The sequence below is a fragment of the Canis lupus genome, chromosome 27 (assembly GCF_011100685.1).
Source record: "Canis lupus familiaris isolate Mischka breed German Shepherd chromosome 27, alternate assembly UU_Cfam_GSD_1.0, whole genome shotgun sequence".
NCBI classification, from domain to species: Eukaryota; Metazoa; Chordata; class Mammalia; order Carnivora; family Canidae; genus Canis; species Canis lupus.
This window is the reverse complement of record NC_049248.1, coordinates 1,200,664-2,354,096: the sequence shown is the minus strand read 5'-3', so window position 1 is coordinate 2,354,096 and position 1,153,433 is coordinate 1,200,664. Positions and strand designations below refer to the sequence as shown.

The following is a 1,153,433-nucleotide window of genomic DNA, read 5'->3' as shown; positions in this document are numbered from 1 at the left end:
TGCAGTCTGTTTACCTTTGTTTCTGGGGTACAAAGATCTTAGGAAACTTCAAAAAGCTCAAGGAACCTGGACTAGAAGCAAAACAGAAGTAGGCTTCTCCTTGGGGCCTTCAGAAAATGTGGATGGGGAGCCAGACGCTCAAAGGAGTTCTGGAATTTTCTCTGCCTTCCTCCTTGTCTGGCCATCCTGCTCATAGCTCTCTCTCCTCTCTGGCTTCAACCCCACGCCATAGTAATCACACGGCGGCTGAGAATTGGGGAAGTCCTGCTGCCCCCAAAGACAGTCTGTGATGAGGGAAGAAGATTCCCAGGACCTCGGGTTAGAAATTGGAAGGTGGGCGGGCAGCCCCGGTGGCTCGGCGGTTTAGCGCCGCCTTCAGTCCAGGGCCTGATCCTGGGGTCCCAGGATCAGACCCACATCAGGCTCCCTGCATGGAGCCTGCTTCTCCCTCTGCCTGTGTCTCTGCCTCTCTCTCTCTCTCTCTCTCCCTCTCTCCCTCTTTCTCTCGTGAATAAATAAAGTCTTAAAAAAAAAAAGAAACTGGAAGGTATTTTCTGAAGACATGTTTACACAAGGTGGGGTTTCTGACCTTTGCACAGGCCATGATTTCAGGCACACATCACTGAGTTCTTTGGGGCTGTCCTGAATAATAAAGATTACACACAGCCTTCTTTATCTAGCGGAAATGCCTTCCAATTCTAAACAATTGACTTACAAATTCCCTTTCTGAGAACAATGCCCATTCATGAGTTGGGGACATTCTGTGCAAACAATTGCTGGTCTCAGTCAGAGTTCTCCAGAGAGGGAGGTGGGCAGGGTGTCACCCCTACAGAGTAGGGTGTGCTTAGAAACTTCCAGTGTTTGTTAGGGACACAGAAGCACACAGAGGTGACTGGTCCAGACCTGCCCAGACGAACACACCCTGTACATGTGATAGTCACAGGCCCTAACATCGTGTCACCTAACCTTTACTCGGAGTTGAAGAATATTGGATAATTGTGACCTTTGTTGAGGACACAGTAACACAGCTTCAGGTATTAACCAGGGCAACAATGCTAAAGAAAAATTACCTGCCAGGTAGCACACTTCTTATTTTTTCCTGCTAAGTTTTTTTTTTTTAAGATTTTATTTTTTATTTTATTTTATTTTAAAGATTTTATTTATTTATTCATGAGAGAGGCAGAGACACAGGCAGAGGGAGAAGCAGGCTCCCTGTGGGGAGCCCGGTATGGGAACTTGATCCCAGGATCCTGGGATCAGGTCTTGAGCCAAAGGCCACCCAGGTGCCCCCTAAGATTTTATTTTTAAGTCATTTCTATGCCCAGCACGGGCTTGGAACTCACAATCCCAAGATCAGCCTCACTCACCCACTGAGACCACCAGGTGCCCCTTTCTTGCCCATCTTTTCACAATAGAGAAGTCAAGAAATTATTTGGAAATCAGAACTCTGAGGTGGTTTTTGTTTTTTTGGTTGTTGTTTTTGTTGTTTTGCATTGCATACAGAGAGTTTTATTTATTTCTATTTCGGTTTATATATATATATATATATATATATATATATATATATATATATTTGACATAAGTACCTCTACAAGCTTAAGCTGTACAGCATGGTGACCTGGCTTCCATATATTGCAGAAAAACTGCCACAGTAAGTTTAGTTAGCACCCATCATCTCAGGTAAATACTAAAACAAAACAAAACAAACAAACAAATAAACAAAACAAAGAGATAGAAATACTTTTTTTCCTTATGATGAGAACTTTTAGGATCTACCCTCTTAGCAACTTCCAAATGTACCATAGAGCCCTGTTAACAGTCATCAGGCTGTACATTACATTCCCAGTACTTATTTATAGAAACCGGGCTTCCTCCAAACCCATAATTTGCAGAGTTCTAGGCAGAAGTAGATTAAGCTTTTGTGGAGCTTAAAGGCTATGCAAGGGGATCCCTGGGTGGCTCAGCGGTTTAACGCCTGCCTTTGGCCCAGGGCGTGATCCTGGAGACCCCAGATGAGTCCCAGATTGGGCACCCTGCATGGAGCCTGCTTCTCCCTCTGCCTGTGTCTCTGCCTCTGTGTGTGTGTGTCTCTCATGAATAAATAAATAAAATCTTAAACAAACAAAAGGCTATGCAATGGGGGTCGGGGGGAGGGGGCAATGAAAAAATCCTGAATACAAAATTATGACTAGAGCCTTACAAAGCAAGAGAGAGGCCCTGGGGTTTAATCCTCATCCACCTCATGTAAGTCAACTCTGGTTCTAGGGGAAGTATACAGAAGAGTCAATGAAAATCTTACAGAGCCTTGAATTACTCATCGTAAAACATTCTCACTCCTTCTTGCCCTAAGTGGATTCTGGATTTTCCCTGACAGCGTCTTCTAGTTGCAAAACCGAAAAACTCTCTGAGGGTAAAGGCTCTTCCTTCTCCAGTGCCCCCACGCTGTGGTCTGGGGGTGCAGGTGGGGGGGCGGGGTAGGTAGGGGGGTGGTTCCTGCCTGCAGCTCTTCCATCCCAGAGCTTGCCCTGCAAGCCCTGCAGCAGTCCTTCCCCTGCCCACCGCGGGGGCCCGGGCCGCCTCCTCCTCCTCGCCGGTCCCGTCGGGGACAGCAGGTGGCCGCCGCTGTGGACTCGTCCCGCGCAGCCCCACAGCCCGGCTCCCGCGCCCCGGCCTCCCCCAGCCTCGCCCCTGCGCGGTGCTTCCCTGACCTCCCTCCCGCACCCCCTCCTCCGCACCGGGCCTCCCCCGCCAGGCCGGGCCCCCTCGGACCCCAGCGCCCGCGCGCTGCCGGGCGCAGAGCGGGGCTCGCAGCCTGACCTCCGAGGAAACCCCTTACTGCCTCTCCCACCGGCTCAGGGCCTCCTCAGAGCCCGTAGGCGATCTCGTCCCTGCCCCGCAGGGTAACCAGGGCCTCTTGCTGGGCGCCTGGGAGGCTCGGTGGTTGAGCGCCTGCCTTGGGCTCAGGGCGTGATCCCGGGGTCCGAGGATCGAGTCCCGCATCGGGCTCCCTGCGTGGGGCCTGCCTCTCCCTCTGCCTGTGTCTGCCTCCCTCTCTGTGTCTCTCATGAATAAATTAATAAAGTCTTTAGAAAAATAAGGGTCTCTTGCATCTATATACATAAAGCTTTCGAACATTCAAAGCGCCTCCCCCCGTGTGACCGTGGACTGTTCCCTCCCCACCTTGACCTAGCGCTGTCTCGTTTCTCTGTTCCTTCCTCCTCCTGCGGAGTTTGCTGAAGAAAAGCGCAAACCCGGCCCCTGGGCCCCTAGATAGGCCCCAGCGGCTCCAGCTCCCGGCTCCTCAGCGGCGTCCCCTCCCCTGGGGTCTCCCCTGCCCCTCCGGGTCCTCTCCCTCCGCGGACTCTGCTCCGCCCTAGGTTAGAGACTAGGAGTGTCAGGGGTTTCCGCTACTTCTCTTCCCCTCTCCCTCCAAACGTGTCCCTAACTTCACTCTTCTTCCTTGACAACCTTCACTATGGAGAGGAGAGGAGAGGGTTCGGGGAAGTTCCACAGGGTGGTTTTGCTAATACCTCCGGAGCTGCCCCCCTCACCACCAACGCAGGGGTCTGCATTTCTGTTTCCCTTCTTCTTCTTCTGGTTTTTCTTTTAAATTTTTATTTATTTATTTGAGACAGAGAAAGCACTAGAGAGAGAGCAAGTATGAGTAGAGGGAGAGGGAGAAGCAGACTCCCCGCTGGGCAGGGATTTCCCCAGGTGGGACTCAATCCCAGGACCCCAGATCATGACCTGAGCTGAAGGCAGACACTTAACTGACTCAGCTAACCAGGCACCCCACTGTTTTGCCTCTTGAAACACTAGCCCTTTAAGGGTAGGGACTGTCCCTCATATACCTGGTCCACGATGGGTTGCCCCATGGGTCTGTGTGCCTATGAGCCTGTGCCTATGAATATAAAGAACTAGAAGGACCATCTGAAGTTAAGAGCAAAACATAGAACAGGACTGCAGTGCTAAAGGAATGAATAGGATACAGTATCAGAAAAAAAAAAAAAAGGATACAGTATCAGTCAGATCCTTTTTGGAAGCAGGGCCACCATCAGTCTGCTGTCTTGTCTAGAGCACAACAGGAGTCTGGATTCCTGGGGAAGGAGGTGAGACCAGAACGGATGGGCTGGCCTGCCCTCATAGTCTCTTCTCCCACAGCAGCACCGCCTGCTCTGGGCTCTTAGGCCAGCCCCCAATTCTAATCTGGATCAGGTCTTCTCTTTCACCCTGTGAAGATCCAGGGAGCCAAGGGGATCAGAGTACTTCAAAGCTCTCTCTTCCAGCAGGAGAGAGAAAAGCACTTTTTCTTGAGGCTACAGTAGGTATCTGCGAATAGCCCCCGTTTCTGGTGAGGGTTGGCTTCTGGAAGGAAGGGCACTGCTTTATTTAGTGATTCACTACGTTCTGTCCATTAGGTTGTACATCTGTGTCCAAAGGCTACAGCACCAGGGCACTGCTGGTTGCCTGTACCCAGCACATGTAACTGACAGGTGTTAAAAGTTCAGTAAGCATCTGTGGGAGGGAAGAAAGAGCTCAGGGGTAGATGTTTCTAGGGAGGATGCAGTCATGTAAGGGCCTGTAGAAGGTGCAGAAGGTCAGCCCCCTGAGAAGTCCCATGGAAGGCAAAAAGCCTCTCAGGAATGCACCACTCAGGCCAGAACAACTCATGAGTTATTTATTTATTTATTTATTTATTTATTTATTTATTTATTTATCTTAATTTATTATAGTCACACACACACACAGAGAGAGAGAGAGAGAGAGAGAGGCAGAGACACAGGCAGAGGGAGAAGCAGGCTCCATGCACCGGGAGCCCGACGTGGGATTCGATCCTGGGACTCCAGGATCACGCCCTGGGCCAAAGGCAGGCGCCAAACCGCTGCACCACCCAGGGATCCCCTCATGAGCTTTTCAGAATTTTTTTTTTACTTTTATTTATTTATTTACTTTTAAGTTAAAATTAAATTAATTCAATTAATTTTTAAAATATTTTATTTAAATTCAATTTTCCAACACATAGCATAACACCCAGTGCTCATCTCATCACATGCCCTCCTTTTAATGCCCGTCACCCAGTTACCCCATTCCCCCCACTCTGTTTTGGTTTTTCTCTTCAGTCTTATTTTTTAAACCCCTCCTCCCCCCACCGCAGTGCTTAACTAATGATATTTTGTGCAGCTCTTTGTATTCATGATAGAAGAGATGTGAAGAGGGCAAAGGAAATAGCCGGCCACGCTGGCTTTGTGTTCACAGGGAGGGAAGAAAACTTCAGTGAATATGAAAAGCGTGTATGTGTGTGTGTGTGTGTGTGTGTGTGTAACCTTTGAAGAATACACAAAAGCAAACTCACAATTGTGCACACAGCTATACATCTGTATTCTAGGGATTGGAAATCATGAGTTCACACATAACCATCTTCTGATTCCAGTGGACATCAGAAAGTTCATTCTTGTTTTCTCTGACAGTGAGAAACCTGGCTCCAAGGGGGAATATTCGAAGGAATTGAAAAGAATAAAAAAAAAAGCAATAGGTCACTGTGATCTTGGCCTCCCATGTGCCAGCCTCCCTGCAATGCCTCCAAGGGTGGAGGTCAGACTAGGGCAGAAGCAGTGTAAGCAGACCAGCTTGGTTGTAGGGCACCCCTAGATTGTAAGAAGTCCCAGAAATGTCAGTGCTTGAGATTGATTTAGGACACCCTATAAATATACACCAGGGCAGAGTTGAGGCAAAGCCAGCTGGAGCCTCTGTGCTTATGTCAAACCCCCAGGGTTCACTTGGGTGATCTCTGGGTAACTTCTGCTGCTGATCTTTCCTGAGATCCAGGAATCTGAGGTACGATTTTGGTTAGAATGGTATCAGATTAATTTTGGTATTTGGAGAAAACAGGAAGGGAAGAGTGAAAGAGGAGGAAGAGAAAGCTATAGATGTACCATCACTTTAAAATATTCGTAAAGACAGATAAAGTTGACGGCATACAAAATAAAATTTCCATGTGACAAAAATAATAAGGCAAATCAGAACATTAGCAGTAAACTGGGAAAATCTCTGTTGTGTACATCATGAGAAAGAGCTAATTTTCATTTGAAAATGAACATGAGAAAGAGCTAATTTTCATTAGCTGTTGTGTACATCATGAGAAAGAGCTAATTTTCATTTGTACATGCAAAGTAAAGTTGGAAGTCAATAAGACCATTTAACTCAAAAGAAAAGTGGGCAAAGGAGCTTCAAAAAATCATAAAAGAAGAAATATGCATGGCTTTTTTTTTAATGCATGGCTTTCAAACTATAAAAAAGTGATCAATCTCATTTTTCAGCAAAACAAAAAATGTAAATTCAAATTATAAGAGTATGTAAATTCAATTTTTTTTTGCCTAATAGATGAGTAAAAATGAACAATTTTTGGATAAATTACTGTGTGAGAGAGGGTATGGAGAAACAGGTACTAGTTAGTGGGAGTAAAAAGTGGTACCACTTCTTTGGAACAATCTATCAGAATTAAAAATGCACATATCCTTTGCTCCAGGGAACCCACCTCTGCAGAATTATCCTAAACATACCTTCACATGTGTGTACAAAAACATATGCAGAAAACACTTCCTGCATCATTATTTGGGGAGGAAAAGTCTAAAAAAATCTAAATGTCTGTCAATGGAGGGAATGAATATTAAACATGGCTATTATGTAAATTGAAAAATTACACAAAATTGTTCACTAACATATATATGCACACATGTGAAAATATAGAAGTTTACTGAAAGGATATAATAAATTCATGATACTGCTCAACCCTGGGGATGGGGAGGAGAGGGAAACAGGATTGGCTGTGAAGGTCATAGAATTTTCTGCTTTTTTCTGGTTGTAGAATATTTCAGTTTTGTCTATAACATTTCATTTCATTTATCTAAGGAAAAAAAGAAACAGTTATGACTAAACATTCTCATCAATTCATAACACAATGAAACTGTGTTTTTTCCTCTTACTTTTCTGTGTTTTTCCAGAAGGCATGATACAGATTAGTGGGTATAAGGTGGTATCTTTTGCGTGTAAAAGGTACCTGTGTGCTTGTTTACGTGGAATTGTCTCTGGAGGGGTAGACAAGGTGACAGTGTTGACCGCTGGCAAGGGGAACAAGGGCGCCTGTTAGGGGTGGGAGGGAGATTTTTTTCACTGCACATTCCAACTGTGTATATATTTAACCATGTGAATGTACTACTTAATAATTATAAAGAGCAAACAAACAAAAAGCACGTGTTAAGAGCCAGCTGTACTTAGAGAGGAAGATAGGCATGGCCTGCCCTCTAGGCATGGAGTCGCGTCCAATTACCCTTGGAAGGAAAGGCTTCTTTGGTGCTCCGAAGTCTTTGCTGGAGGAGAGAGGAGAGGCCGGGGTGCACACCCTCCAATCCCCCCTGCGGGAGCCATGCTAAAAGCTAGAAGCAGCCACTAACACAGAGATTATGTAATGAACAAGGCAGGAAAAAAACACTGAAAAATGTTGTGTGGCAAAGATAAGTATGTTTTAGGGTGGGGGGAAGGAAACTCCATGGCCAGGCAAACTTTCAGATGGTTATCCTGTTTTCAAGTCTGAGTCCTCAGCAAGAAAACAAAACAAACAATTCAACCAATGGAAAACAAGCCATACAGATCTCAGGACAAACGTGGATGAACCTTGAAGACATCATGCTGAGTGGAATAGACCAGTCACGAAAGGACGGACCCTGTATGGTTCCATTTCTATGAGGGAAAAAAAGTTGCCTACCCAGGTGGCTGACAATCCTGACAAGCCTAAAATCTTTCACTAGTCGTTTGAAGGTGCAATGCTTAACCAGTCGTATTATTGCCTCATGATCCTTAACCAAACCCTCCTTTACTTTTTTCCCTATAAATTTTCATTCTTTCTTTCTTTCTTTTCTTTCTTTCTTTCTTTCTTTCTTTCTTTCTTTCATTCTTTCTTTCTTTCTTTCTTCTTTCTTTCTTTCTTTCTTTCGAGATTTTATTTGTTTGAGAAAGAGAGCATGAGCGAAGAGGACAGGGAGAAGGCTCCCCGTGAGCAAAGAGCCCAATATGGGGCTCTATCCCAGGACCCTGGGATCCTGAGCTGAGCTGAAGGCAGATGCTCAACCAACTGAGCCACCCGGGTGCCTCTCCCTGTAAGTGTTCTGAGGAGAGTGTGAGTGAGATTCGACTTTGACATTCATAGGTAAACGTGGTGTGCATGCACTGCTAACATAACAATGCATATGTAACCAACAACAACAAGGAAACCAAACTAAACAGACAGCTCTTAAGTGATAAAGGCAGTGAGTCTTAGATTTCCTTCGCAATAGATGGAAACATCCAAAAAATCCATTTCTGTTTTCTGTGATGGCCAACAGAGGAGAAAATTTGCAGCTGCGAGAGCACTCTCTGCCCCACTCCTTTCACACAAAGCCACCGCTTGCTAACAATGTTCAAGTGGATGAGATTTCACTGCTTTTTGACCTTTTCACCAGTGTCCTAACTGAATTTCTTTCCAAAGACAGTGTCATAATATATGTGAGCCAGCATATCTCAAGCTCTGCACTTTAGGGAGAGTTCTGGTCTCTGAACTTTGACTAGAACTAGGGCAGAGGGAACCTGGTATCTGGGAGAGATATTGCTGTCTACTTATGCCAGCCAAAGACTGGTTTTGTAACTTTGTGTAGCCATGACCCAATCCCCGCTTGCCCCAACACCCACTTTATTCTGCTTTTGAAACAACAGTCTGAGTGAAAAACAAGGTGTCCTGTGGCATGTCACCCTATAGTGCCTCTACCAATGAGAGGACCCAGCTGGTGTGCCCAGCCCAGACTCGTGCTCTGGACCCCAAACCTCCCACTTGGCACCATGTGATCAGTACATGGCCTAATGGTGGGAAAACATCACTTCCATCAGACTCAGACCAGGGAGAAATTGAAACACCCATTACTGATTGGGAAATCTAGCTAAAATATTCCCATTCAACCTTCACCCTTGTCTAAAAAGAACTTTTATTTCAGTTGGAGTTTATTTGTCCAGCAAATAGGAGTTCTGGCTCAGGGAGCAGGATTGGGGAGAAAGACAAATTGGATGCAGTTTGAATCCTTGACACAGTAGTTTTTGTTTGTACCACCCTCAAACAATCTCTAATTAATTGTCAGAAATATTACAAGCTTTTGCTCTCTGAGACCAAAGAACCCCTCAATACATCTTATTTTTTCTGGTGTTAGAAAAAACAGGGCTCATTCTACACTCTTCCATAACTCCAAACAATCGGGCCACAGGTGATTCTTGGCTTCTTCCACACTCTAACCTGACTCCCTTTCTGGAAAAACATGGAGAGGCAAGTGCTAATGTCACATCCCTTTCTGAGGGCTGAGAATTTGAGAATGGAGGTAATCCATCCCAAAGGAGGGAGAATAAATCAAACCAGGAAGGGCATGCATGGGACTGCTTGGGCCCTTTAAAGCTTTCTTTGAAGAACTTCCTTGGAGGCAACAGCTTCATCTTGGAGCAACCGTGCTGTCACCTCTTCACTTCCTTCCAACTTTAACCTGCCTGCCTTAGCGTTTCCATGGCATGCAATTCTCTACACTGCCCCTCAGGTTGGCACTCTCTCTTTCTTATTCTTTCCTGTTTTTATCCCCATATTTTTCACATTGGTGGCGCAGGTCCTCCACAAAACTGGTTCACGGCAGGAATCCTGATGATTTGTTCATTCATTCACCTTGCTTTTACTGAGCACATAATTTACACTAAAGACTTAGACTTCATTCTGTTAATTTAAGAAGTGATATAATTTACAACTCTGTGAAAAGACTTTACTTGTAAATTTCTCACTTCAACTAAGCTATAATTTCATTTTTCAATATGAAGGTATCAGACAATGTCCAATAGAGTGTTGTGAATCACGAGTCTACACCTGGTATCTGGTAAAAGGTCTGCCACGTTGCCCCCGTGTATTAATACCTGTGAGTGCAGTGCTCATTTTACCCTGTGGTTCTCACTAGCACCAATGTTTTCATCTTGAAGCTGTATAGCTGTTCCCTGAGATTCAGAGGTACTTAGCTTTTCACCTTTGAAAAAACAGCATTTTTTTTATTTTTATTTATTTATGATAGTCACAGAGAGAGAAAGTGACACAGGCAGAGGGAGAAGCAGGCTCCATGCACCAGGAGCCCAATGTGGGACTCAATCCCAGGTCTCCAGGATCACGCCCTAGGCCAAAGGCAGGCGCTAAACCACTGCACCACCCAGGGATCCCTGAAAAAACAGCATTTTAACTTCACCAATACCGCTAAATACATACTGTTTTCTCTCCCACTAGCTCTTTTTTTTTTTTTTAATTTTTATTTATTTATGATAGTCACAGAGAGAGAAAGAGGCAGAGACACAGGCAGAGGGAGAAGCAGGCTCCATGCACCGGGAGCCTGACGTGGGATTCGATCCCGGGTCTCCGGATCGCGCCCTGGGCCAAAGGCAGGCGCCAAACCGCTGCGCCACCCAGGGATCCCCCCACTAGCTCTTAAAGCTGGATGTTCCCAGAGCTTCACATCCCTACCAGGCCCATCCCCAGTGCACAATAGTAATGAGAAGTACACAGAAGCTTCAGCCTAAGTCCCATTGCTTTAATTCTGGTGCCCAGAGGTCTGCTGTTTCCTTCCTAGTTTCTCACATTGATCCCATAGGTAGGTCTGGATTTTTTCTTGGTTTCCTTGTCTAGGCTTCTAGATTCCTTTTTTTTTTTTTTTTTTTTTTTAAGATTTTATTTATTTATTCATGAGAGACACACACAAAGAGAGAGAGGCAGAGACACAGGCAGAGAGAGAAGCAGGATCCGTGCAGGGAGATCGATGCAGGACTTGATCGCAGGACTCTGGGGTCACACCCTGAGCCGAAGGCAGACGCTCAACCACTGAGCCACCCAGGCATCCCAAGGCTTCTGGTTTCCTATTGAGATTAAAGACTGCGGTGTCTATGTCTTCCCAGTATTGGTTCCTTTAGGCACCCTCTAAAGTTTTATGTGATCCTGGTGAAGCTGTGAAGGTTGGCTTCATCTCCCTCCTAATCCCCAGATAATAAAGTATGGGCCTGTGGACTAGGTTGGCCAGTCAGAGGACTCTATCTTCCTTGACTGTGGTGGTTGGTTCAGGAGTAAGTAGAATCCACGCCAGCCCAAACAGAGCCCTTCTTAGACCTTTTTTTTAAACTTAAGATACCTGGAGAGGATCCCTGGGTGGTTAACGGTTTAGCACCTGCCTTTGGCCCAGGGCATGATCCTGGGGTCCCGGGATTGAGTCCCGCATCGGGCTCCCTGCATAGAGTCTCTTCTCCCTTTGCCTGTGTCTCTGCCTCTCTCTCTCTCTGTGTCTCTCATGAATAAATAAATAATACCTTAAAAAAATAACTTAAGATACCTGGAAAGATGTTCTCTATCTATTAGGACTGTCACAGTTGGAGAAAGTGAGACAGGAGTAGCTAACAGCCATCTTGCCTTTGACAACAGAGCCTACATTAAGGGGAAGACAAGCAGGGGCAAGGATTATTGCTTCCAACCTTCATGCTTAATTTGAAATTACATAAATAGATAGATTTACCTATTTATCAATCTATTATCTATCTCTCCCTCTCTCTCCTCTATCCATCTCTATCTATCTATCATCTATCTATCATTTATCTAATCTTTTGCCATTTGACTTTGCAGCACCTCCCACTATAGTAAATGTAATTTACATCCATGCCCATTGACTTTGGTCTTGGCCATATGACTTGCTTTGACCAGTAGACTATGGATGGAAATGACTAGTGTGCCCATTCTAAGTTGAGGCCTTATGACTTTCCACCAACAATTTTGGATCTCCTGTTCTCACTCAGGAAGAGAACAGATAGCTGTTCATCCTTCTGGTGTTGTCCCAGGATGAAGACATGGAGTAGATCTGTAGCCAACCCAAGAGTCCACCTGAGCCCAGCCACACCCAGCCAATACTAGTCTAAACATAGTCAATCTGCAGACCTGTGAGCATGAAATAAATAAATGTTTGTTGTCATAGGCCATTGACATTTTGACATTACTTGTTACATTAGCATTTGAGATTTGAGTGCTACTTGCTATAGAGCATGAGTATAGCAAACCTGACTACATAGATGACCCGTGAAAAAGAGTTCTGAGTGTATCATTTAAACCTTGATCACATTGCATCTGAGGTCAATGCCACTCGATTATGTGAGTTGAGTTTCTATTAATAGGAACTAAACAAGTCTTGACCAATACAAAAACCCTACCCTTCTTAAGATTTTGACTAGTCATTACCAAATCCCTTTACCAGAATATTGATTCTGTATATCTGCTGGAATACTGACATAAGTAGTAGATAACCACAGCAATTGCACTGTTGCCACAGCGTGACCTTTAATCTCACCCAACACCCAACACTTTTAATGGAGCTACTATATCCCAAATGTCAAATAATCATCTGTCCCTTATCCTCGGAGCTGATATCTACCCTAACTATGGCAGAACTTGCCCTGGGATGCTTCCCTTTTTAGATCCAGCCTCTGCCACTGGGTCTGTTTCTTCAGTTCCTTTGGTCTACTTAACATTTGCCTGTACCCTTGTCCACAAACCTACATATCTGAAATAGAATCTATTTTACTATGATTTACTGAGATCATGACCTGAGCAGAAATCAAGAGTCAGACGCTTAACTCCTATCCAACTGAGCCACCCTGGCGCCCCACTACTAATCTACTTTCTGTCTCTATGGATTTACCTGTTTTGGACATTTCATATAAATGGAATTAGATCATTCTCTCACTTATCTTGCATTTTACTATGACAGTGTAAATATGGTAAGTATAAAAAACAGGGCAGCCTGGGTGGCTCAGCGGTTTAGCTCTGCTTTCAGCCTGGGGTGTGATCCTGGAGACCCAGGATTGAGTCCCACATCGGGCATGGAGCCTGCTTCTCCCTCTGCCTGTGTCTCTGCCTCTCTCTCTCTCTGTGTGTCTCATGAATAAATAAAATCTTAAAAAAAAAGTATAAAAAACAAATGCAAGATAAACATTTTTTCTTTAATTCGTGAGTTATCTTTGACTTTACTTCAAATAGAATGTTGTTTTCTAACTTACCCTGAATTCTATTCTGGAGTTAATTTGTGAGGAGAGGAAATCTGAAAATGTAGATCAACTTTGTCAGAATCTAGAAATGGGACGATGGAGAGCAAAAGTGGTGGATATCTTTCCATGGAGCAGGTGCATAGCTCCAAGAAAATTAGAGGGGATTATTTATACAGCATATATTTATATAGTATAGATGACATTAGGCCAAAATTTTAGAGTGCTCTTTGGACTCTGTAATTCTTCTTTTTAAAGGACATTTATAAGATATTTTAAAAATTTTAAGCACAGATAGTATAGAAAACACAAATAACAAACACTTCTATTCTCACAAAGTTTTTTTTTTTTTAAGATTTTATTTATTCATTTATTTATTCATGAGAGACATGGAGAGAAGGCAGGGACACAGGCAGAGGGAGAAGCAGGCTCCCTGCAGGGAGCCCAACGTGGGACTTGATCCCAGAACTCCCGGATCACGCCCTGGGACAAAGGCAGACGCTCAACTGCTGAGCCACCCAGGTGTCCCACAATCTAAGATTTATAACTGTATACTTTTGTCCTATGAGCTTTATCTTTATTTCTCTGAAGAAATAAAATATTATGAGTGTAGCTAAAAGTCCTTTTAACCACCATTCTTAGTTCTTCCCTCTCCCTCTCCATCCCATGAGCAGATAAGTTCTTCTTTTTGATTCAAATCAACGTCATTTACTATTCAAGTTGTTTTAAAACTTGTTTTTAATCCATGTGTTTTTGAGATCTGTGCACACAAAACTGCATGGACCTAGTTTATTCCTTTTAATGACATCACAGTATTACACTACCCATATACCATATTTTATATCCATTCCTGTACTGATGTATATTTAGGTTGTTTCCAGTTCTCTTGCTATTCTGGAGAATGTTCTAAGACCATTCTTGTATGTGTTCTCTAGTGCGCTGCACAGGAGCTGACTCAGGATCTCTCACCTCCTTTTGAAAAATACAAGAAACTTTAATTTCATACAGCACCACCTTATCTTACATGCTATTTTATGAGGTGCTTTAGTTCCACTTTCTTTATGTATTCATCAACAATATAATATACACTTAGACAGTGAATGCATATTTAGATTTATTTAAAGCTTTATCAGTTTCTTTGCTCACCATTTTTTTCAGGGATCATTTATTTTTTCTTTTGTATGCTTATGTATGTGTGTGAGAAATAGAACATGCAAATAAAACTATATGAAAATGTGCAAGTACTACAGCCTTTATGTATGAGTAATGTGAGATCTGAGATACACTTTGAAATAACCTGGGAGGGGAGAAAGTTGGTGATGGCATAGATAAAGTAATATTGGTTGTGTTCTGAAGATTATTGAAGTTGGGTTATGGATACAAGGAGCTTATGCTATTTGCTCTATTTTTGTGTATAACTGAAAATTGTCATACATGTTAAAGAATTTAGAAAAAAGAAAAAGCACTGTACTGGCAGCAAAGGTCCTGGGCTCCCACACTTATTCATCAGCTGACTAGCTGTGTCACTTTTTACAAGCCACTTCCTTCCTCTAGGTCTCAAGTTTCTTCTCTTTAAAATGAGAGTTGAACCAGATGATATTTAAAATCCCTTCCTGCTTAGTTATGGCAGGAAACATCATAAATCCTTTTCATTTTGCTATTGTTTTTTATTTTTATTGAGATATAATTCCCATACCATAGAATTCACCATTTTAAGGTGTACAATTCAGTGGTTAGTATAAGGTTGTATAACCATCACTACCATTTAATCCTAGAACATGTTCATCACTCCAAAATGGAATCCCATACTCATTAGCAGTCACTCAAAATTCTTCTCTTACCCTAGTCCCTAGCAACCACTAATCTACTTTTATTTATTTATTTTTTTGTAGGAATGAGGGAAGGCAAGAGGGAAGGGCATAAAGAATCCTAAGCAGATTCCATGCCCAGCATGGAGCCCAATCTCACAACCCTGAGATCATGCCTGAGCAGAAATCAAGAGTCAGACGCTTAACTCTTATCTAACTGAGCCACCCTGGCGCCCCACTACTAATCTACTTTCTGTCTCTATGGATTTACCTGTTTTGGACATTTCATATAAATGGAATTAGATCATTCTCTCACTTAGCAAAATGTTTTCAAGGATCATCCAATTGTAATGTGTACTAGTACTTCGTTCCTTTTTATGGCCAAAGAATATTCCATTGTATGGATAATACATTTTGTTTACTCACTTATCGATTGATGGATGTTTGGGTTATTTACTGTTTTTGGCTCTCAGGAATAATGCTGCAAGAAACATTCATATCTATGTGTTTGTGTAAACATATCTTATCAATTCTCTTTAGCATGAACCTAGAGATGATGCTGAATCATCTATATTTAATTTTTTGAGAAACTACCAGACTGTTTTCCACAGTGACTGCATCATTTTACATTACCACCAGCAATGCTTAAGGGTCCCACTTTTTTCACATCTGCACGAACACTTGTTATTGTCTGTGGTTTCTTTCTTCTTTTTATTTGTAGCTATCCTAGTCATTATGGTTTTTTATTTTTATGCAAAATGATTTGTATTTCCCTAGTGACTAATGATGTTGAGCATCTTTTCAAGTGCTTTTTGGCCATCTATAGATGTTCTGTGGGGAAATGTTTCTTCAAATCTTTTGTCTTTTTCTTTTTTAAGTAGGCTCCCTGCCCAAAGTGGAGCTGAGATTAAGAGCCTCACGTTCTACCAAATGGGGAAACAGGCACCCCTGTCCATTTTTAAATTGAGCTGTTTTCTTTTTTATTGAGTTATAAGTGTTCTTGATATGTTCTAGATCTAGACTCCTATCAAAATATGTTTTAAATACTTCTCCCATGTTGTGACTTGTCTTTTTTCTTTTTTGTTACATAAAAGACTTTCCTTTTTTAAAAGATTTAATTAATTTATTTATTTGAGAGAGAGAAAGAGAGAGCATGATCAGGGGGAGGGGCAGAGGGAAAAGGAGAGAATCTTTTTTTTAAAGATTTTATTTATTTATTCGTGAGAGACACAGAGAGAAGGCAGAGACATAGGCAGGGAGAAGCAGGCTCCATGCAGATAGCTCAATGTGGGACTTGATCCCAGGACTCCAGGATCACGCCCTGAGCTAAAGGCAGACACTCAACCGCTGAGCCACCCAGGCATCCCAAAAGGAGAGGATCTTAAGCAGACAGCCTGCTGAGCATGGAGCTGGATGCATGGCTAAACCCCACAATCCTGAGATCATGACCTGAGCCAATATCAAGAGTCAGATGCTTAATGGACTGAGCCATCCAGGCACTCCCAAAGTCATTTTATAAAATCTAATTTATCTATCTTTCTTTGGTTGGCTATGTTTTAGTTATCATATCTAAGACATTGTTGCTAATCTGAGATCATGAAGATTAATACCCATGTTTTCTTCTAAGAACTTCATCCTTTTAGTTCTGACATTCAATCTTTGATCCATTTTGAGTTAATTTTTGTATATGGTGTGAGGTAGAGGCCTAAATTTATGATTTTGAATATGGATATCTATTGCCCCAGCACCATTTATTGAAAAGACTATCCTTTCTCCAAATGAGCGATCTTGGCACCCTTGTTGGAAATCAACTGACCATAGATATATGGGCTTATTTCTAGACTATTCATTCTATTCCATTGATATGTTTATTCTTATGCCAATATCATATTGTTTTGACTACTGTAATTAATCAAACTTTGAAGTAAATTTTGAAGCTGAGAAGTTGAAGTTGAAGCTGAGAAGTGTAAGCCCTTTGACTATTCTTTTCAAGATTGTTTTGGCAATTCCATGTTCCTTGCTTTTTCCTTAGTTTTATTTTTTTATTTTTTTATTTTTTATTTTTATTTTTTTTTTTCCTGTTAGTTTTAGAATCAGTTTTCTACTTCTGCAAAAAAGGTTATTGGTATTCATAAATCTAATTCCTATCAAACTACTCAATGAGGACTTGTCTAACTTGTTTATTGTTGTATCTCGAACACCCAGCACAGGGATGGACTGAGAGTAGGTTCTCAATATTTTATAAATGAATGGGGAAAAAAGTAGTTTATTTGTTTTTAAATATTTTATTTACTTATTCATGAAAGACACACAGAGAGAGGCAGAGACAGGGAGAGGGAGGAGCAGGCTCCATACAGGAAGCCGGATGCAGACCAATCCCCTAACCCCAGGATCATGCCCTGAGCCAACAGCAGCTGCTCAACCACTGAGCCACCCAGGCATCCCTTTTTTAATTTAATTTAATTTAATTTAATTTAATTTAATTTAATTTAATTTAATTTTTTAATTTTTTAAAGATTTTATTTATTCATTCATGAAAGACACACACAGAGAGAGAAGCAGGCTCCATACAGGGAGCCTGATGCAGAACTTGATCCAGGCATTCTGAGATCACGCCCTGAGCTGGAGGCAGATGCCCAACTGCTGAGCCACCCAGGCATCCTGGAATAAAAAGTAGTTAAAAAAAATAGCAATAAAATGTACCCAAGCCATGATATGGAACATTATTATACCTCAAAAGCCACTTGTGGGACACCTGGATGGCTCAGCAGTTGAGCATCTGCCCCTGGCTCAGGGCGTGATCCTGGAATCCAGGGATCAAGTCCTGCATCGGGCTTCTTGCATAGAGCCTGCTTCGCTCTGCCTGTGTCTCTGCCTCTCTCTCTATGTGCCTCATGAATAAATAAATAAAATCTTTAAAAAAGGGGGGGGGCACTTGTATGTCACTCTTTGATCAAACTTCCTCATTTCTGTGCTTTTTCTTTTCTTTTTAATTTTTTTTTAAAGATTTTATTTATTCCTAAAACACAGAAAGAGGAGAGAGGGAGAGAGAGAGAGAGAGGCAGAGACACAGGCAGAGGGTGAAGCAGGCTCCATGCGGGGAGCCCGACGTGGGACTCCATCCTGGGTCCTGGGCTGAAGGCGGTGCTAAACCTCTGAGCCACCCGGGCTGCCCCACTTTTTTCTTTTAAAGCTGACTGCATCAAGACAGTGTGGTACTGGCACAAAAACAGACACATAGATCATTGGAACAGAATAGAGAACCCAGAAGTGGACCCTGAACTTTATGGTCAACTAATATTCGATAAAGGAGGAAAGACTATCCCCTGGAAGACAGTCTCTTCAATAAATGGTGCTGGGAAAATTGGACATCCGCATGCAGAAGAATGAAACTAGACCACTCTCTTGCACCATACACAAAGATAAACTCAAAATGGATGAAAGATCTAAATGTGAGACAAGATTCCATCAAAATCCTAGAGGAGAACACAGGCAACACCCTTTTTGAACTCGGCCGCAGTAACTTCTTGCAAGATACATCCACGAAGGCAAAAGAAACAAAAGCAAAAATGAACCATTGGGACTTCATCAAGATAAGAAGCTTTTGCACAGCAAAGGATACAGTCAACAAAACTAAAAGACAACCTACAGAATGGGAGAAGATATTTGCAAATGACGTATCAGATAAAGGGCTAGTTTCCGAGATCTATAAAGAGCTTATTGGGCAGCCCCGGTGGCGCAGCAGTTTGATGCCGCCTGCAGCCTGGGGTGTGATCCTGGGGACTTGGGATCGAGTCCCACGTCGGGCTCCCTGCATGGAGCCTGCTTCTCCCTCTGCCTCTCTCTCTGTCTCAATACATAAATAAAATCTTAAAAAAGAAAAAAAAAAAAGAAAAGAAAAAAGAACTTATTAAACTCAACACCGAAGAAACAAACAATCCAATCATGAAATGGGCAAAAGACATGAACAGAAATCTCACAGAGGAAGACATAGACATGGCCAACATGCACATGAGAAAATGCTCTGCATCACTTGCCATCAGGGAAATACAAATCAAAACCACAATGAGATACCACCTCACACCAGTAAGAATGGGGAAAATTAACAAGGCAGGAAACCACAAATGTTGGAGAGGATGCGGAGAAAAGGGAACCCTCTTACACTGTTGGTGGGAATGTGAACTGGTGCAGCCACTCTGGAAAACTGTGTGGAGGTTCCTCAAAGAGTTAAAAATAGACCTGCCCTATGACCCAGCAATTGCACTGTTGGGGATTTACCCCAAAGATACAGATGCAATGAAACGCCAGGACACCTGCACCCCGATGTTTCTTTTTTTTTTTTTTTTTTTTTTTTTTTTTTAAATTTTATTTATTTATGATAGGCACACAGTGAGAGAGAGAGGCAGAGACACAGGCCGAGGGAGAAGCAGGCTCCATGCACCGGGAGCCCGACGCGGGACTCGATCCCGGGTCTCCAGGATCGCGCCCTGGGCCAAAGTCAGGCGCTAAACCGCTGCGCCACCCAGGGATCCCTGCACCCCGATGTTTCTAGCAGCAATGTCAACAGCCAAACTGTGGAAGGAGCCTCGGTGTCCATCGAAAGATGAATGGATAAAGAGGATGTGGTTTATGTATACAATGGAATATTCCTCAGCCATTAGAAATGACAAATACCCACCATTTGCTTCGACGTGGATGGAACTGGAGGGTATTATGCTGAGTGAAGTAAGTCAGTGGGAGAAAGACAAACATTATATGGTCTCATTCATCGGGGAATATAAATAATAGTGAAAGGGAATATAAGGGAAGGGAGAAGAAATGTGTGGGAAATATCAGAAAGGGAGACAGAACATAAAGACTCCTAACTCTGGGAAACGACCTAGGGGTGGTGGAAGGGGAGGAGGGTGGGGGGTGGGGGTGAATGGGTGACGTGCACTGAGGAGGGCACTTGATGGGATGAGCACTGGGTGTTATTTTGTATGTTGGTAAATTGAACACCAATAAAAATAAATTTATTTAAAAAATATAAAGCTGACTGCGTATTTAACCGAAAACAATAAATTAGATAGTTTTGCCTATATTTTTAAATTTTTGTATAAGTAAAATCATATTGTATGTATTCTACTGTGACTTGTTTATTTCAAAACACGTTATGTTTTGCAATTCATTTATGCTACTGTAGCTTTTTAAAATTGAAGTATAGTTGACATACAACATCATATTAGTTTTCAGGTGTACAACATGATTTGACATTTCATTGCAAAATGATCACTACAATGTCTAGTTTTCATCTGCAAAAAATCCTTTGCAGTAATTGGCTTATTCCAATTTTCTATTTTTTCATGAATCAGTTTTGGAAGACTATGTTTCTATTAATTTATCTATTTTTTTCTAGTTCATTAAATTTGTGGTTATATAATTGTTCATAGTAATTTCTTATGATCCCTTGTATTTCTCTGATATTAGATGCAAAATGTGACATCAAAAACAGAAAGTTAAAAAAAAAAAAAAAAACAGAAAGTTACGGGGAGGTGTAAAAATATAAAGTGTTAGAATGTATTCAAACTTGTTATCAGCTTAAAATAGACTGCATTTTGATGTCGCAATTCACATCTTTTTATTTTGTATATCCCTTATTTTTTTTTTTAAAGATTTTATTTATTTACTCATGAAAAACAGAGAGAGAGAGGCAGGGACGTAGGCAGAGGGAGAAGCAGACTCCTGGCAGGGAGCCCAATGTGGGACTCCATCCCAGGACCCCAGGATCATGCCCTGAGCAGAAGGCAGACACGTAATTGCTGAGCCACCCAGGCATCCCTATTTTGTATATCCCGTAACTAATTATTGTGGTTACAGTTACTTTTGCTACTTTTGCCTTTTAAACTTCATAATAGTTTTATAAGTGATTAACCCACTACCTTTACTATATATTTACCATTGGGATTTTTACTCTTATATGTTTTCTTCTTACTAATTTGTGCCCCCCCCCTTCCCTCTGCACCCCCTAACCCTGCTTAAAGAAATTCCTTTAGCATTTCTTGTAGGGCCAATTTAGTGGTAATGAACTAATCCTTTAGCTTTTGTTTGTCTGGAAAGCTCTTTATCTCTCCTTTAATTCTGAATGATAGCCTTGCCAAATACAGTGCTCCAGATTGGATGTTTTTCCCTTTCAGCACTTGAATACATCATAACACTCCTTCTGGCCTGAAACCTTTCTCCTTTACATAATGATTTATTTTTCTCTTGCTGCTTTAAAGATTTTTCTCCTCTTCTGTAACTCTTGACATTTTAATTATAATGTGTCCTGGTGTGGGTTTCCCTGGGTTTATCTTTTTTGAAATTCTTTGGATTTTCTGAATCTCCATGTCTTTTTCCTTCCCCAGGTTAGGGTAGTTTTCAGCCATTATTTTTCAAATAAATTTTCTGCTCTTTTCTCCTTTCTCTTCTCCTTTTGGGACGCCTCTAATGCAGATGTTATTCTGTGTGGTGTTGTCTCACTTTTTAAAATTCTTTTTTCTTTTTGCTGCTCTGATTGGGTGAGTTCCACTTCCCTCTTTTCTAGCTCACTGATTCTTTCTTCTGCTTCATCAGGTCTGCTGCTGAACCCCTCTAGTGTAGTTTCTCAGTTCAGTTATTGTATTTTTTAGTTCTTTAACTTCTGTTTGGTACTTTCTTATATTTTCTCTCTCTTTGTTAAAGTTCTCACTGTGTTCCTCCATTCTCCAAGTTCAGTGAACATCTTTATGACCATTACCCTGAACTTTTTATCAGGTAAGTTACTTAACTTTATTTCTTTTTTTTTTTTTTTTTTTACTTAACTTTATTTCATTAAAGATTTTCCCCCCTGGGGTTTTATCTTGTTCTTTTGTTTGGAACATACCCCTATCTTCTTATTTTGCTTGACTCTCTGTTTGTTTCTATGCATTAGGTGAGAAACAGCTATATCCTTCAGTCTTGAAGGAATGGCCTTTTGTAGGAAAGAAAGCTTATCATTTGACTTTGTTTAGCCCTTGGTTGTTTCCCCAAACTTTAGGGATTGTCTAAGCAACCTGATTTATTCTTGATATGTCCCAGTTATTGAGAGACTTCTGATTCTAGAGGGAAGGGTATCAGCTCCTAGTTTCAAGCTGATTGGAAAGTAGAATCTTTGGGAGCAGCTTTTAAGGTGTATATATAGTCCTATGGTACTATGCATTTTTTTTTAAAGATTTTATTTGTTCATTCATTTGTTCATTCATCCCTCCATTCCCTGGAGGGAGCCTGATGCAGGACTTGATCCCACGATGCTGGGATCATGCCCTGAGCTAAAAGGCAGATGCTCAACCACTGAACCACCCAGACATCCCAGTCCTGTGGTACTATAATTATTAACCCTGCTGGCCTCCAGACCAGGCAATCTGGAAGTGTCTCTTTGGAGACAGTTGCAAAAACTAGGACTACAGATGAATCCTTTCTGAGAGGTACCAGAAATCTTAACAAGGCCAAAGCAGAATGCAAAGACGGCATCCCTTAGGCTATGTTCATTCCCTGAGAGCATCTCTGTAGTCTCTGGATGTATGGCAAATCTGAAATATGTTCCTCAGATTGAACCTCCATACAAATAAATAGGCCTTTTTCACAGAAAGACTGGAGATGTGTTTTGGTCTGATGTCTGTGCAGTGCCCTTGGGATGGTAGCCTCTAAGAATTCTGTCTTCAATTATTTCAAACCTGTGAGGCCCAGAAAAACAATCCTCCCTGGCCACCAGAGCCAGGCAAGCAAGGGGCTTCTCTTATGTGGGTTACACATACTTGCTCGTTCTGGCAGAGCCAGTGGGCAGTATGTGGATAGGGCACTCAGCAACCCTGCTCCAGCAGGGTGGCACAGGTGGTGCGGGAGTGGGGTGTACCCACCAGTACTAGCAGGTTTGAGGGACAGTGCAAAAATGATGCCTACCAGTGCTTCCATCCCTGGAGAGAGAGTCCTAATAGGCTCCTGCCCTTCAGACGTATGATGATGATCAGATGATTAGCAAATGAATCGACTACACAAAACGGTCATAGAACTTTTCAAATTAGTACTTTTGTGCTGGGATCCAAGGTAAGTGAGGTTACATACAAGCCTCTTAAGAGTAAGAGTAGAAGCTTTGTTCTCTACAGCCCTATGCTTCTCTTGGATATAAGCACCATTGGTTTTCAAAGCCAGATATTTTGGGAGCTCATCACTCTAGTGCAGATCCCAAGGCTTGAGGTTCCTGATGTAGGGCACAAACCCCTTGCTCCTCAGGGAGAAACTGTATTTGTGAGATTCCTCCTGAGTATGGGTCACTGCAGAGACCATATCTCTGCCTCTCCTACCTGTCTCCATGTGACCTTTTTCCCTATTGTGGAGGAGGTGCTCCGCTTGCTTTCAGGCCTTTGTCAGAGGGAGTTATTTCTTATGTAGCAGATTTATTGTGTCCATGGGAAGAAATGATTTCAGTATCTTCCTACTCCACCATCATGAACTGCTTTTCCCTGTAGCTCTTGTTTATTCATTAATTTTCGCTGTTTATTATTATTATTTTAAAAATATTTTATTTATTTATTTGACACAGACAAAGTGTGAGAGAGCACAAGCAAGGGGAGGGGCAGAGGGAGAGGGAGAAGTAGACACCCTGCTGAGCAGGGAGCCTGCTGACACAGGGTTCAATCCCAAAACCCTGGGATCAGGACCTAAGCCGAAGGCAGACGCTTAACCAGACACTTAACCCACTATTTATTCTATTATGGAAATATACAGCACCTTATTTATCCATTTGGATTGTTCCCTGGTTTTTCTATAATGACACATGATAATAGATATTCCTATATGTCTTCTAGTACACACATATAAGAGTTACTATACCTAACAATGGAATTTCTGGGTCATAGGATATATATATATTTTTTAACGATTTTATTTATTCATGAGAGACAGAGAGACAGAGACAGAGACACAGGCAGAGGGAGAAACAGATTCCATGCAGGGAGCCCGACATGGGACTTGATCCCGGGTCTCCAGGATCACACCCCAGGCTGAAGGCAGCACTAAACTGCTGAGCCAACTGGGCGGCCCTTATTTAGGCAGATTTGCCTAATCTGCTAAAAAATCTGGCTGCCCAGATTTTTAAAAATCTTTAAAAAAAAAAAAAAAGCCTGTTTTTTGGTTTGTCTCTCTTTTTTCTCTCTATGATCATTTGTTTTGGTTCTTTTTTTTTTTTTTAAGATTTTATTTATTTATTTATTTGAGAGAGAGCACAAGCTGGGAGAGAGGCAGAGGGAGAGGGAGAAGCTGACTCCCCACTGAAGAGGGAGCTGATGCAGGACTTGATCCCAGGACCTTGAGATCATAATCTGAACCAAAGTCAGATGCTTGGGATCCCTGGGTGGCGCAGCGGTTTGGCGCCTGCCTTTGGCCCAGGGCGCGATTCTGGAGACCCGGGATCGAATCCCATATCGGGCTCCCGGTGCATGGAGCCTGCTTCTCCCTCTGCCTGTGTCTGTGCCTCTCTCTCTCTCTCTCTATCATAAATAAATAAATAAATAAAATTAAAAAAAAAACAAAAAACAAAACAAAGTCAGATGCTTAATGGACTGAGCTACCCAGGCATTCTGTTTTGTTTCTTAAATTCCACATATGAGTGAAATCATATGGTATTTGTCCTTCTCTGACTGACTTATTTCACTTAGCATTATACTCTCTAACTTTATCTTTGTCATTGCAAATGGCAATATTTTATTCTTTTTATGGCTGAATAATATTCCATTGTATAAATATGTAATGTATATATTTATCCATTCATCTATCCATAGATACCTGGGCTGCTTCCATAGTTTGACTATTGTAAATAACACTGCAATAAACATAAGGGTGCATATATCCCTTTGAGTCAGTGTTTTTGTATTTTTTTTTTTAAGATTTTTTATTTATTCATTCATGAGAGACACAGAGAGAGAGAGGCAGAGACACAGGCAGAGGGAGAAGCAGGCTCCATGCAGGGAGCCCGACGTGGGACTCAATCCTGGGTCTCCAGAATCATGCCCTGGGCTGAAGGCGGCGCTAAACCGCTGAGCCACCCGGGCTGCCCTATTTTTTTTTTTTTTTTTTGTAAATTCAGTAGTATGATAGCTGGATCATAAGATTGTTTTATTCTTAGCTTTTTGAGGAAGCTCCCTACTGTTTTCCACAGTGGTTGTACCAGTTTGCATTCTCACCAACAGTGCAAGAGGGATCCCTTTTCTCTATATGCTTGTCAACATTAGCTGTTTCTTATATTGTTGATATTAGCCATTCTGACGGGTGTGAGATGATATCTCATTGTAGTTTTTCTTTAAGATTTTATTTTTAAGTAGTCTCCATACCCAAAGTGGGGCTTAAACTCACCACCCCAATACCAAGAGTCACACACTCCCCTGACTGAGCCAGCCAGGTGCCCTTAATTATAGTTTTGATTTGTATTTCCCTGATGATAAGTGATGATGAGTATCTTTTCATGTATCTGTTGGCCATCTGTACGTATTCTTGGAGAAATATCTATTCATGTCTTCTAACCATTTTTAAAATTGGATTATTTGTTTTTCAAGCATTGAGTTTGACAAATTCTTTATACTTTGGATACTAACCTTTTATTGAATATGTCATTTGCAAGTGTCTTCTCCTATTCCAAAGGTTGCCTTTTTGTTTTGTTGATTGTTTCCTTCCCTGTGCAGAAGTTCTTTATTATGCTACAAGTCCCAATAATTTATTATTGCTTTTGTTTCCCTTGCCTCAGGGGACCTATTTAGAAAAAATTTGCTAAGGCTAGTGTCAGAGAAATTACAATGTGCTCTCTTTGAGGATTTTTATGGTTTTAGGTCTCACATTGAGGTCTTTAATCCATTTTTAATTCATTTTTGTGTATGGTATAAGAAAATGGCTCAATTTCATCAGTTTTGCATCTTACTGTCCAGTTTTCCCAATGCCATTTGTAGAAGAGACATTCTTTTTCCCATTGGATATTCTTTCCTGCTTTGTGAAAGATTAATTGACTAGATTATGGTGGGTTCATTGCTGGGTTTTCTTTTTCTTTTTTTAAAGATTTTACTTATTTATTTGAGAGAGAGAGAATATGCGCACAAGTAGGTGGAGTGGCAGGCAGAGGGAGAGGGAGAAGCAGGCTCCCCACTGAGCAGGGAGCCTGATGTGGAGCTCAATCTCAGGACCCTGGGATCATGACCTAAGCTAAAGGCAGACACTTAACCAACTGAGCCACCCTGGCACCCTTGGGCTTTCTATTCTGTTCCATTGATCTTTGTGTCTATTTGTGCCAGCACCATTTTATGATTAATTCAGCTTCATGATAAAACTTGAAGTCCAGAATTGTGATGCCTTCAGCTTTGTTTTTCTTTTTCAAGATTCTATTCACTGCTTTTTGTGGTTCCACACAAAGTTTAGGATTGTTTTAGTTCTGTGAAAAATGCTGTTGATATTTTGATAGGCATTGCATTAAGTGTGTAGGTTGCTTTGGGTAGTATAGACATTTTAACAATATTTGTTCTTCCAATTCATGAATTTAGAACATCTTTCCATTTCTTTGGGCTATCTTCAATTTCTTTCATCAGTGCTTTATTGTTTTCAGAGGATGGGTCTTTTACATCTGTGGTTAGGTTTATTTCTAGGTATCTTATTTTTGGTGCAATTGTAAATGGGACTTTTTTATATAAAAACATTTTTTAAAAAGATGCTTATTTATTTTTAAAGATTTTATTTATTTATTTGAGAGTGTGAACGAGAGAGTGAGAGAGAGCATGAGCAGTGGGGAGGGGCAGAGGCAGAAGCAGACCCCCACTGAGCAGGGAGCTGGATGGGAGGCTTGATCTAGGATCCCAGGATCATGACTGAGCCGAAGGCGGATGCTTAACTGACTGAGCCACCCAGGTGCCCCAGATATTAATTAATTAGCTAATTAATTAAGAAAGCATGAGCAGGGGGATCCCTGGGTGGCGCAGCGGTTTGGCGCCTGCCTTTGGCCCAGGGCGCGATCCTGGAGACCCGGGATCGAATCCCACGTCGGGCTCCCAGTGCATGGAGCCTGCTTCTCCCTCTGCCTATGTCTCTGCCTCTCTCTCTCTCTCTCTCTGTGTGAATATCATAAATAAATAAATAAAATTAAAAAAAAATTAAAAAAAAAAAGAAAGAAAGCATGAGCAGGGTGAAGGGCACAGGAAGAGGGAGAAAATATCAAGGATATCAATATCCTTGTTAAGCACATGAAGCCTGACAAGGGGCTTGATCTTATGACCTGAGCCAAAATCGGATGTCAACATTTAACTAACTGAGTTACCCAGCTGCCCTTTGGGATTGTTTTCTTAATTTCTCTTTCTACTACTTCATTACTGGTATATAGAAATGCAACAGATTTCTGTAGATTGATTTTGTGCCTTGTGACTTTACTGAATTTATCAGTTGTAGCAGGTTTTGGGTGTAGTCTTTGGAGTTTTTCTATATACAGTATCATGTCATCTGCAAATAGTGAAACTTTTACTTCTTCCTTACCAATTTGGATACCATTTACTTCTTTTTGTTGTCTGATTGCTGTGGCTAGGACTTCTAGTACTATGTTGAGTAACTGTGGTGAGAGTGGACATCTTTGTCTTGTTCCTGACTTTAGGGGAAAGGCTCTCAGTTTTTCTCCACTGAGCATGTTAGCTGCAGTTTTTCCCTATATGGTCTTTATTATGTTGAGGTGTGTTATGTCTAAACCTACTTTTTTGAGCGTTTTTACCATGATGAATTTTGTACTTTGTCAAATGCTTTTTCCTGCATCTATGGAAACAATATAGCATTCTTATCCTTTCTCTTATTGATGTGATGTATCATATTGATTGGTTTGCAAATATTGAACCACTCTTGCAACCCAGGGATAAATGCCGCTTGATTGGAGTGAATGATTTTTTAAATGTATTGTTGGATTTGGTTTGCTAGCATTTTGTTAAGGAATTTTGTTGAACAATTTGCATTTGTTCATCAGAGATATTGGCATATATATATATATATAATTTATTTTATTTATTTATTTATTTATTTATTTATTTATTTATTTATTTATTTATTTTTAATGATGTCTTTCTCTGGCTTTGGTATCAGGGTAATGCTGGCCTCCTAAGATGAATTTGGAAGTTTTCTTATATTTCTGGAATAGTTTGAGAAGGATTAACTCTTCTTTACATGTTTGGTAGAATTCACCTGTGAAGCCATCTGGTGCTGGACTTTTGTTTGTTGGGAATTTTTTGATTACTCATTTTGTTGGGAATTTTTTGATTACTCATTTTTTAGTTTCTTTGCTGGAAATTGGTCTGTTCTAATTTTCTATTTCTTCCTGTTTCAGTTTGGTATCTTACATATTTCTAGGAATTTTTCCATTATCTTACAGATGGTCCAACTTGTCAACATAGGTTTTCATAATATTCTCTTATCTCTGTGGTGTTGGTTGTTCTTTTTTCTCTCTCATTTGTGATTTTATTTACTTGGGTATTTTCAGTTTTTTTTTTTTTAAGAGTTATTTATTTATTTATGATAGACATACCGAGAGAGAGGCAGAGACACAGGAGGAGGGAGAAGCAGGCTCCATGCAGGGAGCCTGAAGCAGGACTGGCTCCTGGAACTCCAGGACAATACTCTGAGCCAAAGGCACACGCCCAACTGCTGAGCCACCCAGGCGTCCCATGTTTTTAGTTTCTATATCATTCTTTTTTTTTTTTTTTAGATTTTATTTATTTATTCATGAGAGACACAGAGGGGGGCGGGGGGCAGAGACACAGGCAGAGGGAGAGCAGGCTCCATGCAGGAAGCTTGATTTGGGACTCCATCCCGGGTTTCCAGGATTACGCCCTGGGCCGAAGGCAGGCACTAAACCGCTGAGCCATCCAGGGATCCCTATATCATTCATTTCTGCTCTAATTTTTATTATTTCCTTCCTTCTGCTGGTTTTGGGTTTTCTTTTTGTTCTAGCTCCTGTAAGTTTAGTTTATTTGAAATTTTTCATGCTTTTTTTTTTTTCCATGCTTCTTGAGGTAGACTTATATTGCTATAAACTTCACTCTTAGAACCGCTTTTGTTGTGTCCCAAAGGTTTTGAACTGTTGTGTTTTCATTTTCATTTTCCATGTATTTTTATTTTATTTTATTTTATTTTATTTTATTTTATTTTATTTTATTTATTTTTAAGATTTATTTATTTACTTATTTATGATAGACATAGAGAAAGAGAGAGAGAGGCAGAGACACAGGAGGAAGGAGAAGCAGGCTCCACGCAGGGAGCCCGACGTGGGACTCGATCCCGGGACTCCAGGATCATGTCCTGGGCCAAAGGCAGGCGCTAAACCCCTGAGCTACATAGGGATTCCCCACCCCCACCCCTTTTTTTTCCATGTATTTTTAAATTTCTTCTTTTATTCCCTGGTTGACTCATTCATTGTTTAGTAGCATGTTATTTAACCTTCATGTGTTTGTAGTCTTTCTGGATATTTTCTTACGGTTGATTTCTAATTTTGTATACAAAGCATCATGGTCTGAAAAGATGCATGGTATGACTTTCATCTTTTTAAAATTTGTTGAGGCTTATTTTGTGACCTAACTGTGATCTATTCTGGAGAATATTCCATGTACACTTGAAAAGAATGTGTATTCTGCTGTTTTAGGATGGAATGTCCTGAATGTATCTGTTAGATATATCTGGGCTACTGTGTCATTGGAAGCCATTGTTTCCTTGTTGATTTTCTGTTTGGGTGATCTTTAAGTGTGGTGTTAATGACCTCTACTACCACTGTACTGTATCAATTGTCCTTTATGTTTGTTATTAGCTGTTTTGTGTAGTTGGGTGCTCCCATGTTGGGTGCATAAATATTTACAATTGTTATATCTTCTTGTTGGATTGTCCCCCTTATTATTATATAATGTCCTTCTTTGTCTCTTGTTATAGTTTTTGTTTTAAAGTATACCTTGTCTGATATAAGTATTGCTATTCTGGCTTTCTTATCCATTTGCATGATAAATTTGCTCTATTTTCTCACTTTCAACCTGCAGATATCTTTAAGAGGCAGCATATAGAAGGGTCTTGTTTTTTATGCAGTCTGTCATCCTAGGTCTTTTTTTTTTTTTTTTTTTTTTTTTCATCCTAGGTCTTTTGATTGGAGCATCTAGTCCATTTACATTCAAAGTAATTATTAATAGATACATATTTATTGCCATTTTATTCCTTGTTTTGTGGTTGTTTCTGAAGATTTTCCCTGATCCTTTCTTGTCTTTTTCTCTTTTGAGGTTTGCTGATTTTCTTTAGCAACATATTTGGAATTTTTTCTCTTTATTTTTTGCATATTTATTAGTTGTTTTTGGTTTGTGGTTACAATTTGGTTTTCATACAGCATCTTCTGGATATAGCAGTCTATATTAAGTTAATGGTCATTTAAGTTTGAATCCATTCTTTCGTCCTCTCTTCCTCATATTTTAGGTATATGTGTCATAGTGTACATTTTTAAAATTTTGTGACTTCCATGATTGATTTTTCACAGAAATATTAATTTTTGCTGTTTTTGTGTTTCCTACCTTCACACTGTCATTTTTTCTTTCCTTTCCACTCAATGAATCCCTTTAGTATTTCTTGCAGGGCTAGTTTAGTGTTCATAAACTCCTTTAGTTTTTTGTTTTTGTTTTTTTTTTCAGGGAAATTCTTTATCTCTCCTTCTATTCTGAATAGAGTAGAAGCCTTAGAATAGAATAGCCTTACTGGATAGAGTATTCTTGGCTTCAGGTTTTCCCTTTCAGCACTTTGAATATATCATGCCAGTCCTTTCTGGCTGGGAAAATTTCTGCTGAAAAATCTGCTGATAGCCTTATGAGGTTTTGTTTGTATGTAACTGTCTTGTCTTGTAGCTTTTAATATATATTTTTTATTTTATTTATTTTTTAATGTTTTAAAGATTTTATTTATTTATTCATGGGAGACACAGAGAGAGAGAGAGAGGCAGAGACACAGGCAGAGGGAGAAGCAGGCTCTATGAAGGAGCCTGACGTGGGACTCGATCCAGGGTTTCCAGGAACACACCCTGGGCTGAAGGCGGCGCTAAACCGCTGAGCCACCCGGGCAGCCCTAATATATATATATTTTTAATCACTCTATTTTGCCATTTTAATTACAACATGTGTTGGTGTGGATCTGATTTGGTTGATTTTGTTGGGGGTTCTCTGTGACCGTCCGTTGGGTCTGGATATCTGTTTCTTTCCCCAGATTAGGAAAGTTTATAGCTATTTTTCTTCAAATAAATTCTCTGCCTGCTTTTCTCTCTCTTCTTCTGGGACTCCTATAATACAAATGTTATTATGTAAGTAAAATCTCATTTTGCGTAATTCCTTTTTTTCTCTTTTGTCCACTTGATTACTTTATGTTACTATGTCTCCTATGTTATTCATTTGTTCCTCTGTTTCTTCCCACCTGATGTTCTTTCTATCAAGCATGTTTCCCTTCATTTGAGTCCTTTATCTCTAGTGTATTAGTCCTTATTTCTGTGTTAAACATCTCACACATGTCCTCCATCTTTTCTCAAGTTCAGTGAGTATCTTTATGATCATTGCTTTAAATTATCCATCAGACAGGGATGCCTGGATGGCTCAGTGGTTGAGCATCTGCCTTCAGCTCAGGTCGTGATCCTGGGTCTGGGGATTGAGTCCTGCATCAGGTTCCCCACAAGGAGCCTGCTTTTCCATCTGTCTATGGTTCTCCCTCTGCCTCTCTCTCTGTGTGTCCCTCATGAATAAATAAATAAAATCTTAAAAAATAATTCTCCATCAGGCATGTTACTTATGTGTGTTTTGCTTAGATTTCTGGCCATGGCCTTGTCCTGTTCTTTCATTTGGAACAAACTCCTCTGTCTTCTCATTTTATCTAAGTCTTTGAGCCTGTCTCTTGTGTTAGGAAAGTCAGCTATGTCTCTGGTTCTTGAGGGTAATGGCTTTATGAAGAAGAGGTCCTGTTGTGCCCTACAGTATAGTGTCCTCTGTTCCCCAGGGCCTGGAGCTTCTAGGAGTGTCTCCAATGTGTGCTGCATGTGCTCTGTTATTTTGTCCTAGCTACTTCAATTTTCAGGCCAATTGTCTGCAGAGGTTCTCTTTGCCTGTTGTGGGCAGTGTTTGGTCCCTGGCCTGAATATTGTGAGTTTTAACTATGTGTGCTCTGGTCTGCTTTAAAAATGAGACTCATCACCACCACCACCAGATCCAAGGCCTTGTAAAGCTCTTGGGTCAGGAGACATGGTGTTGGGATGAGTTTGGGCTGGGTTGGGGGAGGGGCCCACTGTGTTGGGACTGTAAGTGTGACTGAGAAGGGTGGTTATTCTGAAGTGTGTGGGGGTGGGGTTTGATGTGAGTAAGTTAGGTAGTGAGTGTGGGTGCTATGCTGGTTCCACAGGTGGCTCTGTGCTTATGCTGAGTGGTGAGGGAGGGAAATGGTGCCAGCTAACTCCTTTGTTTCCAAAGGGGTCTCTCCATCTATGCTGCCTCTCTGGGACATGCTCCAAGATGAGCAACTAACGCAACTAACCTCACTACTGTGTGCCCCAGGCATTCTTCAGATCACAGTTTCCATGCCATATGTCCATGGATTGTTTGCTTGCCTTCTCTTCAAGAGCAGTCCCAGTGGCCTCTGAGCTCTCCTAAAGCCAAGCATAATGACCTTTAAAACTCCAGGCTTTAAGCCCCACTGGTTTAAGAACTCACAAAATATGGACCTTCTCACTTTACAAGCCAATTGCTATGGGGATTCGTTTTCCCATGTGCTCCCCTGTGTGCTGGTTTGTTTCTCATCCTTTTCTGAGACCTAACCCTCCCCACTGCAGCGACCACAATCTGTTTCTCTCCCAAACCATGCTTCTGCACTTCCTACCTTTTTCAATGTGGCTTCTTTACTTTTATTTTTTATTTTTAAAAATTCTTTATTTAATTTCAATTTATTTAACATATACTGTATTATTAGTTACCAGGATAGAATTCAGTGATTCATCAATTGCATAGAACACTCAGTGCTCATTATACTAAGTGCCGCCTTTAATGCTCATCACCCAGTTACCCTATCTCCTCACCTACTTCCCCTCCAGCAACTCTCAGTTTGTTTCTTAGAGTTCAGCATCTCTTATGGTTGCTTCCTGCTCTATTTTCATCTTATTTTATTTTTCCTTCCCTTCTCTTATGTTCATCTGTTTTTGTTCTTAAATTCCCCATACGAGTGAAATCATATGGTATTTGTCTTTCTTTACTGACTTATTTCACTTAGCATAGTGCCCTCTAATTCTATCCACATTGTTGCAAATGGCAAGATTTCATTCTTTTTGATGAGTAATATTCCATCTATTCACTACCTTTAGTTGTGGAGTTTGTTCTGCCTGTCTTCAGATCAATTTCTAGAGTACTTAGGATGATTTGGTAATTATATGTTGTTCAAAAAAAAATTATATGGTGTTCATGGGACGAGGTGAGCCTAGGGTTCTTCTACACTATCACCATCTTCCCCTTTCCGTTTTCTCTATTATTAGAGTTATAGTGGACATATTACCCTCTTTTCTCTAAATCTCTATTTTCTCTCTCTCATTCTGTGATGTCTTCCAGGTAAATACAATCCATCTCTTGATTTTCTCTTTAGTGATAGCTAATCTACTGTTCAATTTATTCACTAAATTTTTATTTTTAGTTTTTAGAAATTTGTTTTGCATTTCTACTTGCTCTTGTTTCTTTTTTTTAAAAAAATATTTATTTATTCATGAGAGACACACAGAGACACAGAGAGAGGCAGAGACACAGGCAGAGGGAGAAGCAGGCTCTGTGCAGGGGACGTGGGACTTGATCCTGGGTCTCCAGGATCACACCCTGGGCTGAAGGTGGTGCTAAACCACTGAGTCACCCAGACTGCCCTACTTGTTCTTGTTTCATTTGTTCTTGCTCTTTCTTACATTTTTTCCTTTTAGATAGCTTATAATTTTAAGATACTTATTTTTTAGCTTCAATAATATTGTTCTGCATTTAAATCCTAGGCTACGGGATCCCTGGGTGGCGCAGCGGTTTGGCGCCTGCCTTTGGCCCAGGGCGCGATCCTGGAGACCCGGAATCGAATCCCACGTCGGGCTCCCGGTGCATGGAGCCTGCTTCTCCCTCTGCCTGTGTCTCTGCCTCTCTCTCTCTCTCTCTCTCTGTGACTATCATAAATAAATAAAAAATAAAAAAAATATATTTAAAAAAGAATCCTAGGCTACATGGTTATTGCAAGGTTATTAATTCCTCAGGGAAGGCTTTTTTTCTTTCTCCTCCCTATCTTCAGGGGCAAATGAAGTTTTAATTTACATTCCCTACAGTGGTTTTCATTCCCTTTGTGTTTCTGAAACCTGAGAAGTTAACTTTCTTTCTTGAGTATTCAGCTTGGCATTTAAAAGAAAGCTTTTGAATTTATGAATCAGTTCTAGGTGTTTATCACAGGAGAATTTTCAGGTTATCTGGTCTGCCAAGTTGCCAAACTTGATCATTAAATTGTGTGTGGTTTTAATTTAAACAATTTTTAAGTTATGGTAAAGCACATACCATAAAATATATTAATTAGCTTTTAATATGCAGGGTAAAGCTTCACAAAGAATGCCCATTTTTAGTTGCAAAATTAAAAGTACTTATTAATAGGTTAGTAAGAAGTGAAGGTTTTCCAGGGGAATGAGAGACAGAGAGGCAGAGATTGGACGACATATTCTGGGAAAGGAAAATAGTTGGTTTGGCTGTATTGCAATACATGGTACATGGGATGATGTGAGCAAATTCCTGGAATAGTAAATTAATGGACTGTAGAGGGCCTTGGCTTTCCACCTGAGGGAATTTGGACTTTGAAAGTCTGCGAAGGTTTCAAAATTAATTCTTTGTATTTTTAAGGATTTTATTTATTATTTATTTATTTATTTATTTGTTTGTTTTTTTTTACTTTTTTTAAATTTTTATTTATTTATGATAGTCACAGAGAGAGAGAGAGAGAGGCAGAGACATAGGCAGAGGGAGAAGCAGGCTCCATGCACCGGGAGCCTGACGTGGGATTCAATCCCGGGTCTCCAGGATCGCGCCCTGGGCCGAAGGTAGGCGCCAAACCGCTGCGCCACCCAGGGATCCCTATTTATTTATTTATTTGATAGAGAGCTGGGGGTGGGGGAGCAGAGGGAGAGGGAAAAGCAGACTCTGTGCTAAGCACAAAGCTCAACATACGGCTCAATCCCACAACCCTGAGATCATAACCTGAGCTGAAATCAAAAGTTGGATGCTTGGGGATCCCTGGGTGGCTCAGTGGTTTAGCGCCTGCCTTGGGCCCAGGGTGTGATCCTGGAGTCCTGGGATCGAGTCCCACATCGGGTTCCCTGTGTGGAGCCTGCTTCTCTCTCTCTCTCTCTGTCTTTCATAAATGAATAAAATGTTAAAAAAAAAAAAAAAAAAAAAGGTTGGATGCTTAACCAGCTAAGCCACCTAGGCACTCCTTGAACTTCATTCAATTTGAAGATTGGTGTTTGCAGCAGTATATAGAATTATTTAGAGGGTGGTGAGATTGATGGCAGTGAGACTAATTAGGAACTTATTGTAGTAGCCTAAGAAGAAGGTATGAAAACACATAATAGGAGTAAGGTTTGACAAAGGCTCAGAGCTGTTGAAATAACCAATCCATAATTGTAGTTATTAACCAAATTGGGGCTGAGGAAAGATGCTGATATAGACATATGACATCATTCTATAGAGCTAAGTTGCTTCCCAATGGAAGAACTCTTAGACATGCTATTTATAAAATGTCTGCTCATTAGCCTGTGGCACTAGTTAGAACTTTCCTGTGATTGAACCCAGGCTTGAAAAGCATGCATCAGTATAGTTTGAAAAGTGGTTTTAAAACAGAGAAATTAGAGTAAAACAATGATCCATAGCTCTACAGAGTATGAACAACTTTTTTTTTTTTTAAAGATTTTATTTATTCATGAAAGAGGCAGAGACATAGGCAGAGGGAGAAGCAGGATCCCAGTGGGGACCTCAAATGCAGGACTCAATCCCAGGACCCCGGGATCATGACCTGAGCCAAAGGCAGATGCTCAACCACTGAGCCAGCCAGGTGCCCCTGAACAACTGTTCTTAGCATCAGCAGTAAGAGTTTTAAGTGGTCTCCCATTGTTTGCTTCTAGTGTTAACAAGATTTTCTGAAATCATTGATCTGGACTTTGTACCAAATTTCATAACAAGCCAATTTGATCACTTGTTTTTACTAGGTCATATGTCCAGTTGGCATGATGGAAACCCAAACTATCTTGGTTTGTGCTTGTTCTCTTATTTCTCTGGTATGTTCTTTTTTTTTTTTTTTTTTTTTTTTTTAAAGGATTTTATTCATTTATTCATGAGACACACACAGAGAGAGAGAGAGAGGCAGAGACACAGGCAGAGGGAGAAGCAGGCTCCATGCAGGGAGCTCTCTGGTATGTTCTGAGGTTATTTTCTTCCATGTCTTGAGTGGGAGTCTCCCTTTCCCAGATTGTTGTGTGTTGTTTTCTAACTTGTTTCTTAGTTGGCTAAATTTAAATGAATACTAGCTATTGAGAAATGCCACATTTAGTAGCTAATGAATGAGTGAACTGACGAAAGCAATAGAACTATGAAGCTAAGAAATTTATTGGAAAAGAACTCAAATAACTTAATTTTGAGAATGAGTTGTCAAGGTGTGGGTATGGACAGAGGAAAGAAAGAACCTGGAAAGTAAAGGCAGATATTGATGCTCCCTCACCAAATTTGCAACATCTATCTATCTGGAATTTGCTTTAAACCTTTATATGTTCCTTTCTGTGTTTTTCTAATTGCTAGTTTTGTTCATGGTGTGACAACTTATCTCAATTTTTGGTGTGTCTGTTCCATAGTGTTTTTTTTTTTAAATTCATACTTTTGATGGCCTCACTTGGTTTTTATTACCAATAAATATTCAATGAATCTTGTTAAATAAATGATTGAATGGGTGGATGCTATTAAAAAGAAATTGAGGGGCACCTGGGTGGCTCACTTGGTTCAGCATGTGACTCTTGATGTCTGGGTTGTGAGTTTCAGCCCCATACTGGATGTAGAGATTACTTAAAAGGTAAAAAATTTAAAAAAAAAATCGTAAAAAACAGAAGTTGCATGATATTTTGGAAACACATTTACTATACTACCAAAGAATATTAAGATACCTTTATATTCCTTTTCTCCCTTTCCTTCTATTAACATTTATTGAGCACTCAGTATAGGTAAGCATAACATAAAATGCTGGAAATTACAGTGATTTGTTTTTTCATCTTGAAATAATTTGGCAGTTGATGAAAAGCTTTAAAGTTTGTTATTTAAAAATAGCCAGTTCTTCAATCTGATGACATGGCACAAGCATGAGGCTTACAGTTTTATTATTGCTCTGAGTCTATACTTCACAGCCATTAGATTTTAAAAATATTTTTGTCTTTGCTAGTGACAGCTATTTTATAATTTTAAGTAATGAGTGTCTAGAGTAGGCATTTTTAGCCTGAGATTGAGTCATAGAGGTAAATGTGTGGTCTTGGAGGAACATAGGCAGTCCTCTAGTGGTTTGTAAATGTGTGGAGTATAAATTTATTTTTCTGAAGGATATAACTTCTCAAAAGAGTTCATAACCCCAAAAAATGTTAAAAGCTATTCTGCCTTGCTTCATTAAGCTCTCTTTGCTACATTCTCTAGTGGTTAAGTGCTTGGGTAATGTAGTCACAGTCCTTGTGTTTGAATCTTAGCTCTGCTATGTAGCTGTGTGACCATAAGTAAGTCACTTAACCTCTCTGTGCATCAGTTTCCTCATCTGTAAAATGGAGATAATGATAGTACTATGCCATGAGTTAACAACCATGTATAAATAACTCAGAAAATGCTTAGCACATAGTATATATTCTATATATTAGCTATTGTTATTATAATTATTACATAGATATGGCATTGGTAATAATGATGGTGAAATCATGATGACTTATACCTTCCTGAAGCCACTTAAGAGTGAATGAAAATGAGTAACCATAAGAAATGTTGTATAACCTGCTGACCATCCTCAGTAAAGCTAATACAGCTTTTCTCTTCTTGTTCTACTTTAAGGATAGCCAGACTCTTAAGCCAGGGTAATCTGATTCGACTGCTGAGATGAGTATATTCAAGTTACGTTACAGCAGCAAAAGCAGTTTGCCTTTTAAATTTAACTAACATATACACTGATTTTCTTTTTCAGCCTGGGTTGGAACTGACTCACTGCTGTGGTTCTGTTTTTCTACTCCATTGAATATGCATTTTTGATGCTTTACCAATAATAATGCATGGAGAAATGGGAAATATTTTTTTTTAATGGGATCTTTTGATTAGCTGTCCTAAAGCTTTTCGGTTACAGCTCTCCCACAAAATACTGGGACAATCTGACAAACATTTTGGAGGTCTCTCTCTCTCTTTTTTTTTCCTCCCTTTCTTGTACAAAAAAATTTCCAATTCCTGTGACAACTGCCCCAGAAATTTGCTTCCGGGCTACTTGTTGTCTCTGTGGGCTCTCCCTCTGAAAACAAATCCACTTGGGAACCCTGGATCCAGGAATGCCAAGTAGAAATTGTGTAAAGTGATTTTATTCAGATGCTGGTTACCTGTCAGACTTAAAATCCAACAGACTGGGGTCCCTGGGTGGTGCAGCGGCTTAGTGCCTGCCTTTGGTCCAGGGTGTGATCTTGGAGACCCGGGATCGAATCCCACGTGGAGCCTGCTGCTCCATCTGCCTATTTCTCTGCCTCTCTCTCTCTCTCTCTCTGTGGCTATCATAAATAAACTTAAAAAAATTTAAAAAAATCCAATAGACCTAGAGATAATTGCCTGAGTATTTTTGGTAGTGAAAGTTTGACATCTAAGATCTAACCCCTGTTGCTTTCTTTCTTTCTTTCTTTCATTTATTTGATTTATTTTTTTTAATTTTTTATTTATTTATGATAGTCACACACACAGAGAGAGAGAGAGGCAGAGACACAGGCAGAGGGAGAAGCAGGCTCCATGCACCGGGAGCCCGACGTGGGATTCGATCCCGGGTCTCCAGGATCGCGCCCTGGGCCAAAGGCAGGCGCCAAACCGCTGAGCCCCCCAGGGATCCCCTGCATTGTCTTTCAAAGTGTGGTCCGTGGGGACAAGACCTGCTATGTCTCTAAGACTCAGGGTATAATGAACATGGTGGGGCTTGTGGTATCTCTTGTTCAAAGGTAAGAATTTCAAGAGCTGCAGGAGCGGTAACCGTAAGTGAAGGGACGCCCAGGTGGCTCAGCGGTTGAGCGTCTGCCTTTGGCTCAGGGCGTGGTCCCGGGGTCCGGAATCGAGTCCCGCGTCGGGCTCTCTGCATGGGGCCTGCCTCTCCCTCTGCCTGTGTCTCTGCCTGTCTCTCTCTCTCTATCTCGTGAATGAATAAATAAAATAAAACACACAAAAACGTAAGTGAAGAGTCCTTTAGAGCACAGAGCCCTGTGCCTTGGCACTGGCGTACACCCATGAGCCCAACCAAGCCTTTGTGGAGCCGATGGTATCAGAAGCTCTGGAATCTTCCCGGTAAATCCGATATCTGGGGCTTACCGGCGAGTTAGTGAAGTCGAATCTCTGGAGATAGCGTTTGTGAATCATCATTCTCAACAAGCTCTCTGATGTTAATTTTGTACACATAAAAAGTCGATAACCTTTCACTTTCATTGGCTTGGGAAGAAAAAGCAATTCTATCTTTTAAAAGTGCGTGGCTTGCTTGCCTTGATAGCTACCTGAGGCAGCTGCCTTGTGCCACCTTCAGCTTTTCTTTCCACTTTCTTTCTCTCTTTGCTCTCCTTCTTCCCTTTCCTCTTCTACATTTGTTTGCAGCCTGTCACTAGTATGCGAGGCATGGCTAAACTTTGCTGATGACACCCAAGGCATATGAAACCATTAAACAAAGAAAATTTGAGAGGAGAGGGGAGACTTTCAGTGAGCTAGGCAGTTTTTCTGTAGGGATTATGTTGTTTGCCAGAGCCAAGTTTATTTTTACTTCTAAAAAAAACAGAAAAGGAAAAACATCAGAGAAACAATGCTATGAGAATAATCCCGATCCTACAGCCCCACCCTCAGTGACTCTTTGGTCGAATACAATGGAATTTGATCCCAGATCAGTCCATTTCCTCCCCAGTGAATGTCTGTCAGTTCTTGGAACTTATTTCTGCCAATTGTCTCTTCACAAAATTGTAACCCCAAGGACTCAGGGATTCATCCTGGGTAACTTCATGAAAGAATTCTTTCTTTCTTTCTTTCCTTTTTTTTTTTTTTTTTTTTTTTAAGATTTTATTTATTTATTCACGAGAGACAGAAAGAGAAAGAGGCAGAGACACAGGCAGAGGGAGAAGCAGGCTCCATGCAGGGAGCCCGATGTGGAACTTGATCCCGGGACTCTAGGATCACGCCCTGAGTCAAAGGCAGATGCTCAACTGCTGAGCCACCCAGGTGTCCCCATGAAAGAATTCTTATCAAATTACCCTAAACACTTGGTTTTAAGTTCTGAGTCTAGAGACACTGGGGTGGTTCAGCAGTTGAGCACCTGCTTTCGGCTCAGGGCGTGATCCTGGAGTCCCGGGATCAATTTCCACATCCAGGCTCCCTGCATGGAGCAAGCCTGCTTCTCTCTCTCTGCCTGTGTCTCTGCCAATCTTTCTGTGTCTCTCACGAATAATAAAATAAAACCTTTAAAGAAAATAAAATTTCTAAAAAAAAGTTCTGAGTCTAACTAAACATCATCAAGATATTTCAGGGTTAATAAACTTTTTTATGTTATGGATATCAAAGTTTAGCACAACAAATGCTCTTTTTAATTTTTTTTTCTTTTTGGCTCACAGTTTTCTCTGTGTGGGTGATTGCTTAAGTAGTCACTAAGCAGAGCAGATGCTGTCTTGAATTTTTGCTTACTTCAAAGTCGACAAATTTTTACTAACAGGTGCTTCCAAATTCCTTATGAAACTATTTTTCTCTTTATTGATTTTCATCTCTGTTCTCTGTTTTTTCCTCTAGTATTTCTGGAGTTTTATTACTCTTTTTTCTTTAAAGATTTTATTTATTTATTCATGAAAGACAGAGAGAGAGAGAGACAGAGACACATGCAGAGGGAGAAGCAGGCTTCCTCAGGAAGCCCAATTTACTTATTTGTTTTAGAGAGAGAGTGTGCAAGTGCATATGAGTAGGAGGGGCAAAGGGTGAGAATCTCAAGCAGACTCCTCACAGAGTGTGGAGCCTGACTTGGGGCTAAATCTCATGACCCATGAGATCATGACCTGTGCTAAAATCAAGTGTCAGACACTTAACCAATTGAGCCACCCAGGCACCCCTGTAACCCTGAAGTTCTTAAAAAATATTTTCTGTTTGCTTTTTATTTTGGCAAAGGACTTCCATACAAGAATATATAAAGAACTCTTACAACTCAATAAAAAGAAGGGAAACAACTCAAGTTTTAAAAAGGCAAAAAATTGGAATAGACTTATTACAGAAGAAAATATAAGAATGGCCAATAAGCACATGAAAAAATTACAACATCATTTGTCATCAGAGAAAGACAAGTTACTATAAGATAATGCTAACATAGTCTCTAGAACAGCTAAAATAAAAGTATCTGACCAAACCAAGTGTTGGGAAGGATGTGGAGCAATTGGGAATCTCATACATTGCTGGTAAGAGTGTAAAATAATAAAATTACATTGAGAAAGTATTTGGCAATACTTACTACTTTTACTCATAAACATAAGTTTAAACATAAACTTATCATATAATCCAACTATTTCACTCTTAGGTATTTACCTAAAAGAAATGAAAATGTATGTCTTCTCAAAGATTTATTCATGAATGTTCATGGCAGCTTTATTCATAGCAGTCAAGAACTGGAGATTATACATAAATTCATCAATGGGTGAATAGATGAAACTGTGGTATATGCATACTACTTAGCAATAGAAAGGAATGAATTACTGATATGTGTAAATAACATGAATGAATCTCAAAAACATTATGCTGAAAGAGAGAAGCCAGATACAAAGGAGTACATATTGCACAATTCCATTGATTTGGATTCTAGAAGAGGCAAACTAATGTGCCGTGACAGAAAGAAGATCAATGCTTGGCTGCAGCCAGGTTTGGAAGGGGGCTATTGAACTCCAAAGGGGCAAGAGGGAATTGGGGCAGATGCTGGGGACATTCTATACTTTTTAAAATTAAAAAAGATTTAAATATCTTATTTGTTTATTTGAAAGAGAGTGAGAGAGAAAGTGTGAACAGAAGGAAGAGGGAGAAGCAGGCTCCCCGCTGAGCAGGGAGCCCAATGTGGGGCTCAATCCCAGGACCTTGGGGTCATGACCTGAGCTGAAGGCAGATAAAAGCAAGATCCAGTTATATGCTGCCTACAAGAGACTCATTTCAACTAAAAAAAAAAAAATTTTTTTTTTTTTAATTTATTTGTGAGAGAAAGAGAGTGCAAGCATGAGCAGGAGGAAGGGCAGAGGGAGAGGAAGAGAGAGAATCTCAAGCAGATGCCCTGTTGAGCATGGAGCCCAACTTGGAACTCAATTTCAGGACCTTGAGATCATGACCTGAGCAGAAATCAAAAAGTTGGATGCCCAACCAACTGAGCTACTCTGGTGCCCCTCACTTCAGCTTTAAAGACACACATAGCCTGAAAGTGAAGAGATGGAAAAGGTAGTCCATGCAAATGAAAACCAAAAGAAAACAGAGTTAACTATACTTATAACAGAAAACAGACTTTAAGCCAAAGATAGTAACAAGAGACAAAAGCCATTGTATGAAGGGGTCAATTCACCAAGATGATAGAACACTGGTAAATATTTATGTTCCCAACATAGGAGAACTTAAATATATAAAGCAAATGTTAACAGATTGCTAGGGAAAAATAGACAGCAACACAATAATAGTAGGTAGGAGACTTCAATACCACATTTTCAACAATGGATAGAACTTCCAGACAGAAAATCAATATGGAAACATTGGACTTAAACTACATATTTGATCAGATGGATTTAACAGGCATATTACATTAACATTCCATTGAACAGCAGCAGAATACACAGTTTTCTCCAGCACACATGGAACATTCTCCAAGATAGATTTTATTTTAGACCACAAAACAAGTCTTAATAACTTCAAGAAGATTTAAGTCATGTCAACTGTCTTTTCTGACCATTATGGTATAAAACTAGAGAAGAAAACTGAATAATTAACCCAATATGTGGAGATTAAACAATATGCTACTGAACAATCCATGGGTCAAATACATCAAAAGAGAAATAAAAAAATATCTTGAGACAAATTAAAATGGAAATAAACATACTAAAACTTATGGGAGGCAGCAAAAGCAATTCTAAGAAAGAAGTTCATGGTGATAAATGCCTACATTAAGAAAAAAGAAATATTTTAATTAAACAATCTAACTTTACACTTTAGGGCACTAGAAAAGAAGCACAAATGAAGTTCAAAGCTAGTGGAAGGAAGAAAGCAATAAAGATCATAGTAAAAATAGAGACTAAAAGGACAATAGAAAAGATCAATGAAACCGAGACCTGTTTTTTTCTTGAAAAGATAAACAAAATCATAAACTTTTAGCTAGATTTACCAAAAAGCGATAGAGAATGCAAACAAATAAAATTATAAATAAAAGTAGAGAAGTTACAACTGATACCAAACAAATAAGGATCGTAAGAGACTACTATGAACAATTATATGCCCATAGATTAGATAACCTAGAGGAAACGGATAAATTCCTAGAAATATACAACTTAGTAAGTCTAAATCATAAAGAAATAGAAAATCTGAAGAGATCAGTTACTAGTAAGGAGACTGAATCAGTAATCAAATACCTCCCAATAAACAAAAGTCCAGGGTGAGATGTCTTTACTAGTGAATTCTTCCAAACACTTAAAGAAGAATTAATACTAATCCTTCTCAAAGTCTTCCAAAAAATAGAGGAGGAAACACTTCCCTCATTTTATGTAGCCAGAATTACTTTGATACCAAAGCCAGGTAAGCACTGCATGAAAAGAAAATTAGAGGCCAATATCACTAAAGGACATAGATGCAAAAATCCTGAAAAAATACTAGCAAACCAAAATTTGACAGTAAATTAAAAGGATGAAATTCCATGATCAAGTGGGATTTATCTGAGATACAAGAATGGTTCAACATCCATAAGTCAATGTGATACACTACATCAACAAAGTGAAGGATAAAAGTCATGATCATCTCAATAGATGCAGAAAAAACATTTAACAAAACTCTCAACAAACTTGATATAGAAGGTATGTAGTTCATCATAATAAAGGCCATTGTATCAAACCCACAGCTGACATTACACTCAATGGTAAAAGGTAAAAAGTGTTCCCTCTAAGCTCAGGAACAAGATGAGTATGATCACTCTTACTACTTTTATTCAACACTGAATTTGAAGTCTTAGAGCAATTAGGTGAGAAAAAGAAATAAAAGGCATCCAGAGGAAATAAAATTGTCTCTATGTGCAGATGACCCGACCTTAAAAGTGGAAAACCCAAAAGACTGTATCCAAAATCTGCTATAACTGGGGATCCCTGGGTGGCGCAGTGGTTTAGCGCCTGCCTTTGGCCCAGGGCGCGATCCTGAAGACCCTGGATCTAGTCCCACGTCAGGCTCCCCGCGCATGGAGCCTGCTTCTCCCTCTGCCTGTGTCTCTGCCTCTCTCTCTCTCTATCTCTCTCTGTCTATCATGAATTAATAAAAAAATTAACAAAATCTGCTATAACTAATCAATGAACTCAGCAAATTTACAGGATAAAAAATCACTATACAAAAATCAATTATGTTTTTATACATTAATGATAAACTACCTGAGAGAGAAATCAAGAAAACAATCTCATTTACTGTAGCATCAGAAAGAATAGAACACTTAGGAATAAATTTAACCAAGGTGGTAAAAGTTCTATATGCTGAAAACTATACGGTATTGTTGAAAAAAAATTGAAGAAGACACAAATAAATAGAAAGCTATTTCATGTTTATGGATTGGAAGGATTAATAGTTAAAATGTGCATACTATCCAAAGTGATCTGTAGATTAAATGCAATCTCTATCAAAGTTTCTTTTTTTTTTCTAAAGATTTTATTTTATTTATTCATAAGAGACACAGAGAGAGAGAGGCAGAGACACAGGCAGAGAGAGAAGCAGGCTCCATGCAGGGAGCCCGATGTGGGACTCAATCGATCATGGGACCAAACCGCTGAGCCTCCCAGGGATCCCTTCTATCAAAGTTTCAATGGTATTTTTCACAGAAATAGAAAAACAATCCTAAAGTTTGCATGGAATCACAAAAGACACTGAATAGCCAAACAATCTTGAAGAACAAAGCTACTTGATTTCAAATTACATTACAAAGCTATATAGTATTGTATAGTGTTGGCATAAAAATAGACACAATAACCAACAGAACAGAATAGAGAGCACAGAAAAAACCTCAGGCATATATGGTAAATTAATTTTTGACAAAGCCAAGAATATACAATAAGAAAATGATAGTCTCTTTAATAAATAGTGTTGGAAAAAACTGGATATCCATATGCAAAAGAGTGATATTGGACCATCATGTCACAGGATATACAAAAATCAACTCCAAATGCATTAGACTTGACCGTATGACTTGAAATCATAGAACTCCTAGGAGAAAACATAGAGGATAATTTCCTTGACATTGATCTTGGTAATGATTTTTGATTTGACGCTAAAAGCAAAGGCAACAAAAGCAAAAATAAGCAAGTGGGACAACATTAAATTAAAAAGCTTTTGCAATAAAAAAAAAATAAAAAAAAAATAAATAAAAAGCTTTTGCTCAGGGCACCTGGGTGGCACAGTTGGTTAAACGTCTGTCTTCGGCTTAGATCATGATTCCGGGGTCCTGGTGAGCCTTGAGTCCAGCTCAGCGGGGAGTTTGCTTCTCCCTCTGCCCCTCCTCTTGCTCATGCTTTCTCTCTCTGTCTGAAATAAAGAAATCAAATTTAAAAAAAAAAAAAAAAGCTTCTGCTTAGCAAGTGAAACCATCAACAACAAAATGAAAAGGCAACCTATGAAATGGCATAACATTTTGGAAACCACATATCTGATAAGTGGTCAATATCCAAAATATAGAAGGAACTCCTACAACCCAACAGCAGAAACAAAAAGAGAAAAAACAAAAAACAACCAACCCAATTTCAAAATGGCCAAAGGACCTGAATATACATTTTTCCAAAGAAAACATCCAAAGGCCAACAAATTCATGAAAAGATCAACATCACTAATCTTCAGGGAAATTAAATAAAAATGATAAGATATAACCTCACACCTGTTAGAATGGTTATTATCAAAAATACAAAAAAAAAAAAAAAAATACAAGAGCTGGGCAGCCCCAGTGGCACAGCGATTTAGCGCCGCCTGCAGCCCGGGGCATGATCCTGGAGACCCGGGATCAAGTCCCACGTTGGGCTCCTTGCATGGAGCCCGCTTCTCCCTCTACCTGTGTCTCTGCCTCTCTCTCTCTCTCTCTCTCTCTCTCTCTCTCTCTCTCTCTCTCTGTGTGCCTCTATGAATAAATAAATAAAATCTTTAAAAAAAATACAAGAGCTAACAAATCCTGTCAAGAATGTGTAGAAAAGGTGGGCACCTGGTGGCTCAGTTGGTTAAACGTCTGGCTCATCCCAGTTTGGGTCTTGATCTCAGGGTTGTGAATATAAGCCCTGTGTTGGGCTCCACACTGGGCATTGGGCTCCATGCTGGAAAAAAAAATGTGGAGAAAAGGGAACCATTGTATGCTACTGGCTGTATGCTGCTGGTAGCAATATAAATCAGTATATAGGTTCCTCAAAAATGAAAAGTAGTACTACTGGGCCATGTGGTTGGCCTACTTGTTAGAGCATGCAACTCTTGATCTTAGGTTCATGAGTTTGAGCCCCACATGGGATTTAGAGTTTACTTTAGAACTACCAGATGATTCAGCTATCCCACCTCTGGATATATATCCAAAGGAAACAAATCCATTGCCTTGAAGAGATATTTACAGTCCTGTGTTTATTGCAGAATTATTCACAATAGCCAAGGTGTGGAAACAACTCAAGTGTCTATCAACACATGAATGGATATATATATATATATATATATATATGTATGTATATATATACACACATATATATACATATACACAGTGGAATATAATTAGCCATAAAAAGAATAAAATCTTGTCACTTGCTACAACATGGGTAAAGCTGGAGTTCATTATGCTAAATGAAATAAGCTAGATAGAGAAATACAAATACTACTGCATGATATCACATGTGGAATCTAAAACAAAAAGTTGAACTTGTAGAATCATAGAGTAGAAAAGAGGTTGCCAGGGGCTGCAGGGTAGGGGAAATAGGTTGGTAAAAAGGTACAGACTTTCAGTTATAAGGTAAGGAAGGTCTTAGGGGGATCTAAGTTATAATAGGATGACCATGGTTGATAACACTCTATTTTATCATTAACAATAATTGTGCCTCGGATAAACCTCATTGGCTACGATACTGCCACTGTGCAAAGCCTGTATTTTATCATTGAAACTTACTAAGAGAGTAGAACCTCAGTGTTTTCACCAATACACACAATAGTAAATATATGAGGTGATGTATGTGTTGATTAACTCGCTGGTGGGGTGGTGGTGGGATCCTTTTACAATGTACATGTATATCAAATCATGTTGTAAACTTTAAATGTCTTACAATTTTGTTAGTTCATTGTGCTGCAATAAAACTGAGGAAAGCCCATTATTTGAACTGTGCACAAAAAATTGGTACATTTTATTGTATGTAAAGTATACTTTGATAAAGTTGATTTTTACAAACTACAAAAGCGTGTTTAGAGAAGGGGTGCCCAGGTGGCTCAGTTGGTTAAACGTTAGTCTCTTGATTTTGGCTCAGGTCATGATCTCAGGGTTGTGAGATCAAGTCTGCGTCAGGCTCTGGGCTGGGCTTAGAGCCTGCTTAAGATTCTCTCTTTCCTCTGCCCCTTCCCACCCCCACCCCCAATAAAATAATAAAATAAAATAAAATAAAAATATCTTACTCAAAAGTTCGTTAAAAAAATGTTTAGAGAAGACTCTAAAGACTAAGACACATCACCCAGCATTAATAAATGATGTTGAACATCTGTCATTTGCTTTATCTGTTTTCTTATATTAGACATGAACTATTACTAATGAAGGTGAAGTATTTAATTCCCATACTTATTGTTCACCCCTTACCACCAGCAAGCACATTTCATAAAGTTGTGTGTTTCTTTTCTCTGTCCATTTAAAAAAATGTATTAATAGACATCTTCATTTCATTGATGAAAATATCAAAACTTAACAGGAACTGCACGTAGGTCAGAGTTAAACAGTGAGTCAGTTAGCAGCACAGTCACTAGTAATGTTCTCAGTCTCCTGCTCTTTCCTCAGAGCTATGTTACTTAACTGGTGTTTGTGGAGCTGCTGTTATAATTTGTGTAATTATGAGAATGTTTACACTGCTCTTTATCCTCAGTTTTAAACAATACTAAAATGTGAGCTAAATGGAAATTTAGTGTTATGATGTTTCTCTAAGTGTTGGAAATGGACTCCTCGAAAAACTTCAAATCAAAGACTGTGATAATTATCAATATATATTTGATATCACTGTAACTGCAATTAAGCCAGAATACAGATACTTATGCTTTTCACTCTAATTTTGCCATGTAGATTACTAGATTATTATTATTTTTAAAGATTTTATTTATTTATTCATGAGAGAGAGAGAGAGAGAGAGAGAGAGAGAGGCAGAGACATAGGCAGAGGGAGAAGCAGGCTCCATGCAGGGAGCCCGACGCAGGACTCGATCCCGGGACTCAAGGATCATGCCCTGGGCCAAAGGCAGGCACTAAACTGCTGAGCCACCCAGGGATCCCCCTAAATTACTCTATTATTTTTAAAGCAACTAATACCATTGAATCCCAATGCTTCAAAGTCCAATTTGACTGTTTTACATTTGAAGGGGCTCAGAATGTGCCACCCTAAAATATGACACTTTGGGGAGTTGGTTATTTTGAGCTGAGAGCAGTTGAGAAACAACAGATGCACAAAGGGTTCTCTACCCTTACCCTTTCTATCTAAAAACAGGTCATAAAATTTCCCACGAGAAAGGTACCCTTTCTGTATCAGGAAGAGAACATTCTTCTTTTGCTCCCAGTTTTATTGCGATATAATTGACATTTAACATTGTCTGAATTTAAGGTGTACAACATGATAGGATATATGTATATACTTATCACCATAATAAGTTTAATTGACATCCATCCCATGAGAAGAACATTCGTATCATCAGATACTGAGATTCAATGCTAAAATGGACATGTATAAATAAACCTAGAACAGTAACTCTTAGTTTGCCCAGTATAGTTCCTAGTCATTGTCCCACAATTTACTGTTTTTAGAGGAATTGCCTTTGTCTTGTCACATCCCTACAGTTTTTCAATTTTTGTGTAAAAAGCTTTTACGTCTAAAGTTTTCTGCAGGTCTTCATTTTCCTTCTGGAGATTCCCATGTACCTGTAAAGATATATAATACATTGGCGTGCTTTTCTCCTCTTCATCTGTTTTATGTCAGTTTAATTCATAGGCCAGCCGTGGAACATAAGAGGATAGAAGAAAGTCTTTCCTCTCTTACGGCATATATATGAGATAGTTACAGGGACTGCTTTGACATTCCTTGCTCTTTCTTTTTTGGTTTATGTTTTTTATGGTCCAAGTTCTATATTGTCCAGATTTTTCCTTCAGTTCTAATGTTTATATTTCAAAAGCTTATAGATATTGGCAGAGAAAAGCAGAGTTTAGAGGGCTTTAACTATTTTGTAATAATGAAGCTGATTTCTCTTTGTGATCTTTTAGGGGAAAGTCATAAAACAGTTCTCTCAAAGAAGACTGATAATTTTGGTTTTACCTAGCAGATAATTAGACTTTTTCCCTTCTTTTTGAAAATAGCAATTGCTCTGATTAGAAAAATAACGAATGAAATAATTCCTCTTCTATTTATAAAAGTAACAGAAACCAGTTCTGAACCCAAGTTTAAGTTCAATGGAGTTCAGAGTGCCTCTTTTTTTTTACCCTTTAGAATTTGAAAGCTGCACCTTCATTTGCTTGTTGTTTTAGACACATCTTCCACTTGTCTATTGACTTGCATATCACAATGCACTTTAAGTCTGTTCCTAGAGCAAGTCCAATATCACCATTTCAGCAACATACTATAATGTCACTGAAGCCTCCTTCTGGGATGGCCACAATAGATTATGAATGTTACTCACCCAGTGATGCGTTCTCCTTGTCAACAACATCTGATAATTGTGGAGATGACTACATCAGACTAGCTGTGCCACAGGGCACTGTTGTGTCACTGGTGACTAGTATAGGGAGTAGGGGTGGACAGGAATCTTTTCTTAGTGCTGCCAAAGATGAAGAACTCCACTCTCCTATGGGGAAGTGTGACACGATAAGAATGGAGAGAGCAGAGATTCTAAAGATCCACAGCTGACACTGGAGGATACAGAATTTTACTGATTCCTCCTTGGTTTTTGAACATCTAGTCATAAGATAATATATAGGGATTACTAACTGAAGTACAGCCTGGGAGACAGGCCTGAGAAATCTGCTTTGGAACACTGAATGGTGACATTTAGGTAAGGGACATGGGTGAAGCCAGCATGGACATGGGACATGTATGGGATGTATGGTGGCACCATCCTCACTAGCTGAGAAGGTGTGAGCATTCTGAGGAAATGATGTGGTTTATTTTATCATTGAAAGCATCAGGGAGGGCAGCCCCGGTGGCCCAGTGGTTTAGGGCCTTCAGCCCAGGGCATGATCCTGGAGACCCGGGATCGAGTCCCACATCCGGCTCCCTGCACGGAGCCTGCTTCTCCCTCTGCCTGTGTCTCTGCCTCTCTCTCTCTGTGTCTGCCATGAATAAATAAATAAAATATTTTAAAAAATGTATAAAAAAAAGAAAGCATCAGGGATTGGCAATAGTGATCTGGGAATGAGATCAAGGTGACAGAGAATGAGAGGTAAAATGTTGGTGGGAAAATGAGAACACTTTCACGTTTTACCACACATCGGACCATTCCAGAGGAAGTTTCATAGAGTAAAGCACTTTGTCAAAGCAAGTCATTAAGAGAGAGGATGATTTAAGAAAAGATTTGAGATCCTGGACAATCTCTTTTTTAAATTGTCTTTTTTATATAGATCTGTCACCTTCAGCAGATCTTTTATTGAGGCTCTTGTTCTTAACTTTTCGCTATGTGAGGTAATATACTGGGTTAAATTTGCTATTCAAAGCTGCCTGTATTTTGTTTCTGATGTTCTGTGGAAGTGTATGAATGAATGTCTTCCTGGATTTCAATTTCTTTTTTTTTTAAATATATTTTAAAAATTTTTTATTTATGATAGTCACACAGAGAGAGAGAGAGAGAGAGAGGGGCAGAGACATAGGCAGAGGGAGAAGCAGGCTCCATGCACCGGGAGCCCGACGTGGGATTCGATCCCAGATCTCCAGGATCGCGCCCTGGGCCAAAGGCAGGCGCTAAACCGCTGCGCGACCCAGGGATCCCTGGATTTCAATTTCTAAAGCTTTATGTATCTATGTCTGGAAAAATAGAAGTCATTATTGAAGGGAATTTGGTCCTTCAAATTTAATTTCTGTTATTTAATTTGTATTAATTTTATCTCTTGCATGCTTAACTGGGTGGCCTAAAATACCAGTATTAAGACCATCTTATTCATGCTTTTTGTGATTTTAGTAACTTTACTCATTTCTAGAATTTACACTTCCAGGCTTGAAAAGTTCTTTATCTTTTTTTTGGGGGGGGGGTGAGTGGGGAGTCCCTCATACATTAGACTCTAGGCCTTCTAGTATGAGATCTGTGCAGCTTTTTCCAGAATTCTTTGTTTCCTGTTGCTGTGGATCACGGGTAGGACAAGCAAGGCATGGGCATAACCGCTCTTGAAAGCTTTCGGATTTTCTCTAATCGTTAACAAGGGGTTTTACAGTTAAAGCAATTACCTCTTCAGAGTGTGATACGTTCATCTTAGAACTGAACGTGAGGAAAACATTTTTATAAAGCCAACCACTTTCTATCCAGGTTTCTCCGCCTATCCAAAAATGCAAAAATGCAAATTGTTGTTCTTAGGAAGCCTTTCCGAAGCCCAGGCGAAGGCACAGAAACAATTACCAGTTTGGAAAAGTGAAAACCCTTTTTTGTAATTCTGTTGGTTAATGAAAAACCGAGCTTTCGGCTGAGAGAGTAGGGAGCTTGTACTTCCTTTTCTTTTAGAATAAGTAGGTAACCAAACCATTTATTTGATTTCTAAGAAGTTAGAGCTCCGTTGAAAGCTCATATGTAGAAAATCACTCACTTTGGGAAAGGGACACAGTATTGAATGCCGAATTAGTTTCTGATCTGCCATTACATTAAACACATTTTACAAATCATCCTGAATTACATGTATTCTAAGAGTGAGTGAGTTTACATGTTTTTGAGGAGCCTTGTACTAAGGTAATAAAAGGCAAACGCTATTGCTTTGTACAAGACTTGGCTAATGCCCAAGGCTTATTTCGGAAGCTTTCACAGACGACGCCCAGCAGAATATTGGCTATTGGCAGAAACATGATCCAGTCTAAATCCCTCAATTTTGGCTTCCGCCCAAGGTGTGTAGCCCGTATCCATAGAGACCGGAAAAAGCGTCCCCGAGCTGGCCCCTGCCTCTTCTGATCTAAACTGCTTCCGCTTTCGGTGGGAGGGAAAAAACGAAGGGGATTTGTGTGCCCGCCCGAGTAGCACTCTTTCTCTCTGTGTCTCCATGCTCAGTCCTGCTTTCGCTGAATTTCTGGCCGAACCACAACTCCCAGGATGCATCCACACTCTTGAGCGGTCAGAAGAGCAGTTTCCGGTCTGGGCTAGTGCGCCTGCGTACGATCTGCGGCCCTATTGGTTCGAACTGCCTCGTGCGATGCGCGTCACGGCGACGCGCAGTCGTGGGGGCGGGAAGACGCGGCGGCGGCTGTCGCGGCGGCGCGAGCAGGATCTCAGACGCGGTATCGCGGCGGCGGCAGCGGCGCGGCTCCACCGGGTCCCCTCCCTCCTCCGCTTCCCCTTCCTCCCCCTCCCCTCGGCCGTGGTCCCCGAGGAGTCCGAGACACGCGGCGAGGCGGCGACAAGCTCCGGGTGAGGGTCTCTGGAGTGTGAGCGCCGTTTCCCGGGCGGAGGGAGCCCGGGTCGAGGAGGAGGAGGTGAGGGCTGTGAGGGGGGGAGTGTTCCCGGCGCGGGCCGGGCAGCGCGCGCGGGTCCCAGCCTTCAACTCGGCCTCCCTCCCTGCGTCGCCGCGGGGCGCGGCGTGCGGCGCTGTGGCCCCGGGGCCGTCCGGCGGGGCCTGGATCCGCCCTCCGTCCTGCCGCGGTGTGTGCCTGGCGTCCCCCGCCCGCTCGCCCCTCCCGGCGCGGGTCTGGAGCCCCCTCCGCTCCTCTCCCCTCCTCTCCCCGTGCGTGCGGTTGCCCTTCCTCCTGCCCCCGTCCCCCCGTCCCCCCGTCCCCCCGTCCCCGTCCCCATCTCGGTCTCTGACTAGTTCTAGGAATTTCTTTGGTTGCAGGCTTCGAACGGGTTCTGCCCAGTGCTACTTTTATAGTCCTCGGGGTGGAAGATTTTTCTACCTTTCCTTCGGTGGCGCCCCAGGCCGCCGACTGGGGATACTGCCTTGGGCCCTGGTTTGCCAAGCCCCTCTTGGCTTTTCCTCTGTCCCTGTGTGCTGCGCTTAGAACGAGTGAAAACAGGGTTTAAATCAGTTCCAGGGGTCTGAGAGAGAGTTCGGAGTGGGAACTGATAGCAACCTTCTCCCTCTCGCATCTGACATTAGATATAAATACGTTTGTCTCTGGAATTTGGCAACTAGAGGAGACGGCCCAACTGGGACTTTTGGTAGATCCAGATGTCCGGCCGGAATTGTACTGGATATGGTAACTTGAGTGCAGGTTGTTGGCATTCTTTTTAGTAGGATGGCCTTTTGGTACTTTATTTTTAGATTCTGGATTCCCATTAGATCTCTTCCAGAGACAGTCCAAGAAACCGTTTAAAACTCGAAAAAATCTTTTGTAGCATTTAAAATCATTTGATCACAGAGCTACTCAATAAAATGTTAAAAATAATGTCTTCAACCCAAAGCTTTAATTTTGGAGGGAAGATCTTAGACTGTCATTTCTGAAGTTTGAAGTGTTTTCTTATTAAAGGCCACCCGTTGGTCTCCTTTTATCACCCTCTCACTGTCATTCTGTTAGAATTTGATTAAAAAAAAAACAGAATTTGATAATTTGAAAAACTAGGTTTTCATTTTATAGAATGAAGATTTTCATTTGTGATTTTTTATTTCATAGAAATATGAAATTTCCTTTCTTTCTTTTCTTTTCTTTTCTTTTCTTTTCTTTTCTTTTCTTTTCTTTTCTTTTCTTTTCTTTTCTTTTCTTTTCTTTCTTTCAAGATTTTATTTATTTATGAGAGAGAGAGAGAGGCAGAGGCAGAGTGAGAAGCAGGCTCCATGTGAGGAGCCCGACTTGGGACTCGATCCTGGGTCTCTGGGATCAGCCCTGGGCTGAAGGCGGCGGCGCCAAACCGCTGAGCCACCTGGGCTGCCCAGAAATTTCTTTTCTTATGTTGTTCATAGATGTTTTCATGCATTCTCACAAATTTGTTGGAGTGCTGACTGATGACAATGTGTAACAATTTCATTAGTAGTTGGGACTTGCATGCTTGTGGTGGCAGCTACTTGGTGCTGAATTAATATGAACTTTGAAAAAAATTCAGATTGATTAAAATATGAAAGATATTTCTTTTAGCTTTTATTTGTAACTGCATACCCACCAGTATACGTTCATACCTGAACTTTATAGGCTACCTAATAGCAAATTTTCTCTTATCTGAACACTAGCTATGAGAAAAGGATTTCCAGAGCCTAAAAGAGAGTTTTTCTATTCCTAGACTAGTACGAATAAATAAATGGATGGATTTTTTTCCACCAGTAGTGTCATTTTAGCTGCTGCAGTTTCTTGTGTTCCAAATGAAATTAATTTTATTTATATATAATATAATATATTATTTATAATTTATTTCAGGGGCCAACAAACTTGTGGGGCAAGTTTTGTTGTCTTTGTAAATTAAGTTTTTATTGAGATACAGCCATCTTTATTCATTTTGATGTTGTTTGTGGTTGCTTTTGCAGTGCAAGGGTAGAATTAAGTAGTGGGACAGAGACTCATGGCCTGCAAAGCCTAAAATATATACTATCTGGCCGCTAATAGGAAAAGCTTGCTGACTCCTACTTTATTTTGTTAAAAATCATGCATATGTAACGTAGAAAATTAAAATGAAAAGTATAAAGAAGAAAGTAAAAATTGTCCAGAATCACACCACTCAGAGGGGTTTGTTTTTGTGATTATTCTTACAGAATATGTTAGCGATTGTTTTTGTATAAATGGACTCATATTGTTAAGTGGTGGTTTGTAGTCTTTTTTTTTTTAAGATTTTATTTTTTTATTAATTTATTATTTTTTAAGGATTTTATTTATTTATTCATGAGAGACAGAGGAGAGAGAGACAACACAGGCAGAGAGAGAAGCAGGCTCCATGCAGGGAGCCCGACGCGGGACTTGATCCTGGAACTCCAGGATCACTCCCTGGGCCTAAGGCAGGTGCTAAACCGCTAAGACACCCAGGGATCCCCAAGATTTTATTTTTTTAAGTTCATCTCTGCACCCAAGATGGGTCTTTTTTTTTTTTTTTTTTTTAAGATTTTATTTATTTATTCATGATAGTCACACAGAGAGAGACAGAGAGGCAGAGACACAGGCAGAGGGAGAAGCAGGCTCCATGTAGGGAGCCCGACGTGGTATTCGATCCCGGGTCTCCAGGATCGCGCCCCGGGCCAAAGGCAGGCGCCAAACCGCTACGCCACCCAGGGATCCCCCAAGATGGGTCTTGAATTCATGACCCTGAGATCACAAATTGCAAGGACTGAGCCAGCTGGACACACCTGTGTGTAATCTACCTTAAAAAAAAAAAAAAAATATATATATATATATATATATAGGCAAATTGAACACCGATAAAAAACAAATTTATTAAAAAAACACCTCAGATTGTTGTTATTTGGCTATTGAATACATTTATCTTTTCTGCTTTGAAGAGCTTACTAGAAAGGGGTTTGATGAACCAACGTTTTCCTGATTTGTCTTACTAGTTAAGATTAAAAAAAAAATCAGGGATAATAGATGCTCGATGGTGGTGGTGGTGGTGGTGAAACCATTTATTGAGCACTTATTGTGTACTAGGTAGTTTTTCAATACTTTACATGTATTATTTAATACCTGAAGCAGCTCTGTGGATACAGGTACTAGTATCCATAGTTAAAGATGAAGAAACTGAGGCACAGAGAAATTAACTGGTCAAGTTTATCAGCCAATTAATAATGCAGTTGGGATTTGAATCCATGCACTCTGGTGTCTGTACCCAGGCTCCCAATATGCTAGAGTGTCTCATTAGAGCACTGCTCAGGATAAGAAAGTTGAGACAACATAGAGATATATGATATATATACCTCTGGTATAATCAGTATAAAAATTTGTCCTTGTGGGATCCCTGGGTGGCTCAGCGGTTTGGTGCCTGCCTTTGGCCCGGGGCATGATCCTGGAGTCCCGGGATCGAGTCCCACATCGGGCTCCCTGTATGGAGCCTGCTTCTCTCTTTGCCATTGTCTCTGCCTCTCTCTGTGTCTCTCATGAATAAATAAATAAAATCTTTAAAAAAAAAAATGTCCTTGTGCCCTTCTTTCCAGTTTCAGTCTCTGTAGAAATCCACTGCGGTCTGATATAGAGATTTCCGGCTCTTTGTCTGCTTATACAAATGTTTATTCACAAATCTGTCTGCATTAATAGACTTCATTTTTTAGAGCAGTTTTAGTTTACAGAAATTTTTGCAGATAGTATAGAAACTTCCTATATCACCTTTTTTTTTGTTATTAATAACATGCATTAATGTGGGATATTTGTTACAGTTGATGAACCAATATTGTTACATAGTCATTAATTAAAATCTGTCTTTTATAAAAGGGCTCCTTTTTATGTTGCAAAGTTGTTTTTTTAAAAAAAGATCCAGCCAGTCATTGTTCTGCAGTGTGGTTTTTTGGGTGCCTTTAAAGTATCATGCTTCTGGACTTTTCAATGCAAAAAACCCATTAATTCACTAATTTTCAGATTAACAACACAATTTTAATGGTCTTTTTGAATGGAACAGTTGCTTGGAAGCTATAGGATTCTTTTTTTCTTAAAAAGTTTGTTGTGATGCCAGTTGCTTTTCTTGGGAAGAATGCATTCTGGACATTCTGACTCCTTTTTTTTTTTTTTTTTTTTTTACATTCTGACTCCTTGAAGCTGCTCAGCTTCTTCTTTTTTTTTTTTTTTTAAGATTTTATTTATTCATTCATGAGAGTCAGAGAGAGAGAGAGAGAGGCAGAGACACAGGGAGAAGTAGGCTCCCTGCAGGGAGCCCGACGTGGGACTCGATCCCAGGTCTCCAGGATCAGGCCCCAGGCCGAAGGCAGGCGCTAAAGCTAAACCGCTGCCAGCTGTTCAGCTTCTTGGAGATTTTCATGCTCTTCTTCATTGGAAGAGTGATGCATATCAACCTAGTTACCATTAACATCTTCCTTACTGAGAGATATTTCCTCATCCATCTTTTTTGTTCTTAGCATTGTTTTCCTCTTTAGTTTCCAACACTTCTGTTCCTAGAATGTAAACTTCACCTAATTCTCCATATTCTTGTACTCTGGATTTTATCTGGTCTTAACCTTGCAATTTCTTCTGCATCTAGGAGATTCAGTGTTTGGAAGAACTGAGTCAGAATTGAGAGACATTTATCACTTCCTTAACTTTGCGTGTTTTATTGTGGACCAGGCCTTAAGGAAGTTAAGTCATTGAGCTGTTATGTCTTTCATAGAATCTCTTTCATTGATTCCTCTGTCATGGTTCCCCCAGAATTTTTGTCCATAACAAAATAGGTGGCCACAATCATGAGTGACTGCATGATCTTTGGGACTACCAGGTAATGAGATGTTTGTGTGTTTGTGCACCAAACAGAAGGATCTTACTACTTTGGTGCTCCTGTAGAAACCTTTGCACAAAGGGATATAAGTTAGAAAAAGCTCATGAATTCCCACCAATCTGGACAAAAGTTTCTAGAGCATCATAATTCAAACTTCTCTTTAGAGCTCTAGCTCAGCTGCAGTAGTAGTTTTTTTGCAGAATTTGGAGAATCATGAATCAAATGGATACTTGAGAAGTTAAACACCTCTGTGTGTGTGTGTGTGGTTTTTTTTCTCTCCATCTTTTGTTTCTAAGTACTTTCATTACCTTTTCAACCTTTACTCTTGTTTGGAGCCTGTTTTCCCTGTGGCATACTGCACTAACATTCTTGGTTGCTGTCCTTTTTCTCTTGTCCATCTTTTCCTAAAAAGGTCAGGGCAGCAACTAATACTTTGGTGACCTCAGAGGAGCATGAATTGCGATAATATTGACAGTCTTGGCATCATTTCAGATGCTTTTTCTGAAGAGTTCACTTACACTTTCATAGATATCTTGGCTGCAATTGCATTTCTATTTGCTAACCTGTACATGAAATTCTGCAATAGTATATTCATTTCATTCTTGTATTTTGGACTTTGATTCATTTTGTTAGTCACAAAATGAGTGTATTAAGTCATAAAAGCTTGTATAGTATATAGAAGTTTAGAGAAGAGCAGTAGCAAACTTGATGGATTGATGAGATTCTTCTCTCAGAAGCTTTGCAAAATGTTATCGGAAGATCTACATTCAAGACGGTGTAATTTTAGGAGAATAGAACTTTCAGCTCTTGAGGAAAGTCATCTAGATGTTCTGGGAAGCAGTGACCAATCAGTGCCATAAACATCACCAGCTTTGCCAGTTCTTTACTGGGTTTATTTGGTTGCAATTTGAAAATCTCCACTTGGATTTGTAGTGAATATTGTAGAAACTCCTCAGCATAGGACAGAGCATCCACTTTACTAATTCTGTAACTGCTGCAGGGTGCGGGGCAGCTAGTGTTAGTTTCCACTGGACATGATGAGTTCAGATTGGCTGGCGATAAGCAGCTCTCAGAAAACCCACACCTGATACCAGCCAACCCTTCTCAGCTGGCTTGGAATCCTGCTTCTGGATGTGAATAGAAATAGCCTTGGAGCCTGGCAGGTGGCGCCATATTGGCTCATAGTAGTGAGCTTTAAAAATTAATATTCACAATAGCTTCTCAATCAGTCCATCTGTAGTAGTTCTTTAGTAGTTCTTTTTAGTATTTTATTGAATGGGTGAGTCATAATTTAATAGCGTTCCTATTATTGGATATTTAGATTGTTTAAATTTGTTGTATTATGTACATACCCATTATAGTACAATTGTTGATGCTAATGACTCTAGGATAACTTTCTAAGAATCTGGTTACTGAGTTGAAGGAAATACATGGTTTCCTTTTTTTTTTGCATTTTTAATTTAATTTTAGTTAACATACAGAGCAACATGGTTTTCATGTTATCAGAGTACCATCCAGAAAGGTCACAGCAATATAAATGCTCACCACAAATGTGGGTGAGGTCTAGCTTCTCCATGTCATTGCCAACTTTTTTTTAATCTTTGTTTATCTGATTGTCAGTTAAACATTTCTTGCAGTGTATTGTGGTTCTCTCTCACTAGGAGGTGTGTTTTGTTGTGATGGCATTCTTTTGAAGTTGATTTAGAATTATTTTAGGTGGAGTTTATATTCTGTAGTTCTTCCTAGTACTTTTTTTTTTTTAGATCTGCTCACCTATTTAGATCCCTCCCTAGCTCTTGAAAGCAGTATGATTTTGCCACTCCTGTTAAGAGTCTGAGGGATGGCCAGTAGACTATGTATTTCTTAAGGATAAGGAGAGTGTAGCTTTCTTTATATCGAACAGTAATCCTAGCATATAGCAAGTGGGAAGTAAATGGTGTTTTTAAAACTTAAATTAGGTTGTGTTCTTATGCTGAGTGAAGTGCTTTAATTTTGTTAAAAATAACCTTTTCAAAGTCTTTGAAATATAAACTTAAAAAAACTGCAGCATAAAATTGTCATCTTGATATATGTTCTCTGTCTCATTCTTTAATTCTGAAATGAGATAAAAAAGGCAGATGGATATCCAAGGACCTGTTAGGAGTAATTAGCCTAACCTATTCAATTTGTAGCATTTTGTATTCAGTTTTGGAAGTTAAGGAATGGATTAAATGGATTTGTTTCATGTAACCCATGGTTTTGATTTTTCTGTATTGGAGTAAACTATGTGTTAGAGGGGGTGTATGCTGGCTAAATGATTTTGTAGCCTGGCTTAATTAGACATTATAAGTGTCCAGAGAGAAGGAAAAGCAAAGCTGAATTCTGGAAACTGCCAGAGTATCTTCAGACATGGGGAAAATACCTGTGGGAAAGGACACTTGAATTTTTTAAATGTAAGAGTACAGAAAAATAGAATTTTTTTGATAGCTGATTTATAGTATTACATATTCTTTTTTTTTTTTAATTTTTATTTATTTATTTATGATAGTCACACAGTGAGAGAGAGAGAGGCAGAGACATAGGCAGAGGGAGAAGCAGGCTCCATGCACCGGGAGCCCGATGTGGGATTCGATCCCCGGTCTCCAGGATCGCGCCCCAGGGCAAAGGCAGGCGCCAAACCGCTGCGCCACCCAGGGATCCCAGTATTACATATTCTTGTTAGACTTTTGTATTTTCCACAGTATCCATGTGTGAAAACAAAGCGTTGTAAAGCATATGATCTTGAAGAGATAAACTTACCTTGTTAAATTTTTGCCATCTAGGCCTTTTGTATGCTTTTTTGTTTTGTTTTGTTTTGTTTTGTTTGTGTATTAGCTAATTATTTTTCACTGGCAGTATATTCACTTTAATCCTGTATGCCCTGAAATCTTAGTTTAGTGAGCATATATGCATGATTGTATCTATACATCCGTTCCATTGGTCGTGGAAGAAAGTGGTGTGGTGAAAACTCTTTAGCATGGTGGAACAGACAGGTTACTTTTTATTTTCGTGGAATATATTTATATCCTATTTCATCCAGAAGTGTAATAAAGTATAAGGAGGAAAGGAGGAAAAGAAAGAAGCATAATTCCATGACTAAGAATAAAATTTGGATTTGAGTGTTCTTGGCAGCAAAGGTAAAGATGGAAATATGATAAAATACATAGCACTACACAGGGAGGAGGAACAAGACCCAGTTTTCCAGGGGTAAATCTTTTCTTGACAGATTTTAAAGAACTATTTAAGTTGGGAAGTACATAAAAACTGTTGAGTTTGTTTTGTTGTCTTGTTTTTTTTTTCTTGCATGTTTTTGCTGGAGGCCTAGTTAAAGGGGTTACAGGGTGAGGACTAAGAGTTAACATTTCAAGGCAATTAAAGTAATTTTGCATGGGTTTTGGTTTGAATTTAGGCTGCAGGTGTGGTTTTTTTTTGGCTAATGGATTTTTTTCCTTAAAGTATTTCAGACATTCAGGAGAATAGAGACAAATATAATTAACATTCATATATCCACCATGCAGCTGTATCAAATGTTGACATTTTTCTCCTACTTTTTTTTTTTTTAAAGATTTTATTTATTTATTCATGACAGAGATTGAGAGAGAGGCAGAGACACAGGCAGAGGGAGAAGCAGGCTCTCTGTGGGGAGCCGGATGTGGGACTCGATTCCAGGACCCCCGGGGTCACGCCCTGAGCCAAAGGCAGACATCCAACCACTGAGCCAACCAGGTGCCCTCCTACTTTCCATTTTTAAGGTTGCACGTACCCTTGAAGCATATTCTTGGATTGCATTGCACTTTGTTCCCAGAAGTAATGATTATCATGAATTTGGTGTTGGTCATTTCTTTTTATTTATTTTTTAAAGATTTTATTTATTTATGAGAGATACACGGGGTGTGGGGGGCAGAGACACAGGCAAAGGGAGAAGCAGGCTCCATGCAGGGAGCCTCACGTGGAACTCGATCCCGAGTCTCCAGGATCATGCCCTGGGCCGAAGTCAGCACTAAACCCCTGGGCCACCAGGGCTGCCCATCGTGTTGGTCATTTCTAATGCCTGTTACTAGGTAATTACTACATAGAGATACACTCATAAATCAGAATATTGTTTTGCATGTTTTTAAATTTGATGTAAACAATATTCTACCTATTCTGTAACTTGTTTTTCATGAAACATGTATTTTTGATTCATAAGAAATTGCTGATACATTACCATTTTTGACCTAACATAAATGACAGTTTCATGTTGTTCAACCTAATTTTAGTCATAACTTTTATCTGGGATACAGTTACATTATTTTATGAATACAGCCGTTTTTATCATGTTGATAGGTATTTAGACTGTTTGCAATTTTTTCTCTTTTAAAAACAATGCTACATTGAACATTCCTGATTAGGAATATCGTGCACATATTGAAGGTCTTTGTCAACTTTTTCAGCTTGCATGTTGTGTTATAATAGGGGTTTGTGAAATCAGTTTAGGAATTAAAATAGGATAGAAAGTATCAGTTTGTATTGCAGGCAGTATAGATAAAATGTGTGAATTTTTTTTTTTTTTTTGGTGTATGTGTATGTATGTGGTTACTAAGTTTTTTGCTTTTTGTTTTTTTTAAAGATTTTATTTATTTATTCATGAGAGACACAGAGGAAGAGACACAGGCAGAGGGAGACGCAGGCTCCATGCAGGGAGCCCGAACTGGGACTTGAGCCCGGGACTTCAGGATCACACCCTGGGCTGAAGGTGGCGCTAAACTGCTGAGCCACCTGGGCTGCCCACTAAGTTTTTTTTTTTTTTTTTTTTTAAGATTTATTTGTTTATTCATGAAAGGGAGAGAGAGGCAGAGACTCAGGCAGAGCAGAGGGAGAAGCAGGCTCCATGCAGGGAGTCAGGTGGGGGACTCGGTCCCAGGACCTCAGGATCACGACCTGAACCAAAGGCAGATGCTCAGCCACTGAGCCACCCAGATGCCCCTAAGTTTGTTTTTTTAAAAGTTTATCTATTTTTAAATAATCTCTGCACCCAACGTGGGGCTTGAACTCACAACCCCAAGATCCAGAGTCACATGCTGTTCTGACTGAGACAGCCAGGCCCCCGTGTGATTATTAAGTTTGAATGAAGTTTTGTAGTGAATATTACCCAGAAGGGAAGTTATTGGGATATCTCCTTTCCTTTCCTTTCCTTCCCCTTCCCCTTTCCTTTTTCCTTTCCTTTCCTTTTTCCTTTCCTTTCCCTTTTCCTTTCCCTTTCCCTTTTCCCTTTTCCCTACCCTTCCCTTCCCTTCTCCCTTCCCTTCTCCCTTCCCTTCCCTTCCCTTCCCTTCCCTTCCCCTTCCCCTTCCCCTTCCCCTTCCCCTTCCCCTTCCCCCTCCCCTTCCCTTCCCCTTCTCTTCCCCTTCCCTTCCCCTTCCCTTCCCCTTTTCTTTCCTTTTTAAAGATTTTTATTCATTTAATCATGAGAGACAGAGAGAGAGACAGGCAGAGGGAGAAGCAGGCTCCATGCAGGGAACCCGACGTGGGACTTGACCAGGTCTCCAGGATCACTCCCTGGGCTGAAGGCCGTGCTAAACCGCTGAGCCCCCCAGGCTGCCCTTATGTGAACTTTGAACTGTATCACATATTGCCAAATTACTCTCCAAAATTGTCCCACTTTGTTTTAGCATGAGAATATGAGAATTTGCTGTTTCCAAATTCTGTGATCCATGGCATTGTCAGATTTTTTACATGTTTACGAATCAGATGTGATTTTTACAGATAAGATGATATCACATCATTTTAATTTTTTAATTAAGATTTTTCTTGGTTAATTATGAAATTGAGCATTTTTTCAAATGTTGAGTGACTGTTTAAGTTTCTGCTTTTTAAATTGACTCTGCCTCTTCCCTTCCACACCCCCATGCTCATTGCTTTGCCTTTTTTTTTTTTTTTTTTTTAAAGCGAGTGCACATGTATGTTGCCAGCAGAGCAGGGGTGAGGGTGTCGGAGTCTGTGGAGTGGGGCGGACAAAAGGGGGAGAGGGAGAGAGAGAATCCCAAGTAAATTCCACATCCAGCACAGAGCCCCAGATGAGGCCAATCTTAAAATCCTGAGATCATGATCTGAGCCAAAAACAAAAGTCAGATGCCTGCCTAACTGAGCCACCCAGTCACCCTTGCTTTGTGGGTTTTTTTTTTAGCAGCTTTGTTTTTTTTTTTTTTAAATTGAGGAGTTTATGACATATTCTGTTTATGTCTATTAAGTGAATTGCAAATATTTTCTTTTAGTACATCTGTTAACTTTTTATATGATTTTGTTGAATAGAAATGATTATTATATCTATCACTATTTTTCTTATTCATTTATATCTTAAGAAATCTGTTCCATACCCCAGAGTCATTAAGAGTTTTGCATATTTTTTCTAAAAGTTTTCAGTTGCCTTGGCTTAGTTAAGCACCCAACTCTTGGTTTCTCTTGGTTTTGGCTCAGGTCATCATTTTGAAGTGGGATTGAGCCCCATATTTGGCTCTGTGCTCAGTGTGGGATCTGCTTTGGATTCTCTCTTTCTCTCATAAATACAATCTTTTAAAAAATTAATTAATTAATTAATTAATTTGACATTTAAGTCTTGATTCTGCCTGGAAGAAAAGTTTTTGTGTGTGTATGTATGACGTGAGGCAAGGATCTAATTCAATTTTTTATATGCATAGCTGGTTACTACAACACCACTTAACAATGTGTTTTATTTTTTTATTTTATTTATTTTTTTAATTTTTATTTATTTATGATAGTCACACAGAGAGAGAGAGAGGCAGAGACATAGGCAGAGGGAGAAACAGGCTCCATGCACCGGGAGCCCGATGTGGGATTCGATCCCGGGTCTCCAGGATCGCGCCCTGGGCCAAAGGCAGGCGCTAAACCGCTGCGCCACCCAGGGATCCCAACAATGTGTTTTAAAATTTGAATTCTTTCAAGCAGTTTTTGGTTCAGCATAGTAACGGCCTTTTTGTCTTTCATTAGGCTGCTTCAGATGTTCAAGTTTGTGACTTCTGAGGAAGCGTAATGTGATTGGGTGATTACTTGATTCAGAAATATAACCTAGAGGAGAGATAGATACAAAGCATATTTAGTAGATCTCACCCAAATGTCATTTCTTTAACCATTTTTGTAATAAAAACTAGGTTGCCGACAGTTTGAGGCTACACTGGTGAGGACACAGGTTGCTAGCTTTTTACATTGGTGATTCATATTCACGGACTTTGGAAACTAGATAAGCAGGTGTTCGATTGACCTCTTGATACTTGAAACTTCAGAATACAGTTGACCCTTGAACAACTTGGGTTTGAACTGCTCAGCTCTACTTAAACATGTTTTTTTTTTTTTTTTTTTTACAGTACAGTACTTCAAGTGTATTTTCTATTATGATTTTTTTCGGAAGCTTTTCTCTACCGTAACTTTATTATGATAATATAGTATATAACACATGATGTAAGTCTAGTGTCTTACCTCCAACCCTGATTTTTAAAGCCTTAGAACTTGACTTTTATTTTGGGATCTGACAAAATCAGATGATTTTTACTGAGGAGTAAAAACATTTTTTTTTTGTCATGTTTATGGTATTTGTCAGCTATTTTTTAAAATTGATTTTTTATTTTTTGTTAGCTTTTGAAAGTCAAATTTATTAGTAATAGTTTATACTTAGTAAAATTCACTCTTTTTTTAGATGTCCAGTTCTGTGAATTTTTACAAACATTGCTGAAGGATTTTTAAATGGCCGAAATGGACTTGATAACTAGTGGGAAGGCCTAACAGCAGCTCAGCACATAACATTGGCATCTTTTTATCACTTTGGAAATCTTTGCATTAGGCCTAACAAGAGACCAGTTGTGTCGTCAGCTCTACTGGGTTCCCCACCCCCCCCATCTCTGCTTCACGTGATGATACTTGTCTGTTCCTCAGAAAAGTTAGTCAGTAGGATGTGGCAGTTAGAACATGTGATTTCACTTAAAATTTGGCCTACATGCCAGGGGGAAAAAGTAGTGTAAATGATAGAAAATGTTGCCTTTCGTTATATGTCCAAAATAATTTCTTAAAAACAAACTGATTTGACATGTTTTTTTTGTGTGTGTGTTTATAGCAGTTGCGACTTTATGAACATGAAGGCTTGAGAGTGCTTGTCTTAAAATTAAGATGTGGGGATCCCTGGGTGGCTCAGCGGTTTGGCGCCTGCCTTTGGTCCAGGGCGCGATCCTGGAGTTCCGGGATCAAGTCCCGCATCGGGCTCCTGGCATGGAGCCTGCTTCTCTCTCCTCCTGTGTCTCTGCCTCTCTCTCTCTCTCTGTGTGTCTATCATAAAATAAATAAATCTTAAAAAAAAATTAAGATGTTACCTCTTCTCAGTTATCAACTATCATTTTCTTTTTTTTTTTTAACATTTTCTTTTTTTTAAAGATTTTATTTATTTATTCATGATAGTCACACACACAGAGAGAGAGAGAGAGAGAGAGGTAGAGACACAGGCAGAGGGAGAAGCAGGCTCCATGCAGGGAGCCTGACATGGGACTCGATCCCGGGTCTCCAGGATCGCACCCTGGGCCAAAGGCAGGCGCCAAACCGCTGCGCCACCCAGGGATCCCTCAACTATCATTTTCTTAAGGACTGCATCTGTAACATGTTGGGAACTGTACCCATTTTACCACTTTTTTTTTCAGTTACCAGTTTTGTTTTATTGACATTTTTCTACTCAAAAATGTTCCGAGTGTTTGGGAAAGAATTCCAATTTTAATCAGTTGCTTTCAACATGTAGCAAGGCTCTATATTCTCCCCCATTTTTGACTGTTTCATAATATTTTCAACATTGTTGTCCAGTATGATATATTATCAGTGTCGAAACTCCTGCTTTTGGCATTTAAGTAGTATACTTTTATTGAGTACAGCTTATGGTTTTTGGAAACAGTTGTGGATAAGAGCATTGATTTGGATGTTAGGCAGAGTAGGTTGATTAGGTAGATTAGTTTGCCACTTATATAATTAACTCAGGCAAGTTATTTATAACTTTCATGGGTATTTTGTCATTTCCAAAATGTAGAAAATAGTTGTACCTGTCTCCCAGGATTATTGTAAAGATTAAAGAGATAATTCTCGGGAAATGTTCTTTGTGTGTAATATTCAGTGCATGTTAGTTGGTCTCATCCTCTACATCCAGCAAAGGTTTTTTGACCTGCTGCTTTGCGTCCAAACTGTGCTTGGTGTTGTGATAAAAAAATGGATTTTAGAGGCTTCTTGACCCTAAGAAGTTTCACTCTTCAGGAGGGGAAGACAGGTATGTAAACAGATAAATGAAATAAATTGTGACAGGTACTGTAATAAAAACAGTAAGTGAGAAGAATAAAGGACACAGTATCAGGAGCCTGGGGAGATCAGGGAAATTAATTTCTGCCTCTGAACTTCTTAAGAAGTGTGAGTAGAAATTCCCCATTAATTTCTTGGGCACATACTTTATTGAATACAGTTACTGTTTGCCAGTTGCTATTTTAGGTGCTGGGAATATAGGAGTAAAGCAGGCAAGGTCCCTTCTCAGAAACTTTCATTCTAATAGGAAAATACCAGTAGTAAAAAAATCACAGACCGGTACTGTAAAAGAGATTAAAATTAAAAGGTCATGTGACAAAGAGTAAGTGGAGTTAGAGGAGGTGATTTAGATTGTGGACAAGGAAGGATTCTTTGAGTAGGTGACCTTGAAGTTGAGATTAGCCTGTGGAGAGGGAGTCTGTAATGGGTAATTATGAGAGGATGAGCATTCCAGGCTTTGGGAAACCAGGTAACAAAGCCGATTGAACTTTTGGAGTGTTAGAGGAACATATAGGTCAGTGTGGCTGGAGTGTAGTGTGCAAGGGGCAGAGGAGTACAATATGAGGCCAGAGGTAGGGGCTAAGTCATTTAAGGTTTTGTAAACCATAGTAAAGATTTCTTAGTTATAAAAGAAAGTTATTGAAGAGCTCAAAGCAAGGGAGTGCCTCTTGATGAAGATCACTGTGACTGCTGTGTTTGGGGAGTAGATTCTGGATTCTGAGGATAAGGAGTGAGGATAGTTAGGTAACAAAGATGGAACCAAGGAGATCTTTATAGGCTATTGTATTTAGGATGGGTGAGAGAGATTTTAATTTCTGGCTTGAACCAGAACACAATAGAGGAGAGAAATGGGTAGATTTGGGCTGTGTCGAAGACTGAATTAATTAGTAGGACCTGCTGACTGAATTATGACCAGTGAGAGAAATCCTGGGACTTAATGCAATTAGAAGATTGGTAGTGTATTTTAACTGGATATAGGTAATTCTGGAGGGGAGAAGGTAATTCTCCCTAGAAGGTAACTGGAATAGGTAATTCTGGAGGGGAGAAGAGGTTTTGTGGAAAATCATGAGTTCTGTTAAGTTTGAGGTGCCAATTAGACATCCGTGTAGAGTTTTTATACTTGGTGGTAAGTAATAGTTCTAGGTTATGGGGTTCAGTGAGAGATAAATATTTGGCATTGACTCGTATCTGCTAGATTTGGTGAGGATTTCAACTTTGTTAAGTGTAGGCTCAGTGGAAATAGAAGATAGGTTGTAGAAAGGTTTGAGGATGGAGTGCAAGAGTGAGGTTGGGGAATGGAGACAGCAACCATAGACTCCTCTTTGAGACATTTTCCTGTTTAAGGGAAGCAGAAGAATAGTTGTGTCTATATGTAAGGCCTAGCTTGGATGCAGTTATTATTTGAGTGTGTTCTAAAGATTATTTTATGTACCTTACCCAGTTATCTGTATAGTTTGAGATAAATGATACTTTTCCTTTTGTGACATGAGAGATTTTAGTCTAAGAAAGTTAAGTGACAATTCAAGAATTTACAAGGCGATGGAACCTGTAATTGTACTCACTTTGATATCCCATATAGGGTACTTTTTGATATACCAAAATGCCCTTTAAATTTTTATGAATTTGTTCAAGCCCCATCTACGAGTTTTTTAAAAGATTACAAGATGAAAGAAGTGAAAATTCTTTATAAGCTGTAAATTGTCACAGATTCTTTGGGAGAATCTTTTCTTGATATCCTTTTTTGTAAAACAAGAAACTTTGATAGGTAACAGTACGAATCATGTAGCTAATTGTTAGGTTATTTAATATAAAAAGCTGACTATAGTTCTTTTTAAAAACATTTTATTTATTCATGAGAGACATAGAGGCAGAGACATAGGCAGAAGGAGAAACAGGCTTTGCAGGGAGCCTGATGTGGGACTTGATCCTGGGACCCCAGGATCACGCCCTGGGCCGAAGGCGGACACTCAACCGCTGAGCCACCCAGGCATCCCCTAATTATAGTTCTTAATAAAATTATACAACTTTGGGACACCTGGGTGGCTCAGCGGTTGAGTGTCTGCCTTTGGCCCAGGGCGTGATCCCAGGATGCTGGATCGAGTCCCGTATTGGGCTCCTTGTGGGGAGCCTGCTTCTCCATCTGCCTGTCTCTCTGCCTGTCTCTCTGCGTCTCTCTCATCTCTCTCTCATGAATAAATAAATAAAATCTTTTAAAAAAATAAAATTATACAGCTCAGAAATTTAGCAGAAACTTTATTACAGGATAATAATGCTCTTTGACGCTTAAATAATGTTTTACAGGTATATGTTGTATCACCACATGGTAATTCCTGTAATTTATGTAAGCATTTTACTAATATTGTAACTAATTTTCAGTTTCTTTTTTTTTTTAATTTTCAGTTTCTTATGCTAGGTATGATATGAAAAAACTGTGGACTAGTATAGTCCACAGAAAAAACTGTGGACTAGTTCTAGCATAGTCTCCAGGAAATGATGAGAAATCAGAAGATGGATTCTTTATGGAAAGTTTAACGAATAAGAAATAATTTCTTTTTTCTTTTTTTCTTCTTTTCTTCCTCCCTCCCTCCCTCCCTCCCTCCCTCCCTCTCCTCTTTCTTTCTTTCTTTCTTTCTTTCTTTCTTTCTTTCTTTCTTTCTTTCTTTCTTTCTTTCTTTCTTTCTTTCTTTCTTTCTTTCTTTCTTTCTTTCGACAGAAAGAGAGTGGTGCATAAAAGCAGGGGGAATGGCAGAGAGAGAGGCTGAGCAGGGAGCTTGATGCAGGGCTCCATTCCAGGGCCCTGAGATCATGATCTGGACTGAAGGCAGATACTTAACCGACTGAGCTACCCAGGAGCCCCAATAATTATTATTGGGTTTTTAAAGATTTTATTTTTAAGCAATCTCTACACCCAACGTGGGGCTCAAATTTAACAATCCTGAGATTAACCGACTGAGCCAGGCAGGTGACCCTGAATAAGAATTATTTAACCTGGATTAGTCAAATATTGAATGAATAAATATTTGTAGTAAAGTAGTGGATGTTATTGTGGAGAACTAAAATAGATGATGTCTTTTAACATTCACTCTAAATAGAATTAATTTCTATTAGATCTTACGGACTACTGAACATTTAAAGAAACCCTTGTAGATCACCATCCTTAGAGACCTTTAAGAACATATTGAATGTTTTTCACTTGGTAACATAAAGCATTGAATCTGGCACATATTTTAAAATCTTGTATTTGGCTTTATTCTTTATATTGCTTAATGAAAGAAGATTAGGTATTATTGGTTATTTATTGTATTTCCATAATTTTCCAGTTCATCATATGAATGTGAGCTAGGGCTTCAGCCATATATTTTAAAAGTTAAATTTATACTTAGTTAATCCTTTTTTATACTGTGGGTATGTCATCTTCCAAATAAAAAACAGCAAAGAGAATGTAGAAATTGAGGATGAAATGACATTAAGGTGGTTTTTAAATTGCTTGTTATTAGTGTTTGTTGTGATCAGAAGCTTTTGAATCTTCAAGTATGACTACCACTAGCATGTGGTTTTTGTTTTTGTTTTTGTTTTTTTTTTTGGCATGTGGTATTTTGGCTAGGCTTTCTCACCAAAGATCCCAGTCTATCACCAACCTCACAGGGCATGATTTAAATTAATTCTTGGGGCTTTGCCTCTGTTAGCTTATTCAGTTCTCACAACGACATATGAAGTAGAGATTGTTCGTTTTTTTACAGATTAACTTCTTATCTGCCATGGACCTTTGTTGTTAAAAATTAGGATGTTAAGTTTTCACATTCTGAGAGCCAATAGTGTGATGTCTCTTTGTGTTGGGACACAGTGCATAGAATGTAATAGTTGAAATCTAGTGGCATCACTTTCTAGTTCTATAATTAGATTATTCAGTAGTAGAGGATGGGCTGCAAAATATGTTCTAGGGTTTTGTTGACCTCCTCTAAGGTAAAGTAGCTAATTTCAGAGTGACTTAAAGTTGTAGATGGAAACTATTCTAGTGTGGTCTGTCATTGCACACTGAAGTATGCCTATGACGTTGGTGCATGGTTAACAAGATTTCTGTTATCCTGAGATTTGTTATCAAGTTCATGCTTTTCCTTCATTGGAAACCTGAGTGGTACCAAATGTTCTACATGAAGCATTGTTTTTTTCTTTTTTTTTTAAGATTTTATTTATTTATTCATGAGAATGCACAGAGAGGAGAGAGAGGCAGAGACACAGGCGGAGAGAGAAGCAGGCTCCATGCAGGGAGCCTGACGTGGGACTTGATCCTGGGACTCCAGGATCATGCCCTGGGCTGAAGGCGGTGCTAAACCGCTGAGCCACCCAGGCTGCCCAAGTATTGCTATGTTGTATCCCTTATTACTACTTCTTTCAGACTTCAATGTGAAGTAAAATATAGTGGATAAAAATCAACTACTAGTGGAATGGGATTATTATTATTATTATTATTATTATTATTAAAGATTATAGAGAGGCAGAGACACAGGCAGAGGGAGAAGCAGGCTTCATGCAGGAAGCCCGATGTGGGAGGATCAAGCCCTGGGCTGAAGGCAGATTCCCAAATGCTGAGCCACCCAGGCACCCCCATACTTCATAGTTCTTAAACCTTTAATTTGGTACCTTTTATTGTATAAGCTGTGAACTTTATGGGCTCTAAGCTGAACATGTTTTTTTGAAATATATTTTTATTTTCTTTATTCATCTAATTATTAATAGTAATTTTACTTTATTTTATTTTTTTATTTTTATTTTTTATTTTTTATTTTTTAAAAAGATTTTATTTATTTATTCATGAGAGACACAGAGAAAGAGGCAGAGACACAGGCAGAGGGAGAAGCAGGCTCCATGCCGGGAGCTCAATGTGGGACTTGATCCCAGGTCTCCAGGATTACACCCTGGGCTGAAGGCGGTGCCAAACTGCTGAGCCACATGGGCTGCCCGTAATTTTACTTTTAAAAAATTTTACCTTTTGGGCAGCCCCAGTGGCTGTGTATCTCTGTGAATAAATAAATAACATCTTAAAAAAATTTTACCTTTTTTTCATTTATTCCTCAAATAATGATCAGCAAATTTAGCTTTTCTTTGCTGTTATTAATCATTCATTAATAAAATTATAGAAGTAGCATAAGTTAAGAGCACCAGGAGTGAGACTGACTGGATTCAAATTCTAACTCACCAGTTACTAGTTGTATGTTAGTTATACAGATTGTCTTGCTTTATTTCCTCATCTATAAAGTGGGGATTGATAATACCCATATAATAGGGTTTTTACGGAGTTAATTCTTATATATTCTTTAAAAGACACAGTGCCTGGCATATGGTAAAACACAAAATAAGTCATAGCTGCTATTACCATATTTCTTTTGGTGATAAAATATACATATGTAGCTTACCATTTTGACCATTTTTAAGTTTACACTTCAGGAGTATTAAATATTAAATACATTCACAATGTTATGTAGCCAACACCAGTATCCCAAAACTTCTCTATCACCTAAAACAAAAATTAAACATTAGCAATAACTTCCCTTTACTCTCTGTGACTAGCCCTGATAATGTTCTACCTGTGATCATTCTGTAGCATGAATCTGAACTTCATTCTCTTTTGTTATCATTAAAAAAATTTTTTTGGGGGGGCTTTTTTGTTATCATTGGTAGCTTAATCGGTCTTTGTATGTTTATAGTACATTTTGTTTATCTGTTCATCTGTCCATGGATACTAGTAGAGTTACTATGTTTTGGCTTTTGGGAGTGTTGGTATACAAATATCTGAATCCCCTGCTTTCAATTATTTTGGCTGTATATCTCGGAGTAGTATTGCCAAATCACAGTAATTCTGTGTTTAACTTTTTGAGGAACTTGTCACTGTCGTTTTTATTACCATTATCATCATTTGGTAAAATGTATGGATGAGCTTTTATTTTTTAGAAATTATTTTTATTACCCAGGTGCTATTAACATTGTGGTATACATGTTTATTGGAAGCTGTGTGCATAATTTTCCACTCCTTGAATTGAAATTTTTGTTGTGGAGTATTATGTTTAAAGCTGTGGAGCTGGGCTTGCCTTGCTTGCTCTCTCTTTTCTTTTTCTTTTCTTTTCTTTTCTTTTCTTTTCTTTTCTTTTCTTTTCTTTTCTTTTCTTTTCTTTTCTTTTCTTTCTTTCTTCTTTTTTTTTTTTAATTTTTATTTATTTATGATAGTCACAGAGAGAGAGAGAGAGAGAGAGAGGCAGAGACATAGGCAGAGGGAGGAACCCGACGTGGGATTCGATCCTGGGTTTCCAGGATCACGCCCTGGGCCAAAGGCAGGCGCCAAACCGCTGCGCCACCCAGGGATCCCATGTACATCACTTTATATACTGGTAATACCCAGTTCTTTTTTCAAGCTTATTTTCATTAAGGAAACACAAATGAATTGTGTTTCCTAATGTCAACAGAATATTTGTCACCTCAAACTTCCTTTCCAAAAACAAGTTCATTCTTGTTCCATATTATTGTCCCCTTTATCATCCTTTTATCTCAGTGAATGCCATACTCTAAATACACTCCACTTAAGCAGAAAACCTGAGTCATCTGATTTTTTTATATTCTTCATTGACCCTTATTTAATCAATCATTCAGATGTTGATTTTTCTTTACTAGTATATCTTTAATCTGCCCCTTGTTCTTTAATTTCTGAACACACCTTGCAGTCCTTGTTTGCATATGCTATTTTCTTTGTACCTTTACGAATACTTTTCATCTGTTGTGATTGGCAAACCCCTTTTATAAACCTTCGACCTCTCTTTTGGACAGAATTAGTGACTCCTTGAGTCTCTGCTCCTAGAGCATGTAAGGCCAAGTCTCTATTGTAAGTCTGTAGTTTTATAGTTTCATATTTGATCATCTATAGAACATCTATTATTGTCTTCTGGGAACATAGCCTTAGCAAACTTAAAAGTAAGTCTGCCTACAGATAAATTATTTTGTGAGAATGTATTTTCTAAAAAGAAAAGTAGTAGAACTTATGCTTAAATGATCTTATACAGAAAATGAGTCTCTTTTACAACGAACATTGTAGGCATAATAATTCACTCAATGAGAGGATATTTATTTATTTATTTGATAGCACAAGCAGGGGGAGCAGCAGGCAGAGGAGAGGGAGAAGCTGGCTTCCTGCTGAGCAGAGCCTGATGTGAGGCTTGATTCCAGGACCCTGGGATTATGACCTGAATCGAAGGGAGACGCTTAACTGAGCCACCCAGGCGCCCGAGTAAGAGGATATTTAATGTAGACATTGGGAAGGAGGAGCCTTGTAATAGGAGGAGGTATAAGATTTGAAAAATTCAGGACTCCTGGGTGGTTCAGCAGTTGAGCCCAGGATGTGATCCCAGAGTTTCAGGATCGAGTCCCGCATTGGGCTCCTGCATGGAGCCTGTTTCTCCTCCCTCTGCCTCTGTCTCTGCCTCTCTCTGTGTCTCTCATGAATAAATAAATAAAATCTTAAAAAAAAATTTCATTTAGTTAGAGCAAGAGAGTGAGAGTGAGAGAGAAGAGAGTGGGGTGAGGGGCAGAGGGAGAAGCAGACTCCCTGCTGAGCGGGGAGCCTGATGTGGGGCTTAGTCCCCATATGGAGCTCAATCCTGGGACTCCGGGATCATGACCGAGGCCAGAGGCAGATACTTAACCACCTGAGCCATCCAGGTGCTCCCATAGCATCTTGATCAATGAAAATTTTCTGTGTAAGTAGAATAAAGATTAACTCTTCTGACTGACAGATAATGATACTCAGAAGTCTTACTTTCCATCTCCTACATTACTCCCTTTTACTGTCAAGAATCTTAGAGCAAATTAAAACTTAGTTCCAAGTACTTTTCCTATTTTTACTCTTCCTCACTAGACAATCATTTGTTTAAGCACAGTGGGGCAGTTCATAGTTTTAATACTTTTGTTCTAAATTTTTTTTTCTCCTCCACTCATAATTTCTTTTTGGAACTTGCAGTAGATCATCATGATATAGATAAAAATATTACACCTCAGGACTATGTCTTCTCTGTTATCCCAAGAATGTGCTGGAGGTTATTAGCCTGAGGTTGGTTTTTTGATTCCTGGTAGTATACTATAATAAATATTTGAATATTGGCTTTCATGTATTGTTTGTGTATTAGTTTCTGGAGAAAGTTTAAGTTCCTAGATTTTTTGACTTGGAATGTTTTTCCTTTATTAGTAGTTTAGAAATCATAGTTAGACAATCTTTTTTATAGTTTTTTTCTTTAGAATGATAAGCATAGAAAGTGATATATATATTACCATATGCTTTTTTTTTTTTAATTTTTATTTATTTTTGATAGTCACAGAGAGAGAGAGAGAGGCAGAGACACAGGCAGAGGGAGAAGCAGGCTCCATGCACCGGGAGCCTGATGTGGGATTCGATCCCGGGTCTCCAGGATCACGCCCTGGGCCAAAGGCAGGCGCCAAACCGCTGCGCCACCCAGGGATCCCTGCTTTTTTGTTTTTTGAGTAATGTTTGCTTTTAATAGCTTCTAGTTATTTTCTTATCCTATCCTGAATAGTTGACTTCCAAATTTAGTTTCCATTCTCCCCCAAAATGCTGTATTTTGTTTTTTTGCTGTATATTGAATTGCTTCTACTTACTTCTTAGGAGAAAGAAATATCATCTATATAACTATTTCTTGCCTTGTAGTAAGACTGTAGTGAGAAGGCAGGGAAAAGCACAAAATTTGGCATATAGTAAATTTTATTTAAAGAAATGAGTGGGCAGCCCCGGTGGCGCAGTGGTTTAGCGCAGCCTGCAGCCCAGGGCGTGATCCTGGAGACCCTGGATCGAGTCCCACGTCAGGTTCTCTGTATGATGCCTGCTTCTCCCTCTGCCTGTGTCTCTGCCTCTCTCTCTCTCTGTCTCTATGAATAAATAAATAAAATCTTAAAAAAAAAAATAAATGAGTGAGTGAATGGATGAATAGGAAACAAAGCTGAATTCACACGATAGGAATACCACCTTGTTTAGTGGTACTATTCATCCTAGGATCCTTAGCTAAGAACTGAGGCACATTGGAAAAGAACAAATAAAAAAATGTGGAGGAAAGAGTATTATATATCATTTAAGCACCTGCTGTGTACCTGTATATAGTATGTCCCCATTTCTGAAAGCGCATTGTGATTCTTGTTTACATTTTAAGCTAATCTAAAGCTAAACTAAGTTGTTTGGGAAAATTCCAAGGCATCTCTAGAGATAATTGGATATACCTCTAGGACCTCACATAATCATAGTCACTATAGTTATGGGTATTAAAGTTTTCTTACAGAGCTTAGGCAGGAAAAGTTATAATTAGTAGGTCTTTACCTTGAGTAGTGAATTTTACTCAAAATCCTAAGAGACAGATTTTTTGAAAGGACTATTTAATCAGTACTGTTACAGCAGAGACACTTGACGAGCCCTCTATATTGTTTATAGCTAACATTTGATGACCTGGGTTTCAGAGTACTTAAATTCTTAGCTTTTTATTTCTTTAACTACAAAATTTTCTGGTTAATTTGCTGATCATTAGCACCTCTTTAAGGAGACAGAGCACAGAATGGAAGAGTGTAAATCATAACTCTAAAGGATAATTTTTTTTACCTTAATTAATGGTTTGGGGTAGAAGCAAATTAAAACTGTGTATTTACAAATTTCAATGATCTTCAATTAATTACAAATTTCAATAACTTTTTTTGGCTACTGTGACAGGTAAATTATGCTTTACCTAATTAAAAATTAGTTTATATCACATTTTTTAAAGATTTTTTTTTATTCATTTATGAGAGACATAGAGAAAGAGAGAGAGAGAGAGGCAGAGACACAGGCAGAGGGAGAAGCAGGCTCCTTGCAGGGAGCTTGATGTGGGACTTGATCCTGGGACTTCAGGACCACACCCTGGGCTGAAGGCAGCACTAAACCACTGAGCCACCGGGCTGCCCTAGAATTTCATTTCTTTTTATGGCTGAAGAATATTCTATATTACGATTATACCACATTTTGTTTATCCATTCATCTGTTGTTTAAACTTTTTGGCCATTGTGAATAGTACTGCTATATAGATTCCTTCCCTGATCTTTCTAGCTTTACTGAGGCTTTTTTTTTTTTAAGGTTTATTTATTTATTTATTCATGAGAATACACGGAGAGGAGAGAGAGAGGCAGAGACACAGGCAGAGGGAGAAGCAGGCTCCATGCGGAGAGCCGGAGAGCCGGACGTGGGACTTCATCCCTGGTGTCCGGGATCATGCCCTGGGCTGAAGGTGGCGCTAAACCACTGAGCCTCCTGGGCTGCCCTTTACTGAGGCTTAAAGTGACAAATAAAACATTATATATAATTCAGGAGAATAGGATGATTTGATTGATATACATATGTATATATACACATACATATGTATATGCACATATATATATATTTGTGAAGTGGTTACTGCAAACAAATAATTAACGTATCCGTCACCTTACAGTTCTCTCCTCCTCCCTTTTTATTTGGCCCTGAAAGCACTTCAGATTTACCCTCTTAGTAGATAGATAGCAAGTACACAGTAGAGCATTATTAACTGTAGTCACCATGCTGTATATTAGATCTCCAGAACTTACTCATCCCGCGTTACTAAAACTTTGTACTCTTCAGTTTTTCCATGTCCCAACTACCTAGCCCCTGGCAACTGCCAATTTACTTCCTGTTTTTTGAGTTTGACTTTTTTAGATTCCACATATAAGTGAGTTCATGCAGTATTTGTCAATTTCTGTCTGGCTCATTTTACTTAGCATATAGTATCCTTCAGTTTATCTATGTTGATGCAAGTGGCAGGATTTCCATCTTTTAGTGCTATGTGTGTGTGTAATGGGATACTATGTATCCTAATTTCTTTATTCATCTGTCAGTGGACACTGGTTTTTTCCATGCATATATTGTGAATAATGCTTCCAATGAACATGGAAGTGCAGACATCTTTTTGAGATCCTGATATCCTTTCATTTTTGGCTGTATATCCAGAAGTGGGATTGCTGGATCATCCTCATCAGTTCATGTTACTTTTTATCTTTTTGGTAATAGCTGTTCTAACAGGTGTGAGGTGATATCTCCTGGGTTTGATTTGCTTTCCCTGATAACTAGTGATATTGAGCATCTTTTCATATACCTGTTGCCATTTATGCGTTTTCTTTGAATATGTGTCTTCTCAGATCCTTTGCTTATTTTTTAGTTTGAATTATTTGTTTCTTTGCTGTTGAGTTGAGTTACTTGTGTATTTCAGATATTACCCCTAATTAGATGTATGGTTTGCAAATATTTTCTCTCTTTCTGTGGGTTGTCTCTTCACTCTGCTGATTGTTTTCTTTGCTGTGCAGAAGCTTTTTAGTTTAATGTAATCCCACCATCTTTTTGCTTTGATTACTTTTGCTTTTGGGGGCCTATGCAAAAAATCATTCCTGGGCTAATGTCAAGAAACTTTTCCCCGTTTTTTCTTTAGGTTTCTTTAGGTTTTACAAGATCAAGTCTTACATTTAAGTCTAATTTATTTTGAGTTGATTTTTGTGTGAGATAATGGTCCAGTTCTGTACTTTTGCATGTGAATAGCCAGTTTTCCAACACCATTTATTAAAGAGACTATTGTTTCCTCATTATGTGTTTCTGCCACCATTGTTGAAGATCAGTTGACTGTAGATGTATGGGTTTATTTCTGGGCTCTCTGTTTTGTTCCATTAGTCTATGACTCTTTATGCCAATACCATAGCTTTGTAATAGATTTTGAAATCAAGACGTGTAATGCCTTCCGCTTTGTTCTTTTAGCCCAAGGTTACTTTGACTACTTGGAATTCATTTTGGTATCATGGATTTTAGGACCTTTCCCTCCTCTATTTCTTGAAAAATGTCACTGGAATTTTGGTAGGGATTGCCTTGAATTTGTAGATTGCTTTGAGTAGTATGCACATTTAACATTGTTAATTTTTCCAATTCATGAGCGTGGAGTAACTTGCCATTTATTTGTGTTGTCTTCAGTTTCTTTCATCAGTATCATAGACTTTTTAGTGTATAGATCTTTCAGTTCCTTGGTTAAATTTTTTTTTTTTTAAATTTTTATTTATTTATGATAGTCACAGAGAGAGAGAGAGAGAGGCAGAGACACAGGCAGAGGGAGAAGCAGGCTCCATGCACTGGGAGCCCGACGTGGGATTCGATCCCGGGTCTCCAGGATCACGCCCCGGGCCAAAGGCAGGCGCCAAACCGCTGCGCCACCCAGGGATCCCTCCTTGGTTAAATTTATTTCTAAGTATTTCATTCTTTTATTTTTAAAATTTTATTATTTTTAAAAATTTTTATTAGTTTTAAATTTCATTCCTTTTAAAGCTATTGTAAGTGAGATTGTTTTCTTAATTTTTTTTGGATGGTTCAGTGCAATTTTTGTATATTGGTTTTGTGTCTGCATATTTATTGAATTTGTTTATTCTAAAATTTTTTGGTGAAGTCTTTGGTTTCTTTGTCTTGGTTTTGTCTTGTCTTTGTCTTTGGTTTTTTTGGTCTTTTTCTCTTTTAAAAAAATATTTTCTTTATCTGAGCTAGAGAGCACAGGGTGAAGGGTGGGAGGTGCAGAGAGAGAGGGAGAAGCATACTGCCAGCTGAGCGGGGAGCCCAACACGGGGCTCAATCCCAGGACCCTGGGATCGGGACCTGAGCCCAAGGCTTAACTGACTGAACCACCCATGTGTCCCTTTGGGTTCTTTTCTATATAAGATCATGTCATCTGCAAATAGAGATTTTACTTCTTTTCCAATTTGGATGCCTTTTCTTTTTCTTGCCCAAATCCTCTAGTAGGACTTCCAATGCTATATTGAATAGAAAGGGTGAGAATTGGCATCTTTGTCTTGTTCCTGATCTTAGATGTTTAGCTTTTAGCATTTTATCATTGAATATGGTGTAAGCTTGTCATTAGCTATTGAGATGTTAGCTATTGAGATGGTCATATGAACTGTGATCATATTGATCTTGTTAACTGGAATATAATACATTTGTTGATTTGCATATGTTGAACCGTTCCTTGCATCCCAGGTATAAATTTGACTTTATCATGTTATGTGATTGTTTAAATGTGCTGTTGAATTAGGTTTCCTAGTATTTTGTTGAGGATTTTTGCATCTATGTTCTTTAAATTATTGATAGAATTCACCAGTCAAGTCATCTGGTCATAGGCTTTTCTTTGTTCAAGATGTTTGATTACTGTTTCAATCTTCTTTTGTTATGGTTTGTTCAGATTTTTTTTCTTTTTTCTTTTAAAGATTTTATTTATTTATTCATGAGACACAGAGAGAGAGAGAGAGAGAGAGAGAGAGAGAGGCAGAGATACACAGGCAGAGGGAGAAGCAGGCCCCATGCAGGGAGCCCGACATGGGACTTGATCCCGGGTCTCCAGGATCACGCCCTGGGCTGAAGGCGCCACCAAACTGCTGCCCAGAACCACCCGGGCTGCCCAGATTTTTTTTTCTTCATGATTATGTCTTGGTAGGTTGTATGATTGTCGTTTATCCATTTCTTCCAGATTATCCAATTTGTTGGAGTGTAATTGTTTATAGTAGTATTTTATGATTTTTCATTTCTTCAGTATCATTTATAATATGATTTATTTGAATCTTTTTGCATGATTAGCCAATCCAAAGGTTTGTCAGTTTTATCTTAAAAACAAAACAGGGATTCTTGGGTGTCTCACTTGGTTAAACATTTGCCTTTGGCTCACGTCCTGATCCCAGGGTCCTGGGATTGAGCCTCACATTGGGCTCCTTGCTCACGGGGAGTTTACTTCTCTTGTTCCCTCTGCCTCCCCAGCTCTTGCTTGCTCTCTCTCTCTAAAATGAAAAAATAAAATATATTTAAAACAAAACAAAACAAAACCCCAGGCACCTGGGTGGCTCAGTTGGTTAAACACCTTCCTTGCTCAGGTCATAATCCAGGAGTCCTGTGATTGAGTCCGATGCCTGGCTCCCTGCTTGGCAGAGAGTCTGCTTCTCCTTGCCCCTCTGCCCCATATGTGTGTACAAATAAAGTTTTTTGAAAAAGATAAAAATAATCTTATTATTTACTTCTTTCTGCTAACTTTGGTTAGCAGTTTGTTCTTTTTCTAGCTCCTTGAAGTGTAAAGTTAGATTGTTTATTTGGGAGTTTTCTTTTTTCTCAAGGTAGATATTTATTGGTTTAAACTTCCTTCTTAGAACCCTTTTTACTAGAAGTTTTGATTTTTTTTTTCCATCTTTATCTTAGCATATTTTTTTATTTCTCTTTTGATTTTTGTTTTGACCTATTGGTTGTTCAGGGGCCTGGCATATAATTTCTGCATTTTTTTGAATGTTCTCATTTTCCTCCTGCTGTTGATTTCTAGTTTCATACCATTATGGTTGGAAAAGATACGAGGTATACTTTTAGTCCTTTACATTAGTTACGGTTTATTTTGAGGCCTAACATGTGATCCATCCTAGAGAATGTTTTCTATGTGCCTAAGAAGAATGTGTATTTTGCTGCTATTGGATGGAATGTTCTATACATAACTATTAGGTCTACTTGGTCTAAAGTGTTTTCCAAGCCCAGTATTTGCTTACTGTGTTGGGATGATCTATCTATTTTTGAAAGTGGGTATTGCTATTTATGTGTCCTTTTAGCTTGGTTAATATTTACTTTATATATTTAAGTTCTCTGATATTGGTTGCATGTGTATTTACAATTTTTATATCCTTTTGATGAGTTGACCCCTTTATTATTACATAATGACTGTCTTTTTTTAGTAGTTTTGTTTTTAACTTTTATAATAGAGTTGCAAGTGATGTGCACATCATCAGTACAGTATTAGTCTGTATTTGAATATATACTTTGTCAGTGAGTGTTAGAATTTCATATGTTTTCATGTTATTAATTAGTATCCTTTGATTTCAGTTTGAAGAATTCTAGCATTTCTTATAAGGAAGGTGTGTTGAGGAACTCCCTCAGCTTTTGTTTTTTTTTTTAAATTTTTTTTAAATTTTTATTTATTTATGATAGTCACAGAGAGAGAGAGAGAGAGGGAGAGGGGCAGAGACATAGGCAGAGGGAGAAGCAGGCTTCATGCACCGGGAGCCTGATGTGGGATTCGATCCCGGGTCTCCAGGATCGCGCCCTGGGCCAAAGGCAGGAGCCAAACCGCTGCGCCACCCAAGGATCCCTCCCTCAGCTTTTGTTTGAGAAAGTCTTTATCTCTAGTTTTTGAAGGACTGTTTTGCTTGGCATTCTTGGTGTAGGTAGTTTTTGTTGTTGTTGTTACTATTACTGTTTTTTCCCCCCAAAGATTTTATTTATTTATTCAAGAGACACGGAGAAAGGCAGAGACATAGGCAGAGGGAGAAGCAGGCTCCCTGTAGGGAGCCTGATGCAGGACTCCATTCCAGGACCCCAGGATCACAAACTGAGCCAAAGGCAGATAGATGCTCAACCACTGAGACACCCAGACACCCTTGTAGTTTTTTGTTTTTGTCTGCATTTTCTTTTAGCGCTTTTTTTTTTTTTTTTTACCTTTTTTTTCTTTTAGCGCTTTTAATGTAATCTCGTTTTCTTCTGGCCTGCAAAGTTTCTGCTGATAAATCTTACTGCCTTAAAGGAGATTTCCTTGTAGCCATGAGTTACGTTTCTCTTTCTGATTTCACACTTTTCACTTTGTCTTTAACTTTTGAACTTTGGTTATAATGTGTTGTTTTGTAATCAGTTGAGGACTTACCCTGTTTTGGGACCTCCAAGCCTTAAGGATCTGGATGTCTATATCCATCCATAATTTAGGAAGTTTCATTGTTTCTTTAAATAAACTTTCTGCCTTTTCTCTCCCTTTTCTCTTTTTGGGACTCCCACAATGGGTATATTGCTTCATTTGATCATAGCCCATAAATTATTCTTATAGGTGTTTTCACTTTTTAAAGTCATTTTTCTTTTTTCTTCTCATGTGATAATTTGAAATATGTGTTTGAGCTCAGAGATTCTTTGCTGTGCTTGATCAAATATGCTGTTAAAGCCTTCTTTTTTTTTTTTAAGATTTTATTTATTCATTCATGAGAGACACAGAGAGAGAGAGAGAGAGAGAGAGAGAGAGAAGCAGAGACACAGGCAGAGGGAGAAGCAGGTCCCATGCAGAGAGCCGGACTTGGGACCTAATGCCAGGTCTCCAGGATCACACCCTGGGCTGAAGGTGGCGCTAAACTGCTGAGCCACCCGGGCTGCCCGTGTTAAAGCTTTCTATTGCATTTTTTGTTTCATTAATTGTATTCTTCTGCTCCAGAATTAATGTTTGATTATTTCTTGTGATTTCTTTTTGTTGAACTTCTTGTTTTGTGTATCTTCCTGATTTTGTTGAGTTGTTTATCTGTGCTCTCGTGTAGCTCACTGAGCTTCCTTAAAAACAGTTAGTTTGTTTATGCTGAAAGGTGCCCATTTATTTTTTCCCAGGGCAGTGACCTGATGTTTTCAAGATTATATGTACCTTCTTTCAATCCAGGAGTGTTGAGCCAGCCGCCATCTGTGATTGCTTGTCTATGTTTTGCAGTGCCTTGTGTGAGCTGGTTTCATTGAGAAGGAGCATAGTGGAGTGCTAGGGACACTAGTTGGGGTTGTCATCAGGCCCCACTAGATGGGGCCTAGTTGGGGTTGTCATCAGGTAATGTGTCTTCTGAGGATTGTGGGTAGGACTCTTGCTGGAACCTGGGAGTAGTCAGTAAAATCATCCGCCCTTTGTTGAATTCTGTGCCCTGATTGTTGTGCGTCCTTTTCTTTTTCCCTGCTTTCCTGATGCTCTCAATGTTCTGAGTGGAGTGAGAATGAAGGGACCCCTGAGCAGTATCTCATAGAGCTGGGGAGGTGGGTGCACATTCTATTCTCAGTTTCCCCTGTGGGAGAAATCACAGGCGGTTCTTTCTTGGCACTGATGTGTGCTGCTGTAGGGAAAGTGTGAGATGAGTGAACTTGTAACTGTTCTTTATTTAGTGCACCTATTCAGAGTTTTTGCTCCAAAGAGCTGATAGTACTTCTCTGCTGACTCCAGGGTTTTCACAAAGGTACTCTAGTCCATGAGCAGTTGTCAAAATTGTTGTTTGTATGAGAAATGAGTGCTGAAAACTCCCTATTCCTTCATGTTGGTGTCACTCTTTGTAGATTTCTTTTAATGCAACATTTATATTTACGAGATTTTTCATGATGTGTGCATGACTTTAGCTGGTTATGTTAACTCAGATAACAAACAATAATATTGGAAATATTCAGAATGATTATTTATTTATTTATTTATTTATAAAAAAAGATTTTATTTATTTATTCATGAGAATACACAGGAGAGAGAGGAGGCAAAGACACAGGCAGAGGGAGAAGCAGGCTCCATGCAGAGAGCCGGATGTGGGACCTGATCCTGGGTCTCCAGGATCACGCCCTGGGCTGAAGGCGGCGCTAAACTGCTAAGCCACCCGGGCTGCCCTAGAATGATTTTAGATTGGACTTTATATTGAATTTTCAAGAAATTGATGTATGAATTCCTAGCTATAAAAAAGCAGCTTTAAAGTGTGGTTGAGACAAATGTCTAGCTTTTGAAAAATGTGATGGATTCAGTCAGACATTTATTTTCAGTGTTGGTTTTCATCATAACTATATAGTACCTTGTTATCAGTAAAGTTGTTGTGGTCTGATGGATGGTTTTGTGGTAATTATAAGAGATGAGTAAAAAATGTAGAACTCATTTCTTCTAAGGTCTTAAAAATCTGAGGCATATGTCCCCGTTGTTCACAATGGCCTTTAGTTCTTCACTTTCCATTGAAATCATTAGTGATTCCCTAAGTAAGCAGACTGAACTTAGCTGACAATTGTATGAATTCCTCACATCATTCTTCTGCCCCTCAATATGTGGTATAATAATTGAAAGCTGCCACTCAACTGTTTTTTTTTATTATAAAATTAAGGACAATTAAAAACATCCCATATGGGCAATTTATGCCCGGTTTTATGTAGGTAAAACTGGGAATTAATGGATTCTTTTTTTCTTGGGGACTGGGCAGCTATTACAGACATTGCTAGAATCGTATTTCATGGTGATTTATCCCTAGAAAGAACACATGAAAATAACTAATTTTAAAGGGAAAAATCACTGATAATTCACTATTCAGATGGTTTTAGCTTTTTGTATTTTTTTCAATTTGTGTAAGTTTATTCTAAAAAAATTCATACTTTTTTTTCTAAGCAATTTTAAGGTTTTAGAAAAATCAAGCAGAAAGTACAGAGTTCCCATATACCTTCTCATTCCCTCCAGTTTCTTCTAGTACTAATATCTTTCATTAGTATAGTATATTATGGTTGATATGCCAATATTGATGTTATTACTAACTAAATTTCATAGTGTACAATAGGGTTTATTCTTTGTGTGGGTTGTGACAAACATATGATTATATGTATTCACCATTACAGTATCAGACAGAATAGTTTCACTGCCCTAAAAATATTCTGTGCTTCACCTATTCATTTCTCTCATATAAGTTTGGTCTATGTAAGTTTCTTTGCATGGTTTGATAGCTTGTTTCTTTTTATTAATTCTTTGTTATGTCCATATATCACAGTTTATTCACCTATCAGTATCTTAACTTGCTTTCAACTTTTGACAGTTGTGAATAAAGCTACTATAAACATTTACGCAACTTTTTTGTGGACCTAAGTTTTCACCTCATTTAGGCACATTGCCTTTTAACTTTTATATTTAGGCACACACTTTTTTATATAGCTGTAAAACTTATTTCATCTAATTGCAATGAGCATTTTGTCTTGCTCTTTACTTTTAAGATACCATAAACAAATCATTTGTACATTTTCTAAATGTACTTAATATTCTAAAGAAAAAAATGAACATACTTTATCATTCTTATTGCTTCTTTTCTTCCCCCTAAAATAAAATGCTTTTGTACATATAGATTTCCCTCTTTTATATTGCTTTAATATAAATTTCAAGGGAAATTCCAAAGAGTAGGAGTAGGTCAAGGAGTCAAGGCCATATTTTTAAAAATTTTTATTTATTTATGATAGTCACAGAGAGAGAGAGGCGCAGAGACACAGGCAGAGGGAGAAGCAGGCTCCATGCACTGGGAGCCCGACGTGGGATTCGATCCCGGGTCTCCAGGATCGCGCCCTGGGCCAAAGGCAGGCGCTAAACCGCTGCGCCACCCAGGGATCCCAAGGCCATTTTTTTAGATAATTCTTTACTAAGGATTTCGGATCCTGTTCTGTGTACATTGGAGATTTACTACAGTTTATGTTGCTATCCAGACAAGAGTAATAACAGTTATATGTGTGATTCTAAAGTCCAACTTTTTTGTTTTTAAGGTTTTCAGTGTTTTCCTTTAACAAAATGGTGGTATTGTGTTTCTTTGTTGTTCAGAAATTAATGTTTGTCATCTGGATCTTCTGTTCTTGATTACTTGAGAACTTTATGTAGTAGTTTATTGAAAGTTTTAGATATATAGTTTTACTACATGCCTAACTTTCTCTTATTATAGTATAGTCTAAATGTGCATTTAGTATAGTTAAATAAGATTCTTTCTCAAATACTTCTTTTTATAGGTGGGGAAACAGGCTTTCCTTGACACAGCATACTCTTGGATATAGCTTTGAGTAATATTTGAACACTTGAGACTTGCATTAACTTCTTTTTTTGCAAGTTAAATATCAATAGAATTACTAGATCAATTTTTTTCCTCTTTTTATAAGTTATTAAATTGGACTTTTTAAAGGTACATTTCAAATATAGGAATTTGAAGTTGGGAAAATATATTTCCAGTTAAGCCATGTGCCTTATTTTTGGTACAAAAATTTGATCAGAGCTTCTGTGCATATTTTTGGCCTATTTTCACTTCTACTTAGGGCATCATGGCTGAGTGGAGAAAGTCTGAAGGATGTGAGTTTGAATTCTTTTCTTCCACTTGCCATATGTGAGACTTGGGAGTTACCTGCTCAACCTGTTTGAGCCTCAGGTTCCTTAGCTGTAGAAGGGAAGCATTATCCCCACCCATTCCATATTCTTACTTAGAATTTAAGATATGGTCAGTGTCTTTAATTAGATTTGTCAAATGTCAGATTCACTTTTTTTGATAATTTTGTTTTCTATTCAGAAGTGGAAATAAATGTTAGAATATTATCAATACTTGATTATTTATTTATTTGACAGAGAGTGTGAGCCAGCACAAGCAGGTGGAGCTGCAGAAGAAGAGGGAGAAGCAGACTCCTTACTGAGCAGGGAGCCTGACTTTGCCTTGATCCCAGCACCGTGGGATTATGACCTGACTGGAAGGCAGCTGCTTAATTGAGCCACTCTGGTCCCCCTCAATACTTGATTTCAATACTTGATTCCCTTATGGTCACACTTTAATAAGTTTTATTATTTTGTTTTATTTATAAATTGGATTTAATTTTTCATGTTGAACCAGAAAAAGCTCTAATTCTGTCATTTCTTGTTTTAGAGAAAACCAAAACAACTTTTTTTCCCCTCCTCCCCAAGGAGTTTGTATTTTTATTCCCTTAATTTTTCCCTTAAAGAGTGTTTGGTGAAATTCTAGGGCCTAAAAGAATAAAATACTGAATAAGTAATTAAGTGAGTTCTGCAGCCTGCAATAATTATCTTATCTCAAATTGGTAGTTAGGCTGGTCTCTCCTGTCTTCCCAGGTGATGACCTTTTGTGGGTGGATGAACTCTGTCCCTCAAAACTATCTGGTAGCTTCATAAGCATTTTTATTAACGGAGTGGTTACAGTTACGAGACAGATTTTCTTCTCTGTTGAATGGTGAAGCCATTTTCATGGATGATTTTCTCTGTTTTGATCTGAGACTAAATTTTTATATTCATATTCCTTTGAAGAACATAGGAATGTTCCTAAAAATGCAAATTAGGGATCCCTGGGTGGCGCAGCAGCTTAGAGCCTGCCTTTGGCCTAGGGCGCGATCCTGGAGACCCGGGATCGAATCCCATGTCGGGCTCCCGGTGCATGGAGCCTGTTTCTCCCTCTGCCTATGTCTCTGCCTCTCTCTCTCTCTCACTGTGTGCCTATCATAAATAAATAAAATAAAAATTAAAAAAATGCAAATTAATAGTTGTATTAATTAAAACAAAAAGTCCATTTCTGTTAAGTATATTTGGGAGCAGAGCACTTTTTTTTTTTTTAAGATTTTATTTATTCATGAGAGAGAGAGAGAGAGAGAGAGAGGAGCAGAGACACAGGCAGAGGTAGAAGCAGGCTCCATGCAGGGAGCCCGATGCGAGACTTGATCCTGGGTCTCCAGGATCAGGCCCTGGGCTGAAGGCGGCGCTAAACCGCTGAGCCACCCGGGCTGCCCAGATCACTTGTTTTTAAAGAATAAGTTTTTGAGTGACGTACTCTTTAGTGCAAGATTTCTTTTTATTTTTATTTCTTTTTTATTTTTTTAATTTTTTAAAAAATATTTTATTTATTTATTCATGAGAGACACAGGGAGAGGCAGAGACACAGGCAGAGGGAGAAGCAGGCTCCTTGCAGGGAGCCTGACGCGGGACCTGATCCCAGACCCTGGGACCACGACCCAAGCCGAAGGCAGATGCTCAACCACTGAGCCACCCAGGTGTCCCAAGATTTCTTTTTAAATTTTCTACTGCAGGGCAGCCTGGGTGCTCAGCGGTTGAGCGCCACCTTCAGGCCAGGGCCTGATCCTGGAGACTCGGGATTGAGTCCCACGTCGGGCTCCCTGCATGGAGCCTGCTTCTCCCTCTGCCTGTGTCTCTGCCTCTCTCTCTGTGTCTCTCATGAATTAATAAATAAAATCTTAAATGAAAAAAAACTATTCTTAAATATAAATTTTCTACTGCAATAAAAAAATTTTTTTTCTTGAGAACTTAGCAGAGAGGCTTTTTTTTGGAGGGGGCAGTAATAGAACTGAAAGGAAAATCTTTTGTTAGAGAATAATAAAACGTGAATTCCTTTAGAAGGAATTTGAAAATTTACTGTGTGCCAGGAAGTGTACTTAGCTGTGGATTTAAAAGATGATTAAAGTACTACTCTCTGGTCTACTTTTGCTTGTATTCTAGTGGGAACAATAGGTAAGTAAGGAAACAGTGAGTTGGACCATTTACAATTATAAAACACAGAGGTAATCACCCTATTTTGAGATGCTTCCTGGAGGAGATGGGAATACCTAACTGGAGTTCTGAAAAAGGAGAGACTTAAAAATGAGAGTAGAGGTGGTTGTATATCCAGTGCAACATGGAGGACACCTAGAGAGAAGAGGAAGCTGAGTGCATTGGGTACTCTAGAATTTAGTATGCCTGAAGTGGCTTTCTGGTAAGAAGATTGGATGTCTTTTGTGCTGCACTGAAGCGTTTTTATTTATTCTACAAGCTGTGAGCAGTCGTTTAAAGATTTTAAGTGGGGGTGACACATTACCTTATTTTAATTTGAATAAATTAAATGGCTTAAAAATTACAAATATAAAAATGTAGATTTGTCTCGACGTGGTGAAAGATGAAAATTTGAAGAGCCCAAATCACACTCCACTATCTAATTTCATTTTTTATTGGCCATTGGGCTTTTAGCTCAGGGTTTAACAATTTTTTTTGGTCTCAGGGCTCCTTTATACTCTTCAAAAAGAAAGGAATTTTTAGGCATGTTTCAGGTCTGACTCAGTTGGCAAACTTAATTCTTACCTCCAGGTTGAAATTTTTCTTTTGAAGAAATAACTTTATGTTTAACTTTTGAAAAAGACGGTAATTTAAGCCATTCTTTTCTGATATCCCAACAGCCATTTTCTCAGTGGTGAGGATTTTTCTAAATGCATTTTCTGTTTTCCATTTACCTAAGCTTGAAAAGGGGCAAAAATTATTTTTTCTTTAAAGATTTATTTATTTATTCATGAGAGAGAGAGAAAGAGAGACGCAGAGACAGAGACATAGGCAGAGGGAGAAGCAGGCACAGGGAGCCTGATGCGGGACTCGATCCTGGATTTCAGGATCGTTCCCTGAGCCGAAGTCAGATGTTCAACTTCTGAGCCACCCAGGCATCCCCCGAAAAAAAATTTTTTTTTAAGAGTTAAAAAATAAAAGTTGTTGTTGTTGAATGCAAAGAAAGAAGGCACCTGGAAACAGAATTGTGACCTCGAGTGGTTTTATAAATTTTGTTATGTGTCACTTGTTCCATTTTTTTTTTTTTAAAGATTTTATTTATTCATTCTTTAGAGAGACACGGGGGGGTGGGGTGGGGGCAGAGACACAGGCAGAGGGAGAAGCAGGCTCCATGCAGGGAGCCTGATGTGGGACTCGATCCCGGGTCTCCAGGATCAGACCCTGGGCCAAAGGCGGCACTAAACCGCTGAGCCACCCAGGCTGCCCTCACTTGTTCCATTTTTTTTTTTTTTTAATTTTTTTTTATTTATTTATGATAGTCACACACAGAGAGAGAGAGAGGGGCAGAGACACAGGCAGAGGGAGAAGCAGGCTCCATGCACCGGGAGCCCGACGTGGGATTCGATCCCCGATCTCCAGGATCGCGCCCTGGGCCAAAGGCAGGCGCCAAACCGCTGCGCCACCCAGGGATCCCCTCACTTGTTCCATTTTAAAAATCTTTATTAAACCAGAATCTAATGGTCTTGTATTTTTCTGTATCTTATTTCTGGTGCTTACTAATTGCTGTCAAATAGTGGGACATGTCATTTGATCTGTCAATTTATATGATTTTAAAAAATTTCTTCATGGTATGAGAAGAAATATAATTTATGGAAGAATGATATTTTAGGTTTAGTAAAGACAGCTTTTCAGGATAGAATAAACCCAATTTGTGATGCCTTTTTGTTCTGCTATTTGCATAGTTTTGTAGACTTTAGAGATAGATGAATATACTTGCAGTCTAGGTGTTGGGTTGCTATGTTAATCATTGTTCTGGAGATTTTCTAATCTGCAAAATGGGAGTGATAAAGTAAATTTACTGTTTTAGGGTGGAGTTGGTGAAATGTAGCCCTCAGGCTTTCGCCTGTTTTTTTTTTTTTTTAATGGCTCATGAGCTAAGAGTGGTTTTTACATTTTTAAATAGTTTTAAAAAGTTGTTTTACGACATATGAATGTAAATTATATGACCCGTAAATTTCAGTGTCCATAAATAAAACTTCATCGGTATACAGCCACACCCATTCGCTTATGTACTAAGGCCAGTTTTTCACTACAGTAACAGAATTAAGTAGCTGTGGTAGATGCCTTTTATGGTCTACAAAGTCTAAAATGTTTACTGTCTGGACTTTTACAGAAAAAGTTTGTTGATCTTGCCTGAGTGTCTTGAATGCTGACTAGTTATTAGCTAAGTCATATATGCTCTTTAAACGGTTTCCCCAAATTACTTATTAAATGGTTAAAAATTAAATGGTAAAGGAGTATATAAAAGGCCATGATGATGTCTGCGACTAGAGATAAACATTTAGATGTAATTAATTTTCATTTATTTCTGAAGAAAAGTGCTACTTTTGAAAGGCAAATGTATTTGTTTGCTAGGACTTCCATAGAATATCACAGACTGGGTGGTTTAAACAATAGACATTTTCCCCCCATAATTGTGGAGGCTAGAGGCCTAACATCAAGGTGCTGGCAGTTTTGGTTTCTCCTGAGGTCTCTTCTTGGCTTGCGGGCAGTTGCCTTCTTGCTGTGTCCTCAAATGGCCTTTTTTCTATGCATGTACATCTCTGGTGTCCTCTTTTTTTTTTTTTAATTTTTATTTATTTATGATAGTCACAGAGGGGGGAGGGCAGAGACACAGGCAGAGGGAGAAGCAGGCTCCATGCACCGGGAGCCCGACGTGGGATTCGATCCTGGGTCTCCAGGATCGCGCCCTGGGCCAAAGGCAGGCGCTAAACCGCTGCGCCACCCAGGGATCCCTCTGGTGTCCTCTTTTTATAAGAATACCAGTTCTAGTGCATAAGAGCCCACTGTTAAAAATTTAATAGCCCTATCATCATATATAATCACATTCTAAAGTACTTGGGGCTAGGGTTATATGATGAATTTGGGAGGACAGAATTCAGTCCATAACATCAAAGGAGTTCTTTTTTTTTTTTAAAGATTTTATTTATTTATTTGAGAGAGCATACAGCATGATGGGGCAAGGGCAGATGGAGAGAGAGGGAAGCATACTTCTGCTTTAAAGATTCATCATGCAGGGAGCCTGATGTGCGGCTCAATCCCAGGTCCCTGAGATCATGGCCTGAACTGAAGACAGACAGTTAACCAACTGAGCCACTCGGCCACCCCAATACCAAGGAATTTCTAATTGAAAGCTTCATTTAATCATTAGGTAAATTTTGAGGCTGTACTATGTGACAGCCTATGTACTGTGGTAAACAGGACAGACAAAATTTGACATCTTAGGAACTGATGGTTTAGTGAGGGAAGATAGATAATAGAAACAAGTAATATGATTTCACAGAGTGGGAAGTGCTATGAAGGAAATTAAACAGCTATCAGTAACTGGTATGGAGGTTGGGGTAATGCTTTGTTAGGTAAGGATAGTCTTGTGAATGTATTTGGAAAAGGTGACGTTAGGGCCCAGATCTTTTTCCAGGTCTTCAAGATGATCAGGATTTGTATAGATAAGGATCAGAAGAATAACTGAACAGGTTAGGGAACTTTATGAGTTAAGTTGGAAAGATTGTTGGCCCAATCATGAAAGGCCTGTGGAGATTATGGAAAAGATGTTGGTTTTCTTTTGCATGAGGAATAAAATGTACTACTGGAGGAATTTTAGTGGAGTAATTGGTATGATTTTTCTGTTTGAAAGAACACTTTGGCCACTGTACAGACTGCAGGTTTGAGAATAGAGACAGGGAGACCCATTATTAGGGGATTATCAAAAGTATTCTTGGTCAGAGATATTTATAACCTGGCCTAAGAAGTGATAGAGAAAAGGGAAAGAAATGGAAAGAATTTGAGAGGTATATCTCTAATATCTAATAGCATTTGCTAATGGATTGGATATAGGGATTTGGGAGGGGATCCCTGGGTGGTGCAGTGGTTTAGTGCCTGCCTTTGGCCCAGGGTGTGATCCTGGAGTCCTGGGATCGAGTCTCACATCAGGCTCCCTGCATGGAACCTGCTTCTCCCTCTGCCTGTGTCTCTGCCTCTCTCTGTGTGTGTCTCTCATGAATAAATAAATAAAATCTTTGGAAAAAAAAAAAAGGGATATAGGGATTTGGGATAAGGGAGGAATATCTTTAGCAATAATCTTGTATAATACTGTCCACTAAGGCAAATAACTCTGTATTAGTAGCAAATTGATTGCTATGTCAGCAAGTTGGAGAATATAACTTGGAAAGATAAAGCTTTAAATTGTTAAGTAGCAGAACTTAAGGCAAATAAACAGTGGTTTGGTTTAATTCAGTGTCCAACTGACAGGCTTATAACTATTAGAAAACAAGTAGGGAATTCACAGGTTGCTGGAAAGTGTGCCTTTGGGACAAATAACCTGCCTGGAACTAAAAAGCCTTAAAGACTCTTATGATAAATGTCGAGTTTGATGGGATGACTATGAATGCTGTGTCTTCTATGCTATAGTGATTTTCTTTAGAGCTAGAGCTCTTTATTCTAAGGTAAATGTTTTTAAAGTGTAGCAGCCCTTAGGTGAAAGGTATGATATATAACATAATGATAGGTAAAGATGACTTTATTTTTGGGAATTTAAACATTCTCTGCCAAGAATTTGAACTCAGTGGGGGGGTCAGAGTTGTGAGATCTGGATCTGGTTTTTGCTACATATTTCTGTGGCTAGCTCTCCACCTCTGAGGCTCAGGTCCTACATTTAAGACAGACATCTAATAGAAGAAAGTGTTCAGAGACACAGTAGTTCAGGGTTGAATGGAATGTACAAAAACTAAGGTTAATATAATAGCAACCTTCTTTATTTCAAGATCACTAAGTTTTGTTTTCCTTTTGAGGAGTTGGGAATTAAAGAGTTTAATAGTGTTATTACTTTCTTATTTTGGGAGGCTATAGCAATTCTAAAGACATTTGTCAAGTACAGCTCTTTGAGAATTATTTTTTTAAAAATTGCTTGTGGAAAGACGGTCCACAATTTGTCAAGTGGTATTGGCAAGCAGTAGCTCATATTCTATGAGGCATGTAACTCAGATATCTATATACTGTTACTGATATGAGTTATGTTGAATTGTTAAAATTAAAGATCATTTTTGGTGATTTCTATCTGTGTAAAGGTCTGGCTTGAGAGATAAATAGGCTATACTATCTACAATAATTATGTATATATAATAATTTAACTCCTTTACTACGTTAAAAAATGTGACTTTTTGAAGTTGTCATTTAATGATCAGTCTTTTATTTTTTTTCAGATTGTCATTGGGTATGTATGAGAAATGAGACCACTAGTCATGTTTTTAAAATTAATTTTAGGAGGTTATAGGACACTATATTAAAATGTAGAGGCCCTGGGTGGCGCAGAGGTTTAGCGCCTGCCTTTGGCCCAGGGCGCGATCCTGGAGACCCGGGATCGAATCCCACGTCGGGCTCCCGGTGCATGGAGCCTGCTTCTCCCTCTGCCTATGTTTCTGCCTCTCTCTCTCTCTCTCTCTCTCTCTCTCTCTCTGTGTGACTATCATAAATAAATGAAAAAAAAAATAAAATGCAGAAAGGAGGGCAGCCTGGGTAGCTCAGCGGTTTAGTGCCACCTTCAGGGTCCCACGTCAGGGTCCCTGCATGGAGCCCACTTCTCCCTCTGCCTGTGTCTCTGCCTCTCTGTGTCTCTCATGAATAAATAAAACTTTAAAAAAAAATAAAATGCAGAAAGGAATGCCTAATTTCCCGTTATGTTCCAGATTCTTGGAAATTTTTAAAAAGTGCTTATACCTCATGATTTTGGTAATAAAAACACGACATTCACTGTTTGGGATTTTCATTACTTGTTATTCTTCAGAACTATTAAATTTATCTTGGAATAGATACATAAAGTACAAAGTACTGATCTTAGAAGAAAAGTTTTCAGTCTTTCACTATTGAGTATGATGTTTGTGTTTTTTTCATGTATGACTTCCAAGATGATTTCCTTCTTTTTCTATTTACTGTTTTTTTTTTATCATGAGAGGATGTTGAATTTCTGACACTAGTTATGATGCACATGCTTTTTTTCCCCTTAATTTTGTTGATGTAGTATATTACATTGATCAGTTTTCTGTGTTGAACTATTCTTGCATTCCAGGAATAAATTAAATTGTCATGTGTATAATCTTAATATACTGCTGAATTTTTGGTAGTATTTTGTTGTGGATTTTTGTGTCAGTGTTCACAAGGGAGATTGGTCTGTAGTATTTTTGTAATATTTTTCTCTGGCTTTTAGTTCCATCAGTTTTGCTTCATATATTTTGATGGTTTGTTATTAGGCGCCTAAATGTTTACTTGTATCTTTTTTTCTGAAACTTTCATTAGTATATAATGTCCTTTTTTTTTTCTCTTAAAATCTTTTTTTGATGTAAAGTCTGTTCTAATATCAGTACAGCTATTCTGTGCTCTTTGGGTTACTATTTACATGGAATATCTTTTTCCATCCTTTCACTTTCAGCCTGTTTTATTTTCTATATGCCCTATAGCTTTTTTGTCCCTTCCTGCATTCCTGCTTGTATTTCTTGATTAAAAAAACATGCAGTGTTTTGCAGTGCATTAAGTTTCTTAATGTTCTTTTTCGTATATTTTATAGTGTGTATGTGTGTGTGTGTGTGTGTGTGGTTTTCATGCTGTTGCCTTTAACATTCTAAAGTTATAGTACTGTAATTTGAATTTGTAGCAGGTTAACTTCAAGAATGTGTAAAATCTCTTACAGCTCTGTTTCCATTTATTTTTATTGTTGTCACAAAATTACATCTTTATGTGTTGTTTGCCCCCAAACATAAAGCAAATAATTCTTTTAAATGCATCAGTCTCCTAAATTAAGTAGAAAATAAGATTGGTGTTACAAAGTTAGAGTAGTACTAGCTGTTATACTAATAGTTGTTTTTTCCTTTAAATGTATTTAAGGAATACTAATTTCCTTTCAATGTATTAGTCTCTTGGGGCACCTGGGCAGCTTAGTCTGTTGCATGTCTGGCTCCTGATTTTGGCCAGGTTGTTGATCCTAGAGGTCCTGGGATCGAGCCCTGCATTGGGCTCTGTGCTTAATGGGGAGTCTGGGGAATCCCTCCCTCACCTCTGTCCCTCCACGTGTGTGTGTGTGTGTGTGTGTGTGTGTGTGTGTGTGTTTTCTCTCTCAAATCAATCTTAAAAAAATAAATGTGTTAGTCTTTTAAATCACATAGAAAATGAGAGTTATGAAACACTTGTTATAGCAATAATAGCTTTTCAAATTATTTATTTATAATTTATAATTGTTTATTTCTCTGTATGGTTTCAGGGTATTGTCTAGTTCCTTTTTATTTCACCTTGTAGACGTCCCTTGAGTATTTTTTGCAGGGCAGGTCTAGTCACAAACTACTTCAGCTTTTGTCTGTCTGTGAATGTTGATATCTCCCTTGCTTTTGAAGTATAGTTTCACTGGACGTAGGGTTCTTGGTTGACAATTTTTGGGAGGAGGTAATTAAGAGGACATAACCAGTGGTTGACCTGTAAACTGAACCCTGGGCATTTGGAAGTTTCTCATGCTCTCTCCTGTCTTTACATTCTTTGTGGTTTCTGAAATATCTTTTTTGTTTGTTTGTTTCTGAAATATCTTTGAGGGTCTCTTCATTTTACTACTTTTTTTTTCTTCTGGTGTTTTGGTTTGCATAAGATCTTCTCTATACCCAAGTTTGCTAATTTTTTCTTCTTCAGAGCTTTTGAGTCCACATAATGACTGTTAAATTTGTTGTACTTTTTAAATGCCAAAATTTCTGTTGAATTTTTTTCTACTTTATCTCTCTTTATTGATATTTTCTATATGATTTTGTTAAGTTTTTTTTACTCAAGTAATTTCTACACCCAGTGTCAGGCTCAAACTCATGACCCTGAGATCAAGAGTCACATGCTCTTCCAGCTGAGCCAGCCAGCCACGCAGGTAGGTGCCCCTAATGTGACATTGTTATTGTGCTTTCCTTCACTTCTTTAACCTTAGTTTCCTTTAGTTGTGTGAACATGTTTATATGGTTACATTATAAAGTCTTAATTTGATAAGTCTCTCTCACAGGAGACTTTTTCCCCCATAGTGCAAGTTTTTTTTTTTTTTTCCTTGTGATGAGAACTTTGAAGATTTATTCTTTTAGCAACCTTTGAATATACAATACACTTTTATTAACTATAGTCATCATCTACATTACATCCCCGGGACTTATTTTATGAGTGGAAGTCTGTACCTTTTGACCACCTTTATTACCCATTTTTCCCCCCTTTCTTCCTAGTGTATGGATATACTTTCCTGTTTCTTTGCATGCCCCCTAACTTTTTATTAGATACTGGACCTCTTAGATAATGTGGCAAATCTAGGTACTGGCCTCCCTCTTCCAATGTTTGTTATTTGGTTGTTACCTGGAATAGTGACTGATTGTTTTAATTGAGTCTTTTTCCCCATTAGTGTTCAGTTTTTTTTTTTTTTTTAAGATTTTATTCATTTATTTAACAGAGAGAGAGAGCTCTGCCAGAGAGCACAAGCAGGGGGAACAGCAGAAGGAAAGGGAGAAGCAGGCACCCTGCTGAGCATGGAGCCCAGATGGGAATGTGGATGTGGTGCTCCATCCTGGGACCCTGGGCATCCTGATGTGAGCTGAAGGCTGCTGCTTAACTGACTGAGCTACCCAGGTGCCCCTAGTGTTTAGCTTCTGTTACTGTTTCTCAGGGAGGTGTCATTTTGATATGTCCACAGTTACCCAGGGATGATACTAGTTTGGGTTGGGCTCTCTTTTCTGTTTCCCTGACCACACTTGGCTGTTAAACTTCATTAATTGCCAGATGATTGCTCTGGCCACTCCTTATTGCCTGTCACCCAGTTACCCTGATGATTTTAAGAATGCCTTGGACTCTTAATTTTTCTGCGGACTAATCCCATCAAATTCTAGCTCCTCTGAAGGAACGGTTTGGTTTCTGAGTTTAGTGTTTAATTTTTGTTACATACTAGACTCCTCCCAGTTATCTTATTTTCTGGTATTCTTCTGCAAACTAACCTGCCTAGAGTTTAGCCTGTATCTTTTTTATTTTACTTTTTATTTTTGGAAATGGGGAGGGGTAGAGGGGGAGGAGAGAAAGAATCTTAGGCAGGCTCCATGCCCAGTGTGGACCCTGCCAGGGCTCAATCTTCCCATGCTGAGATCATGACCTGAGCAGAAATAAGTAGTCTAATACTTAACCAGTGGAGCCACCTAGATGTCCCTAGTTTAGTCTATATTTTGATTCTGCTCCCAATACTTCCACTGTTCTTCAGAATGCCTTTAGACTTCTTCACCCAGTGTTGCAAATAAAGTTAAGCCTTTTGGGAAGAGATAGGCCTTCCTGCCCACTCCCTTCCAGCTTCTCACCCCCAGGCAAAATATCTGAACCAGGGCTCTAGAGATATGGGGACAATGAAAAGTTCCTAAGTGATAGCCCCACACTCTTAAGGGATGAGTGCTTGGTGGGCCACTGGGCTTTGGTCTTGGGTCCTCTCAGCTTGTTTCTCCTGGTGTAGAACCTCCACCTCCTGAGCTGTGTCAAGAATGATCAGTGCCCTGCTGTTCTCACCATTCAGTGGTCAATGGCAATTGCCTCAATTCCACAAGTAGGGCTTGTAGGAGGAAGAGAGCCCCTACTTGTAAACTGTGTTTATCTGGGATTAGCCTTGGCAGTAGGTACCCCCAGACAGAATAAGAAATACTGATGTCCTCCTGTTCCTCCATGGAGGAAACTTCTCCGTCTGGGTGCTGGAGGCCAAAGGGCCCTGTGTTTTTGGCTGCAAGAGCCTGGAGTAGTTTCTCTGCCCCTCTGAGTTGGGAGGGGGAAGAAGAGAGACATCTTGGTTCAGATACCAAAGATTTTTTACTTTTCTTACTGAATTTTTGTCGGTAATCTTGTTTCTTTCTATATGCTGTTTACCTTTGGGACTGTTTCCAGAGGTTTTTAATTTTTTGTTTTAGCTTGTTTTTATCATTTTCATTGGGGAGCAGGTCAGCAGAGCTCCTCATGCAGTCATGCCAGAAGTTGTTCTGTTCTTTTTTTTTTTTTTTTAATTTTTTATTTATTTATGATAGTCACAGAGAGAGAGAGAGAGAGAGAGGCAGAGACACAGGCAGAGGGAGAAGCAGGCTGCATGCACTGGGAGCCCGATGTGGGATTCGATCCCGGGTCTCCAGGATCGCGCCCTGGGCCAAAGGCAGGCGCCAAACCACTGCGCCACCCAGGGATCCCCCCCCCCCTTTTTTTTAACCATTCTGATTAGGTTTGTAATGATAGTTCATTTAGGTTTTAATTTGCATTTCCCTGATGGTTAATGACGTCGAACACATGATTATTTTGATTACTTGCCATTTGTATATCCTCTTTGGTGAAACGGATGCTCTTGTCATTTGTCCATTTTCTGGTTGGAGTGTTTTTAAATTTTTTTTACATTTTTAAATTTAAATTCAGTTTGCCAACATACAATATAACACCCAATGCTCTTCCCATTAAATGCCCTCCTTATTGCCTGTCACCCAGTTACCCGAAGCCCCCACCCTCCTCCCCTTCCACAACCCTTTGTTTGTTTCCCAATGTTAGGAGTCTCTCATAGTTTGTCTGCCTCTCTAATTTTTCCCACTCAGTTCCCCTCCTATCCCTTACAGTCCCTTTCACTATTTCTTATATTCCATGTATGAGCAAAGCCATATGATGATTGTCCTTCTCCAATTTGATTTATTTCACTCAGCATAATACTCTCCAGTTCCATCCATGTCGAAGCAAATGATGAGTATTCATCTCTTCTGATGGCTAATATTCCATTGTATTTATATACCACATCTTCTTTATCCATTAATCTGTTGAAGGACATCGAGGCTCTTTCTACAGTTTGGCTTTTGTGGACGTTGCTGCTATAAACATTGGGGTGCAGGTGTTCTGGCTTTTCACTACATCTGTGTCTTTGGGGTAAATACCCAGTAGTGCAGTTGCTGGGTTGTAGGGTAGCTCTATTTTTAACTTCTTGAGGAACCTCCACACAGTTTTCCAGAGTGGCTGCACCAGTTTCCCATCAACAGTGCAAGAGGGATCCCTTTTCTCCACATCCTCTCCAACATTTGTTGTTTCCTGTATTGTTAATTTTCGCCCTACTCACTGGTGTGAGGTGGTATGTCATCGTGGTTTTGATTTGTATTTCCTTGATGGCAGTGATGAGCATTTTCTCATGTGCTTGTTGGCCATGTGTATGTCGTCTTTGGTGAAATTTCTGTTTATGTCTTCTGCCCATTTCATGATTGGATTTTTTCTTTCTTGGGTGTTGAGTTTGATAAGTTCTGTATAGATCTTGGATACTTGCCCTTTATTTTATATGTCATTTGCAAATATCTTCTCCCATTCTGTAGGGTGGTCTTTTAGTTTTGTTGACTGTTTCTTTTGCTGTGCAGAAACTTTTTATCTTTTTTTTTTTTTTTAAGATTTTATTTATTTATTCAGGAGAGACACAGACAGGGAGAGGCAGAGACATAGGCAGAAGGAGAAGCAGGCTCCATGCAGAGAGCCCGATGTGGGACTCGATCCCGGGACTCCAGTATCACACCCTGAGCCGAAGGCAGACTCCCAACTGCTGAGCCACCCAGGCATCCCAGATCTTCCAACCATTTTGAATTTATCTTTGTGTATGGTGTAAGAGAATGGTTCATTTCATTTTCTGCATGTGGCTGACAAGTTTTCCCAACATCATTTATTGAAGAGACTGTCCTTTTTCCAGTGGATAGTTTTTCCTGCTTTGTGGAATATTAGTTGACCATAGAGTTGAGGGCCCATATCTGGGTTCTCTATTCTGTTTCATTGATCATGTGTCTGTTTTAATGCCAGTACCATACTGTCTTGATTACAGCTTTGTAATACAGTTTTAAATCCAGCAATGTGATGCCTCCGGCATTGGTTTTCTTTTCCAGTGCTCCTCTGGCTATTCAGGGTCTTCTCTGATTCCTTACAAATCTTAAGATGATTTGTTCCAACTCTGTGAAGAAAGCCCATGGTATTTTGATAGGGATTGCATTGAATGTGTAAATTGCCCTGGGAAGCATAGACATTTTCACAATGTTTATTCTTCCAATACATGAGCACGGAGTGTTTTTCCATCTCATTACGACTTCCTCAATTTCTTTCAGAAGTGTTGTGTAGTTTTTAGGGTATAGATTCTTTGCCTCTTTGGTTAGGTTTATTCCTAGGTATTTTATGGTTTTGGGTGCAATTGTAAATGGGTTGAATTCCTTAATTTCTCTTTCTTTAGTCTCATTGTTAATGTATAGAAATGCCACTGATTTCTGTGCATTGATTTTGTATCCTGCCACATTGCTGAATTGCTGTATGAGTTCTGGCAATCTAGGGGTGGAGTCTTTTGGGTTTTCTATATACAGTATCATGTCATCTGCAAAGAGGGAGAGTTTGACTTTTTCTTTGCCAATTTGAATGCTTTTTATTTCTTTTTGTCATCTGATTGCTGAGGCCAGGACTTCTAGTACTATGTTGAATAACAATAGTGAGAGTGGACATCCCTGTTGAGTTCCTGATCTTAGAGGAAAGGCCCTCAGGTGTTTCCCCCTTGAGAGTGATATTTGCTGCGGGCTTTTCATAAATGGCTTTTAATATATTGCGGAATGTTCCCTCTATCCCTACACTTTGCAGAGTTTTAATCAGGAATGGATGCTGTATTTTTTCAAATGCTTTCTCAGCACCTATTGAGAGGATCATATATATGGTTCTTATATTTCTCCTGTTGATGTGATCTATCATGTTGATTGTTTTATGAGTGTTGAACCACCCTTGCAATCCTGGGGATGCATCCCACTTGGTCATGTACTGTTGGATCTTCTTAATGTACTTAATCTTCTTAATGTACTTTGGATCCTGTTGGCTAGTATCTTGTTGAGAATTTTTGCATCCATGTTCATCAGTGATAATTGGTCTACTGTTCTCCTTTTTGGTGGGGTCTTTGTGTGGTTTTGGGATCAAGGTAATGCTGGCCTCATAAAATGAGTTTGGAAGTATTTCCTCCCTTTCTGTCCTTCAAAACAGCTTTAGTAGAATAGGTATTATTTCTTCTTTAAACGTTTGTAGAATTCCCCTGGGAAGCCATCTGGCCCTGGTCTTAAAGTGTATCTGGGTATCTTGATGCTTCACTGCCCCTCCTGCAATTCTGCCCGATTTCCCTGCTAAGCACTTTTCTGTCAGTGAAAACTCAGGCTTGGATTTTTAAAGTTCCTACTTGTCCAGTGCTGGGCTTTCGTGTGCCCTGAAGCTTTTGCCCAGGTAGTTGTGGTTCCCCTCCCCCACTTTATTTCTTTTTTCTTTTTATTTATTTTATTTTTATTTTTTTCACCTTCCTACCTTGTTAGAAGGGAAAATTTTTCTCTCCTTAGCATTCCAGCTGTTCTCTACCTCTCAGGTTGAATTTTTAGGTGTTCAGGATGCTTTGAAAGATATTTAGGTAAGTTTGTGGGACTGGATCAGTTGAGGACCCCTACTCCTCTGCCATCTTGCCCGTTTCTAGTTGCAGTATTTTTACGTACTGTTGCATTGTGAGTTCTTTATATAGTTTAGATAATAGCTTATTGTTGGATATGTGATTTACAAATATTTTCTGTCAGTCAACAACTTGTCTTTTCAACTTCTTAGAGTGCTTCAGAGAGGAGTTAATTTTGATGAAGTCCAGTTTATCACTTTTTTCCTTTTATGGATCTTACTTTTGGTGTCAGGTCTCAATACTCTGCATAGCTGTAGAATATGAAGATTTTATCCTGAGTTTTTTAGAAAAGTTTTACACTTTTGCATTTTACATTTAAGTCCATGATCCATTTTAAGTTAACTTTTGTATAACCTGTGAGGCTAAAATTGAAGTTCTTCTTTCTTTGGCTGTCACCATTTGTTAAAAAGGCTACTTCACACTAAATGGCTTTAAAAATAAGAGTTGGGTATACATTTTAGATCTCTGTTTTGTTTCATCAATCTGTGTGTCTTTTCTTCTGCCATTACCACACTGTCTTTACTGCTGTAGCTATATAATAGGTCTTCATATTAGTTAGAGGATTTTCCCCACTTTATTATTTTTCAAGATTGTTCTTAGTAGGATCTGTGCCTTCCATATAGATTTTAGAGTAAGCTTGCCATTATCTTGTTTTCATGCTAAGACTTATCTTAGATTCTTAGTATCAATGCTTTTGGTATCAAAGCATTGCATCCAGTAGCAATATTTTTTGTCATTAGATAGAATGCAAATAAACTAAAATGTATAGCACATTATAATTCTTGAGTGTTTTAGAACTGGAGTGTTTTGTTGAATCTTTAGGAACCTCAGAACTGACATAAATCCTTTTTCCTTCAATAATTTTATTGTTCAAAACATTTTGTTAGGCCTTCTTGCATTGCTTATAAAGTAGTGAACAGAATTAAGTTCTTTTAATTGAAGATTTTATTTATTGCCTTATTTTGTTCATTCTTTTATTTTACTTACAAATTTGGTAAACATTATTTGGAATGTATGTTAATCTCAGGCCTTTCCTGGAAATTTATTTTTTATTTTTTTATTTTAAGATGAATCCTTTACAAATTCTTTGGGAAAACTTACTTCATGTTACTTTCTTTTTTTCTGAGTTGTGGATTACAAAAATAATTCTAATAGAACGTCCCATTAACATTCTCACAAATGAGCAACACTCCACATATAGCTCCGGGTTATGAGAAGTTTGATGTGGTCATATTTCAAGGCTGCTTTGCAGAAAGCTTTATTTTACTTGCAACAATTTGAGAAAAAAGATTCTGATTCTGTAGTTTACTTATGATGTAAGCCAAATGACTTTAGGGTTCAAATTTTTATCTTTTTTTCCCCTAGTCTTAATCTTTTGGGTAGTAGATAGAACATGAACATCATGAGGGCCAGAAAGACCTGGGTGTAAATCTCAACTGTTCCTCTTTATTTTTATTAAAATAAATTAATAAATTAAGTTCAGAAGCCACAGTTTTCCACATCTGTAAAATGGATGATAAAATACCATTTTATAACAACACCTCAGGGGCTGGCTATATATTAGGATTATGAGAGATACCATGTGATATGTAAATTCTCTGGTACAGAATTTAACTTTGTTGAATCATTGATCCACAGTAAATACTAGCTTCCTTTCCCTGAGATAAAATGAAATGGTTGTTGTCAGACAGTTTTGTGAGCTGTACATAAATAAAGATGTTATTAGCATTGCTTTTTCTTTTAGATTTGGGCATTAATAGCATAGTTTATAATCTCATTATTAATATGCTTGCTCAGGCCCTTATGTGATAGGCACATGCTAAGGTTTGGTGATCCTTAAAGGTTTGTGCCTGTTCTTGCTCCAGAAACTTTGAAAGCCATTAGAGAAATCCTGCAGTAAACTCACTTGATTATATGAAAGAGTTGGCTATTTTTTAGTCTAATTCAAATTTTAGGGCTAATTCTTAGTCTTAGTGCCTATGTATATGAAAACCAAATACATATTTTCACCTTCTTTTGATGCTATGCAGGCCCTCCCACTTTGCCCTACTCTCCTTTCCCCCAGTAAGAACTCTGAATCTCATGGGATTTTATGAGCATAACGCATACCCTGGCTTCTTCCTGTTTTAGTGTTTCTAATTGGATTGACTGTTATAATAACCTTATTAGTATATGTAACTACATGTCTAAATTAAGCTTTTGTACTGCGAGTTTAGAGGACCAAGGACATGAAATAATTGAACTCCCAAGAAACTTATGTCAGTCTAATTTAGAAAGATAGTGATGGTCTCTGAAAGTGTTTTTACCACTCAAGAATATTTAAATGTCATCTATCAAATTTTCATTAAACGTTTCTGTGCATAGCACTTTCTGGGAACTGAAGGGATATAAAGGAGTATGCTCTGGTCCTGAGTTTCTTGCCCTGCAAGTTAGTTAGGTTTCAAAACATCTCAGATGTTGAAATGTTAGACGTTTGAGGAACTTAAATGCAAAACATTACTAATAATATGTGCTATGAAAGAGACTTTGTCCTATTTATTTCATATAAAGTATGGTGAATTTCGGTTTCCTCGCCTGAAATGTAGATATACAAATATACCTGGTGAGGTCATTGTGATGTTTAAGAGATTGGATATGTAAGACCCAGCTTTAGTGCATAAAATCCACGTATTCTTTCTGCAGTTTGGTCTGTTTTTAATTGAAACAGTGATTGTAAAATGGTCTGTTTGAAAATAGTCCTGGCATATTGTAAAATGACATATTGTAAAAAAAAAAAAAAAAATGCAGGCAGAAAAAAATGAAAAGTTTCCCCAGTTGAGACCTTTGATTCTTCCCTGTGTACTTCTGTACCACGGGCACAGTTTTGAATACTTTCCAGTAATTATTCTGTGTACATATACAATCATACTTTTATAAATTCTGGGGATGTTGTACATGTTATATCTTGCTTTTTTCATTTAAAAATTTATTTTGAAAAAAATTTATTTTGACAGCCTTTTTTTTTTTTTTGACAGCCTTTTTAAAGATTTTATTTATTTATTCACGAGAGACACACAGAGAGGCAGAGACATAGGCAGAGGGAGAAGAAGACTTCCCACGGGGAGCCCGAAGTGAGACTCAATCCCAGGACCCCGAGATCATGTCCTGAGCTAAAGGCAGATGCTCAACTACTGGGCTACCCAGGAGTCCCAGATTTTGACAGTCTTTACTATTAGTACATGTGGATATTTTATACATTGTTTTATTGTTCTTAATGATTGTTGGGTATTCTATTGTTTGAGTGTATAATAACATAACCTTTATCTTCCCCCAGCACTCATTTAATGTGTTTATTTAAAATATGTTAATTCACAGCTTTCCTCTCCCTTAGGGTCAACTCACCCTCCAGAACGTCCATCCTCCCAAGAAGAAGGGACAGAAAGAAAGACCTCTTTGTAAGAAAGTCTTGGGTATCCCATGAACCAGACAGCAGAAAACCGATTGGGGTGCAGCAGGACTCCAGAGCCAGATATAAGGCTCAGAAAAGGGCACCAACTGGATGGTACAAGGAGAAGTGATAATGACAGCCATCAAAGAAATTTGGAGCCTGTTTTAGAGGCATCTGTTCTTTCTTCCCATCATAAAAAAGTAAGTTAAAGGGGAAGTATGGTAAATAAAAAAATATTTATGGGAATGTGATTAGAGGAGGATATTTAGGAATGCTGGAGAGAGGATGGGGTTTTGAAAAGGAATCTTGAGCACATTTGTAAGTTTTTGTTCAGGATAATTTGAAGTCTCTTAAAAATTTAAGTTAGCTAGGTATTATTTGATTTTATAGTTAATCCTTTTCTGCAGATAGTCAAATCATACTTAATCTGCTTTATCTTATTTGAGAAGAGAAATGGGTTTTTGTAGTTCAACCATGTTTTAGTTATGACATTATCTTGTATATTTTTGGAGAAATTCTAACTCTGTGCTGGAACTACTTTTCCAAATATGGTTTATCTCCAGTGCATACCTTGAAAGTCATTAGAATTCTTGGAACAGAAGGCAGATACTAATCTTTCCTTTTACTCCCCAGAGAAAAGAGCAGCTTTTAAATTATTTAAGCAACTATACCTAGAGAGCAAAGGTATAAGTATCTGTGAACAGCATCAGAAAGTCATTGTTTTATGTATTTTGTTATGTGCTTTGTATCCTTGGAATTATGTAGCATGTGTCCACTGTTGTGGCTCTAGTACAGTGTTTCTCAAACTGTAGGTTGTGTCCATTAGTGGTTTGTGAAATTGATTTTGGTACAAGTAGTTTTTAAAAAATTAAACAGCAAGAGAACAAAGAGGGACATGTATGTAGTAATATACAATTAAACCATATTATTTGATGAAATTATTTAGTTTTATATAGGTAATATATAGATATGAATAATGTATGCATTTCTTAATGTGGGTTGTAGTTTAAAACATTTTGAAAGCCTCTACTCCAAACTGCATCTTTACCATCTTAAGAGATAATGTTTATCATGTGGGTAATAGTGGTGTTGGTTTGAACTACAGAGGATTGTCTTGTCCTTTCAGGTCTCTTACAAGAATTTCATCAAAGCATTGTAGCAATATAGGTACGATATAGGAAATTTAAGATATTTTTTCTATTCTTAATGATGCTTATAAGCCATCTTTATCTTCTTGGCTAGATGGTGTTATAGTGAATGATTTACATGTATGCACGTGTGTATGCCCACACGTACACAGGACAGATCAGTAAAAGTAAAAGCACTTATTTGCCTACTAAATATAATTTGGTCTTTAAACCAGCATTATTATGGTTTACAAGAAGTTTCACAGATATCTGGGGCAAGAACTTGCTTTCTTGCTGCCATTTTACAGTAATGTGTACTAGCAGCTAACTATGACTTATCTAAGCTGAGCAAGCTGTTTCCCTCATTTGCTACTAAGGCCTAAGTGGTGACTGGGGTGGTGTTTTGTTTTGTTTTTTTCTTCTTAATTACCGTAAGCACAATGTGAATTATTGATAACTATATACTCATTAGATCTCTAGAACTTTTACAGCTTGCATGACTGAAACTCTATAGCCATTGAATAGCACCTCTCATTTTCTCTGCCCCTGCTAGCCCTTGTCAGCCACCATTGTGCTGCTTTTATGAGCCTGATTGCTTTAGATATCTCATATAAGTGGAATTCTGCAGTATCTCGCCTTCTATTACTGGCTTATTTCACTTAGCATAATATCCTCAAGTTTTGTACATGTAGTATATGACAATACTTCTTTCCTAAGGCTAAGTACTATTCCTTTGTGGGTATATACTGCATTATCTTTATTCATTCATCCACTGATGGACATTTCGGTTGTTTGTACTTCTTGGCCGTTGTGAATAATGCCACCAATGCTGTTTTCAGTTTTTCTTTTTGTGTGTGTATACCCAGAAGTCAGATTACTGGGTCATTTGGCAGTTGTATTTTTAGTTAGTTTTTTTTTTTTTTTTTTGGAACCTCCATACTGTTTTCCATACGAGTTGCATTATTTTATATTCCCGTCAACAGTGCACAAGGGTTCTCATTTCTCCACATCTTTACCAATACTTACTATTTCCTTTTTTGGTAATGGGTGTTCTAACAGATGTGATGTGGTACTGCATTGTAGTTGCTTTGCATTTCTTTGATGATTAATGATATTGAGCATCCTTTCATATATTTGTAGGTCTTTGGAGAACTGTTCACATCTTTTGCCCATTTTAAAATCCATTTATAAACCAATTGAGTTTTTTTCCCTGTTGAGTTTTAGGAGATCCTTTTATATTTTGGATATTAACTCCTTGTCAGATATATGGGTTGCAAATAATTTCTCCTATTCCATAGGTTTTTAATTTTGTTGATGGTTTTCTTTGCTGTGCAGGAGCTTTTTAGGTGACGTAGTTCCACTTGTCTAATTGTGCTTTTGGTGTCATATCCAAGAAGTCATTACCAAAACCAATGTTATAAAACTTAACTTTTGGGGCTCCCTGGGTGGCTTAGTGGTTTAGTGCCTATCTTTGGGCCAGGGTGTGATCCTGGAGTCCTGGGATCGAGTCCCACATCGGGCTCCCTGCATGGAGCCTGCTTCTCCCTCTGCCTGTGTCTCTGCCCCTCTCTCTCTCTGTGCCTCTCATGAATAAATAAAAAAAAAATCTTTAAAAAAAAACCAAAAAAACCTTTTTCTCTGTATTTTCTTCTAGGAGATATATAGTTTTAGGTTCTACATTTAGGTTTTTTTTTTGAGTTAAGTCATTATGAATTGATATTTGTGTATTATATAAGATAAGGGTTCAGTTTTACTCTTTTGCATGCAGGTATCTAGTTTTCCAGTACCATTTATTGAAGAGACTGTATAGTCTGTTTCTTATTATATAGTCCTGCTATTCTTGCTGAAGATCATTTGAGTATATATGCATGAGCTTATGTCTGGATTCTTGATTCTGTTCCATTGGTCTATAGGTCTGTCTTTCTGTCAGTACCATACTGTTTTGATTACTGTACTTTTGTAATATGTTTTGAAGGAAGTAGGATATTTCCAGCTTTATTGTTCTTTCTCAAGACTCTTTTGACTAGGAGTGCCTGGATGGCTCAGTCAGTTAGGTGTCTACCTTTGGCTCAGGTCATGATCTCAGGGTCCTAGAGATCAAGCCCCATGTTGGACCTGCTCAGTGGGGAGTCTGCTTCTCCTTCACCCCCATTCTTCCCCGATTTGCTCTTTGTCAAATAAATAAAATCTTAAAAAAATAAAAAGACTATTTCGACTATTAGAGGCCCTTTGTCATTCCATATGAACTTGAGGATTTTTTTTTTTAAATGATTGGGGTTATCTTAAAATGGTGATGTAATAAACAGAATTGGAAGAGGATTGATCAAGTTATTGAACACAGAGTTAGAAGATCTATCATTTAGCCTTGTAAAATAGACAAGTTACTTACCTCGGATTTATATTTGTCATGTGTAGTGGGACAATAGATGATATTGGCGTTCCTTTCCAGTGATGATAGAGTTCTACATTATTACCAATCAAATTTGTGGTAGTAAGGAATGTTCTTAAGGGCTTCCAGAATGTACACATTGAATTATTCTTTTCTTTTTAGGATTTTGTTTTTAAGTAAAAACAAAATATACCCAATATGGGACTTGAATTTACAACCTCCAAATCAAGAGCTGCATGCTCTATTGACTGAGCCAGCCAGGCAACCCACATTGAACTGTTCTGAAACACACTCATATTAAATAGCTGATAGTGATAATTAGTACCTCTAGCAGTTTCTAGAAGTGATTGTGTAACTGAATGCTTAGTAAAGACTGATTGAAAGTGCAGGAAGAGGAAAGGAGGAAGTGTGTACAGGGCATTTCAAGTAATAGGAGTAGTGTGTGCAAGGTCCTAAATCTGAAAAGAACTTGACATGTTTAAGAAGTGTGGTCAGTGGATAGGTGGAAGAAATGAGGGGAAAAAAGGTAAGTACCTTTGTAGACCATGATATGGGGAAAGTACAGTGAAAGTTATTGGAAAGTTTTAAGGAAGGGAGTGATAAGATTTTATTTACAGTCTAGAAAGATCACTTTGGGCTCTTAATGTGAAGATAGCAGAGTTTGGGGGCTGTTGGTGGGGAAAGAAACTTGGAGATGAGTCAGAAGGATGCTATAGAAATTCATGAAAGTAGCTTATTCTGGGTTGATGGTGGTAGTTGAGTTGGCAAGAAGCAGATACATTTGAGCTGTGCTTTGGAGGTAGAGTTGACAGAATTTGTTGGTATGCTGGATATGTTGGGTTAAGGGAGAAGGGAAGGAAATGACAAGAATGAGTGAGGTATGACATGAATACTTGGATTGCTGGGGTATGATTCTGTTTTCTGAGATGGGAAAAACTAGAGGATAAAGTATGGAGGTGAAATAGGTTTAGGTGGGAGGATCAAGAGCTTGCTTTTGGTTGTGTTAAATATGAAATGAACATGAGACATCTTAGTGGATGCATCTAGAAGATAGTTGGGTAGGAGTGTAGCCTTCCTAAGAGTGGCCAGGGCTGGAAGTAATCTTTTAGGAAGTAGTTGCAATGTAGATGATACTTAAAACTTTTGAAATAGTTAAGGTTACTTAAGAGGGAGAGGGAAAAGAGAAGGGCCTAAGGATCCAGCCATTTAGCCTGAAGAACACCAGCATTCATAGGGCATTTCAATAAGAGGGGAAAGTAGAAGAAGCTAGGAAAGAGACTCTTAAGAGGTAGGAGGAAAACTCAGGAATTGTAATATCACAAAAACCAAGAAAGTCAAGGAAGGGAGGAAGCAGTGATTTGATTTGTTTCTATACTGCTGAAGAGATCATGGACAAAAGGGATAGACTAGTGACCACTGGTTCTGACAACGTGGTGTTCATAGGTGAACTTTAACAAGAGCTTTTTTGGTAGAGGACTGGGAACAGAAGCCAGACCTTGGAGTAGATTAAATTGTGAATAGTGGGTGATAAATATTCATGGCGTGTGTAATAAGCAGTCCTTTCTTGGTCATGTAAAAAGATGTTTCAAACAAGTAAACTTTTCCCCACATGTTTCCTGTATACTAAAATTATTTTACACTTTCTGGTTTCCCACACAGAATAATAGTAAAATTAGAATTACATAAAGCCTTTAATTTTTTGCTTATTTCTTTTATAAATGAGTATATTCTGCAGTCTGTAGATGGCAGATGTGTAGATATTTTATTTTTTTAGGTGTTTTTGGACTATTAAAGAAAACTTACTAAGACTAAATTGTAGGACTCCAAGGCCTACTATATTCTAACTGTAGATTTGTGGAGAATCTTTCCTGAGTCCTCTGGACCTATACTTGGAATCTGTACTTTGCTTATCTTTGTGGTATTTGAATATCAAATGTGAATTGAGAATTTTGACTCAACTATCTTCAGTGCAGATAGGTATATTCTGGTGATTTTTTAATCTCTAAAAATGTTCATAATGTGCATATTGAATGTTAAAGAAAAACCAAAGATAAGATTGTATATGGAGAGAGAGAGAACAACTTATAAAGTCATGCACACTGAAATTTAGAGTTATGTAAATATTTTAATGTTAGTGCACCAAAAAAGTACATCCCCATGTTAGTCAGATTTTGCTGCAGAAACTAAATATTCCAAAAGCTCAATGACTTAGAATGATAGAAACAAACATAAGGGCTATGGTCAAGTGTGACTGCTCTAGGTTGCTCTATTGCAGGTCAGCTCCATGAGTCTTCTTATTCTGGGACTCAAGCTGAAGGAGGCTGTCTGGGACATGTGCTCGTGGCATACTGCAAAAGTCCCAGAGACCAAATCAAATCACACATTTGCATTCAAAGTTTCTGCTCATATATGATGTATGTTACATTTGCTTATGTTCCATTGGCCAAAGCAGTTATGTGGCCAGGTCCAAAGATAATGGGATGGGGATTCTATTTTTTTGTGGGAAAGGAGTGAGTGAATAATTGAGAACTTTAATATGTAATCTGCCAAAAGTTTCTAAAGGAAAAAGCCATTCCCTATCCTTGTATCTTGTACTTCATGTAATTTTCAGTGCTGGGGGTGTCTGGGTGTCTCAGCCGGTTAAGTGTCCATCTCTTGATTTCAGCTCGTGTCATGGGATCAGTTGGGGCTTGTCTCTCTCCCTTTGCTTCTCTCTCTCTCTCTCTCTTCCTTTTTCTCTATCCCAAGTAAATATGTAATTGAAATCTTAACAAAAAACCAACAAATTTTGAGTGCTGCATCAGACGCTGGAGAGAATTTTCTTATACCACAGAACACTGGAATGACATTTTGAAGATGTAGGTTCTTCTCTTTATCTAACTCCTGATTATGACTCTGCAGAATTTTTCATTGCATCAGTTTCTCTGAAAAATACCACCAACAACAGTGTGTGTGTGTGTATCTTCTATATGCATATTATATGAATAATGTGAGAATTTGTGAAAATTCTGTTTTTAGATTTGATGCTTACTTTTCTGTTCCTATTGCCCTGAATTCTAATTTCCTGTTTGTTGTCTTGAATTTTAATAATGAGCAAAAACAAACAAAAAAACAAATTTAGTAGTGTAAATATCCAGAGGTTTCCTAAGATATAAACTGGTGTGTACAGTTGAACTATTTTTATGATATGTTGAACGTGTGTTCTAGATGAGAAAACTGAGACAGTGAAAGCTTAAGTGACCATTCCAGTGGTTTCCTGTTTGGGGCAATTTTGACTCCCAGGAAATACTTTGCAGTGTCTGGACACATTTTTGCTTGTCAAAACTAGGGGAATTGCACTACTAGCATTTTGTGGGTAGAGACCAAGGATGCTGCTAAACATCCTGTAATACACAGCCCCCACAACAAAGTACCTAGCTGAGTATGTAAGTGCCAGGGTTGAGAAAGCTAATACATGTTCTGATTACCTCATTGGCACATTGTCACAATAGCAGATCTGAAAATATTATGCTTTTGATTAATGGAAGTATTGTAGGAATGTATTTTTTCAGATCCCAGGTCTTTCATTTTGTTTTGTTTTTTTTTAATTTTTATTTATTTATTTATTTATGATAGTCACAGAGAGAGAGAGGCAGAGACGACACAGGCAGAGGGAGAAGCAGGCTCAATGCACTGGGAGCCTGATGTGGGATTCGATCCTGGGTCTCCAGGATCAGCGCGCTGGGCCAAAGGCAGGCGCTAAACCGCTGCGCCACCCAGGGATCCCTCAGGTCTTTCATTTTGCAGTTCTCCCAAGAGATTTCATCAAATCCTCATCCATCTTAAATTGTGATTTTTAATGTGCACAGCTTACAGGGTGGAACACAGTGACCCTGTTTGGCTACACTGGGCTAGGTGCTAGGAATATGGTGATGGGTAAGAGCCACAATTTGTTGGCTGCATTACAGAAGTGGAGGAGACACAGACAACAAACCCCCGAAACACATAAATAAGATAATTTCAAAGTGATAATTGTTATGAAGAGAAAAGTATGGTAACATAGTGAGTTGAGAGAATTTTGAAAAAAAAAAAAAATTTCTTACTAAGATTTTAGTTTTAGAGCAGTTTTTAAATTCACAGAAAAATTGAGAGGAGAAATAGAGACTTCTTGCCCTCACATGCATAGCCTCCCCCACTATCAACATCCCCCATCAGAATGCTATCTTTGTTATATTTGATGAGCCTATAATTGACACCCAAAGTTCATAGTTTATATTACAATTTACTCTTGATGTTATGTATACTATGAATTTGGACATATATCCATTATGGTCTTATACAGAGTAGTTTCAGTGCCCAGAAAATCCTCTCTGCTCCGTTTCTTTCCATCCCCATCCCCCCCATCCCCGAGTTCCTTAGCTGTACTTAAGGAAAGTATGTTTGAGTTGAGGCCTGAGTGATAAGGAACACCAGCAAGAAGAGTATTTCCAGGTAGAGGAAACAAGCTACCATAGGGAGCCAGAGGTGGAATAAGCTTTTCCCCCTCTGCTACTGCTGTCTTCTCTTATATTCTGTCCTTCCCTTTTCTTTTCCGTGAGGACTGAAAGAAGGCCAGTGCAATTAGAGCATGAGGAATAAGAAGGAAAAGTGAAATGAGAGGAGGTCAGTAGGCCAGGGAGGGACCTTGATCATATAGGTGTATAGAAGGACTTTAGGTCTTATTTTAATAAAATCTGCTAGAAAGTGTCTTTGGAGTGTCTAAACAGGAGGGAGGGATTGGTGATTTTTTATACCATCACTCTGGATGTGGAGAAGGAACTGTGAGAAGACAGAATGGAAGGACAGGAGCCTGTAGAATATTCTAGGTGAGAGAAATGTTTGCATGAAATAGGGTGGCAGTAGCAGCAAAAGTGGAGGGATTCCCAGTATATTTTGGAGGACAAAAAAAAAAAAATATATATATATATTAGGACCTCCTGATGGATTCAATGTAGAGATTGAGGAAAAGAGGGTAATCAAAGATCATTATTGAATATTTTAACTGTGCAAAAACTGAGATTGGTAAGATGAGGGGGCAGGCTTTAAAAAGGTGGAATCAAGCATTTCATATTTTAGAATATGAGATTTGAGGTTCTCTTTAGTCATCTTAGAAGAGATAATTGAATAGGTAGTAACTGTATCACTTTATGCTTTTTAATGTACCACTTTCCTTAACTATATTCAAAACTGACAAGTGTGCTTATTGAAGCTGAAGACTTCTGTTAAAGCTAGAGAAATTTCAGACTAGCCAATTAGACTGAGATTTAAAATGGCAGCGAAGTTGTGTTTATAATATGAGTTATGAGACTAAAATGTTTTTAGAATTCAGAATTTGTCCATCCTGTCCCTTTTGTGTCAGATACACAGTGGTTATCTGTTTCTTATTCTATGTATTTTTTTTAATGCTATGTATTTTTATTTATAATTTTCACTTGATAGAGTGATATCTTCTAAATATGTTTGTGCTCCTTGTTTCAATAACAAATTATCAAGCGAATGTGATTTTTTTTCATCCTTATGAATGAACTCATTAGATTGACTTAAAAACTTCTATTTGAATTTCCTTTAATCTTAGAGTTAACCCAGAAGCCAACAACCTGAACAAAAGAACCATTTCTTTGTTCCCATCTGTTTTAACAGGTTTTCTGTGAGGAATCCTGGAATGAGAGCATTAGATTGTCAAATGTTAGAGTTGAAAAGACTCTCTGAAGCCATTTTGGTTTTAACTTCCTCAATTTACTAATGAGGAAATTGTGTGTTTCTGTTCCTAATGAAAATTTGTCCTTTCAGTATTGTTTCTCTTTGGAGTGGAAGTTCTTTGCTGCAAATGAGAAGGTGGTTTATGAAGAGACCAGTGCATCCGTATGAGAGGTGGTTTCAACATACTGGGTCATTTAAGCAGTGAAAACTTCTACTGCTCTAGTTTTCCCTTGCCCTTCCTCTTCATTAATTGCAACTTTTGTTCTGTATTTAATCTGTATACAGTACTGCCCCTTGCTGCTAATTTCAGAGATGTTAGTATAGAAGAATACTATACTATAATAATAAAATAGAATAGGAGCTAGAAAAGGAAGATAGAGTTATAAAAAATTATGTAATTTTGATGAAATTAAAGACAAATCATTAATATCTTCAAGGGACTTAATGAATTCCATACACCAATTTTTTGGTTTTTTTTTTTTTAAAGATTTTTTTTTTTTTTAAAGATTTTATTTATTCATGAGAGACAGACAGAGAGAGAGGCAAACATAGGCAGACGGAGAAGCAGTCTTCATGCAGGGAGCCTGATGTGGGACTCGATCCTGGATCTCCAGAATCACACCCTGGGCAGTGCTAAACTGCTGAGCCATCCGGGCTACCCTTGGTTTGTTTTTGGAGGAAGGATTTCTTTCTTGAAATTTCCAGTTTTGAAGTGGAAATATGTTAGCTGTTAGCAAATAGAGTATATCTGTCTGAATAATTCCAATAATGCCTTAAATTTGTATGTAGCCTTCTCACAGACATTATCTCATTTGCTTCTCAAAATTGCACTCAAATAGGAAGACCAGATATTATCTCTTTTTATTTTTTATTTTTTAAAAGTTATTTATTTATTTATTTATTTATTTATTTATTTATTTATTTATTTATTTATTTATGAATGATAGAGAGAGAGAGGCAGAGACGCAGGCAGAGGAAGAAGCAGGCTCCATACAGGGAGCCCGACGTGGGACTCGATCCTGGGACTCCAGGATCACACCCTGGGCCAAAGGCAGGCGCCAAACCACTGAGCCACCCAGGGATCCCCTGATCTCTTTTTAAAAGTGGATGAAAGTAAGATTTAGAAAGTTTAGAGTAATATGCCCAAGGTCACATGGCCAAAAGAGAGCATGTGCCAGGTCTTCTGACTGTACTTTCTGCTGAACAAAACTGCCTTTATGAAAATTGGCAGCAGGCTGACTTCATGTTTCTCAGTTCTAAACTCTGCCTCGGGCAGCCCCGGTGGCGCAGTGGTTTAGCGCCGCCTGCAGCCCAGGGCGTGATCCTGGAGACCCTGGATTGAGTCCCAGGTCGGGCTCTCTGCTTCTCCCTCTGCCTGTGTCTCTGCCTCTCATTCTCTCTCTGTGTCTCTATGAATAAATAAATAAAATCTTAAAAAAAACAAAACAAAACTCTGCCTCTTGAGTATTTATGTTGAGCCCAGAGGTTAGATTCAATCATTGGTACTTGTTTTTTGACAGAAGTGTTAACACACACCTCATTTTTCTTTTAGGCCAGGGTAACTTTGCTTCTCGGATGCATTCTAATCTTTCAGTGAGTTTTTTGTTATTTTGAAAGTAAATAAACCTAACATTATCATCATGGTGTGTTCTTTCACATTTCTAATGATTTTGTATAATTTTCTTTGAGTACTTGTTCCTTCATTTTATTTTTACTTATTTTTAAAATGATTTTTTAAAAAAATTTGTTTGAGAGAGAGGGAGAGAAAGAAGCAAAGTATTTGCTGAGCGGGGAACTGGACGTTTGGCTCTATCCCAGGACTCTGAGATCATGACCTGAGCTGAAGGCAGATGCTTAACCAACTGAGCTACCCAGGCCCCCATTCCCTTGTTATAAAATGTAGAACTTCGGGGCAGCCCGAGTGGCTCAGTGGTTTAGCGCTGCCTTCAGCCCAGGTCCTGATCCTGGAGACTCGGGATCGAGTCTCATGTCAGGCTCCCTGTGTGGAGCCTGCTTGCTTCTCCCTCTGCCTGTGTCTCTGCCTCTCTCTCTCTCTTTCTCTGTCTCTCATGAATAAATAAAATCTTTAAAAAACAACAACAACAAAAAAATGTAGAGCTTAAGTAGATTGCGTAGGCTTTAAAAAAAAATGTGTTAATTACCTTAGATTCTCTAGCTATGTTAAATGTAAGTTGTGCATAAGGATAAAAATGTAATAGGAAAAGCACCAGGGGTGTCTTTTTTTTTTTTTTTTAAATAAAAATCAAGTGAAATTCTGAATTTGTAAAAACAAAGTTCTATAAGCAGTTGTATCCATTACAGAGTGATACATCTTTTTGTGTAGGTGTTTATCAGAAGATTCCTTTAAATCAGTGAATCTATTTTGGAATACTCATCTGATGGATCACCTATGCCCTTTAAGGAAAATAAACACAAATGCCAGGATTTAATCCTAACCTACTAAGTCAGAATCTTTGGGTCTTGGATGAATGTATTTTTAAAAATCTTCACAAGTAACTAAGAAACTCACTACTGTTTAAAAATCAGTGCTTAAAGTTATAGTTTTTTTTTTTTTTTAAGATTTTATTTATTTATTCATGAGAGACACAGAGAGAGAGAGAGGCAAGAGACACAGGCAGAGGGAGAAGCAGGCCCCATGCAGGTAGCCCGATGCAGGACTTGATCCCAGGACTCCATGATCACTCCTTGGGCCAAAGGCCAAAGGCAGGCGCTAAATCGCTGAGCCACCCAGGGATCCCCCCACCTTTTTTTTTTTCTTAAAAGATTTACTTCTTTATTTTTAGAGAGAAAGAGCACGAGAGGGAGAGGCAGTGGAAGAAAAGAGAGAATCTCAAGCAGACTCCCTGCCTAGCATGGAGCTGGATGTGGGGCTTGATATCATGACCCTGAGATCGTGACCTGACCTGAAATCAAGAGTCAGATGCTTAACCAACTGTGCTACCCAGGCACGCCCCTATAGTTCTTTTATTTAAAATAATGTATTAAATTCTTCTCAGGAGCATGGTTCACAGAAAGACCAATCTCTGTATACTCTGAGGAATATTTGGAAATTGAATTAGATTTTTTGCTGTTTGTTAAAGGAAAATGTCACAGTTACTCACAGTTCACCATTTTAAGAAATATTGAGATAATCATATATAAAATTCACCCATTTATAGTGTACAATTCAAGTTTTAGTATATTCACAGAATTATGCAACCATCAGAACAGTTTAATTTAGAATATTTTTATTATCTCTGAGTAAATCTTTTATCCATTAGCTAGCTATCATTCCTATCTCCACACCCTAACTCTAGGCAGCTGATTTCTATTTCATCTTTCCCACTCATATATTTAATCATGTCTTTTATATTTCATCACAGTACACACCGTAACTTGTAATTATGTATTTGTTTGATTAGATGTTTAGTAATTATTTTTGCTTGCAGACTGTGTTCCATGGTGGAACAAATCTTGAGTTTTATCACCCCATCCTCAGATTCAAGCCCAGTCTTTTTGATTCATGGTAGGCATATAACACATAGTTGTTGAATGAATTTATCAGTAGCCAATATAGTGTTCTAGGTCTAAACTGTTTCAAGTAGTTTCCATAAAGAGATGTACAGAAAGAGAGTATTGGAGTATGCTGTTTTGAGTTCAGGGAAAATTAGTTAACATACTTTTTTAATCCATGATAGAATAAGTGTATTTTTATTATTTATCAGAAGAATGATATTTTTTGAGCCTGTACAACGTGTGAGGCAACTTTCTAAGCTCTTTTACACATATCATCTCATTCATTCCTAGAGTAGCCTTATAGAGTAGGTGTTAGTAAAATCTGTTTTGCAGATGAAGAAACAGAGGTTCCATTGAATTTATGTGAGTGATACACTGGGACTCTTATTAGAAGACTTAATATACTACTTCTCTTCATGGGGCTGGATTTTCCTTTCACTGGTTTATTGTCAAAAGTGTGATTTGGCAGTTTGAGTGGTTATTTGTCTTTAATACATTTTAAAGGACACTTATCATAGATAGTCAAAATTGTGGAAAAGGAGGCCCTGTTTGTGGTACTGATCCATTGTAATTGTGGAATTGACTCTTAGGGAGCTTCAAATGAAATATCTGTACAGTTGCATTCATTTCCCTATGTGTGAGAGTCCTTTATTTGAGGCAGTGGAGAGGTTAATTTACTTTATTCCTTAAGAAACTAGGGATCCCTGGGTGGCTCAGCGGTTTGGCCTGCCTTAGGCCCAGGGTATGATCCTGGAGTCCCAGGATCAAGTCCCACATCGGGCTTCCCGTGTGGAGCCTGCTTCTCCCTCTGCCTGTGTCTCTTGCCCCCCCCCCCCCCCTCTCTTTCTTTCTCTCTCTCTCTCTCTCTCTCAGTGTCTCTCATGAAAAAAATAAATAAAATCTTAAAAAAAAAAACTAATTTTTTTTTAAAAAACAGAGGACTAGAAATCAAATACAGTTGACCCTTGAACAATACAGATTTAAACTGCATGAGTCTACTCATGCATGGATTTTTTTGAAATATGCAGTACCACCAATACTATAAATATAGATTCTCTTATTTATGATTTTTAAAAAAATTTTTATTTATTCATGAGAGACACAGAGAGAGAGAGAGGCAGAGACACAGTCAGAGAGAGAAGCAGACTCCATGCAGGGAGCCCGATGTGGGACTCGATCCTGGGACTCCAGGACCACGCCCTGGGCCAAAGGCAAGCACTAAACCGCTGAGCCATCAAGGGATCCCCTATTTATGATTTTTTAGTAGCATTTTCTTTAGCGTACTTTATTGTAAGAATACAGTATATAACATACAAAATATGTGTTAATCAACTGTTTATGTTATTATGTTATTGGTAAGGCTTTTGGTCCATAGTAGACAATTAGGTAAGTTTTTGAAGAATCCAAAGTTTTATGTGGATTTTTGACTACTTGGGGAGGCAGTGCCCCACCCCTTGGTTGTTTAAGGGTTAACCGTACTTTAAAATCTCTGGAATAGGAATCTATTTTTCATAAGCTCCCTCACATGAATCTGGGGGCACACTTAAGTTTTGGGAACTAGTGATTATAGCCTTCTCCTTTTCATAAGATGTGTATGTATAGGTTCTAGACTGATGAAACTTTGGCAGTTAAACCTAGGCCCAGAGTAACTGAGTATGTCCTTATCCGTAAATGGAATACCTGATAGTGTGTACTTTGTCTCATAGTGTGGTAGTGAGAACTGTGTGTGGTACATGGAAAGTACTTACAAATGTTGGATATGGCACATCATTTGTGTCAATAAGAAAAGATTTGCTTAAATTTCATCTTAGAGGGATGCCTGGGTGGCTCAATGCTTGAGCGTCTGCCTTTGGCTCAGGGCATGATCCCAGAGTGCTGGGATCGAGTCCCACATCGGGCTCCCTGCGTGGAGCCTGCTTCTCCCCTCTGCCCGTGTCTCTGCCTGTGTCTCTCAGGAATAAATAAATAAGATCTTAAGAAAAAAAATCATCTTAGGCAGATTCTTTTTCTATGCCTGTTTAAGGACCAGGCATAATCTATTACATATTGTTATTATACTTTGTAGTCATCTTTAAAAAAAAAAAAAGATAGTTACTGTTTTTGCTAATCCGAACATAATTCTTATCCCCAGTACTTAAAATAGTTCATTCATAAACAATGAATGATTGAACCTAAGTTTTGGCCCTGGTCCACTACCAGCGAGTTGTGTGATTTTGGCCAATTTTCGTTATTTCTTTGGGCCTCATTTTCTTAATATTGAAATGAGTTGTTAGAACCAGGTGATATCTAAGTTTTCTCAACCTCCACATTTCTGTGGTTCCCCTACTATAGTTGTAAACTCTTCTTTGTTAGAGGATAAAAGATAAATGAAGGTCATAATTAGTTTTTCATGGATTGGTCTAATTAGGTGTCTTTGCTTATTAAATTACTATGTAATAGCTACTTTTATCACTTAAACCAAGTTTGTTTTTATTTAGTGAAGCTACTGTGCTTCAGTAATCTCTAAGGAAGCAGTTTTTAAAAAGAAAAGGAAAAACAAAAGCAAAGTTTTGGGTTCAGAGAGACCTAGATTTAAATCTCTGATCTTTTCTATATTTTTATTTCCCACCGTTTTTAAGAAAAAAACAACAAAAACATTATTGAAGTGTATAGTGCATACAGAAAAGTGCATATATGGTAACCTGTGTAACCAATACCCCTAGAGGTCCCCTTAATGCCTTCCCTCCTCCATAGTGAAGCCCGTCCTTTTCCCAGAGGTAACCATTGTCCTGATTTCTAATGGTATAGATTAGTTTTGCCTATTTTTATACTTCATGTCATTGGAACCATTAAATACTCTTGTATCTGGCTTCTTTCACTCAGCATCATGTTTGTGAAATTCATCTATACCTTGTGTAGCTGTAGTTTTGTTCATTTTTACTGTCCTTTAGTTTTCTTTGTGTGACTATAATACGTTCTCTTAATGATAGCTAGTGGGTTGTTTCAAGTTCTGGGCTCTTCTAAATAGTATTTCTATAACTATTTTAGTACTTGTCTTCTGGTGAATGTATAGTCGCATTTCTGTTAGCTCTATACCTAGGAAGGGAATTGCTGGATCAGGAATGACCCCTTTCCCCCTTTAAACATTAAAAACATTTAACAGACCCTCATATGATCATATATTTAATATTAGTTTGAAACAAAGTGCGTGAAGGAAATTGACCAGGAATGTACTTCATTTATATAAGATAATGTCATTAGGCTGGGAATCAAGGTACCACTGGGAGCTATGTAACTTCCCTTAGATTGCATTTCTTTATTTACTACGCTTGATCTGGTTTTCCACATCATAAAATGAGAATAGAAATACTCATCTCAGAAGGTTGCTGAGGATTTGATTATTTAGTTTATAAAGGCACTTAGTAAGTGTCCAGCATGTAGTTAGTGCACAATAAATAAGAATTCTGTTACCCTGTCCTTCCTTTGTAATAGTAGTCCGGTAATTACAATAAATCCTAGTAGTCACATCCCGAACTTACTCTTCCATCTCAGCCATCCTTGACTTTAACAGTCTTTTCACAAAGGTGATTTTTAAATCTCTCATCTTAGTACTGACCTCTTTATTGGACCTTAAACTGTTTTATTTATTTTTATTTATTTTTTCCTTAAACTGCTTTAAATTGAACTAATTTAGCCTGCTCCCTCCCCCATCAGCTTTTCCTTTTGATGTCCTGATTTCTATTAAATAGTCTCAGCTTTCTTCCAAGTATCCAAACTTGGTTCCTAGAATGTCAGAGGGGAGGGAATACCAAATTTAGTTTAGTAAAGATGCATGCATTTATTCTTCAGATATTTTTTAGGTTTTTGTTTTGTTTTTTAGAATTTTATTTATTTATTTTTAAAGAAAGAGAGAGAACAAGGGGGAGGGGAAGGGATAAGCAGACTCCACACTCAGTGAGGAGCCCAACGAGGGACTCAGTCTCAGGACCCTAAGATCATGACCTGAGCCAAAACCAAGAGTCGGATGCTTAACCAACTGAGCCACCCAGGCACCCCAGCGTTGTATTTGTGTTTTGTTTTATTTAAGGATGTATTGGCATTCTGGGAATACAAAAATAAAACATAGTCTCTGCTCTTAAACAGCTGACAGTCCAGTTGGAGGGACAGACAAGGAAATCAATACGTTTGTGGTATTGGTTGTGTGATTGTGCAGGGTACTGTGGGAGCAATTCTGTCATCACCTAGGGTCTAGGGAGGCAAAACTTGAGTTTCAGAGTTAACTAAGAGAAAAAACTAAGGATAGTCTAAGCAGAGGGAACAACAGATGTGAAGACACAAAAGTAAAAAATAGCACGATGCTTTTTAGGGAATAGTACCAATAATAGCTAACATGTATTGAGTATACATTGGTATGTACTGGTGTCTAAACCTAGGAAGTGTTCAGCATAGTTAGAATGAAGGATCAAGAGTGCAAAGTAGTGGAAGGTTTGGTAGCAAGTAAGCCTAGACAATTGAGGCCTAAAATCCAGGTCTCTAGACTTCTGGTGCAGTACTTTTTATCATCCAAAATTATTTTTGAAATATATAATGTGGTATATTGGTTAAAATGAATAGGCCATTTCTTCTCTAAAACCGGGATTCCTTTAACTATATATGCTAAAGTATATTTAAGGGCTTTTTTTTTTTTTTTAAGTTTTTATTTATTTATGACAGAGAGAGAGAGAGGCAGAGACACAGGCAGAGGGAGAAGCAGGCTCCATACAAGGAGCCCAACGCGGGACCTGATCCTGGGTCTCCAGGATCACACCCCGGGCTGCAAGCGGCGCTAAACCGCTGCGCCACAGGGGCTGCCCTATTTAAGGGTTTTGAAAGCTAAGACAAAGCCACAAAAGAGGCATCCAGATTGCCCTGATCTTTAGTTTTACAGGTTTTCTTCACATCTCTGAATTTTCAAGGTATTAAGTCGAAGAGAGCAGCAGCCTTTATGATTGCCTTACTTTTCCTTTACTCTAGATTCTTCTTCATAAATGGGGATTAGGAGCCAACTTTTACTCCTTTAACCTAGGAATTACTTATTGAGCAGTTTTGCTTTAACCAAACTTGTAAGAATGCCACTCTATATTACTTTATCCTAAGAAAGTTAAATTGTAAATAGACTATTGTCTGCTGATCCCTGCATTTTCTTTTCTGGAGGAAGTGTATTTAGGACATTCAGTTAAGATTAGAGAGAGTTGCTATGTGACAATAAAAAAATTGGATGATTTTAAAGATCTTTTCTGTTAGGCTTTGATAGAGATAACTAGTCTGTATAGGCTAAGAGTATATATATTTTTAGGCAGTCCAAAATGAATGTCCATATACATTAGATATTGTACTTATTTTACTGGACAGTTCAGGAGATGCATTCATCAGTGCTTTCTCTTTCAGCTTTCATTTTCTTTCTCTTTTCTTTTCTCTTTTCTTTTCTTTTTTCCTTCCTTCCTTCCTTCCTTCCTTCCTTCCTTCCTTCCTTCCTTCCTTCCTTCCTTCCTTCCTTCCTTCCTTCCTTCCTTCCTTCCTTTCTTTCTTTCTTTCTTTCTTTCTTTCTTTCTTTCTTTCTTTCTTAAGATTTTTAATTTATTTATTCATGAGAGACACAGAGAGAGAAAGGCAGAGACATAGGCAGAAGGAGAGGTAGGCTTCCTGCAAGGAGCCTGATATGGGACTCAGTCCTGCACCCTGGGATCATGCCCTGAGCTGAAGACAGGTGCTCAACTGCTGAGCCACCCAGGTGTCCCTCAGCTTTCATTTTCTGTAGACACCTTAATTTCCATTAACCCCTGTGTATTTGTTAGCTATATCAGCTTACTAACACCTTTTCTCATTTTCCTTTTTTTAAAAAAGCTTTAGCTACACATTTCAGATTAAAAAACATTTTTTTAAAGATTTATTTTTTTATTCATGAGAGAGAGAGAGAGAGAGAGAGGCAGAGACACAGGCAGAGGGAGAAGCAGGCTCCATGCAGGGAGCCTGACCTGGGACTCAATCCCCAGTCTCCAGGATCAGGCCCTGGACTGAAGATGGCGCCAAACCACCAAGCCACCCGGGCTGTCCCAGATTTTAAATTTTAAGCTGGATCCAGCCTGTTAACTTTCCAAAAAGACCATTAAGTTACCTGTTGCTCAAACTAAGCCAAGTTTATTACTTGGCTGCAGTAAGTGCATACCACTGTAAAACATCCTAGTAATGTTTTACAAAGGAGAGGTCATGGATGGATATTTATAGGGTTTGAGGGTCTGGGTTCTAGTAGTTTAAGTCAAGTCTTTGAATACAGCATTCATGGGGTGCCTGGGTGGCTTAGTTGGTTGAACATCCAACTCTTGATTTTGACTCAGGTTGTTATCTCAGGGTAATGAGATCAAGCCCTACATTGGGCTCTGCACTCAGCACAGCGTCTGCTTAAGAGTTTCTCTCTTCTCCCTCTGCCCCTCTGCGCACGTGCGCACTCTCTCTCTCTAATCTTTTTTTTTTTTAAAGATTTTATTTATTCATTCATGAGAGACAGAGAAAGAGAGAGAGAGAGGCAGAGACACAGGCAGAAGGAGAAGCAGGCTCCATGCAGGGAGCCAGACGTGGCACTTGATCCTGGGTTTCCAGAATTCTACCCTGGGCGGAAGGTGGCGCTAAACTGCTTAGCCACCTGGGCTGCCCTCTCTCAAATCTTTTTTAAAGAAAAAGAATACAACAATCATATTGGCATTGCAGAGTTTGTGATTTGATAGATAGGATTGGTGGAGCAAGTCTTGATTAACAAATATTTGTTTGATAAGTGAACAGATTCATCCAGTTGAACAATTGATTATACTAAGGGTCTGGTTGAGCAGTCTGTTGTTTAGTTAAATGAGTTTTTGAGAAGTTTCTAAAACTAATAATAAAGTTATTTACTGATTTATATTCTTACCTTTCTTGGCAGGAATTCCCTGGAACAGGTGATAAAATAGGGGCCTTAGATCTTAGTCCTCATAACTAAGCTGTACGTGAATGCAGAAGATATCAGTGCTCAGTGACATCCATAAAGGCAGACAAATTTTAACCAAAGATTTATTGTCCCAAGCCCAGTATTTCAGGGTAATGAGGTATTTTACCATTTCCTTGATCTTTATTTTCTAACTGTGGAAGGTATTACAATTGTGAATCTCTGTGACATTCTGTCTACTTCAACTAATATTTACGTTTATAATTTGTGTCTTGCTGTTTTCCTGAATGCATCCTTAGTTTCGATCGAACTGGATGGATATCTTGTCTTCAAAGGGGTGCTTTTGCTTTTTCCCCCTCTTGACGATTCTCTTTCATCTTTCCAGAATTCTCTTTCTCATGCAACATTTTCTGAGCTCCACATCTCCCTACCCACCTTTAAACTAGTTATACCTTATTTCTATTTTAATCATTTATATGGCTAAGTCAGCCCCTCATTAGGTTGTAAGCTCATGTAAGACAAAGATTATTCTTTACTCATCTATTTAAGAATATTTTAGTAGACATTTGTTAACGGAATTAATGGAATTGAACTGAGTTTGGATAAAACAGATAAATGCCCAAATGAATTCTTTCCATATTAGACTGATCTTAAAAGCATTCATCTTTATCATTAAGGCAAAATATACTTTACAGAATTGTTATTTTAGGTTGTTGCACAGTGGATAGATCATCAAAGTTGGATATCATTGTTTTTTGAAGTATAATAATTTTTTTTAAAGATTTTATTTATTTATTAGAGAACACAAGTGGGGGAGGGGCAGAGAAAGAGGAAGAAGCCAACTCCCCACTGAGCAGGGGAACCAACATGGAGCTTGATTCTAGGACCCTGAGGTCATGACCTGAGCTGAAGGTAGACACTTAACCAACTCAGCCACCCAGGTGCCCCCCTGATGTATAATAATTTTTTTAACTTAGTCTTTTCACAGATGGACTAAATTGAATGTAGGAGAAAAATATTTAAAAGTGGTTTTGTACTTCAGCGCATTGACCTTTCTTTAAGTTTAAATAGAGTAATTCATTCGTAGAAAGCCTTACAGAATTAAATTTTATGCCTTTTTAATGCAGCTTTGGTTTTAATCGCTTAATCTTTCACAGTGTCTTGTTTCTCTTCATAATTTGTTTTGATGAGGATTAGAATATGACAACAGAAACAGAATATATCATGTATTTAACAATGTATGTGATCATCTTTATACAGTTGCTATTTTTGAAAGAGAGATCTTTGGGTACCGTGGTTTAGTGCCTGCTAATGGGAAATTGAAAGTCATTTCTGCTCTTGACAGGGTAGTTTAGAATTAATATTCAAAGTCAAAGACTGTTTTACATACAGTGCCCAGGATAGGCTTTCTAAACCATTCTTGTGTGACATAACTATGAAGTTGCTCCAGTACCCTAGAGAAAGCATTTTTTAATTCTATGTTCTAGCCAGTGTTTGACACTACCACTTTATTGTTTCTTGTTATCCTCTGTGTAATCCAGGAAACTGTGTTTACTTCCACCCACTCTATGTAGCTCTCTTAATTAGTAACTCCATAGTGCTTGAACACAATAAATAGCTAATTATGGGCTAGTATTTTGGATGCTTGTTTTTTGAGGATGTATTTGTGAGTCTTCTGTTTTAGGAGGGTGAGAACTGGAGATAATACTTGATAAATTAACAGACTTAGTACTTTGTACTTCTGAATGAAACATTCTTTTATAAATACTCAAATTTTGCTGACATACTGGGATGGATATTTATCTTTACTGGGTTATGTATTTCTGACCACTGACCACATTCTGCCTCCAAAGCATATACTAGACTACTAGAGAGGAATTGTAGTTGACCCTTGAACAGTGCAGGGTTAGGGTTGCTAACTTTTCAAAAATCTGTGTGTAACTTTTGACTTCCCCCAAAACTTAACTACTGGTAACCCACGGTTGATTGGAAACCTTACCATAACATATCAAGTTGATTAACACATATTTTATAGATCTATTATTATATACAGTATTATATACTGTCTAAGCTAGAGGAAAGAAGTATTATATTAAGAAGACCATAAAGAAGAGAAAATATATTTATGGTATTATACTGTAAAAAATTCCTGTGTAAGTGGTTCTGTGCTATTCAAATCCACGTTCAGGTTAGCTGTATTACTTTTGGTATTTATTAAGAAAAAACTGACTTAGAAAACTGGATGTAGTTCTGTATCTTAGAAATGAAATCCTTGTCTTACATACAGGCTTGCATTATATTGAGTTTAGTTTTTTTAGAAGCACTATTTTGGATAGAAAGGGCAGTTGTAAAAGATGAGAAGAGAAAATGTGGACAAGCAGCTTTAATGCTTTGGCAAGGTTCCAATATGCATGAGTTTCAGTTATCATGGGTTAGTTAGTTAAATGATACCAGGCCCTCAATACTATGGCTCAAATTTCACTTACTGTGGTGTATTTACTGTAATTGCACGAAGTACGAACTTTTGTGCTAGTTCTTCAGTCTTCAGTCTACAGTCTACAATCTACTGTGCAAATAGTAGATATGCATCATGATTAGTGACCAGTCATGTCACTTCTTTGAAAGTCTTCATGACTGACTGGCTATCGTACATCTATCCTCTATTTAATGCATAAGACAACGAAGTCTACGATTGTGTTGTTTCCCATTAATAAAAACATGTGACTTTTTACAAAAATAGATAATTAGAAGGGGAATTGGGTAATAAAGGTAAAAGCAATGAAATGAAACTGATACTGCTGCAATTGTATGTCAGAACAAACATAAATGGCTATAGAAGAAATAACCTGATTGGGATGGGGAATGTTGACCCTGCTACCACGTAAAGATATTCTAGATGTGCAGCCAGAAGGACATAGTGGGGGCACACTTGTCAACATAAAGGAGTAAAGCGTTTGTGACAAAAAGGTTGAAGATGTCCAGAGAAGTGATATAGGCAAAAGAGTTAAATCTAAAGGAAAGCTTCTAGGAATTTCATGACATGAAAGCACAAAGAATGAAATGTTGAAAGCTGATCCAAACTTAGAATATGGACAATTTGCCAAGGCAGAGAAAAGATGCTTACTTTGTATTGTAATTTATGTGATAAGAAGGCAAGCACTGAGGCGCCTAGCTGGCTCAGTCAATAAAGCAGGCAAAGCAGGTGACTCTTAATCTCGGGGTTGTGAGTTCAAACCCTACATGGGGTATAGAGCCTACTTAAAAAAAAAAAAAAAGACCTGCACCGTTCAAATTACTCTTGGTAAGTTTTTTTACAAATAAATACTTAATTCTCAATGTTTCTGTTGTAAAATATAGCATACTGGTTTTACTGTTTTTAAAATTTCCTTGTACATTTATAATTGACAGTTTTTAATATTTTGTTAATTTTTAAAGGTCACAGAATAGCCATTTTCCTTATTGTTTATAAGATTGCTCTACATGATTTTGGCTTGCACAGTCATTTTTACTATCCTGCACTACTAGAAAGCAAGGCCTGCCTGTATATTTGTCGTCTTTCAGTCAAATGTCTGTTACCTACAAAATCAGGCACTTTTATAATTAGAAAACAAGAGAGTGGAAAGACTACAGCGTGAACTTTGGAACTTGTATGGACCTGAGTTGAACTTCTTGACTGGTATTTTCTCCTCCTCCTCCTCCTCCTTCTTCGTCTTCGTCTTCGTCTTCGTGGTGGTGGTGGTGGTGGTCGTCGTCGTCGTCTTCTTCATCTTCTTTGTCGTCGTCTTCTTCTCTTTTTAAAGATTTTTATTTATTTATTCATGAGAGAGACAGAGCACTGGAGCCCGGGTCTCCAGGATCACAACCTGGGCTGAAGGTGGCGCTAACTGCTGAGGTACCCGGGCTTCCCTTGACTGGTATTTTCTAGTGATCTTGGGCAAATCATTTAGCCTCAGGTTCTTTGTCTGTCAGATGGTAGCTGCTCAATGAGTACTTTGTATATTTTTTGAATGAATGGTTGCCATTTAGCTTAGCTAGTGGCACTAGTAACCACTTATTGGTAAGAAGTATGAAGTATCTGATAAAGTATTATTTTTTCTGATATGAACACATAATACCATAGTGGGTGTATAGATCTTCTGTCATCACATAATACTGTAGTGGGTGTATAGATCTTCCGTCATCATTTCTTTAGATCAGTTTCTCATTGGCTGTTAACATTTTAACCAGATAGTTCTTTGTTTTGGAGAACTGTCTTTTGCATTATTGGATGTTTAACAGAATCCTGGCCCCTACCTACTAGTTGCCAGTATCATTTCCTCTCCTTGTGACAAGTAAAGATGATTCTAGATATTGCCAGATGTCCTTTAGGTTGGGGGTCAGGCAAAATTGCCTCTAGTTGAGAACAACTGCTTTAGACTTTGGTAAGTATTGATTTATTTCTCTTCTTTCCTGCCTCCCTTCTTCATTGTTGCCTTCTCTCTGTTGCCAAAGTAAGTTTCTAAAAACAAATATAATTGTGTTCAGGTTGGCCCAACCTCATAATTTAAACGCTCAGCTTTGCCTACACAATAAAACCTAAAACCCTTTATTTATTTTTTTTTTAATTTTTTTTATTTTTTATTTATGATAGGCACACAGTGAGAGAGAGAGAGAGAGGCAGAGACACAGGCAGAGGGAGAAGCAGGCTCCATGCACCGGGAGCCCGACGTGGGATTCGATCCCGGGTCTCCAGGATCACGCCCTGGGCCAAAGGCAGGCGCTAAACCGCTGTGCCACCCAGGGATCCCCTAAAACCCTTTAATATGAAAAGTCTATAGCACCTCTTTTCCTCTCTCCTGTTTTTCTTTTTGAAAACATTTTTATTGGGATCCTTGGGTGGCCCAGTGGTTTAGCACTCACCTTCGGCCCAGGGTGTGATCCTGGAGTCCCGGGATCGAGTCCCACATCGGGCTCCCTGCATGGGGCCTGCTTCTTCCTCTGCCTGTGTCTCTGCCTCTCTCTGTGTCTCTCATGAATAAATAAATAAAATCTTAAAAAAAAAAAGGGCATTTTTATTGAGGGATGATTTATACAAACAGTATTTTATTGAGGAATGTTTTAAACACAGTAAAATTACTCAGATCTTCAATATATAGCACCATGACACTACCTACATATGATCACCACAGAACAAGATTCAGATTATTTTCATCATTTCAGAAACTTCTCTCATGCCTTTTTCAAGTCTGTAACCTCTCTCCATCTTGCTTATTCCCAGAGATAACTGTTATTCTGACTTTTACCACAATAGATTGCTTTGCTTGTTGCTGGACTTAATATAAGTGGAATCATTTAGTATATACTCTTTATGATTAGCATGTTTTTGCTACTTATCCATACTCTTTTGTAGGTTAGTTACAGTTCTTTTTAATTACTGAGTAGTATTCTGTTACATAAATATGTCACATTTGTTTTTCCGTTTTCTTATTGATAGACATTTGGATTGTTTCTGGTTTTTGACTGTTACAAATAATGGTGCTATGGACCCCTGTGTCTTTTTTTTTTTTTTTTAAGAAAATTTTATCGTGGTAAAACATATAGCATAAAATTTGCCATTCTAGACATTTTTCAGCGTACAATACTACATTCACAGTGTTGAATGACCATCACCACTATTTCCACAATTTTTCATCATCCCATACAGAAACTCTGTACCTATTGAAATACAACTTTCGGGATCCCTGGGTGGCGCAGTGGTTTGGCACCTGCCTTTGGCCCAGGGCGCGATCCTGGAGACCCGGGATCGAATCCCACGTCGGGCTCCCAGTGCATGGAGCCTGTTTCTCCCTCTGCCTATGTCTCTGCCTCTCTCTCTCTCTCTCTCTCTCTCTCTGTGACTATCATAAATAAATAAAAATTAAAAAAAAAAAAAAAAGAAATACAACTTTCCATTCCCTCTTTCCAGTTCAGCCTCTGGTACCCTTTCTCTACTTTTAGTCTCTGCAGATTTGCCTATTCTAGATTTTTCATATAAACAGAATTGCACAATATTTGTCTTTGTGTGTGGCACATTTCACTTAGTGTTATGTTTACCCATGTGGTAGTACATATGGGAACTTCATTCCTTTTTATGACTGAGTGTAATATTCTATATATGTATATGCTACATTTTATGTATTTGTTTTTTTTTTTTTCATTTTATGTATTTGTTGATGGGCATTTGGATTGTTTTTATACTTACGTTTTTAGTCTCACATCACATTTACTTGTTGCTCCAGCTGTGCTAAACTATGTATTCTTTGTGTATTCTTTTTCTTTCCTCTGTTTTTGGATACATGCTGTTGCCTTTATCAGTTATGTCTTTCTCTTGTCATGCCTGACTCATGAATCTCTTACACATTTTTCAGGTCTTGGTTCAGATGTTACCTTTTTAGGAAACTTCCCAAGTGTCAAAGTTAAATTAACTGTTTTCTCTTTTCTATTTGCATCAGACCTTTTGCATAGAGTTCACTAGCTCATTGCTATATTTACTTAATGCATATCTTCTCCAACAAGTTGTGATACTAACTTTAATGTTCCTAGTACCTAGCCCATCATCATCATAATAAAGACCATCATTTATTTATTGTCTTCTGAGTCTTGAGACCTATGATAGTTTCTTTTTATTTATCATCTTTTATTCTTAAAACAGATCTGCATTGTAGCAGATTCTTAAAATCATTTCACAGATAAGGAAACTGATGCTTAGGTTAAATGTAATCTTGTCAAAGATAACAGAATTTATCAGTAATCACAGTTTATCTGACTTCAAAATCATTCTTAATCCATTATGGCAAGCCACTTTTTCCTAAAAAAATGTTTGACCAAATGAATAAACAATGTTTATTGGCCACTAGTTGGTTTTTGACTCAGACCATACATCCTACATTATGAATGTACTTTTCTTTCAATAAACACGTATTTATCTCCAACAACAGTGTCATTAACCCTAACCTTATGGTTAGAGGTTGAACCATTCATCTCTCTTTTATGTAGATATTGTGAGTACCTATGGAGAGAGGCATTCTATTCTCATTTTTTCTTATCTAAGTTTCTAAGATTAACTGTGTGAAGTGCCCTTTCTTTTGCCAGGGAATCTGGCTTGCCTTTTTCTAGGAGTAGTCTTCTATAGATCCAAATGTATTATTAGCCTGATATTCTAAACTACTGACACTAAGTAATCCCATTGACATTTCAGACCAGTTCTTCGACTTAATTGGGTTTTACTTATGTTGGTGCAGGAAACATTTAACTAATCCTACTTTATATGCTCATTTATTTGTAGCTTTATTAGAAACTGTTGGCATAATTTATTTGTAAGTTGATGTTTTAATGGTACTTTATCATTTTTATTTTATGTTTAATTAGGCATCTTTTAAATTTTTTTGTTGAAGGAATTTTAAAGCATTAATTACTTGAGCCATAGTGAAGTATGTAACCCATTACACAGAACTGTTCTGGGGGCCAGTGGGAAAGAAGACCACATAGGCACTTAAAATCTCGTTTAGGAAATGATACATTAAAAAAAAGCAAAATTCCGTCAAGCATGAAATTAAAAAGTGTAAGTCAGTAAAAAAAGAGCTGTAACTCAGATATATTCATTGTCAAATAAGGGCTACAGATTTCAATTGCTAGAGAAGTTCAGAAGAGGAGGCAGTTGCTGTGGATTAGGTAGGGCATATATACATTCTGTGGTGAAAATTACTTAATTGATTTAGAGGGGATTGAAAAATTCTAAAATATTACAGTGGTTTGTGTTGTGCCCAAGATTGCGAATTCCAGAAACCACCAAGGAGCCGACACCGATGCAAACATACGAGGGTTTATTTACAAGCTCGAGCTTGGGTCCAAGTATACCCGACACAGCGGAGCAGTGACTTGGACTTGGACCCTGAAGTGGGTTACAGCTGGGTTTTTTATAGGCTGGTCTAGGGGATTTTCTACCATGGGCGTGGGCTCTGTTGTCTTTCTGATATGGGATTCTCTGCCAAGGGCAATTCTGAGCTCTGTTGTCTTTCTGATCTGGGATTACCTGCCAAGGACATTGAGGACATTCTGCAGTTTTTCCCATAAGTTCAGCTCTTATTCACAGGGGCCTAAGATGGCTGTACTTGTGCTAATGCTAAACTTTAGGTGGGATGGCCTTAATTTTTCTCGGCCTCCACAGTTTGTAGCCCTCCAAAGGGCCTAGTATGTACACAGATATATAGTATATTGTGTTAATAAAATTCCCTGAGGATGGAAGAAGCAATCTAAAAATGCTTGGTGGGAGAGGGGAGGGTGGCAGTCATGAAAGAAAGGTTGAGAAAAACTGGGCACTGAAGGACAGACAGGTAAGTTTTAGGGAAGTAATGAATGGAGGATGTTTTATAAGTAAGAATAGTAGAGAAGCAGAATCAAGATAGATTTCTTGGAGAACATAACTTTGTAACAATTGAGATTGGGTAGGCAACATGTCTCACCTGCTGCTTAATATTAAGCCCCTAGTTATCTTGAACAGTGAAGAGTAGGAAAATGAAATCTTAGGATTTCTTTTTAAACATGTTCAAATTCAAGTATTGTGGTAGATTACTTATTGTGCCTACACATTCATCCTTAACAATTTTCTGACTGGAGATAGAAAGTTATTCATTTCTTCATTCAGTCATGTTAACTTGTCCTGTTTATCTAGCTGACTCTTTGATACAGAATTCCAATTAGTGCTGTCGTTTTTCACTGAGTTGTGCTATCATTTTTCAATAAGTTGCAGAATCTCAGAATTTTAGAGAATAGGGAAGACTGTAGAGATTATTTAGTTTTATTTATTTATGATAGTCACACACAGAGAGAGAGAGGCAGAGACACAGGCAGAGGGAGAAGCAGGCTCCATGCACCGGGAGCCCGACGTGGGATTCGATCCCGGGTCTCCAGGATCGCGCCCTGGGCCAAAGGCAGGTGCCAAACCGGTGCGCCACCCAGGGATCCCGATTATTTAGTTTTAAACTCCTTATTTTAGATAGAAATGAGAAAGTTGAGGTTCAGATCGAGAAATCTATATATGGTTCCATCTATATTAGTGGCAAAACCACACTTAACTACTTACGGTCTCCTAACTTCTGGTCCATTGCCCTTCTCAGTATCATTATATCTAAACTAGTATGAAGCTTCATCTGGAAACAGAAATCTTAATTTTATTGATTTATCCCTTAAGGTCTAACCAGATTATTTCTTCTTCTTTTAGTCAGGAATGTGGAAAGACAGTGGGTGTGGGAGTTTTTACTTTTTTCCTTGACTAGTCTTAACCTTGGGCAACTTATTTTAACCTCTTTGCCTAATGTTCTTTGTTAAATGGTGATAAGAATACTTACCTAATAATAATAGACTGTCAGGATTAATTTAGATGGCCTATACAAAGGCCTTTCTTTTATGCTTGGCATATCTTAAGAATTGAGTAAATTTCTTTCCTCCCCTCCCCTCCCCCATTGTATTTACAATTATTGATTTTATATGTACCAAGTGGGGTTCTTGGAGTTTTCCCCCTCAGCAATTTCGAGAGAGAGAGAGAGAGAGAGAGAATATATATACATATATTATATATACATATATATCTGTGAATATAATTATTAAAACAAAAAAACCATTCACGCTACTCCAGGAATTTGCTACTGAAACGGCCATGGGAATGCTCTTGTATTTCATCTGTCTGTCAGAGAAGAATAACAGATGTTCATTTTTAATACTCATGATTCTATAATAAACTGACATTACTTGTTTGAGGCCTTGCTTTGACTTTAAGAGGGAATTATTTCATTATAATTTTTCAAGGTTAGTGTGTTGATAGTTTCATTTGGCTCCTGGTCTCTGTTTCTGACTTTCTGTGATTGCCTTACAGATCTCTGAGGAACATGAGTGCAATGATGAAGCTTCTCAGGAAGATGAGGGGTTTATGGGTATGTCCCCTCTTTTACAAGCCCATCATGCTATGGAAAGAATGGAAGAATTTGTTTGTAAGGTAAGATGACAGTTTGTTATCATTTCTATGCTATATGTTTACCCCTTCCCAAACAGGAATCTTTAAGGAGAGTTGCAGTACCTTAGCTGTTGGTTTACTTTGGAGATAATCTGTGGCAAAATGGGGACAGAAACAGTCTTATAACTTTAGTCCTGTTTAAGACAAAACACATTTGTTTCCCTATAGTACACATGATAAAGTTGTGATAAAACTCAAATATCCATCTGGGAAACAAGTGTTTCCTGATGTAAGTTAACATAGTAGAAGTCTTATTGATAATTCAGATAAGACAGGATCAAAGTTGGGCGTGGTTGATGCCTAGAGATAGTAAAATGCCATTTCCAAGTCCCTTGAATCTCTTCTACGTAACTGTGATGGCCAACGTGCTAATCTTTCTAAGGATTCTGTAAGTAATCAATATAATCTTTAGATAGATATTTCCCAGTTTTCATGCAGATTTAGTATTTCTAGTTCAGCTGGCATGTTTTGTCTCTATCTTATAATGCATTATCGGTTTCTTTAGGGATCTATTGTGGGCATTTTTTCCCCTTCTAAGATGGCAACTGGAATTGGAGGTTGCTTTCTTAGAGAAAAGAGTCAGGGGCTCTGGTAAGTTTAAAGCTACTTGATAACCTGACCGATGGGGACCTGGTGGGACTGATCCAAAGTCATAAGTCAATCTGTTTATGTTAGTATGTATAAATAAATTCATTTGTTAAACATTTCTGGAGAATTCTTGATTAAATATTTAGAAAGAAATTTTTATGACTCTTAGCTTTTTTTTATATAGGTTTCATAGAACCAAGACTTTTTTTGCATGTGGTCTTAGATCCTGAAAACTAAATTAGGTTTTCCTACATTCACAGTGGTGGTAGAAATAATTGGGGCCAGTTGACTCTAGAATACTGTACTTTGGACCTGAGGATGAGAAAACATTATAATCTGATTATAGACATTCCTTCTAAGATAAAGGGGATGCATGGAGAGCGCTGGGGGAGGGGTATACACATTTATGGATCTACTCAGAGCACAGGAAATTTTAATCAGTGTTTGAAAATTAGTGAAGAAAATGCAAAGCAGAATCATAGATTCTTTTAGTGATTGCTGTCTTAGGAGAATTAACACACAGGGATTTTGTAAAGGAGATATTTTGTTTTTCATAAAGCAAGTTTTGTGTTAAATCTCTCAAAGTTGAATATTTAGTGTCTGGGCCATTAGGGATTTTTAGTATTTACAGATCAGTGGGGAACTGTAGCTAACTTGACTGCCCTTTTATTCTCATTTTCTGAACTGAGAGTAAAGAATAAAGTAAATAAAATTTCCAGGGCAGCCCTGATGGCTCAGCGGTTTAGCGCTGCTGCCTTCAGTCTAGGGCGTGATCCTGGAGACCTGGGATCGAGTCCCACGTTGGGCTCCCTGCATGGAGCCTGCAGAGGGCTGCCTGTGGCTCTGCCTCTCTCCTTCTGTGTCTCTCATAAATGAATGAATGAATGAATGAATGAATGAATGAATGAATAAATAATCTTTAAAAAAAAAATCCAGTGTAACAGCTAATGGGAGAATAAACAGGGCATTTGTTAGCTCCGAACTGTGATTTACTGTGGAAAAAAAAAAGTGAATGGAACACAAAATTTACTACCATTCCCTTATTATTCTTTAGCAGTTTGTCTGTGAGAGTGGACTGGAGAGGCTTCCTGTGACATGGCATTCTCCAGGTTTGCTCCGCCTACTGCGGTCATGCAATTGAGTATACTTGATAATTAACTGGGTCTAGTGACACAAATTTTTTTTTCTTGGATAGGAAGCAAGTAAACAATTTTAAATGAAGTGTCCTGTGGTGTTGGTGGTATACACTCCCTTTTGGAAAAGCTTTTCTTACAGGAATAGGGGAAATAAAATCATTTAGTCTTTATAGAGTATCCAAGTTCCATCATGCTTTTTTCCCTCAGCCTTCAATTAAAAAGAAATGTTTGTGTATTAATGGTCTAATATAAATCCAGTGGACCATTGCTCAGATGTTTATGCAGTGCCTTTGTCAAGCTTATAAAGAAATATGTATTTGGCCAAGCTGTGATCCTGTTCTTTTTTCCCTGGGGGGGGTTAAAGAGGATGCCTGCTTTGGTTGGCATTTGGATCGACTCCAAGTTGAGAATTGAGGGTGCAGTGTCTGTTGAATATGACACCAACTTCAGTATAATAATGGAAGAATAGCTCCTTGGCTCAGTTTAAACCACTAGATTGGTTGTTGAGAAACAATGGAGAGAGATGCCTGGGTGGCTCAGCAGTTAAGCAGTTAAGCATCTGCCTTTGGCTCAGGGCATGACGCTCGAGTCCTGGGATGAGGCCCACATTGGGCTCCCTGCATGGAGTCTGCTTCTCTCTTTGTCTGTGTCTCTGCTTCTCTCTGTGTCTCTCATGAATAAGTAAATAAAATCTTTTAAAAAATGGAGAAAAATCACTGACGTTATATGCAAATATAACTAGTAAAAAACTCAACATATTTTTTCTGACTGCTAAAAGGGAGCATCTTGGCTGTGTGGGGTAACACTTTTCATATGGTCACAGCAGAGCTATTTGCATATTGTGAACTGCCTTGAGGATGAAGGGATTAATTTCTCTTTTCTTCTCTCTCTTAAAAATACAGTTCTCCCAAAGTAAAACAGAATAGCATCTTGTAAAGTTAATGTTAACAATCGCATTTTTTTTTTTCCAAGTTCAGATTAGATAAAAGAAATTCAGTATCTTGGAGTATTATCATTCTTTCCAGAAAGTCCTTTGGTAGATCTCAATTACTTTTCCAAGTGGTAATCCTAGGGATGCCTGGGTGGCTTAGTGGTTGGGCGGCTGCCTTCGGCTCAGGTCGTGATCTGGGATTGAGGCCCGTATCAGGCTCCTGCAAAGAGCCTGCTTCTCCCTCTGCCTGTGTCTCTGCCTCTCTCTCTCTCTCTCTCTCATGAATAAATAAATCTTAAAAAAAAAAAAAAAAAAGACCAACAAGTGGTAATACTATTACCAGTAGACATTAAAAATTTAGATTAGTCTTTTGTTGGCACTATTGTATTTTATTGTATGTTACACACAAGCATGGAATGGCCAGATTATCACTAGTAACTATAGGCCTCAGGTTTTGAGTTTAGAAGGTGAGAAAAGAAGTGGGGAGGCTAGAGAGAGAGTTTTAGTAGTGTTAAGAGGGCCACTTCTGCTCTTAAATTGTTAGTTCTCGTTTCCTTTGGAGTTACACAGAGGATCAGTTCTTTTACAAGTCTATTTCAATAAGAAGGATTAAGGAGAGCAGAGAACAGGAAGACATGAAGCAAAAAGAATGGGCTCAGTAGCTGGCAGTCACTTTGCATAGTAGAAAGAGAGCTGAGTTTGTGTTGCCTGCCCATGTTGTTTGTTACAAGAACCTAGGGAGTAGGAGTGGGGTCATTGTCTGAACCTGAAGCCTATAGGTAGATCATGTACCTGGCTTTTTTCCTTATACCTTTCTGATTAGTAGAAACAAGTTAGATTAGAATTAAGTGATCCTTGTGATCTGAGCTCTCTGGGATGAAATACATTAAAAGAAGCAGAGTGCACAGGTTGACAGGTTTTTAAGGACGGGTACCAAATTCCTGATCCCTTTTCTGTTAGGGTCTGTGAGGGAGGGACAATGAAGAAAAAGGAGAAGGGGGTGGGGTGGTGGGGATGGGACTTTTGAAGGCCCTTAACATTGAGTCTCTTTGCCATCTCTCCAGAATGAAAAGGGTGGATTAGTCACTAACTCTTAGATAGATAATAGCCTTTGGAGAGGGTCAGGGTTACCTACCATCTGTGGGGTGGATGCTGGGGCTCGCTAATTCATTTATGAAGTACTCTGGGTCATTTCATTTGATTCTTATGAAGTAATCAAAGTACCATTACCCTCATTTTATAAATGAGGAAACAGACTTGGTGATTTTCTGATGAAAGTCCCTTCAACTGGTTAATGGTAGAGATCCAAGATTGTGACTCCTGTGTACGTTTTTTTTTTTTTTTTTTTTCTTACTTCAGCATGTTTGTTGTGGTGGGAAAAGAAGGGAGAGGGAGAGAATTTAGCAGAAAGCACAAAAGTGATTTCTATGTACAGGTTGGCCCTGAATGACGCAGTGGTTAAAGGTACTGACTACTTTGCAGTTGAAAATCCATGTATAACTTTTGACTCCTCCAAAACTTAACTACTAACCTATCATCTGGGAGCCTTACTGTTAGCATAAAAATTCAACACATATTTTGTACGTTATATGTATTATAAACTATATTTACATTTAAAATAAGCTAGAGGAAAAAAAGTAACATCATAAGGAAGAGAAAATTAATTTATAGGATGATACTGTAAAAAATCTGCATATAAGTCAACACACATAGTTCAAGCATTCAAGGGTCAACTGTAGTTCTTTTTCCACCATCAGAAATATTAAGTATAAAAACAGTCATATTTAATCTCACAGGGACATTTCAGAGTAAAGTCTGTTGTGGGTGATAAAGGAAGGGGAGTTTGTACAGGTGGACCCTACCTTTAGCCAGACTGAAATGAGTCTTGAAACTATGCTTTTAGGGCAGCCAGTGTTGCCACATTGACAAAACCACAAAGATTTTTTGATACTCTTCTTCCAGGTATGGGAAGGTCGATGGCGAGTAATCCCTCATGATGTACTACCAGACTGGCTCAAGGATAATGATTTCCTTTTACATGGACATCGGCCCCCAATGCCTTCTTTCCGGGCCTGTTTTAAGAGCATTTTCAGAATACATACAGAGACAGGCAACATCTGGACACATCTTTTAGGTATGTAATATCAGTGGTGTAATGCATTAGTGATTCACTTTAATTTTTTTTCTATGTATTTGAGGAAAAGGATAAAACAAAAAATGTATTTGGGATCGGCCATTTTGTTTTCTGAATTTCTAATGATGCAGTTTCTTACTGGTTTATTCTGTGGTTATTCTAGTTTGCATTCTGACTTTATTATAGCTAAGTCATAATTTTCTCTCCTAGATTTTCAGATAGTGTCTTTGAACCAGGCCAAGGGAAAGGTGCTATACAAAATGTGGTATAATGTTTTAATGAACACTGTGAGGAGGATGCTTTATTTAATACAAATAAGCTGATTTTTCAAAATCATCACTTGGAATATTCACAATTAAATTTCAGTTTTGCTTGAAGTAGAATGTAATCTAATATTTTTTTCCATCATAATTGCATATTAAAGATTACAGTGGGGGAAGAATAGTCATTTCAGCAAACAGTATTGGGGAAACTGAGTAATTACATGTAAAAGGGTCAAGTTGGACCTTGCCTCATTCCATTATACAATTAACTCAAAATGGATCAAAGACTTAAACATAAGGACTAAAACTATAAAACCACTAGGTGCAAACATAGATGTAAATCTTTGTGACCTTGGATTAGGTGACAATTTCTTACAATTAACACCTAAATTTAGTACAAACAACCAAAGAAAAAATATTTTGGACTTTCTCGAAATTAAAAATTTTATTTGTCAAAGGACATTATCAAGAAAGTGGAAAGGTAACCCACAGAATGGGAGAAAATGCTTGCAAATCATATATCTGATGAGGATCTAGTAAATAACTTCTACAACTAAACAATAAAAGGACAACCCAGTTTAAAAAATGGGTAAAGCATACAACTAGACATTTCTCCAAAGATCTACAAATGGCCAGTATACACATGAAAAGATGCTCAAGTGTCAACTCTATTTCAATTAAAAAAAAAAAAAAAAAAAAAAAGAACAAAAAGTGGGATGCTCAACATCATTAGTCATTTTGGAAAATGCAAACCAAATACTTTGAAAATTGTAATGAGATACCACTTCACACACTAGAATGGCTATAATCAAGAAAATGGAAAGTAACAAGTTTTGGCAAGGATACAGAAAAATTACAACTTTGATACTTTTCTATTAGGAATGAAAATGGTACATACAGCCTTTATGGAAAGTAGTTTGACAGTTCCTCAAAAAGTTAAACAGAGTTATCAGTAGTTCTGCTCCTTAATTATGTACTCAAGAGAATTGAAAACATGTTCATACAAAAACATGTATATAAATGTTTTCTTTTCTTTTTTTTTTATATAAATGTTTTCTGCAACATTATCTATGATAGTTAAAAAGTAGAAACAACTGAAACATCTTTTAGCTGGTGAATGGGTGAATAAAATGTTGTATATCCCTGCAAATGAAATATTATAAAAAAGAGATGAAGTACTAATATGTGCTACAGTGTGGGTGAGCCTTGAAACATGCCAGACACAAAAGGCCACATACTGTATAATCCATATACATGAAATGCCCAGAATGTGAAGATCCATAGAGACAGAAAGTAGATTATTGGTTGTCTAGGGCTGGGAAGTAGTAGGGAGTGGGAGATGAACGTAATAGGTATGGGCTTCTTTTTGGTGTGATGAAGATATTCTGAAATTAAATAATAGAGATGGTCGCACAGCCTTGTGAAAAATTTTTTGTGGCTTACCCCATTTGACTTACATTTCATATCACACATTTGATTTCTGTTATGTCCCCAAATTTCTACCTGCTAGTATAGTGAGAGCAGAATCGAGTGTCAAATCCAGTTCATTGCTAGTGTCTAACTCAAAGGTAAAAGTTTTATTAAATAGAACAGTCACTTACCACATGTTTAACTTCTTAATTTCTGTCCTTGTGTTAAGTGACCCTTTCCCTCAGCAGTAAGAACGTGTATCTTACTGTGAAGAAAGGCAGTTTAAAAACTGGTCATGAAATAGCATGAGCAGGCATTTTATTGTCCTTAACTCTTGAATCTATTGGACCAACTGGTGAGGACCAGAGAAGCATAATGTTCCCTGACAGCTGTTGGTAGAGGAAAGGTGTATTTCTTGACAGAGTTTGGAGGTATTAGAATTCATTGCAAAAGCAAACACAAAATGGATCTGTGAAAACTGGGCTCCAACATATATGCCAAAAACTTTCTAAATGAAATTTTATACTAGATCTAGAGGTAGAAGTAGACTAATTTAGCAGCATTGTCTGGTTTTTGGATTATGTTCTTAGATAAATAAATTATTATTTTCTGTACACTCAGTTTATGAAGCCCAGGAGTATATGGTACCAGCAGTGTTTGAAGTGGACCAAAATTTTGGATAAGCTTTGTTATTTGGAAAATCTTTCTCATGGAGTTTTTGATTCAGGTATCATTCATGATTGTGAAGGACTGAGGATGTCATCAACACACAACACTGTTGTTGACAAGGATCATTTTTTCTCTCCCTGTCCTCCTTTCATAGGTTGTGTATTCTTCCTGTGCCTGGGGATCTTTTATATGTTTCGCCCAAACATCTCCTTTGTGGCCCCTCTGCAGGAGAAGGTGGTCTTTGGATTATTCTTCTTGGGGGCCATTCTCTGCCTTTCTTTTTCATGGCTCTTCCACACAGTCTACTGCCACTCAGAAGGGGTCTCCCGGCTCTTCTCTAAGTAAGTATCAGAAAGTCTACATTGTAATCAAATATTAGAGTTGGGGAAAAACATCCAGCACAGTTGTCAGAATTCCTGATACTATCTGATGGGAACTTAAAAACATTTTTTAAATTAAAGCAGGCATCCCTGTTTGCCTCTTGTCTGTTAGTGCTAGCTCATGTCATAGGGGATCAATTGGAACCTGTAGTGGGCCATACTTTTTAACATCACATGAATTTTTCTTTTCTTATTTTAGATTGGATTACTCTGGTATTGCTCTTCTGATAATGGGAAGTTTTGTTCCATGGCTTTATTATTCTTTCTACTGTAATCCACAACCTTGCTTCATCTACTTAATTGTCATCTGTGTGCTGGGCATTGCAGCCATTATAGTTTCTCAGTGGGACATGTTTGCTACCCCTCAGTATCGAGGAGTAAGAGCAGGTAAGAGATATGAAGGTTTTACATTGGACATTCCATTTATTTACCAGTCACTTATTAAAGGTCTACATGCCAAGTCCTGTGCTATGTACTTGTGATGCAAAGATAAATAAGTCATAGTTCCTGTTCTTCAGGGGCTTTAATGTAGTAGTGTTCATTAGTTGTCTTAAAGTGCTTAGAGTTGAGGGGCATGGTGAGCTTTATTGGCCAATGTAATTCACTAGAGTTTATGCCCATAAGGCAGTGGTTCTGTAACCTTTGTAAAAAAAAAAAAAAAAAGGATTACTCTTTCTCAGCTTGGAGTGTACTTTTTAGTGATTGATTCTTTTGTTGTTGTCATTCTTTGTTTTGTATTTTTATTTGAAAATGTGTACTGCTTAGGTAAATAAGACTTCACAATTGTATTCTATTAAAGTGAGCACCGTATATCTCTTCTAATGTAGGGATAAGGAGGCTTTTTATATTTAGGATCATGCCTGTTTCTCTGGAGATCATATGGAAAGCCAAAAGCCTCAAGTTGAACCTTCCTCTAGGAGTGGGGAGTTCACAGAGATATGTTTTTGTTTCTTTCAGTGGACCGAGGAATCCTTATAGCCAGGGCCATGTCTTTCAGTGTTCTGTCCTCAGTATCAAACTTGGTGCCTATTGAGAATGAACAAGTATTAGTAAAAGGAGTATTTTTCCTTTTGACCTTTTTTAAAAGAAAATCTCATATTAAAATCCAAGCCATGGTTCATCTGCAGCTACCTAGAACGTTAGAAGTAAGAATTTAACTTCTTGTTAATGACTGCAATAGTCTACCCACTTAGGTTTTTAAGTGATTATATAAGTAGAGAAGCAGTGGTCAGGGTTGGCTTCCAGTACTACTTAACTGTGGTGCTAAGCCTGCTTCAGCCCAGGAGATAAGAGTACAGCTGAATGTTCTACTGTGATACACATCAGAAGAACCAAGTTCCTGAGCTTTTGACTTCTAGAATGGTAGACAAGACCACTAGAGCCTTTGTTTAGCATGTGGAGGAAAATAGCAAGTGAAACAGGATCATGAGGATTTTTCTTTAGTGAGGAATAGAGGTAGGAAAAGGTTTTTATTTAGTCCTGTTTGATTCCCTTCTTTTATGAGAGGGGCATTGCCATTTTCCTCTTCTCTTACAGATGCCCATTATTTATTTGTATGTGCATGTATATGTATTGTTGCATACCAACACCTTATTAGGTCATGTCCAAAGCAAGTAACAGGCTCCTTGTCTTGTATTTTGAGAGTTAAGTGTCATTTTTAACTCCCTATGTCAGAATGTAGGAGCAGTTAACTGGCTGTAGCATATGAGGTGTTCCTGTGGTGGTTTGATTGACACAGATTTGTGTATATACTCATAAATTCACAGTCATATTATTCAACTTCTAAAAACTTAACACTCCATTTGCAACAGTGATTTTTTTTTTATTTTATTGTAGTTCACTAAAAAAAAAAAAATGCTAATCTAAATTCACATAGTTGATCTTATAACCTAGGTCATATCCAGAAGTTTGAAAAACACTTCTGTAGATAGTTTTGAAGGCAGTGGGGCTGTGGTGGAATGATTCTGATAGATTTCTGTACCGGATTGGTACTTTTGGGCCTGGGAGCATTCATAACCGCACGCCCCCTCCATTGCCACCCCCACCAGTCCATGCCACTCCAACCCCAGGAATGTCTGTTCCTTTAAAGGAGAGATAAAATGTGTGAAATTGCTTTGTATTGCAATATGTGTCTATAAGGAGGAAGCATTTAGGAAAGTCTAAACTCCTAGAGCTGTGTATTCCTCAAACACTTAGCAACACATATCTAAACCCTTTGAGGACTGCTGACTTGTTAAGCTTCTCTCAGCGGGAGGCTCCTTGGATTTGTAAATCGATCTATCATTTAGAACATATCTGTGCTATCTGGGGTGGCAGTATCCTCAGAGTTTGAAGAACCTTCCTTTCCCTTTCAAACAAGCATCATACTTGAAATACTCAGCTTATAGAATCACTAGTACTGTGCTGTAATATTGACTTCTTCCTCATTTGTCTTGTGCATTTTTACTTTATTTTATCCTTGTGATTGTAGGAGTATTTTTGGGCCTTGGTCTGAGTGGAATCATTCCTACCTTGCACTATGTCATCGCGGAGGGGTTCCTGAAGGCAGCCACCATAGGGCAGATCGGCTGGCTCATGCTAATGGCCAGCCTCTACATCACAGGCGCCGCCCTCTATGCTGCCCGCATCCCTGAGCGCTTCTTTCCTGGCAAATGTGATATCTGGGTAAGTAGGACCGGGGGCAGTTAGTATGCACACGTATATATCTGTTAGTATGTACACGTATATATCTGTTAGTGTGTATTGGCAGACCGGGAAGTAAAATAATGGAAAAAGGTTTAGACTAAAAATTGAGAGACCTGTATTTTAGTTGTAACTCTCCTTCATTAAGTTATGTTTCTCAGGACGATAAGTACAGTGATGATTAACATTTACTGAGCACTGACTTGGTGGCTGGTATGGTACTGTATGAGCACTTTACACAGATTACCTCATTTAATACGTTGGTCCTGTGATACGACAAATATTAATGTCTTCATTTTAAGGATTAGGAAATGAAGCTTAGGGGGATTAGTAACTTGTCCAACATTAGAACAAATTATAACTGGTAGGAGTGGAATTTGAATCAGGCTAGTCTAATATCAGAGTCTATGCTCGTTTATACTACATTGAACTGGCAAGGCATTTAGTTTGTTTTAGTTTCCTCATTTAGAAAATGAGGGTGATGGACTAGATTGTTTACCAAAGTCCTTTTTGATACTAAAATCCAATGATTTGTAATGAGAGATTGAGTGTGTATACATGTGTTGGTTGCAAGAGGAGGGAGAGCTAACTAGATTGTGGTTAAGAGAGAGCGAAAGAGAAGGAGAAAAGAAATGTAAGGGACCAATAGGTGGGATATTTTGTAATTGATGATGTCCTGAAAGATTTTCAGTAGGTACAGAATTGCGGAGTTGTTTGATTATGAATTCTGTTCCTCTACCTGTTGTTGATCATTGTAGACTAAACTGATCACCTAGTCTTTGAAGTTCAATTTAGCCCTCCATAAAATGAAGATAATGCTAATTTAGGCAATCTGTTCAGGTTCAAATTAGTTAATTTGTCTTTTGGAGATTGTCTCATCATCATATTGACATTGATTGTGGAAATATTTCTCCCCCTACTTTTTTGGGAGAATGAATCCCCTTTGATTTCCAGGGAAGCATTTCCTGAGATGTGGCTCCTTCTTGTTGCACCTCTAAAATCAATATTTTTTACTTGATGAACACTGTTTTGCAGCTGTATTTTTTCATTTTGAGATGACAATAAGAGAATAGTAGAATTTTTGAAGTATGTTTGGTTCACTGAGCAATCAATAAACCCCTTTTAAGAAATGAACTAGCATTCAACAGATTGAATCAGAAAAAAATACCATGTGCTTATAGACAAGCTTCTGATTTGAGAAGGGAGGAAAAGGGCTAGCTTTGCTGGCCTTTTGATATAGGATGTCATTTGTGTAATTTCGGAGTCTTAGAGCTAAGGAGACATATGTTTTAATCATCTACCTAATCCTGGAAATCCCTTAATTTTTCTTTTCTTTTCTTTTTTTTTTTTTACATTTCTTCTTCTTTTTTCTTTTTTTTCTTTTTCTTTTTCTTTCTTTCTTTCTTTTTTTTTATGATAGTCACACACACACACACACACAGAGAGAGAGAGAGAGAGAGGGACAGAGACACAGGCAGAGGGAGAAGCAGGCTCCATGCACCAGGAGCCCGACGTGGGATTCGATCCCGGGTCTCCAGGATCACGCCCTCGGCCAAAGGCAGGCGCCAAACCGCTGTGCCACCCAGGGATCCCCCCTTTAGTTTTTCTGAGAGAGAGAGCACATTTAAATTGGCCATAGCTTTGTGTTTTACTTAGGCCATGATAAAAACCTCCTTCAGCAGAGAGGAAAACCTCCCCGTCTGACTAGCCCACAGGTAGGCACAGAGGGATCCTTGGGCCTTTGTAGTCTGTTGGCAAGAGTGTGTTTATGCCATTTGCCCCTGAGTTCACCAGATACTCCTGTGTTATGTGTATACGTCTTCATGGTTAGAATTTAGCGGCAGCACCTTGACTTTCTTGGGGACAGCTGGCCTTCAGAATGTGATATGCCCAGTGGATATTCCAAGATCTGTGGACACCTTGAATTTGAGCTCTTGTCACCTAAATTCCCTGCCTTGCTCAGCACAAATGGCGTGAAGACTCTTTAGCAGACTTTAATAATGAATGGATTTCTCCCCCCTCCCCCTTGCCTCTAGTTTCACTCTCATCAGCTATTTCACATCTTTGTGGTGGCGGGCGCGTTCGTTCACTTCCACGGCGTCTCGAACCTCCAGGAGTTCCGTTTCATGATTGGTGGAGGCTGCAGCGAAGAGGACACACTCTGACACCTTCCGTGAGCCAGGGACCCTGAACAGAGCCTGTAGCATCTGCAGGCCTCCCTTTCCGGCCATTGAGGCCAGTGCCAGAAGAGCCCCGAAACTTTGACAGCCTCATGGGCTTTGTGATGCCCCCGGGGCTCCACCTGGTACACGCCTGAGAAGAGAAAAACAAAAATAAACCATACCTCAAAGGATGAAGTGCGTCAGTTTGGAGACAAGGAGAAATGACCCAAACCCTGACTTGTAATTGGGATTTCCTGATTGAGGGTTTTGCACGACCTGGGCAAACTGGCTTCTGATCCGTGTCACATTATTTTGTAGAAGATTGGAAACACAGTTTAGCTGGTGGTTTGTTCTTCTCCCTTTCTCTCTCCTTAATCAGTAATACAAACCAATTTAGGTGAACATTTATATCCTATTAAAGGGTGGGAATGTGATTTTAGATGCTCTTTTGAAAGAACAAAGAAATTAATGTAAATAAGATTTCTAACTTGCTGTTTAAATAAGAATTTATATAAATGTTTAAAACATAGGGGTAGGGGAGGGAGGGGAATTTTTGTATAGAATGAAACATGCAAGTACCACACACTGTTTCAATTTTGCACAAAGTGACTGTAGGAAGATCAGGTGATGGCCCCAGAATGTATAATGCCTTGGTGCACCAAGGTGCCTTCTAAAGGCTGGCATACCTTGGACCCTGCGGGGCAGAAAGTACAGCCCCGGCCCATTGATTGCTTGACCATTCTCATGTTTGAGAGCCTTTGGGAATCCCGAGGTAGAGGGAAGCTGTATGTGTTTCTCAGTGGAAGCAGCATGTGAATGGCTGACAGGATGTGTTAGATAAAGGCTCTAGTTAAGGTATCATTTGAGAGACTGGTTTTCTGTGCTGAGAGTGACTCCTTCTAAAGAGTAGAGCCATTTACTTGGGAAAGTTAATTATGCCAGCAAAGGGGTAATGGAGACAGTGGGAGGAGCTCTGGAAATGTTAGCATAGAGGCTGATCTAATTACTTACTGGCTTCCTATTCAGTTTTGTGGTGACTTTTATCTGCAGAAATGTGACAGTTTTCCAGATCTTTGCTGTGGAGCTCTGGAACGTCCCCAAAATTTCCTTCTGTTACAGTCACTGCCCTAACTACCCTTTCTCCTCCTGGGAATACAAATGGACCTGACATCATAGTTCCTGGCATGGAGCCAGCCACAAAAGAGATTCCCCTTGTCCAGGTGCCTCCTGAGCTCATTTACATAGGTTGGAAGGATGCTTCCTTTGGATCAGGAAAGGTGAATTGCACCTCTGACACTACTGTCTTAGTAAGCCTAGTTGTGACACACATATCGGCTGTCTTTAAACAAAAAAGCCAGTAGAACTCTTGTAAAGCAAGGTCTAGTCCCACCATGGAGTTATCAGTATTCCCTGAACCCCAGTTTTTGAGGATAGCATGGTGGGAAGTTTTAAAAGAAAGTTGGATCTTTCAGGGAGCCTCATACAGTCCTTAAGCTATATCTTTAAAGAGCTGCTGAAAGTAGGAAAAAGGTTACTCATACCCCAGAGGTACCATAGAATTCTAATCTTGGCTCATAGGCAAACCACCAAAATAGCACTTGAGTCTAAGGTTACTTGCTGTCATCCAAGACTTCAGGTGATTGAGTTACATCTGGGGATTGTGGGTTTTAGAGCTAAACACTGAAGCCCTGTGCCTGGGGGCTGGCATCCTCAAATAGGTGTTTGGTGTATGGATAGGGTCTCCTGTCCAGTAGTGTTTTCTTGGTCATTAATTTCCTTTCTCTTCCCTTCCAATCTCCCAGCTTTTGCTGGGAGAAAGAATCCATTGTAGAACTTGGGAAGAACTTAAAGAGTTTTTTGGTTCTGGATAAAGTCACTGCCTGGAGGCTAGGGGACCCAGCAAAAGACTTTTGTGAACTGATGGAGTGCCTGACAGAATAAAGAACAGTATTACTCTCTTTGGTCAGTGGCCATCTGGAAGGAAAGACAGTCTCATGGAAGCAACAGCACATATCAGAAGCCAGACTTACTCTTCGGTCATGCATTTTGGGATACAGGGTATAAGATGCAGCCCTGTAACAACACCAACAGAAGTAGTAGTTTCTGGGCCCAGTCACCCCACACCCCAAAGGAGGAGCTGAATCTGGTTCAACATAGCACAAACTGTTAGGAAAAATGAAATTAACATCAATGATATGTAGTCCAGTAAAAATCTCCCTCTTTAGGGTGTGTGTGCGTGTGCGTGTGTGTGTGTGTGTGTGTGTGGGTGGGTGTGTGTGTGCGCGCGCCCATTTATATGTGTGTGTCTATGTGCAACTCACTACCAACAGCCTCACTGTGCACTTGGTCTTCACAGTGCTCGCTGAGAACTCTCACCAGGTTGGCGCCTGAATGCCTTACTCTCAGCATCAGAGGCTGGCTTGCTCTGTGCAGATTTTTAATTTTCTTTGTTGGCCCTGGGCTGGTTAGGACCTCTACAGCTTCGTTCTTTCACCATTAAATAGTGGCCTTTTTCAGTATTTCCCCCCTGTCCCTTTATAAAATGCTGAAGCCACAAAGCACATTTTTGGGGATCATAGAAGGTTGGGGTTCCAGAAAGGCCTCTTGTGTGATGGTTCAATTCACCATGGGATTTCCCTTACTCGCTGTATTCTCAACTTCTAATAAAAAGAACCAAATGGAATATGAACTTATGTCGTGTGCTTTTTTATTGCCTCAGCTTAAACACTGAAGCTTAAGAAATTTTCAGACTCCTCCCCCCATTCTAAATGCACAAATCAAAGGATTTATGCCTAACTCACATTTCCCAAACTTTTCTCTCTTTTTTAAAAAAGATTTTATTTATGTATTTATTTCAGAGAGAGCATAAGCAGGGGGAGTGTAGAGGAAGAAGCAGCTACCCCTGAGCAAGGAGCCCCATGTGGGCTCAGTCCCAGCACCCTGGGATCATGACCTGAGCCAAAGGCAGATGCTTAACCACTGAAACCACCCAGGAGCCCCTCAACCTCTCTTAAGCTTTCATTACAGCTGGAACCAGGTTTAGAATGGAGAGGAGAGCTGACTCCAAGGGGCAGTTCTTAATTTATGATTAAAGTTTATAAGTATAATACCTAACATAATGGACACTTTATGTGAAGGTGTCTCAGATACTTGTAACCACCTCCCTGTTAACTGATCAGCATTACTCATTTCCTAAATGAGGAGACTGAAGCTTGGAAAAACCAAGTGTGACTTTTGTGCCAGCAATCTTTACAAAGAAGAGAGTTTGGAATAAATAATCTAATGTGTGTTGATTTAAAGGTTTGGGGTTTGTTAACCCTTTGTGTAATTTAAGGAATCCCAACCCCTTTGCCTTAGGTAAATTGTTTTTGCAGGGGAATTTCCAGTATTTGAATTCTCATTTCTTATTTTTTTTAAAGATTAATTTATTTTAGAAAGAGCACGAGCAGGAGAGGGAGAGTGAGAATCTCAAGCAGTCTCCCGCTAAGCATGGAGCAGGAGGCAGGGCTCAACCTCATGACTCAGATCACAACCTGAGCTAAAACCCAAGAGTTGGATGCTTAACCAACTGCATCACCCAGGCTTCCCGAATTGTCATTTTTAATTGTAGATACAACTTTAGGGTTTCCCCATATATTATCTGGGTATAGAACCTTGGATCGCATTCTGCTCCTTTGAGGCCTTTACAAAGAGCCATTTGATTTTTTTTCCAATTTTTGTTTTCCCCTTAAAAACTGTATGCCTTCCTTTTCTCACATGGTGTCCATGGGTATTGTAAAGGAAATGAAGGACAAGTTTGAACCTTGACTTCATAGAATGCTAGTGCTCTGGGTTTCCTGAAGAAGCCCTTGGGCAGTATTGTTTACAATTATCCTAGAAATATCTTTGTCTCTAGAGAATATTTTGCTCCAGTTACAGTGTGTTTGGTGTTTTCCTTCCCTCATTAGTCATCGACTATTGGCCACCACTCCTTGTGTCCTTACGTACAAGGTTTTTATGCCTTCAGTGATGTGACTTGGTAAAAAACAAAGATGTCAATCTGACTTCATAACTTATACTTGAGATGGCTTGGAGCAGGGATCAGGGAAACTAAGGAAGCAGGGAACCTAGCTGCACAAATGTGAAAGCCTCTCATGATAGCACATCTCATTGCTGCCTTGGCTATGCGGACTTAAAACAAGAAGTAGGGTCAGGGTCAGGTTCTGCCATATGCCAGAGACTAGGCAAGAGGTCGTTTATTTCCCTACTCTCGCTTTTCTCACCAATTTTTCTCCTTTTCTCACCTTTTAAAATGGGCTTATATGGGACACGTGGGTGACTCAATGGTTGAGCCTTTGGCCCAGGTCAGGTCGTGATCCTGGGGTCTCAGGATCAAGTCCCATATTGGGTTCCCCGCAGGGAGCCTGCCTATGTCTCTGCCTCTTTTTGTGTGTCTCTCATGAATAAATAAAATCTTTAAAAAATAAAAGAAAGTGGGCTTATATTCTTTGCATCTTTCCCTGAGATCAACATTTCTCAAAATTTCCATAGTGATTGGCTGCCAAACTCTTGCTCGAATTCCTCCCTGCTGTGACCCTCCCCCCTCCCATATTTACTTTTCTTACTTTAAGATGTGTCCATTCTCTTGCCCCCCTGAATCAGACTTTCACTTAGCATTATGAAGTGGGGAACTGCTTTACCTGAAAGCACTCCCATTAAAGTATACGCAGTTATTAGATGGATCTAGTAGATAATTTGTCCCTGGTACTGAGGAAGGAGGATCTGACAGCTGCTTTGAGTTGTTGGTCATCCAAAGATATGCAGCATTTTTAAGAAAAGAGATTTAAGATTCTGCCTACAGAATCTTGTCATGTATGCCTTTGGTTTTAACTTTGTTCATCTGAAATTGGTGATGGCGCTTTAGCTTGAGCTAGGCTGCCACCTGCTGTCCTGTAGTGGTTAAAAGAAGAAAGGAAGACTAGTTTGGACCTCCGAAGCGGACAACAATATTCCATCTTCCCAGGTGAAGAGCAAGGTTAGTAAGTTCATTTCCTCCATTGGTTCTAAAAGTGATTTCCCAATTTGACAGTCTCCTCCTGGCCATTTAGAGGCATGGGGATGATGAAGCAAAACAAGGCTGGGAGCTGCCCCAGCACTTCCTAATCCTGGTTTTTAGATTACGTGGTCAAGGTAGTTGATGAATTTGTCTGAAAATGCTCTCCCTGGGTGGGCAAGGAAGACAGACCTTTCAAAAGACAGGATTGCTGTCCTAGAGAGGAACACTAGCAGGCTGTGTCTGGGAGCTGGCAGTAGAGGTCAGATGCTGTTGGAGACCGGATATTTTTTTTTTAAGATTTTATTATTTATTCATGAGAGACAAGGAGAGAGGCAGAGACACAGGCAGAGGGAGAAGCAGGCTCCATGTAGGGAGCCCGACGGACTCTATCCCGGGGCCCCAGGATCATGCCCTGGGCTGAAGGCAGTGCTAAACCACTGAGCCACCCAGGCTGCCCTATAAATGGGGCTGTTAATGCCTATCTCACATGCTTGTTTTGAGACTAAATGTTGAAAGTAAAGTCATATGATCAATAATATAGGGCATTTTACAAATACTGCAATGAATTCATTGTTCAGAATTGGCCCACTCTACAGGGAATTGGGGTCATTTGCTGGCGGGAACTGGTACTTTGAGTTGTGGAGAGCTGGGAAGAAGGGTCACCCGAGGCCCTGCACACTGTCCATGCTTACCTTGGGGCTTGGCTAGGACCTCTTCATTGGAGGTTGGTTAAATTTAAAGCTCTGAGGCCACCTCAGAATTTCTACATGGTTCTGCCTTTAATTGCTCTCATAGTGGAGGCTGCTCTCTCTCAGGTAGGGAGGGAGGAGAAAGCCCCAGAGCCTTGAGACCTTGGGGGGAGGGGTGCACCTGGGGAGAGCTCCCCTTCTGGTGCACTTTGCTGTGTATGTTGGCATGTTCCCCGAAAAGCCAGCCTCAGGCACAGAGTCAGGTGGTCTCTTTTGTAGATTAGTGGCTAGAAAAAGAGCACCATGGGCTCTGGACCTCCCGGGGAGACCCCTTACCACACCATTGTGAAAGGCTGGTCTTCCTGGGCCTCTCTGCTTGGCTACCACTATTCCTCCAACTCCCCCATTCTTACGCCACCGTCTAGTGCAGCAGCTGTATATTTTACCCCATTGGCTTTTTCTTAAATGCAAAAGCTTCTATACATTAGCATTTTGTAAAGAGAGTTTTGGAAATTTTTAAAAGCAATAGTTTGCAGACGTGCCACGCCACAGTAATCTAAAAGGATTTAATACCTGTTCCTGTTTTGGGGTTTTCCCATTTCTCTTTACTTCCCTGCCTTCTGTCCGTCTGTCTCAAACACACAGAACTTGTTTGAGCAGCAGCTAGGAAACTGACTACCCTCCACCATGCACTCATTTTGAGAAAGCTCTGTGTCAGGTGGGGGTGTGTTCTTCATCTCATTTTTGTGGTTGGCCTTATCCTGCCCCTCTTAGTACCTTTAAGTTCTCGGATTCTATTGAAGACCAACCAGTTTCATTAGAAACACCTGACCCTTGGCTGGGTCTGGACTTGCAGAGAATAGATGGAATTAAATGCTTTTGTCTTGGGGCAGCCCCGGTGGCTCAGCGGCTTACCACCGCCTTCAGCCCAGGGCCTGATCCTGGAGACCCAGGATCGGGATCGGGTCCCACATCAGGCTCTCTGCATGGGACCTGCTTCTCCCTCTGCCTGTGTCTCTGCATGTCTCTCGCCTCTCTGTCTTTCATGAATAAATAAAACCCTTAAAAACTAAAAAAAAATTCTTTTGTCTTGGTCTAAGTTGAGCTTGTGTTGGACTCCTGAAGCAGAGGTAGTAGGCAGGATGGGAGGATGCCCACTGAGACTCGGGGTGGATGGTACTAGGCACCCTGGAAGATCTTGGAGAAGTAGTTTCTGGTTCCATCCAGCAATCTCAGGAGGCAGTGTCCATTAGCCCAAGACTGAGATGAACAGTGACCTGGCCCAGGTGTAGTGAGGTGGATCCCATGCCAGGTGCTGACTCCTTAGAATGTTTCTGGAAGAATCATTTTGTCAAAACAGGTCAGATTGGGTTGGTGTCACTGCAGCAGCTGGAGTGGTAGCACCCAGGCACACAGAGGCAGCAGGAGCATGGGGAGTGAGGCTGAGGTGTCCGCGGTGCCACCACACTCTTGGGCGTTTTCCTGTGAACCCAGAGCAGAGATGAAACAGTAGCATTCAAGATGAGGCAACTATCCCAGCCAGAAGAGGCAAGGAATGGGGGGGGGGGGGGGGGTGTCTCTGGGAATTAAAGCCAAATACCTGGAGAAAGAGAGAAGTTCTAGAAACCATCCTTTTTAGGTTACCTATCTTTTAGAGGGAAGGTAGAGGCTGTGCAGTCAGCCCAGAACTGGGCTCAAGCCTCTGCTTGTCCCTAGTCTTATAGGGAGGGGGCCATACTCTTAGAATCTGACTCTAGAGAAGCCATCAACTCTGGAAGCTTCTTTGATGTCAATTATGTGTGGCAGTCATATCGAGCAAAGACAATACCATGTATAAGGCACCCAGCTGGAGGCCTTAAGCTAAAAGCACCTTACATAGTGGGTACTAAATGAATGTCGGTCACCATTAGTATTGTGCATATCATGGTTTCCTATAACTTGTTCAGGTCATTGGGAGCTAAGTGCAGTAGTAATGGAGGCAATATGGGGAAGCTGTGTTTTAAATCACTGAGGGTCCGAACCCTGGAAAATTTGGCCCTCCTTGTGAAAGTACCCTGGGATCCTGGTTGACTTCGTGTTTGCCTGCCATGGGCCTAAATGTAAATGCATGTGCAGGAATGTGTTCCCTTGGAGGTGCACATGTACAGCTGTGTTCATGTGGCCACTCAGATCTGCAAACGCACAGGCACAGTCCTAGAGCTGAGGATTTGGGGAAGCCCTCCACCTATGCCCCCGTGCCCTGAGCCCTCACCTCTGGATGGAAGGCATGGCAGGAATCTGGTCTCCGGCGAAGCTTCTGGGAGCGCATCCTGTCACACTTGACAGAGGCGTTATGTGCACAATTCACTGTTAAGGTGGACACCTCATGACAGGAGCTGATTCTGGAGATTAGTCTAGAGAGTAAGTTTGGGAAGAACCTACTCTTAGTGGGACCAGCTGCCTTGCAGGTGGCTTCCAAGGTCAGAAGACAGCGCCCAGGGGCAGGGGTGGCAGGGGAACAAGTCTCAATGCCCCGTGGAGGTGGGTGGAATGCTGGTGGTGAGGGAGGCTGACCCCAACCTCTCAAAATCTGAGCCCCTCAGCAACATCTCCCACACCTCCATCCCTCCCTCAGCCTGCATATTCTGGAGGTTGGAAGGATATATTTGACTTCTGTAGCTTCCTGCAGGACTGGTGGGAAGATGCTGCAGTCACAGGTGGGGTCTGTCACCAAGAGGAGAAGGTTACTACTGGGAATCTGTTGCATCACAAACATCCTGCAGCAAAGACAGAAGTGGATTGTGGGCCTTCTCTATGGCGGGCATGACTTTGAGCTTCCAGGAGGAGAATTTCTGGAGATTTAGAGTGTGGCGTGGTGGTGGCAGGGGAAGGAGCAAGTACCATCAGGCAGGTCAGATTAGGGATAGCTGCAGGGACAGTTGTAGGCAGTGAATTTGTTTTACCCACAAGCCTTTGCACTTGTACTGCTTCCTCGCAGACTGGAGGTGAGGAAGTCCAAACTGGGATACGTTTGAGAGTGAAAGGTGTTATTAATATATGCAGGGATAACAGGCATAAATCAAGACTGCCCCAGCCAAATAGGCATGTGTGGCTCTCCTTGCTTTGGGTGGTTGTGGTGGAGCAGGCTGTGCTGGAAGGCGGCAGTGCTCAGGCTTGGCCACAAGGTGGCACAGCGCGCCTGCACACAGCCCTGGAGTCCTGCCAGAGGGAGGCAGTCCAGGATTCTGAGCCTGTTCTGCAGAGGCCTGGTGACTTACATAACAGTAGCTGCCACTTCCTGAGCTTTTTCCTGTGGGGTGGGTGATCTCGCTCTCTCTCTCTCACACACACTCACACATATTTAACCTTCACCACTCCGAATGCGGTTGGCATTATTCCTGTCTTGTAGATGAGACACAGAGGCTAGGGATGGTGAAGCAGCTTGCCCAAGGTTACAGGCCAGGAAGCAGCAGAGCCAGCTTTTGAATTCGAATTTGTCTGAATTTGAATACTCTGAAGTCTGTGCCTTACACCAGACTGTTTACCCATCATGACACACCAGTATGAGGTGGAAACTTGACTGTCCTGTGCCGCAGACTGAGGCATTACATTCTAAAGTAATCCGCTTGAGGTCTGGGGGTATGAGGGAAGCCCCTGGTGAATGGCAAGGCTAGCTGGGTGGGCACTCTGGAGGAGGCCCAGGACAGAACTTCATGGGTTGGGAGGCCCCCAAGGTGGAGGTCGGGGTGGGAGTCAGCAGGAGAGACGTTTCTGTCAGGGCTCCCTGCGCTCTGGGGCCAGGGCTTGGCGGAGCCAGTCAGATCTAGCTCCACTCTAGCGGCCTGAGTCTAGGCGGGGGGCACACGGGGGCTCTGGGCCTGGGAGTGAGCTGGCAGCGCGGGGAACCCTCCTGTAGCCCAGCCATCCTGAGAACATCCTCTGCACAGGTAGGCTTCTGAGGAGAGCTGACTGGTTTCTTTACTCAGAGCCGTCCTTGCCTGTCCTGGCCTTGCAAGGGCTCGTGGGTGCCACTGAGCTTCAAGGCCCTGAGCTGCTGTGGGCAAGTAGGTGTGTGTGAGACCCACACTGGGCGGGGTGCTGGGAGAGGCTATGGGAGCCTTTCTTCTGGATGGGATGAGACTTGGTGGGTGGGCCTCCATCCAGCCTCGGGAAGCCCTCTCCCCAGAACCCCCAAGATAGTGCCCTGGACCGTCCAGCACCCCTGCCTTGGCCTGTGAAATGAGAAGCAAAGACTGTGTGAGCGAGGTTGGGGGTGGGCAGCACTGCTCGTGGGCCTTACTTCTGGCAGGTTCCGCACTCAATGATCCCGTTGGTCTCCTGGACGGCCGTCTGGTGCACAAACACGGGGTACTCTGTGTCGCATGGCTGCAGCGCGTCCTGTTTCTTGTGCTTGTGGGCTGCAGAGGGACAGAAGCACGGATGGGGAAAGGGCACCACCCAGTTAGGAGGACCATCCTCTGGGGGGTGGGGGGGGGTTCAGCTTTGATCCCGCAGGTGCCATGACACACCCCTTTGTCCATGTGCACACGCCTGGCTTCCTTGTCAGAAAGTTCTCAGGGTTCATCGAGGCCAGGTGGATGGAAGAAAGACAGGGAAAAAGGAGCAGGATAAATGGAGCAGACGGTGTCACAGTGGATGGGGCAGCAGGCAGGGCTCTGGGGGGCCTGGGGTCTAAGGTGTGTGACTGGTGCACTAGGCCCATGACCTTGGGAGAGCCCCCTCCTCTCTCTGGAAGCCTGCTCCTCAGTGTGAGCCAGCTGGTTCAGAGGATGGGTGCAAGTGGACCTCTTGGAGGCTCTGATCAGCACTGATATCTGGGGCCTGAGAGGAGAGCTGAGGCAGTAGGAGGGCCAGGGGTCCTTGGGGAAGATTTTGGTCTCTTAATCCTATCACCCGTCCCATTTATTGCATGTAGATGACATCTCACAAGTCCAGCTATGGTGCTCTGCAAATGCAGCTCCTGGACAAGCCCTGGGACTGTTCCCTAAACCCTGTGGCCAGCTGTGAGCAGAGCACCAAAGGCTGAGTGCCGACTGCCAGGGCCTGGGACAGAGCCAGCAGCGGGGCTTCCAGTGCCTGACGCTGCCTAAACCCAGGAGACTGGGCTTGTTGGGGCTCCTTAGTGTCTGTGGGGTGCACTGAGCCCACTCAGAAAGGGGCAAAGGATGGAGTGAACAGGACTCAACAAGAGGAAGCGCTGAGGCCCTAGCAGCCCCATCCTGGAGGACCCACATTTGCTCCCCGAAGTGAGCAATAGCAGTGTTCTGTTAACACAGCACTTCTTTCTCTTCCAGGCACTCCTCATGCCTCTCCTTTTGCTCCCTTTTGTGGAACAGACAGGTGGGCAGTCTCGCCCCATCTCAGTGTCACCTAGGGGTTCACAGGAGAGCTATAGGTCTGCTAAACTCCCAGACCCAGAAACTTCCCACGAAACCTTGAAGGTGAGCAGGGAGGCCAGTGTGTGGGCAGAGAAGTCCTCATGGGAAGAAGCATGGTATTTAGTCTGGGCTTTTGCACACCAGACCTTCCAGGGCTGCTGCTGGGCAGCTTAGCAGGCTGGGCCCCCTCAGAATTGGAGAGTGAGAACTCTGGCTAAAGCCTCCAAGAGGCCTCCGGCTGGTTTTGTCTTTGCAGGGCCCAGTCACCCTGGCCTTGTCCCCCATCTCCTGTAGGGGCTGGCTCAGGGCTGGGCCTGTCACCTGAGCCATTTAGTGTGGGTGGGTTATCTCCGTGCCAGTGATAGTAACAGTACCAACCACAATAGGGTGGAGCAGGCGTCCACACAGCTGGGAAGGGCATCGGGGCCTCACTTGGTCCATGTCCTTTGACTCTGAGGCCTGCACTCTTTACCGAGGACATGGATGAGGGGCTGGACCAGGCCCCCTAGGCGGGAGGCAGAAGCTCCACCCACAGCTATCATGAGGATGAGAAATTCTGAACAAGCGGACTGGGGGAGGTCATTCTCTGCTTTTGCAAGATGTGGCTGCCAGCACAAAGAGAGAGACAGGGTGGAGAGCTGTGTCCCCTACCCTGTGTTCTCATGCAGAAGGGAGGAGGGACCTGTTTCTAAATGAGTTGTGACACACAGTTCCTGGTTCCTGTCACAGACACCATCCGGAAGCCAAACTCTGGATAAAAATGTGGTGGTGGGATCCCTGGGTGGGGCAGTGGTTTGGCGCCTGCCTTTGGCCCAGGGCGCGATCCTGGAGACCCGGGATCGAATCCCACGTCGGGCTCCCGGTGCATGGAGCCTGCTTCTCCCTCTGCCTATGTCTCTGCCTCTCTCTCTCTCTCTCTCTCTCTCTCTCTCTCTGACTATCATAAATAAATAAAAATTAAAAAAAAATGTGGTGGGGAGGACAGCCTAGGTAGTGGAGATTTTCCAGAATCCCATGGAAAAGGCTCTGTTGACATGGAAGGGTTGAGCAAAATGGGTTAAAGTGAGACAGTCCTGGGTGGTAGGGGAACACCCAGGCTACTAGGAAGCCTGACTTTGTTTTACATTTACAGATCAAGTGGCTTCACTCTCCGCGGGGTACATTCCAGAGTCCTAGCTGGTTGGGAATGAGGACACCTCTTTGGTGTGTGGTCAGGACCATGGAGGGCACTGTCCTTGGACAAAGGTCACAGGAGATATATTATCTCCAGAGGGTCCCAGTGACCAGACCAAGGCCTCCACCTGCCCCCGACCCCCACCCCCACCCCCGAGTGCTTCTGAGGGCTCGGTGGACTTGTGAGCTGGAGGCACTGCTGTTTCCTGCTCCACAAGGAAACCTGGTGGCTTCTCACCTGCATGTGGGCAAACCACTGGGCCACATCACCCTTTTCTTTTTGGAATCATAGGTGATCTCACCCAAGGAGATTGGCTGGAGTGTTCTGTTTTCCCTGGGGTGGGGCTAATACTTGTGTGGGATGAGCTTGGGGAGACCTCCCACCCCTTCAGGAATGGCGCTTTAGCTTGGGAGAGGCCCTCTGAGTGAAGGGTGTCCCTGGATGAAGAGAGTTCAGTCTTCCTTGAATGCATGCCTGGGATGGAGGGCTGAGGACAGGCCCCTCTTGCAGTCCCTCCCAGCACCCCCAGGTTCCCCCCACCCCACCCCAGACTCCTCAGTGAACACTACTTACAGTGATGGAAGACAGCTTTGGCTGTCCAGGACACAAGGCCCAGCACAGGATGGGCATGATGTCACACAAGGGCGGGATGACAAAGGGTGGTGATGTCACATGGGGTGAATGATGTCACATGGAGCAGTGGTGTCCCAAGATGGCATGATGTCACATAGAGAGGTGAGGGAAGCCAGGGATGAGGAGGATGCCATGAGATGTGAGCCATGAAAAAAAAAAAAAAAAAAAAAAAAAAAGATGTGAGCCATGGACTCTCCAGAGTCCCCCTCCCATCTGTCATCCACCCAGAGGTGACAGGTTTCTTGTGAGATGGCTTTGTTAGTAAACACTCCCTTTGCCATCTGTGTACTCACCCTCGGCCCCACTGTCCGCAAGCCAGGAGCCCCAGGCACTCCACTCCAGCAGGAGCCTGTCAGATGCACAGCTGAATCTTGGAGGCCCGTGTGCCTCCCCACCTGGGTCCTGAGAGGGCTGGAGCACCAGAGCTCCCTGCTGGCCCCTGGTCCAGCCCCTCTCCTATAGGACACCCTCTCCCCTGCTTGAGGCTACTAGGTGAGCAGAGAGCCTCTCCACCTGGCAGCAGTGTGTAGAGGCCAGGCGCCATAATGCCTCACCAGTTCCACCCAGGGACCTTGCCTGCCTCCTCTGGGGTTCTGGGGACCTCATGTCACTCCTGCTCAAAGGGCTCCCCTATGAGGCATGCCTGCATGACGTCCCCCCAGTCCCACCCCCTGTCCTAGCCGCAGACCCCACTCACAGCAAGAGCTCATTCACCAGCCACCTGGTAGCAGTCAGGAGGGCAGAGAGTGGCTGGGAAAGAGAGGGGACACGTGGTTAAGCCCTAGGCCAAGGTTCTCCTCTGGGCACCCCATAAAGACCACAGCAGGTGGTAGTGGGAGTAGTGGGAGGGCTTCCCCCTCTTCCCCTCTGGCTGTCACCACCTGCCACCCCTGACCAGCAGAGGGAGCATTTTACAACTGAATTATCTGATAAATTCCTATTGTAGGGCAGACTCTTCAGGGTTAGGACATGCCCATCCAGAAGACCAGGGAAGGAGGGATACAGTGGAGGAAAATTAGAGAGGGAGACAAACCATGAGAGATTCCTAACCCTGGGAAACAAAGGGTTGCAGAAAGGGAGGTGGGCTGGGGGACGGGGTAACTGGGTGATGGGTACTGAAGAGGGCTCGTGATGGGATGAGCACTGGATATTATATTATATGTTGACAAATTGAATTTAAATACAATTTTTAAAATCCCTAGATATAGGAATAAAAAAAGAAAATGTGAGAAACACACACACACACACACACACACACACACACACACACAAGACCAGTCAAGTTCTCTTCCTGATGATCCACTTGGTGGTGTTTCTGGGATCCTTTGTAATAGGTGTGAAAGCACTAGTGAGTGAGGGTAGGGACAAAGCAAGAAAGGGGTGACGGTCTGTTTTCTCTACCAGAGGCCTTGCTTCCAGGACAGATCTCTGATGCCCCAGAGAGAAGGCTTTTGTGCCTGGGGTGGGTGCAGGCTGAGAGGCTGAGTGCAGGGAGCAGGGGTGCCGGAAGAGGATGGACAAGACTTCCTGGTCAAAGTCAAGAGTGGGGTCTTGGGGTTGGTGGGTGGGGGAAAGGTCTGGATGACACTTACGCTGACCAGTGAACGGGCTGCACTGTGGTGGTGCCCCGAGGGTTTGCACATGGCCTGGTAGTCATACATGGTCACTCTGAAAATCAGAAACAGGATCTGGGGAGTCCAGGCCTCCCCACCCTCTCCCACACCCAGGGAAAGCTTGGCACATGGTTCTCTTCCCTGAGATTCCTGAGGGTGCATGAGTGAGGATGGTCAGGTCACACAATTCCATCTCTGCACTTTGCTTTAAAGCAAATCTGGCTTTCCCTCTAATGGCCCATGTGACCTTATACCCTTCTCTACCCTGAGTCAAGTCCCTGGCTTCAGAAAGGGTGCTTTAGGAGCTCTTTGGGGTTTTCACTCTGTGTTTTTGAGGTCAGGATCTTGCTATCTGTCGAGCCCAGTTAGCATCAGCTCCTGCCTTTTCTTTGTGTATTCAGTCTGGGGAGAAGCATGTCCCACTTACTGGCTGAACACCCCCATGCTGAGCAGCTGGGTCATGAGAGCACCATCCAACTCCCCCAGGAATCTTCCCATCTGTGAGGGAGAAAGAGACACAGAGACAGGGACAGGAGAGAGGGATGGATGGGGTAGAGGAGGGATGGGAAGGGGAAAGAGATAGGGAGGGAGAATGGGAGAGACAGGAAGAGAGGGGGCAGGGAAGGGAGGAGGCAGAGAGACGGGAGGGAGGGAGATGAACAGCATAAAGACTTTTAAGTTTCTCCATTAGGCCAGGCTCATTTCAGAGTTTGCAGACCTCAGCTGGGCGTTGGGTTTCCCCTGCACAGCCCTTTCAACCAAATCAGGACTGTATCCGTTTGCTGGCTCCCTCCCCTTCAACAGGCTCCCTGGATATGTCTCTATCTTAGTGTTTTCCAAATTCTAAAATGTAATCCATTAGTTGACCATGAAATCAATCTAGGGGCTACAACCAGATCTCTTTCTCTCTCTCTTTTTTTTAAAGGCACAGAATTCCTTTGAACAATTTGGTGTGAATTGTGTGTCATCAGGTTAAACAAGGTTTTGTGACACTTGATTTGTTGTATATGGTGTGTGTGTAATGTCCTAGATCAGATGTAACATTGTATCTTTTTCTGAGTCAGGGTCAAAAAAAGGTTCAAAAAAGCAGCCCTCCTCTCTACCTCTACAGTTGGCACCCTTATCACCCAGCCCAATATGTTTGAGAATCTGGGGCTACCTTTTCCCCTCCCTCCCCACCACCCTCTCCCCTTCCCAATTAATCAGTGTGCCCTGGGTTGACATTCACCTTCTGACACCTGGAGGTGACACAATCCAGACCTTTGTGCTCCCAGCAGCCCATTCCACCCTCCTAACTGGGCTCCCTCCCGCCCCCAGTCCTGCTGCCAGATCACTCCTCAAACACAGCTGAGATTTAGTCTCTCTCTCTCTCTTTCCTAAAGAACAAAACAGGACCCTCCTTCCCTCTCGTCCCTCCTTCATGACCCAATCAACCAGCTCTGGTGAGCACCGAGCACTGGGTGCCAGGCCAGAGGGCATCCTCCAAGCCCCTAGAGCCCCTCCAAGTTGGCTGACACTTAAGCCTGCTATGCTCTGGCCTCAGACTGCCCTCCAGCCTCACCCCTACACTGACCTCCCCACCTGCCCCAGCCTCTTGCTTCTGCTGGTTTGTCAGCAGGGCGGATGGGAAAGAGCATAGACTCAGGTACTGGATTTTGAATCAGATCCTGGCCCCAGCACTGCCCACCATGTGGCCATGGGTAGGTGAGGGATGATGTGTGCCGAGCACCTGGCACACAGTGAGTACTCCCTATGTGTTGGCCCTATGGTAGGAAGCTGCTCTGGGCCTTGGCACTGCTCTTTGCCTTGGCAAGCCTTCCCATCTTCATTGCAAGGAGCTTTTCTTGTTGTCCTCCTCCAAGAAGTCTTTCTTTCCTCACCTTCCCAGCTAAAGTTAAGGCCTCTCTGCTACGTACCCTGAAAGTGAGAGGCTTGATGATCAAGGCATGAGGGGGTAGCCTAGGGAGAGCCAGATAGGACATGCAGGTTTGTGTGAGTTCTGTGCTCTCTTGGGCCAGAAGGCCCACCTGTTCTAAGGCCTGAGAGGCTTCTTGGAGCAGGGACAGAGCAGAGGACAACAGTGACAAGTTGAGGACAGTTCAGGCAAAGAATAGGAAGTGGAAAGCTGTGAAGCATCCAGTCCTGCTGTTCTCCAAAACGCAGCCCTGAAGTCCTGAAGCCACCTGATGTTTCTTAAGCTCAAGTGATCCCTCTCTCTCTATCAGCTGTGGGTTGCGTTTTGCTGTTCCAGGGACCAATGGGTGTGCGTCCCTGCCTCGCCAGACAGAGAGATCCCACGGGGCAGATGTCTACCTCTCAGCTTCCCATAGACCACACAGGCTCTTGTTCATGGTTACTATTCAGTGCATATTTGCTGAAGGAATGTGTGAGTGAATGGGCAGGGGAATGAATGAGGGGTGTCAGTATCCTCCGTGGGAAATTGCGGCGGTGTGGAAACGGGTGCTGATGAGGCTGGCCCCAATTCCCACAAGGCTGTCCCCTTTTCCTTCCAAACTCCGGGCTCGGCCACCCACAACCCTGTTGTGCAGACACTTGATTCTGAGAAGCCAAGCTCCCGGACACTAGAAAAAAAATGTTCCTCCTCTGTGCGCAAACAACGTGACTTTCTAGGATATGTCCCTCTGACAGAGCACACCGTCTTCCCCTTCCTTAGGGTAGGGCAGTCCTGACTTGGGAGTACGGCGGCAGTGCGCTCCTTCACGGAACTACATTTCCCAGACGGCCGTGCGGCCAGGGCTGGCCAATGAAATGTGAGCCGGATGGCGGGGGCGGCCTCCGGGGCTGCGGCAGGGGCCGACTCGGTGGGAGGAGCACCGCCTTCCGGGCTGTGGCTCGGCCCTTCTCCTCGGCGGGAAGAGCGACCGAAGGCCGGCCGGACCGTGCCAGGCCTGCCCCCCCCCCCCCCCGCTCTTTTACGTGAGGGACTGCGCCTTTAACACGCCTTTAGGAACACTGTGGCGGGGGCCCTGTTCCTGGCAGCGGAACAGGACTCCGGGCTGGCGCTTTCAGAGGAGCCTCGTCCGAGTGAATCAGGGCCCGGCAGCCCCGCCCGCAAGGCCCTCAAAGCCGGCGTCCGGACACTCAGAAGTTGAGTGAGCACTCGCCTCCGGACCGAGTGTGGGGGCGCCCGCAGCCCGGCGGGGCGCGCGGGGGGCTCTTGGGCAGCCGCGGTGCCGGTCCCAGGGCTCCGGGAGCCTCGCGGCCGGTGCCTCGACGGCGGGTGCCGGTGCCGGGGGCGGGGGCGGGGGCGGGGGCGCTGCCGCCTCTCAGTCTGCGCGCGGCGGGCGGGCCCCCCTCTTCCAGGGGACGACCCGCGGATAGGCCGTGGCCCTGGGCTGCCTGAGCCCGGGAGGATCCGACGGGCCGGGGGCTCCCCGGGGGCTCCCCGGTGTCTCCTGTCCCGCGAGGCCGAGTGCACGGAGGTCCTGCGGGGAGCGGGAGGCGGAGATCGCCGAGGCTGCACGGCCGCGGGCCGCGAGGAGCTGCCGTCCCCGGGCGGGGGAGGCGGCGTGCGGGGAGCCCTCGACTCTGGGACTCTGGGACTCTGGGACGGAGCCGGTGCCCAGCAGCCTCTCACCGGGAACTGCCTCAGGCCCTTCTCTGAAAACTTCAGGGGTGTGAGGACTAATGAGTTACCAGAGTGAGGTCGCTGTGCGGGGCCGCGGGGCTCCCCGCGACCAGCTTCCTCTGTTCCCTTCTAGTGCAGAGCCCCGCCGGGCTCCCCCGAGCCCCCGGCCCCGGGACAAGTGCCCGTGGCCCCACGGCGGCCGGGCAGCACGCGGAGGTGGGGTCTACTGCGCTCCCGCAAGAGCCGCCCGCGCCTCTGCCACCGCGGCTGTCGCCGGGGCCCGCGAGCAGCTGAATCTTTCTGTGGAGGCACCTAGTCGGAGCTGCCCGAGCGAGGCGGCCTCGACCCCAGGAAGGCTCTGCTGCCGGAGCCGGGGGGAGCCGGGGGAGCCGGGGGGAGCCCGGAGAAGCGCTGAGGCGGGCAGTGAGGGCGGGGCTGAGGAGCACGGCCCGGGCCGCGGGAGAGGCTGGAGGGGCTGGAAGGCGGCCTGTGGTGGGAGCCCGCGGGGGGGAGCCCGCGGGGGGTAGGTGTGCGGGGAGGCAGGGACGGGAGAGGTGCTGAGGGAAACGGGAGCATCAGAGGCCCGTGGGGGCGGAAGGGGTTGGCCTTTTGGACTGGGGGCAGCTGAGAGAAAGGGTGCCAAGCCCTCTGAGACGCGCCTCCTCAGGGGAAGACACCATGACGGGGCATCTGGTTTTCTCGCTTCGCTGCCCCATGAGGTCCATTTTGAAGCTCTTCTGTGCGGGCGCGACCCACAGGCGAATGATAGGACTTGGGCTTTCCAAGTCCAGGGCGGCTGATCCACTGTAAACACTACAAAGATCCATAGAGCCGATGTCATCCTCTTGGCCCCAGCTGTCTGCTTCTCTTTCTGGGCCCTAGTAGAGGGCTGCAATCCTGTCATCTGCAGTTCTTTGTTATAAGAAAGAGCCCTGAGCTGGAAGAGAGGCCCAGTGGGATCAAATGTCTAATCAGTAGGCCTGGAACACTACCAGGGCCTGGAGAGCTCCAAGCCACCCCTCCCTCGGGCAGATCACAGATGGTGCCCTGGGGCTTCAGCCATCACTGTGCTGGGCCAGAGGGCCTCAGTGAGGAAGGGCTGGGAGGGAAGGACTTTGGGAAGAATCTTTGCATCTGGAGCAGTGGCAGTCGTCTCTCCCTGGGCCTCTGGATGAACCCTGGCAGGGACAAGGGGTAGCCTGGACCTTCTGGCACATTAGCCGGCATTAAGGCCTAGGCAGTGGTTCTCAGATTTCATCACACCTCAGAGTCATCAGAGGGCTCATCACAGCATAGCTGGTGGGCCCCCTCCGAGTTTCTGATTCCCTTAGTCTGGGTAGGGCCCAAGAACTTACATGTCTATTAAGCTCCCAGATGCTACTGATGCTGCCAGTCACCCCACCAGACACTGAGGCTTCCGGATAGGAGGGGCAGGGAGGGATGGATGAGTTGGAACAGGAGCCAGGCCATGTGGTCTTGACAGCACTTGGGTCTGTTTGGGGAGGGGTAGCAGTTCGTGGTAAGGTGATTCTCACAAATGACTCTCGATGGTCCCAGCCTCTTGGTAGGTTAGACCTAGTAACTGGCTTCTAGTGAATAAAATAAAGTATAAGTGATGGGATGTCATGTCTGAAATTAGGTTCCAAAAGGTGACTTCCACCTGCCGCTTTGTGAGCTTCCCTGCGGAGAGGCCCACCTGGTTCCTGGTTCACTTGCCCATGCAAGTGAACTTGGAAGCTGACCCTTCTCTAGCCAAGCCTTGACATGACTGCAGGCCTGGCTGACACATTTCTTTCAGCCTTATGACAGACCCCGAGCCAGAATCAGCCAGCAAAGCCACACCCAGGAACTGTGGGACAGTCAGTCAGGTGGTTTTAAGCCACTACAGGTTGGGGTAAGTTGTCACATAGCACTAGATAACTGTTACAGAATTGCTGAATGAATGAGTTAAAATAAAAAGCAAAACTGGGAGGATAGACAGCTGATCTACAGCATCAGTACTAGGCTCTCCACCACGGGGCTTCCACTCCCCTTCCAGTCCGGCCCTTGCCACTGCCAGGCCTCATATTTAGGCCAGTTGGACTTTCCACACAGTGACTAGGTATCTGCTGAGTATCGGGCATCGTGCCAGGGGCTGCTGTACCGCTGGCCTCTCCAGCCTGGGTATCACTCCCTTTGTGCCGTCTCAGAACCCGACACAGCTCAGGTCGCTAGGTCAGAGCTGCCCAGAGTGAGCAAGGAGGGACTCTCTCAAGATACTGCAGAGCTCTGGCACCAGCCTTGGAGTTTAATCCAGGTGTCAGGATGTCTGGCCTTGGCAGTCAGGGTCCTGAAGGCATCGGTCCTAATTTCTAGCCATGTGCAGCAAAGTGAATGAACTCTACCCTGAGCAGCAACAGAGTGGCCTGGGGTCAGGGTCCAGGCGGGAGGATAACTGCCCAGGAGACTGGGACTTCCAGCCTGCTGCACCCTCCAGAGCAGGCCATTCTCCCTGCACTCACCCATCCTGCCCTACAAATTCTCAAGTTCCATCAAAACCTATGTTTCTCTAGGTTGGTTCCCCTCACCATCAGGTCTTTTCTAGAAACTTTGTCCCCCTCACTGTCATTGCTCTTCACTTGTATTTCTAAACTCAAAGTCTAGCTTTTCTGTAGCTAGGTTACTAACCTCACCCTGCAGCCTCAATTTTAACTCCAGGTTAAAATGAGATGGTAGTGGTGGTGTGTTTATGGGGGGGTGTCCCTCCTGGGGCCTGGAAGTTGGGGGAGGGGAGGGGAAGCAATGTGGTGTCAGAGGCCAGGGTAACCACGCATAGTGCTGGCTTGGGATTCTGGGGGAGCTTCTGGAAGCTCCTAATCCTATTAAGAAGATTAAGTTTCTTTTTGTTTATGCCCTACTTCATTCTACAAAGGACTTGGGATAGCTTTTAAAACAACATACAATGTAATAATAGTTGAGAAAATAGGGGTAAATAAGCTAAACACATATTTTATAAAATATAAGTCTGTAGAATAAGTTTCCAATATTATCCAGAGTTGTACCCAGTGATACTATGATTTGTGAAGACATGTGAGCAAATGTGATTTGGGTAGAATAGGACCAAAGGGGCTCAATGGGTTATGCAAAGAGCCCCTTGGGGGCTGCCTGTCATTAAGATGGCCCTGCCCGCCTCTCCTGTGCCAGGCTGATTTCCCTCCTGGCTTCCCTCCCTGCAAGGCTGTCTGGGCTGCCTCTTGAGCAGGGTCAGCAAATAATGGTCGATGTGCCAAATCTGGCTCACCACCTATTTATGTCAGCCCTTTCTATTTTCAAATGGCTGGAAAAAAATAAAATGAATAATATATTTCATGACACATAAAAATTATATAAAATTCCAATTTCAGTGTCCATAATTAAGTTTTATTGGAACAAAGCTATGCTCATCATTTATATGCTGTCTATAGTTGCTTCTGCACTACACTAGCAGAGCAGGGTAGTTGTGACAGAAGCTGTCTGGCCTGAAACGCCTAAATCCACACTCTGGCCCTTTCCAGGAAATGTTTGCTGACCCTGGCTCCAGAGCACCTGTCTCCAGGCTTGGCTGCCCTCCTCCCCTCCCCTTCCACACTCTCTCCGGCCCTCCCTTGAAAGCCAACAGCACAGGCACCTGCAGGCAGGGCAGGCTCCGCTCCCCAGGGCAGCAGGGGTCAACACAGGAGTGATGGGCAGCATCAGATCCTCTGGCGGCCTTATCCCGACCACTGGTGCCTGCCTCTGTCATTACCCACTTCCCCCCCGAACGATGGACACATGCTAAAAAGCACTGGTGCTCTGTCCAGGGGAGAGGGACATGGCCAAAGGTAGCATGAGAGGGACAAAGAGGAAAATGGTGAGCAGTTCAAAGATGACAGGAAGGCCAGCCCACCCCCAGCTCCCACCAGGAGGACAATGGGTAAAACTGGCTTTCTCTTCACAAGCGCTGCTGAGTAAGGCTCTCAAGGCATCAGACTCCATGACCCACTTGTGCCCCTTCCTCTGTTGCCCTCTTTCCCACATCTCCTTCCTGGTTGCTGCCCTGGTTCCTGCTGTAGCCCCCTGGCCTCTTCAGACCCTAGCCCTGCTCCAGAGAGGCCAGAGCACCAGCTGTGTCCAGCCTGAAGGCAGCCACAGCCATGACCTCATCCTGTGGCTCTGCCAGCACCCTGGGACTGAATCTCAGGGCGAGGAAGAGCTGAGAAATCACATAGTACAGCTCCCCTATTTCAGAAAAGAGGAAACTGAGGCACAGACAAGTGAAGCTGCTTGGACAAACTACATATCCAATTAATTCAAGGCCCACCCTGGAGCCGATACTGTATCCCTTCTCTTAAGGCTCAGGCTGGAAGCCATTTCAGTACATCTGGCTTGTTTCAAGGAAATATTTCAGGTGAATAAATTCAGGTTTGGTTCAGATTTGAATAGCCTTATTTTTTGGCTGGCTAAACAAGCCATTAACTTGGGGGCCCGGTGTGGGGGTCAGCAAATACAGAATTATGATTGTGCTTTCTCCTCTGCCTTTCTGAGCACATGCAGGGGTCAGGGAGACGTCTGTGTGCCCGGGGGAAGGCTCGGTGTGCAGCCAGGCTGTCGGATGAAAGAGAATTGCCTCCATTCCATATCCCCCGTAGCAAACTGAGGGTCGGGCTCAGTGCGTTAGAACAGAATTTTCCTCATGGGAGTTCTAGACAGGAAGGGAGCTCAAAGTGGGAGAGGCTTGGCCCTTCTAGCCCCCATGGAGATAGGAGGGGAGGCTTCTGTGGTCCCCCCAAGTTCACATGTTGGAAGCTCACCCCAACGTGAGGGCAAAAGGTGGGGCCTTTGGGAGGTGATTAGATCACGAAGGTGAGGCCATTCTCAACGAGACCGCCCCCCCCACCCACCCCAGAGATCCCTTGCCCTTTGCACCATAGGAGGACACAGAAGTCTGTGACCCGGAAGAGGGCACTGCCCCAGACACAGGGGCTCTGCTCTCTGCCTTCTGGCTTCCGGAACCGGGAGAAATAAGTTCCTGTTGTGGATGAACCACCGAGGAGCGGCCCAGAGGGACTAAGCAGGGTGGGAACATGATGGAGGGCAGTGGGATGAAGAGTCCCAGGGTGCTTGGACTCTGGCAGGAGGCTCCCTACGGCCACGCCAGTCAGGGGCACAGCCCAGCACAGGACACACGGGACCCTGGCGTAGTAGCTCAGCTGGACAGATTCCCTACCAACCATTGGATGAGGCCAGATTACTTAGAGACAAAATAAAGAAGTAAGATGTTCTCTGACTAAGTGGAAAAGTATCTGAACTTTGCGATCTTGAAATACAGACTTGGTTTCAGGAAGAGATGGCGCTTTCTTCGGACCGTCTCCTCCACCCTGAGCCAAGACTGCTTCTCAGCCCTTTCCTTGCTTGGCCCAGCTGTGGCAGGACTCTTCCCCTCCCTAATTCCGCTTCCCCGATACCTTACCTCCTGGGGCCTCTCTGAGACCAGGATGAACCCATTGTTGTCAATGATGAAGCAGTCCAGCTCCTGGGGAGAGACCCAGAAGGAGGTCATGGTCGGGCCCTGACCACTGCCCCCCCCCCACCCCTGTGCCCGCCCTCCGGAGCCCAGTGCTGCAGGGAAGGAGGGGAGCTGGCCCCGTGACGCCCACTCTCCCCCTTCACCCTGGGGAGGAACTTACACTGTCCTGGCAGCTCTCCAGGCACGGCTCCTCCACAGTGCTACACTGGAGGGAAGAGGAGGAACTGTAAATGGGGTATGAGTGTGTCTACACAGCAGGCAGGCAGTGTGGGAGCTTGTTGGAGTGGCGTGTGTATTACCTCTGTGTGGTATATTTATGTGTGGAGGTGGTGGATGTGTGTTCGTGGCATACTTCTGCGTGTGCCTACATGTAGACTGTACATGTTTGCTGTACATCTGTGTACGAGAAATGTGGTAGGGATGTGGTGTGTATTGTACATGTAGGGTACAAGTGTGCTACGTGTGTGTGATGGTGGATGCATGTGGGTGGGGTCAGGGCTTGGAGAGGCAAGCCCTCGCTGGCCGCCAGCAGCCCAGGCACCCAGCTTCAGCCTTGTCCCAGGGAGTCCCGGCCCGGCAGCCCATGCGCCGGGGTTGGAGGTCAGCCCCATGGCACCGGAAGCCTCATAGGGTGGCTTTGGAGCCTCCTGTTCTTTGTGATCCTGCATGATGAGGAGGGTGACCGCAGGTTATGGGGCCAGGATCCTACCCCATTCCACTCCCTCCATCTTTCTTTTGTGGTTTCCCAAACCTGCTCCAAGTGAGGGTGCAGCACAAGCGTCTGGGACCAGGGAATGGAGGAGCAAATGATGCTGGAGGAGCTTGGGGCAGCTCCTGGGGAGACTCAGGAAGCACAGAAGAGCCCATTGCGAGGGCTCTGGGGAGTTGGGAGTGGAGGCGGGGAAGGAAGGGAGGGGTGGGGTAGGAGGAACGGGGAGGTGCGGTGGGAGGCACTGTGGATGGGTGGTAGTCCAGGCCTGGGGCTTGGCTAGAGGGATGGAGGGGCACGCTCTCCCCGCTCAGCCCAGTGAGGCAGGGCAGGTGGGAATACTGTGTCCTGCCTGCTCCTGGGTCTGAGCAGAGAGAACGCCCCTGGTGAGGAAGGCCAGGAGCAGAGGTGAGGCCATAAGCAGAGGCACGGGGAGCTGAGACAGGCAGAAAAGAAAGGGATCCAGGAGGTGGGATGAGAGGCAGTGTGGCCACCTGAGGGAGCCAGGGAGCCGAGGGAGCCACGGAGCGGGGCCCTCACCGCGGAGCTGTCGGACAGTCCTCTGGCCCTGACCTGGCGCATCACACCCACCTGCCAGGTCGCTGCCCAGAATGTGCGCTGCAGGAACTCCAGCCTCATTTGGACGCCCACCGCTGCAAGGAGGTGGGAAGAGGGAGGGCAAGTCCGTGGATGTGTTTTTGGGGAGGGGGTGGTGGGAGGGAAAAGACAATGAGACAAAAGAAAATAGATTCCAGTTAAAGAGAGGAGGTACATCAGCAGGAGCCCAGGGGAGAGCCTAGGAGCTGAGTCAGATGGTAGCCTGCGAGAGCAAGGCTCTGGTGGGGGGTGGAGGGGCAGGGTGGAGGGGAAGCAGACAGACTGGTGGCTTCTGTCTCACCACAGGTGAGAAACACAAGGGCCCAGGTTCTAGAGAACAATGAGTATGGCACTCATGCTCAGATCTTGAGAAGCTCAAAGCAGGTGTGCTAGGCATGTCATTCTCCCCTTTCCAAGTATGGAAAGATTGAGGTAGAGAGACTGAGCCATCTGTTCAAGGTCACAGGACCAAAAGTGGTGGGCTGAGACTGGAATTCAGGGCCTCTCATGGGGCTTTCTAGATTTCACACCTGACAACAGCCTCTCTTGTACCCAATCCCTGCCCTAGGTCTCCCCCACTTTGTAAGAAGGCTCCCTCCTTGCTGAAAGGTGCAATCAGGTTTACCCAGGTTTGTAGGTAGGTTCCAGAAAAACCAGAGATGTTACCAACTGGCAAAAACTACCCTTTGATGATGCCACTTATGAGGGGCTACCCATGCCTCTTTAGTTCCCAAATAGGCTTGCAGGACACAAGCTGGAGCTCACATGCTAAGAGAAATCTGAGGTCAGAGAACATAAAGAAAAGGCAGGTTATATTGAAAAGAAAAAGAACGGAAAAACTAGGTCGACTTCCTACTGTCTGGTATAATACATCGAAAATTTTGAGTGCCAGGCACCTTCACATCCATAAGCTTATTTCATCCGCACAGCAGACCAGTTCTATTCTTATTGGGGCTTCACAGCAGAGGAAATGGAGGCTTGCAGAGATTACCTGCATGTCACTCAGCCCGGAAAGACAGAACCAGGACGAAGCTGCATCGGTCTCTAAGGCTCTTAACCTCTCTGTTCTCCAGGCCTGACTTGGGTCCCAGCAGTCAGAAAGGAGCTGGTGGGCATGGGCCAGCACTCTCCCACCTCATCTGTACAGTGGGAGTGGAGCTGGGTTCCTGACTGCTCTGCCACATTCATGAGACATTCTAGTCACTTCGATGACCACTCAGTGGAAAGATTTTCTTTTTTTTTTTTTAAATTAGTTAATTTTTTATTTTATTTTTTATTTTTATTTTTTTTTAAAGGAAGTGATGTGTTACTTTTTTTTTAAGGTTTTTTTTTTTTTTTTAGATTTTTTATTTATTTATGATAGTCACACACACAGAGAGAGAGAGAGAGAGAGAGAGAGGCAGAGACATAGGCAGAGGGAGAAGCAGGCTCCATGCACCGGGAGCCCGACGTGGGATTCGATCCCGGGTCTCCAGGATCGCGCCCTGGGCCAAAGGCAGGCGCTAAACCGCTGCGCCACCCAGGGATCCCTTTTTAAGGTTTTATTTATTTATTCATGGGAGACAAAGAGAAAGAGAGACAGGTAGAGACCCAGGCAGAGGGAGAAGCAGGCTCCATGCAAGGAGCCCGATGTGGGACTCGATCCCGGGACTGGGCCAAAGGCAGGTGCTAAACTGCTGAGCCACCCAGGGATCCCCCTTTTTAAATTTTTTAAATTGGAGTTCAATCTGCCAACATATAGCATAACACCCAGTGCTCATCCCGCCAAGTGCCCCCCTCAGTGCCCGTCACCCAGTCACCCCATCCCCCTGCCCACCTCCCCTCCCACACTACCCCTTGTTCATTTCCCAGAGTTAGGTGTCTCGTGTTTTGTCACCCTCACTGATATTTCACTCATTTAGTGGAGAGATTTTCTGTTTTGGTCATTCTGACTTCCCCAAACTCAGCAGCTGGCCCTTCTAATGGAACTGGAGTTCAGGTGCAGAGATACAGAATTGCATCCTTTTGTTTTTTCAGTATAGAATGATCCTAGACAAGTTTGATAAGAAAAAAAAAAAAAATGAGACCAAGGAAGGGCCAATGGGCCAGAGTTCTGACCCTGGCTTGGCCTGAGCTGTGATCTTTGGAGTTGTTTCTTCAGTTCTAAAATCCATCATACTTCTATTTGCCCTAGGAAGGAGTATAAGGTTGTTGAGGCTGAAAAGGATAATTGGAGAGAACATTCTACACTAGAGCTTTGGTTCTTTAACTTTGGCATATGTTAGAATCATCTGGAAGGGAGTGCCTGGGTGGCTTAGCCTGTTAAGTGCCTTCAGCTCAGGTCATGATCCTGAGGTCCTGGGATGGAGCCCCAAGTGGAGTCAGGCTCTCTCCTCAGTGGGGAGTTTCCTTCTCTCTCTGCCTCTGCCCCTCCCCCTGCTTGTGTGCTCTCTCTCTCTCTCTCTCCAATAAATAAATAAAATCTTAAAAAAAAAAAAAAAAGAATCTCTGGAAGGTTTGTCCCTGTCCCAGACAGAGTCTCTTATTATAATGTCTGGGGTGGGGCCTGAGAATTTGTATTTCTAAAGTGCTCCCAGATGGTATTGATGCTCTTGGTCCAGGAACCATAGTTTAGGAACCACTGTTGTACAGCAATGCTGTCTGATTGAACTTTCTGAAGTACTGGGGCTATTCTAGCTCTGCACTGCCTCATACAGTAGCCACGAGTCACATGTGGCTATGGAGTCCTTGAAATGAGGCTGTTATGACTGAGGACCTGAATTTTAGATTTTTTATTTAATTATAATTAATCTAAATTTAAATAGCTACATGTGGCTGGTGGCCACCATATTGGATAATGCAATTCTAGGGGGTCATATGGATTTACAGATGGTGGAACCAGGGCCCTGAGAGGCCCTCACCTCCCTTGGAGTCTCATGGCAGTTCTATGGCTAGAACTATGGCTAGCCTTTTAATTTTTTTTTTTAAGATTTTATTTATTTATTCATGAGAGACGCAGAGAGAGAAGCAGGCTCCATGCAGGGAGCCCAATGTGGGACGTGGGACTCAATCTTGCGACTCTAGGATCCTGCCCTGGGCCTAAGGCAGGTGCCCAACTGCTGAGCCACCCAGGCATCCCTATGGCTAACCTTCTTGAATAGGTCCCATAATATGGGAAGTTGAGTTCTCTCTGCACTTCTTTGTTGCTTCAAGGTCCAATGGCTGAAAGGAGTGGGTGGGAAGGGCACAGGTACATAGACTTCTTGGTCCTGACCAAAACAAAAGACACATGGACATAGCACATGATCAACACATGAGGCTCATGCTGGAGGGCCCAGTGCTGGTTGTCACATTCCTTTCTCTCTCTCATGGTTCCCTCTAACCCTGCAGGGGGCTCCTCAGTCCCTCCCCCTTATTCTTCCTTTTGAGATCATCCTTGATACTCACTTTAGATAACTGCTACAGGTGAACCTGTAGAAAAAGGCTGAGAGAAAGAAGAGGCATCTTCTACAAATTGTGAGAGAGGAGTCACATTAATGCTTAGAATGATCAAATCTTTGGGATTTAGGAAGGCTGATTTACCTGTCCTTGGCTTCCATGGCCAAAGTGCTTTCAGCCTATTCCTAGAGGAAGACTGACTCTCTACCGGTGTTCAGAGCCAAGGTGCCTAGAATCATGACATTCCTGAGCTCAAAAAAGTCTATGATTCTAACAGAGTCTCGAGATGGTGGGGGTTAGTTTTTCCCTAATGAGACAGGGTTTTGAGGCTCTTGCATAGAAATAGGAGTGGGGAGCAAAGCAGATTTTCTTCCCCTAGGTTCTCTCTGCTGGTGCATAAGCTCCTCTGAGGTCCTTCACCATCCAGGTATCCTTTGCAGAACCTAGGACATTCCAGCTGCTAACTGCATCTCCACACTTGAGTCACCAAGAACTTTTCAAGCTTCACATGTTTGAAACTGAACTCTGGGGACACCTGGGTGGCTCAGCAGTTGAGTGTCTCTGCCTTTGGCTCAGGTCGTGATCCCAGGATCCCAGGATCAAGTCCCACATTGGGCTCCTTGCAGGGACCCTGCTTCTCCCTCTGCCTGTGTTTCTGCCTCTCTGTGTCTCTCATGAATAAATAAAATCTTAAAAAAAAAAAAAAACAACACCCAAACTGAACTCTGTATTTCCTCTCCAAAATGTGACCCTTTTTAAGATTTCATCATTTGGGGCATATTCTACTTAATTGTTAATCATTTTTCTTCATCCCACCCAAGTTCTGTAGACCTGATTCCAAAACATCATGCTGGGATGCCTGGGTGGCTCAGCAGTTGAGCATCTGCCTTCAGCTCAGGTCATGATCCCAGGTCCCAGGATCGAGTCCCACATTGCGCTCCCCACAGGGAGGCAGCTTGTCCCTCTGCCTGTGTCTCTGCCTCTTTCTCTCTGTGTCTCTCATGAATAAATAAAATCTTTAAAAACAACAAAAAAACAAAACACCGTGTCTGTCTGCTCCACCCTCCCCTGCTACCACCCTGGGCCAACCCAACATCTCTCATTTGGATTAATGGGCTAGGCCCCTAGGCAGCCTCTCTGGTCTCCAATAACCATGACAGTGATCTTTCTGAAGATCAAATTATGTCACTCCCTTGCTTAAGGCCTTCTAATGCCTTTCCACTGCTCTTGGAACAAAAATCTAAACTCCTCTGTAATATGGCCTCAAAACCCACAGAAGCTGGCCATGCTCTTCTCTCTGATTTCAACCTGAATCATCTTCTCCCTCAAACATGCTAATCTTGCTCCCACCTAGGGCTTCTGCATCAGCTGTCCTTCCTTCCTGGAATGCTCTTTCCTTAGAACTTTACATGGCTGGCTCCTTCTTGTCATCAGATCTCAGCCCAAACATCACCTCCTAGAGAGGCTTTCCCTGACCTCTCCTGATAGAGCAGCCCACCCCTTCACCCTTCATTCTCATTTCATCATTCTTTTTAGTTTCTCAGCAATATGATTTATTTATTTTATTCTCATTTATTGCCTCTCTCAACTTATTGGCCTGCGGGCTAATAGCAGGCAAGGGGGAGTGAATTCTGATCCCTTGTACCTAGCATCGTACCTAACACATTGTGGGGCTCCAAAAATATTTTTTGATTTAAATAAATTAATATTTGTGAATTCCATTGAGTCAGCTACTTGACCGGAAGCAAATTCTCTAAGATCTCTCAGTCTCGTCCCTTACTTTTAGCATTCAGGTCCATGCTGAACTCCTTCCTCCCATAGGGAGCCTTACCTTCTTACAGATCTGGACTTGAGACCCTGAGATGTAGCTGTGCTCCGATTCCCTGAAGGCTTAGGAGGGGACTCACTAAGAAACAGGAATTTCAGGTGAGAGACCAAAATAACTTTCTCGTGGCAGGAAGCACTAGATCCTGACAGCAGGGGTTGGGATGGAATGAGGGAGGTAGTGGGGAGCATGGGAGCGTCTTCAACAATACACTGTCTGTCCTGCCATGCCGAGTGGCTTTCATCATTTCAAATCCTGTTCAACTCCTGCCTTACAACCCAAACTGTACTCTTCCACCCCAGACACTGAGAGAGCCCAGCCATCTCTCCTGGGAGACCTGCCAGGGTGGCCCTAGGGTCCCAGTACTGCTTGCTCAGGTTGTCGGCCCTTGTCAGAACCTCATTGGACCCCCATCTCAGGGGCACTGCCAGGCTGGCCAGCCTCCCTCCCAGGCCCTCCTATCAGGCTGCTGTGTGTAGGAGATAATACCTCATGGTATAATGTTTGCAGACATGCTCAGAACTCATGGTGAAGAGAAATCCAAGCAAAGGGGTGGGGGGAATGTGAGGCCCCTGGCCTTTCTGGGCTGCCTCCTCCAGTGGGTTATTAGGATACCCACCCCCCATGTGTCATTGTTCCTTGTTTCACAGCCTGATCTTGGTCCCCAGGTCCTGCTACAATCTGATAGAGGGGAACAATGATACCCTCTTCCTCCTGCCCCGAGAGTGCCTGTCCCTTTCCCTCCCCTGGGCCTCCTCTTGCCTTTCCTTTCTCCCCTGCCTCTGCACAAAGGTCTTTGCCTCTCCATGATGATCTCGTGCCTTCCTCCAAAGCAGCTTTTCTTTAAGATCTACTTGGCTGTCAGACAACCTAACAAGAGTCTCAATAAGGCCAAAGGCAGCAGATGGCTTATCAAGATGCACCTTTTTGCTCAGAGTGTTGGCTGTCACCTTGGTGCTGCTTTGTCATTACAGACAGCAAAGCAAAACAGCTATGTGCATATGTAAACACATGCCCATGCAGGGAGAAGGGGTCCCTGTCAGGAGCCACGCTCCCAGGGGTCAGCACCTCTGCATTTTACCCCCTTGCTCTCATATCTACTTTGTCCTTCCCCCTTCTCTGCCCTGATAACTCACCCCAGAGACTGTTTAACTGATCAGGAGCTGGGAGGTTAGGAGGAGCCCATCTTTTATGCTACAAGCTGGGGAGCCAGCAGATGCTCGAGGTCACAGAGTGCCAGTAACAGAAGGGAGACCAAAGATCTCAGTCATTCTACTTCTGCATTCTACAGAGCAGGAAACCTAGGCCCAGGGCTGTCAGGTTCATTAACTAACTAATAGCTAGTTGATGAGCAACAGAGTCTAGACTCACCCTGGGTCCCCTGATGCCTAGGGTTGGGCTCTTCCGTTTTATCCTTCATTCAGCTGACAAGAAGGCACTGGGGCATGGGAGAGGCAGAGTCCCTCTTCTGGAACAGCTCATAGTATATGACAGAAGAGAAACCACATCACAGAAAGCTGCTATACATTTTCTGTGGTAAGAATCACAAGGGTGGGCAACCCGGGTGGCTCAGCAGTTCAGTGCCGCCTTCAGCCCAGGGCCTCATCCTGGGGGCCCGGGATCGAGTCCTGCATTGGGCTCCCTGCATGGAGCCTGCTTCTCCCTCTGCCTGTGTCTCTGCCTCTCTGTCTGTCTGTCTCTCATGAATAAATAAATAAAATCTTTAAAAAAATAAAAGGAAACATCACACTATTAAAAAAAAAAAAAAAAGAATCACAAGGGTGGCCCAAAGAAAGGCTATAGGTTGCAGAAGTTCAAGTCTGTGGACTAGTCAGGGAGACTTCATAAAGAAGGTGACTTTGCAGTTGGGTTTTTAAGAAGGGGAGGCTACCCATGGGGAAGGAGAGTGTTCCAGACTCAGGGAAGGAGCTGGAGAAGCAGAGGTCTGTTTAGAGGTAAGTGGGTGCAGTTAGCTTGAAGGGCAGGATGCATGTGACAGCTGCATAGGTGAGAGGTAGGGAAATCCCAGGAGGTAGAAGAGGCTCTCTCTCTCTCTCTCTCTCTCTCTCTCTCTCTCTCTCTCTCTCTCCTCCTGGGACAGCAGTCTGAGCCCTGGCTGCTGTGTTGACAGGTGCAGGACTGTCTGTCAGAAGCATCCTGAGTCAAGGGCGTTTTTTGACCTGCTTCCGCTTCCCCCCTACATCCTGAAGGTGAATCCCCTTGAGGGATCCAGCAGGTGGAGTGGAAGAGGGACACTGCGGTACACTGACATACTGCCAACATGCCATGCCATCTCCTTGTCAGGTAGATTTTAAGAGATTCAGAGAAGGGTCAACTTAGGGGTCTGTGCTCCAGGCTGGGACTCCTCCTCTGGCTTGGTCTCTGGCTTCCTTTGCCTTTGGATCAGACACTTGCCATCTCTTGGAATATCAATTTCCCCAACTTCTTTGTCCTGATTGGTTAGTAACGAGACTTCTGAATTCTTGAATGCCAGTCTTTTCCCCTTCCATGCCTACCCCATTTAGATGAGAGCAAGGAGCCTAGAAAAGCCAGGTGTGGCAGAGCGGGGCTGCATTTACCCCTGGCTCTTCCAGAGCTCAACCCTGGGGCCCTGCAGACAATCTGTCAGCTGGCTCCAGCAGGCCCCTAGCTTGCAGCCTGCCTGCCCTGGCATTTCACGGCTCTGGAAACGCCCTGGTCTGGGGTCACTGAGCCTCAGTGACTGTGTGTGACCATATAACACTAGCTCTGTGTGGCTCAGGACCCCTTTCTGGAGGACTGCCAGGTAGATGGGCTGCCCTGTGCACCCCTGCAATTACCCTCTCTGGAATAAATCATCCCAGGACTGGGGAGAGGGTTCAGTTCTTCCTTCTCCACAAGCAGGATGGAGGACACTGCCCTGCGTATCTCTGACCTAGAGCCGGCTTCCTAGGGGCCTCTGCCTCCTGGATCCTGCCCCTATTTGCCCGAAGGGAAGGGAAGAGAGGGGAGAGACAGGGAGGGGGGCGGCGGTCGCGGCAGGAGGCTTGGGGAGCAGAGGAGGGAAGATGGAGGCACAGCGGAGACCGCTTCCCTCCTCTCCGGCTGCCGGCGATTAAGCCAAAGGGCTCTATTCCTGCGAGACGCTCACACTTCAAGGGGGGGCGCTGCCCTCCGGCCGGGGTGCCCCGGGGCGCGCGCGTGCGCCTGTGCGGGAGCGCCTTCGCCCGTGTGTGCTGCTGTCGCTGTCATCGCAGATGCGCCCCAGCTGTCACTCCGCTGCTCCGGCTCCGCTCGTGCACACGCGCGCTCCTCCTCTCCCCTGCCTTCCCCCTCCGGTCTCCCTCCGTCCCTCCCTCTTCCCTTCTCAGTTTATCGACCCGGCAGCCCCGTCCACCCGGCGGCGGCAGGCGCCCCCCCCCCCCCCCCCCCGCCGGGCTGCGAGCTGCGCGCCGGGTCCCCGCTCCGGGTGGGCTGGGACTCCGTGCCCACTGCGCCCCGCTCGGCAGTGCTGGCTGCATTGCTCCGGGAATCCTGGGAGGGTCTCATTGGACGGTTTGGAGCTACTGGATTCAAGGAGCCTGTGGTCAGGGGAAGGCAGGTGAGTGCTGTGCGCTGGAGGGAAGGCGCGCAGGCCGCTGGGGTGCGGGGCGGCTGGGCCACAGGGAACGGCCCCAGCTTTGCTGGCTCCCCTGGCCCTGCACGGACAGCTGCTGTTACCTCCTGCCTGGGAGCAGTCGCTGGGCCGGGGAAGTGCTGGGGACTGGACATCTGGGGGGCCCAAAGACACAGGACGCAGGGGTACTCTGACCTCAGAGTGCTGGGTAGGTGAGCTGGGATTCTGCTGGGGAGGGGGAAGCTGGGGAAGGAGAGGGGGGAGCAGAGCAGTGCCAGAGCCAAATGACAGGCCCGGTGGCATAGAAACCAGTCCCCACAGCATAGGGAGTGCCAGCCAAGAGCCCTGTGCCGTCTGCCTGCCCGGCTCAGCATTCATAGCCCAAGGAGCTCGGGTGCTAGGGGAAAGGTGATGCTGGTGACAGGTCTGGTACGGAGGATGGCTTGGTGGTGGGGGGTGGGCAGGCTGGGGGACTGTGCTGAGTGTGGAAATAGACCTTGGGGGCTGGCCCCTTTGCAGGATGCCCTCAGCATGGGATCGCTGGCCTTCAGGCAGCTGTCCTTGGACAAGGGTGCAGAGGAGCTTTTCCCCTGAACTGGACAGGGCCCCACGCAGCTGTGGGAGAAGCCTCCCTGGTGGGGGTGTGGCTGGGAATGGACAGGGAGAAAAGCCTTGCAGCGCTTCCTTGGCAAGCCTGAAGCCCTGCTCCCAGCCCTCCAGGGGCCCAGGGACAGGAGGTGGACACAGGCTTGTGAGAACTCGCCCAGGGTGTCCACCAGCTGCATCCTGGGCCCTCTGTCTATAAATGGGTTGGGAAGGCCCAACCCTTATGTGGACTCAGCCTAGGGTGAGTGGATGCTGTACAGCCAGGCCATGCCTACCTGGCTTCCTGACCTAGTGGGGCACCAGCATCCTGAGTTGGAGGAGGAAAGAGGCTCTCGGCAGCCCTGGGGCCATTTTGACAATGTAGAGAGGGTGGCCTGGCCAGGGATCCCAAGAGCCCAGCTCAGTTCCAGGGGGCGGGGTGGTGGTGGTGGTGGTGAGGGTGGCACCTGGCTGTCAGGGTGCATTGGACATTGCCTTGGCATGACTCAGATTGACACCCAGAAGCTTAGATAACTAAATCAGCAGGAGGTGGGGGGAGGAGGCTGAGCACGTGAAGGGGGCGGGGGAAGTCCAGCAGGAGGGAAACCCAAAGCAGCTTCCTGCTCTTCCCACCCCACCTCCCCACTGCCATAGTCTCTGGCACTGCCAAAAGAGGGAGCCCAGGAAAGCCAGCCTGGGGGTGGCAGGAGAAAGGGGAGGTTTCTTAAGCAATCGATCTGGTTTCTTGTTTGGCTGGAATCTGTGTTTGGGGCCTGGATGAGCAAACCTTGTTCCCATTTCATAGGCACCAAAGCCAAGGAGGGGCTGTGTGGAGCTGCTTTGGGCAGAATGGGTAGCATGGGAGCTTCCCTTCTTCTACCCCAGATCAGGTTTCTTCTTTCCCCTGCCCCAGACCACGGCCTGAGCCTAGATCCACAGCCTCAGTGAACGTGAGCACACTTAGTTTGTTCCCAATAGCGAGGGGCTCCAGGGAGGAAAGACTCAGGGGGTTCTCCATTCAGATTCCTAGAAGATCTGTTTGGGATCAGGAGTATTCCACAAGGAAACCAGGAGGCAGGCAGCTTGGGGTGAGAATGGGGTATGCGCTTGAAAATGAATCAGGAAGGTTGGCCAGTTCCAAGTAGAGATAGATTTTTTTTTTTTTTTGAGATAGATTTTTTTGTTTTTTAAAAAACCTGCTTCCGTGCTGCCTGGGCAGTGTGTGTTATGGGGGTGACAGGCAGGAAGAGACTGGGAATGTTTCTTGGAAGGGCCCAGATGGCCAGACTGGAGGCAGTAGGCAGGGAGCCCAGCCCTGCAGGGGCCCACCAAACAGGGCTTAGCTTGGGCCACCCTACAGTCCAGGTCCCTCCCCACCCTCTTGGTGGGTCTCATGGGCCCGTGACCTTCACCTGTCTGCAGGTGAAGTGAGTGTGCAGGTGGCCACGAAGGCCCTTCTAGCTTCTAAGTTCTGTGGGTCTTGGATGCTGAGGGTGTGCAGAAGCCCTGTCCTCATCTAGGGACACTTGATCAAAGGGAGGTACTAGTGGGGGTGAATGGCAGTACCAGCATGATGTCCGAGGAGTCAGGAACCCCCAGGCTGAGAGACACAATGGGCATTGAGTGGGTGTGTGGTTTGGACACTTGACCTGGGGAGACGAGCATGACAGAGCATCAGAGGGAGGATGTGGACACCAGGCTGGAGGTAGGTGTGTTGGCGTTTCTAGCTGCGGTCTGAGCCAGTCCACTTGGAGGATTAACCCCTGTCTGTAGGAGAAATTGAAGGGGCAGGAGCACAGAGAGGCCACCACCCCACACTATCCTAACGGGAGCACTCTGTGGGTTTGGGGGCTCCAGGAGGCTCTCTTCGCCCATGGGACTGAGGCGAGGTGCTCTACCAGGGAAGCAGCTCCCACCTCCTGTCTCCAGGGGATGCTGCTGCACCCACTCAGCTTGGCGGGAGCACGTGGAGTCTTCTGCTCTTACTGCTGCCTCCTGTTCCATCACTACCCTCCACCCCCTGGCTTCCCTTGAGCCTACCCTCCTCACCTCAGCACCCCTCACAACCCACCCAGCTGGAAGGGTTTCTAGAAAGCCCCCTCCACTTCCTTTCCTAAGATCTTGGCCACCTGGGGCTTGCCCGCACCGCATCTATGATGTTACTGGAAGGAGGGGCCTGGGAGGGGGACCGGTCTTGTGTCTCAGTCCTGTACTGCACAGCTGGTTTCTTCACCAGCAGGAGGGGCATCAGAAACGCCTGCCTCCTCAGGGCCAGTGAGCCTGGGGATGAGGAGATGCTGCATAACTGGGAAGGACTGTACAAACCAAAGTTTGCCTCCCCCATTTCTGCCTTTCCTTCTTGTACCTGGAACATCCGTGTGTGAGCAGATCAGGAACAGAAGGGACCCAGGAGCCTATAAAGGCAGCTGAGTTAGTAGCTTTGTCACCAGACTGCTCGCACCCAAAGCTGTATTCATTTTTCCGTGGCCTAACCTGAGCCACGTACTTAATTTCCTTTGCCTCAGTTTCCCCCATCTGCAAAGCCTCAGGTGTTCTGAGGATTAGGAACACTGTATGCAGGTGTTTGTGGCTTGGTTATCACCTCTCCCTTTACAGAGGCTTTTTGAAGGAGGTTAATGTCAGCATCCCTCACCCTATGCCCAGGCCACTGCCAATCCTGAGATGGGTCCTGGCAGACTGACCGGCGCAGGCACCCGGGAGGTAGGAGCCAGGGCCTGCTGGGAGGAACGGGATCTGGGCTTGTGCTGCTCAAACTCGAGTACAGGATCTTGTTAAAATTCAGATTCTAGTTGGGTTGGCCTGGGCTGGAGCCCGGGATTCTGCATCTCATAAATTCGTAGGTAATGCCCATGGGCCACAAAGGATTCTCAAGGGTTCTCATGACTGCTTGTGGCTCCTGGACCCCACCCTCCACCCTGGTTCTCTCGGCAAAGCCCAGCAATGGAAGCCTGGAGGCCCTGCTGGGGCCCAGCCCTTCTCTCCGGTGTCTGTGTCCCTGGGACTGGGACAATGAGCCCTGTGAAGATCAGGAGCAGGTCCAGCATCTAGAGCCACAAGGCTGTGGGACACGGAGAACTATCTGGCAGGACCTGCCTACGCTTTTCTTTCCCCCATTCTCCATCCCGGGTGGGGACCTCCCTCTCAGACAGTGCCCATTTATCCCAACACTGGCCAGCACCTGCTACAGCTGCTGCGCGTCTAATGTAGGTCATCCCCTTCCTAATGAGGCTAGATACTTCTGGGGTGGGAAGGGGTCCTTTGGTTGGAGGTGTGCTTGTGGGCAAAGGGCAAGGAGCCAGGAAGTGCTAGACTCTAGCGCTATACCTCCTTAAAGGTTACTCCATGGCACCCAAGGAGGCAGGGTCAGCTCTCCAGGGGGCACAGGCACCCCTGCACCCTCACACCCTCTACCCCACCCATGGACCTGGGAGACTTTGTTTTCATCATATTTCTCCAGAGATACTGAAGTCAGCAATGTCCCATCACCTTGGAGGACGGACGATGCCCATGGGTCTGCCTTGTGGCAAATTGTCTGACTCACTGTGTACAGGTGATAGCACCCAAGGCTGGGGATGGGGTATCAGAACCTGCTTCAGGCCACTGTCTCCACTGATTGGTGCTCTCTGGTCAACTCCTGGGCTCACTACTGGGGTAATGCTGAGGTCCGGGATGGGTGGGTGGGGTGGAAAAGGAGAGCGAGAGCTGGCTTGAGGCAGAGGAGAGAAGGCTCAGGTGGAAACAGAACCTGGGCTTGGGTGAGGGATTCTCTGCCACCTGTCTCCTTGCAAGAAGCTGGAAAGAGTAGGAGCAGAAGCCTGGACTGGGTCTCCAGCACCCCTCTGGGTGTGAGTATAGAAAACATTCTAGGGTAGAGGTTGCCCAGCAGGGTTTTTGTTAGACCTTACTTCTAGGTTGGAGGTGTCCCGGTGCATCTGTCTGCTGGGGGCTTTTGCTGGCTGAGTGTTGGCATCTGAGGAGGAGTGCTGGAGGGCTGCCAGCAAGGCATGCGTGTGTGTGTGTGTGTGTGTGTGTGTGTGTGTGTGTGTGTGTGTGCCTAACTGCACAGCTCCCTGTGGGTGTGTGTTTGCACCATGTGCTGTTTTGGGAGCTCCAAGCACGTGTCTGGGAGCCTATGTGCACCCTGCTCTGTGCACACATAAGTGTCTCCCCATAAGGGCTATTGCTGGGTGGCAGTCACCAGGGAGTGGATGAGCAGCCAGACTCAGAAGCCCATGACATGTCTCCAAGCTGGCATGTGACCCTGGGTGACTTGGTCGTCATCTCCATGCCTTGGATGCCCACTAACCTGCCTAATGTCATGTGGGTGCTGTGAGCTCTGGATGTGAGGGTTCTTGCTGGAGTGAGAAATCTCTGAGGGTCAGGGCCTGCAGGACACGGAGAGGGTAGTGCTGCTGGCCATGGTAGAGGCCCATGAGGGCTGTGTGTGTGAGCGTGCCTGGGCAGGGACATCCTGTTGATGGGCCATCTGCTCAGAAATGGAGGAGACCCAAGGGTGAGGTTGGTGGGACCAGGAGGGCGACATCACCTAGAATTGCTGTGAGCTGCTGTCCCCTCCCAGCAGAGGAACTGGGGCTTCCTCACACTTTTCTTGGGCTCAAATCCAAGCTGGGCACATTTGCCTGAGTTATTTCTAAGGTAATGTGTACTAAATATAGTAAATGTTAACTTTCTTCCCTTAATTAAATGGATCCACACAGAGATTCGCCCATGAAATATTACTGTCACCACTTGTAGAGATAAGATAACTGAGGCTCAGAGAGTTTACATGGTTAATGGTCTCACAGCTAGGGAGCCGTGGGACCCGGCCATGAACCAGAAGCCCTGCCTGCCCGGGCTGGAGAGAGAGCAGATGGAGAAGACACCTGAGCTGCTCCAAGCATCTCCTTCACGCCTCAGCCCAGGGCCTGGGGAGGAAGCAGTGTGGGGAACTGGACTGCTCCCCACACCCTGTGTCAGGGCCTAGTTGTGACTCGTCGGCCAGCCCCTGGAGGCCTACATGACTGGACACCCCTCTCCCTGCCCCCTCCCCCAGGGAGGGGGGGAAAGAGAAAGCCAAAGACCACCCCCTCCCCACCCCAGGCTGCCCTTGCCCGGAGCACTGCTCAAGGTCCTGTGGGGGTTGCTGTGTTTTTAGTGGGATTTTGTCACTCAAGGCAGCTAGATTCAAGAGTGGGGGCTGGGAAGCCACTGAGAGACACCAGGAGCTGCAGCGGACCGAAATGCCTGAGGGAAACCGGCTTCAGCTTCACTGGATGCAGAGATTTCAGAGCTGAATGAGTTAGCTTCCCAACAGTCCCCTCCACCTCCTCAGCTGCCTGCTTAACTCTGCCCCTGGCTCCTTGCAAGAGGAGGTGGCAGGGGGAGATGGGAGGTTGCACCCCAGCGATCAGGGTCATGGAGGGATGAACAGGTGACCAGAGGAGCCAGCAGGGAGCAGTGGGCTGATGGGCTGCTGCCCTTTGGGAGTGGGAGGGCTGGGCTGCCGGCAGTCTTCTCTTCCCCTCCTGTCCCCTTCCCCACCTGTCCCCGCCTGTGGCCTGCTACAGGGGCAGCCACCGCAGCCTCCTTTCCCATCCCTCAGATGGGGCTGGGAGAGTGGAGGCTCTGTCCCCTGTCTGAGGGAACTTTGCCATACCAGGAAGCAAATGGGGGCCAGAAGAGGGCCCTCGTCCCTCTCATTAGTCACACAGTTGGGGCAGCGCAGGTCCTGAGACCCTAGACAGGATGACTACCTCCCTTTTGTCATCTGCAAGAGAAACCTGCTTTCTTGCCTCTGCGGACCTGCTCCCAGCCCTCCTTCTGCTCCGAAATCTCATCCTCTGCTTCCTGTCCCTATCTCCTGCAGGAACAGCTGCTGCGGCATGAACTCCCTGAGCTGATGAGTCTTATTATAGACCAGCGGGTGGAAGACAGAGCACCGCACCTCACCTCTCTGGCGAAGGTGGAGGGGAAGCAGGAGCCCATTAGGTGGCAAGAGCCAGGCCTGGGCCTCACACCCGACGCAGAAGCACACTCTGCCTCCTCGGGGGCCATGGTAAGAGCAGCGCTGGGACTGGCAACAGCGTCACTGTGGCCTCGCTCCGCTTGCCTAGTTGATATGTCTCTCCACATCTCCACCTGTGACGTGGGGAGGCCATATCACTCCCGAAACATTTTAGAGATCAACAACACACCAGAGAGGCACCAAGAGAGGTGGGGTGTGTGTGTCGGGGGGGTGGCAACGGAGAGGCCACTTTCAGAGTCCCGAGGGCAGAGCTCAGCACCCTGCCCTCCTTGCCACTGGGTCATCCAAGGAAGGGGAAGGTTTCCTGGCTTCTCTGCCCCTCATTCTCCTTCCCCCACCCAGGGAATCATAGCTAAGAAGAACAGGGGAGGGGATGACAAGCAGTGTAAAGAGACACCAAGTCCTCTCCCTAACCCCTGGGCTGGACCAGGGCCTGGAGTGCCTGCTCAGCTCTCTCTCTCTCTCCCTCTCTCTCTCTCTCAGGACTGACAGGTAGCACACACCGAGGGGCTCGTCTATCCCCAGAGGTGCAGGGCCGTAAGAGCTGCGGCATTCACCATGCTGGCCCGGGGCAGTGGCCCCGAGCAGAGGACCAGGCTTGCTCTGCAGTGGAGGCAGATCTCCTGTGAGTATGTAGGGCAGGGGCAGGTGGCAGGGGCTAGCTTGGTGCACAGGGATGCATGCCAGGCTATAGGAAGCTCTGATCTTCCTGGGATGCCCAAGGCCTGGGAAGCCAGTTTTGCCCATGGTACTGGCATCTGTGGCAGCCAAAGAAAGAGTTGCCACTGACAACTTTTGTGGTTAAATTGGGAGCTGGAGGCTGTGACGGGTGGTTCTGTGTCTCCAGGTGGGTCTGCTCTTGTGCCCAGGAAGTCCACCTCCATGCCACTCCCAGCGGTCTGGCTTGTGAGAGCCCTGCTGCCCTGATGGCAAGTCTCCCTCTTGTCTTCCACTGGCTGGGTGAATCTGGAGACTTCTGTCTCAGTCTTCCTGACTCTGAAATGGAGGGAACTAGAGAGCTCTTGGATTGTGGTGTTGGGAGGACCCTAGGGGTTAGATCCCAGCCCTCCTTCTGCATATGGGGAAATTGAAACCTCCATTTCCCATGAGAAAGCCTTGTAAGTTGTAAGGCTGAAAGAAGCCCTGAGAATTTTCTTCATATGAGGGAAAGGGCCCAGGTCAGTGAGGACTGGTTTGCCCAAGGCTCCATGGTAAGAGGTAAGAAATGGTCCTGAAGGACATTATTCTACCTGACTTCTCCCCTCATATGCTTGGCCCCACGACATAAGCAGCCTGAATTATTCACCACGTGAGAGTGGCTGATCCCCAAGCCACTCAGATCCCATTTCAACCTCATTCTAGAATCACTCAACACCTCGCAATACAGGATTATGTTTTCGTGTCAGCAGAGCTTTTATGTCACCCTGAATTTCTCAGGGGTCAGGGGGATAGTGGCTTCTAGTTATGTTGATCCTTGTGTGAGGGAAGCTGGATAGAATGAATTTTTGTCTGGAGAAAGTGAAGTCTGAGGAATGTTTATTTTCAGATGGCATGGTTGGGGGTAGAGTGGGGCAGGCTGACCTGGTAGCAGAAGGGTTTGGAGGGGTAAGAGCCATGGCCATGACTGTGCTTGTTCCTCTTGAGATGAGGAGGCTCAGGTGTCAGCCTTGCAGACTGCCTCTTGGCTGTCACTGACCCTGCAAGTGGGAGGAGGCAGTCCCATACTGTCCCTTCAAGTTCTGTTCTTAGGGACACCAGACAACCAGACATTACCAGACAAAGACTCAAGACCATCCTATTCAGGCACTCAAGCTGGGGTGGCTGCTGCCTCTCTGAGTGGGGTCACCTGGCCCATGAACTGGGTCCGAACTTCTCCATCACTTCCCTGGCTAGTCTTTCCTCTGGGCCTCTCTTTCCAAAAGAAAATGGCCACACTGCTGCTTCCTTCTCCTCTGCACCCCTGCCCCCAACTTGGAGCTATACTAGGCTGAGACATGCCACATGCAGAAGAGAGAGAGCACAAAAGGGCACTCCCACCCTTGCCCCTACAACCTCCCATGTGCTGACAGCTCTGCACTGATCCCACATCCAAGAGGGAGCCAGTAATTTGCCAGACGGGGTGCTGACTTGGTGAAGCTGAACTATTTTGAGTGCATCCCTTTTTTCTTTCACAGTGAGCAAACTTCCATGGTACTCAGGAAGACACCTGAGAGGAGTTCTGCAGTACTCTAAGAAAGGGCTGCTGGGCACTGAAATGAGCTGCCCTGTTATAATTTTTTTTTAATTTTTATTTATTTATGATAGTCACAGAGAGAGAGAGAGAGGCGCAGAGACACAGGCAGAGGGAGAAGCAGGCTCCATGCACCGGGAGCCCGATGTGGGATTCGATCCCGGGTCTCCAGGATCGCGCCCTGGGCCAAAGGCAGGCGCCAAACCGCTGCGCCACCCAGGGATCCCTGCCCTGTTATAATTATTCTCTGTGGGTCCCCAGCCCTTCCCAGGCCAGACTTTGAGGTTGCTTGTTCAGAGGGGTTCTGGGAAAAACATGGGACTACAAAAGGAACCCTATTAATGGGTCCAGCCTGCAGAAATGCTATCCTGCAGCCCTTAGAAACAGGAGCCAAACTTAAGTGCATGGCTGGTTTTAGGATGGAATAAATATGAACCTTCTCCTGGAACCTGTGATCTGCAGTGGCTTGTGCCCAAGTGTGCTTCAGCATGGAAGTGGATTTGTGCATCATATCCTCATATTTCCTCAGTGGTCTTTGGAGCAGGACTCTAGAGGGGCCCAGGCTCCTGGTCTCCATGCTAAGTTACCACCTGCACCCCCCTCCCCCTTGGATGTGGGATTTGTGCAGATCTGACTGCACATGGGAGGTGGGACAGGGCGGGGGCAAGAGTGCCCCTTGGTGTTTTCTCTCTTCCACATGTGGTGTGTCTTAGCCTAGGGCAGCTCCAAGTTGGAGGTGGAGGTGCAGAGGGGAGGGGAGCAGCAATATAGTCATTTTCTTTTGGAAAGAGAACCTTTCTCTGTGACACTGGGAGAGGAACAAGGGAGCAAGTTTCTTTGACACCCTTACATCCTTTGTTTTGTCAACATCTATGGTACCAGTGGGGCCCAAGCTCCCAAGGAGATCAACCATGGGAGGCCCCATGAGCCGGGGCACCTTTGTGGAACAGTATGTTCGTCCTCTGGACTCCAGCCTGCCATTCTGCAGGATTGTACTCCACTAAAGTGATTTCTTTGCCAGAAAGCTTTGCTGTGAGGCAAGAAGCCCTGCTGACACCGTGTGATGTCCAATAATATAGATGTGCTTTGGGTTTGTTAATTATCTTTTTATGTGGTCGGTAAAGGTTTCTGCTATTGATTGTGGCTTGGGCTAAAGCAGATAAAGTCAAGAAGCCATTATGATACAAATTAGAAAGGAGGGAATGGAATGGAAGCAGGAGGTGGTACACCCCCCCCCCCCCCGCCCCCGTTGCTTTCTTCCCACCCATCTGTCCCCCTCCCTTCCAGGGATTGCCTGCTGGATCACCCTGTATGCTGTGGAGGCCCTCCCTGCCTGCCCCTTCTCCTGTAAGTGTGACAGCCGCAGCCTGGAGGTGGATTGCAGTGGCCTAGGCCTCACCATGGTGCCCCCAGACTTGCCTGCTGCCACCCGAACCCTCTTACTCTTGAACAATAAGCTGAGTGCCCTGCCAAGCTGGGCCTTTGCCAATCTGTCCAGCCTCCAGCGGCTGGACCTATCTAACAACTTCCTGGACCAGCTGCCCCGGTCCATTTTCGGCGACCTGACGAATCTTACGGAGCTGCAGCTGCGCAATAACAGCATCAGGACCCTGGACAGGGACCTGCTGCAGCACTCGCCCCAGCTCCGCCACCTGGACCTGTCCATCAACGGCCTGGCCCAGCTGCCCCCTGGCCTTTTCGATGGACTCCCAGCTCTGCGCTCTCTGTCACTTCGCTCCAACCGTCTGCAGAACCTGGACCGGCTGACGTTTGAACCCCTAGCAAGCCTGCAGCTGCTGCAGGTTGGGGACAACCCATGGGAGTGTGACTGTAACCTGCGTGACTTCAAGCACTGGATGGAATGGTTCTCCTACCGAGGTGAGCACAGCTAGTCCTACCTGGGTGTGAGGAATGGGAGAATCACCCCTGGCCCAACACGTTTCCTGGAGGCTGGGCGCTGACTCAGGGCCAAGGTCCAGGGTGAAGGGGGTGGCCCTGCCTCTCCACCAGCTCTGGGCTAGAGGGGTCTCAGCCTGGGCTCCAAACCACCAGCAGGGGAGAGAGGCTGGTGCCACTTTCAGTCCTCCTCCATGGCTCCAAGCTCCTCTCTGTGTGCTCTTCCCAGCTCCCAGCCTCTCTTCTTCTTTTTCTTTCAGACTGACTCACTGTAACTTGATCTCACTTCTGTAGGTATCATGGGGCAACTTTAACTTTTTCTTTGCATCCCACTAGGTAAGCCTCTGGGCTTCCCTGGCATGGTAGGAGGAAGAAAAACCTACTTTGCTCTTCAGAATAATACAACAATTTCTTAAATATCCACAGTTTTTGGAGGGTGGAATATAATTTAAGTCCACAGATAAAAACCAAATTTTCATTTTGATGATGATCTCAACTCTCATTCTCAATAAATTTTATATTCAAAGCTTTTAATAATAAGCCAAGTGGCTTTAATTTTACTCTTTCCCTTCCCAGATTTGTCAATCTGGGAATGTTCTAGAATAATCCATAAAATGATTAAATGGAATGAAAAGGAGGGCAAGAAAGTGAGGATAGTGATTAAAAGTACCAGAATGGGTTTGAGTTGTAGCTCTTTCACTTACCAGCTGTGTGATCCTGAGAAACCTCTCTGTGGCAGTGTCCTTATTTGCAAAATGGGCAAATAACAGCTATCTGCTAGAGTCATTGTAAGGATTAAATAGTAATGCATGTGGGCACTTCGGGGGCTCTGTCAGTTAAGGGTCTGCCTTTGGCTCAGGTCATGATCCCAGGGTCCTGAGATAGAGAGCCTGCATCATCACATTGAGCTTCCTGTTCAGTGAGGAGCCTGCTTTTCTCTCTGCCCTCTCCCCCCACTTGTGCTCTCTCTCTCTCTCTCTCTCAAATAAATAAAATAAAATAAATAGTAATGCATATAAAGTCCTGAAAAGTACTTAGCATAAAGCAAGTCCTCCATAAAATGTACTCGTTTATTTGTCCATTTGCTAATGGTAGTCATAATATTAAATAGACTTAAGAAGACATAATTTGGTGCCCAGCACAAAGGAGATGCTCCATGAGCATTTGCTGAATGAATGAACCAATGTGAAAAGAATGCCAATCCTCTTCAGCTTACTCCTTTCGTTTCATATCCAGTCACAATCTCAATTATTGGCATGATATTCTCATGTATAAAGTGCCATAGATGTTTATCATTATGATAATTTCTCCCATTTTTGTGAGTTGGGAAATAACGAGTAATACTTATATAGTTTCTAGATTATAAATATCTTTTCATGTACATTATCAATTTTAATCCCTATGAAACAGGTAATTGAGTTAGCCATTCTTATGTTATGGTCAAGAAAACCAAGACTCACATGCAATTAAATAAGTTAAATAATTCACATAAGATGACGTGGCTAGGATTCAACCTTAGGTCTTTGAGCAGGAAGATGAGGTTGCCCCTATCTCAACACCCCGCCCCTACCTGTACAAAGGTGGCCCTTGGAAACACTGTGGTGGATGTAAGACTTGCCTTTGGGACACCCAGGCAGTCAGTGGCACAAGGGAGCTAGAGGCCAAGTGTCTTCAGCCCATGTGTTATCCCTAGGCAACATCCTTGTCCTTTCATATAGTTATCAGGAACTAAGTTCTCAGCACAAAAGGGCATAGAATGGGAATGCATATTTTTGGAACTTTTTTTTTTAGGATTTTATGTATTTATTCGTGAGAAACAGAGAGAGAGGCAAAGACACAGGCAGAGGGAGAAGCAGGCCCCCTGTGGGGAGCCTGATGTGGGACTCGATCCCAGGACCTTGGGACCACAATCCAAGCCGAAGGCAGACGCTCACTCAGCCACCCAGGTGCCCCTGGAACTTTTCAATAGTACAGTTGTTTTCAACCTTGCACTTCTTAAAAAAAAATCCTGGGATGTTTTCATCAACATCTCAAGAAAAGAATATCTGTTGTATGAGGAGACTTGCAACAGCTGCTCTGGGAGAAGGAACAGGCAATGAAGGAATGGCAGGAGCCTGTTCAGCAGGAGCCATTTGGGAAGGGATCTCTTGCCTGCATCTAGATTTCACTGGAAGCTGATAGAGGGACAAAATCTGACTTCGACTTCCTACAGAATTTTCCATAGCAACCTTCTCTCTGGCCCTACCTGTGTTCTACATCTGCATCCTCTCATGACTTCACTATAGTTTGACTTCACCGTGGTCCAGCCTCACCATTGTCATGATGAGCCTGTGCACCTACTGCTGCCCATATCCCCTCATTAGCATAGGCACCCTCTCCTTTGCCCTCATGGGTCTCAGGATACCCTCCCAGGGTGCCACTGTACTCAGAGATGCTGTGGTCAGGGGTGCTGATGGGCTATTGGATTGCTCTTGGGGAGGAAAGGGAAAACATTCTCACCCGACCTTTTTACTCCCCACTCTTGGGCAACTAAAAGGTTCCATGTGGAAGAGTGGTGGCTGTGGCAGTGGCTTTTGACTTGTCCTTTTCTTGAGAGGGAGGAACTCTGTAAGGATAAGATACAGTGGAGAACAGTGTTCTGGGCTTACACGTGGCCGTGAGCAGGAGTGGAGAGAGGAGCAGAACCACAGCCTGAGCGGGGCTCCTGGCTCTCTGTGCATGGCCAAGTCTCCCTTGGGTACCTCCTCAGGTTAGCACTGCTGTACTCTTGTGGGTCAGTTTGACTCTGGGGAGAGCAGGCTTGACAGAGATGGTTGTGTTTTTCTCTAAAATGGAAATAATGGCAATATCCATCTTCTATGGCTTCTGTGCAGATTAATGACATGATATATGTACCTCACCTATCATGGTCCTTGGCTTAATAAATGCTAGCTGTTTTTCTCCTTTCCTGTCCTATTGATGGGATTCCAGGACTGATTTCATTCCCCATAGAAACTAGACCTTCGGGGACTCTGTTTTGGGGACTTGGGGATGGGGAGAGGGAGTCCAGGTCAGCCTGGTCAGCTCCTCCTTTTTTTCTCCCCTGGATGCAGGGGGGCGCCTGGACCAGCTTGCCTGCACCCTACCCAAGGAGCTGAGGGGGAAGGACATGCGTGTGGTCCCCATGGAGATGTTCAACTACTGCTCCCAGTTGGAGGACGAGAATAGCTCAGCTGGGCTGGATATTCCTGGGCCACCCTGCACCAAAGCCAGCCCTGAACCCGCTAAGCCCAAGCCAGGGGCTGAGCCCGAGCCCGAGCCCAGCACAGCCTGCCCCCAGAAGCAGAGGTATCGGCCGGTGAGCGTGCGGCGGGCCATTGGCACAGTGATCATCGCGGGGGTTGTGTGTGGCATTGTCTGCATCATGATGGTGGTGGCTGCTGCCTACGGCTGCATCTATGCCTCCCTCATGGCCAAGTACCACCGGGAGCTCAAGAAGCGGCAGCCCCTAATGGGGGACCCGGAGGGTGAGCATGAAGACCAGAAGCAGATCTCTTCTGTGGCATGAGAGCCCAGCCCCACTTGGCCTAGGTAGGACGGGCAGGGAGAACTCGCTGGGGATCGCTTCAGTAAGGGCTGGCCCTTCCCTCCACCACAGTCCCCTCTTCCACCTTCCTCCCCAGCCCTCCAGCAAACAAGCCACAGTGCAGCCATCGCCAAGAACTTCCAAGTCTCTGTGGGAGATGCCCTTGTGCTAAAGGCTCCTGCTCATGCCTCTCTCTGGGCCACCAAGTCTCTGGAACACCTGAGGGATCTCCCTAAGCTTCTGGCCATAGGGAAGAAAGGATATGTATGCAAGTAGAGGCTTCTGGATTCAGTGTTCCCCTGTTGTCCTTCCTGCCCTAGGTGTAGTCACAGCTGGGTAACTCTCCCTACCTCCTGCTCATAGCGCCTCATCGGTACATAGGTGTGGGGAGGAAGAAATCTGGGGGCCAGGGCTCAATTTCCGTGACCTTCTTCTAAGCCAGGAAGATGCTCTCAGCTGCCCTTCAGTGTCAGATTCGGGTCCAGCCTTCAACTGCTAGTACTAACGTACAATCACACCAACCCTGGCATCTGGATCCAGCACTTAGGAACACAATTATAATACACTCCTTCTGTAGGAGCCAGCCAGGCCCTCTACCTGCCACAGGCCACACCAACCACACTGCGCCTGGCTTCACTCATTCACTCTCACACAGACTCAGCATCACCAGCGCAATTACATCGATTGGAAATCTCTATCTGTCTGTCTGTCTGTCTCTCTCACACACACAATCACATGGAGACAGAGGTCATGAGAACTTGGGGAGTGGAGACGTGTTTCCCCCTTGGGTCTCTGACCCTCAGGCCACAGAACCTTTTGCTTGCTTACTACAATCTTCTCAAGTCAACAGGGGGGTGAAGCCCACACCGACAACACAAGGATTCCTTTGTGATCCTCTGAAGTGGGCCAAAGTGGTGCTGCTGGATGAGACTGCCTGTCACCATGGTAACCCTCTCACACCTCTCCTGCTGGGTTTTCCAGGGACACCAGCCCAGAGGCCTTGAAGCAGCATGTGTGGATGGCAGCCTCCAGAGAGCCCAGGCACATACCACTGGGCGTTTCTTCAGCACTAAGGACATCACCACTGCCAGGCCCCATGGGGACACCCACCAATTCCACTCCTATAGCCTGCAGCCCAAGAACCATTGCTCTGTACCCTTCCCCCTCCCATCTCCCCATCTTCAGCAGCTCTAGGCCTGGGACACCGGGGTGGGTCCTGGATCATGATGGTGGGATCTCAAGGAAGCTTACTGCCTGCCAACAGACCGCAAGCAGACCCCAGGAGCAGGGCAAGGGCTGCATGTTCTGCCCAGAGGCTTCAGGGGGTGGGGTTTTGTGCACTTAGGGGGCTTCCTGGAGTTTTTAATTGCACCTGGACTGGGCTCCAAACCAGAGTATGGGCCAGGGTCCTGTTTGTTACCAGCCTACACCATAGGGGTGGCAGGTGAGAAGTTGGCTGTGTGGAGATTTGGGGGTCACTAGTCCCCTTTTATAGGTCGGCCCCCTACAGAGGGAGTTCTGGGTTTCCCTCTGTTGGATACCAGTTTTCCCATGGCTTATCAAGAGTCAGGAGGCATCAGGCTGGTTTCTGGTCTTGCTGGTGGCCCAGGAAGAGACCTCCAGAACATAAAGGCCAAAGGTCTGAGGAAGGACAGGGCAGGACAGGGCGGCCCACCTTGCCGTGCACCCCCCAATTCTTCCACCTCATGGAGGATCATGGTAGGTGAAGGGGGGAGGCTTGGGGGGGCAGGTAATGCCTCTGAAAAAGGCCAGCCGAGGCCTCAGTGCAGCTGCTGAACATGCCTCCCCGAGTCTGGGGGCATAGTCTTCCTTCTTTTGGCTTTCTAGTTGATACCTGATCTAGGAGTTTTCTAAAGGAAAAGGAGGGGAGGGGTGGGTGTGGTCAACGGTGGTATCTTCAGCCTGAGACAGAAGATTTTTAAAGGCAAAATTATATTTCTGGTTTGTTGTTTCAGAAGAACAATAAAGACTGTATTTTCCTATGTACCTTCTGGTTTCCTTGGGTGGGGAGGGCCTGTGGGTGCTGGCACAGTGGCTTCCTGCCCTCTTCCCTCCCTAGGCAGCTGCATGGAGTGCTACAGGATGTCACTACAATGTCCAGAGTCCCCCAGACAGATAGAAAACTCTTGCCTGAGGCCTCGCCTTGGGGCGGTCCCGGGAGAGATGTGGAGGGCTAGATTAGAACGGGGTCTGTAGCTGAGTGCAGCAGTTACCCATCGGCTGGGCTGGCCCCACAGTATGAATTCTTGACCTCGGGCTGGTTTCACTGTGCAGTACCCAGATATGAAGGCGAACTGGAGACCTGTTCCTGCCCTATGCCCTCTGTGTGCTCATCTGCCCTGGCAGTCAAGGACAGATGAGCCAATGTGGTAGGAAGGCGTGCATTTGCCCAAAGGACCCCGTTGTGTAGGAGAAGGTGGGGGGAGGGCTCCCTAGGAGCTGCTGATTACATTTTATCAGCCTTGGTGAAATTCAGGGTGTTGTTGACATGAAGGAAGAACCCTATTTAACTTATTATCTTCTTGCACCTTCAGGCCTGACGTTAGGGCTAGGATGATGACACTGTCCACTTTCAAGTATGATCCATCCAGGGCTCTGCAGGTGGGGAATCAGAATTATGACCTCGAGGGCCGGAACTGGGGAGACCAGGAGAGGCCTCTGGGGTTGCTGGTCTACCCCAAGCTGGAGTGACTCATCTCCGGGGCTAGGCTAGCCTCTGGCTGACTGAACCTGGGCTATATGGTTCATTAGTCTTCAGAGACCAAGACAGAATTTTCTCCTTCCTAGCAGCTCTTCTTCAGATGATAGCCCAGTGAGCCAGGAGCAAGCCCTATGGAGAAGTGAGCCACCAAGGTCCCTTTCCTGGAGTTCAGCTGGTCTCCCAGCAGAACTGAGCTGCTTGCCTTTCAGAGGTCGGGTGCTGTTCTCCCAAAGTCCTAACAGGCATAGTGGACCTGAGAGACAGTCTCCCCCAAGGTCTGCTGCAGAAGCAGAGGCCAAGGTCCCTCCCAGCACAGTTCAGGCCTGGGTAGGTATGTTACACATGTCACTGTTCTGAGTGTGTGCACACAGGTCTGATGGCTAGGTCCATTTGTCTGCAGGCAGAGCCCCAAGGGGAGGATCCCTTGCACAACTCCAGACAGCAGGCTCACCGCTAAAGGCCTCTGGACAGGGGCACATATGTATTGCAGGATACATGCTAGAAAAATACGCTAGCAGATTATGGTGCCACCATCATTGTGCTGGGCCATATTCCCTAACTAGGTCTGGAGGTCATGGGGAATTGAAAATGGATCCTCATCAAAAAGTTAGATTCCTAGAAATTCTGCATAAACTGTTGATAAATCATCTGCTTAGAGATTAAAACGATCCCTTCTCATTCATGTGCCCTTCTGTAGGAACTGTGGCATGATACACACATCTGGCACTGGCCCCTGTAGCTGGTCGGAGTGCCTTTGCTCGGTGCAAAACATCACACATGCAGCTTGCCCTCTGCCACCATGCTCACCCAGTCCTGGAGCTCCTATGCACACAGTGTCACCGGTTTCCAAGTGTTGAAATCATCAGGACAGCAAACAAGCTGCCTCCCCTGCTTTGAGCTATAGGCCCCCTCTGGCCCCAGTATCCAGGGAGAGGAAATTACAAAGGAGACTCCCTCCAAAAGTTGAAGTATAAGGTCTGTAGTGCTTCACTCTTTTCCTAACATATCCATACAGCCCGGAGATTCAGAGCCGTTATCTGCAGCGAGTTAAACCAGAGACACCAGGACATGGTTTCTATGGCAACACCTGGAGGCTCTAATTCAGCTCTGAGTTAAAAATGATATCAAATAATTGGAGAGTGCTGGAGAGAGCAGCCTGACCCTGTGTCCCTCTGGTTCCTAGACTCAGGTGTGCAGGGGCTAAGAAGGTCCACGCCACGGGGGAGCAGGACAGGCACAGACTCATCGGGGACCACCGAACAGGCTTCAGGAAAACAAGTTTAGGTCCAGTTTTGGGTCTGGAGTTAGCACACTGTGGCTTAAGTGTAACAAGTCATCTGAGATGGCACGAGTCCCTTCCGGATGTTGGAGCAGTACATCCTGAAGGCCACCCACCTGTGCAGCAAGTGTTTCCTCAGGTGGGAAGTCAGGGATGGATGATCTCTGCCAGACCCCAGCCTGCTCCTCCCACCTCCTTTACCCTGAGCCCAGCCTGGGGGGGAAAAGGCTCACCCACACCTGCCTGCCACCCTCCCCCCCAGGCTGCGGAGTCCTTTCACATGGCTCGGGGCCGCTGGGGAAATAGGACAGGACCTGCAACGGCTGATGCTTGAGCAACCACTGAATTGCACAGCTTTGCAGAACACTGCTGGGTCTGAGACACGGACACTGAAGCCAAGGTAAGGAAGGCTTCAGTACATAGGCCTGATGGTGTTCACGTGAGGAGGTGCAGGTGCAAAGGACTCTTTTAGGTACCAAGAAACCACCAACTCGGGGCAGCCTGGGAGGGTCACTGGGTGCTCTCATCACATTTGAGGCAAATGGCAACACGGGGTAGAAGGTTGGGTCTTGAAGAGAGGCAGCCTGAGTTCAAATTCTAGCTTCGTTAATTATTAGCTATGTGACTATAGAGAATTTTTGTGTTTCAGTTTCCTTATCTGTAAAATGGAGCCAAAAGTATCAGCTTCACTGGATCACCCTGAGCGCTGAATGAGATGTGCACGGGAAGCAGCTCCTGAGTTGCCCAGCACATACAGAACCTGTGCCCCAGGCGGGGACTTGAGGGTCTCAGTCATGGGGCTGGCTTTCTGCATAGTGGCAGACTAGACCCAAGGCACACAGAGGGGTGGTGAGGAGGTCTGTGTTGTGGTCTCTGTTCTGGGTGACCTGGAGCAGATCTCCTAACCTGCCTGAGCTTCATTTTACTTCATCAATCCTTTTAGATCTCAGGTTTTATGGTTTTCTAAATCAAATAGCTCAGGAGGACTCCTTCCTCCCTTGGTCCCACAGTGCCCCTTGGAAAACGTACAGCCTGAGGACTGTGGCCCTTGCCAACCGCAGGCAGGGTCCTCCTGCTATTACTGGGCCTTATCCTTGACATTGACTCACAACTCCCCAACCACAGTGGCACAAAGTGCAGCTCCTACCTGCAGCAATGGCTGTCTTCTTGTCCACTGTTACGGCCACAGCTGTGCTTGCTGTTACTACCATTGGCTGGCTTGGACCTTCTGGGGAAACAAAAATTGCCAAGTGACTATCTCAGTGACTGGGGAAGAGCCAGTGGTTGGGTGGTGGGTGCGTAGGCTGAGAATGCAACAGAAGTCCCAGGTGAGGGCATTCCTTGAATAAGTGAGGCAGGGAGTATTTGGAGAAGCCATTGCTGTGGTGACTGTGTCACCATCAACTACTAGTCTTTGCAGAGTGCCTCCTGAGTGTCAGGGACTGCCACCTTTCCATGCAGATCTGGACCTGCCAGCTAAGTATGTCATGGCCCCTGGCTGCCTGGACAATGCAGTGTTGTCCACATCATTAGGACATGGTGAGTGCTCTGTCTCAGGGCAGCAACTCTCTGCTGGTGGTTGCCTCACTTGAGCTCGGGGACCCGGCTGTGACCCGTTCTCTCAGCACATGTTCCACCCAGAAGACTTGCATTGCATCAAACGACTCTTTCCAGCAGGACAGGCTCTATTCCAGGACTCGTGGTGGCTGATCCTGGGTTGTCCTTCATCAGTCACTTGAGTCAGGGTGACATTGACAGCCCCTCTGGAGGCCAGATGCCAGGGCTGCACCAGGCACAGGCGGCGGGCAGGTGCCTGATGCATCTGAGGCTCTCCATAAATCCTGGTCATTGGTGGCCGGCTTGCCACCACCACCCCATCATCAAGCCGTGGATTTCACTTGCTTTACAGGCGGTTACTGCACTTCTGGGACACTCTGCCAGGCTCTTGAAGGGCAAGGAGCTTGCTGTGAGCTGCTTTCCTCACCTCTTTTAGGAGAGTCAGGCCCCCATAGGTGCAGAATTTAGGTGGCAGTGTCAGCTTCACATGAAAACAGAGCCTTCTGGCTCTGCAGTGGTGTGGGTTAGTGTATGACCTTGGGCTTTTTAATCTTCATCAGTTCAGGGTCATGGCTTAGTTTTTCAATGCATTCCAGTCTACAGGCCAAGTTCCACTACAATTCCCAAAAAAGGGGCAAAATTTCATCAAGTGCTGTCTTGTGAGAATGTCTTTATATCAAATGTTGCTTGAGACAAATAGATCATGAGATGCTTATGTGGGGTTCATCTACTGCAGTGGAATTTGAATCGTGTTTTCTCCTATCCATTTCACTAAGACCATCCATCACACCTTGCTAGAATCAAATATCTCACAGAAATCCAAAGTTACTCTGATTCTAGAGGCTTAACGATATGTAGCATTGTTGATTCTAGGTCTTTGCCATGATAAAATCACAATAAACACAGGAGTCAGCTTCCTCACCTTGCTTCCAGAAATGTCTAGAAGCAGGAGGGACAGGCCTGAGGCCCCCAGGCCTTGGTGAGACTCAGCTGTGTGCGGGCGGATTTCCCAGGCACTGGTTGCAGGAGACAGTTCCACGTGGGCTGAACTCAGCCCACCAAGCTCCAGGCAAAGAGCGACAGAGGCAGCCTGGAGAGGCAGAGGGGAGCCTCCATTCGCTCTGGAGGCGACTCCTCTGCCTCTTCAGGGTACCTGCCCCCCATTAAATGAAGCTGTGGTTGTTTTCTTCCTTGGGGGAGAATGGGAGTGTGCAGAGGTGCCCACATGTCTCTAGGCACAGGCAAGAGCTAAAGCAGCAAGTGAGGGTGTGAAAAGAGAGCAAGCTTCTGCCTCACTACTCAGCCGTCCCCCCTTTCGGGGTTACCAACTTCCCTCTCTTCCCCTGGCCGCTTAGTTTCCCACCCACCACCCTCCTACCTCGGCCACGAAAAGCAGCCCCGGCAGCCTTCAGGGCCCAGTGACAACATGGGTAGGAGGAGCCATCACCATGGGCTGGGGGCAGGGGCCAGGGCTTTAGCACCGAGAACCTCCCTAGGATTCTGTGGGTGGGAGCCCCTCCTTGGGGAGCCCTGAGGCTGCAATACAAGGTGACAGGAAGAAGGAGCTGCATCTTTCTGGCTCTGGGGGTCACGTGAGGAGGGAACCATCACCTTGGCTGTGGGAGCCTCCCTGTGGGCCTTCACTGGGAATAACAGCACTCGCTCCCTCTTCGCTTTCCTGCTTACACTCAGGACAGGAAGAGATCCTAGGCTTTGGTGGGCAGAACTTGGATTTAGCCCAGCTCTGTGGCTCCCTAGCTGTGTGGTCCTGGGCAAGTCATAGAACCTCTCTGAGCTCAGATTTTTCATGTATCAGAAGAGGAGTAATAACAACACAGACAATTGTGCAGACTAAATGAATAACAGGCTCTAAAATGTCTTGTAAAGCATATCAGTGATGCATTCAGTTGGGGTGGAATAGACATCGGATGGAGAGATGGGCTTAGGCTCAAGGTGGAGAAGCCATCAAAGAGGGCAGAGAGGGGGACCTCCTCCTTGAATCCTGCAGCCCCAGGAGAAGCCCCTGGAAGCCTGGATCTCCCTAGCTGTCAGCTCAGGGCACTTCTCCATCGGGAGGCTGGAGGATGGTTTTGGTGGAAGTGGCTGTTGGAGGGTTTTGGTGGAAGGGCACCTCGAAGGGAAAGCACAACTGGAATGCAACAGTATTCCAGGTATACTTACTCCTCTTCCCCTCTTTCTCCTCCTTTTTCCCTCTCCCCCCACTCCTCCTCTTTCTCTCCTTCCCCATCCTTCTTCTCTTCCGCCATCCTCCTCCTCCTCCTCTCCCTCTTCTCGACCCCCTCCCCCATCTCTGCTCACTCGGACCTGGACACAGATACTCCCAGATCCTCTCACTCCACTGTGCTGGGGTCAGTTTCCCCTAAGAGTGACCTTGCTCTGCTGCAAACCCCTGGATGAGTCCCTTAATCTCTCTGGGCTGTAGTCTCTTCAAGTGTAAATAAAGAGGGTGAAGCTCTGCATCCTCCACAGTCCCTTTCTGTTCTAAACATTTTGCAATTTTCTTGATGCTCTGTTAAAGTCGCTTAATTTTTATTTTTGGGGGGCTGTTTTTCAGAGTGTGAGCTAGGAATTGGGAGTTGGATGCCTGCAGCTCTGAAATACTTTCTGGGCCTTGGACTACTAGGGATTTGGTGGCTTGGTCCATAGGATCAATCTTGGCTGCCTGCTTCCTACCCCTCGAGCCCCCAGTCGCCTGCCAGCCAGGAGGTGCCCCATTATTACTGGAAGGTCCTGAAGAGCAGACGGGGAGCTGAGTGTCACAGCTCCTGGGAAACCCTAAGGGAGTGGAGACCAGGCTGCTTTCTCTGGGAAGAAATGCAATGGGACAGTGAACCTGGTAAGTACAGCAGTTGCCTGATGGAATAAAGTCTGTTACTTTCATCTGAATAGTTTAAGGAACTTTCAAAGACACTCAGATGTTTAGAAATAGAAGAGTCTTGCCTTTCGGCCGGAACCGCCATCTTCCAGTAATTCGCCAAAATGACCAACACAAAGGGAAAGAGGAGAGGTACCCACTATATGTTCTCTAGGCCTTATAGAAAACATGGAGTTGTTCCTTTGGCCACATACATGCGAATCTATAAGAAAGGTGATATTGTGGACATCAAGGGAATGGGCACTGTTCAAAAAGGAATGCCCCACAAATGTTACCATGGCAAAACTGGAAGGGTCTACAATGTTACTCAGCATGCTGTTGGCATTGTTGTAAACAAACAAGTTAAGGGCAAGATTCTTGCCAAGAGAATTAATGTCCACATTGAGCATATTAAACACTCAAAGAGCCGAGATAGCTTCCTGAAGCATGTGAAGGAAAATGATCAGAAAAAGAAGGAAGCCAAAGAGAAAGGTACTTGGGTCCAACTGAAGCACCAGCCTGCCCCACCCAGAGAAGCACACTTTGTGAGAACCAATGGAAAGGAGCCTGAACTGCTGGAACCCATTCCCTATGAATTCATAGCATGATAACTGTAAAGAAAATAAAAGACCTCAGGATTGTTAAAAAAAAAAAAAAAGAAAAAAAAAAAGAAAAGAAAAGAAAAGAAAAGAAATAGAAGAGTCTTAACGATCAACCTTTCCTATTTGTCTCTACTTGGAATATGGGCTAGAATCCAGCTCTTCTTGACTTCTAGGTCAAATCTATTTCCTTTGTGCCATGCTGGACTTTTAACTTTGGCTGTTGGCTAGAGGATAAAATGATCTGTCCTATATTCAGAGTAGAGGCCAGTTGCATGGTAAGGCATGGGCGAGCTTTCTCAAGTTGCTAACATGTGTCACGAGGGAAGGTTGGAAGGCAACCCAGAAGTGTGGACACTCTGTTCCATATCTACTCTTGTTTCCCACCAAGAGCAGCAGGAGGGGGCATGCCCCGGTCCCAGCTCAGCCCCAGGAGCACGGGGGTACAGATTACCTGGTCCCTCTGCCGATCGGAGATTGAAGACAAAGCTGCCAGCAGGCTGCTCAGCAGCCTGGCGGTACCACAGAGGGAAGTGGTCCATGGTGAACACACTGTCCTCATCCTCAGGAGTCAGGAACTTTCTGCAAAGAGACAGATTTGGTACCTCCCCCACCCAAATCAGGGAACATTCTCTTTTGTCACACAAGGTCATCTTGGCTGGGAGAGATTCATCTCTGCTTTGGTAGAGTTGCCGGCAGAAAATATAAGCCCCTAACTGTTTTACCCCAGACAATATTCCTCAGCAATTCCTGCTTTTTCCAGAATCAAATGCAGTTGCACCCGATGGCACATTAGTAGCTAGAAGAGGTATAGAGCCTGTACTGTGAAAGGAGACTTTTTTTTTTTTTTTTGTAATGAAAACTCCTTTGCCTGCTGGGTTTATTTCTTTTGGATATAGCCTAATTTCTTTTTGTTTGACTAATTGGCATGTTTGAATGGGGCAATTTTATAGTGAACTCTATCACAACACTAATAGAAGGGCATAAATTCCCCCAAAATGTTTACTTCAAAAGTCATTGCCTCTAGGGTTTAGGATGCATTACGAGTTATCTTTTTCTTGAGCAGCTTTACCTTGCTAATTATGGTTTTGCATTCCCTGAACACACAGCAGCCAGCAGAAGGAGTGTTGGTTCAGAAGCAGAGTGGGAGGCGGGGAGAAGCTGGTTTGTGGATCAAAAAAGACACTGGATAACCCACAAGGTGGATAATTGAAATTTGATTTTAAGAGTGGTTGGCTGGGCAGCCCAGGTGGCTCGGGGGTTTAGCGCTGCCTTCAGCCCAGGGCGTGATCCTGGAGTCCCGGGATCGAGTCCCGCGTCGGGCTCCCTGCATGGAGCCTGCTTCTCCTTCTGCCTGTGTCTCTGCCTCTCTCTCTGTCTCTCATGAATAAATAAATAAAATCTTAAAAAAAAAAAAAAAAAGAGTGGTTGGCTTATGTATTCCAGAAGCTACCTGCCTTGTTGCACAATTGCTGGCTGCCAGTCACAGCATGGGCTAGGTGAAGGGAGCCCTCTGGAGTTGCATGGTGTCTGTGCGGCCATTCGTGGTGGCTGCATTAGTAAGCCAGGAGGGTCTCTCTGTACTGAGATTTCCATCTTCCATACTTAGAAGCCTTTCAGAGAGGGTGCAGGGGAATGCTGAGGATGCCTTCACCCCCTTCCTGCCAGGTGTGGTTCACCCTGTCCAACTTTGGCCAATGAAATGGGTATGTGATTTTCTTAGTGGGGGTAGAAGTTTAAGGGGATGAGGAAGTACAAGTGGGTGGCCCACTGGAGGGGTCGTGAGTGTGGGGAGGTCAGCTCCCCACACTGTTTAAGGCCTTCGGGTGAATCTACAATTCACCCACCAGATTCAGTCCATTAAATCATTTGCTGTGTCTCTAACAGGGCCAAGGAAAGGGTTAGCGAGGCAGAGTGTTCTCCTCTGTTCACCTCTTCTGGCAGTGAGGGGACGTGGGGAGAGGAAAAGCAACTAGATTTGTTTTCCTAGAAAGCCTCCGCTTTCTAGCAAGTGTGGGTCTGTCAGAGTCCTGGAAGAAGCTCAAAGATGGCTCTGTGGCCGTGTGCTTGCATTCAGGGAGAGGAGCAGTGAGCAGGTGCGAGGCCAGGACCGTGCAGTGCCTCCTCAGCCCTTCCCCTCCGAGTGCCTGGTGGCCTCTGCCTATTTGAGTCTCCTGGTTTGCAGAGTGCAGGGGCTCTGCTCTCCCGACCCCACCCCCCAGCCCCCTTCTCTGGCTCCCTTTGCTGAGGACACTCCACAAGCTGACCTCCCAGAATCCAGGCTTGGCTGGGAGCAGGGTCTCTCAGCTTCAGCACTATTGACATTTTGGGCCAGACAATGGTTGTGAGGATGTTTAACACCATCCCTGGCCTCTGCCCCACTAGATGCCGGTAGCAAGTGCCCGTCCCCCAGCTGTGACAACTAAAAATGTTTGCACACATTGAGAAAAGTCCCTGGAGTGAGGGTGGGGGAAATCAGCCCCAGTTGAGAACTGCTGGCCTAGGGGATGTGTAAGTTGTCAATAAAGGAGGGGATGCAGCCAAATGATTTAGCTTGTTGCATACAGATTGGTCCCAGGGGTAACAGCTTCTGGGTTTCCCTTTGTGGAAGTGATTAACCCTTACAACCTTAGTGTCCTTGCCTGTTTGGGCCACTGTCCTTTCTCTCCTGGGGATGCCTCCAGGATGCATCTAAGCGTGGTAGAAGTCGTACTTTTCTGATGCTCCCAATCTGCAAACCACAACCCTTCCACTCTCTGTGCACGCACCCTCCCACCCCCCCACCCCACCCCTGATGCTGAATCTGCCTGCCCACAGGCTGTAGGATCACCCTGCAAGGATCACCCTCCCGGGGTACTCAGCAGGACTCACTTGTCGGAGACCTTCTCAGAGCCCACAAACAAGCTGCTTCTGAGGAGGCCGGCCCGGGTGCCCAGGAAGGCCATGTCCACTGCTTGCTTGGACTCACTGTAAGGTAGACAGAGCAGGTATCATTACCACACAGTGCAGCGACAGGTGTAGGAAGGGGGCACCAGGAGCCGGGGGAAGGCCTGCAGGCCTCTACTAGTGCCTGGCCTGATCTACCTGGTGGTGAGGGGCAGGGTGCAGGCAGGCAGACTGGTTGTTCAGGGGGTTGCACACACATGCACTGTCCATCCATGGTGAGCATGTTTGTTGCATCTGGTCAACCTGGTGCCCCTGGGAAGCACCTTCCTTTGTTAGTGGGGTCCCCTGGGGCTCTGCCTTTATGCCCTTTTTTTTTTTTCCTTTTTGCTCCTAACATGTCCATCCAGGTTTTGGGGAGAGTTGGCTCTGGAAGACAGAGGAATTCAGGAAAAGAGATGTTGTCTTGGGACCTCCGGAATGGGAACTTCTCATGACCAACACTTATAGGACACTTCACGGTTTTAAAAACTTTTTCACATGTTTACCTTCTTATTGAAATGTGAAAGGAAGAAGAGCAGACGCTATCTGCACTCACCTACATGAACCCAGTGGACTTAATAACCTTGCCAACAAGATTTGAGAAAGAAGGGATCCCTGGGTAGTGCAGCGGTTTGGCGCCTGCCTTTGGCCCAGGGCGCGATCTTGGAGACCCAGGATCGAGTCCCATGTCGGACTCCCAGTGCATAGAGCCTGCTTCTCCCTCTGCCTGCGTCTGTGCCTCTCTCTCTCTGTGTGACTATCATAAATAAATAAAAATAAAAAAAAAAGATTTGAGAAAGAAAATCCATTAGCTAGCTGGAGTGTAACTCTACTTCCACGATGATAGCACCAGCATGAGAGTCATCAAGACAATGGTTTAATTTATTTCCTTTGGATAAATAATCAGAGGTGAGATTGCTGGACCATATGGTAGTTCTATTTTTAGTTTTTTGAGGTACCTCCAAACTATTGTTCACAGTGGCTATACTGTTTCACATTCCCACCACTCTACTACCACTCAGGCACTCCTGATGCAATTCTTTATTCAAATGTAGTAGAGAATAATCGAATGAGACTCCTGCACCCATAAATCAGCCTCAACAATTACCAGCCCATGCCAATCTTATTTCATCTATAGCCTCCCCTGGCCCCTCAACTAGATTATTCTGAAGCAAATCTCAGATATCATTTCATTGGTAAATATTTTAATTTCTATCATTAAAATATAAGGCATGAAAACATCTTTAATGCCATTATCACACCTAAAAAACTCCATAATTCCTTAATAGCATCAGATAATACAATAATCCACAATCCTTTTTTTAGCTTATTTGAATGAGATTCTGACTAGGGTCCTCAAATTCATGTCTCATTTCTTTCCTCTCTTTCTCTTCTCTATCTAGATCTAGAGCCAGACATTTATATTTATTGAACTATAATCCACTTGCCATATGCTTCATCCATTTGAAGTGTGCAGTTATGATTTTTGTATATCCACGGAGTTGTGCAGCCATCACCAACCAGCCTATTTTAGGACATTTCATCATCCCCAGAAGGAACCCCATACCTATTAGCAGTCACCTTTAGTCACTTTGAACCTTTCTCTCTCCTCTCTCCCTCTCTTCTCTTTTCCTTGCAACTTATTTGCTGGAGTAGGTCATTTGTTCTGTAGAGCTTCTGCTTTCTGGGTTTAGCTGATCATGATGCTGTGGTGTTATGCTCTCTTGTTCCCTGTATTTCTTATAAACCAGCAGTTAGACCTACTGGCTGGATCAGATATAGTTTTGAATTACTATAAGTGGTGTGTTCTTTGTCAAGAGGCACCCACTATCTGATTGACTAGAGGTTGCAAAATAGGGACATTGCTTGATTCCTTTCTTATTTTATTTGTACCTGAAATACTTGTATAAAGATAAACTTCTCAAAAAAAAAAAAAAAAAAAGATAAACTTCTCCTCATCAATATTTGGTTATCCTGAGATGCAATTTGTACAGGAGAGGCAGGATAAATAATTGAGTGCCTGCTTATTCACCAGTTTTTAGAATGAGTTGACTTCCTAACATCTTCTGAAGATGACCAAAAGGTTTTTTTCCTCCTCGGTATCGTTATGAACACAGGATATAAACACATTTAATATGTTTTAATCTGTTGTAGTTGTCATTACTTTTACTGCTCCCATTGTCCTATCTTTAACCAGTAAGAGCCACTTCATTTTGGTTCTGGGGTCCCCCTGGCACAATGTCATTAAGTCTTCAGTAACTTCTTCCTTCTGATTATGACAAGATGCTCCTGGATTATTTTGTACACTTCCTGCCCCTGTCCTGAATCAGACATTTCTCCAAGGATTGCTGACTCATTTTAATGAGGACTTCTTAATTTGCACATTGAAAGTCCACAATCCAGCTCTGGGGTACTCATTGAGGTTGGTCTTTTTGGTGGTCAGGGCCAGGATATCCCTTTTGTTTCTTTCAGAGAAAACACATCACAAGTTCATTGATAGTTCCAATTCATATTCAGCAGTACATCTTCTTTGATTTAAAAACTTTGCACCTCTTTCTTCATTTGCTGAAAACCTTGCTTCCTAATGACATTAACATAATACTATTTGCTCTATCCAACTATATAGTTTGAGAAAACAGTGTCAATATTGTTTCTAGCAATGTGGTTATTGAACACAGTTTAAGATTTTATTTATTTATTGTTTATGGTTCAGTTTTCAAGTCCCTTGAAAGAATTCACCTATTGTTATGTCATGAACTTGATATATAACTAGGTTTATTTCATTTGCTTTAGAATTTTTAGAGCTTATTTTTTGAAATCTGATTTTGTTTTATGATGATATAAAGCATTTACATGGTTCCAAAGTCAAATATGCAAAATAGAGCATATTCATAAGCCTGTCTTCATCCCCATTATTTCACTCTGCCTAAAGTAATCTTTTTTATTTGCTTGTTTATTGTTCCATTACAAAAATATATGTGCACATATGTATATACATACTTGCATCTATGTTTATATATATGTGAGTAACTATGAAAATATATTTGCATCTCCTCCTTTTAAATAAATAGTGATGGTATTATATATACTTTTCTCCATTGGTGAGACCATTCCGTTGCAGCATATAGATTTCCCATTTTTTACAGTTACATAGTATTCCATTTTGGGGATCTACTATGGTTTATTTAATGAGGCTCCTACTGACTGATTTAGGTTACTTATTTATTTTTAAAAGATCTTGTTTATTTATTCATGAGAGACACAGAGAGAGGCAGAGACATAGGCAGAAGGAGAAGCAGGGTCCCCATGGGGAGCCCGACGCAGAATTGGATCTCAGGAATCCGGGATCACACCCTTAGCTGAAGGCAGATGCTCAACCACTGAGCCACCCAGGAGTCCCTGGATTTAGGTTATTTTCTGTCTTTCACTGTTATAAATGGAGCTGTAACAAAAAGCTTATGTATATATCTTTTCTTATTTTTACTAGTATATCTTTGGGATGCATTCCTAGAAGTGATATTGCTGAGTCAGAGTGTAAATGCATATGTAGTTTGTTAGATATTATCAAATTGTCCTCTACAGCCTTTGAGACATTTTGTATATCCACTGGCAATATATAGGAGCCTGATCCCCCCACAGCCTTGCCAACCATGAACCACAACAAACTTAGATGGTTATCAATCTGATGAATGACAAATATAATCTTGGTATACTTTAAATTTGCATTCTTTTTATTATGAGCTAGATCGATCTTTTTTTTTTTTTCTTCATATATTTAAGGACTATTTTTTTTTTAATTTATTTATGATAGTCACACAGAGAGAGAGAGAGAAGCAGAGACACAGGCAGAGGGAGAAGCAGGCTCCATGCACCGGGAGCCCGACGTGGGATTCGATCCCGAGTCTCCAGGATCGCGCTCTGGGCCAAAGGCAGGCGCTAAACCTCTGCGCCACCCAGGGATCCCCTTAAGGACTATTTGTATGTGTTCTCTGAACTACCCATATCTCTTGGTCCTTTTTCCTATAAAGTGGTTGGTTTTTTTACTTCACTATTTTTGAAGCTCTTCATTTATTGTGAATATATGATGTAGGGATAGTAAGCTTTTGTTTGTTATATAAGTCGCAAACATTTTTTTGGTTTGTCATTTCTGTTTTCACCTTGCTCACGTTTTTATTTTTGCCAAATAAACATTTTTATGCTGTTTAATTTGTCAGTCATTCTTTTATTGCTTCTGAATTTTGAGTCATCATTGGGAAAGGTTTCCTAATTCCTAGATTTTAGAGCAATTGACTCATTTTTTAATAGTACTTATATGGTTTCATTTTTTTTTTTACATTTAAATCTGAGTCATTTGGATTTTATCCAGGTGTACAATGTGAAGAAATAATACAATTTTATCATTCTCCATATGGCTCTCAAACCAATTATTAAAGAGTCCATTTTTCTCTCATGATGGTCTGACATGATGTCTTTCCACATGCATTTAGATGAATTTCTGTATTTTTAAAAAGATTTTATTTATTTATTCATGGGAGACAGAGAGAGGCAGAGACATAGGCAGAGGGAGAACTAGGCTCCCTGTGGGGAGCCTGATGCAGGACTCGATACCAGGACCCCAGGATCATAACCTGAGCCAAAGGCAGATGCTCAATTGCTGAGCCACCCAGGTGCCCTAATTTCTGGATTTTCTATTCCATCCCATTGGTCTGCCTTTCTAGTCATGTGTCAATACTACACTTTATAGAGATTTTGTCATACTGTTTTAATACGTTGGTAGGACCAAACTTCCTTTGTTGCTTTGCTGTTTCTGGAATTTCTTGACTCTTATTCCAGATAAACTTTATAATCCATTTACCTGGATCCAGAAAAATAGTGATGACATTTTTATTGGGATTGTTATATTTATAAATTAACTTAGAGAGTATTAATGTCTTCATGATGTTGATGCTTTCTACCCAAAAAACACTGAATATATCTCCCCATGTGTTCAAGTCAACTTTTGTGTCTTCCAGGAATATTTTGTAATTCTTCTTATGTAAGATTTAGGGCATATTTTATATGTTATACCCAGGTGTTTCATTACATTCTGTTTTTTGCCCTCTTGAATATGTTTTTATCTAGTTTTTGTTTGCATAGATTAAGGATATTAATTTTTGAATGTTCATATTGTAACCTGCTACTTTACTAAATTCTCTTATTGTTTATAGTAGTTTTCCTATAAATTCTTTTGGGGCTTCCAGATACATAATCTTATCACCCTCTTAAGCAGAGATAATTTACTTCACCCTTTCCAAATCTCATTGCTTCTATGTGCATTCTCTTGTCTGGCTACATTGACTGATACTTTCTGACCTTGTTAAATAGTAGTAAGGATATGGGAATGCCTGTCTTAGTCCTGTCTTTAGTTGAGAGAGCCTCTAGCTCCACTCAGATGTTGACTTTCAGGCTTAGGTTATTATTATTTTTTTTTTGAAGATTTTTATTTTTATTTTATTTATTTATTATTTATCTTTAAAAATATTTTTATTTTTATTTTTTTAAAGGTTTTATTTATTTAATCGAGAGAGGAGAGAGAGAGAGACAGAGGCAGAGACACAGGCAGAGGGAGAACCAGGCTCCATGCAGGGAGCCTGACGTGGGACTCGATCCCGAGTCTCCAGGATCACGCCCTGGGCTACAAGCAGCGCTAAACCGCTGAGCCACCCGGGCTGCCCAAGATTTTTATTTTTAATAAAATAATCTCTACACCCAATATAGTGCTTGAATTTATAACCCTGAGATCAAGAATTGCATGCTCTGTAACCTAAGCCAGCCAGGCACCCCTGGTCAATTTTAATTTTATTGATTAGTTTTAAAAAACATGCATGGAGGGCAGCCCGGGTGGCTCTGCGGCTTAGCGCCGCCTTCAGCCCAGGGTGTGGTTCTGGAGACCTGAGATCGAGTCCCACATCAGGCTCCTCGCTTGGAGCCTGCTTCTCCCTCTGCCTGTGTCTGTGCCTCTCTCTCTGTATCTCCCATGAATAAAATCTTTTTTTTTTTTTCATGAATAAAATCTCTAGGGGATCCCTGGGTGGCGCAGCGGTTTGGCGCCTGCCTTTGGCCCAGGGCGCGATCCTGGAGACCCAGGATCGAATCCCACGTCGGGCTCCCAGTGCATGGAGCCTGCTTCTCCCTCTGCCTGTGTCTCTGCCTCTCTCTCTCTCTCTCTCTCTCTGTGTGTGACTATCATAAATAATAAATAAAAAAAATTTAAAAAAATCTCTAAAAAAATGCATGGATATTAATATTTGTTCAAATATCTTTTCTGCATCTATAAGGGTAATTATACGATTTTTCCCCTTAGCTTTATTAATATGCCATTTTATATTAATTCTCCAGGTCTTCTTTTTCTAATATACATCTTGGTTAAGAATATTTGTTCTTCAGTGTCTCTCAACATTAAAAATGTCTCTGGCTAATTTCTGAACTTAGAAAGATGAAGATCATGTCCTTCCTCTCCAAACCAATGATCCAATCTCCTATGCCTCAGAACCAGGCTGCCTGGTTTTGACTCTGGCTTCACCACTTGTGAGGCATATGACCTTGGGCAAGTTGCTTATCTCACTCTACCTTGGTTTCCTCATTTGTAAAATGGGAATAATGATAGTACCTATATTGTAAGGTGGTTATGAGGCTCATTAGTTAACATACACCAAGTACTTAGTACTTGGCCTGCTATATTCTCTTTGTGTTCTCTAGTTTTATTTTGTATAGGTAATACATTTACATGGTTCAAAATTGTACCAAAAAATTATACAGTGAGAAATGTCCCTTACATCCCTGTTTTAGTTACCCATTTTCCTAATGAGAAGCAACCAATGAGAACTCTTTCCCATTTGGCCTTTCATAGATGTTTTATATACATACATGTACAGATATCTGTGTTTTGCTTCCATTTTATAGAAATGGTATACTGTACACAGTGTTCTGCATCATGCTTTCTAAAATAGGTGATTGTTTCATATAAAATTCTGTTGTTTTCATTAAGATAGCATTAATTGAGTGTCCAGGAGAGGTTAGACATCTTAATGATGCTAATGTTGAATCTTCCTATTCAGGAACAAGGTATAGTCCGCTGTATTCTTGACCTCATCAATTTCTTGCACCCTTCCAACATGCATGTGCACACACTTGTATACACACACACTCACACAAGCCATTCATTTCTGCTTTCTACCTTGTCCACTAAATATGATGCCACTAGGTAAAGGGAGTGAGGAAATCTAAGGCTCTGGGAAATACCAAGGAAAGACCAAGGCCAAGTTTGTATTTCATAGTGTCTTGACTTTACTTCCTGGAAACCAGGTCTTGATCTGCTTGAACCACTCTTTCCAGGGTACTTGGCAAATGGACTCAGACAGCTACAGCCCAACCTAGAGAGAGGTTTTCTTGGAATGGAACTACTCCAGTGTGGGTAGGGGATCTGGACCTACACCCAGAGGGACCTGCACTTGGTGCTTTTCCACGGGGGTGTGGGGGAGCAGCAGCATGTGTGGGGTGTGGAAGCTGTGCCAAGTCCCTGCTTTACTGGGTCCATGTGAAGGTAGCTCTCACTCCCCCAATGTCTTCCCACTGTCATCACATTCATCTTGGACCCAGTTGTCTCCTGAGCTGTCAGCCAGGTAGTGAGAGGGACCCTGACAGCCAAGGGAATCCTGGGGGTTGGAGCTGCTTCTCTTTTCAGAACCCTCAGCCCTACCCCGAACATACTCAGAGGCGTTGAGAGCCAGCGCTGTCCAGTAGGCTTCCATGGGGGCTGTAACCACCGCATCAAGCAGTACCTCCCGTACCAGCTCCTCATCACCTGGGGGCAGAATAAAAGATCAAACCACTTATGTCCTCCATGATGATGAAAACAGCTCATCTGCCCTTGTGAGGAACCCCGAACTTTAGGAATTGGGATGTGCCTCATAAACAAGTATCTGGGGCTTGTAAAACTATCTATGTAAGCTTGAGGAAATCGTGTTGCCTCTCTTAGCCTTCACATCTTCAATCACAAGCAATATGTGAGTAGAACTGGTTTCTAAGGCCCTTCTCAGTTCTGGTATTCTGAGATTAGAACCCCTCAATGACATCAGACCTTGACCTGAATCCAGGCCACCTCTCTCTCTGCTGCCATCAGTCTGCAACTTGATCATCACCCTCCCAACACACTGGCCTTTTGCCAGTTCTATGAATTTGAATTTGCCTCAGAGTCTCTGTGCATGCTGTTCCTTGGTCTGGATGCTTTCCTCCTACTCTTTGCATGGGTGGCTCTTTTCCTCCTCTCTTTTTAAAAAAAATTATTTACTTTTATTGAGGTAAAGTCTACATTAACTAAATCAACTAATTTAAAGTATACAAATCTGTGGAATTTCATACATTCACAGTGATTTGCACCATCACTTCTGTCCAGATCCATATTTTCATCATCCCCAAGACAGATCCTGTACCCTTGAAGGCACTTGGGTGGTTCTTTTTCATCCTCAGCATAAATAACACTGTCTGACAGAGTTAGGGGTGATAAAGGATCCCATACAGCATCCTATTCATGGCACTTGCCACAGTTTGGAATAACCTACATCTACATACACATGCTTGCTTCTTTATTGTGTGGCTTCTCCACTGGATTACAAGCTCACTGAGAGTAAGGGCCTCGTCTATTTGGGTCCTCTCTGCAGCTTTAGTGCCCACCCCAGGCCTGGCACAGAGTACATACTTAGTACAGATTTACTGATGGAATGAATGAATGAGCTAATGAGTGCCTTGTTGGGCCAGCATGGGAGGCAAAGTATTCCTTTGGGGTGATACTTATGTGTCAGGATGACCAGTTTCTCTTCCAAAGATGAAGAAGTGGGACCCCACTGAGGCTGTGGCCCTGTGATTTCACCAGTTGCATCTGTGTTGGGAAATTTAAGATTAGCCTGAGAACCAAGCACTGGAAAACACTCACAGACTACAAGACACCATCTGTCCAAATGTTCCTTTGCTGAGATGAGGACTTCAGGGTAAAGAGCATTAGCTACTGGTTTGGCGGCCTACTGCTAGGTGGTGATAGGGGCAGATCTATGGACAGGCTGATGCCCTTATACTATGTGTCTCTTTGGAGCCCTAACAGTGCCCAGGTGAAAGAGGCTTACAGTGATCCCAGTCCCTGACATGTGAGTATACTCATGCTGCACAGTGGCAGGAACACTTAGACAAAGCTGGTTCTGATTTTTTCTTTGAAAATCTCTCTGTTTTCCCTAAGCCATGGGTGAGTTCAAAGGATAAGGCTAATTGGCAGTAAGTAAATTCCTCAGTGGCTCAGCCATGAAAAAGAGTGAAATCTTGCCATTTGGAACAACATGGATGGATCTAGAGAATATTATGCTAAATGAAATAAGTTAGTCAAGGAAAGACAAACACCATATGATTTCACTCATATGTGGAATTGAAGAAGCAAAACAAACAGAAAAAAGAAAAGAACAAAACATAGACTCTTAACTACAGAGAACAAACAGATAGTTACTATAGGAGAGGTGGGTGGGGGGACGGGTGAAACAGGTGATGGGGATTAAGGAGGGCACTTATGATGAGCACTGGGTAATGAATAGAATTGTTGAATCACTATACTGTACACCTGAAACTAATAGAACACTATATTAATTATGCTTGAATAAAAAGGTCAATAATAGTAATGAATGTAATAAAATGTCAGTAATTCAACACTTAAAAAACACATCAAGAGCTTACTTATCAAGGTTAGTGTTTTTTTATGATTTTACTTTAAATTTGTTTATATTGATAAGTGACACATTAAAACTCACATGTAGTCAAATTTTGAAAAAAAGGAAAGGAAAGGAGAGACAAGAAAAGAAAAGGGTAGAAAAGAAGAGAGAGAGAGGAGAGAAGAGAAGAGAAGAAGAAAAGAAGAGAAGAGAAGAGAAGAGAAGAGAAGAGAAGAGAAGAGAAGAGAAGAGAAGAGGAAGAGAAGAGAAGAGAGAAAGTCCTCTTTGGGTGGGGTCAGCACTCACACTCCAGATCTGGGTCCTGTCCTGTCAGAAAGCGGACCATGGCCTCCAGCTGGCCGAGCTTCCGGTGGTCAGGGTCGATATCTGTGATGCAATAGATCCTGGGGCCCAGGAGAGTCATGTTAGCTCAAGAAAATTTCATCTTTCTCCCTTTCATTCTCTTGTCCTCACATACAGTGACCTTCTCACTTACCAATCACTGGCCAAGGTCAGATCTGGGTGAAGCAAGTCATGCAAGCCTGGAAGCAAAGCTCACACTCAGTAAGAAGCTCAGCCACTGTTGTGAGGTTATACACCTGACTGTTTACAAACAACTGCCAGGCAGCTTCTCCAGAGAAGGACTGGGTTTTATTCTTCCTTGTTCTCAGCTCAGAGTAGGAACTCAACCAATAGGATGGTGTTGGATTTGTACAGATCATGCCTTTGTCCATGTTGCTCCTGCTTTTTCTGAAATGCCTTTTCTTCCCATTGCCTCATGTCCAAATCCTACCTATTAGGGTCTCTCTCAAAGGAGCTAAGACTTTGAAATCAGTGATTTTGGCTTCATGGGCTTCATTGTACCCAACTAAGCTAAGTGGCCAGCCAAAAGAAGAGCCCAGAGATGGCCCATGTATGTTTGGTATAATCTCTGTAGCTTCATGCTATACTGACACTAACCGTGTACCCAGTACATGTTTGTGGATTGAATTAGTAAGGAAAAAATGCCCTTCTGAGCACCTACTCAGTCCTAAAAAATAAATAGGTGCTCAATTGGGGTTTGTTAAATTGCAGGAAAGGATGATGGAAATGCCAAGGGGGTATTTGTGGAGTCATTAAAAGGGGTACTGGATTGACATAGACTAAGGCAAATAGCTAAAGGGTGATGCTCCTTCCCCCACAGTAAGCCTGGCCAAGTCTATAGTTCTAAGCTTCTGGGTCACTGCTTGGTCTCACCCACAGAGGTGGGTGAGGGATAGCACCCTCTGCTCCCTGAAGTAATGTAATCTGAGAATATCTGGGTACAGGAAGAAAAGTATAGGAAGGGAGAAGGCACCATAGAGGCTCAGGGAGTTTGATCATTTTGGGGACAGTGGAAGACAGAGAAGGAGAGAGATCCAAGAACATGAACATGTGTTGTGAAAGGGTGAATGCAGGGGGCAAAGAGGGTCTGCCAGGGACAGCTCCAAGAAAAGTCACATCTATGCTGGGACGTGAAGAGTGGGTCCAAATTAGCTGAGATAAGAGGGTGGGCACTGGAAAGGAGAGCATTTCATGGGTGAGCACAGCACATGGGAAGACCTTGAAGCATAGTGCAGGAAGAAACGACACACACCCACACAAAAAAATCCAGAAGGCCACTGAAGGTCCTTTAGCAATGACACAATTTGATCTGGCATTTCTAGATAGGACCCTCTAGCAGAGATTTACAAAAAGGAAGAGGCAGGGAGACCAGTTGGAAGCTGCTGTGGTTGTTCAGGAGAGAGGTGACAATGACTAGGGTGGTGGCAGAGAGACGGAGAGATGAGATGCACTCAAGAGATGATAAAGAAGAATGGACAGAATGTGATCATTAGATAAAACACTTCCTGAGACATCTTGAGCCCTGGATATTGGTTTTATGCTCTCAAGGTGCTCAGGCAGCTAGGAGTCAAGAAAAGGCTGGTTTGAGGGGGTGGGGCCCTTCTCTCCCATCCTTCCCCACCATTTCTCACTGCCTCTCTCAGTTCATGTCTCATAAGATCCCTGCTATGGGTTGAGTTGTGTCCTCCAAAAAGATATGTTGAAGTATGAACCCCAGTCCTTGTGACTGTGACCTTATTTGGAAATAGGGTCTTGGCAGATGTAGTCAAGTGAAGGTGAAGCCATCAGGTTGTGCCCCAAATCCAGTATGCCTGTGGTTAGAGACCCACAGAGGGAGGAACCCTGTGATGAGGACAGAGGCTGAAGTCAAGGAATGCCTGGGTCTACCAGGAGCCAATGAGGATCCCACCCTGGAGGTGTTGAAGGGGACACTGCCTCCAGAACTACAAGAGAATGCATTTCTGTTGTTTAAACCAGCCAGTGTGTGGTACTTTGCTGTGGCAGTCCTAGCTAACAGCTACAGATTTTTTCCTTTGTTCTTCTCGGCCTCCTCTGTCTGAAGTTCAGCTTTGTTCAGAGAAACACATCCCTTCGAGGCCCACCTCCTCTGGTCCAGCCAACTATCCACAATGGCAAGTCCTAGGCTTTGCCGGCTTTGACAACTGACTGGCAGGTCCTGCAGATCCACACAGACCCCCACCTTGCCAGGCAGCCCTGCTCTGAGAGTCTGCCCTCAAGTCCGGGACCCGGGAGGCTCTGGCTCTGCCACAGGGTGGCCTTGCTCAGGGTCCCACGAGAATCCGTGTCCCTCTACACTGCCCATCAGTACTTGGCACAGACCCACCGTCTTCCGCAGATGTGTTCCCCAGGAGGATGTATTCTCCATGGCCCCGGGACAGCACCACTCCCAGACTGTGGGGAAAACAGAGAATATACATACTCAGCAACAGCAAGAGCCAAGCAACGTCCAGCCCACCTCCTTGGCCTCAGTGACTTGAAGTTTATGAGCTTTCCACACCAACAAGGGGCATGCATGTCAAACCCCTTGCCGGTTGTCCCCTCTAGAACCGTTCTCTTTTCATCATCGGCCTTTCTTCCTGAGAGAGACCCTGTAAATTCTATAGTCCAAGAGCACCCTCAGCTCCCATTTTAGTCAAGATTCATCCCAAACATCTCAGGGACCTTCTGAATCGTGGAGAGGTTTCTATGTTCACAAAGTCCTGCAAATAGGGAGCCCTTTCCTGCCTGTTGAGCCCCACCGTCCTTCCTCTCTCTCCTGGTAGAATATTGCTTTCCATGTTTGCTGAAGATCTGAATTCCTTAGAGAGCTTTAAATGGTACTAGTGCTGAACCCCATCCCTGAAAATCTGAGTCCATTGGTTTGGGTGGGGCTGGGGCATCAGCAGTTTTGCCAAATTCCTCAAGTATTCTAATGAGTAGCCCAGGCTGAGCACTATACTTTATTGAGAAATGAGGTAATTCAGAGATAAAGGCTATATGTTTCCTAATCTGTAAAATGCCTCAATTGAATACAGTTGGAAGGAACCCAAGACGTTTTCAAATTTGATCTTTCATCTTACAATCGCTTACATTGCATGGCTTTAAGATCTTTAAGTAGATTATGTGTTTTACCCTCACAAAGCACAAAGAAATACCTCCATTCTTGGCCTTGTTTTCAAATCAAGAATCAAGGGCAAAGGGCAGTTAAGTAACTTGACTAAGGTCACACTGCCTATTAGAGGTGGGGTTGAGACCCAACTCAGGCAGTCTGGCTCCTGACCCTGCACATTAGGATCATAGGCAAAGCAGGTCTAGACCTCAAGTTTCCTGAGGGCCAACCTGGGTTTTTTTCTATTACTGCAAAATTGCCAACTAAATGTGCATGGGTTCATCCCCAGACCTGAAGGTTCTGCCCTGAGTTGTTGGTATTTGTGTCCCAACCAGCCCTTCCCCTTCTGTATAACACACGGGCCCCTTACCTGAAGGGTGTGTCACTGATGTCTGTGAAGAAGTAATCATTGGTCAGGAAAAGAACTCTCTTCTAAAAGAGGAAAGAAAAAGTGCTTGATGAAGAGAGGAGCACCTGACCAGGCCCCCTACCTCCTCACATGATGCCTTGGGGTTTCATTACCTCTGTACCACTTCCCTCACCTCTGACCCCTGGCTGGGACCGCATGCACCTGCCTCACCTCGTTGACGCCATCAGCAGGCCCACCATCGGGCCTGGCAAGCTGCAGCCATGGGGCTGTCTGATCAAAGGGACCAAAGTCTCCACCTGCACCAATCCCCTAAAAGTGGCTGCTAGCCACGTAGGGCTCTTCCTTGAAACGTGCGACTGAGGAACGGAAGTTTTAAGTTTTAGTTGAGTTACTGCAAATTGGAATTTAGATAGCCAACGTGGCCAGCATAGGACAGGGTGGCTGGCGATGTCAGGGCTCATAGGGGACCGGAGAGAGGCCACCAGCTGGTGCTAAAAGCTTCTGGAGCTCCTTTGTGTAATGACTCACCTACAAACTCCCCCTTTCTGGAATACAGCTGAGGGGGAGGAGGCACCGGTCCCCCCCTCCACTAAACCCCTCCTGGGGCCACATCACCCTTTTACAACTCCTTTTTCCTTGCAAAGCTGCCACCTTTTGGGTTGAATTTGTGTAAGCGAGGGCATCATGGAGCATACACAGGGCCGGGCATCAGGCAGACCCGGACTTAAGGCCAGCTAGCTGTTCACAAGCTGTGTGCTGTAGGGTCAGCAGCATCACTGCTCTAAGCATTAGAGTGCTCGTTTGTAAGTCAGAACTAAGGACAGCAGCCTGCCTAAGGTCACTGAGGTTGTGTGTTGCTAGTGGTGGGGGTGGGGCGGTGGGGGGCGGGGAGCAGGATTTGCTCTGGGCTCTGAAGCTCTGTGCACCTTTCTGTCTGCAGACCCTAGTTTAGGACCCTCGAAAAAGCCACAGGTTGGAACAGACCCCAGAGCTGTTCTTACTCCCTTCACTTCTCTCTGCTTTTCTTTCATTTCGGAGATTCAAGTGTCAGAAGGGGATGTTGTGGGAGTGGGATGGCAACAAAAGGGTTTGTTTCTATAGGAAACTAGTTTTAGACCAAAGCCTAGTGAAGCGCTCTCCAGGGCTGGCCTCATCCCTCGGCTGCCCTCTGCTGTCTCTGCCTCAGTCGGATCCTCTCTGCAGTATCCCTCCAGCACAGCGGTCCTGCGGCTGTGATGGTCTTGGGAGCCTCATATTCCAAGGTGGGGCTGGCTTGACTGTTGGAACTGAAGATCATCTTTTTAATTTTTTCTTTTTTTATTTATTAAAGAAAAAGGCAAAACGCACAGATCTTAAGTGTATTCCTCTAGTATTTTTTTTCCTCTAGTATTTTTGATAAATGTACACAGCCATGGAGTCACGTCCCCAGTCAAGATAAAGAGTGTTTGCATCCTCTAAAATCTCTTTGCCTCCCTCCAGTCCATCCCCGCCTCACCCTTCCAAGGGTGAATTGTTCTGAATTTGATCACCTTTGATTAGGTCTAGCTCCTTTGGATCTGGCTTCTTTTGCACAACATCATGTCCTTAAGGTCCACCTGTGTTATTACGTGTGTTGGCAGTGCGTTTCCTTTTGCTGCCGAGTAGTACTCCGATGTGTGCGATATTAGCTTGCCTTTACACTCACCTGTTGATGGGCATCTGGGGTGGGTTTCCAGGTGGGGCTATCATGAATAAACCTGCTACAAACATTCTCGACCAAGTCTTCCTGTGGACATGTTTTAATTTTGCTTGATAAATAACAGGAATGGAATTTCTGGGTCACATGCTCAAAGTATGTTAGCCTTCATAAAAAGCTGCCAATCTTCCAAAGTTGTCTTTATTATACTTCCACTAGCAGTGTACGAGTTCCAATTCCTCTACATCTTTGTCAGAATGTGATGTTATCAGTCCTTTACGTTTTAGCAGAGGGTATGGACTGGAATCTGATTGCAGTTGAGTTTGCATTTCCTCGATGACTAATGATACTTGGTTTCATATGCTTACCAGTCATGTGCATGCCTTCATTTGTGAAGGGTCTGCTCAAGTATTTTGCCCATTTCTTTTATTGGGTTGTTAGTCTTTTTGTTAACAATCTGTAGGAGTTCCTTATGTATTCTGCACACAGTCTGGGCCTTACTTTTTCATTTTCTTAGTGGTGCCTTTGATGAGCAGAACTTACTGTTTTTGATGAAGTCTGGCTTATCAAGTTTTACTTTACGCTTAGTTCTCTAGGTGTTTTGTCTAAGAAATCTTTGTATAACTTCAGGTTGTAAAGATTTTCTCCTATGCTTCCTTGTCGAAGACTTACAGTTCTAGCTTTTCCCTTGAAGGCTATGATCCATCTCAAATTAGTTTTTCTCTGTGGTGTAAGATACGGCTCACTGTTTATTTTCTTCATACATTTATTCAGTAGTTCCAGCACCATTTGTTAAAAAGATTTTCTTTCTCCATTGATTTGACAAGCTGTCTTTGTTGAAAATCAGTTGACAATATGTGAATTTATTTCCAGATTCTCTTTTTGTCTATTCTTGTGTCAATACCACTCTGCTTGGCTACTGTAGCTTTATAGTCAGTTTTGAAATCATGTAGTATGAATCATTCAAATTTGTTCTTATTTTTCAAGGTCATTTTGGGCATTTTAGTCCTTTGCATTTTCATATAAATTTTGGAATCACTTTCTCCAGTTTACTTCTTATTCTAGATCTAGAAGAAGTCTGTTCAAATTTTGATTGGGAGTGAGTTGTATTTACAGATCAGTTTGGGGAAAATGGATGGCTTGGCAACATTGACTGACAACTTGTAAACATGGCTATATCTTTGTATTTATTTAATTTTTTAATATTCTTTCCACAACGTTATCTAGTTTTCAGTGAGGTCATTTATGACTGTTAAATTTATTCCTAAGTATTTTATATTGTTTGATGCTATTGAAATTGGAACTTAAAAATAATTTAGTTCTAATTGTTTGCTGATATACACACACACATATGTATATATAAAATACAATTGATTTTTATAGTATTGACTTTGTGTTCTGTCAACTTGCTAAATTTACCTGTTAGTTCTACTAGTCGTTTTGCACATTCTTGGAATTTTCTATGTAAACAATCATCTCATCTGTGAATCCAGATAGTTATACCTCTTCCTTTCTAATTTTTGTGCGTTTTATTTTGTTTCCTTGCCTTATTGCAGGGATAGATCCTGGCAGAGTCCAGTGCAATGTTGAACAGAGCTGGTGAAAGCAGACATCCTTCCCTTGTTCACACTTTTAGGGAAATTGTTTAATAGGAAATTGTTTAATATTCCATCACTTAAAGTTAGCCTTTCATAAATGCCTTTTATCAGATTAAAGAAACTTCTTTTCATTTCCATCTAAATTTTGTCAAGTGCTTTTTCACCATCTATTGAGATGACCATATGGCATTTCTCCCTTATTCTGTTAATGTAATGAATTACACTGATTGATTTTTTTTGAATGTCAAATTACCCTTACATTCTTGGGATAACTCCACCATGTGCTATTGTTGCCATTTATCTTACACTTGTGTAAATGATCAGCCCTACAATACAATGTCAAAATTTTTGTCTAATAGATGTTTTTTTGAACTAAAACGAGTAAAAAAAAGTCATATTAATACACACATTTACCATTTCCAGAGCTGTTTGTTTCCTCATGTTTCCCTATGTAGATCTGAATTTCCATCTGTGTCATTTTTCTTCATCGTAAAAAACTTCCTTAAGCATTTCTGAAAGCATTTCCTATAGTTCAGGTCTGACAGTGATAAACTCTGTTCTATTTTTTATAAGAAAATGTCTAAATACACATCTTTTTGGAAGGATATTTTCTCCATACTAAGACTTTTGGGTTGACAGTTATTTTTCCTTTTGACATTAAAACGTTTTATTTTATTGTTGTTGATGACAAGTCAGCCATCATTCTATTATTGCTTTCTTCTAGCTTCTTTTAAGATTTTCCCATATTTTTTATTTTCAGCAGGTGTATTATTGTGGGTTTAGGTGTGGTTTCTTTTTCTTTTTATCTTGCTTGGGGTTTGCTGAAATTTTTATATCTTTTGGGTGATGTTTTCCACCATATTCAGGATATTTGGGGCATTCTTTTTTTCAAATATTTTCTGTTCCATTCCTTCTCCCTCCTTCTGGGACTTCAAGGACACATTTCAGACCGTAAGTAATGGAGGGATAATTTTTTTTCAAAATTTTTTTTTTTTGTTCGGGACACCTGGGTGGCTTAGTGGTTGAGTGTCTGCCTTCAGCTCAGGGTGTTATCCCAGGATCTGGGATCGAGTCCTGGATCAGGCTCCCTGCATGGAGCCTGCTTCTCCCTCTGCCTGTGTCTCTGCTTCTCTCTCTCTGTGTCTCTCATGAATAAATAAGTAAATCTTAAAAAAATTTTTTTGTTGTTCTTCACAATGGTAATTTCTATTTTTCTGTCTTCAAATTCACTGTCCTTTTTTCCCTCCAATCTGCTGACAAGCCCATCCAGTAAAAATTTAATTTCAGATATCGTACTGGTCGGTTTTAGAATTTCCACTTGGTTCTTGTGGTGGTTTTATACTGTATCAAGTTAACTAAGCTGGAACTACACTTCCAGACTCACTTCCCTGTGTGGTTCCAAGTTAGGGCTGGCCAAAAGAGAAGTTTGCATGAGATTTGTAAGGCAGAAGTGAAGCAGCAGCCATTTTACATGCTAAAGGTAAATATAGCATATCAAGCACTGGCAGCTTGCTCTGATCTGTTGGCTTACCTTCTTGGCATGAGGCAGCAGCCAGAATCAAAACTTCCCCAGCTGCCACTGGATCTCCTCATTCAGTTTCCCTGAGATCTGAGCCTGGTGATTGTATAGCTCCACGTGAAGGGCACTAGCTCTTTCTTGCAGATCACCTATACCATTGTGGTTAGAGGTAGTAAGAGAGATGTAGGTTTCAGTTGTTCTCATGGTTCTTATTTTTCCTCACGGGGTTCACTTTGTTCTTGTTTTCCCTTGCATTTCATTCAGCTTTCCTTTGAAACTGCTGGCCCTAGTGACCTATGATGACTTCAAGCTCACCACTAGATGCAGAGACACCAGCCTTATAGACTTCTTTACCAGAAATTACAATCTCATAACATTTAACTCCTGGAATAAGACCCTGTACTCATATCACTTCTAGTGGACCTTCTTTCATGATCAAACCCCAACCATTTCTCTGCTGAGATTTTTCCATCTAGTCACTCATTCTGACCATCTTTTTTTAAAAATTTCTTGTGCATATTTATAATACCTGCTTTCAAGTCCTTCTAATTCCACCAGCTGGTCATCTCTGGCTGAATTCCTAAGACTTCTTTTTCTCTTAACTATGTGTCACATTTTCCAGTTCTTCATGTGTCTGATATTTTTTATTGTACACTGGCTATTGTAAAGAATAGGCTATAGATACTTTGTAGATACTCTTCCTCTGAAGAGTGCTGACTTTTGTTTTAATCAGCAGATAGATAATTGGCTGATCACCTTCAGCATGTGGAGGCTTGGATTTACATTTTTGTTAGGGTTGGTCTGTTTCAACTTTGTATTTAGGTCTAGAGTGAATCTCCTGAACTCAGGACATAGTCTTTACTCCTAAAGTACAGCTCTTCTGTGCTTTCAAAGACAATCCTGAGGTGTTTACCAAGCCTCTTCACCTGCGTGTGACTGAGACTCCAAACTACCCTCACTACCATAGGAACAGTTGAAATCTTGTTCTGATTTTCAGCTCTTCCACTGTTGCTTTCCACTGGGTACTTAGACTCTCCCCTTGAAACTATACGTAGTTTAAGGTCAGTCAAGAATGTGAGAGGAGTTTGTATATATATGTTAGAGCCAGCCCGCCTATGGATCCCTCATATCTAGGATATCTTTCTTCATATTCAGACACTCTGAAAGCCCAAATTCTGTTCTCTGATACTTCAAGATGGTAACTATAGCTGAAAGCTGTTTAAATTATAGCTGTTTCATTTAAACAGACTAGAGTATGTCCTTCAGGAAAAAAACAAAAAACAAAAAACAAAACATGACATAATGTGTATTTCACCTAGCATAGTTCTCTTGATTCAAGGGTTGAAGCCCCTTCAACCCTTATTTCTGCCTGCTTTTGGTCACTTTCCCATGCTTTTAAATGTTTGTTTTTTATATTTTGTCCAAATTTATAATTGTTATGTGCTGGAGGATTAGTCTATTGCAAGCCACTTTCTCATAACTGGAATCAAAACTCTGAGAAAAACTGTTAAGGGTGAGGCAAAAGGAAGAGAGAAGGAGTGGGGGTTTCCCTGAATCTTGTTACCAGAAAGAGGAATGGAGAGATTTGGAAGATTAAAGAGGTGTCAGAACAGTCTCTTCCTTTAATAAATTGCCTCCTTTTGCTGAAAAAAAGTGTGTAAGTGAGTGAAAGTGTGATAGAGAGAGAATGAGCAAGTGCCACAGGGCACTGTAATCCTGCCCCCCTGAATCCTGTGCATAGGGATTAGAAGGAACTGGGGAACATGGGGCAAAGCTGCCCTAACTGCCTATGCCAGTTGCTGGTGTGTGTGTGTGTGTGTGTGTGTGTACACACCATATGCCCAACAGCAAGGCTAACTTGGAAGAACCTGAAGGCTAGTAAAGAACACTGTCTGTCTCTCTCTCTCCCTCTCACTGCTAATTATTTGTCCTAAATTATCAAATTATCAAATGATAAAAAGAGCCCTCGTTAAGATACTCTAGGATGCTTTGATTGTTTTTTCTTTTAAGCACTTCCCAGGACATCTGACCAGGATGCCACTGATGGGTTAGAAATTATGACACTTGTTACTGGTCCACATATTGGGAAAACTGCCTGCTATCAAAATGGCAAATAGGAGGCCTGCTGGAGAAAGCTGGATTCCTTACAAGTCTGAGATCCTGGGTATTGGCCCAGATTGTGTTTTTAATATTTTTGGAATTAAATGCATAACATTAAAAATATGGATTCTTAGCTGTCTCCTGTAGATGGTACATGTAACAGTTCAGTTCCCAGTACCCCCAATACCAAGGCTTGTCAGTTTCTCTTACTCACATTTCTGAACATGGCCTATCTGGCTTTGTGAGTCCTGCTCTAAATCTTGATGGGTTGCCACTACTGTCTGGAGGATGCCAACATAGTTGTCTGTCTGGTGTTTAGGGGAGATGGAAAAGGTCTGGACTGATCCATGAGAAGTAAGAATACATGTTAAATCTCCTAAGAAAACAAGTCACCATCTTCCAGAAGGATGGCTTGAACAATAACAGATATTCCTGCAATGCTTTAAGAAAGCTTCCCTTGGGGCACCCTGGGTGGCTCAGTGATTGAGCATCTGCCTTTGGCTGGGGTAATGGTCCTGGGGTCCTGGGATCAGGTCTCAGATTGGGCTTTCCAACGGGAGCCTGCTTCTCACTCTGCCTGTGTCTCTGCCTCTCTCTCTGTGTTTCTCATGAATAAATAATAAAATCTTAAAAAAAAAATAGAAAGCTTCCCTTGGCTTAGATCTGAAGAGTGTTTCTACTGAGGCACAAGCTTGTGAGGTGAGATATACCACTGAGCTGAGAGGGCTGGGATAGACTGGCAGGCAAGAAAACAACAGGACTGTGTGCAACTCTTAAAAAGAGAAGACGTGTAGGGCAGACAGAGCAATTGGTAATGAAAAAAAATGTAGCAACCCCAAGGAAAATGGCATCATAATAGATCAGAGCAATGAGAGGCTGGATACCACTGCAGTGGCCTTAGAGCACAATGTCCTACACACACAATGCAGGTGCAGCAGCTTCTGAGCACAGAAGTAAAGAGATGGAAGATTAGAGAGGTGAGTTATATAATGAAGTAGAGGGACAGGAGAAAACAATGAATTTTAAAGATGGAAACAGAATTTTAAATAGATTCTTGGGAAATCTTTAAGTTGGAGAGTAGAGAATTCAGAGCCATTCCTACAGAAAAGCCTTGTACATTAGTAAGAGTATGTGGCTTAGAATCAGACACACGTGGGCTTTGCAATTAATCATCTAGGTGACTGTACAAGTCTTTAGCCTCTCTGAATTTCCTCATCTATAAAATGGGGATAAGATAGTACATACTTAATAGGGTTGTGAATGTTAAGTGAATACTTATAAGGCCCTGAATCTAATTTCTAACAAATGTTAGCTACTATGTTTTTTTTTTGTTTTGTCTTTTTTTTTTTTTTTTATGATAGTCACACACACACACACACACACACACACACACACACAGAGGCAGAGACACAGGCAGAGGGAGAAGCAGGCTCCATGCAGGGAGCCTGACATGGGACTTGATCCCGGGTCTCCAGGATCACGCCCTGGGCCAAAGGCAGGCGCTAAACCACTGCGCCACCCAGGGATCCCATTAGCTACTATTAATAGTAGTAGTAGTTAGTAACAGTATAGTAGTACTGTGAACACCTGTGTGCTATGAACTGTACATTTCTGTCATGATCATGATCAGCATCATCCCAGTTCTTTATGTTTAAGAACATGCAGGAAGCTTTTGTTAATTTGCAGTTTAACCTGGGTGGTTTATTGGCAGCAATGACCACATTTCAAAGGAATGGGCAGAAATTTGAAGAGAAGTTCAGACTACCTGAATCTCGTAAAGACTCTCCCTTGGTGGCTCTGAGAAGCATGGAGGCAGCATAAGAACACTGGGCAATGGAGGAAAGGGTGGAAGACACGCTATACTTATTTCATAAGTTGGTCTCAATTAGATATAGTATAGCCATACTCTCATCTGTTTGAAAGTTGCTGTCTGCCATATGCAAGTTAAAATTTTCATTATAGCTACCTTAAATGCTTTGCCAGGGCTGGGCTAGGGAAGAGCTCCCTTGTGTGTGTAAGCAGGAATCTGTTGGAAAAAAGTGGAAGTGCATGGAAGAAACCTCTACTTTTTTGGATCAAGAGAAGGAGCTGCTCTAACTGGTGGTTTGACATCACTGATATTTCCCAATCTGCCTAAAGGAGGCCCTTCTCAGCCTGGAGCTTCTAAAAAGCAGGCAGATGTCACACAAATCAGATATTGGTCCCAGTGAAATACAGCCCATGTATCTAACAGGAATGCAACAAATTGCTTTTCCTCTCCAATGCTTTCTTGTTTGGCTTCCATGGAGGTTTGTGTTTGTGGAAGAACTTGGGTCTAATTGTTGCAGACAGATGCCTGTGTTCTTTTAGCTGAGGCAGATGGGCAACAAGAGGAGGAGGTGGAGGTGGTTGTGAGGGAGGAGGTGACATTTGTAAATATGTCAAGGGACAATGCAAATTCAGCACAAATGCAGTAGAATCTTTTAAATGAGAAGATGAAATGATCTTTTGTAAATGATGCATGGCTCTGGGAAGACAGCAATTGTATCAGTGAGGGTATTGATTCTCGACCATTTGCACATACACTGGATGAAAATCAGTTATATGGAGTAGCAATTATTTTTAACTTCTTCCCATATAATGATTAATGAGAGTTGCTAACAATTTGCAAAATTAACTATCACTTTCCGTCTTTCCATTATAAAAAAAAAAAAAAAAAAAAAAGGAGGGGGGGCAAATAGCAGGCAGCATTGGGAAGAAAGAAGAGTTGTAAATGCCTTGAGTTGACCTACTGCTTTGCTTGGGAGTCTCCAAAGAACTGATCATTTCTTGGCCAGATGTTTCTTTTGGTTGATGTACACTTTGATATACTCTCCACAACAAGTACTCAAGTCTTAAGCTCTAATTCAGCTAAGTCCAAGTCCCTTATCACCACCCCAAACCTCAATCAACTGGGATACTGCCTTCCTGGGACCAGACCCTCGTTCTTTCCTTTGAGTTCCTTACCCCTTTGTCCAGTGGAACCTTCACATCCATAGAGAGAGAACCTGTTTCCCCATTGATCATGGCTGTTCTGAGCTTCAAGAGGAAAGATAATGGTATTAGTCCCCTGGCTTACACTGGAGGGTGGAAGGCAGTGGGCTTTACTGACCAGACTGCAGGTGATCCCTAGGAATACTTTCAGCTCTTCCCTTTTTCCTTTAAGCAGAATATAAGGAGGGAATATAGATTTGATTTTAGGTTCCATTTAGTTTATAATTCTAGACCTTCACAAAAATAATTCTCCCAAGTACACTGATGTACTTGATCGAACATAGTGCTATATTACTGAGACAATTTCCTTTAGAATGAGCTACTAACCCCCCAAATCAGACTGGAAATCAATCCCTGTGAATTATAGACATGGCTCATTCAGCCTCAATATTCCCTGAGATTCAAGAAGATACTATTATGTTGTTATAGTTGTTGGAAGCATTGCCCATTACAGAAATTGCTTCTGGTTTGGGCTTGGAGAGCTTCCATTGAGAGGAACAGAGTGGCCTCAGAGCTTACAACCCCACAGCTGGTCTGTGTGCTGGTTGTAGAGCTACACTAATTCCTCTTTCTCCTGATTTCCCTACTCACAGTTTCAGCTTGGTCTTCCCACTCCACTTCAGAAAGATCCACGCTGTTGTAGTTAGGTTTGGGTTTCAGTTTCTTCCCCTCTCTGTACTGGAGTGGGCAGGTCAGGAAGAAAGAAATGAGGTTAAACATGAGGCTTGCTCAAGTTTCATCTCTTTTTGGAAGCCTTAAAGATATATTCATAAAATCAAAGAATCTCAATGATTCCTTAAGGGAATCAACTTTCCACCTGATGAACATTTCCCTTCCCAATATTTGTGACAGATACTCTTATGGCCTCTCAGTGAATATTTCCCATGATGAGGAGCTCCCTATTTCATGAGCAGCTTGTCATAGTTTGGACAGCTCTAATTGTTAGAAAGCTCTTCCTCATACAGAGCTGAAATCTGGCTCCCTGTTACTTTCACCCATTGGTCTTATTCTTTCCCTGGAGCTACACAGAATGTTTTCCACCTGACAACTCCTGAGATTTTCCAAGGTGCTTGTTACTTCTGACTACACCTCTCCAAGCTAAATGTTCCCGGATTGCAGATGCCTCAACTCCCTCTGAATATGCTCACTTCGTCAATGTCACTCTCAGAATGGAGTGCCCAGGACGAGCGTCAATATTTCAGATGGGATTCTGACCAGTGTGGTGTGTGTGTGTGACCCGTATTATATGGTTTTGCCTGCTGCCTATTATTCTGCTGGATTTCCGGGGCAGCTACACTGCCCTAATAGCTTAAATCAAGTTTTTAGTCAGTTACGTGCCTTTGGCCTTCCTCACGTGGCACGCTGTTAAATTACATGTTTCCAATATTATGCTTGAGCATTGAATATTTTGCAGAACTTTCCATGCACCCTAATATATTGATCTTGTTAGTTTCAGTTTGTTTAGAAGAATACTTCTTGAATATGAATTTTCTCCCTTAATATGTTACCCATACCTTCCAGACTTTGTGTCATCTGGTTTCTGTTTTCATCTTGCTGATAGAATTCTTGAATGGGACAAAGCCAAGGACAGACAGATTCTGCAGTGCCTAATAAAGACCTCCCTGCAGCTCGACATAGAGCCATTAATCAAGTCTTTGAATGTTATTATTTTCTGGCCCTGTCTTCCCTCCCTCCCTCCCTCCTCCCTCCCTCTCCCTCTGATACAAAGACAGATTATTGTCAAGTTATCTGCTACTAGGTTGGCAGCGCTTCCCAGCTTTAGTTTAATAATAGATCAAAAAAGGCAAGGGATGGTTTATTATTGGAGTAAATTACAAATTAATCAGAGGGTCTACTTTTAGCAAATGAGGCCCCTGAAGATGCTTGAAAGGTTGAAGTCCCCTATCACTGTCTATTGTGCTGCTGTCAGTTTTTTATTTTTTCAAGAAATTGTCACCCTTATTTCTTGCCTATCTGGGAGGTCTGCACTATAACTGCCACAGCAGTATCTCCCTGCATTCTTCTCTTTCTCCTCACCCATGCTTGGATGATGTTTTCATTCCTGGCCTTGCTGATGCCTGTGCTCATAACAAACAGCACTACTCTGCCATCTTTTACACTGAATCTTTTTCTTTTGAGTAAAGTACAATATTCCTCATCATTGCTATTGTCTAATTCCTGGTGATATCTGAAAGATCATCTTTAGCTCCTATTATTAAAACCATAATTCCACCTTTTTAAAAAAGATTTATTTATTTATTTATGATAGACAGAGAGAGAGAGAGAGAGAGAGAGAGAGAGAGAGGCAGAGACACAGGAGGAGGGAGAAGCGGGCTCCATGCCGGAAGCCCGACGGGGGACTCGATCCCGAGACTCCAGGATCGCGCCCTGGGCCAAAGGCAGGCGCCAAACCACTGAGCCACCCAGGGATCCCCCATAATTCCACTTTGTATAATTACTCATACTTTGAGCACTGACAGACAGATTTCAGGCCAACAGTATGGCTCCTGACCCTCTATCAGTTTGTTACTAGGCATATCCTCTATTACTTTTCTAAACTTCTCTATTGTTCTCCTTAACCCCTATCACAAATTGATAGTGCTTTCTTTAGGAATCACATTATGTTGGCTTTACACAGTAATGTTTGTTATGTAATAATGATCTACATGGCATTTTTCTCTCATCGTTTCATTTGTGTAAGTCTATTTGTGTATAATTCATTTTCTTATTTAGACTCTAATCTCCTGTTTGTAGCATTCTCAGAGTGTTATAAGGTCAGGCACCCAGCAGGTCCACATTATTAATTGATTGCTTGAAGTCTTATATTCATCTATCTAGATTATATAAATGGTGACAGATGAGTTTCTGATCAGTGTCCTTTAATTTTATAAGTCAGCTCCATGACTGACATGTATTTTTTTTTCCTAGTGAGTCGTTTTGTTGCCACTAGGGCTGCCCCCCACAGAACTCACTGTTACAGGTCAGTGACCTATTATGGGTTCAGGTGCTTGCCCAGCAGAGTCTGAACTGGGAAGACAACATGGCTTCCAGTGTGCCCTGATGTCTGTATTATGAAGTTCTACAGTTTGCCTTAAATAGCTCAATCATTTGCTTTATGAATACTCAGGATCTGAACCAAACTGGAATAGAATGTGCCTTGGATCATTCCTTCAAATGGCACCTAGGGCAGATGAGCGTCTTGGTGAGTTCTCACAAAGGTGCTCTGCTAGTTATTGTCTTCTGCTACCATCTCAGTTCGGTATGAGACCAGAAGGAGAAAGCGCTAAGGTTCCTGTAGGACTTAGCTCCCCTCCCCCTGCTGGCCCTAACACTCACACTGAGAGGTGTGGCCATTGTTTTCATCAATAGTGGCCAGGTGCCACGACCAGAGGAAGCTGGGAGCCCCTAGCCCTGGAGGTAGAATTTTCAGATAAAATGATGCAACTTTCTCTCTTGGCTATTAGTTATTCAGTTGAATGCATGCAAAAGTGCCCCCAGCCCCTGTATCAGGATGGAGGGAGCTAGGAAGGAGACAGGAACACTCAGGAACACATCACAAGACAAACTCAGGGGTGCCACAGTTCTGCTCCCCCCACATCTCATGAGACTCTTTCCCTGCCATTTTTGTTGTTAACTTAGTGTTCACAACCCCTTGGGTGGGCCCTGGAAGTCTGATGACACCCCTATAGGCTCCAAGAGGAGTGTAGAGTGACTGAGGCAGTGACAGGAACCTTAATAAGTGGCTTGTCCTTCAGGAAAAACTACATATTTCATTACATGTTCTCTGGTCTATTCATCAATCAGTTCATGTATTTTTGCTTTGTCTTTCCTGCTAGATTACAAACAATTTGAAGACAGGGACCATGACTTAAATTTTTTTTCTTATATTACCCATTGGGTTCTTAAATAGAGCCCAATGTGTTTTCATTGTTTTAACTGTTTCTGTGAACTATCTCCAAATCGCATACAGTTAAGATCCCAATGCAAATAACATCTGTACTTACCAGGGGTCGGAGGTCAGGATGTGAGAGAATGTAGCCATTGTTAGTGTTCAAGAAGGCATATCCGTGTACTCCTAGCTGCCAAAAACAACAGGGATTGAGAGGCATCAGAGTTTTCTTTGCGTTGGAAAATTGGAGCTAGAAAAGGGTTGGACTGCAAGATGGCAGCTGACAGCAGCAAGTTTTTCAAATAGGAATATTGCTGAGCCAGTGCCATGTTTCTAGCCATTAATTCTGAATTCCTTTCTAAATTTTATGGTTTATAGCAGCCACAATAATGCACATCATTATTTGGCCTCTTTCCTACCACATATACTAGTTGCTTTGATGATGTACTCTCATTTGTTCCCCAAACAGGACTGCATGGCATGGAGGAGCAGATTGAAAAACTGAGGTGCTAGGAAAGAAAGAACTTGCTGAAGGCCACAGAACAAATGAGAACTAGTGGTGACAAATGGTCCCAAGAAGTCCAAACCATTGCTCCCATGCTCAGTACCTGCACTTCCCTGGGGGTGGGATGGCAGGGCCCAATTCCAGCTCTGGGCTTGGTTGCACTGCCTGCAGGGAGGCTCCTGAGCCTGGTAGAGCAACTCCAGGGGAGCCTGTGATCTCCTCCAGCACGTGATCCAGGCTCACCTTGTACCGGGGTGCCAGCTTCATCAGCTCTCTCAGGGCCACATCAGAGCCCACCACACCCAGAAGAATGCCATGGGAACGCTGGAAAGAGAAACACCAGGGTCAGGGGGGGTACCTACTTTCCCTGTGCACAGGGCCGACTGCACACTCCTCAGCAAGCCTCTTAGGCCTAATATGACCCTTCCTCTATAGTTGGATTTTAGGCTGAGCTCTTTGGAATAAAAATCTAAAACCTATCAGAAGAAACCCCAGGAGTAATCTCAGCTGCTGGAAAGATTAATTTCCAATATTAATATTTAAATTGTAATATTTAAAAGAAATACAAAGTTGAATGAAATATTAATTTTCATAGTAGAGACTGACGTATCAAAATCCAAGGGATAACCTATGGATGCTCTGAAACACACAAGGCCTATAAGGAGGAATTTATGACTGGATGGAGGATGGAAGGCTCTAGAAATTCCCTCACCAGAGGCCTTTACAAACAAATTTTAGAGGCTGCCCAAACTGATAAGTGTCATTTTGCTAGGGGACCTTTCTAGCCTTATATCCCCAGGACACTGGCCCCAAGTTCGGAGCACTAGGACAGCCCCAAACTGGCTGAGGAGAATCACTGGGTGAGCTTTGGGAAGCATGGCCCTACCTCACCTCCCGTCCTCACCCCTTCTCAACCAAGAGGTTCTGATATAGCTGGTTGGGTGTAGGGAAATTTGAATGAAATTTGAATATAAAATCCTACCAAGGTGGCTCTGATGCCCAGCCAAGTCAAGAACCATTAATTAGTTAAAAAGGTCAGCCTGTGGCCTCAAGTTCTAATCCCTGTTGCAGCTTCTCAGAGAGTGGTCACTCACTGTTTCATTCTTTTTGCTGAAGACCGGCATGGCCACGGTAGTGAGAAGCATCAAGTTCTGTGCCTGTGAAGTGAGCAGCTGTCAAGGAAGAAAGAGCAAAGGACAGAGAGCTCAGAGTCTGTAGAGTGGGGGATCTACAGTCACTAATGTCACTACCACTGAAGTGTCACCTTCCAACAGGAGGAAGAAGCCACACATGAGGTTCCCCTTCTCTGCAAAAGGAGAGCTGGCAGAAATGCTGGAGGACAGTGGTGGGCTGGAGAGGGGACCAAGAAATGTCACTTAGCGATGACATTCCTAAGCCAGGGCAAGTGTCAGAACCCCAGAGCCCACAGTGAGGGCTCCCAAACATGCTCACGAAGTCCTCTGTCTTGCCCATGTCAAGGATGAGCACGAGCCCATGGAACAGGCCCATCCTGCGCACATCCAGAAATCTCTGCCACGGGCCGAAGGTTGGCATAGACAACAGCCCAGGACATTTAAGGAGAAGGACATTGACACTGAGCCACCCTTAAACACAAGTGCATGCACGAGGAAGCACAGTTTAAGGGCAGGCCATGGTGTAGTTGTAGCTGAACTTGGGGTCACTCCTAACACACATGGGACAGACCCACAACCTCTTCCTCACTGAGAATGCCAGGGCCGTATCATCCCCTACCTCCAAGACAGCCCTCCTCCCCAGCTGCCTCATCTCGCAGTGTGGACTCCTTCAGCTTCCTTGGAAGGGACTCCACAGAGCAACCCCACTTTATCATGAACACAGGCCTTTACAGGTGGTGTGCATATTTATGTTTGATATGTTTGATCTTCATCAGGATCAGCCAAAGGAGGCTGCTGAGCCCATGGAGGTGTGTAATATTCTTTCTCGGAGAATGAAGAACTTTAAAAAAATTGAATATATTTGACGCATAACATTGTGTAAACTTGAAGTGCTACTTAAGTGTTCCTTTGATACATTTATGTATTGTCATATGATTGCCATTGTAGTGATGTCTTTTACATTACGTAAGTCTTTATTCGTTATACTGTGTATAGATCACTAACCAGCAAGTCTCTTCCTCTTCCTCATCTGATTTTTCAATTCAGGGTTTTAGAAGTAAGGTTTTCGGAAAGTGAGTGGTTTCAGTAGACTAGTTTTACTAGCTACTGGATCCAGGAAGACCCCAGGGTTGGACAAGGGGACAGCAAGAAGCAGTCGGGGCCCCTGGTAACCAGGAAGCTCCTCACCAGCTCCAGGTTGGCCACCTCCAAAGTTCTCTTACATGAGGAAGAATTACACTTTTATCTAAGCCACTATATTCAGGTTTCTCTTCATCCCAGTGCGATACATCATCACTGAAGCAGGTGGCTGCATATGGGATACAATTTGAGAAGTGCTAGGAAGGTCCCTTGTGCCCCCAAACATCTTATCTGACATTCTGTGTTGGCTATTTATTCCTTTGTATGAGTCACTGCAACCTGCAGACAGTCTCTGAAAGTACAGGGCCCAGGAAGGGGAGCGCCTGATGAAGCCATAGTATCTTGAGTTACTGGTCAGACTCCTCTGAGGGAAGTGAGGACAATGGGAAGAAGGAAGAAACAAGCTTGGAGCAGAGGGGCTCTGTCCATGGAGGGCAGACTTGGACAGGTCTGCTCACCAGGATTCTAGGTTTCTGGGGACAGCATATAGGCAAGAGTCTTCCAGTGGACTTAGGGTGTTCACCCCTTCACACCTTCTCCTGAGGAGGTGTTCTGCTCACCTCTCTCCTGACCCACCCAGGAAGTTACCTCTTACTCCCTGGTGCCCCTAACTCTGGAGCAGGGTCAGGCCCCCACCTTGCTGTCCATGTAGGCTTCTGTCCAGGTGATGTCATGGTCATGGTTGATGACCATGGGGCGGCTGAGCACGTGCAGGTACTCCATTACATTCTCCTGTGCATCTGCCAGTGTGGAGATCTGCGTGTAGTAGCCTGGAAGAGGGAAGGTTGCGTGGTTGTGGAAAGCTGGGAGCTCTGCTTAGAATTGCTCTCCCCCAGTTGCTCTTGGCTTACGGTGGGCTCCTTACTGGGGGCTGTCCTAGGCCACAGGGAACCACTTCCCCCCAAGGTTATGCCCTTTCCTGTGGACAGCTGGAGGCCAGTGGTGTGCTGCCTGAACCTGAGAACTCTGGGGGACCCTCCCAGTCCAGAGACGCCATGGGAGCAGCAGGGCCTCAGCAGCGAGGGCCATGGGGGTTGGCTTCTCTCTCATCATGATGCTCTCCTTACTTCCTTATGGGGTTATCTTCTAGGAGCACCCTCTCCTACATGTGGCTCTTTCTTAGGGTCCATTTTCAGTACAGTCTAAGACAGAGGCTCAGTACCCCCTACCCTCCTTCTCTGACCACTATCCTTCCTCAGTTACAGGGAGGAGTGCTACAGCTTCTTCCCTGTCACCAAGGTGATATTTAAAAGAGCAAATGACTTTACAAGGCTATGAATGACTTAGTACATGTTAACCTCTCTGGCCTCATTGCTTACCACCTCCCACAAAACATTCATTCCACCCTCCAGAAAGTGAAACTGCTTTCCATTCCCAGATGACTCTTGTCTCAGACCCTTTGAACATGTTGTTCCCTCTGTCTAGAACATCCTTCCATATTCTCTATGTTCAGCTGACTCCTACCATTTTTAAAAAAGATTTTAGTTATTTATTCATGACAGACACACACACACACACACACACACACACAGAGACAGAGAGAGAGAGAGAGAGAGAGAGAGATTGAGGGGCAGAGACACAGGCAGAGGGAGAAGCAGGCTCCATGCAGGGAGTCTGATGTGGGACTCGATCTTGGGTCTCCAGGATCACTCCCCAGGCTGAAGGCGGCACTAAACTGCTGGGCCACAGGGGCTGCCCACTCCTAACATTTTTTATGCCTTAACATAGGTACCTCTTCCTTTAAGAAGTCCTCTTTGCTCTCTCCAAATGGAGGAAGTGTCTGTCCCATCAGTCTCCCAACCCCTGTATAGTCTGTGCCTCTCTGTCCTCACAGCACATTTCAGATTATATCACCACTGATGATTCTCTTATCTGTCTCTTCTGCTGAACAGGAGCAAGGACAAAACTAAGTCCATACTGACCGCAATTTGGAAACTTTACCAGGTACCTCAATACATGCTCCATAAAATTTGATTGAATCCAGAGCACCTAAGTTGGCATCATGAAGCCCAGGTGTTGGGTTCTGGCCAGAGACAAATGAGGACTGCACCCAAAACATTATTCTAAAGAAAATAATAACCCTCTACTTTTTGTCTGGAGGCAGAACTACAGCAAATGGGCTTAATTTGCAATGAGAGGAATGGAGGTTAGACGTAAGAGAGAACTTACATTTAAACTGTGAGTCTCACTTCTGCCTCACCCTGTCTGTATTGTGGTTCATATAGGCTTTATTTGAAGAGAGAGTTTTCTCTTCTGCAAACACTGGATAGACGACCTCCCAGTTTCATTTCAGGAAATGAAATGACCTAGAGTCCCTGCGGGGGTAATTATGCTTTTCCTCAAGGTTTCATGGGGCACTCTACATTTTGTCTAGCTTTTTCCAAATAAGAAGGAGAGGCAGATACTGTCATCTTGACACAGCACCATTCCTCTGCAAAGGTCCCATGTGGGAACTATGGCTCAGCATCCCTGATGACTGGGTGCAGACTGCAAGGAGCTCAGCTCACACACCACCTACCTTTGTTGTTACATGCAATCCACTTCATGCGGTCAGCGAAAGTCACTTCTCTTCCGATAAGATAAGTGAAAACTCGAATCTAATCCACAAGACACAGATGTACTCAGCAGCCATAATTTCTGGCCATAAGTAGTGTTAATATTATTTATGTGAGTCTTAGATATCAGGTCAAACACTTTACTGACTTTGGATTCTCCACTCTCATCCTTTTGACTAGAAAGAACCCTGAGGCCCAGGTTGTGGTGGGACTTGCCAAGGCCATGGTGATGTGGGCCCAGTACAGGGGGGGAGGGTCACAGCCTGGCAGTCTTCCTCTCAACACCACATCTGATCTCTCACTCTGAATTTTTTCTTGCATGAGTTCTTTGTGCCTAGAGTCAACATAATTTTGGAACATCAACCTGGGACATACTATCTGAATATACTAACAAGTTTAATAGAGCAGAACATTCTAACTCAGGGCAGGCCCAGTTCTTCTGGGCAGCACTAGTTCTCCCATGTAGACAGTAGAATACTTCCCTTGGCCCCTTCTCCTGCCCCTAGTCCTCCACCAGAAGAGTAACCTTGCGATCAGGCCAGTTGTACTTCTCAAACACTGGCTTGTAGTCCTCCACAGCCCCATCAGTGATCAACATGATGGCCTGGTTGCAGAGGCTTCCTTGACGGGCCTCTTGGAACTGTGTGGGGAAAGAAAAGTCACTGTGACTATAGGCCATCAGCTGCCCTCCCCATATCTCTACCTTGTCTCCTAACCCTTCACTCTCCAGCTTCATCAGGTGTGGATACCTGCTTGAGGATCTGGAAGGCTTCAGTCAAGGCTGGGTTCACGATGCCCACACCCTTGACCATCAGCTCATCTACCAGCTGTTTGAAATGCTGTCATGGGTAAGAAATTAGAGGAGGGTCAGTGAATTGACTGCAAGGGAACCTTCATCTCTGGTGTTAATTTCAGAGGCTGTTTAGAGCTATTTTACCAGGACATGATTGTGGGATCACTCTTTTCATGATCCAGCTAATTTTATCATGGGCCTCTATAGTACATGTTTCTCAGGTGTGCCCAAGATAAATTAAGACGGTGTAAGTGAAAAAAAAAAAAAAAAAAGACGGTGTAAGTGGAAAAAAAAAAAAAAAAAAAAAAGACCGTATAAGTGGCTGGGTGCAAACACGTCCCCACTACTGGAATGCCAAGTGTGAGCCCATCCAGAGCAGGGAGACAGTCCAGGCAGGCCTTCAAAGAGTCACTGTCTAGGTTGCCAGGTTCCCAGCACCTTTAGCACCCAGCCCAATGTAACCAAACTGAACATTTCACAGGGGAAACTGTGGAGGTCATCAAGGGCTCCAGGATCCAATCTGAGGCCAGCATTCAAGAAGCAGCCAAACTCAAATTCCCCAGCCAAAGGAAGAAGTATCTATCACATGAAAACTTTTCCCTTTAAAAAAATTGTCTCTCTTCCTTGGCCTTTGAGAAGGACTCAATCCAATGGGTCTGAACTTCTCTTCCTTTTGGGGGAAACTCCTTATGACTGATATAGTGGAAATGTTCACAGAAGAGGCAAAGAGGGAAAGAGAGTCTTGGATAATCTACAGAGTGAAAATGCAGTCTTGAATAAGTGAAATTTCCCTTGGGTGCAAGGTCTCTCTTTGCTCACTATTTGCTTTGATAGGCAGGCAGCATATTTATGAAGCAAATTCTTGGATGTGTTTACATGGGTACCTGCTTTGCCCTTCTTCCAAATGCCATGGGAATAAGCAAAAGGGGCCATCAGGCAGTCTGAGTTGGTGACTGCCCACCATCCTAATCAGAACAGGGGCTTGGAAGCATCAGGCACTCACCTATTGACAGACACTCACCTCACGATTGTCTCGATCTGCCTGTACCAGGGTCCCTTTAAAACAAGGCTCTACGTAATGGATGTAGTCACTGTACTGCAGTTGCAGAGGGCAGAGGAGACAGGAGAACAGGTAGGGTCAGTTTGGAAGGTCAGAGCCCAGTGAAAAAGCTCAGGCAACTCACAGGTTACCTAGGCACCTATGTAATATTATCTTGGGGGTACTCTATGCTTCTGGCAGTTCTTTTGAGTAATAAGAACAGTGGGGCTTTAACTCCAAAAATTCTCCCTCAAATCCTGGTCTTCAGCCATTTTCTCAGGTGGCTGGCTGAGTGATGTCCATCTCCCAGAACACAAAGAGAAACCTGAAGGTACTGACAGAATCCCTTTGGTCTTCACTCCTGGGCCTAGACAACAAAGTGCCTTCCATGAGAATCCTAGAGCCTTCCAAGTGTAGACCCCTCCCCAGGGCCTGGGTTTGGGGATTAGGAATATGTTTTTCACCCTTTGCCTTGCACTTACTTTTTTTTAAATAAAAATTTTATTTATTTATTCATGAGAGATACAGAAAGAAAGGCAGAGACACAGGCAGAGGGAGAAGCAGGCTCCATGCAAGGAGCCCGATGTGGGACTCGATCCCGGGAATCCGGGATCATGTCCTGAACCAAAAGCAGATGCTCAACTACTAAGCCACCCAGGCATCCCTGCCTTGTACTTACAATGAAGATCTTCTAGCTATCCACAGGGATGGGAAAGGAAAAAGATGAATTATTATTGCCCTCTTTTTCTTAATCACTCCACTTCCTTACAGTTAAAACTCAAATCTTCAAAATGTCTTTAATCTACTTCTGTTTAAATAAGAGAGGGAGGTGTGCCTGAGTGGTTCAGTCAGTTGAGCTCTTAATTTTGGCTCAGGTCATGGTCTCAGGGTCATGGTATCAAGCCCACATCAGGCTCTGCACTCAGCAGTGAGTCTGTTTGTCAATCTCTCTCTCTCTCTCAAATAAATAAATAAAATCTTAAAAAAAAATAAGTAAGAGAGGGAGAGAAAGATAGGAGTGCACGCAGGTTCTAGGGCAAATGCTGGGGGAGTTCTGGAGAAACATCAGGAGCAAATGCTTCCTCTACCTCTCTTCCCCAAACAGCAAGAGAAGGGCTGGGAGAGAAGCAGAACACACTGCAGAAGGAGCGAGAGATACTCCCACTTTCCTGAAGGGGTCAGACCTGACCTTGTAGCTGTCCTGTCACTACTATAGGTCATGATCAGGGATGGAAAAGTGGTGAAGATGGGGAGGGTGGGATCCAGGAGTGGTGCAGGTGGGTAAATGATGTAGGCCTCAGGGAAGCAGTTCAGGGATGAGGAGGGCCCTTCTGACACCCTAGGATGAACATTTTGAAGTTAGATCATGTTGCCTTGATATTTCTATACTAGATATGTAAATCCCACTGAAGACAAGCATTTTCAGGAATGTAACAAGCTGGTGGGAGAAAGTTTTGGATCAGGTGACCTTCAAAATGATGCCCCCAAGGTGGCAATCAACTTTGCCTCCTTGGAGGGCTGAACTGGCCTGCTCTTTTGTTGCATTTCTGACTTATATCTTCCCATTTCTTTCTGCCTCTTCCCTCTCCTTCATTACTTTTCTATGGCAGGCAGAGCTATCTGCAGGAAGAGTCGCAGTAAAAGCAGCACCAGGGTTTGCTGGTTCCTTTCTAGGTCTTCACTACCTACATCCCCCTTCTCTTGACGTATTTAAATTTGGGTGGGATGCAAGAAGTAGGAGATCTGGGAATGTTGTAAAAAGCAAGAGCCAGGGCATAATGGAGAGGCTGTTCCAGCAATGGGTACCAGTCAAGAGCACATGGATGGGGGTAAGTCAGATATTTGCTCAGGGCCTGTGTCTTTTAATTTTTATTATCAGACTCATCTCAGAAATTGATGAAACCTATGGAATCAGAAAAAATGGATGCACACATTTAACGCATAATTTCAGAAACTCTGTGGAACTCTTGAAACCCATCCTTGGTCTGACCTTAGGTTAGAAGCCTGAGCTTCAGAGGAGAGAATCATTATGCAGTATGTACATCAAGTGATTCTAGTACAGGCAGAAAAAAAGTTTTTTTTTCCTAGGGAGAGCTATTCTAGAACAGGAAGGCACATTTACCGCAATGATGTTAACAAAGTCATTCTCCCCCAGTGTGTCCAAGATGGTGGAGATGGTGTGCTTGGCAATAGTCATCCGCAGCCCCTTCATGCTGCCACTAGTATCTACCACAATCACTATGTCCTTGGGAGAAGTAGCAGCTTGTATGTACCTTTAGCAGAAAGAAAGCACAGGCCAACAATCGGAAAACTAAAGCCAGAACAGCCACCCAACTGAGTCTCTAGTTATTTCTATTCAGATTCTGGCTCAAGTGTACCCAAAGTTCAGGTCAATGGTTCATCAATGCCAGGTTTTATCATGTACCATATACACCCAAGCATAGTTCTAAAGCCATTTTGGGGTCAATAGCTCGAATGTGCACATCTAATGGGCCTGTCAAGTGGGAGAAAGGTTAAGTCCTGGTGGTAACCCTCATCCTGTTTTAGACCAGCCGGTGTCCTAGAGGAGCAGGCAGCAGGAAAGGAGACACCTGGATTCCACCCTCGGATTCTGTTACAAATCTGCCAGAGGAGGGATGTGCTGGGAGAGGAGAGTCTGGAAAAGGGTTAGTTTAGAGACAATTCAATGTCCTGGAAGGAGGTTTGAGATGGGAAAGACACATGTGATGAGTCCTGGAGCAAGGGCAGCTGCAGAGACAGGGAGGAGTGCAGCCAGCAAGTCTCCTGCTCTTATGTTAGGTTAAGGTTGTACACACTTGAGGTCCTTGGCTGCTGGTGGGGGCAGGGCAGGGACCAGAGGAGGAAGCAGAACCCAGAGATTACAGGAGAGATGCCAGCCCCAGAGACTTTTCCCCTGGAGCTCTTACCAGCCACGATTTCTGCAGTCGAAGGCAATGACTCCATTCTCATCAGGGGTCCATTTGATACCTAGGGGAATAAAGTCTGGTTCTTCCACCAGCCCAATAAAGGTGCTTCAGAGCACTGGTTGGGTGGTGAGGTCCAGTTTGGCCATTCCCAGGACAGGGTCAGTAGTGGACCTGGACATGAGGGTGTGGGACCAATAGAACACACCCTGCAATTGAAGAAGTCGGCAAGGGGGAAGGCCAGCTTATGGAGGACACATACCACTCACATTGCCCAGACCAAGATTTGGGTTACTTTCACAAGTAGGACCCCCAAATATAATGCCTGAGACTCATTTGTAACTGAACTTCACATCAAGTTGTAGCAAGGGAAGCTTGAAGGAGGTGTGACTTTTAACATCCACTGCCATCAGCAAAGCATGGACAGAGTGGTAAACAGCCAGGTGCTCAGATCTCTAGACTACCTGCTTCTACCCAGCTTAATTAAGCTTACTGGGAGAAGTGATTATAAGTGGTTATAAGACAGTAAGCTCCTTGAAGTCAGGGATTCCCAGTACCAGCAGTATCTGACACAGCACCTAGCAGAGTTGATGCTCAATAAGTGTTTGTTACAAGAATGAAAAATGAATGAGTGAGTACGAAAGATCTTGCCTTGAGTACTAGCAAAGTGCTGGGGTAGATTTTGTCTTATTTATCTGATCAGAAACTTGGATAAATGCATATAAACCACAGATAACACTGATATGATCCACAATAGGATCTCTGTTTGAAAGATTTTAATGATTGGAAATAGTGGGTTCAAAATAAAGGGATTAAAAATAACTGGTGAAATTGTAATGGGTTATGTTTGGGCTAGAAAAAAAAATAGTGGCAGTATCATGCATGTCTAGGATTGTCCTGTTCCACAGCAGTTAAACTTCAGATGAGATGCACCCTTTGAGGCGTTACTGGTCTCTCAAAGGTAGGTTTTTTCAGGGATCATGTCCTCAAAACCAGACAAATGAAAGCAGAGTTCTAAGAGTGAGGGGTGGGGGTCAGGGCAGCCAGGGTCCCTGGAAGGAAGAAATGGGACCAGAGGGTAATGGAAGCTTGAGTAACTGACTTCTGATGTAGACCTGAAAGCAGCTGTGAGAAGTAGGGTGTTCCAAAGGCCACATTCCTGTGACAGCATAATTGTGGGGAATCTGACCCTTAGAACAGTAATGAGGAGGGGGAATTGAGTCTGAGCTTCTTGGCTCTGAACCAAAACCTTAGAAGAGGGTTTTAGTGGGCTTGGTAAGGGTACCTTCAACTCCAGGAAGGACAGAAGTGGTCCTCTTAAGGGGAAGCTTGCCTCTTGAAGTGGCATAGCCTCCCAGGCAAAGATTACCAAGTACAGGAGAAACAGGCAGTGTGAGTAAGAGGCAATAGAGGCAAGAACCACCAGATGTAGCCTCCCAAGGACCACAGGTGTTGGAATCACTAAACACAAGGTATAAGATAGCTACGCTGGAGAAATGACTAGAAGGAATATATAACAAGAAGCCACTGGAAACAAAGAAACAGTCTTAAGAATGTGGAACCTTTGGAAATGGAAAAAATACTTAAGTTGAAAAAATGCATGACAGATTATTCGCAGGTAAAGGGAAAATTCATGCATTTGAAGGATCCATCCAGAGGCTAGAGTGAGAAGGCCTAAGGTGTGTCTGGCAGGAGGTGTAGTAAGAGAAAAAGGAGAGCACAAGGATGAACAATGGTCCCAAGGCTGGTGTCCACACACTCTAGGGCTGAGGAACAGTCCAAGCAGGATAAATAAGATATCCACACGTGGACACACAGTAGTGAAACCACACAATTCCAAAGATAGATAGCTAGATAAATAAATACTTTGAAAACAGCCATAAAAGCTAGAATACTTAAAAAGGAGCAGCAGGTAAACTGATAGCAGATCTTCCCAACATCAGAGGAAGCCGGAAGACAGGGGAAACACGGTTTTAAGGTAAAGAGAAAATAACCGGTAATTTAGAAATGCATTCCCAGCAGAAACAATCATTAAAGAATAAGACAGTGTTGATAGAGAACAACAGTGTTGTTTTCTGAAATCTGTTTGGTGGGGGTGGGTGGGTTCTAATTCCTCTGTGCCTCTATTTATTCAAACCATTTCTCAGGGGTATGTCATTAAATGCAGGCTTAGTCACTCATCTCCAAAACAAAAGGCTTTGCCTTTCTGTTCTGACAAGAGGATATGATTTGTGTAACTTGTAAAAATAAAAAAAGAGGAATTTAAAAACAAAACAAAACAAAAAATGAGGATAAAATAAAACTTTTGTAGATAAAAAAGCTGGAGCAGTTTACCACCCAGAGACCTACTGGTAAGGAACTTTTGGAGGATTTATTTCAAGAAAGAAAAGGATTTTGGAAAGACAGCTTGAGATGCATGAAGGAATGGTGGGCAAATAAAATAGTAAACAAAGAGTTAATTCCAAATAGGCAATGTTTGTGTCAAGTAACAGCAATAATATCTAACTTGTGGGAATAAAAAAAGGGAATTATTAGATAACAGTGGAATGGAAGTCAAGGTAGGAGAAACGCAAGAGTCCTAAAGCCCTTTGTGACTGGACGGAGAATAAAGATAATATTTATTTTTAACATCTTGTGTTAGTATGCCTGATAAAGTTGCAGGAATAATTGCTAAAAAGACCCTAGAAGGATAAATTCCAAATTGACAGAAAAATAGATAAGTAATGAAGGGGGTATTTATCAAAAATGTCAATCACTGAAAAAGACAAGGAGAAAAAGGAACCATGAAAATAGAGGAACAAGTAAAAATTTTAAAAATCATATAATAGCATGTTCAAGTCTATCAATACAATAAATGTAAATGTATTTAATTTGCCAACTAGTAAAAGAGATTGTCAGTTTGGATAAAAATTGAAAAGATGGGTTGCCTGGGTGGCTCAGCGGTTGAGCATCTGCCTCCGGCTCAGGGCGTGGTCCCAGAGACCCAGGATCGAGTCCCACATCGGGCTCCCTGCATGGAGCCCGCTTCTTCCTCTGCCTGTGCCTCTCTGCCTCTTTCTGTGTCTCATGAATATATAAATAAAATCTTTTTTTAAAAAATTGAAAAGCTATGAGCTATCTTCAAGAGATATGACTGAAACAAAATGCCATAGAATGTTGGAAGTAAAAGGAGGCAAAAAATATATCATTACTCAAATACTAACCAAGAGCAAACTTGTATTGCCCTATGGATATCGGACTTAAAATAAAAGGTGTCATAGGGCCTAAGATGGTCAGGCTGCAAAGATATAGAAATCAGCAAAAATATAGAAAATCTAAACAATATAATTAAAGCTTGATCTAACAACATATGCAGAAGCTTTTATCCAAAAATTAGGGCACACATATCCTTCGCAAGCACACATGGAATACTTCTAAAACTTGATGACATACTTGATGACATCTCAACTAATTTCACATAATCAGTACCACACCTGTCAGGTTCTCTGACTGTAAATAAACTGAATTAGAAATTTATAATAAAAAGATAAATGTAATTGTATATATTTGGATATTTTTGTTGGGCTGGCGAGACTGGGGGCCTCAAAACGGTCGACCCCAGGTCAGCAACCTCCCAGTAAGGCCGCCTTGCGGCCCTACCCTAATTAAGCGCACAAAGACCCATAACCCTTGCCCTAATCAGAATGCCGCCCTGACCCATCTTTCCGCCTGTGGTTTGCCTGGGCGCGACTTCCCCAGCCCGTGACTTCCCCGCTCTGTCCCTCCCCTGCGGGCCGCGGAAGCTGCCTGAGAGCGTGTCCCAATAAAAGCCTGTTTCCACCAACTTTTGCCTGGCCTTCACATTGGATTAAACCTGACAATTTTAAAACACACTTTTGAATAACTAAAAGATCAAAGAAGAAATCACAGGGAAATTTAAAAATATTTAGAGGCAAATGATAATTTATATATCACTAACCACTGATGAAATTTTGGAATATAGGTGAGGTCTGGAGCCAACAACCAAGAAAGAATTCTTGAGACATCTTTGGTGCAAAATGTTGGTTTTATTAAGGTAGAGGGGACTGGACCCGTGGGCGGGAAGAGCTGCCTGAGCCTGTGAGGTGAGGCTGATTATATACCTGCAGAGTTCGGGAAGTAAGGGAAAGGGAGGTTTCAAAAGGATTTTTATATGCTAAGGAGGACCTACAAGATACTGGAGGCCTTGCCATTGTCAAGTTAAAGATTGCTTTTCCCTCTAACAAGGCATTAACATTAAGACAATTGGAAGCTTCCTGAGGAATGTCACACATACCTGGGGTGGGGTTGGGGTCATTTGTGGGATCTCAGCTGTGCTTTGTCCTCAGCTAGCCCTGTTCCCTTATCACCGTGATACCAAAACACAGGCAATAACTTCTGTGTATCAGAGGATACAATCAACAGAGGGTAAAGAGAACCATAGAATGGGAGAAAACATTTGTAAATTATTTATCTGATAAGAGGTTAATATCCACCAAATATAAAGAACCACAACTCAAAAAGAACAAAAACAAACAATCCAATTCAAAAATAGGCAAAGGACTTGAATAGACATTTCTCCAAAGAAGATATATAAATGGCCAATAAACACAAGAGAAGATGCTCAACCTCTCTAATCATTAGGAAAATGCCAATCATAACCATGATGAGCTACCACTCATATCCATTAAGATGTGAGTAAAGTTGTATATATATATATATATATAAAGGATGGGGAGGAATTGGAATCCTTGTGCACTTGGTGGAAATATAGAATGGTATAGTTACTATGGAAAGCAGTATGGCAGGTCCTCCAAAAATTAAAAATAGAATTGCCATATGACCCAGGAATTCCACTTCTCAGGACATATCCAAAATAAGTGAAAGTAGGGTCCCAAGAAGATATTTGTACGTCCCTGTTCATAGTAGCATTATTTGCAGTAGCTAAAATGTAGAAGCAACTCAGGTGTCCATCCACAGATGAATGAATAAACAAAATTTGATCCATTATACAATGAAATATTATTCAGCCTTATAAAGGATGGAAATTCAGACTGTGGAGGCCAAGAAAATTAAGGCCATTCCAACTTAAGTTCAGCGTTAGCACAAGTGCAGCCATCTCAGGCCCCTGTGAATAAGAGCTGAAATTTACCTTACTTCAGTTACAAGAAAAAAACAGCTTACAACTTAACGCCCTAGAAAGCCCCATATTAGAATGAGAACAAAGCACAAGCCAGTGGCAGGAAGCCCCATATTAGAATGAGAACAGAGCTTAATGCCCTTGAAAGCCCCAAATCAGAATGTAAACAGAACTTGAGAAATTCCTCCCCCCTTCCTGGAGGTCCCCTAGACCAGCCCATAAAACTAAGCTGGAACCCACCTCCGGGTCCAAGTCCCTGATCCCTGTGTTGGGTACACTTGGACCCAAGCTCGTGCTTGTAAATAAACCCTCGTGTGTTTGCATTGGTGTCAGCTCCTTGGTTTCTCGGATACTAATCTTGGGCACAAGACACAGGCTACAATATGGATGAGTCTGGAGGACATTACACTAAGTTAAATAAGCCTGTCAAAAAAGACAAATATTGTAGGATTCCACTTATACAAGATCCCTAGAGTTAGTCAAATTCATAGAGATAGAAAATAGAATGGTGGTTCCCAGAGGCTGGAAGGAAAAAGGGTATGGTGAGTTATTTTTTAAATTGGTACAGAGTTCCAATTTTGCAAGATGAAGAGTTCTGGAGATGCATGGTGGTGATAGTTGCCCAACAACATTAATGTACTTAATGCCACTGAATCATACACTTAAAGGTGGTTAGGATAGACTAGAATAAGTAATACTAAAATTGGTATGGAATCTCAAAAGACCCCCAAATAGCCAAAGTAATCTTGAGAAAGAACAAAGCTGGAGGAATCACACTGTGATTTCAAATTATACTACAAAGCTGTAATAATCAAATGAGTATGGCACTGGCACAAAACAGACATACAGATCAATGGAGCAAGACAGAAAGCCTAGAAGTAAATCCATAATTATATATGGTCAATTAATCTACAACAAAGGAAGCAAGAACATAATGGTGGGAAAGACAGTGTCTTTAATAAATGGTGCTGAGAAAACTGGACAGATACATGCAAAAGAATGAAACTAGACCACTTTCTCAGACCATGTAAAAAAATTAACTCAAAATAAATTAAATACCTAAATATAAGAACTGAAACCATAAAATTCCTAGGCAATAAGCTCTTTGACATCGGTCTTAATACGTTTTTGCACTGAGGAGGGCACTTGATGGGATGAGCACTGGGTGTTATACTTATGTTGGCAAATCAAACTTCAATAAAAACAAATGGGGATCCCTGGGTGGCGCAGCGGTGTGGCGCCTGCCTTTGGCCCAGGGCGCGATCCTGGAGACCCGGGATCGAATCCCACGTCGGGCTCCCAGTGCATGGAACCTGCTTCTTCCTCTCCTTCTGCCTATGTCTCTGCCTCTCTCTGTCTGTGTGTGACTATCATAAATAAATAAAAATTAAAAAAAATAAATAAAAACAAATAAAAAAAAACAATGTTTTTGATAGGTCTTCTCTGGCAAGGCAACAAAAGCAAAAATAAAACAGGACTACATCAAAATAAAGGAATCCATCAACAAATAAAAGGCAACCTTTTATTAGTAACCAATCCTTATTTAGGCAGTGAAGGAATCCATCAACAAATAAAAGGCAACCTACTAAATGGGAGAAGATATTTACAAATGATATGTACAATAAGGAGTTGATATCCAAAATATGTAAAAAAAAAAACTCATACAACTCAACATCAAAAAAGCAAACAACCTGATTGCTTGAAGAATAGGCAGAGGACCTGAAAAGACATTTTTCTTTTCTTTTTAAGACATTTTTCTAAAGGAGATGTACAGATGGCCAACAGATACATGAAAAAATGCTCAGCATCACTCATCAGAGAAATGCAAACCAAAGCCACAACAAGATACTACCTCACACCTGTCAGGAAAGGCTATTATCAAAAAGACAAGAAATAACAAGTGCCAGCAAGAATGAGGAGAAAAGGGAAACCTAGTGCACTGTTGATAGAAATATAAATTGGCACAGTCCCTATGGAAACATTATGGAGATTCCTCAAAAAATTAAAAATAGAACTGCCATATAATCTAGCAATTCTACTTCTGGATATTTATTTGAAGAAAATAAAATCACTAACTTGAAAAGATATATGCAGCCTTATGTTTCCTGCAGCACTAACACAATAGTCAAGATATGGAAGCAACCTAAGTATCCACTGATAGATGAATGGATAAAGAAGATGTGACCTATATACATACACACACAATGTATACACACACACACACACACACACACACACAATGGAATACTGCTCAGCCATAAAAAGAATGAAATCTTGCCATTTCCAATGACATGGATAGAACTAGAGAGTATTATGCTAAGTGAAATAAGTCAGACAAAAACAAATACCGTATTTGTTTGATTCCATGTGTGGAATTTAAAAAATAAATGAACAGGGATGCCTGGATGGCTCAGCGGTTGAGCATCTGCCTTCGGCTTGTGGTATGATCCCAGAGTCCTGGGATTGAGTTCCACATGGGGCTCTGCATGGAGCCTGCTTCTGCTCCCTCTTCCTATGTCTCTGCCTCTCTCTCCCTGTGTCTTTCATAAATAAATAAATAAAATCTTTTTAAAAAAATAAAATCAAAAATAAAAATAAAAAGCAAATGAACAAACAAATCAAAACAAACAGACTCATAGATACAGAGAACAAACTAGTGGTTGCCAGAAGTAACGGGATTAGGTAATGGGCAAAGGAGGTGAAGGGGATTAAAAGATATAAACTTCTAGTTATAAAATAAGTAAGTCGCGGATGTTATGTACAACATAGGGAATATAGTCAATAATATTGCAATAACTTTGTATAGTCACAGAGGATAATGAGCTTTCAAGGTGATCGTTTTGAAATGTTTAAAAATATTGAATCATTATGTTGCACACCAAAACTAATATAATAGGTATATCAATTATAATTCCATTTTAAAAGTTAGGGTGATAAACTTCATGTTATATGTATTTTACCATAATTAAAAAAAATTTAAAAACCGCTACTAATTACACCTTGTGAGATGCAGCAAAAGTGCAGCTGCTAGAGCCAAGGTCTCTCCATAAACGCTTATTTTTGAAACAAAGGCTAAAAATTAAAGCTAAGTTAGAAAGAAGAACAACAGACGAAGGAGGCAAGACGGCGGAAGAGTAGGGTCCCCAGGTCACCTGTCCCCACCACATTACCTAGATAACCTTCAACTCATCCTGAAAATCTACGAATTCGGCCTGAGATTTAAATAGAGACCAGCTGAAACGCTACAGTGAGAAGAGTTCGCGCTTCTGTCAAGGTAGGAAGACGGGGTGGGGGAGAAAGAAATAAAGAAACAAAAGGCCTCCAAGGGGGAGGGGCCCCGCGAGGAGCCGGGCTGAGGCCGGGGCGAGTGTCCCCAGGACAGGAGAGCCCCGACCCGGAGGAGCAGGAGCTGCACCGACCTTCCCGGCGGAAAGGGGCTCGCGGGGAGGTGGAGCAGGACCCAGGAGGGCGGGGATGCCCTCGGGCTCCCGGGGACACTAACAGACACCTGCGCCCCGGAGAGCGCGCCGAGCTCCCTAAGGGCTGCAGCGCGCTCGGCGGGACCCGGAGCAGCTCGGGGGGCTCGGGGGCGGCTCCGCGGAGGGGGCTGCGGGGCGGGAGCAGCTCGGGGGGCTGCGGGGCGGGAGTGCGAATCCAACAGCGCAGGCCGGGAGCACAGGGCGCCGGGACACAGCCCAGGATCCGGCCTCCCCCGGGACAGGCAGAGGCCGGGAGGGCCCAGGACAGCGAGGACGCTCCTGCCGGAGCTGAGCAGATCAGCGGCCCCGCCCGGAGCCTCCAGGCCCTGCGGAAGGAGAGCTCAGTAGTTACTGCGGGGGCTGACTCCAGGGCTCCAGAGCTGGTCCCGCCACTGGGGTTGTTCCTCCTGGGGCCTCACGGGGTGAACAACCCCCACCGAGCCCTGCACCAGGCAGGGGGCAGAGCAGCTCCCCCAAGTGCTCACACCTGAAAATCAGCACAGCAGGCCCCTCCCCCAGAAGACCAGCTGGACAGACAAGTTCCAGGGGAAGTCAAGGGACTTAAAGTATACAGAATCAGAAGATACTCCCCCGTGGTTTTTTTTTTTTTTTTTTCTTGTTTTTTTTATTTCTGTTTGCTTCCCCCATCCTTTTTTTCTTTCTTTCTTCTTTTTTTTCTTCTTTTCTTCCTTTTTTCTTTTTCTCTTTTCTTTCCTTCTTTCTCTCCTCTCTTTTTCTCCTTTTCCCAATACAACTTGTTCTTGGCCACTCTGCACTGAGCAAAATGACTAGAAGGAAAAGCTCACCTCAAAAGAAAGAATCAGAAACAGTCCTCTCTCCCACAGAGTTACAAAATCTGGATTACAATTCGATGTCAGAAAGCCAATTCAGAAGCACTATTATACAGCTACTGGTGGCTCTAGAAAAAAGCATAAAGGACTCAAGAGACTTCATGACTGCAGAATTTAGATCTAATCAGGCAGAAATTAAAAATCAATTGAATGAGATGCAATCCAAACTAGAAGTCCTAAGGACGAGGGTTAACGAGGTGGAAGAAGGAGTGAGTGACATAGAAGACAAGTTGATGGCAAAGAGGGAAACTGAGGAAAAAAGAGACAAACAATGAAAAGACCATGAGGATAGATTAAGGGAAATAAACGACAGCCTGAGGAAGAAAAACCTACGTTTAATTGGGGTTCCCGAGGGCGTCAAAAGGGCCAGAGGGCCAGAATATGTATTTGAACAAATCATAGCTGAAAACTTTCCTAATCTGGGAAGGGAAACAGGCATTCAGATCCAGGAAATAGAGAGATCCCCCTCTAAAATCAATAAAAACCGTCAACACCTCAACATTTAATAATGAAGCTTGCAAATTCCAAAGATAAAGAGAAGATCCTTAAAGCAGCAAGAGACAAGAAATCCCTGACTTTTATGGGGAGGAGTATTAGGGTAACAGCAGACCTCTCCACAGAGACCTGGCAGGCCAGAAAGGGCTGGCAGGATATATTCAGGGTCCTCAATGAGAAGAACATGCAACCAAGAATACTTTATCCAGCAAGGCTCTCATTCAAAATGGAAGGAGAGATAAAGAGCTTCCAAGACAGGCAGGAACTGAAAGAATATGTGACCTCCAAACCAGCTCTGCAAGAAATTTTAAGGGGGACTCTTAAAATTCCCCTTTAAGAGGAAGTCCAGTGGAACAATCCACAAAAACAAGGACTGAATAGATATCATGATGACACTAAACTCATATCTTTCAATAGTAACTCTGAACGTGAACGGGCTTAATGATCCCATCAAAAGGCGCAGGGTGTCAGACTGGAAAAAAAGCAGGACCCATCTATTTGCTGTCTACAAGAGACTCATTTAGGGCTTAGTGGTTTAGCGCTGCCTTCAGCCCGGGGTGTGATCCTGGAGACCCAGGATCGAGTCCCACGTCAGGCTCCCTGCATGGAGCCTGCTTCTCTCTCTGCCTGTGTCTCTGCCTCTCTCTCTCTGTGTGTGTCTCTCATGAATAAATAAATAAAATCTTTTTTTTAAAAAAAGAGACTCATTTTAGACAGAAGGACACCTACAGCCTGAAAATAAAAGGTTGGAGAATCATTTACCATTCAAATGGTCCTCAAAAGAAAGCAGGGGTAGCCATCCTTATATCAGATAAACTAAAATTTACCCCGAAGACTGTAGTGAGAGATGAAGAAGGACACTATATCATACTTAAAGGATCTATCCAAGAAGAGGACTTAACAATCCTCAATATATATGCCCCGAATGTGAGAGCTGCCAAATATATCAATCAATTAATAACCAAAGTTAAGACATACTTAGATAATAATACACTTATACTTGGTGACTTCAATCTAGCACTTTCTATACTCGATAGGTCTTATAAACACAACATCTCCAAAGAAACGAGAGCTTTAAATGATACACTGGACCAGATGGATTTCACAGATATCTACAGAACTTTACATCCAAACTCAACTGAATACACATTCTTCTCAAGTGCACATGGAACTTTCTCCAGAATAGACCACATACTGGGTCACAAATCGAGTCTGAACGATACCAAAAGATTGGGATCATCCCCTGCATATTCTCAGACCATAATGCCTTGAAATTAGAATTAAATCACAAGAAGAAGTTTGGAAGGACCTCAAACACGTGGAGGTTAAGGACCACCCTGCTAAAAGATGAAAGGGTCAACCAGGAAATTAAGGAAGAATTAAAAAGATGCATGGAAACTAATGAGAATGAAGATACAACCGTTCAAAATCTTTGGGATACAGCAAAAGCAGTCCTGAGGGGAAATACATCGCAATACAAGCATCCATTCAAAAACTGGAAAGAACTCAATTACAAAAGCTAACCTTCCACCTAAAGGAGCTAGAGAAAAAACAGCAAATAGATCCTACACCCAGCAGAAGAAGAGAGTTGATAAAGATTCGAGCAGAACTCAATGAAATCGAGACCAGAAGAACGGTGGAACAGATCAACAAAACCAGGAGTTGGTTCTTTGAAAGAATTAATAAGATAGATAAACCATTAGCCAGCCTTATTAAAAATATGAGAGAGAAGACTCAAATTAATAAAATCATGAATAGAAAGGAGAGATCACTACCAACACCAAGGAAATACAAACAATTTTAAAAACATATTCTGAACAGCTATATGCCAATAAATTAGGCAATCTAGAAGAAATGGACGCATTTCTGGAAAGCCACAAACTACCAAAACTGGAACAGGAAGAAATAGAAAACCTGAACAGGCCAATAACCAGGGAGGAAATTGAAGCAGTCATCAAAAACCTCCCAAGACACAAAAGTCCAGGGCCAGATGGCTTCCCTGGGGAATTCTATCAAACCTTTAAAGAAGAAACCATACCTATTCTACTAAAGCTGTTTGGAAAGATAGAAAGAGATGGAGTACTTCCAAATTCGTTCTATGAGGCCAGCATCACCTTAATTCCAAAACCAGACAAAGACCCCACCAAAAAGGAGAATTATAGACCAGTATCCCCGATGAACATGGATGCAAAAATTCTCAACAAGATACTAACCAATAGGATCCAACAGCACATTAAGAAAATTATTCACCATGACCAAGTAGGATTTATCCCCGGGACACAAGGCTGGTTCAACATTCGTAAAACAATCAATGTGATTCATCATATCAGCAAGAGAAAAACCAAGAACCATATGATCCTCTCATTAGATGCAGAGAAAGCATTTGACAAAATACAGCATCCATTCCTGATCAAAACTCTTCAGAGTGTAGGGATAGAGGGAACATTCCTCGACATCTTAAAAGCCATCTATGAAAAGCCCACAGCAAATATCATTCTCAATGGGGAAGCACTGGGAGCCTTTCCCCTAAGATCAGGAACAAGACAGGGATGTCCACTCTCACCACTGCTATTCAACATGGTACTGGAAGTCCTGCCTCACCAATCAGACAACAAAAAGACATTAAAGGCATTCACATTGGCAAAGAAGAAGTCAAACTCTCCCTCTTAGCCAATGACATGATACTCTACATAGAAAACCCAAAATCCTCCACCCCAAGATTGCTAGAACTCATATAGCAATTTGGCAGCGTGGCAGGATACAAAATCAATGCCCAGAAATCAGTGGCATTTCTATACACTAACAATGAGACTGAAGAAAGAGAAATTAAGGAGTCAATCCCATTTACAATTGCACCCAAAAGCATAAGATACCTAGGAATAAACCTTACCAAAGAGGTAAGGGATCTATACCCTAAAAACTATAGAACACTTCTGAAAGAAATTGAGGAAGACACAAAGAGATGGAAAAATATTCCATGCTCATGGATTGGCAGAATTAATATTGTGAAAATGTCAATGTTACCCAGGGCAATTTACACGTTTAATGCAATCCCTATCAAATACTATGGACTTTCTTCAGAGAGTTAGAACAAATTATTTCAAGATTTGTGTGGAATCAGAAAAGACCCCGAATAGCCAGGGGAATTTTAAAAAAGAAAACCATATCTGGGGGCATCACAATGCCAGATTTCAGGTTGTACTACAAAGCTGTGGTCATCAAGACCGTGTGGTCCTGGCACAAAAACAGACACATAGATCAATGGAACAGAATAGAGAACCCAGAAGTGGACCCTCAACTTTATGGTCAACTAATATTCGACAAAGGAGGAAAGACTATCCACTGGAAGAAAGACAGTCTCTTCAATAAATGGTGCTGGGAAAATTGGACATCCACATGCAGAAGAATGAAACTAGACCACTCCCTTGCACCATACACAAAGATAAACTCAAATTGGATGAAAGATCTAAATGTGAGACAAGATTCCATCAAAATCCTAGAGGAGAACACAGGCAACACCCTTTTTGAACTCGGCCACAGTAACTTCTTGCAAGATACATCCACGAAGGCAAAAGAAACAAAAGCAAAAATGAACTATTGGGACTTCATCAAGATAAGAAGCTTTTGCACAGCAAAGGATACAGTCAACAAAACTAAAAGACAACCTACGGAATGGGAGAAGATATTTGCAAATGGCGTATCAGATAAAGGGCTAGTTTCCCAGATCTATAAAGAACTTATTAAACTCAACACCAAAGAAACAAACAATCCAATCATGAAATGGGCAAAAGAAAGAAATCTCACAGAGGAAGACATAGACATGGCCAACATGCACATGAGAAAATGCTCTGCATCACTTGCCATCAGGGAAATACAAATCAAAACCACAATGAGATCCCACCTCACACCAGTGAGAATGGGGAAAATTAACAAGGCAGGAAACCACAAATGTTGGAGAGGATGTGGAGAAAAGGGAACCCTCTTGCACTGTTGGTGGGAATGTGAACTGGTTCAGCCACTAGAAAACTGTGTGGAGGTTCCTCAAAGAGTCAAAAATACATCTGCCCTATGACCTGGCAATTGCACTGTTAGGGATTTATCCCAAAGATACAGATGTGATGAAACACCGGGACACCTGCACCCCGATGTTTCTAGCAGCAATGTCCACAATAGCCAAACTGTGGAAGGAGCCTCGGTGTCCATCGAAAGATGATGGATAAAGAAGATGTGGTTTATGTATACAATGTATACAATGGAATATTCCCCAGCCATTAGAAATGACAAATACCCACCATTTGCTTCGATGTGGATGGAACTGGAAGGTATTGTGCTGAGTGAAATAAGTCAATCGGAGAAGGACAAACATTATATGGTCTCATTCATTTGGGGAATATAAATAATAGTGAAAGGGAATAGAAGGGAAGGGAGGAGAAATGTGTGGGAAATATCAGAAAGGGAGACAGAACATAAAGACTCCTAACTCTGGGAAACGAACTAGGGGTGGTGGAAGGGGAGGAGGGTGGGGGTGGGGTGGGGTGAATGGGTGACGGCCACTGAGGGAGACACTTGACGGGATGAGCACTGGTGTTATTCTGTATGTTGGCAAATTGAACACCAATAAAAATAAATTTATTATTAAAAAAAAAGAAAGAAGAACAACAGATCCAAGGAAATGGTGAAGAGGAGATAAAGTCAGAACTGAAACAGGTGACACAGAGAACTAAGAAGAGAGCAGTTTATGAAGACAAAAGATGATTCCTGAGAAAGACTAACAAAATAGAGAAACGAGTGGTGGAATGATGAAGAAAAAAATAATACTATAAATAAAAAGGGGAAATAATTATAGATACAGAAGAGATTAAAAAGATAATAGAATAAAAGCTTTCTGGAAATAGTTTTGAAAATTAAGACAAAATGGATGGAATCTTAGAAAAAGTATTTTAGCAAAATAAGAAGTAATAGAGAATCTTATTAGTCTTGCAAGTATTAAACATAATGAAATGGTAATTTAAAATTTAAAATCTTCCCATAAAGAAAACATCAGGTCTATATGTTGTTGTTGTTGTTGTTGTTGTTTTAATTTTAAGTTTTTATTTGGGGGAATCTCTGGGTGGCTCGGCGGTTTGGCGCCTGCCTTTGGTCTAGGCATGATCCTGGAGTCCCAGGATCGAGTCCCACATTGGGTTCCCCGCGTGGAGCCTGCTTCTCCCTCTGCCTGTGTCTCTGCCTCTCTCTCTCTCTCTCTGTGCCTCACTCTGCGTCTCTCCTGAATAAGTAAATAAAATCTTTTTTTTAAGATTTAAGGCAGAGAGAGAGAGAGGCAGAGACGGGAGGAGTAGGCTCCTTGCAAGGAGCCCGATATGGAACTCGATCCTGGGACTCCAGGATCATGCGCTGAGTGGAAGGCAGATGCTCAACCACTGAGCCACCCAGGCATCCCAGGTCTATATGGTTTTATAGATGAATCCCTACAAGCTTTCAAGGCAAGAAATCACTCTAACTTATTTAAATGTTTTTAAAAATTGGAAAAAGAGGGAATACTTGCCAGCTTATTCTATGAAGCTAGTATAATTTTGAAAAACAGACAAAGACAGTACCTGAAAAAGAAATTATAAGACCATTTCACTGACCAATGCAAAAAATCCTAAACAAGATACTAGCAAACTAAATCCAGCAATGCATAAAAGACTAATTTGTTATGATTGAGTTAGGTTTTCATAAAAATGTGAAGCTGGGTTAACATTAGAAAAGGCAATAAACAATTATAAGACATAATAGACATTTCACAGAAGAAGAAATACATGCAGCAAATGACATATGAAGAGACATTCAACTTCACAAGTGGAAGAGGAAATGCAATGCCAGACCACAGTGAAGCACCATTTTATACTAAAGTGTTATTATAAAAAATGGTTAACATTTCACAATACCCATGGCTTGAGAAAATGTGGATCAACAGAATCTCTTATTCATGGCTGGTGGGAATATCATTGGTGCCAGCATTTTGGAAAACAATTTTGCACTTTCTTGCCATAGCTGAACAGTTATGAATCTAGCAGTTCCATACCTAGGTATACACCCAAGAGAAGCTCTTACAATATGTCTCAGGACTCATGATAAGAACATTCATAGCAACACTGTTCTTAAAAGTAAAACAAAACAAAACAAAACAAAACAAAAACAGAGAAGAAAAACAAAAATTGCAAACAACCCAGATAGGATGAGGAGGATGAATAAACTGATATATTGGCCCCTAAGAATATGATACAGGAACAAAGATGACAAAGTACAGATATATGTGATGACCCAGATGAATGTCGCTAGTATCATACTGAATGAAAAAGCAAGCTCTGAGAGTCTAAACATAAAACCAGTTTAGTAAATTTCAAAAATGAGTGAAACAAATTAATATATTAAGTGGATGTGTATGTGCATTTGTCAATACGAGATAAGACTAAATAACTAAGCAGACAGCCAAAAAATTCAAAGGGAGGGATAAGTTGAGAGTGCAGGATAGCTATTACCTGGTTAGCTGGGGAGGGTGGGATTTGGGGCAGGTTGGGGTCAAGGGCAGATCAGAGGAGGAGCCTATTAAGTAGATAGAGGTTTGTTAACATTCTAGTTTTTGTATTGGTGATGTATATACAAGTATTCATTATATTATTAAAAAGTTAAAAGTAGAATGAAATAAATAGAGATAGGCCTGCATGGACCCATGGGAACAGCATACCATGATCAAGGATTACGGTCAACCCAACCCTGTCCACTTGAGGGCTGACACATATCTGTAAATGTGGGTATGGGTGTGAGAAATTGCCCCCTTCTTTGCATTGTTTGCCTACAAATTGATATCTCTGGAAGCCCTGATGTGACAAAAATATTTGCAGGAATTCTACCCCGGAGAAGACCCAGGAGGCATGTGAGTTGTCTTCAAGCATTTGAAGGGCTATTACACAGAAGAGGGATGAGCTTGCTCATTGAGGCTCTGGAGAGCAGAAAAAGAACCAGTGACTGGTTGTGGATTGGGACAGAGAAACAAGGGTAGGTTAACAATGGGAACCCTATGGGCTTCTGTGGAGGTTCTGGCTTTTCCAGACTGGGGACACAAAGGATCCCTTTAGGATTTCTCTGATTTCCTGACTTAGAAAAACAGGGCAACCTCAAGACTTTACCGACAGAGTGCTAAAATACAAAAATGGGTTGGAGCAGAATGCAAACCTTGTGGTAGATGTTTCTGTTTCCTATTTTTATTGATGGGCAAGGGAGCTTTCCCATGTCACCTATTAAGGTGGCCACTAATCACATACTAATCTGTGACACTTTCTGCATTGCTGTTGAGCACTTCAAGTGAGTATACTCTATTTCTCTAATTAGGATATAAACTTCTTAAGATCAAGACTTGTTTTATCTTACTTTGCATTTTCCATAGTGCTTTTCATGGGACAAGAGTTTAATGTGGGCATTTTGGGGCTGGTTACCATGGTATTTGATAGTTTTATTTATTTATTTATTTATTTTTTGTTTGATAGTTTTATTCATTCATTCATTCATTCATTCATTTATCAGCTATTTATTGTAAATGTGCTTAACATGTTGTGAAGTGTCAAAATGTGGGTTGGAGATGCTTTCAGTTAGATGCTTTCCATTCACTGGGGGTCTGAGTGCCAGAGTCCATCTTCAATGCCTCAATTGCCTTATTCCCAGAAAAGCCCAGAAGACCATGGAGATGCCTCCCAAAGTCCCTACCTGGATAGATTCTGAAGAATCCAGTGGAGCTGCCAAAATATTGCCAGGTCAGTGTTGGGTCTCTCTGGAAGTTCTCCACAAAAACAGGGTTCAAGGCTTCAGACATGTAGACTCCATTTAAAATGTCTGGGTCTAAAGGGAGAGATTATAGAAGGAACTACTGGGGAAACTAAGTCAGAAGCAACAATGACCAGTTCTTCACCCACTGAACACACACACATAGCCCAACCTGCAGTGATTTTGTTTATAATTGCCTATTATGCTGCACTTGGAACCACACTCACACACTCCATTCCAGTAACACTGATTTTTCTCCCAGCCCTGACTTGTGTAGAATCCTTTTACTTGTTCTCCTCAGTCAAGGAGGTTGGAGAATCCATTTACACTCTGCAGGGCTTCTCAGGAAAATGGAAGCAAAGCATTAAAATGCACAGTACCACCTAGCAAGCACAAACTGTTCAGAAAGAGTGCCAAGTCACAGGGTGAGTCGGGGAGCTACCTTTGTTGTACACATTAGTGGGCAGCTGCACGCTGCTGATGGAGGTGTTCACCATCAGGTTGCTGAAGTGAGCATTGGACTCGAGGACAAACTCAGCCCCCAGCTCCACATAGTCACCATTCTCATCCTTCTCGTTGATCAGGACAGAATTGTAGTAGTTAAACTAGGGGCAGACAGGAACAAGTAGGGTAGCCGGTGTGGACACAAGAGACCCACAGGGTGAGAGAGAGAAAGAGAAATGGTGCAGGTCAGAGGAGTCTGACATGAGAGACAGGGTCAGACACACTGACAGCATCCAGACCAGCAACATTTATGAACAATTCAGGCAGTAATCTGCACCACACATACAGACAGTACATATCCAGATATTGGAGTTCTTGGTTGATTCAAATGTTTTTTATATATAAATTGTCTAGATGATTGCTTCAGTTCCCCACTCTGTTGAGCATGTGTGTGTATGACTCGATGAGAGCCAGAGACAGGCAGCCAGAAATCCAAGGTGAGGTAGAGACAGTGACAGCCTCATGGGTACCATCGATTTTTTTCCAGTGTGGGGAGGTTCCTAGGGACCTGGAATGGCCCTGAAAGGTGAGACTTCTCTCTTTAAGAAAAATCCTGCAAGGATGCCTGGATGGCTCAGCCACTGAGTGTCTGCCTGCAGCTCAGGGCATGATTCTGGAGTTCCAGGATTGAGTCCCACATTGGGCTCCCGGCAAGGAGCCTGCCTCTTCCTCTGCCACATCTCTGCCTCTCTCTCTCTCTCTCTCTCTGTGTCTCTCATGAATAAATAAATAAAATCTTTAAAAAAAAGAAAAAAGAAAAAGAAGCAGCATGCAGCCTGGGCCTGAGGCAGCACCAGTGGGTGCCCCCCTCCCGTACCCTCTGAGGAGCTACCAGCGTGTTCTCTGGTACTAACATGCAGTGTTGGAGGGTCCACTTGGATTACCACACTTAGGGCCATAATCAGACCCTCTTCCACCCTCCCTCCACACCTGGTTCAAATCTTGAACAGCCCCCTTAGGGCACCCCTATGTTCCACCCCAGGCCACAACTCTGCCGACAGCAAGAGCTTTCTACATACAGCACATATCCAGCTGTGTCCCTCCCCTGCTCAAATCCTTCAATATGTGCCATTCCAGGCTGAGTTGAGGCCAGATTTCTATCTGTCTATAGTCACTTTCTACCTCACGATCCCCTGGACATACAGAGCTGACCATTAGCAATCTCATCAATCTATTGTTTTCCTATTTCAGTGTCTTTTCTTTTCTGTCAGCTTCTCCATGCCTTTCCTGCTCAGATTCCCCTCAGCCCAAGGCTGGCCCTAATGCCATCCTGTCTGCAGGGGTTTCTGAGCCTCTGCCCCTTCTCTTCTGTGTTCTTGTAAACAGAGTTATATCAACTCTCATGGACCTGTTACATGCCTTATGCTAGAGGTATTTAGTCTATGAGCTTCTTGACTTTTCATCTTTGCAGAAGCTAGCGCACTGTGGTTGGGCAATAAATGTTTGTAGAATGGGTGGCTTGCCACTCTGTCCCCTGCCCCACCCCCCTCCAAGTCTTGATAGTTGTCTCTCCTACCTGGTCCATAAATCTCTTCTCAAAAGACTGAATGGATTTCAGAATCAAACTATAATAGGTTCATACAAATCCTGTGCACAATAAAAGACAATTCTGGCCTTCCCCTCTACTCCACCCCTCCATATCTTGTGTTCAGGTGACCCTGGCCCTTGGTGGGGGTTGGGCCGTTGGTCATTATACCCTCCCAGCAGCAGCTCTGGAAGCAGGAGGACTCACCACCAGCGACTCATTGAATTCATGGTTCAGGTCAGCCTCCTCAGCAGCCTCTACCAGATTCTGCAGGAAGGGAACATGAAAGGGAGAATGAATAGGCAAAACAAGACCAGCAGGTCTTCAAAAATTTCTACTGCTCAGAATATACCCAAGAGAGACACCTGGGTGGCTTGGCAGTTGAGCGTCTGCCTTCCACCCAGGTCATGATCCTGGAGTCTGGGGATCGAGTCCCACATCAGGTTCCCTGCATGGAGCCTGCTTCTCCCTCTGCCTGTGTCTCTGCCTCTCTCTCTCTCTCTCTCTCTCTGTTTCTTATGAATAAATGAATAAAATCTTAAAAAAAAAAAAAAGAATATACCCAAGAGAGCTGAAAAGAGGTACTCAAACACTAATTTGTGTACAATTGTTTACAGCAACACTACTCAACAATGGCCAAAAGGTAGATGTATATTACTCAGTGAAAGAAGCCAGTCTGAAAAGGCTACATCCTGCATCCCATGACATTCTGGAAAAGGCAAAGCTATGGAAACAGTAAAAAGATCAGTGGTAGCCAGAGTTTTGTGGGGAGAGAGGGATGAATAGCCAGGAAACAGTATTTTTTAGGGCAGTGAACTTATGTATGATCTATAATGGTAGATGCATGTGTCAAAACCTATAGACTGTACCACACTAAGAGTGAACCCTAATGTGTTGCGGGACCTGGGGCGGAAGCCCCTCCCCTGACAAATCACAGAACCTAGAGTACCTTGACAGCCTCTACTTTCCTGCGCAGCATGGCTTCCATGTCCTCTGAGAACTTCTTCACCAGCTCTAAGCCATCCACCTCCATGATATTCAGACTGGGCTCCACATCCTTGTATTTCTGTGCAAGGAAAGTGGGAGAGATGGGCACCTGTTGTCTTATACATGATTGCATGTGGCCTCCATCCCCTCAACTACTTCATTCACATCTGTGAAGTCCTGTTGACTCAACTAGAGGCAAGGACAGATCCTCCTCTTCTTGTATAATCTCCCCCACTAACATTAATAGCTGCCTCTTATCAAAGTTCTCTCTGTTCCAGGAACTCTGGACACACAGAGGTTAATATCCTTAAAAGGGATAGACTGAGGCTCAGAGAGGTCAACAAACTTGACCAAGGTCACACAGCCAGTGAACAGAAGACCTGGGATGGCCCAGGTCTCCCCGATTTCCAACTTCTTTATGGTGCCTCTCTGGGGCTGCTCACAGGGTCTATGAGCTATCAGTTCATCTTTCTGTGATTCCCCATGGTATCAGCCCTGCTGATGCGTGCCCCTGCCCACACCCATGTGAATTGTAACGCTCACTGCCTGGGCAAAGCTTAGCAGCAGCTGCAAGTATTCACAGGAGATATAAACTCTCAGCTACTGTGTGTCACTAATGTCTAATGACCTCATGTGGCAACCTAGTGGCTCTGTGACCTCAGGCGAGTTACTTGGTAAACTCAACTATGAGATGTGGCATTTGCATGGCTTAAGAGCACACTCTAGAATGCTTTTACTGAAAATGGCCATGTCATCACAGCGATGTCGTTCTCACCCAGCATTGGAGGGCACAAATGAGAAAATCAAACGACATGGTGCTTTATAGGGTGGAAGCTCCACGTGGGTCGGAAGTGGGTTCAGGCTGTCATTGCTGCAGCCGCCTGCAGGGGCCGTGGGACCGGAAGCCGCTCACGCTGGCCCTGTTACTGCCTCCAGCCCCTGTGGCCCGAGGAAGGGGTGCAGTGTGGTCCCGGGCAGGCATAAAAGCCTGAGCTTTGCTCTTAGCAACATTTAGAAAATGGTGAAGATTGTACTCGCTTCATGAAATAGTGGTGAGAATGAAATTGTGAATGTAAGACTCTTAGCAAATGGTAATAATAGAGAATGGCAGGCCATTATTAAAACCGGTCTGCGAGTTACAAATATCAGAGAAAATGAGGTTGTTTATAATCCAGTGAGAGGACAGGCTCAGTGTCAATCTGCAATAAGGCAATTAATCAATAAAGGCGAGGCGGAGCTGGTGCATCGACCGCCCTGTCCACAAGGCCCTGCTTCCTGCCCAGGAGCCAGGGTCACTAGACCTCGGCTAGGGCTCCCTGTGGGCGTCCTCCAGGGTAGGGCATGGCTGGAGGTCCTGAGATAAGGAAAGTGAGTGGGAGGCTCACTCTACTACCAGCCAAGCAGCTCCCACAGGGTGCTTACCTCCTTCACCTTCCTCCCCATCCCCGTTCACAGATGTTAGGTCTGCAGCCCACTCTGCTCACACCTGCCCCCTCTCCCTTTATCCTTCACAGAACCCTCCAAATAAATCTCTTGCCCATCTAATTCCATCTTGGCATCAGCTTCTGGAAGATCTGAGCTGACACTCTGCTCTTGGCCACTCCACCGTACTGCCCCCACTGACTTGCTCTGTGACTTGGGCAAATCCCTGGGCCTTAAGTTTCCCCATCTGAAAATGAGGAGAATGGATTAGATGATCTCTAAGACCCCTTACAGCATGGACACTTAGGAATTAGAGGACTCTGCTTCACTACCAGGAGGAAGTCCCTGGCTGCCTGCTTCCTCACCACCCTGTGAGTCCCTGGAAGAGGGTTACTGACCTTCTGCAGCAGGAGAGAGCCTGAGTACTTGGTCACAGTGTTATACAGGTCCCTGCCGAATGTGTCTGCCCATAGCTTCACTCTGCCGGGCAACGAAAGTACGTGTTTATACACATGCACACACACATGCACATAGAAAACAACTATGTACACACACAGACACCCATTGAGACACACAGAGTCACACATAATATCTAGAGATGCACATATATACATGGATGCACCATCCCTCCTGATTGGGACAGGAGATCAAGAGGACCCTTCGAGGGCTCAGCGGCTGCCCTAAGGGGGCAGGGCAGATGAGCAGGGAAGCAAAGCTTGACCTCAAGCTCCCAAGGGTTCTGATTTGTGAGGGGGGAATGGAAAGGAGAGAAGGGGAAGAGCCTGTGGACAGGCTCAGGCCTGGGTGGGGAGTACCCAGAGGATGGAAACAGGAACTGCTTGACCCTACTGAAACTTCTCAATGGCTCTTCAGGGTGTCCTGCTCAAGGTCACTACTGGCTACCAAAACCTCAGTTGAAACTTCAGAGGGGACACGAGGCTGGGGCAGAGGAAGAGGCTCTGAGCTGCTTCTGTGGAGGCGAGAGCAGGCCAGGCAGGGAGGACGTGAGGAGGCCACTCCTTACCCTGGGTGCAGGTAGCCTCATGGAGAAGCCCTGACCTCTCTCATCGGTCCCTGGAAATGCATCAAGATCCTGCCACCTGGGCAGGCTGGTGGTGTCCTGGGATGAGTACACAGGACCTCATCTGAGCATCTCCAGATAGAGCAAAATGAGCTTGTCCACATAATCCTGTCAAGGTTGCATTCATGTAGTCACTCAACCAATAATTACTGAGGTCCTACTATGTGCCAATTATTGTATATAGCACTGGAGCCACATCATAGTCCTTGCCTTTGTAAAACCCTCAGTTAGAGGGCTACTCCTCCACAAACAGATAGCATAATACGTGTTTGCAGGTGAAGGGGTGCCAACAAAGTTTGGGGAGGGGTAGTGGTGGTGCCAGGAGACTTCTTGGGACAAGTGGGATCTGAGTTTTGTGTTAGAAGTTTGGGAGAGTTGTGCCTGCCAAAGAGATCTGGAAGAGATTTCCAGGCAGAGAGTATAGAAGAGCTTGGAGGAGTCAGAAATGACTTCAGATTTCCAGGTTGGGTGGTTGAGCTGATGATGGTATTATTGAATAAAACTAAGAATCTCAGGAAGATTGAGAGGAAAAAGTTGGAGGGTGGAAGGTATCTAGTGTCTCTTGGATTATGTAGAATGCGAGGTTCTTGTTGCAGGCCTACTGAGTGCTATAGGGCAGGTTGTGCACTGTGCAACTCCAGAAGGGACCAATTGCATTATATCTTGAAAGACACACACACTTGAATTTAAAACCTCACGTGATGTTCAGGAAGAGCTGTCCATAGGCAAAGCATACGTGAGTCTAGCAAGTAGAAGCAAGGCTGAGGGTCATTAGTACATAGGTGAGAGTTGAAATTCTGAAGGTAGATGAGCTCTCAAGGAGAGTGTGTAGCATGAGGAGAGCTGTGAGTGGAGGATAAACCCTGGGGAACACCAATCTCAGGAGGCAGGCAGAGGGAAAGGATTGCTTGAGGAGAACAGAAGGTTAATTCAGGGACCCAAGGAGACCCAGGAGGGTGCATTGTTATGGAAGCTGAGGCATGGAGATAAAAAAAAAAAAAAGGGAGTCTAGGGAGATGAGGCCAGGGGTGTCTAGTGGATCGGGTGAGGGAGGAAATCTTTGGAGGTCTTGGAGGGAGTGAATTTGGGAGGGCAGTAGAAGCCTGGGCAGCTGGTGGAGGCTGAGAGCTGCATGGGAAGGGAGGGCATGGCTAGGCACAAGGGAGAGGCAGTCATTGGTGTAGACGTGACCGAGAAGGATTGAGCAAGGGCGAGGGGACGGCTGGCTCCAGGGGAGAGGGCGGGCATAGGGGCGGGTAGGTTTGAGGCCATTAATCTCCGCCAGCTGTCGGGGTTTCTCCTTAGATGGTCCAGTCTGGTTCTCCACAACAAAGGCCTGGATCCCAGCCCCCTTGACTCAGCACTCAGCCTATTCCTGGCCTTCTCCTTTTCCTGCTAATCCATGTCTGTTCTGGGGGTGGAAAAGTATTCTCAACATCTCCCTCAGCAACAGTTAGTCTTAGAGTCCAGTGGTGGGGGAAGCCCAGGTCAGGCTGAGCGGAGTTTAAATAGCAGCACTTCCATTTCCGGCCTACGTGAACCTGGGCAGGTCACCTAACGGCTCTGAGCTTGTTTGCTCAACTGCACAGCACGGTGCACAGCAGAGGTTCTACAACCCAACGTAGGCAGTGCTGCTGAAATCCACTGCTCCACAAAGCCACACACAGCATGCATTGCTCAGCCTCCGGGTCCCCACTTCTGTTAAGACGTTAGGTTGACAGGTGGCTCTGGGAGCCTGACTCTCATACTGGACTCGAGCGTCTTGGACTTAGGTATGGCCTGAGCGAGCTGCCCCCTTTATTCTAGGGTGTCTGCCCCCCACATATATCAGGCATTTCTTTAATGGGACTGCCAGAGCAAAAGCCTGAACAACAGACACTCCCAGGGAGGTCACGCACCGATTAAACTTTATACTAAAGTGTAAATGACTGACAGCAGATTTTTTTTTCCTGGAGCTGGTCTGAGTGACAGGGGGCCTGGAAGGAGGCAGAAAGGAAAGACTAATATGACCAAAGTCTGATTTTACTCAAACTTACTGCATGAGCCAGTTTAAAACTACTTTACCCTCTCAGGGTGTCAAATTTCCTCACAAGTCCTTGATGAGCCGTGGTGATCATTTTGAGCCAGCCCAGCTCCCACTGCCAGTGGCCTAATCACAGCGATTATCCTGGAAGGAGCATCCCTCCGGCCTGCAGGTGCTCGAGGTGTGCTGCTTGCCATCCTGAGGAGGCAGAGCCCTCGTGATCGCTGTGCCTGAAACCCTTGGGTGTCTGAGGGGTGGCAGGAGGGGCTCCAGAACGGGAGTCAGGTGGGGAGAAGGGGGGCAGCAGGCAGTGCAAGCCCTGAGGGGAGAGCTCTGAGGGAGGCCGGAGGTCAGGGGTAGGACCTGCGGGTCAAGGATGGAGCTCTCCAGGGGGAAGGAGGGGAAGACAGGGCCAGAGGAGTTTAGGGGGGCGCTGAAATTGATGCTTACGTTTCCAGAGGAATCTTGGTCTGCCCACGTGTGGGGGACAAGGAGGTGCTGCAGAGCAGCAGGCACAGGATGACTGCAGTCTTCTGCAGGGAGACGCAGGCCGCTGGCCCCTGGCAGCAGGGCCTCCCACCATGGGGGGTGCTGGTGTCTAGGTGGAACCCCAGGAGTCCCCGCATGGTGTCTTCACTGGGCTCAGCGTGAAGGGAGGGAGAGAAGAGGGCAGCCTCTGACCATCAGCTCCGTCCACTCGTCCCCCAGGTCCTTGGGATGTCCCCAGGCCTTCTGCCTTCCGAGTCCTGGCCAGCCTGGGGTTCCCCAGCTTTCAGTCTGGTTTTGGCTGTGATGGTTGGCGGGGACCGGGGCTTCTCTGTGCCCTGAAGAGAGCTGTGCATAGAGGAGCCACCCCACCTGACCAGCAGGCTCCAGGAGGGCCTGGTGGCTGGGGTGGGGGATGGGGACGGTCGTGACAAAACCATTAATCCACTGGCCTCTCCTCTAATCCGCTGCCTGACAGCAGGGAGGATGAAGTGCAGAAGTGACCTCAGCAGGATTACCCTGATTCCAGAGGACAGGGCTCCGTTCATTTCATTAGGGGTCAGAGCACAACCTCATACCTTAAAGAGGCAGACTCAATCCTGTAGACTTGTTCCTTCTGGACCCAAGGGGAGGAGTGACACTGATCCGAAAACAACAGGAGACATTTGTCCAGCACTCCTGCTTACCAGGAGATGTAATAAATTGGCGTGTTAAACCCCAGAGTCGTCCTGGGAGGTCAGTGTCACCATCCCTGTTTTCAGGGGGCCCTTGAGGGAGGCTAGGTGACCGAGTTGGGACTCATGTCTCCAAGTCTGCTGCCTTTGATGAATTCCTCGATAATGTCAACACCCTCTGGCCCCCACAGCCCGCACATGCTGGGGCACGTATTTGCTGGGAAGCTGGACGCCAACCCCCGTCCCCCCGAATGTTTCTGTAATACACGCTAAAGTAAGATAATCCAACTACAAGCGACTTCTCTGTCTTGGTGATGTTTGAGTGCCTGTGGGCATTTTGGGGATCCAGCTAAATTGAATTGGGGTAACAGTTAATTTGAGCTTAGCGGGAGATATTTCTGTAGCTCACTGCCACTTCCTTGCCTAGACAAGTTATCTGCAAGCATCTGGGTGTGGGAATGGCTTCCAGGAACACTCGGATTACTGCCAGGGCCAGCCCTACTCATCAGGACAGGGGTAGCCTTCGGTTGTCGCGGGGTGAATGTCCCACAGCACCCCCTGTTGGGAGCATGTGGGAGGGCAAGGAAGAATGCGGTTTGGAGCACACTGAGCCAGAAATTAGTTGGGCAGATTCTTCTGAAGAGGAGACCAGTAATATCACCAGCAGAGGCTGTGGTTCTGATCGAGGCCCGGCCAACACAGTTCTCTCGTGTTAGGAAAGTAGTTCATGTTGAATGTATGTAATTACAAACACGTCTTATGTTTTCTTCTCTTTTGATGGGGATTACACAAAACAGAACCTGGCCACAATCCTTGGGTCTGTGGTCCGGTCTGATAGTGGTGCCACCTGAGCACAGCATGGGAAGTCTTAGGGTGCACGGATGTGGATCAGAGTGCCTCTCAGGGTATCTGATGATGTCCTGATGAAATCTGCTGCTTCCAGCGAAATGGCACACGGATTGCCACCAACGCAGAGAAATGCCTGAAGAAGCAAGTGTTCCTAGTGACAAAACTCCTACACGTAGTCATCAATAAGTCAGTGTGTAGCATCAGAGTAATCTGGTTGCATGATTATTTGGTCAATTTAATGTGGCAGCAACTTTTTATATGCATTTGAATTGTTCCTGTGAATGCCTAATCTCAGATGAGTTTTCCATCTTTTTTGGATTACAAATCATAGCAAATTTAGAAAAAAAGTGCTACACGGGCATATGGGGCCATTAATAAGAAGAATCTGTAATTTTCTAGGTTTTATGATTTTTGTGGTATTCATCACCTTAAAATGTATTATTTTGAGCGATTTTTATCCTAAATATTCATTTTATGTCTACTTTTATATTTATAATTTGTATTCCTTTTCTACTGCAAATAACCACCCCCAAATTATGCAAGCTTCTGACCCCACAGAACTTGGCCCCTCACCCCCTTTCTGGCATCTGCTCATTGAAGGCTCTGACTGCCTCCAGCTGCTTTGAAAGAAAACTCTACCTGTGCTCATATTGCTCATTTCACAGATGCAGTAGTGGCCTGGACCCCACCCAGCCCTTCAGACTTGTTGGGAAAGACCTTGAGTTCTTGTAAAGGAAAACACTTGTGTTCTAATGGTGAGTAATGTGATGTCTTTTGAAAGACCTGCTAAGGTAGTTCACCCTACAAGTGCCTAATCAGCTGTCCTGAGAGAAACACCTTTTAAATGACTCTGAAGGGATGCCTGGGTGGCTCAGAGGTTGAGCTTCTGCCTTCGGCTCAGGACATGATCCTAGTCCGGGGATTGAGTCCTGTATCGGGCTCCCTGTGAGGAGCCTGCTTCTCTCTCTGCCTGAGTCTCTGCCTCTCTCTGTGTGTGTCTCATGAATAAATAAATAAAATCTTTAAAAAATGACTCTGAAATATATTGCTTTGTGTGCATTGTTACTCTGACACCCTTTGGGTCATTAGGACCATGGACCAGAGGTATGCTGTGGCTGTTGTGACATATTAGGGATTGTGGTGGGGGCAGGGAACATGGGGGAGGGCAGAGGACTTCAAGAGCCCAGGAACTTCAGATAAGGGATTTCTTAGCAGGAAGAAAATGAAGTGTGGAAGCAGAGCATAGAGCTGAGGGAATGATCAAGCTTTAAGCTAGGTCTTGCTGGGAAACTCAGAACCTACAGAGACTCATCCTTTAGCTGGACACTGGGATAGAGCTTCCCTAGCTTCCCTCCTGCCAGCTAGGAGGGAACTTATGTTGTGGCTTTATTTTTAAGAGCCATATGGCAAAGAGTATTCTGACTTTCTCTTGGTCCATCTTTCATTTCGAAACCCTCACAATTTAATACAACATAACTCACTTTCCTAGGGCATCTTCATGGAGTCCGTCCCCTCACCAGACCCTTGAGATGTGATGCATGGAGATGGCATGAAGGTTGGTAGGGTGCTTGAAGTAGATGCTTGGAGTCTATGCAGGGAGGCCAATCTCAAACAAACACTCTGCTAAAGCAAGCTGGGTTGTGAGATGCATAAGTGAGGTATTTGGCAAAATAGTAGAGGGAGCATTATTTTTTCCGTGGTGGGGAAAAAAGAAGAGGGAAGTTTTAGGGAAGCCTGCAGAGTGAAAGGGGCATTTGAACTGGGCTTTAAATGATAACCAGGAGTTCACCAATTGGAGACTCCTCAACAGATGGTTAGAAGGCCCCTGCAGCATACAGGAAACAGAAGCAACAAAAGAAGGGAAGCAGGGGCATGTTATACTGCATATACTTGTTGGAAAATAGTGAGAATATCAGTTACCCATAACTGCATACTAAGTTAGACTTAGTGGCTTAAAATAAAAGCAATATTTTCTTTAGTTTATGAATGTGTTTTTGGGGCAGGGCCCAGCAGGGAGGCTCTTCATGCAGTGCCAGCAGAGATAGCTTAATAGGGCTGAAGGACCCATGTCTGGGGCAGTTTACTTGCATATCTGGCTAGCTGGTGCCAGCTGTTAGCTGGGAACTCGGCTGGGCTAGAGCTATGGGACTCAGTCTGTCTCTGCATGACCTGCTCTGACTTTCACTTTGCAGGCTGCTTGGGTGTTCTCATAGCACGGTGGCTGGGCTCCAGGAGTTAGAATCCCAGGGGAATAGAGTGGCTATTGTATTGCCTTTCATGGTCTGCCATGGAAGTCCCAGAGCATCACCTTAATTATATTCTATAGGTTAGCTAGTCTCCAAGTGTGACTCGAGCTCAGTGAGAGGAGACACAGACTCTACCTCTCCGTGACAAGAGGGCCCAAAATTTGCAGACATGTTTTAAAACTGCCACAGTGAGGGTCATAAGGTCAGGGATAAGGGAGGATGGTGAGGGTGGTAGAGCTAGGGGTAAGGGAGGAAAGAAAGGAGAAGTAGGGGATGAGGCTGGGGAAAGTTAGATTATATCTAGATTATGAAGGAATTATATTAGCTCTCTCTAAAATATAACTCAAATCTCCCCTGCTACACTTCTACATCTATTGGAAAGTATTGATTCATGAGTGTGGCAGTACAGGGGAACAGGGGGATGGGAAGGAAAAGAAAGGGGAAGTAAAAGATAGAACAGAGTCTTGTATCTAAGCCAAGCTCCTTTGCCCACAGACTTCAAATGTCCATCTTTGCCCATTGCTCAGTGAGGCTGGTCAGTGAGAATGTCCCCAAGCCCTCCCTTTTAGGGTGAAGCTTGGTGAGATGTGTGTGCATCCTGTCCTCTTCTTCCCTTGCCTCCCTTCCCCTCCTCCCCACCCCTGCTCTCCCCTTCTTCTCCACACAACCCCTTGCTTTACATTACTTGGTGACTAGCCACATGTACTGGGGCTGCTGGCTCCTCAAGGGCTGGGCTTGGGCCAGAGCTCATTCATCTCTGGGCTCTCCCCACCTGAGCCATGGAAGGGCAGACAATGGAATCAATCGGGTCTCCAGGCCTAATTCTACAACACAGTATGACAGATTGGTATTTCTCACCATTCCACGTCAGTTTTTCCTTCATTCATCCTGTGAATATGAATGAGCACAGCTATAGGGAGGTGCTGTTCCAGGCTCAATCTCCCCCTGGTCATCGAACACCCCCAAACCCTACCTGCTTCAGGGGATGGTAAAGGTCAAATGAGGCAAGGTCAGTGCATTTTGTTGACAAAATATAAAATATACTATCAGGGATTTCAGAACATCTGTTAGCAATTGAATCCTTTCTTCAAAAGAAATTTTTGCAGAAGCCGAAGAAAGCTATTTCAATTAATGGCAACCCCATCCTTGTGTTGCTCAGGCCAGAAACCTTGGAGTCATTGTGACCTTTCTCATCTCACTTCTGCTCCATTCAGGCCATCAGCAAATCCTGCTAGCGCTGCTTTACAAAGATATCCAAATTCAGACGTTGCTCAACCCACCACCACCACCGTGGCCCAAGCCACCACTGCCTCTTTCCTAGACTGTGGGACTGTCCTTCCTAGGGCTTGTGCTGGGTACCTTCTGTTTGCCCCTTTAGATCTAGGCTCACATTATGCACCCTGCTATGCATCCTTGGAGACTCAGCTGTGTGAACCACCTCTGTTGAGTCTGAGGCCCTCTCGTTTCTGCTGAGTTCAGCTAACAGGGAGCCCTGGCAGGAGCCTGGAAAGATAGATCTCCTCGTGCTGGCTGTATCCCTCAACTCAACACCGCTGCACCTCTTCAGGTGGCCACCTCTGTACAACCATCATTCTGTATTAACCAGGCTTCCACCGGGAAACCGAACCAATAGGATGTATATATACAAATATTTTATTATAAAGAATTGGCTCACACAATTAAGGAGGCTGGCAAGCGTGATAGTTGGCAAGCTAGAGGCCCAAGAGAGTGGATGGCATAGTTCCAGTCTAAGTCCAAAGGCCTGAAAACCAGGATTGCTGATGATGTCATTTCAATCCAAAGGCCAGCAGGCTTGAGACCCAGGGGGAGCTGTGATCTCAATAGTGAGAATCTGAAGGAAGGCAAAAAAAAAAAAAAAAAAAAAAAAAAAATTTATCCCAGCATGAAGGCTGTCAGGCAGGAATTTTTTCTTACTCACAGAAGGGGTCAGCCTTTGTTCTATTCAGGCCCTCAACTGGTTAAGGCCCACCCACATTAGGGAGGGCAATCTACTTTACTCAAATTTGTCAACTTGTGTTCATCTCTTTTAGAAACACCCTCACAGACACACCCAGAATAATGCAAATATGTCCAGGCACCATGTGGCCCAGTGAAGCTGACATATGAAATCGACTGTAATGCTTACTTTAGACTCCTTCCATGACTTGGAAAGTGTTAACAGCTCAGCTGCTGCTAAACCCTGGGTTACTCTTGTGTTTCCTCTACATCCACACCTTTGTAAAGAAACTTCCCTCCGATTATCCCATTTTGAGTGTCCCACATACTTCCTGCTGGGCCTCTGTCTGCCTGCCCGGCTTCCTCCCTCTGCTTTTGCCCCCTCCAGTCTATTCTTAGTACAGCAGCCAGGCTCCTTTTGTCTGTCAGACCATGTTGCTCCTCTGCTCATAAGCTTCAGTAGCTTCCCATCTTAGGGTAAAAGCCAAAGTTTCTGTCCCAGCTCACAAGGCCCTCCAGGGCTGACCTGGCTTCTTCCCTGGCCTGTCTCTGCTGTCTGCCGTTACTCCACAGTGGCATTTTGTTCCTTGAGCGAGTCTGGCCTGCTACCCACTCAGGGCCTTTGAGCTCACTGTCCCCTGTGTGGCTCCGCCTGCCCTGCTGCCCCTGGGTGGCTGGCTCTCTCATTTCCATCAGGCCTGTCAGCCAGGGTCTCTGGCAGGAAGAGACGGCACAGTTGATTGAGTGGCTTGAGAGGAGTGTAACAAGGAGGCCATTTACAGAGGCATGGACAGGACGGGTGGGGAAACCAGAAGGACAGTGCTGTGTCCTGGGCTGGAAACAGTGGGTACCCAGTCCCTGGGCCCAAAGGGATGAAGGGAAGGGAGTGGCTCCGTAGTGCTGACAACCCCACAGGGACAGTGGCCTCAGGATGCCACCAGTCTGCAGGGACCCCACCCAGAGGGGACTTGGAGGAGCAAGTCCTTTTCCTCCTCTCATCTCCTACAGGCGCTCCCAGCTGTTACAGCCCCCTGGAGGCTCCAAAGAAGGAGCCCGCTGATGCAGCCCACCCAGGCCCACCAACTGGGCCAGCAGAGGCAGAGAGCACCGAGGAGGGAGGAGATGGAAGATATCCAGCGTAAGATATTTCTCCAAAATCACCTTGTATGATGACATTGTTCTGGAATTAGATATAGTGGTGGTGCTGGTATACTCTATGGATATACTGAAAACCACTTTCACATGGTGACTTTTATGGTGGGTGGATTACATTTCTATTGTTTTTAATGCTTTTTCAGTAAGTAAATTCTTCTGTGGCCACAGGATCTAAAATTTTCTTTGCCTTCAACATTTCATATCTCTATTCCCAGCATTGTCTTGCTTTTGACTTACACTGCGTTTTTTTCTTTTTGTTTTGTTTTTGGTTTTTTGTTTTGCTTAGGGGTTGCCATCAAACATACCACTATATAGTATCTCCTTATGGATTGTGTTCATCTGCTGTCCACTCCACTAGAGTGTAACCTCTGTGAAGACAAGGACCATGGTCTGATTTTCTCTCTGCTGCATTCCCACCACCTCCTAAACCAGTACTCAGTGCAAGTAGGTGAATACATGTGGAATGGATAAATGGTTGGAAGTGGAGGTTCTCTGGTAGGAAGTAGTTGGGGGGGCAAAATCAGGCCAGGTCCTGCCTGTTCTTCCCCTCCATCCCTCCCGGAGCCCTGCCTTCAATCTGGAAACCACCACATAACCATGCCAAGATGTTCACTGCCCTTTCCTTTTGCACATGTGTCTTGGGTGTCTCATTTCTTTTTCTTTTTAATATTTAATTTATTTATTCATGAGAGACACACACAGAGAGACATAGGCAGAGGGAGAAGCAGGCTCCTCACAAGGAGCCCGATGTGGGACTCAATCCCAGACCCCAGGATCACACCCTGAGCCGAAGGCAGACACTCAACTGCTGAGCAACCCAGGTGTCCTTTGGGTGTCTCATTTCATCTTCAAATGACACAAAGGACATCAGCAATATTTGTGCATCTGTGTTCCTAGCAACATTACCATAAGCTGGAAGCAACCCCACTGTTCACTGATGGATGAATGGATAAGCAAAATCTGGTGTATCCATACACTAGAACATAGAAGAAGGATATTCTGACACAGGCTACAACCTGGATAAACCTTGAGGACCTCATGCTGAGTAAAATAAGCCAGAGAAGTATGATTCCACTGCTGCGAGGTACCTAGAGTAGTCAGATTCATGCAGAGAGAAAGTAGAGGGGTGGCTGCCAGAAGCTGGGGGAAGAAGGTAGGGAGTTAGTGTTTAATGGGCATAGAGGTTCAGGTTTGCAAGGTGCAAAGAATTCTGGCAGCTGGTCTTGGTCACACAACAATGTGAACATACTTAGCACTACCAAACTGTACACTCAGAAACAGTTAAGGTGGTAAATTGTGTGGGGGTTTTTTCAGCTACAATTTTTTTTAAGGGGGGAAAAAAAGGAGAAGCATCTACAGTAGCCCTGAGCAGAGCCAGGAGTTTGGACACCTTGCTCTGTCTCCCTGAGGCTGCTTCCAGTTTTTAAAATTTCCATTGCTAAAAAAATGCTCTGGTTGGATTCTAGAGCTTCAAAAGGGAGAATAAATGTTCAGATTCTCAGTGCCTTATTATGGCTCGTCCAATTCTTATTCTTAAGGAGAAGAAAGAGAAGAACAAGGCCACTGAACAAAGTGCCACAGTCTAACTCAAACACGCCTCCCCCAGCCTGGCCACACGCACAATCCCCCAACCGACCACAAAGAAACACTGCAAATGCAGGTGACAGCCAGATATCAGCCTAGCTTCAACCTGGATTTGCTGGTGCAGTTGCCTGTAGGATATCAGGCCTCCGACTCGTCACTTCTGCCTAGAGAGGCTGAGGCACATCAAAGCACCAGGGCAGAGAATACCCGGCTAATGAGAGGCTGCCCAGGCAGGCAGCTGGAGAAGGTCGCTGGGGAACCTGCATGGTCTATAAATACCTGGCCAGGTAGCTAGTCAGGGGAAGTGTGTGTGTGTGTGTGTATGTGTGTGTGTGTGTGTTTGGGAGCAGGAAGGAGGGTGAGAGATGGGCAGAAAGTAACCCCAAGAAGAGGACCCTGAGAGAAGGAGCAGGGGAGAGGGGGAGGGCTTGGTGGTAAAGGGTTTGGTGAAAGTCCATAGCTCCCTGCATCTTCCTCCTGCTCACAGCCCCAGGGGGAGTGTGGGGAGGTCTCAAGAGGAAATTCAATCTTGAAGGTACAGGCTTTGAGAGGAAGGACCAGAGGAAGTTTTTGCTGAGAGGCACCAGCCACAAGCAAGTAATTCCCTCATTTTACCAATAAGGGAGAGCTTGCAAATGAACCAGGATTGTGTGCTTCCAATTCTGGTTCTGGAGGACTCAGGACCCCTACGTGTAGATAGTGTGGCAGTGTGACATTGTCCATGCCAGAGACCAACCGGCGTCCATGGGGACAGCAGCCTCATTGTGGAAACACAGACTGGGAAGCAAGGTCTCAAACCTGTCCTCATACCTGGCCCAACCAATGACCAAGTGGGCTGAGAGTTACAGTTGTCAGTCTTGGCTTACTGCTTCGCTATGCCCCCAGAGGTCCATACGCTTTCTTTTTACCCTTCCCATCCTTTGTTTGCTGCATTCATCCTTATGCTTGCTAATTGCTAACCCAAATATCCACTGATGGATGAATAGATAAAGAAAATGTGGTGCATGCTGTTGATCCCTGAACGAAGTGGGAGTTGTGGCTCCCGCCAACCCTACACAGTCAAAAATCCACTCATAACTGTTGACTCCCCAGAAACTTACCTGCTAACAGCCTATTGTTGACCGGAAGCCTTGCCAATAACATGAAAGATCCATTAACACATATTTTGTATGTTAAATGTATTATATACTATATTCTTACAAAAAGTAAGCTAGAGAAAATAAAATGTTATTAAGAAAACCACAAGGGGGATCCTGGGTAGCTCAGCAGTTTAGCGCCTGCCTTCGGGCCTGATCCTGGAGACCCGGCATCGAGCCCCTGCACGGAGCCTGCTTCTCCCTCTGCTGTGTCTCTGCCTCTCTCCCTGTGTGTCTCTCATGAATAAATAAAATCTTTAAAATAAATAAATAAACGAAATAATATTTAAAAAGTCACAGGGAAGAGAAAATACATTTATACCACTGTACATATGTCTATTGTAGAAATTTGCAGGTAGTCAGGCTGGGTCTCAGGATGGTGATGTTCCATAGCCTGGTGGCCTTGGCTTAGCAGTGGCAGCCACCGGGCAGGCCATGGGCAGCAACTGTGGCCTGAAGTTACAGTACAGCTGCCCCATTGGCCCAAGGGTGCACCACCAGCCCTCGGCCGTGGGCAGCTGTGGCCACACATGAATGCGCCAGCCTCAGGGAAGTCACAGGGCTAAGGCACCACTGAGGGCAGGGGTTCTCACTTGGTCTGGGAGTGGCCAGAGGCTGATGGCTTCCCTGAGCAGCCCCAGAGTCTGGCAGGAGGAGGACCCTGGGGATGAAGGTGCTGGGAGTGGCCAGCACGGCAACATCCCTCCACTTCTGCTTGGCCTCTTGCCTGCCAGCCCTGGGCACTTGACCTGACCATCCTGCGGGCACATGTGGCTGGCCTGCGGGCCCGCCCGGTCCTGCCCGGGGGCTGCTGATGGGCCTCGGTGGCCTTCCTGGCCACTCAGAGAGCAGCAAGTACAACCTCTGTGCCCATCACCTCTGGTTTGCTTCTGTGGAGAATGGGCTGGGCAGTCGTAAATGAATGCCTTGTGGCTTTGCTGTCAGTTCTTTAAAAAATCCACGTGTAAGTGGTCTTGCACAGTTCAAACCCATGCTGTTCAAGGATCAACTGAATATTTTATGTATAAGATGGAATATTACTCAGCCATAAAAGAGAAGGAAATCCTGATATTTCTGACAACATGGATGGACCTTGAGGGCATTACGCTAAGTGAAATAAGTCAGACAGAGAATGACAAATACTCTATGATCTCACTTACACATGGAATCTAAAAAACCTGAACTCACAGAGAACAGATAGGCGGCTGCCAGAGGCAGGGGGTCAGGGTAGGGTGAAACGGATGAAGGGATCAAAAGGTATAAATTTTCAGCTAGAAAATAAATAAGTCCTGGAAGGTCATGTACAGCTTGGTGGCTATAGTTAATAATACAGTATTGTATATTTGAAAGTTGCTAGGGAGTAGACTTTAAAAATCGACATGACAGGGGCAGCTGGGTGGCTTGGTGGGTTGAGTAAACTCTGTTGGTTTCAGCTAAGGTCATGATCTCTGAGTCCTGAGATCGAGCCCTGCATTGGGCTCCCAGCTCAGCGAGGAATCTGCTTCTCCCTCTGCTCCTCCACCACCCTCCCAATCTTTAAAAAAAGATTTAAAAAAAATCTTCAAAAAAAAGTTTTCATCACAAAAAAATTGTTCACTGGACTTATTGTGGAGATCATTTCACAGGATAGACAACTATCAAATCATTATGCTGTACACCTGAAACTACTATAATGGTATGTGCCAAATATACGAAAAAATAAGAGAAGTTGGGCCAGGGGATACGCAGTGTAAAAGGGCTTGTACCAAGTCGGGACAATCTGAAGACCAGATTGGAGCTGAGTCAGCTGGCCCGCGGTGTAGGAGCCTTGGCAGTTCTCATCTTGCCAGGCCAACGGGCAGTGTCCAGGAATCTCTCCATGGGGGAAGGTGGAAACCGTGTCTGTTCCCCTTGGAACAGCCCCACTGTCCTCTGGAGGAGACTCTCCTGCTAGGATCGCATCATGTAGAAAGGCCTTCATCACTTCCTTTTGTAGCATTTCCACTCCCAGGACAGGCAGGTGGCTGACCCTGAGCAGGGAGACCAGAGGGGCCCAGGCAGGAGACACCTAAGGAGAGACCTCTGGTGCCTCCTCGTGGTGGGGGAGGCAGGAATCCTGGGAGAGTCCCTTAGAAATCAGCCATCCACTTCACCTTCAGAAGTGGGGGCACTCTGCAGCCTGCCTGGGGAACGTCCACCCCAGGAATGTCAGAATTAGTGCCTGGCCTGGCCTGGCCACCAAGATTGGAGTGGAAATAAGTTCCCCAGGCCACACCACGGCCAGCTTAAATTTAGAATCGTTCAGCCTTATTCTGGCAATGAGAGTCTCAAAACCTGGCCCTGTCCTTAAAAACACCAGGGCCCGTGCCAGCTAGAGCAAGTTGCTGGGAGCAGGTGCTGAAACGTAGCAACGTGCAGCTAGGAGCACCAGTGCTAAGTCTTACAGGCCACAGCAGGCTGGGGGAGTGGGGCAAAGGCAGTGAGAGTGTGGTGAGGTGCTGGCCCTGGCAGGGAGCGAGGTGCTTCCTCAGGGAGCCAGACCAGGTGCTGCGATACCTGGTCCAGGCTGGAAGTTTGCTTAGAAATCACAGCTTGGAGCTTCCCAGGGGCAGCATTCCAGAAGGGCCAGACAGGGCCTGTTCAGTGCCCACTGGCGGCTAACACCCAGGGTGGGCACTTTCCAGGGCAAAACAAAGTGAGGAGACCCTGCAGGATCCAGGTCTGCTGTCCAGGGCTTTCTTGAAGCAATCTGTATGGAAAATATTGCCTCACCAATTGCACCGATGTGTGATTGAAATGAACCCCATTGACCTGAGGAAGTTCTCATGTATTTCATCCTGAGTGGGGAGAACACGTGAGTAAGGCAAAGCTTTGTCAATTTACTCTGGTCAAGAAACTGAATGAGGCACCAACATGTGGTAAATTGCATCTTGCTCTCATTAATGGGCTCTCATTCCATTGACCAACCGTCCTTCAGCGGGATAGGCCTAGGCCTTGCCTTGGTTGAGCTAACGTTCTCATTCACAACACCCTTGGGAATATCTCACAGGATTGGGGAACGGGCTTCTGCCTCCATGTTGGGGAAACAAAGTCACAAAAGGTCAAGCGGCCAATGAGAGTTGGAGCTACTCTCATTTTTGGGTAGGGGGAGACTCTAAACTGCCTCTCCAATAGAATGGAAGGTGGTGGTACCTGCCCTGCAGGTGTTGGGAGGATGTGAGTTGATGCGGGTCGCATTCCTCCAAGCTGCCTGGCACATCGCAAGTGCTCATTGAATCCTGTGGTCATCATGGTTCTCCTTGTCATTGTCACAATCCCCATACCCCTGGCCACAGTCCGTGGATTAGTCCCCCATAATGCAGGTAGGCGGAATCACAGGAAGTCTGCAGCAAATCCCTGGAGGTGGGGGTGGGTGACATCTGTGCAGCTTTTCCTCTGCTTGCGTCAGCAACTATTCTGGAGCAGCCGAATGAGCAGTGGAGGTGAGGAAACAAAAGGCAGGTATTGGTTCTAATGAATCCTCCAAGCATTTTTGGGAACCTTAGCTAGGTGGTATGCTAGGTGGAATGCAGACGGCATTCCAGGCTCATGCCTGGCTGGAGCTACATACAGCTAGAGGTTCATCCCTATAAAGCATAAGCCATGTTCTCATTTCTGAGAGAGAGAATGACAGAGAGAGAGAAAGAGTAGGTGCCGTGGGAGGAAGGGAAGCAGATGGGAGGGAGGGAGCAGGGGGACCACATGGGCTTGCTGATAATTTTGTGCTCAGGCTCACTTGTCCATGACCACTGGCCTCTGGGTCCCTTGGGTCTCCATCCCGTGGTTTGTCTTGCTTTCTCTCTTCATGGTCCCCATGAAGAAGCCACACTACACACACTTTTCTCTGCAAACAGTCCTCTGGGACCCCACTCCTCACTTTCCCCCAATTCTCTAATCCTCTTTGCTCTTCCCTCTTTGCCTCCCCATTCTGTTTCTCCTCTTTTCCTGTTTCTCGGTTGCTATTCATGTCTTGCCAACCTTTGCTGAGCACTTAGCATGTACCTCGTGCTATGCAGGGCCCAGAGGACTCAGAGCCACTAGGATGATGGTAATTTCTTGCTCTGGAGCAAGCTCACAGGCTGCTAAGGAGGCAGACACAAGAAATTCCAACCCAATAGGGAAGTGTGGGGACCCAGAGCTGGAGCAGTTGACTCTCCCTGGATCTTTGCTCTTTGTTCCACCTGCTTTATACTGTTGTGGTGGCAGATGAAGTCTAAAAGCAAGCCCATGTGTATCCCAAGCAGCTGGTGGTCTACGAGGCCCTAAGAGCAGAGAGGAGACTCTGCCTAGCTCCTATCTTCAGGGACCTATTGGAAGGATGTCCTAAATATCCTCAGGGTATGGGAATGGAGTGGATATGGGTTAGTGCTTTTGACTGAAAGTAACAGAAAATTCCTATTCAATTGGCTTAAATGATGACAATTTAATATCTTACATAAAAACTCTAGATGGTTCCAGAGTTGGTTAATGCAGCAGCTCAATGAAGTCACCAAAGATCCAAGTTCTTTCCACCTTTCTTCCCTGTCATCCTCAGTATTTTGGAATGTCATCAATCTAGCTCTCTTCATGGTCACAAGATGGCTGCCATTGTTCTAGGCATTACATTCAGACATGATAATATCTTGGAGGAGACGAAGGACTGGTTTTACCTTGGCATCTCTTACCTGTGAGGAACATTTGCTGCAGAAATCATCTGGCAGACTTTTATTTTTCAACAGCCAGACTACATTCCAGGCTCATGCCTGAAGGAGTAATGGACAAGGGAATGGGGACTGCCATAACTAGCTTAAAGCAATCATGATTCCCTTCCTGGCTGGAGCTGTGACCCACCTCCCCAAAAGAATGTGGCCACACAAAGGATTCCCAAAACATTAAGGTCTAGTAGGACGGAGGAAGCAAGTAGTGGACAGGTATTGCATGATCAACCAGTGATGTGTGGGTGCTGGAATGTAGGCAGTGGCAGGAGGCCTCCTCACAGGTTTCATGGCTATTTGATTTGGCAAAGGGTGCTCCAGGTGTAGCCAAAGGGTGAGAGGCAGAGAAGAGTTAATAAGCAAAGGAGCAGCAGCTGCGTCCTCACCTGTGTTCTTACCTGGATTCTCTTCCCCTAGACCCAGACTCCCCCGTGGCCCACTCCTGAACCTCCTTCAGGTCCTTATTCAGTACTTCTCACTAAGGCCCCCAACCCCCACCTCACAACCGTGTCAAAGGCTATTATCCTCCTTCGGAAACTGCTATTCTTCTCTGCTTAATTTTCCTCCTTGGTGTTTCTCTTTCTCATATATTCTACATATTTTACTTGTCTTGCTTTTTATCCAGCTTCTCTTTGAGGAGAGAATATTCGTTTGCTTTGTTCACTGCTTTGTTCCAATGCCTAGGTCAGTACTTTATTGAGTGTTTATTGAACACTAGTAAGTGCTCAATAAACACTCCTTGAGTAAATCAAACCTGGTTGTATATTGAATCATCTGGGGAGTTTGTGGGAAATGCAGCCTCCTAGCCCCTGTTCCAGACCTAGTGAATCCAAGTCTTTGAGGTGTGAGGACTCGAGTCTCCTTTGGGGGCCCCAGTGCACTGTCTGGAGCTTGGGAGCTGTTCTCTGTGGCTTTTCTGCAATTGATACAATAGAGCTCAGTTTTGGGACAGAAATACTTAAGCACAAAGGAGTGAAGATTAACACATTCTAGCATCAGTGAAGTGTGGGGAGATGGAGATTCTGTATGACAATTTGCATGTTATCAGGTGTGAGGACAAAATTTTCCTGGATTGAGTGCCTTCCCAGTCCCAGCAGTGCAGTCATATGATACAGGAATGCACACACAGAGCAATGGGGGGACTGTGTGAACAAAATGTGGGTGCATGTGACTTATGTGAAAATATATGAAGAATGAAGACATATCAATATGGAAAAACAAATAGGCCAATTAAAAGAAACCTGATAAGACACTTCACCGAAGACCATACATGACTAGCCAATAACTGCATGTATGGCATAGGTGCCTAATACCCTTAATTATTGAGAAATGTAGAAGAAAACCACAATGTAACACCATACACACCCACCAAAGTGGCTAAAAATAAAATGCTGACAATATCTTGAGTTGGCAAGAATGGGTATCCATTAGAACTCACATATGCTGCTGGAGGAAGCCTCATATGGCATGTAGTGTGTCAGAGGGGGGGTGGTGCCTACTATCCTATGCCCCACAGTGCCACTCTTGGGTGTATACCTGAAAGAAATAAACACAGATGTTCACCAAAAGACATGCACAAAAATGGGCATGGCAGCTTTACTCAGAAGAGTATAAAAATTGGAAACACTTGACTATCAATAGGTCCAACAACTCAAAGGTTCAGATGTCTGAATACCATATAGAGATTTTAAAAAATGAACATAATGATGAGTGAAAGAAGCCAGATAAAAATGACTGTGAAGATTATATGTTGCATAACTCCATTTATGTGAAGTTCAAGAAAGGAATCTACGATGGTGGGAGTCAGAACGATGGTCTCTCCAGGGGTTAGTTTTGACTGAGAACTTGCCATGAGAGACCCATGCAGATGTTTTTATATCTTAGTCTGGGTGGTGTATCCAGATACACTCACACAGTTATTTATAAAACTCATTAAGTTCTACTCTTAAGAGTTTGCATTACTTAATGTGTATCTGCTATACTTCAATAAAAAATAAGCTCATGCATTCAAAATGATATGCCTTTTGTAGGAACACATACAAACCCAAAGGTAACAGGATAGTAGGCACCGTCCCCTCTGACACGCTACACACCGTTTGAGGCTTCCTCCAGCAGCATATGCGAGTTCTAATTGATACCCACCCTTGCCAACTCAAGATATTGTCAGCCTATTATTTTTAGCCACTGGTGGGTGTGTGTGGTGTCACATTGTGGCTTCAGTCTGCATTTCCCTGATAATTAAGGGTGTTGAGTCCATATGGACTCAAGAGAACGGTTGTGAGTGTCCGTTAGAAAAAAAGGGACTGCGAGGAAAGAAAGAAATAAAATAAAAAAAGGGTTCTTGTGTAAACCAATAATGAAGGTTTATAGAAACTAAGGAGTATAATTAATTCAATTGTGTGTGTGTGTGTGTGTGTGTGTGCACATAACGTAGAAAGAGGCAGAAATTGACAGAAAAAGTGAAAATAGAAGAGCAACAGCAGAGGTGTAGTGGAGGCAGTTAACTTTAGAAACTTGAACCTAAGTGAACCCTGGGAGTGTCCGCAGTCAGTGGGCAGTGGGACTCTGAGGTCACCATCTCCATCAGGGCTCATTGCCAAGAGCAGGTGGGATCAATGTCAATAGTGGAATCCAAGAGAGTGACAGGTACCAGGTAGGCAGAGTCCCCGACTCTGGTCACTCGGGGTTAAAACTTCCCACGTCCAATTCCGCTCTGGCAATGAAACCAGACTAAACCTGAGCTGTGTGTTTGGCTGTGTGTTTGGCAAGGAGTTACATACACACCAAGGCCAGTTTTGAAGGAATTCATATACAGTAATGTTTGGATTGTCCAGGTAAGGAGCCTCCACTGCTGGGCGATGGGTCATAAGCTCAGGGTCGGAATAGGGACATTTCTCCTGAGTCACTCAGGCCACCATTGACAAGTAGTAACTAGGGGCCTAGGAGGATCCTTGTTTTCTGTGACACAGTTGTTTTGGGTTGAACTGTATGTCCCTCAAATTTGTATATTGAAGTCTCAGCACCTGGTACCACAGAATGGGGCTTTATTTGTAAATAGAGTTGTTGCAGACGTGCTTGGTGAAGACAGAGTCGTACTGGATGAGGGGGGCCCCTAATTCAATGTGACTGGTGTCCTTATGAAAAGTGGACACTTGGAGGTGGACGGGTGCATGTTAACCCCATGTGAAGATGAAGGCAGAACTTGGGGCACCAAAGAATGACAAAGCTCGCCAGCAAACCACCAGAAGACAAGCTGGAGGAGCGCAACAGTTCCTCCCCAGGACCCTGGGGCTGGAAAGAGCCAACCCTGCTGACTCGTGCATCTCAGACCTCTTTCCTCCAGACAGACGGTGAAGAGCACCTCTCTGCTGTGACACCCCCCAGGCTGTGGTACTTTGGAAGCTGATAGAGCAGCCTACCACCCATACTGACCTGCCTTCCTTCTCCATCCTGGCCTTCCCCTTCCAACCCCTCCCACTTTAAGGGGAGGGGGAAAGATTCTTTCTGCACCGCGTGGGAGGGGAGCTGAATGTGCGGAACACTTAGGAGTGGATTTTGGGAAGAGGAGAGGTGAGGGGTGAGGGTCCTTGGGGTGAAGTGACTCTGACCGTGGAGCACCCGCTGGGAAGAGGCTCAGGGAGGTATCAGAGATGCAGTGAGGGATGAAGTGAGCAGAGGTTTGCGGTGGAGGATGCTAGAAAGCTGCTGGGAATGGGCTGGGGTGTGTGTATGTGTGAGGATGCATGTGTGTATGTGTTTATTGAGTGCACACACGTGTGTACGCATGCATGTGCACATGTGTGTGTATGTGTGTGTGTTATGAGGAGAGTGAGAAGTTAAAGACAAATTGGGGAGAGGCACCAGCCTCTCTGGGAGAAACTGGTTCTTTAAAGAATCCTCGCCTCAAACCCTTCCTTCCCTCCCGGGCTTGCTGTGAACCTTCCTTAATTAATGCCTGTAAGATGCTCTCAGATGCTCTCAGCAGCAGCTTTATAAATAAACACAGACTTCTAAAGGTTGACGAGTCCTGAGTCCTTGAGGGGGGAGGACAGAGCTGTGCTGTGTTGGGGGCAGAGGCAAGGGAAGTCACAAGAGGCAGCCACAGCAGGGGAGCGAAGGCTGTGGCCCTACTTCGGCAGGCAGTCGACTGATCGCATAGCCTTGGGATGCATCCCTGGGCCCTGCCTTCAACAGCAGATGGAAGCTTCGGATTAGGATCTCACAAGATCCTTTCTCTGGCTCGCATTTGTAATCAGGGAGTGCCTTTGGCCAAGGTTATGGAGTGCATTCGAGAGAAGCAAGCAGGATCACCCCCAGGGTTCTCGAGGGGATGCTCAGAGAATGTATATCGCTTGCCCGGCGCCTCAGATCAAGTCAATGGCAGAGCCAGAATGGTACTACTGAGCCATCCCTCTACACTTCAGAGCACCCCAACCCGGGGAATGGAGGGGACCAATCTCCAGGTAGTAGTGGAGGAGGGTGAGGGGGGCCATCTTACACTCAGGACCAGTGACTACCAGTGACCTCCCCTGAACTTCCATCTTAACGAGAAAGAAAGGACCCCAAACAAGCAAGGGCTGGATGCTGAGGCTGGGGGAAACCACATTTAGCTCAAACCCTTCCTTTGACAGAGGAAGCTGTGGCTCAGAGCACTGACATGGCTGGATTCAGTTACGAACAGCAAATTAATGACAGAGCCAGGCCCAGAACTCAGCCTCCTGAGTTTAGGGCTGCTGGTAGGCAGTCTGATTTCTTTTAGGTTTAGTCTAAGGCCAGTGTTAATTGTGTCCCTGAACTAGGGGATCGCTGGCGATATACCTGGTGACCATTTGTCCCAATTTGTCCAGGATGGTGCAGGTTTCTGCCCGTGGCTTGATGTAATTATTAGTAGTTCTTGCCCAGAAGTATCCTGGTTTGGATGATGGATGGTGTGGTCCCCTGTCGCTGACCACCAGGCGGCACCAAAGAAGGGAAAAGACGTGAATCTGTGATATCCTGGGTCTGTAGGCCTGTCAGGAGCTTCATTCACCACAAAATCCCTTGGAGAGGTTCTGCGGGCTTCAGCAGGAGTGGTGAGTGGTGCTATTTACCGAGATGTCATTCTTTACGTTTCTCCCACTGGAGCGGAGTGTGATGGAAAAAGTATCCCAGTATCTGAGTAAGAGAAGGTTCCCTGAAGTCCCCCAAATCAGAGGCAGTCCCCACTAGCTTACCAGTTGCCCAAGGTCCTCAGACATGGAACAACCACAGAAATACCTGCTTCACGGGGTCGTTGAGTCTGGAACTGCAAAAAGCTCCTCAAATGGGAGGCATTGTTTTTTTATCAAGTCTAATCATCTGATCTTATGACCAAGAGAAGCTGACATCCAGAGTGGGGTGAAGTCACGTAGCAGGTTAGTAGCAAAGCATGAACCAGAGCTCTGGTCTTCCGGGCATGGCTCCTCCTGCATGCCCTGGCCGGTGGCGTTTACACGGGGCAGCCAGGCATGGGCGGTGGGGGCACGTGGGTGGACAGTCCCCTCACCATCCCATTTCAGCCCATTAAACCCAGCGAACAGCTTCAGGTCCTAGTGCAAAGTGACCGCTGCCTCCTTCATGTTCTCTGGAGGGAGTGACAGCTGGAGTGAGTGGGGAGCCTCCCTGGGCTCCTGAGAGCCCCCCTGGCACACATGGGCAGAGACACATTCTTCTCTGCCCAAGGAGGTGAGGAGGCTGTCAGGGGAGACTTTGCTGAGAGCCACAGACCACAGGGAGGCCGTGGGGCCCTTTGCTGACACCCTGGGTCCCTATAGGGCCACATATCCCAGAATTTGGGGTCAGCCCCTGGGAGGTACCTGGGGACTCAGGTGCCCTCAGTCCTGTGACTGGCCCTGCTCTGCTGCCATCAGCTCCATGAGGGGATCTGTGCCTTCTCCTTTCCCCAAGCCTGGGCTGCCTGCCACGGGACCGTCCTGCCTCCTGCCTCCCACGCCCGTGTTCAGCGGGGCCAGCGGGGAACAATGGTCCTGCCTCCGAATGGATTCAGTAAAATGGTCCAAGTAAGAAGAAATAAACTTCTTTGAATTTCAGTTTCCTCAGCCATAAAATTGGGGATATTTTGGATTTCAATGCGGGACAAATGAAATAATGTACTGAGTGCTGGGACAAGTGCCTGGTACCTATGAAGAACTTAATAGGTGCTCTCTGCTAGTATTACTGTTATTACTACCACTATCATTGCTATTAACCCTAGCCAGCATTTCCTCATTCCGTCTCATTATCATCAACCTGGTCAACCAAGCTGGAAAACTGTTTCTCCCCTCCTCTCCACAGATGAGTTATTAATCATCTTCGTTATTACTAGGTCTTACTAATTTTGCTTTCTAAATATTTCTTGTAACTCTCCCTTCTTTTTGAAAAGATCTCAACTCCCTCTGCCTGGAAGGAGGTCGTCAGCCTTTCTCGCCTGGACCATGCCTCGGCTCCCAGCAGGACCCCCACTGCTCATCCTATCTTCCCTGCACTTCCCCTCTCAGCAACCAGGGATGTGGGACAAGGAGGCCTGACCAAGGCCCTTCCTGCTTGAATCGCCAACTCTCTACTGTCCCCGGAGTCCAGCCTGGGCTTTCTCTGGCCACATCTCCTGCCACTCTCTAGTTCTTCCCTGAAGTTCCAGCAACACCATGTGGCTTGTATTCCACCTCCCTCCTTCCCATCCAGCTACACACCATTACTGCTTCTTGCCTTTATGTCTTACACCAACTTTTTTTTTGCCTCAAACACCTGCCTCCCTGCATATTGTCAACCCTTACCCGTCCTTTGTGAACCAGCTTAGAGGTCCTTTTCCTAGAAGCCTTCTCTACACCCCCATTTGTTTTAGGTGTGCTGGAATATCCCCTGCTGTCAATTACTACCCTGGATACGTCTTGTAATTGGTCTCCCCGCAACGTGGACTGTAAGATCTTTGGGGCAGGACTAGATCTTACTTGCTTTTATGTCTCTCCACAGAGAGCTCAGTTCATGTTTACTGAGTGAATGAATGCAAGCATGCATAAATGAAGTGGCCCCAAAGTTGGCACGTGAGAAAGAGTTGGGGGAAGAGCAGCTTATTTCTAAAGGATGGGATTGTAGACATGCTCTCGGGATATATGAACCTGATGAGGCACATTTCTCTGACATCTCCCAGGGAAGGGAAAGCACTGGGGTGGATGAACATTCTTCAGGACTCCAAAATCAGGATGTCTTTTGAGCTGACATTACTGTATTTGGCCTGGGGACAACAGACACCTGACAGGTTATGGACATTCACATGTAGGCTGGGCAACTCACCACAGAACAGAGCCCCCCTCAGCCTATCAGGGTCTGATATTTATGGATTTTCAGTCAAGCCACAGTTTCTCAGCCTCTGGGCACACTAGGTAGCTACTATGCACACAGCCCGGAATAAAAAGGAACTCATAACCCTGGGGAAGTGCAATGGGAAGGAAATATGAAAGCATCAAAAAGAATTCTGGGCAGATCTACGATGGAGCCATAAATGGCAACAAAGACAAGCTGGGATACACCTAACCTTTGAGGCTGATGGGAGTGAAGAGCAAGCTCCTCTTCTGGCACGTTCCTTGGGGCTGCTGTCCAACAGAAAATGACACTGGAGCATGGATGGCTCTGACTCAAAATGACAACCTCTATGTTCCCATGATAAACACATAGGAAATTAATTTTCTTCCTTGTTACTCTCTTGGTTGAGGAAAGAGACAGGAGATGGTAGGATTAGAATCCAGAACTGTTGGACTCTATGTTCTTTGCACTTTGCCATGCGGGAGAAGATGCCCATGGCAGCCTACATGTTGGGATTGCCCTGTTGGTCTTTTTTTTTTTTTTTTAAAGACTTTATTCACTTATTCATGAGACACACACACACACACACACACACACACACACACAGAGGAGAGAGAGAGAGAGAGAGACACACAGCAGAGGGAGAAGCAGGCTCCATGCTTTATGGATTTGAGACAAACCTTTTGCCTAACTACAGGTACCCCTAAGTTGCTCAGTATTTCTTTCTTTTTTAAGATTTTATTTATTTATTCATGTGAGACACAGAGAGAAAGAGAGAGAGAGAGGCAGAGACACAGGCAGAGGGAGAAGACTCCATGCAGGGAGCCCGATGCGGGACTCAATCCCAGGTCTCCAGATCACGCCCTGAGCGGAAGGCAGGCGCCCAACTGCTGAGCCACCCAGGCATCCCCCTGTTGGTCTTTCCAGGCCTGAAGTCGAGTGTGTAGGCTCTAGCTGTGCTGCAAAAAGACACAGTCGGCATTACCTATCAGCCTGGTGGCAGGAAGTGAGAACAAATCTGTTGGAGGAGCCAGAGCTTCTGTCACTGGGTCTATCTTCCACAGCATCATATGTGGACACAGCTGGATGGGACCTGCAGCTTCCACCATGGGGCCACTGACAATACGCAGTCTTCTAGATCAGTGGCCTGATTGTTGCTTAGCATCGTTAAGCTGGCAACACCTCCCAGCCATCTTGAGCGTCTGTTTCAGCTCCTGCCAACGTTGGCAGGATGTTCTACCTTAACTCTCACCCAGGTAGTTAGTGCCTTCCACCTTGGTCCTTGACTTGTAGGGAAGTCCTCAGATTTTGGCTTGCCACCCTTTCTCTTGCCTATTTAGAACACTCTTCACTTCCTTCCTGATGTACCCTTAGTTGATGCGTCCTCACCCGGCTGCATGGTTTGGGCTGTGCTAGCTGGCTCAGAGCCACAGTGCCTGTCTGCACTGCTCAGCCCTTGGAGAACATTACCAACAGCGCTCTGCTTTCCACCACCCCCACCCCTTGATGTTTTAAGGCCACAGTCTGCACATGCAGTTTTTATTTGTGTACTTGTCTCAAGGCTCTAAGTTGTTGGGAGGCATTACTCATAACTCAATTTGGTGAATATCTATCTAGCTACTCAAGGTTGAGTTAAATATACCAAGTATTTGTAACTGCCTCTCTCACTATCCTAATTATAAGAGGGAGGGGGATGCCAAGCATTTGAAACCTGAAATCAAGTATTCAGCAAAATGCTGGGGAGACCCACCAATCTGTGCAGGCAAGCAACTGTACATGTTGAAGTGTTGCTACAACCTGCTGGCTGCAAATGATAAATTTAGCCTTAAAGATGGCTCAATGTTCCAAAGCCTAGGAAGCAAGCTGATTGCTTTGAAAAGGGAGAAGGAGGCACATGTCTGAATAGAGCAGGAGCTGGATAAAGCAGGAGCTGGATAGAGCAGGAGCTAGGAGGAATGAGCTGCCAGTTTGTCTAGAGTCTGGAGACATCATTCCTTATGCAGCACCCTCCACCTCCACACCACAGCCCAGCCCTGCCCAGTAGAACAAAGAACTGTCTTCACAGCTCAATTCTGAGTTCCTCTCCCTCCCTGCATTTGTACTGACATATGGTTGAACCCAAGTGAAGCCTGGCATTTAGAGGTCGTTGATGTGACACCTCCCCTTTTTGGTATTACACCCCAGGGGCGTAGGCCCTAACATGTGTCAACTGTTGGTTTTCTCTTCAACAACCGAGAGAATTGAAGAGGACTAATGTTATCCAATAGTTAGGGTGTCTTTAAGGAGGACAGGGATCTTCCCTGATTTGCACACTTCTCATTCAAAAGGAAACAAGTAGAGTCCTGTCTGTCAGGACATGAGAAATGTGTCTGAGCTAACAGTGTTTCAGGGAAGGATGAACTTACCAGATGCAAACCGTGTGTGCCTTCATGGGAGAGCCTTTGGCCTGAGAATTTCTTGCTTTGGGTCCACCTTTTGAAAAGGTTGGAAGGAGCCAGTTGTGGGTATCAGCTGGATGGGGTACAGAGACTAGGAAATTCTTAAAGATACTGACAGATGTTTCTCTTGCTCTGCAATTACCTCCATGCCTGGCCTTCTAAATGGGGAGACTGAGCAATGTGTGTCTTTTCAGAAGTTCAAGGACTACAATAGAAGTTCAATTCTATTAACAGCACTGTCTTCTCTGGCTTTACAATTAAAACAGTGCTTTACCCAATTAAAACGGTGCTCTACTCATAAACACAGGGGCAGAAACAATATCATCTTGGATCACACTGACATCTTTGTCTTAGAGACCTCATGACATTTCCTTCAGAAGGAAGGGGCAAAGCGTTACTGCTTTCATTTTATTGATAGAGATAAAGATGAAGGGGAGAAGAGAGTTAGGTGACCACAGATACATAAGCGTCGATGTAAGACTTAATACTGAGGTTACAGCAGTTGACAAATGATGGCAGGTGAGCTTCATTCCAGCAGCTGCAGGCCTCATCCTGATCCAGGTACTGGGACACGGCAAATAACAGAGGGGGCAGGAAGGAACCCGTACTTCTAGAGTGCATGGCACAGAGAACTGCTTTCCATAAACTGCTCCCATCTAAGGGCCCTGTGACATGGGTATTACTTTCATTTTACACACAAAAACATTGCATCTCAGGGAAGCTCACATGTGCAGGAACTGAAGGCAAGTCTGTCTGACAAGGGCTATGTGTTCTGTCCCCCACAGCAGGCAGAACTGACTTCCGTAACTTCTACAAGGTTGAAATCCACTGCATTGGATGACGCTGCCTTTAGGACAATTATCTCAGTTAGCTTAAAACTGCTGTCCGGGAGCCAGTGGCACCCAGGAGTGGCATTCGTGATGGTCTCAGAATTTGGGGTGTAGAGTGGGAAAAAGGAAAGTTAATTTATAGATGAAATCTAACTTAGAGTGCCTTAGATAACTCTTCTTGCCTATTTCTTGGACACTCTAGAGAAAGCTCTTTGTACAAAGAAGCTCTCCTCTGCTTGCCACGTAGAAGAAATAAGCACTCTGTCACCAAGTGTCCTTTGAAAGGGTGACTTAGTCTTTGGTCTAAATGAATTGGGCCTGTCACTTTTAAAGCGATTCATTCCAGTAAAGGATGGAGAATTTATTACTTTTCAAAACAGATCACTGCGGTGTTGACCTAAAAAGGCCCAAATGAAGCCTGCAGTGAGGGCCTGGCCATGCTGGGCTCACACTCTTCTGTCACATAGCATGGTGCATCTTTTCACATGAGGTGCTGCAATGGAGATCTCTATTCTATTTGTTCAATGCTAAGGTTAAAAAAAAAATTCAGAAATTAGCCATTTTCTACCTCTAGGTAGATTAGAAACATTTAAAATGGAATTTGTTTCTCCCTAGAGAAGCAACTCTCAAAATATAATTATGATCAAAGAAATTTTTTTTAAAGAAAAGGTTGGCAAGCAGTCTAAGTGTATTGTATATTTTGTTCTAATTTTAGTATGTGTGTTACAGAAGTGAGCACAATCACTGATTTTGGGATAATAGATCCATGTGTGTCTCTCTCTATAAGAATATGGAGAGGTTGCATGTGCAATGATTAATTTCAAGTATTTTGTTAGAGCGTCACATGGGTTTACAGCTGTGTTAGATGATGTAAGAGATGTAAAAAAAAATAGAAATTAATCGTCCCTTCCTAAACATAAGAAGGTAACAACAGACCCCTTCCTAGTGTGAAGGCACATCGTGAGAGGTTAGTAAGAGTCCATTCCTTTATGCCCACCCTGTCTCCTTAGAAGAAAAGATACACTCCTGCAGGAGGTGTGGGAGGTGGTATCCTGAGGAATACCACTGGCGGTGTGCCTGCCTGCTGGGCCAAAGCTTAAAGCCCAAGTCAGAGCTGTGAGGAAATCTACTTTTCCCATGCCTTCTGTATGACCTATAAAATTAGAATAAAACCTGTCTTCCATGCAGTAATCGAGAGATTCTTTTATGATCTAAGAATAAAAAGAGCTACAGAAATGCAACGCTTTATTTATTACTAATACTCAGCAGGGAGTAATTCCCATATGGACACTTTTGGGCCTTAACAACTTGGCAAGGGCTCTTCTGACTCCCTCCAAGATTAAGCTCCTCATCTCTGTGAACATAAAAATCAATCTGCTATGTAGCTTGAAGAGTCCTTATCCATCATACCCCTAAACAACCTACTACCTCTCTTTAGAGGCTAAGAAAAGCCTTTAAAAATCTTCTGTGACCTTCCCCTCAGTATGTTTTGGTAAAAATGACAAAATGTTCATTTGGAAACACGGGCAGGCATATTCATCCAAAAGAAATAACATGAGCAGGATAAGTGAAGTGTTACTGGAAATCTGGGCCACTTGTGGTCTCCTAGAACAACTATCCTCTAGAAACTAGCTATAAATACCTTTAAGATAATTTCCCTTCAAAGGCCGGGGGGGGGGGGGGGGGGGGGGGGGGGGGGGGGGGACGGACACGTGCCAACCGAATTTTTACAAATGAAAGGTTTACTTTGTCTGGTAGAAGAAAACCTTCAGTTCCAAGGGCTGGGGCAGGGCTTGGAGGTGAGTCTGTGGGGTGACACTGCCACCTGGTGGCCGGCGTGCACTGTGGCAAGGGAGCTGGCAAACGGGGAAACCACCAGAACTATTAATAAAAAAGAAGCCAAGTTTCCAGAACAGCCCTTCCTACTGAGAGGCTAATTCCTGCAGAAGTGGCCCCCTACATGTAAGGAAAAAAATAACTGAAGCTTGGAATTTGCTGTGTTATATGAGCAAAAAACTTTTTCTATCCACTGGATTCTTGGTACCAAGTGTACTGATTGATGTGATCACAAAAAAAATCTCGACTAAAGAAAATTCTGAAACATTTTACTTCATGTTATATATACTTTTTTTTTTTTTTTAAAGGGCAGAAACATTTAGGGTAACACCATGGACACGAAAGAACCTTGAGCCACAGGACTTTGAAAATCAGTCTTAAAATGTTTGGCTTTCACATGGTCTTTTTCATGGCTGCTTGTGTCATGCTGAAGAGATAAGCTTCATAGATGATGTTTAAGAAGTTGTCATCGTTCTGGAAAACAAAACCAAGAGACCTGAGGGAATGTGATTTGGCTGGCGGGAACCAAGACTTCCTCTGTGTTGGAGCTGAGCTGGTGTGCTGACACTAAGATGTGCATCTCTACCTGTCTGCTCCAATGGCGGGCAGTCCTTCACTGCACACATGAAGGTCAAGGCCTGGCCAAGTCAGCCGCTGGCCTCCAACAGTCACCACGACAGGTGCTCGGTACATACAGTCCCCATGGGCAGCCCAGCCACATGGCAGTATGGAATGAAAAGACTCGGGTCCTAACAGAAGGCTGCCCTGCGAGGCAATGATCCAGATTAGGGGTTCTCCAAGTTTGCTTAGGAGGCTGCCAGGGCTTCTCAGGTGTCCTCCAAAATCTCCCACAATGTGTACGCTTTGCTTTCAGCATTAGTTAAGATTTACCTGCAATATGCTTCATTTATATCACCAAAACGAGCCTAATTCTCCCAGTAGTTATAGGAAGTTTTTGTCTGGGCAAGTGGGCAGCAGTGAGACTGACTGGTAGTCTCTCTGGGCTCCTCTGCCTGGCTGGGGGCTGAGGGAGAATCATGGGTCTAAACAGTGGTGCTCTTGGTTTTTAATTCTAGAGACTTCTCCTCCCACTCAAATCCTTTAAAGCTTTAGCAATTCACCCACATTTCACATTCCTCCTTCATTCCCTCTTGGCACCCCACGCACAAAGCTAGCATTATTCTCATGCAATGAAAGACAGCGATGCTACCCCTGTTTTTCCTACAAAGTAGCCACAAAGTCTCTGTGTGAGACTGTGTCCTACCAACAGGTGAGGGCTAAACACAGAGTGCATGAGTGACTTTCAAGCATTCATCAGGAAGGTGGTGTCTTCAACATGGGAACAGTAAAGTGTGCAGAGTGGAGGGAACATAAATGTAAATTTCTACCTAGCAACAGACAGGGCCTGCTCTAGAATTTGAGTCTTGGCTCTTATACAGAGATCTTTGGAATCATGTTTTTTTAAATGGAATGAACCAGAAAAACAATGAGAAACTTTCACTTTAAATTTAAGTTTTTTTTCTTTATTGCTCATAAAAAAAGCTTATAGATGTCCTAAGTCGTCACAAACTTATCTTGAATGGGTTGAAAAGGCGAGAAATGTTTTTACCCTGGTATTTGTTCATGAATTAGTATGGCCCACTCCTTTGTGGTTTAGTTTTAGTGGACTGCTCATCTGCTTTCACTCTCAGATGCTGGGTTCTAGCCCCCGCTCCTTCCCTTCTTGCTACAATACGTGGCCTTTAAAACATGTTTTTAATAATAAGAGACCACTGTCTTTTCAACTAGAATAAGACAACTGCAAAGTGCTAGCCAGTTCTCTGAAAGTCTGCTAAAGCTTGAGCCAAGTGCCACAAAAATTTTCTTAAAGGTGATACAAAAAAGACACGTAGCTATGTTAACTGAGGTGTCTGAAGTCTGTCTGGATAAAAGTGTCCCACTTTCCAAGGCCTCACATCTATTTTTCGGGTGTGCTTTGCTAAGTGGATGTCCAAGTGGTGCCACGGGACCTGCCCCTTCCATTCCTGTTACTGTGGTAGTCCAGCCCAGTGTGGTGGGCAGGAGCATTGTGCCAGACCGGGGCTGAATCCTAGCTCCACTGTGTACTTACTAGCTCTCACCTCAGGCCTGAGGTAGCCTGTTTCCTTGTCTCTCCAACAGAAAAAATAATAGGGTTGTTGTATAATGAGTAAATGCATTAATGTATGTAACACATTTTAAGACAGTGTGTGGCACAAAGCTCTCAACCAGTGTCAGCTGCCACATTGTTATCTCCTCACAGAGCTAAGTGAGACACTCATGGATGACAAAGTCTTGTCCTAATTAGCAGGTTTCAGAGTTATCTGTAAAATATGCCCTTAGTCGTACAGCCACGACTTACCTCCCTACAGTTCCCTTCTTCAGCAGTGCACATGAGCTTCCCCTAAATGCCACCACTTGTCCCAGATGGCTCTCACCTCTACTGCCCAGTGGTGAGCTGTCTGGACGCTGTGCAGCACCCACGATCCTTCCAGGGGCTGCTTAACTACACAGCATGCGCCTCTTTCTTTACTGGTAGGTAACAGCTTGGAGGACTCAGTTAATCCTCTGTATTAGAAAATCTTCGATGTCGTGAGATACCCAATCTCATCTAGTTAACAGCACAGCAGCCGCTGGGGTTAGGTGCAATTGTTACATGGTCTCTTCATTCTTGGGGAGGACTAAGTAGGCATCAGCTCACTGACTCTCTCAGAGTGGCAGTGTGAGGAAAGGAAAGAAGAGGCAATGCGGCTCTCCTACCTGGATGAGGTATAGCAGTGCTTCCTGAAGTTGTAGCCTGGTAAGTGGGCTGCTGGTGATCACGGGGGGCTCCTGGGTTGGCAGAGGCAGGAGGAGGCTGCTGGAAGTGGCAGCTGGTTCTTGGCTTCCCAGGGGCAAGAGGCCAGCATCCCTCTCTTTCAGCGGGGCACAGGTGGGTTGTGTGAACACCATGGGGGACATAAGCAGAGAAGGAGCCAGTGTAGCAGGAACATGCGGGGGCGAAGTGGCCTGCTCATGGCAAATAGAGGGCAGCAGTTAAATAGTGGCTCATTGAAAAGAAAGGCAAAGGGACAGAGAGGCCCCTCACTTGCAAGAGTGGATGTAAATGGGTTTCAGTATGAATTGTTCCCATTGCACTGGGTGGGAAAGCCTGTGGGAGCCCGATTCCTGCTCAGCTTTCCATGGATTCTCTTTTGTCAATCTTCCCAAGCAGCTCAAGTGGTCTCGCCATCGTGACTATGGCTCCCATGGCATATGAAGCTCACCCTGAGTGACTCTCTTTCTGGTTTACTACTATCGCTCGGCAGTGTGCATGTAGGACTGCTGGCCTCTTCCCCAGTTGTCCACTACTCTGACCTCAAGCTCCAGCCACCAACGTGAGTTGTCGCACTGGCTGGGGGCACCCACAACATCTCTGCTCCTGATTTCTCCACGTGGAGGACCGTTCCCAGCCTCTCTTTGCCTGGGAGGGAGGCATGCTTATTGGGTGCACCCCTCCTCAGTCCCTTCCTGAAAGGATCGGCCTGCTTGGAGACAGTACACATGACTGGCTTCTCCAGCTCAAGTTTCAGGGGCAAGGAGGACGGGTCGTGCTTGGGCACTGCCACTGACTTGCTGTCACTCCGAGTACGTCTACCTCACGTGGCTAAAGACCTATAATTAAGTTTTCCAATAGCTTTCCCAGTTATGCAAGTGACATTCTGATCCCGGTCTGACTCCCACGGCTAGCTCTCATTTGTTTCTAATGCAGGAGAGAAAGAAGAATGTTACTTATCGGCCTTCGAATGCCCCAAAATAATTCACGAGAAGGGGGTCATAGAGGCCAGGAGTCTAGAAGCTGCTGTGATTTTATAATCACTCCCTCAGTATCTTTGTGGGCAGAAGGAAGCTTAGAGGAAGGCAGGGTGCTTGTTTCCTTTAACTACCCCTAGCTGCCATTTTGAGCAGAGCTAGAATGGATGCCACCACAGCGGGGGTCCCAGCACTGTGTGCCTGACAGACACGCACTGTTGTGATCGGCTCTCCACACCTGTGGGTGCTGAAGAGAAATGGGACTGTGTCTGCAGCAGCTGATGTCAAACTACTAACTCCAGCTTTTGCAGTGTCCCATCTAGTGTCCTAGTTTCCCTCGTGTCCCATCCCACCAAGAGAAAAAAGGAGGTATAAGAGAGAGGGGACGATACACACTGAAGTGAGCATGAGGGTGGGTAACAACCTTTCTTTGAGACTGTAATAAATAATGAATAAGAACACTTTCACTCAGGCTCTCACATATACAAAGACTTATGCTACATGCTCATCATCTTTGTTTTCAAAAAAGTGAAGGATTGTTGAGGAACTGTTGTAAGCTACTTGCCAAAACATGACAAAAGGACCAATGATGACATCTGTAATAAGCAAAGAGAATGTCCTAATTTTTAAACCCAATGCCTTTTCAATGAATTTGTACCAATCCAAATGGGGGAAAAAATCAGTCAGATCTTCAGATGTTACTCACAGGCAAGGAAGTAGCTGTGGTTTTATTGCTGTTCCAAGTTACTGATACAGAGGGTCACCTGCCTTGAAGGACAGAGTGTTTCTAACTGTCACAGTATTTCCCCGACTGGCCCTCCACATGTGTGGTGGGGCGGGCGTGGGGAGTTCGATGGCATACTTACCCCTCTCTCCATCTTCATTAAGTTACACTGGTGATAGAAATAAAAACAGCTTGTACCTCTGAGGAGCTAATACGTTTTTTTCTGTTGACTTCAAGTACCTCCAGGACTACGGGCCCTGTCAAGGTGGTAGGTATGCAAGCCTCATTGCTCGTGACAGGCCCGCAGGTGTGTACCCACAGGAAGCACAATGCCTGGCATGTAGTAAGTGCTCCAAAATATTTACTGAATAAATAAATAAACAGTCATGATTTTAAAATAAGAAGAGACCAGGTGTCTGGTATCTCAAATGATTTCAAAGTGGACAGTGAACATTTATGGTCAAAGATTCGGGGTTCTTTCGCATGTCTGTGTTGTTTTCTGTGTCCATGAGCTTCTCTCAGACCTTATAACACTGTGAAGACTTAACTCTACAAATAAAGTATCTCAAAAGGAGGGAAGCCCCCAGATGGCTAAACAAAGAAAGGATTCTCTCTCCAGGCAGAAAGTTATGGTGATAATAAGATGCACAGATATGGTTTCTGGCACCCTGTTCTACACAGAAATGTCCCTAGAGCACTGAAGTGGATTCTAAGTTTCACCAAGTACTTACTAAATATTGTAGCAATACCATCCCCCCCAACCCCACAGGTATTTACCTGAAAAAGAGGAGTCTGCTTCTCTGTGCTGGGTGTCTTGTCCATCCAGGACTCCAGGGCTTTCCCTGTTCTAGAGCTCTGAGTTACCACAGGAAACTTTGCGGCCAAGGCTGGTCGGTTAGACGCGTGCAGCTGCTGCTCCTGCTGTACAATCTGAAGCTTTTTCAGTAACTCTTGAGGGGAGATCACTCCAGAACTGCTAGTCTGATTACCGGACAGGGGGAGCGTTGGTCTTGGATGTGTGGGCTGCTCTTTTCCATAAGTCTGATGTCCGAGTGTCTGAGGTGTAAGGGAGCCATTGAAATACCCCACTTGTGCCTGAGCCGCCAGCCCCTTTACTGGAGCGCCAGGTGCAGCAGTGGGGACAGTGGTGCTGAGGCTTGGGGCAGCTGAGCTGGCAGGTGCTGGTGTGCTAGGGTCATACTTATTCGCTGGCCTGGGGGCACTCTGAAGCTTCTCCAACAGGCTCTGAGTTCTGGAAGTACTTTGGACATGTTGAGAAGTCCCAACGCTATGGGGAGACCCTGGCTGGACAGGTCCCAGGAAAACCTCCCCAGCAGAATGGGTACTGCCATTTCTGCAGGGCCGGTTTTCAGGCAGCTCTGACAGTGGGTGGAGGTCTGCACTCCTGACCATGAGTTTCTGAATGGCTGGACAGAGCTGCTTCTCACTGGGGGGTGAGTGTCTTCTGGGTTCCTCATAGGAGAGGGAGCGTACAACCCCCTGCCTCATCGGAAGTGGCTGCTGCTGCTGCTGGTGGATTGTCTGTGGGGAGCCCACAGCTTCCTGACATGGAGATTTGTCCTGTTTTCCAAAGAGAGCCGTCAAGGACAAGTGTTGGCATTCGGAGTCTAAAGTCTGGAAAAAACAAAAACGTCTGAAAAATGAGTCTACATTAATTTGGTTGTATGGCAGGCTATGAAACATAGCTAGCCTAACTGATGATTTCTTCTATTTTCATTGGATCAATTAGAGAGGATGAAAAAACTCTTAATTCTAATCAATTTTACAAACTTAAGACCTCCTTTTCAGGTAAAAAAATTTCACAACATTCTTAGACGCTCCCACACCCAAGACAGTGGTTATGTTTTAGCATCTGCTGATTGACAGAACAGCTCTCAATGGGCCTGGGGTTCACAGACTGGGAGCCACTATGGTACAAAGTTATAGTTACTAAAAGGGAAATAATCTCTTCAACAGGAAGTCCACCTAACCCTGAGAGTATAAGAAGATGCTGAGAACACTCAGGAACACAAGGAGGTCAGTAGCTTTTGGTAGAATTAGAGAAACTTAGGATAAGTCATTTAACCTAACTTGATCCTTTCAACTATACACCAGTTGCTTTAAAAAAATCATCATATGCATACATACAATCTGCCCTGGCCTCGTCAGTCATAAAGCTACCTCGTTCCTGCCCTGTATCCCCTCCTGCTCCTTCTGTTTTCTGTGTTGTTGGACTAAGAAAACATGAGCTTTATTCTAATGTCAACATATTCCAATTTCTTCATTAAAATAAAAAATTTCCACAGATACCAAACAATAAAAGCAAGCTAAAAGATAATTAGAAAAGATTTATTTTTTCAAAAATTCAATACAAGACTTTCATTAGCCAGTCTTTAGCTCTTTTGGCTTTATGCTCATTCAAAATTGATTTAAATGAATTCCTTAAAAAAACCTGAACCTTTAATGAGGTATAACCAGAGGTAGTGGAAATAGCTTCGTTACATTTACAATCAATAATGGGACTTGCAGAGTAGTGATTTTGTGCTGCCCTATTCTGGAAAATACCTACACTTATCCCCCAAATGCTATCAGTTTTATATATTTAGATGTGAATACAGTGACAAATCAGCAGATCTCCAGGGGAATTTCATAGCACTCATAAGAAAAGGAATGCCATTCTACACACACAGTGCCTAGCACTGTACCTGGGGCAGAGGAAGTGCTCTGAGATGTTTAACTGAATGTTGTTGCCTTGGCTGTCCTTTTCTCAGTGGCCTTGGGAAACCAACCACTGACCTCAGAGGAATGCCTGCCTGGCAGGTAATATTCCTGTCAGTTCTGACAACGTTATGAGTTTACTGTTTTTAAAAAATACATTATCCTCTAAGGAGTTCAAATCCCCAAGAGACGAATGCAGAATATGGTAAATGCCAAAATTAAAAAGTTCAACACTCTTCTAGAAAGAATATATTATTAAAATGAAAACAATCTCAAATTTGAAATCTCTCCTTCTTGGATTTATCCTGAAGCATCCTTGAACAGTACCAGGCTCCCCTGTGACTATACTCTGGGTAGAAGTTCTTTAACAGTCCTATAGAGGCATTACAGATGGAAAGCAGAGGATTTCATACCTGGTTGGGCCGAGGTACCCGCTGTTGCTGGTTTTCGCTGGGCTTCACTGGAATTGGTTTGATGAGATTGGGGTTGTCATAGATGGCAGATGAACTGGTTATCTGTTTTGGCTCAGAACAGGTTTTGCACTGAAATCGAAAAAAGAACCTCATTGTTGGTGTTAAAGAAGCTTTAATCATTTTATTTAAAAATTTTTTTATATGTATATATTTTTACTGGAGTTCGATTTGCTAACATATAGTATAACACCCAGTACTCATCCCGTCAAGTGCCCCCTTCAGTGCCCATCACCCAGTCACCCCGTCCCCCTGCCTACCTCCCCTTCCACTCACTCCCTTGTTCGTTTCCCAGAGTTAGGAGTCTCTCATGGTTTGTCACACTCTGATTTTTTCCACTCATTTTCTCTCTTTTCCCTATAATCCCTTCCACTATTTTTTATATTCCCCGGGTTTGACAGGTTGCTTTTAGTGACTGATTGAAAAAAAATTTTTTTAAAGATTTTATGTTTATACAATCTCTACACTCAAGGTAGGGTTCGACCTAGCAACCTTGAGATCAAGAGTCCCACACTCCCAACAGAGCCAGCCAGCAGCCAGGCACCCCTTGATCGATTTTATTTGTTTGTTTGCTTGCTTATGTATATATTCATTCATTCATTTTAATTAATTATTCCTTTGTGCATTTTTCAAAGGTTTTATTTATTCATGAGAGACACATGGAGACAGGCAGTGACAGAGGCAAAGGGAGAAGCAGGCTTCCAGCAGGGAGCCTGATGCGGGAGTCAGGGCCCCAGGACCCCAGGAAGGCAGACGCCCAACACTGAGCCACCAGGCGTCCCTGTTTCTTTCTTTTTAAGGGAAGCAGACAGGCAACGAGTGTTCAGAGGGAGGGAAATAGGGCCCTCCTGCTGAGGGTTTTCCCAGCCATTTGGACCCAGGTCAGTGTGAAAGCCAAGGGAGCAGGGCCCAGAATCGTTCAAGGCTGAGAATTCCCTTCCTCGATCTACATTTCACAGATGCTTGATTGAAAGTGGTATTGCATGGCAAACGTCCTTTTTTTTTTTTTTTTTTTAGTAAGTCAATCGGAGAAGGACAATCATTATATGGTTTCATGCTTTAATCTTTATAAAAGAATGTAACTTCTCAGTCTTTATTTCATCTAATTGGTAGCTATTTTTTGGTAGATTTTCATGCAAAAGGAAAATTACTTAATCTCCTCTGATATGAGCTATATTTGAGTATAAATCAAATTCCAATTTAATTTTTCTTAGTATTGCACAATTGCAGTGCCCTAAAATATTACCAACAGCAGCAGCCTGCAAGACCTAGAGGCTCTGAGATACTTGGATATTTGAAAGGCTAAAGATATGCTTAAGCAGCAATAGTTTAAAAATACCAAGTCTAATACTTGATAAACAGCGATAAAAACAAATTCTTTAAATGCCATGTCTGGATTACATTATGGTTTTATTCATCCATTAGCAGTTGACTTAAAATTGGAGAGTTGTATCATCAAAGCAACTGATCCTTTTTGGTCTACAAACCCAAAAGTAAAACTGACTCAAAGCACTGATTTAAAAATTACTAACATCATCTTTATTTAATAATTGACTTTTAACATAAACAGAGTAATTCAAATCTGAGTGTTCTGAGCCACTCCCTACAAATTAAAACTTCACAGAGAAAGACAAGAGACAAGACTCATCTTTTCATACACTGAATCATTATCACACATTAATCTCACCAACCATACAACTGCTAACACAGTAGGATTCACAACACAAAGAACAGCAGTGATGGCACTATCTACCTTGTAAAAACACCAAATAAAACTGAATATAAAACCACTATCTTCTATTCTATAATCTCTATAGCATTGCTAGTTTCAACTGTCAAGGCCTCACGTAAGAAAATATTTCACACTGTCCCTGAAATGGAATGAGCTATAAACATAATCTCGAACCTCAGGAACCTAAGGCTTCCAATGTTTTACAGTCACTGGGTTGTATTTTCTAATTCAAGGATGTAGGAGTATGGGGTCAATCACCACCATGTTCACTTGGGTTTGTACAGTTAATTGTACAAAGGACTTATAATTTTCTTCCAAGAATTCTATCAGTAATTTGGATATTTGACACTACATTAATTGGGGTGTGAAATCCCTTTATGAGTCATAGAATGCTATTTCTAATCCTTAGGTGCATGCTGGTGGTTAATGGTATGGCTGCATGGACCAACTGGCCTGGTTTTCCAAAGACAATAACCAACAAAAGAATACAGCCTAAGATAGAGTCACTTACAAAATTTTAGCATGAAAGCCTTTAACTTCTGCTTGCTATGTAAAAGAAAGTGGATGTTCAGATTACTTTCACTGAATGCCTCTGTACTTTTCCCCCCTTTTTTAAAAAAAGATTTTATTTATTCATTTATGAGAGAGAGAGTGCAAGTGGGGGGAGGAACAGAGGGAGAGGGACAAGTAGACTCCATGCTGAGTGTGGAGCCCAAAGCAGGGCTCTGTCTCACAACCCTGATATCCTAACCCTGAGATCATGACCGGAACCGATATCAAGAGTTGGATGCCCAATCGACTGAGCTACCCAGGCACCCCTACTTTTTCATTCTCTATGTTCAGGGACCTTGAATTTCAAACAAGGAGAAACAGATTTTTCTCCTACCTTCACTATACACTGAATATCTGGGCCAAGAGGCTGCTCTGTCTCTTGCTATGCATAAGCCCTAGGTAGCCTTTCTAAGTAAAATTTGCTAGAAGCTGTATTCTGTGTCACTATCACTGAAGCCTTGCTTTCATGTAAAAATTGCTACAAATTGCTCAGAATTAAACATCATCTACCTCAATAGTTTGTAGCTCATTTTCCAGCTGTTTAATTTTCTATGCATCTCCTTTTTTTTATTTTTTTCTATGCATCTCCTGACCTAAATAACTTTAAGGCATTTGGAAAAAAAAAAAAAAGACTTGGAAAGTGTATAATGGATTCTCCATAGAGATCCTGAGGCACTTCTTTAAAGCCCTAAAAACTATGTCACATGATCTCATTTTCTATGTCTCTCTCTCTCTCTCTACTCACACACACACACACACACACACACACACACACACACAATGTACTCAGGCCAAGAGAAAAGTCTGGAAGAAAATACACTGAAAGCATTAAAAGTAGACATCCTTGGGTTATAGGATTATGGATATTTTTTATTTCCCTTTTTTACTTTTTTGAATTTTCTCATTGAACATCAGAAGACACTTAGCAATTTCTCTAATTTCATAAATAAGTCACGATATATTAAAAGAGAGCTATTAATCCTTGCCTTAAACCACAAAATACAAAACAGTCTACTTCTACATACTCAGAACTATATGGCAAAAGATCCTTTCTGGCCCTGGTTCTTTTTCTTACTGAGAGTTGGTGGTTTTATTGTTCATTTAGGTCTCAACTAGAAGTCTAATAGGAAGGAGGTAAAAGGAGGTGAAGTTCAAATTAACATCACGCTACTTTATAGCAGGTTCACAAAAAGCTATTTCTTTGGGGGGAAAAGCACAAAATATTGGCCAAAATAAGGTTCTCAAATTATTTTATTAAATTCATGGAAACAGTTGCATCTGATGTCACTAGGCTTACTTTACCAACATCATATACCCCTAGATCAAAAGTTTTCCTCCTCTTACTTTTTGGGATTTTCATAAATTGAAGCATTCTGAAGTTGGGAAGATCTCAGAAGTCACTGAATTTAATCCCTACCCAGAGAAGTGAGACCTTTTTTCCCCTTGTATCCTAGTATATCATCATGCAGTTTCTTTTTTTTTTTTTAATTTTTATTTATGATAGTCACAGAGAGAGAGAGAGAGGCAGAGACATAGGCAGAGGGAGAAGAAGCAGGCTCCATGCACCGGGAGCCTGATGTGGGATTCGATCCCGGGTCTCCAGGATCGCCCCCTGGGCCAAAGGCAGGCGCCAAACCGCTGCGCCACCCAGGGATCCCCCATCATGCAGTTTCTTCCTGAATACTCCCAGTGATGGGACAGGTACTTCCTCACATAAGAATTCTGAGGGAAATCTTGTCTTCTCTTTTACCTCTTTCTGTGTTCCCCCTTTCCTGAAGTATCCCAGAGCCATTTTACTCATGATTCTCACATTTTCTGAAATGTCTGTGTATTGAAGAGGGGACACAAACACAAGCAAATATAAAGCAAGTTTGCATTATGCAATGGAAGGTCACAGGGAAGCATTTTTTATCTGGTTGTGCAGATCAAAATAACAGGATGGACAAAGTTGACAGGTAGAAGACTGGGGACAGCATGGGAAGGAGGCCATGAAGGTGCTTTCAGGAAGCAATGTTGTTACTCTGTTTGGCAGGAGTTTTAAATATTGGTAGGGGGCAGTGCAGGGAGAAGGTAGTGAGGTTAGGAGAATAGACTGGGGCAACATTATGTAATCCTTGAAGAATCTGAAGATTCATATGCTACGCAATGAGGAAAGAAGAATTTAGAGCAGAGAACTAAAAGGATCATGCAGGTGCTCATCATCTGGCTGTTAATGGCAGAAGGGATCACTTCTGTTTACCACATGGTTGGAGCAATTAACATTATGTATATAACATGGACTTGAGTTTATAGAAAATCAACTCTATATACTGATTAAATATTTCTGCTTCAGGTCAACATTATACCACAACCAATCTGGGGGGTATGTAATGATGAACAGAACATTGTTTTGACCTCAACAAGTTCATGGTGGGAGAAGTTACTTAACTGTAATAAATGAGGAAGATCAAAATAAATTCTAAATAGTAACAGGCTGGTGATTTCAGTTGAAAGAGTAATTAATCTGAATGAAGAGATCTAGGAAAACTCCATGTAAAAAGTGGAATTTTAACTGGGCCTTGAAGAATATGTACCTGCTGAAGGACAAAGTGAGGGGGAAACACTGCAAGTCATAGGTACAATAGAAAGTAATGGCCTAAATTGTCTCCAAGACCACAGAGGAGGGTTTCTGTGTGTGTGTGTGTGTGTGTGTGTGTGTGTGTGTCCCGTGTTCTTTTATGAGACAGTCAGGTGCAGCGACAAGAGGAGACTGTGGAGGGCATCCCTGGATGGCTCAGGGGTTTAGCACCTGCCTTTGGCCCAGGGCGTGATCCTGGAGTCTCAGGATCGGGTCCCACATCGGGCTCCCTGCATGGGGCCTGCTTCTCCCTCTGTGTCTCTGCCTCTCTCTCTCTGTCTCTCATGAATAAATAAAATCTTAAAAAAAAAAAAAAAGAGGAAACTGTGGAGAGAGGCTCAGGAAACCAAAATATACTCAGAGGTCCTAGAAGCAGGAGGCACAGTTCACCCTGCAGGGCCACCTGTGGAGGCCTCAGGGTGGGCAGGAAACACCAAGCAGGAGCAAGGGGAAAGCCAAGGCAAGAGCCTCTATGGGGGTTGCTGCACTTTAGGATTGGCTAGTTGGATAATTTTCAGTAGGCTTTAAACACTAGGGTGGTCTCTAGTCCCAGGACCTGAGATGACTAGGGCAGAGGACTAGCCTCCTGGGGTGCGGGGGTCAGATAGAGGAGGGACATCGCAGGGTGGTTAGTTTGCAAGTCAAAGGCAGCCTACTAGCCCAGGGGCAGTCAACTGGGTGACTCAGCTCTTGATCTCAGGGTTGTCATTTCAGGCCTTGTGTTTGGCTCCATGCTGGGATGGAGCCTACTTATAAAAAAAAAACAAAAACAGAAACTTGGCTAGCCCAGGGAGGAGGATTCTGGTCCCAACCAGAAGACTTTTAAGATGCCAAAACACCATAAAATAAAAATAATAAAATATGTGTGTGTGTGTATGTGTGTGTGTGTGCGCTGAGGAGGGAGGGAGAAGAAAGAAAATAATTTGTTCAGTATTTGCATTTATTATTTATTGGCCATTGTTATGCTGCCTCACAGAACCTAAGTTCCTGGAGGGTAAAAATGTCATTATTTTTTAAATTTAAAATTTTTAAATTTTATTTATTTTTTTAAAAAAAGACTTTATTTATTCATGAGAGACACACAGAGAGAGAGAGGCAGAGGGAGAAGCAGGCTCCATGCAGGTAGCCTGACGTGGAACTCAATCCCGGGACTCCAGGATCACGCCCTGAGCCTAAGACAGGCACTCAACTGCTGAGCCACCCAGGCATCCCTACATTTTTAATTTTTAAAAAAAGATTTTATTTATTTGACAGAGATAGTGTGAGACAGCATAAGCAGGGCGAGCAGCAGAGGAAGAGGGAGAAGCAGGTTCCTCAACGATCAAGCCAATGTGAGGCTTGATCTTGATCCTAGCACCCTGGGATCATGACTAGAGCTGAAGGCATATCCTTAACTGACTGAACCACCCAGGTGTCCCCAAAATGTCGCAATTTCAGATTAATCTGACATAGTACAATCAGGTAAAATATAATTAATTGATAGTTGCTAAGTCATTAGAATGTTTTTTAACAGCTGCTGAAGAATTAAGCAAAATGGAAAATACAGAAATCATTGTTACTGACCGCATATGAGATTAAAGTGTCTCTGTCCCAGCCCTCTGATCGAAGGACAATGAAACTATGATTAATTCGTATTCATATACATTGAGTCAATCAACAACCATTTATTCAGCACATATGTGCCAGGAACATAGAAGACAACTAGGCTTATGAAGATGAATACAGGGTGTTCTCTGTGCCCAAGGAGCTCACAGTCTACCAATCAAGGGTAAGTCAACCATCAAACCAAAGGCATCCTGGAGAAACTTGGCCAGTTGTCCTTTAGCATGTCCCACTTCATTCAGGAGTTTTCTGATTGCTTCCTTGGTGCCATTTGTTTTCTGCCTGCCTGTCTCCTCTCTTCCCTTTTATTTTCTGTAAATTCGTAAGTTTAAGAAAACTTACAAAGTGGATGACTAGAGTGTATCATGCTAAGTGAATTAAGTCAGAGAAAGACAAATACCTTATGATTTCCACTCATATGTGAAATTTAAGAGAACAGATGAACACTGGGGAAGGGAAGGAAAATCAGGACACACATACTTTTCCATTTGTTCAAGTCTATTTTTATGCCTATCAGGAGTGTTTAAACGTTTTCTTCATAGAGGTTTTGCTCATTTCTTGTTCATTTTATTCCAAAGAATGTTATATTAATAGTTGCTACTGTAAATGGCGTCTTCTAGGAAAATTTCTGACTGGATACTATTTGCATATAGGAAGGCTGCTGATTTCTTAGGCTACCTTTTCATCCACTTAAAACAAATGGTCTTCTTTAGCCTGCTAAAAGCAAATAGAGATTTAATTTTTCATTCAATTTTATTTGGTGGAAGGAATAAGCCTTTCTCAACAAGCATATTACCACCATAGGATTTAAGTATGTTTCACAAGGGAAGACAAAAACTCACCTTGGTGTATTCATCTTTGGCCTTGGTGAGCATTCGTAAGATATCTACTTCCTTGCCCTCTCCTGAATTGAGGATCATTGGGGAGTTTCCTGCTCCAGTTCCCTGATGGGCTTTCAACTGTTCATATTGAGTTAGGCTAGAAAAATAGAGGTGAAAATCCACACAAGAAAAACGAACTTAAGTGGCTTTTAAAACCATCTAAGTCCCACTCACTTGTTTTATCTTGTTATAGTCATAGTGGAAGTAAGACTGCTTAGGAAGTGAAAGAAGAGTTGAGATCCTGAGTATACTGAGTACATGTATGAACCTAGAGGAGGAGTAGGCAAACTATGTCCTAGAGGCCAAATCGGGCCCACTACCTGTTTTTGTAGAGAAAGTTACAAACAGCCACAATTACTGGTTTATGCGTCACTTACACTTACGGCCAGCTCTCACACAAGGCCTGCAGAGTTGAGTAGTTGTGACTCGCAGAGCTGGAAATACTATGTTTTTTTTTTGTTTTTTTTTGTTTTTTTCCAGAAAAAGTCGGCCAACTCCTCATTTAGAGCATTCTTAAAAGGACTCATTAATTGCTGAGGAAACCCAATTCAGAGTTCTCAAACACTGAGCAAACTGCACGGCAAATCGAGATTCCCCTCCCTTCCTTGTTTCAACGTGCCTTGAAGTCAAAGCAAAATTGATTTCAGCAACTCAAATCCTATAGTCCTCTGATAACTTAAAACAGCGAAGATTCCATTCTAGAAGACAGGGCATTAAAAAAAACTTAGAGCAATGAAGAGGTCTTCTGTTTCCCTGAAAACAATACAGGAGGGAGACCAGGTTGCTCCTATATGGTGCTAGGTGACACTGAGAAAAACACCTTTTCCTTTTGTGTGCTTTGACTTTCAGCTCAAATTTTTATAATTGCCATGTCATTTATGGTAAAAGAGACCTGAGAACTTACGGGGAGATTTAATTCTGAAGGGCTCAGAATCCACACATATCAGCTGCTTATTGCTAGTCAACAATCAATTTTCTGCCCCAGCTGTTAAGTAATTACTGCAGAATGCTAACAATTTGAACATGGTCTCTTGGCTGAGCCACAGAGTATTTTTTCATCTATATGAAATCCTGCTATTATTATCCGTTGTACGGTTTACAATAACATGAATGTGTTAGGAACTAGTTGTTATGGGGGTAAATACTAGTTTGAACACACTTAATCACCATCTGCAACATGAGCTGATTACCTACAAATAGTTATCGCGAGCTAGATTTTCATAAATCTATTTATAAAAAAGTGTTCCCCACACTTCATTTTGGGGGGGGGGGTCACTTTTTAGTCATTTCATTGCCCCAGGATTTAAAATTGGAAAATGGTTCTTCTACAGATGGAGATGTTTTGTCAAATGTGCATGGGCAGCAGCCAATACTGTGCGTTAGGAGGCCAGTCACCGGCTGAGATGCCAGTCACGGGCTGAGATGCGGCATATGTAGGAAACTTAATTCATTCTGAGGCTCTAAACCATCCCCATAAAGCAGGGAGATAACTGCCTCCTAGGGAGCAGCCTCAGGGCTCAAGGACTGATCAAAGAATTGCCCAGTCACAAAGGAGACAGCACGCTTACCTGGGCCTCCCTTTCAGTACAGTCAGGGGAGCCAACAGTAGGACAGGCAGACCCTGATTTAGTTTCCCCAAACGCAGTTGAGACAAACCACAAGGTATCAGGAGATTAAAAAGAGACTAGCAATAAAAAAAGGGACTGCTTACTAATTACTAAACTGATACTAACACAGATATTTCCAATCAGATTAAAAATAGAGTCTATCCTAAGTACTCAGAGCATTTGAGATGGGGGAAACTGAGCTTCCACAACCATGGATTTGCAGTTAAAGGAAATCGTTGAGGGCGGGAAGGAAATGAAAGATCTTAGAGAAGGTGTAGCAGCCTTTAAAATTTCCAAATGTTCTTTTTACTGACAGCCATACTGATAACTTTTCAGAGGAAAAAGAACCCTGCTGATTTACAAATGAGGAAAACATTGAAGAAAACTGCCATCTGGAATAATTCATATTATAGATATTTCACACATGCAGAACAAAAATGAGATGAACCATTCTCCATGATAAATCTTACCTACTGAAAATGTAAAAAGTTGTGACTTATGTTTATTTTTCATTTAAGTAATGGTAAATGTTTTCCTAGCCATGGTGGGAAGGACTGCTGTGAGAGATGTATTCTGCTAAGAGTATAGTGGAGTTACACTGAGAAACACAAACAAAAGCATCATGTCCAGAAAAATACTTAGCCTTTCAGCACCTACTTTTTCATAAGCTCTGCAATTCTTTGGCATTCTTCCTTATCATAAAACCAAATCCCATAAATGGACACTGCAAAAAGCACATCAAACAAATTATGAGCACCTTCAAAACTACAAAATGGAAAGAAATTCCTTGCCAACTTGAAGAAAATACATACTTAGGGATAAATGAAACCAATCACTTAAAGTTTAAGCTTGAAAACCTAGTGTTGGAATTGTCTAAGCTCACAGAGAACTCTGAGTGGTCTTACGCATATGCAGATACACACGGTCCCCAATTAAGTGCACTGTCTCTAACAACATAGCACCTGAACGTAACAGGCATTTGGCAAATGCTTAAAGGAGTGAATACAGATTTCAATCTGTATTAGAAATCAGAATTTCTAAACTCCTGGCTTTGAAATGTCACTGTGTCCAGACTTCATTTGCACATTTTTACACATACTTCATCTTTATTGTGAAGTATCCAGAAACTTGATTCACAAAATTAGGCCTAGAAACCTCTCCCCGCCCTCTTCCTTCCACGAATATGTTCACCAAAAAAACTAGCTTTATTAGCCACAAGTTAGGACAGAGTATAGATAAAATTCAACAAGTCTCTGACTTCAAAATGCCCATATGGAAAATTTACAACTGTTGAAAGATGAGATGTGACCATGACTTAATCACTTAGTAATGAAAGAAAAATGTGGTATAATGTAGCTGCTATGGATTCACTTAACAATTTTCAAATAAACTGTATACCTTAGTATGTGCCTATCTACATCATTTTTATAGCAAAGGCTAAATAGTTCAAAATACTTATAAAGATCCAATTGAGGATCTGGTGGTATTAATCATATAAATAATGCATTAGCTACAGATATATTTTCAAAAGCTTCTTGAAAACAGCAGAAATATTGTGATAGGGCAAAGAAAACCAACAAAATATGTTATTTAAAGGAAAAACGTTTAAAAATTTAAACATTCAAAATATTTAATTATGTGAATATTATTTGGTCATTAAAACAGCTGTGGGGATCCCAGGGTGGCACAGCGGTTTGGCACCTGCCTTTGGCCCAGGGCGCGATCCTGGAGACCCGGGATCGAATCCCACATCGGGCTCCCGGTGCATGGAGCCTGCCTCTCCCTCTGCCTGTGTCTCTGCCTCTCTCTCTCTCTTTCTCTCTGTGACTATCATAAATAAATAAATAAATAAATAAATAAATAAATAAACAAAACAAAACAAAAACAGCTGTGATGCTTTGACAGCCCCCCCCCCCCAACCTGACCAATGGCTCAGTGTGGGATTTCTGCTTCTTGTCAGTAATGACTCAGATAACAAAAGCTTCAAGAAATGTCTTCTTAGTACTATTTTAAGGAGATATTTTTAAAAGGAACCCTACAAATTTGAATTACTGACTTGCCAAAAGGTGGCCATCGGGTTTTAAACTTTTTATGATTAGTGTGCCAGGAATCTTTATCTTACCAATCAACATGTGAAGAGGGGAAAAAAATGTAAAGAACCGTCTAGCATTTTCTTGAACAAGACCATTTTATTCTCTTAGAAATACATACAAATATCCCTCTTTAACACATTGATAATCTTTTGAAAAAAGAACATCTGATTTCTGAAGCCTATGTGCTAAGACAGCCTTAATATCAAAAAGAAGTTCTTTCATCTCAAAATCATTAAATGTGTATCTTAAAACTTTTCATTCAAGGTTGTTTGCAGACCATAGACACTAATGCCTACTTGGGTTGCCTACACATATTGCTACACACTAACCCACCTAGCCTTGTGTCCCTATAAGAAAAGTACATTGGATCACGGACACTCAAAGACAATAAATCTGAATACTTTTGTGTTATGATGGTTTTAATCTTAGTTATAAAACTAGCCGCCTACCCTACTTTTTGATTATAGTGATAACTTCCTTTCCTGGGAGACTGGGTTTTCCAAAAGCATCAAAAAAGAAAGGTGGCAACAGGGGAGAAAGACAGCATGACTAAGAAACCTCAGGTCCCGTGGCAGCAGGGAAGCCAGCCATTTGTGCCTCATCTGTAGGATATTAGAAATGTCCTGAGTGTCATTTTGTTTCTATGTTTGATGTTACATATTTGTGGCATTTGACATAAGGAATTAGGTTTTCCTAAGAGTGGAATGCCAAGGAAACTGTTGATACAAACAGAAAAGCAGTTTGACAACGTCATTATCATGAGATAACTGAAATGCAGATTTAGGCAGGAAAAATGCTATGAAAACATCTTTCCAACGTGAAAACCATGTTTGTAATACTATTTAAAACACTGGAGATTTCTTTAGGACCTAACCATTTATCTCTAAAACAACATGACTTCAAGATTAAAACGGCTCATTCTGAAATAGCACTTTCATCCCATTTAATATTCAGTTTGAACATAAAATGTAACCAGTCAGTGTAGAAAAAAAACAGATTTACCAACAGTCCTGGCACCAAGATAAAATGTCAAACTGGGCCTAAGTTTTTTCTCCTTAAAATAGTTTTGCGACTTGGGTTGCATTCCAGAGGGAAGGGGGCAGCAGGCCCATGAGCGTGCACATTCCAACCGAAGTTTTCTGCCTCTGAGGCCCAAGGCCTCCCAACCCCTGGACAAGCCTATCGCTCTCCTGCACAAGAGGGTATATCAAAGCAGCTCGTGGTGATATATGAAAACCAGAGATCATCACGCCTCAGGGAGGTGATGAGCTGACATGCTGACAGAAGCCATTTACCTCACGTCTCAATTCCAGTTTTCCTGTAGAGCCACTGGGGAAGAGGCCCATCTTTAGGTGGGCAGTGAGTATGGCAGATGAGGAAGGAAAAACTCGTTGAAAAGAACCCAAAAAGAAGGTGTGGTTTTTCAAATTCTAAATCTGAAAAAGTAATCACTGTGACCTAAAGTTGCAGCGAGGTGACATGCGGTTTAAGCCCGTGGAACGCTTAAAACGTTACTGTGGGAAGAATCTCTGGGCTTTAGGAAGTTACAAGGGGAGAAGCTCCCAAGGAAGAGATTTATTTCCTTAAAAAATCTGACCCGTGAGCACACATCTGGAAGTTGACCATGCTTCGAGCCTTTGGCCAGCCCTCTGTGCCTGCATACCAGCCGCTTTCCAGCCACTCTGCTGCTGAAGCAGAGGTGAAGTTTAAGGGCACTTTGGTGCATGAAGCTCAACTCAACTGCTTCTACATCCCTCCTGGAGGTAAGAAACCCAAAGTGGAGGAAAGAATAGGAAGAACATATTGAAATGTACTCCAAAATATTCTAATGATGTCTAGAATGTGTGACATAAGGTCTCATCCTTTTGGCAATCCTCTTCGTATTTAATGCAGGACTTTTCAACAGCACAGTTGTGAAGTTTTCCCGAAAATCACACTGTCCTGGTCTATCTCATGCTTTGGAAACTCTCACTCAGAAACAAAACCATTGTTTGGGGCAACAGGCAAGGTAATATTGCCTTTATGTATCTATTGCAGCATCAACCTTCCCTTTTCCTTTTAATTCTGTGTGGAAGATTGAGGAAAGCAAAATCTTGTATTAGATTTCATGTCTGAATATTGTTAGGTACACATAGGTGACAGAGCAAGCTGATGGTATCTGATAATGGTATTTTCTTCTTTTTTGATTTCTTCAGCAGAAAAATCTAAAGTTGATAAAATGTTAAGAGGCTAATTAAGAGGTCATCAGAGGCAGTCTCAAAATGTCCTTAGATACACATTCATTTAGAACTCTTAGATTCTGGGCAGCCCCGGTGGCGCAGCAGTTTAGCGCCGCCCGTAGCCCAGGGTGTGATCCTGGAGACCCTGGATCGAGTCTCTCTGTGTCTCTATGAATAAATAAATAAAATCTTAAAAAAAAAAAAAAAAAAAAAAGAACTCTTGGATTCTTTTTTTTCTTTTTAAGATTTAAATTTATTAAAAAAAAAAGATTTAAATTTATTTATTAATGAGAGACAGAAGGAGAGTGGCAGAGACACAGGCAGAGGGAGAAGCAGGCTCCATGCAGGGAGCCCGATGTGGGACTTGATCCCAGGACCCCAGGATCATGCCCTGAGCCGAAGGCAGTTGCTAAACTGCTAAGCCACCCAGGCATCCCAAACTCTTGCATTGTTATTAGCATGGAATGTTAGTTCATTCTGGATGTTCTGTGGGGATTTACCTCATCTAGTTTATGTTCCTAACAAATATTTCTATATAATCTGTTCTTTTAAGACATTTATCATTTGTTCCATATTCTACCCCAAATATCTTTCAGCTCCAAATCATGAATGGTAGCTTGCAATTTTTTACCAAGGACTCAGACTAATATTTGTGCAACTTTAAAATATAAAGGCATATTTCCATACAGTTAAGAAATAGATAATACATAACCACATGTAAAATTTAGACAGGCAAGAGAAGGATATCTGATAGGGTAATACTCTCCTCTCTCTCTCTCTCCCTTTAGCAGTAATTTCACTCAAAAGCACAGGGATATATATTTCTTAGTTGGAATGCAGCAAAGAAGGCATTTAAATTCTTTTTTTCACTAGGAAAACTATGGATTTGGGGTAGTGTGAATTACACAAATCTCTTCTGCGTGCTGAAGGATAAACCAAAATTTTAAAATTCTTTCAAACCCCATTCCTTTCATCAAGTCTTTCCCAAATGAGTGGGATAATAAGCCCAATGTAAGAGCCAAGAGCATCTAATCATACATTTGATGTAAGCATTTGTTTTAGAGACTTCACTCAAATATCATTTTTCTTGATTTATGGTACCATTTCTCTGGTTCAAGTTTCTATAATATTGACACTGATGATGACTGGTTGCTGGTATTTGGTAGTAAGCACACACACACAGCTGTTACCCCCTGAAAGATCGCAAGGTAGCAAGGAAATTAGAAAGTTAGAACTGTGAAGTTTTAGAGCTGGAAGGCAGCTGAGAAGTGTGCAGTTCAATAGCCTATTTCACTAGCGAGGAATGTGTGGTCTCACAAGGTGAAATGACTCAGCTAAAGACGTTTTGACTGGTTCCATCTGTTTGCTCTGAAATATGCTCTTCCTCTAGCCTTACAAATGAAATACGTAAGACTGAAACAAGTTTTATGTTTGAGTTGTAGGCTTGATTATAAGAGATGGGAATGAGCCTTCTCTAAAACCAAGGTTCATATGGACTCTCAAGAGGAAAAGAGGCAAAAGGGAAGGGTGGGAGGTGATGAGTATGGAAGGAAGGAAAGAAAGAGGAATCCGAGATTTCTAGTATTGGCCATTCTTTTACGGTGGCGAGTACGAGGACAGCAATCACTCTGCCCATGTACTGGCAGCCACAGATGGAAAACACAAACTATGTTTGGCAGCTCTATGTCGATTCTATACTTCTACCCCATTTGGAAGGCTTTGTACTAAAAATGTTTTTCTTCATCATGTTTAATGCCTTTAAAGTAATGTTCTTTCATTCACCTTCTGCCTTAGCTCTACTGACCAAACACGGACACAATCTTGTAAAACAAAATCTTCACTGGCCACAGAGTCTACATAGCACTGTTATCTTTGGCCCTTGGTCTGGTTCTTTTCATATGACATAGTTTTACTGCACCTCACAAATCAGTGATCCTATGATCTCAAAACATCGGAAGGTTCACGGTAGATGAGAAGCAGTCTCTATTTTATGGGTGGCTAATCCTCATGAACATTTTTGGGAGAAACAGCAGAAAATCTAAATAAATAGTGTGGAGTATAACAACTTTCTTTCTAAATAAGTTAACTTCATTAGAAAGTTAATGCCATAAACAACAACCACAAAAACAATCTCTCAACTAAAGCATTATATAATTTGGACTAAATTAATATGTATCTCCAACTACAAACCAGCACTTATTATTTTGAGAGAAAAGGATGGGGACACCTGGGTGGCTCAGCGGTTGAGTGTCTGAACTTTGGCTCAGGGCATGATCCCGGAGTCCTGGGATCGAGTCCCACACCAGGCTTCCCTGCATGGAGCCTGCTTCTCCCTCTGCCTATGTCTCTGCCTCTCTCTCTCGGTGTCTCTCATGAATAAATAAATAAAATCGTAAAAAAAAAAAAAAAAAAAAAAAAGCAAAGGATGGATTTATCTTTTAAAAAGTTTTTATTTATAGCAAATGCATGTTATGTTGTTAGACCTTCCTAATCTCCACAGAGGTCATTATCCTCCCCAAATGAGACTCTTGAGGTCTGCTACTTGTCTCAAGTTCATGAAAGGCCAGATGGAATCTCTGCCATGATACACTAATTTCCTAATTTTATTTATTTTAAGGGAAAGTTCCTTTAATCTAAGAGATTTAACAGAGTATAAATAGCCTTTTTAAAAAGGAAGCAAAAAGAGTCATCAGTAATAATAAATAGGAACAACTTATTCTGTTTTCTGTCATTTAAATTTATATTTTCTTTTTGTTCATAATCCTGCTGATTAATTTCAAAATCTCCTAGACTAGAAATAACAAACAAGTGTTCCCCAAAGTGTCCTTTCCTCCTCTCTGAGCTAATAGTCCTCCTGAAGACTCAGGTTTTCCCATTCCTCTAGGGATAAATGGTCTCAATTTTTCTGTTCCTCTTTTAGGTTTCTGTATATCCCTGGACAATAAATAAAGAAGTAAATAAATAAATAAAGCAAGCGCATGTCCTAATTAAGTATTTATAAAACTGTTTCCTCCACTAGACTATGAGCTCCAGTATAATGACTAGCACGTGGTAGACGTTCAACAAATATTTGCTGAGTTGAACTGAAATTAGACATCAAGATCTTAGACTATCAATACTCCTTGTAATGTTAATATTAATAGTTATCCCATTCTGGACTAATTACACATCCCAGACTAGATGTCCTAGATCCTCTGTATTCAATGATCACAACCTCTCCCAGGGATTACAGCATGAGGATTCTCCTTACATTGCTCCTTTATTTCTCCTTCTAACTGGAGTTTATTTAGCTCTAAACATTTGATAACCTTAGGTATTAGTAATGTTGATGGGATTTTGTCATTAGGGGGATGAGCTCCCTAAGATTGTGTATTTCTATTGATCCAGCACTATGCAGGCACTAATGTATTCATTTTATGTGTATTTATTATTACAACAATTCTACCATGTATCAGTCTTCCTGATTGAATATCTGTCAGGCCCTGGCAACTAAGAGCTCAAAGAATATATTCAATCTGCAAAATCACATCCATTTATCTTCAGAATATAATAGTACTTCGATCTAGTAGAAAAAAAGAATTCAAGTTCCAGTCATGTCTAATCATACTAATTTGCAATTACATATACAAGTACCTAAATTATCTTAAAAACATAAGATTTATATGCAACGTCAATTATTCCGGCAACAGACTGAAAATGTACTATCTTAAGTAAATCTCAATGTAGTAAAATAAGTCTTATCTCACACAACTGTAGTTTGCAAAAAATATATGTTTAACCTAAACATAAAAGAGTATCTCTACAGATCAACACTTGTTCCAATGAAAAGCAACTTCCTCATATTTGAATCAGATTATTTAGCCAAGTGCTTTTTTTAAAAAAAATCTTATTTATTTATTCATGAGAGACACAGGCAGAGGGAGAAGCAGACTCCATGCAGGGAGCCTGATGTGGAACTCGATCCCAGGACCCTGGGTCATGACCTATGCCAAAGGCAGATGCTCAACCACTCAGCCACCCAGGTGCCCCTTAACCAAGTGTTTAATAATTATAAGAATAGCTTTGCTGAAAATACCCTAATTATAAAGTATACAATCAATGAAAAATTTCTAAGTGCCCTACCAAAAGGAGCTGAATACTTCTGCTCAACTGATGGAAAATGAGCCAAAGCTTCTGTACTTTTTCCAATTTGACCTTAATCTAGAATTATGGATATAGGAGATACTACTTTCCCCAAAGCCTTTTATGTTATAAACAGCTGAATCATGTTTTGGTCCCACTTAAGTTAAATGAGAGCTCCAAGGCCGTATATAGGATAATTCTAACACAAATTCTTAGTTAAAATTGCTTTCTTTCTCCAAAATCCAGAAGAATATGAAAAATTGCAATTTTTCCTTCTGTAGGTTAAGAAGTAAATTAAACCAATAGTTTCAAATTGATCATCTGAAACTATTTTCTAAATGATTTTTGGACAAAAATAAGTAATATAAAAGGTAGACTCTAAAAGGACAGATATGAACACTGAATGTAGCCATAATGAGCACTTACTATCTGTAAAGCATTGTGTTAGCATAGAGAAACTGAAAGATACTTCACACAGTAAGCATTTCAGAAAGTATTTTGGCATCCAGTTTTTCCTCTGCCAAGATTTAGACTTCGATCATGCCAAACTCTTAGAAACAAAATATAAAATACAGTCTATCTCTGAGCCACAAATGTAGTTATATGAATCCAAATAGCATGACTATGCAGGTGTTTCTTTGGTAAAAGCGGAGAATCCTAAAAAAGTGTTTATGGTTTAGGATAAAATAAAAGTAACTTCACTTTAATTTCTCTCTCACATAGTATCTGTGTATCACCTTTGCCACATGGATTCTTCATCTAAGCATGCCAGATTGCTAAGTCAAATAAGTTTAGAAATGCATATACAGCTTCCCATTAAATTTATGTGATGGCTCTGTATCTAGGAGTCCCCTGATAATAAATGATGAAAGTCTGGAGGCTGTGTAAATTGGGTGGTCAGGGTGAAGAGAAGCATTGTTTACCCACCTTGTGTGTTTCAAGGAGCTACCAGTATCACAACTCAACACAGTAAAAAACAAAAACATGAAACCCAGACGTACCTCATGGCTCACAAGTGAAAATTTGCATTACATGAGGCTTTTCAGAGCCTTCTTTAATTGATAGGATGCCAGTTAGATTAACAACCTCCTTTAGAGTTTAGATCTTTTCTTTTCAGCTTGAACTGAGCATTGACAGAACAAAAGAGTAATTCTGGGTTAAGGTCAGAGTGACAAGTTTCATCACTCAAGTCACAGGAGATGTATAACCTTTAATCATACATTAAAACACATTAGCTTTAGGAGCACTGGTGCATAATAAATGGAACAATTTTTCAGTTAGAATGGCAAAGGAGACTTACAGACACTGGGCAAGATTCAGCGACCACATTTCAATTTTTAAATTTTGGTGGTCTTTCTTTCTTACTAAGCACAGACTTCTAGCTGGTAGAAAGAATCCTTGGTTATCTAGTGCAACCAATGATGCTCTCATGTACAATAGAAGAGCAAGGCTGTATACTTTACCTATTCTAACTGCATATGAGATGTCAAATTCCTTGTCCCCCATTCCATACTTCCCAGGATCTGAATGAGTTTGCTTTAAGGATCTTATATTGCTGGACAGATCCTTAACAGAACATTCTCTTCTTACTCCTGCAAATACTAACATTCTGCCTAGCAAGAATGTCAAGTATTTTAGCCATACAGTTATTTTAAAGATGTTTCTTGACTCTAAAGGGCTTCAGGAATTCAATAAAATCCCTAAAGTTGTATTCATGCGAAATGATATGTATATATGCAAACAGACATTTTTGGAGCTAGGGAGTACAAAACAATGCCTGGCACATAGCAGGCAATTAAAAAATACTGTGGGGTCAGGCAGGAAAGAAATTCATCGGATTCTCAAAGGGATCTGTGACCCAAAGAAGGTTAAGAACTATTATTTGAGGATCAATACACCACTAAGTACCTTAGAATGGAAAAATAAACTCTCAATTACCTGTAGGCAGATAAGACTTTCATTTTCTTAGTAATAAGTTTACACAGAGTTCACTTTTAACCTTTCAAATTGCTTTTGTAATAATTGCCTGAACTGATTCCAAGGTTAAGAAGTCTTGAGATCTTAAAATTTGTTAAGTAGTTAGACCTTTTATTCCTCCATGTGACCTGAAGTCTAAGAGAGGGCTTAAAAAGGAGACTTCACATCCTCAGCCACAACAAGGGGGAACCACATAATTCAGCTTCTGTTATTGCTCTGTGTTATTAGCTTGAGAGGTGGGATTTTCTTTCTTTTTTTTTTCTAAGTAGGCTCCATGCCCTGTGTGGCACCCAACCTGGGGCTTGAATGCTTAGGTCAAGATCTAAGCTGAGATCAAGAGCTGGACACTGAACCTAGTGAGCCACCCAGGCACCCTGAGAGGTGGGACTTTCAATCTCTACCATGAAATGGCCAACAGGAAGGAATTTCAAAATGCTGACCTTGGGGCACCTGGGTGGCTCGGTGGTTGAGCATCTGCCTTTGGCTCAGGTCATGATCCTGGGGTCCTAGGATAGAGTTCCACATCTCCCTGTGGGGAGTGTGCTTCTTCCTCGGCCTATGTCTCTGCCTGTCTCTCTGTATCTCTCATGAATAAATAAATAAAATATTTAAAAGCAAGCAAGCAAGCAGAGCTATTTTTCGGCTCTTTCTCAATCACCTCAAGCATAATGTCTTCAAAGCTGGACAAAAATATCAGACATATGTCCATATAGGACAATTCTGGAATTAATACAAATGGTTTGGGAATTACGTTAAGTACACCATATGTGTCTATTTCTTATCTAGCTCTGTTCATTTTCAGTGTTTATTTGGTACCATAGAACCAAATACGAAGATGCAGTCTCTGCCCTCTGCAATTTATTGCTCATGCCATTACTTTCTCAATAGCCTAGATAATCAATAATCAACTAATTAATGGCAGTATAGTGAAAGTGAAAACATTTCACAAAATGCATTCCAAGCATAATGAGCAATATTGTTTCCAAATTATGACCTACCTTTGTTTGCAAATTTGGTTTTCTTATTACAATTATTTATTATGTCTCTGCCCAGCTACATTTCAACTGGAGCTTTGGAAAAAATTAAAGCTTACATCTCATAATATGCTTTCTAATAGCCATCAAGAAAAATCTTATTAATCACTTACCATATATTGATTGTTTACTATACATTTTGTTCTAGAAGAAGGGCTGCAGAAGAAATACCAGGGCTTTTCTCCGTCAGAAAATTGACTTAAAAAAAAATGACCCTTAAAAGGGAAGTTAATTCCTTCCACTCAGGAAAAAAGATGAAGTTGTACAGGTTTTCACATATTTAGCAAAAAGAAACCTTTTTTCTTTGGCCATGTGGAGAAAATAGATGACCCAAAGCCAGAGGAAAGGAGGCATAGCATTCCCAACAATCTGGAAACTAGAAACTCAAGTTAACCTATTTTCATCACTTCAAATTACTTAAAACTTTCAGTTGAGGTCAAATTACATGAAAGGTTTTGGTATAATTTTGTTTAAAATCCTGAAGATGTGTTTTTTTTTTTTTTTTGAAGACGTGTTTTAGGATAAAGACAGTTCTACTACCAGATTGAGGAAGCCAAAGATACAAACTTGAGAAGAGTTACTGTAGCACTCTAATCAACTTAGAAGAAGAGATCTAGATGAGATGAAATGCTGGTTAATAAAATGCCAGGACAGAACAGAAAAACAACCAATGATATTTAAGTACTCGTTTATTTAAGGTCTCCTTTGATAAGGGTAAATTATTTCTACTTTTAAAAACTGAACAATACTTTATATATGATAAAAGGCACAGAGCTTGAAGTGTTTTGTTTGATGAATTTTGGCAATAGTACACTCTCAGGTAATCAACTACCCAAACAAGATCTAAAGCACTGTCATCACTCCTTTTCAGGCAACAACTATAGCACTTCTACCACCAACCCGGCAGACACAATTGTTTTCTGACTTCTACCACCATAGATTGGTTTTGCTTGTTCTTAGACTTCATATAAATGGGATCATACAATATATACTCTTTTATAGAGGGCTTCTTTTGCTCGTGATGTTTTTAAAATTCATTCATGTTGTTGAACCAATTGGTAGCTCATTTGTTTTTATTGCTAAGCAGTAGGGATACATGGATATACCAATTTGTCCATTCACTTATTGATGAATAGACATCTGTGTTATTTCCAAGGTTTTTTGGGAGGCTTTATTGGCTATTATAAATAAAAATGCTATGAACATTTGAGTAAAAGTTTTTATGTGGACATGTGGTTTCATTTCCTTTAAGTAAATATCTATGAGTGCGACCTGTTGAATCCTATGATAATTATGCTTATGTTTATAAGAAATTGCCAAACCATTCTCCACTGGTTGACCATATTACCCTCCCAAAATCAATGTATGACAGTTTCAGTTGTTAAACACTCACATTAACACTTGGATAATGTCAGTTTTTAAAATTTTGGCTACTCTACTAAGTAATGTAGTATCCTTGTGCTAGTTTTAATTTGCATATCTATCCAATGTGCAATAACATATGAAAAGTGCTCAACACAATTAGTTATGGCAAAATGCAGATTAAAGCCACAATGAGATATCGCTTCAGAATTCCTAGAATAGTTCAAGTTGAAAGGAACAATATTAAGTGTTGACAAGGATACGAAGCAATTGGAACTCTTATACATTATTGGAAAGAGAACAAATAGGCACATAACTTTAGAAAAGTGTTCAGCAGTATCTATCAAAGCTAAACAAATCTTTATATGAAGTGGTTGTTAAAAACTCAAAACAAGTAAGTGCATATATCTACCTAAAAACCATGGGCCAGTGCTCACTTTGGCAGCACATATACTAAAACCATGGGCCAGAATGCTCATAGCAACTTTATTCACAATAGTTCACAACTAGAAATAATTCAGATATCCATCAACAGGAGAATAAGTTAAAGGACTGCACTATTCTCATGCTACAGAATACTACACAGCAATAAGGAGGAATAAGCTATTGCTACACACAGTAACTTAGAAGTTCCTGATGATTATTGTTGAGCATCTCTTTCTTGGCTATTTATATACCTTCTTTTTGTAAAGTGTCTGTAAATATTTTGCCATTTTTTAAAAAAAGATTTATTTGAGAGAGAGAGAGAGAGAGAGAGAGAGAGAAACAGAGTCATTGAGCACTGAGCCAATGCAGAGGCCCAGTCTCATGACCCTGAGATCATGACCTGAGCTGAAATCAAGAGTTGGATGCTTAACCACCTGAGCCAGCCAGCACCCCAAATATTTTGCCAATTTTTAAACTGCGTTTTGTCTATTATTAAGTTTTAAGAGTTATTTATATATTCTAGATATAAGTACTTTGTCAGATATATGCAATGTGAATATTTTTTCCCAGTCTGTGGCTTGCCTTTTCATTTTCTAAAAGGTATCTTTAGAATAGAAGTTTTTGATTTGATGAAATTTTTCCTTTTGATGGGGTACAACTTATTTTGTCTTTTATGGTTAATGCTTACAAGATTCAATTTAAATCTAGTGTTTGGTAATACTATTTTTGATAAAGTGTTATAGATTTGGTTGCTTCTACAAACATGGAAAAAAGGATTTATTTAACTCTCAGATAAAATATCTATACATAAACCTTACTGTTTAAGCCATATTATTGTCGTTTGACAGGGCCACTGGAAAATAGGAACATGACCCGTTTTCATGTATCGTAATTAAAATACCAACTTTGGTGTAGTGAATAAACTTAAATATCAAATCAGAATGTCTCAATAAAAGTAAAACAATTTGTTTTTTTTTTAAAGTAAAACAATTTGAAGGAAACATCCTATAAAATGATGTTTTTTAAAACTTAAAAGTTTCATAAAGGACTTTCACATTATATTAACTCTCCCACATTATAGATCTCTTACTAGAGTTATTAAATTTCTCAAGATGAGGATATACTAATTCTCACAACTTGCAATAATTTCTAGGAACTTTTAGGTAAATATGACTACTATCTGTATAAAAGCAACCTTGAGGAACAGAGGAATTCCTATGTAAGCTGCTGAAATTGTTTGGTATTTTGAGATTCTATCCAGGAATCACCCAGAGCTTTAAGTTATTTTTACTGTCTGTTGGATAATGCCCCAAAAGATAAAAGATTGAAGAAATAGTGTGCAATTGTTCGTTAAACTTTATAGGTTGCCTTGAATAAAGAAATCTAATAAAAACAGTTCAGTATTCATTGCAGATATTTAATGGTACACACTTTATGCAAGGAATTGAGTGCTGCAGGGGAGTACGATACCTTGCCTCGTAGGAGCATGCGCACTCTAATAGAGAAACTAAGACAGATATATGGTAAAATATAAGTACTAGTAAGTGCTTGTTGTATATTCCCAGCTCAGCCTTTAGAGTATTTCAAACATTTATATGTCTGTCCTGTGTGCTAAGATAGTAAACTCTAAGAGGGAAGGAATGTGTCTTATTCATTATTGAACTCTTGAAACCTAGCACAGAACCCTATCAACAGACAAGTGCTCAATAAACACTCCCAAAAGTCAACATAAGACAGTACATGTTGCAGCAAGAAATTACAACTAGATAGAGGAATTACAAAAGCATTAGGGAGAAGTCCACTTTCAGCTGGGTTTTGAAATATGAGAATTTATATGGTAGAGATTAGTCAGGGTTAGGGAGAGAATTCAAGGAGGAAAAATAAGAAGCATGTTCAAAAGCATGGAGATAAGAAATTAAAGAGTATTCTGGGAAAGCATATAGTTGTTTGGTTAAAACAGAAGACAAGTGCGTGAAAGTAATGGTGGACTTGGCCAGACAGGTAAACTGGGACCTGACTATAGCAGGCTTTAGACACCTGATGAAAATGTTTACTTGGTAGGCATTTAATAATTTTTTTAAATTTATTTAAGATAGTCACAGAGAGAGGGAGAGAGAGAGAGAGAGGCAGAGACACAGGCAGAGGGAGAAGCAGGCTCCATGCACCGGGAGCCCGACATGGGACTTGATCCCAGGTCTCCAGGATCGCGCCCTGGGCCAAAGGCAGGCACCAAACCTCTGCGCCACCCAGGGATCCCGGCATTTAAGATTTGAGTAGGAAAATCACTTGATCAGAATTATGCTTTAGGAAGATAAATCTAATAGTGGTTTTGGATGGAGGGGATAAGCCAGTTGCAAACTATAAGATTAATGCTATATCGTCCTTTTTATATGTTCCTGGGCTCAGTTTGCTAGTATTGCTGTATGTGTGTGGTAACAAATAACATGAAACTTACTATTTAACCACATTTAAGTGTACAGTTCAGTGCATTAAGTACATCCATGATGTTGTGCAACCATTAGTCCCACCTAGCCCCAGAACTTTTTTATCATCTCAAACTAAACCTCTGAACACATTAAACACTAACTCTCCATTCTCTCCTCTCTCCAGCCCCTAGTAACCACTATTCTGCTTTCTGTCACTATGAATTCAACTATTCTAGGTACTTCATGCAAGTGGAATCATACAGTATTTGTCCTTTTGTGTCTGGTTTATTTCACTTGGCATAAAGTCTTAAAGGTTCACCCATGTTATAGCATGTATCAGGATTTCATTCGTTTTAAAGGTGTAATAATATTCCAGTGTATGTATATACCACATATTGTTTATCCATTCATCCACCACTGGACATTTGGGTTGTTTCCACATTTTGGTTACTGTGAACACTGTTGCTATCAACATTATTTTGCCTATGTTTTTGTTGATGACTTTTATATCTATGTTTATGTGGAATATTGGTCTATAATTTTCTTTTCTGGTAATGTCTTTGTTTTGTTTTGGTATCAGGATAATGGTGCTCACAAAGTAAGTTGGGAAGTACTCCTTCTTCTGTTTTCTGGAAAAGATTGTAAAATTAGTGTAAAATTAGTATTATTTCTTTTTTTGAATGTTTGGTAGTATTTACCAATGAATCCATTTGGACCTGAAGTTTTCTTTGTTAGGTTTTAAACTTCTACAACAAAGTCAACTTATTTAATAGATATGTGATTATTTGGGTTATTTACTTCTTGAGTACATTTTGGTGATTTGTGTTTTTCTAAGAATTAGTCTGTTCCACTAAGTTGTCAAATTGACGGACATGGAGTAGACCACAGTATCTTTAATTCTGTAAAGACTCACTCTTTCACTCTTGATACTGCTCATTTGTGTCTTCTCCTTGCCACCACCCCACCTCCTCCGCCCCTGATCAGTCTGGCTGGGGTTTTATCAGTTTTATTGACTCTTTTCAAAGAATCAGCTTTTCGTTTCATTGATTTTTTCTATTGTTTTTGTTTCATTGATTTCTGTGCTTATTTTTATTTTTTCCTTCTGCTTGCTTTGAGTTTTGCTTCTCTCTTAAAAATTCTTAAAGTGAAAGCATGAATTATTCATTTGAAAGCTTTCTTCTTTTTTAACATAAGTATTTGATGCCATAAATTTCCCACTAAGCCTACCTCAGATGTCTGACATATATTTGCATTTTTATTCAGTTCATATATTTTCTAATTTGTCTCCCTTTTTGACACACGAGTTATTTAGAAAAGTGTTGTTCAATTTCCAATCATTTGGGGATGTTCCACATAACTTTCTGTTACTGATTTCTAAGTTCAAATGCTTTGTGGTCAGAGAGTATCCTTTGTATGATTTCAATTTCTTCAAGAATTTTAAGGTTTGCTTTATGACACATGAAGTTTATCTTGGGGAATGTTCCATGTGCACTTGAGAAGAATGCGTATTCTGCTCATGTCAGATGGAATGTTATACAAATGTCAATTAAATCAAGTAAGTTGATGTTGTTCAGGTTTCTATAGCCTTGCTGTTTTCTGTCCATTCGTTCTACCAATTATAGAAAGTAGAGTACAGAAGTCTCCAAGTATAATTGTGGATTTATTTCTTCTTTTATTCCTATTCCTTTTTGCTTCACACTTTTTGGAAGCTCTGTTATTCAGAGCATAATAACGATTGTTATGTATTTTGGATAAACTGATCCGTTTATCATTACGTCATGTCTCTCTTTATTGCTGGTCTTCGTTCTAATGTTTGTCTTGATATTAATAGTCACTCCAGCTTTCTTTTAATTAGTATTTGCATGGTATATGCATTTCTCCATTCTTTTACCTCTAACTTATCTGTATCATGACATTTAAAGTGGATTTTTAAATAAACAGTATATTGTTGGGTCATGATTTTTTTTTATCCAATCTGACAATCTCTGTCTTTTAAGTGGTATGTTTAGGCCATTTACATTTAATGTACCTAATATGGTTAGATTTAGATCTACTGTTTTGTTTGTCTTTCTTATGTTTGGCTCTGCTGTTAACTCATTTCTTGCCTAATTATGTACTATTTGAAATGTTTTTAGTATTCTATTTTATCTATTGGTATCTATATTTCTCTGTATTTTTTTTTTTTTTTTAGTGGTTGCTTTAGGAATCACAATATAGATACCTAACTTCACACTCATTACAGTTTTCATTTTACTACTTCAAGTAAATGTAAATGCTTTATAATTATATAGGTCCCCCTACTCTCCCTCTTTATATTATAGTTGTCATAGATATCACATCTACATATATTAACCCCCCCCTCCTGACAACACTACAACTTTCATTTTCAATAATCCTGTGCATTAAAGATCTTGAAAGGAGGAAAATTAATACATATATGTACATAAAATAGTATATATATAAAAAATATATATACACACTAAGAGTATATTAGTAACTAGTATAGCATAATTATATTAGTAACTAGTATAGCGTATTATATAGTATATTATAAATATATACTATTAGTGTGTATGTGTGCATATATGTATATATATGTATATATGTACATATATACATTATACTAATTCAAATCATGTAATCAAGTCTGACATCAACAGAGCAGAGATATATAATATTCTGTAGGGAGACAAAGTTAATAAGCAACATAAATATGTTGCTCTTTTTAAGGCACCCTCCAGTTCCAACTTCCCCTTTGGCATAATTTCCCTTCAGTCTGAAGAACTTTTAGCATTTATTTTTAGAGCAGATCAGCTGACAATTCTTTTAAAATTTTCTATTATCTGAGGATGCCTAATTTCACCTTAATTCTCAAGGAATATTTTCATTGGAGATAGAATTCTAAGTTGACAGTTCTTTTAATATCAGCACTTTGAAATATTGCCTCACTGTCAATATGGGCTTTAGGTTTCTGAAGAGAAATCTGTAGTCATTCAAAACATTTTTCCTCCATATGTATCATTTTCCACTGGTTGCTTTCATGATTTTTTTTTTTTAAATCAGTTTTTCAGCAGTTTCATTATGATGTTTAAGAGGCATGGTTTTCTTTGGGTTATCCTGTTTGGGGTTTGTGAGTTTCTTGACTGCATATATTCGTGTCTCACTAAGACTGGAAAAATTTCAGTCATTATTTCTTAAAAAAAAAAAATTCTAAACAAGTCTTTTTCTCCTTTTATTGTACTCCAATGACACAAATTCAGATTTGATATTGTTCTACAGGTTGCTGTATTTGTTTGTTCTGTTTTGATCTGTTTCCTCTATATTCTTCAGGGTGGATAATTTCTACTGATCTCTCGGAGTTTGCTGACTCTTTGTTCCTCTGTCATCTGTATTCTGCCATTAAGGTCATCCAGTGAATACTGGATTATTTAGTTCCAAATTATTCATTTGGTTCTTTTCACGCCTATTTCTCTGCAGAGAATTTCTCTTTACATTCATTTTTTTAAAGATTTATTTATTTATTTATGATAGACAGAGAGAGAGGCAGAGACACAGGAGGAATGAGAAGCAGGCTCCATGCCAGGAGCCCGACGCGGGACTTGATCCCGGGACTCCAAGATCGCACCCTGGGCCAAAGGCAGGCGCCTAACCGCTGAGCCACCCAGGGATCCCCCTTCTCTTTACATTCATTTTAAGAGTATCCAGTTTTACTTCATGGAACATAGTTATAACAACTGTCTTAAAGCCACTGTCTTATAATTCCAAAATCTAGATCATCTCAGGGTAGCCATCTATTAATTGGCTTTCCCCCTGAGAGCTGATCAGATTTTCCTGCTTCTTTATATGATAAAAAATTTTGGATTATACCAAATATCCAACATTTTGGCTGTGTTGTGAGACTCCAAGCACTCTTAAAACCACCCCCAGAGAATGTTTATTTTGTTTGAGAAGGTATCCAACTCATTTAGGTTTAGATAGAAAGTTCTCTCTTGCCTTTTGTGGGAAATGGTTCCCATGTCAGTTCCATTTCAAAATTGTGCTTGCCTTACATATATACCACTTAGGACGGTGGTTTATATTGTAGGTGAGTTATCAAAGCCTTTGCTATATTTGTCTTTGTTACATGTATGTGAATCTCACAGGTAAGACCAGGACTTGTGTCAGTTCATAATCAGAATTAGGAGCTCTTATTCAGCTTTCTCCTCTAGAATCTCCCCAACTCTCCAGCTCTCAGACCCTTTTTCCTAGACCTCTGGCTATAGCCAGGATGTCTCTGAGTTTTAGCTTATTGCAGCCAGGCAGTCTGCATAGTTTGGGCTGCTCACAGAGTGAAGCAAAAGAAAGAGATTAAAATGTATAATAGGAATTACCACCACCATCCCTCCCCTAACCCCCGCTAAGTCTTTAGACCACAGGGGCCCTGGTTTCCAGTTACTGTGGCAGAGATAGGCAGTTTCTTGGGATCTCTAGGTGACTGTGCCACCATCATCACTGCCCCAGTGGCAGTTCAGCTTTGCACTGCAACTGGCTTCAGGGTAGGGCTAGGAGAGAGAAAAGGGGGAAAGAGGGAGATTCTTTTTCATGCTTTGTAGTTCACAGAAGTCTATTTTTCCAGTTCCTGAACTAAAAAGAGGAGTTTCCTCTTAGTTTTTGTTGTTCTTGTCCATAGTTTTGCAACGTGGCCCACTCTTGAGTCGCCATCGGGACAGAAGATTAAAATCCAGAAATTCACCACCATTCTGGTTGTTCTTCAGTTTTTTATTTCCTTTCCCAATATGCCTGTTATTTACTTTCAGAATCTTCACTTAGTTGCTTTTTGTATTTAGAACTTTTAGTTCTAAACAGTGGGAGAGATGTCTGATAGTGAACTTACTATACTTTGGCTGGTGCTGGAAGCTTAATCCCTTTTTGTTATAAGGAGTTAAAAAATACTCCTAACTAACAGGTAATGAAAAGTCTGAACTGGAATGGATGTGGGAAGGGAAAGGAGAGAATAGCAGAACCACTACTGAACTAGGACTTAGCAATTGTCTGAGAAAGCTTCAGCTTACTTTATTATTACCAAACATGCGAAAATATAATTTATATGAATACTTACCCTTACAAATAATTTGTTCATACAAATGAGCACTACAAGACCCTGTAGCTAAGGAAGTTATACTTTTGGGGATATAGGTAAGTTTTACTCGAGTGAATTTTCCTATAGAAATGCTATACATGCTAATGCTATATTTCACATGTGTATCATTATAAGGTTAGCGTGCTACTCTTCAGTATGTGTACAATGGGCTACAAAGACTCTTGTGAGTTGACTCAGAAACCTAATCACCAACTAAAATATTGTTTTTATGTATTGATGTCCAATTAAAAATTTTTAATTATCAAAATAATACATGTACATAATTTAAATAGTCCTATACTATAAGGCTTATAATTTGTTATTACAAATAGCAGACCTCCTCTCTAACCATTACATTCCTGATTACTGCTCTCCATTTATTTCTCATCCAACTTTTCTTCTGGCATTTAAACTTCTTTTTCTATATATTGTATATACACTACTTCCTGATTTTTTTTAAAGGTCATTGAAAAAGATTTAGCTTCTTTAGGACACAAACACACACTCTCCTTCATCCTTCTAATATAAGTATAAAACTCTTTATATTCTGCATTTATAATTTATTTTTTTAAAGATTTTATTTATTTATTCATGAGAGACACACACAGAGAGAGAGGCAGAGTCACAGGCAGAGGGAGAAGCAGGCTCCAAGCAGGGAGCCCGATGTGGGACTCGATCCTGGGACTCCAGGAACATGCCCTGGGCCGAAGGCAGGCACTAAACCACTGAACCATCCAGGGATCCCCTGCATTTATAATTATTATAATCTGCAGAGCCATATAGTGTACTATGATTATATCTCCTTTCTTTTACAATATTTTGTTTTCCCAGGAATTAAGAATTGCCTTTTGTTGGGACTTATCCCTCCCTCTCTTAGTTTTCTGTTTCTATAGCATCATCAAACTTTCTTAACAAGAAACTGGAAATGTGCCAAGACTCAAAGTATTATTTGTAAAGTTTTTATTGGATACCCTTCCCAAGCCCTTTATCCTTATACTTTAATTTAGACTGACTTATCTTTGGTTGCACAGGGGTCATTATGGGATTCCTCTTTACCATTGTTCTCAGAATTCCTTAACCTCCATCCAGTGTTTGGATCCCCCTTTTCCTGGATGGCTTATGTATCAGTCGTAACAGGCCAAATTATGCTTCAGTAACAGATGATCCTCAAAATCCCAATGGCTTTCAATGAGTAAGATTTATTTCTTGTGCACATTACATGTCCATCATGGGTCATTTTTTCCTCTGTGCCATGTTATTTTCAATCTAGGACTGAGGCTGACAGAGCAGCCTCTGCCTAGAACACTGCTGGTCATCACAGAAGAAGGAAAAGAAACATGGTGAATCATGAACTAGTTCTTAAAGTATCTGCTCAGTAGTGACACAAACCACATCTACACACATTTTACTGGCCAAAGCAACTCACATGACCATGCTTGAGGTCAACAGGGACACTATATATCTTCCCTGAAGGGTGGGTCAGTGGGGGGAGGAATCAAATCATGTAGTCAAGTCTGACATCAACAGAGCAGAGATATATAATATTCTGTAGGGAGACAAAGTTAATAAATTAATAAAGCTATCATAGCATATCTTCCTCTTTCTTATTTACTCCATCATTTTCATGAAATGCATCCTCCACCTCTGTGGGTTTATGTCTCTTTTTATTCATTTATCATTTTTTTAAAAAGATTTTACTAATTTATTCATAAGAGACACACAGAGAGAGAGAGAGAGAGAGAGAGAGAGAGAGAGAGAGGCAGAGACACAGGCAGAGGGAGAAGCAGGCTCCATGCAGGGAGCCCAGTGCGGGCTCAATCCCGGGACTCCAGGATCACGCCCTGGGCCAAAGGCAGGCGCTGAACCACTGAGCCACCCAGGCATCCCTATTCGTTTACTGTCATTTCAACAGTTTTAGGAAAACCATAGGAATGTGTTCAATATGCCACGTTTAACCAGAGTCCACCAACAAATTACTTCAAAAGGGAACTGCCAGGTCATGGCCTATTTGAAAGACGAGGACTGTCTGTAATTATTTTCATTTTGTGTACCACATTCCATTATTTAAAGTTTTTCCCAGATCCTACAAATGTTAATAAAGGATTTAAATTGTATTTCTTTCTGAATATAAAACTATCCAATATGGTAAATTCACTTTAAAACTGAGGAGGAGTTTCTGAAACAACTTTGATCTTAAATATCTTGATTTTGCCTTTTATCATTTCCTCTAAGCTCCAGGCTTATGTCTGCAATGAAATCAAGCAGCTTAAAAGAATTTCATTCTAATCAACATGTTGGTCTAATTCTGAAATCTACGTGCCTCGGCTGTCTGTAACTTACAACTAAATGGTCTTTAGTTGCTAAACAAAGGACTATACTAGAAAAGAAATGGTCAAATTAAGCTTTTTGTTACATTGGTTTTTGATATTCTAATAACTGAGATACAAGAGATTCTCAACTTAAAAAAATAAACTTGCTTTTTAAACTTTTGAGTGTGCAATAAAAAGACTAAGTATTTCTTAAAAGATAAATGCATCATTAAGACGCAAAGACAAATGCATCATTCATATGTGTTAGAAATTTCACTGCTTGGGCCTGGGCTTTTATAAAAGTTAGGCTTTCTTAATTCAAATGCTATTTCTACCTCAAAATTGTCATGGACCCTGGCAAATGACTTCAATCTCTTTAATCTCAGCTTCCTCATTTATTAAACAAGAATAACAACATTTCCAAGAAAAAGTTATGAGTTAAATAACCCATATAAAGCCTTGACATAGTGCCTGGCAGACAGTAAATGCTCATTCAGTAAATGTTTGCTGAATAAATGAATTTCTGCCCTTAATTAACAGCTGTCTTACTTTTAAAGCTTATATAGGTCAAACCCTAGTACAGCCAAGTTTAAAAACTATAAATCCTTTAATGTAATAAAACTGTATGTTTTGTGCTTGGTCAAAATTCAAAGTTACTTATTTATAAACGTCATTTTTTTTAATTAAATGAAGAAATTTTAAGATTTTTATTCTTTGATTTTGCTTTTCTAAATTCATCCCCTCTAGGACAGGGATAATTGCCTCTCTAGGTATTCTTTTTTTTTTTTTTTTTTTTTAACTTACTGACTCTAAAACAACCCATGAGAAAACTCACCACAAACCTAAATCAACTCTATCTGTCCAAATATGGCCTATGACATACCTAGGCCAAAGTGAAATGCCAAGACTATACAGAGATTCTTGATTATAAAAGTCTTGAGGAGTAGAGTCTTAAAAACCATTCTTAGGTGAAGCTGGCTTTACTGTTCAAAGGACAATCTGTATGTTATTAGAGAATATGTAAACCATATAGGATTATTACATAAAATATTTGAATTCTTTAGACACATTTGAGAGGTATCTGAGACCCTGAAAGCAACCCGGGGTAAAGTCTTCTGTGAACCTTTGATGGCAGAGACCGAAAAGGCTTTTACAAATACACTAAAACCAAAGACTATGGCTACAAAGGTAATTAGTATCAGATATTAAGGGGAAAATAAAAAGCAAATAAGCCCAGAAAGGTAAATGGATCCAATCCCCTCCGTTCTTTGCTGTTCAACTAATTTCATTTCTTTCTTATAGAAATATTTTGTTATGCATCCAAAAGGCTGCCTTCAATCTGCATTCATGTTCAATAGTATAGAGAACAGTACAGGGGGTGTAGAAGCAAAAAAAAAAAAAAAAAAAAAAAGCAGAATTTATGGGTTTCTCTCAGATCTATCATCTCATTGAGCCTCACTTTTCTCATCTGCAAAATGACAGTGAAATGTCTGCCCTACAAAGTTGTGATTATGAAATACGGTAAAATAAATTAAAATGCCTAGGACAATGCTGTTCAATGGAAATATAATGTGAACCATAATGTGAGCCACACATATAATTTTAAATAAAAAAATTAAAAGCAGGTGAAATTAATTTTAATAATATATTTTATTTAACTCAATAGATTCAAAATATTATCATTTCAACAGATAAATCAATATAAAATTATTAATGAGAGCTTTCCTTAATCTTTATTTGTGTACTATAAGTCTTTGCAAATCAATGTGTATTTTACACTCACAGCACAGCTCAGTTCAGACTGGCTACATGTCCAGGGCTCCATGGCCACTTGCCATCAGAAGCTACCAGCAGAGGCCTAGAGCCAAGGTAAGGTTTGATATGTTTATTACAACCAAACAGTGTATTTCCTACCAGATAAACCCTGTGGGACTTAGGAAAGTTATTTTTTTAAATCAACTACATTAAAGAGAGTCTGTATTTTTATATTTTTGATATAGTATGTGATATATAATACTGTGATAAGAATTTAAAATAAAATATTATCTATACTAACTAGGCCAAGTATTTATCCAAAATAAGAACAACCAAACACGACTCTTATAAATCACTAATATTCATTTATTTTATATTTATTTTTCTGATTATATTATTAGGATTTGAATTATATACTAATTTGACACAGAATCTAATAATCTAAAAGAAATAAACCAGACATAACTATAAGCACACAAATAATTCAAGTAACTATTAGCTACAATTGATTTAACTACACTCCTAGGAAAGAAATAGGAGTAAAGAATAAAATATTTCTTTATATTACTAAATTTTTCATTTCACAGGACTTAACACTGATGTCACGTCACAGTTTTAATGGCTTTTTTTCTCAAAGAACTTAACTGTATTCTTTAAATAACAGATGACCACTTAACATGGCAAACTGATTATATGTGAATATAATTAAATTAAAATGCTACATTTATTTCAAAACAATTCACTGCAGTTGAAACATTAAATAATATTTGCATTATATTCATTATTAAAATTACACTGAATGGTATACAGTTGGCAAATTCTTGTATTTTGATCTCAAGAGCAAAGGTGAAAAATGTATGGAAAACATTTAACTGCCAGGTCTTTCTGAAAGTTATGCACAAAGCACAGAGCATGTGCATACACATACAATTTATATTTAGGTATGCTCTCGTTTTTCTGTGTATGGAGATGCTCCTGCAGTTCATGTATTTTTCAGCAATTTTTCTCTGGGCTGCCCAGTAGTCCAACACAAGTGGTCAGATAATTACAAGAGTAAAATGGAGAGAGAATATTGGATAGGTGATTGCTACTCATTTTGAATCAGACAAGGACCATTTACTTACCTAATATAACTTCAACATTACAAAGTGTTACAAAATCCGTAATGACCAAAACTCTTTGGACTTCGGTTTTTCATTTACTATGTGTTCAAAAGATGGCAATTCTAGAATACTGGCCCTCTCCCTCCAATATTCTATCAGGATGCTTAGTCAGAAGTGATACACAAGGAAAAAATGCCACTAGCTGAATCATTAATTCTGTATTTGTAGCACTGCCTAAGGGTCTACTCCTCTGGAGTCTCCTGACCAAAGATTTGCCTCACTCAGCCCTACTGAGGTTTAAAATCTCTCATGGGTTCACACTACAAACAGGTCTAGCCACAGAAGAAGCTATTTGTAAGGGTTCAAATACTTACATCATCATATTCACATAGTTTTCATTTAAACTTTCACAAGGAAGAAGCTATTCCCTCATTGGACATGCATTTCCCGAGCTAACTGATGACCCTATGAGTCGTCACTGATAACAAACACAAACACAAAGACATCTACCATACAGTTTTAAACACTTAGCCAAACTGCAGAAATAAAACTATTCAATGCATTAAGAAAGACTCACATCTGGCATTTCTGTAGAGAAGGAAAGGGTCTTGGAGCTGGAAATCCAGGTCTTTAGTAATGGGTTCTGTCCTGTTTTCCATGCTCAACCTATTCATAATGGTGAATCCATGCTTTGGAGAAGCAGACCTGTAGGGAGGATATCAAAAGACAAATTATTCAACAGGAGTCCACTTTCAGTAGACTCAGTACTTCAGTAGAAGTACTATTCGAATGTGTTTCTCAACTTTTTGATCTGTATAGACAGCTTTGTTCAAGCAGACTGCACACATATAAAGCACTGACTCTTTACTCCTGGCTAATAGGACTGACGTATGCTAATTCATGTACTACTTGTAGTACACACAGCATGACTGCCACTCCTGTTCCTTGGGCAAAATCAAATCCTACTTATTTAGCTATGTGTGTATAGATATCTTGCTTCCCCACCTAGGTTGTAAACTCCTTTAATGCAGAAATAATAATCACTTAAAAAAATTACTCATGGATACTTTGAAAGAACCTTGATAGTTAATATAGAGTGCACATCATGATCATAGGAAGAAATTTTTCATAGAAAATGTTAGTGTTGGTTTGAAATTGCAGTTGTAAAATTTCTTGGAGAAATGATGCCACTCTGGTCAACGAACCTAGAATAAGATATAATTAAAAGACTGTAGAATTTAATGCAAGAAGCAGTTATTTTGTTTTCTTCAATATAAAGGAAACCACCCGATAAACTACTATAAGAGTTTTTTTCTGTAAAAATGTGTCATTTAGTGACTTTTTATTTTTAATTTCACTGAATGCCTTCAGTGCCTACTCTGACAGGCAGAAAGAGCCCAAATTACACAGAGTGTAACTCTAACAACTACATGTGCATTTGTCTACTCTTGGGTGACAGCCATATAGTAATACAACTGTGCAACTTCTGGTGCCACTAGCTGAATCAAATGACAAATGAAACACCAAATGCTTCTATGCTGAAACTAAACCAAGCAGAATTCATTTATTTACTTTAAACTAGGGCAGCAGGGTAACCAACCCACAGAAATGTTCTGAGCAATAGGGAGAAAAAGTGTTTACATTTTAGTCTTACTTCACCTTAACCATTTGATGCCACTAAAGAAGTAAAATTCATCAACAGTACTACTTACAGAGTTTTCTTTTGAGACTTCCAATTTTAAAACTGATGGAAGGCAATCCTTGCCTAACATTTTATAGAAAGGTAAAGTGGTGGTGTGCAAATAATACATACTAGAATAACTGTGATAATCATTTTAATTTAAATTCCAAGGAAGAATGAAAAAAGAGTTCCCAAGATCTCTGAGAGAGGGTCCTCTGAAAGTGTCAAGTTCAAAAATCACCAGTGGGTGTCTCTATGAACTCTGTATTACAGAAAGCAAGCCATGGGAGGAAATAAAGAAAAGAAATAATTTTTAAAATGGGATTAGGTGTTTTTATTCAGAATCAGAATTTGATTCTTCAAGGATTTCATTATCACAACAGGACCTCGCCTCTCCAATAGTACAGTTACTATACCATCTCCTAATTTATAAAATAGGCTCAGGGGATGAATGTGCCAGTTCCTCTAAAGCAATATCCATAACACAAGTCAAAATATTATCACCAGCAGCTCCATTACCTGTACTAAAAGCTCCCTTCTGACTTTTATGAGCATTTGTTATTCTCTACTGAGGAAAGACCAATGTGCTACAATCTGGCATCCATCTGATGGTGGGGTGATTGGTCCATCCCCCAGGAAGGGGGAGATGGGAAAATCTGACTCTTGAGGAGTCAGATTTGGGGAAGAGATTAAGGAACAGGGAAAGAGTTAAACCTAATGGTTTAACTGACAGCTCCATTTAGAACTCAGAGTATATTAAAAAACACTTGAAAATGCAAACTTGTATTTGGTTTGGGTACAAAGAGAAAATACTTGTATAATTTGTTAATCTTCTGCAGCCAAAAAAAGAAAAAAAGAGAGAGAGGGCCTACTAAAAATCCCTAAAACAAATCATTTGTGTATATTAATACATCTTTCACTTCTCAAAACAGTAGTAGAGCTGTAAGAAGTGAATGAGAAATGCACGGTGTGTGTGTGTGTGTGTGTGTGTGTGTGTGTGTACGCTTGGTATAAGTCAGGGTTCATCCATTTGGTTTTCTTTTCACACTTCAAAATTCTCAAGAGTAGCATATACTCACTTGGTGGTATGTTCTGGTGATTTTGGAATGCTTTAGAACTAATGTAAACTAAAGTAGCCATGGCTCTTGCACTCCCACCACTTTTCTGAAACTGTGAATAAGCCAGCCTCCTCTACCTACTCTGAAGGCCTTGCTCATTTGTTCCTTTCTTTCCACCCCCTGTGGCTTCTGCCTCCAACTCTGCACTCTTCTGCCATTCTTGCACTGTGCCTCTCCACAACGTTCTTGTTTTGCTTCTATCTGTATGGCTAACTCCTCTCTGTATCTCTGGGCCCCTAAAACTCAACCACTAGCCCTCATCACTTTCTTCTCCTTCAGAGAATGCTTGTTCTCTCATGGCTTCAACAACCAGTTTAAGGCAGATGAGTCCAAGCTCTGTATCTCCATCCCTGACCTGTCCTGAGGCTCCCAGCATCTCATTTCAATGCCCTGCCATCACTCTACAATCATGATTTCAAAATAAAATTACCTTCAAACTAGATTCTCCACTTCCTGCCTTTCCATTTTGCTCATGATTCTGTCATTCTTTCAGTCTTCTATTTCAAATTCTTAGATTTTAAAAAATTTCACCATGTTTTTTTTTAAAAGATTTATTTATTCATGAGAGACAGAGAGAGAAAAAGAGAGAGAGAGAGAGGCAGAGAGAGAGAGAGAGGATAGAGAGAGATATGCAGAGACACAGGCAGAGGGAGAAGCAGGCTCCACGCAGGGAGCCTGATGTGGGACTCAACCCCAGGACCCTAGGATCACACCCTGAGCCAAAGGCAGACGCTTAACCGCTGAGCCACCCAGGCATCTCTCGTCATGCCTTCTAAATGTGCAATCTTTCAAGAAATTTTTTCAATCTCAACTTCCACCATTCTAGTCCATACTTCCATCATCTCTTATCTACTCCACTGCAATAATCTTCTCAATGTCTTCTCTAACTCCAACTTGTTCTAGAACCAGTGCATCCTCATAATGCTAAGACACTGACTTTCCCCACATATTTTGCCATACTCTATTCTTCCCTGTTCGTAAACCTTCAGTGACTCCCTACTGCTAAGAAGATAGATTTCAAAATCCTTGGTCTGATTCCAAGCTAGCAAAATCTCTTTCATACTGTCTTCTAACTGATATAAACCAAAATAAACTCTCTGTAGCCAAAAGTCATTTTCCTTAGTCTCTTTACCACACTGGGTTCTATGCCTCAGTTTCTGCCATTCCTCCTGTTGAGACAGGCCTTCCCTCTCCTTTATGCAAGTTAAGTGCTACCTTATTCCTGAGGCCTACTCAAGACTCAACAATTCTATAAAGCCTTCCATAATCATAGCAGCCCATCCATTGCTTATCACCTATCAAATGGTACTGAGGATAGGCTATCTGTATTTTGGGGTTTATCTTTATTTTTATTGTTTTTATTTATTTTGGGGGAGGGTTTAATCTTTAAATGCCAATGTGTAAAACATATATAGGTGTGTGCGTGTGTGCATTTTCTACCTCCCCAATGAAGCTCTTAGCTCTAGAAGGGTTTGTGCTAGGACTTCGTATTTTATCTTCATCCTCCCACTGACAATAATGGACAGTTTATGTGAATGCTTATGTGAATAAAATGTTTAACTATTAAGACAATATACATACTATGTGTCTCTGTGTGTTTATGTGATATTAACAATTTCTGATGCAAATGATCAAAAACATGAATTTATTAAATCTATCCTGAAATATATTCTATTAACTATATAATGAAGGACTCAAAGACATCTTTAATTTTGGAGCATACTTCTTTAAAGAGTCAAAGGCAGAGGCGTGGGGAGGTGACCAATAAAAACCTTTTTCCAAAGAATATATTTAATACTATTTTTAAAAGAACACAAAGATTTAAGTTCATCAATATTAGAGGTTTTTTTTTTTTTTTTTTTTTTTTTTTTTTCAATATTAGAGCTTAAACTCTGGAGGATGTCTGGGTGGCTCAGTGGTTGAGCATCTGCCTTTGGCTCAGGTCATGATCCTGAGGTCCTGGGATAGAGTCCCACGTCGGGCTCCTGGTGCATGAAGCCTGCTTCTCCCTCTGCCTGTGTCTCTGCCTCTCTCTCTCTCTCTCTGTCTGTGTGACTATCATAAATAAATAAAAATTAAAAAAAAAAACAAAAAAACAAAAAAACTTCAAACTAAGATTCAGGTGGGTTTTTTTTTTCCTTCTCTTTGAAATAAAACTACATTTGGAAGAAGAGTGACACCATTGAGTTAAAATATTCTTTCAAAGACTGTAATTTCTTCAGAAAAGTAAAATACTCTTACCTTGTGTAAACAAATAAGGTTCCTTCTACATCAGTCTTTTCCTAAAAACAAAAACAAAACAGCAAAATATGTATATTCTCTTCATTAATCTTAACTTCAGAGGTTAGAGAACATTCAGTTTCAAGTAAGGCCAAATACCTGTAACATGAGGGGTTATTCTTAGGGAAAGGAGAACAGGTTCTCAGCATGGTTATGGTTCTGCTGATTAAGCAAGAGGAAGCAGCCATTCTCCTTCTGTCATTTATGAAATAAACCATCATTATCGCCCTTTACTAAAACAGGGACAGCATCACATCTCTGGCTAAAGAGATACAAAAATACACCCCACGGATTTCCTTTGAAAGAGGAGATGATAAGTGCGCTGCCTTTTCTTCTACCCTGTGACCTGCGTATGTGGCAAGCTGCAGAGTCATTGGTGTCCGCATTTCATTATCCCTATTTTCTGAGTTTATTTTCTCTTGCCATATCCTGTCACCTAGGAGAGCAGATGATCTGCCAATAACCCTACTTTGACTACAACACAGGAGAGAACAATGATGCTGTAGTTTTCAGACAAATTAATCACCAACGTGGTGTGAAATATTTAGAGTCTAATCCAGATCTCTAAAATCAGGTTAGAAACATTGATAAGCCAGGACTCAAGAAATCTACCTGAGAGAAACTGTTTAAATGATAAAGTGAAGGTGATATACTATCATTTCTGTTCATATGGAAAGGCTCTCTTCCATATCTTCCATATCTCTGAAGACAGGAGCCCAGGTCCTGATGAAAATGTTTGTCAGTACCATGCATACGAAAGAAAATGTTTTAATTATTAATCAGATTATTATAATTTAGAATTTAAAAGGTACTTTTGCTACTTATATGGTTTAATTTCAGCATTCTACTTAACCTCCTAATATTTTACTATTAATATCTATTACTAAAATCACTCAAAATTTAAGTACTCTGTAGTTTTGGGGAAAAATACACTCTTTATAAGGCCGTTGCCTAATACTAAATGATACTTTTTTTAAAGGCACATAAAACATTGGAAGCATGATTCTCTCATATGCTCATGTAATTTCAGCAATTTTCTTGGTCACCTCACTTCAGTGGGTGTTAAAGTATGGTCCCCACACCAGCAGTATCAGCATCACCTGGGATCTTGATAAAAATGCAAATTCTTGGGCTTCTCCCAGATCTACTGACTCAAATTCTGGGCCCACCTCATATTCTTTTAGCTGTCAGCTCATTCTGATGTATGCTATGTGAAAACTGCTGCCTTAGTTCAGGAACATATTCTCTGCCCAAAGAACTGTACTAGGAGTAGTGAAATCAAAGTACGCTATGTCCCAAATTATATCAAACATCACCAAACACTTTTTAAAGAGCAAATGGATATTAAGAGTCAATTACTTAGTAATAAGAATTTTAATCCTCATTAAAAAAAAATAGAATATGCAATTAAAAATAGTTTATAGCAGTTAAAACAATTTTAGTCTTTTCTCTAATATATAAACATAGGTACGAAAGTTAGAGATCATCCTTTAACTGGATTTATTATCAAGTTCATATAATAACTTCAGTGTATTGTGAAAAACAGTCTTACTTCTCAAATGTGGCCCTCTTCCAGTGTGCTTTGAAAAATGCAAAGTCAAAATGAAAAAAAAAAAAGATACCAAAACATTATTATCTTTCCTTGTGTAAACAAACATAGTTAATTCTTATCTGTTGAGAAATCTATATCCTGGGTGCACTTTAAGCGCTAAGCGTTACCTAAAATGCCACAATATTAATCACTAAGAAAATGGCCACTACAGAACAATCAATACTACCCAAACAGTCTAAAAATTTGTGGCATTCCTAAAGTCGAATTGGTACAGTTGGCAAGTATTTACAGTCCACAGAGCCTTTAAGAATAAATGTGTAAAAATTAAATATTTATATTATTTGTTACATTGATAAGAAGCTGAAACAGAAATACAGGTTAAGGAACTAGACAAGAGCCTATCTATATGCATTGCAAGGACCACTTGCTGCAAGGCCAAAACACTTTCATGTCTTCCAGTATTTGACCTTAGACTGTTTCATCTTAGTGATCCAAATCAGGATGTTTCTATAGATAAGCACATATAAAGCTAACAGCTTTTGACTTGTTTCCCTTTTTCCTCCATGAAGTAGTAATGGAAATTACCTTTTCTTAAAAAAAAAAAAAAAAAAAAAAAAAAAAGATATTAATGCCCAATTTTAGTTTAGAAAAATCCAGAATCAGAAATGTTAAAAGCATGTTCATGTTTCTCCTGAAATTTCTTTCCAACTTGTAACAGGCAATTTTTTTGATTCCACAAATTAGTGAGATCAAACAATATCAGTATGTCTTTGTCTGACTTACTTCATTTAGCGCGGTGCCTCAAGGTAATGGACCCCACCTCTTGATTGAAAGACTGTTAAAGAATTTGTGGCCCTCTTCAATTGCAACGCGTCCTGAAAAAGTTTGAAATTCCCCCTCACTGACTAGAGGCGACTTCCACAGCCCAATACCAGACCTGGTCTCCCTGTAGAATGAACATATGCAACAGTTTTGGAGAGTTTTCCTTGGGATCCAGACCTGTAACTAGGAAAGTCTGCACCAAACAAAATCCACTTTGTATATTGCCCACCACGAGCACTGTCATCAGCATTGAAGTGTATCAGGATTTCTTAAATCTTCATTATGAATACCTGGAGTAGAGTTCTTGCCAGGTCTTACTGGACTAACTAGTTTATTATTCTCTCAGATTCTTTGCTGAAAAGAGGCGACCAGCCTAGAATACTCAGATCTTTTGATTTAAAAAACGTATTTCAGGGACACCTGGGTGGCTCAGCGGTTGAGCATCTATCTGCCTTTGGCTCAGGGTGTGATCCTGGAGTCCTGGGATCCCTGCAAGGAGCCTGTTTCACCCTTTGCCTGTGTCTCTGCCTCTCTCTCTCTCTGTCTCTCATGAACAAATAAATAAAATCTTTGAAAAGAACCCCCATATATCTAAGAAAAAATTTTTTTTTAAAGATTTTATTTATTTATTCATGAGAGAGAGAGAGAGAGAGAGAGACGGAGAGAGGCAGAGACACAGGCAGAGGAAGAGGCAGGCTCCATGCAGGGAGCCTGACATGGGACTCGATCCCGGGTCTCCAGGATCAGGATCAGGCCCTGGGCAGAAGGCTGCACTAAACCGCTGAGCCACCCAGGCTGCCCCCCAAAAAACATATTTTAAGTACTCTATTATACCTGGACAAAAAAAGGGCTTTGGAAATGTACATTCTGATCTATCAAGGCTGAAATGGCTCAATTTCATGTATTTTCCTAGTCCCTCCAGAGTTATCCAAGGATAAACAGATTTTTTTTTTTTTCTTTCTGGGCCAAGCCCAGGGTTGGGGTTCTGGAGTATAGTTAAAACAAGATTTTATTAGGTTCTTAGGTCCTCTAGGCAAAGACCTCTACATTAAATAATTATAGTTTCTAGTTCTGGGGAATTTTAGCTAAAATTTTAAAAGTACAATTTAATGATTTACTATTACTCTCTATTATAAAATCTAACATGTATTAAAAAATTAAGCATTCAAAATTTAAAATAAGATGGAATACAAAATTGTGCCAGTTGGCCAATTACTGTGACTTGGCACAGTATTTAACACCTTTGAAACCACCCAAAGCAATCTCTACATTACTAATTATCTATGTTAATATAATGAAAAAGTAGGTCTCCATTTATCCCCATAAATTTGTCTCTCTCAATCATGCATGTAGCATCTAAGTCACCTATGAGCCTTTAACATATAGCAAATGCCTACAAAAGGAGATTTTAATCTGGAAGGTTATACTTTTTAAAACTCCAAATGATTTCAATACACACAAAACTTAGAAAACACTAGCTAGAAACATAATAGTCATTCTAAGGCAGTTTCTCAAGCTCAGCACTTTTGATATTTGGGGCCAGATAAATCTTTGTCATGGGGGCTTGTCCTGTGTGTAGGACATTTAGCAGCATCCCTGGCTTATCCTTTGGATGCCAGTAACATGTTCTCTCTTGGTGTGACAACCACAAATTTCGGTCAGATAACTGCCAAATGTTCCTTGGAGACAAAATCAAAACTAGCTACGAGCCACTACTCCAAGGACTGAAAGGTGAAAATATATTCTTCAAACGACAATTGGGTATTTGGGGGGAGCAGTCTTTTCAGATAATGAGAAGTAGTTCTAGCTCTCAAATTCTGATTCCAGTCATGACATTATTTTTCTTCATCTTTCCTTCAAGCACCTCATTTTCTGTCTACCCTTCATTTCTAATACCTCCTGCTCTAAATGCCTGAAGTCATTCTTCATCTATTTCAGTGTAGTAAGAATTTCCTTCCCTTACTTCCCATCTGCTTTCTTGCATATACTTTCACCTCCAATCTCAAGAATGTTCTTTATACTTTCAGTAGGCTTATGTTCAAAGGGCTCCAGTCCAGAGGCCCTGAGTGATGACATATGGAGACAGTGGTGACAAACTGCTTACCCTGAGCAACTGCTCTACCTCTGAACTAGGTCTCTTTCTTCTGGCTACCACAGCCTTGAAGATTAGTACTTTGAAAGAATGACCTTTTACTGAATGAATTATGCCCTGTCTGAAGGCAACAAGCTCAGGAAGCAGGAAAACATAACTCCTGTAAATAATGCGTTGTGACACTTCTGTCTTTTGATGAGGCTTTAGAAGGACTTCACTGGCTATCTAATAAACCTCTGTAAGTATTTTAACAGGGATCTATCACAGATTTCCTGTCAAAGGCCTGTAGGAGACAATTGTTTTCCAAAAGGAATGGTTTCCTCTGCATGTTAACAATTTCTCAAGATTCTCCAGACTCTAATCTCACTGACAAGTAGGCTCACGGAGATCCTTTCTCTCCTACAAAATTGCCTTGACAGAAATAACACGTTAAGTCTTTGGCATTTTCTTATAGAGCAATATAATAGCAATACAATATGTATCATATCTTTGTATTTTTTCTAAACTCCCATTGATGAGATTGTCCAGTACACTGTTCAGTGTCCTCTATACATATAAAGACCCAGGTGACAAATTCCCCCTAAAATTAGGGGGAAATAACCTCTCTCCTGACCAAGTGGTGTACTTTCTATTACAGATGGTGATTAAAGAGGTCTCCCTGCTTTCCTTTTTTGCGGAGGACTAAGAGTACAGACCTGAGTTCCTTACTCCGTTCCAGCAAATCTCCTCACTTAAGAACTTAGGGCAAAACTGTTCTCTTCTCTCTCCTTTTAAATCTTTTTACTTTTGTTTATGATTTTCAGGTGAATTTTTTTATTACAGACTGCTCAAGATGTACGCTAGCAATAAGGAGGCTATGTAAATGTATGCAGATGTTAAAAAAAACATGAATTTGCTCAAAATGCGTGTTTTCCTTGATTGAATTTTGATGTCTTGGAAAATATACTTTAAGAAAAAACCCTGAAATCCATTCATTCGCGCTCAGTTCTCTATACTGTTTTGTAACTTGTTTTAAAATGATGGAGGGTTATATAACGAACGGACTACTATTTGGGACAAAAACCGTATGAGGAAAAGAGAAACTACGTCTGTCTGCATTCAGGTGGGGGGGCCACAGAACCTCACGCAGCAGGACTCAGGCGTTTCAGGCCCCTGCCCCACTGTAACTGCGAGGAAGTCCAATTTCATTCCATGGCTATTCACCGGGTTTCTGCTTGGAGAAGGGCGCCGAGTAACCGGCTGGCCGCGCACTGGGCTCCGGGCGCCCGTCGGTCCGGGCAGGCTGCGCGACCCCCTTCGCCGGGGCGCCAGCCTCGGGGCAGGCGAGGCCCAGCCCCCGCGCCTCTGCCGGGGCCTCCCACTTGGCGTCGCCGAGTCGCCAGCGTCAGCCGCCCCTGCGGCCCACCCGAGCCCCCGCCTCCCCACAGCGCGGCTCCCCGCGCCGCCCGGCTGCGGCTCCGCTTCCCGGAGCCCGTCGGTCCTCCGGCCTCGGGGCGCCCCCCCCCCGCCCCCGCCTCGGCCCCGGGCCCGCCCCCGACCGCTCAGCTCTCCCCACGTGCGGGTCGTCGGGGGCTCCTCCGAGCGGCCGGCCGGGACCCGGCGGCCACGGCTTCGGCCACCGCCCTCCGCCGCCGTCCGTCTCCGTCCACCTGCAGCCCTCCGGGCGCGGGCGGGGCGCGGGCGGTCGCGGCCCGGGGCTGGCGATCTCTCTCCCCACCCTCGCCCTGCCGGCGCGGCCCCGGCGCGTCCGCACGCACCCACTCGTTGGCCCGATGGCCGAAGGTGTACAGAGCCACCTGGCTGGCCACGTCCACGATGCGGTTGATGTAGGGGTCGTGGCGCTGCAGGGCCGCCAGGCTGATGTCGCGCCCCTTCCCCACCAGGCCGCCAGCCGCCACGGCCGCCATCTTCCCTCCCTCCCCGGCATCAGCCAGCGCTGTCGGAAGCCACCCTCAATAGATCGCAGAGCGAGCGAGCCGCCTCGCCCCCGACACCGCGCGGCGGCCGCAGGTCCGGGGCGGCCTCGCTTCTCCAGCCGGCCCCCGCCCCCACCGCCGCGACACGCGCGAGGCAGTACTAGTCGATGGCCGCAAGCCCGCCCGCGACGAGCGCTGCGGGGCTGAAGCCGGTTCCCCTCCGCGAGGGCCGCTTCCTCGCTCTGCGGGCCTTGGAGCAGCGGGCGCGGCAGGTGCCCCTCTCGGACGCGTTGCACGCCTTGGCCTGTCTTGTCTTTGATCAGTGACCAAACCTCCAATAATAAATAAGCCCAAGGAATTAATAAACTGAGGGGAAAGGGCGCTGGGATCTCCCTATGCACAGACACCCTGGTTCTCGAGCCCCCGGGAATCCCCGAGACCCTTTCAGGGCCCTGCCAGGTCGAAACCACTCTGAGGACGCTGCTGAGCTGCGCTGGCCTCTTTCACCGCGTTGACACCGGCACCAATGGTGAGCGAGAGTACAGGTGTCCGAGTGAGTCCGGCCGGGCAGGGCACGACACTAAAAGCCCGGGCCACTGGAGGGTGTTCTCGGTGAAGTAGCAAAAATCCCTGATTTTATTAGAGTCCAACTGTTTGGCTCACTTTTAGAAGATTGATTATTTCTGAGAGAGCGTGCAGGGGAGTGGGGAGGGGCGGGGTGGGGTAGACTGAGCGCCCCCCCCCCCCCCCCCCCCCCCCCCCCCGCAGCGGGCAAAGCAGCGCAGGCCCTGCTCCCACCTCGTCACCCTGAGGTCACTACCCCGGGGAAACCGAGAGCGAGGGGCTCAACCACCCAGGCGCCCACACTTTTTAAGTCCTGTCTGAAGAAACCACAAGTGTGTGCAAAGCACACGTGCTGCACGCGGGAGTACCCTCTATTTGTCTCCAGGAAAATGCTGCTGTGCTTGAGGTGCAAGCTGAACTAGTATTTATTTTTATATTCACGGCACACTCTTCTTACTTGGAAGAAAGATGGACGGACCGTGGTTATTCAGACAGGTATTCCATAGACATTTTTTCAAAAATAAATAACATGCATCTGTCACTTCCAGGAAAACAAGAGCAATTATTGTTGACAATGATAATTTTTGAGCTTTCAAGTGAGAAATGGAAGCCTAGGGAACACATATCCACTACCAGGAGTTGGACAGCTTCTCAGTACTTGAAGTCTTTTCTGGTGAGATCGGTCGGCGTTTAGAAAGTCTGTGATGGGGGATTTGGTCTTTAAACCTTCGAGGATGTTGTCGGTCTGATGCTTGCATAACTGGATGTACATTTTTGTTAAAAGTTTTTAGCAAACGTTTAACATTTCTTTTGTAAAGGAATTTGCCTTTGAGTCTTGGGGTCTATGGATAAAGTCTACCTTTCCCAATATTTCAGGAAACATAGATTCACCCTAGTTGGCTCCCTAATAGTTGATCCAATGTCTTGTGAATCGAGATTTAGTAAATGCTTATTCTATTGAACTAAACCGTGAGTTAGTTGAATTTACTCATTTAATGCCTTTAAAAAAAATCTATTTATTCATGAGACACACACACACAGAGAGAGAGAGAGAGAGAGAGAAAGAAAGGCAGAGGGAGAAGCAGGCTCCATGCAGGGAGCCCGACGTGGGACTCGATCCAGGGTCTCCAGGATCACGCCCTGAGCCAAAGGCAGGCGCCAAACCGCTGAGCCACCGGGGCTGCCCTGTCTTTTCTTTCTCTTTCTTTCTTTCTTTCTTTCTTTCTTTCTTTCTTTCTTTCTTTCTTTCTTTCTTTCTTTCTTTTTCTTTTTCTTTTCTTTTTTTTAGAGCTTATGACTTATAGAATACTGAAATCCAAGTTGGAATAAAACAGCATACAATAACAAGTCCTGATCTTTCAGAATTTACATTCAAAGGAAGAGAGAAAAAAATGGGAAGTTTTTTTTTTTTAAACTTTCTATATTGTAAGGAAAAGAAAGAAAAGGGAAAAAACAAGGATTAGAAGTCACACAGAAAAAAAAAAACAAAACCATAATGTTGCAGTGACTCCAGCATTGCCATATTGTTCATTACTGGACCACGGAGCTTTGTTCTCTTTTTCAAAAATTCCTTTTTCCCCGAAAATCTTAAAGCTCCAATCTTCTAGGATGAAGACAGACTTCTGCCAACTTTCTGCTTAAATAACCTGTGTAAAATCAGGTCGTTGTTACTTATCCAAACATACCAAGCTGCAGGCTCTATGTTAGTAAAAGACCATTCATAATAGGCTAATTCTTTTTTAATCCATGTGACATTAACTTCCATTGGCTTCCACGGTGCTGGCATACTTCCACTGTGTTTCGGGAAGTCTCGTTATGATACCTTGAATAGCTACTCATGATTTTGGGGTTTCATGATTATTTTATAATTGTCATTATGAGATAAAACATGTGCCAACACTTGGTATTTAAAGTTTTATACTAGATTTTTTTTTTTTTATGATAGTCACACACAGAGAGAGAGAGAGAGAGAGAGAGAGGCAGAGACACAGGCAGAGGGAGAAGCAGGCTCCATGCACCGGGAGCCCGACGTGGGATTCGATCCCGGGTCTCCAGGATCGTGCCCTGGGCCAAAAGCAGGCGCCAAACCGCTGCGCCACCCAGGGATCCCTATACTAGAATTTAAAACAAGTTTGTAATGTGATAAAAAATAATGTTCAGGTCTATGATTTTTATACTATTGAAATGACTAAGATAAAATCCACCACCTAATCCATCAAGGTAATTGTTTGAACATACTATATTTCAATTGTTTGAAAATAGAGATATAAACGAAAATGTTTGGTTTTGTAGCTATGTATGAGTGCTTGTATATAAATATAAATTGACTTTTATGGCATAACAATCTGAAACATAAATACACAGTCTGCTTTACTAGTGCTCTTTGTTGTGTAAATGACCTCCAAGTTTTGCATTTGTCCTAGAGTAGAATGTGTCGGAATGGAGGGGAAAGAGGAGCTTCCAGGATGCCCCCTAAGAGTTTGTGATTCTAAAATGACTTAAATGACTGATGGTTTGCTTGTGCTGCCTGTATGAATCGTCCTTTTTGCTAGGAATTTTGTACTAAAAGATGATAGAAGTAAGGAATTAATGAATGCCCTCTTTCTCCTATTGGAGGGAAATGGTTTGAAGCTTGTTACCAGTTGTTCTCAGTGCATGGTTCATTTCTTTTGTAGACAGCAGTATACAGTGGAAGAGGAAAGGGAAACTACTTTAATAACATCTTTTTATCTATGTGACCTACAAGTGACCTTACCTTTAACCTGGGGATCCTTTTTTTTTTTTTTAAGATTTTATTTATTTATTCATGGGAGTCACACAGAGAGAGGCAGAGGGAGAAGCAGGCTCCATGCAGGGAGCCCGATGTGGAACTTGATCCCGGGACTCCAGGATCACGCCCTGGGCCAAAGGCAGGCGCTAAACCACTGAGCCACCTAGGCGTCCCTAACTTGGGGATCCTAACTAATATTTGCCCTACCAATTTTATGAAATAAATGAGATCAAGTTAGCTTACTTGAAAAAGATTTACAATCTAGGAAATGTTCTGCAAATGAGAAAAGCTATTCTAACTACATCATCAAGGGCGCCTAGGTGGCTCATTCGGTTAAGTGTCTGCTTTTGGCTCAGGTCATAATCCTGGAGTCCTGGGATCAAGCCCCATGTCGGGCTCCCCAATCAGCCAAGAGTCTGCTTCTCCCTTTCCCTCTGTCTGTCACTGCTTGTGTTCTCTGTGTCTCTCTTGTTCACTCTCCCTCTTTCAAATAAATAAAAATCTTAAAAAAAAAAACAACCCTACATCATCATTAGCATTAGTTTCATCATTGTTATTATTTCTTTTTTTAAAAAAAGATTTTTAAATTTATTTTAGAGAGCGTGGCAGGGGAAGCAGAGAGAGGGGGAGATAAGCAGACTCCTCTCTGAGCTCAGGGGCTCCAACCCAAGACCCTGAGAGCATGACCTAAGCCGAAACCAAGAGTTCAGCACCCAACCAACTGAGCACCCAGGTGCCCTTGTTATTATTATTTCTAATAGAAGCCCAGAAGGATCCTTCCTGTCCAATTACATTGCCACTGTTCAGTTCGTCTCAACAAAGTTCTGTGTGACAAGGAGCTTGTTTTTATTTTTTAATTTATTTTTAATTTTTTTTTATTTTGTTAAGAACTTGTTTATTCATGAGAGACACGGAAAGAGAAAGGCAGAGACAGAAGCAGGTTCCTCACAGGGAGCCAGATGTGGAACTTGATCCCAGGACTCCTGGATCATGCCCTGAGCCGAAGGCAGACACTCAACCACTGAGCCACCCAGGCGTCCTGACAAGGAGCTTGTTAATTCCCAAGGCAGTTCATTCCCAGGATTTCTATAAAATGGATAATGTGAGCTAAAACATACTTATCAAAAACTTCAAAAACAGAGGAATAAATAATATAGTAAATACATGTCTGTTCCATGAGATTGCAAGCAGCTGAGATGTGAAATAGCTGTCAGAGGGCCTTGGAGCAGAATGAGAAGGGGCAGATGTGGGAAAGAAAGGGACCTGTTGGGTGAGCCTTTGCTCAAGCCTGAAATTTCTCCAGTCTGGGCCCAGCCACTGCCTGGATTAAACCTCTGCTAACCTGGCCTGGAGTGGACTTGGGGTAACTGGAGCTCTTTGGAATGGGGAGACCACACATACACATTCTCTTCTAATCTCATTTTGCCTCTCTCCGCCAGTCCCACTAAACCTATTCACTTTACCTCATTGTCAGGGGTCAGGCTTAGTGGGCACAGAGGACCTCTGCACTAAAGATGTCTTTCTAGTTGCTTCCCAATGCCTAGACCATGTTAAAACATGAGAAGTGCCTTTAATTCCACATGAAGAGATTACAGGCTTAAAACACAAGACCACTGCAGTAACTAACGTCTGTGAGTTTCAGCACCTGAATGCTAAGAGGGAGAGCAGGATGTGGAAAGGGTGTGTTGAGACAGCAGAAGACAAATCTCCATTTTGCAAGTGCACCATGGAAGGGACCGTGGAAGTTGCATAGACCATCTGCCATGTCTCTGCAAACACAGGCAGCTCTGCGTCATGATTCAGAAAGCTGATACTGAATGTGGCCAATTTCACATAAAGTTTTGTCCTGGGGCAGAGTGGGAGTGTGGGAGGTTGTTAGCGGATTTTGCATTAGGACAGCAAACTTGAGTTGCTTCTCATGTTACCTAGGTGTGTGTGGTGCCAGCCAGTTCACTGTGGCACTACCAACACCGTCGAGGGATGACCTTATGATTATTTGATTTGGGTAGAATCCACAGTTCTAGGCAGGCCACTTCAATTCTCTGTGGGATAAAGTGATTGAATTAGGATGCTTCCCCACTCCAGATTGCGTGGCTAGCTATTGAACCACCTCCAGTCATCTCAAATGCTGCAGTCTTTACCAATATGTCGATGAGCCCAGAAACAATAATGAACAATCTGTTTGATGCACATTGAAATTAGGTCAGGAAAGCAGCGTATTGAGGACTTATTAACATTATGTCAAAACTGAGGGCTGAATGTTATAATCAAGAAAGAGAAAGGGTGTCATCCTTCATTTTCTGTGCTCTTTCCTTCTCAGAGGGAAAAACAGTCACTGTTGGGAGGAAGGAATATTTACCCTTGCTACACTTAAGGTGATCAGCTCTCTCTGCAGATTGTTAATCCAGGTGAAATACCTATTTCAAGTTACCTTGACGATTTACATGGCAGTCTATAGGAAGCAGTCGGAAAAAAGTGTCAGGGAGTCCTAGATGGAATACATTTGAAGGATTTTCTGATTACTTATAATCAATACAACCTACCATGTCAGCTCTCCACTCGGTGATTGATTTTTCTCTTTTTAAACTGATGTGTGAAGCCCCAAAGGAAAATGAACAGCAAAATATTGTGCTGAACTAAACTTAAGTCCAAGGTAAGAGGGTTTGGAAGAACACTTGGCTTAGTCAGGAGCCAGTACTCTAAAAATGGGTTAGAGGCCTGAGGAGGCGGTGTAGAATCTGTTGAGAGAATGCTGAGATTTTAAAACATTTCCCAGCCTGGACCCTCAAGCCTGTCTTGTATAGTCTCTATTAGGTTTGACAAACTATAGCCCACAGGCCAAATCTAGCCCTCTGCCTGTTTCATAAATAAAGTTTTATTGGGGCACAGTCACACTCAGTGTATTGATAGACAGCCAGAGGGCTGCTCTCACCCTAGAACAGCACAGTTGAGTGGCTACAACGGAAACCAGATGACCTCCAAAGCCTAAAATATTTACTCTCAGTTCCTTTGCAGAAAAAGGTCGCCAACTCCGGTATTTTTGTTAAATAAGTCAATAAATAACACATCTAGTTGTCACCTGGTTTGTGCACATTATAAGCACATAATGAATTAGAAAGGGCAACAAAGTATGAAGCCTAGTTTTTATTCTCGAGGAACTTAAAATCTAGTTGAGGAAAAAAGCTAAGCATACATGAAAAAATGGTGAACAATAAAACATAATATATAACCAAGGGCTAAATTGTGATATATTGACAGGTGCCAGAATTCGGAGAAAGGGAAGGAGGATCAGTGTGTCCCTTAGTAGTTGAAGCAGGCACTATTTAATATAATCAAGTTCCAGGATACCATAAGAGCTTGGATGCTCCTTTGAGATCCACTGTAATTGGATTTGACCTGTATTTCTACTCTAGTATCATTTTAAGTCACTGATTTTTTGGCCATGTGCTTTGAGGATACCTTAATGATCAGAAGTATTTCTGAGTAACTTTCACTGACTTATTTTTCTGGGATTGGGATTTCTTCAATATCCCTAACCTATGGAGAATGTAATTCAGTCATAGCAGCATAATTCTTTTTTGGGGGGAGAGAGTATGTATAATGATGAAGAACGTGAGTTTTGAAGTCAGAGAGACCCAGATCTAAATCTTGGTCTCATCTCCTCCTAGCTATGTAAACTTGGGTGTTCTATTAAGCTCCAGGCCTCAGTTTCTTCACCCACAAAATAAGAACAATAATAGCATGTACCTCCTCAGGTTGTTGTGGGAGCTAAATCATATAATGTGTGTAAAGTGCTTAGAATATAAAGTGCCTGGTGCAAAGATGGGGCACTCTCAATGTTTTGTCATTGGCCATTGCTTTTGATTATGGCAGGATTTACATTCTGGACAAGAGAGTCACACATGCAGAATGAGAATTAGCACTTTATCATTTATAAAGGCACCTTGTGTATGGTAAACAAATGTACTAATGCAAAGTGCAGAATTATTTCTACCCCTTTTTAGTTTGCTAATGGTTGTGATTCTTAATTTTTAACATTATCGCTATTGCCAGGCCTCTGATTTATTTCTTGGATGTCCTTAGGAACTTGGGGACAGGAAACACTATATATAAAATTGCAAATATAGGTCTACATTCTGGTGTACTGCAGGAGTCTTGAGTGCTCTCAGGGTCTGTACTGTCTTTGGAAGTAAGGCAGGTTGGCAGTGGTACTAGCTTTGTGGATTGGGGATCAGCATCCCTAGGTTTTCACCTATTTCTGTGATTAGAGGAGAAATCATATAGAAACCAGACCAGTTTTTCTTATTTGTAATAGGGGATAATAACATTTATTTTTGTAACAATTGTGAGTATTCTTGAAAGAGCTCTTTGAAAGAAACACTTTAAGGATTTTGATATAATCATGATGTATGAGGCTTTAAAATCAGGATTTGAGGGTCCAAAGAAGGCTCTACTTCCTCTGCGGATAAAGCCTGATTATAACACAGCTTTTTTTTCCCCTCGAGGTATTTTAACGATTAAAGGGCCGGGTGTTTTTTTTCTATATTTCCTGTTGGTAATAAGTGGCCTTCTGCAGGGCTTTGACCTTTGCTGCTGTTATGGAGACTCCTAGGAGCAGTGGCTATGACCCCAGCAAGCCTGTCTCACACTGTTATGGGGTCGCTGCCTCTGAGGGCCCTAAGTATTAATACATTTTCAAAGAACTGCAAACACTGAACCCACTGTTCAGTTTTAGTTGCTTTGTTAAGAATTATATGGGCTTTATAATAAAACAAGAAAATGTCAGGTAAACAAACATGTTTAACCTAAATAAGCCATGATTAGTCTAAACTGGGAGAGCTCTTGTAATAAGTAGGGCAGCTCCTGTCTCACTAGTTTCCTGTGAAGTAGATAGCAAGTATTGCTGTATTCGTTTGTCAGATAGCCTTTACATTTAATCATTTATTCACCCAGTGAACATTTAGTAAGCTCTTATAATAGGACAGGCATAGAGCTGCGAGCTGAGAATACTACAGTGAACAAGACAAGCATGCCATGCCCTTCTGGAGTTTAGAGTCTAACTGGGAAGATGGACACACAAACAGGTAATGACAATCAGGTGGGGTTGGTGCTTTATAAAAAGTTTAGGATGCTATGGGAGCACATGGCAGAGGCACAAAAAGCCTTTGGTTTAAGTGAATTGCCAAGAGTAACAAAATGAAGGTGTTGTACATCTTCTCTTTAGGACCAGACCAGGGTGGAATGGCCCTAAGAGTGAGAGACTGGGCCCTGCTCATTCTTACACTTGGAATTTTCTTGGGTGGTTTGAGCTTTTGGTCTTAGAGAGGCAGTAGAGACTTGTCTGAGTAGTGCTATAGACAGCATATCCTAAAGCCACATTGATCCCCTCTGGCCTTAGAGCAGAGCAGACTAAGTAAGACCCTCCCAAGGGCAGTCCTTTCCTCCTTTGATACTACCAAGTCCTGGCTGGAGTATTCATCTATATGAATAGTACGTACTCGAACTACCAGCAATTTTCATCTGCTTTAGCCCTCCCTCATTCTGCTCCCTAGGAATTTCCCTTCCCGAGACTGTATTCTCTACTTCTTCACACTTGTCACACTGACAGGGCAGAGGAGACCACTGTCAGCTATGAAAGGGCTAGTTTACTAGTCACTAGACTCTCCTATACACTTTCTCTTTCCCCAGTGCTGAGTGATCATCTTCAAGTAGGGCTAGCAAGGTATACTCGATGGGCTACATTTATTCTTTCTTATTCTTTCCAAGGAGCTATATACCGCTCTTATTCCTTCACTGCATTTCATGAAATAAACTATAGCACTAGCTTGTCATAGCTCCAATTTTCCTTCAGTGGGGGCTAAAAAATCCAGGCAAAGGCTGGCTGGAAGTCCACGTATGGAGATCCCAAGAGCCTTCTCTTTGCCTCTTTGCCCATTCCTGAGGTTAGGGATGGATGAGGAGCAGGGATCACTCCTAGGCATTCAAGCTTGAATTATCGCCAAGATAAGTCATTTCAGCCACTTTTTGGAGGGAAGAAAACTAAAAGAGTGGCTTTTGTGAGGTTACATCAACTCAGAGTAGAGAGAGCCTAGAGCAGAAGTTCTCAACCCTGGCTACACATTATAATTGCCGGAGGGCATTTTAAAAGAAGTACCAATGGCCAGGGCTCATACAGACAAGTTAATTGAACTCTCAGGTTGGGCCCTGGTAAATCTCCTTGAAATGAGTCTAACTACTTCCAGGTTGGAGAGCCACTGGGCAGCCTGGTTGGCAGCCTCTGTGCCAAGGACAAACTTCCTGGGTTTGAATGTGGCTCAGCTAGTGTGGGCAATTCCTTATCCCATGTCAACTTCAGTTTCCTTCTCTATGAAATGAGGTTTTTAAAGAATCCTACTTTGTAGGATTGTTGTTGAGAGCTAAACGAGAAAATACAACTAAAGCACCTGAACCATATCAAGTACTTAATAATAACAGTAATGACAGAACAGGACTAGACAGGGCAATGTTCTCTCCACCATGATCATTTATTAAGGACTATGGTGATCAATTCAGTGACAAATGGGCTGCTCCATCCTTTAAAATGATCCACTTTATTAAAAAATGACATGAATGGCTTTGTTTCTTAAATAAGGAAGAGTATTCCTTATTTTAAGCTTCTTTTTTTAAAAAGATTTTATTTATTTATTCATGAGAGACAGAGAGAGAGAAAGAGAGAGGCAGAGACACAGGCAGAGGGAGAAACAGGCTCCACGCAGGAAGCCTGACACAGGCCTCAATCCCGGGTCTCCAGGATCACGCCCTGGGCGGAAGGCGGCGCTAAACTACTGAGCCACCCAGGTTGCCCTATATTAAGCTTCTTAAACCTCATTCTGCTTAATGTCTCCCACTTGATATAATTTATTTATTTGTTCATCCATCTGTTCTTTGATTTGACAAATGTTTGTTGTGCTCCTATTAGGTTGCCAAGTACTATCTAAATATCATTAATATGACAAAAATTAAAAACAGACCCTGCTTTCCAGGAACTTAAAGTTTGATGGAGGAGATACATCAAATACAGACAAATACCATGTTTACTATCACAATAGATTTATAAAATTACATAAGTAAAAGTTGTAAGAACAATTTCTGGTCCTCCAGGGAATCTGAGTGACCAAAATACGATTATAGTTTTGGCACTACTTAAGATGTCGGATGCTGGCTTCAGCCCAAGACATTCTGATTTAATTGGTGTTGTGTCACTGGGGTATCAGGATTTGTAAAAGTTCCCAGATAATATATGTTAAAGTTTGGGAACCATTGATTTAGAAGCTTTCTACTTATCAAGGATACAGCTCTAGATAGACTGGAGCTACATGCTTAGGAGTCTTCTGGACATGGCTTGGACTTTGGTATTGAAAGTCTATCCTCTAGGCAACCGGCTGCAATTGAAGAGAGAAGTGACATCTGATTTGCAGAAAGATAATTCTGGCTACAATGTAGAAAATAGGTGGGCTGAAGACAGGGTAATATTAGGAGAAATAGATGACACTGAGGGCCTAAATTGGACTGGGATGGTGGGACTCTGATGCCAGGTATCAAAACCCTGAGCACATTGGGGAAAGGACAAGGAGTCAGAGCAACAGAAATGTTTTCTTCTGCTGGTTTTCAGCTTTGAAATTGAACTGCCATCTTGGTAAACATCTAAAGAATTCAGGTGATGCTTCGCAGGCTTAAATGAAGACAGCTCCTTCAAGAACTCTCAAGCATTTATGGATTTCAGGATGAAATGAATTCATCAGAGATGAATTTTCACCCTTAAAAAATAAAAGGACACAGATTCTGTAATTTCCCAGTTAATCTTGGCAAAGTAGATCATTAAGCTCCCAGACTTTTTTGAGGAAGGGGAGTGGAATGGTCTGGCTACTTACACTGATCCAATGACCTGGATAATTGCCAACTATCCACTTACCATTGTGATGTGAAGTGGTGTTTTTGTTTTTTTTTGTTTTTTGTTTTTTTTTTGGTCTTATCTAATGCTTCTAGTAATCAAAACGTATTTTTACTGTTGTTGGGTCTGTGGAGCTAATGTGAGTCTGGTGGCAAGATGATTGGGTTCATTTGCTTTGTGCTCCATGAAATTCAGTTGTCAGTCAAATCCTAATGCCAGAGTCCTCACTCTCAGGAAGGCGGTAGAAAAAAGCAAGAAAAGCCCAGTTGGAGGTTCACATCTTGCCTGGAAGACATAGCACAACAAATCAGAAAGACCTTAGGTTGCCTTCTAGACTGACACAACACAATATTAACGTCTCTAAGAAAGTGAGGTTCTGAATATTTTTTCACAAACTCTAAAGTATAAAAACTATTCTTTGCTAAAGAGCCATACAAAATCAAGGCATTGGCCAGAGTTTGCAGACCCCTTGTCCAAACAGTGGACAAAACAACACATCAAAGGCTGATATGCAACATTTGTTGATTTACCTGCTATAGATATCTCACTATGACTTGATTTCACATAGCAACACTAACGCCACTGGATGCAGATTAGGGAAGAGATGCTCAGTAGCCTATGGTTTTCCACCATTCAACAAACACAAATGTAAGTAACTCCAAGAACTCCAAGAATGTAGTTAAAGTGGTCAGGAAGTAATGAGGTTTTTGACTGCTTCTCCCTTTTGTTTTTTATGTAACCTATTTAATTGTAAGCTTAAATAATTTAATACCTGTTATGTTTAACAATTGGTTCAAATTTTGTATTTCTGAAAATTTTACAATCTTCTCTCACCAGCTGGTGTGAGTTGGCTCCTGCACACCACTCATAGTAGAAGGGAAGGTAGAATGTTGAGAAAATAGCTGGGATAAAAGAGAAGAAGTGAGGAAAGATGAAATTCAAGGCTGTGGGCAAACACTTGATCCATTGATTGAGATGCAGCCAAGTTTGGGCATTACACAAGACAGTAGCTGATTTTACAGAGCTAATTTGGTCTCTCTATCTTAATAAGCATGACTCAACTAATTTGAGAAGAAAACTCAGTTCAATTTGACCAATACCTGGCAGAGACAGAGAACTCAATTTAATACACAGCAAATCTGATTTTAAAAACACAGCACTCGAATTTACATGTGAGTAAAGCTATGATGGTAAAACAAAAGATAGAGCTTTTCCCTCGCCATCATATTGGGTTTTCTTTCCTAGTCCAACTCTCTTACAAACATGCAAATAAACTGAAACCAGCTAAAACAGCAGTTCCAAGTCCCTAACTAACTAACCGTCCTTTAAGCATTGCCTAATGAGGGAGTAAAATCTGTCACTCTCCAGTGAGAGAAGGGATTCCTGATTTCTGTGGATACTATTGAAATGAAAAAAGTAGAAGTCAAACTGAGTGGCTCCCTGAGTCATGACTTGGGGGTCTGAGCTGTGTGAGTCTTTAACTGTCCCAGAATGGTACAGAATGAATGGTTTGGTAGGAGGGAAAGAGGAAGGGGAAAAGCAGAGGTTGAGATGCTTGAGGGTGGGAAATAGAATCCAGATGGCCTCTAATGTAACATGTTATTTTTGTGAGGGGGGTACTGTTAACTATAGCACTGTTGGATTTGCTCACAGATCAATTCTGTTTTTTAGTGCCCATAATATGTTAAATATTATTTAAAATGAACTACACATATTTAATATTTACCACCTAATGGTATCCTTAAGATAGCAATGGTAGATGGTTTTATGTTCTATTGATTCCTCATGTTCTTTAACTTTCTGTAGGGAAGAAGCATTTGTTAAGTTTCTTACTATATAGCATCATGGCATGAACATGGTGGACAATCTTTAAAATAGGGTTAAAGACAAACATTAAAAGGTGTATGGTTCTTTCAGAGAGGCTCTCTCTGTCTCTCTGCCTCTGTCTCTGTATCTGTCTGTCTGTCTCTCTCTCTCTCTCACACACACACACACACACACACACACACACACACACACACACTTCTCTTGGAACCTGAAGGAAAGGTAGGAACAGAATCCCATCAGCAAATGCCCTTTGATGGACATCAGTAAAACACTTGCCATTCTTCACTGAGGACTCTCTGGATGCTAGATACCTGAAATTTAAATTTCTGAAATTTAAATTTCAGAATAGCTCTGTGGAGTGGGTACTAATATTATGAAAATTTTTCAGATGAATTAACTAGGATCAGGAATATTAAGTAAGTTGCCCAGAGTCACTCACTGTTGGAGAGAACCTGGGAGAGCTGATTGGGATACCTAGGACTGTTCTCCAAATCTCTGCTCTGTACCTTTACTTCCTGGTACCTTCCTTCCCAACTCATTAATCAGGATAGGTTTCCTGAAGCTGATTTACATGAAGCTAACTTCAGAATGAAGGAATAAAAATAGAAGGCACTGGGGGATGGGAGAAGGTAGATACCTTAAGACAGATACAGTAGAAAAAGAGAAGAAAAATTCTAGATACTTTAAGCTTCCCGAGTCTATAAGTACACTTGGCTGGAATGAAATGGTTGAAGGGGAAAGAAGGGAAGACAGAAGGGCTGATTTGGTGGAAGGCCATGGAAGGAATAAAATTAGACATTGTAGTTACAGAATAGAAACACTGAAACTACACTGAATCTACAGCATCTCAGGAATGGAAGAGAACTTGAATGCCATCTGCCTAATACATAAATTTGCTCTGCGTCTTGACAAGATGGTTGTTAAGCCTTCGTGAATGCCCTTGAAGATGGAGAATTCATTAGATAGTCTCAACATGTGGTGTATTAGAAAGTTTTTCCTGTGTGAACCCCATAGATGTCTACCAATAATTTCTCCTCACTGCCAGGAACTGACTTCCTACGGCCATACACAAGTCTCAGAATAGTCCCTAGGGTAAATACAGAAATATCCACATATTGACTATTTTTTCCCAGTAGTAAAATTATTCCTAGATACTGAGTTCACAGATAATCCCTAATCACTGGTTATCATTCAGAACACTTCTCAATCAACTGGCTTCCTCCTGGCTGATTGGGTATTTCTATGCCTCCTGGCTGATTGGGTATTTCTATGATACTTTATATGTATCATTTTCTATCTTATAGCTAAGGAAGTTGAGGCTCAGAGAGCTTGAATAACTTGCTCAGGGTCACTCAACTTATAGACAGAGGAGTTTTACATACAGGCACCTTGGGTCCAGAGCTAGAATACCCAATAAATAAACAAACCATTCTGCCTGGTATAAAAAGAGAATGTTATAGAAAGTAGGGTTACCCAGGGCTTCATGGGTGTGCAACTTGTACCTTCCCCCTTAGAAGGGCTCTGAGCTTGCTTTAAATGCTCTGCTGTCCTTGTCTTAAAATTCCTAATATATTGAGATGCCTGGGTGGCTTCCTTGGTTGAGCCCCCAAACTCTTGTTTTTCTGTATTTTTTTTTATTGGAGTTCGATTTGCCAACATATAGTATAATACCCAGTGCTCATCCCATCAAGTGCCCCCCCTCAGTGCCTGTCACCCAGTCACTCTATCCGCCCCCCCCCACCTCCCCTTCCACTCCCCTTGTTCATTTTCCAGAGTTAGGAGACTCTCATGTTCTGTCACCCTCTCTGATATTTCCCACTCAGTTCCCCTCCTTTCCCCTATAATACCTTTCACTATTTTTTATATTCCCCAAATGAATGAAACCATGTAATGTTTGTGACTCCTTCTGACTTAGTTCACTCAGCATAATACCCTCCAGTTCTATCCACGTTGAAGCAAATGGTGGTTATTCGTCGTTTCTAATGGCTGAGTAATATTCCATTGTATACATAGACCATTCATCTTTCTTTATCCATTCATCTGTCAAAGGACATTGAGGTTCCTTCCACAGTTTGGCTGTTGTGGACATTGCTGCTAGAAACATCGGGGTGCAGGTGTCCTGGCGTTTCATTGCATCTGTATCTTTGGGGTAAATCCCCAGCAGTGCAATTGCTGGGTCATAGGGCAGGTCTATTTTTAACTCTTTGAGGAACCTCCACACAGTTTTCCAGAGTGGCTGCACCAGTTCACATTCCCACCAACAGTGCAAGAGGGTTCCCCTTTCTCCACATCCTCTCCAGTATTTGTTGTTTCCTGTCTTGTTAATTTTCCCCATTGTCATTGGTGTGAGGTGGTATCTCATTGTGGTTTTGATTTATATTTCCCTGATGGCAAGTGATGCAGACATTTTCTCATGTGCTTGTTGGCCACGTGTATGTCTTCTTCGGTGAAATTTCTGTTCATGTCTTTGGCCCATTTCATGATTGGATTGTTTGTTTCTTGGGTGTGGAGTTTAATAAGTTCTTTATAGATCTTGGGCTAGATCTACTAGCCCTTTACCTGATATGTCATTTGCAAATATCTTCTCCCATTCTGTAGGTTGTCTTTTAGTTTTGTTGACCGTATCCTTTGCTGTGCAAAAGCTTCTTATCTTGATGAAGTCCCAATAGTTCATTTTTGCTTTTGTTTCTTTTGCCTTCGTGGATGTATCTTGCAAGAAGTTACTGTGGCCGAGTTCAAAAAGGGTGTTGCCTGTGTTCTCCTATTGGATTTTGATGGATTCTTGTCTCACATTAAGATCTCTCATCCATTTTGAGTTTATCTTTGTGTCTGGTGTAAGAGAATGGTCTAGTTTCCTTCTTCTGCACGTGGCTGTCCAATTTTCCCAGCACCATTTATTGAAGAGACTGTCCTTTTCCCAGTGGATAGTCTTTCCTGCTTCGTGGAATATTAGTTGACTATAGAGTTGAGGGCCCATATCTGGGTTCTCTATTCTGTTCCATTGATCTATGTGTCTGTTTTTGTGCCAGTACCACACTGTCTTGATGACCACAGCTTTGTAGTACAACTTGAAATCCAGCATTGTGATGCCCCCGGCTCTAGTTTTCTTTTTTGATATTCCCCTGGCTATTCGGGGTCTTTTCTGGTTCCACACAAATCTTAAAATGATTTGTTCCAACTCTCTGAAGAAAGTCCATGGTATTTTGATAGGGATTGCATCGAATATGTAAATTGCCCTGGGGAGCATTGACATTTTCACAATGTTAATTCCTCCTTTCTATGAGCGTGGAATATTTTTCCATCTCTTTGTATCTTCCTCAATTTCTTTCAGAAGTGTTCTGTAGTTTTGAGGGTATAGATCTTTTACCTCTTTGGTTAGGTTTATTCCTAGGTATCTTATGCTTTTGGGTGCAATTGTAAATGGGATTGACTCCTTAATTTCATTTTCTTCAGTCTCATTGTTAGTGTATAGAAATGCCACTGATTTCTGGGCATTGATTTTGTATCCTGCCACATTGCTGAATTGCTGTATGAGTTCTAGCAATCTTGGAGTGGAGTCTTTTGGGTTTTCTATGTACAGTATCATGTCATCTGCAAAGAGGGAGAGTGAGACTTCTCCTTTGCCAATTTCAGTGGCTTTTATTTCTTTTTGTTGTCTGATTGCTGAGGTTAGGACTTCCAGTACTATGTTGAATAGTAGTGGTGAGAGTGGACATCCCTGTCATGTTCCTGATCTTAGGGGAAAGGCTCCCAGTGCTTCCCCATTGAGAATGATATTTGCTGTGGGCTTTTCATAGATGGCTTTTAAGATGCTGAGGAATGTTCCCTCTATCCCTACACTCTGAAGAGTTTTGATCAGGAATGGATGCTGTATTTTGTCAAATGCTTTCTCTGCATCTATTGAGAGAATCATGTGATTCTTGTTTTTCCTCTTGTTGATATAATCTATCACAGTGATTGTTTTACGAGTGTTGAACCAGCCTTGCATCCCGGGGATAAATCCCATTTGGTTATGGTAAATAATCTTTTTAATGTACTGTTGGATCCTCTTGGCTAGTATCTTGTGGAAAATTTTTGTATCTGTGTTCATCAGAGATATTGGTCTACAGTTCTCCTTTTTGGTGGAGTCTTTGTCTGGTTTTGGAATTAAGGTGATGCTGGCCTCATAAAACGAATTTGGAAGTATTCCGTCCCTTTTAATCTGAGCCCCCAAACTCTTGATTCCAATTCACTTCATGATTTTGGGGATGTGGGATCAAGCCCTGCATCAGGCTCAGAGTTAGGCATGGAGATTGAGATTCTCTCTCTCCTTCTCCCTCTACCCCTCCCTCACTTGCACATGTGTGCCTGCACACACTCTGTCTAAAATCAATCAATCTTTAAAAAACAATCCTAACATATTGAAAACAGGGAGCCCTGAAATATCATTTTATGCAGAGCCCTGAAAATTAATGGGTTCTGGGCCCACCATTGAAACGATCAAGCTGACAAATAAGCCAACCTTTTTTTGGCTATGTGGTGCATCTAGTGTTCTGTAGTTCTGTAGGTTAATACCTGTAAAACCCAGTCCCCATTCACTGCCCTGATCTCACTGCCATAGAAAGCCCCAGCAGGCAGCTGCAGTGGTGTGGGTGCAGAGTGTATGGATGGTTTCTTTCCTTGTACCTTCAGTCCTATGTATGGATGATAGCTGAATTCTGGCAAGGATGCTTTTACATTTTTGGGTTTTGTTACTTTCTACTCCTTTGACATCGTATTTTCTGTCAGATGAAATTTATGGGCACATTATAGTGGTTGACAGGAACAATGGGCCTCCAGGATTTCCCTGGGAGAAACCTCCACCTGCTGAGTGAGAGCTTCCTCCTTTTGGCTAATGTGGGAGCTCTCGGATCTCCTCATTACTTCCTCAGCCTGCTGTAAATGCCAGGAAGGCAGACTTCACAAGAGCAGGGCAGAGGTGGGATGTGGAACTGCAGCTGGATCTTTCAAGTAACTGTTTCAGAAAAAGTCAACTGGAAGAGGTCATGTCCATGCTCCTTGGATGGAGCACTTTCAGTTGTCTTACTAAATCCAGTTTAACAAAAATGGGCCTAAGTAAATGCGGCTCAACCCATGACTGCCAATTAAGGAAAAGGACAAACAACATGTAATCACACACATCTGCGCAACACTTTCTTATAACATCAGTTGCTTGACATGATGTTTCACTGCTCATTAGTCTTCATTTAGACTGTGAATTCCTTCAAAGTGGCAGTCAGGTATGGAGAGCCTGCATTGAGAATTACGAAAGTTGGATTTCTGACTAGTTTTACGTCTCTCATTTAAGTGAAGGGGTTGCAGTAAGCAATTACCAAGTCCAGCTCTTCATATCCAGCTCAGGACTTTTATAAGGCTTCATATTTTGAGAATGGACAGACTTAGAGTTTGCATTTCCTTCTCTTGACTCAAAGCGCATAGGCTTTCAATCAATGAAGAGATATTTTCTGAGGTCTTTTTATTCACTGCACTGTGAGTAGAGCATCAGAGTGATGTGTACAGGCAAATGGGCTCATCATGAGAAAGTTACATGGGGGGGTTGCCTTTCAGACTTTTCCTTTAGGGCCATGGAGTCTTAGCTCTGTCAGGCAGGATCCACATAACCCAGGTATTTGTACATGACATCTTTAGATGGACTACAGATTCAGCTGCTGTAAAAGAAACCCTAAATCACAGTGAATTAAGTGGGGGCAGACATTTGATTCTCCTTCAAGCAAGCCGGTGTCTCCCAGTGTCAGACACCCAGGTCCTTTCTATCTTGTTAGGGTAACTGCCACACCTAGAACATTGCCTTTGCCAGCACGGCCCAAGATGGCTCCCTGGCATATTCACAGTCCCAGCGACAGGATGAAAGAAGGGGAGCTGAAAGTTGAACTGCAGTGCTCACACTCCCTCGCAGTCCCACAACTAGAACTTGGTCTGTTGGAAGAGGGGAATGTAATCTTTATTCTGGGCAGCCGTGTGGGACGTGTGCCAGTGGATATTGGCAGATGAGCAGCAGTCTTTTTTATCTTGGGATTTGGTTAAGATGAACAAAAGTTCTGCGTTCTGTTGGGAACATCTTCACTTCTGACCCACCGGGGGATGTCTATGTACTTTAGTATATGCATTCATAGTTAATGAATTATGAAGACTAAAGCAGGCACCAACATTCCATCCCGCTTCTGAGGAGCTGGTGCAAACCTTCAGCCAGTGTGGCCATGGACATGGCTTCTGTACCAGCCCAGGCTAGGTCTCCTCAGCATATCCTGTGGCATTCTTGTTTGGACTGTGCTAGAAAGTCACCTTCTCTCTTTATGATGCATTTTACTAGCTACTGGGCTTCATTTATGTACCTGTCAAAGCATAGTTTCTAAGCACTGGTTTCTGGGGATGCTCCCTTCTAATACCTTCTACAAAATGCTGCAGTTTCTAGTTCTTCCAACCTGAATTATTTGCATCTCTGTGGGATTTGTATTTCTGTGACTGTAGGGAAGGGAAGGGGAAAGAGTTGTTTCCTACTTACAGTTAGAGTGGAAGAATGACCTCTGGCCATATGGAAACATGTTCTGTGGTTCCATGATCCATGCAACACCTGTAAATGCTGACTGCAGGTGATGGTGTCTCAGCAGAGCAGGGCCAATGATGTGTGATCCCCCACCCCCAGGTCAATAGCTGGTGGGCGAGCCACAAGGGGCATGGTGGGGGTACACATGGGCTCTAGAAGTGAATGTGGCAGTATGCTTTTCCTGTCCTTGCCCTGTGTGTTCTGCATAGTGGAGTGGCAGACATTTTCTTGTTGAGGACTAGTTTACTGGAAGCCTCCAAAATGGTTCTTGGATGGCTTTATTTTTAGCCTTCAAACAAGGCTGAGCCTTCCTGCTTTTCTTTTTTCTCTCACATTCCAGCCTCCTGGAATACGGTTTTGTCTTTTGTATTCTGATTCAAATCCTCTTCATCCACTGGAGACTCAAATACCTTCTCTTGGAGAGGCCCTCCTGCAAAATACTGATTTTTTTTTTTGACACTTGTTTTTCTCTCATGTTCCTTCTATCAGTTGAATTGAACTATCACTGTTCTCTATTGCTAAGTATTTAAACTTCACATATTTTTGTCTTCTTTTCTCACTGAGGTTGTAAACACTTGAATTCTTTTACTCCTGTATTTAACAGTCATTTAGTAGTCATTTATTAAGGCCTGCTCTGTACCCGCTACTGTGCAAGGTACTGGTTATGCAAAGACAGTCTCTCTCCTGGCACCTATATAAGATAACTCAGGAAGGAAGACAGTTACTGGAAACAAGAGAACAAATGATTACTGGTAGACATATGTGCAAATGCTTTGAAAGATAAGAAAACCAACTGCCTAGGAATGTTGGAAAGTTTTATTGAAGGAGTTGGCATTTCTGATGGCCTATCAAATGGAAGAGGAGAGACAGTTACAAGTGTAATTGAGTATGTTCCATGGTTTGAGGGAGGTAGGATTTGGAGGTCTATGTGTGTTTGGCTGGGCAAAGGAGAAGATGAGCAGGAGAAAATGCTAAAAAGGTGAGGTGGGCAAGATGGTGAAGTGCTTACAGGCTTTGCTAAAGCATTTGGATGATCCTGTAGGGAACAGGGACCCCTGGACCTCTTAAGGAGGGGAGTGTCATGGCACATATGTATATTAGAATGATGATGTTGGATTCAGGTGAAAAATTGAGTGGAGTGGGGAGTAAGCCCAGGGACAGATGGGTCAGTTTGATTCAAATTCCTGCTGAGTACAGCACGAGAAGGAAGGGGGTGAAGAGAGGCTAGGAATGAATGAGCGGAGCACATCTGAGAGCATGAGGATGACTCACTGGATGTGGAGGAAGCTATGAGCGAGAGTGCCGGTAGCCTTTATGCCTCTGCAGAAGGCCATGTCCTACCTCGTAGCTGATAAACATCAATTCACTTTTCAACACAGCCCGCCAGTGATGTATACCCCTGTGACATTTAATTTTTGATGTTAGCTCCTAAGAGCAAAACAATACTGATATTATTACTTTTTAGGGTTGATTATAAGCATTTTGTGTGAGTTTACAGCATAAGCACAAAATTTTGTGATGTTATGGTCAGCCTGTTGGGCAGTCAGACTATTTTATAATTAAGTTTACTTCGTCTTATTTTGGGGAGGGTGTAGTATCTGTTCTGGGAGTACACAATCAAAATGTGTTCCCTGCTGTGTGTTAAAGAAAAACAAAAACTGCAAAATGTTTCTTTCACTTCAGGTTTTATGGGTTAAAAAAAAAGTAGAGAAATAGCCTTCTAATTCTTTCCTGCCATTCCCCAAAGAAAGGTACTGTGATATTTTATTAAATTCAAATAGTGAAGTTTTGTTTGTTTGTTTCCTACTGTCAGGCCAGCAATCTGAACCATGATGTGGAGCGAGAGGGGATTGGGAAAAGAAAAATATTTCCTGGTATAATCTCCCTTCCAGTACCAAGAAATGCTTGTCCCTGGGATGGTATATGCCACCCAGATGGCAGAGCAAGGGGGTTTAGTAGGAACGTATCTTTTCCTTTTTGTCTGGTGTTGCCCATAACCACATAATTGTTTTTAGCTTAATTGGTTCAGATGCTGCATTGTTTCCAAAGGAGATCAATCTTTCTCTCAGTCCAACTTCTGTGCAAGCTGCAACACCCCCTCCGCTCCCTCCACCCCAAAAGGTCCACTGCTTTAATGCCTAAATGCTTAACAGTTTATCTGCTGATCCCCTTAGCTCCCAGATACTGAAAATAAATTATCTTTATGTTATGGCTGCTATTAATATATTCCTGTTTGTCTTGGCCTCTGAGTTATGGGGTAGCCGTCTGCCTTGAACACTGCACCATAACAATTGTATAACCTCTTCCAAGCACTGCAGCAAACTTGAATTTATAAATGCCTGTGGAGTGAGAGGGGCTGACTTGAGCATGGACGTTTACAGCAGAAGTTCTCTTCCCTGAAGGTCTCTGTCAGCTGATCTTTCCAGAATGATTATGAGAGACTCAGCCTCTCCTGACATTTCTTGACCCATTATTCATTGACCAAGTTTAATTGCAGGAATCCAGCCAGATGTCAGGATCAAGTTTTATGAAGAATGAAGTCGTACTGCATTGATTGATGTAAAACTCTAATAAATGATGCAGCTTCGTAATTAGTATTTAGACAAAACATACAGATTCTGAATTGAAAGCTTGTCTCCCAATAGGGGAGATCCTTGGAAGGCTGAGGTTTTGAACATTTTTATGTTGGTCCGACGTTACATCCCTGGGGGGACCCCACTTGCACTTCTTTTTTTTTTTTTTTAAAAAAAGATTTATTCATTTGAGAGAGAGTGTGTGTGCATCTGAGAGAGAGCAAGCAAACACAAGTCAGTGGAGGGGAAGGGCAGAGGGAGAGGGAGAAGCAGGCCCCCCATCCCTGGCTGAGCAGGAAGTCTGATGTGGGGCTCAATCCCAGGACCTCGCGTTCATAACCTGAGCAGAAGGCAGACGCTTAACTGACTAAACCACTCAGGCACCCCTCACTTACACTTCTTACCTGATCTTCACCAATTCTGTATAAGGACATCAATCCAAACAAGTATCTTTGAGCAAAGTGACTTTCCACCATGTTGAAGAAAGCCTAAAGATGTGGTATTGAAATTAAGATTTTTAGGTTTTATTTTCAGAAGAACTGCATGAGTTTCTATTCAAGTGGGTCTCAAACTGTGTTCCACAGGGTCATGGGGGTTCCAAGAAAGTGTCTCAGGAACTGCGTGGGGCATGGAGAGGGGTTCTGCTTTCTTCCTCTGCCACCTTCATCCAGAAAAGCTCCATACTTTTATCTCCTGTGCATGTTGGCCTTCTAAGTACATTTCATTCTAAGAATGAGTTCTGCTGCTTAAATAATTCGAAAACTTGATCTAGCCTAATTCTCAGTTTTACAGAAGAGGATACCGAGGGCCATGGAGATTGTAAAATCTCCCCATGGTAACCATAGCAATGACCAAGCTGGATCTAAAACATTGATCTCTTTGTTAATTTTCCCCATTCTCACTAGTGTGAGGTGGTATCTCATAGTGGGTTTGATTTGTATTTCCCTGATGGCAAGTGATGCGGAGCATTTCCTCATGTGCTTGTTGGCCATGTCTATGTCTTCCTCTGTGAGATTTCTCTTCATGTCTTTTGCCCATTTCATGATTGGATTGTTTGTTTCTTTGGTGTTGAGTTTAATAAGTTCTTTATAGATCTTGGAAACTAGCCCTTTATCTGATACGTCATTTGCAAATATCTTCTCCCATTCTGTAGGTTGTCTTTTAGTTTTGTTGACTGTATCCTTTGCTGTGCAAAAGCTTCTTATCTTGAAGTCCCAATAGTTCATTTTTTGCTTTTGTTTCTCTTGCCTTCATGGATGAATCTTGTAAGAAGTTACTGTGGCCGAGTTCAAAAAAGGTGTTGCCTGTGTTCTCCTCTAGGATTTTGATGGAATCTTGTCTCACATTTAGATCTTTCATCCATTTTGAGTTTATCTTTGTGTATGGTGCAAGAGAGTGGCCTAGTTTCATTCTTCTGCATGTGGATGTCCAATTTTCCCAGCATCATTTATTGAAGAGACTGTCTTTCTTCCAGTGGATAGTCTTTCCTCCTTTATCGAATATTAGTTGACCATAAAGTTGAGGGTCCACTTCTGGGTTCTCTATTCTGTTCCATTGATCTATGTGTCTGTTTTTGTGCCAGTACCACACTGTCTTGATGACCACAGCTATGATTTTCTTTTTTTTTTTTTTTTTTTTTGATTTTCTTTTTAAAAATTCCCCTGGCTATTCAGGGTCTTTTCTGGTTCTGCACAAATCTTAAAATAATTTGTTCCAACTCTCTGAAGAAAGTCCATGGTATTTTGATAGGGATTGCATTAAACGTGTACATTGCCCTGGGTAACATTGACATTTTCACTATATTAAATTATTCCAATCCATGAGCATGGAATATTTTTCCATCTCTTTGTGTCTTCCTCAATTTGGAGAGGATGTGGAGAAAGGGGAACCCTCCTGCACTCTTGGCAGGAATGTGAACTGGTGCAGCCACTCTGGAAAACTGTGTGGAGGTTTCTCAAAGAGTTAAAAATAGACCTGCCCTACGACCCAGCAATTGCACTGCTGGGGATTTACCCCAAAGATACAGAGGCAATGAAACGCTGGGACACCTGCACCCCGATGTTTCTAGCAGCAATGGCCACAGTAGCCAAACTGTGGAAGGAGCCTCGGTGTCCATCGAAAGATGAATGGTTAAAGAAGATATAGTTTATGTATACAATGGGCTATTCCTCAGCCATTAGAAATGACAAATACCCACCATTTGCTTTGACGTGGCTGGAACTGGAGGGTATTATGCTGAGTGAAGTAAGTCAATCGGAGAAGGACAAACATTATATGGTCTCATTCATTTGGGGAATATAAAAAATAGTGAAAGGGAATAAAGGGGAAAGGAGAAAAAATGAGTGGGAAATATCAGAAAGGGAGACAGAACATGAAAGACTCCTAACTCTGGGAAACGAACTAGGGGTGGTGGAAGGGGAGGTGAGCGGGGGGTGGGGGTGACTGGGTGACGGGCACTGAGGTGGGCACTTGACAGGATGAGCACTGGGTGTTATCTATATGTTGGAAAATTGAACACCAATAAAAAATAAATTTATAATAAAATAAATAAATAGAAAAAAATAAAACATTGATCTCTTGTCTACCAGTCCACTGTTCTTTATTCTTCCTAATGACTCTTGGATTCCTCAGTGTAGCCATGACCAAGATGGGGCTATTAGCACCAACCTTAGAGCTAAACTAGAACCTAAAAGAAAGTGGATTCTGCTTACAGATGCCATAGAGCACAGAGGTTAAACAAGTAGGTACTGGATTTGGACTGTCTGGGCTCACATCTCTTCTCCACCCTTGCTAGCTGTATGACCTCACATAAACTTAAGCTCCTTAACGTTCCTCGAGTTCTGCTTCCCCAGCTGTAAAACAGCTGTTGTGCAGGTGAGATAAATCAGTGCGCATACAAGTACTGCCAGCAGTGCATGGCAAGGAGTAAATATTCAATAAACATTAGTTTTTTTTTTAAAGTTTGAATCATTAGCTCTTTGAATCCTGGGCTCTTCTGTAGCTTTCCCTTGGATGCATTGTTTTTTTGTTTTTGTTTTTACAAATATTTTGTTTATTTTAATGAAGCTGGTACAGACAATGTCCATTTAAAACCCATATCCCAGGCCAAAAAATACAAATAAAATAAAAAAGAGTAGTGTTCTGTTGAATACACTTCTGCATGAATAACTTTATTAACTGCTAATGAAAACTAGAACTTTTCTGGGATCTTCTGACAAGACTTTTATCTTAAAATGCTTTCTCTTCAGTGAAGCCATCTTTGGAGTTAGTCATTTACTCTCATCATCTCTGTCTTCTTGACTCCAGCCTGATATTTCTCTTCTTTTGGTCCAGACCCTCAAATTTTAAAAGAAGCTTCAAGTTAAGGAAAGGTAATTTTTCCACAGTTCAGTTCTCTGAAAAACTTCCATCTCCCACTGAAAGTCATAGTCCAGGAGTGAAGCAATCACATGCTAGAACTTCAGGGCCAATTGGAAAGTCATCATGAACACTTGTATTGGTCGATCTTATTTATCACAAGCCTGAAAATGCACAGTCCTGGAAAAGGTGGCCTCTCTGTGCACACATGTAATTTTTAAAAAGGAAAGGACAATATGAAGGGGGATGAGGTTTGATCACCAAAAATCAGCACAATGAAAACAAGTGATAATGAATAATGGGCACTAGAATTCAAATTACCAGATGTTTTAAAGAGATAGGGTGCCAGTTTTCAATTCCGTTTTGAACACCACATTACAAAAGAACTATTTTTAAGAATAAAAAAGGATTGAGGATAAAGAAAAAAAATAAAAAGAATATCTAAATCATTGAATGACCCCCTGTTTGTTCCTGATAAACTTCAATCACATCTTCTTCCTCCATTCCCAGTTCTTTTGGAGTGTGATTATCAGCAATTCTCTGACCTTCAAAGAGAAACCTGAGTGAATTCATTAGAACTCCCTGTCTTTGACAGTATGATTCTTTGAGTTTCTTGAGATGTGTTGTCATTTTCACTTTGAAGTGAATCTCACTGCTATCTTGTCCAATGACTTTGAGTTTAATGTATTCTCCTTCCTTCTTATCCCCCAAGTCCTCAGTTGAGGTTTTGCCTCCTGGTCAGACATGGTGACGTTGGCTTCACCCAGGGTCTCCGCACTGCAGTGGCCTCGGGTAGGCAGAACCTCACTCCGGGGTTTACAAATCCGTCTCCCCTTGGATGCATTGTAACTTGTTGATCCTATTATATTTGATGCCAAGGATGACCATGTTTGTGGGTGTGTGTTCCCTCATGTCTGTTAAAGCCATTATCATGTGGTGGGAGGAGTGATAAGATCATAGGCTATTGGAACTGGAAGCTTGTGTTATGTTGTAGATAATTGAGTGAGGGCTGAAGTCCCCATCACCAGAAATGACTTGCTTAGTCTTCTGGGATTTTCCAAATTGTGACATCTGACACAATCCTGGAATATCTGCAGTCTATCCAAAACCACTTTGTATTCTTTGCCCCAATATGTTTATGCTGCAGTTAGAAAAAATCATTTTCTATTGAGGTAACATTCACTCAACATAAAATTAACCCGTTTATTGTGTACCGTTCAGTGGTATTACATACATTCACAATGCTGAGCGACCAGCGCTTCTATCTGGACACCATGCATTTTCATCACTCCCAAAGCAAACCCGGTCCCCAAAGAGCAGCCATTCCTCATTCCCCCTCCTCCCAGCCCCTGTCAACCACTAATCCACTTTCTGTCTTTATAGACTTACTTATTCTGGATTTTTCAGATACATGGCATCATACAATATGTGAACTTTTATATCTGGCTAACTTCACTCAGCATAACACTTTATTTTATTTATTTATTTACTTATTTATTTATTTTTAAAAGATTTTATTTATTTATTCATACACACACACAGAGAGAGAGAGAGAGAGAGAGAGAGAGAGAGAGGCAGAGGGAGAAGCCGGCTCCATGCAGGGAGCCTGACGCGGGACTCCCTGGTCTCCAGGATCACACCCTGGACTGAAGGCAGCGCTAAACCGCTGAGCCACCCGGGGTGCCCAGCATGACACTTTAAACGTTCATCCACATTGTTTCATGCATCAGTACTTTATTCCTTTTCTTGATATTTATACTGCATTTTGGTTAAAGGATCCCAGTTTCCCTTTCATCTCCCAGCATCCCCCTGAAGTGAGGCTAACTGACCACAACACAGTTTTCCGTTTCCTATATCTCTCTTCCCTTTCACTCCAGATCTCTGTCATTGATAAGAGACTACATTGTGGTCCCCTTTCTTACTACCAACCTGTCCCTAGTTTCTCAGGACAGGAGCCCAAGGGCAGAGAAAGCTCACCACCTACTATCCTATCTAGAGTCTTATCTCTGAGGCCATTTTAGACACGTGCTTGTGCCCAGGTATTTGTGAACTCGGATGATTGGGCTGGCATCTCTACCATGAAGAAGGAACAGACTTCAGAGGCTGGACAGTTCAGCCTGCGGATGATCCCAAGTGGAACTAGCTGACATGTGGCCCCATTGGTTCTTGGCAACAATGCCATCATGTAGATTAGGAGAGCAATAAGTAAGTGTCATTTCATAATGTTGAGGTGTTCTGTTTGTTAACTTGATGAGTTCCTTGTCTATAAGGATGAACATCTGAACTCTAGAAGAGAGATTAAAAAAATAACATCACCATCCTAATCAGGTCCAATAATTCACATTTTAAGGTTGGATCTAAAGCTGAAGAATTTCTGGCATCCTTCCTTGGAATCAATTACAGTCAATTTCATCACATTTTACATCAGTTAAAGGAACATTGTCAAGATCAAATCTTGCCCAACATAAATGTCTTTTGTTTTAATTTCCTTACCCTCATAAACCAAGAACTTCATAGACTACTGTGCCAAAAACATATTTTTCAAGCCAAATTTTGCGGGTTCAGTCTCTATTTGGGCTGTGGTGAGGAAAGCAGCAGCCTCCCTTTCCTGATCCCACATGGTTACCTGTACTGTTTTGGTCCTTCTTCATGATTCTCAGGTGTGCCCTGGACTCTGCCTTCTGTCTGCATACAGGGGTCTGTGCCCTGTTTTCTCAGGTGCTTAAGAAGTTGTCTTTCTTTATTGATGGGATTATTTGTGCTAATCTTTCCAGAGGACAGGCATGGGCCACAGCAGGGCAGAGAAACAGGCAGGGCAAGCAGCCAGAGATCTGATGAGCAACAGAGCCTGAGCAGGACAAGGCCATGCTCCACAGGTCTGAAGCTGTGTACAAGCCACCCTGTAGGTCCAGGCACCCTGTAGGTCCAGCGTCAACTCAGAGAAGTTGAACTCAGAGTAGCTGAGGCAGAAAGGATCCAACGTGGACTTTAATACAACAGGTGAGTTAGGCAGCCAGCAAGAGGACCAACAGCAGGTTGGGACATGCCCATGAGTTTAGGTTCCAAAGCAGAAGCAAGCTTTGTCTTGACCTCTTTGACCTTCTCATTGTTCCCTGTGATGGGCAAGAACCCACAGGTGTGTACTTGCTGCTGAGGGCAAGACAGGTCTCCACAGGTGTAACTTATTCCTGATTAAGGATGGACAGAGAGGCCTAGACCTTTTCATAGGTCTCCTAACATGCGTTGCTAATGAGATTTTGTTCCTCATTGTGGCCCTGCTATGTAAAATACCCATGGCCATTCCTGGTCTCCACCAGGCAGACCCTCTCCTCCTCCTCAAAATTGGAATATCCAAAGGGTCAGACACCTTTTCATTCTCTTAGGGGCCCAACCTGGATTCTTTCTCATCACTATGATCTCAGTATGGGGAAACTTGAGCTTATCCATATTTTTGCTTCCCTGAGCCTTCTGGTGTCCAGGTGAGCTTGAGTTGGCTAAATGGTGGGCCAGGTTCCTTAGCACACAGGTAGGCAGCATGGTGAATATAGAGTTGAGCTGAGTTCTCCAGGATAGACCATTTGGAAGACAATGCTTTCCTGGCTCCCATCCTTCCTTCCTTGTCCCATGTCTTTGGGCAGAAGAAAGTTGAAGAATAAGTTTCTTTTTATATCCACCCTTATTTTCTATGGACGTAAAGTTTGAAAGTAAGTCCACTTGAGCCTCTGCCTCTTTTCCTCTCTGGCTTCCCCTTATTCCAGAGCAAAGGTTTTGAATGCACAACAGAATACTGGGGAGACTTACAAATCCTAATGCCCAGGCTGAACTCCTAACTGATTAAATCAGCACCTCTGGGGTGGGTCCCAGGCACAGGCCTGCTTATGCTCTTCCAGGGGACAGCCATGGTTGGGAACCCAAACTGTAGTGAAACTTTACGACAGTGGCCTGGCCAGAGCAGTCTTGGCCAACCCAGGCATCCCTCTGCTTCCCCTTTCTGCACAGAATCAGCAGGACGCCAGGCTTTGCTGCGGGTTCAGTTCAGCATCTGAGGCAGCACAACCCTTCAGAGTTTGACTTCTACTCCTCAATTGTCTAGCACGCAATCCCAACCCTGCCACTCTCTGTGCTGTTTCTTCACATACGAGTGGGGCTGGTAGCTGCCCAGGCCGTGTAACCACCTGCCCAGGTGGTTGTAAGGATTCTCTGAGTTATTGTATATAAGAGATTTAAAGGAACATGTCCTATAGAGGTGCTAAATGTTATTATCTTTCATAGAATGATTTGTTTTCATAAAACTTTATTGTTGGACATAAACTTTGCCTCTTGGTGGTTTCTCTTTTGTCCTAGTGTCAATTTCCTATCAAAGACAAAGTGCTTCCCCCTTCATTTTCTCCTATATTCTCTCTCTCTCTCTCTTTTTTTAAGACTTATTTATTTTAGAGAGAGAGAGAGTGCAGGGGGAGGGGCAGAGGGAGAGGATCTCAAGTAGACTCTGCTGAGCGTGGAGCCTGATGTGGGGCTATATCTCACCATCCTGAGATCATGACCTGAATCGAAATCAAGAGTCAGATGCTTAGCTGACTGAGCCATCCAGGCACCTCTTTTCTCTCCTACATTTGGAAGGTTCTAGAGTATGTGGAAGTTAATTCTATCTCAGTGGGAAACAAGCTTTAATATCTCCTTGGATTTCCTCATATAGCCAAAAAAAATTTTTGGTACCATTTGCAATACAGATGGCTCAGTGGTTTTCTTTTCTTTTCTTCTTTTTAAAAAAAATTCCCTTGAAGAGTTCAAGTCCTGTTCAACCCTTCCTGAGAGGCCCTGAGAGTGAACAATGGCAGGCTCAGGGGAGAGAAGGCACTTGTGTTTAGTCTCACCACGAATATGTAACCGTCATGTTTGTTTGCTATTTCTTTATCCTGGAGACAAATGGTCTCTCTCTCTCTCTCTCTCTCTCTCTCTCTCTCTCTCCTCCTCTCTGTATATGTGTGTGTTTTGTGCGGCAAGAAAGTTTAACCCCTAGCTCCCATTCGGACCCCCTCCTTGCTGCAAACTCTGTGCAGGTTGACACAGATGTGAGTGAGGGACATTGTCTGCCTGAGTCCTGGCAGCTGGAGATGGAGGGCATGTTGTGGTGGGGGGTGGGGTGGGGGAATTTCCTGCCATCTCAAACACCCATCCCTCTCTTTCCCAGGCTTAGGTTTCATCTGAGTGTCTATATCATAATGACTCCCATCGGCCTCAGTGTCACAGACTGTCGCTAACATGAGCATCAGCCTGTCACCTTCCCCAACTTGGGCCTCCTCCAGGCAGGAGGCTCAAGCACGTGCTTATCAGTGGCACACATTGAGAAAGAACTCCAATGCTCTTGCAAAGGACTTTTAAAAAATGGACTTAGCATCTTGGTTTTTCTTCCTTTACTAACTAAACCTGCCAAATGCATCTTTAAATGAAGTCAAAGTTAGGACAATTGATGTTTCAGAATAATTGACAAGCATGAAAACCTGCTGGAAACAGCAAGGTTATTAGGCAGATGAGTTTGTGGGTGTTCAGATGTGAATTAAACCAATCCATTTCATTTGTTTGGTGTTCATTGGAGATGCAATATTTTTATGCAGGAGCTGTGAAAGGAGACACAGTTCAGTGGTGTTTATTAGTGACCTTGTCTTGTCCTCTGAATTATGGACAGGCAGCTCAGAACATCAGGAGGTGGTGCTAACAGTTGTGCCATGCTTTCTGTGTATTCTATATCCGTGAGGTGTTGCTGCCATCTCGGGCTTGGATTTTGAAGTAGAGAAAGTGAATGTGGCTTTTCAAATCAGAAGTATTTATAGAACTAGGTTCTGATTTAACAATAGCTGCAGGCCTTATGCTAGAAATAATAACACAAATCAGGAAAGAGAGAGAATCTCTCTCCCTATAAAACACCTCCCCCGTCCCTGTCGACAGTGTTTACTTTTTTTGGGTGTCTTTATGACAAATTAAGGGTTTGCCAATCTGATCAAAAGGGTTTTAAACTGAAGATAGGGGTGATGGAAGTAAATGCCAAACCAACCCTATGGCACTGATAGTAGTATGGGGTTGGCATACTGATGTAGCTGAACTCTCCCTGAGGGTATCCCACTGACTTAGTCTGCGTCTAGAGAGGGGGTACGTGGGCTACACAGCTCCTAATTTATAAGGAATCCTGGGGCATGTGTGGGCAGCACCTCCTGCAAGTGGAGCCTAGTCTCTGTGTCCAGCTGGCTCTTCTTTCTGGCTCCTGACATGGGTGCCCCATTATGCCCACTCACACACAGTGGCCTTTACCCTGCTCACACGAGCAGACACTGTCTGAGCTGCACATCTATCCTGGAATTCTGCATGGGGCTCAGGCCCCTGACACCTCTGGAACCTAGAACATGGGTCCCCTTTCCCCTCCAGATCCAGGCTACTTTTATGCCTTAAAAATGCAGAAGTCTGACTATACCTTCTTTCCTGGAAAATTGAGCTTTATTCCCACCCTTCTATGCTAAATGCCTCCTGGGATCTTACTATCCTTAAGGGGTCAGGGGCATCATCTCCAGGGCCTCAAGGGTTACTCATAATTCCAAGAGTGAACATTTTCTAGCAATCTCATGCTAAAACAGATGAGAAAAACAACAACAAAATTACAGATTCCATCCCTCTGTTGTATCATATTCCTCGCCCCCACAATTCAGCAATTGTCTCACCACAGAGAGGAGAGTAATATGGCCGAAATGCTCAGGAAGTACAGAAGATCCAGTTGCCAAAGAAGCTAATAGAACCGTAGGCCCCCTGAATAGAAGTATTATGTGCAAAATGAAGGTGGCGGTGGTTTGTTCTGCCCCAGTCACCACCCTGGGCGACAGCACAACTTTGGTAGCCTGTTTTGAGAGGAACACTGATCGAGAAAGAGATGAGGATGGAGAGGATGTGAAAGTAGCTTGTGTTTTAGCTTAGAAAACAAAAGATTGATGGAGAAGGGAGGAAGATTTTATATATTACTTAGTATATTATCTATATTGCCTCTCTATATTAATGGTCTGTATTCTAATATTTATTAATAATAGCAGTAGCATTTTTGAATATCTGCTATGTCTCAGACTTTTGGGATGCATTAACTAGTCTTAGTCCTTGCAATAACCCTGTTGGGTACAGGTGATGAAACTGGAGAGGTTAAATGACTTACCCAAACTCCCACACTTAGTAAGTAGCAAAGCTAAGATTCATATCCAAAGGCCAGGTTCCATTTTCCATGTCTCCCTGGTATGTGGAAGACAGTGTGCTTTTTTTTGCATGGTGCCAGAGAACTAAATTAGAGCCACAAGGAAGAAATCAAAGCAACAGAAATTCAAGTCGACATTAGGAAGAACTTTCTCATCGTCACAGGAGTACAGAGATGAAATGAATAAATCAACCACACTTGACTTTCTGGGTGCTCAGTGGTCTTCAGGCACAGGCTGAAGGGCTGATATGGAAGGTACAGTGAGGGTTATTTAATATTATAAGAAGGAAAAAAATATTATAAGAAGGAGTCAGCAGATGACCCCTAATGATCCTTTCTATTTTATTAGTCTGTTTAAAGTAACCTTCCCCCATCACCGCCAGACACACAAGCTAAAAGAGGAGATGTTGGACCAATAGCCAATTACTTAGAAATAATTCTAGGACTAATTGTGCCATCTAGTGTTATTAAAGCTTGTAGTTTCTCTCTCATTCATACATTCATTCATTCACTTACTCAACATATATTTTTCTGAGTGCCTACCATGTTCTAGGACCTAGATGGATACATGCTAGTGAATAACACAGAGTTACTCCCATCAAGGACTTGTCTATAGACTGGATAGGCAGAGAGATGTGTAAACAGGTGATTTTAAGTCTATTATAAACATAATTAGGGAATTACCGGAGGATGCTGAGGGATTCCAAACACACCTAAGTGGAAACAACTCGGGAGCCAGCAAGGTGAAGGGGTGAAAAAGAAAAAAAGAGGTCTAGGCAGAGAAAACAGCACGCGTAAGAGACCTGGAAGCCTGAAGTCCCCGGTCCAGCCCAGTCTTGCACTTCAAGTGCGAGCGCCCCCTGCTGGTGCAGGTGGATCTCAGCGTCCCGGCAGGGCTGGGTCTCCCCGGGTCTCCGCTGGGGTACAGCGGGGTCTCTGCAGAGGATGTTCAGGGCTGCTTCAAGACAATGTCCCCTGCTGCTCCAAAACTTGCACGTTAAAGTCCTGCAAAGAGGCTGTTTGCCCTGACATTTTCACTAGGCCAGAGCCATTTTGAATTTCTCCACAGAAATGGGGGGGAACCATTCTTCTTATGCTTTGTCACTGACATAGTGACAGGGATGCTTGTGTCTGTGTTTCTTGGAGTCCCTTGGTTCTGCTGGCATCAGCTGCAGTTCATTAGACTCATATGGCTGGGAGGGGGCAGGGGGCATTATAGGGGGCCGGAGTGGGGCAGGGGAGAACTTGGAAACTGACATCTCCATTTCTTCCAGCTCCCTTCTTCCCCCCATCCTCCAGAAACCCCGGTACAAATCTCTTCCATGCAGACACCTTCCCACCTCATGCAGACAGGGCCGGCCCTCTACCCTCTCAACAACGTGGACACGTCTGAATCCCAGTGAGGGGCACAGCCCAGATTCAACCTGGGATCCTCATGATGTGTCTCTATATCCAGGTGTGACTATAGAACCCAAAAATTTGACAGGTAAGGAGATCATGTCATCATTTTCTTACCTCCAAGGCAGGACTGTACTTACACCATCTCAGACAGATGGTTAACTGTCCTATTTTAAAAGATCTCTAGGGAGGACGATTTCACAATTCCCCATGGCTGTCTATCCTAGTATTTAATCATCTTCATTACCAGTGAGTTCTTCTTTAGGCTGCATCTATTTTTTTTTTTGTATTGCATTTTTTTTTTATTTATTTTTATTGGTGTTCAATTTACTAACATACAGAATAACACCCAGTGCCCGTCACCCATTCACTCCCACCCCCCGCCCTCCTCCCCTTCTACCACCCCTAGTTCGTTTCCCAGAGTTAGCAGTCTTTACGTTCTGTCTCCCTTTCTGATATTTCCCACACATTTCTTCTCCCTTCCCTTATTTTCCCTTTCACTATTATTTATATTCCCCAAATGAATGAGAACATATAATGTTTGTTTTAGGCTGCATCTAAATCTCTTTGGTTGTGATTTAAGTCTTGTTCCTTGAGGGTATATGCTGTGGATCTTCTGCTTTAGGGGAGGGGAGAATTCTGGTCCTAATTTTGCAGCCTTAGGAATCATCCATTCTATTTTGACACCCTTCTTTGGGGTTTATTATTATTATTTTTAAATTCATAAACCTGAGGGTTGAGTCAGGGATGATTTCCAAGGAGTCTTCTAGCTCTAAAAGCTGTAACAGCTCACACTAAAAGTGCTGCACAGGTATCCTGTGTGATTCAATATTCTCTGGGAAAAATAATTGTTTGTTGTGTGAAAAGGTTGTAGCTGAAATTTGAAATGATGCCATATAGACCTAGTCCAGAAAGCTACCTTTCTGTTAGTGACATAGAGTGGGACGATAGGAAGGAATGAACAATGGAGGGGCTGCTGTCACTCAGCCGGACCTTTTAGAGTCTCTGCAGGGTATGCACATGGCCATCCGTTTTGGAGGGTGTTGCACCAGCCTCTAGCTCCTGACAGCTGAGAAAGTGAATGCCCAGAGGAGGGCAGTTGTACAGTAGGCTAGATTTTCACCCTGCCTATCCTTGCCTATCTTTAAAAAGTCAATGCTCTAGGTAGGATGATACCTTAAGCCATTATCATGTAACCTTTTCCTGGCCCGAGAAAAGAGTTGTTGCAGACTCACTGTGGTTAGTACGGGAGGATTCAGGACCCTTGAAGATGGAGGTTTGCCAGGAACAAAGACAAAGACTCCACACAAAAAGCAAGAGGATGCTGAAGACAAACTTTACTTATTTCCCTTTTATTTTTTTCAAAGCATTCTTGTCTGCTATCTTTGGTATATGTGTCCAGAGGACAGCTTGCTTAAGGCTGGTGGTATTAGTTAGCTCACTTAAGGGAAGAGTTGTCAGGCACAGTTTATCCCATGCAGAGTTTTACCAGCTAAGCTTGCTGAGCTTCTGGCCTCATCCATACAGATTTTCCTCTACTTATAATAGGGCTATGTCCTGATACATCAGTTTTAAAGTGAAAATACCATAAGTCAAAAATGCATTTAATATACCTAACCTCCTGAACATCATAGCTTAGCCTACCTCACCTTAAATGTGCTCAGAACACTTACATTAACCTACAGTCAAGCAAAGTTATCTAATACAAAGTTTATTTTATAATAAAGTGTTGAATATCTCATGTAATGTGTTGAATATGGTACCTAAAGTGAAAACCAGGATGATTTTAAGTGTATCAGCGGTTTACCCTGTGATCATGGGGCCAACTGCTGCTGCCCAGCATCCCAAGACAGAGGACCCTATCGCATATTGCTAGTGTAGGAAAAGATCCAAAATTCAAAATTTAAAATCCAAAATTCAAAATACAGTTTCTACTGAAAGCATATCACCTTAGCACCTTCTTAAAGCCAAGAAATCTTAAGTTGAATCATCTTGAGTTGGGGACTGTTGGTCCATAGGAGTGAATGCAGCTTCAGTCAATGACTGGATCACATTGCGAGATGGATTAACCTGCCATTCACTTGTATACTCTTACCTCCTCAAGCTCTTTAAAAGGATACAGAAATAAAGAATTCATTGTTGGGTAGGCATGAGAGGAATTTTAATCTTCTGGAAATGTAAATGTAGATTTTCTCTTGCTTTTATTACTGGTATCATCAAACAGCACTGGACTCTGTCTGCTGACAGCCATTCTTTTATTACTTCAGACTTAGCTAGAAGTTAAAGTGTATTAAGGACCCAACTCAGTCTTAAAATTGTTTGTTCAAAGTTGTAGGGTACTTAGATGGCTATGTGCTGTATGATTCCAACTATATAATATCTGGAAAAGGTAAAACTATAGACACAGTAAAAAGATCAGTGGTTGGGGTGGGGAAGAGATGTATAGGCAAATGAAGAGGAATTTTAGGGCCGAGGAAATACTCTGTATGATATTATAATGATGGATGTAGTCATTATACATTTGTCCAAACCCACTGAATGTACAACACTGGGAATTACCTCTTTTTTTTGGGGGGGGGGGAATGACCTCTTAGGTAAACTTTGGATTTGGGGTAATTACGCTGTGTCAATATAGGTTCATCCTCAGTAAAAAAAATTATATATATATATATATATATATATATATATACACACACACACATACACATACCACTCTGGTGAAGGATGTTGGTAATGAGTGAGGGGGTGGGTATACGGGAAAAAAGAAATCTCTGTTCTTTCCTCTTAATTTTATGGTAAACCCAAAACTGCTCTAAAAACAAAACAAAGTAAAACAAAAACAAAATAGCAACAAAAAGATCATTGGGCATACAAAAAATTGTCTTGGGTGTCTGAAGGGGAGAAAAAAGGCAGGATGGTCTTACCTGGATGCAAGTCTCCTGGGAATGAGCGTGTGCAGAATTAGGTGGGGGTGTATTGCAGAGCTAGTTCTTAGTGCTGTACAGAAAAGTCAGGAAAGAATTTAAATTAGCTAAAGATTCTAACCATTCTCCACCTGATGAATAGCACAAAGTTTTGAAAATACCTGAGCCTTCTATGCAACCTTTCATTTCTCAAAGCTTGGGGACTGGCAGCTTTAGCCTTCTCTAGGACCTCATAAGAGAAATTCAGGGTCTCAGGCTCCACCCCAGACTATGGAATCAGTCTGTAGTTTAACAAGACCCCCAGCTGATTCCTGTGATATTAAAATTCAAGGAGCACTGAAAAATAGGGTCCTTCCAGGTAGATTCTTAGCACACTGATTCCAGGCAAAATTGTGAAGTAGTTCTTCTTTGAGCCCACCAGCCTACTTTATGATAGTTTTTTCTCTCATTCAAGCTTCTTTCTCCCTCTATTCCCTTCCACTCTCATCCCCTCCTCCCTGGACCACCTTTCCCCCAGAAGCCCAGACAGAGAGACAAATAACAAAGACTATGCACTCAGTATGGCCCAGTACAAAAAAAAAGACATGAGAAGATAATTCATTTTAAATTGTTAATGACTTCAAAACTTGAGCAGTTATTTTTTTTAAAGATTTATTTATTTATTTTAGGGGCAGAGGGGCAAAGGGAGAGAGAGAAAGAGAGAGAGAGAATATAATTAGACTACCCACAGAGCACAGAGCCTGACATGGGGCTCGATTTCATGACCCTGAGATCATGACCTGAGCCAAAATCAAGAGTCCATCACTTAACCAGCTGAACCACCCAGGCACCTGGATGAGTTCTTTTTCACTGGGATGTTGTAATCTAAAATAGGATACTTGGGGCGCCTGGGTGGCTCAGTTGGTTAAATGAGATTCTTGATTTCAGCTCAGTTCACGATCTCAGGGATGTGAGATCCAGACTCACTGTGGGCTCTGTGCTGGGTGCGGAGCCTGCTTAAGATTCTCTCTCCCTCTCCCCTCCACTCTACACATGTTTGTGTGTGCTATCTCTCTCTCTCTCTCTCTCCTCTCTCTCTCTCTCTCAGAAGAAGGATATTTAACAAATCACTAATCTAAAGATTGTTTTTCTATTTGTTGAAATTGAGTCACTGTGGCACTCTGATGGAGACTGTAGGGGATAGGGTGACTTCCTTAATCACTCACTTGACACTTTGTGGGCAACCACTTAACTACATAACAGACTGATCTTTACTGAAAGGATGATCCCTAAGGCTTCTCAGACTGGTAAGTTCTCACTATTACTCAGAGACACTAAGTTCTTAGTGCTGCATCTCAGATACTTCTTTCTCATTTATATTATTTTGATTTACTTGGCCACTTGTGATACAAAGACCAGGTTTAAAAATAAGCATTGGATGTTAGGAGGGTTTTGATTAGCCAAAGAAACATGAGAGAATCCTTGGGGTGCCTGGCTGGCTCAGTCAGTAGAACATGCAACTCTTGATCTTGGGGTTGTGAGCTTGAGCTCCACGCCAGGCCTTTAAAAAATATGAAAAAAAGAAAAAATAAGAGAATTGTTGAGATATGATTCTTGGAACTAGCTGGACCCATGCTTAACAGTGTGCTAGTGGCTTGCTAGGCAGCTCTGACATGTGATGACTGCTAATATGTTTTTGTGTCCATTTTCTTTCCAGTTACTGTAGGAACAGATCTGACTTGCATGATATTTCCCCTTTTTATTGCTTGATCTGATTTTTCTTTCATTTAAATCATGTCCTAGAGATGGAATTCAACATCACAGCAACTCCCTGACTGTCCTGGGCCCAAATTTTTAAGATGTGAAATCCCTAAACGTGAATTTTGTCAATATGTGCTAGTAAAAGACAGATGCTGGGAAAAGGAAATGGATAAGTCCAGGTATTACAGATGAAACATTGGCAAATGCAAGGATTGCAAGTGTTATGTAAGTAAACACAGGTTTTATAGATAGGAAATTGCAAAAGACAGATACTGCAAGTGATGGTCTTTGGGGTCAATAGCCCCTTGTATGTAACAGGGGCCTTGTAGCAGAAAAATAAGAGTAAAAACTTGCACACAGAGTCCCAGATCCCTAGAAGAGGGTCTTTTTAGCTAGGTAGCTCATTAAACAATGATAAGAGGACAAGTGAAACAATTTCCTTTTAATCTAATCTCTGTGGGTAACCTACCAGGGAGCTTTGTCAGGAACATTAGCTACCAGCTCAAGGCCAGCCTTTCATGTAGATACTTTTGTGAAATGATTGTGGGAAGTAGGGCAGGTTTTCTGGTCCTAAAATATCTCCTCTATAAGCCTGCAACATGTCTGAAATTGCACCATTAGCAATATATTCCTTTGGATGAATGCTAACACATCCAGAGATTGATAGAACATTCATTCATTCATTCATCAAATGTTTCTTAAGCACTTAATATAAGCCAAACACTATTCTTGGGAATGGAAATTTAAAGGCAAATAGAAATGGTTCTTGCCCTTGAAATGCTCAAAGTCCAGTCAAAGGGACAGGAGGTAAACAAATAACTCAAATAAACAAATAATAATTAGCAATACAACTGGTGCTTTCATAAAGATTACTACAAGGCTCTATGGGGGACAGAGGAAGAGAAGGCTCATCTGCCTAAACAGGTCTGAAGAGCCTTCGGGACATGACTCTTGAGCTGAGTCTTATAGGTTGCAAAAGATGCCAGGCAGATGACAGACAAGTGTCACACAGATGGTAAGGATGAAAGATGGCAACTTGAACGTGGGAGAGAAGGTATGCAGGATGATTTTGGACCATGAGGCCCTGTAAGCAGGAGGGAGCATCCCTGTGTCTGAGTAGGGGAATATAGACTTGAGTTCCCATGAAACATCATGTGGGTGTTAGATGCCCATATGTGTTCAGGGAGTGCTTCTGGAGATGAGGGAGGGGGAATATGGCAGGATTTATGCCCAGAGATGGAGAATGGCAGAGACCAATCTGTCTACTTGATCATTTTGTTGAAGGCATGATAGCACCAGGTTTCTCTTTCAAGTTAGCCCCTCTTCACTTAACCTTTTGCCACCCATATGCTGCTTTCCTATCCACATGACTTCAGTAATGAGAGGGTTAACCATTAGATTTTTTTTTTTTTGAGGTTGGACACGTAAACTCCATCTTTTAATTTTTTTAATTTATAATTTGGGCATTTAAAAAGCTATTGAATATGGCTTAAATGAGTTCTTTGTGTAATGGGAAATGTTTTAAGCTCCATGCTTACCAAAACTTGTGTAACATTGATCAGTCCCAGGAAATGGAGCTTGCTCTGCCACCTGCAGAACAATCCATCTTGATGGGACCTTAGCTAAATGAATAAACTTGACAGAAAATAATTTAGTAATTTAGTCGATCTAACTTCTCCCTGTACAAGATTGCTTTCAGAGTTTTCAGGGAAATTTTCAAGCAGAAAATGGTTACTGGGATAAAACCAATGAAATTGAATTTGTCTTTCATGAGAAATTTGGCAAATTTGGTTATCAAATTCTATAGGCTGGGTAGTGTGGACATGTTGAATACTCCTGACTTCTGCTTCTGAAGAATTGATTTCAAGTATCTTCTCTTCAAACAGATGATGGACTCTTACATAAGAAGTGGTGGCCAACTGTTTCCTTTTTTCAAAAAAAGGGTTAAAAGACAAAAAGTAAGAACTGGAATTGTGCTTAATGATACTTAGGTTGGACCAGAAGTGATTAATGGGTGCTACCACAGATTGTCAAAGATGATTTAAAATTCCATCTTCCTGCAACACCTGGTTGGCTCAGTCAGTTGAGTGTCTGACTCTTGATCTCAGTTTAGATCTTGATCTCGTGAGTTCGAGCCCTGTGTTGGGCTCCACATTTGGCATGGGGCCTGCTTAAAATAAAATAAATAAATAAAAATTTAAAAGTCCATTTTCCTGGTAGTAAATAACCTGCTATTTTTCTACTTTCACTCACCACATATTTTCATGTTAATACTTTGTATTATACTGAGAGCCCTCTCCTTAGGTGTTTCCCAGTTTATGGTTGGGAGAATGGATATTCAAAGAACATAAGAGACTTGCCAGAGTTACACAGCCAGGTAGGAAGAGATACAAGCTTTGAACCCAGAGTAAATTCTAGTAAGTAACCCTTTTGGCTCCTAGACGGTAAATGAAAATATGAGAGATTCAGATCTGTTCAATAAATCCTGACCAAAGACCAGAACTGAGAGAATTTCTTCTGAGGCTGAGAAAGTCCAATCTCAAGTTGTTCAAAGGGTAGACACAGGCAGTGAAATCCCAGGGTCTGCTCTTTTGGACCTTTATGGATTAAAGACATACTTGAAAATCGAACAATCCTGTCATGGAATAAAACACAAATAATCTAGGGTCAAAAAGACTCCTCGGGAGTGTTTGGACATTCTCTGTACTCTCTGGGATAACAAAAGACAGGACCATATGACACTTAGCATTTCTTTCTCTAAGAATCTCAAGATTAAAAACCTTGAGAAGGGAGGCAAATTGCTCAAGATCATGTTGGGGATAGAACAACAGAGAAATCAGAGATGTTAATTTGTTTCACAAATGTGTACTTACACTCTCAGCACTTATGTTGGTAGCCTGCCTCTCCTGAAGAGCAACGTGCATTAGTGCTCAGGGGCAGGGCCAGCCTATCAACTGCCTCCCGGCTTGGGCCTCCAAAGGCCTCAGCCATTGCTGAATGAGTCCCTACCCGGCTTTGCTTGCACCTCCCCCCAAGAGTTTTGAAAAAGTATGTGCCTCATTATACATTTTCAAGTTCACATCCCAGAATTTTCATGATAAGTTTAAATGGTTGTAAATGATGCAATTTCTGGTGCTTTGTAGATCTTGACAGTTTAAAATAAAATAAAATTGTTGCATCCCTCTTTAAAAAGTTTCCAATGAAATATAAACACCATTGCTATTTGAAACCTTCTATTATCCATTCAAAAATATTATCTAAAAGCTCTTTTTTAAACAAAGATTTTGCATCATTTCTTTTTCACCATAGAAACATATTTCCATTCCATTTCCTTCATAAAAGTTTACCCTGATGCAATATATTTTTTATACCAAAAAGTCTTTATTGATTATGCAATCATAGTATTCTGTGACAAAAACAGGTATATAAATTTAAATTTAAGTTACAAAAACTTTCTTGTGACCATAAGGCTTGGTGCTACAAGTTTCTTCTGGGTTGAATTATTAATATTAATATTATTAGTATATTAATATTATTAGTATACAACTGAGCAAAATAAGTACATTATAAGCTTTTTTAAAAATTCAAGTATAATTAACATACACTATTTCAACAGTATAGCGTTTCAACAATTCTATACATTTCTCAGTGTTCATCAGGATAAGTGTTCCACCTATCCCCCTACCCACCTCCCCTTTGGCAACTACCAGCTGGTTCTCTGTATTTAAGAGTCTGTTTTTTACTTGTCTCTTTTTTCCTTTTGTTCTTTTGTTTCTTAAATTCCACATATGAGTGAAATGATATGGTGTTTTTCTTTCTCTGACTGATTCATTGCACTTAACATTATATCCTCTAGCTCCATCCATGTTGTTGCAAGTGGCAAGATTTCATTCTCTTTAAGGTTTAGTAATATTCCATTATGTATATAAATGTATACTATATATACATATATATATATCACATCTTCTTTATCCATCCATCTGGACACTTGGGTGGCTTCTATATTTTGCCTACTGTAAATACTGCTGCAATAACCATAGGGGGCATATATCTTTTTGAATTAGTATTTTTGGAGTTTTTTGGGTAAATGCCCAGTAGTAGAATTACTGGATCATACAGTAATTCTATTTTTAATTTTTTCAGGAAACTTCAAAAGCTTCCACAGCGGCTGTACCAATTTGCATTCCCATCAACATTGCAAGAGGGTTCCTTTTCACCATATCCTCACCAACACTTATTTGTTGTGTCTTTTTTATTTTGGCCTTTCTGATGTGTGTAAAATGATATCTTATTGTGGTTTTAATTTACATTTCTCTGATGATTAGTGATGGTGAGCATCTTTCCATGTGTCTGTTGGGCATATATATGTCTTCTTTGGAAAAATGTCTATTTGGGTCATCAGATCATCAGTAATTGAATTATTTGGGGTTTTTTTTGGTGTTTAGATGTATAAGCTCTTTATACATTTTGGCTATTAACCCCCAAGTGAAGTAATGATGAATAAAATAATGATTAACATAAAAATTAAATATCCCAAATATATGTCTTACAAAGATGGCTGGCTGGAGGGGATGGTATCTGATCAAAGGAGGCTTTCTGGACACCATATTTCAAATATTTCCTTTGGTGCCCTAGTGGGAAATGGATGTGTGCATGTGTGTTTGTGTGTGTGAAAGTGTGCCTTTCTTCTGTGGTGTAGGAGATGGATGGCTGTGAAAAGTCAGAAAAGAAAGGGAGAGTGTGGGGATCCCTGGGTGGCGCAGCGGTTTGGCGCCTGCCTTTGGCCCAGGGCGCGATCCTGGAGACCCGGGATCGAATCCCACGTCGGGCTCCCGGTGCATGGAGCCTGCTTCTTCCTCTGCCTATGTCTCTGCCTCTCTCTCTCTCTCTCTCTCTCTCTGTGTGACTATCATAAAAAAAAAAAATTTTAAAAAAAGAAAGGGAGAGTGTCAGGCAGCCTCAAGCCTCTGCCCCATGTTGTCCTCCAACCAGTGTTAAGATTGAATATATATGAAAGTTGGGGATCTGGAAACTGATTCAATTAAAACCATCCATATACTATGAGGGTAATCCATACATCAGTTTGGAGATACCATTAACTACTCCGACACTTCCCAAACTCACTTAGGAAATTGCTAGCATGTTCTTGATTCATCTAGACAAGAGTAGTTTGCATAAACTATTCAATATAAATGCAGGCATAAGTATGCTTTTACCTTCAGCATATTTTAAGAGAGAAATAGGTATTGGGGGTATTTCATCTACAGAATCAGTTGAAGTGGATACTGTCATTGATTTATCTAGAACAAATAAGAGCTATTATATGCTACATAAGTTATAAATGCTCTCAATATTACTCCATCATAAGGTCATTATGGTTACAACTTACCCTCTTATAAATTAGAATCGTTGGCTGATTTTATGCTGATTGGAATGGAACTAATCAGAATTCAACTAATCAGAACTTGGCAAAATCCTAACACACATGGGTCACACACACATACACACAGATGTTGTTTTATACTTGTCTGTTAGGACACACAAAGTCACTCATTGGGGATGGCTTCCAAATTTGGGGGGCTTAATACAATAAAGATTTATTTCTTGCTCATACTACATGTCCAGAGGGGGTTTGTGGGAGAGGTTCTGTCACACAAAGTCACTCAGGGATCTAGGCTGATGGATGCTTCTCCATCTTGTAGCTTCAGCATCTGGATTACGTGGCAGAAGAAAGAAACAGGAACTTCACACAAGGCCTTTCATCACCTCAAACTTGAAGTGACACATATCATTTCTACTTAAAATTCATTGCTCAGAACTAGTCCAGTAGTGTGTCCAAATACAGAGTGTTTGAGAAGTAGACTCTTCCATGTGCACAGAAGGGGAGGAAAACAGAATATTATTGAGATTAAATCATTGAAGAAGCTGATGTAGGTGTTACTTTATAACAAGTGTTAGTCATCTTGGGAAAGAATTATTACCAAGGTTTGGTGATAAATAATAGAGCAATACAGTTATATTCATTGCAAAAAAATGATTATAGAAACAGGATTGAGCATGAGAACAGAAAATTTGAATCTGATAATAGAAAAAGGCAAAGCTGGCAAACTGAAAGAATGAAACTTGTCTTCAAATGTAACTTTGACCTGAGATCTCTCTAGTAGATAGAGCTAGATCTTCAGGGTCATATGAAGAGATGGTTGTGAGTGTCCTGTCACACTTGAAAACTCTGCCAGGTTTTTTTTTTTTTTTTTTTTCTGCCAGGTTTTTGATTCTACCTGGCTCTACCTGGTTGTTGAATGGAAGTCATTTGGCACGTTCATGATAGTCACCATTAAGAAGATATCCTTTTTGTGGGCCATGAAAGCCCTTTGACTTTGCTTTGTCTAAGTTGTTACCTAGATGTGTCATGGAGCATTGACCTGTAATGGTGATAATATTAGTTATAACTTCTTCATCTCCTGGGACCGGGAAAACTACTTTCCAGCAATTTAGAAGAAAGAGTGACTAAGCCAGGTCTTGTTATAGGAAATTTGGGTTTACTTCCTAAGAATGTAAATATTTGGAATTATTCTTATCTGTGTAGCTTATACTGGTATTCTTGCAGATTTAGTACAGGGATGGGACTGCCTCAGGTTGACCCAAGTGTGTAGCCATAAAAGATCCCTAGCATCTAGTCATAATAGAGGACCATCTTTAAAAAAGATGTCTTAGGGAACAAACATCCCCTCCCCATTTTTTTTGGTCTAATAAAGTACCTTTCTCCCAAATGCCAGGCGAAGGGTTACCTGGTCTATATCAAGAACCAAAAATTTTCAAGGCTTTGAGAACTCGAGCCTAACATGATTTGTGATCTCGGAGGGAAGCAAGGTGGAAATTAATGCCATGGAATTACAAGAAGGATAGATGAAAGTGACAATTCAGGAAAGAATGATTCAGAGCACAGATATGAACTGAACCATTATCCACAGGTAAGAAGGAGAAAGACCAGGAGTCATGGAGAAATGACATTATGGATTGAATGCCAGCTGAAATATCAAAGGAAAGGTGAAATCATATTTCGGGAGTTATATTAATGAGAGACTGTGGATCGAACAAGAGACTTGATAGCTGCTTTCTGATGGCCAGGGAAAGAACCATGTTTTAAAGATAGTAGCGTACTTAGGATGCATTTAAGGAATGATGGAGAAGAAAACATTTATAAAGTTGGTTAGAGGGGGAAAGTTCTGGAACGTCTATTTAAGAGAACATTTTACAGTTTAGTTTGAAAAGTATTTTTTAAGGGATGCCTGGGTGGCTGAGCGGTTGAGTGTCTGTCTTTGGCTCAGGCTGTGATCCTGGAGACCCGGGATTGAGTCCCATGTCGGGCTCCTTGTATGGAGCCTGCTTCTCCCTCTGCCTGTGTCTCTGCCTCTCTCTCTCTCTCTCTCTCTCGGTCTCATAAATGAGTAAATAAAATCTTAAAAAAAAAAGAAAAACATTTTTTTGGGATGCTTGGGTAGCTCAGCAGTTGAGCATCTGCCTTCGGCTCACTCAGGGCCTGATCCCCACCAGGGATCGAGTCCTGCGTCAGGTTCCCCGCGAGGAGTCTGCTTCTCCCTCTGCCTAGTCTCTGCCTCTCTCTCTCTGTCTCTCATAAACAAATAAAATCTTTTTTTAAAAAAAAAAATAAACATTTTCTTGGACCCAAAATAGTAAAACACCTAGGAATAAACCTAACAAAGAGGTGAAAGACCTATACTCTGAAAACTATAAAACACTGATGAGAGAAATTGAAGATGACACAAAGAAATGGAAAGATATTCTATGCCCATGGATTGGAAGAACAAATATTGTTAAAATGTCTATACTACCCAGAAGCACCTGGCTGGCTCAGTTGGAGGAGCATGCGACTCTTGATCTCAGGGTCATGATTTTGAGCCCTCAATACTTAAATAAATAAAACTTAAAAAAAGTCTATACTATCCAAAGCAATCTACACATTTAATGTAATCCCCATCAAAATACCAACACCATTTTTCATAGAACTAGAAAAGACAATCCTAAAATTTCTATGGAACCATAAGAGATCCCAAATAGCCAGAGCTATCTTGAAAAAGAAAAGCAAAGGTAGAGTCATCACAATTCCAGACTTTAAGTTGTATTACGAAGCTATAGTAATCAAAAGAGTAGGTACTGGCACAAAAATAGACACATAGATCAATAGAACAGAATAGGAAGCCAGAAATGAACCATAACTATATGGTCAATTAATCTTTAACAAAGCGGGAAAGAAGATCCAATGGGAAAAAGAATGTCTCTTCAACAAATGGCATTGGGAAAGCTGGACAGCAACATGCAAAAGAACAAAACTGGACTATTTTCTTACAACATACACAAAAATAAATTCAAAATTGGTGAAAGACCCAAATGTGAGACCTGAAGCCATAAAAATCCAACAAGAGAGCACAAGTAATAACTTCTCTGGCATCAGCCATAGCAACTTTTTTTCTAGGTGGGTCCCCCAAGGCAAGGAAAACAAAAAGAAAAATAAACTATTGGGAGTACATCAAAATAAAAAGCTTCTGCACAGCAAGGAAACAATCAGCAAAACCAAAAGGCAACCTTATGGAATAAAAGAAGATATTTGCAAATGACATATCCAGTAAAAGGGTTAGTACCTAAAATATATAAAGAACTTTTACAATTTAACACTCAAAAACAAATAATCACATTAAAAATGGGCAGAAGACATGAGCAGACATTTCTTCAAAGAAGACATTCAGATGGCCAACAGACACATGAAAAGATGCTCATAATCACTTATCATCAGGGAAATGCAAATCAAAACTACAATGAGCTATCACCTTGCACCTGTCAGAATGGCTAAAATCAACAATACAAGAAACAACAGGTGAGGATATGAAGAAAAAGGAATCCTCATGCTCTGTTGGTGGGAAGGCAAACTGGTGCAGCCACTATGGAAAACGGTATGGTGGTTCCTCGAAAAATTAAAAATAGAACTCCCCTATGATACAGCAATCACATTACTAGGTATTTACCCAAAGAACACAAAAACACTGATTCAAAGGAATATAAGTACTTCTATGTTTGTAGAAGCATTATTTACAATAACCTAGATATGGAAGCAGCCTAAGTGTCGATTGATGAATGGATAAAGAAGATGTGGTATTTATATATAACAGAATATTATTCAGCCATAAAAAAGAATGAAATCTTGCCATTTGCAGAGACATGGATCTAACTGGAGAGTAGTAAGCTAAGCAAAGTAAGTTAGAGAAAGACAAATACCATATGATCTCACTCATATGTGGAATATAAGAAGCAAAACAAATAAGCAAAGGGAAAAAAATAAATAGATGAAACAAGAAATAGACTCAACTACGGAGAACAAACTGATGGTTATCAGTGATGGTTATCACAGGAGAGGCGGGCAGGGGGTGATGGGGATTAAGGAGGGCATTCGTTGTGATGAGTACCAGGTGATGTATGGAAGTCTTGAATCAGTATATTGTACACCTGAAACTAATATTACACTGTATTTTAACTGGAATTAAAATGAAAACTTAAGATTAAATTTCAAAAAATTAAAAAAGAAAAGAAAAACATTTTCTATCTAGCACCAGGGAATACTTTTGGAATTGGCCTGGAACAGTTAAGAAGCTAAAGAGGTAGAGAGGCTGGATAGCAGAATGCGCTTGTGTGGTTTAAAATTAGGTGTGGCCAAAGTACTTAACTTCTTCAAGTATTTAATTTCTTTAATATAAAAACTGGGGATAATGTTTAACCCATAGAGATGTTACAAGTGTGAGGTTGAATATTGAGGGAAAGAAGCACCTTCTATAGTCCAGCAACAGTGCTGGACTTATTTGCCACTCATTTAAGTCTTAGCATCTGCCCATAAGTTTCATTTGATAAATGAACTGAGGGGGCAAGGAGGGAGAGAGAAGGGTTGCCCAAGTTGTAGCAACTAGTAAATGTTGGACTTGAGATGAAATGAGAATGGGTGCAGGAACTTAGTCTAAGTTAAGGTACTACGTGAGTTAAGTGGTGGTCTTCCAAAATATGTGTCCGCATCCTAATTCCCTGAACCTGTGAATGTTACCTTATTTGGAAAAATGGTCTTTGTGGATGTAATTAACTGAAGGATCCTGAAATGGAACATCATCCCGGATTGTCCAGTGAGTCAATGATAAATGTCCTCGTAAGTGTGAGGCAGAGGAGGATTTGCAGCCAGGAGAAGGGGAGGCAATGCGACCACAGAGACAGAGATTGGAGTGATGTGGTCACAAGTCAAGGAATGCCAATAGCCACTGGAAGCTGGAAGAGGCAAAGAATGGATGGTCCCCTGGAAACCCTGAAGGGAGCATGACCCTGCTGGGGTTTTTTTGACTTCTAGCCTTCAAACCCGAGAGAATAAATTTCTGTTGTTTTAATCCACCATTTAATGGTAATTTTTATTTTTTTTATTTTTTTTTTAAATTTTATTTTATTTATTTATGATAGGCACACAGTGAGAGAGAGAGAGAGAGAGAGAGAGAGGCAGAGACATAGGCAGAGGGAGAAGCAGGCTCCATGCACCGGGAGCCCGACGTGGGATTCGATCCCGGGTCTCCAGGATCGCGCCCTGGGCCAAAGGCAGGCGCTAAACCGCTGCGCCACCCAGGGATCCCCATTTAATGGTAATTTTTAAAAAGGATTTTATTTAGAGACACAGTGAGAGAGGCAGGCAGAGACATAGGCAGAAGGAGAAGCAGGCTCCATGCAGGGAGCCTGATGTGGGACTTGATCCTGGGACCGTGGGATCACGCCCCAAGCCGAAGGCAGATGCTCAACCCCTGAGCCACCCAAGCGTCCCTAGTGGTAATTTTTTATGGCATCCCTAGGACTTTAATACCTGTGGGAATGGCTACTACCCTGTGATGGCCCTTGAGCACCTCAGAGGTGGACACAATATTGGACTGGCTCTGAGACTTGACTCAGGGCGTTCCTTCTGAGGAAGGAACATCAGCAGGTCATCCCTATGAAACCAACTTTCTCAGGGCTTTGAAAACTAATTAAGAAAATTGTTTTAATGACTTAGCTTTTCTTTTGGTATCAGTTTCTCTTTGCAAGGAACCGTAAGAGATGAGGCCATTTGGCTCCATATTGCAGATGGGGCAGAGGGGGAATGGGCGGCTGATGTGACTTGCTGAGGTAGAAAGAGAGTGCCATAATTTGAACTCACACAGGGTATTAATTCTCTGCCAAGACGGCCAGTCCCCAGGATCAGGCCATTGACCATCTTGCTGCTTTCTGCCTTTGGGTGTGAAGTGTTGTTGAAAGTAACAAGGGTGGGTGTATTACTACAACGTTTTCCTAATATGTGAGGCTGCTGTAGGATGAGAATTGAATTCCCCCTACACTCCATTCACTCTGGCCTCCTGTTGGGATTGAAACTGTGGCTGAACTTCCAGGAGAGCTCTCCTTAAATGCAATATGTAAAGACAACCCAGTGGGTTAGTAGATATCTGCTTTGTCCTGTGGCTTCTAGATAAGTAGGTGAGGAAGAGTGAGTTCAATGTGATGTTGGGAAGAACTCTGCCAGTAGAGGTTCTTCCATACTGGCATGGGTTGTGAAGGCAGCAAGGTTGTTAGGGGTCTCTCAGAAGGAAGGAAGGGGCCCCTCTACACCCTCTTCAGCTCTGTCTCTGACTTGTGAGTGGGGTGAGTTTTCCTGAAGCTGTCCATCCCACTCCATTTTAGTTCCAGTACCTGACTGGTTTTATGTAGTAGAGTGGATTGTACACAGCCTCTGGATTTGCATGGACTTGGGTTCAAATCCCAATTTTACCATTTACTGACTACCCAATCTTGGGCAAGAAAGTTAATCTCTTAGCTTGTCTTATATTTTTAAATGGGGGTGGTAAGTCTCTTTGGCAGGACTGTGGTAAAGTCACATATCAGACACTTGACAGTCTTTCTTATGGAGATGAAGGATGATAACACAAGCCTTAATGAGTGCAGTACAGAAGCCTTGCCTGAGTTGTTAATTCCCCCAAGCGCCTTTGAGAGGTAGGTTCCATTGTTAGTTCCATTTTGTAGAAAGTAAAGTCAGGTGTCCACATTCCCACAGCCTAGAGCACAGAGAGCCTGATTTTGTGCTTGGCCTGTCTCCAAGGACGAGGCTCTTAACTGTGGTTAAAGTGCCTGTCATAGAACCTGACACTCACTAAGTGTTATTAAGTGATGGTAATCAGTACGAATTCAACAATATATATCAAGGGCACCTATGTGTCAGGCACTACCTATTATTTACTCATGAAAACATCCAGGCACATGACCTGGGAAATGCTGGGATGCATCAATTAGGTTTGATTGAGGAAGATGTACCCCTATGAGTGACACGGTGGAAGGGATTGGTTGTAGGGCTGAGACTGTACCCAGTGATGGGGCTGAAGTGGCTATAGGTCAGCAGGGCCAGAAGTCTGGAAGAAAAGCCAGATGCAGGGTGGGAGAGCATGAGATCAAGACAAAACCCCTAAAGACAATTGCAATTTTTATTTTTATTTTTCTCTCGCCACTTCCAACCTTGACTTTTTTTTTTGTTTTGTTTTTGTTTTTGTTTTTTTAAAGTTTATTTAAGTAATCTCTACACCCAATATGGGGCTTGAACTCACAACCCTGAGATCATGAGCCACATGATATTTCAACTGAGCCAGCCAGGTGTCCCATGAGCTATGTTTTTAAGATAGAAAAAACATGTTTGTAAGTGGAGTCATTAATGATAGCAATTAACATTTACATAGTACTACATGCCCAAGAGGTATCTAAAAGTCATATGTGTATATTTCTATATTCAATCCTCATAACAACCTTATGAGGTAAGCACCACATATATCTTGTTATAATGGATGGGAATACTAAGGCTCAGAGCACTACTTGCCCAAGGTCCAGAGCAGTAACTTAGTAGCAAATGGCAGAACCAGAATTCAGATCCAGGCAGTCAATACCTGAGACCATGACCTTAACCACTAAACTGTAATAAATGTTGCAGAGAAAGAAAAATGTCCCTGAACTTGGGGTAGGGAAGAGGGTACAGGGACTCTCCCTACTTTAATCCCACCTCCACATAGCAGGTCAAGCAAATGGTCATCAGACAAATGGGCAGAACCTTTATTTCCTAACCCACTCCTTGGATCTCTGTCAGAATAAAGAACAGAGGCACAATAGGTAGAATGCCAAGTAAACCCTTCTTAAGCAATCCAGAACCCAGCTGAGACCGCACACCTGTACTCTTCATAGCAGTCCCTTTTCACACACCAGACAGAAGGGGAAGCCCGACAGGGAGGCCCGCTTGTGCAGATTCAGGTCTTGTTGGGGATGTTGAGCAGTTACAAGAGGCTCTTCAGAGAAGGTAAAGCCATTCTTAGATAGTCATGCCTGGAAAATAGCTTGCTCCGCAGATCTTCAGGACCAAGTGTCTCGAACCCTTCTTCGGGGTCGTGGGCCACAGCTGGAGCTCGATGTGGGGCCCAGGCCAGGGGGTGCTCCTGGAGGCTGGTAGCCACATTCATTGGGGTCTAGGGGGTCCCGGCTAAGCAGTACCCACACTGCAGGTACATGGCGGCGCACTGTGAGGGGATCCAGGCCCGTGTCAGGTGAGATTGGCACCCAGCTATCTTCAGTCTGCAGGAAGCGCAGCTTGGTAAGCTGGTGCAGGCCTGGTACACGTCGCTTGACAATCTCAGCACAGCTCACCGCCTTCCCTGCGGCCCGGCCAGAACCTGAGAACACCACATGCCGTGCACTACCACCCTCCAATCGACCCAGTGCCAGGCCCAGAAGGTTGCGGATTTTGCTGCCATCTCGGACCCGCATCTCCAGGGTATCAGGAGGTAGCTGCGGCATTGGAGAAGGTGCTGGGAGTTCCACAGAGCCAGCTTTCCGATAGTGCTCCATCCCACTTGCTGTGGTGTCTGGACTTCACGGCCCACGCCCGGGCTGCGCACGCCTCCAAGTCGATCTGGAGCCAAGATGGCGCGCAGCAACCTTGACTTTTTAAAAAAGATTTTATTTATTTATTTATTTATTTATTTATTTATTTATTTATTTATTTATTTATGAAAGAGTGAGAGCACATGAGCAGGGGAGGTGAGGGACAGGGAGAAGCAGACTCGTCTGCTAAGCAGGGATCCTGATGTGGGGCTCGATCCTGGGACTCTGGGATTGTGATCTGAGCTGAAGGCAGAGGCTTCACTGATTGAGCCACTCAGGTGTCCTCCAACCTTGACTTTGGAACCAAAAGAAACCTTTACCATGGACCTGGACATAAGCTGTGCTCCAGCCTCAGAATAGCTGAAGGGGAAGATCTGGCAGGAGCTGGGGAAGCTGTGGACCACGCCAACAGGGAAAGCCTCCAGATGGGTTGCAAAGTGTTGCAAGTTTGAAGCGGCCGCCGTAGTCGTGCACTGACCTTCATAGCATGAGAGCTGCAGCTTCACTTCTACCCTCCAAATACTCCACAAATATCTGTGATGGGCCATCCGGACCTGGAACCGAGCAGGGACGGTAATGCTGGGAAATACAGTTCCAGCTCGGTCAAGTTGGCCCCAATACAAAGCCCCTGTGTGGACGCCGCTTTGGTTCCAAGGCACTGCTGTTTGCAGCCCTGTTGAGGTAAAGAGGGTAACCTTTGGAAGGCACACTGCAGCAGAGCCTTCTGACTCACCTCTTCCCTGGCAGCCTGGCTTTCAAAGCCTTGGGTCAGACAGAAAAAAAAAGAGTAATTCACCTGTGATCCCACCTGCCAAAGAAAGCTATTGACAACATTTTGGTGTGAACCCTGTATTGTCTTTTTCCTAGTTTAAACATACACCTGTCTTTAGAAGAAAAATGGAATCATAGCATACATGGTATGTTACAACCTGTTTTTCTTTTAGTGTAAATAATCTTTCCCCATGTTATTAACATTCCTTAATATCGTTCCCATCTGTGTTAGGATTTCATGGTGTGAATATACCTCATGTATCTATAAAGTGGTTAATAGCATAGACTCTGAAGACAGAGTGCTGGGGTTCAGATCCTAGGTCTTCTGATCTTTACTACCCATGAAAACGGGCAAATCAGTTAGCCTTCTGTGTTCTCAGTACAGTTCACCTGTAAAGTGGGGATAATAGTACTTCCTTTCTAGGGTTGTTCTGAAGAACAGATTCTTTTTTTATATGTGGGTGACCTCTCAATGATATTTAACCTACCCTTTAAGTGGAATTTTTAGGTTGTTTCCAAGCTTTTTACTTCTTCATATATGCCACAATGAGCAAATTTAGTGTACTCTGAATTCCTTCCAAAGGAAATATTTGTGGTCATATTAGGAAATCTTTTCCAGAGTGAATCACGCGCTCAACATACATTGAAGTGTCCATAGGTATGGAGCATTATGCTATACATAAAGAAAAAGGAACACAGTTCTCTTCCTTAAGACATTCAAAAGGTAGTGGGGGTGGAGACAAGGCACATTCATATACAAACACAATACTATGCAGAAACATACCATCACACAGGCGGAGTGGCACTATGCAGGCAGAAGAACTATGACAGAGAGGAGCCCCTTTCGCTGGAGAATCAGATCACGCAGTCAGAGAGCAAGAAAGACTTCAACTGCCGCCCCCACCACCTCCCAAATCCTCAAATCAGAACTCAGAATGATTTCCGTTGTCATGTTGAGAATTTGTTACCTCAAAAGAGAGCACCAAGGGCTGTGTTCCCAAGTTAGAAGCCGAGATAGGGTATACAACGCAAGACCAAATATTCAGGAAATACCTTTTTCTGGAAAGGAAAGAACACATTTCACAGCTGAAAAGAGAAGTGAAAAATGAAACTAAAGGAGCATGAAGGTAATATTTACTTGCTAGGTTTATACAGTGCCTACCTTTAGAAAAGCCTGGCTATAAATCTAGCATGTAGCACCCTAGCACACATACATTCTGTTCTGTTATCGTGCCCTGAATTCTCAGAAGTACATTTTGTGGTCATTTTACTGTCATGTAAACTCTTCATCCTTCTACCCACTCCAGAGATCGCCTTCAGACATCCCCTCCAAGAGTGGATGTTTGGAGTCAGACACTCCTGGGCTAAACCCAAGCTCCACAGTTTTCCTGCTGGGTGACCCTGGACAAATAACTTAAGTCTCTAAATCTCAGTTTCCACATCTATAAAACGGAGATACTAGCAATAACAGCTTCTTTTAGGGCTGCAATGAGGATCATATGAGTAAGGCCTGTAAAGCACTTACCACAGTGCACATCCCTCAGTGGTGTTAGCTATTATTTTTTCTGTGATACAGTGTGTATAGGGGATGGAAACCAATTTCAATATTAAACAAATAACCAGGTACGTAGGCCTATGAGACACAGGACTATAATGCATCCAAAAGCTAAACAGAAGAGATATCTGGATTTGTGTCATTTCTAATTTTCTCTATTAGGTTGAAAATTCAGTATGAAAACACCAGAATGGGGATGCCTGGGTGGCTCAGCGGTTGAGTGGCTCCCTTTCACTCAGGGTGTCATCCTGGATTCCTGGGATCAAGTTCCACATAGGGCTCCCTGCAGGAAGCCTGCTTCCTCCCTCTGCCTGTGTCTCTGCTTCTTTCTCCATCTCTCATGAATAAATAAGTAAAATCTTATAAAAAAAAAAAAAACACAAAACACCAGAATGGTAAAGAAGTCAGATTTCTCTTGTAACCAACAAAATCTGGACTATTTCTAAATCTAGACTGCTTTTCTAAAGGTAGGCACTTGTATAATCTAGAAGGATGAAGATGACCGATAAATCTTCATGCCTTTCCCAGGGGCATTTACATTTTCAACTGGAGCCAAAACCCTTGGCCAGAGGACTGAAGATGGAGTGGTGAGGTGTCAGGTATCAAGCAGGGGACAGAAGGAGGCATTTTGATGCAGTGAATTATAGCTCTCCTAAACCATCTCAAGTACTCACTCACTCACTCATTCATTCATTGACATCTATTTATGAAGTAATTGCTGTCTGCCAGACATTGTTCTATGCACTGGAGATACAATGGAATAAAATAGACAAAGATCCCTGTCCTGGTGGGTTTCACATTTTAGTGGGGCATCCAGACAATGAATAATACAATTGATGAATGACTAGGCTATGTAGTATGTTAGAGATTAAATACTATATAAAGAGAGCAGCGCCATGGCGGTTGGCAAGAACAAGCACCTTACGAAAGGCAGCAAAAAAAGGAGCCAAGAAGAAAGTGGTTGATCCATTTTCTAAGAAAGATTGATATGATGTGAAAGCACCAGCTATGTTCAATATAAGAAATATTGGAAAAATACTAGTCACAAGAACTCAAGGAACCAAAATTGCATCTGATGGTCTCAAGGGTCGCGTTTTTGAAGTGAGCCTTGCTGATCTGCAGAATAATGAAGTTGCATTTAGAAAATTCAAGCTAATTACTGAGGATGTGCAGGGCAAAAACTGCCTGACTAATTTCCATGGCATGAATCTTACCTGTTACAAAATGTGCTCCATGGTCAAAAAATGGCAGACCATGATTGAAGCTCAAGTTGATGTAAAGGCTACCGATGGTTATTTGCTTTGTCTATTTTGTGTTGGTTTTGCTAAAAAACACAGTAATCAGATTTGGAAGACCTCTTATGCTCAGCACCAACAGGTCTGCCAAATTTGGAAAAAAAAATGATGGAAATCATGACCCGAGAGGTGCAGGCAAATGACTTGAAAGAAGTGGTCAATAAATTGATTCCAGACAGCATTGGAAAAGGTATAGAAAAAGCTTGTCAGTCTATTTATCCACTCCATGATGTCTTCATTAGAAGAGTAAAAATGCTGAAGAAGCCCAAATTAGAATCGGGAAAACTCATGGAGCTTCATGGTGAAAGTAGTAGTTCTGGAAAAGCTACTGGGAATGAGACCTGTGCTAAAGTTGAGCAAGCTGATGGATATGAACCACCAGTCCAAGAGTCTGTTTAAAATTCAGACATTTAATGGAGACAAATAAAAAAAAAATCTTATTTGGGAAAAAAAAACATGTAAAAAGTAGAGAAAAGGGGGAGACTGGCAGTAGGTGGGGTGTGGGCAGGTTGCAGTACTAAATATGGCAGTTAGGATGAGCCTCATTGAGAAAGTGACATTTGTCCAAAGTCTTGAAGGAAGTGAGGGAGTTCACCAAGAGAACATCTAAGGAAAGAGTGTTCCTTGGTGGGGACAGCTTGAACAAAGGGGTCAGTGTGTGTGTGTGTGTGTGTGTGTGTGTGAGAGAGAGAGAGAGAGAGAGACAGAGAGACAGAGAGAGACACACAGAGAGAAGATGGGGTGGGGGAAGGGGGTTAGAGATCATTCCTGTAGTGCTTGGGGAATACCAAGGAGGCTGGTATGGCTGGGAGAGCTGTCGGAGACAAAAGGTGTACACAGCTGTTCATGTGAGTCCTTCTAGGCTATTCTAAGGACCTTGGCTTTTACTAAGTGAAATGAGAACCACTAGAGGGTTTGGGGCGGAGGAGTGCAGTGATGTGACGTTTTAAATGGATCACTGTGACTGCTGTATCGGGAATATACCAAAGGTGGGGAGGGGAAGGTACACCAGCAAGATCAGCTACTGCAGAAACTCAAGGTGAAGGATGATGTCAGCTCAGACCTGGGGAGCAGCCAGCAGGGGAGAAACTGAGAACCCCGCTCCCCGCGCGCGCACCCCGACGCGGCTGCCACATTGTGGATATACCTGAGGGTAGAACTAAAGGGATGTCAAGAATGACTCTAGGTGTTTGGCCCCAACAACCAAGATGGGAAAGGCTGTGCGAGGAGCAGGTTTTGCACAGAACAGAAGGAATTCCGTGCTTGGATATGTAAAATTTGAGGAGTCCATCAGACTCCCAGGTGGAGACTGAGTCTGGCTGTGTGGCTTGGCACTCGGGAAGGGAGGTCTGTGCAGGCGATACGAATTCGGCATAGGCAGTTGCTTAGAGGCATGGGGACCCAAGGAATGAGTGTGGCTGGGAGGGAGGCGGTCTGAGGGCAGGGAGGTAAAGGTTTTCCCAGAGGGAACTGTAGGTCCCCTGCTAGGGCTGAGAAGGCCCATCCTAGAGCAGCCCGGGCCTGCAGGGGGTGCCCTGGAACTTGCTGTGGCCGCAGAGTGATGGAGAGAAATGTTTGCTTCTGCGGGAAGAGGAGGCCCTCCGTAGATTCCTCTGGGAGTGGCAGAAATAATTAAGAGAAGTAGGTAAGGATATCCCGGTAGCACGGGTGCGCGGCTGCCTCCAAGGGATGAGCAAACCTGGGTCTGCCCGTCTGTTCAGACATCGGGGCACCGCCGCCCAGCGAGGCCCCGCCTCTCCAGCCCTTCTGTCTCCCCTCCCCTCTCCATCCTCGCCGCTGCATGTCACTCCTACAACCGCGCTGATTAGAATTGATCAGACAGAATCGCGGAATCACAGCTCGTTTTGCTGTTTTGTTCGGTCACCCGATCCGCCAAGAGACTCCGGGGGTCGGGCAGGCTGTATCCCCCGTCCTGGAATTCCGCTCGGAGGCCTCGGGCCGCCGAGGACCCGCGAGGCTGGGGGCCGGGGGCGCGGGGTGTGTCGGCCTCCCCCGGCGCCCGCGCCCGCGCCCGCGCCCCCCGGGGCGCCCCGCGGCCCCTCGCCCCCGCCCCGCCCCCGCCCCCGCCCCCGCCCCCGCCCGCGGCCGCCTCGCCCCGCTCCCCTTGACGTCATGCGGGCAGCAGGCTGGCTTGCGCGGCGCGGCGCAGGGCCGGAGCGGGAGCTCAACTTCGGGCTCGCGTCGGCGCTGTGCGCCCCGTGCCGTGCGCCCGGCCCCTGGCTCCCCTGCTCCCCGGCTCCGGGCTCCGGGCTCCGGGCTCCGGGCTCCCGGCTCCGGGCTCCCGGCTCCCGGCTCCCGGCTCCCGGCTCCCCGCTCCCCGCTCCCCGCGCGCCGCCGCCGCCGCCACATCTGGAAGCGTTCAGCGCGTCTGCCTCCAGCGCGCCGGGCGGGCGGGCGGGCGGGCGGGCGCGGGCAGGGGAGGGCGCGGGCGCGGGCGCGGCGCGGCGGGGCTGGGCTGGGCTGGGCGGCGGGGAGCGCGGCGCTCTCTCGCGCGCCCGGTGTCTCCCTCTCCCCGCCTCTGCAGAAGCAGCTCCCTGCCAGAACGGCGCTCGGCGCGGCCCGGAGCGGCGGCGGCGCCTCTTCCTGCCGGCTCGCCCTCGGGACCCGCTGGACCTGCCCGGCGGGAGGGAGCTGCCGGGGCCGGGGGAGCGCGCGCCGCGGGCGGGCCGAGACGAGACGAGCCGGCCCCGCTGGCCCGGGCAGACCCCGCTGCCCCACTCCCCCCCTTCCCGCCTCTCCTCGCTCTGCCTCTCTCCATTTATTTTGTCAAATGGTGTAGCCGCCAGAGGTGCGGTGCTAAATTCTTGGAAGGGGCCCGGATGTACCGAGGATGCATTACAATTTCACAAAAGGAGGCACTAGTGGAGAGGAGCAGTTTTCGGTGTTCGATGCGATAATGGGAATCAGGTAATCGCCAAAGGGAAGAAGAAACACTGCAGATCCACGGCTTCCTCGAATTTTGCACGAAAGCCGCCGACCTCGGAGGAGGGATTAATCCAGACCCGCTTGGGGGTGTTTTGCCATTTCTTCCTCTTCGTGGCCGCTTCTCCTTTCAAACCAATTTTTGTTCAATGGTCAATGAGAACACGAGGATGTACATTCCGGAGGAAAACCACCAAGGTAAGGCTGGACCCCGCCGCCCCGCCGGGGCTCCCGCCGGGTCCGCCCGCCCTCGCCCGCCCTCGCCCGCCCTCGCCCGCCCTCGCCCGCGGCCCCCGGGCCGGTCCCTGCGGAGTGGCCCGGGGCTGCGTCCGCGGGGGGCGCGGGGCGGCGGGAGCGCGGGGGACCCGGGCCGGAGCCGCCCGCCAGCCCCAGCGGAAAAATCCCGCCCCTCCCCCGCCGTGCCCGGCTCCTCCAGAGCATGTGTTTCCTATGAATCTCCAGGCGAGGGGGAAAAGTTCCCCAAGTGTCTGCCGTGCCTCGCTTTCTCGCCGTCGCCTGGAAAGCCCGGCCGCCCGGCCGGCGGCGCGGGGCCGCGGGGCGGGGGAGGGCGCGGCGGCGCCGAGTCCCCGGGGCGGGGGTCCCTCGCCTCGCGCGGGGCGCGGCTGGCAGCGCGCGCGCACCCCACCCGCTCGGCCTCGGGCGTCCCGCTGGCTGCCGGCGCCCCTGCCCCTTCCCCCGGCCCCGCGGCGCGCTCCGGGATGCGGAGGGGAGTCTGCGCACCTCTCTCCTCCCCGGGCCCCTCTGTGTCCCTCGGCTCACCCCCACCCGCCTCTCTCCCGCCGCTGACCCCGAGCGCACCCACGCCGCGCGTGTTGGCACCCGCATGTGGGCTAGCACCTGAGGATGTAAGCCCCGAGGATGCGGGCGGCGTGTGGGCTCTGCTTTTTCATGGTCTAAGGAAATAATGAAAGGGTGTGCCGAGCTCACGAGGCTCCACACTATTGCCCAGTGTTTTCCCAGCGTCTCCAGCCTTGGCATCAAGTGTCACCAGCTCCCCCCAGTGAGGGGGAAAGGCTTTCAGGTAACTCCCCACTTCTTGGAAACTTTCTCCCCCCCCCCCCCCCATATTAACAAGTTATTATGTTCGGGCCTCGCTCAGCAGCGCAGGTTATGATGGAGTGTGGAGGGATGGCCTGGCTGGAGCGCGGCAGCCTCCAGCTTCATCTCTGTCTTGTCTCCAAGGCTTTCTCGGTCTTTTTTGGGTGTAGCCTTCTCTTTTTCTCTCCCAGTTTCCCAAATCTGCCTGTTTACACTCTTCCTTTCCACTGCTTCCTCCTGAATACCTGTGGCTATTGGTCCTGTTACTTCCTGGGGTACTTGAAGTGGTTCCCTGAGGACCCCAGCCTGGTGGAAGGCTTGCCTCTGTGTTTCTTCTTCCCAGCCTCCTCCTCGTGCCCCCCTCCTCCAACATTTGGGCACAGAGCCCCTGTCCTTGAGAGCCACCTGCCTGGTCTCTGTCCATCGTGACACTGATCTGGGGGCTAGCCATCCCTCTGCTTTCCAGCTGGAGCGGCAGTGGGGGGGATTCTGACCTCCCGGTGAAAGAATTTTGTCAAGGGCCACGGGTTCTAGGGTGAGCCAGGGCTTTGCCGTAAGGACAGCTTCGGTCCCAGACTTTCTCTATGCCATGACCCATCCCTCACTTGTTCCCCTGACCCCTTCCTAGCAGATGGAGCAGTGGATGCAGTAGGAGTTGAGGATGAGAGACACAAAGGAAAGGGTGATATTTGTGAAGAGTGGGGATGGATGTCTCCCCTCCAGGTTCTCAACTCAGTGTGAGCAGCCTCAGAGAGGAGAGCTCAGTAGTATTTGTTGTCCTTGTTGTCACTAACAATGGCAGTATACGGTGGTAGGAATTATTATTCACATAACGATAATCTTCAGTAGTTTACTAGGTTCCCTCTTCACCTCCTTCCTTTCTTTTGCCCCTTTGTCCCCAGGAACCCCCTCCCCCCACCCCACACCTATCAGGGAGCAGATATTAAAAGTAGGAGCACTGACCCTGGAGAGGTTTGTGAGAAAGATGGAGGGACAGGAGCGGGTGAGCGGTGGCCAGGAGCTCTGCCTTTCCAGCAACATGCCAACAAACACTATGGCAACCTGAATTCCAGTTCTCTCCCTTGAAGCTGCAGTGATTATATAATTCACAGGAGCAATTTTGCCTCCCTTCCTGGATGCAGTTCTCAGGTGAAAGAGCACCAGGATCCCTGTCTCCTCCTCCATTTCCCATCCCCCTTTCCCTGGTCATTGGCATTGCCCGGGGCTTTTTGCAGGGAGGAGAGATGGCGGGTGATGGAGGTAGGGGAGGCAGACCTGGAAAAGCCTGAGTATTTACAAGGAAAGAGTGGCTGTGGTTTAATAACGGAAGGGGTGATGAAACATGATTGGGGGGTAGAGTTTCAGGAGAGAGAGAGAAGAGAAGCCAAGTGATTACCTCAGATCAGTGATGGTGCCCAACTAGAGTGGAGAACCGAAAAAGTTGCCAGTGCGAGGCTTTACATTCTTCTCTTCCTGACAGATTTGAGGCACTGAAGGCATTGGCCCTTCCCCCCACCCCCTGCCCCTCAGCGTGTGTGTGTGTGTGTGTGTGTGTGTGTGTGTGTGTGTGTGTGTGTGTTGAGAGTTGGGGTGTGGGGACCAGTGGGTGCAGTGGAATAGCCTGAAGGTTCACTGAAGGACTGGCCTTTGACCCTGGGTTTCAGGCTGGGAGTGGCTCATGTGGGCCTCGCCTCACCTCTAGTGCCGTATCTGCTCTGGTACCCTGCCAGCCTCCCACTTTTCTCGGCTGATTTTCCATTGCAGGCTCCAGCTAGCAAATGAGTTTCTTAATAGTCAACCAGTTAGCAAATAAAACATCAGAATGTCCCTTATCTGCTGGAGACAAGGCAGAGGGGAGAAACATGTGTTCTGGGAGTGGAAGACACACTGTGCTTTTCTTTTAACTACTTAGCAATACAGCTGAATAGTAATCATCATAATAAAGTAATGATAATAATGATCACAGTTAACTCTCTTTACAAATGGTCATAGAACAATATCACTTGCATCTCAGCTTGTATAGGTTATAGAAAGCGTGACATTAGCTTCTCTTTCTCTGGATACTGGAGGGAGGAAACTGGAGAAAAGGCGATATTGAGGCTCAAATATCATTCCTGATATTGCTCTGATACTTTCCAGTGTATCAAAATACTACATAATAGACTATATTACAAGAACCAATTATCTGCTATATCCACAGAGCACACTAACAGTATTTAAATGTGTGCATGCGTGCGCCACAAACACACATGCACACACACTGAATAAGGAAAATATATTTTAGATTACACAAAAGATTAATGCACTTTGGGGAGAGGAGAGGAATATTGGTGATGCAGTCACCTAAGACCGGACGTTTCCACTTCATATTAAGTGGAGAACTGTTCTCTACTGGTAGATGTTTAGGTATAGTAGTTTGCAGATGAAATGGTGAGCCCTTAGTCCCTTCAGCCACCTCTCAGAGTTGAACTTGAACTCTCTCTGCAATTCTTTCTTTGACTAAACACTGCCCTAAGTGCCTTCTTCTATGTCTATAAGACCTTGGACGTATACTGAAGCATCCTGAATGGGAATTTCGAGGCCCCGCTAATCCTCATATCCTCTCTTCTAGCACTAGTCCTGCTCGTTCCAGGCCCCTGATACGTGACCCTGTGAATGCGTGTCCCGGTGATCGAATGATCCCCATGAACGAATGAATGATCGCACTCAGAAAGACCTGAAGTGGATGTGCTTTCTGCCTCTCCCAGTAGGTGGCGCTCCAGGGCTTAGGAGTCAGGAAAGGGGCAGACATTAAAACCTCCCCTTGGGTTTGGTGAGGAAAGACATTGGGAGGGTTTGGAGAAAATTTCCTGTGTGCTGTGACTCTTTGATCATGCCTTCACCTGTGCCAGAGCCAAGAACCCCCAAGAGCAGTGCACGTTCCCATGCCACCACACACACCAGAGGATCCCCCCATCACTGACCTTGCACAGTCTGGATTTCTCCCACTCTTGCACACTCTCCCTCCTACTTCTGCTTACCTCTAGCACAGACAGCATCCTACTGAGCTTTGAGGGAGCCTTTTGGGCGATTAACCGAACTTGTTATGGCCGTATATTAATTTTCTCCCTGATTTACCCTTGATGGTTTAGTAACCAGAGAGGCTAGTAATTCCCAAGCCCAGTGGAGCATGAGGTGACCAGAAATTTGGGATTTGGAAACCCTGACCTATAGGGTTACAGAGCTGGCCAGCTCAAAGGCAAGAGACATTTTCCTAACTTTATTAGGGAAAAAAAACACACAAAAACAACTGGGTACACTTCACAGCTGATTTCTGTTTATGAGTCTGGTTGGGCTCCTGCTGGGTGATGGCAGAGAAGCTCTGGGGACCCAGGTTAGGCAGTAACTGAGATTTGTTCTAATTTCCAGTGATGTTTTGCAGCTCCTGGTGTTTTCTAGCCTTCCTTCCTTTGGCTTTCTCAGTTGTTGTGGCAGACTCTCTGAGGCCTCAAACCCTCGCCACCGTGTGGAGAAAGGGGAGATGAGTGCCCTGTAATGTCTTCTTCCTTTTCAGCAATGCTTCTTGCCTGGTGGGGCAGCTGTTTGGTATATGGTAGTGACAGGTCAACCCGTGGCGTCCCCACGCCTCCTTGCCGGACTCTGAAATCAGTGCTCAGCGTTCGGAAGCAGGAGACAATTTGATTTTCCCATGCAGACTCTAAAGAAAGTGGATAGATTGGGGGAAACACTGGAAGACCTAACAACAAGACAGATCAGCAAAATAATCACACTGCTTGAGTCTGTTTTCTGATCCGATGCATCCTCACTAATCCCTCAGTTAAAGTTGGGCACCATGGAGGAGAGCTGAAAGACTGATTAAAAAAAAAAAAAAAAAAAAGACGGGCAGCCCGAGTGGCTCAGTGGTTTAGCGCCACTTTAGCCCAGGGCCTGGTCCCAGAGACCCGGGATCTTGTCCCACGTCGGGCTCCCTGCATGGAGCCTGCTTCTCCCTCTGCCTGTGTCTCTGCCTCGCTCTCTCTCTCTCTGTGTCTCTCATGAATAAATAAATAAAATTAAAAAAAAAAAAGACATGGGGAATTGTTTTGCAAAATATCAGGTGCTAAATATTTAGCAACATGAGTGCTAAGCATCCTGATAATGAAACAACACTTCCAGCCATGGCTGTCATTATTAAAATAATTTAGTAAACACCTGTTTACATGTACCTCAAGATTGGATACTGTATAAAACAAGTAAAAGTGACAGGATCCCTTGGGGAAAATGGAATGATTTTCAGTGCTGTTTCAAAGCTAGGCCCTTCGACTTTGACTGAAGCTGTGGCCGAAGGAGCAAAGTGGAGGGAGTCAGGCAATGAATGCGATTGTTTGAACCCGAAGGCTGGTACTCCGGGCGAGGTGGTCTGGCTGCCCTAATCCCCAGATGGGGTGCATGCATGTTCAAGAGCACGCCTGGAACACTGTAGCAGCCCTTGTTTCTTTCTCTGTGCTTTAGGAGCCCTTGGGGGCAGCTGCTCGTGTAAGAAGGGAAGCAGAGTGGAGTCTCGGGTTCCCAGGAGCCTTGGGACCCCCAAGAGTCTTGCTCTAGCCCAGGCAGTCGGCGGCGGCGCTGCCTCTGTGTGGGTGGAAGCCCAGGGGGGCCTTGTAAAGAGGCAGAGTTGTGAAGTGGCTGGGAGCATCAGGGAGCCGGTCTGGCAGGAAGAGGCCCAGATGACTGTGGGGGTGGGGGGGTGTTTGCCCCAGGGTGGGTTGTGTGGAGAATTTGGGGAACACAGTTACTACTTGTGGAACTGCATTAAATTCAGGTGGCGATTTAAGGGCCCTGAGGAGAACAGTTTGGGCCTGGAGCTCAAAAGTCAGAGATTGAAAATAGGCCCTTACTTCCCTAGGGACCAAGGGGATGAGAGGGATAGTAAATCTGGCTTGGAGCAGAGGACGAGGAAAGGGTGGGCTGACTGGCAAGAAGCCAAAACCTTTCAGTTCCTTCCCTCCCAAGCCAAACCATGGCTCTCCATGACATGTTTGCTTCAAAATGTCTTCCTGCTGCACCGTGTGTGAGAGAGAGAGAGACAGAAAGAGGGTGGAGGGTGGGGGTGGTTCTAGATTCCTGAACTTTGAAGCACATGTCAAACAGCCATAGAATAAGTATGTCTCTTTGGGAATTTACTTTCTAGGATGAGAGCATTTTTTTTTAAAGATTTTATTTATTTATTCATGAGAGACACACAGAGAGAGGCAGAGACACAGGCAGAAGGAGAAGCAGGATGAGCCTAATGCAGGACTCGATCCCGGGACCCCAGGATCACACCCTGATCTGAAGGCAGACGCTCAACCGCTGAGCCACCCAGGCGTCCCTAGGATGAGAGCATTTTAAGGAACCTTAGGACAAACTCTTTCAGTTGAGAAAATGGAGTCTCCCAGAGAGTCAGTCACTCAGGGAGGGCTGTGACAGAAAACAAGGTCTCCAGGCTCCTTTTGCTCCTGCCTTCTCTTGACCACACTTGGTATCTGTTAAACCCCGTGGGAGGGCATTGCTTCGTGTTTCTGGAAAACTGCTTTCTAAACCTTTCAACTTCCCCCCTTCTACCTCGCTCCAATCCCGCCTTGGTACTGGCTTAAAATCATTGCCGAGATGTTAGATTTGGAAGTAGAGTGGTGGTGGGGTGGGGTCTCTGTCACTGGAAAGGTTTAAAAATAACTTCTCAGACAGTAGAGTAAAAAGTTCATACAAGTCTGCGAGGAGCTGCAGTGAAATTCAGCTCACTGTGCTGTACACGGATGGAGCTCTGAGCTGTTTTTTTCTGTCCCGCTCGAGGCCACAGGGCAGGGGCAGGGTGGTGAGGGGTGAGGCTGTGCTGTAGCGCTCCCCTTGGCCAACTCTGGGCAGTTCCTGTCGTCGGGCCGGTAGGGGCAGTTGGCCAGGGCCGGGACACCCGTTGTCTGTAGGGTAGAAACCATGGGCACATTCAGGTCCCAGCTGGCCAGAGGACAGGCTGCCATGGACTCCATCTGACTTGGAAGAACAAAGGCTTCTCCAGGCTTCCTTGTCAGGGTCCCTCTTCCCAGGGGACATTTCAATAAGGAGCATGGGTTTAAATCCAGCACAGGGTAAAGAGTTCACCTAGGACCTGCCTCTGACGTTCCTGTCATCCGTGACGTGCTTGTTGGCTGCCTTGTTTGATGGATGCTCTTATATACGGAAAACTGGAAGGCCTTTGAGGCTGACTTGGTTTCTAGCTCTAAGACAGAGGCATGGGCTAGACTCACCCTTAGAGATGTGGCTTTTGAGATCCTGGAGTGTGGTGATAATCTGATGAAATAGTCACACTGCCAATTTGCCACGGTGGGGATTCTTTTAATACACGTGGCAACACTCGGTATTGCCCACTTGAACCTAGCTAAAAAAAAAAAAAAAAAAAAAAAGATAATCTTGTGTCCTGTCTTTAGAGAACCACACCAAAACCCAGACAGTAAATGAATGTTCTTCCCAGATAGCCTGTGGGTAGAAACGTTGTCTTGATTACTCAATTAAGCCGTGTTTACTTTGTGACCATTCTGTCATGTTCAGTCACTTATATTGTTTGTGTCCTTCCAGAATAATCCACGTTGGGCTGAAACCTTTTAAAGATGTTAGTTTGCCAAAGTAAGAAAAATAAATAAAAGTAAATAAGTCTACAGCTAGAAAAATGACTGAGGTCACATTCTTTGACTCGATCTTTTTCTTTGAGAGTTTTGAAGGAATCAAGTCTTACATTTTTTTTTTTTTTTTTTTTTGTCTATAAAATGGAGATAAGAATCCTTAGCTGGTCAGCTTCACAGGGCAGCTGCGAGGCCCCATATGGCAGAATGAGTATAAATCTCTGTGTATCCAGAGATCCAGAGGATGTATCAATCATCCTCATCAGAAGGCAGACCACTAGGGTTTGAAAAAGCTGTGGCGTTAAACAACTTTCAGAGCATTTCAGACAACTTTGTAGGTGCTGTTGGATGGTGACACTATTCAGAATTTCAAGGATAAAAATATAAAACAAAAAGAAACAGAGTCTGAGGTGGTCTGGCTGATACCAGAATAATCAAGGAAGTGAAAAACTGGTCAAGATAGGCCTAGTATTTTGGTATTCTTTATAATTGTTGACCAGTGTGAGGCTAGTAGGATGCTAGGACTGTGGGATCATCCGGACTGCTGTTTCCAACTAGAGGATCAGGACCCAGGGACTCAGGACTTCCTTAGGCCCAGCAGCTGTCATCTTCTCCCACCCATGGCATGAGGCTCCTTGCCTTCAGCCTGAGGTCCAAAGCCAAACTGTTCAGAAGTCCTCTCATGGTCCAAATATCTGGAAATAGGACCACTAAGAACAGAAAGGACACCACCTGGGCAAACAAACTTCTCCTTGCTTTCTGGCATGAATTAGACTGCTGGGAAAGTAAAACTTTGCTTCATTTTTTTTTTTTTTTTTTTAACTTAGCTTCAAATATAAACCTTGGCTTTAGGGGGAAAAAAAAGATCTTTTTTTTTTTTTTTTTTTTTAATATAGTAAAAGTGCTGGAGGTTTGTAGATAAAGAGAGGGGGAACAGTTCCATACAGCATTGAGACACTTACCACAACAGGAAAGGGTTTTAATTTCACATTTTAAGTGCCAGATTAGCTTTTAGTTTCCTAAAGCAAAAATAATCTCATCATTAAAAAGTGTGCTGGAAAATGTACATGTAAGTTTGCACTTTGGCCCCCTCTCCCCACCAGCCTCAGGTCCTGTGATCTGTGGAGCCATCCATGCTTTCATTTTTATTAAAAAAAAAAAAAAGCTATATTGAAGTATAACTTCTTCCTTTTTATATTTTTGGAATGGGGCAGGAGTGAGCACTACTGCTTAATGAATGCCTAGTATCTCTCCAGCAATGTTCTTGGGGCTTCATCCACTTAGTATCATTTGTCCTTGTATCAGTCCATGAGTCAAGTTTGGATACTTTTCAGATGAGGAAACTGAGGACCAAGGATTGTGGCCAAGATCACCCAGACAGTATTGGAGTTGGGAATTACATCCAGTCTATTAGACTTTCAAAGCGTTTGTTCTTTCTTTCTCCACATGGGGAAAAGAAGAAGAACTCACTATCCATCCATTTTGGGGAAAAGCTGGTTACGTGTAGTAGATAAACAGGTGGACACTTGTTCTTTGGTGACTGCTATGTGGTCATTCTGCATGCCACTCCTCATAGTCCCAGTCTCTAGCTATTCGTTTGTGCTCATGGTTTCTAACTGGGCCCTCTCTGGTTCTTCAGATCCCTCTGTAGACCTTAAAGGAAGACCTGGAGATCTTGGCTTTGAGATGACCACTCCTTGGAGTGGCCTCACTTCACCACCCATTCTTAGAATGTTTTCTTAGGAATTCCCTCCTGGAAAATAGACAGTTTATATTCTCAAGATTCTGATGAGTTCAAGGGACCATCCTTGCCAGCTGAGTTGCTTGGACTTCATGATTGATTGATTTTTAAATAACTTCTTTGTGGAGGTATAATCCACATGCCATGAAATTCATCCTTTAAAGTATGCAATTCAGTGGTTTTCAGTATTTTTACAGTTGCACAATCGTTACCACTGTCTAATTCCTGCACATTTCATCACTTCCAAAAAGAAACCCCCACCCATTGACAATCATTCTCCATTTTCCCCTCCCTTCAGCCCCTGGCTATCATGAATTTACTTTCTGTCTGTATGGATTTTTCATGCATTATTGTGAGCAATAATAATTCTATAATTGGAGCTCATCTGTGTAGTCTAGCTGTTGGCAGCACATCTCATGCATTTTGGAGCTAGGTATGTCGTGACAATCTGTATGATAAATGATTCAGTTAAAAGGAAGCACGAGATTAGTTAGGGACTTGGGTGTCATTTGGAGGTGAGAGTAAGCACTTTCAGTTACAGAAAGAATGGTTTTAAGATTTATTTCTTTTAACTTTCTCAGTAAAGCTAAGTCTACAAGTCACATTTATTGACACTTGAAGAAGATGTGAATGATGACCTTTACAAATTGTTCTTTATGGTGGTAAAGTATATGTAACAAAATTTGTACTTTAACCATTCTGAAGTATTACAGTTCCATGGCATTAATTTACAGTGTGGTTCAACCTCAGCCACTACCTATTTCTAAAACTTTTTCATCATTCCAGACAGAAACTCTGTAGTCACTAAGCAATAATTCCCCTCTCCCTCTCTCCCCAGCCTCTGCTAACATCTGATATACTTTCCTCTCTGTGAATTTGCCTGTTGTAGATATTTCGTAGACATGCAATCATGCAATATTTGGCCTCTTGTGCCTGGCTTATTTCACTGTGTGTGTTTTCAAGGTTCATCCATGTGGTAGTGGGTGTCAGAACTTCCTTCCTTTTCACAACTGAATAATATTCCATTGTAAGTATATACCATATTTTGTTTATTGATTCATCAGTTGACGGACACTTGGGTTGTGAATATACTCTGGCTCTCGTGATTACTCCAGTGGACGTTGGCATACATATATCTGCTTGAATCCTCGTCTTCAGTTCTTCTGGACATATACCTAGAAGTAAAATTGCTGGGTACGAATTATGACTTTTTAGCTATGAGAAACTGTTTCCTTGTGCAGCTCCCCAGTTTGAATCTTGTGCAGCGGAGAATATAGTATTAGGAAGTTCCATTATGTCAGTAATGAGAATCTAGTAGTTTCTCTGGGCTCCCAGTGCCTCTATCAGAAATTTGACTCTAATTAGGTGTTTAGCAATCTAGCAGCTGTCTTTTGATGCTGCCTCCATTCCAAAAAAATAATGAAGTTTTCTAGATCCATTTCAGCATTTACCTCCATGCTGACTGGCTTTGTGACTTGACAAGAAATGGGTGTTTGGCAAGACGAAGCTATTTAGTGTTTGTCTCCTTCTCTCCGTCTGCCTGTCTGTCTAGTCCAGGGGCACCCACGCCTGTGGAGCGGGATCCAGTCTGACAACTGTGAGGACCCTGGGAGAGGAGGCTTCCCCCTACTGTGTGGTTGGGCTGCGTCCTCCTCCATGGCTGTTGTGCATCTGTCCTGGTAGAAGGGCAGTGTGGCTTGGCTGATAGGGTCTCTGTCTCCCAGCTTTGGAGTTGCCTGGGGGAAAAAGCATGTTCCAGGGCTGTTGCCTACTCTTCACACCATTTGAAGTCTAGGCAAGGGAGGAAAAAAGTACAATGGAAAAGAAGTAGGGGAGAGAATCAGGAAAGGGGGAGGAGAGTAAGAGAGAAGGGAGTGGATAAACAAGGGGACATTTTTAACAGTTGATGGGTCTGTGCTGGGGATTAATGGACCAATTAATGATCAGGACGCTTCTTTCTAATCTTGGGAGGACTTTTTTTTTTTTTTTTTTTTTGGTAATTGTTTTACCTAAAAGTGATAAAGTTACCTTACATTTTGATTGTTTAAAACACTTTTAAGTCATTTTCATGTCTACTATTTCAGCCATTCTTCAAAAAAAATCCATTGAAGTCATGGGACAAGTGTTATTATCCCAGTTTTTCAGATGAGGAAAAATGGTCTCAGAGAATTTGAACAACTTGGCTGGTTAGGGAAGGAAAAAAAACTCATCAGTTTTAGTTTTTTTAGTATGTTAGGCTTTGAGCCTGTGCATCTTTTTGTCCCATTTCAAGCTCTCTGATTGGTGGGTTCAACCTAGCCATAAATGTGTGTGTGTGTGTGTGTGTGTGTGTTTGTGTGTGTGTTTCTAAGATTAGCAGAGCTCAGTATGCTAAGACAGAAATGCAGGTTGCTTTGAGAACAATACACTTAGTTTAATCCCACTGTGAGCACATTCTTCCCTTGTAGGCTCTGCCTTCACATTGCCTCCTGGACCTGCTTACAGGTGTATTGTGGCCACTCCAGAACTAAAATGTTGCATGGTGCTTCTCCAAGGTCAAAACCTCTGCTGTCATGTCTGGGTGGCCAGGTCATCCTGGGGTTCCAAGCTCCAATCCAAGGGGATCGCAGTGACTCATATCTCATATTTGGTCTGCAGTGGATAGGATCTTCTGACTCTGTTTTTCAATTATTTAATAGTCAAAAATTTTGACCTATGCCCAACTGTCTGAAAGATTAGGAGATAAGAAGCCTTTTCCTAAGATAAGTTGACTGTGAAATGTCCCTGAAATGGGTAGCTCATGCCAATTGTGATGAAAATAATTTTAAGTTGTTTTTTCCCCTTCCAGAATTGGGATGTTGATCATTCACAAAAAGTTTTGAGCATCTGTTATCTGTAAGGGAATTTGCTCATAGGATCTCTAGATTAAAGGAGATCTTCAAGGTTACAGGCTCTCAGCGATCCCTTCCTTTAGGGAATATATAGAGTAAGAGATGTAAGATACACACCCCATTCACAGATACAAGTATAATAAAAGGCAGAATATGTTTGTTGTTACAGGGAGGTGAAGGTGAAACGCTTAAAGAAGGAGGGTGACACAGTTAGATGGAATAAGTGGAGAAAGCATATACAAAGATGAATATTGAATATTGAAGGGTGGACATAAATGGGGTAGAGAGGAGGGGTATACATTCCCAAGAGAAAGAATGGTATAGTCAATAATATGTTGAAAGGCATATGCATTGGATTTTAAAGGAAGAGTGAGTTGAATTGGATTAGAGCTTAGATTATATATGGGGAGCAGTGAGAGAAGGTTGGGATGGCAGGAGAGGGATAACATATAGAAATCCTTTGTGTTAGGCTGAAGAGCTTTGGTAGGCAGTAGAGGGCTATTTATAGTGTTTGAGTGAGGAATAGTGTGGTCATAGTTGCTCTTCCAGAAGCCTAGGCAGGCAGTGGGGTAAAGGATGAGGTAGGGGTGCTAGGACTGCAGGTAGGGGGACAGTTCTGAGACCGTAGTCCAGGCATGAGAGGGAAGGAAGGGCCTTTCTTAACAAAAGCCAGAGGCCAAGGGAACTCTTTGCTGTAGTCTAGGTGGGGAGGGTAGAGGGTAAATGGAAGATACCCAGCATATGTGTGGAATTAGAATTCATTTAGAGGTGATATTTGAAGCTGTGGAAATGGATGGCATTGTTAGGGAGAAGGAACAGAGAGAAGAAAATGATGAAGGGGCTGAAGGTAGAGGCCTTACATTCAAAGGTCAAGAAGGGGATGGAATGGAGCACACAGAGCCAGAATGGTCAGGAAGGTAGAAGGAGAGCCTTACTACATGGGGCCATGGAGGGCAAGAAGGCCATCACTATCACTATTGAGTAGAGAAGTGGGTAGGGAGAATGGGACCTGAGAAAACTCTACTAGATTTGAGGATTGGGATGTCAGCAATGGACTTTGTGAGTGGGCTCAGAGTGATCAGTGTGCAGTCAGTGAGATTGCTCAGTGCTGAGGCATGGCAGGTGTGACGGGAGGCACGTGTGGATCACTCTTTCAAGATTTTTAACTGTGAAGGAGAAAGAAGAGATGAATTTGTTGGCACATGAGAGACTGGACATGGAAGTGGGGGGCTGTTGATGAAGTGGATCTGGAAGAAGGCAGTGGGGTCAAGGGACAGGAACAGGAGGTTTAACCCCAGCCCAGTAGGTACAATTCTGTCTTCAGAAATAGACCAACAGTAAGAAGAGGATGAGAAAATATAGAGTGGTGGTGGTGGGTGCTGAAAAAGGAGATATTATGGGTCTGAGGGATGGCAATGCTGGATCCTGAGACAGATGAGGGCAGTTGTAGTATAGTCGGAGCTTGAAGACACAAAGAGGTAACAGTTAGTAGAATATACTATGAGACATCCCAAAGATATCAGTAAGGGTTTCTAAGTTTCAGAAGGAGCCTGGTTGAGGTCAGAAAACATGAGTTAGGGGCCAGCAGTGATCAGCAGTTCTAGAGAAAGGTTCCCCAGAATTGAGTTTGCCAAAATGAGATGGCACTAAGTAGGTCAAGGGGCAAAGATAAGTGAAGCTAGAGCTGGTGTAGGAGAATGGAGGCAGTTGCCTAAGACAATTGAGGTGGCATGGACATCCTAGGACACATACTTTTAGTAGGATTTGTGAGTCTGAATCCTCTAGCTTGCCTCTGTTCACGTAGACTATTCGTCAGAATAGTTGGTTGGCCATGAGTGCTGAGTGGATGTACAGAGGAGCAGGTGGACTTTCCTTGGGGGAACATAAGAATAGGAAGAAGATGGCAAGCCTGGGTGGTGTGGATGATGGCAGCCTTAAAAGGGTAGGTAGAGGGTGGTGGACTAGGATGTACGTGTGTGTGCGCATGTGTATGCATGCCTGTGTGTGTGAGTGTGTGTATGTGCGTGCATGTGGTGTGTGTGTGTGTGTGTGTAAGGATAGGTGCATGGAAACAAAATTTGCTAAAGCTCTCATAATTTGGCTTCTTGCGAACCTTCTGGGTACTGACACCCAAGTAAAGAGCCCATGTTCCAGAGACCTGAGGTCGTGTTCAAGACAAGGATGGAAGGAAGCAGGTCACATCAGGACTGGTATAGAAGTGCACATCAAACATCCAGTTGTCACAAACCGTCTTGGACATCATGGACAAGGAACTTGCACTACTGGCCTCAGTCATGGCTGAACAGTGGATAGGAGTGTTCTGGATAATCCAGATGAGAAGTGTCAGCCTAAGAGTGGTTACATAGAGAATGACCTGCCTGCATGTTGCTCCCATGCCTGTCTTCTCATGCACCCTATCCACACCAAACAAGCTTCCCAGCCTATGGTATTGGTTTTCTGGAGAACCGGTTAGCCTTTGCAAAGTGTTAAGCTCTATGATTTTATGTCATTATATCAGTATATCAAATTCCTGAGAACAGAACATTTTATGATTTTTTCTTTATCTCCTCCCTCTCATAACCTCACAACAAAAATGTTACAAACCACTGGAAAGTCTCAGGTTGGATCCCATTTGAGGTTTGCAATGCCTAGATTTCCCTGCAATCAAGAAAAATATGATATCCTGAATGTTTAATGAAAGGATGTAAGTTTTTGGTGCCAAGAACAGTAACACCCCTTGAATGCCATGGAAGTATGCTCTGCTGGATAGTGCTTGGTCCAAGAAAGGGTTAATGATCAGGAGGCATCTCCACGCTCTATCCCAGTCCTTGTCATGCGTGCAGGGACCATCTGTGGACTGGAAAGACTTGCCCAGGGGCAGTGGGAGGTGTAGTGGCAGCAAAGCCCTGGTGAGTTGAGTAGGGGAAGCTAGGCCCCTGCACTTCCACCCGAGTTCTCTGCACTGATCACCATGGTGAAATGTATGTACAGTCCAGTGGTTCCAAGGTCTGCCTTTTTCCTCCAGTTCCCTGCACCCATCCCCACCTCTTCTATTAGACTTGACCATAGTGTAGGGGTAGTCCCAGGGATAGGGGTGAAGCCTTTACTGGGAAGCACATTTTTTTCTACCCTTTTTAGCTAAGGAAGGGGCACTTTGTCTGTTGGCCTGCCCAGAAACCTCTGGGAATTGGTATGATGGATCCTGTGGCTACTGTTTTACCCAGTCTGTCCTCATAAGGGAAACCTATTTGCTGAGTTTGGCCTTGTTCTGGAGAACCTCAAAGTAACATTGACTCCACCTTGATCTCTTGCTGGATCTGGGTGGCAAGACTTTGGGGTTTTCCCTTTTTCCACTTCATGGAAACTTGGAAGCCACCCTTTTCCTCTGATGGTACCAGCATGGGCTGAGTCTGGATGGACAGGTTTTCTCAATGCCTGTTACACTTTCTAGACAACTGGTCCTAAGACATTTCCTTAGAGTTTGACTTGGCTAAAAAATAGAATGAAGGAGAAGAGAAGGTCCTGAATCAGAAAATGACTATAAAAATGTTCTTGAGTTGGATGAAGAAATGGAATAGGCCTGGTGTCCCTGAGAGGTAGGCACAGCTCTTTGTTGAGACATCCATAGATAGCACCTTGTAAGGTCACGTTTATGCACACTTGGACCAGGGACAGGCACATGTCAGTGCCTCTGGAGGAGTTACAATTAGGTTGTGGTCTTTTTGGAAGAGAGGATAAAATGGCAATAAAGGTCATCTAACTTGTGTTTTTCAGGCCCAACACTGTTAGGGAAATGTTCCTCTAACATTTGGGGGCTAAATGCCCCAAGGATCTCCCTGTGGTGTGTGTATGTGTGTATGCCCATATGTGTGTGAGGGACAAGAGGCAGAGGGGAGGAGAGAGCAGCGTCTCTTCATTTGAAACCTCTGAAAGACACCATGTTTTCACAAGGTACAGGTGTATCTGGGCACAGAGACCCCTTATTTAGATGGAGTTCAACCTTTTGCTTCAGAACTTGGTTGAATCCTTTAACTTCCCTATGTCTGAGGATCTGCATCTGCTAACACCAAGACCCCCTCTCTCCATTAAGAATCCATTTACTCTTGGGGCACCTGGGTGGCTCAGTCAGTTAGGCGTTTGCCTTTGGCTCAGGTCATGATCTCTGGGTCCTGGGATCAAGTCCTGCATCAGGCTCCCTGCTCAGTGGAGAGTCTGCTTGAAATTGCCTCTCTTTCTCTCTCTTTGTCCCTCCACCCACTTGTGCTTTCTCTCTCTTTCTCAAATAAATAAATAAAATCTTTTTTTTAAAAAGAATCCATTTATAAATGACAATTATTGAATATTTCATAGGGATTAATTGAAGTACAGCAGGAGAAAACTTTTTTCATCTAGTTGTTTACATACTGTCCGGTACACGGGGAAATTGTAGTGTAGGCTCAAATGCTTAAAGAATATTTCTGAGCCAAGTTTTCTCTAAGAATGTATTGGGGTGTTGAAGGAAGAATATAAGACAACCCTGCTCTGTGACCTCAATAATAGTACCAAAGAGAAAAGGCTTTGGGCTTTAAAGGCATGGGGATGTCTTGTATTTCCCTGACCTTGAGAGAGAGATCTTGAATTGGGGATGCTGTATCTAACATGCTGTGGATGTGACAAAGAATCTGCTGCTGAGGAAGTCTTTGTGAGGGAGTTCTGTTTCATCTTTCCTTCTTTTTGGGTTTCTTCCCTTGGTATGGAAGCACATGTTTTGTAGTTCTTTCAGCAGTGGTCTATGGTGGTAGATTTCAAACCTCTTCAGTCTTTGTTTGACATTGTCTTTATTTCTTTTGGTTCACTCATGAATAATGTCAGGTAAAAGTTTTATGTTAGCAGTTCTATTCCTTCAGCAATTTGAAGTTATTCCATTTTCTTCTGGGCTCTATTGTTGCTGATGAAAAGTCTGCTGTAGGCCTGAATCACACTTCTGACTTTTAAAAAGATACTCTGACTTTAGTGTTAATGCAGTTTTACAATGTTAATACAGAATTTTTAAAAAGTCTTGCTAGAGACTTGGTGAGATGCTTCAGTTTACAAACTCATGTTGTTCTCCAGTCTGGAAAATTTTCAGTCATTTTCAGATATTGCCTCTCTCCTGTTCTTTCTATTTATTCTTCTGGAACTCTATTTTAAAATATATATTGATCTTTACCATTGTACATTTTCTCTTAAATGCACTTTCATATCTTATATTTCATTATCCCTCTTTGTTACATTCTGGATATTTTCTTCAGCTCTGTCTTCCAGTTTACCAGTTTTTTCTTCATCTCTTTCTTACCTTTATTTTTTTTTAAAGATTTATTTATTGATTTGAGAGAGAGAGAGAGAGAGAGAGAGGGGAGGGGCAGATGGAGAGAATCCTCAAGCGGACTCCACACTGAGCGTGGATCCCAATGTGGGACTTGATTCCAGGATTCCAAGATCATGACCTGAGCTGAAATCAAGAGTAGGATGTTTAACTGGCTGAGCCACCCAGTTGCCCCTGCTTAACCTTTAAATGCATTTTTATTTTTCATGGTTATTTATTTCTAAAAGTTCTATTTTGTTCTTTCTCAAATGTTTTGGCTTTTTTCATAGTGTATTTTCCCCCTTTGGTTTCTATTCCATAGTTTAGATTGTTAGTAATTTAAAAATATGTGAATACTATAAATATTATATATAGTTTATAAATATGAAATGTTTATAGTCTATTTAAAATTGTTTTATTTATTTCAGCCCTTAGGGAATGGTTATCCCGTTTCTTTTATCCACTGACTTTCACTGGTGGTGGATCATTTCCTTTCATGGCATATACATTTTGAGTGTGAGTCTGTCTTCTTTGTGATTTTTTTTCCTATAAGGTTCTAAGCACTCTGAGTTATGGAGGTGTTGCAATAGTGCCATTTTGCATTTGCCTCCAGTAGGTAATCTTGATGGTTTCAGTGGTCCAGAAACATTTTTGATATTTGCTTCTTGACTTGAAGTGTCCACAGCATACTGTTGCTTTAATTATCGTGAGAAAAAAATGGTCAGACCCAGAATCTCAGTCAGAGATAAGTGGAATATGTATGTGTAATGAACTGACTCATACAAACAGGAAACATTTTAATTTTTCTGCCATTGCTGCATTCAGACTCTCTCAGTTGGGTCTCCCTTCCCTGTTCTTTCACATTCTCTAAGGTCTCTCTTTGCTTTCCACTCACATTCAGTTATTAGAATAGTCTTATTTCAATAATTAAGACTCATGTTGCAACTATTAAAGTCCATAGACTACTTCAGGCCCTACCCATGGCTTTCAGATTTGTATGGAGACGAGTGGCATGACCTAATTTTTTCCTTCTTCTTCTAGTTCTTCCACTTCTCCCCTACTTCTGAGTTGCTAGGATTAGGGCAGAGGAGAGGGACTTAGGGGATGGAGGGCTAGAATCTCTCTTCTTTGTACTGTTTCTTGCCTGACATTGGCTGGCCATTATGTTCTCTGCTATGATAGTCATCTCAACACTGCCTCTTTCTTAGGGCGGCATTTCTGTGGGTTCTTTGATGGTCCCTGTGGGGTTCTTTATATCACACAGTTCCCTGATGTGGGTGGTATGGTATCTCCCAGAGAGTAGCTTGAATCCAGTCATCTTATACTGTCATCAACTCAGCCCAGTAAAGGCTATTGTATTTAATCAAAATTTGGAGTTGCAGGCTGCTTCCCATTGTCGCCCTTTCTCCTTACCCTGTCTACATAACTGCTCCAGTTCTCTTGGAGGATTCTTGAGGCAACAGGAAAAGTGTCAGTCGTCATCTCCTTATCTCTTCCTTGGGAAAGGGGCAGAGATTTTAGACTGGGTCTTTTTTTACTGGGGAACAGTTTTTCCAGGTTCTTGGCTATTGGTCAAGGCCTTGGTTTCCACTCTTGGCTTTGTGGGGTCCCCTAGCTGTGTCTCCTGCCATGTAATGTTAAAGCCCCAGCTCTGGCCCACATCCTCCAGGGCCATCTGAGCTGTAAGTGCCTAGGCTTGTTACTCAGCTTTAAGTTCTTTCTTCCTTCCTGGGACCAAGGAATCCCCTTGCTTAGTGTCAGCCAACATTGCTCACTATATCTCTGCATTGTAGAAACAGCGCATTCAGGTTAAGCTCAGCCTGCCTTATTACCAGAACTGAGAATTTGCATCCATGTTTTATAGACCACTAATAATAATTCTACTTCCGTCACAAAGATGTGAGGGCAAATGAAATCATGGATGTAGACATGCTTGGAAAGTTTTGACCCATTTACGAGGGAGAGATTATTATAAATATACCTCTGCCTGGTTTGTTAAATCATTCTCCCTGAGCTGGTCCTTTAGTAAAACTGTATTTATAAGCGAAACTGTCAGAAACCAATGTGACATGATGAAATTTAATAGTTTGCCTCCTTTAATATTTATGGCACCTAATGATTTCTGGCCTATCCTTTGGGACTTTTTCAGGTAGAGTATTTTAAACTTTCTGGATGTCAGCCCATTATTTCTCCTTTTTAATATCATAAAGTATAAGCGGTATATATTAGGCACACATTAAAATACATATTTGGTACATTAGGTATCTGTTAGGTATATTAGGTACATACCAGATATATCAAGCTAACTCATTCTGCTTTCTTTACTTAGGGAATCAAAGACAGGTCAGACTATCAATCATCAATCATCAATCAGCCAATTAACGTTAAGTGAGAGCTTGCTCTGAGTTTGGCACTGTAATAGCCACTTGGCAGAGGGCATAAACAAGTGTAACCAATTTTGACAGCCATGTATGAAATGTCTAGCAGATACTGGATAGACACAGTGCTCGACATATTGAGAAATAAAACAGATGGGCATCTGCCCTCTTGGAGCTGACAAGGGAGCCACTGGCTGAAATGCATTAGAATTTCTCAGAGGTGGCAACGTGGTCCATTGTTATAACCATCTTTTTTGGTAAGTGAGTAAATCCTCTAGACTCTGGAAGTCTTGCTCAGATTTTTTACAGTGTACGCACTGATACCATAATCCCATTAGGGATAAATTAAAACAAAACAAAGCAAAAGCCTAGTCCAGGAGTTGAGCAACTTCTGGTATAAAGGGGTCAAACATAGTATGAAAGATGATTTTTATGGGGTTTAGTTGCTATCTCTGTGTCATGGAGGTTTATCTCTGGTTGTCATCTCCCCTTTCTGTGCTCTTTCCCTTGCTGCGGAACTTCTTCACATCACTTTAAGGGATCCTGGGCTCTTAGCTTTTGCCTTTTCTTCCCTCTGTCAAAACATGCTCATAGAAAAAAGGGCTCAGATACCTGACAGAGTCGTGCAGCACTGTCCTTGTGCATCCTGGTGGTCGTGGGTGTGTCTTGGGTGAGCTCTGATGTCCCCTGAGGCTAGCCTCATCCAGAGGGTGGGAGGAGGATGGTTTCTTCAGTGATGCACTTAGGAGCTGCTCCAGAAGGAACAGGGCCACGAGGACCTGCTCAGAGGGATGCTGGAATCCACTGTTTATATTTTTCTATAAATTTAAATCAACTTTTTATATCCTTTCTGAAGTATTAGCCTGTCCAGCCTTTTGTCTAATTGTGAAATGAAAGATCTTGTCTCTTTTTAGACATTAGCAAATTAAGTTCAGGAGGAATTAGGAAGATGAAAATCATTCTGTAGATGATTTTACCGAGCCTGGTAAAAGATGTAGCTAAGACGACAAATAGGTTTCAGGTTTTGTGCCCATTCAGGACTGTTTGTGGCTGTCTGAACTTCCTTGTGTTGAAGGGGAGTCTGTTACCCAGGTTGGGGGGAGAGAGTGTAGCAGTCGATAAGTGTTGTCTGCCACAGCCTTAAGAATGCAGGTAAGGCATGTAGCACACCTACTATTTAGACTATTCCTGGTAGAGATGGACAGATGCATAGGTTGTATTTTAATAGCCAGCTGATTCAGTCACTTCTGTCAAACAAATAGCCAGTTCAATGATGACAAAAGAATCAGCTGAAATATGTGTTTGGCATAACAAATAAAAAAAAGAAGAAACTTTCCCATTTTTATAAACTCTGTGTTACATTTTTTAATCAGGTAGGTTGGTAAATCATAGACAAAATTTGAAAGGTGAATTAAATGTGAGAGCTTCTAATTTCTGATTTAACTTTCCTGGAGGAGTCACTAGATAGTACTTTATAGTTTTATTATACTGTCTTTCTAAATATTTTTTTTTTTACACTAAATATTTTTCAAAGCATCTCAGGCATAGTATCTTATTTTATTCTCACTTGATCCCTGTGACAGATTTGTTTTTAGTGCATAGATCAGAGATTATCTGGCTTGCCAAAGGTGGTCACGAGCAGTTGAGCCTTGATCTCTTGCTCCCTCTGTTTGTACCATAAAATTTCTGTGACACCTCCCCTCCCTCCGGGGTCTCCAGAAGATTTCTACCCAGTTGATTATTGTTGATACACTCTTTCAGGGCCAGGAGGCTGTGTGCTAGGGCAGTGGCTCAAAATAGTATCTATTCCCTGCTTGAAGAGGTTGTCCTGTCAGTAGCAGCAGGCTGATGAACTAGATCCCACTGCTTTGGTAAAATACTTTGGGGTTTATAGGATGGAAAATTTTGTTTGGAAGTGAAAATAACCCACAATCATTTGTACTGTGTAGTTGTCAGCTGATGCTGTCTGAGTCACCCCTCACCATCTTCTGGCATCCTCGGGGGGCCTCCCTGTGGTCCACCTAGAGTGGTCTGAGTGTGGCCTTATTTGGCTTTTTAGAGCTTGTTGGCTTTGGAAGTGCCTTTCAACCTGCCAACACCCAAATGGGAACCCGGATCAAGCCATGCATTTAAATGGCCAGGCAGCAGAGAGAGCTCAAGTGGAGACATCCAAAAGATGTGGGGCCATTTACTTAACATAAATCAGCTCTCTGAGCGTGAGTGTCTTAATGCATTCCTTCAGTTATAAACAGTTTAGCGTCATGACAGCCAACATCTTCTCACCCCCACTTTCCCTAGCCCAGGCCTCCGTTTGGATTGTTTCTGCAACCAGGGACTTTGATGATTGCAAGGAGGCCCTTCTGAAGAATAATAAGCTATTGTTTATCAGAACCTTCCTCCTGGAGTGTTTGCACTCAGTGGGTGCAGGCCGACTCCCTCCGCCCTTGCTCATGGCTTCCAGTGGCACTTTGCTGCGTGCATCACAATCTCAGTTAATCCTCACTTCCCATTTATGAGGTAGGAACTCCTGTTATCCCAGTTTCACAGCAAAGAAAACTGAAGTTCAAAGAGCATAAGTAATTTGCCTACGGTTGCACAGCTGGTAAGGGGTGGAGCTAGAATTTGAATCTGGCTCACCTCTTTTCTGAGCCCTGGTTCTTAAAAAGTCCTGCCATGATTATCTTGTTTCTTTTCTCATTTGGAGAGTTTATTGCTGGGCCCTTAAGCTTTTTCTTGGTAGCTTACATAGCAGCCTATATGCTGGCAGAACAAGCCTGTGGGTCTCCTCAGACTTCCCCTAGCAGGAGGAAAATTTGAGTTAAGAATGTGCCTTGTCTCAGAAGTGGTGTCAGCATAATGGCCTTGTCCAAACCTCAGATTTAGGGTAGCAAGAACCAAGGTGCAAGAATCTCGGTTTGTGCCCTGAGTGCCAGGTTTCTCCTAGGAGCGGGTGTGCCAGGGCTCAGGCTGGAGAGTCTGCCTCTGCCTGTGGAGCACTAAGGCAGGGAATCCATTTGGGTATGGAACAGGGGTTGGTATATTTAGAAATAATCTCTAGAGACTGTCGTATTTGTTTATCTGCATGTTTAGAGATGAAAGTCAGGGAGGTGGGTCAGTAAGAAAATGCTTGGGTTGACATCCAGTTGACACAATGGCTCTTTCCCAGGGATGCAGGGCAGCCTGATATAGAGGGCCTATTTTAGGGTCTCTCTTTATCAGTTTGGAATTGTCACTGTCTGCACTGCGGTGAAACAAGCGTAGCCTGGCTCTGCCTTTCCTGACTGGAAAAAATCTCATTGCACAGGCTTGTCTTAGACTCAGTCTTTGCCCAACACGCTCACACATTGTGGAACGCTTTTATTTCTCTTCCCAACCCAGCCGCAGGTGTAACCTTCTGATTCACTATCTCATTTAGGGCAGAAACCTGCAGAGCTATGTCAAGAGGGGCTGTTTTCACTTCTGGATATTACACATGCTTAATGTCTTTGCTTTGAATACATTCCAAGAGGACACAGGCAATAAAGGAATATGCACACATGGTTTGCATGGAGTCTGCTGCTTTTGGGGGTAAACCACACTTATTTTCTCCCTCCTTCTTTCCCTCCCTCCCTCTTCTTTCCCTTCCCTTCCATCCCATCCCCTCACGTCCTTTCTCTTCTCCTCTCCTCTTCTCTCTTTCCAATATATTTTCATTTATTAGAGCAGTTTTCCAAGGGGTAGGAAAGAGCAAGAGTTTACCTCTTTAGCACTATATATTTTGCAGTCATGAAATTATTTGCCCCTGGCTTTTCTTTTCTTTCAAGTTTGATTCCCATTTATTCTGAAGTCAAACATGCTGGTATTGGGACTGTTGTTGATTTCTGTAAGATGACTCAGTTAAAATGAGCTCTTGCTTTATATAATGGGACTTCTTATGTGGGCTGCCTATGAGAAGGGCCCAGGAAACCTCCCGCTCTCAGAACATGCAGCTACCACGTTGGAAGGACCTGGGGTTTTGCTTTATGGTACTTTCCACTGCAAGGGAAATCATGGACCAACCACTCATGGAATCCAACAAAAGGGACAGAAGTACTGACTAAGGCAAGACAGACTATCATGATCTGGAACAGATTCTAAGCTAGGATAAACTATTGTGTTGTGAACTAGCTGGAATTCAATGTTTAGCAACAGGCTGACCAGTGTTTAATACAATATGAACATGTTTCCTGCTTGAGGGATGAATGGACATTTAAGATGTTTATCTTTATGATCAATTTGATTTAGATAAAACTAATAACTGTGTGTGTGTGTGTGTGTGTGTGTGTGTGTGTGTTAGGTTGGTGAGAGTTCCATGCATTTTGTTTGAATCCATACATTAGCAAGTGTTTTATATTGGAGCTATCTCATATACAGAAATGATATTGGGGTTCAGACTTTGTAGCTGATTGTTAACATGTCTTGTATTTCATGTTTTCTTCTCCTGTCTTTTTCATAAGAAAGGGGAGGTATTGTGTGGGCAGTCCAAGGTAGATAATGTTATAGCTTTTAAGTTTTTATGACATTTTTAAGAGGAAGAGGAGTGATTTTGGCTGGACTGGGCTGAATTGGGGTTTGGAAATAAAAGTAGCAATGATTCATTGAATATCTGGTGTATGCCAAGCCTTATATAGGAGCTTCATGTGAATTGTGTGACTTAAGTCCGAAAACAGTCCTGTGTCATAGATACACATATTTTAACTCTACAAAAGAAAGAATAGGTTCAAAATAGCTAAGGCATGGTGACCCACAGAAGTTTGGATCTGGATAAGAGTATAGGCTGTGGGAGTAGAAGATGAGGGTCTGGGTCAGGCATGCAAGGTTTCAGGGGGCTGGAATGGAGCCCTTGGATAGAACCCAGAACCTTCAAGAGCTTTTTAAGAGAGATGAGCAAACTTCTGTTTACTGTCCTGGAGTAAATAGCAAGGAGGCTTACCATCTATCCTGGGGCTTACTGTACCACCTGTGAGAAAGAGGGACTGTCTGCCTATACCACTCATATGTAGGGGGTCTGCATTTATGCTCCTTGCCCATTATAGGAACTTTAGGATAAAAAAAGTTATAAAAAATGATATCTTGGACTTTGGACTTTGTTAGATGAATGGATTAAGAAAATATAGTATATACATACTGCTATGTACTAAATTGTGTCCTCCACCCAAATTCATATATTGAAGCCCTCAAGTAAGTGGAGATGGGCCCTTTGGGAGACAGTTTGGTTTAGATGAGGTCAGGAGAGTGGAGCCCCCATGAGAGAATTAGTGCCCTTATGAGAAAAGACAGTAGAGAGCTTGTTCTCTCTTTCTGCCACATGAGGACACAGTGAGAAGGTGTTCATCTATAAGCCAGGAAGAGGGGAAGTGAGCTTTCACCAGAAGCCAATCAGGCTAACACCTTGATCTTGGACTTCAGCTTCCGGAACTGTGAGTAAATATGTGTCTTAGCCTCCTGGGCTGATGTGATTTGTTATGATGGCCTTAAAAAAGTAGAAAATCCTGCCATATATCACAACATGGATGAACCTTAAGGACATTATGCTAAGTGAAATTAATCAAACTCTCAGAAACAGAAAGAAAGCAGAATGGTGGTGTCCAGGGGCTGAGAGGAATTGTTGTTCATTGGGTATGGAACTTTGGTTCTACAAGATGAGAAAGTTCTAGAGATCTGCTGAACAGCAGTGCATGTCGTTAACCACCATACCATTCACCTAAAAATGCTTACGATGGTAAATGTTATGTGTGTGTCTTTTGCCACAATAAAAAACAAACAAACAAATCCTAGATCTAGGATAATTGATACCCATGAGAGCCCTTCAACAATAAATACAAACAACTTGGAAGCACACTTCTACATCTCAGGACCCCTAACACTTTTGTAAAATAAATAATCCCACCTGAAGAGGAACTCACAATAGGAGACATGAACCTCGTAACAAAAGAAACGTCCATGAGTTAGAGCCAGCCAGACTCAATAAGCAGCAAAGTTAGTGTTCCAAGAATGAAAGTAACAGGATGATTCCAGGAGATGATGAAATACATTTGTTTAAACAAAGAGATCAAAGAAGAAATAGAAAGTCTAAGAAAAGAATAGTGCTCTATGAAAAAAGAGAAGTTTTGAAAACAGGGCTCAGTATACTTAAATAAAGGTCTTTAATGAATGGATGTGACATCAGGTCAGGCCTAGCAGAAAGTAAAATCTGCGATGGGACACTGCCCAGGCTTCAGCACTGAGAAAGTACTGAATCCATGGAAGAGCAATGAAAGAACTGGAGGACAGGATGAAAGGTTCAATATATACTTCGATGGTGTTCTAGGAGACAATGGAAAGAAAGGTGAGAAGACATTGTTTTAGAAGAAAATGCCAAGAAATTCCAAAATTTAAGAGAAATATTGATTTTTACATTGTAGCATGCTGAGTATTGAGTAGGGTAATTAAAAATACATCTACATCTAGACACTCAATAGAGAAAACTGCTGGAAGGTCAAAGAAAATGAGAAAATCTTCAAAGCAAGCAAGGAGAAAAGACAAATTATCTACAAACAGCAGTCCTCATCAAGCTACAACAGAGGCTGAGAGACAATGAAATAATATCTTCAGAGTGCTCAGTGACTCTCAAGCTAGAGTTCTGTGCAAAGCTAGATTTTCAGTCAAGACTTCGGATGGAAAGGCATCGTTCATACAGACAGAGACTGACGACATGCACCTCTAAAGTGATCTCTGCAGAAAGAACTACCAAGCCACATGTTTAGTAAAGAAGCATTGTTTCCTTCTGCTGCTGCTTCTTTTTTTGAAAGAAGACTAAGATTTAGGATGATTCGAAAATAAGGTGGTTTTAAACATTAAACAATAATAAGGTTCTAATAAGTGATAGATGGGGTGGGTGCAAAGATCAGAATTTAATGCATTTAAGGTCTTGCTATTTTTCAGAGAAATAATGAACTGTTATTTAAAATATTTCCCTATTCAGAACAAAAAAGAGAAATATTCAGACACTGACCTTTGGATACTCACAATTAACACCAGAATAACGACTAATGGATAGTAAATTTTTACTGTGTGCCAAAAACTGTTATTTATATTATTTCATCTAGTCTTACACTGACCGTATCGAAAAGATAATGTTGCCATTTGGGGAGGTAAGAAAAGAGGATATATTTACCTTTGTACTCCCATTGCTCAGTATAATGTCCAGCGGTAGTATGTGTTCAATAAGTGTGGGTGAGCCAAACCCAGCTGAGGTCAAAATGCAGTCAACCAACAGTTTGCCTCCACCATGATATTAGAAAGGTGATAAAATCATTGTTTAAACTCCACTCTGTCTAACCTCACAGTCCCTGCTTTTCGATAGGGCTCTGCTCCTCACTGTTTACTCCTCTGGGTAAATGACTATCTGGACCAGTCAGACATTGGCTCTGCACTTCCGGTAAACTGATGCCCCATTTGTCCCCCTCTCATACATTCTTTGATCTCCCGTGTGACATGCCCTACTCAGACCCAATGCCCTGGCTGTGTTTTTACTGTGTGTCACACAGGTGAGCAGTCTCCTGGATGTCTGTTTTCTGATTTCACAAGTTTTTATGTGGTATTCTGACAACATTGCCAGCCCCATGTTGCTAGGGAATGCAGTAATGATCACGGCATTTAGAGCACGTACCTTCTTTCCTCCCTCCCATAAACCCCTGCCTTTATTATCTGTTCAGGATGCCCATTACTGCTGCTTCAGTACCTTGACCCTGCCCTACTGAGATGCTCCACTGCATTCTGGACTGTGGGTCATAGAGCTCGGATTTCTTTACCCAAGGAATTACCAGTGAGAAAACTAGCACCTAGGGTTGCTAAGCTACACTCTACTATGTTCTAGTCACACACTGGAGGAGAGGTGCTGAGATATCCCACATTCAAGGAGTCTTCATTCAGTTTCCTATATTTTGAATAAAAACGCTGTGTGTTCTCAAATCTCTATGAGATCTTTCCCTCTCTTCCCCTGTCTCTCTATCCGCACATATACACACACATACACACATACCAAATTAATTGCTGAAGTCTGTGAACTTTTTTTTTTTCTTTCTTTTGGTGGTGGTTGTTTTTTTGTATCTTCTGTGGTTTTAATTGTGGAGCGTACTGTTGGTTTCCTGCATTGGTGGTTACTTTCAGGCTAAAACAACTCATTGGGGAGTCCCACATGAACTGGCTTGCATACAGCATGGAAGGGGAACTCTGAATTTAGGTTCCCATACTGGCTTCTTACACACTGTCATCATCTTTGAGGTTTGTTTGTTTATGTATGTATGTATGTATGTATGTAAAATGCCAGTGTTAGAAGGCCTGGTGCACAGATGGTGTCTTGAAGGCAAATAAAGGCTCTTGGCTTGCTGCTGATGGAAGCTATGTGCTCCTCAACTCTCTCTCTGCTTTTCCCTAAGGACGCCTGGCTATAGATCCCAGCAGTAGCAGGGCAGCTTATGTTGTTGAAGCCTGTGTTCTGTGGTTTTGTGGCTAAACCAAAGCATTTCAATTTTCCCAAAAGGGCCAGAGGACCAGGTTTATTATACCTTGCTTAGGGAGAAGCTTGAGGCAGGTGGGAACAGCATCCACTTTGCAATTGGAGAGCTATGTTCATATTCTGACTCAACCGTCTTGGATGGCTTTGGGAAAGCCAAACTCAATCAATTTCTCTGGCTGGAAATTCAGGGTACAAATCTCTGTGTTGTAAAAACAATTGAGTGAGATGATAGCCTGAGAAAATGCTTGGTAAATCTTAAAGCACAATACAAATATAAAGCATTGTTACTCTCATTGCTTGGAGAATGGATTGTGGGAAGTTAATGGCCCTCACTGTAGTGTGTTTCAGTGCCAGGAATGACAAGAGCTGTCAATAAATATAGGTTCATGATAGGGTAGAGAAGCTTTTGGACTCTGTGGAACCCAGGGCTTTATATATTAAATGCATGCATTCATTCAGTCATTATTGAGCAAGTATTTATTGAGTGCCTGCTAAATGCCATGTGCTGGGAATATAAATGAATGAGACAGTGGAATTGTGATTGATGTTTTTTTCTGGCCCTTACAAAGTCAGAAAAATTAGGTGTGTTTTTTCAGAAAGTTAAGTTTACTTGCTATAAAGGATTGCCCTTTATGCTGATAAAATCTCTTCCCTGTTCTTTGGTGTTAAATGTCTTCATTTTTGTGAAATGATGGTGATAGTAGATGGTAGTTGATTTTTGAAAAAAATTTCTCACATGGCAAATTATAAAGAGATGTTACTGGTTCTTGAAATTCAAAAGGTTAGGGACCCAGATCCACCCAGATTCCTGCCTGATGCAGAAATCTCTTTAGCATTCCTAATAGGGGGTATACCTTCTGCTTTGATAATTCTAGGGAAGGGGGCCTCACTAGCTTCACAAAGCAGCCATTCTGGTTTTGAAGAGCTTTTATCTTTTGAAATAGGATAAAGTTGAAATCTGCTATCCTATAACTTCTGCCCATTCATCTTACTTCTTCATCTGGAACAAGGCAAATGTGCTTACCTCATATTGTTTAGCCCTCTGGAGTTTTTTTTTATTTTTTTTCATATACACATCTCTATATTTATATATTAGATACAGGCACAGGGGTGGGCAGGGGCACCAGGCTGTCCTCGTGCCCCCAGCTCCACTTCTGTTCACCCACACACAGAGGCAGCAGGGGGTGTTAGATGTGGCAGCTTTGAGGGAGGGGGTTTAGGCCTGGGCCCTGCTCCTCAGGGGGACTAGCCCTGGAGCCTTAGGAATATTCCTTCAGGGAAAACGGGGTGGGGTTTTAATGGGTCAGTGTCCCCCATCCCCCCACCACCCTTCAGTCGGTCCCCGGGCAGCCAGAGCCCCTCCATTCCAGAACTACCAGAGACTGGGATAGCTGGGGTAGATGAAGGCAAGCAGCAGAGGGCGATTTACTTTGGGGCCACCTAAGCCCCTCAGGTCCTGGGAGGGGAGGCGGGGCAGAGGGAGACTTGGCCTGCCTGGAGCAGGAGGCCAGAGCAAAGCCGTGGAAGGTGGCCAGGTGCACCCTCTGCCCCGACCTGGGCCACCAGGGGTCTGGGTGGGGCACAGTGTCCATTTCCTAACAGTCCGGTAGGGGAGGGGCAGGCAGGAGGCAGAGCCAGGCCCCAAGGAACAGAGGTGTCTGTCCAGACTAGGGGGCTTCCAGCACCCCAGGCTGGAAGCGGGCTGTCTCCTGGAAGATGAGCTCCTTCAGACGCTCCTTGGGTAGATCATCCAGCTCCATGTCGAAAGTGAAAGGCTCCTCAGCCACTGGCTCATCTGTTGGGTCGTAGTACTGCTCCAAGTAGGGATGAGCCAGTGCTTCTTCCACTGTAATCCGTTTGTTGGGGTTAAAGGTCAACATCCGGTCTAGCAGGTCAAGGGCTTTGGAGTCTGACTTGGGAAAAAGCTTGGCCCATGCCACCTTGGTCTTGGAGGGCAGAGACTGTAGGTAGTTTCGGGCCTTCATATTGATGATACAGTTCAAGTCCTCCTGGGATGGAGAACCTAGGATACCTAGAATGTGGTTGAGCTGGTCCAGGTAGTGCTTGCCAGGGAAGATGGGCTGGTTGGAGAGCATCTCAGCCAGAATGCAGCCCACAGACCAGATGTCGATGGACTTGGTGTAGCCCTTAGAGTTAAGCATGATTTCTGGAGCCCGGTACCAGCGCGTGGCCACATATTCTGTCAGGAAGCCAGTGTGGTCATGCTCAGGATCGGCAATCCGGGCCAGGCCAAAATCGCAGATCTTAAGGTCGCAGGTGGTGTTGATGAGCAGGTTAGAGGGCTTTAAATCCCGGTGGAGCACATTGGCTGAGTGGATATACTTGAGGCCTCGCAGGATCTGGTAGAGGAAGTAGCAAACATGGTCGTTGCTCAGCTGCTGGCTTTTGAGCAACTTGTATAGGTCTGTCTCCATCAGGTCCTGCACAATGTAGACATCCCTCATGGCGTCCAGGGTGGGCGCCCGCAGAATGTCCCGAATGCCAATGACGTTCTCATGGCGGAAGCGCAGCAAGATCTGGATCTCCCTCAGTGTGCGCTGGCAGTAGGTCTGATGCTCAAAGGGGCTGATTTTCTTGATGGCCACGCGAACCTTGCGCACGTGGTCGTCAGCTGAGCTGACCATGCCGTACGCGCCCTCGCCGATGTAGTGCAGCTCCGTGTAGCGCGGGCCCACGTCGAACGGCTGCCCCTTCACCACCTCCACCTCCCCCGAGACCCCCGGGCCGACCCCATCGGCTCCCCGGGGCTCCCCGCCCCCGCCCCCCTGAGCCGCCGCCGCCATCTCCACTCCAGCCCTCTGGAGTTTTGCAGCAAGCCACCATGCCCCCTCAAAGCTTGTTTTCCAGGTCTCTTGTCCCCACTTTCTTTACCCAGGTCCCTGTGGCTTTGGTCTTCACTCTTCATCCTCTTCTGGTCACCCTCCAGTTTGCTGCTGTCCCTCTTAGAGTCTGTTTCCCAGACTTCAGCTGTGGGTGAATTTGTGCTAAATGCTCAGGCTGCTGCTTCCTTGATTCTGGGCTGCGAATGTAGATTAAGGAAGTAAAGATTTTACTTGCCCTTTTTGGCAGCTCTGCTGTTCCTTTGACTCACATTGAGTTGCAGTCTACTAAAGCCCCTAGGGTCTTTGTTATATAAATTGCTGATAAGCCAGGGTTCCTCCTACCTTATGTTCAGGCAGTGACATTTTTTTCATCTAAGTGCAGTACTTTACATTCATGCCTATTATATTTCATCTTGTCAGTTTGGACCATAGTTGCAGCATATTGAGGTCATTTGAATACTGATTCAACCTTCCAACTTACTAGCTATTCCACCCAGATTTGTGTCAGCAGCACATTTGACAATTTGTCTTCATCCAAGTTCCTAATTCTGTGTTTAAAAAGCTGGAGCCAAAGACAGAGCCCTGGGTCACATCAGTAGAGACCCAAGTTTAAATGCATCTGCGAATCAATGCTCTAAACACCTGTGCATAAAATCAATGCATCTATGAATGCATCAATCATTAATGCACCTATGTATCAGCTAACTACAGATCACCTAAATGGATTATCCACACAGGTGACGTCAATTCTGTTTCTGGCTTTTTCCACTTATCTTTCTTTAGGCAATGTCAATTGTGCCCATTATTGAACCTATCATTGGTGTGGTTATAACTTTCAAATCTACTTTTTCAGCGCACATATCTGTCTTGAGTTCATATTTTAAATTTTCTACTGGACATCTCCAGAATGTTTTGAGTTTTTCAAAGTCCTTTCATCACCTCTATGCCCCCTAAAACCTTTTTGTCTTTCTGTGATCACTATTTCAGTGATGGCACCATCACATTGGGTAAGCGAGATACCAGGGAGCCATTCTCAATGCCTGTTTTCCTTTAACTCCACAGCTAGTTCAGTTAGCTGGTCTTAGAGATTCTTTTCTTTAATATTTCATAATCCACTTCCCAGACTCTGATCTGTCTTGCCTATGTGATTATCAGAGCCTTCTGACTAGATTCTCTATTCCTGGTTTCACTTCTTTTAGTGTATCCTCTGCTCTGTCACCAGAAAGCAAAAGCACAAATCAGATTATGTCATTATATTGCTTTAAGCACTTTGTTGGCTCTCTGTTGACCATGAATGATGGCTGGTCCTTCGTAGTTTAGCCTTTATTTGTCTTACCAGCTGATCTCTTACTGTTCCCCTCTACCAACCCTACACTTTAGACGTACTATCTAGTGATGGTTCCTAAATGCTGTTTACTCCTTTGTACTTTGCACATGTTCTTCCCCTTGGCAGGATTGTCCTTTCACCTTTTCTAGTCAACTGACTTCTATCCTTTAGAGCTGGGGTCAAACATCGGCTCCTTTGGGACTTTTTCCCTGACAGCTCCAGAATGAGTTAGGGATCCTTTTTCTGAGCTGCTGTCACACTCCAGGCATACCCATTAAACACCTCGTCATTGGTAGAGGAACTGCGCTCCTCCCTCTCCCTCCTGCCCGGGGTCCTCTTTGAGCAGTGACTGTGCCCCCTTTACCATTGTAGCCATGGCTTTTAGCACAGGGCATGTTACACAACAGGGATTCTGGGTTTATTGGGTGGCTTGCCAATCATTTCCACTTTGTTCTGGACCATGTGACTATTAATTTCCCTATTCAGCAATATTCTGAATCTGTGTCTGTAGTGTCCCTTTGATTCACTGGCCTTGTAATCCTATTACAAAAGTAAAAGAGGTACTTTGACATCGATTTGTTTTTTCTTTTATAGGTGTTTCAAATCGTTTGATTTCAAATCCTTCTAGGCATGTTAAACTCCTTTTTTTTTTTTTTTTTTAACTACTTTGTTGCATGTTTGTTTCTCTGACCCTGTATTAGTAAGGAAAGGCTGTTTGTAACAACTAGCCCCCAGATCTCACAGGCTCAACACAAAGTTTATTTTTTAGTTTTGTCACAATGCGGGATTCCTCGTCAAGTGGCTTTCCAAAGGGTGATTCAGTGACCCAGGTTCCTTTCTTCTTGAGGCTCTGCCCTCTTTTAGGTCTCCAGAGACCTCTCCATCCAGCTGATGTATGAAGAAAGAGAATAGTTTGCAGATGGGAAAACAAGAGAGCTCATGTGTGGGAGGTTCTCCCAGGCCAGGACTGGACACAGCACCAATCACTTCTGTTCACATTTCATTGACCAGAACTTAGTCACAAGGCCATGTCCAGCTACCAGCGAGGCTGTATACTGTGGGCTATCTGTGGCCCCAGGACAAAAAAGAGAACACAGGTATTAGTGAGCATTACCACTCTCTGCCACTGCATGCGATCCTAGGTTTTCACCTTGGGTGCTCTCTTATATTCCACATCCCTTCTTGGCCAGGGCTTTGCCACCAAGCCTTTGGATCTTCTACCTCTCAGTCTGGGTTTTTGTTGTTTGCTCTTTTTCTTCCCATTTTCTCAAACCTTCCGGTCAGTTGTTGGCTAATTCCTCATTCCTTGCTGATTTGGCTAGACTTGATGCCACATCTCTCTAGTTTCCTAGCAACCCTCCTTGCCTGGCTTCTATGTCTGAGACTGGACCATCTGATCCTTGGTACCTGCCTGCCATCACCATGTGTGTTCCTTGGATGAGAGCCTGCCTTGGTCCAAGGGCAGAGAGTCTTTTAAATAACGTCCAGTGCTTTGAAGTCCTTCCTATGAGTACTGGTTATGGATTGCAACTCTATTTTTAGAGACAATTAGAGAATATAGACAGTTGCAATGAGAGCCATAAAATAAGCAAGACATTGGAAAATACAGCTTTGGAAAGCCAAGAGAATCAGTGCTGTATATCTTGAAGGAGATAAGCCTGAAGGGAAGAGCCAATCTTTACATATTTGTAAAAAGTTGGTTTAAAAATTGTTTTAAAGGTGATGATGCTACAGTAGATGTTCTTTTGTTACTCTGAAAAAGAAAGTATCTCACATTTTAGTGTGAGATATTTAGGTAAGAGACAAAGAAAGAGTTCATTAATTCCAGAATTTTGGAATCTAGGGTATAGGTTCCTGAGAGGGTAAGTCATATGCTTTCCTGGTAAACATTGTGAGTGGGAGAGCCCATCTCAGGTGCCTCATAAGCGAACTGCTGGGTGGCAGGAGGTGGATGAGCAAGCTCAAAATCATTTCTCATTCTGGAAATCTAGAGAAAATAAGCTGAGTGTGATGCTTTTTTGGCTCATACATCTTTCGAGACATGCTCATAGTTAAAGTATTTGTCTCTGGGTAATATTTCCCAATGATTTCCTAAGTGGAAGAGGTATTATTGTCTTGTAAGGTTTCAAGATGCCTGAATTCCATTGCTTTATTTTATCACCCACTCACGCTGTAGGTTACTGACTCAGGCATTCTTTTTTTTTTTTTTAATAAATTTATTTTTTATTGGTGTTCAATTTACCAACATACAGAATAACACCCAGTGCTCATCCTGTCAAGTGCCCCCCCCAGTGCCCGTCACCCATTCACCCCCACCCCCCGCCCTCCTCCCCTTCCACCACCCCTAGTTCGCCTCCCAGAGTTAGGAGTCTTTATGTTCTGTCTCCCTTTCTGATATTTCCCACACATTTCTCCTCCCTTCCCTTATATTCCCTTTCACTATTATTTATATTCCCCAAATGAATGAGAACATACACTGTTTGTCCTTCTCCGATTGACTTACTTCACTCAGCACAATACCTTCCAGTTCCATCCACGTTGAAGCAAATGGTGGGTATTTGTCGTTTCTAATGGCTGAGGAATATTCCATTGTATACATAGACCACATCTTCTTTATCCATTCATCTTTTGACGGACACCGAGGCTCCTTCCACAGTTTGGCTATTGTGGACATTGCTCCTACAAATATCGGGGTGCAGGTGTCCCGGTGTTTCATTGCCTCTGAATCTTTGGGGTAAATCCCCAACAGTGCAATTGCTGGGTCATAGGGCAGGTCTATTTTTAACTCTTTGAGGAACCTCCACACAGTTTCCCAGAGTGGCTGCACCAGTTCACATTCCCACTAACAGTGCAGGAGGGTTCCCCTTTCTCTACATCCTCTCCAACATTTGTGGTTTCCTGCCTTGTTAATGTTCCCCATTCTCACTGGTGTGAGGTGGTATCTCATTGTGGTTTTGATTTGTATTTCCCTGATGGCAAGTGATGCAGAGCATTTTCTCATGTGCGTGTTGGCCATGTCTATGTCTTCCTCTGTGAGATTTCTCTTCATGTCTTTTGCCCATTTCATGATTGGATTGTTTGTTTCTTTGGTGCTGAGTTTAAGAAGTTCTTTATAGATCTTGGAAACTAGCCCTTTATCTGATACGTCATTTGCGAATATCTTCTCCCATTCTGTAGGTTGTCTTTTAGTTTTGTTGACTGTATCCTTTGCTGTGCAAAAGCTTCTTATCTGGATGAAGTCCCAATAGTTCATTTTTGCTTTTGTTTCTTTTGCCTTCGTGGATGTATCTTGCAAGAAGTTACTGTGGCCGAGTTCAAAAAGGGTGTTGCCTGTGTTCTCCTCTAGGATTTTGATGGAATCTTGTCTCACATTTAGATCTTTCATCCATTTTGAGTTTATCTTTGTGTATGGTGCAAGAGAGTGGTCTAGTTTCATTCTTCTGCATGTGGATGTCCAATTTTCCCAGCACCATTTATTGAAGAGACTGTCTTTCCTCCAGTGGATAGTCTTTCCTCCTTTATCGAATATTAGTTGACCATAAAGTTGAGGGTCCACTTCTGGGTTCTCTATTCTGTTCCATTGATCTATGTGTCTGTTTTTGTGTGACTCAGGCATTCTTTGGTTGGTCTATTAAGTGGGAATGGGATGGAATGAATTTTCAGGAATTTGGGGGTGAGAAGTTGTTCATGTTTCTACATGCTTTAGAATATGTAAGTAAAATATCCTATAGAATCATAGTTGTGTTAGGTCCAGTTCTCTGCATCTTTGCTCTTTGGTTCTTGCCTTGGGACATGTGTGGTTATTTGCAAATACTACTTCTTAGAAGTAGCTCCTTAAACTTGCATGCCTCTCCCAGTGAGGCCTGAGGTAGTATCCTCTGCAGGGTTGGGGGCTTGGGAGCAGGGAGAGGACGCTGGAAGTTAACACCTCAGGCCAAAGACCTAACCATGGAGGCTGTGATCACAGTGGTTAAAGTACACCTTCTGCAGCCGGGCTGCGTGGTTTGAACTGGTGGCTTTGTGCAAGTTAGTTAGTTCCTCTGTGCTTCAGTCTTCTCATCTGTAAACTGGACATAGCAATATGCTTACCTATGGATATATTGAGAGGATTAAATAATATATGTATAATTGTAAGAACAGGACCTGGCCCATATAATAAATGCTCTCTAAGTAGTGCTTTTAAGCAAGAATTTCTGGAAGGTACTCCTGTCTTGTTTTCTCCCTTATTACCTCAATAGGTACTCCAATACACTTTAAGGGCCCCAGGCCTGACTTTTAGCTTACAGACAAGAGGAGAGGGACCTTTCCACTATTCTCATGCTGGCTTGAGTTATGTCAGGAGATGACTATCAACATGCACAGTAATGAACGTTTCTGTTTATAGAATTTAGTTGAAGTGGTTATTATATGTAATCACAGCATCGAAGGAGTATCAGAGGATACCACTGTGTGAGGCTTGCACTCTGTTGATATTTTTAAACCAATCAAAGAGATGCTAAATTGGTAAAGGAGGTCTCCCCAGACCTGTATTATGACTTCTGGGATGGTCTGTGGGGCTCTGAGATTTTGTACTTCGTAGTCTAACCAAATTGAAGCTGTTCCCTGTTCCCAGTGAACCATTCTGCTTTTACCTCTGATTTTGTGTTCTTGAGCAATTTACCTGTTTAATGCCACAGGAGGAAGGCTGGGGCAGGGTGCAGAGAAATTCTGTCATACGAGCATTTAGAGAATAACTGTACTTGTTTTACTTATAGTCTGGGCCTCTTCCAGAAGCTCTGATGCATTCTTTCCTGTCTCCTTGGTACTTGGTCTGACATCCCTGACCCTATGGAGGCTGGCAGTAGAATAAGCACCACTTTGGAAGAATAGGATGAATTTGTAGGAGCTAAGGCCATATTCTTGAAAAATTAAACTCAACTCAGGTGTTCCTTGAGCACCTGTTGTGTGTAAAGCACAGTGCTGGTTGCTGTATGAGATACTTGGAGTAATAAGACGAGACTCCAGACCTCAGTGAGCTCATGATCTTCTTGAAAAGACAAACACCAAAGTGTGGAAATAAAGGCACAAGTAGTGGGAATTGTCATACATGCTAAGTTGTAGGAGGCCTTCAGGCCCCAGCTGGGCTCATTTGGTGAGTGTGACACAGATGCTTTTTATTATTTTAAAATTTGCTTTTTGTGGTAAAAAGCACATAACATAAAATTTACCATCTTAATCACTTTTAAGTAAACAATTCAATAGTGTTAAGTGTATCCACATTTTTGTGAAAATAGATCTCCAGAACTTTTTCATCTTGAAAAAGGAAACTCTATACCCATTGAATGATTCCCTCCTTCAGCACCTGGAAACCACCATTCTGCCTTGTTTTATGAATTTGACTATTTTACGTACTGTCTATAACTTAGAATCATATGGCCTTTGTCTTTTTTAACTGGCTTATTTCAAATCCAGCAAAATGTACTCAAGGTTCTTTCCTGTTACAGCCTGTGACAGGATTTCCTTCCTTTTTATGGCTGAATGATATTCCCTTTATATACATCCCTGAATAATATTCCCATATATCCCATTTTGCTTATCCATTCATCTCTCAATGGACATTTGTGTAGCTTCCATGTCTTGGCTCTTGTGACTAACTCTGCAATGACCATGGGTGTACAGATATTTCTTCCAGACCTGCTTTCAATTAATTTGGGCATATATCCAGAAGTGGAATTGCTGGATCATACGGTGATTCTATCTTTAACTTCTTGAGGAAACAGCATACTGTTTTTCACAGTAGTTGCACCGTTTTACATTATCACCAACAGTGCACAAGCATTCTGATTTCTCCACATCCTAACCAGCACTTACTATTTTCTGGGTTTTTGTTTTGCTTTTGACAGTAGCCATACTAATGGATGTGAGGGAATATCTCATTGTGGTTTTGATTTGTCTTTCTTTGATTATTAATTGAACATCTTTTCAAATATTTATTGGCCATTTGTATATGTTCTTTGGAGAAATGTCTATGCAAGTCCTTTACACAATCTTTAATCAACTCCTAGAAATTTTTGTTTCTGTTCTACTTGTACCACTCCCTGCCCCTGCCCCTGCCCCAGACATCTGGCCCCAGCCTGCTTCTGAGGGCTGGGCAGGCTGAGGGCAGCAAGGACTTTGCCCTCGAGAAGTGCCAGATGTATAGCTTACTCGTGGCCATGGGCCAGATAACCGAGAGTGCTTAACTCTACCCTCTCCCTGCTGCTTTCAACTTTGGATGATTTTACACAGATATATTTCTGAGGGTATGAGTTTCCTATTGCTGTTGTAACAAGTTACCACAAACTCTGGCTTAAAAAAACACAGTTCTGGAGGTCAGAGGTCTAAAGTGGGCTTGAAGTGCTGCATTCCTTCTGGGGGCTCTGGAGGAAGAATCTGTTTCCTTGCCTTTTCCATCTGATGGAAGCTCCTTCCTCCATCTTCAGAGCCAGCTGGGTAGTATCTTCTCCTTTCTCCTCGTGCCTCCTTTAATAGGACTCTTGTGATATCAGGCCTACCTGGATAGTCCTGGATAATCTCCCTAGCTCACAAGCAGCTTCATCACACCTGCAATGTTTCTTTTACTATGTAAGGTAACGTATTCAATTTCCAAGGATGAGGATGTGGACATCTTGGGGGAGCATTCTTGCCTGCCACACTGGGCCTCTGCCATGTAAAGAGCGGTGGGTGGAGGAATTGTTATAGGCCACTTTATCATCAGGTACCTGCCAGCTTCAGCCTTGACCTGGGTTAGTCAAAAAGCATGTAGGAACCTGGAGGCTTGGCCTTAAGTTTCAGCTTGACCTTGACCTGGATGTGGAGCCCAGGGCATGCGGCTTGCTTCCTCGGGACCTGAGTGTCTGTACCTCTGAGAGGAGATGCTGGGGCTCCACGAGCCTGCTTCCCTACCTCACCCGGTTCTCTTTTCGTCTCCTCCCAATGGCCCAGGGAAAGCCTGAGGCTGTCCTGAAGGGGCAGGAGAGGACGGCTCTGTGAGGCTTTGTGAAGATGGCTGCGGAGTGCCAATTAAGGGAGGACGGGAAGCGCAGAAATGAAGGGCACAGGGGCTCTACTTCAGGGCTGGCCTCCTTCCTCCAGCCTGCACACCAAGTATCCCCGGAACAAACAAATGAAACCATTACATGCCCTGCAAGCCTGATTGGGTCGTACATAACTTGCACAGTAATTTCATATGAAACCTCAATTATCCTTCTATTCCAATTCAAGCCTGATAAGGTCAAATATTTGTAAGCTGCCAGCCAGATGGAAGCTCTGTCTCCCAAAGGCTTGGAGGTTGTATAACCCCATCTGCATGGTGACGAGTCTGGGCTGTTGTATTCAGGGAAGTGTGAGAGAGTCTTGCCAACTCTGGATGTGGCATTGAGGGCAAGCCATCTCTAGGTGTTGTTTGTTCTGTTTGGGATAGTTCAGTCCAACTGTGCTCTGGGGTGGCCTGGGAGAAGTTGCTGGAGAACTGGCAGCCTCCAGGGGCTGGGGAAGGGGAGTGTCACTCCTTGTGTCTCACAGCACCTATTAGCACTGCCAACTCCAGAGACCGCATTGGCTTGAAATAGTTAACCTCTGGTGAGCACGCACTGATGTTAATACATCCCATTTATCCTTGTGGAGTTACTCCTGTTTTACTGATAAGCAACCCGAGGCTCGAAGAGGTTGGGCTAACTTAGCTAAGATCACTCAGCTAAACAGGGGAGGGTTGAGATTCAAACTGAGATCTCTTTCATTCCAAAACTCATCTTCTTTGTCCCTCAGCAACTTGTATCTCCTGGGCTTGTCCTTCCACCTGAAGCCGTTGCCCTTGTGAGTGGAGTCTGGGAGCCACAGGTGAGGGGGAGGGAGGGGCACCCCAGTTACTGGAGCCGGAGGAGCTGCTGGAGACGGTGACAGCTTGGAACCGTGTGCTCTGGCAGAGGTGAACCAAGTGCTTTGGAAAGCTAAGCTGCCTGGAGCTAACCTTTGGGCCAGTCTCGCCTTGGCTGCTTTCGTTTCAAGTCCAAATTTAGTTATGGACTCTGAAAAAGCAAGGTCCCTGGCTGGGAAGATGCTGCTGGAGAGGCGCGTGTGGGTGCGTGTCTGTGTGGGCAAATGTGCAGCCCGACCTGAGGAGGTCAGGGGAGCGACTCGTATGTCTGAGGCTCCCACGGGGTCTGCCCCAGGCGAGTCCACACACCCGGACATTCTGGACCACTCACCCTGTGCCAGCGCTGTGGGGGCTGTGGAGTGGGAGGAGCTGGGGCTCTGCTCTCAAGGCTACGTTTGAACAGAGGAGAACCCCCACACATACTTGGAGTGGCTATAAGGAAGGCGGTGGCAAGGACCAGGGGCCTACAGAGGAAGGTGGTGGTACTCTGTGCCTGTGAGTCACACACTGGGGACACACGCGTGTTTGTACATACATATTAGTACATGTGTATGAGGGTGAATGTGTGCTCATGTGGGGAAGTTGCTTTCCAGGCAGCAGCTCCTGTCTCTTCCCCGATCACCAATGCCTTTACACAGTTGTGCGATCACTGATGATTTGGGGTCAGTGAGTGGGTGGGGGGAGTATTCCATAACTCCTTGGCTCAAGTGGGAGGTTGGACCAGGCATTTGCCATCCTGAGTGGGAGTCCTAAGCCCATAGTTTTATAAGGAAAACTGCCTTTCTTTATAAAAGGCAAACAATGATGCTTAGCAAACAGTGTCTGTAGTTGCAGGCTGCCAGGGGACCACCCAGTAGCAAGACTATGTTTAGTCCATGCGTGTTTTATATTAAAAGGGACTTCGTAGAGTACTGAGTGCATAGAGCAGACAACAGCAAACGCCCCATTTGCCCCAATAACCTTCTCCACCTGGTACCTCTGGCCTTTAGAAAGATGCTTCCAATCCGTTCACAGACTGGGAACACCAAATCTAGGAAGGCTGCCAAACGAAGTCAGACATTCAGGGAGAGCTAATGAGCAGGTGACTATGGTTCCAGCAGCATCCTGCTCTGAAACTTGGGTGCATCAGAAAGGACCAGGAGAACAGCTTAATTAGTCAGTATGTATTTCAGAAGCCGGGTGCTGTGGAGTGCAAACACTACATATCCTGCTCTCAAGGAGACATGGTCATCCTGGTCTGTGTCTGTTGAGGCTCTGGGGGCTGGCCCTGGTTAAGTGGCTGCCCTATTAGGTACTTTTCAGATTCAATTATTTATTAGTATTAAAGGAGGGAATTGAGGAGTGGGGTGGGGCACTGAGCTCCCCTCGAGGAAGCCTATTTCTTTTGTCAGCGTGTACCAAATGATAAGCTCTTCTGCCATCCACATGTGAATTCTAGAATCAGTGAGGGCCAAAAAAATATATAGGATCTTAGAGACCATTTAGTAAACTCCTTCATTTTACTGATGAGGTAGCTGAAACACAGAGACAGGAATTTGTCCAGAGTCACACGGCTCCTTAGCGGAGGAGGAGAGGGAGACCCACATGCCCAGCTTTGGTCCATGGTCTTCGTGACCCAAGGGGAGCTGATCAGGAAATGAGATGGGCGGGGCAGCATGTGCTTCGGTGGAAATGTGGAGGGTTGTGAATCGCTGACATGCTTGGTGGGGTCTACCTTGGGGTGCCTGCAGAGGCCTTCGTGGTGCTGAGCCTGACAGCTCTTCTCAGGCCAGGGCCTCCCCACACCTCTCCTTCACGGCTGCAGGCCCCCGGGGATTCAGCTCACTTTAATCACAACAGCAACAATGAAAGCAATAGTGATTAATGCCAACTATTCACTGAGAATTTCATATATGGCTGTGCCATGCCAAGTGCTTGTCAATGTTTTAAAATCCTCGAAGTAGGCAGCCCCAGTGGCTCAACAGTTTAGTGTTGCCTTTCAGCCCAGGGTGTGATCCTGGAGTCCTGGGATCGAGTCCCACATTGAGCTCCCTGCATGGAGCCTGCTTCTCCCTCTGCCTGTGTCTCTGCCTCTCTCTCTGTGTCTCTAATGAATAAATAAATAAAATCTTAAAAAAAATAAAATAAAATCCTCGAAACAGCTCAGAGGTACCTGAGTCTCAGAGATGTTAAATAAGTTGCCCAGGCCCACAGGGCTTGTCGGACCCACAGAGTATGAAGTTGGGTCTCATGTGACTCCTGATCTCTGCCACTAGACTTTGTGGCTTTCTTTTCTGGCTCTCACTGTCCACTCAGCTCCCCTGTAGCCTGTCCCTAAAACTCAGTTTTTACAGATCCCATGCTCTTCTTGGCCACTGTTTCCCAGCTGCCTTCATCCGCCAGGACTAGATTCACATTGTTTTAAAGGGCAGAACCATTGTAATTACTGTGGGAATGTGGTTGAAGGAAAGCCACATAGACAGAGCGACCAAGGTACAAAGATTGTAGAGTTTTATGGCACTTCCACAGCCCTGGTTTCTGCTCCATTGGATCATAGCTCCAATCTGAGATGAGGAATGAAGGTGACGTTGACCTCTGCCTTCTACTTTTGGGTTTTTAGAAGTAGACCTTTCCATGTCTCCTCTTCCACTTCCTGCTGGCCCAGGCTTTTGATGGACCTGATGCTCAGGGGAAGAATCTGGGCAGTGCTAGAGTCCCATCTTGAGATCTTGGGTCCCCAGGGACCCCCACTCTAAGTCACAGCCCTTGTTCTGAATCCCTGCCACACCCAAGGAGAGCCTGCATCAGATGTTTTCCTTAGTCCTCCAAGGAGGTAAAGATGGAGGAGAGGAGCAGGAGGGGTCAAGACTGCCGGGCTAAGAAGGAGTCAGAAAAAGCCAAGCAGAAAGAAGAGAAAAGGCACCTTGAGGCTCAGGAAGGAGAGGGAACACATCCACACGTGGGAGGACAGAGCTCAAGAGGTTCCTGATTGTGAGAGGTCTGAGGAAGGAGCATGGAGTCAAGATGCCAGAGAAGTTGGAGAGCTTAGGAGTGGCTGATCTGGGTCTCGTTGGATGAGGGCTTTGTGCTTCTGTCTGTTTGGTTTCATCCTTAGCAGTGGGAATCATGTCACTTGTCCCCTCACCTAAAAACATCGGGATGCGGAGTAGAAATCACATTCCTTCAGCAAACACTTCCTTTTATACCTGATGTGTGTCAAGCACTGGACTGGGAAGCAGAGCTCAGCGATGAACGTTCGTTCACAGCCTGCCCTGGAGACACGCCAGGTGCTCAGAGCAGAGCCTTGGGACCCGACTGAAACTGTGGAAAGCCAGGGATTGATCTAACATTCTGATTACCCATCTCTCCCAGCCAAAGATCTGACGCCTGATATTGAATAGTGTTTGAGTGCACTGTAGATGTAGTTGGATGCAAGTCTGGTTTCATTCAGTTGTGAAGACATGTTTGTGTACGTGCGTGTGTGATTTATTTGATAATTGGAAACAACTTATGACCAAACTTCTTTGCATCCTTTTCTGGGCTTGTGTCACATACTGAGGGCCCGAGCAGAAGGCCCTGCAGGGAAGCACTTGTGTAGGGGTAGAGACTTGTCCTGCCACGCACCTCCCTCTGGCCTGGTCTGCATTCACCCTAGCCAGCCCTTCCTGAGGGACAGCTTGAATAGCGGACACCAGACGCCTTCACCTTCCAGCTCTCTGTTCCTTTGAAGGCAGTCTCCCACTTCTTAGATTTCTTTCCTCTGGGAATATTCCTTTAAGTGCGTCAGGTCCAACACTCATATCTCTGTTTTTTAAATAAAAAATTAATAAAAAATTTAATATTTTTATATTATGTAACACATAACAAAGTTTACCATCTTAATTTTTTAAAAAGATTTTATTTATTTATTTATTTGAGAGAGAGCGAGTGAGTATGAGTGAGGAGAGGGGCAGGCAGGCGGAGAGAGAGAAGCAGTCTCCCTGCTGATCAGGGAGCCTGACTCGGGACTCGATCCTAGGACTCCGAGATCATGACCTGAGCTGAAGGCAGATGCTTAACCGCCTGAGCCACCCAGGTACCCCTTAATTTTAGTGTATAATTTGGTGGCATTAAGTACAGTCACATCATTGCACTATCACCATCATCCTTTTTCACCATCCTTTTTCATGTGTGCATCTTCATGAAATGCACATCTTCATGTGCATTAAACACAAACTTGCTTCTCCCTTCTCCCCAAGGTCCTGGCTGCCCCCTCTACTTTTTCTCTCTATGGGTACGACTCCTCATAGAAGTGGAATCATACCCGATTTATTTTATAATGGGCTGACTTCACTTAGCATTGTGTGTTCGAGGGTCATCCATTCTGCAGCACATGTCAGAATTTCTTTCCTTTATAAAACTGAGTAATAGTCCATTGTATGTAGAGACCACATTTTGTTTATTCATCCATCTGTCGATGGACACTTGGGCTGTTTCCAACTTCTGGCCATTGTGAATAATGCTGCTCTGAACCTTGGAGTACAGTATCTTTTTGAGTCCCTGCTTTCCATTCTTTTGGGTATAGACTCAGAAGTGGCATTGCTGCATCATATGGTAGTTATGTGTTTAATTTTTTTAAAAAGATTTTATTTATTTATTCATGAGAGACATAGAGAGAGAGGCAGAGACACAGGCAGGGAGAGAAGCAGGCTCTCTGTGGAAAGCCCGATGTGGGACTTGATCCCAGGACCTCGGGATCACGACGTGTGCCAAAGGCAGACGCTCAACCACCGAACCACTTAGGTGCCCCTATGTATTTAATTTTTTGAGGAACCTCCATACTACCTTCCGTCACCATTGTACCATTTTATGTTCACACTGGCAGTGCACAAGGGCCATCCTTCCTCTGCGTCTTGGCTGACACTTGTCATTTTCTGATTTTTTTGAGAATACTCTCCTAATGGAGGTGAAGGGCTCTCTCTGACTTTGAGGACTTCTGTGTAAACCATGTGGAACCCGCAGGGGTCATCAGAGAAACCCTGGAATGATAAATTAGAAACACAACAAGGGCTGGAGGGTCCTCTTCTCTCCGTTGCCCTTCCTAGCTGAATGGCCCCTTCAGTTAACCTTGCCCTGTAAGCATATTGGAGGCAGCCTCTTAGGATAGCCCAGCACCCACTCTTCCAGGCCGCCTCTCCAGCCAGGAGCCCAGCTCGTGAGCAGAGGGAACTGGATGTCGGGCCGGCCTTCTCAGCCCTCATCTTTGAGGCCTGTAGGGAGGAGATCCAGGCACTGAGGAACTTGGGAGGAGTTAAACTGGCTGGGGAGGAGGGATGGGGGACAGTGAGATGCCCGGACCCAAGAGCTCCGGACCTGAGGCTCTGAGCTGGGAGACCTCTTATGGTGTTTGGTTGAGCCTCGTCATTTTAAAGAGGAAGCCGAAGGCCAAAGAAGGAAAGTGATATGTCTGACTTGCACAGAACAAATGGGTAATCAAGCGGGGACTGGAATTCAGCTCTCTTGACTTCTGCTCTGGTTCTTCTCTCTCCAAACTCAGAAAAGAGGATGGCTTCAGAGCACTTTGAAGCTTAATGTTTGCCAGGGAACAACAGGCTCAGGGGGACTTGCTTATTTTCTCATTGCCTTCCACCTTCTTGTCTGCCTGCCGTCTGGCAGAGGTTTTGTGGGGATTAATGATAAATGGCTTTGACTTTTCCAAATGTAAGAAGCATTATACTTTATAACAAAGCACTGATATTAAATAGCCTGCAAGTGTAGAGGAATAAGCTAATGTGTTTCTTTTGTCCTACCTTAATGAGAATTAGAAACATCAGGAGTAGGACAAATGGGCCGTGTGTTTGTGTGTATTGTGTTATCACTGTGTAAATATGTGCAGTCACCCCCCCAACACACACACACACACACACACACACACACACACACACACACACAGTGCAATCCCACAGATAATGAAAGAACTTCAGAAACTTTCACTAATAGAAGTTCCTTGGAAAATGGAACACAGTTTTCAAAGATCTCTGGAATCTTCTGTATTCTGAATTCTCTGGATAGATTCACTTTTCCACAAATTGACATTATTGAATTTGTATGTGAGATATAGCAGTTTTTGAGAGGTGGGTTGCTTAACACAGAGGGTGTGCTTCTGGGAAAAACATTTTTTTAAATATATAAAACAGCTTTCATGTTTTATTTTCTTTTGTTGGTAATGAGGTATTCTTTAGTGCCCTGAGGCATTATATGTGGGCATCTGGGGAATGTTTCTTATTAAGCGTCTTTATTTTTGGGTAGTACTTTCATAGGCCTAATCTCATTTAATCTTTGCGATTGTCCTATGAGGAATGTATTATTGTCTGTATTTTACAGATGAGTAAACTGAGAAGCCAGCATCACTAGGTACTTACTTGGCAGTGTGGCTGGCAGTGGGAGCGATAGTCACAGGGTCAGGGACCTGGGCTCTGATGCTGTGAGACTGTGCTCCAGCCAGAGGAGAGCTCGCCAAGCCCCCCAACCCCCAGTCCAGTGTCTACTTCTGCTTCAACTTCTTTGAAGGGTTTGTGTTGATACGGATGGCACCCCTCAGACCTGGGGCCTGAACCCAGGTGTTGTGACCCTGGGCCCCAGTGTTTTTCTCTATGCTACACACCTGTTCATACATCATGGAACCCAACTGATATTTAATGGAATTGCTGTTACAAATCAAGACCACAAGAAAAAAGGAAGCATCTTGCCCATGTATGTATCTTGGCTAATTTTCAAATCAGCCATTTCATTTTAGCCGAAACCTAGATGTTTTTGTTTATAGAGCACTGCAGCTGGAGATTCAGAGGTGCAATTATCCTTTGTCCAGAGCTTAGGTTCGAATCAGCAGAGGGCCACACAGAGGTGCAGGTGGAGTTTTCATGGGACTTCATGTGTCTCTGGGGCTGCAGGCAGATGCTCGTATCTTCTTGTGGTGCTGGGGGTCGGAAGGAGGAGGCTCCAGGCAGCCTAGGAAGGTGGGCAGCTGGTTTGGCTGGTGGAGTATATGTGCACAGCTTCCCCTGATCACTGCCCCCCTCCCCCACCAATTGGTATGTCAGGGGCTGGACAAGAATCTCATACTGATTTGGCTACAGTAATTTTGGAAGTATACTTCATAAAGCAAAACCATAACTTTTTTTCTTTCTGATTACCAAAGAATTATTTACTGAACAGAATTTGGAAAATATAATAATTTCGAAAAGAGCTAGACTTACAAAGTTCTTATTCTCAGCACTATTCTGAGAGTTTTATATTTATTAACTCATTTGATCACCATAGCAATGCTGTGTGATAGGCAGTGTTATTGTTTCTATTTTACAAATAAGGAATCTTGGGTCCAGGGAGGTGAGGTGACCATTCCAGCCACACAGCTAGTGACTAGCAGAGCTGGAATTTGCATTTACTCTGCCTGGATTCTAAGTCCAGGGCCCTGAGTTCTAGGCTGAACTGCCTTTCTGCAAATAAATGTGGCCACCTGAAGATAATCAGTAGTAACCTGCCTGCCTGCTTGCCTGCCTTACTTTTTTCCTTCCTTCCTTTCTTCATACCATTTTTATAAGTTTTTATTCTAGCCATTTAAGGACAAAATCTAGACAGACACATGAGTCTATTTATTAATGGTGAGGTAAGGGACTTTCTAAGATACATGTTTTTAAATTGTTGGACTTTTCTGTTTTTCAACAGTAAGTGTGTTTTTCTTTTAAGTTTAGTAAAAACAGTAGAGATCTTAAATCCTTTTTGTCATGCTCTTGATCTAGAAAGATGACCTTTTAAAAGATTGATGTATAGTTGAACAACTAGAAGTATTTTTATGTGTTTCCTTCTAGTCTTTCTTCTATGGAAAAAAAGTGTCTTTTTAAAAATTGGGATCCTACAGAACATATCTTTTTGGGTCCTGTTTCCATTGCTTAATATCATGTGAAATATTTTTATATATTGTTTTTCAGAACATAATTTTTATGGCTTCTAAAATTCTTTCATGGGGATATGGCATCACAGGCCAGTCCCCCTGTGATGGGCTTATAGGTGATTTTCAATTTGGTGTTGGTATAATTTGCAGTGTGGTGAATACCCGGGTACATTGCTTTGCTGGCGTCTTGGATTAGTCCTTTAGGGTAGCTTTTGAGAAGGGTAGTATAATGATTGAATCCCTTAAAGACTCTCATTAGGGGTGTTACATTGCTTTCCCTACGGGGTTGATCAGCCCCTGCTTCCCGCTGGACAGAGTTCTGGAGTTCAGCCTTCCCTGGCCCCGGGAGGGCTGAAGAGGTACCAGACACAGTCAGACCTTCTCTCCCGCAGAACAGAACCGCTCATAGCCTGGAGGATCTGAGTCTGCGAGCTCTGAGCCTCAGCAGGGCTGTGCCCCTGTTGCAGAGACCACATGCCATTCCACGGCAGCAGTGTGGCTGGGCATTCACAGGCATGGAATAGAGTCAGAGGAATTACTTCTGGTTCCCCAGGATGCCCTGCCCACTTCAGTGGGTGAAATACTTGGGCAAATGAGTCTGTCACCCTATCCTCCCAGGTAGTGAGAAGGAAGGAGGTTGGGACCACTAGGACACTAAAAACTGTCCTCCATACCAAGATGGCGCTGCCTCCCATGTTCTAGTTCTGGTACTAGGGAGAGGCGCAGACACACTGTGTCTCTGTTTTCCCATCAGTAAAATGGGGCCAAAGCAGCAAAACCCTCTGTATCTTGGGGCCAGAAAGTTAAAGTAATTAAAAATGTTATGAGAAAAAATGCAATGGGACAATTATACTTTGAGATATTTACTCATCTATTCAATGCATCTTTGTTGAGCACACACCATGCTCCAGGCTGATATGGACTCTTGGGAATATAGTGGTGAACAAAATAGACAAAGGTGCCTGCTTTTAGAGGCTTCCCTTCTGATGAGGGATAAAAAACAAATATTCACCTAACATATGAAGTGAACAGATGAGGAGCGCCTGGGTGGCTCAGTCAGTTGAGCACCTAACTCTTGATTTCAGCTCAGTTCATGATCCTCAGGGTTGTGGGATGGAGCCCTGAGTCGGGGTCCGCACTCAGCAAACAGTCTTCTCTACCTCTTCCTCTGCCCCTCCATCCACTCCCGACTTGCGTGTATGCTTTCTCTGTCTCTCTAAAAAAGGAAATAAACATACACATGACATACTAATCTAAAACAATTGAATAGCATCATCACTGTAAACTTCCGCATAGAGATCTCTGAAGGCCAAATAAAAATTCTGCAAAAGAACCCCCATGCAGCAAATGTGTTTTGAGTACCTACTAGGTGACAACCAGTCTGCCAGGGTTTCTGAGGCCACAAAGGTGATTCCTGCTCTCAAGAAGCTTAAGTAGGAATCACTGGAAGAATACAAGAAGGGCCCACCTATCAGAAGGGCCCACATAGGCATGCATTAGCAGGAGCCAAGGAGACTGAGCCAGTGTTTGGTCTTTGCAGTGTTGTGCCAGGCTATTGTGGCAATCCTCCTGCCTGTCCTCAGACATCTGCATCTGGAAGGCTTTTCCATTTTTCTAGCTGGTATTTGACCTCAGTCAGGGCTGGACCTATTTTTTCCCCCCACTACAATGGCTACTTTGCAATGGCCTTCAATAAGTGGAAATGGTGACTTTTGATAAACTGCAACTCATCAACTGGGTCCTGTAATTTAGGTTTGCCATCACCAGGTGGTGATAGGTGCCTTAATTCAAATAGCAGGAGGTTGAGATTTCCCTCCTCTCCCTGTTTGGATGTAAGTGGAAGGAATGTTTTGTTACTGTTGCAATTTATTATCTTTGGTTGGAGAGTGTGGTTTAGTATGTGCATCTATCAGTTTGTTTTCTGCTATTTTTCTTCACCTGCTCTCTGATGTCAATATGACCTTGAGTAATGTGAGGGAAATGGCTTTATGGTTAAGAGTCCTCTAGCCAGGGTAATATTGGCAGATCTCCTCTGCAGGGACTTCATGGGAGTCCCTCCTAGGATTTCTTTTCCCTTCTTTCTCTCCTTTTGACTAGCTGCCCTGTGAAAAACAGAGAAAAGATTTAGTTTGCTCGATCACTAGAAGATGTGAATGACAGTAGCTTTACCATTTTTCCTGTTGGCTTGAGCTTCTGAAGTGCCCCAGGTTCTTTGCCTTGGCCCAGTCATTAGAGAGGAGTGGGAGGTAGAATAGGAAGGAGATAGTTTTACTTAAGGCAGCGTCTGAACGATTTAGTCTAGGGGGTGGCCACAGATGTCCTTGGGTCCCTGTTTTTGTTTCAGAGCAGGTTTGACCGCTGTGGTGATGGATTTGTTCTGAGCATCCTCATCTCTCATGAGTGAGGTTTGTAGAAGGGTGAGGGAAGAATGTAAGAGAATGCTGTTGAAAATAGTGTGAAAATGGCTCAGGTGAGAGGTAGAGGCAGCAGATGTGACACACAGAGAAGACCCTTTGAGTGCTCGTCAAAGGAGAGGTTTCCACCCCACCTGAGGTGTCCTGGGGCTCACTTAGGACCAACTCAGGTTGGTGGGAATGGTCAGCTTCCCCATCTGTCCAATGGGAACATTAATTTCTCATTCAGTTGTCAAGAGGATTAGCCCACTGAAAAATGACTCTTGGCTTCTAATGTTGTTTGTTGGGTCTCAGGCTGTCTTATGCTTTGAAAACATGTCTTTTTGCATAGGGTGGTTATTTCCTGATCAGAAAATCCACCCACCTATCAGCATCTGAATCAGTTCTTGATTGCTTTTTTTAAAAAAGTTCCATCATAAATTATGCTTTCCTTTAGGACTTCCTCTTAATGTGGGCCTGTGCTGTCCTGTATGATAGCCGCTAGCCAGCTGTGGCTATTTATATGTAAATTAATTGAAATTAAATAAAATTTAAAAAGTAGTTCTAGAGTTGCTCTTGCTACATTTCAAGTGCTAAACAGTCAGCAATGGCTGGTGGCTACCATATTGAACATCTCAGAATTAATAGAGCATTTTCATCATTGTAGATGTTCTATTAGACAGCAAGGCTGTAGACCACATTTGTAGTCAGGGTTTGGACCTACAGCAGACACTGCTGTAGCCATTTTGAGAGGAAACATAGTTAATATGGGAATTTAAGGGCTTATGAAATAATTGGAAGGGTTGGGAGAGCAGGCTCTAGTTCAGACCTCTAGGAATGACTCCCAGAACAATGCTACAGAGCTGGCCCATCAAGGGGCCCAGGATTCTGCTGTAATTAGGAAGCTGGGGAATCTGGAAGCCACTATGCCAAGAGCTGGCTCCAGGATCACACTACCTTATACACTTTCCAGGGATCAGGGAAGTATTGCCAGAGCCTTACTGGCCTCGAAGTGGTGAAATAGATGCTTTCCCCACCAGACAGAGTTTTAGTTTACTTCTTGAGTTCACCAAACTCCATAGCTACATCAGAAAGTCCAGTTACAAGGGAGGTTGGAAATTAGAGTTTTTAGCTCTTTGGCCTCTGCAGGACAGGAAGACACAACAGAAGGAGTTTGGAAGAGCTGCTCAGTTAGTCCACTGGTCTACCCCATCTGTCGCAGGGGGCTGAGCCAGAACTGATCCTTCACTGCATGAGCACCACTGAGTGTAAGACAGACAGAGCCTTGGGTATCTCAAGACCAGGAGACAGTATCTTCCCTGTTCGAGTTTCCCAGCTATCTCTGTAACACTCTAGATAGAGAAGATTAATGGGCTCCCTGCTTTCTAGCATTTGGCCTTTAATGGGCAGAGAAAGCACGGTTTCTGTTTCAGGTTGGCTGCTACAGTCTTAAAGAGAATGCAAGCCCGTGGTCACATGGTGAGATGACAGACAGCAAGGGCTAAATGGGCTTCTGCGAAGATCCTGGGTGATACCCTGGCCTGAGAGAAAGCATTTCCTTTGCTCTATAGAGATTGCTAAGTGAGAGGATGGTTAGGACTTTAGGAGGATATGCATTTACAGTTCTCTACCTGCCAAGTGTGAACTGCTGCTTCTCACTTTCCATAAATCGATCTGGGTTTAGTTTGGGTACAAAGTCTGGTCATTAGCAGTGACCTCCTTTGTGTGCAGATGAAGGTCCTAAAGCTGAGGGAGGTTGTGCTGTCGAGGCACATCTGCAGCACTGTACTTTTCTCCACACATGTGGCTAATTGGGGGTCTCTTTATAGTGCTGGGAGTTTGGGCATCTCTATTCAAGGGTAGTATGGAGACAGAGAGATGGGGAGCATACTGGCAGCCAATGTTTGAACTCTGCTTATTTACATTAGAGGATCAGTGTTGGGGGTTTTGAGAAGGAATTATTTAAGCCCAAACCTGAAGTGAGAGAGCCAAAAGTAGAGGGAATAACATTCTAAGTATATGCAAAGGCACTGCAGCATATAAGAAGAGAGCATTTCAGAGGAGTGAAATGAGGCTAGTATGTGAGGCTTGCATTGGACCAGGCTGAGACAGGAATGAGATGAGCTCAGAGAGGAGACCAGGGCCAGCCTATGTGGGCTTCATAAGTCATGGCAGAGTCCTTATTTTGAAAAGATTTATCTAGGAGAATGACAAGACTTGATTTATGATTTATATTTCTAAAAGGTCACTCTGGGTGCTGTATGGAGATTGGGTTGGGGATAGGCAAGGAAAGAGAAATGTCAGGGGGCTACTACAGCATTCTGGCAAGAAATGGATGGAGGATTGGACCAGGCAGATGGTGTGGGAACGGAAGTCTTGCTCACTACCTCTTCCTTCAGAAATCCCTCCTACAACCATATCCAAGAAGTAAGTGGAAGAGCCTGAATAAGCCCATGCTTTAGGGGCATAGATGGGCGACTCCGACAGTTTCTTAGGTTTACCTGTTATCCGCCTTCATCTTTAGCATGACATCATCATATTGCAGTTTAGCAAATAGATGTTGAACATCTTCTGTAAGGCCCTGGATCAAAATGAACAAGGGGTGGTAGAAAGGGAAGTGGGTGGGGGAGTGGGGGTGACTGGGTGACGGGCACGGAGCGCGGCACTTGATGGGATGAGCACTGGGTGTTATTCTATATGTTGGCAAATTGAACTCCAAAAAAAAAAAAAAAAAAAAAAAATAAGGCCCTGGATCAGGTGCACGGATGGAGATGGAGTAAAGGGGAAAAAAATCCACTTTTTCATCACTGACTACCTTTCGGATCCCCAGCTCCGTGCTTCACTCACTGGGGCACCAGGGAAGCATGAGCCATCGCCTCCTGACTTGGACTCTTTCCTTGGGCCTTGCAGAGCAGAATCACCTGTGGCTGACCAGTTTGGGTAGGGGTCTTGCCCTTGTCCCGGTCCCTTGGAGAAGCAGCAGTTCCTATGTGTAGGAGGAGGGAGTTGCTGTCTAAACTCAGGGGAGCTGGGCCATTTGACAAATGGGAATAATTTTCTTATGTGTGAGGGCGAGTTTGCTGCTGTGGGCACCCACCTGTTTGTGTGTGGCCCAATCTGCTGAGCTGCTGTTCTGGGGCTCATTCAGGGATGAGAACATCAGTAAAAATAGTTTAGTAAGGCAGGAGCCAGAGCAGGCTTAAACGGTGGCATCTTTTCAGCTGGCAGCCAGGAGACGGAGCTTTGAATCAGCTTTATAATTTGAAAATTGGTCTCTTTGCATTGGGTAGTTATTTTGTGCTAACAAAAGCAGTCAGGGACATAATGCTGCTTGCCCTTCCTCCATGGCACTGCTCTGGGTTCAGAAATATTGAGCCTAAGATGGTGATTTTCCTTTCCTGGGATTCTTGGATAGTTGTGCCCCCTTACTGAGTGGGACCTGCAAATACTAAGAGAGCCTTGGGTCTGGGTGGGGAACCATCCCAGTGAATGGGGGAAAATTGCTTAGAGAAGGGGAGGCTCACCCGGAGGGGCCACCCCTGTCTCACTAGTGTGTGTGGCTCTGTGTTTACTGTGGCAGTGCCTTTAGTCAAGTTACATGGCTATAGAAATGCTCAGAGCTTCCAGGACCAAAATAATGGAGGCTGTGTTTTTGTTTTCTGGTTAGGGAGAGGTTGACATTCAGTTTTTCCCCATGGGCTTATTCGTATGTGCTTTCTCCAGATGGTGTGTTCCAGAGAGGTCCTCGGCTCTGGGAATATAAATAAGGTCACCCATGGTGCAGGGTGGCTTAGAAGTCAGCCTGTCACAAGACGTGACTTTCAGATCCACTTCTTGGCTCTGCAGAGCCATGGTCATCTTGCTCTCAATGTTAATACCTCGGGGTGCATAGGATATATCCCCTGACACAGCCTTTCTGAGGCAATGGATGTGTTCTCATGCTGGTGCTTCCTGCCTTCTTCTGAAACATTGTCTAAAAGCTCCAGGATTGGAGCACCTGGGTGGCTCAGTGTTTGATCATCTGCCTTTGGCTCAGCTCATGATCCCAGGGTCCTGGAATTGAGTCCCACGTCAGGCTCCCTGCATGGAGCCTGCTTCTCCCTCTGCCTGTGTCTCTGCCTCTCTCTCTGTTTCTCATGAATAAATAAATAAAATCTTAAAAAAAAAAAAAAAAGCTCCAGGATTGCTTGGTTTTGGGAACTGACAAGTGGTAGGAGAGAGGTGGATTAAGGTGGGGGTTGGGCATGAGTACAAAGTTGGAATTTGATGACAGTAACCAGAAAGAAGCTGTGAGAAGAGATCTGGGGTCTGGAGAGGCTGAGAGTGGCGGAGACATGGCTGCTTTTATGTATGTGATGAAAGAGAAGTTAGTCTAGGAGCTAAAGTAGAGTCTATGAAGTGTTGTCCATCCTGAGCAGGGAGTATAGGAAGGAAAAATTATGTATCACAGATCAAATGAACGAAATTTGAATTCCAGCCTTCCCAGCAAACCCAGTAAGACATGAGATTAGGCCACTGTTTATTGGTCACTCCAATGGTGTCAGAGGTGCCCTGGGGATTACTGAAGGGGCTGTTCACGCCAAACATGAAGCATATTCTTAGGTCAGACATGCAGCCCCTGCCACCTCAAGGCCCATAAACCCAGTAGGAGACATGTGCTTTGCTTGTGGCCATGTGTGTGAGCACACGTGTGTGCGCAGGTGGGGGCGCTTGTGTGAGTTCTAAGGACGTGGAGTATTGTGTAGTAGTGAACCATGAGTCCTGTGCGTGCTGCAGAAATCTTTTCATTGTCTCACTTTGTGACCTTTTTTAATGAGTCATACACTCCTTTGTTTTCTTATGTGTTAAATGGAGATATGAAAGCTTGCTGGTTATTGAAGCGGTTTTGGTATATCAGGTGCCTTTATTAATGCAAACACTGTCTTCTGATTTCTTCCTCTGGTGTATGACAAGAGAAGTGAAAGCCCCAGTCATATTGGAGTCTTCCTTGCTTTAGGTGTAGGACCTACATGATGAGTGCAGGGAGGGTGATGGCAAGGTGTGTGAGAGAGAGGACTTCTCATAGGAAGTGTTGGGTTCTCCATGATCCTGACATTCCGGGTAAAATAGTTTACCCCTGGGGGTGCAACAGCTGCCTGGAGCAGCTGCAGCAGAGGATAGGAGGGGGTGAATGGGCTGTACGGTGAGACAGGAGCCAGCGTCATGTTGAGAATATAGCCATGAATTGAGTATAGCAAAGAGGCAATTTTCCAGGCCCTGGGGAGTGGGGGTGAGGCTCTAATGCCATAGGGACCAGATGGCAATAGTGCAGGAAGCAGCTGTCAGGGGACAGGAAGCAGTGGACCAGCTGGTGGTAAAGAAGACCTGATGTGCTCATCTTGGTATCATACAGGGGTGGTAAATTCGTGGCATCTGTGATACCATTCCCTACCCTTCATACCTGTGGCAGACATCATTAATCTATCATGACATATTTTCCCCTTATATGCAGAGAAGTCTCAGAATCTTTTAGGTACAGCATTTTGGGCAGTCATGTCAATCAGTTGGCATGAGAGCGGAAACTTAGTTGTTGTCTATCACTGGTGTGATAATGGAAAGGACATAGATTTTGGAATTCAGCAGAAATGACAGCCCAGACAGTTACAAGCTTTGTAGCATTGAACAAGCATGCTCATCAGGTCTTGTTTGGTTGTGAAGGACAGAAACCCAATTCGAGCTAGCCCAAGCTAAGTTCCTTAAGTAATATAACCAGAAAGCTCAGAGTCTGGCTAGATGTGCAGCCCAAGGAGATTGTTGGGGTCTGTCCCTAGTACAGAGTGTCTGGCTAAGCTAGGTCATCGCTCATCCCCTGGGTGGTGGTGGTGGGCAGCACGGGGCTAGTGGTGGACGTGATAGGGTCTAGATAGCAGGTCACACGGGGAGCAGAAGTTTTCTTGAAGGTCGAACACTGAATGATCAATCCAAGATAAGAGCAGGGAGGGGTGGCTGGGAGAGGTGCCAGGTGTTTATCTGAATACTAGTGAGTTGCAGCGAGGAGAGGAACGGGGCCCCACGAGGCCATCTATTCTGGGCTGAGCAGCTTCTGTAGAAGATCCTTGTGTACACTGGGCAGAGAGGAGGGTCCTTATGGGGAGCCTTGGAAGTGACATATGTGCACTGGTCTGGCTGCTCCAGTTGTCTCTGGGCAACTGACATGGCATCCAGATGCCAGGCTCGCTGCCCATGCTGTCACCCTTTTCTCTGCTGCTTCTCTTGATCCCACTGCACCCGACCAGGTGACAAGCCTCAGGGTCATGCCTCTTTTTTGGGACATTCAGGTCTGGGCCCAGGCTGAATCAATCCTGGGTAAACCTTGTAGGATTCTAGGGTGAGACATCCAGGTGACCAGACTGAGGAGTACCCACCAAGTATGTATAATATCTGAGGGGCACACTTGAAGGCTTCAGTTGCCTTTAAACCAGAGAAGTGTGGATGTCTCTACTCCGGATTTCACTGGTCCCTATGGAGGTTTCCTCCTTGACAGCGACCCTCTGTCACTACCCGACCCTGTCAATCCCTGCTGTACACAGCCCCCTTCCCCAGATATCAAAGTGGTGTATAGTAGCAAGCACCCGGCTCTCTCCCACCGTTTCTAGGGATCAGGAATTGCTTGGGCTCTCACAGGAGGTTGCAGTCAAATGGTAAGCAGAGCAGCTGGAAGGCTCCTGGGAGTCCCACCCTGCATGTGGGCTCTCCACATTGGCTAGTTTGGGCTTCCTCACCCCATGGTAGCCTCAGGGTACACTGCATTGTTTTGAAAGTCACATACTGTCATTTCTTATGTATTTAATAGGTCAAAACAGTCACTGGAGACCAACCCCCTTTCAGGAGGAAGGGACATAGATCCTCTTTCTTAATGGGAGGGATGTCAGAGGATTTGTTGACATTATGTAAAACCATCACAGCCCTCTGTCCCCTTCTATCCAACCAACACTCATTGCCCAGATGGGTTTGAGGTATCTGGATGTGACCTTATTTTGGTCCAATTCCTTCCTTTTGTTACTTTATTTTTAGTTTTTGGAACTCTGGTGCAGAGACTTGAGTGAATTACACTCTTCAGTCCATTGTTCATTTGTCATCATTGATTCATGCAATGATTCTCTTTTCATTCATTCATTCATTTTTCGTTTTTATCCCCATATCCTACTTTCCTCCTCACTTTCCTTAAACAACCATTCTCTTATATTTAATGAATATCCTTTATTTATATGTATTCTTATGAATGTCACTGACATATATGACATTGAATATGCGCCGTTTTCTGCATCCTCCTTTTCTCACTTGCTCCAAGTTTCTAGGTCCATACATGTACCATACGTGTATGCTGTAATGCATGGTACATCTCCTGTCTTGTTGCCTAAAGTGAGTCAGTGAGACTGGAGAGGAGGGGTGACGTGTCCAAGGTCACACAGCCAAACTAGAACAAGAATAGTTTTCCTGACTCTTTTTTCTCGGCATCACACAGTAATTTTTTCATGTGCCATATCCCAGGCTCTTGCCATAGTTCGAAGTAAGACTTTTTTAAAAACTGCGAGTCTGGGTTCCTTTTCCAAGCTCTCCTGTCTTCTCCCTAGTAACTGCCGTCCTCTGTCCTCTCCTGCAGGTTCCAACTATGGGAGCCCACGCCCAGCTCATGCCAACATGAACGCCAATGCAGCTGCGGGACTCGCCCCTGAGCACATCCCCACGCCGGGTGCGGCCTTGTCGTGGCAGGCGGCCATCGATGCAGCCCGGCAGGCCAAGCTGATGGGCAGCGCCGGCAACGCGACCATTTCCACGGTCAGCTCCACGCAGCGGAAGCGGCAGCAGTATGGGAAACCCAAGAAGCAGGGCAGCACAACGGCCACGCGCCCACCCCGCGCCCTACTTTGCCTGACTCTGAAGAACCCCATCCGGAGGGCGTGCATCAGCATCGTCGAATGGAAATATCCTTTGTGCTCTGGGCTGGGCAGGGTGCCCCAGGAGCCCCAGTGGGGCCAGCCCCACGTACTCTCCCAGGTGGTGAGCTGTGTTGGCTGAGCTCAGACCAACTACATCCTCATCACTGGGGCACTGTGTAAATACAGAACTTTAGGCCCTACCTTAGACTTGATGAGTCAGAATGTTTGGGGAGAGGGCCCAGGAGTCTGCTGGAATAACAAGCAGGGTCCCCATTTCACATATTTTTTTTCATACAGTGTGCACCCATTTGAGAAAACCTAAGAGGTTGTTATAAAATATCATCTCACCTGGCTGAGCCTGTCTAAGGATCTGCTGGTGTATTGGGTGAATAGTGGTTACATGCTGCTCCTCCAGAGCCTTCTTTGCCTCCCATGTCATGGTACTGGTGTAATTTCATGACCTTCCCTGTCTCTAGGGTGAAGGAGACCAAGAAGTGCAAGAGGATATTGGTTAGTGACCCTGGCTTGTGGTTCAAGGCTTAGGAGCCGTGGTTCTCAAACTTGGCTGCACGTTGGCATTGCCTGGAAAGTTGTAGCAAAATACAGGCACCTGAGCCCCATGCAGGCATATTTTAAAGGTCTCCAGATGACTCTCATGTGTAGCCAAAGTGGAGAACACTGGCCTGGAGTTTTAAACATAGATCCACTTTGTATGTGTAGAACCTAGTGAGTGGGTCCTACAGAGAAAGTGGCTTTGAAGGGCCAGGCTCTCACTGTGGAATTACAAGCCTCACAGGAATTGTGGGCTGGTGGAGATCGAAAGGAACTTCAGGATTAGTAGGTCCACCCCTGACTTTGCCCAGCGATGACATTGAGCCCTATATGGTCATATGGTCAGTGACAGGACTAGAACCCTGGTACTTAGTGTTGGGTATTTTCATAGTGAGAATTCATTTAGGTAGTGCTACCACGTCTCCTGAGGCTCAGGATGAGCTCAGCATTTCCACTGAAAGATTTAAGGCCTTACCAGGTAGTGGTTGAAAGAAGCCAAGAAGATGGCTTGGGAGAGAAAAGCTTTTGTTCAGCAAGAAATCTCAGTTCTCTAAATATTTGAGCCCCTCAACTCAAAAAGTAACTTTGAGAGAACCCGTGTGAGCTGAGTGCGGCCATCTGTCCCGAGTGGCCAAGTGTGCTTCCCGTTCCCAGAGGAGTGGGTGAGAGGCTCAGCTCTGGGAGGCCCCAACATGCTGCTGTCATAACTGCTCAATCAGAACCAGGTAGTGGGAGAGCTGTGGGCCTCGTGGATCAGGCTCCCACAAAGGGGAGGGCACCAAAGCCTGGAGAAGCTGAAGATCTTGCCCAGATCACACAGCCTGCAACCAATAGAGCTGGATTCAAATCTAGATTCCCCAAGCCCTAAATCCATGCACTCCCTATGCATTCCCAGTACAGAGGAGACCTACTACGATAGATGTTCAGGGGATGCCATCCAGCCTACTGGGATATGGTGGGACCTGGATCTCTGGGGCTTGAACCATGCCCCATTATGGCTCTGTCACCTGTGTTCTGAGGGGTTAGGGGTCATTTGAATCACCAGAGCTTTTGTTTTCTCATCTCTAATGGGGAGTAACCAAGGTCAATACCTTCCAAATGGAAGGGCTGCAGAGTCTGTCCATGGAAACTGGTTAAAAAGCCACAGGAGGCCTGAGTCAGGGACTCATGAAAAGATTGTTGACTAAGTCAGCAGCAGTGTTACCAAGGCCATAACCCAGAGCCACCTGTGGTACTCAGTCCCTGCATTGCACCCCCATGTTGGGCAGAGGGGTGCTGCAGCCACTCCACCTGGGGGAATGTGCCCTCTCCCCTGCAGGAAAGGAGGCAGCCAGCCTCCGCAGTGCTAGTCAGATGGCATTCCCCGATTGCCTTGGAAGGGTAGCTGGACAGGTAAGGAGATGGTCTGGTGTATCTGCTAGTCAGCGTTCCTTGAAAGAGTGGAATCTGATGCTGTCATTAAGAAGGAAAGACAGTTTAAAAATGACCTGGCTGTCACAGGGTGACATAGTATGCTTCCAGGTCTTACCTGGCTTCTCCACTTTGCAGCTGATGGCTTTTCTTATCTGCCTGCTTTGTTTCTTTACATGGTATCTTCTCTGGCAGTAAGGCAGGCATTTTTAGCATAAGATGATGGACAGATAGCCCAGGTTGGGGGAAGATGTAGAATTGATAGTGTAAGAAACACCCCAGGCTTAGCCATCACCCACTTTGGTGGAGGGAACAAGTTGACATTTGAAGACTGGATATATGAGGTCTGGCTCAGTTGAACTGATGTGCTCTGGCCCTGGTGGTGGGAGCGCAAGGGACCAGATGATGGGAATGAAACCGACCAGCCCCTGGGCCGAATGTGAAGTGGAGAAAGGGCTAGGAGGGAAGGGGTTTTGTGGTAGGAGGTCTAAAGTAATAACTTTCTAAAAATGCTTTAAGGTAACTTCAGGATAGAGCAGTGTAGAAGAGTCCTTGCAAACTCATACTTTGGAACCAAACTTCCTGGGTTTGAATCCCATCCTACCACAAGCTGTGTGATGCTGGGCAAGTTAACATTTCACCTGTTTCCTTATTTAAAAATGAGGATGATGGTTATGTACTCAGAGTGTTTGTGTGGAGCAGTTAGAGCAGAGCCTGGCACCGAGTACACTGACAGTGTTGGCTCTCTCCTTCCTGTGGCTATCACCGTCCTCATCAACACCACCACTGTCATTACTAGTTCCTTGGCCAACTCAAGGCGCAGCACAGAGTCTTGGAGAAGATGAGTCAGGGGGGCAGGTTCTGGACCTGGCTCTGTAACTTGTCAGCTTGGAGTCTGGGAGGGGTCATTTTCTTTTCTCTGTCAAGTTGGGGGTTAGACCACATATTGTCTTCTTGATATCAAGGCACAGGCAGAAAATGATAAGCTTCATGAGGTGTGCTGGGTAAATGGACCCTTGGCTATGTCTGTGGGGCTGAGACGGATCGATAACCAGCACACCAGCTAAAGCCTTGACTAAGATGCCTTCCAGGCCCAGAATTGCCCTGTTAACACAGGTCAGAGGCTGTTCCCAGCAGGGGAATGGATGCTGGATTCTGTGGTCAGGGAATCTGAGTTCTGGTCCTGATTGGAAAGTACCTGCTGTGGGGTCTTGGGAACATGACTCAGGCTCTCTGGGCCTCAGGGGTTTGGACGAGATGACCTCAGAGTTCTGTCTCCTTGCTTTGGTTCATTAACTTTGAAGACAGGTTTCCCTGGGACACAAAGGCGGTTCCTTCTTTTTTTTTATTTTTTTTATTTTTTTTTATTTTGGCGGTTCCTTCTTCCAGCAATTTCTACCCTCTTCCCTTCCTCATCTTGTTAGGCTCCATGGCTGAGGCTGGAAATTTGGCAGTGTGGGGGAACCCTGGGAGATGGGGCCTGAAGAGCATACACTGGCCTTCCTCTGAAGCCTCCCCTTTCTGGCCTTCATTTGAGGGTGCAGGATGGAAGGATAATTATTATATTAACTCATTTTTCTCTTGAGAATGTGTCCTGCCTGATAGTTTGATAAAGAAATCTGGGCACAAGAGCCTCACTGATACTGCTAGTGAGTGAGCTTGGCTTACCCTCTAGATCCCAGCACACACATATGGGAGTGAGGAGGACTTAGAACATAAGCCCTGGCCAACTGAAGGCAGGGCCTCCACCCACTGCAGAAGGTTTAGGTTTCCCACACAGACCTGGGCCGTGGAGGAAAGACAGTTGCTCGGCTCTGAATGCAAACTACACGTGCTGCCATGCTCTTGAGGGTCCAGAGCTCTTAGCTGTCTTCAGATTCTGTGGAAGATGTCAAAAAATAAAGTGGAAGGAAAAGAAAAAAGGACCACTTTAAACTTCAGATTAAAAGATCAAAAGCGAATGTCCAAATTTCAATGAAAATTCATGAAGTCAAGTCTGTCTTGCCTCTCCCACCCCTAGCTCAAGGCCCCAGGTGGCAGCGTGGAAACCACGAGAGAAGGGGTATCTAGGGGACGGTCCGTCCCCACCGGAGCTGGCCCTGCTCTGTAGAAGCAACCCTGAACATACATGGGGGAAAATGAAGTCCGGTGCAATCTAAATAAATAAAAGAAGAAGAAAAAAAGTTTTTAGAAATCTGTTTACTCTGGCACGCGACTGGCCTCCACTGCTTTTGACATATTAGGAAAAATTTTGGCGGGGACCCATTAGAAGCACTTAAAAAGGCATATGTTTCTTTTCAGAATACAAGGGGCTTGGAATGTATTGTTTAAACAAAATTCTTATGAATCTTTGATTCATTTAAAAAATATATATGTATGTTTGTTTCACTTGTGCTTTCTGTAGCATTGACTTCCTTAACTCCCTTCCTCAGACCATTTGAAATAATTATTTTACTGACTATTTTTGCCAATTGTGTGGCCTTAGCGATCTATATTCCCTTTCCAGAAGACGACTCCAATGCCACCAATTCCAACCTGGTAAGTCCACCGTCCCAAGTCTCTCTCTGCTTTTCTTTCCTGGTGGAGGGTCGAGCTTGGATGACACACGGATTCAAGCTGGAATGTGTGGAGAAGTGAGATGTGTGTTTGACATGCACAAAAGTGCTGCTGAGCTCAGATCTCAAGTGCTGTTGCTCTTTATTTAAATCAGCACCTGTCTTATCACAGCCCATTTTCAGAAAGAATATTCCAATTAGGTGGTAGTGAGCTGTGTGTGAGTGTGTATGTGTTTTGAGGGCTCCAAAATGTGTTGCAAGTGCAGGTGTTTGCAGGAGCAAGCTTTTATTATTGAATGATTTTTGTATTTATTTTAAGTGACTGTGTCCCATTGGTAGGGTTTGCTCAGGTGATCTGTAGTATCACGGCACGAGAAGCAATTTCTAGGAAGCTTTTAGGAAAGTTTCCTTTTGCAGCCAAGATGCATTATTTAGTTGAAAAGGTTTTATTTTCTTGGGAAAGGCAGCTTTCCATTTGGATTGTTGGGAAGCCAGCGCTGGCAATTTGGGTTTAGAATTTGTCCATGGAAAAAGCGCGGACTGTGTTTACTTTTGGCTGAGCGTGAAGTCATTACAGAGGCCTTTACTCTGTCTGGGCATGGGAGGAAAAGAGCTCTGGAATGCAGTTGGCAAAATTGGGGCAGCCACAGGCGGTAGGAAAATCCTGTGTCTCTCTCTCTCCCCGCACAGAGACACCATAACTTTTCATGTGATTCCCCAAAGCGCATCTATCCCTGCCAACAGCACCTAACCCTAATTAGCGAGGTTGCAATGTCTGATGAGATCGGCTTGGAAAGAAGTGGAAGGGTCACAAAATTCTCCTTCCTGTTGTGGCTGGCTGCTGATGGCATCACAGCTGTCATTCTTTTGCTTTTTAACCTTCAATGTTGTCTTTAGCCCCTTCAGCACCTAAATCAGAGGCGCGTTTTAAGCTTCTCCACCATCTCCCCCAGTTCTGACCGTCTGCCCCAGCCCCATATTGGGTAAGGTGTTCTGGTGCGAGCTGGGCTGCTGCATCTTGGGGCTTGGCTGGGCCGCGTGTCGGGGACAGGTTCCAGTGAGCTGGAACAGCGAGCTCCGAGTGATGACATGGCCAGAGTCGGCAGGCTGAGCGTTAGCTGCAGTCCACACGGCTTTCTGAGGCATGACCTTGTCTCTTAACAGGCAAGAAATCTTTACTGTGTTAGAAGAAATACAAGCAAAAGTGTCTCCCAAATGGCCCTTGGAGGAGAGGGAGCCTCTTGCGTTGGCTCTTCTTCTTTGTGCATTCACCTCCCTCTCCTAACACGGGTCCTCCCGAAACCCCTGCAGCTTCACACTTAATCTGCAACTTAAAAAAAAGAATCTGTGTCTTATTCCGCAGACAGTGAGGCTTTGAGTGTACTCTAGGCAAAAGCAATGGGGAAAGTGGGTAGAGAGTTTGCGCTTATTCTCTGCCCCAGCTCCCCCCCCCCCCCCCCCCCCCCCCCCCCCCCCCCCCCCCCCGCCACAGAGCTGGGGGGGGGTGTTGTTTAGCAGCACCAGGGGGGCGCTGCACGAGAGGGGAGCCTGGGCTGCTCGTGTCAACTTACTGCCAACTTATTGCTGAGCCAGAGTGGATGTTGCCGGGTGCAGGGACTGCTGGAGGGACAGTGGATTTTTAAAATCCCACTGCAGAGTGATGGAGGTGTTGTCAAGCCAGATGGTGGTGATGGTTGCACAGCTGTATAACTGTACTAACCATCATTGAGTCGTGTACTTAACAGTGGGTGATTTTTACGGTATGTAAATTATACCTCAATAAGGCTGTATTTTTATAAAAGAATGACACCAGCATGCAAGCCCAGGCCTCTCAAGGCCTCGCAGTATCAGTTGCTTCTTGCTCTTTTATTCCTTGAAAATGAAGGGGGAGGCAAGATAGGTGGAGGGAGAGGTGATGGGGACAGCCAGTGAACTTTGTCCGTGCCATTACACTAGGAATTCGGGGGTGTAGAACAGAGAGTGCAAGGTGCAAAAGGGACTTCTAGTTGCTAGAGCAGTTCTGTCCTCTTTTAAGGCACAGCTTGGCCAGTGACTTACTAAATGAAAGAAGCGTGCTCACATTTCCTTTATCTCCAGTACAAACACACACACACACACACACACACACACACACCCAGACACATGCAAACGCAGACACAGATACATATGCAGACACACACAGATGTATGCATGCACAGACACACATACATACACGGACACACACATGGATAGACACACAGACACATGGACATGGACATGCAGACACACACACTGACACACACACAGACACACACAGATGTATGCATGTATAGGCACACATACACGGACACACACAGATAGACACACAGACACATGGACGTGTACACACAGACACACTGACACACACAGACACACATACATATGCAGACACACACATGGATAGACACACAAACACACGGATATGTACACACAGACACAGATATGCAGATACACACATAGGAACACACCCAGACACACACCCAGACACAGATGCACACACAGACACACACGTGCACACATAGACATACATACATGACGTGCACATGGACACGCACGGACACACAGGCACACTCTTTCTTGCTCCTGCCCTATCCCTGAACTTCCTTTAATATATATAATTTTTTGATTTTGAAATTTTTTTTCAAGAAGAGTCTGCATTTGCCACCTCTGCCAGTTTGTTTTTGCTCCCTCTTCAGCTCCGAGTGCTCTGTGCTCCGTCCCCATCTCTAGAAAGTAAAAGATATGGATCTCAGTTGCAAACTCAGGATGGAAAGAAATGCAACTTGGTTTTGCTTTCCCATGACCAAGCATCCTGTCTAATTTGTGACTCCAGTCGGCTGGTGGCATGAACGTCACGTCTATAAGCGCAGGGCTCTCAGCCTCTTCCCTGGAGCTGCAGCTTACAGTCACTGTCTTATGGAGCTAAGGGGACATGCCACTCCTGCTGTGGTTGATCCACACTGTGCAGGTGGCCTTATCCCTCCTGGAAGGGCCTTGGTCTTTGATCCATGCAGGCCCTGTGGTCTCTCATTCCCAGCATGGGGTCTCTTGATCTGCAGCTCTGGACCTCTCCTGGCCATGCTGGGGCTGGGAACGGGGACACAGTGAAGATTTAATAGGCCCTTTTCCAGGGACACACCCCAGGGTCTCACTCACTTTTGTTTCCTGGCTGATGCTCCCAGGTTCACCATCTTGGGATCTTTTTTTGGGGCAAATGGCCCAGCAGAATCCTCCTGTGGTTTTCCAGACTGCCCTCCATGCCCTGACCTACATTTCTTGAACTCGGAAGCCATGATGTGACTTTTGTCCTCTGCGTTCCACTGTGTCATACCTTCCCTGGGATGATGAAGGCCACTGACTTCGCGGGACGGGGGCACAGTGCCTAAGGGGTATTAGAAAACCCCTGAAACATACAGCCAAGCCAAACCCACACTGGTTTATAGGTGAGGCTATTACTCCACTCTCTGGATGTAATCAATATGAGCATTGTGATTTGGGCCCTCCTCTTCCCGTTTCTCTCTGCAGCATCTTATGTTGTGAGATGCCCCTTTGCAGAACTCTTTTGACCCATGGCTATGGGACAGTTACTATTAAGTCTCATCCTATCTCTTGCCATTTTTTACCTGTTTCTGCTAGTTTCTCATCTTGCTTCTACAGGAACTTTTACCAGGTCTCTGTCCTGGTCCTCTAATTTTCTCTTTTTATGGTCTCCCCTGGGTGAGCTCGGCTCCACAATTTCACGTTCCCTTTCTAGTAGGTTGTTCCTAGATTTCTGTGTCCAGCTCTGAGCTCTTTCTTAAGGCCTGGACTAGTATTTCCTAGTGGACCGGAGCGGGGACTCCTGAACTGGCTTGATTATTATGACCACTTGGATAGCTTCAACAGAAAGATCCCAATGCTTTGGTACATCTGATTCAGATTTAGTAGCTCAGGGACATGGCCTGGGACTATGCATTTGAAAACTTCTTCATGGGCTGGAGTTGGGGGGCTGTTAATTGGTCAGGTTGACTACTGACTTTTTGGATGGAGCTAAATTTGAGTTGGGCTGACAAGTGTTCCTGTCTTGGCCTTACTACATTGTATCTTAATCTGGATCTTAGTGTGGAGTTGTTTAGCCTTTCTGAACCTCCGATCCCTGGTCTGTAATATGGAAGTAACGCTCCCCTGTGAGGTTCTGGGGAAGAGCAAGGCAGACAGCAATCCTGGAGTACCCGGTGTGGTTTTGGCACACAGTGACCTGTGCCAGGATGTGTTGCAGACACCTCAAACAAGCCCACATAGGACTCAACTTCTCTCTCATTACACAACTAGTCTCCAAAAGGAAGACAAAAGAAACCATGCAGGAACATTGCTTCTGACCTTTGCCTTTAGCTGGTCACTGGCTCTGTTCACCTTGCCATCTTGAACACCTTCTTCCTCTCGCCATACTCATCTGAGCAGACATTCGGATATGGACTTTCTGGTGGCAACATATCACATTTAGCTTCCTTTCTATTTCCAGAGTCATTTGTGTAAACTTTCTCTGCCTTCGTTTTTTTGTCTATAAAATGGGAGTATCTACCTTATAAGTTACTGTATTAATGAGATGTCTAAGGCTCTGAGAAGAGCCATAGGGAGGGCTCTATGTTGGGGGTTGGTGGCAATGTTGCCATCATGCCATCAATGGCATCCCAGCCCTTCCCAGCCCATCATGGCCTTTTGCCTGGACTATTGCAGTCGCCCCTTGCCTTGTGTTCTATTCCTGGTATTTCCTTCCATGGGTCCGTCTTGTGCTCCTTTAGCCATTTGACAAGCATCCATGCCAAGAGCTAGGCATAGTGTTTGAGATATTTCAAGAAGCAGACAGAAAAGATAAACATATACAGATAGATGTTTGCAAATAATGAAAGGTCTTACAAGGGGTCAGGGTGTCAGGGAGGAAGCAGGGATTCGTTTTGCTTTTGGGAAAGGAATAAGGGAAGGTTTCACATGGGAGGACATATTTGAGTTGTATCTACTAAAAAGAGGTGATTTCCAGGCCAAATGAGTCATTTCAGGCTGAAGTGTACACATGTACAAAGGCCCTTTATGACTAGAGTTTCAGGTGAATGAGAAGAGCCAGGTGATGGGGGGCTTCCTGGCCCCTGCCAGCAGTTGAGCTTAACTGCAGGTAATGAGAAGATCCTGAAGATCTTAAGAGCAGGAGAGGGCTTGATCTGGGAGTATATTTGAGAAAGTATGTTTTGCAGCATAAGGAACATGGCTACGATGGAGGCCTCAGTGTTTGTGAAGAAGAAAAGAAACTACAGAAATCCAGGTGATCGTGACAACAGGGATGGAGAGGAGGGTGGTGGATTTAGGACTTGTGACCTGGTGGATACCGTTGTTGAAGCAGAGAGCTGAGTCCTGCAATAGTGATGTGCCATTGGCCAGGAGGACTTTGGGAGAAAAGTCACATTTAAGGGGAAACACTGAGGGGTAAATTTGAGCTTTGTTGAGTGAGAAGCCCATGGAATGTGCACATGGAGATGTCCAGTGGGTGGTAGATATGGTTTAGGGGCTCAGGAGGCAGTTCGTGCTGCAGAGGGAGGAGTGAGAGGATGGATGGAAGGAGAAGCCACCGATGGGGGCTTGGAGCACTGTTAGGATAGACCACACGAGGAGCTGGTGTCCTGGGCTGCAGCCACTGGGCAGATGGAGGGAATGGGGCCACAGAGGGCATGACCAAGCTTTGGCCTGAGAAGTTGGAGGGAAACTTGCAGGGAGTAGAGCCCCGGGAGCAAAGGTCAGAGTGTTCTCGAAGGTAAAAGAGAGACCAGTTTCTCTCAGCCTGGTCTTTCTGGCAGCCTGGGAGTCCCAGGAGGATGGCTCTGCCCACAGGGGAGGCTGGGCTCAGGGCCCAGCATGGGAGGAAAGGACAGAGGTCCACATAGTAGTCTTCCTGAGGCCCTGAGATAGTAGGCGCATGACGAAGGCTTGTGGAGCGTCACCGTCATGCCAGATCGCAGGCCCTTGATCATTTAGGTACCCCTAAAATAAAGCTCAAGAATTCTCCCATTACTTTCATGGCATGGTCCCATCTTTTAAATAAGGAAGTGCTATTTCAGAGGCAGGCTCTCAGAAACAGCAGAGGAGGGACGATGGTGACAGCAGTGGTTGTCTGACCTTGGTGAGTAAGAATCATATGGAGAGCTGGTTAGAATGCAGACTCCCGGGGTTGGTCCCCCCAAACCCTCATTCTGTGTTTGAAGGGGGCCCCGGGAGTCTCGCTGTCAGGGGCTCCCCCAGTAACTGATGAGGGGGCTTGTCATCCTAGAGTGGACCCTCCTTCAGCTGGCCCTCCCCAGTCTGCCACTGCCTACCCACAGCTCTCCCTGGGACACGTCAGCTGCCGAGAGGTTTCCCACTCTGTCGAGTTCAGAACAGACTGTTTAACAAAGCACACTCATGCTGTCACAGAATTAGCAGAGAGTCTTCTTTTCATACACACTGGCAAACTCACATCTGCGCCTGCTCCTGCTGTGGTTTCCCTTGCAGATTTGTCAGCTTCCATACATTCTCCGTCACCTTCTCCTTTCTCCTGCCTCCTTAATATAACCCCCGTTTATTTTTCTAGCACTTTGCTTTCTTCTCATTCCGAGAGATGAAAAGTATTCCGGTATAGAGTTTTGTTTTGTTTTGTTTTTTTGTGGATCTTTCTCTCATTATTTAAAGAAAAGTCTGTTTTATGCTCCACCTAACATATACTTTTGCACCCAAATCCATCATCTTTGTTATCTTTTCCTCATGTTAGCAAAACATAATGAAACCGAACTGGCCCGTGACACGACATTTCTCTCTGTATTCACAGTCTTGTTACTGGCAATGCCACCTGCTCTGCAGCACATCATTTATAATATAGCAGCTATAAACCTATTCCACCAATAACCGTTACCCAGTAGGTACATTGTAGGGTGTCTCTTGAACAACCTCTGGGAGCATGACGACCTCATTGTGTGTGGGAAAACTCTCAGTTCTCTCAAATTCTGAAGTCCACAAAAACTTGGCTTGGATTGAATATTAAGAGAATATATTTGGCATTTGACTTTGTGCTAAGAACAGTGCTGTGTACTTTCTGGAGCAAGAGCAAGGCTCTCCGCAGAGGCAGAGAGGCCAGAAAAGGAGTTGTTTCGGGGCTGTGCTTGCTTGCATCTCTGCTAGGGATAGGAGAGGGCTCAGGGGGATGGGTTTGTCAGAGGCTTTTGAGTTAAGTTAGGAAGAAGGTTGGGATGTCAGATTTTCCCATTTCCTGCTGTAAAGGTGGGACAGTGATTAGAGTTGGCATCATAGGCGGCCATGAGGGTTAAATGAGATAACCTATGAGAAATGCTTAGAACAATGCCTGGCACAGCAAATGCGTGTTGTTCTTTAGGACCAGAGGCTGAAAGCCATCCCCTCCAGCTGGTTCCTTGGAGTAAGTCTGGATCAGGGGTGTTCAGGGGTGTTTGCTTCAGGAGGTGAGAGAGGGCACCGAAAGGCCCTGTTTTTAGTAACTCTAATCTGGCAAGGTTGACATGTGTCGGTGTGTCTGTCCCCCTCATCATCTGACTGTATAGGGAGCAAAGTGGAGATACATTTATGGTGAGAGATGCGCCCTGAAGGGACAGCCCTGTGTGGCTGATGGGGGACTCCATCCCCACCTCCACAGGTGTTTTGTGCCTGGAAAAACTCTGTCTGTCACTTCTCAGCCAAGGTGTGGGTGAGCATTGTGAAGCTGAGGGTTCCCATCCCCAGGCAGGCAGGGCTGAAGATGCTCCACAGGGCCCTGCATTTGGGCCACTACAAGTTCTGAGAGGAGTCCAAGGCCTGTGCACCGAGCTTAAGAGCTCCAAGTCAGAGCTATTTGAGAAGGAAATAAAAATGCCAGTTTGAGGGTCCCTAATCTCCCTGCCATGAGCTGTGATTTCTTTTATCATCAGGCTCGTCTAGGAGTGAGAAGTCATTGTGGGCTCTCCTGCATCAACAGAACATGATTGATTATTGCTATCTCCTATGTGTCATCCTAACGCGCCAGACTCATAGCCTCAGCAGAGGTGCTAGGGTTATAAAACACACTAATAGGTAATTGCAGGTAACAAGCCACATCGCTACTGCATCATTTGCCATGTGGTGAGAGGGGGAGGGGGCTGGGGGCAGGTGGTGGCTTCGAGTCTGCAGCTGAAAGAATTAGTGCGCTGTGGTGTTTCCACTGAGTGTGATAACCCCCCTGAGGGTCTGACCAATCTGGTCTGCTTGGGAGCTGGATGTAGATCAGTCTGAATAGCTCTTCTGGAGCTGGGGTTGCAGGCGCTGACCTAGAAAGAGAGACCTGAATGGTGTGGCCTTATGTCAGTCACTTGACCTACCTGTTTGTGTCTCTGCTGGCCGGTGGGAGTAATAAAACCTGCTGAATCATAATAATTGCCTTTATTGAGTGACCATCAGGTACCAGTGCTTTGCAAACACTCTTCCTAATCTCCACAGTAATAAATTACAGTATCTATTTATTTCTTTCCTTGAAGGTGGAGAATTTATCCCTTTCACTTGCTGCTCTATCCCTAGTGTGTTGAGCTGTAAGTGGCACATGTCAGGCTCTTGATAAATATTTGTTGAGTGAATGAATGACCCCTGCCAGGTTTGTATCCCTTTATTTCAGGGGAAGATATAGTATCTCAGAGAAGTAAAGTGACTTGGTGAGTGAGTGGCAGGGTCAGAATTTGAACTCAAGGCTGTGTGGGACCATGGCGTGGGCTCTCTGCTCTGTTCTCTGGAGTATGTAGGATTGCTGTGAGCATGGAAGGAGGTAGAAAATGTTTCAAAGGTTAAACTCTCTGCAGTAGTATTAACAGGTATTTAAAAAACAAACAAACAAAATTGATTGTAAAATAAACTTGGTAAGCCTGAGGAAAAGTTAATTTATGGTAAGCCTCCTTGAAGTCTTTCACACAATAACAATAGTCACTGTTTAGCACTTTGAGTATATTAATGCATTTAAGCATCATAATAAGCCTATGAAATGGATGTTATTACCCCCATTTAACAGATGAGGACACCGAAGCTCAGAGAATTGAAGTAATTTGCACTGGGAAACAGAGCTGTGAGTGAAGGTGTTGTGTAGACAGAGGCGATTACCCCCAGCTGTGTGTTCTCGACCCTCATGCAACAGTGGCCTCCCTGTGGGTTAAGTTGCCCCCGGGGATCCCGGGACCTCCCCAAACCTTCCCACCGCAAGACAGCTTGAGGAATGGTATTCCATGGAACACACCATGGTGAATGCTGTACTCAAGTATTGCAGTGGTTTAAAGCCACACACAGGAGAAAACCCGCATCCCAAGGATTGATGCCACTGGGAGAAAGGACAGAGCTAGGAGCAGGCTAGGGTGTACTGCAGAGGCCAGCACAGCAGAGGAGGTCAGCACAGCTCACCGGGAGGCCGTGTCCCGGGCTTGGCATTTCCCAGGGCATTGGCAGGCTCTGTGATTGTGTTGTGCTTCTTGTAATCATCATAAAACCTCAGGGGCCTGGGGCAATTGCTTGACTCAGTGTTTCCTCACTAAATATTTTAGAGGAGAAGGCATTGTCTGTTCTGCATTTGCCAGTGGATGGGGTGAGAGAAGATGATTCTTTGAAGTCTAAGTATGGTGACACCTCTTGCTCCATTTTTAGCCTTCTGTCTTCATTTTGGGGGGAAAATGTCCCATATGTATTCACACTTTGGGTAATGGAACCCCTTTCATGTACCAAGCTTCAGCATGAGTATATTTGAAGAATGTCTTTCTAGAATGTAAAATCAAAATTCCTGTATCTGTAAAAGAAAAATTCTCAACATACTTAATGCTTTTTCTGGGACTGCACAATCATTGAAAATTTCAATTAATACCTGTAAACTCCTGTAATACCATAAAGCCATCGAGAGCATGAGGGAAAGTCCAGATGGCTCCAGAACACTGTGACCGAGAGGGTCTTTGGGCATCATTGTCATACACCATCCTTCTTAGGGTGTCTCCTGCTTCGGGACCAACCTTTTTAATTTGCTGTTCCCTCTCTCCTGAGAGTGTAGAAACTAGACAACCAAAGCTATTATAGTTATGTGAAAAGTAAAAGTAAATAGATTCTGATTGAGGAGGCTCGTTTGTGAATAAGGTGCATTAGCTTCAATTTGGAGATTTTAGAAAATTTATTTTGGCTGCTCAGAGGCCTTTTTTTCTCTTTATTCCCTTTTTTCTTACTGATTTCTGTATGATTGAAGTTATTGGATTAGTGTCTTTCAACAAGTAGTGACAACAGCAGCACCATCCACACCCGTGTGGCCCACAGTGATATTGCTGCTGCAGCTCTGAGTATGTTACAGTGTTAACTCACTTAGTCCTCTCAAGAATTCAATAATGCTCTTATTATTATTATAATCATCTCATTTTCAAGATCAGGGAAATGAGGCATAGAGAGATGAACTAACTTGCCCCAGGAGTGTGGCTCCTCAGTCCATGCCCTTATCTGCTGTGTTCTGTGGCTTTGCTAAGGTGTAACGAGGGAGGGGTATTTTGTCTAGAATATGGTCCTTTCATTACTGGGGGTTCAACCAGCATGCTTGTATCATATGCAATGATCTGTCTAGGGACGATGGATGTAGGGAATGAGCCCCTCAGGCTGTGCTGTGTCTGTGAAGAACTTGGGGCATGGTGCACAGCCCCTAGTCAGTGCTGTCTGGTAAGTGTGGGAGGTGGGTGAGGAGGAAGCTCATCTGTATCCACTGCTGCCTGGAGCAGAAGACTTGGCTTGGAGACCTGTATTCTTTGAAGGGCCCATGACTCACATTAGCTGAGATCCTTAACCAAATAGGCCTTCAGGCCTCCTAACTAGATGAGACCCTCCCGGTTGGAGTGGGGGACTCAGAATCAGCCTGACTTCCTGAGACAAGCTTAAAAACCTGAATGAGCCTTCTTGGGGACCGAGTCATTGCAAGCACCTCCCAAGAACCATAGAGGCCCCACATCTGAACTAGGGGCTCTCTAGGTGTCCTGGGCAGTGCGGTCCAGCAGCTGGGCCAGCAGAGCCAGGTGTGGGGGGCCTCAGGAGCACCCAGCCCCAGCTGTGAGCCACAAGCCTTCTATGGTACGTGGCTTCGTGGAATTTGCCTGCAGCCTCCAGGCCCCACGGGAGATGCGAAAACATGAGAAAGCCTCAGCCTAAACCAAAGGCGGTGTGATGGCAGTGAGAGAGCCCTGGGCTTGGAGTCACCATCCTGGGCTCTAGCTCCAGTTCGGCCTCCAACTAGTGGCCCGGCCTGGTCCCTTTATTTCCCCAGCCTTTAGATTTCTTGGCTGTGAAATCGTTAATAGCTCATACCTCACAGAGTCACAGCAGGTTCAAATGGGAGGATGCATATAGATGCTCCAGAAGATGTAAAGGGCCATATAGATGTAGCTGCATTATTACAATAACCATTATTAAAACTAGACACATATATTCGGTCTCTGATATATTTACTTCTATTTTCCTGGCATGGTCCTCTGTGAACTTTTTCCTTTAGCCTCCTCTCAAGATAACTTAGAGATGCAAAAGAACTAAAAGCCAAGTTCCAAATTTAGTTCCTGACCTTTCCAAGATGGATGGTGAGTGGTGTGGCCATAACCTGCTTCTGCTGAGAGTGCTGCTGGGCCGCTGGAGCCAGGGAAAGCCGGGCAAGGGGACAGCCGTCCCTTCCTTGCCCAGGCTGAGGCCTGGGACCCAGCATGTGTGTGTGTGGGGAGCCCCTTGCTGGGGAGCTCATTCAGAGCTTGTCTTCACTGCCCCTTGGGGTTCGTATGACTTGGCCAGGGCTGAGTGTAGGGGACGAGTAGTTCCCAGCACTATCTTGCAACTTGTAAAGACTTCTTCAAATACAGAGCAGAAGTGACATGAAAACATGGGAAGTTTGTCTCTCTGTGTTCTAGGACACACAGCAACATTCCCTGAGAAGGGCTTCCTCCCCAGTGCCTTGAGTCCTGAGGAACAAGGTCGGATGTTGAGAATAAGGAAGGATGTCCAGAAGGGAACCTCGTGGGCTGAATCAGGTCTTCTGCAGATTGGACCATGGTGCTGTGCATCTCGTGGCTGGGTTAGGCCTTCACAGTTTCGGAGAGCACAGACCTCAGAGTAGCCCGTGCTTGCAGGTGGATTCTGATGGTGTGGAGGGAGGCAGGCACTGGGGAGTGGAGAGTATGCTTGAGAGCTGGGTTATGTTCACAGTTCAAAATGCAGGTGAATTTGAATTGTGGCAGTTGGACAGGCTCCAAGGAGGAATACAGACAGAAGTAGAAGCCAGAGGGAAAAGTTCAGGGACATGTGTGGTCAGTCTGTAGGATGCCACTGGCCCACCTTGCTAGCCTACTTGGTGGCCGAATTCTGAGATGATTCCTAGTGCCCTGAACACTTGCACCATCCGTCCTTTCCTCATTATCGTGGGGCTCTCCTGTGGATAGGACAGGACAGCATGCCTGGGATGGGACATGCTATCCCCATACAGTGGCTTTGAGAAAGGGGGAAGAACAGAAGGGCGGAGGTCTGATCTAGTCAGGTGACCCCTCAGAAGTGATGGTGTCCTTCCTGGTGAAAAGATTCAAAGTGCAGGGGGATTCCATGTGTGCGATATTGTCTGTTGCTGGTTTTCAAAAAGGAGGGACCCCGTAGCTAAGATCTGAGCATGACCTCTAGGAGGTGAGAGCGATCCGGGCTGACGGCTATCAAAGAATGGAATTCTGCCAACAATGTGATGGAGCTTGAGAGAGGACTCCCCTGTCACTGCCCCGATATCATCCTGAGCAGACAACCTGGTCCCTCTGTGTTCAGCCTACAGCGCTGTGAGCTAGCAAGTGGGCTTTCTTTCAAGCCACTAAGCTTGTGGTCATTTGTCATGCGGCCATAGAAAACCTTCACTCCCTTCCCGCACTTGCACCCCAGTATGGCTGGGCTTGAACAGGTCTCTCTCTGCCCCTTTACTGAGGGGCTTCTGCTCACACTGTTGTTTTGGGAAACACTGCTTCCCCCACTTTGCCTGGCTAAATGCAATTGGTCCTTGGTGTCTTAGCCCAGATATTGCTCCCTGGAAGCCTTCCCTGACCCCTGGAAAGCAACTTTAATTATTTGTTCCTCTGGTTGACTATTCTGTAACCTCAAAGCTCAGATTAGAAGCCACTTCTTATAGCAAGCTTCCTCTTCCCTTTCATGGTTCCATAGCATTTTCCAGATATAGTAGCCCGCTTTACATGTGGTTTCACTTTCTGTGGTTTTGGTTACCTGCAGTCAAGCAGGTCAGAAGCAGATGGTCCTCCTGACGTAGTGTCAGGTCAATAGCAGCCGAGGGCTGTGTCATGGTGCCAGTGTCATTTGCCTACCTTCATGTCATCGTGCAGGCATTTTATCATCTCACGTCACCACAAGAAGGGTGAGTAAGGCATGGTAAGGGATTTTGAGGGAGAGAGACCATAACTCATATTGTTATGATAGTTCATTTTGTTTTTATTATTGTTAATCTCTTTTTTAAAAAAGATTTTATTTATTTATTCATGAGAGACACACGGAGAGAGAGAGAGAGAGGTAGAGACATAGGCAGAGGGAGAAGCAGACTCCATTCAGGGAGTCCCCTGAATGTGGGACTCGATCCCAGGACTCCAGGATCACACCCTGAGCCAAAGGCAGACGCTTAACCACTGAGCCACCCAGGCATCCCTGTTGTTAATCTCTTATGTGCCTAATTTGTAAATTAAACTTCATCGTGAGTATATGTGTATGTATAGGTAAAAACACAGTATGTGTAGGGCTTGGTACCATCCGAGGTTTCAAGCATCACTGGGGGTCTTGGAATGCATCCCTGCAGATGAGGATGATCTAAGCATTATTAATTTGTTTATTTGTATGTGTATCTCACAGTGTTCAGCTTGTAGGGCTGCTCTAACAAATTACCACAAATTTGGTGGCTTGAAACAAATTTTTCTTTCACAGTTCAGGATGCCAGAAGTCTGTAATCAAGGTGTCAGCAGCATGGGTTCCCTCTGGGCACTCCGAGGGAGAATCTGTGGCAATACTCTGTTCAGCTCCTGGTGTTGCTCCTAATGCTCCCTGCTTGTTGACTTCTAGGCATCTCACTCCAGTCTCCGTATCCACGTTCCCATGGCCTCCTCTAGGTATCTGTCTCTCTGTGTCCAGATTTCCCTCCTCGTATAAGGGCACCAGTCATTGGATTAGGGTCCCCCAATCCAGTGTAACCTTGTCTTAACTTGATCCTGTCTGCAAAGACTACTTCCAAATAGAGTCATGTTCTTGGGGACACAATTCAACCCATAACATTCCCTAATGATAGGCTGTGTGTGAGCAGGGATCATGTCTGTATGGTATCCAGCATGGTGCCTGAATACCACAGGGGCTTAATATGGACCTGCTGAGTACCTGGCTAGTCTGTTATAGGCATTGCTTTGTAGGGGAAGGTGTTTCTCGATGGGAGTGTGGGTGCCGGCAGGGTGAGCTCTTGGCGTCCTTGCTATAGCGGCGCTGCTGGTAGATAGCAGCTTGCGTGGCAGAGGAGGTCCCTTCCACCTCAAGGGCCTGAGATCTTAGCTCATTCCTATAGTTCAAGACCTGCTCTTCCCGTCCCTGTCTTACCTCCTTGGCCTACTGGTCTGAGATGTGTGCCCCAGAGGAAGGGGAAATGCAGTCAGAACTGGAGGTCTCTAGGTAGGGTGGTTACTGCAGGCCCGGTCCTGATGTTTCCTTTAGCAAGTCCTGGTTCCAGTGAGTGGGAAGGAGAGGCCTCTTGTGGAGCAACGGGGAGGAGCCCTGGCTTCCCCTGTAGTTCCCCTACACACCATGGCTGAGCAGGGAAGGCCTGGGCCGGTCCTCTTCCTCTTCCCTGGCACGCAGGGCCATGTGAAACAGGTTTGGCAGAGGCCTGAGCAGCAGCTTATCTTTGCCAGGTTCAGTCCAAAGAGGAGAATAAGCTTTCAGTAGACCCGTGGCAACTCAATCAGCGTGTTCCATGCCCCTCGAAGTGGTATCCCTTCCTCTCTGCTTTTGTGGCCACGTGTCATTGTGTTTCTGGCAGAAGACCTGTTCTGTAACTGGAGAATCTCCATCCTGGGACAGGGACAAGGACAGGCCCCAGTTTGCTCTGGGACCAGTCGTGGAAGATGGGTGATTTATGGAATGATTGTGGAATGCCCCAGCAAGAGGATCCATTCACTGCCACCAGAAATTTCTTTAGGATTGTAGCCAAGGGGATCCCAGCACTCTTGATTTGGACTTTACTCCAAGGACCGTTCTGGAAACATAGAATGCACTCAATGAGTATTTGCTGAATAAATAACCAAGTGAATATGTGAATGAGAGAACTTGCTTGGGGGAGGGGTCCTGGCAGGGTGGAGAGTGCCTGTAACAACAGCAGCCTGGTATTCTAGACCTCTCTCTGCTCCTAACTGGCAGGCTGACCTTTGGCAAGTGTCTTTGCCTCTCTGACCTCTGTTCATTTTTCATCATTGTGTTTAGATGGTCCTTCTACATTTGCATGTCTGAGGTCTTTGCCTGGTTGCTAGACCGTTTGACTTGGCATCAGCACCGTCGTTCACACATCTATGCAATGAATGTGTCTTGAGTGTCTACTGTGTACCAGCTAGGTGCTAGAAATACAAACTGAACAGACAGACAAGGTCTCTGCCCTCCAGGAGCTTATGTTCTGTGGCTCCAGTCAGTAAAAAACTGCATGTGAACAAACAAGATAATTTCATAGGATTACCAGTACCATGAAGAAGTAAGTAGGAAAGCTCTGGAGGTGGAGAATGATGGGGGGTGGGCAATAGGGAAAATGTCTGTGAGGAAGGGTACCTGAGCAGCAAGGTGGTGATGGAGGAAGGGCACTGATGGTGCTCGGGAGGAGCCTGCAGATGGCCTGGCTTGGGGCAAAGACTCCCACGGGGGTCTGGTGGCAGTGACTGGAGCACAGTAAGGAAGGTGAGGAGGGATGCCAGATGAGTCGGAGGGATGGGAGGGAGCTGCCTCATCTAGGCCATGCTGAGGGGTTTGGGTTCTGTTCTGAGTGTGAGGTCAGCAGGTCCTGTTAGCTTGCAAAGGCCTCCAAAGGAGCAGGAAGCATCCAGAAGAGTGTTAGGGGCTCAACAGAGAAAGGTGAGGGTTTCTGCATTTACGTTGGCATCCCAAGAGTGAACTGTATGTTGCCAGTGGGCCTGCATAGATCTCAGCGAGAGAAGGGAAAGGCGGGGCTCACAGAAATTTGTCCGCAGCTCCTGTCAGAGTGCATCAGGGGCATGGGGGCCAGGCTTCTCTGGAGGCAGTTTTCCTGACCCTCCTGGACACTATAGTCTCAGTGATCTAGCCTTCTGTAACCTGGCAACTTCTCTACTTCCTCATTCACGAGGGGAAGCCTTCTGGCCATCCCATAGGGAAGTACATAAACTCCTTTGTCCCATGGTGGCTGGCGAGCATTTGGAGCCTCCCTGGAGTATCTGGCCTTTGCAGCCTTTTGCTGTCAGAGGAAGAGGAGCTTGAGTGACACCTGGAGGGTTGTGGACGACTTGGATAGACCAGTGGTAGCAGTGGAGGGGCTCCAGGTAAGAAAAATAAGAGATGTAATTCCATGGGACAGGTATGATTTTGACATATAAACATGGAGTTCTCAGGGTTCAATCTAAACATTTTTGGGGTGATCTGCATTCATTCATCAACAAATACGTACTGAATGCCTACTATATTTAAGACACAGAAGTAGTTGAGATACACAGTTCCTGCCCTCATGGGGTATCATTCTATCTAAGTGAGACAGGTACCTACCCAGCATCTAATTAAATAACTAATTATTCAATTATAATTGGCCCCTAAAGTATTTACATTTATGTTTGGGTGTGACTCTATTTACTTGAAATTAATATTTACTGAAGCTACTGAAAAAACAAAACCTGAACTAATGGTCACTTTATTGCATGGAAGGGAGGGCTGTATTTTAAAGATGACCTTTCTCTTACAATAATGTGATTAAAACAATGTTTTAGGGTGGAATTTTGGAATTGTGGAATTTTCGTTCTGTTAAAGTGGTCTTAGAACTTGAGACTTGCTGACTGGAAAGGATGAAGAGAGAGGGGAAATCTAAATCTATGTGGGGGAATAGATTGTGACTGTTTGAACTAAGGTCCCACCTTAGGTACAAAGTCCTAAGGTGTCCTAAGGGAGAAGATTCCAGAAGGAAAGAAAACACACCCCTAGAGGAAGGGTCGGCCCACATTAGAGGCCGGAGGGCAGCACTATGAAATTATTCAGTAGGAAACTCAATTCTCATGCAAAAGGAGTTTCTGCGTTTGAAGGGTGTTTTAACTGTGGGAAGATGCCAAGCCTCTCAGTGCCACCTGCTGTCATTTCTTACATATCAGGACAATTTGAAATTCTGGATTGCCAAAGTCATTTTTTTCTCCCTGTAGCCAGACGTTTCTAGTAAAGCTTGTGTATTTTTTGTTAAAAAAAAAAAAAAAGTGGGGAACCTGGGTGGCTCATTTGGTTGAGCATCTGTTTTCGACTCAGGTCATGATCCCAGGGTTCTGGGATCGAGTCCCGCATAGGGCTCCCTGTTCAGCGGGTCTTCTCCCTCTGTCTCTCCCCCAGTTCATACTCCTTTTCTCAGATAAAGAAATAGAAATCTTAAAAAGAAAATAAGGAGAGTTTTCTGCCTGAATACTTTTTTTTTCTTTTCCTTTTATCCAATGTAGTATTCTTAGGTTTGGCCTTTTGGAACTAAATAATAAAACTCTTTGTTTACTCTGTGGGCCTTTGCTTACGTTAGAGGTGTTTTATCTCAGACATTTGTAATTCTAGAAATTGGAATCAGCTCTCCTTAAACTTGTGGATTTTTCAGATTTGAAACCTCTTGGTTATATTTACGTGACAATGCACTTCTTGTGGGATTATTCCTTCCTTTTGCTTGTTGATTTATTTCTTCATCCTTCACTCACTTGCTGACTACACATGGGTGGGCTTGGCAAGGGGCATTCAATTATAGAAAACATTGTGGGGGGGAAAACACTAGATTAATCTCTATTGTAAATGTCAAGTGTTGCCAAGTGTGGGGTTTGGTAGAGGCTATGGATTTTCCTGGTGTTGGTCTTTCTTGCCTGAATTCTGAGGGTTGGTTGGAGTCTAGCATTTTAGTGTCTGGAGGGACCCTGCAACACAGAGGAGAACTGCTGACTGACCTGACCTAGAATGCTAGCCTGCCTGTGGGCAAGTCTCTGAACCTTTCTGAGCCTCAGTTTCCATCTGTTGCTTAGCGCTAATTATACCTACTTAACTCACAGGGTTTCTGTGAGGAGCATTACCTCATTAGAGATAATGTTTCTAAAAGCTCTTTGAAAATTGTGCAGCATCATTCAAATGGAAAGTATTGTTATTTTTTATTATTGAGTGCCTACTAATTCCACACCAGTGATGGTGACAAAGCAGAGAGGGCATTGTTGTCACCACTCTGCTCTGTCACTGTGCCAGGTATGGTAGGTGTGTCTTGGACTGTGGGAATTGGGCAGTGCAAGGAAAGGCCAGAGCATGGCTCCTGCCCTGGGGGAGTTTAGGTCAGACTTGAGTGACAAGAACCAATTAGAATATCATGGACTAGTCATTGAGAGAAGGCAGAGAGGGCTTGAGGATCTCTCTGGATCTTGCTCCAAAATTCTCATTGTCCTTAGGAAAGGCTTCGCTGGGGCATTGGCACTTGACTTGGCTGTCATCAACATGAGAGTCAGAATCACCTTCTTACATTGTTAATTAAGCCAATATTTATTGAGTAGCAGTACGTGGCAGGGGACACGCAATTTGGTTGGGAAGTCAGGATGCTCGTATCAAAGAAGAGAACTAAGAGTACCTTCCCTGTGCTGGGGGTCCTGATGAGGGGAAATGCCAGCCAAGTGCTGCAGGAAGCCAGGGAGGAGGGCAGCCCCAGATTTGAGGTCGTTGGGAAAGGCAACTGAACAGCAGTGGCTCCTGACCTGAGAGAAAGGGCAGGATTTAGACAAAAGCAGACCCACCTGGAAGGACATTCCGTGTTCCTGCTTACATCATAGCATTTAATGATCTGTTTTCCCATTGAGCTTGAAGAGACCGCTTTCTACTCTCAATACCTGATTTTGTTCACCTGCCAGACAGAAGGGGAAAGCGTTGTAAAACCCAACTCACATAGCCCTCCACACCATACCCTCTCTTCTCTATTGAAAGGGTTTTGTGTGGTTTGTCTGTGATTTTTCAGGCCCTGAGTCATTCAAGAGGAATGTCCACTTCTTTATGTAGGACTTAGGTGCTCCAGAAGGAGGACGCAGGGAGGGAAGCCAGCAACTGAGAGGGCAAAGGGCAGCTTGAGTCCATCCTATTGTGGGCAGATGAAAGAAAGGACAGACAGGTTCCCCTCCGCCCCACCTCGAGAATGCTTCAGTCCCTCAGATGATCAAAGCAAATTCATTTCACCATAAGGCATGTCTCTGCCCCTTGCTTGGTTCTTATCCCTATCTTTGTATGCATACGATCCAGGGCTTTAAGGATAAGGATGGCATCTAGGGAAATTAAAACAAATCACTCATACAGGGTGGCAATCCCTCAAATATTGAGATTCACTTGTCTAGTGTTTCAGAAGCTTCAAAGGAATTGAAGGTTTAAATTTTAGAATTATTTTAAAGAAATAGGGCCAACCAGAGAGAAAGGAGAGCTAGAATAGCGTACGATGGGGGTTGAAGGTGGAGGGAAATTCTGCTGTTTTAGCAGGGCCAGGCTTCTTTCCGGACAGCTCGATTTCAGGTTACATTAATACGATGAGAGGTTTATTGATAACTTCCTCAGGCAGCCTTGGGGAGTGAAACGCTAAATATGAGCAAAGCACACACTTGGCTTTGCGGGTGTTGGCGTTTCACCGAAATTATCTGCTATTAAATCCTTTCCAGGGACTGTTGCCGCTTTATGACAAGTGTTAAGGTGATTTCCATTAACTTGATTATTGACAGAAAAGGTAGAAAGGGAGCTGATGGGGAGAGAAAAGATGCAATGAGGCTCCAAATTAATTGCATGAATAGGGGAGCTGAAGAGAGAATGGAAAGAGAGAGACTTAGGACAATAACACACCAAAGGAAATAATGAGAATATGGTGGCCAGATGGGAAGGAGAGGAAATGTGAATTATAAAGTGAAAGGAGACTTCATTCTACTTTCTGGAACCTCTTTGGGGATTTCTTTTGGTAACTAAATAGATGGCAGGTTTCCTCCCAGGCAAACCACTTTGAAAAATTCACCCTTTAACACTTGGGTTTTCATGTTCTTGATTCAAAATCCTTGGATTTTGACTACTGTCAGTCATGTGGGATCCACTGGGAAGCAACATGCCACCTGGACACCCGGTAGTATTTAGAAGGCTGCTCAGGATGGGGGTTGATGCAACTTCCAGGGCTTCCGAAAAATGTACGTTCACATGTATATATACATACACATATATACTTATATAAAACCCGTCAGATCTTTCAAAAATTGTTCAAGGAATTAGCATTATAAAGTCATAAAGAAATCTCTGAAGGGACTTCACCATGGAGAAAGAAGAGGGAAAAAGTCCAAATATATCACTGCAGCAACCCAATCATCCACACAACCACAGAAATCTCTGATAAATCTCTTGTGAAATAAACTCCCTTCTGCCTGACAGTTCTCTTTGGAACTATTCTCTCTGCCTTTCATATTAAAATATTGCCTTGAAAAGACCTGCCATGGAGATATTGATTCCACACGTGGGCAAGGAAGCATCTGAGCTTGTCTTCCAACCGATGCCCCAAGATTCCACTTACTAACCTCTGCTGTTCACGCTTGTGTATCTCACCAAACTCTCTCTATGGCCAGGCCAGGGCTCCTGATTTTTGAGAATGCATTATAGTCCAGGGGTTCTGGGTCACATCTTCCATTTAGCTACCATTTATCTTTAATCATACTGATGACGATTACTATGATTACAATTCTAGAGTATGTATCATGTGCCAGGAACTTTAAACTTAATAACAACTCTGCAACTCTATAGTTTTCAGCTCTCATTTGCAAGCAAGGAAGCAGGCTTGGAGGCAAGGTAGGAAATGAGGGAGCTAGGATGTGACCCTAAATGCAACGTACTCAATGTTTGCAACCACGTCTACCCCAGATATGTTGTCACAGGGGCCCGAGGAGGGGGAAGAGGTCTGGTGTCTGAGACCACAGAGGTGAGCAAGTGGAGGCTAGAGAGTGTGGCCTGGGACTTGTGCTTCTTCCTCAGCCCTGCGGACTACTAGAAGCCATCTTACCAGCAGGCTAGTGGATATCTGTGGGAGTCATCGCTTTGCATCCTGTCTGGACCAACCCCAAGATTTGTTTTTTGGCCTTTGTAGTGGAGATTCCACACATAAGACTTGATTTTTCCCAGAGTCGTCAGGGACATGACATCTTGCATTTGGGAAGATGTGGTCTTAGGGGTCACCTGAGCAGCAGAGGAAATCTTGCAAGATGACCTTGGGGCTGATGTAGAATTAATTTGGAAGCTGATGAGTTTGCTGGACCTGAGAATGCAGGTATTCAAAGTACATTTGAATGTCTGAGGAAGAAAGGGCAGCTCTGACCCATTTGGGGATTTTGTGCTTTGTTCTTGGGACGCTTTAGAAATACTTGGATAAATGCATATGTTCAGATTCATGCCAGGCTGGTGTAAAGAATCAAGCTGAGCATGCATCCATTCTAGGCTCAAAGCCAAAAGAAAGAGAGACAGGCCTGGAAAAATATCATGGGAAATGTCATAGTCCCTTCTCTTGGACTCACTTAAAAAGCCCAGGACCCATTTAATATTTTGATTGCAAGAATTATCTTTATTGATGGTGTTTTGCAAAGCAGAAATCTAGGAAGATCCCAGCTGTGGGAATTCTTACAATAGTAGAGCAGGCTACTGTCTTTTCTGGTTTTCAACAGTATCTTAATTTTCCTGATTATTTATTAACTGTCTACCATACCGAAAGTTTCTTGGATCAGGGCTGCCCTTGAGTAAGAGACAGTGGCCTGAAATGCAATGGGAAAAGTTTGTGTCAACTGAGGACAGCAGGTGGGACCCAGACTTAGGGGAACCAATGCCCAAATAAGGAAGCCCAACTCTCAGAGGGCATGTGAAGGGCCAGGCTGGGGCAAATCCCAGGCAGGGCTGCTGGGGAAATGGGGAGTCTGAGCCCGGGGCACAGGCTGAAGGAGAATGTTGGCATAGAGGCCTGGGAATACGGATAGTAGGCAGAGTGAGGAACCAGCCTGGCTTTAGGAGTCAAGACTACACAATAGGCAGAAGGCAAAGATGAGGGTCTAGGTAATGACAGTTAGTGATGGGGTATCAGGCACAGAGACCATATATTAGAAGTCAGAGATCTAGCGAGGAGAGTGGGTAACAGAGAGCCCTGACATGGTGGTAGAATCTGGGCAGCAAGAGTGGCAGCCCTGAGGGGCCTTTCATGAGAAGTTGGCATTCCATCGCAGATTTGGCTGGTCTACTGCTTGCAGATTGAGATAAGTCAGAGTCTGCCTGCAATGTAAGAATGAGTGGCAGGATAGGACAGGCCTTGCTGGCCTTGGTCTCTGGAGGAGCGACTGCATGGAAGGAGGCCTGTGTTCATTAACTGATGGGTCAAAAGAATTTAAGAGGAATAAGAATGTCCCTCTCCCGCAAGCCCCCACCACTTCCTGGGGCACAGAGCAGAGGGAAGACAAAACAGAGGGCATTCCAGGAGAATTTTCACAGACTCAGAATCAAGAATACTCACCAAAGAGGAAGAAGTCTGTTCACATCATGATATCCTGCCCTCTGAATTTCCAAACAAGACTTGCAGGCTACAAAGCAACATTGATGGCAGCAATGCTTTCCCTCTCCTCTAGAAAGTTAGGGGGCTTTGAAATAGGTAAGGCTAATTTTATTCCCTCTCTGAGTTCCGATGGAAAGGGTGTTTGCTGAAAAACGTGGGCTGGCGTGCAGTGAATACTTATTTACGTTGGTGTTTTAAAGACAATGAATGACACAGACTCAAATTTAACCCACAAGTTTGAGTGTTCAGTTTTTTCCTGCTTTTCCCTTTCTCAAGTAGGTAGTTCAAGGGAGAACTATCTTTATCTCTCCTATTTTTAGAAATTTAACAGCAATACTTTCAAAGCACTTTAAGTAAGCCTCCTTGGCAGGTGCCAAGGGCCTGAGGCAGCTCATGACTTTGTGTCCTGCATATTTTCCTTTGCATTGGCTCTTATGTCTGAGTTGACTGTTGGTCTCTTTGGCCATTGAAGGGAGATATAAGTCCCAGAATTCATTTGGTTCCACTGAACTCATGTGCTTTATTCACAATAGATTCTACCAGTGGTGTTGGATTATGTGAACACAATTAAACTCCACTTTGATGTGGATCATCGGAGCCAACAGAAAACCTGAAGCTGACTTTACAGAAGAAGAAAACTGAGGTTAAGTTAGATTTTGCTCAGGTCCAAATAAAACTAAAGTCATCTGTACCATGGCCCGTGTTCTTTGTATGCACCACCAGTGGTAGCTAGAAAATGCGTTTGGGATGGCAGGGCTGGGTGTCTGACTGAGGAGCCATTTTTATAGACTTAAAGCCGTGGTCATCATTCATCATCTATTTGCATAGGTTTGGAGTAGCAGAACCAAAAATAGTCTTTCCCTTTTCAGGAGCAACTCTGCATAAAAGACTCACTTGCTTTGGACTCTCTCCCTCTCCTATCCCTTTCAGTAGCCAGGCCAAGAGATCTGGCCAGGAGGCTGGGTACATCCCAGCCAGAGAATAAGCGCTTGTCATAGAATGAGTCTTGAAGTGGGGCACAGAGCCAGCTTTACAGAAGTGGTTTTATATTGATGAGGAAGGGAGATTTATACCTTGTCTTGACCTCTGTCATTATGAAAGTGCTACAGAAAAGTAGGGTTGACACTAGGCTGCTCTGACAGACACATTAAGCTTTTTTTCCTCCATCCCAAATACATACGCCAGTGGACCCTCAGGAATCCATCACTCATATGTGGGTGGACGAGCCAAAGATTGGGTAGAGGCCTGTTTTGATAGCTTATTGCCTGACACTGTATCTTGAACCTGTGCTGCCCTAGGGAGATAGCATGTTTTGGAGGGATCTGAACTGTACAGTGACGTGGCCACCAATGGATCACTTACAGTCAGCATACTTGGGTGGATTTGAAACCCTCCTGGTTCTGGTGCCTTGATTTTTCTGTGAAGTCGGGAACTTGGTCTCTCATTGTGAATAGTGGTAATGGTCAGTTGGCTTGGGGGTAGTGTCAGATGTGCAGTGAGTTCCCTACTTAGCCACATGATGGTGGACCACTTGATGGTATGCACATCATGGTGGGGGTTGTTCCTACAAGGCAGGTCCTTGGCTCCACTAATGAGAGAAACAATTCCTTGGCTCCCAGTATTTGTTCTCTCGCTCTCTTTCATAGTAATAGTAATAGTAATAGATTTTTTACTAAGGGTCATGACTGCATGGAAAGCGAACTACAGTTGGCTGCCTGTCTATGGCTAGTGAGGTCGTGTGACTAAGTTCCGGCTAACGGGATGTCAGCTGAAGTGATGTGTGCAGCTCCCAGGTTTTGCCCTTAAAGGGAAAGGTGTGCCTGCCCTTCCCCTCTCTCCCTTCCTGCTGCCACAGATTGCAGTCATGGTGAGGAGCTGCTTTGGATAACACTAACGCAGCACTCTAGGGAGGGTGGAGCAGCGAGCAGAGGTGCCTGTGCCTCTGGCAACCAGTAGAGTTCCAAAAAAGCCAGTTTGGGGCATCCAGCTGCCCATCATGGTCACAATGGAACAGACTGGCAGTATGAAGAGCAAGGAGACAGCCTCATTTCTGATCTAAGTTTAATAATAAACATCAGTGTCCACTGAGGCAGAGCAGTGGTTGGTTCCCTTTTACTCCTTTCCTATGTTTGTTGGTCCAAAAACAGCCCATCATGACTTCCCTGAGGAGGTGGCTCTTATTCTTGAGATTGATGGCAGCACTCATTTTACAGAAGCATTTCACTTACATAATTCATTTTTCTTTCTAGGTTGGAGGTTCCTTTCTTTTTTATTATGGTGAAACATACATGACATAAAATTTTCTATTCTAACCATTTGAAAGTGTATCAATGATGGCAGTGGCATTAAGTGCAACACCCAGCACCATCCATCTCCAGAACTTTCTCACCTTTCCAAATTGAGGCTCTGTAAACTCATTATTACAAACTCCCCATTCGTTCCTGCCTCCTAGGCCCTGGCAGCCACCACTCTGCTTTCTATCTCTGACTTTGACTACTCTAGGTCCTCAGAAGTGGAATGGTAGAGTACTGAGAGTACTGGTCCTTCGGTGACAGGAGGCCACTCGTTGTTTTCATTTTATTGTACTTCTCTGATACCGACTGTGTTTTTTACAAATTGCAGCTTTGTGGCCAGTCTGCATCAGGCAAGTCTCTCAGTGCCATTTTTCTAACAGCATTTGCCTATTTCATGTCTTTGTGCCACATTTTGGTAATTCTAACAATATTTCAGACTTTTCAGTATTAGTATATTTGTTATGGTGATCTGTGATCAGTGATCAGTTTTTAAATCTTTTTTTATTAAATTATAATTGAGATACAATGTTACAAGAGTTTCATGTACATACTGATGTGACTGTTCTGTACATCACTCAATGTTCCCCATTTTAAATGTAGTCACCACCTGTCACGATACAATATTATCACATGATTGACTGTATTCCGTATACTGTTCTTGTCATCTCCAGGAGTTATTTTATGACTGGAAGTCTGTACCTCTCTATCACCTCATCTATTTCACTCATTCTTCCCCTCCTCCCCAGCAACCACCAGTTTGCTCTCTGTATTTTTTTTGTTTGTTTTTTCACTTGTTTTGTCTTTTAGATTCCATGTATAAATGAAATCACATGGTATTTGTCTCATTTCACTTAGCATAACACCTGCTAGGTCCATCCATGTTGTCATAAATGGCAAGATTTCATTCTTTTTGATGGCAGAGGTATTTTCCATTGTATATACACACCACACCTTCTTTATCCATCCATCGATCAGTGGACAGTTCGATTGCCTTCCTATCTTGGCTATTATAAATAATGCAGCAATAAACATAGAGGTGCATACATCTTTTCAAATTAGTATTTTCATTTTCTTTGGGTAAATACTCAGTAGTGGAATTACTGGATCACATGGTATTTCTGTTTTTAATTTTTTAAAAATGATTTTATTTATTTATCATGAGAGACACGGAGAGAGAGAGAGAGAGAGAGGCAGAGACACAGGCAGAGGGAGAAGCAGGCTCCATGCAGGGAGCCTGATGTGGGACTCGATCCCGGAACCCCAGGACCATGCCCTAATCCGAACGCAGACGCCCAACCGCTGAGCCACCCAGGCATCCCTGTTTTTAATTTTTTTGAGGAAATTCCATACTATTTTTCAGTGATTACACCAATTTACATTCCCACCAACTGTGCATGAAGGTTCCCTTTTCTCCACATCCTCCCCAATACTTGTTATTTCTTGTCCTTTAATGCCAGCCATTCTGACTGGTGTAAATGATATCTTGTTGTGGTTTTGATTTGCATTTCCCTAATGATCAGTGATGTTGAACATCTTTTCATGTATCTGTTGGACATCTGTATGTATGTCTTCCTTGGAAAAATGTCTATTCAGGTTCTCTGCTCATTTTTAATTGGATTATTTTTTATGTTGAGCTGTACAAATTCTTTATATATTTTGGATACCAACCCCTTAGCAGATATATCATTTGCAAGTATCTTTTCCCGATCAGTAAGTTGCCTTTTTGTTTTGTTGATGGTTTTCTTTATTTTTATTTTGGCATGGTCCCAATAGTTTATTTTTGCTTCCTCCCCCCCTTGCCTGAGGAGGCATATCCATAAATATGTTGCTAAGGCCAATGTCCAAGAGATTATTGTCTAAGTTTTCTTTTAGGAGTTTTAGGAGTTTCTTTTTAGGAGTTACACACTCCTAAATGTGTTTTGGGTTTCACATTTAGGTCTTTAATCCATTTTGAGGTTTTTTTTTTTGTGTGTGTATAGTGTAAGTGGTCCTGTTTCATTCTTTTTCTTTTAAATTTTTATTTAAATTCTAATTAATTAATATACAGTGTAATATTAGTTTCAGGTGTACAGATAGTGATTCAACACATCCATATAACACCTGGTGCTCATCACAACACGTGTCCTCTTTAATGCCCATCACCTACTGAACCCATCCCCTTCCCCTCTTCCCCTCTGGTAACCATCAGTTTGTTTTTTATAGTTAAGAGTTCTTGACTTTCTCTCTCTTTTTTTCCCTTTACTCATTTGTTTTGTTTCTTAAATTCCACGTATGAGTGAAATCATATGGTATTTGTGTTTCTCTGACTTATTTCATAGAGTGTAATATTCTCTAGCTCCAACCACATGGTTGCAAAAGGAAAGATTCCATTCCTTTTTATGGCTGAGTAATATTTCATCATATATATATATATATATGCCACATCTTCTCTATCCATTTGGCTGTTTCCATACTTTGGCTATTGTAGATAATGCTGCTATAAACATCTGGGTGCACGCATCCTTTTGAATTAGTATTTTTGTATTCTTTATGTAAATACCCAGTAGTGTAATTGCTGGATCATAGGAGAGTTCTATTTTTAATTTTTTGAGGAACCTCTGTACTGTTTTCCAGAGTGGCTGCACCAGTTTGCATTCCCACCAGCAGTGCAAGAGGATTCACCTTTCTCCACATCCTTGCCAAAGATTGTTATTTTAAGCCCTTCTGACAGGTGTTAGGTGGTAGTTCATTGTAGTTTTGACTTGTATTTCCCTGATGATGAGCATCTTTTCATATGTCTGTTGACCATCTGACTATCTTCTTTGGAGAAATGTCTGTTCGTGTCTTCTGCCTATTTTTTAATTGGCTTATTTGTTTTTGAGTGTTAAATTTTATAAGTTCTTTATATATTTTGGATATTAACCCTTTATTAGATACGTCATTTGCAAATATCTTACATGCTATAAGGTTGCTTTTTAGTTTTGATGATTGCTTCCTTGGCTGTGCAGAAGCTTTTTATTTTGTTGTAGTCCCAATAGCTTATTTTTTCCTTTTGTTTCCCTTGCCTCAGGAGACATACCTAGAAAAAAGTTGCTATAGTTGATGTAAGACAAGTTATTAACTTGTGCTCTCTTGTAGTATTTTTTTTTGTTTTGTTTTGGTTTCAGGTCTCACATTGAGATCTTTCACCCATTTTGAATTTATTTTTGTGCATGGTATAAGAAAATGGTCCTGTTTCATTCTTTTGCATGTTGCCGTCCAGTTTTCCCAATACTGTTTGTTGAAGAGACTTTTTCCTATTAGATATTCTTTCCTACTTTGTCAACGATTAATTGGCCATATACTTATAGGATCATTTCTGGGTTTCCTATTCTGTTCGGTTGATCTATGTGTCTGTTTTTGTGCCTGCACCATACTGTTTTGATTACTGCTACTCTGTAATATAACTTGAAGTCGGGCATTATGATGCCTCCAGCTTTGTGTTGCTTCTTCAAGGTGGTTTTAGCTATTTGGGGCCTTTTGTGGTTCCATACAAATTTTAGGACTGTTTTAGGTCTGTGAAAAATGCTGTTGGTATCTTGATAGGGATTGCATTAAGTGTATAGATTGCATTGGGTAGTATAGACATTTTAATATTTGTTTTTCTAATCCATGAGCATAGAATGTCTTTCCATTTCTTTGTGTCATCTTCAGTTTCTTTAATAAATATTTTATAGTTTTCAGAGTACAGGTCTTTCACCTCTCTGGTTAGGTTTATTCCTAGGTATCTTACAGTTTTGGGTGCAATTATAAATGATATTGATTTCTTAATTTTTCTTTCTGCTACTTTATTGTTGGTGTGTAGAAATACAACATATTTCTGTACATTGATTTTGTACCCTGCAACTTTAATGAATTCGTTGATCAGTTCTAACAATTTTTTGGTGGAGTCTTTGGGTTTTCTACATAGTATATCATGTAATCTACAAGTAGTGAAAGTTTGAATTCTTCCTTGCAGATTTGGATGCCTTTTCTTTCTTTTTGTCATCTGACTGCTGTGGCTAGGACTTCCAGTACCATGTTAAATAAAAGTGGTGAGAGTGGATATCCCTTTCTTGTTCTTGACTGTAGAGAAAAAGATCTCAGTTTTTTTCCCATTGAGGATGATATTAGCTGTGGTTTTTTGGTTTTTCCTGTATGGGCTTTATCATGTTGAGGTATGTTCCCTCTAAGTCTCCTTTGTTGAGGGTTTTTATCATGATTGGATGTTGTACTTTGTCAAATGCTTTCTAAATTGAAATGATCATATGGTTCTTATACTTTCTTTTATTAATGTGATGTATCATGTTAATTGATTTGCAAATATTGAACCACCCTTGCAACCCAGGAATAGATCTCATTTGATTGTGGTGAATGATTTTTTAAAATGTATTGTTGGATTTGCCTTCTAGTATTTTATTGAGAATTTTTGCATCTGAGTGGTTCACAGGGATATTGGCCATTCTCTCTTTTTTAAAAAAAATTCATTTATTTATTCATGAGAGAGAGAGAGAGAGAGAGAGGCAGAGACACAGGCAGAGGGAGGAGCAGGCTGCATGCAGGGTGCCTGGCGTGGGACTTGATCCCAGGTCTCCAGGACCGCGACCTGGGCTGAAGGCAGCGCTAAACTGCTGAGCCACCCGGGCTGCCCCAGTAGTTCTCTTTTTTAGTAGTATCTTTATCTGGTTTTGGTATCAGGATAGTGCTGGCCTCAAAGAATGAACTTGGAAGTTTTCATTCCTTTTCTATCTTTGGATTGACAAGAATATGTATTAACTCTTCTTTAAATGTTTGGTAGAATTTACCTGTGAAGCCATCTGGTCCTGGACTTTTGTTTGTTGGGAGGGTTTTTTTTTTTTTTTTTAAATTACTGATTCAATTTCTTTGCCTGTTATTGATCTGTTCAAGCTTTCTACTTCTTCCTGTTAAATTTTGGTAGCTTATATATTTCTAGGAATTTATCCCTTTTTTCCAGTTTGTTCAACGTGTTGGCATATAATTTTCCAGAACATTCTCTTATAATTGTTTGTATTTCTGTGGTGTTGGTTATTATTTCTCCTCTCTCATTTTTGATTTTATTTATTTGGGGTTTTTTCTCTTTTCTTTTTGATAAGTCTGGTTCAGTTCCATTCTTTTGCCCAGTTTTCCCTGCAAAACTTATTAAAAGGATTGTCTTTTCCCCATTGTATACTCTTGCCTCCTTCTCACAGGTGAATTGACCATATATGTGTGGATTTATTGCATGGCTCTCTTTCCTGTTCTGTTGCTACATGTATCTATTTTGGTACTGGAGCCATACTGTTTTGATTACTATAGCTTTGCAGTATATCTTGAAACTTGGGATTGTGATACCTCCAGCTCTTTCTCAAGGATTACTTTGGCTATTGAGGGTCCTTTGTGGTTCCATACAAGTTAGGATTATTTATTCTAGTTTTGTGAATCCATTTTCCTCTGTGAAAAGTGCTCTTGGCATTTTGATAGGGATTACATTAAATTTGTAGATTGCTTTGGGTAGTATGGACATTTTAACACTATTAATTCTTCCAATCCATGAGCATGGGATATCTTTCCATTTGTTTGTGTTATTTTTAATTTATTTCATCAATGTTTTATAGTTTTCAGAGTATTACTCTTTCACTATCTGGTTAAATTTATTCCTAGTTAATTAATTCTTTTTGGTGCAGTTGTGAATGAAATTGTGTTCTTAATTTCTCTTTCTGCGACCTTGTTAGTGTATACAGATGCAACAGATTTCTGTATATTAGTTTTTCAACTTGCAACTTTACTGAATTCATTTATCAATTTTAACTTTTTTTTTTTTTTTTGGTGAGTCTTTAGGATTTTCTATATATGGTATCTTAACATCAGCAAATAGTGTCAACTTTATGTCTTCCTCACCAGTTTGGATGCCTTTTATTTCTTGTCTGATTGCTGCAGTGAGGACTTCCAATACTATGTTGAATAAAATTGGTGATATTGGACATCCTTGTCTTGTTCCTGATTTTAGAGGAAAAGCTTTCCATTTTTCACCACTGAGTATGGAGTTAGCTTTGAGATTTTCATATGTGACCTTTATTATATAGAGGTATGTTTCCTCTAAAACCACTTTGTTGAGAGTTTTTATCATGAACGGATATTGCATTTTATCAAATGCTTTTTCTTCCTCTATTAAGATGATCATATGGTTTTTATCCTTTCTCTTGTTAATGTGAGGTATCTCATTGATTGATTTGTGACTATTGTACCACCCTTGCAACCCAGGCATAAATCCCACTTGATTGTGGTGAATGATTTTTTTAGTGTATTGTTGATTTCTGTTTGCTGATATTTTGTTGAGGATTTTTACATCTGTTTCATGAGAGATATTGACCTGTAGTTTTCTTTTTTTATGGTGTCTTATCTGGTTTTGGTATCAGGATTATGCCGGCTTTGTACAATGAATGTAGAAGTTTTCCTTCCTTTTCTATGTTTTGGAATAGTTTGAGAAGAATAAGTATTAACTCTTCTTTAATATTTGGTAGAATTCACCTGTGAAGCCATCTTCATCTGTTTTGGACTTTTGTTTTTTGGGAGTTTTTTGATTACTGATTCAATTTTGTTACTAGTAGTCAGTCTATATAAATTTTCTGTTTAATCCTGATTCAGTTTTGGAAGATTGTATGTTTCTAGGAATTTATCCATTTTTTCTAGGTTGTTCGATTTGTTGACGTATATATTTAAAAAAAATTCTTGGACAATTCTTTGTATTTCTGTGGTACTGGTTGTTATTTCTTCTTCTTCATCTCTGAATTTGTTTATCTGAGTCCTCTCTCTTTTTTTCTTTGTAAGTCTGGTTAAAGGTTTATCAGTATTGTTTATCTTTTCAAAGAATCAGCTCCTGTTTCATTGATCTTTTTCTATTTTTTCTAGTCTATTTCATTGATTTCTTCCTTAATCTTTATTATTTTCTTTCTTCTACTAGCTTTGTTCTTCTTTTCCTAGTTCCTTTCCATGTAAGGTTAGCTTATTTATTTGAGGTTTTTCTTATTTCTTATGGTAAGTCTGTGTCACTATAAACTTGCCTCTTAGAACTGCTTTTGATGTGTCCCAAAGATTTTGGAGCATTGTGTTTTCATTTCCATTTGTCTTTATGTATTTTTTAAATTTCCTTTTTGATTTCTTCATTCACCCATTGGTTGTTTAATAGCATGTTGTTTAGCCTCTATGTGTTTGTATTTTTGCAGGTTATTTTTTTCCTGAGACTGATTTCTAGTTGTATACCATTGTGATCAGAAAATATGTTTGATAGGATTTTAATCTTCTTAAATGATTAAGATTGTTTTGTGGCTTAATATGTGATCTATCATGGAGAAAGTTCCATGTATACTTGAAAATAATGTGTATTCTGCTGTTTTTATACCTGTTATGTCCATCTGGTCTAAAGTGTTTTTCCAAGCCACTGTTCTTTGTTGATATCTGTCTGGACAATCGATCTATTGATGTACATGGGATATTAAAGTCTCCTACCATTATTGTATTACTTCAGTTTCTCTCATTGTATTATTGTCAGTTTCATTAATATTTGCCTTATATATTTAGGTGCTTCTGTGTTGGGTGCATAGATATTTATTGTTGTTATATCTTCTTGTTGGGTTGGTCCCTTTATCATTCTGTAATGTCCTTCTTTGCCTCTTGCTACTGTCTTTGTTTAAAGTCTATTTTGTCTGATATAAGTATTGGTACCTTAGCTGTTTTATGTGTTTTGTTTATATTGGAATCCACTTTCTGCTAAGGTGAGAAAGAAGTGGATGAACTCCTTGCTAGGAAGGAGCCAGGGACTATGTTCATTGGGAATGGGAAGACTCCAAACTGTAATTGTGCTTTTCTGTCCAGTATAGGGTGTGTGGTAACCCTGTGCTAAAATGCCTTCCATTATTGCACCTTTTAATTTTTCTTACTGGAAATGGAAGGGAATGGTGTCTGCCTTCTTCATTTGGAGGTACACAGGCATAGATCATGAATAAGATAGTTGGAATGTAGCTGGCAAAATATTAAATAATAATTATCTCAGCAAAGCTAAATAATCACAGAATCCCTCCAAGCTCCATCACTTCAATTGTGCTTTCAGCTATCCTTGGACATTTCTTTTCCTTTGCTTCCACTCTGCTCTCTGTTTCCCAAAATACTGGGCAGAAGTTCTTTTAAATTAAAGAAAAGAATAAGCGTTCACCTTCCTACCCAGTGACATTTTTGAGGTTTCTTCTCTGAGCAGGGAGGTTTCCTCTATAAAGTTCAGCAACAGGATTTTTTTCCTGTAGGATGTCCATTTAAAAATCTTGGGTTCTTCCTGACAAAAAGAGGCTTAGTCATCCCCCCCGCCCCCCCCCCCACCCGTGACAGGTCCTACTTAAAAAACAACTAAGAAATCCTGCATCCCACTCTAGCCACATGCTGCTGAGACAGGCCAGGGCATGAGAGAGGGACGGTACACTTGGAAAGGCAGTTCTGAGACTTGGATTAGTGAGATAGAGGGTAGGGCATCAGAAAACAAAATCTTCCAGGTTATAGAAAGAGCACAACCTCAAATGTGGAGCTATTTCCTTCCTGTGAACCTTAGAGTCTTCCTGCACCATGTCCCATTCATGGGCATCATGGCTCTCTGTGTCCAGCATCCTAGTGCCTACTTAACAAGTAGAGATCTTGAGATATTAGAGGAAGGGAGTCTTCTCACACATGCCAGTGTGGACCAGTGGAGGACCTAGGATCAGGACTCAGGCTTCCTAGCTAGGAGTCCTGTGTGTGACTTGGGAGTTGAAGATGTTTCTCACTATAGCTCCAACACTTTGGGATTTGCTGTGGGGAGAATCCAAGGTTCTGGGGTAGAAGTCACTGCGGGTTTATCAGGCAATTTTACACTGAGAAGAAACTAAAGCTCGGAAGAACTCCTTCTCTCATGACTCCTACACAGGCTGCCTCCTTCCTTCTCTCAATTCCAAAGGCACAGAATGTCTGATCAGAGAGTTTAGCATACTGCCTTGTACTGTTTTCTCACAGTTTCATGTATCAACCTTGTCTTGCCAAACTCCCTGCAGGATAGATGGTAGGTGGGTGCTTTGTGCTTGCTGTATTGATGTTGACAAAGCTCCCCAAGTGGGATGTTCTAGTGCTTGTTTCCTGAGGTGGCTCTGTATTCTTAAAGAGTGCATCCTGCCTTCCTGGGGGTACAGGTGCAATCTCCCTCTGTTTACTGAGGTATCAGGAGATGAACGATTTTTCTACTTGGTAAATCCTATGGCATTATGGGAAGACTCTTTTAATGCAGACATAATTCTCTTTGCTTGCAATTATACAGGCATGCACACACATATACACACAGAGAATCACACTCCTATGTGTAAAGGGCCTTGTTTCTCATGGAGAACACAGTGTGAACATACATCTTTCATGATAGCTGTTCCTGTATTGTGGGATTGATTTGCCTGACAACAGGAGTTAGAGTGTTTGGACTCTTCAGGCTCTTTGAGATCATGTGGTATACCTGCCTTCCACAGTTGAAGAGAATGTAGCCTTGAGAGCCTAATGGCCCACTGAGCTTTGTAACTTAGACAAATAATGTTATCTCACTTGGGCTTTGATTTTCTTGTCTGGAAAAAATAGGATTACCCTAAAAGAATCTTTAAGGATGTGTTTTCAGAATTCTAAACTAGATGAGTTTTAATTGCCATTTTCTTGCTGTTCTCCAGCCTTCTTAGAACTGACTAGAATAACTAGACTCCTAAGGTATTTCTGACCTCAATCCATTTTCCTCACATAAAGAATAATTGGTTGTAGAGATTCATGTCTCTTGGGGCTATGGCTGACTTAAAAGTGCTATAAGAATATATTGGATTGCTGAGAGAAGATGCTACCTCTTAGAAGACATCACCAACTCAAAATCAGGGCATCTCCTGATGAGGAAATGGGTGCTGAGACTAGTGCATATCCTCCTGAAGGTGGGAGGATGAGCCAGCCATCCCTGGAAAGCCATTTTTAGGGGAGCTTTCCACTTGTTTTGAAAAGTCTAATTATGTTCCACACTTAAAAGAGAAATATTTCTGAATCTGAGGATTTTGTGTCTTAAACTTTGAGCAAATTATTTAACTTCTTTTTTTTACATGCCACTTCCATAGCTTCCTAACACCTCTCACTTTTATTTTTAATGTTGTAAAGTATATTTCATTAAAAGGTAAAGATGCAGAAAAAGACCGATAGCAAAGGCACAACAGTAAGAATGGATCCAACAAACATAATATTGGGTGAAAGAGGCAAGACAAAAGGATATGTTCAGTAGGATTCTATTCATATAAAGCTAAAAATAGGCAAAAACAAAACTTTTTTTAAGGTACACGTTCATAAGTGGTAAAACCCATAAGGAAAATTCAGGAGGTGGTTATAGGCAAAGTCAAGGTAGCAGTGTTGATGGTGAGGAGTTGATTCATGACTGGGAATGGCCATTTGGGAAAGGGCTGGCAGTGTTGTGTTTTTTGATCTGGATGGCGGTTACGTGAGAGTTTGCTTTCTATTTATTCATTAATCTGTAAAAATATGTTTTATGCACTTTTCTGAATGTATGCTATATTTTGTAAAAATAGAATAAAGTGATATGGAAATGAGAAAAATACAGTAGCTTAGAAATCGCAGATAAATATGGCAGATTGAGTGCTTTCTTCCAAAACCACACTAAAATGATGTCAAAGGAATCTTTAAAAATGCATAAGCCACAAAAACAAAATGAATGGAAAAGGAGACGCCAACAACCATACACACACACACATATATATGTGAGGGCTGTGTTTTTATTTGTTCATTTTTGTATTTGAAATATGCTTTGATGACATATTTGGCCTGAGATTCTTTACCATGGTCCTTTTTTTTTTTTTAAGATTTTATTTGTTTATTCATGAGAGACACAGAGAGAGAGAGGCAGAGACACAGGCAGAGGGAGAAGCAGGCTCCATGCAGGGACCTTGATGTGGGACTTGATCTCGGGGTTCCATGATCACGCCCTGAGCCAAAGGCAGATGCTTAACTGCTGAGCCATGCAGACCTCCCATGCCATGGTCCTTAACAACCATATGACTGCAAATAACTGCTTTACTGGGCTTTGTTTCTTGGATAATTTTGCAGAGACCTGTCCTTTCCTCTAGTTTCTCATTATGCCCAGCCTCAGTTAAGTTGATCTGGTGTTTAGTGCACAGTTCCTTTACTGTCTTCAGTTAATTAAAATGAGGGTGTCTTCAGCACTTCCTTTAAAGCAGTGTTAGTGTCCCATTTCACCACTAGAAGCAATATCTTCCTTGGCTATGGTATGGAAGGTTAAGGTTGGAACTGAATCCTGAACTCTCTGGAAACGCCCTGCCTTCCTGCAATCCAGTGGCAGTGGTTGCACAGCAATGATATTCTGAAGTCTGAACAGTGGATGGACAAGTAGCAACTGACTTTGCATATATGAGATAGCCAAATCCTGAGCTACAGTGAGGAAAATCGAGACAACTAGACCCTCAGCTCACAGCTTCCAAAAGGTTTGGGAATTAGTTGTATCAGGTATCTTTGGAAATGGTGTTGTAAATGGGGCAACAAATAGGAGATGGGTTCAAGGTCTGTTGAAGGAGTAATTAGATCTCAGATCCCACTCCTATCCTAACAGTCAGTACTCTTTTCCCCTTCAGCTGAACACTGGATGGTTGTTCTCTATTGAGGGTGAAGGAAAAGCTCTCTGGACTGGGGCATGGCTGGCAGAATTAGGGTGTGTACTAGGGGTGAAAATAGGACTGAGACTTTTTTTTTTTAATTTTTTATTTATTTATGATAGTCACAGAGAGAGAGAGAGAGAGAGAGAGAGAGAGAGAGAGAGGCAGAGACATAGGCAGAGGGAGAAGCAGGCTCCACTCACCGGGAGCCTGATGTGGGATTCGATCCTGGGTCTCCAGGATCGCGCCCTGGGCCAAAGGCAGGTGCCAAACCGCTGCGCCACCCAGGGATCCCCAGGACTGAGACTTCTGAACTGTGTCCCTACTTGGATCTCACAATACCAGCCCCTAGGCCTGAATCTAGGCAGGAGATTTAAATATCCTTCAGGCTAGCAGAGTAGATTAGCCTAAAGATACAGCAGAGTCTACCCAATAGGACAATTCAGCGGTAACCCTCTCCAGCAAAGCCCAGTTGATGAAGCCAGTTTACCCATTGTCAGACTGTCCTGACAGTTTTTTATTGTCTCACTCTTAAATATGCTTAGTCAGTTAAGAGGATCTAAATGTTTGAGGAAGTTCCTTAAAACAAAAGTAGAAACCAAAGCAAACAAGCAAAGGAGCCATATTTAAAACAGAATATGCAAGGAGAAGAAAAGTTAAAACAAACCACCACCATCAATATTCTTTTCTGACTTTAGAGATGAGAAATTATATCGCTGAAACAGAAACTGATTTCTGTGTAAAAGAAACATTCAAGAAAAAAAAAGGGATTCATGGAAATTAAAAATATGGTTAGTTGAGGGATGTGAATGGTTGGAAAGCAAAATTGTTGACTCTCTAGAAAAGTAGGGCAAAAACCCCCCAAATCAGAGATGGAAATTAGGAGAAAAAAAACAATGACAATTAGACAACTGGTCTGAGAAGTCCAACCTGTGAATACTAGGAGTTTCAGAAAGAGATAACTGAAAATACAGTGGGAAGGAAATCATCCAGTGAGACAATTTTAGTTCATTTCTTAGAACTGGAGGGCATTAATGTACAGATTGAAAGGGCTCATGAAGTGCCCATACAAATGGAAGAAGTAGGCCTATGCCAGGGGTGTATCACTGTGAAGTTTCAGAAAAGTGAGGACAATTGAATCATCTTACAAGTTTCTAGAGAGAAAAAATAGGTTACAAAAGACCAGGAATCAACCTGGTTTAGGGTGTTTTAATAGAAGCTGAAAGACAGCAGAGCAGTGCCCTCAAGATTCTGAAGGAACAAAATTTCCACTTGAGAATTTTATAGCCAATCAAGTTACCATTCATACAACAAAGTACAATGTCTTTGTTAGACATTTTCAGATAGGCAAAAATCTGAACAACGGCAACAACAAACAAATCCCAAACCAAAAACATCTTAGCTCCCATGCACTTTTTCTTAGGAAGCTCCTAGAGGAAGTTCTTCACCAGAAGGAGAGACTATAAATCAAGGAAAACATGGGATTCAGGATGGAGGACAGAAGAGAGGCCAATGGAATATGTGAAAGTGATGAAGAATATAGGTGAGGTCCGGAGCTGACAACCAAGAAAGAATTCTTGAGACATCTTTGGTGCAAAATGATGGTTTTATTAAAGCACAGGGGACAGGACCCGTGGGCAGGAAGAGTGGCTGCCCTGGTCCTGTGGCTGATTATAAACCTGGGAGTTGGGAGGGGTTTGAGGATAGCCTCCTCTCTAAGGAATTTTGGAAGCAAAGTTTCCAGGACCTTGGGGGGGCTGGCTTTCATTGGGAAAAGGTCACTTATTACCGTCTAATAAAACCTGAATCATGAGACCCTTCAGATGTGTATTTGTGGGCCATGTGCCAAGGATGATTGCCAACATGTATCTCAGGGGTTTGGAGATAAAGGAAATTTCTAAAGGAATTTTTATGTTAAAGTAGACTCTCAGGGTCATAGGGGTCAGGCTAGGATTGCCTTCTGCCCTTAGCAAAGTATGAACATCGAGGCAGCTGAGTCCATAGAGGAAGGTCCCTTTGCCTCTTTCAAGGACTTGTCAATGTGCTGCCCCAGGCTCGTGCCTTGTCCTCAGCTAGCCCTGTGTTCCCCCTTCAAAAGGAGATCTTTTTTTGAGCATCTGTTATGTTCTGGACATTGAGGCCATTTCTTTTTTCAGTGTTCGTCTTTTTTTTTTTTTTAATTGCTCCTGTTTTGGCCCTTCATACTGGGACCCTAAATTTAGGGAACTAGTAATCTCCTGTCCTGTACCTCTTTCTCGCAGATCTTTACTGAGTGTGATGTGGTTGAAAATCATAAATTTCTAGCAGGCACAGTTTGTGGTCAGTTTGCTGAGCATAATTCCTGACAGGCTCTTGATGGATGGACAAACGGTTGCTTTGACATGTGCTCATTTCCTCTCTCCTGTCTCTCATCCTCAAAGTAGGCCAAATGTTGACCTTCCCACATCCCTAAATCATCCCTTAGTTTAGGCAGAACAGGGCGACTGGGAGGGCCTGCAGCAGACCTTCTGACACCCCCCCACCCCCACAATATTTACACTTTCACTTTCAGGAAGAAATCTAATTATTTGAGATTCAGTAGTTTGAGTTTTGAAGACTTTGGAATTTAAAGAAAGTACAAATGTCCTAAGGGGAAAAAGACAATGGACCATTATCATGGTAATTTCCATCTTGGAGTTTGCGTACTCTGACATCTCATCAAGGGCATAATGGTGGCCAGAGAGCTCTTTTTAATATTTCAAAACACCTACTGGAAACTGCCCATTTATTCAAGATAAGGCTATAAAGAGTAACTAAAATGTCAAGGTCCTTTGCTCTCAGCTGAAAGAGTATCTACTGACTTGGCATTGTAGCTCTGGTCACTCTGTGCTGGTTAGATGGTTAGTAGCCATCTATCTTTGATAAATTTAAGAGTGGAGAGAGAGATAATAATGATCAGCACCATTTATTTGGTTGACAAAATCTTGCCAAAGGCAGTGTGGGGAGTATGAAAGGGATCTTTGGGAGTAGAGTAGGTGAGGCCCTGCACCCTGGCTCACTCATCCTGAGGGGCTTGTCGGCCCCACAGAAGGCAGAGGAGGGGTGTGAAGATCAGCTTCTACTCCCTGCTTCATCCCCTTGCTGGGGGCTGGCCCAAGGGCCTGGAGTTGCTGGTAAAGGCGCCCAAGCCCCACCTGTTAACTCTCCCCGCAATTCACCTTATCACGCAGCTTCATGGAAGCAGAGATAAATGCTCTGACAAGGCAAATGAATCCAGAGAGAATAGGAGCCTCAAACTGTGAAAAATGATGGAAGCTATGGCCTACTTTCTTACCCTGTAAAAGTCACTTGCACTTTCCTGAGGTAAAGCCCAGCTGCTCCGTGTGGGGAGCAGAGCTGTAGATGGACATGTGTGAGCCCTATTGGGTAAACAAAGGGCGCCAGAGGTCTCCAGTGGTTCTAGCTTTTGAGCCCAGACCAAAGAAAGCTAAGCTGGTGACTATATAGAAAATTTGACGTCTTTGGTGACTCAAGGGGTGGAAACGGTTTGGGGGATCATGTTTGGCAGCAGAGGCTCTGGAGAAAGACATCCTGACCTTCTGGGACACTTAGCCCTAACACCACAGACCTTGGTACTGAATTTTCTGTTTGTCTTGGTGTGTTCTACTTTTGTATTTCTAACCAGATGGTAAGGTTGCTGATATCCGTTTATTTACTAGTAAGCCTCAGTTTTCTTATCTTTAAAGTGAAGATAATGATACCTATTTTGCAGGTTCACTGTATTAGGTTCAACACTCAGTTTTGGTTTCACATCCTCCCATCCACCTTTTCATCTCTCTGTGCTCTCTCAGAAAGGATCTTACTTCCAAAGAATGGTACTCTCCAAGTGAGAGAGGTGGCCACTTTCTTTCTTTCTTTTTTAAAATTTTATTTAAATTCAATTTGCCAACATATAGTATAACACTTATCTAAGAAATATTCCCTCCCATTTGAGGACCCCCTGTTTCCTGGCACAGAGTCCAGACCAGCTGGCTCTGAGAAGCAGATCCTGAGCCCCCATTTTTGCAGCCGGGATAAGGATGCTGATTTTACCTCCATAGAGAGACAAGCCCCACCCAGTCTACTTTCTACATGGAGCTGGGAGTGCATGACAAAGTTGGAGGAAATAAACAGGATAGTTTACAGAGGGATGTGGTCTGTTCTTTCTTATCCACAAAACAAAAAAATAAAAGCAAAAGCAAGACATGCATTTGAGGCACATTAACTCTGTCCATTGGATGTCCCTGAATGTAACTAGTTAAAATACTACTCAATCAATAGGGAGACCTAGAAATGGGATGGGAAGAGGGATGGAAGTGCCCTCAATTAATAGTAGAGGAATAAACAAGAGGACAGGGGGGAGAAATTGCCTCTGTAAGAAGGAGAGTTAGAAGTAATGAATACAGAACCCTTAGCACAGAGCCTGGGTCATGAGAGGGGCTTCCTAAAGGGTAACTTATAAGTGTTAGCTTTGCCATTCTGAGTTGATGGACATCCTATAAAGACAGAACTTTGCCGAGAGGAAATTTCCTCCTCAGTCTGCTTTTGTGGATTCCTTTACTGAGAACCAACCCAAAGCAAATTGTCCTCTTGTTCACCCTCATTAAAACTAGAATAATTTCTGTCCCTCGTTTGCCATATGTCTGGAAAACCCATGGATATGCTTTCTGTATTTAAAATATGACCATTGAAATTTGTAGGCTTTAAAATTTATAGTGAATTTCCTCCTATGTTGCTTGCACCTCATAACAGCCTTATCAAGCATAGGCAGTATGAGTGTCCTCACTTTTGAAAGATAAGGAAGCTGGTGCCGAAATGGCTCGAGCACCATTGCCAAGTTCATGCAGTGAGCAAATGGCTGAGGCAGGACAGGAGTCTTTGGACTCTACATTTTGTGCTCCTTTTTATAAACCACAATACTTCTTCTGCCTGCTGTCCATACCTGCTAACAAGACTGGTTACTTTTCTTAATGGGAGGCATGTGTGTAGTCTTTTCTGTTTTCCAAAGAAGGAAAATGGCTTTCAGCTGGTGGTGAAGGTTCTCAGAAAAATGGGATCCAGAAATGTCTTGGAGTCTGGTCCAGGTGCCAGAAGAGTTTGGCAAGTGAGTTTACCAGTGCTGAGTCAGGCTGTGGTCCCATCCCCCAGGATTTGGATCCATGTTGCAAAGACTCTGGCGGCTCTGTGCATTTCCCTTGGCCTCTAAGGCATTCCAGTGATGATGATGGCTTGTCAGGGTCATGGCCCTAGTACAAAGCAAGGCTATTTGTGGCTTATCGAAAACATAACTGGAGCCACCTGCATGCGAAGCTGGCTTCTCAGTCTCTGGGGCCTGCAACTCAGCTGAAGTAGAGTGTATCAATCTGTACATAGAAATCAAAATTCACATATTTTTCTTTAAGTTTGCCTGAGTAATTGGAAAACCAAGTTGTTAGTTACCCTGCCATGTTGGACCAAGCTACTCAGTTTTCTTCCATCCACAGGGCCTGGAATGTCTCTTTTCCTTCTCTTTGTCTCTCCTGCTTGCCTACAAGACATTACTTCTCCTGTAGAGTCTCCATTCCAGAATGCATGTGACACTGTTGCTTGTTGTTCAAGCTGATGCTTTATTAAATATCGCCTTGCATGTTTCGTGATTGCTTTATGTGCAGTTATTCTGGCTGTATTCTTTGGAGTCAGACACTGGATCTGCCTTGTCTTTCCTCTTTCTGAAGGTGTCTGAATGTGCTGGGCACAAGTGAATGCTGACATGGGAATTTGAGATTCCCCAAAATGAAACACAGTGGTTGCTTATAGCAAAAGCAGAGACCTGGGAATCTGGAGACATGGTTTTGTTACCTGGGATGAATCCCTTCACCTCTCTGGATTGCAGTCTTTATCTGTAAAATGAAAGAGTTGAAATGGATGATCTCTATGGTTTATGCCAAATCTGAAGTTCTAGGACTTCTTATAGGTTAATCGAGAGAGATTCTCATTGCTTTTACCTGTCTGTATGCATTCTCCACTGCAACCTGTTAAGCTCTCCTTGGCTTATCACCTGCATCTATGATTTGGCTGCATGTAACTTAAAAAAATTCTCTTCCTATCTCAGAGAGAGGTCAGGAAGGAGAATAAGGGAATACTGAATAGTGTTTTGGAATAGATGGCTTTCAGTCCTGAGTTTAAATCTCTAGTCCTATCACTTATAGTTATGAGATCTTGAGCAAATTACCTCATTAGACATCACTTTTCTTCTCAGAAGTATAAAGTTAATAATATTGGTTTCATAGGATGATTGAGGAATAAGTGAGATAAAGCATATGTAGTACCTACATAACATAGGTGATAAATAGTGGTGGTAATAATAATTGGTATAATTGGGAATCACAAGGGTGTGTCTTCTAATTCTTTGGTGAGCATTTTCTGATTTGTAAACTTTTGGTTGTCTTTTAAGACAATGCTTTTATCATTGTAATAAGCAGTGTAATGATTTGAGGAAAATCATTTTAGTTCTAATAAGAACACTAGCAGTACTAATTATGCACATGATAGCATTTTAACAGAGTTCCATAATTTATGGAATTGGGAGAGACTTACAAAAACATAGGTTGACTCTCTGGAGTCTCAGATTTCTGGTGAGTGATTCGAATGAACGAGTCTTGCTTCCTGCCAGTGCAAATAAATCAAGTGTAAACCTTTACTTTTTAACCAAATTGTGAAAAATGGAACAAGTTTAAAGAAATTGTTTTAATGAGACACTTTATTCTTGAGGTGACTTGCTAAAGAGAGACTGTTTGATTTGTCTTTGAACTACCAAAATCAACAGATCCACCATAGTATTTGCTCCCCTTCCCCCCACCTGCTCTGGGTTTAAGTAAATGAAGTTTCTCAAGTCTGAAAGTTGGAGAGTGGCTCAGTGCTCTAAGCAATGGAGACTAAAAAAGGACTTTGGGTGTAAATCAAAATTTTCTAGCTGCCTTGCTGTGAGATATTTGGAAAAATCACTTAAAGACCTTGAATATCTCAATCTTACTAACTGCAAAAATGGCATGAAGAACATAACCTGGCTTTAGAGAGTGTTAGTGAGGAAATGAGATGTTAGATAATCCTTTTCTGCTTAAATGAAAAAATGTGTGTTGAGTGTTACCTTGCAAGCAGCTTTTGGACAAACTCCAGAGGTGGGTGTGTGTTACCCTAAAGTTCAAGTTTTTGTAAAGGTTTCCAGCATACAACTTCTTTATGAAACAGAGAAAAGACTTTGATCAAAATAATGCTTTTCGTCATGGTGGGTGAGCAATATTTAGGACTTCCAGATCTCCCATGTCTTATCTTGACAATTTATGTTTTAACTGAGTTTCAACATTGGCTCTCAGAATCAGAAAGAATTCCAGAAGATAAAGGAGAACCAGAAAGCCATTTTAAAATACTCAGAGAGTAAAAAGAAATAATCGAAACAGCATACATTGTAAAGGGCATGTGGTGTATGAAGAAATAGCTTTGGATAAAACAGGACAGGACAAAACTTCAAAGTGTCTTCTGCCCATTAATCCCACTAGTGTTCCAGTGATTTCTCAGAGATTGTTTATCTCTGGGGTACTGTGTTACAACAGCCCTCAAACTGTTTTTCCAATCCTATTAGGCCCAGCAAACAGTCTATACTGTTGGGACAGTGGGCTTTTGTGCCATGTTTACCCATGTTCCTTCAACTTGTCCCCTATATTCTCTAGCCCCAGCCAGGAGCAGAGAGATGCCTCCACTCTCAGTATGAATACATGGGATTCCCACTCACATTTCTTTGAGTGGGCAAAAGAAACTCAAACAGAATGAGGAGGCAGCATCTGCCCAGGTTATCTTTAGGTTGGCAGACCAATTCTTTATATGGCTTTGAATGTTTATTTAGATTTTATGGCTAGATACATTGTCCCCATTCAAAATGCCTCTTTATATTAGAAGTGAGATACCTAAGGAGTGTCAGAAATAAGGGAAAAGACAGCTTCTCTCAAAGTCTCTTTTTTTTGCCTAGTTTGGTGGGCAAATGAGTTTGCCAATTGCGAACCTTATAAATAACCTCAGAGTTTCAGTTTTGTCATATGTAAATGGCAGTAATAATAATGCCTCCCTCACAAAGGACTTAGGAGATTTGAATGGGTTAGTTATTTAGTAAATGCTTAGCACTGTGCCTGTCTGATGTTATGGAAGGCACTCAATAAAAATTAGCTAAAATTATGTTAATTGTTCTAAGAGAAAGTGTTAGTAGGTGTGTTGGGAATTGATATTAAGAAGGAATAAGGCCCATATTAGGGGAAAATGGGGATCAAGGAGACTAGTCAGCAGGATATTGAATGTGGGAATATGCAGGATGTGAGCCCATATGATTCCTTGCCACAGGAACCACCTACATCAGACACAGCAAGAGCAAAAGGACTCATACAAAAAGACTGTATGAGCATAGTACAAAGAGGCTACCCATGAGTCAATGATACTCAAGCTTGTAACATCAGCCTCAGTCACTTTATTCATTGCTTCACTCATTGAACCCACATTTATCACCCAGCTTGTGCTGTGCATCAATGTTATAGATAAAAACAATCCATTCCTTACCCTTCAGAAAGCTGAGGGAGGAGGTGGGCAAGTTACCAGACAATTAGACAAGTTCTTGAGTGATCAAGAAGAATGAGGCATACTGGGAAGTCTTCTTGGGGACCTGAGACCTGAGATTAGATGAGTAAGAGTTATCTAGCAGTGAGCGAGGAGTTTTTCAGATAGAGGTTGGTGTATGTGCAGAGGCACAGATGACAAAGCACTGTGTGTGACACATCCTGTCTACTGATTCCAAACTCTGAGTCATCTCAGGGCTCCTCTCCATTGATTGCCTGTTCTCTTAAGTATGGACTGTATTTTCATGTGTATAGCAATTTTGGATTATATTCTGGACATTGTCAATGATACATTGTAGAGCCTGTGGATTCTATTTGTCCCTCTGAAGAATGTTAATTTTTTATTTTAGAGGTATTGAATTTGGCTGGACTCAAAACATCGAACTCTGTTTTCCCTGTAGTGGGCAGAAACTGAAATATCTGATCAGTTCTATTAGTCTTAGCTGGGTTGTTTAGAATCTATCTCATGTGTAGCTTAGAGTCAACAAGAGATTTCTATGGAGTTTATTTTTTTAAAATATTTTATTTGTTTATTCATGAGAGACTGACAGAGAGAGAGAGAGGCAGAGACACAGGCAGAGGGACAAGCAGGATCCATGTAGGGAACCTGACGTGGGACTCGATCCCAGGGCTCCAGGATCAGGCCCTGTGCTGAAGGTGGAGCTAAACTGCTGAGCCACCAGGGCTGCCCTTCTATGGAGTTTATATGCAGAATTTAGAGCTCCCTTCTGAGGATCTCTCCTTTTGGGATTTCTTCTCTCATTTTTCAACTGTCTCAGACTCTATCTTCTGATCCTGCAGGTTTCTATCTGGTTTGTTGCCACTTCACAGGGTACTTATTGGGGCCCTCTCTCAAGCAAGAAGTTGCAAAACCCAGAAAACTTGTCCCATGCTCCCTTTACCCAGTTACTGACTGCTTTTGGTTGCCCTCCAGTGCACACAAATAGTTATTTTTGAGTTTTTATTAGGAAATAGTTATTCAGAGAGGATTGGTCCCATATAAGCTAAGACTTAACATATTGGAAGCAAAACATTCACATGAGTATTTTGAGAACTTCCAGGTTGTTCAGTATGATTGGAGGGGAGTGTGTATATGTGTATTGTGGGGGGTTGGAGGGATATGCAACTTGGAGAAAGGCAGAGGCCAGGGTTATCAAGAGGCTTGTGTGTTACACTAAGGAATTTGAGTTTTATCCTGAAGGATGTGAGGAAGAACTTTAATCAGAAGAGTAGAATGATCAGAGTTGTGTCTCAGAAACATGGCTTGGCATCTGTGTGAAGGATGAGCCAGAAGAGGTAGAGAGATAGGATGCTGATGGATAAAACAGAGTCAGTGTTCTCCTTTGTAAGATGAGGGGTTGAGCTAGCTGATCATTAATGTCTCTTATAGCTTTAATATTATGATTTTCCCACTAATGGGAAAATTACTTGGCCTTACCAGAGCTGAGGGTTCCTGTGAGTCTGTGTTTTGTAGAGCGGTATACACAGACCTTTGAGCCCAGACGTCAGGTGATGCCAACAGAGAAAAATATACTTGGTGTTCTATGGTTTATGAATATATGTTAAGGTAATGGAGGCACAAAGCAACACATGAATGTACCATAGGTAGTTAACAACCTTTAAATTTCTCTGGTTCTCTCTTCAGACCCTCTGTATAACAACAGGTATTTGGTTATTCATATTATCTTAAATTGCCTACTCTTGATCTGACTTTGACTTTTTTTAGTCTTCAAAGAGAAGGAGTTGGGCCTCTTAAGAATCTAGTGATATGGACATATTGCAGTAGGGTTACTCAAAATGGGAGGGGTGGGAAAGTATTCTAGAATAGTTTTCTGTGAGCCTCAGGAGATGCTGATGGCAGTTTGATGGGCATGTTGATTTCATCACTTCCTGGTTCTGAACCAATAGAAGGTGAAGCTACCCCAAACTTCAGAGTGTTCTGCACCTGCAAATGCTTCCTGGAGAGCAAAGAGCTCCTTCGTGTCAGACTGTGGATGACATGCTGAAAAGCAACATCTGCCCTTGCTCAGGAGGGCAGTCCAGTACCCAGTAGTTCACCTTCATCATCGCACATTTTTATGTGCTTTGCCTCAGTAGGAGCTCAGGCCTTTTAGTTCTTAAAACTAGCTGAGTATATCATCCTTGGTAAGTTAATCCTACATTCAGTTCATGAAACATCAGGTTTTAGGAGTTACAGAGGCAGCAACATAATTCTTACATGCTGTTTTCTGCATGCAACTGCAAACAAGGCTTTCCTTTTAGGATTGCAAGGCCTGGTGTGGCAATTGGTGAATTTCCTTCTTGGCTTTTTACTTTAATGAATGTCATTTTACTCAGAGTTGACTAAATGATATAGTCTTCTATGGCTCTAAAATTTTTCTCTGATCTATTCCCAATTTGGAGTGCATGAGTGCATCAGTTCAGATATTTACTAGACACCTGTGGCCTGGTGTATCACAGTGATTAAGATGCAGTCCGTGTCCTCAGAGAGATTCTAGCTAAGTATCCACCATGGCCCCTCTTTGGCTGCTTGGCTTTCTGCTCTGCAGACTGAGCTTTTGAACATGGTGTGTCTTTCCATAGTGATTCTTTTCTATTACATTGTGGCCACTGAATTGGATTTGGTGAAAATATGAGGAAATAGGATAATGTGCTTGTGGCAGACATATTCAAGTTTGGTTACACTTGACATTTTGTCAGCTTCTGTTTTATCAGTTCTGGTGTAATCAGGTGGATTTGAGGGTGCTGTGAAGCCTACACCAAGTTCATCTCTGACTTCCTTGCCTTTGGACCTGCCATTGATGTAACTCATAACATGATCGTGTTATCCCATCAGTTATCATGGGCGAAAGCATAGCCTTTAGAATTCTATTTGTGAAGGTCCATTATATTGGAAGTAGGTGATTGAGGAAGCATGTTGACTTCTTTATGATGTTCCATCTGAGAACTATGGATGGCCAAAGTGGGAGGTGGCGATCAGTTCCAGGGGTTGAGAGAAAGTGATTCAAAAGAGCATGGATTAGGCAGAAATAGGAACTCTCCCCTGTTGCAGTTTTGGCAGTTTTTATGCCTATTTATTATTTAACTTTTATCCCCAGCATATAATAGGTGCTCAGACAATGGTATCTCAGGCCCAGCTTTGGGTGGCCATTAGATCTGTGAATCTCAGCTCTGATTTAAGTCTCTTCAGGACTGAGACATTAAAGGTTCTTTGTATCTTCAGATAGTGGGATTTTTACTCAGTCTCATTCATTTTAATGTGGCTTCAGCGTGACCAGGTCTGTGAGGAAGGGAGCATATCTCCCAATATGAGGATAAGCCCTCTGCTCTGAGGTACCTATTGATTTAGATCAGACATCTGTTTTTAGAAGGAAAAGCCTATTTTAGACAGGAGGGAGAGAGGAGCTCAGGCATGACCTAAGGGAAGGAGAGGGGCCAGGCTGTCCTGCCATTTCATGTGTAGTTGACTCAGCCAAGTTTGACTGCAGGATTGGGTCTTAGCCCAGGATGGAGAGTATCCACTAATGAAGCAAGTGGCTTCAAGAAGATCAAAATAATTAGTCAGTTTTCACTGCTGTAGTGAGTCACCATCTTAAAGACGTTATGTTCCAACTCAAGAGTTAGGAAGCTGAGGTAGAAGACGCCTAGTTCTTACTCCCTGGGGAATGTGAAGTGTGTCTGAGAAGCCAGAGGGCTGGTGGAGATTGGAAGGGGATTCCAGTTCTTTTCTGCTGCCTGTGCTTTTGCTTTCTTCTTGCCTTCAGTGGGAAGCAAATGCGAGGGAAACAGTGCATTAGAGGCTGAGCTGGGTTGGAATAGATCGATTAGGGACAGATGAGTGATCTAGCAGAAAGGAATGTGGCTAATGCTACTACCCATGCCCCTGGAGGCTGGAGAGATCTTGTCAGGCTGGCAGGGGCTCTGGACAGGTATTTTGGTGGGCCTAACTTTTCCAACCCTCATGATTTGAGAGGCTTAAGTTGTTCTACTTGGAGGCAGGGCAGAGGGCTGTTGGTGTCTGCATCTGGAACTCTCCATCTGTATAGCTCATGCAGCCTGTAGAATGCCCTGTGGCAGGGAAAGACAGCTTGCACCTGGTGGTTAATTTACATACATGGCTTTCCAAATACTGGGCTGGATTGCTGAGAAGTCTTTTATCTGGAGTATCCCCAGATAGTGAGGGGGATGTTGGTCTGAGAAGCTGATTGTCACAGTCTCTAAAAGCCAGGCAGGAGCAACATGACCTGTCAGGGTAGTAAGTTCTGTAGCTGTTTGGCCAGAGTTAGAGGTGTGTCTTTAGAACAGAACTTTCCTTGGAGCCGAGGAAGTTGGCTCCCTCAGAGACTGAACCCTTGACTTTTGTGTCAAGAGTCTCCCACTCGAGCCAACTTGCAAATGGCAGGCTGAGATGAGACAGGGTGTGGCATGCCACACAACATCACCATTGTGGGAAGGACAAGTCAAAATGCATGTTCTCTTCCCATCATAGAGTGATGAGCACCCTGCACAGAAAGTCTATAAAAAAATTTAGTAGAAGAACTCAGACAGAGGGAGCTCTGTTCAGGATAAGTGACTTCCTGGAGAAGTGACCTTCAGGACATCACTTAAACTTCCTGGACCTTCTTTCCTGCGCTTCTTCTGTCCCTCTCTTCCTTTGAGGGTCTACTAGGGGATGTAAGTGCCGAAAATGCAATGGAAAATAATATAACAAGGCTAACATTCTAATAGGAGAGCAATAGAAATGAGGTAAACAACTAAATAAGATTATTTCCAACACTTGTAATTGCTTTGAAAAAATAAGATGATGAGATGAACAGTGCTGGGAAGATATAGCTATTTTGGAGGGGTAGCCCAGAAGGCCTCTCTGAGGTAATGCTGTTTGGGCTATGACCGATGGCAAGGGGCCCTTTATTAATAAGTTTGGGAGAAAGACCATTATAAAGAGAAGGAACAGCAAATGATATGGCCATGGGATGAGAAAACCAGTAGATGGCCACAATGGCCACATTGTGGACACAGAGCCTGGCCTCTGAATCCCACTGTGAGGGGGAACTTATCTGGAATTATTATGAACAAGATATAAGCTTCCGCTGTGTTGAGCCACCTATATGTTGGTGCATATTTGTTATAGCAATTAGTGCCACCCTGATGAATATGGTATAAACCATTACATCTAGTGATACAGAGGACCTAAAGCTAAGGTGGAACTTGAGAAAGGAAAGCCAGTTACTACTTCGGCAACAGGAAGGTGCTCACCCCTCTCTCCTTGTGGTCTGAGCCAGAGTCTCTGTCTTGCTCTAATGTCAATTGAGAAGGCAGCATTTCCAGACTCTTGTCACATCACTGGGAGCTCTTGGTCCTCTAATTAAGTGATAATGTTTTTGTCCAATAAGTGCCATATGGTTGCAATGAATCAAGACCAAATTATCATAGCTTTAAAAATTATTATTATTAATGTTGATAAGAAAATCTCACAAATTTATGTTATGTTATGTTTTTCTTCTGAAGAGCTCAAAATGCAAGTATTAAAATATATGTCCAATGAAGACCCACAGAAAAATTGGGAGAATGGCCTCAGATTTTAAAATAAGGTTCAATTCTTTCACCTGTCTTTATCTCTGGCCCCGTAAAGATAGGTAATCTTACCTCGCAATAAACCAGAATAGTGTGGTAGAATTAGAGAAAGGGGATTGTCTTAATGTCACAGTAAGGAGATGAAGCACAAATAAGGGTCTGGAGTTAATTAGGAATTACCAGATGTTAGGACTGAAGAAAACCAGAGTACACTTGCCCTGATGAACCTGGTCTATGGGATGGGGACAGGGAATATGGGAAGGAGAACTTGTCAGCTTTGCCTGGTGCCTCACTGGCCTGGAAGTAGTAGGTGACTACAGAGTTGATGAGGAGCCAAGAGAGAGATTTATCAGGAAGCGCTGAGTTCTGAGTTGCAGGCATACTTGAGGACAGGTGACTGACCTTCATCTAAGAGAGAGCAGGACTTACCATAAATAAGGGAAATGATGGATTGATGACATGCCCAGGGATGTCTCTTACGTAGGAGTGACAAAAGAAAAGTTTAAGAGTTTGTGTGTTTGGCTCTAATCCAGATCCATTTCTTCATTGAACTCAGAGGTGCTGTGGGATAACCCAGGAGAGGTGGGAGAGAGCAGACATTTGCATCTGAGGGGGGTAGTTAGGAAAGAGTTATGAGCCACAGAATTCAAAAGAGTTCATAGGGACACCATGGAGACCATTTCTTGATCAGTTCTTCATTTCCAGGAAGGCCCATCACCATGCACAAAAATTCATTAACCTTTTATTCAGTGGGTATTGATTAATTGACTATATGTGCTTTTCCTACCCCGGAGGAGCTTATAATTAAGATGATCATATAATTTATTACCCAAATGGGGATACATTTCAGAAAGAAAGGGGGCATTGTTAATAATTATATGGGGACAATAGGCACACACACAGAGTGGCCCAGGCAGACTGGGACATATGGAGACCCGACTTATGTCGCTCCATTCACACATGGGCACAATGGGATGCATGCTTCATGTGCAGTTCATGTTTCCACCTGTGTCTCCAGCTTCTGCCTGAGCCCATCCTCCTTACTGTCAAGACTCAGCTGAAGCCCTGCCTCTGACACACGCCACCACCCCTCTAACCACAGACTAGGTTTGTCACCTTGGACAGATTACTTAACCAGTGCTTAAATTCTGTCAGTAAAATGGAGAAGAGTACCTGCCTTGCAGGGTTGTAGTGAAGATGAACAAGTTAATGCAGATTTACACTAGAATGGTCCCTCACATGAAGTAAGCACAACATATATGATGGTTATTATGATTGGCTTTGTGATAGCAGGTAATTTACCCAATGTTTCTGCACTTTAGTCTCCTCATCTGGGAGACAGGGACAGGAACACCTACCTTTTATGGGCTTGGAATTTAATAAAGTGTAGCCCCCCTTCCTCTTTAGAATCAGCAACAGACATCAGAGGGTGAGTTTTAATACTTTCCACACTTGTTCACAGATTTATTACATAACATATTTAGATGTGGTTGAAGAACATTTACTGAATGGACATGGGAGTTTCTCAAGGGGAAGGAAGCAGAGAGGGAGAGGGATGTGTGACCTTACATGGAAAAGGTAAGCAGGAACCCAGATAAACAGATGGCTAATCTTGTTAGTACTCTCAGGCAAGAGAGAAGATTCTAGAAGTCACAAGATGGTCTGGCCTTTGTCTCAGGATAAAAACCAGAGGGGCTATCTTTAAACTAGGGAGGCAAGGCACTTGGGTACATCTAAAATCAGAAAATGACCAACTCTTTTGCTTCTAGTATTTGACCTCCATCTAGAGCTGATGGAATGGACAGAACTATTATTCTAGGTACTTTGAATTATTATTATTTTTTACTTCACGAAGTTTACCTATAAAACAGCAACTTGTATTTTTTAGAAATGGCTTTATGATGGAAAATTTCAAATATAGTCAAAGAGACTTGTATAATCAGTTCCTATATACCCATCTCCCAGCTCCACAATTATCAACACTTGCCAAGTTAGTTTTATCTGTTTCCCTCAAGACATTTTTTCTGAGACATCTGAAAACAAATTTGTCATTATATACAGATGGTCCTTGACTTATGATGGTTTGACTTGTAATTTTTCAACTTTACGGATGGTGCAAAAGTGCTACGGACTCCGTGGAAAGTGTACATCAAATTTTGCATTTGGATCTTTTCCCAGGCTAGCGATATGCAGTTAATACTCTCCCATGATGTGGGGCAGCAGCCATGAGCCATAGCTCCCAATCAGCCCTGTGATCACAGGGTCGACAATGGATACATTCACAATCATGCTGTTTTTCACTTTCAGTACAGTGTTCAATACATTACATGTGTTCAATACATTACATGATATATTCAATATTTTATTATACAATAGGCTTTATGTTAGGTAATTTTGCCCAACTATGGGTTAGCATACATGTCCTAAGCAAGGTGGGCTATACTAAGCCATACATAATATTGGATAGGTTAGGTATAGCAAATACATTTTTGACTTATTCTTTTTTCAACTTACAGTTTTATTAGGGCATAACCCCATCATAATTTGAGAAAGATCTATAATTTCACCTGTAAATACTTCAATGTGTATCTTCTACAAAGACTTAAAAAAAAAATCCCAAATGGCTGTATCATCCCGGACAACAATAACACCAACAAAACTCAGTAAATCCTCGATATCATCTGATACTCAGTTCATATTTAAATTTCCTTTATTGTGATGCATGGGTGGCTCAGTGGTTGAGTGTCTGCCTTCAGCTCAGGTCGTGATCCTGGGGTCCTGGGATTGAGTCCCACATTGGGCTCCCCGTGGGGAGACTGCTTCTCCCTCTGCCTGTGTCTCTGCCTCTTTCTCTGTATCTTTCATGAATAAATATATAAAATCTTTAAAAAATTTCCCTTATTATCTCAAAAATATCTTTTAACAGTTGGTTTGAATCAGGATCCTAATAAGGTCCACACATTACATTGGCTTGTATGTCCTAAATCTCTTTTTATCAAAAATTGTCCTCTCTCCCCTCTTGAATGTCATTTGTTTGTTGAAGAAACTGGGTCAGTTGTCCTGTAGAATGTCCCACATTTTGATTTGGCTGACTACTTCCTCATTTTGTCATTTAATTTGTTTCTTTATCCTCCTTATTTCCTGTAACCTAGAAGCTAGATTCACGCTCCATTTGTTTTGGAGGGAGGGTCAAGGGTATTCTTTTTGGGACTGTACACTTCCTGTTGCAGTACATCAGCAATCACTTTTAGCGATACTGGGACTGGTGAATGGGCTCAGAGATTGTTAGGTGGCTCCTCCCATCACATAGCCCTGTCAACCTTCCACCTTGTGATTTTAGCATCCAGTGATGATTGTTACCCATACCTGTTATCCCATTAGGACTTATGAAATGCCCATTTTTGATTTAGTAGTTGGAAGTCCTTTATATGAAACTACACTTTCTTATCATTTATTTAGTTTTCCTGAAATACAGTTTGATAGAAAAGGCAGGACAAGTGCTTTCCTATCATTTGTCAGTTTTCAGAATAAGTTGGTGTCCTAGCAAAGAAGGATAAATCTTTCATTATTTACTTAAACAACTATTTACTGAGTTCCTATTATATGTTGAATGTTGTTCTAACTCCTGATGGTTCAGCAGTGAACAAAATAGATAAAAATCTCTGCTTTCTTGGATCTTAAGTTCTGGTGGGAGAAGACAAACAAACCAGTGAGTTGATACATTGTGTTAGGTGATGACAAGGGCTGTGGAGAAAAATAAAGCAGGACAGGGGTATGGGAAGTACTGGAGGGTATGGGAATTGGGGTCGCAATTTTAAATAGATCAGGAAGGCCCGCAAGAAGGTGATGTTTAAGCAAAAACTTGACAAAGGTGAAAAAATGAGCCATTTACATGTTGGAGAGGAGTATCCCAGGCAGAGGGTCTTGAGGTGTGAGTGAGCATGCCTACAGTGTTTGAGGAATAACAAAGAGTCCTGTGTGGCTGGTGTGGAGTGAATGAAGGGGAAGTTAGTAAACTGAGAGGAGGTCAGAGAGGTGTGAGTGGGGGCAGATCATATGGGGGCCTTGTAGATCATTTCAAGAATGTTGGCGTTTCCCTTGAATGAGCTGGGCAGCCACTGAAGGATTTTGAACAGAGGTATATGATGTGACTTCTGATAGAATAGACAGGTAAGAGTGGAACTGAGTTTAGACTTAAAAGTAGAAAGCTTTTTCCCTGCCAGCTGGTACTGCGAAGAGAGATACAAGGTGTTTCATCTGTTTGGAGGGGAACTCTGCATCTGGTTGGTGGTTGGACTACAGGAAATGCTGCCTCTTAAACTATCCTTTTAAATTCCTAGGTTTAGCATTTTCCTGGGTACTATTGAGCACTTCATAACTTAAAATCCCAGGGCAGAAACCTTCCTCCCCCTAGACTCCACCCAGAATGACTATCTGTCCATCATCCCAGATAAATCGAATTCCATCCCATTCTAAAATTATGATACATGAGGGGAAATGCCACTACTTGACCCATCTCCTTTTATTCTTGGTTACAAGGCTCTCAGAACATTTTCCCCATCACTAGAGAATTGGTGTTGGATAGCAGTGGGGGTGCCCAGTTATTCTAGAGCTAGGCCCACATTTGTGGTGGCATAGGCCATCCATCTATCCGGGGTCACCCCTCTAAGCCTGGTGAGGGGTGTGTGGTGGCATAGGCCATCCATCTATCCGGGGTCACCCCTCTAAGCCTGGTGAGGGGTGGCTTCACTAAGAGGCACCTGACGACTCTGGCTGCACATCAGCTGGGCACCCTTTCCTATCCAGAGTTTCTAGTCAGCTTCGGGCACACCTTTTCCTCCCTGCTGCCTGCTCAGCATCCAGAGGCCTTTTTGTGGATGAGCATCTGTCTTTGCCTGTAACTCCCACCTGTCATAGGCTGTGAGGAATTTCTGGATGCTTAGCAACTAGGAGAGGATACAATACGAGTGGCCTGAATCCCTGTCAAGTAGCTGTTCCCTCTCATCTTCTCCTCTGGGTTTGTGTGTGCAGTGAAAGCAGCCACAGACACCCCCAAATGTCAATGTAAACCATGATTTTTTAAATTAAAAACATTTTAAACTGAATCTAGTTCAAGCACATTTGGCCTCAAAGAAAGCTTGCAAGCATCTCTTCTTGTCATTCTCTGTCATCCTTGCAGGTGATTTTCTGTAACCTTCTGAGATTTTTGCCCACAGGCCTACTAAGAGGGCGAGACACACCAAGGGAAGTGAGGAACTGGGATGAGGCCAGGCCTCTCTGCACTACAAGGTTCCTCAAGCTGCAGGTTCTACAAAGAAGAAAGACGACATAATCAGGGGAGCTGATTCTCCAACGAAGGGATGTCATAACTTAGAATGGGCTCTCTGCCTCTTACTGAAAGGAAAATTGCTTGCTGGGGAAGTGGCAAAACATTTCAAAAGAATGGCAGTCCTTGGTAGCGGCTGATACCCATTGATGTGACAGGACAGGAAATGGAGCCCTCTACCAGGAGGCTTCCTGAGGATCCAGGAGCTGGTGGGAAGGAAAGTGAGTGCTTCACAGTTTGCCATTTGCAAGGGGTCATGTACTGTTAGCTGTTATTCTTAAAAATACCTGTAGGAGGCATGAACCTTGCTTGTGGCACAGGTGAGTCTAACTCAAGAGTTGGTGCTCATGTGAGATTATGTGCTACAAACAATCCAGGTCCGCACAAGGCTTCATAAAGGATCTAAACAATTGTCTCTCGGTGTCAAGGCATCTGGGGCTGGTGAGCTGGATACTAAGACCGGGAGTTTGGCCTCCCTGCAAGGTTGTCACAAAAGGCTGTGAACATGTCTCAGCTCCTGGAAAATGCCCTCTTTCCTGGCCCCTGGGCAGACTCAGCAACTTTCTTGAAGACGGTAGTTCTTCAGCGTTCAGTGGGTCGCATCCTGGATCCCACCACAGAGCCTTTGGGGCTGTGTGAGTACTAGATTTTTGGACCTATGGGTGTGCTCTTTTTTGTCAGATGAATTGCACAGGCCCTAAGAGGAAAACAAAAAGATAGAAGTGATGGGGGTCTTTTCTGTGGTTAGAACAATCTAGTGTTTGTTTAATGAATTATGTCGTTAAACAGTCATTAAAATAAATGTTTGAAGACTTGAAATTCAAGGTCTTTTATTATAATCTGAGTGTCCTCTTAAGTGTCTCCACGTGTTGGTGGTCTTTACAGGTATGGGGTACAGCACATGAGTAAGTGGGTGATGCATTGCCAAAGACAAAGCATTCCCTGGGCTTAGTGGTGGTAGGTCAGTAAACTAGTGGTTTTGGCCAGATTTTTGACCCACTGAGCTGTCTGTTGAAGAGAGAGAAGAGAAACTTATCAGTGAGTTAGTACCATGGACCCATAAACTCTTTAAGGTTAGAGGGCCTCTGAAGTCATCCAGCCCATTGCCCCATCAAATGCTTGATTAGTAATTGATGCAAGAACTCTGGGCTCTGCATTCCAAAGGTTCACCCAGACTCAGAGTGTTGGTTTAGAATATTATCCTAATTGATCGAATGCTGCTAGGATTTTGGCTCCAGACCTGATTTCACAAATTGGAAGAGATTCAGCAATAAAGACATGCAGAGGAAGCAACAAAAATTAGTAAGGTTGGAAAGTAGACAGCACGAGCAAAAAGTAAATCAGTAGGTTCTGAAGGAACAATCAGAGTTTCATAATAATGATCACAAATAAGTATTCATTAGTTGAATGAAAGTACTCTTGTTTTGCACTTATTTGATGTGAGTCTTCTTTCAGGAAGAGCTCTTGTCTTCCTGCCTTTGGTTTCTTCACTCTCTGAACCATTGGACACACCACTGCTGGACTGATCTCCTGAGAGTCTATTTCCTCTGCATTCCTTGTCTGCAGTGAAGGAAGCTTTCATAATTTCTCTTTGTCTCACTGGAGAAAGTTAGAACTTTTTACACTTGATCTTCAAGGCTCTGCCCCTCTTTCTCCACCCTTTCACATAAGCTTTTGTTTTGGGCAGGTGGGTTGCCCTACTGCCTCCTAAGCAGGCCTCACTCTGAGTCTTTGCTCATGTTTGCTGGAATGGGGAGCACATCTTCTAGTGCCTGTAACTTCCATTATAATCTACCATGAGATTGAGTACATGGTATATGTATGAATGAATGATTGGAACCTTATATTTGAAGGAAACAAACATGCAGGCATAACACACACCCACCCACACACACAGAAACACCCCATACTCCTGAATGTAGTTGGAGGTAACCCCTGGCATCTCTCTTTACTGGCACCTGGCAAAGGGTGAAGGGCCTAGAGAAGATAAACCTCAATCTGAGGGGAGAGCATTAAGATACGGAAGCAATAGTCCTTGCTTCTCTCTGGAGCCAGCATCTGCTAGGCAACCCAGCCGGCCTGGTACTGGCAAGCCTGGCATGGAGCCCTTCTCCTTTCAGAGGAAGCCAAATGTCCTGACAGGATGAGTCAGTGGGAGAATGGAACCAGAGAGTGAGTCACTTTGGGAGGAGAGGCTAAAGGATCTTCTCTGCTCAAAGATATTTTAATCTTGGTAGGTTTTTCCCATTTCTCTTGTTTAGATATAAGTTTGGGACATGTGATTGCAGTGATGTGATGTGGAAAGCTTTCCCCTGAATGTCCAGGGTATTGCATACTGGAACATTCTTGCAATAAAGTGAGGGGTTGGCTTTGGAGCCAGGCAAACTGGGTTCTAATCACAGCACTTCCCAGAAGCACCCGGGGACTTTGAATGGGTGCTGGAGTCTCTTGAAGCCTAGTTTTTGTCATTTTCTAAATGAAGATTTTTGTGAGTGTCAGATGAGATCACATATTCATTTACTCCACAAGAATTTAGGTACCTATTGTGTGTCTGGTATGTTGTTGGGTGTGGGGTACATGGAGGTGAATGCTGCCCTCTGGGGTCCAAGATGCTGGCCACTGTGAGGAGACCCGTTCCTGTAGTATCTGTAGACAGGAAGTGCTCAGCCAAGACAATGATTACAATGACCATTACCATCTCTTTGGTTTCCTATAAACCAGCTCATCCCTTTGCACTGCATTTTCTTCTATAAAATGTGGAGCTGAGTTAATTTCAAAGAGGAAGGCCCCCAGACTCTCATCTTAAGCTGAAGTTTTAGAGTCGGTAAAATGCAAATGGAGGGACCCCTGGAAGGGGCAGCATCAAGGCCTTCGGTGTGGGGATGGAATTAAGATCAAAATGATCATAATAGATTGACATGGTGAGCTGAAGCAAACAGGAAAACGTTGGGGTCTGATATTTTGGCTCCCAAACTCAATTGTTCAAAGACACAATTGGGAAGAGCAGACTTGAGAACAGTCCACATGAAAACGGTCCAGGTATATGTTTTATTCTTATATGATCAGGGCTGCTGAAACTATGGCACCATCCCAAGCTGCATTCATAGATGGGTAGCACTTAGTATGTAGGCTAGGGGAAGAGAAAAAAGATCAGCAAGAGCTAATATTTTGGAGTTGTTGTAGACCAAGAGACCTACATACCTGATATCATTTAAGCAGAGCTTGTTGAATCTCCACAGTAACCCCACAGGGTTGGTTTTGTTGGCATTATCACTTTATAGATGTGAACACTGAAGCCTACATAATGGATTACAAGGGATACTTTGCCCAGGGCTCATAATGAACAGCTGTAGGACCGAGGCAAGAAGATGTATTGTCAGGTGGTCATGTAGAGAGGGATTGTGGGTCACTTGTTGGTGTAGAACTCAGACAGTGGGTGGATGCTATGGGTTCAGCAGAGAGCTGTTTAGAACTAGAACTCATCAAGAGGTCTGGTGTTCGTCATCCCTATAAGCATTCAATCAGAGGCTGGAGGTCTGTCAGCGATGTTGGAGGGGGAGTTTTGGCATTGGAAGGGACTGGCCAGATGACTTGTGAGTCTCCATCTACAGAAAAGTAATGATGATGGAACCCACGTAATCTTTACTAATGCCCTCTGACAAGAACCACTGTAAAACTGTGCGAGCAATGAGGTAATATAGGGGAAGCAAACACAAGGGTAGGTGTGACCTGAGTGAAAGCATGGCATACTGCAGTGACAGGATCCATAACTCCTGGGGGCAGAGGTTCTCATGGGTTTCCTTTGTGACTGCTTGTTCCAGTCCCTCTCTCCTGTGCCTTCCCCAAGTCTTTATCCTTTCTTCTTCCACACCACCTAAAATGGAAACCCAATCATGTGTGTGAAGGTTTCAAAGTCCCTTGCCTGTTGGTGAGCCATGTGTGTGGGGGGGGTCCTTGTTATATTGAGGGCACAAAATTGGGGAAGTGGCTTCTCTGGTGGAATTTTTAGAGGGAGAAGTGGTCAGCTCAATTGTACACTCCCTCCTTTTCTCTGTAGTATGTCCAGGACATACTTGTCTCATGTCTACTATGGACCAGAACTGTGCTGAGGCTGCAGATTCAAAGGTGATGAAGTTGTGCCCCCATGTTCCCTCCATGCAGGGAGACAGGGAAACGAGCAAACTAGTAACATAGTAGGTTGAATGCTGGAATAGAGGCACACCCAGGGCCCTGGGGCAGCACATGGGAGGGGCACTTACCCAGATATCACCTGGCTGGGTTTTGATGGTGTCATCCTTGTAAAAATTCAGGCAGGTACTGGTTTTGGTCCTCAACCTGCCACATGCCATATTGTGGGCAAGTTCCTTAACTTTTTGGAGTCTCTGTCTCTCCACCTATTAGATGGGGGAAAATACTACTTTCTTCTCAGGATTTCTGTGAAAATCAAATTGAATGAATTAATTTAGGGAAACCAGCCTAACATAGTGTCTGGCTTAATACAGGAAAGTTCTCTTGCAAGGGTGAAGGATGGGGACAGAGATGCTGAACTTGACGTTCCTTGAGTCCCTTAGGCAGGGACTAAACCTGCTCACAGATTGGTGCTCACCTGAATATCATAATCCCAGGAATGGTTTCTTCAATACAAACTTTGGGACACCTTCTCTAGAGACTCTGTTTTGGTGAGCACAGGAAGGGGCTGCACCATAATCTGAGAAGTTGCTCAAATGATTCTGAGGCATAGGTAGGTTTGGAGACCTACTGAGAATATATATAAAAATGTGTGTGTGTGTGTGTGTCTGTGTGTGCGCGCGCGCGTGCACATGCATACGCATAGGTGCATTTTTCCCGAGAAAGGCCCCCATGTTTTCATCAGATTCTCAAAGTGCTTCATGATCCTACAAAAATTAAGAATTACTCTTGTGTGCTGTGGGCTCACTGGCACAGAAAGTGGTCTGGGAGATATGGGCTGAGGACATGAACCAGCCTTCAAGGCTACCACTGCTGGGCCCTCCTCCTCTCCTCATTCCCGAGATTCCCAGGAAACAGGAACAGGTGGTCGGTGGCCTGACTCTCTGGCAGGTAGGTAAGCCTCATCAGTTCTGTCTCCAGAGGTTCCTGAGATCCTTAGTTGTAACCGGTCTGAAAAGTTGACATGGAAATTGCTTCTGTCTGGTTCCTGTAAACGTAAAATCTGTTATGAATTACATCCGAGTGAAAGAGAGACAGAGATTGCGGTGTGTGTGCAGGAGAGCGAGCCCCTGCACGGTCTGAAAGCTTTTGCAATTTTTCCTAATTGGCCCAATCTTTTCTGTAACAAGTCTTCTTTTTTCTTTTCTCCATCCCATCCTCCACTGCCTGCAGCTTCTGATTTCCAGGCAAGGCAAACAGGCACCAGGGCTGGGATGTTGTTATTCTGGAGGATTTTCAGGTGTATGATGGTAAAAGCAGGCAGGAAAGGAATGTTGGCTCTGTGTTTGGCAGCTAAGGGGACTTGTTTTTCAATATGCCTTCTGAGGTTAGGAGACTTGGACTTTTTGCCCAGTTTTCTGTATCCTTTGTATGTCTCCAAAGATGCTCCATGAACTGTGTGGTGGGAACTCTGACTTCCCCTGCAATGCCCTCAAGTTTATCACCAAAGGGACAGAACTTCACAGCTGCTTCTGGTCATTGTGGGCGAAACCCTGGTCACTTGAATTAAGTTCATGTTAGTTTGTAGCCTTTGGCGTCAACTTTAGGGCACCCATTCCTTGGTTGTCTCCTGTCAGAGCTGAGCACGTCAGCATGGGAGGTGATTTGCCTCATACAGAACCTCCTAGCATGCAGCTGTATTGAGAATAGGAAATAGTCCACGAGAGCTGTATCTCCCTGTGTAGCTTGTTCATTTGTGTGTTCATTCATGCCTTCATCACTTACCTCTTACTTGTCTTACCATGTGCCAGGCATCCCAGGCACTGGAAGTACAGTGAGGACCTGGGCTCAGTCTGGCTTTCCTGGGGCTTACCCTCTGGTGAGGAGGACAGGTGCAGAGGTGGCATGAAAAAGCAGATAATCTTGTTTTCTAGGCTGCTTTCTTCTTTGGTGGCTTGGTGGCTTCCTCTTCTCCACAAAATACTCATAGCACTAGGATCTTAATGGTGATGAATAATGGAAATCCCTGAAGATGCTTCTCATTCCATGGGTATTTGCTTTTAAGCTGGGGTTAAAGTCTTATGTAAAGGGATGGGGAGCTAAATTTTGGGTGGGGTGGAGGGGTATGTCTGGTGAGGCCCGAGGGCTAGGGGAGGTGAGCCTGCCCTTCTGGAAGCCCTGGGATCTCCCTCTGCAGTGGCTAATGCCACCTGGCTGGCTGTAGCTCATTCACCAGGCCCCTTGCCAAGCAGTGTGAAGGTACAGATGTCTCCACTGACACCCTCCAACAGGTCTCTCTGGTGTTTCTACCTCTCTGGTTTCATTACTCCCACTTTACCGCTGACAAGTCCCTCTCTATTTCTGCGTGTGGCTGGCAGGTGCAGCCGAGGGAAAAAGGGAGGGGGCAGGCAGGTCTTCCTCCCACCTGCAATACCTGCTCTGCATCCAGTTCCCAGCACTCTCTTACCTGTGAATCCACCTGCCGTCGGGGCTTTAGGGCCTCACCTGGATCCCTCGAGTGGCTGTCCGCAGGGCCGCCCCTCGGCCTGTCCGCTGGCTCTCACCTGCTGCCCTGCCTGGGGGCCCTGGGCAGAAGCTGCCATGTGGCTTTGGTCACCTTTCCTCGTGGGCCATGTCTTCCTCCTCCTGCCCCTGAGACCCGCCTAGATTTCACACAACATCATTGCCATCTTTGGAGCCTCGTGGAGAGAGCCCTGCAAACCCTCGCACGGCCTGCGCCTGCTCCTGCTCGTTTCCCAGTTTCCCAGCCGGGCCGGCGGTCGTTTCCGGCCACGGTCTGGCTCCTCTTTCGAGCGCCTTCCCCAGCCCCACCCTGTGAGGAGGCAGTGGCCAGATTCTGCTCCCCCTGCGGCCTGCGGTTTCGGGGAGCCGTGTTGTGGGCCTCTCGCCTCCCGGGAAGCCTGCCCAGCGGGGCCGGATTAGGCTTGGGTGGTGCCAATAAAGGCCTCAGCTCCCTCCAGCGGGCCGGAGCGTGTAGCGGGGGAGGCCCAAGCCGGCCGCCCGCGGGAGCTGCTGTCCTTCCCGCGCCTCCCGTCCCGTCTGCAGCTGCGGAGGGGTCGAATCAGGCTGTCGCTTTGTCACGGCCGCTAACCAGGCCCGCGAGTGCCCGCTCCTCTCCCTCGGGAGTGAGCCTCTGCGGAGAGCCAGACAGGTGTGGCCGCGGCCCCGGAGGGACAGCAGGCCGTGGGAGCGCCGGGCAGCGAGAAAGTGCCGTCCGCCGCCCGCCCAGACGAAGGTGGCCTCATTTATCTGTTGGTTTTTTTTTTAATCTGTTGGTTTTTAAAGGAATAAAGGAAGGAAGAGAAAGATGAAGAACTTTAGAGGTCAGAGTCTGAGACAGCCCGAGACCGACATGGGGACAGGAAGACTGTCAGAGAATGTACGCTGAGACGCAGTGAGCAGCAGACAGGGGGGGTGGGGGGGGGAGTGGAGGGGGGGTGGGGTGTCACGGGTTGAGAAGCACCGAGAGCAGGACACGGGGGGCGGGGGGGCCCACAGGAGCCAGTGGCGACATTGCTTATGGATTCATAGACCGCTGACTTGCTCACAATTTGTGCCTGAGATCTAGCACTTACCAGTCTCTAAAGTACAGTCTTGGGGCGCCTGGGTGGCTCAGCCGGTGAAGCATCTGCCTTCGGCTCAGGTCACGATCTCAGGGTCCTGGGATTGAGCTCTGTGGTCGGGGCTCTCTGCTCAGTGGGGAACCTGCTTCTCCTTCTCCTTCTGCCCCTCATCCCGCTCATGTTGTCTTTCTCTCTCAAATAATAAATAAAAGAAAAAAAGTCTAGTCTTAATGTAGATAACCATTTAATAATAGTAGGGTTTCTGGAGCAATTGTTGTGTGCCAAGTACTGTGCAAAGCCATTTATAAACATGAGGGGCTGTCACTATCCTCATTTTATACAAGAGGAGCAGGTTCTTGGAATAAGGCACATGGGGGCAGCCCGGCGGCTTAGCGGCTTAGCTCCGCCTTCAGCCCAGGGCATGATCCTGCAGACCTGGAATCTAGTCCCACATTAGGCTCCCTGCATGGAGCCTGCTTCTCCCTCTGCCTGTGTCTCTGCGCCTCTCTCTCTCTCTCTCTCTCTCTCTCTCTCTCTCTGTGTGTGTGTCTCATGAATAAATAAATAAAATCTTAAAAAAAAAAAAAGAATAGGTCACATGGGCAGCAAGGAAGAGCGGAGACTCTGACCTCAGGTCTGTGGGACCCCAGTGCCCATCACTGGAAACATATGTGACGCTTCTTTCTTCTCTTCTGGGGACTGCACTTTCCATTTCATCCCACGCAGGCCTCTTTCCCCAGACTGGCTGTGAACACACGCCACCCCTCTTTCACCCTACATCTCTGCTATGACTCCGTGCTTCCTCGTTGCCAGCAGTCAGGTGCACGGACTCTCGGTCAAAGTGTGTCTTACCTTTGTGTACCACTGTGTGTTTTTAGAATCTTAGCCCGTGATTCTGTGAGCAGGTGTTATTTTCTACATCCTACCGAAGGAGAAACTGAGGCTCAGTGAGATTTTGGTGACTGCCTGGGGTCGCATGACACAGTTTTTAGGTGGTGGAGTCAAGGATGCAAATCCATAGAGTCAGAATTCAAATCCAGTGCCCTCCGGCCTAGCCACCTCTCTGAGGAGCTGTGTTCCTAATAGCAGCCACTTCATCGTGAGCCAAAGGAATGACCAGGGAACCAGAAAGTGATTTGCATTTGGAATTGAGATGGGGCCAGTGGTGGGTAGAGAGACGTTGAGGCGGTGAAGGATGAACTTCCCTCTGGACCTGGAGCCTCTTCCCAAGTGCAGCATCTGAGCAGTGGCTTCGTGGTTGGCCGCTGTGGTTTTCAGAAAGTCTGCCCCGTAACAGTGAAGTACTGACATGCCAGGTAAGCGTGAGGAGACTCAGAGTTTGGAGGGCACGTGTCAGGGACAGGCCTGCTGTCAGGCCAACGTGGAGTAAGCCAGATGTGGCCAAAAGGACCAGGAGCAGTATCCACACAGGGTAGGGTACATCCGTTTACCTTCCTTAACGAGAGATAGCTAAGAAAGTAAAGGCAGATTTCATGCCGATGCTACATTTCCTCACGGTTGCAGCAAAGGGCCTGAGGCTCTAAGGCCCTGTCCAGGATCTCGGAGCTGGATCTGCTGACCTCTCAGAGGGACTGAGCCATCCCATCTGCACAGTGACAGGGAGGGTGCCAGCGGAGGCGCCCCAGCCCAGCGGCCTCTCCTCGAAACCTTGGCTGGGTCCTTGGGAAAAGACAGCTATCAGAGAGAAGCCGACAGCCAACCAGAACAAGCAGCCTGTGTGTGAGTCCTTTCACTCAGAATTAAAACAAAACCCAAAAAACCTTATGATCAACCCAGTACATAGGGGCCACGTGGTGTAATGACTTATGTGCTCCCAGGGTTGCGTGAAGCTTCCCGAGGCCTGATAATCACTCTGCCCTTCAGCGTATCAGATGTTGTAAAATGTATCCACACAAACCACATCAAGTAGTATGTTTCTGCTATAATGAAGTTAGAGACAATGGTTGTATTTTTTTATAATGTTGAGTTTTATTAAGAATAAGTTATTCATTTTGGTCTTGCGATAGGAACTCTGTTGTATTGATAGATAACTCTGTGTGTTGAGCCACATTTGACTGGCTGACACAGTGTTAACTTTTATGAATGTTGAGTTAAATATCCATTTTGATTTTCCAGCATCTTCTGTGTTTTGGACCAAACCTACTTTTGTTTTTGTTTTTAATTTTCAGATGTTTCTGTGGAACAATTAAAAGCTTGTAGGGCACAGGCGTCAAGCCTCTTGTGCCCAGCAGATAGTCTCTTTTATCCCTTCCCACCTCCCATCCCCAGAGAGAAAGAGAGAAAGAAAGAGACTACTTCAGTGAATTGGTATTCACTTTCATGGCCTAAATTATACTAGGTTCTCAGTCCTCTGGTCTCCTCTTTGGTGGTGTTTTTATAACTGTAAAACAGAAGAATTGTTCCCTGAGAAATGTGAAAAATTTCTAAGTGTCCCGAACAGATGATATTAAATCAGTTACCTCAGCTCCTTTGGCAGAAGGAAGGATATAAATTCTAAATAGGATTGTATCAACCAGCTCAGATTTTCAGAAGTGAAGAGTAAAGATATGGGGAGGGCTGGCTCTTCTAGAGCCTCTGCCTAGGATCTTTGTGTGGCTCTGGTATAATGTAGACGCTAAATTCCTCCCCTCAAAAACAGACTTGTGCTGGGTGCCGCTGTGACAGAGGCACCTTGCAGGCAGTGTGTGCCAGTGTTGTGCCCCAAAGGAGCAGAGGGAGGAATGCATGTGGGTGACAAGAGCTGAATCTGTACAAGGAGAGGAAGGGTGGAGAAAACCCCTCTAGGCTGAGGGGCCTGGCTCACCCACATAGGCAGGGAGGGTCCAGTCCATAGAAACGGGAAGATGTTCTGCTGTGTGGACACCATGGCTTCCTATTTAGAGGCCAAGGCTGGGCTCTAGCCATGCTGCCTAAGATGAGGGCACCAGGTCTAGCTTCCAAAGGGCCACTTCAAGGAGGGGCTGCTACCCAACTGGAAGACTCTATCCTCAAGTTGAGTGAGAACCTATAGGGAGAGGGAAAGGAAGGAACATTCAGCTATCCTCAACCACAGTGATTTACCTGACACAAGAAAAACTAAAATAAAGCATCATGAAATTGTGACAGGCCCCATTAACATGACATATTCATTAAGAGCTCTAATAGCCAGTCATATTTAAAGAAGGAAAAAAAAACCCTCACAAAATGCCATGAAGAGATTTACTACAGGAAAAGAAAATATGGATCCCTCGAGGTCACTGATAAAAGAGAACAAAGGAGGTACTGAAAGTGGCCGCCTTTGATCATGGTGAGAACCAGATCTTCAAGGTTGGGCAAAGCTCTTCCAAAACCCAGGAGAAGCATCTTTGGGATCATGCCTGGTGTTTCTCTATTAAGTGAGTAGCACATTCAACAGGACTTGCTCTTCATTAATGGAATGGAATCCCCTTTCTATACTAAAAATGAGATTATGTGAAATCTCAGGTTTATTTGAAAGAGGGAGGGCTTTTTTGTGCATAATGCATTACTATAAAATGACAGTGTCTTACTCCTTATTGCCTAATTAGTAATATTGCACTTCTGTGTGAAATGGTGTGTTTAAACATTGCCAATCGATTTAAACAAAAGACTTCAAAATACTGTAGGATGGAGCATGGTGAAACATTCCTGCCAGCCCTCACTCTCCTAGGGTAGGGTTTTTGTCACTTCAAGGTATGCCTGCACGATGGGAACCTAGCAGAAGAGGGGAAGCTTCCCAATCCCTGCCACACCTTCTGGCCGTTCTCTTTCCTTCATCCAGGGCTTAGCTGGTCCGAAGGCTGGTGTTTTTTTTTAATTAAAAATGTTCAGGGTAGTGCAGACCCAGTTGGACATTGGGCTCATCTGGGATCTATCATTCATTTATTTCCTTCTTCAGTACACACTTAGTGAGGACACCTATAAACTATGTGTTCTAGGTGTGGAAAACATAGAATGAATGTAAGATAGTTCCTTTCCTTGAGGAGGTCAGCCCAGTGGGAAAGTAGATATTTTTTGTGGAAGATTGAAATATAACCTGGTCGGCAAGGTGGATGGTAGAGAGATGAACAAGTTTCATGGCAGCCTTGGAAAGGGTGTATTAGTCAGAATGGCCTATCTGCTGTAACGAGTAACCCCCAACTCTCGGTGGCTTCACAGATTAAAGGTTTATTTCTTATAGCACAGTCCAACTTAGATAGGCAGGGTGGTGACAGGGGACATTCACGGGCCCCAGGTTCTGTTTTGAGGCTGTGCCATCCTCTTAGGCCTGGAAATTTTCTTCCAGATTCCCCGAATCTGGCTGGTAGATGAGAGATAAGAGAAGGGAGGGATAGTTGCACCCAAAGTTTTAAGGTTCAGGCCCAGAGGTGGTACTCATCATTTCCTGCATGTTCCATTGGCTTGAATGCAATTCTGGAAAATATGGTCTGCTTCTGCACTCACATGGAGGAGAAACAGGTTTGGTGAACATAGTGGCCTATGCACTGCAAGGAGCGACTTGTCCACCCTGGGGAAGTCAGAGCAGCTCCATGAGAGGTAAGTATTGAGTGCGTGTAGTTTGTATGGTGAGGATGTTGAGTGCTGGGTGCTGGGTCAGGAGGGAGCAGGAGCGTGAGATGAGCATTTCTAGGAAAGGAAGGAAGTTGGATATGTCTTCGGACAGAGCTGGAGTTAAGTATCAGCCCTCAACCAGCAATTATGTGGCCCTGAGCCCGGTCCCTGCATGTCCCAGGTGTCAGCTTCAGCCCTCATCCCGTGCCCTCTCCCAGATTGTGGTCACTCCCTAGGGACTTGTCTCAGTGTCTCCAGGGTCAGCCGCAGTCACTTTCTCTGACTGTGCCCTCCTCTCTGCTTCTGACAGACCCTCACATGGACCTGTTCCCCTTTGATATACAGATACGCACACACACTCCAGTTTCACACAAGGTTTTTATGAGTATATCAGCCTATATTCAGATTTTGGAAAGCTCAAGGGAGTCCACGTCATTGTAATGTGAATATTGAATGTTTGAAATTTCTGTGCTTAAAAAGCCTTCCAGACATTTTTGCCGACACAAGCCTTAGGGTTTTAATATATTTCTTGCCCTTTCTACTTCTCCCTCTCTCTATTTTTATTATGCGGAGCAGTTCAGCTCCATCTAGTGTATCCTAAACTCTGCTCAGAGCCTTCCGCTGCCTATCCACTGCTGTGCCTTCCCACAGGACGGGCCATTTGATGGGGGTCTGACCTATCTCCTTGGACAAGGGAAAAGGGGTGGTAGAGAGATTCATTTACCCATTGCTTTGAAGGCAGAAGCAGGTGGTACAAATTTTTGTTTTAAGTAACTTTTTATTTGTTTTGTATACAGTTTCCCTTAATGGGAATGTTGCCACAAAAATTGCAAGGTTGTTGAGAGAAATAAGATGATATATGAAAATGTGTGGGATCCCTGCGTGGCGCAGTGGTTTAGTGCCTGCCTTTGGCCCAGGGCGTGATCCTGGAGACCTGGGATCGAATCCCATGTCGGGCTCCTGGTGCATGGAGCCTGCTTCTCCCTCTGCCTATGTCTCCGCCTCTCTCTCTCTCTGTGTGTGACTATCATAAATAAATAAAAATTAAAAAAAAATGAAAATGTGTAATAGGGTGCATGGCACATAGTAGATTCTCAATTAAAATGTGGCTGACTCCTTTCCCACCTGCCCTCTGACTCACCGGGTATTAGAAGGCACAGAGCTGTGTGGTCAGTGACACTGAGTCTCAAGGGGAGAGCATGCAATGGGAAGAAGTGAGAGATGCAGCTGCAGACGGGGAGTGGGGCCAAATAGCTTCATGCTGTGCTTTTATCCACGGAGATGGGCCTTTATCCTCTGCACTCAGAAGTCAGAACTTAGCACATTAGATATAAATGGGAGGAGAACCCTTTCAAGTAGCTGTCTGTTTCAGCAGAAATCTTTTTACTGAGATTCACAAAGTGGCTCCAGGTAGGTTTAAATTTGTACAGCGCCTGCAGGAGATGCAGACATTGCTCTAGGACTCCTCACCTGCATTGGGGGTGGCCCGCAGCGGTCTCCTCACAGGCTTGCTGAGGCTTTCCGGCCCTGCCTGCAAGGCCCTGTGCAAACTTGTTACCCTGGGGAGCTGGTTTGCATGAGACTCTGAGGGGAGGTGGCTGAGGAAGTGGAGGGGTCCTTCCCTGCAGCAGGCCGGGCACCTTTGCTTCTCTTTACAGAAGTAGAGGAAGCGAGCCCCAGCAAGCCGAGCAGTTGACAGTGTTGGGCATGGGCCGAGGGGACCAAAGCCTTTTCTCCTGCCGGGTCCCCAGTGTCCCAGAGCTGCAGGGAGCCCAGGCCCACCAGGCAGAGGGCCTTCTCCCACCATGGCCTTGACAAGTCATTGGGCCATCCAGCCTCTGCCCCAACCCCTCTGGGGATGAAATCCATCTGAGGGATATCTGTCATCCTGAGAAAATTTTTCTTAGGGCTGCTTGCCTTTATCGTCTACCTGCTGTGTTTCATTTTGCCGTCTAGAGGGGAAAACCCATTCTCTCTTCCTTAGGACATCTTTGTTGGTATCATAGACAGCAGCCAGGTGCCTCCTGGTCGTCTTCCCCAAGGCTACCCATCGTCTTCACGAGCATCCTCTTCCCCAGTCCTGGCCACCTCACCTGGACTCTGTGTTTGCCTTTAACTCACAATTACCCAGCTCTACCTGGCCCATGAGGAGGAGGCTGTTGCTTCCTGTTAAAGGCAGCTCATTTCCATCAGTATACGCTGAGATTACCTGCTGCCTCCCTTCTCCCTCTCTCCTTCTTGTCCTCCCCTCTCCCTCCTTGTCCTCTACTCTCCCTCCTCCTCCCCCTCTGCTTTCTCCTCCTCCTCCTTCCTCCTTGTCTCTCCCTCCCTCCTCCACTCCCTCCTCCTCCTCCTTGTCCTCCCCTCTCTCCTCCTCCCCCTCCCTCATCCCCTCACCCTTGTCCCCTCATCCTCTTCCTTATCCTTCCCTCCCTTCTCCTTCCACTCTGCCTCCTCCCCCTCCCTCTTCCTCTCCTCCTTGTCCTCCCCTCCTTTCTCCTTCCACATCACATTGTTTACTTGTGTTGAACGTTTAGGCAACTGGAATACCTCAGTCATTTTTCGTATGTGCTAGTAAACTCTGTTTTCCCTTTCTTTTTTTTTTTTTTGTTTTTTTTTTTTGTTTTTTGTTTTTCCCTTTCTGTCCGTGGACAGTTCCTTCTCTTGGAGACCTCCTGATAAATGTTTTTCCTGGACACACTTTGCCCCTTTTTAGGGTTCTTTGCCTGATTCTTTCCCCTCTCCCCTTTCCAGTTCTGTGATGGTCTCATTTTATGTCCCACTATGAATGCTGTGTTTCAGTGATTGGAAGAGTTTGGGGCCTCATCTATTTGATGAACTGTTTTTGCCCATGAACACTTGTGCTCCCTCTGACTGTCACATTTTCCCACGCAGGAACACCCATTTGCTAAGTCCCGACCCTGCTGTTGAACACGGTGGCAGTTGTCAGTGGGTTTCTTGCCCTCAGATTCATCAGGTTCTACCCTGCATCCTACACTGGAATGTCTGAAAATACCATCACTGGAGAAAGTAGGAGTACTTTCCAAACAAAGGTCCTGTGAGGACACTGGGGGACACTTTATTCCTAAGAGCAAACAGTGACTAGGATGTCTTTTTGGCTCTGATGCGATCTGGTAGAAAAATTTCAAGTTACCAAAATAGAGAATATGTCCTAATGTCTGGCAAATGGACCAAATACACTTCCCTTAATGGAAGAAGAGATGTGTGTATTTTTTTGAGTCACTGATAATAATAGTAGGGATGACAGTAATAGTCATTACGTGCCTGGCACTGTGCTCTGTGTTCTCGATACCTTTGTCGTTTAGTCCAGACAGAAACTCATGAGGAGTGGGTGTGTGATCTCAATGCCTTGGGATGTCCTCAGACCCGCCCTGATCACATGGCTGGAGAGCAGAGCCTGGGCGAGACCCTCCTTGTGGAAGCAGGGACTCATAACTAGGAAGTCATGTTCTCCCACAGGACAGTAGGGAGCAGAGTGCTTGGGTTCCTGGCTGTGCCACTGTTGCTGCCACTCTGGGCCTCAGTTTCTGCCATGGTAAAGACGGGATTGGATTAGATGGGCTCAAGAGTGTTACCAGCTACGTATGTCTGTGGTTTGACATCTCTGCTATTTCAGAGCCAGCTTCCTTTGGGAAACATTGTTGTCACAAGAAAAAAAAATTGTCTTCTATCAAAATATTTTCTAGTCTTGGACAAAGTGAATGGTGTTAGTGCCACAGATAGGAAACCATTACTTCAGGAAATGGTAGTAGAGATGAGGGTAAGGGGGAAGGTGGATGGATTAGCATCCTACACTGAATAGGGACATAGTTCTTAGGGAGCCACAAGATCGTACATCTGATTCTGTACCCTGCAATTAAAGTCTGCTAGGGATAGTGTGTCCAACAGGAAAGAGTCTTCCTCTCGGCCCCAAACTCAGAAATGTGTGTGACAGGTCAAGAATGGTCCCCAAGCACCATTTAGCTCACATCTTCATTTTATGTCAGTGGAGTCCCAGCCCATTGGAGACAGAGACCTCTCAGCCATATGGCCCAAGGTCCCAGAGAGTTTAGATCAGGTGAGCTTCCTAGTCCATGCCCCCTGCTCCCCCAGGTGTACTGTCCCTGGTCATTATATCTTCAAGGCTGGGGTAGAGCAGGGCTTTCTTTTGGAATATGGAACTCGTAAGACTCTTTCAGGCATTCTTCCAATAGCTCATCTTTCGGACTGGTTGCATGCAGGGTAGTTGGGACAAGGAGCCCAGAGCCCTCCTGTTGTTTCAGGAAGCCTTTCTTGTCCATCTACCCTGAATACCTGTGACCTGCCAGTTCACTCTACAGTTAACTACCTTCTTAGTAGGAGTGAACGAATCCAGGATTCTTTGCTAATTCTTAGGTGATGAACTGTGATATAATCCAGATTTCCTTGCTTAGATGTAGTGAAAGCCTAAATGAAGTTCCACTGGTAAGATCCATCGAGTTTTTCACTCACAAATAATTTATAGACAGTCACCAATTTTGAACTGCTCTTTTATTCATCGTTAAGTTGGTGTTTTAAATTTAGAAAATTGTAAATGGCATTTCCAGGATGGCCTGCCTAACCCATAACACAGCTGAAACACTCTATATTACCATGAATCATAATGGAAAATAATATTTTTGCAAATGAGGAGTATGGGATTGCCGTTACAGACTCCCTCTGTCTTAAACCACTTTTGGAAGGCTATCAGCAGTTTCAGCGAGAACATAAACACATCTGCACTGAAGTGTAAAACCAGGATGTCCAATTAATCTTTGCTGTGATAAGAGAGAAGTGAGGAAGGAGCCAGAGGTTAGCTAGAGATCTCCAGCCTAGTGCAGGAAGGCAGCAAGGAGAGCGGCGCCATTGAGGGTTCCTGACGCTGCGGTATGTGTAGCCCTGTGTTCTCCTGTCAGCATTTTTTCCTGGATCTTTTTAAATACTGTGTGGACAAGGAGGTCCAGAGCTGATAGGAACAAGGTGGGTAACCAGCAGGGATGACTCTAGGGCTTCTGTAGTTCTAAGCAGGACAGAACCTGTTGGCAGCCTGCCTTCTGGTTCAGAATGGATGCCCTGGGCCTGTAAAACATCTTCTGGTCCTTTCTATGTCACCAGTCCCCGCCCAGCAGTACATCCAGAGCTGGCTCTCTACCAGGCTCAGGCTGGCCCACAGCACCCCTTCCTCCAGGGGTGCCATCCTGTTCTCAGATGGGGGCTAAAGCTGTCACAACAAGGAGACTGTAGTAAGGTCTTTCACTACAGCCCAGACTGGGCACACTATGCCCTTGGGAAATTTAAATGTCACCACTTTCTTGGCTGCTTTTCTCTACCAAGGCATGTTCATTGAGATCCCCAACTTAAGAAATTATTTGTTCTTTCCTGGGTGGCTCCCGTTTCCCTCCCTTCCCTCCCCTGCCCTCTCCTTCCCCCTCCTCATTCGTTCTTCTTCCCTGTCCCTCCTCTCTCCCTCCTTCTTCTCCCCCCCTCTTTCTCTTGCTTCCCTGCATCTCGCATTTACTAAAGCTGCACACTGACCATCGGAAATGCCCGATTAAATCCTGAACACTGTGAAGCTTAAATTCAAATTGTACCCCAGGAATTCTGACACAGACTGTGTTTCCCATTGATTTAAAAAATTAAGACTCAGTGATATAATGTAATTCATTATTATGTAATAAAAACCTATTATGGATTGTGATTTTTCAGTGACTAACTCTATTTTACTTATTAGTGTTCATTTAAATCTTAGTTTATTATATGTTTAATACTACAAGTTCTAGCACCGTTTTTCTTCAATAATCAGCCATTTGGATTTTTTTCATCAGTTTAGACAAGACTTTCCTCTTACCTCTTCCTCGAATTCAGATAAGTGAAGCTTTCCCACATTTAAATCAGTGACTGAATAGGACCCAAACTGGAGGATGATTAATTTTTAAATGAACAGCAACAAACAGAAATTAATTTTTATTAATTTCAAAACCTGACATTTCGAGTCCCCTTTAATAGAACCTGTAAACAACCACCCAGTGAATCGGTTCAGTGCAGAAACGAACCTGTATTTTGAAATGCAACTTTGAGATCATTTCTAAACCTAGCAGCAATTTCATTAGGAATGTTCCCCTAATTTACATGTTCTGGGGTTAGTAAATTCGATTCAAATTTATTTCCTCCTAAATGAATTTTTGCTACCGGAAGGCCCTTGTATAGAAATGATCTTCTATCATTATGTGGTTGGCCTGGCCCAGAGGGTGACAGGGCATTGAAAGTGGAGTGCTGACCACAGCCTGGAGAGGACTGCGAGTTACCTTTCGAGGCTATGTGGGTGTATGGCTGAGACAGCAGTGAAGGGCACCCTCAGGAAGGAAGGTGCTTGCGTTGGTGCCTTCCTCCTTTAGGACAAAACACTCAGATTTGACAGTTCAGCTGAAAGCATCTTTGAAGGCAACAGGGGGGTCAGGACCTGGGGAACTACCTCCCCTCTTCCTACCCACATGGCCCTGGCCCCGCCTCTGCCTCCCCCAAGGAAAGAGGCTTCTCAGGAAGCTGCTGAGGTATGCTACTCTACCCTGAACTAGAGGCCTCCCCTCAGAGGCCTTTGAGACATGTTCCTGAGGCATGAGGATGACTCACATTTAAAGATCCTTACAACAACAGATACTGTAGGCCTGGCCTGTGCCATGTGCACGGTGGGGGGGAAGGGGGATGCTTCAGTGCCAGGTAGCATCACTGACTCTCCATTACCAAATTGTGAAGACTTCAGCTTTAAGAAACAGAAATTGAATCAAATTTGTAGAAAAGGTAAATTCTTAGTGTCTTTGATAGAAACTCTTCATTTTATTTTTTTAAAAAATATTTTATTTATTTATTTAATAGAGAGAGTCAGAGTGTAAAAGCAGGCGGAGGGGCAGAGGAGAAGGAGAAGCAGGTTCTCCACTGAGCAGGGAGCCTGACACGGGGCTCAATCCCAGGACCCCAGGATCGTGACCTGAGCTGAAGACAGACACAACCCACTAAGCCACCCAGGCACCTCGGCTCTTCATTTTCTACTGTGCAGTTCTCAGGCTGCACCAGGTGAGGCAGTCAGAGGTGGGAGGTGGGATGTCATACAAGGCATCCTGGCATTAATGGAGGAGGACAGAGAACCTGCCCACGAAGCATTGTTGTCCAAGGCTGCTGTGGCTGGCATTCACTTTGACAAGGCTATCAAGAGGTGACATGCGGAGCAGCATGTTTATTTTATGTGATTCTTAGTTTTCAAGGTGAGGGATGCATTTTGATGTACTCTTAATTGTTCTTAAGCATAGTCTTTTCTCCAAAAGTCTTTTCTAAACTTTCCTTGAAGCAAATATTTTAGCTCTTGTAAGTTAGGTATTGGCTGCACAGTCATTTCTCCTGACACCTGTGGTGAGTCTGTCCCTTTTGACCTTTGACAGGTGGCTCCAGGTTGTTCTATCACTACATCATGCCCATCATCTCCTGAGGGACTTAGGGGCATGGATCCTCCTGATTGTTGGTGCTCTGCCATTTTCAGTGTGCCTGTTGTCAGAGAGCTCCCCTGAGATCATGATGTGGCCATAGCCATTGCAGACATCCCAGGCAGAAGCAGCAGTGTCTGGGGGACTGGACACATCTCTCCAGTCCCTTAAGTGTCTCTTGAGTGTTTCTTAAGAGTGAGGAAGCTTTTCCCAGATGAATCCAGTAGACTCTGCCATGTCTCACTGGCCAGGAGTTGGTCAGATGTCCCTTTTGCAAGGAGAGTGGGATCATCTTGACCAGTTTGGATGAATTAGGACCTCCCTCCATCACTGGGAGAGAGGGGTCACAACCAAACAGAATCTGGACCTTAAGAGCCAGGGACAAGGAGCGATTGCTTTTGGGTAGCCAGTGATGCCAATTTCCTCATCAGTTTTCCTGACAAGGACTCAGAGAGCACTGACCACCTATTTATTTAAAAGTTCAGCCTTTTTAAAAAAAAAAAAAAAAGATTGATTGATTGATTGATTTTAGAGTGAGAGAGCACGAGCAGGGAGCAGGGTGGAGGGACAAGCAGACTCGCTGCTGAGTGCAGAGCCCTCCATGGGGCTCAATCCCATGACCCTGAACTCATGACCTTAGCAGAAATCAGGAGTTGGCTGCTGAACAGACTGAGCCACCAAGATACCCCAAGAGTTCAACTTTTTATTGACATGTTACAGAAGACGTTTAGTCAAAAAGACCAAAACCCATGTCATCATCAGCCTCTTCAGATTCTTCTTCTTTTGGTTCCGCCTCCTTCTCCTCAGCTGGGGAAGCCATGGTGGAGGGAGCGGGACCTCCTGCGGGTCCAGCATCAGCTGCTGGGGTGGGTCCAGGAGTCCCTATCTTGCACGTGAGGCTCTTGATGTTGACATCGGCCAGGGCCTTTGCAAGCCTGGCTGCAGAGGTTCAACACCTTCACCCTTGGCGTTAATAGGGCCTTGGTTTTATCCTCCATGACCGTCACCTCATCATCATGCAGGATGAGGGCTGAGTCAATGGAGACCAGCTCTGAGAAGGAGGCCATGGTTTGGGCACGCTGCCGGTCTGTGGGTGAACTGAGGGCCTCACCCCAGCACAGCCTTTGCTCCCTCAGAAGGACAGAGCACCTGAGGAAAGGCAATACTATTTACATTTTTTAAAACTTTTGTCGTGTGCAAAACTATTTGTTTTTTTTTTTTTTTCTCTTTAACTTATATTAGAGAAATGATTTATGGCTGACCTTGGGCCTCCACTTCTTGTCTGAGCTGGACAATGTGGAGTCACTGTTTTCAATCACTGGCTTGACTGACAGGGTTTTAGAGTTGGAAGGCCTTTAAGAACATGCAACTCTGTCTTTCTGTTTCACAAACAGGGAAACTGAGGCTCATGCAGTGAGGGCCTTGCCTGGTGTCTCATAGCTGGTTCAGCTGAGCATGCCTGTGATGCCTCACGTCTCCTTTTGTGTCTTTTTCTACTTTCATGATGCTCGGTCCCCATTGCTTCCAGACAATCAATGCTGTTGTATATTTCAAGCTCTTCTCCCTGTTAAAACTTGCACAAGGACTGAAGAACTAGATCGCAGTCATTTATAGCCTGCATGAATATTAGATATTTCATATTTTAAGTCTTCTCTTGAATCATTTAAAGACCTTTCAAGCATTTATTAATAGGCATGAGAATTATTTTGGGGGTAGGAGACCATCAGTTCTCTTCTGGGCACTCAGAATCCAGTGGTGCTTTGTCTGCCCTCTTCCTCCTGGAAGGCACAACCATCTCAACAGCCACAACAGAGAAGACAGAAACGGACCTTGTTTCACATGGGGGAAAGCATCCTGCTGGACACCATCCTTAGACCCTTCGTTTAATCTAAAAATGTTCTGTGAGTAAAGTACAAGCTCTGTTGTCTTCTCTGTAAGCAGAAGGTGAGGTGAGGCTCATGGATAAAGGGCCACGGGCCCTGAGAATGTTCCAAGCCCCACAGATGAAGACATGTGTTGACAAAATGCCCCATGTCTTGCAGTCCAAGGTAGACTTCTCTTCTCCATAAAGAGATGCTTTCTATCTGGAAATCAAAGTGCCTGAGCATAGAAGCCTAGGAAGCCTTTTTCCCCCTACGGAGATAAAATCATCATGGGGATCCCACGAAAGAAGTATTTAGCATCTTTCCTCCAGATACCCTGGAGTATCTACCCTGGAGTTTTAGAAAGTGACTTGATTTCCACACTGAGTGTTGTTTAGAGTGAAACATATGCAGTCTTTCCCTTAAAGGGACACGCCTCTAAACTCTTCAGGCCGTCAGACCGTAAGGTCAGAGGAGCAACACGCCAGTACTGAGAAGGTAGCATAGGCTATTATGTCTACAGTCCTGTCTCTGAGCTGTCCCCCCTGCCCCCACCCCCGCGGCCACTGAGTGCTGTCGTTACTGCCTGGGCTTCTTCCCCTTACATTAGCTATTGTTCAGTGTGAGGGGCGTTTTGGCTGAGACCAGTCTTGTTAGGGGCAGTCTCACCCATTGCAGGGTGTTTAGAACCCTTGATGTTCATCCCCACTTAAGTACCCCCCCAGGCTTGGTGACAACCAAAGTACCCCCCTCACCTCTGACTGCCTCCCTGGGGACACACTGCTCCTGGCTGAGAAGGTCCATTCAACACAGAATCAAGTAGGAAGTTAGAGTTCTGGGACTGGGCTTAGTCACGGAAGCCTGTCCCTTCTGTTTTTAGGGCAGTTTTCTGAATCTAGAAAAGGAGGACACTTCTTTTTGTTCACCTGACTCCTGACACATTATAGCTTCAGTCAGCAAACAAACGAAATAAACATTGATTATCGTTCCCCCAGTTCTCTTCTCCCTACACACCCGTGGGCCTTTCACTAATGTGTTCTGGATACATTTTCACACCAGAGAGATTGCTAAACAGAGCCCAAGGGGGTAGCGCGGGGTGCTGTGGCTGGAAGACCTTCACAGCAGGTCTGCTTCTTACCAAATCTCAGGGCTCAGAGCCCTGGGGTCTGTTCTTCAGAGCCTAGGCCGGCGTGTGACGTCTGCATAACCACCACTTCAAAGGGGGTTGTGGGGGTTAGGGAGGCTTGGCAGTTTCTTGGACATCAAGCAGTGCTTGCAAAACAAATTTGATGAGTTATGAATGAATCAGAACTAGACAAGTTACATTTCTCTCAGAATGCATATTTAAAAATTTTTACACACACACCAGAGAACATTTGTCCCTTCCCAGAAGGATAGGGGGTCTTGGCCACAAGCACGGCAGGGTTTGTGGAGCCAGGGTGGTTTTCCACAACCTGTCTGCATCCTCATCTCTTGCTTTCCTTTGGCTACCACCCTTCCTGGAAGGTCACCCATTTGGGCCCCTATCAAGGGCTGGGTGAAACCAGGTGATGAGCTTCTGCACACCGAACTGGGAAACCTGTGTGTGTGGAAGTTCAGGGTCCCCCTCACCCCACCTCCACCTGGAGAGGCCGGGTTCTCACATCATCAGCTTGGAGATAGGCAGGTGGAGGCGGGGGTTTGGGAGGTGGCAGGTCGTGGTGGTTACAGGGAGGAGGCCGACAACCCAGAGGCACTCACTCTTAATTTGTCTTTCTCTTTCGTATCCTTCTATTCAGGTCTCATTAAATGTCACTTCATCTGACAAGTCTTCCCGAAGCTCCTATTCTAAATCTTCTTTCCTGTTAGAACCTTTTATATTGCCCTATCTTGCCCTTTTCTCTTGCTCTTGTCTCTTATAGAACTTAAAATAATCTGTAATTATGTATTTATTTGTATGATTGTCTGTCACCCCAGTAGCTGGGTGAGGTTGAGGACCTTATCTTCTCTCCATTGTCATACCCCCAATATTTAGCCCAATGCTGGCAGGTCAGAAATAGTTGTCGGATGAATAAATAGTGACGGGCTCCTCCTCTTGGGTTGATGATTTTGAGTAAGGAGGTAGGCAGAGGGTTTGGTGTACATGGTCTGTGTTGAGAATTAACCTTGACTTGGAGGTACTCAGAGAGCAGAAGGGTGAGTGGGACAAACTGGGACCACTTCGTGTAAATCAAGTAGTCCACTTGAGATCTAGTGCTTCCATAGGAGCTCTATGCAATGTAGAATCCAGGCCTTGGGATGAGATCCAGAAGGAAGAAGGCCAGTTGACTACATTCCTACTTATACAATGTAGATGAGTGATTTCAGAAGCACAGGGTAGCATTTTCAAAGATAAAATGAGATGCTGGGGGATTGGGAGAGAGAATGGCAGCGCCTGGGGGTTAACTGTGCTTCTGACCTGAGAGGAGGCACTACGAATGGTGCAAGAGGCTCAGGATTTGCAGTTACGCCCACATACAATTCTAGATTTCACCACCGACTAGCTGTGTGGCTCTTAGTCAAGTTGTCTATCCAGTCTGTGAAATGGGACTGGCGATAGCTTGCTCTCTGGGGTATCATGAATATTAAATGAGCTGACATGTGTGCCTACCTCATACTCAGTGTCCAGTGAGTGTTGGTTCTTAGTTTTCTCTTTTGAATAGCCAGCATGGCCAATGTAGGATTTCTCTTGCTCTCCAACCCAGTCTCATCTCATTTCTGTAGTCAATGATCAGATATACTAACTCCCTGTCCTTCAGTACCTATTGGACATACGCCACGTACCCATCATTATGCTAAAGGTGGTAAAGGTTCAGAAGAAATAGAGGTTTCTCCTGCAGAATGTTTCCCCTGTTAACATGTTCCTGGGAGAATATATCCTCATTTCTAATACCATTGCTTCATATTTTATACACAGCTCTGAATAAAATGTTTTTCAGTTGATATTTATATAGGAAAGATTTATATTTCTATCCCTCAAACTCAAAATAACTTTTGAAAGAAGATTTTATTTATTTATTTGAGACAGAGAGAGGGAGAGAGAGAAAGATCACAAGTTGGGGGAGGGGCAGAGAAAGAGGGAGGAGAAGAATGCTTGCTGAGCAGGGGGCCCCGTGTGAGGCTCTATCCTGGGACTCTGAGATCTTGACTTGAGCTGAAGGCAAACGCTTAACTGACTGAGCCACCCAGGCGCCCCAACAATATAACATTTTAAAGCCTCAAGTTATTGTTCAAATACAGTTTGTAGTACACGGTAAATATTTGTAGGTGTTTTGTAGAGCTCGCTGAGTGTCTACAAAGGAGATGTACTTTGTGGCTGTTTTGGGGGCTAAGAGAGGCATGTGACTACATCAAAGGAACATTCATCCCTTCCCCAGGGGAGGAGTCTTGGCCACATGTGTTGGAGGATTTGCAAAGCCAGTTTAATAGTGAGGTGGACCACATTGCTTTTGCAACCCCCAACACACTCTTCCTTTCCCTTTTCCTGACTGCCAACCTTCTTAGAAGGAGGTCATCTATTTGGGCCCTTTTAAAGCTCTGGGAGAAACCAGGTGAACAGGCTTCTGCACATTCAACTGAGAGGTCAGGAAGTGCTATTTTAAACACTTTACATCCTAATGTGATCGTTTATATGATAGTTATGTGCTGTTCTTTGCTTACATTTTAGGAAATACATTATAACATATTTTGGTTTGGGGTTGATGTAATGCAACACATTGTAATTTTTCCTATTTAAAATAATGGGAAATAAGTTACCATTTTCCACAGAACATCTGACTTTCAGAAATGGATTACCAAAATGTACCTTTTCCCACGTGGTCCTTGTCTTCAAAGAATCTATAATCTAGTTGAGGTGATAAGACAAACAACAAGAATTGAACTTTCTCGTAAGGAACATAACATAAGGTGGTGTACGGTTAAATTAGGTGTTGGAGTGTACAGCATGGTCTTTTGATTCATTAGGGATTAAAGAACACAGAATCACTTAGGGGGAGATTCCGGAGAAGTTTTCATGGAGGGGACTAGACCAGCAGGGCTTGATTAGGATGGGAATAAACTTAAAGGCCATGGCTGTTGGAATGTCAGACCTTAGAAGTCTTTTCCAATGAACAATCCTTAAGTGTCTGCAATGCACCAGGTACTGTGTTAAATATAAAGTGGTAAGCCAAGACACATAAAACATTGTATGATGCCAGCCTCCTATCTCTACGTCTGAGAGGAATGAGAAGACATGCACATTGAAAACACACACACACGACATAATTCAAATAAACAGCTAGATAGAGCACTGTTCACAAGAGGGGAGATGACGCGTGCTGGATAGGTCACCATGGGTTTGGCTAGGAGAGCTATGTCAGCTGAGATAGTCTTAAGGCAAGACCATGACTAGGACTGCACATGTTATTAATAGCTGGTCCGGCAGCACTCATCAGAATGGATACCCCTGGCCAGGAGAGCAGCTGCAGGGTTCTGGAGTCTTCTGCCCTGCCTGGCATAAACCCTCTGTTTAGTGGATTCAAGGGAAGATCCAGGAGGCCTGAGGAAGGGGGCCTGGGTGGTGCAGGGCATTTGGAAACTCAGGGAAATGGCTATTTACCAACTAATATGGAGGTGTCTTAGTATGTTATGATCAGTTTTTACTTATCATACCTAGTAGCAGAAGATCAGCCCAAACTGGAACCCCCGGGATGAGTAAGCCAAAGAAGTCAGCTTATCTTAAACCTCTCCTTACCCCGCCCCAGAAAAAAAAAAATTGTTTCCCACCATAATAAATACCTTGGTTTTGGGTTTCTTTTTGTTGTTGGTTGGTTATTTGGGGGTTCCCTCTCGTTTGACCTGAGGTCTAACTTAGGGCCTGAGTACTCCCCGCTCCCCTCCCCCCACCATAGAAATAATGGAGAAACGTGATTCTTATTCCAACTATTCTGAGCATTTGAGTTACTCTCATCCAAGTGCCGCCACCACCTGGGCCCCTGCCTCGGAGTCCTGGCCTTCCCCTACAGCCAGTAAATAGAAGATGTACACCGAGTAGGGCAAAGGGCTCCAGAGCCCTAGGCCAGCTCTATTGGCTGGTAATATCCATTCTGACAGGTGGGTGATTTTTAAATATTACTCCCTGGTCCTAATGGCTTCCAGGAAGAAGTAACCAATCATACTATACCCCACTGAAGTCTTGGTTAGGGTGAGGTATATTCTTGTTAGAATTGTTTTCATGAAAACAGTAATCAAATACCTTTAAAAATTTTGTAAGTATCCATTCTATATTCCAGTATGTTTCAAAAAAAAAAAAAAAGACCAAATACCAATAATCCTCATGAACAAACAGTTGGAAGTGGTCTGTTAATGGTTGTAATAATAAGAAATTCACTGGGAGGAGTCATCATGTGCCCGAAATTTGATGGCTCTGGGAAGACAAATGGTGTTCCATCTGTGTGCGTACTTGTATGAGAGAGAGAGAGAGAGAAAGAGACAGAGGCAGAAAGAAGGGTGTCTGTGTCACTCTGTATTTTGGGCATTGTTTTATAAGATTCTTAACTGGCTTGTGCCACCATACACACAGTGTTCTATTAGCAGTTGTTTGGCCAAGAATAAAGATTTGCTAATTATATTTTAGAAATACAGTTTAAGGAGCTGACGTTTAAAATAACTGCGTTGAGCTTCAGAAAACTCATCTCTGGAAACCATCCATGAAAGGATATTTGTACTTTCCAAGGGGGTCTGGTGGGGCAAAAAGCAAGTCCGATTTTTCTATATTTCTGTCAGTGGCCTCCTGAAGGGTTACTCCTACATTTCTTTAAAAACACTAATTGCCTTGCTTTCTCAAGAGCCAAGACCCATGCAGTCCTCCAACCACATTCTCACCTCAAATCAGAAGGCTTAAAATCCAGTTATTTTAAGTGATGCATACTCTTAAAAATATGTGTCTGGTTATGTTGTGTATAAGCAGCTCATATCAGAGATGCAGCAAGTCAAGCTATATAAAATTTAGTAACACATGCCAGAGAGGAGACAGAGAGAGAAGAGAGTGGGGAGAGAGAGAGAGAGACTGATACCCTTATCCTTTCCTCCAGGAGAGGCTTGCATTTTACTTCTAACTTGTTTCTAAAAATGGCAAATGCAAAGTAAGAAAACAAGTTTATCTGTTGCAGGAAGGAAGGAAGGGCAGGGAGAGGAATCTGATCTTCAGCTTGGCGTGATTTTATTTTTATCAGACTGTTTTTGCAACAGAACATCTGGGAGGAGTGGCTAGTACAGAGTCGACGTCTACCTATGTTTCAGCAGCTTCATTAGGGTCATCATTAGAGATTCACTTCACCGGGGCCATGGTGGAAAATATGAACTCTTTAGGGCAGGAAGAAGTAGTGACATGTGAAAGAATGTCCCAAGTGAAGTGATGGCAATATTGCTAATAACAGCATTCAGATTTATGCTGTCTTTCTTTGAGGGTGTTCAGGTAGCTTGCCTTGCTTCCCTTCCCTATGAGGAAGCCTAGGATTGGTGGGGGTGCCTTGATTCTGAAGTCTGGGGAAATGATGTAGAGTGAGGTGATTCAGGGTTGGGAATGGATCCAAACCCAGTTCTCACAGGGCTGGTGATGACATTTGGTACTGGGGCATATGATCTCAAAGACAGTAATGGGCAAACACGATCAACCTTAGACTGGTGGGATCTCGGAGAACTGAGCCCAAGGTTCTCCTTTTGGAAGCATCCCAATAATCTGAGTGTCTTAGGGGAAAAGCATTAGGCTAGCTTTTTCATTTGCCGATTCAGTCATTCAACATCTATTTTTCACCTCCATCTGTTGAGTAACCCCTTCCCATTGGAATCTGCAGCTGTAACTGGGTATTTTGTGCCATAGAGAAGGAAGAAGGTATATGGATGGGTAATGAGGACAAGCTGGGATCTTATGTAGCAACATCGTTGCATAGTGATGGGGAGAGCCATCTCTCGTGTACCTTTTAGTAGAAGGGATCATAAAGTTTTCAGAAGAGCTCTACTGTAGAAACCACGCTTGTAGAAAACATGCTCCAGGAGCATTTTCAGATTGGTCTGGGCTGTGCCTGGTTATGAGAACATCAGGCCCTGTGAATACATGGTCCCTCTAGTAGAGGTCTGGGGGTGTCTGAGACTTTGGAAGAGAAGGAACATGTCCGTGAACTTTAACTTCTCTAGAGGCAATGCTGAAAGCAGGCTTGATGGCTACTGTTGCTGTAGGTTTGTAAGAATATGAACCTCTCTGGAGTCCTGTTGAGATACAGCCATCATGTGCATCACTATTACTTATTTGGTAGGACTTCACCTGCTGATTCTCATTCTCTCAAGAGCATAAATTAATTCATACAGGTTTGGCCTTGCTTGGAGGTTGGGATGGGGCGTGGGATGATTGATGGGGCTTGCTCTCAAATCCCCAGTTGTTCTGCTCCTTCCTTTACTTGTCATTCTATCTGCTACTTTTATATTATTTGCACGAGCTTTGGGGGGACCAGAGGCAGGAACTGGCATTTGGATGAATGACTGGATAATCCAGAACAGTTGAAGAACCAAGAAATAATGTTTATGTTCCGTTCTGGGTTATATATTTTTATGGTGTGATGGTGAGAGAAATAATGACTCTAGTTTCTTAAGTGCGTACTTCGTGCACTAATATTAAAATTAGCTACTGTTTGCATTTGTTGAGTGCACATCAGCCATGGTAGAGGGAGATAACTCAAGGGTGAGTCTGGTAGAAGGAGAGAAACCACAAATTTAGTCATTGCTGCTGGCTTCACTCAAAGTAGAGATTCAAATTAGCACACACTACATTAAAGAAATTATACTTTAAAGACATTAGGCAGGTCTACATTTGAGGAAATCTTATTATAATTACTAGTAAAGGAAATCATTGCTAACAAAATTCTGGATTTTAATTTCTCTGATCTGCTTAGAGCACAATATACCTGTATATGTGATGAACCATTTTTTTGAGACTAGAGACCTGGATAGAAAGTAGGATTTAGTTCTTAGAAGGCAGAGCTTAGAATTTTAGAAAGAGAGGTGTTTTATATAGGTCAGGTATTATTACTGTTGATATCTTTGCCATTTACGCAGAATGCTGTCTGCCGTGTTTGAGGCGGTGCTCCTTGTTTGTTGTGTGCTGACTGTGTGTCTGGGATGACAGCAGACACTCAGGTTATGAGGGCAAATAGCCAGATGTGATTTCTGTCTTTGTGGCTCTTGGGGAGAGATGAACAAAGGAAACATGTAACCGTCAGACACGTGCATTTTCTCCTCCGATATCAGAACCAGACCGGAAGACCCTGAAAATAATTCCACTGCCCGGGCGTCCCTGGGAGATGTTTACAAATTGCTCCATGAGTTTTATCAGAACACTCTCTTACCTTTTGGCATTAGTATCACGATGGCCCTTGTTGTGGTATCACAGTTATCAGGGCAACCACGAACCACACTCCGGCTTCCCGGCCCAGGCCCCTGACTTCCACAGACACCTCGGGGGCTGAGGCTGACTCAGGTGTTTTGTTACAAGAGAAAAAATGATCAGTTAGGCCAGGGCACCTGCCACTTCCCACTCTTTCTGAGCCCAGGAGTCTGGCCGGGTGAGTATGTGGCCACTGGGGGTGGGCCCAGCTTCGGTCTGGAGGCCAGGCTGACCTCGCAAGGAGGGGAGCGTGCATCCTGGCTTTTGCGCTTTCTCGGTGCTGCCTGTCAGCTGGGCCTTCTGGTGTGAGCCCTGCCCGGGAGGGGCACCCCTGCCTTGTGGGGCTCGTGGGACTGGCGGGGCCGGGAGCCGCCACGGGGCCGGCTGGGGAGAGGGCAGGGCGGAGGCGGAGGCGAGATTATTGCCTGTTACACATGGACATCTAGACGGGGGAAGAAACATAACGGCTTTATTTTTAGGCTTTGCTAATTCTCACTCTTCTCCTAGTTCTCTGCTACCTGGCAACAGCTCATTGTCATGGCAACGCCAATGTTAATGAGTGAAGCTCCCTGTGTGTCTGTTTTACCCGGTGCGGTGCTCGGTGACAGCCACTCCGCGAGGCGCTATCTTTGTGGCCATCAGAGGCGGCCGCCAAACTCCCCTCCTGCCCGAGGCCTCCGGGACAGGGGGCCCTGTCCGTGAGGGAGGACGGGAGGCAGCTGAAAGGGATTTATGGCGCTGCTTACACATTCCTAACGTACTCTCTGTTTACAGATGGGCCTGCTGGCTCCGGGCGGCCCCTCCTTTCGTTGGGCCATCCCTTCTTTACATTTTTAAGTGGCAGCCACAGGCTTTTGAACAGTAACCAGTTTTCTCCTGTTGCAGGTACCTTGGGATCTGTGCAGGTTTGTCTAGCACCTTCTCTGCGGTTGGTCAAGAAGGCCCTGGATGCTGGGTCCTGAAGAGGGGGGAGGTTGTTGCCAGTGTCAAGGGGACCAGAGGCCTCCAATCCGCCAGGGACTGCCTGCACCCCTGGCCCTCAGGCTGAGAAGCAGTGACTCCACTGTGCTCTCTTGTCTTGGCTTGCCTGACATCAGCTGATAGAGGTCGCTGTCTAGGACCTCAAGGTCATATGGGAGAAAGCGTGGCAGAGTGGGCAGCTGCTCTGTGCCTCAGTGTTTCCATTTCTGGGTGGGCCTCCTTGGCAACCTGCTGAGCAGTAGTGTGTGTGACAGGTTCTGGGGCTCCCCTCACCAGTTCTGTCATGTGGGAGGCTTCCTGAACCTCTCTTGCCTCAATTCCTCTCGTATAAATTAAGGATCATAGTCACATAAATATGTGTCAGGTGGCTTAACGCAGTGTCTGGCGTAAAATAACAATACATGTTAGTTGTTACTCTGGCTGTTATTTAATCTACACCCTAAGCTTGTGAAATAAGTATTGTTCTTATTCTCAAATTGCAAAGAAGGAAACTGAGACATGGGGAGGCCAGACTGCCTCGGGGTCACAGGAAGTGAGGACTTCAATTGGGAGCCTTGGCCCAGGGAGCTGGGTGGTGCTTACCCTGCAGGCCCCTCAGGGTCATGGTCCTCACAGATGCGGGGAACTGCCCCCTTCACTTGCTGGTGGCTTTGGGGCCCTCGTGGTTGTGCACGAGCACTTGCACTCCTTGGATAAAAGGTGCTATGGGAACCAGAGACTTAGAATCATTATGAAGTGTCGTTTCCAGGGAGGTGGCTCTTGGCTGTGATGGCTCATCTTGAAGTTGGCACTGCAAGGCTCTGTAATGAGCGATGGAGGCAGGACTCCCTGGAACCACCTGTTTGTGGCCCCAGACTGTTCTCTGGACATAGAGACCTCGGCGACTACCTCTCCATTGGGCCACGAAATATGCCACCGCTTATTTACTCCCGCCAGCTCGCCCAAAGTTTTCAGCTCCTTGGAATAGCTTTATTTCTTTTTTTTCTCAGAGTTCTTCTAAGTAAATTATTCTATGTATTTTTTATATTTTTGGTTTCAAAAAGGAAAAGAAAATTTAACTATTATTATAGAAACCTAACAGAAACAGAAGAGGAAAGCAATCTACACATAGATGAAAGTAATAGTAGGCAATAAATAAGAATGAGGCAAAGTTACATCAAACTGGGTACTTCTAATGCTCAAGCTCATCAGCTGGGGAAGCCCCATGGAAACAGCCAGGCTGGAGTCCAGATTGAGGGGTCTGGGCAGAGTGTGTGCCCCTCAGGTCAGACTTCCAACTGACCATCCCCACAAGGGCCACATTTATAAGGCAAATGACAGTGTTTTAAATTAACCATTTGTTTGCCTAGGTGCAGTTTATAGTGAACTGCATTTCCAAGTTAATCATGTTTCTATATTCTCTTTCTTTTTTTAGTATTTATTTTTCCCTCTTTCTCTTCTTTTCTTTTTTTAAATTCAGTTTGCCAACATATAACACCAGTGCTCATCTCATCACGTGCCTTCTATGTGTTTTTTAAAAGGTAGCAGAATCATGTAGTACAAGATAAAAAATCCACAAAAGGGTATAACTGTGAAAAGTTTCTCTTGTCCTTGCTCCTCACCTCCAGGGCCTGTCCCTGCAAGGGGACCTCCACATCAGAGAACATACAGATGTATACTGACTTCTTCACCCCTGACAGGAACACTTACACATTCTGCCCTGTATTGCTTTCCCCCCAACTTATCTGTACCTGGGAAATTGCTCCGTATCAGTACATGATCAATAAGTGACCTCAGCCAGTTTCAACAGACAACTCAAAAGTTTTATTGGGTTTTTATTCTAGGTAAATATATTTGTGAATAATTGTTATAGAAGCTTAAGAAAGTTAATAGTTTTCTATTGTTGAGCATCACCAGGATAACAATACCAGGATTCTTTTGACTCCTTTAGTTATTTTTTTCTCAGTTACAAAGCTGAAATCCAAAGTTACAGAGCTAAAAATGAACCTAGGCCCATCCATATGTGTCCACATCCTTATGCCCTTTTGGTTACACTGTGCTCCTTCTCTTATGTAAATATGCTCAAAAATGGATCTCAACCACAGGCCAGGGCTTCAGGAGTTAGCTCCCTCCCAGTGACCAATACACTTTAATTGAGTGATGGCACCACTAAATAGTCCTCCTGCCCGGCTCACTTTCCCTACTCCTGCAGGCCTGGCTTAATCCTCGGGCAGACACTTCTGGTTAGCAAATATAATTTATTGATGAGTGAGGTTCATTTGAACACCATTTCTGCTATTCTCTGCTTCTGTTTCTTTGCCCATAAAACGTGCAGAACCATCTCACCTCCACCTAAAGGAGGTACTGAGGAGGTGATCAATTAATGTTCCGTGTCCCCCCTCCTGTCCCTTCCTGATGTTGCAGAGGAGTGTGTCCTCTGGGTCTGGAGCTGAACACCTTCTGAGTGGGAAGTCAGGAGGAAGGAGGCATGAAAACATGGAGGCAGTTTAGGAGTTCATCAGTGCTAATGCTCAGTAGGTGCCCCACCACGATTTGCTGCACAAGATAGACATATTCATACTCTGGGCTCCCTGGTCTGAGATATGTCAGAGACAAGCCGTGTACGTTCCCCAGCTTCTGCTTCAGTCTGCTATTTGTAGGTGTTCTGTGGCTTTATTCAGAGCCTTGGTCTCTGTGTTCCTTACCCCTCCACACTTCCTCTCTGTTCCCGTGCATGAGCTTGCACACTTCTTAGGATGGATTCTGGTTATCTCTTGGGCCAGGTACTCCGCTAACCTTACTGCTCATGACGTTGAGGGGCCAGCATGCCTGAGAGGGCAGAGGAGAGTTTAGAGGTGGGCTGGCTCCTCCTGGCCACACCCAGGTGGGCCCTGTCCCCTGGGGCACAGTACCTTCTCCCTTCCTGTGAGGCCTGGCTGCGGCATCTCCATCCCCCTAATCCCCGTGCTCTGTGGCCTCTCTGCAGCACCCTGGCTTCTCCAGCTCACACTCATCTGTCCTCTGAACTCCTGCTGTCATTCCTGTCTTCCAGCACTGTTTGGCATTCTGTTATGTTAACATTTCATGTAGATGGAGGAGCAGCCTCCTCCCCCCACAGAATTGACCTGCCCATTGGCGTCCAGACATGTCCCCACCTTTTACATGCAGGCTCCAGAGGAGGCCAGGGCAGAGGAAAGGGCCCCGTTCCCGGGTCTCCAGTGGAGCAGTCCTTGGCAGCAGGAAGCTGCTGCTGTGATGGCAGCATGGATGTCCTCCAATATCCTGATTGGAGGGTTCTCCCCAAAAAAGGCGGAGGAGCCCCACGGAGTGGTGAAGGGCCTTGGAGCCGCAGGTCTGCTCGCTGGGAGAGGAAAGCTCTGGAGGGGAGCAGCAGAGAGAGAAACCGTTCTAGTGGATGTCCTGCCATGGCCACTCTCATGTCCACCTTTGGTTGTGAAGCTTCCGACAGCGATGTTTAGAACTCATCTTGTTGGGGAAGTCACGATGCCCCCCTTTACAGCAACAGCCTCTGTTGTCAAGAACTGAGCGATCAGAGAGCACAAGAGCACAGAGGTGCCTTCTAGCGTGCTGGTTACAGAGGGGAAGTGGCCAAATATAGAACCGGACAAAGCCACACTGGCTGTCCTCAGGACACAGCAGAGGATATACCTGGGAGTCCTGGGTGAGAATGGGGGAGGCCAGGGCCCTGGGGGTGTTTTAGGGTCAGAGGAATGTGAGCATGGCCCAGGTCCTCTATCTCCTCCAGCGAGTCCAGGAAACCAGCCTCCTCAGGAGCTTCCTTCCAGGCCTGGGACCTGGAACCACAGGTCCACCATCTGGCCCTTATGTGGCCTGGGACCACACCTTGTCTCTCTCTCTTCCTGTCCCTGCTGCCTTAAAAGGACTAGGTTATAATTCCCGTAAGGACTGAGTAAGCCCAGAAATACCTTCTTACCTGCTTATACATGTTGGCATTCCTTTCCAAGAAAGAGGCAGGCTCTTATCGCACAATTAGAGATAAAAGGCTTTCACGGGAGGAGGCAGTGCTGTGCATCGAGGGTCTCTCCTTGAGATGTAATCAGGCAAACAACTAGGGTAGTTGACTGGCCAGCAAATCCCTTTCACTTTTGTTGGGAGAAAGGGAGTTATTTGCAGGGCAGAGATTTTGTAAATAAAGAGAAGTGGCCCCCAAAGAAAAGGGTTTATAGCAGCGATTCTCACTCGTGCAGAATAACTGGGGAGAGGGGAAGCTTTAAAAAAAAAAATCCTCTGCCTAACCCAGAGACTGATTCAGATGTCTTCAGCTGGGCCTGAACATCAGTATTTTCAAAAAGCACCCCTGGTGATTCTAATGTATAGCCAGGGTTGAAAACCATTTTAAACCAATGGTTTAGAACCACTCTAAAGGTGTTTAGAGACAGAAGGCAAAATGTACAGACCACAGCATAGAATTTGCTCTGTTTCCCAGGCTGGGACCAATAGAGGACATAACCTGATATTTAATCTACAGTAGCATATTCTGAAAATATCCTTCAGGATTTAAGAAGTTTGGGTGCTTAAAAAAGTTATTTGTACACCTATATTCATAGCATTCTTCACAATAGTCAAAAGCAGGAGAAGGGGCACCTGGGTGACCCAGCTGAGTGTCTGACTCTTGGTTTTGGCCTAGGTTGTGATCTCAGGGTCCTGGGATTGAGTCCTGCATCGGGCTCTTTGCCGGGTGTGGAGTCTGCCCGTGATTCTTTCTCTCCTTCTGCCCCTCCCTTCACTTATGCTCTCTCTCTCTCTCTTTAATAAATAAATCTAAAAAGCAATGGTGGAAGCAACGCAAGTGTCCGTGGACAGTTGAATGGTATATGTACGTGCAGGAAAAAGGAAGGAGAGTGTACACAGACTATGGCATAGAGGAACCTCAAGGACATTACATGGGGTGATATAAGCCCAGACATAAAAGGAAAAATACTATATGATTCCACTTATATGGAGCATCTAGAGACAGGAAGCAGAATGGTGGTTTTCAGGGGCTGGGGAAGAGAACTGGGCAGCGATTGTTGAATGGGTATGGAGTTTCTGTCTTGCCAAATGAAAAATATTCTCAAGAGGGATGGTGGTGGTGATGGTGGCACAGTAATGAGAATGTACTCTAATGCCTCTGAACTGTACACTCGGAAATGGTAAAGATGGTAAATTTTATGTTCTGTGTATTTGGCCACAATTTTAAAAATTCAATTTCAGATTAGTAAGAACAGTTTGTTTTAATATTTTGGAAAAACAGAAATTTATAAAGAAGAAAATTAGGAATCACTTGGTATTTAGATGTGTCCTTTTTCCTGCATGTGTGTAGATGAGCACATGCACACACACACACACACACACACACTTTGGATCTTACTTGATAGACAGCTTTGCAGCAAGGGTTTTCATTTGGACCTGATCTGGCTTCTTAGATATGGCTCTGTTTTGGGGAGGGCTAAGGGAGGTCATAGGATAGGGAGGCAAAATGGCATAGTTGAGTTCAGAGTTAGAAACAAACTGGATTCACCTTGTAGCTTTGATGTTCATGGGCCTGGGGCCTGATTCTGAGCTTACATCTCTTTGTGCCACAGCTGTTTTTGGAATTAAAGAGTTGCCAGGTACCCTGTCAGGCCCCAGGAAATGACAGCTGTCGTCGAAAATTCACCATAGGCCTCTGCTGACAACGCACTCGTTAGAGGCATCTCCTGGGTGCTTGTCCTCCCCTAAACTTCCCCAAGGTTCCTGGGCAAGCCTTGACCCAAGATATTGGAAGCCACAGGGGCTACTGCCTGCTGCTGGGATCCTTAAGAGTGCCATGTCCTCTCTGGGTCTAGTGGCTGCATCTGTAAAGTGAGCATGTTGGGTCTGGGGTCTCAAGGTTGCCCCTCATCCCACCTGTGCTGACAGTCTTTGCTTCTTCATAACCTTTATATTCCTGATGCACAGTCATCCGTGGGCATGTAGTAACATTTGCTTAGTTCTCCTGCCCTCATTTGAGGGTCAGCATGAGCAACATGCAGTAATGAGCAATGTGTAGCCACATCCTAGAGGTGAGCCACTCCCTCTGTCCAGGACAGACTGCTCCATGGCATTTGCCTTTTCTAGGAAGTTGTTTCCAGTGGTTCAGGATGGTGGTCACAAGGAGCCTAGAGAGGCTCTACTGAGAAGAGAAAGATATTTTACCTTCAAGACAGGCCCCCGGGGGCAGAGGACCAGACAGCCCCCTCCATGACTTCTGAAGCTCTTGAACTAGGGCAGAGGAAACAGATGGATTGTAAGACTGTGGAAGGAAGTTCTAAGTCCAGCTCAGAGCTGAGCACATCTTTCAGCTGCCAAATGGAAGGTCTCTATGTGGCGATGCTGGAAGGGGAAAATCGAGTTAGGCTGGCTTGTTCCAAATAAAATGCTATATTTAATTTCACTCTGGGAAACATTTGATGTCCAGGCTACTGCAATATGTGAAATATATTTAAGAAGATCTGTTTTGTTATAACAGAAAAAAAAGGAGGGGCAGAGAGGTTCTCTTATCAGCTGTAGGTTGCACATAGAGGAATCTGATCACTGGTTTTTAATCATCCAGTGGCTACTGACCATGGGTTGACTAGTCAGTGTCTAGCAGCCTGAAAGTCGTTGGATGAGTTATGTACCTCTCCATATTTCATTCTGGGAATTGCCTTTCAAGGAAAACAAGACTCTCGGCATGGGAGGGAAGCTGTCAGTGGTAAAATTGGTGATGTGCATTTGTGTGCTTGACATATGGGAGTAAAGGTTGAGTGTAAGCCTGTGCCAGATTAAACCAACTCAGCAAATATGTGTCTATTTGTTTTCAAAGTCCGCCTGGTGGAGTCTTCTTTGCAGAATTGCTGTGCCCTCTGTGATCACCGAGAGCACCGTGGTTTGGACACTTCTCAATAGAAGATTGCTCACGTGCCTCTGTGGGCTACGCAGAGAATTAGGGAAAGAGCCCACAGAACTGCTTTACTTTTCACGTTGTGCCTGTCCCTTACAGCTTCCACGTGTCTCTATCCTAGCTCTACTCTTCTCTTGGTGTGATGTCAGAAGAAGCTCTCCTCCCTCTCCTGCCCTCATTTTATCTCCCATCAGAGGGCCTCGCTGAGGCAGGGAGACCAGCAAACAGGGCTGACTACTCAATTCAGGAAACTCTTTTCTTACTATTTTATCAGACCAACTAGGAACTAAGCATTTTGTTGTGGTTGTTCATTTATTGGAAAAAAAAAAAAACACCCAGAATCAAGTATTTCAAGATTGTGCCGCTCTCTGGAGTTGTAAGTGGAAGTACTCACATCGAGTTTCCCATCAGACTTCCAGAGGGAAGGCTCCAGCCTTCTTCCCTGAAATTGGCTTGGCTTTATTCCTTCATGATGATTCAGATTAGAGAAAGAAACAAATCTTTTACAATGACTGTGGGGATTTCTCTTTGGAGCACCTGAAACCCTGGAAACATTTCCTTTCACACACACGGAGGGCTTGATTATATCCAAAAAGGATTTTCAGAGGTGCTGTCGGACCCAGAGCCCTGGGAGGGAGAGGAAAGACACGCTGTGTGGCCTGCTGACCCAGGGCCAAGGGGAGCCCAGGAGAGTGGCTATCCTTGACGAGGACTCTGACACTGGATGAACTCCAGACGGTGACATTGACAGAGAAACATCCAGGGAAAGCGGTTCGCGACTGTAGAAAGGGCTTCCTGCTCTTCAGAGGTGGAAGGAAATGACTCTTTGCCTCCTGCATCCCAAGTCAGCAGTTGCTGGTGGAAAGGGCGAGGGGAATCTGGGCACCCCATTTCTGAAACTGTGCTGTGGGTGAGCTGAACCATTTTGGAAAAAGCATGTGTCGGATAGGTACCTGCCAGAATCGTGATGCAATCAGTTTGTTCTGTGATCTCAGGGGAGCCCAGGTTCTGATCCGTCAGAGTGGGCATAGCAGTGCCTCGGAGAGTCGTCGGGAGGCTGCAGTGTGGTTACACATGTCAAGTGCCAGGTGAAGTGCTGGCTCCCTGGTGGGGGCTCAGCACAAGGCGGTTGGCACAAGCCTTGCCTCTGTCCACCCAGGAGGCAGCAGTGCTGGTGTGGCTGCGAGCCTCACCAGCATAGCCATAGCTGCTGTTGTAATCTAGAGGTCTCACCTCTAGGCTTTCCATTTTTTTGTTTCTAATAACATGTCGCGTCTTCAAATTATGAAAACAAGTTGTATCACCCTATCTGTAGCTTACTAGACAATTTATTAATTTTTCTTGTGTTAAGAACTTTTTTAAAATTTAAATTCAATTTGCCAACATATAGTATAACACCCCATGCTCATCCTATCAAGTGCCCTCCTAGTGCCCGTCACCATCACCCCAACCTCCCACCCACCTCCCCTTCTGCTACCCTTTGTTTGTCTTCCTTTCTAAATTTTCCCTAATTTTTCCCCTTTCTAATTAAGGGACCCTTTCTTATCGTCCCTTTTACTATTTCTTATATTTCTCATATGAGTGAAACCATGTGATAATTGTCTTTCTCCGACCAACTTATTTCACTCAGCATCATACCCTCCAGTTCCATCCATGTCGATGTAAATGGTTAAACTAGACAATTTAAATATCTCTATAATGTGAGAGAATAATACACTTTCAGGTGTTTTCTTATATGTTGTAATTTCTTATGGTAAATTTCCATTTTCTTTTTGAGATTAGTTTTAAAGGATGCAGTTTTCGGTTTCAATTTCTGGTTAGATTCTGCTGGATCTGTGTGATGCAGGTGAGCCATCACAGCCTGAGTTATCCATCAGTCTTGACTTGCCATCATTTATGGCATCTCTTGGCTTTTCCCCCTGTTTCTGGAAGACACCAGGTGATAATGTTTTACATTATATCATTATATTTAGCTCTAATATTATGCTTGGTTAGGGTCATACTAAAACTACTTTTTTCTGTGCATTCATTTACTCAGCAAGTATTTACTGAGAACATCTGATGCTTGGGCATGTGGATGGGCATTGGTGGTGCAGTGGTGAGCAAGAGAGTTTACATTTTCTGTGCGTGGTGGGGGAGGGGAAGGGGAGAAGGAGACAGAACATAGAGTAGTAAGCAAATCAATAAGAAGTCTTCCTGTTATGATTGGTGCTGTGAAAAAGGAATCTAAGAGACACAAAGCAAAGTGACAGGATAGCATGACGATAGGGAGTGAGTTACCTAAATCAGTGGCCAGGGAAGACCCCTCTGGGGCCATGATAACAAAAGGAGCTAGGCTTGCAAAGAAACAGAAGAAGCGTCCTGGGAACAGCAAGTACAAAGGAGGCAGGCCAGGCTTGGTGTGTGTGTCTGGAACAGAAGAGGAAATCTGGCACACAGTGAATGACCAGGACAGTGATGAGTGAGGAGGTTGGAGGGGTAGGCAGGGACTAGATCATGACAGCAGGGAGGGTAACGTGTTTATTGTTTTTGAAAGATTACCTTCCTGTAGATTGGAAAATAGACTTGGTGGGGGATGGGGGTGGGTATGAGAGACCAGTTGGGAGGGCTGGAAGCTGGTACCTAGTACCAGCAGGAGAGGTGAGGTAGATGGACATGATTTGCCCATTGGGATGAATGGGACATGTTTTGGAGGCAGAGCTGCTGGGCAGTGGAAATGGTTATACTCACTTTGGAGGCAGTTTGTTCAAAATATTCAAGAGCCTTAAAATCTTCATTCCTTTTGGTCCAAGAATTTTAGAGGATTTTATCCAATGGACATAATCAGAAATACACACAAAGACTATTTACAAGTATTTCACTGTCATCTATTCATAATAGAGTCAAACCTGAAATAATTGAATTGTTCTCCCTTATTCTTCAGTCTCTAGGGGATTAGTTGGCTACATTAGGATGCATCCATGTGATGGAACACCATGTAGCTATTCAAGTGATAAGGTGGAAGGATATTTAATGGCATGGGAAGATGTTGATGGAGAACTAAATGGAAAAACATAGAATAGTATCCATAATATGACCTTAATTTCATAAAACATATAAACTCTATTTATATCTCATATAGGTGTAGATAGGATATACCATATCTTGAGAGGTCTAAGAGGATGTACATCAGAGGGTTAATGACAAGCCACTTCCAGGGAATGAAATGACAAATGATTTATTTTCTGAATATTTGTGATTCTTAACAATTGTCTATGATAAACATTTTGAAATTAAAATTGAAAAACAAGTGTTATTTTAGAAAGTGATGGTTGGTCTTACTATGTCTGATTACACACAATAGTGAATAAATCAGTGAGATCAAATACCCTAGTACTCAGAGGGTGATATTTCTCTTCAGAAAGTTTGGGTTTAGAAAAACATTGGGTTTGAGTCAGTAAAATGGAGTCAGATTTCCAGCTCTGCTGCGGATGGGCACTACACTTAGCCTCTAACACACAGACGCTTTGCTTTTTTGATTTGCAAATGGAAAATGGACCATAGTAATAATGAAAGCAGTAATAATGTTTTCATGGAGTTGTTTCAAGGATTAAGTGACAGAGATGAGAAAATATTTTCTAGGAGGAAAAACACAATGTAAATATTAATATTCTAGGGTCCAAGACTTCACACACAGACTTGATTGTTGGCACAAATATATTTGGGGATGGGTCATTTGTGGAGGACTGTAGTGCACATCTTGTGCAATGAAGGGCCACATTTTGACTAAGTATTAGGCCAGCTCACTTCTGATCCCATGCCCTGGAAAAAGTGGACATTCTGAACTTAAGGTACAATTAGCTTGTCCCGAGAGGTGGGCAGCTCTGAAATGGAGTGCTTTCTCATTCACTGGAAATCTCTAAATGCAATGCCATCTAAGCAACAGCCACACCCAGAGCTCCTCTGATATATCACTCAGCTGTTTTGTTACATAAACCTATTGGAAATGAACCTGCAAAGTTGAATGGAGGGAGGCACCCGTCAGAATAAGGATGAAGGAGAAATGCACTGCCTCTCCATTTAAAAGGAGATATTTACTTTTTAATGGACCCTAGACACCGGGATCTGAAATGTCATGGTCCTTATGTAATGGCATGGGTATGCATGGAAACACTGATGAACAACTCACAGGCACGTGATTTTTAAATTCTTAAACTGGTCAAGGCGAGGGGCCATCCTGCCTTGCTCTGCAGGACTCACAGTGTACAAGATGGTGTTGTCCACATCACGGTGTCCCATTGGAGAGTCACCTCTCCTTACCTCTCCAAAGAGAAGCTGTATGGAAAATGTGTCCCTGATACTATCAGGGTTTGAACCTCTATTTTCAGCTTGGGATTTCTGGAAAAAGGGAAATGAAGCAGCCAGGCCTGACCAATCTCTGAGGTTGATTTCTTTGGGGATTCCCAGCCTCACTGAGGTGTGTAAAATATAGCACACACCAGTTATGGTCAAGGATGAGCTGCTCCTGGGCTGAATGGCTATATTGGAAGGAATACTGGTGCCCAGCAATGCCTTCTGACTCTAAGAATCCTAGCCTTGCCATTTTGAACAGGGACCCCGAGAGCTGCCAACTAGGTGTGCCAATAGTGCAGTTCCTTTGGACTTAACATTCATCACCCTTCCTGTGGTAGATAATCCTACCATCCATTTGTTGAATTATACAGGAAGTATAATAGCCACAGTGACAACTGGGCTGGGTACTGTGCCAACTGCTTTACGTACACCATTTTGTCCAGCCTTTGCATTAATTCTGGGAGGTAAGTATTGCTGGTTGCATTTCACAGATAAGGAAACGAGGTTAAGTAACTTGTCCAAGGTCACAAAGCTAAGAAGTTACTAATCTAGGATTTGGACTCAGGCATGTCTGACTCCAAGGTTCACAATCTGAACTCCCCTATTATCCTGCCTCTCTACTGAGTTGTTTTTCCAGCACTACCGATGGTTTTGAATTCAGTTTTACCCCACATATATTAATACAGGCCTGTTCTGTATTAGTCGCTAGTCAGGTAAAAAAAAAAAAAAAAAGAATAAATTGTGCTTCCATACCTTAAGAAACTTCTGTGTATTATTAAAGAGTTTAGATAAAGCCTATAGCAAGAACTCAATAAATAATGTTGAATACAAAATAATACATAAGTACATTCTGGGTTACTTTACAGGTATCTACAACTCCTTTCAGATTGTGATGCATCCCATAAAAGATGTACACATAAAATCCTCTGAAGGCTTTAAGAAGGGAGGGAATACTGCATTTGGGAGATATCGGGAGAAAAGCAATTTGAATGTAATGTTCGAGATGGGCCTTACAAATGTTAGGGACTGTGACAGGTAGAGAGGTGAGAGTTCATTGCCAGCTGGCCTTGGTTGTTGGATTAAAAACTGAACCTGTTGTCTGCTGGTTGATTCTTGCAACTGACCCCATGCTCCTGGTTAGTTTCACTTTGTAATTCTCCTTCACAATGGTGTTCAGACCTTGGAAATGGAATTTTTATTATAATAAACATGGTTGGTCTCAAGAGACCTAGATGAAAAAGTGTGATTTCCAGTCTCCTTCAGTATGTAAATGGGCCACACATTTTTATTCTAGAACTCTCTCCTGCACTTCTCATCCACCTGGCCAAGCACCTAAACTTGGTTATCCAAGCATTCTCTTAAACTTAAGTCGAAAAGAGAATGAAGTGCCTTTCCCATCCTCCCTTCATGGTGAGCTCTCAACTTCCCAGACACCTGTTCTGACACTTCATGGCAGTAGCAGGGATGGTCAGGTACATTGTATTTTAATATTAAGGGAAGGATAGAATCTTGTGTTAGAAGATGACTTTGGAGGTCAAGATCTTTTGTTGGTTCACTTTGGGATCTTGGGCAGCAGCATAACTTGGTATTGATTTCCTGATGAAGAAAAGGCAACTTGGCTTCTTTCGTATAAGCAAATAGGGAGATGTTGGAGATAATTAAATCTAAAGCATCTTGGGGTCCAGAGATAGGAGGTCACATGTACATACCACTATGCCACTGCTGCTGTTGGCACATGGGGATGATAATGTATTTTTGCTTACAGAGTAATCTTCTGATGTTTGGTTGAAAGGGACGATGTGTCCCTGAGCCAATCAATGATGAGGGCTCTTTTTTTTCTATCAAATTTATAAAGTGCTTTTGGTCATGCCCAAATTTTGTAGGAGTGGAGAACTTTTTATTTTTAAGGTTGTGGCTTTTTGAGATGAATGACCAATAGCACCCCAAATGGAAGAATGTGCAGATTGTCAGGCCTCCCTTTCTGATATGCTTCCTTCTCTTGTACAAGTCACCTCACCTCTCTGCTTTTTGTTTCTCCATCTGTGAGACATTGTTCACTTTGCCAGGATATCTTCAATATGAATAAGATAATGTGTGGAACCCTTCCAGCTGCTGCATCATTAAAAAGTATTTATTCAGCACTTAACGTAGTGTTGCACAAAGAGAATTATAAAGACTAGATTCCTGCCTTGCCTGCTAGATTATATTCTAATATCTTCTTAAAAAGGCAGAAACTAGGCAGCTAAGGAGAACAATATTTCAAATACTATCTTTGTGTTTTAAGATACAAACAACAGTAGCATAAATAATTAACAAGAACTGAAAGAGAAGAAATCTGGTTATTAAGACAGAGCTCACATCAAAAATCTACAGATGAAATGGGAAGTTCTTACCTCTCTGAAACTGAGTCCTATGGGAACCTTGTTTTCTGTAAATAAAATTGCCAGATGTTATCCCTTGGACCTGAGCGAGGGAGCCTCAGTAAGAGGTGGAGGTGGGGCTACAGAGGCAATTCTCTGGATAATTTGGTTTGAGATTCTGGGTGTTAAGGTTTCTATCACTGTTTCTTCTTCCCCAGTGCAACTGAGACTCATATTAAGGCTTACAATCCTGAAGGAAGAAAGGTGTATGCTTTAGAGAGGGTGTTCTAGGGTAGTAGGCAACAATCCTTTCACTTTCTGAACATTGTGGTCATTGCATTGTAGGTCTTCATGAGAATGAGATCCAAATCAAGCTGGACATGGTAAGGCCCTAGGAGCAAGGCAGCTATACAAGAGCAACCACCGAATCATCTGAGTACGAATCATCTTGAGGAACTTTTCACAAGCCTATATAACATCTCACTTCTCCATCAATTAAACACTTTGAAAGGTTGGCCTCAGAGAGAATGCCATTTACTTCTCCAATGATATCTAGGTTACTCACTAAATCCCTGGCTGCTGCTTAGAGAAGCCAACCCCCCAGGTGTGTAGCTTATACACACACACACACACACACACGTGCACGTGCGTGCATGCACGTGTGCGGTTTTCTTCTTAGAGGGGGTAGTAAGACCTGTCAAAATTAATTTAATTAGCTGCTATTTGTGTTTTTCTTCATAGTTTACAGCATTCTTTGACTGGTATGATCTTTGATACCAAAAGTTAGCTCTCATGGTAGGCAGGACCGATACTGATGACTGCCGCTGTACACTTGGGGAAACTCAGAAGTTGAATGAGTTGGCCAGGGTCACACAACCAGGGTAGATCTAAGATGGAAGCCGAGTCTTTGAACTCTGCATTTGTTCTGAACACCTTATCTTTCTCTCTGGAAGGTCATCAGCCCTCTAAAGCCACTTGCATTTAAAGACCACCTGTCAATGACAGATTTTCTGCACAAAGATTTTAAGCCCCATATAGATATTTGTATTTCCTCTCAATATCTCACATTTTAAAATTGCTATTTGTCCCCAAAGCACACAGTATGGCTAATACCTGACTTGCTGCTATTAATAATTACACATGTCTTTGTTTCCTCCAAGGAGATTCAAAATGGAAGCGAGCAAGCTCGGAACTTGTCCTTCACTGAGTTTGGGTCATCAGAGCTATTAAATACATGGAGCTTGACTCCCATCTTCCTTTAGTTCTCAGGTTCTCTCCCTGTTGTTTTTCAGCAAAAGTTTCAAGTATTCTATTGGCACTAGGAGGACCCTTGAAAAACAGCCTATTGTAGTGCAAATTCTTTTCTAACGAATGCATTGTGTAAGCAGTAAATCTGAACAAGCGACACCTGGACTCTTGAGCAGGTGGAAGATGTTAACCTTGTCTGGGGCTTAAACATGTAGCTGTCCTTGCTGCTGACACTGTGGCCCCTGTGGAAGGAGGGGATCATAGCTAAGTGTTCACTCCAGAACTTCTGGGTGGGCCACTGGGTTTTCCCTTGGGCCCTGGCCTCCTCTTTTTAGCTAGTCACCCTCGCCTCTGAAGTTCTATCTCCCCGAGTTTGCCTAGGACCTCCTTCCAGTGCCCCTCTCCCTCTCTCTAAGACCACCTTTCTGGGAAAATGATTCTTGTACCTTAGTATCAGTTTTTCCTGAGGACATTAGCATTTCAAGCTGTCAGGCTAATTGGAGACTCTGTCCAGCTAGAGGAATCTCCCAGACAGGTGGTACAGTCTAGCGATGTGCACACTGGGCTTTGTGGTTGGACGGACCCGAATTGGAATCCCAGCTCCACTTTCAGCTAATCTTTGGCAAGTTACTCAATCTTCCTGAGTCTGTAAAATGAAGATAATGGTGCTGTGCTGTTGTAAGAAGGCCACACGGAGTCCCTGGCTATGCTCAGCTTGGGGAGAGTCACTGCATTTCTACAACACTTCCCACCTTCCCTCCTGAAGAAGCCATGAGGCATCTTCATCCAGCTTTCCATTTAAGGACAGTGGACAGTGTACTGATGAGGCAGCGGGAGCCCACGGTTATTTAAACATCAGCTATCACTCCTACCTGACAGTACACATAGTGTCAATTTCTTTCTGCTTTGGTATACTATATTTCATTGATTCAAATGAATACATTCTCCTTAAATTTCAATTCCTCTAAAATTGGCATGCATTTTATAATGGATGGTATGTTGTGGTTTAGTGGGCAGCATTTTTTCTTTCTTATTGGTCTGTAAAATAATGTCGGTCTTAAAAATCTATGATTCTTTCAAATTGAAGAAATACAGTAATTTTCTTTCTTTTTTTTTTTTCTTTTGAGAGAGAGCAAGAGAGTGCAACAGTGGGCGGGGAGGGGCTGAGAGAGAGGGAGAGAGAGAGAATCCTTAGCAGGATCCATACCCAGCACTGAGCCTGATGTGGGGCTCAGTCTCATGACCCTGAGATCATGACCTGACCCGAAATCAAGAGTCCGACGCTTAAGCAACTGAGCCACTCAGGTGCCCCTATTTTTTAAAATCTGAGTTTAAATTCCCTCAGGTGTTAAAAAACTACTCTGCTTTGGCGATAGTGATGCAGTCTCTTCCCAGGCTCTCTGTTCTGGGTCATCTGTCCAATGTCCCCATGTGGCAGGTTGCTGTCTGGGTACAGAAGTGGTAGAGGAAGAGTTTCCAGGCTTCTGGGACACATTTGAATAGGGTGTAAATGACATTTAGGCTTGCATTTTGCTGCAGAACTCAGGTGGCTTGCAGGAACTCTGTCCCTGGCCCTGAGATGTCTTTCCAACACCCTATACAGGGAGCTGTCCTCTAATGTAATATTCAGGTCAGTTTTTTTTTTTTTTAAATGTTATTCTTTTTTTTTTTAATTTTTATTTATTTATGATAGTCACAGAGAGAGAGAGAGAGAGAGAGAGGCAGAGACACAGGCAGAGGGAGAAGCAGGCTCCATGCACCAGGAGCCCGATGTGGGACTCGATCCCGGGTCTCCAGGATCGCGCCCTGGGCCAAAGGCAGGCGCCAAACCGCTGCGCCACCCAGGGATCCCCAGTTTTTTTTTTTTTTAAATACAAACAGTGAGCACTTACTGTGTAGTAGGCACTGTGTTAAGCACTTGACACAAATAGACTCTTTTACTTAATACAGCACCTCTATAAAAGTAGAGGCTGCTCAGTCTATATCTTCCAGAGGAAATAGAAGCTGAGGAGAGAACCTACTTGCCCAAGGCGTGGACTCAAGTCTGTCCCACTCCAGAGTCCATGATGTGAACTACTGTGCTCTACTCTCTCCCAGCCTACACTGGTAAAGTGGTCCTCGTGTTTTCCCCCACTCTGCCTTAGCTAGTGGTGAAGGTAAAACAGTACAGGAGTTAAGTGTGAGTTCCAGTTCACTAAGAATCTGGTTGGCATGCTGCGTGTAAAAATAGAGGGGTGTGGTTATGGATTTGGGGGGGTAAGGGAGATTAAAAAGGGGGGAAGCACAGTCAAGATTTTGAGACTTTCCAGGTTAGTTTTCAGCTCTCCCCCAGCTGCACTCCTTCCATCTTCTCACCTTTGTGGTTGTGTCAGCAGGGTCCCCTGGGCGGGGGCCGGGGGGGGGAGTTGAGGGGGCACGTGGCTGCCTGGTGCGAGCAGTGCTGCTCTTCGCCTGTCTGAGATTTTCTTCTTTCTTGAAGATAAATGCAGCAGGATGCTTCTCCCTCTTCTGACTTGAGTCAGATGTGCCCTAGTTGCCGAGGAAAGAGGAATAAGTGCTTGACGATCTGTCAGCTCAGGTAGAGGGAAAATTAACATTTCTAACAGTGCGTAATGGAGACTGACTATGCACCAGGAACTATACTATATGAGCAGGTCCTGGGGAAACAGAGGGGAAGACACTGCCAGGACTTCCAGGAGGCTCCATCTGGTGGGAAATACAGCAGATGTACTGGCCAATTATCATTAATGGGCAAGAGTTTTAAGGGACACGAGTACTGAGACACAGTGTTGCCTAGTAGAAGGAGCATGGGATTTGGAGTTCTGGAGACCATATCCAGCTTTCTTTTCCTTGCTGACTACTTAGGCAAGTTCAGTTTCCTAATCTTTATAATGTACATAAGTATATTTTTTCTTGCAGGCTCATTGAAAGCATTAATTAGATACTTGTGCAAAGTGCATGTGCTTCCTTGCAGGCCTCATCCAGTACCCGGGATGTAGTCGGAGCTCAGGAAGTAGTAGCTGTAATATGCATGCGTAGGAATATAAGCACATGTGTTTGTATATATATGTATAGAGATTTTTCAGTTCCTTCTTTCCTTTATTCAACAAGTATTTGTTGAATACCTGTTCTGAATACTAGGGATTTAGCAGTATATAAAACAGCTCTCCCTGCCCATAGGTTATACTAGGGCGAGACAATAAATAAATTAAATAAGTAAAACACATGATGTTGGGTGGTGACAAGTGTGTGGAGAAAGATAAAGCAGTAAAATGGGGATGTAGGTGTGGGTAGTGGCTTATATTATAAATAACATGATTACAGAAGGCTTCCCAAGGGGATGCTTGAGGGAACCAGCCAGGTGGATATTTGGGAGAAAAGCATTCCAGGCAGATGGAATTGGAAGAGCAATTTTTCAGAGGTGAGAGTGGCTGGGTAAACTCAGGGAAGAGGAAGGAGGCCAGAACATCTGGAGTGGCTCAAGCTAGGAGGAATGCTAGCTGAAGGTAGGACAGGGTGCTAACTAGAGGCCAGAAGGAGGAGGGCTTGGGCGCCATGGGAAGGACATTACCTCTTGGAATGAGTAAGGGCCCATCGGAGATTTTGAGTTAGAGAGTGGCATGGTCTGTGTTATAACAGGATGAATGTGGCTGCCGTGTAGAGAAATCACGTGTGGAGGAATCACTGTGCGTGTGTGTGTGTGTGTGTGTGTGTGAGCATCGAATCAGAGGACCTTCATGTAAGCCGAGAATATGATTGCCTTGGGTTACGAGGACAGATGAGAATAGATAGTGGAGGAGATAGAGGAGGAGGGGCCTGGAGAAATATGGTTTGGATTGTGGGTTTGGCCCTTCCTTGTTATTTGTCTGAATGGTTTTCCATTGCTGTGGGCTGGGGACACTGTAGCAGGAAGTGAGGAGCTGTTGGCCTCTCCACCAGTCCAGGGCTGGGCTTTGAACATGTCCAGATTGTGGTTGAATGGACATTGTGGGAAAGACCAAAACACACCGGTGTGTGTCAGAAACAAGAACAACAAAACAACAACAACAACAACAAAAACAAACAAGCGAAAAAACCAAAAACAACAACAACAAAAAAGAAATAAGAACAAGCCAAGACCTGAGGCCATGCCAGGGCAAGGCAGAGACCCTTTCACTGTGGCTTTCCCTTGTGCCAGATAAGGAGGATGGGAGTTCTCAGCAGAGGTGGGGAGATGTGGTGAGAGCCTGCAAATACAGTCACTGCAAAGTGTGTCTGTGGATCGCCCCAATTCCCCAAGAAGACTTGGGGACTTGAGAGCCCAGAGTATGAACTCAAATGTCCAAAAGGCTAAAAGGGGAGCAGGTGGGAGTTGTGAGCGACATTACACAGCACCCATCCTGACCATCAACAGCCTTGGGAACCAGCTAGTCTGTGCACTACAGACTTGTCCTCATTCTCTCCTGATCACTCAAGAGGATCTGTGCTTTTCTGGAGCAAAAAGGACTTTGTAACTAGAGTTTTCTGTTTTGATTTTGTGGGGTATTTTTCCCTACTATCAGTCACAAAGCCATAGATACATTTCCCCAGGACAAGAAGAAAGAACAAGTCTTGTGTAGTGCTCATTGTGGGCTAAGTACTGTTCTGAGTATTTGATTTGTATGAATTCCTTCAGTCTTCAGAGTGGTTCTGTGAGGTGGGTAGCATATTGTCCCCATTTTGCAGAGGAAGAGACTGAGGTTAAGGGCCTTGCCCAAAGACCTAAAGCTCATAAGTACTGGCCATTACTGGAACACATGCTTCTGCCTCCAAAAGCCTCATCTCTTTTCCCTTTATCAATCCAGTAATCATTTGTTATTTATCATGTGGAATTCATTTTTGGAAGTAATTTGTACAGACGTACACAAAGGAACTGTGTGGTCACAAAGGGAAAAAGCAGCTGGCTCAAGTCCTTGATTTTCCCATATCTGTGTGGGGTGCCTGCCTGGAAGTTGGCAATTTCCACTTCTAATGTGGTATTGTCATTTATCGACATATGTGTCATCCTCCTTCCTGTGGCTGGAAACTCACTGAGGCCAGAGTCCATGTGAAATTCATTTTTCTATCTACTATAGGGGCTATGCCAATGCCTAAAACATATTAGGTCCTCAGTAAATTTGAAATAATTTCTCAAGTTGGATGGATATCTTTGGTAACAAATTATTAAGCCATCCATTTCTGAAAATAATGAAAAGGAGGACTTTTAAGCATGTGACTCATAAGACAAGGTTACACCTGAATGGTGCTTTTATGATTTCAAAACACTTCCATACAGTTTATCTCATTTCGGCCCCCTGTCAACCCTTATAAAGGTGTTGGGGTACACATTATTTTCCCAGTTTAATTAGGAGAAAACCAAGGTTAGTGTCAACAACCTTGACACTGTCACAAACAGGATTATTTTGTTTTTGTTTTTTATTTTGCTTTTAAAATCAGAGTAGAATGAGAATCATCACTCCCAATTTCTTACTTTGTGAGCAACACGTACCTACTGAGTATAAAGCTTGAACACAGGACCTAATGATACTCATTAGGCATGAACAAGAAGGTGTTTTGATTCCTTACTTTCTGGTAAATTGCAAATAATTTAGTATAGTGCTACTCAAAATGTGGGCCCCAGCTGGTAGACCAGTTACCAGTTACCAATCCGTAGTGTGATCATGAGCTTGTGGCAGAATGTAAATCAACTGTGTCTATAAACAGTGCTTAGTTTACTTGACTTTTTTTTCTTCTTCTTTTTTTTTACATTTTTCTTTGAAATAATCTTAGGCTCACATCAAAGTTGAAAAATAGCACAGAGAGTGTGCATAGATCCTTCACCCATCTTCCTCTTATGTTTATACATTGCATAACTGGAATATAATGGTTAAAATGAAGAAATTGCCATTAGTACAATACTTTCAGTTAAACCTCAGACTTCCTTTTGATTTCCCCAGTTTCTCTGCCTAAGCTTATTTTCTGGTCCAGGGTCGAATACAGGGTCCTGCATGATTAGTCATTAAGTCTCCTTTAGCGTCTCCCAGAAACACGGGCCTGTCCCTCAGTCTTGCCTTGTTTTTCCATGACTTTGACACTGTTGTTGAAGAGTACAGGTCAATTATTTTGGAGAATGCCTCTTAATTTGGGTTTGTCTGTTTCATCATGATTAGATTGAGGTAATACATTTTGCCTCCAGGATACATACAAAACTTCTGAATATCACAGAAGTAATGTGCCCTCTGCATTCTATCGTGACAGGGGCAAAAGATGTTAGAATGTGTTTTTACTGGTGCCACTAAACTTTATCACTTGGTGAAGGTGGTGTCTGTTGGGTTTATCTACTGTAAAGCTGCTATTTCTCCATTTCTAATTAATTAATATCCTGAGGGAGATATTTTGCGTATAATATTTCATTGCTTATCAAACTTTTGCTTGTAATTTTAGCATACATTGCGGACCTTGCCTGCAATATTTATTACTGTGGTGTTTGCCTAATTTTTCTATTGTCTTCTTTTCCTCTACATCTCTTAATTGACCTTCTTCTATTAGGAAGAGCTATCCCTTCTTCCTCATTTCTTTCTTTATTCAATTATTAAAATTAATAATTTAATTAATTTAATTAATAATATCACTATCATGTTATTTTATTCTATGGGCTATAATTTAATATTACTCTTATTTGTTCTGTTGTTCAAATTGTTCTAGCTTTGGCCATTGAGAGCTCTCCCAGGTTAGCTCCTGTCGCCTTCAACGTGCCCTCAGCCCTCAATCATTTTCTTGCTTTTGGACTAGGAGCTGCTCCAGAATCATCTTGAATTTTTTCTACCTCAGCCCTGGAATCAAACACTTCTCCAAGGCACTCTGGTTTCTTTTATTGGAGAATGATATTTAAAAACCAAGATTTGGGCACGAGGTGTGTTCATTGCTATCAACTTTTTTTATATCATTATTTCCTTGCTGAAGGGAGCTTCATATTTTGAAAGAGAGTCAACTAGGTCCTTATTTGTCATGGACCCGGAACAATCTGTGGCCCTGCTACTTTAAGTTTCAATGGTCTTAAAGATCTGTCACCATGGACATATCACCCATCTGGTGGTAATTTTAAATTCCCTTGAAAGAATCAGTGTTATTCTTTCACTCTTGCACAAAGCAAGTAATGTTGAGCACACAGTGTGTGTCAGGCCTTGGGGTTGGTGCTAGACTCACAGTGGTGACTGAAGTTCTCCTGAGGAGCTTATAATACAGTGTCTTCTATTAAATCTGGGAGATAGTACTTTTTTTTTTTTCTTCTTGGTCACTGCCCATTATGAGAACTCATTTAAGATTATTCAGTGTTCTAAAATGTAGGGGATTCAGCCTCAGTGATTTTTAATTTTGATTTTGGATCCAGAAATTGTTAGAATATGAACAGGCTACTCCCTGGCACAGCATCACTTGGTATCATTAAAAACTTTTGCCCATGACTTGATTCTGACATCTGGGTGGTTGACTCCTTTAGGCCTTATGCAAGGAGGCTGAAGATGAATACACTGACTTGAAAAGACTTCTGGTATCTAACTGCTCACTCTAACCATTGTGTGAAACAGTCTGCTGCAGGAAGGAGTCAAGGCTTGCCGCAAGAATCGGGCTCCGTCTTTAGTGTTTCCCTCTCCTACGGGCCTGGCGGAGTAGGAGTCCTCCTCCTCAAACTGGTCTCAGACCCCAGAAGGATCTCTTCAGCAAAAGTATGTTTCAAAGATCTGTTACTTGACTTTAATCTTCTCCACCTGCCTATCAAGTTGGATATGGGTTCAGATGGAAGGAGGTTAGCAGTGATGTCACTTAAGGTCACTTGGATGTGCATTATCTCCACTCCCACACCCTGTGCTTCCCACTGGTTTAACACAATCTGGCATTATTTCAGTGTTTCTGACTGTGGCTTGTTATTAGTATTTCCTTTAACTTTTTGAGCATACGTGGACTAAGAATCCCTTTCACAGCTCTGAAAGGTGTCCCTGGCAGAGGCTTCTGCTGGTAGGGCAATACTATCCTATCAAACAAGCCAATTGTCTGGAAGCGTCTGTTGGTCTTTTTTGCCTTTGGAAAAGGTGGGAATACTGAAAACAGATGCTAAGGCTTGTTCTCTCTATATTGATCCTTTCTGGCATCCATGAAATTATGAGTATTTTATGCCACTGAACACATATGTGTTCTTGGCATGTAAAATATACACACAATGACCGACTTACTGCCTGTTCTTGGGAGGAAGGGAATAGTGGAGCTGTGGTCAAGTTGATTGCTATGCACTCTGGTTAGAAATGGGAGGACAAGAGGATCAGTGGTGTTTGCCTTGAGAAGTAACAGGCATCTGAGAATCCCTTTGCCAGATGTGTCAAAGATGGGCAACTGGGGTGTGCTTCTCAGCAAATAGTGCCATTCTTCTCGGGTGGCTCCAACCTTGAGCTTGGTAGATGACCAGTGGCCCAATTATGGATATGGATCTTTCGTGCCCATCTCAGTTTTTGTGTAGGTGGTTTTCACGAAATTTTGTTTGTGTGTATCTATGTGTCTATATTTTAATACATGAAATCCAGTTTAGAGAACAACTTTGTGGGGCTCATCCTGCTTATAATGCAGTGGTCTGCCCTTGAGGATTTTAAATGAGCTGACCTACATAGCTTAACTATTTCAATTAAAAGTAACAGAGAGGGCGGCCCCAGTGGCTCAGCAGTTTAACGCCGCCTTTAGCCCAGGGCGTGATCCTGGAGAACCAGGATCGAGTCCCACGTCAGGCTCCCTGCATGGAGCCTGCTTCTCTCTCTGCCTGTGTCTATGCCTCTCTCTCTGTGTCTCTCATGAATAAATAAATAAATAAAATCTTAAAAAAAAAAAAAAAGGTAACAGATTGTGGATTAGTGAGAGGTGAAGGGCTGGAAGGCAAAAATCCCTCCCAGGAGCTCTGGTTCAGACAAGGCAGTAGAAGAGACAAGAGATTCTGGGTAAAAATCATAACTGATAGCCATCACGCGTGCTTTGACACCCTGCTATGGCTGAAGTCCTTGTGAAGATGACTTCTTGATACCTCATGCTATGGACTTGTATGGGATCTTCATGGATTGAGGCATGCTAACTCTCTTCTGGGGAAGAATTATGACAGTATTATTCCTAACTTTCCAAACATGCACTTGTCCACTTTCAGCTATCTCTACACTTGATTCTCTGAAGAGATGGTGCTTTCCCCAACTCTCCAAGCCTCAAGGGACAGTGTGGAGAAGAAATGCTGTTTATGGTACAGGGTAGCCATTCTTGCATTCTTATTCTCCAGTTCTTTTCTACTACTCAGAATTCTGACTCCACAGAAATTCCTAATTAACTCAGTTGCTCTACAATGACAAGCTAATCTCTGGAGCTACCAAGTCAGGAAAGTCATTCGGCCTGGATCAGCATGGATTTTCTCCCTTGCACCCAGTTCAGCAGCTGGGCACCAAACCAACCCCTACATTGTGGGATGAAGATGCCAAGGGCTGGAGCAACTCAGGGCTGATTGTTTCACTCAGAAAATCATGGGTTAGACATTTTTTAATTGCTAGCTTATTTTAAAGAGTTTTTTTTGTTTATTTGGGTTTTTTTGGGGGGGGGTTGTTTTTGTTTTGTTTTGTTTTTTAAGTAGGAGATCAGGAGATTGTATAACCACTGGAAGGGGCCATCTCTCCTACATACTGACTGTATAATTCACCAGCTAGATGGGGGTGATGGGGGTTGATTTAGGCCTGTGACCAAGTAAAGGGTAGTACTTTTCAAATTCTATCTGTATGACTCCTTAGGAGTAGGGTGCAAAGCCGGGCCATGGCAGATGGGAGTAGGGAGGGGACAAAGAAATGAATGACTAACAAAGAATTGTCTCTAATAGGCCGGATAGAGGCAGTTACATGCACAGGAGATGTAGAAGCCACTTCTGGTCTCCATTCTTCAGTTCCAGTTCATGTACATCCTACTGTCTATCAGCTTACCATATATAGTGCTTATTATGGGACTGGCAGTATTCTAAGTGTTGTACATAATTAACTCACGGTGCTCACAGGACCTGATAAGGTAGGTACTGCTGTTATCCCTGTTTTATGGGTGAGAACTCTGAGGCATTGAGAAGTTATTAAATTTGCTCATAAACATTTGTTCTGGAGTGAGGTTTGGAGATCAAGCAGTTTGGCCTCAGTCTACCCATTATACCAAAGGCACATAGGTTCTGTCCTATCCCAGCCCCAAGGATTTTCAGAGAAGAATCCACAGTGCCCCTTGGGTTATCATGCCTCAAACTTGAATTTGCATATGAATAATCTGGGGATCTTAGTAAAATGTAGATTTTGATTCAGTAGATCTGGGGTGTGGCGCCTCAGAGTCTCCTCTCCAACCAGCTCCCAGTGATGTCATGTGGCTAATTCGTGGTCCACATACAACCCCATAGCAAAGCCTTGGTAGAGTATTCTTTGGTTTTCACTGTCAGATTGCACTTAACTGGCTGTGGAAGAAACTCTTCCATTTAAATAGAGAGCTCTTTCAGCAATAGAGTAATACGAATATGAATTGAATGAGTGATCCACTGGAAAAGAAAAGAATTGTAGTAGCAAGGAGTCATCAATTTCTGTTTAAAAAACTACTTTTCTTAGGACTTTAATAGAAAATGGCAAGATTGTATCGTCCCTTTCTGTGTATTGGCCAAGGGTCTTTCTTTTGTTCTTGGGCTAACCTCAGTACTTCTGGGCTAGCTTTGGCTCTAATTTTTTTCTGAGTCTTTGTTACATACAGTTCACCCAGCCACACCCCAGCGATGTACAAGGGATCAGACACAAAGTTAGATTCCATCACAGAGGCAGAGTCACCATGGTAACCACATCCTTTGAGTCTTGAGTGTGGCCAGCCACCTGAGCTGAGCCGATAGTTGAAGTGAACCCAGTTGTTCTCCTGAGACATGCAGAGAGTGATGCCTTGCCTACGCTAGGCTGCTGTATCTTCGTCCTTACAACCAGGGGCTTCCACTTGCTGTGAAGAGTCTAGATACTCAGAACCTCCTCCCCTCCCTGGAATCTTGAAGTTAATCTCCAGGGTGTTTTCTGATCCTAACTGCCCAACACCATGAGAATACTGCAGTGCCTTGGGATACTCTTGTTCTTCCGGTTTGAGTTTTGGTGGATAACCACATCTGGGTCTTGCTGTGTTAATGTGTCAGTATTTTGGTTTATCTGCTTACTGGTAGTATGGGGCATATGGCAAATCCAGTAGTGAATGGGCCAGGGCAGATCAGACCCTACCACATGGTGGCCTCATAGGGAATCTTAACTCTAGTGTGTGGAATCTGTGAAAAGTGTGCCTTGCTAGATCAGATTTTCATTTTATGTGCTATGGTAAAAGCCACCTCTTATAACTTGGAACAATCTCCTCTTCCTCTCTTCCCTTTCTGCCTCTCTCCATGGCCTCCATTGCTCAAGGGACGATGGTGTGGGTTTGCTTTGTCCATCTCACTTGGATGACATCATCAAATAAGCACTCTGTACCTCTTCATTGAGACCCCTGAGATGACCTAATGTTTGATGGAGCTGAGAAAAAAAAGAAACCAAAACGACCCAATGGAACATAAATGCTGATTTTAGTTATTCTTGTTTGATAGGAACGATGAACTCAGTTGCATTAGCTTGGCCACATGACTTCTTGAGAGGCACCTTTCAGATATGGAAACACTTTAGAGGGTTGTGTTGAGCCTCAAGAAGACATTGAGCACTCAATTCTCAGTGACCAATGGTTGACCTCTTTTGAGACATTTCCAACTGGAAAGGAGAGACAGGTCTTCCTGCCTCCCATGGAACCTCATTTTTAATGATGTGGCTTCATGAAGATGTGACCTAAGGAAGAACTGGGTACAGACAATGCTTTTAATCTCACTCACCTTATTCTTCAGTTATATATATAAGCGTCAAGAAACCAGTGTTAGCTAACAGCACTGTTTTCACTGCTAAGCAAAACTTCGGGAAGGGGCATCCTTTGATAGAACATTAATGAACCAATTTTCTGTCAGTCTAAATTAAAACCTACACTGCTTCCCTTTTCCCTCCCAAGCTCTGCTCTTATAGACTTACTCCAAATCATCTTAAGTGGTATAAAACTGATGGTGATTGGTTTTAATATTGAAAACCTAAAATTAATAAATGTAGTTTGGACTGCTGCTCCTGTCCATGTGTTCTTTTATGTAGGTTTATTTAAAAGCCAAACAACACTGCTGCTTCCAGAGACCCTTTGTTCTGGTCTTCATTATCAAAGCTGATGGAATCAGGTTTGGGACCAAGGCTTATGCCCACGAAACTGGCCAACTATTAGGCAGAAGAAGCATTTCTTTTCAGAGTAACCAGTATAGATAGTAAGCAAGATATGTATATAAGCCAAGAAGTATTTCCTGTAAAGGAGTAACCAAATAATTAGTTGATTTTGACATGATCTTCCCATAGACATAGTGGCAATGGAGCAAAGATACACTTTTCCTGAATTTTGAAAGAATTTGAGCAGTTCTTGCCTTGAATCTGATGTCTGTCAGACCCAGAAATTTCACATACATTCTCTGGCTGGCACAGGGTGGTGAAGGGTGAACGGTTTGGGAAATGAAGAGGTTTGGGATGAATGGCACTGAAATCACTTTGAATCTTGGAGAATATTTGGAGGGGGATCCCTCAGTCTGACTCCCTTGTGAGTCAGAATCAACAGGGAGCTCAGTAGGGACCCCGATGGGTTGAGTTAATGTGGAATGGGCTTAAATGGATCCATGGAGTGTTCTGAAGAGGAGGGGGTTGGCTCTTCTCAGACGAGGGAGGGGATCTGGATTCCTTGGTCCTTTGGGTAGAAGGTCACTATGTCCAAAAGGATTCTTTGAAGAGTTGTTGCCCATCTTTGTCTCTGAGAAGCAGAATAAAAGGGTTGTACTTGTAAGAAGTAGAGAAGAAGAGGTGAAGTTAGGAGATCTCCATGGCTGTGGCTGAGAATTAATGATGCAGAAAGGTTCTGGAGCCCCTAACTCTGGTTTTAAAGGTCAAGGGTTTTCACCTTGCCTAGTAAGCTCCTCAGCTTACCAAATGTCTTTGATCACATTGCTTAACCACCCTGAACCTTCATTCCCTTACCTGTAAAGTGGAGATAATGCTTGTTCCAGAAGATTGTTAACAGGATCACACGAAGTAATAATATCTAGCATCAAGACTCACATAGCTCTTCAGATGTTCCAGGCCATTATTACTGCTTCTGGTTCTGTTACAGTGGCTGACAGGGGCAAGATGGTAGTGGCCATAGAAATGTCAGGTTGGAGACATCAGAGCTGGCATAGAGATGCAGCAGAACTGATTGAAGGGAAGCTACCTACAGAGCACCCAGTCTGACTCCATCCACAGGCTGGTGCCTGGTCACCTAGAGGACAGGATGGGTTGTGACAATAGCACCTCCCTTGGCTTCCGGGGTGACACACATTTCATCCTGGAGAGGCTTTTGGTGGGAGCCACAGCCGGAGGAGGATACGGATGTGGAGATAGTGTCAGAGTGAGTTTCCGCGGAGCCTGTAGAGGGTCGGAGGCTGCAGCCCCTCGGCCCCATGGCCTGGTCCCTGAGCTCCTTTCCCGGAGTTTCTCTGGCTAGTTGTAGTGTTTCAGCGTCTTGCTCAGGAAGTCTGGTTTTTAACTGGTAAAAGATGTTATTCCAATCGTCTGTTTTCATTCCCTTCTCTGTTTTTGATTGTCCTCTCCTCTCCCACCAGCCTCCCACTCTGCCCCCTACACACCCTGCCTGCTTTCCAATTTTAGCGATGTTACCAGGGCAGCTTTTCAGAAAGCCTGCTTCAGTGGTTCTTGCCTGGGCTGCTTCCACCGCGGCTGTGTGCTGGGGACCATTCACTGAGCCTCAGCCATCGTGCCCCATCTGTTCTTCTGGCTGCGGCCACCCAGCATCTGTGGGGGGCGGCGAGGGCTGAAGATACCCAGACAAGTGACGGGGAGGACCTGCAGCAGGGGTGCCCAGCAGGAGACACCCACTGAAGGGCTCTGATGACCCCCAGGGGTGGGGGGACAAGGTGGGAAATGATCACATTAAAATGAAAAGATCTTAAACGTGATTTGTGAAGAATTAAATTTCTTTCAAACTGCGTTATTACTCATAGGAATTGTATCAATCAACAGTGAGCACTAGATTGCTGGATCAGTCAGAAAATATTGTTGCTGCTGAAGAATCAATGCTAATTGAATCATTAGGGCATTATTACATGAAACACAGATAGCTTGTGATGATAACTCTCTGCTCCGCTTGGTTGGTCATCCTCCAAGAAGCAGTGACACTCTGTACTGTCTGATGCCTGGCAGGGTCTCCTTCATTACCAGCTTTCTCATTGGACTTAGGTGTGTAGTGGTTGTGGTAATATTTCTCTATTAAAAAAAAGAAGAAGAAGATGTAACACAGTCCTGCTTGAAGTTGGTAATAGTGAGCAATTTTGACAAGGAAGAAGGTTAAAGAAGAATTTGTATTATATTTTCCAAATCTCCTGGTGGGGTCTTTGATAAGTGAGCATGCAGCTGCAACTTTCCTGAAGTAGGCAAAATGCAAAAAAGTGATTAACCTGAGCTCAGAATATAAGGCAGGGCTGCAATGGGGGTGCTAGGTGCAGCCTGGCCACCCAGGTCTGAGCCCTCAAGTTGGCTAGAATGGCTTCTGAAGGGGCAAGATATTTTGTAAGGTCTTAGAGGCTGGTGTTAGAGCTGGGTTCCCTCTCCATCCTCCAAAGACTCTGATATTGGCCTTTCTGCCTAGAGGTGCTGATGGGTATAAGTGAAGGCAAAAGAGACTTTCTTCATCCATATCTGGTTTTTAGCAAATAGTAAAGTAGGCCACGTTGGCCTCAACCTTCCCTCCTCTTCCACCTCTCTTGTGGCCATTTCTCTTGTCCCTCCATGCACCCTGCTGACCTCTGGCAGCCCGAAGCCCCTACCTGGAACCCTCACCCAGGCCGCCTCTCTCACTTAATGGGAGTGAAATTGTTCTGAAATTCCCCTCCCTTTGTGGGAAGACCCCACCAGGCCTGGATTTCCAAATCCCCTCATCCCACCATCTCAGTGGGTGTTTGGGCCCATGTGAGGTTCCTTCCAGGGATTATACTTGCTTTTGAACAAGAGGTTTCTGGGAATGTATGACCTAACCCAAATGGAATGATCCTTGAGGGGATTTCAAGGGTTTCTTAAGTAATGCACAGACAGACACAGTTCACATAGCCAGTCCTGGCTGTGTCTAGGAGGTATGGGGTGGAAAGAGGAGAGGTATTTCCTTGAAGGCTCACTGCAGCCTTCTTTCTGACTTGCATATGGCCCTGAAGGCCTGATTTCCCCCCACGTGTCAAGGAGCAAGTGAGCAGGACAGCGTTTGTTGCACACCCACTGCCGCACCGGCAGGGTGCTCTCATGTAGATCATTCACCTAACACTCAGAAGAATCCTCGGAGATAAATATTATTACCCTCCCCTCATTTTTGAGTACGAGAACACAGAAGCTTTAGCATTAAGTAACTTGCCCAAGATCATGTAGAAGAACTAGCATTCAAATCCAAGTTATCTCAACCACAGGCTTTTCTGTCATACCACATTATTTTTCCTCTCTTCCGTTGTCCATCTTCCCTTTACACACACACACACACACACACACACACACGCACACACACACACACACACACACACACCCTTTCTCTCATTTGATTCTATCTTATACTTGCCTGCTGTAGTCTTTACTCCTTGTCACGCCCACTCATCTGCAAGACCTCCCGGTCATCTTCCATGTTCTGGCCCCCCTCCATCTCCAAGCTCCTCTGCCAGGGTGGTCATCTTAGGTGTTCTGGCCCTCGTCCACCCCTTCCCACTCTGTCATGCCAGCAGCCCTAGTGGCCAGCGCAGTGCCAGGTGCATAGTAAATATCTAGGGATATCTAGGGGATGCCTCCTCTTCCTTGCTGCGTCTGCCCAGTTCATGTGCCAGTCCTCCACATCACCAGCTTGCACCAACGGCTCCTTCTCTGCTTGCCCTTCTCAGCTCCATGGTGCTTGCTAGAGGCCAGTGAGCAAAACAAGTAGCGAACCTGTGGTGGATGTAGTTAGTGATTATGTACTTACGGGCAGAAATATTACAAACATTTCTCCTCTTTGCATTGCCCTTGGCCACCCTGGTGGAAGAAAGTCTTTATCATGCTTCCACTTTACATGGAAATACTCTATCATTTTCCTCATTTGCCCGGGTAATTAGTTTTTCTGTCTCCTCCACAGTGGAACTAAAAGAATTGTCATGAGGTGCCCTGAGCTATGCCTGTGTGTTTCCTCTTTTTTTTCACATGCAGAGTACCCCTTCTATAAGACTATCTTGTGTCAAGGTGACCCCTTCTGAAAAAGCTTAAAGGTAACTCTGTGTGTGTGTGTGTGTGTGTGTGTGTGTGTGTGTGGCTTGCACACAAGCCAGAGAGCAGGTGAGCAGAAGAGAGTGCTTGTGTGGGGGAATATACATGTGATCCATCACACAATGTAAGAAGCCTGGAAAAATAGGTCAGAGGAATGACAGACCCCACTGTCTATGCCGTAATTCTGAGGTTCATCCAATGTCTTAGAAGATTAATGAGTGGGGTTTCGAGTCGCTTTGTGCTTTCACGGGCTGAGCAGGGGCAGGTGGATCATTTCTGACCCATTAACCCCCCCAACCCCCCTCCCCCTCCTGTTCAGCAGCCGTCTGGGGGAAAACCATAAATTCTGCCGTTTGTCTGTCCTTGCTTGCTGGACACCTAATGGGCAGGATCGTGAACGGGGGTAGGGGGGTAGGTTCTGTGGCAAGATTCTTCCCAACTTGGTGGTCTCTGCTGAGAAAGCAGGGATTTGGGTCTGGTTTTAGCCCTGATGTTTTCCTAGTACCTAGAACACAATAAGCGTTTGAGACAGTTGTGTTGAATGAATGAATTTGCAAAGTATTTCTCCTCGTTTTCAGTCACGGGCACCTCTGCTCCCTCTCTGCCTGAAGGCAGTATTACCATGCCCTGTCCCCTGGTCCCCTGCTGTCACCATCATCACTCAAGATCCTCCTTCCATAACACAGCTTCATTTTTTGATCCAAACATCTTCCAGTCCTCTACTTGTCCCTGTCCCCATCCGCACAGCCCCTCATTCCAGTCAGGCTTCTGCTTCAGGGTCACTGCATGGCCGCACTATTTTCCTAGCCTGCCTCCTTACCTCCTGGGATTCTCTGTGGCCTTCAGGTCAGAGGTTTCAGAATCCCATGCCTTCGAGAGCCAGGCGAGAAACGTATGTGAAGCAGGCCTCCCCCAGCAGGGAGAGGGTTTGTATTCCCATAGATGTGTGCTCATCCCCAGTGTGGCAGGAAAATGGCAATATAAGAATCGTGAAAAATAGCCTCTGACACTTGGCCTCCAGGTTGGAGAAACAGTAGGGGATGGAGGAGTGGTGACACACAAGAACACATGTTCCCTAAAGGTGTAGCTGCAGCAGATTATCACCATGAGGGAATGTCCACCTATTGTCACGAGTCCTTCTGATTTAAGAAAGGTAATATGCATTTTTGGTGAAACCTAATGCTTCATAAGTGTTGGCACACAAAAATTTTTAAAATAACTATACCAGCCAAATATAACACCTCTGTGGATCATGTTGGCCTGTTGGTTGGGGGTGTGTGACCTATGCTCCAAAGAGTCTTCCTGGGCTACTGAGGCCTGACTGGCTCTTTCCCTTCCCAAGTGCCCCTAGAACTTAGAGAAACAACATCACGTGGTAGGAACACCACTGGCCAAAGGGTCTGGAAACCTACTCTCTAGTCCTGGTTCTGCTGTTGGCACCTGTTTCCTCATTGGTAAGTGAGAGCAATAATATATGACCTGTTCAGTTGCACGGCTTATAGTTTTTGAGTGTTTTCCTATGCATGATTTCACCTGACCCTCAGAAGAACCCTGTGTGGTAGGCTTGACAAACGTTCTTGTTCTTAACTCAACAGGAAAGAACTGAAGCTCAGATAGGTTACGTGTCTTACTCAAGGTCGTGCAGCTTATAACTGGTAGAGTTTTTTCCAGTGTTTGGGTCTTTTCTCCTGAGGTTTGGTGTTTTGTTTTGTGAGAATGGGATCCTCTTTCTCGGTAAGCTGTTAGGTACTATCCTTAAGGAGTGAGAAGCTTGTTGTTATGGGGGTTATTATTCATAAGGTGGATGCCATACATTTCCTCATTGTTCAGCACTCATTGTATGGCATGGGAATTGATCTTGGATTATTCGATGTGTGGTGATCTTCTCTGACCAGGCTGTGAGTACCGGCGACAGGGATGAATTCTAGTACAGAGATGTCTGTAGAGCCGTTTGGTAAGTAATTGCTGACAAACTGAATCAGGAAAGTGGTGATGCCCTCTGAGAGTGCCATGCAAACCAGGCAGTGCCTGAGGATTGTCAGGACCCGGTGGCCCTGGGACTCTCCCTGCCCTGCTCATAGTTGGCCAGGAGCCCTTGGTCACAGATGTGGTGTAGCACATGTGGCAGCCTCCATGAAGATGATCGCCATCCAGGATCCCTGAGTTGGGAGATGGGAAGGAATGAAGTGGCCTGGTGGCATGTTGTAGTCTGGCCTGGGTTTGATGAATTCTCGGTGGTAGCCAGTTTAACTCCGGAGTGTCAGGTTTCTTCACCATGAGGCCATCCACAAACCCAGGCTAACAAGGCCTGCCTCCTGTGATGGTGAGCAGAGCTAAGGAAAGTTCCATGTGCTAATACACCAGAACAAGGCCCTGCACTGATAAGTGCTCAAACGCCGGGCACCTCGCACTGTCCTTTGTTACAGCAGTATCACAAGGGCGCTGTTCATCTGCTTAGGCCAGTGCCGGGCACTGAGTGCCTCTCTGCAACTGTTAGATGAGATTCCCTCAACACAAATATTCCTATGTAACAGTACCTGGAGGAGCCTTTTAACATGAGATTTTACGTAGATAGTAAAAATGAGTGGAAGACAACTAGGTCGACATAATGGAAAGAGAATGATCTTCAGTTTGCTTGAACATGGGGCCAGCTTTACACAATGGTGGATATGCATCCGAGTTATGATAACATTCCAATTCATTTTTGCTAAGGAACTGGTTAAAAGCTCCAGGCGGGGTGATTAAGAACGTGCTCTCTGGATAGCTCCAAGACATTCCCCTCCCTCTGGATCCGTCCCTGCTGTGCTTTGCTAGGATTTCCTTTTCTGTTTCAGGCCTCCGGCCTCCTCACTCTGAAGTTACATGCTCACTCCAAGACTCTTCTAGCTACGGCCTTCATTAATTACATTAAGAGGCCTCTAGCTTCCCAGTGTGCTTTGCAGAATGTTAGCTGCCTGCTTTGCTCATGACCACTAGCCTAGGAATGTGGTGTTGACTCTGGTTGCAGCTCTTTCACCAACAGAAGCGCTCAGGGCCGGAACCTGGATTCTTCACCCGGCTGGGAAGGGTGTTTCCCAAGGGGGAATGCCAGGTGAAGACAAACCTAGCCCTTTTATCCTTCAGCCCGGCCCGGCCGCCACAACACTCTGTAAACCACGGACAGCCAGCTCCTTCCAGAACAGCTCCTCAGGTACCAGCCGTGCTCACCGTGGCTTGGTCAGTACACATTCCCCACTGTGTTTGGACTTGGAAGTGTGAGCGGAATCCCAGTGTGTAGGGCTCTGTGAGGAAAAGGCCCGGGGGTAGGTGGTGTGAGCACCTTCCTCCTGAGGGCAGAGCTGTGGGCCTGTTTGCTCTGTGCGAGGGCCCTTGTGGAGCAGCTCAGAGCCCAGTGTCGAACTCCCCCACAGGAATGTGCTGGGGATTATTGGTTAATGCCAGTAAAGCACTTGAGCTATAAATGTCAAGTTTAGTGTTAATAAACAGGGGGATTAGGTTCATTTATGCAAAAAGGAACTCCCTTCACAGTGGACATTGCAGGGAAGACTTGACTTTTATCAACAAAAACAAACAGTCAACTGTAAACCTAGCTCCTTCGAGCCTGAGGCCTCCATCTCGTCTCTTACCCTGACATCCCACTGGCTTTCTCTCACTGACTATGAACTCTGCCCCGCTGCTGAGCTGATTGCCTAATTGTGTTTGTGTGTTTGATGTCTTTTGAAATCAAAGTGTCTTAGGAAAGTGTTGAAAGAAGAGCAAACAAGGCAGAGAGATTGCATGGCTATGTGGAGAGGCCCACATGCTTTGTGCCACCCTGTGGAATAGGTGCTGTTCCTCAGGATTCTGCATACTTTAAAGGAGGTGCTCCAGTTAATGGTCTTCTATTCTTCTACTTTGTATACAACAAAACTGAAGCTTAAGGATTTTAACAAAACGGAAGCAGCAGGATTTGCTCTGAGTTCATTCTCTCCAAGAAGCTTCTTAGGTAGGTTTTTCTCAGCTCAGTTCTCCTGAGGACATCTTTAGCACACGAGTACTCAGCCATCCAGTGTTGAAGTTTCTGCTGATGGGATAGATAGTAAAGGGAAGAATCCTTACAGAATCCCTGGCCAGGAATTTGCTGGGTGCTTGATAAACCTGTCCGTGTCAGGTGTGTGTCCTCCCATTTCGCAGACTAGGCAGCTGAGGCTCAGAGAGGGCTATCTAAGTGTCTGAGCTCACGTGCTTTGCACTGCCTTCCTTAAAGGCAGCAGTTACCATGTTTGTTTGTTTTTATTTTATGTTCTGTTAAATCCCATAGCACCTATTATAGCTGCATCGCCCTTCCTCTGTGACTCTAAAATCTGAAAATCTCTGAAAAATGGCAGTTCAATCACTATCCATTTGGCAGAAAACTTGACCAAACTCATTTGGGGGCAGAGTGACCTCAACTGACACAAGGGCAGGTATTATCTCTATTTCACCTGCTTAGAGTGACTATTCATATGTTCATGGTATGAGTGTATTGACTTGTGGGGTCCTTTGCCCTGCTGTGGTATTATGTACAGTATACACACACATGACCTTTCTAGAACCTGAAGCATCCAGAATTCCAAAATATGCCTGGCCCTGAGAATTTGCAATGAGGGACTGTGGCCCTCTCTAAGGCTCTGCACCCAGCAAAGCACTGGCCGCCCAGTGTCACTCCGTTAGCGGAGGGCTCAGTGTGGTGACTGTCCCGCTATATGCCTGTAGCAAGAGAGTCATAGAAGCCAGGCTCCCTGTCCAGAGTCTTCATTAGGCACTGGCCATATGGTGTTGAGAGGAAGGACCAGCAAAGAAAGGAAGAGAGGGAGCCTGGTGCAGATGGCCATGTATGTGGGTGACAGCTAAGATGAAGAATGTCCATGGTCAGTGCCACAGGAGGACAATGTTGGGCATGAATGTGGGTCCCTATAGAGGGGACAGGCCCTGATTAGGCAAGAGGATAGAGTGGGGCTGGGGGTGGGGGCCGGGGTTTCCAAAGCTGGGACACGACATCTAGGCCCAGGAGGGAGGGAAGCATGGGAGGAACAGTGCTGGCCAGGAAGGGGCAGGTTCTGCAGGCCTTCACTGCCCGGCGGAGGAGTACAGACCCAGTTCTGTAGCCATGGAAGCTAAGAAAGAATTCTGAGCCAAGAAATCATCTGCTGAATATAGTGCTTTGCTGAGACTTTTTGGATGGCAGCTCCCAGGCTTCCCTTGTCCCGTAAGCCATATCTCTTTTCCTGAAACGTATTTGGATAACCACTAAAACTCACAGTTTACTTTCCATGGAATCGGCACTATTCTTAATACGTTAGTTATGTAACTCACAACACTGCTATGAGATAGATACTATCATATTCCCATTGTATAGATGAGGAGACTGAGGCACAGAGTAGCTAAGAGGTTAGGTTCATTTCCCCCGGTCCCGTGTGTTGTGAGGGTTAGGGCCGTGGTGAGGACCCAGCCCGCGTGGCTGCTGCATCTGTAGTTTTAATTGCTACCTTCTACCCTAACCTGTTCTTCCACAGATCCCAGCAGTGACTTGCTTAAAGTCAGTGCTGTATCCTGGGTATGGAGCTACCCTGTAGCTCTACTGATGTCAGCGAGCTCTCTGTCCTTGCCCTGGAGAACATGAGGCAGTGGAAGGGGGTGCGTGAGGGCAGGTGGTGACCAGGGCACGTTAGACAGATGTGTAGGTGGGGCAGATGGTGATGTCCTGAAGTTGTGACTCAATCTGTAAGAAGTGCAAGTTGCTATCTTCAAGGAGACCAGTTCTTGGAGGTGACAGCCTTGTGCATAGAAGGTATACCCCGGCTTCTACCTCTCCCATCCACTCCGGGATCACTTGTCTCCCCTGCGTTCCCCTGTGTGTCACGTCCTGGAATAGCTCCCCCAGAGGTAGAACTAAAATTCACTCAAAATTGAGGAAAGCTAAGACTATAAATTAAGAAAGGCTATATCAATTTCCTTCCTTTAATCCTTGACTCCTGAAAATTTGTAGCTTCTCTAATTCATTCTGTTTTGTCTTGTGCAGTTTTCACCCTGATTATTTTGGAAACAAATCTTATGCTCTTCTTAAAAATACGCTGGGGGTAGGGGTGGCTTTGCCTAACCTTGCTTTCTTTATGTGGTCACAGCACATTTGATGAAGGTTGGAGCACCCTTGCATTTTCCCCGGAGGTCACCTGTGGATCCCCTGTACCTCCTCTGCCTTGTCAGCTCCGTAGGGTCTGTCTTTCCTGTAAGTCTGATGCTTCTTTGTCCTTGTACTCCATGTTCCCAGTGGGTTTCATTAGCTAAATTCACGTGTGCCGAGATGCAATATAACCTCTGTTGCGAGATCCCTCAGGGATTGCTGGGGTGGAGAAAGCGCCCTCGTGCCACATGGTGATGGAACGTCCTGTGTTAACACAGCAGGGTGACGGCGGGCATCCTCTGGGTGGTCACATTGTCTCTATGGCTGAGCTCTGGGCTCCCTCATTCTTCTGGTGAAGGGCCAGAGTGGGATCCGATTTCCTGCTTCTTCCTCTTTCTTTCCTGTGATGGCAAGATTTTGCAATGGGACAAAGGAATCTTTGCTGAAACTTGTTAAATCTTCAATCACTCATTCTTTTTTCTTCTTAAACCCCAAACTCTTGCCAAGCCTCTTTGTCCTTCCACTGAATTCTCCGTAGCTTCCACTTGCTCTCATTTCACCTGCTGCTCCTTCTCTTTGTTCCTCAAAGAACAAAGGGGGAGGAAGACGACTTGAATTTTAGTGGCAAAGCAAAAACAAAACAAAACAAAACAAAAAACAAACAAAAACCACATACACACTCACAACACGAACAAAGGAGAAATAATGCTGTGACCACTGCAGAAGGTGGACAGATGGTTGAGAACCTCTACAGACCAGAGAAAAACCTCTCCCATTCTCAAAAAGAAAAAGCCATTTCTAAAATTGAGCTGGATTATTCGGTGCTTTTGTTTACTCAGACCTTTCTTTAACTCCTAAATTCCACGTGTATATGTGTGTGTTTCTTTTTTGTTGGGAAAGATAACAGCACAACAGTGTCTCTAACCTGGGAGGGTTGGCTCCTGGTAAAGGAACAAAGTGCAGTAGTCCTCCTGTTCTCTGTTTCTACTGTATATTGTTTTGACGTCTTAGCGCAGTGTGCCCGAACGGAGTACCATGGACAGGGTGGTTTAAACAACAGACATTTGTTTCTCACAGTTCTGGAAGCTGGAAGTGCAAGATCAAGACACTGGCAAGGGCTGGATCCCTAGATTGTAGAGAGTTTCCTTCTCACTGTGTACCCACAAGGCCTTTCTTTCCTGGGGTAGTTGGCTGAGTAGAGAAAGAGAAAGCTCCCGTGTCTCTTCTACTTATAAGGTCAGTAATCCCGCCATGGGGGCTTACTCTGATGACCTCATATAAACCTAATTCCCTCCTAGAGCCCCACCTCCAAATGCCATCACATTGGGATTAGGGCTTCAACATATGAATTTCCGGACGGATGTGGAGACACAAGCGTTCAGTCTGTAACATTTGACTCCTTCCTGGCTGATGGACTCTTCTTTACAAACACAACCAGTGAACAGTGTCTCTTTCCTGCTCAACTCCTGACCAGCTAAGGAGAGGAGCAGATGAGTTTGGAGGCCAGAGTTGGAATGCTGGGAATGTCCATGATGTCCTTCCAAGAAACATTCCTCTACAGCAAGGCCAGGGACCCAAGGGAACATCTCTTTCCATTGTGAAGGAGCCAGGGCCCATTACTGTGTTCCATTTTCCCATGTTTTTATTAGCAAACTGGAAGTGAGACGTTAAGCCCATGGTGCCATAGAAACTGACAGATGATGTGTTGCTAAGTGACATCCAGGACATGCAAGAGATGATTCTGGAGCGGGTATGGCAGCCACAGAAAACGTAAGCGAGTCCTCCTCTCTGTCTGGGGTTAAGCAAGTGTGCAGATCTGCGTCAGTGCATATGTGCTCACACTGACTCCAAAGTCTCGGTGGGCATCAACTCTTGAGGAGAACAGCATCCCACTGCAACTTTTGCAAGGAGCTTGGGAGAAGTGAACCAGAGAAGGGAAAGAGATGCGGCCTCGTGGCTGTAGGGCCTCACAGTATGGAGGTGAGAGGAGTGGGCCTCAGAGTCGACAGCCATAGGCTCAGTTATGGCTCTGATATTTGCCAGCTCTGGGACCTTGGACAAGTGACATCAACCCTTGATCACAATTTCTCCATCTGTAACATGAGGGGCATAATAGCACTGGTCTCACAGGGCTGCTGTGAGGATCCCCTGTGGGACCCAGCTGGCACAGTGCCTGGCAGATAATAGGCCCTCGGTAAATTCAGGTTGTCCTTACTCTTGTCACATGTGACTGACATCTCAGTTGGGGAATCTTGACTTACAGTATGCTGCGGAGGCTCTCCGAGAGGTGAGGCATGCACTCTGGAACCAGCTTGCCTGTGTTTGAATCCCAGCTCTGTCACTCACCAGCTGTACAACCTTGAGCAAGCTATCTGACATCCGTGGGCCTCACCCTTCTCATCTGTGAAATGAGTATAAAGAGATATATACCTTATAAGGTTATGGGGAGTAAATATATGTGAAGCAGGAGTTGGCAAACTGTAGCCCACAAGCCAAAACACCACCTGTTTTTGTAAATAAAGTTCTGGTGGCACACAGCCATGCTCACTCATTCACGTATTATGTGTAGCTGTTTTTCTGCTACAAAAGGAGACATGAGTGGTTGTGACAGACACCGTCTGGCCTACAAATCCTCAAATATTTACTGCCTAGTCCTTTACAGAAAAAGTTTGCCGACCTCTAGTTGTAAAAGGATTAGATAGTGCCTGGCACGGAGTAAATGCTAGAGGAGTGTTTACTGTTATCCCTTTACAGTTTGTGGTGTCTAGGCTCCCCTGTGAGTCTCTACACACAGGTTATGATCATTCCCTTCTTGGAGGGGATCAGAGGACTCAACTGACCTGCCCCAGGTGGGCCAGGCCTAAAGTCTAGTTCAGGGCTCTGGTGGAGGCCCTGAATTAGAGACAACCGCCTTGCCTTCCTTGTGATTCCTCGGGAACAGGGCTGTTTCTGTCAGTCCATCTGTTTCCACTCTTCCCCCACAGGCCCTGATGGCACATCACACAGGGCCTGGCTTCAGGGGCACCTGCTGAATGGATGCCTCCTGCCCCCTAGCTGCCCAGCTCCCTGCACTGAGCTCTCCATGTGGGACGTCTTTATCTTTAGCTCTGGGTTGTTCACCTCCCTGACTGCTGGAATTGGGAGGGCTTGGCTACTTACCATGGTAGAAACTTTCCTGCTTATGCCCATAACATGGAATCCAGCCCAAGAACCTCTCCATCCCAAGACCTTTAGTCAGGACTATGGGTATGGCTGATGATAACTGATCTCTGGGTGGTTCATTGAGGACCTTTATATCCATTATCTCACTTGATCCTCACAGCAAGGGACAAGGTGGGTGATGGTGTGCCTGTTGGTTAAGCTGAGAGAGACTGACCTGGTACTCAAGGCGTGTGTTGAATGGCTGAGTCAGACATGGAATCCTGATCTGCAGCAAATTCCAGCTGTCTCCCTCCCCCAGCCGGCCTCCTAGCTTGATCACCATGGTGGTGCCAATGCCATACCCTCCGGCACTCATTCCACTGTCTAGTGACTCATTGTCCAATACCTCTTCTTTGGCTGTAATGGAAATTCTATGTGCTTTAGGATTTTGTTCTACTCTCGGTGGAGATGAAAAGAAGCTCCCAGAAAAATAACTGATTTTTATTCTTTGGTCCTCATGGTGTCTTCTGCCCAACCAGTCTAAGCTGGCTTTTCTGTCCTTATGGGTTTGCTGGAAAAGTATCCGTCCCACCCACCAAAGTCACTTCTACCGTGAACTGCACTTAGAACTTCCAGGGTGAAGCAGAAGGAGGGACAGTTCGCTCTGAGTCAGCACAGCTCTTCTGTAGAATAGTCATGTCACTTTTGAAAGTCCTGAGTTTGACATGTGTGCACATGCATGTGTGTCTGTGAATCCTCCTGGATCGTGTCATTTCTGCCTCATCAATAACTAGGGAGCAGAAAACCATCCCTGAAAGCTTCTGAAGAGCACAGCAAGCCATGGAGTACATTTACAGTCTTACTAGGCCATGGAGAGGAAGGGCAAAGGGAAGTCAAGTCACCAGCAGAAAATGTGGTTCATTCGACCTGTTTCTTAAGGACTGCAGTTCAGCCTAGGAGTGGACAGTTGATAGCTAGTCAGAGCAACACCGAACTTTCAAGTGTGATGGTATGAAATGGCTCAGACAAACCATGCTGAAACCTTCCTATGAAAAGCAGGTGCTGGGGGTGGTTGGTGGGGAGAAGCCCCTCCTGTAGATTTCCAGCAGAGGTTTCCAGAGAAGGGAGGTTGAGGTAGTTCAGCAAGGCTGCCAGGAAGCAGCCAGACGTCCTCCTGTTTACCCAAAGGGACCTGCCACAGCCCTTGAGGTCCCCACCCCCGACCTTCCCGGTTCGGTGGAGTCCTTCTAGATGCTGCCATTGCAAGTGTGACCAAACTCGGCCTCGGTCCCATGTGAATGTATATATATGACTTCTGCCGGGTAGAGCAAGAAATCACTTTATAACCCAAATGCTCTTTTGGTTATGTCTCTCTTGGACAAATAATCAGAAACAGCTTCCCTGAAGCTCTGCAGAGGATGGAATCTTCCTAGCCTCCATGAAGCAAAAACAATTCGGGAATCAGAACAGAGTAAGGGCCCCGGGGTGAGAGGTAGGGCTTTGCAAGGACTACTGGCACCACCTCTGATCGACCCTAACTCACTTCCTTTCCCTGGCCTTTGGTTTCTGCATCTCTGAAACATGGCTAATGAAACCCGTTTCTTACTGCAACTCCACACACCATGAAAATTTATTCTCTCATCTGCAGCAGGCTGAGGCAATGTGGCCCACCACATAAAACAGCTTGAATCCTCAAGCTTGGTGGATGAAGGTTGTTTAATGAGTGAGGCTGGGTAGCCTACTCCATGTTTGTCCTGCCGTTAAATTTTTTATTGTTATTTGTGAAGTATCCACTGGAGTTCAGGAAAAGTCTGCACACCACTAAATCGAGTGAGCTCAGCTCCTGCTGCAGTTAAAATTAGTGCTCTAACTCCAATTAATAATGATTTTTCTTTCACCAGAGATGGTTGCTTGCATGGATGTATTATATGCTGGGGAGCTCTTACGGGGCCTGCTCCCAGTGTGTAAATATTCAGTCTGCCTAAAAAAGAAAGTCCAAAAATGGGCTGGTTTATTCAGAGTGGCCTCTGTGATCTGGCCACAGTCAAGGGCCTCTTCAAATCATCAGCTCTGATATTATACACAAACATTTGGGTCTCCAGGATAATCTGGAAAGAGGATGCAAGAGGGACAGGAGGGCAGAGTCTTGGGTGGGAGGTGCAGGGGGAGAGGCGGGACAGAGAAACCCAGAAAGTCAAGAGCTGAGGTTGGGAGGCCATGAAGCAGGGTTGAAGGCTTCTGCCATGATTCATGGCTTGTCCCAATGCACAGTCTTTACTGTACATGAGGAAGCAAGACAAAAGTGATGATCTTTGAATGTCAAGGTTGTCTCTGTAGGTGGTAGAGGCCTCTTTGTCCAGGAGATTATTCCACTGAGAGCAAATGCCAGATCAGATCGAGGTATTTGTACATGGACAGCTGTATGTTTTATACACAGACCTGGGAGTCAAGCCCCTTCTGTCTTCTTTCCAGGCTTCTGCTCCTTCCCACTTACTTTTTTTTTTTTTTAACTTCCCAAGATCTTTTTGGGTCTTTCCAAGGCCTTCTGTGTCATCACTTAGAGGATGTCCCTTAGTTTGGATTATTCATGAGTTTAACTTAGCCCCTTCTGGGACTCTCTTTTGAATCTACTAGGTCCTCATTAAGAGCTCACCAAGTTGCTGGGGTAGGCTCTGGCTCTGTGGAGAAATCCGACAACAGTCTCACATTTTGGTTGGGTGAGTAGGTTTAAGTCTGAGTGAAATATTAGGCAGCCCTTTGTAACCACCCATCTAAGCCACATTCTCCAATTTAGAATTTGTTCGTAATGAAGCTTTTAGTCTGATTTCATTCTGTGTGTCTCCTGTATTATTTTTTAATTGGTTCTGAACTCGTAAGAGGGAAGAAAGGACGATTCATTTTTGGCCACCACCCAAAGCCTCAGAACTCCTTCCTCGATCACTGATTATAGATGGCTCTCTGAGCAGCTCTGGGTATAATGGAGGCAAGGCAACACTGAGGACCCTTTTCTCCCTCCAGAGGACTATTTAGAATTCATAAGAACCTAAGTCTATGGCTCCTGTTTTTTAGAACATCTGTCATAGAAATGCTATAATTTTCCTCTATCTCTGAAATAATGATCCCTGCCTGAGAGGAGGGCATTGAAGAGTAAATGAAATAGCACGCATTCACACATACTAGGTCATCAATAAATGCCCTCACTGGTTGTCTATGTCCCAGTTAAATAGTACTTGCTGTCAGAAAGTTCATTCTGATGTTCATGCCTGTCTTGTTACAATTGAAGGCCGTTTCTTTTGTCTCTTTGGGAGCGATTTATAAGCTGAACAAATGATGAGAAAACCTCGTATCCCATATACCTGGTTTAGGGGACCATTTGAAAGAACCTCAAAACCAATAGAGAGAATTATTCCGAGAGGGAGAAGAAACAGCCAGGGCATCCAGAAAGGGGGGCGGTGCATCTGAAGGAGTTTGGCCAGTAAACATGCAGTCATAAGCTTTAAGGTATGCACTGGCTGACTTCATCTGGGCACTCTTTTTTTTTTCTTTTTTTCATCTGGGCACTCTTGAGTTTGGCTGTGTCTCACTTACAGCAAAGACTGACAAGGTCTGGGAGAAGTTGCTGGAGGTATCCTACACTGATGTATAGCTTTTTCTCCTACAACATGGGATGCAAAATCATCTCATTTTTCTGGAACTTTACTGTATGTGTCCAGTACTGTGCTCATCACTGTGGAACCCCTAGACAGGCATCCATACTCTAGTTGCTCAAAGATGGGAAGGAGGAGAATATCAGTACAGAAGAGAGTCTTAAAGCAACAGAACTCTGGGGCGCCTGGGTGGCTCAGTAGTTGAGCATCTGCCTTTGGCTCAGCTTGTGATCCTGGAGTCCTGGGATCGAGTGCCACATCGGGCTCCCCACAGGGAGCCTGTTTCTCCCTCTGCCTATGTCTCTGCCCCTCTCTCTCTGTGTCTTTCATGAATAAATAAATAAAATCTTTTAAAAAGTGCAACACAGAACTCTGTCAATAGCAAGCTTCTTGAGGACAGGGCCTGCATCTTATTTATCTTTATAACTCCTAATCATCAGGAGGAGCCCTTCTGATTTTTTTCTTTCTTATACAGGGCTATACTCCTTTTTTATTTTAGCCCTGGATGTGTACCCTGTGATCCTGAGTTTTCTAGTTTTCTAGTTTCTGAGTGGAGGTGTGGGAGTATGGACAGCCAGCTTCAAGAATGAGCCCCTCCCCCTTTGCTCTTGTGTCTTTTCCATCTATGCTGCAGTAAACCGATGCAGGTGTGTGTCGGGTCCCACCCTGTGCTAATGATTGTTCGGGGTCAGGGCTTCTCCTGCTGCTCACCTTTTGTCCACTTGACTATTAAACATCCACCTGAGAGGATGAGGGAAAAGGAAAAATCTGATCAAAGTGCTCCATTTTGTTATATTTGGCATTAGGGTTGCTCTGGAGTCAGGGTTGAGGTCAGCTTTTTAGATTCATCAGAATCTCTGGGGAAAGGAGAAGATTCACGTTGAGAAAGTTCCTCAGGAGATTCTAATATGGCCCACTCCCCATCTTGAGAACTGTAGATTCATTTCCACTAGCAAGAGAAAGATCGTGTATTATCCCTCTCTCCTCTTTTCACATTGGCTGGTGATTGAGGAATGGTCTTTTTGAGACTCATCCCAGAGGTTTTTTAAATGAGGAGACAAAGCTTAGCTCAGTACATTTCTGAAGAACATATGCTTTGATGCAAAACTCGGGAGTGACAGCCTTGAGTTAAAGCAACCATGATCCCCCATAAACCTAATGGTGCTTTGGCTGTGGGAAAGTAGTCGCTTTGGATGCAGAGAGCTTGGATGCCCTCCCTGGCTTCACAGCTGACCTGCTGTGTGACCTTGGGCAAGTCAGATTTCCTCTATTTGCCATCTGTAAAAACAAGGATAAAGATGCTCGCTACCTACTGGCTTTACTGAGGTACTGAGAGTGTGTGAGATCACAGCATTGAGTGCTCACAGTTCTGCCTCAGAAATAAAGCCTGGTTATCAGGAAAGCATCATTCCCCAGGTGGTGGGAGCTCTGAGAATCTATATAAGGCTTGCAAATTGTCCTGGGGTCACCCCAGGGTATGGAAGGCAGGTTCTCCCTCCAGGTCCAGGCCTACTTACTAATGCCCCTGCCTGTCTGCACCAGCAGAGAGGAAGGGATGTCTGAGCTGTCAGGAGGTGGTGGGTACAGATGGTCTCTGGCTGAACCAGAGGGAAGTGCCAATCAAAGAAGGTTGGCTTCCTCAATTAGAACTCGGAGCAGATGGGTCTGAGGCAGCCAGAGGGGCACTTCCCAGTTTACTGAGTATGTGATAGTGAGCTGGCAGCCTTCAGAGGACCAGAGAGGTCACCCAGTTCATTTCCTTTCTTTGAGGAAGGGCATTTTGGGATAAATCTGACAGATGAGAGTCCTCATTCAACAGATAGTTAATAGCTTTCCTGTGACTAGAGCCGTATGCTATGGGGATGCAATATTAAACATGATAAACCTGACCCTGACCTCACCTTACAGATGTTAACCATCACACCCACTGCTCCCTGCCTTTTGCATAGGAATTGTGAGTGGGGCGGCAGAAGGAAAGTCCTATATCCAGATTCCTGGATCCCACCCCAACTACTGGATCAGAACATGGGGGGGGGTGTTTGATTCCAGGAACGTACATTTTTAATAGGTTTCAGAGTTCATTCTTGTGCGTGTTAAAGTTTGATAACTGATCATCTTCTCTGTCAAAGCAAAAAGTGATAAGTGACCTCCTGACCTGACTGGTGTCTTAAAAATGAATTATATATGCACTTGGGATGGCTTTGCTAAGTCTAGTCTCCTGTGAGTAGGTTGCTAGAAATCCTCCCCCTCCTCAATGTTCTGGTATATGGAAAATAACAGCTCAAATCAAATGAACTAAATGAGCTTGTATTACCTGCCTAGCTTCATGCTACTCCAAAAAGAAATGTAAAAGCTATCATCTTGGCCCCTGATGAGCTTCCAGGGTCCTTGGGCTACTAAAACATACCAGTTACCCAGTTAGAGATGTGGAGAAGATGAAGGGCCAAGATGCAGGGCAGATGGAGTTCCCAGGCCTGCAGAACTAGACCTGATGGGGGACATGTCGCAACCATATCTTTTCCAGATATGCTCTGATTCCAGTCTGATGACCAGAGTCCTAACCTACTGAAGAAGTTGGAAGAGTATCCTGGGGAAATTCAACAGACACAGGTGTAGGGGAGTTTGTACTGATGAAAAAGCTCTCCCAGTGATTCTGGGGTGTTCTCAGGTCTGGGAATCAGAACACTATCTTTTTTAGTACAGAACACTTTCTCCTCCCATTTAGTTCAGGTCTTCTCTGGGCACAAGAATGTCAACCTGTCTACCCCTTCCTGTTACATTAGTTGAGTAACAAACTCTGAGATCACAGTGGCCTAACAGCAGCTTATTTAACTCACTCATATAAGTCCAATCAGGGTCTTGGGGTGTCTCTGCTCCTTATATCTTGAGGCATTAAGGTTTTCCTGTCTTCAGGAAGTAGCTTCCAAGGAGGTGGCGCCCAGCAGCCAGCTAGCCAGAGGAATGAGCAGGGAGGATGATGGTGGCTTTGATGGGCCAGGCCTGGAATTGGTTGTCCCTTTCACTGAGGTTCCCTTGGCCAGAGCTTAGTCATGTGGCCACATCTGTCTGAGAAGGAGGCTAAGAAAGGTGGTCAACCAGAGTACCCAGGGCAAAGAGAACTGGGTCTGGTGAGCAGCCAACTCTGCCCTAGCTCGCATAGTCTCTAGCGCAGTTCCCTCTTCCACAACTCTTGAACCATTGTCATTGATCTCTCCTCCTCTAGATTCTCCCAGGCTCTCAGGCAGTGAGTTTCTCAGTGAGTTACACCTCTCCAATCTTCAGATTTCTTTTACACTCATCAGAGTTGCAAAGAAAGCCTTGAAATTATATATTCTTTATACCTGTCTCCTCCTTCCCCTCATTTCTCCTCTTCCTGCACTTCATTTGGTCATTCTCTTAGGCTAAACTATATGAAATCACTGATATTTGACATTTTTTTGCCCTACAAAGATGGCATTTTCATATGGTTCATATGGTTCAATTAACATTATACTCTTAGCTTTCTCCTGAGAGAACCCTAGATCTACCTTCAGTAAATGCATTCCCAGTCCCCAGGAGGCAGAGATTTCTTTGAGAATCAAGCCAAAGGAAGGAGAGAAAAGATATAGGCAAGCTTTGCATTCAGCGCTTTTGCCTGAAGAGTTTTGGGTCTGCCCAACTAAGAGTAAGCTCTCATTTCTCACCTCTGCCTTGAACCTTAATAATAACATCTTATTTCTGGTTATGTACTAAAAGTTTTTATATACATATTCTCATTTAATTGCTTCGAGGAGTCACCTTCTCCATTAATGAGATAAGAGAGTTATATAATAATTTCCTTCTTTAGATTAACTGCCAGGAAACTTAGGCTAGCATATGAGATTAGTCAGAATAATTGTATTATGCCTTTTGCTGGTATACTTTAAAAATACTTATTAATTTTTCATAATTGTCATTTTGTCTTTTTTATGTGTGATTAAAAATCTCTCAAGTCCCTTTTTAAAAATGGTGTGGGGTAAAACAAGTAATTTTATCATAACAGTCTTCTTAGGAAGACTTTATTATTGTAATATATATGGTGGAACTGAGGTGTATAAAAAGAAAGAAATTCTTCTGAGCCTCACTCAGTGTGGTACCTGGAACCGGGTGCCTCCCTCTAATATTTTTCCACTCCATGATGCTGCCTTGTCCAAATGGAACATTACCACTTTAATCACCTCCCTCCCAATTTCACATGACTCAAAATTTAAGAGACTGATTACTTTCTATCCTATTTATTATTATAGATGCAGGAGCATCATCTAATTAAAAGGAAGTAATTTTTTTTATCAAGTTCTGGTTAATTTTGTTCCATTAAAATGAATTTTTAAGTTTTCAGAAGAGGAAGAGAGGCAAAAAGCCCTTTTAAAAAGTAGAATTGAGAGATGGGTTAATAAATAATGTTATGAATTCAATATGAATTAACTTGTATATGTTTTAAATTCCAAAAATCAGTGGAGGAGATGAAATTACATTCATGAGTGAGCATGATTACTAACAATGGCTTTTCCTAACTGGAAGTGTTTTACATGGGCCTGGGGAAATCAGATAGCTCAATCAGATATTTCCTTTACTTTCTTGTTTTGTTTTTTTTTTTTTCTTTTCTGTGTGGAGGGAAAAAAGAATTCAGGGCTATAGAGAAGCCAGGAAAGGTTGCTTAAAGCCCAAAACATGGTCTTGAACTAACATCAAAACTCACCTGGGAACCTACATGAAATGCAGATTCTTGGGCTTTGTTCCAGCTGACAGAATGGGAATCCTCCTCCAACCTTGGGACCCAACAATATGTATTTTAACAAGTGCACCAGGTTTTTCTAATGCAGGCTAAATTTTGTGACCATTTGGCTTAAAAAAACATCAGCTGGAAGCCACTTCTTCATTTGGTTGGGAACCAGGTAGTTAAAACATCTCTGAAGGAATTACAAATACTAATGAGGAAAATTAATATCTTTGTCTTAAAACAAACCAAAAAAAGAAAAAACAAAAACAAAACCCTCCATGAATTAGTGGTTAAAGACCAGAAATAAGTTACTCTGAAGTGTCCAGTGAGAGCTAAGAACGGGACCGAATTTCTGAGGGTCTCTTGACAGGAGGAAGTGGTTGGGAAGCCTGCCTTCTGTGGTCAGAAGCCTGGTGGTATTGGATTAAGAACTCAGCGGGCAGCCCGGGTGGCTCAGTGGTTTAGTGCTGCCTTCGGCCCAGGGCATGATCCTGGAGACCTGGGATTGAGTCCCACATCAGGCTCCCTGCATAGAACCTGCTTCTCTCTGTGTCTCTCGTGGGTAAATAAATAAATAAAATCTAAAAAACCCCCAAGCTGTCTCGGATCTAGGTGTGTAACCTTCTTTATATAACTAGGGCAAGAGTTGTACTTTAAAAAAAATTATCATTAAAAATTAGCCAATTTATGCTTTAAAAAATTTAGTAGAAAAAGCATAGGTAAACAGCACTATAAACTAAATTCCTGCTTTCTTGGGTATTTTGGTGTTGTACTTTGAGAACTCCTCTTTCCCAGCTGGCATCCCCAGGTTGCACACTCACGTCCAGAAGAAGGCAGCCACCTCGGAAGGCATTGGTCCAGCAAGGTCAGCGTGGAGGACAGCAGGCTGCCTGCTTCTCAATGAGATCACTGACTCCTGCTGTGCTGGGCCCATTGGCCTGATAATGGGCGCTTGGCTGACACAGTCCGGGTAAGGAAAGAGGAGTGCAGGTGGCCCACAGAGGCAAGGACCTGCTTCTTCTGCCTCTGAGGCCGTAGGCCTGTCTTGGACTTAGTGTGGTATAATGGTCCAGAGGATGGATGTGGGATCCATGTGGAAATTGGCTCAAGTTGTGTTTTCGACCACTTTTTAGCTGTGTGATCTTGGACAAGCCATTGCCTCTCTCAGCCTCAACATTCTCGTTCCTAAAATGGGGGTAATTATAATACAGACTTTTCAGGATTTTTCTCAGAATTAAATGAGTTAGAGAAGCAGTTCTCCACCTTTTTGGTCTCAGGACCCCTTTATACTCTCAACAATTATTGGACTCCCAATAATTGGACCCAAAGAATTTTTATTTGTGTGGGTGATAGCTATCAGTGTTTACTATATTAGAAATTAAAACTTAATTCATCCCTAAAGCCTCATTACATGTTAATAAAACATCTTTTTAATGAAAAATAGTTGTTTTCTAAAACAAAAAATTTAGTGAGAATGACATTCTTTAATGTTTGGCTTAATGGAAGACAGATTCTAGTATCTGCTTTGTCACCCAATATGATGCAATATCATGTGTTGTGTAGTTATGCAGCCTCTGGAAACTCCATGGTGAGACTATTAAAGGGAGAAAGGGAAATAACATTAGAATTACTGTGAAAATAGTTTTAGGCTCACAGCAGCACACTGAAAGGCCCTTAGGCACCCTTCTGAGGTTCCCTGGGATATACTTTGAGAACCACTGGGTTAAAAAATCATAAGAATTTACTATACTGTTTTGCACATGGTAAGCACTAGATAGTAAATTATAGGTGTAAACATCACCATTAGCTAGGGCACTGCATCAGAGACAGTTTCTATACATATTAGGGCAGAGCACTTGAAGAAAGTGAGGCTTTGCTTCCTGCTCCCTGTGTGCACAACCCACATACCCAACAGGTGCCTCTGCTGCTGTAGCAGAGCAGTCCTGTGACATCTCATCTGGCCAGTGAGAACCCTGAAAGGGCCTGGATTGTTTCAGGCTGCAGTGCCAGGATCGTGCACATGTACTAATATGGAGATGATGTTATGTGGGCGTCACAAAGATGCCTTTGCTCCTAAGAAGCAAAGCAAAGCACTCGCCTCTCCATCATCTTGTTTGTCTTCTCGGCATCCCCGTGTCAATCTGGTCCCACGGTGAGTCAGTGCCAGGGCCAGGACTTGAATCTAAGTTTTCTGACTTAGAGCAGAGTCAGGTAAGGAGGGAATGGGCAGGATCAGCGGAGGCCTGCCAAGGGGCACAGTGCAGTGCTTTCAGGACTCATAGTTGTAGAAGCAGAAACTGATCAGCTCAGCCTAGTGGATGGTCAGTCACCCTGGAGATGCAGGCCCAGAGCCCAGCAACATCCTCCCATCGGGAGACTTGCACACCATGTTACAATCAGCTGGCACTCCCAACTACCTTCCCCTTGGCCTTTGAGTCCAAAAGCCATAATGCAAGCAGTGGGCTGAATGCTGTGGCAAGCTACTGTGTTGGCATGTAATTTAGAAACTCTTTTCACTTAGCCATCTATTAAACACCTGGTGTGTTTTCAGTCCCCTATCTGTTTCCTCCCTCATCTGCCACCAAGGGGAAGAATAAAGGGACCCTGACCAGTCAGAGGAGGGCTCAGATTTGTGATTGCAATAGCAGTCTTTCTTGTGGCTGACACCTGTGTCTCTGGCACCGGCCGTGGGGGTGGGGGTGTGCAGCCATAGGTGGAGGAGGAAGTGCCAGGAGTGGGGACCAGGAGTCTGACCTGTGTCAGTGCCCATGGTCAGAGAAGACTGGCCTCTGTGGATGGCAGAGTCAGAGTTAGCCAGACTGGAAATGGAGACAGCCAGGAAGTGGCCCAGCAACCAGAGTGATGCTTCACGGGCTCAGGATCAGGATGAGCATGTCTAAAAGATGGGACAAGTGGTAAGAGTCCAGAAAGCTAGTGGGAGCAGGAAGGAGTGACAGCATATAGAAGATCAGAAACATGTGGCAGATCTGAGAAATGGCTTCTGGCCCCTGCTTTTTAAGTATTCTCTGGGAACCTACAGGGTAGGGGCTATATTCATTCACCAAATATGTATTGAGTACCCATTATGTGTCAGGCATGTTTGTAGATACATCAGTTGTTATGGTGAATAAAACAAACAAAACTCCCTTGGGGCACCTGGGTGGCTCAGGTGGTTAAGTGTCTGCCTTTGGCTCAGATCATGATCCTAAGGCCCTGGAATGGAGCCGCACATCGGGCTCCGTGCTCAGTGGGGAGTCTGCTTCTCCCTCTCCCTCTGCAGCAACCCCCTGCTTGTACTCTCTGTCTCTCTCTCTCTCTCTGTCAAATAAATTAAATAAAGAAATAAAGATAGACAAAACTCCCTGCCTTCAGGGAGCTTTCATGGACGGAGAAAAAGAATAGGAGAAAATAAAGGAAAGAAGAGTAAAATGTATTGTATTAGATACAGAGAGGGTATTAATGCAGGGAAGGAGACAGGGTGTGCCAGGATAGGGGTTATAATTAGAGAAGATGACATTTGAGGCAAGACCTAGAGGGGATAAGGAAGTAAGTCTTGTAGATATCAGTAGAAAGGGGATTCAAGGGCAGAGGGAACAGTAGGTGCAAAGGCCCGATGCTGAGAGTGTTTGAGGAGGAGGGGGGAGGCAGGTGTGGCTGCAGCACAGTGAGTTCTTTGAACTGAGTTCAGTGAGGAGCAAGGGAAGAATAGTTAGAGCCTTATAGGTCATTGGGATGATTATGGCTTTTACTCCAAGGGAAATGTGAAGCTTCTAGAGGGTTTTAAGCAAAGGAGCGACATGATCTGATGATGTTTTAAAAGGGAATAGAAGGGGAGGGTGCTGGAGCTGATAGAAGCAGGAAGATCAGTCAGGAGGCTAGATCAGTAGTCCAGGAGGCAGATGTTAGTAGCTTGGACCAGGATGATAACAGTGGAGGTGGAGAGAAATTGCAGGATTCTTGATGTATTTTAGAAGTATGGCTGCCATAATTTGCTGGTGTGTTGAATGTTAACTATGAGAGAAAGAGGCATAAAGATCAACTCTAAATTTCTTGGCCTAAGTAACTGGAAGGCTGGAGATAGCCATGATCTAAGATGGGCGAGAGATGGTTGAGAGTTGGGGAAGTCCAGGTGTTGGCTTTTGGAAGTGTTTAGTTTGAGATATACAAGTGGAGATGTCAAGATGACCGGCAAGGCCCAGGCTACAGTAGAGAGAAATTAGAGAGATGACCTGAGAAATGCAAAGGGGAGAGTGGAGGGGAAGGAGAGAGAGAGAGAGAGAGAGAGAGAGAGAGAGAGAGAGAAACAATAGCAGCTCTTGTGCTGCCAAGGGTTCAGGTCCTGGGATCAAATGATAAATGAAGGGGCATCGTAGAGCCAGCCTCAAACCCTGAGACTAAACCCAAAGAGCAGTGAGCAGCCAGGCTCACCCACTCCCTCCCTCGTCCTCCCCACTGGTGCTCCCTAGTGGGCAGCAGAAGACAGAGTTTAAAGCCTTACTTCAAACAGAGCTGACTCCCAGGGGATGGGCAGGAAGGGTTTATTGGAATGGACACAGGGTTTATTGTGGTGTCTCCTAAGACAGGGGTTGCCTCTGTGGGAGCCTCCCGGCTGGAGGCGGGAGCCCTTCTAGACCAGTCCTCTGGCCCTGTTGTTCGCCTGGGACTGTCTTCAGATGGCTGCAGTTATCCAGGGAGATGCAATTGGCAGATCAGAAGTCCTTGATTAGACCTGCAGAATGTCAGAATTGACAAAGATAGCATCCTGTCCAGCCCTCTCTCCTTACAGATGAGGGAACTGAGATCCAGAGAAATCACATGACCTGTCCAAATTAGAAGCTTTATGACCTGGGGCAAATCACTTAACCCTGTGTCCGTGCCAGGCAGCGAGCACCTTCCCAGATGCGCTATGTGTTCATAGTTCTTCCGATTCTCCAACCCTCCTCCATGTGGGCTTTTCACTGCCAGATCAGGGTTTTAGGGGACGATTGGCAGTCCTGAGGTCACCCAGCCCTTTTGGCAACCTGGCCACCGCATTGGATGAAACATGGATTCCTTGTCAGCCAGTACTTCCTCAAGAAATATTTTTCTTAAAATTGATGGTACCCCATTTGGCTTCACTATACACCCTGTCCTCAGTGGGGTAGAGTTAGCTCTGTACCGTGTTGTTCTTCATCTGTCAGCATCCACCTCCTACCCCATCCCAGAGCTGTTTTCTCTGTCCTGCCCAAACCCACGTATTGGTCCCTTTGTTCTCTGCAAATCCCTCTCTCCTTCCAGTTGTCTGAGCTGTATTTTTCTTGACGACTACTTAAGCCTCTGGATTTCTCCTTAAATATCAGCTCCAGGACGCCTGCCTGATGAGCTGAGGTCATTCCTACCCTCAAGTGACCTGGTGAATTAAGCAACAATACCAGGGATTCCAGGACAGTGAGTTTGAAGATCAGCATCTTTGCTGGCCTGGGGGGAGGCCCTTGGCCCTTCTGGAAGTGGGCAGAATGGAGCTGACTTTCACGCAGGCTTCTAGAGGGAGGTGAGCATGACCATGACTGTCTGCCTCTCCAGGTGAAGAGTGCCCAGCCCTCTGCTCTCCGGTCAATGGCTCTGAACTTACCGAGCTGAAGCCAGCACACAGAATTTGTTCTATTCCTATTCTGTGTGAAAAATCCCAGGCCTGGGCCCCTCTGAACCCACAGGTGCTCAGTGCTTTCTTTCAAGGCAAGAAAGGAAGAGGAGGCCCCCTGTGTCTTGCTTCGTGCCCCCTCTGGTTTCTGCTGTGTAGTGCGGGAGGTGGAATGTTAGCAGGGATCTGGGACTCCTGTAAACCTGTCACATGCTTCTCCTCCTGTCCTGCACAGGTTTTCAAATCTTCTTCATTCTGTGGTCTCTGAGTAGCATCCCCTGGGGGATTATCTTGCCTGTAAATGTGGAGTGAGGTGTGCTTCTCTACTGTCTTTCCTCCCCTTGGAGATTCCAGAATTCAAGCCTCTGGTGAAGTGAAATGAGCCTGGGAATGAGAGGGAATGCCTAGGCTCGACCACTGTCTCACGGTTAGCCTTGACAAGTTCCTTCCCTCACGGCGGCCTCTGTCTCCTATGAAAGGGGGTGCTGGGTTGACCGGCAATCCCTGGGGCCCCTTCTGGCTCAGACATACTGCTGATAGTCTTCTTGTTCTCAGTGTCTTTTTAAAGGATCCTGTGTGATTTATCTTGGTATCTCTGCTCCCCTCCACTGCACACTGCTATCCATGCAGTAATGACATCAAAACACCCACACTGTATCTCAACAATCTGATGAGATAAATGCCTCATCCTTGGGCTCTGTGGACACAGAGTAGCAATTCTCCTATTCCATTATCAGAGCTCAGAAAACACGGGCTGCCAGGGATGAATAGGCAGGCATGCGGATCACCATGTGCGTGTCATTAAGCACATTCTCCCAGCCCCAAAGCCCCTGTTTTCCCTAAAGCTGCCTGACGTTTTCCCTTCCTCTACCTTCAGAATAGTGCCTCTGGGCTGGTTAGCTTTTGAGAATGTGTTGGGAGGTCCGCCGTCAGAAACATATGGCCTGGTTATCCTGCATACAGCTCCAAGTTGGATGCACTAGCAAATGGCCAGGTCCTGAAAGTAATTAAGCTGTGCATATTGATCTGGGGTGGCGCCGGGGGCCTCCAACACCTGCTCTCAGGCTCCTTCTGCAGTGTCCCTGTCACCTGCGAGGCAGAGCATGGGACTCTCGAGGTTGGTGCTGCCAGGGCTGGCATGATGCATGTGTGCCCCTTCTCCCTGGGTGGGCCCAGAGCCGGGAAGCCACATTGGGCTCCAAGAGAAGCCATGGCTGGTGTGGTCCAGTCGGGGAAATCGGCCTGGGCTGGCATGCTGGGTGAGTAGTGGGCCTCAGTTTCCCTGTAAGCAGAAAAGAGGTCCCGGCAAGGTCCTCCCACTTCCAGGAACACTGTGAGAGTCTGGGGATATAATGGGAAAGCACTTGGGGAGACTTAGAGGGAGTTCACATATCAAAAGGTGTCATGTATGGAACTAGGCAGGCGTGGGTTTGAATCTTGATGTGTGACCTGGCAGATGTACTTAACTGTTCCGAGTTTCTCTTTACCTATCCGTAACCCAAAGGATAATAGCACTACGTTGACTGGTTTTTGTTAATAACAAGTGCATCTATTATTTAGTGAACTGGGTTCTTCCCAAAGCCCAACAGAGCACAAGACACATGAAAGGTGCTCAAGAAATGTTCCTCAAGTAAAGGGAGACTAGGGGTCTGCTTCATACTCTCCTTTAACCCCCACACCAAACCTATTAGGTACCTTAGGATTATTATCCCCATTTTAAATATGAATAGAATGAGGCCCAGAGAGGCTGAGTGATGGGCTCAAGGTCACACAGCAAGGAATGGTGAGATAAGCCCTATTCTATAGTAGTTGTTAGCACTTCCTGGGAAGTTTGGCAGTAGGGTGTGGGCAGAACTGGGCAGGGAGGGAACAACTGAACACCCAACTGGAGGCGCCATATTCCATCCTCAAAAATCCATAGCTCTCATGATGCCTCACAACACTAGATGTTACCATGCGCACTTTACAGATGAGGAACTGAGGCTCAGAGAGGGAAAGAAGCTGAAGAACTGCTGCTGGGTCCAGCTTGAACGTGTCCAGCTGACAGAAACTCTTGCCCTCAGTAGGATCTTGAGCCCTGGCCAGGCAGCCTGCATTGAGCTCCTGCCCTCCCCAAAGAGGGGCACCGGGATGTCTCAGACTGTCCAGGGCAGTAAGCAGGGAGCCCGACGCGCTGGAATTCCTTCCATGTGGCACTTCTGGGAGGGGTATCACTCCCCCCACCCATGATTCTTGGGAAATCTTGGTGTTTGGTTGGTCTTGCCAGGCCTGCTCCTCTGTTCTTTCAGTCTCAGAGCACTCACCTCACATCTAACACCATTCAGAATCGATTGCATATAAAATGAAGAGTGGTTTTTGTTTTGTTTTTTGTTTTTTGATTTTTTAATTTTTTTCCACTGTTGTCATCTAAGAAACAGGTTTTAAGGGTCTTTGATTCTCTTCCAGAATAACAACCAGATGGGGCCTCCATTTATACTAAACAGCCTGTGCCTTTTGTAAGGGACCAGTTTGTTTTCATTTGGTGTTGAACCTTGACTTGCTCCAAAAGTTTTAATCAGGTAGCTACTGAAAGAGGCAGAGACTCAGAGGGCAAATGATGCCTTGTCCCTTTGAAGGGAGTCCAGCTTTCAAGGGTATGGCAAGAGCAGGCCTGAGAGCCCGAGAGGTAAGAGTTGGAGAAGCCAAGGGTCACTGGCAGGATCTGGGTAGATCCATACTGGGTGGCTGGACCAAAGAACACTGAACCATGCAGGACTCTGGCGTGTTTGTTGATCGACTTATCCAGGGCTCAAGCCAGCTGCTTTTGTTCCAGAGGATTTCATGGATTAACTCCCAGAGCTTTGGAAAATTGTTTCTTTTTAAGAAAGGGAAGTTTGGAGGTGGCTGCAAAGGAAATGCTTACAGACAGCCTGGGGGGGCTGGGGAGCTGGGGAGCTGGGGGAGCATTGGAGAGGGTAGGAGGCCGCATATTTGTTGGGGCGATGGCCAGGGACTCCCAGCAGGGGAATCAATGGACTTCTGACATCCACACTCTTGGGAAGGTTCCTCCTAGGATCTCTTCCACCAAGTGCCAGATCTGGTGGAAAGAGGAGTATGGATGCCTGAGGCCAGGAGCATCCTGGGCATGAAGCTAGACCACAGCAAGGACTCCCCAGGGCTGAAAGTTGCTAGGCACTGGGGTAGGTTTCCTAGGGAGACCGTGGCTAGAAACACCATCTGCCAAAGATGATTTAGTTCCAGAAGAGGCAAGGGAAAGAACAAAATGGTCTTTCCTGTCCTAGTTAATCTCAGTTCTGTTCGCTCAGGCTGAGTATTCCTTTCCTGAAGTAGAAATGAAGGCAAATGCACTCCTGGGCAAATGGTCTTGTAGGAGGAGGGCCCTGCCTCCTCGGCTGCCCCCCAATCCCCTGCCCCGGCCTGGCGTCTCCAGAACTGGTCCGTTCCCTGCCCGCTGTCCTGCCCTGGCAGCAGGCACTGGCAAGCCCACATGTGCTGGTAGGGAGGGTGTAATGGGCATATGATTAAATACTCATACTTTGTCAAAACACTGACAGTTACAAAATGCCTCCGCATCTACTCAGGGAAGGGTGAGCAATGAGCAAAATGACTTCAATATGCAAAAGACATTCCTTGGAGGCCAGGAGGGAATACTAATCCTGGAGTCAGGAGGAGTCATGGGGATTAGTGCTTGATTTATAAACTGGCTGAGAGAAATCAACTAGCCCCAATCTGCCTGAATTCTACTATCCATATGTATGCTTAAGGAGATGTGCCCGCTTTGGTTTGAAAAGCTGTCTCCTGTTTGTCAATGGGAATGAGAGTAAAGTACCTGAGCAGAGTTGAAGGTGGAGGAGCTCCAAGCCCCTGAGTTCTGGATTCAGCATCACACGCCGCCCTCCAGACAATAGACATATGTTGTCCTGGGGAGAATTTGAAAAATGAGAAGGATGATTGCCTATTTTGGATGGGTCTGGATATAACCACTCCTGGAGGCAAGGAATCAACTAGCCATGGCAGGTTTTGTTTATATATCTTCCTTGACTAAATATGAAGAATGGGTATCAGGTGTCTGGTCACATCACCATAGGAAATGGAATTTTATGCTGATGCTTCAACCAAGAAGACTTTTATTGAAGGGCATTTTCACAGAAGGCAAGGGAGCCGGCAAGGCTGTTGAGGCCCCCAGAGCCAGAGTGGACTGGGTCAAAGGGGAGGAAATTATGTTCTTAGAGCCCAGTGAGAGCTGGAGCTGGGGAGGAGGGACCATGAGCTGGAGACCATGGTCATGCAAGGACACGGCCACTGCTGGGTCAGTGGTACCACATCAGGTGGGCGTGGAAAGAGAACACCTGATTTCTCTTCTTTCATGTGTTCCAGTGTCCTACGGGTGCTTCTCATTGGCCAATCCAGCCTGAAGCCAGAGAGTGGGAACACCTGGAAGACACAGTCCATAGGCATCAGCCTTTCAGGACACAGAGTAGGGTGGGGAGGGCAGATAGTGGATCTAAGGGAGGCAGCAGAGAGCAAGTGCTTATTTATAGCATTAGTTTAGCCATCTCTGCAAAGCTCTTCCTGAGAAGGGGAGTTTATAAGGAGATAATCCACTTTCAGATTGTTCTGTCCCCAAGACTAGCATGCCTACCGCAAAACACATTGCTCAAACAATATGGGAACTCTGAAATATCCCACATTCACTTCCTTTATTGGCAAAGTATCAGCTTTGGGAGGGCAGCAACTTTGTCTTTTATTACCAGTTGTCTTGAGTAAATTTAATAGCCCCCACTTGTGTATCGTGCCTCACACTTTGCAGGAGAGAGTAACAGAGTAACTGAGACACCTTGAGGCTGACATAATGGTGACAAGGTGGCCCTTTTGGGGAGTGAAAATGAGCAGACCTGACTCAACCAGGTCCACAAGCACTCTAAAGATGCAGTAAGCCCTCTTTGGGCAAAGACTACAGCCATGCAGCCCAGCAGGAGCCTGTGGTAAGGGAGGACAGGAATCAGGAAGCAGAGCTGGAAGTCACTAGACTGTCCCTCTGGCTGAAATCTGTCCTTGAATATGTCTCAGGTAGGACTTATGGTTCCTAACTTCTCTGGCATCCTGAGGCTACTATTCAGATGATTCTTTAGGATCTTAGAGTCTTAATCCACTTTAAGGGGAGAGCACGTGAGGTCATTAGCATATCCAGGCCAACCAGATGGTCATTTCCCTCCTGGGCCAGGCCCAGTGATAGGCAGGGATGCAGTCAAGGTGAGAAGGAACAGAGAGATAAAGGACAACAGACGCCCTTTTTGCCAAGGGCTGATGGTCTGTGGCTTGTTCTTTAAGACCATCATGGACCTGTTTGGGATAACGTCCCCCACCACTCTTTCTCATGTTGCTGTCTCTTGCTCTCCAGAATCTTGCTGGGCACTCCTCTTCCATGGTGTCCTGGGGTGGGTGGGCTTTGTCATCTACAGCCTTTAGGAGGCAGCCAGCTGCCTCTACTCAGGTTGGGCTGCTAGGGCCTGGAATCTGGTTCATGATTTCCAATGCCAATTTGGGTGAAATGCAGATTTTCCTCCACTCTGTATTTCTCTTTCTCCATTCCATCCTGAATAGAAAAAAAAAAAAATGTCTGTAGATTTAAGTCTAAGGTGCAGCACTGGAGCTGGTATTTTCCCTTTTGACATGAAACAGAAAATGGAGACATCCCTGAGACTTGGGAGAAGCATTCAGAAAGGCTCTCCCTTACTCAGGGTCACAAGCTAGACAGCCTGAACTCAAGCCTCTAACTGGCTGTGTGCAAGTTATTTAACATCTTGGTTCTTTGGTTTCCTCGTCTGTAGTGTGGGGATCACCATCATATCGACATTAGGGCTATGCAGGTGAGGACCGAATGACTTAAGGTGTGTAAAATATGGCCAACAGTGCCTGGTGTCCAGTGTGCCACATATGAACATTTGCTATTATTACTACGAGGCATACTCTTCTGGGCAGGGCATCCTCCTGGGCTCTGGGGATGTGGAGCATCTGTGAGGCCGTGAGGTGGCAGACATCCCTCAAGCCTCTCTTTCATCAAGAAACTTGCAGTGAGACTGCCTGCTTGAAGATAGAGTCTGGATCCACTCCACAGTCTGGCTTCCAACCTTACCTACTCTTGCTACAAATACCAGCCTCACCAGGGAAATCTGTTAGTCCTTGTCCCCCGCCCCCCAGATTTGCTGTTACCTGGGGATTTACTTCTATGTTTTTAACACTTCTTTAAGAACACAGAAGAAGGAGTTTCTTCCTAGCAGTTCTTGCAGGGACTGGCATTACAGGGATTTGCACAGATGGTTTTGTAGGGCGTATCCACTCTGAGGGAGTTGAGTTCTTTCTTGTCTCTTTGATACATCAGTATTGTAATGTAGAGACAGCTCTGCCTCTCAGATACCTGTGAGGTGGCAGCAGGAGGGCTGTGACTATTGCCTCGGGCCCTGTCTTTTCCTGAAACAGAGGCAGGTCACCATATGACCAGTGCTACAGCATATTTATCTGTTCTAATGAACACATGTTTATAGGCCCAGGACATGAATAAAGTAAGTCCACAACTAAAAGACATCAATTTATAGGCAAGTAAGACTCTGATGTTGGCCCTTAAAAAGGAACTACTTATATTATGTGTTATACTTTAATATTGTCCCTTTTAGAAGCAAAAAGACTCAATGATACCTTTGCTTATTACTATATCTTAATTGTCAAGGCTTATTTACTGATAGGACTATCATTTCAAATCTAAACATCAGTAGCTCAAAATGGGGATCCAGGAGCCAAGGCAAATGGCATTAGGAGAAGAAATAGAACTGGTAGAGAAGAAATCTTACTCTTGTGCAGCCTGGGGGGCCCCTCTGGGTGCTGGGTTAGGACACACAGGGGAGCCAGTATCCTGGGGACATGTTCTTCCTTTCAGAGCTGGGGAGAGGACCTTCATCTTTCCTGGGAATCAAAAGAAAACCAGAAGAAGAATCTAGCCTCCTTGGAATGACTTGGCAAACAAAGCCCAGACAGACAGAGGTGCTCAAGGAACTCTGTAAGCTGTCCTATGGGCTACTTGCAAGTCATTGGGCCCCATCGAGAGTGTGCCTGTAGAGAGGGAGAGAGCCATCTCCCTGGCTAAGCAAGAGTCCCACATGTTCAGGAGGTGACAGGAAAAGTAGACATCAGTGTGAAGCCCTGGGAAGGTGGCTGGTTCATGAGAGGCACCATGGTGTAGACTCAGGAGCCAGCTTGCCCACATGGGAACCTGGCTCCACCACTTCTGGCTGTGTGACCTTGGGCAAGTTCCTTTACTTTTTTGCCTCCCAGGGTTCTTATCTGCAACATGGTGATGATAATGGCACCTACCTTGGGAGGTTGGTCTAAGAATTATTTGAGCTAAGGCATGCTACATGTTTAGGATAGAACCTGGAATATACAAAGTACCCAAGAAGTGGATGATGATGATGATGATTAAGGATTGATCAAAGAAAGGTTCTACCTGTGCTCGCTTCGGCAGCACATACAATAAAATTAGAAAGGTTCTTTCTACCTTTTAATGACTTAAGGTCAGTCCAACATCTTCCTTTTACTTTCTTGCCTCATCCAAGGTTTAGTGGTACCAGATTTTGGCCTGACGATTCTACAAATGTTTCCCAGCCCCATGAGGAATGCAAAGATGATGATCAATAGAACCATCTTTGGCTTAGGCAAATGTGGGTCCTAGATAGAAGTTCTCCTGAGTTCATATGAGAGTCCCATCGGGAGCTTGGCTAGGTTCTGAGTAGTGCAGAAAACAAGAAATTTCCCACAGGATTTTCAGGACTCCTACTCTTTATGGCAGGAGCTAGCACAAAGCAGAAAGTGAGAGACTCATGGGGCCTGGGATGTGTTGGTTGGAGTGGGCCACTTCCAGAAAGAGAGTTGCACTGCACTGGTGCTGGAGATGCTTCTGGATGCTCGCCTTGGGCAGGCTTGAAAGATGAACTATGCTCTCATACCTGAAGGGCAAGGCGTGGTCTGGTGGCAGAGAAAGGGAGTAGGTGAGGAGGCTCTCTGCTCCTCTCAGAATGCCTGACAGCAATTGTATGCAGGATTTACCCTTGACCCTGGTGAGCGCTTGATGGGTAGCTGTTGATTGACTGTACAGTGTAATGAACATGGGTTTTACATGGAAGCTTCTAGCAGACAGGGCTTGCTCATCTGAGTTCTGTGTAGCACTCAGCAGGAATGATCTGTGCCCTGGGTTTAAGGAGTGGCATGATATACTTGGGTGTTCCATTGGCAATGATGATGGTGATGGTGATGGTGGCAGCCTAAGAGTACATGTTGCTTCCTACATGGCTTTATCCTTTATAGCAGCAAGTCATCATTCTGCCCGACCTGTTTCTAAGCTGGATACCCAGCAGCCATCTCAAAAAATGCTGAGGAGCCCAGGTATCTACCAGATATTAGCATCTTTGCATAGTTATAATAAGAAAAAGCCCCGCTGGCTTCATTTATTCAGCTGTGAAGTATCTCTTGATGTTTCTGAGCTGTGAGTGTTCCCTTCATGTAGTAGAAGGAGGCTCATCTCAGAAGAGGGAGTGTTTACCTTTGTCCCATTGAGAGAGGTCCCAGCATGTTGCCACCTCCCAGGGGGCCTCCCGTGCCCTCCCTAAGTTGCCGCACCTGGTGGTTGTTCGGTTCAGACTTGAGAAAGCTATTATAACAGTGATGGTGAGCATGGCAACCTTGAGTGGAGCATGCCACGTGGTGGGCGTCGTACAGGAGTGATTTCTAGTTCTCATGACAACTGCATGAGGTAGGCATTCATATTTCCTGGTTTCAAATGGGGAAACCAAGGTGTAGAGAACTCAAGTGTCTTCCCCCAGGCCACCTAACTAGAAGCCAGGGCCACTGGAACTCAGCAGGTCTTTGTGACTCCCAGGCTGTGACCTTTCTGCAGCCCAGTGCAGGGGTGCTGTCTGGAGCACGAGGTGATGGGATTTGCCTTAAAGGAGCCCCAGATGGTGGAGGAGTGCCAGGGCGGGCTGGCAAAGAGGCTCCCGGCTGGGACGGGATGCTGGCTCCCCCGATCCTCGAGGGTCAAGCATGGGACGAATGTCTCCGTCAGTAGATGCTGGTCCCAGGCGGCCAGGCCTGCTGGCAGCGGTCCCGGCCTGGGCACGCCCTGCACACTTCCTTCAGTGCGCAGGCCTCTTGACAACGAATGACGGCTGTGATTCAGTGCTTGCTCCAGTGGCAGGAGAAACGCGGGTGAAACAAGGGAGAAAGGACTATAATTACCTCTTAACACGTTTCCACATTTCTCTGCTGTCAGAACAGTTTTGTTTTCTGATTTATTTTGATCTCCTTGAAAATTAGTTGCTGCAGTGCATTTGGTATGTAATCGCTGTCCTGTTAGTGAGCCGTCCTCATGGGCAGTGTGAGCCCAGCAAACATGATTCTTCTCCCCTTTCCCCAATTTGTGTCACTTTCTGTGTGTGTCCAGAGCAAGGGGAGGTGGATGACCATGTGGTACTAAGTGTGTCCGCTGCCTTGTCTGTGCACCCTGGCTTTTCACCACAACCCTAGGAGGGGGCAGTCTTGCAGGCAGTGTCTTTCCAGAAGCTCCTTGCCTCCTGTGGACTGCCTAGTGGGCATGCAACCTCAACTCTTCTGCCCTAGCTTTCTTTCATTGTCAGCACTGGACTCCCCACCCCCTACCCCACAGGCATACGCAAGTCCCTGTGCATCCTCCCAGCCTCCAGCCCCACAAAGCCCTCACTCCCACCTTTGGCCTGCCACCTCCACCTGCTCTGGGCATGCCTGCACCCACTCATGGAGCCCTTATCCACAGAACAGAGAGAACTGGGCTGGATGTCCCTCTGCCCACAAGCACCATCAGATCTGTGCACCATTTTTCATGGAAAGGTAGCTGCTTTTAGTCAAACTGCATAGAGGCTTTTTGTCCCAGGTTAGGATGAGAAGGGAGCCACTACGGTGCCATAGCAGCTTGGGTGGGGGAGAAGGGAGCTGGCACTGTAGAATGGTGAGGTGTTCGGCACCTTCCAGGGGTGGGTATCCATTAGCAGGCCCTCTCAGGAGAGGGTTGCTGTAATGGATGCTCCCGAAACAAGAAGTTTAGAGCCAGGAGGAAACTCTGCCGTCATTGAGCCCAGTGACTTTATGATTCAGTGCCTATGGGTAGGGCAGGGATATGCTCAAGACATACAGCTGGCTGGCAATTCTGGGCTAGAATCTGGATTTTGATTGCATACTATCCAAAAGGAGGCTGACTGGCTTCCTGGGAGCAGACAGCTGCCCATGTGCAGGGATTTGGGAGAATCTGCCATTTCCTTCCTGGGAGTCTATAACCCAAAGAATCCTTTCTCCTAACAAAACTTGGTACAGAGCAGGAAAGGTCAGGGCTACTTTGGTTCACATGCATGAGGAGGAGCGGAACGGAGCCCACCTGTTCAGCTTCCCCTGACTCCACAAGGCGGCCCCTCAGGTGTCTCTCCAGAACCTTTAATACCCCATGGAATATAGTGAGAAAACATTTAAGGCCCCTATTCACAGGGCAGACAAATGGATGAAAACATGCACAGCTTCTACAGTTTAGCATGGGTATATTTCCCAGAGTAATTGAAAGCAGAGACCAGGACTATAAAAGAATGGGGTTCCCAATAGGACAGTTGTTGAATAAGGAGATACTTGGAAGCAGAAGGAAAGTTTGCAGCCTGGGAAAAGCAAGTTCAGCTGGGGTGCTTTTCCCAAAAGGGTTGAGGGTAGACTGGGTCAAGAAATGGGAAGGGAGCCTGGAAGCTTGTGTACCTGATTCAGGGGTGCAGGGACCAGAGCAGATCTCAAATATAAACTCTAGCCATTCGATGAAATTACCTGGAGTATACAAATTCTGGCACCTCTGCTGTGACCTGAATTCTTTCCAGCATGCCAGAAGGGCTGCAGAGTCACTGCAGAAAATCACGCTAAGCTTTCCTTTTCCTAAAATCACGCTAAGACTGTACCCTCACCTAATGTTGATAACTAACATTCACATAGCACTTCATGCTCTGTAAGGCACCCTCGTAAGCTAGGTGACTCTTCCAATGCCGCACAAGTTTTTGGTTATTACCGTCCCCATTTCACAGATGTAGAAACACAATGAGCCATTGCTTTAGAAGCGCCATTACTAGCAGTGACTCCTGACAGCTATATTTATCAGCTCATGGTCTAGAAACATTTCGTTTAATTCATCTCTCTCTTTCAGTAGACAGGCAAATGGAAGGACACGCACACACCTCTCTCTTTCTTGTCCTGAGGATAGGTAGGGAAAGGATTTTGCTCCTGGTTTCTCAGTAGCAGTTTCTCTGTCTTTGCTCTCTAACAAAAGACCCCTTCAGAACCCCCCTGCTCAGGCATCTAGGGAGGCTTCAGGCAGCAGTGGGGCCCCCAGAACTACCACAGGCTCCTAGGAAGGACTCCAAGAGAATGCCCCAACACCAGTCGTCTCAAGGATCCCAGCAGAGCAGGGTTTGAGTCCCTCACACCTAAGTCTTGACTGAGTGCCCGGGGCGGCTCAGGAGCCTTCTCTCTCTTGCCTCCTCCACCTAACAGAAAAGTGGCTTCTGTCCTCTCCTCCCTCCCATGCCAAGGGCTCGACACAAATGGGTCTGTTTTCTTTAATGCCCCTTTATTGCATGTTAACACTTAGTTCTCAGACTTGATCCTATTATACCTACACTGACAAAGAGCACAGCAAAAGGGCCCAGAGATATTACATTAGAGGCAGAAACCACCTTTAATCTGATCACACTGAGGTGGTTACATATTGTCACCGCTTTTCGCACAGCCACCAGCACCCAGGGCACTAATTCCTGGTCTATTTCAAGGCTAGCAGTGGGGACCCACCCTCCCTCCTCCCCACAGCATGCCTGGAGAACAGATGCCAGGAACTTTGCCCTTGCTGCTAGTATGGTCCACAGGGCAAACAGTGTACCTGACTTCACATTTGAGAGGAACAGACCAATGTGTGAAGTCACCAGAGACACCCAGATGTTTCCTCCTGGCTTGTATATCTCCCATTTATTTTTAAAGATGTTTTTGTTGGGGTGCCTGGGTGGCTCAGTTAGTTAAGCATCTGCCTTTGGCTCAGGTCATGATCCCAAGGTCCTGAGATTGCCTGAATCCTGCTTCCTGCTCAGCAGGGAGTCTGCTTCTCCCTCTGCCCTTCCTCTTTCCCCTGCTCCTGCTTGAACTCTCTCTTTCTCAAACAAACAAACAAACAAACATAAATAAATAAATGAAATCTTTAAAAAAGATGTTTTTGTTTACTGGGGTATATAATTTTCATACAGTACAATTATTTCATTTTAGGTCTACAATTCTATGAATTTTTAAAAACGGCTTTACGGAGGCATAATCAACCTACAACCAACCATTCATATTTCTAGCTTGTACTTTGAAAAGTTTTGACATGCATGTACACTTGTGAAACCGCTACCATAGTCAAGCCAGTGAGCATATCCATCACCCCCAAAAGTTTCCTCTTGCCCCTTGGTAATTCCTCCAGCTCATCCTCCCCATCCTCCTCTGTTGCTTTCCATCCTCATTGTTCATGTTTCCCATAGTTTTTTATAAATGGAATTTTGTACGTGTGTGTTCTTTTTCAACTGACTCCTTTCATTCAGCATAATTGTTCTGAGGTGTGTGAATGTTGCTGGACGTATTGATAGTTCACCCCTCATTTCTGACTGCTGTTCCATCATATGGATATACCAAAATTTGCTCACTTGTTGATGGCCATTTGGCTTGTTTCCAGTTTGAAGCTAATCAAGTAAAGTCACAATGAAAACTGATGTAGAAAGAAAGAAAGAAAGAAAGAAAGAAAGAAAGAAAGAAAGAAAGAAAGAAAGAAAGAAAGAAAGAAAGAAAGAAAGAAAGAGAAAGAAAGAAAGAAAGGAAGGAAAGAAAAAGAAAACTGATGTATAAATCTTCCTATGGCATGTGCTTTCTTTCTCTTGAATAAATGCCAGGGAGTGGAGTGGTTTCATCATATGGGAGTGTATGTTTAACTTTCTAAGAAGTTGCCAACTGTTTTTCAAAGTACTTGTACCATCTTTCACTCATATGACAGTTTTGGTTTTTCAATATCCTCCCCGACACTTGGTATGGCCAATATTTTTCATTTTTCCTGTTACATGTATATAGTGGTATCTCATTGTGTTTTCAATTTGCATTTTCCTGGTGACTAATGATATTGAGCATGCTTATCTGCCATCCACATATCTTCTTTAGTGAAGTATCTGTTCATATATTTTGCCCGTTTTATAACTGAGTTGTTTTCTTATCATTGCATTTTGAGAGTTCTTTATATATTCTAGATACTAGTTTTTTTTTTTTTTTTTTAAGATTGTATTTATTTGTTTGACAGAAAGAAAGCACACAAGCAGGGGGAGCAGCAGGCTCTCCGTTGAGCAGGGAGCCTGATGCAGGGCCCAATCCCAGGACTCCGGGATCATGACCTGAACTGAAGGTGGAAACTGAGCCACCCAGGTGCTCCATAGATACTAGTTCTTATTAGATGTGTGCTTTGCAAATATTTTATGTCAGTCTGTGGCTTGTCTTTTCTCTGTCTTCTTTGTTTGAAACCAGTTTCCATGTATGTGTGGGTCTATTTCTGTGTTCTCTATTCTGTCCCATTGACCCATTGGTCTGTCTTTACACCAATACCACACTGTTTGGATTACCATAGCTTTATAATAAACCTTGAAATCAGGTAATATTAATTATCCCTTTCACTTTGTTCTTCTCTCTTCCAAACATGTTGTCTGAACTATTCTAGATCTTTTGCATTTCCTTTTTTTTTTTTTTTTTTTTTTTTTGATCTTTTGCATTTCCATATGAATTTTAGATCTGCTTGCCAGTTTCTACAAGGAAAAGTTTTTGTTTCATGTATTTGGAGTAGGTATATAAATATTTAGGGTTGTTATGTCCCTTTAAAGAATTGCCCCCTTTATTGTCGTGAAAATATCTTCTTCATCCCTAGTGATACTCTTAGCTCTGAGCTCTACTTTGCCTGACATTAATGTGGCCACTCTGGTTTTCCTTTGATTCATGTTAGTATTATCTTCTCCTACCTTTTACTTTTAACCCACTTGTATCTTTATTTTTAATAGTTTCTTGTAAGCAGCATATAGTTGGGTCTTAATCTTTATCTGATCTGATTGTCTCTTACTTTTAATTGAGGGTATTCAGACCATTATATGATTATCAATATATGGTGAGGTTTATCATCTTGTTATTGTTTTCTGTGAGTCCCATATGCTCTTTTTTCCATTTTACCTCTTTTCTGCCTCCTTTTGGATTGAATATTTTTTATTTCATTTTATCTCTTAGCTGAAATTCTTTGTTTTGTTTTTATTTAATGGTTGCTTTAGGGTTCATAGTGTACATTCTTAATTCATCACAGTCTACCTTCAAGTGTTACTATACCACTTCCATTTAACATAGGAACCTTACAATACTATAGTCACATTTCTCCCTTCATGGTCTTTACACTATTTTCATACACTCTATTTACACATTTCTTATGAACCTTATAATACACTATTATTTTTGTTTATGCAGTACTTCAGAGAAAAAAATATACATACATTTCTGTTTGCCATTCTTCATTCCTTTATGTAGGTCCCCATTTTCATTTCATATCTCGTTCCTTCTGGTGAGAGGACTCCTTTAACATTTCTTGTAGTGCAGGTATACCAGTAATGACTTTTATATGTCTGAAGAAACAAATTTTAACCTTTAGTTTTGAGAGATATTTTTCACTTAGTATGAGATTTTTTGACAATTTTTGACAACTTTTTCTTTCATAATCTAAAACTGCTATTTCACCATCTTCTTGCCTGCATTGTTTTCAACAAGAAATCTGCCATCCTTGTCTTTGTTCCTCTGCACATACATGTCTATGCTCTGGCTACTTCTAGTGTTTTCTTTTTATCACTGGTTTTCAGCAATTTGATTATGATGTACCTTGGTATGTAGTTAGTTTTTTTTTTTCATGTTTGTTGTGCTTGGAATTCATCAAACTTCTTGAATCTATGAGTTAATATTTTAACAATTAAATTTGGTAAAGTTTCATCATTATTTCTGCAGATATTTTTTCTGTCTTCTCCTCCCCATTCTTGTGAGAATTCTGATTACATATATATTAAGCTGCTTGAAGCTGTTATACAGCTCATTAATGCTTTTGCCATTTTATTTAATTGATCTTTTCTTCTTTAATTTCAGATAATTTCTATTACTATGTCTTCAAGTTTACTAGTGTTTTTTTTTTTTTCTGTCATGTGTAATCTGATGTTAATCCCAGTCAGTGTATTTTTATCTCAGATGCAGTAGTTTTCATCTCTAGATGGACTATTTGGATCTTCTTAATATTTTTTGTGTCTCTCCTTAACTTTTTGACCATATGGAATGCAGTTATGATTATACTTTTAATATCCTTATCTGCTAATTCTAACATCTGTGTCATTCTGGATCAATTTAAATTGATTTTTCTTTTTAATTTGGGTCTCATTTTCCTGCTTTCTTGCATCGGATGAAAGACATAAATTTTGCCTTGGTTAATGTTGAATTCTTATCAACTCAATTAATTCAAAATAACTTTATAAATATTTTTAAACTTTATTCTGGGACTCAGTTAAGCTATTTGAAAACAGTTTGATCCTTTTTTGTCTGGCTTTTAATATTTGTTAGCCAGAGAAGCATTTGGCCTGGGGATGATCATTTCCCACAACTGGAGCAAGACCATTTTGAGTACCCAGTGCCCTGTGAATTATGAGTTTTAACACTCTGGTTAATAGGAACAAGCATTATTCCCAACTCTGTGTGAGTACTGGGCACTGTTCCCTTTAATCCCCTTGGATGGATGGTTCTGTGGCAGAAAGACCCTAAGGTGATCTTCAGTGATTCCTGCTCCTTCTTGTTCATACCCTTTGTGTAATCCTCTCTACTCAAGTGTCAGTAGGACCTGTGGCTTATTTCTAACCAGTGAAATATGACACAGATCATTATGGGATGACCCTTTTGTGACCAGGTTATATCACGTGGTAAAAGTGATGGGTGTCTCTCGCATGATTGTATTATGTTATATAAGACTTCAACTTAGAGCTGGAAAGCTTCCCTGTGAGCTCAATGACATAAGTGGTCTTGTTGGAGAATCCCACATGTCAGGGAACTGCAGTGTCTAGAGCCCAAGGTTGTTACATAGCCACAAGGCAATGAGTTCAGCCATCAATCTAAATGAGCTTATAAATGGACTCTTCTCTGGTGGAGCCTCCTGATATTGTTATACCCCAGCCAAAACCTTGACCACAGCCTTGTGAGGCTGTGAACAGAGTACCCAACTAAGCTATGCCCAGACTTCTGACCTACAGAAACAGTGAAATAATAAATATGTGTTGTTTAAGCCACTGAGTTTGTGGTAATTTGTCACACAATAATAAAAACTAATATAGTTCTTTCCTGTGCCCCAGGCAGTTCCGTCACATACATGCACTGGTCAGTACTGTGCTGAGTCACCCAAGGGGACTATTTACAGATCTCTGGAGTTCTCCTTTTCCTTTCTATTGCTCTGTCCTATGAAGTCTAGCCACCTCGGTCTCCCCAGACTCTTTGCTCTATCTCCTCAACTCAGGGAGTCTGCAGGCTCCACCTGAGCTCTCCCTCTTCATACTGTGGCCCACAGACTCTAAGGGGACAGTGACCTAGGACAGTCATTCCCACATCTTGACGATCTCAGGCAATGCCTTTGTTGCCTGATGTCCAGAATCTTTAAAACCATTCTTTTAGGGGATCCCTGGGTGGTGCAGTGGTTTGGTGCCTGCCTTTGGCCCAAGGCATGATCCTGGAGACCCGGGATCGAATCCCACGTCGGGCTCCTGGTGCATGGAGCCTGCTTCTCCCTCTGCCTGTGTATCTGCCTCTCTCTCTCTCTGTGTGTGTGATCATAAATAAATAAAAATTAAAAAAAATTCTTTTATACATTTTCCCCCTATTTGTTTTAGTCTTTGGTTGTTTCAGATGAGAGTATAAATCAGGTCCCTGTTATCCCATCCTGGCCATAAGCAGAAGTCTCCAGTTGGATGAATTTTGTCAAATGTATACCATCATATAAGCACAATCACAGTCAATTTGGGAACATTGCCCTCATCCCCCAATATTGCCACATACCTCTTTGTACTTATTCTTTCCCTCAGCACCTGGCAATCACTGATCTGGTGTCTAACCCTACAGATTTGCTTTTTCCAGAATATTGTATGACTCTACAGTATGTTGCCTTTTGAGTCTGGTTTCTTTCAATTTAGCAAAATGCTTTTGCAGTCATCCATGTTATTGTATGTAGCTGTGGTTCATTCCTATTCATTGCTGAGTACTGTTCCACAGCATGTGTATCACTGCCCTGTCAGCGACATGGGAGTAATTAATCTAAAGAGCCATAGATATTAAGGGAGAAAATAAAATTCCATGCAGCAAGCCTAAATCTTTCTGCCTTCCCTCCTTTCTTCTTTCTTTCCTTCCTTCTTTCCTTCCTTCCTCTCACCTTTTTGCCTTCCTTCTTGCCTTCCTTATCTTCCTTTAGAAAAATCTACATAGATTTACCTAATAATTTGATAATGATTATTATTTCAAAACTAGCCCAGAACTTTTCAACCTATATACCCACAGACTGAGACATCTCCCTCTATCCTCAAAGCCAGATGACTGGTTGGAAATTCTGGAAGGAAGAGATCCAGGGGTGACAATTCTGGAATTTGATGGACTTGCAATGACATCACACTTTGGAGGCTGGATTGGGATACATCCAGTTTCTCCTGCTTTCTCCTCCTTCTTTCCTATTCCCAAAGTAAGGACAGTCTTGAGAGCCAAAAGGCACCGGACAGCCTGAATGCATTCCTGGCTTACTGAATTTAATGCTTTGATACCCTGCCCAACAGGAATGGAGCCTGTCTGAGGACTGAGGCGGGACTGGCAGCTCTGTGGAGGTTGAGTGTCTCCCATGCAGGCCTTAATGGCCCTGCCTGAGGCAGTGAGTTTAGGAGAAGGTCACCCTGACTATTTCTTCCCCCATAGCCACATCAGAGGGGAGAATGACACCCAGGCAGGAACTTAGGAGGAGGAGATGAGCGTGCTCTGTATGTGTGTGAACAGGATGTCTGAGCCAGCTGTGCCCACTGAGTGAGCTGTCAGGAACAGGTGGGTCTCACCCAATTCCTGCCAGGGAAGGGGTATGAAGCAGGAGACCTGCAGTCTTTCTGTAGTAGGTCTCCATAGATTTAGCTTTCTTCAGGTTTGGTTAACTCACTTAAGACCCTTCCGCATTCTCAAAGGAAGGTTTTCAGCCCAAGCAATAGCATTCTTAAGAAGTCTACAAGTAGCCTCAGGACTGTCTAGCAGCTCAAGATGCCACCGAGGACCAAGGCTCTTTATCACTCCACTCCCTCATACTATGCCTTTTCATACTTAGACTTGTTTTCTCATTTATTCAAGAAAATGTGCGAGTAACATTTTCTGCTGCAGCACCAGGCATCATATCCACACTCAAGGCAGGGTGAAGGAGGAAGATGTGCCAGCGGCACTTAGTCCCTTTTAATGCAAAACAGACGCTTTCCCAGAAGCCCCAGGATAATAGTTCTTAAATTTCAATATAAATGTCACCTGGGAGTCTTGTTGAAACACAGATTTGGGACGCCTGGGTGGCTCAGTGGTTGAGCGTCTGCCTTTGGCTCAGGGCGTGATCCTGGAGTCCCGGGATCAAGTCCCACATCAGGCTTCCTGCATGGAGCCTGCTTCTCCATCTGTCTATGTCTCTGCCTCTCTCTGTGTCTCTCATGAATAAATAAATAAAATATATTAAAAAAAAAAAAACACAGATTTGGATATGTAGATCTGGGGCAGAGCCTGAAAATCCACATTGTGACCAAGCTCCCAGAATATGTTGGTGTTGGTAGAAACTGCATTTTGAGAGGCAAGGTGCTAGGCTCCCTCTCCTTCATCTTTTTGCCAGAACTTAGTCACATAATTACAACTAACTACAAGGGAGGCTGACAAAGTAGCTTGCTTTTTTCAGGCTTTAGAGTGGGAGGGGCAAGAGAAGACAGAGTGACTTTGTAGGACTCTCTGCTAGAATTTTTTTTTTTAATTTTTATTTATTTATGATAGTCACAGAGAGAGAGAGAGAGAGAGAGGCAGAGACACAGGCAGAGGGAGAAGCAGGCTCCATGCACCCGGGAGCCCGACATGGGATTCGATCCCGGGTCTCCAGGATCGCGCCCTGGGCCAAAGGCAGGCGCCAAACCGTTGCGCCACCCAGGGATCCCTCTCTGCTAGAATTTTACTGAAAATGCAAGCTGTGGGAGATTCTGAAGTCACAGGTTGGCTGGGACAAGCTAGAGCCTTTGTCCCCACAAGGGAGAACCATAGACCTGCTTACACTATGTCCACACCCAACACACAGGGATGGGGAATCCCTGCCCCAAGCTGTCAGTCCTGTGTGCTAGGCTGTGAGTGAGCTGAACTGAAATGTTACTGGCACATTTTCTTATTACAGTGCTGCTCAAACTTTAATGTGTATATAGTTGCCTGATTTAGGGAAACTGTTAACATGCAGATTCTGACTCAGTACATCCAGGACGGGGGTCCAGGACGTTGTGTTCTAAACAAATTCCCAGGTGCTGCTGCTGCTGCTGCTGCTGCTGCTGCTGCTGCTGAGGATCCTGGGCCCCACTTTGAATAGAAAAGGCCTCAAAGATAGTTAAGTTTTCCTTCCTGACTTACCAGCAGTTGCTCGTTACTAATTCACCAGGGCAACCAGCTGTTTGTGGGGATGTTATCAGGTATTAGAAATAGACCTGTGGGGGCTGGGACAACCCTGGCTATGCTTGTTTCCTAGGCAGGGGGGCCTGGAAGCCTATAGATCTCATTCCTTGCTTCCTTGGGCCCCTGCCTGTCCCAAACAAAAATGAGCAGTGTACCCTGGGTGAGAAGAGAGAGCAGCCAAGCACATCTTTCAACAGCTCTTAACTTGCTTGGCTCCAGCCACAAAACAGGAACACGCCACCCCTGTCTCAGGCCTGGCCTTCCGGAAGTGCTAGGGACTCAGGCCCAGCTGCATGCAGGGCGATGTGTTGCAGATGTCCCAGCTTCCCTGGCATAGAATGGGCTTCAGGAGGGTGGGGGAGGGGGCTGGGCGAAGCTAGGAAGAGCAAGAAAGAAATACATTTTCTGTGAATAATTGTGCTCAAGGGAAAAGCTGAATTCTCTAGAGCAGAGCTTTGATTTTTTTTTTTTAAGTAGTGGGAACCCAGTTACTGGAATTTCTTCTGAATTAAAAGCCAAACAAAAGTTTCTTGTGGTTTCAGTTACACAAGAGGCTGCTGCCAAGATGGAATGAATTGGAAGAGCTGCTGAAAGGAGGAGACTATGAGGGGCTGGGGGATGAGGGGTGAGCAGGACAGGACCTCAGGGCCTGTCACAGAACAGTTCTCTTGGTTGAGGCACGCTTCCCACTTCTACGCTGTCAACTTTTTTAGGGAAAGAACTGTACCAACCTTCGGGGTGGGGTGTGTGTGTGAAAGCGATGTGTACACTCTGAGACATGTACACATGTAAGTGATTAGCGTGCCTTTGTAATTTACCATAATTTGGGGCCTTGCACTCTATGGGGTCTTGCTTTGTCCGGTTTCCTTGGCTGATTGGCAGTTGGGCCAGAAGGCCGTCCTGCCCCTAAGCTACAACAAGGCTCTGGATTTGGCCTTGCTCAAATGTGAGGCCCCAGCGAGGGGCAGGGATAACCAACTGCCATTGGTAAACTCTGAACTTCATTATTCTCAAGCCTCCTCCCACTACCTTCCCGGTAGCCACAGAATGGGCGTGGCCACGGCGCGTCCCTCCAGCCTGCGCTCTATGGGGAGCCCTGCTGGAAGCCAGAGCGAGCCTGGAGTAGGACAGATCTGCTCCCGGCGGTGCCCAGCTTCTTTCCGGGGGAGAACCAGGTGACCCTAAGTGCTGGCACCTGCTTGTCTCCCAGACCCCGTTCCCTTGCAAGAAACTCTCCATGTTTCTGCATATTTACTTACTAGGAATTTTTCCTTCCCTGGATCAAGTGATTTGGAATGGCTCCTGAGAGCTGACTGAACTCCTTGCTCTGAACTCTGCGTTCAGTACTCAGAGTGGACGGTGGGAGGAGAGTTTACACCACAGCAATAGGCAAGGCTGCAAGTCGGGGCTTCCCCGCCGTGGTGCCCTGTAAGGTGGTCTGTGAAATGCTTCCAGCACACCACTTGTGAAGGTAGCATGGAAGCTGGGGGAGAACCTAGGTAGCAGAGGAATCCTCCCTCCTCCCCAAGCCTGTGCTGGCCATCTCAGAGCAGCAGCTTGTTGGAACCAGGAGCTCTGCTCTCTGAAACTCTGCAGATGCTTCCTGACCCAAGAGGGTTGATCACTTGTGTTGGAGGGTTCAGCTGTGTTCCAGAGCTGGACGTCCTCCAAACTGAGTTGTAGACAAGACTGACTTTCTGTGTTCTTTGCCTCCCTTCCATCCCCTTCCATCTTCTTTGACATTATTTCTACTCTTTTTAAACAACCTGCCTCTGATCTGTGTGCTCCAAGAGAGATTGGTGCCTCCCTACCCAGGGACATTTTGGGGGCAGGGGTGGGGATTGTTTTATTGGGGATTAAAGTTGTAAATCCAAGGGATACTGCACTGCTGGTGGGGTTTGGTCACTTCTCACTGGAGGGAGGAAAGTACTTGGTAAATTGCACGGCTTTTCATACTCTGTAGTATTTCCAATCATCCTCTGTTTAGGATGGGAAGTCTCCCTAGAGACCCTTTAGTTCAGCCCTCATTTTACAGGTAAGGAGGTTGAGGCCCAGGGAGGTTTCCCTGGGGCTAAACTCTAACAAAAGTGAAGGTCTCCCATGCCTTTGCCTGTTGGCTTGCTTGAATGTTGAAAGGGCCCTGGCCTCATGTAAATCACGGCAGACTGCCAGAGTTACTAGAATGAACAGAGAATCACCCAGCTAAATGCTCATCATTTCTATCGGGCCATTTCTGCCTTGTCCTTTTTCTTTGCAAAGAACTTTGAAACTAGACTGGCCTGTTTGGCTTTCCTGTGGACTTCATGTCAAAACTCACTGCGGCCTGGGAAACAGGCTCCGTTGTTTACAGGCAATGGGAATAGAAAATAAGAGCCTTGATTGTCCTGAACTCTTACCTTTCTTTAATTAAGGAATTTGAGGAAATGTCCTGGAGACAGGTATTCCTAGAATAAAATTCTTTTGAGGTGAAGCAAGCAGAGGAAAATGTGTGTTAGGCAGCGTGCTGGATTTTAAGGGCCCCTGTCTATAGGATGCACACCCAAGGATCTGCTGTAGGCCCCTGTGGGGAGGACATCACGGTAACACGGAGCCTGGAGACCCAGTGACTAGTTTTTTTTGTAGCAGTCTGGCCTTGAGTTCTTCTTGCTGGTGGAAACCCATGTTCAGGAGGTTCATTCAGCAGCTCAGATGGCTCTAGCGCAGATGAGGTGCTAGGCATCGGCAGGCTGGTAGCAGAGTGGGAGCTCAGTCCCTGCCCTGGAGAGCTCACTGGCCAGTAGGGGGAGACAAGCCAAGAACAAATCCCTATGTAACTTAGGCATTAGTGCTCTCCTGAGCTGCTCTCCTCTGGAGAGAGGGAAATGGAGTCAGGGGAATAATTCCTACAGTTTTGTTGTTTCTTACTGACTGGTACTCCTCACAGGATAAACGCATTCTTCACTGTCCCAAAAGAGTGGGTCTCAGGTGCCGACATTTGCCAGGATGATAAATGGTGGTAGCTGCCTTCCACTCCAAGCACATTGGAACCCCCACAGAATTTTCAGCAGATTTTTATTCTCTTTTTCTGGAGATAAAAATCCAAAGTCCAGGAGTGGGGGCTTGTCTAAGAAATTTAGATGTTGGGTGTCTGTTCTGGCTAACTGCTCTCAATTACCCTCATACAGGAGGTTCCCACAGGAGTCTGTTTCCGGGTGGCCATTTAGACCCCCTCTGGATTCCTCATCCTGGGGACTTTCTTTCCTTTCTGGTCTTCTGGTACTTTTAGTCCCTCTTCCCTTCTTCCCAAGGAGTGTTCTAGAGAAGAGGGTTTCTGGGAACTGGCACCCTTTTCACCTGAGCTCCCTGAGGTGAGGGACAGAAGCAAGTGATGAGTCATCCCTGCTCTTTTGGATTGTGGCCCAGACACATGTGCCCTTATGAAGTGTCACTGGATAAATGACCAATGTCCCTCGAGGCATGCTACTCATAGTGCAATTCCAGAGAAACAAGAGGGTACGAATCAAAGCAGTTCATTTGTTCAGTGCTTCCTCAGTAGTTGAGATCATTGCCCTGAAGAGCAGTTTCAGCCTGCATGGTCTAGAAGTTGTCTTGTCTGACGATTAGCTATGTCCAGCTTCATGATTCTGGGTAAAAGACACCGTGTGCCATAGGGAGCAACTGTGCGGATTCTTTAAATTACTAATTCTCATCTGTGGCCACACATTAGAATCCCCTGGGATTAACAGCAACAATGCCCAGATTCTCAGTCTAATGAAGCCTCTTGGTTCTCAGACTTTAACGGTCATCAGAATCACCTGGAAAGCTTGGGCCGCACCTCTGAGTTTCAGGGGCTCTGGGATGTGGCCTGAGAATGCATATTTTAGTAAGCTCCCTGATAATGCTGATGCTGCTGGCCAGGGACCACACTTGGAGAATCACTAGTATGGGCAATTCAGTGATAACTCAGAATCTCTACTTGTGTGACCTGAGCATCAGAATTTTTTCAAACTCCCCAGGTCATTCTAATGGACAGCTGTGGCTAAAAGACGATACTAAGTCAAAGGTTTATTTCATCATCTGATAACTATTCTACGGTTAGATTGTGTGCCAGGCACCATGTGGCAGTACAAGGGATATTTAGGAGTTCCACTGATCACCGAGCCATCAGAGGGAACCTAGATCTGCCCAGGGACATCCAGTGGTTTTCCTTGTCCTCTTGAGAAGTGAAGTTAGACTCGATCTCTCACTGCCTTTTTCTCTTGAGCATGAATGTGTAGCAAGCTGCTGATAGCAATGTCATTTGCCCTAAGCCTCCTTAGCTTTTCCTGCTAGCCTCTCCCTAAGGTTTGATGATTTCTTGCCAAATACATGATGATAGGCTGTTTACCTCACTCTGGAGTTGAAACTCTTGTGCAGATTCTGTTCCCCCTGGGCAGTTCAGGGACCAATCAAATCACCGGCCATGGCAACCCAGAAAGCATCATCAGTTGCTCTGGAATAGGTTGATTGCACCCAGAAAGTACCCTTTCCACTCCTTCCCATTAAGTGTGTTTGCAGTTCCATTTTCCTCTTTGAGTCAGCTCTTCTGTTACCGGGCTGGTGTTTTTGGATAGGGTCTATGTTTTCCGAGACCTTCAGGAGTGGTTCTTCTACCCAATTGGGGTGCAGGGCTGAGAACCTCCCTGTGTTCTATGCTTTGTTTCCTTGGCATGTCAGACTATCCCTGGTCTTGTCGGGGATAAGAATTAGAATCCCCTGGGGACCACCCACCGCCCCATACTTATGTCTACAGAAGATGTGAGGAGGAGCATACGGATGAATCAGCACAGTGTAGGGTACCCGTGCCCACTGGCTCTGGCAGCCCCAGTCAACGGGCTCTGTAGTGGAGCTTTTGTGGCAGGGCTGCCACTGCTAGCAGCCAAAAAGTACCACTAATAGGCGTGTGTGACCTGAAAATTACAATGTAAATGGCAAGGCAACACATGTATAGGAAGGCGATTTTTAATTAAAAGTCTGCCCTCCACCTCAGCCTTTCAGTAAGGATCCAGAAATGCCAAATTGTCAGGATGCCAGTCAGGTTAGAAGGGTTCCCTCATGCAAAGTAGACCAAAGTGAAAGAACCAGGGCTTCACTGACATTGACATTTGATGTCTTTGATTAATTATGTACCAAATGCATTGCATATGGGAAAGATGTGCCCCCAGGCAGTCAGAAAAGCTGGCAGGACCTAAAGCTTCCTGGGGAATGTCAGGTCTCCTCTCATGCAATGTGAGGGGGGTGCAGACCATACAGAGCGAGGGTACGAGAGTCAGGGTTTCTGTGTGGGAGAATGGAGCACATGGCCTGCCAGCAAGTTGTGTGTCTTCCAGTGGGGGTAGCTGTTAAGGCATTGGACCTAAGAGTTGTTCTTAGTCTGCTGGAGCTCTGGGAGGGAACGGGCCGGATGAGGACAGCCAGTCATGTTCAGAGGCAAACCTTAGGGACAGAGCTCACAATAAGAATGATTTCCTACGGAAATCTCCAGGGGAGGGTTGGAAAAGGGCTACAGAGACTAGGAAATGTGTGGTTGCCATCTGGGCTCTACTATAATCAGGAAATCAGCTCTGTACATCTGTTCATTCATGCAACAAATATTTACTGAGTTCCTACAATGTGCCAGCATGATGCCAGTTCCCGGGGATATGGTGCTGGTGTAGATAAACACAGTCCCTGTCCTCACTGAGATTCCTGTGCCATCGGAGCATATCAATAGACATAGTATTGCATGATAAATGTATCAGGACTGTATGTGTAATGGTCCAAGGTTCTTATGATCACATGGTGGGCACACTCAGGTCTGGAATGACTTTTTTAGGATCCTGAGTAGGCAAACACAGATTTTTCCTCCCTCCCTCCCTTCCTGTCTTTCTTTCTTTTCCGTTTTGTCACGTACATGCTCACACTCTGTCAGCTCAAGTTACTCTTCTACAAGAAGTTTGTGTCAAGTCCCACGGAATCACTGAATATGTGCCTTTGGAAGATCACCTTGCGTCCACCCCTCCTGCTTTAAACATGAAGATATTGAAGCCAGAGAAGTTAAGGAACTTATTCAAAATGATGCCTCTAGTTAGCAATAGAACTTGGATGGAAACCTGCTTTCTTGACTCTTAGCTTAGTGTTCCTTTGACATTACCTTTGTGTCACCTTTGCAAAAATGAAGCCAGTTCAGGGGAAGTTCTTGGGCATTTATGGCCAACTGCTCCCATTCTGAAGAGTTACTGTTTTAATTGGACCGCAGACCTAAGTCTGCAGGTCGGTAAGTGTGGACAGGTGGAGAATCAGTGCCAGAGGAGAGCCTTCTGGCCAGCACCTGACTCCCTCGGCAGATGTCGTGGCGACTGAGGATTGGTGCATCAGGAAAGGCGTGATGCTGGAATGCTGTCTTCCAGGACCCCTAGGCTCAGCAGGACAGGTACATGCTTCAGAGAAAGGTGGTGCTGATTTTCTTGAGGAAGCCTGTGGGTGACGGTCCCATGAGTGAGACATTGAAGCAGGCACTTTGGGAGACAATTATAAGAATGAGGGAAAAAAATGCTGGTTGGAGGCAGAGAAAATGCCTTCTTTGGGGGAAAGAAATTATGTTAAGGAACTTCCTTTCGCAGCCATGCAGATCTGGGGAGTTTGAGCAGAAGGCATGATGGGCAGGCTGCAGTGGGGACATGATTCATCGGACTGTCCATGGAAAGCCAGAGGAACCTCCCCACCCCCACCCCGGGCTTATTAAGGGAACAAGCCCAGGGTTACTCCACCCAGTACCTCTTCTGCTGGGCCCAGGGCTGTTCCACCCAGTGTCATAGGGAGTGAGAAGTCAAACCTGTGCAGAAAAGGAATCAAGGACTCTTCCTGGAGTAAAATGTTAAATTTGCCCAGAGAAGTAACTTTTCCCAGGGATGTGAGATGTGTGAAAGACTGGTATTTCAGGAATGAAACTGCCCTTATCAGCAGTGCTGGGTACGGGATCTTTGCGACAGAGGGATGATCTCCTGCCTACCCTAAGGAAGCACATCTTCAGCTTTCTCAAATGGGTTGTCTAAATCAGCCAACCTGTTGAGGAAAAATGGTGGTGGTTTATAGCATGGATTTTGGAGTTATGAACTGGATTGAAATCCTCAGCTCGACCAGTTGCCAACCAGGTGGGCGGGCCACTTAAACGTGCTGAGTCCTAGATCCCGTGTACTCTGAGGTAATAACTAATACGTCACAGGGTTATTGAGAGGATTAATAGTATCTAAAGCACCGGTAATATGTCTGGTTCATAGCAAGCACTTTAATAGTAACCCTTACTAAAACAAAACGATAAAAGATCCTACCTTTGAAGCCAAAAAAAGTTATTTGGAAGTGGAGCAGTGTCTTAATTAATGAGGGAGCCTCAAAATCCAGAGATACCAGCCAAAACAATCAAGATGGAATGGAGACTGGGATTAGTCCCAGGCCCTTACTTACCCACTCCAGGCCCTGCCCTGGAGCCTGCCTGAAGAGTTTGCTGCGCCACCTACTGGTAGTTTCTGGAAACTACAAACTCTCTCTGGATGCGGCTCCTTGGTGAGTAGGACACCAGGGAGCGGACAGAGAAAAAGAAGGTAATAGTAGTTTTGCAACTGTTTTGATTACTTCAGATTGAGATGTTTGTAAATAAGATGTTAGAGTCTGGAGATTTTGTTGGTCTTGTGTTCGGCATAAATACAGTTTTATTAAAACTTGTCACAGCAGCATCCTGCAGTGGAGAACACAAGATCTGGCTGTGACAGAAGCTAGAGCAACTTCCAACTGGCAGCGTTTGGAAACGCTTTCCCTGGGTAGCACATCCAGGCCACTGTCAGTCTGCCAGTTGTCCATTCTAAGGAGCAAGACAGGCGAGTGCAACCAACCCCCTGAAGTTGGTCCGTTTGTCACTACGTCACCTCTGTCAACTCCATGGGAAAAATGATGCACATACCAGGAAGAAAATCTTTTCCAGAAATCCTTAGCGTGCCAGAAGAAGAGAGAGCCATCCTACCTTTTGTTTTGAGTTTTTGTTCAGAAGCATTTTTCCGACTGAAAAGGCAAGAAAGGGGTGTTTCAGCTCCTCATTCCTTGGTTGGGTTTAATGACCTTCCCAGTTTGGGGCTACTCTGAGCCTACCAACAGTAGGCTCAGAGTAAGACCAACAGGAGGGCATCACTAGGATTAGAAGTGAGAGGAGACCGGTCCACAGACATCCATTAAGCATGACTAAGTGCCAGGCCTTGTTCTGGTTCTTGGGGAGGCAAGGAGGCATGAGACTTGAACTTATCCTTAAGAAGATGACAGTGGGGAAGTGAGACAAGGAGATGAGAAGGTAGTGGTACTAAGTGTATGATAGTGAAACGAATGATGGGGCCCCTAAGACAGGGCCATCCTGTTGTGGAATATTAGAGAAGGAAGCACATGTGTGTTTAGTTGGAAGTGGTTCTGGACCTCTAAGATGACAGTTCAATTCCATGTACATTTTGTGTGTCCTTCCTCTAGATAGAGAACATTGTTGCAGATGCCCTAAGGATTTGGAGAAGGATGAGGTTAGGTCCCCTTTCTCGCCCTCTGTGTCCTCACACCCACATTGCACAGCATAGAGGTCAGGAGCACTATTTCAGGAATCAGCCCATGTCTGAAATCTCTAGCACTTCATAGCTGTGTGACCTTGACCTCTCTTCAGTCTCATGTAGTCAGTCAACAAACACGTGTTGACTATCGTCTGCAAAGGCACTAGGTGTTCCGGTGGCCATAGCAAGCTAGCTATGGGGGCTAGGGTGGCCTAGCTATGGGGGCTAGGGTGGCATAGAGCCATATAGCTATATGCAGCTATAGGTGAACAGGGAGGGCAGAGCAGGTAGCCTGTCTAAACAAAGCTACCTTCTCTACGTGGCCTGGGGATCTTCCAGTTCTCAGCCAGATCTCTGCTCCCAATGGACAAACCCTGGTGAAGGGCCAAGTGGCAATGTGTTTTAGTGTCCCTTCCTGCCATTCATCTCTTTCGGTTTTGCTTGTGCCCTGTAGCACTGGGCCCACACTGGTGTGCTGGTGGGAACCTGTGCGCCTGGTCAGAGGGGCACTGCCAAGGAGCTTTCTATAATTGCTTCCTTTCTTTTATTTTCTGGCATATTTATTAGTTCAAAAAGCCCTTGGCAGCTCAGGAAATTCCACTTCCCTCTGCAGCTCCTTTATACTTTCCTTGGTATATGCCCAGGCCACAAATACTTGTGTGTTACTTGGTTTTTCATGGAGACTCCTTGTAAAATCTGGGGCCGCAGTTGGTACATTTCTACCCCCGGGGGTGGGAGAGGGGAAAAGAGAGTGGAAGGGGAGGAGGTGAGGCATCTGGCCCCTGAGGTGTCCCTAGGGTGTAGCACATCATGATGACTGGTCACCTCGTTTCCTCTCCGGGTCTGAGCACCCAGCCCCTACCATGGCTGGGAGGGCCAGTCAGCGCCTGAGGAAAAGTCCACGTGCCTCTGGAGGCTTTGTGTGAGGAAACGGCAATACTTTTAAAAATCTCTGCAACCAAAAGTGAAAGAAATGGACTCAAGCTGAGGCATAAGTATGCTAGAGTCATTAGAACTAGGGTTTTTTTCCTGACAGAGGTAAAATGCCCTTCTGCTTATTAATAATAATATATGCATGTGGATGACTCTTATCTGATCGTGACATAGTGACATAGTGTGGTCCTGTCTGTAGGCACTTGGATAAGCTAAATGTCTAGTATGCTTATTAACAATTAATACTTTTTAATCCTGTGATTCCTATGAATGCCTCTAAACCTAGAGTCTTTCATAACTGACCTTTAGAATAGCTTTCTTTGGCTTATTAGTCATTTTTTTACATACGTTTACTTTGTTTTCCAAACTAGATTATACATTCATTACTTTTATTCATATTTCTACCAGAGCCCAGAATCATGCTTTATTGTTAAAGACAATTAAGTTTGACAAATTATCAATAGATCCCAGCCACTCCCAGCTTCTGCCAGTGCCTGTACTCTAATTCCTTTTTTTCTTTCTGAAGTGACAGGGAACTCTTGTAGTAATTCTACTAGAAGTCTTCTTTTGTATTAGTATATTCATTTAACCATTTATTAACTGCCTGATAATATGCACCAGCCATTGTTAGGTGCCGGTAATCTAAAATAATCCAAGGCACAATCCTGGAGTGAAGGGTGTTGACTATCCACATGGGGAGACAGACATTCAAACAGAATTCCATATAAAAATATAGTCTTCGTGATTTAAAATGAAATACTGGGACACCTGGGACCCTGGTGGCTCAGCACTTGAGCATCTGCTTTTGGCTCAGGTCATGATCCTGGGGTCATGGAATCAAGTTCCGCATTGGGCTCCCTGCACGGAGCTTGCATCTCTGCCTCTTTCTCTGTGTCTCTCATGAATAAATAAATAAAATCTTTAAAAAAATAAAATGAAGTACCAATTAATTAAGTATACTAATACCAAGTAAGTATGAATGATTTTAAATGGAGGGAATGCTTTTTGCCTGGCATAAAAGGAGTTGCAGAGAGGATACATTTGGTCTGGAACTTGAAGATAAGTAGGAGTTAGTCAGAAAAAAAAGGTTGGCAGTGTGGGCAGAGAAAGAAGGGAGAACATTCTAAGCAGAGGGAAGAGCATTGCCCATGCTATGGGGCATGAATGTGGCTGACGTTTCTAAGGAAGCTTGAGTAGGCAGCCTGGTAGGAGAGATGATGAAGCTGGAGATGTAGAAGACTGGGGTCAGAGTCTATATTCAGGCGAAGGCCCTGAATGTCCTGAGATGGATGGGGTCTGTTCCTTTAGGTGGTCAGCAGGAACCCTGATGACTTTTAGGGAGGAGGCCTGTCTGGTGGGATGGCAAATGGGTAGAGGACGGAGAGTGGGCTGGGAGGCTGATGGGGTAGGTCAGAGAGGTCAAGAATGCCTGGGCTGCAGTAGTGAGGGTGGGAATCCAGGCAGAAAGCAAGTCCAGAAAAAAGTGGCTCTGTGAGCAGGGAAGGCGGTCTCTGAAGTCTGTTGATGGACATCACGGAGCTTGAAGAATGCCAACCAGGCTAAGAAAGGAAGAAGACAGTCGATGAGTGTGGAACGCAGGCCATCCAAGCCAGACAAGTCCAAGTAGACCTGCTGGTTAAAGCAGCTTTGTTAGTGAATATGTCAAAGGTCACTGTAAATAAGGAGCATCTCTGGCTGCTGGGACTATAGACACGTTGTTGGTCACACTGACCAAGAGAAGTAGTCAAGGCAATCTTCACCATCAGTGAAGCATAAAATACAGCCAGGCAGTCCCTGTCCATGTGTGGTCGTGCCTACCCCCATTGTGGGATCTCCATGGTCAGTTAAGTAATAACTGGGCTCACGGTTCTGTGGCACACTCTTTTCAGGGAAGAGGTTTGTTTGGCATTTGTCTCACATCTTACCTTCTTCCTATTTCCTCTTCCAGCATGTCTTTTGGGGCCTGGACTGTTACCGTAGTCTTCCAGCTGGCTCCCTGTGTATAACCTCCCACTAGGTTTAGGAAGAAGACTCTAGCGGAGGCATACACAAAGGCCTCCACTAGAGTCTTCTTCCTAAACCCTCTTTTGCTCTTCGAATCCCCTTTACAACAGATTCTGTGGCTCTGCGAAGCCACAGTAAACAATAAACATCCTTAGTCTGACAGTGGGCACTTAGTAATCCCCCCAAACCTATTTTCCATTATTCTTTAGGAAACAATGACTCTGGCCAAACCAATTTTCTTATTTCATATTCCTTTTGTGCCCCTCCTCGCTCTCTCACCCCCTATCTAAAATGCTCTCCCATTCTGTCCTTCACTTCTGTCTTCATTCAGACCAACCCCCCTTCAATGAAACATCACTCCTCTGACAGCGTACAGCCCTTACTATATACATCACACATTCGGTACATGACAAGTGTGCCCTTGTGCCCAAATTTCTCTTTCCAGGGCAGGGAATGTTTTCTATCTCCTGTATTACCAGCACATAGCAGAATTCTCTCAAAGTAACACAATGAATGTGTGTTGATAATAATGATTCTGGCCTAGCTGAGGGGTCCAAAGAGCTACTAAATGGTATTAAGAATGGTAAGGGGGGTGACTGGGTGACGAGCACTGAGGGGGGCACTTGATGGGATGAGCACTGGGTGTTATGCTATATGTTGGCAAATTGAACTCCAATAAAAAGACATTTTTAAAAAAGAGGAAAAAAAAAAGAATGGTAAGGGTTTAAACAAAACAATGCCTACCATGTCTGCTGTTCATCACAATAGGTCAGGCAGAGTGCTGGGCCCATTATGATCGTATGATCTAAATGTTGTAACCACCTTGTCGCTTGGCAATACCTCCATTTTGCAGATGAGCCAGCTGAGGCTCTGAGAAGATCAAGGTCACATACTTGTTTAAATGGCAGATGTGGAAGTGGGGCAACTGTCTGATTCTACACTCAGGCACCTAACCTCTCTGTGTGCACCTATGAGTAGCTCATATGGCAGACGGCATGGATTTTTTTTCATCATTTTGTTTGGTCAACATGCGGCTTCTTTGTTCCTGTGATTGGGTCTTGCCCTCTTCTCTAATATAGGAGCAGCCTTGGCAGGAAGCAGGGAGAATGGAAGGGGTGTCACATGCCAGAGTGGTCAGAAAAATGAGGTTGCTCAGCAGGTGTCATAAAAATGGATGACTTGTGCCCTGTGCCTTAAAGATGGAAAAATAGAAAGGGAGTGGGGAAAAGAGAGATGTTGACAGATGATGAGTGAGCACAAGTGTTTATCCATGCTAATGGAGTGGGGACGTGATAGCCACTCTGCCCTAATGGTTATGAGGAGCAGTCTCTTCACTGTGAAATGCAGAAAGTGCGGGGAATCTTTACCCAGGAGACAGAGGAACCTAAAACCCTTGACTACAAACAATAGCTGACGCATTTCTCTACGTTCTGGCCTCACAGGCTGAAAAACAGGTCATAGGCAACAAGGACATTTTATGTTGAGGAAAGACTTAGCCCTGACATTGGCTTTGGCTCTTTACATTCCGGGCCCTCAGTCCCAGGCCATTGCAGCACCACATAGCGACAGGCTGGAGAAAAGGTTACTGGGGTCAAAAAGCATGCAGGCCCAGTGTTTTTTCCCTTTCAACGCCAACCCAAAGAAGTTTTCAGAGCTGCTTGCAGAATATCCTCAACCCAGCCCACCTGCTGTCTGCCACCACCCACACTGCTGCCCGGCCACTGGCCCCAGCCTCCTGCCATAGTTTCCCACATCAAGCAGCCACTCTCTGAATTCTCTACCGTGGAGCCGAGGAGTGAGGACAAAGGGAAGAGAAGCTGGGGTTATAAGGGGCCCCACCTAGTTTCAGATGCGCCGCTGGTCAGTGGTCCAAGGATCAGGAAACAGCCGTCGGCGCGGGGTGGGGATTTCTCTTCCTCGTAAATGTCCTGCTGCCTGAAACTCCTCCGTCGTAGCTTTGCTTTGCTTCTGCTCTTCCATGATCCTCTAAGGGAAAGAGACAACTTTAACTTGCGAACACTCTTATCAGAATCACTTAGCTCATCACATATCAAATGAATCCACGGAACTGACTGTAGAGATGGGGATGGGCTTAGAGAGCCAACTGTGTTGTCATCGTCGTTCTGCCTGGGTCCCGCCTCCGGGGTACCCCCCCCCCCTTGGTTAGTCAGGGGGGAGCAGCACACTCCTGAGAAAAGGAAAGATGTCCAGTACAGGGCAGGGAAGCAAACGACTCAGTAATAAACTACCTCTGCGGATGTCCGCAAGCTTCCTGAGTGGCCTTCCCCTTGGCCTGCCCTCCAAATTTTCGTTGTCACTTACTCTCCAGCGATGGGAGCACCGAACATATGGGGCTGCCGCGGCAGGGAGCTGCCTTGTTGACGGGGCCATTTACCAGAGGATTTAAAGGCTGTTTCCCCCACGGAGCTGGCCGGGCTCGGGCAGAGCGACTCCGCCTGCGCCAGGAGGATAGAGAACCGTTGGCAGAATCAGAAAGTCGCCGTTAACAGACAAGGCCACAGGCCTGGTTCACACGTGCTGTCATTAAGATTGTTATTTTTAACGCCTCAAAAGCCTGTGGGTTGTAAGAAAGTGGGCTCTTGCCTCTGCCTCCCAAGACCATAGGCAGAGGGGGGAGAGATGGCTGAGGAACCACCTCCGCGTGTTGGTGTTCCGATGCCCAGGTGCCGGGTTCCCCCACCCTCCAGCCTCACTGCGTGCTTGTGAATTTTGTGAGCGATATTTTGACATTGAAATCGTGCAGGTTGCATCTCTGTGAGACTCCTGGATCCCCTCCTCCTGCTCAGTCTAAATATATGCATAATAGATGTATGTGACTGTCTATACGTTATATGTGTCTGAGTATCCGTACGTTATATATGTGTATACACAGGTGTACATTCACATCTTTTACTTCGGAAAACTTCTCTATCCCCCTTGCACATGCATATATGCGTAACACATATATACTTGTATCTATTTTTAGCCGTGAGGTATATATAGATGTGTTGTCACACTCCAGCACTTGCCAAAAACACAAAACAAAACCAAAAACCGCACACACATTTAAAGGAGGAGGAGCAGATGGGGGAGGAAGAGGAGGAGGGGAAAAAAAGGAAGGGAAGCATTTGAAGCAGGTCATCTTTTCTGTTTCAGCGGCCCTTTGCAGTTGTTCCAAAATCTACTCGCTTGCTGGCTAGTCCAGTCTGAGGAAGACAATATCCCCAGTGGTTATAGCCAAAGGCTTTGGAGTCCGACAGTTCAGTTCAAACACCATATATGCTGTTGTGACCTTGGGCCAGGCACCTGCCATCTTGCAGCCTCAGGTTCCCCATCTGAGGAACAGGGGCAAGCCTTGCTACTGCTTGTAGCTTGTTGGGATGTGTAAGTAAAGGGAAGTGTGTGTGGAGAGTAGGGCACCCTGCCTGCCCTGTGATAAGCTCAACGGGGGCTCAGGTTTCTTTAACAAGAAATGAAATCATTCATGCTAGAAATTAAAATGCAAGTATCCCTCAGGTGACGGTGTCCTCAATTCACATCAAGGCTTCAGTGACTGAGATTATTCATTTTTGTCCTGGCGTTTGGAAAGCAAAGAGAGTCTGGAAACCTCTCTGGCCGACTGCTGTTGCACCAGGGTGCCATCCAGGGCCACTGGGTTGGGTTCTGGTTGTGATGTTGCCAGCAGGTGTGAGTCACTTCCCCTCGTGGTCTGGGGTGCTCATGGAAGAGCTCTCCAAGGGCCCTCCCAACCCTGACCTTTTGTGTCTGTGACGCCAGTCGTGCAGGGAAGTATGCTGAAAGCTGCCCTCAGAGTGACACTGATGTGGTCACCATCTCTTAGCGACTTGACTTTCTTAGTTTGATCATATGTGGGGAATATGTTTTGTTTTATTTACTCTTCCTAATGAGGCTGAACTGAACCAGTGAGGGTATTAAAACATTTTAACGTTATTAGTTTTTAAATTAGCTGGAGCTGCTAGGAGCAGCCTGCTCATTTTATTTATGTGAGAAAGGAGCTTTCAAAGGTCAAGGCCGAATGGCCAGAGTCCTTCATCCCAAAAAAGACAAGTGTGTGAGCTACACATTAGAATCACCACGGAAGCTTTAAAAATACTGATGTAGGGTGCCTCAGGCCCCACGTTTTCTAGGCTCTCCCCACCTCACCCAGACATCACTTTTGAGGCCTAGTGAATTAAACTATATATATTTTCCCGTGTATAAGGGGAGGGAAGGAAGCAGGGAGGGTTGGCATGCTGACCAGCTGTTTCCCATTTCCTACCCAGTGGGTGTCAGTAAGTATTAATTGATGATCTCTTGCCTGATGCCTGGTGTGGTGTAATTCAGGTGCCGTAGGTAGCGGGGCTCAGATCAGATCAGTGCTTCTCAATCCTGAATGACCATCAGAATCACCCGATGATCTTTGAGAAAAATGCAGATTCCTGGGCCCCACTCAGATTTGCTGAAACAGAATCTCTGCAGGTAAGAATAAGGAATGAGTATTTTTATTGTTATTATTTGATTTGATAATCAGCCTGGAAAGCAAAGACTTAATTTTCATTTTCCAGGAAAAGATTTTATGTCTTTCCTTTCAATCATCTGAAGGCTCTGGGGTCCACTAGATAGACCACTTATGAGCCAGGGGACCCAGACAGGATACTTATGCTCCCTAAGCCTCATTTCATCATCACCACAATGATACCCACTTCATAAAAGCATTGGGAATTAAATGAATTAATACATGTAGAATGTTTGGCACGTCACTGATACTCAGTAAGTGTTAACCATCGTCATGACCCATTTTGTAACTCAAGTGGAAGCTACAGACTAAGAGAGAAATTTAGTAGATTTAAAGGATATGAAGTAAAAACTCTGATCCTGGAGTCTGTACAACTCTTGGTGCTGGAGCGGGGAGACTAGTTTTGAATTCTTATCTGAACCAAGAGCTCTGGGGAGGATTGGAGTAATCTTATGCACATCACACTCATGACATATTTATTAAGAACAAAAGCCATCTTTGGGAAAGCAGTGAGGTAGGTCCCAATTACTATCCAAAATGAATTAATTAACATTCATTTATTGAGTGCCTACTGTTTGCTCAGCTTGATGCTTGATGGTATGACTAAGAAAGGACAATGTTCTCTTCCTTCAGGACATTAGCAGTGTGGTCTGGAAAGCACAGTTAGCACTGTTTGAAGAACAGGAGCCAGATGGGAGGATATGTAATTAAGAGCTATATTGTGTCACTGGAACTCTCTAGGGCTAAAGGAGTCCAGGGTGGGAACTCAATGAGCTCTGAAGATGGTGAGGGCCTTCTTGAGGGAGTAGGGAGAGGGCCTGAGTCAAGAACCTGCTGGGAATCTGAAGACAAGTCATGTGGAAGGGGGGGTGCTCCCCAGGAGCAGCATAGGACGACATTGGTACAGCTGGGGCTGGGGTGGTGAGTCGCTGCCTGCCTGTGATCCTGAGCCACACGGCCACTTCTCATCAGGGTCACTTCCTTCTGTGGCCTCTGAACAGCTCCCAGTGGTCTGTGGGCACGCAGTCTACTTCTAGGGGTGAGCAGGTCTCAGCAGTGGGTCTGCCCAGGAAGCGTGGACATGGCCTCCATGGCCCAAAGAGCACTGTCTGGGGAGGCACACAGCTCCAGAGCTAGGCTGACTCAGGGGAGGTGAGCGAGTATCCTCCTTCCTCTGGGCCACCACACAGGGGACACAAGTAGAAACATCTGTCCCTGAAGACTAGCTCCATATCCTGCTTTTCTCTGTGGATCTCAAAAGTTTTCCAGTCTTGTAAAAAAATTTTTTTCAAATAGTCAGATTTCATACCTTTTGTGAAAAATGCTGCAGCCTTATTAATTCCCTCCTGGAGAATCACAGATTGCTCATTAACATTTTCAAGGTTCAGAGAAGTCTTGTGGTAAAGAAGCCCGCATCACCTCCAAACTTTCTTGACCACAGAACACTTCTTCCTGTGGAGCACCAGGGAATGTTCTGAGAAACGAGTGTCCTAGGCTAATCTCCTGGGGAAAAGTGGGATAATAAGGTCCTACAAAGCAAGGGCTGAAGGAGCCTTACAGATGCCATCTGCCCTTCCATTTTCCAAGTGAGGTGCACAGGGGCCCCAGACACTGAAGAGATTTTTCCCGAGATACCCCAGACTGGCCAAAGCAGTGGATGGGCACCCCAGATTCCACTCCTGGTATAATGTTCCCTAGTCATTAACCAGCTGGAAATAAAAGTGAGGAGAGACTCGTCAGGCTTTGCAATTCAATGAACCATCAGTGTGCTTGAGAGGCTATTTTGAAGACATTTTAGATTTGTTTCTGGGTCAATAACTTTATAAAAGAAGTATGGTCCAACTGATTTATTAGGAAAAAATTTGTAAACTTTGGTTCACTTACAAGGAAAAGTGTTTGGGTTTCTGAAAAGGATACTGCTTTTGAGGCTGGATGGTTTTCGTGACCGACAAGTGTTTACGAACTGAAATCTGGCTGCCTGGGCTCCTCAGTGAGATGGTGAGACTCGCATTATGAATTCCTGCCCGGAGGCCTCATCCACATCCTTTAATCCAATCGCCAGCCCTGACCCTGGCCCCAGGGCTGGGAAAGGGAAGGGCACCTTATGGACGAGACAGAGGGTGAGTGCTAGGCCTTTGCCTCCTGTGTGCTCTCCATGGTCTTCAGAGGTAAGCTGCAGGAAGCCACCAGTTCCTGGAAGCTCCTTCCCTTGTACCTCTGCCCTCCTGAAAACCTGTGGACTTTTCTTCTCTGCTGGTGGGGGCTGTCCAACTGTATCTGAGTCCTATCCCCTCTGATAGGTCCCCAGGCAGCCAGGGTTGGGGGTGAGGGGCTGGCTGCTTACCCTTTCTTACATATGTGCTTTTTCTTTAGAAGGGTTAAATGCATTAATAGCTTATTCACCAAAATGTATCCAGACCTATTTTTAGTGCTTTGAACATGTTGACTCTTACATAAGATTCATTCAGTATATATAAACTATTCAGTAAATATTCCCTCATGAGAAGAATGGCATTTGGTCTGTTTTGTTTCTCTGCCCTTCGCATTCTAATTTCGGACTGGGAGCATGTTGGCTCCATCTCCATGTTGGTTGCCGTAAGATCCAGCTCTGGCTGGATCTCGTTGCCTTTGAGTTGGTGAGAGGTTTGTGCCCCTGTCTGGGAGGCTTTATAAATACAGAACACGCATCACAGTGCAAGTAGGGGAGGCCAGAGAGCAAGAGGCCAAGCTGGCTCTACTTGTAGAGAAAGGGCAGGCCTGGTGCTGTGGGGTGCGTGGTGTGGGGAACATCACTCCAGACCCTTTCTTCTTTTCTCTTGCTTCCTCCTGCATCTCCTCCTTCAGCCAAGCTGTGGGAGCTTTTGGCATTAACTGGCGGGGACAGGGTTGAGTGTTGGAGCCGACGTACTGGCTCATGAATATGGCTTTTAGCCACGCAAGTGTCTTACAGGTTGGAAAATGAGTGAAGGGCTCTGTATGAGTTTGCCACAGAGAAGGTACCACAGACAGGTGATGTAAACACAAGAAATGTATTTTTCATAGTTCTGGAGGCTAGAAGTCTGAGATCAAGGTGTTGGCCAGGTTGGTTTCTTCTGAGGCCTCTCTCCTTGGCTTGTTGATGGCCACCTTCTCCCTGTCTTCACACCACCCTGTGTGTGTCCCTCTGTGTCTGCCACAATGACCTCATTTTCACTTACTTAGCTCTGTTAAAAACCCTATGTCAAAGTACAGTAACATTCTGAGGTACTGGGGACTCAGACCTCTAGGTATGAATTGGCAGGGGGGGGACACATTCAGCCCTAACAGCATCCACGAGTGAATTGGTCTAGATGGACAAGACTGCTCCAGAGGGCTGAGCACACAGGGAGCCCCTGATCCCACCGAGGCACCCAGGGGGCTGGCTGACAACTGGCGTGTCTGGGGACATGGGCTGCTGCAGGAGAGACTGTCTTGCTGGGTTCCCATCCCTATTCTCCCTGCACACAGCAAGTGTGCACCGTGCTAGAGGCTGTGGAGGGAGTCCTGGCAGCAGCGTGCTGCCCGCCCGGTTATGTGGGCCCTTTGAGGAGCCACCCTTAGTGCCTGGGGAAATGGCTCCATCTCCCCCACCTGCCTGTCCACCACCTGCGGGGTGGAGAGTGGGTTGTGCTTGCCCCTTCTCCCATCAGAGCTCTCAGAGTTCAGGCGAGGACAGGCAAGAAGATATCTGTCAAGGACTTTGAACTCTGGTGAAAAGTGGAACCTCAGACAGTGGATTCTGGTGAGTTATGAGTCTGTCAGGCAGGGTCAGTGCACACCTTGTGAGCACACGCCCATTAGCACATGCATGTGCTTGTGTGTGTGTGTGTGTGTGTGTGTGTGTAAAGGGGCAGAGGGTGCTTGAGAAGGTACCGGGCCCTAGGAGAAACTCAGAGCGTGGCCCAGTCTAGGAGACTCCTTGGGGTTGCCAAGCATTTCCTCCCTCCAAGGCAGGCCGCACCAAGCTCAGGATGCTAGCAACCAGAAGCAACCCAGCACTATGGGCAGGGCTCCCAGAGCCAGGTTTCTGTGGACATGTGAGAGCACCTCCACTGGAAACTGTTTTGCCCTGCTGTGTTTGCGCCGTTCCACTCCATGAGCAGAGCCAGAGCAGCTTCACAAAGCTGGAAGAAGAAGTGTCAGCTCACATCACCAAGTGTCCAGAGGAGGCACACCCTCTGTCCGTAAATGGACAGCAAGCCAATTTCTTACAGGCACTAAGTGTGTCCAGACCTCCCAGTGAATGAGCCCTCTCTGCACCACACAGGACACTCATCTGAGCCAGAGCAGCCAGTAGCTTTTAAATTCAAAAGATTTTTGAATGCTTTTTGCATCGAAACATGGAGCTAATTGAGGTTCAACACGTGGTCATGAAGCAAGGCTCTTGGGGGGGAAAGAAGCACAGGTCAGGATGAACCCAGTATGTGGAGGAAAGAAGTAGCTGCACCTGGGGACTTTCAATTTTTACGGAGTTTTCATCCTGAATATGACATGAAATTCTTACCTCGTTGAACACAGCTCTAAGTAGCTGGATGACAGCCGTGTGCGCATATTTTTAGAAAGATATCTGCCTTGGCATCAGCACCATCCTGAGCCACTCAGAGGACCGCTGGGCAGAGACTCCTTAGCAGGGGCTGAGGGAGGCGTCTGCATATCCATCTTCCCTGAGCTCGTGTCCAGCACACAGATGCACACACCACGGGGGTAGTTATGTATGCAATCTGGCTCCTTGGGCCTCCCCAGCCCCTCCTGTATCTAGTACCTAGCTAGAGACATGGAGTTTAAAATCTGAGACAGATTTCTAACATCACTTAATTCAACCCCATCATTTTACTCTGGGGAAAGCCAAGGCTTGTGACCGGAGACTTGTCCCTGGTCACAAGGCCAGGTGCACGGCGGAGCCTCACATGGAGGCAGCTCTCCTGGTTCCCAGTCTGGTGCTCCTCCCCTCTGTGACAACATGCTTGTCCCATCTTGGATGCTCTCCCCACCATCCTGCCTTTCATTTAGCTGTGTATCCTTGCAAAGGTTCAGAAACAACCCAGACTAGGTGTTCTCCTTCCCACCCCCTCCCCCCAAAGAACAGTTTGCCAGTGAGGCTGAGTAGTGATGTAACATTAACAACAACAGACACCTTCCTGATGTTTACTATGTGCCAGACGCGTTAAGTATATCACTTAGGTTAACTCATTTAATCCTCATGGACGTTCCCCCATTTTAACGGTTGAAGATGCTGAGGCATGAAGAGGTTAAGGAACTTTCCAGAAGTTCTGTTGCTACGGGCGGTGGAGCCAGGACTTGAAACCAGGTAGTCTTGCCCCAGGTGCTGTGTTCTTAACCATACCTCTCTTTTTTTTTGTGAAGGAAGACCCACTGTGCCATGGATCCTGTTGGGTGACAGGCTGGGATGATATGGCAGGGAGTTGGGAAACTTCCAGAAGCTATGGTTTGGTTGTGCAGATTGACGTTTCCCAGGCTCTGGTTCATGATGAGAAGCGTGCAGTGAGCAGACACCGCACACCTTCAGCCCATGTGCTCTGTGGCTGGACACACTCTGGAGCTGAACAGGAGGCCAGCAGGCGGCCTTCAGGGAGAGTGGTGCCCGGCGCCGGCCTCCTGTTCGGGTCCGCTGTCTTCTCCAGAGATTCTACCAGAGAGCATGCAAATGTGCAGGACCCTGCAGGCCCCTCACAAATAGCTAGTTTGAGTCCCAGGACCTGAGTAATCATAAAGTTAAGTCCTGTCACCTTTTGTCCCCTAGCATGTAAAATGAAGGGAAAAACCCTAAAAATAATCCCTCTTCTGCTTTTCCTCACCTCCAGATCCTCAGAATGTTATTCTTTTCCCAAAACCCACACTCCAAGCACTCCTGAAACTGTACCTCTGTGTATCACACACTGTCTTCCAAAGAATGTCAGATGAACTTTACTTGTAAAAAAGGTCTGTTGGTCAAAAAAATTTTGAGACATGCTGGTTTAGAAACATGCTAAACATGCTGATTTGCTGCAGGACCTATCACTGGGGTCTTTAATATGTAAATATCCTTTGGAAGAAGAGCTAATGCACTTCCATCTAACAAACAGATGAGGAACAGTTCCCAGGCCTGTTTGTCTGGGAACAGCTCCTGCAGCAGCGGTGGTAGGAAGTGAGATCGTGTCCATTTTCTGTCAGGGGAATTCCACGTCCCTGGGGCCTAGGTTTGGGTGGAATGGACCCTCCCTTGCCAAATCACCACTGCTACACAGATCCCATTCTTAGCCATCTGTGTGGTCCCCAGCCGAAGCATGAGACATCATCCTGCCAGCCAGCTCTTTGCATCCACTCTCGAGTGTGCTGACTTCCCTCTCTCATCCACTCCTGGGGTGCAGCCTTGGGATGTGCAGAGCTTCAGGTGTCACTTGGACATTCGATCATCCCAGGGCTGTGTTCTGGGCTCCCGCTGACGTGCCCTCAGGGATGCTGCAGGTGGTGATGACCACTGCACTTTCTTCTAGTTTCTGCATCTAGGTGTGGGCTAAGTTTCTTTGGCAAGGGATGTCATTGCCAGAATAAAATCTGAAAGCTGTAGATTTAGTGAGTTGAGACACATTAAGGCACTGAGATGCCTAGGGAGCTGTGCAGGACCACACAGCTCCTTGAAGGCAACAGAGTCATGACTAGAATCCAGCTCCCTGCTGCCCCGGGTTTGTGGGTCTCCCCGCTGCATGGCTGTGCCTCTTGGCAAAGCTCATTGGGGTGGAGGCAGATGGCCTGCAACTTTGGTTCTCAGATTTGACTGGGCAGCACAACCACTGGGGCATTTTCTAAAAATTACAGAGCCATCGATCATGAAGGACCAGGACCATGTGGAATGAATCCAGGGATATTGTCCAGGAAAGACACTTCATCTTTTGAGGCTGTGAATGGAGCTTGCTTTTCTGTGCTGTGATCCTAGAGTACTGAAGAGTTTTGTCTGCTCTCTGGTGCATTTGAATTTGCACAGGGCAAGAAAGTGCAAATTCTTCTGGCTTAAGCCCACTTATGCAACTAACTGGTCACACTCTCAATTCTGAAAGACCAATACAACTGCCCATTATTTCAGACTCTAAAAAGCAAGAGGGACACCTGGGTGCCTCAGTAGTTTGCATCTGCCTTTGGCTAAGATTGTGATCCTGGGGTCCTGGGATCGAGTTCTGCATCAGGTTTCCTGCAGGAAGCCTGCTTCTCCCTCTGCCTCTCTCTTAGTGTCTCATGAATACATAAATAAAATCTTTAAAAATATAAATAAAAATAAATAAAAAGCAAGGGTAGAAATGGAAGCTTTTGGAACCATAGAGGCTATGCCAGGTGCACTTATTATGCCAGGAAGGTTCCTGGCTCTGGCCCCAGAGATGATCATTTAGGAGGTCAGGGGTGCAGGTCAGGAATCTGCATTTTTAACTAGCACACTCCCTTTCCACCCTCACCCCATGTGGTTTTGATGCAGTTAATCCTTGGACTACACTTGGTGAAATGCTGATGTAAATAGTAAAGACCTAAGACTGCTTAATTATAGGAATCATTCAAACACCCACATACTAGGATATAAGGCTAGAAACTCCAGTCCCTGGCTGTCCAAGTGGGTTAGAAAAAGAAGCAAGACATTTTTGTTATTAAGGAGGATAACATGTAACAGCCATATCATCTTGATGATTGTTTTAAAAAGCATTTATTAAGCGCCACTTTCTTCATGGTTTTGCAAGCACCATATTGCACTCAATGATCTACACAGATGTGATCCCTGCCTTCTGGTGACTTAAAGTCCAGGAAGGAAGGGATGAGGAAGTGGAGCAGAACTATCAGTGGAATGCCAAACACCTAACATAGTGTATGGGAGACACCACAGTTTCCAGGAGGGAGCATGTACCTAGTGCTGCCTGCAGTCAGAGACATACATGGTGGCCTGGGAGGCTGTGACATCCCCCATTTAGAGCTCCCTGTATGGTCCCCAGAGCCATTCAGCTCACCACTTAGGCTTCCCTGGTGGGAACATTTAGTATTCAAAACCCCTTTACAACTCTTGGCTCATTTAACCCTTAATACCCCCATCTGGGAAGTTGTTGATTTATCTCCACTTTACTCACAAGAAGTTAGAGGCTCAGGGAAGTAACTTAACCCAAGTCAAGGCCTCAATTCAGGTCTGTATGACTCCAGGGCCTGCCTCTACTCCCTTCAGGCTCCTTAAATGGAAAGATGGAGTGATATCCATGCCATCCAGTTAGACTTGAGATTGCAGAATTCTTGAAGTGTATCACCGGCAAATCTAACTTGGCTTTTGAATGAGTGGGAGACAAAATGACATTGACAAATAATAGGATTTACAAGAAGTTTTGATTTGTTTAGAGAGATACTATAAACCCTTTAGCATTGTGGACTCGTTTGGAAATTTGACTTCCAAAGGAGCAAATGCAAAGGATTTTTTCAGAACCCAGCCTTCTTTTCTCAGATCTGAAGAGGGAAATAATATGGTCGATGCCTGAAAGTACAGAGTGGGTTATATTTAGCTCTGCCTAAAGGCAGGGGGATGGACTAGATGAAATTTGCAAGGGCCTTCTACTCACAGGATTCTTTCATTCATTGGGTTCCAGTTCTCAGTGCATAAGAGGAGCCAAGGACCCAGTGTGTTTTAGAGATATCATGTAATCAACTCATAATGTTCTCAAGCACATCAGAAAAACCAACTGTTGCCTCCAAACACTCTTCTTAATGCAGATGGAGTTTTCTGTGAATCCTGGAAAATGCACTTGGGTGGGAGGTAGATAAGGAATGGGAAAAGGAAGACAACCCCAATTTTAGCAAACCAAAGGCTGGTGCCTATAACGACACAAAATACTTTCTAGAAATCTAATCCTGGTCATGGGTATAACATCTTTCCCCAGGCTCTCATCCTAGGCTTCCTTTCATGCTGATGGCAGCAAATGGCAGGGCTTCCCTTTCTCTGCTCAGAATCCACAGGACATCACTTTTACTCTGAGGCTGGCCAGGTTCTTTCCTTATGTCAGCAGCTTGGGAGATAGCCACTGTCACCTCATCCTTCCCTTGAAGCACATCTAACTTTCTCAAATAGCAAACTCTGTGTCTTTTAGCAAATGGCTTCCAGATGCTGGAAGCAGCGACCAGTAGAATTTTATTGTCCCCAAACTGTGGTTCTGAGTCACATACTTCTGACTTGAAGGTAATTTGGAATGTAAACAGTGCATGGCATGTACTGGAATTAATTAAAACTACCCTATATTCTCCACGGCTTGCACGACTGCAATTAACTGTTTACATTAAAACTAAGCCAGGCAGATCAACTGGAGTGTGCACAAACCCTTGATTATCACTTTCCCCCTTTTCTTTCAAAAAAAAGTGAAATTGGACCCAAGCTGGCCCAATTCCTCTTGGGTGGCCATGAGTCCCAACATAAGAGGCTTCCTAAGTCTCTTCTCTACCAAAAGGCAAGGAAGGCAGCTTATATGTGGGAAGCACAAGTGGGGCTTCACACGTTTGCCTAGAATCAGTGACAGGCATGACCCCTTTCACTTGCTCTGTCAGACATCAGAGGCTTATTTAACTAGGAATGCAGTATGCATATAGCAAGGGATGGTTACAGCCATCGTGGGCCTGCAGAGAAAGCCATGGCATATAGTGGTACATGGCTGCTAAAACTAGAGATGGGCTTGGGGACTAGTTTTTTAATTTCATGATGGCATTGAAAAGTAGGCTGAAGGTTCTGGAGATGGATGATGGTGGTGGTTGCTTAACAATGTGAATGCACTTAATGCTGCTACACCATACACTTAAAAATGGTTCAGATGGCAAATTTTATGTTTATGTGTATCTCCCCCCCCCCCCATAAAAAAGTAGGATGATCAGGCTGTAAAGGCTCTTTGGGACTATGCAAACTATGAGGGTCTAGAATATTCCTCGCTGTCCACCATGCAATACAAGAGAGTGAAGTTGTTGCTCTCTGGGAACAGTTCCACACAATGCCAGGGTGTCTCATGGGCATATATGGAAAATAACAGGGAGCTATGCCCCTGGGACCCACCAGTCCCTCACATCCCCTCCATGTCTTGAGTGACAAATGGCTGTATCAGTCAAGCCAGACTAAAAGGGGAGCACGGTCCTTGGAACATGAGTCCAGTACATTCTGTGGAGTGAGTTAACCTATGAAGATACGGGTCATCCCCAAACCACACTGTAGGTGATAATTCAGGCTTCACTTCCTTCCCCCCTCTCCCCCCCCAAAAAAAAGGAGTTTCTTCGAAACTGCTCACAAAGTGAAGTGAGGACTTTGAGTTCGATTTCTTCTGGCACCTCTGGTAGGCTGCTACTCAGTAGGAAACTAGCTCAGAGGTCTTTGGAAAGAGAAAAAATCTAAGATTAAGGGCCGAGAAAATCCCCAAGAAAAGATAAAGATCACCCTTGCAGTGAGGCTTAAACTAAATGACAGTTTGGGACAACATTTGTTGGGTCACTCCTAATGTCAATTCAGACCATCTGGGCAGTGGCTTTTCCGGACTTAAAGGAAGTGGAAGCTTTGCCCTCAGACATAAACACATGCTCCTTCCCTCCCTCTCTCAGGAAGCAAGTCTGTCAGGTAGGAGTTAAGGGGACCCAGTTAATGGTGAAGCGGCATTAGCAGGTTGGTTGAGAACGAAGCAGATGGGGCTGATGGAACCAGGCTTTCAGCTGAAAAAAAAAAGCTTTTATTGCTCTTTATCTATTGACACTTTTTCAATTAATGAGCCTCCCCTGAGATGATCTATCGCCTCCCTGTCTGAGCAGGAAATAATTACCATCAAAGCAATTCCATCATATGCCATGCGTCTTTCTTGTGGCCAGAGAAGCTACAGGGAAAATCGGCAGCCTCCTGCCTGCTGTGATTCTGTGAGCACAGGGCCCCAGCTTTGGAAACCGAGCATCTTTCTGAAGGGCTCAGCCCCTACTATGCTGCCTCCTCTTCTTCCTTCTCTCGCCTCCCGCTTCCTGGTCTCTTTGGGCCTGGTGACAATGTTAAGAAATCTAACCATGTGACCTGCTCTCTCTGAGGGGCCAGAGAGGCTGGAGCCCCCACTTTCTCTTATTCTTGGGATCAGCTGTGTTGCTCATGTATTTAAATGCCTAGGAACATGATCCAGTAGGGGTTACCTTAGGATCAAATTTTTATCTTAGAGGTTTTTTTCTTTTTGAGAGTTCAAAATTCTCCCCATATCATCTGATATTTTAAAATAAATAAATATAAAGTTTATTGAGCTAACACATGAATATGGCAAAATTAGAAGCTGTAAGTGTACAGTGCAGCTTGGTGGATTTTCAGAGTCAACGCTGTGTAGCTAGCACCCAGATCAAGAAGTAGAGCATTATTTGCACCCCTAGGTGTCTCCTTCCAGTCACTCCCTCTCCCTTAACTACCGTCTGACTTTTAACTGTGTAGCCCAGTTTAGTTCCTTCTTTGTACTTTATATAAATGAAATCATACAATATGTACCTTTGGGTCTAGTTTTCTGCCCTCAAAATTATTTTGAGTTTCATCCATTCTGTGGCCTGTAGTTGTTATTTGCTCATATTCATTAATAAATAATATTCCATCATGTGAATAAACCACAGTCTTTATATCCATTTTGGTATTGATGGATTTTTAGTTGGTTTAAAAAAATAGTAAACATATGCATGTACTTCATTTAAGTGTAATTTCTAGGAGTGGAATTCCTGAGTCATCAGGTATGTGTATATTTAGTTTTACTATTGCCAGTTTTACAAAGTGGTTCCACCAGTATGAATTTTTTTCAATGTAGAATAATGTAAGAACAGTTCTCCACTGCCCTCACCCCCAACCACCATCTTGCTTTTACAAAAGGAAACACAGAGGTGTGACTTCTCAAAGTGAAAAGGGTCAGATCTTCTGACCCCTCACAGGATAATCTTTCTGTTAGCCTATAAAAGACTCTTCCTTTTGATGGTTATATGAGAGAGAAGGGCCCAGCATCCTCATGTCCCTCAAACTTTTCTTCCACCAGTTCTTCTACATTGATAATTTTTCACAAAGTGTCTTATTTATTTATAAGGTTTATAAGTTTCTAATTTATTTATAACTCCAAGTGCTTAAACACAGATGAGCACCAAAGGAGTGGTCATCTTTTCCTTACTTATCTGGGGGATTTAGGCAAGCATGAATCCCTGCCCCTCCCTTGATGGATATCATCCATGACTGGCTGCTTTTCTTTGTACCAGTAATCTGGGAATGAGAGAAATGAGTGTTTGCTTAAGACTGAATTTATGACAACATGAGACCAGCCACCATCAACTCGGCTGATGAGTGCCCAAGTAAGCATGCCACATATTTGTGTATTTTTCCTTCCAGCTACCCGCCCTTCTTGCTTTCTTGATTAGGAAGCTGTGTTGTCAATGTGTTTGATTTATGAGGGGAAAGAATAGGCTCCAGCAGTCCCTTATGCCACTGGCAGTTTCTATCAAAGAAAGAAAGGAAGGGAGACCTCTGCTCACCATGCCTAGAACAGAGCTCCAGGGGTGCCTCAGTCATCCTCCCCTGAAGGGCTTGCAGGAGCGGGGGGAATGGGAAGAAAACCTATGGAGCAAAGTTTAAGTTCTGGGCATTATTTTAGGTATGTGGATGCAGCTGACGGAGCAAATGAATGAATGAATGATTAGTTTTGAAATACAATTAAAAGAGCTGCTGCTTGTTTCCCCAGAACTGAAATCTTCTGAGATTATACTTAGATCTAGATTAAGAGTGCTCTAAGAATACATGGCTTTTTGCACAAAATCCCTTAATGTTCTCTAACCCTGGGAACCTCTTCTCATCAACAGAAAGATCAATGTTACAGTTCTTTGTATATAAGACTCTTTTGGCTTCTCCAGAACCAGCTCTGAGCATGAGAATAATCACAAGCCATGAGCACTTAGCAGAGGACAGGGGCTTTGTGGACAGAGAGGTGACTGGGGGCCCTATACCCCTACTCAGGAGGTCACTAGCTCCATTAAGAGAATAGGGTTGGGGCCTGTTCATCTTCCACTCGCCTGGGGCAGACCCCCAAAGATGGACACATCCAGAGCAATTAAGAGCATGGTCTGTGATGTCAAATCCCAGCTTTGCTATCTCCTAGCTATGGGACCTTGTGAAAGTACCTGTATTCCTCTGAGACTTTAGGTTTCTCCTCTATAAAATGGGGATAATCATACTGACCTCACTGTTGTTATGAGGGTTCTGTCATTCACTGTGTGTAATGTGCAGGGCATGTGGGAAACATTCAAAAGTATTGGCTATTATTTTTGTTTGTGGAGAAAATTTTCCTCAGGCATGTACTAAAGGATGTTCCTTTTGGAAATCTGCTTCATGCACAAGCCAAGATAGAACTGACACATAATGCTCACATAGGACTGGTTGCTTTTGGAAAGTCTGCTTCAGCTGGTGAGGAAAGTCCTTGTTAGTTCTGTTCAAAATGCCAGGCACAGGCTCAGGCATGGCTAGAGTAGCGTCTGTAGGGTTAGATCCCTGGAGACCCCTGTGGCCAAAGAGACCTCCTTAACTACTTGTTGATGCCTGAAACACTATTAACTCATTAGTTCACCAACAAAGGTGACCAAGTAACCAAGTATCTGCTTAGTCAAGGCCTTGCTGGCACCCTATGCGACTGTTCATAGGCTCATGCTATCAAGAGAGCTGGTTGCCAGTAGAGAGAAATGCATAAAAAGATGGCCAGTGACACAGGGAAGTGGCTGCCACCTACTGAGTGTTGGTATGATTTTGTGGATTAAATGAGATTATGTGGGCCAAGCACTCAGCATAGTGCCTGAAATATGACAGGCTATCATTACCTTCCACATCAAAGCCAAACAGAACAGAAAGAGAAAAAAAATCAAATATTGGTGAGGATGTGGAGAACCTGGGATTCTCATGCACTGTCAACAGGAATGTAAAGTGGTGAAGCTACTATGGAAAAGAGTATGGAAGTTCCTCAAAAATTTAAAACAGATCTACCATATTATCTAGCAATTCTACTTCTGGATATATATCCAAAAGAATGAAAGGCTAGGTCACAAAGAGATGTTTGTACGCCCATGTCCATAGCAGCATAATTCACAACAGCCAAAAGGTGAAAGAGATCCCATCATCCATTGATGGATGAATGGATAAACAAAATGTGGCCTAGTCGTACAACGGACTGCTCTTCAGCCTTAGAGAGAGAGGAAATTCTGACGCAGGCTACCATGGATGAATCTTGAGGACTTTATGCTGAGTGAAATAAGCCAGTCACAAAAAGACAGGGACTATATGATTCCACTTGCATGAAGTATCTGGAGTAGCCAAAGTCAGAGACAGTAGGTGGGATGGTGATGAGGAGGGGCTGGAGTAGGGGAGAAGGAAGAGTTGTTTAATGGGTACTAGAGTATCTGTTTTGCAAGATAAGAGTCTGGAGAATGGTTACACAGCAATGTGAATGTGCTTAATGCTAATGAATTGTACGCTTAGAACTGATTAATATGGTAAATTTTTTATTTATGTGTATTTTGCCACAATTTGTTTTAAATGAAAAAACTGTTTTAAACATAAAAGGAATGCAGTAAGTAAATTTTTGCTGTGTCTGAATCCCGCTGAACAGAAGTAATGTCTTGGAGGGTGTGAGCACTGTGGATGAGGGCAGGTCCCCCTGATGACTGGACGTGGGGACACGGAGAGGAGAGAGGCCAGTTCTGGAGGGGATGGCTGTAACTCCTCAGGTCCCTTTGCTGCTGTGATCTACGTGAAGAGATCTCAGGAGAGCAGATAAAAAGACATGATCGCCTTTCATTTCATAATTAAACTGAAACCAGCCCTGGGAGAGGTGATAACACAGTGACTTAAACTCATTGGAAGGAATAAATAAATGGCATCATGTTTTAATTAGTGGGGGGAAGCTCCCGGAGGCGGAGTCCTGAGGAGATGTTCCGTCTACACGTGCTATGGAGGCAGGAAGTGGAGAGCCATGGGGTAAGGTACTCCCAAGACACACTGGAAGGTTTGCTTAGGGTTGGGAGTGGGGCTGATGGGTACAAGTGGCTTGCTTGTAATTAGGAATGACCAGGAAAGTGCAAGTTGTTCTAGCCTAGTTGACTTTCCCCAAATCAGGTGATTGAAGACTTTTCTATAGGCCCCTCCATTCAGTCTCCTTCTGGAGTTGGAACCCACACAGTCAGAAAAGGTTTTATGAGAGCTGCGAAAAGTAATTACAGGCCTGACAGGTGGCTGCAAGACAAGGAGACATCTTACTTTGTGGACACTTCAACAATGATTTCAGTGAGGTGATGGGGGCGGGGCAGTGTGACACTCATGGTGTCAGCCTGCCGTACTGAGCCACAGACCAGCACCACGTTGCAAGAACCTTCCTTCCTGGATGAAGACCAAAGGCAGACAGATCCAATGACACTTGGGATAAATTGGTCTTTATTCTCAGGTTTGCTGTGCAGACCAGAAAGAGGCATCATCCATCTATCCTCCCAGTGGCTGGCCACGTTGTTCAAGTGCTCACTCTGTGTCCAGCACTGTGTCGGGCCCAGGGCTGTACAGTCTGCAAGGACATGGCCCCTGCCTTCCAGAGGCTCATAGTCTAGAGACCCATTGCTGGGGGTCTCGGGAAACAGCGGAGTCAGAGTGGCTGCTGGGACACAGCTGGGGACTCGATGCCACGTGGCAGGCAGACACTTGTGCAGCAGTGCTGGCAGGAAGGAAGTGTCCAAAGGGAGAGAGACGGAGAAAAGGAGGGAAGGGAGGAAGGAGGGAGGAAGTCACGCCAGGCTACTCCTCTGAGTTCTGCTCCCTGAGACAATGACTGAGACGTTCAGAATTGAGCTCCATTTCTGATAATACTGACGTCTTCCCGAGGCTCTAATCCTGTCTCCAGGGGTGCTCATAAGTCTCGGACACTGGTTCTTTCCTGGGAACGTTAGGTTCACAGGCTCCCCTGTGGGAGGAAGTCAAAGGGCCCTCCTACTGTACTGTATCGTCAGCTCTGTCACTGCCCTGACCAGGCAGGGATCCCTGTGGATCCCTGAAGCCTCGAGGGCTCCCTCCCAGAGCCTATGTGATGTGCGGCTGCCAGGAACCGTACAAGAACGGATCACTTTCCCACACGGCAGTCCGGGAAGCAGACGGGCTGTCCTGCGTGGCTTGAGCTCCTGACACCCCTTGCACCCTGTACCCCTTTTGCTCCTTGGGAAAAGGTCCTGGCAGCACTGGTTGGCTGGCTTCCGGGGTCCACCTGTGGGGGCACCAAGAGGTGAGCCTCAGGCCTGGGGCTGTGGCTGCTACTCATTTCCTGAGGTCTCATCACAGACCTGCGCAACCCCCCAAGAGCAGGCCCCATCTTCTTCCACCTGTCAGACTTTCATTCCTTGCTTTGCTCTTGCTGTGGATTTTAATCTTATCTGACTCATCTACAGGTTTTGGGCAGGTAGTGTGCTGGGCTGAGGAGGGTTGAATGTTCCCTGGGAGGGAAGGCAGCAGGAGTGCTCAGGGGGAAGGGGCCAGATCCTGAGACAACCCAGGGAGGCACCCCCTGACACAGGAGGTTCCCGCCAGACATTTCAATTCCTCACGCTTGAGTCATTTTAGTGTTTCAGGGAAAATACAAACCGCTTCCCAGGGCTGAGGAAGCCCCATGAGCTATTCTGGTCTTGGCACCAGCTCCCCACCCCTCTGCAGCAGGTCCCCTTGGGGCTTTGCTGCAGGATGGTCTCTTAACTCTGCCATCACGTATTTCCTTTCCCTTCTCAGGCAGCCAGTCCCCTCTCCGCCCCCTGCCCCCCAGGGATTCTGCTTCTAGCTGGTCCAGGCTCAGGCCACTGGGTGTGTCCCCTGCCTGAGGACAAGCCCCATTGTTACTGACCTCGGGGCCCCTGGCTCCAAACTGAGCAGAAACATCGGATTTCCAGTGGTTAGTCAGTGCCTGCACTCACATCCTGGACCCCAGGCCCTGTGGGACCCACACTCCCTAAACCCAGCCTCGCAGCCTTGACTTCTTCCAGCCGCCCGAACAGCCAGCAGCTCTACCCTCCATGGCAGTCTCAGTCTTGCTTTCATGTATTTCCCATGTGTTTGTTGAATATATATATTTGTAGTGAAAAAGAAAACAGCAAATACCCAAATATCCAATACCAATATGTCCTATTCAGGTCCTGCGTAGTCTGAGGAAATACACACAGAGCATTAAATAGCAATTACTGTAATTAGCGGGCTGCACACGTGATCGTCACCCTTGGGCCTCTGCCCTTCCCGTTTCTGTGCCCGTGGCATTTTGGTTACTACGAGGAAGGGCGGGGGGAGGGACTGGTGCCCCGGGCTTGCTTCCCGAATCAGGTGCATGAAGATCTTTCTGGGTTGCCATCGCCTCCCTCTAAGGCTGCCTTTCTCTGTGACCCACCCTCAGGGCACGGTGCCCCTTGAGAGAAGGACTGTATTAATTAAGCTCATCTCTGAGGTTTGCAGCCTAGGCTGGGCATTTAGGCCAAGGCGGCTAAGGGGCAGGAGCAGAAGACAAGGACGCCAGTATTCCCAACATGCTTGGAAACCTGAGCCTGTCTGCACGCGTCCCGGGCCCGCCCCAGCCCCGCTCTGCACACTCTCCACACACACGCCACGACAGTTCCAGGTCCTGGGTGAGAGCCAGAACTGCTGGATCCCCCAGAATCCTTGGAGCAGAGGAGAGGTTCCGATGGCCATGACCGCTGTAGCAGCAGCTGTGTATGGCTACGGGTGGCTGAGGCTGCAGCCTGGAATCACATGCTACAGTCGCTGCATTATTGAAAATTAAAGGTGTGTGAGGCACAACCTCGTCCTCCGGCCAACACAGGCCTGCCCGTTGGGCCGAGCTCAGGCTGCCAGGGTCACTGCAGCCAGCTGTAGCCCTGATGGCTCTTCAAATCCTCCCACCTTTCCCAGGGGACCTCTTTCTGGTTTCTAGAGTGTGGTGGGGGAAGGAGCAAGTGCCTGTGGAACCTCAGTCCCTCCTCTGTCCCCTGGTAGGACAGGATGGCCTCTGCCTTCCATCCCTCAGTGAGGGCAGTAGAGCCATGGAGTCTCCCACTGCTAGCAAGGTTGGTCAGGACCTTAGTTCCCCATCCATAAAATGGGGACAACCCCCCCCCCCGCCACCTCATAGTCCTGATGGGATGATTTAATGCAATACTACTTAGCCATGTGTTGACATGGATGAATTAGTTAATTAATTCATTAGTCCTTGTGAGTTGGTACATACTGAGCACCTGCTGGATGTCAGCAGGGACGACTAGGTTCTAGGGATACCATGGTGAGTAAGCTAGAGCTTCCCTCTATGTGTGAGTGTGGGGTGGGTACGGAGAACAGACGATGAAGTGCAGATCAACTAAAAAAGCAAGTCGTTTCAGATTGCGATAGATGCTAAGAAGGAAGTGAAATCACAGGGTGGAGCTGAGGGCTGTCTGAGAAGGTGCTGCGACTTGAATGAGGGAAGATAACTAGCCGTGTCACAGTCTGGAGGAAGAGCGCTAGAGGCAGAGGAACAGCTAATGCAAAGACTCTGAGGCAGAAAAGGGCAAAGTCAGACTATGTTGTGATGGTGTCAGGTTCCTGCCTTAAAGGTATAGTGCAGAGGGACCTGGGTGTGTACGTCCAGAGAACTCCCACCTCTGAGGGACCGCTGCGTTCCTGGGAGGCATCTCAGCTTGGCAAGAGAGCTCAGAACTAGATGTAGCTGCCGAGCCATCATATTTTGTTCAATAGCTAAAACTCATTTCTTTATAGACTCTTATAAGGAATCAATTCAGGGTCCCCTGGGTGGCTCAGTCAGTGAAGCATCTGTCCTCGGCTCAGGTCCTGGGATCGAGTCCTGCTTGGGGCTCCCTACTCAGTGAGGAGCCTGCTTCTCCCTCTCCCTCCGCCTGTGCCTCCTGCTTATTCTTTCTCTCTCTCTGTCAAATAAATAGTCTTTTTAAAAAAGAAATCAATTGAATCTGTTGAGTTGCCTTACGCTGGTAGGTGCATACCATTTACCATTGCAGGGTACTTGCCGTGCAAATATGCCTGCTCCGAGGATGTGCAAGGAGCAGTGCTTGAGGATCTGGGAAGGTCCACTTGCTCACGAGGTGCAACCTGGTGACTCACAGGTGGTTCTGGAGCCCCCCCCCCACCCCCGCCCTGATGATGGTTTCTATTTTTAATGAATGTAGTAGTGGTGCTCCTAAATGCAGAAACCTCTGAGGATTGCCCGAGGGCTGGGAAGGGGGCAGCACATCAGCTCCAGGGATCATGTATCCTGCCACCGCGAGGTGCCCCAGTGGTCCCTCTTGGTCATGATGCTCCACGTACGGTCTCCAATCTCTTCCAACTGCGCCATCCCATTGGAGCTCAGAACAAGCCTGAGAAGGCAGCAGAGGGCTTGTCACCTCCAACTCAGTTGCTCATGGGACTGTCAGTTCTGACGGTCCACATCGTGCACCTGAGCTTTGGCCCAGCCCTGCTCTCGAGTCTTTCTCACTATGTTACTGCTCTTCTGCATCCCCTTCCCCCTTCCTCCGGCTCCCTCTCCCTTTCTCCGCGCACATGCAGAAGACAGCCAAACACAGCTGCAGCTCTTTTTCCGGCAGATCTTGCTGCGTCTTCTCAATCTGGTAAATCACATTTCTAAGTAAATTTGAAGTTTTGAAGTTGTTCTTTAAGCTCACCATCCAGAGAAAAACAAAAGGCAGCCCAGCAGCTTTCATTGGTGGCAGCATGGCTGGGCTCTGCTCTTCGGGAGCTGAGTGGGTTTGTGCTCTCCACCGCAGCTCCTGTTGGCAAGGGCAGTGGGGAGACAAGAACCTGGTTCGTTGGTGGACCAGGCCAGCAAGGACGGGACCCAGGGGGGTGACTGGGTGCTCTGGGTGGGTGGAGCATGGAACCACCTGGAAACAAATCGGAGGGAGGCTGGCTACAGCCCCAGAACCCACCCTCCCACGCTGGCCTCCCCCTGCGGGTCCCCATATGCTGAACCTTCTGCCCTGAACCTGCCCCCTTCCGGCCCTGAAGAGAGCAGACTCTTCGCTTGGTGAAAACCAGCTCACCTCACAACCTACTTTCCAGTGGCTCCTGTGCTGCTCTTTCCTAGGTGGTATCTTCACCAGAGGCTTGGGGAACCGCAGTAAGACAAGAGTGAGCCTAACAGAGGCTGAGTAGGGCTCTGTGGTGAGTCGGCGCAGGGAGTCAGGTGAGGCAAGCTTCTGGAGACAGCCTCCAGACGGTGTCTGGGAGCTGAGGGATGGGCTGGGGACCTTCTGTCTCGAGTGGGGGCAGACCTTGTCCTGTTTCCAAGCAGAGCCGAATGGGTGAGAGCTTGGAGTGGGGAGTGGTGGTGGCAGAAGAGCACCTGAGAGCCAAGCCCTTCCTGCTCAGCCTCCTGTGTGGTAGGCCTTTCCATTGCTCTGGTGCGTCCGGGTGGTGTAGTCTGTCTGGACATTTCCATTTGAGAACAAGCCAGTTGGCTCTATATATAACCCAAGTGTCCAGAGAACTGTCAATCCTTCTCTCCAAGCCTAAAAATAAGAGTGCAAGTCCCAGCTCTGATGCTTGAAAGTGACTCACAGTAGCCTCAGTTTCCCTCAGAAGAGTGAAGGGTGGGGCTGACATCCATGGACCTCCTCGGCCTTGCGCAAGACATGCAAGCACCTCACAGGGCAGTGGACGCTTGGGGGGAGTCCGACAAGTGTTCGTTGCTTTATCAGTCTTGCTTTTTGGAGGTTTTCCATGTTTCATGTTGTCGTTTCTCTGGACCAGGAAGGGACTAGCTGTGACCTTATTGCCCAGCAACTTTGCCCCGGGGCACCCGAGCATGTACTCGGACGATATGCTGGATTTGTCCCCATGTTTGCTCAAGGCAGTTTCATATGTGCAAGAGGAGTGCACAGCACTCCCAACCCCTCCTGCCACTCAGAGCCACTGAGGCCCTGTCTGCCTGGGAAACTGCTTCCTCAGCCCGCACCTGTTGGAGAAGGAGTGTTGCCAGGATCCTGATGCTTTCAGCTGCTTTTCTGTTCTGCTCTTCTGTCTGAAGTAGGAAATAGGGCAGACTTGCTGCTAGACTCCAAAGGTCATTAACAATATGAAATGGAAATAAACAGGCCTCCATAAATCACCTGCTTGATGGGCCTGTGTGGTAGGGTGTGGGGGGGATGGCACTGGGCCAGGGGAGCTGAGCTGGGTCTCTGCGTGGCCTGCCTCTGCCTTTGCCCTGCTGTCTGATGCACCCATGAGGGAAAAGCGATTGCACACCTATTGTATGCCGGCACTGTGCTGGGCACTTTCACCTTGGTTATGGACTTCACCATGACCCCGCAAGAAGGGAACCTTCATCTCCATTTCCACAGATGAGAAAATCAGAGAGGTGAAGTGACTGAGTCAAGGACACACAGATTTAAACCCAGGTCTGTTCTCAAACTCCACCTGGGCATGGGCTCTTTTGCGAGCACTTAGCCATCTGAGAAGTTTGTGCAGTGCTGCGAGGTGGGCAAGTGCACTGCCCTCTCCAGCTCCCTTCTGCCTCCCCCGCCTTGTGCTACCTTTGGTCCAGAGCACCCACCCTCTCCAAAAGCCCTTCCCGAGCAACCTCTGCCCCCCTCCGATGCTGTCTAATCTCCAGTCCCATTTCCTCTGAGCTCCTTTCACACTGGAAAATTATCCACTAAACTCTCTGATGCAGTAAGAATACTTGGTCACAAAATGGTAGATGAGTTCACTAATGGGGCACTCTGTAGGACATTTGCCGATAATCCCTACCAAGTAATTGGCTAGTGGTTGCATTTGGGGGCAGGGAGGGTGGTCATGGCATAGGTTTATTGGAAAGAATATGGGCTCTGATAGACAGACATCAAATCCTGATCCTCATTAATATGGATGAGGGTGAATTACACAAGCTCTCTGGGCTCCTGCCATATGATTTGTAACCCAGGGATTAAGTGATATTCTGCACATTGGGCACACAGCACAGAGCCTGGCACCCAGAGGAACCGTCAATAAATGGTAGCTTCACTCTGGTCCCTTTTGAAGCCAAACAGATTTTTTTCCTGCTTCCTTTCAAATCCTGTAATAGCTGCCAACTGCACTTGTGAGTAAGGCCAGTCCTGGCCGCATGGTCAAGGTGGCATTGCCCTGGTCACGTCCTGAGTGCCACTGTGCCCCGGGCTCCGTGAGCAGCAGGAGGCTTTCCCTAGAGCAGGGAGGAGGAGGGGGCAGGAGGAGGACACAGGCCCCCACTCTGGGTTTGCAGCTGGCTTTCCCAGGGGTCCTCCCCCCTCCACCCCCTTGGACCTCCGGCCCTGTGCGCCCTCTGCTGGTCACTGTGGGAGAAGGACATGGGAGGGGCTAGGGGTAGGGAGTTCCACCTTAGCCGTGTTTCAGGAGCACTTTATTTTTCATTAAGTTTTTCAGAAGGGATTTTGAGAGATGGATTAAGAGAGGCAGGGGGAAGGAAAAGAAAAAGGGAAAGGAAAAGGAAAAGAAAAATAAGACTCTTAAAAATAAGAGGGGAGAGAGCATGCTAGAGAAAAGAAGCCCATTGCAGGGCAGGAGTGGGATTAAGGGGATGAAGGCCTTATGGTATGTCTTTCACAGGGAGTGTCCTGCCTGAGAGGGAACTCTGAGCTCGTGTTCATTAAGTATCACCTGGGAATCTTGTAAAAACTGCAAATTAAAAACATTACTAGGGACACCCGGGTGGCTCGGCAGTCTAGTGCCTGCCTTTGGACCAGGGTGTGATGCTGGAGACCTAGGATCGAGTCCCACGTTGGGCTCCCTGCATGGAGCCTGCTTCTCCCTCTGCCTGTGTCTCTGCCTCTCTCGCTCTCTCTCTCCCTGTGTCTCTGATGAATAAATAAAGTCGTAAAAAATAAAATAAAATAAATACTGTATGTTAGAGAATTTTAATTTGATTAAATAAATCTGATGTGGGGCCTCGGCATCAGCATTTTGATGAGCTCTCCTACAACTCCAAGACACTGGATTCTCAGCGACCCCCAGGCCCCTCTTCCTGGATGAGGCAGGTTCTTGGTCTCATTGAAAATGGCCCGGGCACCCAGCCTAAAGTCACTGCCCCGCTGCCCTGAGACTCCAGTAATGATTTTCCACAAATTGAATCAGGCATGACTCCTCCCTCTTAGCTTCCTTCATAGTGTGTCTGCAGTGAATACCACCTGCAGCTCTTAACATTGTTCTTGGTCTTGGGGGCCCAGTCCATATTTCACCCACTTTTTAAGGCCTGGTTACATCGATCAACTCACTGGACTTACTGCTTGAAACACAGCATCATGTGATACTTCATTGATTTTTCTTCATTTCATGTCACTTGGAATGGCTTATGACTGAAAGGTAACTGAGATGGGATCTAATCTAATTGTCCTTAGGTAGGGGTATGCATGAGCAACTCTTCAGGAAGCTTTCTAAAAATATGCAAGTGCAGGGACTCCAGGAGGCTCATGATCTGGTGAACATTCCCTCAATAGTGCTGTGGCAGAGACATCAATTACCCTCTAATAGCCATTCCTACCCTTCTTCTATCACTGTTTGTTTCTTTCTTTATCCTCTGCCAAAAATGTGATGGCTGGAGCTCTCGCTGCCATCTTGGTCCATGGATAGGAGGTCCACACCCTGGAGATGTGTCAATGGAGAGTTGGCAGCATCTGGCATGTATAAATTATGTAGGTACTGTTTACCTCCAGATTTTTATATAAGAAGGAATAAGTAAGCTTCTACTTTGTTTAATTCACAAAAAGAGGAAGCCCAGACCTGTCCCTGGAGACTCAGATCCTGGATGTTGGATGTCTATTCCTCTTGCTTTTTTCAGGAGCTTAATAAATTCTTTGCACTTGTAGCACACACAGTACTTACATTTCCTTTGCAAATACTCCAAAATGAACACATTGTCAGGCATATACGATTAACCAGAAATATTCAGTTAATTGGATTGCCCCTCTTCCTATTTCTATACAAAGAAGTTCAGTGGTAGAGTCAGGATTTCTGAGATTTCTTTCTGATTCTGTCAATAGCTAGTTCTGAGGCCTTGTAGCTAACCAATCCACTATAGAAAGATAAACTTTGACCAAATGACCTTCACACTCCATCCATTTCTAACAGACTATGAGGATGACCTTAGTTCTAAGAAGTATTGTGTGATATGGGCAGGAATTTAGAACCCATGAACCTGATTGGTGAAGTTCACTCAGTGACACTGCTGGTTGGAGCATGACTGGGAAGGAAGGGAGGGCGATGATGAAAAATAGTGACCTTGGAGGGTTGCATTGTCAAAAGCAAGATGAAAGTTCAGTTGCTTCCTTATACGTACCCATAAAGGGAGATGAATTCAAGAAGACAGTGAACATGACTAGAACTGGTAGGTGAGGTTATCCCTGAAACCTGGCATCTTGGTGAAAAACCCTTAGATGCTTCCTTTAACCTTACCTTCCTCCTTCACCTATGGCCTGTCATCCTGAATATCTAATTCAAAAGATGAGATCATGTAATTACTCCTTAGGAAAATACATCTACCAGATGGCCTAGATAGGAGACCAGTTCTTTGCAGAGGAGAATTTTGATAGCACCTCAGCCAAAAGAGCAATCTTGTTAGATCTGTCAAAGAGGCGAGGCTGCTTGCCCCTTTGCTCTCCATGCATGAAGTGTCGAGAGGATGCTGGCTGTGCTATCAGGTGCCCCTTCAATCATCCCTGAGTTTTGACGTTTATTGAAGTGTCCCGGATTTCTCAAGATTCTCTGCCTAGTTCTTTCTTCTTGGCATCTGGGCAGCAGAACGGTCCCATGGATATTCTGTTCCCCACCCCTCGCCGAACAGTGTCTGCCCAGTGGAGCTTTGTGCCTAGGTTTAACGTACATTCTTAGACGTTATCATAGCAGCAAAGTCCCATGATTCCAGCATTTTCATTCCTTTTAATTTGTCCACAGTTGTTACTTAGTTCTGTCCCCAGAATGGGCATTGAAATGAGCTGAAGATAGAGATGGACTTTGCACTTGTAGTACACACAGTACGGGGTAGTCAGCCTGAGCAACAAAGGCAGGCCAGATTGTCAGATGCCTACTTTTGTTCATTCACCCTAGGAAAGACGTTATGAACGCAGGTGAACACAGGCAGATCAGCAGTCTTCAAACCAGCGTGAACAGCTTCATATGAAATACCTAGGTGGGCATGTGGTTTGACAGATAAGGTTTATGGAAGGTGGAAACAGAGTGAATAAACACCACTTGACCAAAAAAAAAAAAAAAAAAAAAAAAAAAAAACCACCACTTGGTCTGTTCTCGGGCCATTTGTTTACCATCTTGGTATGGTACAACAATGATGACTAGATGGGGGCTTTTACTGTGTCATCCCGATTAGAAAGTCATCTTTAGTGACTGCCTTCCTTATTGTGCTATTAATCAGCTACAGCACACACTTTGACAGTGCAGCTAGACAAGAGCACTCCTCGCAGCCTCCACAGAATGACTAAAGAGCAATGCAGTGCCTCAACTGGGACCAAGTGGGGTTTTCTGCACATGAACCAGTCCTGCTTGTTGTCATCCCTGTGCTATTCTTACCTCTCAAATTGGTTTGTTCAGGAGCAACAACGGGATGGGCATTGATGAAGTTTGCTGTAAGCACCTCCTCGTTTTGTGACAGGGAGCTGAAGACAGTGCCTGAGAGCCATGTTGGTGTATGGTGGTGTCCCACTCCTTTTGATGGTCCCCTGGCCACAGTGAATGTGCGAACACCACTGGCCCTGATGGGTACCAGTGTTCTCATGACTGCACTCATGCACCTGTCTTCTCTACCAGGATCCTGTCCTTTTCCTGTGCATAATTTCATAATGGTTTTGATTAGTGGAATAAGAGCATCAACATTTTCTACTCTTTATTACAATTTTTCAAACACATAGAACTTTGTAGTATATTAGCTAGAATTAGGTGCTGTCTTGATATTATAACGGTTGTTTGCCGTACTCAAGCCAAGTTTAGAAACTAACTCATCAGGAAGGCCTCCCCTCATCTGTAGTAGCAATGTATCGGCCAGTGCCAGGCCCCCCAATCAAGACAGGGAGTCGCTGGGTGCCCACCCTCATTAATAGATAGTGCTTTTGGGGATGGCATCAAGTAAGTGGTCCTGTTCTGTGCATGTCACATAACCTACCCTGCCTTATAACCCTAGGCTCTTCAAATCTCAATCAATCGATCAATCAATATTGCTTTTGGCATTTTGAGAAAAGGAAAACATTTATGTTCACTAGCTATAGATGCCATGTAGTTGAGTGAAAATGGGGATATGGTAAGACGCTCTAAGTGTGGGAAAGATATGGTCATATGCACCTTATGAGGTTAGAGTTAGAGAGGGGAAAGACCCAAGGTATAAAAGTGCCAGTTAGGTGCCTAGGACATGACTGTCATGGTCTTTATAGTAAAAAAAAAAAAAAAAAAAAAAAAAAAAAAATTCCCCTACAAATCCTTTAGGAAATTACCAGGCTGCAGAGTGGCCTTTTCAGGAAGGCCGCCACAGCTGGTTTCGCTCCATTCAGATGAGAAGTCTGTTGCCGGGGCAGTGGAGCTCCAGTTGGAAGTACAGGAGTTGGTTTGCATTTAGGGGCCATGCTATTTGGAAAAATACCCATCTTTAAACACTCACAACCCACCAGTGTGGTGAGATGCTATCTCTTTGAAAGGCTCACTGGAGCTAAGAAAGACTAAGTTGGTATCTTCCCACTTCTAGAGGGGCGCACATATGCGGAGTGCAGAGGTGGGTGGTTCACCCATATGATCTTCTTCCCTCCCTCCATCCCTGTCCATCTCATAGTAGAATCTGCATAAGTTAAAAGCACAGATAATGGCACTCTACCTGAGTAGAATGTAAAAGAGAACCACTGGGATCCCTGGGTGGCGCAGCGGTTTGGTGCCTGCCTTTGGCCCAGGGCGCGATCCTGAAGACCTGGGATGGAATCCCACATTGGGCTCCCGGTGCATGGAGCCTGCTTCTCCCTCTGCCTGTGTCTCTGCCTCTCTCTCTGACTATCATAAATAAATAAATTTTTTAAAAAAGTTTAAAAAAATAAAAGAGAACCACCTTCTTCGTGCTAGTGTGAGAGGGTTGGGTGGGTGTGTCAGGACAGTCATCACACATTTCTGAACCTCAGTTGCCCATCTGAGAAATAAATACAGGAGTTAACATTGAAGCACAGTAATAAAAGTAATAATGACTAACATTGGGCTCTTCCATGTGCTAAGTGCCATTTTAAGCACTGTAAGTGTTTTGATTCACTTCATCCTCATAATAACCTATGAGGTAGGTACAATTATATTTCTGTTTTACAGGTGCAAAAGCTGTGCACTGGGGTTGAATCCAGGGACCCTTACTTTAGTGCAGAGGCCACATGCTTAGCCAGAATGTTCTTTATCCAAGATTCTAAATTATGTGAGATTAGGAGAGAAAAACAGTTTACCCTGAAACCTCTATAAAAACCACCTGGCCAGTTGGAGATACAAAAGCAATTTCTAAAAACAACAATGATAAATCAGAGATGAAGGGAAGGATTATATAATAAGAGGTGCTACGACGGTTTAGCTACTTGGAAAAAATATCAAAGCAATTTAGATCCTCATCTCATACAGTTTTGCCACAATTTCCAAGTTGATTAAATAGATTAATGGAAAAAGAAGAAAATAGAAGTGAATATCAGATCTTTAGCTGGGGAGGACTTTAATAGCTCAAAAACAATGGAAAAAATTACAAAAGTCAATGATAGTTCTAACTTCAAAAAATGGGAAATCTCTACAACCAGAAATAGAAAGTCAAGTAATGAATTTGTTAAAGTACTTACCACAAATGTAGTGTTTTGCCTTCTATATTTAAAAATATATCCAAAGGAATAAGAAACACAAAGACTATAATAGATAAATGAGCAAAAGATCCACACAATATCCTCCTAATAAACATTTGGGAAAATGTTTGATGTAAGTAATAACTAATAAAAATTCTAATTTAGAAATAAATTCCATATTAATATCATTATATATGTGCATACACATTACATATAAGTATATGGCTTTGTATAAATATATGTACACACATATACACATATTTCCTAGCTCTGTAGTTGCTGGAAGGACAGAGAAGTGACACCCCAGGAATATTAGCAAAACTAGCATCCAGTTCTTGGTCTCTAAATAATGCTCTCCACTAAAATAAATCAAAGGCAAAGTAAACACAAGAGAATCCTGCAATATCTGGTGCCAGAAAGTAGTGCCGCTGAAGGATGTGTCCAAGGACATAGGAGCCAGTTCAAAGAGCTAAATCTGAGATGATTTGAGCTTCAAAATAAATGACATTAACAGATTGAATAAAGTAAGAATCCATGAATCCATACTGATGCAGATAACTCAAAGAGTAAATAAGTGGGGAAGAATAAGAACAGCTTGCCCATGAAACAAAATGCTAACTAACAAATGTGAAAGGAATGATGGCATTAGAAAGTCACCACTCAGCCATAGCCCATTGGTTCAAATAAGAATCGCCAATGTACACTAAAACCAGTAAGTGTTCCTTTCACAAAGAACAGAATACTCATATAGTCTCAAAGTATCTCCCCAGAAATTACTTATTAAATAGTAACCTTCCAGGGCAGCAGCCCAAATACCAAGAGATCGAGGTTGAGCTCACCATAAATGGGACAAGCCCACATCATGTACCCACACTGTGATACCTTGAGATGGATACAACATCGTTTATGTGTATTCCTGCCCAGAATGCATAATCTTAATCTAATCATGAGAAAACATCAGAAAATCCCCAAATTGAGGGACATTTTACAAATATCCTGGCTTTTCCTTTCCAAAACATGTCACGGTCATGAAAGGCAAAGGAAGACTGAGAGAATCCTTCCATTTAAAGGACACTAAAGAGATATGACAAATAAATGTAATGCACTTGATTTTGAATTGAATGCAGAAATAGATTGGGGGGTTGGCTATTAAGAATGATGGGTGATGTTTCTAGCAGCAATGGCCACAATAGCCAAACTGTGGAAGGAGCCTCGGTGTCCATCGAAAGATGAATGGATAAAGAGGATGTGGTTTATGTATACAATGGGATATTCCTCAGCCATTAGAAATGACAAATACCCACCATTTGCTTCAACGTGGATGGAACTGGAGGGTATTATGCTGAGTGAAGTAAGTCAGTCGGAGAAGGACAAACATTATATGTTCTCATTCATGTGGGGAATATAAATAATAGTGAAAGGGAATATAAGGGAAGGGAGAAGAAATGTGTGGGAAATATCGGAAAGGGAGACATAATGTAAAGACTCCTAACTCTGGGAAATGAACTAGGGGTGGTAGAAGGGGAGGAGGGCGGGGGGTGGGAGTGATTGGGTGACGGGCACTGGGGGTTATTCTGTATGTTGGTAAATTGAACACCAATTAAAATAAATAAATAAATAAATAAATAAATAAATAAATAAATAAATGGAAAATAAAAGAATGATGGGTGAAATTTAAGGTCTTCAGTTTAGATACAGTATCAATGTAAATTTTCTAATTTTGCTACATGAGAATGACTGCTCTTTTGAAATATATCCTGAAGTATTTAGATGCAAAGGGATATTGCATTTGTTACTTACTCTCAGATGACCCAGAAAGAAAAAAATATATGTACATATTTATGTATGTATATGTATTACAGATACAATACTACATCTATTGAGAGAGAATGATCAAGCAAATAAGATACAATGCTAACAATTGAGCAGTCTGGGTGACAGGTAGCTAAGAGTACCTTTTACTACTCTTGCAACTTTTCTGTAAGTTTGAAATCATTTTGAGATAAAAAGTTAAACAATAATGAATGCCTGTTTTGCCTCCAGAATTAGTAAGGGAAGCAGAGTGTGAGGGCAAAGCAGGAACTCCTGAGCCCTTCCAACAGAAAGGGCTTCCGTCAACTTGTCTGGAATGTAACTTGGCAGTTTGCATTCAGACCCTGAAAAGTATTCATAACTTTTAGCCCTGCTTCTACTCGAAGAAAATATATAGATATGTAAAGATTTAGGTACAAATATCATATTGCAGTGTTATTTTCAAAAGTGAAAATTGGAAACAACCTAAGTATTCGACGATCGGGACTGGTGTGGTCCCTCTAAGCAATAAGATGTGCCTGCTGAATGATATCTTGGATAAGTCTTTAACAGCATTACCAGATGCTTATCTTATAATGTCCTGTGAAATACCAGAAAACCATGTACATGCTGTAGAATCTCAATTACATTTAAAACATATATTTTAAAATCCAGAAAGAAGTAAACCAGAATTGTAAGATATGCCTATGTAGCATTTCCTTCTTCTTTCTAATGTTTTTCAATAATATCACATTTTTTATCGTAAGCAAATATTCTGAAGTCAGAAAATCATGGCGAAAACGAATAAAGTAGCAATGACCCTGTGAAGAAAGTCCAGTGTGTAGACAGTCTTCCCTCCCAGGAGCCCTGAAGCCATCCTCCTGGACCTGCTCCTGTCCCAGTTCTTCAAAGAGGAACGAACACAAGAGGGTCAAAGTGACAATATGGAGGGTGACCCTCCTGTGGGTCATGGGAGGTTCTGTAGAATCTCATTTAAACCCCCAGTAGATAAGGAAACAGTCTAGGAGGGATTGAATGATTACACAAGGTCAACATTTAATTAAAGGTAATTAATTAATTAATTAATTACCTTTAAGTCCAACTCCACAGGCTGGAGTTCCCTGTGAGCTTGAATGACTCCAGAACTTGTGGCCTGACTTCTTGCCCTGGCTGGCCCCTGGGCAATGCCAACAGGGACTGGAATCAGCATGCTGCTCCTTAGGTTTCCATCCTGACTAGTCAGCTTGCTTGCCTCCTCTTCATCTTGGTTTTCCTCAGGCTTCTTATTTGAAAGACAAGCATCCTTCTTTTTCTCCTGTAATTCTCATCCCTTAGTGGCCTAAGGGAAAGGTAAAATGTTTGCCTAAATGTTGGAAGCATTAGCGTATCATCCAGTCCACTTTCGAAGGTAATTTACATAGCCTTCGAGTAGCAAGGAGCCCATGCTGTTAGAATGGCTCTGGCCCCGTGTTCTTCATCACCTCAGAAGTCATAACTGCAGGGGACACTGCAGGGAGAGATTTAATTTGGCATCCGGAAGACTTTCTAACAGTAAGAGTGAATAAACAGAAATAAATTATGCAAAGACACCATTCACTCTCTCCCAGAGAGCCTTGAGAAGAAATGCCTAACATTTGGGTATCTTCTTTGGTGTTCAGAGTGCAATGGCACTTGTCACCCTATCAGATTTTTATAAGGGCATCCTGAGAAAGTCAGGACACAAATCATTACAAGGAAACAAGGCTCAGAGAGATTAAGTTACTTGCCTCCACTCATTGGTGATTTGGGCCAGTCTTCTGACTTCTAGACCCTTATTCTTTCTACTCCTTGGGATTTAAGATCTTCCTCAAAGACTGCCCCCAGGGCAGGGAGATGAGCTAGATCCTTTCTAACACTGCTTCCCTCCCCAACAGCTTGATTTACCTCAGCTAGGTGGGTTTGTCCATTGCTATCAACTTTTCTCCTTCAGGTTACCCCAACTCGTGAAAAAGATTCATACAAGGCAGGAGATGTATTGGAGCTCCCATTTGGCCACTCTTAATTTGTCCTATTCTAGAGGAGACCACCTTCAGATGAAGGCGCCCAGCACCGCTGCAGTTCAGCAGGTGTTTATTAGCACACACTGATGATGCTGCTGGAACAGGGGAGAGCTGAAAGAGGGGAAAAGCTTGCCATAGGCCTAGAACTTACTCTAGGCCCAGAGAATAATGGTGTTGGTTCATTAGGATGACTCCATTTCCATCTGGCAGAGGAATTATACTGTTGTTAGGCAAAACTTGGCTTTGAAGTCTGACACATCAGAGTTCGGTGCTGACTTCATTCCTAGTTATATGACTTCCAGAAAATTCTCTAACCTCGTTGACTCTTAGTTTCCTTAGTTGTAAAACAAAGATAATAAGCTCAAGGTTTCATAGCAAGGGTTAATAAGATGGCAAATACCAAAAGCCTGCTGTAATCAACTCTCAACAATTTAATTGTATTCCTAAATTTAACAGATATGTCATACTTTAGGGTTCCCATTGTATATTTGGGAAAGACAAGCTCATAATTCATTTGGTGTTCCTAAGCTACATTTCTAGGGCCTCTCCCACTCCTTTCTTCAATCTCTGCCCTCATAGATCTATGTGAATGCCCCAAGGTGGAGACATCCAAAAGCCCAGTTCAGGGACTCTTACACATACTCTGAGCTGGTGGTGGCCATTCATGGGCCCCAGCCTTATCTGAAGCCCCTGCAGGCAGAGTGTGACTGTAACCACCCGAATTACTCTTGTTCACCCAGCAGCCTCAGATTGGCTGCTGGAGTTTCATTCTGTGTTCCACAAGCGGCCCTGATGATTTATGTCCCGTGACCCAGTGCTCTGCACCCACAAGCCTGCAGCCTCCCACCTGCCGGAAGTCGTTGGGAATTAAAAACACCAGTGAAAACAAACAGCTGCAATGTATTATGTCAGAGCTGTTTCCTTCCTCTTGAAGATGGTCTCCAGAGGTAATTTACTTTAGGTCACCTACTCTCTGTTGAGGTTATTAGTTTAAAAATGACCTGAAATGTTCGAAGATGTGCAGGTAAAGAAGAGGGAAAGGCATTTTTCCATGGTTAGCAGGCTACCAGGGCAGGATATCCACACATTGGTTCCCTCCCATTGCCAGAAAGCCGATCTGCTCTATTTTCTTCCAAATGTATTTCCATGTGCTCGATATGTGTGAGTGGGATCCTGGGTTAGAGACCCAGATCTGCCATTTGCCTGCTGAGTGACCTGCTCCCTCTGAGCACTTGCTCCTCTGGCACCAGTGTCTTGTCTTGTAGACTAAGAGGGCTGACATCTGCCTGACCTCATTATAGATTGCTTTGAGGTCACACAAGGCAGCACAAGTGAAAGCTCATGGTAGATTCTAGAGTGGAGATTCAGAATGAAGTAAGTTGTCACAACTTTTGGCAAAAAGAATGTATGGCAGTGATATAGATATCTTTCCCCAAAAACGTAAGGCTGGAAAAAAAAAAAAAAAACAACTCAAGGCTGGTCCTAAGGCTGTTAGAGTACACGCAGTTTTTAAGTAGTAAGAAAAAAAAGCTGGAAGATTTTAGCATAGGGAGACCTCAAAAGCCTAGAAAAGGAGTAAAAACTTCTCCAAACAAAACAAAACAAAACCCTAAGCATCCTCTTTGTTTCTCTGTGACAATTTCCCAAACTATTTTAAGCCACATTGATTCTCAAGAGAGAAACCGCCACCAAGCATGGATGAGAAGTTTCATTTCCCTGCCACTGCTGTGAAATACCCAGTGCTAATTTAAAGATCTAGATTTTTCTAATAAAAACAACCAGAATGTGTTAGGCAGAGTTATTCCAACTCTGCCCATCTGTCTTTCTATCTATTATATCTGTCCATTTAGCCTGCCAATTTCCAAATGATTTAAGGGGGTTTTATTAAATTTGAAGACCCTTTGAAAGAGGACAATCATAGCCCCGCTTTGATTTTTACATTAACAGGGCAGTATTTTTTTTTTTTAAGAGCCATGTTTGTCTCTGTCCTATTTTGGGGCCCAGGTACATGGTTCCTATTTTTAGTAGCTCTGTGGTATTGTGAATCTGAGATTTCAACCACCAGTGAGTCAGAAGGTCTGGCTGCCCAGAGATACGTGACTCAGATGGGCAGGAATAGTCTGTTCGCCAGGAGATGAGGGCTTAAAGGGGAGCTTTTGTGCTTAGTGAAAAACATAAATGAAAACATGGTGTTTAAATAGAATTCTATTACCCTTCCGGAGGGTTCTTTCCCCTCCTCCCTGAAACTTCTCATCCCCTATCCAAGGAAGAACTGGTGCCAACTCATTAGCCATTTCCTCCTCTTTAGGAGTGTCCTGGGGAAGAGGTTTCTGGGCCACATCAGACTTCAGAGTTAATAGAACAGCCTCCTCGTAGGCAGAAATGGTGGAAGAATGAAGCAGATGGAGTGCAGATGTTGGGGTAGGTGAGGGTCACAGGGAGAATATTTTTCTTTTTTAAGAGTGAGAAACTGGAAGAACAGGTGGCTGCATCTGAAAAGGGGGAAGGAATGGATTGGTATTTTCTTGATTTGACATTGGGTCTGAAATGCCATAGAATTTATTTAGCGATTCACCATGCATCCATGCATCTACCTATCCAAACATCCCGTTACACAAGATTTGACATACATACTGACAGCTGACTACATCCTGGGCCCTTTTCCAGATACTAGGAGAAGAATACCTGCCCTCAAGAAGAGTACAGGTTGGTGGAAGGTAGACAGGAAGAGAGGCAGTTTTGCCGCAGGATCCTTCCAAGGCCAAGGTTTAGTGATTGCAAGTTGTCGGGAACTTGGACCCTTCAGAAAGTCTCTGGTAGCAGCTCTGGTTGTGGGGTAGATGAGCCCTTGGGGTACACCACTGGATAAACAAACCCAGAGGAGACCAGGATCATGGGCTTTGGCCCTGTGGGTACCCTCCTCCTGTTATACTTTTCCTACACCCAGACCCCTCTTGGAGCCAAGCAACTGCAGGGTGCTCTGGGCATGGGCATAAGGGTTCCAGTGACCAGAAGCTCCCCAGCCCCACCTGATTGAAAATGCTTATCATGGAAGCTGGGATAGTTGTGTTTTTAGCTGCAGTTTAGATTTTGCAGTGTTCCATGAAAGCTCCTGAATCTCTTCCCTAAATAACAAAGTTCTGTTTGGTATTTGGTGAAATGTTTAGAGCGCAGTGTTCAACTGAGCAGAACTAAGCTGCTGACAAATACTGTCTCAGTCATTTAATAATAATAGCTAACATTTGTATAGCACTCTACAGTGTAAAGCTCTTTGCAGCAGCCCTGTGAGATCCATCTGAGGGCAGGGTTATCGTGTGCGTTTCACCCATGGAAAATGGGCTGCCCACAGTTGCTGAGAAACGTGCCCCAGGGCCCAGGGCTAGTAAGGCCAAATGTGGGACTCTTGGGTCCTGAGCCAGAATCACAGTTCTCCAATACCCCCTCTGAAAGCATCAGTGACCGAACCCCTCCCCTCTAACGACGATTTGGTCCCTGCCTCTGGTCTGCCCCCTCCAATGTGCCACAGGCTGCCACCACTCAAATCATCCCCACTCTCCTTCATTGTGTCTGTTTCCTGCTTCAGCACCTGGAAAAACTCTTCCAGGATTAAGTCCAGCCTCTTAACACTGGCATACCCCTGCTTTGCCTGGTTCTATCTCACTCTCCCACCATACCTCCTCCCTACCCTCCAGTGGCATTTTTTTACAGCCAGGCTGACTTTTCTCTGTGGTGGAGCTTGCTTTGGTCAACTTTAAATCCCACTGTTGGCTCTCTGTAAGGTGGAAGAGGGGCAACTCTTTGTTTTCTGTTATAGCTTCCTTGTATCTGACAAGGGGCTAGTTGATGAGCAGCAAACCCTTTTGGAATCAGTAAGTCAAAGAATCAGAGTGAAATGGGTATCTGTGTAGACATAACAGTTACCATGACAGAGTCAGGAGCAGAATAAGGCTGCTTGTGAGCAAGAGGCTGTTGAAATAGATGCTAAGGGGAAAAAGAGAACATTGTTAGGACCCACATCATCAGTAATATCAAGTATGTTGCTTAGGGCGTCTTGGAGTCAAAAGTGGCCTGCAAACCAGAGATGTCCCCCTGCCTCCCAGTAGAAGTTGGTATGGGGAGTCATGGCCCTTCCCAGTTGATTGGCAGTGGCCACAGATGGCTTATCTCAGGTGCTGGCTGGGCAGAAGCCATTCTTCTGCTCCCCGGTAATTGGGTAAGGCCTGGAGGGATGGGGTGTGGGTTGGGAAGGAGAGTTTGAAGTAACGATGGAGAAGACAATTACTTGGAGATTGGGCCCCCTCAGGGGATTCAATGGAAGTGTGAGAACATCAGACACTTTGGAGGGAGTGCCATCCAAAGTGGTGTCAAGGGCTTGCCTAGACCCGAAGAAATGGGAGGACACCCCTCCTCTGTGTCCCTTCCTCCCCCGAATTCACCCCCTTCCCCCATCACCTCCCCACATGGAGCTATTATATTGATCACTTTAAACTGGTTTAATAGGTTTTACGGGCAAAACTGATCATCTTATTATGAGTTACCATATTGTTTTATGGGATAAATGCTCCCCCCTTTTTTTCTCCAGATTTCAGTATTAGCCTTTGTTTTAAAGAATAATCTTAAAATTATACTTATGCAAGTAATACATAATCATTATAGAAAAATTAAAAGATTTAAAAAGGAAAAAAATCTATTCAAAATATCAGACCTCAGGGACACTGCTTTTATGCATATATCCTTCAAACCTTAACCATACAAATGCAGAAATATATAATTTTTTAAAAAGAATCCTGCTACACATAGTACTAGATAGCCTGGCTCTTCTTTAATTACGTACCATTGAATAGCCTTCTGTGGCATTAAATATGAATCTACAGTATCATTGTAATAGTAACCTATTATCAAATTATATGAAGGTACCACAATGTATTTAATCAATTTCCTGTTTGGAGAACATTCTCTATCATCAACAGCACTATGAGAAATAACTTTATTCTTCTATATATACCTTTTTAATATATGCAACTTTATTCAGTATACATCTCTTTTTGTACTTGCTTTCCTGATGAGGAATTTTAGTAGGGGGATTTGTAGGTGAAATGCTAGGCCCTCTTGCATATGTTGTCAAGACCCTTACGAAAGCTCTTTCAAATCTAGATTCTCAATTGCAGAGTATGTAATTCCTCATACCCATGCTAGTTATCTGAGCATTGTCTTTACTAATCTGAAAAGAATGAACAAACAAGCATGATATAGCATGGGAAAATGTTTTCTGAACCAACCTTCATTCTTTTAAAACACAGCTCAAGAGCCACCTGTAAAATCTTTAATGAAATATGTCTAGACTCAGGCAGGGGCATCCTTATTTCTACTTACTGTTGAAGTAAAATTCTGGTGCAACAACAAAAAAATTGGATAGTTGCTAGAAACATAGCGAGATGGGATTGATTTGATCTGTATCTGAAATTTCCTTGAAAAGAGATCATAGTCCACGTCTAACTGTTGACTTGATGTACTGGGGCCTTTGATTCCCAACCAGCTTTGGACTTTGGTTGAAATGCAGTGTAGGCACTTTGGAGACCACGTGAGAAGTAGCTGTAACGTGGGAAGTGTGCTGGGATCGGCCTAGGGCCCTGGGCCTCGCCAGGCCAGGCTGCTCCATCCCGTCCCTTGGACAGGCCCCTGCCATCCTCACCTGTCGAGGTCTGAAGCAGCAAGGAAAGAGCCTGTGCACTGGGGAGACGGCCCTGGGTCCCTTGCCCACATGCTAGCTGTGCAACTTGGGCAGGTGATGTGCACAATGATCATGCCTTTGGCCTCATAGACTTGTGTGAGGATCAGGTAACGCTTTAAGAGCTTGGCACAAGATAATCACCTTCCTTTTACCCTTTTGCCCGCCATCAGTTCCAATGAATGATTAAATGATCTGATCTCTAAAAACCCTTTTAGATAAAATTTCCTTAAGATTTCAAGTCAGCACAAGTGAGATCCTGCCTTTTGAAGCATTGATTTCAGCGTCAGGGTGGACTCCTAGCTCTGGAGGAGCTGCTTTCGCTGGCTTTGCATTTTGCACAGGTAGCCAGGCCTCAGTGCTCACACAGAGACCTTCTCCTGTGCTGGCCCTACTCTGCTGTGATGTTGTCCATGCACTTCTGTTAGCTTTGTGCCTTCATGGCTTTTGTCCAGTGTGGAAAATGAATTTCCTGAGGATGAGCCCATGTCTGTCATCTCTTTGATGGTCCCCAACCCCCAGCTCTCCAACCACCTCATCTCATGTACATCTGTGTGATGGGCCACATTAAGGCATGACTAACAGGTCAATAGGGAATTTGACTGATGGGATTTATTTTATTGGGTCAGCCCTCCTCGTCCTGGCTGTGATGTCCTACTCACTGCAGCCCGTCTGCACACCATCAAGACCCCCACTCAGCTCATAGCTGCATGTAACTCTCACTTATGCTACTTACTTGCATAAGTATAATTTTAAGATTATTCTTTAAAACAAAGGCTAATACTGAAATCTGGAGAAAAAAAGGGGGGAGCATTTATCCCATAAAACAATATGGTAACTCATAATAAGATGATCGGGTTTGCCCGTAAAACCTATTAAACCAGTTTAAAGTGATCAATATAATAGCTCCATGTGGGGAGGTGATGGGGGAAGGGGGTGAATTCGGGGGAGGAAGGGACACAGAGGAGGGGTGTCCTCCCATTTCTTCGGGTCTAGGCAAGCCCTTGACACCACTTTGGATGGCACTCCCTCCAAAGTGTCTGATGTTCTCACACTTCCATTGAATCCCCTGATGGGGCCCAATCTCCAAGTAATTGTCTTCCAAGAGTCCATAGTGTGCTGTCCTGGCAGGTCTCCACCTGTCCTCATGGGTTAGAACAATGGGAGTGATAATGGGGCCCAGCCATTTGTTAGGAAAATAAAACAGAACATATTATTTCCAAATATTACAGAAAAGGAATGGCTTATTTATTATTAGCCACTTAAATATTATTTCTAAAGAAATGGCTTCCCTCGGGTTCATCAGTCTCATCTCCAGTGTATAATATGAATGTAATTGCTGAGTTAAACTTCCAACAATATTACTTTCCCTGTAACTCATGCTAAGTGCCCTCCATGATGGAGCAGAGTTCTCTTGGGGCTCCACTTTATGCATGTACCGGTGCCTTTTCTTTTCCCTGCCCTATGCTCTCACCTATCCTAAGAGGAGTTAATCCACACACATGTCTATCCTGAGTCCTTTTCACATTTCCAACACTTTGTGCATTTACCTCGGGGACTCATTCACCTGCTTCATTGATTCAACAAATATTTACGAGAGAGATAATAGCCACTTGCTTGGAACGTAGAGTTTCTTTCTAATCTCATGAATGGAATATGACTAGCACAGTACTTGGCACATAGTAGGTACTCAATAGGTTTTTTTTTTTTAAAGATTTTATTTATTTATTCATGATAGTCACACAGAGAGAGACAGAGAGGCAGAGACACAGGCAGAGGGAGAAGCAGGCTCCATGCAGGGAGCCCGACATGGGATTCGATCCCCGGTCTCCAGGATCGCGCCCCGGGCCAAAGGCAGGCGCCAAACCGCTGTGCCACCCAGGGATCCCAGTTTTTTTTTTTTTTTTTTAAAGCAACTCTCTTGGTGCTTGATAGGCTGTGTCAAATGTGGAAGCCCTGGGGCCTAGCTAGATTTGCCTGGATGAGACACTTTGGCTGCTTTCTTCAACAGAACATGTGAAATATAATCATTTAATCATACATGTGATCATATATTTAATCAAGATACCCCAAAGCCATCATTTCGAACATCCATGCTATAGCAGAATGAAGTGACACCTCTGTTTTATCAGGGAATGCAGAGTTCTTCGTGCCTGTATTACGTCCACAGCTAGTCTTTGTGGTGCTTCTGTATAATGGTTAGAGTTTGCTTCCTTTCTTGCAGGATGCTTTTCTTTTTCTCTCAGTGTGTCTCTTTGTGATAACAAGGATCTTAGGTTTATTTAGTGTTTTTCGTGTGCATTTTATTTAGTCCTTCCATCAGCTCTACAAGGTAAATAGAATCATCTCTGATTTGTTGATTAGAATGTGGGGAGGAGCGCCTGGGTGGCTCAGTGGTTGAGCATCTGCCTTCAGCTCAGGTTATGATCTCAGGGTCCTGGGATTGAGTTCCGCATTGGGCTCCCTGCTCAGCCAGGAGTCTGCTTCTCCCTCACCTGCTGCCCCTCTCCCCCTCCTTCTCTCTCTTTCTCTCTCAAACAAATAAATAAAACCTTTTTAAAAAGAAGAGGGGGAACTCCTGCAGCTTTTAAGAGTTAAGCAGTGTGACCACATGGAGAGGAGAAGAGGACAGCGGGACAGAGAAGCAGGTCTGATTCTAAGCCTGGGGCTCTTTCTCTGCCAGCAGCCTGCCTCCTCTAGCAACTGCTTACCTTCGTCTCAGGTACAGACCTTGTTCAAAAGTGAGTGTAAGTGACTGGGTAAAGGTTTAAGAGGTTGCGCTTCGAAGAGAATGTTTGAGCCCTAGTGCACAGGTTTGTGACCTCTCTCTTTATTGGCTCTTGACAGACATCTTTCTTCTCTTTCTCTGATGTATAAACAAGGAAGATGGATAGCAGATAAGGTTGCCAGATTTAGCAAAAGACAAAGCAAACAAAAACAGTAACAACAAAAAATCTAAGATACCCACTTAAATTCAAATTTCAGATAAACATTTTTCATATATATATATATAATGATCTTTCTTTCTTCTTCCTCTTCTTCTTCTTCTTCTTCTTCTTCTTCTTCTTCTTCTTCTTCTTCTTCTTCTTCTTCTTCTTCTTCTTCTTCTTCTTGTCTAGCTGTAATTCAGATCTAGCTGGGTGTCCTTATTTTATCTATAGTTCTAATAGCCGAGCTCTGGCTGCATGAGGGGTCTCTGCTCAGTAATGACAGGAGTGCCTGGAGTGGGAATGGAGGCCGGGAAGAGAAACCGTAGGTTGCAAAATCTATAGTGTTAATTAGATAATGCTTCCTGGAAACAATGGGTCCTGAGCTGCTGTTTACACAGCAGTAGGGAAATGGTTTGGCAGGTAGCTGGAGAAGGAGCTATTCATGTGAACAGGAGAGTAGCAAATGGGAAAAGGATGCTGGCCAGAGACACATGCACAGCCCCAACAAGGGCCCGTTTTCTTTGACTAAAAGTAAATTACTTTTCGAACATAACTGTTTTGTCCCCTGCCTAATGATCAGTTTGGATCCTGTCCTAAGAAGAGAGAAAGCGGTGTTGCCTGCCCTTGGGCTCTCGGGAGGATCTGACAGTGATTGTTTGAAAATCTTTGGTGCCCTCAGGCAGTAAATTTAAGGAGCAACCCACCTTGAGGATGGAATTAGGTTGCTAAAGACATCTTTTAGGCGGTCTGGAATTTCTTGAAATCTGGGATGTCCTTGTTTTTTCTCAAGAGCGTTTTGAGATCTCCCAAGCCCTTTTAAGGCTGATTGCTACCTGCTATGAGGGAATTTGCCTGTGAAGATCCTAGGTTAAGGAAGTTTACAGGGTCAGCTGAAAATTGACAGCCTGTTAAATGGGATGATGCAGCAAAGATGAGAAGTTCTTTGTGACGTCCATCGTCTGGGTGTGCAAGTGTTTTTGCATGTGTGCCTTCTCACACTTCTTTCTGAAGGTTCTCTTGCCCCCAGGGGGGTAGGGACATGCCTCATGTCCTCGACTGAGTCTCTCTCCTTCTCCTTTCTTTCTTTTAATTTAAATTCTATTTGCCAACATATAGTATAACACCCAGTGCTCTCATCCCGTCAAGTGCCCCCCTCAGTGCCTGTCACCCAGTCACCCCATCCCCCTACTCACCTCCCCTTCCACTACCCCTTGTTTGTTTCCCAGAGTTAGGAGTCTCTCATATTTTGTCACCTTCTCTAATTTTCACCACTCACTCAGTTTCCCCTCTTCCCTTATGGTCCTCTGCACTACTTTTTATATTCCTCGTAAGAGTGAAACCATATGATGATTGTCCTTCTCCGATTGACTTACTTCACTCAGCATAATACCCTCCAGTTCCATCCATGTGGGAGTAAATGGTGGGTATTTATCTCTTCTGATGGCTGAGTAATATTCTATTGCATACATAGACCACATCTTCTTTATCCATTCATCTGTTGAAGAACATCGTGGCTCCTTCCACAGTTTGGCTGTTGTGGACATTGCTGCTTTCTTTTTAGGGTGGTTTACATTACAGATCCAAGGACCAAGCAATTCCCCTTTAAAATTTATATTATGCTATTTTTTCGTGAGGGCTCATCATACGTCAGATACACAGGAAGATGCATAGTCCAAACCTCCTCCTTGAATGGGTTTTTGAATGCCAACTGGGTGCCTGGCCATGTCAGAGCTTTTACCTTCCCTTCAGCATCCATGCTCCTGGAGGGAACACCAGCAAGGGGCTGAGGGTGCTGGGGACTTGCCTTGTGCCCCACAGCTAATAAGCAGCAGAGTTGAGGCTCGAACTCATGACTTTTGACTCTAACATCTTACCTTCTACCTGCCCCAATGTCAGTCAAGACACGGATGATGAGCTATTACAAGGTAAATGGTGTGCAGTGATGTGGGATGACATGGATTGAACTCCTGTTTCTTTAAGGCATATTCACTTTGACAAGCTGGTGCTACAGCCCCAAGAGACTGGGCTTGGGGTTTTGCCTCGCTTTCAGAATATTAAGTCCAGCTTTTCCCAAACATCTGGAACCAAAGCTGGGTATCATGCAAGGTCAAGCTCTGTGGCCTTGAACCTTGCAGCTTTGGGTTTGAATAATCTGGAGAAGCATTGCCTGCTGAGAACCAGGAGAAAGGCAAGCAGGTGGCCTTCTCACCAGTGGATTGTGGGAATGGTTGAAATTCACTGGATTGCTCCGTTCTCCCCAAGAGTGCCATGGGGGTGAGGAGTAGGGGGTGTTGGAAGTACTTGCAAGTTTGCAGAGGCCAAGGAGGACTTTGCAAGAATCTGCGGTGCAGGGATGGTGTATAAACTATAGAGCCATGCTGGATACAGGTACCACTCTAGATACAGACACTGCCTTCTCTCCTCTTTCCACCCGTATGCCAGGTGTTAACTCCTTAATAGCTGCATCATGGGTCCTGGGGCCCCAAGGAAGGACTGGTGTGGGAGACTTGGAGGGCAAGGGTGCTTAGGGCAGTAGCTATTAACTAACTAGTTCTGAAGTATTTTAATGGTTTAAATACTTGGTAATGGGATGCCTCAGTGATTGAGCATCTGTCTTCGGCTCAGGGTATGATCCTGGGGTCCTGGGATCGAGTCCTGCATTGGGCTCCCCACAGGGAGGCTGCTTCTCTCTCTGCCTATGTCTCTGACTCTCTCTGTGTGTCTCCCATGAATAAATAAATAAAATCTTAAAAATAAATAAATAAATACTTGGTTAACTCCTAAGCGATTTATTATATATATTAACTTGGATAATCTTCACAAATAACTCTAGGAGTTAGATTCTGTTAACATTGCTGTTTCATGGTTATTGAAACTGAGACACAAAGTCCTGAAGTAACTTCCCCAAGATCTCACAGCTGGAAAGTGCCAGAGCTGGATTTGAACCCCTTTGCCTAATTTTGCAGACTGTGTTCTTAATTACAAGCTGATTTTCCACCTCTTTACACGAGTTGCCTCTCCTCTTTATGGAGGTCGGTCTGGGCTGGCTGCCTGAAATCATTCATTTCAGAACCACGGCATGGAGGTGGCTGAACAGGTTGGGTCATAGTGTGATGTCTCCCCGAGTTCCTAAAAGGAAGAAGGGATGATATTTAGGTGATAGCAGAGTTCCCCTTTCTTCTTTCTTCCCTGCCAAATTCCAACATCCAGGACCTGGAAGAAGGAAAGGAGAAACCGAGCCACCCACTCAGGGCCCTACCCAGCACCTCTGAGACTAGAGACTAGCTAAGTGTGTAAGGGATCTGGAGCCGTAGTCGCACTCACACTCCAAGGAGCTTTTTCCTTGATGCCCAGCCGGCCTCTGTCTTCCATCCAGAACCATGGCAGGCCCTCTGGGGTGCTGGGAGCCCACCTTCCCTGGGACCTTGCTCTCTGGGAGGCGATACCCGCGGCTTGTCTGTCTGTGGGTGGAGCTGTGAGAGGCAGGGGCTGTAGCGTGCATGCTTGTGCCCATGTGCGCACATGCATGTCTGCATATACACGTGTGTGCAGAGGTGCTCCACACACTCTCTAGGCATGGGACAAACTCATGTTGCCCAGGTTCTAGAGGAAATGTGGCCGTTGTTCCACTGCTTTGGGGCAATGGGCATGCTATTTTTAAAATGTGTCACAAGACCCCAAGAAGAGCTAGATGTGTCCTCATGGCTGTGGCTCAGCCCAGGACTTCCTCACTTTCTCTGAATGTCTCCTGCACATCTGCTTCAGGGCATACCCTGGGAGCACATTTCAAGGAGGATGACTCCCTTTGTCTTCCAGTGTGACAGAGTGTAGGCTTGCTGGGTCTCAGCAGCAGGTGATGGGAAGGTCTTACAAGGTGACATTTAGAAATAAACATTTTGCTTATTTCTAATAAATATAATAAATATTTGTATCCACTTCATGATAAGAATATACAGGAACATACATAAATACACAAAGCAATGTATGTGTGACAATTACCTGGTTTCAGGTTCACCTCAAAGGCTCTTTTGGGAGTACCCCGTGATTTGAATCATCTGACCTCTGGATTTTTGCCCATGCCACCTCTCTTTTCAGAAGGCTAGTCCTCTGAGTGGCCCTTTGACTCTGGCTAGGGCCTCAGACCCTATCGGACTTAGGTAATCTGACCCCTTTTTGATGGTGAGGTGCCCCTCCTTGTACAGCAATGTATTCTATCTTTAGCCTCTCCCCTGCCCCGTAATTCCCTAAGACCGTGCCTTACTCTGCACCCTGTCTCTAGAGGTATTTGAGCCTGCCACATGTGTGCAGTTAGCATCCAGATGAAGTAGTGGGTGCCCCCTCCTCTGCCTCCCTGCATACTCCATGCTCTTCCCACATTGTCAGTGAGGAATGGACTGAGATTTACCAGCACCCGTGATTGCCTGTCTTCCAGATCATTTCATTGTCATTTGCACTTCCGCCAACATCTGGGTCTGTGTGCAAGGCCCATTCACAGCATTCCTTATTTCATTTCCTTCTGAAGACAACTCTGCGAAGCATCTGCCAGCTGTGTAAGCATATACTTTATGGAGGTAGATGGGGGAAGGAAGGAAGGAAGCCAGGCTCCACATATTTACTTGCAGGTTTAGTAAAAAGCTTCAACAGAGGTCCTGCATGCAGCAGCCCAGAAGAAAACACAGTAGCAGGCTCTGGGCCCGACACCCACATGCTGCTTGTGCAGAGATTCCCTGTCCTGGTGAGCAGGAGTGCAGTTCCGAAGATCAGAGAATCTCGGAGGAGGGAACCCAGAAGCCAAGCGGGCCAAGCTCGCAGCTCCTGCCTTTGGAGCTTCTGGGAGGTGGACCCCCTTGCCGCACTCAGGCCTGTTCCCGCTCTGCTTCAGTTGAGCCGGAACTGTGAACACTGGGCCAGAGGGGCCCACTGGTGTCCTTGGGTGGTTCCCTCAGCTTCTTCCCACCTTGGGAGCAGGTCTCAGACCCTGACTTCACCCTCCTGTTTCTCTCCTGCACTAGACTGTGTGTGCAGGAAGGGATGTCTCAGACCTCAGACCTGAATCCATAGGAGGGGCCAGGACCCCCAGGGGAGGACCTGGGAGTGAGGATTTCTACCCTGGGGCTGTTCTCACAGAGCCACTGGGGCTGTTCTCACAGAGCCACTGGGAACAGCCCTGGGAACATACTGAGAGAGTCGGTGCCAGCTGGGAACTCTTGTGAGGTCTCGGGGAGAAAAACCTGCCCTAGAAAAAGCAGTGAGGCAGTTGTGCGGCAGACCCACTCTGAACTGTGACTGAGCCCCTGCTCGCCTGCCATGGCCCAGCAGTGGGATCGTTATCCATGGTGGGCAGGGGCCCAGGCAGCCCAGGGGAGGCCCAGGCCAGTCCTGACCCACCTGGACCTGCTGCTCCCCAGCTGGGTTACAGGTCTGCAGACCCACCTCGCTCCTCAGGGCAAGCAGCAGACAGCCCCCAGTTCTGGCCAGAGGGAACTGGGCCCTTCAGACCCAGCTAGGCTGGGATGGGGGGACTTCCAATGATTTCCAGCCCATGCTGAGTCACACAGCTTCTCAGCCACATAGCCAGACAAGCCCAATGTGGAGGTGATTGGCATGCTTCAGAGGCCCCTGTCCTGTTGGGGTGCCTTCTCGCCGAGCCCGAGCATCTGGTGCAGACGACACCTAGTCTCCCCGACGGAACGGGGCTCACGAGCTGGGTGGGCAAGGGTTCCAGGCGAGTAGTCAGCACAAGGAGAGACACTATATTAAGGCCTGGTTATGTTTAGAAGTCATCCTGAGAATGTTTGGCATGCTGAATATAAACTCGCACTTCCGTCTGCCTGCCACACTTTAAGATCTCTCCCGGAGGGACCCGGAACGTGGGGTGCCCTGGGGAAGGAGCCGGGAATGTCTCGGGGAAAAGGTTTCTTTTTCAGTAACCAGAGGACAGTGGGAAATGACCCCTGAGCTTGCTCCCCTCCTGGACTTCCCAGATGAAAGATAGGGACGTAGATGGATGTGAGCCAGTTATGTCAGCATTCCGATGCCAGTAGGAAACGCTCCCCTTTGAAGCCCACCGATCCTCAAATGCCTTCCTAATGGACTCCCTCTGACAGCATTATTCTTTGGGGTTCAGTTAGCCCAGAACAGTGAAGAGGATGGCTGCTCTGGATGGATTCTGGCTGAATTGGAGGATGATAGCTCCAGAAAGGATGCCCCAGTCCCCTCACTTGATAGATGGAGAAACTGAGGCCCAAAGAGAGGATGGTGACATGCTCAAGGTCATACAACCATTGAGGAGCAGCCTAGGCTGCAGGTTGTGGGACTGCTTTGCTCTAATAGTACATTCCTGTGAATTGCAAAGATACGTCTAGGGTGGGAACTGAAACCATGCTTCCAATTGAGATGTCACCAAAATGCAGCTTATGGAGCTGAGACTTGGTATAGAAAACGGCCTTAGCAGGTTTGTGATAAGGAGGCAGTTCAGGCTGGGTTTTAACCAGCTAGGAAATTCCAACAGAATATCAGGGGGATTCTCCAGTACCGTCTTCATTGGAATCATCTTTTTTGAAGGTTAAGGGGGAAAATGGAAGGGTTTGCATGGGATAAACGTTTTATATCGAATGTTTGATTCTGCCAGGCCAGGAGCACCTTAGTATGAGCAGAAAGTCCTCCCTCGCTTGCAGCCTGTGCTGGCATTCTCCCTGAGATGTTAGCCCTGTGTGTGGCATGGTCATGGGTGTGCCGTGTGCCTCCTGGACTCAGGAGGAAGGTACTGTGGACAACTGGGAAGAACTCTGGACTCACACAACTCTGGCTTTAAATCCCAGCTCTGCTTTTCTGCTGCTTTATAAAGCAGCTATTGAACTATTTCAACTTCTGAGCCTCCATCTCCTGCTCCATAAAATGGGGGTAAGATTGTGTATGCATGGGGTCTGGCACCTAGTGTTCTCCAAAAAGGGCTCTGCATATAGTATATGCTCCACAAATACCACAGTCTGCTAGGAATTTGAAGATTGGTTATTTGCTTAGTCTTGGAGAGGAAAGATTAATTTCCCATGAATCAATATAGAAATATGTAGTAGTTACAGAGAAGATCAGAGAAAGAAATGGAGCAAGGTGAAAGGAGTGGCCCCAGGGTTCACAAAAGGCTTCAGAATTCCTTTTGGGGTCTCTGGCTATGATGTGCACTTTGGGAATCATGTTTGTTCACTCTGTAGTTTATTTGGAAAACTCTAGTGAGGTGACCCTTTCCTTCTTTTTTTTTTTTTTTAAGATTTTATTTATTTATTCACGAGAGACACACAGAGAGGGGCAGGGACATACAAGAAGGAGAAGCATGCTGAGCAGGGGAGCCTGATATGGGACTTGATCCCAGGACCCTGGATTACACCCTGAGCTGAAGGTGGATGCTCAATCACTGAGCCACCCAGATGCCCCAGACCCCTTCATTCTTATAGCATTTTTGTTTTGGTGCCTTCTGTGGAATTTCTTCTTGCTGAGTATGTCTTCTCTCACCACACCAGAGTAAGACCAGAGACCCCACCTCACTCTACCAACTCAAGGACCCATTGCTGAGAAAAGCCCAGGACTGGGCCTTCCTCAGAGGTTAGGTTGGGACAATACTAATCCTAACTGACACTGATGGAATGGTCATCACATGCCAGCCACTGTGGCAGCCACTTTACTTCAGAGCAAACATAGGCAGCAGGACACTCTCATTACCCATTTTATAGATGAGGTAGTGGAGGCACTAGAGAGGTCCTATAATTTGCCCAAAGTCACAAGAGGTGGGATTTGAACCCTGGCAATGTGACTCTAGAGTATATGCCCTTAACCACTACACTATACTGCCTTTCAAGTAGAAAAAAGAAAGATCAAAGGGGGAGAATGAAGCAGAATATGCTCGTTGCCCATTGACAGGAGATAGAGGAAGAAGTGGCCTGGGTTGGGGGGCCAGTTAATGTCAGTGAACCCGATTAGCCCAGATGCCCCAATGGCTTGTTGTGTGGGTAACATGCACTCCCTGCAGGCTCAGTCATTGGCCATGTAAGTCCATGTAAATCCATGTAACATGTAATTTACAACCGTATAAATCCCCCCTGCCCTTCTCCCCTGAATGAGAGCTGAGCTCTGCCCCTCTTACCACCCTTGCCTGGCCCCACCGTGGCCTTCTCATCATTGGACACTAGAGTCTCTTGGGTTGGAAGGGACCGTGGAGGTCACCCAGTTCAATCTCCCACCCAACTCAGGCGTCCCTCTGTGTTCTTCCTGGCAGGACCTGTCAGATCATTGAAGGATGAAGGTGCCTTCAAATACCCATCAAATTGTTGGAATGTTCCCATAGGCCCTCTGGTCTGCTCCCTCAGGGTCTTTCTGAAGGCAGTGGCTGAAGGAGCTATCAGACACTCTAACTCACGATTTTCCATCTTGGCCCTACTACATTTGGGGACAGAGACTTCGTTACTGTCAGGAGCACTCCTGTACACGGGAAGATGCTTAGCAGCATTCCTGGCCTCTACCTACCAGATGCCAGTAGCAGCCCACCCCGCCCCCACCCCCGCCTGGTTGTGATAACCAGAGATGTCTCCAGACACACCAAATATCCCCAGGGGAAACGGGGCTAAACTGTCCCTGTTGAAAGTCGCTGCCCTAATTCTACTCTGACAGCCATCAGCTAAAGAGAAATCACCTTCCTCCATCATGCCTCTGCTGAAATGCAGAGGTCTGGGGGGCTCAAAGTACACAGGCTACAGGTCCTCACAGCCATTTCCCAGCCCAGGTATGGTTTGGTTTCCTCTGTTGCCGGTGTCAGGAGTCAGAAGTGCATAGGGAACCTCATTCCCTGGGCCCTGTCCCTGCCTCTTCTGCTCCTCTCTCCTCAGGGTGGCTAATGCAGCCTGATAAGTGATGACTTTTGCAAGGACTGAGTGAATGTAAGGTTGAGAGGCCAGTCATGGAGGGACTGGTTGATTGTGATGCCTCCTTTCCCATTTATCCTTCCTCAAGAACTTTTCTTCAGTCATCATCTCATTTGATTTGGTGTCTCTAGTGCTACAGAGTGGAAAATATCACGACCGTTTCAGTCTTGGCTTGGTTTCAAGAGAACATGTTTTCCTGCTGTAGGATCTGCAGTTCTGTGTCGACTAGAGTGTCCATTTCCCCACTCCTACCCCAAATCCACACCCACTGCCTCTCCCACATACCATGGGTCCAGAAATTATCCAATGAGGACACTGGCGAAAGGAGACAATCCCCAGGCTCCAGAAAGGCCTGAGAACAGAAGTAGGACTCCTGTTTTATCACATTTCTGCCTACCCAGTACAGAGGGCCTGAGTAACCTGCCCTGCTCAACGTGGCCTGACTCACAAATGTATTGGCCAAAATGCCTGGCTTTTACCCCAAATGTAGCACAACTGCCTCTGTGTCCAGGGTTACAACATTCCCTTCCTGTGCTTCTGGTTTGCTTCACAGCAGCTTGGTGAGAATATAGGCAGTGTGGGGCATCGTCAGATTCGATGCTCATATAATGTCTCAGAATCCACACTGTGGCCTTTGACAAGAGACTCTCTGCCCCAGGGGCCTGTCATCTTCTTCTCCCCCTTCTCTACTTGGCTAATGAGGTCTTCTAAGTGGCCTGAGGTTGTCAGAAGGTCTATATGGTGAGACTTCAATTGACAGCCCCTCTGGGAATACTGTTCCCCTGTAATTAAATTCTTAGGTTAAAAAAAAAAAAGAAGTCTTCATCAATCATACAAAACAAGCTGCCTGCACTTGATGTGTGTGGGTTGCAGGAAAATTTGGTAAAAAGTGGTGGGGTTGGAAGACCTCCACAAGATATGCCAGGTAAATTCCCTGTCTTACTGCTGTTTCTCCACCCCACCTTTGCTGGTAGCAGCCTTATTCTCAGTCTTGGAGGGGGATGCTTGGACCCAAGGACCACTGAATAAGAACCAGACTATTTGTTGGGAGAGAGAGATCCTGTGTTTGAAGTGTTTGGGACAGAAAACCAGTTCAAGATGATCCCTGGCCTACTTCTGATCATGATATGGGCTCTGTAAGGGCAGTTAGCCTCTCTGAACCTGTGTTGCCAGTCTGTAAAATTAGATAGTAATGTTCACCCTGACATAACCAGGGTCCGATGAGACTCTGCAAGATGAATGCCTTTTCACTCCAAAGCGTACACATGAAGGATTGACAGATGGTTATTGTGGGGGAAAATGTGGGGCTGGGGCTCCTATTGTGTGCACTGCAGTGTGCTGGGTGCTGCTGGGAGGTCACCTGTTGAATCTGCATCACGGCAAAGCAGGTGAGTGAGAATTTAGAGGAGGACCAGATTACTCAGGCCGGGATGCTGAAGGGTGTTGTGTTGAGAGAAGGTGGCATCAGACGGAATCCTGGCATATGGATGGAATCTCCAGAGGGAGAGATGGTGGACTGTATCCAGCCCCACTCATGAGTCTCCTCAGGTCTGACTCAGCCTAGGAAGTGGGGGCCCCCTTGGTTTCAGGAAATTCTAAAGTCTGTGGTGCCTTGTGGCAGCGTGGGGACCTATGTCTTCTTGGCTCTGCTCCTGTACTCCCTACCTGTCCCCTGCAGGAATGCTTCTACACTGCTGCCCTAGATTACTTTCCTGGATCAAGCACTGTCCTCAGCCTCCAGGAGCTCTGGAGCTCAAACAAGCAGGGCTTGTTATGGTAGGAGGCAGAGAAGGAGAGAACTGTGAGGGTCTGCTTTAAGCAAATCAAAGTCCAAAGTGTCCCGTGGAGAAGGCAGTAGGGCATGTGGCCTTGGATGTGCTGCATGCTCCCCAGTGGTGCTGGGGGCCAGGGAATGCACTCTGGTCCGGAGGGCTTCTTGGAGGAAGTGGAGCGTGAACCGTGGCTCAGCCATGGACAGGATTTAAAGGGGATGATGCTCTGGGTGGGTGCTGCAGCCAGTCTTGGGGATTATGATTAGATCCGCCTGGCTGAAGCAGAGCTGTGTGGAGAGCAGCTGGGGGAGCAAGGCCAGAATGGTGGGGGAACCAAACCTTCTGCCTCCTGAATGGCAGTAGGCATCTTAGTATTGCACCGTAGGCAGCAGGGTCTTTTTGAGCGTGGAGGGAGAGGTGATCCAAAACAGTGCTAGTTTTGTTTTCGAGTGATTAATCTGGCAACAGTGCTCCCAGGATGAGAGGGGAGAGTTCTGGAGATAGACTATCATCAGGTGGTCCATGCGGTGGCCCAGGAGGCAGGTGAAAATGATGGAATTGGGGGTGTTCTTCGGAAATGCAGGGGGGTGCGGAGGGGTCTGCTAGGAAAAAAATGGTTGGAATCTGTCCTCCAGGAACTCCGAAACCTGTGCATGCCCCACCTTCCGTATGGACTCTGCACAATGGCCTCCGGGCATCCCCTCCCCTGGCATCCCCCGTGGGACTGCACTGCCCTCAGATCCCTGCTCCCCTTGCCCATGCCTGTTGCAGAAGCCAGTGCAAAGCAGGGAATGGAGAGCGCAAGGCCAAGCAAATGGCTTTGTGTTTCTTCCAGTGTCTCTGGGTCATTCTTCAGCCACCTTCTTGGAGTTCCGGTAAGCCAAATCTTTCTTTAGAAGAGCGAGCAAAGCAGCTAGCCAGGAACACTGCCACGGTGTGCAGTCATTACCAAAATGCTGGTAGGATGGGAAGTTGTTTTTGAAAGGCACTGAGAAGGTACTCAGCAGTGCAACTGAATCCCATCTTTGAGAACTAGGGACCCAGAGGGAGGAAATGTCTTTCTGGCTGCAGATGTTCCGGTTGGGCCACAGGGATGGCCCTCTACTGGTACAGTGGCCTGTCATGTGGAAAAGACCAGAAATGGGAACTGCCTGCCAGAAAGAGCCAAGGTACTCCTGCCCACAGAGTGGGTTAAAATTTAAATTTTCTGAGCGTGGCAAGAGAATGCTTAAGAGCTGGACTAGTCTTGATTTCTGGCTCATTCTCATTTCCTTGGCCTACTCTCTCCCTTTCAGGTTCAACCTAAATATTCATTTCAGAGCCAGCGGGTTTGCTCCAGCCTTAGCTACTGTTTTGGTGAGCAACTGTACATAACCCAGGTTTGCACAGTAGACAAGCTAAACAACCCTAAAGAAATGAAGCCAAATGCTCAGGGTTTTAGGGGGAGGCACCTTGGGAGGACTGGCAAGGAACCATAACATTTTGTAAAGTGGATATTAAACCTACAGTGGCAAAACCAGCTTTGTTTTCCCTTACCCCTCCCCAACAATATTTATAGTATGTACTCTCTGTTAGATGTCCCCTCAGCACAAACTCTTGAATTAGAAAGGGGTTTTTCACCACTGTCAGGCCAAACCAGTTTTGAGCCTTCATTTAAGACCAATGAATTAAGCTCTGAGATCTGTTCTCTTCCAGAGGGGGAAAAGCAGGCTGGCGTTCCACTGATCCACTGATCACCTTCCCCCATCAGTTGTTACAGTATTGAAAAACTTCAGCTGCTCTGAGCCCTGCAACTCCCTGTGCCCCTTCTAGGACCTTCTCACCATCTCACATTTCAGCAGCTCACAACTAATGCTGATGCAGGACTCTGCTCCTGCCCTATTCCTAGGACTTCTGAGCAGTGGGTGCCACACTAATTGTTAAATATTTTGAGACACTCTCTGTAGTCTGGAGGTTATGACAAGTCCCTTCATACAGAGTACTAGAATTTCCTGCTTTATTTTTCCCTTGTGAAGATAGAAGCGGTACTTGGCCCAGCTCAAATATCACTCTGTTGATGAAGCCAGTCCTGGTTACAGTGGTCACTTGTTTCTTTGTCCACATAACAGAGTTCATGCCTCTTTTATAGAACGCAGTACAGCAATGTTCACAACAGGGGGCAGTTTGCCCCCAAAGGGACATTTAGCAATGTCCAGAGACAATTTTGGTTGTCAAAGCTAGAGATAGGTCCTACTGGCATCCCTGGTACAGATCAGGACACCGCTGCCCATTCTATAATACACAAGACAGGCCCCACCACAAAGAATTACCAGCCCAACACATCGGTAATGCTCACTTGCGTGTCTCAGTGTCTGTCCAACTCCACCCCTTGAGCTTCTTGAGGGCAAGATCCTGCTGCTTATATCATGCTCCAACCCACTCCTCCCTGCCCCCACCCCTCAGGAACCAGGGCGATCCTTTGCATTTAGTTGGACACTCAATAAATGCACTAAATTGAATTCATTTAGTTAAATTGAATCAAATTGAATTGAACCTAAGCTGCCCGCCAATCATTAGGCAAATGCACCAATTACCCTGTGCGGTAGTGTAGTCTTTGCTTTGCTTCCTATTTGAAGTGAAGAAGGTCCTGGTCAAGCCCACACCAGTAGGCTAGCCCAGGCCCCAGAAGTTGAGCCCAGGGGCACAGGGATGACTGTGAATATTTTAAAAGTTCATAAACTGTGTCAAGTGAGTAGCCTTGACTTCTAATTTATCATGCATCTCAGAGCTATAAGAAGTATGATCTTCTCATCACCCAGAAACAAATGGAGCTAAGAACTACCACTGCCCCAGGGGTACCTTTTGTAGTAGGTGCTGGAGAAGTGCAGGACCGTCCAGCATTTGTACTTAGAGGTAGTGTGGTGAGGGGCAGAGCAGCATTCTTCCATTGTAGCCCACAAAGAGGATGTTCATATCTCTTCTACACCAGTAATGACAGTCTGACCTCGACCTGTAAATGGGAATAATAAATTCTTACCTGCTTTGAGGCAGGGGCTGGACTTGGTCATCTCAGTGCCTGACCCAAAATATATGAAGCATTCTGGTGCGTTGCTTCATTTACCTTTATCAGAGTTCCTATACCAGATGAGGCCACTGGGGCACGTAGAGATTGCATTGTTTGCCCAGGGTCACACAGCTCCAATGTGTTACGCCCTGGTTCCAAACACAGAGTCCATGCCTTACCCACTCCAGAGCACTGCTTCATCCTTTCCCTCCACTTCTCAAAAATTCAGATTCTTCCCATCCTTCCATCCTCTTCATGGGGTCTTAAAGACATAAGGCTGTTTTGCCTGGGTGTTCTTAAGTCATTTTTGAAATAGACACAGTGATCTCTGGGCTCTCACTCACTGACTAGAACCAAAGTTAGACAAGACTCAAACTGGAGCTTTCTTCTTATTCAAGATTAGATTTTCTGTTCCATCCAGAAAAACCTGCTGTTCCCCAGCTATACTCCCTGGTTTCAAGAAGATCTAAAATTACAAGAGAATTACCTTGCTTTGCAGCAGCTGGTATTTCTGTTTCTTGATGAAAGTAGATACTAGAGAGTGGAACTACCCAGAAACCAGGGGGCGGCACGTTGGCCATACGGGAGGCAAATAAAACTCATTTTCTTTTCTTGGCCCTCTTGAAAATGTGTCTAATTTTGGGCATGTTTAGTTGGTTCATCTGTATTTGGAAAGTTCTTCTTTTCTCCCTAAGTGACATCTCCCTTGAGCACACACTTCCCTCCTCTCAAGGTGAGTAATCCTCTCTCCAGCTGTTTGAAATTACTAATTGGTGAACAAAGAGGCTAACAAACAAAATTACCTATTGGGCCATAGTTTGGGATTGAACCAAAGGGAGAAGAAACACCTCAGTGTGCCGGTCTTTCTCCTCCTGAAAAAAGGGAAACAACAAAACCTAACACGTTAGCTCTCAGTAATTTATCATAGTCACACCTGTGATGTCCGTAGCCAGCATATTCACGCCATATGAGGAGTGGCTGCAAGGAACTCCTTACCTCCTCGGCAGTGGAGGAGCCCCAGAGAGGCTCCCCATGGAGCATCCTTGGCTCCATCATAGGATGGAGAAAGAATGAGCTGCCATTCTCCAAAAGGGATCTGCTCTGCCCTACCCATCTGCTCATTGTTGATGCTGGCTTAGGGGAAATAGTACCTCTCTCTCTCTCTCTCTCTTTCTCTTTCATCCTCAGTATACCCAGTGCAGAAAGAGAAAGAGGCATTCATATTCCACTAATGTTTCTTGGCATATAATTACATCATCTCGTTTGAATCTAATTACAACCCTTCCCATTTATTGGCCGAGAAATTGAACCTAGGATGTACAGACTTCCTTGGAGGCACACCTAATAAGTAGTAGGACCTGGAATTAACTGTGGTCTCCAAATTCAGCGCTCATAGTCTTAGGAATTTACAACTAATAAGTGCCAATTTCACTGGGAAGACCAAAATAGCATATAAGGAAGGATTTGAAAAGAGAAAAGTGCTAAGTTATGAGCTACTAAGTGCCTCCGCTTTCTAGACACTGAGCTATCCAGGTTAACCACAAAGCGGTAGGTAGTCTGTGGGTGGGAGAGCAGTATGCTCACCTGCTTGGCTCTTCTGTGAGATCACCTCTCAGGAAATATTTAGAATCCGATGCCCACTCTCTAACTTTCCTTGCTGGGTGGTGGGGGTAATTGTTCTAGGCCTCTGGAGGCTGCAGAGAGAGATTCTTTCTCAATTTCCCTGCCTTTCTGCCACACCTCTTGTCCTCACTGTCTTCCTCTTCCTGCTGTCTTCCTGCTGCCTCGATTGCTAAACTCTGTCCCTCTTTGCATCTTACTCTCTATCTTGCTTCCCTTCTTCCTCCTTCCTCCCAGGCTAGCTGATCTTTCATATCATAACCTCGAGAAGGCTCTGCATCCCTTAAAAATCTTCTCCAAAGTGAATTTATGCTTATGATGAATGGCCATCATTGGCACCAAGGCTACCGATGACCCAGCCCTTCCCTTGACTCTGGATCCCACTTTGCATTCTGTTTTCCACCCTTCTCCACTGCTGAGTCCTGGCCCACCCAGTTCCATCACCAAGATCAATGGTGAAGCTAAGCAGTCCTTCCCAATGTTCGGGCCTGCCATCAAGTAGGCTGTCAACCCTGTAGACTCACCTTGTCTCTTTAGTAAGCACACAGAAAACTTTTGGGGTGTGTTGCCATAAAAATGATGGCGTCTTCCTTATAGTCCCTTCCTTAGACTTTCTTATGCAACCTGCCTCTTTCCGGAGTGCTGGGATGCAACAGGGAGGTTTCTTAAATTAATCCTGTCAAAATAGCCTTCGAGTTCTTTTGGAACAGGGATTTTTCTTTCTTTCTTTCTTTCTTTCTTTCTTTCTTTCTTTCTTTCTTTCTTTCTTCTTCTTTTTTTTTTTATCTCACAAGACACAAACTGTTCAAGGGAAGAACTGGGAACAAAGACAGCTCAAGAGGACTGGAGGGAGTTGGAGAGCATTTAGAGGAGAGAGTGGAAATGATTGATGGGCTGGGAAGTGGGACCGCAGCAGAGAGGTGAGAGGCAGGGGGTGACTTAACTGGGAGAAGAGCAGGCTGACAGGTGACCTAGTAGCAGGCTTCAAGTTGGTGAAGGGTTAGGATGTGAAGGCTGGCAATTAGCTGGCTCCCCATCACCACCAGAGAAGAAAAGACAGTTAAAGAGAGGGGAAGGGAAGCATGAAGCTACCAGAGGAAACCCTGACCACAGAGTGTGGTGAATACAGCAAGAAGTTGGGTCATGGGGTCCCCCACCTGGCACCTGCTCCCACGAGCCAGGCCCTGGGTGGTGCAGGTGCTGAAATGTCTAGCTCTGAGGCTCCCAGTCACGAGTGCTCCAATCAGCACTTGGACAGCAGCATCCACATCTCTGTGTTCAGAATGCAGTTTCCTCGGTCCCACCTAGATTCCTGGGTTCAGAATGTCTGGGTGGGAAGTCCAGGAGTCTGTTTTTAACAAATTCTCCCAGAGGAGTCTTAGGAGAGTCATTGAGAACCAAGGCTGGTATATGGAGAAAGAGAAAACACCTCCCCAAATTCCTCCTTTCCCCTTCAGCATCCAGCAAGGTGTTTCACCACCCATGGGAGCCTTGATGCCTCTCCTTAGGCATAGGCATGAAGCTGCTGCAGGAAATGCTCATCCCACCTTTTGTTCCTGACTTCACTAGCAGGGACCAGGGTCCTGGGTGACAGCTTTGTGGAGTCAGCCAGCGCTGAGGAGTCCCAGAAAATGCCATCCCTGCCCTGGTGGGGCTGGAGTGCAAAGAGGCTGGGAGTTAAGAGACTATCCATTTCACTCATAAGCAGGTCATTTTTCCTCTCCTGGTCTGGTGTCCTCTGGAAATGGAAGAGGATTTAGTTGATCCCCAAAGTTTTTCAGGTATTCCCTTCTGTCTACATTGGTTGTTTGAGGGATTGGATCTCACAAAGAGCTCCTGAAGAATGTACAATCTTAGGTCCAGTGCAGTATCTCAGAGTGCAGGAATAGTTCAAACTTGGTGATTTTTTTCTTTTTATATAATGTGCACTGGGGAGTTGGGACAAATGAAGAAGCATATATGCCTATCCTCAGTTAACTTGGCTCATGTGTGAGGCTGCTGCTTGCCACATGTGACTACAGACACCCATTTCTTTCACTTGGAGGCAGCATACCAAACTACAGATCCTGTTCTTTGGCCTTGGAACAGTTTTTTGTATATTTTTTAATGTGGAGCCTGTAATCAAAGACTACCATTCATAGGAATGTTGCAGGGAGGAATCATTATTATTTCATGGCCTTATTTGCTTTATCCCTATTGAGATAGGCCCGAAAGACTACAGTGGTATTAAAAAACAAAAAAGCTCCAATGGCAATTAAGTAATTATTAACTTTGCTTCTAAGGCATTGGAGACCCTGGTACTTAAAAAAAATAATAATGATGTTTTGGTATAAGAAAAATTTCTAGTTGTCTACCCCAGCATCTAGTCCAGCCTTCCTCCATAGTAACTGAACTTTGATTTTCACCTGGGCACATTGCTACTTAGACTAAAAAGACTGGATTTTCTACTCTCCTATAAGACTTGGTGGCAATTTCTGGCCAATGAGAGATGTAAACTAAAATACTGTATGCTCTAATTTAATAAAACCTCCTTAAAGGAGAGAGATGAGCCTTTTTTCTTCCTCCTTTCCTCTTTCCTGTTTCCTGGAATGCAGTTGTAATGGCTGGAATTCTAGCAGCCACAATAGACTATACAATGGAAGCAAAGGGTTGGTGATGGCTAAACAAGTCTCGATGACCATGAATCTGTCATCCCAGCCCATCTTTCTTTAGACAGAGGCTTGAGAGAAAAATAAAGCCACTATTATTTTTTTTTCATTTATGCAGCTGAAAAAGACACAGGAAAAAACACAGATTTTAAAGTCAGACTGGGTGTGACTTCCAGCTCTGCCTCTGATTAATCATGATCTTGACCAAGTTATCCTCTTGATTTTCAATTTCTTCATTTGCAAATTAGAATAATAATCTCTCCCTCACAGACCATTCATAGATATTAGCTATCATATTTATAAGGTGTCTTATTTAGTACCTAGCACATTGTAGTGCTTAAAAGTGGTGGCTGTGTGTGTGTATGTGTGTGTGTGTGTGTGTGTGTGTGTGTGTGCATGTGCGTCCATCTGGCCCAGACACTGTGCTATGCTCTGTGGGTATATAGATAAATATAGTGTGCCCCTGCCTTCACTCACAGGCTTGGGGGAGTATCTTAGTGTCACACAGGGGCCTAGTCACAAAGCATGCACCTGTCTACATGCCATGATGCAGACTTGGGTGATTAAGATCTGTTGTGCACATCAGAAATTGAAGGGTTCTCTTTTAGAGTGGGGCTTTTGGCCTTTGCTCCCTCAAACTTGCCACTTGGCATTCCCTTCCCATTCCTTTACTCCTCTGAATCCTGCCTACTTTTGTGGCCATCAATATCCTCTCTCTTCCACAGAGCCATCTAAGCTATTGCAGCCATTCCTTTACATTTTACTAAATTTATCTCAGTAAATACAGCACAGTTCAGGGCTTACCATACTCTCCTAATAGGTGTGTGTGTGTGTGTGTGTGTGTGTGTGTGTGTGTGTATTTGCATGCATGTGCATGTGTGTGCACAAGGGTGGGTGTACTTGTACATGTACGTGTGCACCCATCCTTTCCAGCTGGACTATAAACTTAAAGGCAGAGACCATGTTTTAGAATATTTTTTATGTGGAATATGTAGTAGGTGCTGAGTATTGTCGCTGAGAAAGCAGAGTTTGACAGGTTAAAAAATTTTTTCCCTGAAAGCTATTTCAGGCTTATGGTCTGGTCCTTCTCCATCTCCTGTGACTACAGACTGTGTGATGAGGCAGAAAAGGAAAGAGTGAGGAGAATGAGAGATGATGTGGCTCAGAGGTGAACGCATCACCTGACCCAGGCTCTGAGCCCAGTGGCTAGGGCAACTTTGCTAGGCAGACTCGGGGGAGATTTTCTCCTGCCCAGGTGCAAACCAGATGATAAGAGATGGTTTCTCACTCTAAGGAAATCTCCACATAAAAATTATCTTCATCAAAACCCTCCCAGTGGCTGTAACATGCTGTTAGTCATATGTGATAATGGCCCAGGGGTGAGTAGGTGTCAGGCATCTAAGATGAACTGTCTCTTTCTATCTGGAGTGAACTCTTGAATTCCCATATATTCGAATTTCAGCTCTCAGAGGGCCATGACCCTCACCCTCAGAGCCACCCCTGACTTTTCTTGCCCCTTGTCACACCCTCTCCCTGGAGAGCTCATAGCTTTGCCTACCCTCAGGAGTTCCCTGTGAGGATCAGGAGACACTCTGCCTTGCAGGATTTCCAGCTCTAGAAATCCACCTTAGCTGATCTGATAATACACTGGGAAGATCTTGAAAAACTCCAGATAGAATTATCCCTCCCCTACCCTATGTCATTCTTATGTTTTTATAAATCCCACATTATTTTGACCTGGCTCGACTACTGCCATCATCCATTCCCAATAACTTAGCAACCTGTGCTAATAAAGCCAATTAGGGCTGTCAGAGGGAATGTGTATTGTGTGGCTCCTCCTCATCCCTTCTCAGTGAAGTCTTTCTCAGGCTGCTAGGATGCTCAATAGAGGGGTACTTCAGAGTGCCCACTATAGGCCCCACATTAGGGTCTTCTCTCCACTCTCCCCATCTTCCTGTTTTCCAGAATTTTCTTTCTTCCCTCTTTCCTTCCCTCTGTGAAGGAATAGATATAATGTGTATGGGGGAGGCCAAGGAAGATAACCTGGAAGTGTTCTATCAGCCTGAGAGTCCTCATCTTCCTCATCTTGGTGTGGATGAGTCCTGGGCCTCCTCCCAAGGCAGCCCTAACCCATCAGTCAGTTGCCTCAGCCCCAGGGTTCCTGCCTCTGGCATGAGTCCTCAGACCTCAATGAGAGGGGAGATCAGAGTGAAGGTGGATACCTCTCCTTGTAGCTCATTTTCTTCTGTGATCATTGTGATTCTGAAGGTCTCTACATGAATGTATATAAGAATAAAGAAAATAGATCAGAAAGATTAATGCAAAGGGGAAAATACAACTTTTGCAGGCATCTCTGAGAGTTAGTCTGTGACTCAAGACTGTGTGGTGACAATCAAGGAACACACCTTGCTATAGGAGCACACCTGCAGCTCCTTTGGAAAAGGTTGGGAGAGATTCTGGGGGTCAGCGAGGTCCACATTATTAAAATAAGCCCATACCTGGGTGTGACAGCCTACTGCAGACTTAGCAAGGATCAAAAGAGGGAAGGAATTAAGTCATTTTGCGGAAATGTACCATGGACTGCTTGTATAAACAAAAATATGAATAATGATTTCTTAAGACAATTCATAAAATAGGTACAGAAGCAAAATAGTCTTATTTTCTGCCAAAAGTCTCATTCAACTTGAAATGGATCATTGAACACTCTTGCCATGGGTTACTGGGAGTTCCAGCTCTTAAAATGAAAGGGGAGTGGCAATGGGGACCACCATGCTGGACTCAGTTCTGAGCAAAGAGGAAGAGCTGGTTGCAGTAAGAGCATCATGGAAGAGAGCAGCTAGTCACCCTAGGGTTCCTACTCATAAACAGAATACACCCCATAGATACCAGGAAAGATGTTGCAGAAAGTGCAGAAAAGAGAATGGTCTTAAGATTCCATGAGAGTCTCTGAAAGGGAAGATATTTATGAAGAGCAGAACAAGCAGAGGCTTGTGGAGGATGCTGAGACCAATGTCTTGCATCCTGCAGGGAGAAGGAGAATAGGATATGAGAATGGCCTATAGGCTCAAAGCACCACAACAAATGCAATTACAGAGGAATTAAACACATGCATTTACATTATCTACCTGAATTAAAGGGTTAAAGTCTGTCTTGACCAATTTTATCCTAAATAGCGGAAGAACCTCCTGATGTTTTCTTAGAGTTTTTGACAGTGATCTTAGTGAAATTATGGAATGTGCGTAGAGGGGCCAGAGAAAACAAACATTTTGATTTCCTAAAGTCTAATGGTTCTAGAATAGTAAACTTGATGTTACTCCCTGACACACTCTTAGAATAAATTCCCTAAAAGGAAGTGTATGTGTACTTTAGAATAAAATCATTAATTTTAGGAACACGCCAAATTAACTAGATTTTCTTTAGCTGTGGGATTACTAGGCCTTAGATCAAATCAATACCTAAGATAGTGTTAATTTCAATAAGGCATTTGGAACATCTGTCATGATATCTGTATGGAAAAATGTGGAAAATAGGTTTGTGATTGATTGGCCAACTCTAATCAAAGAATGTGGGTTAACAGATTGATGTCAATCTGGAGAGAAGCCTCTAGTTTAATGCAATGGTGCCGAGGCCTTGTCAACATGTCTACCATTGAAACTGGAAAAAGGAAACCTCACATTTGTTGAAGATACAGAGTTAGGAGAAATGACTAATGCCACAAGTAGAAAAAAAATATTTACAAGATCCATGCTGGCTTCTTACTTAACACAGCAGGAGACCAAACATGCTTGACAAACTTCCTAAGAATTTCCAAATAAAATACCTATAAACATACCAACAAGTTTAAAATTGCCAATCACATTATAAATTATGGAGTAGTCAAGAGCATACATCAAAGAACAAGTGGTATTCTTACCAGTGCGGCTGGATGGCTTGCGAGGCACATTCCTGGCCTGCATTCCACACATCTACCTACTGACAGTCCCCAAAGAACTGGACTGTTAGATAAGGTATAATTCAGATAGAAAAATATTATGAAACATATTAAGATTATGCAAGGCCTCAGAAAATAAACCATTCATATCTTCCTCCTGAGATAATAAATCAATTAATCCTTAATATTCAGGCAACTGAAATGAATCAAAATCAAGGACTCGAGGATAGCATAAAATGGACCAATGGTGAACTTGAAACCAATTAAATAGAGCTAGGGCATAATAATCAAGAGCACAGGCTCTGGGATCAGAGAGACCAGCAAATGAATCCTAGCTCTGCCACTTACTAATTGTGGGACTATGCAAGAGTTATTTAACCTCTGTGAATCTCACTGAAAAAGTGAGATTTCTATAAAGATTAAGTAAAAAATGTGGCTAAAGTACTTGATGCAGTTCCTGACATATAGCAAGTACCTAATAAATTTAGCTTTTATTGATCCTGTTAATTTTGTTAACTGTGGTTACAAAATAGAAATTAGAATTAATTTTAAGAATACTACATTTTGAGGAATAATTGTATACAAATTGAGCATATAATACAAGATTAAATTAATAATGACAAGGAAATAGTGAATGCTCAAAGAAATCAAGTATTACATGTATTTAAAATATATCATATATGCTTGTCTTAATTAGGGGAGCTATAACATAGTTTTGTTTTGGACTTCTTGAATTATAGAAGTTTTGTTGCATATGCATATAATAAGTGTAAAGGTTAAAAATCAGGGTTTCTTTTTTAACTTTTAAGAACACCAGGAGGTTAAAATATAGCCCATAAAACAAAAACTGAGAAAATAAATATACACAAAAATATCCAGAAGCACAAAATAAAATGGCAAAAGTAAGGTCAAACATATCAACTGTAGTAAAATATGTGAGTTAAATGTTCTTAAACTTTCAAATTTAGATTAGAAAATAAAACCCAACCATGTTGTTGTACAGACTCATGAAAGATAAATGATACAGAAAGGATAAAAATAAAATTAATTAATGATTTAGAAAACAGTCTAAGAATAGATTTGATAAATATATCAAGGAGCTATTGCTCTGAAATAAAAAATTATGTGACCTCTGGAAAGTTTAGAAATAAAAAAATAAAAATAATAAGGAAGCATAATATATACAAAGGAGATTCTAAGGTTAAGAGAATGGATGCTATTCATAGTTGTATGCTAATAAATCTAAAAATCTCAATTGCAACTTTATGGACAAATTAGTCTCAACTTTAGATCATTTGTCCAAAACACAGAAAATGATTAAAATTAAGAATTTATAGGCAGATAGCCTCTCCTCTGCTGTTCTGCTCACTGTGTATTCGATAAATTTCCATCTCCTTAAAAAAATGTATTTAGTAAAAATAGCATTATCTTGACAAAATTATCACAAAGAAGATTATAGCAATCTTACATATGTACACAGATGAAAAATAAATTGAATCCAGTGAATTCATAATTAGGTAGGATATATACAATGAACTCAATAACTATTTGATGTTAGGTAACTTATTACTTTAATGTATCACATTAGTGAATCAATTAAAAAATAATGCATAATACAATAATATCCAATATCCATTTTATTTTTTTTTAAGTTTTATTTATTCACTCATGAGAGACACACAGAGAGAGAGAGAGAGAGAGAGAGGCAGAGACACAGGCAGAGGGAGAAGCAGGCTCCATGCACCGGGAGCCCAATGTGGGACTCAATCCCGGGACTCCAGGATCACGCCCTGGGCCAAAGGCAGGTGCTAAACCACTGAGCCACCCAGGTGTCCCCCAATATCCACTTTAAATAAACTCAGTATATACTAGAAAGAGAATGATACATAACATGGTTTTTTAAAAAGTATCTAAAACCAACAGCAAACATTTAATGATGAAACTCTGGAGGCATTTGTTTTAAATCAGGAACAAGAACGATGTGCACTAGAATCATTGCTAACTAACATTGTAAAGGTCTAGGGGATGTAACAAAGCAGAAAGTAGAAAGGAAGAGATAAAAATTGTCAGTATTTGCAACCAATATGATTATAGGCTAGAAAATCTAACTAAAAATGATTAAGATTAATAAAAATCACATGGAGGTGGCTGGATATGATATAAATACTTGAAAAATTAGTAGCTTTTTAAAGTATCCAAAATTAAATACATGAGACTATATGACAAATTTAACTGAAAGATATAGAACGTAGTTTGAATAAATGGAAACATGGAAAGAGGGAACATTATGGAGATGTTCACTCAGATATTTTCAAATTAATTCATAACTAATTTTATTCAACAACCCAGGATAGTTCTGGAGGGTGGAGGTAGTGAGAAGAACACTTGACAAAAGATAGTTCTAGAATTTATCTGGAGCAATAAACAGGTAGAATTTACCAAGAAAAACATATAGAGAACACTAGTGAGGAAAGGATTCTTTCCTATATAAGAAAATGTATTACCAGCATTAAATAGAATAGTATAGGTAAAGGAATCCACAGGTAGAGCAGTGAAACAAAACAGCTAGGAAGTAAACTCTGGTTATATTTGCTGATATATAGAATAAAATTCTTGAAAACAAATGTGCCCAAAACCTTCGTGTAATGGCAACATTTTCAAAGTGGAAAACTAGAGCCCTAAAGTATTGCATCAGTTCAGAGGCAAAGGAGAAAATGCATCTGTTGTATCTGTAATGTAGCTCATACTGTATATTAGAAAACAAAATCTGTTTTCCCTTACAAAAGTAGCTTAAAATTACCTCCAATTCATGTATGGTAAAAAGAACCTTAAAATGTTTCTCAAAAAAATTGAAATAAGGCTATGTCTTATTTAGGTGCAAATATAGCTCTTAAGAATCTACTATATAATAAAGGAAGCAATAAAATCCATCTAAAGGAAGTAGATGAGTGAATGTGCTCAGTAATTAAGTATTTGGGAGAAAAATAACTTTACTTATCTACCTTATATATTCAGCCAAAACAAATTAAATAAGCATAAAAAATAATACACCATAAAGATTAGGGGAAAATGAATATTTAACTGCTCTCATAATTAGAAAGGGCTTTTTAAACATAAAGGTAATGGGAAAGATTAAGAGATTTGGTGCATAAAAATATAAAACTTTTACACAGAGAAATATTAGAGACTTTTAGAACGCAAACAGAACTTGGAAAATATTTCTTAAAATGATTGGATTAATATTTCTGTTGGATAAGGAGATCTGAGAAATCAGTAAGAAAAACACTCACACCCCTATTGAAAATTGGGCAAAGGACATAAACAGATTCATTCGCAACTTGACTAGTAAAATCAACCTGACTAGTAAAAACAAAAATACAAATTAAAACAAGATGCCATTTTTTACTTATTGAATTGACAAAGATTTATTTTAAAACCTAGCATATGGGATCCCTGGGTGGCGCAGCGGTTTAGCGCCTGCCTTTGGCCCAGGGCGCGATCCTGGAGACCCGGGATCGAATCCCACGTCGGGCTCCCGGTGCATGGAGCCTGCTTCTCCCTCTGCCTCTGTCTCTGCCTCTCTCTCTCTCTGTATGACTATCATAAATAAATAAAAGTTAAAAAAAATAAAAATAAAAAAATAAAATAAAAAAAAATAAAACCTAGCATATTAGCCAAAGTTTTGGTGAAGTGGACTCTCACATAGAAATAAAAAAAATTATAACCTTCCTGGAAATAATTTATACAAATACTCTAGGTCTTTGAAATGTTTCTACCCTTTCACTAATAACTTTCCTTTTAGGAATCTAGGCTAAGAAAATAATTAGGTGGTGATTTATATTTATGTACAGTTTTCATTGCAACATTATGTATAATAGCAAAAAAATGGAAATAAACTAACATCAAAGTAGAATGTTTAAATAAATTGTGTTATAATTCATGTGACGAGCTAATAAAAATTATGTTTTTAAAGCTTACAAGTCAAAATGCTCATTGTACATTAATAGTAGGATATAAAACATATGGACAGCATAATAACAAAGATTAAAAGGCAAATAAATATGCATAATTTTACATTTTCTATACTGTACAAAAATAAATTCAATAATCTGTGAATAAAAGTTCTGGACCACAACTAATGAGATAAATTTATTATTAGAAATGTAAGGTTCTGCACGCAAGCTCAAAAAATAATCCTTTTCCTAACTTAATTGTTGTGTTTATGGAAAAAACCAGGGGCTTTAGTTGCCTCCACAATTGGTGATGACATTTTAACCAAAGCAGACCTGGGTCGCCTTCATGGTGGGCTGTGGTATCCAGGTGGGGGAGACAACAGTCTCCTGTCCTCTGTACAGGTCAAACCACATCTTGAGCTTGGGCTGTCCATGGTTTCAGGAGCTAAGGAGATTCCTCATCTCATCTTGGTCGCATTCAATGAGGGCAACTAGAAGAGCCATCTGGAAACCCTGTTACATAAGGGTCTATGGAGATTTTGCCTAGAGAGAAGAATATTTAGGGACAGTGTAATAGCTGATTTCAATTACATGACAGGGCTGTCACAAAGAAAAATCAGTCTAATTTGAAGGGACTTCAGGAAGCAGAACTAGTTCTTGGGGAGGAGTTAAATGGACACAATTTGAGAATAATATAGGGTAGGAGTTATAACAATTCAATGTGTGAACAAATGAGAGTTCATCTTGAAAAACGGTAAACTGCCCAGGACAACAGGGCTGAACAGCCCTCCTTGAGGAGTGATCATGAAAGACTTCATTGAGCAGAAATGGGCCTAGAAGCCATTGAAAGACCCTTCCAACAGTAAGTCTGTAGTTTCATCAATGACTGACTAGAGGCCAGACAAAAGCTTGAAAAGTAGCACAGATTCTCAGGCCAGCGGTTCTCTTTCCTATGCCACAGAATCATTTCATCTGTGAAAAACAGATTGTGAGGCCCCACCTCCAGAGTTTCTGATTCAGTTGGTCTGGGTTGGGACCTTGGAGACTGTATCTCATCAAGCTTCAGGTGATGCTGATGCTGCTGGTCCGGGGACCACACTTAGAGATCACTTAGAGTAACAAATTGTGGCATGGGGTGGGGAGGGGTTGAGCCTATAGCCTAATTATATAAAAAGCCCACCAACAATATATGGCATATGGGAGACACATGCTAAATGATAACTGACTCTCTTATCTACAACTCTTGGACTGTATTATTGAAATTTGTGGAATTAAATCACAGGCTGCTTAGAGGGCTGAATTTGTACCCTGATGATAGGACAGCCTTAACACCAGGCCAAATAAATTGAGGCAGATCACCGAAAGTCTCTAAGGGAAGCAAGTGCTGTGATTTTCTTCTATTCTTCCATTTTTAGCTGCTCTGACATGGGAAAGTTCACTGTCACTTAGAAATTCAGAAAGGAGCTATAGTATTGGTCCCAGGCTTCAGAATGGTTCACATTTGGCTTTTTAAATTTTTTCTGCCTTGCTGGATGATTGTTTATGTTTATTATTGTTTTCTTGACTCTAAAAGAAAGCCTTCCTCAGTGAAACACCTTGTCTGATGACAGCATAGTTCATGACACAAAAAACCACAGATGGGCCCCAAAAGTTTGAGGATGTCCCCAGTATCTCTGAGTCATTCTAATGAGGATGCACACCTCTTGTGATTGTCTCCATTCAAAGTGAGCCTCCTTTATTTGAGTTTTCAGCTAATTGGTCTGGGAAGGAATAGCCTTCACCCCACCCCCGACCCCCCCTGCTGCCCTCTTCCCAAGCTTCTGATATGTGGAGTGTGAGCAAACTAGCATACTGTGAGCTCAACACACTCTCAGTTGCTATGGCACTGGGGAGGAATCTGGTTCCTATAGCAACATCAGGTTGACTCAGTGCACCTTATACCACAGGCAGATCTTGAGCAGTAGCTTATTTGATTTCAGGTCAGTCTGGGAGAGATGGGTATGTGTAGTACTGAAAAATATCAGTTTGCCCAGTCTTTCCTGTCTGCTATCTTCTCCATATCATCAAAATAAAAAATAATAATAATTTCACATGCCCTTCCTTTAACCTATAAAAATAAACCAAAGTATTACCTTAATACCTTCTTAAGATTAAGGTTAAGGTGTAGTTTAGAGAGTCAGTTCCTAGTTTTGCCCCATTCTAAAACCAATCCACCCATTGGCATGCCTTGTCTCTAGCTCAGCCTGACCCACTAGTTAGAGACTGAACATTTTACTTATCAGCACTCATTTTCATTTTCTCCTTTTTTTCTGGTTAGTTTTCTCTAACTTCCTTTGGGTCCTGCCTTTCTTCCATGGTGTGCTAGAATTTTCTGGTATTGCAATATTGAGGAAATTTGGCCATTTTGGGTTATACTGAGGTTTTTATTGTCATGGCAATTGTTGTTTTTACCCTTTTCTGCTTTCATGTTATTTGTGGCTTCCATTGAAGCTTTCCTAAATTCTCCATGCCTTCCTTAAACCTGCTTGTTTTCGTGTGACTGGGAACTGGGTGCTACTGTTTGTTCATTGATGAGCATGCAACAGGCTGATGTGCTGGGTAGGCTGCCAGAACATGGCTTTCCAGGCCACCATCCCTCCACCTCTCACTCTAGCGTGTCCTAGGCCATACCATGTTGCCCTTTCAAGCCTGGCTACTAGATGGGAATCCAGCCAGGGGTGGTTTCTCCATTGCTGAGCCTTGACAGAACAGTCAGGGCTCCCTAGCAGCTCACACCCACATAGAGGTCACCACCTCTACAGTTTGTCCTCTCCTTCTCTGTCCATTCCAGAGCGGGCTCCTTAGCCATTCATGTAACAGCCAGAGAATACTAATAGAGCTAATACCCACAGCTGCATAAATGACACATTAGCATTAGGTGACAAACCATCTCCCATCAGTGTCAGCCCTGCTGCATCCAAACAGCACAGTCAGGAAAACAAACAAGGCTGAAAGTCATTCCTTCAGTCTCCAAGTCATGCATCCAGTAGAAGCTGGACTCTTGGAATACCAGGTGGTTCTACACCAGGGTTTGTGGCAGGGGAGCCTCAGAGTTTGGCAGCATTGCGTGGGAATCGGGTAGCAAGAATAACAAAGTGCTTTCAGTGATAGTATATGTTTTGATTTGTATGAAAGCTTTTGGAGAGAAGATTAGTATCCCATTTTCCAGATGGGGAAGCTGAAACTGAGTGGTGAGTGATTTATCAAGGTGATGTTCCTAAGGAAGAGTCAGAGCTGGAACATAAACCTGGGTCCACGGCTTACTTCTCACACCTGCCCTTCTCTCTGGGCCGTAGATGGGCTGAGCAGCCACCCAGGAAGTAGCTCGGCTGCACTGCTGCAATATTGGACGGTGTCTCCCCTGCGTGCAACCTTGGCAGGCTGGGTTGACCTGAGATGTGTTGGGCACAGATATGGCTCAGCTAGGGAACTGCTGATGGAAATGTCACCCAGTGTCCTGGCCTTGCTTGGGGTCTGGCCTCGCCTCCAGCTCCTGCGGGACCTTGAGTCAGGGCATCAGCCACCAGTAGACTGCATCTTAGCTTTCTTACTACAAAGTGAAAGACTCCTTAAGGTCACGTTCATTTATATCACCCTCTGATTAGAAAGCTCTTTGTTGATGAGCACGTTTCCTTTTTAAGGTATTTTCAGCTTCCCATTTATAGTCAATATTGAATTATCCCCGTGGGTCTGTCCAGGCCCCTGCCGTCTATACTCTCCACACATCACACCATAAGGATGCTTTTTATTAGTTATTATTATCAAATTGAGTCCTGGCCTTAGCATTTTGCTAATGTGCTCAGTAGGACCAGAGGCTTTCTGACAGTGGTAACCTAGTCGGTGCAGAGCCCTTGGCCCTGCTGGTATTGTCCTTGAGCTCATGGGTAACTCCCAGGCTAACCACACTTGAAAGCAGAAGTGTTGGCCAGGCCACATGGATTGAGAGCTATCTTTTTTTCCCAGGGGTGAAACCAGTCAGGATCTTCTCACATGGGAGGATTGTAAGAGATTAAACCAACCTGGGCACTGTCAGAGAAGAACCAAACCACCCAGCAAGCAAATGAGAAGGGATAGGAAGTGGGCCAGACAGGGGCCCCATGCAGCATCCTTTGCCTAGCACCTTGCCCGGTGGTTGACAAACTCACGGGCATTTGATAAATTTCGGTTGAATTACCACAATTGCTCAGATAGTAGGAGCAGCTGAGCCCAAATGGAGTCTCTCTTTAAAGCCTCAGCCTTGGGGAAACGGTATCTTTTTTTGCAGTAGAAAGCGTACTGCCATCCAGGCTACAAGGGACTAAAAGTCCAGGTGGGAGCCCTGGCTGTGTGATGTTAGGCAAGTCATTGAGCTCCAAGCCTTGGATCATGAGGACAAGCACCCCTTCCTCTCAGACTTGTTGCCAAGTCCTTACGAAATGCGCCTGAGCTTGGGGAGGGAGCGGGGCAGGTGGTGGTGGGGAGAACGGGGGCAAGGTCTTAGCTTCATATCCCCAACACGTGGCATAGTGCTGGTGCTTGCCAAGGTCTCAACAAAAAAATGGTGGTTGGATAGATGAATAGATGGGAAGACAAATAAATGAACAGGGAACGTTCTGGGAGCTGTGGAAGACAAGCCTCACTTACTTTGAAACGGTTGTGCTGCCGTTTTCTGTAACAGGCCAAAGGCCAGAGCCCTGCTGTCAGCTTCTGTCCAGAGAAGCCCCGGGGGGAAGCGTGGGGCACTAAACTGACCCAGAAACACTCAGGCACACAGCTTCCATTGGGGTTCTACTGCTCTGGGCTAAGTGACGCTACATCTGTAGCTAGAAGCAAGCATATGTTCCAGGCACACCTTTCTGCCCAGAAAAACCTCAGCCTCTGGTCTGCTCAGCAGAGAAGGGGTGGGAGGCGGTGGCAGCCCCAAAAGTGCGGCGCACCGAGGCCCCACACGAAATATGCTCTGCTGCCTGCTGGCTGGAGATGGATGACAGTAATCACAGAGACGATAATCTGGCCTTTTCTTTCAGGCCCACCTGCTGCTGCTGTTGTCATGTTCTGGGCTCTGGTGCCATCCTCTGCAGTGCTGGGGCCTGCATCTTGGCAGCCCTGGGGTAATAATTAGGGGCGGGGCAGCTCCCCAGCTGGTGCGATATATTTGAGGAGGGGCCTGGAGAAGAGAGGATGGCTAGGACCCAGCCAACAAAAGGAGAAATTAAATGGGCTGTCCCAGGAACCCACAGTTAGCATTTAAACTCCAGCATGAGCTGTGAGTTTCACCCGAAAAGCAAAGCGGGGATTTCATGGGGTTTAGTCTCCCCTCCTCCCCCATTCCCTCTGCTACTTGTGAGTACAATTTATTCTGGTGAGGTTGGGGTGGCTCTCAGCAGAAGCACTCAGTTATGATGCTGTCATGCCGTAAGGCTCAGGGGCCAGCTGCAGGGCTTTCAAGGTATCCCATGCAGTGTGAGGACAAACACAGTGACAGAGGCAAATGAGTGTGACCTCACCAGCTCCACCATGGCCCCTGACCCATTCACAGCCCAGCCCTCAAGGACAGCCTTCTTGCTGAGTGCCCTCCACCTACATTCCACAGGCTGTCAACACAGGTGGTAAGACCCAAATTCAGAGGGAATTAGGATTTTGTTTCATTTACCATTAGTATGTTCAAACTGCCATATTGGTTGTGGGGAGACAGCCAGGAGGTACTGAGCAAGTATAACCAGAGATACTGTGCACTGAGCACATTCTGTGTTCGGTGTATCCTGTCACCCACACCCATGCTTACAAGATAGGCTGTATCATCTCCACTGTGCAGTGGAGAAAAGTGAGGCTCACTGACATTTGATGGCTGGCCCAAGTTCAAAACCAAGAGTGCCGGCTCCTAGACCTCTTTCTATTTCTCAGAGCCATCCAGAACATGGCCCAGCATTTCCTTAATAGAGGCGTGGAACATCACCACCTCTCGTGTGTGGAAGACCCAGGGAAAGGAGGTGGTCCTAAGACCTCCAAATGAGGTCCTGAGCCCGAGAGCTGGGTAGAAGGGGTTTGCCAAGGAATCTGGTGCCCTGGAGCTGAGAAGAGGGTGGAGTGGGCTGAGAGCCCTCAGCAGAGCTGAGCTATAACTTCTATTCAGCCGGGAGCTCATGGAAATCACTTGCCCTCATTTGGATTTCAGCTTCTTCTGGAGATGATGACGACAAAAGAAATCATATAATTCATGATCACAAGAGGGTTAATAACTGCCTGGGGCCAAGTGAAGCAGCAGGTCTTGGGAATGGATGCCAGAGGTAGAAACAGCCTCAGACACACAGGTTGGGAAATTAGAGATCAGCCTGCAGGGAGGGGTCTGGGAGTCGTGAGGGACGCATGGGCCCCCACGTGCAGAGCGGTTGGAAGGCTCTATGCGCAGGTGACGGCCAGGTCTAGCGCCCTCGATGCCCTCTGCAACCCGTAGTTCTTTAACATTCTTTTTCCACAAAACCACCCGTCCTCACGACCTGTGATCCCTCAAAGCCATCAGACACAGGCACGGTTGGGCAGTGTGTCGCACACAATGGCAGTGTGTGCAGGGCCGTGCCCAGGGCAGGTGGTGGGAGGCGTCACCCTAGACACACAGAAGGGAACACATTGTCGGTGCAGAATTTAAAAACCATAATAAAACTGACAAAAAGTCGGTTTGCTTTGCATCGCCATGACGTCCCGGCGATTCTAAATACCGTCCGTGGTAGAAGGAAGATTGCGCGACAGGGCAAGCTGCTTCCCCCGGGCCTGGGCCGCAGAGCCCGCCTCGCCCGTCAGACCCGCCTGTTCTGACAGCGCCGGCGAGGCGAGGCCGGTTCCTCGTCAGCCGCGGGCCCCTCGGCCAGCTTCGCTTGTCTGCCTGGTCGGGGCCACCTTTACTACACAGATCTAGCTCCTTTGTGCTTGCATTTGAGAATGGCAGGAAACCCCAGGACGGTGGGAGAGAACAAGCAGGGAAAACACCATTCTCCTCCTTTTGTGATTTACTTATAAACGTCACAGAAATATTTCTGTCTGGGACGCAGGGGTGGCTCAGCGGCTGGGCCTCTGCCTGCAGCCCAGGGCATAGGGCATGATCCTGGAGCCCCGGGATCAAGGCCCACGTCCGGCTCCTCGCAGGAAGCCTGCTTCTCCCCCTGTCTGTGTCTCTGCCTCTCTCTGTGTGTCTCTCATGAATAAATAAATAAAATATTTTTTAAAAATGTAATATTTCGATTCATTTTAGATTTTTGCAAAGTGCTTTAACTGAGGCCTAGATCCAGGGCCTCTCTTGGCAGTGTCCCTTTAAGCAGAAGCGAGGGAGGGATGGCATGGCAGGGATGCGTGGAGCTGCTGAGGTACTTGTACTGTACAATTTTCTGGGTCCTGACTGATAAATTATTGTGCGTCTTCCGTGTGCTCTGACACACAATACAATTTGTCCATGTAGCAGTGATGATAGGCTGTCCTGGGCTGATAATCGAGAACCCTTTATTTAGCTCCTTTAGCCTTTTAGAGAAATCTTAAGTAACTGTTCATGTCCCTTTATCAGTTTTCTCTTCCACATTTTAGCATAAGTGGAAAAAGCTTTTAACCTTGAGAATTTTACTCACATGGGGGTTGGGGGCGAGGAAGATGTGTTGTTAAAAGTGTAAAGGAAGTGGGAGGATCTTGACACTCTCGGCTGGAATGGCTTTTTCTTGGCCTGCCTCATGGGAGTGTGAGCCTGTGTGGGTCCTAGAGGTTGTTCAGTCCACCATCATTTTACTGGTAAAGAGAGGAGACCCAGAGGGGAATAACTTGCCAAGGTCATGTGGCAGGTCCAAGGCAGATCCACCCAGAGGTGAGGCTGAGCCCTGCTCCTCCCCTACCCACCCTCACCATCAGACAGACCACCACGCCTCCCTTGGGCTTTGGGCCCCTGGCATGTCCCCACACCTAAGTGATATTCCAGTCCCCCAGATGTTCAACTGTCCACCCAAATGGTTGGGCATGCCCTATACACTTTTCCACGTCACAGTCTTTGGTGATGGGTCATATCCACACGAAGACAGATGCCATTTCCGTGGCTGTGTAACTTGCCATGTGTGGCACCTGTGTAGTCTAACCCCACCTTGTGCAAAGCAGGCTTTAGCATTTGTATGCCACTTTTTTTTATTTGGCTTTACATACATGAAGCTGCCTGTTTCCTTAAAGGTACAATGCTTGCAGTTTGGGTTAACTGAATAGCAGTGCCTGGACCGTGGACTTGTGATTCAGACAGAGCTGCCAAAAGGCAACTCGATGGGACCAACGACAAGAGGGCAGGACCAACGACAAGAGGGCAGGCAAGGATTCCATCCATGTGTTGTGATGGTGGGAGGAGCACTCACCGATTGTTCTCTAGCTATAGTCAACTGATTGTTTTTTCGTCCCTCTGGGAGTCTTCTACTAACCTTTTCTAGTAAACTGGGTCCCTAGATAGGTTGGTTTGATTTCAGATGTTTACTCATCCCCATTTCATTCCCAGAGAACAACTACACACAAGCCATTTGGGTCAGCTTTCAACATATCCTCCTGTTCTGATGAGGCCCTTGGAGCCTGGTCCCTGTAGGGCCCCGATCATTCTCGCGGTGAACCCCGTATCGTGGCTGGGGGCATCCCACACTGAGGAGCTAGCTCTCTCTTACATAGCAGCCTCACCTGCCAGACACTCCAGATGCTCCAGCCCCAAGGGAAGATGCTGCTCCTTTCTGCACAAGAAAGGCCCTCTCTGCAGAGGGATTTGTCCAAGTGGGTATCACGAAGGTTTGTTCTGGCCTGAAAGCTGGCACGGAAGGGCTCTGTCAGTGAGCAACATTAGAATTAAAGACATAATAATACTAATTAACTTGCCCATGCCCATGCTCTGTGCATTTATTATTTGTATAGAGATAAAGCCTTAAATGATAGGCCAGCCTCTCTGGGAGCTCCAGTTTGGGGGGGGGGGGGGCGGTTGGAAGAAGGCAATGTTCTCATTACAGCAAATAAAATGGATGATGCCCTGCTACTGTGGCATACTCCCCAAGGACAACCCGGAGAAGGTGCAGGCTCCTTCAGAGTTTGGCCTGTGTTCTGGGATGTGCACTTTCTCCTGACAGAGTGTGGGGAGGGCAGGGGGTCTAGAGCCCATGGAAGAAGAAAAGCAATTTCCAGGGCCTTGGCCGGCTGCCTTCCTGGGCCTGCTGAGAACCATGTAACAGCAGCCCTCAGCCTGCCCGTGGCTATGGGAAGGCACCTGGCTTCTCTGGCCTCAGTTTTGTCTGGAAGAATGGGGGAAGGTGGAGGATAGATTTGAAAAAAAAAAAAAAAAATCGTCAACCTGAACAGGCTTCAATGAGTCCTTGAAGTTCCTGAAACTATATGCAAAATACAAATGTGCTTCTGGGCATTTTTCAGGGACTTAAAATCCACTGCTTGCCTCTAATTCTCAAAGGTCCCTGAACCAGAGGTTAAGAGCTGCTAAATGAGATGCTCCCCAGGGATCCACCTTGCTCTTCTACTTGATGATTTTAGAGCTGCCGGACCTGGTGGGCCAGGGTCGTGGAAGTGGATGATGGATGTTCAGGTTGAAATATCCTATAAAGTAACCGGAAAAGCAACTGACCAAATGGCTTCCCAGTGATACTGCCCAAAGTGGGTGTCCCTGGTGTCCCTGCCTCATCTGCAACGTCTCTGTAAAGCTGGCTCCCCTCCCTAGGTTATCCTCAACGTAAAACCCAGGACATTGTATCAGTTCTGGGCTAACCCTGAAGACCATTCCAACCATTGGACAGCTCAGTGGTACCCTGTGACGTGGAACTGAGCTCGTCTCCCTCTAGGCTCCTCACAGTCTGGAGCCTGCTCACCATCACTTCCACTCCAACCAGATGAGCTGCACGCAGAACAATCCATAGCACGTCTCATTTGAAATTTGACTAATAAGTCAGTAATAATGAGCTTGACAACTGGGAATGCTTGAGAAAAAAAATCTTCCAGAGTACTTGGAGATATCCTGGGGGAAAATAGAAACAACTTTATTTAAGAATTGGAGCATCTGGGAAAGTCCTAGGAGACTGCTTCCCAAGGGCTACCCGAGAATCCCAGGGCCCCTCTCTGATTAAGTTCTGCCTCCAGCCCAGTGCAGACAGGTTCATTTCTCTTTTGTTTTCCCAAACGTCCCCCTTGCTCTAATCAAGAGTTCTTTACCTAGGATTCAAGGTCTGTAGATAGAATTCCAGAGAGTCCATGAACTTGGATGGGAAATAATTGGATCTTTTCAGATTTCTTACTGAAATGTATCATGTTATTCCTTTGTGAAGACAGACAACAAGCCACAGTATTAGTAGCAGTTTCTGTGACTTCGTCCACCAGTTTTTACTGCGTGTTTTACATGCGTGTTTTCCTATCCCACTGAGATAGTTACAGATGTCTCAAAAGGATTGTATTCCCCTCACCAGTACTTCAAAATTCTGGTGGTCCACTAGGTTTAGTATTTAATACATTAAATGGTAAAGTGTATGTATTTTTATATTGAAAATTCATCTTTTAAATATTTTTGATAACTATATTTCAACATAATTGGTATTCTTTGCAATCCTTTATTTCCATTTTAAAATGTTATTTTGAGAAGGGATCCAGAGGCATCCCTGGAACTGATAGGGGCTCCAGAACACTAACCAGAAGGCTACATACAGAGCCCTACTCCGCATTGACAGTTCACTTTTCAATCCTGTCCTGCTTCTGTCTGGTGTACGTCACGGGTGCAACTCTGAGCTTATGTGAGTGTTGGGATGGGAGAGATAGAGTCCAGGGGAGGGAAAGATGTAGGAGGAAGCTGCATGTGCTAAGAGCTGAAACCAAACACATACTCTACAAGGAAACGTTCCTAACTTGGGAAACCCCAGAATGATTTTGCCCTGGACACTCTTTTACCTCCTCATTTTATAAGAGAATAATTCATGTGTATTGAAAAGGAACTTGCATCAGTGTGGGTCCGGAGGACTTAAACCAGAGCTCCTCAGACAACTTGGGTCAGGTTATTTCCTGAGATTCCCCCAGTGTTCCTTAGAGTCCTGTGGCAGGGAAGGAGCCTTTGCTCTGGATGCCTGGATCACAGCTTGGAAGCCGCAGACTGTGGGCTGAGCAGGGCTTGCTCAAGCCCTCTAGTTGGGGGTGGGGACGGTAGACCCTGGGGTGAGGATTTTGGACTCCAGAGCCAGCTGGAACTCGTTTCCAATCCGAGCCTGAAGTCCCCCCGCTATCACTAACCCTGTGACCTAGGCAAATTGTTTCATCTCTTCGTGCCTCAGCATTCTCATCCATAAAATGGGATGCTGTATGGCTGAGGCATGCCTGGCTTGTCATAAGCACTAAACACTGTCAGGTGTCTGCCCACAGTGCCTGCAGCATTTACAAAGCTCAGGGAAAGGAGGGCGGCTGGGGAGCAGTGGAGACTGAAGCGGGGAGTCTTGTGGTAACATTTAATCTGGGGGATCCTGAATTTTCCCTTTATCTGTCCTTCACATCACAATAGCTAGTGGGTGATAAGGGACCCACAGTGTAGCAGCAGCTCTCTGGGTGGTAAGAATGTGCTCCTTCTCCTCAGTTTCCAAGGGATGGTGTCTTCCTGTCCAGTTGAGTGAGGGGTCGGCTGTGGCTGCAGGATGCGTGCAGGCTGTTCTAAATAGAAGGCTGAAATTCCCAGACAGAGAGGAGGGCAGTCAGTGAAACAGCAGAATAAGTTGGGAATTGTCACTGCTTCGTCTGTAATGATAATGTTAACAGCGATAATCATCATCCAAAGAAAGGATCTTGTAGTCGAGCCAGAGCACAGAGAAGAGCCTTTTTCCCATGCCTTCCTGGGGAGAGCCAGACATTCCGACCACGTCAAAAGAGAAAAAAAACAAAAATATAGCGAAATACCCTTTGCCCCAGTGGCGCCCACAGAGAAACCAGAATATGTAAGATGACCTGCTACAGGAGGGCAGAGGAGGAGAGGGAGCCCAGTCCTGAACTAACCACTGTTTTTGACTTTCTCCTTTAATCACTTTAGAAGAACTGTTAACAGGCAGGAAATCTAATTGATTAGCATTTCACCTCCTGGCTTCCCTTCCTGCCCCAGGTGCTAATGAGCAGAGAAATCACAGATCCCTCCCTACGAGGTCCTTAAGAGGTCATGCGATTGCCACCGGCACCTCAGCTGAACCCCAGTGAATGACAGGAGCACCCTCGTTCTCAAACCCCCGCAGACTAATTTTCTTGCCTCTTGTGATCACACACCACACAGGGGAGCCACAGCACCACTGGGGACCAGCCTTCCACCCGGCCCGGTCCCGCCTGCCTGCCTGCCACCCATTGCTTGTCCCATGCGTGGGGAGTCACCAGTCACCTGTCTTTCTGCAGGAATCCATGTGCCTGAAGACAGTCATTGGATCTCAGTTCCCAAGGCTGCGCAGCTGTGCATCTTTCGCCCCCTCACTCGAGTATGTGGTGTTCACCTCCCTCCCAGTTCTCCTGCTCTTCCTTGTGGGTCCCAGGACTGGGTGCAGAAGCCATTCGAGCTATTAGCCATTCGGGGTCCGGTTATGGAAAGCCTTCTCACATCCTCTCTAACAGAAGCAAGATGCTTATCCTCCGGTACCCAGCTCTTGGTCAGGCCCTGTCTCCTTTATGTGCCTGCTCTTTATCTTTCTTCCTGCAGACAGTCTTGCACTTTATCTTATCTGAGTGCCAAGAGTGACAGGGAAGGGAAGCTCAGGAAAAGTGAGTAGCATGGCCAGTCTGAACCAACTTAATCCTCACCTTGGACCGTTCTAGCACCAGTGAGGGACAGTGAAGGAGACAGGAAAACTGGAGCATCAGGCTTCAGAAGCTTTCAGACCTTCCCTTGCAATCTGAACAGAGCCCCATTCCTCATCATTAGCAAGTGCTTTTGGTTTTTGGTCCACTGGAACTTAGTGCAAAACCAGTTATCCAAAGGGCTTTCTGTGTCCCATTCAGCTTTAATGGTCCCCGTGGATGCCATCTGGAAAGGGGTCAGGGAATGGTCAGCTTCCGGCATGGGAGCTAAGTGACCGGGGAAAGAGAGGATGATGGAGAGAGACAAACCAGTGCTCATTCTGAGAGGCTGAAAATCACTTCCAAGGGCCTGGAGATTTACAAAGATGCAGTCTGGATTCCCAGAGCAAATGAGTCTTTATACCCATAACAGGTTGTAATTTGAGTCACATAGGAAGTTAAGACAGTGAAAACATGAGCAAATGCCAGTGAGATAAAATCAGTCTCCAGGCTGGAAAAGACGTTAGAGGGATCTGCTTGAACTCCTTCACTTTAGAGCTGGGAAAGCTGGCCTGCCTGGATTCACACGGCTGCTCACTGCAGGATGCAGCCAGAACCATTGGCCGGAGTCGTCTGTTCCACTCAGGCCTCTCTCACAGCAGAAGAGCCTCACTGCCCATCTCAGATACAAAACCAAGAGAAAGACTATCAGAAAAGAACTTCCCCCACTTTCTCAGTATCCACCAACAAATAAATTTATTTCTATGGCCACCCTTACCTTGTCCCTGTGGCACCCCTACACCCGAGGGCATCTGGGACCTAGAGCTGTCTTCCATGGCCTCCCTCATGATGTCCCTCCCTCTCCCAGTGTCCCCACTCCCCATAGCTTCATTAAATCACTGCCAGCTTTTGCCTGCAAAATTGCAACCACCTCTGAACCAGTCTGTCTTCTTCCCTGCAGTCTTAATCCATTTGCCACTCTGTAGCTAGAGTTCTCTCTAAAATGCAATCCTGATAAAATCATTTCTCTGTTTAAAAGTCTTAAAATCCTTCAATGGCCCCAGTTTCCCCTTAGGATAACTATCAAACTCCTTAATATGGTTCACAGACTGGTGGTTCACACCCTTGGATGCACATTAGAATCACCTGGAGGACTTTTAAAACTCACCAATGCCTGGGCCTCACCCTTACTGATTCTACAAAATTAATCTGGGCTGGGACCAACCGTGTGCTGCAGCTGGAGCTGCTCTGCCTGGCTCCAGAGAGCCAGTCATTAAATGTTCGGGAATTTTACAAGTGGGTTGTTAAACACAGCCATTATTACAAATTAAACTATATAAACCTACGACTAAATTACATTAAAAACAAAGGTCATAAAATACTCAAAATCCATCACTTCCTAATGATTTGACTGTATTTTCTTACTGACTATGCTCTTGAGGTTATTTGCATTGATTGCATTTGTATGATGGAAATATATAATGCTGTGCTACTGTGAGTATCTTCCCAACTCTGCATTCAGGAGCCTAAAATCTGCCATTGGGGAGTATTCATGCCATGAAAGTAGCAAATGCAACAGATCAGCCCCCGACCCAACCCAGTCATTAAATATTTATATCATTGGGTGAGGCTCATGTTGTGGGCATAATTTTTTTAAAGTTTCCCCAGTTGAGTCTAATCAAAGTTGGGTGCCCTTGGCCAGGATCTGGCTCCTCACTGCACCTCTGGGATAATTTCTTGAAAAACTTCTCCCCTGCTCCCAGCTTCCTTCAGTCTGGCCACACAAAACTACCTGCAGTGGCCTAAGCCACTAAGGCCACACAGTGGCCTAAGTGTCATGTTGTTTCTCACTTGCATGTGACACACTGTTCTCGTGCCTGGAACATCCATTGCTTCCACTCTGGCCTGGCAAGTGCCTGTTGATCTTTCCGAATTCAGCTCAGTATCTGAACACTAGGACAAATCCCCCTCCCCCAAGTCTACCATTCTGCCTTTAGGACCTATTCATATAGAATCTTACAGTACTTTCTGATTATATTTCTCTCTCTGCCTCCTCTGTTAGACAGTGAGCACCTTGAGGGCGAGGCCGCAGCCTGCTCACCTACATCCTAGCATAGTAGATGCTCAGCACATGTTGCAGGTCTCCTGGTCCCCAGCGCGGTGCTCTTCCCGCCTCCATAATACCACGTGACCCAGCCATTCTGAGTTCCTAAAGAGTCGATTGCTTCTGAACCTGTAAGTGGATAGTGCTCTATTCCTGCTGCTGTGGAACCCAAAAGGAAGATGGTTCTCACTTTTCTTTTATTAAGTTAGGCTTAATTGTTTCAGGTTTGGAATGCAGGGGTGCCCAAGGCAGGCGAGAAGGCTGTCCTCACAGAACTTTGAGTCACAGGGGCTCAGGTGAGGAAACAAGCACTTACTGTAAAACATGCTATGGAATGGAAACTTCCTGGCTTCGGGGTTACCTCCTGGTCTGTGGAATGTATGGCTCCCCAGAGTAGGTGAAGCCTGGGCCTAATGTTGAGGAAGGAGGATGGTTGGAAGGTGTTCCATGGAACTGAAACATCCCATGTGAGGGTTCCAGGGCCAGAGAGAGCTCTGTGTGTTTAAGGAACAGAACAAAGCTGGATCATAGAATGTGAGGATATGAGTAGTGACAGCTGAGGCTGGAAAATGAGTCAGGGGCCAAGACAAGAAGGGTCTAGGAAGCCATTCTCAGGAGTCTGGATTTTATCCTGGAAATGGTAGAACACCACTGAAAGCATAAAGCAAGGGAACCTTACTATCAGATCTGTATTTGAGAGAACTCACTCACAGTCATTCAGAAGAGATAAAAATGTGAAAAGGCTTTTGGGATGGATAGAAGCAAATGCATTCAAGAAGCAAAATCATGGAACATGATGGCTGGACTTCATGGTAAAGGTGAGGGAGATGTGAAGATCTGATTGGAGAGGTAGGGAGGCTGATCAGTCCAAGGGCTCATCTCTGAGTTTGTGGAGTTGGCAGTGTCCATGATGCACACAAGTGCAGTTATCTGGGAGGGAGTTAGATTTTCAGCTCTGGAACTTAGAGGAGAGATGTAGGAGAGAAATACAGACTGAAGGTCATCAGCTTGTAGATGGTACTGAACCCACAGAAACAAAGGCCATTCATTGCCAAGAAGAATGGGTAGAGTAAGAGGAGTTTGAGGTATCTCAGGACATCAGTATTTAATAAATGGCCAGAGTAAGAAGGGCTGGTGACCCCCAAGGGCCAGAGACATATAAAGAAACCCAGGGAAGTGTGGAGCCATGGAAGCCAAGGAAGACATGTTTGGAGGAGTGAGTGGTGAACAGAGTCCCACATTCTTGCTGATTGGAGAGGTTAAATAAGATATGGACTGTCACGTGCTCCTTGGATTCAGAGCATGTTGGTCACTTGTGAGGTTGGCAAGAGTGCAGATGCAGTGTTGAGCAGAGGCCAGAGCACACCATGCCGAGAAGAGGGGCAGGGATAAGATGATGCAGATGAATGTGTAAACTCCTTCAGGACATTGGACTGCAAAAGGCAGGGATTGGAGAGGGCCGTATATGGAGGGAATTCTGTGGGATCAAGAAGGGCTTTCGGTTTTAGAGTTTGTTTTCAAGTAGGAGAGGCAAGCTGGTTAAATTTTGAGTAAAAAGGAAGTTTGTGAGCTTGTCCTCTGAATGAAGGAGAGTGACCTTTTAGCATGATCAGTGCCATATTTCATTGTATAACTCCTGTGTCTAACCTGATAGACATTTAGAATTGTCAAAGACACTTCCTTGCTTAGCCACATTTCATTGACAACTGCCTCTGTCGATTTGACATTGCCTCCTGATTGTCCATACTTTGGGCCTCGTTTTTCTCTTCCTTGACAGTTATTTAAAATAAGCCTCCTGTCACCAGCCTTTTGGGGGCATCATTAATCCCATATGTTTGTGCTCTGTTCTCACTCCTGCTCTGCTCCAACCCACCCATCCCCATCTCTAACCCCTCTGGCCCTGAGTTCATCTCTTCCTTCCTTCTTTCTTTTCTGGGCAAGTTCCAACTGGTTAGGATGTACTCATGTAGTTCCTGCCTCTCCTACCTCTCATTTGTCAGAGTTTACAGAAAGCTGTCAAGGGGTGTCTCCCATTCCCAAGCTGAGGAAATCAGGCTGAATTTTGATTACAGCTTCTCTTAAGAGCACTTCTAGAAATCACAGAATCATAGAACCTTATTACAGGAGTAGAAGTTGAGAGGTCATCTAACCCATCTCCTTACCCCTTGCAGTTTGATTTCAAAACTCTTTATAAATAGATCTTCTTCTTGAAGATTTCTATGTAAAAGATCACAACCCAAGCCTATGATTAGGGTGACCATATAATTCAGCATTTGAACAGGGATACTTGCAAGAATGAAATGAAGGCCCTAACCAAATAGGACACCAAGACGATTGAGGTAAATTGGGACTGTTCTGGGCTAGCCAGGACACACAGTCATCCTATATATAATGAGCATGAAGGACAGAATCTGAGAAAAACTTTTTTGGCTAATGTCTAACATTAGAAGATAGTCACAGAGCATTCTCTATATAGGATAGGCATTGTTCTAGATACTAGAACCAAAGATGAATAAGACACAATCCTCTCCCCAAAAAATTATTGGGGAAGAAAGACACAAGTACAATTTGCCATCATTCAGTTTGGTACATTTTTATTTAGGTTTTGATAAGGAATAGTTTTAGGAACAAAGTGCTTTGGGAACACAACAGAAGAAGTGGTTAGGCTTTAGGGGTTCAAGAATCGGAGGAGGTGACATGACAGCTAGACTTGGAAGAATGATAGGATTACTCTAGAAGTAGGATTGTAGAGAAAGGGGGAGAAAGATATGGAGAGAGTGTGTGACCAGAGGCCATTGTTTACAAAAAGAGAGAGGCAGGAAATAAAGCTGGGAAATGGGTTGGGGCCCTGTTAAGGAGCTTTAACCTCTTGAAGGCATCATTAATTCTGTGTGTTTGTGATCTCTCACATGTGTGCAGGGTTGTGGCCTGCTGGACTTTAGTAGACACATCTGGAGAAGGTGTGGAGAAGGCCAGAGTAAGGAGTGATTGGGGGTAGGGAGACCAGATCAAAGACTCTCTGAGCAGTAGAGATGGGGTGGCCCAGAACTAAGGCAGGGTCAAGGAGGACAAAAAGGAGGAGAACTTAGCAGTAGAAATGATAGGACTTTGTGCCTGACATTAAAGAGGAGAAACACTAAGTTGCTAGGATCTGAGAAGTCTACTTTGGAGGACCAAGAAGATGGGCTTCTATTCACATGAAGTAATAATGGAGCTGGGTCTGACCTCACTGAAGGCAGTTTGTGGCACTTATTGAGATGTTTATGGTACATCCATATCTCTGGGTTTGGGGCTGAGGGGGGCAGATTCTTTCTGGAAATCCATATCGATTCTTCAGTGGATTGACTGAAGATGTGGTGGGAGACGAATTTAGTCTGGGAGTTAAGTATGGAACTGAGAGGACTTAGGAACCCAGGCTTGACCTTTGGGAAACATCTAACCCTAAAGAAAGGGGAACCATGAAGGATCTTCAGATCCTTTGCTCCTTTCAGTGAGCAAAGTCAGAGAGAGCCACGGAAAGGCCACTGGGTCTCAGACCCAGGTGGTCATTTGGGGATCTTTAAAAGAGCAGTTTCAGGAAAGTGATTGAGCAGGAGCCATGGCTAGAGTGGGGTGGGAGATGGAGAGGAGGAAACAGCAAAGTGCAGCTGCTTCTTTAACATTTGGAGTTGAAGCAAAGGAGGAAGTTTGGAGTTTGAGGATGAGATGAGGTTTCACAAAAATTATTTCTTTTCAGATTGATGGGATCTTAAGGAAGTCCCTTTTTACCATATAATGTAAAATATACATTTTACACTGAGCTCTTGTATAATGAAGATTTAACTCTGCCCTTTAGACCTGTACTACCCAATACATTAGCCACGAGGCACATTTTAATTAAAAATAAATCAAATAAAAAATTTAGTTCCTCAATCTTGCCAGCCACATATTGAGTGCTGAATTGCCACATGGCTCCTGGCTAACATAAGGGACAACACAGATACAGAGCATTTACAGTGCTGTAGAAGTCCTGTTGGACAGCGTTGCTCTAGACTTTACCACATTCGACCATCTCCTCAATCCCGCCTTTAGTATGCTGTCAGTGTTCTCTCATTTCTAAACCCAATTCTAAGGGGATAAAAGCCAGATGATATTTTTATCATGCTGAAAAATTATTATAATTTTAAAGTCAACATTTTCCCCAGACATTGACCTATCATAATTTGTTCTAGATGTTAAGCAAGAGGGGAGGGGTAAGTGAATTATTTCTAATAATTCACTATGGTTCATTCTAAATAATGAACCATCTATTTACAGTCTTTTCATAGTTACCATCAAACTATTTCCATCTGATAATTGCCCTCTCTGTATCCACAGTAACTTAATTTTTCAAAATTTTTTTAAAAGTCATGTGCTCATTAGAAAAATTTGGCAACATAGTCGCTTCTTTCCTTCCAAGGAAGCTACAGGAGCCCCACTAGCTTTCCACCTGTCTGAGCATCTTCGAGCAGACTTTGTCAGATGGTGGAAAGAGAAAGGATCCAATTTGCCGGCTCCTTAGATGTATCCACTGATTGGTGGTAGATTTCTGAGAAACCATCATCTGGGCACGGGCCCAGAGCAACTTCTCATTTTCCCTAAGCTACTTTCTCCTTTTGAGGGAATTTGTCTTTGGGTGATTCTATATCTCCAAGATGCTTGTAAAAGAGATCTCTTCATTGTTGTTTGCGCAGAGGACTTGAACCCAGGCTGGAGAAGCATCATAGATGCTCACATGGGAGGTAGAGCGCTGTATCTGAGGAGTCACCCAGAGAGGACATGGGCTGAGTGTTCTTGGCATTGGTCCCACGTCCCATGTGGATGTGTTGATGGGCACATTCAGCAGAAATGTGGCAACTAGAGAGCTTTAATGTCTCTCTGGCTTTCGGTCCTTACATCGAATAAGGACCCTGCAATTTTGACAGACCGTCGACTCGTGTTAAGCCCCTAATGAAGTGCTACCTCGCACTCGAACCTCTGGACACATGCCCCTCAGTCAAAGCTCACCCTGGCAGCCACTCCTGGAGTTAGCAGCCTTATACCCAAAGCTAACACTGCAACTTCATCTTTCCTGGAAATCTGGGCTTACTAGGAGAGGCAGGGCCCCCAGATGAGTGCGTCTCAATAGACCCTGCCTGACAAATAGCAGAACACACCACCTGGGCTGAGGAGGCCTCTCCAGGTGATTAGTAGTGAAGTAGAGCAGGGGCTAGCAGTATGGGAGGAACTTCTAACAGTAGACCCGAACAGTGGGCTCATCCCCGGCTGGCAAGGCCCTCAACACCTGCTCCTCCAAGGATGGCCACGGCATCCAGTGGTGAGGCTAGAATACAGGTTTCTGACTGCTGAAATCCTTCTTGCTTCCTAGCTTTGTCATCAGTTGGCTGTGTAACTGTGGGCAAATAGTCAGTGGAAAGAGCGTTGGGGCTTGATAGCCCAGATCTCACAGCCACCCTGTGCTAGCTTTAGGTTTAGGGAAAAGCACTGAACTTCTCTAAGCCTCTGTCTTTAGAAGATTATAGGAATACTTCATTTACAGCTAGAGTTGTTGTGGAAATTAAATGAAGTATGCCAGATGCCTAAAGTAGGTGTTTGGTAGATGTTAGTTCCCCTTATTCTCTCAGGCTTATATCCTTCTTGGAACTAAAATTCTGTTTTACCAATGACTTGTCAGGATAGGGTCCGGTCTACTTCTCTGCATTAGACTAAAAAAGGAGCCTGGGAAAGAGTCTATTTAATTTGTTCAAGATCCCAGCATAAGCCAACGGTGGTCCAGCCCTGCGTGATCTGGTGCTCGCCTCTTCTTGCTCCTGTTGTAGCTTCTCCCTGGTGTGGATACAGGAGCCATTCCTTATCTCACAAGGTAAACCTGGACACAGCTGTGACAAACACAGGCTTCAGAATCACAGGGCTTAAAAAAAGCGTTGACTAATAAAACAAAAATTTCTCCATTCGTTGGTGCATGACTTTCAAAGGAAGAGGTAGAATAAATCTGAGCCTCCTCCCTCAGGTACCCCTTTAAATATTAAACCATTTACTTCATTACACAAAAAAGTAGAACCCCTACTGCCTGAAGAAAATAGCCATCTTCTCTCCCTGGTGGAGATGAGGTCATAATATGTCGTGTTTCCAATACTGTAAACCCAGGGTTTCAGAAGGCCTCTCCCCTTGGCTTACCCAACAAATCTTCAGAGAAGCAGTAGGGAAAGGGGTGGGACTGAGCAGCAAGGTCTGTAGAAGGGAGATGGGAGCCCACCCTGAGAGGAAATGCAGCAGGTCGTACCAACCCAGTCTGTCCCGGGTGCGAAGTCTTCATGATTTGTTTTCTCATCTATCAAGAGGTTGGATATACTATGAGATACAAGCCAGTCTGGGGCTAGACATCAGTTAGAGGCCAAGTTCTGCATTATTAACTTTAATTCTATATGTTTGTGTTTTGTGTTTGCATTCTTATTTTTCTTGATTTTCTAGTGAAATTTTTATCTGAAAACCCCCAGTTTTATTTTAGCCTAATAAATGTTTTCTCAAGACCCTGAAGATAGAATCTGGGTGCCCCTAGTGGTCAGAAGCAGTAGTTACAGGGAGAAGGAGCCCAGCGTCCCTCAGAGCCCTGAAAGAGCAGCTTCTGCTTGGAACTGTCCAGGAGAAAGCAGATTTTCCAAGTTAAAGCTCTTTCTTTCTTCCTGCCTGAGATTTCCCACATATATCTTTTTTTTTAATAAATTTGTTTTTTATTGGTGTTCAATTTATCAACATACTGAATAACACCCAGTGCTCATCCCGTCAAGTGTCCCCCTCAGTGCCCGTCACCCACTCACCGCCCACCCCCCGCCCTCCTCCCCTTCCACCACCCCTAGTTCGTTTCCCAGAGTTAGGAGTCTTTATGTTCTGTCTCCCTTCCTGATATTTCCCACACATTTCTTCTCCCTTCCCTTCTATTCCCTTTCACTATTATTTATACTCCCCAAATGAATGAAATTGAGGAAGACACAAAGAGATGGAAAAATATTCCATGCTCATGGATTGGCAGAATTAATATTGTGAAAATGTCAATGTTACCCAGGGCAATTTACACGTTTAATGCAATCCCTATCAAAATACTATGGACTTTCTTCAGAGGGTTAGAACAAATTATTTTAAGATTTGTGTGGAATCAGAAAAGACCCTGAATAGACAGGGGAATGTTAAAAAAGAAAACCATATCTGGGGACATCACAATGCCAGATTTCAGGTTGTACTACAAAGCCAAGACAGTGTGGTACTGGCACAAAAACAGACACATAGATCCATGGAACAGAATAGAGAATCCAGAAGTGGACCCTCAACTTTATGGTCAACTAATATTCGATAAAGGAGGAAAGACTATCCACTGGAAGAAAGACAGTCTCTTCAATAAATGGTGCTGGGAAAATTGGACATCCACATGCAGAAGAATGAGACTAGACCACTCTCTTGCACCATACACAAAGATAAACTCAAAATGGATGAAAGATCTAAATATGAGACAAGATTCCTTCAAAATCCTAGAGGAGAACACAGGCAACACCCTTTTTGAACTCGGCCACAGTAACTTCTTGCAAGATACATCCACGAAGGCAAAAGAAACAAAAGCAAAAATGAACTATTGGGACTTCATCAAGATAAGAAGCTTCTGCACAGCAAAAGAAACAGTCAACAAAACTAAAAGACAACCTACAGAATGGGAGAAGATATTTGCAAATGACCTTTCAGATAAAGGGCTAGTTTCCAAGATCTATAAAGAACTTCTTAAACTCAACACCAAAGAAACAAACAATCCAATCATGAAATGGGCAAGAGACATGAAGAGAAATCTCACAGAGGAAGACATAGACATGGCCAACACGCACATGAGAAAATGCTCTGCATCACTTGCCATCAGGGAAATACAAATCAAAACCACAATGAGATCCCACCTCACACCAGTGAGAATGGGGAACATTAACAAGGCAGGAAACCACAAATGTTGGAGAGGATGTGGAGAAAGGGGAACCCTCTTGCACTGTTGGTGGGAATGTGAACTGGTGCAGCCACTCTGGGAAACTGTGTGGAGGTTCCTCAAAGAGTTAAGAATAGATCTGCCCTACGACCCAGCAATTGCACTGTTGGGGATTTACCCCAAAGACACAGATGCAATGAAACGCCGGGACACCTGCACCCCAATGTTTCTAGCAGCAATGTCCACAACAGCCAAACTGTGGAAGGAGCCTCGGTGTCCATCGAAAGATGAATGGATAAAGAGGATGTGGTTTATGTATACAATGGAATATTCCTCAGCCATTAGAAACGACAAATACCCCCCATTTGCTTCGACGTGGATGGAACTGGAGGGTATTATGCTGAGTGAAGTAAGTCAATTGGAGAAGGACAAACATTATATGTTCCCACATATATCTTACAAGGCAGGCCCTCTCTGTGCATCACTGAGCCCTGTGATTTTAGACAAGTTGGGTGGTGAACAGGGACCTGACTCACAACTTTCTCTTTTGCATTTCTATCAGCCCAGATCTATGTCACATAAGCAGTTTCTCATAGAATGTCAGCCTTCTATGAAGAATGTGCTAGGCATTGACATACGTTATCTTATTTAATCTTTACAAGCCAGGATTCAGGTATTATGGTCCCTAATTTTCAAATGGAGGAAATGCAGCCAAAGAGCTTAATTTATCAAGATCACGTAGTGAGTCTGGCTCCCTGGAGCCTGAAAACCCAGTCCCATTGTCTGACCCTTGAACTTCTGCAGTGGATGGCCCTGACTGGTTGTTAGGGTTCAGCTGATGTGGGAAGTATGTGTGAATGCTGTGTTTTACATAGTGTTGGCCTTTGAGTTCAATACCTTGGTTGAGTAAATAGAGCTTCTAGAATATAGAATTCTCTCTAAAGAGCTGATTTATTCCCTGGGGTCCTGCCTGTGCCAAGGTGTGTGTGTTTCAGGGACACGTGTCTGCACTCTAAGCCTTCTAAGATCGGGGCAACTGAGAGAGGGGGAGAGAGGGATCACTTTGAGAAATGTGCAGATATTTGCAGCTTGATTATTCCTGAGTATACACCTAGCAAAGCTGTTTCTGCTCCCTTCCAGGTGTGAGTACATAAAGGTCTATCCAAGTAGAGGTTGGGTTTTGGGTTTTTTTCTCATTCTGTGGTTGGGAGACAGAAAGGCAGTCCAGCCAAACGAGTGTCTTGGGGGCAGGCCTGACAGGGTTTATAACCTGGAGAATGTGCTGAGCTTTGATTCAGCTGAGCAGTGGCTTGCTGCCCAGGTCTTGCAGTCCTCCAAGACATCAGCTGAGGATCCTGAAACATAGGGTCCCTATGAACAGGGTCAGTTGTTGTCACCAGGACTTGCCGTGTCATCACCTATTAAATTTTCTGGGGACCCAGCAGCCCCCCGCCTGTGGCCACACAGCAGCCTTCTCCTGGCCAACAGCTTTGGCATGAAGCTAGGCCTCTCCAACTATTTAATGTTTCATTAGTGGTTTTCCGAAGGCATGGGTCCAAGCTTGGCTGGGCCACACCATTCGGAAGTATGTGAACACTTAATAAAACCAAACTGTTGAAGTATCCCAAACCCAGGACTCTGGTCACTTGGAAGTCCAGTCTGGAACCCAGAGAGGGATGCTGCATTGTCTTAGCTCTTTCCCCATTTGGATACTTCTGTGCCATACATCTGTCTCTTTCAAGTTACTCAGCCTATTCGTAGTTCTTAACTATTGGGGGTTTGCTGAGCTATTTTCATATCTGATGAAAGGTTCTCTCCCCAGAAAAATGTACCTATGTACTAACATACAACATTTTGTTTAGAATTGCAAGATGCTCATGAGCCACCCTCTAAAGATGGACCCCCATTGAGAAACCCCTGTGTTAAACAGCAGTTGCTTCCTGATTTAGACATGGGGGACTGTGGAGTGTTATCTCACCAAGAAGAAGAGCAAACAGGTTTTTTATTTTTGAAATGTCAGAAGTCCTTGAATTGCAGAATGGAACCTAAGCCATTAGTCACTTTGGACTTTACAGGAAAGAGTGGGAGCTCAGTTGAGTGACAGACCCCTCCAGTCACAGAGTCACTTAGGGGCAATTGTTCAGAGCTCCCAGGAACTTCAAGGGTCTTGGGGCAAATCAGCTATGGTGCAGCATGGGACAAGGAGTGGCTTTCAGCTGGTGCTGATGGCAAGGTGTGGGGAAAGTGTGTAAGGCAACACATCTGCATTCAAATGTGGATTGCTGATTTTGTGGCCCTGGGCAAGTCCAGAATCTATGGCCCTGTAAATGATTTAAAACAAACAAAAAACAAAAACAAAAACAAAAAAACAAAACAAAACAAAAAAAACAGCTTATGGTTGCAGAGGAATTAAGGCATCCAAAGTGTCTGGCACAAAGTAGGCCTATAAACCAAATAGGGCTGATGGTAGAGATGGTGGGAATAGTAAACACACCCCATTCCAGATGAGTGGCATTAGTGTCTACAGAGGGTTTCCTGCTGGTTTCTCAACTCAGGAGCCTTTTGAGAAATCTAATGTACTCTCTTCCCTCCGCCTAGATCCCTCACCCTAGTTTTGGATTTGGGGGGAGGTGAGGACAGTGAGGAGAAAGCAGTTAGGTATTTTGACAGCTGGCTATGGCAGATGGCATGATCTGTCCCCAGATGAGCCGCAGAAGGTCCCTTGGGGAGGAGGGGGGACTCTGAAGTATGAGTACCCCACGGTCTGGTCCAAGAGACATCCTGCCTCAGTTCCAGAGCCTGCAATTCCTGAATCTCCACCACCAGCCCAAGGACAGGCCTAGGACTGGGATAAACTCAGGCCCCTCTGGCAAAGCAATTAGGAGGAAGAAGCTGTTTGGCTTCTTCCAAAGGGTAGGGGAGGACTTCTCGCTTCTGTGCACTAAAGACTAATGCACTCTTTAAAAGTCATTATTTGCATCCTCTGAGTTCTGTTTTGCTCTTGGGCAAACTCCAGTAGCCAAGATTACTCAGAGCTCTAAGGGCCTCCTCCACACATCTGCCCCTCCCCAGAAGTCCTTGAATTCCAGGGCTGAGAAAATTGTGTTGAGCTTTACTTTGTGGGATTTGTATCATAAAAGTAATAGATACTTCTTCATCTCTACGTATAGAGTTATCACACTAAATAAGCTCTTCCAAACTACATGCCCCCTATTTAGATAGGTGCCTCTGAATGAATGTGTCCTTCCCCTTGAGCATCCTGAGATTCTTCAACTATTAAGTCAGCCTGGGAGGAAGTATGTGGCTGGAGCTCAGGAGAGTGATTGTGGGTACCTAACTGTGTTTAGTTGTGGGGAGCACAGCCTTCTCTTTCTGTGCCACCCCTGTTCCCTGTCCCCAAGTGGAGCCACAGCTGAGCAGGAACAGCCCACAGCTGATCTGCTGCCATCTGTAAGTGACTTTGCCATTTTTGCTAGCCTTCTCCCGACTATCAGATGCTCACAAATATTTTGGCATGGTGTCTGAACTGTTGTCGACATTTTCCACCAGAGAGTCTGGCTGGCCTCTGTGGCAGAGAAGGACAATGAGTGGTGCTACATGGGGCCAGAACTCAGGTCTGTGAGTCAGGACACCTGCCACTCAGGAGCCAGATGGTTTCTGTGAGCCATATCTCCTTATCTGCAAGTTGGGCAGCTTGGGTCCTTGGTGCCTTGGGCCCTCCTCGCCTTCCGCAGAGCTATCATCAGCAGTTGAGATTTTGTCTAAGGAAGCATTTGAAATGTGCATTCCAGAATTCCAGGTCTGCTCATAGCTATGGAAAGAAATGGAGATTGTGCCAGGTCCGGAGAAGAGATGAGTGGCACCTAAAGATGCACTAAGCAGTTCTTGGATCAGATGTCCCAACAGAGGCCCAGCAGGTCAGGCAAGGAGGCTGTAGCACATTCTTGCTTGGAGCCTTAAGAATGAAAGGATTCTGAAAACACTGTAATGGGGAAGCCAGAAGAGCAGTCCTAGAGGCAGATAAAAGAGGGGCCTCCCTGTACGAGGCTGGACCTGCCCTGCATGCCTGGGACTCGGCATTTTGTGGCCAGCCATCCTCTGCCCAATGCAAAGGGTCATGTTTCTGAAACATGAATCTGATCCTGCAGTGGCTTCCATCATGCAAGGAACAGGTTTGTGCTTCTGAGAACAGCAAACAAGGCCCTCAGAGCCCTGGCCCCACTCCCCAAGCTATCCCCCTGTAAGCAAAACCACCACCATTTCTCAGACTTTCCCAAGCCCTTGGCACATGCTCTTTGCTCTGTCCAGAATGCCCTTCATCACTGCCCTTGAAGGAGTAACTCAACTGTCACCTCCTTAGTGAAGTCTCCCCTGCCCCAATCCCTACCTGGGAGCCCTCTGCCTGTGAACTCACAGATCTGTGCTGTCTCTCCTGGGTACCTGCTCCCTGAGCTGGAGCATCCTCTAGTGGGGCCCACATCCAGTCCCTCACTGTTGAGCTGCACAGCATCTGGCTCACAGAAGGTGCTGGGCAAATGCCTATGACCAGATGACTCTGGCTTAGGAGACCTCACCCCATGATCTCACCCTCTGGGGCTCACTTCCACGTCTCACTTCTGTCCCCAAACCTCCACTCTTATAAGACCAAATGGCCATTTCTTTGGCCACTCTATAGGAGCCTTCAGTGTTTAAGTGAGGGGGTATGCAAGCCACACAGCCCAACCCCCGGACACTGTGCTTAGCGTCCTGGCTTGTCAAGGTGGGCCCCACAACTCGCATCTTGGAAGCAGCACATACAGTAGAGCAAGGCATTAGTGAAGGATCCATGGAACTGGAAGGGGCCTTGGGGCTCCCACCTCCAGCCCAAAGGGAGAAGAGGCCTCTAGGTCCTGCCATGAGAACCCTCCTTGTTCTGGCCTGCTCTCCTGTATCCCTACCCGCCACCACTCTCTCCTCTCCTCTCTCCCAGTGAACAATGAACTGGCATTAATTTTCAGTTGCCGGCTCCTTCTCCCTTTGGCCCCGCTGACATCCTCAGGAAGAGTGAGGGGATGGGCTGGTTGGAACCAGCTCCCAGGAGGACCTCAGCCAGGCCCTAGCACCCTGCACCTGGGAAAGAGAGCGGCACCAGGAGCAGGCCATTCCTGCCTCATACAGCTTCTGGCTCTGGGCTGAAAGGACTAGCCTGCAGCCCTAAAGCAGACGGAACTTGCACAGTAGGTCTGGGCAGAGTGGCAGCAGTAGGAAGATTCTGCTTTGTTGTACAGGAAGCTGAAGCGAAGAGTGAATAGGCCCTGGAATCTGTCAGAGTACAGAACACGAAAATAAGGGAAACAGAGGGACAGAGGGCTCTAGCAAAAATGTCTTGGGGAAATGGGAGGACCGAGGTGTATTTAGCTGGTTTTGTCACACTAAGTAGGATTGTTATTAGTGATATTAAATACACCCGGAGGGAGGTGAGTTATGTCACTGCTGAAGCTGTTTAGACTGGGAATTAATCATGGGGTTGGCAGTGGGCCCTGACAGATATGCCTGGAACAGGGTGGTGGGTGTCGGGGTGTGCAGCCCACAAGGTGGCAGGTGCCTCTGGCCGGGGAGGGACAGCGGCCCCCTGCTGCTTCTCTGGCCGGGGCCAAGCCTGCGCAGGGCTCAGGCTGCCACACCGGAGCCACAGCCCCTCGACCTGGAGTCCACAGTGGGTATCCACGCAGACCTAACCATGTGCCAGGGGTTTGACCTTGAACACTTGACCTTTCTGACTCACAGGACTCTTTACTGAGGAGGAGATGGAGGCTCCGACGGGCTGAGCTTCTCCCAGAGTTATCTAGAGGACAGGGGAGATGCGTGTGGAGTGCTTTGTGGACTGGAAGCAAGAAGGAGGCTGCGTGAGGCCTTTGAGAGAACTGGGGCGGGGGTGGGAGGGGCTGCCTGCAGTGGCTTTATGAGGACCATCACCCTAGCCCCTCTGCATTCTTTCCCGACCCAGGGCCACAGTGGACACAATCCTCCTCATTAGGCAATTCATTCCTTTCCGTCTTCAGAGCTCCTAAGAGCCTTCCGAGGCCACGGTCCCCAGAAAATGGAGCTTTATGTCCAGTTTAGTGCCTGCCTTCTCCCCACATGGGTTTACTCTTTGTTTCACTGAAGAGCTGCTTCCAGTGACCTCAGATCATTAGTAACTCATTGTTTGGAATCAGCCCTGCCTTTCCTGTCTCTTGGCTTTTTTGGAAATGTCAATGCAAAAGTGCCTGCCTTTAAGCATTAGAGGTTTGATCCCCTCTCTTGCCAGGGATTTAGGAGATTTAAACAATGTGTCTTACAGCAGCAGTGGCCCATATTTAAAATTTCACTTCCTGGAGGGGAGAGTAGATAGGTGTACTATCGAACATGGGTTAGGTGCCTAGGACTTTGCATTGCCTCAGTCATTCCTCACTACAACACTGTGAGGTGGGCCATGTTACATACATTTTACAAAAATGAGAACTGAGGCTCAGCAAAGCTAAGTAACCTGCCCGCATGATGCCTCTCTAGTAGACTGGAATTTGAACTCAGCCTCCCTTGACTCTAGGGCCATTCCTTGCTCTCTTGTTGCTTTAGCTCTAAAGCTAAACCAAAATTAGGAGCTTTGGGATGAGAAATAGCTCATGGAGAAGCAAACTTTGGGTGGCTTATGTGGAGCAGGTGCCTATCAGCTTCCAGGTTATCATAAGCATGTGATTTGGAGTCAGAAGAACCTGAGTTGAGGGCTTGCTCCATCATCCACTTGCTGTTTGTAAGACCTTGGCCTCGCCAAGCCTTGCATCCTTGCCTGGCACATGCGGCTGCTCTGAATACTGAACAGAATAATGCAAGTAAGGTACTCAGCACGAAGTTTTCTCTGCATAGTCCAGATTAGCTCAGAGTCCCCAGTATGCCTTCCACAGCACCCCTACTCTCACTGGAAGGGCTTTTCCCTCTTGTCTGTCTGCCTCCCCACCAAGGTGCCCACTGCTGAGCCCTTGACTCAATGCCTGACACCAGGTCAGGTCAGTAAATATGTGATGGCTATGAACTACAACCATTACCGCTGTTTCCTTCTGCTCCCCAAACCCTACTTTTTGCTTTAGCCTGCTACTTCCCTAATACCTGATCCCATGCCTGCCCTTGCCCTGCACTTCCTTCCTCTGAGCCTTTCCTCCCCACTTTCCTGTTGCTCCCCTGCTCCCCCACTCCCCGCCCCTCACTCTCTATATACCCTTCCCTCCTTAAGTCTCCCTGCAACGTTCCCAGAATATCAGGTGCTCCTGGTGACACCTCAAGGTTTGGTACAGGTCAGAATTATTCTCTGAGTACCATACTTGGGCTTTTGACTCCTCAGCTCTTTTGGGTCTGTTTGGCCTCCTTCTGGGGTTTGGGGAGTGGGAACATGTGCTTCTACCTCCACTGCAGGACTCTTGCCCAGGCTAAGTGTGGAGCAGGCTTTCAGAGCACTGAGTCTTTTGGATGGTATACAAGGGCACTCCCAATTCACTTTCAAGTCCTGCCACATGGGTATGGGTGATCACCTTTTGGGGGTTTTTTTCCTGCTTATTAGAAGCTTCATGGTTAGGGTTGAAAGAATTGATTAAATTATTTTTTGAAGAAAGGGTGAAAGTTTGCCGTTTTATTTTTCATGTTTTATCATCATCCAACCATGCATCCCAAAATATTTCTTTGGCACTTACCTATATGTGGTCCTCTGGTAGGCATTGAATCAAATAAGATTGACCTGTTGACTAGCTTCAAATTTAAGACCCAAAACCAGAGCCACCAATGAAAGCTTAAGCTGTATCTTTAAAGATGAGTGATATAAAATTTATTATAGTCATATTCATGGTACACACTTGAAATAACAGATACATTTTCATGTCTATGTCCTATGTGATCATCATAACCTAAGAGGTTGGCAGGCAAGACAGGTCCCCTCTTTGAACATATGAGGAAATGGAGGCATGGAGTTTAATAAGGTTATACACCTAGCAGACAGGGAAGCAACCACAGGCTCTCTTTCCCTGATTCAATGCTAAATAGGTGGAGCCAGACTGCCTGGGTGTGAATCCAGCTCCTCCACTGTTTACCTTTGTTTCCTTGGCAAGTTACATAACCTCCCTGTGCCTCAGTATTCCCATCTTTAAAATGGGTCTAATAGAACTTATAGGATCATTATGAGGATTAAGTGAGTTAATATCCACAAAGCAAGTACATAATAAGCACTGAATGTTCAGTAAAAATACAAACCTAGATGTGCATGTGGGCTCCTTTTGTATATTTCTGGACATTTCTACAATAGAAAGGAAGGGAACAAAGTGTCTCCTAGTTTTCTTTTTCTTTTTTTTTTTCCTAGTTTTCTATCAAAGAAGGCTCTAGACATGGAGTCAGCTACATGAGGATGGAACCACATAGTTTGAAACCCTTGCCTAAAGCATCTTGGATGTTCTCTATGCATGAATGTTGCATATGCATGCCTCTGGACAGAGAGCAGGAATATGAGCTGAATTACAGTGTCTCCATAATAAGATGGCAGTGCTGGAACATCCTGCTTGAGAAAACTTTGATTTTCAGCCTGGTTCTATGACTTCACCTAAGCTAGATAATTATCCCAGCAGCACCTGACCTTTCGGGTTATTAATCTTATTGGCAGGCAGTGCTCCAGGACTTTAATGTTATATTTCCCTCTTGTTCCTGGCACTTTAAGTATGATAACAAAGTGAGGGGAGAGTGCTGTGTGCAACATGCATGGCTGGCTAGGAGACTCAGACAAGGGGGCAGCTTGGAGGGACAATGCCATGTGCTTTTAGGGGCCAGAGCCAGCCCCCCATGCTCCCACCACCACTGTGAGCTCTGGAGAATAGGAGCCAACCTGGAAGGAGCCAGCTGGAAGAGGAGGGCAGGAGATGGCATGGCAGGCAGTATGGGTGTGGAAGACAATGGGCTTGGTTTCCCAGGCCACTCTGCCACTTACTACTGTGAGACCTTAAACAAGGCATTTAACCTCGCTGAGTCTCAGTGGTCCTATCTGGGAAATGAGGATGTTAATACTGGCTCCGTCTACATCACAGATGAAATCAATTCACAAATCTTAAAACACTACACTGATGTTATAAACTGGAGATAATCCAGTTGACTAGCGATGACTTCCTATCACCAAGATGCCTTGTGGGGCCCCAGTGCAAGTGAGCACCTCATAGCCTGATCTCAGGGGCAACAGGAAGAGCATGCTGTACCACAACCATCACCAGAATGTTGCTTCCCTCAAGGATTTATTATTTGGGTGCTGATTTAAGCCATCATCATTTATAATACCTTATGAGTAATAAATTTGTTGGATTTTTTCCCCACCCATTTGGCCCCCTGCGAGGAGCAATATTGTTTTGTTTTGTTGAGACGGGCGAGAGTTGAAAGGGACAGTCAGATCATGAGGATCTTGGGATCAGGGGAGTTGGAATGGTCTTGTGGGGACAAGGTTAGGGGAAATTGGGTATCTAGGTGGCGTTACAGAGACACACAAGGCTGGGATGTAGGACTAAAGTGATAAGGAACAAGCCAGTCTCCCCGAAATTTCCTAGAGGCCAGCCTGTTTTTCAATACCCTTAATTCCTTTCTAGTCAGGGTCTCATCCCCCCAAAATCAAGTTGAAGTGGACAAAACTCCAGGCCAAAGATACTCCTTGTTAGAAAAAATGAGTGGAAAATATCGGAAAGGAAGACAGAACATGAGAGACTCCTCTAACTCTAACGAACTAGGGGTGGTAGAAAGGGAGGTGGGCGGGGGGTCGGGGTGACTGGGTGATGGGCACTGAGGGGGGCACTTGATTGGATGAGCACTGGGTGTTATTCTATATGTTGGCAAATTGAACAACAATAAAAAATAAATTTATAAAACAAAAAACAAAAAAAGATACTCCTTGTTGACCTTCCAGTTTTGCCCCACAGCTGGGTAGGTTCCTGTTTACTCATCTGTCAGGGCTGCAGAGTGAAGGTGTTGGAGGCAGAAGTGAGTGTGGTGTTTTTGAGGACCTGGAGGAGGTAGAATTTGAAGAATCTGGTGGGAACTGCAAGCACAGAGCTCCCACACTGGCATCTCATCTCGACAACTCTGCAAAGTCCGGAACAGCCATTCTAAGGCTGCTTTTCCTTTCCCTTTTTTTCCCTTTAATTAATTTAAACTTTTGATTAAATGACAGCTTTAATCATTCCTGGCAGCTGCTGAGAGACAAGATAATTTATAGATGCATTGACACTATATGATTAGGACAAGTACAGTAAATAACAGATGAGAAGATCACTCCCAGCAACCTGAAGGCCCCCCATCTCTTCCATCCACCCCCTCCCATCTCCCAAGTGAGTCCCAGGTAGATGTCTGCTACCACCACTCAGGGATGCATGGATCAGGGGATGTTTTTCCCAACTGCAAGACCACAGAGATGATGGCTTATAGAAGACTGCCTTTGCCCCATAGACCACAGATCGGCCCAATGCCCCAGAGGGCTTTTTCAGAACTGCCCGTTACTCCTAGGGAAATGCCTAATTCCACCCTTGAAAGCTTATAGTAGGTCCTCTTGGTCAGAATTTCCTTGCTGGTTACTGGGGTACACCTGAGGGCAGGGCCTGAGACACAGGGTCCCCTGGGCCAGTCACTTCCAGCCAACCATGAGCATGCTTCATTCAACTCCCTCTGGATACCATGAAAATACTGTCATTTTCTGTGTGCCTCACTGTGAAAAAGGTTGAGAATCTAATCCCTATGCCTCTGGCAAGAATAGTATTTAACCTAGCCCAGGAAATACGAGCCTCTGTCCTCAGGTCTTCAAAACTGTCAGGGTCTCAACCTCCTCAAAAATACACCTTATTGCCTCTTCATGTTAATCAGAAATGTTCATGGTGGTCAGCCCAAACCTCTCTTTCTGAGGGAAATATACGTCCCCTTGTTCAACCCTCCTCAGTCTAACATTTTGTGTGTTCCTTTTCTTAGTGTTGGGGGTCCACTTAGGCATTTTGCATGTGTATGAGGGTATTGTCTGTATATTTATAATTAGCATTTACTAGGCAAGGTTAAATCAGTGGCATTCAACCATGTACAATCCTGAATAAATAGAGATTGAATCGGAAGATAAGATTCTATTTCACCTCAAAGGTTCATCCTGGTATACATGCCCTTCCAACATGAACCCTTCTCATGTGGCTGGGAAGGAAGAACTAAGCTCCCAATCTAATGAATGAGATACCTTGGATTCCAGAAAATTAAGTGGACAAGCATATATGAAGATAAATGATGTATCTTGTCAGCTTCTGGGGGATTGCTTATTAACATGGGAAGAAATGAAATATTTGAGATTTCCATGGACAGATTACACGGTTTGTGACTGGGTTTTTGTTTTGGGGTTCTCTCTCTCTCTCTCTCTCTCTCTCTCTCTCTCTTTCAGTTTTGATTTTGGATTTTTGGGTTTTGTCTTTTGGTTTGGTTTGGTTTGGTTTTGTGGCTGTTGTTTGTAAAGAGCCAAGCATAGAAGACTGAGAAGGGCTGGAAAAAGACAAGCTTTAAGATTTGTAAGGAGGGATCCATGTTATACATATTCCTAGTTTCCCTTCAATTGAAGGGAACACAACAGGTGAACCTAGAACACAACAGGTGTTTCCCTAAATATGTTGCTAAACCATACAGGGTAACTTACTTTGTTGGTGGCACCCCCTGTTTCAGTTACTCCACCTGGCCAGCAAGGCTTGCTGGTTTGGATTCCTTAGTGAAGGAATTGAACCACTCCCCAAGGAAAATCAGGACAAGTGGGGCAATGAAACACAGATATGTTCTACAGATCCAAGTCACCTTATTTTTAATTTTTAAATAATTGTAGATTCATAGCAACTTAGAGATACTACAGAGAGATCTGCTATACCCCAGAAGCTACATTTAACATAACTCTAGTACAGTATCGAAACCAAGAACTGATATTGGTCCGGAGTGTAAGTGTACTTCTGTGCCATTTGATTACCTATGTGGATTCATGTGAGCACCCTCACAATCAGTATAGAGAATTGTTCCATCTCCACAGATTCTTAGTTGTGTTACCCCTATATAGTCACACCCATCCCTTTCCTCCCCACCATCCCAAATTCCTGGAAACCACTAATTTGCTCTCCATCTATATGATTTTTGTCATTTTTAGAACGTTATATAAATGACTTCTCACATTCCCGTGGATTACCAGAACATTTTTTAGAACTCCATTTTTATTTACCTCTAGTGTTTTTGAGTATATCTCCTTTTATAGCTATTTCATTGGTTGTTCTCAGTATTACATTATAATATAAACATAATTTATCAGCCTACTGGTGTTACATTTTGCTAATTAATTTACTAATTACATTTACTACTTAATTAATTACCAGTTCAAATTGTAGATATTTTTCTCCTCTTACCCTCTCTGTTATAATGTAATCACTGCAGATATTTTCTCCACATACATGAGAAACACATTTGTGTTAAAACTTTTGCTTTAACCATGAAACATAATTTAGAAAACTCAAGAAGAGAAGGAAAGTCTGTTGTATTTACCTCCAGTTTTGCTCTTTCTGTTCTTTCTTCCTGATGATCTAAAATTCCTTTTTTTCATTTTCCAATAAATAAAAATCATTCCCTTTCTGCTTAAAGAATTTCCTTCAGCCATTCTAAAGGTAAGTCTGCTATTAACAGATTTTATCAGTTTTCCTTCATCTGCGATAGTACATGCATTTTCCCTTCATTCATAAAATATATTTCTGCTGGATATAGAATCTGGGTTGACAGTTCTTTTCACTTAGTGCTTGGAAAAAATGTTATTTCACTCTCTTCTGACATACATGGTTTCTGATGACAAATCCACTGTTATTAGACTTGTTTCCCCCTCTGTGTAACCACTTCATTTATTCTTCTGTGCTTTCAAGATTGTTTCTTTGGATTTAATTTTCAGGGATTTGACTGTGCAATTTGTTGGTGTGGATTTCTTTAGGTTTATCATGTTTGGGACAATTTGGTTTCCGGAATCTGTAGGTTTGTATCTTTTGTAAAATTATGGGATTTTTAGCCATTATTTCTTTAAATACTTTTTCAGCCCCATCCTTTTTCTCTTCTCCTTCTGGAACTATGATAGCATGAATGTTAGGTCTTTTATAATAGTCCCACAAGTGTCTGGCACTTTGTTCACTTTTTAAAACCTATTATCTGTCTGTTGTCTACACTGGGTAGTTTCTATTGTTCTGTCTTCAAATTCACTGATTCCTTTGTTGTCTCTATTCTGCTATTGAGCATGTCCACTGAGTTTTTTAATTTCCTTTGTTATATTTTTCAGTTGTAAATTTCCATTTAAATTTTCTTTGTATCTTCTATTTCTTTGCTGAGATTTTCTTTATTTTTTTTTCCTGAGACTGTTTTTTGTTGTTGTTTCATTGTTATAAGCTCTGTTTTAATTGCTTGTTGAAGCATTTTTGTGATAGCTACTTTAAAATCTTCATGAGATAATTCTAGCATCTGGGTCATTTCAGTGTTAGTATCTGTTGATTTACATCTTCTCATTCAACTTGACATTTTCCTGATTCTTAGCGTGATGAATGATTTTGATTGAAAACTAGATATTCTGAGTAATATTTAAAGTATTCCATTATAGCTGGCTTCCTTTGACACCAATCCAGCAGAGAAGAGGAATCCCACCTCATTACTGCCAGGTGGGAGTGGAAGTCCAGGTTCATCATTTGGTCTCCATTGACACTCAGGAGGGCAGGGTCTTCTTATTACTGCTGGTGGTAATTTAGGCTCCCACTAGAACTCTGCTCATACTATCCTGATTGGGGCATCACAGGGGGCCTCATTGTCATTGGGCAGTGGTCAAAGACCTGATTCTCCAGTAGGTCTCCACTGATATAACCTCAGCAGGGTTGTGGGTGTGTGTACCTTATTACTTCCAGGTTGGAATGAAAGTCCAATTTCCCCACGTGGTCTCCACTGACACTATGGAGGTACTGAGGCACCTCCTTATCCCCCAGAGGGAAAAATGTTCTGACTCCTCACTTGGCCTTGTCCAACACCACCCCAGCAGGGGGCTTCATTATAGCCTGGTGAAGATGGAAAATGAAGATAGTAGTCAAGGCTCCCCACTCAGTCTTTGCTGAAGTAAATGGAGGTGGAGCAACAGTTTTTTTTTCTGTGGAGTTTGGCTAGAATAGAATGATTACAGTCTAAATTTTTCTGTCTTGATTTAAAAATGGGCAAAGGATTTAAATAGACAATTCTACAAAGATAATTTACAAATGGCCAATAAGCGCATGAAAAGATTTTCAATATCACTAGTCAGAGGGAAATGCAAATTAAAACCACAATGAGATACCACTTCACACTCATTAAAATGGGTATTATCCAAAGAACAGAAAATAACAAGTGTTGGCAAGCATGTGCAGAAATTGGAACCCCTGTGCTTTGCTGATGGGAATGTAAAATGGTACAACTATATAGAAGATAGTACGATGGTTCCTCAAAAAAAAAAATAAACATAGAATTACCATATGATATAGCAATTCCACTTCTGGGTATATACTCACAAGAAGTGAAAGCAAGAACTCTGGCTATTTGTACACTCAGGTTTCTAGCAGCATTGTTCACCAAATCCAAAAGGCAGAAACAATCCAATTGTTAACAACAGATGAATGGATAAAAAAAATGTGGTATAAAGACACAATGCAATATTCTTTGGCCTTAAAAAGGAAGGAGATTCTCACACATGATACAACACTGGAGATCCTTGCAAACATTATTCTAAGCAAAATAAACCAGACACAAAAGGACAGATATTGTATGATTTAACTTATAGGAGGTACCCAGAGTAGTCATATTTAAAGAGACAGAAAATAGAATAGTAGTTACTAGGGGCTGAGGAGAGGGATTAATTAGGAGATATTATTTAATGGGTACAGAGTTTCAGTTTAGGGTAATGGTGATGGTTGCAAGCATTGTGAATGTACTCAATGGCACAACTGTACACTTAGAAACAGCTAAAATGGGGATCCCTGGGTGACTCGGTGGTTTAGTGCCTGCCTTCGGCCCTAGGGCGTGTCCTGGGGTCCTGGGATCGTGTCTTGCGTCGGGCTCCTTGCATGGAGCCTGCTTCTCCTTCTGCCTGTGTCTCTGCCTCTCTCTCTCTCTGTCTCTCATGAATAAGTAAATACAATCTTAAAAAAAAAAAAAAAAGGAAAGAAACAGCTAAAATGGTAAATTTTATGTCATATATATTTTACTACAATTTGGGAAAAGATTTCTGTCTTGGTAGGCCACCTCCTTTCCTAGGCCTTTGGTTAAAGAGAGCAGACTTGTTTGTCTGTACCCATTAGCATTTCTGGGTTGCCTGGAAACCCAAGAACCTCACTCCTGTGTCATTCCTCAGATCCTGAGATTCCTAACCAGTCTACTTTATTCTCTCTACTTTTTAGTCTTTTTATGTTTGTTTTATGTATGTCTATGGATTTTAGTTGCATGTTGTGGGAGGAATAGGGAAAAATATGTCTGCTTCATCTTTTCAGAAGTAAAAGTCTCAAAGCCACTTTATTTTATGGAAGGATTTCTGTCCATGTTTCATTTCCTTTTGCTAGCTAATGAAATCTTATTCTTTTCAATTTAGTATATAAAACTATATTACTAGGAGCGCTGGGGTGGTACAGTTGGTTGAGCGTCCAACTCTTGATTTCACCTCAGGTCATAATCTCAGGGTCGTGAGATTAAGCCCCACATCGGGCTTGGCGCTCAGCAGGGAGTCTGCTTAGGATTCTCTCTCTTGGGGCAGCCTGGGTGGCTCAGCGGCTTAAGCGCCTGCCCTCGGCCCAGGGTATGATCTTGGTGTTCCGGGATCGAGTCCCACGTCAGGCTCCCTGCATGGAGCCTGCTTCTCCTTCTGCCTGTGTCTCTGCCTCTCTCTCTCTCTCTCTCTCTCATAAGTAAATAAATAAATAAAATATTTTTTTAAAAAAAAGGATTCTCTCTCTTCCTCTGCCCCTACACCTCCTTGTGCTCTCTCTCTCTCTCGCTCTCTCTCTCAGATAAATAAGTCTTTAAAAAAAACTACAGCTAAAAAGAAATCTCTCATTTTTTATAGATAAGGGCTCCTAATTCTGAAATCTTATTTATGTTAATCTTTCTAAACATTTCCAGAGCAACAGTTATAACATCAGATAAGTACTATGTTGTCATAACATTTCATTCCCTACCATCTCTTCTGCCCTGTTTCAACAATACCAATCCCAGATATATCTGACTAGTGCACATTCTCAACCATAAAATTAATTAATTCTACTTGTGCAGACACTTCTCTTCTTGTCCTAATTGTCAGCTTCTTCAACTGATGCCTGCTGTCCCTTTCACACTTTTATTAGCCTATGTGATCAAATATGCTTATGTTGGATTTGTCCTTTTGTTCTTATCATAGCTGCTAGTATTTAAAACACTACTTGGATGAAACACCCTGTAATAACAGTATAAGCAGTGGGCTTTGAATTAGGATATTTGGGTTCTAGTTCCAGTTTTGTCACTAACCAGCTTATCATTTCATTCCCCTGAGCTTCAGATTCCTCATCATTAAGATGAGGGAAGGAGAATTGGGTCATGCCTATGGACTCATCCTATTTGAACCAGCTTTACATTTAGGCTCCTCATCTCTAATAAAGTCAAAGTCATTATCAGTCATTATCAGGGATTAAAAACAAAGGTGTCACCATCGGCCTAATCTCCTTGATGATTATTGCTGATGAGTAGGAACCAGCATTGACTAGACAGTGTGCGTAAAACTTCCATCAAGGCTCCTAATTTGGGGGTTGCCTGGGTGGCTCAGTTGGTTAAGTGTCTGCCTTTGGCTCAGGTCATGATCAGGTCAGGTCCTGGGATCGAGCTCTGTGTTAGGTTCCCTGCTCAGCTCAACAGGAAGTCCACTCCTCTCTTAACCTCTGCCCCTCCTGCCTGCTCATGCTCTCTCTCTCTCTTTCTCTCTCTCTCTCTGAAATAAATAAAATATTTTTTTGAAGACTCCTATTTTGAGGCTTGTCACCATAATTTTTTATTTTCATTGACAATTATGCTTGAAGCAATATCCAAATTATAAGTGATTTTTTTTGTCCACTTTTCCCCTCAAAGTTAGATGCCTTCAGCACAGGTCTTCTTTCCCTTTGCTCTTTCCCTTCTGTATCCCCACAACCCCCTTTTACAGGAGTAGAAAGTGCTTGAAGCTGAAGTATTCACCCTAGCAAAGTAAGTCACCTATGCTTTCTCAATGCCTCCCATGGCTCTTGTACCAAATATGAGAAAGAAGAGTTAACACAGGGCAGTTGTCCACCAGGGGAGGTGGCAACTCAGGTGGGATGCACAGAGCAAGAGGAAGAAATAATAAGGCAAGAAAGAAAATGAGAGGATGGGAAGGAAGAGCACACAGCAGAACTAACAGAACAGAGAGATGGATGAGCGGGACAGCTCAGGGAGACAGGAATGCAAACAGAGGAGAATTTTCTATCGGGGTGGGGATGAATCATCCTTACCTGTCAGCCACCGGGCCTCAGCAAGCTGGCAGCTTCTTCCTCTCACAGACTCCGGGTTGTTTTCTGCTGCCAACCTTGCATGTTGGGGTTATGCATCCTGCTTCTATTAGAGTTGGCCAGAGGGACAGGTTCACCTCTCCAGAGCAGCGTGGCTTATCCAGTCTCAATGCCCATGTTGATTGCAGAATCTGTTACTTACAGGGCATCTTGCAGAGCACCATTTTAGAAGCCCACCACCACCCATTTTCTGGAAACAAGAAACTCTGGCTTCCCATTGTCCACAGCATAAAGAACATAAAGAACCAGCCTCCCACCCTAGATCACTGAGACACCTTGCATTAAGAGTTTTTCAAGAAGTGAACCCCTGCAAGGAACTTCGTTTATGATATAGTTTTCATTTTTAAAAGACCATGATTTCCATGGGTCACTTTGTGTAAAAGAAACCAAAACCAAACGTTTGAAATCAGAATAAACATGCCTGGAGTATAAAACATCTGGACCTTGTGCATGTGTGTGCATGCATGTGCACATGTGTGTATGTGTGTTTACACTCACCATGCATATATTTTTCAGGAGATAATGCTGTATGTGGATGACTTCCCTGTCCTTTTTTTTTTCTCCTTGCTGTCTGCTACTGCAACAGGGATTTTTCTCTGGCCTTTCTCTCCCGACACTCCTTTCCAGGACAAGAGTCCCAGCCCCCTCCATATAACTGCTAGGTTCTGTCCCTCTCTGGAGAGGCTTGTCCTGCGCTATTGGGAAGGTCTGGGTCAGCAGAAATCCCACTGTTAGGATGCCTCCGCTCAGAGCTCCCCAGGTGAGTGTGTTGGGTGTTTCCAACATTCCCTAGCAGATCTCACCTCTTCCCAGCCTCCTAAAATCAGTGAGATGTCAGGAGCTGCCATCACTTAGGAGGGAAGAAAAAACCAGACATCCTCATGTCTAGTACCAGTCCCCACCCAGAACTCTTAGCAAGTGGGAATGAAAGCAGAACTTTCTCTGGATTTTTATGAAAAGGCCAATTCTAAAGAACTCGTAACTTGCAGGTAGTCAGAGCATAGGGTCTTTGGGGATGAGGCACCTGGAAGACTTTTTCGAGCTAGAGAATGGGGGCTGGAGATGGGGACACACCAGCATGGGATGCTTCTATTTTACACTATACACAAACTACCAATAATTACTACAGGAGCTCTGATCCTCCTGGAGGCTAAAATGGCTTCAAGAACAGTTAAAACTCTTGAGGAACAGCAGAGGAGCACTGTCCTACTTCCCTTCCAGCTACTTTAGAAACCGGCTATGAGGTGGCCAGGCCACCCTTCATATTTCAAGCCAGGGGCCCCCGAGCTATCTGGAGCTTGCTGAGATGCATTGTAATGAGAAAAAATTGCAGAGCTCCTGGCAGTAGAGAGAAGGGTGTGTTAGTCAAGCACACAGCCTTGCCCACCCCAAGGCTCTCTCCTGTAATCCCCTCTATTGTGCCTTTAAATCCATCCTCAGTGAGGAGAGATAGAAAGCCAGCCTTCCTTCTGTTTCAGACTCCCTGAAGGAACTGTAGACATCTGCTTTTTTTCATCTGGGGAGTCTTGTGGAGGCACAGGGCCCTGAGAGGTGAAGGCCTCTGAACTCGGATGCTCTCTCCTTCCCAGCTCTCCCTCAGAGCTTCCATGTGGGGATAGGAAATGCCCTATGGTGCCCAGAGCCATCTTTTTGATCAAGCTTGGCCCTGCCTCCCCATTACCCAGGTCCACCCCTACCAGCCTGCCCTCCTCTGCCTTCTCTCAGCTACACAGGGCTGGCCAGGTGTCCACCACCCACAGAGGCCCATAGGCAGAGCAACTTCATGAATAGAAGAACCTTCCTTCTCTCCCTCACCACAGTCCCCAACCCTATGGCTTGACTCCCAGAGCACCTCCTACCAGGACGTCCTCAACCTCTGCTGGGAAGGCAGGCCCAGTCTGAGAAAATTAGTGGACACTTAAGAGGTTAGTTCAGCCTTCATTGGGTATTGACACATCTGGTGTGCGGGTCTGGGAGTCAGTTTCTGACCAAGGCCCCAAGGGGTGGTTGGGAGTTTGGAGGATTCGGACCTTCCAGACTCATCAACCTCAGCAGTTAGCAGTAAGCCCAAGTGAACATCTGCTACAGGAGACAGCCTGGACTAGCCTCTGCAAATTCTCTGTAAATTGTGGCCTGAGCATGCAGAGGGGAAAGAGCCAGGAGTCAGAGAACCTGGGTTCTCATCACCTCTCTGTTGCTAAGCTTCTGAGGGTCCTCAGGCAAGTTATGAACCTTCTGGGAGTCTTTTTCCTCACTTGGAATAACAGTATCCACCATTCAATGAGCTCTTATTAGCCTCGATTTTTTATACATTCACGGAGTGGTAAATATATAGCAGTAAGAACGGCATGCTTGCTGACCATGCAGAAGATTAACAGACAAAACAACCTGTGTACTCACACTGGGATGGATGTCCCAGATGAATGTTGGTTCAACACACATCTCACCTGAACCCCATACAACCACAAAACATAAACATTGTCATTATCTTTTTATGACGACTATTCCCACTATTCACTTTACAAGTTCAAAACTGAGGCTCAATCAGTTTAAGTGCCTTGACCAAAGTCACACAACTAGGAGAGATACCAGGAAAGGTGAAAGTGTGGTGGGAATGCCCAGTGGAAAGGCTTACCATCTTCTCTGGCCAGCAGCTGCAGGAGACTGGGCAGTGACAACCCTCCCCTCCCCCACCTCCCACCTCCATCACATTGAGGTCTTTGTCTCAGAACATGGTCAGAGCCCAGATTTTTAAGGCCATCCAAATCTAACACCTCTTCCCATGTAGCCAGCTCAGCAACTAGGCAGGCTTCATGGGAGGGTGAGCTCTGGGCCTAGACACAATATATCTGACCAGCCAGAGCAGCTGCAGCCCATTAACTTCCCAGCACCGCTACTACTCACCCCAGTCTAGCCCAGTCCAGGGATCCCACAAGGTCAGTCTCAGGGGCCTAGACCAGAAGAAGGAGAAGGTGCTAGTTGCTCTTAACACAAGTCCTCATTAGAGCCTGGCATCCTAGAGACAGACACTGCATCCACTGGCATTTGTCCTTGCATGCCTAAGTGGCATTTCTCACCTATAGTATTCCCCAGTGCCCCACAGACACCAGGGGACAGTCTGTGGTGAGTGACAGCCTGGTTCTTGGTCATCGAGTCTGAGAAAATGTCCTGGAAGTGCAGCCCCTAGACAGAAGCACCTGAGTGAATGTGCTCGGTGCTCCAGTCCCTTAGATAATAAACATTCTAGAGAGGGCCTCTCCACTTGGCGCTGTAACCTGATAGAAGGTCCCTCAAAGAAACTCCTGTCAGGTGGCAAGTCTTATGAGGAGGTACTCACTAAGTGCCTTTCAGGCCCTGTATCTTTGGACATGTTGGGAACAAGGGGCAGTGCCTGGCAGACCTGGCTGCTCAATCTAGGGTCTCTGCAAAGTAGAGAGGTCAAGACCAAGGGCATGGCAATGGCACACTGGCTGGAAGCCCTCGGGCCCAGGAGGCTCTGATCGCATGCATTCTGCTTCATGGCTCAGAAGAAAGAGCCCTGAGCTGTGTGGAAGGAAATCTGGGTCCTGTTCCTCCCATGAATTCAGTTCAATTTCATTCAGTCATCTCTGGTCTGTAGTAAGTGCTCAATAAATCATCTCATTTTTTTAAACCAAGGAATAAGTCAATATCTTGATCAATATGTCTATAAGTAGATGTTTAACAGATGTTCATAAGATGGACTTAATGCACTTTCAGATTGTCGACATCAGAAGGATGCTAAAGGCACACCAGCACACCTGTTCTACATGACAGGATTGTAGAGTAAATAGGGGGAGGAAAGGGCACACCACTGAGGAAAGGCTTCACGAAACATGCAGTTTTGTCCAGATCTAACAAATTAAGCAAAATTTATAATGTAAGTTTAGAGGCTGGCAGAAAGAGACATTCATTAAATCAGTCATCTCCGGGGCCCACCCAGTGGTGAATGAATGACCTACCAAAGCAATGCGAGCCACTTGATACGCTGTGAGTGCCCCTCCCCCCTCCTCCCACCCTCATGCCCTCCTCTACCCTTCCCCTTAGCCGCTCTAATTGCCATGTGAATTCATTGCTCCTGCCAAATGAAGTCGGCTGAGATGGAAATGTAAATTTATTGGACCCGACACGCATCAACACAGCTCTGATAAAATGCTCCTATGAGCCATCCCAAAGCCCACTGTCTCGAAACCACTTTCTGTACCACACTGCAAACTGCTGTTGGAGGCTTCGTGGCTACCTCTGTCTATATCTGGGCTACCCAGGCCTTGAAGCCACCCTGTCCTTTCCCACCTCTGTGACTCTGTCCACTAAGTTCCTTCCACCTAAAGAGCCTTCTGTTGGGATCTGCCTGTCCTTGACAGCCTGGTTGCATGGCCCCTCCACGCAGCCTCCCCTCCCCTGAGCTGGAGAGAAACTCCCCTTCCCCGGCACTCTCACATTCTACCTTGTTCTATCGTTATTTGAACATGTGATTTCCTCTCCGACTAGATCACAAACTCCTCAAAAGCTGAGGCTACCTGATGCATGTTGAAATAACCCCCTGCATGCCTCATCCCCCAGTGCAATGCCTTGCATGAGGGAGATGCACCACAGTTGAGTGAAGATAACAGGGTTAAGGGGAAGCTGGGTCAAGCTCAAGACCTGCATCCATCATTTGCGATGGGACTGTGGCCAAGTTGTTTGACTTCTCTGAGCCTCCACTTCCTTCTCTGTAAAATGGAGACGACAGCAGCCTCCCTGGGAAAGGGACTCACCGACTTACTGTGTCTACACATGGCTATCACTCAAGTTGGCTCTCTTTTCTCGTTCTCCTCACCTCCCTGGCCTCACCCCATTTCTTCATTCAAAGGACTAACCCCTGCCCAAAATGACCCTCCAGTTCCTTCATGATTTAGCGCTTGGGGATGGGAATTTTACTGAGATGATCAAAAGATTGAGCCATACAGGAGCTCTGGGGAACAGATTCCTGTGGATGACCGAATTCTGACTGAGTACAGATGATAGCAGGTAGGCCTAGAGCTGTTACAGATTCACCTCTAGGGAGGTGTGAATATTAACCACGTCCAGCTTGGGCCTTTATACTAGACCAGGGCTCCTTGCCTGTTGGCCTCACAGGAAAAGAAAGCCTGTGTCCTTTGAGATGCTAATAGTTATTCTGACATAAAGAAATCCAAAAGGATTTTGTGGTCCAGTGAGTGTCAGACACGGAGCCTGAGTCTAGAATAAGGCTAACATGTCCTTTGTGTCTTGATGGTGTTGGGGAAGGGAGCCCTCAAAGCTTCCCCGGTATGACTTGTCCTCAGCACACATCTTGTATTGAAATGGTCTCTCTCCCTGTCTGGGCCTTCTCCTGCATAGGCTTCTCAAGGCAGGGCCACTGCTTCTTTATCTGCAGATCCCCAGTGCCCAGCCTAGTGCCTAGAACATGACAAACTTATAATAAATGATGGTTGAAACCATCAAAACTTGGGCCCCCTGACACCAGCACATCTGATCGGAGCAGTCTGTTTGATACCAGCTGGGTATGGAGTCCATTTCTGTAGACCCTGACATTGTTAAGCCCAGGGGTTGGAGAGAGCCGCTATGGGAAGAAGAGACACAGAGGAGGCTACTTACCCTAGAGCAGAGGCTGCCTGTGCTCTTGCGTCTCGCTGAGGGTATCCAGGCCTGAGCCAGGGGCTGACGTCTAGCCAGAAGGCAGTCAGATGTCTGCGGAAGATCCTGGCTTCCATTGGGCAGAGGCACTGGGATCGCTGGCTCTCCTCCCACACAGACGATATACAAATGGCCAACTCTCCCCAGAGAAGCCAAAACAGTGCTCCTTCATATCCAGTTAGGTGATCTGTGGGTTCCTAGAGGCAGTGTGAGACAAAGACGTGCCCAATTCATGCCCAGCAGGCTCTCCCTGCAGGGCACATTTGATGGACCCCCTGGATGCGCTGTGGGCTCCTGTTACATGCATCACAACCCCCTTCTGTTGGACTGGGCTCAGTGTGCAAGGGACCGTGGGGACTGAAGGAAGACAGGGCAGCATGAACGTGGCTGTGGGGACCTTCACCCTGGTTGTCCATTCTGGGTGGTAAATGGACTCCAACAGATGTTATAGCTTTCTTTCTAGCTCTTACATGTTTTCTCTTCCTGGCTCTTCTGCCATTTTACCTCCTTTTTATTTTTCAGTTTTCTGTTCTAACAATTTTTACTTGTCTTTTACCTTTCACCCCCTTTCTTCCCTGGTTGGCATCCCCACCCACACTCCCACTGATGCTCCAAGAACCACATCAACCTCTTCGACCCACATTTCTGGATTTGACTCTGGACTCTGACTTAGCCCCTCGTGGGGCCCGGCCAGTCCCCCTGCTGTCCTGCAAGCTGCCATCCTGCTTTGCTACCCTACAAAAGGCAATATTCACTTTTCTTCCACGTGGAAACGCTTTACACTATTTTCTACCAACCCACAGAGAGTGAAAATAAAAACCTATAATAGCAGCAATAACAAGATCACCACAAGAAGGAACAAAAACCTGTGATTGACTCTGGAACCCAAGCACCTCTGATTTGATCAACCCCATAGTCATGGGAGGGTGGCCGCCAGTGGGCTGGCCCATGCGTTCTGGGTCCCCTTGCCCTGCCCCATGTGGCCACAGCTGATCACATGTGCTCTGACTGTAGTACAACAGGTGTAATTAGTGATTCTCCATCAGTACTGTGTCTTCCTTCAGTCCCCACTGGCGCCTAGTGCTTTTCTTCTTTTCTGCTCCTCTCTTTGCCTACATTCTTCTTCTTGTTTTCCCACCTTCCTCTGCACACACCCCCACTCCAGGCTGTCACCTGCTGCCTTCTCTGACACCTGCTCATAGTGATCTCACTGTCCACAGGTGGCTCCTCATCTCATGTCTGTCTCTCCACCTTCCCTCTTCATCCTCCCAGAGGGGCCCAGGTCTCAGACTAGCTTGAATTCAGAGTTTCAAGGAGACAGGACACCCCATGTACACAGAGCCTGCTCTTACTTGCCCTTCGGGCCCTAGCTCATCGCCTCCTTCTCACTGAGGCCTTCCCTTAATGTCCTACGTGTTTCCTCTTAACAGCTTAGCCCTATTAAAAATGTTTTGTCACTCATTCAGTGTCCTCTCCCCATCAGAATGCAAGTTCTGTGAGAGCAGAGACCTTTTCTTATGCACTGTTATGTTCCCAGGGCCTGGGACAGTGCCAGGCACATTGGAGAAGCTCCACTGGAAAGGAAGGAGGGAAAGAAAGTGAGGAAATAAGGAAGGAGGGAGGGATGGATAACTTGTAATATCTACAAATGTTAATACATTGAATCCTCATAACAGCCCTATGGGGTAGCTACTATTATCTCCATTGTACAGATAAGGAAACTGATGCATGGTGTTAATGTAACTTGGCCAAGGTCAAATCCCTAGTAGGTAGCAACACCTGATTCAGAGGCAGGCTAGGCTGTCTCCCTCCAGAGACTGGACTCTTAACCAGCATGCTCTCAGGGGCCAGTAGTAGGGACGAGGCAGGAGTCTGGCTCTTGGCAGTTGGGACTTCTCCCTCTGCACCAGGGAACATGTCCATGAGGAACAAGGGCTGGAGGCGGGGGGGCGGGGTTCATTTCTACTTAGCACCTACCATGAGAGAGAGGCCCACATGCATGATTTCATTCATCCTCATCTCCATCACAACCCTCAGAAAAGAGCGTTACCAACATCACTTTCACAAATGAGGACCTTGAGGCTCAGAGGGGCTAAGGGACTGGCCGGGGTTCACCTCACCAGTAACAGCAGGGGCTAGACTCAAGCTCTGGTGTCCTAGCTCCAAATCCAGCATTCTTCCCCCTACTCACGCTGGTGGGCTTTCCATGATAGATGTTCCTTTGACACTAGTGATGGCATCTCCCTGTTTTGAGAACTCTTTTTCCATACGCACACGGCATATGCGTGCTTATGATCATCTCATCTGGTATATGGTCATTCCTATAAAATGCTGAGCATCGGGCTTCAGGGAAGGATATGACATTGGTCTGATGGTGAGATCAAGTTCAGTTCATGCCATTCTGATGGAGACCTTTTCCTGAACCTGGAGCCTTCGGTGAGCTGGGCCTCCATGTCCTCAATACTCTGATGCATGTTATATAGGCTGGTCCTGTGTGGAGGTTTCCTGAGGTGAGCAGCGTGAAAACGGGGTGACCTTTACCCTTACTCCAGGGCCCCTAAATGGCAGGGCTCAGACAACTGTGGCTGGTCGGCAGGTCTTAGGTCTGGCTGACCAGACAGTCCTCTGAGCGGCTTTGCAGACACACATGCTTCAGGCTCATCTGCAGACTGGATTCATCTGTGGGGGTGGGGCCCAGCACTTTTTTAAAAGGATTTCCCAAGAAGTGGGTGCTGATGGTCCCCATTGAGCCTTTGGGAGCCAGGGGCCCCAATTTGTGTCCTCCTCTGTTTTCTGGTGGCATGTGCCTTGGCTGCAAGGGGGGTCCGGGCAGATGAGACAGGAGAAGTAATGATGCCATTAATCAGAGACACTAATCCGTGCTAAGGTATCATCCATCCCAGGTAACATTATAATTCAGTTCAAAATCACATCTCCTTGAAAAGGCCCTTGAGAAGTGAGTGATGTGGATGCTGAGAAATCAGGAAACTGGCTGGAGGGTTCTTTGGGCAGGAGACTTTTCGCTGTGCCCCAATTCCCCCTGTACCCCTCCAGCCAGTGACAGAGGGTGGCACCAGAGTGGCAAGCGAGGTGTTTCTGGGCAGACCATCTTCTAGCCATCTATTCAGCAAGCTCCGAGTGAGAGCCTCCCACACACAGGCACTGGGCTTGCAGGTAAGCAAAACCAGGTGCAGTTCTAGCCCTTGTTGGGCTTAGACATAGTGGAGAAAATTGATGTTATTTAAGTATTTATTTCCATATATGTAGACTGGAGGGGCTGTTCCTTTCCCGACTCTGGGGTCCCTGCTATAACCTTCTGAGTGCCTGATCCCACTCAGTCCCCCTAGATATAGAACCCTAATAACATCAAGGCTGGTTTTTCAGGGGTTTCAGAACCCTGGTAAAGTCCTGAAGTGCTCCACCTCTCCCACGGCAAGATGCCTGACATTCTTTTACCCTTTCTCAGGGTCTTTTGCATTTCTGACAGATATGAACACAGAAATGTGCAGACACCCCAAGGAGGGGGACCTCCAGGATTTTGTTTTACAATAAGGTATAAATTACTAACACTCGATCCTTCCTGGGAGCAGGTTTTAAGAATATGGAGAACCTGACAAGGGTGTAGACCTGAAGGGAGGCAGGGGGAGAGCCATGGAAACAAACAAATTCTGCCCACACCACACATTTCTGCCCAGCTAGGCTAGAGCGGTGTGGGGGAGGTGTGACTAGAGAATGGGAGCCAGGGGGAGGAGGAGGAAGAGGGTGGGAAGAGAAGAAAAGACTCCCTGTGGGATGTCCCACTTACTTGCCCTGAAGACAGCAACAGGAGCCTGGGTCGGTCCTCCAGCAAGTAAATGGAGCTTTAAAGAGCATGCAGGCAGCCCAATTAGCGAGACTGACCCTTGCCTGCATGGAGTTGGTAACACCCCTGGGCAGCTGGCCTGGGAGCTTCACCTTCCTGAAGCAGGTGTCTGCAGCCTGACACTGGCCCTGCTGAGCCCCAGTGAACTAGACCACCTCATGCAGTCCCAGAGCCCTTATGGTCTCTTGAGAGCTATGGACCTCTATGGAAACATGCATATAAACATGCACACCAAACTTTATATGTGCTTTTTCATAGCCTGAGCAGAGGTGAAGGGAAGGGGCATTCATTTAAAGATGAGAAAACAGGCCCAGAGAGGCCAAATGCCTTCCCCCAAACTGAGTCCTCTAAGCCAATCCTGTGTCTTTCCTTTCCATCAACCCAGATCTACCAAGGATCGCTTATCACATCTAACTAGATTTGTTAGGGCATAACTGGGGGCCATACAGCCTAGAATTTGGCAATGTGGTCTAGATGTCACACCTTCTGGCCCCATAAATAAACTCAGGCTTGATGGTCCATGAGTCCTGATTAGGGCTTTTTAGAGAATGGTCCCCAGCCCTGCCCCCCAGAGAGGGGCATAAACCTATTCTGCAGGACACACAGTGAGACCTCAATTAAGAGCAGTTGTGACATTAGGGAAGGGAATAGACTTCTCAGAGGTGTACATTGCATCTCCCCTCAAGAGATTTCAACTCTGAAATCCAGCTTCAGCCAAATTGGAGAGAGGGTAGGTGGTGCTGAGGTAAAGTTGGCTTCAGAGGTCTGTCACAGTGAGTACCAGGACCTCTGCCACCATCTGTGGCTCCCACATGCGTTTGCCTGGTCTTCACAAAATATATTCAGCCTTGCTTGGGGCACTGCCAGGTTCTTCCTTGTGAGGGCATTTTGGCCACAGCCAGGATAACTCAGGCCAACATGGACACATGGACAACAGCATCAGGCAAAACAGTGTGTGTGCTCGTGACTGTGTTGGGGGGAGTGGGTGGCAGAGGGAGAGTGAGTGCCAGTGGATTAGGAGCCACAGAATCCAAAGGGACATGGCACCACTCCCACTAATTACACCTCCCTCCCCTCCCCTGCTTCTCTGCCCTCCACCTGGTACCCAGTGCCATAGCTTTCCTCCCAGCTTCCACTGTTAATCCCTGTGAGAAACTGGACCAGGGAGAAGCCACCAGTGAAGTGTCTGTGGTGGTAGGAGGGGTCACAAGGTGGACGGGGCTCCCTTCAGTAGACAGAGCTGGTGTCCTACCACAGGAGAGGCTGCTTGTCACTGAGCTGCGTCCTGGACTGACTTCTCCCTGGAGATGCATTTAGTTGTGTCCGTCCTGAAGCAGGTATGGGCCAAGGTGAGAGGAGAGCACTGTTGGGATCCAAATTACCTAAGTTCCTTTAAGTGTGTCCTGTAAAAACGTGATTTTTCAGTGTCTCTTTAAGCAAGTTTCCTGGAACATCGTTGTGAACTTTGAAACATTGAAGCAGGAGTTAGACGCAATCTGTGTCACAACATCGAACCTCTGGCTGGGGTGCTTAGTCAGAGCCAGACTTGGGTCCTAGCTCCCCAAGTCACTAACCTCTCTGAGCCCGGTCTCCTTATGGAGAAAATACACCCATTTCTTACAGTTGTTGTGAGGATTAAATGACATTTTGTATGCAAAGCTCTTTGTGCATATCTGGGGAGAGGTATATGCTAATGGGTGCACTAAAACCTTAGTCCTTTCTCATATCTAATTGGAGGGAACTTACTTCTATTTCAGCCAGATCCTGTGAATTAAGTTCAAAATGGTGTAATAGTGGGGTGCCTGGGGGGCTCAGTCGGATAAGCATTCGATTTGATTTCAGCCCAGGTTGTGATCTTGGTCATAGGATTGAGCCTCTTGTCAGCTCCACATTTAGTATGGAATCTGCTTGAGATTCTCTGTCTCTCCCTCTGCCCCTCCCCCTGCCCACTTGCTCTCTAAGATAATTTTTTTTTAATCTTAATAAAACATAAAAATAAAATAAAGTGGTGTAATAGCCAAAAAGTTGACTGGATCTGATGAACAGCAGAACTGAAGTTCTAAGAAGTCAATTTTATTTGTTTTTAAATAAAATTCTCAGATTATTTTTCCTCATACTGTCAACTCAAAGGGTCAAAAAACTTAGAGCTCACCACAACACTTTACAGGGAACTTATAACTATAAAACATGTTGTATGTTTTCTGTGTTAACTAGCTTTGCAACCATTTTTATAATATAATCTGCTCGAATAACTCAATGATGTGATAACTTCTGGAAACTTTGTCTCATAACTGAGAAAATGTAAGGACCAAGAAGAGGTAAGTCAATGTCATACAGCAAATTAGAGGCCACAGTGGTTAGAATCTTCCACCCTCAAGGCTTCATATTGTTAATTAAACTCTTGGTTGTGGTTCATTTTTTAAGGGGCAAATAGAATTCACCATCAGAAATAGGGTTATGTGAGAGGAACTTTCAAAGTTTGAGAAGGAAGACGTCAACAGAGCCCAACTAAAGCAGTTCATCAGTTGAATCCCTTCTTATTACAAAATGTTTCTCTCTCCATGGATGTTGGTAGCTTCCTTTCCTGTCTCTTTAATGGTCCTTAATGGTCTATAATATTAGTGTAATTCTCTGCCCTTTCTTATGGCCATGCTAAGACATGGTGAACTTGGCGATGAATGAAATACTATTCTCCTTTTCTCTGCTTAGGGAAATCCATCAATAATTAGACTAATTTTTCAATTTTACCATCTACAAAAAGAAAATGCCCATAAATCTCCCAAAACAGAAATCAAATGTAGCCCATTTAATTACCAGCAAGTAAACAAAGTGATTCTTCCTCTGTAAGATACCCAAAAACATTCATAATTGGCTAATTAAACTACCATAGAAACGATTATTCAGTATAAAGAGGAGAAAGAGAAGGGAAGAAGGAAGGAGGGGACCATTCACAGACACCCGGGGCTTTCAGCTGGGAAAGTAATAAGCTTTTCCAGGCCAGTGGAATAGAGGCAGAATAGAAAATCAACCCATGTTGGTGGTGTGGCTTCTGCAGACACATCTATGAACCAAAGGTAAGCCTTCATCCTGTTTTACCAAAAGAGCATCTTCCTTTCTCCTTCACATCCCCCGCCATCCTGTAGGAAGATGCTCCCAACAGGCCTTCCTTCAAGTCAGTTTCCTAGCACTTTTACCCTATAAGGAGTTCGTATTTTGGATATTTTGGGAGAGTCACTGAGGTATAATTAAGGTAACCATAGTTTCTAGTTCACCTGAGATAATCCCAGTTTACTCCTGTGTCACCATGTAATTATTAATAGTACCCCCTTTTGCTCTCAGAAGTGCCCTTGTTTGAATGATAAATTATATGGTCACCCTGTATATCATTTGAAGAGAGTGGAACTGTCAACTTATAAGTCAACAATGATGGATTGATAATAGCTGCCTGGAGCACTGTTGTTGAGAAGGATTCTGAGATTGTGGTGTGGCTCAGCAAGTAAAGCTATAGTGATAGCTAAGCAGTATCTCCCGAAGGGGCAGCTCTCCCTGGGGCAATGGAATGTGCATGAGCCAAATGCCAGGAGGTCTGAGTTTACACTCAACTCTGCTCATGGTTTCCTGTGCCATCTTGGGTGGATCACTTCTGGCTAATGTTACACCAGGTTACTTGCAAGGTCTCTTTACATCATGAATCTATCTAATCTTGCATTAAGGGGAAAACTATACTAGATGACACCTGAGCTCCTTTCCTACCCTAAACTTATGTGATCCTATGATCATTATATGAGAAGGTTCTCTCTGCCACTAAAGGAAAGCTATACTTTGGGACTGATGCCAACTAGTACCTCTATAGAGCACTCTACAGTTTATAGAACACTTTCATGAATGTAACCATGATCATACAATGTAGGCTTTAATTTTGTCTTCATTATATAGGTAAAAAAAAGCTAAGAAAGGTTAAGTAATGGAACTCTGGGCTCAGACTGTCTGGATTCAAACACTTGGTGTAGCACTTATAATCTGTATGGTTTGGCCAAGTTGACTTCATCTTTCAATGTCTCCATTTCCCCATCTATAGGGGAGGGCTTATATGGTTGTATATGATGTTGTGAGAAATGAAGGAAATCATTCATGCAAGACACTTGGAATTTAGAACCCACATGATAAAGTATGTTGAAGGAAGGTGGTAGGTGGTTGAGGTGGTGGTAGCAATAGTAGTAGTAATAATAGTAGTAATTAGCCATGGTTTGGTAATCAGCTAGCAAATGGCATAGCTAGGACTCTTCTCAGGTATATATGATCCCAGAATTCATTGTCCTCTCTCTACCTCAGGATTTATAACCATCAGTCAGAAGCAACAAGCCTAATAAACAAAATGAAGACAGATTTAAGAAGACATTTTACCCATGTTGCATGGAGAGAATTTTAGCTGGGAGTCAAAGCCCCATCTTCCTCAATCTCAGATCATTCCAGTGAAGGATGTGAGCAGCACAGTGAAGACTGCTTTGTAGGCCATTGCAGTACTTGTAGGTTCACAGTGGCGGCTGAGTGGGCCACACCTGCTCTCTCTCACTCCCCTCCCAGGCAAGGCTGTATAAGCTGTCAGTGTTTCTTTAATAACTCATGCTCATTTTGTGGTTCCACACTGTTCAGGAAATTTTTTCTCCATCCATAGCTAGCAAGGCCTGGTGTTTCATTAATGGCATCATCAGTTTTGCAAGCTGATGCTCATGGCTCTGTGTTTTTCCACTTTCAGTGGGTCTCTGCAAATTTTAAGCAATTTTCAAGAAATGCCTCAACTAGCTGAACTCCTGTGCAACTCCGTGAATGCTGAAAGTGCACAACTGCCTGTCCCTCAGGTGGAGAAGGGAAAATCTGAGAGGGATAAGCAAGGGAACAGAGGGACTAGGTGGGAATAAGAGAAAAGCTAGAGAGGCAGAGGGAAAGGAAAAATAAAGGCAAATGGGGAGGCAGAGAAGAGGGAGAGTAAAAGAGAGCTAGAAGCCTGTTCCTGAGGACAGGAGATGGGAGGATGGGGCCATTTTCACTCAGCATGAGGCAGATTCACTTCTTCTTTCTTGGATGTTTGGCATCTTGGATAAAAATAGACCAACTGAATTGTGTCTTCAGGACAGGGAGATGGAGAGAAATGTGACACTTTGCAGAGAGCTCAGGCATGGAGTGTGCTTACACAGAGGTGGGTGTGAGTTCCTGTGTTGTGCTGAGTGGAGACAAAGACCCTGGCTCCCTGGAAGCTAAAGCCACTTCCCCAGGGGAAATGTGAGTTCTCCTGATTGGAAAGGTGGGCTCCACTTTTCATAGAAGCTCTTCTGCTCATCCACAAAAAGAGAAAGAGTCATCGATGAATGAAAGGGGTCTTTCTGATACCTCTGCAAGAATGAGCAAGATGGAAAGAAGGACCTTGAGTATTCCAAGGAAAGAATATGGCAAAACCAAGAGGCAGGTGGGCAATCTGCCCCATGGGAAGGAAGGAGGAGCATCCAGGGGAGAGTCACAGAAGAGTCATGGCATATAGCAAGGGGCTGAAGGAAGCCTCTGGCCCTCAACCTCCCCAAAGAGGGCAGGCCTCAAGTCATTACAGATAGAGTAGAAGCCTACCACACCAAATTTAACCATTCTACAGAGAATGGCTAAATAAATAATAATACAGCTATCCATGCTACTAGAATGCTGTAAGGTTACTGAGAGTGATATTGAAGACAAAATTGAATCATATGTAAGATGTTTAAAACCTTCTGTTAAGTAGAAATAAAAGAGGTTATAAAATAATATGAACAGTATGATGACAATTTTGGAAAACCAAAATACACAGACTGAGGAAATAGATTGATCATACATACCCAAATGTTGACAATGGTTACCTTCAGAAGTGGGATACTGCTCATTTTTATTGTCCTTTTTCACCTCAGAGCTTTCTTCAGTTTCTGACATGAAATAGTTTATCTATGCTGTTAGGAAATAAAATGGTCAGGGATGCCTGGGTGGCTCAGTCTGTGGAACCTGCTTAATATTCTCTCTCTCTCCTCCCTCTGCCCCTCCCCCGACCTGTCAGCACCGCCCCCCCACCCCACCCCCGCTTGTGAGGGGAATTCTCTCTCTCTTTCTTTCTCTCTCTCCCTCAAAAAAGAAAAGAAAAGAAAATGGTAAAGATTATAAGACAGAAAGGGGCCCAGCTAGGGGACTGCTTGGGAACATGGGACAGGGACTCAGAGCAAGGCAGGAGGTGAAGGAAGAGGGGGTGGAACAGCATGTTGCTGACTTCATTATGAGCCATCTGAGAAAACTGAACCAGAAGATTAAACTGGGAGAGCAAGAAGCCTTTACCTTCACTGTTTAACCTTTGGCAGCCAGTCTTCCGAGCTCTTGCTTTTTTGAATGCACTTACCTCATTTTTCCAGCCTGGGCTTAATGCTCTCCTCATTTGCAATGCTAAGCTTTTTATCTGTTTTTCTCCCACAAAGCTTTGTAGTTCACTTTAAAGACCTTAGTGAAGGCTGAAAAGCCCAGGAAGCCCAGATTATCCAATGCCCATGCCTAGGACAAATGAAAGGTCACAGGAATGAGAAAGAAGGTTTCCAGAGGGTTCTAGAAATTCCTGGAGACTTGGGAGGCCAAGGCATAATTTGGCAAGAGGGGGATATTTGTTTTGGTTTAGGTGTGCCTCTCTGACTTCCATGGTGTTAGTATAGGGGGGCAGGTGACCATTCCCTATGTTCAAGAAAGTGTGGTGAGACTGAAAAATGAGCTCAGACCCCATGAAAAAGCATGAGGGTCCAGGATACAGCTCAGAGCTGGGTGGAAGGTACATTGGTGAGAACTGATCCAGCATGGTTATTTTCAGATACTCATTGAATTTCCAAATCTCATCAATCAGTGAGCAATAAATATACCTGTTCTTGCAAGATTTTGGGTTAAAAGCTGAGTCTAAATGTAAGACAGGCCTTTGCCCATGAAGGACTGGAAATTTAATAGAGAAGGCAAGATGTGACAAACCTATGTGAAGTTAACTTTATCAGAAATAATTAATTACAATGTGCAAGAAATGCCATAGGGTGATGAGTGTGATTAAGGGCCAAGGGAGTGGCATGTACGGTCAGTGCTACCATTCCAAAAGCTATTTAAAGAAGAGGCAGTTGACCTGAGTCTTTAAGAATGGGCAGAATCTGAGGAGAAGGGGAACAGATATTTTAGACCTGGAAAAAAGAGGGTGGGCAAATTCTTAGAAACAGGAAAGCTTGAATTATATTTAAAAGGAGCAAAGGGGCGGGGCGGGGGACACGGGGTGGCTCAGTGGTTGACCATCTGCATTTGACTTGGGTTGGGATCCCAGGGTCCTGGGATCTCCCTCATTGGGCTCCCCACAGGGAGCCTGCTTCTCCCTCTGCCTATGTCTCTGCCTCTCCCTCTGTGTATCTCATGAATAAATAAATAAAATCTTTTTTTTTTTTTTTAAGAGGGCCTATGGGAATTGTTGTGGAAAAGGTAATATGTCAGCAAGCTTGCTTAGTGACCTTAAACAAACACCGTTTATTTAGCTCACATTTCTGCAGGTTAGTGATTTGTATTAGACCCAGTTGAGCAGTTCTTCCAGACTAAGCAGGTGTCCACTGATCTTAGTTGGGCTTGCTCAAGTGTCTGTGATCAGCTGCTGGGTCACTAGAGCTGGCCTGTTCATACTGGTGTTGGCTGGGATGGCTGAGATACCTGGGTGCTCGTTCTGCATCATCCCTCATTCCCCAGCAGACTGTCTTGGGCTCACTCACATGGTAGGAGAAGCTGCAAGACCTCAGAGGCCTAGGCTTAGCTGTCATTGCCACAGCATCCTATTGGTCAGAGCAATCAACAAAGTCAGCACAGATTCAAGAGGTAGACAGACTATGATTTTTAAAATTTAAATTCAGTTAAATTTTTTATTTAAATTCAATTTAATTAACATATGGTATATTATTAGTTTCCGAGGTAGAGTTTAGTGATTCATCAGTTGCATAAAACACCCAGTGCTCATTGCATCAGGTGCCCTCCATAATGCCCATCACCCAGTTACCTCATCCCCTGCCATCTCCCCTCTGGCAACCCTCATTTGTTCCCTAGAGTTCAGACTGATTCTTGATGAGAAGAGTGACAAAATATCATGGCCGTTTTTGCCAGCTTCCACAGATTAGTCAGCTGGTGCCAAATCCTAGAGGGCCTCGAGTACCAGAGTAAAAAGATGCCTTAGTAGGAAGGACATGGGAAGTACGCCATGAGCTCAAGAATGGAAAGGACCAGTGTTTCCCAAAGCCAGTGTACCAGCTTGTGCCAGTCCACAGTGAAGATTTACAGGGCTGCAGTTAGATGAGAAAAATAAGCAAAGTGCAATGTGAGCGGATAAGTGATGGCAGGGGTGGTGGGGCTGCCAACTGCTCTTCATTCTGGGCTTGTTTCTCCTTTCTTTTATAAAACAAAAGAGGGAATAAATGGTCATTGTTATTTTTAATATTTCTACTTGGCAGAATAAAAAGTTGGCAACTCAAGTCTGTCCCTAACATCTTTTTGGTCTTGCTGTTTTACTGATCCATGAAATCTTGACAAGAGCCCAGGAAGCACCACACAGTTGATTAAGACAAAAGAATTTGTAGCACAGAGATGGGTCGCTGCTGACCCACACAATCAAGGAAGGCTCCCGGTGGAGGTGTGGTCTTGGCTAGGCCTAGAATGGCTAGCATTTTGTGAGGCAGATTTTTAAAAGCAAAATAATGTCAGCTTGGCAGTGTTTATACTGTATTAGTGAGCCCTTATCAGATCAAAGGTTCAGCTCCATGACTTCAAAGCTTTCAAGCTGAGAAATACTTTCAAAGGAAAGGCTATCTTGTATTACTTGCTTGGAAATTGAAAATCTGTTTCAATTCTACTTGAAAAGTGCTTTCGTAAGATTCACTTATGCATTATTGGTTCAACACTGCCTGCAGAACACTCCCCTGATGGGGGAAGCCCTCCCTGATGGGGCTGTACCCTGCCTTTCCAGCCTCTGCACCATCCTTCCCTGCAGACCCCTGCTTTAGCCAGGTGGTCAGACGCTGGTCACCTGTAACCCTTTGATCCTCAGGGCCAGGTGGTCAGATGCCTTGTGCTTAAGCAGCTTATCTCCTGACCCAGGATCCCCTCCCTGCCCTCCAGCCTTCCATGCTAGCCCTTCTTCAGTGCTCAGGACCCTGGCCACCTGCTCTAAGAAGCCTCAATGGCAGATGGAGCCAGTCTGCATGGGCCATCTGCGGCATCGCACACTTGGTGATTAATTTTTCTTTCGGGTACTCATCTTACCAACCTAGACTGCCACCTCCCTGATAGTGTAATTCTTGTCTTCCCGCTCTCTGTACGCCCCACCTGTATGGCACCTGGAAGACACCTGGCTGATGTTTAATTAAGCGCCATGGCTAGTAGCTGGATGGTGGGTTGGTAAACAAACGGAGCTGTCTCTGAGTCCAGCTTTGCCCTCCCTGAAAGGGGTGTCCAACCTGAGAGCCCCACTTCTCTGTACTCTGACCCACATTGTTCCAGTGAACTCCCAACTCAATGGGATGCCCCCTGAGTGGCTGGACATTTCATTAGAGGCACGACTAAAGAAACAGAGCTCATTAAAGTACTCTGCTTGTCTGGATGGTGACTTTGCAGTGGGTGGTCAGGAGGCCAGCCAGGCTGAAGCTGACCCCGCATCCATGCCTCTCATCATTGTCAGGTCTGTTTGAACTGGAAGCTGGGAGCATCACAGGTAGTGACTGTCTAACAAAGTATGGCAACCTGGGTGGCTTAAAACAATAGATGTATTGTCTCAGAGTTCTAGAGGCCAGGAGTCCACACTCAAGGTGTCAGCAGGGCCATTCTCTAGGGGAACAGTGTTTTAGCTGCTGGTGTTGCCAGCAACTCTTGGCATTCTTTGGCTTCTAGATGAATCACTTGAACCTCAGCCTCTGTGGCCACGTGGACTTCTCCCTCTGTGTGTCTGTTTCTCGTCTTATAAGAACACCAACAGAGTGGATTAGAGGCCTGGGAGATGGCTTTGTTGCTTTGCAAGAGTTGCTGGGAGCTGTTTGGTAGATACTGTTGCTCTGCTCACTCCCAGGAACATCATCGCAGTACTCCAGGAGCCCAGCTGCACCTGGGTAGGCCCGTCTTAGGTAATAGAGGAGGGTGTTTTCCATGACCCTGGGTGTTGAGGCCAGTTCTGGCAAGGGAGGAAGTGTGTGCACTGAGAGAAGAGGCCTGAGGCTTCAGCAGTGATCCTAACTTTTTACAGACCCACTGTGTTATATTTCATCCCATGACGTAGCAGGACAGGACTTATTTCTAACTGAAGTCCAGAGACCCTTGGTGTCTTACCTGAGGACCTACAGATGGTTAATAGCAACAGGGCCCAGACACCTTGATTCGTGGTATTATACAGCCTTCTGGATAGTTCCCAGGACAGTTTGCAGGAATCCAGACCTGTTCTCCCTCACACTTGCCTTGGGTCTGCTTCACCCTCCTGCTCTTTCCCTACCCAGCCCAGGGAGGGTTACCTGTAACTCTTTGATCCTTGGGGTCAGGCATGTATGAGAGCCAGTGCTAGCACATGACAGGTACTCTATAAACACTACTTCCTTTCCTTCCTCCTGACCCTTTAAACTCTCACAGCGCCAGTCTCTGCTCTTCGGTTGCCACTCACTAGACAGTCCTTCCTGGAGCATACAGTGGGGATCTGGTTGTACAGGTGGTATTCTCACAGGAATATGGAAAGTCCTTCCTATGTGTTCCCAACAGCTCTCCCCACAAAGTTCTATCACCACAGGCTGGTAGAGAGAGCAGGTCTGACCACCCTGCCCTGCCTCAACCTTCCTTTGCTGCCAAGCCTGCCACCCTGGAAACACACCGACTGCTGACTCGGTGTCACCCAGTGCCCCAGCACTGTCCCTGACTTCTGATGTCTCTACAAAAGCCACACTTCAAGGGCCAATGATTGCTCTTCTGGGTGGTGAGCTGTTTCCCTCGGGGCCCAGGGAAAGGGTGAACACAGGAACCCCAGGCACGGTATCTCCTGGTGTTCTGGATCCCAAGAGTCACATCCCCCTTGTCACCTATCACAAAAATCTGTCTTCATCTGGGAGACAGCTCAAACTCATCTTACCCCTGCGGAGGTCCCCAAAGGAGCAGACCATGAATCACTGTTACCACAACTCCCCTCTCAGGACATGTCCTGGGTTTTATAGCTCCTTGATTTATATCATTATAATTGAACTGATCAGCAAGGAGAACAAACCCGTTTTTATAAGAAAAAGGAGACACCCATAAAAAGCCAAAATTATGACTGTTTGCAGTTTGAAGGAAACACTTTTTTTTTTTTTTTTTTTAAGGAAACACTTTTTAAACTAGATCTGCTTTTGGTATAGGCATCAGCCACTTTCCGAGAAGTTCAGGCATGAGACGTCCAGCACGATTGGGAGGAGAAGCAAGTGAGCCCCGTTGGAGAGGCATGCGGTTAGCAGAGAGGCTAGGAATAGACATCAGGGGCAAAGTCACAAACTTCCCAGGGCAGGAAGGGTCCGAGGACATCCACAGAGCAGAGAGCCTACCTTTGCATCATCGCTGCTCCAGGACCTCTATGGCCTCAGGTGTCATCAGTGTCTGTGGAATCCTGGTGAGCAACCTGGAAGACCTGCCCTAGCAGCTGGAGGGGCGGGGAGGGGGGGGGAGGGGGGAGCTGGCCAGGGAGGGGTGGCTCGCTTTAATGTGCTGGGGTTCGGTTTCTGCTCTAGGAGTCTGTGATTCTCCACCCCAGGACCCTTCTATCAGTACCACGGGGTCAGGTGACTGAGGCTGACACCAGAGGGAGGCCAGAGGGGAGTGTGGGCATGAGCAGGGGGCAGTGGCCCTACTCTAGGGCCTTCATAGAGCACCTGCTTGAGCTTCTCTTCTGTCTGCTTCAATCTTGACTGAGAACTTAGGACTTCTTACTGCTCAATTCACATGCTAGGTCATGTTTTTTTCTTTTTTTGCTCATTTTTATAGTCATAATAACTGGTACTTGTATAACACTTTGACACCTACAAAAAGGCCTTAATAAATATTATTTATGTTTCTTTATTTCAAATTCACCACATCCCTGTGAGGTAGATTTTATTATTTCCATATGAGAGCTAAAGAAACTGAGGCCCAGAAAGGAAAAGTGGTGTGCACAGCACATGGTAGCCAGCAACAGATCAGGGCCTTATGGTTCTGCCATTGTTTTGGGTGTGCTGATACACACACAGGTGCATCCTAGACCCTGACCTCCAGCACCATAATCTGATGAAGGAACTAGCATGTGCTCACAATTCACTACAGCGCAGGGCAGGATATTACTGCAAACACTCTTCTCCCATGGTGGTCTGGTCCTATCAGAAGTGCTATGGAAGTTTAGATGCTGGAGGAAGTATGAATAGATCAGAAAAGGCATATATGCAATAAGCTTTTTAAAAAATCATGCAAATGAGGGTTATTACCATGTCATTTGTATTAGGAAACTTTTGTGGCTTTGGGCAACTCCTTACCCCTCATTGTTCCTTACTATCCTCATCTGGAAAAGAAGGCAGTGGACCCCAAAAGCTTCCAGGTTCCCTCCAGCCTGATGTTTCATGCCCAGATGCATTCTGTACACCACAAAGCCTGATGGTCCTCTTCCCAAGCCTTCTGAGCAAGCCACCAGGACAGAACCAGAGCATTAGGGAGGCAAAAAAAGCAGAAACAGAGTCTGGGTGAGGGGAGTGTTCCCTTTGGGGCAGGAGCCAGGGGCCACTTAGACAGGGAGGGTCCTGGTTACCTGGCACCCAGCACCAGAGGAGCTGGCTGCCCAACCATGGCTCTTGTTCACTGAAATTGATGTGCATGCCAATGTCTCTGAACCACATGGGAAGTATGGCTAGGCTGCGGCTGGTGGGCATTTCATTTCCTGGCCTGTCGGTTTTTAAGGAGCCTGGAATAATGGTGCCACTTGCCTGTCTCAGCACAAGAGGTAGGCTGAGACGCTGAAGTAGAAGAGGCATCCAGCCTGGTGGATCCAGTGGACACACAGCCAAAGCTGGCCTTCTTGGGGTGATGCTCTTGTGAGGCAACAAGACCCAGAGCAGCCTCAGGCCTGGGCAAGTCCAGGTGCATGATGAGGAAAGACAGCAAGTCAACACAGCCAAAGCAGTGTGCTGACCTGGACCCATGCCTGTGTGGAAAACAGCCTTTCTCTGCCTTGGTGCATCCATCCATTCATTCACTTCCATTTCTTCCTTTTTGCTCACAGAGGTGAGAGCACCTCATGGCATCAAGTACCATTGGTCATCAGAAGGATCTTGGAAGAGATGTGGCCAGCTCTACCTGAGGCTTAGCCCCTGAATGCACGCACACAAGTGACTTGCCCAGAAACAGCCCCTTCCCACCACTGGAGAATACCAGCTCTAAGGAGTTCTCCTAAAAGACAAAATCGGCCTCCCTGTTGTGTCTACTGATGAGTCCTGCTTCCATCCTCCTATCTTCTGATGGCTTCTGATAGCCACGTCAAGTTAGTCTACTCCTTTCAAGGGACAGCTCTTGAGTGTAGTGTTTCCCCAAGTATGGCATGTTCTTTAAGAGTTCTTTAACTGTCACCTTTTTTGGTAGCAGGGATACTTCTAGTAAAAAAATAAATAAAATTAAAAGTCTCCTTCCAAAAAAAAAAATAAAAAAAAAAAATAAAAGTCTCCTTCCTAAATGTCTATATAAGAAAAGCAAGGTGATTTAAAACAAAAGTATTAAGTATAAAATGCAAAACATCCATGGACATGGCAAAATTATGCTGGTCTTGATAAATGCCTTTCTGGGCCACCCCCTTGCTAGCATCCCCCTCTCGAACCTTTCACCTCTGTTCTCATCAACTTCACCCTGTTGTTTGATCATGGATTGTATGTAACTATCACAGCTTTGACCGCAAGATGGTTTCTCAAATCCACACTTTCAGCTCTGACCCACCATCTATCATCTCCAGTCCCCTGTGCACATTTTCACTTGGATGCTTTTGCTTCTCCTCATCGTGTCTGTATCACTTCTCAGATACCATGGGATTCTAGAACCATGATGGGGAGGAGGGCAGGATTGGGGAGGGAGACATTTCTTAAGTATTTCCTGTTTAACATGTTAGTGTACATTTTCCCCCTCAGTCTTTAAAGAGTCTCAAAAGAAAGATACTATCTCCATTTTATAGCTAAGTAAGTGGAGGCATGTGACATTTAAATAGTTTGGCTAAGGTGCAATAGTTGTGAGAGATCTAAAATTTAAAACTCAAATTTGCCGGTGTGATGGAATTCCCCGTATGCTGGGTAGCCTTCCAGCTGGAAGCAGGAAGGGGAGTGGAGATTATCTGGCCAAACTTTGCATTCAGTGAATAAAGACACCACAGCCCAGAGAGCTGGTGTGACATGCCCAGGCCACTCTGCTAGCTCTGGCCAGCTCCTGCTCGGGACTCTATTGCAGCACACAATATTTGTTCTTCCCATTATTCTGAATGATGTTTGGTGGCATGCTCGATGGTCCGCCTCCCATCCTAGTGTTTTCTGAAACTGTCACTGCTTTCCTGTTCTACTGCTCCATCCTTCTCTGGTTCAAATTCTCGTCACCTCATTCCTGGACTATTTTATTTTATTTTTTTATTTTATTTTTTTATTTTATTTTTTTATTTTATTTTTTTAGAAGTAGGCTCCACGCAGGAGCCTGATGTGGGACTCGATCCTGTGACCCCCGGGATCATGCCCTGGGCCAAAGGTAGGCGCTAAACCACTGAGCCACCCAGGGATCCCCCTCATTCTTGGACTATTGCAGAGTCTTCTAACTTCAGTCTAATCTGCCTAGAGATTGCTTTCCACATTTGTCTTCATAAAACACATCTTGGCACACATGACCCCATGATCACACACTATCATGAGTCCAAGTCACCACAGACCTCAAATCTCAGGGACAAATCCCTCGTATGAAGCACAGACTCTATCATGTCACTTGAGACCTGCTTTAATTTAGACCCTATCTGTCTCTCCAGCTTTGTCTCCCACAATGGAAACTCTCTAGCAAAAATGGTCTCCTCTTTATGTGTCTGTGGGAGCTTACACTTCCCATATGGAAATCACCCCCTCACCTGGGAAATCACCCAGGCTCACCCCTCTGGCTCAGCTCACCCCATATGCTGGCCTCTAGCCCCTGGAAACCCACATTTTCTCCATGTTTTTCATCTGCTTCTTACCTGCAGGATTCATTCGGCAAGTAGCAAATGTGACCCTATGCTAGAATTCCTCTCCATCAGGCCCATCCTTCCTGCCTCCTTGCCCAACTATGAGCCCATGGAGGGCAGAACAAAGTCAAATACTCTTTGCAGCCTCAGTCCTTAGCCTCTGCCCTTCAGGGCGGGTGCATGTTCTTCAGAGTAACGATGCTACATGTCTTTATAGGGGCGGAGGGTAAGGCTGTTGCTGGGGAAGAACCCTTTCTTTCTACTCCTTGGAGTTGCACACCATGGGGTGGGTGATAGACAGCCTGCTGACCCACATGGCTGTCTGGGGAGCAGATAAGAAGAAAATGTGAAAGCACATTATAAAGCAAAAAGCATAAGCATGTGAAAGAGGCTAAGACTACAAAATTGACCTTGATGTCCTCTAGGTGTCCTTTTAACTTGCACTGGAAGAATCTGTGAGCCTCCAGTTTCTGGCCCTATATAAGGCATTTGTGGGGGGCAGAGGGAAACTGTGACATAGTTCCTGCCCTCAAATCAGAGCAGTCACACCCTGATTGGGGAAGAGACATCTAGGACACTTGCCACAATCAGAAGACGTATAAAACATGCCATAAAGACATGTAAAAATTCCAAATAAGAATTCCCATAAGTCTGTAGGGCCCAGAGAAAAATAAGATTGAAAGCCCTAAAGAAGTCAAAGCAACCCTCCAATGGGAGAAGGAATCCAATTGGCCCCAGAGGAAGTAAGAACATGCCAGGCAAGGAGCCACAGAGGCTGGAATGGAGCTAGTCATGCCGGAAAGTAGCATCTTAACTCGAGTGGTGGGTGTTGGGAAAAGACAAGGTACATATGTAGGAAGAGAAAGATTCAAGCAGAAAAGCTGGGGCCTAATGAATGAGCAGTAAGAAAATCCTTTAAGTGCCTGAGGAGAGGTGTGGCATGATAAAAGTAAGGTTCTAGGAATTTCCTTGCTCAGAAATTTCTTCATCATTTAAGGGTGAAAAAAAAAAACCAAAACAAACAATCCCCACACTAGGGAGAGAAATGCCAGGTCTGCATTCATATCCTCCATCTCCAGGCTTCTGGTGCTGGGATGTTGATGGGGATCCTCTGTGCCCCTCCCCCCACCTCTCTCAGGACTATAATGCTAATGCCTCGCACAACCATATCCTTTGTCTCGGCAACCCTGTGCTGAAACAAGGCTAAACACAGTGATACATGCGCTGCCCTCTGATGAGGATTTGGGCTGAGCTCTCTAGATCTAGTCTGAGACCATAATCTGAAATAAGCATCTCACGCACAGGCTGAGAGCTAACCGGGAGACAGAGGAGCATTTGTCTTAGTGTTCACAAGCTCTTGCCTTTCCTGGCTGGGGGAGGCTAAGCTTAGTTCTAATGGACCCAAATGGCTGATAAGGGGTGGAAGCCCTGGAACTGCAGTGGGATAAAGATGCTAAACGAGGAATGATGTGTAGAGATAGCAAATAGAACCTATCAGTAAGGGTGCTTGCAGATGCAAGTACTTGAAAACTCAGCTTGAAATAGTTTCTACAATAAGGAAATTTTATCTCACATAAAATAAGCCACAAACTAGGATGGCACCAAAGTTGGTTAAGGTGATTCACTGGTTCAACGACTTTATCCAGGACTCCACTTCTTTCCACCTTTTCTGTCTGCCACCATCAGCATATTGCTCTTGTCCTCAACTAGAAATCCTCATGATCCCCAGATGGTTGCCATGGTTCCAGGCTTCCTATACAGACATGAGCATGTCCAGCTAAAAAAGAGATTATAGTGCTCTTATGAATGTATGTCTCTCTCTCTCCCTTCTAATCAATGAGGAATCTTTTCTATGGGCATCCCAGAAAATTTCCCTTCATGTCACGTTGGCCAGGGATGGGTCACTTGCCCCTTCCATAGCCAATGGATGGAAGAGAATAGACTGGCCTTCACTGGGTTAGACTAACGGATGGTTTATGGCCACATTGCTCCTCACAAGTAGTGACCAGCTTTGGTTAGGAGTGGGAAGAGAGTGCAGGGGTCCATACTATACCCAGCATTTTGAGCACATGTCTTCACATTGTTAGTGGGAATACAGAGTGCCCTGGGCCAAGCAGGCTATGCATCTCAAGCACTTGCTTCACACTACTAGGTTTTGACAAAAATAATTCAGTATAGCCCCCCCCCCCCATAAAGCCCTATGCACTTCCTATCACAGAGGTGCCAGATAAATGGATCTGGAGTAGTTGAGAGCTGAGTGGGGGTCCATTTATCACTATAACCACAAACAAAACAGAAAAATATTAGAGTCCTGGTTCTACTGGCTACTAACTGCAGGGCTATTTGGAAAATTACCAGATATCTTTGATAAGCTTTCTCATGTATATAATAGAGATAATATTTTTAATCCATCATACAGAGTTACTATTATTTTTAAAAATATTTTATTTACTTATTCATGAGAGACACAGGGAGGGGGGCAGAGACACAGGCAGAGGGAGAAGCAGGGAGCCAGACATGGGACTCAATCACAGGTCTCCAGGATCATGCCCTGGGCTGAAGGTGGCGCTAAACCGCTGAGCTACCTGGGCTGCCCTCAGAGTTACTATGAATATTATAACTAAAGCATCCAGGCTCAAATTCAGGAGCTAATGGCAGCTGTGGTGGAGGAGGAAGAAATGGTGGCAGTGGTAGTGGAGATGGTGATGATAGTGATGATGGGGGAGGTGGTGATCATGGTGCAGGTGGTGATGGTGATGGCAGTGGTGATGATGATGGTGATGATGGTGGTTGTGGAGTGGCAGAGGTATTAGTGGTAATGGTGATGGTGAACATGGTGCAGGTGGTGGTGGTGGTGGTGATGGTGATGGCAGTGCTGATGATAGTAGTGGTGGTGGTGTGAGGAGGAAAGGAAAGTGAGAGTAAGAGGAATAAGAGGAGAGAGTATCTGCCCTTTCTGTTTCACAAAGAGGTCATGAGACTCAACATAAAAATGTATGGGAAAGTGTCCAAACTGCAAAGTACTACCCAGTGAGTTATCACTGGTGATTATGACATGGTTAGCAAACCTTCTAAATCCATGGATACCTCCACTCCTGAAGAGCACTGACATCCTTCACCTTTTTCTGCCATAACTGAAGTAAGTCACTTCAAGAGGCAGAGAGTTGTCAAGTTCCCAGAGACACAAGGGAAATGCTCACAGCTATGGGTTTGGGAGTTTCTTTAGCCAGAATGGAACCTATGGAGACAGACGAAGCAAAGACCTTTGGAACACATGGAACCCAGCAAACAGAATACAGAGAAGTTTTTGGCTTCATTTTATTTAAATTGCTTTGATCATAGAAAGAAGATATAAGGACTAAGTCTTTAGTTTTTGTTGAAGTCAAGAAGACCCAAAGAGGCACAGAAGTGAGTTGTGCTACCTACTTTGAGATCGGGGCAGGAGAGGAGACAGGGAGAGGCAGCAGAGCTGGTACTACTCACTACTCTAGCTGTCCATTCCTATGGGAATAGGCAGAGCTAGAACATCAGGGGAGGACATTCAAAGTCCCTGGAGCAGGGGTGTCCACTCCATGAATGTGTGCAGAACACCTACTGTGTGCAGGTGCTAGGATGGCAGTAATGACAGAAACTACCACTTAAGTGATGACTGGTTTCTAATTCTCATAATTACCAGTATTTCTACTTTACTGCTAAGAAACCAAAGTTTGGGAAGATTATGTACCTTGTCATAGAGAAATAATTTGATCCCGAGTGTGTCTGACTCCAAAGCAGTCTCTCTTCTGTCACTTTGCCTTTCATTTAAAGACACTTCTTCACCAAAGTGACAAAGACACTTGCTTCTGTCCTGTAGGCCCTCTGTCCCTGGAGTGGAGAAACACATAGAAAACACACAGTGTGATGAGTGCTATCATCTAAAGAAAGTGTGGTGCAGCTGGGGAAGGGATTGACTAATTCCAGCCCACTGAGGACAGAGGAGGCAGGGGAGGGTTGAGAAGTCCACACAAGGTAATGACATAGGAGCTGGCTTGGATATGAGGAGTCTGCCAGATAGAGAAAGGGGTAAGGCTTACCAGGGCATGAAGAGAGTTGCACAGAACAACCTGTCTGGTTTGGGTGTGGTGAGCCTTTTGGTGTGGCTGGAGCTCAGGGTGGTGGCCAAAAAAGAGGCCAGAGGGACAGGTGGGGGTTGGACTTCAACAGACTTGGAAGCCAGGCTAAGGAGGCTAGATTCCACTTTAAGGCAGAAGGGAGCAGTTGAAGATTTTCATGCAGTAAAACAGCCTAGATGTCAATGGGAGGGGTTAGGAAGCTGCTTTAATACCCAACCAGTGATGGAGGCCTACATGGAGATGGGCAGTGGAGACAGGTGAAAAGATAGGGTCCATTTCCCTGGGCCAGGTATTGGTGTGACTCCTCAAAAGAAGGTGAGCATTTATGAGAGTTTTGAGGCCATGGCTGCAAACTCTCTCCATTTGGGAAATTACATTCTAGCCCACAGGTCACTGAGCAAATGCCCCATTGTCACCAGGAGTAATTTAGACCTGATTGGTAAAATCTGTCACTTTCTCCACTCCATTACCCCCAAAGAAAAGGTAATATCCCTGAGCCGGGGTGAACTCCTTAGAGAGGAAGAGGCTGGCCATATTCTGACAGCCAGAGCTGCCCGGTGAAGGACGGGCCACCTTAGAAGGAAATGGTAGCCTGAGGTGGAAGAGGTCAACTGGAAGGATCTTCTGCTGTGCACAGGAGGCTGGCCAATGTGCCTTTTGGGCATTCCACAAGGGTGATGCAGGCAACATGTAATAAACATTGACTGTTCCCTCTATACCAACCACATGCTGGACATCAGATAAAGAACTTAAGCAGGCCAGTCTCTGCCCTATGGGAGTTTACACTGAGAAACCCAGACTGGGAAGGGACCCAGGGATGGACAGAGGTGCCATCTTGGAGGCAGGGGCAGTGAGGGTTCAGGAGGAGCAGACAGGCCCATACTCCAACATCTGAGGTGGCCGGCTTGGCACTCTGGATCTGAAGCAGGTGCCACTGAGCTAGGGCAGCCAAGGCAAGGCCGGCCTCCAGAGAGGAAGACGTGAACTTGAGAAATTAGTAAGTGGCTAAGTCACTTCAAATTAGCATCATGGATAAGCATGGAGAAACAGTCCATTTGGAGGAGAGTGTTTGTTGTTTTTTTTTAAACTGAGCTACTGTAAAACCAATGACACTGGCATACTTCTCAACTCACTCAGCTTCAGTTGCTTCTTGCCCTCAATAAATAGGTGAAACATGTTTTCTCAAAGCTGCTTTACTCTTAGGCCATTAAATTGTTTGTCCTGTCCCTTCTTCCTTTACTAAAAGTCCTGAGTCTTGAGGCCAGACCATTTGAACCATCAGAAACCTTCTAAATAAGGCTCTTCAGAAGGACCTACCCTCCAAAAATTGTGAAATTGAAGCAGTTGTCTTCAGAGGCCTCCCATGTCCCTTCCCAGCTCCCTTCTTCCCAAACCAGGTGCCCCAGGCATCTGTCCAGGGTTTCACAGAAGATTATGCTGTCAACTTGCTGATGCATTAGTCCGTTAAGGTGAGGGCTGATATAGGCTAAACATGATGTCATATACATTAGATGGAGACCCCTAAAAGTTGGAAAGCCTTTAAGATCCAAAGGAATGCTTCCCTTTTTTTCACTCCGGTAAACTCTATATAACATGAAATTTGCCATCCTAACCATTTTTAAGTGTACACTTCAGGGGTACTAATTATACTGTAGATGCTGTGCAGCCATCACCACTGTCTACTTCCAAAGTTTGTCATGCCCTGAAACAGTTCCTCCCTCCCTCCAGCTCCTGGTCACCTCTACTGTACTCCCTGTCTCTGTGAATTTGCCCATTCTAGACTTTTCCTATAACTGGAGTCCTATAATGTTTGCCCTTTTGTGACTGCCTTCTTTCACTTAGCATCATGTTTTCAAAGCTCATCCATGTTGTTGCTGATCAGAGTTTCATTCTTTTTTATGGCTTAATATTCCATTGTGTGAATATCATTCCTCCACTGATGGAAAAAAGGCTTCTTCATAGCTGAATTCCAGGCATCAGTAGAGACACCAGAAGAGAAGAAGATCGAGTGATCTTCCAGATGCCACCCTTCCAGCCACACCATATAGGTAGCCCTTTACTGCCCAGCAGCTTCCGATGGGCACAGTAATCCAGGATTTCACAGACAGAGGCCACAGACAGAGACACTGTGCTACAACAGAAACAGCACCAGACCAGCCCTCAGGAAACACAACTACTCATCCATGGGGTGGATATGTGGCCTTGGACAAGTTCTCTTACTTCTATATAATGAGGAGCTTGGGATATGTGTCCTTGTATGAAGTCCTTCCAGCTTCTTATTTTCTGCCAAGTCCCTCAGTGTCCTAAGAGACACTTGCAGCACAGCAAGTGGTGTGGGGCAGAGCAGAGCCTCAGGAAATGTTTGTGACCTACTGAATGAAGGAATAAAGGAACAAGAGAGTAATTGGAAAGTGAGGAACTAAGGTATTCCAGTTTCTTCATCTCCCTTCATTTGAGATAGTCAGGAGGCTGTATTTAGAGGTCAGGTTGAATGGTACTTAAATTATGAAACAATCTGGAATACAGGGTGCTATTTGACACATTATTATTGCGTTTCTTGTCTTTGCACCTTGTACTGAGATGGAATTGTATGACTGGGCTTCTCATCAATTCTGTTTGGTGTAGAAATCTTGGCATCTTCAATAAATACACTTGCATAAATTTAAATGCATACACACAGGCTCTCTTCTTATTAATTCTCACACCTTGGTCTGTTATATAGCAAGTATAAGCTGTATAGTGCTCAATGCAGATGGTGGTTATTACTCCACTGTGCTGTGTGTGTGTGTGTGTGTGCACGCACATGTGCGCAGAAACATCACATATGTATAGACATCGCAGGCTGTCTGTAGTTGTCCTTGTCTAAGGAGCTGTACACTGGCATAGCTTCTGCTCACAAGGAGTCCGCGTTCTCTAAAGCCCAAATATTAATGATCTCCTTACTGAAGAACTTTTTTATTATAAAAATCTATTTGTATTTATAGTGATCCTCAGAAAAATGAGGAGAAGAACTCTTTGTTCCTTTCCATGTCTTGGAATCTGACTGTGCCTTAAGGCAGAACTGCACACATACCAGGGATTGGCATTGAAGAGACTTTGGAAGTCCTCTACCACTTTGGAATTGGTGTTCAAAATTCCAAGAAAAACAAAACAAAACAAAAAGCAGTGATTCCTCTTCTCAAACAAAATCTTATGCAGAAACCAGCATATTAAGCCAATAAAAGTCTTCCAGACTAGTCAGAGATGGCTACTTTTTTATCTTGTATAGAGAGTCCACACCCCATCATATTGGTTCTCTGGACTTTTTTGAACTGTGTTAGGATCCTTGGACAACTTAGCATGTAGGTTCAAATGGTACTTCTCTGGTTCAAGGTAGCAAGGGGGTTAGTGAGCAAAGCCCCACTTTCTCAGCCTTCCCTAACTTGTAACTGCCCCCAGAGAAGCACTGTGGAAGCCTAGGGCTCTCTGCAGTGCTGCATTTTTTTTTTAATGCTTACCTAGTTCTTTTATAGATGAGGAGATAGACCCAGAGAAGTAAAGTGACTTGCCCAAAGATACACCACCAAGGGTACCAAAATCAAGATTATTACCATCAAAAGATAATAAAATCTCTGTCCTATAGGAGCTTATAATATAGTTGAAAGGTAGGATATGTGTACATGAAAAAATAAATGGAAAACTAAAATAGACACTGTACTCATCAGTGTCTATTAGTTCTACAAGTGTTTAGAAGGCATCATGGTTCCTGGAATCTGGGGCTCTCTCCACAATATTTTTTTTAATATTTTAGACATGAGTGTTGCCATGGGTGCCAGCTGCCAGCAGTAATGCTGAGAAGTAAGCAGGGAAAGAGGAAAGGAAGGGAGAAGAAGATGAAAATGGAATGGAAAGGAAGCAGTAAGGAGAAATAGCTGTGGATAGGAGAAGGTGACAGGAAGGAAGGAAGACAGGAGAGTCTGAGAGGCCAAAGTCAACACACCTGCCCCAGGCAGGTAGGACTTCACCTGTGATTTGGGGAGGATCTCCAAGAGCCACAAAAAGACTCCATTTCAGTGTATTCCCATTCCAGCCTTGAACATCCTCTTTTCTGCAGGTGTTTATGCCCCCTGTACCCTTTCCAGCCTCAACCCAGAACTGCAGGAATGGGAACCTTAGTCCTTAGTCTGTTCCAGGTTGGCTTGCAAAGTTCATGAGTTCCCAAAATCACAGAAAAAAAGGGCCATTCACAGGCTGAATTTTGTGCATTCTCAAAGAGTTCTGTGGCCTCCTCGCAATTCAGGAGAGCACACAACTCTGGCCTGAAAACTTAGGCAGGAGGAGGGCTGTGAAGGAGTGTGTATTCACAGGACCAGAGGTGCCAAGACATCAGCGCAGCAACAGAATGGTCTTGGACAAACTTTTTCATTTCTCCACGCCATTCATTTTCACCCTCAGGTGTTCTGTGGCAACACAACATATGTTTTGAAAGGATCAACCAAGCTGTTTCACTTGTTTAAGTTTTTGTTTGTATCTGTCTTGGGTTTGTGGGGGTGGGGTGGGGTGGGGTGGGGTTAACTGTAGGGTATTCATCTCTCTAAGGTCAGAATGAATACAATAGGACCATCAGCACACTCCCTCAATTAGCAGCACAGATAAATGTGTTCCAGGCACTACAGCAACAGGCATCTGCCCCTTCTCAGGATTCTTTATCCAGACTCCTTCTTACTGGTCCTCTGAACCCTTTTCAGTTCTATATCAGATCCCAGTTGTGTCTTTGGGGATAAGCGAGGCCCAGTGAGAAACATTCCGTTGACACCAGGAAGGCAAGACGAATGAATGGACTCTTGGACCTCTGGTTTCCCATCTTCTGCATATGCCTCCCTGGCCTTGGTATCTTATCAGCATACTGGTTTTTCAAGTGAATAGGTTAATTTTTTTGTATATTTTTTATTGGAGTTTGATTTGTCAATATATAACACCCAGTGCTCATCCCGCCAAGTTCCCCCCTCAGTGCCCATCACCCAGTCACCCCATCCCCCTGCCCACCTCCCCTTCCACTACCCCTTGTTTGTTTCCCAGAGTTAGGAGTCTCTCATGTTCTGTTACCCTCTCTAATATTTCCCGCTCTGTTCCCCTCCTTTCCCCTATAATCCCTTTCACTATTTTTTATATTCAAGTGAATGAGACCATATAATGTTTGTCCTTCTCCGATTGACTTACTTTACTCAGCATAATACTCTCCAGTTCCATCCATGTCGAAGCAAATGGTTGGGTATTCATCTCTTCTGATGGCTGAGTAATATTCCATTGAATATGTAGGCCACATCTTCTTTATCCATTCATCTTTCAATGGACACTGAGGCTCCTTCCACAGTTTGGCTATTGGGGACACTGCTGCTATAAACATTGGGGTGCAGGTGTCTCAGTGTTTCACTGCATCTATATATTTGGGGTAAATCCACAGTAGTGCAATTTCTGGGTAGGAGGTAGCTCTATTTTTAACTCTTTGAGGAACCTCCACACAGTTTTCCAGAGTGGCTGCACCAGTTGACATTCCCACCAACACTACAGGAGGGTTCCCCTTTCTCCACATCCTCTCCAACATTTGTTGTTTCCTGTCTTGTTGATGAAGTGGTATCTCATTGTGGTTCTGATTTGTATTTCCCTGATGGCAAGTGATGCAGAGCATTTTCTCATGTGCATGTTGGCCATGTCTATGTCTTCCTCTGTGAAATTTCTGTTCACGTCTTTTGCCCATTTCACGATTGGATTGTTTGTTTTTTTTTTTTTTTTTTTTTTGCTGTTGAGTTTAATAAGTTCTTTATAGATCTTGGATACTAGCCCTTTATCTGCTATGTCATTAGCAAATATCTTCTCCCATTCTGTAGGTTGTTTTTTAGTTTTGTTGACTGTTCCTTTTGCTGTGCAGAGAGGCTTTTTATCCTGATTAAGTCCCAATAGTTCATTTTTGCTTTTGTTTCCCTTGCCTTCATAGATGTCTCTTGCAAGAAGTTGCTGTGGCCAAGTTCAAAAGGGGTGTTGCCTGTGTTCTCCTCTAGGATTTTGATGGATTCTTGCCTCACATTTAGATTGTTCATCCATTTTGAGTGTATCTTTGTGTCTAGTTTAAGAGAGTGGTCTAGTTTCATTCTTCTGCACGTGGCTGTCCAATTCTCCCAGCACCATTTATTGAAGAGACTGTCTTTCTTCCAGTGGATAGTCTTTCCTGCTTTGTCAAACATTAGTTTACCATAGAGTTGAGGCCCATTTTTGGGTTCTCTATTCTGTCCCATTAATCTAGGTGTCTGCTTTTGTGCCAGTACCACACTGTCTTGATGATCACAGCTTTGTAGTACAACTTGAAATCCAGCATTGTGATGCCCCCAGCTCTGGTTTTCTTTTTCAATACTCCCCTGGCTATTCGGGGTCTTTTTTGATTCCACACAAATCTTTGTTCCACTCCAAATTTGTTCTAACTTTCTGAAGAAAGTCCATGGTATTTTGATAGGGATTGCATTGAATGTGTAAATTGCCCTGGGTAGCATTGACATTTTCACAATATTAATTCTTCCAATCCATAGCATGGAATATTTTTCCATCTCTTTGTGTCTTCCCCAATTTCTTTCAGAAGTTTTCTGTAGTTTTTAGGGTATAGATCCTTTTACCTCTTTGGTTAGGTTTATTTCTAGTTATCTTATGCTTTGGGGTACAATTGTAAATGGAATTGATTCCTTAATTTCTCTTTCTTCAGTCTCATTGTTAGTGTATAGAAATGCTACTGATTTCTGGGCATTGATTTTGTATCCTGCCACATTGCTGAATTGCTGTATGAATTCTAGCAATCTTGGGGTGGAGTCTTTTGGGTTTTCTATGTACGGTATCATGTCATCTGCAAAGAGGGAGAGTGTGACTTCTTCTTTGCCAATTTGAATGCCTTTTATTTCTTTTTGTTGCCTGATTGCTGAGGCTAGGACTTCTAGTACTCTGTCGAATAGGAGTGGTGAGAGTGGACATCCCTGTCGTGTTCCTGATCTTAGGGGAAAGGCTCCCAGTGTTTCCCTATTGAGAATGATATTTGCTGTGGGCTTTTCGTAGATGGCTTTTAAGATGCTGAGGAATGTTCCCTCTATCCCTACACTCTGAAGAGTTTTGATCAGGAATGGATGCTGTATTTTGTCAAATGCTTTCTCTGCATCTATTGAGAGGATCATATGGTTCTTGTTTTTTCTCTTGTTGCTATGATCTATCACGTTGATTGCTTTACAAGTGTTGAACCAACCTTGCATCCCAGGGATAAATCCCACCTGGTCATGGTGAATAATCTTCTTAATGTACTGTTGGATTCTATTGGCTAGTATCTTGTTGATAATTTTTGCATTTGTGTTCATCGGGGATATTGGTCTATAATTCTCCTTTTTGGTGGGGCCTTTGTCTGGTTTTGGAATTAAGGTGATGCTGCTGGCCTCATAAAATGAGTTTGGAAGTATTGCATCCCTTTCTATCTTTTGGAACAGCTTTAGTATAATAGGTTTTGTTTCTTCTTTAAATGGTTGATAGAATTCCCCTGGGAAGCCATCTGGCCCTGGACTTTTGTGTCTTGGGAGGGTTTTGATGACTGCTTCAATTTCCTCCCTGGTTATTGGCCTGTTCAGGTTTTCTATTTCTTCCTGTTCCAGTTTTGGTAATTTGTGGTTTTCCAGAAATGCATCCATTTCTTCTAGATTGTGAAGTGGTTAATTAGATACCCTCCAAGATTCTCTCTCTCTGACCCAATGGCTTTAAGCAGGATCTTATAACTTCTGCTAAGGAAGTACATTCCTATAATATGAAAGTGGTTTCCAGGGGATGAGATTGCCCCTCATGTAGAGGGATTCCAGCCTCATCTCTCCTCTTTTTAGGCATGTTGTACCAGGGCAACCTACTTTAGCCCACCCCTGCAAGCTGAACTCCCCCGAAACCCTCTATACCTGATCACCAGTAGCCCTGACTGAATGTCCCACAAATGCTTTAATTCAGCAAACCTGGAACTGATGTCCCTCCCCCGAAGTCTCCCCCTGCAGTGAGAGGCATCACCATCCAGAGTCACCCAAGTTAGAAAACTCAGGGAGGGGGGCAGTAGTTCTTTTGCCGCCTCTTCCCCCAACCCCTACATGCAACCAGAAACCAAATCACATCCTTTCTATCTCTCAGACCCATCTAGTTTTCACCAATCCTGCTGTCTATCTTGGCTCAAGCCTCCATGATCTCTGCATGGGTCACCACCCTGACTCCCTCCAATCCCATCACCACCCTCGCTCTCTAGGTCCATGACAGACTACTGTACACATCTGAGTCCATCATTCACGATCTCCTCAGAATAGAATCCAAGCAGCCAGATGTAGCCACAAAGCCCCTGGTCATCTTACTCCTGGCCACCTCTCCAGCCCCATTGTTTTCACTCCAGCTGATCAGATGCCAGCATTACCTAACGTTCTCCACACACACACTTTCCATAAGTTCCCTCAGGTTGCACTATGCCCTTTTGTAACATGCTTTCCCTTTCAATGATGGACACTTTAACCCAACATCACCTAATTTTTTTTTACATCACCTAATTTTTAAAGACTAGAGGTTCCCACATAATACTAATTGTTCCTGGATCATGCTCCCCCACCCCAGGCAGCCATGTGCCCAGACCAACTTTATGATTCTGTAATGGGTAGTGAGTAAAAGACAAGCTTGCCTCTGAGGTGCTGGTTAATGCTGGTCTCTCTATTCCCTTCTCACAGCTCCTTCCTGATCAGGGTCTTCATCGGTACATGGATCAGTGGTTCTTAAACTTTAGGGTGCCTCAGAAATGCCTTAAATTGTCTGCAATGCACTTTTCCTGGCTCCATACCTGGGAGACCTGCTTCAATAGGTCTGGGTAGGGCCCAGAATTCTGCATTTATTTACTTTGCATTCTCAAACTGCTTCACCTTGAGGTGGGCATGGTGAAATGAGCACTTATTCCAAGTCTAGAAAATCAGGAAAGAATGGATAGGAGCACAGGCTTCTGTGTGGGCTGACCTCTCCCCACAGAGCTCCCCATCAGGCTCCAATGCCCCCAGTCTTGGAGCACCTTTCCAGCAATCTAGGCTGGGAGCAGGTGATGCCCTGTCTCCACAGTGTGGGTATGACCTGGAGGTCTTCCGTGAGCTCCATCTGACCCAACAGGATGGGAAGTTAGGTCCAGGAGTCTGAGCCTGCTGCCTCCTGGGGGCTGTGATTGGGAGTGTCCTGCTTGGAGGATCTGTGGCCGAATGCCATGTGGACTAGTGTTTTGTGGCTCCAGTGAGAGATGGGCTGAGGCTCCTGCAAAGGTGAGCAGTGGAGCATGAAGGCATCCAGGCAGACTTCGCCTGGTGGGGACTATTAAGGCTCTGCACTGGGAATAAGGTTGTGGGAGAAAGCAATTAGTGGTGAGGGAAGCCAGTGAATCAGCACAGAGTCGGCTCGCTCTAATTGAGCCAACAAGTTTGTCCTGTTAAGTGTGGGCTCCCAGGGACAGCAGTTTCATCCTTAAATGCAAAGCCTTCCTCAAGGTGGCAGAAGGAGGAAAAACACTACCTTCCACCCCTTGAGAAAAGAGATGTGCCTTTTCTCTTCACCGTCCCACCTCAGTGCCTGCCTCCATCCTGGAAATGCTGATCTTCCTCTGTCTTTGGACAAGTGTATGTCTTTGGACAAATATTTTTATTTTCTCAAGAAAGAGACAGACTTCAGGTCCAGGGTCAGTGTATATGAGCAGATTGCCTGTGTTTCAGCTGCTGTGGGAGATTTTCAATGCCTCAACTTCTTTGCGGCCATATTTCTGGTCTATCATTTTGGAGAATGTGGTTAGTACCTTCCCCCAAAATGGTTTCTGTTATCTTCAGGGTTTGTTACCTCAAGGTTATGGTGCACTTTTTCCTGTAGTACTGTCCCCTCTTTTCTGAGCACTATACTCCTCTGTCCTGGCATCATTTCCCTCTGGATCAAGACATTATGACTTCTCTTCTGAGAAGGTACAATGAAACATTCACTGATTTTGTGTGTGTGTGAATTTTTAAAAATATTTTATCTGAATTCAATTTGCCAACAGTATTTACTGATTAACTACATAAGATATTTCTCTAAAATGTGTAACTCTTCTACCACCCTAACACTTGCATTTTAACAGGGGACATTTAAAGACTAAAAAAACCCTTAATGCTCAATGAAGTGGAGCTCTAAGTTTGGAACAGACTGTGAAGTTGGTAATCTGGCTTGAGGGTCCTACCCAGTGTTCCCCTAGATCCTGCCACAGAGGGGGCAACACACTCTCCCCCACCTGCTTGTGAGATCTGCTATTTCAGAACTTTCCAGATCTCCAATCCCATTGACTTTATTTTTCTCTCCCTCTGTTTTTGTTTCCTAGGAACGAGTGGAATATCTCTTTCTCATAATTTTTACTGTGGAAGCATTTTTAAAAGTAATAGCCTATGGACTTCTCTTTCACCCCAACGCTTACCTCCGCAATGGTTGGAATTTACTAGATTTTATAATTGTGGTTGTAGGGTAAGTATAACTACCTTTATGTCTTCCCTCCCTTCACGCCTCACCATCCACCAACACGTGCCTCCTTTTCCTTCTGTATTTGTATCCCTTTTTGATTTGGTCACAATGGCACTGGGCACTAGGCAAGATGAGAGGATCCATTAAAAATCACTTTGAATCCAGACTTTCTCCAAAGTGAAAAGAGCTCTCACTTAGGATCACATACACACACACACACACACACACACACACACACACAGAGTAGAATCTGAGTGCTTTTAATGGAACTCAGAGTCCTCTGTGCAGCCAAAGAGATTCCCCTGCTTAAGGTCTTTTATTCCATCTCCAGCTGCATCTGTCCGACAGGACAGCTCTTCAGGCAGTTCCCCAGCTGTGTCCCTGAGCAGGGTTTAGTCCAGTTTGCCTGCAAGCAGCACATGGACATGGGGGTGGGGGCGCAGCTGAAATACAAGGTGCTATGGGCTCGCTCTCACCTCTATGGTGGGCTTCATCCAGGGCCCCAGGAAACAAGCCTATTGAGGTGGGTGGGTGAGGAGAAGACAGAACTATGAAGAGCCAAGGTTCTGGTGGCATAAGTAGAACCAAACACACCTTCCCCAAACATGCTATTCTACTGTAGCATAAGATAAAGCAAGATCAATATAGCCTTTTTAAAAAGGCAATGTAAAGTATCATAAAATAAAATTTGGAAGTGATGATCTCCTTATCTAAGAATTAGTAACTTTACCAAAAGATCCTCTGTGAAATATTTGTACATGTGCTATGTGAAACATAGTTTATTAAGACACAGTTGATGAAGTTCCAACCACTTATCTATTTTATGAAAAGAGAGCACCTTTACAGCAGATTCTACATCAGAAGAAGCTGGCTTCTCTGAGCTAATTTGTTGTTTCTCTGAGCCTGAAGAGTGGTCATGTGGTGACCACCTTGCATTTTTATTCCCTTGGTGTTCCAACAGGCTACAGTATGTCATTAGGCTCATATCCCAGGAACCTATTTTTGATTGGCACCATTTGTGCCATCCCAGTGAAGACACAGGTCCTTCTGGACTCCTCCAGAGCACTTACTGCTGGTTATCTCATGTGAGTGTATGGTCTTTCTGCAGGAAATAGCAAGAGCAAATCAAGACCATTTAGAAGTTATTTCCTTGTATCTGGGCATCTGGATGACTTATAAAGGTTGTTTCAAACTGTTTTAGAGGTTTTCTTTGTTGTCTTTTTTTGCATAGCCAATGAATGACACACTTTGGCCACATTAACTCCAAAGGATATTTGGGTAACATGAGAAGCACTAAAGTTGTTGGAGTATTTGCCAGGCATAGATCCGGCTCCTGAGGACTCAGAGTGAGGATGCAGCTATAAGAGATCTTGCTGCTTCTGTTTACACCAGGATAAACAAAAGAGTAACTGAACAAATAAATGCCTTGAAATAAGTCGGTAAACCTAGCAAAGGCATTTAAGGTGCCTTGTTCCAAAGGCCCCTAGTCCTTTCAAATTCAATGTATTTCTCAAGGCCTCAGACTCTAGGGAACCTTTCACACATGCATAGAAAAGAGCCCCAGGAATGACATGATAAGAGAGAAGGGTACCTTCGGGAACTAATTTTATTTAGGCAGAGAAGCTCTTCCTCTCATGTTTATGGAGTGAGTTAGAGTTGTCTGCCCTCTTCATGGCCTTCCCTACAGCCTGGGAGGTAGAAAGAGGAAGTATGGGTCAGAGCTCAAACAGGAGCTATGGGATGGGGGGATCATATGCCTTATCATGCAGCTGCACACTTGGTGACCCTTGCTCATCTTTTGCTTGTTTGGACCTTGCTGTATCCCTCACCCTGCTGTTCCTCCCAGTAAGCACAGAGGGCAGACTTTGTGGGCTCAACCCATATTTCAGTCACATCTTCCTGGGTTCTAGGCCATGAGGCTGATGAAGAGGAAAGCATCTAGACTTGGCCCTCTTCCAAAAGATGCCTCTGGTTGACTGTTTAAGCCACAGAGGTCATGATACTAGAGGTTACTTAGCTTGTGGTTCACCATAAGCCTTTGGGCTTCCTCCCCACTAATATCACACATGGACATATTTGACACCTACTTTCTCTTCTCTAAGGGCATTTGTCCTAGGGGCTCTCTGTCTAGTCTAAATCTTGGCCCATCCTTCTAACTGGAGAAATCACACACACACACACACACACACACACACACACACACAAACGGTGTAGCTCAACCTCCTCTCTTCAGCTATGTCTCTTTTCCCTGCCCTTTTTTAAAAATCATATTAAATGGATATCCCTCTGCTTCCCTTATGTCTCCTGGGAAATACCTACTCTCTTAGGCTCCTCTGCAGCCACTTAGGGGAAAATTTCTTCTGCCCTCCTGCAATCAGAGGGGAATGTGCCTTGCCCTGGGAAAGCTGGGTTTGCCTGCCTACTGTCTGAGTGCCAGGCAGAAAGCTGCTCTCTCATTTCTGCATTGCCATGCTGGAAGCCTGTGATAAGAGGCATTTCTTAACCCCCACAAACCTGTCACATTTTCTTCCGAAAGTGGAAGGGTCTCTTTGGTACAGTGGGGAAATGGAACTGCTGAGTGAAAGTAGGAGGGACTTCAGAGGCCTCTGTGAGCTACCTCTCCCCACCCCAACCCAGGGACCAACCCAGGGACCTAGGGATCCTCACTAAATCCCCCTGCCTGAGACATTCTATTTCAACCACAAGGGCTTTTGCTACTATCTCTCTTGCAGTATGGTGGCCCTGCCTTTCTGACTTTCTGGATCCTCTAGAGCCTCATTGTCTCTTTTTAAAAACTCCAATGTCTGGCTAAGGAACTGCGAGACACAACTCCTGGAGAATCCTTACCCCTACCTCCCTGTCACCAAGCATCCAGCCCTTAGTGACAGGTAGGCATCAAGCAGTAGCTTTATAGTATCTAATCAAGGAGAATCACACCAGACCCAACAAGCCAGGAACACCTCCTAGACCCATTCCTGAATATTTTTACCCCTTCAAAATTAAAATTAGACACTTAATAAAGTGTCTGCTTTAAGTTGGGACTGAGGAAAGAGAAGAAAGTTGTCGAACCTCTGTTTCCTTCAATAAATAATATTTTGTGAACATCTTGCACCCTAATAAGCATATTGTTTTCTTCTAGGAAATACTAGGAGCCAAATCTGGCTTGGATTTGGAATGTTGTTGGACAGACTTGCAAAGCTGGTCTCCATTTTCTAAGATTTCACTGATCTAGACTTCAGTGCAAAGAACATTTCTCTGCAGAGAAAGAAGCCCGATTCCCCCATCCTGGCAACTCTGCCTGGGGTTCAAGGCATCACTAGCTAACGTATATGACACCATCAAATTGTCAAGCTAAGCTGAAAGAATCACAGGGCTGAGAAGGACTTTAGATGTGGTCTGGCTAGAGTTGTCAAAGTTCTTTTAGCTTCAGAACCCATTGTTCAAGCAAAGCCTTACTCAGAGACCCATGAAAGCCACTCTATTCCAGCCACTTATCTCTGGCCTTGATGTCCAAGAAGTCCTCAAGGAGTTCCATGGAGCAGAGTTTAGAAATTCTTAATCTAGGTCAACCTCCCCATTCCTGGGTCCTGCCTTGATATGAGTTTCTGCAAAGCTAAGCCCCTGGCTACAGCCTCTTCTGTTTCCAGATCCAGTTCCCTGAGCATGAGTCATTTCAGGAGCTCAAGCTTATTTCTCTAGAACAAGGTTGGCCTGGCCTCAAGTATGGAGACCTGGTCCTGATCCCTGGGCTTCCTTTGTGACCCTAGGCCATGACCCAGCACACACTCTGCTGACAGTGAATTGGTAATCATCTTTAGTACAAAGGACAGAAATTGCCCCATGTCCAATTCCTTCTTTTTCTTGTTAACCACAAAAATCCCAAGATCCCAGGTTCCCATCCCCACATGGCGCTTTGCATCCTGTGCCCCCTCTCCCTAGCCATCCCACTGAGACCTTTCCACTGTGCTTTCTGCTCCTCACAGGCCACTGCCCATTCAGGGTCAGCAAACATTTTCTATAAAGGGCCAGATACTCATTTTCAGCTCACACTTTGTCCCAACTATTCAACCCTAGTGAGGAAACAGCAACAGACAACAGCAGTGCATAAATGATGGGTGTAGCTGCACTCCAACAAAATTTCACTTGCAGATAAGCAGATGGCCCAAATGCTGCCCTAAACCTTCAGCTTTGTCTCTAGCCAGTCACTTAACTTCCTGGCTCTTCCAAGGGTCCTGCTTCATTGCAATCTCTCAAGAGATGGCCACTCTCTCCCAAATGCCTTGATCCACAGCCCAGAGTCCGGAGAGGAGCCCTGAATTTCTCTTATTTCTGCTTTCAGGGCTGCTGGCCCTTCCCCCTTCCTAGCAACCTCCAGTTCTGATGTGTGATCAGACCCTTCCACCCTTACTTCTCTTTGTGGGGGGTACTCTATAGGCCTCTAGGGACTCCTCATTCCTTGAAGACATGAGCTCTTGGCTCACTCCCAAGTCTGTCCAAACTCACTATTCCTGCTATCCCCTCCAGTATCTTCTTGGCTCCTTGATATTTCCCCCCTCCCGCCAGGAATCCTGACTCTGTCCTGTCTCAATTGCCCACTCCCATGGTTATAGCCAATATCCCTGCCATAACTAACAACTGCTCCCTCTCCCATAGTCTCAAACCAAACATTCTACTCTGGAAACACTACCATCGGTATTTCTAGCTCTCTCCCTCTAGCACTTTGACTCTGACAATCCATTCTTCCTGTTCCATTCTCTCTGTTCCTCTGCCCATCATGTCCAGTTCTCCTTTCAACCAGCTTAGATGCCCAGCCCCAGCACAATCTCTCACTTACATGCACAGTCAACATCCTTCTTTCTCCATTTACCTTGCTCATTTGGAAAAACACCAACTCCAGTCAAATCCAACTAGATAGAGAACCACCTGCTACCTGAAGCTGTGCCATTGAAAGGGGTAAAGAAACATGCAAAGCTGAGTTGATGGGTTTCACTTTACACCTGTGATAACCAACTTCAAATAGGTCCTTGAGGATACCTGACAAACCTATTCTATGTGCCTAGCCCATTCACTCTTCTGCTTTCTTTGGTGATTCTTACACCTTTGCCTCCTCTAAACTTCCAATACCTGCTCCCCTTTCACATTTTCAATGTAAAAAGCCGATGACCTTGCTACCTGTTTCCCTATGAAAACAGGTATAATCAGGAAAAAACATCTGTACCCCTATAATGTGCCTTCCCATTTGAGCCATGATAAACCATCCCTTCCCCTGTCTAGGGCCAGTACCCCTCAGGGTGCAGGAGATTCCTTCCTGCCTCCTGAAGGATATCAATCCTCCCAGTAATTGTCCTCTCACTTCTGCATGGTCAGATTGTCTGTCTCTGTTACATAACTCCCATCACATATAAAAATGCTGCTGTTTCTCCCATTTAAAAACAAACACAACCCTCTTGATTTCACACCCTCTTCTGGCAACCATCTTTTTTCTTTTACTAACTTTTTTTTTTAAGATTTTATTTATTTATTCATGACAGCCACAGAGGAGAGAGAGAGAGGCAGAGACACAGGCAGAGGGAGAAGCAGGCCCCACGCAGGAACCCAACGTGGGACTTGATCCCAGATCTCCAGGATCACGCCCTGGGTCGAAGGCAGCTCTAAACCGCTGAGCCATCCGGGCTGCCCTCTACTACCTTTTTTTAAAAAAATTTTTTATTGGAGTTCAATTTGCCAACATATAGCATATCACCCAGTGCTCATCCTGTCAAGTGCCCCCCTCAATGCCCATTCTACTACCTTTTAATAGCAAAATTCCTCAGAAGGGTTGTCTATGCTGTGGCCACTCAGTACTTGAAATGTGGCTAATATAAATTAAAATATAATGTCCATGTAAAATACACAGCAGATTTCAAAGATTCAGTACAAAAGGAGTGACAAACTCCTTTGCTGCGAAGAATTAAAAATTCTTCGTATTTATTACAGTTGAAATGATAATATTTTGGTTATGCTGTATTAAATAAAATATATTATCATAGTTAATTTCACCTGTTTTCTTTTTACTTTTTTTAATGTGGCTACTAGAAAATTTAAATTACATATATGGTTCATATTTGTGGCTTGCATTATATTTCTGTTAGAGCTATCTCAAACTTTCCTTCCTATCCTCTCTTGAACCCATATCTGTTAAGCATTTGTCCCCATCACTCCATCAAAAGAGATGTTTTCAAAGCCTCAGTAATCTGCATGTTGCTAAAGCCAGTGTTCAGTTTCTCATCCTTGTATCTGCAGCACAAAGCCAATTTCTATGGAATCATTTATTTGTGCCCAGGCAAAATCTAAGGGGCATCTTTAGGACTGAGGATGTGGGTAGGGAAGAGAGAGATGTGGGTCCCAGCCACGTGAAGGCAGGAGCTAGGAAACCATGGACTGGGGAGAGGGCACTCCAAAGGGACGGACGCACTACAACAAACTTTTTAAAAATATTTTTTAATTTATTTAAATTCAATTAATTGACATATAATGTATTATTGGTTTCAAAGATAGAGGTCAGTAATTCATCATTCTTATATAACACCCAGTGCTCATCCCATCAAGTGCCCTCCTTAGTGCTCGTCACCCAGTTACCCTATCCCTCACCTACCTCCCCTCCAACAACCTTCAGTTTACTTCTTATAGTTAAGAAATCTCTCTGATTTCCTCTTGTTTTATCTTTTACTCTGTTTCCCTGTGATCCTCTGTTTTGTTTCTTAAATTCCACATAGGAATGACATAATATAATTAATAATTGTCTTTCTCTGACTGACTTATTTCACTTAGCATAATATCCTCTAGTTCCATCCATGTCATTGCAAATGGCAAGATTTTATTTTTTCCATTTTTTCCATTTATATATTCCATTGTGTATATATACCATATTTTCTTTATCCATTCATCTGTCAGTGGACATCTGGGCTCTTTCCATAGTTTGGTTATTGTGGACATAACATGGCACTGCTGCAAACTTTAGCAACTTCATATTTCTGTCCAGGCTGCCCAGCTTACACAAAACCAGTTGTGTTCCTGCACAGCTTTATGACTGCAAAGGGTCTGGCCATTGTCTCTCAGACCTCCCTGGACAGTGGTCATGCCCTTGGCACAGTGATATGCACACTGAGGCAATGTCATCTTATGATGGTCACAGTCCTTCCAACACACACTCTTTGGCTCTGGTTTCTGGGCTGGGGACGCCTGCAAACTCTGCTATCCCAGGCTTCCTTCAGAGAATTCAGGATCTGATAGCTCCATCGCCTCTTCCTCTCTTCTAGGCTTTTCAGTGCAATTTTAGAACAAGCAACCAAAGCCGATGGGGCAAATGCTCTAGGAGGAAAAGGAGCTGGATTTGACGTGAAGGCACTGAGAGCATTCCGTGTGCTGCGCCCCTTGAGGCTGGTGTCTGGAGTCCCAAGTAAGTAAAGCCATTCTTCTGCTTTGCAGTGTATTTTGTCACCACCCTCTGCTGTCCTTTGCTGAATGGTCAGTCAACACATATTTATTCCATTTATTCCATATAGATCGAGGCATTTTTTTTTCTTAAATGAATTCCCTTACTTTAGAAAACCTAACTCTGATGTGGGTCCATTAAAACACACTGTGGTCCCAGCTCCTGTAAACAGCTGAAAAACATCCACAGCAGCCAAACAGTGAAATGAAAACAGGCTACACAGAGAAAGCAATCCCTTGGCCATCTGAGCCATCCCCCAAGGTCCTGGGCTGGGAATCAAAATACATTTGCAGCAGAGGAGCCAGGTGATCAAAGAAGGCTAATCCCGGAGGCTTGCAAGGTATTTTAGCCAATGAGATTATCTCTACTTTCTGTGTTTTTCCAAAGAACAATCAGAAATGCATCAGTGGAATGTTTAAAAAGTTCTATTTGCAATTTCTCTCAACCGTCTCCTTCTTTCATGTCAAATGGGATATTTCTGGCTTCAGAAGCCCTATTTATGGACAGGCTGCACGTCTTCATGAGAACTGATTTTGCCTAAGGGTTGGGGGTGTTCAGCTCTCTGAATCAGGCAGAAGAGCATTGAAGAGATATTGTCTATCCAGGTATCAGCCATGTGGACAGCTCTTCTTTGACCTCTTCCTCCAGAAGCCTGCCCCACTATGGCTCAGCCCCAGGCCCTGAGTACAGAAGCTTTGGGCACCAGCATCAGCTCCAACAAAGTACAGCCCAAGTTGCTTCTGGGGGTTAAGTCAGCTTTCAGAGAGCTCCTCATTCCACTCCTCCTTGACCTATTGGTGCAACCTGAACATAATTTTAGATTTGTGTGCTGAGATTTTTCCCTCTCTAGTCAGCTCCATCAGATCTGGCCCATACTTAAGACTGGGCTGAAACCAGACTAGCTTGGAGATGGGAGCAGAGGACAGGAAAACAGAGCAATCCGCTGAACACTGAACCTTTACCATGGAAATGTGAAGGACCTTATATTAACCTGTTCAATTCTTTCCATACATGCACAGAATAGTGAAAAGATCTTCCCAAAGTAGCCTAATTAACCAACATCAGAGGAGCGCTAGAACCAGGTCTCCTGACTTCCAAACCAACTCTCTTTCCTTCCATACAATACCACTTCTTGTAAAGGATTAGCTGGTATATAACTGTTGATTGTCGTCAATTTTTACACATATACAAGGTAGAGGAATTTACTAGATAAATGAAGGCAGAAGTTGGAATGTTTTCTTTACAGTGGGACCCCCTTGGCAAAGTTTGTGGCCTGTCTTAAACTCAAAAGTGAATGTGGAGCTAAGCCACACAAATAAATTTGGAACAAATTCTTTCTACTTGACCTTAACTATTTTAGGGAATCTAAGAATGGAAATAGTATACTGTTGACCCTTAAACAATATGGGGATTAGATATGTTGACCCCCACCTTGTGCAGTTGAAAATTCACATTAACTTTTGACTCCCCCAAAATTTCACTACTAATAGCCTACTGTTGACCAAAAGTCTTGCTGGTAACATACAGTCAGTTAACACATATTTATATAGATGTTACATATACTATATTCATATATATATGTAATATGCTATATTATATAATATATATTATATATCCTTATAATGAAGTAAGCTAGAGAAAAGAAAATGTTATTAAGAAAATTATATAGAGGTATGCCTAGGTGACTCAGTGGTTGGGCATCTCCCTTTGGCTCAGGACGTGATCCCAGAGTTCCAGGATTTTGTCCTGCATCGGGCTCCCTGCGGGGAGCCTGCTTCTCCCTCTGCCTATGTCTCTGCCTCTCTCTGTGTGTCTCTCATGAATAAATAAATAAAGTCTTAAAAAAAAAAAAAGGAAAAGAAAATCATATAGGGAGGGTGCCTGAGTGACTCAGTTGATTAAGCCTCTGTCTTTGGCTCAGGTTGTGATCCCAGGGCCCTGGGATGGAGTCCTGAGTTGCGCTCCCTGCTCATCAGGAAGTCTGCTTCTCCCTCCCCCTCTCCCCCTCCCCCACACGTGCTCTCCCACTCTCTCTCTCTAATAAATAAATAAAACTTGTTTTAAAAAAAGAAAATCATATGAAAAAGCCCCCACATTTAGAGTCCTGTTCTGTATTTATAAAAGAAAAGTGTATCTTTAAGTGGACCTACATAGTTCAAGTCGTATTGTTCAAGGGTCAACTGTATCTGATGGCCAAGATCCAATTTCCCTTCTGTGAAGCCTAAATTCTTTCTTGGTTAGTCAGCCATAACTCACTAAAGCAAAATCAAGGAATGAGGAGGGTGAGAATAACTTTGAACATGATTGTAAGGAGCTTAATATGGTGTTGGTGCAGCCAGTGTGTCAGTGATAGGAACTATGAGCTGATTCCAAACTTGCAACCAAACTATCTAACAAACACCAAACAGTGGACAAAGGAATCTTACCCTCTTATGTATGTGTTTATTAGGAGCCCACACTTTCAGAACACTGTTCTGGGTATAAGGACATATCATAAAGAACAAATATGGTCCTTACACTTGAGGAATCTGACTATGTAATAAGAGTGTATCAATCATCTTTTGCTGTAGGAACAAACAATCCCAAATTCTAAATGACTTAAAACCAGAAACATTTATACCTGGTTATGTTACATAAAGATGTTGCCCAGCTGCCATGTTTCTGGGCTCAGCTGAACTCTGGGCTTGACCAGCTTCTTTATATTACCTCATTCCAGAGCCCAGGTTGAAGGAACATCCAGCAGGTAGGCCATTTGTTCTCATGGCAGAGGGCAAATGCTCACAAAGGGACAAAGAGCTAAGCTATACAAGCATATTTTGGGCTTTTGCTCAAAATGGCTTATATCATGGCTACTCACATTCCAGGGGCCAAAGCAAGTCACATTGCTATCTTTGTCCCAGGGATAATGGGACACAGAAGTATACTGTACCTACAGAGAAGCATGGGTGAATAATTGTGAACAAACAGTACAGTCTAACACAAAAAGATTGAGGAGTTTGTTATTAACAGAAATAGTTCCAGCTATTACTCTAGTACAGTAATTAGAGGTGCATATGGTTTAAAGTCACTTGTGCTTCAATGCATTAAAAAGGAGAATCAGATTAGATACAGTAGCTAGGGTTTCACTGTAGAAATTTCCTAAAGAAGATGTCCCATCTTCATATGCATTTAATTAATAGTAGAACTGTATTGTGGTGGTCAGGAAGAAGTAACATGCCTTGGAATTCTCTTATCAAGAAGATGAGGACATGATACAGAAACTCAAATATAAGGCCCTAATATTACCTGCCATGCAGTCCAAGAAGATATCTTTGTCATTAAAGATGATCATACTGAGATGATTTTGCAGTTGTGGGCAGCCTTGCAGGTGGCTTCATGCTTACACATAGGGCTAACAACTCTGTCTGTTTTCCATGGGCCACCCACAGAGTAGCTCTTTTTGGAGTTTAAAGAAAGGGCTGATCCAGCCTGTCGCCCTCTCTCCTAGAAAAGTGTCTGTGTGACTTTTAAATAGAGTATGTAGACCATGGTGAACAAGTACTCTGTGCTACTTTGGTTGATATCATCATCTAGGAAAATGTCAGCAATATCTCCTACCACTACAAACCTAGACAAATACCTCCTCCTTCCATTTCTTAGAACTTTTGGGTGTCTTCTTTCATGTTTTAGCAGAATTCCTTGAAACAGTTGCCTCTATCTATTGTCTTCAATTCTTGTCTTCTCATTCTCTTTTAAATCCACACCAGTCAGGCTTTCTCCTCCATTACTTGTCAAGACCACCAGTGATTTCCACATTACCAAGTCCAGTGGTCGGTTCCCTGGTGCCATTGTATTTGATCTAACTGCAACATTGGGGATCCCTGGGTGGTGCAGCGGTTTGGCGCCTGCCTTTGGCCCAGGGCGCGATCCTGGAGACCTGGGATCGAATCCCACATCAGGCTCCTGGTGCATGGAGCCTGCTTCTCCCTCTGCCTATGTCTCTGCCTCTCTCTCTCTGTGACTATCATAAATAAATAAAAAATTTAAAAAAAACAACTAACTGCAACATTGGATACAGCTGATCATCCCTTGTCTTTGAGCCACTGTCATCATTTGGCTACCAAGACACTTTTCTTTCTTAATTCATTTGCTTTGCCTTATCAGAATCACTTGCTGATTTCTCCTCACATCCTCATCCTTTTAGCACTGGAGAGCTGCAGGCTCAATCCTCAGACCTCTTCTCTATCTCAGGGATACTTGGTTCCCGGTTATCATGTCCAGCCTCCTGGCATTAAATATAACTTATGTGTCTTCTAATAACTACAAACTCTATGTCACCGGATCAGATCTCTCCTCTACACTCTAGACTTGTATACCTACCTGCCTAGTCCATTTCTTTAATTTGATTTCTAAGCATCTCAAACTTACCACATCCATAACAGAACCTCCAGTGATCCCAAAGTCTTTCCTGTAAAGTCATCCTTCTAGTGACTTCAGCCAAAAATCTTGAATGTATTGCTTTCTGTTGTATCCAGTCCCTCAGAAAGTACCATATCAGCCATATCCTCCAAGAAACTCCCTATTTCTTTTCACCTCCAGTGCCAGCCAGCCACCAGATCTCTCACCTAGATTAATATAATAGCTTCCTAACTGGATTCTCTGTTCCCACTCCTGCCCTTTGCCACAGCTTAGTGGTAACAGTAGCCAGCATGATCCTCTTAAAACAAGTCCTGATAAAATACACGTCACCGCTTTGCTCAGAGCCCTCCAGGTCTCCCTAACTCACTGAGTGAGAGCCAGAGTACCGCAGGACCCTTACACGGTCTCATGCATCTCTCTTCTGACCTCATTTCCCTCCAACCTTCTCTTCTGTCCCTCCTTGCCAGCCTCAGTGATTTCTTTGCCATGCCTCCAACATTCCAAACCCACTACCAACATGGCATTTTCACACTTGCTCCTCCTAGTGTCCGGAATGCCCTTTCTCCAGCTCTTCCCTGGGCTGGCCTAGTCACCACCTTTGGTCTCCACAGAAATGTCATCTTATCAGAGAGGCCTGCTTTCCCCCCATCCCATGTCAGTCATTCTCACATTTCCTATGCCCCTTCCCTGCTTTATTTTTCCCATTTCACTTGTCACCATCTGTCATACTTTATGTTTACTTATTTATGTACTTTTTACCCCTTGCCTCATGAGAATATAATCTCCATGAGGACAATTTTTGTTCATTTTGCTCCCTGTTATATCCTCAGCATCTACAGTGCCAGATAAATCTCTGTAGAATGAATGACTATCTCTACTCAGCCACTTCGTGGTGGCTATACTATGTGGCAGTGCTATACAAAGCAGTTACTAAGAACTAACCAGCTCACTAGAATTCTAATGCTAAACAACCTTCCATTTATATATGCCTCATTTAGCATTTCCAGATGGTGTTTATGTCTTCTATCTTATTTGATCTTGGTGACAGTTGTGTGATATATGGATGTACACATAGATGATATGTATGTTATTTCTTGTAATAAATATGTTAGTTGAATGGTTTGTAGGATACATAACTCTAAGCCTCAAAAATTGCTCTTATTTTTTAAATGTCCAAATGTGTATTAAATGCCATTGGAATTTTTTTTAGAGAGGGAGAGTAAGAGAGAAAGGGGGGAGGGGCAAGGAAGAGAGAATATTTAACAGGCTCTGGGGCTCGATCTCACAACCCTGATATCATGACCTGAGCCGGAATCAAGAGTCAGACATTTTAACCAACTAAGCCACCCAGGAACTCCATCATTGAAATCTTAAGATCACAGAGTGACAGAGATGATTGTAAGGGTACAAATCATATATTAATTTGTTCAACAAAACTTACTGAGTGCACACTTGATACAAGATTTTTCTAGCTGTTACAGCAGATGCAAAAATGAATCAGATGCTAAGTGTGTTCTCAAACAGGCTGAAATGTAGAAGAAAAGATGTTCAAACTAATGATGATATGGAACAAAATTTGGAGAGTCCTCTTCCCCCTGCCTCAGAAAAAAAGTTTAAGAAAAATGTGATGAGGTCTATGACAAGTATGCTTTGGAGATGCCATACTTTTGGGAGTGGGGATAAAAAATCAGGAAGGCTTCTTGGACGAGGTTACATTGGGATAGACCCTGAAGGATAAGTAACTAGGAGGCATATTCTAGAAAATTATGAAAAGAAAAGAGAATGACTGTGGGCCTGGAGTTGTACACAGTAAGGCTTTAAGTTTTCAGATGTAAAATTAGTTGACTCTTCCGATGCAATGCTGTGTAATTGAAAGGTTTGTCCATTTTGTTTCATTAAGACTTCTACAATTAAGGAAATCAGTTCCCACTGCTTGTGAGGCACCACTCACCCCAGCAGGAGTGCTGTGAGGCATGCATACTGTTCTGAAGGGTAGGCCATATGGAATAAACATTACACAGTGAACGTGAACAATAACGAGGGTTGTGATTAAATATTTGCAATGTATGCAACAGGAGGGCATTTGTTTGTGGAGCAATAAGCAAAGGGTTATTTCCTCCTTTGTAATCCCATATGCCCTCCTGGAGAAGAACTCTCAGGAGTGGATTGAATAAAGAGAGCAGACATAGATGGAAGTGAGAAAGTGTTTTTTAGATTTGTGAGGTCTTTCACAAAAACTCTTGATTCAACAGTGAAGGTGACTGGATTGAGCAGTCACCTCCATGCAACACAAGCACCAGCCTTAGAAAATAGCATCCATTGACCGTGAACATTTATTGAGCACTTTTTGTGAGCCAAGCCTAAACAAGGCCCTGGAGGCACAGAGATAAATAGGAAACTGTCCCCATCTGTTAAGATATTTGAATGCTTTAGAGACTTTTCATGGGACATGCTATCCCTCTGGTATGAGTTTTTGTAAGATTAGCTCTTTCTCAGTTAAAAGTGTCATTTCTGGAATCAGAATAGAAAACATTTAGCTATTGAACAAGGGTTTGCTTCCTAATTGAGAAGTGAGAAGGAGCATTAAGAACCATATGTGGAGAAGGGTCAAACCCTTTCTTCCCATTTTTCCTTGCTCAGATTAGAACTGCTTCCTGAAATCAAATCAACACCAATCAGCCAACAAATATCTGTTGATTGGATACCAGGTAGAAGTTGCCAGAAGAGATAGAACATAGTGGTTTTGAGCGTGAGCTCTTGAATCAGAATTGATTCTTGGCTTCTGCACTGATTTACTCTGTGACCTTAAGGAAGCTACTAAGCCTTTCTGTGCCAGTAAATGGAAATAATTGTTGAACCTATTTCATATGTTGTTAGAAAAACTAAGTGAAAAAAAAAAAAGAAAAACTAAGTGAGTTAATACATGCAAAGCACTTATACAGTGCCTTGCTTTATAGTAAGTGCTCATTAAATGCTAGCAGTTACTTTATATTATATCCTGTCACATTATATTACATGAGGCATATAAAATAGGAGTACATGGCAAAATCACTATCGAGACAAAACAGATATATTTTTTAAATATTTCATTTATTTATTTTAGAGAGATAGAGTGCAAGCAGGGAGGGGCATAGGGGGAGGGAGAAAGAATCTGAAGCAGACTCTGCACTGAGCGCCGGGCTCAAGCCCACGATCTAAGCCAAAACCAGGAGTCAAACACTTAACCGAATGAGCCACTCAGGTGCTCCAAAACAGACATACTTTAAGTGGTAAAGAACACTTAATTGTTAAATAACAACATGAGACCAATAACTACCAGAGAGGCATTATGTTCCTTAGAGGTAAATTCAAGGATTGAGTTTCCCAGGGACTGTGGCAGCCTAGGAAAGCTTTATGAGGAGACAGTATTTGAAGCAAGCCTTAAGTTTTTGGTAGAAGATGTAGGGATGGAGATAAAAGGACATTCAGGGTGAAAACCTCGTTCATCTGGGTCACCAGGGCAAGCCAGCCCAGGCCGGCCCATAGGTCTATTCGCGGACCCGTCCACCACAGAGAAGGAAGTAGCAAGAGCCGGTGAGGCAAATCGGCACAGAGCAAACTGCAGTCCTGAACGCCATGCCAGGAAGGCAGTTTTCTAAGCAGACTCTGTTCTTTCTCTGCACTGAAAACATTCAAAAGACTGCACTGCAGAGAGACAGCAAAATGCCTCAGGAGCTTCCTAATAAGAGTATCAGAACCGATGGCAAGTGTGGATTCCGGGGAGATTCATTAACCCACCCTGGACACAACTAGCTGATGGCAAAGCTGGGGTCAGAACCAGACCAAAGCAGCCTCTTATTCTCCCACCCTGCCCAGCCTGCCCTGCCAAGTCCAGGGCATCCTGCTCTCCAAGCACTCTGCCAGAGATCTTACACTACACAACACCTAACACACTGCTTTTATTGCTATTGGTAGGGTGGATTCTTGACTTAAAACTTCCTGCTGCAAAAGTTAAAAACTCACCGGAAGTGCCCAAGTACCCAGGTGAACCATACTCATCCTGTAATGCAGTTTTCCCCCAGAATGGCTTCTCCCCTCCTGGGGATTAGTAACTGTGAAATTGGCCACACTGATTAGCAAATGCTGCCAGTTAATCAGACCCATTGGCGGCATATTAGAGCTGCTAAAAACAACTTTTCTGAGTGTTTTTACACTTTGATGGTTCAAAAGCAGTTATGCCATCCTGCCTGAAATTTGCTTACTTTGGGCTTCAATGGATTTGCAGTCACCATTACTGCTCCCAGGACAGTGTTCCCAGGGGATGTCTGCACTGCCAGGGAGGGCTCAGATACCAGAGATGGTCCCAGGAAAAGCTCCCTCCCTGTATTTAAGGACACCTCATTGTTTCAGATTCAGTGAGGGAAAGTCGGCCTAGAGCTGATATTTGCAAATCAAGTAACTCAGCCCCTGAAATTTACAGATTCTGCAACTGAGTCCCAGAGAAGACCAATAAGTCAGAGCAGAGACTCAAGTGAATGCTGTTCTCTCCTCACCCCCTGCTCTTTCCTCTGCCTGTCTCATCACCTTCCTGGACCTCCCTTTCTTCTGGTTCATGTGACAATCCCATAAACTGCAACCCCATGTTGCAGGTGATGCAGGAGAGCTCAAGCCTGATGTGGGCAGAAGACTCAGATTTCAGCCCTGCCTTCACATGCCACCTAGCTCAGGGACCTTGGGTGGGTCAGTTCTCTCTGGATCTCTGTTCTACCTGTAACTTGAAGGGCCTGACCTGCCTGGCCTCTGTCTCTTCCGCCCATCCACATGCTCTTTCTCTCTGCCAGGAGCCGGCCTTCCTGCCTCTCTACTCTCTGCTCTCTCTTCTTTTTCATTTCCTTCTTCCCCTTACTTTTTATTTTATTTTTAAAGATTTTATTTATTTATTAGAGACAGAGAGAGAGAGAGAGAGAGAGAGAGAGGCAGAGACACAGGCAGGGAGCCCGATGCAGCCCATGCAGGGAACCCGATGTGGGACTCGATCCTGGGTCTCCAGGATCACGCCCTGGGCTGAAGGCAGGGCTAAACCACTAAACCACCCGGGCTGCCCTTTCCCCTTACTTTTTAATTTGCTTTCTCTGCCTTTTCATCCCTTTTGTCCTAAAAGGATGTCTTAAATGTAATGGAACCTAAAACCAAAATGAGGGACCTTAAACCACTTAACGAGGCTATTGCCCATCCCACTGCCCATCCTATTCAGAAATGCTTTCTGCAGCATCTTCTAGGTCTCTTGTCTGCCACTTTTTTAAAAATTTTATGTATTTATTCATGAGAGACACAGAGAAAGAGGCAGAGACACAGGCAGAGGGAGAAGCAGGCTCCCTGCAGGGAGCCCGATGCAGGACTCGATCCCGGAACTCTGGGATCATGCCCTGAGCCAAAGACAGACGCTCAACAACTGAACCACCTGGGTGCCCCTGCCACTTTCTTTTACTAAAACAGGACACCTTGTTCCCTGCATTCCTCTCATGGTGCCATTCCTGAAGAATGTCTGAGTGGGAAGTGACATTAGATATCTGGTCCAAGCAAGTTTCCATTTTACAGATGAGAACACTGCAGCCAGACATCGTAAATGGCTTTCTCAAGGTCACACAGCTCCCTGGTGGCAGACAGACAGGATTCAATTCCTACAGCACCTCTAAGAAGAATGAGAGGAAGTCGTGATAGGACCCTCTGGTTTTGTATAGTCTTTGGAGCTTACAGAGCTCCCTCACACACATTAGCTCACAGTCACCCCAAGAGGGAAGCCTGAGGGAATGTCAGTGCTCCCTCCCACTTCCCTGCTCTGGACAGCCTGCTGGCTTGTGTTCACTAAGGCAGAGCAGACCTTATGGAGGACAGCTAGAAACAACATCGCCTTTTAACATTACAAACATGGCCTGCTTTGCTTGTGAGGAGTCTGAAGTCTGCTCCCTGGTATTGGCATGCCTTGCCTACCAGAAACAGAATAGAATTTAGAATAGGATCTCATACACTCTGCCCCCAGTCCCCAAAACCTGTCAGGTCCAAGGCAGCTGGAAGTTGATGCCTACCCTCTCCTACATCACCCAGCATGATTCCACTGCAAAACCAGCTCCCTCTGATTTGGGAGCTCTTGACCTCTCCCTTCCAGATGCCTCCAAAGGGCCCACAGAATAGGAAGTCAGGGGCATGGTCACAGTCCCAGCTCTGCTGCCAGCCTTTCTGTTCCCTGCTTCACTTTGCCTTAGTTTCTTTATCTACAACGTGAGATTAGTGATGGACAGGGATGAGGTTTTACCCCTAAAGCCCCATGAGCTTCTAGCAAAAAAAAAAAAAAAAAAAAAAAGACTCTTTTAAATCCACCTCTTGAAGAGAGATGTTATGGATGGCGATGAGCCATGGCATCATAGTTGTAAGAAAAAGATGATGACCCAGATGCAGCAAAACAAGTTAATTTTAAAAATGAGCATATTTCAAAAGTTCCAGGCCCTGTTGTCATGGAGTTTTACTAAGAGGTTATTGAATATCAATAACAGTATCTGACTAAACCAGGAAAATCTCTATCATTTGCTGTTCTACATACAGTAGCTGAAAAACTAATAATGACAACAAACGCCTCCAATCACACAATAACTTCTCATATTTACTGAAGTAAAGCACAGACATTCCCCCAGTGATGAAAATGTCCCTTTTTGATTTAAGAACAAATGTAGGCGGTGATAAATGTTAGGGTTACCACCAACTAAAAGCAATATTCGGCATCAGTGCAAGGCTTTCAGACTGCAAGAGCTTTATTGGCTGATTAATCGGCCCAGTGGTCCAGGAAGGCAGGGACATTATCCCTAATTTATAGATAGGCAAATATAGTCCCAAGTGCTTCTCCCAGAGTAATGAACAGAGATGGGTTCAGACTATTTTCCGACTCAGGAATACTCCCTATAGGACTCGGGTCTCTGTTGTCTGGAGGAGGGCACATTTTCCCATCAGGGGGCTCCATGTGGCTTTCAAGATTGAGGACAATTGATAGAGTGCTAGTTTATTTATGTTTTGATGGTTGGTGAACCTCTTTGTTTACAGGAGCTGATGAGAAATGGTATCATTGCCACCTAAGGATTTGTAAGAAAGTGGGAGGTACTCTAGGTCTGTAGGTGAAGAAACCAGGGATCTAAGTCTAGCCAGCAAGGTGGCCTGAATGCTTAACCTCTGATCTTCAGTTTCCTCATTTGGGAAATGAAAGGGTTAAGCTGCACTAACCCTAAAATTCTTCTGAGCCATATCATCCTGTGCTTCAATGGCTTCAACAGCCATAACCTGAGAATTTCTTTTTTAAATCACTTGTTCTAAATATAGTCATCAACAGGGCATGACCTTTGGCAAATCCCTTCACTCTTTGACCTCCCAATACATTAGCAATCATTGGTGGGGGAATATGTCATCTAGTGAGTCAACAATATTAATAAAGCACTGATCATGTGCCCAGGACTGTAGCAGGTGGTGCAGCTCACAAAGGGAGAAATCTTCTTAAATTCAGGAAGCTCCGTGATTGATTTTCTTTTGTGCTTGGCCCTTTCCTGGAGATCCCCAACCCCAAACATGAAATATCAGCCAGCAGTAAGGTGACAGTAACCTAATGTGAAATAATGATAATAATAAAGGCCACTTAGGCTTACAAGAAACCCATGCTTTATAAGGGCTGGAAGGAAAAATGAGGAGGGTAGAAAATGAAGATATAGTGAGGTCAGTGTCCCGTGAAATGATCAATAGACAGAAAATGAGCCCTAGGTACCTGTTATTCTTGGTTTGTTCCCTCCTGCTGATCCATGACAATTAGTACGTGAGGACATAGACAGTGGAGTCCCACTGCTAGGTTCAAATTCCCAGGGCCACGACTTATTAGCTAAATGCCTCAGTTTCCTGATCTATAAAATGGGGGTTAAAATTGCATTTACCTCATAGATAAATGAATGCTCATAAAGAATTTAGAATTGTGCTCAACACATAAGAAGCATTCAGCAAATATTAGCTATTAGTATTCCTGTGGGTCCAACTCTCTACCTACCTCAGGCTCCAAGTTGGACTGGTTAGAGGAAGAGGAACTTCTACAATTCATTTTTTAAAATTAACTTTAATGAAGTAGAATTTATATTCAATAAAATTCATGCATTTAAAGTGTATAGTCGCAAATATAATAACAATAGTAGAATTTCATTTACCCAATCCCTTGTCTTGTGTGATTATCATACATCTTTTTTATTTATACATATATTTGAACCCCATCCTACAGTGTTAATATATTTTTTTTGCTTTAAATAGTCAGTGGTCTTTTAAGTAAATTATGAAAAATGTAAACATAATCTTTTATATTTACCCACTTGTTTGTCATTTCTAGTGCTCTCCATTCCTTTCTATAGATCCAAATTTTCTTCTGATATCATTTCCCCTCACCCTGAAATACATCCCCTAGGATTTATAAAAAGCAGATCTGTTGCTGCAGAATTATCTCTGCTTTTGTTTATCTGAAAATGTCTTTATTCTATTCTCTTTTTGAGGAATATTTTAGCTGGATATACAATTCCTGTTTGACACATTTTTTTTTTCTCAGAACTATAAAGCTGCTGTCCCTTTTTTCTTTTTTCTTTCTTTTCTTTTTTTTTTTTTTTTGGCCTCCATTGTCTCTGATGAAAAGTCATTAATCTTATTATTATGGTTCCCCTATCCATGTTTCTTTTTTTTCTTGAGTTCTTTCGAGATTTTCTATCTTTGGCTTTTAGCAGTTGACTACAATCTCCCATGAGGATTTCATTATATTTTTCCTACTTGGAATTTGCTGAGCTTTTCAGATTAAAGGCTTTCATCAAGTTTGGGGAATTTGGGGTCATTATTTCTTCAAATATCCATGGTTTTTTTTTTTTTTTAAGATTTTTATTTATTTATTCATGAGAGACACAGAGAGAGAGAGAGGCAGAGACACAGGCAGAGGGAGAAGTAGGCTCCATGCAGGGAGTCCAATATGGGACTCCATCCCAGGTTTCCAAGATCACGCCCTGGGCTGAAGGTGGCGCTAAAGCGCTGAGCCACCAGGGCTGCCCTATCCATGTATTTTTTTGCTCCAATCTCACTCTTCCCTTTCTGAGACTCCAATTACACTTATGTTAAGCCATTTTATATTATCTCATTAGTTCCTGAGGCTTTTGTTCAGTTTTCTTCAGTCTTTTTGTTTTGTTTTGTTTTGTTTTTGGTCAGTTTCATAGATTGAATAATTTCTATTGATTATTCTTCCAGTTCACTCACTTTTTTCTCTGCTGTCTTCATCTTCATTAAATGTATTCAATAAATTTTTCATTTCAGTCACTCTTTATAAGATCACCATTTGATTCCTTTTTATGATTTCAATTTACCTGTGAAATTCCCTATTTGTTCTCTCTTTAACACCATATACTTCTTTAACTCTTTCATTATATTTTCCTTTAATTCTTTAAACATTTTCTAAGATGTTTTAAAAATCCTTGTCTGCTAAGTCTGACATCTGAGCAATCTCATTTTAAGTTCCCTGTTGAATGACTTTTCTTGATAATGTATCACAGTTTCCTATTTCTTTATATAGCTAGTGATTTTCTTCTGAAAACTGGAATTATGAGTAATAAGTTATAAAGAACTGATTTCTGTCTTCTTACTAAGAGTGTTGATTATTCAGCAGGCAGTTCAGTTACTGGCTGATCACCGTGAACTTTTGTAAGCTTGGCTTTTTTGCTTGTTGGTGCAAACTGATTGAAAGCCAAAGCCCTCCAACCTCCAAACTCCATTTTCCTTTCAGATCTTGTCAAACTTCCTTACAGGCTTTGTCAAGAGTTTTCTTACTGTAAGGTAAGTTACTTATCCCAGGTGTATCTTTTGGTGTCTCAGATGCCCAGGGTATTAATGGGCCCACTATGGCAGGCCCAGAATGCCATCCTACAGACATTGCTCTTTCCCCAGCACTGGTTAGCCTATAGTATTTTTTTCTGCTTTTTTTTTTTTCTAAAGATTTTATTTATTTATTCATAGAGACAGAGAGAGAGAGGCAGAGACACAGGCAGAGGGAGAAGCAGGCAACATACAGAGAGCCCGATGTGGGACTCGATCCAGGGTCTCCAGGATCACGCCCTGGGCTGCAGGTGGCGCTAAACCGCTGCGCCACCGGGGCTGCCCTTTTTTCTGCTTTTCACCCTATCTGATAGTCCTCATTGGTTTCACCTTGCACATGTATGACCCAGCCCTCAGCCATGGATGCATAAGAGACCCCTACACAAACTTCTAGGGCTCCTTATCTACCTAGCTGCCTCCTCTTTGATGTCACATGACAGCCACTACAGCTGCCTAAATTCTGATCTGATCTCTGCCTTCTCAGATCAGTGGAGCTGCAGTGGTGTGTCTGCTTTGACTGTAGCTCTTGGTGCCGCAATGAGGAAATTGTTCCTAGTCACAGAATTATGGTGTTTACCTCTTGAGTTTCAATTCTCTCAGGGATTACTGTCCTGTGCTGCTTTTTGTCCACTTCCTGAAAATAATTTCCTCATAGTTTGCCTACTTCTTTAATGTTTATAGTAGAGGGCACATCAGCTACTATTTTCTCCAAAATGGCTAGGAATGGAAATGTGCTTGATTTTTAAATCTCAAAATTGGTGACTAATATGTTGGCAGAAGTAAAGTATTCCCCAAACATTATATAAATTACAAATAATATTATTTCTTATATATTATATAATATAATTCTATGTTATATTATAAAAGTTATGTGTTAATTCATTAGTCACACATTTATTGAGGACTTATATATCAGGCACTGTGGTAGTTGGAAGAAGAAAAAGTACTAAAATCTTTCTTAAGATATTTAGAAAATAACTCAGCAAATTTTAGATCCAGAGTGGGCTTTCTCACCCAATACCCTCTTTTAAAGATTTTTTGAGACCTAGACCCAAAAAGGTGACATGGCTGCCAAGATCACACAGCTATTATAGGCAGAGGAGAAAATAGTCTGGCATTTTTTCTCCCGGTAAATCTGAAATCTCTCTAAACAAAACAAAACACTGAGCATAATGCTTAGAGATGTTCCCCTCTATAGAAAATTTGATCAGTGCCAAAGCCTCTATTGATTCATTTGTGAGTTTAGCCAAGAAGGGAAATAAATAAGTCTGGAATCCTAAGAACATTTTGTTTGAGTTTCATAGAAAGATTGACTTTAGCATACAGAGCCACCATAAGTTGGCATCAATAAACAAGTTTGTTTCTTTGTTAAACTCTACCTCAAGAACAGCTAGGGAAGAGAAAGCTGTGAGTTGCCTGGGTATAATAATGTTTGTTGGAAAAAAGAGATATAATCGGGACTATCTTAGTAACTCATCCAACTTGATAACTCTATAGTAATCATGTCTCATTTGCCGCCTGAATCATGGAGACATTTTTCAATTTTCCTAAAAGCTGTACCTTTTACACATTTCTGAAAGGAGTAAGAATCAGCAGTGTCTGTAACCAACCATCACTCCCTTCTGTTTAATCTTATTACCAGTTATTTCACTCTGTATATAGCCAGTTCACAGAAACTTCACTCAAATAAGCTCTATCCAGAATCTGGCACTAAGAGAATTTGACTAGCAGAGATTTCCCAACCCTTTTTAATATGTCCACATATTCAAAGACCCAGTTACCTGGATCTGGGGTGGTAGTGTCTCAGTACATAGTCTTTCTTATGAAGTACAGATCACTTTTCCTTTCTGAAATGCCACATGAGGTAGTTTGGATCGACTGTCCTACTGAGTACAACTAGAAAGGCTGAACAAAATATTCTAAATCTCTTCTGAAACTTGAAAAAAAATGCCTGACTAAAACAAATATCAATCTTCTCTGGAAAAGGATACATCATCAAAGTTCTCAAGTTATTTTGAAAAGCAATTTTGCAAAAATAAGGTCTAACCCACAATACAAAATAACTAGGCACACAAGGAAACAAGACAACAGGAATGAAAATGAGTAGAAACAGTGGACAATAGAAATAGTCCCAAAGGGGACTCAGATATTGGAATTATCAGAGATAGACTTGAAAATAACTATATTGACTATATAAATTAAAAAATAAATAACTGTATTTACTATATACAAAAAGATCAAAAACAAGATTGATCATTTTCCAGAGAACCATAAGATTAAATATATATATATATTTTAGATATGGAGAATACAATAGCAAATATAAAACATGCAGTGAATGGATTTAGAAAAGATTTAGCACAGCTGAAAACAGGTCAGGGGAAAATACTGAGGATGAATCACAAAATTAAAAGAATGGGAGGGATCCCTGGGTGGCGGTTTGGCGCCCAAGGCGCGATCCTGGAGACCCGGATCGAATCCCACGTCGGGCTCCCGGTGCATGGAGCCTGCTTCTCCCTCTGCCTGTGTCTCTGCCTCATTCTCTCTCTCTCTGTGTGACTATCACAAATAAATAAAAATTTAAAAAAAAAATTTTTTTAAAAGAATGGGAAATACAGAAAAGAATGCTAGAGATTGGAGAATAAATGCTGAATTTTATGAAATTTTTTCTCATCTATTGATAGACTCAAGATTTTTTTTTTTTGTAAAGAAAATACTTTTTGACATGCCACTGAAGTATAATGTAGTGGCTATCTAGATGTAGAAGGGGGTACTACCAGTGGGGGCACGAGTAGGGCTCCTATAGAGCTGGTGATGTTCTGTTTCTGGACCTGAGTTATAGTTCATTATATGGCTTTATTTTATGATAGTTTATATCCTGTAACCTCTTTCTTTTTTGCACTTTTCTGTATGTATGCTGTATTTTACAATTTTTTCAAAGAGGTTTAAACCAAAAGAAAAAGTGCAGGCCCAGGCAGCTGAATCATTGACAAGTGCCAAAAGAAGTCTGTTTCCTATTCTGCCTGTAGCAGAAAGATAATAGTTTGTCACCAGTAGGGAGGCAGCATTTACAGGGATGGCAAATCATGATCCCAAAGACTTCCAAAGGATTAGAGCTGTCATGAGAATGATACTGTTGAGAAGGATTGCAAGGCCCCAACTAGGACAGGAGGAAAAGAAGCCATGATAGATAACAACATCTGTCACAAGTGTCAGAGAGTGATGCAGTATATCTGCCATTCTTATCTAGATAGTAGCTAACAGTTGAGGTTTTAAAGTAAACTTAGCTTAGCTTTTAATTCCAGCTCCAGGTGTGTTATGCTGAACAAGTTGTAGTCCTCAAGAAATGATATTATCATTATCGTTCACTTTGGATTGTCTTGTTTCCATTTTGCCATATTTATTTTCTTCTAATATCAGGATTTCTTAAGTATTTTTTTTCTCTGAGGTTCTCTTTCCAACCCATATTGCTAATACAAAAAATTAATTCAATATCAAGGTTGATATTTTAATTCTCTTAAAGTTTTAAATTTATTAGGCAACAGAGTATTTGCCAACCCTTTCCTAAGACAACAGTCCTCCTTTGGTGCTCATTAAACCACTTGTGAGATGCATAAATTTATTAATATGGAAAGGTTAAATTAAAAAGAAATGGAAACCTCTAATGAGTAAAGACATTTTAATAAGAACATGTAAAAAAAATAATAAAACTTGAGACTATAGGAAAGCTATCCAGGCAAGAGTTTTTCCTCCCTTAATAGGAATACTCTTTTCCAGTAAGAAAATGCATCCAGCATCCTTGAACTTCTCAGTATGACAAACTTACTCCTAAACCCAAGAGGAACTGTCTTCCTGGTTCTAGACCTTTTTTTTTTTTTTTTTTTTTTTTTGAAAGCCATTTTAAGCCTGTGAACCATTAAAAAGTGTTCATTTCTTTGTTGGCCAAATGAAGGCATAAAACATAATCTGTGAGTTTTATCACACCTGTAATTTCTAGCCAGTCCAAACAAGTTCATGTGAATCAGAGATAAGCTTTAGACCAATAGTCACAAGCTGATATTGTTGATGATGGTGGTGACAATCTATCTGATTGTCACGATAGAAATGCTGATAGGAGCATTCATTGTTAAACGTCAGTCAGGTATGACGTTGGAAGATGAGGACCAACTCTGATTGGCTAGAGAGTTAGAGTCAATAGGGTGGTTCCTCCTAATAGAATGGTGATAGTGGCACACAGAAAGTCCATGATACTTTGCCAACTACCCTAAACTCATTGTTCTGTCTGGCCACAGCGTTCCATTTGCCCCACCACATCTACTCCACACCCTTCTCTACTCTGCTCTCAGGCCTAGGGGAGCTGATCAGATGGAGTACAGCAAAAAGCTGCCTTGCCCTCTGGCTTTCAGTTGGATCCAATCAATAGGGAGCAGAGCAGGAGCTCAGTAGGAGAGAGGTGAGTGAGGTCAGAGTTTTCATGTCCCTAGATCCTTCCCTGCAGGCTATTGAGTTGGCACCATCACACCTCCTTCTCAAGATGACTCTCTCCACAAACCACTCTCCTTCCCACTCCTGGTAACCACCCATTTTTTGCTGGAACCTACTCTTATGATTTGTCACTTGGTTTCATTTTTTTCTGCAAGTAAATTTTGGGTACCTACTATATGCAGATCATATAAAAGGAAATTTGGAGTCTATCTTCTGTGATGGAACCATTGCAGGTTTCTGAGCAGGGCAGTTTTAGGATGAGTAATGGGCCAATGCTGCAGAATGGGTTGGAGTGGAAAAGAACTGGAGACATGAAGCCTAGTGAATCAATCCAGGTAGAAGATGACAAGGACAGCAGTGGCTGCAGTAGGAAGAGCATATATGACAGATGCTATGGGATGAAGAATTGTCTGCAATTGATGAAGAAGAAGTAAGCCAAGGTTGAACCTTATGGAGACTGATTTTTGGAAAAAGGCTATGAGCTCAGGTTTAGGTTTCTTGAGTGTGAGGAGATGGAAGGTAGGACAACCCAGCAGAAGTATCTAATAGGCTTACAGAGTAATATGACTTGAACCCAAAATAGAAGGCAAAGAAAATCTAATTGCAAATTTGGGCTCATCTAATGGTGGTGACTACTAACCTTTTAAGAGACAGTGGATGAATTTCCTGAGAAAAACAGAGTTAGACACAGCCACACAAGGAGTAGAAGACTAACTGAATAAAAAGAGCAGAAGGAAGCTTCACCCACTGACACAGTTCACATGTACATTCCTCCCCTTCCTTATTGCTCCCACAATTCTTTGGGCATAATTATTAGGAATATTGTCACCCATTTCTGCAATTAGCTGTTTCCATGTCTGCCTCTCCATCTAGCTTACAGCTCTTCATAGGTAGCAACTGCATTTTTTTTTTTTGGTCTTTGTAATAGTCTTCAAATTAAAGGAGGTTCAGAAGGGAGGAAGGAGAGGGAAGGCAAAGAATTAACTGTGGAAGTGGAAGAACTACAGCTGTACACCTGTCACAGAGACAAGGTGGGAGAGAGTTTCAAAAAGAAGGGAGTAATGAATGGCACCAACTGGGCCAAGGCAAATAATGGCCATGGCAAAAGTATGGGTTTGCCAGTTGGTGGACATAAGTAACCTTTAAAGATGTAAGCTTGGTAAGAGTGCTGATGATATAGGCCCTGCTGTCAAGAGGGAAAATTGACACTGAGCAATTCCTTCCTGTAATGTTGCAGGATTGGGTCATAATCATCAGGGTCCTTTCCATACTTCTGTTAGATAGCTTTTATTGTTACTGGAAGGAGACACTAGCATACATCACTTTTGCTCCCCAGCAGTGCAGTGTAGGTATTTGTCTCTCTGTCTCACCCTCTGCCATGATCATATGTCTAGGAAAAAAGAAGAAGAAAAATTGTAGTAAAGAATCCTATAGGACCCTGATATCAATTAGGATGTAGTATTTTCTGTATCCAACACTGACTTCATGCACTTTACCGATCATATAAAATATCTTTTTTTAAATAATAAATTTATTTTTTATTGGTGTTCAATTTGCCAACATACAGAATAACACCCAGTGCTCATCTCGTCAAGTGCCCCCCTCAGTGTCCGTTACCCATTCACCCCCACCCCCCACCCTCTTCCCCTTCCACCACCCCTAGGTTCGTTTCCCAGAGTTAGGAGTCTTTATGTTCTGTCTCCCTTTCTGATATTTCCTACCCATTTCTTCTCTCTTCTCTTCTATTCCCTTTCACTATTATTTATATTCCCCAAATGAATGAGACCATATAATGTTTGTCCTTCTCTGATTGACTTACTTCACTCAGCATAATACCCTCCAGTTCCATCCACATCGAAGCAAATGGTGGGTATTGGTCATTTCTAATGGCTGAGTAATATTCCATTGTATACATAGACCACATCTTCTTTATCCATTCATCTTTCGATGGACACCGAGGCTCCTTCCACAGTTTGGTTATTGTGGCCATTGCTGCTAGAAACATCGGGGTGCAGGTGTCCCGGCGTTTCATTGCATCTGTGTCTTTGGGGTAAATCCCCAACAGTGCAATTGCTGGGTCGTAGGGCAGGTCTATTTTTAACTCTTTGAAGAACCTCCACACAGTTTACCAGAGTGGCTGCACCAGTTCACATTCCCACCAACAGTGTAAGAGGGTTCCCTTTTCTCCGCATCCTCTCCAACATTTGTGGTTTCCTGCCTTGTTAATTTTCCTCATTCTCACTGGTGTGAGGTGGTAACTCATTGTGGTTTTGATTTGTATTTCCCTGATGGCAAGTGATGCAGAGCATTTTCTCATGTGCGTGTTGGCCATGTCTATGTCTTCCTCTGTGAGATTTCTGTTCATGTCTTTTGCCCATTTCATGATTGGATTGTTTGTTTCTTTGGTGTTGAGTTTAATAAGTTCTTTATAGATATGGGAAAATAGCCCTTTATCTGAAAGGTCATTTGCAAATATCTTCTCCCATTCTGTAGGTTGTCTTTTAGTTTTGTTGACTGTATCCTTTGCTGTGCAAAAGCTTCTTATCTTGATGAAGTCCCAACAGTTCATTTTTGCTTTTGTTTCTTATGCCTTCGTGGATGTATCTTGCAAGAAGTTACTGTGGCCGAGTTCAAAAAAGGTGTTGCCTGTGTTCTCCTCTAGGATTTTGATGGAATCTTATCTCACATTTAGATCTTTCATCCAATTTGAGTTTATCTTTGTGTATGGTGAAAGAGAGTGGTCTAGTTTCATTCTTCTGCATGTGGATGTCCAATTTTCCCAGCACCATTTATTGAAGAGACTGTCTTTCTTCCAGTGGATAGTCTTTCCTCCTTTGTCGAATATTAGTTGACCATAAAGTTGAGGGTCCACTTCTGGGTTCTCTATTCTGTTCCACTGATCTATGTGTCTGTTTTTGTGCCAGGACCACACGGTCTTGATGACCACAGCTTTGTAGTACAACCTGAAATCTGGCATTGTGATGCCCCCAGATATGGTTTTCTTTTTTAAAATTCCCCTGGCTATTCGGGGTCTTTTCTGATTCCACACAAATCTTGAAATAATTTGTTCTAACTCTCTGAAGAAAGTCCATAGTATTTGATAGGGATTGCATTAAACGTGTAAATTGCCCTGGGTAACATTGACATTTTCACAATATTAATTCTGCCAATCCATGAGCATGGAATATTTTTCCATCTCTTGTGTCTTCCTCAATTTTTTTCAGAAGTATTCTATAGTTTTTAGTGTATAGATCCCTTACCTCTTTGGTAAGGTTTATTCCTAGGTATCTTATGCTTTTGGGTGCAATTGTAAATGGGATTGACTCCTTAATTTCTCTTTCTCATTGTTAGTGTATAGAAATGCTACTGACTTCTGGGCATTGATTTTGTATCCTGCCATGCTGCCAAATTGCTGTATGAGTTCTAGCAATCTTGGGGTGGAGGCTTTTGGGTTTTCTATGTAGAGTATTATGTCATTGGCCAAAAGGGAGAGTTTGACCTCTTCTTTGCCAATTTGAATGCCTTTAATGTCTTTTTGTTGTCTGATTGCTGAGGCTAGGACTTCCAGTACTATGTTGAATAGCAGTGGTGAGAGTGGACATCCCTGTCTTGTTCCTGATCTTAGGGGAAAGGCTCCCAGTGCTTCCCCCTTGAGAATGATATTTGCTGTGGGCTTTTCGTAGATGGCTTTTAAGATGTTGAGGGATGTTCCCTCTATCCCTACACTCTGAAGAGTTTTGATCAGGAATGGATGCTGTATTTTGTCAAAAGCTTTCTCTGCATCTAATGAGAGAATCATATGGTTCTTGGTTTTTCTCTTGCTGATATGATGAATCACATTGATTGTTTTACGAGTGTTGAACCAGCCTTGTGTCCCGGGGATCAATCCTACTTGGTCATGGTGAATAATTTTCTTAATGTACTGTTGGATCTGATTGGCTAGTATCTTGTTGAGAATTTTTGCATCCATGTTCTTCAGGGATATAGGTCTATAATTCTCCTTTTTGGTGGGGTCTTTGTCTGGTTTTGGAATTAAGGTGATGCTGGCCTCATAGAACGAATTTGGAAGTACTCCATCTCTTTCTATCTTTCCAAACAGCTTTAGGAGAATAGGTATGGTTTCTTCTTTAAAGGTTTGATAGAATTCCCCTGGGAAGCCATCTGGCCCTGGACTTTTGTGTCTTGGGAGGTTTTTGATGACTGCTTCAATTTCCTCCCTGGTTATTGGCCTGTTCAGGTTTTCTATTTCTTCCTGTTCCAGTTTTGGTAGTTTGTGGCTTTCCAGAAATGCGTCCATTTCTTCTAGATTGCCTAAGAGCAATCTAGAAGATTGGTGTATAGCTGTTCATAATATGTTTTTAAAATCGTTTGTATTTCCTTGGTGTTGGTAGTGATCTCTCCTTTCTCATTCATGACTTTATTAATTTGAGTCTTCTCTCTCTTCTTTTTAATAAGGCTGGCTAATGGTTTATCTATCTTATTAATTCTTTCAAAGAACCAACTCCTGGTTTTGTTGATCTGTTCCACAGTTCTTCTGGTCTCGATTTCATTGAGTTCTGCTCGAATCTTTATTAACTCTCTTCTTCTGCTGGGTGTAGGATCTATTTGCTGTTTTTTCTCTAGCTCCTTTAGGTGGAAGGTTAGCTTTTGTATTTGAGTTCTTTCCAGTTTTTGGATGGATGTTTGTATTGCAATGTATTTCCCCCTCAGGACTGCTTTTGCTGCATCCCAAAGATTTTGAACGGTTGTATCTTCATTCTCATTAGTTTCCATGAATCTTTTTAATTCTTCCTTAATTTCCTGGTTGACCCTTTCATCTTTTAGCAGGATGGTCCTTAACCTCCACGTGTTTGAGGTCCTTCCAAACTTTTTGTTGTGATTTAGTTCTAATTTCAAGGCATTATGGTCTGGGAATATGCAGGGGACGATCCCAATCTTTTGATATCGGTTCAGACCTGATTTGTGACCCAGTATGTGGTCTATTCTGGAGAAAGTTCCATGTGCACTTGAGAAGAATGTGTATTCAGTTGAGTTTGGATGTAAAGTTCTGTAGATATCTGTGAAATCCATCTGCTCCAGTGTATCATTTAAAGCTCATTTCTTTGGAGATGTTGTGTTTAGAAGACCTATCGAGTGTAGAAAGCGCTAGATTGAAGTCACCAAGTATAAGTGTATTATTATCTAAGTATGCCTTAACTTTGGTTATTAATTGATATATTTGGCAGCTCCCACATTCGGGGCATATATATTGAGGATTGTTAAGTCCTCTTGTTGGATAGATCCTTTAAGTATGATATAGTGTCCCTCTTCATCTCTCACTAGAGTCTTCGGGGTAAATTTTAGTTTATCTGATATAAGGATGGCTACCCCTGCTTTCTTTTGAGGACCATTTGAATGGTAAATGGTTCTCCAACCTTTTATTTTCAGGCTGTAGGTGTCCTTCTGTCTAAAATGAGTCTCTTGTAGACAGCAAATAGATGGATCCTGCTTTTTTATCCAGTCTGAAACCCTGCGCCTTTTGATGGGGTCATTAAGCCCGTTCACGTTCAGAGTTACTATTGAAAGATATGAGTTTAGTGTCATCATGATATCTATTCAGTCCTTGTTTTTGTGGATTGTTCCACTGAACTTCTTCTTAAAGGGGAATTTTAAGAGTCCCCCTTAAAATTTCTTGCAGAGCTGGTTTGGAGGTCACATATTCTTTCAGTTCCTGCCTGTCTTTTTTTTTTTTTTAAGATTTTATTTATTTATGATAGTCACAGAGAGAGAGAGAGAGAGAGAGAGAGAGGCAGAGACACAGGCAGAGGGAGAAGCAGGCTCCATGCACCGGGAGCCTGACGTGGGATTCGATCCCACGTCTCCAGGATCGCGCCCTGGGCCAAAGGCAGGCGCCAAACTGCTGCGCCACCCAGGGATCCCAGTTCCTGCCTGTCTTGAAAGCTCTTTATCTCTCCTTCCATTTTGAATAAGAGCCTTGCTGGATAAAGTATTCTTGGTTGCATGTTCTTCTCATTGAGGACCCCGAATATATCCTGCCAGCCCTTTCTGGCCTGCCAGGTCTCTGTGGAGAGGTCTGCTGTTACCCTAATACTCCTCCCCATAAAAGTCAGGGATTTCTTGTCTCTTGCTGCTTTAAGGATCTTCTCTTTATCTTTGGAATTTGCAAGCTTAACTATTAGATGTTGAGGTGTCGAACGGTTTTTATTGATTTTAGGGGGGGACTCTCTATTTCCTGGATCTGAATGCCTGTTTCCCTTCCCAGATTAGGAAAGTTTTCAGCTATGATTTGCTCAAATACATATTCTGGCCCTCTGTCCCTTTCGGCGCCCTTGGGAACCCCAGTTAAACGTAGGTTTTTCTTCCTCAGGCTATCGTTTATTTCCCTTAATCTATCCTCATGGTCTTTTAATTGTTTTGTCTCTTTTTTTTTTTTTTTTTTTTTTTTTTTTTTTTTTTTTCTGTTGAGTTGGCATTCTTTGTTTTTTTTTTTTTTTTTTTTTTTTATTGGTGTTCAATTTACTAACATACAGAATAACACCCAGTGCCCGTCACCCATTCACTCCCACCCCCCGCCCTCCTCCCCTTCTACCACCCCTAGTTCGTTTCCCAGAGTTAGCAGTCTTTATGTTCTGTCTCCCTTTCTGATATTTCCCACACATTTCTTCTCCCTTCCCTTATTTTCCCTTTCACTATTATTTATATTCCCCAAATGAATGAGAACATATAATGTTTGTCCTTCTCCGACTGACTTACTTCACTCAGCATAATACCCTCCAGTTCCATCCACGTTGAAGCAAATGGTGGGTATTTGTCATTTCTAATAGCTGAGTAATATTCCATTGTATACATAAACCACATCTTCTTTATCCATTCATCTTTCGTTGGACACCGAGGCTCCTTCCACAGTTTGGCTATCGTGGCCATTGCTGCTAGAAACATCGGGGTGCAGGTGTCCCAGCGTTTCATTGCATTTGTATCTTTGGGGTAAATCCCCAACAGTGCAATTGCTGGGTCGTAGGGCAGGTATATTTTTAACTGTTTGAGGAACCTCCACACAGTTTTCCACAGTGGCTGCACCAGTTCACATTCCCACCAACAGTGTAAGAGGGTTCCCTTTTCTCCACATCCTCTCCAACATTTGTTGTTTCCTGCCTTGTTAATTTTTCCCATTCTCACTGGTGTGAGGTGGTATCTCATTGTGGTTTTGATTTGTATTTCCCTGATGGCAAGTGATGCAGAGCATTTTCTCATGTGCATGTTGGCCATGTCTATGTCTTCTTCTGTGAGATTTCTGTTCATGTCTTTTGCCCATTTCATGATTGGATTGTTTGTTTCTTTGGTGTTGAGTTTAATAAGTTCTTTATAGATCTTGGAAACTAGCCCTTTATCTGATATGTCATTTGCAAATATCTTCTCCCATTCTGTAGGTTGTCTTTGAGTTTTGTTGACTGTATCCTTTGCTGTGCAAAAGCTTCTTATCTTGATGAAGTCCCAATAGTTCATTTTTGCTTTTGTTTCTTTTGCCTTCGTGGATGTATCTTGCAAGAAGTTACTATGGCCGAGTTCAAAAAGGGTGTTGCCTGTGTTCTTCTCTAGGATTTTGATGGAATCTTGTCTCACATTTAGATCTTTCATCCATTTTGAGTTTATCTTTGTGTATGGTGAAAGAGAGTGGTCTAGTTTCATTCTTCTGCATGTGGATGTCCAATTTTCCCAGCACCATTTATTGAAGAGACTGTCTTTCTTCCAATGGATAGTCTTTCCTCCTTTATCGAATATTAGTTGCCCATAAAGTTCAGGGTCCACTTCTGGATTCTCTATTCTGTTCCACTGATCTATGTGTCTGTTTTTGTGCCAGTACCACACTGTCTTGATGACCACAGCTTTGTAGTACAACCTGAAATCTGGCATTGTGATGCCCCCAGATATGGTTTTCTTTTTTAAAATTCCCCTGGCTATTCGGGGTCTTTTCTGATTCCACACAAATCTTAAAATAATTTGTTCTAACTCTCTGAAGAAAGTCCATGGTATTTTGATAGGGATTGCATTAAACGTGTATATTGCCCTGGGTAACATTGACATTTTCACAATATTAATTCTGCCAATCCATGAGCATGGAATATTTTTCCATCTCTTTGTGTCTTCCTCAATTTCTTTCAGAAGTGTTCTATAGTTTTGAGGGTATAGATCCTTTACATCTTTGGTGAGGTTTATTCCTAGGTATCTTATGCTTTTGGGTGCAATTGTAAATGGGATTGACTCCTTAATTTCTCTTTCTTCAGTCTCATTGTTAGTGTATAGAAATGCCACTGACTTCTGGGCATTGATTTTGTATCCTGCCACGCTACCGAATTGCTGTATGAGTTCTAGCAATCTTGGGGTGGAGACTTTTGGGTTTTCTATGTAGAGTATCATGTCATCGGCGAAGAGGGAGAGTTTGACTTCTTCTTTGCCAATTTGAATGCCTTTAATGTCTTTTTGTTGTCTGATTGCTGAGGCTAGGACTTCCAGTACTATGTTGAATAGCAGTGGTGAGAGTGGACATCCCTGTCTTGTTCCTGATCTTAGGGGAAAGGCTCCCAGTGCTTCCCCATTGAGAATGATATTTGCTGTGGGCTTTTCATAGATGGCTTTTAAGATGTCGAGGAATGTTCCCTCTATCCCTACACTCTGAAGAGTTTTGATCAGGAATGGATGCTGTATTTTGTCAAATGCTTTCTCTGCATCCAATGAGAGGATCATATGGTTCTTGGTTTTTCTCTTGCTGATATGATGAATCACATTGATTGTTTTACGGGTGTTGAACCAGCCTTGTGTCCCAGGGATAAATCCTACTTGGTCAGGGTGAATAATTTTCTTAATGTACTGTTGGATCCTATTGGCCAGTATCTTGTTGAGAATTTTTGCATCCATGTTCATCAGGGATATTGGTCTGTAATTCTCCTTTTTGGCGGGGTCTTTGTCTGGCTTTGGAATTAAGGTGATGCTGGCTTCATAGAACGAATTTGGAAGTACTCCATCTCTTTCTATCTTTCCAAACAGCTTTAGGAGAATAGGTATGGTTTCTTCTTTAAACGTTTGATAAAATTCTCCTGGGAAGCCATCTGGCCCTGGACTCTTGTGTCTTGGGAGGTTTTTGATGACTGCTTCAATTTCCTCCCTGGTTATTGGCCTGTTCAGGTTTTCTATTTCTTCCTGTTCCAGTTTTGGTAGTTTGTGGCTTTCCAGGAATGCGTCCATTTCTTCTAGATTGCCTAATTTATTGGCGTATAGCTGTTCATAATAGGTTTTTAAAATCGTTTGTATTTCCTTGGTGTTGGTAGTGATCTCTCCTTTCTCATTCATGATTTTATTAATTTGAGTCTTCTCTCTCTTCTTTTTAATAAGGCTGGCTAATGGTTTATCTATCTTATTAATTCTTTCAAAGAACCAACTCCTGGTTCTGTTGATCTGTTCCACAGTTCTTCTGGTCTCAATTTCGTTGAGTTCTGCTCGAATCTTTATTAGCTCCCTTCTTCTCTTGGGTGTAGGATCTATTTGCTGTTTTTTCTCTAGCTCCTTTATGTGTAAGGTTAGCTTTTGTATTTGAGTTCTTTCCAGTTTTTGAATGGATGCTTGTATTGCGATGTATTTCCCCCTTAGGACTGCTTTTGCTGCATCCCAAAGATTTTGAACGGTTGTATCTTCATTCTCATTAGTTTCCATGAATCTTTTTAATTCTTCCTTAATTTCCTGGTTGACCCTTTTATCTTTTAGCAGGATGGTCCTTAACCTCCATGTGTTTGAGGTCCTTCCAAACTTCTTGTTGTGATTTAGTTCTAATTTCAAGGCATTATGGTCCGAGAATATGCAGGGGACAATCCCAATCTTTTGGTATCGGTTCAGACCCGATTTGTGACCCAATATGTGGTCTATTCTGGAGAAAGTTCCATGTGCGCTTGAGAAGAATGTGTATTCAGTTGAGTTTGGCTGTAAAGTTCTGTAGATATCTGTGAAATCCATCTGGTCCAGTGTATCATTTAAAGCTCTCGTTTCTTTGGAGATGTTTTGCTTAGAAGACCTATCGAGTATAGAAAGAGCTAGATTGAAGTCACCAAGTATAAGTGTATTATTATCTAAGTATTTCTTCACTTTGGTTAATAATTGATTTATATATTTGGCAGCTCCCACATTTGGAGCATATATATTGAGGATTGTTAAGTCCTCTTGTTGAATAGATCCTTTAAGTATGATATAGTGTCCCTCTTCATCTCTCACTACAGTCTTTGGGGTAAATTTTAGTTTATCTGATATAAGGATGGCTACCCCTGCTTTCTTTTGAGGACCATTCGAATGGTAAATGGTTCTCCAACCTTTTATTTTCAGGCTGTAGGTGTCCTTCTGTCTAAAATGAGTCTCTTGTAGACAGCAAATAGATGGGTCCTGCTTTTTTATCCAGTCTGAAACCCTGCGCCTTTTGATGGGGTCATTAAGCCCGTTCACATTCAGAGTTACTATTGAGAGATATGAGTTTAGTGTCATCATGATATCTATTCAGTCTTTGTTTTTGTGGACTGTTCCACTGAACTTCTTCTTAAAGGGGAATTTTAAGAGGCCCCCTTAAAATTTCTTGCAAAGCTGGTTTGGAGGTCACATATTCTTTTAGTTGCTGCCTGTCTTGGAAGCTCTTTATCTCTCCTTCCATTTTGAATGAGAGCCTTGCTGGATAAAGTATTCTTGGTTGCATGTTCTTTTCATTTAGGACCCTGAATATATCCTGCCAGCCCTTTCTGGCCTGCCAGGTCTCTGTGGAGAGGTCTGCTGTTACCCTAATACTCCTCCCCATAAAAGTCAGGGATTTCTTGTCTCTTGCTGCTTTAAGGATCTTCTCCTTATCTTTGGAATTTGCAAGCTTCACAATTAAATGTCGAGGTGTTGAACGGTTTTTATTGATTTTAGGGGGGGATCTCTCTATTTCCTGGATCTGAATGCCTGTTTCCCTTCCCAGATTAGGAAAGTTTTCAGCTAGAATTTGTTCAAATACATATTCTGGCCCTCTGTCCCTTTCGGCGCCCTCGGGAACCCCAATTAAACGTAGGTTTTTCTTCCTCAGGCTGTCGTTTATTTCCCTTAATCTATCTTCATGGTCTTTTAATTGTTTGTCTCTTTTTTCCTCAGTTTCCCTCTTTGCTGTCAACTTGTCTTCTAGGTCACTCACTCGTTCTTCCACCTCGTTAACCCTTGTCGTTAGGACTTCTAGTTTGGATTGCATCTCATTCAATTGGTTTTTAATTTCTGCCTGATTAGCTCTAAATTCTGCAGTCATGAAGTCTCTTGAGTCCTTTATACTTTTTTCTAGAGCCACCAGTAGCTGTATAATAGTGCTTCTGAATTGGCTTTCTGACATTGAATTGTAATCCAGATTTTGTAACTCTGTGGGAGAGAGGACTGTTTCTGATTCTTTCTTTTGAGGTGAGGTTTTCCTTCTAGTCATTTTGCTCAGTGCAGAGTGGCCAAAAGCAAGTTGTATTGGGAAAAAGAGAAAAAGAGAGGAGAGAAAGAAGGAAAGAAAAGAGAAAGAGAAAAAAAAAGGGGGAGGAAAAAGAAAAAAAAAAACGAAAAAAAAAGAAAAAAAAAAAAAGAAGAAAAAGAGAAAGAAAAAGAAAGGAGAAAAAAAGGGGGTGGGGGAAGGAAACAAATCAAAAAGCAAAACAAACAAAAACAAAAACAAAAACAAAAACAAACAAACAAAAAAAGAACCACCGGGGAGTATCTTCTGATTCTGTGTTCTTTAAGTCCCTTGGCTTCTCCTGGAAGTTGTCAGTCTAGCTGGTGTTCTGGGGGAGGGGCCTGTTGTGCTGATTTTCAGGTGTGAGCAGTTGGGGGAGCTGCTCTGCCCCTGCCTGGTGCAGGGCTCGGTGGGGGTTGTTTACCCCGTGAGGCCGCAGGAGGAACAGCCCCAGTGGCGGGGCAGCTCTGGAAACCTGGAGTCAGCTCCGGCAGGAACTCCTTCTGCAGGGCCTGGAGGCTCCGGGGCGGGGCCGCTGATGTGCTCAGCTGGGGCAGGAGCGTCCTTGCTGTCCTGGGCCCTCCCGGCCTCTGCCTGTCCCGGGGGAGGCGGGATCCTGGGCTGTGTCCCGGCGCCCTGTGCTCCGGAGCCTGCGCTGGTGGATTCGCGCTCCCCGGCCGCGCAGCCCCCTCCGCGGAGCTGCCGCCCGAGCCCCTCCGAGCTGCTCCTGGAACCGCGCAGCCCCCTCCGCACGGAGCCTCTTCTTCTGCCCGAGCCCCTCCGAGCTGCTCCCGGGGCCGCGCAGCCCCCTCCGCGGAGCCGCCGCCCGAGCCCCTCCGAGCTGCTCCGGGTCCCGCCGGTCCCGCCGTGCGCGCTGCAGCCCTTAGGGAGCTCGGCGCACTCTCCTGGGCGCGCAGTTGCTCTGTTACTGTCCCCGGGAGCCCGAGGGCATCCCCGCCCTCCTGGGTCCTGCTCCACCTCCCCACGAGCCCCTTTCCGCCCGGGAAGGTCGGTGCAGCTCCTGCTCCTCCGGGACGGGGCTCTCCTGTCCTGGGGACACTCGCCCCGGCCTCAGCCCGGCTCCTCGCGGGGCCCCTCCCCCTTGGAGGCCTTTGTTCCTTTATTTCTTTTTCCCCGTCTTCCTACCTTGATAGATGCGCGAACTCTTCTCACTGTAGCATTCCAGCTGGTCTCTCTTTAAATCTCAGGCCGAATTCATAGATTTTCAGGATAATTTGAAGGTTTTCTAGGTAGTTTGGTGGAGACAGGTGATTTGGAGACCCTACTCCTCCGCCATCTTGCTCCTCCCCCCTGTTTTGTCTCTTTTTTCCTCAGTTTCCCTCTTTGCCATCAACCTGTCTTCTATGTCACTCACTCCTTCTTCCACCTCCTTTAACCCTCGTCGTTAGGACTTCTAGTTTGGATTGCATCTTATTCAATTGATTTTTAATTTCTGCCTGATTCAATCTAAATTCTGCAGTCATGAAGTCTCTTGAGTCCTTTATGCTTTTTTCTAGAGCCACCAGTAGCTGTATAATAGTGCTTCTGAATTGGCTTTCTGACATCGAATTGTAATCCAGATTTTGTAACACTGTGGGAGAGAGGACTGTTTCTGATTCTTTCTTTTGAGGTGAGCTTTTCCTTCTAGTCATTTTGCTCAGTGCAGAGTGGCCAAAAACGAGTTGTATTAGGAAAAGGAGAAAAAGAGAGAAAGAAGGAAAGAGAAAAAGAAAAAAGGAAGAAAAAAGAGAAAGAAAAAGAAAGAAAGGGAAAAAAGGGTGGGGGAAGCAAACAGAAAAAAAAATACCACAGGGGAGTATCTTCTGCTTCTGTGTACTTTAAGTCCCTTGGCTTCTCCTGGAAGTTGTCCGTCTAGCTGGTCTTCTGGGGGAGGGGCCTGTTGTGCTGATTCTCAGGTGTTAGCACTTGGGGGAGCTGCTCTGCCCCTGCCTGGTGCAGGGCTCAGTGGGGGTTGTTTAACCCGTGAGGCCCCAGGAGGAACAACCCCAGTGGCGGGGCCAGCTCTGGAGCCCTGGAGTCAGCTCCCGCAGTAACTCCGGAGCTCTCCGTCTGCAGGGCCTGGAGGCTCCGGGCGGGGCCGCTGATCTGCTCAGCTCCGGCAGGAGCGTCCTCGCTGTCCTGGGCCCTCCCGGCCTCTGCCTGTCCCGGGGGAGGCCGGATCCTGGGCTGTGTCCCGGCGCCCTGTGCTCCCGGTCTGCGCTGTTGGATTCGCGCTCCCGCCCCGCAGCCCCCTCCGCGGAGCCGCCCCCCAGCCCCCCCCGAGCTGCTCCCGCCCCGCAGCCCCCTCCGCGGAGCCGCCCCCGAGCCCCCCAGCTGCTCCGGGTCCCCCGTGCGCGCTGCAGCCCTTAGGGAGCTCGGCGCACTCTCCCAGGGCGCAGGTGCCTGTTAGTGTCCCCGGGAGCCCGAGGCCATCCCCGCCCTCCTGGGTCCTGCTCCACCTCCCCGCAAGCCCCTTTCCGCCGGGAAGGTCGGTGCAGCTCCTGCTCCTCCGGGACGGGGCTCTCCTGTCCTGGGGACACTCGCCCCGGCCTCAGCCCGGCTCCTCGCGGGGCCCCTCCCCCTGGAGGCCTTTTGTTTCTTTATTTCTTTTTCCCCGTCTTCCTACCTTGATAGAAGCACGAACTCTTCTCACTGTAGCATTCCAGCTGTTCTCTCTTTAAATCTCAGGCCGAATTCGTAGATTTTCAGGATGATTTGAAGGTTATCTAGGTAATTTGGTGGGGACAGGTGACTTGGGGACCCTACTCTTCCGCCATCTTGCCTCTCCTCCCTCATATAAATTATCTGACAAGAGTGATGTGACAAGGATCACCCTACTACGATGAAAATCCAATAACTACTTAAGAGCAAGACCAGACGAGATTGATTGCTGTGACCTCCCAGGGTGACCAGCATGCTCTATGGCCTTGCTTCCCAAAGTGTGGTCAGTGGAGCAAGAAGAGCTTTGGTATCACCCAGGCATGCTCAGAAATATAGAACTCAGGCTCCTCCCTACATAGCCTGAATCAGAATCTGCAGTTTAACAAGATTCCAGGTAACCTGTGTGCACATTCACTGCTTTAGGTTTCCATTGATAGCTTGACCATGCTTACAATAATAATGGCATTTACTATCCGCCACAATTGTTCTAAGTATTTAATGTGAATTAACTGGTTTAATCAAGGGTAGGGAGTATCATCATCCTTACCTTAAGATGAGATCAAATAGTTTATCCAAGGTCACTTGTCTGAGAAGTGGTGGAGCCAGGATTCAACTTGGTCATTTGGGTCAACCAGGGGTCCTTCTGCTTTAACCACTGCATTGCACTATCCTTCTCCCCCACCTCCCATAGCGATCAGCAGAGTACTTCATAGGTGCTCAATAGGTTCACAGGTAAGGAATGCACAGTTGTGTGTGGTGGCCTGGAGAAAACAACTTTGACCTTAGAAGAAGAGCTCTCTACTGTCTAGGTATCAGTTTCTCCTCATTAGAGAAGGGGAGCCCCTCTGATAGTATTTCTGCCAGGGCAAACTTAAGGAGAAGTAGTAGTTAAAGAAGAAAAGCATCATCCTAGATTCTCCTCCTGGGAAATGTTGGTATTTTATCTACACTTCCTCAACATCTGTGTCCCAGGTCCAAAGTGATTCAGGTCTAGGGACAATAGGGGTCTTAATGGACATGGTAAGGACAATGCTCTATTGGGCACCTGTTTAATGGAAATATATTCCTCTACAATGATGAAGTTTGCTCCATTGTTTGACTTTTCCTTTCATGAACAATTTCTCTGTAGCATGTAATACTCTTAGATAGTATTTTCCCCATAGTAGAACCTCTTTCAAAATCAGAGTCCATCCTCTCAAACCCCGCTACTGCTCTATCAACTAAGTTTATGTAATATTCTAAGTCCTTTGCTGTCATTTCAGCAGTTTTCATGGAATCTTCACCAGCAGTAGATTCCATTCAAGAAACCACTTTCTTTGCTCATCCATAAGAAGCAACTCCTCAACTGTTCTAGTTTTATCACAAGATTGCAGCAATGTAGTCCCATCTTCAGGTCCCACTTCTACTTGTAGTTCTTTTTCTCTTTCCACCACATCTGCAGTTACTTCCTCTGGAGTCTTGATCCTGTCAAAGTCAGCAATGAAGGTTGGAATCAACTTCTTCCAAACTCTTGTTAATGTTGATATTTTAACCTCTTGCTGTGAATCACAGATGTTCTTACTAGCATCTAGAATGGTGAATCCTTTCCAGAAGGTTTTCAGTTTACTCTTCCCAGATCCATCTGAGGAATCACTATCAGTAGGAACTGTGGTTTTACAGAATGTATTTCTTAAATTGTAAAAGTTGAAATTACTCCTTGATCCATGGGCTGCAGAATGGATGTTGCATTAGTGGGCATGAAAACAGCATTCATCTCATTGTACACCTCCATTAGAGCTCTTAGCTGACCAGGTACATTGTTAGTGAGCAGTCATATTTTGAAAGGAACCATTTTTTCTGGGAAGTAGTTCTCAACAGTGGGTTTAAAATATTTAGTAAACTGTATTGTAAATAGATGTGCTGTCATCCAGGCTTTGTTTTTCCATTTATACAGCATAGTCAGAGTATATTTAACATAATTTTTGTGGGCCCTAGAATGGCAAAGCATTGGCTTTAACTTAAATTCACCAACTACATTAGCCCCTAACAGGAGTCAACCTGTCCTTTGAAGTTTTGAGACCAGGCATTGACTTCTCCTCTCTAGTTATAAAAGTCTAGAAAGCATCTTCCAATATAAGACTATTTTGTCTACATTGAAAATCTGTTTAGTGTAGCAACTTTCATTAATGATCTTGGCTAGATCTTCTAATAACTTGCTACAGCTTCTCCATCAGTGCCTGTTGCTTCATCTTGCACTTTTATGTCATGGAGATGGCTTCTCTTCTTAAACCTCATGAACCAACCTCTGTTAGCTTCAAACTTTTCTTCTGCAGCTTCTTCACCGCTCTCAACCTTCATAGAACTGAAGGGACTTAGGGCCTTACTCCGGATTAGGCTTTGGTTTAATGGAATGTTATGCTTAGTGAGATCTGGTCTCCAGGCCACTAGAACTCTCTTCATGTCAACGATAAGGCTGTTTCACTTTCTTAATTGTGTGTGCTCACTAGAATAACACTTTTAGTTTCCTTCGAGAACATTTCGTTTGCATTCACATCTTGGCTGTTTGGTATAAGAGGCCTGGAGTTCAGCCTGTCTCAGCTTTATACATGCCTTCCTCACTAAGCTTAATCATTGCTAGCTTTTGATTTAAAAGGAGAGAGAGACACACATAACTCTTCCTTTCACTTAAACACCTAGAGACCATTGTAGGGTTATTAACTGGCCTAATTTCAATATTATTGTGTTTCAGTAGTTAGTTGGTAGAGCAGGCAAACACATACAACACTTACTAGGTTTGCCATCTTATATGGGTGGGGTTCATGGTACCCCTAAATAATTACAATGATACATCAAAGATCACAGATGACCATAACAAATATAATAATAATGAAAACATTTGAAATATTTTGAAAATTACCAAAATATGCAGAGACACAAAGTGAGCAAAATGCTGCCGAGAAAAATGGCACAAATAGACTTAATGCAGGGTTGCCATAAACCTTCGATTTGTAAAAACAAATGTAGTATCTGCAAAGTGCAGCAGAGCAAAGCACAGTAAAACAAGGTATGCCTGTAGAACACTCTTGGCCCAATTCCCTGCCTTCCTCTGCTCTCCCTGTGGCTTGGATTATTTCCTCCATTTTACAAATGAGGAAGTTGTCAGGAGAGTCTTTCTCATTGTGCTTCCTGAATTGTTTTCTCCGAAAGTGAAAGTGATTTTCTGCTTTCCCATACTTCAAACAAGCAGCAAACTGGTTTCCCAAATCTCCTTCCAGTAATGTTTTTAATAGGCAGAACAAAGACAAAGAAAAAGCATGAGGCTAACAATTAGGAGAGCCATAGGTCTTTCCTGAGCTGTTCAGGCAACCTTCTTCAGCTGGAACTTATAGACCTCTCTGCCTGGACCTGTCTACCTGCCCACTCACCTGGCCATGTTCCCTTCCTCTTTGGGAAGCCTTCCTCTACCCTCTGTGCCAAAGGATGATCCTCAGCATACCTTGTTCTCTTCCCTTAAAACTCTTGACGCATTGGTAATTATTTATTTGTATGATTGATTAATGTTTGGCTTCCATTACAATGCCTATAGACCTCTTATCCACCACTCTATTCCAACCCTAACATAGCAGGTGGCCCATGAAACATAACTTAATATATATCCTTTGAATGAGTGAAGATTAAAATACTACATTAGGTGATCCCAAAGTCCTCCTCCTGTTCTGATAAACTGAGTCTATCTATGAGAAACTTGTACCTACCACCACTACACTAAACCCAAACCACTCTTCTGCTGGTTCAGTGATTCTCAGCAGTTTCCTTGTCAGTTCTACAATCAGAATTTCTTGATCATTTTTATTGCTTTCTGAATGCTTGGCTGGAACTGTGGAGTCTGAAAAGTTGGACATGAAGTGTACATTCCTAGCCACCAACAAAAACGCTTAAGTCAATGTGGAACCTAAACACTGAAATCAAACTAATATTAGCAAAGATCTCCAATTTGGCGGGGTCTTCAATTATTTTTCCCTTTCCTCTCATTTTATACCAGAATGACTTAAAAGTTTAGTTCAAAAGAAGGAGCATGGAAACAGAGTTTACATGAAAAGAACAGAGCCTGTAGGTCTAGCGCTTGATAAGACAACTCTTTTGCACATTACCTTTCAGCCCCAGTAACTTTTCATTTTCCTTGTTCAGGCTCTTGCTCACAAAGTCATTTTCAAATTCCTTCCTGATGTGACTCCTGGGGCCCTGAAAAGAACAATTCATCACCAAAGCAGGCTTTAGTGGGATGCTCTTTTATAAAACAAGAGTAGGATGTGTCTTCAGCCATGTATCCATCATGGTGGACCATCTGTAACAGGTGTGGAAGCACCAACTTCAGTCAGCCAGGGCATTTTCAGGCTAATCTCAACACTGCCTTCAGGAAAGAAGCCAGGTTTTACTTTCAATAACTGATTGATGATTTCTCTTAATCTTTAAAGGAAAAAATAGGATGATTTATAAACTCAGATCCTCTAAGCCTTTACTGACCTTGAATTTGCAGGCTGGACCCCTGAAGGCATGCAGCCATTAGTCCAGGGCTTAACAGCAACATAAGAGGGAGAAAAGAAAAGGCCATATGCCAACTAAGCTCCATCTCTGTCCTTTTCTTAAATTCAGCATTGAATATTGGGCATTTTGGGAGATTTTCCTTCTACCAAGAGGTCACCTGACATGAATTGTAGATTAACAGACCCTGAATTTCTAGATGATATGTTTAATCCCTGTGTGGATCTCTATGTTCCAAATTTCCTGGTATAGTTCTCATATCAAATATACTCCCTTATTGTCCCCATTAGTACACGTGTATTTGTCAGATCTCATATCCTGAGTTGAGGCTAGGAAAATAGACTCATCTCATTTGTAGGCTTTTATTGATCTTGTGTTACCAGGGCATTTTCCAGTAGTTTCTTCACTAGGCTTACCTAGGGCCCATTTGCTTCCACCGACATGATCAGCCAGCCCTGAAGAAGGGCCTAGCAATTGCTTATCTGTAAGTGTGGCTTATTGCAGGAGAACACTTGGGTGGCAAAATATCAATGTGTTTTCCAAATTAGAGCTTGAGCTGGAGGAACTGTTTCTGGGACAGCTGGGAGCCAGTCCCAAAGAAAAGATATTAAGCATCCAGGCCTTGAGAGCTACAGTCTGTATGATGGATGGGAAAGAACGACTTCTGGCCCTATGCTTTCATGCAGCAGCCTGAGTTCTGCCATCCTGGCCTGGCTGTGAGGAAAGCAGGCAGAAACTAGAAGCCTTTCCTGGACTTGGCTTGGAAACATGTGGGCTCTCCTGAAAGCAGGAAGTAGGCTTCTCAACCTTCACTGCAGATGTTGCAAACATGTGTTACTGCTTATTAGATGCAGATTTTAGAGGCTGAGACCCACAGTCTAGTTGGTATAGGGAAACATTTAGCACAATGATGAAGACCATAGGCTCTGGAGCCAGGCTGCCTGGCGCTGTACCCCATACCACCACTCACCAGCTATGTAACTATGGGAAAGTCATTTAACTTCTCTAGGACTCACTTTTCTCATCTGTAAAATACAGTTAATAATAGTACCTACTTCATAGGTTGTTGCCTATGAAGGGGGAAATAGAATAATCCAAGGAGAGTGCTGAGAGCTGTACCTGACCCATGGTAATGTCTTCAGAATAGGTTAATCAGGATATAGGGGACTTTAGTGTGCCTGGCAATTCTTCACCCAGTGGCTGAATGACAACAAGGCACCTCCTCCAAGAACTTGTTCAGTCAATACTTGGACACATCTGAAGATGGAGAGCCCACTACCTCTTTTATTTTTTTATTTAAATTCAATTAGTTGATATATAGTGTATTATTAGTTTGGGGGTAGAATTTAGTATTCATAAGTCACATATAACAGCAGGTGCTCATTTCATCAGGTGCCCTCCTTAATGCACATCACCCAGTTACCTCATCCCCCCATCCCCCTCCCCTCCAGCAACCCTCAGCTTGTTTCCTAGAGTTGAGAGTCTCTTATGGTTTGCCTCCCTCTCTGTTTTTATCTTATTTTATTTTTCCTTCCCTTCCCCTATGTTCATCTGTTTTGTTTCTTAAATTCCACATATGAGTGAAATCTTATGGTATTTGTCTTTCTCAGACTGATTTATTTCCCTTAGCATAATACCCTCTAGTTCTAGCCACATTGCAGCCAATGGAAAGATTTCATTCTATTTATGGCTGATTAATATTCCATTACATATATATATGATATATGTATATTATATATATATAATCATATCTTCTTTATCCATTCATCTGTCAATGGACATCTGGGCTCTTTCCATATTTTGGCTATCCCACTATCTCTTAAAGTATCTCCTTCTACCTTCAGATAGGTCTGGTTTTTTGATAGTTTTCATTTCTGTTGAACCTAACCTTTTCTGGAAACCTCCTCATTAGTCCTGGTTCCATCCATGTGGTTACATCAAATTCATCTAACTGTTCCTCAAAATAGCAGTTTAAATCATGTGAAAATCATTGATATCACCCTCTCTGCTTATGCTTTTCCCATTCCATGAGTCTTATCTTTTCCTGACAATATATCTTCAGTTTCTTCTAAAGATTATTGCATGACATGGTTTCCAATTCTTTCATAATTGTGGTTAGTGTTTTCTAAGGCAGCCTGTGCTTACAAATGTAATTCTGTTTCATGTGCATTGAGTCACTACTATGTGCTGAGATAGAAAGATGAGAAGATGCAAGAGGCTGCAGGGAATGATATTCAAGGCAGGTGGAATAGCATATGCTAAGATAGGGAGCCATGAAAGGAGAGAACTTTAGACAGTTCAGTATATTCTTGGAATGTAAGGTATAAACTGGAATCGGATGTGATCAAAGTATGAAAGGAGGCAGGTGGGTTTTACCTGTAGGTGGTGAGGGTCATCAAAGGACTTTTCATCAGGGGAGCAACACATTCCAGTTTGTACCTTATTTTTTAAGATTTTATTTATTTATTTTGAGAGAGAGAGAGCACAAGTGTTGGTGGGGGGAGGTCTAAGGGAAAGGGAGAAGCAGATTCCCCACTGAGCAGGGAGCCTGGTGCCGGACTTGATCCCAGGACCTGGACCATGACCTGAGCTGAAGGCAGATGATCAACCACTGAGCCACCCAGGTGCCCCCAGTTTGTGCTTCAGCATGAGCTTTCTAACTGTAACATGAAGATTGGGTAAAACTGGACATAAAGAGACTGTTAACTGAATGAAAAACACCAAGAGGATAAAGAAGAAGAAAACAAGTCATGAACCAAAATATCCAAAATACATGCCAAAGGCAACAGTGGTCATCTCTGAGTGGTGGAATAAGGGATGACTTCCCTCTTCTTTTTGCTTCCCATGTTTTTTAATTTCTCTATAATAAGTATTTTCTATTTCTCTATGATTTTCTATGTTCTCTGTCATTTTCTCTATAATACATTATTTTTCATATGTTACTTATATAGTAAAAATAATTTGTTCTCGTCCAAGGATACTTCAAAATCAAACTTGCATGACTTGGTAACCAGTTAAAGGGAAAAGCCTCAGGAATCAGATTTCTGGACTGGGTGCTCAGGTGGGTGGTATGGCCCCCAGCTGAGAAAGGGACGGGCGAACAGAGCATTATTTCAGGACTCTGGTGGCATCCCTGATGGCTGGAAGGGAGCCCCACGGACTGCTGTAGCTTCCTTTTGGCCTCTCTGTAGCCTACTCAGTAGTCTCTGCCTAAGTTTGCAGGCCTCTGAAACTTACCTGTCCATTCACATCCTTACCTGTAGAGCAGACTCCATTGCAGCAAAGTCCATCAGATCACCATGACAGCAAGAACATTAACCTAGATTGAGAGTTTTGTCCCTTCTTCAGTAAATACTTGCTGGGTGCCTGCCACATGCTGAGCACCAAGCAAGGCATTAGTGCTAAAGCAGTGAAAAGAGCGGGCGGTTCCTGTCTTCACAAAACTCAGTACAATGTGAAAGACAAATAAAAATGCTCAAAAACCACTAAATAGACATATAGTTCTGAAGTGAGACTAATGCTCCAAAGGAAGGAAAATCATTCCAAGGAGATATATTGGAGCTTGGGGAAGAGAGATGCTTGGGCTGAGAGCTGAAGGCTAGGTAGGAGGGGACTGTGGGAAAGTCTTCCAGGCTGAGGGGGACAGCATGCTTCACAGCCCTGGGGCAGAGGAAGTTCAGGCATACCTCGCTTTATTGTACTTCATATTATTGTGCTTGCAGATGCTGCATTTTTCACAAATTGAGAATTTGTGGCAACCCTGCATTAAGCAAATCTGCCAAGCCACTTTCCCAGCAACATTTGCTCATTTAGTGTTTCTGTGTCACATGTGGGTAATTCTCACAACATTTCAAACTTCTTTATTATTATTATATTTGTTATGGTGATCTGTGATTGGTGATTATGACTCACTGAAAGCTCAGATGATAGCATTTTTTAGCAAAAAAAGTATTTTTTAATTAAGGTATATATGTTGAGTTTTTAGAGATAATGCTATTGCACGCTTTAATAGACTCCAGCGTAGTGTAAACATAACCTTTATATGCATCGGGAAACCAAAACATGCATTTGACTTGCTTTAATGCAACATTCCTTTCCTTGCAGTGGTCTGGAATTGAACCTTCAATATCTCTGAGGTCTGCCAGTATGGCATATTTGAGGCTAAAAGAAAAGCTATTTTGACCAGCAATGCAGAGAATGAGGGGCAGGGGATGGGAGTGGACAGAAAAGTATTTCAGGCTCCAGCCCTTGTGCCCCATGAAGGGCACAGGAAGGATTCTGAGAGCAGAAGAACTTCTGGCCACAGCACAAAGGGGAGTCTCCCATTTTGTGTCTCCCACCACTTTCTCAGCACCCCAGGCGGTGGCATCGAAGGTCTGATAACAAAGCCTGCTGCTGGCCCTGGTAGGCCTGAGCCAGAGATCTCCCTCCCCTTCAGTGAGGAGCACTCAGAGCACTCCTCCACCAGCAGACACCTCTGAAACTTGTTTTGCAGTTCAGTTTTCAACTTCCTCCATGGCTTCACTTACTTTAACACTAATGTGTGTACAACTTGCTAATTAATGAAATCATTTGGATCTGAAAACATCTTGTTCTAATGGGAAGCTGCAAAAGCACTCTCATTAACTCACAGGTAAAATTATTCCAGCTTTTCTCTTCTTTTATATTTTTTTTGCCTCTCCCCATCTTGGCTTAATAGCTAGGGAGAATTCCTCTAATTAGCCTTGTGAAAATCACTCCACCAAATCACAAAACAACAGTGGCTGCCTTGGGGCCTGGGAAGAGGGTGACCCAGACTGTTTATCCAGTGCATAGGGAGGGCCATGGGTGAGTACAAAGGTGAAACTCCCAATACACGGAAGAGTGGAAGGATGTCCACAGCTGGGTGGGTACCTCAGGTGGAGACGCTAGATGTGGCCCTGTATAGGAGATCCACAGGTAGGTATCCCACCTTATGTATGTCAAAGGTGGCCACAAGATTTTCTAGGAACTGAAAATCTGGCACAACTGGCCTAGAGGTAAGGAAGGAGAACCTGTCCTTCTCCCACGTCTCTCCTTAGACATGAAGATTTGGTGTAGTCACTGTAGACAGAAAGCTTTCTTGGGACTGGATGTAATCTGGGGGTGGCTTTCTGATAACTCTGGCTCCACTATTTACAAATGAAAACTTGTAACATCCCTTTTAAACAAAGAGCATTCTTGGTGTCATAGAGGGTTGAGCTCATAAATTCAGGGATCCTTTTTGCCACAAGACAATAGTACAAGCCTAAAGACTTTTGGGGTGCACTGACAAGACCCATATGCTAAATAGGATTTTTCATTTACTTTTTTTTCCTGACAGGATCTGGGTACTTTCAGCTTTTATTGTGGTAACATATCCATATCAAAATTTGCCCATTATAACCATTTTAAGTGTATGGTTCAGTGGCACTAAGTATATTCACACTGTGCAGCCATCACCACCATCCATCTCTAGAACTTTTTCATCTCCCCAGATGGAAAGTACACATCCATTAAACATGAACTCCCTTCACTGGGGTTTTTGAATGGAAGGCTGATATGTTCTTCAGATTTAGGCTCTGAGGGAAAGGGGCCTGATTGGAAATCTATAGGCAGAGAGGTCCACTCATGTAATCTCTGGAGAGAAGGTCCCACCACATACTTGTATCCTGGAAGGTATGAATCAGTTTCAACAAAGGAAGTCCCACCCTCCTAGATGCCTGACAACTAGATTTATGTTTTCTGGCAGATGGTTCAGCCATAGGCTCTAGTAATCCCACATTGAGTAATATGTGAGTCCTTGCAGGGCTGTCTCTAGTCCAAGTTAACTCTATTGTAGTGAGACACTGGTTTAGAACAAAAAGATGCTAGGCTGTCTCTAAGACAGGATATTAAAAATTGGACCATTCTGGATAAAACAATATGTTCTTCCCCTTAGAAGCACAGAATCTGCTAGTCCTTCCATTTGCATGTGCCTCCAAGAAAGATTTGGAGTCAGGCCAACTTAGTTATCAATCACTGCTCTGTCACTCACTGACTGGGTGACCTTAAGCCTCACTTTCCTCATCTAAAAAATGGGGTTTATGACATATCACTGGTAGAGGTGCTAAAAAGATTACATGAGATCATGTCATTACGGCATCCAAGATAGCACTTGTTTCAGTAAATGGAACCTGATGTGCTCATGACTACTGTCTGATTTTGTCATTGTAGGTCTCCAGGTGGTTCTGAATTCCATTATCAAGGCCATGGTGCCCCTGCTGCATATTGCCCTGTTAGTGCTGTTTGTCATTATCATCTATGCCATAATCGGCTTGGAGCTCTTCATGGGGAAAATGCATAAGACCTGCTACAACCAGGAAGGCATAGCAGGTAAGGGAAGATGCCGAGTGACCAGCTCTCAAGAAATTTCCCTGTCTTATCACTACTTTCCTTGTAGCTGGGTGAACTGCTACCATATGACCAGAGGTGCTAGGGCAGGCGTCCTCCACTGAAGCACTCATCTTTTCATTCCATGGGTACATGAGAGGCAGAGATTGGTGTTCTTTTCCTCTCAGCTAATATTTCTTTTTAATGAAATACATCCCTGTTATGAGACTGATATGCTGCCTCCTGCACTAAGATACTAAATAGATCTCTGTTGGAACAGCTAATTGCAAGCTCCCATCCAGCACTACTAAACAGTTTAAATGAGCTGTGCAAATCTAGAAACATCACCTAGACAACCTGGAGTATTTTAATTTAAAAATCAGAACTGATGTAGTGATGGTGTGTCTCTCTGTTCATTGGTCCTTCAGTGTCCCTTGTCATCAAAAGCCCTGGGTTCTGTCCACCCTTCGGGGCTGATCTTGCCTCCTCTGTGCTCAGTGTTTTCTGCTTCTCCTGGCCCCTTGTTACAGGCAGGCCTTTCTGACACTTCTCTCTCCAGGTCCTTTCTATAAATCGATATATTTAATAAGCAATGCTGACCCATTAAGCACTTCTCTGAAAAGGACTAAAGTTTTGGTTTGTGGAATATGCTACAAACTGTCTTAGGTTATTAAAATTTCAGCTGCACCTTTAAAAATCATTTAAACAGAAATTAACAAAATTTAGATACATAAAATAGTTTAGCATAAAAATTTGTTGAAATAAAATACTTCCCCCCGAAAGGGGAGTGTTAAATTTATGTGATTATTTCTTCCAACAACAAGATCTTTCATCTTGGTTTTGGCATCTTGGTGAAGAAAGGGGAGCATCTGTCTGAATCTTTAAAAGATACCACATTGCTCTCCATCTGTACTGCTTAAATTAAATTTGACCCCTCTTGCTTTAGGAACCATAAGTAGGGACAGATCTGTACAACAAGGAGTGATACCAGAAGATGCATCATATTATTTAGTGGTGGATTTTACCTTCACCCCACAAGTTAGAAGGGAAGTTAGTTCCCATAGTGAAAATGACCAACAGCCTGGGGAGCCAGGGTTTCAGAGGACAGACACTGCAAGAAGTGTTCCAGAGAGAAGAGCATGCCAGCTCCACCAGGAAGATGACTTCACTCTGTACAGAGTCAGGCTCCCTGCTGAGAAGAGGGGCTGAGGACACCTGGCTGGCCATAGAAGCCTTTTCACTCAATACTCTGCAATCAGGAGCTCATGTAGTTCCCTTTCCTAAATCTGCCATCTGATGACAAATCCAAGGACCTACTGCATCACTCCCAACAGAACATGATAGTACTGTTATCAGGGCCTTTTCCACCTACATAGTGACTAAAACTAATGAGAAGAAAAAAACGTGGAATCTGGTCGTACTCCATGCAGCCATAGAGAAGAAGACCAAATATCTGCAATCTTTGAAACCAATCCCCATGTGTTTTTGGAGAGTTTTGTACCACCTTTGGAATGAATGATTGTTGTTTTGTTTAATTTCAGACTTTGGATTAAATTACCATATTTTTCTGCAAACTTAGATTATAAAAGGTGCTTGTGAGCCCTGTCATATTTTTAATGGAATTTAGATCAAATTCTTCTTTCTGTACTTTAAGATTATTTCTCAGACTATGAATTTTATGTGCTTGTGGATTGTAGGACACATTGGATTTTGAGCCATGTTTTCAATAAAGAAAGCTCTGGAGCTGGCTGGGTGGACCATTATTCAGCCTCTAGGCTGCCCTTCCAGTTCCCTGTAGAGGTGGTCTCTGAAGAGGCAATTTTTCTCCGATCCCAGAGGCATTTGCAAGGTGCCTTCCTAGTTCCTCAACAGATACATCACCATATGCCGACACCTTTTGTTTCTGGCTGTCCCATCTGTTTGATGGCACTCTGAGCCAGGTCACTCTGAATTGCTCTCCCAAGCACACTAATTACCCCTGAGACCAGCAAAGAATTGGTTGGCTCAAACCTAGAAATGAAATTACTCTCATTGTATTCGCTCCTTAAAGTTGGATCCTAAAAAAGTAATTGATTTTGTCTTTCTTGATTTCTCCTTGGAACCCCTAACTGGCACTCTCCCAGGATTTCATGTTCTTGTTGGTATTAACTGCATTTCTAAAATCTCTCCTAATCTTCACCATTCTTTTTTTTTTTTAAGATTTTATTTATTCATGAGAGACACAGAGAGAGAGAGAGGCAGAGACACAGGCAGACGGAGAAGCAGGCTCCATACAGGGAGCCCAATGCGGAACTCGATCCCGAGACTCCAGGATCATGCCCCTGGCCGAAGGCAGGTGCTAAACTGCTGAGCCACCCAGGGATCCCCATTCACCATTCTTTTACCACAAACTTAATTTGGACTTTCCAGAAAGATTCTGTTTCTCTTCACTTCTGTTTTAAAGCGTAGGGTCCACATCTTTGTTTCTTTCTCCAGCTTCATGACTCTGCAAAAGAAAACCAACACATTTTCATGTTCAAACTAATTTCCCCTCACCCTCAAGTGCATGTTGCAAGGACCTGCTGATGTGTGTTCATATTTTTCAAGTGTTCCCGTTAGTGCTTTTTATAGATACCTATTTTTACCAGATCATCATTGCTTCTTAATTGTTCTCAAATCTTTTTTTATTGTTGTTCAAGATAGATTTAAAATAGCAGTGGCGCTTGAGCCTTTAGATAATCTCTCTGAACCTCATCCCTTTCTTTTTTATTAATGAGATCACTTCCCCTTGATGCCATTTTCCTTTCAACATATATTTTTTTGTAAAACTCCAAAATATGTTTTTCTACCTTAAGGACATTCAGAATTCACTTTAGCAACCTTCACTTTTTCCTTATTTTTGCCTGTTTCAGGAATAGAGAATACAAGGAAGGCTGTCAGATGAGCAGTCACAATACAAAGATTAATAGCATCGTTATTCACTAGAAAGCAAAGCAGAAGAAAAAGAAATGCAAGTTGTCCCTCTGTTTTTTCACCTTCTCTTTTTCTCCCATCTCCTTTTATCACAGAGACTGAACACATCACAGTAGAAAGCCATCACCAGAATGAGTGAGAAATCCAACAGAACATGTGATCTGTTTAGTTCTTGGTTTCTCAGTCTCTCTATTTTTGGGGTGTTTGTTATTCACTTTTTTATGTATTCTTTGAGTTTGGGGTTCACTTTTTAGTGAATTCCCCCCTTTTATAGCCTCCCATTGTTTAAACTCATGTCCAAATCTCCAAAGATTTCAAAAATTCAGAACTCACAAAAAATTGACTAGAGTTCAGTTTCCTGAGTGGAGTCCTGTTGGGAGCCAGATCCCGAAGTCAGGAAATGGTGTGGATGCTGTCTTTCTCTCCAACAGTACAGGGACCAGTGACGCAGACCTTTACACCTTGGTCATCACACAAAGACTCATACATAACCCGAAGCACCAGGCCAAGAATAAGCCAGGAAGCAGCACTCACTGTTCACAATAGCCCAAACCTGGAAACAATCCAAATGTCCATTAGCTGGTGAATGGATAGACGTACAGTGAAATGTACTGCTTGGCAACAAAAGAGAATATACTATGCTGATATGTGCAACAACACAGATGAACCTCAAAAACATTATGCTGAGTGGAAGAGAACAGACACAAAAAGCTACATATCGCATGATTCTATTTCTATGAAATTTCTGGAAAGGCAAAGCTATAGAGACAGAGTGTAGATCAGGTTGCTAGGGGCTGGGGAGAGAAGCAGGGATTGACTGCAAACAGGCACACAGGAATTTGGGAGAATGATGGACATGTTTTAAAATGGATTGTGGTGATGGCTGCACAACTATATAAATTTACTAAAAATAATTGAGCCGTACATTTACACTGATGAATTGTAAGACATGTAAATTATATTTCAATAAAGCTGTTAAGAGAGAAAAAAAGAAAAAAGGCCAAGAAGACACACTCCAGCATATATTTTCAAGCATGCTGCTCAACTCCATTCTCGTAAGATCAGTCCCTTACTTAGGATTAATATTCATCTTCCATCTTCCTCTGTGTAAACAGTTGCAAATTTGCAGGCACAAACTGAGAAAGAGCCAACCAACCAACCAGTAATCTTCACTACAGAGATCCTAGGCACTTGTAATTGTTTTGATGCATATGAAACAAAAAAAGATCCTGAGTGACCTGTTATTTCGAAATGAAGAACTATAAGCAAATTCCCTATCTGAGAGCATATTTTCACTATTGTTAAAGGCAATTATTTGTTAGGACTGAAGTCTGTTCTGTTTATTACTGTTACCTTCTACAAGCAAGAGACAATGTCCTTAATTTCACAAACTTCTATGAATTTCAAACCATTACCTTCCATAGCTGGGTCAAGACTCCCAGTATTTTACCATAATAGGAATTCTTAGATCAGTCTAATCTATTTTTAAGGATTTTATTTATTTATTTGAGAGAGAGAGCGAGCACATGAGCAGGGTGAGGAGCAGAGGGAGAGGAAGAAACAGACTGCCCACTGAGCAAGGAGCCCAATGCAGTGCAAGGCTCAATGTCTTGAGGCGGGGCTCTTATGTGGGGTTGGATCCCAAGACCCTGACATGAATGAACTGAAGGCAGATGCTTAACTGACTGAGCCATCCAGGTGCCTCCACACCAAAAATACAAGCTACATCTTAATTATTGATTTTTTGGTAGCTTTTCTCACCATGTGAAATTAGCCCAAACACCATCTGTAGCCACAGTACATATGTTATACAGTTTCCTGAAAAAAGGTCTGTTTGTACCTAGGGAGCATTCTCTCTGTCATCCACTGCCGCTCTGTCTTGATTAGAGGTCAGAAAATGATGCTTCTCTTCTTAAAGGTATTAATGCTGGAGACCAAAGAGCAGTGCCACAAGGTTACACATGACATACATAAAAGAGAGTCAGCAGTGTTTGTACTCAAGGGTTGTAATAAAAGCCACTATGGTTGCTACTTCCCCTCTATAGTCAGAATTTATTTTTGGTCCTTTATCAACATAAGGATTCACTATAAAATGATTTTTATCACTGGTATTGTATCTTGTAACATGTAATGAAGAAAGTGTTACCGAATGGGATTTGTTCACTAATTATGTGAAAGACTCTTCCAGTCAATATAGCCCTCAACCTAAACTCTGGTATTCCAATGGAAGTGTTCATAGATACTTTATCACTAAAAAAAAAGAAAAGATAGACTTCCTATCATTTTTCAGAATATTTTCCACTTGGAGTGATTGCATGATCACAGTTTTTAATTGGCCATTTGACCAGGATGCCAACATGTTACAACAGAATATGCAATAGCCTTACTATCTTTGAAATCAATTGCGAAGGTTAAAATACAGTTTTATAATTAGTTGAAAGTACTGACTTTCAAAATCAATAGCCTAAATGAGTATCTGGTTCCTTATGTTGTTTAATTCCTCTATGAGGGAACTAATGAAAACTTGTTCTACATTATTGTTGCTATGGTTGTTTTGCCTAGCCCATTAACCTTATCCTATCACTTTTCTCTCTGACTTCTCACTCCTTCTTTCTCTGCCTATCTCTTTCCATCCCCTCTGCTTCCTTCTCTTTTCCGCTGATCATTCAAGATGTTCCAGCAGAAGATGATCCTTCCCCTTGTGCTCTGGAAACAGGCCATGGGCGGCAGTGCCAGAATGGCACTGTGTGCAAGCCCGGGTGGGATGGGCCCAAGCATGGCATCACCAACTTTGACAATTTTGCCTTCGCCATGTTGACGGTATTCCAGTGCATCACCATGGAGGGCTGGACAGATGTGCTGTACTGGGTACGTAGCTTGAGATGGGCAGAGGTGGGGAGTCCAGAAGGCTGCGAGCCTTTCTTCAACATCTCCCTTCTCCACTCTCCCCATGACTTTATGGTCACATATACACCTTGATGGAATAGTTGATAAATGTCTTTGATTTCTTCCAGGTCTTTCCTGAGAAACAAAACATGAAACTTGCATCTATTGAGTCTCTCTGTCTGCCCACCAGCCTAAGCAAAATATCATCTGTCAGTTTGTCCTACCATAGTGAGAAACACTGGCATGCAGCTGATGCTCTGTGAATGAGTTGACCAAACCTGACACAAGGATTCTATTCAACTCCCCTTCCTACTGTAGAGTTTCTTCTGTTTTTATCCTTGTCTTGCATCGGTCCACAAAAGAGAGCTAGAGAGCATAGTTATTAATTTTTAGGGCTAAGGAGAAAAGTCAGGCCTGGTCTTCTAACAAGAAACCATTTTTATTGAATTGTATAGCATGATGTCATGCTATTATATTTTTATTTCTCATGTTAATCTTACCTTATAATATTAGAATAGTCCATCAGACCAATACATTGCCATCATTTTCACTGCTAACAAAACACTGCTGGTTGTGTGATGCATATTTAGAAATACCGCTTCCTAAGTGTCAACCAGTCAATGGTAAATCTTTTACTTTCAAGATGCCCCTTTTATTATCCAGCAGCCAACACTACTTTTCCAACCTTCAAACTATTAAAGTGCCAGATTTCTGCCTATGGGACAGGCAAATATACACACCATATTTGAGCTGTCTCCATCTGGCAGAGTCAAGTCCATTATTTGTGAAAGCTCCAGAAAATATAATTCTTTGTAGTATCTCCTACTTGAGCTTGAGGAATGACTTGCCAGAATCCAGTGTTGTTCTCCAGCGTTTGGGTGAAAAATGTTTGTTGCCAGTCTTGAAAATACCATCTCACCCACAGTTTTGCAAATAGTCAAATTTATTTGGCCATGCCGAAAACAGTCTAACAGCCTGCTTAAGGGAATAGTGCCTACATACTAAAGCAAGAAAGAGGGAGAGGGAAGTGAATGTCTTCCCGTTGAACAGAGCTGCCAGATAGAAAGAAACTGAAGCCAAGAGAGGTGTTGACTTCTTCCTAAAATCAGAAGAGCTTTGTAACAACACAGAGATGTGATACAGGGTATCGTATTGTATCTGTTAATTTTTTCATAAGCACCAGGTCCTATTGATTCAAAACCCTCTTTTCCCAATTTTTATGTTCTAGTCAACATGCTAAAACCCCGTGTTGCTGTGAAATGCATACTTCTCTGCAAATGACTACTTGAAACTTACCCAAGAACTTTGTACCCAGCAAACATTTATTGAGCATTTCTTGCATGTCGGGGAAGCTCCTAGGTACATATTCAGATATAAATAACATCCAGTTCAGACTGAAAAGCTCAGTCTAGATAAACACTAAATCTAAACTGAATAATGGTGGTACAACTGGAGCCTGTGCCATGGTGGAGTTGTGATGTTGTGATACTTTGAAAAAAAGACAAAAGTCAAATCACCTCTCCCTCTAATTAAAATGAAACATGAGAAAACATTTTTTAGACCCATGCTCGATAAAAACTGATTTTGAATAATTTTTTTATTTTGAATAATTTCTAGGAAAAGAGGGAATTAAATGTACTATGCTTAGGCAAATTAATTTCATTTAGCAAAGCTGATCAAATTCCCAAGTGGTCCTTTTACCGTGGGTAGATCTCTATGGCTAAAGACAGAAACAATCTTCTGCACATGGGCAGCTTCTGATAGACCCTAGAACATAAGATCATATGGAACTTTGCTTCAGAGCCACATCACATGAGCTTCAAACCCATGCCTTAAGTTGCTATGAGAACGCCTTCCATGGCAGCAAATTGAGGGCAGGGTGGCAGTGAGTGGGTGGATGTGTGGGGCTGGGGGAATAGGTATAATTTACTTTGCTGATGGCCCTGATGTATTTTTGTGATTTTCCTTCATCACTCCCTCCCTCTCCCTCACCACAAGTCATTGATACCCCACCAGCCAGATGTGACCCAAAGAAATACTGTCCTAATGACAGCCAGGGTGGGAAATGAGAAGAAGCACACAACTGCAACTACCAATTTTCAGCAGCTGTGTTGTGCTTTCTCCCCTGGGGTGTGTGTGATAGAGCTCAGGCTGGGAACGGAAAAAGTGTCAGAGGTGAAGGAACAATCCCAGGCTCATGGGACATGTGTCTCTGATTTTCCCAGCACCTTCCCAAAATGGCCATATTGTGTGTGTGTGTGGGGGGGGGTGTGCATACGCACACACATGCACACCCACACATACACACACACCTCTAAAGCTTAAACAGCCTCATACTTGGGTATTCGTGATGGAAGCATTTCCCAGCCCAATGCTCCTGCTTTCAATTTGTCTAATCGCTTTGACCTTTCTATGGCCACTTCTTCCTTTCATCCTTCTTTCCTCTCTCTCTCTCTCCTTCTTCCTCCCCCTTCAGCATTCTTCCTTCTTACCTCTGGGCCTGTATCTCCAAACCCACAGCCTCTCAAATCCCAATGTACTTTAGTTTAAAACATGGAGATGTCGAAGTATAAAGATGCCCAGACTTCCCTCAAAGCCACTGAATGGAGAAATTCCAAAGTTAGGCTCCAGTATCTACATTTTGAAAAGTCTTCCCAGGTGATTCTGATGCCCAAGCTGAAATATGAAATATGCCCTAGAAGTCTAACCTATTCAATCTGCATGGTGCTGCTTTCATGCCACTGGATTTGAACCAATCTATGAAGCTATATTTTTCCATGGAAATTGGGGAAGTAGGATCTACCACTCAGAACAATGTATTTCCCTTCAAATCCAAGGGTCAAGTCTAGAGGATGTTGGAAGAAGCAACCAAGATTTTCAAGTATAGCAATGAATGGAAACCCCAGATTCAGATTCACTCTGAACTATCAAACAGCTGGATAGATGTTCCTAGGGAGAGAATCAACCATTAAAGCACTAACGAAGCAATAGGTTCAATCACTAGATATAGCTTGGGATGGAAGGGATCAAGGAGGTCAACAGTAGCAAATGGCAGACACCTGCCTCCTACTATGGGTAATATCAGATCCATTTCTCTTTTTCTGTGACATCCATTATTTCATCCCATTGTTATCATCTTGAAGAGTTAGTGAACTAAAAAGTAAGATCAAACTTGGCCAACTAATACTTGAGGAGTTCCTCAGATGTTAAAGCTATTGGCCATACACTGGGTCATGGCTCCAACTAGGTGAACAATTTGTTGAAACATTTCTTTTACCAAGTCTACAGGTGACAGGGTAAGGGGTGGGGGACATTGAGGATTTGGAAACTAAGCCAAAACGCAGTTTGAGGTGTGGTTTCCTTGGGCGATGTCTTCATAAGCTACAATCTCATTTACTCTCAGAATGTCCATGCCTCTTCTAAAATAAAGGGGACAAGTGAGTAAAAGAAAGTTTCAGTCTTCTTTAGAAGTAGTGTAGCACCAAGACAGGGAAGAATCCAATATTGTATGGCATTACCATTGGTTTCCATTTGTACATTCGAATTTATGAATTTTTTTAAACAAACACCCCTAACTCCCTGCATATAATTTAAAAATACTTGTCTTACATGGTTTGAACATGTGCCTTCCTGAAGATAGAAAAGGCTGCTGAATCAGGATGATTTGCAGGATTCTCAGACATTGTCTAAGGACTAGGGTCAGTTTGAAATCCTGAACATTATCCCTTCCACATCATGTCAGTTTGAAATCCTGAACATTATCCCTTCCACATTGGCCAGATCACAGATAGCATAAACACCAATCGAGTGTCTGTTCAGTGCTGAATTTGTACTTGACATAGCCCCATGCTCTTGCGAAACAGAATAACATGGCTGCTTGCCCAGGATTTGGAACACCTGGAACAGGTTGCAGGTGAGACTTGTGGGAAAGAGAGGCAGCACTTAGAATAGGCGTCGCCCAAGAATACATGTTTCTAGCTCTTCAGGAATCTAGATGCCTGAATAATCCTTCATCCAGAGGACTCTACTGATCTCTGCTTACCCAATGCCCTCCTGACCCAGGGCCCCCAAGAATATTTCATACTGTGCAGCACAGTAAAAGCACTCAGGTCCAGGTTTTCCTGGAATCACACCCTACCCCACCTACCACCAGCATAGTGGGATCACTTCTTTCTGACACCACTTATTGTCCCCCTGCAATTGGTTTCTCCAGGATCAGTTGTTTCACTACTTTTTTAAAAATACAAATTGAACTTAAAAATAAGTCTAGGAAGAATACTTAATGAGAAGTCATATAAAGAAAAGATGTTTAGAATCATAAGTAGTGTCTTTTGTAGCAACTGGGATAGTTTGGGCTCAGCAGGAGACCTTGGGAACAAAATTCTAATGTTTTAACCTTTCATAAGTCAGTGGTCAGTTCCACACTTTGTCTTGTCCCACTTACGTGTCTGGACATGCTGGGAAGATATTCCTACTAAACTCACTCTCTCTCTCTCTCTCTCTCTCTCACACACACACACACACACACACACATACATACCCCAAGACGGCCACTCATATCTGCTCTTGAAGCTGCTGAAACATCTCTCATTTATGACAAAGGTCTTTTATTCAGGCAGGTTGATTTGGGCTTTACCCTATTTTTCCCCCACTCCATCTTTTTTTCAAAAAGCCACTTTTTTTTTCACTACAGAATATAGAAAATGAGTCTCTGAAGGCATCAAGAAACAGAAAAGGAGCTGAGTTCTATTTATGACCTAAGACTCATTCTAAGTGAAGAGCTGGGGAAAAAATCCTCAAGTAACCTAGAAACAGCATCCTGGGCTCTTTAACAGGTATCAGAGCAGAGAAACTGGGAGGTCCTACTTTAGACCCTGCAGTCCTTAACTTCTAATCTGCTTCTGTTAGAGTTCTCCCCACTTAGTGCCCATGCTGTTTTAAACAAAGAAATAAATTAGTGGTTTATAAGTATATCAAGAAAGAGAATTATCATCTCTCAAAGCCATTATTTATTTAATTATTGTTTTATTTTATTCATTTCACTGGTATTAGATGAGTCCTTATTATTCAATAATTCTATTTAACAAACATTTATTGAGCATTTACTATGTTCGTAGGACTAAGTAGGGACTAGGATGGAGGGTTGGGGAGAAGAAGTCCTCCCCTCAAGGAATTAAGATCTAATTGAAGAGATAGAGGACACACCCAAGGAAATATGACTTAGGACAGAACACTACACTAAGGGAGAGCTCTGCATTGGTACAGAACACTTCCAAGAGAGAGGGGAATTTCACTGGCTTTGAGGCTCCCCCCTCCATGGGGAAAGCAAGCTTTATTGCATTTTGGGAAATTAGAGAGAACTGTTTCTTGGTTCTGTTGAGGGAACCTAAAACAGAACCAAGAAACAGCCCAGCTTCCCTAAAGTGTTCTCACCCAAGGTGTCTGAAAGGCCACCTGCCTAGAGGTACAGTCACAGGCATCAAACTCAAGCCCACACCTGGTGGCTGCCCAGGACAAATAAATGTATCTTCCTTTGGCTGTGAACCAGCTGTCTCCTACACAAGTGTTCATACCTGGGGTTGCCACTCTACTCAAACCCTTCCTGGCCTCCCCTAGAATGTCAGTGCATAATTCCATCTGAGTTCAGGGATTTTCTTTTAATAGATTGAGGAGTTAATTTTGTTGGCTTCCCTTTATGTTAGGAGCCTTCTGCTGTCTTCCGCCACATAATGCAGGCTTTTGCTTATACCTTGAGGCACTCACAGTTTTTCCATGTACAATGACAATCAAGTACAGGGACAAGAAGGAGTCAAGTGAAGCTTGTTGTCTAACTTGCTTGCTCACTGATGGACCCACAGGTGAAAACCCTATGTCCACAGGCAAGGTGACAAAGGTCAAGAGTAGTCACAGATTTTTTGAACCATCATCCCTGGGCACTGGCATTCATGGCAGCAGCAAACCCTGTCCTCTAATTGTACTTTGTAGAAAGCACTGGGACTTTTATGGGTCTATACCTCCTGTCTTTGGTGTCAAGTGATAGCCCTCTTGGCATTCACTGAAAGTAGTTAGTCTTTTTAGATATACAGTGCCTGTGCCACAAACCTTACAGGAAAAAGTGCCATGTCTTGAGAACTCATGGAAATCAGCTAGAATTGAGAGTGGCCTTGATGCACTAGGACCCAGGAGGTATTGTTCCTCCTATTTTTTCTTTTTTTTGTGAAAAAAAAATATGTTGGATTTGAAGGTTTAAGGTTGAGGTTGCCCTCAAAGAATTAGATATTGTTTTTAGAAGGTTCTTCTGTGTTTTTCATTTGGTATTACCTTTGGTCTGTCTATGGATTCTTGGAATAGTAAGTTATGTGTTTCAGCAAAGGCTGGGGTCGTCCTGTTAGTCCTTGGGCCTAGAGGCTGCAATGGCTGCTTGGTGGTAGACATCAAGATGCCTAAATATGCCTTCCTTGGAAAAGTCACAAAGCTTCCTTTGTTATAGGCCTAGGAAACATAAAGCTTTAATGGCTTGAGAAAACCTATTCTTTTTTCACCTCTAAATAAGGGTATCAGCAATCTAGGTCATTTTTTAAAAGTACGTCTTTATTTATTTTCTCTCTTCTTAATAGCTCCATTCCAGCTGATTTAAGACATCAATCTCATCACTCCAGGCATCGCCCTACTTCAGAGACACCCAGCATTGTATGCTCTCTATCCAGTCTGCCCCCAAAGTAGGTGGCCTAGAATAAAGAGCAGAAAGTAAAAGAGAAAACAAAAAGGGGCGCTTTCCTCTCAGGCCAGACCCAGACAGACCAGAGAACCACCTATCAGTGGCTGCCAAGCATTACTTGCTGAGGAAGACATGGGGTCTTAGGAACACCTTGGAAGCTTGTTAATCTCCCATCTGTCCTCCTACCTCCTGCCCCTCACCTGCTATTCTATGTCTTAAACCTTTTAAAGAACGGTCCCACAGCAAGGAAGACACCAAAGCAGAAGGATAGGACAAGGGAGAGATAGAGACCATGAGTCTCCTAGATGTGGCCCTGGCTCTCTATGGAATTTTGATAGGTCATGAAAATATCTATGGGTCATGAGGTTATCATGAGAATATCAGTGGAATATCTGGGTCATGAGGCTATCATGAGATGCTGAAGTTATCTGTGGGTCATAAGGTTATCACAAAACTCTTTATGGGCTATCTAGGGGCAAGGTGGTTTGTAGCTCCTTCCATTTGAGGTTCTTAATTATGCTGTAAGTCACCCAACTGTGACACAAATGAAAGGACACCCAAACTGAACAAGAGCCCAAGGAAACCTCTGAGATTCATGGGTTTGTTGACTTGAGAGAGATACGTGGCTCAGGGAACTGTATTTTCTATGAGGTTAACTGTTCATAAATTTAGGGTTATGAGGAACCAGTCAGGAGATATTTCATTCTAAGGAAGTTGGTTGAGTGCCAACCAGCCCTTGCACCCACTCACCATCTGCCCAGGCTCCAGAGGCAGCTCTGGGAGGGTGCACTGCAGCAAGCATGCCTCCTGGAACTACCGGTTCCTGTCTGTCCTGAGGAAGGTAAGGACGTCTGAGATCCAGGGCGAAGCAGGAGAACGGACTCAGAACAGGCCCCCATTGCCACTCTTGGGAAAAGCTCTTCTGGGATTAGCACAGAGCAGCGGGTTGGTCAGAAACATGGGGTCCATGCATCCATGGAGTTGTATGCACAGCACCATGGGTGTGTGCCTTTTCTCAGGGGGGAGTCCACAGCTTCCCTCAGCTCTTCCTGACCTCCTCACCCTCCCTAACTTAGGCAAGAGGAAAGGACTCTGACCTTCACTGGCAGGACTTAACCTGAGAAAGGAAAAGCTAGGACACTTAGAGGCTTCATGGACTTAGATCCAGTTTCCATGAATGCCTCCTCACAGATATCTTCTCCTATCCAGGGCTGTTTTTAACCCTGTCACTCTTACTGACTGAACACAATGTCTTACACACAGTAGGCACTCAGGAAATACTATTGAACAAATGTGGACTCAAATGAGACCACTGCTAAGAATAGTGAAAGGCTTATGTCATTGTTCCTTATAATAAAACGTGACATAGAGACCCTGGGATCACATGGCCATCCTTACAATCATTAAGTGTCCTATGGTTGGCTAGCTGTCCGTCATGCTTTTCTTGTCCCTCACCTCATTTCATCAGTCCCTTCCCTTCTTGTATGGGTGCAGTTTTCTTTTTCTCCTCCTGGGTGATTATTGGACTTTCTCTTCCTGATGATGGTTACTGGTTTTCCCTCTGTGAATTTGGTTTCCTTTGCAGCCTTGGTTCAAACATTTACTTTCTGGTTAAAGGAGGTTCCCGGGTCCCTTGTGATGGTAGCGGAGTCTGACACATACAAACCTTTCTGCCCTGCCTTTCCTAACAACTGCTGTTTTGCTGGGTATTTTAGTCCTCAGCCACTGGGCAAAGCCTCCATTCCGGAGCCAGAATGGCTTTTCAGCTGTGGGTTCTATTTTTAATAACTGCCAAGTTCCTAGGAAACCCCCAATCCTGTCACAGGCTCACATGGCCTCTGGGCTTCCTGCCCACTCCTGCACTCCTGCCTTCAGTGGCCTCATAGTGCAAGGTTTACCCAGTCCTGCCTGCTCTGGCACTTGCTTACTTCTCCAAGCCTCATACAGCCACTCTTCCCCTTGCACTTCTATAACCCTGAATATTTATTCTTACAACTGCATTTACCACCTCACATTGTAGCTGCCTTTTATTTATCTGTCCCCATGCTAGCAAGGGCTTCCTATTTATGGCACATATCAAGTTCATTCATTCACCCAACATTTCCTGAGCACCAGCCATGTGTGAGGCACTGTTTTTGGAGCTGGGGATTCACCAGTGAACAAACCAGATCAAAACTAACTGTCCTCAGGGAACTCACATTCAAGCATGGAACACAAGCACATAATAAATAAATAAATAAAAACATAAATAAATAAATAAATAAATTGCACAGTTAGAAAGGGATAAACACTCTGTGGAAAACAGCAAGAATATATGGGAATGGGAATGCTCAATAAATTCATGTTGAATTGAATTGTATTATGACATGGTTAAGTGGACATATGTTGGGAGTTCTTCCTTTGCTCAGTGACTCAGTTGAGATCCATGATACCCAAGCCCTTAGCATAATTTTTTACTCTATGCCATGGCCACATTGGCAGATTCCTCCAACCAAAATATAGTAACCCCTGATAAGTAGTATTAAATTTGAAAAGAATGTTTCAGGATGTAACACTTCAAACCAGTCCAACAAGGTAAATCTCCCAGTACTTCTCAATCTTTTTTACTCACAGCACACAGAGAGTATTTGTCCAGCATCCCTAGGCACATGGGTAAGGTTTCTTGGAGGCTGAGAAGCCCTGAGGGCTGAGGGTGGTACTATCCCAGCACACATGTAACTCATTTGAGGCACCTGGCTTTAGAACTACCTGGGTGATTATCACACAGTTATGAGGTGTGCAGATTTGGGAGAAATGGCCCTGGGGTCTGCGTTGCTAACAATTCTTCCAGATGATTCTGATTCTGGTGGTCTTCAGATCACACTTTAAGGAACACTGCCATGCAACAAAGCAGAGACAGGTAGTGAATCACAGTACTTGTGCCCTTATAGTTGAAGTTGAGAGGTATGGAGAATAGTGCAAATCAGTGGTTCTCAGACTCGCCGTAGGGCTTGTAAAAACATGGGTTGTTGGACCCACTTAAAGAGTTTCAGGGAAGGCAGAGTGTGTGCATTTCCAAACAGGTCAGGGCCACACTCTGAGATCCACTAATGTCAATCATTTGGGAAGCTTGTATATTAAGAACTGGATTCCTGTAAGGCAATTTCACAAGGACAGAGTCAGGGTTCATTTTAGGAAGATAAGACTAAATCCTGTTTAGTCCGAAAGCTTTAAAAGAAATAGATTTGAGAAACTAAATCAGAACAAACTTCCAGTTTGATAAAAAAAAAAAAAAAAAAAAAAAAAAGGCTGCTCTGTGACTTCACATCACGTTTATACCTACCCTCCAGCCAGCTATGCGCTACTAAATGTTTAGCCACCTGTTTAGGGGCAAAGGGCAGAGTGGGGGCTGATCTACGTCATTTGCCCACTCTGCCCGCCGTGGCCAGTTCTGGGCTACCCTAGTGACGTCACTGAACACGGACCTGGAAAGAGCTACGGGGTGGCTCTCCAAAGCCCAGAGGATCCAGCTCTGGCACACTACTGCCCCCAGCTACTGCAGGGGTTTGCCACCTGTCAGAGGCCGCCTCCATTATCCACTTAGGTACTGGTCACAGTCTCCAGGCTACAGGAAATGTGTTTGCAGGACAGGAACTATTCTCTGGATAAGTAACCAAAGTTACTGTCCCTCCTGGGCTGTGACCCTGCATGCTTGTGGAGCACAAAGTTTGGCTTCTAAACTCTGGGCCCAGCTCAGGAAAGCCCCTTAAGAAAGGCTCTCCTTCCTCATGCAGGCTCAAAGTTTCTGGGCCTCTGGCTCTGTCAGGAAGAGCTGGGGCACTCCTGACACTAAGGTTAGGCTGCCCTGGGGGACAGTGGAAGATTTAATACCACAGAAACCTCACTGACCTAAAACCATCCTACACTGAAAAAATCATTTTTTTAGGTGATCCACCTTATTAGACAAGTAAAAACATTGTAGAAATCTTTCTGTTCCAGAAAATAAAACAACAGACAGTGCTAGGAAAGATTGCCCTGCATTCAGTGCCTGCAAAGATCCCTTAAGGTCCAGGACAGGGTTGTGGGGAAGTGTTTTGAATATTGATGGTGCCAGAGGTGACAGTGGATCCTGGCTCAGCCTCGCTAGTCTCCTCCTGTTCTACCCACAACCTTCCTGCCTGCCTCCTCACTTTAACTCATTCTGCTCTCTCTTTCCTAACCTGCCTTCATCTTTCCAGATGCAGGACGCTATGGGCTATGAGTTACCCTGGGTGTATTTTGTCAGTCTGGTCATCTTTGGATCCTTTTTCGTTCTAAATCTGGTTCTCGGTGTGTTGAGCGGGTAAGCTGACTGTTTCTATGTATTCTTTACATTGCAGCCGAGCAAGGTCCCAGGTCCCACTGTATCCATCACCAGGGTCCTCAGAGATGGGATCCTAACAGGCCAGGAAAATCAGAAAAAAAAAAAAAAAAGTCCCCATTCAACCACAGATTCCAACCCATTGGCCAGGCAGGCTATTTGGCCTCTGATTTGCAACTAGAGGATCCCTGGGTCCCGGCACTGTTTGGGTCAGTGTCCAGGAGCCGGTGATGGGCACTTGGCCATGCTCGGCTGCTGAGTGTGCCTCACTAACTATCATTCCATTCTTCCAGGTCAATGATGCCGTAGGAAGGGACTGGCCCTGGATCTATTTTGTTACACTAATCATCATAGGGTCATTTTTTGTACTTAACTTGGTTCTCGGTGTTCTTAGCGGGTAAGCAGGACCAAGGAAAAAGGTCTTGATTTTATTTTATTTACTCTTTCTGCTATTCCTGGCTTTATTCTTTTTTCTGGCTCTGATGAACCTGGGATAAAAGGGCACCTCAGGAGCCTTGAAGTGAATGTCCTTGGCCTGGCTGGACAGAGGATCAAATGTACAAGGATTAATTAATCCATTGGTTTGGGCTTCATGAGGAGATACTTAGGCCTACCTGTCTCCTGCTACCTCATCCAACCCCCTCCCACCCTCAAGCAGCTATTCAGGTAGGCAGGATACTTCTCCTTCTACCTGAGAAGCTACATGATAAGACCCTTGAGTTGAAAGGGTTTGGCAGGAGGGATTGGAGGGAAGATTCATAGATTGTGCTTTTAACACATGCCATAGCCTTGCCACTAGGTACTTGCCTGATTATAGTTGGTGGCAGGCTAACAGTAAAGATTTCAGATAGCTTTTATTCAGTGTCGAATGGGCTGGGGTAATAAGAGTTTGATTGAAAGTATACATAAACAAATACAAACTAAATAAAATTCTCTCTGATTCTAATTCAAGACTCTTCAGTCCATGTCTAGTATGCCCCTTTTCTGAATGGAAATGGCTCTTAGCTGTTCAAAGCCATAGATTATTTGAGAATAGAGGAGATGAAACATACCTTCCTTTAAGTTTATCTACTTAGCTTCAAGCATAAAGTTTGCCTAATTCCAGCCTTTGCTCCAATGAAGTTAAAACGTGGTAGAAATAGCATATAATGGGGGCATCAAGCCGCCCTGGGGATGGCCTCCTTGACACTGTGGACTCACTGGGCCATTCCTCAACCTACCTTCTTCATGAGTCCACATCAGCCATGCCAAGGCCTAGCACCTAAATGCTCCTAGTGACCTGCTCATGGGTTACCTACTCTGCTGCCTTTGCTACAAGGGGGAGGGGGGACAATCTACTTCTGCCTCGCTCAAGACAGGTCAGCTGCTTTGAATAGCCTTTCCTATGTCTCCAGGGACATTAATGCTGAGAGAAAGTCAGACATGACAGGAATGATTGCATTTAATTTTTACCAAGTACATAGACTGGGAACAGCTAGTCCTATCTCCTGCCATAGCCTAATGCCATGCAGGAGCATCAGGTTTAGTCATTGGGATTTAGTGAAGGAAAAAATCTTCTTCCACCCTCACTGTTTCCCAATGGTGGGTGGCCTGTTAGGGACTTTGATGACACCATGCCTTTTGCCAAGGTAAGGCCACATAGGAAACTAGTGTCTTCCATCAGGGGTAAAATGATGAAGATATTAGCTGCCTGGAAGGTATAAAGGTTTTCATTTTTGTGTTCCAACACAAGAAAATGCCCCTGTGTTTATACGTAAATCAAAGCATTGAAAAAAATAACTTCATCACTCCCACTCAAGACAAATTTGGATATCTCAGCTCTGCACTTGCTGGATGCATAATGTTGGGCAACTTTACCTTTTTAAACTTCACCTAGCCATCCAAAAAAAAATGAGGATAATAATACCAACTCATAACTTTTTGTGATGATAGAGGGAGATCATTTGTGTAAAATACTTGGCATATAGTAAAGTGCTCAATAATGGTACCATCATGACAATGATTATTGTTTACTTGGTGCCTGTCATAACTGGAATTATTGAATAAAATCCTCAACCTTTTCTTTTTAAAGATGAGGAAAGTGAGCCCAGAGGTGACTTGTGTGTTGTCATTGTGCTTATAAGTATCAGAATGAGGACCAGAATGCAGACACAGCCTAGATCCCATCTTCCCATCACTGTCCATTGAGTATACATTGAATGAACTTGAACTGTAACATAAGCCAGAGCTCTGAACCTTAAAAAAAAAAAATGTGATTCCACTTTCTTCCCCAAGAGATAAGGAACAAATCTAAGCAAGTGAAAATCTTTCCAGGAATCCAGAGTTAAGAATTAGCATGAGCCCATAAAGGACCCTCTTCAAGCAGAGTATCTGCTCACAGTCACTCTTGGCACCCCCTCCCCAGTAAAGTTGTCTTCCTGGCAGAGAAGTCAAAGGCAGCAGTTGCAGATGTGAGAGAAAAATCCTTTTGAAGACCATGTTTTGGACCAACTCAGTCCCTTTGAGATTGTGTGTGTAAAAATACTTAGACCGAAGCCTGGCATGTAGTAACACTCCAAACATGAATAGACTCTGAACAGGAACATTAAGGCTTTCAGACTTTAGAACTATGAGCTCTAGAGTCCATACATTGGTCTCTGTGGGACACCTTCCCCAGCACCTGCTCCTTGAGTAGAGTTCCCTGAGAGGGGCTCCCTGCTCCTCACAGCTCTGGATTTGCTGATGGACCATCTCCAAGGTTTCCTGGGCTGCAGAGCATATCCTCTGCATGGACAGAGAAGTGTCTCTGGGCAAGCATCTCCCCTTCCTGGTTTGAGGGAGCCAGTCAAAAGTGCCCCAGGCACTGCCCTGGATCCAAACAGTAACAAAACCTGGAATTAGGCTCTTACTGGCTAACCATGTGATGGCAGTGATTTCAGTTTTGAGTCAGCATCTTGATCAATCAGGACAATAACATAAAAGTCACCACAAGAATGCAACAAAACCCCCACTGATTCATCAGTAAGAATTCTAGTTAAATCAACCTTCTAAAAGCAACCAAAAAGCTCTCAGAGCTCCATGAAATTCACTGTTCCAATGTTAACATTAACAGAAACCAGCGTCCATGGCAGGCTCAGTGCATAGAGCTTTTGATGGATAACTCTCCGATGCTCACAACAACCCTATGAGCTAAGTGCTATTTATATCTCCAAATATAGAGAAGAAAATTGAGTTTCAGGTGAGGAAACTACCTCAATTCTTACAGATGAAAATGGAAGATCCAGGATTAAACCCAAACAATGTAAATCCATGGCCTCTCTCTCTAACCTCTATGTTATACTGTTCCCAAACCGTTTTAACGGTGTTAACCCATGTTCCTAAAAATTAGAGTCAAGAAGTGTGTGTGGGGGGGGGGGGAGGTAGTAAAGAGCAGCAAGTGAACTGAGGAGGAGCAAGTGGAGCAGGGAGGAAGGCAGAAGCAATCCATGGGATGCTGGTTGGAAACAGCCACTGGGAACAGAAAAAAAACCCAAGAGGAAGCTGCAGAGCCACCACTCAGGAGGGTGCAGTAGGGCAGAGTTGTTTAGCAGGGCTGGTGGCCCTGCAAATGTTAATAGTCTTTGAGAGAGAGCAGACCCCTAGCTTGGTAGAACTACAGCCTTGGATAATTTTGGAACTGGAGGGGCCTGAGACCCCACACCTGTCAACTAAGAACAATATTATTATACAGTCCAACACAGTAACTCATCCCCTCATAAATTATGTCCTTCAGTCACCAAGGAAAGATACTTTCATGAAGGAAAGATGACACTCTGTAAAGCAAAACGTAAATATTCCAAGATTTTAGTCACCAGAGGGTTAGGTAACCCTTTATCTGGAACATTCCCATACCTAAAACATCTTATTCTTTATGAGGCCAGATAGAGTCAGTGTGAAGAATACATATCGTGGGATTTCTCAAAATTGTTTCATGTTCATTATCTATTGATCCTCACAAGCCACAGGACTGGTATTAGTACACACAAGAATTAGATTACATTTGCTTTTCTATCCAACCTACTAAAATGAAAGCAGTGACAATGAGATTCTTGAAATTGCACTTAAGCTATAGTCAGGTAAAAGTCTGTGGACTCTGGAATCTGGTCACTTTTTGTTTTAAATTCTTGCAAACAGAGGACTTCAGACATGTGCCTTCAGTATACAAGGAACTCAGAATCTCTTAGATGGATAGTCATCCTGCCCTCTTTCCCACCAGGAGATGGCTTGTCTCTCTCCCTAAAACAACAGGTGGCTTGGTTGGGAAGCATTTTGCAACCTGAAAGCATAACCAGACCATGGCACTATAGTTAAGACACAATGTGTAGACCGAGAAGGAAGCAAGAAATGCCAGAACGTGCATTCTTTGTAGGTGGGAGCAGAAAAGACAGCAACATCTATAATCATATTCATTATCTGTGTAGTTGTATTCCATGAGGTCACTATGAACACGAATTAATGAATACTAAACCATTACTCTTTTTTTAAATTTCTTTTCCTTTAAAGATTTTATTTATTTATTCATGAGAGACACACAGAGAGAGGCAGAGACACAGACAGGGAGAAGCAGGCTCCTCGCAGGGAACCTGATGCGGGACTCAATCCTGAGACCTGGGATCACGCCCTGAGCTAAAGGCAGACACTCAACCGCTGAGCCACCCAGGTGTCCCTAAACCACTACTCTCAGGAGAAATACAGAACAACGATCTTATGAGCCTTTAGTCACAACAAGCCTTTTTTTCAAGCAACCAATACATAACCTTATTTTATGTGTGTTTCTGTTTAAAGTCATCTTATTTAGTATATATTGTTGATTCATTAACATTGAGCTCATGGCCAACAGCACTATAACTGATGCCTGAACGGAGTTTATCTAACATATTTATTTTTTTCCCTAAGGCACACCACAACCTTCTCACACTTAGGAACACTAGACAGCACTTCAGCAGTTCAGCACTGTGCTTGGGGGCTATTTTTAACTGAAAAACCACCAACAAAAAGTACAGAAATGTGAACAACATGGCACTAAAGAGACCATAAAAAGTACGCTTGTTTACAGTATGAGAACTGAAACAGAAAGGCAGAGTGTCACCATGTTTAACCTTAGCTGGGAATATGACTCTAGTTTTTTGCCCTGCTGCACATGTCTGGGTTTGACCACAAAGGCACACAAGGATTGATTTGGGAGTTACAAATAAATTTTAGCAAGTAAGCAAATTCACAAATACAGAATCTGTGAATAATGAGAATCAACTGTATTGATCATCAGAGGGCCTAGAGCCCCAGCCTTTTGTATTGATTGGATCTTCCGCCTACAGCTCCCTCTGCATGTTTTACATTACTGAGCCCTGGCCCCCAGCTCTCGATTCTACTCCTCATTTTTCATGTTGGCCATTGCTGGCAGGAGCTCTGCTCCTGCCTATGACAAATCCCATGGCTGTGACTGACTGTCTAGCCAGCTCTGTCCCTGGGCCCAGCACAGCCTGTCAGGCTGGGGCTTCATGTCTTCATTAGCTCAGTCCTCAGAGTAGGCACATGGCTGGCATACAGGTGAGGAGATAAAGAGAACCACATACCACCACCCAGCAAATCCCATACTGCATGGAGTCTGGAGAAAGAAACTTGGCTCACTTTCCATCCAGCCACAAGCTGAGTTATATCCTCACTCCATAGGAGCCAATGGGAGCCAGCAGGGCTTCAGATCCAACCCTGCCTCTTCTTATTCCCTTCAAACCCCCAACACAGCCTCATTTTCTTTTCTCCTCATAGATGTCTATGGTAGTTCCTCAGGGTCTTAGGGAATGGATGATGAGCTTTCATTCCACGGAGCAGAGGCTGGAACACAGGACGGGGTCAATTGCCCCTACTGCAGTTTGATCCCAACCCTGTTGTCCTGACTCCAGAAGCAGTATGGGTAATTGTTATATAACTAGGATTTAAGCCCTCTGTGAAATAACCCAAAAGAGCTAAAATGAATCCCCAAGCCCCCTCCACAGAAAAAGAATGGAGAATGCAAATGTATGTGGGCAGGAAGATAGCCGAGGGAAGGGTCCTGGAATTGCAGTTGCTGGAGTTAATTTGCACTGGGAAGGAAGTGTTGTTAAAGTGACTGTCTTCAGAGAGCAAATTCACAGCCTAGAGGGTAAGACCAGATATAGGCGATCTATCCATGCTCATACCCAACAGCAAAAGGAAGGAAGGAACAAAGCAAGGCAAAGCTTCTATCTTCATTTGGAGTTGTCAATCTGGCCCCTTTCCCTGGCATTAAACTCCCTGGGAGGGAAACGAAGGTACCTGCCAGTTGGCAGGAAGCCAGAGAAAGAGCAAGTTCAATCCAATTAGAATTGAATTCAATCAAACTGAAGAAGAAAATTCCATCCAAAGCAGAGCATCATTAAGATAACAGTTGAAAAAACTCATTAACTTGAGAACTGCTACATCTGCCAATTACAAAATTCCCTAGACCACTCCCATTCCTAACACCTTTTTTATCCATAAAAATGGTGAATGCTAAAAAGATGTGCAGCACACACAAAATGGAAATACTAGATAGTGGTTATGGTGATAGAGCCACCCCTATATGACTGAATGGATTCAGAAGCTTTTGTCCTCCTATGATTTGTTGCTGTGCCCTTCCTTCCAAGGTGCATTTCCTTAGGTATGACTTGTGCAAGACATTCCTTCAAGGTGGTTTCTACAGGCTTCTGCTCTGAACTAGGCCTTTACTGGGGAGAGAAGGAGGAATCATGTCTCTATGAATTAACCAAGATGCTCAGTGCATGTCACACACATACACACATGCACACATTTCCCCCCATTTCCCATAAACCGAATATAAAAGACTAAAATGCTCCTAATGTACCTGTTTTGGAAGAAAAGACAAAGACTTGCTTTGAGAGTTGAGAACTAGCCTTCTTGATAATTATGTTCTGCTCCCAGCCCCTTCCTGTTCAGAAAGTGAATTTGAAGTCAGAGAGAAATTAAGGACAAAATCAGAAAATAGGAAAGAAATACCCATTCTGTCAGAAATTTTTCAATAGAACTTTCTTCCAGCAAATCCCAATCCAATTCCAATTTCTACTCATTATTACTTTAAACTGAATGCATCATTTAACTTTTATATCATCTTGCTTTTATGTATTTTTCCAGCCTGATTAGATTTTTTTTTTTTTTAACTGAAAGGGCAGCCCCCAGGACATTTTCTTGTGTTTGGAGTCCTCATTTATCTCCTTGTGGGGAAGAACTTTCCCTAGATTAGAAATCCTTCCAGGCATATTGAAAGTGGCAAAACAAACTCTAGTAATAAGAATGGGGGTTGAGGTAGTTAAATCTCCTGGGCCTTAAATCAGTGGTATACTGGTAAATATTTACCAGTTGGCTCTTTGGTGGGGAAAAAAGCCCTTGTTTGTGGCATTTGCCAATTTCCATGGTGTAAATATCCCCACTACGCTAATTTCAAGCCACAAGGAGACATCAGTGAAGCTAGAGCAGTGAAGAGCCATGCGTGGTGGGATCCTAGGAATCAGTGTGGGTGAGTGGACTTCAGCACACCACTGGCCCTTAACGCCTTTATCACCCAGAACCACTTATGAGGTTTTCCAATAACCACTCAATTCTGGGCAGAATGAAAATGCACGATCCATAACTGTCATGGAGGGTTTTTAGTGACTGTTTGAAAGGGGTTTCCAGGTCACTGGAGAACAGTTGTTACTAAAAGGCAAAGGCTGTGACCATGATCCAAGAATAAGGGAAGTGGACTTTATCCATCCCTTTGTACTCTGGTAGCCTATGTCAAGAATGTTCACTTTGGTGACTTTCTGTTTATGTGAGAGTAAAGACAAAGGCTAGGATGAGGAGAGAACACTGTAGAAAGCAGGAGCAGGTGGGCAGGTCTCCTGTTGTGAAGAAATTAATCCCTTTGTTTCTTATTTCCATCTCTCCTTCCTGCCCACCTGGCCCTTCTCCTCCATGTTCTCACTCCCCAGAGAGTTTTCCAAAGAGAGGGAGAAGGCCAAAGCTCGGGGAGATTTCCAGAAGCTTCGAGAGAAGCAGCAGCTGGAAGAGGACCTAAAGGGCTACCTGGACTGGATCACCCAGGCAGAGGACATCGACCCTGAGAATGAGGATGAAGGCATGGATGAGGAGAAGCCCCGAAACAGTGAGCAGCCATCCTGTCTTGGGCTGGGCTCTGGGAGAGGGAGGAAATGGGCCAGAACAGTGAGATCTTCTACCACTAACTTGTTCTTACAGTTTGTCTTCCTGGAGCAACACTCAATATATTGATTATCTTTACTGCTCATAGAAATTAGTCACAGATGTGAAATAATTGCTATTGACCTGTAAAGCCTCACATCCCTTTTAGAATCCAAAGAGTCTAAAAACCAGTTGAGATTTTGCTAAGGTGGACTCTTTCTTTTTTTTTTTTTTTTTTTCTTTTTAATCATACATCCTCCTCTAGGCTCTAACTCTTTGGGTGGGGAGCAGATTATGGTCTTCCCATTAAAGTTTTAAAACCCCTATTTTTTTAAAAAGATTTTATTTATTTATTTATTCATGAGAGACACAGATGGCGGGGGTGGGGGGTGGGGGGTAGGCAGAGACATAGGCAGAGGGAGAAGCAGGCTCCAAGCAGGGAGCCTGACATGGGACTCCATCCTGGGTCTCCAGGATCACGCCCTGGGCTGAAGGTGGCACTAAACCGCTGAGCCACCCGGGCTGCCCTAAAACCCCTATTACGTAGGAATGTGTATACATATATATCCTAACACACATATATAAATATGTGAGTCTAGTTTCTTGTCCTTATGAACAGCCATTAATTATGCCCATTATGTTCAAACTCCCCAGTTGGTTTCTATGTGTTTCTACTCACTAGTAACTGAGTTCTAACTGGGAATCTGGGAGAAAAATCAGGTGGAGGTAAAAGGTAAAGGAGACAGTCAAATATGTGAATAGAGAACAGAACCTGTGCTCTTCATTTCAAAGACTGATTTAATACATCTATCAACTGTTCCCTTTCTGATAGCACTGATCAAGGTGCAAATACAAAAATAAAACACATAAATAACAAGAGACTCATAACAACACAAATTAATAACATAAGGAGACCTTAAATGCTCTACTGAGTAGTTTTGAAGTTGGGAGACAACACCTTTGATGGATTGTCACAGTGAGCAATGATGCCATTGAGGGTCTTTCTGGAAAAATGCCTGGCAGCTTGTATTATACTGTTGATGGTACTGTGGAGTAGTTGATTCATTTGTGAACTGACTGGTATGGTGAATAAATAAGTTGGCCTGTGAGTGACAGAGAAGCTTACCTCTAAGTCACAGGAATTGGTATCTTGGCTCATCTCTTCACCTTAAGTCAGGGTGGAGCCCCTAATTTATGATTAATGGTGATGAGTATGCTTCTTACCATGTTGTTAAAAATGTGCAATGTCTACTACTTACTTAGCAATTCATTGTCATCCACAGAGATATATAGTTATTCGTTCTCTGGCTAAAGCAAGAGCTTCCAAGGAGAAATATGCTGCTTCTCTGCCTTGCTCACTAAGTGAATAAATTCCAGGGAGTTCCCAGCATGGAGTATCCTTTGCTGCTAGAGCAGATCACATTGACAAGGCCCATCTACCCACATTCTGGCTAAGCTTTGGGAAGAGCATACTGAATGCCTATCCCAATGGACAGGGTCTCTGCCGAATTTTCGTAAGCCCAAATATGGATGAAATTGGACTCTGGAAACTGTTGTGCCTCTCACCTTGTACTCTTTCTCCGTGGCTGGAGGAGACCTTTGGGTCTGCTTAATGTCCTCAGCCAACCTGTCCTAGAAGGATGGAATGGGAACCTGGCTCCTTCAGTTGTAGAGATGATGGTGGAATAGTTCTAGGGGTTGGATCAAGGGAATAAGTATCCAAAAAAGCAAGATATAGAGAGTAAAAATAGACACTTGCAATGAAGTGAATATAAAAGACTTAAGAATGGAGCCAGAAAATGGGTCCAAAGAGCTGTCTATTGGGGAAGTCCAATTACAAGCAGAGTTGATGTGATTTAATTATTAAGAAATTGGCAACCTAAGAGATCTACAGAAAAGGCAATTTTATGACTTAGGAACTATATTCTCTTCTTCAGAACTTCATAGTTTGCCCTTCAAAACAAATACGAGGGGAGAAATGCTGCTACAATTTACATGTGTGTTTCAATTAAAGTAATATCTTAGCCTTTGAAATTGTTAAGATTACAGTTAGCATATTTTTCAGTTCTTTTAATTTCAAAAATTAAATAGTCTTTTAAGGAAAAAAAGATATTATTACTCTTCATCGATGGCTCTGGCAACTTCTGGGCAGAATCCCCGTCAGCACTCATGAGATGCCACACGTAGTGGGCACCGGTAAGACAGAGTTGGCTCCAGCACGGGAACAGTTCCATGGCACATTCCATGGTAGCTGGGCTTACCTAGAGGGAGCCCAATTACTCATTTTTTCTGGGAAGAGCTACAAAACCACTGAGGAAGTAGAAGAAACAGGGGTTGAGAAGATAATAGAGATGAAAGGGCATAGTTGGGAAGCATTTCTCTAAGTTATTAGAGTAAATGATGTGGCCAGTAAAATTATACAAAAAATATATATTCTAGTTCATTCATTCTTCTCCTCTCTTCCCTCCATCTATCCATTAAGGGGCAACTCTCTGCCAGGCACTGTTTTTGGCACTGGGGATATAGCAATGAACAAAATAATCAAAACTCCTTGCCCTCATGGAAATTATTTCTAGTGGGGAGTCAGACAATAAATTAAATAGTATGCTAGAGTCTCCACAAATATTGTGGAGAATGATAAAATAGTGAGAGAGAGACAGAAGTATTGAGTGGTGGCCAGTAAATACCCCACTGAGAAGGTAGCATTTGAATTAAGACTTGAAGGAAATGAAACATAGATATTTGGTAAAAGAGCATTCTAGACAGAGTTAATAGCCAATGCGAAGGCCTTGAGGCAGGAAGATGGCTGACATAGAAACAGAAGGGAGCTAATGTGACCAGGGAGGAGTGAGTAATAGGGACACTGGTAGGAGATGAGGTCCAAAGTTAACCAAGAACTAGATCATGAAAATCATTGTAGGAACTTGGATATTTACAAGAGGTGAGTCAAGAAGCCACTGGTGGCTTTGAACTGAGAAGTGACATGGCCTACACATATTTAATGGGATCCCACCCCTCACAGACATGCCAGCTACCATTTGCAGAATGAAATGAAAGTGAGCAAGGATGAAGTAGAGATCCAGACAGGAGACTACTGCCTCAAGAGATGATGTTGCACTAGCCTGGTAACATGAGGTGGTAGTCAGGCTCCAGAATGGCATCATTTGCTGATATATCAGATATGGGATGTGAGAGGCAGAGAAGTCAGGGCATCCCACAGCGATTGTCCTCAAAAGTGGTAAGAGCAGAATCATCATTTATTTATATAGGGAAGACGGTGACAGGAAAAGATGTCAGGGCAAGAGTATCAGGAAAACCATCTTGGGCCTTTAAGTTTGAAATGTCCATTGGACTTCAAGTACAGATGTTGAGTGAGCAACTGGGATAAATCTGAATTGGGGAAAGGTCTGGGACAGACTTATAATTTTCAGAGTCAGCATTCACCTAACTGTGATACGAGAGCATAGTGTAGACAGAAATGAGATGCATCCTAAGAACCTGGGCCCCAGTATCGTTGGGAGACAGGAATGATGAGGAAGAACCAGCAAGGGAGACTTAGAAAGGCATGGCCACAAAGACAGGAAGAAAAGTGAAGGAGGGTCCATGTTGAGGCCAAGCAGGGTGAGCCCTAAAAGCCTGAAAGTGGGTCATTGGGCTTACCAATGTGGAGGTCATCAGTGGGTGAAATGGTGAGGCTCAAAGCTTGAGGGCAAATCAGAGTCTCCTTTCATGAGTCTCTTGAGTCTAGATACTTCACAGAACGGTATCAAGCATTGTTTGCAGACCTCCTATTGTTGACATGGCCATTCTGCCAGCCATCTAAGAGTTTCCAGAAAGGAGAGAGGAGACTCAGGCAATCTAGGCTGCCTGTGGCCCTAAAAAGGCTAGGATCCAAAGGCCAGCCTTGCATTATATCTCCATCTACAGTCATTTTATTTATTTTTTTTAAAGATTTTATTTATTTATTCATGAGAGACACAGAGAGAGAGAGAGGCAGAGACACAGGCAGAAGGAGAAGCAGGCTCCATGCAGGGAACCTGATGTGGGATTTGATCCCTGGACTCCAGGATCACGCCCTGGGCCAAAGGCAGGCGCTAAACTACTGAGCCACCCAGGGATTCCCTACAGTTATTTTAGTACTAGGCATTGCCTCTGCAACTGCTTACAGACAGCCTTGGGAAAAGGAGAAAATGATACTCAAGAGCCATCTTAGAACCAATAATAAGAGAAGCAAGCAAGGGGCATGCTTGTGCACTATAGCATATTTAGCAGACAGCCACATGGGTCTTGGTCTCCAAGCCCTGCTCCTCTTGGGGAAGGATTAGGGTAATGTGGAGGCCTGCGCTCCTCCTGGATGCAGCAACGAGCATCCCTTTTGAAGGCACCACTTATAAAACTATCATTGCTGCACAGAGCCCATTGTCATCATGAGAGACACACTGCTCCAAAGGACAAGGCCAATTTTCCAGTTTCAATATTGAACCTGATAGGCCAGTCATTAGAGAGAGAGAGCCGTAGAGAAAGAGATAAAGTCAGACATTTCTTTCTTTTTCCTCCTCAAGATAAAAAAATGCATTTATTAAATATCTATCCATATGGGCATCTCTGTATCATGTCATTAAGACAATTTAAATGCATTCTCAGCCCTCTAAACCTTGCAGTCTAAGACAGACATTTATGTGGATGAGCATATAAAAGACAGACAGACAGTAGAATCAAAACATTGAATTTCCACATAGATAAGCAGGATTAAATATTTACACCAGTGGTGTTCAGTTACATGACTTGGGAGCCACTTTTGCAATCATCATTAACTGACAGAGCTGCGTGGCTGCCACATGCCCTGCAGAGTCTAGGATAGTGTATTATTGAAATACAGAAATGTAAGGGCTTATGAGAGCTGCGGGTTGCCCACAAAAGGGCCCCATGTGACTTGAGAGCAGTAATCTGAATATCACTGATTTACATTATATACACGTCAAGGGCATGTGCATCATTATTTCAACCTTTTTTTTTTTTTTTTACATTTTAATCAGTATAATCAGTATTTACCCTAGACTTGACTTGTGGTCGGGGATTACGGCACATCTAGATTTCTGTGACAGAATCCAACCATGCATCTGGCTTTGCAATCATGAGAAGAAATACTAACAATTGTCTTTTTTTTTATTCCATTCTTATTTTGCACCCTTCCATTATTACATGTTGGAGGACCATCCTGACCCCATGCCACTCCGTGAAAGCAAACTCTGTGCAGACCCCAGATATCTCTTGTCTTCTGCATTAATTCCCAACTGGTCCTAATCAGGGTCCTGAAACTTCAGTGGTGGAATGTGGCCTTAGAGATAAAATGAGGAAACTAGAGTCCAACATGGGAACAACTCACCTGAGCTAATTATTAGAGAGGGCAAGACTCAGAGCCAGGTCCCCTGATTCCCTATACAGGACTCTCTCCACCACACCATGGTGCTCCTCAGAGAAGCCTTGTTAGACAACTCTGGGCAAAAGCCCTCCCTAACCGTCCCTCTGTGTTCCCATGGCATTTGGGGTGTGTTCCCCTCTTTGCATGCCTGCTACTATGAGGTTCTCAGCCAGCTGCCCTTAATTCACCCTATGTCCCTACTCCCTGACAAAGCCCTGGGCTTAGAAATATTACTGCCCATATAAGTCAAGTGACTTACAAAAGTTTGTGAATGCCTGTCCATAAGCCAGTTTTGGCAAAGCATCGTCTGCCCTGCCCTGGGCCGATAGAACAGAAAGGCTCAGACCATTGCCAGACTTGAGTAACTTTCTCATTCTGCCTGTTCTGAAGTGACTCTCTTGTGGCATCACTAATGACTCCCTTTCGGAGTGCCTTCATACACACATCTGCTCTCTACTAGCTCTGAATCATGCTCCAGTCTTGCAAAGTGCCATTTGAAGCCCAGCAAAAGGGCATGGAACCCCTGTAAACAAGCACAGTGGCTAGGTAGGAAGATTGCAGTGTCATGGGAAGGTATGGGCTCTTGAGGAATGGCAGAGAGCTGTTCCCTAAAGATGCTGGTGACTAGTAGGAGCCGCTATACCCTGGGGCTCTGCAGTGAGGCTATTTCATGGACTTTTCTGGCTCTGGTATTAATCAGTACCCCTGGGTGGGGCCCCTGGACCCAGTATCTTGTGTAGTACCTCACTTGGGGGATCAAGTCATAACAGAGACCCAGGTAGCCTTTCCACCAGTAGCACATCTGCCTTTGGAGCACAGTCTGGCTGCTGTGCTGTCTGGCCCTGCAAGTTTATAGATGGTCCCAGCCTGGAGAGCAATGGAGAGCTACCTGAGGGATGGTATTGAATATACAGTGAGAAGTTAGGCATGTCAATCTCAGGGAGCTGCCATATATTTCTTAAAACAAAACCAGTTTGGGGTAAAGCTTGCTTACTTTGAGCTGTTTGGAGACCACAACAGCCTTCTCAATGAATGAAGGCTGTATGCTTCTGGAGGAATGGAGAAGAAAAGGCCACATAGCATTTTGACAGACACTGATGGCCTGCCCAAGCCAGCCTTAGGGCCCTGTTCCTTCTCTGGAGGCATCTATGCACCCTTCCCTACCCCATCCCCACCACCACTCACTCAGGGAGACTCCCAGTTTATAGTGCCCTCTCAAGACAGAAGGAAGCTTGCTGCATCCCTGCAAAGCCCAGGGCTCCGTGGTGATGCAAGCTGTAGGTGGACAACAGACACACAGGGCTGTGTCTTTAGAGGGGCTCATGCCAAAAAACAGTTACACACAAGCTCCAGAAGACAAATGGTTACATTTATGGTGAGAAATATAGTCAACACCAGCTGAGAAATGTACCAGAAGAGGGCTTCCTACACCTTTTTAGATACCTGCCTTTTTCTTGGTTTACTTTACTGGCTAATGCCCATGGCAGCAGGCACCCAGCCAGGCACTTGCTAGGCAGTGCTGCAGTTTTCCAGGGTTGCAGGATTACCCACCAAGCCACCAGATCACTCCTGCTGCTCTTGCTGTGTGAAGGGGACAAGTAGGAGCTATTTTCCTGGGAACACTGGCCAATCACATGCCCAGCAGGGACAAAGCAAAGAGATTGTTAGCTCTTGAAGGACCAAGCAAAGCCAGGACTTGTCAGTGAGGCCCCAGGTCTTGGAAGGCCCCCTTCTTCTCCAGTGCCTAGAGGAGGGCATCCTCTGCCTTCCAGCCAGGATCTTATCCCATCCAGTGTCTTCTGAGCCTCTGTCTCAGCAGCTTCTCCATCCTCTCAGCTACCAGGTACTAGACTAGAAGTGCTTCTTCTTCCTCTCTCTCCTCCCTCCTCCTGTGATCCTTCCTTCATTCAGTCAGCCACCCCATCTTATCAGTTGTTCCCCTTCACTCCCCCCTAAAGTCCCACCACCCTCTCCCTCCTCTTCTCTCCACTTCTCTTCCCCAAGGTAGCCACCTCGCTGCTCTGCCCCTGGCCCTACTTCCACACACCCTGCATGATGTAGAGGAATTTGTATTTCTAGAGTTGACATGTCAGTCTTCTGCTCAAAGCTATGAATGTCTCCCCACAGATGCAAAATAAAGCCTAAACATCTTGTATCTGTATTCCCAGCACCTCTGATCTATCCCAGTCAATGGCTTCAACCTATCACTCCCTCTCCCCTTCAGCAAAACCAGACTATTCTTGTTTTCCAAATAGGCCTGCTACTTCATTGCTTCTGTACTTCCATGCATCTCTGCCTAGAATACCATCTCCCTCCTCACCTACTCACCTGCTCCAACCCTGCCTATCAGCTCATTACCAGGAGCACATTTGCAGTCCTCCCAGACTCTCCCTCTCAGGACAGGTACTGCCAAACACTCTCACCTCACCAGTGCCTTGCCTTGCCTCACCAGTGCGAGTGGGGCTGGATCAGCCCTCTTGTCATACAGAAAGCCTTTGAGAGGCAAAGACTATGCTTTTCCAACTTCTTATTCACTCTCCCACTTAGCATCCAGGACAGTGATTTATATTTAATAGACATTTCCCCCTCCAAAAAATATTGAAATGAATTGAATTGAATCCAGCTCTGTGGATTAAGAATATTAAGGTTTTACCTACTTGGCCAAATACCCTTTGTCTAGTCTTAGCCATACTCACAGTAGGCCTTTGAAAAATGTATCATCATTGATAGGGTGGGTAGAAATTATTTAGGGGCTAAGAAAGTGGGCCTATAAGAACAATTGGAAGGAGCTAAAATTATAGATTCACAAAAAAGAGAAAGCTGGATGGTCAACAGAGCAAGAAGGGGAGATCCCTCACTCCCACATTCTCCCTCGGAGAGGGAGTCATTGTTCCATAGCTTGTGCTTTTTGGGTTCAGAGATTGAATAGTGGACACATATCAGTCCTTTATGGGCTTTCCTGGTAGAGGTAGGACAGGGGTAAGGGCATGACAGGGGACATGTCTTTTCCTTGCATGCAAGGAGGGTGGGGAAGACATAGATTGTCTCATTATATCCTCCCCAAGATCATCTTACGTGGTGGGGACTCATATCTTCATTTTATGGATGAGAAAACCGAGGCTCAGAGACAACCTTGTTCATGTCACACCCTGTACATTGCCCCTAACCTCAGCTAGGTAGGCCTTGAGCCAGTTCTGCTGACTGTGTACTATACTCCTTTATACTCCTATATACTCCTTATACCATGGCCCCTCCCCTTAGCGATGTCATGACTGTTCCCCTCCTCCAACTGGAAGGAAACTAGAAGAGGGCCCTGCTAACTCCTCAGAGGCCAGAGTAACCTCTTCATCTCCCTTGTTATAGCATTTATCACCTTCAATATAATGGGCAAAGCAAGATGGACAGAGAAAAGGAGGAGAGGGGAGGGCAACAGAGGAGAGATAATGGCAGGGAAAATTTGACTTAAATGTTAGCATAAAGGGGCATGAGTTTGATCTTTAAAAAAAGAGAAAAATATGAGCTTTATGATTATAAAATCATGTTTGAAACATGAAAGGAAGTAGTGACATTATCTTGTTCAAGCAAAAAAGTAAAAACAAAGAAGTTAACTGAGATAAAACAACAACAACAACACAAGAGTGGGGGGCACCCAGCTGGCTCAGTCAGTAGAGCAGGTGACTCTTTTTTTTTAATTTACTTTTTTATTGGAGTTCAATTTGCCAACATATAGCATAACACCCAGTGGTCATTCTGCCAAGGGCCCCCCTCCATGCCCATCACGGAGTCACCCCAACCCCCCACCCACCTCCCTTTCCACTACCCCTTGTTCATTTCCCAGAGTTAAGAGTCTCTCATGTTCTGTCACCCTCACTGATATTTTCACTCATTTTCTCTCCTTTCCTCTTTATTCCCTTTCACTATTTTTTATATTCCCCAAATGCATGAGACCATATAATGTTTGTCCTTCTCCGATTGACTTATTTCACTCAGCATAATACCCTCCAGTTCCATCCACGTCAAAGCAAATGGTGGGTATTTGTCATTGCTAATGGCTGAGTAATATTCCATTGTATACATATACCACATCTTATTTATCCATTCATCTTTCAATGGACACACCGAGAGAGCAGGTGACTCTTGATCTCAGGGTCATGAGTTCAAGCCCCTTGCTGGGCATTGGGCCTATTTAAAATAAAAATAAAATACATTTAATGTTTTTTTTGAAAATCCATTTGAAATGGTTTAAGAGGTGCTCTTGCTTGAAAGAAAACATATGAATTATATGACCTACTAGAGTTTCTTTCAGTTCAGAGCCCCTTTGGACTTGATTAGAGGAGAATGTTGTCAACCAGAATTCTCCAGGAATAGGGTATTGTAGCTCACTGGCCATCCACTCTCCTGCCTTGGCAAATCCGCTGTGAGGTATGTGATATAGTTTGTCTCTGACAATGCAGGATTGTGCAATGCTGCATGGTCATCACTTCTAAGCCTCTGATAATCCCAGGAACCTCGGCATTATAGGGGCCCAGAAGAAGGCTCTCTGACCAGGAACGGCCTCATAATTACGAGTTTATATGTGGTATTTTTGGAAAAGTCTTGTCACCTACACGAAGCCACAAAACTCTTTGACCAATGGATCTGCCCTTTCAGCCTCACCCAGGGTAGGCACCCACGAAAGTACTGATTTTATTTTAATTTGGTGTTTTGCAAATGGATTGACACACCTGGGAGCTGGAAGTAGCTCAGCAAAGGGATTAAAGGAGAGATGAAACATCCTAAATTTCCCTTTAATCCATTTCTTCCAATAACCAGTGCTCAGCCCCCAAACAGAGCCACCCACAGTACAGTTGCCTTTGACTTCAAACACCCACCCCTCCCTTCCTTCCATATAAACACTGGGAGACAAAAGTCCCATGTCACATCAAGATATATTATCTGTCAGAAGGTTGTTAGTGAAGAAGAAGGAGTGACAGTTCCTTGCCTCTATCATTGCTTGCTGATGTGGAAAATCATCATCTGATAATGGAGGGAGATTAACCACATACTATATTGCCATCATCAGGGCACGTGGCATGGAAGACCAGTGGAAGGAGCACAGAAACTGAGATTGTTGGCTTACAGTCGTGAACAATTTGGGGAAGACCTCCTAAGGTCATACATATGTTTGTTTGAGAGACACATTTGTGCATTCATTCAATGCATGTTTAAGTACCAACTGGTCACTCGAATACCAGGAAAAAATAAACACAGTCAGTGTCCTAAGAGGACTTATAGCCTAGTTAAGGAGACAGATGCATAAACAGATTACAGCAGAGAGTTGAAGGCATGGACAAGGTACTGGAGAAATTCAGAGGAGAGAGAGTAGCATTTGGGAGAGGATGAACAGGGCTGCCTCCCCAGGGAATGATTCTAAAAGGGTGCCATTAGAATCAGGGTGGGTTAGTCATCGTCACAGGCAATCTCCAAATCGAGTCTGTTGCTTGGAACAGTGAAGGTTACTTCTTGTTCCACAGTTCAGTGTGGATTTGGTGTTGTTAGGAGGGGAAGTTTACCTCCACACAGTCTTCAGGAACCAGGACTTCTTCCTACTAGCAGCTATACCATCCCCTGGGCCTCAGAAGCCTCCGATTCTCCACATCTGGTCATCAGAAGAGGGAAGGGAGAGGGAGTGTGGAGGGGCATGCAGGTGGCTTTGAAAGCCAGGCCTAGGAGTGTGGGTGTGGCTCCCATCCCCATGTCAGAATAGTGTTCAGCTCCAGCTAAGTGCTGGGGCAGAGAGGGGAGGAAGAAGAAGAACAACTGGGGTTGGGTGGACACATGACAGGGACTGTGATACCCACAGACTGAGAGCAGTTCACAAGGCCAAGAGGATGAGAAAGGACATTGTAAACTGAGGGAGCCACATATATCAAGTGTAGAAGCAAGTAATAGGAGGAAGGAGAAGAAGAGGAGGAGGAAGAAGAAAAAGATCTTAGGGTGCATGGGGAGAAACCAAAGATAGAACCAGAAGGAAGACAACCCTGGTCCCAAAGGGCTTCAGATATGGACTTTATCCTGTGGATAAGAAGGAACCACCAAAGAGACTTAAGCAGAGTTCCCTGTTGAAAGGTCACCACACCCTTGATGGGAGCAAGTGGTTAGGGGGAGGGAGAAGCTGAAATCAGGGAGGTCAGTCATTTCAGGAGCTGATATGGCAAAAATGAGGGTCAAAGAAGGGGAACGGATTGCAAAGATGGCACTCCACCAGGCACCTGCATCCACTAGGACAGTCCTGGGGGCTAGCCGATTAAGGAGTCTTTGGAATAAATGCCCTGTGCTTTTCCAGACCCCGGGATGGTTGGAGGAATTACAGCAGTGACCTGTCCCACTGAAAGACTCCTCCTGGAAGTTTGTTTGTCCTGGAAGTTTGTTTGTTTGGGAGCTATGTCAACCCTCGGTCCCAGCTGTTCAAGGCCTGTTTCTATCCATGACCATAAACCAACAAGCAGTATCTTTCCCCTGACAGGTATCACATATAGAATTCAAGTGACTCTATGTCATTTAATCCCTGCCCTTATGATTAAGTGACTTATGAAAAAAGAAAAAAAAATTGAGTAACAACCCCAAACATAGGGCTTTGATGGCTCCATCCTTCAGGATTACTTCATCAAATGGAAATGCACATGCCTCTGGTGATAACTACAGTGTTTCCAGAAGAGATTTATGCTCCCATATAATAGGAAAGATTTCGTCTTCTTAAATAACTATAGTACCTGCTGTAAGTGCTGGACTATTAATCATTGTGATCACTTTGTGTTTAAGCCTCATGGTTAGTGGGACAGGACTAGAGCCTGGTCAGAACAACAGAGAATCACCCTAAAGGAGTTGCTTAATAGAAAGGTGGTCCCTTGGGAAGATGGATGGAACTCTTAAAACCAGAAGGCAAAAATGTCAGTGTTAGGCTGGGCTGAAGGCAGTGGAAGAGGGAAAGCTGGAATGGAGAAGGCCAATCCAGTTAAGTATTATTCCTGCCTCCGTCTAGGCTGCTGTGACAAATTACCATAGGCTGCCTGGCTTAAACAATAGACATTTATTTCTCATAGTTCTGGAGGCTACAAGTCCAAGATCAGAGCGCCAACATGGTCAAGTTCTCAGTGAGGGTCCTCTTCCTGTTTATAGAGCGTGTCTTCTTGCTGTGTCCTTACATAGTAAAAAGAACGCATGCTATCTCCCTGACCTCTTAAGGCCACTAATCCCAATCCTAAAGGCTATATACTTGTGACCTAATGACCTCCGAAAGGCCCCACCTCCAAATGCCATCACATTGGGATTAGAGTTTTAACATACAAATTTGGGGCAACACAAACATTCAGTCCATTGCAGTGACCTTTCTGTATCCCTATAGTGGGCCCTGGATTCCTTCTTTAGCCAAGTGGATAGCTCCAGCACAATCAGAAAATCACAGAATCCTAAAGTCCTGGCATACAAAGGGGTCTTTAGATCCCTGAGTCTAACTCCCAGCCTCTGGGCAGAACCATGCAGCATCCAGTTGTGCCTTACCTACCTGTTAAGTGCCCTGAAGGCTAAAAGAAGCATCTGGATTATATTTCTATAGGGCCCTATTTCCTCTAGAACTGGTTTGTTTTCTGAAGAGAGTCAAGGGCAGATTTCCTTCCCATTCATGGTGCTTACAAACTTACTTTCTCTCAAAGATGCATGCAGGTTTCAACACTGTCAGGGCAAATCACAGAATGTACTCAAGGGTGACATAGTGGGAACTGGGCAAAGGCCTTCTGGAACAGAACAACAGTGTTGTTCATTTCCAAACACCTAACTTTAAACCTAATCTTGGGCTTCACTGAAAAAACCATAACTTTCCTCCTCCTGCCCCCAGTTTTGATCCACCAGCAGGACCCACACATGTCATGACATTCAGCACCACCCATCCTCAAACAGGAGGATGAACAAGCAAATGTGTTTGCACTTAAGACCCTATTCCCAAAATATTGTCCTTGAATGAATGATCTCCTGCGAAGGTCATTGAGGAAGATGGAAGTAAAGGAGTCGAATGTCTTGTTCCAGGTGAAATCTCCAGATAGCCTAGGAGAAAAAAAAAAGAGAGAGAAGAGAAAGATTTAACCATTTACTCAGATTCATGTGCATATATACTCTTTGCAATATAGACTTAATTCATATTAGTTTATCACACTGACCAAAACTATCCCCAGCAAAGATCTGTAAGGGTGATTCACTAGACAGAGCTTCGATAAAAGAAGTTTAAAGTTTGTCCTTTCCAAAAATATATATTTGAATTTTGACAAGTTTCTCTGGTGTTGGTTTGGTTTTTTTGTTTGTTTTTTACTAAAAAGTATGGGTGTTAAGATATTTTTTTGTCTTCTTTTAAGATACTTTTTAAATGTCTAGATCAAAAAGCTTTTGATGCTTTCCTAAATCATGTTCAAAAATTCATTTGCCAAACATAAAGTTGGTTTTGACTAATACACCTGAACTCTTCTACGCAGGGTTTCACAGTGCCTCATCACAGGAACACAAACAGTCAAGATTAGAGGTCAAGAGAAAATGCAAACACAGGACCCAAAGCTGTTAAAGAATTATACAAGAGCCCTGGGACCTGTCTGTGCTTTGCTTGGGTGTGATATAAAAGATCTGTTCTCAACGACTTACTGATGAGGTGGAAAGCCTTAATTATATGCTCGACAGGCTGGCTATAAGGGGAAAAGTCTTTGTTTACCTTACCATTTCCAAACTTCAAATCAGCCTGTCCAACCATTGTATCTCATTTCAATAACTCATGAGATATGATAATGGTATCTAATATCAGGCCAGTTATTATGTTAACAAAATTCTCTGAAAATAGCAACACATACATGTAGACACACACACACACACACACATACACACACACACCATCCACATGGGCAAGAAAAAATTGAGGACCCTTTCTTTTCAGAAATATTCAGAATTCAAGTCTCATATTTATTATCACTTGCTTCGGTAAGCCAAGTTCAGTATGACTAGAAGCTTGGCGTGATGTCTGCTGTGCCCAGCAGAAGCAGAGAAAAAGATCCTCCACTATCACCTGAAAGGAGAGCCTCTGCTTGGCATGGAAAGTAATGCCAATGGTAGAAGGTCCTAGCCCCCTCGACCCACAGCCCGTTTTGCCATTTGGCAATGACTAAGAAGTTGCAATGGTCACTTGCTGACAACCAAGCAAGTGCCCTAGGTTTTCAGCAGGAAGATCCCACACTTCAGTAAAAATTGTAAACCTTCTTGAGCCTTTCAGATGGTATACAATCATTTTCATTAATTATAATTTCCATAATCACATTAATCCATGCAGTCATGTCCCTTGATTAGAGGAATTGAGAGTACAGGAATGTGAGATGAATTGGCCTTCACCTCTCTCTCCTAGCAGGATCAGGGTTTTTGGGTGGGGAGAGTCCATGTGTCGTAGTGGAACTGAGGAGCCTGGGATAAACAGGCCGCCCAAGCTTCCAGCTCCCACTCAGTTACCAACCACCAATCTATCATTCTTAGCCCCTTCAAAAGTAAAAGGAGGGGTTGGGCCAGACAGCTGCAAAAACCCCTTCCAGATCTGTTTTGTTTCTATAGTTCTAAATGGGCACACATTAGCTGTAGTCCTAAGAATCTGAACCAAACCTGGGTCTTTCCAATCCATCATACTCCAGAGGAATTTAGTCAGTTCTAGAAGCCTGCAGCTTCCAGACTCCAAGGATTGGTATAGGGTCTCCTGAAGGACTCCTCGAACCCTGGAAACCAGCCTGTTCTTCCACAGACCCTCCTGGCACCACATTCTGCCCTCCCTGCCTTGAAAGCCCAGCTCCACCATCTGCCTTTGGAACTGCATTGTCTCTGCTCCTACCTTCCTACCCTTACCTCCCCCTCCACCATTCCTCACTCCCAGAACACCTACTCCAGGCCTACACAATACAGTGTGTCTATTTATCCATCTTCTACCATCTGCCGTGTGTCGTACCTTGTGAGGGTGGGAACTTGGTATTCTCAACACCAGCGCAGAGCCTGGCAGATAGGCAGTCAATGAATCTCCACTAGAAAGGGGGTGGAGATAGAGGGAGAAAAGTGGGGTTGGCCCGAATGTCTGGAACTCTGCCATTAGGAGCAGATGACTGGGGCCTGCCTTGTCACTGTGTCAGAACTAAAACCAGGAAGGGCCAGATCTGATCCAGCAGAGGATATATAATGAATCAAACATACAAATTGAATGCTTCATCTTCCATTTCTTATCTGCCAACATTTCTTTCTAACTTCTGGAAGAGGACAGGATCATTCCATGGTGTTTTTCTTCAGGTCCTCGCCTCTTCTCCCCTTTATTCTTCTAATGCACCCAGAGAAGTGTCAGAAATACCATTATTTTGTTTCTCTCTCCATGAGGCCAGCTAGCTGGCTAGTAGTGGCAGTCAGGAAATGGTTAAGAGAGTACCAAGGATAAATGCTTAGCTGCTTCTTTAGGATGGGAAAGCTGAATACTTTAAGGCTTGAAAAGGTCAACTCTCTTCCAAGGGGGCAGAGGTTTGATTTCATCCATTATGTGGTCTTTGGCATAATGCTCGTTTCATTCACTGGATGCAATGGAGATTTATGGAGTAAATGTTATCACAAGCTGAGACTTAATGAGATCTCAACTGTATCTCCTGGATGTAGTGGAAAGCAACCATTCTGGTAATAAATAGAGAACAGCGTCTAATTTGTAAATTCCCCTTTCCGTTTCTAAGTTTAATCAGATCAGTGAAACTGAAGGGAATTGTTGATGACCCAAAATTATTTTCCATGCCTCAGTCTGGCTAGGAAGGATGGCTCCTAACGGAAATGGCATGTTGCTCTGGAAATGGTAGGGGATGACATTTGTCATTAGGCTAATCCAGTTGTTGCATACTAAAATAAATAAATATGTTTAGACCAAAATCTATTTAAAACCAAACTGGAACTGAGTCTCCATTTTGCTGTTACTAGTGTCACTGGTTCATAGAAGTAAAGATTCTTTCCAAATAAGCTATAGAAATCTGTGGCAGGATCCCTCTAAAAGGGCCCAGGACCCATGTGCTTTCATATTGACCCAAAGAGGCATCCAGAGTAAGGCTAGAAGGGCCACCATGGTGCCCAGGTTGTGGTCACAAATAGCCTTTTATGGCATGGCAGATGGCAGGTTAGGAGAGCAGAACACAATCTCTGGCAGGTTGTTGGTTTCATTTAGGGTTTTAAAAAAAGAATTAAAGGAGCTCAAAAGGGAGGTAAATGCAGCTACCTTCTTTCCAGTTGCACTTACGGTTTCTCACGGTTAATGGTAGTTAAAGATTTTTACAGATTGTCTTCTCATGAGCTGTTAAGCATTTCCAGGGCAGGGACCATGGCCCGGGTAAGTCACTGCTAGCACACAGTAGGAACTTCATGAATATTTCATGAAAGGACTGACAACAATGATGAAGACATGGAGGAGGTTGATGGCCCCAAAGGGAACATGGTTAACTACAGCTGATCTTAGGAATTGGCCCTGGGAGCACATACATCATCACTAATAAGTGTTCAGACTCCAGATGACCTTTTAGCTGCAAAGCAAGTGATCTTGAGATTCCTCTGTTTAGCCTGCATTTTGCTTTTCCTTTCCCCAATAAATACATACAGTGTTCAGGCATTCAACACATGGAATATTATCATTGAAAATTATGAACAACAGCTACCACTTATTAAGTACCTCCTCTAACTCATAGTATATTTAATCCTCACCTAAGCCTCCAGGATCTGTAATATTATCTCCATTTTTTTCAGATGAGAAAGATGAGGTTCAGATAATTTGCCCAAGACCAAGCAGCTAACAGGAGACTTAGCCAGGATTCATGCCCAAGGCTGCCTGACTCTAATGGCCAGCCTTTCTCTTTTGTCAGGCAGGAGAGAGTCAAGCACGAAGAACAAGGTAGACCTCAAAATACCTGGTGATAGGTAGGAGAAGTAGAGGGGAAGGAAGACCCCAGAAAGCAGTCAGGAGACCTGGTTCCTAGTCTCAGCTCCACTACAAAGTGTTCTGTGATCTCACAAACCCTTCCCCTCCTAGGCCTCAGTTTCCTAGGATGTAAAAGTAATAACCAGTCTCTGGTTTTCCATAAATACTTGAGCATTCTGATCCCTTAGAGCCCCCTCTGGCACTTTTTCTTTGAGTCCTATATTCCAGAAGAGATGAGTGGCTGGGCCAGGGAGACAATGTCCTCATTTTGCAGACCCTGGTTCTCCTCCTCTTGGCTGAGCAGCAGGTGGCTACAAGATAGAAGCCTCTCTCCAGCATCCAGCAGCTACTTCATGGCCCACATTCTTCTGCTCTGTTCCCAGAGCCAGTATCCTGATAACTTTCATTTGCCTTGAAAGCATCGAATGGTAGAATTTCAGCACCAGCAAGTGTCACAGAGGTTCATTCCTGCTCCCCTGGTGTCTCCATCTACACATGAAACTCCTCTATAGCATCCATACAATAGTCTTTTCCCCTTTCTTGAACATTTTGTGGGAGGAACTCACTCAGTCACAAGAAACCCCTTCTATTTTTGTGCACCTCCAGTTTTTATAAAATTTTTCTCCTGAGCTGACACCTGCAGCTGTTTCACTTCCACACACTGGTCTGAGGTGTCAGGGGTGCAACAGTGCTCTCCCAAAGGCAGTGCTAATTATCCTGACTCAGCTAATTATTCACACTAATTGCTTCTCTATCTCCGCTCTCCCTCCTGCCTTATGGCTCCATTAGGGGTGTGCTTCTGACATCATTGCCCACCTCTTCTCATTGGTCTTCCCAGTAACCAATGAGGGAAGCACTGAGCTGTTAAGACTATGTGTCTTTCCTAGACACTGAGTTAGTACTGAGGAGAACCCTGGAACTCAGGGCTCCTGATTCTGACATAGACAGGTTCCACAACACCTCTCAGCCTGTGTCTCTTTCCCCAACCCCCATCCAGCCCATCTTTCCTCACCAGTGCCGACCTCTGTGCCTGGTCCCTCCTGTCTGTTGCAAGAAGGCTCACTATCCTACAGTTTTATTGTATAAAAAATGGGCTTCTGTCTCCTTTCTTCTTTCCCTAAATCAGGCAAATGCCCTAGCTTCACTCCTTTTCAGCTAGCCATCAGATAAGGATTACTCCCACAGTGCAAGTAACAAAAGAAGTAGAGTTGCGTGAATCTGCCTGAGGTCCCCATGTCCCCATGATACAGACCCACCAGCACCTGTTCATCATGTTATCTACGCAACTGGCACTTCTTTTCCATATTTGAAAAGTCTGTTCCTTGTCCTATCTGCCATGACAGAGACTCCATCTGAAAACCAGAACTTCTGTGTCCTTCCTTCTAGGTTTCCTGAGCCACTGAGCACACAGCACGAATCCTCATAGAATCTAGGATCCAGAAGGGAAGCAATGACCAAGAGGTAGCACTGCACCCCAGGCAGTGAGGCTCAGGTGAACCCAAGGTCTTGCCTCCCATTTAAAGTGGATTTGGGGAGCATTAGCATTCCAGCTTCCTGCCAGTGCCTCCAGGCCTTGTGCTTGTTGAAACAGTGGTCCCTGTTCTCTAGATTTCAAAAACCCTTTCTCTCTTCTGAAAGAAGAACTGTCAGCCTCTCCAGCAAGCCCAACTCTCCTGAGAAATGACAGAAGAGTTCTAAGATTAGGGAAAAGAGGGAGGAAGGATGAAGGGTGAAATAATACCTTTGAGTCAGATTAAATCTTGGGAGGAAGAATCTAGAAGGAGAGGCTATTGAATAGAATAATAGAATGACATTGTCTGGTATTAAAACCTACCAGTTCTTCTTGTACATTAGGTTTGGGGTTGGTTTCTGCTTTTCTGCCTGGTTCAGAGTCACCCCTGCTGCTGTGGGCATGACCAACCCTACCCAGCAGTGGCTAAGTCTTGGCCCTTCCCAGTATAGCCCAAGAGGGAGGAAGGAGCCTTCAGTGGGTGGCTGACTGTGCATGTTCCAGTCCCCACCCTGATGAAACAGAATGAATGAAACCATGCTGACCCTGGCCCATCCCAGACATGCTCATTTGTACCCTTCTCTGAGGGTGAAGAAGAGCCATGGCAGAGAACTAAATGGGGCATATTTGTTCTGGTGCTGACCAGTGCTTGTGGATGGCCTCCCTGGCCTCCAGCAGAAGTTATGAGTCCTGCTCCCGGCCCCACAGCACTTCCAATCTGGTTTCCCAGAGAAATCAGCATCGTGCCATAGAAGGTGCCCTGCTTGCTCAAAGCTGTGGTGGGAAGAAAAGGACAGGCGAGTAAAGCAGAAAAAAGCGGGTGAGTCAGTGAGGTACAGTTCTTCCTTCCATTCATGAGCCAGAGTCAAAGGCACTGTTGGCTGGGGAACAACAGCAAGCAGAAGACAGACAAAATCTGCATCCTCACCCTGGCTCTGCTCCTGCAAAGCCTCAGTCTCCTCATCTAGAGACTGTGAATGAAGACACCTTCCCTGGCTGTCTCCCAGGGTGGTTGTGAGAATTAAAATGGCATCATTTCCTGAGCATAATGAGAAACAGAGCTGTACTCTTTCTAGCGAGCAGAGAAAGGACTGTATATATACCAGAACATTGAAATACTTGGTACAAATAGTACATGTTTCGGGAGAAAGAATGCTGATTCTGTGGAATTCAAGGAGGCTTCAGGAAGGCAGTAGGACTTGGAGGGAAAGAGGCTCTTGTGCTGGTGGAGGAGCCCAGGGAACATTCCAGCAGGGCAAAGACCAGATGAAGATGGGTGCAAGCACCTTGCATACAATGGCACCAAACCAAGCTGGCCCCATGTGGCATATACCAGAGATGAAGAGGAGAGCTGAATGCCTGGCCCCAAGTATTCACTGAGTGGAGATGGAATGGGAGTTTGGATGAGTAGAGTGAAAGCAAATCACAGGGGCCTCGGGAGGTGGGCCTCGGGTTTTGTGTGGAGCAGGACAGTGATGTGACTTGATAAAATGGTACTGAGGGAAGGTTCCCCTAGTAGACGAGAGAATCAGGTAAGGACTTCAAGAACTCCTCCTGTGTGGGCCCCCCACTCCACTCCCCACAGTCCACAACATGATGATGCATCCTTGTTGTAAAGCTCAGTTTATTTTTTCTAAGCAAAAGAAACCTTAGGAAACTCCACTTAAACCCCCAGCAAAGGCTTGAAAACTGCCAATAATGAGCAACTCTTAGTGTCTCAAAGCAGCCAGGCCACTTTAGAATTGTTTCTTATGTTAGGGCAAAAATCTTCACCCCCCAGTTATTCTTTGATGCCTTATCCTTGTAGAACTACTCTAACCAGGCAATATCTTCCCCTGAAGTGAAAAGACTCCAAATATTTGAGGAGGCCAATGAGGCCTCCTAACCTACCTTATCTAGATTAAACCTTTCTAATTTTTCCCAGAACATGACATACCACCCTTCACCATCCCAGAAGTTCTCTACCTGAGAACTTCACCTCTCTGGCTGCTGCCCCTCAGGAACATGATCCTGAGCTCTGAACCCCATCCTAACAGGATCTAACTGATGCAGAGGAAGGGATCGCCCCTTTCCTGGGTCTTTGCCCAAACGGAGCAGAAAGGAGGAACATAACAACTGCAGACCTCCAGCAGGCAGAGCTGGGAGATTAATCCAAGTAAAGGACTTGCCACAGAGGAGGGCGAGTTGATTGATACTCTGACAGCAGCCCATAAACTCATTGATGAAATGGCGGGGCTGAAGAGGCACCATGGGGTTGGGAGCTAAAGTGACTCACTTCACATAAATGCCACTAATGGAGGCAGCCTAGAAATTTAAGGCAGTAACTTCCTTGCATGCAGGAGGAGAAAGCAAGGTTAAGACCCTTCCATAGAGGCAATGCTCCTTACCCAAGGCGGCTACCGCTCTGTGGGTAACCACATCTTTCGAGATTGTGCTGGGCCCCTGGAGGTTCTCCTGGCAGGATCTGACCTGGGTCAAAATTATCTCCAGCAGCAGAAAACAATGAAGGGGAAGCAGAGCCCAAGAGAAAAGAGAACATGAGAGTGAATTGTGAGCTCTCTATAGCCTTTGTAAACAGCAGTGAGCAAGGTGCAAAGTGTAAAACTCACCCACAGTGGAACTTTTAAATTCCGGGGTGAGCTCAACTATGATATTCCAGGGTGGACTTTCATTCTCTCTGTGATGTAAGTGGGTGGCAAGTGAGGAAGGTGGCAGCACTGGATGGTGGAAAGAGGACTGTTCCTTTATCACCAACTAGCCTTGTGAGCCTGGGCACACCACTGACCTTCTCTGGACCTTAATATTCTCACCTGTAAAATGAAGGCTACCCCTTCTAGCCCTGCAATGCCGGTAGAATTCAGATCTCACTCTGCAGTGAAGAAACTGAGCCACCAGAGAGTGAAGTACCTTGTCCAAGGTCACAGAGCTCCAAAGTGGCAAAGACAGGTTGCAGACTCAAGCCACCTGGCACCAGAACCCATGCTCCTAACCATGCTGCTCTACTTACTGCCTCCCCCTCTTTGTCCAGAAGAGCTGACAGGGAGGCCCTGGGCAGGATTATGAAATAAGTGGCTTCTCCCAAGAACCTCCACCTGTACTTTCTGCTCCTCTTCTCCTCTCAGTGATCCAGACACATCTGCACGGCTCTCTAGTCCTCTCTTATGATTAGGGAAGGAGTTCATAAATTCATGCAATATACATAACAGCCAAGAGGGGAGACTTAGCATAGCATCTACCACAGTTCAAATGCTGGATCTTATTAGCTGCTTTCTTTGAATAAATGACTTAATTCCCTAAGCCTCAATTTCCTGTTCTATAAAATGGGAGCATATAATGGGAACATATAATCCCTCATAGGGTTATTTGAGGCTTGAATCATTTAGATATGTAAAGTCCATGAAAGAGTAGCCATTATGTAATGACTGATCAAAAAACTGTTACTTAATACTACTAGTATTAAGATAGAAATGACTGATACTACTATTACACATCCAAAAGTATTTGCACTCTGAGGGTACAAGACACTAAAATGAAGAATGACCAGTAGACATCAATGGCCTGGGTTGAAGAGGGATTGGAGACACAAGTCTTCTCTGTCCCTTTTATATCAAAGCACATGGGGGACCAGCTACTGCTAAATCAGGCGTTTGAGACTAGAATAATGTCCTTCTTCCAGCCTAAAATTACTTTGTGACTAAAAGAATTGAGCTTCCAAAGAGAACTTACACAGAAAGGCCACCTTCATCTATGTCCAGAAGATCCCATCTCAACTCCGGTGGCTTTGGTGAGCTCTGTTTTCCATGGGGATGTCCATGCTTTCCTGTGTGATCAGATGTCCTCTTTCCCCCAACATGCCTAGGGCCTGAACATGTTCCACACTGTCCTGCCTCCCCTAATGAAAGTGGGGAAGGGTGGGGGAGGAAGGAGGGCCATGAGCCAAAGTTCAGACATCTGTTTGATGTACCTGAACTTCCTTCCCCTGCCTTCTCCTGCCACTGCCCACCTCCCCTTACCTGAGTCGATACCTGACTCAGTGGCGCCACAATTGTGGAGAGAAACTTTCTGCTTGGGAACACTGTTTAGAGCCTGCTGAGAGCACAACGACCCTGGTTTTCTTCTTTGGATTATGGCTGCAGATCAAGGGCAGGCATTTATGCCTCCTCCCAGTTTATAGCAGTAATAATAATTATGAAGATGGCGCATCATGCTTATATTGTGCCTTTTTAATAAGGCCACTTTGTTTGGCTTCTTAATATTTAATCCTGCTTTATATTTACTTTCTGATGCCTTAACATCAACTGGGTTTTAATTGCTTATGTGGAAGAAGCCTTGCTGGGCCTTGGCTGGCATGAAGCTTCTGAGAAGGCTCTGGAGGCTGTGGCACCTTTCTCTGTGATCTTTTAACACAGACCGTCTGCCATGGCTGGGCTCCATTTTGCTTTCTCTCTCATCATCTCTTCATTCTTTTCTATAATCTACGTTTCTCCTCTCCTCCCTTTTTTTCCCTTAGAAGAGACCTACAATCCGTCATCTAATTTAATTTATTAATGTAAAAGATGAAGACAATTAGACCCCAAATCATCATGTGATTTGTACAAGGTTTGGAGCTATTTTGTGGCAAGGCCAAGGCAAGGATCATCTTTGGCATTTCCTAGACTCATGGTACTAGGGAGATTCATAAATCTCTGAGCTGGATAAAGGCTGAGACTATACTTGGCCATTTTTGATCTATCAAACTGTATAGAAACCTAGTAAAGGGCAGCCCAGGTGGCTCAGCGGTTTAGTGCCGCCTTCAGCCCAGGGCCTGATCCTGGAGACCTGGGATTGTGTCCCACGTCGGGCTCCCTGCATGGAGCCTGCTTCTCCCTCTGCCTGTGTCTCTGCCCCTCTCTCTCTCCTCTCTGTGTTTCTCATGAATACATCTCACTTGGCAGTGGGATGCTACTATCTACCTTGCTGTGGACCAGAGGGCTACATCAGTCTTTCTCCTGATAGAAAACAGATAGACTTGTAAAGTAGGTGATTTAAGAAGAGGTTAATAAAAAGATGCAGGAAGTTTTAAGGAAGTCAACAAGGAATGATGGAGTACCCTAGGGATAGTACCAGTGGGCCTGCTGGAAGGACTTGAAGGGACAAAGTGAAGGAGCAGTTTCCAGAAATTAGAAAAAGTAGCTATGAGGAGAGGGTCACATAATCAGACCCGTGGTCTTTAGCAACAAGAGGCATCCATACCAGCCCTGCATGCAGTATGAGGGAAATAAATACCTCAGCTTCACTTTCCTCAGGCCTCATATACATCCTACTGGCACTTCCCATTAGTCAACGCAGCACAAAGCCCTAGCCTAAGAGAAGTTGTTGATGTAGTTTACAAAGGTCAGCCTATTAGAGTACAAGTCATAGCAGAGAGGGATGAAGGATGATCTGAAGGACAAACCCTCAAGATGTCCAGCTTATAGGAGAGCCCCTAAAACTCCATTAAAGATAAAAAGTGTTATTATTATTATAGTTCCAAATCTAATACTACTAGGATCTGAAAGGGAGTCCAAAGAATTCTGATATAAAGATTCTGGCCTTGAGAAAATTATAACTTAGGGAGATAAATCTAATACTCATAAACTATAAGAAAAACAGATTAAAATTAGTTGGTAATATTAGCAAATACTTATAGCACTCACCATTTTACAAAGCTTTTGTAAGTATTATTTCACTTAATCCTTACTAGAACTTCATGAGCTAAATAGTATCATTAATCTCTTTTTACATATAGAGAAACCTCAGAAAGGTTAAATAACTTACCTGTTTCAGGGCTAGGAGAAGATGGAACTAAAACTTGAATTCACATTTTATTTTTAAATTCTCGTGGATCCCAATGTTCCCGGAGCTCAGAAGAGGGGACTCTGTGGCAGTGGGTGGTCACAAAAGGCTCCGCAAATGAGAACCGGGCCTCCAGGAATGGATGAAATTTGACTAGTTGAGGAGTCAGCCCGCCTTTTTTCTGAAGGGTCAGTTAATAGTTGTTTTAGGCTTTGCCAGCTGCATGGAGCCTCTATTGCAACCACTCAGCTCTTCTGCTGTAGTGTGAAAGCAGCTGCAGACAATACATAAGCAAAAGGGCATGGCTATGTTCCAGTAAAACTTTATTTACAAAACAAGTAGCAGTCCGGATTTGGTCCAAGGGCTGTTTTTTCTTGACCCCTTGACTATTGTCCCATAGTTCCGTAAGCCAGAAGTCCGATATCAAGGCATCAGCAGGCTTGGTTCCTTCTGAGAGGCATGACGGAGGGACGGGCTCCAGGTCTCTCTCTATGGCTTGTAGATGGCCATCTTCTCCCTGTATCTTCACGTTGTCTTCTCTGTGTGTGTCTGTGCCCAGATTTCTTCTTCTGATCAGCATACCAGTCACATTGGTTTAGAACCTGCCCTTGTTATCTCATTTTTATTTTAATTACCTTTTTAAAGACCCTTTCTCTAAACAGAGCTGCACTCTAAAATACAGGGGCTAGGACTTCATATGAATTTCTGAGGGGCACACTCGGCCATCACACATACATGGAGCCAGACTATAGGAGCTTTAGATTCCAGATTGGAGTCAGTGGGGTAGGAAATTAGGAATACTTTTGCATGTTAGTCATAACTCTGATTAGTACTTATTAGTATTAGTATTATTAGTATAATACCACTCATATACAGAAAAGATAATAAAGTGGGCATCTGCCAATTAAATGACAAATTGTTTCATTCATCCCAAGAGAGCGTGGAAGCCTGAGCAACTGGATCCCAGTAGTCTGGCAGACCCAGGAATCAGCCCATTGGCTCCATACAGCATTCCACAGCACTGGAGAAGGTCAGGTTGGGTGAGAAATGCCCTCCGCATCTTGGGCTTCTGACACCCCTACCGCTGCCGGGGATGTCTGGCCCTGATGCACCAACCCTCTCTCAACAAAAGGAGATAAAAGATTGATAGCAGTTGATGAGTAACGAGGCTGCCAGCTAAATTCCAGAATGAAGACTGGGCATTTTTCTTAGCAGATCTTGAGAGAGGACAGCTATTCCTGCTGAAAGTCACAACAGAACATTGCAAAGCCCCGTTCCTGGGATAGTATCAAAGCCCTTTGGGTGACCAAAGATTTCAGAACGAAGCAGATTTCTCCATTTCTCCCAGGTCCATTCCTCATTCCCTTACGTGGAGCTTTGTTCTATTGTCACCCAGTCAATTGTGATGCATAAAAATATCTAAGGCAGACAGCCTCAAGAAGCAAGACCAGATATTTTATGTGTGGATTGTTCTTCACGTATCTCCCCTAATCCTTGTGGTAGGAAAAAAAAAGAAGCAGGAGGAAAAAGAGAGTAAAGGAAAGGATACCAAAGAGATTTTGCTTACTGTTTACTTTGTGAATTGATTGCTAAGTAATCTTAGTGACTTTCATTTTCTTTATCAAAACTAACATTGGTCTTACTCTCAAACCTTGATAAGAGCACCTTTTGGAGTCATTTTTTATGCATGTGGATGAGTATGGCCATCTTTGGGGATACATATTACATCATGGTAGCTAACTGAAGTTCTAATTTCTTTTTATGGAAAGCATGAGTGATAACACACTGGGACAACCTGGAGCAGATTCACCACTTGGAGGTTTGTTTTAAGTGGTTTGAGGAACTGACTAGAGACATTCATTTTACAGAGAACTCTGTTGACCACAGCTTTGGAAAAGCGGGCCAACTAATCTGTGCAACCATGCTTTCAAAGCACTATCTGGTGTTTAATGAAGGATTCTTAAATTTTAGTAAATAAACCATCAGAGGGTTTGCAAACCCAAATGTACTCGGAACTGCCAATCTTCACCATGGCTTAGATCTAGTGCTCCTCCAGCATAATTCATATGATTTCCAGACTTAGGAGATTATCCCATATAGGAAATGGCTTTTTATAATCCCCCCAGAATCCACACGACTATTCTCCAAGCAGTCAGAGGAGACATTGGTTGCTGTGAGACAAGAACTAGCTCCCTTGAGATGCAGAAATCATCTACTAAGCACTATTCAAACAAGAGTTGCCACCAAGAGAAAATATTTTGGAGAGAGAAGTCTTAATTCAAGATATAATCAGTTGTTGGTGAGATGGAGTCAACACAACTCATTGTAGCAGTTGTGATATTACTAAAAATGTAATTATGTCATACACCACCTGCAATGGCAGCTGTTAATTTCTCTTTCAGGAAAATCTCATTTTCTTTGGAAATCTCAGCAGAAGTCAAGGAACAGGACAGCGAGATTTGATGTATATTACCTGCTAACAATGAAGTTAGAAAGTTAGAAAACTAGCTTCTTCTCTAGCATTCTTTCTCAGTAAAATCCTTCCTAAATCATTCAAGAGGCACATGTCATTCTGTAGAGGGCATGTTATTATGACACAGTCAGCAGAGAAGCAGACATCAAGCTTCAGTTTACAAGCACCAAGAGAGTTGCCTTTAGGGGAGAGGTTCTTTGCCATCTTTCTGCTTTAATTTCCAGCCAGTTCATCATCTGAGTGGCCAAAGAAAGAGGCAGGGTCTCCAGCTTATCCACCAAAAAAGAGTCTAGCATTTATAATTCTCATCTTTCAACAGTTTGGGCACTAGATTCCAAGAAGGAATCCAAGTTCGTGTCTCTAGGGCAACAAATCCCTTAAAGAATCAACTATGATCCTGCTGCCTAACCTCTTAATAATAGGAACACAAACTGCATTTTCACCCATCTTATTCTCTTAGGTATTTTCAGGATAAACTATCACAAATTGACACTAATATGTTAATGTACTGCTCCTTCCTTGTGAGATATTTTTCATTTCAGCAAGGAACCTTCAGATATACGGCTTGACCCCAAAAAAGCGAATCTGGCAACACTATTGCACACTCTTAAGAGAGATGATTTATGTGCTCTTCAAATCACTTGCCAAGTCGGTGGCTGCCAACTTTGCCCACATTAAAGACCTGGTCAAATTCAGTTATATACCAAACAGCCATGTTTTTATCAAGCTCTTTCTATTGTTTTTAAAGTCATCATGCAGTTATTTCTGAAATCAAACAGTATGGGGCAATATTGATACCAAAGCCAGAAGCTGAATAATGCTTCTGTTGTTTAGCAGGTCACAATGTTCTGAGCTTTCCATCACTGGCCAGGGCTCCTATTCTCCCAGACAACCATGTGAGCAGCCAAAAACTTGGTAACTGACAGCCTCATGTTGACCTTTACACCTCCAAACAAAAGGTCGCTTATGAGATGCTCATATAAGTGACTTATATTAAATTGAGATCTATCTTTTGCTAGAAAGCAAATTGGAACCAAGCCATTCATTTCAGCTCCTGACCCTCAGTGCTTTCTTCATATAGGATTTTTGAGAAGTGTCTTATTCCTCTGTATTAAGCTTTGTATTTTAAAGATATGTGTTTGGGACATGGCCCTTTACCTAGGTTAAAAATAAGACTGATCCTTTTCTATCAGGAACCAGTCTTCAGAATCCTCACTAACAAGCAGTGTTCAAGGATGCTCACTAAACATGATCCAAGTTTCAGGGGAATAGAGAAGCACCTAAACACTTGGATTGGCCTTCCCTTCATGCCCTTTCCTGGAACTGATGGGGCAACTTACCCATTCCTCATCACATTACATGCTTCATTCCTAAGTGGTAGCAGATTTCCCACCTCATTAATAAGTCGTGACTAAACTGCACTCACCGCTTATCCCCAGCACCCCTGTAGAGGTCTGGCAGAGGTGCATTTCATGCTAGTTTTGCCAAGCAGAGTGGGAAAATTCTTTCTCTGGAATTAGATAAAGCATTTAATATCCAGAACTCAAAGTCTACTGCAGAATACAGAGCTCCTCCTCTTCCATTTGTGGTAATCAGCATCTATACAATCTCCCTAGCACCCTATTCTTCAACTATAGCCCAGAGCCAAAAGAAGCTTACAGAATTCTTCTCCCTTATACATCAAGCTCCTCAAAAGACTAATTGTAGATAAGCAATTGAGCAATTGCTTTGCCTGTTTAAACTGATTAATACATATATGTTTTGGATATGACCAGGTCTGAAACACTTAGTGGGTCTTTATTGAATGGGACTGGATAGTTGAACTGGACAAAGGGGCAAGTAGATCTGTGGACTTTCCATCTGCAAGTGGTATGATCTGAGTGTAAGTGGTAAGAGAGGGTGGATTCACTACAGGTGAGGAAGAGGTCAAGTCATCGGGCCATTTGGTCAGTGTGAAGGGAAGCACCAATGCTATAGTTTGATTGTAGCAGTTTACCCGACTGGAGCCTGTAAAAGGTGCACCTCCCCAGGGAGGCAACAGGGATGAATGATGGCCTCTCCCAAGAAGCTCTTCCCTCAAAGCCACTAACTAGATAGACCAGTGTAGACTAAAGCTTCTGCTGGAGTAATTCCTTTTTCTTAGGGTCTATCATTTGTTTTTTGTCATTAATTCATGTGATTTGGGGTTTTGGTTCTACTTTGTTATGTTTTCTTATGTGTTTTGGTTTATTGCTTTTTATAATTTTCTTAGTTTATGTTCAGAGATGAAAATGGATGTTCTATGTGAAAGCTGAGTTCCTTGTTTCTTTCTTTTGCCCTTGGCTGACTGCATGCTCTCTATTGATGTCTTGTTCCTGGTTCTTGACACTGACCATCTTGTCTGTGAAAGGAGGCACTCCAGCGGGCTTGCTTGATCAGAAGAAAGGGAAGTTTGCTTGGTTTAGTCACTCCACAGAAACCCATGGTAATGTTCCCCTGTGCTTTATGTGTGTAAATGTGCATTGGTACATACCAGACTGGATGGGAGGGCATTTTTCTCAATGGCTTGTGATGCGGTGGTCATCAATGTGTGTGTGTGTGTGTGTGTGTGTGTGTGTGTGTCTATAAGGGATGGTAATTTGTCTGCCTCAAAGCCACTATCTTATCATCTCTTCATATGTATGAAGTCAGCAGACATGACAATCAGCAGCAGCTATTCCTTGATGGAACCCTTCTTTTGGATAGTGCCAACCAAGATTAAGGTCACTGTAGATGCCACCTTGGTACTGATACAGGCAGTTCCTTTATTTAGGAGATGATATAGTTCTTCTAAAGCCTAGGCCCACCCATTCTTAATTTGGTTGTCTTTCTAAGCTTAGTACCACCACCATCATACCACTCCACTAACACATAAGGGGCTTTCTGGGAGCAAAGTGTCACAAAGTCAGAGCTCTTTAATTTTGTTTTTTAAAGATTTATTTGTGTGTTTATTTGTGGTGTAGGGGAGAGCAGAGAGAAGGGGGAGAATTCCAGGCAGACTCTGCACTGAGCACAGAGCCCAATGCTGGGCTCAATCTCACAACCCTGAGATCATGATCTGAGCCAAAACCAAGAGTTGGATGCTTAACTGACTGAGTCATCCAGATGCCCCAGAGCTCTTTAACTTTAAACAATGTTGCCTGAAGAGTTAAAGTAACCTTAGGTCAGAGATGGCCAGAGACAGATGGATTGAAAGACTGAAGACTCTTCAACTGTATGACTTCCTCCTTAGTGTGGGTGGAGCAAGGAATCTGGCAAGCTCTGAAGGTGCTGTCTTCCCAACTCCTAGTGCTAAAAGCATCCCTAGGGTCTAGGCTCACACACCAACTCCCTCAGACCTCGGGCTATAAATGGAGTGTAAATGCTATGAAACTCAACACCACCATTTGGCTATTCACCATGCTCCTATGATTATTCCAGAGCCTCATCTCTGGATTTGGCTATAGGAACCTCATCTTATCTTAAGGTAGAGTAGGGAACTAGTCAACAGAGGGCCAATCAAGATGACCATGGTGCAGGGGGTCATGACATTTGTGCTCCCAACCAAGTCCTACCCCAAATACGCTGTGTGAACTTCCCTTCCCTAAACCTCACTTTCCTATAAACTGAAGGGAACATTTAGAGCTAGGTAATATCTAAAGTCTCATCCAGTGCCTACCTTATTTGAAATGGCATCTAGATTTCTTTTTACCCAACTGTATTAAAAAGGAGTCCTAGGGTAGAGAGGTCTCTCATACATGACAGTCAAACATATGGTAAGTCATGGGCTTTCTATTTGGATCTTGCATGTTTCTGAAATGAGTCTCTTCTCACCCACCCATCTTGTCTTCACCCAGAAGAAAAGAACCTTGGAAAATTTCCATCCAATAACATTACCCATATAAGCACTAAAAGTTTTTCCTGGGCTAGGGGACTCATACGTGGTGTTGCATCACCTGATGCCACACCCTCACTAACTGCAGATTCTGTGGCTGTAGAGGATTAGTGATTTTCTCACCATTCAAGGAGTTCTGTTCTTCAAGGAGAATGGAACCAGGACCAATGCTATAATGGCCACTCTGAAGAACAAGGGTTACCAAAAATAAAACTCACTGTTGTGCCATATTAAAAGGGTAAGAGAAGGTGAAGAGGAAGAGCTCTCTTAAGCGAAACTTCCGTTTACATTTTTAAAATAATAATAAAATAATGTTTCTCTAAGCCACTACATCGGGTTCCAAGCTAGAAAATTCCTGCCACCATGGAAATGCAGCCCATTGCTGCCTTGGGGAGGGAGTAGAGATTGACCAGACAGATTGGCACCAGTGGAATTAGATGGTTTATATCCCCAGTCAGCCTGCTGGGGTAGGAACATCAGGATTGCTGGAAGGGGAAGTGACATCTCGGTCTACCTGCAGTCTATTTTCAAATCACATTTAAACTTAATTGGTGGATTCCACAGTTATGCTCCTCATTCCTGGTGTCTGCAGTGCGACTTTGAATCTTAGTACCTGATTCTGGTAATAGTCCTCTATTTCAAGCTCCCTATTTCAGATACCATCCTAGATGGAACCAACTTAGGACCCAGTGTATACTACAAGAAATGGGGCAGTCTTCCACTCCATCTAGGACTTCATGAGGCAACAAAAACATCCTTCCTACAAACAAGCTGGACCCTAAGTTTGGGGATGAAACCTCTTAGAATTGGTGGGTGGAGAAAAAAGCAAAATAAAATACCTTCATGAAAGCTTCTCTTTTTATGGCTAGTAGCAGACGCAAATGGAAAAGCTTACACAGCTTTTCTGAGGGCACAGAGATGAGGGTAGGAAAGGATTCAATGGTCAGTATTTTCAGGAAGTAAGCTCCATCAGTAAACTCACCCTAGACAAGCAGCAGGCATGACGGTCAAGGAAATCCCCAAACTTGGCCATGGCAGTGCCAGTGCCCCAACCTACTCACAGCAGTACTGCTGCCCCCCACTAACAGAAGCTGCTAAGCCTCTCCTCCTCCCAAGCAGCACACAGTCTTGGGACCGGGTGTTTTGAAAACTAATGTTCTTCTCTCCCCTTTCCTCCCCACCCTCAATGCCTTGTTCTGCATCCCTTTGACTCTTGTAGTGAGCATGCCCACAAGCGAGACCGAGTCTGTCAACACCGAAAACGTGGCTGGAGGTGACATCGAGGGAGAGAACTGCGGGGCCAGACTGGCGTGAGTAGGCACAGAGAGCCCAGGGAATGGGGCTTTTCCAGGGGTGCGGGCCGGGATGCTGTGTCTTGACGTCAGAGTAGGTTGGCCCATCATGAGTGTGGCAGAGGTCAGAGAAACAGAAAGCTCAAGCAGTGACTTGTGTGGGAAAAGAGGGCCCTGGGTTGAGTATAGCTCGTAAGCAAGGGGAGGAGTCTTAACACTGAGACCAGTCTCCAGTTCTGTACTCCAGTGAGGATCTGACTCAGGATTTTGAACCCTTGTCCGTTACATCAGAGAAAAAGACAGGACAGGGGTAGGGGACAGAGAGGGGAGGTTGGGAGTGGCTCCAAAGTCTGTTTCTTCCCAGCCCATCTCACCCACTGTCACATGAGGCACCTTTGTGAGGGTCCCTGGGTCCTGCTAACCACCTTTTCCATTCTGGTAAATGTGACCTGAAGAAGAGTAAACAGGTAAGAAAATACCTTGGGATATAATCAACATGTTAGTTCTTTTCTGCAACTCTAGTTACATACCTAGTGAAGGGAAACAGAGATGCCTCAGGAGCAAATTGAGTCAATTCAAAATTCACCTGTGCTTAGTCTGGAACATGGCCAACCTCCTCCAAAAGAAGCTCCAGCCTAGATGCCCACAGCTTCTCTTCCGCTGGGCCAGACCCCAGGCCTCAGGCTTCAGGGAGCTGACTGGCCCAGGACTGAGCTACATGCACAGAGGAACAGTTCACATTTGAACTATCACAATCACCCATTTTTTATCTTAAAAAATGAAACCAGTCGTCCCTGGGAAACGTTCCCCAACCAAAAAAATGGTGGGGACAAAATAGTTTAATTGCTAAAATAAGCAAACTGCTAGTTCTATTACCAGCATCTCAGCAGAGTCCAAAGATTAAAGTCAGATTCTGTCAGGGATTTACATTGACCTCGGGTTTGAGGCCTCCTGGAGCATTCAGGGACTGCTTTGGGACGTGGAGCCTGCTTTTTCTATTGGCTTGGTGGTGCAAGAACTGTAAACTCACGCCAGTCACTGAAAGGCACTGCATACAGAAAGCTCTAAGTAGGACCAGTCCCAAATAAAATTAGTTTTTAAATCGCTCCATCAGTGGAACAGCATCTTATTTTACCCTTCTTCCCCAAAATGACTCAATAGTCTGAGCAAACCCCAACCCTTTTAAAAAGATTCTCTGTAGGTAGGTCTGAACACAAACCTTGCCAGCTTTGAGAATGGTCTCCAGAAAGGGGAAGGAAAAACAAGGCTTAGGAACAGACCAGCCCTTACAATTTCTATTGCCAGGGTACACGGGGATTTCAGTATCATTCATTCTGACAGTGGCACCAGGGAGTCTGCACTGCAGATTTCTCGGCATCATTGGGAAACAATTATTGTCAAAATGTTGTTAAAATACAGGGCTAATTACATTTTTAAACAGCAGTCCAAGCCTTTTTCTCTTCTCCCTTTGGAACCATACGAAGCAAGCACTCAGGTTTTTGCAAATGGGCCCCTGCATACCTTCTAATTCTGTCAGTCCTTTCTGTGGTCTTGCCACCAAGAAGGGTTGTAGAAAAGATGGTGGAAGATCCTGCATACCCCAAGTTGCAAACCAGGAGGGACCAGGGAAATTCCTAGCCCTAGGAAGCCACTTGAAATTACATTTCAGGAGAACATGAAGATCTGTTGGAAGAAGAACATGATTATTCTCCAGCGAGGGAAGCTGGTACCTCTAGTATATCTGTCATTTCCTTGAGGACACATTCTGCAGACTGGAAGAACTCTATAGAAATGGTCCCTGTTAGTCTTATGAATATCCACATTCATGCATTTACTCTGGCATATAAAATGCCTAGACACAGTGCCAGGATTTTATCTGGTGTAGAAGTGACATTAAACAAGTAAATAAGTTGGGATGTCCAGGTGGCTCAGTGGTTGAGCGTCTGCTTTCAGCTCAGGGCATGATCCCAGGGTCCTGGGATCAAGTTCCACATTAGGCTTCCTGCGTGGAGCCTGCTTCTCCCTCTGCCTATGTCTCTGCCTCTGTGTGTGTGTGTCTCTCATAAATAAATAAAATATTTTAAAAATAAAAAAATAAACAAGTAAATAAGTCATAAAAATAGGGACAAGGGTTAAGAAGGAAAAGTAGCTATAATGTAGGGTCAGTAACAGGCTAGTTAGGAAATCATTGTTTTTAAAGATTTTATTTATTTATTCATGAGAGAAACAGAGAGAAAGACAGAGACACAGGTAGAGGGAGAAGCAGGTTCCCTGCAGGGAGCCCAATGCGGGACTCATCCCAGGACCCCAGGATCATGCTCTGAGCCAAAGGCAGACACTCAACCACTGAGCCACCCAGGTGCCTCAGGAAACAATATTTTGAAGAATTCAATTTAAGCTGAGAACTGAAGAGTGAACATACATTATTGAGGTGAAGAGCAAGGAAAAGTGTTCTAGTCCAAGGCAACAGTGTTTTAAACTCTTAGATGAAAGAACTGAGAGGCCAGTGCAGCAGGCCAGCACATGTGGGGGGCGTGGGAGAGATGAGGCTAGAGATGGAACATGGCCTGGTAGGCCCCTAATGATCTTTGTCTATATCACAAAACTATGAGAAATTACAAGAACATGGAGCTAGCTAGGGAGGTTAATCAGATTAGTTTTGCATTCTTGAAGGATTACTTGGATGTCAGGGAAAGAATGGATAGAAGCAAGGCCAACAGGGAACATAGCACAAAACAGTGCAGCAGCCTCGATAGCAATTACGGAGGTGTGAGATGATGCTGGCTCAGGCTAGAGTCACCCATGGAGATGAAGAAAGTGGCTAGGTTAATTGTGGATTCTGGAGCCACACCCTACAAGACTTGTTTGTGAGAGCTGGAGTCTTAGTGAAGGATAGGGGTGGGAAAGAGCTAGCATAGAGCACTTATTCCAGAAGTGAGGCCATGAAAGGGAGAGGGGAAAATAAGATGGTAGAAAAAGAGGCAGCAATGGCCAAGTGATGGCTTATTTCCCATCATAATAAACTCTGGGACAGTCTTCATAGTAGAGAAGTGACCAGTGAAGGAGGGGAGGGGGCTAAAGATGCCTGAATGGAAATGAGTGATTATAGCAAGACATTGCCTAAAAAGAGGGGGAGATGGACTTCAAAGACACAATTAGAGACACTAGATTTACACAGGATGAAGGAGTTCCTTATCTCTTGGACTAAATGGAAGATAGGAAAAGAGACCTGCCATCAGGAGTCCTGGGGTCAAGTCCCAAGTCAGCCACCAACTAGCCATGTGACCTCAACCAAAGCAGTTCCCATCTGAGTCTTGATCTCACCCTCTGACACAAAAGAGTTGGCTTGATTATTGGCTCAGGGTGCTCCTAGCAGAGGCCCACAACTCCTGGGAACTGCCTGAAGGGGCTACTACAGAAGGGGGCCACTTTCACGTCTTTTACATATTGGGACTCCATGTAAGATTTCATATGAATGAAATATTCTACAACCCAATAAATTGCAAACCATAGATCCAGGTGATATCTAAGGATCCTTTCCAGACTCTCAAATTGTACAGTTCTATAAAGAATATAGAATCAGAAATAGGCTCTGATACAGAGAGTCAATGATAGGAGTCATACCAAATTACCTGTCATCTCATCACAGAAAGTGGAGGTTAGGTGTCCTAGGAACCTGAAGAACAGTACACAAGATTCAAACTAGTGAGTCACCAAGAAGTCACTAAAAGATCACTGAGTAGTGCTGAAGCCACAGTGGAGCCTGACATCATAAATGTGAAGGCAGCCTCGCAAAATATTTGACATATTTTTTGGCAGGCTGCATAGCCCAGAAGCACTAAAAACAGACAGCGGTGTGAACCAGGGTGGCAATTTAGCTAGGCAGGCAAAGTAGAAGTCCCAGGCAGTGTGTTGAGGGCAACATTGATATGACAGTGGGACCAAACCAAGAACTAGAAGTTAAGCCTGAATGATGAGGAAGACCCATTGAGGGAAAAGATGGGGTTCAGAAGAAGAGCAGGAGGATGAATAGAGAAGGAGACTCTGGCCAGAATGTGGAGCAACTGACTTCAGCACCCAGTTGTTGAAGCAGTGCTCTGCGATGACAAGATCCATTACTCTCCAGTAATAACAGCTGTGGACAGTGCTGAAGTTGTGGTGTCAAGGAGGTTGAGTCAGATGTGTGTCAGCCTAGATGGTGACTGCAGTGCCATCTGACTTATGTTGGAGGCAAATTGGGACAATTCAGGGAGATACTGTTTCATATCACAGGTAGTAAACATATTGTGCTCATTACTCTAAGAAAGGGAGAAAAGCTGAAATATAAATAGGCCTCCAAGAAGTAAGTTAAGCGAATGAAAGGAGTTTGGGGGGTGTCTCTAATTTTGAACATTAATATCAACAAAGAAAATCATGGTTCCCCAGAAGATTTGTCTTGGAGACCTGGGCAGAGAAAGTATCTCGGGTTGAAGCAAATTTAGGTCCAACCCAGTAAGATTGCTCTGATGGTTGTAAGTGTGAGTTACTTTCTCTACCTCCTTGCTCTTCTTCAAGAAGCCTTCTAAAAACACGAAGTAGGAATTGTACCTCTCTAGAACAATAATGATAGAAAAAGCCAAGAAGATTTCTAAGCAAATTTGCATGCCCCATTGGGGTTTGGAGAAGCCAGTGCTTCTAGTCTTCTGAGGAGTCTGAAGTGGTTTAAAAAGCAGTAGGAGGAAGCATCTGCCACACATCAGCCAGCCCAGGGTGTGGAGTGGGGGGCCATGACACCAGGTCCCATGTGCTCCTCAGTTTGCTTACTCACACAGTGAGATGGACCAATGTTCCAAACTCTGAGCCAGTGGTTATTTCCCAAGAGGTGAGACTGCTGAACAATGGGGTCCCTCTGTTTTCATGAAGTGGGGTCCTACAGTTGACTCCCACCTCTATAAAGTAGTATGGAGGAATCCAGACACTTGGGCTTTACAGAGTTCTAACCTCAGCTCTCCATGAGCTGGGGTTTCCCTTGTCTCCAGACACTTGCCACTTGAGCAATACCCTCTCTTTCTTAAGTAGGGGTGCTTAAGTAATGTACTTAAAGGGGGATGAACATTTCTGACCTAGTGAACCTAAAATCATGCTCACAATCTCCTGAGATTAGCAACAACAACAAAATCAGTCTTCGAGTGTTGTGTCAAGGGTTATACATCAGGACTTGTAACTACATGGAAAAGAAAATTCTGCCCCATTTCCTCCTCTTTAGAATATGCCAGAATGCCAAGGAAGGTCCTATAACTCATGACTATGCTGGAACTAGGATCAGGACCTCATTTCCAAAAGCCATCTCAGTTCTGATCCCCCTCTATCCATGTCCCAGAGTCATTTCTCTGGGAGATATGATTTTAGATTTTGACAACCCACTTTTGCTTATGACCCACTTGGCCTGAGAGGAAAGAGGACATAGTCTGCATTAAAGGACACCCCAGAAAGGATCACTGAGACATTTCTGAGAGAAGGCCTAGGGCTGGGCAGGCTTTGTAGACAGAGTCACGAGACTAAAGGCCTCGGTCATCCACTTTGGTTCATGCCTAACAAGAAAGACAGTCAACTGTCTGAAAGTAAGCCTAGTGAAGACCCTAAAGGTCCCCAGGCTCAGCATGGCCCTGCTGGGGAAGAGAGGACCCCAATTTCCCATCAACCAATTAGCATCTGGAAAACATTTGTTTCCCCCATTAAACTGTAGCTCTAAATAAAAATGCTACTCTTGGCTCCTGCCCCCCCCCCCCCACACATGCTTTGTTAGCATGTGATTAAACACTCCAGCCCTAGCAGGCAGTCTTGGGGATAGGAAAAGCTTATTAGCTAACGGTTCAAAGCAGTAAAGGCACTTGGCTAGGATTCTCAGTGCCCCAGAGATATAATTATCTCATGCACGGTGGCTTTGCCACCTGTCACATCTTCTAGTTTAATTTTTTTTAATAAAAAATAATGAGAGGGGTTGTTTTCTTGCCATGTGACAAGAGCTCACTTTGTGCTGAGCTGGAACAACACAGGCTCACAGCAGTTGCCTCCTGAACTCCTGCTCCTGTTTTCACTCTGCATCTTTGTCTCCCTACTGGTGTCTCCATCACTTTCTTCATCTCTAACTTGCCTTATGCATCCCTCTGTGTGTCCATCTGAGCATGGGTGCTCCACCTGCAGTCTCTCCTGTTCACACCCTGAACATCAAAGCCTTTTCTGACACATTGCCTTCAATTGTTTTGTCTCAAGTACTTACATTCCCTACCCCTCCCCTTCTTCCCTCTCTCTCACCCCTTCTCTCTCTCTCTCTCTCTCTCTATCTCTCTCTCTCTCTCTCTCTCTCTCTATCTCTATCTCTCTCCTCTTTCTCTTCTCCCAGCCTCTTCCTCTTCCTAGTTTTCCCTGGACCCTCTGACATGAACTCAGCAGCCTCAGGGCCTCTCTGGAGCATCTACCTTTCCAGTGCACCTCTTTCCCCACGCCATGACCCTTTCAGTCACGCCTGCCCTGTGCTTTTGCCCAGAAGTCCTCCACATCTTCAAGGCTGCACATGACTGTCAGCTTCCTTTGTTTCTGTCAGGACCTGTGGCTGTTCATTTAGGCCCAGTTACAGCCTTCAGGCCAGGACTGTAGTGGCCTCTCAGTTCCAAGTTGGCTCCTTTTGCTTATCTTTACCTCATACCCCAGCATTGGCCAGGCTCCTGTTCGGACAGCAGTGGGGTCTGTGATGACATGTTCTTCCCTGTGGCCTTCCTCTCCTCCATGGCTCTTGTCAAAGTGTAGCTTTCCCAACACATGGCCTAACCTGACTTCATGGGACCTGCTGTGCAGATGCTGTGTGCCACATGGTGCCCTGCCTCTCTAGAGACCATTGGTTCCACTTAGAAAATAACAGATTTGTAGACTTGTCAGCTGGGCCTGCCCCTAGTTTCCATGTTCATACACATAAATACACCAAGAGATGCTCACAAATAGAGTTCTGTCTCCAGAGTTGTTCTGCTTCACACCACACATCTGTCCGGCACACATTTCTAGTCGCCTAGGGCCATCAAACTTCTCTGGGATTGCTGGACATCTTTTAAATGGAAGAATATGTGTATGTGTCACTTGATAATGTCTTGTTTTTCTCTTTCAGCCACCGGATTTCTAAATCAAAGTTCAGGTGAGTAAAATGCATGTTCTTTCTTACTGCACACTAGTTCTCTCCCAGGCTACACTTTTGGGTAGCCCAAGGTAACACCTTCTAAGGAGGAAACTGCTCTCTTTTGTATAACTACCAAGAAAAGGCTTTTAGATCAGATCCTGCATATAATTCAGGTGTTGTTATCTGTTGCATTTTCTTTGCTGGTCTTTTTGGAAAGCACCATCCCTAGGAGGTTGTGAGACCTACTGTGTCTTCCTTATAAGATGAAGTCCAGTTAAAATAAATATAATGTGGACACTTGCTACTGTTCTTGCCTACTTCATGTTTATGGAACACAGTAAGAAAGGAACATTAAGGATTATGGATAGCACATAGGATCATGACACTATTCTGCTTCTGCATCTTCCACGGGACCCATGGTCTTCAGCCTCTGGTCTACATTTCCAGCCTCACCTCCTGCACTCCCCTTCACATATTCTTTGTTCCAACCACATGGAACTTCTTGCAGTCACCAGAACGTTCCCTGTCCTCTCAGATATCAAGGCCTTTCCATGTAACCCTTCTTCTACCTGAATCATTGTGTCCACATGTCTTCATCTGGAGAATTCAGGTTTTTGTTAAGAACCTCAAATGTTACTGCACCTACACCTTCTGCGAACTCTACAGGAAAATTGCTCGCCTCCTTTCATTCCTTTAGTGCTTTTCTCATACCTCTGTCAGAGCACTTAGCATACTATACTCCAATTATTGCCTCACAGGCTTCAATAGTCTCTGCATGCCTCAGACAGATTCCTAGAGAACCTAGCTAAGTGCCTGTCCAGGGGCTGTCCATACATATATGTTGAATGGATTAATGAATGGATTTGTGAGTGGAGATGTGAATTTTCCCCCACAAAGCTTGTACGTGCCAAAAATGTTGGTTGTTTATATTTTGTAATTGATCTAATCTTGCTCCCTAGCCTCACCTACTGTGTAGCAGGAGCATAAATAACACTAAATTTTAGTCCAGCTGGGTAAATGGAACCCAATGCTATGTATTAAATAGTCCCTGAAGGTAAAATGTTCAGTCTCTCATATTTCCACTTCTTCAGCTTTTCTCCAGGATGGAGTCTGGATGCATGGGGACAGGGAACTTCAAGATCCTGGGAAGTCAACAGGGCTTGGTGAAGGGTGTTCTTGGAATCCTTCTGAGTCTTCTGCCTATCTCTACTGTTTGATAATTAGTCTGAGCTTCTCTCTGAACTGGTCCTTACTGGGATACAGCAGCCCATCTAGTTTGGATATGCACCCCTATAGTATCCGTGGCCCCCATATTTGCATTTAATATTGAAATCTCCACCTTAGCTGTCTGACCTCTAAGCTCTGTCAGTCAGTCCACTGACTTCAGCATTTCCACACCTCATCTGAGTGCATGGATACTTCCAGGACCTTCACACTTCATGAACAAGCTACAGGGAACACAGAGCACTGTGGTAGGCTCACCTACCTATCTGCCTCCTGCTACTGTATCTGTACCAGCCTGGATAGAGCTCTGAGCCAAAGGCTGACATTCTCCCAAGAGCCTACAGGTTCCACCCACCATATTACATTCAGTGGAGGCTACCCACTAGCCTCAGTGTCTCTGGGCCTCCCCCATTACTCTCTGGGTATTTCTAAAGCAACCCTCTGTAACCTCTGAGACTTGGCACCCAGGACTGAGAATTAAGTGAGCACTCTGGTGTCTGACTTTCACCTCTATTTCTGATACCTTCTTTCTCCCATAATTCAATGGAATTGAAAAATGTAGGCCTTTCTCCCCTTCCCCTTTCTCTCAAGCCAAAACCTCCTTAATTAAAAAATCTAGGGTCAAGTCTACCAGACCTACCCCTTATTACATGAAAAAGAATTCTAGAGGTATAAAAAATCCTTTCTCTCTTGATAATGCTCAGATTTTACTGCTTTATCTCTGGCATCTGGAGAAGTGGCTAATAGATAATGAGGACTGAACTAATATTTGCTGAATGAATGAATGAATGAATGAATGGTCTTGCCTCAGTAAGAGATAGGCTTACACCGACTCAAACAAAGTATCTAATTTGACAACCAAAGCTGAGAAAGCACTTTGTGTTCCTGACAGTTACAAAGCCTCCACACAAAAAGAGTAGAGGGATATAAAAATCCCTTTGAAAAAATTTCTAGGGATGCCTGGGTGGCTCAGTGGTTGATGGTATGCCTTCGGCTCAGGGCATGATCCTGGAGTCCTGGGATTGAGTCCCACATCGGGCTCCCTACATGGAGCCTGCATCTCCCTCTGCCTGTGTCTCTGCCTCTCTCTCTCTCTGTGTGTCTCTCATGAATAAATAAATAAATAAGTATTTTTTAAGAAAGAAAACCTTTCCAAAATATCGTTCTCATTATATGCAAATGAATGAATCATAAATGAACAAATGAATGAGTGAACAAATAGATGAACATGATCTGAAGGACTGGAAGAGAAACAATATCTTTATACACATTCTTTCTAGTGAGAGATTGCCCAGAAAATACTGGGAACATTCTTCTATCCAGTTGCTTATGGTATAATCCATGCTTTTGACAAAAGAGAAGAACAGCAGCCCCCCTAAACCTTGAGATTCTTTGCTAAGCTTCGAGACTCAGCCCCACCTGCTGTTTACTTAACCTCCTGTATTCCAGCCATTAGATCTCTGGGAAAGGTTTCTCCCTCTACTGCTACTATTCAAGATACAACAGAAATACAGAAAAAAGATTCTGTATTCCCAAAAGGCATACTACCAGTAGTATGGCACTATTATCCAACCCATTTTCAGATGAAGATACTGAGGCTGGGAGAGGCTGAGGGTCACTCCCATCTGGCTAAGTCAGAACCCATACATAGGTCCTGTATTGCTAATCACCATGCTAGCTTAGTGAAAGATTCTGCCCAAGAATACTAAACCCTGTTTCTGCTCAGCTATTATATCTTAGGCATAGGCCCATAGCTCTACAGCAGTGCTGTTGAATAGAAGTATAATTGAGCTGCATTAGCACTTTTTAAATTTTTCTAGTAGTAAGATTAAAAAGTAAAAAAAAAATAAACCAACAGGTGAAATTAATCTCAATTTATTTAACCAAATGCATCTAAAAAATGATCACTGCAGTATGTAAATATAAAAATTACTAATGAGATATTTTTTGTACTAAGTCTTTGAAATCCAATGTGTATTTTACACTTACTACATGTCTCAGTTTGGACTTGCCAATTTCAAGTGCTCAAGAGCCACATGTGGCTTATATCTACTATACCAGACAGTATGGCCCTAAAAGGTCTGAGCAGATAGCAAATGATGGCCCTCTAAGATGCTACATCCCACTGAGGGTGTATGTTTAAAAAATATCAAAGGCTGGCAATGGATTGAAAATTCCATAAAAATTATCAAAGTAGACCTAGAGCTGTTTCTGTCTGCTGCGAAGGTTTCCACTACAGATGCAAGAAGAATGTGTCCTCATACTTTCTGCCTGTCTGTGTCAGGCACAATTGAAAAGCATAGTAGCATAGAGGGAAAATGGAGAGAGAATTTTTGCAACTCATAAATAACCTTATAAGCAGTGAAGAGCCTGTTTTACTCTAGAAAAGATTCTAAAATTTGAGTTAAAAAAATTAAAGTATCTTGATCATTTTCTCAGTTTAACAATGACAAGATAATTTGAGTTTCCAGCCAGCCTATTTTGCAATACTGAATGATACAAAGTCACAGCTTATTTAAAAGAAATTCTAGAAGAGAGACTTTAGGGGAAATTCAGCAAATTATTTGACATAATATTAGGGCAGTATTAGGGTATTCTTTTAATAACCCAAGTCTCCACACGGAGGAATCAGTCACAATAAGGATTTTGCAACACGTGGGGCTCACTGTTAGGAATAGGATTTAAAGAGCTAAGAAATAAATGATTTAGAAAGTCTTGTGCAACTTGCAGGGATTAATCAGATAACCTGCTGGAGTTTCTAGATCTTGACTTTACAGAAGTGAACGCCGTAGGGTTCTAAAATTTGGGAGGATTGTCTTGCCCCATCTCCAGTGAAATGAGCAGCTGGGACAAGGCATATATCCAAATATGTCTACTCTCTGATAGTCCATTCTAAGTTACGTATAGTATATGAAAGAGTTTAATCATTTTTCCATGTTGCTTGTTCTCAGTTAAAGAAAAGATAGAAACTTCTTCTGGCCACTAGAAAGAGCTGAAAGTGTCCACTATTTTGATGTTGTCTGCTCTTCTAGATGCCTGTACAAAATTATGTGCCCAGCAAACTCTTTTAGGAGTGATGCCCTTTCTTCACCCTCACCTTCATCCCTGGGTCACAAGAGCTCCACAGCTCTCAAGCCTTGTCTTCAGCGAGAAGACAAGAAAATCTGCATAGAGTTTGTCTCTGCTGTTCTCCCAGCCTGTCAGTCAAATATGCCTACCATGTAAGATGGACTGCACTAAGTACTGTGGCTCTATATCAAAGTGCAAGACACAGTCCCGTCCCCTCAAGAGTCTTATGATCTCACTGGAGAGGCAAGAACCAAACAGTAAAACATAGCTGACAATCTGGGGAAATGGGAAGCCATTTCCTGTGTGTGACCTTTGTTGGCTTCTCCACCACTGGCTGGGAGGCCTTTTGTTGTGCTCCTATGGCACCTCTGCAAAGGCCATCATGGTGCTAAGTATACTCTTTGATTGCCCACATGACTGTTACGCAGAAAAAGGCTGTATCTATTGCATTGACTGACGAATATCTTGTACCTATCCCAGGATAGGTATTTGATAAATATTTCTTTAACGTACGCCTAAAATGAATAATGCAGAAATTCTGAGAAATGAGAAATGCAGGAATTCTGAGCCTGGAATGACTAGAAAAGTTTACCATGGAGAGGCTGGGACTTGAGCTTAGCCCTTAAGAATGGGCAGGACATAGAAAGGGGAGGTCCTACAGTTGTGGGGACAGTCCACGTAGGTGGAAAGGCAAGAGCAGGGTCCATAATTAGGAATTGGTAAGGTGGATCCCAGGGTGAGTTGAGCAGAAATTTCCCATGGGACTTCATCGATATAGAATTTTGAAGAAATAGATCAGGCACATTCATATCCACCCTTCTGTCCTATGTCTACATGTGGGAACTTCTATTTCTAAAGTAATAAATAACTTTTCTAGTTAATATGAAGGAAACGTGAATAACGAGCAAATTTTTCCTCCCTATTTTATCATTTAATTTCTATATCCTCCATGCATATGTAAACACACAAATAAATTTACACATTCTAATAAATCATTACATTTATTATACCGTAGGAAGAGTTGCCAGGAAACCAGTTGTCAAGCAAAGCTATATTTTGAAGAGTGGGAGGTGTATAATTATCTTTAAATACTTTCTCTGGATAGTAATTACCCCCACCCCCACCCAGCGCAAAAATGTGACTCCCCTGAATGGCTGTGCACAGGAACAGCACATTTGACAGCTACTACCCTGTCTCTGACAGCCACTCCTTCAGGGAGTCAGGCAGTTCCAGACCCATCGGACAGGCCTGGCCACGTGACACCCCAAGTCCCAAATTTGAGAAAAGAGTAGCTTAATCAAGTTCACAGTACTAACCTGACTCCAAGTCCGTTTCTACTTATTGTAAAAGAATGCACACTTGATTCCTTTGGACTCCAAATAACAATTATCCGTGATTCCTCTCACATAAGATTATATCTATTTAAAACACCCTTTGAAACTACAATGTAAGCTATTTAAAGTCAGATAGAGTTTGTCCTGAAATTTCATTTTTCAGGGAGAAAATAGTCATACAAAATTTCTCTATAGTATTAATAACCACAATGACAGGAAAGAAGCAGTGTCCTGCCCTGGCAAGATAGGACTCCTCACTACCAAGACCTGGCAAATTCCAGAGGAGGCTGAGGACTGCCTAGGACCCCTTGTCCCATCCTTTGCCCCTCTCTTCACCTTCCCCCATCCTCACTCTTACCCATGGTGGTATGTCTGGGGGAGGAAAACCTCCTATGCATTTGGAAACCTTAATTTTCTGACCCTGATACATTTCTTCTCTATGTAGTGAATTAGCCCCACATAGCAGGTAAGTGTCCCTGTCCCTGACAAGTTCCAGCTTCTCCATAGCATAGCACTCACTGGAGATGGCATTTGAGCACTTCAGTGAGTTAGGGTCAGATCAGAATATTATTTGATTAATTCTTTTTTCCCTCCCTGTTCTGCAAGCCAAAAGCTAAGTTCTCCCTGCTGTTCCAAGGAAACAGTTTTCTTCTTAGATGTACTGCTCACGTTTCTAATCTCATAATAGATGTTAACAAAGATTTGGTAACAGGATTTTCCACAGATAGTAGGTAGAAAATATAGATAAAGTCAAGTGATCTGGAAAGGCAATTCTGGGGGTGAGTGGGGTCTGCATTTCTGGAAACCTAAAATAGACCTGAATACAGATACTCAGGGACTGTTGCTCTGAGAAGCTGCTTTGTTCCTCCCCCTGCCTTCTTTATTACCCAAACAGGGGCTCTGCCTTCCAACTGCCTGCTGGGTCTCTTTACATACATGACCACAGGCCTACTTCCTGAGCTGAGTGCCCCTCCTTTCTCCTCATAGCAACCTCCCTGCCCAGAGCACTGCTTCTCCTTGTCTGTACCTAAATTGGTTAGAGGAGCCACTCTTCCAAATTGCCTCAGCTAGAAATTTTAGCTGTCCCTTCCGTACCTTTCTCTCTTACCCTCTACATCCAGTCAAGCTCAAAGTCCAATTGATTCTGCCTCCAAAATGGCATTGCGAACTCAGTGTCCTCTTTTCCATTAATAAGGCTACTGCTTCATCATCTCCAGTTCAGATGGCCGAAAGAGCATTTCTCATACTTCCCCTGATCTAGACATTGTTTTGTTGGTTGCTTGGCTTTCTAAAATCAAATCCCATCAGTCTCTTTTTGGAAATCCTCAGCTTGGCCTCTGTGGTCTCCCTCCCAAGCACCTCTCCAGCATCCCCTTCTTTCTCTCCTTTATTGCTACTGTCAGTATTAAATGTTTGGTCAATGGAATTACCAAACATAGATATGTAGTTTTTACTGTATCTAAATAGGATGAAATTAGGGACAAGCTATAAACTCTTCCATCATAGAATTTTAAAATGTGAGTGACTCCTTGGGACCATCTAGCTTAATGGTTCTCAACCATAGTTACAGATTAGAACCACCTGGGGAGCTTTAAAAACTACCCAGCTTCCAGAGAATCAGATTTAGTTGGAGTTGGAGCCTAGGTACTGGTGAGGGCTTATGGGTTTTTTTAAGCTTCCCCCCAGTAATTTTATGTACAGCCAGGTTTGAGAATCACTGACATAAATCCCTAACCAAGAAACCAAAGCAATATTATATGGACCATGGCCAAGCTTCCAAGGGGCCGTGTGCTGCATGAACTTACATATAGAGATGTGTGTATGTGTGGGTATGCTCATTTTTTTCTGAACAAAGGAAGTAACCATTCATGAGATTCTCAAAATGTTCTATAATGCCATAAAAGCAAAGAACCTCTGATCCAGATTTACCCATTATACTTTATAGATAGGTAGCACCTGGGCAAGAGACTGGACTGGGGGGAGAAAACCAAGTTTGGCTCTGCCACTATGTGGTAACAATCAAGTTACTCAACCTCTGTGGTCCTTAGTTTTCTCATCCTCAAAATCAGGGTAACATCTGCTTTTCAGGATTATTTAAAGAATTAAAGAGAAGACATGAGAAATGTCTAGTACAATAACAAGCATGGATGAGGTTTCATTAATGGTAAACATTAGTAGTCCTACTACTACCATCACTACAAATAATGCTCTTAATTTGTACAATACAATTTTGAATAATGTCATTATTATAAAATAAAAATACACATTAATACCAGATGCATTTATATGGTATTTTATCAATCCCCACAACAACCCTGTGAGCTTGGCCCTATTCCTATTTTTTATAAATGGAAGAACCAAAGCTTAGAAGGGTCGGGGCCACACACACCCAAAACCACATAAGTAAGCAGAGCCCAGTTAACCTGACAGGAAGCTTATCTCCTCGCCACCAGATTGCACCGCTCTGCTAAGGCCAGGTCCATTAAGGGGAGAAAGGAAACCATGATGGTGCCTTTCAGATTGGAAAAACACTGAATTTCACAGCCACCTCTGCCTCCTTCTTTCCTTCTCTCCTTGCTCCTTTTCCAGCCGCTACTGGCGCCGGTGGAATCGGTTCTGCAGAAGAAAGTGTCGTGCTGCAGTCAAGTCTAATGTCTTCTACTGGCTTGTGATCTTCCTGGTGTTCCTCAACACACTCACCATCGCCTCAGAACACTACAATCAGCCCCACTGGCTCACAGAGGTCCAAGGTGAGAGGCTATCCCTGGCACTATCCTGCTTTACTCTTGCTAACTCATCCCTGAATCCTAGGGAGGAAATAGTCACAGGCACAAAGTTGATGGGAACACCGCCAGTGGCTGTGACTCTTTGTAGGCACCATGCTGGGGACACGAAGGGCCTGACAGCTTGCCAGCCCCATAGTAAAATGCACAACTTCATTGTAAACCGATGTGGCTCATCTGGCTGGACCCACACAGTCTGCCTGTCCCAACAGTCACTGCTGGTGACAAGAACACATGCTGCCTCTCATTTGGCCATCTCGGGCCCTTGGCTGCCAACTTCCCAGATTGGATTTTCAGTACTTCAGGCCTTACTATATAGCCTTCAGGTAGGCCTGCCAGAACACGTGTGGATGAGGTGAGCAAAAAGCCAGGAAAGAGGACTGTCATGGCCTGAGCATGAGGAGCTGTTCTCGATGGGCTGTTAATACCCACCACCCTCCCCTGGACCCCTAGCCAGTGCCTCAGCTCCACTCCCAGGGAGTCAAGCAGATCCGGGTGCTGGTGGGCCTCCCAGTGTAGAGGATGAATTACTAAGGGCCTGGCTCCCCCTTTTGGCTGATTGATTTGGGCAGATTACTCACCTCTCAGAACCTCACTCCTCATCTCTGAAAAAGTGGCTGGGAAGAATAAAGATCAGCACACAAACCCTTGATGTGTAGTAGATCATGTTTACTGTGATTATAACTAGATACCCCTTTCCTGTCAGTTTGGCCCCAATTGTTCTGTTCTGACAACAACACAGGGGAGAGGTGTCCTGGCTGGAAAGGGAGATGGTGATAATTACTGTTTCCTTTCTCCTCCTCTGTGCCTCCCTCCTCTCACTCCCATGTTGGGATCCTGCCCCCTTGCCTGAACCCACCAGACACGGCCAACAAGGCACTACTGGCCCTTTTTACGGCAGAGATGCTGCTGAAGATGTATAGCCTGGGCCTGCAGGCCTACTTTGTGTCCCTCTTCAACCGCTTCGACTGCTTCATCGTGTGTGGGGGCATCCTGGAGACCATCCTGGTGGAGACCAAGATCATGTCTCCCTTGGGCATCTCTGTGCTGAGATGTGTCCGGCTCCTACGGATATTTAAAATCACAAGGTATTTGGTTTTCATGTCCCTTGGGACCTGGGACTCGGGGAGAAGTTCTTCCAGAAGGCAAGAAAGGCAGAAAGGCCTGGGTGGGAGAGTAGCTGTTATTTCTTAAAAGGTCTATTCTTGTCTCATATATGATGGAGGGGAATTTTTCTTCATTTAGATGGCATATCATTTAGAAATTCCTTTGGCTGCTAATACCAGAGATAACTCAGTGGCATAAGCAAACTCGGGATTTGTTATATAAACGAAGTGCAGAGGTGGGAAACCCAGGTAGCTTCAAGAAGTCATCAGGGACCCAGTCCCCTTCTGTCCTTTGCTTTGACAGCCTTAGGGCTGCCCTCCACTTCCAGGGTTATTAGGTGGCTTCCAGAGATTGAGCCGTCATGTTTGAAAGCAGGGAGAAGGCAGAGAGAAAAGAAAGGGTGAGGGACCCAAAGGGGCACCCACCCTGGCTAAGTCAGCCCCTTTCAGAGCTCTTGCAGAGATTTCTCCAAAGGTTCTGTTCTTGTGGCCATCCCAGCTATTAGAGAGAATGAACAATGTGGTCCTTTTGCTGTGCATGTGCCGCCGAAAATGCAGTCAGGATTCCTTAACTGGAGAAAGATGATGGCTATTGTGCCACAGATGGCTCTCACCCCTCCTTCTACACGTTCACCTCCTCTCCATCTGCCTGTACATCCCCCCACCCAAAGACTGTAGCCTCCCCCACTCCCCAGGTCAAGCCATGATTCTCATGAAGAGGACAGGCACAGGCGGGGGTATGGGGGTGGGCAGCATGCTCCAGGACAGTAATTTTCAACTATGTTGAGACCCATTTGGGGTGGTGAAATCAATTGATTGGATCACAACCATCATTTTTCATCAGCTTTATTGAGATATAACTCACATATGTTGAGTATGTAATCCACCCCTTTAAAGTGTACAGTTCAGTTTTTTTCTATATATTCACAGAGTTTTGCAACCATTACCACAATTTAGTTTTAGAACATTTTCATCACCCCAAAAGAAACCCATACCCACTCATCAATTACCCCACCTTCCTTCCAAGTGGCAACTACTAATTTATTTTCTATCTCTATAGATTTGCTTATTCTTGGCAATTCCTATCAATGAAATCATGCAGTATGTGATGTTTTATGACTGGGCTTCTTTCACTTAGTATATTGATTTCATGATTCATCCATGTTATGGCATGTGTCAGTACTTTATTCCTGTTTATGGCTTAATAATATTCCATTGTATGGATATACATTGAATTTGTTTATTCATTCATCAGTTGATGGACATCTGGTTTATCTTACCTTTTGGCTACTATGAATAATGCTGCTATGAACATCCATATTCAAGTTTTTGTACTGTTGTACATTTTCATTTCTCTTGGATATATACCTAAGAATGGAATCTCTAAATCATTTGATAACTCTACATTTAAGATTTTGAGGAATTGTTTTCCAAATTGTTTTTTGAAGAGACTATACCATTTTGCATTCTCACTAGTAATGTATACAGGCTCCAATTTCTTCACATTCTCATTTTGCATGAAAGAATGAAATAGAATAGGAAAATATCAGAAGGCCTCACATGGTCATAAGCATTGTTTCAGAAAAATCTTTGGGACATATGTCTCAGTTGCAGCATAATAGGTATTTCTCACTATGGGTTGTGGTCAACCTTGAAGGGACATGTTAGAAACATGTGGTAGAGAGGGGGCTCAAACTCTACTCCCCAGAGGTACAAGCTTCCTCTATAAGAGTCTCTGCTTTGGGAGCCCAGCTGGTAATAGGGACACTGAAACCATCAATTCGATTGTGTTGGGGATAAAAGAGGATGGGGTTGGTACCTTTCATTCAAAGACCCAGAAGTAACCACACCCTGCTCAGTGTATTCTGAATTCAGCTGTGTGAGTGTCAGGGCTTGCAAAGCCACCCTTAGTTTGCTGTTCTGTTCTTGGCTCTCTCAGTGATGCCCCAGCATATACTCATTCCTGTGGTATTGTCAAGGGTCAGGGGTCAGTGACCCAGGGACACTGAACAGTCAGAGGGTTTATTATTAATCTAATTATTATCATTGTTGTTATTTGGAGGAAGGAGAGTAGAGGCTCTGAGAGCCGCTGAAAGAAAATCTAAGACAGAATAAAAATGAGCTGGCAAATGTTGGGATGGGAAGAATACATGCTATGGCAAGTCAGGAACAGGAGAGAGTCCCTGGGGAAGAAGGTTTAATGTTACAGGATGGATTCCAAGAACATGCAGAATTTAACCCCATGTGTTTAACACTTCTCACCCTAGAAAAAGCTCTTTCTGAATGCCCTGAATATCGTGACATTACAGAAAACCCTTAGTTTGTAGTAAAAGTAGTAGAAATATAATAACAATTATTATTAACATGCATCAGGACTTTATCATCTGTAAGACAGGGTCAGAGCAGGGCACTATTATCATTATTCCTATTTTACAGATGAGGAAACTGTGATTTAGAGACTTAAGTCACTTTCCCAGGCCACAGAAACTGCTCAGGGGTGAAGCTGGGATTAAATAGCAGATCTGTCTGACATCAGGTTCTGTGCTCCTAACCATGACCGTGAACTGTGGAGTTGACTGCTAAACTGTCTTGCCATCTTCGTCCCAGAGACACGACTTAAAGAATTTTTACAAGTTGGTTCTTGATGTTAGGTCTTCTCTGATTCTGCTTGCTCCTCCTTGGGTCTCGTGAAAGCTATTTTTCACTTGCAGTTTTCAGTGCCCCCTAAAGAATTCTCAAAAGTCTGTGTGTTTGGGAATTTGTTTTTGCTTTCGTTTTTTAGATTCCTATAGAAAAGAATTCTTGTTCTTAGATATTGTCATAGCATCTTGAAGAGATTTGACAGTCATTCTACTTCTAATCAATAATTTATCTATATCTAAGCTGAAACTATTGCCAAGAAGTCATTTTTTAAAATCTGTCTTTGCAGAGAGTGTCCTATAGTTCCTCCACAAGAAAGATTGGTGGTATTTTCAGGTCTCTATAAAGTCTATAAACAGAATAATTTAATTATCTAATTGGAAGTTCCTTTGGCAAAGGCCATCATCTTCCTGTTTGAAAGCCTCTGACCCCTCTGGGAGCTTTTAGAAAACAACATAGAGTCTATAACTATGTGGGGAATCCCATGCCCCTCTGAACCTTGTCTCAAATATACTCTAGTAACCAAGACAATACCTAAGATATGGGCTGGGAGTAGATATCATGGTCCCTCAAGATGGGTTATCTGTGCATGGTCCTGCCATCAAGAAAGCATATTTCTCTCTCTTCTTTTTAAACCTTTTGGAGAATATTTTGTGATATCTCAATATTTGTATATTAAGAAGCATTTTTTACAATGCATTCTGAACCAGTGATTTTGATTCTCAAACTTAGTTGGACTCATTAAGAGAACTCATGAAGGACCCACACTACTAGAGATTTTGACCAGCAACTTCCAGAGAGTTCCATGCTGGTAGTTCAATGACTTCACCTTGAGAACCCTTGCTAATTTCCTGCTGCTGTCCTTTGTCCTCTTCCCTGCCTTAAAATAGGGACTTTCATATATCATTGGAAATCTTGATTCTTTCATCTACACTCTACACTGTAGCCCCTAACCATGTTAAGATTGTACTTTTTGAGAATTCTTGACTGGAGAAACATATAATGATAAAGAGCTACTAGGAATTCAGCAAAGCTTTTAAATTATTTTAATTTTATTAATTCCTATACACCTGTGCACATTTGAAAAGTAGTATTTTATACACAAGACAGGCTATTTATTTAGAATGCTGTAATGCTTGGTGTATATATGGATTCATGTATCCCTTCCTATAATTCCAAGTTTCCCTTTCCTCACCTCACCATAGGTCCTGACCTGTGGTCTGAGTTTGGAATACTAACCTAGACCTAGAGTCTTCCACCATGATGTCAAAACACAATAGTATGTCCAGAGCAGTTGAACAGTGTGTAGCAAGTATTTTGTTATTATAGGAGCTGCAATACCAAAGTTTTTGAACAGTTTCTTTTCCAAAAAAATAAATAAATACAAGTAAATTCAATATTGTTCCTGTGACACCCTCACCTTTGGCCATTGGCATTCCCAAATGCTTTTATGAACGAGCAAGAATGGTCTGGACTTCCCACTCTTTACGCTCCCTGAAGTCTTCAGTATATTACAAATATGAATATGATATGTGATGAAAGTGAATAATTAGCATGCTTATTTTTTTTTAGTGTTTTGTCAAAATCTGAGAATGCTTTCAAGAGTATACTATGTGAAATTTTGGAAAAAGTGTGCTTAGCAACAGCCATCTTCCTGTTTATGTTTTTGCCTTAGTTGCTGATAGAGGCCTCCGTGTCAACGAGGTATTAGATTTCTATTCATTAAATAACATGTATCAAATGTGTATGTATTATGATTCAGAGGAGATATAAGGACATTTTAATGTTTAATTCTTATCACCTAGAAACTCAGAATCTAACCATGACAATAAAGTGTATACATTCATCTATAAAAAAAAAAAAAAGAGTATACTATGTGTATGAATGCCACCTATCCTATGTCTCATTAAAAAAAAAAAAAAGGAAGACTGGGAACCTTGTACTCTACTGTAAATCAGTCAATTCCTAAGTGTTGATAATATTAGGAGTGATAAATTATGGAATAGAGAAGGCATGATTCCTGCCTCAGTGAGAACAGAGAGGCATCCACATTGCCAAAATCTTTGTCATCTTTGGGTACGTTACCCATGACATTGGGCCTTCCAGCCACATCATAGGTTGAGTTCTTTCTCCTGATTTGAGGTTTGGGAGCTCTTGAATGCTACCAGTTTTTAATATCAAGTATGTATACATTCTGTGGAGAGGAAGAAAGACCTCAGACTAAATTTGGATGTGATTCCAATCTACTAATCACATCTCATTTTTTATACAGTTGGTTTTTAAATGCACTAAAATCCCCCCAGCCCTTGCTTTCTCTCTCTTAAACCTTAAATCCCTTTCTTTCTCCTACTGCTCCTCCCCTGTGGCTCTCTTCCCAGGCCCTGAAATGTGAGTTTGGGCTGACTCAGCACAGACAGATTTACTGGTGAATCACGATCACATATGGGCTTCATAGAGCCCCAAGGTGAGAGCCTTTTACAAATTCCCCAGGCTCTAAATGTCTCCATTTCAATTGCCAGTCTGGCCATGAGCATCTGATCCAATCCTACACCACCCCCATCCTCCCCACTCTAGCCCTCTAAGGGCACCATGAAGGTTCTGAGCTCCTTAAAGACCATTATTAAAGAGATATGTTTAGCATCTCCCAGTTTCCAGGTCAGGGTCTATGGAGAAGGCAGCTCAGACTCAAGAGCCTGCTTACTGACGTTAGCATGAAGGGTGGTTATTCTCTGGGATGGTGACTAGCTCGTATCATCTACTGGGGATTAAGAAGACACAGGTGAGGATGACTTGAATGTGCTCCTTTCTTAACCCTGACACATTTGATACAGGGGCTCACTAGCAGAACTGAGTAGCTCTGCGGTCCAGGAGCTCACAGGAGGTCAAGACCAGACAGCCTTGCCAGCATGACCAGGTTACATTACCCCAGGAGGTTCCTTTCTCAATGTGGCCAAGACCTCTGATACAAACAGAGAAGACAAGACCTTTGAACTTGTTATCCAAGGCAGGGTTTGACTCTAAAGTAAAACACATAAAATGTGCATTCTCTTAGGATGGAAAGAGCAGAAGTAGGTATCAGCAGGAAGTAAATTGATAGATTTGGCCTTGTGCCCCTGGCTATTCCAGACCCTATTATAAAATTCTGTTTGGCTCTTCCTGGATGAGCATATGCCTAATTCAGCCTCCCATCACACTAATTCCTCCAGGATCTATTGTGCCTTACAGAACCAGGGGCCAACTTTACTGAAGGACTAGTCCTTGTACACCAACCTCATATGTCTCTGTGGCTGGCACAGGGAGAGGTGAGGGCAAGGCTGAGCTTCCTCCCTGAATGAGCCTACTGTGCTTCCCCCAAGTATCTCATATGACCTGCATTCTTCCACCCTCCCTCAGGAATGATGTGCAGAAGCCTCATACCACATAGATTCACCACATGAAATTTGCTTTATAAATACTCTACCAACAATAGATCACTGCCACCAACACTGAAAGGAATTTTGTTGGGGTGGGGGGTGGTTTATCCCTCAGGAGGAGAAGAGATGGGACAGGTATAAATTTAGTTATGAACTTCTTTAGAACAGAAAGGAAGTAGGCTGAAGCATTTACAAAGCACCCTAAAGCTATTGGTACTGTTGTTTTGAAGATCTTTTATTTATAGCAGGCTCAATGATCTGCTCCATACCTAGACTGTAAAGGACCCAGCCCTGAGCTATTTGAAGCAAAGGTTCACAGGATGAAAATTCCAGTTCAAGCAAGGCTTAGGTCACTTTCTGTCATTGAGGATGAGGGAGAAAGAAGTCCATAGGGCCCAAACAGACTTAGAGCAGAAAGAATGATAGAGATACAGGATGCCTGAGCAGGCGATGGTCACTTAAGCCAAGAGAGGCAGAGGGAAAAGGTAACCAAAGTGAAGCCATAGCCAACAAGTGAGGGATTTTAGGTAACAAAGAAATAGCTTGGGTAAGAAAACCCTCACATGCTCTCTACTTTTTAGAGGGAACAGTGGGCCGAGTTGGATAGGGGATGGGGAGAGCAAAGACCTCTTTGGAGAGAATGATTCAGAGCCACAGGAGAATTGAAAAGTTGATCTCAAGGATGACCATGGCCAGTGAAGTGTCAGAGAGTGGTGGGATAGGGGGAGGGGAGTCTCAAAAGCTGAGTATATACATATAGGGCTGCGAATCCCCAAATATAGAATGGAGACTTCTGTAGATGTGGATGCATGTGTGCACTGAAGACAATATATTTTGTTTTCCTGTTTCTCTATGAGGCCTAAGACATTACTGTTCTGCTGCTGCTCACTTTTCTCCAAAGCTCTTTTTTTTTTTTTTTTTTTGTGAGTGTGCTTCATGGTTTTAATTGATTAGGATAAAAGCCTCAGTTGATTGCTAATATGTGGTTAACCCTTTTAGTTTTTATGTCTAGAAGCTAATATATCTAAAAAGGAGAGTGATTCTGGGACCTGAGGCATCATCTGATCTTCACGCCATAACAGTAACAGCCACCAACAATCAGATTGACGTTATGGAGGAGAGTGCTTCAGGACCTGCAGGGCTGCCAACATTTCATTTAAATGCTATTTCATGTCACCCTGTTCAGAGGCTGCCACCTGTCACCTACAAATATCATCGATATCAGTGGTAATGAGGCCCCTAACTCTATCTCCTGCTATCAGCCAAGGCATGTCAGGCTCCAAATTCCAGCTCTTCTTTGAACCCTAATAATGCTCTTTGCCACAACATCAATACAACAATCCCTTTGTCTCAGTCCTTTAGAGAGCACATAAAACATCTCCAAGCATGTGCACATTAGGGATGGATACCGTCTGTTCAACAAGCTGTATACCTCTTATAATGCTAGGCCACTGGCACCAGCTTTCCTACCTTAATTCTGCTTCAAAGGAACAAAAAGTACAGGTGTCAAGCCAGCCACAGAGCAACATCCACCTTGCCCCAATTAACATGAGAAGTTGAAGGAAACAGAGTAAACAGCCATTTGTTTGTCTTCCCTGTGTCTTAACTGTGTGACTGGTCTCAATGCAGTATCTTTTCCGCCTGGGTGTTTTTCACCCAGGGAGGAGGAAGGCTGATGTCTGTGCACCTGGGTGCAGTCTGTCTCTTCAAGACTAGTTTAAGGCCTCAAACCCACAGGCATTGGTTTTGAGCCACCAGGATGGGAGTTCTTCCACAAGGGAAACACATGTTCACAGAGCTCTTGGGGAAATCCTAGCACAAGGGTCTCAAAGCCAGAACAACCATGTTTTCTGTAGGGTAACTGATACATGATCACTTTTTTTGTTGTGAAAGTTTAATTGACATATAACATATTAGTTTCAGGTGTTCATAATGATTCCATATTTGTGTACATTACACAATGGTCACCACAAAAAAATCTCGTTAACATCTGTCACCATATATAATTCCAAATTTGTGTGTGTGTGTCTGAGATGAGTACTTTTAGAATTTACTCTTGGCAGCTTTCAAATATGCAATACAGTATTATTAACTATAGTCATCATGCTGTACATGACATCCCAGGACTTATTTATAACTGCATGTTTGTACCTTTTGACCCCCTTCACCCATTTTGTACACATCCCCAACCCCCCCATCTCTGGCAACCATCTATCTATTCCCTTGATACATAATAGTTTGACTTAGGCAGTGTTACAGTCAGGAACCTCAAAAACTCTGCCTGTGAATTTAAAGAAGCTATAGGAAAAGAAATGGTATGGAAGAGGTGCAAATAGCCACTCCTTGCTTTCAGGCAAAGTATGTTTGACTTAAGTATGTGTGTGAGAGGTCCCACCACCAACCCACCCCTGCTCTCACCACACACATACGCACAGGAGTGTCTGAGTAACCCATGTCCCCTTGTTTTTCCCTCCAGTAAGTATAAATATGTCATATTCATAGAAAGATTCATTCACTCAACAAAATATTCATTAATCACCTCCTTTACTAGGCACTGTTGTAAGCACTGAGAGTATGAACAAAGTAGGTGAACTCCCTTCTCGTGTGGGCCTTATATTCTGGAGGCAAGTGGTGATGAGTATATTAAAAGCAGGAATGGGGATAGAATTGGTCAGGGAGGACCCCCTGTGGTGAGGGGACATTTGAGCAGAGCCCTGCAGGGACTGAAGAAGCAAGCCACACACAGTTCTGGAGGAGACTTCTGCAGACAGCAGAAAGACAGGCACCAGGGCAGGAGTATGCATGGAGGCTGAGGGGACAGCCCAGGACCACTGAGCTAGAGCTAAAGAGTAGGGAGATGGGAGGGGATATGGTCATTGAGGCAGTAAAGGCTGATCCTGCATGGTCTAACAGGACTTGAAGTTGTGTTAAGACTTGATGTGACTTACAGTTATTTTTTTTTATTTTTTTAAGATTATTTATTTATTTATTCATGAGAGAGAGAGAGAGAGAGAGAGAGAGAGAGAGACAGAGGCAGAGGGAGAAGCAGGCTCCATGCAGGGAGCCCGACGTTGGACTCAATCCCTGGTCTCCAGGATCATGCCCTGGGCTGAAGGCAGCACTAAACCGCTGAGCCACCCGGGCTGCCCTGACTTACAGTTTATAAGGGCCTCCTGCTGCAGGGGTATGGAGTACATAGATGGTTATTTACTTCCCATCACATGGCGTGTCAGGAAGTATGTAATATAAGTTTGTCTTGTTTTTGGTGATTCTAAGTGTAGAGACTTGGTTAAGGGAGTGTCTGCCAGATTTCTCCACTGTTAAGGTACTCTTTCTCTTTGTGATTAATAAGTAATCTATGGAGTCATACTTTGAGAGTGTATGAATACCCTACTCGCCAATGATGTTTCACCTTATGGTTTTAGTGTCTGTGATAATCTTTACCTGAATTAGTTGCTGCTGCAAAAGGGTGATCTTTCATTCATTCATTCATTCATTCATTCATATTATTCATTTGATATATTCTGTAAAGGAAGACTCTCCCTCCTTTTTTAAGTATCAGTGGATTTAGATGGTTTTTTCAATGTGTTATAATTCATTGCTAATAAGTTAAAAAAAAAAAAAAAGCATGGTGCATTTAAGGGCCTTTCACCTGAAATGTGTGTAACATGGAGAAAGTCTGCATGGAGCAAATGTCGAAGCAGGGTAGTCCATCAAGTGGCAGAAATCCAGCTAGAAGATTGCTGGCTCAGCTGGTGACAGAGTAGTGGGAAATGACCAGACTCAGGCTTCACCTGTTGATGTGGGGGGCGAAAGATACATGAAGGGTGACTGCAAGGGTTATGTCTTGAGCCAGAAACTACAATTGTCACTTATTAAGTGATAAGATGGGGTAAGAGTTCTATCCTTCCACAAATCTCATGTTCTGAGCCCACCACTGGTTGACCAAGAGAAACACAGACTTTCCCTGGATATCTTGAGAGACATGGGGAAGCATAAGAAGAGTCCTCACTTTTAATCAAATCCTCCACCCCACTGCCAACCCCTCCGACCATTAGAGCCCTCACCCCTGCTCCACTGCCAGCCCCTCTTGGTACTCACTATCTGCCATCTGTCATGCTCCGCATTTCCAAAGAGCTCTCTTCCATTGGTGACTCATTTTGTTTCTCTACCATGGCCTCCATATTCCCAAGAACCCCTGGTGTTCTGAGGATCTCCTCCCACATCCCCTTCCCTCTCTGCCTCCTGGCTGCTCCACCCCACTAAACCTCTGTCCAGTCTGGGGCCTCCCTGTCTGCCCCCCTATAGGGTCCCTGTGGCTGTCAGACACCTCTGAACCTCAGTCGTGAGCCTGGTTTGAGTTATCTCCCTCATGTCCATACACCTCATGAAAATTAAGGCTTCCAACTTCTATGGCCATAAAAACTTTTCCAGAATATTCCATGACAGTTGAACACAGAGAAGATCTCTAGAGGGTTCTGTGACCTTAACCCATGTGCTGACCCTCTCCCCTCTGATAGAACTGGAAATTCTCATTATAAATATGCCCTAGGGATCCCTGGGTGGCGCAGCGGTTTGGCGCCTGCCTTTGGCCCAGGGCGCGATCCTGGAGACCCGGGATCGAATCCCACATCGGGCTCCCAGTGCATGAAGCCTGCTTCTCCCTCTGCCTGTGTCTCTGCCTCTCTCTCTCTCTGTGACTATGATAAATAAATAAACAAAAATTTTAAATAAATAAATAAATAAATATGCCCTAAAGTTATTGATTCCTAAATACCAGCCTACTGACAAGTGTTGGAGAGGTTGCATGAAAATTACTCAAACCCCAATGCCAAAGATTATAATTTCATAGTTGTAAAGTGAGGCCTGGCAATCAGTATTTAGAATATGATCAAAATCCTAGGCAGTTTCCTCTCCAGCCAGGGATGCAAACACTGCTTCAAGTATAAGAGGGGCAGGTATTCTAGCCCCAGAGAGGTTCTTTTCTTGCTTTAAGCAGAACAAGTATTACCACCTCTAGCCTATTGAGGCACCAGGCAGTCTATCACACATTACTGGGTGAGGACAAAGATGGAGGGAATGGAAGAATGAAACTTCTGTCCTCAAGAATTCAGAGCCATTGTAAATGGAATTGACTCCTTAATTTCTCTTTCTTCAGTCTCATTGTTAGTGTGTAGAAATGCCACTGACTTCTGGGCATTGATTTTGTATCCTGCCACACTGCCAAATTGCTGTATGAGTTCTAGCAATCTTGGGGTGGAGGCTTTTGGGTTTTCTATGCAGAGTATTATGTCATTGGCCAAAAGGGAGAGTTTGACTTCTTCTTTGCCAATTTGAATGCACCCAAAAGCATAAGATACCTAGGAATAAACCTAGCCAAAGAGGTAAAGGATCTATACCCTAAAAACTATAGAACACTTCTGAAAGAAATTGAGGAAGACACAAATAGATGGAAAAATATTCCATGCTCATGGATTGGCAGAATTAATATTGTGAAAATGTCAGTGTTACCCAGGGCAATTTACACGTTTAATGCAATCCCTATCAAATACTATGGACTTTCTTCAGAGAGTTAGAACAAATTATTTCAAGATTTGTGTGGAATCAGAAAAGACCCCGAATAGCCAGGGGAATTTTAAAAAAGAAAACCATAGCTGGGGGCATCACAATGCCAGATTTCAGGTTGTACTACAAAGCTGTGGTCATCAAGACAGTGTGGTCCTGGCACAAAAAACAGACACATAGATCAATGGAACAGAATAGAGAACCCAGAAGTGGACCCTCAACTTTATGGTCAACTAATATTCGACAAAGGAGGAAAGACTATCCACTGGAAGAAAGACAGTCTCTTCAATAAATGGTGCTGGGAAAATTGGACATCCACATGCAGAAGAATGAAACTAGACCACTCTCTTGCACCATACACAAAGATAAACTCAAAATGGATGAAAGATCTAAATGTGAGACAAGAATCCATCAAAATCCTAGAGGAGAACACAGGCAACACCCTTTTTGAACTCGGCCACAGTAACTTCTTGCAAGATACATCCACGAAGGCAAAAGAAACAAAAGCAAAACTGAGCTATTGGGACTTCATCAAGATAAGAAGCTTTTGCACAGCAAAGGGTACAGTCAACAAAACTAAAAACCTACAGAATGGGAGAAGAGATTTGCAAATGACTTATCAGATAAAGGGCTAGTTTTATAAAGAACTTATTAAACTCAACACCAAAGAAACAAACAACCCAATCATGAAATGGGCAAAAGACATGAACAGAAATCTCACAGAGGAAGACATAGACATGGCCAACACGCACATGAGAAAATGCTCTGCATCACTTGCCATCAGGGAAATACAAATCAAAACCACAATGAGTTACCACCTCACACCAGTGAGAATGGGGAACATTAACAAGGCAGGAAACCACAAATGTTGGAGAGGATGTGGAGAAAAGGGAACCCTCTTACACTGTTGGTGGGAATGTGAACTGGTGCAGCCACTCTGGAAAACTGTATGGAAGTTCCTCAAAGAGTTAAAAATAGATCTGCCCTACGACCCAGCAATTACACTGCTGGGGATTTACCCCAAAGATACAGATGCAATGAAACGCCGGGACACCTGCACCCCGATGTTTCTAGCAGCAATGTCCACAACAGCCAAACTGTGGAAGGAGCCTCGGTGTCCAACGAAAGATGAATGGATAAAGAAGATGTGGTTTATGTATACAATGGAATATTCCTCAGCCATTAGAAATGACAAATACCCCCCATTTGCTTCAACGTGGACGGAACTAGAGGGTATTATGCTGAGTGAAGTAAGTCAATCGGAGAAGGACAAACATTATATGGTCTCATTCATTTGGGGAATATAAATAATAGTGAAAGGGAATAGAGGGGAAGGGAGAAGAAATGGGTAGGAAATATCAGAAAGGGAGACAGAACATGAAGACTCCTAACTCTGGGAAACGAACTAGGGGTGGTGGAAGGGGAGGAGGGCGAGGGGTTGGGTGACTGGGTGGCGGGCATTGAGGGAGGCACTTGATGGGATGAGCACTGGGTGTATGTTGGCAAATTGAACACCAATAAAAAATAAATTTATTATTAAAAAAAAGAACTCAGAGCCTGTCACAAATGAAAAACACTGAAGAGCATTTATAGAACAAATACAAATAAACATATATTAATATTCTGCAAACAGAGGAAGTGTGGCTGGCAGACAAAATAGAGGTAGAGAAAAGTTGAATTCGTGAAGGAGAAAGGAGCATTAAAGACTTCAGGCTGGGAAGAAGTTCGCATTTACATCCAAACGGTTGGCCCATATGCTTCTTTCAACTAATATGGAACTATTCTCTGGAGAGAAGTACCGAGGCTGAGGTGCAGCTGTGAGACTATAATGGGAATGATTTGCATGTCACCCTGTTAAGTGGCAAAAAACAATTCACTGTATATACTAGTAATAAGCTGGGAATGCCTGAAGTGGAGGAGGTAAAGATCGTGACCTGGAAGGCAGACAGGCCAAAGGTGGAGCTAAGAAAGTAAGACTTCTCTGTTGTTGTACCTGCTGCAGTTAGAAGCTGTGTTCCTTTGGCTATGGTGCATTGTGTTTCCTTACACTCACTGACCCAAGACACATCCAGCAGCCATTAGCAGCCCACACCTCTCCCCTATTCCAAGAGGAAGGGATTTTCCCTAGGCTATAATGGAGAACCTCTGTATTTACAGTGGAGAAAGGGTCTGTGATTATAAGGACTAGGGGCTTCCTCTCCAAGGAACCCCACCAATGGCCCACCTCTGCCCGGGAAGACCTCTCTACTTTACTCACAGACTCCCACCCTGTGGGTGAGATGGGTTTCCTGCAACCCAGGATTTCCCAGACTTGCCTGCTTAGCAGAATCATCTTGGATGCTTGTTAAAAATCTAGATTTCTGGGGCCCAAACTACAACTATTGAATCAGAATCTCCAGAAGAGAGGCTTTTTAAAAAAACCAATTCTTTGGACAGCAGGGTAAATCTGGGAAAACTCACTAAGGCTTGTACCTTCTCTTACCCATGGGTGACCAGTTGCTGCCTGGGCTGAGAGCAGCATTCTTGGGAAAAATATAATTTTAATGTGTTTTTCTGTCTAAAGACCAATAGCAATAACAGTAATTACTAACCTTTATCAACTGTGTGCCAGGCACTATAGTAGGGTGTTTTTTTTTAAGAGTAGGAATTATATTTTTTCAGTTTTATTGAGAAATAATTGGCACACATCACTGTATGAACCTAAAGCATACAGCAGGTTTGATTTACATATATTATGAAAAGATTGCCACAATAGGTTTAGTTAACATCCATTGTCTTATATAAATATAATAAAAAGAAAAGGAGAAAATCCTTCTTCTTGATGGAAACTCTTAGGATCTGCTGTTAATATAATGGAGCTGTGATAACTATAGCCATCATACTGTAATTACATCACCATGACCCATTTATCTTCTAACTGGAATTTTGTACCTTTTGACACTCTCATCCAATTCTCCCTCCTCCCACCCCCTGATAACCATGAATCTGATCTCTCCATGAGGTAGGTGGTTTTTTGGTTTTTGGGGGTTTTGCTTTTAGATTCCACATGTAGGGAAATCATGCAGTATTTGTCTTTCTCTGACTTATTTCACTTAGCATAATGTCCTCAAGGTCCATCCATGTTTTCATAAATGGTAGGATTTCCTCATTTTTCATGGATGAATAACATTCCTCTGTGTGTGTGTGTGTGTGTGTGTGTTATATACCACAAGTTCTTTGTCCACTCACCCCTTGATAGACACTTGGGTTGGCTATTGTAAATAATACTGCAAAGAACATGGGGAGTGCAGATATCTTTTGGAGTTAGTGTTTTCATTTCCTTTGGGTATATTCCCAGAATTGGGATCACTGGATCATATGGTAGTTAATTTGTAACTCTTTGAGGAACCTCCACAGAGTCTGCACCAATTTTCACTCCCACCAACAGTGCACCAGGGTTCCCCTTTCTCCACATCCTTGCCAACACTTGTTATCTCTTGTCTTTTTGATGATATCCATTCTGATAGGTGTGAGGTGATCATTTTGATTTGCATTTCCCTAATGACTAATGATGTTGAGCACCTTTTCCTGTATTTGATGACCTTTCATATATCTTCTTTAGGAAAGTGTCTATTCAAGTCCTGTGCTTAATTTCTTTTTAAACACCATTCTTTTGTTTAAGATTTTATTTATTTACTTATTTGAGAAAGAGAGAGAGCATGCACATGTGCAATCGTGGGGAGGGAGAGGGACAAGCAGACTCTAGGCTGAGCATGGAGCCTGACACAGGACTCAATATCAGAACCCGGAGATCATGATCTGAGTCGAAATCAAGAATTAGATGCCCAACTGACTAAGCCACCCAGGTGTCCCCTGTGCCAAATTTTGACTTGGATTAATTGGGGTTTTGTTTTTTGATTGTTGTTGTTTTGTTTTGTTTTTGCTGTTGAGTTGTCTGAGTTCTTTCTGTATTTGAATATTAACCCCTTATCGGCTATATGTTTGCAAATATTTTTTCCTGTTCCATAGGTTGTCTTTTCACTTTGTTGATTGTTTCTTTTGCTGACCAGAAGCTTTATAGTTTGATGTAATCCAACTTGTTTATTCTTTATTTTGTTGCTAGGTGGGCTGGGTTTTTGTTTGTTTGTTTGTTTGTTTTTGTTTTTTTGTCTCATGTAATCTTCCCAATAACCTAATTAAGTATGTGCTACTGTTATCACTATTTTCTCAGATGGAGAGGCAAATAGAAAGGAAGTTAAGTGACTTCCCAACTGCAACTAGCAGTTGGCAACTGGCAGAGCTAGGCTGAAACTCAGGCTTCGGACTTCTGAGCTCCGTCTATTCGCCATTACACATTACTATCCTGGGACCTTGAATTAACTAGCTCCACACTCTAATCATGAGCTTACCAGCCCAATCCACACCACTACTACTACTCCACTGAAAGGGGAAAAGAAGGAGTTGTAATTTATCTTAAAATTTCTATTGAATGTGTGAATGAAGAGTGATGTTAAGAAAAGCGTAGAGAAAGGACACTAATCTCCCTCATGTTGGTCCCCAGATACTGGAACTCCTTAAGCAACCTGGTGGCATCCTTGCTGAATTCTGTGCGTTCCATCGCCTCCCTGCTGCTACTCCTCTTTCTCTTCATCATCATCTTCTCCCTCCTGGGGATGCAGCTCTTTGGAGGAAAGTTCAACTTTGATGAAATGCAGACTCGGAGGAGCACATTTGATAACTTTCCGCAGTCCCTCCTCACCGTGTTTCAGGTATGGACTCTTCTCTGCTGGGATGTGAGTGGGAGGGTGATTGAGTGGTGGGGTTGGGGCTGGGAGGAGAAAGAGCCTTGAAAGGGTGGTGGGAAGCTTCACCCTTGCACTGGGCAACCAAAGCCAGCCTAGATTAGCCATGGAGGGACCATGCCCAGAAGAGTCTCGAGTTCTTTCCGTAGTTCCTTCTATCCTCAGTCCCCCATGGAATTCCACTGTTAGATGGACCACTGGGGGGAAAAATGTAATTAAATATAGTTTAAAAATTCTTGCTTAACCATAGAACCCTTTATTCAAATAAATTCTATATGAACGCCCGAAGTATAAACAAAGGAAAGCAGACTGCCCTCGTTGGGGGAGGGGAGGGTGATGAAGCTCTCCGTCTTTACTACCCACCATGCTTGCCCCTGGAAAAAATATAACTAGCCCATCAAATTTGCCATTTCATAGATACTTTGATGTAGGGAAAAGCTAAAGTAGCACTTGTTGAAGTTTCAAAGTAGATTGATTTACAAGAAAAATAATATATGGACGTGGCCAAAATCTTAAAGATAGTGCCCAAATGACTAATCTTGGGGAAAGCTGGAACAGCATAGTACTCTCTCAATGACCACATTTGTAAAAGCCATGAGGAAGGCTGATGGCCGCCATCTTGTGCAGTGTATGTGAGTAGAAGCAGATACTTTGACCAGGAAGCCCTTCCAGTAACTTCTCAAATAATATCATGCCAGGGCCCATGCACTTTGTGGAAGGATGGGGTCAAACTTGCCCAGGTGATTAGCTCAGAGCCCCTGGGAGGAGAACTGGGGGCTGAGAGGAGGGAAAGAGATGAAAAAGAGATTTTAGATTTTTGTTAAGACAGTGGGGCAGGGCAGGGGAGTTTTGGGGTTTGCTGTTGGTCTAACGCTGTGTCCCTTATTGGTGGGAATGTGTCATTCAGATCCTGACCGGGGAGGACTGGAATTCGGTGATGTATGATGGGATCATGGCTTATGGCGGCCCCTCTTTTCCAGGGATGTTAGTCTGTATTTACTTCATCATCCTCTTCATCTGTGGAAACTGTATCCTTTGCTCCTGCCTCCCCGTCCCTGCTGCCCCACCCTCCCTCAGCCTACAGCCAAATACGTGTGCCCAGCAGGTCCTGACTCAGGGCTGAAAAGTGTGGCTGCCTGCCCACAGGGCCCCCAGGCAAGCAGGGGAAAGGTGTGCTCTGGGGAGAAAATGTGTCCTGTCCCAGAACCACCTTAGCCATGGAGGTGGGTCTTGGTGGAAGCCTGGAGCTTTGGCATAGGTCGGGATAGAAGTTCATCTTCCTGAACCAGTTTGGGATGCAGTGTCGCCCAACTCCAAGAGGTGTGTTCTCGGTTATAGTCTAGGTGAACAACGCCCTCTGGTGTCGTGCATATACAGCTACTCACATAGATTCCAGTGTGAACGCACTTGGAGTTGGGTGCCCTGGCTGCCCTAGGCTGGTGCCACTGGAGGTAAGAAGTACAGTCCAGGGGATCTGAGCCATCATCCTTGAAATGACCTTCATCTCTCCTCCCTATTTTCTGCTCAGTGTCCCTCCCTCCGAAGCTGCTCTCCAGAACTTTAGTCCCAGGCAGAGTTGGACAGGCTTCACCAAGCAGACCTGACAGGTCCTCGCTGATCCAGGCCATGGGCAGGTTTCCACGGTCTCAAGCGCAGGCAGTCTTCTCTCCTCCTGGTCATAACCGTGTGAGGGTCGTGTTCAGAGACAGATGGTAAAGTAGAAGCAGATCTGGCCCAAGATTTGCATTTAAATCATAGCTTAATGTAGTGCTGAGAGCAGGGGCATTGATGTCAGCAGACAGGTTTCACCTTTAACCAGCTGGTGACCTCAGCAGACTAAAAGCTCTTTACCTCAGTGTCTATAAAACAGGGTGATGAACCGTTAGTGACTCCTACTTAATGGGTCATGGTGAGGTTTAATGGGATAATGTATGCAAAGCCCCTGCCACAATGCCAGGGGACCAGGAACAGGTACATACTAGTGTCCTTGGACAAGCCCATCACCTCTGTGGGTTGTGGCTTCCTGATATGTGAAGTGGGGTGACTGTCTGGGGGGCCTAGGGGTGGAAGTTAGACTTAACAAATGTTGAGGCTCCATGCAGCTACACTCCCTTTGCTTCTGCAGTTCTCTGACCTGCAGCGTTTCTATTCAAGGTCGGGGCGGGGGGTGGGGGGGAATAGAAAGAGGCAAATGGTCGCTTCACTTCAAAGTTCCCAAGATTCAGCCAGCTCCAGCTCAATACTCCAAGGGTCTTTGTATGCACTGGCTCACATGAAGAGTTGGCAGAGATTGGGTCACCTCCTCGGTGCCCGGTTTTAAAGAACCGCTCTTAAGAGCATTCTGCATTCTGCTAGGGACGGTGCTGTTTATAATGGCAATTACAACCAGTCATCTCAGTGGAGAAACCAATAACGAAACCTAGCAATTAAAGAGCAAGGCAGGCTCACGGCCTCACTCACTGCCCACTCAAGCCTGCATACTAGCCTGCTCTCAACCCCTTAGAAGACTCCCAGTAGCCAAGAGGGTAATGGGGAGGAGGGACACCCTGGACTGGGAACTCTCACAGTGAGTCACCGTGGAGCTCATTCTGTGGGGAACTCTATCACTGCATGTCCTGCACCTTCCCTGCTCCCTGTGCCCACCAAAAATCCCAAGGCCAAGGGTCATTTTCTTTAAGAATGGACACAAACAGATATCCTACTGAATGTGTTCTTGGCCATTGCTGTGGACAACCTGGCTGATGCTGAGAGCCTCACATCTGCCCAAAAGGAGGAGGAAGAAGAGAAAGAGAGAAAGAAGCTGGCCAGGTAACCCTCTAAGCTTACCCAGGCCCAGGGCCCCAGAGTTCCCAGTTCTGGAATGCCATCCCCTTTAGTGATAAAGAGAAGCTTGGGCGCTAGCCTCTGTCAGCCATCTCAGCTAGAGGGCACTGGGTTTGGGGCTTCCTACAGAAAGTTAGGCCTCTCTCCTAATTCCTTGCCATGGCTCTAATGTATGGTCCATCGTGAGTTACAGTCTCTGTGAAGGTGCTGGATTTCCCCACCCACTTGAAGAAGTTGGGGGATTCTTTTTTGAGAAGGGAAATCATGATAGGTGGGGGGAGTGAGGGATAGGGAGAGGAGGAAGGCAGCCACTCAGAGGGGAAATGAAGTTCCAGCTAACTAAGTCCCTTTTGCTGCTTGATAATTTACCTCCAGTGTTCAGAAAGCAAGATAAAGCCCTGCATTGTCTTCTCTTATCTAAATGGGATTATCATAGGTCTCACGTTTCCTGGATATTGGACTGAGTCTCCCAGGAACCAATCCTGAATCAGATCGAGAACCTTTCTCTGATTCAGACAGGGAATGGAGCAGCTAAGAAACAGAAAGAGGTCAGCTGAGTACCAGATAGAGCAAGGTGTGGCCAGGTGGGTCCAACCCAGTGACATCTGTGATTGAGGGCACATGGACATAGGCCCAGGGAATCTGCTCCTACTAGTCCCCAGGAGACCACAGAGTGGTTCATTTCTTCATGTTTCCTATCATTCAGTAAACATCCCTTTAATTTTTCCTCCTGCTGACCGGCCAGGACTGCCAGCCCAGAGAAGAAACAAGAGATAGTGGAGAAGCCAGCAGTGGAGGAAACCAAGGAGGAAAAAATTGAACTGAAATCCATTACAGCTGATGGAGAGTCCCCACCCACCACTAAGGTAAGAAGCCATCTCCTTCCAGGAGCTGGCAGGGCCATTGTTGGGAGAAGGAGGACACAGTCTTCCCAGGTCAGACACCCATGGAAAGGAGGGAAGAAGGAAAGAAAGAGACTTAGTGGAAGAAAGCCTATGAGGAGCACTAGCAATTTGAAGAGAAGGCAGACTGGTTGAGTCTCAATCGTCTATTGATGTCTTAAAGGGTATATGCAAGATAACAAGGATATATTTTTGAGTCAACAGCTCAGCCACTGATTATGATGCAATTCCGAGTCTACTCCAAGCCTCACTAACTAGGGAATGTATCTAACTGGCTTCTTCCTCCTTCTCTCCTTTGGCTGCCTAGATCAACATGGATGACCTCCAGCCCAATGAAAATGAGGATAAGAGTCCCTACCCCAACCCAGAAAATACAGGTACCAATCCCACTGCCTAACCCTGAGGTTAGGAGGTTGGTGGTAGGGATCTAGATTCTAAAGCCACGTGGAAGTAGCTATGTATTAGGGATCAGTGGTTCCAGTTTCCCTCTACAAGCACCTTGCACTGCTAAATGTCTTCTGTATCTGTAGTTAAGCATTACCAATTATCATCTACAGGTTTCCTCATAAAAACAACATAACAGTTAATAAATTGTGTTTAAGCAGTGCCTTTATGCCCTTTGGAAGGTGGGTTCTATAAGCATTTAAGGTTTTATTATATCTTATGCCATAAAATCATTATCTTATATGATTTATTAATATAACATGTTGCAGCATGACACTCACTTAATAATAATAGTAAATCCCGACTCTGTCTTGCCTTTACTCGGATGGCAATACTGAACACAAGGACAGCTGCTACCACAGATGTCCCACTTGTTGCTTTGTGAAATGCTTTCATTTATTATAAAAAGAACTCTTAGCAACTCAGCCTTCTCATCTTCTAATACATAAGTTGGCAGACAGTCTCCTTTGAGAGGGCTTACTGTCAGAGGTCCTCAAGCCTCCCTCCAGAATTCACTTCTCTGCTTCATGAAGCTCCACATCCCATATAAGCCAGAGGTTGCCTTCCTTTCCCTACAACTGCAGCTGTTACTACCAACTTCAAGCCTGCAGTCAACTGCACACAAGCAAGGGACTGTTGTTTTACTGGCATTTTCTTCTCTATGGAGGTGAAGCTATATTTAGGTTGGTAAACACATTAAGTGGCTAAAAACCCTCTACCGGTATTAACAAAGCTAGATTTTCCTTTTGGCCTTCCCTCCACTGGTCCTTTTGGCCTTCCCTTGCCCCGATCTGGAAGGGCACTGGCAGCCATCTTTTCTTTCCCCTGGGAAGCAGGCTCGCTGCAATCATTCCATCCTCACTTACCTCCCACCTCAAGAGAAAGACAATGTGGCTTGCTGGGGATTGGATCAAAGGAAGAGCAGGAAGTGTGTCTGAAGTCTGAAACCTCTTCTGGGTGGAAATTCTTGCGGGATTTCAAAGAAAGAGCTAGACATGCTGACCAAAGTCAATGGGGAATTCTGTCTTGGTCCTGAATCAACAAATTAACTAAAATGACATTTTGGAGATAATTAAGGGAATATTGAATATAGACTGGAAACTAATGGTTTTAAGTAGTTTTTGTTTATTTTGTTACTGCAGTAGTGTGTATGTGTGTGTGCTTTTTAAAGATTTTATTTATTTATTCATGAGAGACACACAGAGAGAGGCAGAGAGATATAGGCAGAGGGATAAGCAGGCTCCCTGCAAGGAGCCTGATGTGGGACTCGATCCCAGGACCTTGGGATCACAACCTGAGCCAAAGGCAGACACTCAACTGCTGAGCCACCCAGGCGCTCCTGCAGTAGTGTTTCTGTAGTTCAATCTTATAAATGTAGCCATGTGTATAGCTAGGGTCTAACATATGTAGAAATTGTTTTAAAATATACTCCAGCAACTCCTGTTGAAGCTGGCTATGGAGATTCACTACACAAGTCTCTGTACTTGTGTGTGTATTTTCAAGGTTTAAAAAGGAAGACAATCAAAACTTTGGGATTGTCCCCTGCATATTTTCAGAACACATGCTTTGAAACTAGAACTCAATCACAAGAAGGAATTTGGAAGAAACTCAAACACATGGAGGTTAAGAACATCCTACTAAAAGATGAATGAGTCAACCATGAAATTAGAGAATAATTAAAAAGATTAATGGAAACTAATGAAAATGAAGATACAACCGTTCAAAATCTTTGGGATACAACAACAGCAGTCCTCAGAGGGAAATACATCACGATATAAGCCTCCCTCAAAAAATTGGAAAAAACTCAAATACACAAGCTAATCTCACACCTAAAGGAATTGGAGAACAGCAAGTAAAGCTTACACCAAACAGAAGAAGAGAGATAATAAAGATTCGAGCAGAGCTCAATGAAATAGAGACCAGAAGAACTGTAAAACAGATCAACAAAATCAGGAGTTGGTTCCTTGAAAGAATTAACAAGACAGATAAACCATTGGCCAGCCTTATTAAAAACAAAAGAGAAAAGACTCTAATTAATAAAATCACGAATGAAAAAGGAGAGATCACAACCAATACCAAAGAAATACAAAAGATTTTAAAAATGTATTATGAACAGCTATACGCCAATAAATTAGGCAATCTAGAAGAAATGGATGCATATCTGTAAAACCATAAATTACCAAAACTGGAACAGAAAGAAATAGAAAACCTGAATGGGCCAATAACCAGGGAGGAAATTGAAGTAGTCATCAAAAACCTCCCAAGACACAAAAGTCCAGGGCCAGATGGCTTCCCAGGGGAATTCTATCAAACGTTTAAAGAAGAAACAATACCTATTCTACTAAAGCTGTTCTGAAGGATATAAAGGGACGGAATGCTTCCAAACTCATTTTATTAGGCCAGCATTACCTTGATCCCAAAACCACACAAAGACGCCACCAAAAAGAACAGCAGACCAATATCCCTGATGAACACAAATGCAAAAATTCTCAACAAGAAACTAGCCAATAGGATCCAACAGTGCATTAAGAAAATTATTCACCACAACCAAGTGGGATTTATCCCCAGGATACAAAGGTGGTTCAACACTCGTAAAACAATCAATGTGATAGATCACATCAATAAGAGAAAAAACAAAACCACATAATCCTCTCAATAGATGCAGAGAAAGCACTTGACAAAATACAGCATCCATTCCTGATCAAAACTCTTCAGAGTGTAGGGATAGAGGGAAAGAGGACAGTCTCTTCAATAAATGATGCTAGGAAAATTGGACAGCCACATGCAGAAAAATGAAATTAGACCATTCATTCTCTTACACCAGACACAAAGATAAACTCAAATGGATGAAAGATCTAAATGTGAGACAAGAATTCATCAAAATCCTAGAGGAGAACACAGGCTTGTGTTTGTTTTGTTTTGTTTTGCTTTACTCAAACACCTTTAATTTTTAAAAACGCCCAACATCAAATAGCAACTGGCTCCCTGCTGCGGGGGGTGTGCTCACAGACAGAGGCCTCAGGGCCACCCGTGAGGCACGGTGACAGCACGGTGCCGGGCAACCAGAGACCTGACCCAGGACCACTGTCACCGGCCGCCTGCGGGCCTCCCTGTGGCCTCCCGTCCCCTCCCCGGAGGCAGCTCGTGCTGGGTCCAAGGCGGGCTCAGCACCCAGAAGCAGGAGTGAGGTTCCTGAGGGCCGTGGCTCCCACAAGGCAGTCCAGCCACCTGGCGTGCAGCGTGGGGACGGTGGCCACAGCCCCCATCCGTCTCTGGGCTGCTGGGCGGGAGGGAGTGGCACAACCAAGCGTTTTGAACTTAGCCACAGCAACTTCTTGCAAGAGACATCTATGAAGGCAGGGGAAACAAAAGCAAAACTGAACTATTGGGACTTAATCAAGATAAAAAGCTTCTGCACAGCAAAAGAAACAGTCAACAAAACAAAACTAAAAGACAACCTACAGAATGGGAGAAGATATCGCAAATGACATATCAGATAGTATCTAAAAATCTATAAAGAATTTATCAAACTATAACCAAGAAACAATCTAATCATGAAATGGGCAAAAGACATGAACAGAAATTTCACAGAGGAAGACATAGACATGGCCAACAAGCACATGAGAAAATGCTCCGCATCACTTGCTATCAGGGAAACACACATCAAAACCACAATGAGATACCACCTCACACCAGTGAGAATGGGGAACATTAACAAGGCAGGAAACAACAAATGATGGAGAGGATGTGGAGACAGGGGAACCCTCTTTTACTGTTGGGGGAGGATGTGAACTGGTGCAGCCACTCTGGAAAACTGTGTGGAGGTTCCTCAAAGAGTTAAAACAGAGCTACCCTATGACCCAGCAATTGCACTACTGGGGATTTACCCCAAAGATACAGATGCAATGAAACGCCGGGACACCTGCACCCCAATGTTCATAGCAGCAATGTCCACAATAGCCAAACTGTGGAAGGAGCTTCGGTGTCCATCGAAAGATGAATGGATAAAGAAGCTGTGGTCTATGTATACAATGGGATATTACTCAGCCATTAGAAATGACAAATACCCACCATTTGCTTCGACGTGGCTGGAACTGGAGGGTATTATGCTGAATAAAATAAGTCAATCGGAGAAGGACAATCATCATATGGTTTCACTCATATGGGGAATATAAGAAATAGTGAAAGGGATTATAGGGGAAAGGAGGGGAACTGAGTGGGAAAAATTAGAGGGAGACAAACCGTGAGAGACTCCTAATGCTGGGAAAGAAACAACACATTGTGGAAGGGGAGATGGGCAGGGGGATGGGGTGACTGGGTGATTGATGGGCTCTAAGGAGGGAACTTGATGGGATGAGCACTGGGTGTTATATGTTGGTAAATTGAACTTCAATAAAAACAAGAAAGGAAAGAAAGAAAAGAAAAAGAGAAGAAAGAAAGAAAGAAAGAAAGAAAGAAAGAAAGAAAGAAAGAAAGAAAGAAAAAGAAAGAAAAGGAATCCCTCTGGGCCCCAAGCAGAGCCAGCCTGCACACAGCACAGGGGGCAGAGGGAGGATTTGAGGGTCCTTTCACATAGGCACCCAGTTGTAGGTAGCCCAGGCCTGCTGCTTGTACCAGGCAGTGGGGCAGCCACACCCATGACAAGAATCTCTGGTTTCATCATTCTAAATATAGTCATGCCTTTTCTCTCCTTTGTTGCCCTTTGAAATCAAAGAGAAGCAGGTCAGGGGAAAAAATAATAACGAGGACATTGTCACCATATTAGCCACAATAGAAAAGTCTCTCTGTTGACTCAGCTTTGAGGATTCTTAGGATGGTTTTGCTTTTAAATTGAAAAGCTATTCTCACAGTCTGCTGATTTCTCAGGATTCTTCGGGTTTTTGTGGTTTCCCTTCCCTGGTCGTGTGGCCACCCTTCTCTAGCCTCTGCAGACCCAGACCCACGTGGTTTCTCTTGGTTCCAGGCATCTAGCACACCAATGTTGGGACCTGTGGTCCGTAGATAATGAAGCTGTCCTGCTCAGCCCACCGCCACACTCGGGCCTTGAGAACCAGCACCAACAGCCCCCCATTTGTTCACTGTCCCTGCTTTCCATTTTCTCACCCAGTGGTGGTATGCCCTTAAAGCTCGTGGTTTCATATGCCCCCCTTCCTCCACGGGACCAGCCTCTGCTTCCCAGCTCCTCCTTCCCCTGTCTCTGCAGGTCACCCCCCTGAACCTTAACACCAGGTGCAGCAGAAGTCCCCAAAGAACTCCTCCCAGGATCACTTGGCCTGCTGTCTCTGTTCTTGTCAACTTCTCATTCCCACTTGCTCTTCTTTCTTCTGAACCATAGAAGGCAGAGAACCTGATCTACCATCATCCTACCAACCCTGCCCTTTGCAGCCTCTGGGCATCTGGCCTCTGCTGTGCCCACCTCACATAGATGCCCCTTGGGAGGCAGCGCTGGCAAGCAATGCACCTGCCCCACTTATGGCCAAGACTCCCAGAGAGAGAAAGGGCAGGCTGGAGAATCCTCTCATATCTCTTCCTGCCCCTACTTCCCCCTCAGGCTTCCTACTCTACCCCTATATCACCCACCCACCCCCTGACGTCATCCCCCTGCCCAGGCTGCTGTGCTTGCTTGTCCAGGTTGCACCCAAAGGTATTGTGCCGAAGTGTCTGAGTGGGGCTCAGCTCCAGCCTGTACTCCCCGAGCCAGGGCCTCTGCCCTCCCATGAACACCCAGCGGAGGGGCCTGTTTCTGATTTGCACAAAGTACCAACCAGCCAGCAGTGGCACATCAGTCCTTCCCTCCCTGTTTAATCCCCAAAGTTCAGCAGTTGTTTGAGCATGCCCCCACCCCCCAGCTTGGTATACACTAAATTTTAGAAATATCTACTCACCTAGGCAGGGTGCCAAGGTTGTGCTTTTATTTAATCGATTCATTTATTAGAGTGAACATAGAGATATTAAGAGTCATTAAGGACTTAGAATTAAGAAGGATACCTGAAAAAGAAATGCCAATGACACCAGAGAATTCACAGGACAACACCAAGTGCTGTGGGGGCAGGGTGCTTGAACTACTTGCTGGAGGTTCCAGCAAGAACAGAGCAGTGAGGTGAGAGCAGGGAGAGACATCCAGCCTTTATGAAGAAGGGTAGGCTGGGCCGGGCTTTGCATTTGGGACATTGGAGAGGACAGAAGTTATTTCAGGACTGTACTGTTGTCATAGACAGGGAGCTGGAAGAAACCGTGGAGGTATTCATTCACTTAATAACTACCTATGAGGGGGGCAGGGCAAGATGGTGGAGGAGTAGGGTCCCCAAGTCACCTGTCCCCACCAACTTACCTAGATAACTTTCAAATCATCCTGAAAACCTATGAATCCAACCTGAGATTTAAAGAGAGAAAAGCTGGAGCGCTACAGAAACAAGAGTTTGCACTTCTAACAAGTACAACTCGTTTGTATCCACTCTGCACTGAGCAAAATGACTAGAAAGAAGAACTCACCATAAAAGAAAGAATCAGGCACAGAACTCTCTGCCATAGAGCTATAGATTTTGGATTACAATTTGATGTCAGAAAGCCAATTCAGAAGCACAATTATAAAGCTACTGGTGGGGGATCCCAGGTATCCCAGTGATTCAGCGCCCACCTTCAGCTCAGGGCATGATCCTGGGGACCTGGGATCGAGCCCCACATTGGGCTTCCTGCATGGAGCCAGCTTCTCCCTCTGCCTGTGTCTCTGCCTCTCTCCGTGTCTTTCATGAATGAATGAATGAATAAAACAAAGCTACTGGTGGCTCTGGAAAAAAGCATAAAGGATTCAAGAGACTTCATGACTGCAGAATTTAGGTCTAATCAGGCAGATTTTAAAAATCAATTAAATGAGATGCAATCCAAACTGGAGGTCCTAAAGACAAGGGTTAATGAGGTAGAAGAAAGAATGAGTGACATAGAAGACAAGTTGATGGCAAGGAAGGAAGCTGAGGAAAAAAGAGAAAAACAATTAAAAGACCATGATGAAAGGTTAAGGGAAATAAATGACAGCCTCAGAAGGAAAAATCTACGTTTAATTGGGGTTCCAGAGGGCGCCGAGAGGGACAGAGGACCAGAAAGCATATTTGAACAAATCATAGCTGAGACTTCCCTAATTTGAGGAGGGCAACAGGAATTCAGATCCAGAAGATAGAGAGGTCCCCCCCTAAAATCAATAAAACCATTCAACACCTTGACATTTAATAATGAAACTTGCAAATTCCAAAGATAAAGAGAAAATCTTTAAAGCATCAAGAGACAAGAGATCCCTAACTTATATGGGGAAGAATATTAGATTAACAGCAGACCTCTCCAGAGACCTGGCAGGCCAGAAAGGGCTAGCAGGATATATTCAGGGTCCTAAATGAGAAGGACCTGCACCCAAGAATACTTTATCCAGCAAGGCTCTCATTCAGAATAGAAAGAGACATAAAGAACTTCCAAGATAGGCAGAAACTGAAAGAATATGTGACCACCAAACCAGCTCTGCAAGAGATACTAAGCGGGACTCTGTAAAAGAAAGAGGACGCCCAAAGAATTAATCCACAAAGACAGGGACTGAATAGGTATTATGATGACACTAAATTTATATCTTTCAGTAGTAACTCTGAACATGAATGGGCTAAATGATCCCATCAAAAGATGCAGGGTGTCAGACTGAATAAAAAAGCAGGACCCATCTATTTGCTGTCTACAAGAGACTCATTTTAGACCTAAGGACACCTACAGCCTGAAAATGAAAGGTTGGAGAACCATTTACCATTCCAACGGTCTTCAAAAGAAAGCAGAGGTAGCCATCCTTATATCAGATAAATTAAAGTTTAGACTTTAGAGAATGACTGTAGTAAGAGATTAAGACGGACACCATACCATACTTAAAGGATCTATCCAACAAGAGGACCTAACAATCATGAATATTCATGCCCCTAATGTGGGCGCTGCCAACTATATCAATCAATTAATAACCAAAGTAAAGACATACCTAGATAATAATACACTAATACTGGGATACTTCAACACAGCACTTTCTGTAAATGACAGATCTTCTAAGAACAACATCTCCAAAGAAACAAGAACTTTAAATGATACACTGGACCAGATGGATTTCACAGATATTTACAGAACTTTACATCGAAATGCAACTGAATACACATTCTTCTCAAGTGCACATGGAACTTTCTCCAGAATAGACCACATACTGGGTCACAAATGAGGTCTCAACCGATACCAAAATATTGGGGTTGTCCCCTGCATATTTTCAGACCATAATGCTTTGAAACTTGAACTCAATCACAAGAGGAAATTTGGTAGAAACTCAAACACGTGGAGGTTAAAGACCATCCTGCTAAAAGATGAAAGGGTCAACCAGGAAATTAGAGAAGAATTAAAAAGATTCATGGAAACTAATGAGAATGAAGATACAACTGTTCAAAATCTTTGGGATACAGCAACAGCAGTCCTCAGAGGGAAATACATTGCAATACAAGCATCCTCAAAAAAATTGGAAAAACCCAAATACACAAGCTAAGCTTGCACCTAAAGGGACTGTAGAAAGAACAGCAAATAAAACTACACCCAGCAGAAGAAGAGAGATAATAAAGATTTGAGCAGACCTCAATGAAATAGAGACAGAAGAACTGTAGAAAAGATAAACAAAACCAGGAGTTGGTTCCTTGAAAGAATTGACAAGACAGATAAACCATTGGCCAGCCTTATTAAAAACAAAAGAGAAAAGACTCTAATTAATAAAATCAAGAATGAAAAAGGAGAGATCACAACTAATACCAAGGAAACACAAAAGATCTTAAAAATGTATTATAAGCAGCTCTACGCCAATGAATTAGGCAATCTAGAAGAAATGGATGCATTTCTGTAAAACCATAAATTACCAAAACTGGAACAGAAAGAAATAGAAAACCTGAATGGGCCAATAACCAGGGAAGAAATTGAAGCAGTCATCAAAAACCTCCCAAGACACAAAAGTCCAGGGCCAGATGGCTTCCCAGGGGAATTCTATCAAACATTTAAAGAAGAAACAATACCTTCTACTAAAGCTGTTCAGAAAGGTAGAAAGGGATGCAATACTCCCAAACTCATTTTATGAAGCCAGCATCACCTTAATTCCAAAACCAGACAAAGACTCCATCAAAAAGGAGAATTACAGACCAATATCCCTGATGAACACACATGCAAAAATTCTCAACAATATACTAGCCAATAGGATCCAACAGTACATTAAGAAGATTATTCACCATGACCATGATTATTCACCATAAAGTGGGATTTATCCCCGAGATGCAAGGCTGGTTCAACACTCGTAAAACAATCACTGTGATAGATCATATCAACAAGAGAAAAAACAAGAACCATATGATCCTCTCAATAGATGCAGAGAAAGCATTTGACAAAATACAGCATCCATTCCTGATCAAAACTCTTCAGAGTGTAGGGATAGAGGGAACATTCCTCAGCATCTTAAAAGCTGTCTACGAAAAGCCCACAGCAAATATCATTCTCAAGGGGGAAACACTGAGAGCCTTTCCCCTAAGATCAGGAACACGACAGGGATGTCCACTCTCACCACTGCTATTCAACATAGTACTAGAAGTCCTAGCCTCAGCAATCAGGCAACAAAAAGAAATAAAAGACATTCAAATTGGCAAAAAGGAAGTCAAACTCTCCCTCTTTGCGGATGACATGATACTGTATATAGAAAATCCAAAACACTCCACCCCAAGATTGCTAGAACTCGTACAGCAATTTGGTAGTGTGGCAGGATACAAAATCAATGCCCAGAAATCAGTGGCATTTCTATACACTAACAATGAAACTGAAGAAAGGGAAATTAAGAATTCAATCCCAATTACAATTGCATAAGATACCTAGAAATAAACCTAACCAAAGCGGTAAAGGATCTATACCCTAAAAACTACAGAACGCTTCTGAAAGAACTTGAGATGGAAAAATATTCCATGCTCATGGACTGGAAGAATTAATATTGTGAAAATGTCAATGCTACCTAGGGCAATTTACACATTTAATGCAATCCCTATCAAAATACCATGGACTTTCTTCAGAGAGTTGGAACAAATCATCTTAAGATTTGTGTGGAATCAGAAAAGACCCCAAATAGCCAGGGGAGTATTGAAAAAGAAAACCAGAGCCGGGGGCATCACAATGCCGGATTTCAAGTTGTACTACAAAGCTGTGATCATCAAGACAGTGTGGTATTGGCACAAAAACAGACCCATAGATCAATGGAACAGAATAGAGAACCCAGAAATGGGGCATCAACTCTATGGTCAACTAATATTCCACAAAGCAGGAAAGACTATCCACTGGAAAAAGGACAGTCTCTTCAATAAATGGTGCTGGGAAAATTGGACAGCCACGTGCAGAAGAATGAAACTAGATCATTCTCTTGCACCACACACAAAGATAAACTCAAATGGATGAAAGATCTAAATGTGAGACAAGAATCCATCAAAATCCTAGAGGAGAACACAGGCAACACCCTTTTTGAACTTGGCCACGGTAACTTCTTGCAAGAGACATCTATGAAGGCAAGGGAAACAAAAGCAAAACTATTGGGACTTAATCAAGATAAAAAGCTTCTGCACAGCAAAGAAACAGTCAACAAAACTGACAAAAAAAAGACAACCTACAGAATGGGAGAAGATATCGCAAATGACATATCAGATAAAGGGCTAGTATCCAAAATCTATAAAGAATTTATTAAACTCAACACCCAAGAAACAAATAATCTAATCATAAATGGGCAAAAGACATGAACAGAAATTTCACCAAAGAAAACATAGACATGGCCAACGAGCACATGAGAAAATGCTCCGCATCATTTGCTATCAGGGAAATACACATCAAAACCACAATGAGATCCCACCTCACACCAGTGAGAATGGGGAAAATTAACAAGGCAGGAAACAACAAATGTTGGAGAGGATGTGGAGACAGGGGAACCCTCTTGCACTGTTGGTGGGAATGTGAACTGGTACAGCCCAACCTGGAAAACTGTGTGGAGGTTCCTCAAAGAGTTAAAAGTAGAACTGCCTTACAAGCTAGCAGTTGCACTGCTCCGGATTTACCCCAAAGATACAGGTGCAGTGAAACACTGGGACACCTGCACCCCAATGTTCATAGCAGCAAAATGAACTGTTGGGACTTCATCAAGATAAGAAGCTTTTGCACAGCAAAGGATACAGTCAACAAAACTAAAAGACAACCTAAAGAATGGGAGAAGATATTTGCAAATGACCTTTCAGATAAAGGGCTATTTTCCCATATCTATAAAGAACTTATTAAACTCAACACCAAAGAAACAAACAATCCAATCATGAAATGGGCAAAAGACATGAACAGAAATCTCACAGAGGAAGACATAGACATGGCCAACATGCACATGAGAAAATGCTCTGCATCACTTGCCATCAGGGAAATACAAATCAAAACCACAATGAGTTACCACCTCACACCAGTGAGAATGGGGAACATTAACAAGGCAGGAAACAACAAATGATGGAGAGGATGTGGAGACAGGGGAACCCTCTTTTACTGTTGGGGGAGGATGTGAACTGGTGCAGCCACTCTGGAAAACTGTGTGGAGGTTCCTCAAAGAGTTAAAACAGAGCTACCCTATGACCCAGCAATTGCACTACTGGGGATTTACCCCAAAGATACAGATGCAATGAAACGCCGGGACATCTGCACCCCAATGTTCATAGCAGCAATGTCCACAATAGCCAAATTGTGGAAGGAGCCTCGGTGTCCATCGAAAGATGAATGGATAAAGATGTGGTTTATGTATACAACGGGCTATTCCTCAGCCATTAGAAACGACAAATACCCACCATTTGCTTCGATGTGGATGGAACTGGAGGGTATTATGCTGAGCGAAGTAAGTCAATCAAAGAAGGACAAACATTATATGTTCTCATTCATTTGGAGAATATAAAAAATAGTCAAAGAGAATAAAGGGGAAAGGAGAGAAAATAAGTGAAAATATCAGTGAGGGTGACAGAACATGAGAGACTCCTAACTCTGGGAAACGAACAAGGGATAGTGGAAGGGAAGGTGGTGGGGGATTGGGGGTGACTGGGTGATGGGCACTGAGGGGGGCACTTGATGGGATGAGCACTGGGTGTTATGCTATATGTTGCAAATCGAACTCCAATAAAAAATATATTAAATTTTTTTTAATTTTACAATTACAAGTTATAAATATATTCTTCATTTTTGACTTCCTTTATCTGTATTCAATTTTATTTTTGTAAATATATGTGTATATATATTATATATATATAAATTTTTCTTTTTTATACCATTGGAATTTAGTATCTTTTAACACAGAACAAAATACACTCAGGATCAAGTGGATCACCCTGTTTTATCCACTCTGTGAGATTATATTCTCTCATTACCACCCATTCCACCACCCCCCCATTCTTTCTCTCTCTCTCTCTCTCTCTCTCTCTCTCTCTCATTTTTCTTTTCTTTTTCTTTCTATTTTTTCTATCATTTTCTGGTTCCTGAACTATTCAGAATTGTCTAGTCTGTATTTTGTTTGGGTCATCGTTGACATTTTTGACTCTGCACACTTGTACAGTCATTCTTCACTGGACAAAAAGATTAGAAAAAGGAATTTACAACAAAAGAAAGAACCAGAGGTAATACTCTCTGCCACAGATATAATGAAAAAAAAAAAAACTACCTATGAAGCTCCTACTGTGTGCCTGGCACTGGGGATACAAGACAGAGAAGGCTGCTGCTCTCCTGGAGCTTACATTTCAGTGGCGACACAGGCAATGAGCAAGAAAGGAGGCCAACTAAAAAAATAATATCAGGTAGCAGTAAGCAGCAAGGAGATAATGAAGCCAATGGCTATGTTAGGGAGCTCCTCAGTGGTGTGGGGCTGCTATGGCTGTGTGATCTGTGAAGGTCTCTTTAAGGAGACACATTCAGACTGAAATCTGAATGAGTCAGAGGAAACTGCTTTCTAGGTGGAGAGCTAGCAAATGCTGAATCTCTTGGGCAGAATGATCTGTGGAGGAATCCAAAGAGGCCTGTGTGCATGGAGCAAAGTGAATGAAGGGGAAAGGTAGGGGTTGGACAGGGACTAGGCAGGAGCAAGTGGGGCAGTACCTGAAAGGCCACCCAAGAGGTTTGGTTCTGAGCTGAGGCAATGGAGAATCACCCAGGGTTCTCAGAGGAAGATATAATCCGGTGTCTGAATTACCTTTAGAAGACTGTGCCTCATGAAGAGGCAATATATGGTCAAAGGAAGAATTGGAGGCAGTGAGGATATTAGTAGGGTCCCGTGTGTGGTGGTGGCCTCTTGGGCCAGGGCAGTGGTGCTGGAGATACAGAGAATTGGTGGAACTTGGGGTATATTCTTTAGGACTCGCTAGTGGCCCAGAAGCCTGGGAGAGAGAATGAACAATGGAAGGAGATGAGGTTTCAGAGCTGAGCCAGCAGAAAACATGTCCAGTGCAGCAGCAGGTGCATCCTCGGCCTTCTCTCTTGGATCTCCACCCACACAGCTCACTTTGGGGCAGGTGGTCTTACCAATCATGCCTTTGAACTCTGGGACCACGCTAAAGATTCTGAGTCCCTTGAGGGCAGGAACCACAGCTTTGTGTTCAGTATGCTGTAGGCACTAGGTGTTAGAAATAATATTATCTGAATCTGCCATGAACAAAATCACAGAGCTGAAAATGAGTATCAAATGGGGTGGGGGCAAGGATCAGCAAGAACCAAGAGTGGGGCATCTGGCTGCACCATGGTTTTACTTTTGAGCACTGATGCCTGCCATCTGGAAAGCAGCAGTGCCTCCAAAGTGCAGCAATATCTTCCTGACCACGCTTTTCAAAACCTCTGAGAATGGAGATGAGAAATAAAGATTCCCAAGGGATTCCACTGGCATCTGGTTGCAGGAGTCTAGGTGGGTCAGTTGCCAACCCCCGAAACAGAACTTTACCTGATTTTTCTTATTCTGTCAGCCTCCCTCCTTATATATCATACATGTGAAGGGTGACAGCTGTCAGATTTCTGGCCCTTTACAAATTTGGATTTGTCCTTTAAAAGTGGTTTCCTTAAGCATTATGCCTGGAATTCAGCTGGCTTGTGTCTGAATGGATCAACTGACTTGCTTCTCCCAGGAATGCAAATCTGGGTAGAGCTTCATAAACAGAGAGGCAGGCTATTGCTGATGAAAGAGCATGCAAAACTCTTCACCAGGAACTCAGAAAACCACAAAGCTAGTAAATATGTTTTTCTATGAACATGCATGATTAAAATAAGTACTGAAATACCTGTTACCAAATTATCATTAATAAGAAAGTGTTGGGTCATTGAGAGCAAAAGTGAAAAGAATACAAACAGTTGGGCAGGAATTTAAGATATTGTGATTTAGGCCAACTCCAGTTTTATATATTTTGCTTCACTAGGGACTCTGCCTTTCTTTTACCTACCAGGCTTTTGTTAGAAAGCTTCAACCTGTGGCCTGACAACAATTTTTCATCTCACACCTCTCTCCTGCTAAAAATATGAAGGGAAAAACTGATTTATGCCTGTATTCTGCTGGTCCTCCAAAAAAGCCTTGGGTCTCTAAATGCCTCTTGCTTTGATAAAGAAACACTTTCTATATCGCATTTTTTTTTTCTCTGCACTACCTACCTTCATTTTAACCAGAAGAAGAGAGAGCATGGAGAGACATAGCTGGTCCAAGAGATAAACTTCCAACAGCTGGTTTTCACCTGACCTTCTTCTTTTACAAAATCCCTTCCTTATAAAGTAAATACTGGTGTGAAAGTGTAATCATCACCAAAAAATAAGGGAAATGAGTGCAGGGCATAGTGTCTCTCTCCACAGTGTCTCTCTCAGCACATCAAGAGATGGAACAGGTACACGTAAAATCAGGCATTCAAGCTATTTTGTCCTAAGTGCCAATGAATGGAGGAGGCCAACAGGGCTCTGGGATCACAGGAAGGTCATTCTTAAGAGCCCAGATAGAGGATAGAGCCAGATGAATGATGCTGACTATCATGGGAGTCCTTCTAGTTCTGTGGAGAGGGAGATGAGGGCAGTTGAAATACGGAGACAGCATGAGGAAAGGAAAGGAGAAAGCACATGGCAACTGTATTCATTTCCTGAGGCTTTCATAACAAATTACCATGACCTATATGGCTTAAAACAGCAAACATTTATTTTCTCACAGTGTGGAGCCTACAAGTCTGAAATCAGGTGTTGGCATGACCATCTTCCCTTATCTGGCTCCAGAGAGCACCCTCTCTCGCCTCTTTCCCATCTCTGCTGGTGGCCAGCAGTCCTTGGCATTCCTTGGCTTTCAGCCTTATCACTCCCATCACTGCCTCTGTCTTCACATGTGTGTCTCTAGGTCTCCTTATAAGGACAACAGTCCTTGGATTTAGGGCCCATCCCACTCCAGTATGACTTCATCATGACTCTATATCTGCAAAGGCACTGTTTCCAAAGTAAGGTCACATTCTGAAGTTCCAGCTAGACATGAATTTGCGAGGCACATTATTCAACCCACTACCATGAGCCTTCAGAAAACAGTTTGTGAGTGGAAAATCTGTCAGGGAATAAGAGCAGACAGAGGTCAGACTGAGAAAGATGCTAAGCACTACTTTACAGGCTGTCTTTCCCATGGGTAGAGATCATAACAACAACAGCTAATGTTTATATAGCACTTGCTATAAGCCAGGTGCCACTCTGAGGTGTGCGTGTACTATTAGCCTATTTACAGATGGGGAAACTGAGACACAGAGAGACTACATACCAGAAAGAAACAGAGCTGATATTTGGATCAAGGCATGGGCTGGAGAGCCCATGCTCTCATTCCCATTCCCTTTCCAAACATTTTTTAATGCATTTGATCAGAACAGGATATGCAGTAGTTTCCTACCACAAGGAATGACCTCGCAAGCAAAGGAGTAACCCATTGGCCTTTGGTCCACAGTAAATGTGACCATTTTGGGGGAATGGGAGTGCTAATTTTAAACTCCTAGAACCTTCAAGGATGGGGTTGCTTGGAGGGCTTATGAGCCATACCCATTCCCCTACCTACAGCCTAGATGGACAAGTACACCTGGCAATGCCCTAATCTTACCTGATCACCTTTCCTAGTGCTTTACAACTAGGATGACCAACCATCAGAATCTGCATGGGACTGAGGAGCCCCCTGGGTGTGGGAATTTCAGTTTAGAAACCAGGACAGTCCTTGGCAAACTGGGATTGAACTAGTCACCCTACTTATAGCCCCCCTTGTCATCTCCTGCCAGAAAAGTCTCTCTAACAAAGATTCTAGCACTCACAGAGAGAGAGCTCAGTGTCTTAATTGATACCCCTCATTTTTAGAGATGCAAATGATGTCTTGATTCTGGTCAGTAGGAAGGTATCTGGAAGTAGGCAGCACAGTGGTAAAACCTCATGGGAATGCTGGAATTATTTAGAATGGTGCGCTTTGTTTTCTTACAGGAGAAGAGGATGAGGAGGAGCCTGAGATGCCTGTGGGCCCCCGCCCACGACCACTCTCTGAGCTGCACCTTAAGGAAAAGGCAGTGCCCATGCCAGAAGCCAGTGCGTTTTTCATCTTCAGCCCCAACAACAGGTGTGTATGAATGGTGGGGAAGGTGGGACTCTGCTCTCTCCATGCCACAAGCACAGCAGATGCCAGCATCTTCCAATCTCTGAGTGGAACCTGGGACTTTCCCAGATCCCAACAACTTGTGTAAACAGGCACTGATTTAGGGAAAAGTATCCTGGATTCCAAATCAGTAGACCAATGTCTGTTTTTCCCTCCATTTTTTGACAGGTGTAAACTATTTCTGTAGTCTTTTGGTGATTACCCTTGGTGATCCACTAAGTCTATTTAACTTAACAAAGTCTAAAGTTAAGCAATATCCTAAACCTCCTCCTGCAAAATAGAAGGAGCTTTTACTATTTTAACTCCCCTCAGCCCCGCTACCTTACATGTTCTTATTGCTTGGTATTTTAGGCTTGATCTTTATTTTTAACTTAACAAGTTAGATATTATCATCATTATCATTATTATTATTATTAATAGGCAATGTAGATTTGGATTTTTTTAGAGATTTATGTTCTTTTTTTTTCTTTAAGATTTTATTTATTCATTCATAGAGACACAGAGAGAGAGAGAGAGAGAGAGAGAGAGAGGCAGAGACACAGGCAGAGGGAGGAGCAGGCTCCATGCAGAGAGCCTGACTTGGGACTCGATCCAGGGTCTCCAGGATCACGCCCTGGGCTGCAGGTGGCACTAAACCACTGCGCCACCGGGGCTGCCCTAGATTTGGATACAAATATACAACTTGCCATTTTACTTATTCATCATTTTTCTTGTACATCTCAGTCCATCATTCTGCCATCATTTTCTTTCTTTCTAAACACATTTTTTAGAAGCCCCTAGTGTTCCTTATGATAGAGTCATTTGGCCTTTGTTTATCTCTAATTGTTTTCATTTCTTGTTCTTGGAAGATAGTTTTGCTATGTACACAATTTTAGGTCAATAGAGTTTGTGTCTCAGTTCAACATAATATTAGACTGTACTGTTCCATTCCTACTATCATTCTTTTATAGATAATCTGCCCCTTATCATCAGCTGATCTGAACATCTTCTGTTGCCTTTGTGTTGTTTAGGTTTGCTACTACGTATCTAAATATTCTTTTCTTTCCATTTATCCTGCATGGGATGTTATGGATTTATCTTTTTCTCTGGTTCTTGAACAACAGTAAAAATTAGAAAAAGAATTTCTAATTCCTGAAATGTTGCATCCATAATCTCTTTCTCTCTAATCCTTCCTTCTGGCACTCCAATTAAATATATGTCAGACCTTCTCATTCTGTCCTCCTATCTCCTACTGTGTCTTGCAAATCTTTCACCTCTTTGTCTCTCTTTTGGTATTCAGGGTAGTTTCTTCAGATATATCTTCCAATTTCTTCATTCTCTCTTCAACTTTGTCTATGTTACTGTTTAAACCAATTTTTTAAAATATTTTATTTATTTATTCATGAGAGACACACGGAGAGAGGCAGAGCCATAGACAGAGGGAGAAGAAGGCTCCCTGCGGGGAGTCTGATGTGGGACTTGATCCCGGGACCCTGGGATCATGACCTGAATCAAAGGCAGATGCTCAACCATTGAGCCTCCCAGGTGCCCTAAACCTTTTATATCAACTTACTCTTTTTTCTTTCAAACAGTTCCATTTGATGCTTGATTTTCCAGATCCATCTGTCTATATATACTACTTCCTTTGTTGATTCATCATCTTCATGCTCATCATTTGTTCTGTTAAATATTCTGTCTGCATTCTCTATCTGATATGTCCAGTATACATAGTCTTTGGGCGGGGGTTCGAAAGCACTTATTTGTAGTTTCTTCTGATTTACCATCTTAGTGGCCCATCCTCTCTTATATGCTTAAAGATCTTTGATTGTGACCTCAATACATCATCTTAATTGGTGAGATTCTTGTGGATCTAAATTAAGATTGGGAAGCTTTCTTCAAGATGCTTCTAAAGGATGTTGGCTCAGTCCTAGGCTTCTGTGTCCTGCCTCATATCTGGCTTGAAATTCAGTTTCCTGATAGCAGTTTTACTACTGGCATCTATCCTCAGCCAACTCTATCTTTCTTGGCTGCCTATCACACAGACCCTGGGTCAGTGGATTTGTTAGTTTGAAAGGGATAATCATTGCAAACATCCTAACTCTAATGAAGCCAGAATTATCTCAAAGGGTTTACCCTTCCCAGGATTTGCTGCTTCCACAGCAGTTGGGTCTCTCAGAGCACTTAGTCAACCAACAATGCTGTGAACAGAAGTCTAAAAGCCTGGATTCAAGCCCTGAAACCACCTCCACCCCCACCACCCCCACCACACACACACACACACACACACACACACACACACCACTCTACAAGCTGTCTTTCTAGACCAGCCTATCCTTCTCAGGTTTCAGTGTTCTTATCTATAAAATGGAGATAATAACACCATATCCCCTTCCTAAGCTGCCAGTAAGAGATAGTGTATAAGACACACTTGGCATTCAAAGATCTAACATTTGTGGCACTGTCAGTGAATGCTCAGAAGTCCATACATGTAGTTCTTTGTAATTATGCTGAAGTGTAGAATTGAATGGCATGCCTTGAAGCTATTACACAGGAACAAATTGCCTAGCCAGAATGTAGGTTTAGCTGGCTTCTCACCATCCACATCTCTGGGTGGCTCTGTCATTCCCTATACATAAAAATATGAAAATCTTATAAAATGATTTTTTAATGACGTGACAAAGAAGTCCCCCCCAAAAAAGCCAGTTGTTAATGTTACAGAAGTATATGAAAATTTGGGGATTCACCAAAGTCTCAGATGTAACCCACCAAAATGTCAAAAACTTACTGCCTATGAAAGTGCTTTAGAACTGAAAAGTTCTGTGCAGATGTGCCTCACAGTGAGGGGCATGGAGAGGGGTGAGATGTGGTTGTCATTACCCAGCAGCAGTAAGACATCGGGTAAAAAGCCCATCCCCAAACTAACAAGCACCTTTCACAAGCTGAGAGGAGTGATGAGTTCCAGAGACCTGGAAGCTGCTTTCCTTGCCTTCCTGACATGCTTCTGTCCTCTCTTCCACCCCACGCAGATTTCGCCTCCAGTGCCACCGCATTGTCAATGACACGATCTTCACCAACCTGATCCTCTTCTTCATTCTGCTCAGCAGCATTTCCCTGGCAGCTGAAGATCCCGTCCAGCACACCTCCTTCAGGAACCATGTACGCATTCCGTTTTTTTCCCCTGCACCTCTTCCTCCCGGGAATGGGACTGGGCCCACAGCTCTGCTACTGACCTCAATCAGGATCCCAATTCCAAATATTATAATCAGATGCACAATAAACATTCTTGAAGACACTAAGGCTTTGGTAGAAACCATCAAAAACAAATAAGAGAATATGTACCAAATGCCTCAGGCTGGCCTGATTGGCAAACTAGGATTCTCATTGTCCTACGCATGTTTCCATGAAAGCTCTGATTCCTTGTATGCTTAGTAAGAAAAAGTAGCCACTGACTTCCAGCATTGCTCCCAATAAACCCTGAGGGACACAGGGGGAGCCTTGGCAAACAGGTGCCAATGGTGAGGCTGACCTTATATAAAGGATAGCTTCAGTGACCTTGTGTAGGGGAGAAAACTAAATTTAGAGACCCACCCAAGGCTCTGGTGAACCACATTAAAGGCTAGAGTAAGAATTGTTATATCTCGAAGCCTTAAAACTTTGTAAAAATCCCAACCAGGTGGGCATGAAGAGGAGTCCACCGACCTAAAGCCTTACCCATGCCAAACAACTTGGTGGTCCTGCAGCCTGCTTGATCCAGAGTTTTCTTAGAAAGATGTTGGTCCTAGGTCTGATCCATCATCTGGTGGATGAGACCATGTAGTCTGCCCCAAGCCTAGGCAGTCCTCACCTGGAAGATGCTCCCTCCCATGCCCCAAAGAACACACCAGGATTTCCACCAACATGAGAAGCTAGCTGAGTCACACCAACGTGAGTTAAGCATTTGGCATTTTCCTGCAATAAAAAGCAAACCCTACTCTCTGTCTTTTTGACACACATCCCAGTGGTCTGATTGGAGTTTGTAAGTAAATTGGATTAATGAGAAAAGCATCCAACCAAATGCTGCCCAGACCCAGGACCAGTTGAGTCCTGCCCTGGGGGCTCCCCCTCACAGTCTGGGGACTTCATCTGGAGCCACTAAGCTGCCTGAGGCCAGCCCTGCTTCAGGATCCAATGTTGTGTATATATACTACTCATCTCCTAACTCACTTCCATATGTCTCCATGTGGGAAAGCTGATGTGATGTGTAGTGTGGTTCTGGAGCTGAACTCTCCTTCCAGCCTGCTTCCCTCCCTTCCCACCCCATCCCCACCCTGTTTCTTTTTGTTTTGCAGATTCTGTTTTATTTTGACATTGTTTTCACTACCATTTTCACCATTGAAATTGCTCTGAAGGTAAAGCCCCAACCCCTCTCTCCTCTTCCCATCCTCTAGGAGCCGGCACTAGCTCTCTGTCGCTAACACACATGCTTCTGTTGGTGTCAAGTTCACTCTCAGAGCCACTAATCCAATTGTGCTTATTTTTCAGATCCTAGGCAATGCAGACTATGTCTTCACTAGTATCTTTACATTAGAAATTATCCTTAAGGTAATGCAATCTGAGCAATGCACTCTCTGTCTCTTTCTCCCATCTATCTCTGCTGTATCTGCCTATCTCTCTTCTCTCTTGTTTCTTTCACTCTCTCTTTTTTACTTTCAGTCCTGAGATTGGAAGAATTAGCGCCCCTCACTTTGTGCTATGTGCTTTGCTCAGGCTCAGAAGCAAAAGAAACCCACCCCTATTGCTGTGCTTCCTCGCAGTCTGGAAGAGGCATATGACTCACAGTGTCAACACTGATGCTGTCCTATCGCCAGGTTTGGCAATGTGCCAGACTCCAACCCCCACTAAGCCCCACACACCCACATATACCCCATCTCCGGTAATTGATGACTGACCCCTGCTTAGAACTCCTTTCCCTCATCCTGCCCAGAAGAGATGCTGCTCAAACTCCAAGAGTGGAGAAGCTCATGGGGCATGGACAATCACTTTGTCAAAAAATCAATTTGTCAACAAATTGTCAATCCCTTCCTCAGCATTAGTGACAAGCACCAGAGCTTGGCCGGAGTTGGGCCTGTGTGATAGTAAGCATAGGCCTAATGCAAGATTTGGGACCAGTCTTCCAATGAGGGCTTTTAACAGACAACTGTAGATTACTTCTGAATCCTCAGTTTCCTACTGAAAAGCTTTGCTACAATGCCCTTTGCCCTAAGCATGGAGGAAGGAAAATTGTACTAGAGAGCTGAGCACAGGGGAGAACCAAGAGCTGAAAGAAACTGGAGCACCCAGTTCCCAAGCCCCAGTCCTGAGAGCTCACCAGCCCAGCCCTGCCTGCAGCTGGCCGCCCCAGGGTCTATGGCCATGATTGCAGAACTGCTACAGACATATCCTTTCAGTGGAGCCCACCTCTAAGAGCATGGGAATGAGAGAGATTGTTTTCTAAGTTTTACTTTATTACTTATATGAATTTATCATTACTATAATATTTATATTTATTTTATTATTTCTAAGTTTTTCTGGCATACTTCTGAGCCTCTAAAATAATGCATAGTCAAGCCACTCCACCTGAGACTCAGGGTGTGAGTTCTGAGACCCGGGAAAAGTGTATTTCAGCATTTGCTGCCTCCTCAGAACCACAGAATGTATTTTACCATTAGTGTGAACAGAAGGGCTGTAGGCTCTAAAGCATATGCTTCAGTTTGGTGTCTTCTTCCTGGATGATGACCTAAGACTCCTCCTCCCAAGGAGTCCAGGCTCCCTTTTCCCCCTTCCTGGGGGTGCTGCAAGCCACTGTCCACACTTGACCATGTGCCACAGCCAGCCTATAGACACACCCTTCCTCGCTAATGCAACTCCCAAGTCATGACCCAACTCTTTAATGCACATGACATCCTGTCACATCCAGATAGAAGTTGAGTGGTGCAGTTTGGGGTGCCTCCACTGTGTCTTTCTCTCCAAAAGGCTGAGCTGTCCAGACCCCCACCTTCTATCCCTGGTTCCAGTGACCAAGGGTATTCCTTGGGTTTTCTCTTCTACTCAACGACAGTGGATCTGACCAGGCCCTGATTCCTGGGGTGGGGGGGAGCCAAGAGCTGCCTGGCTGCATTAAGATATACTCTGTAAAACCCTCTTTCCATGACGGGCACTGAGGGGGGCACTTGACGGGATGAGCACTGGGTGTTATTCTGCATGTTGACAAATTGAACACCAATAAAAAATAAATTTATTATTTAAAAAAAAAAAAACCCTCTTTCCATGGTGAGCTGAGTTCTCCTGGTCTTCAGACTCAGGGAGACACACAATTATCCAAAACTCCTTCCCAGGACAAGAAAAGCTCTGAGTACCAGTTCTCAGGATTACTCCACAGAGCTCCCCTCATGGATTTCAATGGTGCTATTTTTCCTTCAAGGTTGCCATGCAAGCAGAAGTGAAAGGTCTCTTTGCAAGCATTGTCATAAGATCCTTCCTTCTTTTCACCCTCTCCCTCTTCTACTCCCTTTGTGACTCAGCGTGCTTTTAAATATAAACCCCAGTCCCCACACCACTTCCTTGCACCTCCTTCCACTGGGCCCCTCTGCCTTGCCCGATGGCTCAGCTTCCCACCGTCCAAGGGGTATTTAGTCTCAAGAACAATAGAAAGACCTGGGGACATTTGGCCATGACGGTTGGCCTGCATACTGCAAAGGACTATCACATAGAGGAGGAACCAGGCCCAGTGAGTACAAGTTACAAGATGCATCTAGTAACTAGAAAAGCTCCTGGGCATGTGGTGGTCACCTGTGGATGGACAGAGGGGTTTTCCTACCCTTCCAGCTCAGTCAGTCAACAATCTTATGCCCACCTTTTTTCTTCCTTCTGCCTGAAAATACCCCAGCAATAGACTTTTCCTATGCAATGGCTTAGAACATTAAGGGAGCAGGAACTAAGTGGATGGCCATCAGCCAAACAGGGTAAAGGAAGGACACTTTGCATTGGATACCTGAACCTGGCCTCTTCTGTTGTCTTAAATGCCTAGGATAATTTTCAAATAAATTCTCCATTTTTTCAGCATCTACTTGCTCTTTCTCTCCTGACCAGTCTTCCTCTGGCTCTACCTAGGCATGTGTCACCCCCACCCACTACATACACACACACACACACACACACACACACACACACACACACACTTTCTGGAGTACTGGTCTCATTCTAGGTCTCCTAGAACCCCAAAGTCAAAGGACAGGCATCGGCACTGTGAGTCCCACAAGTGTACCTATTCAGGGAGTGCTCTTCCTGACTGTGGAGGGCTCTGTGGTGCTCAGTAGTATCCTCACAATTTCCAAGCTAGGAGTGAGGCAAGGTCAGACTCAGCACCTTCTCTAAGACTGAAAGTGAGATGGCTGGGGAAGGTGCTTGGCCTTCTGCAGGCACAGGGACTCTTTAGTTAAATGAACCATAGGAATCCCAAGTCCAGTCTCTAGAGTCCCAGATCTTTGGCGGGAGACAGGACAGCAAGCCCCTCCAGATGGTAGGCCTTCAGGAGAAATCTCCAACTATATTCCCCTCCAGCCTTTTATATAATATACCTACTTCTAGAAACTGTTGCAGGACACAGGTGCCTGAGTCCTCTGTGACCCCCTGCAGCAAGAGATAAATGGAAAGAATTAGGTTGCAAGAGCTATTTTTGCCAGTTTCTTTTATGTTTGCTTTTGAATTGCTCTGCGGACACACTGCCCTAGGCATGCTCTAATTCCAAAGAGATAAACTGGACCCCAGATGACCAGGGAGCCATTCTGAGTCTCTCAGCCACCAGCTCCAAATTGTTCCCTTTGACTGATGCTTCACGGCCCATGGCCTTTTACAACCCTTAACCTGGAAATCTGCTGGCTCCTAATTCAAGTTAACAGAATTGGAAAGGCTATTCGTTGAGCGTCTACAGTGGCTATATATTGAGCTCAGAGAGAAGTAATAATAGCCAAGCCCTGTAAGAGCGATCACCATCCCAGGTGCTCCTATTTTAGTCTTCAAAGGGCCTACATGTTGTTTTTCTGTGTGTGCCTAACAAAGACAGGGAATAGTATGCCCGGATATCTATTGCTGCTGTCCATGAGGACATTGGACATCCTTATATAGGAAGAATCCAGAATTCAAGTCTGGACTATCTGGCTCCAAGTTCAGTTCTTTATGGTGACAAATAATACTTAGATTAAGCTTAGTATTTCCAGGGTAGTGTGTTTTACCTGTAAAAACTCATTTGATGCCTACAACACTATAGGGTAGATACTATCATTACCCTCATTTCTCAGATGAGGAAACTGAGACACAGAGAAGTTAAGCAACTTGCTCCAGGACATACAAATAAAATATGGTAGATTTGGGATTCAAACTAGGCAGCCTGGCTCCAGAGCTTATGCTTTTAACTATGGAACCACATTGCCCCTCTGAACACACAGCTCTGGCCTCAAAGAACATCATCAGTTTAGAAGCAAGATAATAAAACTGAGTTTAGAATATGTGGTATAGATCATAAACACTAATTAAGGTTAGGAAGCGAAGGGATGCTATTTGCCAAAATTATTGGTAGAACTTCTCACTGAGCTCTGGGGTGACCAGCTGTCCCGGTTTGAGACTGAGGAATTGCCTAAGTGGGACACAGGACTTTTGGTATTAAACCAGGAAAATCCTGGGGAAACCAAGACAGTTGGTCACCCCATTGGGCATAACCCATTTTTCCCCAGATGCCTAGTATCTGAAGCTGGCCCTGAGAGTTGACAGAATTTAAAGAGGAGATTGGGAAGTTTGTATCCAAGGGCAACCTGGTCTGGGCAGTGTCAGCAAAGGGCCCCTCAGGGCCAGAGTCATGGACATGTGATGAGGAACAGTGGAAAATGAGAGAGGGATGGCAGTGCGCAATTTGAAAGGGCTTCAAGTATAGGATGGAAGAGTCTGGTGTGGCCTAATAGGTAGAAGGAGCCACTTAACCATCTCGAGCTTGGAACTGTGTGGTGGTTGTATAAATGGTTACAGAATGCTGTCCTTGATCTTGCCTCTCCTTCTGCAGTCCTGCCTGCCCCTAGTCCTCTCACTGCTCTTCAGCTTGCCCTGCCCAAGGGATACTGTGGGAGGAGAGGGAGGCATGAGGGGATCTCTGGAACTTGGGCAGGGAACACTAATGTTTGTGTTTCTCTGTACCTCCCTGCAGATGACTGCTTATGGGGCTTTCCTACATAAGGGCTCTTTTTGCCGGAACTACTTCAACATCTTGGACCTGTTGGTGGTCAGCGTGTCCCTCATTTCCTTTGGCATCCAGTGAGTAGGGCTCCCTCAGGCCCAGATGGGGACACACAATTGGAAATGGGTGTCAGAGGGGATGACCAAAACTCTGGAGGGCATTCCTGCATGGCCACCAGTGTGACTGTGACAGGAACGGGGTGGAGCCCCTGACTTGTACAGCCTGATGGCTTTTTGTACACGTCCTTAATGGTGTGACACTTTAAATATCTGGATCTTGCCATCACAGGTAGGGCCAGGCCCAGTTATAATGAGAGGAATGTCTCTAGGGCTTTCCCATTTCCTCCACGACACGCTCAGTGCCCTTGGCTATCCTCAGCTCCAAGGGCCTGCCATTGCCATGACCAGCTCTGATCTTCCTCCTTCCCTCTCTCTCTTCAGTCAGAGAACCTGATGAGAAGAAGATGGGTGGGGGAAGAAAGAGAAAGGAAATTAGATTCTGAATCTATTCTGTATAGTGGAATTACCTGAGTAGTTTCAGGGAACACATTTGCCCCGGATCCCTCTCCCCAAGTTTTTATTTAGTTGGTCTAGGGGTACAGGCTGGGACTTTAAGAATTTTAAAAGCTCTCCAGGTGACTCCATTATACAGCCAAGGTTGCCAATTTGCTCGTATTTAAAAGGACCTGATTACTAGTTTTTCCCATGTTCTATCTGCTGCTAATGTTAACCCTTCCCTTCAACTTCGAAGCACTTTTACATGCATATTCTTCTACACTCCTCGCAAAACAAAAACAAAAACCTATAAGGCAGACAGGGCAGGGGACTGTTACCACCATTTTATAGACAGGAAAATGGAGGTTCAGGACATGAGATTTACCCAAGGTCATACCAATGGCACAAGAAAGGAGTCTCTCTTTCCAAGGATGTTTTCGTGGTAAGCCTAAAAAGAGTGGACATTGGACATGAGGAGTAAGACCCTTTCTGTGATCATCAGTTGTATCAGCTGTCTGCCTGGGAGCCCACAAGTCTAGATTCTATCAGCCCAGCCCTATCACTAAACTACTATTTAACTGTGAACCAAGAACCCCCCCTCTCCTTTTAGTCTGTGCCTTCCCCACCTACCTCCAACCTTAAAAATCCCTTCCATTGCCATTCAGTGCAAACAGACTCCCTCCCTGAGACACTGGGATAACTAGGAATGCCCTTTGAGCCCTTTGGAATAAAAGAGCCATGAAAAAAAAAAAAAAAAAAAGAGCCATGAACTAGAGAAATCAGATCTTTCTACCAGCTCCCTCTTGAGCACATTATCCTAACCTCATGTAGAATGAAATCAGCATTTGCTGATGTGTCATACATTTTTTAGGTCCCAAGGTGGGTATGAGAATCTCCAAAAGCTTGAGAAGATATCTCAATCAGATGGGTAGTGTGTAAGATAGACCCTACCTGGGCTGGGTTGATGAATAACTGCAGAAACCATGTAGGCTTCCTGCTGAGTGGTTTGTGGGGAGAACTGCACCCTGGTGCCTCATTTCCACTGGCAAACAGCAAAAGCCTGAGGCTCCCAGAAATTTTGGCCAGGCCCTAGCATCCAGGTGTGTGGAACCTGCTGTGTAGAATCCGTTCCTTCAAGTCCTAAGTGTTCTATGAACCAGTGGGTTTTATATGCACACATAAAGGGCGACTACCTAGGGACACATGTTTGGAGATAACACCAGAATATCCTCTCCCACACCCATCACCTCCAGCCAACAAGATCTGAAACTCCATCACCTGTATAGCATTTCTTCAAGCTCAGTGATGTCTTCATCAGACATAGTAACAAAGCTACCATTTATTCAGCTCATAATATGTGCCCAGCACACCGCTAGATGATGCAGGTATGTTTCCTCATTTAATCCCTGCAACAACCTTATGAGACCCACTTTACAGATGAAAAACTAGGGTTCAGAAAAGTTAGGAAATTTATCCTCGGTGAATTGACTGTTAAGTGGCAGAGCTGGGGTTTCTCTTTTCTTTTCTAAAGCTCTCCTGAGTAGCCCATTATATTGCTAATGATTCATGGTAAACATATTATTCATATTATTTACATACCAACAAGAAGTCCCAAGCAAGTTCCAGGCTCTTCTAGGGGCTGGAGAATAGTCCCAGGATGAGAAAGTTCCCAAAACAGACTTTATATTTTCTCAAGTTTACCTGGGTTCAGCCTGTCAACACACTCCCTCACCACATGATTTCCTGCTCCACTAAAACAGCTTACTCTCCTGCCCTGTTTCCCTCTCCCAGGTCCAGTGCAATCAATGTGGTGAAGATTTTACGAGTTTTGCGAGTCCTCAGGCCCCTGAGGGCCATCAACAGAGCCAAGGGGCTAAAGGTGAGAAGCATGGGCCTTGGTGGGAAGCCATCAGTACAGCAAGCATCTATCTGGCTATGGGTTGGTGGAAATTAAGCAACAGGATGGGGAGGCTGGAGGGAGGAAAAATGGCCAGAGCAGGTGGCTGCTGTGTTGGAGCCTGGACTCTCCTGCCTATACCACCAGTTCCACTTCACAAAGAAAGAGAACAAGGACAGGCAGCCAGTCACTTAAAATCAGAACTTCTAAGCAAAACTCTCACAAAAAGGAGATGCACACACAAGCCCTGGGCCGCACATAATGAAGAGGTCCCCATGCTTCTACTCCTATAAAATGGGAAGCTAGCAGGGCTTTTGTCCATGGAGTCACCTAGAACCCATCAGGGGACTTTGAATTCCATTGGATTCCATCACTATGTGAACCTGAGAAGGTACTTTGCCTGTTTGAATCCAATCTTCCCTCTTGTGGCAAAGGGGCTGCTCATGCAAACTCCTCAGAAAGGCTCGTCGCTTGGCTAAAGGAAGCTCAAGCTGCAGGCACTCCTGAAACTCTTCTCTTCCCACTGCAGCACGTGGTTCAGTGCGTGTTCGTCGCCATCCGGACCATCGGGAACATCGTGATTGTCACCACACTGCTTCAATTCATGTTCGCCTGCATTGGGGTCCAGCTTTTCAAGGTAATATCTTGGCTCTGATCTGTGCTCCTGCTTCCTTCCCCTCCTGTCAGTGTTCCTGAGAAAGAGAGCTGACAGATACAACAAAAAGAGGACAGCGGCCCGGATCAGACTTGGGATGAGCGGAACCTCAATCTTCCTCTCAGCTTAGCCCAGGGAAAGAGGAAGAGCCTAGAAGGAGGTGCTCTCTACCAAGCCAAGGACCCTTCACCCTCACAGCACAGCCTGCCCTTCCTTCTAGCAAGAAAGGGAGAGGGACTCTTATTCTCTAAAACCTCATGTCAGTCACCTGCTTAAAACCCACAGTGGTCCCCCATTATCAACAGCATCAAATCCACCCATCTCCACCTAGCTTTCTGAGCCCTGCATCCACCCAGGCTCTCTCTCACTGCTTCTAGGTTCCTTGGCTATTGATTTCTGCTCTTTCTGCTCAATCCTTTTATTTTTGCTGTTCCCCCATCTGAAGCATTCTTCCCCCTGCCCTCTCCCACCAACTATGTAAATTCCCCTGATTTCCTCCCATCTAATTTATCCTTCCAAATCCCGTTCCACTTCCACCTTCTTTGGGCCAGCCAAAAGAGTCCAGCTTTCATGGAGTAGAGTCCCCTCCCCCCCCCCCTTTTTTAAATTTCAGTGGTACTTGCAGCACTAAGCATCTTTATTTGCTGACTGCTTTGTATATGCGAGTCATATCTTCCTGATTAGATTCTGCTCTCCTTGCATTTTCATTCCCAAGTTCCTAGCACAGTGCTGGGCTATAGAGATGATCACTAATCAATTTTTGACTGATTCATTGATTAATGAACATCTCCAATCACTTTGTTCTTCTGCCTTCCAGGGAAAGCTCTACACCTGTTCAGATAGTTCCAAACAGACCGAGGCGGAATGCAAGTGAGTACAAGCTGGAGGGCAGCCAGCACCGAGGCTAGTTAACTCTGGGAGGTTGGTAATTTGGCCTGAGAGGAGGGACAGCCCGTTCTTTCTGAGATGGCACTGACAGCTGGACTTTTACCCATGGGTAATTTGATCACATTGACATGACATGTAAGATTATCTATTCTTGAAAGGTATACCCACTGAAGTTCTTCCCAATGGCTAGCACTGTGGGATTTAAGTCTGGCCAGTCTCATCCCACCCAGCAAGCCAGGAGTCATTGGTGGGTCACATGTGAATGGAGACGAGAGACCAGAGAATTAACTCTTCTTTCTTTTTCAGGGGTAACTACATCACATACAAGGACGGGGAGGTTGACCACCCCATCATCCAACCCCGCAGCTGGGAGAACAGCAAGTTTGACTTTGACAATGTTCTGGCAGCCATGATGGCCCTTTTTACCGTCTCTACCTTTGAAGGGTGGCCAGAGTGAGTATACAAATCAAGTCCTGTCCACTCTGATATAAGAGGCCAAGACATTCCCTAATGTTTATTACTGTCCACACTCCTTCCCAGAGGTCATACTTACCTGTGTCCTTCCTAAGCAATGAGGTTTTATTCTAGAACAAGCCTCGTACCATAGTCATTGCTGAAACATAGACCCTTCTTTTTCTAGAAGATGTCAACATTTCAGAAAGTCCAACCAAAAGTGAGCTGCTTTTAACTCCCCTTCTCTACCTCAGAGTAAGCCACAATTATAGGGGTCTTTGTCATTACTCTCATGGCATCTAGGAGTGGAGTGAGTTTGTCCACTAGATTACCAGTGAGTTTCTCCCTGGATTACCATAGAATTCAAGATTACTACTCCCAACATGCACTTAATGTGGGTAGAAATGACAGAGATATTTGTTTTTTAGACTCTACCCCAATCTCCTTAGAAAAAAAAAAACTTGCCTATAATTACAGTGAGAAGTAAGAAAGGGATGGAAGCCTGAGTCTAAATTCCTCTGCAGAGATAATGCCTCGATCAGCCAGGCTGGCCTTTTATACTGCATCACCTCTACTAGACAGCTTGTCCATTGGTGTTCCATATATCTTGTATAGACACCTGCTTCCCCATGCCCTCTACCTGCTGTATTCCAGGGAAATTATTGTTGAAAAGTTAGAAAATTCTAAATATATCTAAGTCAGTAATAGCACATGGATCTGAGATGAGAGTCACCATTCTTATGTGGTAAATATAGATAATACCTAGAGAATAACAGAATAGTGTAGAGAATAACAAAGGAAAGAGAGGAGATAATCCCTGTCCATGAAGAGAAACAAATGTAATGGGCACATAGTCCAGGCCCAAACAAATGGCATACATATGTAACCTACCTAAGTATGAATCCAAACCTTTGTTGATAATCTGAATAATCCTGGGTCATTTTTCATCTAGTATTTTTATCTAAATGGATATTTGCTCTCAGATAGATTTATTTTAAGTTCACTATAACATCCTCTGAGTCTATGCCAGTTTGCAAAGCTATTTCAATATTTACTAATGTTTCCAGTATTTGAAGTCAATGTCCATGACTCATTTTACATTAAAATAACTCTTGACAGTTCCAGAACACCCTCATATACATTATGTCAACCACCCTGTAAGGTAGGAAAGTTAGGAATTATTGTCTTCATTTTATAGATGACGAATCTGAGGCTCAAAGAGGCTTATTTGCTCATGGTCCCATACCAGTAAGTGGCAGAGCTAGGCCTTGAACTCAGATCTTCTGACTCCCAGCCTAGAACTGTTTCCAGCTCCCCTGATCCAAGGATCCCTAAGAGAACAGTGGTGCCATCATTCCACAGAGGTGACACTGCTTCTCTGCTTCCCTCTGTGGGGCCTGTCTCCTCCTGCAGGCTGCTGTACCGTTCCATCGACTCCCACACAGAAGACAAGGGCCCCATCTACAACTACCGTGTGGAGATCTCCATCTTTTTCATCATCTACATCATCATCATTGCCTTCTTCATGATGAACATCTTCGTGGGTTTCGTTATCGTCACCTTCCAGGAGCAGGGGGAGCAGGAATACAAGAACTGTGAGCTGGACAAGAACCAGGTAGCTTCCTAGGAAGGAGAGGAACAGGTGCCAGGGCAGGGGGGAGCAGAGCTAGGTGAGAAATGACAGCAGTTGGCAGCTTGTGGCCCACCCAGAAGAGAAGCTGTAGTCAGAGAAGAGATCTCCATGCAGATACTAAGATCATCTGTCCATTCCTCAATGAGGGAATAGGGCTGTCAGTCTTCTGCAAGAGCCCAGACAAAAGAAATGCAAATGCCTGCAGATCCTGGATCTGACAAGTGCATTCAGCCAACAAATATTTGTTAAGCATCTACTTAAGGGACTCTATGATAGATTCTGTGGAGAAAAAAACTTCATGCCCTACGTCTCAGAAGTTGACAAGTCAGAAAGTTGCCCACGTGGGTTGGCACACTGATAATGAAGAAAGAAACTAGAATGATGAGGGAGTGAGAGTTTCAGGGATGGGGAAGAGAAGGGCTTCAGAAAACCACTAGTAAATGGTTCCTTAAGTAAAACACAAAAGCCTGTGCATGAGGTGGGGACAAGAAAGAGGCTTACGTAGGAATGATAATGGTAATGACAGTATTGTAAGATATTCTGTTGGTCTATAAGAAAGAGCTGGCAACTCCATCAGTGAGGAATGAAGCTATTACAAGGGCTGCAGCATATGGTCACTGACATCACTTCCCCAACTAGGCTCTCTGATGGGAAGAGTCAGGGGGAACTATATTCCTGTCCATAAGTGACTTAAGATCTTGTATGGGAAGGCACATGGCACAAGACACACAGCACTACACCAGTTAGGCAAGCTGGACCCCTCATGGGTTTTGATGTCAACCTCTTGGGTTTAGACTCATCATTCTTGCTGCTGTATTGCCTTCGGGTTAGAAGTGAGATGGGAAAGAAGGGAGCCAATTAGAAAGTGTAGATGAGAGTTGATTAGAGCCTGATCTACTGTCAGGTTAATGATAATGGTGGTAGGCATAGTAATAAGAGGAAATAAAATTGGTCAGGCCTACAGATTGGATGAGGAGGCTGAGGGTAAATGAAAAGACTAGAGTGACTCCCCAGTTTCTGATGTGGGAATCTGGGCCTGGTACAGAGAAATGAGTTGGATATGTGCTGGATTCCCAGGAATCTAGCTAGCTCAAGATCTACCCCCTATCCTTGAACTATGTCTTCTGATATGTGGACATATAGGTAAATAAGGAAGATTGACTTAGGACAGGAAGGAAAGGAAAAGCTGAGAAGTGCTCGCCCCTCAAGGAGAGTCTATGGCATAGGAAAAAATCAATGGGAAGACCAACTGTCCATCATTCAGTAAGTATTTATCAAATGCCAACTAAGTGTCAGCAGTATACCAGGCATTACCAAGTTGAAAAAAGGAGACACAAACCTCTTGACTAAATCTTGGTAAGGAGACTGACTAGAGGTGATTCTTTCTCTGACTGAGGGAGTGATATAGGGGGGAAAAAAGTCCAAATAACATCGCAAACCTGTAAATGAGCCAGAGAAATAGATTATTTCTGTGACTCCCTAGGTGTGTGGTTTCATCCACATCCTACCTCCTCTGCCATCTCCACACATATCATCCAGGTTACTAATCCCCTCTCTTCATTCCCACCCCACCTCTCCTCCTGCCTCCCTCCCAGCGACAGTGCGTGGAATATGCCCTCAAGGCCCGGCCCCTGCGGAGGTACATCCCCAAGAACCAGCACCAGTACAAAGTGTGGTATGTGGTCAACTCCACCTACTTTGAATACCTGATGTTCGTCCTCATCCTGCTCAACACCATCTGCTTGGCCATGCAGGTCAGTCTGAAGGGGTCCCTAGATCCATGATCCCTGTAGGAGGGAGAATGCTAGGGAAGGATATGAAGTGTAGAAGAGCTGCATGGCTGTCTCCAGAGTGTCACCTTCTTGTTGGCCAAGAGGGGGGAAAAAACAGAACAAGTGTCCCTTCTCAAGGATGTGCTCCTCTCTGGGAACTTATAAGAGAATCCATAGAGGCCTGGGTTAATAAAATGTTAAGAGTGAGGGAAATGGAGAACACAGGGGGAGCTTGAAGAGTTTGTTATTATGAGGCATGTTTATAGAGATTGATTCTATATCCACCTGTCTTCAGGGAGGTCAACTTGTGCTTGAGCTCTCTTGAGAACTGGAAGTCTCCATAAAGTTGTCATAACCAGTCAAAGCAGGAACACAGAACTCTGCCAACATGTGTTTTCAGAGCTAGCAGAAAAGGGCAGAATTTGCAGGATTTCCTGAGTCCAGCTGGCTGCCCATGGAGATGAAAATGGCCTTCCAGGGCTTGGTTCAAGGAAGATCTCTGTTGAGAGGAGGGTGGTAAGGAGTAGGGCTGTCCCTGCCTCATTTTCACAGTCCTTCCCCTCCCCTCAGCACTATGGCCAGAGCTGCCTATTCAAAATTGCCATGAACATCCTCAACATGCTCTTCACTGGCCTCTTCACCGTGGAGATGATTCTGAAGCTCATTGCCTTCAAACCCAAGGTAGGCCTCTGAAAAAGGTGTCTGGTCTGTAGGCACTGAAGGGATAGAGAAGGGGAAGAGGAATGCAAATACTGAAAGAAGGAGAGTGAGGGGCAGAAATAATCAGTGAAAGACCCCATCTTCTTGGAAGATAATTGTTGCAACTCCTAAATTGTTGTACCAAATTGTTGTACAACTCCTAATTGAGTTGTACCAAAACAACCCCTTGAAATAGAGTCTCCGCTCTAGTCTGTGGCTGGAAAATATAGGAAACAGATTCCTCCGTGAGCCAAGCTTCTTCTTCCAAGGAGGCAGATGATGGTCCTTCTTCACCCCTTTCCCACCCTGTCTTCACCCTCATCCCCCAGCACATATTCTAGAAGAACTATGCCCACAGACTGGCAAGCCAAACCTCTTCACAACCAGCCCCCCAGATTCACTCAGGCTGCTGTTCTACTCTTCTCTCACTTCATCAGCCATACAGACCACTCTCATTGCAAAAGGACCAGTCAGGGCTTCATTTGCTCAGGGCTCAGTGTTCCAGCCTATGGGGTCCTCCTGTTCATTATTCTCTTGCACTTTCCAGTACATGAAGGACAAATGTCTGTGGTTTGCTACTTGTGAGCAATTTCTGGAAAAAGAGGCTAGGAGAAGGATTAGAACCATTGGCTGAATGAGGCAGGATAAGGAAGGTGGGATTGGCTGTCACCTTGGATTCTCTGTGCCCTTGCTAACCAGCCCACCCCTATTTTCCTGGGTAATGTAGGAGTAAACTGACCTGAGCATCACACACCGTCTTTCACCCCTGAAGACAGGTCAGAATCATTGGCATCCATTGGCTTGGGATTCACAACACAGGCACCTACTTCTGAAGGAGGGTATAACTGCAACTCAGTGGCTCCCCTAGCTAGCTCAACTCCTTTTGGAGAGCAATGAGAAGGAAAGCGTTTGTTCTAAAATAATTATATGGTAATAGACTTGAGGAAACCTCTCTTGCTTTTTGAGCGTTCTCTCCCCCTCCTTTACTGTTTTTATAAATACAACATAGATCAACAAGAGACAAAAAGGAAGGGTCCTTATCTATATATTCCATTTTTATTCAAAATTTTACTTGTCCTGGGATTAATTGGGGCAGGGGGAGTGCTTCTGGGCTGTTGGATCCATATTCCTTTAACAAGATGTCTATCATCTTCTTTGAATTAAAATTCAACTAACATTTCTGAATAACCTACATGTGCTACACATACCTCATTGCATGTAATCCTCAAAACACCCTCAAAAGCATCCTCATTTTAGGGAAGAGGGAAGTGAAGCTCAGAGCAATTAAGTATACTATTAATTAATTACACCATTATTAAGTGGCAGAACTGGTAATAAAACCTGACTTTTTAGTTGATGTAATTTCCACCACTCCAAGCTATTAGCAAGCATCTTCCATGCCAGGTGTTCTGCTGGGTGCTTTTCAGAAAGAAGGAAACAACCTTTGAGGGACTTCAAAGATATTCTTGCAATGCTGATTCCTTCTCTCAAAGAATGCCTAGGGGTCTTGGCTAATTTTCAGAGAATAAGACTCCTAATAAATGTCATTTGGTGATAATAATGGTGTTTCCTACCTCCTCCAGGGTAGTAAGTATACTCTTTTCACTTTCCATTCCAAGCCCAGTCTAATTCAGGGGCATAAATTTTGTCCTGACCTAGAAAAGACCACTGAATGTCCCTGGTCACCTTCCATAGGGACCATGGTACCTCTGCTTACCTGTGGTCCTATTCCAAACCATGTGGCCTGGCAGTACTGACAGGTTCACAGCCCACAGCAACGTGACCAGTGAGGCTGGGAATGCAGGTTCATTGCCAAGTTGAGCTTCAGTCGCAGATGACAGCCTCTAACAGGGAAACTGGCACCACTTTTACCTCATTTCATGAGACATATGGTTTAAATATTTCAGAGCCTTGAGTCATTCCACAGTTGACTCAGATGTGTCTCTCATGATGTCTGATGCAGTCTGTAGAGCCCTGCAGTGGACTTTGTGAATTATACCTCATGACCACAGAAGATATATTGGGCAAACCTGCCCTACAAAGCAAATGAAATTGATCCCTACAGGGTCCTCAGCCTGAAAGACACCCTGCAGATCAAGAAATAAGCCATTTCCTAGGAAGTAGCTAGCTGTAATGGTCTAAAGCATAAAGTGACTGCTAGGTTCCTCAATCCCTAGTTTTCTATTGTGATAAGATAGAGTAAAATAAGAAAGACTTTTCCCAAAGAAGTACCTGGGTCCTACATGATTGTGTAGGACCAAGTTGGCCAGCATGGAAAAGTCTTGGTTAGAATTGTCTGAAGGTAACTAGATAACTGGGTTGTTCTCTTAATAGTGAATTGAAATGCATCAGCAAAGACACACACAAAAAATTAAGATATTCTTTATGATAAGCACTGAAAAATATCTAATGCCTCAGAATAAATCTAACAAAAAATTACTAAGATCTCTGCAGAGAAAACTATAAAATTTCATAGAAAGGAACTAAAGAAAGCTAAGTAAGTTGAGAAATATATCGTGTTCATGAATTGGAAAACTCAGTATTATAAACATGTCCTTTCTCTTTAAACTGATCCAAGGATTCTGAACATCCTAGTGAAAACTCTAGATTAGACGTTACCCAGAGTGAGAACAGCAGGAGAAAGGGAAGCTGCCAGCAAACCCTTTCTCACTGATAGGAAGACCCTGGGTGGTCCCAAGGCTGAAGCCCACTTGGGCAGCTCTGACATCACCATGGAGCGAGAGAGGCAAGAACCTGGTTCCAGAAGCAGTGCCAGTCACAGATACTCCACTGTTAACTACAGGTTTTAGTACCAGAAGGGGTGGTGATATCACTTGGTTGCCTGGGATTTGCTGTTGACAATGACTCAGCAAGCACCATGAGGAGGGGAGGAGGGGAGGGGCTTCAGGTTTGCTCTCCTTAGCCCAGGAAGGTAGGAGTTCTCCCAGTGAAAAAGGCTCCTGACTACTCTGCTCCCTGTAAACTTTCACGTGGGTCATGAAGAGATGAAGAAGCAGGTCTGTATCTCCCTCAGGGGAGGATGCTGGAGGGGATTTGACTCTGGCAGCTCTCTGTGATCAGAGCCATGGCCTCCCCTTTCGGGTTTCTCCCAACTTGAGAATAGTCTAGAAAGGTGAACAGAACCAAAGTAAAATCGCTCATTGACCTTCCTGCCACCCCAGGCTTCTTGAATAAGAGCAGCTGAAGCCTTGGGACTTACTTTCATGATGCAGGACAAATTAGGGCCCAGAGGCATTTCAAACCTAAGGGATCAAGCAAGGTCTTTGGACCAGTTCTAGCTAATAGAACTTCCTGCAATATTCCACACACGCTGTCTATAATATAGCCACCAGCCTCCTGTAGCTGTTGAGCACTTGAAATGTAGTTAGTACAGCCAAGGATTGGTTTTTCAAATATATTTAATTAATTTAAAATTATATAGCCAAATGTGGCCAGCAGCTGCTATATTGGGCAGCACAGCTCTAGACACTGCTCTTTCCCATAATATTCCCAGCTTCTGCTGTTCTCTGTCTATCTTGGTTTCTTCAGCCCAGCTGCTCTGGCTGGCTTCATGAAGCCAGATGGTTTACCTCACCCTCCCACTCTCTCTCCAGCTGTTAATTTTCCACCAGAAATTGACTCATGATGGTGGAAGCCCTCTTGTCAGGGTAAGATGGTCTCTTGCTCTGGGATCTCACAGTGTGGATTTTCTCCTGACTTGGCCAATTCTCAAAGTCATCCCTTGTCACCTGCAAGTGCTGAGGTTCTTTCCCTATGGATCCTGTCCCACCAGTCTCTGAGCTAAGGAAGGCCCAAAGGAAGGCAGAGAAAGTGCCCTAGCAGGTGCCGTCGGGAATTAGTCTGCTGCAGAGGTTGAATATAAGGTGTGTCCCTGGTGATCCCTGGGGCACCCAGCTACTCTTTTTTCCCAGTCCATTGGACTTCAGACTAGGTTTCCTGATAGTATGTTAATGCCCTAGTGAAAGTGACATCTGAGAGCCCTACGCCCTACCCAGTTCTTACCTGACCCAGGATGTAGAGCCTTGACCTCACATATCCCCAATGCTGGCCAGAGACTGGCTGCCTGGTAGCTTTGATGTCACTTCCAAGGGGGGTGCCAGCCTTCCAGCCACATCATCTCCCCAGCTCAGCCCTGCCTGGCCTCCTAACCCTGCCCAATGGCTTCTACAGCCAGGCTCCCACATGCCTTATAACAAGCAACCTGAACTGCCTGGGGCTGTGACTCCTGTCCCCTGCCCCCAACACAGAGAACCTGGCTAACATTTTAATAGTGTCAGCTAACAGTGGGGCAGTAATTGTTCTGCCACTATATTGTCTCTGCTTTGGGGGTCTTTTTGTGTAGTCTCTGTTATCTTTCTGGAAAGAGGACGTGAGGGCAATGAAGCCATGGCTGCTTCTTGGAGAGTAGAGAAACAGAGAGAGGATGAGATTGGAAGCAGGGGCTGATGCTGGCAAAGAATGCAGATCCTCCTTTCCTCAGTCTGTTGTCCTGAGGAGTCCATCAGTGGCTCATGCACACTTCCTTTGGCTGGGAGCAAAGGATGAGTCATAACTAGAAGGAAGCCTGGTTAATGAGATAATTTGAGAATCAGAGCTGCTCAGGACCATGGAGGTCAAATACTTGTCAGGCCCCTCCCTATAGCCCAGCACTGGGCACAGTCTCACTATGGTCCCACCCACATGAGTAGCCACCAGGCTATGAGAAGGAAGAGACAGGAGGCTCTCAAATGGTCCTCTTAGTGATCAGCACTGCGCAGTGCCTGAGCCAGGGCCAGCCTGCTCTGCATCTTCTCCAAAGGCCACCTTCTTCTTACTGCTGCTAATCATGCCTATACAGTGCAGGGCATCCCGTGGCTTCCAATGGTCCCCAGAGCAATCTTTTCTCTGCATACTCTGTTGTTTGTTTCATACTCTGTTGATTCTTCTCTTGGGAAGGATTGTTGGCCCTGACAAAGGTGGGCATAGGCCCTGGCAAAGGAGGAGTGTTTGGGGATATTAGCATGATCAAGATGGAGCTAACTTTTTTCCACTGGGCTTGTGGCAAAAGGGACAGGTATGGGCTAGGTTGAGGCTCTAGGTTCGCCTATTAGCAGGCAGAAGGAAAGCTGGAATGGAGGGGTGGATGGCCAGGAAGCACTCAGAGAGAACACTTGCAAAGAAAGTCTGAAGTCCAATTTCTCAGTCTACTCTGTCAGTTCCATCCATGTCTGGAAGTTTCTTTCCTTAAAGATCCAGCATCTGGTTTCCCCTTGGCCAATAGCTTTCCACACACAGCCTGAAGAGGTCATAAAGATGCCAACTTGGGGTTCTCCAGGGGCACCCGTGCCCTCTACAAATGCAAAGGGGGCTTCTGAAGCTGAAGGTCCAGACTGTTCAGACATGGGCCCACTTTTAGGCGTTGGAGGCCTGTCTTCCATAAGCAAGCTGTCCCCTGGGGAAAGGGAGCAGCGTTCTGATACTCACAAGGCAGGAAGAGAAGCTGGGAGAGCATCTTAGTGATGACACAAGCCCCATGGCAAGTAGCTCATTTGCTTTTCTGACCCCAGGAAAAGAAAACCATTTTTACCAGAAATGAGCCCTGCCTACTGTCCTATTCAGACCAGGGTATCATATCTGGACTACAGTATTCATTAGCTTCCAAACTCAGATATGCTCACTGTCCACCAAAGGAGGCAAGTGGTGGGGGGTGCACTAAAGAATGGGTGCCAAAGTGTTGCCAACTCTGACAGAAACAGAGCCCAGGGAGAAAAGGACATGTGAGCCTGTGTTAGAGAAGCTGCTGATCAGCACAGGAGTTCTGTCAGCTGCCATCCAGTCCCTGAGCAACCCCCCAGGGGCCCTGGGTCAGCCTGGGCAGATGGAGTGAGAAGGATGGCAGGGCCAGACTTCCTATAGATGCACCAGTGCAGCAACCAAGGAGCCAAGAAGACCCCAGACACAGGATACCATTCAGGCCTGAGCCTAGGCCTGCCCCTGGGTGATACTCCCTACCCCTCCCTGGCTAGGAGAGACTCAGATACCCCACGCTCTTCCACAGGCCAACATCTATTTCAGGACTCTTTCTCTATAGCCCAGTAATGGACCAGGAGGAGGAAGGTAGAAGTAAGATGACCAGTAGGAAAGGATGCAAACCAGGGCCATTTCCTCTTCTGGAAAGCTGAATATTCTCTAGAAACCTGGTTTGTTTTTGCCAGATAATGACATTGCCGGCTAAAATCTACTTCATCTCCAACTGTACCTCCACTTGCTAACAAGTTAAGCATAGGTTTCTGTGTGATGCAATCATTTTTGCAAGGCTTTCTTTTCTACCAAGCAAATTTTCCTGTCTTTGTTTAATCATCTACTCACCAACAAGAGAAGAAATGCTGGTAGATTGAGAACCAGAAAGCCCAACTCCCATGTCAGCGTCACTGAATAAGTTGGGGGTGGGCCAGTAGGGCTCTCCCTCCTAGTGCAGTTCTTTCTTTAGCTCCGTTTCTCTGTGAAGGAGGAAGACTCATCAGACTGTGTGAGATGGAGTAAGGTGATGTCTGTGCTCATTCCTTCGGACTGCTAGAGAAAATGCTGGGGACTGGGTAGCTTATAAACAGCTAAAATGTATTTCTCACAGTCCTGGAGGTTGGAAGTCTAAGATCAAGGTGTCAGTATGGTTACATTCTCTGATGAGGGGCATCTCCCTGGTTCACAGCTGGCACCTTCTCACTGTGTCCCTACATGATGGAAGGGGTAAAGGAGCTCTGTGGGAACCCTTCTATAAAAGCATGAATCCCATTCTTGTGGGCTTCACCTTCATGATGTCTCCTCCCAAGTACCCCACCTCCTAACACCATGTCTTTGGGCATCAGGATTCTGACATGTGAAATGCAGAGTGTGGGGGTAGTGTGGAAACACAAGCCTGTGGATCATAGCAATATCTAAAAAGTACCTATGGCTTCTGAGGAAGGTGCCATATAGATGGAACATGGTAGGGCTCCTTAGCCTGGGGAGGTTGCACCAGCCCTCTAACTCCCAAAAAAGGAGCCTCCTGCTTTATCGTGCCTTTCTTGTCCATTACCATTTTAAAATCGACCCGTTAGCAATTCTGGTGCTCTGTCATCTCTTATCCTAAGTGTATTTATTCTATCCCTTCACACAGATTTCTGCCTAACACCATAATATAATTTCAAGCTGACCCTAATGCATCCTTGAAGTTGGAGAATAAGACACAGCATAAGCCATGCTACAACATCTAAAACTATCACTCACCTTTTCCTGTGACTAAAGTAACCCCATCACAGGGACAAGATTTGGGCTCCATTTCTTGCCATTTCCTCTCTTTCTCTGTCCCTAGGCCTTGTCTTTCTTCACACTCTTTATTTCAGGAACTCTTTGCCTGTATGTTACCAGGCTAGTGTTTTGCTACAGGCTAAGAGTTCATCAACAGCTCAGCAAATATTATGTTGAGCACCTACATGGCAGGCAGTGTGCTTGACACCAGGGACACAGTGATGACGAGAAGCAGGCTAGTGAGCGCAGCCTTGCTCACCTCACCTTTTTAAGAACAGACCTCCCTAACTGTGGCTCATTCTTGGATCTTAGAGAGTCCCCAGGTTATCATCGCATCCATCCCTATGGAAGATTGATGATCTTAATGATGGCAATCTAATAATTAATAGGTAAACCTATTCAGGCTGGTATTCCTGTCCCTACTTAAGAAGCAGTGAATAAATAAACACGTGAACCCATTTTGAATCAATTCCAATACCTTAAATTAAATAACACTCAGAAACAAGGAGGGAAGGGAGTAATACATATTGTCTAAAGAACCAGACGTTACAACTAGATTTTCTCCATTCTTGATCTCTCAATCTGTTTGTGAGACAAGTCCTATGAGACGTAGGAAACTGAAGGTCAGAGAAAATCCAAGGATGTGTCAAGATGGCAGAGCTAGTTTTTAGTTGTTTGGGGGACATTTTAATGCAGTTTTAGGTGATTCAAAAGCAAGCTCTGTCCATACCCATATTTGAAATAACAAATATCATCTCAGCATGTTGAGATGTTGTTGTGCATCTAGTGGGTCCTCAGCAAGTGTTCACATTCTTCCTTAAAAACGGATCAGAGACAAAAGGAAAGCAAGCCAGTCTCAAGAAACAAGTCTATGCAAACTGATAGAGTCACTCCATTCCCATGTCCTTCCGCTTCCTCTGAGGCCCCTAACCTTCCTTTCCCCCTCATTCGCCCATTCTGTCCTTGGCACCTGTGTTTTGCTTGCATTGGTCTGGACCTTCTGGATTTCCCTCCCTAACCTAAAGTGGCAGGTACTCTCAAGAGAGGAGATAGTCACCTCAGAGGTGACTACACCAAATAGCCTACAAGTTAATGTGTATACATCCACACATGCCCACACACACGCAGATGCACTTGAAATGGGAAGACTTGCAAGATGTGCAGACAAAACTTAGATTGCCAAATTCCTGGAAGGCAGGAACTGTTTCATATGCATACCTGTGTCCCATGAGAGGCATTCAGTGAAAGTTGAATGTATGCATGCCTGAATGCATCATGAAAATTATGAAACTGGAGAACAAGGAAAAGAAAGTCCAAATATTAATGTGAGAAAACATCATTAAGATCATCAATCTTCCATCAACGCAGAAATCTCTAAACCTTCCTCCTTTTTGCCAGGAGAGATTTCTACGGGCAGCTCTGTTGGGAATCCTTCTTTATATTGAACTGAAATGTGCCCCTATGTAATTTCCACCTATTAGTACTGCTTTTTCCATCTTTTTTTTCTATAAATTGTTATTGAGCACCTGAGTGATGATGCGGAGACATGGTACTATATCACAGGGCTCATGGTGTAGTGCAGAGACCAACGGATTATGAAATAGGGCAAGTGCTATGCTGGGAGAAAGAGGCCACCTTCAGACAAGGTAGTCAGGAAGGTACTGGTTTAACTGAGACCCAGGGATTGAAAAGAAGCCGGAAGGGCATTTCAGGAAGAGGGGAGAGCAAAGGCCCTGAGGCACAGGCAAGCTCAGCTTGTTTTGGGAACTGAGAACAGTGAGCGAGAGGAGGGGTCAGAGGACACAGGTCCTTCAGGATGTGGAAGGGATACGGATTAATGAAGATTGCCCTCAGAATCCACACAGAGCAGGCCTTAGGGGGAGTTCTACCATCAGATGCATGTGTTTGAACCAGCATGCTGACTGCCTAGAGAAGAACATGCACTGATATGGGCTGAGCGGGGAAGCAGGTACTGGACATGCAGGTGACAGCCGTGGAGGATGGGGAGAGGTGGGCAGAGTTGCAACATTGTCTGATGATGAAGAGGAGTCAAGGAAGGTCAGGATCCTCTTTTAGCAAGACTACCTCTTACCCACATTTATATCCCTCCAGGTGCTAACACAGTAGCACCTCTCAGGCACTCTGGAAATCTCACCAGAGTAAGAGCAAACCAAAACTGGCCTCCACAGACAGCATCCCCTGGGGAAACTGAGGAACCCTGTTTTCTTCCTCACAAATTATTCCAGCCCCTTGATTCAAGCTCTAACTTGAGTTTCCTATGAGGAAACTCCCCTCAATTCTCACCCTCCTCAGGTCACCCCCAAGAACTTGCTGGAGAGGGAAGCAGAAATGGAAAGCCAAGGGAGTGGCTACTGATGCCTGGGGAGCAGCCATCTGGAATGGCATTAGGCAGGACCTGATGTGGCCATCTAAACTAGGGAACTCCTGCCTTCAGTGTAATTAGACAAGTTTCTTCCATGCAGGACACAGAGCCTGTCATGCATGTCATGTGCTCCAGGTTAAAGCCCCAAGTAAAGGCTATGAGATTCCACACTTGCAGCCTTTTTAGAGGACTGGGACCTTGTATTTTGGTCTATTTGTCTTGTTTCATTGTGCCAGTTAACATCTCCCAGGACTACTGTTTCACAGAATATAGTTTTGGAAGTCTGCAGAGGTATCACACTGATCCAAGGAGGCAAAGCTGGTCCTGAGAGTTGAGTGCGCGGGGCCCAGGATGCGGGCCCATGTCCTGTAGTGCAAGGACAGCACCACCCAAGGAAGACCCAGCCCATGTGTCCTGGGGGAGCATCTGTGGAGTCCTTATCTCAAGGATGCTATGGGTAGAACATGAGGCTCAGTGTCCAGTTCAGTGGCCTGTTAGTGGCCAACGTTCAGCGTAAATTAACCTAGAAATGTGAATGGCCCTTGGATTGAATGACTTTCTATTTCCTCACCAACCTGGGAAAACTCAACTTTAAAAACCCGAAGAGCAAGCAATATATTTCCTTTTAAGAGTTCTATAGAAACAGAGACATCCTTTTAGGCTAGTGATTTTTGATCTTTTAGAACCAGGCTCCCTTTTTGTAACAAATACTTTGTAATACCTCCTTTATTTTCTTTAAAGAAGATTGGAGGAAATTTAAATCCTTATGTATACAAAATTCTCATCCATACACATATGTCATATTTATATATATAAAGGTTATGCAATATTTATATATTTTACATTATGTATTTATATGTATTTATATATAAATGTACACACTTTATATATTTATAAATATCTATTTATTACAAATAGATATAAATACAATATAAATAAAATGAATATTATATAAATATTACAAATAGATATATAAATATATGTTTTTTTATTTTATTTTATTATTTTATTTTTTTATGATAGTCACACAGAAAGAGAGAGAGAGAGGCAGAGACATAGGCAGAGGGAGAAGCAGGCTCCATGCACCGGGAGCCCGACGTGGGATTTGATCCCAGGTCTCCAGGGCCGCACCTGGGGCCAAAGGCAGGCGCCAAACCGCTGCGCCACCCAGGGATCCCCCTATATGTGTTTTTATATGTGTGCATACATATATATTATATAATGTATATATATATATATACCCTGAATTTTAACGTAATGGGAAAAGTCTGTATTTAGTAGAAGAATCATTCCATACAAAAAGCAGAGGTTAATGAAAGAGCAGAGATCTGAGACCTTTGACTGAAACCTAAGTTATACCTGAGGGGCCTGATTTGCAGGTGGCACCCTACATGTCTCTAGAAGTCCTACCGGACACGCTGCAGTTCACGGGCAGAACTGCCCCATGAGGAGCAGGACCTGCAGCGTCCTTGGCCCACCCACCCATTACTAAAGGCCAGTTTGCCCTCCTGAATTTCAGCAGCGCCCCTGCAAGTTCCCAAACACCCCCTAGAGGGCAGTGCGCGCCCCATCGTGAGAACCAGCGCCTCCCGCTGAGGTAGGACTCCCTTCAGCCTCTCACTTAAGTCTTGAAATATTTGAAACCTGTTTATCCAAATGATTAAGAAACCAGTATCTCCCCCTAGCAGGGGAACCTCATCACATACGTATGAACGTCTCATTTAGAGGAGCAGGAAGGGAGGCAGCAAGGGAATGACGTGTAACAGGACCCCGGCCGCCCCGCCCTGGCTGCACACTGGGTGGGGTGGCTCCTGCCGGTTTCTTAGCAGCCTGACTGGTGAGGTGGCATTACCCTGATTATTATTTACTTGTGGGTTGTCCATGGGGTACCTGATGCCAAACAGGGCCCGCAGACAGGCACAAATGGGCTTTGTCAAGGAGGGGCCTCCCCACTGGGGCTCTTATACCCAGGGATTTGCATATTGTTACAACATTGTGACAGGTTTCTTTCCTGCCTGGGCTTAAGAGCTTGAAAGTCACTATGAATGATAAAAAATAATTATATGACTTGCATAAAGCCTTTGTGTGGGAAGGGTGGTATTAGCTATTACACTAAATTATTTAATGTGGAAAATTATTCACACTGTGTAAAGAAGCCCAGTGGAAAGTACACTGTGGTTCCCTTCTCCCTCCCTGCCGCTGAGAAACCAGAACACACCGAGTCCCGGAGGGGCAGAGGGATCCCCAGACCTGCAGGGCTCGGGGTCACGGCCGCCCCAGCAGCCCTGAGGCCCGGCCAGCTCCCAGACACTGCCGCAGGGGAGGGGGCGGCGCAGGACAGCCACCAGACAGGCCAGGAGAGGGAGGGCAGCAACACGGCGACCAGCAGGTACTGGACACGTCCTGTGGAACTCAGGTTGTCCTCCCAAAGCCTGCGGGGCTGCACAGTGATTGTTGCTGTTTGACAGGGAAGGAAGCCCAGGCTGTGGGAACTTGCCTGCTCAACTCAAAGCACATCTCTGGAAACGAGCGCAGTAGCTCACTGCATTCACGTTTCATTCACTAGGGCAGGTGCAGGTGCTGCCTCTCACAATTGCACTTGGGCCACACCTGCCCCTTCACTAAGAAGGGCTCAGGTCAGGGAGGGCTTGGAGGGGACCTGTCGGATCTGGGTTGGGAGCGCTTTCCCAGCTGGATTGGAGGAGAGAGCATTCAGGGCAGGCAAACACAGAGGGCTGTCACAGGTCCAGGTCCCAGTCAGCCCCGGGGCCGGGGCCGAGGGGTCGGACGGCTCCTCCTCATTATCTGCTCCCAGTGCTGCCCGTCTTCTCCCTTCCCTTCTCCTTCAAAAAGTGTCCGTGGTGTTTATTTGAACCGCGGTTTGCCCGCATACGCTGCACCGTGTCTGCCCACCCTCGCCCCACCATGGGGACACATCCATTCAGCACCCTGGTCCTGGAGGGGACCTTGGCAGCAGGAAGCTCGGAAGCAGCAGGAGGCAGCTTGGGACCCTGCCACCTACGCAGGTGCACACTGGGCACAGAAGGAACCTGCTGAGGTCCCCAAAAGGAGCTGAGCCGATAACCACGTTTTCATCTGCTCGCAGAGAAGGTGCAAATGTCAGACCTACTCAATTGTGTGTAGTCCTAGGCACCTAGTCAGTGCTCATTATGTGTTGGTGAGAGAAATCGGTGAAAGAGGGCCTTTAAAATGTTCCTGGGCAGGAAAACACTTAATTAAAAAAAAAAATCTGGAGCAGAAGGTGTCCAGGTCAAAGTGCACATTCCTCCACCAATTTCAGGAGCAGCTATGTCCCCACCAACCACTGGGGCAAGGACCCAGTCCCTAACCCTAGCCCGCAGTCTGCTCCTGCCCCCTTGTGTCCGCTGCCCCCCACCCCCCCAAGCCTGGGGGGTCTGTGCAGCCCGAGCCTCCAGGAGCTTCCGAATAAGCACATCGCAGGGTAGCAGCTGCCAGAGGAGGGCAGGATCCTCACTGCCTCCCCAGGCTGCCGGGGGCCTGGAGCAGCTGCATGCTCTGGTTATAACTTCTCCAGTAGACGCCACTAATCTCCATGATTACTGTTATGTCTAAATGACGTCCTAACATAATACAATTCCTATTATCTCTGCTTGGTGTCAGTTACCATTGTGTTCCACGAGATTCCATGAGACTGACTCTTCCCACTGCCGCTGTGCTGCCAGCTGCATCCAGCACCTCTCCCTGACTCATTTGCTGTCCCCCACGTCTCAGTCCCACCACCTGGAAGCAAGAGAGATCAGTGCTCCCAAGGCACTGGACACAGCCTCCCCCGGCCACACCACCTGCCTCTGCGCAGCTCCCTGCCTCCTGTACCTTCTTTCGAATGCCTGCTCACTCAAGCAGGGGCTCTTGTTCTCTTTCAGGGACCCCCTGCCCTGGGGTGAGGATGAGCCATCTTTGACCCCTGCCTCCAGTGGGTGGCCTGACCCCTCCCCCAGCTTTGTGTAGACTCCCGGCTTTCGCCCGGAGAAGCAGAGCCACCAGAGACCCTAGGCCTGCCTCCCGGGACCATGTGTCCCGCCTGCCTCTGCTCATGCTCCCTTCCACTCCCTCCTCTTACTCCTTTCTCCTTCTCCCCACTTCCCACCAACTGTGTAGCTTTTCCTCTCTAACTCCTCCTTCCCTGCTTCCCTCTGCTTCTGCCATCTACCTTCCATGAATTTCCCCATCTGTGCCCTTCTCACCTTTTGCTTCTCATGTGATTCCTCAGTCCCTTTGCTTCTCTGGCATCACTACCTCCTGCCAGTTGGCTTCTCCCTCCCTCTTGACACTCCTCCTTCCCTGGCCTTTCTCTGTCTCAATTCCAGCACCTCCACTTCTAATCTTGGCTCAGATCTCTCACGTCAACACTGTGCCTGGCAATGTTCTCTGGAGCTCCAGGTCCCTGGAAGTAAATAGCCCCAGACAGACTTAAAGTCCAGGTTGGCTTTCTGAACATCAGGCCAGGAAAGTTTCCTCATCACCCCCTCTGGGTTCCTTCATTTTATCATTGGAGGTAGATTCTGCATTGGGCAGGCAGGAACAGAGAAGAGGAAAAAAATGAGTGATGGCAGCAAAAGAATTCTTACCTCAAAATCCCTAATAAGAATGCACAGCATACTCCCAGGTGTGCAGATTTTCTTGTGATACGTTCTCACCACCAATCTGTTTTAAAGCTTTTGTTGTCTCTGAGATCACGGAGGAGGCCTCTGCCCTGGGCAGGGAAGTTGCTGAGAATCCAGCATTCAAGGGCAAAGGCACGTACCTACAACCTCTCAGCCCTGCTCCCCGGGATTAAAGGTGAGAAACAGGCCCACCTGACAGTCCATTCCTGTCCTCCTGGCCCTCCAGGCAGAAGAAAAGGGTCCTCGGTCTCCCCCAATGGAAATAGTGGTTTCTAAGGACCTGGCAGCTAACTGTCCACACTACCCTACGTCTAATAAAATTTAGCCATGACAACTTGCAAACTGTCATCGATCTCAAAACAGTACCAGCCAGATTTCATGCAAGAGTCTCCAGACAGTCACACTACTCACTAGAGACTTAAGATGGGCAGAAAAGGTCCTAGATGCAGATGAAAGGCAAGCTCAGGATTCCAGGACCTTTGACCCTTCCCTCCTTCTATACACCTGGGCTTTGCCTGCCTTTCTACTCAGTCCCACCCCCAAAATGAAACTTGTGAATCCCGTTCAACTAGGAGAGAGGTAGATCAACTTGAGTTAACCCTGACAGTCATCCAGACTTATCTAGAGCTTACTTCAGGCCAGGCACAGGTCCAAGTGTTTTACGTGTATTGTCTCATGTAATCCCCACTGTAGACCTATAGCTTTCCCATTTTACAGGTAGAGAAACTGAGGCACAAAAAGGTGAAGTTATTTGCTCAAGAGTACACAGTTTATGAGTGCCAGAAGTAGAATTTGAACTGACACCCTACCTGCCAAGACCATACCCTTAATACTGCCTCTTTTAATTTGAAATAACTTCAATAAAAATAAAAAAATAAAAAGAAATAGTTTCAATGATGGAGGTGAATCAGGGCACAGAGAACCCAAGAGAGGAAAATCCACAATTCTTGTGCATTCAAAATGCATAACATGGTGTTCCTTTCTAATAATGATTTGCTAAAGCTAGTATCAGTTTTGCCTACATGTTCTCAACCCACCTCAGCCACTGAGCGGAGGGTCAGCAGCTCTCAGGAGAATGGATCATGCTGAGGGTCTAAGCAACTGCAGATCATAGGGGTGGCCACTCCTCGGCCTTAGTGGATACACACAAGAGCATCCCCTGGAAGGCTAGAGGAGAGGCCCATCTTCTGAACTCACCCACGGAGGTTGGGAATTTGAAAGCAGAAAACCCACTGAATCTGCAGGATTTAAGGACATCAAGGGAAAGCCATCTAGTCCCGAAACACCATACCTTCTGGATTATCAGCCCTGCTTGACTCTGGGGAGTTGGACATTAAGAGGTTTGGTTCACCATTTCAGGGAGAGCAAGGAAAACCCTTTCCCTAACCTTGACTTCTACCCTACCATTTGGGACCTCATCACCAGGGAAAGGAGTGACAGGTTTAACCTGGCTCTAGGTCAACCTGATTTCATAAGAGAAAAAGCTTATGATTTTTTTCCCACCCTCCTTCTTCCATTACACCCCCAATATCTGTATTACCTGTGGTTTCCAGCAAATGAGGAGGTAGGCAAAACAGGGTTTTGTTTTGTTTTGTTTTGGGTTTTATGTGTGTGTGTGTGTGTGTGTGTGTGTGTGTGTGAGAGAGAGAGAGAGAGAGAGAGAGAGAGAACACTAAGCTCTCACACTCCAGAGTGTGCAGGGGAAAAAAAATATCCCTCCAGGGCCTGCCCACTTAGAGATTTGGCCAGGTGTCTAAATGGAGATCACCTTGTTTCTGGGGATGGGTGTGGATTGGGTGGGCAGAAGGACCATTGAGAGTGAGAAGAGGAGGTGGATGAAGGAAACAGACCTGAAAGCTGGATCCAAAATCATTTTCATGGTCCAGTTTGAAGAACTGATGGGCTTGTGGGACAAAGGCATGGGGAAGGTGGGTGGATGGGTGGGGGTGAAAAGCTGCCTCTTAAAGGGATCCTGTCACCTACCCTCCTAGGCAGGCTCCCTCACCCCTGCATTCTAGCTATGTGTAAGTCTCCTGGAGCAGAGTCCAATAAGGCAACTGGTTGGTCTCCGCAGCCTGTGGAGGCCCTGGCACTGGGCCTACCAAGTGGCTCACCCCGGGACGGAGGAGTGGATCAAAAGCCCCAGCAGCACAGTCTCGTGAGGGCAAAGGCAAGGCATGAGGCATTCATCTTGAGACAGCCCCACCTGTGGAAGCCTGTCATGGAAGATTGGGAGGGGGCCACAGTCAAGAAGGAGTGGATTGGCCTGTGTTTTCCATCCATCTGCACGTACACAAATGAGTTTCAGGGAAAGGGTGATGAGCAATGCCCAACCGGGAGGTTGGCAGGGTCCCTTTAAGTGTCAGCCTTCGCTGGGTGCTCGGCAGCTGACTAACCTGTGTATTTATCCTGGCCTTTGCCCTACTCTCTGCCTTCCTTCCCTTTTCTCCTCTCCCAGAGGCGTTGCAGACCAGGCCGGCTCATCCGTTTTGTTGCAGGTCTCCCATGAAGGAGAAGACCAACTCAACTTCCTGTCCTGAGCGCTGAGCCTTCCCCCTCCCTATCTCTCCTCTTGCCCCCACACCCAAATAATGTTTTGTTATGGCATTTTCTAGGCTAGATGCTGAACATTCCTGGTCTGGCTCCTGTTTCTCTCCTTTCTCTTCCTTGACCCTGTCTCCCCTTCCCTTCTGAAATAGCTCTCCCCACAAAGATGGTATTTCCATCGAGAGAAACTCCCCCAGTGTTTTCCAAACTCTAATTTTAAGACACATGCATATTTATAGTTCATTTGGGGTCTTCACTCTTTACCTCTCCTCCTTAAAAATCAGTCTTCTCCAGTTGCCCTGTGAATAATATCTAAGAACTGGGGAGGGAATTGGTTATTTCCTGCTTATAACATGTGACTTAAATGGGAAAGAACAGCCTCTCTCTGCCTCAAAGGCTCTAGTATATTCAGAAATGATTCTGGGAAGCCAACAAGAAAGCCATGATTTCCAGCTGACCTTCACCTGACCCACGCCCTGGCCAACCTCTGCTTCCCCAGTCTGGCTGTCCAAAGTCTCCGCCATGGCGTTTCTGTTTTCTTTTGGCAGAAATGCCTGGGAACCAAGAGGCCCCTTTCCCTGTGACCTGACCTCCCACTCTAAGAATAACAGCCCTAGGACAGCATGTCTTGTGATCCCTTTGGAAAGAGGGCATGGCTGGGAAGTGGGGAAGTTCAGGGAGCTGGATAGAGCCAGGAGGAAATGGAAGAACACAGACTCTTGGCTCTTGTGAGTAAAAAATTAAAAGGGAGAGTTTGCAGCCCTCAAGAGAACTGGGGAAAGAAGTCTGGGAAACTCTCCTAGGACCCTGAATGCTTTCATACCCACTCCCCAACTTCTAGAATCCCATCTCCTGGAAGCCCCAACTAGTGGCCCAGAGAACAGGAAAATGCTGATCCTGCCAAACAAATGTGGTCCAACCCTGTCTTGTCTCCTTTACTGAACACTCCCTGGAAAAGTGAAGATGCAAATGTCCTTTTAAAAAGAAGACAAGTATCTTTAGCACTAGGTCCTTTCCTTTCCACTCCTGGGGAGTATGACTATCCAGTCCCTGGAGTTGCCTGACCTGTGAGCCTCTACCCCATGTGGCCACAGAGTAGAGGCTCTAGACTCCCACCTCTCAAAGAGACAAGAGACCTGTCCACTCTGTGAAGAGTCCACCCTCCCAGGACTCCTGGAAACCTCTAGCCTATCCCTTGGTTGACTAGTTGTCCAAGACCTCAAAAAAGTCTTTCAATAACATCTCTTCCCTTCTCCAAATACAATGGAACACAAATGAAATCCAGGTGTACAGGGTACAGCAGTGAAATTGGGACACTGCCTTACCACTTGGGGCCATAATCTCTCTTTATGGCACGACTGCCTTCACTCCCTTCCTGCAAAGTCTTTGTCCACATACCCTCTACCCAGACTCCTCCTCTCAATCTAGTTTTCAGGCTTTGATAATTTCCTTCACTTTGGTTGGCATTTGCATTTCAATGGGACTCTACCTCAAACTAATGATGTTAGGAAAGGAACCTAGGGGAGGTGCTTAGGAGACACCCCCACCCCCAAAGCACTAGCTGGGGCCATATCTGACACTACCAAACTATAAGACAGACGTGGACTCTGTCTCCTTTCAGTTAGTACAACTTTTGCCAGGCCAGAGCTGTCCCTGGAAACACCAGGGCGTGTTCAGTTCTGGAGCAGGGGTGATCCTGATTCTAACTGCAGGGCGTCCAGCTTATTGCAGGTATTGTTTTAATGACGCAGTCCTCTTGTTATTGGCAAGCTTTACGTCAGTCACCGCTGAGCCCAGATGACCCAGCCACCCTACTGAACCACGCTGCTGTGGTTTTCAGGGACTTTGGAACTCCCAGATCATTCATAGGACCACGGCCCACTCACCTCGAGGGAGTCACACACCTGTGTCCCTCCCTGCCTCCAGGCAGCGGGCCCCTCTGATGCAGGAGAACCGGGGACATAGGAGATGCTGAGCGAGGACTGAGAAGGGAGTCCAGCCATGTCCCTGCGCTACTGCCACTCGCACTGCCTACTCCCATGCCCAGCCCTGCCCCCAGAGGGAAGCAGAAAGAGCCTTTGTGCAGGAGGGTGGTGAGGTGGGATGGATCTGGAGGAAGGGGGCTGTGTGACCATGGAGGGTGGGGCAGGAGGGTTGGGCCAGCCGCCTCCCAGCCCCGCGCCCCCGCTTCCCTCCTGGGCTCCTGGCCGCAGTAAGGGTGCTCCCAACTCCAGCAGCAACACTGAGGTGTCCGGACGGTGATTCTGATGGTGATGTTGCTCTGTTCTTGTCTGTCTAATATTCCTTTTTAATCCCCATCCTGCCTGCCCCTCCCTTATGTAGGGTTACTTTAGTGATCCCTGGAATGTTTTTGACTTCCTCATCGTAATTGGCAGCATAATTGACGTCATTCTCAGTGAAACTAATGTGAGTATGACTCTGCCCTCCCCAGGAAGCCTCCTCCTCCTCCTCTGCCTCCTCTCTTTCCCCTCACTCTCACTCTCGCTCTCTCTCTCTCTCTACCTCCTTTTGTTTGGTTGGTTTTTTAATTTCCTGTTTTTACCCCCCTCCAGTCATGCTTTTTATTGAACCTGCCGTCGTCTGTGGGGGAAAAAAAGTGGGAGCTTCTCCTCCTTTTTTTCTGCATGGCCGGCTCTGCCCTGCCGCGCTGGGCCCAGGGGCCCAGAGCTGAGCGGGGGGGCGGCCGCGTGGGGCTGCCCGGCCCCCTCCCCGGCGCCCGGCCCAGCGGAACCTCGGTACTAACCCAGCTTTTGTCAGGCCTTTCCGCCCCGTGAGAACCAGGTTGCCCAGGTTTGAGCTGCCAGAACTGTAGAGTGGTAAGAGAGTATTTAATATGCCCACGTAACCTCTTTCTTTTCTCATTTTTTCTCTTCTCTCCTTTCTTTCATGCTTTTTTTTTTTTTTTTTCATTTTTCCTCTTCCTTTTTGTTTTGTTTTTCTCCTTTGTTCTTGGTTGTTTTTTTTTTTTTTTTCTTTCTCTTCTCTCTCTCTCTCTTCCTCGGCTTCTCTGCCCCATGCAGCACTATTTCTGTGATGCATGGAATACATTTGACGCCTTGATTGTTGTGGGTAGCATTGTTGATATAGCAATCACCGAGGTAAACGTAAGTACATGGCGTCTGTCCCTAACTGTCCGTGCCTGCTCTAACACTCATTTGTCTTTGCCCCGGTTCATTTTTTTTTTCTTCATTTTATTTTCTCCTCCCCGTCTCCTTATTTTCATTTCATTTGTTCTATTTGTTTAAATTGGTTTAAAGGATTTTTTTCTTGTTGCTTTATTTTGAACTTTTCTGTTCTTTTTTTTTTTTCTTTTTAACTTTTGGAACGAGTTAGGCCTCCCCTTTCCTTTTACGTCCTGATTGCTGCATCTTCTCTCTCTCCCGTTCCAATGAGCCTGGCATGACTCACACTGTATAGGAGGACGCAGCTATGGGAGCCAGAGAGTGCCAGAATGAGGGGATATTTACAACTTCTGGGCCACAACTGGGGCAGGGACCCAAGCCTCTCCTCACCCCCCACCTCCCCTCCACACTGCTGCGTTTCCCTGTCTCCCCTGCACCTCCACAGCACCTTGGAAAGGAGCTCTCTCAAGGTGGACCACCAAAGTTAAGGTTTGGACTTTGCCTGCCTTGTGAGCCCCCCTGGGGTAATGTAGCTAGTGTTATGTTGACACTAAAACGTCAGCAGCCAGTGCAGGCAGCCCAGCCCCCCAAGCTCTTTGGGGATCTGGGCCATGTCAGGACTCCTGTTGGGTCCCACTTCCCTGGAGCAGCCAAAGAGCCAGGTGGCTGTGTGGTCCATCAGGAGCTCTTTCCGAGGGCGGGGACCTTGCCTCCCGCTTGCTGTGGAAGCAGACTCGGGATGAGCACCTCACTCCCACATGATGTGGCCCAGAGAACTGACTCTCACACCTGCCTGCTTCTCCCCCACCCCTCAATCCCCTCACAACCCTGTCCCTGGCTCCCTGGCCTCAGACAGAACCCTGGCCCCTGCCCCCGCCCAGGGCCTCCTGCCATCATCTCCCGAGCTGTCTCCTCCTATACAGCTCCCTCCAGTTCCTGCACATGTCTTTTTGTTACCTGGCATGTTGAAACCTTCCTTCTTTATCTATAGGCAAGCCCACTTGAGGTTAGTCTTTAACACGTGTTGTTTAATTTTATTTGTTGTTATTATTTTTCCTTAATTAAGAGACTTGCACAAACCTTTGATGCACTGAACCATTGAATAACAGCACGGAGCAGATGCTATAGAGTTTTGTTCTAAGATGTTTGAACCAATCCTACCAACTGCCACCATCTCCCTACTGCGTCCTTACCCTCCCCCTCCACTCCATATTTTGCTCCCAAGCAGTTGAACTGACATGTTATCTTATCTGCCTGACTCCCCTGACTAGAAGTCTGTCCACTCCCCTTCCAGCAGATGGACGTTGGCAGGAGCCTGTTGCACTTTCCCTACATTCCCCTCTTGCACCCTCCCTGCCCACCCTTTAGCTATAGATTTGATGGCCCCTCTGTCTCCAAAATCCCCCCTGGGCTATCTTTGTCTCATGGTGTGTGTGTGTGTGCGTGTGTGTGTGTGTGTGTGTGTGTGTACACACTGCTCTTTGACTTCTCCCAGGAAACCATCAGATTATTTTTAAAAGTCCACCTTTCAGCTCATGCTCTGTACCTTCCTGCCCCTCACAGCCACCCTCATCTCACCACTCTGAGCACACTCTGGGCTTTTCTGGCCAGAGGAGCCCTACATTGTATGTCAGGTGCATTTCAGGGCCAGGAGTTACCACCGAATTTCTAAAAGCCTGTGCCTTTGTGCCTGTAGGTGGTGCTGGGCAGTGCTCTCAAAGGAGAGAGTGTGTGAGGAGAGAGATGGGGAAGAGACAGCAGCTCTGCCTTCAGAGAGTCATGTTTTGCAGACAGCAGTGCAGGTCCATACGAATCTGTGCCCAGGGACCGGAAGCCCGGCAGGAAAATGCAGGAAGTTGACAGCAAGCTGCTCCCCTGGATGCAGGGAGGGCCCACTGAAGTCCCAGGTGGTGAAGGGGTACCCTGTTGGTCCTCACTGTCAATAAGACCTGTATCATTCAACCTTTCATTTTCTCCCAAACTACTGGGTTTTTTTAAATGAAAAACAAAGCAAAAAAAAAAAAAAAAAAAGTCACTAGGGTATAAAATTTCTACAGAAAGAGTGGCTGTGTTGGGGATAGGAGGTGGCCAGGGCAAGAACGGAGCATGAAATTATCATGCAGATCCTTATGTTTGTATAATGGTTTTCTATTTGCAATTCACCTGGCATTTATCTCAGGTAACTCTTAACTGCCCTGTGAGTATGACAGGCAAGAATTATCATCCTCAAATTGCTGACCCTAAAGATGCTGACCGAGAGATTTAAGTGCCCTTCAGGACAACACAGCTGGAACCCAGGCCTCCTGGGATGGCCTGCTCACTTTGCCTGGGGCCAGAGTTCCTGTCTCTTCAGTCCAAGATGCCTTCAGCAAACACATACAGTTCACATAACTCCCGCGCAGGAATTCCCACTAGTCAGGATTTGTTCAGCTCTTATGGTCTGTAATTTATAGTTTAAGTAACCATCCAGGTTCTTTTCCCATTTTCTAAACAAAAAGTTATGACCACCTTAGAGTCCAGGTCCACCCCAGCTCTTCCAAACGTCCCTTCACCTTATGCGGAGATTTTTCTTCACACCTCCAGATTGAAGAATTTGTTAAAAGTCATTACTGTAGGGTTGTCTGGGGATCAAATGGGGACAGTCGGTGTAATGAAGAGCAAGAGGAGGTGTCCAGAGACCCACTGCCCAGTGAATGGCTTCTGAACAAAGAGAATAAATGTAATATCACCCAAGTCCCAAAGGCAGTGCAGGAGAGAAAGAAGGGGCCGGATGTGAGGTCAAAACTTATCTCCATAGAAGTTAACAAAATGTCCAAAGACTTAGTCTCCTCATCTGTCAAAGGAATGTGATGATATTTACTGCAGTGTGTTTTGAGCTGAACAAGAGCATCTATTTTAAAACTCTATGTAACTGTAAAGCACCACTGAGTGGGAGAGACTACAGCACCCAAGCAAATGACATTTTTTCCAAAACCCCTACTGGAATAGCTGGAAGGGCCTCATCTCCAACCAGTTATATCTAAGTATAACTTACTACCCACAGACACTGTGAGGGTCCTTAATTTCCTGGATCTATGATTAGACTCTGGAACATGGTGGACAGGTTCAGCCAGATGAAAGTAAGCGTCTATTGATCACTGTGCCCAATTCAGGCCTCAATGGGTCTGCTCCACAAGCACAGTCCTGGCACAACCCTACACGCAAGGAAGCAGCCAATAGTGTGAATGACAAACTAAGAAGCAATGATACCTACGTATGAGGTGTTATAGTATTAATAGCAATACCTAGGTATTAGGTGTATAGATCCTTCCACCACAGGGTTCTGCCTTCAAGTCACCAGCAGCTTATGAGTCTGGGGTGGTTTCCTGGTGCTACTCTAGACCTTCCCAGAATTTTCTAGTCATACTGTCATCACAAGATATCCATTCCCAAACACATGTTCTATTTGGCAGGAATCCACCCTTTTAGCCTCAGAGGAATCCATGAGGGCTTTTCACCTGTCACTCATCTTTAGCTCTTTTAAAACTACGGAAATCAACTCTCTTTTCCCTCACCAAATCCCATACTTATTCCAACTGCCCTCAAAAACCCCCCACATGTATACTCTTGTCCTCTCAATGCCTTCTTTCTCCTCCTCACCTTCAATACATAGGCCCTAGTGGGCCTCCCTCTCCGGAACGGGTTTCCCACCAATCCCAGGCCATCACTTATTCACTTCACTGTGAAGTTTATAGTCTCACTTTCTGTGTGTGCCAAGCACTATTTCAGGCACCTAGGATACAATAGTGGACAAAAGAAAAGCTCCTTTCTCATGAGCTAGCATTCCAGGGCAGGGGGAATAACCAGACGATGAGCAGTGCCATACATATAGAAAATAGGAATATCGAGTGTACTGTATGCTAAATGACAATAGTACTTTGGAAAAAATTATGCCAAGTTAGGGGGATCAGAGGTTCTGGAGACAGAGAAGACAGGCTCAGTGTCAAATTAAGATGGGCTTTCCTGAGGAGGCAACATTGGCACAAAGCGAAGATGTGAAGGCCATAAGGAGCTACCTATGCAGGTATCCGGGAGAGGAGCTTCGGGCCCAGGGGAACAGCCACTGTGGCTGGAGTCTACTGAGCAGGGGAGAAGAAGAGAGAGGGGACTGGCCAGGGGGCCGGAATTTGGCTTTTATGCTGAGTAAGAAGGGAAGCCTCTGGTGCCTTCGAGAAGAGCCATCCCATTGATCTGACATGTTTACAAAGGACCGCCTTGCTGTCTATGAGAGTCAAGGGTGGAAGCCCAAACACCACTCAGAAGGCAAATGCGATAATCCAGGTGGGAAGCGATGGTAGCTGGTGACAAAGCAGGAGCATTAGAAGTGGTAGGAATATGGTTAGATTCTCAATCTGTTTTGAAAATAGAACAGCGTCTCCTGACAGACTGGGCATGGGTATGGGAGAAAGAGGTGTCCAGGATGCCTGGGGGGTTAAAGCCTCGGCAGTGGGAGGTTAGAGTTGGTATCCACCAGGAAGGACAGCAGGTAAAGCATGTTTGAGTGAGGAAGACAGGAGCTCAGTGAAGATGTGTCTCCCGGACCTGCCAGCGGAAATGTCAGCTAGACAGTGGGGCGCACCGTCTAATTTACAACTTACTACCCACAGACACTGTGAGGGTCCTTAATTTCCTGGATATGATTAGACTCTGGAACATGGTGGACAGGTTCAGCCAGATGAAAGTAAGCACCTACTGATCACCGTGCCCAACTCAGACCTCGATGGGCCTACTCCACAGGCACAGTCCCGGCACAACCCTGCATGGGGGCATGCAGTCAGCTGCATACAGATGCTCTTCAAAGCCACAACAGTGCTGAAGAGCACCGAGAGAGGGAAGAAGACCCAGGAGAGACAAGGGCTGAGCTAGGGCTTCCAGCAGGAGGAGGGCAGCAGCCTTGTGCTCACAGCCACTCTGTGGCTGCCTTCCTGTTCGCTCTGGGAGATGCTGATGAACAGATGCAGATGTAACTGGAGGCAGATCATGAGGCCCCACCTTGCATTACTGCCCTGGGCACTGGCTGCGCCCCTCATCATCCCTGAGGAGTTACCTTGTTCCCTGGCTGAGGCTCCCCGTTCTTCGTGTGCCCTGTAAGGACAGAGCGCCACAGCACCTCCGTTCCAGTCTTCCTTTATTTCTCGGGTCTGAAGCGATATTTCCCAGAGGGAAAACCCAAAGAGGCAATCCCTGTGATTGTTAATGGAATGTCAAAAAAATGCTTCCTAACACCCCAAACTGTGATCAGTTTTGGTGCCTGGGACAACAGCCTTTGCCAATGCTCTCCTTGTTTGTTCTGCATTTTAGAGTCCATTCCCAAGCAGAAAGTGCTGAGAGGCCCTGATCCTTGCTTTATGGATACAGAGAAATAGTCCCAAAGTGTGAATTAAGAAGCCTGGGTTCTGTTGTCTTCAGCTCTGGCAGCAGTGATCCCTGTGATTTAGAGCAAAGAACCCCATTCTCTGGGCCTCAAGGCACAAGGGGGAGGAGGAGCAAGTTGAGATGGTCTCAGCAGGTCCTTGAGATCTAGCATTCCATGATGCTGGCCTGGGCATTTTCTGATCTAGTTTGAGACATTTTCATTTCCCCTCACCACCTTGCAGATTCTAGAGGGGCATTCCTTTCATAAAGCTTCCAAAGCCTGTGGGAATTGGCTCACTTGGCTTTGGCTGGGCTCATGTGAAAATTCTCCAGACAGCAGGCCCTAGAGGGACCTTCAGAGAGAGAAATAGGACAGAGTAAGGGCTTCTGGGAAGGTTCAGAGGGAAAACAATCTGGAGGATTTGTTTAGGTGCCAAAGTGCTGGTCCACAGAAGTGACCAGAGCAGGAAAATCAAGTTCATTAACAATGGCACTAGCTGTGATCTTAGCTGATCAGGACAAGGCAGGGACGAGGAAGAGGAGGAAGAAGAGGGAAACGGTGGCTTCTCTTGGAGAAGCATGTGCCAGGCATTACATTAAAGGCATCATGCACGTGATCAGATTACCGTCTCAGAGCAGTCATTCTCTGCAGGAGGACACTGAGCACACAGGATTAAGAGGTGGCCCAAGATCACATGGCTAATGAGTGGCAAGACTAGGATCTCAAATCCACTTCCACAGAGCCCGCTGGCTAACTCCCTGGGCCTGGCTGCCTGGCCATGGCATCGGGAGGGGCCCCTGCCATCCACAGGTTCTCATTCAGTGCACTGTCAGCATGGTGAGTTGGCGCTGCCAGCGCTGGACCAAGGGAGCCCAGGCTGCCCTGGGAATGCTCAGACAGGCAGTGGTCTGCATACTCCTGACCTATGAGCCTGATTAATGGGGCTCAGGAGAAAAGGGCAAAGTGTACAGCAGCCCCCACTACCCTTGACCACTTGACATTTGCAGCTTGAGAAGAAAATGGAAGGAGGGGGTAGTTACAGGGGGAGGGTGGTAACAAGACTGGGGACTGGGGCTCAGCTGCAGGGAGCGTCCACAGATGTCACCCAGGGGCCTCTATGTGCTTGCCCCAAATCTTCTCCACCCTGGCCCCTGAAGCCAGTGGTACCTTTCCACCACAGACCCATAGGACAAGTAATTGCCCCTTACTGGCTCCCCATAAAAATAATAAAGCAAGTTTCATTCCTTGCTCTGGTTTCAGAGCCTAGAATGGCGGGGAAAGGAGTCATCCTGAGTCACAGAGAATGTGTGACACATGGACCCCTTGGTTGAGTCAGAGAGCTCCACACCCTCTCTCCAGCCTTCAAACCCTAGTGCCTATGGGGAGAAGCAGGCCTGGCCCACCTGGTCTGCCTTTCCCTGCCCCCAACGTAGTAGGGAAGCGTCCAGAAGGGGCACAAGAAGGGTAGGGATGATGCCCCCCCAGAGCCCTGATGAGGGAGCAGGCAGACAGTGGACTTGTCCAAGAACATTAGAGGGGACACAACTTTGCACACCACCTGGCCCAAGCCCATCTCCACATATCCCACACGAGAGCACAAGCCATCTGCTGTGCCACAGGGCCTGGGGATATACCGGTTTTACAGATGAGGACACAGAAGGGCAGGGACAGAAACAACTTGCTCATTCTCACAGCTTGTTAATAGCAAGGCCAACCCTGAGAACCTGGCCCCTGACTCCCGATCAGGTGCGTTAGTGTAGGGGGCTCAACTGGTGGTTAACCAGACATTATCTACATGACAGTGATCAGTGTGGCCAGAGCTGATTCTAAGGTAGACTAAACCAAGATTGGCGGTCTCAGACTAAGCTGGATGAGGCAGACTTGATCCTTGACACCTCTCTATACTTCGGTTTCCCTTTGCTAGACCCCTTCTTCTGTTGCTCTTGCATCTCCCTTCCTGCCTCTTCCCACTTTCAGTACAACCCCAGCCTCGCAACAAAAGTCATGCAACCAAGGTGTCTGTTTCCAATATACTAATTCATACTAGGGTGGTAGTGACTTAGGAAGCTACCCTTCCAAAAAGTAATGTTACCCTTAAAAAGAAATCAGTGATGCTCAACCTAAAGTTTGGATATTTAGTGTGTCTAATATAAGACTTTCAGGAACATGAAACCTGAGTGAGAAAGATATTCCCTACCCTCCCCATCCAGTTGCTCTACAAAGGCAGTTCTCTACTCTGCTTGGAAACAAAGTTGTCCCTCAGGAGATTTAGCAGTGCATCTGGGTACAAGCAGTCTAGTTGACAATGGAGGAGCCATTTTCAAAGCCCCCATGGCTCTGCAAGGTGAGGCTTGCTGTGTGCGCAGCTGACCACAGAGCATCATGAGGTCAGATGTGATAGGAAGTCAGGCCTGGCCTGGTGTGCACGTTTTCCCAAAGCTATTGGCTTGAGAAGTATCCTGCAGGCTTGACCCGAGAGGTCATGGGAACCTGTTTTTCAAGGACATCCTGGTCTGGGTTCTTAATTCAGCCTATGTTGGGTCATCTGAGTGTTCTGGCAGTCATGACCCATCAGAGCTCCTCCTGGCCTCTGCCTTCTGCCCTCTTCACTTTCTCTTCTCCTCTATTTTTCTTCCTTTCCCTTCCTATTCTCATCATTTCTGTCCAAAAACAGCCCTCTCCTTTCCCCTAAAATAGAAGAGTAGAAGGAAGCTGTCACAACACACCCCTTGGTTTGGCCAGACAGCCATCTGGGCCTAGCCAGTGTCTCTTACTTTTGTTCCCACAGGCTAGCAAGCTACTGTCAGTGTGGTTGCCAGAAAGCTTCTAACGCAAAGGGACCTAGAACATTTCATGAGCTAGTAGGAATGTGAGAGATCTATACCTCAGGTGGGTTTAGAACTACCCAGGAGTGCCCCAAAAAGCATAGCCTTCACCATTTATTCTTCCTATTTAGTGTGCCTTTTCTGTCTTTCATACTCTTGCTTTCTGTCCCCCTTCCTTGTCTGTCCTTCTGGGCTTGTTTTCTCTCTCTCTTTCATATAGAATTTGTTGATGTTTTAGTACTGCAGACAAACTGATTTCATTCGTTTATTCTTCATGGGTCTCTGGTTTGTTATTTGAGTGAAGGATACTGGCTTTCCTTCCCAAGGAAGATAAAACTACCTTGGCAATTTAATCAGTCTTGTTTAGCATGAATTATTGGCAGGTAATAGCACCTGGGGAACCATCAGGCTGCAGGTGAATAACACAGTGACTTCTGGGGCTTAGGCTGCTTGCAATAATAACACAGTGGTCACAGCTGTCCCCCTTCTGCAGTCTAGCACACAGAGGCAGGAGCAGCAAGAGTGAGCCAGGAATCAGCAAACGCCAGCTGGGTACCTCTCCAACAGTCCCCTTGGGGCCAAAGACCCCCTTACAGGAAGTTCCAAATAGGCATTTCTATCAACTGTGTGTCCGTAACCACAAAGATTCAAGAAGGGCCCTTCTCCTTCTGGCCAGAAGTTTATTCTAGTAAGCAGTGTAAGCCAGGAGGTTTCCAACATGGTGGACAGAGGGGAAGGGGGGCTGCTCTTTCCACTTTCCACCGCCTCATCTTTGGACTTTCTTTCATTTCTCCCTGCCCTTTTCTGTTCAGTGTTTTTGCCTCCCTTGTCATCCCCTCCTTTTTCCCTTCTCCTTGGCACCCCTCCTCCACAGATCTATCTCCAAAGACCAAAGACCTCCTCCACAAACCAAAATGGAAATTCTAAGAATGGCTTTCAACGAACCATATTTCTTTCATTTGCCCTTAAATCTGAAAGCCATTGACATCTCCCCCTCAGCTTCTATGTATCCCAGGTGATTTGTGCTTACTTAAGCCTTGCATCTCCCTAGCAAAGAAGCTCTTCATGCAAGTTCAGAGGATTTACAGTTTAAAATGTATTTTACTTTGGCGTCCTTAAAATTCCCTTCCCTGCTGCCATCTCTGGTGGCTCTAATATTCAGCATCTCCCATATCCTCCACATCTGTGGGGCCACAGTTTAGTTCCTGGTTAGAAGAGGAGATAAAAGGATAATGAAGACCTAACCTCCCCATCTTAACCTACACTTGTTGGCTCCTGACCATGACAGTGGTGTTAAATGTCTATAGAAGCCTCTGACTCCTGCCTCTCTCTGTGTGTACCAGCCTGATAATTGTCCTCCCAACTTAGATTAACTGGAGTCTCACCAGCAAAACCCCTCAGGCTTCCACCATCCCACACGACACTCTTGCAACTCAACCAGCCATCCTGTCTTGCAGATCAAATGGAGATGATATTAGAGACTGTGAGTACAGAGAAGCAGAGAGCCTTGGGGAGCAGGGAGGGATGCCAGCTGGACCCGGACCCTCAGGTCGTCTAAAATGGAGTTTATATTAGATTTACTCCCTAAATTCTGGACAAGAGTACTTCAAAAAAGAAAAAAAAAAAGCAACAATTCTGTAGCTTGGTAGCTAGATTTACATGCTCCTGTGACATTGCTTTTGACTTTGTTTCAGAGGAATGTAGAGTTTCAGTGACTCTGATATTATAGCCATTGTTTCAATGGCACCAGTGGATTGTGCAGCTCTCTTCTGTAGGGTTTGCTCACAACCTGGCCAAAAGCCAGCCTTCCCTAGGGGAATCAGAAGGTAATCTTTATCTTTCAAAGTCAGCATGTCCAGGAGGGTGCAGCAGTAGCTTATGATCTCTTCAGAATGTTCCGTAATAGCCTGATCTCGAGAGAACATCCTGGAAGACAGCTTGATTGGGTATTACAGCCTAGATATCTACTACCTAGCCTTTAATCCCTAGTAATCCTTGCCTCCTGGCTGTGTTTAGAAAAGAGGAAGAGGAGGAGGAGGAGGAGGAGGAGGAGGAGGGAGGAGGAGGAGGAGAAGAAGAAGAGAAGAGGAAGAAGAAGAAGAAGAAGAAGAAGAAGAAGAAGAAGAAGAAGAAGAAGAAGAAGAAGAAGAAGAAGAAGAAGAAGAAGAGATGAGAAAACGTCTCTTTTTTTAAATGATTAAGAGCTATTTTTCAACAACCTTTTAGTTCTCCAGAGAGACTATAATGTTAACAACTGGAAAGATCCCCTCCATCTAGGAGAACCCTCTCTTCGCCAGCTTCTGGTACTCCCTGAATTTCATCCTTCAGGGCCCTATGCATGGTCTAAAGATTCCAGAAACTAAGACTTCATCCACTCAGATGATAACTTCTCATTTGATCCTGAGCTTAATTGAGAAAGACAACTTTCCAAGAATATCTCCTATTTGCTGCCCAGTGCCACTCACATTGTCGTTGTCAGTTATACCAAACCTAGGTAATCTATATAAGTACTGAAGGAACAGGCTTTCCTGTCTATTGCCCTTAGCCTGTTAGCTGGAACCACTAGCCAGGACTTTCTGAAAATGTTCTACCCCTGCCTCACCTATGGAATAACCGCCTTACTTCATTTATACTAATTGCATGAACAAAGTAAGTTAATTGCCCAATGTCTTTAAACCCCTTAAAAATTACCAGATCATTAGAAAACAAAGATGAAATCATTGGCTGCTCAGTGCCTACCATTACTGGAAAGGATGCCATATGAAATTCTGCCAGAATGTTCAGAGTAGGTGAGCAGCTCTGTTCTCTCCCTCTAGAAGGGCAGTACAAGTAGGGTCTCCAGGCTCATGGAAGAGGAGTCTTCAGGGAGGCTCTCTACCCTTTCTTCCCCAGGAAGACCACAGATAGGGAAACTATAAACTAAGGGGAACTGGGAACAAATCTGGGAAAGGGTCAGAGATGGAAGGCGTAAGTACTCCAGGCTACCAACCAATTCTGAGTTTAGCTCAAAAAGCAGAACTAATGCTAGATGATCTCTCCAGACAGTGTACCAGGGAACCACAGAGAGTGGCAAACAGCATAAACATGACTCTGGGATAAAGGTGCAGATGCCCAAACCCAGCAGGTCCAAGCTCCCCTTCTACCTAATCAAGGGATTCCACTTACAGCAGGGCAGGGTACCAAAGACTAAAATGACTACTCAAGATCATTGAGAAAATGTCTGTAGAAGTTTGGCAGTATGTCAGTAGACTGTGGGTTCTCCAAAGGTGAGAGCTATATGTTAGGCTTCTTCCTATTATCTCCACTTCAAAATCACCCAGTGATTGCTTTCTGATTTTATTATGGTTAGTTGTTTTTGAGACCATGGATCTTATGAACATAGTTCTTCAAATATGAACAGGCTATATGAGACATTGACAAACACAGCTCTAGCACACCAAAGGTGCCCTCTGAAAAGCATAACTTAAGGCCCAAGAAAAAAATTAATCTATGACTCTCTGGATTCTCCCAGTGTGAGACTCCTAAGAGTGCTGTTGTTACCTGGGCTGGGAACCCAACATAGGAGTCCCAGAGAGCCCCATCCTTCTTCTTCCTACTGCCCTCATTGCTCTTCCTGATTTCTTGACTCCTACTATAGAGATGTATCCTAAGGATTGTTAATACATATTATTAAAATAATAAGATACAATCAAAGTGAGTAGAACACACCTGAAGCTAAGTCTCAAAGTAATAGTAGACAAGATCCTCAATGAGAGCTGTGACAGGCTAAAAAGCAACAAGAAAACACAGTTAAGACATCTAAAAATCCCACATGAATTCTCAACGTTTAAGAAGTAAAATGGTTAAAATTTTTCATGGCTGGGACTCATTCATTTTGGCCAGATGACCCAGGTGGGTTCTCTAAATTGTCTCCGTTCTGGTCCTGTTCAGGATGGGACTGACCCAGAGGATGCTCAGGCATTTGCCCAGGGTTCTTAGGACTGATGGGCAGTTCTGGCAGTTTTCAGGATGGATCCAAGAGAAGAACAATGGCCCCCACCTGCTGGGAACTCTATCTGATGCCCTGGCGTCACATGTAGCATAGGTTTACCTCCATCTGGCCCTCATACTCCCTCCCTCACTGACGCTCTAGAAACACAGAACTCCTTAGCCATTAACACAGGAGGACAGGCACTGAAGCAGCTAGAGATGTCTTCTGTGCATGTGTGTATGTTGTGTGCACCTGTGTGTGTGTGTGTGTGTGTGTGTTTCTATGTTCTATCTTGCCTGCTAGCCAAATTCTAGTGATCCCACCACCTCCAGGCCTGTGGACTGACCTGGCAGCTGGTATTCCTCCTAAAGCAGAAACCAAGATCTAGAATGTGCTCTGTAAAGGACTAGAGAGCTGTCCCTTCCCTTCTCTTCCCTTGCCTCACCCTTTATCTCCCATCATTCCCGAAAAAAGACATCTTACCAATTTGCTGTAGGAAAAAAAAGGAATTTGCTGAGAAATCTGTTACCAAAGAAGTATTTTCAGTCTGAAAGTAAATGTCTAGCTGTGCACATTTCCATCCTTCAAAATTCCATTATAGTTTTCCTTGGTCTGTACCTTAAAAGCAGAAACACAAGAGCAACCATCTGAAAGTGGAGGGTAAAAGCAAAGTCATGACCTTCTCGAAAGAGTTAACAGCTCAGATGATCAGGACCAGTCAGAGGCTGATCTCTGAGTGCTGGGGCCCAGAAAGGAGGAGCATCTTCCTGGATATAGGCTCAGGGAACTGGAGGTTCCCATGGGATACTCACCGGTGGCTAGTTTCTTTAGCTCTTGCCCCAAAATGAACTCAGCAGTCAGATCCGTGAGAATAGCTATTTGAAGTGTTAATAGTAATACCTTAAATTGTGTGCAAAGCCTTGATACGCTATATATATATATTCACCATTTCACATCAATGGCCAAGGCTCTCCACACCTATAGAGTCGTAGCTAAGCAGGGCCATCTCCCACCTGAATCTAAGCTTGAGGATGAGTCCCTGCTACAGAGAGGCTTGAGAACCACCTCTTTAGATCCTCCTCAATGACAACTAAAACTGAGTTTTCCCCTAAATTTGAAGGGCCATTGCCTTTGGCCTCCTTTGCTCAAATATGTCTGGGCAGGGACATGCACCAAGCATAAGCAAAGTCCTTCTCCTCCAGCTGGCAATGCCCAGGATAAGCTAATGTGCAGAAAGTACAAGCCCTCAAAGGTTATCTCAGGACACGGAACTCATTTTAGAAAACAAAACGAAACAAAACTTCCCTCCGAAAAATTCAGAAGACCTCATTTGTAACGAGTGTGTGAATTATTTCGTTGTGGCCAGAGAGGGTCCTGAGTAGGGAAGGCCTTTGGGTCCTCACTAGATGTGAGACACACCTATGCAGAGCCCACACTCACAGTGATGTCCCAGAACCTGCCAGGCCTATGCTTTGTATTTCTTTCACTTGTTTCCTTTTGCCCTCTCCTGCCACGGTGTTGCTCCTGTGTTAGCCAAGACCTAGAGTACCAGGCATCTTCGTTGGAGACTCATTACAGCTTATTTCTATCTGCCTTTCTTTAAAGCCAGCTGAACATACCCAATGCTCTCCCTTTATGGTAAGACCGACCCTCCAGACGACGCTCTTAGCTTCTTGTGACCCTCTTCTAACACCCCCACCCTCACCCACCCTAGTCCCCTGTGTCTCTGGGAGGCCAGCCTTGCTCCCGTTGCATGTAGCCACTGTGTCTGTCCTGTGCCTCGCCTGCTCCGTCGCGTGTGAGCTGTGACGTGCTGTTGTGTAATGGTGTTCTTTACCCTCCCCAAGCTTTCCTCTGGGTGATAATTCACTGTGATCTTGACCATCTAATGAGCTACCGGGAGAGAACTGGACCCAAGGCCATTTCCTATTAACATTCTGAGGACTGCATGGGCTAAAATCTCTAGCTTTAATCAGATGGGGGAAATTTGCACAGGGCACCCATGAGCACCATGGTAAAGGCCTCCTGAGAAAGGAAGAAAGGGAAGGATGATCCAGCCGGGAGACAGAAAGTCAGACGGTGACTTCCCACTAACCATCCAGTGTCTATAACTGCCTCCCACCCCATGGGCTCTGACTTCAAGGCCCAAGTAAAAGGTCATAAGCTGGAATCTGTTCCTGAGAGTGTGGCCAAATACCATCACTCCAACAAAGTTACCCATGAATGTTTCTAAATTCCTAAAGTTCATTTAAAATTAGGCTATGCAGAAAAACAAACTCAGGAGTTTGTTTGAAGCACTCCTCATGTAGGACTCTATGATTCACTTTGCCTAAAGTGAGCGAGGCTGCTAGGTATGACCTTGAAGTCTCCTTGGAACAGGCTTCTCTAAAAAGCTGCCATCACATGTTTCAAAACTGAGCCAGGTGTGAGTTTTTTAAGGACCAGGGGGTAGGTTGATTCCCTGAAAGTCAGCCTATTGGGGGCAAGATTGGGTCAGCAGGTGGTGCCTCCTGACACAGCCCATCCCAGGCTGGCTGGAAGGCTGCCCAGGGAAAGGCTGAGCCTGGATGCTCTACCGCCACTGGGGTCTGCTGCTTCACTGCATTGTCCTTTGGTTTACGAGAGGACATTTTTGTGTGCACGTGGAGACGTGTTTGTCCTCCTTCCGGAGTATTAGGAAATTTCAGCTGGAGGGGGGCGGGGGGCAGGGGTTTGGGACGGAGTTTGAGCCCAGCATGGAACTCAAACTGCAAACTTGACTTCTATTTTTTAACTCAAATCCAGATGCCCCTGTGGCACCAACTTCTCAAACTCTTGACACTCACAGCTGAAGTTCCCCACTTCAGCTTGTTCTTTCTTTTTTCTCCTTTCCCAAACACAGTGGAACTGACAGCTGAGTTATAAAACCCTGAGCCTCTTCTGCCTACCCCTCTGGGGGAACACAACCTCCTTTTAAGGAGAGAAAATAGAATTTCAAGTAGACACGGGTGATAGAAATGCAGAGATTAAGGGCATCAAAGGCTCCAAGTTACCCTGGCAGGGTAGGACGCAGGGGCAAGACGAGGCTGCCGCCTGCCTGGCCTTCCTGCCACAGCCCTGCCGCCCTGCCTGAGGGGAACAGGCCCCCTGTGCGGATCTGAGGCAGCTCTGGTTTGAAAACAGAAGAAATACTGCGGCTCCTGCCCTGTCTGGAGAGTGGGAGATAGAGGAGAGACCCTTCGGGCATGTTTCTGTGCAGCCCTCCCAGGGAGTAAGGCTGTGCTGGCTTGGAGCAGCTGCCTCTGAAGGCTTCCGCGGCCCACATGGGTCTCTGATGCTGAACAGGAGGAAGATGGGTGGCCCCGGGAACCACTGGCCATGTCGGTGACCGGTGACCGTCAACAGGCCACAGGGTTAGAACAAAGGGCCCATGGGGGCCCTCAAGGGCATTAGCGCTAGCAGGATTTTCAAGGGTGCTACCAAGGGGTGGAAGTTGTCAGGGAGGATCTTGGCCTGGAAGTGATTAAAAAGAAAGCAAAGAATCAAGCAGTGGGGAGGGCCTCCCCCCCAGCCAATGACCTGGAGACTCCTCCCTTGAGGACGCACACCCCGGGAATGGTAACAGGAAGCCCAATGGTCCGTTCTCTCCTGGTGTCCACAGGGCTGGGTGAGCTGCACTAGCTCTGGGGGACATGAAGGTGGCTCCCAGGAGGCTACCACCACGGGCCCTCTGGCGGGCATGGGCAAGAGGAGGGTCAGAGGGTCAGTGTGGGTTGTTCTCAGGTCTGGAGGCAGAGGGTGACAGGGCAGCCTGTCCTGCCCCTGAGCCCTGGCCAGGCACGTGCCCCGGCCCCAGGCCCCTGCAGGCCCAACAGGCCGAGGAGGGCCCTCAGCCAGCAGACCCCAGCAGCCCTCACACAGATACCTTCCTCCCCTGCCTCAGCTTGGACTCAGTTCTTCACCTTCCCTTTGCCTCTGCACTCCGGCACTCCCCTGAGGAGATGATCTGCTCTAAGCAGAATCCCTCAGTCCTCTCATGCCAGGGCCCAGACTTACCTAGGGCTCCCTTAGAGTGACCGTTCCCCACCTCACCCTGCCTGTGCCCCACACCCCTTCTAGGGTCGCCTGCAGCCTGGAGAGGACTGGGGCCTCCCGGTAGAGGGGGAACAGCTTCAGAGTCTGAGGTGAGGCAAGGGCTGCAAACAGACACTCTCTGAGGTCAGCAACACCCCTGTTCCCACCCTCCCTGTACCCATGTGGGAAGAGGTGACACACAGCAGGAGTTCTAGAGCTCTGAGCTGCCAGGGCACAAGATCTCAGCCGTGGGCAGCCCATTCCAACCCTATTTGCTGTTAGCCCACCCTGCCCATCAGGACCCCCAGTGCAGTCATACATAGGGCTGGAATGGAGGCCACGACCCGCCCAACCACCTTGCAGAAAGCCAGATCCCACTCAGGATGCATGTCACCCATCCAAGCCAGGCACAAGCGAGGCTGGGGCTGCTTCCTCAGCATGCAGCTAAGGCAGGGTGCACCCAAGGCAGCTAGCTCTCCACCTGAAGACTTCAAAGCATATGGAAATTCCTTTTGGAATCTTCTGTTGCTCCACTCAGAGGGTTAAGAATTAGGACTGAAGCGGGAAACAGGAGAACAGATAAACAGGGCTATGGGCTCAGGGGCCCGGGCACAGCTTGGCTCTGCAGAGACCTCAGACCTGGGTTGTCTACCTGGAAGAGGTGAGCATCTGGCCTTCCATGTGGCCCAGGGGAGAGAATCTAGTGCAGCTGGCCCTACCCTACCCTACCTCCCCCCCAGCCAAGGGCTGTGTTGCTCAGAGCAGGGCCCACCTCATTCTCACCCCGCCCCCTCTGTTGCTGTGTTAACTACCACCTCCTATTGCCGATGGATTCCAGAATGCAGAGGAGAACTCCCGCATCTCCATCACCTTCTTCCGCCTCTTCCGGGTCATGCGCCTGGTCAAGCTGCTGAGCCGAGGGGAGGGCATCCGGACCCTGCTGTGGACCTTCATCAAATCCTTCCAGGTAGCCACCTCCACCGTCAGCAGGCTGCAAGGAGAAAAGCTTCCTGAGCTCCCAGGAGGTGGAGGCGGGGCTCCCCGAGAGGCTCCCCACAGTTCCACCTTGCATCCCTGGACAGGAGGGAAAGAAGGAGCGGCGCTATGAGTTGGGTGCTGAGTACGAATGCCAAGTGCCAGGCTTACTTTGCTACTTGGCAGCTGTGTGACCCCATCCTCACTCTCTGCCTCAGCTTCCCTCTTGCCTGTAATGAGGCCCTTGGACTCAATTTGTGGTTTTCAAAAGCATGCTCTTGGAGCCCCAGATTCCCTCAAAGTCAGGGTAGAGAAGGCTGGGAGCTAAGGGGGAGCCTGAAGCCCTTCTGTTCTCTTGTCTCTGTATTTTTCTGTAAGAAATGACTGCACAAAGAGGTTTTGTGGTGGAAAAAAAATTGGAAAAACATGGGTCCCGGATGATCTGATAACCTCAGTGGCCCTCCCACTTTTGGCATTTTCAGGATCTGGCCATCACCTTCCTCCCAGTAGGCATTTCTGCAATATCTGCTGTCCATACCTGTTTGATACTTAGCCAGACTCTCCAGAACCCTGCTGTCGCTCCACTCAAGGAGAGATGGTCTCCTCACAGGGGCTCAGGGTTGCCTAACTATAGGATTAATTCTTTTTTCTCAGCCATTATTTTCCATCTGTGAAAGCAGAATAATGATCGCCCCTGGCCATCTCTGAGGAGTGTTATGTAAGTTTGAAGTTAAAGAGAAGCAAATTCTGTGAGGTCACTCGAATTCCTTGAAGATAAGAAGTGTAGGGACCCTTGCATGTACTCCATGCTTCCCTCAGCCCAATGCTGAAGGCGGCTTCTCTCTGCCCTCGGAAGCACCTATCTCAGGCTTCCTTCCATGTCCCCTGCTCTGGCCAGTCTGGACCCGGGGACAGGCTAAGAGTGGGGCCCTGATCCAAATGTGCCCAGAACTGAAGGTACAGCCCCAGAAGTGCTCTGCAGACAGGTACCTGCCTGGCTTTGGAATTCTGTCCCAAAGGCATAAACCCTCTTCCAGGCCACTGCCTGCCCTGGAACTCAACACCCGAGGCCCTTGACGGGACCAGCCTAGCTGCACTCCTCAGACCCAGTCCTCTGCGCACCAGGCCCAGGCTGGCTCCCCACTTCACGATGAGCTGCAGCTGCCCTCCCTGCCAGCCCCCTCCCACCCCACCCTTCCCCATCGGTGGGTGCCATGCCCTGCCCAATCCCAGGGGATCTGAGGATTCCGGTGAGAGCAAGAGTGGGGGCTGACCCTGTCCATGGGTGCACCCCTGGGGTCCTGCACCTGTGATGACCCTACAGGCTGTCAGCATACTCCTCCCCCCTCCCCCAACCCCACACACATTTGCCCAGGCTAGGAAAAGGCAGCAGAGCCTGTAGCTGTGAGGAGCAGAAGCCCAAGCCCAACAGAAGAGGCATCCGTGTGATCGCGCAGTGCCATCTAGCGGTGTGTGGACACTGGCGAGGCGTCGCCTAGGCTCCATCATGCGGCTTCGCTGATTCCAGAACAGGCCCTGAGCCCCAGAAGGCCGCTCCCCAGGAGAAGCAGCAGGGACTCTGGAAAATTTAGTTCTCTAAAATGAAAGGCAGAGAATATGTGGAGTGAATAAAATATAAGGGACCCAACTATGTGGAAGGCATCACACTACGCATTTTGTGTGAGCCTTGAGTCATTTAAACTCCACAGAACCGCTAAGAGGTAATTAATCTTCTTCTCATTTTTCAGAAAAGGAAATTGAGGCTCAGAGAGGTTAAGTAATATGACCAAGCTCCCATGACTAAAGTGTCAGAAATAGGGTTTGAGTCCATGATCCTTCCTTCACTTAAGTTTTTCCTTAGTAATTATTTTTATTACAACTAGCAGAATATCATCAAGCTGAGTAAAGGAAGGGTGTAACCTGCCTCCACCCCATGCCTCCTCAGGAAACCTTGGAGTGTATCCTCCACGGGTCTCTCCTAGCTGCGCAAAGACGTATGTCTAGTTGGAGGACATTTGCTCATCCTTGGTTGTTTTTACCAAAGCAGTACCCTACTCTATATACTCCTTCCTCTGCAGCCTGCTTTTCTCAGTACACCACACTGCTTCTTAGGTAATTAAAACCACAGGAAAATGAGAGGTCAGTGCTGTGGTTCAGGCTGGCTTCCTCCTGGTGACCAGAACTTCTGTGGAGCTCTTGGAAATGCCTCCTCCTAAAGCCAGGCTGCAGCGCCCCCCAGGAAGGGTTCTGGCCGCCACCCCTTGCCGGCCTCATACCCTGTCTCCTGTGCTTCCTTCCAGGCCCTGCCTTACGTGGCTCTTCTGATAGTGATGTTGTTCTTCATCTATGCGGTGATTGGGATGCAGGTAGGACAGCTGGCCCGCTGCTCTTCTGCCTCTACTTTCCCTTCGCACCTCCCAGCCCCACGTTCCCGGACACCTGACTGTCCCCCGCTCTGCTTCCACTTCCAAGGCCAAGAAGCTCACAGGAAATAGAACATCCCTTCGGGGGTGCCTGGGTGGCTTAGCGGTTGAGTGTCTGCCTTTGACCCAGGGCATGATCCCAGAGTCCTGAGATTGAGTCCCACATCAGGCTCCTGCGAGGAGCTGCTTCTTCCTCTGCCCGTGTCTCTGTCTCTCTGTGTCTCTCTCTGTGTCTCTCGTGAATAAACAAATCTTAAAAAAAGACAAAAAAGAACATCCCTTCAAAGGGTGTCCTTAGGCAGGGTGAACGGCCAAGTGCTATACGCAACTTCTCTCCTCTTTGCCCCAGGCCTGGTCTCTGCTGATCATAGGGAAAAACACTCCCAGATTAACACCATGGGCCTCAGGAGAGAGAGCACCTTCCAGAAAACAACACGAAGGGTGTGTCAGACAGCACGCTTCCCCTTGCCCAGGTCTGACAGTCTGAGAACTACCCCCAACCCAGCACCATTAGGGAGAAGCTAATGACAGAGAGGGAGGGAGGGGAGAGAGAAAGAAGGAAGGAGGAGAGAAAGAGGGAAGGAGGGAGGTAGGCAAGCTCTCCCGATCAAACATGTAGCAGTTTCAGGGGCCGCGCCTCACAGGTGCCCACTGCACTTTCTCCTACCTCAAACCTTGCAGCGCTCTCCAGCCAGCATCTCCTCGGGGCTCCAGAGAGTGCCATAGCGCAGCACCCACACTAGCCAGGAGCTTTTCCTCAGCAGCTCTCTAAGAAAGAGGCCCCTGCTTATTCTTTGCAAAAAGACCTCGGGTTCCTGGGCCAACATCTTTCGAGATGAGAAGAGCTACCTTGCCATCTCACCAAAGGTGGCAGCTTCTAAAAGGTGGCATAGCTTCAAAAGGCTAGGAAATAAGGGACCCACTAATTTCAGGGATGGATTAAATTTGCCCAAGTCCCAGATCGATCCAAAATCCGAGAACTGGATTTGGAAGACTGAGCATCTGCACTGAAGTGGCAAAGGAAAAGAGGCCAGAGACTTGCATTATGAGGGACAGGAATTGTCACTGATGGTGACAGGAATTGATAACACAGTGCTGTGTAGGTGAAAGTGGCTGCAAGCAGATCTTAGGCACTCTCACTATACCAAAAAAAAATAAAAAATAAAAAAAGCTACCAATGTTAACTGTGTGAGGTGATGGATGTGTTAATTATCTTGGTCTTGGTAATGATTCCACGAGCATTGTACAGCAAATCACCACCACACTGCACACTTTAAATATATACAATTATATTTGTTAATTATTCCTCAATAGAGTTTTTTTTAAGAGAAAAAATATACATTCCCAAGAATCTGCAGTCAAAAAAAGGAGGAGACCAGATAGCCCTCTGTCCCTGGACAGAAGCACAGTGCTGGTTGCAGCATCCACCTGCTCTCAGCCCATCTCCCAGTGGCCTATAGGGACCTCTTCTGAGGGCCTATGGGTACTTTTCTTCTTACACTATCCAGTATGGAGGATAGAGATCAGAGGCTGGATGGGACAGCAGGTGCCTGCCCCTACGAGGCACTGCCAGGTTATGTCAAGGAACTCAGTTAAGCTATGAGCTGGCCTGATTCCACAGTCACCCATGAGCCCTAAAGAGACCAGATGATGAGTGGGAACTAGGACCCTCTCTATCCACCATTCACTGACACCCCCTCCACTCCCCTCGCTCAGGTGTTTGGGAAGATTGCCCTGAATGACACCACAGAGATCAACCGGAACAACAACTTCCAGACCTTCCCCCAAGCTGTGCTGCTTCTCTTCAGGTGAGTCTCTGAGGACAGATGCATACAAACACACCTAAATGACACAGCCCTATGGTCTGGATATAGAATGAAAGGGAACTCTTCCAGAGGAGTTCGCAGGGAGACAACTGATGCTGGACTTCCCTCCCTGGACCAAAAAACTGTTGTTCCATTGCTATTTATAATACTTTCCAGTGAGCAGCCCACTGGTCACAGACACACCTGCCAGTAACCACCCAAAAATACTAGAGGATCACAAGTCAAATACTGAAAGCACCCTGGTTTAGAAGCCAAACAGGCTCAAATCCAAGCCTGTGACACATTCTCTTTGTGTAAGACATATAACTTCTCTAAGTCTTGGTTCCCTTGCAAACAAGTGCAGTTGCCATTGTCAATGCCATTTGCTTTATTAGGTTATTATGTCTTCATGTACTTAGTCTCCCCAGCTAAGCCAGCCATGAGCCTTCACCCTTCTTGGAAGGCCACTACCTCAGGCCTAGCAGGGGAAAAGAATGTTTCTCAGCCTGATTCTGAGTGAGTGAATCCATGCTACAGCCTGCTTCTTCCTTATCCGACTCCTAATGCCCCCTTGCTCTGCCCTCCTTCTCACTTTCCTGTGCCTCACAGCCTGGGCTGGTAGATGAGACCATCTAGACCATCTAGGCCAGGGCTGGTAGATGAGAACTTTTTATACCATCCCTGAACCAGATGGCTTCTAAAGTCCATTTCAGCTCATGTACTTTACATATTTTTGGCCATGGGAGAGGCAGTGAACTTTCTACCACTCCCTGGGGTCCCTTTCCAGAAGATCCAGAGATCCACTCTATTAGATAACTCCACCTTCACCAAGTTCTATAGGATCCTTTCCCCACACCCAAGCTCAATTCTCATTATTGCTCAAAATGTATTAAATCAAAATGACAGCCCTTCAAATATCATTAGATATTACCACCTCCCGCAAATTGTAGACTTTAAGAATACAAAGGCCATTGTTAAGTCCCAATTTAACAACACTTAAGCCTGTGCCATATTTAAGTATTGGAGCTGAATGCAGGTATAAGACTGAGCACATGGCTCTACCTCCCCTCCTTTCCTAAAGTCTTTGACGACAGAAGGTATTTCTTTAAAAAATAAACCCATAACAGTACTAAGAAGGAAAAAAAACATGAAATAGTACTATTAGTGAACCAGGAATGTTGAGGAAATTGTAAATGGAAGAAATCAGATGGGATTCAATAGACAAAGGAACAAGATCTGAGGAAAACATATCTCTAACAATGCATGGTCTATAGAAGAAGTGAGAGCAGTTCCAGGATCAATAGGTAAAAGGCTCAGGAGAGACCTGGAGTCATCACGAGGCTGGCTCCTCAAGGATCTGTCTTTGGAAAACAGTTGCTAATGCTCACAAGCTGAAAGCAGCAGCACTTGACATCACACCTCTGGGCTTTGGGGCCTGAGAAGGAGAGTAGGTCCCCCCAAGGAACCTCACCCTCAAAGAGATGCTCCCTGCCCACCTCATGTGGCAGCACACGTTCTCTTTATTCCATGATGCGCAGAGAAGATCTGTAATGAGAACTTGAGCCACAGAGATGTGAATTGGGTTCTCAGTCCAAAGAATGGTTAATAACAATCCCAAAGTAATTCAGGGAAAATGAATACCAATACAGAAAGGCACTATGCTCTATTAGCAGATGGATGAATACATGAGGAAGAAAAAGAATATATAAAGTCAAAAGATTTGAAAATAAATATAATTCATATCTTTAAAGAGATTTCAGAGCATACCACATCTATTAAATTAAAAGGGAGGAGGAGAAGCCATTAATTAGAACAAATGAAAGAGAGAACTCAGAAGAACATCATTGTTGAAATATTCAGAAAATGAGCACAGCTGAAGAATGAAATAATGAGCTGAAGGATCAAACCTAGGGTTGTCTAGTACACAACCAAAAGGACAAGAAGATTGAAAATATAAAATAAAAATTAGTGCATGGGGGATAGAACTGAAAATCCCATCTTTCTAATACAAGTTTAGGTAAAAACAACAGAACAAATGTAGAGAATGAAATGAAGGAATGATCAAAAAATTCAAATAAAGATATGAGCTTTCAGGTTGAAATGGCCTACTAAGTGCAGAATAGGTTATCAAAAAGCCCCTTAATCAGACATAGTATAAGGAAGTTTTAGAATACCAAAAATAAAGAAAATAGCCTACAAGTGTCCAAAGAGAAAAAAGAGAATTATTTTCAAAAATGCCAATTTTCATTAGATTTCTCACTAGCAAAAGTACATACTAGAATACAAATCATGTATGCAGTATTATGAAGAAACTATTTTTTGACCTGTAGTACAACCTAATTGGCATTCAAGTAACAAAGCAAAATTGATTCCAAAAGTGTAAGAATCCAGAAAGTTTACTCCCTCACATAAACATCTGAAACAACTACACAAGAATGCATTTCCACAGAATGAGAAATTAATCTCAGAATAATCATATTAGTAAAGAAGCCATAAAGCTTATAGTTATGAGTTATGAGCAAAGAAATTGTGAACCTTACATTAAGTCTAAATAACTGTTAAGACAGGTATTAGTTATTAAAAATTTTTGTTGATTTTTAAGTATAATTACATTGTGGTTATATAAAATGTATTGTTTTATTTTTGAGATGCGTATTTAGGGTTGATATAATGATATTACATGAGGTGCAGGATTTGCTTTAAAGTATTCCATCATGGAGATAAAAGGTACAGAATAGGGAATATAGTCAGTGGTACTGTAATAGTGTTGTATGGTGACAGATGGTGCTCTACTCACGGTAAGCAGAGCATAATATATAGATTTGTTGAATCACTATGTTGTACACCTGAAGCTAATGTATTATTGTATGTCAATTCTCAATTTTTTTAAAGACTTATTTATTCATTTTAGAGAAAGAGAGGGAGAGTGCGTGTGCGCAGGGAGAGGGGCAGAGGGAGAGGGAGAAATAGAGAAGCAAACTCCCCACTGAGTAGGGACCCCCCACACTGGCACCCTTCCTCTTTCAAGTTTTCTAAAAGGTGAGAGAGCAAAAGAACTAAGCTAAATTAAACCAAACTAAAATAAAATAAAATGCCCCAGCCAAAAGGGGAGAGGGGAGTTGTCAGAGAGATAAATGAAATACACAGCAAAATATCTATGGTTGTTAAGATTGAGTAATGGGTACGTAGGGTATCTTTGTACTTTCTACATTTGTATATGGTTGAAAACTTTTTAAATAAATGTTTTAACAAAAAAATAGTAAATGTTGGGGTACCTGGCTAGCTCAGTGGTTGAGCGTCTGCCTTTGGCTCGGGTCATGATCCCAGGATCCTGGGATCAAGTCCCACAACAGGCTGCCCCACGGGAGCCTGCTTCTCCCTCTGCCTGTGTCTCTGCCTCTCTCTGTGTCTCTCATGAATAAATAAATAAAATCTTAAAAAAAAAAAAAGTAACTATTAAGGGAAAATGTCCAAAACCTTGATAGCAATTTGAAAGTGAAATCTCATATTATCTCAACAAGATAGGAAGAATGAGATAGTGGAAGAATGAAAAACATGAAAGCGTGCTGACATTCTTCTCTTATTTGTGGAAAGGAAACAGATATCGTTCAAGTCCATACACAGCAAACAGAAAGTGTGTAGATATGTTCAATATTTGAAGGCCAGCCATTAGAGAAACAGAAATTAAATTACATTCCAAATCACTAGACTAAAAAAAAAAAAATCAACAAGGAAAACCTTAGTAATTCTGCAAAAAGAAGGAAAGACAAAAGAAGGAAGGGAGAAGGATGAGGGAGAAAAAGAAAATTAGAAAATAAAACAAGATGGCAGGAATAAAAACAAAGTGATTATTCCAAAGTGATTTTAGTGATTATTAATCACTGAAAGCTCAATTTCTCTATTAAAAGATAGACACTCTCATGTTGTTGGCTTTAAGAAATCTAGCTGTAGGGCAGCCTGAGTGGCTCAGCGGTTTAGCGCCGCCTTCGGCCCAGGGCGTGATCCTGGAGACCCCGGATCGAGGCCCACGTCGGGCTCCCTGCATGGAGCCGGCTTCTCCCTCTGCCTGTGTCTCTGACAATGCTTCCAAAAACATAAGAATAGTAATAACAATATCAGAAGAAATAAAATTCCAGGTGAAAGGCATTAAACAAGACAAAGAGGGATATTTGATATTGATAAAAGGTATATTCTACCAAGATTATATAACAATCATAAAACTAAAAAAAAAATCATAAAACTACATGAGTCTAACAATATAGTTTGGAAATATATCAGTGAGACTAATATAATGGTAAGGAAAAAATGAAAACACATAATGGAGACATGTAAAAAAATGACAGAGCAAGTAGAACAAAATAAAAGAAAAGGTAAAGAATACCTAAAAATACAATTGACAAATTTAAGTCAATTTGTACTCAATAAGTGGAAAAAAATATATCCTTTTTAAACACCCAGAAACATTCACAAAAATTAGCCAAGATTTAAGTCACAAAGAAGAATTCAATAGATTCTAAAATTTCTCTAACTTCAGTACTGCAAAAATTAGAAATTAACCACAAAAACAATACTCCCTCCAAAATCTATACACTTAAATGCTTGAGTCACTGTTCTAAATAATTCATAACTGATATACATCTTAGAAATGAAAGAATGAAAGAAGCACATCTTAAATTTACATGTTGCACCAATGAATACCAAAGAAAATTTCAAAGCCAAAATTTATTTTGCAAAATCTATAATAACCAAACTAATAATGGCTGGAAAAAGAATAGTAAGATAACCCCAAAGTAAAAAAAAAAAAAAAAAAAAAAAAAGATAACCCCAAAGTATGAAAGAACACACTTATTAAAATACAAGCAGAAATTAATAAAATATTTAAAAATATTTAGCAGTAAACCCTAAAACTAAATCTTTGAAAAGACCAATAAATAGACAAACTTTCATCAAATCCAATTTTTTAAAAAATACACAACATCAGAAATAAGAAATGTAACACAATCACAGATGTGGAAGAGATTTTTAAAATGATAAAATATTATGAACAAATTTATGCCAATATAAGTGAGAATCTAGAAGTAGATGACTTTATATAGGAAAATATACATATGGTTTCACTCATATGGGGAATATAAGAAATAGTGAAAGGGATTATAGGGGAAAGGAGAGAAAATTAGTGGGAAAATGAGAGAGGGGGACAAACCATAAGAGACTCCTAACTCTGGGAAATGAACAAAGGATAGCGGAAGGGGAGGTGGGTGGGGGATTGGGGTAACTGAGTGATGGGCACTGAGGAGGGCACTTAATGGGATGAGCACTGGGTGTTATACTATATGTTGGCAAATCGAACTTCAATAAAAACAACAAAAGAGGAAAATATAAATACAAAATTGTCTTCAAAAGAATTTTTTTTAATTAACCACAATAGAAATTGAAAAGGTAGTCAAAGTTTTAGTCCTCAAAAACTTCTAAGTTCTTGGTTTTGGTTTAGGTCCCGATCTCAGAGTCTTGGGATCAAGCTCCAAATCAGACTCCATGCTCAGCAGGGAATCTACTTAGAATTCTCTCTTTCCCTCTCCCTCTGCCCCTCCCCACCACTGTCTCTTTCTCTCTCACTCTCTCTCTCAAATAAATAAATAAATCTTTTTTTAAAACTGGGTAAAAGACTTGAATAGACATTTCTCCAAAGAAGATATATGAATGGCCAATGAGCACATGAAAAGAAGCTCAACATCACTAATCATAAGGGAAATGTAAATCAAAACTATAGTAAGATAAACTCATATTCATTAGAAGGGCTACTACTATCAAAAAAATAAAATAAAATAAAACAGAAAACAACAAGTGTTGGCAAGGATGTGGAGCAATTGGAATCTTTATGTCCTGGTAGTGGGATATGAAAAGGCATAGCCATTGTGGAAAACAGTATGATAGTTCCTCAAAAAATTAAAAATAAAATTACCATATGATCCATCAATTCCATTTCTGGGTATATATCCCAAACAATTGAATGCAAGATCTAGAAGAAATATTTATATACTCCTGTTCATAACAGCATTATTCACAATGGGCAAAATGTGGAAGCAACCCAAGTGCCCATTGACAGATGAATAGATAAGCAGAATGTGGTATATACATATAATGAAATATTATTCAGCCTTGAAAAAGGAAGGAAATTCTGCAGTATGCTACAACATGATTGAAACTCAAGAACATTATGCTAAGTGAAATAAACCCATCACAAAAGACTAATACTATGTGATTCCACTTATATGAGGTCCTTAGTCAAAATTGTAATACATAAAGTAGAGTGGTGGTTGCCAGGGCCGAGGGGTAGAGGAGAATGGGGAGTTATCAGTTAATAGGCAGAGTTTCAATTTTACAAGATGAAAAGAACCATGGATATGGATGCTGGTGATGGCTGTACAACAATGTGAATATATTTAATACCACTAAACTAAATACTTAAAAATAGTTAAGATGGTAAATTTTGTTATGTGTATTTTACTACATGAAAAAGAAAATAAACCCTTTTTAAAAAATTAATTGCCTATGTAAACTACACAAGAGAAACTGTAGAGCTATGAGAATTCAGCAAACTTCTATATATAAAGTCAATTGTATGCCTTTACAGGAAATATAGCTTCTTGAGTGTACTGCTTATAATAGCAACATTTTGTTTAAGTAAGATACCTAGAAATAATCTAAAAAATATATACATGGGGGAATTATAAAAATTTCTTAAAAGACATTAATAAGGCCTAACTAAATGGAGAGATGTGCCATGTTCATGTCTGGGAGACATAATGTTACAAAAATATCATATTCTCCAAGTTAATCTATGCCATTCCAATAAGACTCACAGTGAGATTATTCATCTAACATGAGCTGATTCTAATGTATCTGTATAAGAAAAAAGGAAAATGAATAGCCAAGACAATTTTGAAAAACAATAAGCTGGAAGGACCCACTGTTTATAAGAGAGCAAGACTTAATATAGAACTATAGTGATTAAGACAATGTGGTCCATTGGTACCAACATAGACAAACCTACAGAAGAGAATGAAAAGGCTATCATGAGACTCACACATCTATAGGAAATATAATTTATGTCAGAAGAGATATTCCAAATCAGTAGATAAAGATGAACTATTCAATAAATTGTATTAAGAACATTGGTTATCTAAACAGGAAAAGATAAAGCATATTTCTACCTTATATTGAACACAAAAACAAATTTCAGATTAATGGGTTATTATATAAAACAAAATCTTAGAAGTTTTAGAACATATAGGAGAATATCTTTATCACCGAGACTAAGGAAAGACTTCTTTAAACAAGATGGCAAAAAGCAGTGAAATTTAAAAGTTAGATCAATCAGGGGCACCTGCATGCCTCAGTTAGTTAAATGTCCAATTCTTGATTTCAGCTCAGGTCATGATCTCAGGGTCATAGGATGGAGCCCCCTGTTGGGCTCCCTACTCAGTGGGAAGTCTGCTTGAGATTCTCTCTCTCCCTTTACCCCTCCCCCAGCTCGCTCACTCTCTCTCTCTCTCTCTAAAATAAATAGATAAATCTTAAAATAAAATATACATTCAAAATAAATAAGCTTCACTGTAAATAAGGCTGTAGACAAGCCATAGGTTGGAAGAAAGTACTTACTACACATGTAACTCACAAAGTATTAATAGAAAAAATATATTTTAAAACTCACAATGAACAAGAAGACAAATAACCCATGAGACAAACAGACAAAAATATGAAAATGCAGTTCACAGAAGATAAAAATTCTTAACCTATTAATCATTTAAACCTAAATTAAGACAGCAATGAAATATAATTTCACATCCATCATATGAGCAACATTTTTTAAGATTAACTAATACAAAGAGTTGACAAGTCTAAACTCATTGAATCAGAAAGTAGAAAAGGAATTGCCAGGAGCTGGATGCAGTGGGGATAGGGAGAAGTTGGTAGAAGGGCACACACTTCCAGCTCTAAGATAAGGAAGGTCTGAGGATCTGTTAACTAGGTGGGAAGAATCCCTCCACAACTCAAATTGTCATGATGGACACTTTAAATATCTTACAATTTTATTCACCATATACCTCAGTAAAACTGGAAAAAAGTTGATAGGTCTGCAGAGCAATGGCATTTGTCCCACAGTGACGACCAGAACATAAATTGCACAAACCCTTGGAGAATCAGCAATACCAAGTGAAAGTGAAGACATGTCGGCTTCACCTGGCAATTCCACTTTCTAAGCAGATATCCAAGGCATGGACCTGCATGTTGATTGCAGGGTTCTTTGTAATAGCAAAAGAGAAAAGAAAAAGAGGAACCTTTAACAAGATGGCAGGTTTTTAAAAATGGTATATACATAGAATATACTGCTATCTGGCCATTAAGATGGAGGAACTAGAGGCTAATGGGAAAATCTCCAAAACTTAACATGAATTACAAACAGAGGGATTTTTCAGAACAGATAGTTTGTTACCATTTATGGAAAGTTTTAAAACATTCAAAACGATGCCATGTATTTTCATATTTAGTGAATGTACCAGAGCATTCAGGGAATGATAAACACCAAATTCAATTTAGAAGTTCCCTCTGGGAAAGGAGGATGGGGCAAGGGGTGAGGGAAAGATCCAGAGATATGAGATGGGCCCCACGGGTGGTAGACCCTCTCACTGCTCTCCCCTAGGTGTGCCACAGGGGAGGCATGGCAGGACATCATGCTGGCCTGCATGCCAGGAAAGAAGTGTGCCCCCGAGTCGGAGCCCAGCAACAGCACAGAAGGTGAAACACCCTGTGGCAGCAGCTTCGCAGTCTTCTACTTCATCAGCTTCTACATGCTCTGTGCCTTCCTGGTAAGCTGAGGTGGGACTGAACAGCCCACATGTCATGAGTATGCAGTTCAAGGCAGCCTACACCCTCTATCTCTGCATCTTGCAGTCAGAGAAACAGACTTGGAAAGACTCAGTTAGTAGCAATGTCCAATCAGTAGACAAGGACACAAAGCCCTGGGCCAGAGTGAGCCCAACCAGCATCTTTCTTATGCATTCTTGGCTCTTGTCATGGTGGCATTGTCCCAGGGGACAGAAAGGGATGTGTGTAGAGGCCTAGAGGCAACCCATATGTTTTTGACACTTTGATGAGCAGTGTGAGGAAGAGTGGTGGAGAAAGCTGCCCCCGTCCTTAGGGGACAAACTGCCCAGCAGTTTAGTATGAGGGAAGCTGTCCAGCCCACATGTGGGGTTCATTCCACATCATTCTGAGGAGAGCTGTGTCAGATTCATACCAAAGAGACCCAAGTTCCAGGGGCTGGTGTTTTAAATGATGAATATAGCTGGTCTTTAGAAATGTGGCTTCTACCATGCATGGCACCAGCTGGAAAAATGGATTCAGGTGGCAAGAAACTCATCATATCTCTGTTCTCTGCAGATCATTAACCTCTTTGTAGCTGTCATCATGGATAACTTTGACTACCTGACAAGGGACTGGTCAATTCTTGGTCCCCATCATCTGGATGAATTTAAAAGAATCTGGGCAGAGTATGATCCTGAAGCCAAGTAAGTTCCTAGAGGGAAACACTGATTTCCAAAGCCCAGAGGACCATACCTATAGAAGAGGTTCAACACAGGTTAGCATTGGGTGGACCAGTTAGAAACACTGAACAACACCAGACCCCAGGATCAAGAGTCAAGGTCCAGCAATAACAGGCCAAGCATCTTTGGCTAAGTCAAGAATGTAACTATTTTCAGTTGAACAGAAGGATGGGAAATCCTAGTAAGTATTCAAGTGAAAATGTTTAGAGTCAAGTAGATCTCAACTCTATTCTCACCTCGGATTCAAGGATACAATCACATTTGATTAACAGTTAATAAATGCCTCTTGGTCACATGGTTAGATTGCAGCAGCAAGTATATGTGAGAGTCTAATTGCACTACTCAAAGTCCCTTTCTTGAACACGGCCCTGGTGGAAAATTGCTCATCAAAATCTAAACATGTATATACTGGTTTTGGGGTTTTACCATGCAATTCTGCAACTCTGTACCGAGTTTGACCAATAGGGCAACAGCTATGGAGAGCCTGGTACATACGTCCTGGGCTGCTCGCTGAGACCATGGCCCTCTGATGGATCTTTCTCTCCTCTCCTCTCTCTTTTAGGGGTCGAATCAAACACCTAGATGTAGTGACACTGCTCCGGCGGATTCAGCCCCCACTGGGTTTTGGGAAGCTGTGCCCTCACCGTGTGGCTTGCAAAGTAAGAGATGACCTGGGTTCACGGGAGAAAAAGAGAAAACAAGGGAGGGAAGAAGCCTATTTGTCTTGTGACCGTGGTCAGGCCATTGATCCTTTAAGGGAATGAAGACAATACTTATGTATTAAAGAAATGAGCTTGAACCAGATTATATTTTAAGGTTCCTTCCAACAGTAAGTCCTCAGATTGTATAAAGGAAAACTGAAGTGAATGCCTCTTGACCCAGTGAGCCACATGTGCAGTCCCATCAGTCTGTACCACCTAGGCATCCTGGAAGACGTCCAGCCAAGGATGGATGGATTAGGAGTTCTCTTACTGGGATCAGAGGGCTATTAAAGAGTCCATGCTTCAGCTTCAGGGACCTCAAAAGCCCTAAAACTGTGTACAAAATCCCTGAAACACTCACAAATTATACCAGAGAGAGGATCTGTCATGTTCATCAGATTTCTAAGCGAGTCCATGACCCCATAAAAGTAAAAGACAAGCATCCTAGACTCTTTAGACCCAACTCTTGCTCGTGTGGTCCTCACATGATCCTGAGAGTGAGCACTCCCTTAAATTGTGTGCCCAGGCACCTCCCTTACCTCACAGTAATCCCAGCCAGATAGCCCTACAGTTGCTGGAGAGTATTATTCCTCCTCTATTCCCTCTTATTTTAATTCCCATTTCCACCATTCTGTAATCCCTGTTGGAATAACAATGAGCTGAAAGGGGTTGGGGAAAGTGAGGTCAGAGAGCTGTATAGAAGCACAGATACAAAAATTCAACTGTGGATAATCCATTCGTGGAAAATGGAAAATTGAATTGTGCTTTGTTTTACTCAGTTTTTTCTCATTTATATCTCCACTTTGTTCCAAAAAAGATTTTAGAAGATTTCCAAGGTTATAGAAGATATGAGGGGGAAAAAGCACAAATGGAAAGTCAAAGCACAATGGAAAAAAAAAGCAGGGACAAGTGTGTCCTGCATGAGGTGATAGTGCATCCATCATGGCCTCCAGATGGGCCTGGACAGCTAGCAACTGGATGTTCAGCTTCCCAGTGACCGCACCATAATTCACAATGTCTGTGAGAGACAAGAAGATCCATTCAGTCAGGAAAATTATAACTCCTCTTGGCACTATGATTAACAGGAGGACACCATGTGATCTAATAAGTAACATCTTTGACCACATCTTGAGAGCAAACGTCAGAATGACTTTCATGGTGCTCTTTCTCATAATTACTCTGGTGTGCATTGAGGGTCCCACACCAGGGCACTATCAATGGCAGCAATTTAGGGTGGTGAGAAAGGATGGAAAAGGGCAATCCAATCCTAACCAGTCAACAAGCTTTTGGCCCAGCTTGATGCAGAGGTATATTTTTCAGTATACAGAAAAGAGGATGCACTGCATCCTGCATGCAAACCTGCCATTACTGTCTCCTGCATGCAAACCTACCATTACTGTCTTATCCTTATGATATGACAGTATTCTTATGATACTGTCTTACCAGGGCTTTGGATGAATGCTGGCTGGCAGGTGGGCTCTCAGCAAGTGCCTGGCATGCAGCTGTTCTTTGTTGCCAGTAGAGAGCACACCCATATGCCTGAGTAGACATTTGAACTAAGGAGAGGTTTGGGTGGGCTAAACATCCTTTTGTGGAAGCAATGATGTAATAAGAACAAATATTATTCCTCCCTCACTCTGTGTGGAAGAGCTGAGATTTGTGGCAGAGCTGACATCCTCCCCAGAATAGGTTTTAAATACATTTTAGTGACCCATGCCTCAAACCCCTGCCTGCTTCTGACACATGCACACAAGTTTCAAGGCTCCATCCCAGCATTCTCCTGCCATTGTGGTTCTGTGGGTCCTTTGAGAACTGTTTGCTGTAATCACCAGCTTTGTCTCCACTTCCCCTCCAGCGTCTAGTCTCCATGAACATGCCTCTGAACAGTGATGGGACGGTCATGTTCAATGCCACCCTGTTTGCCCTGGTCCGGACAGCCCTGAGGATCAAAACAGAAGGTAAGCATCATCTGAGGGTCACTGGGAGAGCCACTCAGAAAATCAAGAAGACTAACCAAACAGCTTGCAAAGTGCTCCCATGATCTTCCCATTCTGTGTAGGATCAGAGGAGTGGTTCAGTGATAATCTTTACATCCAGGGATGTTGAAGAGGCCTAGCTTACTCATGTTTCCTTTGGTCTTTGAATGGCCTTCTGGTCTCTAGCTTATTTATTTTTAATTCTAGCCTTCCATTAATGTCTAGAAATTATTCGAGGTGATATCTTGAAGTCAAAGCTTTAGAATTAAAACAGTGATGAATGTTACGTAAAGCAGAGCTAAGCCCCATATAAATGGAATTTTACTGACTGTGTGGGTCTCTCAAATGCTTAACTTTGTTTTAACTGTCAGAAAGGGGTCATATTGGCAAATGGTGACGATGGTCAGGGTCATCACATACTATTGTACAGGCTGTGTCTGCATCAAGGTGTTCGGCCAGCCAACAGGTGTGGGTTTAAAATTTCATTTGTGCCCTGCTAGTTGGACCATGCTCCCTCAAGGCTGTGTTTACCTGAAAGGATGACTTCTGCTTTGCACAAAGATACCCTATGGGCTAGCAGCAGCCTTGACTGGGATAATCTGCTGTCCTATAACAGATAATTATTTCTGAACCACTCTGTGGAAAAAGGTATAAAGAATGTACCTAAGAAGATATGATTGTTCTCCAAGAGCTTCTAGCTTATTACAGTGTTTTGTAGAGTGTGGTCAAAAGACCACCTGCCTCAGATTCAGCTGTTGAAGCTTGTTTAAAATGTGATAAGTCATTTATTCTCTCTTTACTTCAGCTTCTTTGTTTGTAAAATAAGAAAGATACCGATGTGTGGAAAAATAATCCATCAGAGAAGTAAGTGCCTTTTCTCAGTTAAATCCTTCCAGAAAATAACAGAAACATCTAAAATGAAGGAAAACAAGAACCAGACCAGCAAGATACATGTTTTTAAAAATGAGCTAATCTTTAAAAAAACTAAAAATAGTTCAAGTTACGTTGCTGAACTAAGGAGAAACAAAAGCCGAAGGAGACGGTCCAAGACGCTGGCATAGGAAGACTCTGAACTCACCTCCTCCCAAGAACACACCAAATCTACACCCACATATGGAGCAATTCATCCTGAAGAACTGAGAGCTGATTGAACAACTTCTATACAACAAAGATTAGAGGGGCCACACAGAGGAATAGCAGGAAAGATGAAAACATGGTAACCATGGGAAAACACCCCTCTCACACCCCGAACCAGTGTGATAATTTGCAGTGAGAAAAGATAGCACTGGCCATAAACCCAGACTCACCCACCCTGGGACACCAGAAAAATAGTGGCTTAAAGGGCAATAAGACTATAAATGAATGAAATCCACTCACATCCACTAAATGGCAAGGGAAGGGGAACTACTGGAACTCTCTCCAGGTTGAAGGTCCCAATAAGCACCATTGTTTACATTCCCTTCCACCTTGATAGTGCAGATGGGAGCAGGGCCCAGGCACTCTGGTTGGCCTGCCAGGGTTACTCCAGCGAGCCCCAGGCCCTTGGCCCATACCAGCTAACCCCCAGATAGCTCTCCATCCATGCCCGCCCAGCTCCAACCACCCCACCAACGTGGCTTCTGGTCTCAGTGCACCCCTAGAACTTCTAGCCAGTGCCTGCTCCAGCTCCAGCCAACCCCATCAGGGTTGTCCAGGTATAGTGTACCCCTGGACTCCCCCACACCATGCTGGCTTCAGCTCCAGCCAGCCAGCCAGCCAGCCAAAACTTCCAGGCATATGCAATGTACACAGGGGACATTACTACATAAGGCTACCCCTTAAGATTGAGAGAGGTGACTATTCCACCTAAGTTGTAGAGACTAACCTTGAAAGTCAAACAAAATGAGGATACAGAAGAATAGGTTCTAAATGAAAGAACAAGATAAAACCCCAGGGGGAAAAAACCCTGACAAAATAGAGATAGGTCACTTACCAGGCAAAGTAGAGTTCAAAGTAATGGTCATGAAGATGCTCACCAAACTCAGGAGAAGAATGGAGGAACACAGTAAGACCTACAACAAAAAGTTAGAAAATATAAGAAAGTACCAAACAGGAATTACAGAGCTGAAGAATACAATAATTGAATTGAAAAATACACTAGGAATCAACAGCAGATTAGATGATACAGAAGAATGGATCAGCAATCTGGAAGACAGAACAGTGGAAATCACTCAGTCAGAACCCCAAAAAGAAAAAAGAATTTTTAAAAATGAGAATAATTTTAACTTCCCTAATCTGGGGAAAGAAACAAGCATGAGTCCAGGAGGCACAGAAAACCCCCCTCAAAATCAATAAAAATAGATCAACACCTCGACATATAATAAATAATGAAGCTTGCAAACTTAAGAGATAAAGAGAAAGTCTTGAAAGCAGCTCAGGACAGAAGGTTCTTAACCTACAAGAGTATAAACATAAGGTTGGCAGCAGACCTGTCCACAGAGACCTGGCAAGCCAGAAAGGACTGGCATGATATATTCATTGTGCTAAATGGGGAAAAAATGCAACAAATAATAGTTTATTCAGCAAGGCTATCATTCAGAATAGAAGGAGAGATCAAGAGTTTCTAGGACAAACAAAAGCTGAAGCATTTAGTATTAGTGAATACTAAACCAGCCCTGCAAGAAATATTGAAAGGGATCCTCTGAATGAATAGAGAGCCCAAAAGTAACAAAGACCAGAAAGGAACAGAGACAGTCTACAGAAACAACAACTTTACAGGTAAATGGCACTAAAACTCAGATCTTTCAGTACTTACTCTGAGTGTAAATGGACTAAATGCTCCAATCAAAAGATACAGGGCATCAGATTAGATTGAAAAAAAAAAGAAACAAGACCTATCAATATGCTATCTATAAGTGACTCATTCTAGACTCAAAGACACCTCCAGATTGAAAGTGAGAGGGTGGAGAACCATTTATCATGCTAATAGACATCAAAAGAAAACTAGAGTAGCAATCTTTATATCAGACAAACTAGATTTTAAACCAAAGACTGTAATAAGAGATGAAGAAGGACACTCTACTATAATAAAAGGATCTCTCTAACAAAAAAAAAAAAAAAACTAAGAATGGTAAATATTTATGCTCCTAACTTGGGAGCAATTATATAAATCAATTAATAACAAAATTAAAGAAACACATTGATAATAATACAATAATAGTAAGGGACTTTAACACCATACTCACAGCAATGGATAGATAATCTAAGCAGATCAACAAAGAATCAAGGGCTTTGAATGACACACTGGACCAGGTGGACTTCGTATATATATTCAGAATATTTCACACTAAAGCAAAGTACTCACATTCTTCTTGAGTGCACATGGAACATTCTTCAGAAGAGATCACATACTGGGTCACAAATCAGGTCTTAACTGGTACCAAAAGATTGAGATTATACCATGTATATTTTCAGACCATGATGCTTTAAAATTTGAACTCAATCACAAGAAAAAAATTGGAAGGGGGCAGCCCGGGTGGCTCAGTCGTTTAGCACTGCCTTTGGCCCAGGGCGTGGTCCTGGGGACCTGGAATTGAGTCCCACGTTGCGCTCCCTGCAAGGAGCCTGCTTCTCCCTCTTCCTGTGTCTCTGCCTCTCTCTCTCTCTATCTCTGTCTCTCATAAATAAATAAATAAAATCTTTTTAAAAAATTTGGAGAGAAGACAAATACATGGAGGTTAAAGAGCATCCTACTAAAGAACGAATGAGTCAACCAAGAAATTAAAGGAAAATTTTTTTTAAAAATACATGGAAACAAATGAAAATGAAAACACAACAATTCAGAAGCTTTGGGATGCAGCAAAGGGAGTCCTAAGAGGGAAGTATACAGCAATACAAGCCTTTCTCAAGAAACAGGAAAGGTCTCAAATACACAACCTAACCTTACACCAAAAGGAGCTGGAAAAGAACAGCAAACAAAGCCTAAATCCAGCAAAAGAAGATAAATAATAAAGATTACGGCAGAAATCAATGATATAGAGATTTTGAAAAACTATAGAACATATCAACAAAACTAGAAATTAAGAAAATTGATAAATCCTAGCAAGACTTATTTTTTTTAAAAAGAGAGAGAAAGGACCCAAATAAAAACATAAATGAAAGAGGAGAGATCACAACCAACACTTAAGAAATACAAACAATTATAAAATAATATTATGAGCAATTATATGCCAACAAATTAGGGAATCTGGAAGAAGTAGATGTATTCCTAGAAACATAAAAACTACCAAAACTGAAACAGGAAGAAATAGAAAACCTTAACAAGCCCATAACCAGCAAAGAAATTAAATCAGTAATCAGAAACCTCCCAAACAAACAAAAGTCCAGGGCCAGATGGCTTCTCAGCAGAATTCTAAAAACCATTTTAAAAAGAACTAATACCTATTATTCTGAAGCCGTTTCAAAAAAAAATAGAAATGGAAGGACAATTTCCAAACTCATTCTATGAGGCCAGCATTACCTTGATCCCAAAATCAGACAAAGCCCCCACCAAAAAAAAAAAAAATTACAAACCAATGTCCCTGATGAACATGGATGCAAAAATTCTCACGAAGATCCTAGCTAATAGTATCTAACAGTACATTAAAAGGATTACTCACCAAAACCAAGAGAGATGTATTCCTGGGCTGCAAAAGTAGTTCAACATCCACAAATCAGTCAATGTGACACAACGCATTAATAAAAGGAAGGAAAAAAATAAAATAAAATAAAAGGAAGGACAAGAACCATATGATCTTTTGAATAGATTCAGAAAAAGCATTTGACAAAATACAGCATCCTTTCTTGATAAAAATTCTGTAGTGTAGGGATAGAGGGAACATACCTCAATATCATAAAAGCCATATATTAAAAACCCACAGCAAATATTCTCAAAGAGGAAAACTTAGATCTTTTTTCCTAAGGTCAGGAACACATCAGGGATGTCCACTCTCACTATTGTTGTTCAACATGGTACAGGAAATCCTAGCTTCATCAATCAGACAACAAAAAGAAATAAAAGGCATCCAAATTGGCAAAGAAGCCAAATTTTCACTCTTAGCAGGTGACTTGATACTCTATGTAGAAAACCCCAAAGACTCCACCTAAAAATTGCTAGAACTGTTACAGGTATTCAGCAAAGTGGCAGGATATAAAATCAATGCACAGAAATCAGTTGCATTTCTATACACTAATAATGAAGCAGAAGAAAGAGAAACCAAGGAATCTATCCCTTTTACAGTTGCACCCAAAACCATATACCTAGGAATAAACCTACTCAAAGAGGTAAAGGATCCATACTCTGAAGACTAAACAGTACTTATGAAAGAAATTGAGGAAAAAATAAAGAAATGGAAAAACATTCTATGCTCATGGATTGGAAGAACAGATATTATTTAAATGTCTATGCTACCAAAACAATCTACATATTCAATGCAATCACTATCAAAATGCCCCTTCAACATTTTTCAAAGAGCTGGAACAAACAATCGTAAAATTTGTATGGAACCAGAAAAGACCCCAAATAGCAAAAGGAATGTTGAAAAAGAAAACCAAAGCTGGAGGTATCACAATTCCAGACTTCAAGCTGTATTACAGAGGTGTGATCATCAAGACAGTATGGTATTGGCACAAAAACAGACACATAGATCAATGGAACAGGAGAGAACCCAGAAATGGACCCTCAACTCTATGGTCAGCTAATCTTCGACAAAGAATGAAAGAATATCCAGTGGAAAAAAGACCATCTCTTTAACAAGTGGTGCTGAGAAAACTGGACAGCCACATGCAGAAGAATGAAACTGGACTACTTTCTTACACCATACATAAAAATAAACTCATAATAGATGAAAGACCTAAATGTGAGACAGGAATCCATCAAAATCCCAGAGAAGAACACTGGCTGCAACCTCTGTGACCCCATCCACAGCAACTTCTTGCTAGACACATCTCCAAAGGCAAGAGAAACAAAAGCAAAAATGAGCTATTGGAACATCATCAAGATAAAAAGCTTTTGCACAAACAAAAGGGAAACAATCAACAAAACTAAAAGGCAGCCTACAGAATGGAAGAAGATATTTGCAAATGACATATCAGAGAAAGGGCTAGTATCCAAAACCTATAAAGAACTTATCAAACTCTATAACCAAAAATTTAAAAATCCAGTCAAGAAATGGGCAGAAGACATGAGCAGTCATTTCTCCGAAGAAGAACTATACATGGCCAACAGACACATGAAAAAGTGCACATCACTCATCATCAGAGAAGTACAAATCAAAACCACAATGAAATACCACCTCACATCAGTCAGAATGACTAACATGAACAATTCAGGAAACAACAGATGTTGGTGAGGATCCAGAGGATGGGGAGCCCCCTTACGCTGTTAGTGGGAATACAAGCTGGTGCAGCCACTCGGGAAAACAGTATGGAGGTTCCTCAAGAAGTTAAAAATAGAGCTACCCTATGACCCAGCAATTGCACTACTGAGTATTTATCCAAAGGACACAAACATAGTGATTTGAAGGGGCATATGCACCACAATGTTTATAGCAACAATGTCTACAATGGCCAAAATATGGAAAGAGCCCAGATGTCCATCAACAGATAAATAAAGAAGTTGTTTTACATATATATATTTCCATTTTATATATATATATATATATATATATATATATATATATATTACATATATATAATGGAATGTTACTCAGCCATCAAAAAAGAATGAAATCTTGTCATTTGCAATGCCATGCATGGAACTACAGTGTATTATGCTTAGCGAAATAAGTCAGTCAGAGAAAGACAAATACCATATGGTTTCACTCATATGTGGAATTTAAGGACTAAAACAGATGAACATAGGGGAAGGGAAGGGAAAATAAAATAAGACAGAAACAGAGAAAGAGACAAACCATAAGAGATTCTTAACTCTAGGAAACAAACTGAGGGTTGCTGGAGGGAAGGTCAAGGGGGTGGGGTACCTGGGTGGTGGGCATTAAGGAGGGCACTTGAAATAATTCATCAGTTGTATGCAACAGATGAATCCTAAATTCTACCTCTGAAACTAATAATATAACATATGTTAATTGAAAAATGAAAATAGTTCTTAAAGCATCAAGTGTACTAACATTCACATAATAGGAATTCCAGAAAGGAGTAGGGAGGCCTATTTGAAGTTATTTGAACTTATCTGAAGAAATAATGGCTGAAAATTTCCCTAACCTGGGGAAGAAAACAGACATCCAGTTCCAGGAAACACAGAAATCCCTAAACAAGATGAACCCAAAAAGACTCATACCAAGAAATATTATAATTAAATTGCTAAAAGTTAAAGACAGGGATGCCTGAGTGGCTCAGTGGCTGGGCGTCTGCCTTCAGGCTGGGGTGTGATCCTGGAGCCCCGGGATCGAGTCCCACATTGGGCTCCCTGCATGCAGCCTGCTTCTCTCTCTGCCTCTCTCTCTCTGTGTGTCTCTCATGAATAAATATAAAAATCTTTACAAGAATAAAATAAATAAAAGTTAAAGACAAGGGGAGAATTTTTAAAGCAGCAAGAGAAAAACAACTTGTTGTGTACAAAGGAACCCCCATAAGACTGTCAGCATATTTTTCAGCATAAATTTTGCATGGCAGAAGTGAGTGGGATAATATGTTCAAAGTACTGAAAGAAAACACTGCAACCAAGACTATCCAGCTGGCAAGGTTATCATTCAGAATTGAAGGAGAGATAGTTTTCTAGACAAGCAAAAGTTAAAGGGATTCATCACCACTAAACCAACCATACCAGAAATGTTACGGGGCCTTCTTTAAGCAAAAGAAGAAAAAGCTATAACAGGAAATAAGAAAAATATGAAAGAAAAAAATTCACTGGTAAAGGAAAACATATAGTAAAGGCAGTAAATTGTCCAATTTAAAAAGATAGTATGAAGATTAAAAGACAAAAATAGTAATTTAACTATAACTACAGCAAGTAGTTAAGTAATACACAAAACGAAAAGATGGCAAGGGTGCCTGGGTGGCTCAGTTGGTCAAGCATGTGACTTTTGATTTTCGCTCAGGTCATAATCTCAGAGTTATGAGATCAAGCCCCACATTGGCTCCATGTTCAGGCAATCTGCTTGAGAGTCTCTCTCTCCCCCTGTCCCTCCTCACCCCCCACAAATAAATAAATAAATCTTTTTTGAAAAAATTAAAAGATGTCAAATAGGATGTTAGAAACATAAAATGTTGGGGGGGGTAAAAAATAGTGCTTTTAGGATGTGTCAAACTGAAGTGACTATTAGCTTAAAATAGACAGCTATACATATATAGGTCAATATTTATGAACCTTTATGCTAACCAAAAACCAAAACCTACAATAGGTAAACAAAAAATAAATAAAGAGAAAGGATCTCAAACATAACTAAAGAAAACCATCAAACACAATGGAAGAGACCAAAAGAAGAAAAATGAAACAGAAGAATTGCATCCAGAAAACAACTGACCAAATGACAAGAAGTACATACCTATTAATAATTACATTAAGTGTAAATGGACTAAATGCTCCAATCAAAAGGCATACAGTGGCTGAATAGATTTTTTTAAAAAGATCCATTTATATACTGCCTTATAAGAGACTAATTTCAGATCTAAAGCCACACAGAGACTGAAATTGAAGAGACAATAAAATGATATTCTATGGAAACAGAAACAAAAAAGAAAGCTGATGAAGCAATACTCATATCAGACAAAATAGATAACAAAGACTATAACAAAACGCAGAGAAGAGCATTACACAATGATAAAGAGTTTAATCCAAGAAGAGGATATAACATTTGTAAATATTTATGCACTCAACATAGGAGCATTTAAAAATATAAAGAAAATATTAATAGACATAAAGGGAGAAATTGACAGTAATATAATAACAGTAGGGAACTTTAATATTCCCCTTAACCAATGGATAAATAATCCAGAGAATCAATAGGGAAATATTGGCCTTAAATGACACATTAGACCAGATGGACTTAATAGATATATACAGAACATTTCATCCAAAACAGCAGAATACACAGTCTATTCAAGTGCTATTTCCAGGATAGTTAGGTCACAAAACAAATAAGTTGAAGAAGACTAATTTCACATCAAGCATCTTTTCCAACCACAATGGTAAAAAAAAACTAGAAATTAAATACAAAAAGAAAACTGGAAAAAACACAAACATGTGGAGACTAAACAGTGTGTTACTAAACAACCAGTGGGTCAACAAAGAAATCAAACAGGAAATTTTTAGAAATACCTTGAGACAAAGAAAATGGAGACACAATTTTCCAAATCTATGGGATGCAACAAAAGCAGTTCTAAGAAGGAAATTCATAATAATAGAAACAAGAAAAATCCCAAATAAATCATCTGACTTTATACCTAAAAGAACTAGAAAAAGAGGAACAAAGCCCAACATTAGTAGAGGGAAGGAAATAATAAAGACCAGAGTAGGAATAAATAAAATAAAGATGGGGGGACAAAGAAAATATAATAAAAGTAAGAGCTGGTTCTTTGAAAAGATCAATAAAATCGATAGCCAAACTCAAGAGAGAGGACCCAAATAAATAAAATCAGAAATGAAGGAAAAGTTACAACTGACACCACAGAAATACAAATAAGAGATTACTACAATTATACACCAACAAATTGGAAAACTTAGAAGAAATGGATAAATTCCTAGAAAGACATAACCTTCTAAGACTGAATCACACACACATAAAAATAGAAAATCTGAATATACCAATTACAAGTAATAAAATCGAAACAGTAATTTTTAAGCTACCATAAAGCAAAAGTCCAGGACCAGACAGCTTCAGAGGTCAATTTTACCAAAAATTAAAGAAGAGTTAGTACCTATTCTTCTCAAATTATTCCGAAAGATTGAAGAGGAAGTCTTCCAAACCTATTTTACAAGGCCAGCATTACCTTGATACCAAAACCAGACAAAAATACCACAAGAAAGAAAATTACAGGGCAATATCTCTGATAATATAGATGTAAAAATCCTAACAAAATATTAGCAAACCAAAGTTCAACAATACATTAAAAGGATCATACACCACAATCAAGTGAGATTTATTCCAGAGATGCAAGGATGGTTCCACATCCGCAAATTAATCAATGTGATACCTCACATTAACAAAACAAAGGATAAAAATCATATGATCATCCCAATAGATGCAGGAAAAGCATTTGACAAAATTCAACATTCATTTATGATAAAAAAAAAAGAACTCTCAAAAAAAAAAAAGAACTCTCAACAAAGTGAGTATAGAAGGAATGTATCTCAACATAATAAAGGCCATATATGACAAGCCCACAGCTAACATCATACTCATACTTACTTCCTGTAAGATCAGGAACAAGACAAGTACATCCACTCTCACCACTCTTATTCAACATAGTTTTGGAAGTCCTAACCACAACAATTAGGCAAGAAAAAGAAATAAAAGGCATCGAAATTGGACAGGAAAAAGTAAAACTGTCACTATTTGCTGATGACATGATACAATATAGAGAAAACCCTAAAGACTCCACCAAAATCTGTTAGAATTAATAAATGAATTCAGTAAAGTGACAGGACGCAAAATTAATATACAGAAATCAGTGTTTCTGAACACTAGTAACTATCACTAAAGAAAAGAAAACAATTTCATTTACAGTTGCATCAAAAATAATGAAATATCTATGAATAAATTCAACCAAGGATGTGAAAGACCTGTACTCTGAATACTGTTTAAGACATTGATGAAAAAAAAAAAGACATTGATGAAAGTGGGGCACCTGAGTGATTCAGTGGGTTAAGCATCTGCCTTTGGCTCAGGTCATGATCTCAGGGTCCTGGGATAGAATCTGCATCAGGCTCACCTGATGTAGGGAGTCTGCAGGAAGTCTGTTTCTCCCTCTCCCTCTGCCCTTCCTCCTCTCGCTTGTGTTCTCTCTCCCTCTCTCAAATAAGTAAATAAAATCTTTATTTAAAAAAATTGATGAAAGAAATTGAAGACATGAATAAATGGAAAGATCTTTTGTGCTCATGGATTAAGAGAATTAATATTATTAAAATGTCCATAATGCCCAAAGCAATCTACAGATTCAGTGTAATCTCTATCAAAATATCAATGGCATTTTTTCACAGAACTGGGACAAAGTATCCCAAAATGTCTATGGAACCACAAAAAAATCCAAATAACCAGAGAAATCTCGAAAAAGAAGAACAAAGCTAGAGGTATCATGCTCCATGATTTCAAACTATACTGCAAAGCTGTATTAATCAAAAACAGTATGGTACCAGCATGAACAGAGACACATAGATCAATGGAATAGAATAGAAAGCCCAGGAAAAAACCCACACATATATGATCAATTAACCTATGACAAAAGAGGCAAGAATATACAATGAGGAAGTCTCTTCAATCAGTGGTGTTGGGAACATTGGACAGCTACATGCAAAAGAATAAAACTGGGCCACTGTCTTACACCATACACTAAACTTAAATGAAGACTTGAATGTAAGACCTGAAACCATAAAACTCCTGGAAGAAAATATAGGCAGTAAGTTCTTCAACATCGGTCTTAGCAATATTGTTAGACCAGTCTCTTCAGGCAAGGACAAAAAGCTAAAATAAACAAATGAACTTACATCAAACTGAAGTTTCACAGAGTGAAGGAAATCAACATAATGAAAAGACAACCTACTGAGTGGAAGAAGTGTCAATGGGCTTTGTTCCCAGGGGCTCAAGGAAAAAACTGTTCCACACTTCTCTTCTAGCTTCTGGTGGGGGCCAGCAGTGCTTGGTGTTCCTTGGCCACAGTGGTATCACTCCAGTCTCTGCTTCCCTCTTACATGGCCTTCTTCCCTGTGTCTCTCTGCATCTTCTCCTCTTATTATACAGACACCAGTAGTACTGGATGTAGGGCCCACTACATCTGCAATAGACCCTATTTCCAACTAAGGCCACATGCTAAGGTTCCATGTGGACATGAATTTGGTGAATGAATTTAACCCACTACAGAAAATAAGCAAGCATATTTGAGCATTATTTTAATTAGGACTCTTTTATTGCATATGTCAGAAACCACTAACTACCTTAACCAGGAAGGACACTTAACCATGAAGGATTGCCTCTATAACTGGAATGCCCAGGACTGTCATCTGGCTCCATGTACTGTTTGGATCTGACAGGGGACTCAGGGGCCCATCACTGTCCATCCATTGCCACCTCTGCTTACTCCTGTTGGGAGCCTCTCTGGTGTGGCCACAGGGCAGATTGCCACTTAGACAATCTAACACCAGAGCTCTCAACTTTGCTGCTTCTCCTGTGTAGTAGCAATAAACATCCCTATATTTGTTTCCTATTGCTGTGTAATTACCACAAATTCTTTGGCTTGAACAACCCCTAGTCATTAGCCCACAGTTCCGTAGGTGGGGGTCCAGCCATGGATTAATTGAGTTCTCTGCTAAGAGTCTTCCCAAGCCAAAATCAGGATACTGACGAGGATGTGTCCTCTTCCAGAGGCTCCTATCGCATTTTTGGAAAAATTCATTTCTTGCCATTGTAGGACTGCCTCTCAGCTGGGAACCATAGGGCCCCCTAGAGGCTGCCTCTCTCCATTCAATTCACAGCATCTGTGTGTGCTTTCTCCCAGGCCACAGCAGTCACCTCTCACTCCTCCTGCTCCCAACTGGGGACAAGTCTCTACTTTTATCTTTTGATCTCCTTCATGTATTACTTCTTTTATTAGTTTTATTTTTTATTGAAGCATAATTTACATATAACATATTAATTTCAGATGTACAACATAATGATTACATATTTGTATATATTAAGAAATGATCACTACAGTAAATCTCATTAACATCCACCACCATATATAGTTACAATTTTGTGCATGATGAAAACTTTTAAGACTTACTCTCTTAGCAACTATCAAACATGCAGTACAGCAATATTAACCATAGTCACCATGCTGTACATTGCATTCCATGATTTACTTATTTTCTAACTGGAAATCTACACCTGAGAACTCTCTACTTTTAAAGAGTTCATGTGATTAGGTCAGGTCCATCTAGATAATCTCCCTATTTTAAGGCAATAGGAGCCACATAATATAATCTAATCACAGGAGTAAAATCCATCATAGCCCAGGGACCAAGTAGGGTGTGTGTATATATATCAGTGGTGATGGGAGATAACTTAAGAGAATCTTAGACTACTGCCCATCACATCCTCTCTTACAGCTGCTATACCACCAGTGTCCCAGAGGCCACATGGGATAGGCGCCAAATTAAGCCTGTTTCACCAGTCGAGAAAGTAGACCCAGAGAAGCTCCAAAACAGAACCCAGTGTGTTCTGATTCCTGCTTCTACATTGACATTTTGCCACCTATTCCTCACAGGACACTCAGCAACGAGCTTTGACCTCAAGGTCCCCCTGCATATGGATGCTTTGTGTGGGGGAAAACTTTTGATCACCCATGGAGGTCCATGAGAAGTGCCGTGCACCAGAGCAGCCCCTCATACTCTGGCAGGTGGTCATTGAGCTCAGTCCGGCCAAGTTATCTGGTCCGCTCCAAGTGCCACTCATGAGGAAGCAGCATGTGGGGTTGAAGGGTTGCCACTGGCTGGCCCAAGAAGCAGGCAGGGAGGAAGAGAAAGGAATGGCACTGGACAGGGAATGGAGGGAAGGGGAAGTAGGAGCATGGAGAGCAATACAAAGAGAAAGAAGATGGAGGTGACAATGTGCAGACTGGAGAGAAAGAAAGTGAAGATGATAGACCAGGACTTTCTGTGGGCAAAGGTGCCACCAGAGGAACTTCCCAGTCTGCACAGAGGGACCTACCTATGCACGGGAGGGCCCCCAAGGGGCTGATGATCATTTTCAGCCTTGCATCTTTCTGCCCCCAGGGAACCTAGAACAAGCCAACGAGGAGCTGCGGGCCATAATCAAGAAGATCTGGAAGCGAACCAGCATGAAACTGCTGGACCAAGTGGTGCCTCCAGCGGGTGGTAAGTGCTCCCTGGATCTCCACCCTCTTGGCTCTTGCCTGGTTTCTGAGTCCATGAGGCTTGTGGGAGGCCTGCTTTCCCCCAGGCCCATCCCATGGGGCTCCAAGGCCCTACTGGTTGGAAGGGATGAGGGTGAAGGCCATGCCTTCACAAACTCAGACACAAGATATCAGGTTGGAAACCTGGTCTAATCATGCATTTCACAGACCAGAATTTCCAAGGGAACTCTGCAAAGTATAGGTTTCCCCATAAACTACCAGGAAGGTTGCTCTGGAAATAATGAGGACCCAGAATAAGAGTTCCCCCGAGATCACCTCTTGGTTGAAACTCTTTTCATTTTTCCTAGGGTAATACTTCTCTACCCTGTCAAAACCAGAGCCCCTTTTTATAATGAACAGTTTATAATGTACCTACTACTATCCTGAATGAAAATTATAACCTTCCAACAGATATAATTTCCAAAATATTAATATAACACTTTAATATGAAATACATTAAAGTCAAATGTTTTTCAATATATACATGCTCAGACATGGGTTATGGCACTATGCCAGAAGTTACAGTTAACTGATTAAATACTTTCATGCATCCACTTATATTGAGTAAGACAATACTATCTATGTTGACTTTTTTTGTATTTGTCATTTTGAAGTAAAGGATAACTAAGCATATTAAATAATATAATATATACACATGTATACATACATATACGTACATACATGCACAAATAATATAATACACATGTACATAGAACATATGCAGACTGATATAAGTGGGTCAGGTACAGCAGGTGACTCAGATACCACAAGGAGCATTGCTATCAGGGATACAACTTTCCAAAATGTAAAGCCATCTTGGTGAAGCAGAAACAAAGTAAAATATGGTTTTCTATCAATTTACGCAGCAGTTATATTCCTGGAAAATTCTGGGTATATTAAAACCAGGCAAAAAATTATTTTCTGATCATATGTAAAATGAAGCTAGGTGCTTAGCTCAGGTAATTATAAACAGGCTATTTCCCCACATGAACATCTAGCAGAATGCAAATCTATCATTTGTTGTGCAAAGCATGCCTGTGTTATAAGGCACACATCTCGAACCACCTAATGCCTACAGCACACTATGACAACTAAAAAAATCCCACACGTTCCCAAATTACTCCTTAAAATGTGACACCAGCCCCATTGAGAACCACTTCCCAAAGGGAAGCAAGACTAGAGCTCAGTGAAAAGTCATTTACCTAGACAGGCCAAACACCACGTGATGTTTTGCATACATTATTTAATCCTTATAACATTTCTGTGAAGTTTGCTCAAGAAACTGAAGTTCTTAGAAGCTATGTAGCTGACCTAGGGCTATAGGGTGAGTACCCGGCAGATTCGGAATTCAAACCCAGGTCTGAGGGGCAAAAGAAATCCATGCTCTTTCTGCCCTGCAGCTCTTCCTCACTGACTACTCTAGACAGAGGACTCAGATTTTTCTTTCCCACACGGGAATGAGGCGTTTGCCATGTGGAAGGTCATGATTGTTGTGACTTGGCTATTCTTAAGGGACAACTAGGAGTAGGAGAACCATCTCAGACCCTTGTGTCTAACCTACCAGCTGTCCTGTGGGACCATTTCCCTGAGAAGAAAGCTACTTGTAGGACATGTAGGGTTGTCCTTGGAGATTCATTGGCTTCTCCACCACCTGGTTCATTCCCAACACAGAGGCTGATTGTGTCGTGTGTGACTTGGGGGTAAGCCCAGCAGGGGCCCAGCCAAACCACATGGTAAGAAAACCCAATCTGTCTGGTTGAAAGAAAAACCAAAACTCAGAGAAGAAAGGTACTTCTACCAAACCTCATTTTTAAGTAGAGCTGTTTGTGCTTAGGGTACTGGTCAATTTATAATGGGCACCTCAAGTTTTGGGATCAAAAAAAATTAGTGAGCTATGTCAGGTTTGTTTTTTTGTTTGTTTGTTTTTTACTTTTTTAAGGGTTTTTACGCCTTTTTGCTTTTTTTAAAGCAAGGTGAGAATTTTGACAACAGGCTACTTCTGTTACAAAAAAAAAGAGGCTAAGAACACGTTTGTTTATTTGCAGAAAGATTCTCTGGAAAAATAAGAAGTTAATTTTAGAAAGGTTATCTGTTAAAAGATCATAACTAGGCAGATGGGGGAAGGGTGGGAGAGAGACTTTTCACTGTACACCTTTTAATATATTTTTGCCTTTTTGAACCATGTGAATGGACTACCTCTTTTTGAAAAAATTAAGTCTAAAAACCTTAAGAAAGCTTGGATGCTGAAAACAGTGAATGAAGCCCAACTGAATTCCCCCATAACCTCCCCTCTGTCCTCTCTTCTCCTGTCTCAGATGATGAGGTCACGGTTGGCAAGTTTTATGCTACTTTCCTGATCCAGGAGTACTTCCGGAAATTCAAGAAGCGCAAAGAACAGGGCCTGGTGGGCAAGCCTTCCCAGAGGAACGCCCTATCCCTGCAGGTAAGGGGCGAGGAGAGGGATCCACACCCTAAGGAAGGGCCTGGTCACCTTCTTCCAACCTCTGGCCAGGGGTCTCAGCAGTGGGCTGGAGGCCAGGTCTCTCCAGAAGGAAACTTTCAGAAAGCTCCAAGCCTTTCCAAAGGGGGAACACACTGCTTCCCACACACCTTGCCTTCCTCAGTCCTGCCTGTTCCAAGCCCCGTCCCAACGTGCCTTTATCCTTCTTGGGTGGAGAAATGGATTCTTCCACTCTGAGGCAGACAAGCAAGGCCCCGAAGCACATCCTGGTTAGCTCACACAGATAAACCCTTGGGAGGCCCACCTGCATTATGCAGAGGTGGTGGGTCAGGCGGCTGGCTGTCCCTCTGGGTTTCAGGCTGGCTTGCGCACGCTGCATGACATTGGGCCTGAGATCCGACGGGCCATCTCTGGAGATCTGACGGCTGAGGAGGAGCTGGACAAGGCCATGAAGGAGGCTGTGTCTGCTGCCTCTGAAGACGACATCTTCAGGGTAGGTGGATGCCACAGGAGTGCTCTCTTTTATAAGGTTCAGTTTGAAGCAAGAGGGTGGGCTGGCATTCTGCCAAGAAAATCCAGGGAGAAAGCCCTGAGCTCTCTGGCAGATTCCAAATTGTTCCCACTCAGCTACTTCCTATCCCTCTGCCCTCTCCAAGTCTGACTCCATCTGAAGCCTGGGCTCCCAGGACATGGCAACTCATAGAATGTCACTGGCTTTCGGAGAAAGAGGGAAGGGGCCGTTTTCTTAAGGGAAATATTTCCTAGGAGAAGCATCTACTTGGCCACTTCTAACCTGCAGACCTATTTTGTTTGCCAACTTTCAGAAATCTGATACATTCAAATAAAAATCTAGACCTCTGACTTCTCTTTTAAAAATCAGAGAATCTGACTTATGTTCCCCACATGGCAGCAGAGGAGTAGAGCCCAGCCGCAATTGTCCCCTTGAGATAAGCATGTGTTCTCCAGATCACAAAAGTCCCCTCCAACCTTCTTTCCCTCTCCTCTCCTGGATAGGGAGGCTGAGTCAGTTCGAATAGTGAAAAACAACCCGACTCTCCCAGAATGGTGGAACTCTTACATCCTGTTCTCTGCATTCACTGTGGTCCCTGTGGACCCCGAAGGTGTTTGGCTAAAATCCCTCTAAAGCTAGGGAGAAGCCACCGACCAGGACAGCACCAGAGCCCTGCTCACAGCTGCCCTGCAAGCCCCGGCTCAGGGGTCCTGCGCCGTGGGGACACGGGGAGGGAAGACAGCCTGCCCTGCCCGTGGCTGCCCTGTCATCACCATCCTCCTTCTCATCACTGTGAAATGTCTGTCACCGAATGGCCTCAGGGACACAGCCCCATGCTAACCCTGCCCCAGTGAGACCCCGCAGACCAACATGCCGATAGCTACTTGCCCACTCACCCCAGGACAAGGAAGGGGAAAAAAACAGTGGGCCCCGATTTGAAATCTCTAAGAATCCTGCCGGGGGTGAGAAGGCCATAGTATAATTAATGGAGTCAGTGTGTCCTCCTTATTCTCAAAACCATTTGGCCAACATAGTTTCTAGCTCAACGAGCCGGTTGGATCTCCATTTTTAAAATTCTCATTAGAACCTCTGGTGCCTCTGCCCACAGCCCTCCCAGTGCCTGGCAGACTCACAGCTGCCAAACCAAGCGACTGGCAGTAGCCAAAGCTCGCCATCCCACACTGATCCCTGAAACTTAATTTCAGTCCTCGGGGGTTTGCTGGAAAGTCCCAGGGCAGCAGCCTTCCTGCCAGACCAGTTCCCTCAAGAGGTCCCTCCCTGGTGCCCCAGCAGTCTCAGAGGGGACCCCATGGGTCCCTCCCTCTCCAGCTGCCAGGCCATGCAGGTGAAGAGCTCCCCGAGTGCCCTTGCTGCCCAGTGGGGCCGCGCTCTCTGGAAGGCAGACAACCTTCTCCTCCACCCACCCCTCCCGTCTTGCCTCCAGAGGGCCGGTGGCCTGTTCGGCAACCACGTCAGCTACTACCAAAGCGACGGCAGGAGCGCCTTCCCCCAGACCTTCACCACCCAGCGCCCACTGCACATCAATAAGGCGGCCAACAGCCAAGGCGATGCCGAGTCACCATCCCACGAGAAACTGGTGGACTCCACTTTCACCCCCAGCAGCTACTCGTCCACCGGCTCGAATGCCAACATCAACAATGCCAACAACACTGGCCTGGGCCGCTTCCCCCCGCCTTCTGGCTACCCTGGCGCTGCCAGCACCGCCGAGGGCCACGGAACCCCCCTGTCTCCTGCCGGCCGGGTGCAGGAGGCTGCATGGAAGCTCAGCTCCAAGAGGTAAGCGGGAGGGTGAGCGTCCAGGGCCCATGTGCAGGGGCCCCGAGTGCATGGGGGTAGAGTCTGGCCCCCAGGACTACCACTCACCCCTCAAGCTGGGGTGGAGGCTGCTGCCCCTTCCCCTCTTGAGAGATAGGCAAATGCTGCCTCCTGATCTTGCCCTTGACGACGTGTGGTAGCCACCCTTGGGGGAAGGCGCATGGCCCCGTGGCAGTCGAGTGTCCTGTGGTGTGTACTTCTGGACAGACCTCCTGTGCTCTCTCATGCTCCCCAAGCAGAGGAACCCAGCCCCTGATCCCCAGGATGTTGGTATCCTGGCTACACAATAGACTCTGTTCCCCCGGCCTTTCCCAAATCTGCACAAACCTGGCCTTTGGCCTGCTTAGGGTGGGAATGGAGCTACCACCTCTTCTTTACACCCTTCTCAACCCTCTTGGGAGAGGCATCTTGGTGGCAGGAGGCCTTTGCCATAGCACTCGCCCGCTTGCCCCAGTGTGGGATCATTCCTGGGAATTTGGCTGATCTCTCCCACCTCCTGACACATGCTTTTTCCCCCACCCTCTGACCCCTGGTGCTCCAGGACACATTGCTATGGTATACCGGGACGGTAGGTGCCTCCTTCCATGCTCTGGGCCTCAGGAAGCACAGCCTGGTCCTAAAGGGTCTCCTCTCTGTTTCTATCAACAGTTCTGGGTTCCCAAGGCCGGGTGGGAGAGGACACGCCTCTGCATCTTGCCCCCTCCGCCTTAGTGGAGCTGCTCTTACAGGGCAGGACAGCACCCCCACCACAGCCACAGAAGGCTAGGCAGATCGCCAGCATACCATGTTTTTGGGCACATCTCTCCTGCTCACGAGCTTAGAAAATAATCGTGAAGTGTGAGTGTCTTTCTGGACAAATGTCCTGAAGCTGCTTTCATCTAAGGAGCCAGCATACTGGCCCCCTGGCTTTCAGTTCCCTTCTTAACACATTTTCAAGTGACCTCGTGTAAGCTTACATGGCCTGGGCACTCATTGGTGTCTGATGACAGCCAAGTGACGTTGGCCATCGGTCTACCTCACTGTCTGGAAGAACGGCTGCTTAAACCACCCAAAAGCAGTGTTGGGTGAGTCCTTCTACTCAAGAGATATATACTAAGGCCTTCTATGCACAGGGCAGTGTGCTCAGCGCTGGATTTTGTATGCTGATCTGAAAGGGTAGCTTTGCACAGGGGAACATCAAAATTCAAGTGGCTGACCCATGCCTGTCCTGGTGGTCCCCTCACTTTTCTGCAAACCCCCTATGACCTCCAGGGACTCTGTCCTAGTGCCACCTTCTCCCTTGCTCTGCTGATCAAGACCTCGTCTTAAGGAAGGCTCATTGTGTCCATCATTAGCAACTCACTGTGAGCTAACATCTCCTTCAAAGGGTATCTTCCTATTAAACTATGTTCCATATTAAATGAAGGGACAGTGGTTTTTAGAGACACATCAGGGGATTTTCTTCCTCTCCCCACAGATACCTCTATCCGTGAAATATGGTATACACAAAGCACCTAGCACGATGCCTAGAACATATAAAAAAAAATGCTTAGAACATAGTAAGTACTCACTAAGCATCAGCTCTCTCCCTTCCCAGTACAGTGATAAAAACAACACTCAAGACCATAAGCTTCAGCTTGGTGAGGAGGAAAATCTTAACCAAAGTTGTAGCTCTGGGGCCTCATCCTTCATGGCGTAGTTCAAGGCTAAGTGCAGTGGCCATAGCAATGGCCTTGCTGTTGCTGGGGCTGGGCCAGCATGTCATGTACACAGCAGCCTCCAAGAAGTGGTGTTGCCCGCCTGCCACCATTCTCTGTCTCGAGCTCATTCCATTATACCTCCCTAAAACTCGTCTCACATCCCTCTCTTCCCACCAATCAAGAGCCTTCAACATTTCATCTGTCCTTACCATGGGATGGGCAGCCATCTGTTAGGGCCTGCTCCGGACAACCTGGTAGGTGCCCCGGAAGGGTAGCTTCTTGAGTTGTAACAGCTCACAGGCCACCAGTCAAATCTAGGGCTTTGATCCAGCACTCAGCCCTGAGAGGATAAAATGGGATCTTCATGGGTTTGGGAGTAAAGTGGGCCCCAGCATTCAGGATCAGTAGGAAGAAAAACAGAGGAAGGTACAGACGGGAAAAGGGAGAATACACCTGGACCAGAGCTAAGAAGACATGTCCAAATGAGCAGGAGACCCTGGCCTGAAGGGTGAGCAGAATAATCCTAGGCACACCCTGGTGCAGGAGGGTCTCGAGCTCAGCAGGGACTCGGGGTGACTGCCCAGGAGAACAAACCCATCGATGTGAGGCTTCTTGTCTGTGCCGTCACTCCAAGGAGCCCATGTCAAACCCAAAGATGTGGCAGAATGTGACACCAGGAACTTCCCAGCTCTGCCCAATCAGCACCCAGAGGCCTGGCTATCTCTAGCAGAGGGAGAGGACAGCCCTTTCAGGGCCCACCCCGACCTGGACAGAGCAGCCCAGGACCCTGTTCTAAAAGCTGGTCCTTTCCACCTTTCAAACCCCATCTCATCTGCTACTTCATTTGTTACTCACAATAAGCCTTTGAGTCAAGCAGGGCATATGTTACTCCAGTTTTACTGATGGGTATACTGAGGCATGGGGTGGGCCAGTGACTTCTGCCAGAGGGCACCTGAATTAGAGTCAGAACTCAGATCTCCTTGGGTTCTAACCCAGAGATGCTTGTTCCACATGGAATCCTCATCTTGATCTTACTGCTTCCGTGGCTCTGCTGCTTCATCAGGGAAGAAGAGGCCACAGCGGTTGTGTGTATGTGGGCATGTGTGTGTGTGTTCACCGTGTGAGTATGTGTGCATGTGACACCTCACCTGCTGAGGGAATGATGGGGATTAGCAGGTTCTGACTACATATCTCCCCCTTGGACACTTCAGGTGCCACTCCCGGGAGAGCCAGATAGCCATGGTGTGTCAGGAGGAGGTCTCTCAGGACGAGACCTATGACGTGAAGATGAGCGAAGACGCCGAGTACTGCAGTGAGCCCAGCCTGATCTCCACAGAGATGTGAGCTCTGCTGCCCCAGCCCCAGGCCAGCCCACATGTAGGACAGGCTCTGGGGGTGAAGGGCAGCCCCCTGGGATCCCTGCGCTGGGTATCGCCTGGGGAAAGGAGATTGCATATCAGAAGAGAGCCTACAAACATCTATCACCTTATTAGGGAGATGCATGTATGCCCCCCGCCCCCACACACAAACACGTACACACGTGTGTGCATGTTCACACACATGCACACACGTACACATACACACATACACACACGTATATATACACACATACACATGAGCATGCACATGTTCACAATATATGTACACATGTATACGTTCATGTACACATGTGTGCGCATTTTCACGTATATACACATACATGTGCGCATGCACATGTTCACATGCATGTACGCACATACACGTGCATGTGCACATGTTCACACATACAAGTACACTCGTGCACGTGCATATACACGTGTGTTGCGCATACACACATATATATGTACATGTTCGCATGTGTGTACATGTACACATGCATGTGTACATGCATGTACGCACAGGTATCTACACATGTTCACACATACATGTACTGTGTGCACATGCATGTACACGTGCATGTGCACGTTCACACACATGCACACACGTATATACACATACGCACATGCGTGCACATGTATGTACACGCATATGTTTGCACTTTCATACATGTACACACGTATATGCATATGCATGGACATGTTCACATACATGCATGTGCACACGCATGCACACATGTATATGCACATGCACGTGCTCACACATGCATGCACACACATGCTCGCATACACATATGCACATGCATTTACACACGTACACATACATGTGCGCGCATGTACATATGTGTACATACATGTATATGAGCATGCACGTGTTCACACATACACACACCTATACACATGTTACACACACTGTCTTTGGTTAGCTTGGCCTTTCCTCGTGATACAGTGCTTTCAGGAAGACTTCAAAACATTGTTTCATAAACTTTTTTAAATAAAAACAACTGTCATAAGTATATTTTATAATAAGGCTCAGTACACAAGCATTGACAAATGTTCGTGAAAGTACTTAACACTAAAGCCACCCAGCAGAGGGCACTGTTGGCAAACAGTGGCAGATACTTTTTTTTTTTTAATATATTTTTTTGGTCAGTGATGGAATTTTTAAGAGATGGGTTTTTTTTTTTAACTACAGGTCTAGACCCCATTAGCAGGTTGTGACGTTTACTTAGGTTGTGACAATCACCACTTTTTTATTTTAATGTTTTATTGCAAAGGTACGTGAACACCACCTGTATACACAAACCCAGATGAACATAACAAGCAGGCCTCTTCACACCTTCTTTTGTTTTATAAAAGCTTGAGTTTTCTGGGGGACTGTCTTTCTTGCCCATTCCAGCAACTGTGTCCCAGTTAACTTGGTTCCTTTTCCTCCAGCCTCAAAATAAAATCAAATTCCTCTCAGGTCAGGGGCTCAATTGAAAGTGTCTAGCGAGTGAAGACAGCCCTGTTTTTTAAGAGGCCTCCAGCAGCTCTGTGAGCTTGGCGAAGGGTTTTGAGTTCAGCTGCCAGGATGATGAACCATCTGAACAAACTGGACATCCACCACCGACCATTTGGGATTGTCTTTTTGCTGGATGGGTCATAACGGGGACTGTTTTTCTCAAACTGTGTGTGGTCTGGGGATGCCTCTCTCACAGGCCTCGTTAAGTCCTGAAATGCCGGGTTCTTCACAGTTGCTATGCTAGAAGGCTTCATGGCTCCAAGGAAGTTTTGGGCCTCAGAGTCGCGAACACCATCCCAGCATGCTGTCTCCTTGGGCTGTGCTTTAAGATCCCCGGTGCTGCACATCACATCAATACCATGTCTAGTCAGCTTTCTGGCTCTGACATCATCAGCCAGTAACTGCTCAGACTCTTCCCACGGTTTTTAGAGGCTGAAGGCTTCTGAGGGCTGGAGTTATTTGCTTGAGCTGATGCCCCCCGCTGGGTTCTTAGTCTTGGTTCGTTTTCTACTGGCCCCTTATTATCAACAGCCCCAGCCAGCCTCTTCCCTGATCTAGGCACGGCTTCTCTGTGGGGGCTGAAGAGCAGAGGATTCTGGAATCAACCAAGAGATACAAGAGACAACTCTATATCTGCCCCCCAGAAGCCCCCATCAGGTGCCAGAAGTCCAGGCCGTGATCAGCACTTTAAAAGAAAGAACAGCATAGTACAGAATATACAGAATAGCATAGGTTAGAATAAGACAATAGATAACAGTGTATCCAATGTCACAAAGGTAATATTTAATGAAATATTTGTTTAATTGCCAATATGTATGTGAGTGTACTGAGTCTCATAAAATGTATTTATGACTGTGAGTTGTGTTCATAAAGTTTAAGGTGCATTGTTTTAGAATCTTTCTTAAAAGCACCTTATAATAAGGAAGGACCAGCCCTCAGCCTTTCAATTTTTAGAGGCTGCAAATTTTTTACATGGCCATACACCATAGAAATCAGGAAAAGCATACGCTTCAACTCATTTTAGCTCTTATTGAGTGCTTAGTGCATCCCGGCACTCTGCTAGATCATGAATAAACAGGCCTCGGCACTCAAAGATATTTTACAAACCAGTTAAAATCTCAGAAGAGGCATAACAATGAAAGGGACAGACATTCAAAGCAGGTCAAGGTGACCTTAACAGGCACCTGGCACAAGATCAAACAGAAGCTGGTCTTCAAGAGTGGGTACAATTTTCATAAGAAGAAAATATAATAGGAAGAGCTTACCATGTTGAGAATGAGAGGAAAGGTTTGGAGGTCTTTAGTCAGAAAATTTCCTGCACATCTACAAAGGCTCAAAGCCAGTATTCTAGGAGCAGGGAAGGCCACACAGTCTCAAAGCCTGTGGAGTCACATCAGGGACAGAGTCTGTGGCCTCATCTGTAAAATGAAGGGTTAGCATGCACCCCTCTTCTTGGACTGCAGGTCACTCCCCCTGGGGACTGTGAAATCAACTTAGTGGGTTGCAACTGATATTGTTTAGCGAAATAGAATAGACTAAGGTAGTATAGAAACCACCAGAGGGCAAGGCATGCAATGAAGGTAAGTATGGTTCAAGAAGTTAAGTTCGAGTAGGTGTTTCTATGTATATGGGACTCTGTACAGTATATTTCTCATTGTGAGCCCCCATTAAATGGCCTAGCCACCAGCATGTAGACGGATGCCCCCTAAGGCCCCTCACAGCTCTGCTGTTCACTGATCAGCTGACTGGATACTTGTCCATAGGCAACTGCTTCTGTCCCTTGATGATGAAGGGGGCTGGCCGGGGAGAAACTAGGGGGAGAGGGAGAAGTTTGGGCTGAAGTTGGGAGTATTCATGAAAATTGCATCCACATATGTAAACAGAGGAGCCCAAACTATTCCTGAAAAGAATCTTGTTCATCTGAAATTTTTCACCAACTTTGACTCAAGAGTCCCTCTACTGTCTCAAATCAGAAATGCGAGGCTGATGAGCAGAGAGGCTATGGATGAGGAGCTGGAAACATCTGTGATGCCAGAAGCCAGGCCTAGGCTGGTGGAGTGGCGAGTTCCGGCTGCCCCATCCCCCAGCCTTTATGAAAGCACAAAGCAGGGGTTCCCTTCAATAAGGAAAAAAAAGCAGACTGCCTCCAGAGGACGGCAGCTGTCCCTACGGGGTGGCACTGCTCGGCCTCCCAGAATAAGCCCCAGGAGTTCTGTGTTCCAGGCTGTCCTATCAGGATGATGAAAATCGGCAATTAACACCACCTGAGGAAGACAAGAGGGACGTTCGGCAATCTCCAAAGAGGGGTTTCCTCCGCTCTGCCTCCCTGGGTAAATACACTTCTCTCTCCAGATGTGACCAGTCAGGCACTTGGGTGACTGACAACCCCTATGCAGTGGCTGGGCAGATTTCCGGAGCAATGAGATGGGCTTCTGAGGCAGGGCTTGCAGGGATGGGACTTGGCCAGATGCCATGTGCTAGGAGGGGCAAACAGTAGAGAGGAGGTCACTCCAGGCCCAGCAGCACGCCTCCATACGCCCCCAGGGTATGACCCTTGCAGACCTGTGTTCCCTTTCCCTGAACTGATCACAGTTCTTTGGCTGCCTTTGCAGGTCGAAGGGCCTCCTTCCACCTGGAATGTCTGAAGCGGCAGAAGAATCAAGCGGGAGACATCTCTCAGAAGACAGTCCTGCCCTTGCACCTGGTTCATCACCAGGTAGCCCATACTTTCAGCCGTCACCCCACAGGCTACACACCTCCCATGATTAGGGCAAATCTGAAGACTCCACTCTGTCTTCCCTGTGTTGGACCACGATAGTCCTAGCCCCTGGCCTTAGGAGCCCCAGATGAGGGGGGCCCATCCATGCAAGTGAGAACCTTAGCAAGGTCTGTCATTTCCCCGGGAGGATGGCAGTGGGGGACACCTAGGAAGCACTGTGAGCAGGTGCCCCTCACACGACCCCAAGGGACCAATGACTCCAGGATCCTGCCTGACCTTTCCTCCCACAATAGCACAGATGTTCCCTGCACGGACATTGGCTTACCCTTCAGAGAGTGCTCGGGCAGATGTACTTACGCCTAGAGTTGCAAGATCCCTGGAGCTTTAGCCACACACAAACCCATCCACTGAAATGTAGAAATGATCAGAGAATCTGCCAACAACATGGTGAGAAGTAGGGACTGATGTTCAAGGAAAATAGGTCCAGAGAGACTCGAGAGTTGAAATACCTCTTGCTGCGGCTGCCTCCAGCTGAGCCAGTGAAATCCAAGACACTAGTGTCCAGCATAGTCTCAGTATCTTAGAACCAATGGAAACCTCCAGGAATCAAAGGCCAGTCCCTTACATCTAGGCAACTTGGGGTTCAGGTTTCTCAAACTGTTTTCCTCTCTAATTATATATTCTCCTGCCACAGGCCTATGCATTAGGTGGGGTTTTTTTAATACCCAAAGGCACTCATTTGCCAAACAAAGCTTATAAAATGCATAAGATAGCCAGTGTGGCTCAGCTAAGTTGATAATACTTCAACTCAAAATATTCACCGTTTTACTTAGCCTGTGTGGCATTGCCAGCATAAATATGATTTCCACTGGGCTTTCCAGAAAATTGAGCATAGCCTTACACTTCCCTCAGGTCTCCAGGGGACCGGGGACCCCAGGCTGGGGACCCTCAAGAGCTACGTGCAGAGGAAGCTGGCAGGCTGGGGGAGGGGGAGGGACACTGTGTGCACCATTTTTAAAGATTTCTAGAAGTTCATTTCACCCAGTGTTCTTATCATGTTGCGGGCAAGAACCTCTTCTTTATTTACACTCCCTGCTTCCTGCTTTTCCACTACCACCCACCCATACCACAGTGTTCCCGTCCCTCTGCCCCTCAGGCTGGGCCTTCCCGCTGCACAGTGCCACTCTCCCGTGGACACATCAGCTCAGAGTAGGTCGTTGTGGTGCTAACACGAGGGTCAGGCTCCAGTCTCAGGATTTTTAAGCAGAGTGGGGGCCAGAAGACACAACATGTAAATAATAATACAGTGTAAGATTTGAACAACAGTTCAGAGACAAGCTGAGCTAAAGATCGACAAGACACTATTCATGGCCTGGTTCATTGTAAAAAAAATTTAAGATTTTATTTATTTGAGAGAGAGAGACAGAGCACAGGAGTAAGGGAGTGGGAAGAGGAAGAGGGAGAAGCAGGCTCCCCATGGGGAGCCGAATGTGAGTCTCAATCCCAGAATCCTGGGATCCTGGGTCAAAGGCAGATGCTTAATTGACTGAGCCACCCAGGTGCCCCGTAAATGGAAAACTTAAAACAATAAGTACTGGTTCTGTCTACATCTTTATGGTGCACAGTGCAGTGCACAGATCTTCACAGACTTGATTTCACTTGAACCTCGCATCAACCCCAAAGATAGGTAGATAGAGGGCATTAGTGTTCCTGGTTTTACAGATGATGAGGGCAGCATTCTTTCTAGACTACTAATGAGAAAACCAAAGCCAGAGAATTCACAGCTGACTAGCGACAAGGCCAGTGCTAAGAAGTGGACAATCTTGAGTCCACTCCATCACAGCTTTCTGAGTTTAGAGGAGGAAGCCATCACTTCAGACTGGCGTAATCACAAAATCTATTTTAAAGTGATGGAAGCTAACACCAGGTCTCGATGAGGTAGGATCCAGAGGGGTGAAAATGATGGGAGTGGGATCCAGGCAGGCCGAGCTAGCGGCGACCATCTGCTGCTGAGAGAGAGGCCCGTCCCTCCCAGCCTGACTGCTTCCAGTAACTCATGCTCCTTGTGTGTCCACAGGCATTGGCAGTGGCAGGCCTGAGCCCCCTCCTCCAGAGAAGCCATTCCCCTGGCACGCTCCCCAGGCCATGTGCCACCCCCCCAGCCACACCCGGCAGCCGAGGCTGGCCCCCGCAGCCTATCCCCACCCTGCGGCTGGAGGGGGCTGAGTCCAACGAGAAACTCAACAGCAGCTTCCCGTCCATCCACTGCAGCTCCTGGTCTGAGGAGCCCACACCCTGTGGAGGAGGTGACAGCACCATCCGGAGAGCCCGGCCGGTGTCCCTCACTGTGCCCAGCCAGGCTGGGGCCCGGGGCAGGCAGTTCCACGGCAGTGCCAGCAGCCTCGTGGAAGCGGTGAGTGGCTCTGAGCTGCTAGCACAAGGAGGAAAGGAGGGCTGGGGGCAGCAAGGGTTCTTTGCATGAAGAACTGAGAAGGGAGTCTCTGGTCCTTTCTGGAGGAGAGTGGAGGTCAAGTCCCTTGGCCAGGAAGATCCTCACTCCCAGGGCCTCCAGAAGAAAGGCTGGTGTGATCACACAAGATGCTATGGGCTTCTGCTTGGGCTGGGCCCACCACAGGGGAGGAAGTATGGAGTACATATCCCTGCCGTGGGCCAGTGAGCCCCCATCAGGGCCCCGGGCCCCAGTGTATAGACCACGCGGACTGGCTCTGGGGTGCAGATGGCCTGGGCTGTGTTTGTGCACATGCAAAGTCAGGACCTGTGGTTCTCAAGCTTCGGGCTTATTAAAATAACCTAGGGACACATTAAATGGGTATTTTTTAAAGCCCTGTGATGATTCTAAGGCCCAGCTAGGGTTGAGAATCACTATTCTAGAGCAAGAGTGCTTCCAGTTCCTCTGTCCTCTGCCCCAGCCAGAGCATCTAATGTGATCCTGGCAGCACATTTCAGGGGACGTGCCCCAAGGAGGACACAGCAAGGGGTTGGCAAGGTCCCCAGAAGTGATTTCATACGAGATCCGGTTGAGGGAGTTAGGGAAGCAGACTTGGACGGGGGACTGCTCCAGAGGCCACAACAGGCACCTCAAATCTGTAAGGTGCCTCACGTCCTGGGCAGGGTGTCTTGAGTGCAGAAATGGAGTGGCAAATCAACCTACCAGACAGGCAGGCAGATTTCAGGTTATGTGAGGAAGATCTTTCCAACAGAGCTTTTCCAAAAGGACGAGGGTTTTCCTATAAAGGAGTGAGCCCACCATCACTGGACGTATGCAAGCAGAGATAACGCCCATCCAGTCATCGGGCTGTTCATGCAAGAGGTAGAGAGTTAAACCAGAGGACTTCTAAGGCCCCTCCTAGCTCCAAAACCTTGTTCTTCCCTTTGCCTTGGTTATTTCTCATTCAGTTCACCACTCCCAATTGAGTGCCAACCACATACAGGCACTGTTCTAGGTGCAGGGATACAGCCGAGAGACCGTTTCTGCTCTCATGAGCCCATGCCATGGTGAGGAGAGAGAGAGATCACAAATAAACATTTATGCAGCATGCCGCACAGGGTGGGAGCTCTGAGGAAAATACAAGCAGGAGAGGAAATAAAGAGTGATGGAGCGGGGGAACAGGGCAAAGGGACCCAAGAGAGAGGCATTCCAGGCTTCACTATGCATCCCCTACCCTGGCTCGTAGCTGAGTCACTTTCCCCAAGACCAGTCACTAAAGCAGCCACTAGAAAGGAGGGGGCCGCCCTGGGATCACCTGCTGGCCCTTTGGAGCGGAAGCAGAGGCAGGTGCAGACATGCATGGTGTTTTGCACACATCATACTCCAGGATCCTCACCCCCACAGAGACTGCCAGCCAGCAGTGGGCAAGGGGCGCGAGGTAATGGTTTCCCCAAAGGAGAGTGAGGGTTTCTGGGCAAGAATAACAGGAGGGCATGTAGGGGTGCGGGGGGCGGGGAGAGAAGACAGGGCAGGCCCGGTTCCAGCTGGGCAGCAGCACAGCAGCACCCTGTGGTCCCTCTGTGAGCCAAGCTTCCAGGTATTTGACAACAGTTAGTGAGTGCCCCAGCTGAAACAGCTGTCCTCCAGCCTGCACACCCCTGATTCCTTCAGGCAATGCTCCCCGTCAGCTCCTTTCCTGCGAGCACGCCTCCCACCACACCTACACACCTGCGCGCGCGCGCGCACACACACACACACACACACTCACTTCCCAAGGTTCCCAGTTACAAGCCCCTTGCTCCAGCCCCAGAGAGAAGAGCTGTCCTCCGGGAATAATGTTCCTCTTTGGTTCTTCATGGTCCTCCCTCCCCACTTCAGGTCTTGATTTCAGAAGGACTGGGGCAGTTTGCTCAAGATCCCAAGTTTATCGAGGTCACAACCCAGGAGCTGGCTGACGCCTGTGACATGACCATAGAGGAGATGGAGAACGCCGCTGACAACATCCTCAGTGGGGGCGCCCAGCAGAGCCCCAACGGCACCCTCCTACCTTTTGTTAACTGCAGGGACCCCGGGCAGGACAAAGCGGGGGGTCACGAGGGCGACGCCTGCACGGCCGCCCTGGCATGTCAGAAGAGCGAGGAAGAGCTCCAGGACAGCAGAGCCCACACCGGCAGCCTGTAGGAGCCAGGGCTGGGGAGACGCTGGGTTTTTTATTTGTTTCAATGTTCCTAATGGGTTCGTTTCAGAAGTGCCTCACTGTTCTCGTGACCTGGAGTTAACCGGAACAGCGTCTTCATTCATTTCGTTGGGACAAGACGCAGAGTTGGGTGGTGTGCAGAGTCCGTTTTCCGGGGGGAAGGAAGGCAGCAAGCCTAGTGTGTGTCGTGTCCAAGAGGTAGAGTGGTGAGGAGGAGTGGAAGAATCAGGGAGGGAGAGCAAGAGAAGAGACGCCTGCCCCCACCTCCGGGCGTGAAGGAGAGCCTCAGCTTCCTGCCGTAGCCCTCACCAAAAGGACCCTATGTCAAACGGGTGTCTTTCAACTTTGCTTGTAAAAAAAAATCCATTTTGCACATATTCCGTATGAGCCTCACTGTCTCCATAGAGCCAGGGCCCTGTGGATTTGTAGAAGGAAGCAGGAGTGGGACTTCAGCGAGGACCCAGCCCCATCCCAGGGGGGAGGAGGAACAGAGAGAGGAGCTCAGGAGCTCAGGAGACAGGAGTGGAGGAGGGCGGAGGGCACGATGAGGGGCATGCGGCAGCCTCACGGCCAAGGCTCCCCACCACCCCCATCCCTCTGCCCCAGGATCACAGGCCGTGCACAGGCCCACCTCGCTTCAGAGCAGCGGCTGGGCCTGCCAGGGAAGGGGCAACCAGCCCCTGGCAAGACGAGGTGCTGCTGAGCTTCTGTCAAGCGCTCTTTTGTTTTGTGGTTTGACATTTTTCTTGATGGCATGTTGCAGTTTTCAGGTTTTGTTTGGTTTTTGTTTTATTTTAATTTTGTTTTCCCAGGGGGAGGGGAGGAAGAAGTGTTTACAAAGCTTTGTAGCCACCCACCTTACTGTTTTCACTTTTGCAAATGTAAATTGGGTTTGGTTTTACTGTATTATTTAAACGGTTGTGGTTTTCTTTTTCTACGGTAGGCTCCATCCATAGAGCCATCGTGGGCAAGTTTTACCAGCCATTGTGTATACGCAATAATTTGTTATGATTTCTGTAGGTAGTAACAAAAATTTTTTGGGTTTGGTTTTATAATTTAAAGGTAACGCACTTGATATGGTCTTGCACATATGGGTGATTGAGTTGGGCTCTTTTTACTGCGGGGTGTGTCTGTGGGTGCCGGAGAGAAGCATGGGTGAGAGAGTCTCCGCGAGTGTGTGTGTTCTGTGTGTGCATAGTGGGTTGTCCATGTATATGCACCCATGTGTGAATGAGTGTGCAGCTCCCCCTTTCTGGTCTAACCGTGGGGAGATCTGAATCTGGGGCCATTTGAAAGCAAAAACAAACCACTGTTTCTGCTTCTGAAATGGGAATCAGTAACTCTTTACATTTTCTGTCCACAAGATATGCAAAAACAATGCAATAATATTCATTTTAAAAATACAATTGTGAGTTGTGTTGGCATTAAAACTGTATTTAAAACACACACACACACACACACACACAGAAATTTAAGGGAAAAACTCAAGAAGGCGTTTTGCTTCGATATATTCCGTGTAATGTTTTATTGCATTGATAATGTTTCTGTTGAAGAAACCGTTATACTTGAATTCAGGTCAGTTTCAGTATTTTACAAATATTTTTTTAAAACTGAATTGCAATTGTGCCAAGCGAATATAATGAATTGAATTAAGTTTGTTTTTGAATTCACTTCTTGTATATTTTGCTGCATGTAAGTAAATCATTTTGTATTTGGAGTGTACAAGCTTTACCCTTGAACTCTGAAGTGCTTTCCTATATGTGGTTGGGGGAAAGGGAACAAATATTATTTTAATTTGTACGATGAGCAAAGGTATCACCAGTGTAAATCATTATTCTGCAATCCACACACAGGTTTGGACATTACTGTTTTGCATATCTTGTGTTCACTTCCGTTTCCCTCCATTTTTCCAAAACTATACAAGAAGTATATCCATCCTACAACTTGCTTTGAGAGACCAGGACATGTCTTAATCCTGTCTTCATTCTATCCACTCTGCTCCAGTTGATTGGGACTTGGTCTCGGGACAGTCCTGCCCCGTGAGCATCCCCCATGGGAGAGGTGGCTGGCTTTTCTGTTCACTTCCACTGCGTGAACTTGCCTCGGTGGCCTCCTCAGGAAAGCGCACACTGAATGAGAGGATGAGCTAGAGTCGGGCTGGCTGGAGGGAAGGGAATCCTCCCTCTGGCAACTGCTCTACCCAAACTCAGATAGCAGGGGCCAGAGAACAGCAACCAGGTAAAAGCTTTGTCCATCCCAAAGTCAGCTCTGTCTCATTCACTTCATCCTCTCCTTGCTCTGGAGCAGGATTTCCTCCAGGTCTCCCCTAATGTGCATGGCAGACAGGGAGAGGACTGGGACCAGGACTGGGGAGGACACGTCAGGAGTTCGCAGTGATAATGGAACCAGAGACACTGTGGGAGCATCTCTTACGCCTATTTGCGTCTACCTAGAACGTCATCCTATCCATGCTGTTTCCTTCAAATAGATTTCAACAATGATGGTTGAAAAGGGAGTGATTTAGGGAAAACAGGACCCAAACATTCATCTAGGATTTACCCAGGGAATGTCTTCCAGTGCCAGTATGTTCCCAGCCCTTTACAGGAGCGACCTACTTGGGACAAGTGAAGATGAGTTTCACTTTTAAGGACTGATTCATGAAAAAGTGGAGAAATACGCTGAATGTTCCCAGGTACACTAACAGTGTAGAAGCAGAAGGGTTTCTCCCTGTTTCTCCAAGACTAAACCCTCCAAACTTCTTTGGTTCCTTTTCAGTGCCATGAGGCCTTCTAGAAATTACAGTTAGGTGTCATCTTTGTCCAGTTTTCCAAGATACCTACCACCGTTCTGCTAAGATTTTAGTTGTGATGGAGAGCGAAGCCCTTTTGGATTGATAACTGATTCTTGCTATACATGTGGTCCCTAGATAGAAATTTGGCATCTTAACTGACCACAGACACAAACACATACACACACACACACACACACACACACACCACTCACACCACTCACACATTCACTCAAACTTTCATGCTGCTTTCTTTTTTCCCTTTGGACTTGTCTTCTGCATCACCAAATCTCATTGGCCAGTGGCATGGGCTACACGCTGGGCTTATGCCAGCTACCCCTAAGGCCCTGCCTAAGTGTGCCCCCTTGCCCTCCACCACTCACACCTACAGAGTCCCTTCTTTCTAGTCAGCTCTGTCAGAAGGTCAGCTGGTCTTGCACCCTACAAGAGCAAAATCAGCAGTGCCAAGGGAACCTGGCCCTGTGCTGCTGGCAAGGAAAGGAGTTTTAGATGGGAGTTCCCTGTGGAGGGTGATGGGTCTCTATGGCCTGACCTCATGATCAACTGGTATGGTACTGACAGAGGATACCTGTCATCATGGGTGCCTAGGTGGGTCAGTCAGCTAAGCATCTGCCTTTGGCTCAGGTCATGATCCCAGGGTCCTAGGATCAAGTCCTGCATCTGCTCCCTGCTGAGCAGAGAATCTGCTCCTCTGTCTCCCTCTGCCCCTCCTCCCCTTCTCATTCTGTCTCTTTCTCTCTCTTTCTTAGAGAAAAATTTTTTAAAAATAACTTGTTTTTATTTCTCTCTTTCTTAGCTCTCTCTCTCTAATATATAAATAAAATCTTTAAAAAAAGATACCTGTCATCATGACAGATGGATAAAATGATTCATAAAATCACAAACCTCACCCCCTGTGTATTAAGTGATATCTGCCCCCCACCTAGAGCAGAACTTTGCCTATGACCTTGTAAAACATAACCATCAAGTCTTCTGAGAACTTGTGAGTGGCAAAGAGAAAGCAGCCAATGGCTGAGGACCAAAAGGACCTGAAGAAGTGCAGTGTAAGCTCTGAGAGCATGATTTTTATTTTTCATCTGAATGGCTTATTGTATTTCTACACTTTGGCCTTTTAATAGTCATGTGTCTGGCTATATTAAACAGGGAGATTTTCAGTTGTCTTCTTTCTGCCTGTTTCTAGAAGTTTCTTTTGGTCTTGAGGCATAAAGAGAAGAAAGTTTTCCTAGATTTTGGCTTGAACCATGAATTTTTCTCTGCTCTGCTTCAAAGATTATTAGTCATAATCCCTCCCATCACCTTCTGAGTCTAACAGGCTGCCCTCTGACTGGGAGGTCCAAGGACAAAGGAACAAGACTTCCTTACTCTGTCTTTATCCTGCGACCCTGCTTCTTCCGGGGCTTGTCTGGAGTGAAGCTATCAGTTTCTCACAAATATTTTCCTTCCAGATTATCTCCTGATCATTAAGCTATAGATAGTAAGACAACCACAGGAGAAGGATCCCATTCAATGCCTGAGACATAAGAACACCCTGAAAATGAGGAGTTTGGAAGTCATCAAAAGGGTTTCGTAGAGGCCATTTGATACCTACCCATCATTCCTAAAGGTCAAGATGTGTAACAAGAACCTAATTTAGGCATACAGAGTAAGTCTGGTAGTCAGGCTTTTAGCCTCATCAAACCATAATTATAAATTTTGCTGAAGAGGATAATGGCATCTCCATCCTGAGGGACCTGGGGAAAAAATGAAATATCATTGTCTAAGAGTTAGAAACCCTTTAGCAAAGAGGCCACAAAAGGGCAATTTGTTTTCAAGAGACCCATTTAAGCCCCAATTTAGTAAAACACTCGCTGATAAGAGCCCAGGTCAGTTCATAGTGAAGCTCTTGGTCACCACATCCAGGTTCCTCATCAGCTCCCTCTGAAGAGACATAAGGAAAAGAGACAAGGAAACGAAGTGTCCTACAACTATCAGGGATGGCATAGTTTTTCCCTTTCCCCAAGCCATTCTCTCTATTCCAGCCTCCTGCCCAACCCCCACTTTCCTTTCCTCCCCTCAGTCTTGTCAGAACAGGGAGTTGGGAGTAGTCCAATATGCAGATTCTTAAATAGTTTATGAAGCTAGTTCTGGTTTTAACTTTTTTTTATTTCAAAGCAATGAAACCTTGCTTTGTGAAGCCAGATACCAATGTAGCAAGTGGTTTCTGCCAGACTTCCACATGGTTGGAACACACTTGAACACCACACATACACACACACTCATACACACTTTCATCCTCATACACACACACACACACACACACACACACACACACTTCCTTAACAGACAGGTGCAGGTGCTGGGGTTGAGCCCTGCACAAATGATATTGTCCTCCCAAAGGGCTGAGCACTGTATAGAGAGATGTGGAGAGAGGACCAGAGTAACTTCCTTGAGTAGAAATAGTGCCATCGGGCCCTATTATTACTGTGAACTAAATATTATTTATCTACATTGAGAGATACAACTACATCTACAATCAGACTTTTCCCTCACATGATTTTAAGAGGCTTGCTCCAGAAAAGATGCAGTGGTAGATTCTTCAGCTCTCCGATATACTGGAAAAGCCCTTTGATCAGTCTCTGAAAGGGAATTAGAGATTGCCAGCAAAATATATTGAGCTGAGTTGAACAAATCAATTCAACACTGAGAGTAGAGTCAAGAGTTGGGACTTCCACAGAACTCCCCTCAGTCTCCACTAAATTAAGGAAGACAAAAGACAAAGACTAGATAATTAAACAAAAGCTTGAAATGTTACATCACCAGAGTCAAATATTCTCCCTTCAGATTGCATACTGGCCTCTTCATAGCTGTACCGTCTTTTGGAGGGCGTCCCATGCATCCGACTTTCCAGAATCTAATCTGACTTGATAAGGTTCCTAGAAAGGGCAACATGACATTTAATCTACCCTAAATCCAACATTTACTATAAATTTGCCATCTAAAAATCATTGGTGTACCTCATACATAAGAAAGTGTTTCACCTATGTCATTATTAAAGAGGTCTCTTGGTGAAGAGGTTGTAAATCTTAAGGGAGGGTAATTTCTATGTGAAGAAACACAGAAATGGACAGGATTTTTCCTATTCACTGTTTGAGCCTAGAGAACTGTTCTGATGCTCCTCGAGTGTGTAAGCAGAGGGACGGGAATGAGCGGGCACCAGCCGGGCAGTGGGTCACTGCTGACGCACGCCGTACTGCATGCCTGCGGGCCTCAGACACTCTGCATGCAGTCTCTCCTGAGCCCGCAACCCAGAGAGGAAAGAGAAGGCTCCCTTCTACAGGGTCACAGGAGGAGCAAAAGAGGACAGGTCACTGTGTCCTGTGCCAAACCCCCTCCCCTGAGATTTCCCAACATGGGGAAACTACATCAAAGCTTAAAAGAAAAGAAAAGAAAAGAAACCTTGGGAAGCAAGGTGGACGCTATAAACAAACAACCCTGTGCAAAGGGCTCCTCCGTGAGGCAACTCCAGTGACCTGAATGCTATGGGCACTTTTCTGCTTGCACACATCACACCACCCACGCATCAAGCTGCATCCTATCCTCCCAGACTCATAACCCATCTCTTGGTTTCTCAACTAGATTAGGCACAACCCTGTAGCAGCTTCCTCTCCTGCCCAGAACGTGTGCTGTTCCTCCAGAGCCTCGTGGGAATAGGGTCAGGGACAAACCAGGATGTGGATATCAAAGGCGTAAACAAACTTAGACAAATCTGTGACGGTAGGAGTGGAGAACCACCTGCAGAGAAACACACAAGTCCCTTAAGAAATAGGGTGGCAGGTCCCAAGCTGCTAAAGCACTGGAAGGTCTGTTACTCTCGTCATCTGCTTGTTTTATTTTAAAGCCCTAGAGCTGCCAAGCGAAACTCCCGTCCATATAAGAGGCTCCAGAAACAGCCCCTTCCTCCTTCCTCTCCTCATGTCCTCCTGCCCAGGCCCAATTTCATGCCCCTAAACCAAACTGTGTCATGCTTGCTCTCAGAGCAATGCAGAAAGATGGACAGTGCCTCCATTGTCATCCCCTGCCTGTCACCACCCCCACACCCTTGTACACCCCACACTTTCCTCTCCAGGCTTCACGATGTCGCAGTCTTACTGTTGTAAATACTGTTGTACAGTTTGTAATCATCAAATAACCCCATTGTCAAGGCCTCGCCTGCTGCGCCTTCTCACCCTCGAGAAAGGCCAGGGAATCTAGAAGGGGTAACCTTTCGAGAAGAGCTTCAGGGTCATCTCTGTGTGAGACGCTATGTATATTCCTGTAAGATTGCATTTTTATCTAAGGAATGATGTTATTTAAAAAACAAACAAAAAACACCAAAAAATAAGAATTGCAAATAAATTTCTTAACAATGTCTACACTGGTTTAATCGTATCTTCCCTCTTCCACAACCCTCCTCTTCTCCTGTTTCTCAGAGGTTACAAAAATACACCGAATGGCCAAATCACCCCCTCAGAGCCTACAAAGGGGAAGGAGGCTGGGAAAAACATGGGAAATCCGAATCCAGTGATAATCTCTAACCTTATTTCAGCAATTTATCCAGTCTTCCTTCCAATGAAAAGGTTAACATAAAAATGGCCAAAGGTTGACAAGGAAATAGAACAGAGGAATTGAATGGATAATCCACAAGATAGAAGAGCAGCTCCACCCCCCACCAAGTATTTGGAAATGCACAAAATTGGTTTTGAATAAATGCAGGAAAGAAGAGGGGGGAGGGAGAAAAGAAGGAGAGAGGGAAGAGATAAGATTATGTATATTAAAGTAATTTAAAGACTAAAAATGTTTTGTTTTATTATTAAACTGGCTCTGACAAAGCTTCCAGAATAACTCCCTGTGTAAAAATAATTTGTCCCAGAAATCCACGTATCTTAGTTGAATACAATTATAACAACAAACTGCCCCCCACACACACACCCAGTGGATGATCGAGTCCATTTTAGGAATTACAGAACATGAGCCAACCTCCCTGCTTCTCCAGAGCCTCTCTCCTCCCTGCCCCACCATCCAAACCCTGAGCTCTGGAGTCCAAGGTTGGTAGGGGAAGAACAGAGGAGTAGAAGGGCTGGAGAGAGTAGCTACGGGAGCAGGCTGGGAATGCACTCTCCCAGAACCTGTGCACAAGGTCACAACCCATAAGAGGATCCACTAATAATTAAAGTGCCAAGGTTTGCAAATCATACCTTTAACCAACTAGAACAGATACTGGATTTACCCTATAATGAAATTACCCTTCCTTGTATTTTGTATGCTTTCCTGAACAGGCGTAAAAGGAATGGAGGGATGGTCCATGGCAGGCATTAAACACAGCCATAGGAGCATGTCACCAAACTGAGACATCCCTCATGAACTGGGCCTCACTTCTGCTTTATAATTTGGTGTCAACTGTTTAGGTCTGACCTGACCTGCAAACTCTTCCTACATCAAGTCTGTTTCTGCGCATTTCTTCCTTTCTCCCCTCAAGGATGTGGCTATTGATCTGATTGGTCAGAGTACTAGACACTAATTGGGCCACAGTTGCTAATGGATAGGATTACTGCATGGTAAAAAAAAAAAAAAAAAAAAAAAAAAAGGTCAGTATACATACAAGACACTCTGACTTGTACTTTTTAATTATCCAGCCTCTATGTAATAAGCAGATCTAAGCATTCTTTCTATAAATCTCTATCTCTTTCTAATCTTTCTCTCCATTTATTTCCATATGGCTTGCTGGGTAAGTGGGCTCAGCAGTCTCTCAATCTCTTGCTCTTCACAGCATATATGGGTATATTAGCCCAAGAATTAGGCTGTTGAAAGTGGGGAGGGGGGTGCGAAAGACCCTGAATGGACCATGAGCCAAAATAATGGGCTCCAATCCAGCCTTCACAGCGTGCTATGTTGTACGTGATTAGACATTATTCCAGCTAATAATAGTGTAACACTCATTTTCTAATTGGCTACAAGCCCATATATATAATTTCCCAAGGAATCCCACCGGGAGGAGACACAGGGCAGAACTTGGCACTCTTTACAGTTATTTAAATAACATCAAAATCTCCCTTCAAATAGGTTGGTCATTTAGCCCAGGTGTTTCACTGAGGCCCCATTGAGATTCCATGTGACCCGGTTTTGGAATCAGGAAATATACTTAAGACATTTGCATGTAATGATATGTGTGGCATGATTCCTGATACTCAATAAAACCTTCTGCTCTCAGGTACTTGGAGGTTGGAGCCCATCAATGTGCATTTTAGCAAGCTCTGCAAGTTGTTCTTATTTAGACCAAACATCGTGAACCACAGGTATCAGACATTTCTATTAAAACGCAATTTCCCTTAGAGAGGAAACTTTTTAAGCTTCTTTCACTCCATTACATCGCAGAGGAAACCAAAGGTCTGAGGGTATAAATAAAAGATTTGAGAGGTTTTGATGGAAAATGGGAGCAATGGTTATCAGCACTGAGGAGAGAGCACAGACAAGAAGGGAAAGCATGACAAAATGTGCAAGAGGGTAATGGTTTAGGTAAAAGGGCCAGAGGCATCATGAGGCAAACTTCTATTTCACCTACCTAGGAATTTTTATTTGGCTAGGGGAGCAATGGAGTCAGATAAAGCAGGTGACCTGGCCTCTGTTCTAAGATCCAGCAAGAAATGAAAGATGGCTTTACCTTCTGCATATGCCTGTCATCTTAAACATCCTTTCAGGAAACTGGAAAGATTTCTTCTGGAAACTCCTTTCAGGGTATGGTGATCCTCAAAGTTGATCTACTGTCAATGGGACTCTCCTTGACTCCTCTCTAGAGCATCTTAAGTTAGAGGAATGCCAGCACTCTACATCAGGAATTAGACTAATGGCATGATAGTATTTTCATGAAGAGCAAGGAAGAGAAGACTCTTAGGTGTTAGGGAGAAGGTCTTGAGGAATTACCTGGACTTCAGGCATTCCTAAACATAGCAATGAGTGGCAGTCGCTTCTAGAAATTCTAACAATCTTGAAATGTCAGGCTTGTTTTCAGGAAAGGAGAGAATTTGAGTTGTGTCAAAACTAGAGTGGCCCTATAGTAGGTTGTCTAAAACTAGTTGTCCCAGTCCAACGAAGACATTTGTTAACCCTGGTTAGAACACAAGAGAGGGTGTAGCCTAGAGAGGATGGAATGTATTAGCTGGCGCTTGGTAGACTGACCCTCCTTTATTTCCACTCTTGCTTCTAAAGTCAAGTATCCACAGACTGACCTAATTTTTAAATAAATCAGATTATATCACATCACTGCTCTCAACTGTCCAATGTTTTCTCATCACTTGAATTAAAATCCAAAGTCTTTACCATGATCTATATAGCCTAAAACATCTGACCTTATCTACCTCTCTGCTTCTCAGACCTCATTTCCCACCATCGTCTCTGTCCTACTTGCTCACTTCCAGCTATATTGACCTTCTTGTTGTCCATTAAACGCACAAAATTTATTCAGTCCTTTGCCAGTTATCAATTTATTGCTTCTCAGCACTAAATTCATGCTTTTTACACTGCTCTGTGATATGGGAGCTCAACCTTAACAAACATTTCTCCTTTGTCAGCTGGCTCAGTGTCAGTATAGTCTTCATCAATAGAGGGCACTGAAATGACATTGTAAAAGTAAAGAGATTTCCTTTCACAATTTAGCCTGCTATTTTTAGGCACATAGACAGTAGAGGGGTAATGCTAGAGGCTTGGTACTAGTCACCTAAGTAACTCTTACAGACCAGCTCCAGCCTGCTAATGCCCTCCAGCAAGTTTCTCCACCATCCAACGGACCATGTTTATGGACTAGCTCTGACCCACACTCTCCAACAAGTTTCCTTAGCACTGGCAGGCTGTGTGATCCTATAGCAGCCACGCCTCTCTAAGTAGGTCTGAATCAGCCTTGAATTGAGTAGTTGGGAGAGCTCTTCTAAGTTCTTAGTTTCTTCCTAAATTACTCTCTCTCAGCCCTAGAAATAGTAGTTTTTCTTCTAGTTTAGTAGTTAACTCTTTTATAAGCTATAATTCTTTATATTAAATGTTTCCTGTTCAAATTACTGGTGTGGGGTCTGTCTCCTGATTGGACCCTGACATCAAATTGATATTGGAAGGTCTGGGGAGACAGACACTCAGAGATAGGATTTGAGAATGAGTTTGGTCAGGTGTTTGCATCAAAGGGCAGTGCTGAGTTCCTTGTCAGTGGAAAATCAGATGCTAGTCATCCATGATAAGGAGTGGCATTCCAGTTAATTAAATTATCACTTGTGATGAAGTGTTAATTATAGCAAATGCCCTGGGAGCCCAAGAGGCTGCTGCACTTATTGTTATGGCAGTAGTAATGACAAGGACTGTGGTGTGGAACTGACTTTCCTGAGTATACTGTTTAAAAAAAAAAAAACAAGCTTAGGATCATAATCTGAGAATCAGAGAGCTTCCATGGCAGCCCTGATATAATATTTTATTTCTTGTAACCAATATTGAATCAAATTTAACTGTTCAAGTGGCTGAATTACAACAGCAGTTGAATTTGCAGCCTTTACAACTTTCTTATGTGAAAATTAGAACTCTGAGAAACAATGAGACCTTGAAATTTGGAATGAGGAAATCTGGTAGGATTCAAGTTGAGATTCTAAAATCTCCAAGTCACTCTGAGCATTTCTTTGCAATAGAAGCAGATCAGTACTACAATGACTAGCCTTCCTTTGCTAGAAAACTCTGGAGCTCATCTGGGGCAGATGTCTTGACAAGGATGCTTATTCTCCTCAAGATGCACTATCATCACCTCTTGTTGTTACTAGACTCACAACTTGGGTCAAATCTCAGCATGTTTCAGGGACTCAGACACATAGTATGACCCAGGAGGAAATGGCTTATACTTTAAATGAGTTACAAGACTTGTCTAATATATATGTTGGCAGAAACTTTGGGAATCTGTGTGGGAGTGGATTCTAAGAGACTTAGAACATGGAGAACAAAATATATCAGAACAAATTAATTTATATATGTGCATTTGCTAGGGATTCTAGATCTTGTATTTTAAATTATGCAGCTAGAAAAGGCTCTGGCATTTTATTAGATGGTCAACTGACTCTTGGACTCAGTAGTGACTTCTCTTTAGTGAGAGTAAAATGCCTTCATTTCTGTGATCTGATAGGGAGGTAGGACTCTGAAGGCTTAGGAAGATAGGAATGTTGGTGTGTATTTATCATGTGCAACACGCATATCCATCCCCTCAACCACATCTCCTTAAAAGGCTCAGGAGACCCTCCCATCACCAAGATTTTGAGAAATAAGTTAGTGAAGGAGTACTTACATCTTTTCAAAGCTCTGTAGTTACTCACATTTATAGACTAGATATTGCCGTGGGAAATGCTACACTGATTTCAATGGGATTAATGGAATCTTGGAGTAACAGAAGCCAAGAGGCAGCATATAGTTATATGCCTGACAAGGTGAATACATTTACTATAAAGGGCAGCAGGAACAAATGTAATTAGAATGCTTTGGCCAATTAGGATCTCAACTGGTAGTTAACCGATCATACAGTAATAAAAGAAATCACCTATTAAAATGCCAAATCCAGCCCTTTACCTATTTTTATAAATAAAGTTTTATTGGAATACAACTATACCCACTTGTTTCCTTATTGTCTATGGTTGCTTTCCTGCTACACCAGGAGAGTTGAATAGCTATGACAGAAACTGGCCTGCAAAGTTAAATTTTTACTCTTTGGCTTTTGTCAGAAAAATTCACCAACCTGAACCTAAAACTTCTAGTTCTGTTGGTTTAAGATCTGGTTTGAGTCATTGCAATGGAGACTCATAACCTTTCATCCAGTTACCATTCCTAAGCCAATTTACAGATCTGGAAACCATTGGTTGAAGGAGAGACCCTCTGCAGAATGGCCACAAGTGTATACAGTAAACATTCCTCTAAGACTTCCCTGAAGGGACACCTGGGTGGCTCAGAGGTTGAGTCCCTGCCTTTGGCCCAGGGTGTGATCCTGGAGTCCTGGGATCGAGTCCCACATCAGGCTTCCCTGCATGGAGCCTGCTTCTCTCTGCCTGTGTCTCTGCCTCTCTCTCTCTCTCTCTCTCTCTCTCTCTGTGTGTCTCATGAATTAATAAATAAAATATTTTAAAAAAAGACTTCTCTGAAGATGTTTATAGACATTTATTAGAGTGGCTAGGGACTGGACAAAGAATTACCCAAACTACTAAGGGATCAGTAGGCATAGGCTCTGAATTGATGTTAATTCCTAAGAATCCAAAACACCACTGTGCCCCACAGTGTCAGGTTGGAGGTTCATGGTGCTTGAAAGATAGATATATACCTCAAAGAATTGTGTCTGATCAAGGAACTAATTTTACAGCAAAGTATCAACAGGCTCGTGCCCATGGCAGCTTCCCACAACACCCACACCATCACCCAGAAACAGCTCTCTAAATAGAAAGGTAGAATGACTTATTGAATACTCAATTATAATATCAATTATGAGACGGCACCTTGAAAATATGGGTGCAATCTTTTACCAGGCTGCAATATATGGTTGGAATCAGAGACCATCATGTGGTGCTATTTCACATAGCCAGAATATATATGCCCTCTAAATCAAATGGTAGAAGTGAGAGAAGCTCCTCTCACTATCATACCTAAAAAAAACATTGGCAGAATTTTTCACTTCTCATCCAGCAATCATGAGCTTTTCTGGTTTGAAGGTCTTAGATCTCAATGGGGAAATGTTTCTATCAAAGGACACAATGGTCCCATTGATTTGGAAGATGAGACTCCCACTTGACTATTTGGGGCTCCTTATGCTGAACCAACAGGCAAGAAGAACAAAAGAGTTACTTTATAGGCTGGAGTAACTGATCACAATTGTCAGTGGGAAACTGAGTTGCTCCCACACAGTGGGGAACTAAAGACTATTTCTGGAACCCAGAATATTTCCATGCCCAATAGTAAAGGTTAATTGAAAACTATAGGAAACCAACAAAAGATAAAGTCAAGACTTTTGAAGAGTCAGAGCCTTCAGATATGACCATATGGGGGGCACCTGGGTGGCTGAGTGGCTGAGCGTCTGCCTTCCACTCTGGTTGTGATCCCAGGGTCCAGGGATCAAATCCCGCATCAGGTTCCCTGCAGGGAGTCTGCTTTTCCCTCTGCCAATGTCTCTGCCTCTCTCTGTGTGTCTCTCATGAATAAATAAATAAAATCTTTAAAAAAGAAAAGAAATGACCATTTGGTCATTAAAGACCACTTAAGTTTCTGTCTCAGGACAAAGGAAAAGTTGAGTAAAGAAGGGAAAAATATCATCTATGACTTTATGACCTATTACAAGGATTATATTCATTTTGCATATTTTTTGTGTACATATTCATTTGTAAATTGTAATAATTTTTTTCTTTCTTATTCTTCCCCTTATTATCTCATATACACAGGTTTTTTACAATTAAACTTTTAATTTAACCATTAGGTAACAAAATTTTCAATGGAACTGTGACCAAATCTGAAAGTACTGAATACAGTCAACAATGGGTGTAATGTCTATTTTGAGTGTCTCCATTTGGGAGAAAGTGTAAGCACTTCCTCCTTGTACAAAAGACATCTATGGCTTGTTAGGTAGGAGACATAGTTGTTTCATTGTTGTTTGGAAGTTCAGATGCGTGTAGGAGAATACATATGGAAGTTGAGTTACCAAAAGGGTAGACTGTGCCAGTTACCAATTTATTGCCTCTCTTTTTTTTTTTTTTTTTTTTTTTTTTTGCCCAGCTTTGTAATACTGGGATTGGACCTTGTAAACATTTCTCCTTTGCCAGGTAGCTTGATGTTAAGATTGGTCATTAGATAAAATGGATAATACTGGAAGGACGCGAGGAGGCAAGGGTAGTAAAAAAGGAATTCATTCCAGTGTGCTATTTCTTGCCGCAGCAACCAATGCTCTGGTATGTGAGAGACTTGGTAGCACTCACCTAAGTAGCCCTATGGATTGGCTCCACCTGCACTCTCTGGCAATCTACCCTACTACAGATAAGTTCTGACTCAAGCTTGTCACCCTCTTGCAGTTTTCTCATCCCCACAGGTTACACGTTCCTGTAGTAGTCATACTATTCCCTCCTGTTCATGCTCCCTCAGCCCTGGAGGCAGAAGCTGCTTCCTGCAACTGTTACTCAAGATCACTTAGAGTCCTCTGCTATCCCCTTCAGTAGCTAATCACCTGCAAGTTACCAAGATTTTATACCAAATTCCCCATTTGAATTATTGGTGTGATTTCTGTTCCTGATTGAACCCTGACCATAAACCACCCTTGCTCTTTCCTCTGCCTAAAACAATTTTTATCCAGATAAATACATGCTCAAATCTAGCTGTCAGCTGATTGCTATTACTGTGCAGACTGTCCTTCCTTGTGGCTAAACTGAAGTATCTGACACAGCCTCTATCTCTTTTGTGAAACAAGATGGCACAGACCCTACTACTGGGCACCATCGCCTGCAACCAAGATGAGCCCAGGGAAAGAGGATATGCAAGGTTTACTTGTGATATAAACCAGACTTTGAATTTTGACTCTCAATAAACCTACTTAAAAATAGTATTGCCATTACCCACAAGCCCTAGAAATAGTATCAAGATTCTCTGAGAGCACATGATTATATTCCATTTGCCCAAACAGTATTTACTGAGTCCCTACTGTGTACCAAACACTGTTCAGGACACTGGTATACCCCAGCACTTGGCTGTAGTGTTGATTCATCCCTAACATTTTTCACAGTTTTGAAAGGCAACCAGCCTTCTACACAACTCTAAGCATCTTCATCCACAGGGTGTGGGCTCCCCATAAACCCAGCTAAGTTTCAAAATGGGGCTTCAGAGGCCCCTGCATACAGCTGTGCACAAAGATGTCCAGCCTGGGATGAGAGCAGCTAGCAGCTGCAACTGCCAAGCTTTGTGCCTGGTGGGTGCTGTGTGAGCCCAGTAAGATCACATATTTACAATAGTGTGTGCAACAAAAAGTGCTGGGACCTCAGATTCCACTTTGCTGAGACTAGAGCAGAACAAGACGGATCATTCAGGACAATGAGAGTCTTTCCCCGGCTGGCTAGGGAGAAGGGACAGAAGCAACAGTCACCTCAGTCTGGCACTCTCTGCTAAGATTTATACAAGCCCCTTAAACTATGACTGGGCCAGCTGCTGGAAGAAAGCAAAGGAGAAGTGTTTCGTGAGATGGAAGAAAAGCTGCCTCTGCAAATGTGTTAAGGCTGAGACCACTCGGCCTCCACTGGCTCTCCAGGGGGTCCTGGAGTCAGTGTGTTAGTTTTCTATTGCTATGTAACAAATCTCCACAAACTTAGCAGCTTAAAGCAAACATGCATATATTATCTCACAGTTTCCATGGGTTTGGAGCCCAGGCATGGGTCCTCTGCTCATGGTTTCACAAAACTGTTATCTAAGGTAAGCTGGGCTATATCCTCATCTGGAGGCTTAACTGGGGAAGAATACACTTCAAAGTTCACTCAGGTTGTGGGAAGAATTTAATTCCTTTGCAGTTGTGTGACTGAGGACCCCATTTTCTGCTGGCTGTCAGCTGGAGGCCACTCTCAGCTCTAAGAGGCTGCCGGCAATTCCTTGCCATGCATGCCTCTGAAAGTCAGAAAGGGAAAGTCTTGTTCTAACCTGTTAAAATGGAGTTATATATCATATGATATAATCACAGGAGTGACATCTTATTGGGTAGAAGTCATAGTTCCTGCCTGCATTCATAAGGGAGGACTTCTATAAAGACACGGATGTCAGGAGGCAGATATCATTGGGGCCCACCTTGGGATCTGTCTGTCACACTCAGCCTCAAGAAAATTCTAACTAAGTTATTTGGTAACATCTGTGCTTGCTTGGACAAGACAGACTGTACCCAAAAAGTGGGATTCTTGGCACTGCCCTCTGTTCCACATCTCACACCAAGCACCTGGAGGGAGCCCAAACCTCACGCATGGGATGGTCACTCAAATTACTTTTCAGGGTGACTGCCCAGCACAGGATGAGGTAACTAGCCATACCTTTTCTGTAACAGACTCACTCTGACCCCCATCTTCGCTTCCCCCCCAGATGTGAAGAGCTTTAGCCATATCTGGTCAAACCACCTTGGGTTTGCTGACAGCAGGACTTATCAGTTGTCCCAAAGCATGCTTAGTAAGTAACCTATGTGTACACTTGAGTTGAGTTTCAACATAACTCAAGATAGTTTCAACATAACTCCCTCCGTCTTGGAGGGAGGCAAGATCCTGGACACAGGGAAATTCAGTGAACTGCTTCCGCCAAACCTCACTCCCACCCTAGCCACACTCATTCTCTCCCCAGTAGGATTCATCCGGATTTATTCAGTTCTCACTGGAGTCTCAAGTGAGATGGTGAAACTGGGCCCACAGTGAGGAGCTTGGGAAACCTGCTCTGCCGGTCCAGCTGAGAATTCTCCTGTGGAGAGGAATTACGTCCTCTGTATTTATTACACAAACTGGGGAGGCCAGAGCACAAGTCAACCAATCTCTCCTGAATCTTTAAAGCTCTTAGTTCTAAAACTATGAAAACTCTTCCTGATTGGAAGATACTGGAAGAATAAGTAGCAAGCTCAATGCTACAGGCTTCTGGGGAGGATCAAATGAAATAGTACATTTGAGAAAACTGAAATATTATCAAGTGTGTACCACTCACTCCACAGTTAGACAACTTGAGCCTGGCTGTAGAGGAAGGAAACAAGAACAACCAAGGTTTATTATGAAGGTCTAAAGCAAAGAAAGTTAGCAGGAGGAAGCCCTGCCCCAGACACAATATTTAAAGGAACACAAGCTTCCTAGTGTAAGGAAGGAGACTCTCAGTGAAAACTTCCAAAAGTTAGTCAAGCCAAAACTTAGCACTGGCAAGCCCTTTTAACAGGTAATGGTGGATGCTGTACATGAAGAAACCTAAGCAGAAGAGGATGATCATGAAGGACAAGGTAATGAGGGTGTAGATGGACATTCGCTTCTCCATAGTACCCCGGATCAGGCAGAAATAGGGTCCAGGGCAGCTCTCGGTGCTGCAGCGCATGACGGCTTGGCTCACCAGGGGCAGGTGTTGGTACATGAGAAGGACTAAAAACACGCACTGTGCACCAACCTGCAGGAGAAAGTAGAGGAGGTACAAAAGCAAAAGCATCTTCTCTTGGTGGAAGTTCAGGATGGACTTCTTTGGAGAAGGGACATGCTCCTGGATTCCCACCATGGAGCCCTCCTCCATTTCATCTGCCACTGACTCCACTGACTTGGCTTTGTTCTGCTTATGTCGAATCTGGGCCATGAAGAATTCCATGAGGAAGAAGAGGGCCAAGAAAATAAAGAAAAAGAAGTACCAAATTCCCACTACAGGACTGCTAAAACGTTTCTCAAAACACTCAATTAAACAAACATTGGTGATGTTGCCGTGGCACCAGAAATCTTCATGGATGGGGGCCCATGGCATGCGGACCACGTACACCACCACTCCATACACAGCAATGAAGCCAAACCACAGCTGCCGTCCAATGTAGTAGCCGGATTTGTCACCAGCCACAGAGTGTAGCACAGGGATCAGTCCAGCTACTGCCGCTGCAGCCATCTCTTCAGACTCTCAAGAGACCACAGGACCCGAGACCAGGAGAACTCACGACAGCGCCTCAGGAAGGGCAGGAATGGAAAAGAACACAGGGTCAGAACGTAAGAGCAGGTGCCAAGAATCCTGAGCACATCCAAGGGATTGGCTCAGCTTTCAGCCTATGATAAGAGCCATGCATTCAGGACATGCCCAGATGCACTACAACTACATATCTCCTACTGTCTCTAGTAGGAGAATCAAACTTTATTCATATTTACAATGCCCATATCACCTAGTATAGATGATTACATCTAAGGATCTAATTAGACTCGATAAATGAACAAAGGAAGGATGGAGCGAATCAATGAATTTAACAAATCAAGAGTGTCTGGCTGTTCTAGAAGCCCCATGGTAACCTCTGTACTTCGTATCTTTGCCAGAAGATTTCCTAAGACTATAGAGAAAAGGAATGAAACATTTCCTTCTTTCTTGCACATGACTTCTGTTCCATCCACAACTCTTCAGAGGGTACCTATCACCATACTTTAATAATAATAATAAAAGTAATAGTAATAACATAAATAATGAATGATACAAACAATAATAACAGTAATGATGATTTAAAAAACATTGGCCACTTATTGACTGCCTATATATATCAAGCCCTGCGCCAGTGGTTTAGATACATTACCTTTACAGAAGGGTAAAACATTGTAAATATTTTTATTAGTTTGATTTTGCTAATTGCCAGTGCTTGTCCTCTCTTATGTATGTTCTTGTACATGATGATGACCAATCATTTAACTTAAGATATAGAGCATTTAATAAAATTTTTTGGGTTTTTTTATTGTAATGAAATACACATTAACACAAAATCTGCCATTATGACCATTTCTAAGCATACGCTTCTGTGGCATTAAGTACTTTGCACTGTTGTGCAACCATCATCACCATCCTCCTCCGGAATTTTTTCAGAAGCTCTGCCCCTAAATAATAGATCTCTCCCCTTAGCCTAAGTCCCACCCTCTCCCACTCCCTGGAAACTACCACTCTACCTTCTATCTCTTTGAGTTTGAATACTCTAAAAGAAACCATATTATATATATCCTTTTGTGTCTGCTTTATTTCACTTAGCATAATGTCTTCAAGTTTCACCCCTGTTGTAGCATGTGTCAAATTATCCTTCCTGAATATTATTCAGCCATTGTATAGTTAGAATACATTTTGTTTATATATTCATTCAGTGATGGACATTTGGGTTATTTCCACTTTTTGGCTGTTGTGAATGAAGCGACTATGAACATAGCTGTATGAATTTGTTTGAGTTTCCACAATCACTTCTTATGAGTATATAATGAGAAGCAAAATTTCTGGATAACGTGGTAAATATATGTTTAACTTTTTTGAGAAACAACCACAATGTTTTTCATAGCTGTTGTGTCCCCTACATACCGACCAGCAATATATAAGTGTTCCAATTTCCCCCATATCCTTGCCAACACTTATTATTTTCTGAGGTTTTAAAAAAATGCTTTGAGAGGCACCTCGGTGACTCAGTTGGTAAAGCATCCAACTCTTGATTTCTGCTCAGGTCATGATCTCAGGGTCTTGAGATGGAGCCAGATGTCAGACTTTGCACTGCAGGTGGAGCCTGTTTGGGATTCTCTCTCTCCCTCTCCTGTCCCTCCCCCATGTTCGAGTGCGTGCACTCTCTCTCTCTCTCTCCCCCCTCCTTTCTATAAATAAATAAATAAATAAATAAATAAATAAATAAATAAATAAATAAAATATTTTAAGATGCTTTGGGTTTTTATTGATAAATTGTCACAGCCAATGCTGAAAATTCTCCTTCAAAGGTACCTGAGACTCAGCAATATTTCTAAATTACCCCCAAGTATCAGGTCACATCATTCATTATCATTCAAGCAGCTCATACACAGGAATCATGAGAGGCAGGCTTCAGAGTGAGCTGATGGATAGAGTACTATGCAAGACTACCTGCTCAGCCTACAAAGGACAGTGACTGATCAAGAAGAGCCAAAGGGGTAGATGGGACAGTGGAGAAACAATACAAATACTGAGCATTTACTATGTGTTAAGTCCTCTGTTATAAATGGACAGTTATGTGGTTCATTATCTCATTTATTCCTCAGAACAGTCTTATGAGATAAGTAGTCTTAATTTCCAGACAAGAAGGCTAAGATTTAGAATGCTTAAGTAACTTTTCCACAATTATTATACAGCCAAGTACATGAATTAGAAACCAGAGCGTTTAAACAAACCAGGATTAGAAACCAGAGCGTTTAACTCGGTAGCTTGAACTTTGGACTTTGCCTACTTCGCTAGTGCATGGCCCAGAGATGACAGGGAAGAAAGGAGGAAGGCCATGGGTTCCCGAAATCTCACCTGCCAACTCTTTTGGAAAATAAAATAGCTGGTGTCCAGGCCCACAGGTCTTTGCTTTTTTTTTTTTTTTTTTTTTTCCTTCAGAGACAGCTTTGTGGCCAAATCCCAGTCAGCTCAAGTTAAAGCATCAAATCTCCAGTAACGTGTTGCATGGTGACTAAAAGCTCAGATTCTCACTGCAGCATCTGGAAAAGTGGATCCCATATGGACCACCTGTGTCCCTGCTTCTGCTGCCATAGCTCTGAAGCTCTGTTTCTTCTCTCCTTTCCTTTGTGCTCAACGGAAACCTCCTTCCTCACCAACTGCTCCACTCCTTGGAATCTCCCAGCTAGCTGCCTCATTGGCTGTGCCACCTGCCTGTCTTCACAGTGTCTACGAATCACCACTCTCAGAAAAGCAAGTCTAGAGGAACCATCAGATCAAGTCTCAAGTCTCCTACAGTGTAGAAGTGAGAATTGGTATGAGGTCAGGAGCCTGCTCGAAATATTGAGCCAGGTCCCTGGTGATATTCGTGTCGTGATCTGTTCCTGGATTCAGATGGCCCAATAGTCTGAATCTGGAACAGACCATCAGCAGATTCAACAAGAAGTATCTGGTACCTTTCCCATTCTTCTCAAACCTCCAGCCCCACTCTCCTAAACTCTCATCTCATTTAAATTGAAAAAACAGAAATTGCCAGCCAGGAAACTCTCTCCTTTTCCACCTGAGTCCCAGATCCCATTCGTGGACCCTCTGAGAAACCCTGCCCAGACCCTCTGTCCCCTGAATCCTCAATTTCTGCCTGTCTGCAGAATCTTCCCACCAGCATCCCATTGTCCCTACCTAGCTTCAACACTCTTATTTACTCTTCCTCCCAGCCAAGTTGCTGGAAAGAGCTGGCCCTCTTCTATCTATGCTGTCTCCACCTCCTCACCTCTCTGATCCACTGTCAGCCCCTCTTGTGTGGGGAAGTCAGTCTCTCCATTCCCATTAGAAGAATGATGAGCTTGCTTTAAGTCAAGCAATGAGAATGACTGCTTCACTGCTTTCTTTTTGCCTTACCTGAAATCTCACACCTAAATGTTCAATTACAGTCATTCTATTAGACTAGGTCTATAGCATATTTATTTTTTTCTTGACAATTTTAATTTTATGGTTTAATACTATAGTCATAATGTAAGTTACCACAAATTCTTCAGAACTAAAATTATAAATAGACAAGAAAAGAAACACTTGGATCAATTAGTGTATGATTCACACAATTTCACAGGAATTATTATGTAAATTATTAAATATATGGAAAAAAGTATGCAGTCATTTAAGCTCTAAATCCTCAGTGCCTGGCATAAAGTAGATCTCAATAAATATTTGATGAATATGTGAATGAAAAATACAATGCTCAGAGAGGGAAAAACTGCAAAATGTTATGTGTTCAATAACCACAACATCATTTCACTATGGATGCCTATCATGAACTAATAAACAATGTATAGATAAGTAGAAATAGAGAAAGCATTAGAATGGTGGATTTGTAGGTGGATTTCTTTCTTTTTTACTTATGTAGATATTATTATAATGAATACAAACTAGATTGTATGTATAGAATGCTCTGTAATACAATTATACATGCTTAATTTGGTGTTTAATTTGGTAGAGGATGGAGTTTTGGTTGTCTCTTGATATAAATCAAACCATTTCAAAACTCAGTAACTTAAAACAGCAATGGCTTGGACGCCTGGGTGGCTCAGCAGTTGGGTGTCTGCCTTTGGCTCAGGGTGTAATCCCAGGATCCAGGATCGAGTCCCATATCGGGCTCCCTTCAGGAAGATTGTTACTCCCTCTGCCTGTGTCTCTACCTCTCTCTCTCTATCTCTATCTCTATCTCTATCTCTCTGTCTCTCTCTGTCTCTCCCCAATAGTACCTGGAGGTTTATTTTTCTCATTTGAAATTTTATAAAAATTATTTTTAGTGTTGTTTTTTATTGTGGCAAAGTACACATAACATAAAATTTACCATTTTAACCATTTTTAGGTGTATAGTTTAATGGCATTAAATACATTTATAATGCTTTATCAAACTATCACCACCATCTATCTCCAGAACTTATTTATCTTCCCAGACCAAAACTCTGTAGCCATTTAATACTAATGCCTATTTCCTCTCTCCCCTGAATCCTTAGCAACTACCATTCTACTCTCTGTCTCTATAAATTTGACTACTCTAGGGACCTCATATAAGAAAATCATACCACATTTGTCCTTTTGTACCTGGCTTATTTCACTTAACATAATGTCCTCAAGGTTCATCCATGTTATAGCCTGTGTCAGAATTTCTTTCTTTTTTAAGGCTAAATAATATTCCATTGTATGGATATATCACATTTTCTTTATCCATTTGTCCATCTGTAAATAGTGGGATTGCTTTCACCTTTTGGCTTTTGTGAATAATACTGCTATGAACATAGGTAAACAAATATCAAAAATGGTTTTTAAAAGATAATTAGTTAATTCAACCACTATTTATTTGGGCATCTACTGTGTTCCAGATGCTATGCTAGGTGCTGGGATTACAATAAATAAAACTATCAACGTGTTCAGCCACCTTCCAGAACTTCCAGCTTGAAGGGAGAGATAGAGACAACTAAGGAGATTTCAACATGGGGAGATATCTGTTAGGACAGAAAGAATATGAGCACATGCGCTAGCTACCCAGCCTAATTTTCTAATAAAGGCTTTCTGGGTACTATTACTTTGAACCTGAGATCTGAAAAATAGTCTGGTACAACAGTGTGGGGAGCAAACAAGTGCGGATAGCCAGAGCAGTTTGGGAAGTGACACAGAGGCATCTGGGTCAGAGAATGAGAAAATGGGATTGGTAGGCAGTGAAACTAGAGAGCCAGGTAAGAGCCAGAAGACACAATGAAGGCCCTTGGAAGCCTGGTATAAAGTTTGGATTTATCCTAAAAATAATAGGAAGCCATCAAAACATTCCAAGTAGAGAGGTGCCATGATCTAGTGTACACTTTACACTAACAGCCTATCTGGGTGTGAAAGTGGGTGGGACAGAATGGTAGCAAAAGAACATAGGAAGCCACTGTGAGTATCTAATCCATCAAGGGTGGAGGCTTGGACTAAGAGGAGAATGGGAAATATAGATCAAGGACAGCTTGTGGTTGATGAAATGTAGGAAGTGAAGGAGCAGGTGGGATCAAGAAAAAGAGATCCAGCAGTAGTTAATAAACAGACCATGTAAGCATAAAGAGAAGTGTTGCAGAATATTGATAATCTAGTGTAAGGGAGTGTCTTGACTTTTATTTCTTCTTCACCAAGGATCTGGGGTATTTTTGTTTTAGTCTGCTCAGATCTTCTTTATTCAGCAGCCAGATTCACTGGAACCTGCTTGACCTCTTCTATGACCTACATCAGAAGAGCTACCATGTTCAGAACATAATCTATGACCTGCTACTCTCAAAATAGTCTGTTCTAGACTGAGTTGTGTCCTCTGCACACCCCCCTCCAAATTCATATGTTGATACTCTAATCCCCAATGTGACTGTTTTGGGAGATGGGGCCCATACAAAGGTAATAAATAAAGTCAAAGGATAAGGGACACCTGGGTGGCTCACCAACCTGGGTGGTTGAGAATCTGCCTTTGGCTTAGGTCGTGATCCCAGGGTCCTGCAATCGAGTGCCGCATCAGGCTCCTTGCATGGAGCCTGCTTCTCCCTCTCTGTGTCTCTGCCTCTCTCTCTCTCTCTCTCTCTCTCTGTCGCTCATAAATAAATAAATAAATAAATAAATAAATAAATAAATAAATAAATACTTAAAATAAAATAAAGTCATAAGGATAAGATCTTAAACTGAGAAGACTGGTGTCCTTGTAAGTAGAGGAAGAGACACCAACAATCTCTCTCTCTCTCTCTCTCTCTCTCTCTGCACCCTCACAGAGATGAGGCCATGTGAGGACATAGCAAGAACACAGCCATCTATAAGCCAGGAAGAGAGGCCTCATCAGAAACGAACCCAGCCAACACCTTGATCTTAGACTTCCGGCCTCAAGAACTGTGAGAAAGGGGTACCTGGGTGGCTCAGTTTGTTGAGCATCTACCTTGGGCTGAGGTCATGATCCCAGGGTCCTGGGATCCAGCCATGCATTGGGCTCTTTGCTCATCAAGGAGCCTGCTTCTCCCTCTCCCTCTACCTGCCACTCCCCCTGCTTGTGTGCTTGTGTGCTCTCTCTCTCTGTTAAATAAATAAAATCTTAAAAAAAAAAAAAAGAACTGTGAGAAAATAAATTTCTATTGTTTCAGCCACCCAATGGTATTAGTTATGGCACCTCTAGTAGACTAACACAGTCTCAAGAGGTAGGAATTACCATCCCCATCTATAGAGGAAGAAACTGAGGCTAGGAAAATTTTAGTTGGCTAAGACCCCACAGGTAGTAAGCAGCTCATCCCAGCATCTAGGGCAGACTTCCTTATAGAAAGCCTTTGTGTTTGCAGAAAATTGTCTGGGCTACCCTGGAAGTACCAAGTCTTTCCCCACTCTTTCTAAAAGCCTAGCTGATGCTCTTCCTCACAGCCTGTTGTACAGACCTATAGAATGATGGGACTTCAGGGCCTGCTCTGAAACATTACCCCAGACAGGTGTTCCAGGCTCAGACACAGAGATCTCCTGCCCTGTTCCACCCTCCTGAATAGTGAGGGTGATTTCAGGCTGGCTATAAACTTTTCAGCAAGAAAAGAGCTGTTTCCTGGCTTTATATGATTTCACGTCAGACTCCAGCACTTTCACTACCTCCTGAAACTGCAAAGTTGCTAGTTGTAAAGAGGAGTCCTTTCTTTTTTTTTTTTTTTTCTTTTTCTTTCTTTTTTTTTTTTTATATATTTTTTTATTGGAGTTCAATTTGCCACCATATAGTATTAACACCCAGTGCTAATCCCATCAAGTGCCCCCAAGAGGAGCCTTTTCTGATTAAATTGATTCTGTTTACCTTGTGTAAGCTACTGAAGCTTCTAATAGCCTTGTTTAAAGTATAGGTGGATGGGATCCCTGGGTGGCGCAGCGGTTTGGCGCCTGCCTTTGGCCCAGGGCGCGATCCTGGAGACCCGGGATCGAATCCCACATCGGGCTCTCGGTGCATGGAGCCTGCTTCTCCCTCTGACTGTGTCTCTGCCTCTCTCTCTCTCTCTCTGTGTGACTATCATAAATAAAAAAAAAAAAAAAAGTATAGGTGGACATGGGCCCTACTAAAGCAATTTCTGGGGCAGCCCAGGAGGCTCAGCGGTTTAGCGCCACCTTCCGCCCAGGGTGTGATCCTGGAGACCTGAGATCGGGTCCTGCGTTGGGCTCCTTGCATGGAGTCTGCTTCTCCCTCTGCCTGTGTCTCTGTCTCTCTCTCTCTTTCTCTCTCTCTCTCATGAATAAATAAATAAAATCTTTTAATAAGATAAAATAAGGCAATTTCTGAAGTTGTAGCTGAACCAAATAAAATTGCTGATTTTATAGGTCAAAAATGATCAAATATCAGCAATTTCATACATACAGTTAGCCCCCAGTCCTCCCTCCCCCATTTGCTAACTTCTGGACTTCTGGATTTGTTCAGACCTCATGCCACTCTCTGACACCTGGGTCCCTAACTTCTTCCTACCAGCTTCCCTGGTGGTGGCCCAGCCTTGGATGCAGACAGAACCTGGGAAAGAAGTCCACAAAGGAAAAGAAATGGAAAGGTCAAAGAGATAGAAGGAGAGCCCCAGAAACCAGGGGAGTAGAGATTATAAGAGGACCCGACCTGGCAGATTCTTCTCTCCCTGAGGCTGCTACGACCATGGAACTTCTGGAGTGCCTCCATAAAATTCCAGGAAGGCATGGGGAACAAGAATAACCTCAGCACTGCCAATCCTGGCCCATTGATGGCCTTTGTACAGCCTAGGTGCTAGGTTCATAATAAAACAAAGCAAAAACAACCATGTCACCATTCTCATCAAAACCAGCCAAACTGGGATCCCTGGGTGGCGCAGCGGTTTAGCGCCTGCCTTTGGCCCAGGGCGCGATCCTGGAGACCCGGGATCGAATCCCACGTCAGGCTCCCGGTGCATGGAGCCTGCTTCTCCCTCTGCCTGTGTCTCTGCCTCTCTCTCTCTCTCACTGTGTGCCTATCATAAATAAATAAAAATTTAAAAAAAATGTTTTAAAAAAAAAAAACCAGCCAAACCTGGTAGCTGGAAGATCTCATTTGGCAGATGTTGGCAGGATTTTGTCTGAAAGACCTGTGGTTCAAGGCAGGAACAAGATAAATTCAAGGTAAGCAAAAGGCTCCCGTACCCTGCTACCTTTTTGGGCCCCCAGCTGTGGCTCTTTTGGGGATGCCCCACTGTGGGCTGGATGAGACCCAGAGGTTTAGATGAGCTGAATTTTCAGAGGCAGTGAGGGGCTGTGGTTCAAGTCAGCCTTTCCTGGAGTGCTGCTTGCTGACTCGAAGCAGGAGCTGAATTAGGGCTCTCAGAATGGGTACTCTCCACTTTCTGGGTGGAGCTTTCCATGAATTAGCCACTCAGGGTAGCATCCCTGTCCTGGGTGAAATAAATGCAAGTAGCACTCTCTGGGCATCAGGACAATCTACAAGCCCAAGGCTGGGAGCTGAAGGCAGCTTCTGGTGCTGAGGCCTCTACATTTAAAAGGGGTTTTCCCATAGAACTGCCCAGCCCTCTTTCAATCCAATCTTTAACTGGATTCCACCTTCCTAGCTCTGACTGATCTGGTGCCAACAACTAGCGAAAGAGGGACAAGTGAGCTTGGAAGGAATTTAGGAGGGAAATGCAAGGAATGGGAAATTTCTAGCCCAGCTCTAGGAAAAAGGGACTCCTCAGTAGTGAAACTGATGATGAGTAGGAGGAAATGAAGACAGTAGGTCAAACCCAACACCTGCATCCAACGCAACATGTTTTTTGAAAATAGAAAGGTGAGGGGAGGTCCATCTGCATCCCTAGGGCCACCAGCAAAGACTTAAAAGAACAAGGATGTATGTGCTGTTAGGGCTAAGGCTCTAGCTCCAGGACAGCCAAGAGATGGGAAAGTCAAGGTACTAATGAAGTGGACTGGGAGTGAAGAAGTAATGTCGCATGAGTTCCAGGTATGAGAACTCCAGGCAACCTCCATCATCTCAAGAACAGGTCTTTGATTAGAGTAAGAATGTCAGGACACCTCCTCACTCCCTCATTCCAGAGGTCAGAGTGCATGAGCCTGAGCAAAGTAAGGGGCAACTTCCATAGAAGCAGACCAGTTGGGCAGCCCAGGTGGTGCAGCGGTTTGGCACCGCCTGCAGCCCTGGGTTTGATCCTGGGGACCCTGGATCGAGTCCCACATCGGGCTCCCTGCATGGAGCCTGCTTCTCCCTCTGCCTGTGCCTCTGCCCCACCCCGCCCCTCTGTGTCTCTCATGAATAAATAAATAAAATCTTTTAAAAAAAAGAAGCAGACCAGTTAAGAGAGACAGAGGTGAACATTAGTGGAAGCTGAAGGAGGTGGCACCACTTTGCAGCATCAGTACAGAGGCCCACCCTGTGTGTGGTAAGGAAGCCACCCTGGAAACCCTCAAGTGGCCCCACCCATTAGAGGTGGTTAATATTCATCAAACCACCACTTTGTAATACTAGCTCACATTAGGACTTTGTTCTGTTCTCTCTGTGGCACCCCTACCTACTGCCTGAAGGAGCTAAATAAGTAATAAGTACTAGCCCCCACTAAAGCTAAGAGAGATGTTTAAGATGATGTATTTCACACTGTCTTAGTTTGAATTAAATTCAATCATGCTACACATGGCCCCAGAAATAAACCAGATAACCAAGACCAAGGACTATGATAGAAGTGTGTACTCTTGCAAATGGAGGGCCCAGGCAATATGCCCACAGTCTCTGAAACAGCAGCCAGAAGGAAGTCATAGCCCAAATATCTACAGAAATTCCAGGGCCATCACAATGAGGATGACTGTGCTCAGGAACCAAAAAGACTCAGAGCCAGAAGACCTATCATCAAGAGAAATTCCTTGTCTGGTAGGAGCCATGGAGAAACCAAAGAGCAAACTGATACCTCAAATTTGAGAGCAAGTCTGCATTTGCCTAATAAGGACATCCCCTTGAGCCATTGAAATCTCAGGCAGATCATGTCACCTGAAGGACTTGTAGTCATAAGCAGCTAGGACACTGAAGGCAAATCATCATGTTGCTCTGGGCACAAGATCATGATCCAGCATCAAAAGATAAGGAAGTGACAGTGCCAGGATGCATCCTGAATGTTGTTCTACCCCTCATAATGCACCCACAAGGTCAGGACCCAAATAGGTCTTCATCTAACCCATAAATAATGTACAGGTCTTATAGCCACGTATTAGGCATGAGCCCAATTTACTAGAACTGCATGGTATATATGCAAGCAATATACCCTAACCAGAGAGACCATTGTCATGGCATGGCATGTTTGAGCGGATACAGCTACTGCAGCTATGAGGGTCCTTGCCAACAACCAAGGGCTGGCATGTGGGAGAACCACAACTATTACTCTGATGTAGGAACTCATATCATTACCCTTGGCTTGATGTCAGGACACAGCCCAGACTTTCTCTCCATCATAGCACCTATTGGAGACAGTGGAAGTAAATAAAAGATGGCATAGACTGCCAGAAAAGCAAATACACCAGAGGATATACTTTCTATAAAAACAGGAACATATAAGAAACATCAGCAGGAAAAGGGAAGCATCCTCAATTCAACCTTACTCAGAATGGAGGGGCAGATGTGGGGATGGATGTGGACACTGTTCCAGTAAGTAGTCCTTTTTCATCTCAGCAGCAGTGACTATGGGATCCGTGAAGCTGAAGTCCAGCACCCTATCTAAGGGAATAGTGGACTCTGAACAGACCATAAGCATCCCATAATCTATCTCAAAATCACCTTGCCTCTAGCATGGTTTGGGCCAATCTGAACTCTGGCCACACTGTGGCACATGGTAGGAGGAAATGTATACACCCTATGGGGAGCAGGTAGAGGATTGTTTTACAACTGCCCTGCAGCCCTATCCTATGGAAACAAAGGTCAAGAGCCCAGCCTGTCTGGCAGACACTGCCATCTTTTCTTATAGGACAAGAATTGTTAGCTGGGCACATAGCTTCCCTTAATAAGACTACACTTCTCACCCTCTGTTGCCATCAGAAACATTCTGGTCAATGGGATGTGGACAGGTGAGGCATGCACCTTTCAGACTGTACACTCAAATGTTCTCCCTCCCCCCCCTTTCCACTAGCTGGGGGGCTATCCCCAGACGCAGATGAGGATCTTCCCCCTGGGGTGGTGGAATAAAAGGATAGAAGGAGTCTGGCCCTGCGATGGTCTCATAAGCAGAGTCTCCATACCGATGTGAACTTCCATATGCAATAGAAATACAGTTTTTAAGTCAACATTCTTCTGGACGTCTTCTGCCTCCAGCCAAACTAACATCCAACTAATATCTGACCCAAGAATAGACAGAGTCAGGTAATTTCAGAGAATTGAGAGAATGTCGAATGAGTGGCTGAGAAAGGTCAAAGACAAAATGAGTTGAAAAAAAAAATCACACAATTGCTGTGAGGAGAGTGGTCTGTGGCCTCTTAGCCACCACTACCAAATATTGCCCCAGAGAACCAAATGCCAGGAAGGAAGGAGGAGGATCACACCCGGGCCTGTGCTGCTCCTGGTGATACTCTTGTTGCAACAGCATCCTGAGGTGCAATTCTATTCCCACTCCTTCCCAGTCAGTCCTGGTTCCCTACCCCCAAGGTACAAATATTAGTCTAAATTTTTTTAGCCACCATAATTAGTTTTGCCTGCTAGTCACCTATCCAACTTTATAAATTAGAATTATAAAGTATGCACCCTTTTGTAAAAGACTTTCTTCACCAACATAGCATTTTTGAGATTTATTCATGCTATCGTGTCCAACAATAGTTTGTACCATTCTATAAATATACCATCGTTTATCCATTCTCCTGTTGAATGGACTTGGACTGTTTCTCATTTGAGGATGTTATAAATAAAATTTCTATGAACATTTTTATGCAAGTCTTTTGTGGACATATGTTTTTTATTTCTCTTGGAAAACACTCTTGGAAAACACCTAAGAATTGAATAGCTGGGCTAAAAAATAGTTGTATGCTTAGTTTTCTAAAAACTTTTTCCAAAGTAGCTATAGTTTCACATTCCTACCAACAATGTAGCAAGTTCTGTTTGTTCCAAATCCTTGCCAACACTTGGTATTGTCAATATTTTCAACATTAGCCATTCTCGTAGTGGTTTTTTATTGTGGTTTTAACATGTATTTTCCTAATGAAAAATGATGGTAAGCACCTTTTCATGTGCTTATTGGCTATTCATACATTAATTTGTGAAATGTCTATTAAAACATTTTCCCTATTTTTTAAGGTTTTATTTATTTATTTATGAGAGAAACACAGAGATAGGCAGAGACATAGGCAGAGGGAGAAGCAGGCTCCCTGTGAGCCTGATGCAGGACTCGATCCCAGGACCCCAGAATCACGACCTGAGCCAAAGGCAGACGCTCAACTATTGAGCCACCCAGGCACCTCTATGTTTTGCCTATTTTTAAAAATTGAGTGTATTTTTACTATTAAAAAGTTCTCTAAAAAAAAAAAACAGTTCTCTATATATTCTGAATTTCAATTATTTGTCAGATGTATGTCTCACAAGATATCTTTTCCTGTTTGTGTCTTATCTTCTCTTTTTTAAAAATTTTTTAAAGATTTTATTTTATTTATTCATGAGAGACAGAGAGAGAGAGAGAGACAGAGAGAGAGAGAAAAGCAGAGGGAGAAGCAGGCTCCATGCAGGGAGCCCAATGCAGGACTCGATCCCTGGTCTCCAGAATCATGCCCTGGGCCGAAGGCGGCGCTAAACCGCTGAGCCCCTGGGCTGCCCCTTATCTTCTCATTTTCTTAACAGTGTGTTTAATGAACAGAAATTTTTAATTTTCATGGTATGTCATTTATCATATATCCTTTTGTGGATATTACTTTCTGCATCCTGTCTAAGAAACTTTTATCTCTTCCCAAGTCACATAGACATTCTGTTATGTTCTCTTCTAGAGGCATTGAAGTTTTTATTTTTATGTTTAGATCTATGATCCCTCTTGAATTAATATTTGTGTATGGTATGAGATAGGGATAGAGATTCACTTTTTCTATAGAGATCCCTAGTTTTTCCAGTATTATTTTTTTTTAAAGACTTTCCTTTTCCCATCGAATTGCTTTGGCACCTTGTCAAAAATCAAATGGCCGTACAAGTGCATGATTTCTGGAATCTCTCTCTGTCCCACTGACGTATTTCTTAGTCCTTATGCCAGTGCCAACCAAAAGTTTTGATTGCGGTAGCTTTGAAAACATCTTCATGTCCAATAGTATATAAGTTCCCCGAGTTTATTCTTTCCCAAGACTGCTTTGGGTATTCTAGGTGCTTTGAGTTTCCATATAAATTTTATTTTTATTTATTTTTTTAAATACAGTCTTCATTTTTTTTTTATTTATGATAGTCACACACACACACACACAGAGAAAGAGAGAGAGAGGCAGAGACACAGGCAGAGGGAGAAGCAGGCTCCATGCACCGGGAGCCTGATGTGGGATTCGATCCCGGGTCTCCAGGATCGCACCCTGGGCCAAAGGCAGGCGCTAAACCGCTGCGCCACCCAGGGATCCCCCCATATAAATTTTAGAATCAAGCTTGTCAATTCCTATGAAGAAGCCTGCTGGGATTCAGATTAAGAGATATTCTTCAAATGTTTTATATCTTACTTCCTTTACAATGACCACTATCCTCTACCCACGTTACTGACAAGCACTTCCACAAAATTCTGTATCTCTCATCACATCTTTGTCTCTCATAAATGGGAACCACTTCTAAACCTCTGATTCTTTTGACTCATCTTTTTTTTTTTAAGATTTTATTTATTTACTCATGAGAGACATAGATTGAGAGAGAGGCAGAGACACAGGCAGAGGAAGAAGCAGGCTCCATGCAGGGAGCCCGACGCGGGACTCGATTCTGGGACTCCAGGATCACGCCCTGGGCCAAAGGTGGGCACTAAACTGCTAAGCCACCCAGGGATTCCCTCTTTTGACTCATCTTGCACAATTTCTCCCAATATCATTTCTATTCCACCATTTACATTACATTACATCCCTTCCCTCTCTTTTTTCAAATCTCAATGTTCCCTTTTAAAATATAAATTTAACATTTATTCCTGGATGTGATGATTCCCTACTCTGACTTGTTAGAGAAAGAACTCTCATCTGTGAGTTCAGTGATTTTTTTCATTGTGGTTTTAATGTGTATTTTCCTAATGAATAATGATGCTAAGCATCTTTTCATGTGCTTATTGGCTATTCATACATTAATTCGTGAAATGTCTATTAAAATATTTTTTAAGATTTTATTTATTTATTCATGAGAGACACAGAGAGAGAGGCAGAGACCAGGCAGAGGGAGAAGCAAGCTCCATGCAGGGAGCCCAATGTGAGACTCAGGCCCAGGACCCGGGTTCTTGCCCTGAGCCAAAGGCAGATGCTCAACAGCTGAGCCATCCCGGACTGCCAGAATTTTAACTTCTTTACCAGGCTTACCACCTGGCTCTCTAAACTAGGCTCTGCCACAGACTGTAATTTCAGGCAAGTGATTTACTTTATCAGTTTACTTACCACTAAGGGAAAAGATTAGACTAAGTCAATATTGTGGTTTAATTGTGGTGCTAGTGGTGGTTTTATTTTTGTTTTGGTAATACTAAAACTTCCTTAAGAATTCGATGAAATTTGTGAATTCTCTTTCCAGGGAAAGAGACATAAAGTCATAAACATTCTGCAAATTATTTCTGAGTGTTTATAAACTTCCTAGAACTTATCCATGGACTTCAGTTTAACAATCCCTGGACTGGATGCCTTTCTTTCTTTTCTTCTTTTTCTTTTCTTCCTTTCTTTTTTTTCTTTTCTTCCTTTCTTTTTTTCTTTTCTTTCTTTCACTTTTCTTTCTTTCTTTCTTTCTTTCTTTCTTTCTTTCTTTCTTTCTTTCTTTCTTTCTTTCTTTCTTTCTTTCTCTAATTCTAATCCCCCTTAGAAACAGAAATGGAAAAACAGCAATTTCCCTCCCTGCTAAGAACATGCTTCTGAGAAGAATGATGCTGACATCCTATAGATACAGTCTGGTGACTGGGATGCTAGGAACTTCCTCTGCCTTGAAGATAAGTGATAAAGGCAAGAAAGCCCAATGCATTTATATTGCCTGCCAGAAAGCAAAGCTAATCATTTGTAGAATTTGATGGAACTCTCCACTTATGTAATGTTTCTATTTCAATCTGTTCCATAAAATGTGACCAAATGTTTAGCAACTTAAAACTCTTACTTCTGCTAAATTTAGTTGGAAATGTTGTATTGAATTTAAATACATATGTGGTAAATAAAATATTTTTATGTCAGAACAACAATTAAGAATTGGCTAAAGTGGAAATTATATTGAAAACATTATTGCAAACTCTACTTTTAAAAGTATAATAAAGTATCCCCCTTTTTAACAGGGATACATTCCAAGGCCCCCAATGGATGCCTGAAACCATGGATAGTATCAAATTCTATATATGCTTTTTTCCCTATACATATATATTTATTATAAATTTTAATTTATAAATTAGTTACAGTAAGAGATTAATAATAGCTAATTAAAATAGAACAATTACAACAATATGCTATAATAAATGTTTTGCAAATGTAGTCTCTCTCTCTCTCAAAATATTTATTATACTCAGCCTTCTTGTGATGATGGGAGATATTGAAACACCTCTGTGATGAGATGCAGTGAGGGGAATGACATAGCATTGAGATAAAATGTCAGGCTACTATTGACCTACTGACCATACCTCAGAAGAAAGAGTATCTGTTTCCGGACCACAGTTAACCATGGGTAACTGAAACCATGGAAAGCAAAACTGGAGATAAGGGGCGGGGCGGGGGGGGGGGTGGTTACTATCGTACAACTTTTCTAGTATTAAAATGGTCCACAGCAAAACCACCCATTTCAGACTTATATGGAACAATTTGAATGCACCCTCAGAGCCCTGAGTGGGATTTCTAATACACCACTGAAATAACCAAAACTTGGTGAAAAGTAGCTAACTCCATCTCTGTTGCCTAAATACCTTATTCCCAGAAAGTGAGATGCTTTAGACCATTTGGAGTGGCACTGAGAAGACAAGAGCAAATTTAAAGCCTCTTTCACTGGCTGAGATATTACAATTTGAATAAAAAAGAAATAATCATTACATTTCACTGGAACAAATCTGAGAAAAATCATGACCCTAAAATGATTCTCCAGAAGGGGAAAAACATAAAATGTCCTAGGAGAAAATTTCAACTCCTGAAAAGGATGGTTATGTAAGATATATTAACGATGATTGTGTTATTCTTTCTTACCACCTTGGTATTAATATTAATTATGTTGCACTGGCATTGTTTATTATGTCAAGAAATTATCAAATGCATTTATTTGTTTAAAAAAATCAAACTTGGGGTGCCTCTGGCTTCAGCTGGTGAAACATGCAACTCTTGATCTCAAGGTTGTGAGTTTGAGCCCCATGTTGGGTATAGAGATTACTTTAAAAAAATTTTTTTTACTTTAAATAAAATAAATAAAAAGATCAAACTTTACAGTTAGAAGTGTAACTGACCCCACTGACCATTAGAGAAATATCTAAAAATGACTTTAATGGGGTGCCTGGGTGGCTCAGCAGTTAAGCATCTGCATGTGGCTCAGGGTGTGATCCTGGAGTCCTGGGACTGAGTCCCACATCAGGCTCCCTGCATGGAGCCACCTTCTCCCTCTGCCTGTGTCTCTGCCTCTCTCTTTCTCTCTCTTTGTGTCTCTCATAAATAAATAACTATAATCTTTTTTTTAAATGACTTTAAAATGAGAGTTGATAACAGAAAGTGAAATGAAGGGTATGGAATCCAATCAAGCAGTAGAGTTATTAGTAACAATCTGGATGCAGGATTCAATACCTCATCAACTCACATCAGGAGCACAAAGGCTAGGAAAGAGATTCTGTCATAAAGTGAATGGACAGTCCAAGTTTCAAGTGAAAAACTCTGACCTGAAAAGGCCTATTAGAAATAAGAAGAATTTCAGTTTAAATGTCAGTTTGCTTTTGCTGCATTAATACCCCAAACTTAGTGACTTAAATTCTCCTTTATTATTTCTCTTCATTGTGTAGGTCAATTAAACAGCTCTTCTGATCTGGTCTGTTTCCAGCTGGTACTGATGGTCAGGATAAATGGTCAATGTCAGGTGGATGGAAGGGTGACTGGTCTGTTAGCCTCTGCTCCACATGGTCTCTCACCCTCCACTAGGTTAGCCAGGGCTTCCTCACATGGTAGTCTAAGGATTCCCAATACAGTAAGAGAGAACAAGCCCCAGTGTGTTACATACGCTATTGTCCCATTGGTCAACGCAATTCCAATGACAACACTCAGAGTAAGGGTGAGAGGGGATTACTCAAGAAAGTATGAACAAATCAGGATATGAAACATTACTGCAATAACCTCTTAGAGTTTGTTAACATTAGATTTGCAAGTGTTGCTTAAGTGCTTAGACATACTTTGTTAAATTGATAAGTCTGCTTGGTTAGCATTAGAAATGTTTGAGAAAAATAAAAAATAAAAAAATAAAAATAAATAAAAAAAAAAAAGAAATGTTTGAGAGAAGCAGCCCCATAAAATTTGTGATATGGTTTGAAATGTCTAAGAAAATGTAATTAATCAAGTTTTGAGTTGTGTTAAATATTTAAAGACAATTTAATCTTAAATTTATGAGTTAACTGTACATGAATCAAAGAACAAATAAAAGTAATTGTTCTGGGATGCCTGGGTGGCTCAGAGGTTGAGCATCTGCCTTTGGCTCAACGCGTGATCCCGGAGTCTCAGGATTGAGTCTCGGGATTGAGTCCAACTTCGGGCTCCCTGCGTGGAGCCTGCTTCTCCCTCTGCCTCTCTCTCTCTCTCTCTGCCTCTCTCTCTGTCTCTCATGAATAAGTAAATAAAATCTTTTTTTAAAAGTGATTGTTCTTATTTTAAATAAATATTACTAGATTACCAAATGTACTACCAAGATCTGTAATTGTATTTAAAAGCTTGAGGAGGGGTGTCTAGGTGGCTCATTCAGCTGGACATCTGCCTTTGGCTCGGGTCATGATCCTAGGACCATTGAGCCCTGCATCACATCAGGTTCCTTTCTCAGTGGGGCGCCTGCTTCTCCCTCTCCCTCTCCTCCTGCTTGTGCTTGCTCTCTCTCTTTGTCAGATAAATAAATAAAATAAAAGGTGAGGAAAAACTAGGACTTAAACTTCATAACTCAAGTGCACATGAATAATAAATTAAAACACCAATATTGTAAATAATTTTTCTACACACAAAAACCTCCCTCAGGCTTTAGGAAACCTCAGTGAACACATTTATTTGATAGTTTATTCAAAATATATTTACTGATCATCTGCTGGGAGACACGTGCTTTCTGGACTCCAGTGGATAAAGACTCCCAGATCTTTCTTCATTGAGATTATACACTGGCAGAAATTGCAGGGAGATAATAGACAAATGTCTCTGAGAGACAATCAGAGATTATTTCCTTATCTCCAGACTCTAAGTCTTCTTCCTCATGGCAAAAACCACTCTATCCTCTCTCTCATCATCCAGGAATAGAAACAGTGGTGTTTCCCTCTCCTCCAGCCATCCAAGATGTGAAAGGAAAGAATGCAAAGGGGAAGAAAGTGGCCCTGCCCCTGCTGTTGCGAAGAAGCAGGAGGCCAAGAAAGTGGTCAATGCCCTGTTTGAGAAAAGGCCCAAGAATTTTGGCATCAGACAGGACATTCAGCCCAAAAGTTCCTCACCCACTTTGTCAAATGACCCCACTACAACTGGCTGCAGTGGCAAAGGGCTCTTCTCTGCAAACATCTAAAAGTGCCTTCCACAATTAAATTGTTCACCCAGGCCTGGGACCGCCAAACAACTACTCAACAGCTTCAGCTGGAGTAGTATACAGACCAGAGACAAAGCAAGAGAAGAAGCAGAGATTGTTGGCAGGCCCAGGCTGAGAAGAAAGCTGCCAGTAAAGAGAGGCTGCCCCGTCCTTCTAGCTCAGGTTTATACTCTCACCACCTTGGCGGAAAACAAGAAGGCTCAGCTGGTAGTTGATTCCACAGGATGTGGATCCCATCAAGCTGGCTGTCTGCCTGCCCTGTGTCGTAAGATGGGGATTCCCTACTGCACTATCAAGGGAAAGGCCAGGCTGGGGTGGCTGGTCCACAGGAAGACCTGTACCACTGTCACCTTCACACAGGTTAACTCAGAAGACAAAGGAGCTCTAACTAAGCTGATGGAAGCCCTCAGGACCAATGACAATGACACATGACAAAATCTGCCATCACTGGGGAGGCAGTGTCCTGAGTCTGAAGTTGGTGGCTTGCATCACTAAGATGGAAAAGGCAAAGGCTAAAGAACTGGCCACCAAACTGGGCTGAGTGGACGCCGTTGGCTTTTCTGTACAGGAAAGGAATAAAGTTCTCTTTCAGCCAGTGGGGGGCCAGGTGACAGGGTTTTTTTCTCTTTTTCCATAATCAAAGACACCACCAAGTTTTCCAGTTCCTGCCTGACTCCAATTCCTGATATCAGCCTACTACACCTTTCATAATCAGTCAGTGAATCCACAAATACTTACAGAGCATCCCCTATTTTCTCAGGGTGAGGCTCTGTCTGGGCAGAAAAGATAGGAAGAGAAAAAAGTCAGAGCCCAGAGAACAAATAACAAATAAACAAAGCAACCCAATAGTGCACTCAGCAAGTATTTATTTAACATGTCACACCTAGCAATGCACCAAAGAATGAGACGAACACAGTGGGGAGGAAGCCAGGATCCTTGCTGTGAGGATGGATCAGCCTTGTAGGCAAGATTCTACTCAGATGGGGTGACTAGGTGGCTCAGTGATTAAGCATCTGCCTTTGGGTCAGGTCATGATCCTGAGGTCCTGCTTCTCCCTCTGTCTATGTCTCCGTCTTTTGCTCTGTGTCTCTCATGAATAAATAAATAAGAAAAAAGAAAAAGATTCTATTCAATTGAAGACATCCACCCTTTTGCATTTTATAATCTTTTATTTTTTATATTTATTTATTAATTTATTTGTTTATTTAAGTAGTCTCTATACTCACCGTGGGGCTTAATCTCAAGATCCCGAGATCAAGAGTCACATGCTCCTCCCCCTGAGCCAGCCAGGTGCCCTTACATTTTATAATCTTTCAGGTTGCACTTTATGTTATGCTGGTGATGCTTTCCACTGGATGAAATGCAGTAACCATGGCACAGAGCAGCATCATGCCCTGAGAGCTGTGGCACAGCCTATGGCAATCAAAATAGTGGCCTAAATCAAGCTGCAACATTAAAATTGCCTGAGAAACTCTTAAAGGAAAAAAAAAAAAAAAGCTTATGCATGGACTCCACCCAGACCAACTAAATCAGTATGGAGAGGGTGGGGCTGGGTATTGGTATTTCTTAAAGCACCTTATGTAGCAAGGGAAACAAAAGTAAAAATGAACTATTGAGACTTCATCAAGATAAAAAGCTTTTCACAGCAAGGGAAACAGCCAACAAAACCAAAAGGCAGTCTACAGAACATGAGAAGATATTTGCAAATAACATATCACATAAAGGGTTAGTATCCAAGATCTATAAAGAATTTCTCAAACTCTACACTCCAAAAATAAAAACCCAGTCAAGAAAGGGGCAGAAGACACAGACATTTCTCCAAAGACATACATATGGCCAACAGACATATGAAAAAGTGCTCAACATCACTCATCATCAGAGAAGTAAATCAAAACCACAATGAGATACCATCTTACACCTGTCAGAATGGCTAAAATGAACACTTCAGGAAACAACAGTTGGAGAGGATGTGAAGAAAGGGGAACCCTCTGACACTGTTGGTGAGAATTCAAGCTGGTGCAGCCACTCTGGAAAACAGTGTGGAGGTTCCTCAAGAAGTTAGAAATAGAGCTATCCTACAACCCAGCAATTGCATGCACTACTGGGTATTTATCCAAAGGATACAAACATAGTGATTCGAAGGGGCACCTGCACCCCAATGTTTATGGCAGCAATGTCCACAATAGCCAAACTGTGGAAAGAGCCCAGATGTCCATCAACAGATGAATGGAAAAAGATGTGGTATTTATACACAATGAAATATTACTCAGCCATCAAAAAGAATGAAATTTTGCCATTTGCAACAACATGGGTGGAACTAGAGGGTATCATGCTAAGCATGATCTAATCGTTCTAAGCATGACTAATCAGTTAGAGAAAGACAAATACCATATGATTTCACTCACATGTGGAATTTAAGAAACAAAACAGATGAATATAGGGGAAGGGAAGGAAAAATAACATTAGATGAAAATAGAGAGGCAGTCAAACCATAAGAGACACTTCATTCTAGGAAATAAACTGAGAGTTGCTGGAGGGGCGGTGGGTGGGGCGACGGGGTAACTGGGTGACAGGCATTAAGGAGGGCACTTGATGGTAATAAGCACTGGGTGTTATATGCAACTGATGAATCACTAAATTCTACCCCTGAAACTAATAATAGTTTAAACTGAAATTTAAAAATAAATAAAGCAAGCATCTCGTTATTCTCATATGTAGCTAGAGTTGAAAACCAGGATCACGAGTTCAAACTAGAATATACACATTCTCAAGGGGCATGCCTCCATGGATGCTTTGGGGCAAAGATTAGCCTGTGGCCCAAATCTGGCCTCCTTTTACTACCCCAGGAGCTGGGTTGGATTTTACAGTTTTAAATAATGGGGGGAGGTCAAAAGAGGAGTAATACTTGGGGACACGTAAAAATTATATGAAAATCAAATGTAAGTGCTCATGAATAAAGTTTTACTGGAACACAGCCACACTCCTTAGTTTACATATTGTCTGTGGCAGCTTTTGTGCTATAAGGGCAGAGTTAAAGAGCTGGGACAGAGGCCATATGGAAAAGCCTAAAATATTTACTATCTGGTCCTTTACAAAAAAGGTTTGCTGACCCCAGCTTGAAGGAAATGGATTTCTAGAACCTGAATATTTCTGTGTCTTCTTCCAAGAACTCCTGCCTGGGAAGGTGCCAGCTGTCAAGGGGTCAGGTATGGGTCCAATCTTCTCCCTTCTCACCTCTTTTTCACATTTGCCCTTCTTCCACTTCCAAAAGAAAAGGAGACCTCTCACCAGCCCTAGGGATGTAAAAACTTCCTTGGCACTAAACAAAAAAGTATCTCTCCTGAATATTGGTGTCTAATAGGATTCTAAGGACATTTTTGTTTTCAGGTCAGGAGGGTTCCAAATATTTCATTACCAAAACCAAAGGTCAAGTGTCAACTGCCAAACCACTAAAAATATTTGATGATGGATGGCTATGTGATTTTTGGCATGTAACTCAGATGGGGCTCAAAGAATTGAGTAACATGGTTATGACGAAAACCAGTGTAATTATTTACATAAAGTTTTCAAGGCTTACGTGTAAAATATTTAAAATGATGAATGCAGTCCCATTCTATAAACAAGCAGTATTTGTCCACAGATACATGAGGGAAAAAACTATTGATTTCATAAGAAGTGAATTTCAAATAACAGTTTATTATTATGTTTAATAATTACTTTATTGGGGATCCCTGGGTGGCTCAGCGGTTTAGCGCCTGCCTTTGGCCCAGGGTGCTGTCCTGGAGTCCTGGGATTGAGTCCCATGTCGGGCTCCGGGCATGGAGCCTGCTTCTCCCTCTGCCTGTGTCTCTGCCTCTCTCTCTCTCTCTGTGTGTCTATCATGAATATATAAATAAATCTTTTTTAAAAAATTACTTTATCAATCCTGTGTCGTGTTTACATTATTTTGATCAATTATATATTAATAATTATGAAAGGAGGACTTCAGTTTCTTACTGACTGTTGGCCAGAGGCTCTTCTCGGCTCCTTGACACTTGGACCTCTCCATAGGGCAGCTCACAGCAACCCAGAAAGAGGCTAACCAGAAGCTGTGGTCTCTTTGTAGCCTAATCCTCTAAGTGACATCCCATCCCCTTTGTCTTAGTCTAGTCGCATTCTGTTTTTGGAACCAAGGCTCCAGGCTCAGCCCACACTCAAAAGGAGAGAGGTAACAAAGGGATGTGACTACCGGGACTGGGATCATGGGGCCATCTCAGAAGCCCCCTGCTACAAATGTCAAATCTTAATAGTATTTATATCCTCTACATCCGTTTAAGTTGAGGATGAAAAGTTTTAGGTGTGGGGACACCTGGGTGGCCAGTGGTTGAGCGCCTGTCTTCAGGCCAGGGCGTGATCCTGGAGTCCCACAGGGCCTCCCAGCAGGGAGCCTGCTTCTCCCTCGGCCTGTGTCTCTGCCTCTCTCTGTCTCTGTCTCTCTGTGTCTCTCATGAATACATAAAACCTTAAAAAAAAGTTTTAGGTGTCGTCTTACACATGGGTGAGAGGATGCAGAGCTTTCCCGAGCTCTTTTAGAAATAATTCAGGATGTTCGGAGGCCAGGGAGCCTGAGGCCTAGCTGAGCCGCGGCTGTCGGCTGTCGGGCGGGCGCTCGCAGAGACGGTGGCCGGCCCCGGGCGGCGGCTGCTCGGGCCGGGAGGAGGTCCTCCGCCGCCCGCCTGGCAGCTCCATCCCGCCCGGGGGAGCGTGAAACGCTGCGGAAAGCCAAGCGCGTCTAGATTCCGCGGGGCCTGGCGGGGCGGGGGGTGGGGACGGTGTGGGGCGCAGCGCGAGGGCTGCGGAGGCGCCCCGCGGGGCGCGGTGGTCGGGGCGGGAGCCGGGAGCCGGGAGCCGGGAGCCCGGTGGCTTGGTCCGGCGGCGGGTCGCAGGGGCGCTGCGGGCGCGCGGGGCGGTGCATGACCGGCGCCCGCCGCCGGGGCTCGGGGTCGCAGAGCGGGCGCCGACGGTGCTCGCGCTTCCCCTCCTGCGGCCCAGCGGGGGCGGACGGGCGCGGGCCGAGGAGGCCGAGAGACCGCCGGCCGCAGGGTGGGCGAGGCGGGAGCGGAGAGCGTCGGGAGCCGGGCCTGGTGCGCGGGGCGGGCCGGGGGGCCGGGCGGGGCAGCGGGGGGCGCGGGCGCGGGGCGCGGGAGGAGCGTGCAGCGGCCGCACGGCCCGGGAGGCCCGGTCGCGGCGGAGGCCCTGCCCCGCGGCCCGCCCCTGGACGGCTGGAAGCCGGAAGCGGGCCGGGCCGGGGCGGCTCCCGGCTGCCGGGCGGAAGGGGAAGGCCCGGGCCCGTGCCCCGCAGCGGCCCTCGCGGGTCGCCGGCGCTCCCGGGCAGTGCGGGCCATGGGGCCTCCGCGCCGCAGGCCGCCCGTCCCCGCGGGGTCCGCCCCGGGGCGGCTGCTGCTGGCCCTGCTCCTGAGCCCGCTGGCCCCGGCTCGCGCGTCCCCGCGGCTCCTGGACCACCCGGCGCCAGCGTGCGCCCAGGAGGTGAGGCCCGCCGCGCCCGAGGACCCTGCGGGGGGCGGGGGGGGGGGGGGGCGAGGTGCCCCGGCGGGACCCGCGGGAAGCCTGTGCGGGGCTCAGGGGGACCTGCGGCGCGGGGGACGCTCGGAGCGCTGGGGCCGCGCGGTGGGCCGAAGAGCAGGGAGGGTTTGGGGGGGACGCGCTGCCGGGCGTCCGGGGCAGGAGGCGGGAGCGCGGCGGCGAGGCCCCGGGTTCGAGGGGGCAGAGGGAGGCGCTGGGCCGGCTGGAAGGGGGCGGGGAGGGCCCTTCCGGAGCCGGGGCTGGACCAGCGGCCTCCACGCCGTGCGCCCTGCGGGCCCCGGACCTCGAGGCTGCCCCCCAGGAGCCCCGCCAGCCCCGGCCTGCGGACGCGGGACCCGCTGGACCTCGGCCCCGCCCCCGCCCCCGCCCCCCAGACCCAGCGGGCCCGGAGCCCTGAGCGCGAGCCCCGACGGCCGTGCGGGCCGAGGGCCGTGCGGGCCGAGGCCGCCGGGCGGTGCCGAGCCGACACCTCTGCAGAGGGACGAGGGCGAAGCCCTGGGGACGGGGCGCGGGGTAAGACGCGGCCTTTCCAGCTCCCGCCAGCACCACCGCTGGGGCCCGGTCTGCACCCCGCTGTGCTCGCGGAACCACGGAGCCGCCCGACGGGCCCCTCACAGGGAAACGGACCAGCAGCAGAACAGCGTGCTCCCGTGCTCGTCCTCCGCTTCTCCCCTCCAAGCTGCCCGCTGTCTCCACTCCCTGTCCGGGTTCCTCGCCCCCCCCCCCCCACTGCTTCTCACCCAGTATCTGAGTCAGAGGATGTGAAACGACCGAGGAGATATTTCTCCTTATCTAATTTTGTGGAAGATTGGCCAAGAGGGTGGAAGATGAGTGACTGTTTAGCAGGAATTTTTTTTTTAACGTGAAAGATGTTGGGAAACAGTCTCGTGACTCCCACTTTTAGGCAAAGCAAGGGATATACGCTCAGCAGATCCTTCCCACAGACTTGGTATCAGCTATTCTACCCAGAGAATTCCATGTTCATATTTTGATGGCCCTTTGCCAGGAGCCTGCAAAATATAAGGAACTACTGTTGCTCTGGACGAAACTATAAAGAAACACCCTTGTGACCCTGATGTCCAGGAACTTAAATCCTCTAGGAGGGGAAGAGGCTTGAAGGTGCTCAGTGTGGTCTGAGGCATCCTGTAGCGAGTGCTCTCAGGCAGCCAGAGAGTATACAGAATTCCAAAAAAAAGAGAAATTATTTCCAGCTGGGATGTTCTTCACGGTACATAAAACATTTGGGCAGCCCTGAGGGGTGGTCAGAGCCTCCAAAACAGATGGTGGAACAGTCCAGGTGGCAGAAGGGAGCTGAGCCAAGGCCCCTGGGTGGGCAGGATAAGGTGTGTATGGTAGGGAAGTGAGAGAAGCTAGAAAGGCAGGTGGAACTCCGTGGTGACCTGGTGTCAAAGCTAGACTGAGGGTGAGAGTTTAATTGCTCAGTGGGAAGCACTCCTGAGAGTCATGAGCAGGGGCAGGGCTGCAGAGAGTTACACATCAACCAGAGTTGTCTGTGATCTCCCACATTCTTCCTTCTCCCCACCTAGCCTTTACATATACACCCAGCTCATGGCCCACTCACCTCCACACAGCTTGCCTGCTTCATGAACTAGTCCCCTTCAAAAGGAGGAAACAACACCCTTCAGATTTCTCTGCCTCCACTGGCATTTCAGTGGATGCAGCACAATATAGTGACGGGAGGGAAGGCCACAAATTTGGCCTGCAATTGCATCCCGACTTCACCACTTAGAATCTCTGCAAGCTTGGGCAGCCTAGGCCTGGGTCTCCTCACTTACACGGTGGAAGAGCTGGAAGTGCCATCACAAAGTGTGTCCGTACCACTTTCCAGAATATAAATGCCTATCCAAAGCCTGGATAGTGCTCAGTGACTCTCTCCCAAGACAGACAGGGGCCTTCTGCATGCTTGTTCTGTTCCTAGGCCACCAATGCAAGCACAGGATATAGGGGCTTGATAAATATTTGTGGAATGAAAGTCAGGGCAATGAGTGAATGAATGTCAAGCTCTGCTTCAAAAGCAGCCCGGGTGGCTCAGCGGTTTAGCGCTGCCTTCAGCCCAGGGTGTGACCCTGGCGACCCAGGATAGAGTCCCATGTCGGGCTCCCTGCATGGAGCCTACTTCTCCCTCTGCCTGTGTCTGTACCTCTGTGTGTGTGTGTGTCTCTCATGAATAAATAAATAAAATTAAAAAAAAAAAAAAAACAGTGATTACCTGAGACCAGGCATAGAGCTCTTTCTGGCTTCCTGGGTTCAAAACCTAGATGACTCTTTGAGTTCCCCACAGAAATCAGTATTGGAGTGACCATAAGTAATTGCATTTGCCTGAGCGGTCTCCTGGTTGGCCCTTCCCCCAGCCACACCTGCTAGCCCAGAGGAAAGCTCATGGCAAGACAGTGACTTGGATTTGGTCAGGATGAGTGTTAAACATACAATTTTATAGACGGGATGTGTGTTGTCTTACAAATTCTTTTATTTCCTGAGCACTTTGTGGTTTTGACTTGTGGTGGAACAACTGTTAGATTTAACCCTTATCTTCGGGTGGCCATGCCGAAGGCATGAGGCCATGCCTCTTTTCTCTTGTGAAAAGCTGTGTTCTGTGGACGCTCTTACATGTAGAGGCATTCTGGCAGTCAGGGCTAGGGTCATTGCTGGCACTGGTACCAACATAGCTGACAGATTCCTTGGCCATCCTACCCGCCTTCTTCCTCTGACTGCTCACAGGAGGCCTACCATCTAGAGACTGTAATATCAGGTAGCAGCCAGCAGCACATGGCAGTGCTGTGCAACGGGGAGGACATGCCAGGTCAGAAGACCTGGGCTCCAGGTCATGCCAGGTCAGCCTTCCCCACTCACCGGCTCTGCAGCCCTGGGTGGGTCACTCCACTACTGAGGAGCCAGGGTTCTCACCTATTAAAGACCGTCCCCTCACAGGGGTGATGGGGAGAGCACATAAGATGTAGGTAAGTGAAAGCACCAGAGTATGTGCACTAGCTTTGGAAGGTGCCAGGGCACTAACATTCCCCTGAAGCCCAGTGCCAGGCCCTGGAACGGGGGTTAACATGCACAGCTTCATTACACACTCACAACGTACCAGGCTGCACTATTGAGCCGACTGAGCCATTCTAGAGAGGCTGGTGATTGGCAGAGGGCCACACAGTTAGTGAGTGCTGCCCGGAAAATCAAAGCAGTCTCTGACTTCAGAGGCCACACTTTCAATGTTTATCAAGTGCACGGAGGTAGACACAGTGAAGTAAATTTCTTCTTTTTAATCTTCACCGCTATGGATGGAGAATATTGGCCCTACATGTTGTAGGTGTCCTTTTTATTATTCATGTGGTATAGCTGTGATTCAGAGCATGGATTCTGGAGCAAAAGTCACATGAGTGTCAGCTCTGTGGGGCCTTGGGCCACTTCACCGTCCACCCTGTGTCTCTGTTTTTTGATCAGTAAAGATGGGATAATGGGGAGCACCACCTGGGTGGCTCAGTTGGTTAAGCATCTGACTCTTGATTTCAGCTCAGGTCTTGATCTCAGGGTGCTAGAATGAGCCCTGTGTGGGACTGTGCGCTCAGCAGGGAGACTGCTTGTCCCTCTCCCTCTGCCTCTTCCCCCTTTGTGCACCTGCACGCCCACTCACTCTCTCTCAAATAATAAAATCTTTTTAAAATACCAGAGTAAAACCCAAACCAACAGATCTCTGTCCCAGCCCTCTCCACTCCCTAAAACTTTTTCCCAAAAATTATCACTTTTACTTCTTTTAGTTTTTTTTTTTTCCTGGCATTTGCCTCCACATTTCTAGATGTACTTATATTGTTTTTCTTGGTTTGTCAACGTTAGATATTAGCTATTGACTCATAATAGATAACAATTTTAATTTCTTACATTTCTTCTTCCACTGCGTCTCCTCTCGTGTCCCCATTGTAATTACATCACAATTCTAGTGAAACCCATCATCTGTTTGTAACAAGCGAGTAATCCTCACTGCTGAGGCAGATAAGTGTACTTTGATTATATTCCTTTCCTGGTGTAATTCCTTTTCCCTCCCGAGATGATAATTCCTTTAATTCCTCCACACTTTTCCATGTAACCAGTTTTTTTTTTCCTATCATATTTGTCAGGTGTTGCTTTTCCCCCACACATCAGATATTCCATCAGTTCCATTCCTTCGTCCCCCTAGAGAACTCCCTCCTGGAACCCCAAATTCTCCAGCTCCAGCCTGGATGGATTACAGTCTAGGCCTGTGGCACCTGTTGTACTAGGTATCCTGTCCTGGCTCCTGTGTCTTTCTTCCCAGAGTTTACCTCCCTCATTTTGCTGGAACATATCCTCCTGCAGTTTCCTAAGAAAATGTATAAGGAGATGAGGGATATATATATACACACATATATGTCCTCACACTTGTTTGATTAATTTGGCTGGTCACAAAACTCATAGGTTAAAGATAATTTTCCCTGAGAGTTTTGAGGGCATTGTTTTGTTGCCTTCTAGCAAACAGTACAGATGCTAAGGATGCCAGTGTCTTTCTGACTCTCTGTGTGTGGCACCTATCACACACATACACACAGAAACATTTAGATGTTTTTTTTTTTTTTTTTTTATTCCTGGTATTCCAGAAGTTTCATGATGTTGGGCCTTGGCCTGGGCTTTTTTTTCCAGGCCATTCAATGAACCTTTTTAATTTAGAAATATGTATCCTTTAGTTCTGGAGTGTTTTCTTTCCTTTTTAATTTCTTCTGTTTTCTGTATAATCTTCTGGAAATCCAGTTAATCATACCTTGATTCCCTGAATTGATTCTCTTAATATTCATATATTTTCTCTGCTGTGTTTGTGTTTATTCTACTTTCAGGGGAATTTCCTGAATTACAGCCCAACCCTTCTGAGATTTTTTATTTCCAAGGTTCATTTTTATTCCCTCCTTGCTCATTTTGCCACAGTATCCTGTCCTTGTCAGCGTCTGCTCTTATCTCTTTGAAACTGTTATAATTTTGTTTTAATTTGTTTTGTCCCCAGCATTGTTTCATTTCCTCCAAGAGCATTTTTTTAAAATTGTATGTTTTGATCTGTTTTTCATTACAGGAAGCCCTTCCTAAGTATCTGATACTCTTTGGCTGTCTGAGAATATTTTAAGAATAAGGTCCTAGTCATGATGAGCACTGACTAATGTAATGAAGTGTTCAATCATGATTGTATACCTGAAACTAATATAACACTGTATTTTAACTATACTGAAATTAAAATGAAAAACTTATTTTTTTAAAGATTTTATTTATTTATGACATGAGAGACACAGAGAGAGAGGCACAGGCAGAGGGAGAAGCAGGCTCCATGCAGGGAGCCCAATGCAGGACTCAGTCCCAGGACTCCGGGATCATGCCCTGAGCCAAAGGCAGACACTCAACCACTGAGCCACCCAGGCATCCCAAAATGAGAAACTTAATTTAAAAAAAAATTTGTTTAAAGAATATGGTCCTAAAAAGCTGATTAAATACTCTGTATAGATAAGGCTTATTGATCATTGGACTTTACTATAGGGGGTTGGGCTAATGGTGAACATGCCTGTCTGTCAGTGGACTTTCACATGTCAGAATCTGGAGGTCTTTTCCAGGGCTTGGCTGAGATCAGAGCAGGAAGAGAGAGGTGAGGGTTCCCAAAATTCTATATGCAGACCTTCATTTAACCATACCCCCTCAGCTTCTTTGTTTATACCTCCCTGGACACGTGAGACCTTTAAGACCTGATGCTTTAAAAGGTTCTGTTGGCTTCTCTCTTGTCTTATTCCCTTCTGCAGCACTCAGATGCAAGTTCCTCCACTTGGCCTGAGCCAGTTGCTTATTCCTCCTTCTACTTTGGCTTTTAAAAATTTGTTCACATCTTTTGTCCACTGATGCTTCCTCTTTGTCCATGAAAATTTATAAAAGTGTTCTCTTTCCCAGAACTTTCCTATGGTTTGGGGAGGGGGAGAAGATAATGTGTGTCCATGATCAACATGCCATGACCTCTAATGGAATGAGTTATTCTATATTTCACTGATACGCATATTTTTCTCTTCTGTTTAAATCTTGTCCCCTCATCTTCCCTTTCTCCATCTCTTCTGCTTCTGTCTCTTTACCCCCAGTAATCCATGTGTTAATGACCTGCTTTCTGTCTGTGTATTTTTATATTTTATATGCTTATTCAATCATATTCAAATATATGTAGATATATGAAAGGGTTTTTTTCATCACTTATTTCCATAGGAAATTGGATCATAGGATAAGAAGTTCTTTGCAACTTATGTTTCTCACTCATCAACACATCTTAAGCATCACTCCAGGTCAATAGAAATCTATGTAACTAATTATTTCATTTTTTTTAAGATTTTATTTATTTATTTGAGAGAGAGAGAGAGAGAACAAGTAGGGGGAAGGACAGAGGGAGAAACAGGCTTCGCAGTGAACAGGGAGCCTGATGTGGGGCTCCATCCCAGGACCCTAAGATCATGACCTGAGCTAAAGGCAGGTACCTAACTGACTAAGCCATCCAGGCACCCCTATGTAGCTAATTTTCTTTCATCTTTACATAATAATCCATAGCAGATAGTAGAATATGTAACCATTGTCTTGATGGACATTGGGATTCAAACTAGATCTCACATTATTCAGCCATGGGAATGCATGGGCATTCAATATCACAGAAAAAGAGGGAAAGTTAACCCATTTTTTAAAATAGCACAAGCTTAATTCTAAAACTTGATAAATTATGTACAGAAAAAGAAAAATGGGGACACCTGGGTGGCTCAGTCACTTAAGCATCCAATTCTTGATTTTGGCTCAGGTCATGAAATGGAGCCCCAGGTCCAGGCTCTGTGCTGGGAATTCTCTCTGCCTCTCCCTCTACCCACTTCCCCCTCCCCTTAGAAAAAGGAGGGAGAGAGAGAAAAAACTATAGACAAGTCTCACTTATGAATATACAGGCAAACAATTCTACATAAAATATTAGCAAATTTAACAAGTAGGATTTACTCACCCAAGACTGTGAAGTTGGTCCATTATCAGCAAATCTATCAATATAATTCATTTACATCAATAAATTGAAGGAGAAAATTGACAGCTATATAAATAAGTGCTAGAGAGGTCATTGATAAGGTTCCAAAGCCATTTTAATAAAAACTATAAGCAAAACCATAATAGAAGGAAAATACTTACATATAATAATGACTGTGAAAAACCAAGACCAAAAACAGTACCAAAAGGTGACAAGGCAAGCTCTTCCAGGAGGAAGAGGATACCCACCCACATCATTGTTAACCAACCGCCTTTTCAGACCCTTCCAACTTCCTCTTGGTCTGCATGAAAACAGGAGTCTTTCCTCATGTCCATCATCTTGCAATGGCTTTGGAGTAGCTATCATGAAATAATGGGGGGCTACCCAAATGGTATCTGTATTCCTTCCCTAGAAGAGCTTCCCATCTAAAGGTAAAAGAACCAGTTTATTGTCCTCTGTGGCCCAGTCCTAGGAGTTTCCAGTGGAAGAAGAAACAAGCATGTGCATGGAAGCTAATGTCCTGACTGGTCAGGAAACAGAGTGGCACTAGAGTGAGCAGAGGCAGCCGGTGCGTTTTGAACTTTGAGGAGAACCTCTCTGGGTTTCAATGGCTCATTGGGGCTCATGAACCTAGTGTCCCAGAAAGTAGGGTATGGACGCAATGCCATGCTTAGAGTCAGTCTGGAGCGTGCTCAAGGCTGTTATCCTTGTATCCACTTTGTGAATGAACCCAGGTGGCAGAGCGTCTTCTCCCATCTTTAACCCTGTCTCTCTACTCCCTCCTGAGGGAGAGGCTGGCCCCAGCACCCAGTGTACACCCCTATACCAAATCCTTCTGTTGTCCTGAAAATTGTATTCCTGATCTGCTTCACCATCTGACTTTCGACTCCACATGGCATGATTGGTCTACCTTTCCAGTTTAGCTAACTAGAAATACCGGAGCCTGAGTTCTTCCCTTGCTCCACTGCCAAATCTGAGGATGTGGAGGTCACCCCTTATAATAAGAGCTTCCATTTATTGAGTGCTTACTATGTGCCAAGCTCTAAGGAAGGGCTGCCAGTGATGAAAGAGCAGCCGTTAGGTGCCAGACCCTGGCAAATACTGTGTCGTTAGCAGGAATTGACATGATTCCCTGGGCACTGCAGCCAACAAAATTCCTCATAATGATTTCCTTAGGGCTTCTAGTAAGCTGCCTGTTTAACAGTCTGGGGGCACTGTATTACTTTATTTAATTGTACAGTTAACACAAATACATTTCCACTCTGAAAGTTTTTGTAAGACAGATTAGAAGTGGAAAGTGAGGGGCTCCCTCCTCCAGCCACACACTATCACCGCCAGCGCACTCCCTGCCCCTAGATCTTTATGTGTTTCATTGAATTCTCAGCAATGCTATGAAGTTTGGTACCTCTGGTTATTCTGATTTTACAGTTGAAGCAATCAAGGCCTGCCCATGTTTGGTATCTTGCCTAAAGTCACTTAGCTGGTAAGTGGTGAGTAGGTGACTCAGTTCCAAGGATGTGTGTGCCTGCCTTCCAGAGTAGAGCCAGCTGGCCAAACCTAAGCCAGTGATTACATTCTCTGATGTTTGTAAATAGGGCTTCTAAATTTGGCTCTCCCGAGCTCCCCTGGGCTAGAGTTCACACATACCACCAAAGTGGGAGGCAGCATCAGGTAATATTTGTGCTTCAGCTCCCTGATCTATAAAACAGGGCTGAGGATCACAGTTTGTCCTGAGCATGAGTGAGGATTAGTGAAAGATCACCTCCGAGTCACCCAGAACAGGGCCTAGCATCGAAGGGCGCTGGTAACCAGTTGGTGACTCTTCCTTGGCTGAGCCTGTCCCAGGGCTGTGGGTTTTGTTCCCCTTCTTGCAGCGCTGTTAGCCAGCAGGAAGCCCCAGGATAGCTGGAGGGCTTTTCAGCAGGATGCCCCTGGAGAGCCCTCTCCATATCTTTTAAAACTGGGGAGAAAAAAAAAAAAACTGGGGAGTTCCCGGCTATTAACAGCTACCAGAAAATGCCCTTTACGTGTTGTCCGGTGCACCACCTGCCATCCTGTTTTTCGCTGGATGGGCAGGTTGGGAGAAGTGAGAGGATGAGATGATTCCCTGCCCCAGGAGCGGCCCCCAAAACTGAGGTTGGTGCCGTGTACGTTTTATCCTGGAGCACGAGCCAGGGAAAGCATGGGGAGCCTGGCTTGTGAATTGCCATTCCTTCACGCCTCTAATTACCTCCTTCCTTTTTTCCACAGGGGCTAAACTGCACAGTCAAGAATAGTAAGTCATCCGTTTTTGCTCTTCCTGTTGTAGCCTTGTTAATAAAGTGCTAGCCTCATGTTGCTCTCTGACAGGAGTGCCGCCCCTGCACCTGGGCTCTGGGTGAAGGTTACACCTTTCAGTGGGAGGTGTCCTTGAGAATCCAGGATGCATACACCTATGTTTCTTATCAAGAATACCCATTATGCAAAAGTCAGAAAGTGAGAAACGGAATTGCTATTTTGGGTTTTGAAAATATTGTCTGGGGTGCTGCCCTGGTGTTTGTCTATGATACGATCTGATTTGCCAAAGCTTATCACTGAAAAGTGAGAGACATCTGTGATGTCGATCCTATTTTGTGTTTTAATTCAAGGAGGCACATACTTCAGGTGTCTGTGCTAATTAGAGATGAGCCCTGGCTTAGAAAATAAATCAACTTTTGTCACCACCCCATCCTTCCTGTGCCCTGTTTCACTGCTTTATCTCAAAACCAAGTTTCATTGCTTTGTCTCCTCTCCTGAAGTGCCCTTTAGACCTCTAAGATTTGCAGTGACTCTGACAAACTGGGGAAGACAGGGGCAGGGTAATAAACCGAGCTGAGGGTCACGGGCCCCTGGGTGTTCAAGGTCTAGCTCTCTGGAGCCGCTGCTGGGGCATCTTGCTTGCACACCTCATTCTTTTGCAGTTTCTTCAGGTTCTTGCAGAGCATGCAGGTCTCTGATTTCTGTGTTTTCTTGCTCCAGGTACCTGCCTGGATGACAGCTGGATCCACCCTCGAAATCTGACTCCTTCATCCCCAAAAGATGTCCAGGTCCACCTGGACTTTGCACAGACCCAGCATGGAGACCTATTGCCTATAATTGGCATCAGATGGACCCTGCAGACAGACGGTGAGTGGGCATGTCAGAGGGGCTCGGGAGGGTCTACCCACCTCCAGGTGAATCCACAGGCTAGACCACCCCCCTCTCCCACCAGACTCAGAATTGGGCTCCTAGTTCTGTGCTCAAGACACAAGGGTCCAGATTTCATGCTGAAAGCCTCCATTGTTTCATGAAATAAATGAATAAGTTTTTAGTGATTTAGATATTAACCCACGATGGTCTCTTCTCAAGCCACCATTCCTTCCTTCAGCCTAGAATCCTTGCTACCCTGGAAAAGAAAGTCAGATGGTTAATTCTCTGACTGCAGTACCAAATATTTATTGGAAGATGGTAGCACATTGGCCAGTGTGCTTTGTCCCTTGATTTAGGGGCTGGCATTTTTTTAAAGTAACCTCCACACCTAACATGGGGCTCAAACTCATGACCCCAAGATCAAGAGTCACCTGCTCTACTGACTGAGCCAGCCAGCCACACCAAGGGGCTGGCATTTTTTAAAACAACCGCCCCCCCGCCTACCCCAAACCTCTTCAGGGATAGAGAGTTGAAGTTGACAAGAGCCAGCCCCACATGTGTGACCAAGGCCTAAGGGAGGTCAGCCTCCTTATCAGCCTCCAGTCTCTGGTGCCTACCGCAGCCTCTCCAGGGCACACGGGGACAGCCAGGGTTGACACCCAGGCCATGATGCCAACACCCTAGCACGGCCTTTGCCTCTGGCCCAGTGTGAAGTTTCACTGGTCCTTGCCCAGCAGGGAAGTAAGTGTCTGCTGAGCAGTGGGCCCAAGAGTGAGCTGGAAGGAACAGGAAGTGGAGGGTTAGGTACCATGAGCAGATTTTCTCTTAAGAGTGAGTAAGCATGACAGGCAGGGAAGTGACACACCCAGTGGTTTGTCTGTTTTTGATCTGAGTCTGTTCGCCTCTTCTCCCTCCGACCTCCAGCCAGCATCCTCTTCCTGGAGGGTGCAGAGTTATCTGTCCTGCAACTGAACACCAATGAACGTGTGTGTGTCAAGTTTGAGTTTCTGTCTAAACTGAAGCATCATCACAAGCGGGTAAGCAGCCGGCCCCAGAGTAGATTGTGTTCTTCCAACAATAGTGAGGAGCAGAAGGGTTTTTGAAAGCTTTCCAGACATGCCCACCCCTGCCTTTGCTTCCGATTTTACCTAACTGTTCGTTGTAAGTCCCATGGAAAGGGACTTCCACGGCCCCCTTTCCTGCCTCCTTCTTTGTAACCCAGAGTGATCTGGGGCCTGCCTCCAGGAGGAACAGCTCTGCCCAGACCAGAGCGCTGTACTGGCTGGGGCACACTCAAAGGAGTGTGCAGCCCTTTCCATTTACTTTGCTTCTGGCTGCCCAGTAGTCATATGTTGATTCTCATCTCCTTTGTTTAAAGCATCGAATCACGGACTGTGGTCCCAGGACCCCCCTGCGAACCGGTTAGAAAGGTAGTATCCAGGGCCCCACCTCAGAGTTCCAGAATCAGAAACTCTGAGGGCAGGACCCAGCAATCTGTGTTTAACCGGCCTACCAAGTAACTCTGGGGCAAGGTCCAGTTTGAAAACTGCCTGTTGTAATCTGCAAAAGTGCCTGTTTGCAGATCTCCACAAACACACTCAGCCAAGATAGGTCCCTTCCCCTATACTTAATGATGATCCCAAACTTGACTGCTAGTGGATGGTGAGGCCCAGGTGCCTAGATCAGCTTAAAAGCAAAGGGCCCCCACCCCATCTACCCCCAGGCAAATTAGAATGGGAATTGGAATCAATATATGTCATCTGCACCATCCAGAAAATACCCTCTCACCTTCTGTTGTCTCTGCAACGAACGTGTCTGCAGGCTCAGGGTGAGTGGGGTCTGTAGCCCTCCCTCTGCCCTTTTGAGCTCCAGAACATTCTCAAGAGATCCTGGCTTTGCCATTTAAGGAGGAAGAGTCACTTAACAAATGGCTTTTAACTGCCCGTGGTGTGTTAGCTCTCCCAATAGCCCCGAATCCTCTGGTTCAGCTCCCTGACACCATCGTCCTGGAATCTGAGAGGGCTGACCCAGAGGAGGACTGGCTTTCCCCTCGTTGTGCCATATGTGACGCTACTGCCTACTGATGAAGCCAGACCCAGGGTTTTTAGGTAGACAGCAAAGACCAGAGGAAACCGAGGGTAAAGATGCACCTACCCTGATGCTGGATCTTGCTGTGAGGGTTATTTTCTTCCTCGTCACTGACCTTCCAGGAGGTAGCAGGTGGTGGACTTCTTGGGCACACGCCACTGGGTAAGAGCTGTGTGTGACCTGTCCAACCTCCCCTTCCTCCCTCTCTTCAGTGGCATTTTACCTTCAGCCACTTTGTGGTAGAACCTGGCCAGGAGTATGAGGTGACTGTCCACCACCTGCCCAAACCCATCCCTGACGGGGACCCAAACCACCAGTCCAAGAATTTCCTCGTACCTGGTAAGAGTGCCCTCCAAGCCATTCCTTCCACCACTCAGCTCTTCCTCTTTGAGAAGAAACCAGCAGGTAGCTCAGACATCAGCCTCCCTGCTCAGCTGGGCTGTGGCTGCATTGTCAGCATGTGGCTCCTTCGGAGGTGGTCGGGAAGTTCTTGCCCAGGAAGCGTCAGGAAGACAAGCTGTTCTCAGGAGAGTTTAACCCTTGCTTCGAGCCTTGTCCCAGCTCCCATCACCTTGCTCTGCACCTTTGTCTGTTTCATTCCCCGCCTGCCCTGCCTGGCTTTTCTGTCTTTACACTACATCCTACCTGCATTTCTCTACCACCATCCTGTGTGCGACACCGTCTCCTCTTCCCCCTGTAATCCATCCTGCCTGGGAAAACTGCTGGGTTTGTCTTCCAAAACATCATTTTATGTCTGTGTGCCTTCCAGTTCTCTGTCTTCCTCAGCATGCAGCCATGACCTACATTTCCCATTGTTTGAAGCCAACTGCGTCTGGAGCCGCAGCCCCCGTGAGGACCGGGTCTGTGACCTATACCCATCCATGCGAGCTCCAGAGCCTCACTGCCTTGCATAGAGTAGGCATTCAGGAACCGCTAGCAGGAACTGTTAGGGATGATGACAGCCTTCTTCATTCCTGGAGCACTCTGCACATGCACACACACATGCACACACGTGCACACACACATGGACACACACTGCCTGCTTACCCTGTCACTGCCTGACACGTTGTCGTGATATTTTTGTGACGTTACATTATGCCTTTGTTTTCTTTGGTCTCTTCTACTGGAATGTGCTCTCCAGAGGGCAAGGGCTCTACCTTATTCACCAGTCTGTCTCTGGTGCCTAAACCTGTGCCTGGCACATATTGGGTGCTCAGCAAGTGCTTGTCAAATGAGTGAGTGTCCCCAGTCCCCTCCCTTGTTCCTATAGTAGACCCACTCAGGCCCTATTCCTCTATGGCAAGTCCTACCTGTCACATGTCTTCTTAAACCAAAGTGAAAATGTTATAGTCAAGGCCACTGGGGAGGAGAGTTCAGGGAGGTGTCTGTGGAGCTGTGGTCCTCAAGGCCTTCTCCACGCCTGTGGAGGCATCATTGAATTATCTGGGAGCTTGTTAGAAATGCAGATTTTCACGGACCCACCCCAGACCAACTGGATCAGAAACTACCTGTGGTGAAGTATATAGGAAAGTGAGAAATGCTGCCATGAGGGGACAAAGTATTTCTGCCCGTGTCAAGAATCAGAGGCCAGCTGCAGAGAAAGCTGATGGGGGCAGGGTAGGGGGGAGTTGGAGTGGGCTGAAACTCTCCCTCAAAGCAAGCTCAGGGGGCATGCAGTTGAGTCTGGGAGGTTCTCTGAGAGAGGAGGTGTGGCACAGCCAGGTCAATACCCGGTTCTGTGGGGCCTCCGGCTGGGGCAGCAGGTCGGTCCTTTGAACTTTGAAGGGACCACCTTTGAACAGACTCCCCAGAAGGAAAGAGCTTGTTATCTATGGTGTCAGGAGTCTGAAAAGGCAGACTTTCTAAGACAGAGGCTCAGTGGTTTCCCCTTCTTCTGGGTTGGCAGGCTGCGAGGACCCCAGGATGAGGATGACCACACCGTGTGTGAGCTCAGGTAACGACGCCGGCAGCCTTGTGGTGGGGGTCTTGACTCGGATGTGCGCGCACACACACACACACACGCTCACCCTCCCTCCCGCTCTATCCGGGTCTGCACCCTGGCCAGGCAGCCTGTGGGACCCCAACATCACAGCAGAGGCCCTGGAGGCCCACCAGCTGCAGGTACACTTCACCCTGTGGAATGAGTCTGCCCAATACCAGATCCTGCTGACCAGTTTTCCCCACACGGAGAATCGGAGCTGCTTCCATCGTGTCCTGATGGTGCCCGAGGTAAGGCCGGCCCTGTCCTGAGTCCCGTCCGTAGCTCTGTGCTACTGCCTCCTCGGGTCCTGACAGAACTGCTGCCCGGAGCCTGGCCAGGTACTGTGTCTGGCTGCTCCCAGTTCTGCGTTGCTCTGCTCCTGTCCTTTCCTTCTGATGGTGGTGTCCAGGCAGGTCAGTGCTGGATCTTTCCTTTGGCTCGTCTAGTCTGATCTCTGCCTTGCTCACCTCCCCCATCCTTCTAGTTCCTCCTTCCCCACAGTCTCCCTGGTTCTGTTTTCTTATTCCACCTGTTGCAAAAAGGATCTGAAGAGTTTTAAGATATTAAGACAAAGGGGGAATAAAGATGAAACAATATGAAGCCAGCATGGGGCTACTGCAGAAACCATGTGTCTGGCCTTTGGCTTATGAACACAGACTTGTCTCCACGGTCCCTAGCAGCCAAAGCAAAGAGAGAAATGCCAGTCACTAAATGTGTTCCCAAGCCAACAACGAGCCGGTTGCCCCAGGGAAATGTCTTCTTTTCTGGAATGAAAGCCTGGGGAGCCTTTCTGGGGACAGCCTTCCTGGGGGAGGTGGGCAGCTCGTGCCCAGCCAGCCTGACCCACTCGCTCCCCTCCCTATAGCCCACACTCAAGGAACACCATCAGCGGGCCAACATCATGCTCACCGGGTCAAGCTCTAATTGGTGCTGCCGCCACCAAGTACAGGTGGGTGAATGTGGTGCACGCAAGTGTGGGAGCACCTGCACAGGTGGGCACTCCTCCTGGGGGACACAGTAAGGAAGGCGCCAGCTCAAGGACCCGTGCTCTCTCCGAGGACCTGGCTCCCTGGTCCCCCAGGGTTCCCTGCCTGCAGAGACGGCATCTCTGCCTTTCCTGGCCCCATACTCCAGGCCTCCCCTGGACAGGGCTTTTTTGGCCCCCTGTAGCAATAGGCCACCTTCCTGGGAGGCAGGTGGAGATCCTGGGGTAGCTGGCCAGGGTCTGTTGCCTATGCTGGCAAGGAAGCAGTAGTGGAGAGGGCCCAAGCCCCCCACCCAATGTCTCAGGGTCCCACTCTGCCCTGCTCTCACCACTCTCCCAGATCCAGCCTTTCTTCAGTAGCTGTCTCAACGACTGTCTCAGACACTCCGTGACTGTTCCCTGCCCAGAGATTCCAGATGCTCCAGGTAGGAAGTCTATCGCTGCTTTGAGGCATTTTAGGGAGGAGAGTGAATGAAGGTCATTCCTTGACTTGAGCTGAATCCTGACTTGGTTCTAAGGGTGGGGGCGGGCTTTAATTTTCCTTGGAGGTATTCAGGCCTGCAATGTGGGGCTGTGGAGACACTCCTGGGTTGGACTCTTGACTGCCTGTCCTTAGCTGTGCAGCCGTGGGCAAAATACTTAACCTTTCTGATCCTCAACTTCTGTGACTAAAAAACTGTAATTATCCGAGAGTTCCAGTCTGGGCCACAGAGCATGAGTGCTTTACCATGTTTGCTTCTAATCCTCACAAATGGTAACCCCTCATACCATGAAGGAGAGCATCCCTCCCCCAGCTCATAGATGAGGAAATAGAGGCACAGAGATGTCCAGTAAGTCGTCCAAGATCACACACCATGGAAGTGGCAGCGCTCTGGGTTCTGACCCCAAGCCCATTCCTGCCCCCTGCGCCACGGCTGCCTTTTCACTCAGAAGCGGGGCAGAGAGCCGCAGGCATCACATCAGCCTAGAGGAGAGGCTGGCCTCCTGGGTGGGAGTTGGGGCGTCTCTCAGTAGACCAACAACCGGCTGCTGCATGGAGATGTTGTCATGAAGTTTAGCAGGTGCCTGGAGCGCTCAGTGGAGGGCCGGGGTGGATGTTGGCAATGGGTTTTGTAGTAACTGCTAATAATGAAGAACACTGTTTCCCTTTGTTCTCATTGCAGTCTCCATTGCGGGTAAGCCCAGCCATCCTTCCTGTCCTTCCCCAGGGGCCATTCCTCAGGCCACATCAGAAGTTCCTGCCTAAGCCTCTCGGGAGCCAGGCAGACAAGGCTGAACCCAGAGGCCAGCCCGGGGGCCGTGGCACAGGCCAGAGAGGACAGCCCGGGGGCCAGGCAGCTGCGCTGGGGACCTCCGGGCTGCTGTAGCGGGCCACTTCAGCCGCCTCACTATACTGTTCCGCCCCCCACAGACTACATACCCCTGTGGGCTTATGGGTTCATCACGGGCATCGCCATCCTGCTGGTGGGTTCTGTCATCCTGCTGATCGTTTGCATGGCCTGGAGGCTACCCGGTAAGGGGCAGGGGCTGTGGGGGCGCATCATGGGGTTTGCTCCTCTGTCCCCCTTGCTCCCTGTGTCCTCTTCTTTCCGCTCCCGTCTCTGTGAGGCTGTGCTCAGAGGGCACCCTTGAGTGCCAGCCCTCCCATCTCAGATGAAGTCCTGACACTGGCTCTCTCAGGCCACGGCAAGCTCGGTGGTCGAGGGGTCAGCCTGCAGGAAGGCTGACCTGGGCTCAGATACCAGCTCCAGCACTTACTACCTGGGCAAATTACTTCATTCTCTGAGCCTCGGGTTCCTCTTTTATAAAATGGGAATTATAAAGATACCCACATCATAAGATGAATATAAGGATCACACAAAATAACATACATGGATTCTTAGCATAGAGCCTGGCATGTATTTGCTCGACATATGTCAGCCACAATTATGTTTATTGCTACTGAAATCAATAGTATTAAAACAGACTGGATGGAAGTTGCTAGGAAAGGGTTTCCCTGCATCAGACATGATCAGCCAGGCAGATGGGAGAACCTGAAGGAGCTCATCCTGCAGCCCCCAGGCTCGTACGTCAGTCGGGGAGAACAGTGAGGGACAGCATGATGTGAGAGAGAAGGTTCTGGGTGGGCTCTGAGCTCTGCCTCCCTGCTTTGCAGACAGAGGCAGATTGCTTAACAAACCCTAGATTTGGTTTTGTCTTCTGTCAAATGGGGTGATAATGCCTCCCTCTCAAGGTTGTGATGAGGATTAAATGGTACAGCCACTGGAGGGGCTGCCTAGGGGGTGCCCATAAGTACCCACTCCCTCTCCCTGCAGCCCTCGCTGGTCACATTCTGAGCAGGAGAGCCCATGGGCCTTTGGCTTCGGGGCTCGGCCCTCCACGGCCCTCCACAGCCCTGGGCCCTTCCTTCAATGGCCTGAGAGCAGTTTCCACACTGACGGCTTAGTCAGCATTCAGTATGGATCATCATGAATTATCATTCGAGGGGAGGAGTACCGCACCAGGCATTGGAAGACCCCCAGAGAGGACCCTTCTCCGCAGGGCTGTTAACAGGGTCAGGGAAGTTCACATCTCTGGGAGCACTTTGAAGATGTATTTAGTTTAGAGAGTGGGGGAGGAGCAGGAGGAGACTCTCCAGCAGACCCCCCACTGAGCACCAGGCCCCCCACGGGCTCCACCTTCTGACCCTGAGATCACGACCTGAACAAAAACCAGGAGTCTGACGCTTAACCGATGTGCCACCCAGGTGCCCCATGAGTGCTTTATAAACTAAAACTCGCTCTAGATGCCAGCGGGGCCCTCTGCTTCATTTCTGCCTTTGCACTTCCGGCCTTCTTTCGGAGTGCCCCGCACCACGGGCTGAAGAAGAGGATGCTCGTCCCACGGTCTTCTGGTAGTTCTGGACAAGGCCCAGAAGGTGGAAATCGGGACTCAGGCTCTTGGGGTCTTATTTGGCCATCCGTGGGTTCTGTCCATCCTGCCACGTCACTGAGGGACGGCCTCCTACACCGCAGGTTCCTTCTTTGTATCTCTGAGGGAGCACTTGCACAAGAACGTTGTTTCCCTCCTCGCGCCAAAAATACTAGGAGGAAGTGTCATAAGCAGGCAGTGTCTGAAGCTGTGTCATAGGCCTGTGCAAGGACGCTTCTGGGGGCCTTCCCTGCACGGGGCATTTCCTCGGGGGCAGGAGAGGTCACCACTGTAGGAGCAGTGCAGAATGCTTGAGACTCCTGCCGACAGCACGTACTGTGTGCCAGGCCCTGCACACAGTCTCGCTGAATCCCTGCTGTACAGACCCACTCACAGAGGAGGGTGCTGAGCTTCAGACATACCAGTAACTCTCCCAGGCCTCACAGCCATCCCCGGCACACCTGGCGCTCACACCTGGCGGCCCCTCACAGTGCAGGGCCTGCCCTGTGTCGGGGTGGGACAGCATCCCGTCACAAGCCCCAGCAAATTGATCCCTATTTCTCTTCCAAAAAAGCTGCTTCAGTATTTTTTTTTTTTTCTTTCAGGGTCTCATTGTGAAAAATACGGTAATGACAGTAAATACACAGGTCAGTGTTTCCTGGTGTGGGTGGGCTGGGTTTGGTGAGTGTTGCTGTGGGAGGCATAACGGAGGGCTCTCCTGCGGTTTAGCTCCTGGCTTCCTTCAGGAGGCCTCACCAGGGAGGACCTACCTTCTGGGACCCCACACAGAGGGGACCGCAAATGGTGAGGCTAGGATAATATGTTTGAAATCACCTGGACAAGCAAAGAAGGGAAGGGCACCATCTTTTATGAAAAGAGTTCCTACCTAGAACAGGTTTGTATTGCAAAGGCAGACCTTTGGACCTTTTTTCTTTTTAATTACAATAATTAAAGTACAGGCTAAAAGACAGATAGGAATCTTGAGAAAGAAATTCACCCTCCCATAAGGCATCAGACTGTGATTCTTTGCAGGCAGCCAGAATGAGTGAAATAGCAACATTTGGCTTATTCTGAGGCCTTGGTTGTATCACTTACACTAGGGAGCCAGTGTGTGCCTAATCCAGGCTGCCCCCTGGGCTGCCCAGCTAGGAGTGCTGCCCTTGGCCTGTGGTTTGAGGATGAGCACAGGTGCACACCTGAACCTGTGGGCCTGGCTTTCCTGCTTTCCTTCTTTCTCTCAGATATCCAGCCCAAGACCAGCCTGACCCCTCCACCCCTGAAGCCCAGGAAGGTCTGGATTGTCTACTCTGCTGACCACCCCCTCTACGTGGATGTGGTCCTTAAGTTCGCCCAGTTCCTGCTCACTGTCTGTGGCACTGAGGTGGCCCTTGACCTGCTGGAGGAGCAGGTCATCTCAGAGGTGGGGGTCATGACCTGGGTGGGCCGCCAGAAACAGGAGATGGTAGAGACCAACTCCAAGATCATAATCCTGTGCTCGCGAGGCACCCGGGCCAAGTGGCAGGCCATCCTCGGCTGGGAGGAGCCCGCCGTCCAGCTTCGGTGTGACCGCTGGAAGCCCTCGGGGGACCTTTTCACAGCAGCCATGAACATGATCCTGCCAGACTTCAAGAAACCAGCCTGCTTCGGCACCTACATCATCTGCTACTTCCGTGACATCAGCAGCGAGAGCGATATCCCTGACCTCTTCAACATCACTTCCAGGTACCCACTCATGGACAAATTTGAGGAAGTTTACTTCCGGATACAAGATCTGGAGATGTTTGAGCCTGGCCGGATGCACCGTGTTGGGGAACTCACAGGTGAGAACTACCTGCAGAGCCCCAGTGGCTGGCAGCTCAAGGAGGCTGTGGAGCGGTTCCGGGAATGGCAGGTTCGGTGCCCTGATTGGTTTGAGCGTGAGAACCTGGGCTCAGCAGATGACCAGGACCTCCCGTCCCTGGACGAAGAGGTGTTTGAAGAGCCACTGCTGCCACCAGGAAGAGGGATCGTCAAGCAGAAGCCCCTGGTGCATGAACCTGCCCCTGAGGGCTGCCTGGTGATAGATCTGCTTGTCGGTGAGGAAGGAAGAGGACCGTCAAGACTTGAACCTCAACTTCAGCCCCAGGGAGAGCTGATGGCCCAGACCCTGCAAACTGTGGTGTTCCCAGTGAAAGAGGTCCCTTCCGCTCAGGCGGTGGAACCTGTCCCTCACACCGTTGAGAGCAGCACAGCTGGCCGGTTGGCCGTGGTGGAGGGAGATGAGGCCTGCCCGCTGTTGGAGGGTTGTGGCCCTTGGCGCAACAGCGTCCTCTGCCTCCCCATGGACTCGGAGGAGCCTCCCCTCTGCAGGACCCCGATGGCATCACCCAGCTACCTACCAGAAGACGTAAGGGAGCAGCTCGAAGGTTTGATGTTCTCCCTCTTAGAACAGAGCCTGAGCTGCCAGGCCCAGGAGGGGTGGGACAGAGCCGCAGTGGCCCTCAAAGACTTCCGCACACCCTACGAGGAGGAGCAGCGGCAGTCGGTACAGTCCGACCAGGGGTATATCTCCAGGAGCTCCCCGCAGCCCCCTGAAGGACTTATGGAAATGGAGGAAGAAGAAGCAGAGCAGGACCTGGGAAAATCGGCCAAGCAGCTCTCTCCTGAGGATCTGGAGAGCCTGAGAAGCCTCCAGAGACAGCTCTTCTTCCAAGAACTTCAGACGAACTCTGGCTGGGACAGTGTGGAGCTGGAGGTGCCCTAGGGCCTCCCCAGACTCAGGGTGTTGAGCAAAGGGAGTGTGTGTGTACACGAGTGTCTGTATATATGCATCTGTTCATGTGTGAAATGTTTGCCTTTAAATGTAGACCTTGGGCAGCTTCAGTGGCTCAGCAGTTTAGCACCGCCTTTGGTCCAGGGCGCGATCCTGGAGACCCGAGATCGAGTCCCACGTCGGGCTCCCTGCATGAAGCCTCTCTCTCTCTCTCTCTCTCTCTCTCTCTCTCTCTCTCCCTCTCTCCTCTGTGTGTGTGTGTCTCTAATAGATAAATAAAATCATAAGATAAAATAAATGTAGACCTCTTGATCCCTGGGCATCCCCCTTAATTTTCTCTCTCTGACCCTCTGGCCATGTTCTATCCCAGCAAGAATCCACAGCCCCTTCCCAGGAGCTAGTGACAGAGTGTTCTTGAGTCTCCATCATGCAGTCATCCAATCATCCAGCATTGATTTTGCACCTGTTAGGTGCCAAGCATCTGAGATTAACAAAGGTAAATTGCACAGGTGCCCTAGCCACCAAGGGGCTTGATGATTAGTGAGAGTGACAGATTAGTAAACAGGATGGTCCTGTGCAATGAAAAGGCTTAGTAGAGGTCTGCCCAGGGCTGTGAGGATACACAGAAGGAGCACCTGGGCCAAGAGACAGTGGTTGGAGAGGGCTGGTCCCAGGGGAGGGGGCGGTGCGAGGTGGTGGAGAGGCCGGAGCCCCTGTTGGAAAAGGGCTGTGGCCAGGCTGGGGGGTTGGAGGGCTGGGCCATCAGCTGGGTAGCCTGGCATTCCTTTGATGTGGTGAGCTGCTATCCTGCAGACAAGGGTCCTGAGGACCAAACATACCTGAAAGCCACCTCAGATCATTTTTGGAAAGGATAGAAATGTGTGGTGGGAAATCTAACAGCATTCAGCTGGGAGAAAAGTCTGAAATCCTGAGCTCTCACTTCGGCGCTGCCGTCAGTGGGAGAGCTACGGCAGAGGAGTCTCTGGGACTGCGTGGCCGGGCCCCTGGGCAGCAGGGCCCCCAAGCTTGGGAGGCCCCAGAGCTGGGACCCCAGGCCTGAGTGTGAGGTGTGGAGGCCTCACAGCAGGTGGGCGCAGGAAGGCAGGGCAGGAGCGGGAGGCACGCAGAGCCCGGCACCTCTTTCGGGGCAAGGAAAATATGCCACTCTGTACTTAGGAGTCTGACGTTCAAAGACAGTATTTGAGGAGAGATGCTAAGGCTCAGTGTTTGAAGAAGTTTTTCCTGAAGTGCCCCTGGGGAGAAACTGGAGGCTTCTGTCTGCCTGGGGTCCCGGTGAACAATGCTGGGATGCTGTCTGCTGTGGACTTGGGTGTGCTCCGTTACCTGTCCTCGAGCCCCTCAGCTGGAGCTCCTGGCTTCAGTGAAGGGGGGAGGACTCTGACAGGTAATGGGAAACCAAACATCGCAGGTCCTGTGTGTGTGTGTGTGTGTGTGTGTGTCCCACACATGCATACACGTGTGCAAAAGGGGGAGTCTCAATAAAAGAATGAATAAATTCATTAACTCTGGTAAGAACGCCTGCTAGTTATTTTGAGTCACATGTTGCTATAGGTCAAGAAGCTCCTGGCTGTGGAGTCCCGTCAGTAGTGTGATTTCACCGCACGGCGATAGGGCCTCCGGTCTGGAGCCCAGGCAGGGTGGCCCGTACGCAGCCTGACAACAGCAAAGGACCAGGGGGGGCAGTGCTGCAGACGGGGTGTCTGTGTACCCCCAAAATACGTATCTTCACACATCCTCAGTGTGACAGTAGCGGAGGCACAGGTGATTAGGTCATGAGGATGGAGCCCAGAGAGCCCCCTCGGCCCCTCCACGAGCAAGAGCCCAGCAAGATGGTCACCTGTAAGCCAGGCAGCAAGCTCCCGCCAGACACCCGGTCCCCCGCTCCTTGGTCTTGGACTCGCCAGCTGCTAAACTGCAAGAAATGTCTGTGTCTATAGGCTCCCCAGTTTATGGGTCCTGTTCTAGCAGCTCTCCCAGTCTGAGACCGTGAGCGAGGGAGCTGCAGTCTCCCGGCCGCCGCCTCTCAGGCTCTGTGTCCCCTCCAGCAAGCTGGAAGTGGGCCTCCCCGGCTCCAGATGCCTACCAAGGTTTCTGGGACGTTTCCCAGCTTCCAGAGTGTGGAACACCACGGCGACTCTCCCTTGCTGGAGCCATGGCTCTCCATCGCGGTAGACTGGCCCCAGCCAACGTGGTCCCGGTGCCCAGAAGCATACTATCCATTTAGATTGCATTCCCTGCAAACCTTGAATTGTAGCTTTGCTGGCCTTTGAGGCCAAGTGTCCTCAATTAACATTGGTCACTGTGTCCCCTTTCTCTCCAGGACTGCCACTCGCTTTCCTACCAACATTAGTGAGATTTGATACACTTACCATCGTATCGGCTGGCCCTGTGCAGTTCAATGGCTTTTAAGAATTCAGAATTCAGCAACCAGCAACATAATCAATTTTAGAACATTTTTCTTACCCCAAAAAGAAATCCGACACCCCTTAATCCTCACCAACCTCCCTAAACTCCCTCCCATCTCTGGGTTTACCTGTTGTGGACATAACATACATAAATGGAATCATGAAGTTCCCAAGGGCTTCTGGACCGTTTAATGTCATTCCTGGGTTCCTCCCAAGATCCTTGCCCTTCCCGAGTCCCCAGTCTCATACTGGCCTTTGCTCCCCATAAATGCAGGAGGTCCTATCAACCTGTGGTGTCTGCTGTCAGCCAAATGCCAAGAGCTTCAGGAGTATATATAAATAAAGCCTTGCCTTTCTTTTTGTATTATTGTGAAACGTGGCTAATAAAATCCTGCTTCATCCAGAAATGCCATTCCAAAAACAGATGTCCTCCAAGCTGTGACTTTCCTACCACTCAAGCCCCTCTCCTCTTAAATTTTTTATTTAAATTCAATTTGGTAGCATATAGTATAACACTCAGGGCTCATCCCATCAAGTGCCCTCCTTAGTGCTCGTCACCTAGTTACCCCATGCCCCCATCCAGCTCCCCTCTAGCAACCCTTTGTTTCCCAGAGTCAGGAGTCTCTCATGTCAAACCCCTCTCTTAAACAATACAGCAGAAGCAGCTCAAATAGGTGGAAGGACCCACAGTCAACATGTGACCAAAATGTCCTGTACCTGTGGCTGGTGTCCAGCACGGGCCTGCACGCTGCCACCTGGCCAGCTCCAGTCCTGAGTAGATTTGCAGGACTCCCTGCATGCTGTCTTGATCCAAAAAAAAAAAAGCCAGCAGAGGAGGGTTGGGGAATGATTAGATGGTGATACAGACATGCTTTCCAATTTTGCTTCTACACCAGTTTTTCTTTACTGCTTAGGAAGAACTTCAGAGGTGTTCGTCTTTAAGGGAGTTGGTCAGTCACTTCAAGATTCATTCAGCAGTTTGAGCTGGAATCTCTGAATGCCAGGGTATGATGGATTTTAGTTGGTTTCTGCTTGTCCTTGAATATTAAATATGGCACAAAGGAGAGGAAGATGTACTTACAATGCAGTGGGAGGCTTTAATCCAATGGCCTCTAGACTCTGCACTTGATGCCCTCCCTTCCCAAATAAATAAGGGGAGTGCCAGGCCCACTTCTGCTCCTGAGCTTCCAGAAAAGACCTACCAGCTAAAGGCCATGGGACACTGGCTGCCCCAGGCTATGCAAGAAAGGGAGGGCCCAAGTATGCTTGAGCTTAGAATAAAAAGCAGAACTGGTATTCCAGCCCTGGCCTTGGGTGTCTCCAGTCAGGTGGAGGAAGAGAGAGGTTCTTTAAGAGGCTGGCAACAGTTACCCAAGGCTGGAGCCCTGGCTCCACTGCTTGCAACTCATGTGATCAGGTAATCATCCTGAGGTCTCAGGTCCCATGCATGGGAGCACTCAGTACATGGAGGCCCTCGCCCTGTCCAGGTGTTGCCCTCGTGAGGAGCCCAGAGGCTCCCTTAGGTCTTAGTGCCTCTTAGCACAGAGCACTCTGACCTGGTTCTGGGTCGGAGCAGTTTAGGAAAGTGGGGCACTGTTTATCTAGGCTTCTTCCTGTTGTTAGGACTTTCTTGCTCTAGTGTTTGCTTTTTCAGATTACAAAAGCAATGTATGATCCAATATTCTATATTGTGGGAGAATATAAAATACAGCGACTTCCCCCAGCCCATGGGTACAGGCTGTGAAGATGGGGTGCCTCACATCACTCCTAAATGGCTACAAGGTCCATCAGCTTGCTTTGGGTCTCTCCCCAGCCCTCCTTGCCCTGACACCTCTCCCAGATCTTGGCGTTGGGTACACACTCACATGCTGTCCATTTGGGTTGGTTGAGGAGGTGCTGTGCCCTGTCGAGCCAGCCTTGTCTGTTAGAGGAACATGGAATCCCCACTCTCATATTTGACAGATACCAAGAGGTCTTGTCTAACATGCCTCCCCAGACCCCAGGTCCTAGATTCCCTTCCTAGGAGGAGTAGCTCCCAAGGCTATTAGTTTACTGGATCCTTCCATTTCAATTAGACAGGAAGAAAATACAACAGTGACCCGAGAGGAGCAAGAGTAGATTGTCTGGCCCCTGACTTTTGCCTGCGCCCTGACATGGGTGTCCTGCTGGTTGACTTTTGCTCAATGCTGCTTCCTTGGGACTCACACAGAATAGGAAAACCAGCCCCTGCTTTTTAGCCAGACCGTTCAGCTTTAATAAGGAAAGTTGAACTCAACAGCAGAGTCTGAAGGCTGCCTGGGGTCGTGCAGATTTTGGAGACAGACAGGCCTGGGCTCAAATCTGGATTCCCTTCCCAACTTTCATGTGGTATTCGGCAAGCTACTCTATTTTTCTGCACCTCAGGAAAATGGAGCTAAAGTTCTCTTGGAGATGGCTGTGAAGATGGAAATGAGCCGCCATGCATCAAGAGCCTGCTGCAGGCAAGCACAGGACGCATCCCCAGGCTCCTCCCGAGGGCCAGAACCACAGAGTCCGACTCAACTGCTGGGCAAGGCCCACATGTGGCCTCAGCCCTACCCACTCAGAACACACTGCCTGCTCATATGCCATTTCTTCATCTTTCACAAAGTGCTTTCACATATTGTCCCACTGACACAGGGGTGGACCTAGCTTGCTTAACTACGAGAAACGTGAATATTTATAACATGCTTAGTCACATTCATCATCTTATTTTACATCTGGATTTAGAAAGGAAGGAAGACATGCTCCTATGTTTCTCTGTCATTCTTTTACATGTGAATTTAGTCCACCATTATGATTATAGATGTCTGAGGAAAAGGACTGTTTTTGCATATGCCACATCATTTCATTATGACCACAGCCTCGTGGGGTAACAGTGCTCCCGTTTGAAAACATCCGAGGAGGTGAGGTAAGCACCTGCAGTTGCAGCTGGTAGGAGGCAGACCAAGCACAGGACCTGGTTGTTCCGAGGCTTTGATTTTGCCTCTTTCTCCCTCTGGGTCCAACCTCTGTTGGTCTTTGGAATGGCCACAAGCATCACAGGGCAACAGCACCGAGTCCTTTGAATAGTATTGGCTGTCTCTGTACTAAAGGAAAACACACACACACACACACACACACACACACTATTATTTTTGTGCAGACTCAATGTTCTTAGACTTCACAGTCTCCTTTGTATTGTTTTGTTATTGTTATTATTGTTGTTGTTGATGTTAAAAAGAAAAGCCTTGTTCTTCTCATTCACACATAATTCATGCTTCTGGCTGGGACAAGAGTAATACAGGAGGGCAAAGTATTTGAAAATAAATTGCTCAGTCTTTCCTTTGGTAAGTTTTTCTTAGAAATGGGAGTGAAAGCCCCCAGTGGCTGGGGAAATGTCTCCCAGGCCGAGAGCCCACGTGAGTTAGCCCTGCCTATAGGAAGCCTGGCTAGACACCCCCCAGGTCAAGGCCTCCCCGAAGAGTGCCAACCACCTAAAAGGAAATGGCCAAGTGTACTCACAATGTTAACACAAGCCTATAAAATGATGACAAATGTCACAGTGACATTTAAGAATTTAGTAAGGAAACCAGGATGGGAAAGATCTTAAAACAAACCACACAGGAAGCTTGTCACAAGTCTCAAGTTTTTTATTTTCAGAACAAAGGCTGGTTTTATTTTTAAAAAGAAAAAGGGGGGGGAGAATGTGTCAATGCTAGTGAGGTGCCACCTCCCTTCTTCCAGACTCTAACTTCCAGCCAGCAATCTTCGCCAAAAATACATGGACTCAGAACCAAGCCATGTTCTATCAGAACAGCCTTGAGACAGGGTCCAGTTCAACCCCCTTTTACAATCCATTACGAGTCAGAGGCTCAGATCAAGGGCGCACCTTACTTTCGTAAACGTTGGAGGCAGGCAGACTGAATTCTGAATGCGGGCTACTTTTCTATGAACTATACTGCAGGCATATGCCTCAGGAGACAGCGCACCTCTTGTTTATGAGACCCTCAGGGAAAACATCTCCCGTTTGACACCCCCCCCCACTACAGAAGCCCCTAGAAAGCAAGAAAAGCGAAACTTGAGGGGTCAGGTCTCTTTGTGAGTAGGGCAAGGAAAGAAAGCAAAAGCACTCAAGAAAAAAGAAAAAAGAAAAAAAAAAAAAAACCAGAAGGAAGGGATTGACCCCTGAGCACAAAGTACTTGCACCAGATGTTTGAAGGACAGTGTCCAGGGGTGAGTGTGGCTGGAAGGCAGAGCTGACCCGGTTGCCATCTGTGTCTCGATGTACCTGGGCAAGTGGTAGCTCATCAGAACCTATCACAGCCTCCCACCAAAAAACTCAACAGCACTCAGATTTTACAGTCAGTCGCTTGGCAGAGGAAACCACCATCCAAACAGGACTAAAGGGGTAGGGCAGGGTCCAGTGAGCAGCTAGCTATGGCTTGGACACATTGTCCTTTCCTAGCCACTGAGATTAGGTAGCAGAGAAACAGAGCAAAGCTGGAGAAAGGGGATGGAGATCCAAGGAGCAGCTATGGGGTCGGTGGCGGGGGGAGGGGGGCACCCAGGGTCTGGGTGGAGAACTTTGAGCACAGAGAATTCAAAGGGAAAGGATATGGGGAGGAGGAGGCAGAAAATAAAAGACTAGTTGCAAAATCCAACCCCCTAATATTGGACCTGGTAGGGTGAGGGGCTGAAAGCACAGACAATCCACTGAGAGTAAACATTTTTCCTCTGTTGTTCCCCACTGTGACAGTAGGGGAGGCTCAGAACTCTGGTCAAGATACCAACCCCTCTGTGTCTTGTCTATATGGATGTCTTTTGTCAACAAACCCCCAGGAAGTTGAGAGAGAAGGTCCCCAAGTGAAAAACTGGGGCCCAGAAAGCAAAAGTGATGTGTCACTCAAAGCTAGTGAGTGACAGTCAAAACTACAACCCATGACTTCTGGTCCTTTGTCCAGGGTTCATTACACCACACGAAGTATCAGGAGGGGGGACAGGAAACAAAAATTCTTACAGTTTTGTCCCCCACCCCATCCTAGTTGGGGTGGAAGAAAGTGAGTATTTCCTGGCCTTGCTGCCAACTGTCCTCCAGCACTCTTACCTCTCCTAAAAATACTTACCCATCCTCAAAGATTCTAAGAGTGATGTCCTACGTGGAGACTATGAGCGGGCAACCCCTAGGTGTCCCTTGTCATTCATCTCAAGAATCCTAGGGAGGAAGGCGGGGCAGGGGGAGGATTTGCCCAGCCTCTCCAAGCAGCCTGCCTTCTCCTTAGAAATTCCCTTAACCAGAGCAGAGGACAAAGGTCATCATCACCCTTTCTGATCTATACCAGGCTTCCTAGAGGAAGGACAGATGGGGAATGGATTTCCTTGAGCAATGGGAACCCCAACATCACATCTATCCAGGAGCCCCACCAAAGCTGTCATTCTGAGCCAAGATCTGACCCAGTCAGCAACAAACCTTGGGAGGAGTAAGAGTTCTGGGTGCAGAGGAAGAGAGAGAGGGAGGGCAAGCCAATGGCTGATACTCCACAGACCCTGTAATAAGACTGGCACCAAACCCCAGCTGGATCCAGTGGCCGTGTTGAATGTAACTTCTGAGTATTTTGCCTTTGTTTTTTGCAAGCAGCATCAGTGCATGATGCAACAAAAGTCGAAAGCACGGAGGTAGAAATGCTCACTCACCCAAGAAAGGGTGCAGTTTGGTCATTAGTGTATGGACCCTCTCTGCCTCCAAGCTGAGAAGAGAGGAGTGGAATTGAGGAAGATCCTGGGTGAGCTTCTCCCTTGGAGGGGAGCAACTGGGCAGCTCGCAGGAGCCCAGCTCTTTCTGGGAATTCATGGCCACAAATTCAGGTAGGAATGAAGAGGGCGGTCCTGTGTGTGGCGGGAAGGACAGGGCCTCCCCAGATCTCCTACTGATTGCAAGGGGCCACAGTGTGGACACAAGAAAGCTATACTATACACACAGACAGACTTTGCATCGACCATCTGGGAAAAAAAAAAAAAAAAATCCAAAGAGACCCACCAGGGGAAACAGTGGATTCTGGATCAGTTTCAAGGCGTGGGACAACGACCACACGGCCACAGCCTATAAGAAGCTGGCACTTCCAAGCGAGGGGAAAGGCTTGAGGCCCAGCACCCCTGTCTGGGCACCCCGTGTCCTCCGTTTTCCCCCACAATGTACAAGACTTCGGACGGCGGCGGGTAAAGCAAGAGGCAGAAGGGCCCGGACCCCTGAGGCTGGATGAGGGAGAACAGAGCAGGAAGCGGCTCTTCCTCCGTCACCGTCACCGTTAGCGGCTCGTGTCCCTCCGGGCTGTTGAGCAGAAGGGTGCAGGACACAGCAGCCCTTGGCCCAACCGGCCGTTCCGTCTTCCAGGTAGAGCCTGATGGAACCCGGGTGAGAGCCGGTCAAAGGACCAGGGGCAGAGCAAGCCCGGTCCCTCTCGCCCCCTCAATTCTGGGCGGTCGCGGCCAGGGTGTTGGCGTAGCCGAGCGCGCCCCCCTCGTCCTCCGCGAGGCAGTGGCCCAGCTGCGCGCCTCCCTGAGGGGGCGGCGGCGGCGGCGGCGGCGGCGGGGCGGGGGCCGGAGCTCCGTAGCCCGCTCTTCCCCGGGGGGAGGCCCGACTCCCCTGGTCCCAACAGCCCTCGAGGGCTTCCAGGCCGCGGCAGGCGAGGAAGAAGAGGTTCTTGAGCATGAAGACGGAGAGCGGCTGCTGGTAGCTCACCGCCAGGAGGCAGCGCAGCGCCAGCAGCGGCACGTCCACCAGGCAGCCGCCCAGCAGGCGCAGAAGGCGGCTGCAGCTGCCCGGCCCGGGAGCCGGGCCCCAGGACGGCGCGGCCGCCGCGGCGTTGAGCTCGTAGAGCCAGAGCACCGGCGAGGCGAGCGTGAGGAAGTAGACGGCGATGAGCAGGTAGCGCAGGTGCGCAGGCAGCGGCACGCGGCCCTCCAGCGTCAGCTCCACCAGGGTGAAGCTGTCGAGCAGGTCCAGACACGTGCCCAGGAAGCAGCCGGCGGCTCGGTGCTGCTGCGGCTGCAGGAGCAGGGGTCCCGCCGAGCCGGGGGGGGCGCCCGCCTCGCTGATGGCGCGCACCAGGCTGTAGAGCAGAGGCACCGACAGCGCCATGGTGAGTCGGAAGCCGGTGGTGCCCAGGGGCGCGCGCAGCTCGATGAGGTCCAGGATGGACGTGCCCAGGATCAGCACCACCTTGGGCGTGAAGGCGATGGAGTAGATGAGCCAGGCCAGGTAGGCGAAGGCGAACTCGCCCGCCGCCCCGGCAGCCCCGGGGCCGCCCCCCGGGCCGCCCGCGCCCCCGCGGCCGCCGCGCGCCTTGGCCCCCGCGGGCGCCCCGGCGGAGGCGGCGGGCAGGTGCAGGGGCGGCGCCGCGTGGTGGTGGTGCTGGTAGTGGTTGTGCGCGCCGCTCGCCGCGCCGCCCCGACGGCCCCGGCTGTTCTTGGCGAAGAAGATGGCCCAGCCCGCCGCCACCACCAGGTCCGTGGCGATCCAGGAGCACCAGTACAGGTCGGTGACGGCGATGAGGTACAGGTCCAGCAGGCCGCCCTGAGCCAGCAGCAGCACCACGGACAGCGCCTGGTAGCCCCAGCGGCACCCGGGCCGGGGCGCGCAGCCGCGGCGCCGACCCCTGCGGCCCGAGCGGCCCGGGCGGCCGCAGCAGCAGCAGCAGCAGCAACACGAGCAGCGGGACGCGCCGCCGCCCGTCCCGGAGCCGCCCGCGCCCCCGGCCGCGCGGCCCCCGGGACCCCCGACGGCCCCGGCCGCGGCGCCGCCGCCGAAGTCCGCGGCGGTCATGCTGCAGGAGGAGGTGGGCGTGGAGGTGGAGGTGCAGGAGGAAGCGGCGGCGGGTGCGGGGTCGGCGGCCGGGGCGCCCCCCTGGGCCGGGGGTCCCGGGAGCGCGGCGGCGGCGGGCACCAGCGGCTTGCTGATGCTGATGCTGTCGTCGTCGTCGTCCTCTCTCTCCGCGCCGGTGCTGCTGCTGGGGGAGCCGCCGCCGCCGCCGCCGCCGCCGCCGCCGCCCCGCCCCCGCCGCGTCTGCCGCCGCCGCCCCCCCGGCTGGTGCTGGTGCTGGTGCTGCTGTCGCCCGAGCCTCTCCGGCCGCGGGAGGACGCCCCCCGGAGGAAGAGGGGCTGCAGCCGGGCAGCGGCGGGGGGCGCGGGGCAGGAGCCGGACGAGGACGAGACCGAGCGCGGGTCGCCGAGCGCCGGGCGCATTGTCCTCGGAGGGGCTCGGGGGGCGGCCCGGCTGCTCCCTCCCCGCCGACCCCGGGCTGGCGAGGTGGCCGAGGGGGGCCGGGGCCAGCGCTGCCTCCGCCCCGGCGGCTGGGGCTCGTACCGGGTTGGGCAGCAGCGAGATGCGGACTGGAGCCGCCGGACCGGGCGAGCCGAGCCCCGAGGCAGGCAGCGGGTCGGGCGCAGCCGAACCCCCCGCGGGGACGACGGGCGCGGCGGGGGCGGGGAGCTCGCCCAGGCGGGGAGGAACGGGAGGCTGGCGGCGGGGAAACCAGGACTGGATTCGAGGGGGGAGGAGGAGCAGAGACCAGAGGAGGAGAAAGCCCGGCTCCCTGGATCAGCGGGAACAAAAGGGGGAAAGGGCAGCTGAGGCCTGAGCGCGGGGTGGGAGCCCGGAGGGGGGCCTCGAGGAGGGGAGAGGGGCTGGCAGGTGGGCGGGCCGGCGCCGGGGGGACCTCCCCCGAGCAGCAGAGGATGCCCAGGGAAGCCGCTCAGCGATGCCACGGCTGAACCGGCTGAACCGCTGAAGCCTTAGCAACCGGGTGGCCTCAGACCGTGCCTCTGAGCCGCAGGCACAGACGACAGGCTCGGGCCTCTGCCCCTGGTCAGCACAACTTGCTCTGCAGGCAGCGGGGCGGCTCTCGCCCTACACCCTACCCTGCCCAGTGCCCTTTCCCCTGGGGCAGCCCGCCTCTCCTTCAGGCACTTACAAACCAATGGAGGGATGGGGCCATACTGATTCAAAAGCCCCGGAACAGCAGCCCAGACGTGGATTTCAGTCTACCCGTGTGCCCTGCGAGGGGTTCAGCGGTAGACGCCCTGGGCAGGTCCCAGTTTCCAGTGAACCGAGCAGTTCTTTGAATATGACTACTTGAGGAGAGAGCATAGGTAAAAGAATTATTCATTCGGCCCCAGCCAAGTGGGTTCTCTCGTATTCTCAGAGGTCTTTGAAGTGGGAATTAGGAATAATAAAGATGTATCTAGGAGAGAGGAAAATGAAGGGACATTTAGTGCTCGAGTCCCTTGATAAAACCAAGGCTCCAAGAGGGTGCTGGTGAATGTTACAACCTGCCACTGTGGACAGGCTCTGCACCAACAAACTCAGAGCTCCTTCTGACTCACACCCTCAGATTTATTCCATGACTGGGGCTGGATACCCATCAATAACTCAGGAAGGCAGCAGGTAGAGTTATGGCTTTAGAAGTTTAGGGGAGGAAACAATGACAAGAGCATTTGGGGCTCAAACATAAAAAAATCTGAGGCTAACATATAATGCAAACATCCCAGACACATCAAAGCAAGGCAGGAAGCCTGTCTGTCCCTTCCTCCTTCTCCCTCCTTCTCCATATACTCAGGCTCCAAGTTCCTTGCCTTGATTTCAGTGCTGTTCAAACTCGTGCCACCAGGGCTCACCTTCCTAGGTGACACCACGCAGTGCCAGGGAGGAGGACCCACTGGCACCATGGTGGCTGCTTGCCCTGTGCCTGGCCCCTCAATCAGCTTGGTGAATAAGAGTCAGTTTCTCCAGTCTCTTGCAGGTCAGTCTCTATCTACAACTAATTCGTGGTAAATATAGGCCTTAGAACCACCAACCTGCACAATTTCCACCTGCCTCTGGCATACACAACCTTTAAAAAGTTCTATGTCCAGTCATGCCAGAGATATTTGGTGGCAAGAACATGAGCTCTGGAGACGGTGGTCTCGGCTCTGCCAGTTAGTTCGTGTGATTTTGAACTAGGGGTTATTTCCCCTCCCTGAGCCTCACATTATCCAACTGCAAAAAGGGACCAATATCTACCTTAACAGGCTGTTATATTAAGAGAGGTCATGAGTTCAAAGTGTTTAGCCTAGTGTCTGGCACAGAGTATGTACTCAGCTACAGGCAGCTGGTATTATCATCATCATCCCACTTAGCTCTTGTCTTAGCCTCCTAGGACACATTTACTCAAGGCACTAATGATGGTTTTCTGGGCTGGATTCCTTCCTGAGGCCACACTCAGAGGTCTGTCCCCAACAGCTTTGCACTCCAGTAAGTGCCAGGGAGCAAAGCTGCTCTCATTAGGACAGTGGTACTTGGAGCAGGTCTGCACAGACTGCACAGTGTGAGAGATTCTGCTATGGCAGCTGGTGCCAAGGCCCACCCACGTGGGGTAAGGTGGGGAACAAACAGCGGATGCAGCCTGCACTCATGTGTGAGCACCACAGCAGGTAACAGCAGATGTCAGGGCTGAGACAGTCCAGGTTAAAAAGCAGATTGGGGAGCTGCCAACTGCTAATGGAAGTGATTATAGCCAGTCCCCCAGCTCTCCTCCAGGGAAAACACCAGCCAACAACTAACCTGAAAGCTGACCCAAGACTTCTGCTCAAGTTAATGAAGCAGTTGAAGGAGCAGAAGCAGCTGATGAAGGCAAAGAACTGAGTTCCTGAGAGAATACTAACAGATCTGTCCCCATGCCCCACACCTGCGAGCTCCTCTGACCCACTCACCACTCAGAGGTACTCGCCTCCTGCTCTTACCTGGCAGGCCCAGCCCCTCCCCTCACAGGTGTGCCAGGACGGGTTTCTCCCCCAGAACGTGAATTAAAACAGCCTTTGAAGCTATCTTTTGTATTTCTGGGGAATGTACTATAAATAAGTTAGATTAACTTTCTGTAAGAGCCCAGTTTTTTCAGAGCAGAGACCCTGGATAAATGACCCCATAATAAGAATGAAAAATCAGAGGACACAAAAGAACAATTTGGTGGCCTGAGTATTGGAGGGATCTCCTCTTGGCACCAGGTTTTTTTCTCATCTTCTGTGTATACACACACACACACACACACACACACACACACACACACACACAGCCTTTGCTTCAGCCTGGAAAGGGCTTGACAAAGACATGACAAGAAGAGAAAGGAAGACTTTCTCATATATAAACTGAGAGCACACATCCCACAAGGATGTAGAAAAGGGAAGACACAATCGCCAAGCACCTCATAAGCACTGGGGGTCTGCGCTAGATACTTTACACATAATACCTGGAAACTGGGAGGCAGAGAGGTTAAGCAACTTACTCCAAGTCACACAGCTCGTTAAGGGCAGAGTTAGTATTAGATCTAGACTTCTCTCAGCCCAGTGCTCTCAGGATAGCAACAGCTCATAAACAGCCTGGGAGACTGAGACAAACTAAGCAGGTTTCAATCCAATATATATTTCCTTAAGAACCTGCTAAACACTGGACACTGAGTAAGTTTCATTTGGAGACTTAATATCCTTATTCTCCTGGAACAGAAAGGCCAAGGGCTCCCTGCCTCCCTGGAGCAGCAGTGGACAGACTAGGAGTAAGGGAAAGATATTCCTAGCCGGCTCAGCACTGAGCCAGCTCAGCTCAGTGAGGCAGGGCCAGCCCATCCACATACTGATCCAAGGCCCTACTCTTTCCTGATCTGCCCACTCTGACTGGGCCCTCTCACCTTCACAGCAAGAGTAAAGAAAAGGTCCAAAGAGAACTGTTAGAGGGGTGTGGGGAGCCTCACAGGTGGTTGGTGAAAAGACACAAGCAGGGCCCTCTGGTTCTCAACCACACAGTCACAATACTGACTCTCAGAAAATGAAAGAAAAGCTAGCAGAAAACTGGAACTGAAGTAGGATGAGTCTGTGAAGCTTGGGCTTATTAGGAACTTGAGGCCTCAAAACTACTTTTAGAGCTCTCTGAAGAAGACATTACCCCTTCCCCACTTCAGAGCTCCTCTAATCTGGAGCAAGGATGTGCCTTGAACTGCCCCATGGATGTCTCACAGAGATGCCACTACCCTCTTGGATAAAGAAGTCCCTACATCAGCACCTCCATGCATCAGTCCCTGGGCTAGGTGTTGGGGTTCCAGATACTAAAACAAAGCAAGTCTTTTTCTAGGAGTCCACCCTGGGAGGGGCCGCAACGAAGTGACCGAATGCTATACAGGGTCCAGAAGAGGTACAAAACAGGAGTCAGTAAAGCCTTCAGAGAGGTGGAGATGTGAGAGCTGTTGTAAAAATGAGCAGATGTTGGTTAGCAGATAGGAGGTGGGATGGGGTTAGGAGAATATTCCAGGTAGAAGGAGCAAGATGAGCAGAGTACCTAAGGTATGAAATAGTGGACACTTTTAAGGAAGTACAAGGCTTTGACACTGCTTGAATATGAAGAACACAAAGATGCAATGAAAGGTAAGGCTGAGGAAACAGGCAGGGGTCAGGTTACAGAGGACCTCATATGCCACACTGAACTCAGGCTGTATTCTGAGAGAATAGGGAACTCTTGAAAGAAGATATGTAACAACAACAGATTTGCATCTTGGAAAAGTTGCTTTCCAGTAAAGATGATGGATTAGAGCGAAGAGAAAATGAAAGCAGACTATGTTCCACTTCTGGCAATACTGTAAACTAAATAATATAAAACCTCTCCAGCCCACAAAAAAAAACACAAGATAAAATTGAATGTCCTTTTAAATGCCCAGTAGAGAGAGTAAGATAAATTCTTGGGGCCATAAATAAAGAGGAAACTGAAAACCACAATGGTAAGTGAAGTAAATGATGCTATGCATGCCTTCGCATATGCATTTTATCTCAATAAGGAATGTTGTCTGGGATCCCTGGGTGGCGCAGCGGTTTGGCGCCTGCCTTTGGCCCAGGGCGTGATCCTGGAGACCCGGGATTGAATCCCACGTCGGGCTCCCAGAGCATGGAGCCTGCTTCTCCCTCTGCCTGTGTCTCTGCCTCTCTCTCTCTCTCAATCTCTATCATAAAAAAAAAAAAAAAAAAAAAAAAAAAAAAAAAAAAAAGGAATGTTGTCTAATATGGTCGAAATAAGCCATAAACAGCAATATAATTTAAATTTATTTAAGTTAATATTAATTGAAATAAATTGTAACTTAAAATTCAGCTCCTCAGTCTCACTAGCAACATTTCACGTACTCAAAGCCCTGTGTGGATAGTGGCTATCATATGGGACAGCAGATACAAAACAATTCAATCACTGTGGCAAGTTCTATTGGACCACACAGATGAAGACCTGGATTTAATAGCCAAACAGAGACAAGGAATCTGGCATTCAACCCAAATGAGGCAAGAAGGCAGAGCTGACCTTCCTACATAAAACCAGAAACCTCAATGAAGGGATGGATTAGAAAAACAAATCTACCATCCAAACAGGGAGAGTACATGTAAATGAATGAACATAGGCCTAAGCTGGAAGTGAAATAAAAACTTCTCCTGGGAATTCATTACCAGGGGCCTATACCACATATAGATTTGAAATTTGAGGGCAGCCCAGGTGGCTCAGCAGTTTGGCGCTGCCTTCAGCCTGAGGTGTGATCCTAAAGACCTGGGATCGAGTCCCGCACTGGGTTCCCTGCATGGAGCCTGCTTCTCCCTCGGCCTGTGTCTCTGCCTCTCTTTCTTTCTGTGTCTCTCATGAATAAATAAATAAAATCTTAAAAAAAAAAAAAAGATTTGAAATTTGAATGATCTCATGCTGAAAAATTAACATAAATATTGGCTGTAGGTGGGTAATAACCATGGATGCTTACCAAAAGCAAATATAGTAAATATATTAGCAAATATATAGCAACTATATAGTAAAGAGTTCTAAGGGACAATACCTTCAACCCAGGTCTAAAGAAGTCCCATAGATAAAACACCAGTAAAAGCGAGCTCATAATCCCAAATTACAAAACACATAAGGAAATAACCCAACATGAATGAAAGCCAGCAGATGAAACATACAGCAAGATTTGACCCTCTCCCCCCACCAAGAACTTCAAATGATGAAAGCCATACCACCAATAGGTTTACAATGATTAAAAACATTAAAAAAGAGTATAATGCTATAAAAATAAAAATAAAAAGAATAGTATAGGGGCACCTGGGTGGCACAGTCAGTTAAGCAACTGCCTTCGGCTCAGGTCATGATCCCAGGAGCCTGGGTTTGAGCCCCACCCTGTTCAGTGAGGAATCTACTTCTCCTTCTCCCTTTCCCTATCCCTCTGCTTGTTCTCTCTCTCTCTCCCAAATAAATAAATTCTTAAAAAAAAAAAAAAAAAAGAATGGTATATCAAAAGAAAAGAATAAGGCAGGGAGAAGTACATCCAAGAATGGCATTGTGTGGATCTCTGTGAATTTTTTCCCCAGTGAAACAACCATAGCTGGTGGAAACTATAAAAAATAAAAATAAAAAAAAAACATTTAAAATTTCTGAAAATTGTCTATGGCATCCAGAAAATCGAAAAACATTTATTCAAGAAAGTATACTAAACCTCAGTAAGAATAGCAAGAGTCTATGGCATTTAAAAAAAAAAAAAGAAGAAGAAGAAGAGGGATCCCTGGGTGGCACAGCGGTTTGGCGCCTGCCTTTGGCCCAGGGCACAATCCTGGAGACCCGGGATCGAATCCCACGTCGGGCTCCCGGTGCATGGAGCCTGCTTCTCCCTCTGCCTATGTCTCTGCCTCTCTCTCTCTCTGTGACTATCATAAATAAATAAAAATTTTAAAAAATAAAAAAGAGTCTATGGCATTTAAGCCACAATTTGCTCCTTTCTCTCCACCAGCTGAGTGTGGTAGAAACTACTTGCAGTGAATACAGCCATGAAGGAGCTCCCCATTTCCCAGTCTAGTATAATAGTTTATCCCTAGGAATGGATTTTTAATACCCTCCCCACTGCTTTCTGTGTAGAAATTCTGTTCCTGGGCAGCCCAGGTGGCTCAGCAGTTTAGCACCACCTTCAGCCCAGGGCCTGATCCTGGAGACCCGGGATTGAGTCCCACGTCGGGCTCCCTGCGTGGAGCCTGCTTCTCCCTCTGCCTATGTCTCTGCCTCTCTCTCCTTCTGTGTCTCTCATGAATAAATAAAATCTTTAAAAAAAAAAAAACTGGTCTCAAGAACTATCCCTGCAAAGGGGCCCAACTCTAGTGGATCAGAAGTGGAGCATTGTCAAAAATAACAGAACAATATGCTATCAATTAGTGAAGATTAACAGCTGGGTGTAATAGCGGTAGAGGCCGTTCAGGGAAAAAGACAGTGAGAACCCAGCTAAAACTGCAGCCACCCCAGGATGATAAGGATCCCGGGTGCACACCCAAGGCTACTGAAGAGATGTCAGAGGCTTCGCACTACAAGGAAAATAGATTTCACTGAATTTGTCCAGCCATAAATATCCATGATATTCATGATGTCAATGACAAAAAGTCTTAAGGTAGGAGTGAGAGATCATGGTCAATTTGCAGAAGTTATATTATCTTAAATTTCCAGTTTTAAACCATTATAAAACATACAAAGAAAATAGGAAAATGTAACTCATACAAAGGGAAAGAAAGTGAGACAACAAAAACTGCCATTGAGGGGCCAGACATTGGATTTAGGAGACAAATACTATAAAGCAGCTACTATAAATATGTTCAAAGAACTAAAGGAAAACATGCTTGCAGAATTATAGGAAAGTATGAGGATAATGTCTCATCAAGTAGAGAATATGAAGAGTTAGAAATAATAATAATAATACCAAATGGAAACACTGGAGTTGAAAGTTCAATAACTAAAATGAAAAAATTCATTAGATGGATTCAGCAGTACATTTGAGTTGGCAGAAGAAAGACTCAGCAAATTTAAAGATACATTCAAGGAGATTAAACACTCTGAGGAACAGAGAGAAAAAAGAATGAAGAAAAAAATGAACAGAATCTCAGAGAGATATGGGATACCATTAATCATATCAACACACAATAATGAGAGTACCTGAAGGAGAGGAGAGAAATAAAAAAGCAGGAAAAAAATATTCAAAGAGATAATTTCTTGAAAACTTCCCAAATTTGATTAAAACTATTAAACCACACGTCCAATTAGCTCAACAAACTCCAAGGAGGATAAATGCAGAGATCCAGACACATCATAGTCAAAATGTTAAAATCAAAAGACAGGGATCCCTGGGTGGCGCAGCGGTTTAGCGCCTGCCTTTGGCCCAGGGCACAATCCTGGAGACCTGGGATCGAATCCCACGTCGGGCTCCAGGTGCATGGAGCCTGCTTCTCCCTCTGCCTATGTCTCTGCCTCTCTCTCTCTGTGTGTGACTATCATAAATAAATAAAGATTTAAAAAAAAAGAAAAAAAATCAAAAAACAGGGATCCCTGGGTGGCGCAGCGGTTTAGTGCCTGCCTTTGGCCCAGGGCGTGATCCTGGAGACCCAGGATCGAATCCCACATCGGGCTCCCGGTGCATGGAGCCTGCTTCTCCCTCAGCCTGTGTCTCTGCCGCTCTCTCTCTCTCTCTCTCTCTCTCTCTCTGTGACTATCATAAATAAATAAAAATTTTAAAAAATAAAATAAAATAAAAAGACAAAAAGGAAATCTTGAAAACATCAAGAAAAGAACTACATCATATACAAGGAAATCCCAGTAAGATTAACAATTAACTTCTCATCAGAAAGATTAAAGGCTGGGGGGTTGCCTGGCTGGCTCAGTCAGTGGAGCATGCAACTCTTAATCTCAGGGTCCTGAGTTCCAGCCCCACATCAGGCATGGAGCCTACTATAAGAAAAAAAAAGTAAAGGCCAGTGGCAGTAAGATGACGTATACAAAGTGCTGAAAGAAAAAGTAAAACAAGGGGTGCCTGGGTGGCTCAGTCAGTTAAGCATCTGCCTTCAAAAAAAAAAAAAAAAAAAAAGCATCTGCCTTCAGCTCACGTCATGATCCCAGGGCCCTGGGATCAAGCCCCACATCAGGCTCCAGGGAGCCTGCTTCTCCTTCTCCTTCTGCTTGCCTCCTCCTTGCTTGTGCTCTCACTGTCAAATAAATAAAAATAAAATCTTAAAAGGAAAAAAAAGTGGGATGCCTGGATGGTTCAGCAGTTAAGCTCTGCTTTTGGCTCAAGGCATGATCCTGGAGTCCCAGGATCAAGTCCCATGTGGGGCTCCCTGCACGGAGCCTGCTTCTCCCTCTGCCTATGCCTCTGCCTCTCTCTCTCTCCCTCTGTGTGTGTGTTTGTGTGTGTGTCATGAATAAATAAATGAAATCTTTAAAAAAAAAAAGTAAGACAAGAGGCATGGGGTAGCACAGTCCACTAAACAGCAACTCTTGGTTTTTGGCTCAGGTTGTGATCTCATGGGTCATGGGATCAAGCCCCACATTGGGCTTTATACTCAACAGAGAGTCTGCTTAGGATTCTCTCTCTCTCCTTCTGTCCACCCCCCTATTTGCATGTGCTTTCTCTCTCAAATAAATAAATAAATCTTTTTTTTAAGTGAAGCAAAATTCTTATACCCAGCAAAACTATCTTTCAAAAGTGAAGCTGAAATAAAGCCATTCCTAGACAAACAAGATCTGAGAAATGTTGCTAGCACAGCTACCTTATTTTTAAATGTTATACCAAAGGATGCTCTTCAGGCTGAAAACAATAATTCAAATCCATACACAACAAAAACAGAGTTCCAGTAAAGGTCAGTATGTAGGTAATTATAAAAAATAATGTAATTGTGTATTTATACTCCTTTCTTCTAAATTATGTATAAAGCAATTGCAGTAAAGGTTCTCATGTAGGTAATTATAAAAGATAATATAATTGCACATTTCTTTTTCCTTCCAACTCATTTAAAAAGCAATGGCAGAAATAAATAAATAAATAAATAAATAAATAAATAAATAAATAAATAAATGAATGAATGCAATGACAGGATCCCTGGATGGCTCAGCTATTTAGCGCCTGCCTTCGGGCCAGGGTGTGATTCTGGAGTCCTGGGATCGAATCCTGCATTGGGCTCCCTTCATGGAGCCTGTTCTCCCTCTGCCTGTGTCTCTGCTTCTCTCTCTGTCTCTCATGAATAAATAAATATATTTTTTTAAAGACATGGAAGAACCTTCAATACATATTACTAAGTTTAAAAATGCCAACCTCGGAAGCCTAAATACTCTATGATTCCAACTATATGACATTCTTGAAAGGCAAAAATATGGAGAATATAAAAAGATCAGGGGTTGCTGTGTGTTAGGAGAGAGAGAGGGATAGGTGGAAAACAGGAGGATTTTTAGGGCAGTCAAAATACTCTGCATGATACTATAATGATGGATGCATGTCATTATACATTTGTCCAAACCTACAGGATATATACCACCAAGACTGTACCTTAGGGTAAATGTGGACTTTGGGTGATTCTGATGTATCAATATAGGTTCATCCTATGCTAACTAAAAAATGTGCCACTCCAGTAAGTGATGTTGATAATGAGGGAGGCTATGCATTTCTGGGAACAGAGTATATGGAATATCTCTGTACTATCCTCTCAATTTTGAGAACTTAAAACTGCTATTAAAATTGTCTTTTAAAAAACACAATTGCAGGGGTGCTTGGCTGGTTCAGTTGGTAGAACATGCAACTCTTGATCTCATAGTTGTGAGTTCAAGCACCGAGCTGGGCATAGAGATTATGTTAACACACACACACACACACACACACACACACACACTGCATATAATTATAATTCTGTTATTGGGCTTTTAACACATAGAAATATATTTGACAATAACAACCCAAAGGAGGTGGGTGGGAGCAAAGCTGTATTAAAGTATCAGACATCAGATAACCTGAATTCTCAGAAATGACAAACTTTATAAATATATACATTCTCTTCCTTCTACTCTTTCTTTAGAAGACATAAAATTAGGGATGTCTGGGTGACTCAATTGGTTAAATATCAGACTCTTGATTTCAGCTCATGTCATGATCCCAGGGTCCTGGAATTGAGTCCTGGGTCAGGCTCCACGTTAAGCATGGAGCCTGCTTGAGATTCTCTCTCTCCTTTCCTCTACTGCTCCCCATCCCCCAACTCATGCTCTCTTTCAATAAATAAAGACATAAAACTACATGAAGTAATAATTATAATGAAGTGTTGTTGGATTTGTAACATATATAGATAGAACTAATGTATAACAGTAGTAGCACTAAAAAGAGAAGGGAATAAAAAGAAATAGAAGTATAGTTTCTACATCTCACTGGAGTTAAATTAGTAAAAATCTGAAGTAGATCCTCATAAACTAAGATAGTATAAGCCCTAGAGGGACCACTAAGAAAATAACTAAAAAATAATAATAATAAATTAAAATAAAAGGGGTTAAATGTTACACATAAAAAAATCACTTAATACAAGAAATTTTCTTTAAAAATCAGAACCTCAGATTTCAAATATATAGTCACTGAAAAGAATTTAATAGATGAATTAAGCAAAAAATTAGATACAACTGAAGAAAGCTATATGACATTCTGGAAGATCTGAACAACTGAAGAAAGCTAGTAAATTTAATAATAAATCTGAAGAAATTATCTAGAATGCAGTAGAGAGCTAGAAAGTAGAACATATAAAAGAGAGATCAAAAGACATGGTGAGGGATCCCTGGGTGGCGCAGCGGTTTGGCACCTGCCTTTGGCCCAGGGCGCGATCCTGGAGACCTGGCATCGAATCCCACATCGGGCTCCCAGTGCATGGAGCCTGCTTCTCCCTCTGCCTGTGTCTCTGCCTCTCTCTCTCTCTCTCTCTCTCTCTCTCTCTCTCTGTGACTATCATAAATAAATTTTAAATATTAAAAAAAAAAAGACATGGTGAATGGATTGGGAAGATCCACATATGCCTAAAGAAGTTCCAGAAGGAGAAACTAGAAATGATGGGAGAAAGACAATAAAGAAATTTTAGGGATCCCGGGGTGGCTCAGTGGTTTAGCACCTGCTTTTGGCCCAGGGCATGATCCTGGAGTCCTGGGACCGAGTCCCACATCAGGCTCCCTCCCAGCCTGCTTCTCCCTCTGCCTGTGTCTCTGCCTCTTTCTCTCTGTCTCTCATGAATAAATTAAAAATCTTAGAAAGAAAAGAAAGAAAAAGAAAGAAAGAAAGAAAATTTTAGCTGAAAATTTTCCAAAACTGGTGAAAGAACTCCTCCATTCCAGAGATTTAGAAATTGCAATGAATCCTAAACAGGATGAATGAAGATAAACATGCTCTTAGATGCTTTGAAGTGAAACTACAAAACATCTAAACAAGGAAACGATCTTAAGAGAAACCAGACAGTAAAAACAACTTACTTACAAAGAACAAGTTAGATTGACAGCAGACTTTTCATCAGAAAAAGAGAAGCCAAAATGCAACTATGATTTTTAAAAATATAGCTAGGGGCATCTGGGTGGCTCAGTTGGTTGGGTGTCTGACTCTCTTGTTTTCAACTCAGGTCATGATCTCTGGGTCATGGAATTGAGCTCTGCAACTGGTGGGGAGTCTGCTTGAGATTCTCCCCCTGCCACTCCCCGGACTCGTGCTTGCTTGCTCTCTCTCTCTAAAACAAATAAATAAGCCCTTTAAAAAATACAGCTAAATATATTAGTAAGCACAATAAATGTCCCATTAAATAACAGATTTTTTTTAAATTTCCAGCTATATGCTTTTTACAAGGAATAGCCCTAAAACATAAAGACAAAAATTGAAAGTAAAAGATTGATGCAGTATCTATCTGGGTGGTTCAGTTGGTTAAACTTCTGCCTTGGGCTCAGATCATGATCTCAGGGTCCTGGGATAGAGCCCTATGTTGGTCTCCTTGCTCAGCAGAGTCTGCTTTTCCCTCTCCCTCTGCCCCTCCATCCCCACCCTGCTCATTCTCTTTCTCTCTCAAGTAAATAAAATCCTTAAAAAAAGGTAAAAGACTGGAAATATATACATATATATATATATATATATATATATATATATATATATATATATATACTTTTAGTACATTTATGTAAATAAACCGGGCAAATATTAACTAAAAGAAAGCTGCTTTTGGCTTTATTATTAAAAATAAAATGCGGGGGCAGCCCAGGTGGCTCAGCGGTTTAGCACCGCATTCAGTCCAGGGCATGATCCTGGAGACCTGGAATCGAGTCCCGTGTCGGGCTCCCTGCATGGAGCCTGCTTCTCCCTCTGCCTGTCTCTCTCTCTCTCTCTCTCTCTCTCTCTCTCTCCCTCTGTGTGTGTGTGTGTGTGTGTGTGTGTGTGTGTATGCCTCTCATGAACAAATAAGTAAAATCTAAAAAACAAATAAACAAACAAAAAAACGGGAAGATAATCAACCACTCCCCATACATTTAGAATATTTTATTATTTTTTAAAACAGGTATTTAGGAGGTTTTGCTTATTTTTAGAGATTTTATTTACTTATTTGAGAGCACAAACAGTGGGGAGAGGCAGAGGGAGAGGGAGAAGCAGATTCCCCACTGAGCAGGGAGCCTGACACACAGGGCTCCATCCCAGGACCCTGAGATCATGACTTGAGCCAAAGGCAGATGCTTCAATGACTGAGCCACCCATGTGCCCCCATTTGGAATATTTTAAAACATATTTCCCAATAACTCATGTAAAAATAGAAAATATTTAGAACTAAATGATTATGAAAATACTGTCAAAATGAATGTGATACAGCCAAAGACTTAGAGAAAAAATTTATAGCCTTAAGTGTTTGTTACAAAAGCAGGAAGATTAAAAATTAGTAAGCTAAGCATCCAAGTAAGTGGGAGAAAGAACAGAATAAATGCAACAAAAACATAAAGAAAATATTAAAAACAGAAATAATTAAAATTGACATTTACATACACAAATACCTGGCATGATATATTAAGGAAAAGGGGAGAGAGTATAAATAAAACAATATTAGAAATGAAAAAGGAGACCTAAGTATAGAAATAATGGAGATTTTTAATAAGAATATTATGAACAATGCTATAACAATGTATTTG

At 44.2% G+C, this 1,153,433-nt stretch overlaps 9 protein-coding genes, 4 long non-coding RNA genes and 8 pseudogenes across 67 annotated transcripts; 7 read left to right on the top strand and 14 right to left on the bottom strand.

Annotated features, from left to right (window-relative positions):
* Nucleotides 1–5,719: 5,719 nt before the first annotated feature.
* Nucleotides 5,720–151,388, top strand: ADIPOR2 (adiponectin receptor 2). 8 transcript variants are annotated; one of them, XM_038576322.1, is made up of 9 exons: nt 5,720–5,835; nt 21,621–21,692; nt 106,577–106,833; nt 136,207–136,326; nt 140,962–141,133; nt 143,630–143,816; nt 144,055–144,242; nt 146,326–146,519; nt 148,574–148,890. In XM_038576322.1, exons 3-9 carry the CDS (start codon nt 106,663–106,665, stop codon nt 148,700–148,702), a joined length of 1,161 nt encoding a protein of 386 aa, XP_038432250.1. In that variant the 5' UTR covers nt 5,720–5,835; nt 21,621–21,692; nt 106,577–106,662; the 3' UTR covers nt 148,703–148,890. The 8 variants fall into 8 exon arrangements, with proteins under 8 accessions (XP_038432250.1, XP_038432253.1, XP_038432251.1 ...); XM_038576324.1 differs by lacking the exons at nt 5,720–5,835; nt 21,621–21,692 and adding exons at nt 90,835–90,854; nt 104,802–104,807; XM_038576325.1 differs by lacking the exon at nt 21,621–21,692 and having other exon boundaries at nt 5,726–5,835.
* LOC119866444 lies at nt 46,578–53,087 on the bottom strand. Of its 3 annotated transcripts, XR_005379700.1 has the most exons (4): nt 52,107–53,087; nt 51,936–52,001; nt 50,353–50,517; nt 46,578–46,779 (listed from the first exon to the last, which is right to left on the bottom strand). It is a non-coding gene; the product is annotated as an uncharacterized LOC119866444 (long non-coding RNA). The 3 variants fall into 3 exon arrangements; XR_005379698.1 differs by lacking the exon at nt 51,936–52,001 and having other exon boundaries at nt 52,107–53,085; XR_005379699.1 differs by lacking the exon at nt 52,107–53,087 and having other exon boundaries at nt 51,936–52,100.
* LOC119866471 lies at nt 47,499–47,583 on the bottom strand (annotated as a pseudogene).
* On the bottom strand, nt 58,075–59,221 carry LOC102154874 (annotated as a pseudogene).
* Nucleotides 151,389–152,249: 861 nt separating the features above from the next.
* On the bottom strand, nt 152,250–272,141 carry CACNA2D4 (calcium voltage-gated channel auxiliary subunit alpha2delta 4). The gene is made up of 38 exons (XM_038577892.1): nt 271,966–272,141; nt 268,810–268,891; nt 266,952–267,068; nt 266,210–266,269; nt 264,416–264,578; nt 263,917–264,048; nt 246,212–246,272; nt 245,407–245,557; nt 243,267–243,341; nt 242,202–242,291; nt 241,979–242,092; nt 241,416–241,494; nt 239,534–239,667; nt 237,719–237,796; nt 236,868–236,948; nt 236,235–236,309; nt 232,822–232,908; nt 232,204–232,275; nt 222,327–222,388; nt 221,192–221,259; nt 218,981–219,026; nt 218,791–218,888; nt 216,506–216,599; nt 208,703–208,798; nt 206,286–206,413; nt 201,948–202,028; nt 173,635–173,696; nt 172,495–172,539; nt 172,278–172,340; nt 163,649–163,719; nt 163,201–163,276; nt 162,306–162,358; nt 161,902–161,957; nt 161,549–161,569; nt 158,703–158,820; nt 157,067–157,179; nt 156,675–156,757; nt 152,250–155,905 (listed from the first exon to the last, which is right to left on the bottom strand). The coding sequence occupies exons 1-38, from the start codon at nt 272,139–272,141 to the stop codon at nt 155,801–155,803; spliced, it is 3,366 nt and encodes a 1,121-aa protein (XP_038433820.1). The 3' UTR covers nt 152,250–155,800.
* On the top strand, nt 181,902–198,802 carry LRTM2 (leucine rich repeats and transmembrane domains 2). 3 transcript variants are annotated; one of them, XM_038576320.1, is made up of 6 exons: nt 181,902–182,462; nt 188,950–189,138; nt 189,592–189,733; nt 192,626–193,216; nt 196,327–196,740; nt 197,781–198,802. In XM_038576320.1, the coding sequence occupies exons 3-6, from the start codon at nt 189,667–189,669 to the stop codon at nt 197,801–197,803; spliced, it is 1,095 nt and encodes a 364-aa protein (XP_038432248.1). In that variant the 5' UTR covers nt 181,902–182,462; nt 188,950–189,138; nt 189,592–189,666; the 3' UTR covers nt 197,804–198,802. The 3 variants fall into 3 exon arrangements, with proteins under 3 accessions (XP_038432248.1, XP_038432247.1, XP_038432246.1); XM_038576319.1 differs by having other exon boundaries at nt 181,905–182,462; nt 196,327–196,804; XM_038576318.1 differs by lacking the exon at nt 181,902–182,462 and adding an exon at nt 182,505–182,685 and having other exon boundaries at nt 196,327–198,802.
* LOC100684967 (ribosomal protein L21 pseudogene) lies at nt 205,330–205,874 on the top strand (annotated as a pseudogene).
* Nucleotides 272,142–298,991: 26,850 nt separating the features above from the next.
* DCP1B (decapping mRNA 1B) lies at nt 298,992–352,879 on the bottom strand. Of its 4 annotated transcripts, none has more exons than XM_038576314.1 (10): nt 352,695–352,833; nt 348,807–348,969; nt 346,433–346,473; nt 341,970–342,097; nt 316,105–316,171; nt 313,802–313,937; nt 306,400–306,528; nt 304,046–304,903; nt 301,513–301,761; nt 298,992–299,208 (listed from the first exon to the last, which is right to left on the bottom strand). In XM_038576314.1, exons 4-10 carry the CDS (start codon nt 342,064–342,066, stop codon nt 299,128–299,130), a joined length of 1,617 nt encoding a protein of 538 aa, XP_038432242.1. In that variant the 5' UTR covers nt 342,067–342,097; nt 346,433–346,473; nt 348,807–348,969; nt 352,695–352,833; the 3' UTR covers nt 298,992–299,127. The 4 variants fall into 4 exon arrangements, with proteins under 4 accessions (XP_038432242.1, XP_038432243.1, XP_038432240.1 ...); XM_038576315.1 differs by having other exon boundaries at nt 348,807–348,898; nt 352,695–352,811; XM_038576312.1 differs by lacking the exon at nt 348,807–348,969 and having other exon boundaries at nt 352,695–352,878.
* On the top strand, nt 318,728–1,066,497 carry CACNA1C (calcium voltage-gated channel subunit alpha1 C). Of its 39 annotated transcripts, none has more exons than XM_038576272.1 (49): nt 318,728–319,303; nt 470,818–471,139; nt 475,489–475,594; nt 799,562–799,701; nt 806,997–807,136; nt 850,836–850,994; nt 856,615–856,811; nt 868,180–868,283; nt 875,887–876,059; nt 905,680–905,754; nt 908,402–908,492; nt 915,613–915,639; nt 923,838–923,998; nt 924,894–925,119; nt 941,296–941,503; nt 942,444–942,564; nt 944,230–944,344; nt 945,105–945,225; nt 945,569–945,638; nt 962,239–962,371; nt 965,413–965,542; nt 966,908–966,967; nt 971,598–971,704; nt 973,913–974,000; nt 974,548–974,655; nt 975,491–975,543; nt 975,868–976,014; nt 977,428–977,629; nt 979,243–979,401; nt 979,990–980,100; nt 999,325–999,408; nt 1,000,023–1,000,106; nt 1,013,920–1,013,952; nt 1,017,206–1,017,334; nt 1,019,643–1,019,708; nt 1,021,482–1,021,573; nt 1,030,275–1,030,440; nt 1,031,015–1,031,142; nt 1,031,741–1,031,837; nt 1,033,735–1,033,837; nt 1,047,801–1,047,902; nt 1,050,256–1,050,383; nt 1,050,760–1,050,894; nt 1,052,357–1,052,709; nt 1,055,639–1,055,767; nt 1,059,510–1,059,616; nt 1,059,899–1,060,002; nt 1,062,083–1,062,418; nt 1,064,333–1,066,497. In XM_038576272.1, the coding sequence occupies exons 1-49, from the start codon at nt 319,165–319,167 to the stop codon at nt 1,064,633–1,064,635; spliced, it is 6,672 nt and encodes a 2,223-aa protein (XP_038432200.1). In that variant the 5' UTR covers nt 318,728–319,164; the 3' UTR covers nt 1,064,636–1,066,497. The 39 variants fall into 39 exon arrangements, with proteins under 39 accessions (XP_038432200.1, XP_038432201.1, XP_038432198.1 ...); XM_038576273.1 differs by lacking the exon at nt 966,908–966,967 and adding an exon at nt 966,715–966,774 and having other exon boundaries at nt 1,000,023–1,000,100; XM_038576270.1 differs by lacking the exon at nt 966,908–966,967 and adding an exon at nt 966,715–966,774.
* LOC100682893 lies at nt 378,423–379,203 on the bottom strand (annotated as a pseudogene).
* On the bottom strand, nt 404,876–405,786 carry LOC486757 (ribonuclease P protein subunit p25-like protein). Its single transcript, XM_038576317.1, has one exon. It carries the CDS (start codon nt 405,683–405,685, stop codon nt 405,194–405,196), a length of 492 nt encoding a protein of 163 aa, XP_038432245.1. The 5' UTR covers nt 405,686–405,786; the 3' UTR covers nt 404,876–405,193.
* On the top strand, nt 408,944–409,741 carry LOC100685129 (annotated as a pseudogene).
* LOC486758 (mitogen-activated protein kinase 3 pseudogene) lies at nt 441,877–443,627 on the bottom strand (annotated as a pseudogene).
* LOC102154581 lies at nt 552,412–563,768 on the bottom strand (annotated as a pseudogene).
* LOC119866445 lies at nt 587,045–591,993 on the top strand. The gene is made up of 4 exons (XR_005379696.1): nt 587,045–587,466; nt 587,810–587,991; nt 589,562–591,468; nt 591,683–591,993. It is a non-coding gene; the product is annotated as an uncharacterized LOC119866445 (long non-coding RNA).
* LOC119877637 lies at nt 621,777–651,068 on the bottom strand. The gene is made up of 3 exons (XR_005379697.1): nt 650,851–651,068; nt 632,275–632,403; nt 621,777–623,231 (listed from the first exon to the last, which is right to left on the bottom strand). It is a non-coding gene; the product is annotated as an uncharacterized LOC119877637 (long non-coding RNA).
* Nucleotides 696,685–725,024, bottom strand: LOC102154534. Its single transcript, XR_005379695.1, has 4 exons — nt 724,433–725,024; nt 720,104–720,313; nt 707,414–707,564; nt 696,685–697,020 (listed from the first exon to the last, which is right to left on the bottom strand). It is a non-coding gene; the product is annotated as an uncharacterized LOC102154534 (long non-coding RNA).
* Nucleotides 1,057,080–1,059,047, bottom strand: LOC106557867 (annotated as a pseudogene).
* A 15,699-nt stretch (nt 1,066,498–1,082,196) lies between the features above and the next one.
* Nucleotides 1,082,197–1,085,792, bottom strand: LOC100685493. Its single transcript, XM_038576316.1, has 2 exons — nt 1,085,473–1,085,792; nt 1,082,197–1,083,147 (listed from the first exon to the last, which is right to left on the bottom strand). Exon 2 carries the CDS (start codon nt 1,083,088–1,083,090, stop codon nt 1,082,350–1,082,352), a length of 741 nt encoding a protein of 246 aa, XP_038432244.1. The 5' UTR covers nt 1,083,091–1,083,147; nt 1,085,473–1,085,792; the 3' UTR covers nt 1,082,197–1,082,349.
* A 22,078-nt stretch (nt 1,085,793–1,107,870) lies between these two features.
* On the top strand, nt 1,107,871–1,130,531 carry IL17RA (interleukin 17 receptor A). Of its 3 annotated transcripts, XM_038576267.1 has the most exons (13): nt 1,107,871–1,108,033; nt 1,117,383–1,117,407; nt 1,118,130–1,118,276; nt 1,119,204–1,119,316; nt 1,120,580–1,120,706; nt 1,122,274–1,122,321; nt 1,122,433–1,122,596; nt 1,123,214–1,123,297; nt 1,123,674–1,123,758; nt 1,124,497–1,124,508; nt 1,124,745–1,124,846; nt 1,126,849–1,126,890; nt 1,127,485–1,130,531. In XM_038576267.1, exons 1-13 carry the CDS (start codon nt 1,107,890–1,107,892, stop codon nt 1,128,984–1,128,986), a joined length of 2,595 nt encoding a protein of 864 aa, XP_038432195.1. In that variant the 5' UTR covers nt 1,107,871–1,107,889; the 3' UTR covers nt 1,128,987–1,130,531. The 3 variants fall into 3 exon arrangements, with proteins under 3 accessions (XP_038432195.1, XP_038432196.1, XP_038432197.1); XM_038576268.1 differs by lacking the exon at nt 1,124,497–1,124,508; XM_038576269.1 differs by lacking the exon at nt 1,124,745–1,124,846.
* A 4,525-nt stretch (nt 1,130,532–1,135,056) lies between these two features.
* TMEM121B (transmembrane protein 121B) lies at nt 1,135,057–1,139,659 on the bottom strand. The gene is given in 2 exon segments (XM_038576108.1): nt 1,135,057–1,139,474; nt 1,139,477–1,139,659. Coding segments are annotated over 2 exon segments (1,773 nt in total). The 3' UTR covers nt 1,135,057–1,137,884.
* Nucleotides 1,139,660–1,153,433: the final 13,774 nt, after the last annotated feature.

Bases quoted from the DNA above. Each gene is read 5' to 3' on its own strand.
- ADIPOR2 (XM_038576327.1), top strand. From the start codon at position 106,663: ATGAACCAGACAGCAGAAAACCGATTGGGGTGCAGCAGGACTCCAGAG. The intron at 136,327-140,961 runs GTAAGATGACAG...CTCTTCTTCCAG, and splicing joins TGGAAGAATTTGTTTGTAAG to GTATGGGAAGGTCGATGGCG. The intron at 141,134-143,629 runs GTATGTAATATC...CTCCTTTCATAG, and splicing joins CATCTGGACACATCTTTTAG to GTTGTGTATTCTTCCTGTGC.
- LRTM2 (XM_038576319.1), top strand. From the start codon at position 189,667: ATGCTGGCCCGGGGCAGTGGCCCCGAGCAGAGGACCAGGCTTGCTCTG. The intron at 189,734-192,625 runs GTGAGTATGTAG...CCTCCCTTCCAG, and splicing joins GCAGTGGAGGCAGATCTCCT to GGATTGCCTGCTGGATCACC. The intron at 193,217-196,326 runs GTGAGCACAGCT...CCCTGGATGCAG, and splicing joins GGAATGGTTCTCCTACCGAG to GGGGGCGCCTGGACCAGCTT.
- CACNA2D4 (XM_038577892.1), bottom strand. From the start codon at position 272,141: ATGCGGGGACTCCTGGGGTTCCACCTAGACACCAGCACCCCCCATGGT. The intron at 172,540-173,634 runs GTGGGTGTGATG...TCTTCCCTCCAG, and splicing joins TCTGGGCAGCGACCTGGCAG to TGTAGCACTGTGGAGGAGCC. The intron at 172,341-172,494 runs GTAAGTTCCTCC...GTCTCTCCCCAG, and splicing joins TGGAGAGCTGCCAGGACAGT to GAGCTGGACTGCTTCATCAT.
- CACNA1C (XM_038576272.1), top strand. From the start codon at position 319,165: ATGCTTCGAGCCTTTGGCCAGCCCTCTGTGCCTGCATACCAGCCGCTT. The intron at 965,543-966,907 runs GTACGCATTCCG...CTTATTTTTCAG, and splicing joins ACACCTCCTTCAGGAACCAT to ATCCTAGGCAATGCAGACTA. The intron at 1,031,838-1,033,734 runs GTAAGAGATGAC...CTTCCCCTCCAG, and splicing joins CTCACCGTGTGGCTTGCAAA to CGTCTAGTCTCCATGAACAT.
- DCP1B (XM_038576312.1), bottom strand. From the start codon at position 352,844: ATGGCGGCCGTGGCGGCTGGCGGCCTGGTGGGGAAGGGGCGCGACATC. The intron at 316,172-341,969 runs GTGAGTCTTTCT...TGCTTTTTGCAG, and splicing joins TCTCTACAGAAATGCCAGAT to TGTCCATTTATGGGATTTGG. The intron at 313,938-316,104 runs GTAGGTGCTGAA...CTATTTTTCTAG, and splicing joins ATTGCAGAGCTTATGAAAAA to CCTAACTCAATATGAACAGT.
- LOC486757 (XM_038576317.1), bottom strand. From the start codon at position 405,685: ATGGAGCACTATCGGAAAGCTGGCTCTGTGGAACTCCCAGCACCTTCT.
- LOC100685493 (XM_038576316.1), bottom strand. From the start codon at position 1,083,090: ATGGCTGCAGCGGCAGTAGCTGGACTGATCCCTGTGCTACACTCTGTG.
- IL17RA (XM_038576267.1), top strand. From the start codon at position 1,107,890: ATGGGGCCTCCGCGCCGCAGGCCGCCCGTCCCCGCGGGGTCCGCCCCG. The intron at 1,122,597-1,123,213 runs GTAAGGCCGGCC...CCCTCCCTATAG, and splicing joins GTGTCCTGATGGTGCCCGAG to CCCACACTCAAGGAACACCA. The intron at 1,126,891-1,127,484 runs GTCAGTGTTTCC...TCTTTCTCTCAG, and splicing joins TAATGACAGTAAATACACAG to ATATCCAGCCCAAGACCAGC.